The sequence below is a fragment of the Rhinatrema bivittatum genome, chromosome 10, assembly GCF_901001135.1.
Source record: "Rhinatrema bivittatum chromosome 10, aRhiBiv1.1, whole genome shotgun sequence".
Classification (NCBI taxonomy): Eukaryota; Metazoa; Chordata; class Amphibia; order Gymnophiona; family Rhinatrematidae; genus Rhinatrema; species Rhinatrema bivittatum.
The window spans coordinates 20,934,476-21,895,359 of NC_042624.1; the positions used below are offsets into that span (position 1 = coordinate 20,934,476).

The window sequence follows — 960,884 nt, forward strand, 5'->3', positions numbered from 1 at the left end:
CTGTTAGCCGCCGCTCTCGAGGACACGCGGACGGGAAGGAGCCAAGACAATGGCAGACCGCGAAGAGGAGGGGGAACAAGTCCCCCTTTGGGAAAGAATCAGTGTGCGTACTGCAAAAATGAAGGCCATTGGAAGAGAGACTGTGAAGAATGGCAAAAGAAATACGGGAGCCCTGCAGTGAATACTAACGACAAAAATGGACCTGCACCGACACAACGGGGCCGAGGAGGAAGGAGATCGGACAACCCCCACTGGCAGATGGCGGGGGAGGCGACAAGGAGCATACAGCCTGAAGAGACCGGGAGGGAAGAATCCCCACTGACCCTCTGGTGGAGATCCACGAGGTAACACAACAAAAATCAGGGGCCTGTTGGACTCAGAGGCCAACGATCTGTCATGACTGCACCAATCGGCCCCCCCGACGAAAGAGACTGTTTCTATAGTGGGCGCCTCAGGTCAGGTACTCACTGCCCCTCTGCAGAAAGAATGAAGTATACAAGTAGGCGGGACCATGGTATCCCTTATCTGATGGAACCTGCTGTGTAAGCCTCAGACCACATTGAGATTTCAACCAACAGGGGAAGTTAAAGCCTCCTTCGGGGACCATCCAGTGATACTCATCTGTCCCCTCCAAGAAGAATGGAGACTACATCTTCCCATAGTCGAACGAACCATCGAACATCGATATGAAAACAACACCCCCCTCAACAAAAACGAAGACAACTGATGGATAGCGTGCCTAAAGTATGGTCCGAGCAGAACCCGGGAGGAATAGCTATCAACGGTACCCCCATATGGATAGAGATGAAACAGAATGCACAGGTGATTAATCAACCTCAATACCCCATTCCATATATGGCCAGACAAGGAATCCAGATACACCTGCAAAGACTGTATGATTTGGGCATTCTCCGGCGAATCCGATCTGCTTGGAACACCCCTTTGTTGCCAGTAAAGAAGCCTGGATCTAATGACTATCGACCAGTACAAGACTTAAGAAAAGTGAATAGTCAAGTAGAAGATCTAGTAGCCCTCGTGCCAAATTCATATTCAATCCTTGCTCAAGTCTCTCCTGCATCAAAGTGGTACAGTGTCATTGATCTCAAAGATGCCTTCTTCTCCGTCCCGGTGGCGGAGGAATGTCAAAAGATTGTTGCTTTCACATGGGAAGATGCAGATACTGGAGTAAAGCAGCAGTACACATGGACTCGGTTGCCTTAAGGGTTTAGGCACTCACCTACGCTGTTCGGTGAGCAACTGGCAAAAGACTTAAAGATGTATCAAGTAAAGTATGGGCCAGTCATACAATACGTGGATGACCTTCTGTTGTTTCGAGAGACGTACCTCGAATGTGCGGTATCCACTCTTCAGCTGCTAAAGACGTTGTACTCAAAAGGGTATCGTGCAAGTAAAAAGAAAGCGCAAATCTGTGAATTGGAAGTAGAGTATTTAGGCTTCCAAATACGTGGAGGAACCCGATGTCTGGGGATTTCTCGCACCAGTTCTATAAGAGATCAACCTGTACCCACTTGCAAGAAAGAGCTCCGGGCGTTCCTTGGAGCTGCAGGATACTGTAGGCTGTGGATTGCTAACTATGCAGTTATTGCCCAACCCCTATACGACAAGCTGCGGGGTAAAGAAGCAGAATCTCAACCCTTCCAGTGGGAAGGAAACGAGCTGGCAAGCTTACGTCGACTAAAAGAAGCCTTAATTGAACCACCTGCTTTAGGATTGCCAGATGTGATGAAACCATTCCATCTATTCGTCGACGAGAAAAAAAGGCATGGCCATAGGGGTATTGACTCAAACCTTAGGCTCATGGGAACGACCTGTTGCATATCTGTCAAAAGGAATGGACAATGTGTCAAAAGGATGGTCGGGATGCCTCCGAAGCATTGCTGCTGCATGTCTACTGATACCCGAAGCTGTTAAGCTAACATTTGGACAAACTTTACAAGTAACAACTCCTCATACTATCCAAGGACTACTAGAAACTCATGGGCCAAAATGGATGACTAATTCACGTCTTGTAAAGTATCAAGCTCTGTTATGTGAAACTCCTGAAATTCAAATACAAGACAGCAAAAACTTGAACCCGGCCACTCTTATGCCGGCACCTGAACCAGTTGCCCATGATTGTGAAGAAGTCATGGCTACAATACATTCCAGTAGACCAGACCTGAGGGATCAACCCTGGCAAGGAGCTTGGACTTTATTCACTGATGGGAGCAGCCAAATCATTCATGAGATATGTTCTGCTGGATATGCTGTTGTATCCGGATGAAATCGTTGAGGCTCAACCTCTTCCCCCAGGAACGTCTGCACAAAAAGCTGAACTAATTGCCTTTACTCGAGCTCTGCAGTTGGCAGAAGGACAAACTGTAAATATCTATACAGACTCTAAATATGCCTTCCTTACAATCCAAGTGCATGGAGCATTATAGAGGGAAAACAATTGAACAATGCATCAGAAGTACGTGAATTACTAGACGCAGTTTGGCTACCTCGCAAGGTGGCTGTAATGCATTACAAAGCACACACCAGGAAATCAAACCCTATTGTCAAGGAAATCAGAGAGCAGATGAAGCAGCAAAAAGGGGCAACTCGGGAACCCTTCCAAGCAGTATTAATTGCATCGAATCATCAGGCTTCAGGCAGTCCTGGAGCTCATCACCAACGACTGCTTTCGCTCTTAAACTCTGGGCAAAACAAAATACCAAAATTATGACTGCAGTGTACCAGAATAGATTGGTTTTAGATTATCCTCTGGCCCAGGAAGGAGGGTTTGTGGAACATTTAACCTCTCCAATTGTTGTTTACAGGTAGATGACCAAAACAAGGTTATCCAAGACATCACTGATCGCATGGTCAAGATGGCACACGTCCCTGTCCAGCAATGGAATAGTGCTTGGGACTGGACCAATGGATTCCGTGGTTGGTTTTCCATGATCGGTGGATTTAAGAGCTTGTTTGTTATCCCAGCCAGTTTAATTCTGTTTTGTTTTTTAGGACCCTGAATTATTCCTTTCTTGCTCAAACCGCCTTCGTCAGGTGATGAAGGACATTGCTGAACGCAAAACAGCCACGCAGCTTCTGTCACTGTACATGTATTCCTCTGAGCCTATAGAACCTGTTTAACCATCCTCATGTTTTATCCTGGGCCATCTTCCCATACATGACAAGTTCGGGCTACAAAGGGGGGTGGAGCCAATAGGGCCCATCCGTCTCAAACCCGTGAAGAAACCATCGGACTGTTTGGGAAATTAGGGCCCCCTGAGAACTCAAATTGCTAATTTTTCTTGTTTCTGTTTCTTTCAGCTCCACAGTTGCGTTGTGATGGTGTGATACTTTTCATAAAGAATGATAAGTATCAAAGGGGGGAATGAAGGGGTCTGAACGCTTCAACCTGACAAAGGACTTCATGTACCAGAATTCCCTGCTTCATGACGGGTTTACTTACAGTCTGCAATACAGCTGTAATTAGGACATTGAGAAACTCTCTGTCAGCACATTGCACATTTATTCGGCTCCTCTTTAACCCTGCCAGGTGGTAGTCCCCTCCCCTCACCCTCTTTCTGTCTCCTGCCTCCTATGCTCCTCAGGCTGCAATGCTGTAGATCTTTCTGCAGTGGCAGCAGCAAAGAAAATGAACATCAAGATAGGGCCAGTGAGCCATGACACTGCTATGGATAAGCTTGGTATAGGCTGTATCCTGAAAACATGAGTAGCTGGGGTCCCCCAAAACAGATTTGGGAACCATTTCCCAAGGTCTTTCAGCCTTGCACACCCGCCTCAATTTTCAGGCTCATAGGCTCCCCAGCGTGTTTATAATTAAACTCAGCTATCATTATGTCCCCCCCCCCCTACAACAATCCTGTAAAATCACATAACTGGACATCATAATTTTAAATATTAAAATTTGTTGTGCAAAATATATATTTCAGAAATCATGTCACAGTGTCTGATGTTCTGTGAATTTTGGAAATAGACTGCAAAAAAAAAAAATCCCATGGAATACCTAACTTTGGGGGGTCATTTTCCAAGGAGTTACCGCGGGTGATAATTCCGCAAATCGCGCTAACAGCCGTTAACGCAATTTGCGAATGCAAATTTTTAATTTTGTATTCAGGGGGCGGAGTAAATGTAAAGTAGGGAGGATTTATTGTGTGCCGCGAAACAGCCGCAGTGTTAGCGTGGCTCCTAACGCGGCCAATAACTACACCTCTTTCATTTGCATTACGTTGTGCGCTAGAGGCCGGTAAAGGTTTATCGCGGTTCACGATGTTTCCGGACAGCCTGTTACAGTAAGAGAGAGAGAGAGAGAGAGACTCGAGGTGGGGTTTAGGTATGAGTGTAGGGGATTGGGGGCCACTTTCACATTCAACATGAGACGTACGAACAGAACAGTGGTCTCTTGTGAAGATATGCTGGCCTTCGGAGTGCGGAAATTCACTCCAAGATGAGATTTGGGCAATGTTCTCTCCACCTAGCTTGACACTCTACCTGGGCAACAACAAGCTAGGTGGAGAGAACATTGCCCAAATCTCATCTTGGAGTGAGTTTCCGCACTCCGAAGGCCAGCAAATCTTCACAAGAGACCACTGTTCTGTTCGTACATCTCATGTTGAATGTGAAAGTGGCCCCCAACCCCCTACACTCATACCTAAATCCCACCTCGAGTTACTAGGTGGGCCTCCCATAGGGATACAAATACCTGTCTCGGGAGGAGGCACTATAGCAAGGCTCAGGCTCTCTCTCTCTCTCTCATATATACATACTGTAACAGGCTGTTCGGAAACATTGTGAACCACGATATATACTGGCAATGTAGCCCAAATTGGACTAATAGTGCAACTTGCGATAAGAGCTTTTCGCATAGCTGATATCCAAATTTGCGATACACATGCTTATTAGCATAAGGTACACCCCTTTTTGGTATCGCATGCGATACCAATGCGATATTGGAAAATGAGGCCCTTTATCAATTAAGAGGTCTATTTTCAGCTGCTGTGCAACTCTGCTAGTTAACCAGATAAACTTATCCAGCTAACCAGTGCTATATATTCCGCTGAATATACTTGGCTATCTTAAAATTATCCTAAGTGTTGGGGATCTGTAGGAAGGAACACTAGGGAGCGCTCCCGATCCCCAGGAGAAGTGTGCCCTTGGACCCCGGCGAACCAGGAGAGGAGTTCCAAGGAAGCGTCGAGGCAGGTGAAGCAAAGTCCCATCTGCGCTGGGACTGGAAGCCCAGACCCCCTCCAACCTGCACAGCATTGGTGAGGCCAACCACACAAGGTTGGTCTCTGAGTGGTCCTCCGACCACTCCAAGCCTTTTCGGACCTGCCGCTAGGAACAGCAAAGGCGACAGGCCGGACAGGAGACAAGGGCAGATGGAAACTCTAGAGTAGGAGACTCAGATGTGGAACTTGGAACGTAGACGAGGAGACGTGGAATGAAGACTCAGACATGGAGACTTGGGATTCAGACTCAGACGTGGAACTTGGACACAGATGGGGACGAGCAAGAACCTCAGGTGTCCTACACAGCCGGACGGCTGGTCGTGGACCACGAGGGGAGGAAGTCTCATAGCACAGGAGTGAAGTAACCCCTCGGATCCTCCAGAGTCGGAACAGTAAGTAGTCAGGATAAAACTTGGAACTTGGATACTGGAATTTTGGACTTAAAAACAAGGAACCTCCAGAGGCACGGGTTATTCAGGACCTGGAGCATCAGGACTAGAAACATTAGGACTTGGAACATCTCAGGACTTGGACTCACGGACATCAGGACTAGATCATGGAGATAAGGACGACGAAGAACGGAATGTCTTGCAGAAGCGAGGAAGGACATCCTTGAAGACTCCTGGACCAGAAGCTGGAATCGAGGATCCAGGAGCAGTCCAGCTGGGAACTGACTCCTTCCGAAGGCAAAAATGGAGTGTCTGCAAGGCCCTTAAATAGGGCTGACGATGGAACTACGCCCTGGGAGGAGTTCAGGTGGAGCCAGAGGGACCGCTCCCTACTAGACCTTTAAATCCAGGAGGACGCGGCCGTGCCCCCTAGGCACAGGGGGCAGGACCATGGGCAGTGGCCATGCTGCCGCTGAGTGCAGGAGAAGAGGAACGGGCCGCAGGATAGGCTCCATCATCAGAGGCGGCTTCCTGCCGCAGAAGAGGATGTTGGAGCGACTTCATGCTGCAGGCGAGTCCGGGGATGCGGCCACTGGGCCGCGGAACAAGATGGCGTCAGTGGCAACTTCTGAGCCGCGAAGATGGTCTGGTCAGCGGCATCCCGTTGCGGGAAAGCACGGCGACAAGGCCCACTGTGCACAAGCAGCAGTGGGCGGTCTCCTGACCGCGTGGAACGAGGAGCAGCTGTGTCGGAGGAATCGGGCTGGCATATGGAGCAAGGTAAGAGGCCTCCCGTGGCTCCGGCTGCGGGAAGGGTTGCAACACTAAGTTTATCTAGCAAACTTTAAGACAGCTGTACCGGACGACCAGGGTTAACCAGATAACTTATCCAGCTAACTCAGCTCCTCGCAAGAACACTTAGAACATCTCTGGAACGTCCCTCACTTATCCGGCCAAATTGTTGCTGGACAAATAGTTATTCAGCTAAAATTTAGTCAGATAAGTGGCCAAATTTTCATTTAGCCAGTTATCTTCAAATGCCTTTGAATATGGACCTGTAAAAAATATTCATGCTACATTGGTTGAAGGTAATCTCAGAAATGGCTGACTGGGCTGAACTGGAATTGTTTTCCCCGTTACTACTCACCCTAGGAAAAACATTCAAATTATGTTGTCACTTCAGTTACATTGACACAAAATCCCTCCAGTACCAGGCACTGCGTGAACTAACTCATAAACCCTGCAAAAAGTTTCTCAGTACTTATATAGCAAGTCTGCCATAGCAACACAGCATTAACTCAAACAACAACAACCATGTATGAAAAGGCAACACTGCAAATATTCCACCTGGGCCTAAAACACCAACATGCCTTCTAGGAAAACAGAACAAGCTGGACTGCTGCAGATCTCTACACAGAACCCACATGCTAATAGAATACTTTAACTTCGCCACACATTTAGACGCAGACAGATCCTCACTAAATACAGAATAAAGGATCACAAATTAAAAGATGAAATATGCAGATAGTAATATAGTAATGACTGCAGGAAAAGACCAAAATGGTCCATCTAGTCTGCCCAGTAAGCTTCCCAAGGTAGTAACTGCCGCTCCGTGCAGGTCACCCCCAAGCTTTTTTATTTATTCCCTAACTCTAGCCTCTAGGGATCCACAGTGTTTATTCCCATGCCCCTTAACATAATTTCAGAATCCCTATAACTGGCATTCCATGAACATATGACAAAAGTTTCTCTTCACATGTTGGTTATGGGGGAATATTTTAACTGACTGTTTTTCATGTTATGTTCCCCATCTTAATAAAAAGAATTAAAAAAATTCCATTTTGATTAATAGCAGTTTATGGACTTCTCCTCTAGGAACTTATGCAAACCTTTGGTAAACCCTGTTATACTAAAGACTTATGCTCTATAAATTAATTCCACAGGTTAATTGAGTAAAAATGGAGAAATTACTTACCTGATAATTTTGTTTTCCTTAGTGTAGACAGATGGACTCAGGACCAATGGGTATAGTGTACTCCTGATAGCAGTTGGAGACGGATCAGATTTCAATCTGATGTCAGCTCTAGTACATATACCCCTGCAGGAAGTGCAGCTCTTCAGTATTCTCCTCGAAAAGCATTGTGGATATATGTATGACTGAATAATTTGAATAACTTGATTAACTTTATAACTTGGATAAACTGATTAACTTTATAACTTGGCTAACTTAATTAATTTGAACCGGTTGAATTGGTTGTAGCTGGAGACCGCCAGTGCCCTCAACCGAGAAACGTCGACACCCGGTAGGATGGGTGTCCTAGCTGAACGAAAGCATGGCTTACCCATGAATCACCCGAGAATTCCATGAGTAACGGCAGCCGTGGGTGGGATGCTGAGTCCATTTGTCTACACTAAGGAAAATGAAATGATCAGGTAAGTAATTTCTCCATTTCCTAGCGTGTAGCAGATGGACTGAGGACCAATAGGATGTATAAAAGCTACTCCCGAAACGGGTGGGAGGCTGCCCGTTACCCACTTAGTACTGCCCTTGCAAATGCTGTGTCCTCCTGAGTCTGAGCATCCAGGCGGTAAAACCTGGAGAAGGTGTGGATGGAGGACCATATCACCGCCCTGCAGATCTCGGCGGGTGACAGCATCTTGGTTTCTGCCCAGGACACTCCCTGGGCTCTAGTAGAATGGGTCTTGACTTGTAAAGACGGTGGCTTGCCTGCTTCTACGTAGGCCGCCTTGATGACTTCTTTGATCCAACGGGCTATGGTTGCTCGCAAGGCCGCTTCCCCTTGCTTCTTCCCGCTGTGAAGGACGAATAGATGGTCTGTCTTTCGTACGGATTCCGACCTTTCCATGTATTGGACTAGGAGTCTGCCGACATTGAAACGGCGTAGACTTCGAGCCTCTTCCAAATTCTTATGTTCATCTGGCGATGGTATCGAGATGGTTTGGTTGAGATGGAAGTGAGACACCACTTTGGGGAGGAACAACGGAACTGTGCGTAACTGGATAGTTCCCGGGGCGAGTCTGAGGAATGGCTCCCGGTAGAACAGTGCTTATAGCTCATATATACGACGGGCCGAACAGACTGTCAGCAGGAAGGCTGTCTTCAATGTTAATAGTCGAAGAGACAGGCCGTGGAGAGGTCTGAAGGAGGTTCCTGCTAGGAAATCTAGGACCAGGTTGAGGTTCCAAAGAGGCACCGGCCACTTTAGGGGTGGTCGGATCTGCTTGACTACTCTCAGGAAGCAGGAGACATCCGGGTGAGAGGCTATGCTGCTGCTCTCGCTCTTGGTTCCGCAGCATGACAATGCGGCCACCTGTACCTTGATGGAGTTGAGAGACAATCCCTTCTGTAGGCCGTTCTGCAGGAATTCCAAAATCACAGGAATTTTGACTGAGCGTGGTATGATGTCGCGGTCCTCGCACCAGGCTTCAAATACTCTCCAAATCCTTTTGTATGTTAGGGGTGTGGAGAACTTGTGTGCTCGGAGTAGAGTGTCAATTACTGCCCCCAAGTATCCGCTCTTCCTCAGGCGAGTCCTCTCAATGGCCAGACCATAAGAGAGAATCAAGCTGGATCCTCGTGGAGGATCAGTCCCTGTTGGAGTAGGTAACGGGAGGGGGATCCCTGTCAGAAGTCTTCGCATGTCTGCATACCACGGTCTTCTTCGCCAGTCCAGGGCCACTAGAAGTACTGGTCCCCTGTGGTGTTCTATCTTGTGGATGATTGCGCCCAATAGAGGCCACGGCGGGAAGGCCTGTACCAGGGTATTGATTCCCTGGGACTGGGGTTCCCGCCTGTGGCTGAAGAAACTGGGCACTTGGGCGTTGGACCGATTGGCCAGGAGGTCCATGGTTGGTGTTCCCCAACGGTTTACTATCAGTTGGAATGCTGTGGTCGACAGCCTCCATTCTCCTGGGTCTAGAATTTCTCTGCTGAGGTAATCCGCAGCGACGTTGTCTTTTCCGGCGATGTGGACGGCCGAGATCTCTTGAAGATTCGCTTCCGCCCATGACATTAGGAGGTCTATTTCCAGAGACACCTGTTGGCTTCTGGTTCCTCCCTGACGGTTGATGTAGGCCACTGTTGTGGCGTTGTCCGACATTACTCTGATCGCTTTGTCTCGGAGTCTGTAACCAAACCGTAGGCAGGCTAGTCTGACTGCCCAGGCCCGGGCCTCTAGGCGATTGATGTTCCATCCCGACCTTTCTTTGTTCCATTGCCCTTGGGCGGTTAGCCCCTGGCAGTGTGCTCCCCATCCTCGTAGGCTGGCATCTATGGTGAACAGGGTCCAGGTTAATGAGGATACTCTTGTTCCCTGGCTCAGATGGTCTTCTTGTAGCCACCATTGTAGTTGGGCCCAAACTCTGTCCGGGAGCTGAAGACGTATGGTGAGCTCGTGCCCATGGCACTACTTCCAGTGTGGATGCCATGAGGCCGAGGACTTGTAGGTAGCCCTATGCTGTGGGGCGAAGTTCGCTCAACAGGGTTCGTAACTGGGTCATCAGTTTTGATCTCCTTGTCGGTGTCAGGATGACCTTGTCTTGTTTGGTGTCGAACCAGACTCCCAAGTATTCTAGAGATTGGGAGAGCTGCAGGCAGTTCTTGTTTGTGTTGACCACCCACCCGAGGTTCTCCAGTAGAGTTTTGACTCTGTTGGTTGCCTGGTGGCTTTCCTCTGGGGATTTCGCCCTGATCGGCCAATCGTCTAGATAAGGATGCACGCGAATTCCTTCCTTCCTCAGTGTTGCTGCCACCACCGAAAGGCAGTGCCTGGAACTGGTATTGACGGTCCAGGATCGAGAAGCATAGAAAACACTGATGCTCTTGATGGATTGGAATGTGTAAGTAGGCTTCCGACAGATCCAGGGATATAAGGAACTCTCCCGGTTGTATATCCCTTGGAAACCGAGCGTACGGTTTCCATGCGGAAGTGAGGAATCTTCGGGTGAAGGTTGACCGCCTTGAGGTGCAGGATGGGTCTGAACATTCCTTCTTTCTTGGGGACGATAAAATAGATGGAATAATGTCCAGTATTTATTTGTTGTGGAGGCACCGGTGCGCTTCGAGACCACGCAGACCATGGCATCCACTTTCGGACATGCCAGGAGATCTTTGGCGGCTGGGTCCAGAGGGTACATGGCTGCCAGAGCCCACCCCCCTTTGAACGTAGTTTCCAGGGCATCCCATTCTAGGTCAATTAGTTGCTGGACGACTTGTAATAGTGTGAAATGACGGGAGGTCTGACGGAGTCCCTCTAGTAGGGTGTTCGTCTTAGGCACGTGTGCCCAGGATAGCAAGCTCTTTTAAGTTGTGTGTGACCAGGTCTGGGAGCTCGTCCTTGGTGAAGAAGCGTCTCATGGTTCGGTGGGGCTGTGTCCCTGGAGGGAGTTCCCCTTCCTCCAGGGGTTCTGAATCCTCATCCGAGTTGTCCGTGTCCTCGAAGGTGGGACCTCTGGGTGGTGGGATCGCTTCCCTGGGCACAGAGGGATGTTGTGGTCCTCCGGTGGAGCTTGTGGCCATATTATAGGAGGCCCCGGTTGTATGTGGACAAAGGTATGCAGACCTTTGAAGAATTCCACCCAGGAGATAGATGCTGGGTCTAGACTAAGGGGCGCCGTGTCCCTGGGGAGCCCCGTTTGAGGTGGGGTCCCGCTGTGCAATGCTAGGTCCAGCATACTGTTCGAGAGGCTGGAACCCGGTACCGGCTGGGGAGGGCCATGAGTTGGATCCTCTAGGGCCTCTTCACACTGTATACACAGGGCCGTGGCCTCCTCATACTGTGCAGCTCTAATGTGGCATGCTGAGCAAAGGCCCTGAGCCTTGAGTTTCTTTTCTGGTGGTGCCAAGGCTTGTGTGCATAAAGCAGTTGTGTGCTCCGGTGCGTCGAAGTTGTGCGCATAGGTTTGGTGTGCCCTCAGGGAGATGTGTGCACTGTTGTGTGCACAGGTTGAAGTTAGGCGCCCGGCACAGTAAGCGCGTGGCTATGCACGTCGCTTGTGCGCACGGTACTTGGGCGCACAATGTTGTGCGCATAAGGTATTTTTGTGCACGGCTCGCCTCTGTGCGCACGGATTAGCACAGCGGACAGGGCGGTGAACAGAGAAAAATGGTGACTGCGACCACGCGGACAATATGGCGACCACCTCGGAGGGTCTCCACATGGGAGGACCTTCGGATCTGACCGGGGTCTAGCCCTGCTAGGGCAGATCAACCCGGTGGCACTGGTCCCAGCCAGTGACCTGTGCGGCTCCTCAAGCTTCAGAAACCGGAGACTTTTAAATAGATTTCTACCTTACCTTGTCTTGGCGCTTCCCGGTCTCATTCTGGGCAGTCTCCGGCTGCGGGGGGAGAGGGAAAATACCTTCACCTCCATGCTCGAAGTTGCACCTGCTGCCTCTCAGCCTCACCCAATGTCGGGGGCTAGGTCCCCGCCGAGGGTTGGCCGCCGGACCGAGGCTTACCTCCGAGGGATTGCGGAAATCACCTCAGGAATCCTCAACTGGGGGAGGGACCCAAAGGGTGTCACCGCAGGAGAGCAAAGCTCGTCTGTAGAGGTAAGATTTCTTCTTTTGGTTTTTGATAAAATTACTCTAACGCTGTGTGAGCGTGCATAGAGTCCCTAACTGCTATGGAGACAGAAAATACTGAAGAGCTGCACTTCCTGCAGGGGTATATGTACTAGGGCTGATGTCAGATTGAAATCTGATCTGTATTAGTTCGACCCTCATAATAGGCTTCATCGTATAGTCTTGAGAACAACTTTAGAACTCTGCCTTATATTTAATCATCGGTCACTACACCATATTTGAACATTGACTACCGTAACACGATTTAAGCCCTTGAAAAAGGATTGTCAAATCCGAAACACGGTCCTGTGTCAGGCAGAGTTTCTTCATAGCAGAAGGCTTCTATATCAGGAGCAAAACACAGTTCTAAGATAAGTGATGTGGTGAAGCAAATTGAAGAATTTATCCAGATTCGTTAGAAGTGATTATCTTTATACGTAGCACATTTGATATTGTATGGACTACAGCTTATTTGCAAAAATAAGGGGAAATGAGAAAACAATCTCAAAAAAATAATAGCTATTGACCGATGATTAAATATAAGGTGGAGTTCTAAAGTTGCTCCCAAGACTATACAATGAACTCTATTATGAGGGTCAAACTAATACAGGTTCATTGAGTCAATAATATGGGATTGCTGGACTTTATGGTACTTCTTTTACATAGATGTTACACATTTACCAAGGGTCCAATTGGGAAAATTCTAAGGTGACTGTGGTTAGTAAGTGATGGGCATATCTATTACATCTTCCTCAGTGAATACTGAAGCAAAGAATTAATTTAATCTCTCTGCTATGGCTTTGCCATCCCTAAGTGCCCTTTAATCATCCCTCACAGGTGGGTTTTTTTTGGGGTTTTTTTTTTTTTTATAAAGAATGTACCAGAATAAGGTTTTATTATCAGTTTTTATTATGAGCTAATAAGCTGTAGTCCATACAATATCACATGTGCTACGTATAAAGATAATCACCGAGGAAGATGTAAGAGATTTATTTATTTTATTTATTTATTGTTTTTGTTATACCGAGTTTCATGATAGGCATCACATCAACCCGGTTTACAAATAACAAGGAGTGTAAAGCATAACGTAACGTAAAAAACAATATTTTCAATAAGAACCTTGAACTTTAAATACAGTGAATCAGAAAAAGGGAGAGGGAAAGTTACAAAAAACAAGGAAAATAAACTTGGGATGGAAGGGGAGAAATTGAACAGCACAATATTTACATTTCAGCCTATTGATACATTAGAATAGCAAGTGAAAAAAATAAGACTATGAAACGGTACATAGGTAATCAAATGAATAAATATGACACAGTTGTGAATGGTAATAGTATGATAAATATTCAGCAGGAATTAGTGAGAGAGGGTTTGAGGTTGGTTGATTCGTGTTTACATTCCATTATTGCATACGAGTTAGTGCTAGTGAGAGGAGGTTTTATTCAAGGCTTGGAAATGCTTTTTTGAAAAGCCAAGTTTTTAGTCTTTTCCTAAATGTTAAAGAGCATGGCTCTTGTCTCAAATCAGGTGGGATCGAGTTCCAGAGAGCTGGACCTGCTGATGAGAAGGCTCTGAGACTCAAGGATTTATGTTGGTAGGTTTTGGCCTTTGGAATTTGGAGTGACTCTTTGTAGTGTTCCCTGATAGGCCTGGCGGAGGTGAATTTTTTAAGTGGTATTTGTAGGTCGAGTTGCGTGTGTTGGTTGATAGTTTTGTAAATGATGTTAATGGTTTTGTACATGATTCTATAGTGGATCAGAAGCCAATGGAGGTTTTTGAGAATAGGTGAAATGTGGTCAATTTTCCTGGAATTTGTAAGGACTCTGGCTGCAGAGTTCTGAACCATTTGTAAAGGTTTGGTGTAAGAAGCTGGGAGGCCTAATAGTAATGAGTTGCAATAATCTAGTTTGGAAAAGATTATTCTACTGAGTCTAAGTGTTAGACTCAGTAGAAAATATAATTACTTTTTATTAATCAGTATAAGTATTCTCGGGAGATGCTGGGTATTAAATGCCCTTTGTCTGACAAACTGACCAGCATCTCCTCATATACAGGAAGTGATCCTTCTTTTATAGATAACATACAATATTGTGGAAGCTTCTAGACTTGCGTGACTGCCCAAAGAATCATGTACATATCCGTGGCTATAAGCATAGAGTGTGCTTTACATTTTTGGCACCATAACAGGGACTGATGGCTGTGGCCATTGCTTAGTCTTATATCGGACTCTGCTGGACTGGGTCAGATATAATGCTGCTACTCGGACTTTAATTGGCAGATTGTACGAAGTTTTGTTTATTGCATAGTAATTCCTAGGAACAGAGGTTTCTGATTTCTGGATGACTGGTTATTGAAACAGTAGTACCCGGAAGACAACAGTAACCGGAAGACAACAAAAGTAGTACTCGGAAGAAGTGAGTGCCCCCCACGGGAAGACAGATCTGTAAGTAGTTAATCAGGTCTATATAATTAATTTTCAAATTTAATTTTCTAGGTAAGTAAAAGATTTCTTTTTTGGCCAATTGCAAATAACAGTGCACTATTTCTTTTGATCTACTTTGGGGACGCCCATTGTAGACCATTATACTTAAGGAGTACTTATTAAGAGTGATTGTGAATTATTTGTCTGTATATTTGTTACTAAAATGTGTACTGGAAAAACAACACTAGTATAAATTGTAAGTCCTTGCCCTGCTTGCGAGGCTGAGGGATTATTAGAGGGACATAAGGAAACGTGTTGGGAAAGTATAGTTTGCACTCTGGTTTTTTATTTATGTCTGATTGTTATGGCAGTTTCAGCACTTGAAAGGGCACTGGGAGCTGGAGAGTTAACTGGGTTGGCAGGTAAAGAGAAAGCGGGAGGATGTAAAGCTCCAGGCATTTCATATGGGTAGTAGGACACAGTGGGGGAGAACTGGTTTACCTGACTGGCTTTTGTTTAAAAGGTATAAACAGACTATGGAGGAATTAAAGTTGTGGATAGTAAGTGAATTTAATTTAGTAGATTCTTTAAGAAAGTTTGGTTTCGTCAGCTTGCTCTGGCTGGCTAACTTTGAATTTGGGCAGAAGCTCATAATATTGGGTTTGCAAACACTAAAAGATTTTAGAGCAGACATAAAAGATATATTGCACTTTTTTTTTTCATTCAGTTTTTTGTGGTGACAACGAGCCATCTAGTAGATAATAGGAAAGCTCATGGAAACCAACTCTCTTGTTAAATTGGTTTAAGTATGTAAAAAAAAAGTCGTTAGATAAACATTTGCAATACTATATGCATACTATATGGTATAGGCAAAGAGATTCTGTTTCTGATGATACTGAATGGAGTAAGATGCCCCCACACTATGCTCCTGCTATGGCTGCTTGGAATTCCTATCTTTTCAGGTTAGTGCTGATATCCAGCTTTGCTGCATGCTTGTAGTCAGCTAGGTCAAATTATGTAGGCATTTTAAAGGCAGCTCTGCTAGTGAAAATAAATTGACATTAACTGCAGAAGATTCAGAAATTATACAGGATCTAGTACAGTCAGTATTGAATGCACCTAGTTTGGCTCTTGTTGATTTAAGTTATGAGATTGATTTGTGGGTATATCATGGGTCTGAAGGATGGGCAGTGGCTGCTTCTCAGCATGACAATATAACCCCATGGCTTATTTGTCTGGTACTTTGGTGTGATAGAACAGGGGTTTTCAGATTGTGAGGGGTTGTGATATCTAATGAACCCCTAGCAAAAGGAGATTTTTGGTTTACAGATGGGTCCTGTACAAAATCAAACCCAGGATTTGCTGCAACTGCTTGGACGTGAACAGTTCTCACTACCATCAGAAATGTCTGCACAGGGACCAGAATTGTGTAGATATTCATGAATATTTTCATCTCTTAATGAACACCTAAGAAAATGATCTACATTTGCAGACTTTGCAGCACAAGAGTTTACTAAACAAGCTTGTTAATTAGCAGTTAAGGAATGTGTACAAACTAGAGCACAAAGGGTAGCAGGATTACAAACAGGGCAGCAGCTGCATGAATCTGTGGGGAAATAGAAGCTGGGTTCACCCAGCTGTATTATCTGTTTCGCTTTAAATGTTTAAATTTAATATAACATGAGTTTCACTGGCCTATGCCCAACAGTGCACAGCCTATGTAATAGCATGTGGGTTCCAAATCTACAGACACTTTGTTCTTTGTAACCAGGGCTGGAAAATAAACTATGGCTAGAAATGTTTCTCAATATTTGTCATTGTATGCTAGAGAAAAAAGTAAAGGAGCTGAAGATTTAACTAAACTCCCAATTAAGTTATATTCTAGGAAAATGGAAGAATTACATAAGCAGAAAGAGGGAAAAGTGTTTCTAGATAGAATAGATGCTGAGAAAGTATCTGGGGTAAATGGATTTTCGATGATGTGGAATATGGAACCAGTGGAAATGATGCTTGGTATTCCTAGAATTAATTAATAGGTGCAGTAATCTAGAAGGATGGGAAGTATTAGAAGGATAAAATGGCAGAGGTGGTTAGCCCTTCATAAGGAGCTAGTTTTGATCCTGACAGGAGCACCGGTATTGAAATGTTGATATTCATTTTGCACATAAATATAGAGCAAACCCTGAAAAAAATCCCACATATACCAGAATTAGTGGGAAAGGCAGACCAGGAAGATTTCCCGAGATTTAGAGCAGGGAATGGTTATACATAATGACTGTTAGGAGTGGTGCAAATCAGGGCAGGAGCAGAAGAACCCTTGTTGACTGTATATATTAATAAGCAACCTTGCACATTTTTTTTGGATTCTGGGGCGACTTCTTCAGTGCTAACAATACTTCCAAAAGGAGTTGAATTATCAGATGAAACCATACAAACTATAGGATTTAAAGGACAGAATAAGCTGGTATATAGGACAGCTAAGACTAGCATACAGTTACAATAAAAAGAAGTAACAAGTCAGTTTGTATATGCACCAGATTATCCAGTAAATTTGTTAGGCAGGGATTTGTTACAAGCCATGGAAATAGAGCTTTCTTTTGCATCAATCTCCAAAGTTGTGCATTCAGCCAGACAGTTTGTTACTTTCATATACAGACAGGAAGTTTCTATAGGTGCCTGTTTCAATTGAAGCCCTTCTATTTTTAAACCTTGTCCCAAGACCTTCAGACTTCCAACTGGTGCATCTGTGATTATCTAAACGATCTATTAAGTACAGTATTTACAGGATCTGTGTGCAAGGCACCCTACAGAACTACTTTTATAAAGAGCACAGCAAGGAAATAAAATAAATTCTAACAAAGTCAAAATTGTCTGTCCCAGGTTTCATTTTTAGGAATTAAGCTAGGAGTTGATGGTACAAGTATTGATGGTGCATTTGCAGGACCATTAACAAAGGTGGCAGATTTTCAAACTTTGAATTACAAAGCACTAACATTATCACCTTAAGTAAAGGAACACAAAGGGTTTAAATCCCAGATGGAGAACAGCTCACTCACCACACCTTGTGTAGTGCTTCCCAGTTGCATAACAAAAGAAACAAGAAATTTGCTTGACTGCTATTTGCTGAATTAAGGTATATCAGAATGTTACTTTCAATGATGCTGTAATTTCACTTTAACTATTACTTTATTGTATTCCAGATTTTATATCTTTCCAGATTGAAAAAGAAAACACCTTCTTTGCCATTTGAGCTGTAAAGCTTGAAGATTATATTTTTTTTCAGTTTGATTTTTTCATTTTTAAATAGATCATATTGATTTTTGTTTTATTATGGATTGATCCAAATACTTTTTGAGCTCAAATATGTTACTTGTTATCTGCTTTTTGTGTTATGTGTGTGTCATGACACCTGAAGAATGCAATGAATGAATCTGTGTGTCAGTTTAGTGAAATGCATGTGTCTGTGTAATGTCTGAGCACTTAAGTTGTTTGTGGTCCTGACTATTGCATATTACCTAATTATAAAGAAGGATTATTATGCAGATGTAGGGATTACTAGATGCAGGGAGGTAAGGCCATGACAGAAATTGTCTCATTGATTAATTTGAATTTGTTTTGCTCTTATATCAGGCTTTAATAACATATACATCTAATACTGATTTAAGAGGCTATGCTCAGACGTCAGAAATCCACCCAGCTGAGAAAACTGCATACGTCAAATGTCATTGATTTCAGAAATCATCCCAACCTTTGTACAGAAGTCATTGTGCAATTTTCATCGTATGGACCTTTATTTCATATATGATAACTGATTGTCAGCAAAAAAAAAAAAAAATGTTTATGATACACCTGGATAGGATTTTAGACAGTGCTGGGGAGGAGCTGGCTGTCATGGTACATGTGGGCACCAACGACATAGGAAAATGTGGGAGGGAGGGAGGTTCTGGAAGCCAAATTTAGGCTCTTAGGTAGAAAGATTAAATCCAGAACCTCCAGGGTAGCATTCTCTGAAATGCTCCCTGTTCCACGCGCAGGTCACCAGAGGCAGGCAGAGCTCCGGAGTCTCAATGCGTGGATGAGACGATGGTGCAAGGAAGAGGGATTCAGTTTTGTTAGGAACTGGAGAACCTTTTGGGGGGATGGGCTCCACCTTAACCAGGGTGGAACCAGACTGCTGGCGCTAACCTTTAAAAAGGAGATAGAGCAGCTTTTAAACTAGAACAAAGGGGAAAGCCGACAGTCACTCAGCAGCACATGGTTCGGAGAGAGGTATCTTTAAAGGATACTAATGATGCATTAGAATTAGGGCATCCCGACAGTGAGGTTCCAATAATTAGAAAAGTAGTCCAAGTGCCTGTAACTAAAAACTCACCTGAGCTAAAAAATTCTAACTTATCCCTATCAATTAAAAAGCAGAATAAAAATACAAACAAAAAACAAACTTTGAAATGTTTGTATGCTAATGCCAGAAGTCTAAGAAGTAAGATGGGAGAATTAGGATGTATAGCAGTAAATGATGACCTAGACTTAATTGGCATCTCAGAGACATGGTGGAAAGAGGATAACCAATGGGACAGTGCTATACCGGGGTACAAATTATATCGCAATGACAGAGGGGAGCACTCGGGAGGAGGTGTGGCGCTTTCTGTCCGGGATGGCATAGAGTCCAACAGGATAAACATCCTGCATGAGACTAAATACAAAATTGAATCTTTATGGGTAGAAATCCCTTGTGTGTCAGGGAAGACTACAGTGATAGGGGTATACTACCGTCCACCTGGTCAAGATGGTGAGATGGACAGTGAAATGCTAAGAGAAATTAGGGAAGCTAACCAAATTGGTAGTGCAGTAATAATGGGAGACTTCAATTACCCCAATATAGACTGGGTAAATGTATCATCGGGTCACGCTAGAGAGATAACGTTCCTGTATGGAATAAATGAAAGCTTTATGGAGCAATTGGTTCAGGAACAGACGAGAGAGGGAGCAATTTTTAGATCTAATTCTCAGTGGAGCACAGGACTTGGTGAGAGAGGTAACTGTCTATTTCAGATACTACAATAGGTCCACCATCACACTTGTCAATAAACAATACTACCATACCCATAACACGTCAAGCTACAAACCTAGGTATACTCATAAACTCTGATCTTTCTATGAAGCAACATATCTCTTCATTTACCAAAAAATCATTCTACAAACTACGGCTCCTAAAACATCTCCGACCACTGCTCTTCTATCGTGACTATCGAACCATTCTTCAATCCCTATTTATTTATTTATTTATTTAAAATTTTTATATACTGACATTCATCCAGGATATCATATCGGTTCACATTGTAACGCAAAAACAAACGCACGGCATGGCGCTTTACATTGAACAGTAAAAACATGATAACAAGGCATTAACGAGAGGGGGGAACAATAACATGGGAAGTTTTGCAATAAAATTATAAACAAAGTTTGCAATTATATACATATGTACAAAAGAAAGAAAACTATGAGGTTAATTTTAATCAGGCTAGGAGATAAGATGGGGAAGAGAAGGGAGGAGAGCGAGGAAAGAGGGGGGGCAGAGAGAAAGAAAAGAAGGTGGCGGAGAAAAGGGGAGGGGAGAGAGGGGCGGTAGAATGGGAAACAGGGGAGGAGTGTGGAGAGTGGGGACAGTGGTGAGGTATAGTGAAAAATTAAGTGTATGCTTTAGCAAAGAGCCAGGTCTTGAGCTTCCGCTTGAAAGATTTGAGGCATTCTTCTTGCCGTAGTTCAACAGGCATTTTGTTCCAGAGGGTCGGCCCGGCTATCGATAGTGCACGGGCTCTTGTGGAAGTGAGTTTATAGAGTTTAGGAGAGGGGATAGGCATGGTTGCGAGATGTGCTAGTCTGGTGGGCTTATTAGACTGGTGAAAACGGAAGGATTCATTGAACCAGTTCATTTCGGGATTGTATAGGGCTTTGTGGATGAGAGAGAGAGCCTTATATTGTATGCGGGAGGCTATTGGAAGCCAATGTAGGTCTTTTAGAACAGGTGTAATATGGTCATGTCTACGTAAATTGGTCAAGATCCGGCCTGTGGTGTTTTGTAAGATTTGAATGGGATGGATGGCATTGTTAGGTAGGCCGAGGAGTAGGGAATTGCAGTAGTCGGTTTTGGCGAAGATTGTGGTTTGGAGAACTGTACGGAAATCGGGGGGATGTAATAAGGGTTTGAGTTTTTTTAGTGTGTGGAGTTTAAAGAAGCCGTCTTTTAGAATGTTATTTATGAATTTCTTTAGTGTGACGTGACCATCAAGAATGATACCCAGATCACGGACTTGTTGAGCAAATTGGAACTGAGGAAGAGGGGAGAGGATCGGTTGGCTTTGGGGTGAGATGAGCATAATTTCAGTTTTATTGGTATTAAGAGCAAGGTGGATGGAGGAAAGGAGATTGTTAATGGAATGGAGGGTTTCATTCCAGAAGTCCATGGTTTTTGATAGGGAGTCAGTGATGGGTATAAGCAGCTGAACATCATCAGCATATATGTAATGAGGGAGGTTTAGACTGGAGAGGAAGTAACAGAGGGGCAGAATGTAAATATTGAATAGGGTTGAGGATAGGGAGGATCCCTGAGGGACACCTCGGTTGAGGGGGATGGCCTTGGATACGTGATTTCCTAGCTGGATTTTGTAATCTCTATTACTAAGGTAGGAATTGAACCAATTGTGGGCAACACCTGTAATACCGATTTCAGTTAGCCACTGTAGGAGAATGGGATGGCTAACTGTGTCGAATGCGGAGGAGATGTCAAGGAAGGCAAGAATGTATGATTGCCCTTTCTCAAATCCTTTGATAATGTGGTCTGTCAGGGAAAGTAAAAGAGTTTCAGTGCTATGAGATTTTCGAAAACCGTATTGTGCAGAGGCCAGGATATGATTTTCTTCTAGGTATTCTGTGAGTTGCTTGTTGACAGTTTTTTCAAGTAGTTTAGAGATGAATGGAAGATTGGATATGGGGCGATAATTAGCTGGATCAGAAGGGTCAAGTTTGGGCTTCTTTAGAATAGGTTTGACTATTGCCTGCTTCAGGGGGAGCGGCACCTGTCCAGAGCTAATGGATAGGTTGATGATTTTTGTTAAAGGTTTGGCAATGATGTTGGGTATTGTAAGAAGATGTTTAGTGGGTATGGTGTCAGATGGGTGGGTGGAAGGTTTGGCTTTCTTGATAAAGGTTTCTATTTCTAATGATGAAGTGCAGTCTAGGGAGGAGAGGGCATTGGTGTAATTACTGGTTTTTGTTTGATTGATGTCAGATTCGAAGTGGTTGGTAGGATTGGCAGAGGAAGAGAACTTGGATAGCAAATTATCCACTTTGGTTTGGAAGAATGTGGCAAGTTCTTCACATTTGGATTTGGCTACTACATCAGGGATGTGAGGAGTAGCTGTTTTAGTGAGAGAATTCACGTAATCGTATAATACTTTAGGGTTGTATTGGAATTGATGAATTTTGTTGGCAAAGAAGTCTTGCTTTGTCTTGTTAAGTTTGTCACTATAGAGATTTAGGGAGGATTTAAATTGTGCCAGATGCGTTTGTGAGGGATCCTTGCGCCAGATCTTTTCAGATTTCCGAAGGAGATGTTTGAGATTTTTTAACTCTTGGGAATACCATGGTTTCTTACTCTTGTTGTTTTGTGGGCAGACACTTTTGGATTGTAGGGGACAGGTGGTGTTGGCTATACTATTGGTGATGTGAAACCATGAGGTAAGCGCTGTGTCTGCATTTGTGAGCTCTAGGTGGTCAAGTTTGTTGGCGAGAGCCGATATAAGGTCGTCTCTTGTGCAATTTTTTCTGTAGTGAATGGTTATGTTTGTGTTGTCATGGCAGGTGGGTGTCTTAATGGAAAGAGAGGTTTCAATGAGGTGATGATCTGACCAGGGGATGGGTGTGTGGGAAGGGTGATCAGTTTGTATGAGGGCATTGGTGAATAGAAGGTCGAGGGTATGGCCCGCCTTGTGAGTAGGAAAATGGATAGATTGCTTATATCCTAAAGCATTTAGTGAATCAAGAAAAGCGTCACAAGAAGGGGTGCGAGGGGAGCTATCAACATGCAAGTTGAAATCTCCAAGTATGATGGCTGGAATGTCAATGGAGATATTCGTTGCAATGTATTCTATAAGGGTTGAGGGGTTGTTATATAGGGTACCTGGGGGGGCGTATATGAGACATAATTGTAAAGAGGGGGATTTGAAAAGGCCTATTTCAATTTTCAGAGGGGGCGGAGTAGAGTGGAGAATCATGTTGAACTTTTTCTTTATGATTAAGAGTAATCATAAAGTCTTCTCCAGTCTCGATTATTGTAATGCTCTTTACCTAGGACTACCAGATTCTTCACTATACCCCCTTCAACTATACCCCCTTCAACTAATTCAAAACAGTGCAGCCCGAATTCTAACTAGAACACCTTTATATCATCATATCACTCCTATCCTTCAATCTTTACATTGGCTCCCCATAAAATTCAGGATAAAATATAAAATTCTTTCCACTATACATAGCTTAATCCATAATCCAACTTCCACCTGGCTTTGCTCATTACTACGGATTTACAAACCAACAAGACACTTAAGATCACTTACCCAAAATCTCTTAGACATTCCCTCACCCAAACAAGCCAGATTAGACGTCACCAGAAAGAGAGCTTTCTCGGTAGCCGGTCCCATCCTTTGGAATTCACTCCCAAACCCTCTCCGATCTATATTAAATCCGTCTCATTTCAAAAAATCACTCAAAACACATTTGTTCCAACTTGCATTTCAAACATCCACTCAAGAACAAGTTTAATGCTCATTCATTTCATTTCCACATTCATCAGATTCATCTCATTCCTTCCCCCTTTTTACCATTCCCCCACTCCCCTCTTACTAGCTACATTTCCATTTTATCATACCCCCCCTTCCCCCCCTCCTTCCCTTCCTCCCCCCGATAGGAAGTCCATGGCAACATATTCTTATTATTTTGTTTTTGAGTAATTAATTTGATTTATTTTTTTTAAAGCTAAATTTTTAGCTATTGACTAATTTTTGTATATTTTAACTTATTTTTAATTTGACTTTCTTTGAAAAACTTTATTTTAATTATGTAAACCGTTTTGACAAAAACTCATTTTATAAAACGGTATATAAATATTTTAAATAAATAAATAAACGGTGGTGGGGCCGCTTGGCAATAGTGATCATAATATGATCAAATTTGATTTAATGACTGGAAAAGGAACAGTGTGCAAATCCAAGGCTCTCATGCTAAACTTTCAAAAGGGAAACTTTGATAAAATGAGAAAAATTGTTAGAAAAAAACTGAAGGGAGCAGCTACAAAAGTAAAAAATGTCCAAGAGGCGTGGTCATTGTTAAAAAATACCATTCTAGAAGCACAGTCCAGATGTATTCCACACATTAAGAAAGGTGGAAAGAAGGGAAAACGATTACCGGCATGGTTAAAAGGGGAGGTGAAAGAAGCTATTTTAGCCAAAAGATCTTCATTCAAAAATTGGAAGAAGGATCCAACAGAAGAAAATAGGATAAAGCATAAACATTGGCAAGTTAAATGTAAGACATTGATAAGACAGGCTAAGAGAGAATTTGAAAAGAAGTTGGCTGTAGAGGCAAAAACTCACAGTAAAAACTTTTTTAAATATATCCGAAGCAGAAAGCCTGTGAGGGAGTCAGTTGGACCGTTAGATGATCGAGGGGTTAAAGGGGCACTTAGAGAAGATAAGGCCATCACGGAAAGATTAAATGATTTCTTTGCTTCGGTGTTTACTGAAGAGGATGTTGGGGAGGTACCCGTAATGGAGAAGGTTTTCATGGGTAATGATTCAGATGGACTGAATCAAATCACGGTGAACCTAGAAGATGTGGTAGGCCTGATTGACAAACTGAAGAGTAGTAAATCACCTGGACCGGATGGTATACACCCCAGAGTTCTGAAGGAACTAAAAAATGAAATTTCAGACCTATTAGTAAAAATTTGTAACTTATCATTAAAATCATCCATTGTACCTGAAGACTGGAGGATAGCAAATGTAACCCCAATATTTAAAAAGGGCTCCAGGGGCGATCCGGGAAACTACAGACCGGTTAGCCTGACTTCAGTGCCAGGAAAAATAGTGGAAAGTGTTCTAAACATCAAAATCACAGAACATATAGAAAGACATGGTTTATTTAATGGAACAAAGTCAGCATGGCTTTACCCAGGGCAAGTCTTGCCTCACAAATCTGCTTCACTTTTTTGAAGGAGTTAATAAACATGTGGATAAAGGTGAACCGGTAGATATAGTATAATTGGATTTTCAGAAGGTGTTTGACAAAGTTCCTCATGAGAGGCTTCTAGGAAAAGTAAAAAGTGATGGGATAGGTGGTGATGTCCTTTCGTGGATTGCAAACTGGCTAAAAGACAGGAAACAGAGTAGGATTAAATGGGCAATTTTCTCAGTGGAAGGGAGTGGACAGTGGAGTGCCTCAGGGATCTGTATTGGGACCCTTACTGTTCAATATATTTATAAATGATCTGGAAAGAAATACGACGAGTGAGATAATCAAATTTGCAGATGACACAAAATTGTTCAGAGTAGTTAAATCACAAGCAGATTGTGATAAATTGCAGGAAGAACTTGTGAGACTGGAAAATTGGGCATCCAAATGGCAGATGAAATTTAATGTGGAAAAGTGCAAGGTGATGCATATTGGGAAAAATAACCCATGCTATAATTACACAATGTTGGGTTCCATATTAGGTGCTACAACCCAAGAAAGATATCTAGGTGCCATAGTGGATAACACATTGAAATCGTCGGTGCAGTGTGCTGCGGCAGTCAAAAAAGCAAACAGAATGTTGGGAATTATTAGAAAAGGAATGGTGAATAAAACGGAAAATGTCATAATGCCTCTGTATCGCTCCATGGTGAGACCGCACCTTGAATACTGTGTACAATTCTGGTCGCCGCATCTCAAAAAAGATATAATTGCGATGGAGAAGGTACAGAGAAGGGCTACCAAAATGATAAGGGGAATGGAACAACTCCCCTATGAGGAAAGACTAAAGAGGTTAGGACTTTTCAGCTTGGAGAAGAGACGACTGAGGGGGGATATGATAGAGGTGTTTAAAATCATGAGCGGTCTAGAACGGGTAGATGTGAATCGGTTATTTACTCTTTCGGATAGTAGAAAGACTAGGGGACACTCCATGAAGTTAGCATGGGGCACATTTAAAACTAATCGGAGAAAGTTCTTTTTTACTCAACGCACAATTAAACTCTGGAATTTGTTGCCAGAGAATGTGGTTAGTGCAGTTAGTATAGCTGTGTTTAAAAAAGGATTGGATAAGTTCTTGGAGGAGAAGTCCATTACCTGCTATTAAGTTCACTTAGAGAATAGCCATTGCCATTAGCAATGGTTACATGGAATAGACTTAGTTTTTGGGTACTTGCCAGGTTCTTATGGCCTGGATTGGCCACTGTTGGAAACAGGATGCTGGGCTTGATGGACCCTTGGTCTGACCCAGTATGGCATTTTCTTATGTTCTAGTCAATATTTTAGTTATGTACACATTAAAAAATGTCACTAGATTTTAAGTTAATACCACAGTCTGAATTGAGGCAGTCTTTAGTAGCCTTACAGTTTCAGTATTTTGTAGCATTATGCAGTCCTATACCTTATAATGAGTATATGCATTTATTTGCTGAGTCAGTGAGATGATTATTTGATATGTTCTTTTTTACTTTTATCTATGAAAGCTAATCTGATCACACTAACCAATCACCCTGTCCCACTGCTGGCCACTTGAAAGCATGATATGTCTTGGTATAAATTACATATTCCCTTGAGGTAAATTCTGCTCTATTGCTGCTTCTGCTCAAGTATTTTTCTGTACCCAATATACTGAATTTAGTGAGCCCCTTCTATTTTTCCCTATATAGCTTTTTGAGCATTTCTTCCTGTAACACTACCTATTATGGGATGTACCTAAATTATGGTTCACAGCCTCTTATGGATGTTTTCTGGCAGGTTGGCATTTCTGTCTATTCATTTTTTCCATCCAGATGGCGTGGGACTTGCGCTATGGTGACCTTAGCCGCTCCAGTATTTTTCTCCTCTTTCTATATTTTCTCCTTCTGTTTTTTCTACTCGTACCCATCGTTCTGCCTATTTATCTACTCCAACTGATGTACCTGATGAATTTAAATTGTTCAGCCGAACTGAAATATTTTTTGCTTCTTGGCTGACTCCTGGTGTTCAAGCTGCTACAAATGCCAAATGGATTCAAACTATTCGTTATCAATTTATGCAATTTATTAACTTAACTACTGAAGGACTTAATGCTCTCAACTCTGAACTACGAGCAACTGTTGTCATGGCTCAGCAGAATCGTTTGGTTTTAGATTCAATCCTTGCCTCAAAGGGAGGTGTCTGTGTTGTTATTGGCACTGCATGCTGTATCTATATTCCCACTGCTACCTATGACCATAATATGTCTTATGTTCTTCAGAATCTCCATAACCTCTCACATTATGTATGCACAAGGTGGTGTGAATTCTTCTGCTGACTCTTGGTTTTCCTCTTTATTTTCCTGACTTCCTTCACTTTCTTGGTTGCGTACATTGCTTATATTCCTGTTTGCTATTTTTGCAATTATGATTTTTGGTTGTTTTTTCCAATGCTCTTTTTCTCTTTTATTATATATTTGCACTTCTTGTTCTTCTTCTTCTTCTGTTTTATACCTTTCCACTCCTGTCTCTGCTGCTCATTATGAGACAGTACTCCATGCAGAAATATGCCCAGTATAACAAGTATGAGAAAAAATAATACTTTCATACTGGTTTCTCTTTGTTGTTCTTATCTTTACTGCAACATTATTATATAATTACCTGACTCTGAAAGGTAACATATGCAGTCTGATTATCATAAGGTTTCTTTTCTTTATAATGTAGTCATTCTTGCAGCTCTACTATATAGCTAATGGCTACCTAGTGAAACTTAAGTTAGACTGTTATTATTTGTCAGTTAGAGAGTGCGTGTCTGCCTATAAGTCTCATTTACTTTGGGGGGGATCCAGAGGGATAACAACACACACACAACGTTAGCTGTTAGCTTACACATTTAGCCCATTTGCCATAATCACTTTTCACGGTTCTGTCTTCACCTCTGGTACTTGGCTGTGCCACTTTTGTCATTTGTAAGTGGCACAAGAGGGAAATGAGAAGTATGCCTGAACAGAAAACCAACATGGAGAAGGAAATCCCCAGAAGCCTCTGCTTTTCTTGGGCCTGCCTAGGCTGAATGAGTGACTTTCTGAGCATGACTTACAGAATTGTCCCTGGATATCTGTAGAGGCTGGCAAGCTGGCACCAGACAGGTGATGCCTATTCATAGGGTCACAAAGAAAAAACCACAGGGGAGCTTCAGGCACTATTCTCAAGAGTTTGTAATCAACACAGCTTCAGACGTGTTGATTGTCTTGACCAGTAAGAGTTTAACAGAACAAAGAACTATCTCAAAAGCCATGGGAAATGGGCTACAAGTCCTGGGTAAAACTAATCAAGCGTAGTTAGTGATGATCTAATCATGCATTTGACATCACAACCTCTGTAAATGATTCTTTGGGCAGTCACACAAGTCTAAAAGCTTCCACAATATTGAAGGTTATTTATAAAAGAAGGATCACTTCCTGTATACGAGGAGATGCTGGTCAGTTTGTCAGACAAAAGGCATTCAGTACCCAGCATCTCCCGAGAATACTTATACTGATTAATAAAAATAAAATTATACTTTCTACTGAGTCTAAGTGTCCTTGTATCCCTGGCTATAAGCATAGAGTGCGCTTTACACACCTTACACTTTAACTATGCCAGCAGTCGTTTAGCCTTCCTTCCACTTTTTCTAATGCATGGAATACATCTGGGTCTGGGCTTCCAAGATGGTATTTTTAAACAAGTGATTATACATAGAACAATGAAGGTATTTATAGTTAATAAGGTCCTATAGTTAACAATACTATATTTACGACATATTGTCATATATAACATGTGGTACTTTTAAACAATGTCCATGCCTGAGCTAAACTCTTAACCTTTGCAGGTGCTCCTTTCAATTTTTTTCTAACCATTTTCCTTATTTATCATAGTCAAAGTTAAATGCTATCGCAGTAGATTTCTTTAGTGTGCTCCCTCCAGTTATTAAGTCAAATCTGATCATGTTGTGATCAATATTGCCAAGTGGCTCCAACACTGTTACCACTCGCACCAAAGCCTGTGTTCCACTAAGGACTAGGTCTAACATAGTTTCCCCTCTTGTTGGTTCTTGTACCAACTGCTCTATGAAGGACTCATTTATTTCACTCAGGAACTTTACCTCTCTAGAACATCCCGATGTAACATTCACCCAGTCAATACTGGGGTAATTGAAATAACCCATTACTTTGCTGCTGATTTTGTTAGCTTCCCTAATTTCTTTTAGCATTTCATTGTCTGTTCATTCCCCTTTTCACTTGGAATTTCTATCCATAAATATTCAACATTACATTTCATCTCCTGCAGAACTTTTATCCTATTTGACTCAATGCTTTCTTTTCCATACCATATAGTGCCACCCTTCCATCTATTTGATCCATTCTATCAATTTGATTTAATTTGTACCCTGGGTCATAGGTAAGTAAAGAGAGAAACAGATAGAGGCAGTAGTTCGGACACAAAACTTCTGAGGGGCTCATGCTGCAGTGCACACGAGTATTCTCGTGCATGCTTAGTATTAAAACTTTCCTAAGCTAGACAGATCGCTCTGTTCAGTGCCATTAGATGATGTCTCCCACATATTATGGCTATTTCAGCCCTGTTGGTCGATGGAGAACCCAACATCCCTAATTATAATTTTAACCTTTTACCTATAGGGTACTTCAAGCTATCAAGATCAAATTTACATTCTGCTGAAGTTTCTTCTATAAATGTAAAAGGTAGATTTATTTTTTCCATACCATCCATGGCCATAGTTAGCCATCTCATCTTTTTCAGGAAATCCCATTTTAACAAAAGCAAACTGACTTCTTTGTGTTCCGTCATCCCTATAGTGATTTGATTTATGTTGCCCCTCAGATGATAGACAGAATTATCAGATAGTAAATATTACAAATCATAGCTAATAAGTATTGTTCCATAAAAATAAAATAGGAGAAATATCCCTAAGGGTCCAATTTATTAACAGGCATTATTAATGCCCAATCTACGAAAGGGCATTACAACTGGAAATAACATGGGAGCAATACTGGCTCCGGTAATGGAGAAATTACTTACCTGATAATTTCATTTTCCTTAATGTAGACAGATGGACTTAGGACCAATAGGTATAGTGTACTCCTGCTAGCAGTTGGAGATTGAGTCAGATTTCAATGTGACATCAGCCTACATATACCCATGCAGGAAGCTTAGTTCTTCAGTATTCTCCTCAAAAAGCAATGGTGGATATGTGTGTGTTTTAATAACTTGATTAACTAGGACTGGTTAAACCGATTTCCAAATTGGAGACTACCAGTGCACTCAACCAAAAAACGCTGACACTTGACAACTACGGGTGTCTTGAACTAAGGGTAATACCTGGCTTACTCGTGCTTGTCTTGCTCTCGGGGATTGTCACTAGAGGTTTCCGGATTTAGGGGCAGCCATGGGTGGGATGCTGAGTCCATCTGTCTACACTAAGGAAAACGAAATTATCAGGTAAGTAATTTCTCCATTTCCTAGAGTGTAGCAGATGGACTCAGGACCAATGGGATGTACAAAAGCTACTCCCGAACTGGATGGGAGGCTGCCCGTGGCCCACTTAGTACTGCCCTTGCAAATGATGTGTCCTCCCGCGCCTGGACATCCAGGCGGTAGAACCTCGAAAAGGTGTGTATGGAGGACCATGTCGTCGCCGTACAGATCTCGGCGGATAACAGCCCAGGTTTCTGCCCAGGTCACTGCCTGGGCCTCTGTAGAATGGGCCTTGACTTGAAGAGGTGGAGGCTTCCCTGACTCTACATAAGCAGCCTTGATTACTTCTTTGATCCAGCGGCCTATGGTTGCCCGCGAGGCCGCTTCCTCTTGTTTCTTCCCGCTGTGAAGGATGAATAGATGGTCCGTTTTTCGTACGGATTCCGATCTTTCCAGGTATCTGACTAGGAGTCTGCTGATGTTAAGATGGCAAAGAAGGTGTGAGTCTTCTGAGTCTTTATGTTCGTCTGAAGATGGCAGCAAGATGGTTTGGTTTAGATGGAACTGAAAAACCACCTTCGGAAGGAAGGAGGGGACAGTGCGAAGCTGTATGGATCCCGGTGTGAATCTGAGGAACAGTTCCCGACAGGATAGTGCTTGAAGCTCGGAGATGCGACGGGCTGAACATATTGCCACTAGGAATGCAGTCTTCAAGATCAGGAGCCGTAGTGACAGAATGTGTGTAGGTCTGAAGGAGGCTCCCAACAGGAAGTATAGTAATAGATTGAGATTCCATAGGGGCACCAGCCACTTTAGTGGTGGTCAGATTTGCTTGACCCCCTCTCAGGAAGCGGGAGACATCTGGATGGGATGATAAACTGATGCCGTCCACTTTGGGTCTGAAGCAGGCCAGTGCGGCCACCTAAACCTTGAGAGACAGCCCCTTCTTCAAGCAATCCTGAAGGAATTCCAGGATTATGGGAATTTTGACTGTCCGCGAAAGGATGTTGCAGTCTTTACACCAGGCTTCGAATATTCCCCATATTCGAATGTAAGTCAGAGATGTGGAAAACTTGTGTGCTCGGAGCACGGTGTCAATCACTGCCTTGGAATATCTGCTCTTTGTCAGGCGAGTGCTCTCAAAGGCCAGTCCGTAAGCGAGTATCAAGCTGGGTCTTCGTGGAGGATTAGTCCTTGCCGGAGAAGGTCCCTGTATGAGGGTAAGCACAGAGGGTTCCCGGCTAGAAGTCTTCGCATGTCCGTTGCTACTAGAAGTACTAACCCCCTGTGATGTTCTATCTTGAGGATGATCCCGCCCAGAAGTGGCCATGGGGGAAAGGCGTACAGTAGGTCTTCCTGTGGCCAGGTCTGGACAAGGTTGTCGATTCCCTGGGATTGTGGTTCTCATCTGCAGCTGAAGAACTTGGGAACTTGGGCATTGGACCAGGTTGCCAGGAGATCCATTGCTGGGATTCTCCAGTGGTTTACTATCAACTAGAAGGCTGTGGTCAACAGCGTCCATTCCCCTGGGTCTAGACTCTCTCTGTTGAGGTAGTCTGCAGTGACGTTGTCTTTTCCCACGATGTAGGTGGCTGAAATCCCTTGCAGGTTTGTTTCCAGCCACGCCATTAGGGGGTCTATTTCCATGGAGACCTGTTGGCTTCTGGTTCCTCCCTGGTGGTTGATGTTGGCAACTGTTGTGGCGTTGTCAGACATGACAGACAGATTCGCCCCAGAGTCTGTGACTGAATTGTAGGCAGGCTAGTCTGACTGCCCGGGCTTCCAGGCGGTTTATGTTCCATCCCAACACTTCCTTGTCCCATTGCCCCTGGGCCATCAGTTCCTGGCAGTGGGTCCCCACCCTCGCAGACTCACACCCATGGTGAGCAAGATCCAGGTCGGTGGGAATAGTCTTACTCCCTTGCTCAGAAGGTCTTTCTGTAGCCGCCATTGGAACTGGGTCCAAACCTCTGCCCATAGCTGGAGGCGAATGGAGTCGTTCTGGGACATTGGGTTCCATCGTGACAGTAGGGAATGTTGTACTGGGCGCATGTGGGCCCTTGCCCATGGAACGACTTCTAGGGTTGATATCATGAGAGCGAGAACTTGGAGGTAGTCCCATACCTTGGGGCGAGCACAGCTCAACAGTTTTCACAACTGGTCCATCAGTTTCTTTCTCCTTTAGAAAGAAGAACAACCTTGTCCTGTTTAATGTTGAACTGGACTCCCAGGTACTCTAGTGATTGGGAGGGCTGCAGGCAGCTCTTGGATGTGTTGACGACCCACCCGAGATTCTGTAGTAGATTCTTGACTCTGGTGGTTGCCTGGTAACTTTCCTCTGGAGATTTTGCTCTGATCAGCCAATTGTCCAGATACGGGTGTACGAGGATTCCTTTTTTCCTCAGTTTCGCCGCCACAACCACCATGATCTTGGTGAACGTCCGAGAGGCCGTAGCTAGTCCGAAGTGTAACGCCCGGAACTGGTAATGATGGTCCAGTATCGCAAAGCATAGGGAGCGCTGATGGGCATGATGGACCGGCATGTGGAGATAGGCTTCTGATAGATCCAGACAAGTCAGGAATTCTCCCGGTTGTACTGCCCTTATGACTGAATGTAGGGTTTCCATGCGATTGACGATCTTGAGGTCCAGGATGGGCCGGAATGTTCCCTCCTTCTTGGGGACGATAAAATAAATGGAATAGTGGCCAGTATTTTGTTATTGCCTTTAGGCTGAGTAGTTTTGTCAGTGTGGTTTCCACTGCCATTCTCTTGGAGAGGGAGTGGCACGATGATCTCACAAATTTGTCTCGTGGGATGCTGTGGAAGTCCAGATAGTATCCCTCTCGAATGATGGTTAGGACCCATTTGTCCAACGTTATCTCGACCCATCTTTGGTAGAAGAGGGTAAGTCTGCCCCCTAAGGCTTCTTCCTGTGGATGGGTCTGCTGATTCTCATTGTAGGGTGTGGCCGGGGCCTGTAACTGAGCTGGCTCTCCTCTTGTTGTCTGTTATGAAAGAACTGGCCCCTGCCAGCAGGGCGAGTTGCTTGGTATGTGTTTTTGTACGGTCTAAAACGCTGTGCTCCTCAGCCCTTGTTTCTTCAGGGAGAGGGGCATTGGTTTCTTTTGTTCCTGTCCTCCGGTAATCAAGGTACTGGGGATTCGCCCCATTTGTTGGCTAACTTCTCCAGTTCGCTTCCGAACAGGAGGGATCCTTTAAAGGGCATTCTCGTGAGTTTCGTCTTGGAGGTGGCATCGGCTGACCAGTTTCGGAGCCATAGTTGCCTTCTGGCTGCCACTATGGATGACACCCCCCTGGTCGAGGTGCACGCCAGATCAGAGATCGCATCCGTGAGGAAAGATATCGCCAGTTCTAATGTTTCAGCGGAAGTGTTTGCGTCCCTGGAGCAAGCAAGCAGGCACATGTCACCTTGGCGCAGCAGGAAGCGATCTGCAGGGATATTGCTGTGACATCAAATGATTGTTTAAGGATGGATTCCTGACGTCTGTCCTGTGCATCCTTTAGTGCAGCTCCTCCTTCGACTGGGATGGTAGTGCGCTTTGAGACAGTGCAGACCATGGCGTCCACTTTCGGGAACCCTAGGAGTTCTTTGGCCGTGGGTCCCAGGGGGTATACGGCTTCTAGGGCACGTCCTCCTTTGAAGCTGGCCTCTAGGGCATTCCATTCCAGGTCAATAGGAAAATTAGTTCTTACCTGTTAATTTTCATTCCTGTAGTACCACGGATCAGTCCAGACAGTGGTTGAGCCTCCTTTCCAGCAGGTGGCGACAGACTAAAACTTGAAGGATGCCCTATATCAGGACAGAGCCTATCCTCTAACCCTTCAGTATAACGTATGTCAAAGCAGAAAACAACAAACCCAAGAATAGGATCAAGCAAGTAACCATAAAGCTCAAAGGAGCAACTATAGAATAATGTAGAAACATGGTATACCTATACGCTCTTGCATAAACTTGGTATAAAAAACGACCAAGGCTTCCGGTGTAATTGCTCAGTAATCTTGCACAAAGTGAAATATGAAAATCTGCGAACCTGCAAGAAAACAAGCTTCGAGAGGACAGAAAGACAGACAGGAAAGGGCGTCTGGACTGATCCGTGGTCCTACAGGAACGAAAATTAACAGGTAAGAACTAATTTTCCTTTCCTGTACGTACCTGGATCAGTCCACAGTGGGATGTACCAAAGCTTCCCTAAACTGAGTGGGACCAAGACAGTCCCGCTCGAAGCACTTGCCGCCCAAAAGAACCGAAAACCGGAGCATGCACATTCAGATGGCAGTGCCGAGCAAAAGTATGCAAAGTCGTCCAAGTGGCGGCCCTGCAAATCTCCTGGGGGGAGACAGATTGACTCTCCGCCCACGAAGTAGCCTGAGAACGTAGAGAATGGGCCTTCAGACCCTCAGGAAGCGGACAACCTTGACAAAGATACGCCGAAGAAATGGCTTCTTTTAACCACCGCGCAATCATGGTCTTAGAAGCCTGTTTACCCCGGTTGGGACCACTCCAGAGAACGAAGAGATGGTCCAACATGTGAAAGTCATTGGTAACCTGAAGATAGCGAAGCAAGACTCGTTTGACATCTAGTCGACGAAGGTCGCCACCAGCCGTACCCGCAATCTCCTCCGGGGAAAATGCGGGTAGTTCTCCCGACTGGTTGACATGGAAGGCGGAGACAACCTTAGGCAAGAAAGAAGGGACCGTCTTGAGAGAGACCCTGGAATCAGAAAAACGCAAGAAGGGCTCCCGACAGGACAGCGCCTGGAGCTCGGAAATCCAGCAAGCGGAAGAGATAGAGACCAGAAAGACAGTTTTGAGTGTTAGATCCTTGAGCGTAGCGTGGCGAAGAGGCTCAAAGGGAGCCGCACAGAGAGCATGAAGGACTAAGTTGAGACTCCACGATGGACACGTGGCACGAGAGGGGGGGGGGGAGGCGGAGGTGTCTAACACCCCTCAGGAAATGAATCACGTCCGGGTGAGCTGCTAAGGAATGACCGTCCACCCGACCCAGGAGAGAGCCGAGCGCAGAGACCTGAACGCGTACAGAACTGAAGGAGAGGCCCTTAGAGAGACCCTTCTGAAGAAAGGAAAGAACCAGAGGGATCGAGGCGGAGCGTGCCGGAACACCCGACTCCGCACACACGGACTCAAAAACTTTCCAGATGCGCACATAGGCCAGAGAAGTCGACTGCTTTCGGGCTCGCAGCAGGGTGGAGATGACCTCCTCCTTATAACCCTTACGCCTCAGACGACGCCGTTCAAAAGCCAGGCCACTAGACAGAAGCGATCGGCCTGGTCGAAAAATACAGGCCCCTGCTGGAGGAGACTAGGAAGATGACCGAGGCGCAGGGGCCCGTCCACCGCTAGATTGATGAGATCCGCGAACCACGGTCTTCGCAGCCACTCGGGAGCGACAAGAATCACTGGTCCCCGGTGGAGTTAGATTCTCCTGAGAACTTTCCCCACCAGGGGCCACGGGGGGGGGGGGGGGGGGGAACCCGTACAGAAGAACGTCCGCTGGCCAAGGCAGAGCATCCACGCCCTCTGAGCCATGCTCCCTCCAGCGGCTGAAGAACCGATTGGCCTTGGCATTGCGCAGAGTCGCCATGAGGTCGAGGTGAGGTGGACCCCACCTGTCCACTATCAGAGCCATGGCCGCATCAGAGAGCTCCCACTCTCCCGGATCGAGCGACTGACGGCTGAGGAAGTCGGCTTGAACATTTTCCTTGCCCGCGATGTGGGAGGCCGCAAGGCACTGTAGGTGTCGCTCCGCCCAGAGAGGAGATGGCTGGCTTCTAAGGCTACCATGGGACTACGAGTGCCCCCTTGGCGATTGATGTAGGTCACTGTGGTGGAGTTGTCGGACAGGACTCTTACCGCCTTGCCGCGGATCGGGGAAGGAACTCCTGAAGGGCCAGGTGTACCGCAAGGTTTCCAGTCGATTGATGTGCCAGCGAGACTGAGTCGGCGACCAGGTTCCCTGGGTGGATTGAGAGAGGCAGACCGCACCCCAGCCTAACAGGCTGGTGTCCGTGGTCACTATCGTCCACTGTGGAGCTTGAAGAGGCATCCCTTGCAGAAGATGAGGAAGAGACAGCCACCACTGTAAGTCGTTGACAGTAGAGTCCAAGAACAGAAGGACTATGTGAAACTGCTCCGATACTGGCTGCCAACGGGATAGCAAAGCTTTCTGCAACGGATGCATATGAGCAAAAGCCCAGGGGACGAGGTCGATGGTGGAAGCCATGGATCCCAGGACTTGAAGATAATCCCAGGCTGTCGGGGAGGGTAGCGCAATCAGATTCCGGACCTGATCGATCAGCTTGAGGGCGCGCGCCCGTGGTAAGAAAACCTTGCCTACTCGGGTGTCGAAGTGGGCTCCCAGGAATTCCAACTCCTGGGAGGGCTGAAGCTTGCTCTTGGAGAAGTTCACTATCCACCCGAGGGAAGCAAGGAGCTCCAGGATGCGATCCACCGCCCGTTGGCAGGAAGCCGCCGACTTGGCCCTGATGAGCCAATCGTCCAGGTAGGGGTGGACGAGAGTCCCCTCCCTGCGCAGAGCCGCCGCTACCACTACCATGACCTTCGTGAAAGTGTGGGAAGTGGTCGCAAGGCCGAAGGGGAGAGCTCGAAACTGGAAGTCCTGGTTGAGGATGTGGAAGAAGAGATATTTCTGGTAGTCGCGGTGGATGGGAATATGGAAGTACGCTTCTGCGAGATTGAGGGAAGCAAGGAACTCTCCGGGACGGACCGCCGCAATGACCGCACGCAGGGTTTCCATGTGGAAGTGGGGGACCTTGAGGGCCCGATTGACCCTCTTGAGGTCCAGGATGGGGTGGAAGGACCCGTCCTTTTTGGGCACGGTGAAATAGATAGCTGGGTGGCTGGTGGGCGTGAGGATCGCCTGGTAACATGCCTGCCTGGTGCGAAGGTGGCGGACCTCATGCGTCACCTAGATAGGATTTTAGACAGTGCTGGGGAGGAGCCGGCTGTCGTGGTACATGTGGGCACCAACGACATAGGAAAATGTGGGAGGGAGGTTCTGGAAGCCAAATTTAGGCTCTTAGGTAGAAAGATTAAATCCAGAACCTCCAGGGTACCATTCTCTGAAATGCTCCCTGTTCCACGAGCAGGTCACCAGAGGCAGGCAGAGCTCCGGAGTCTCAATGCGTGGATGAGACGATGGTGCAAGGAAGAGGGATTCAGTTATGTTAGGAACTGGGGAACCTTTTGGGGAAGGGGGAGTCTCTTCCGAAGGGATGGGCTCCACCTTAACCAGGGTGGAACCAGACTGCTGGCACTAATCTTTAAAAAGGAGATAGAGCAGCTTTTAAACTAGAACAAAGGGGAAAGCCGACAGTCGCTCAGCAGCGCATGGTTCGGAGAGAGGTATCTTTAAAGGATACTAATGATGCATTAGAATTAGGGCATCCCGACAGTGAGGTTCCAATAATTAGAAAAGTAGTCCAAGTGCCTATAACTAAAAACTCCCCTGAGCTAAAAAATTCTAACTTATCCCTATCAATTAAAAAGCAGAACGAAAATACAAACAAAAAACAAACTTTGAAATGTTTGTATGCTAATGCCAGAAGTCTAAGAAGTAAGATGGGAGAATTAGAATGTATAGCAGTAAATGATGACATAGATTTAATTGGCATCTCAGAGACATGGTGGAAAGAGGATAACCAATGGGACAGTGCTATATCAGAGTACAAATTATATCGCAATGACAGAGAGGAGCACTCGGGAGGAGGTGTGGCACTTTATGTCCGGGATGGCATAGAGTCCAACAGGATAAACATCCTGCATGAGACTAAATACAAAATTGAATCTTTATGGGTAGAAATCCCTTGTGTGTCAGGGAAGACTATAGTGATAGGGGTATACTACCGTCCACCTGGTCAAGATGGTGAGATGGACAGTGAAATGCTAAGAGAAATTAGGGAAGCTAACCAAATTGGTAGTGCAGTAATAATGGGAGACTTCAATTACCCCAATAAAGACTGGGAAAATATATCATCGGGTCACGCTAGAGAGGTAACGTTCCTGGATGGAATAAATGATAGCTTTATGGAGCAATTGGTTCTGGAACCGACGAGAGAGGGAGCAATTTTAGATCTAATTCTCAGTGGAGCACAGGACTTGGTGAGAGAGGTAACGGTGGTGGGGCCGCTTGGCAATAGTGATCATAATATGATCAAATTTGATTTAATGACTGGAAAAGGAACAGTGTGCAAATCCAAGGCTCTCGTGCTAAACTTTCAAAAGGGAAACTTTGATAAAATGAGAAAAATTGTTAGAAAAATACTGAAAGGAGCAGCTACAAAAGTAAAAAATGTCCAAGAGGCGTGGTCATTGTTAAAAAATACCATTCTAGAGGCACAGTCCAGATGTATTCCACACATTAAGAAAGGTGGAAAGAAGGCAAAACAATTACCGGCATGGTTAAAAGGGGAGGTTAAAGAAGCTATTTTAGCCAAAAGATCTTCATTCAAAAATTGGAAGAAGGATCCAACAGAAGAAAATAGGATAAAGCATAAACATTGGCAAGTTAAATGTAAGACATTGATAAGACAGGCTAAGAGAGAATTTGAAAAGAAGTTGGCTGTAGAGGCAAAAACTCACAGTAAAAACTTTTTTAAATATATCCGAAGCAGAAAGCCTGTGAGGGAGTCAGTTGGACAGTTAGATGATCGAGGGGTTAAAGGGGCACTTAGAGAGGATAAGGTCATCGCAGAGAGATTAAATGATTTCTTTGCTTCGGTGTTTACTGAAGAGGATGTTGGGGAGGTACCCGTAATGGAGAAGGTTTTCATGGGTAATGATTCAGATGGACTGAATCAAATCACGGTGAACCTAGAAGATGTGGTAGGCCTGATTGACAAACTGAAGAGTAGTAAATCACCTGGACCGGATGGTATACACCCCAGAGTTCTGAAAGAACTAAAAAATGAAATTTCAGACCGATTAGTAAAAATTTGTAACTTATCATTAAAATCATCCATTGTACCTGAAGACTGGAGGATAGCAAATGTAACCCCAATATTTAAAAAGGGCTCCAGGGGCGATTCGGGAAACTACAGACCGGTTAGCCTGACTTCAGTGCCAGGAAAAATAGTGAAAAGTGTTCTAAACATCAAAATCACAGAACATATAGAAAGACATGGTTTAATGGAACAAAGTCAGCATGGCTTTACCCAGGGCAAGTCTTGCCTCACAAATCTGCTTCACTTTTTTGAAGGAGTTAATAAACATGTGGATAAAGGTGAACCGGTAGATATAGTATACTTGGATTTTCAGAAGGCGTTTGACAAAGTTCCTCATGAGAGGCTTCTAGGAAAAGTAAAAAGTCATGGGATAGGTGGCGATGTCCTTTCGTGGATTGCAAACTGGCTAAAAGACAGGAAACAGAGAGTAGGATTAAATGGGCAATTTTCTCAGTGGAAGGGAGTGGACAGTGGAGTGCATCAGGGATCTGTATTGGGACCCTTACTTTTCAATATATTTATAAATGATCTGGAAAGAAATACGACGAGTGAGATAATCAAATTTGCAGATGACACAAAATTGTTCAGAGTAGTTAAATCACAAGCAGATTGTGATAAATTGCAGGAAGACCTTGTGAGACTGGAAAATTGGGCATCCAAATGGCAGATGAAATTTAATGTGGATAAGTGCAAGGTGATGCATATAGGGAAAAATAACCCATGCTATAATTACACAATGTTGGGTTCCATATTAGGTGGTACAACCCAAGAAAGAGATCTAGGTGTCATAGTGGATAACACATTGAAATCGTCGGTACAGTGTGCTGCGGCAGTCAAAAAAGCAAACAGAATGTTGGGAATTATTAGAAAGGGAATGGTGAATAAAACGGAAAATGTCATAATGCCTCTGTATCGCTCCATGGTGAGACCGCACCTTGAATATTGTGTACAATTCTGGTCGCCGCATCTCAAAAAAGATATAATTGCGATGGAGAAGGTACAGAGGTTTACCAAAATGATAAGGGGAATGGAACAACTCCCCTATGAGGAAAGACTAAAGAGGTTAGGACTTTTCAGCTTGGAGAAGAGACGACTGAGGGGTGATATGATAGAGGTGTTTAAAATCATGAGAGGTCTAGAACGGGTAGATGTGAATCTGTTATTTACTCTTTCGGATAGTAGAAAGACTAGGGGGCACTCCATGAAGTTAGCATGGGGCACATTTAAAACTAATCGGAGAAAGTTCTTTTTTACTCAATGCACAATTAAACTCTGGAATTTGTTGCCAGAGGATGTGGTTAGTGCAGTTAGTATAGCTGTGTTTAAAAAAGGATTGGATAAGTTCTTGGAGGAGAAGTCCATTACCTGCTATTAAGTTCACTTAGAGAATAGCCACTGCCATTAGCAATGGTTACATGGAATAGACTTAGTTTTTGGGTACTTGCCAGGTTCTTATGGCCTGGATTGGCCACTGTTGGAAACAGGATGCTGGGCTTGATGGACCCTTGGTCTGACCCAGTATGGCATTTTCTTATGTTCTTAGAATACTGCCCGGCGCCAATCTCCCTCTCCGGAACTGGGACCACCGCACCCAGATCCAGAAGTTTGGAGAGAGTCTGGACCACCACGTCCCTCTTGGCCCGTCCGCAAGGAGAGAAAAGAAAGAGATCCGGCAGTTCCCTGACAATTTCGAAAGCGTACCCGTCTTTGATAATGTCGAGGACCCACTGATCCGATGTGATTTTGACCCATTCCTCGAAGAACAGGGAGAGGCATCCGCCGAGGTAAGGAACCGAGGAATGAGTCAGCTGAACTTCATTGCGTGGCAGGTTTAGTGGTGGCACGCGTGGGCTGGCCCTCACTAAAGGGCCGCCTCCCACGAAAGGGCTGCGACCAGGACTAAGCACGAGAAGAACCCCTCGAGGAACCACTCCGTCCCCGAGAAGCGAAGTGACGCTGCCCCCTGAAACGAGAACGGGCGGGCGCGAAGGACCGGGAAGATTTAGGACGGTCCTCTGGAAGCTTATGGACCCTTGTTATCAGCCAAGGAATCCATAAGCTTCTCGAGATCCTCTCCAAAAAGCATCTTACCTTTGAAGGGCAGCGTGCCCAGCTGAGGCCTGGACGACTGATCAGCCGACCAATGGCATAGCCAAAGGAGCCTCCGGGCAGCCACCGCCGAAACCATCGCCTTCGCCTGCACACGGATCAGGTCGTAGAGGGCTTCCGATACGTAGGCGGTTACGGCCTCCAGACGTTTGGCCTGCTCTGCCTCTGCTGGCGGAAGTTCCCGGGCGCAGAGTAACTGTTGGACCCACTGAAGGCCTGCCCGCATCATGAGGCTGCTACAGCAAGACGCCCGGACCCCGAGGGCCAAAACGTCGAAGATGCGCTTCGAGTAAGCCTCTAACTTACGATCCTGTGGATCCTTCAGAGTCGTGGAACCTTCCACCGGAATCGTGGTGTGTTTGGCCACCGCAGAGACATAAGAATCCACAGAGGGATATCTCAGCAGCTCCAAACCTTCCTCCGGGAGGGGATAGAGCTTATCCATCGCACGACCCACCCGGAGCGCACCCTCAGGGGCCTCCCATTCCCGCAGGATTAGGAGCTTGAGCATGGGGTGGAAGGGAAAGGCCGAGGCCGGAGCCCCCCCCGGACCGGATTCATATCCTTGGGCAGCGAGGCCATGAGATTATCCACAGAAGGACTTTCCAGACCCAGCTCCTGCAGAACAGGGGCTCCAATTCCTCCTTACGAAATAAACAGAGGGCTCTGGGGTCATCCCCCTCCTAAGGGGGGGGCATTCGCCGAATCTGGCGAAGCGGCGGGGTCCAAGGGCCTGGGAGACAAAGGGAGCACCCCCGGAACCACCCGCACTGTAACTGGCCCCTGGGGCTCCGCAGCCGGCCCAGGGGTCAACGGCGCTGAGTGAGGGATTTTTGGCAGTGGGGGGGGGGGCAAGGGGGGGGGCTTTCGTCCTGCTCATGCAAGCTAGCTAAATAAGATTTATGCATGAGGAGGACGAAATCCGCAGAAAAAGGGACCCTCGATTTGACGGGGGGGGGGGGGGGGGGGCGAGGAGGGGTCAGGACCCCCCTTCCTGGGGACCCGCGGGGTTCAAATCGGGGGTTAAATCAAAAAACATTCTGGCCCCTCAGCCGCAGGGAGCTCTGAAATCGGCCCCGATGAAAAATCCAATATGGCCACCGTTCCTGGGCTTTGCCGACCCGGGAAAGGCCTGGCCATGCCGGGAGAAGCGGAACCCCGGGCTAAATTTGCTTGTCTTGCCGAGAAGGGACCTTCCCCATCCGGTAGGCAAGCAGTACAGACGCCCTGCCGCGAGAAACGCGAGGAGGGCAGCCCACAAGAAAGGCAGGCTGCCTGCCGGGACATAGCCGAGCCGCGGCTGAGGAAAAAGAAGCAGAAAAAAAGCTTTGACTGACAGCCTGCACAGCAGGAGAGAGCAGGAGGGAAACCTGCTGCCTCCTGCCTGTCTGGCTGCCGGTTCAAGGCCTGCTATGACCAGAAAAAGTAAAAAATGCTGGTCAACTGCTGCAAATAAGTTAGAGGTAGGTGAGTACCTGCAACTTATTTAAAGTTTAAAACTTTTTAATTTTTATTTATTATTTTTTTTACTGAGCGCATCAGCGGGTTCAAAAACCCTCTCGGCAGCCAGATGGGGGGGAACGAGACCCAGAGAGACTCGGTCCCCACACCTGGAAGCGTCCATGGACTCAGGCTATGCAGTGCAAAAGGGGCAAAGCCCCCCTGAGCCGGGCAAGAGCTGGGAGACGGAGCAGTCTCCCACACAGAAAAAAGAAAAATCACTAAAAAAGGCGAACTTCCTTTTTTTTAAAACAAGCGAGAACATAAAAAATACTTGCTTGAGCCTACAAGAAGAAAAGGCTGACTAGCCTACAGCAGACAACCAAAGGGGAGATGCTACACCTGCTGGAGACAGACGAATACTGAAGGGTTAGAGGATAGGCTCTGTCCTGATATAGGGTATCCTTCAAGTTTTAGTCTGTCTCCACCTGCTGGAAAGGAGGCTCAACCACTGTCTGGGACTGATCCGGGTACGTACAGGAACAGTTGTTGTACGGCCTATAGCATTGGGAAATTGCATGAGGCCTGACGGAGACCGACCAAAACTGGATTCATCTTTGGTACTTGCGCCAGGAATGGCCAGCGTTTTCAGACTCAGAGACACGAGATCTGGTAACTTGTCTTTGGAGAAAAATCGCATCATGGTTCGGTATGGTTCCAGCCCTGGAGGGATTTCCCCTTCCTCCAGGGAGTCAGGCTCTTTCCCCAAGGTGGCTGTGTCCCTTAAGGGGAGGCATTTGCCCAGGAGGGGCATGTCTCGGGGGATCCGAGAGGGGCTTGAAAGGTTTTGCTCTTCTGGTGGAGGCTGTGGCTGTGTCACAGGTGGTAACAATTGCGCCTGGACAAAGGTTTGCAGGCCTTTGAAGAATTCCACCAGGAAAAGGTCCCTGGGTCCATATTGAATCCAGAGGAGTTCCCCGAGGTGTCTGGGATGCAGAGGCCCAGGGTACTATCATCGGTGGAACCGGACTACTCTACAGTCTGAGGACGGCCTTGCTTCGGTTCCTCTTGAGCCTCTTCGCACTGCAGGCATAGGGAGGAGGCCACTTTGGATTGCGTAGCTCTCAGGTGGCAGGCAGGATAGAGGGCTTGTCCCTTGGCTTTCTTGGTCGGAGGTGCCATAATTCGTGCACGTGGAATGGCTCAGAACTCGTCCGTGCACATAGGTGCGCATGCCGGTGGATTTAGTTGTGTGCTCCAGATGTGCCAACAATGTGCGCACAAGTCGTTTGTGCACCCGGCTCACTGCTGTGCACACGGCTCAGTTGTACGGACAATACAGAAATCAAGGGGGGGAAATAGCACCAACAACCATGCAGGCAATATGGGCCCGCCCCCCCCCCCCGGAGGGTCTCCACGTGTGTGGACCCTCACACCGGATCAGGGTCTAGCCCAGACGGGGCTGCTCAACCCGATTTAACAGATGCCGAAAGGACGATCTGTGTGGCTATCCCAGCCTCGGAGATCGGAGACTTTAAGAAAGTTTTCTATCTTACCTTGTCTCGGCGCTTCCCGGTCTCGTGCTGGGCGGTCTCCGGCTGTGGGGGGAAAGGGAAAATACCTTAACCGCGACGCTCGGTATCGCACCCCTGCCTCTTAGCCACTCTGGGGGCTAAGTCCACGCAGGGAACCGGCTACCAGACCGAGGCTCACCTCTGAGGGATCTCGGAAATCACCTAGGGAATTCTCGACTGGGGGAGGGACCCTTAGGTATCACTGCAGGAGAGCGGGGCTCGTCTTGTAGAGGTAAGATTTTCTTTCTTCTTTGGTTTGGATTTTCTAATGCTGTGCAAGTGTGTGTAGTGTCCCTAACTGCTTAGGAGACGGAGAAATACTGAAGAGCTAAGCTTCCTGCACGGGTATACGTAGGCTGATGTCACATTGAAATCTGTCTCAGTCTCCAACTGCTATCAGGAGTACACTATACCCATTGGTCCTGAGTCCATCTGCTACACGCTAGGAAATGTAGCCCATGATCTTCCACCTCCTGAGACAGTAAGCGGCCTGTTTAAATATTTACTATGATATAATAATGCTGTAATATTATATATATAATTAATTTTTTTATGTTGATGCTGTTTTATATAAAAGATGTTGTAACCCATTTTGAGCTAATATTGTACGGAACATCAATTAAAAAAATAAACACAAACATACTACAAATAAAGTTAACTTTCTGTACTATGCTATGTACATCTATTTAAAATGTGCACTAAAAATAAAAAGTTCAGTAAAATAGCAGTAAAGTTCAAATCAGTGCTAAAATGGTAGTTAATTTGAACTTCAGTGGGTTATCAGGCCATATGACGTGAGAAAAATATTTTAAGTGTTAGATGAATCAATAAGGGCCAATATTTTCTTATTCTAAATGTTCTGTCTCCTCATATTTATTGAAAAATGGGTATACATTTTTTTGCTGGTACCTTACTCCAGGCACTTGTTCATAAATGATATCAGTCCGTAGACAATAAACACTAGTGGAATTGTGGGGGAGAGAGTATGTTCTTTCATATGGTGGTCTTGCCAATTCATTTGACATTACTGGTGCGTGATCTTGGGGTTAATCCCTGAGATCATTGCTATCTACCACAACAGATTCTAAGACTTTTCTATTAAGTCTTCCCATTCCTAACATTTCTGTTTGCGCATGGCTCTTGGTTCTTCAAATAATCATAGCTGCATGATGTGAACTGGCATGTTGTTGTATCCATGCCATCTCTGTGGCATGTGTGTAAATGTCTTGAGAATCTATCTAGTGGGAAAAATTACTGCTTGTCAGAATAGGGCTCTCACTAAGTTCGAGAAGATTTGGTATCCTTTTGTTTCCTGTTGAAGTGGGGACAGGCTGCTGATGTTCTTTCTGCTGCATCCAATCATTACACCAAAATAGGTAGAGGGGAGAGATACAGTAAAAATATGTAACCAGCATTTTCTGTGATGGGAAATCATTGTGAATATTGTGTATGTAATCTTTTGAGACAGTTTGGTAGTGTTACAATTACATTTAAAATGTAAAAAAAAAGTTCTCACCTCTAACCACTGGTGTAAAAAAATAATAAAATTTATTTATATCTATAGGACTTTCTGCTCCAGGACCCCTTCACTTGGGAGTCCTGAGGCTGGGACACTCACACCTGGAAGTCCTGAGTCCAGAACCCTCAAATACCCAAGCCTCAGACTAGCCAGACACACACATATACCCCCCATCCACACTAGACCTACCACCTACTAAACGGCCCTTCCCACTAAGGCCTTCTCCAAACCAGACACCAAAGAGGACCTCTGGTTCAGGGGAAGAGTCTCTTTGGCAATGTGCAGTGGATGGGTGGGTTGAGGGTATGTAGGGGGGGGGGGGGGGGGGAGGTGTGTCCTATTGCAGTCTTTCTGACTTGGGAGTCTGGTCTCTTGTCTCAAGTTCTTTCCCCAGTATTCCTGAGAGGAAAGAAGGAATCGCTTCGGTTCTCCTCCTCCTTCCACCTCTGCAACAAAAAATATTTTAAAAACCCACAAAATTGTTTAGTGAAACAGAATTTTATAATACTGCATTTTCTCATCTCTAATATACATCATCCAAGTGATTATGAGTGATGGCAGAGAATGACTTTCTTCATAGACTGAGGTGCTGATTAATGCTCAAGTGCTCAGAACACAGACTCCACATCTCCCATTTCCACACACACAGTCTTCAGCTGGGAGTAATACTGTATCGCAACTTCTCCATTTTCTCTTCCAAAACCTGTAATGCAGTAAGAGGGAGTAATGCTTTTTCAAATGTCATAAACCAAACTCCCCAAGATCTCCAGCACCTTTGCTGTTTTTGACAGCATTGTAAGTTAAGGGATGATGAAGAATATTACTCTCAATGAACACTGTAACACTTATATAAAACTTTGGAAACCATGTCACTATTTTTTATTATCCACACTTTTGAATAAAAGAAAAATCACTCAAGGTGGGGTACAATAGCTTAAACAAAGAATTGATGTAACATAAGGTCTAAAATAAGGTGTAAAGATTTAAAACAGTGGTCATTTTTATAGTTTTAATGTACTACTGAGAGCAAGAAGCCCTTTCATTAGAAGTTTTTAAAATCAGGTTGGATGATATAGGTATAGTGATGAAGGTGTAGAATGACAAGATTTTCCCTGTAGTTTCAGGAGCCCTTTTTTTTGCAGACAGGACAATTTTCAAAGTGAAAGTATGTATGTATTTTAACTTTGAAAACTGATGCAAGACCATAGATAGAAAATCCCTGCAGAGTCTGCACCACTGCTCCCTCAAACATTTGGGTGCATTATAAATGGGAGAAGTTTTGCACACATATGCCCCCATTCTCCTGCTGATTCATACCTGACTTTTTGTATCCACCAAATGGCAGTTCCACAGGGCTTATGTTGTAGTTGTTAATGAAGCACATTCCAGCCTGGAGAGCCGCCACCACTCTATGAGCACGCTGAATATCTCTATAAAGCACAGCACCAAGACAGGTTAAAAGCAGGTTATAATCCTTCACTGCTACAGACAATGCTGGTCATCAAATACATTTTTACTCCCTGATTCTCTCCACAAGTCCTTGGAAAGCTGAGATTCAAGGCTTCAAATGGCACAAAAAATAACTTGTTAGATTTTCTAAAACTAAGTCTGATCAGGATTGTAGGAATTACTTCTTACCTGATAATTTCCTTTCCTCTAGAACAGTCAGGTCAGACCATTCGAATGGGTCATGCAGAGAAGGATGACCAAAATGATATGGGGCATGGAACGGCTGCCCTATTAGGTAAGGCTAAAGAAGTTAAGGGCTGCTCAGTTTGGAGAAGAGATGATAAAAGTCTACAAAATCATGAAAGGACTTGAACAAGTTAATGTAAATCAGTTATTTACTCTCTCAGATAAGGACAAGGGGGCCCTCCATGAAGTTAGCAAGTAGCTCATTTAAAACAAATCGAACAAAATTATTTTTTACTCAGTGCATAGTTAAGCTCTAGAATTCATTGCCAGGGGATGTGGTTACAGCAGTTAGTGTAACTGGGTGTAGAAAAGGTTTGGATAAGCTCCTAGAGGAAAAACGAAACTGTATTACAGTAATTACACAATAGCCAAACCCATATTTGAGATCATTAATTGCTCCCTCTCCTTTGGTAACGTCCCCACCATGCTAAAACAAGCAATTATCAAACCCATCCTCAAGAAACCCAATCTCGACCCAACAGCACTCTCTAATTTTCGTCCTGTCTCAAACCTTCCCTTCCTAGCCAAAATCACTGAAAAAGTAGTCAACATCTGTCTCTCTGAATATTTGACAAACAAAATTTCCTAGCCCCCTCTCAATTTGGATTCCGTAAATTCTACAACACAGAAACTCTCCTGTTATCACTCACAGACACCATACTCAAAGCTATAGACAATGGGGTAGATTTTCAAAAAGCGCGAATAGGCCTACTTTTGCTTGCGCATCAGACTCAAGCAAAAGTACGCCTGATTTTAGTAGATACGCGCGGAGCCGCGCATATCCACTAAAATCCTGGATCGGCGCGCGCAAGGCTATTGATTTTGTATAGCCGGCGCGCGCCAAGCCGCGCTGCCTACCCCCGTTCCCTCCAAGGCCGCTCCGAAATCGGAGCGGCCTCGGAGGGAACTTTCCTTTGCCCTCCCCTCACCTTCCCCTCCCCTACCTAACCCCCCCGCCCGGCCCTGTCTAACCCCCCCCCTTACCTTTGTCGGGGGATTTACGCCTCCCAGAGGGAGGCGTAAATCCCCGCGCGCGAGCGGGCCTCCTGCGCGCCGGGCCGCGACCTGGGGGCGGGTACGGAGGGCGCGGCCACGCCCCCGTACCGCCCCGGGCCGTAGCCACGCCCCCGTACCCGCCCCCAAAACGCTGCCGACACGCCCCCGAAACGCCGCGACGACCGGGCCCGCCCCCGACACGCCCCCGACACGCCCCCCTCGGAGAACCCCGGGACTTACGCGAGTCCCGGGGCTCTGCGCGCGCCGGGAGGCCTATGTAAAATAGGCTTCCCGGCGCGCAGGGCCCTGCTCGCATAAATCCGCCCGGTTTTGGGCGGATTTACGCGAGCAGGGCTCTGAAAATCCGCCCCAATGGGCATTCCTACATCCTAGCAATGCTCGACATATCATCCGCTTTTGATACGATCAGCCATACAATTCTATTAAACCAACTCACAAACATTGGCATAACAGGAACCGCCTTCCACTGGTTTGAATCCTACCTCAAAAACAGACACTACAAAGTCAAATCGGGTAACTTTGAATCTGACCCCATTAACCTAATCCGAGAGGTACCACAAGGCTCTGCCCTATCTTCTACTCTCTTCAACATCTTCATGTTACCCCATCTGCCACCTCCTATCAGACCTAGGCCACCCCCATTTCATCTATGCGGACGACATCCAAATCCTCAAGCCTATCACTGATACCCTTCACACCTCCCTAAAAATATGGGACGAATACATTAATGCAATCAATCAACTATTCATGAAACTTAACCTCTCACTCAACACTACCAAAACAGAACTCATCTCCCACAACCCCCTCACTATTACCCATACTCCCCCCCAACACCTTGCCCCCTCCCACACCTATCACACAACATGTACATAATCTTGGCGTTACCTTTGATAACCAACTAAACTTCAAAACCTTCATTAAATCCACCATGAAATAATGTTATTACAAACCACGTCCTGAAGAAACTAAGAACCCTCCTACACCACAATGATTTTCGTACAGTCCTGCAAGCCTTAATTTTTTCAAAAATTGACTATTGCAACTACCTCCTCCTAGGCCTCCCTGCCTCCACCATCAAACCCCTCCAAATGCTACAGAATGCTGAAGCCAGAATCCTCACGAATACATGTAGGAACGACCACATCACACCCATTCTGAGAGACCTACATTGGCTCCCCATATCCAGCAGAATTCTTTACAAAACCCTCTCCCTCATACACAAGACCTTACACAACCAAAACTTCTAATGGCTCAATGACTCACTCCACTTCCACGCATCCAATAGACCCACCAGATCCGCCTATAAAGGAACCCTCTACACACCATCCCCCAAACTCATGCACCTATCCTCCACAAAAGATCGAGCCCTATCAATTGCAGGCCCCATAAACTGGAACTCAATGCTGCCTGACCTCCGCATGGAACCATGTACTCAGAAATTCAAACAAAAATTAAAAACATGGCTCTTCAAACAGGCGTTCACTTAATGCCCCGTATCTACCTTTTCTCCCTACCTTTCCTCTCCTCCCTCCCACCCCCTAATCTCTTTCCATTTTAGTCTCTCCCTTTACTTGCTTTTCAGTAAATATGTTTTGTATACCACTGTGAATTTATATACCTCTCTTGTTATACTTAATATTAATATTTTATTACTACCTCCCATAGTTATTCCCCTTGTTAATCATTTGTTAGATATCTTATACTATGCTACACTCCGTTCCATGTAATTGTTCTTTTCTTACTGTTCCATGTAAACCGATGCGATGTGTTAACGTTTATCGGTATAAAAAAAAGCCTTAAATAAATACATAAATAAGCAATAGTAGCTTGTGCTTTATCTAAAGTTTGGGTACTTGCCAGGTATTTATGACTTGGATTGGCCACTGTTGGAAACAGGATGCTGGGCTTGATGGACCATTGGTCTGGCACAGTATGGTATATCTTATGTTCTTATGCATGCCTACCAGCAGATGGAGACAGACAAAAGTTTTGCTGATGCCATGCCTTATATACTTGTGTTGACATCCACCTGCCAGTATTCCTGAAAAAACTAACTGTGGAAAAACTGAACCACCACCAACTCTCTTCCTTAAACTTGGTTTACGCATTCCTTTAATTTTTTTTTAAATACTTCCAGAAGAACAAAGGAGCAAGCAAAGTAAGGAAATAAGGAGTAACCACAAAGGAAAAGGCACATGACTCCAACAGCTTGGAGAAGGACACTTAACAAAAACATCCATACTGTACTTCCATGAGATGCTTTCATCTCTCAGTCTCGAAAGGCACCAAAAACTCAAAATACCCAGTACAAGGCAGCATAGGGTAGGAGCATGTACTGGCCTATTCTAGATGAAAGGATATTATCAGGTAAGAATTAATTTTTCCTTCCTCTTCATCCAGTCACGTCAGTCCATATGAATAGGATGTACCAAAACTACTTTCTCCTAGGGTGGGATACTGCCTGAGCTCACTACAACACCACTGCAGAAAAGATGCATCCTCTCTAACTTGAATATCTAGATGATAATGCCTGGAAAAATAAGTAAGGGAGACCATGTTGCCATTCTACAGATCTCCAATGGAGATATTAGTTGCAACTCCATCCATGACTTAGACTGCACTCTCGGACCCAATATCTGCCTTGGCGATGCACATCAGAATGCACATAGGTGCTTTAGGCATTCCAGCTGCCTCTCCTTTTTTCATGCTACCATGGACAATAAAAAGATGCGCTGATCTTTGAAACTCATTAGTAAGCTTGAGATAATGCAATTACAGCTCATCGTTCCGCTTATCCAGCAAAAGTACTGACGAGTTAGGTGACAACCCGACACCACCTTCTGCAAAAGGAAAGGAACTATGCAACGTTACACCCTATTCTGAACAATGGTTACAGAGGATTAGAAGAGTTCCCTGGCACAAGAACGCCTGCTATTCTGATATCTGTTGCACTAAACACATGGCGACCAGGAACACCTTTTTCAAGGAAAGTAACTGCAAGGAGATGTGCTTAAGACCCCAAAGAGGAATCAAAAGTCAGAAAAGAGGATGAATGCATTCAACACTCGTCAAGAATTTAGACCTGTCAGGGAGAGAACACCAGAGCAATCTCTATAGCAAGAGAGAGCTGCCACCTGCACCTTCAAAACAGTGAGGGCCACCCTTAGCAAATCCCTCTTGAAGAAAATCTAAAATTAGAGGTATCAAGGCCTGACCTGGTATGCACCAGCGCTCTGTGCAACAATGCTCAAACACTCCTCACACACTGATGTAAACCAAGTTATGAGAAAATTCTGCGCCTAGATAAGCTTCTTTATCTCAGCCTAGGAATAACTTTTCTTCACCAATCTTGCTCTTTCAAAGTCCAGACCGCAAGACAAACTGGATCCAGAGCCTTGTGAAATATCAGATCCTGACAAAACATGACCTTGATTACCGGAAGATGAATAATGCTGTCGAAAACCAAATGTCAAAAACCTATCAACATTCCCAAAACTATTTTTCATATAATTTTCTATATATATAGACTGGATGAAAAACAGTTTTTTGAAAGTGGAAGGTAGGGTTTCATACATAGCCAACAACCAGTTCCATCCAGGTAACCCGTGGCATTTAAACAATCATAAATACCCAACCAACTACCCACTGAATCAAACAGTCAATATTTTATTTAAACTTAATCCAAAAGATGTTTTGAAAAAATGCCCAAAAATACAAAACCAGATTACTGGCAATCAAAAAATGTTTAAAAACATTTTTTTTTAAACTTAAATATTAACGCTGGGGGGAAATACTTGCACTTGCCCATTGTGGCTGTGTTTCAAATCTGTAGATCCTTCATCAGGGAAAAATTCAATGTTCTTCCAAAAAACACAATTTGTATCATCTCCAAAGTGCAGATAAAAGCACAGTCCTCCAGTGCTGTAATCATTCACAAAATTCTTCCCTGATGAAGGATCTACAGATTTGAAAAAATAGAATTGGGAATATTGATAAGTTTGTTGTGATTGTTTTACATTCCTTTTGTGAAGTTTTTGTTTCTTTGGAAAAGCAGATGTCAACACTCTACACACCATAGCCTCAGAGGCTAATGCATTGCTACCAGAAGAATCAGGCCTGAAAACCACATTACTTTCTGAAGCCCCATCTCAATCAGGTGGTCATGAAGGAAATACATACAACATCTCCACCTGTGGTCAATTTAGCATTAGAGCATCTATCTTGGCTGATCGAGAGCCCCTTCCTATGGCTGTAACACCAGTGTAATTTTTGCATTCTCACTGCTCGCTATGAAAACCATACATGGTAGCCCCATTGGGCCTGAATGCCTCAGTTGACAGTTTCTATTCCCTGGGGTCCAAGGTGTGATGACCAAGATAACTTGCCTGAATGTAATCCACATGAGATGCAGAAAAGACTAATGCCATTGTGCCCATAGCACAACCACCACCACCTCCAGAAAAACTGGTTAATTCGGGTCCCCCCTGGTGAATTATGTATGCTACCTGACATCAACCAGGGGAAAACTCCAGTAGCACTAAACAAATCACTCTAGCTTCTAACTAAATGATTGACCAGTTCACCTCTCTTCAGGAGACCACAGCCCCTCAACCATAAGCTCCTGACTCATATCTGTGGACACCAGTGGCAAGACAGGTGATACCAATGCCATTCTCCTGCCTAAAGACAACTCTGGTGGGCCATCCACGGAAGATACAACCTTCGTAGTCATGAGGTTAAGGATTTCACTGAAAAAACAAGGCTCTCTGAAGAGCATGCATATGCGCTCTGACCCATGTAACAAAAGTCCAGAGTTGCTGGCATGGACCCCCAAGTCTGAAGATAGGTACACACAGATGAAAGGTTGTCCACATGCAAATCCCTTTCCTTTGTTCTCACAGCTTCTGGATCTGTTGTTCTGGGTGAAACACTAGGCCTTGTTCTGTAACAAACCAACAAACAGATTGTAAGCCCTTTGGGGCTAGGGAAATACCTATAGTACCTGAATGAAATCCACTTTAAATCTTTTAATAAGTCTTCAGTGAAACTAGGGACTGTAATGGTTGCAGATTGCTTTGGGAAGGGTCGACCACCCAACCCTTTTGTAAGTCCTAGAACATAAGAAATTGCCATGCTGGGTCAGTCCAAGGGTCCATCAAGCCCAGCATCCTGTTTCCAACAGATGCCAAACCAGGCCACAAGAACCTGGAAATTACCCAAATACTAAGATGATCCCATGCTACTGATGCAATTAATAGCAGTGGCTATTCCCTAAGTAAATTTGATTAATAGCCGTTAATGGACTTCTCCTCCAAGAACTTTTCCAAACCTTTTTTGAACCCAGCTACACTAACTGCACTAACCACATCCTCTGGCAAAAATTCCAGAGTTTAATTATGCATTGAGTGAAAAAGAATTTTCTCCGATTAGTCTTAAATGTGCTACTTGCTAACTTCATGGAATGCCCCCTAGTCCTTCTATTATTCGAAAGTATAAATAACCGATTCACATCTACTCGTTCAAGACCTCTCATGATCTTAAAGACCTCTATCATATCCCCCCTCAGCCGTCTCTTCTCCAAGCTGAACAGCCCTAACCTCCTCAGCTTTTCCTCATAGGGGAGCTGTTCCATCCCCTTTATCATTTTGGTTGCCCTTCTCTGTACCTTCTCCATCGCAATTATATCTTTTTTGAGATGCGGCGACCAGAATTGTACACCATATTCAATGTGCGGTCTCACCATGGAGCGATATAGAGGCATTATGACATTTTCCGTTTTATTCACCATTCCCTTTCTAATAATTCCCAACATTCTGTTTGCTTTTTTGATTGCTGCAGCACACTGAGCCGACGATTTTAAAGTATTATCCACTACGATGCCTAGATCTTTTTCCTGGGTGGTAGCTCCTAATATGGAACCTAACATCGTGTAACTACAGCAAGGGTTATTTTTCCCTATATGCAACACCTTGCACTTGTTCACATTAAATTTCATCTGCCATTTGGATGCCCAATCTTCCAGTCTTGCAAGGTCCTCCTGTAATGTATCAGATGTCTTCCTCATGCAGCACTGCCACTAACACTACTAACCCTTTGGAGAAGGTTCTCGGTGTTGGCCATGCCTGAAACCGGAAATGATGGCTTATGATCACAAAACACAGATGAACCTCAGATAAGACAAAAATAAAATACTCCTGGCCAAGGCAAGCTATAGCTTTCCTCTCTCTAGGCCGAACAACAAGGTGAAACAAAGTTTTTGTAACACTAAAAGGGAATCCCATAGCATAACCTTGTTCCCCTGGTTTTTTTTTTCTTCTTGTCCTACTGGTCGGACATTAGTCTGATCCTTGACAATACTGAGTCAAAGGGTCTTTACACACCCACTGCAGCAAGCTTGAAAGACTAGTAAAAGTTTAAGGAAAAAAAAAGGGGGCAAAACCTTTGAATGCATTTTGTCCAAAGAAGGATGGAACAAACACCATTATCACCTCTAAAATCTAAGGGCTTGCCCAAAGTCCTAGGGCAAGGCTGGATTGTAAGACTTCCTCCTGTCATTTTTTTTTTTATGTTTTCATTCTCTGGAGGCCATTTGAGTTACACCCTTCCACTGGAACACACCCTTCCTGTGTGCTGCAACAGGAGAAATACTATTAAAAAAAAAAAAAGACAATTCAGCCAACTCTCTACAGTATTTTGTCCTCTCTTTTCTTGGAAGTTATCCAGATTGGACGAACCCACATCAAATTGCCTGACAACTCTGGAGCATCTCCGCCTTCTGCACAAGAGCCTGCAGACCCAGACTGCACTGCGAAGGAAAGCAACTAAACGGACAGAAAATGGCCCTAGGAGTCCTACATATCCCTTCTGATGATGAGTGTGCCAGCAATAGACACATGGGCCTGAATGTACAGAGCTGAAAACAGCGAGTGACGACCAGAGAAGTAGCCCTTGGCTTCTGTGCCTGTACCATCATGCAACAGTAAGCCGCAAAAATGAGTATGAAGCTCACTGACTGATGGACCTGCATCCACATCAGCTGTGAACTAGGTCTCCCGCTCAATCTCCCCTTTTTACTGTGCAACTTTTTTTTTTTCTGGCTGCCCTTTAAAGCGATGGCAGATCCTGGAGGTTGGAGCTGCCATCACGTTAAAGGGCCTTTGAGCGCATTGCTTTGCCCTGTGGTGTTTGGCCACGAGACAAAAGAATGCGCCATAGTAATACAATCTTTTTTCGGGGGAGGGACTGTACTATCATGGCGATACCCCTCCATGATAGTGGGATCCCTCCCATGAAAAAATAAAATCATCAGCTTGATGCATCTAGGCCTTACAGAGTGACTTTATTTGGGAAATATAATGCCTGTTAGTATTTTAAGAATTTAAAAGTAGCAGTAGTAAAGGCTAAGCTTGGATTGCACAAGTCAGGGAAAAGCCAGAGAAGAAGAGAATAAAAGTGAAAGCTTGAAACTAGTGCCTACAGATTTCATAGAATCTTAGTTAATAGAGCAGGAAAGTAAAAGCAGAGAAGTTTGTGTTTTCCCTCATAGGTTTTTAAGTCATTGACCAAAAACTAGGTCAAAGAAATAAATTTGGGATTATATGCTAGTAGAAAGCCTGAGAGACACACACGAACAAATCAAAGGGAAAGTTGTTCTGGACTATGTTGCTACTTGTGTGAATGAATTGGCAGCGTTTGTTATGAAACTGGGAACACTGTTACTGCTGCTGAACCTTATGCTTTGTAAAAGCCTAATGTTTGGAATTGGTAATAGAAAGTTCTGTGGGAAGATGTTACAAACTGTGGCTTTATAAGTTCTGCAACCGTCCATTTAAACAGTTTACCCAGAGGGTACTGCGTCACTAATTAGCATTAAAGTGTGCTGCATAACTGTCTGTTTAAAACCCAGGCTGCAATGCTTGGTGTATTGCTGAGCTCTTCTGTCTGTGCTTTAAAAACTGTAGTGTAATGCTGTTTTTCTGTGCTTGTGAGAAATGCTGCATTGTGAACTCCAAGTGGAGAATGTTGTGTTTTTTAGGCATTCTTTAATACATGCTTTAAACCTGGTGTTGGAATGGATGAGCAGGCAGGTCTCGTACCTGTCTACTTGTGAGCAGGCCTGGCTTGGGGGGGGGGGGGGAATTGTTGGTGACTGGATGTTTAGGGCTAGGGCTGTATGGTTTGAATTCAAACCGCTAGGGATTTGGGAACTGATTGATTCCTGGGCGTGGGGTTGGTCGAATAGTGGGTAGAGTTTGGGCGTTTTCTGGGGTGTGCGTGGTAGTGTGAGATGCCCTTGCCTGCTGATGCTGTAGCTGCTACATCCATTTTCGGTGGTTGCGGGTCAGTGTTCCCACGGTGGTGCTTCCTGGAGTCCGAGGAGGCGGTGATGGCGGCTGAGGAGATTGCGGAGATGAGTGGCGGTCTGCAGGTCTTGGTGGCGGCAGCGTCTATTGGTGGTAGGAGTGTCTCCTTGGGTTCTTCCAGTTTTCTGGAGCTCCTGGTGGTAAGTGCACCTGACGGCATGCAGTCATCTTTTGGCAGTTGGGGCAGGATGGCTCTGTCAGCGAATCAGCCATGGAGTGCGCTGATTCCCAGGGCGCCCTGGGAGCTAGAGTGTGCATTCAAGTGTGCATAGTCGTGGGCTTCCTGGGTCTCTTGCTGGGGAGAAAGCCACAGCTGCTGACGCGGTGCAGCCTGGTCACGGGCCTGCTCTCGTTCCTTCTTGCGATAGTGCATATCTTCGGCTGCCTCCACTGCCGCGAGTCAGCCAGAGCTGTGTGGTGCTGAAGTGGTGAATGCTTCAGTTGCTGCCTCTGCAGGAGGGAGAACTCTTGAGATGGATGCTGGTTGCGGCATGAACTTGGTGCTTGAAGTGGGCACAGTATTTGGGGGGGATTCATGTCCTGGTGTTGAGGCTCCTATTGGGGATGATAGGGCTGGATATGTGATGACCACTGGTTTTTCTGCTGACTGGGGGTTGGGGGCTCGACAGATAATGTTAGATGTTTTGGGGACAATTGGGGCCCATCTTTTCCAGTTGGGGTAGGGTCCCCCGGTGACTTGGCTGGGGTCTTGGCTTTAAGGGATGTTTCCTTCTCTGGGTTGGGGTAACTGGGGTAGCTCATGTTTTTGGCCAACTAATTTTGAGGTCTGTGGAGCCACTCTGGGTTCCTCGGATCAGGGTTCTTGGTGGGCTGCTCCTGGTTACTCGATGGGTTGGGGCCCTTTCTCTGAGCTTTCCCGGTGGTCTGCAGGGGGGGGGGGGTCTGGGGTCAGAGGGGTCTTTTGGACCTGATGTTTCAGCTGCTTTTGGTTCTTCCACAGGAACATCCATCATGTGAGTCCTTGGACGGTCCAGGTCCATCACGGCAGGAAGGATGGTGAAATGACCCGGCGTCAGCAGCAGCTAATGCACCTGGCCCTTTGATCTGACTCCGAGAGAGGCCGACCTGTGCATCGATCAGTAAGGTGAGCTGTCTAGGGATCCTGGTAAAGGGAGCAAGGTCTTGTCTCAATTTGTTTCGGTGTCTGCATTTGGGGGTTTGTCCATTGGTGGGGGCGAGCCTACAGTCGCTGGGGATAAGTCAGGTGATTCTTTGGAGGTTAAGAAGCGGTACAAGTCAAAGCGCAGGAAGAAGCGGGTTAGAGCCTCTTCTTCTGGTTCTTCAGTTGCTTCACCTGTAGCTGCAGGGAGGGGGGGGAGGGGGGTGACAGGCAAAAAAGGGACTGATAGAGGGGCCCCTGTGTTGGTAACTTTTTCTGAATTGTAGGAGGATGTGCCTAAGTCCCTTAGGACAAAAATCAGGGAGCGGAATAATATTGATATTTTTCAATTATTGGTAGGCCACAGAGGTAAGAGAAGAGGAGGAGGAGTGTGGAGCAGTTCCCTGGGATTCAAAGGAAGGAGCGCAACGTTCTTAATTGGATCAGCTCTTTTCTTCATTTGGCTAGTGTGGTCGGATGTCACAATCCTTCTCAATACGGGCCTCTACTGACTTATACCAATGCTATTCTGCCTACCAGTAGAGAGTATGAGGAGTGTTTTTGTGACTGGATGGAGAACAAATTCATGTCTTGGGGCATGCAGGACCTGGGGCTTCGGTTGAATCAGATGAATACCAAGGTCTCTTCCTCCAGGGGTAATGAGGGTAGAGTAGCTAGTGGATTGGGTGGGTGGCCCTTTCGAGGGGGGCCCACATCTTCTGGGGCGGGTTGTTCCGGGACCAGCCTCCTTGATGTGTGCTGGAGCTTTAACCGTTCTGCCTGTAACTTCCTGGACTGTAAATTCTGACACATGTGTTCGGGTTGTGGATCCGGTCATCAAGTCTCCAAATGTCCTAAGCGGTCTGTAAATGGAGCTCCCGATTCGAGTTGCTGCTTTGAGCCCTGGTTAGAGGCATATCCGAAGGTAGAGGTCGCACTTCTTTTATTTCGTGGATTAGATTTTGGTTTCCAGATCCCTTTCTCGGGGCTAGTTGGGGTGGGGGGGGCGGGGGTGACAAAAATTGTAGTTATGAGCAAGCTGCACGGGGAGATTGGGTTGCAAAAAATCATGGTCCCTTTTGCAGAGCCTTCGTTCCAGGTTCCTTCTTTGGGCCCTCGATGGTGATTTTATTTCGTGAGATCTGTGCACTGTGCAGTATTCTTCCTTTGATTCAGCCGTGCAAATGGTTCAGCGTTTTGGTCGGGGGACTTTTATGGTTAAGGTGGATATTGAGTCAGCTTTCTGGCTCTTGCCAGTTCACCCAGAGAGTTTCCCGTTGTTGGGTTTCCGCTTTAATGACGCATTTTATTTTTGCCTATGGGGTGCTCGATCACATGTGCGTATTTTGATGCATTCAGTACATTTGTCCATTGGGTAATCGAGGAGAAGTTGGGAATATCGAACATTGTGCATTATTTAGATGATTTCTTGTTTGTGGGCAAGGCGTCTTTGATGGCCTGCACGGAGGTGTTGCGGTGCTTTCAGGATGTCGCCTTTGCGATCAGTATTCCTATTGCAGAAGGCAAGACCAAATGGCCTTGCACTCGATTGGTGTTTCTGGGGATTGAGTTGGATTCAGTGGACATGATCTCGCAGTTGCCTTTTGAGAAGGCTGAGTGTTTGAAAGGTTTTGTAGGGAGGGTGCTTCTTTGTAAGAAACTGACCTTGTGACAGATGCAATCCTTAGTGGATAGTCTGAATTTTGCCTGTCTTGTGATTCCCATGGGTGGAGTTTTTCTGTGCAGGTTGTTTTTCGCTATGGCGGATGTGAAAAAGAGCAATTATTGCATTCAGATCGCGCATAAGATTTGGGAGATTTGCGTGTTTGGGAGCGGTTCTTGTCAGACTTCAATAGTTCTTTGCTATGGCAATCTGAGTCATTGTCAAATCATGACTTGGAGCTGTATATGGATGCAGCGGGTTTGCTGGATTTTGGTGCTTACTGTCAGGGCTCTTGGTACGTGTAATGAAACCGCTATCTGATGGGAGGAGCAATCAGATAGGAGTTAGCAATCTGTTCAATTCAGAGTTAACAGTCTGCTTGGGAGTAGCAATCTGTAGTATTTAGGAGAGTTGTGGGTGGATCCTTGGACCAGTGGCAGATGACCACGCCCCCAGGGAAGACCCTGAGAGGGACCACCGGTCAGGCTCAGAGTATGGAGACAGTTCTTTTATTAGACAGTATACTGAACCACCAGAGGTGGCAGTAGTGAGCTGGAATGCCTGGCTGGGCTGTAGTTCCTCAGAAGCTGGAACAGCAATCCCTTGAGATATAGTGAGTAGGCAGGGTAAGCAGAGTTCATGTTCCGAACCTGATGGTAAGACTCACACAATGTCTCATAGAAGCCCAGGAGATGGAATGTATAGGCCCTCGAGGAGTGAGTACCTAATTCGAGGGAAAGCTCTGAGAGAGCGATGGTAACTCACAGAAGTAGTAGGCAGTGCTGACTTCCAGGCAGAAGTGAATTCGAAGAAGTCCGGGAACAAGGACCCTCGAGGAGCAAGTACCGGTTCCAGACTGCAATCTACAAAGTTAGAGAGAGAGCAAGGCCCCCGAGGAGCGGGTATCCCTGGTTAGTCCGAGGAGGCAGAGTAGCATAGATAGAACAAATCCATATCCTTAATAGTATCCTTATCCTTGCTAACTTGCTGTGTTAGCAAATTCTAAGACCTTAAATATCCATCGCTGGTGACGTCATCTTCGGGGGACGCCCCCGAGGTTTGCGCCATCGCTGCTACTTCAGTCGGGGGCCACATGCGGCCCTAGGCCTTCAGGAAACATGGCGGTTAGCAGCGTGGAGCCGGTCCAGGGATGCCGGAGGACCACGGCAGGAAGATGCCGCAGCAGCCAATCTTCCCGTGGCCGAAGAGGGAGGCACCAAAGAGGTGAGGAGGGCGGAGAGAGGGCATCGGGAACCGACGGACACAACAGTACGCAGCTTCATGGAAGTCATCTGGTACTACAAAAAACATTAGCTTCTTGGAACTGTTTCCAATAGTGGTCGCAGTCTTTTTGTGGGGCTCGTGTCTGCAGGATAAGAAGGTAGTTTTCTGGTGTGATAACCTAGATGTGGTGGAGGTCACCGATAAGCGATCTGAGATATGCATGTTGGTTTCTGACTTGTTGCGGGAATTGGTGCTTCGCTGCATGGCGTTGAATGTGACTGTTTGGGCTCATCATGTGCCTGGGGTATCTAATGCTTTGGCTGATTCTCTATCTTGTTGCAAATGGGTCTTATTTCGAAGCTTGCTCCGGAGGCAGATCAGCGAGGAGCGTCAGTACCGCCTTTCCTATGGAACTTTGGTTCCCGGAAGCATGGAAGCTGTCCTGGGCATCTCTAGCCCCTTCCATTTGGTCCAGTTATGGAAAGGAGCTGACAAGGTGGTGTCTTTTCATGCAACCCTGGGCTGGTAGTAGGGTCCTGTCCCTGTTTACCCTCTGTCGTTTTTCGAAAAAAGCGAAGGCTAACGGGGTTTTGAGAAATACGGTTTCCAGACAGTTATTGGGGGTTTTCTGTTTTATGCAGGTTCAAGGTTTGTAAGGTTCTGTTTTATGCAGGTTCAAGGTTACATGTGATTGTAACATGCCTCCAAAAAGGCCTTTAATTTCTCACTTACCCTCGGCCGCCGCCGAAGCTTCCCCGATCGGGACCAGAGCCGTCCTCTTCCGCTCTCTTGAGCCTACCAGGAGAGCCAACGCCAATCAGCCAATTGGGGGACAGCCCCAACTGGCCCTTTAAATCAGCGTGGCGCTCAGGCGCCGTGCGCAACAAAGGGGCAGGCCCCTTTGTGCGCCCCTTTGTGCAGCCCTGGAGTGCAGTCCCAGCACTTTCCTAGCTGCTTCCACTACCGCCCACTCTAGCATTGGCTTCGGCCCTCAGACAACCAACTTCTCTTCATTTACTCCTATTCCCAGCAACCACTCAAGCAACCTCAGTTGCTACTCCCCCTGGCGTTTAATTTTCCCAGCCTTCAGCTCTCTCTCCCAAGGACACCACTACCGTCGACACCGAGCGCACCACTGGACAACACCGGAGTGCCACTAGAACCTCTCACAACAGCCGACCATATCCTCCATACTCTACCAGTGCGCTTCTCCCACATTCCCCCCACAGCCTATAGTCTGTGTGTGTATGTGTGTGTGTATGGGTGCCTGGGTGAGAGCTGGTGTGTGTGTGTGTGTGTATATGGGTGCCTGGGTGAGAGCTGGTGTGTGTGTATGGGTACCTGGGCGAGAGCTGGTATGTGTGTGTGTGTGTGTGTGTGTGTATGGGTACCTGGGCGAGGGCTGCTGTGTGTGTGTGTGTGGGTGGGTGAGAGCTGGTGTATGTGTGCATGGGTACCTGGGTGAGAGCTGGTGTGTGTGTGTGCGTGTGCCTGGGTGAGAGTTGCTGTGTGTGTGTGTGTATGGGTGCCTGGGTGAGAGCTGGTGTGCGTGTGTGTGCGTGTGCGTGTATGGGTACCTGGGTGAGAGCTGGTGTGCGTGTGTGTGCGTGTGCGTGTATGGGTACCTGGGTGAGAGCTGGTGTGCGTGTGTGTGTGCGTGTATGGGTACCTGGGTGAGAGCTGGTGTGTGTGTGTGTGTGTGTGTGTGTGTGTGTGTGTGCGTGCCTGGGTGAGAGCTGCTGTGTGTGTGTGTGTGTGTGGGTGCCTGAGTGAGAGCTGGTGTGTGTGTGTGTGCCTGGGTGAGAGCTGGTGTGTGAGTGTGTGTGGATGACTGAGTGAGAGCTGGGGTGTGTGTGGGTGCCTGGGTGAGAGCTGGTATGTGAGTGTGTATGTGTGTGTGTGTGTATGGGTGCCTGGGTGAGAGCTGGTGTGTGTGTGTGTGTGTGTGTGTGTGTGTATGGGTGACAGCTGGTGTGTGTGTGTGTATGTGTGTGTGTGTATGGGTTCCTGGGTGAGAGCTGGTGTGTGTGTGTGTGGGTGCCTGGGTGAGAGCTGGTGTTTGTATCTGTGTAAGGGGTGCGTGTGTGTGTATGGGTGCCTGGGTGAGAGCTGGTGTGTGTGTATGGGTGCCTGGGTGAGAGCTGGTGTGTGTGTGTGTGTGTGTGTATGGGTGCCTGGGCGAGAGCTGGTGTGTGTGTGTGTGCGTGGGTGCCTGGGTGAGAGCTGGTGTGTGTGTGTGTGTGTATGGGTACCTGGGCGAGAGCTGGTGTGTGTGTGTGTGTGTGTATGGGTACCTGGGCGAGGGCTGCTGTGTGTGTGTGTGTGGGTGGGGTGAGAGCTGGTGTATGTGTGCATGGGTACCTGGGTGAGAGCTGGTGTGTGTGTGTGCGTGTGTGTGTGCCTGGGTGAGAGCTGCTGTGTGTGTGTGTGTGTGTGTGTGTATGGGTGCCTGGGTGAGAGCTGGTATGTGTGTGTGTGCATATGTGTGTGTGCGTGTGTGTGTATGGGTACCTGGGTGAGAGCTGGTGTGTGTGTGTGTGCGTGTGTGCGCCAGGGTGAGAGCTGCTGTGTGTGTGTGTGTGTGCCTGAGTGAGAGCTGGTGTGTGTGTGGGTGCCTGGGTGAGAGCTGGTGTGTGAGTGTGTGTGGGTGCCTGAGTGAGAGCTGGGGTGTTTGTGGGTGCCTGGGTGAGAGCTGGTGTGTGAGTGTGTATGTGTGTATGGGTGCCTGGGTGAGAGCTGGTGTGTGTGTGTGTGTGTGCATATGGGTGCCTGGGTGACAGCTGGTGTGTGTGTGTGTGTATGTGTGTGTGTGTATGGGTTCCTGGGTGAGAGCTGGTGTGTGTGTGTGTGTGTGTGTGTGTGTGTGTGTATGGGTGCCTGGGTGAGAGCTGGTGTTTGTATCTGTGTAAGGGTGCATGTGTGTGTATGGGTGCCTGGGTGAGAGCTGGTGTGTGTGTATGGGTGCCTGGGTGAGAGCTGGTGTGTGTGTGTATGTGTGCCTGGGTGAGAGCTGGTGTGTGTGCCTGGGTGAGAACTGGTGTGTGTGTGTGTGTGTGTGTGTGTGTGTATGGGTGCCTGGGTGAGAGCTGGTATGTGTTTGTGTGTGTGTGTATGGGTGCCTGGGTGAGAACTGGTGTGTGTGTGTGTGTGTGTGTGTGTGTATGGGTGCCTGGGTGAGAGCTGGTGTGTGTGTGTGTGTATGGGTGCCTGGGTGAGAGCTGGTGTGTGTTTGTGTGTGTGTGTGTATGGGTGAGAGCTGGTGTGTGTGTGTATGTGTGCCTGGGTGAGAGCTGGTGTGTGTGTGTGTGTAAGAGTGCCTGGGTGAGAGCTGGTGTGTGTGTGTGTGTGTATGTATATGGGTGCCTGGGTGACAGCTGGTGTGTGTGTGTGTGTGTATATGGGTGCCTGGGTGACAGCTGGTGTGTGTGTGTGTAAGGGTGCCTGGGTGAGAACTGGTGTGTGTGTGTGTATGGGTGCCTGGGTGAGAGCTGGTGTATGTGTGTGTGTAAGGGTGCCTGGGTGAGAGCTGGGGTGTGTGTGTGTGTGTGTGTGTGTGTAAGGGTGCCTGGGTGAGAGCTGCTGTATGTGTGTGTGTATATGAGCTGGTGTGTGTGTGTGTGTGTGTGTGTGTGTGTGTATGGGTGCCTGGGTGAGAGCTGGTGTGTGTGTGTGTGGGTGCCTGGGTGAGAGCTGGTGTGTGTGTGTGTGTGTGGGTGCCTGGGTGAGAGCTGGTGTGTGTGTGTGGGTGCCTGGGTGAGAGCTGGTGTGTGTGTGTGTGGGTGCCTGGGTGAGAGCTGGTGTGTGTGTGTATGGGTACCTGGGTGAGAGCTGGTGTGTGTGTGTGTGTGTGTGTGTGTATGGGTACCTGGGTGAGGGCTGCTGTGTGTGTGTGGGTGGGTGAGAGCTGGGGTGTGTGTGTGTGTGTGTGTGTATGGGTGCCTGGGTGAGAGCTGGTGTGTTTGTGTGTGTGTGTGTGTGTGTTTTTGGGTGCCTGGGTGAGAGCTGGTGTGTGTGCTTGTGTGTATGGGTGCGAGCGGGTGTGTGTGTGTGCCTGGGTGAGAGCTGGTGTGTGTGTGTAGTATCAGGCTTATTTGGTTTGGGGTAGTAACTGCCGTAACAAGAAAGCTACGCCCCGGTTTTTTGTGAATGGAAATCCATTTTTTTCCACATTTCCTCTTGCCATTGAAGCACAGAGCAATGTTGGAGTTGCATTAACCATGTGTATGTTTATTGAATAAGGGTTTTATCTCCAAGTAGTAGCTGTCATTCCCGCAGCCACCTTCTCTTCATTCACATCCTCTAGTCTTTATGGATCCACAGTATTTATCCCACATCCCTTTGAAGTCCTTCACAGTTTTGGTCTTCATCACTTCCTCTGGAAGGGCGTTCCAGGCATCTACCACCCTCTCCGTAAAGAAGTACTTCCTGACATTGGATCTGAGTCTTCCTCCGTGGAGCTTCAAATCGTGACCCCTGGTTCTGCTAACTTTTTTCCAACGAAAAAGGTTTGATGTTGTCTTTGGATCATTAAAACCCTTCAAGTATCTGAAAGTCTGTATTATATCACCTCTGCTCCTCCTTTCCTCCAGGGTGTATATATTTAGATTCTTCAATCTCTCCTCATAAGTCATTTGAATAAGACCAGCCACCTTTTTGGTCGCCCTTCTCTGGACCGCCTCCATCCTGTCCCGGTCCCCTGGGAGATACGGTCTCCAGAACTGAGCACAGTACTCCAGGTGAGGCCTGAACAAGGGGATAATCACTTCCCTTTTTTTACTCAATATTCCTCTCTCTATGCAGCCCAGCATTCTTCTGGCTTTAGCTATTGCCTTGTCACATTGTTTCGCCGATTTCAGATAGTTAGACACAATCACCCGAAGGTCTCTCTCCTGCTCCGTGCCCATCAGCCTTTCATCCCCCATCGAATACAGTTCTTTCGGATTACCACACCCATATGCATGATTCTGCACTTCTTGGCATTAAATCTCAGTTGCCATATCTTCGACCACTCTTCCAGCTTCCTTAAATCCAGTCTCATTCTCTCTACTCCTTCTGGCGTGTCCACTCTGTTGCAGATCTTAGTGTCGTCCGCAAAAAGACAAACCTTACCTTCTATCTCGTCCACTTTGTTGCTCACATAGATAGTGAACAGGACCGGTCCCAACACCGATCCTTGTGGCACTCCGCTTAAAACCGCTCTCTCTTCAGAGTAAGTTCCATTTACCATCACACATTGTCTTCTGTCTGTCAACCAGTTTACAATCCAGGCCACCACCTCGGCACCCACTCCTAAGCTTCTCATTTTATTCACCAGTCTCCTGTGCGGGACTGTATCAAAAGCTTTGCTGAAATCCAAGTAGATGACATCGAGCGCTCTTCCTCAATCCAATTCCCTAGTCACCCAGTCGAAAAAGTCAATCAGATTTGTCTGACAGGATCTTCCCCTGGTGAATCCATGCTGCCTCTGGTCCAGCAATTCTCCCGACTGTAGGTAGTTCACTATTCTTTCTTTCAGCAGCGACTCCTTTACTTTTCTCACCATCGAGGTGAGGCTAACCGGCCTGTAGTTTCCAGCCTCCTCTCTGCTCCCACTCTTGTGAAGCGGGGCCACCACCGCTCTTCTCCAATCCCTCGGCACCACTCCCGTTTCTAGGGATCTATTGAACAGGTCACTCAGCGGACCCGCCAGCACATCTCTGAGCTCCCTCAGTATCCTGGGATGAACCTCATCAGGTTCCATGGCTTTGTCCACTTTCAGTTTCCCCAGCTCTTCCCATACATCCTCTACTGTAAATGGAGATACATCTACTCCACTCCCCTCCAGTTTCTTGTTAATTAGCGACGGTCCTTCTCCAGGGTCCTCTTTAGTGAACACCGAACTGAAGTATTTGTTTAATATTTCTGCCATTTCTTCGTCTCTCTCTACACATTGATCCTTTTCACCTTTCAGTTTCCCTATACCACTTTGAAAGTTTCTCCTTTCTCTGATGTATCTGAAAAATGTTTTGTCACCTCTCTTTACCTCTTTGGCAATCCTTTCTTCTGCTTGACTTTTTGCCTTCTTGATTACTTTCTTTTCATTCATTCCCCCCTGCCATTGAAGCAGAGAGCTACGCTGGATAAGCAGAGAGCTACGTTGGATATGCATTGAAAGTGAAGCATCAGGCTTATTTGGTTTGGGGTAGTAACTGCCGTAACAAGCAAGCTACTCCCTGCTTTTTTGTGAATTCAATGTTTAGATTACTTACCTGGTAATCTTCTTTTCCTTAGTGTAGACAGATGGACTCAGTACGAATGGGATAGTATCCGCGTGCTAGCAGTTGGAGACGGATCTGACGTCAGTACGGGGGCGTATATAGCCCCACAGGAAGTGCAGCGACTCAGTAATCTTCCTTGCAAAAGCTGTTATGGATGTGTGTACTGACGCTCAGTGAAAAGTGAAAACAGGATTCCCCTGACCGATTGACAGTGGCTGGAGACCGCCAGCATTCCCAACCGGAAAGCGTTGACACCTGGTAAAGTGCACGCTCTCATGTAAACAAAGGTATGGCTTACCTGGAATCGGTGAAGCTCATGCACACAGGCAGCGGGGCGGGATGCTGAGTCCATCTGTCTACCCTAAGGAAAAGAAGATTACCAGGTAAGTAATCTAAACATTTCCTGGCGTGCAGCCAGATGGACTCAGTACGAATGGGATGTACAAAAGCTTTACCTCCCACCTGGGCGGGAGGCTGCCTGAGGACCATGCAAAACCGCCCTCGCAAAAGCTGAGTCCTCCCTGGCCTGGATGTCCAGACGGTAGAACCTGGAAAAGGTATGAAGGGAGGACCACGTCGCTGCTTTACAGATGTCTGCTGGAGACAGCATCCGTGATTCAGCCCAAGATGCTGCTTGGGCCCTGGTAGAATGAGCCTTGACCTGTAGAGGCGGAGCCTTCCCAGCCTCCACGTAGGCAGCTCGAACGACTTCTTTAATCCAGCGGGCGATGGTGGGCCGCGAGGCCGCTTCACCTTGCTTCTTCCCGCTGTACAGAACAAACAGATGGTCCGTCTTTCGTAGGTCTTGTGTAAGTTCCAGATACCTGGGCAGCACTCTGCCGATGTCGAGATGGCGTAATAAACGACCTTCTTCAGAATTCCGCAAACCCGCCGTGGTAGGCAAGGATATGGTTTGATTAAGATGAAACTGTGAAACCACCTTAGGCAGAAAGGAGGGAACCGTACGAAGGTGGATAGCCTCTGGAGTGATCCGAAGAAAGGGATCACGGCAGGATAGTGCCTGCAACTCGGAGATGCGGCACGCTGAACACACCGCCAGCAAGAATACCATCTTCAAGGTGAGAGAACGAAGAGGCAGGCCCCGAAGGGGTCTGAAGGTGGAGCCGGCGAGGAAATCCAAAACGAGGTTGAGGTTCCACAAAGGCACAGGCCACTTCAGTGGCGGACGAATATGCTTGACTCCCAGCAGGAAGCGAGAAACATCTGGGTGCCTGGCGATGGTCTTGCCATCCCTCCTGGGACCATAGCAAGACAGCGCAGCCACCTGAACCTTGATGGAGCTGAGGGACAGACCCTTCTGAAGTCCATCCTGCAGGAAATCCAACACAATAGGAATTGTGGTCGCATGTGGATTGGTGCCATGAGTGTCGCACCATGCTTCAAATACTCTCCAGATCCGGATGTATGTGAGGGATGTGGAAAACTTGCGAGCCCGGAGGAGGGTAGCAATCACGGGCTCCGAGTAACCCTTCTTCTTCAATCTAGCCCTCTCAAGGCCAGACCGTAAGAGAGAATTGAGCTGGATCCTCGTGTAGAATGGGACCTTGACGTAGAAGGTCCCGGAGAGAAGGCAGGGGAAGAGGTTCCCCTGCCAGTAGTCTTCTAATGTCCGCGTACCAGGGTCTTCTTGGCCAGTCTGGTGCCCCTAGAAGAAGTAGGCCCCGGTGTGTCTGAATCTTGTGGATGAGGGCGCCCAGCAGAGGCCACGGAGGAAAGGCATATAGGAGAGTCCCGGGAGGCCACGGCTGTACCAGGGCATCAATGCCCTGCGAGAACGGGTCGCGCCAGCGGCTGAAGTATCTGGGTACTTGAGCATTGGACTTGTCCGCCAGTAAATCCATGGCCGGAATCCCCCAATGATCGACAATCATCTGGAAAGCTGTGGGGGACAGCTGCCACTCTCCTGGATTCAGGCTTTCTCTGCTGAGGAAGTCGGCTGTGGTATTGTCCTTCCCAGCAATGTGGACGGCGGAGATGTCTAGCAGATTCGCCTCCGCCCAAACCATCAGTGGGGCGACCTCCAGAGATACCTGTCGGCTTCTGGTTCCGCCCTGCCGGTTGATGTAGGCCACCGTGGTGGCGTTGTCGGACATCACCCTGACCGCTCTGTGCCGTAGTCTGTGAGCGAATCGAAGGCATGTCAAGCGGACTGCTCGGGCCTCCAGGCGATTGATGTTCCACGTTGACTCCTCTCTGCTCCATCGCCCTTGCGTGGTGAGTTCTTCGCAATGTGCGCCCCAGCCGCTCAGGCTGGCATCCGTGGTGAGCAAGGTCCACGTGGGCGAGGACATCTTCGACCCCCTGCTCAGGTGGTTGGACTGCAACCACCACCGCAGCTGGGTCCGAAATCTGACCGGTAGAGGAAGGTGCGTGGAATAGTCCCGTCGACGGGGGCTCCAGCGAGAGAGCAGGGAATGCTGTAGAGGTCTCATATGGGCCCGCGCCTAAGGCACTACTTCCAGGGTGGATGCCATGAGACCCAGAACCTGCAGATAATCCCAGGCTATGGGCCGACTGGCTCTCATCAGATACTGGAGACGTTGCCGAAGCTTCAACTGTCTCTTGGTCGTAAGACGGACCGTGTCCGCCCGGGTGTCGAACTGTACTCCCAGATACTCTATGGACTGGGAAGGCTGCAGACAGCTCTTGCCGAGATTGACCACCCAGCCCAAACTTTCCAGGAGGGCGATCACTCTGTCGGTAGTCCGCAGGCTCTCCTCTTGTGATTTCGCCCTGATCAGCCAGTCGTCTAGGTAGGGATGGACTAGAATCCCTTCCCGCCTGAGCGCCGCCGCTACCACTACCACCACCTTGGTGAATGTCCGTGGCGACGTTGCCAACCCGAAGGGCAGAGCCCGAAACTGGAAGTGGCGGCCCAGGACTTTGAAGCGTAGGTAGCGCTGATGATCTGGATGGATCGGGGTATGCAGGTATGCTTCTGACAGGTCCAATGCCGTGAGGAATTCCCCTGGCTAGACGGCGGCCTTGACGGAACGTAGAGTTTCCATGCGAAACCGCGGGACGCGCAAGTATTGATTGACTGACGAGGTCCAGGACAGGCCGAAAGGTACCCCCTTTCTTGGGTACCATGAAATAGATGGAATAATGACCAGAATTCACTTCCCAGGCAGGTACTGGGATGATGGCTTTCAAGGACAAGAGCCTCGCCAGTGTGGCTTCCAATGCCGCCTTCTTGTGCGTGGGACAGGAAGATTCCACAAACTTGTCCGGGGGGAGATGATGAAAGTCCAGGTAATATCCCTCCCGGATCACGGCGAGGACCCACTGGTCCGACGTAATCTCGACCCACCTGGGGTAGAAGAGGGCTAACGTGCTCCCTATGGCTTCGTCCCCCAGATGAGCCGGCGCATCCTCATTGGGAGGCGCGGCCGGGACCCGAGCCCGGGCCTGCTCCCCTCCGACGCTGCTTGGCCCGAAAGGACTGATTCCTGGCCGGAGGACGTGGCGCCTGGTAGCGGCCCCTGTAAGGAACAAAGCGCTGTGAACCCCTGCCCCTGGAGGGCCTTGGAAAGGCGCGCTGGCCCCTTCGAAACCGATCTTCCGGCAATCTGGGCACTGGAGAGGTGCCCCATGCACTGGCCAGTTTGTCAAGGTCGCTGCCAAAGAGAAAGGAGCCTTTAAAGGGCAATCTGGTGAGGCGTGTTTTGGAAGGCGCATCCGCTGACCATTTTCGGATCCAGAGCTGCCTCCTGGCGGCCACGGAGGATGAAATCCCTTTAGCCGTCGTGCGGACCAAGTCTGAAGCCGCATCCGTAAGAAAGGAAAGAGCGGGTTCCATGTCCGCCGCTGGAGCGTTGTTCCGAACCTGTGACAAACAGGCACGCGTCACCACCGTGCAGCAGGTGGCGATACGCAAAGATAAAGCTGCCACCTCAAAGGTCTGTCGCAGAATGGCGTCCAGTCGCCGGTCATGAGGCTCCCTGAGGGCTGTCCCCCCTTCTACAGGAATGGTAGTGCGCTTGACCACAGCACTGATCAAGGCGTCCACCTGAGGGCACGCCAGCAGCTCCTGTATAGCCGGTGCCAATGGGTACATGCCCCTTAGCACCCGACCCCCTTTGAAGGCAGCCGCTGGTGCCGCCCATTCCAAATCGAACAGTTATTGCGCCGCATGTAAGAAAGGAAAATGGCGGGCTGTAGGACGAAGACCTTCCAGCAGGGAGTTCTGCGCCGGGGGCACTGAAGCGCTGGGACCTGTAATATCCAATTCCGCCAGGCACCGAGACACCAGGTCGGAGAGATCCTCCTTAAGGAAGAACCGCCTCATGGTTCTATATGGCTCAGTCCCTGGAGGAAGGTCCCCCTCGTCCGGGAGATCGGATTCGTCCGGTGAGACCTCCTGGTCCGACTGATCCGGACTGTCCAGCGGCGGGAAATCCCGCTCGCGATACGGGCGTGATGGCCCAGGAACCGGATCTGCAGGAACCGCCACCGCAGCAGCAGGCGCAGCAGGCGCCGCAGGCGCAGCCACCGCAGGAATGACAGGAACAGCCTGAACCGCCTGGCCAGGCTGGGCAGCCGTTTGCATTTGTACAAAAGCATGAATTCCCTTAAAGAGATCCACCCAGGAAATTGAAGCAGCCTCAAATCGCCGGGGTACAAGTTCCCCCGGGATTCCCGATTGGTCGAGACTGCCCCCAACTCCGGGGTAGCCCCTGGGGAACTGTCCACAAACCGTGGCTGGTCCAGACCCGAGGGTCGCACGGCCTCCTCACATTGGGCACAAAGCGAGTCTGGCTCATCACTGCGCATGGCCCGAAGCTGGCATGCAGAGCAGAGGCCAAGGGCTGCAATGCCCGAGGTAGGGGGCGCCGGCGCCGCAGACTCCGCTGCGTCCCGCTCCATCGAGGGATAGGCGCTCAATAAGAAAAAGCGGCAGCAAGCGGCGCGTAATACAACAGGCGCTGAATAATCCTATGCGGCAGCAAAAGGCGCGTAATACAACAGGCGCTCAATAATAATATGCGGCAGCAAAAGGCGCGTAATACAATAGGCGCTCAACAACAATATGCGGCAGCAAAAAGGCGCTTAATACAACAGGCGCTCAATAATAACATGCGGCAGCAAAAGGCGCTGAATACAACAGGCGCACAACAATCCTGTGCGGCAGCAAAAGGCGCGTAATATAACATGCGCTTAATAATAATATGCGGCAGCAATGTACGCAGAAAGACCTCAGTCACAGGCGGTCAGCAGTATACGCTCAATATGCATTGAATAGGCATTCAGCAATAGGCGGTCAGCAGTATACGTTCAATAAGCATGAAATAGGCATTCAGCAATAGGCGGTCAGCAGTATACGTTCAATAGGCATGCAATAGACTTTCAGCAATAGGCGGTCAGCAGGATATGCCCAATCTCCATTCAATAGGCTGTCAGCAATAGGCGGTCAGCAGTATACGCACAATATGCAGTCAATAGGCGGTCAGCAGTATATGCTCAATCTGCATTCAATAAGCGTTCAGCAATAGGCGGGTCAGCAGTATACGCACAATCTGCATGCAATAGGCTTTCAGCAATAGGCGGCTAGCGTTATACGCTCAGTGGCATGCAATAGGCCCAGAATAAGCCAGAACTCAAAAGGAGGAAGAAAAGCTGCGCCTATTACGGGCGCGGAGTACCTGAACAGGCCCAAGATGGCGTCCTCCACGGTGTGCCACGCCGCCGATCCTCTGTGCTTCGGAGACCCGTAGGAAGGGCGTGCAGCTTACCAGCATCGGCGCTCCTCGGCTGGAACACAAGCGGTCTCCGGCTGCGGGGGAAGGGAGCACCTCGCCACCGCAAGTGAGGATATGCACCCGCTACCTCGTCCACGCCGGGACCGAGGGCCTCGTAGGCTACACCCGAACGTCGTCCGGGGGCTATGTCACTGCCGCGGCTCGGCAGGACCGAGGACTTTCCCACCGGGGGAGCACGGCAATCACCCCGGGAGCTCGCTGGGGGAGGAACCCGAGGGTATCTACCGCAGGAGCGCGGGGCTCTAAGCCGAAATGAGAAAAAAAGAGAAAAAATCAAAGTAGTCTTGGAAAGCACGCTCAACTAGCGTGCAGGCACTCCAAACTGCTTTGGAGACGGAAATTACTGAGTCGCTGCGCTTCCTGTGGGGCTATATACGCCCCCGTACTGACGTCAGATCCGTCTCCAACTGCTAGCACGCGGATACTATCCCATTCGTACTGAGTCCATCTGGCTACACGCCAGGAAAATCCATTTTTTTCCACATTTCCTCTTGCCATTGAATGCTGTTCTTTTAGCCTTTATTTTGTCAGCCACCTCCTTTGAGAACCAGATAGGTTTCATTTTTCTTTTGCTTTTCTTTACTTTTCTAACATATAGATTAGTTGCCTTGGTAATTGCTCCTTTTAGTTTGGTCCACTGTTGTTCCACATCGCTCTCGTTCTCCCAGCCTTCTATAATTCTTCCTCCAGGTACTTCCCCATTTCATCAAAGTCCGTGTTTTTGAACTGCAAAACTCGGGTCTTCGTGCTTCTTCTCTGTATCTTTTGTGTGATATGAAACCATACCGTTTGATGATCACTGGTGCTGAGGTGGTCTCCCACCTGGACATCAGAGACATTATCTCCATTAGTAAGCACTAAATCGAGTATAGCTCCCTCTCTCGTGGGTTCCATTACCATTTGTTTGAACAGAGCCCCTTGCAGGGCATTCACTATTTCTCTACTATTGATAGATTCTGCAGAAGGGATTCTCTAGTCTACATCCGGTAGATTAACGTCTCCAACGATCACCTCTTCTCCCTTCTTTCCCATCTTTTGGATGTCTTCAACCAGATCGCTGTCATGCTCTTCCTTTTGATTTGGAGGCCTGTAAACCACTCCAATAAAAATGGATGTCCCATCATCTTTTTTTAGGTCGGCCCATAGTGCTTCTTCATTGCCCCATCTTCCTTGCAGCTCAGATGCTGTTAAAAAAGTCCTAAGATGCCTGCGGGAGTACCACCTTTACGCAAAGCTTGAGAATTGTGAATTTCACAAAGAAGCTGTACCCTTCCTGTGATATATCGTTTCAAAGAACGGTTTTCAAATGGACCCCAAGAAACTTTCGAGAATCCGGGATTGGCCTCAACCCACAGGCATGAAGGAATTACGCCTCTTTTTAGGATTTACCAAGTACTACCGATCCTTTATTAAAAACTACTCATCATTGACAGTCCCTGTAACTGCTATGACAAAGAAGGGAGCCAACCCTGCCAATTGGTCTTCTGAAGCCATCTCAGCCTTCATGACTAGAGTCTAGGTGAAAACCTAAATTCCGTAATGAATCAACAAATGGAACGTAAAGACCATCAATCGATAACCCTGTCTATGTCCCAGGAGGAGCTATTAAGATCTGCAACAGAGTGGACCCTCTTGAAGGAGTACAGAGAATAAGAACATGCCATACTGGGTCAGACCAAGGGTCCATCAAGCCCAGCATCCTGTTTCCAACAATGGCCAAATCAGGCCACAAGAACCAGGCAAGTACCCAAAAACTAAGTCTATTCCATGTTAATGTTGCTAGTAATAGCAGTGGCTATTCCCTAAGTAAACTTGATTAAAAGCAGGTAATGGACTTCTCCTCCAAGAACTTATCCAATCCTTTTTTAAACACAGCTACACTAACTGCATGAACATAAGAACATGAACATAAGAACATAAGAAATTGCCATGCTGGGTCAGACCAAGGGTCCATCAAGCCCAGCATCCAGTTTCCAACAGAGGCCAAACCAGGCCACAAGAACCTGGCAATTACCCAAACACTAAGAAGATCCCATGCTACTGATGCAATTAAAAGCAGTAGCTATTCCCTAAGTAAACTTGATTAATAGAGTTCTCCTTCAAGAACTTATCCAAACCTTTCTTGAATCCAGCAACAGTAACTGCACTAACCACATCTTCTGGCAACAAATTCCAGAGCTTTAATTGTGCGTTGAGTGAAAAAGAATTTTCTCCGATTAGTCTTAAATGTGCTACTTGCTAACTTCATGAAATGTCCTCTAGTCCTTCTATTATTTGAAAGTGTAAATAACCGAGTCACATCTACTCGTTCCAGACCTTTCATGATCTTAAAGATCTCTATCATATCGCCCCTCAGCCATCTCTTCTCCAAGCTGAACAGCCCTAACCTCTTCAGCCTTTCCTCATAGGGGAGCTGTTCCATCCCCTTTATCATTTTGGTTGCCCTTCTCTGTACCTTCTCCATCGCAACTATATCTTTTTTGAGATGCGGCAACTAGAATTGTACACAGTATTCAAGGTGCGGTCTTCACCATGGAGCGATTTAGAGGCATTACATTTTCCATTTTATTAACCATTCCCTTCCTAATAATTCCTGTTTGCTTTTTTGACTACTGCAGCACACTGAGCCGACGATTTTAAAGTATTATCCACTATGATGCCTAGATCTTTTTCCTGGGTGGTAGCTCCTAATATGGAACCTAACATTGTGTAACTGTAGCATGGGTTATTTTTCCCTATATGCATCACCTTGCACTTATCCACATTAAATTTCATCTGCCATTTTGATGGCCAATTTTCCACTCACAAGGTCTTCCTGCAATTTATCACAATCTGCTTGTGATTTAACAACTCTGAACAATTTTTTATCATCTGCAAATTTGAATACCTCACTCGTCGTATTTCTTTCCAGATCATTTATAAATATATTGAAAAGTACGGGTCCCTGAGGCACTCCACTGCCCATTCCCTTCCACTGAGAAAACTGTCCATTTAATCCAATTCTCTGTTTACTGTCTTTTAGCCAGTTCATAATCCATGAAAGGACATTGCCACCTATCCCATGACTTTTTACTTTTCCTAGAAGCCTCTCATGAGGAACTTTGTCAAACGCCTTCTGAAAATCCATCTACCGGTTCACCTTTATCCACATTTATTTATTTACTTGCAGCTTTTATATACCGGCATTCGCTTAGGAACATCACATCGGTTTACAATTAACATAACGACTAGCAACAGTGCTTTACAATTGAACAACTGAACTAGATAGAATAGTAACAAAATAAAAACAAAGGCTAATTACAAATAAGGAACAGTTGAAGGATTTGGAAGGTCCATGCTAGTTAAGTCAGTGATTAAGTAGCAGAGGAAATCACATTTAAGTAAAGTGATATAAAATACAGCATGCAAAAAGTTGTAATGATTGGAACAAAAAAAGACAAAATGTTTAAATATCATAGTTAAATATTGTGATAAGAAACGCAATTGCAAAAATGAACAGAGGGAATGTTAAGTATAAGATGGTAATTGGAAGATAAAGGCGGAGTGGGGTGCAGGCTAGTTGCAGCTATGGAACAAATGTTTATTAACGCCTTCAAATGAAAAGCAAGTTAAGAAAGCTTGAACACTGTTCGAGGATTTGGCAGTTGGGATTCAATCTCCAAGGGGGAAGACTCAGAAACATAAGGAAATAATTCTTCACTAGGACGATTGAGATGCCTGGAATGCCCTTATGGAAGAAGTAATGAGAATGAAAACAGTAAACGAATTCAAAAGGACATGGAATCCCTGTGAATCCCTAAAGGATTGTGGAAGGTAATGATGAAAAGGGTGCTTGAGGTTAACCACAGAGTGGAGATTAGTACCCTTAACAGAAGGCAACTGGTAGAAAACCCTTGTGTATTGGATAAGAGTATAGCAATAGGAGTATACATACTAGCATTCACCTGCCCAAAATGATGAGATGAATGATCAAATGCTAAGAGAAATCAGAGAAGATAACCAATTCAGTGCAGTAATAACTGGAGATTTCAATTACCCCAATATTGACTGGGTAAATGTACAATGAGAGGTAAGTTCCTGGATGAAATAAATGAGTGCTTCATGGAGCAATTGTTTCAGAAACCAATGAAAGACTGAGCTGTATTAGGTCTATTTTTTAGTGGCATGCAGGATTTGGTTAGAGATGGGGCCACTTGGCTGTAGTGATCATAACATGATCAAATCTAAACTAATGACTGGAAGGGGGACAATATGTAAATCTACAGCTCTAACACTAAACTTTCAAAAGGGAAACTTTGATAAAATAAGGAAAACAGAAAAAAACTGAAAAGTGCAGCTGCAAAGGTTAAGTGTACAACAGGCATGGACATTGTTTAAAGATAACAGATTAGAAGCACAGTCCAGACGTACTCCACTCATTAAAAATGTGGAAAGGAGACCAAACGATTACCCGCATGGTTAAAAGGCGAGGTAAAAGGATATTTTAGCCAAAAATACTTCCTTCAAAAACTGGAAGAAGGATCCATCCGAAGAAAATAGTAAAAAGCATAAAAATTGTCAAGTTAAATGTAAAACATTGATAAGACAGGCTAAGTGAGAATATGAAATGAAGTTGGCTGTAGAGACAAAAATTCATAATAAAACTTTTTAAAATATATCCGAAGCAGGAAACCTGCAAGAGAGTTGGTTGGACCGTTAGATGACAGAGAGGTTAAAGGGGCACATAAGGAAGATGAGGCCATTGCGGAAAGACTAAATTACATTTTTGCTTCCATGCTTACTAATGAGGGTGTTGGGGAGATACCAGTTGCGGAGATGGTTTTCAAGGGTGATGATCTGGATGAATTGAACCAAATCATGGGGAACCTGGAAGATGTAGTAGGCCAGATTGACAAAACTGAAGAACTCAAAAATGAAATTTTGATTTATTAGTAAAAATTGTTAAGATTACTTACCTGGTAATCTCCTTTTCCTTAGGGGCGGATTTTCAGAGCCCTGCTCGCGTAAATCCGCCCAAAACCGGGCGGATTTACGCGAGCAGGGCCCTGCGCGCCGGTAAGCCTATTTTACATAGGCCTACCGGCGCACGCAGAGCCCAGGGACTCGCGTAAGTCCCGGGGTTTTCGGAGGGGGCGTGTCAGGGGGGCGTGCCCGAACAGCGTGACGTTTTCGGGGCGTGTCGGGAGCGTTCTGGGGGCGGGACCGGGGGCGTGGCTATGGCCTGGGGCAGCCCGGGGGCGTGGCCGCGCCCTCCGGACCCGCCCCCAGGTCACGTCCCGGCGCGCAGGAGGCCCGCTGACGCGCGGGGATTTACGCCTCCCTCCGGGAGGCGTAAATCCCCCGACAAAGGTAAGGGGGGGCTTAGACAGGGCCGGGTGGGTGGGTTAGGTAGGGGAAGGTGAGGGGAGGGCAAAAGGAAGTTCCCTCAGCGGCCGCTCCGATTTCGGAGCGGCCTCGGAGGGAACGGGGGTAGGCTGCGCGGCTCGGCGCGCGCCGGCTATACAAAATCGATAGCCTTGCGCGCGCCAATCCAGGTTTTTAGCAGATATGCGCGGCTCCGCGCGTATCTACTAAAATCCAGCGTACTTTTCTTTGCGCCTGGAGCGCAAACAAAAGTAGGCCTATTCGTGGAGTATGAAAATCCGCCCCTTAGTGTATGCAGATGGACTCAAAACAAATGGGTATAGTGTGCTCGTGCTAGCAGTTGGAGACGGATCTGACGTCAGCACGGGTACATATACCCCCACAGGAAGTGAAGCAATTCAGTAATCTTCCTTGCAAAGCATGTTATAGCTATATGTGTACTGACCGATCGATTAATCAACAGGATTACCCTGACCAATTGATGGTAGCTAGAGACCGCCAGTGTTCTCAACCGGAAGGCGTCGACACCCAGCAGGGTGGAAGCCCTATTATAAGCAAAACATGGCTTACCGTGAGTCAGCGAATCCCCCTGTATACCGGCAGCCGGGCGGGATGCTGAGTCCATCTGCATACACTAAGGAAAAGGAGATTACCAGGTAAGTAATCTTAACATTTCCTAGCGTGTAGCAGATGGACTCAAAACAAATGGGATGTACAAAAGCTACTCCCGGACTGGACGGGAGGCTGCCCGAGGACCGTGTAGGATCGCCCTCGCAAATGCTGTGTCCTCTCTGGCCTGAACGTCCAGACGGTAGAATCTGGAGAAGGTAAGGGGGGAGGACCACGTCGCCGCTTTACATATCTCTGCAGGCGACAGCAGCTTAGTTTCTGCCCAAGAGGCCGATTGTGCTCTAGTAGAATGAGCCTTAACCTGTAGAGGTGGTGGTTTTCCTGCCTCTACGTAGGCTGCCTTGATAACTTCTTTAATCCAGCGAGCGATGGTCGGCCGTGAGGCCGCTTCCCCTTGCTTCCTCCCACTGTGCAGGACGAACAGGTAGTCCATCTTTCGTACTGTTTCTAACATTTCCAGGTATCTGGACAGCAGTCTGCCGATGTCGAGATGACGTAGTATTCGACCTTCTTCCGATTTCTTCAAACCTTCCGTGGTAGGCAAGGATATGGTTTGGTTGAGGTGAAAGTGTGAGACTACTTTGGGTAAAAAGGAAGGAACTGTACGAAGATGGATGGCCTCTGGAGTGATTCTGAGAAATGGATCACGACAGGATGGTGCTTGTAGCTCTGAGATGCGGCGTGCTGAACATACAGCCAGCAAGAACACCATCTTCAAGGTTAACAAACGGAGCGACAGGCCTCGAAGGGGCCTGAAGGCTGATCCCGCTAGAAATTCCAATACTAGGTTAAGGTTCCACAATGGCACTGGACACTTCAGTGGCGGGCGAATGTGTTTGACTCCTTTCAGGAAGCGTGAAATGTCTGGGTGCTGGGCAATGGATTTGCAGTCACATCTGGGACCGTAGCAAGACAGCGCTGCTACCTATACCTTGATGGAGCTGAGGGACAGGCCCTTCTGAAGTCCATCTTGTAGGAAGTCCAAAATGATAGGAATCTTTGCGGTATGCGAATTGGTGCCGTGAGAATCGCACCAGGCTTCAAAAATTCTCCAGATCCTGATATATGTTAGTGATGTGGAGAACTTGCGTGCTCGGAGGAGTGTATCTATCACCGGCTCTGAGTATCCTCTTTTCTTCAGTCTAGCCCTCTCAATGGCCAGACCGTAAGAGAGAATTGAGCTGGATCCTCGTGGAGAATGGGGCCTTGCCGTAGCAGGTCCCGGTATGGAGGCAGAGGTAGAGGATTCCCAGCCAGTAGTCTTCTCATGTCTGCGTACCAGGGTCTTCTTGGCCAGTCCGGGGCCACTAGAAGAACTAGACCTCTGTGCCGCTGAATCCTGTGAACAATGGCGCCCAACAGGGGCCATGGAGGAAATGCATATAGCAGGATCCCCTGAGGCCACGGCTGTACCAGGGCATCAATCCCCTGCGCTTGAGGATCTCGCCTGTGGCTGAAATATCTGGGAACTTGAGCATTGGACCTGTCTGCTAATAGGTCCATGGCTGGCATCCCCCAGTGATCCACAATTATCTGAAAGGCTGTGGGTGACAGCTGCCATTCTCCCGGGTTTAGGCTTTCTCTGCTGAGGAAGTCTGCCGCAGTGTTGTCCTTCCCGGCGATGTGTACGGCTGAGATGTCCTGAAGATTGGCTTCTGCCCAAATCATCAGGGGAGTTATTTCTAGGGACACTTGTTGGCTTCTGGTTCCGCCCTGTCGGTTGATGTATGCCACCGTGGTGGCGTTGTCTGACATCACTCTGACCGCTCTGTTGCGAAGTCTGTGGGCAAATCGCAGGCACGCTAGCCTGACTGCCCGTGCCTCCAGTCGGTTGATATTCCACCTTGACTCTTCTGTGGTCCACCGTCCTTGGGCGGTGAGCTCCCCACGCGTTCAGGCTGGCATCTGTGGTGAGCAGGATCCAGGTTGGGGAGGACATTCTCGACCCCCGGCTCATGTAGCCGGGCTGTAACCACCAGCGTAGTTGATTCCGCACTCTGGCTGGTAGAGGCAGGCGTATGGTGTAGTCCTGTGATCGTGGACTCCATCGAGATAGAAGGGCGCGTTGCAACGGTCTCATATGAGCCCGCGCCCATGGCACCACCTCCAGAGTGGATGCCACGAGGCCGAGGACTTGTAGATAATCCCGAGATGTGGGCCGGCTGGCGATCAGCAGGACCTGAAGATGATTCCGGAGGTTTGACTGTCTCTTGGAGCTCAGACTGACCTTGTCGTCTTGGGTGTCGAATTGGACCCTTAGGTATTCCAGCAACTGGGATGACTATAGAGAACTCTTCTTTATGTTGACTACCCATCCTAGGCTTTCCAGGAGGGCTATAACTCTGTTGGTGGCCCAGTGACTCTCCTCCGGTAACTTTGCCCTGATCAGCCAATCATCCAGGTAGGGATGGACGAGGATTTCTTCCTTCCTGAGTGCCGCTGCCACTACTACTATTACTTTGGTAAAGATCCGCGGCGCGGTGGCTAACCCGATGGGTAAGGCCCGGAACTGGAAGTGCTGATTCAGGACCTTGAAGCGTAAATAGCGCTGGTGATCCTGATGGATGGGGATATGCAGGTAGGCTTCTGACAGATCTAGGGAGGTGAGAAACTCCCCTGGCTGTACTGAACTCTTGACAGATCGTAGAGTTTCCATGCGAAAGCCGGGGACCAGTAGATGTCGATTGACTGACTTTAGGTCCAGGATGGGCCTGAAGGTGCCTTCCTTCTTGGGTACTATGAAATAAATGGAATAATGCCCAGAAGTTACCCTCTTTCGTAGGTACTGGGATTATGGCGTTCAGGTCCAGGCGCCTCTGTAAGGTCACTTCTAATGCCGCTGCCTTGAGCGGTGAACAAGGAGATTCCACAAACTTGGTCGGTGGAAGCCGAAAGAAATCCAGGTAATATCCTTCCCGGATGATGGAGAGGACCCACTGGTCGAAGTGATCTCGACTCACCTGCTGTAGAAGAGGGTTAGCCTGTCCCCTATGGCTGCTACCCTCTGATGGGTCGGCTGATTGTCATTGTGGGTTACGGCCGGGGCCAGAACCCGGGCCGGTTCTCTTCTTGGTGTGCTTAGCCCGAAAGGGCTGATTCCTGGCCTGAGAACGAGGTGCTTGATAGCGAGACCTGTAAGGGTTGAAGCGCTGTGAGGTTCTACCTCTGGATGATCTGGAAACAGGACGCTGGCTCCTCCTTGACCTGTCTTCTGGTAGACGGGGTAACGGAGAAGCACCCCATTTAGTAGCCCAATTCTCAAGGTCACTGCCGAACAGTAGGGAGCCCTTAAAGGGCATTCTTGTGAGTCGAGTCTTGGAGGACGAGTCGGCAGCCCAATTGCGTAGCCAAAGCTGTCTTCTGGCTGCCACCGAGGAGGACACTCCCTTGGCTGCCGTACGGACGAGGTCGGAGGCTGCATCTGTGAGAAATGCGAGAGCTGATTCCATGTCGTCTCCCGGGGTGTTGTTTCTTGCCTGTGATAAACAGGAGCACGTCACCACGGTGCAGCAAGTCGCGATTCGAAGAGACATGGCTGCTACCTCAAAGGCTTGTTTCAGAATGGTGTCCATGCGTCGGTCATGCGCATCCTTGAGAGTCGCTCCCCCCTCCACCGGAATGGTGGTGCGTTTCACAATTGCGTTAATTATGGCGTCTACCCTGGGGCACGCCAGCAGTTCCTTGGCTGTCGGATCTAGAGGGTACATGCCAGACAAGGCCCGACCCCCTTTGAATGAGGCCTCCGGTGCCTTCCATTCCAGCTCGATTAGCTGCTGTACTGCTTGTAGGAGGGGGAAGTGGTGAGCCGTTTGGCGCAGGCCCTCTAGCAGAGGGTTCTGTACAGGGACCCCTGGGGGGTCCTGGCCCGGAATGGCCAGCTCTGATAGGCATTGTGAGACCAGGCCCGGTAGATCTTCCCTCCGAAAGAAGCGTCTCATGGTCCGATATGGTTCTATCTCAGAGGGAAGTTCATTCTCCTCGGGGGGCTCCTCACTTACCTGTGAATAATCCGAATCCCCATGATTGGGGCCTGTCAGGCGGTGAATGGCTGCGCCTAGGTCTCGAGGGTCCAGGAGCCGGATCAACCGGGACAGAAAGACCCATCTGAGGAGCAGACTGCATCTGGACAAAGGCGTGAATCCCCTTAAATAATTCCACCCAGGAAAGCGAAGCCAGATCTGGCCGCAGGGGTACCAGGTCTCTCGGAATCCCTGGCTGCTCGCCGTGGCCTGCTAAGTCCGGAGTATTCTCTAAGGAACCGCTGGGCTGGGACCGGTCTTGTCCTGGAACTGCCATGGCTTCCTCACATTGAGCACATAGGGAGTCTGCTTCCTCGCTCTGTGTGGCTCTAAGATTGCATGCTGAGCAGAGGCTTAGAGCGTTCATGCCTGAATCTGGGGGTGCCGGCTCTGCGGACGCAGAGGCCTTCTTATGCTCCATTTGTCTACGATGTGCGCCTAACACGGGCGCGTAACAGCCTGCGCCTAGAACGGGCGTCTTATCAAAGTGCGCCTAACACGGGCGTCTTATATAAACGTGCGCCTATAAACGGCCGTCTTATATAAACGTGCGCCTATAACAGGCGTCTTATAGCAGTGCGCCTATGAACGGGCGTCTTATAAATGTGCGCCTATGAACGGGCTTCTTATAAATGTGCGCCTATGAACGGGCGTCTTATATAAACGTGCGCCTATAAACGGGCGTCTTATATAAACATGCGCCTATAACAGGCGTCTTATAGCAGTGCGCCTATGAACGGGCGTCTTATAAATGTGCGCCTATAAACGGGGCGTCTTATAAATGTGCGCCTATAAACGGGCGTCTTATATAAACATGCGCCTATAACAGGCGTCTTATAGCAGTGCGCCTATGAACGGGCGTCTTATAAATGTGCGCCTATAAACGGGGCGTCTTATAAATGTGCGCCTATAGCGGGCGTCCTATAAATGTGCGCCTATAACGGGCGTCTTAGCATATGTGCGCTTATCCTGATAGCATGCGCTAACCACATGCGCCTATCGCGTGCGCCAACAACGTGCGCCTATCGCGTGCGCCAACAAAGTGCGCCTATCGCGTGCGCTAACAACATGCGCCTATCGCGTGCGTGAACAACATGCGCCTATCGCGTGCGTGAACAACATGTGCCTATCGCGAACAACGTGCGTGTAGCAAGCAAAAGAGCTGAATTAGAAAGGAGAAGTAGGCAGGCAACAATGGCGACCTCCCAGGCGGGCAGCCACGTAGGCAGGCCCAGTTAGTCCACACTTCCTCGGAGAAGATGTACGCCTTACCTTGTCTTCGGCGCTTCCCGGCTGCGACCCGGGCGGTCTCAGTCTGCGGGGGGATAGGGAAATACCTCACCGCTGTGCTTAAGGAAGTGCACCCGCTGCCTCTAGGCCACGCCCGAACCGCTCGGGGGCCAAGTCCACGCCCGAGCCCTTCTCACTCGGGGGCTGGGTCCCTGCCGCGAACCGGCCACCGGACCGAGGCTCTTACCTCCGAGGGACCACGGAAGTCAGCTCGGGAAACTCAACTGGGTGAGTGACCGCCTGGTATCACCACAGGAGTGCGGGGCTCGTCGTTAGTAGATTTCTTCTATAAATTTAGTCGTTAGGATTTGGAAACACGCTCAGCGAGCGTGAGGTAGCTCCAAACTGCTTTGGAGACGGAAATTACTGAATTGCTTTACTTCCTGTGGGGGTATATGTACCCGTGCTGACGTCAGATCAGTCTCCAACTGCTAGCACGAGCATACAATACCCATTTGTTTTGAGTCCATCTGCTACACGCTAGGAAATTGTAACTTATTATTAAAATCAGCCATTATACATGAGGATTGGAGGGTGGCCAAAGTAACCCCAATATTTAAAAAGGACTCCAGGGATGATCTAGCAAGTTACAGACTGGTGAGCTTGACTTTAGTGCTGGGAAAAATAATGGAACCCATTCTAAAGAATAAAAATCACAGAACAGAGATAGACATGGTTTAATGGGACACAGCCAGCATGGATTTACCTAAGGGAAGTCTTGCCTCACAAACCTGCTACATTTTTTTTGAAGGGGTTAACAAACGCGGATAAAGTTGAACCAGCAGATGTAGTGTATTTGGATTGTCAAAAGACGTTTAACAAAGTCTCATGAGAGGCTTCTAAGAAATTAAAAAGTAATGGGATAGGAGGTGATGTCCTTTAGTGGATTGCTAACTAGTTAAGACAGGAAACGGAGAGTAGGATCAAATTTGCAATGAGACAAAATTATTTGGAGTAGTTAAATCACATACTGATTGTGATAAATTTTAGGAGGACCTTGAGAGACTGGAACATTAAGCATCCAATTGGCAGGTGAAATTTAATATGGATAAGTGTGAGGTGATGCATATAGGGAAAAATATCCCATCCTCTAGTTACATGATGTTAGGTTCTACATTAGAAGTTACCACCCAGGAAAAAGATCTAGCTGGCATAGTGGATAATACATTGGAATTGTCGGAATGCGGTCAAAAAAGCAAACAGAATTTTAGGAATTATTAGGAAGGGAATGGGGAATTAAATGGAGAATGTCATTATGCCTCTACATAGCCCTCTGGTCACTGCATCTCATAAAAGATATATGGGTGTATTGGAGAAGGTACAGAGAAGGATGATAAAAATAAAAGGGATGGAATGGCTAAAAAGATTTGAGATTTTCAGCTTGGAGAAGAGATGGCTGAGGGGATTATAAGAGGTCTATAAAATCATGAGAGGACTAGAATGGGTATATGTGAATCAGTTATTTACTCTTTCAGATAATAGAATGACTAGGAGGCACTCCATGAAGTTAGCAAATAGCACATTTAAAACAAATCAGAGAAAATTCTCCTTCACTCAATGTACAATTAAGCTCTGGAATTTGTTGCTGGAGAATATGATTAGGGCAGTTAGTATAGCTGGGTTTAAAAATGGTTTGGTTAAGTTCCTGAAGGAGAAGTCAATAAACTATTAATCAAGTTGACTTAGGGGATAGCCACTGCTATTTCTGGCATTAGTAGCATGGGATCTATTTAATGTTTGGGTACTTGCCAGGTACTTATAACATGGATTGGCCACTATTATAAACAGGATGCTGGGTTTGATGGACCCTCAGTCTGACCCAGTATGACAACTTCTTATGTTCTTAACCAATTAGACTTGATGCATTTGATGCAACTGCAACATCTCTCTCTGCCAACACTGTGCCCCAACTTTTACGTTCTGGGATACTGATATGCAGACATCATGGAAAAAGCTCTGGACTGCTTCTATAGCCATATCCAAAAGCAAAGCATGTTCAAACAGCATTGTCCAAATTAATAAGGCAGCTGCTCACCACATAAAAATGTTGCTAGCAGTAATTTGTTATGGGTTAGATAGTAATATTAATAATCAAAATCAAGCAACATAAGGCAAAGGGATAACCTGCATGGAATGGCATTTACTACTTGCTGGGCAGATTGAAAGGACCATTTGGTCCTTTTCTGCTGTCAATACTATGTTACTATTGTATTATCCAACATGGCATATCTAATGTTCTTATCAGCCTTCAGGAGCTCCCATCTTCAGTTGTAAACTGGTATTGAAGCTAGAATATTGCTGTGCCTCAAGTCTTCCCACCTTTTCAAAAGTTTGAGGAAGAATAACTACTGAGACTTTAGAAGCATGATTCCCTTTCAAGCTCAAGTTCTACTGTTCCAAACTGATGGCCAAACTAATTTACATGATAGCTACATGACTTAACATATACATGCAGGTAGCAAAAGAAAAACCCACTTAAGGCACAATACTCTAAAGGGGGAACTGGAGAGAAATGTGCTCAGAAAGCAAACTGCCTCTATTGTTTTGCCACATACATGTGTGATCATAGGAATCCAAAGGGAAATCAGCAGATACAATGGTTGCCGTTTTCAGAGGATACAGCACAACACCACCTCATTCTCAATCCCAAAAGCTTAAAATAACAAAACTGATATCCTGCATACCTGGTAAAGACTCCTCCTGCCAGACCATACATGGTGGTGTTGGCCCTCTCCAGGACTTCTTCTTCAGTATCAAAAGGCAGGATAGACATAACAGGACCAAATATTTCCTCCTTAACACAGGTCATTTCATCTTTGCAGTTGCCTGCAGGCATTGGAAAAAAACAAAACTGTATTACTGGGGAAGCATGAGATGCCCTCATGAGTACTGTAGTCACACCAAGATCCTAGGCACATTTTACTCCTTCTTAAGGAGCACAGATGTTTCTGCTGATCCTAAACAATTTTAAGTATTAAAAACAGTAACAGAAGTCCATACAGTACAGAATTTTATGTAACAGATATTAAATAGATGCCATTAATGAGGCAATTTTCAAACTGTGTGAGCAAGTGCAAAGTCTAGATATTTCTAAACCCTTAGATTTTGTACCAATTTTCAAAAGAAAAAGTATGAATGTGCTTTCCATTTGAAAACTGCCCAGAGATTTTAACCTGCTTTTTCTGCATATACTTTTTATTTACTTAAAATCATTTAACAACTGATTCTCCACTCTATATATGTTGTTGTTAATTTGGTTCTGTTTAACTTCTTCATTACAAGGGTCAAGGTTTAAGACCATTCTATAGGCCAGAAACTGATGCCAAACAAGATGGAATGCTACAAAATGCTGATGCTAGTGAAAAAGCCAAGATCAATGTAGTTGCTGAAACGAGAATTATCTAAATGTCAGGGGAAGACATTGGCAGGGTTTGAACTAATAGCTGGGAAAAGACAGATGGAAGCTTTAGCCAGGGAGGTGGAGGCAAGCAAGGCCAAGGGTTATAAGTGACCCAAGGAGAGTGAAGATGGCCATTCTCCCCCAGGAGACCAGGCTAGATGTAGCTCTAAGTTCCTGCTTTGGCTTTAGTCTGCCTGGTTCTGGTGGAGCTCCAGCTCCAGTTCTCAATGCCAAGTCCCAATCAATCACTCCAGGTTAGCAGATCTAGATCTGCTCTAGTCCTGTTGCCAGCCTGCAGATGCAGCTGCTGCTTTAGTCCTATTCCTGCTGCCAGCTATGGTACAGAGTCAAGCTCCAGCTCCATTTTCCAACCAAGACTCCAGTTCCTGATGCATGTTCTAGTTTCAGCTTCAGTATGCTGGTACTTCTCTCCTTATCTCAATCCCAAATCCTATCTATGAGTACACTATAGATTTTGCATGTGTGCAGACGCTGCAAGACTATTTCCTTGTTTTTCTTTTGTTTTACCAAAACGCTTCACAAAGCCTAAACACATCCTGGGTTGAAGATTATAGGGGCTGTCCAGAGTTACTCCTGGGGGAATTCTGCACTACTGCGGCATGCAGAATTTGCGCAGAATGCCCCTCTTGTGCAGAATTTTTTTTTTTTGCAGAATTTTAAGATGCCAAATGAGCTGCGAGCCGAGCCCATTCCACACGCAGCTAAAGTGGAGGGATGCCTAGCTGGTTGAGAACAGACCCTATCCTGCTTGCAACCGGAGGGAGGCCTAGCGGGCTGCGAGCAAAGCCCATCTTGCTTGTGGCTGAAGATAAAGGCCATAGTGGGCCATGAGCAGAGCCCATCCCTCTCGCAGTTGAATATGAAGGGGGTCCAGTGGGCCATGAACGGAGCCCATCCCGCTCGTGGCTGAAGATAAGGGAGGCCCCAGTGGGTTGCAAGCGGAGCCCATCCTGCTCGCAGCAGAGGAGTAGTGAACAGCTGACGACATTGATACCGCCTGTGACAGTGTGTGTGTGTGTGTGAATGATGCACACAGGAGGGTGTGAGACTGAGTGAGGGTGTGTGTGAGGAAGGGATTTTATGAGGGTGTGTGTTTGTGTGTGAGAGGAAACCTGTGTAAAGGTGAGTGTGTGTGTGGAGAGAGAGAGAGAGAGAGCGTGCATGCGCCTATGTGCAGGGGTGTATGACTATGCAAAGAAAGAGAAAGAGCCTCTGTGACTGCATGCTTGCTAGAAGAGATGGAGCCTATGTGAGGGTGTATGCATGCACGCAAGAGAGAGGGAACCTGTGTGAGGATGTGAGTGTGTGTGTGAATGAGAGGAGGACAGAGGGAGCCCATGTGAGAGTGTGTGTGTGCATGAGAGAGAGCAGGACAGAGTGAACCTGTTTGAGGGCGGGGGTGTGAGCGAGAGTGCGGGAACCTATGTTAGGATGTGTGTGTGAAAGAGGGAGGGAGGGTGTGTGAGAATGGGACAAAGAAAGCAAATATAGGAGTAGAGAGCTGGGAGGTGGAGACAGTGGAAGGGAATGAACCTGGACGGGGAGGGGAGAGATAGTAAAGAGCAGAGAAATTAAGAGCCTGAGGGCAGAGAGAAAGGGGAGCAGGGAGAGAGTGTGGAACAAACTCCTACTCAAATTCTGCTCAAAATATTTAAAAAAAAAACTCTCCATCTTTGAATACTAATTTTTAATTTTTCTTTATTACATTTTAAGTTAAATACCTAAAGACTGTGATGTATTTTGTTTTCCTTAGTGTAGACAGATGGTCTCAGGACCAATGGATATAGTGTACAGCAGTTGGAGATGGAGTCAGATTTCAATCTAACGTCAGCCTACATATACCCACGCAGGAAGCTCTGCTCTTCAGTATTCTCCTCAAAAAGCAATTGTGGATATATGTGTGTTTAATAACTTGATTAATTTGGCTAACTTGATTAACATGGATTTTCAGAAGGCGTTTGACAAAGTTCCTCATGAGAGGCTTCTAGGAAAAGTAAAAAGTCATGGGATTGGTGGCGATGTCCTTTCATGTATTGCAAACTGGCTAAAAGACAGGAAACAGAGTAGGATTAAATGGACAATTTTCTCAGTGGAAAGGAGTGGGGAGTGGAGTGCCTCAGGGATCTGTATTTGGACCCTTTTCAATATATTTATAAATGATCTGGAAAGAAATACAAGTGAGATAATCAAATTTGAGGATGATACCAAATTATTCAGAGTAGTTAAATCACAAGCAGATTGTGATAAATTGCAGGAAGACCTTGTGAGACTGGAAAATTGGGCATCAAAATGGCAGATGAAATTTAATGTGGATAAGTGCAAGGTGATGCATATAGGGAAAAATAACCCATGCTATGGTTACACAATGTTAGGTTCCATATTAGGTGCTACAACCCAAGAAAGAGATCTAGGCGTCATAGTGGATAACACATTGAAATCGTTGGTTCAGTGTGCTGCGGCAGTCAAAAAAGCAAATAGAATGTTGGGAATTATTAGAAAGGGAATGGTGAATAAAACGGAAAATGTCATAATGCCTCTGTATTGCTCCATGGTGAGACCGCACCTTGAATACTGTGTACAATTCTGGTCGCCGCATCTCAAAAAAGATATAATTGCGATGGAGAAGGTACAGAGAAGGGCTACCAAAATGATAAGGGGAATGGAACAGCTCCCCTATGAGGAAAGACTAAAGAGGTTAGGACTTTTCAGCTTGGAGAAGAGACAGCTGAGGGGGGATATGATAGAGGTGTTTAAAATCATGAGATGTCTAGAACGGGTAGATGTGAATCAGTTATTTACTCTTTCGGATAATAGAAAGACTAGGGGGCACTCCATGAAGTTAGCATGTGGCACATTTAAAACTAATCGGAGAAAGTTCTTTTTTACTCAACGCACAATTAAACTCTGGAATTTGTTGCTAGAGGATGTGGTTAGTGCAGTTAGTATAGGTGTGTTTAAAAAAGGATTGGATAAGTTCTTGGAGGAGAAGTCCATTACCTGCTATTAAGTTCACTTAGAGAATAGCCACTGCCATTAGCAATGGTAACATGGAATAGACTTAGTTTTTGTGTACTTGCCAGGTTCTTATGGCCTGGATTGGCCACTGTTAGAAACTGGATGCTGGGCTTGATGGACCCTTGGTCTGACCCTGTATGGCATTTTCTTATGTTCTTATGTGGTAGACAGCATCAATTCCCCTGGGTCTAGACTTTCTCTGCTTAAGTAGTCCGCAGTGACGTTGTCTTTTCCCGCGATGTAGGCATCTGATATTCCTGGTAGGTTTGCTTCCGCCCTCGCCATTAGGGGGGTCTATTTCCAGGGACACCTGTTGGCTTCTGGTTCCTCCCTGGCGGTTGATCTGGCAACTGTTGTGGCGTTGTCTGACATGACTGACAGATTTGCCCCGGAGTCTGTGACTGAATCAAAGGCAGGCTAGTTTGACTGCCCAGGCTTCCAGTCGGTTGATGTTCCATTCCGATTCTTCCTTGTCCCATTGTCCCTGGGCCGTCGGTTCCTGGCAGTGGGCTCCCCATCCTCGTAGGCTTGCATCCGTGGTGAGAAAGACCCAGGTCGGTGGGGATAATCTTACTCCCTTGCTCAGATGGTCTTCTTGTTGCCACCATTGGAGCTGGGTCCGCACCTCTGCTGGTAGCTGGAGGTGAATGGAGTAGTTCTGGGACATAGGGTTCCATCGCGACAGTAGGGGACATTGTAGTGGTCGCATGTGGGCCATTGCCCATGGGACGACATCTAATGTTGATGTCATGAGGCCGATGACTTGGAGGTAGTCCCATACCTTGGAGCGAAGACAGGTCAACAGGTTTCGCAACTGGTCCATCAGTTTCCTTCTCCTTGTAGGGGGACGAACGACCTTGTCTTGTTTGGTGTCAAACCGGCCTCCCAGGTATTCTAGTGATTGGGAGGGCTGCAGGCAGCTCTTGGTTGTGTTGACGACCCACCTGAGATTCTGCAGTAGATTCTTGACTCTGCTGGTCGCCTAGGGACTTTCCTCTGGAGCTTTTGCCCTGATCAGCCAATTGTCCAGATATGGACATATGAGGATTCCTTCTTTCCTCAGTGTCGTCGCCACTACAACCATGGTTTTGGTGAACGTCCGAGGGGCAGTATCTAGTCCGAAGGGTAGTGCCCGGAACTGGTAGTGATGGTCCAGTATCGCAAAACGTAGAGAGCGCTGGTGGTCGTGATGGACCGGGATGTGGAGGTAGGCTTCTGACAGATCCAGAGAGGTCAGAAATTCTCCCGGCTGTACTGCCCTTATGAACGAGCGTAGCATTTCCATGCGGAAGTGTGGTACCCTCAGGTAGCAACTGACAGACTTGAGGTCCAGGATGCGCCGGAACGTTCCCTCTTTCTTGGGGACGATAAAATAGATGGAATAGTGCCCAGTATTTTGTTGGTGCGTGGGCACCGGTGTTATTGCCCTTAGGGCGAGTAGTTTTCTCAGTGTGGTTTCCACTGCCGTCCTCTTGGAGGGGAGTGGCACGGTGATTTCATGAATTTGTCTGGAGGGATACTGTGGAAGTCCAGGTAGTATCCCTCTTGAATGATGGTTAGGACCCACTTGTCCGACGTTATCTTGACCCATCTTTGGTAGAATAGGGCAAGCCTGCCCCCTATGGCTTCTTCCTGTGGATGGGTCTGTTGATTCTCATTGTGGGGTGTGGCTGGGGCCTGGACCTGAGCCGACTCCCCTCTTGTTGTGTCTTTTCAGAAAGGACTGGCCCCTGCCTGTGGGGTGAGGTGCTTGGTATATGTTTTTGTACGGTCTAAAACACTGGGATCCTCTGCCCTTGGATCTTCGGGGATAGGGGCGTTGGTTTCTTTTGTTTCTGTCCTCCGGTAACCGAAGTACTGGGGATTCGCCCCATTTGTCAGCTAACTTCTCCAGTTCGCTTCCCAACAGGAGGGCTCCTTTAAAGGGCATTCTCGTGAGTTTTGTCTTGGAAGTCGTATCGGCTGACCAACTTTAGAGTCAGAGTTGCCTTCTGGCTGCCACTACAGATGAGATGCCCCTGGCTGAGGTGCTCACCAGGTCGGAGGTCACATCCATTAGAAACGATATCGCCGGTTCTAATGTTTCGACGGACGTGGCTGCTTCCTTGGACAGCGACAAGCAGGCACGTGTCACCTGGTGCAGCAGGCAGCTATCTGTAGGGACATGGCTGCAACATCAAATGACTGAGGATGGATTCCTGACGTCTGTCCTGGGTATCCTTGAGTGCAGTTCGTCCTATAACTGGAATGGTGGTGCGCTTTGAGACCGCACAGACCAAAGCGTCCACTTTGGGGAACCGCAGGAGTTCTTTGGCTGAGAGGTCCAGGGGGTATAGGGCTTCTAGGGCCCGTCCTCCTTTGAAGCTGGCCTGTGGGGCATTCCATTCCAGGTCAATCAGTTGTTGTATGGCCTGCAGCATTGGGAAATGGCATGAAGCCTGACAGAGGCCAACCAAAACAGGGTTCATTTTTGGCTCCGCTGCGGTGCTTGTGCCTGGGATGGCCAGTGTCTTCAGGCTCAGAGACATGAGATCTGTTAACTCGTCTTTGGAGAAGAAACGCATCATGGTTCGGTATGGTTCCGTTCCTGGAGTGATTTCCCCTTCCTCCAGGGAGTCTGGCTCTTTCTCAGAGGTGTCTGAGTCCCCTAAGGGGAGGCTTTTGCCCGGAGGCGGCATGTCTCGGGGTGGAGGCACATCTCGGGGAGGTCGAGAGGGGCCTGGAAGGTTATGCTCTTCCGGTGGAGACTGTGGCTGTGTCACAGGTGGCACTGATTGCGCCTGGACAAAGGTTTGCAGCCCTTTGAAGAATTCCACCCAGGAAAAGGTCCCTGGGTGGAAGAGCCCATCTGAGGAGGAGCCCATCTGAGGAGGGCCCATCTGAGGAGCCCATCTGAGGAGGGCCCAAGCTGGGGATAGAGAGGTCTGGTGTGCTGTCATTGGTGGAGCCGGATTCCTCTACTGGCTGAGGGGGGCCTTGCCTTGGTTCCCCCACAGCCTCTTTGCCCTGTAGGCACAGGGCAGAGGCCACTTTGTGTTGCTCAGCTCTCAGGTGGTAGGCTGGGCAGAGGACTTGTCCCTTGGTTTTCTTGGCCGACGGTGCCATGATTTGTGCGCGTGGAGTGGTTCAAAACTCATCTATGCGCGTATGTGCGTGCACCGGGAGGCTTATTTGTGCGTTCCAGGTGCGCCGACGCTGTGCGTGCAAGGTGCCGAAGATGTGCGTGCAGGCCCGTACTTAGGGAGATGCATGCGCTGCTGTGCGCACAAGTTTATTTGTTCGCCCGGCACCATTGAACACGCCACTGTGCGCCCGGCACAGATGCACGCGCCGCTGTGCGCACAAGTAGTTTGTGCATCCAGCTCGCTGCTGTGCGCACAAGTAGTTTGTGCGAACAGCTTGCTGCTGTGTGCACTGCTAGCTGTGTGGACAATACAGCGATCAAGGTGGGGAAATGGCACAGACAACCACGCGGGCAAGATGGTGACCCCCCCCCCCCTGCAGGGTCTCCACGTGGAAGGACCCTTGCACCGGATCGGGCCTAGCTTGGACGGGGCTGCTCAACCCGATGGAACAGACGCCGGATGGTGATCTGTGCAGCTCACCGAGCCTCGGAGACCGGAGACTTAAATAAAGTTTTCTACCTTACCTTGTCTCGGCGTTTCCCGGTCTTGTGCCGGGCAGACTCTGGCTGCGTGGGGAGAGGGGGAATACCTTCACCGCCGCGCTCGGTATTGCACCCGCTGCCTCTCAGCCATTCAGGGGGCTAAGTCGACGCCAGGAACCGGCTACCGGACCGAGGCTTACCTCTTAGGGATCTCGGAAATCACCTCAGGAATTCTCGAATAGGGGAGGGACCCTTAGGTATCACCGCAGGAGAGCAGGGCTCGTCTTGTAGAGGTAAGATTTTTTCTTTCTTCTTTTGGTTTGGATTTTCTAATGCTGTGCAAGCGTGAGTAGTGTCCCAAACTGCTAAGAAGACTGAGAAATACTGAAGAGCAGAGCTTCCTGCACGGGTATATGTAGGCTGACGTCAGATTGAAATCTGACTCTGTCTCCAGCTGCTATCAGGAGTACACTATACCCATTGGTCCTGAGTCCATCTGCTACACGCTAGGAAAGCAGAATTTTTCAGAATTTAAAAATTTTCTGCATAGAATACCCCAAGAGTTCAGATCGCATGCAATGTGATCCATAACTCAAAGAAAGGTTGCGGTCAAGTCAACTAGCATAGCTGCATTTAAAAGGGGTTTGGACAAGCTCCTGGAAGAAAAAGTCCAAAAACAATTAGCCATGTAGACTTAGGAAAAGCCAATGCTTATCCCTGGGAGTGGGCAACAAGAAATGTATCTACTTTTTGGGATCTGCTGAGTTTTTCCCAGATCTGTATTGGCCACTGTCAGACAGGATGCTGGGCTTAAAGGAGTCTTGGTGTGACCTAGCATGGCACATCTTATATTTTTAAAGATGAATAAAGATTTGTTTCAGAATAGGGAGAAAGGAGAAAACAGGTCAGGGATGCTGGTAGGTTATCAAGTTCTTAGATGATTAAGTTATCAATATCAATATAATTAGATGATTAAGTTATCAATATCAATATAATTGCGATTGAGAAGGTACAGAGAAGGGCTATCAAAATGATAAGGGGAATGGAACAACTCCCCTATGAGGAAAGACTAAAGAGGTTAGGACTTTTCAGCTTGGAGAAGAGACGACTGAGGGGGGATATGATAGAGATGTTTAAAATCATGAGAGGTCTAGAATGGGTAGATGTGAATCGATTATTTACTCTTTCGGATAGTAGAAAGACTAGGGGGCACTCCATGAAGTTAGCATGGGGCACAATTAAAACTAATCGGAGAAAGTTCTTTTTTACTCAACGCACAATTAAACTCTGGAATTTGTTGTCAGAGGATGTGGTTAGTGCAGTTAGTATAGCTGTGTTTAAAAAAGGATTGGATAAGCTCTTGGAGGAGAAGTCCATTACCTGCTATTAAGTTCACTTAGAGAATAGCCACTGCCATTAGCAATGGTAACATGGAATAGACTTAGTTTTTGGGTACTTGCCAGGTTCTTATGGCCTGGATTGGCCACTGTTGGAAACAGGATGCTGGGCTTGATGGACCCTTGGTCTGACCCAGTATGGCATGTTCTTATGTTCTTATCCACATCCCTAATAAAACCATTGGGAGACTTTGATAAAAATGGGCTGGGCAGGTGGATGAGGAGCAAGTAAGGCAATCTTCTAATTTCTAAATTGGATGCATGGAAGAGAGATTTCACCGGCAAGTTTTTTATCTATTTGCTCTTAAAATAGTCCTGGGGCAATTCTGCGCAGAAAATGGCAGAGGAGACCCCAACATACCGTCAACAGAGCGCATGAAGATGAAAATCCCCATGTGCCTTGGGACGTGCGCCACTCGCGGCGAAGATGAAGGCCCCAGCACGCCATTCACAGCGAAGATGAAGGCTCCCGTGTACCACGGGATGCGCTCCACTCACGGCGAAGATGAAGGCCTCGGTGCGCCATTTGCTGCGAAGATGAAGGCCCCCTGTGTGCCACAGGATGTGCTCCGCTCGCGGTGAAAATGAAGGACCCAGTGAGAATGAATGTATAAGGGGTAAAACTAGTGCGTCGAAAACGTGCGGCCAAACCCGGCCTAACAGTGTGCTCCACGGGAGCACACTGTACTGTATCGGCCCGTTTGAAACTAATCCCCTATCTTCCTATCCTAAGTCTGACAGGCCCTAGACACCTCCTCCCCAGGAGCAATCTAATGGCACAGCAGCTAATCCAGGAAAGGGTGCAAGAGATTCGCAGCCACCCGAAAGAAATCACAACTGGAGGCAGTGGTAAAAATATAACCAGAGACCTCCTATGGATAATCAGCTGGCCGAGCTGACAGTCGTCATCCAGAAGCTTGTCGACCAAAGCCACAGTGTGCCTGCTCCACCAGATAAAGTTCCTCAGAAAAAAGAAAATGTCTGAGGAATCTAAGAGTGGCAACAGGCCCGGCACACCAAAGGAAGGCTCCAGAACTTCTGGGTCCTCCCCTAGTACACAATGACTAACCGATCCTGTTTTTCCTTCCTAGGTCTCTACCATAAGTGCCCTGGAGCCTTCCCTGTTTGAACTCAGAGATGCCCATACCTCTAATGCACCAGGTGATATCCAGCCGCAGGAAAGTTCTGCACCCCTTCTGGATGTCCTGCCGACCCTGCAGCCTGGGACACCTCAGTTGCCGTTGCCGCTTACCAGGAACTTCGCCGCGACCAACCACGTGAGCCCAGCAACCCTCCCTGAGCTCTACCTTCCAATTACCTTCAGGTGGGGAGCCACGCTGACGCCGGTGCCTGGGAGGTGGGACCTTTGAAACATTTAAAATAGAGCTCGCTTCCGCGACTCTTTCTCTTCTGCTCTCCAGCCAGCTCGCGCTGCCTCTCGGGGCACGAGCCCTCCGTTTTGCGGCCCTCTTCTTCCTGCCGACCCTGCAGTCCGGGACACCTCTGTTGTCGTTGCCACCTACCAGGAACTTCGCCACGACCAACGACGTGAGCCCCTGAGCTCTACCCTCCAATTACCTTCAGGTGGGGAGCCACGCCGACGTCGATGCCTGGGAGATGGGACCTTTGAAACATTTAAAATAGAGCTTGCTTCTGCGGCGCCGCGCGCCACGCACACGAAGGAGCACAACCTAAGGGGTCTGCCCCTTAGTGCGCCCCTTCTAAGCCCAGACCTCCCATATCAATATCTTCTAGAACAGCTCTTGACTGTCTAGACGTCCAACCCAGTGTCGCCACCCTGCCCCAAGCTTTACACACTGCACTGATTCTGCTGTGCCACCTGACTCTGATACCTGCCTCATAACGTACCTCAGCAAGCGAAATTTTTTGTCTTTATTCCAGTCCCAAGGCTCCCTTGAATCATATGGAGAGACTCTTCTAATGACATCTGTTTTCTTATTCACCTTATTTATTAACTTCTTTGTATTGCTGATCAATTTATTTGCATTTAACTCACCTGCATCAACTACTTTTTTGTCAGCAGATCCCTACCCCACATTCTGCCCCCCCCCCCCACTCCTTGTGCTGCCATGTGTTTCCTCACCATACCTACTCGTTACCGCCCCTTCCTACGCAAACCTCTCCCAGCACGCCTACACCTACCTAACCAACATAAATCCCTAACACCCATCATGAGTTCACCCGTCATACAATTTCTGGGACTTACCACGCTAGCTATCTCCCATTCTCTATGACCTGCTTACAGACTCCAATCCCGACATCTGCGCCATCATGGAATCATGGCTAAAAAACACAGATCATGTCTTCATAAACCAACTCCCCATACAGACCTACGACATTTTCTCGATCCCTAGACCTAAAAAGAAAGGTGGAGGGCTACTCTTGGCTGCCAAAAAATGTCTTAACCTTAAACTCCAAACCTCCCACCCCCTGCCAAAATTAGAAATAGGGCTATTTACTTCCAAAGCATTGCAGGTCTGCCTCATCTATGCCCCCCCAGGCCTACTCGAACATGATCCATCCCCCATCATCGAATACCTCGCTGATAACATCAAACCTGACACCCCAACTGTCATACTAGGGGATTTCAATCTCCTTGTGGACATCCGCCCTCCCACCCCAGCTTGCGAGACCTTTCTCGACCCCCTTACCAGCCATGGGCTTTAGACAAATCATCTCTGCACCCACACATAAAGCAGGCCATACCCTGGACCTCCTCTTCATTAACTCGCAAATCATAGCACCCAACCCGCCTATACCTACCCCAGTCCCATGGTCCGACCACTTTCTCATCAATGTCATCCTCACAACCAACACCACCTCTCCCACTTCACAAAAACACAGTAAAATCATCTCTTTCAGGAAACCATGCTCCATAGAGGACCTCACACTAGCTTTTGATAACGCCCCCAACAATCTCAACCTTACCAACCCAGACACTGCCCTACTGTCATGGAATAATCTCACCTCCATAGTAGCCAATGAGACCTGCCCCATTGTCCACAAAGAAATACCCCTCACACAAACAGAAAAAAAACCATGGTACACAGCCAAACTAAAAAAGATAAAGCAGAACCTAAGATCTAAAGAACGCGCATGGCATAAACAACATTCCTCATCACATAAAGCTGCTTACAAAAACACCGTACACTTGTACCGCCAAGCCACTGTCCAAGCCAAACGAGATTTCTACTCAGCAAAAATCCACGATCATCAATTCAACTCAAATGTCTTATTTGTGTATGTTGCAAAACTCACTAACTCCACCCCCATCACACACAAGGAGGATAACGCCAGTGATAAATGTGAAGAACTAGTGATGTACTTCAAGAACAAAATCACTAACATTCTCCTTCGCTTCCCCACAAATCCTCCTCCCACCACGCCGCTCCCCAATGACAAGATGATCAACCTTGGGTCCTTTGTCCTCACTTCAACAAAGGAAATAGAGTCCATTCTAAAAAAGATGAAACCTTCCACCCACACCTCAGACACCATCCCATCAAAAATCCTCCTCTCTATTCCCTTCACCAACGCAAAACCTACTGCTGACCTAATTAACTGCTCCATCACTTTTGGAACTATCCCTGACCCACTTAAACTTGCTATTGTCAAGCCTCTCCTAAAAAAAACCCACCCTCGACCCCACAGACCCAGCAAACTTCCGGCCTATCTCCAAAATCCTGGAAAAGATAGTTAACACTCAGCTTTCTAATTTCCTAGAAGACCATAACATCCTTCACCCATCCCAATTTGGTTTCCGTAAAGCCCGCAATACCGAAACCCTACTAGTACCAATGACAGACTCCATCTTCAAAGGCATGGATCATGGAAAATCATACTTACTTGCCCTCCTAGACATCTCTGCAGCTTTCGATACTGTCAACCACCAGATCCTAATCACCCGACTAGCAGAAATAGGAATTTCAGACATAGCCCTTTCCTGGTTCTCATCCTCTCTCAATCACAGGGAGTATGTAGTAAAAATTGATAACTATGAATCCGCACACATCCCCTTCACACAAGGCGTCCCACAAGGATCCTCCCTATCCTCCACCCTCTTCAATATTTATCTCCTGCCACTAAGCCGCCTGCTCTCCGAACTAGGCCTAAAGTTCTTCTTATACGCAGATGATGTGCAGATCATCATCCCCATTCAAAACTCTCTCAACGAAACAATGCATTTTTGGGAGTCCTGCCTGGCCTCTATAAACTCATGGGTGTAGCTTGCTTATTGCGGCGGTTACTACCCCTACTACCCCTAACTAATCAAGCTAGACATTTCACTTGGATGCAGCTCCATCACTGCTCTCTACATTAATGGTGGGGGTGGAAGGGAAATAGAACCAAGAGCTAAGAGAAACAGATAAGTATGAGAGAAAAAATGTGTGAGGCTTGCTGGGCAGACTGGATGGGCCGTTTGGTCTTCTTCTGCTGTCATTTCTATGTTTCTATGTTTCTATCTAACCTCCACCTAGCTCTAAACACATCAAAAACAGAAATCATTATCTCCAATCACCCAGACCGTTTATGCTACCCAACCATGCACAACACAGACACAGCCCACACCATGCTGCAATCAGTCAAAGACTTAGGTGTTCTCATAGATCAACATCTTAACTTCAAACCCCACATCAAATCTCTCCTAAAGGGGGGTTTCTACAAATTAAATATCCTCGAAAAACTTAAACCACTCCTCCACACTCAACATTTCAGGACAGTACTCCAAGTGACTATGCTCACCAAACTGGACTACTGTAACTCCCTTCTCCTGGGTCTTCCTGTCTCCACCATCAAACCCCTACAGATCTTGCAAAATGCTATGGCTAGGGTTTTAACCAATACCCGTAGAAGGGAACACATCACCCCCATATTAAAGGATCTGCATTGGCTGCCCATCACCCTACAGATCCAATACAAAACCCTTACCATCCTACACAGTTCGTTGTACAAATGCAATCACCCCTGGCTAGAGGAAATGCCACATTTCCGCTCCACTGAATGCCCCACTGGAACTGCCCTTGCTGGCACCCTACACTCCCCATTGCTCAAAACTGCCCACCTTACATTCACCAGAAAAAGAGCCTTTTCTATTGCGGGCACCTCCCTCTGGAACTCCCTCCTCTCCTTTCTCCGTCTAGAGCCATCTCTACACAAATTCAAAAAAGGAGTCAAGACATGGCTTTTTAAAAAGGCCTATCACGATGCTAACCAAACCTAGACCTTATAGCTACCTGCTTCCTGACCCCTCAAGCTTTCTGCTCCTCTTCCACCCTCTGGAATCTTACCCCCACCCCTGCCTCCCTCCCCTCACACCCCCCCCCCACCCCAGAACCCATCCTCAACTTGTAGTCTCAAAAAATGTATGACATTATTGTATAGTCTGTATATAGCCTCGATTATTCTCAAGTTCTGAACTTATATTGTTATATTGTATATTGTTTATGATCTGCTGTTTCTACCATCTGCGTTCCTATCATTTCTCCCTCTCTTCTAGCTCCCTACCCCCTTTGTCCCCTTTCTAGCCTACCCCTCGCTCCCCTCCCACATTCATTGTAATTTTCCTTTCATCCAGTTCTTTGTAAACTGGTGTGATGTATTCTACGAACATCGGTAAATAAAAGTTCATAAATAAATATTTCTTGGGGAAATTAAAGCCTCAGGGACTCCTCTACACAATCCCCATCAGAATATAAAATGTATTCAATTGGGAAGGTCTTCTAGATTCGGGGTTCAAGGTTACCCTAATCACACAGAGCTTGTTTGACAGGCTCTCGGCTTCCTCAAAGAGTAAGTCCACTTCAAGATGGGGCATATGGAGGGAAGCCTGTGGATGTCAGAGGTAAGGCATGGCTCACTCTTCAGATAGGGAAGATGAAAGTGAAGCACCCAGTTCTGATCACCAAGACCCCTGGTGAGGAATTCCTAATTGGGAATGAACTACTCATGAGACTGTCTCCTATCCTTGATTATGTAAACGAGGTCATATGGACTCAAGTTAGGTACTCTTTCCCATATGGAAAAGTGGCTCGAAGGAGGCCCAAGGTGCCTGCTCCAGAGAGCAGAGAGACTACTCTCAAAATAAATTTCCAGAGATCAGCAGACCCCTTCCTACTGGTACTTTGGTACAGACAGCCCAAAGAAGGGGAAAATAATGATGACAATGTTATCCTCTTGAAAAAGGAGACCATATTCAGCACTGTCCTAGACACTGATCGAATGGAGATTTGCCTCAACCAAAATCCACCTTCAATTCAACAGTGTCGAGAAGATTCAGGAGCACAGGAGGTAAGCACACCTGTAACCAAAACACACACACCTGGTACATCCCAGGAAGCTGACGTACACCGGAGTGGAGATGCCTTTTCAGTGTATGTCCAGCAAGCAGATAACCAAAACATACAGGTACCCTTGATGCTCAGTAGCGAGGACTCCTTCATGAGTGAGTCCCTCTTCCACAAGGTGAAAAATAAGAAAGAACTGGATGCAGTAAAACACAATAACACTCTGGTAGACATACCTGGACATGAAACTAAGTTGCAAGAGGGAGCATGTAATTTAGAAATGAAGATAGGCAGTACCACAACTTTTCCATAATTAGAGGTTTAGATTCACTGATGTATTTGGGCTCAGACTGTCTTATCAGACTGGGAACCTATGTAGACCTAGTGAATGATGGGGTCTGGAGCAGACTGGAAGGTGATCCAGTAGGTAGCCTTAACATTCCCAAATCCCTCAGGTCTGGCCAGGCAGTCCCACAGGTATGTGAAGTGGTGAGCACTGAGAAAGTAGACATCCTAGCAGTGTACAATATTATCCCCTCAAAATCAGAATAGCCAAAGGTCAACAAATGTTAGATAAATTGGATTTTTACTCACCAAACACCAGATTTTTAGAATCTGAATTGTTTATGGGAGCCACACCTTGTATGGAGGTGTCGGACACAGTACTGTTCCTGTTAGTGACAAATACCAGCCTAAGCCAAATTGCATTGGGAGACTAAGAATCCCTAGGTTCCTTAATTGGTGACTCCTTCCCTGATTTAGAGCTAAACCTGTCGGTCATAGGTAAATTACCTGGGTACCCCAAGGTAGGCCCTGGAGAAAATCCCCCCGAGTGGTGCAAAATGCTTCCTAAAGGCCTTAACTTACAATTTACTTGTCCGTATGATGATCAAGCTTTCAAAGTTCAGCTGGAAAATGACTACCTCTTACTGTCAAGGGAACGACAAGAGTGAGACAGATGAAGTCCAGTTAGCTCAGTTCAGACATGCTCCATCTCGGAGGAGATAGAAGAGCGAGTAGAGATAGCTCAGAATGACCCTTCCCTGGATTTGAGGAGACAGTAAACAATCAGCTCAGGGAAGCAAATGCTTGTAGGAGCCCAGCAGAAAGAGATCAGTTAAAGGAACTGCTATTTAAATACAAAGATATCTTTGCCATCGATGCCTATGACTGTGGCCTGACTGACTGACATGCTACTCAAGTGCTGACAGACCCCAAAAGCAAGCCAGTATTCGTACACCAATACAAAATACCACTAGCTTCCTACAAATCAGTGCAAGAAATCTTAAACACCCTAGAAGAATGATAATTCCTCTGACAGTGTAACAGTACCTTTAACATTCCCATATGGCCCATCTTGAAAAAGAATGGCACATAAAGATTAGCTATATACTACAGGAAACTGAACATTGTGCCCCTGTCCAGGTGGCCCATGGACCAGCTAGATCAGAATTTAACCAGAATTCAGGGAGCTAAATATTCCACCAACCTTGATTTAGCATCAGGGTTCTGGATAGTCCCTGTAGAACCTAAAGATCAGTATACATTGGCTTTTTCTTTTGGGAAGAAACAATACATCTGAAGCAGAACTCCCTTTGGGTGTCTAAACTCACCAGCAGACTTCAACATTTTCCTACATAAAGTATTAGCTGATGCAGATGCTAAGGACACCTTAGTGCACACATGGATGACATCCAGAGTACCAACTTCCAGAAGCACCTGCAAGAGATTGATCATGTCTTGGCCCAGATGCAGGCGGCAGGAGCCAAACTGTCTCTCTCACAAGGACAGTGGTGTAGGAAGTCACTAAATTATTTAAGGTATGAAGTCTCACCTTACACAATATAAAAACACCACAATATAAAAACACCACTCTGAAACAGTTACATTCTTTCCTGGGAATATGCAACTACTCTTGACAGTTCAGAGACCAGTATGCAGAGATCACACAGCCTCTGGTAAAACTGAAGAAGGATGAACCCTGGCAGTGGGGATCTGAGCAGCAATCAGCTATGGATGAGCTGAAGGGAATCCTGGGTAAAGCTCCCTGTTTTGCTTATCCGGAAAGTGGCCGGACCTTCTTCCTAGAATTAGCCTTCACTCCCCAGTGCATGAGTGCTGTCTTGTACCAGAAATATGATACTGACCTGCGGATCATTGCATATGCCAGTAAAGCACTGACAGAAGTGGAAAAGAAATAGTCAGAGTGTGAGAAATCCCTGCTAACTACAGTATGGGCGTTTCAACACTTTAGAAGCTATGTGCAAGGGGAAAAACTAATAGCAGAGACTTGCCATCAGTCCAAAAATTTTCTAGCCAGTGACCAAATCAAAGTCAGTCAGGTCTCCAGCAGCAAAATTACTTCCTGGACACTCGCTCTTCAAGGTTGGCCGCTTGAAGTGCAATATGCCAAGGACATAAAAGCGCTGTGGCTCAAAATTTAGCCGAATTACACGACTGTGCTGCTGAAGAAGAGCCGAGTTGATCTTGGAACCTGAGACTGAGAAAACAGAACCACATTATCGTTATGCCTATGACAAAGAAATCTGCAACTGTTTCCCTAAAGCCTCTGCTGACGATTGTGCTTTCCACAGGGATAGTGACCATGAATTAGTAGCCAGAGTAGTAATAGCTTGGGAGAAATACCCCTGTAGTCCCCTCAGCTATGCTCTGGGATCCAATTCAAATCAGATTGCAGAACTCAGCGCAGCATGATAGCAGCATGCAAACCGCCATAAAGCATGATTTACAAACCATTGTATTCTGCACAGATTCTGACTATGTCAGACATCATTTCATGACACATCTTCCTAACTGGAAAGCGAATCAAATGCTCAATTTTAAAAAGAAATCTGTCAAATACCGAGAATTGATTCTAGCCTTAGATCAGTTAGTGCAAGAAAAAGAAAGGACAGTCTACTGGAAAAAGATAAAAGGTCATTACAAGGCAGGCAATGACTTTGCAGACCAACTTGCCAAGGAGGGTGCCACATCAGATAGGCTCTGGCAAATGAAGGAATCTCCCACTGTAGAAGTGAAAACGTTCACCATTAATCAAGCTAAACAGGCCGCTATTCCCACAGCCCAATGGTGTAGCGAAATGCCTGCCTTTGATCTAGTGAATGCACAGAAAGGAGATCCTACCCTGGGAAAATTCCTTAGTGTATGCAGATGGACTCAAAACAAATGGGTATAGTGTGCTCGTGCTAGCAGTTGGAGACGGATCTGACGTCAGCACGGGTACATATACCCCCACAGGAAGTAAAGCAATTCAGTAATCTTCCTTGCAAAGCTGTTATAGCTATATGTGTACTGACCGATCAATTAATCAGCAGGATTACCCTGACCAATTGATGGTAGCTGGAGACCGCCAGTGTTCTCAACCGGAAGGCGTCGACACCCGGCAGGGTGGAAGCCCTATTATAAGCAAAACATGGCTTACCGTGAGTCAGCGAATCCCCATGTATACCAGCAGCCGGGCGGGATGCTGAGTCCATCTGCATACACTAAGGAAAAGGAGATTATCAGGTAAGTAATCTTAACATTTCCTAGCGTGTAGCAGATGGACTCAAAACAAATGGGATGTACAAAAGCTACTCCCGGACTGGGCGGGAGGCTGCCCGAGGACTGTGTAGGATCGCCCTCGCAAATGCTGTGTCCTCCCTGGCCTGAACGTCCAGACGGTAGAATCTGGAGAAGGTATGGAGGGAGGACCACGTCGCCGCTTTACATATCTCTGCAGGCGACAGCAGCTTAGCTTCTGCCCAAGAGGCTGATTGTGCTCTGGTAGAATGAGCCTTGACCTGTAGAGGTGGTGGTTTTCCCGCCTCTACATAGGCTGCCTTGATAACTTCTTTAATCCAGTGGGCGATGGTAGGCCGTGAGGCCGCTTCCCCTTGCTTCTTCCCGCTGTGCAGGACGAACAGGTGGTCCGTCTTTCGTACTGCTTCCGACATTTCCAGATATCTGGACAGCAGTCTGCCGATGTCGAGATGACGTAGTATTCGACCTTCTTCCGATTTCTTCAAACCTTCCGTGGTAGGCAAGGATATGGTTTGGTTGAGGTGAAAGTGTGAGACCACTTTGGGTAAAAAAGAAGGAACTGTACGAAGATGGATGGCCTCTGGAGTGACTCTGAGAAATGGATCACGACAGAATAGAGCTTGTAGCACTGAGATGCGGCGTGCAGAACACACAGCCAGCAAGAACACCATCTTCAAGGTTAACAAACGGAGAGACAGGCCTCAAAGGGGCCTGAAGGCTGATCCCGCTAGAAATTCCAATACCACGTTAAGGTTCCACAAGGGCACTAGCCACTTCAGTGGCGGGCGAATGTGTTTAACTCCTTTCAGGAAGCGTGAAACATCTGGGTGCTGGGCAATGGATTTGCCGTCACGTCTGGGACCGTAGCAAGACAGCGCTGCTACCTGTACACCTTGATGGAGCTGAGGGAGAGACCCTTCTGAACTCCATCTTGTAGGAAGTCCAAAATGATAGGAATCTGTGCGGTATGTGAATTGGTGCTGTGAGAATCGCACCAGGCTTCAAAGATTCTCCAGATCCTGATATATGTTAGTGATGTGGAGAACTTGCGTGCTCGGAGGAGTGTATCTATCACCGGCTCTGAGTATCCTCTTTTCTTCAGTCTAGCCCTCTCAATGGCCAGACCGTAAGAGAGAATTGAGCTGGATCCTCGTGGAGGATGGGGCCTTGCCGTAGCAGGTCCTGGTATGGAGGCAGAGGTAGAGGATTCCCTGCCAGTAGTCTTCTCATGTCTGCTTACCAGGGTCTTCCTGGCCAATCTGGGGCCACTAGAAGAACTAGACCTCTGTGTCGCTGAATCCTGTGAACAATGGCGCCCAACAGGGGCCATGGAGGAAATGCATATAGTAGGATCCTCTGAGGCCACGGCTGTACCAGGGCATCGATCCCCTGAGGTCGAGGATCCCGCCTGCGGCTGAAATATCTGGGAACTTGAGCATTGGACCTGTCTGCTAATAGGTCCATGGCTGGCGTCCCCCAGTGATCCACAATTATCTGAAAGGCTGTGGGTGACAGCTGCCATTCTCCTGGGTTTAGGCTTTCTCTGCTGAGGAAGTCTGCTGCACTGTTGTCCTTCCCGGCGATGTGTACGGCGGAGATGTCCTGAAGATTGGCCTCTGCCCAAATCATCAGGGGAGTTATTTCTAGCGACACCTGTTGGCTTCTGGTGCCGCCCTGTCGATTGATGTATGCCACTGTGGTGGCGTTGTCTGACATCACTCTGACCGCTCTGTCGCGAAGTCTGTGGGCAAATCGCAGGCACGCTAGCCTGACTGCCCGTGCCTCTAGTCGGTTGATATTCCATCTTCTCTGGTCCACCGTCCTTGGGCGGTGAGCTCCTCGCAGTGCACGCCCCATCCGTTCAGGCTGGCATCTGTGGTGAGCAGAATCCAGGTTGGGGAGGACATTCTGGTTGGTAGAGGCAGGTGTATGGTGTAGTCCTGTGATCGCGGACTCCATCGAAATAGAAGGGCACGTTGCAATGGTCTCATATGAGCCCGCGCCCATGGCACCACCTCCAGGGTGGATGCCATGAGGCCGAGGACTTGGAGATAATCTCGAGCTGTGGGCCGGCTGGCGCTCAGCAAGACCTGCAGATGAGTCCGGAGTTTTGACTTTCTCTTGGAGGTCAGGCTGACCTTGTCTTCCTGGGTGTCGAATTGGACCCCTAGGTATTCCAGCAACTGGGATGGCTGTAGGGAACTCTTCTTTATGTTGACTACCCATCCTAGGCTTTCCAGAAGAGCTATAACTCTGTTGGATGCCCGGTGACTCTCTTCCAGTGACTTTGCCCTGATCAACCAATCGTCCAGGTAGGGATGGACGAGGATTCCTTACTTCTTGAGTGCCGCTGCCACTACAACTGTTACCTTGGTAAAGATCCGCGGCGCGGTGGCTAACCCGAAGGGTAAGGCCCGGAACTGGAAGTGCTGATTCAGGACTTTGAAGCGTAAATAGCGCTGATGATCCCGATGAATTGGGATGTGCAGGTAGGCTTCTGACAGATCTAGGGAGGTGAGAAACTCCCCTGGCTGTACTGAATTCTTGACAGACTGTAGAGTTTCCATGCGAAAGCTGGGGACCCGTAGGTGTCGGTTGACTGACTTGAGGTCCAGGACGGGCCTGAAGGTGCCCTCCTTCTTGGGTACTATGAAATAAATGGAATAATGCCCAGAAGGTACCTCTTCCGCAGGTACTGGGATTATGGCTTTTAGGGCCAGGAGCCTCTGCAAGGTCACTTCTAGTGCCACTGCCTTGAGTGGCGAACAAGGAGATTCCACAAACTTGTTTGGCGGAAGCCGAAAGAAATCCAGGTAATATCCTTCCCGGATGATGGCGAGGACCCACTGGTCCGAAGTGATCTCGACCCACCTGCGGTAGAAGAGGGTTAGCCTGCCCCCTATGACTGCTACCCTCGGATGGGTCGGCTGATTGTCATTGTGGGTTACGGCCAGGGCCAGAACCCGGGCCGGTTCTCTTCTTGGTGTGCTTAGCCCAAAAGGGCTGATTCCTGGCCTGAGAACGAGGTGCCTGATAGCGAGACCGGTAAGGGTTGAAGCACTGCGAGTTTCTACCTCTGGATGGTAGAAACAGAATGCTGGTTCCTCCTTGACCTGTCTTCTGGTAGACGGGGTAACGGAGAAGCACCCCATTTAGTAGCCCAATTCTCAAGGTCGCTGCCGAACAGTAGGAAACCCTTAAAGGGCATTAAGAACATAAGAACATAAGAAAATGCCATACTGGGTCAGACCAAGGGTCCATCAAGCCCAGCATCCTGTTTCCAACAGTGGCCAATCCAGGGCATAAGAACCTGGCAAGTACCCAAAAACTAAGTCTATTCCATGTAACCATTACTAATGGCAGTGGCTATTCTCTAAGTGAACTTAATAGCAGGTAATGGACTTCTCCTCCAAGAACTTATCCAATCCTTTTTTAAACACAGCTATACTAACTGCACTAACCACATTCTCTGGCAACAAATTCCAGAGTTTAATTGTGCGTTGAGTAAAAAAGAACTCTCTCAGATTAGTTTTAAATGTGCCCCATGCTAACTTCATGGAGTGCCCCCTAGTCTTTCTACTATCCGAAAGAGTAAATAACCGATTCACATCTACCCGTTCTAGACCTATCATGATTTTAAACACCTCTATCATATCCCCCCTCAGTCGTCTCTTCTCCAAGCTGAAAAGTCCTAACCTCTTTAGTCTTTCCTCATAGGGGAGTTGTTCCATTCCCCTTATCATTTTGGTAGCCCTTAGCTGTACTTTCTCTATCGCAATTATATCTTTTTTGAGATGCGGCGACCAGAATTGTACACAGTATTCAAGGTGCGGTCTCACCACGGAGCGATACAGAGGCATTATGACATTTTCTGTTTTATTCACCATTCCTTTTCTATTAATTCCCAACATTCTGTTTGCTTTTTTGACTGCCGCAGCACACTGCACCGACGATTTCAATGTGTTATCCACTATGACACCTAGATCTCTTTCTTGGGTTGTAGCACCTAATATGGAACCCAACATAGTGTAATTATAGCATGGGTTATTTTTCCCTATATGCATCACCTTGCACTTATCCACATTAAATTTCATCTGCCATTTGGATGCCCAATTTTCCAGTCTCACAAGGTCTTCCTGCAATTTATCACAATCTGCTTGTGATTTAACTACTCTGAACAATTTTGTGTCATCTGCAAATTTGATTATCTCACTCGTTGTATTTCTAGATCATTTATAAATATATTGAACAGTAAGGGTCCCAATACAGATCCCTGAGGCACTCCACTTTCCACTCCCTTCCACTGAGAAAATTGCCCATTTAATCCTACTCTCTGTTTTCTGTCTTTTAGCCAGTTTGCAATCCACGAAAGGACATCGCCACCTATCCCATGACTTTTTACTTTTCCTAGAAGGCTCTCATGAGGAACTTTGTCAAACGCCTTCTGAAAATCCTAGTATACTATATCTACCGGTTCACCTTTATCCACATGTTTATTAACTCCTTCAAAAAAGTGAAGCAGATTTGTGAGGCAAGACTTGCCCTGGGTAAAGCCATGCTGACTTTGTTCCATTAAACCATGTCTTTCTATATGTTCTGTGATCTTGTGAGTCGAGTCTTGGAGGACGAGTCGGCTGCCCAATTGCGTAGCAAAAGCTGTCTTCTGGCTGCCACTGAGGAGGACACTCCCTTGGCTGCCGTACGGACGAGATTGGAGGCTGCATCTGTGAGAAATGCGAGAGCCGATTCCATGTCTTCTCCCGGGATGTTATTTCTTGCCTGTGATAAACAGGAGCGCGTCACCATGGTGCAGCAAGTCGCGATTCGAAGGGACATGGCTGCTACCTCAAAGGCTTGTTTCAGAACGGTGTCCTTGAGAGCCGCTCCCCCCTCCTTGAGAGCCGCACCCCCCTCCACCGGAATGGTGGTGCGTTTCACAATTGCGTTAATTATGGCGTCTACCCTGGGGCACGCCAGCAGTTCCTTGGCTGTCGGATCTAGAGGGTACATGCCAGACAAGGCCCGACCCCCTTTGAATGAGGCCTCCCGTGCCTTCCATTCCAGCTCGATTAGCTGCTGTGCTGCTTGTAGGAGGGGAAGTGGTGTGCCGCTTAGCGCAGGCCCTCTAGCAGAGGGTTCTGTACAGGGACCCCTGGGGGGGTCCTGGCCTGGAATGGCCAGGACCGATAAGCACTGTGAGACCAGGCCCGGCAGATCTTCTCTCCGAAAGAAGCGTCTCATGGTCCGATATGGTTCTATCTCCGAGGGAAGTTCATTCTCCTCGGGGGGGCTCCTCACTTACCTGGGAGTAATCCGAATCCCCATGATTGGGGCTGTCGGGTGGTGAATGGCTGTGCCTAGGTCTCGAGGGTCCAGGGGCTGGATCAACCGGGACGGAAAGACCCATCCGAGGAGCAGACTGCATCTGGACAAAGGCGTGAATCCCCTTAAATAATTCCACCCAGAAAAGCGAAGCCAGATCTGGCCGCAGGGGTACCAGGTCTCTCAGATTCCCTGGCTGCTCGCCGCGGCCTGCTAAGTCCAGAGAGTTCTCTAAGGAACTGCTGGGCTGGGACCGGTCCTGTCCTGGAACTGCCATGGCTTCCTCACATTGGGCACATAGGGAGTCTGCTTCCTCGCTCTGTGTGGCTCTAAGATTGCATGCTGAGCAGAGGCTTAGAGCTTTCATGCCTGATTCTGGGGGTGCCAGCTCTGCAGACGCAGAGGCCTTCTTATGCTCCATTTGCCTCAAATGCGGTGTCGTCCTACGATGTGCGCCTAACCCAGGCGCGTAACAGCCTGCGCCTATGAACGGGCGCCTTATAAATGTGCGCCTATAAACGGGCGCCTTATAGAAACGTGCGCCTATGAACGGGCGTCTTATGAACAGTGCGCTTATCAACAGGCGTCTTATAAATGTGCGCCTATAGCGGGCGTCTTATAATGTGCGCCTATCAACGGGCGTCTTAGCATATGTGCGCGTATCCTAGTCGCGTGCGCCAAAAACATGCGCCTATCGCGGGCGTTCACAACGTGCGCCTATCGCGTGCGCTCACAACGTGCGCCTATCGCGTGCGCTCACAACGTGCGCCTATCGCGTGCGCTCACAACGTGCGTTCAGCAAACAAAAAGCGCTTAATTAGAAAGAAGTAGGCAGGCAAAAAAAAAAAAAAAAAATGGCGACCTCCCAGGCGGGCGGCCTCGTAGGCAGGCCCAGTTAGTCCACACTTCCTCGGAGACCAAGTAAAGATGTACGCCTTACCTTGTCTTCGGCGCTTCCCAGCTGCGACCCGGGCACTCTCCGGCTGCGGGGGGAAAGGGGAATACCTTCACCGCCGCGCTTAAGGAAGTGCACCCGCTGCCTCTAGGCTGCGCCTGAACCGCTCGGGGGCCTAGCCACGCCCGAGCCCTTCTCACTCGGGGGCTGGGTCCCTGCCGCGAACCGGCCACCGGACCGAGGCTCCTACCTCCTAGGGACCACGGAAGTCAGCTCGGGAAACTCAACTGGGTGAGTGACCGCCTGGTATCACCACAGGAGTGCGCGGCTCGTCTTCAGTAGATTTCTTCTAAGAATTTAGTCGATAGAATTTGGAAAACACGCTCAGCGAGCGTGGGTAGCTCCAAACTGCTTTGGAGACGGAAATTACTGAATTGCTTTACTTCCTGTGGGGGTATATGTACCCGTGCTGACGTCAGATCCGTCTCCAACTGCTAGCACGAGCACACTATACCCATTTGTTTTGAGTCCATCTGCTACACGCTAGGAAAGCCATGTTTAAAAGGGGTATATAGAAAGTAGAGGCCTACACAGCAACAATTTAAGTGGTTTAAATTTTCCTTTATTCTCCTTTATTTTTCCCTTGATTCTTCTCCCCATATTTTTCCAATGAATTGCAATTAAAATAGGATTTCACATATGTATTAGTTAATGCATGTGGATGTATGCATAATATCTTGAATGTTTGAGTTTATGTATTTCCTTATGTTTGTCTTGTTATATTATTTGAAAAACAATAAAATATTTAAAAAAAAAGTATAAAATTGGAGAAAGGTCTTTTACTATAATTATAGGAAAAACAAAGTCAAAGAAAGCAAATTTTAGCCTAGCAGGAAAGGACCTTTTGTCATTGTGGATAAAGTCTCACCAGTTGCATATCTTATTTGAATTAAGACAAATCCTGATGGTGAAGATATCCTTAAATGGGTCCACATTAACCAGCTCAGACCTTGTCAATTTGTGGATCAGAGTGCTGTGTCCAGTGACACTGACACCAAAAATAAAGCAGAAGAGTAGTTCTCTGTTTTTGATATGAAGATATGAAGTCATTCTCTACTGTTTTTGATATGAAGATCGTCCTAGTGCTGCTGGTGATAGGAGCAGAAGCTGCCAAGCTGGCTGAGCCTGGTCCTTCCCTCCAAGATCGTGATGCAAGACAGCCCTAGCTTCCTCATCACGCAGTACCAGATTGTCACCCACAAAGTCTTTGTGTCACTGGACCCCCAACATGTAATCCAGAAACATTTTAACCTCACTAACATGCATTTGCCTGCAACTAAAGTATGCTACCCAGTTGCATTTGCCTGCAACTGAAGTATGCTACCCAGTACATCCAGAACATTCTTAGCCAATTGGACAAAATTATGACCCAGCCCGTAAGAAAAGACTTAGACCATCCCAAAAGGTTTATTGGACTAATTGCTGGATTGATTGTCTTTTCTGCCCTGGGCTCCCTCTTTGGGCATCCATGTCCATTGCCAATGCAGTTTCTGTGAAAAATTTGCAGAACACTGTTAAAGAGTTGCAGGACGATATGAAAAGTATCTCTAAACAAATACATTATCAACAAGAACAGTTAACTTCTCAAGGTAGTATAGTTAACTTCTCAAGGTAGAACACTAAGGGGGGGGGGTCATTCTCTAAGGCAGGGGTCCCCAAACCTGTCCTGGAGGGCCACCAGCCAGTCGGGTTTTTGGGATATCCTCAATGAATATGCATGAGAGAAAATTTGCATGCACTGCCTCCATAACATGTAAATTTTCTCTCATGCATATTCATTGAGGATATCCCAAAATCCCGACTGGCTGGTGGCCCTCCAGGACAGGTTTGGGGACCACTGCTCTAAGGCTATCGCACGCGAAAAGGGACTTTTCACGTGCGATAGCTAGCTCGGGGTACAGTTGGGGCGGAGTCGCCCCCGGAAGAGGAGGAGTGGGGCGACACCGGGGCTGACGCTGCGGACACATCGAATGGAGAAATTACTTACCTAATAATTTCGTTTTCCTTAGTGTAGACAGATGGACTCAGGACCAATGGGTATAGTGTACTCCTGTTAGCAGTTGGAGACGGATCAGATTTCAATCTGATGTCAGCCCCTAGTACATATACCCCTGCAGGAAGTGCAGCTCTTCAGTATTCTTCCTTGCAAAGCATTGTGGATATATGTGTGACTGGTTGATTAACTTAATATGGGTAACTTAGATAACTTTGTTAGAACTTTAAAACTTGAATAACTTGATTAACTTGAACTGGTTGATTGACTATAGCTGGAGACCGCCAGTGAGCTCAACCGGAAAGCGTCGCCACCTGGCCCGGTGGATGCCCTAGGTAAATGAAAGCATGGCTTACCCTTGATTCGTTGAAGGACCATGCGTCACGGCAGCCGAGGGTGGGCTGCTGAGTCCATCCGTCTACACTAAGGAAAACAAAATTATCAGGTAAGTAATTTCTCCATTTCCTAGCGTGTAGCAGATGGACTCAGGACCAATGGGATGTAGAAAAGCTACTCCCGGACTGGGTGGGAGGCTGCCCGTGGTCCACTTAGGATTGACCTTGCAAATGCTGTGTCCTCCCGAGCCTGAACATCCAGATGGTAGAATCTGGAGAAGGTATGGATGGAGGACCACGTTGCTGCCCTGCAGATCTCGGCAGGTGACAGCATTCTAGTTTCTGCCCAGGAAACCGCCTGGGCCCTGGTAGAATGGGCCTTGACCTGTAGAGGTGGTGGTTTTCCCGCTTCTACGTAGGCCACCTTGATGACTTCCTTGATCCAGCGGGCGATGGTTGCCCGCGAGGCCGCTTCCCCTTGCTTCTTCCCGCTGTGAAGGACGAAAAGGTGGTCTGTCTTTCGTACTGGTTCCGACATTTCCAGGTATCTGGATAGAAGATGTCGAGTTGGCGTAGACTGCGGGCTTCTTCTGACTTCTTCAAGCCGTCCATCATAGGTAGTGAGATGGCTTGGTTAAGGTAGAAGTGTGAGACCACTTTGGGGAGGAAGGAGGGAACCGTGTGTAGCTGAATGGTCCCCGGGGTGAGTCTGAGGAATGGCTCACGGCAGGACAGTGTCTGTAGTTCTGAGATGTGGCGGGCCGAACACACGGTCAACAGACAGAGTGAAAGGCCTTGGAGGGGTCTGAAGGTGGATCCCGCTAGGAACTCCAAGACGAGGTTGAGGTTCCACAGAGGTACCGGCCAGTTTAGTGGTGGGCGAATGTGTTTGACTCCTTTCAGGAAGCGTGATACATCTGGGTGCGAGGCTATGCTGTCGCCCTTGCTCCTGGAGCCGTAGCAAGACAATGCGGCCACCTGTACCTTGATGGAGCTGAGGGACAGACCCTTCTGCAGTCCATTCTGTAGGAATTCCAGGATCACGGGAACTTTAGAGGAGCGTGGTTTGACGTTGTGGTCTTTGCACCAGGCCTCAAAGACTCTCCAGATCCTTATGTATGTTAGGGATGTAGAGAACTTGCGTGCTCGGAGGAGGGTATCTATTACTGCCCCCGAGTATCCCCTCTTTCTCAGGCGGGCCCTCTCAATGGCCAGACCGTAACAGAGAATTGAGCTGGATCCTCGTGGAGGATGGGACCTTGTTGTATCAGGTCTCTGTGTGGAGGCAGGGGTAGTGGATTCCCTGCCAGTAGTCTTCTCATATCTGCGTACCAGGGTCTTCTTGGCCAGTCTGGGGCCACCAGAAGGACTAGCCCCCTCTGCCGCTGAATCTTGTGAATGATTGCGCCTAGCAAGGGCCACGGCGAAAAGGCGTATATAGCAGGGTCCCCGGTGGCCAGGTCTGTACCAGGGCATTGATCCCCTGGGACTGCGGATCCCGCCTGCGGCTGAAGTATCTGGGTACTTTTTTTTTTATTATTATTTATTTATTCATTTTCAAATCATTACAGACATCCAAAATAGTTGTAACATGAAATTATACATCTCAGTACAAACCATTCTTCTGCTATATTTTTAAGAAGCAACAAGGACCCTTAGAATTTCTTCAGAGCAAATAAATCAGGTAATTTCTAAATTTAACAAGGAATTTTTCAATTTCTCTTTATATTATACCTCAATCTAATTGGATGTTACCTACCTCAGTCTTACATTTATCTAAAAAGGCTCTTAAGTGTATAGGTTCAAAATAAATGTAATTATTGTCCTTATATTTAAATGTACACTTGCATGGATATTTAATAACTATCTGGATTCCCAAAGCCTTAGCTTCTGGTAACATCTCTACAAATTTTTTCCTTCTAGTTTGAGTATCCTTTGTGAGATCGGGATAGATCCATATCTTTTGACCGAAGAATGTTTTATCACGGTTTTGTAAAAAAGTTTTAAAAGTCATGTCTCTATCCCTTTCATTCACAAAGGACACTAATAGTGTGCCTCTAAATTCGATTTGCTCCTCGGAGGGTGTTTCCAAAAAAGCAGTCAAATCTGTTTCCAAATTTACTTCTAATGATCTAGGTTCATTTCTAATTCCTATATTAGGTAGAAAATAGATTTTTGAGATATCTGGCATTTTGTCCTGTGTTATTAATAAGACATTCATCAAATATTTTTTGAATTGTTCTTTAGGCGAAATTAATTTCGCACTTGGGAAATTTAATATCCTCAAGTTTAGATACCTCATCTTATTTTCAATCTTTTCATAATTTCTTTTCATTTGATCATCTGATTTGATCAAATTGATTTGAACTTCTTTCATAGACGTTAATTGTGCAGAAATCTCATTGATCTTAATTTCATGTGTATTTACCACAGGTTCAATTACATTCATCTTACATTGAGACACATTTATAGATTTAGTTAACAATGTTATTGAGTTTTCTAGAGTCATTAAAGCTTTCCAAATCGAATCCAGTGTGATCACTTCTGGCTGTACTATTTTCTGAATATTGAGGTTTAGTAACATCTCTCCTTCCTGGGATACCTCTGAAATCTTTGAGATTTCCTTAACCAGGTTTTCATCACCTTGCTCAGATGTTAAATTTACCCCTGCCAGTCCACCTTCCATTTCCTCCTCTGAGATAATGGGTTTGCAAGCTAATAGCTGATTCCCATAATCTAAATTTGAAAGGGGTCCCGGGGTTGGACGCAAGGGAGCTTGAGGTGCTCCGGGGCTTAAAGAAGTCTGAATGTCCAGGAGGGTTAGGTTTTGCTCTAAACCTATACCCTCAACGGGCTTAGCTCCCGGTGTTGAAATTGCAACCGGTGTGAAGAAACCTTCTATTGCTTGCTGCGTAAGGCTAGGTTGCACAGGTACAGAGGAGTCTGTGCGCAACCGCCCCTTACGTTTTGTATGTGGCATTATAAGGTAGACAATATATAAAATGTTCCTACCACACCGAATTCCTTACGACAGTTTCCTTGGTCCTCTGGGAGGTCCGGAGAGTCCAGCACCCAACTGAATTGAAGTATTATTTATATTCCGTCTCCAGCCGTCGAAAGTAAGTCGGAAATAAGTCGCGCGCCCCTTTGACGGCGCGCGGCTTAGACGACGCGCCGCAGCAGCGTGAATTTTATAGCGGTAGAGGTGCAGGTAAATGACGTCAGCTGGATGGAGGAGGGTAACGCAGGGCCGGGAACCTCACCCCGCTTCAGCAGGTCTTTGCTCCTCTCCTTCCTCGCTTTCAGTGCCGCAGCAGCGTGAATTTTATAGCGGTAGAGGTGCAGGTAAATGACGTCAGCTGGATGGAGGAGGGTAACGCAGGGCCGGGAACCTCACCCCGCTTCAGCAGGTCTTTACTCCTCTCCTTCCTCGCTTTCAGTGCTGCAGCAGCGTGAATTTTATAGCGGTAGAGGTGCAGGTAAATGACGTCAGCTGGATGGAGGAGGGTAATGCAGGGCCGGGAACCTCACCCCGCTTCAGCAGGTCTTTGCTCCTCTCCTTCCTCGCTTTCAGTGCCGCAGCAGCGTGAATTTTATAGCAGTAGAGGTGCAGGTAAATGACGTCAGCTGGATGGAGGAGGGTAACGCAGGGCCGGGAACCTCACCCCGCTTCAGCAGGTCTTTACTCCTCTCCTTCCTCGCTTTCAGTGCCGCAGCAGCGTGAATTTTATAGCGGTAGAGGTGCAGGTAAATGACGTCAGCTGGATGGAGGAGGGTAACGCAGGGCCGGGAACCTCACCCCGCTTCAGCAGGTCTTTGCTCCTCTCCTTCCTCCAAGTATCTGGGTACTTGAGCGCTGGATCTGTTTGCTAGAAGATCCATGTCTGGAGTCCCCCACCGATTCACTATCATCTTGAAGGCTGTGGGTGACAGCTTCCATTCTCCTGGGTTTAGACTTTCCCTGCTGAGGAAGTCTGCCGTGGTGTTGTCCTTCCCGGCGATGTGGACGGCGGAGATGTCCTGGAGATTTGTTTCTGCCCAAGCCATCAGAGGGTCTATTTCTAAGGATACCTGTTGGCTTCTCTGGTTCCGCCCTGCCGGTTGATGTAGGCCACCGTCGTGGCGTCGTCCGACACCACTCTGACCGCTTTGTCTCGAAGTCTGTGGGCGAACCGCAGGCAGGCTAATCTGACCGCCCGTGCTTCTAGGCGGTTGATGTTCCACCCCGCCTCTTCTTCGTTCCACCGCCCTTGGGCGGTTAACTCTTCGCAGTGCGCTCCCCACCCATGTAGACTGGCATCTGTGGTGAGCAGGGTCCAGGTTGGGGAGGATAGTCTTGATCCCCGGCTCATGTGGCTGGTCTGTAGCCACCACCGTAGCTGGGTCCGGATTCTGCCCGGTAGTGGTAGACATACGGTGTAGTTCTGGGATCGTGGGCTCCACCGTGATAGAAGTGATCGTTGCAGGGGCTTCATGTGGGCTCGTGCCCATGGCACCACTTCCAGTGTGGATGCCATTAGGCCAAGGACTTGCAGGTAATCCCATGCTGTGGGACAAGAGGCGCTCCGCAAGGTCTGGAGCCGGTCCCACAGCTTTGATCTCCTCATGGGGGTCAGGCTGACCTTGTCTTCCTTGGTGTCGAATCAGACTCCTAGGTATTCCAGCGACTGTGAGGGCTGTAGGGAGCTCTTGTTTGTGTTGACTACCCATTCTAGGCTTTCCAGTAGCGATATGACTCTGCCGGTTGCTTGGTGGCTTTCCTCCGGTGATTTTGCTCTGATCAGCCAATCGTCCAGGTAAGGATGAACGATGATTCCTTCCTTCCTGAGTGTTGCCGCCACCACTACTATTACCTTGGTGAACGTCTGGGGTGCCGTGGCTAACCCGAAGGGTAGTGCCCGGAACTGGTAGTGACGATTCAGGACCTTGAAGCATAGGTAGCGCTGGTGTTCCTGATAAATTGGGATGTGTAAGTAGGCCTCCGACAGGACCAGGGATGGCTGTATTGCGCGTATGACCGATCGTAGGGTTTCCATGCGGAAGCGTGGGATCCTTAGGTGTCTGTTGACCGACTTGAGGTCCAGAATGCGCCTGAATGTACCCCTCTTTCTTGGGCACGCTAAAGTAAATGGAGTAATGTCCAGTATTTATTTCCCATGTAGGTACCGGGGTTATGGCCTCGAGGGCCAGAAGTCTGGTCAGTGTAGCTTCCACTGCCGCCCTCTTGCGGAGGTCGTGGCAGGGAGATTCTATGAACTTGTCTGGAGGGGTTCGAAAGAAATCCAGGTAGTACCCTTCTTGGATGATGGCTAGGACCCACTTGTCCGACGTTATCTCGACCCATCTGCGGTAGAATAGGGTTAGCCTGCCCCCTATGGCTTCTTCCCTTGGATGGGTCGGCTGAATCTCATTGTGGGGTGCGGCTGGGGCCTGGACCCGAGCTGGTTCCCCTCTTGTGCTTGTTCCGAAAGGACTGGTTCCTGCCCGTAGGGCAGGGCGCTTGATAGTTGTTCTTGTAAGGGTTGAAGCGCTGTGAGCTTCTGCCTCTGGCGGACCTGAGGAAGGGACGCTGGTTTCTCTTTGTCTTGTCTTCCGGCAGGCGGCGTAATGGGGAGTCGCCCCATTTGTTGGCCAGTTTCTCTAGTTCGCTGCCGAAGAGGAGGGATCCTTTGAAGGGCATTCTCGTGAGGCGTGTCTTGGAGGAGGCGTCAGCCGACCAATTTCGAAGCCAGAGTTGTCTCCTGGCTGCCACTGTGGATGACACTCCTCTGGCTGCTGTGCGCACTAGATCGGAAGCCGCGTCAGTGAGGAATGATAGTGCTGATTCCATGTCTTCTCCTGGGGTGTTGTTCCTGGCTTGGGATAAACAGGAACGTGTCACCACGGTGCAGGCCGCAATCTGCAGGGACATGGCTGCCACCTCAAATGATTGTTTTAGTATGGCTTCCAGGCGCTGGTCGTGTGCATCCTTGAGCGCCGCTCCTCCCTCCACTGGGATGGTAGTGCGCTTAGCGACCGCACAGACTATGGTGTCCACTCTAGGGCACGCCAGAAGCTCTTTGGTTGCTGGGTCCAGGGGGTACATGGCCGATAAGGCTCGACCCCCTTTGAATGAGGACTCCGGTGCATTCCACTCCAGGTCAATTAGCTGTTGTGCTGTCTGTAAGAGAGGAAAATGGCGAGACGTCTGTCGAAGGCCCTCCAGCAGGGGGTTCATTCTAGGTTCCCCCGAGGTGCCTTGGCCCGGGATAGCGAGCTCCGATAGGCATTGGGATACAAGGTCCAGAAGCTCATCCTTTGAGAGGACGCGTCTCATGGTTCGGTGTGGCTCTGTCCCCGAGGGAAGTTCCCCCTCAAGGGGCTCGGCTTCCTCTTCGGAGAAATCCGTGTCCCAGTAGGTGGGGCTTCTGGGTGGTGGGAGCCTGTGCCTAGGCCTCGAGGGTCTTCCGGTGGCACATATGGCTGGTCCGCCCGGGGTTCAGTTTGCATTTTGACAAAGGCGTGAATCCCCTTAAACAACTCTACCCAAGCGATCGACGCTGGGTCTAGGTTGAGGGGCGCCGGTTCCCTGGGGGTCCCCGTCTGTAGGATGGACTCACTGGGGACTGCTAGGTCCGGGGTGCCCCCTGAGGAGCTCGCACTGGGCCCTGGGTGGGACTGGCCCTGACCTGGATCTCCCAGGGCCTCCTCACAGTGTGCGCATAGGGCGTCTGCTTCCTCGCTCTGTGCGGCTCTGATGTGGCATGCTGGGCAGAGGCCTTGAGCTTTTATTCCTGTTTCTGGAGGTGCCCTTTCTGTGGACGCGTAAGCTCTTATGCGCTCCACTGCGTCGGACATGTGCGCTCAGATGTGCGCCTAGCCGTAGATGTGCGCCTTGGCTGTGCGCATAACTTATGCGCGTAAGGTTTTATGTGCGCCTAAGGTTATGCGCGCAAATAATTTTGTGCGCTTAGCTTAATTTGTGCGCGCGGATCAGATGGCGGGCGGCGCGGCGAACAAGGCCAAGATGGCGACGGCGAGCATGCGGGCAATATGGCAACCTCCTCGGAGGGTCTCCACGTGGGCAGACCCTGGAACAGCCGGGGCCTAGCCCTGCTTGGGCGGATCAACCCGGTGGCACAGATTCCGATCGCCGATCTGTGCTCCTCCTCGATCTTCGGAGACCGGGCTAAAGTAGAAGCTTTCCACCTTACCTTGTCTTCGGCGCTTCCCGGTTTCGCTCCGGGCGGTCTCCGGCTGCGGGGGGAGAGGGCAACTACCTTCACCGCCGCGCTCGAGGGGGTGCACCCGCTGCCTCTCAGCCGCGCCAGAGATCGGGGGCTAAGTCCTCGCTGCGATTCGGCCGCCGGACCGAGGCTGCGTCTATGCCGCGCCCGAGGATTCGGGGGCTAGGTCCCTGCTGCAAATCGGCCACCGGACCGAGGCTCACCTCCGAGGGACCACGGAAATCACCTCGGGAAACTCAACTGGGGGAGGGACCCGAGGATATCACCGCAGGAGTGCGGGGCTTGCCTTCAGGTAGGTTTCTTCTTTAAATTTCGGGTTTTGTTCTTCAATTTTGGTCTAACGCTCTGAGAGCGTGCAGATAGTTCCTAACTGCTATGGAGACGGAAAATACTGAAGAGCTTCACTTCCTCAAGGGGTATATGTACTAGGGGCTGACGTCAGATTGAAATCTGATCCGTCTCCAACTGCTAACAGGAGTACACTATACCCATTGGTCCTGAGTCCATCTGCTACACGCTAGGAAAAGGTAAGATTCCCTATCGCCGCCAGTTTCGCACCAAATAACTACATCTTTAAAGGTATAGTTATTCTGCGCGAAAGCCAGCAGCAGTCGGACCACAGAGGTGCGATTGCTGCCGGCTACGGCAAGACCGCCCCCTGCTTCGCCCCCACCCCCCCCCCCAAGATTCTCTAAGGTCTGTGACCTTAGAGAATCCAGGCCTAAGTAACACTGTGACCTTGGTTAACCTACATTCTCAAGCAATTAAGCATAACCAAGAGGACATTACCACCATTAAAACCATGCTGAGCCAAGACCGTACTTTTATCCAGCCCATCCAAGCACTCACCAATGCCTTGTTTAGAGAGCTGGAGAACAGCATGAGTAACTTAATGAAAGGACTGATTCCAACCTATTCAGTCTCTCCAGATGACATTACAGATGCTTTTGCTAAAATTACCAGGAACATTGAGCTATCCAGGTCCAAATTGCTTATCATATGGGTAATGCTATACCTCTGTATGTGAACATTGAAAATATGGAGGTTGCATATGTTTTAAATTTGCCTTTCATTTTACCTAAGAATGTTTACCAATTGAAGCAAGTAATTAATGTAGGTAACATGGACAAACAATATATACCTGCGTGTAGATACCCCTGCCCTTCTAGCCTATCAAAGTGACAACCCACAGCAATATTTCGTTCCTAATTTAGGCCTATGCCAACAAAGGACATACATTGGTTGTGTCCCGGTAAGCCTTTTCTGGACACTATTATGATGCTTTCTAAGTACTATGATTATTATTGCAATATTACTACCTCATGTTAATGATGTCCTCATTAGTGGTCATACATGTTGTACAGCTGAGGCCTGCCTAGTAGCCGGTAATTAGGTTTAAGCGAGATAAGCTCCATTGCTGGCTCATCATGCTTAAGAAGGGGTAAATGTAGGGCGATATCTCCTGTTTACCAATGAAGCAACAAATTATGAATTATAATAGACATGTACAGGATACTTTCTGACAGGCCCAAACCCTGCTACAGCAAAAGAAGGAATTTTACCCAGGTGAACTTTAAACTACATCGCATCAGTGGAAACTAGAGGCTTTGTTCTAAAGCAGTATTGGAGGCCTTATCACATGTGCCTGTTTGCCAGTTCCTGTGCAAATAAAGAAACCAGACAGAAGAGACAAAGTGACTTACGATCCTAAGCAAGTGTCAGGGACATTCAAGCAGTGCCCCCCCCTTCCTTTGCAAAAGGGGTGGGCAGTCTGAGACAGCGCTGACACGGCTTGGTATGCCAACTTGGCAGTCTCTCCCCCAAGGAAATAGGAGGGGAAAAAGGACCTACAACATGACAGGACCCCTCCTGAAAAAATGGGGAGGAGGAGAAAAAGATCTGCAATGCGGCAAGAGACCCTCCACCTACCATGAGGGTATGCATAAGCTTATGCATATTTATCATTTGGGAAGTATAAGACAAGGGGGCAAAGAGAAAAAAGTGAGGCTGGAAAAGGTGGCCGGAAAAGAAGGAAAGAAGAACCACCTCCTGGCAGAGTGACCCGAAAGCCAAAAAGGGAGCAGGGGGACAAGGCACAGAGCCCCGGAGGAGCCTCAAATCCTGAACGCAAACCCGGGGAGAAAACCCTGAAAGCGAGAACCTGTGCGGAGGTGTCCCTGGAAGCGAAAGGAGAGTCCAAGACTGACCAGATCTCCCTGCTAACTCAGTGAGAACCAGTTCAGGCAGCTTGGCCCGCACCGAGCTAGGAAGCAAGCCTCTCCCCTGCCCACGCTCTCCAGCACTCCTGCCAGAACCTGCTTCAGAGGTGAACAGAGGAATCGCCTGAAAGTTGGAATCAGAGGTAAGTAAGTTAGTCATAAGTATTAGTATCTTAAGCAGGCTAAGGTTTATGGCATGTTTTGTTACCATCAAATAAACGAATTGAGAGTCTATCATAGCTCACAAAATACAAAGAATATTTATTAACCCAACAATGTTCTGCATAAAATAAATCACATTCATTCTACATTCACACAATAAAACAATCTATGAAAACCGGACAAAAATCAATCCTCCTATATGCTCGTTTCAGTAACTAGTGAAGACTGGACATATACAAGCAATCTGCATGAATGATAACAATTACATATATTAGTGTTTATACACACCGTAATGGATAATGCAAAACCTTTAAGGTTTACTATCATAGATAACATACATATGCTTATATGTAAATGCACCCTTCCCACCCTTCAACATCCTGTTGCCTTATTTTGTTACTGGTTCACTGTAAAGCTTCTTGCTGCATTAAGCTACTTGTAAACCTGTATCCTCCTTCTGGCCATTGCCTCTCGCTCACGTATGTATAGTACCTTTTTCACTTGATTTTCCTGTTGCCTCATTTTGTCACTTGTTCATTGTAAAGCTTCTTGTTGCATTAAGTACCCTGTAAACCGAGGTGATGTTCCCAATGTAACTCGGTATATAAATTTGCTTAAATAAATAAATAAAATAAATAAATCTATCCTTGTACAAGCATATCACAAAACAAAATACATAATTTCCCCATGAACATTTATGACCCTATTTATTCAAAAAGCATAACCATTCATTTGTTCCTTTCTGGTTCATGTCCCTCTTGTATATTTACTATTTCATATTCCAAATGTCTTATGCCTCTTTTCATGTCTCCATCTGCTCTTTTATATATTGGAGCTGTATTCACGATCTTGTGTGTGTTTTTCTCTGCAATGTGAACCTTTCGTGTTCATATAAAACTTCGTGTCACATTCCCTACAAGGGGCCCTCGTTTCGCCTCAATGGCTTCAACAGGGGAAAGGCCAAATCTAAAAGAAAAAATAAGCAAAAACTCAAATACCTATAACTAAAGTCATGAACACCAGACTGCTAACTGGAACACAACCATAAATCACTAACCTGACACTTCACTTATAGCCACTTTTTCAACAACTTCTCTGAATCTTTAAGACATGCAGTTTTCATCCAAAATGTCTGACAAGTTACTCGCTGTTCTAATTGGACATAAGCTGTAAAAACAAATATGCTTAATAAACTATTTAATATATCCACAAAAGATCTGCATCTCCTAAATATTTGAAAAAACTCACCCACAGGTTGAAAGATATCACCATGAACCACAATTCAGCATTTATAGCGGCATCACAATGTCCAACATTTACTCATGGCGTGCCATCATTGCCGGATACGCCCTATCCAGGCGACTTGTACTTAATATTTAAACCAATCCAATCATTGAAGGGACGTGACAACATGTTACCCAGCATGTGACGTGGGACACCTAACGTAGAGTCGTATGCCTTTTAATTATAATGTAACCACATTACGTACTCACAAAACTTATGTCCCTGCACATACCAAAAAACAAGCAACCCCAAAACTACTAATACACATTCATACTTTCTTTCTCACTGGCCACATGTTTATTTATTTTTATATACCAGCGTTTGTGGTAGCATCACACCGGTTTACATCCAAATAATTAAAGATAAAATATACATAAGAAACAAAGATAAAATTAGGACATAAATTGCAAAATCAAACAAAACTAATCTCAAATACCATAAAATAATACATCCTAAAACATAATAAAATATTATAAAAAAAAAAATAAACTAGCCTAAAAACACTCATCCAGGCTGATCTCTTCACATATGCTTGCAAGAAAAACCATGTTTTCAAATTTTATTTTTTTTTTAAAGTCTGCGAATTCATTTCCAGCCTTAATTCTAAAGGTAGTGTGTTCCATAGCCCTGGTCCTGCCAGAGATAATGCTCTCTCTCTTACTGAGTTTAGGTGTGCCAGTTTAGGGGACGGGATTGTTAGAAGTCCCTTGTCTGCAGAGTGCAGATTTCGGTGAGGGGTGTGAAAATGTAAGGCAGCATTAAACCATTCAATTTTTTCATTAAAAATAGTTTTATGAATTAAAAGTAAAGTCTTAAATTTAATTCTGAAAGTAATCGGCAACCAATGTAATTCCTTTAAGATTGGGTTATGTGCTCATATTTCTGGTGTTTGTTAAAAGTCACGCAGCAGCTTTCTGAAGTAGTTGAAGCGGACGGGTAGTGGTATCTGGAAGACCTAGTAACAGGGCATTGCAATAGTCCATTTTAGAAAAGCTAAGAGCTTGTAAAACCAGTCTAAAATCATCGGCATGAAGGAGAGGCTTCAATTTTTTTAAAGTATGAAGTTTAAAAAAAAAAAGTCCTTTAATAACATTGATAAAATTCTTCATATTTACTTCGCTATCCAGAAGTACTCCTAGGTCTCTTACTTTGTTTTCAATGGTATATTTGGGCTTTAAAGTTTCAATTTCTAATTTAGCATTGTCGTTCAGTTTATTACAAATCAGTAGGATCTCTGTTTTTGATTGATTTAGGGATAGACTCATGTGAGATAAAAGACGTTGAATGGACATAAGATAGATTTCCCATAATTTAAGAGTGTTTTCAATGGTGTCATTAATAGCGATTAAGATTTGAACGTCATCTGATTAAATATAGTGCGTGATTCCTAAGCCAACTAATAACCTGCACAATGTTGAGATTACTTACCTGGTAATCTTCTTTTCCTTAGTGTAGACAGATGGACTCAGAACCAATGGGATAGTATCCGCGTGCTAGCAGTTGGAGACGGATCTGACGTCAGCACGGGGTATATAGCCCCACAGGAAGCGCACCGATTCAGTAATCTTCCTTGCAAAAGCTGTTTATGGATGTGTGTACTGACGCTCAGTGAAAAGTGAAAACAAAAGTCCCCTGACCGATTGACATTGGCTGGAGACCGCCAGCATTCCCAACCGGAAGGCGTCGAGACTGGTACAGTGTACGCTCTTAGGGAGATACCTGGAATCGGTGAAACTCATGTACACAGGCAGCTGGGCGGGATGCTGAGTCCATCTGTCTACACTAAGGAAAAGAAGATTACCAGGTAAGTAATCTCAACATTTCCTGGCGTGTAGTCAGATGGACTCAGAACCAATGGGATGTACAAAAGCTTTACTCCCCGCCGGGGCGGGAGGCTGCCTGAGGACCATGTAGTACCGCCCTTGCAAAAGCCGAGTCCTCCCTGGCCTGGACATCCAGACGGTGGAACCTGGAAAAGGTATGAAAGGAGGACCACGTCGCTGCTTTACAGATTTCTGTCGGCGACAGCATCCTGGATTCAGCCCAAGATGCTGCTTGCGCTCTGGTAGAATGAGCCTTAACCTGTAGAGGCGGAGCCTTCCCAGCCTCCACGTAGGCTGCTCTGACAACTTCTTTAATCCAGCGGGCAATGGTGGGCCGAGAGGCCGCTTCACCTTGCTTCTTCCCGCTGTGGAGGACGAACAGGTGGTCCGTCTTTCGCAGGTCTTGTGTCACGTCCAGATACCTGGGCAGCAATCTGCCGATGTCGAGATGGCGTAATAAACGGCCTTCTTCAGATTTCTTCAAACCTACCGTGGTAGGCAAGGATATAGTTTGGTTAAGATGAAACTGTGAAACCACTTTAGGGAGAAAGGAGGGAACCGTCCGAAGATGGATAGCCTCCGGAGTGATTCGTAGAAAAGGATCACGGCAGGACAGTGCTTGTAGCTCAGAGATGCGGCGGGCAGAACACACCGCCAGCAAGAACACCAACTTCAAGGTGAGAGACCGGAGAGACAAGCCCTGAAGGGGTCGGAAGGTGGATCCCGCGAGGAAATCCAAAACAAGATTAAGGTTCCACAAGGGCACAGGCCATTTTAGTGGCGGACGAATATGCTTGACACCCAGCAGGAAACGAGAGACATCCGGGTGCTTAGCGATGGTCTTGCCAGCCCTCCTGGGACCATAGCAAGACAGTGCCGCTACCTGAACTTTGATGGAGCTGAGGGAGAGACCCTTCTGAAGCCCATCCTGCAGAAAATCCAACACAATAGGTATGGTGGCGGCATATGGATTGGTGCCGTGAGTGTCGCACCATGCTTCAAACACTCTCCAGATCCGTACGTAGGTGAGGGATGTGGAAAACTTGCGAGCTCGGAGGAGTGTATCAATCACGGGCCCCGAGTAACCTCTTTTCTTCAGTCTAGCCCTCTCAAGGGCCAGACCGTAAGAGAGAATTGAGCTGGATCCTCGTGTAGAATGGGACCTTGACGTAGAAGGTCCCGGAAAGGAGGCAGGGGAAGAGGCTCCCCTGCCAGTAGTCTTCTCATGTCCGCGTACCAGGGTCTTCTTGGCCAGTCTGGTGCCACTAGAAGAACTAGGCCCCGGTGCGTCCGAATCTTGTGGATGAGGGCGCCCAGCAGAGGCCACGGAGGAAAAGCGTATAGTAGAGTCCCTGGAGGCCATGGCTGGACCAGGGCATCCATGCCGTGCGAGAACGGGTCGCGCCTGCGGCTGAAGTATCTGGGTACTTGAGCATTGGACTGGTCCGCCAGTAAATCCATGGCCGGAATCCCCCAATGATCGACAATCATCTGGAAAGCTGTGGGGGACAGCCGCCACTCTCCTGGATTCAGGCTTTCTCTGCTGAGGAAGTCTGCTGTGGTATTGTCCTTCCCAGCAATGTGGATGGCGGAGATGTCTTGCAGATTCGCCTCTGCCCAAACCATCAATGGGGCGATCTCCAGAGATACTTGATGGCTTCTGGTTCCGCCCTGCCGGTTGATGTAGGCCACAGTGGTGGCGTTGTCGGACATCACTCTGACAGCTCTGTGCCGTAGTCTGTGAGCGAAACGAAGGCATGCCAAGCAGACTGCCCGGGCCTCCAGGCGATTGATGTTCCACGTTGACTCCTCTCTGTTCCATCGCCCTTGCGTGATGAGTTCTTCGCAATGCGCTCCCCAGCCGCTCAGGCTGGCATCCGTGGTGAGCAAGGTCCACGTGGGCGAGGACATCTTCGACCCCCTGCTCAGGTGGTCGGACTGCAACCACCACCGCAGCTGGGTCCGAACTCTGGCCGGTAGAGGAAGGTGCGTGGAATAGTCCCGTCGACGGGGGCTCCAGCGAGAGAGCAGGGAATGCTGTAGAGGTCTCATATGGGCCCGCGCCCAAGGCACCACTTCCAGGGTGGATGCCATGAGACCCAGAACCTGCAGATAATCCCAGGCTATGGGCCAATTGGTGCTCATCAGATACTGGATACGTTGTTGAAGTTTCAACTGTCTCTTGGTCGTAAGACTGACCGTGTCCGCCCGAGTGTCGAACTGCACTCCCAGATACTCTGGGAAGGCAGTAGGCAGCTCTTGCTGAGGTTGATTACCCAGCCCAAGCTTTCCAGAAGGGCGATCACTCTGTCGGTTGTCCGCAGGCTCTCCTCTCGAGATTTCGCCCTGATCAGCCAGTCGTCTAGGTAGGGATGGACCAGAATCCCTTCCCGCCTGAGCGCCGCTGCCACCACTACCACCACCTTGGTGAATGTCCGTGGGGACGTAGCCAACCCGAAGGGTAGAGCCCGAAACTGGAAGTGGCGGCCCAGAACCTTGAAGCGCAGGTAGCGCTGATGATCTGGATGAATCGGAATATGAAGATATGCTTCTGACAGGTCTAATGCCGTGAGGAATTCCCCAGGCTGGACTGCGGCTTTGACGGAGCGCAGAGTTTCCATGCGAAACCTCGGTACCCGTAAGTAGCGATTGACTGACTTGAGGTCCAGCACAGGCCGAAAAGTGCCCCCTTTCTTGGGTACCATGAAATAAATGGAATAGTGTCCCGAATTCACTTCCCAGGCAGGTACTGGGAGGATGGCGTTCAAGGACAGGAGCCTCGCCAGGGTAGCTTCTAACGCTGCCGTCTTGTGCCGGGGACATGAAGATCCCACCAACCTGTCCGGGGGAAGACGATGAAAATTCAGATAATATCCTTCCCAGATAACGGCGAGGACCCACTGTTCCGACGTAATCTCGACCCATCTGGGGTAGAAGAGGGTCAACCTGCCCCCTATGGCTTCGTTCCCCAGATGAATTGGCAAATTCTCATTGCGGGGCGCGACCGGGGCCCGAGCCCGGGCCAGCCCCCCGCTTGCGCTGCTTGGTCTGAAAGGACTGATTCCTGGCCGGAGGACGAGTCGCCTGATAGCGCCCTCTATACGGAACAAAGCGCTGGGAACTCCTGCCCCTGTAGGGCCGTGGAAAGGAGCGCTGTCCCCTCCTGGATCGATCTTCCAGAAGTCTAGGCACAGGAGAGGCCCCCCCAGGTAGTGGCTAGCTTATCAAGGTCACTGCCAAACAGAAACGAGCCCTGAAAGGGTAACCTGGTGAGACGAGACTTCGAAGGCGCATCAGCTGACCATGGCCGGATCCAGAGCTGCCGCCTGGCGGCTACGGAGGATGAAATCCCCTTAGCTGTAGTGCGAACCAAATCCGATGCGGCATCGGTGAGGAAGGAAAGAGCGGACTCCAGGTCAGCTGCTGGAGCGTTGTTCCTGACCTGAGACAAGCAGGCACGTGTCACCACAGTGCAGCAGGCCGCAATCCGCAAAGAAAGAGCTGCCACCTCAAAAGTTTGTTTCAGAAGGGTGTCCATTCGTCTGTCATGGGGCTCCCTGAGGGCCGTCCCCCCTTCCACTGGAATAGTAGTGCGCTTGACCACAGCGCTAATTAAGGCGTCCACCTGAGGACATGCCAACAGGTCCTGGAGAGCCGGTGCCAATGGGTACATACCTTTCAGGGCCCGGCCCCCTTTGAATGAAGCCGCCGGCGCCGCCCATTCCAAATCTATTAGTTGCTGAGCCGCCTGCAAGAAAGGAAAATGGCGGGCTGTAGGACGAAGACCTTCCAGCAGAGGGTTCTGTGCAGAAGGTACCGAAGCACTGGGACCAGTGATATCCAACTCCGCCAGACACTGAGTCACGAGGTCTGAGAGGTCCTCCTTAGGGAAGAACCGCCGCATGGTTCTATATGGCACAATCCCCGGGGGGAGGTCCCCCTCGTCCGGGAGGTCGGACTCGTCTGGCGAAACCTCCTGATCCGATTGATCTGTCCAGTGGCGGGAGGTCCCGCTCCCGATAAGGCTGTGAGGGTCCAGGCACAGGATCCCTAGGCGCTGCCTCCGTAGCGGCGGCCGCAGCAGATGCAGCCACCGCAGGAACCGCAGCAACAACAGGAACCACAGGAGCAGCAGGGACAGTAGGGCCTGGACGGGAAGCCGTCTGCATCTGGACGAAGGCATGAATCCCCTTAAAGAGATCCACCCAGGAAATGGAAGCAGCCTCTAATCGCCGGGGTACAAGGGCCCCCGGGACGCCCGAATGGTCAAGACTGCCCCCCAAATCCGGGGTAGCCCCAGGGGAACTGTCAAGAAACTGCGGCTGAGACTGGTCCAGGCCAGAGGGTCCCCCTGCCGCCTCACATTGGGCACATAGGGAGACTGGCTCAGTACTGCGTGTGGCTCTAAGGTGGCATGCAGAGCAGAGGCCAAGGGCTGAAATGCCTGAGACAAGCGGCTGCGCCGCTGAGGATGCGGCCGCGTGCTGATCCATACCAAATAGAACAAACGCGCAATAATATGCGGCAGCAATAGGCGCTCAATACAGCAGGCGCACAATACTAATATGCGGCAGCAATAGGCGCTTAAGAGAACAAGCGCACACCAGTAATAATATGCGGCAGCAATAGGCGCTCAATACAACAGGCGCACAATAATAATAATATGCGGCAGCAATAGGCGCTTAATACAGCAAGCGCACAATAGGAATAATATGCGGCAGCAATAGGCGCTTTAATGCACAATAATAAGAATATGCAGCAGCAGTAGGCGCTTAATACAACAGGCGCATAATAGCAATAATATGCGGCAGTAATAGGCGCTGAATACAACAGGCGCACAATAGCAATAATATGCGGCAGTAATAGGCGCTCAATACAACAGGCGCACAATAATAATAATATGCGGCAGCAATAGGCGCTTAATACAGCAAGCGCACAATAGGAATAATATGCGGCAGCAATAGGTGCTTTAATGCACAATAATAAGAATATGCGGCAGCAGTAGGCGCTGAATACAACAGGCGCACAATAGCAATAATATGCGGCAGTAATAGGCACTGAATACAACAGGCGCCCAATAGGAAGGAGATACTGCAGCAATAGGGCGCTGAAGAGAACAAGCGCCCAACCCTAAGCAATAGGCACACAGCACTAAGCAGAGAGCAATATACGCTTAATGGCAGTCCATAGGCAATCGGCACTTAAGCAGTTAACCAAATACGCTTAATGGCATTCTATAGGCAATCAGTACTTAAGCAGTTATCAATATGCTTACAATAATATGCGGCAGATACTCACAGTGGCAGCCAATATGCGAAAACAATACCATATACGCACAAGGAGGAAGAAAGCCGCGCCCATTACGGGCGCGGAATACCTGAATAGGGCCCCAAAATGGCGTCCTCCACGGCTTGCCACGCCGCTGATCCTCGAGACTTCGGAGACCTGGGCGAAGAGATGTACGCCTTACCCGATCTTCGGCGCTTCTAGGCTGGAACACAGGCGGTCTCCGGCTGCGGGGGGAAAGGGCCGGTACCTTTCACCGCCACGATTGGAGGAACTGCACCCGCTACCTCGTCCACGCCGGGACCGAGGGCCTCGGAGCCACACCCGAGTCTCCCCCGGGAGGCTACGTCCCTGCCGCGGTTCGGCCGGACCGAGGACTTTCCCACCGGGGGGGCCACGGTAAGCGCCCCGGGAAGCTCAACTCGGGGGCGTGCCAGAAACGTCCCCGAAGGAGCGCGGGGCTCGATAACCGTGTATAGAGAAGAGAAGAGAATCTACAATTAGAAAAAAAAAGAGAAAATTAAAGTAGGCTTGGAAAGCACGCTGAACCAGCGTGAAGGCACTCCAAACTGCTTTGGAGACGGAAATTACTGAATCGCTGCGCTTCCTGTGGGGCTATATAGCCCGTGCTGACGTCAGATCCGTCTCCAACTGCTAGCACGCGGATACTATCCCATTGGTTCTGAGTCCATCTGGCTACACGCCAGGAAATGGCAACATATAGATGTTGAAGAGTGTGGCGGATAAGGAAGAGCCCTGGGGCACTCCATGTTCAATTTGTTTGGATTCACAGATTTCAATTTTAGCTTTAAATGATCATTTTTAAAAATAAGATTCAAACCATTGAAGGATCTTGTTTGATAATTCTATTTGAACAAGCCTATTTATTAAAATCTCGTGATTTCTCATATCAAAGGCTGAAGAAATATCCAACATTATTAAAAGGTAAGATTGGCAGTTGTCCTCTTAGAATAGTATCAGTAAGGGAGACAAGTAATGTCTCTATTAAAAAATTTATGAAATCCAAATTGTGCAGGATATAAAATATAGCAAATGTTGCTTACCTGATGTAACAGGTGTTCTCACAGGACAGCAGGATGGTAGTCCTCACAAATGGGTGACATCGAGGATGGAGCCCTGTACGGAAAACTTTTCTGTCAAAGTTTCAACAAGCTTTGACTGACACTAGCACACTGGGTGCACTGAGCATGCCCAGCCTGCAATTATCCCTGTGAGCCACAGGTGTCTCCCTCAGTCTCGTCTTATAGCTAAAAAGCGCAAGCGAAACTAAAATAAAAGTATACAGACCCAACTCCGCGGGGTGGCGGGCGGGTTTCGTGAGGACTACCATCCTGCTGTCCTGTGAGAACACCTGTTACATCAGGTAAGCAACATTTGCTTTCTCACAGGACAAGCAGGATGGTAGTCCTCACAAATGGGTGAGTACCGAGCTGAGGATGCCTGGGAATGCACCAGATACACCGCAGATGCGCAAAGGCGTAACGACTGAGGTGGAAATGGGAACGGAGGGCATCCGCAACACCATAATGGGTTCGTGGAAGGATGTTGGGTAGTGAATTGAAAAAAGTAAGAGTAGGCGGACTGGCCAAACATGGAGCATGCCGGCTAGTCAAATGTAAGCAATAATAGGCTGCGAAGGTATGGAGAGGACTCCAGGCTGCAACCTGATAAAAAAGTACAAGCAGCAGTAACCAAAGGGAAGCTGTTAAGGCTAAGACGGACACAACAGTATGTGGATACCCACAGTGTTGTAGTGAAATGTCTGCTTGTTGGTAGGAAAGGAAATATAGACCACTTAATCAGAAGGATTAGGTCTGTGTGGCCACTGGAAGTAGCAGCTTGACCCTTGCATGAAGGAAAGAGTCAAGTGGAATTCACATGGAATGCAGTGCAATGTAGATAGAATGTAAGCGCAGCATTACTGTCCAGGAATGTGGAAAACCCAGTCTCTCCCTAGGGCGAGAGAGAGAGGTTAGGAAAAATTAATAGAGTATTTCCTGAGGAAAGGAGATACAACATCTACCTGAAAAGGATAGAAAGTTGAATGCGTAGAACTACTCAGTGGCAGAGGAACGGAGTCAGGTGAGTATGGAAAGAGTGCATAACTCACGGACCCTGCTGGCAGGAATGACATTAAGAGGGAAAGAAGTTCCCTTGCCAAACTGTGGAAGAGAGGAATGGAAAGGCTCAAACGTAGAATGTATGAGACTTATAAGGAGAATATATATGTTCATTCCGTGATTAGAGAAATAGAGGCGGCTTGATCAGTGGATAATCCATGGTAAGCCGACTCAGAGAGGATTACCGAAAACGGGAACCCAACTCCCAAAACGATACACCTCCTAAGAGAAAGGTGTATCTATGTGGAGGATGTCTGGAGAACAGAATCCGAGGGAGTAAGAAAAAATGGTGGAAAAGTAAAAGGGGTAATACCTCTTTTTTTTTTTTTTTTTTTTTAGCGTCAGGAGGTAAAGCCTGCCATATTAAACGGCAAGATTTATGTTTAGAAGGTTTTGTGACGCTACCAGAACCTAAGAACATCAGTAAGTCTATGATTTGGGACTGACTGGTGAGGGAATAAAAGGTTACTGATATGATGGATTGAGAAGTATGGGAAGCATACTGATCTCAGTCAGGGAGTGGGGAAAAGAATACTGAACCCCATCCCAGTTCAACATTAGAAGAATGCTGGCTACGAGAGGCAGCAGAAGAGATATATTGAAGAGGCCTTTGATGGAAGAAAAGGCATCTAAGGGAACGCATAGGAAACATGTGTAGGGAGCAGAACCTGTGCATCGTATGGAATGATGCAGACGCCGAGGAAAGTTTAGTTAAACTCAGCGTTAAAAGATTTGCCCTGTACACATGTAATTGAGACCATTCGAGAGGATAGAACCTACGTGGAGAAGGTCAGATAGAGCGTTCATTAAATCTCTTAGATATGTGGCCCAAGGACGCATGAAGTGAACAAGGGCCAAGGGTAGAGCTGCGCAGCTGTCTAGCAGAGCAGCTAAGAGGTTGTGCGTGCTTATGAGTTGGAAAGCACATTGTCCCTATGCTGTCTGTCTGTATGCACAAAGAATTGTTGCAAAAGCAGTATTGGAAGGCATAAGGGCATAACTCATGGGTGCAACGTCCAGGACGTTTATGAGAAACTATGCTGGAGTGCAATAGATGCATAATGGGTTGACAGCTTTCAGGAGAAACTTTATAACCCTAAGGAATTGCGAGCATGAGTCGAAGGAGACTAGGTCCTAGTTCGAACTGGGATAAGAATCAGGGACGAAAGCAATGAAACCACTTAGGTCCATTGAGTATAGAATGTCACTGAATATAACCCATAGCAGTTTTGAATTATGAGAAAAATGCATAGTGGGAAGAAACCCCATAGCCCAACCATGAAAATTTGAAAGGCTGAGGTTATGGAAAATATGCGCAGGGACATATAACAATGTATCAGAATGTCTGTGCGCATGCTGGACAAGAGGGTCTTAAGACTGTGGTGTCCAGAAGTGTTACAGAAGGGATTTATGGCAGTGACAGTAATCCCAGTTAGTAAATGTATAGTGAGTCCTGAAAAAAGTGAGAGCTCCTTGCATGTACTGAAAGTGGTTAGCAGTAGTCTATGCAAGGAAAGTGAATGATGTTACACTCCGCAGAGAAAACAGCATTCACCAACAGTGATGCAAGAGACAGTTCACTTACCGAAGCTGGTGCCAGCGGCAGAGCTTGGGGTTGTAATGTTGACTCACCATAAAGCACATAGAAACATTAAAATAATGTACTTACTGCAGTATGGAGTGATGGTAACCAAAGATACCATTGTACCTGTGACGTCTAAAGAAAGTTGGATTTTCTTAGGTCCAGGATGTGCGGAGAGTAACTATTTTCTGTTAAAAGAAAGAATAGTGCAATTAAAACTCCCCAACCCCCCTCCCTTCTCCCCTCTGCACTTCGTAGCGCCTGGGGGAGTGTACCGGGACTTTGATACAAGGTGGGGTGGCCGCTCTGATATCTGACCAGATGGGAGACCAAGAGGTGTCCCAATGGAGGATATCATGTAGGCTCCTGCAGGTGTGTGAGCGGTAAGTGGTACCCGCATTTCTGTATGCTGTACAAGGAGACACTGAGACCTGTGGCCAGGCCTCAAGGTGGACTTGTACATGGGGCAATGGTTGCTGAATCTCATGTTTAGCAGATCAGCCAATGCAGCTGGACCTTGGTTGGGAGGGAACCAAGAGTCAGAGCATTGGTCGGCACAGGGACTTGTTACTGACAAGAGAAGAAGCCCTGCTGCAATCCCAAGAAGATAGAGGGGTTCTCCTGATATTATAGCTAACATAGTGATATGTGACACTAATATAGTTCTAAAAGGCACATGACCCAGAACTTTTCGAACCACGGTCCGAATGGGAGAACACAACTCTATGGGAATGCCGCCGAAGCGGGTACTTACCATCCGACGTGGATCGCCGCAAGACGAGCCGGTGAAGATTGTTGACCCCGACGGTCTCCGGAGTCCTCGAGGGTAAGGCCGGGGACGTAAACGTCCATCTCGCTCTGAAACCCGGTATGGTGGCACAGGTACAGAGGAGACAGGCCAGGCGTGAGTGGCGTTTAGACTGCTAAGTGTAACAGATGGCCATAGTCCCACACCACTTGACGGTGGGGCACGCCAGGAACAGAGGAGCCCTAACGGAACTCATGTTCCCTTCCCTCGTCACAGCGGCTCGATGTGTCGTGACGCCAATGCAGAAGCTGTCGGACCTGGATCCGGAAGTTCTGGATCACCAAGGACTGCCAAAACTGTAGGAACAGTGCTGATGGCAGTGGTGATGTCGCTCTGCCCGAGCGTTGTCCAGCCTGGAGAAGGATGGCACCGATGTGCTGGATGGCGTCAGCGGCGGACGATCACGATGTCGGTGATGATGGGTGCCACGGTGCTCGGCCCGGTCTTTCCCCAGCGCCGAGATGGAAGCCCTCGTCGTCCTGGAAGGCGATCGATGACGAACTGTCAGCACGCCTGCTCTGCTCCTGACACAATGGAGTGTCTTAAGCTAATACGGGGCTTAAAAAAGAACCCAAAGCGTGGAGCAATGTGAGGAGGCGAGGGTATTATGTGGCGGTGCTATGTCGGTATTGACGATATTGAAGGCAACCTAAGGGGCTTCGAGGATATCATCAAAATGGGTATGAAAAATCGTCGATGACTGGCCAGGAGAATGATGACAGTGACGGGCACTGACAGCAGTGGCATAGGTATCTTTGAAACGATGTGGAATCGAATAATCGAAAAACATTGCCGTTATTGAAAAAGATACCGGCATCGACTGAATCGAAGTCGAATCAATAGGGCGTCAAGGACACCGAAGGAAAATGGAGGTGTCGAGGGCATCGATGCATGGAGGCGGGCATTTATGCCGTTTGTGGCATGGCCACGGGCATCAACTATAGGGCCACAGACGTTGACGGTATCGATTTGGACAGACTCAGATTTCCAAGTGTACATGGCATCGGTGCCCCAGACACGTGTGTCGGTGGCATCGATATGGACACGTATGGAATCGATGGCATGGATCTCCCAGTCGATGAATTCCATCCCGGCATCAACGCCAGTCCTGGAATCGGCATGGGCATCGATGCCAGCCATAAGGCTGGCATTGGCATCAACGCCCATCCACGGAATCGAGCCGGCATGGATATCCACCGATGGGACCCACCTGGGCATCGAATTTCACCGATGGGAGCAGCCTGGCATCGACTGCCCTCGATGGATGCATTCTAACATAGATGCCCATGGATGAAACACCTGGGCATCGGTGTCCATCGATGCAAAAGGACCCGGCACCGATGCCATCGACAGACGGCCATCCGGCACCAATGCCATCGACGGACAAGCCATCCGGCACCGATGTCCATCGATGGGGACCATCCGGCACCGATGTCCACTGATGGGGACCATCCGGCATCGATGCCCACCGACGAATCGATGTGGCACCGATGCCCCCCGATGGAAAGGGCTGGACATCGGTGGGGAGGATGGGGCATCGATGGCATCCCCAAAAGGGGGGGTGGCATCGATGAAGTGACCCTGGGATCGTTAAAAAGTGTCTCGGGCAGCGGTGGCGGCGACCCGAGTATGCATGGCAGTGACTAACAGCGTGTGCGTCAATGGCATGCATCCGGGTAGGGACGGCACCGAGGAAGCCCAAGGAAAAAAACAGTGCGTAGGAGGAAAAAGCCTGGTAGCACTGCAAAGCAAAAAACATGGATAAAGGCATCAGGGCACCGTGGGGGGAGGGGCGCTGATGACATATAAAAGCCCAGGGCGGTTTAGGCGGGTCCCGGTGTAGCGATAGGGTATCGACTGCGTGAGGGTACCAGGGAACGAAGGACTTGAAGCTACAGAAGTCCTAAAGTTAAGGAAAAAATCCCTACCCCACTAGCATAAGCAAGCAGAGTGTCACAGAGATACTCGCAAGCTGTTTAAAGCTAACTGAAAAATGGGGGAAGGGAAGGCTTCAGTCAGTTAACAGCCTTAAGATAGTGACAGGAACCGACCGAAAAATAAGAATTAGTACTCACCGAGCGTCGTAAAAACGTACGCGGAGGGAGACCTGTGCAGGGAAAAGTGTTTTTTGAAGTGAAAAGTTAAGTGTTTCCATGAGGTAATTAGTTAAAAAATCCTCACAGAGCTCCAACGGCTATGCTGACTGCAGAGCGGAAAAAAGAAGACTGAGGGAGACACCTGTGGCTCACAGGGATAATTGCAGGCTGGGCATGCTCAGTGCACCCAGTGTGCTAGTGTCAGTCAAAGCTTGTTGAAACTTTGACAGAAAAGTTTTCCGTACAGGGCTCCATCCTCGATGTCACCCATTTGTGAGGACTACCATCCTGCTTGTCCTGTGAGAATATTGGTATCTAAGCGCTCTGTGAGTTGTTGATTCACTTTTTCTAACAAATTGTATCAATATTATCCCCACAAGCCAAAATACACAGGAGTTAATGTCAGTTAACATAATAAACAAAATGATCGAATGCAATCTGTTAACCATACATAAAAAAAAAAACATACGAGACAACAGTTCTACATAAATTCTGACCAATCTACCTCATTATTTAATCTCAAAGGGGCCAATGTGTGCCATTCAAAAATATATTGTTCCCACTGTTGAAGTAATCGTGAAATATCGCCTCCTTGATTATTATAAAGCTGCTTAATGACAAAAAACCTAATGTCTTTTACAGTATGTTTCACCATAAGCCAATAGGAGACCAACGGTGCATTCTCCCTGGCTGTGTGAACACTGCTTTTATGCTCAATAATACATTGTCTAATTGTTCTTTTGGTTTGACCTATGTATATCAAAGAACACGGACACACAATGACACGAATGACACACTGGGACGTGCGAGAAAAATGTCCAGGTAAAATGTATGAATGTGTCACCCTCTCATGAGAGAATTTTTGTATAGAAAGAACGTTAGGGCAAACAGAACACATGCCACAACAAAATTGGCCTGCTTGTGGAGAATTATCTATGTCTCATATGTTTTTTAATGTATGGTTAACAGAGAACAAATGAATGGTTATGCTTTTTGAATAAATAGGAACATAAATGTTCATTGGGGACAATTATGTATTTTGTTTTGTGCTATGCTTGTATAAGGATAGATGTGGGAAGGGTGCATTTACATATAAGCATATGTATGTTATCATCTATGATAGTAAACCTTAAGGGTTTTGCACTATCCATTATGGTGTAAGAACATTAATATATCTAATTGTTATCATTCATGCAGATTGCTTGTATATGTCCAGTTTTCACTAGCTATTGAAACAGACATATAGGAATATCGATTTTAGTCCGGTTTTTATGGACTATTTTATTGTGTGAATGTGGAGTGAATGTGATTTGTTTTATGCAGAACATTGTTGGCTTAATAAATAAATATTATTTGCATTTTGTTGATGATTATAACCAACAGTATATTGGTGCTGGGACACCTACACTATATATGAAATCTTCCACTCCTCCTATAAAAATATTGTTTCTTTAGGTTTTTTTCAACTATTAGAAAATCAATTGATCCACAGGGTGTAGGTATATTGAGTAACAATTAAAATTATATAAAGAAAACTTCTCAAGCAATTTATTTTTGAAAAAAAAAATATTTTTTCATACAGCAATAGAGCAGTTTTCTCTGCTCTTGATTTGTTCTATATATATTTTGGGGAAGGGACAGATCAAGGCATAAACCACAAACTCTGGATTACATGGCGTATTGCTTTTATGTACCACTTTGTATTGAGATCTAACCATATTTTAGCCTCTATGGTATTCATTCAATGGCTGCACTATAGTGACCTTGGTCACATTCCTGGGTCTTGGTCCACGACTGTGCATGGATCAATTTATCCTTGATGTTTACTCCTCTGGTGGTTACAATCAAAGGGAGATCCTTAAATATGTCGTGCAAAGCTAAAATATGCCAGTGTTGATGAATAGATGCTGCAAACATGGCAGTCGCTGTTTGAGAAGGTACAGAGAAGGGCTACCAAAATGATAAGGGGAATGGAACAGCTCCCCTATGAGGAAAGACTAAAGAGGTTAGGACTTTTCAGCTTGGAGAAGAGACAGCTGAGGGGGAATATGATAGAGGTGTTTAAAATCATTAGAGGTCTAGAACGGGTAGATGTGAATCGGTTATTTACTCTTTCGGATAATAGAGACTAGGGGGCACTCCATGAAGTTAGCATGTGGCATATTTAAAACTAATCTGAGAAAGTTCTTTTTTACTCAACGCACAATTAAACTCTGGAATTTGTTGCCAGAGGATATGGTTAGTGCAGTTAGTATAACTGTGTTTAAAAAAGGATTGAATAAGTTCTTGGAGGAGAAGTCCATTACCTGCTATTAATTAAGTTGACTTAGAAAATAGCCACTGCTATTACTAGGATCTTATGGCCTGGATTGGCCACTGTTGGAAACAGAATGCTGGGCTTGATGGACCTTTGGTCTGACCCAGTATGGCATGTTCTTATGTACTAACTGTGGATCCTGTTTTCTAGGTTTATATTGAAGAAGTGCCTGTCCGAATATTTTGCCTGTTTGTAGGCTTGTTTAATCACCCGATTTGGGTAACCACGTTCAAGAAATCTATCATGCAAAATCATGGCTTGTATCTCAAAATCATGTACACTTGAATATATACGTTTGATCAGAAAAAATTGGCTAGTGGGCAATCCACATTTAAAGGAATGTGAATGGTGGCTATGAAATTTCAGGAGATTGTTTTGGTCAGTCGTTTTCCGATATACTGATGTCTTTATTTCTCCTTTGTTCAATTGAATCAATACATCTAAGAATGACAATTGTTCATCAGGAAATTACATCCCCTGAGGAAAGATCCTGGGGGATTTGAAACGCAGCCACGTTGGAAGTAGATACAGCTATTTACCGGGATACAGTTACAAAACAGATAAGTCGGTTGAATTGTTTCAGTGGAATATAGACAATATAGTTGCACATTTATATCATAAGCTTTGTTTGAAGCAGATATTTGAGATCAGCTGTATTCACACGGCATTTTGGTTCAGATTTTTAACACATGCTACACACAAAAAATAGATTTAAAAAAAACCTAGGCTAGTGGAGGTTCGTTTATGATTACAAAACAGATCACCAGATTTTGGTGGTAGAATGCAGTATGAAACCTTCCTCTCCAGCTAAAAAAATTAATTGTTTTTGATAAAGATTGACATTAAATTAAAGGTCAACTCTTTTGAAGGACTCAATTTAGTGATTGAAATATTAATTAAATTTATTTCCTATGAGGTGATTTGCAGTGGAAATCGTGATATCAATTTATAAATCCCTCTGTATATATAGTAATTTCAGTGCTTTCAATTTTTGGTATCTTAAAATTTTTAGTGCCATTTGCAAGCACATACTTGTGTGAAGCAGGATTTAGTGCCCTTGTCTCTATCAGATGACAGAATCGATGTACCCTGGATGTTACATCAGAAATCAGATGTGTGGTATCAACCATAGTGCCAGATTTTGAGAAGCTGTGTCGTAACTTCCAAGCCTATGTGTCATTAGCTATGGTTCTCTCAATAGGTAACATTCATTAAATTACTTTTTGGGAGAATAGGTTGAAGATAAAGTTGAACTACAAGTCATAAGAATATAAGAATTGCCATACTGGGACAGAGCAAAGGCCCATCAAGCCCAGTATCCTGTTTCCAACAATAGCCAATCCAAGTCCAAGTACCTGGTAAGATCCCAAAATGCAAAAACAGACTCCATGCTGCTTATTGCAAAAACAAGCACAGATTTCCTCAAGTTCATCCTAATAATGGCATCCTTCCATCACCTATCCTGATTTCTGGTTGAAAAATAAAATTGACGTGTACGACTGGGATGATGACTGAGCATCTTGGCACCCTGCATTTTTTTCCCAAAATTTTGATGTGGGATTTATTTTTGGATTAAGATCCCTGTTGAAAAATAAAATTGACATGTGTACAACTGGGATGACGACTGAGTGTCTCAGCAACCTGCATTTTTTCCCCAAAGTTTTGATGTGGAATATATCTTGGGATTCAGATCCCTGTTCACCAACATGCTGAAGACCTAGTTTTGTCACCAATTTCAAAAAACTATCTTTGCAAAGGAATGTGCATTCCCAAGCTTAGCTGAACTGCAATTTCTTCAGTCAACTTTTAACTATCAACCTGAAGGCCTGAAATTACCACCAAGTGAAACTTAACTCATTGAAAGTTTTCAGGGTCAGACAGAGATGAGACTGCAAATAATCACAAACCCGTGTCATAACTTCCAAGCCCATGTGACTCACCAATGGAGAATATATTGGATAATTACTTTAAAATGAATAAGTGTAAATATGTTTATATTTATGCTAATTTAATTTGGTTACCATCTGGGGTCACAAAGTTTCAGCTGGTAAAATGGGATCACACGGGAAAAAAGTTTGGGAAGCACTGCCCTAGGAGAAAATAAATTACCCAGGGCTCAGTGAAGCTGAAGCCCAAAACATATTTATTCAACACGGAATTATCAGACTTTCCATGACTGCCTGTCATTGTCTCAGTTACAAACTTACAGGCCGATACAGTACAGTGCGCTCCAATGGAGCGCACTGTTAGCCTGCTCTTGGACGCGCGTTTTCCTTTACCCCTTATTCAGTAAGGGGAGGAAAACGCGAGTCCAATCCGCGGCACCTAATAGGGCTCTCAACATGCAAATGCATGTTGAGGGCCCTATTAGGTATGCGCGCAGGATACAGTAAGTAAAATGTGCAGCCAAGCCACACATTTTACTTTCAGAAATTAGCGCCGACCCAAAGGTCGGCGCTAATTTCTTCCAGCGCATGGAAAGTGCACAGAAAAGCAGTAAAATTTTTGCTGGCGTCCGGTTTCCGAGCCCAGCCATGGGCTCGGAAACCATGAGCCCGCTGACAGCCATGTCAGCGGGCTCGAGAACAGACGCCGACAAAATTGAGCGTCGGCTGTCAAACCCGCTGACAGCCACCGCTCCTGTCAAAAAGGAGGCGCTAGGGATGCGCTAGCATTCGCCCGCTCTCCCGCGGACTTTAATGTATCGGCCTGTTAGATTGTAAGCCCCCTGAATGTAATCTGCTTTGAAGTGCTGAAAAAAAAGTGTGAAGAGCGGAATATAAAAAAAAAACCATAAAATGATTTCTTATATTTTGCTAGCAGCTAAATGTGAAGTGGCGAGGTATTGGAAGCAACCAACAGCTAACCAGCAAACTTACACACACAACATGAAGAGGCTGTTGTCTTTAAGAAGAGATTGCCTACCAGCTTTCCACAAAATATGAAGATCTATGATCAATGGAAGAGTGAGGGAATAAAGACATTGGGATAGGAAGAGAGGGGGAAGGAAATAAATAAAAAGAAGCTACCAGTAATATTACTATTGGAACGCATTATAAGACATGTCAAGTTGGAGCAATGACAGTTTGGATCTAGGGGGATAAGACCCATGTTACTACCTTTATTATTGTTAAACACATTACCAAGTGTTTATTGGTTACTTGTTTAAGGCTGGTTAATTAATGACATATAATGATGTGCAACTGTTGATGGAAAACTCTAATAAAAAAATAAATTAATCAAATAAATAAATAAACGAACACCCTTGGTATGGGCCCTAAAGTGACTGAGTTTATTAGACACTGGTTGTGAGAGGTGACAAAGAGTAGTAGTAAATGAAGTTCATTCACAGAATAAGTGCACTACTAGTGGTATGCCACAGGGATTTGTCCTTAGATGGATTTTTTTCAATATTTTTGGAAGTGATATTATGAAAAAGCTTTTTGGAAAATGTTGATGTACCAAAATTGCAACAGGGTAGAAACCTAGGAAGATGTGGAAATGGCCTAGAGTCTGGCAGCTAAGATTTAATGCTAAAAAATGCAGTTTCATACATTTGGGCTTCAAAAATCCAAAGGAGGGGTACAGTATTTGAGGTGAAATTCTTCTAAGAAGGAGTTAATAAACATGTGGATAAAGAAGGAGTTAATAAACATGTGGATGAGAGGCTTCTAGGAAAAGTAAAAAGTCATGGGATAGGTGGCGATGTCCTTTCGTGGATTGCAAACAGGCTAAAAGACAGGAAACAGAGAGTAGGATTAAATGGGCAATTTTCTCAGTGGAAGGGAGTGGACCGTGGAGTGCCTCAGGGATCTGTATTGGGACCCTTACTGTTCAATATATTTATAAATGATCTGGAAAGAAATACGACGAGTGAGATAATCAAATTTGCAGATGACAAAAAATTGTTCAGAGTAGTTAAATCACAAGCAGATTGTGATAAATTGCAGGAAGACCTTGTGAGACTGGAAAATTGGGCATCCAAATGGCAGATGAAATTTAATGTGGATAAGTGCAAGGTGATGCATATAGGGAAAAATAACCCATGCTATAATTACACAATGTTGGGTTCCATATTAGGTGCTACAACCCAAGAAAGAGATCTAGGTGTCATAGTGGATAACACATTGAAATAGTCGGTGCAGTGTGCTGCGGCAGTCAAAAAAGCAAACAGAATGTTGGGAATTATTAGAAAAGGAATGGTGAATAAAACGGAAAATGTCATAATGCCTCTGTATCGCTCCATGGTGAGACCGCACCTTGAATACTGTGTACAATTCTGGTCGCCGCATCTCAAGAAAGATATAATTGCGATGGAGAAGGTACAGAGAAGGGCTACCAAAATAAGGGGAATGAAACAACTCCCCTATGAGGAAAGACTAAAGAGGTTAGGACTTTTCAGCTTGGAGAAGAGACGACTGAGGGGGGATATGATAGAGGTGTTTAAAATCATGAGAGGTCTAGAACGGGTAGATGTGAATCGGTTATTTACTCTTTCAGATAGTAGAAAGACTAGGGGGCATTCCATGAAGTTAGCATGCGGCACATTTAAAACTAATCGGAGAAAGTTCTTTTTTACTCAACGCACAATTAAACTCTGAAATTTGTTGCCAGAGAATGTGGTTCGTGCAGTTAGTATAGCTGTGTTTAAAAAAGGATTGGATAAGTTCTTGGAGGAGAAGTCCATTACCTGCTATTAAGTTCACTTAGAGAATAGCCACTGCCATTAGCAATGGTAACATGGAATGGACTTAGTTTTTGGGTACTTGCCAGGTTCTTGTGGCCTGGATTGGCCACTGTTGGAAACAGGATGCTGGGCTTGATGGACCCTTGGTCTGACCCAGTATGGCATTTTCTTATGTTCTTATAAGCATGCATGGGATCTGGGTGCAATTATATTGGATGATCTCAAAGTGGCTGAACTAAAGGATAAGAAGATGGCAAAAGACAGAAAGATGCTTGATTGCAATAGGAGAGGAATAATCAGCAGAAAAAAAAGGTTATATTTCCCCTGTAAGTGTCCTTGGTGAGACTTCATTTGACATACTGTGCATAAATCTGGAGACCACATCTCCAGAAGGATATAAACTGGATGGAGTCAGTCCAAAGGGTGGCTACTAAAATGATCACTAGACTTTGTAACAAAGAATATGGGGACAGACAAACAGCTAAACACATATACTCTAAAGCAGCGATTCTCAACCGGTGTGTCGCCAAGCACAGGCAGGTGTGCTGCAGCTCCCGGTGTCCCACTTGTGCTTCCTTTCTCCCCAGGGGCAGGGCCAAAGAGTGGAGAGATGTTGCGCGCCGCCGCCAGAGGTGTTCATTACTGGAGGGCTGCCTTGCTCCAGGAGTTCAAGAGTATCATTACCTGCTTTTGCAGGGAGTTCAAATCATTATCTGAATGCTTTACTTTAAAGCCATAAAGCATTCAGATAATGATTTGAACTCCCTGCAAAAGCAGGTAATGATACTCTTGAACTCCTGGAGCATGGCAGCCCTCCAGTAATGAACAGAGGCCAGGCCGGCGGGACCGAAAAGCGAAAAGACGCTGCACGCCACAGCCAGAGGCCAGGCTGGCGGGGCCGAAGAGCGGAGAGATACTGTGCACCGCTGCCGGAGGCCAGGCCGGTGGCAGCTGGAGTGCGAGCTTGTGTGTGCCTGTGGTAGAATGAGTAAGAGCTTGTGTGTTCCTGTGGTACAATGAGTGCGTGTGTGTGATCGAAACTGGACAGGGAGGTGAAATTTCAGACCTATTAGTAAAAATGTGTAACCTACCAATAAAATCATCCATTCTATCTGAAGACTGGAGGGTGGCTAATGTAACCCCAATATTTAAAAAGGGCTCCAGGGGCGATCGGGGAAACCACAGACCAGTTAGCCTGACTTCAGTGCCGGGAAATATAGTGGAAAGTGTTCTAAATATCAAAATCACAGAACATATAGAAAGACATGGTTTAATGGAACAAAGTCAACATGGCTTTACCCAAGGCAAGTCTTGCCTCACAAATCTGCTTCACTTTTTTGAAGGAGTTAATAAACATGTGGATAAAGGTGAACCAGTAGATGTAGTATACTTGGATTTTCAGAAGGCGTTTGACAAAGTTCCTCATGAGAGGCTTCTAGGAAAAGTAAAAAGTCATAGGATAGGTGGCGATGTCCTTTCATGGATTACAAACTGGCTAAAAGACAGGAAACAGAGAGTAGGATTAAATGGATGATTTTCTCAGTGGAAGGGAGTGGGCAGTGGAGTGCCTCAGGGATCTGTATTGGGACCTGTACTTTTCAATATATTTATAAATGATCTGGAAAGAAATCTGACAAGTGAAATAATCAAATTTGCAGATGATACAAAATTGTTCAAAGTAGTTAAATCACAAGCAGATTGTGATAAATTGCAGGAAGACTGGGCATCCAAATGGCAGATGAAATTTAATGTGGATAAGTGCAAGGTGATGCAAAGAAAGTAAAAAATAACCCATGCTATAGTTAAGCAAGGTTAGGTTCCATATTAGGAGCTACCACCCAAGAAAGAAAGCTAGGCGTCATAGTGGATATCACATTGAACTCAATCGGTTCAGTGTGCTGCGGCAGTCAAAAAAGCAATCAAAATATGTTGGGAATTATTAGAAAGGGATTGGTGAATTAAACGGAAAATGTCATAATGCTTCTGTATCGCTCCATGGTGAGACCGCACCTTGAATGCTGTGTACAATTCTGGTCGCCGCAATTCAAAAAATATATAGTTGCGATAGAGAAGGTACAGAGAAGGGCGACCAAACTGATAAAGGGAATGAAACAGCTCCCCTATATATTTAGTATGCCATACTGGGTCAGTCCAAGGGTCCATCAAGCCCAGCATCCTGTTTCCAACAGTGGCCAATCCAGGCCATAAGAACCTGGCAAGTACCCAAAAACTAAGTCTATCCCATGCTACTGTTGCTAATAATAGCAGTGGCTATTCTCTAAGGTGCAGATTTTCAAAGGGTTATGAGCATAACATACGCGCATAACCCCCGTAAAGCTGCCTCTGCGCCCGCCGAGCCTATCTTGCATAGGCTCCGCGGCACGCACAAGCCCCAGGACACGTGTATGTCCCAGGGCTTCGAAAAAGGGGCGTTCCGGGAGCGGGACAGAGGCCTCCGGAATAGCCGCCGTGCCGGGGGATGGCAAGTTACGTCTGCCCAGAGACAGGCGTAACTTTCCCGATAAAGGTAAGGAGGGGGTTTTAGATAGGGCTAGGGGGCGGGTTAGATAGGGGAAGGGAGGGGAAAGTGCGGGGGGTGGGGGGTGGAAGGAAAGTTCCCTCCGAAGCCAGTTCGATTTCACAGCGGCCTCGGAGAGAATGGAAGAAGGCTGCGCAGCTTGGCGCGCGCAACTTGCACAATTGTGCACCCCCTTGTGCGCACCGGCCCTGGATTTTATAACATGCGTGCTGCAGCGCGCACATATTATAAAATCGGGCGCAGATTTGTTCGCGCTGGGTTGTGCGAACAAATCTATGCCCGCGTGCAGGTTTAAAGATCTGCCCCTAAGTCAACTTACTTAATAGCAGGTAATGGATTTATCCTCCAAGAACTTATCCAATCCTTTTTTAAACACAGCTACACTAATTGCTCTAACCACATCCTCTGGCAACAAATTCCAGAGTTTAATTGTGCCTTGAGTGAAAAAGAACTTTCTATGATTAGTTTTAAATGTGCCACATGGTAACTTCATGGAGTGCTCCCTAGTCTTTCTATTATCCGACAGAGTAAATAACTGATTCACCTTAACCCGTTCTAGACCTCTAATGATTTTAAACACGTATCATAATCCCCCTCAGCCGTCTCTTCTCCAAGCTGAAAAGTCCTAAACTCTTTAGTCATTCCTCATAGGGGAACTGTTCCATGCCCTTTATCATTTTGGTCGCCCTTCTCTGTACCTTCTCCATTGCAACTATATCTTTTTTGAGATGTGGTGACCAGAACTGTAGACAGTATTCAAGGTGCAGTCTCACCATGGAGCGATACAGAGGCATTATGACATTTTCCCTTTCTAATAATTCCCAACATTCAGGCCGATTCAGTAAAGTCCGCGGGAGAGCGGACGAATGCCTGCTCTCCCGGCGCGCGCGCCGGCCCCTCGCCCGAGCGCGCAACGCAGTATTCAAATTAGGTGGCACAGTAGAATCGGGGAAAAGGAGGCGCTAGGGACACTAGCGCGTCCCTAGCGCCTCCTTTTTGACAGGAGCGACCGGCTGTCAGAGGGTTTGACAGCAGATGCTCAATTTTGACGGCGTCGGTTCTCGAGCCCGCTGACAGCCACGGGCTCGGAAACCGGATGCCAGCAACATTGAGCATCTGGTTTTCGGCCTGACAGCCGCGCGCCGAATTCAAATTTTTTTTTTTTTTTTCATTCTTCGGGACCTCCGACTTAATATCGCTATGATATTAAGTCGGAGGGTGCACAGAAAAGCAGTTTTTACTGCTTTTCTGTGCACTTTCCCAGCGCTGGAAGAAATTAGCGCCCACCTTTGGGTGGGCGCTAATTTCTGAAAGTAAAATGTGCGGCTTGGCTGCACATTTTACTTTCTGTATCCCGCGCGCATACCTAATAGCCCCATCAACATGCATTTGCATGCTGAGGGCGCTATTAGGTGCCGCGGGTTGGACGCGCGTTTTCCTCCCCTTACTGAATAAGGGGTATGGGAAAATGCACGTCCAATAGCAGGCTAACAGTGCGCTCCGGAGCGTACTGTACTGTATCGGCTTGATTGTTTGTTTGCTTTTTTGACTGCCGCAGCACACTGAACCGATGAGTGCAATGTGTTATCCACTATGACGCCTAGATCTCTTTCTTGGGTGGTAGCTCCTAATATGGATCCTAACATTGTGTAACTATAGCATGGGTTATTTTTTTACTTTATTTGCATCGCCTTGCACTTATCCACATTAAATTAAATCTGCCATTTGGATGCCCAATTTTCCAGTCTCAGAAGGTCTTCCTGCAACAATCTGCTTGTGATTTACCTACTCTGAACAATTTTGTATCATCTGTAAATTTGATTAACTCACTCGTATTTCTTTCCAGATCATTTATAAATATATTGAAAAGTACAGGTCCCAATACAGATCCCTGAGGAACTCCACTGCCCACTCCCTTCCACTGAGAAAATTGTCCATTTAATCCTACTCTCTTTTTCCTGTCTTTTAGCCAGTTTGTAATACAAGAAAGGACATCGCCACCTATCCCATGACTTTTTACTTTTCCTAGAAGCCTCTCATGACGAATTTTGTCAAACGCCTTCTTAATCCAAATATACTACATCTACCGGTTCACCTTTATCTACATGTTTATTGGAGAAATTACTTACCTGATCATTTCGTTTTCCTTAGTGTAGACAGATGGACTCAGAACCAATGGGTGGGAGACGGAGTCAGATTTCAATCTGACGTCAGCTCTAGTACATATACCCCTGCAGGAAGCTCTGTTCTTCAGTGCTCTCTTCGAAAAGAAATTGTGGATATATGTTTGACTGAATAACTTGATTAACTTTGATTAACTTGGATAACTTGGTTAACGTGATTAACTTGAACTGGTTGATGTGGTTATAGCTGGAGACCACTAGTGCACTCAACCGAGAACCGCCGACACCCGGTAGCTATGGGTGTATTAATTAGAGGGAAGCTTGGCTTACCCGTGTTTGTCTTGCTCTCGGGGAGTGTCACCCGAGGTTTCCGTGTTTGTCAGCAGCCGTGGGCGGGATGCTGAGTCCATCTGTCTAAACTAAGGAAAACGAAATTATCAGCTAAGTAATTTCTCCATTTCCTAGTGTGTAGCAGATGGACTCAGGACCAAAGGGATGTACAAAAGCTACTCCCGAACCGGGTGGGAGGCTGCCCGAGGCCCACTTAGTACTACCCTTGTGAATGCTGTGTCCTCCCAAGCCTGAACATCCAGGCGGTAGAACCTGAAGAAGGTGTGAATGGAGGACCATATCGGCGCCCGACAGATCTCGGTGGGTGACAGCATCTTGGTTTCCACCCAGGACACTGCCTGGGCTCTAGTGGAATGGGCCTTGACTTGTAGCGGTGGAGGCTTCCCTGCCTCTACGTAGGCCGCCTTGATGACTTCTTTGATCCAGCAGGCTATGGTTGCCCGTAAGGCCGCTTCCCCTTGTTTCTTCTCGCTGTGAAAGACGAATAGGTGGTCCGTCTTCCGCACAGATTCCGACCTTTCCAGGTATCGGACTAGGAGTATGCAGACGTTAAGATGGCGGAGGCAGCGAGATTCTTCAGAGTTCTTATGCTCGTCTGGCGATGGCAGCGAGATGGTTTGGTGTAGATGGAAGTGAGAAACCACTTTTGGGAGGAAGGAGGGGACCGTGCGTAGCTGTATGGATCCTGGTGTGAATCTGAGGAACGGTTCTCGACAGGACAGTGCTTGATGCTCGGAGATGCGATGGCAGAACAGACTGCCACTAGAAATGCAGTCTTCAGTGTTAGTAGTCGGAGGGACAGACCTCGGGTGGGTCTGAAGGAGGCTCTTCCTAGGACGCCTAGGACTAGATTGAGATTCCATAACGGTACCAGCCACTTTAGAGAAGTGGGAGACGTCCGGGTGAGAGGCTAGGCTGTCGCCCTCCGCCTTTGCTCTGTAGCAGGCCAACGCGGCCACCTGCACCTTGATGGAGTTGAGAGACAACCCCCTCTGTAGGCCATTCTGCAGGAATTCCAGGATCGTGGGAATTTTGACTGTCCGCGGGAGAATGTCACAGTCTTCACTCCAGGCTTCGAATATTTTACATATTCGTATGTAGGTTAGAGATGTGGAAAACTTGCATGCTCGGAGCAGTGTGTCAATCACCGCCCCCGAGTATCCGTTCTTCTTCAGGCATGCCCTCTCAATGGCCAGACCGTAAGAGAATAGAGTTGGGTCTTCGTGGAGGATCAGACCTTGTTGGAGCAGATCCTGGTGTGGAGGTAGAGGGAGAGGGCTCCCTATCAGTAGTCTTCGCATGTCTGCGTACCATGGCCTTCTTGGCCAGTCCAGGTCCCCTGTGGTGATCTATCTTGCAGATGATCCCGCCCAGTAGCGGCCACGGGGGGGGGGGGGGGAGGTGTATAGCAGGATTTCCTGTGGCCAGGCCTGGACGAGGTTATCGATCCCTTGGGATTGTGGTTCCTGTCTGCGACTGAAGAAATTGGGAATTTGGGCGTTGGACCAGGTTGCCAGGAGGTCCATGGCGGTGTTCCCCAGCGGTTTACTATCAACTGGAAGGCTGTGGCTGACAGCCTCCATTCCCCTGGATCTAGACTTTCACTGCTGAGGTAATCCGCAGTGATGTCTTTTCCCACGATGTGGGCAGCTGAGATCTTTTGAAGGTTTGATTCCGCCCATGCCATTAGGGGGTCTATTTCCAGGGACACCTGTTGGCTTCTGGTTCCTCCCTAGTGGTTGATGTAGGCCACTGTTGTGGCGTTGTCCAAAATGACTCTGACCGATTCGCCCCGGAGTCTGTGACTGAAGCGTAGGCAGGCTAGCCTGACTGCCGTGCTTCCAGTCGGTTGATGTTCCATCCCGACTCTTCCTTGTCCCATTGCTCCTGGTCGGTCAGTTCCTGGCAGTGGGCTCCCCACCCTCGTAGGTTCGCGTCCATGGTGAGCAGGATCCAGGTCGGAAGGGATAGCCTTACTCCCTTGCTCAGATGGTCTTCTTGTAGCCACCACTGTAGCTGGGTTTGAACTTCTTCCAGGAGCTGGAGGTGAACGGAGTAGTTCTGGGACATCTGATTCCATCGTGACAGAAAGGAACGCTGTAGGGGGTCACATATGAGCTCTTGCCCATGGAACCACTTCTAGTGTGGATGTCATGAGACCGAGGACTTGGAGGTAGTCCCACACCTTGAGGCGAAGGCTGCTTAACAGGTTTCGCAATTGGTTCATCACTTTTGTTCTCCTTGGAGGAGTTAGAATGACCTTGTCTTGTCTGGTGTCGCACCGGACTCCCAGGTATTCCAGAGATTAGGAGGGCTGCAGACAGCTCTAGTTTGTGTTGACCACCCACCGGAGGGTTCTCCAGTAGAGAGTCTTCTCTGGTGGTCGCCTGATGACTTTCCTCTAGGGAATTTGCCCTGATCAGCCAATCGTCCAGATATTGGTGTACGAGGATTCCTTCTTTCCTCAGTGTCGCCACCACTACAACAATGATTTTGATGAATGTTCGGGGTGCTGTGGCTAGCCCGAAGGGTAGTGCCCGGAACTGGTAGTGGTTGTTCAGGATCGCGAAGCGTAAAAAACGCTGATGCTCGTGATGGACCGGGATGTGCAAGTAGGCTTCTGACAGATCCAGGGATGTGAGAAATTCTCCTGGCTGTATCGCCCTTATGACAGAGCGTAGGTTTTCCATGCGAAAGCGAGGTACCCTCAGTTGGCGGTTGACAGACTTGAGGTCCAGGATGGGCCGGAATGTACCCTCTTTCTTGAGAACGATAAAATAGAACAGTACCCAGTATTTTGCTGATGCATGGGCACCGGCGTTATGGCCTTTTAAGTCGAGCAATTTGGTCAGTGTGGTTTCCACTGCCGTCCTCTTGGAAGGGTCGTGGCAGGGGGATTTCACAAATTTGTCCGGAGGAATGTTGTGGAAGTCCAGATAATATCCCTCTCGAATAATGGTTAGGACCAACTTGTCTGAATTTATCTTGACCCATCGTTGGTAGAATAGGGCAAGACTACCCCCTATGGCTTCTTGCTGTGGATGGGTCGGCTGATCTTCATTGCGGGGTGTGGCTGGGGCCTGGACCCCCGCTGGCTCCTTTTTTGCTGTGTTTGTTCCGAAAGGACTGGCCCCTGTCTGCGGGGCGAGATGCTTGATATGTACTTTTGTACGATTTGAAGCGCTGTGATCCCCTGCCCTTAGATATTCGGGGGGGGGGGGGGGGGGGGGGGGGGGAGTGCTGGCTTCTCTTGTTCTTGTCCTCCGGTAGCCATGGTACTGGGGATTTGTCCCATTTGCCGGCTAACTTTTCCAGTTCGCTTCCGAACAGGAGGGTTCCCTTAAAAGGCATTCTCATGGTCTCGTCTCGTGAGTCTCGTCATGGACGTCACGTCGGCTGACCAGCTTCGGATCCAGAGTTGCCTTCTGGCTGCCACAACAGATAAAATGCCTCTGGCTGCGGTGCGCACCAAGTCAGAGGTCACATCCGTGAGGAATGTGACCTCTGACCTGGTGCGCACCGTGTGGTGTGACGGGTGTGGTGGCATTCCTGGTCTTTGATAAGCAGGCGCGTGTCACCACGGCACAGCAGCCCGCGATCTGTAGTCATAGAGCTGATACATCAAATGACTATTTGAGATTCCAGACGTCTGTCCTGGGCATCCTTGACTGCCGCTCCTCCCTTGACTGGGATGGTAGTGCGCTTTGAGACCGCGCAGACCATGGCATCCACTTTGGCAGCGGGGTCCAGGGGGTATAGGGATGCCAGGGTCCGTCCCCCCTTGAACGTGGCCTCCGGAGCCTCCCATTTCCAGGTCAATCAGCTGTTGAATGGCTTGCAGCAAAGGGAAATGGCGGGAGGCCTGATGGAGTCCCTCGAGGAAAGGGTTCGTCTTCGGTTCCCCTGTGACACTCATGCCTGGGATAGCGAGCTCTTTCAAGCTGTGAGCCACGAGATCTGATAGTTCATCTTTGGGGGAAGAACCGCCTCGTGGTTCTGTAAGGTTCCGTTCCTGGAGGGATTTCCCCTTCCTCCAGGGAGTCTTGATCCTCGTCCGAGGTGTCTTGGGTCCCTATGTTGGGGCTTTGAGGCGGGAGGGGCACTTCTCTTGGTTTAGAGGGTCCCAGGGTGTTAGGGTCCTCTGGGGGAGGCTGTGGTTGTGTCATCGGGGGCGCCGGTTGCATGTGGACAAAGGTATGTAGGCCTTTGAAGAATTCTACCCAGGAGAAAGATGCTGGATCTGAACTGAGAGGCGCTGCATCCCCGGGGAGCCCCCTTTGAGGGAGGCTCTTGCTGGGGTTAGCCAGATCCGGTGTACTGTCGGTGGATCCGGATCCCAGTGCCGGCTGGAGAGAACCTTGGCCTGGTTCACCCAGAGCCTCCTTGCACTGGGCTGTGGCCTCTTCGTGTTGTGCAGCTCTAATGTGGCATGCTGGGCAGAGGCCTTGAGCTTCTTGTCCGGTGGTGCCATAGTTAGTGAGCATAGGCTTGCAGAAAACTCCGGTTTGTGCGTTCAAGCATACGCCCGGAGACTGAGTTATGCGCTCCGGGTGTGCCGAAGTTGTGCGCACCGCTGTGCGCACGGGGTTTACTTATGCGCCCGGCACCGTTGAGTGTGTGCCTGTGCGCCCAGCGCCCTTGTGCGCGTCGCTGTGTGCACAGCACTTGTGCGCACATCGACGCACGCATAACTAATTTTGTGCGTATGGCTCGCCTCTGTGCGCACAGATCGAATCGGCGGACAGGGCGGTGATCAAGTGAAAATGGCGACGGCGACCACGTGAGCAATATGGCGACCACCTTGGAGGGTCTCCACGTGGGAGGGCCCTTGTATCGGACCGGGGTCTGCCTGGATAGGGCTGATCAACCCAGTAGCACTGACGCCGGCTGGCGATCTGTGCGATTATTCGAGCCTCTGAGACCGGAGACCTTTAAGAAGTTTTCTACCTTACCTTGTCTCAGCATTTCCTGGTTTCGTCCAAGGCGGTCTCTGGCTGCAGGGGGAGAGGGAATGTTGAGATTACTACCTGATAATCTCCTTTTCCTTAGTGTAGGACTCAGAACAAATGGGATAGTATCCGCGTGCTAGCAGTTGGAGACGGATCTGACGTCAGCACGGGGTATAAATATCCCCACAGGAAGCGTAGCAACTTAGTAATCTTCCTTGCAAAAGCTGTTATGGATGTGTGTACTGACGCTCAGTGAAAAGTGAAACAGGATTCCCCTGACCGATTGATAGTAGCTGGAGACCGCCAGCATTCCCAACCGGAAGGCGTTGACACCTGGTAGAGTGTACGCTCTTATGGAAACAGATGACATAGCTTACCTTGAAATCGGTGAAACCCATGTACGCAGGCAGCTGGGCGGGATGCTGAGTCCATCTGTCTACACTAAGGAAAAGGAGATTATCAGGTAGTAATCTCAACATTTCCTGGCGTGTAGCCAGATGGACTCAGAACAAATGGGATGTACAAAAGCTTTACTCCCAGCCTGGGCGGGAGGCTGCCTGAGGCCCATGTAGTACCGCCCTCGCAAAAGCTGAGTCCTCTCTGGCCTGGACATCCAGACGGTAGAACCTGGAAAAGGTATGGAGGGAGGACCACGTCGCCGATTTACAGATTTCTGCAGGCGACAGCATCCTGGATTCTGCCCAAGATGCCGCTTGTGCTCTGGTAGAATGAGCCTTGACTTGTAGAGGCGGAGACTTCCCAGCCTCTACATAAGCTGCTCTGATAACTTCTTTAATCCAGCGGGTGATGGTAGGCCGAGAGGCCGCTTCACCTTGTCGTTTCCCGCTATGCAGGACGAACAGATGGTCCGTCCGTCGAACTTCTTGTGTCATGTCCAGATATCTGGGCAGCAATCTGCCAATGTCGAGATGGCGTAATAAACGCCCTTCCTCAGATTTCTGCAAACCCACTGTGGTAGGCAAGGATATGGTTTGGTTAAGATGAAACTGTGAAACCACCTTAGGTAGAAAGGAGGGAACAGTCCGAAGATGGATAACTTCAGGAGTGATTCTCAAAAAGGGATCACGGCAAGACAATGCTTGTAGCTCTGAGATGCGGCGTGCCGAACATACAGCCAGCAAGAACACCAGTTTCAAGGTTAGAGAATGGAGAGACAGGCCCCGAAGGGGTCTGAAGGTGGATCCCGCGAGGAAATCCAAAACAAGGTTGAGGTTCCATAAGGGCACAGGCCACTTCAGTGGCGGACGAATATGCTTGACTCCTTTCAGGAAACGAGAAACATCTGGGTGCTTGGCAATGGTCTTGCCATCCCTCTTGGGACCGTAGCAAGACAGCGCAGCCACCTGAACCTTGATGGAGCTGAGGGAGAGACCCTTCTGAAGTCCATCTTGCAGGAAATCCAACACAATAGGGATTGTGGTCGCATGTGGATTGGTGCCATGAGTGTCGCACCATGCTTCGAATACTCTCCAGATCCTTACGTAGGTGAGGGATGTGGAAAACTTGTGAGCTCGGAGGAGTGTATCTATCACGGGCTCCGAGTAACCTCTTTTCTTTAGTCTAGCCCTCTCAATGGCCAGACCGTAAGAGAGAATTGAGCTGGATCCTCGTGAAGGATGGGACCTTGACGTAGAAGGTCCCGGAGAGGAGGCAGGGGAAGAGGCTCCCCTGCCAGTAGTCTTCTCATGTCCGCGTACCAGGGTCTTCTCGGCCAGTCTGGTGCCACAAGAACTAGGCCCCGGTGTTTCTGAATCTTGTGGATGATGGCGCCCAGCAGAGGCCACAGAGGAAAGGCGTATAGCAGAGTCCCTGGAGGCCATGGCTGAACCAGGGCATCGATTCCGTGTGAGAACGGGTCGCGCTTGCGGCTGAAGTATCTGGGTACTTGAGCATTGAACTTGTCCGCCAGTAAATCCATGTCCGGAATCCCCCAGTGATCCACAATCATCTGGAAGGCTGTGGGCGACAGCTGCCACTCTCCCGGATTTAGACGTTCTCTGCTGAGGAAGTCTGCCGTGGTGTTGTCCTTCCCGGCAATGTGGACGGCGGAGATGTCCTGAAGATTCGCCTCTGCCCAAACCATCAGTGGGGCGATCTCCAGAGATACTTGTCGGCTTCTGGTTCCGCCCTGACGGTTGATGTATGCCACCGTGGTGGCGTTGTCGGACATCACTCTGACTGCTCTGTTCTTCAGTCTGTGAGCAAATCGAAGGCATGCCAATCGGACTGCCCGGGCCTCTAGACGGTTGATGTTCCATGCTGACTCTTCTCTGTTCCACCGCCCTTGTGCGGCGAGTTCTTCGCAGTGTGCTCCCCAGCCGCTCAGGCTGGCATCTGTGGTGAGCAGAGTGGGTGAAGACATTTTCGACCCCCTGCTCATGTGGTTGGACTGCAACCACCACCGTAACTGGGTCCGTATTCTGGCCGGCAGAGGTAGGTGCGTGGAGTAGTTCCATAACCGGGGGCTCCAGCGAGAGAGCAGGGAGTGCTGTAGAGGTCTCATATGGGCCCTTGCCCAAGGTACCACTTCCAGGGTGGATGCCATGAGACCGAGAACCTGCAGATAATCCCAAGCTAGGGGCCGACTGGCTCCCATCAAGTACTGAATACACTGCTGAAGTTTCAACTTTTTCTTGGCAGTGAGACTGACTGTGTCTGCCCGGGTGTCGAACTGTACTCCCAGGTATTCCAGGGACTGGGAAGGCTGCAGGCAACTCTTGCTGAGGTTGATTACCCAGCCCAAGCTTTCCAGAAGGGCGATCACTCTGTCGGTTGTCCGATGGCTCTCCTCTCGAGATTTCGCCCTGATCAGCCAGTCGTCTAGGTAGGGATGGACCAGAATTCCTTCCCGCCTGAGTGCCGCTGCTACCACTACGACCACCTTGGTGAAGGTCCGCGGGGACGTGGCCAACCCGAAGGGCAGAGCCCGGAACTGGAAGTGGCGTCCTAGAACCTTGAAGCGTAGGTAGCGCTGATGATCCGGATGGATCGGGATATGCAGGTAGGCTTCTGACAGGTCCAACGCCATGAGGAATTCTCCCGGCTGTACTGCGGTCTTGACGGACCGCAGAGTTTCCATGTGAAACCTCGGGACCCGTAAATATCGATTGACCGACTTGAGGTCCAGTACGGGCCGAAAGGTGCCCCCTTTCTTGGGAACCATAAAATAAATGGAATAGTGTCCAGAATTCACTTCCCAGGCAGGTACTGGGATAATGGCCTTCAAGGACAGGAGTCTCGCCAGGGTAGCTTCCAATGCTGCCTTCTTGTGTGTGGGACAGGAAGACTCCACAAACTTGTCCGGAGGGAGATGATGAAAGTCCAGATAATACCCCTCTCGGATGATGGTGAGGACCCACTGGTCCGACGTAATCTCGACCCATCTGGGGTAGAAGAGGGTTAACCTGCCCCCTATGGCTCCGTCCCCCGGATGGATCGGCGGATTCTCATTGTGAGGCGAGGCCGGGACCGGAGCCCGGGCCTGCTCCCCTCTTGCGCTGCTTGGTCCGAAAGGTCTGGTTCCTGGCCTGAGGACGAGGTGCCTGGTAGCGACTCCTGTAGGGAATGAAGCGCTGAGAGCTTCTAGCCCTGGAGGTCCTTGGAAAGGCACGCTGGTTCCTTCTGACCCGATCTTCCGGCAGTCGAGGTAGTGGAGAAGCGCCCCATGTGCTGGCCAGTTTATCAAGGTCGCTGCCAAACAGGAAAGAGCCCTTAAAGGGCAATCTGGTGAGGCGTGTTTTGGAAGGCACATCAGCTGACCATTTCCGAATCCAGAGCTGCCTCCTGGCAGCTACGGAGGATGAGATCCCCTTGGCTGTTGTTCGGACTAGGTCTGATGCAGCATCCATGAGGAACGAGAGAGCGGACTCCATGTCTGCAGCTGGAGCGTTGTTCCTGACCTGTGACAAACAGGCACGCGTCACCACTGTGCAACAGGTTGCGATCCGCAAAGATAGAGCTGCCACCTCAAAGGTCTGTTTCAGAATGGTGTCCAGTCGCCGGTCATGAGGCTCCTTGAGGGCCGCCCCCCCTTCAACTGGAATGGTAGTGCGCTTGACCACAGCGCTAATCAAGGCGTCCACCTGAGGACACGCCAGCAGTTCCTGGATAGCCGGTGCCAGTGGGTACATGCCCGTCAGGGCCCGACCCCCTTTGAATACGGCCGCCGGCGCAGCCCATTCTAAATCGATCAATTGCTGTGCTGCTTGCAAGAATGGAAAATGGCGGGCTGTAGGACGAAGACCTTCCAGCAGGGGGTTCTGCGCAGAGGACACTGTGGCGCTGGGACCTGGAATATCCAACTCCGCCAGGCACTGAGACACCAGGTCCGAGAGATCTTCCTTAGGGAAGAACCGCCTCATGGTTCTATATGGCTCAATCCCTGGGGGAAGGTCCCCCTCGTCCGGGAATTCAGACACGTCCGGTGAAACCTCCTGGTCTGACTGATCTGGACTGTCCAGCGGCGGGAGGTCTTGCTCACGATAAGGGCGGGATGGTCCAGGAACAGGATCTGCTGGAGCCGCCACTGCAGCGGCAGCCGCAGTCGACGGCACCGCAGGGACCGTAGAAACCGCAGGGACAACGGGAACAACTGGAACCGCAGGGCCTGGACGGGAAGCCGTTTGCATCTGCACAAAGGCATGAATCCCCTTAAAGAGATCCACCCAGGAAATTGAAGCAGCCTCCAACCGCCGGGGTACCAGATCCCCCGGGATTCCTGATTGGTCGAGACTGACCGCTAAATCTGGGGTAGCCCCTGGGGAACTATCAGCAAATCTTGGCTGAGACTGGTCCTGGCCCGAGGGTCCCACGGCCTCCTCACATTGGGCACATAGGGAGTCTGGCTCTTCACTGTGCGTGGCTCGAAGCTGGCATGCAGAGCAGAGGCCGAGGGCTTTAATGCCGGAGGCAGGAGGTACCCCCGCTGAAGACGCTGAGGCGTTCTGTTCCATTGAATAATATGCGGCAGCAATATGCGCTTAGTACAACAGGCGCACAATAGAAGAAGTGGCAGCAATATGCGCTTAGCACAACAGGCGCTTAATAATATGCGGCAGCAATATGTGTGTAGCACAACAGGCGCACAATAATAATATGCGGCAGCAATATGCGCTTAATCCAACAGGCGCACAATAATAATATGCGGCAGCAATATGCGCTTAATCCAACAGGCGCACAATAAGAATATGCGGCAGCAATATGCGCTTAATCCAACAGGCGCACAATAAGAATATGCGGCAGCAATATGCGCTTAATACAACAGGCGTACAACAATAATATGCGGCAGCAATATGCGCTCAATGATATGCCATAGGCGCTCAGCAATATGCGGACAGTAAGACACGCTCAATGGTATGCCATATGCTCTCAGCAATAAGCGTTTAGCAATACACGCTCAATGGTATTCAATATGCGCTCAGCAATAAGCGGTTAGCAACACACGCTCAATACAGTTCAGTATGCGCTCAGCAATAAGCGGTTAGCAACACACGCTCAATACAGTTCAGTATGCGCTCAGCAATAAGCGGTTAGCAACACACGCTCAATACAGTTCAGTATGCGCTCAGCGGTTTTAGCAATACACGCTCAATACAGTTCAGTATGCGCTCAGCAATAAGCGGTTAGCAATACACGCTCAATACAGTTCAGTATGCGCTCAGCAATAAGCGCTTAGTCATAGATCTGCGCCTATCTCGGGCGCACAATACCTGAACAAGGCCACAAAATGGCGCCCTCCACGGCGTGCCACACCGCTGATCCTCGAGTCCTCGGAGACCAGAAGTAAAAGCCGTACACCTTACCTGATCCTCGACGCTTCCTGGCTGGAACCCGGGCGGTCTCCGGCTGCGGGGGAGGGGAACAAATACCTTCACCACCGCGTTTGAGGATATGCACCTGCTGCCTCGTCCACGCCGGGACCGAGGCGCCTCGTAAGCCTCACCCGAACCTCGCCCGGGGACTGTGTCTCTGCCGCGATTCGGCCACCAGACCGAGGACTTAAACCTCCGAGGATTCCGGAAATCACTCCGGGAAACTCTACTGGGGGAGGGACCTTAGGGTATCACCGAAGGAGTGCGGGGCTCGATGCTGTAGAAGTTTTAGTAAGTAGAAGTAGAAAAGAAAAAGTAGATTTGGAAAACACGCTTAGCAAGCGTGCAGGCTCTCCAAACTGCTTTGGAGACGGAAATTACTAAGTTGCTACGCTTCCTGTGGGGATATATATACCCCGTGCTGACGTCAGATCCGTCTCCAACTGCTAGCACGCGGATACTATCCCATTTGTTCTGAGTCCATCTGGCTACACGCCACGAAAAAGTACCTTCACCGCCGCGCACGAAGTTGCACCCGCTGCCTCTCAGCCGCACCTGTTGCCAGGGGCTAAGTCCACGCCGGGAACCGGCTGCCGGACCGAGGCCTACCCTCTGAGGGATCGCGGAAATCACCTCAGGAATTCTTGACTGGGGGAGGGACTCGTAGGTATCACCGCAGGAGAGCGGGGCTCGTCTGTAGAGGTAAGATTTCTTCTTTGTTTTAGATTTCTTTGGTTAGAATACTCTAATGCTGTGCAAGCGTGGATAGAATCCCAAACTGCTTTGGAGACGGAGAAATACTGAAGAACAGAGCTTCCTGCAGGGGTATATGTACTAGGGCTGACGTCAGATTGAAATCTGATTCTGTCTCCAACTGCTATCAGGAGCACACTATACCCATTGGTCCTGAGTCCATCTGCTACACACTAGGAAATAACTCCTTCAAAAAAGTGAAGCAGATTTGTGAGGGAAGACCTGCTTTGGGTAAAGCCATGCTGACTTTGTTCCATTAAACCATATCTTTCTATATGTTCTGTAATTTTGATATTTAGAACACTTCCCACTATTTTTCCTGGCACTGAAGTCTGTAGTTTCCCGGATCGCCCCTGGAGCCCTTTATATTGGGGTTACATTTGTCAGCCTCCAGTCTTCAGGTACAATGGATGGTTTTAATGATAGGTTACAAATTTTTACTAATAGGTCTGAAATTTCATTTTTGAGTTCCTTCAGAACCCTGGGGTGTATACTATTCGGTCCAGATGATTTACTACTCTTCAGTTTGTAAATCAGGCCAACACATCTTCTAGGTTCACTGTGATTGGTTCAGTCCATCTGAATCATCACCCATGAAAACCTTCTCTGATATGGTATCTCCCCAACATCCTCTTCAGTAAACACTGAAGCAAAAAAAATCATTTAATCTTTCCGCGATGGCCTTATCTTCTCTAATTGCCCCTTTAACCCCTTGATCATCTAACAGTCCAACTGACTCCCTCACAGGCTTTCTGTTTCTGATATATTTTAAAAAGTTTTTACTGTGAGTTTTTGCCTCTACGGCCAAATTCTTTTCAAATTCTCTCTTAGCCTGTCTTATCAATGTCTTACATTTAACTTGCCAACGCTTATGCATTATCCTATTTTCTTCTGTTGGATCCTTCTTACAATTTTTGAATGAATATCTTTTGGCTAAAATAGCTTCTTTCACCTCCCCTTTTAACCATGCCGGTGATCGTTTTGCCTTCTTTCCACCTTTCTTAATGTGTGGAATACATGTGGACTGTGCTTCTAGGATGGTTTGGGTTTTTTTTTTTAACAAAGTTAAAGACCATGCCTCTTGCACACTTTTTACCCTTGTAGCTGCTCCTTTCAGTTTTTTCTAACTAGTTTTCTCATTTTATGAAAGTTTCCCTTTTGAAAGTTTAGCACGAGAGCCATGGATTTGCTTACTGTCCCCCATTAATTCAAATTTGATCATATTATGATCACTATTGCCAAGTGGCCCCACCACCATTACTTCTCTCACCAAATCTTGTGCTCCACTGAGAATTAGATCTAAAATGGCTCCCTCTCTCGTCTGTTCCTGAACCAATTGCTCCATAAAGCTGTCATTTATTCCATCCAGGAACTTTATCTCTCTAGCATGTCCCAATGATACATTTACTCAGTCAATACTGGGGTAATTGAAATCTCCCATTATTACTGCACTACCAATTTGGTTCGCTTCCCTAATTTTTTCTTAGCATTTCACTGTCCGTCTCACCATCTTGACCAGGTGGGCGGTAATATACTCCTATCACTATAGTCTTCCCCAAAACACAAGGGATTTCTACCCATAAAGATTTGATTGTGCATTTAGTCTCATGCAGGATGTTTATCCTGTTGGACTCTATGCCATCCCCTACATAAAGCGCCATACAGCCTCCTGGGTGCTCTTATAAATCAAGTTTAACTTTGTGCGGATTAGTTTGTGTGCATTATTATGTTAAGTGCTATATTTCTCTTTCCATTTCTCCAGGTGTGCACTGCATACAGAGTGGCTTTTTTGGTTTTCCATTCCAGTTTGTCTCCATATTTATTTATTTATTTATTTATTTATTTTAAGTTTTTCTATACCGGCATTCACAATAAATATTGCATCATGTCGGTTTACAATTAACAAGTGGATAAGGAACAAGAAGCAACAAATAACATATTATAACAAATAACAAATAAAATATTTATAATTTGTGGTCTTTCTGTACTTGGTGAAGGTCAGTTCTGGGTGTGTGACTGAGGTGAGGTATTTTACTAGCATGTAGGCATTTGTATCAATCTTATTTGTTGTGTTTTCTCAATAGGACATGCATTAGTAGTAAATTACTTTCTTTTCATAAGGAGGGGTATTGTGCCTGCCAGTAAAGGGAGTTTGTTTTACTTTTACTGAGATGTCATCAGAACCAGAATATTTTTTTTTGTATGGTGAGTTGTACGGGTAATGCCCTAGTTCTGCTCTGCATCCATTGTTGGGGGTCAAGGGGGTTCCTGAGGATGCAGAATATATATTTAAATTTTGCCCCATGACGGTCACATGTTCAGTGTCACACATGTGAGAACCATCTGTCAGGTGTGTCCCGGCCGAAAAAAGGTTGAGAATCACTACTCTAAAGTAGTAATTCCCAAACCTGTACTGGAGGAACCCTAGCCAGTCAGGTTTTCCGGATATCTACAGTGAATATGCATGGGATAAAATTTGAATGCACTGCCTCCACAGCATGCAAATTTTATCTCATGCATATTAATTATGGATAACTTGAAAACCTGATTGACTGGGAGTTCCCCAGGACAGGTTTGGGAACCTATGCTCTAGACAAAAATTAGGATAGGGGAGATATGTAACCCATTGAGTACCTTGGACCGTGCGGGCTATAAACGTAATAAATAAATAAATAGAAGACAGGCTATTTAAATACCTCCAAAGTATCAATGTATTGGAGACAGCCTTTCAAGAACTCTGGAATGAAGGGCCATGAGATGAAGATTCAGGAGTTATCTAAGGAAATATTTCTTAACAGAAAGGGTGGAGGATGCTTGGAACAGCGTCCTGGTGAAGATGGTGGAGACAAGGACAGTATCTGAATTCAAGAAAGCAAAGGATAAGCACAGGGGATCTCTGAGGAAGTGGAAGAGATTGTCACGCTAAGAACTTCATGTGGATTGGCAGACAAGATGAATCATATGGTCTTTTACTGCTATCACATTTCTGTGTTTAGTATTCTTTGATTGTAGAGTATGCCCCTTGTTCTGCTTGTAGCTGTTTTGGTTAAAGAAAAAAGCATGAGACCCCTGTAGAGTCCTTTGCTATGTTTGAGGGATATAATTAAATAGCCTGTCTTTTTCCTACTATAAACAGTCCCAGCTGGACAATCTTTCCACATAGATAAACCCTTATGGACTGGTATTAGTTTACTAGCATCTCATTCTACCTTTTTTAACATTTAAATATTTTTTTTTAACTGGTGACTAAAACTAAACCTTTAAGTCCCAATAACGGCAGAATTTGATTGACTCATATATTCTTGTACTCAGCCTATATCTGCTATTACATTGAAAATAAAATGGGAAAACTTAGGCTGGTTCCTGGGAAGAGTTGAGTTTTCTTACCTAGGATGCAGGGGGACATGTAAAAGCCATCTCTTAATTTGGGATCACCAGGTTTGTATAGTTCCCCACCACACAGGACCTTCACTCCCTAGACAAGAATACACCACAAAATAATAAATAAAAATATTACATTTTCTAACACTACCAACATGCAATCGAGGTATTAATCTGTATTTACATAATGAATCCCATTTTCACTTCCTTTTTCCACAGAGTAAAGGCCTATTCATTAGGAAAGCGATTCAATGTATTTCTATTGCTGTAAGAGCAAGTAATGGAGAAATTACTTACCTGATAATTTCGTTTTCCTTAGTGTAGACAGATAGACTCAGGACCAAAGGGTATAGTGTGCTCCTGATAGCAGTTGGAGACAGAGTCAGATTTCAATCTGACAACAGCACCAGTAGATATACCCGTGCAGGAAGCTCTGCTCTTCAGTATTCTCCTCGAAAAGCAATTGTGGATATATTTGTGTCTGGATAATTTGATTAGCTTGGTTAACTTTGCTTAACTTGAATAACTTGATTAACTTGAACCGGTTGATGTGGACTATAGCTGGAGCCCGCCAGTGTCCTCAACTGAGAAACGTCGACACCCGGTAACTATGGGTGTCCTAGCTGAAGGGAAGCGAGGCTTACCCATGCTTATCTAGATCTCAGGAATTGTCATCTGAGGTTTTCGTGTATGCAGCAGCCTTCACTAAGGAAAACAAAATTATCAGGTAAGAAATTTCTCCATTTCTTAGCGTGTAGCAGATGGACTCACGACCAATGGGATGTACAAAAGCTACTCGCGAATCGAGCGGGAGGCTGCCCGTGGTCCACTAAGTACTGCCCTTGCGAATGCTGTGTCCTCCCGAGCCTGAACATCCAGGCGGTAGGACCTGGAGAAAGTGTGAATGGATGACCATGTCGCCAACCGACAGATCTCAGTGGGTGACAGAATCTTGGTTTCCGCCCAGGACACTGCCTGGGCTCTAGTGGAATGGGCCTTGACTTGTAGCGGTGGAGGCTTGCCTGCCTCTACGTAGGCCGCCTTGATTACTTCTTTGATCCAGCGGGCTATGGTTGCCCGGGAGGCCGCTTCCTGTTGTTTCTTCCCACTGTAGAGGACGAATAGGTGGTCGGTCTTTTGTACGGATTACGACCTTTCCAGGTATCGGACTAGGAGTCTGCTGACGTTAAGATGGTGAAGACAGCGAGATTCTTCCGAGCCCTTATGCTCGTCTAGAGATGGCAGCAAGATGGTTTAGATGGAAGTGAGAAACCACCTTTGGAAGGGAGGAGGGGACAGTGCATAGCTGTATGGATCCCAGTGTGAATCTGAGGAATGGTTCCTGACAGGATAGTGCTTGAAGTTCGGAGATGCGACGGGCCGAACATATTGCCACTAGAAATGCAGTCTTCAAGGTTAGGAGTTATAGGGACAGACCGCGGATAGGTCTGAAGGAGGCTCCCGCTAGGAAGTCTAGTACTAGATTGAAGTGCCATAGGGGTACCAGCCACTTTAAGGGTAGTCTGATCTGCTTGACCCCTCTCAGGAAGTGGGAGACGTTCGGATGAAATGCTAGGCTGATGCCTTCCACTTTGGTTCCGAAGCAGGCCTTGATGCAGTTGAGGGACAACCCCTTCTGTAAGCCATCCTGCAGGAATTCCAGGATCTTGTGAATTTTCACTGTCCGCGGAAGGATGTCATGGTCTTCACACCAGGCTTCGAATATTCTCCATATTCGTATGTAGGTTAGCAATGTGGAGAACTTGTGGGCTCGGAGCAAGTTGTCAATCACCGCCCTCAAGTATCCGCTCTTCTTCAGGCGTGTCCTCTTAATGGCCAGACCGTAAGAGAATCGAGTTGGGTCTTCGTGGAGGATCGGGCCTTGTTGCAGCAGATCCTGGTGGGGAGGTAGAGTGCTCCCCGTCAAGAGTCTTCGCATGTCTGCGTACCACGGCCTTCTTGGCCAGTCCAGGGCCACTAGAAGTACTAATCCCCTGTGGTGTTCTATTTGGCGGATATCCCGCCCAGTAGTGGCCACCGGGGGGGGGGGGGGGGGGTATAGCAGGTCTTCCTGTGGCCAGGTCTGGACGAGGGCATCGATCCCTTGGGATTGTGGTTCTCGTCTGCGACTGAAGAAGTTGGGAACTCGGGCGTTGGACCGGGTTGCCAGGAGATCCATGGCTGGTGTTCCCCAGCGGTTTACTATCAACTGGAAGGCTGTGGTCGACAGCATCCATTCCCCTAGGTCTAGACTTTCTCTGCTGAGGTAGTCCGCAGTGATGTTGTCTTTTCCCGCGATGTAGGCGGCTGAGATCCCTTGTAGGTTTGATTCCTCCCACGCCATTAGGGGATCTATTTCCAGGGACACCTGTTGGCTTCTGGTTCCTCCCTGGCAGTTCATGTAGGCAACTGTTGTGGTGTTGTCCGAAATGACTGACAGATTTGCCCCGGAGTCTGTGACTGAACCGTAGGCAGGCTAGTCTGACCGCCTGGGTTTCCAGTCTGTTTATGTTCCATCCCAACTCTTCCTTGTTCCATTGCCCCTGGTCGGTCAGTTCCTGGCAGTGGGCTCCCCACCCTCGTAGACTCGCGTCCATGGTGAGCAAGATCCAAGTCGGTGGGGATAGCCTTACTCCCTTGCTCAGATGGTCTTCTTTTAGCCACCATTGGAGCTGTTTCCACGCATCCTCCGAGAGTTGGAGGCGAACGGAGTAGTCCTGGGACGTCGGGTTCCATCATGACAGTAGGGAGCGCTGTAGCAGTCACATGTGAGCTCTTGCCCATGAGACCACTTCCAGGGCTGATGTCATGAGGCCGAGGACTTGGAGGTAGTCCCATACTTTGTGGCGGAGACTTCTTAGTAGGTTTCGCAATTGGTTCATCAGCTTTCTTCTCCTTGTAGGAGGAAAAGTGACCTTGTCTTGTCTGGTGTCAAACCGGACTTCCCAGGTATTCTAGAGATTGGGAGGGCTGCAGACGACCCACCCGAGATTCTCCAGTAAAGTCTTGACTCTGGTGGTCACCTGATGACTTTCCTCTGGAGATTTTGCCCTGATCAGCCAATCGTCCAGATATGGATGTACGAGGATTTCCTCAGTGTCGCCGCCACTACAACCATGATTTTGGTGAACGTCAGAGGGGCTGTGGCTAGCCCGAAGGGTAGTGCCCGGAACTGGTAGTGGTGGTCCAGGATCGTGAAGTGTAGAAAGTGTTGATGCTCGTGATGGACTGGGATGTGCAGGTAGGCTTCTGACACTCTAGGGATGTAAGGAATTCTCCCGGCTCTATCGCCCTTATGACCGAGCGCAGGGTTTCTATGTGAAAGTGTGGTACCCTCAGGTAGTGGTTGATCAACTTGAGGTCCAGTATGTGCCGGAATGTTCCCTCTTTCTTGGGGACGATAAAATAGATGGAATAGTGCCCAGTATTTTGCTGTTGCATGGGCACCGGCGTTATGGCCTTTAGGGCGAACAATTTGGCCAATGTGGTTTCCCACTGCCATCCCCTTGGAGGGTGCATGGCAAGGCGATTTCACGAACTTGTCCGGAGGGATGTTGTAGAAGTCCAGGTAATATCCCTCTAGGATGATGGTTAGGACCCACTTGTCCGTTGTTATCTCGACTCATCTTTGGTAGAATAGGGCAAGCCTGCCCCCCTATGGCTTCCTCCTGTGGATGGATTGGCTGATTCTCATTGTGGGATGCGGCCTTTGGCCTGTGCCAGAGTCGGCTGCCCTTTTGGTGTGTTTGTTCCGAAAGGACTGGCCCCTGCCTGTGGGGAGAGGTGCTTGATATGTGCTCTTGTAGGGTCTAAAACGCTGTGATCCTCTGCCCTTAGGTAATCGGGGAGAGGGGTGTTGGCTTCTTTTATTCTTATCCTCTGGTAGCTGAGGTACTGGAGATTCACCCCATTTGTCAGCTAACTTCTACATTTCGCTTCCGAACAGAAGGGCTCCTTTAAAGGGCATTCTCGTGAGTTTTGTCTTGGAAGTATTGTCGGCTGACCAGCTTTGGAGCCAGATTTGCCTTCTGGCTGCCACTATGGATGAGACGCCCCTGACTGAGGTGCGCACCAGGTCGGAGGTCGCGTCCGTGAGGAAGGATATTGCTGGTTCTAGTGCTTCAACGAGCGTGGCAGCGTTCCTGGTTCATTGATAAGATGGCACGTATCACCATGGCACATCAGGTCGCAATCTGCAGTGACACAGCTGATACGTCGAATGATTGTTTAAGGATGGATTCCTGTTGTCTGTCCTGGGCATCCTTGAGTGCCGCTCCTCCCTCGACTGGAATGGTAGTGTGCTTTGTGACCGCGCAGACCATGGTATCCTCTTTGGGGAACACCAAGAGATCTTTGGCTGAGGGTTCCAGTGGGTATAGGGCTTCCAGAGCCCACCCACCTTTGAAACTGGCCTTCGGAGCATCCCATTCCAAGTCGATCAGTTGTTGTATGGCTTGCAGCAAAGGGAAATGGTGGGAGGCCTGACGGAGCCCTTCTAGGAGAGGGTTCGTCTTCTGTTCCCTTGTGGCACTTGTGCCTGGGATGGCGAGCTCCTTCAAGCTGAGAGACAAGAGATCTGATAGCTTGTCTTTGGAGAGGAAACGCCTCATTGTTCGGTAAGGTTCCGTTCCTGGAGGGATTACCCCTTCCTCCAGGGAGTCTTGATCCTCATCTGAGGTGTCCGTGTCCCCTATGGTGAGGCTTTTGGCTGGGGTGGGGGATGTCTCTGGGAGGTCTAGAGGGCCCTGGGAGGCTAGGGTCCTCTGGTGGAGGATGTGTCTGTGTCATCGGTGGCGGTTGCATGTGGACAAAGGTGTGTAGACCCTTAAAGAATTCTACCCAGGAGAAGGATCCTGGGTCTAGATTGAAAACCGCCGCATTCCCCGGGGGCCCCGTTTGAGGGAGGGTCGTGTTGGGGATAGAGAGGTCTGGTGTACTATCGGTGGATCCGGATTCCTGTACTGGCTGGGGAGGGCCTTGTCCTGGTTCTCACTGGGCCTCCTCGCACTGTAGACACAGGGCAGTGGCCTCCTCGTGCTGCGCAGCTCTTATGTGGCAGGCTGGGCAGAGGGGCTTGTGCCTTGGTTTTCTTGGCCGGTGGTGCCATGTTTTGTGCGCGTGGTCATTGAAACCCCGGTCTGTGCGTTTAATGTGCGCGCTGGGAGGCTTAGTTATGCGCTCCAGGTGCAAGTAGGCTGGAATGCGTGCTCGCAGAGATGCGCGCGCCGCTGGGCACACTGCCTTAACTTGTGCATACGGCACCTATGCATGCACCCTTGTGTGCACAAGTGATTTGTGCACCCGGCTCATCTCTGTGCGCATGGTTCAGTTAGGCGGACAGAGCAGCGATCAAGGGGAAATGGTGATGGCGACCACGCGAACAAGATGGCAACCACCCAGGAGGGTCTCCACATGGGAGGGCCCTCGTATCAGATCGGGGTCTCGCCCGGACTGGGCTAATCAACCCGATGGTACAGACTCCGGCTGGTGATCTGTGCGGCTATCCGAGCCTCGGAGACCGGAGAATTAGAGAAAGTTTTCTACCTTACCTTGTCTCGGCGTTTCCCGGTCTCCAGCTGCAGGGGGAGAGGGAAAAGTACCTTCACCGCTGCGCTCGGTATTGCATCCACTGCCTCTCAGCCGTTCCCGTTGCCGGGGGCTAAGTCCTCGCCGGGAACCAGCTACCGGACCAAGGCCTACCTCTGAGGGATCTCTGAAATCACCTCAGGAATTCTCAACTGGGGGAGGGACCCTTAGGTATCACCGCAAGAGAGCGGGGCTCGTCTGGAGAGGTAAGATTTCTTCTTTGTTTGGAATTTTCTTTCTTCTTTGGTTTGAATAACGCTGGCAAGCATGTATAGAGTCCCGAACTGCTATGGAGACAGAGAAATACTGAAGAGCAGAGCTTCCTGCATGGGTATATGTACTGGTGCTGACGTCAGCTTGAAATCTGACTCAGTCTCCAACTTCTATCAGGAGCACACTATACCCATTGGTCCTGAGTCCATCTGCTACACGCTAGGAAATGTGATTTCTGTAACTAATAAATCAGTAACTCTTCCCTCTCCACCACTACAACTCTATGTTGTATGCTCTCCTTAGCAGTGCACTTATGCTTTAAGCCCCTTTGGCTACTGCTCCCTACCAGGCTCAGCAGGGGCCAGACAGTAAACATGAGCACAGAACCCAGGGTCATCCCCCAGTAAGAAGGAACAATCATCTCATTAGAAAACTCTTCGGCACTGGAGAGCTTGCAGTGCTATATATAAGTACTGTCAACACCATAAACATCTCATCAGCTGGATTTGCATTTGTAAATAAGCCTACTACATCCGAACTGCAACTCACTGTCAGGCTGATGCAATATCGGCGCTCATAAAATAGGCGCTCTCGATCGAGCACCTGCTCTCCAAACATGCGCTGATCCACCTCTCCCGGGCACCCAATATAATATTTAAATTAGCTGCCGCAATAAAAAGGAAGCGCTAAGGGAAACAGTGCATCCCTAGCGCCTCTGACATTGGGCGCCCAGGAAAGGTGTCTGTCAGTGTGAGTTAGGAAATGGATGCTCAATAAAGTGCCCGTTTTCTCCCAGCACAATATATCCCTACAATATATACAGCCTGGACCGAGTATATTGTGGGTCTATATTGTGTGCCCAGAATGTTTTTTGTTTTGTTTTTTTTAAACTGATTCCACTTTCTATGGTCCCTTCTACTTAGTATTGTGATGACACTAGTAGAAGGGATCACAGAAAGCAGGAATTTGGGGTTTTTACAATGAGGCCTTGAGCATGGCAGACCTTTATGCCTGCCACGGGCTGGTGTAAAATTTGCTGCGTTGCAAGGGCGTATTGGCCATGTAAGAAATTTTTTGTATCACGGGGATTAGCTAATAGCCTCATCTTCATGTACTTTACATGTGATGAGTGCTATTAGCTACGTGCTCGATTGGATGTGCGTTTTGGATGCACTAATTCCCGTTTTGCATCGGGAATTATGGGCGCGCGTCCAATCACGTTGCAATACTGTGCATGGCAGCCAGTGCATGACTCATCGGTCTGAGTATCTTAATACAGGATACATGCAGAGAAAAGTTCAGTCATCTGGAGACAGGGTTCAATCCTTAATAGTAAGTTATTTGGGACCAGACTGGTAACAGAAGCAGCTTCTCTCTGCCCCTCCCCTTCTGAATTTCTTGCTAACAAACTCCAGGCAGTGAAAGGGCTGCATTATATTGTTCTCATTTATAGCATCCAGTCACACACCCCAGCCCCCTATAACTCTTCCAATGACCTTGAACCTTTTGTGCTGCATATCATGATGCATATTTCCTTCTCAGGAAGAGCTCCTGCAAAGACAGTAACAAATGTCTCCAGAAAGGGGAGTTGTGCCCCTCTCACCTGCTCTTTGGCCTTTTGAATAAAGCCCATCACTTTCTCCAGATGTGGCTTGTTGATGAGGGGCCCCATGCGGGTGTCCTCCAGCAGAGGGTCTCCAATTTTGATCTTCTTGGTCCGTTTCACCACTTCTTCTGTGAAGTCATCCAGGATCTCTCTCTGAACAAATACGCGGGTTGCATTACAGCACACCTGGAACACACACACAGCACAGTCTGGCCTAGTTTCTGCAGGGGAAGATATGAGGCTGGCATGAAGAGTGCTCAAGAGGAAGTGTTGTGTCCCTTAAAATGTTTTCTGCTAGTATTAAGCAGAAGACTTTAATAGTATTTCTGAGCACATGAAAACTGTACTGGACCAGAATAATTGTACATACACAAGTTATGTAAAAGAAAATTAGGTTCTTACCTCTGATAATTTTCGTTCCTGTAGGACCACGGATCAGTCCAGACTCCTGAGTTTTGCCCCCCCCCCCCTCTAGCAGATGGAGACAGAAGTTTACCAACCAAACTCCGCCTATAACTAGGCTGGTGCCACCTACAGTCTGGCAGTATTACGTAATGTCAAAGCAGGATAAACAATCAAATACTTCAAACTAACTCTAAACAAACCAACCGTGATACCTGTTCACAACCTCCCAACTGGGAACTGAACCAGAGATATCGAAAACTGTAGCATCACATTCTGGCTGAAAAACACAAGCTCACACTCACACCCCACTGCCTCCCCGGTATCAGCAACACCACAGGGCGGGACTCTGGACTGATCCGTGGTACTACAGGAACAAAAATTATCAGAGGTAAGAACCTAATTTTCTTTTCCCTGTACGTACCCGGATCAGTCCAGACTCCTGGGATGTACCAGAGCTTACCTTACTTGGGGTGGGAACCGGAGAGGCCCGTTCTGAGCACACCTTCTCCAAATTCCGTATGACCCGGAGCCTTGATATCCAGACGATAATGTCTAGCAAAGGTATGTATTATAAAGCTTGTTGCTAAGTTATGTTACATTGTGAACCGAGGTGATGTTTTGCAAACGTGCCTCGGTATATAAAAAACCCTTAAATAAAATAAATAAATAAATGTAGAGACTTCCAGGTCGCTGCCCTACAAATTTCCTCTGCAGAAATATGATGACATTCATCCCAGTATGTGGATTGAGACAGAGTAGAATGACCCCAAAGGCCGAGACCGACCCTGCACGAGGTACGCCGAACTGATTGCCTCCTTCAGCCAATGAGCAATAGTAGTCTTAGAAGCAGCATTACCTCTTCTGGGGCCACTCCACAGAACGAACAGATGATCGGACACCCGAAACGCATTGGTCACTTCCAGATAGCGTAAGAGCGCACGCCGCACATCCAATTTCCGGAGATCCTTAGCCAAAGGATCCGACTCCTCCACCTGTCCAAACGATGGTAGTTCAATCGTCTGGTTCACGTGAAAGGAAGAAACCACCTTAGGTAAAAAAGAAGGAACCGTACGCAAAGACACCCCCGACTCTGAAATTCTCAAGAAGGGCTCACGGCACGACAACACCTGCAGCTCGGAAATCCGCCGTGCCAAAACAATAGCCACCAAGAATACTACCTTCAGAGTTAAATCCTTTAAGGTGACCTTGCGAAGAGGCTCAAAGGGGGCTGCACACAAAGCCTTCAAGACTATGTTCAAATTCCAGGACGGATATGGATGCCTAAACGGCAGATGTAGGCACTTCGCTTCCCTAAGAAACCGCACTACATCCGGGTGTGCAGCCAGCGGTACACCTTGACGTTTTCCGCGTAACTAACCTAGCGCCGCTACCTGTACCTGCAACGAACTACACGACAGGCCCTTAGCCAAGCCCTCTTGCAGGAAAAGAAGGATATCCGACACGGCCGCCCGGGTAGGAACCACGTCACGATCCAAAAACCAGGAGTCAAAGACCCTCCAGACTCTCATATAAGAAAATGACGTAGAAACCTTCTGCGACTTCAGCAGAGTGGTCACTACCGCCTCCGCATAACCCTTGGCCCTCAAACGCTGCCTCTCAAAAGCCATGCCGCTAGAGAGAAGTGATCTACCTGGTCGAAACAGACGGGCCCCTGATGCAGCAAGTCTGGGAGAAGCGGAAATCGTAGAGGTTTCTCCACCACTAGATTCAGAAGATCCGCGAACCACGGGCGTCTCGGCCACTCGGGAGCGACCAGAACTACGTTCGACGGGTGCGCCTCGATGCGTCGTATCACCCAACCTATGAGCGGCCACGGAGGGAAGACATAGAGCAACACATCTGTCGGCCACAGTACCGCCAGAGCTTCCACGCCCTCTGCCGCCATTTCTCGGCGCCGGGCAAAAAATCGAGGAGCTTTCGCATTCTTGAAGGTTGCCATGAGGTCGACTGCGGGAGTGCCCTACCGAGCACAAATGAGCTGAAACGCGTCTTCCGCTAGCTCCCACTCTCCGGGATCCAGCCAATTGCGGCTGAGAAAGTCCGCGTGAACATTCTCCACCCCGGCTATGTGGGAGGCTGCCAAGCTGCGCAGATGTTTTTCGGCCCATTCAATCAGTGGTCGAGCTTCGGCCGCTACGGGCTGACTCCTGGCTCCCCCCCTGATGATTGATGTAAGCCACAGTGGTCGTGTTGTCCGACAAGATCCTGACCGACTGACCTCGGATGAGCGGGAGGAACTCCAACAGAGCCAGTCGGACCGCCCTGGTCTCAGGCGATTTATGGACCAAGACGCCTCCTGTGGGGACCATTGACCCTGCACCGACCTGTGCAGGCAGACCGCTCCCCAACCGTAAAGACTGGCATCCGTGGTGACCACTGTCCACGACAGGATCTCCAGTGGAACTCCTCGACTCAAGTTGGCCGGCGACAACCACCAATCCATGCTGTCCCTGGTTGAGTCAGAGGTAATGGCAGACGAAAGTCCTCCGACACTGGGTTCCAACGGGAAAGCAACGCTGACTGTAAGGGCCGCATATGTGCGAACACCCAAGGAACCAATTCCAGTGTGGAGGTCATCGATCCCAACACCTGTAAATAGTCCCAGACGATGGGAAACGGCTTGGACAACAATTTCCGCACCTGTCTCTGCAACTTGAACATGCGCTCCTGTGTGAGAGACACCGTGCCCTGGCGGGTGTCGAACAATGCACCCAAAAACTCCAGAGACTGCGACGGTACCAGATGACTCTTGGCTACATTTACTATCCAACCGAAAGACCGCAACAACTGGAGCACTCGTTGAATCGCCGCCTGACATAGGACCTCTGATTTGGCTCGAATCAACCAATCGTACAGGTAGGGGTGTACCAACAACCCTTCCCGTCGCAGTTGGGCCGCTACCACTACCATGATTTTGGTGAAAGTTCGGGGCGCCGTTGCCAGGCCGAAAGGAAGCGACTGAAACTGAAAATGCTGCCCCAGCACTGCGAACCGGAGAAACTGCTGGTGCTCTGTCCGTATGCCTATGTGTAGATACACTTCTGTGAGGTCCAGGGAGGCCAGGAACTCCCCCTGCCGCACGGAAGCGATCACCGACCGCAGTGTTTCCATCCGAAACCGAACTCGCAGGCATTTGTTGACACTTTTTAGGTCGCGGATAGGACGAAAGGTTCCTTCCTTCTTTGGCACTACGAGGTAAATGGAATAACGGCCCCTGCGGAGTTCGGAGGGTGGCACCGGCACGATCGCCCCAAGATCTCGAAGCCGCCCCAGGGTCGTCCTTACCGCCTGACGCTTTTCGGAGAAACTGCAGGGCGACATCAGGAAGCACTGGCGCGGCCAGTGTAAAAAATCTAACCCGTAACCGTGCCTTATCACCTCCAGAACCCACTGATCTGACGTGATCCTGGCCCACTCCTCGTAAAACCGACTCAACCGTCCGCCGATTCTGGGTACCAAGGAGCGGACCGGCCGCACATCATTGTGCAGGTTTACCCCCCTGCACACTCTGACCGGCTCCCGGCCCCCAAAAGGACTGCGAATAAGCTTGTTGCCGGTTTGCGCTGTGCCGAAAGGAAGACGCCGAGCCCCGAGAGGTTCTAGAATGACGCCCGCCTCGAAACCGAGAACGAGAAGCCGCACCGCCCCTGGACCTTGGCCTATCTTCAGGAAAACGATGAACCTTATTCTCATCCAAGGACTCAATCAGATCTTCTAACTCCTTACCAAATAACAGTCTGCCCTTAAAGGGCAACGAACCCAAGTGAGCCTTAGAAGTCACATCCGCCGCCCAATGACATAGCCACAGCAGACGATGCGCTGCCACTGCGGACACCATTGTCCTGGCCGAAGTACAAAGCGGGTCATAAAAGGCGTCCACACTATAGGCAATGACCGCTTCCAAGCGCCCCGCCTGACGTGTCTCCTCCGGCGACAAAGACTCATTGGCCAGAAGCTGTTGCGCCCAACGAAGGCCCGCTCGTAAGGAAAAATTACTGCAAATGGCCGCGCGTATACCTAACGCCGAGACCTCTAATATCCTCTTGAGCTGAACCTCTAACTTCCTATCCTGTAAGTCCTTGAGCGCTGTGCCCCCGGTGACCGGAATAGTTGTCTTCTTTGTGACTACTGCCACTGCCAATCTATCTTTGGCATACGTAACATTTCCAGGGTGTCCTCTGGCAGAGGATAATAGCCTTTGCCACCTTCAGCCCTAAATCAGGTGTATCCCATTCCTTAAAAATCAGATCCGAGGCCGAAAAATGTAAGGGGAAGGCTGAAGGAGGACCCCAAAGTCCCAAGACGACTGGGTCCGTGGCTCCGAGCCGGGACTCCTCCTGCGGTAACTGAATCGCCAATTTGCCCAGAATCTCTGGGATAAGGGGCCCCAGCTCTTCCTTTCTGAACAATCTGATTACCTTCAGGTCATCCCCCTCTGCCCCGTGGGACACTCGGGAACCAGTGGCCCCCTGATCTCCGTCCCCATCGACCCCCCTCGGAGGCTGGGACGGAGCGTCCGGATTTCCTGTGTGCCCCTCCGGCTCATCTGACTCTGTACTGGAGTCCGGATCACCCCTGACCGCCGGGGCATGCAGAGGTCAGGAACTGGCCGGGCCCTGTGGCCCTAAGACGGACTTCGCTCTCTTACCCGCTCTAGACCCCAAGTCTGGAGTCGCGGGCTCATTTGGCCTCTTTCGGGCTAGCCTCCGGGCCTTAAAGGCCCTGTGCATGAGGAGGACAAACTGTGAGCCAAACGATGAGTCCGAGGATACTTCCTCAGCATCCCCGTCAGAAGGCCCACCATCATTGGAGCCCCCTAGCCAGGCAGACGTGTCCCCCGTGGAGACCCTGCGCTGCGGGGACAGACACGGGGATCTTCCTGCCCCCCATCCGCCAGCCCCGCAGTAAACTCGGACCCCCGAGGAGGGAAAATGGCCGCCGTTCCCGCCGAAAATGACGGAAGAGAAGACAAAATGGCGCCAGATCCCGAGTGCCCCAGAGGCAGGCCGGCGCCGATCATCGCTCCACTCGCCGTGGCCTCGGCGCGAGACTGCTTCACCCCCCCGGCTCCCTGAAGGCATCACCGACCCCCCCTCACCCCCAGAGACGCAGGAGGAACATAGGCTGTCCCTTGACAGCCACCCCGCTGCGGACCCGCAGGCCCGGCACGCCGCCCGATGCGGCATGCCTCGCAATGAGGGAAGGGAGAGGGAGAGCACACAGGTAAAGGCGGACAGGGAAGGATCCCCCGAAGTGGCGAACCAGCGCCCAGACCTCCCCAATAACGAACAGCCAGACAAATAAGCAAACACAAAAAAGTTTTTTGTTTTTTTTTTTAAACTTTACCGATCCCTCGGGTCCGGGTCCAGGCGGGAGGAGCAAACCGGGCACCCCGGTGTCCCCGCTAGCGGTAATGGAGCACTGGAACATGGGGCTCCCCCACACATCAGCGGCCTCAGCACCAGAAAGGATGGCCCCCTCAGGACCTCGCAACCTTCTGGGAGGTGGACGTAAGGACCAGCGGGCAAGCCTCCACGGTCCCTATCCTAGCCTATGTCCTAAATCCTCCTCTCTACTTTTTTTTTTTTGACACTATCTACCACCTAAAACTTAGGATCCAGCACAGACTGTAGGTTTTGCACCTCCTCCACCTGCTAGGAGACAGAAGAATACTGCCAGACTGTAGGTGGCACCAGCCTAGTTATAGGCGGAGTTTTGGTTGGTAAACTTCTGCCTCCATCTGCTAGAGGGGGGGGGGGGGGGGGGCAAAACCCAGGAGTCTGGACTGATCCGGGTACGTACAGGGAACAGTCAAATTTGTTATCCTGAAACATTTGGGTCATGTAAGAGAGTCACCAGGTCGACTATAATAATGGATCAGTTTTAAATCACTGGACAGTTATACAAGTCATGTTGCAGCAACAGGAAAAAGGAGGCAATACTGCCCTTGTATATTTAGCTAGTGAGTCCACAGGCTTGAGTATTGTGTTCTGTGCTGGAGGCTCTACCTTTCAGGCCAATACAGTACAGTGCGCTCCGGCGGAGGGCACTGTTAACCCACGATTGGACGCGCGTTTTGGACATGCTAGCTTTACCCCTTATTCAGTAAGGGGTAATAGCGCGTCCAAAACGCGTGTCCAACCCCCCCCCCCCCCCCGAACCTAATAGCGCCCGCAACATGCAAATGCATATTGATGGCCCTATTAGTTATTCCCGCGCGATACAGAAAGTAAAATGTGCAGCCAAGCCGCACATTTTACTTTCAGAAATTAGCGTCAACCCAAAGGTAGGCGCTAATTTCTCTGGGCGCCGGGAAAGTGCACAGAAAAGCAGTAAAAACTGCTTTTCTGTACACCCTCCGACTTAATATCATGGCGATATTAAGTCGGAGGTCCTGAAAGTTTAAAAAAAATAGAAAAAAAAATTTTGAAATAGGCCCACGGCTCGAAAACTGGACGCTCAATTTTGCCGGTGTCCGGTTTCCAAACCCGTGGCTGTCAGCGGGCTCGAGAACCGACGCCGGCAAAATTGAGCGTCGGCTGTCAAACCCGCTGACAGCCGCCGCTCCTGTCAAAAAAGAGGTGCTAGGGATGTGCTAGTGTCCCTAGCGCCTCTTTTTACCGCCGGCCCTAATTTTAATAAATTAAAATACTGTATTGCGCGCACAGGAGAGCGGGCGCTCGCCCACTCTCCCGCGATTTTACTGCATCGGCCCGTTTGTAAGGACACTGAAAGGATGGGAGCCCTTCAGAAAAGAGCTATTAAAATGATAAAAGGGCTGCAGCATAAACCCTATAAAGAGAGGCTTAAGACATTCAAACTGAACTCAACAAAGAAAAAATAGAAATATCCAAATATCTGCTGTATGGGAAGGTGAAATTCAAGGGTAATGAGTCATGATTTGAAGTTTCATGTTGGAAGATTTAGAGGAATAAATGGAAAATACTTCTTTACTGTGGTAGATTGTCCTCAGCAGATGTAGTGGCCATGAAAACAGTGACAGAATTTAAACATTCTTATGAAAGGCACAGCACAGTGGTCAGGAGATAAATGGGAGAAGGCTGGATTGTTCAGTCAAATGGACTTTTACAAGGCCAAACAGGGAAGAATACAAATCGGTGACAAGCTGCATCAGGCTTCCAAGATGGCTAGGGCATCCTGCACGGAGTTGCCATAGTCATAATCACAGAGAGAAAGGAGAAGATAGACAGTCAAGGAGACAGACACAAAGGGAGAGGTAAATGACCCTGCAAGGTGATCCTTACCTGTCCCTGTGTGAGGAAGTTGCCCATCATGGCCCCTTTAACAGCATTCTCCAGCATACAGTCTGAGAAAATAATAAGGGGAGACTTGCCTCCGAGCTCCAAAGTCACAGGCTTAATTCCTTTTGCTGCCATCTCCATAATCTGAGGAGGATGCAGAAGAAGGGAAGGATTTCAGATTGTTACTCTCAAACCGTTTGCCCCTACCAACCCTCCCACAGGATTGTGCTCCTCCAACCTCAGCTCAGCTGTAATTTGAATCACTATGTCTAACTGCCCAATCAGAGCAGGAACTGCATGCTGGGGTTTGCTCTGAATAGTGCAGGGCCCAGGATTTGAAAGTAAACAGACAGTACTCAACAACACGGTTAAGCACTCAACTTCGTATATATATCAACCAAACAGGAACTTACGCTCAATGCATAAACATTTTTTTACAAGTACCCACAATCAGAATTCCCCGGCTTGATATTACAAGATGACATGCCTTTTCGGTTGCTGGCCCTCAAACCAGATGACCTGAATCAGATCACTAACCACAAAGAGCTGTTAAAGAATTTGAAAATTTTTCTTTTCAGGAGTGCCTTTGTTACATTTACTAATTCATAAACCATCACTTTATGATTTTAAGTATAATAACACTGCCTTAATATTATTTTACCCTAGTTTAGATCCCTGTTTCTTTTTTTTTAATTTAATTTTCTACTTTTCTTTCCTATTTTAATGTTCTGATTTTTTATTTTGCTGTTAAATGTTATTTCTTTTTATGTATGTAACTCAAAAAGTAAACCGTTTTGACCACCCTCCGGTGTAACAACGGTATATAAATAATTTTAAATAAATAAACCTAGCTGAGGGGCAATAGGATTTCAAAGACCAGCAGTACAGCCATGTGTTTTTTCTGTTCATTGCAGAAGTGATTTTGCCCTCCCCCGCCACACTCAAACCTCCAACCAGAAACTTATCCTCAGTCACAACTTCTCAATATACCTGAAACTCTAACACCCTCAGACTCACCAGAACTTCTAGTCCAACAATGGAAGAACACATTTACTTCAGTAATGAACACCCTAGCTCTGCTAACATGCAGGCCAAGGAAACACCCTAGGAATTCTTCATGGTTCCATAAGGGTCTTCTCCTAAAACAGCAATCCTGCCAACTTGAACAAGCTGGCAGAAACATAAAACAGACATGAACTTCCATATCTGCAAAGTACATGCATAACAACATAAGAAAATGCCATACTGGGTCAGACAAGGGTCCATCAAGCCCAACATCCTGCTTCCAACAGTGGCCAATCCAGGCCACAAGAACCTGGCAAGTACCCAAAAACTAAGTCTATTCCATGTTACCATTGCTAATGGCAGTGGCTATTCTCTAGGTCAGTGTTTCCCAACCCTCTCCTGGAGGCACACCTAACCAGTCGGGTTTTCAGGTTTGCCACAATGAATATGCATGAAATAGATTTGCATACCCTGGGTCTCCAACATATGCAAATCTATATCATGCATATTCATTGTGGCAAACCTGAAAACCCGACTGGTTAGGTGTGCCTCCAGGAGAGGGTTGGGAAACACTGCTCTAGGTGAACTTAATAGCAGGTAATGGACTTCTCCTCCAAGAACTTATCCAATCCTTTTTTAAACACAGCTATACTAACTGCACTAACCACATCCTCTGGCAACAAATTCCAGAGTTTAATTGTGCGTTGAGTAAAAAAGAACTTTCTCCGATTAGTTTTAAATGTGCCCCATGCTAACTTCATGGAGTGCCCCCTAGTCTTTCTACTATCCGAAAGAGTAAATAACAGATTCACATCTACCCGTTCTAGACCTCTCATGATTTTAAACACCTCTATCATATCCCCCCTCAGTCGTCTCTTCTCCAAGATGAAAAGTCCTAACCTCTTTAGTCTTTCCTCATAGGGGAGCTGTTCCATTCCCCTTATCATTTTGGTAGCCCTTCTCTGTACCTTCTCCATCGCAATTATATCTTTTTTGAGATGTAGTGACCAGAATTGTACACAGTATTCAAGGTGCGGTCTCACCATGGAGCGATGCAGAGGCATTATGACATTTTCCATTTTATTCACCATTCCTTTTCTAATAATTCCCAACATTCTGTTTGCTTTTTTGACTGCCGCAGCACACTGAACCGACGATTTCAATGTGTTATCCACTATGACGCCTAGATCTCTTTCTTGGGTTGTAGCACCTAATATGGAACCCAACATTGTGTAATTATAACATGGGTTATTTTTCCCTATATGCATCACCTTGCACTTATCCACATTAAATTTCATCTGCCATTTGGATGCCCAATTTTCCAGTCTCACAAGGTCTTCCTGCAATTTATCACAATCTGCTTGTGATTTAACTACTCTGAACAATTTTGTGTCATCTGCAAATTTGATTATCTTACTCGTCGTATTTCTTTCCAGATCATTTATAAATATATTGAAAAGTAAGGGTCCCAATACAGATCCCTGAGGCACTCCACTGTCCACTCCCTTCCACTGAGAAAATTGTCCATTTAATCCTACTCTCTGTTTCCTGTCTTTTAGCCAGTTTGCAATCCACGAAAGGACATCGCCACCTATCCCATGACTTTTTACTTTTCCTAAAAGCCTCTCATGAGGAACTTTGTCAAACGCCTTCTGAAAATCCATGTATACTATATCTACCGGTTCACCTTTATCCACATGTTTATTAACTCCTTCAAAAAAGTGAAGCAGATTTGTGAGACAAGACTTGCCCTGGGTAAAACCATGCTGACTTTGTTCCATTAAACCATGTCTTTCTATATGTTCTGTGATTTTGATGTTTAGAACACTTTCCACTATTTTTCCTGGCACTGAAGTCAGGCTAACCGGTCTGTAGTTTCCCGGATCGCCCCTGGAGCGATATATAGCAGCCACTTGCCAGGAAGGTCTAACTCCAAACACCTAGAATTCTATAATGAATCATGCAAGTAAAATGACCTAGATCAGAAGTTCTCCAAATCTGCCTCAGATCACTTTCACTTCCACAGGGGGCCACATAGCAGAGGACTTCGCCAAGTACTTCAAGGATAAGATCCTAGCGATATCTTCCTCCTTTGACAACTTTCCCTCCTTCATCCCTCCTTCTCTATTCACAGGAAAATCTCAACTCCCTCCAGACAACACCCACACACCAGCTGGCTTCAGAACCATCACTCCTAAAGAAGTGGAAAATATCCTCCAGAGCAGTGGTTCTCAACTTTTTTTCTGTTGGAACACACCTGACAGATGGTTCTCACATGTGTGACACACTGAACACAAGACTATCATGGGGTTAAAAAAGGAAATTTGGTTCTTTCCTGTTAATTTTCATTCCTGTAGTACCACGGATCAGCCCAGACTGCTGGGTTATGCCTCCCTTCCAGCAGATGGAGATAGAGAAAAACTTGAAGGGCACCCCCTGTAAGTACGGTGCATCACCTGCAGCCCCCTTCAGTATAAACAGTATCAAAGCAGAAATTGAATTCTAACTGGTAACAGCAATCCAAATTTAATGGCTAAATCAAATCTATGAGAACCAGCTACAAATTAAAAGCACTTGTGAAATCTTCGTTCTGCTATATAGTCTGACAGCAAATTAAAAGATTCGAGCGGATCCAAAAAATTAAAGAACGTTTAATCTGGGTGGGCATCTAAGCTGATCCGTGATACTACAGGAACGAAAATTAGCAAGTAAGAACCAATTTTCCTTTCCCTGTACACACACGGATCAGCCCAGACTGCTGGGATGTATCAAAACTGCCTTACATGGGGTGGAACCTAGAAAGCCCCGCTCGAAGCACACTGCTTCCGAAACACTCGGAGTCAGGAGGCCTAACATCCAAGCAGTAATGTCGAGCAAAAGTATGCAAAAATTTCTAAGGAGCCGCCCTACAGATCTCCTGGGGGGAAACCAACTGACTTTCTGCCCAGGATGCAGCCTGAGACCGAAGCAAATGAGTCTTAAGACCATCTGGAACCGCTTGCCCGTGACCTATGTATGCCGAAGCAATAGCATCCTTCAGCCATCGGGCAATGGTGATCTTGGAAACTTTATGCCCTTTCTTAGGACCGCTCCACAAGACAAAAAGATGATCCGACAAACGAAATTCGTTAGTGACCTCCAAGTAACGCAGAAGCACCCGTCTAATATCCAACCTCAATTCGCGTGCATGCGGAGAATCTTGATCCAAATCCGGAAACGCAGGCAACTCAACCGACTGGCTCACCTGAAAAGCTGACACCACCTTAGGAAGAAAGGATGGCACCGTCCGCAGAGAAATGCCGGAATCTGAAAATCTAAGAAAAGGCTCGCAACAAGATAGTGCCTGAATCTCAGAAACTCTCCGAGCCGAGCAAATAGCCACCAAAAACACAGTTTTGAGAGTAAGGTCCTTCACAGTAATGCACTTGAGCGGTTCAAAAGGAGGTTCACACAACATTCGAAGGACCAAATTCAAACTCCAAGATGGACAAACCGCCCAGAGGGGAGGATTCAAGTGCTTAGCACCTCTAAGAAAATGCACTACATCAGGATGAGCCGCTAAGGACACTCCTTCCACCTTACCTCATAAGCAGCCTAAAGCTGCCACTTGCACCCTTAGAGAACTGAAAGCTAACCCCTTCGCCAAACCCTCTTGTAAGAAGGCTAGGATGTTGGCTATCGAGGCGTGCCTAGGGAAAACTTTCGATCTACTACACCAAGAGTCAAAAACTTTCCAGACCCAGACATATGTAAGAGAGGTTGATGTTTTGCGAGCCCGCAAGAGAGTGGAAATTACCATATCCAGATAACCCTTCTTTCTCAACTGCCTCCTCTCATAAGCCAAGCCGCTAGACAAAAGCGATCCACTTGGTAGAAAAATACTGGACCTTGCTTCAAGAGATCTGGAAGATGACCTAGACGGAGAGAGCTATGTACCGCGAGGTTGATGAGATCAGCGAACCACGGCACCCGGGCCATTCCGGAGCGACCAGAATCACCGCCCCCAGATGGGCCTCTATTCTTCTTAAAGACCTTGCCCATCAGGGGCCAAGGAGGGAAGACGTAGAGCAGAATGTCGTGGGGCCACAGAAGGGCAAGGGCATCCATTCCTTCCTGTGCTCTCTTCTGCAACTGAAGAGGCGCGGTGCCATTACATCCAAATGGGGAATCACCCACCGATGAGTTAACAACTTGAACGCCTCGTTGGACAGCTCCCACTCTCCGGGATCCAGTCGCTGACGGGTCAGAAAATCCGCCTGAACGTTGACTACCCCGGCAATGTGAGAAGCCGCTATCCTGAGCAGATTTCCCTCCGCCCAGGCCATAAACTCGTCCGCCTCTGCAGCCTTGGGACGGCTCTTTATTCCTCCTTGCCATTGTCGTCGCATTGTCGGATAGCACTCTCACTGACCGATGATGGATTAGAGGCAGAAACCTCTGCAAGGCCAATCGTACCGCTCTTGTTTCCAGATGATTGATGGACCATTGTGCTTCCTGCTGTGTCCATTGGCCTTGCATCGCTTGAGACTGGCAAACTGCCACCCAACTGGAAAGACTGGCATCTGTTGTCACAATGATCCACTAAGGGACTGCCAGATCCACCCCCAGAGACAAGTGTTTGGAGATCAATCACCAAGCTAGACTGGACCTGGCAGGTTCCTGGAGCGGCAAGAGAATTTGAAACTCCTCTGATTTGGGATCCCACCGTGAGAGCAAAGCCCTCTGCAATGGTCTCATATAAGCGAAAGCCCAAGGAACCAACTCCAGTGAAGACGCCATAGAACTAAACACCTGCAAGTAGTTCCATACCCTGGGAACTGGCAGGGACAAGAGAAACTTGAGACGTCAGCTTGTCTATCCGTTCCTGCATAAGGAAAACCTTCCCGATCCAAGTATCGAACCTCGCTCCCAAAAACTTCAGGACCTGGGTAGGACACAACTGGCTCTTGGTAAGATTGATGATCCACCCCAGAGAGTGAAGGGTCTGCACCACTTTGGCAACTGCTGTCTTGCAGAGTTCCTCTGACCGCGTGAATGAGCCAATCGTCCAAGTAGGGATGAACCAGGATCCCCTCCCGCCGAAGAGCCACTGCCACCACCACCACCATTACCTTGGTAAAGGTGCGGGGAGGGTAGCCAGCCCGAACGGTAGGGCCTGAAACTGGTAATGTTTGCTGAGGATCATGAACCAGAGTGAACCGGAGATACCTCTGATAGTCCTTCCGAATCGCTATGTGCAGGTATGCTTCCGTCAAATCGAGGGAAGCTAAAAACTTTCCTCCTCTGACGGAGGCGATTACGGACAGCAGAGTATCTATGCGAAAACAGGGTACTCGCAGAACCCTGTTGACTTTCTTTAGGTCCAAAATTGGACGGAAGGACCCTTCCTTCTTGGGAACCACAAAATAAATTGAATATCTGCCGGTTCTTTGTTCATGTGCAGGAACCGGAATCACCGCTCGATGAAGCATTTGAGCCACCTGGAGTCTTTTTCCAAGGAACCGCAGGGAGATACCAGAAACAGATCATGCAATGGATAAGCAAATTCTAAGGCGTAACTGTGTTCTATGATGTTTAGAACTCAGTGGTCAGACGTGATTTTGACCCACTCCTCGTAAAACAGGGACAGCCGTCCCCCGAAGACTGGAATGGAGGAATGGGTTGGCGCTATTTCATTGGGATGATTTAGCTCTTGCCGCATCCGGTGCGCCATTTCGGGCAGGCCTACGGCCATGAAAGGAATGAGACCAAGACTGAGACCTCCCTGATGGCTGCCTTTGGCCAAAAGTAGCTGGCTTGTACTGGCAAATATCGGCGCTGACCTCTGAAACGAGAACGGGATCGACTGAAACCCCTAGAAGATTTCGGCCTATCTTCAGGGAGCTTGTACACCTTATTCTCCCCCAAGGACTTAATGAGCTGCTCCAAATCATCCCCAAAAAGGAATTTTCCCCTAAAAGGAAAAGTTCCCAGCTGCGACTTAGACGAAACATCGGCCGACCAATTACGTAGTCACAAAAGCCTGCGGGCCGACACTACAGAAGCCATAGTGTGTGAAGATGTACGGAGAAGATCATACAAAGCATTGGCTCCATAAGCCACCGCAGCCTCCAAATGAACAGCCTGCTCTGCTTCTTCCGGGGAAAGATCCCTGGCACTCAGGAGCTGTTGTACCCACCAGAGACATGCACGTTGCATCAAACTACTACAAATGGCTGCCCTGACCCCAAGGGCCGACACCTCGAAGATGCATTTGAGAAATGTAAAGAAAAGCAAAAGAAAATTGAAACCTATCTGGTTCTCAAAGGAGGTGGCTGACAAAATTAAAGCTAAAAGAACAGCATTCAAGAAATATAAAGGATCCCAAAGGGAGGAGCACAAAGAAGAATATTTGTATCAACTGAGGGAGACAAAGAAATTAATCAAGTTGGCAAAAAGTCAAGCGGAAGAGAGGATTGCCAAGGAGATAAAAAATGGTGACAAAACATTTTTCAGATACATCAGCGAAAAGAGAAAGGTCCAAAGTGGTATAGTGAAATTGAAAGGTGGTAATGATCAATGTGTGGAGAGAGACGAAGAAATGGCAGAAACATTAAACGAATACTTCAGCTCTGTGTTCACTAAAGAAGACCCTGGAGAAGGACCATCTCTACACAACAAGAAACTGGAGGGAAGTGGAATAGATGAAAATCCTTTTACAGTAGAAAATGTGTGGGAAGAGCTAAAGAACCTGAAAGTGGACAAAGCCATGGGGCCTGATGGGATTCATCCAAGGATATTGAGGGAGCTCAGAGATGTTCTGGCGGGTCCGCTGTGTGACCTGTTCAATAGATCCCTAGAAACGGGAGTGGTGCCGAGTGACTGGAGAAGAGCGGTGCTGGTCCCGCTTCACAAGAGTGGGAACAGGGAGGGGGCTGGCAACTACAGACCGGTTAGCCTCACTTCGGTGGTGGGAAAAGTAATGGAGTCACTACTGAAAGAGAGAATAGTGAACTATCTACAGTCTGGAGAATTGATGGACCAGAGGCAGCATGGTTTCACCAGGGAAAGATCCTGTCAGACAAATCTGATTGACTTTTTTGACTGGGTAACCAAGGAATTGGATCAAGGAAGAGCACTCGATATCATATACTTGGATTTCAGCAAAGCTTTTGATACGGTTCTGCACAGGAGACTGGTGAATAAAACGAGAAGCTTGGGAGTGAGTGCCGAGGTGGTGACCTGGATGGCAAATTGGTTGACGGACAGAAGACAATGTGTGATGGTAAATGGAACCTTCTCTGAAGAGAGAGCGGTTTTAAGTGGTGTACCGCAAGGATCGGTGTTGGGACCGGTCCTGTTCAATGTCTTTGTGAGCGACATTGCGGACGGGATAGAAGGTAAGGTTTGTCTTTTTGCGGATGACACTAAGATCTGCAACAGAGTGGACACGCCGGAAGGAGTGGAGAGAATGAGACGGGATCTAAGGAAACTGGAAGAGTGGTCGAAGATATGGCAGCTGAGATTCAATGCCAAGAAGTGCAAAGTCATGCATATGGGGAGTGGAAATCCGAATGAACTGTATTCGATGGGGGGGGGGGGGGGGGAAAGGCTGATGTGCACGGAGCAGGAGAGGGACCTTGGGGTGATAGTGTCTAATGATATGAAGTCTGCGAAACAATGCGACAAGGCGATAGCAAAAGCCAGAAGAATGCTGGCCTGCATAGAGAGAAGAATATCGAGTAAGAAAAGGGAAGTGATTATTCCCTTGTACAGGTCCTTGGTGAGGCCTCACCTGGAGTACTGTGTTCAGTTCTGGAGACCCTATCTACAAAAAGACAAAGACAAGATGGAAGTGGTACAGAGAAGGGCGACCAGGAAGGTGGAGGATCTTCATCGGATGACGTACGAGGAGAGATTGAAGAATCTAAATATGTACACCCTGGAGGAAAGGAGGAGCAGAGGAGATATGATACAGACTTTCAGATACTTGAAAGGTTTTAATGATCCAAAGACAACGACAAACCTTTTCCGTAGGAAAAAAATCAGCAGAACCAGGGGTCACGACTTGAGGCTCCAGGGAGGAAGATTCAGAACCAATGTCAGGAAGTATTTCTTCACGGAGAGGGTGGTGGATGCCTGGAATGCCCTTCCGGAGGAAGTGGTGAAGACCAGAACTGTGAAGGACTTCAAAGGGGCGTGGGATAAACACTGTGGATCCATAAAGTCAAGAGGCCGCCAATGAAGAGTGGGTGACTCGCCAGAATGATGGCTACTGCCTGGACACAATACCCTTATTCAATAAACATACACATGCTTACTGTGACTCCAACATCGCTCTAAGCTTCAACAGGAAGAGGAAATGTGAAAAAAAGGATTTGCACTTACAAAGAGGGAGTAGCTGGCTTGTTACGGCGGTTACTACCCCAAACCAAATATGCCTGATACTTCACTTTCAATGCATATACAGCATAGCTCTCTGCTTCAACGGCAGGGGAGAAAAATAACTGATACTTCACACATCCAGCAGAGCTCTCTGCTTCAACGGCAGGGGAGAAGAATAACTGATACTTCACATCCAGCAGAGCTCTTTGCTTCAACGGCATGGGAGAAAGACTGATACATCACGCATTTCCAGCATAGCTCTCTGCTTCTACAGCAGGGGAAAAGAAAAAACTGATGCTTCACGCATATCCAGCATAGCTTCAACGGCAAGGGAGAAGAAAAAAGGATTCGCAATCACAAAGCGGGGAGTAGCTGGCTTGTTACGGCGGTTACTACCCCAAACCAAATGTGCCTGATACTTCACTTTCAATGCATATCCAGCATGGCTCTCTGCTTCAACGGCAGGAGAGAAGAAAAACTGATACTTCACGCATATCCAGCATAGCTCCCTGCTTCAACGGCAGGGGAGAAGAAAAAACAACCAACAAGGGCTGTACAACATAGTCTGGGTAAAACAAATAAGCATGGGTGTAGCTTGCTTATTGCGGCGGTTACTACCCCTACTACCCCTAACTAATCATGCTAGATATTTCACTTGGATGCAGCTCCATCACTGCTCTCTACATTAATGGTGGGGGTGGAAGGGAAATAGAACCAAGAGCTAAGAGAAACAGATAAGTATGAGAGAAAAAAATGTGTGAAGCTTGCTGGGCAGACTGGATGGGCCATTTGGTCTTCTTCTGCCGTCATTTCTATGTTTCTATGCTTCTATATAACCTCAAGCTTACGATCCTGAGGATTCTTAAGAGCCGCCGCACCAACAACCGGAATAGTCGTACGCTTCGTGACTGCCGATGCGGCCGCATCAACCTTAGGAACCTTAAGGAGATCCAGAGAGTCATCCAGCAGCGGGTACAATTTGTCCATAGCCCAGCCCAAACGAAAGCTAGCTTCTGGAGTATCCCACTCCCGAAACATAAACTAAAGTAACATATGATGAAATGGGAAAGTTCGAGCCAGGGGGCGTAGACCAGAAAGTACTGGATCCACCGTGTCCTGATCCTGGGGCACCTGTCCTGCCGGTATGCCAGTTTGCCGTGAGCACATGCGGGATCATTGGCTCTAATTCATCCCTACGAAAGAGCCTAAGGACCCTAGGATCATCCCCTTCTACAGGCGCCACACGCTCGGAATCTTCATCCGCATCTGTCTGAAGCGTCTCCACCTGCGCGGTATTTCCCTGGTCCCTGGGACCGGACGCTCCCCGGACCACCCTAGTTCGGGAGACCTCAGGAGGATCCATCCTAGGAACTTTTGCGGGAGGAGAGGGCCCAGCCACAGGCTCACCCGGAGCAGGCTCCGGTTCCCCTGTCGGCATAAGGCTAGCTAAGTATGCCTTATGCATCAATAAAACAAAGTCCGCCGAAAAGGGTGGCTAGCCCTGTAAATTCCTCCGTGGATGGGGTTCCTAAAGGCGCAGGAGAGGTTGTAAAGAAGTCGTGGGGAGACCCGGGGCTCTGATCGTGCGGGAACATCTGTGGAGGGAGATCCCCTCCCCCTGCAGAGCAATCTGCATCAGCATCCGCAGCATCTAAAATGGCCGCCGTTCCCGCACTCCGCGGGAACGAAGCAGGCCTTGCGCCACGAGGCTGCATCAGATTACCTGCTCCACCGGACCGAGCTGCAGGCTTCCCCCTCCCGCTGGCAACTGTCGCCGAATGGCCCTCGCCCCCAGGGAGGCACCGGGAGCAGAGGTTCTCATGGGAGAGCCAAGTCGCTGGTTCCCACAAGCACAGCAGACCGAGGCGCACGGCATCGCTGTGGGACAGAAGAGGGGAAGCCTTAAAATCACGTCCGGAGCCCAGGAGGCCAAAGAAACGGCACTGTCTGTCCCCTTTTTTTTTTTTTTACCTTGGCGAAACCACACACGCTGGCCTCACCAGAGCATAACCCTTGATTTTATCCGGGCCGGGGGGGGGGGGGGGGGGGGGGGAGAGGGACCGGCCCACTGGTAAATCCCCCTCAGTAACTCACCACTCTGCTGCTCCGGGAATGTGGGTAGCTAAGGCTAGGCCCCAGCAAGCCTAAAACCGAGGAGGGAAGGAGAAATTAGCCTTCCCCTCAGGAGGCAACGTGCTCCTGTATTTTCTTTGTTTTTTAAAGCAACAGTAGCTTTGATTTAGCCAAAAAGTAAGAAGGATTCCTGTTTTTTTTGTTTTGTTTTTTTAAGAATCAAGCTAACAGGTCCGCAGGTTCTGCCACCTTCATCTGCTGGAGACACAGAAATACTGAAGGGGGCTGCAGGTGGTGCACCGTACTTACAGGGGGTGCCGTTCAAGTTTTTCTCTGTCTCCATCTGCTGGAAGGGAGGCATAACCCAGCAGCCTGGGCTGATCCGGGTACGTACAGGGAATAAACATTCTGCAGTAGAGGAGGACCAGAAGCCTCATCTGCATACTGCTCCCAGCATCCCTCGGGAGAGGCGTCCAGAGGTCACCGCAAGCAATCCAGGGATTGACTTCCACAGCCCCAGCTTCCAGAGGCCCCGCACCCTTTGCAATAGAGGAAGACCTGAAGCACACGCTGAATCTCAAACCCTTCCATTAAGCGAGTGAAGATTTATTTAACGGTGGTTAAATAGGATTGGTAAGTATAGCTTTCAGAAATTTTTGGGCTTATAAAAGTTTGGTGAAAGGTGAAATTAAGGGATATATTCTTTAGAGTTTGTGTGTGTCTGAAGTAATAAGCAAGCCAGAGATAGTTAATTCCAGTGTCTATCTTTCCCACCCACTCAACCCTTGATTTTTAGGCACGAGACACTTTCTCATTAAAAGTCAATCAGGGTCTTATCTAAATCATACTATTGTACCAGCCCTTATTGAAAGTTTAATCATCCTCTTGTAGGACACTAGCTGATTAATTAATAAATTCACCTGTAAATTTAAAGTACTCTCATTCCAACTCCCTTAGTATCCTAAACTTAAGCAGGAACTCAATAAAACTAAGATGAAGGCAGCAGTTCAGCAGCAAGAGGGGGGCTTTCCAGTCTTTTGCATTGAGTGTCACATGTATGATTTTTTACCCGCCGGTGAGAGATTGTATGTGTGCACGCGGTGCAAAGAGCTCCTGCTCTCAGGGAACAAGTCCAATCTCTGGAGGCTAGAGTAGCAGACTTGGAGGAGCTGAGGGAGACAAAGAGGTACATTGATGAGACCTTCAGGGACATAGTAGCCAAGTCCCAAATCCAGTCTGGCAGCCCCAGTGCTGCCTTGGATCAGAAAGGTCTTCCAGTAGAACATCACCCTGGTGTAGCAGGAAGTGATCCTGTAGCAAGGACCTGCTCTCCAGATGATGTATTGCATCCACAAAAAAGCAGGGGAGTAGCTTGCTTGTTACAGCGGTTACTACCCCAAACCAAATAAGCCTGATACTTCACTTTCAATGCATATCCAGCATAGCTCTCTGCTTCAACAGCAGGGAGAATGAAGAAAAGATTATTTATATTAAGACAACCAACAAGGAATGAATTACATAGTCTGGGTAAACAAATAAGCATGGGTGTAGCTTGCTTGTTACGGTGGTTACTACCCCGAATCAATTAAGCCTGATACTTCACTTGGAATACCTATCCAGCGTAGCTCACTGCTTCAACAGCAGGGAGAATGAAGAAAAGATTATTTATATTCAGAAAACCAACAAGGACTGAATTGTACAGGCAGGGTAAACAAGCGTGGTTGTAGCTTGCTTATTACAGCGGTTACTACCCCAAACCAATTAGCTAGATACTTCACTTAGATGCAGCTCCAGCACTGCTGTCTGCATCGATGGTGGGGGTGGAAGGGAATTGGAACCAAAAAGTTACCAATAAGGGCCCTGACCTCACCGGTCAGTGTAACAGATAAAGTATGAAAACAAATAGGTGTGAAAGCTTGCTGGGCAGACTGGATGGGCTGTTTGGTCTTCTTCTGCCATCACGTCTATGTTCCTATATTGTCCTCTCGCACTGAGGACAAGTCTCCCAGGGCTATTGCCCAGGAGGGAAGGGTTAGGCCAGCCATCATAGTTGGTGATTCGATTATTAGAAATGTAGATAGCAGGGTGGCTGGTGGATGTGAGGACCGCCTGGTAACGTGCCTGCCTGGTGCGAAGATGGCAGACCTCACACGTCACCTAGATAGGATTATAGACAGTGCTGGGGAGGAGCCGGCTGTCATGGTACATGTGGGCACCAACGACATAAGAAAATGTGGGAGAGAGGTTCTGGAAGCCAAAATTAGGATTTTAGGTAAGAAGCTGAAATTCAGAACCTCCATGGTGGCATTCTCTGAAATGCTTCCTGTTCCACATGCAGGTCCCCAGAGGCAGGCAGAGCTCCAGAGTTTCAATGCGTGGATGAGACAATGGTGCAGGGAAGAGGGATTCAGCTTTGTAAGGAAATGGGGAAACTTTTGGGGAAAGGGGAGACTTTTCCGAAAGAATGGGCTCCACCTTAACCAGAGTGGAATCAAGCTGCTGGCACTAACTTTCAAAAAGGAGATGGAGCAGCTTTTAAACTAGAACAAGGGGGAAAGCAGACAGTCACTCAGCAGTGCATGGTTCGGAGAAATGTATCCTTGAAAGATACTAATGAAACAGGAGAGTTAGGGCATCCCAACAAAGAGGTTCTATTAAAAGCAAACATAGTCCATATGCCTATATGTAAAAAAATCACCAAAGCTAATGATTTCCGAATTATCCCAAACAACTGAAAAGCAGGTTGTTAAAACAAACAAAAAACACACTTTGAAATGTCTGTATGCCGATTCCAGACGTCTAAGAAGTAAGATGGGAGAATTAGAGTGTATAGTAGCAAATGATGAGATTGACATAATTGGCATCACAGAGACTTGGTGGAAGGAGGATAACCAATGGGACAGTGCTATATCAGGGTACAAATTATATCGCAATGAAAGGGAGGATCAACTTGGTGGGGGTGTGGCACTTTATGTCCGGGAGGGTATAGAGTCCAACAGACTAAAGATCATACAAAAGATTAAATGCTCAGTAGAATCTATATGGGTAGAAATCCCATGTGTGTTGGGTAAGAGTATAGTGATAGGAGTATACTACCGTCCACCTGGACAAAATGGTCAGACAGATGATGAAATGCTAAGAGAAATCAGGGAAGCAAACCAATTTGGCAGTGCAATAATAATGGGAGATTACAATTACCCCAATATTGACTGGGTAAATGTAACATCAGGACTTGCTAGAGACATAAAGTTCCTGAATGTAATAAATGATTGCTTCATGGAGCAATTGGTTCAGGAACCAACAAGAGAGGGAGCTATTTTAGATTTAATTCTTAGCGGAACACAGGATTTGGTTAGAGAGGTAACGGTGGTGGGGCCACTTGGCAACAGTGATCATAACATGATCAAATTTAAACTAATAACTGGAAGGGGGACAATAAGTAAATCTGCAGCTCTAACACTAAACTTTCAAAAGGGAAACTTTGATAAAAGGAGGAAAATAGTTAGAAAAAAACTGAAAGGTGCAGCTGCAAAGGTTAAAAGTGTTCAACAGGCTTGGACATTGATTAAAAATACAATCTTAGAGGTGCAGTCCATATGTACTCCATGCATTAAGAAAGGTGGAAGGAAGGCAAAACGATTACCGTCATGGTGAAAAGGTGAGGCTATTTTAGCTAAAAAAAAAACATCCTCCAAAAACTGGAAGGAGGATCCATTTGAAGAAAATAGGATAAAACATAAGCATTGTCAAATGTAAAACACTGATAAGACAGGCGAAGAAAGAATTTGAAATGAAGTTGGCCACAGAGGCAAAAACTCATAATGTAGAGATTACTTACCTGATAATCTCCTTTTCCTTAGTGTATGCAGATGGACTCAAAACAAGTGGGTATAGTGTGCTCGTGCTAGCAGTTGGAGATGGATCTGATGTCAGCACGGGTACATATACCCCCACAGGAAGTGTAGCAATTCAGTAATCTTCCTTGCAAAAGCTTTATGGATATATGTGTGACTGACTGATCGATTAAATAAACAGGATTACCCTGACCAATTGATGGTAGCTGGAGACCGCCAGTGTTCTCAACCGGAAGGCGTCGACACCCAGCAGGGTGGAAGCCCTATATAAGAAAACATGGCTTACCGTGAGTTGGCGAATCCCCATGTATACCGGCAGCCGGGCGGGATGCTGAATCCATCTGCATACACTAAGGAAAAGGAGATTATCAGGTAAGTAATCTCAACATTTCCTAACGTGTAGCAGATGGACTCAAAACAAGTGGGATGTACAAAAGCTACTCCCGGACTGGGCGGGAGGTTGCCCGAGGACCTTGTAGGATTGCCCTCGCAAATGCTGTGTCCTCCCTGGCCTGGATGTCCAGATGGTAGAATCTGGAGAAGGTATGGAGGGAGGACCACGTCGCCGCTTTACATATCTCTGCAGGCGACAGCATCCTAGTTTCTGCCCAAGAGGCCGCTTGCGCTCTGTGGAATGAGCCTTCACCTGTAGAGGTGGTGGTTTTCCTGCCTCTACGTAGGCCACCTTGATAATTTCTTTGATCCAGCGGGCGATGGTGGGCCGTGAGGCCGCTTCCCCTTGCTTCTTCCCGCTGTGAAGGACAAACAGATGGTCCGTCTTTCGTACTGCTTCTGACATTTCTAAGTATCTGGCCAGTATTCTGCCGATGTCGAGATGACGCAGTATTCGACCTTCTTCTGACTTCTTCAAAACTTCCGTAGATGGCAAGGATATGGTTTGGTTGAGGTGAAAGTGTGAGACCACTTTGGGTAAGAAGGAAGGAACCATGCGAAGATGGATAGCTTCTGGAGTGATTCTGAGAAACGGATCACAGCAGGACAGTGCTTGTAGCTCTGAGATGCGGTGTGCTGAACACATAGCCAGCAAGAACACCATCTTCAGGGTTAACAAACGGAGAGACAGGCCTCGAAGGGGCCTGAAGGCGGATCCTGCTAGAAAGTTCAACACTAGGTTGAGGTTCCACAAGGGCACTGGCCACTTCAGTGGCGGGCGAATGTGTTTGACTCCTTTCAGGAAACGTGAAACGTCTGGGTGTTTGGCAATGGTGTTGCCGTCACTCCTGGGACCGTAGCAAGACAGCGCTGCTACCTGAACCTTGATGGAGCTGAGGGACAGGCCCTTCTGAAGTCCATCTTGTAGGAAGTCCAAAATGATAGGAATCTTAGCGGCATGTGAATTGGTGCTGTGAGAGTAGCACCAGTCTTCAAAAACTCTCCAGATCCTGATATATGTCAGTGATGTGGAGAACTTGCGTGCTCGGAGGAGTGTATCTATTACCGGCTCCGAGTATCCTCTTTTCTTCAATCTAGCCCTCTCAATGGCCAGACCGTAAGAGAAAATTGAGCTGGATCCTCGTGGAGGATGGGACCATGCCGCAGCAGGTCCCTGTGTGGAGGCAGGCGTAGAGGATTCCCTGCCAGTAGTCTTCTCATGTCTGCGTACCAGGGTCTTCTAGGCCAATCCAGGGCCACTAGAAGAACTAGGCCTCTGTGTCGCTAATCTTGTGTATAATGGTGCCCAGCAGGGGCCACGGAGGAAAGGCATATAGCAGGATTCCCTGAGGCCACGGCTGTACCAGGGCATCGATCCCCTGGGATAGCGGATCCCGCCTGCGGCTGAAATATCTGGGTACTTGCGCGTTGGACCTGTCTGCTAATAGGTCCATGCCCGGCGTCCCCCACTGATCCACAATCCTCTGGAAAGCTGTGGGCGACAGCTGCCAGTCCCCTGGATGTAGGCTTTCCCTGCTGAGGAAGTTTGCCGTGGTGTTGTCCTTCCCGGCGATGTGAACGGCGGAGATGTCCTGGAGATTCGCTTCCGCCCAAGTCATCAGAGGGGCTATTTCTAGAGATACCTGTTGGCTTCTGGTTCTGCCCTGTCGGTTGATGTATGCCACCATGGTGGCGTTGTCTGACATCACTCTGACCACTCTGTTGCGAAGTCTGTGGGCAAATCGCAGGCACGCTAGCCTGACTGCCCGTGCTTCTAGTCGGTTGATGTTCCACCTTGACTCTTCTCTGTTCCACCGCCCTTGGGCGGTGAGTTATTCGCAGTGTGCTCCCCATCCGATCAGGCTGGCATCTGTAGTGAGCAGGGTCCAGGTTGGGGAGGACATTCTTGACCCCCGGCTCATGAGGCCGGGCTGCAACCACCACCGTAGCTGATTCCGCACTCTGGCTGGTAGAGGTAGGTGTATGGTGTACTTCTGTGATCGTGGGCTCCACCAAGATAGCAGGGCACGTTGTAATGGTCTCATATGAGCCCGCGCCCATGGCACCACCTCCAGAGTGGATGCCATGAGGCCAAGGACCTGTAGGTAATCCCGAGTTGTGGGCCGGCTGGCGCTCAGCAGGACATGCAGATGATTCCGGAGTTTTGACTTTCTCTTGGAGGTCAGGCTGACCTTGTCTTCCAGGGTGTCGAATTGAACCCCTAGGTATTCCAGCAACCGGGACGGCTGTAGGGAACTCTTGTTGATGTTGACTACCCATCCGAGGCTTTCCAGAAGAGCTATAACTCTGTTGGTTGCCCGGTGGCTCTCCTCCGGTGACTTTGCCCTGATCAGCCAATCGTCCAGGTAGGGATGGACGAGAATTCCTTCCTTCCTGAATGCTGCCGCCACTACAACTATGACCTTGGTAAAGATCCGCGGCGCGGTGGCTAACCCGAAGGGTAAAGCTCGGAACTGGAAGTGCTGATTCAGGACTTTGAAGCGTAAATAGCGTTGGTGATCCCGATGGATTGGGATATGTAAATAGGCTTCCGAAAGATCTAGGGAGGTGAGAAACTCCCCTGGCTGTACTGCATTCTTGACAGACCGTAGAGTTTCCATGCGAAAGCTGGGGATCCGCAGGTGTCGGTTGATTGACTTGAGGTCCAGGACGGGCCTGAAAGTGCCCTCCTTCTTGGGTACTATGAAATAAATGGAATAATGCCCAGAATTTATCTCCCCTGCAGGTACTGGGATTATGGCTTTTAGGGCCACGAGCCTCTGTAAGGTCACTTCTAGTGTCGCCTTCTTGAGCTGTGAACAAGGAGATTCCACAAACTTGTCCGGCGGGAGCCGAAGAAAATCCATGTAATATCCTTCTCGGATGATGGCGAGGACCCACTGGTCCGAAGTAATCTCGACCCACCTGCGGTAGAAGAGGGTTAGCCTGCCCCCTATGGCTGCTACCCCCGGATGGGTCGGCTGATTGTCATTGTGGGTTGCGGCCAGGACCAGAACCCGAGCCGGTTCTCTTCTTGTGTTTAGCCCGGAAGGGCTGGTTCCTGGCCTGAGAACGAGGTGCTTGATAGCGAGTCCTGTAAGGGTTGAAGCGCTGAGAGTTTCTACCTCTAGATGGCCTAGAAAAAGAACGCTGGCTCCTCCTCGACCTGTCTTCTGGTAGACAGGGTAATGGAGAGGCACCCCATTTAATAGCCCAGTTCTCGAGTTCGCTGCCGAACAGTAGGGATCCCTTAAAGGGCATTCTTGTGAGGCGCGTCTTGGAGGAAGAGTCAGCAGCCCAATTGCGTAGCCAGAGCTGTCTCCTGGCTGCCACTGAGGAGGACACTCCCTTGGCTGCCGTACGGACGAGGTCGGAGGCTGCGTCAGTGAGAAATGCGAGAGCTGATTCCATGTCTTCTCCCGGGGTGTTGCTTCTAGCCTGCAATAAACAGGAACGCGTCACCACGGTGCAGCTGGTCGCGATTTGTAGGGACATGGCTGCTACCTCAAAGGCTTGCTTCAGAATGGTGTCCATGCGCCGGTCATGTGTATCCTTGAGGGCCGCTCCCCCCTCAACCAGAATGGTGGTGCGCTTCACAATTGCGTTAACTATGGCGTCTACCTTGGGGCACGCCAGCAGCTCCTTGGACGCCGGGTCCAGTGGGTACATGCCCGACAAGGCCCGACCCCCTTTGAATGAGGCCTCCGGCGTAGTCCATTCCAGATCTATTAGCTGCTGTGCTGCTTGTAGGAGGGGAAAATGGTGAGCCGTTTGGCGCAGGCCCTCTAACACGGGGTTCATGTTAGTGTCCCCAGGGGTGTCCTGGCCCGGAATAGCCAGTTCAAATAGGCATTGTGAGACCAGGCCTGGAAGATCCTCTTTCCGAAAGAAGCGTCTCATGGTCCGATATGGTTCTATCTCCGAGGGAAGTTCTCCCTCCTCAGGAGGCTCCTCATCTTCCTCGGAGCAATCCGCATCCCCATAAGTGGGGCTTCCAGGTGGCGAGTGGCAGTGCCTAGGTCTCGAGGGTCCAGGGGCCAGATCATCCGGAACAGAAAAACCCCTTCGAGGAGCAGACTGCATCTGGACAAAGGCGTGGATCCCCTTGAATAATTCCACCCAGGAGAGAGAAGCCGGATCTGGCCTTAGGGGCACCAGGTCTCTTGGGTTCCCTGGCTGCTCCCCGCGGCCTGTTAAGTCCGGAGTGTTCCCTGAGGAACCGCTAGGCTGGGACCGGTCCTGTCCTGGAACTCCCATGGCCTCCTCACATTGGGCACATAGCGAGTCTGCTTCCTCGCTCTGAGTGGCTCTGAGGTTGCATGCTGAGCAGAGGCTTAGGGCTCTTATGCCTGATTCTGGAGGTGACAGCTCTGCGGACGTGTGGGCTCTCTTATGCTCCATACGCTGTGCAATATGTATCGCCTACTAATATGCGCTTATCTTATGAGTGTGCGCTTATCAACCTGCGCTTAGCTGTATGCGCTTATGAACGGGCGTCTTATGAACGTGCGCCCACCAACAGGCGTCTTATGAGCGTGCGCCTATAACGTGCGCTTACCAACTTACGAACGTGCGCCTATCAACGGCGTCTTATGAACGTGCGCCTATAACGTGCGCCTATCAACGGCGTCTTATGAACGTGCGCCTATCAACGGCGTCTTTTGAATGTGCGTCTATAATGCGCGCCTATGGACGTGCGCCTAGCCAGCTTGCGCCTATCCGCGTGCGCTTAACGACGTGCGTCTAGGTAGCGAAGGCGAGTAGGCAGGTAAAATGGCGACCTCCTCGGCGGGCTGCCACAAAGGCAGGCCCCGCGAATCCACACTTCCTCGGAGACCACAGTAAAGAGGTACGCCTTACCTTGTCTTCGGCGCTTCCCGGCTGCGACCCGGGCGGTCTCCGGCTGCAGGGGGAGAGGGTGAGTACCTTCACCGCCGCGCTCGAGGAAGTGCACCCGCTGCCTCTAGGCTGTGCCCGAACTCGTCTCGCTCGGGGGCCAAGTCCTCGCTGGGACCGAAGCTGCCTCTACGCCGCGCCCGAGCCCTTCTCATTCGGGGGCTAGGTCCCTGCCGCGAGTCGGCCACCGGACCGAGGCTCCTACCTACGAGGGACCACAGAAGTCAGCTCGGGAAACTCAACTGGGTGAGGGACCGAATGGCATCACCACAGGAGTGCAGGGCTCGTCTTCAGTAAGTTGTCTTCTAGGAATTTAGTTGTTCAGAATTTGGAAACATGCTCAGCGAGCTTGAGGTAGCTCCAAACTGCTTTGGAGACGGAAATTACTGAATTGCTACACTTCCTGTGGGGGTATATGTACCCGTGCTGACATCAGATCCGTCTCCAACTGCTAGCACGAGCACACTATACCCACTTGTTTTGAGTCCATCTGCTACACGCTAGGAAATAAAAACTTTTTAAAATATATCTGAAGCAAGAAACCTTTGAGGGAGTCGGTTGGACGATTAGATGGGAAGATAAGGCCATTGAAGAAAGACTAAATGAATTCTTTGCTTCCGTGTTTACTAATGAGGATGTTGGGGAGATACCAGTTCCGGAGATGGTTTTCAGGGGTGATGAGTGAGGTAATCAAATTTGCAGATGATACAAAATTATTCAGAGTAGTTAAATCACAAGCGGACTGTGATACATTACAGGAGGACCTTGCAAGACTGGAAAATTGGGCATCCAAACGGCAGCTGAAATTTAATGTGGACAAGTGCAAGGTGTTGCATATAGGGGAAAAATAACCCTTGCTGTAGTTACACGATGTTAGGTTCCATATTAGGAGCTACCACCCAGGAAAAAGATCTAGGCATCATAGTGGATAATACTTTAAAATTGTCGGCTCAGTATGCTGCAGCAGTCAAAAAAGCTAACAATGTTAGGAATTATTAGGAAGGCAATGGTTAATAAAACTGAAAATGTCATAATGCCTCTATATCGCTCCATGGTGAGACCGCACCTTGAATAGTGTACAATTCTGGTCGCCACATCTCAAAAAAGATATAGTTGCGATGGAGAAGGTACAGAGAACGGCAACCAAAATGATAAACAGCTCCCCTATGAGGAAAGGCTGAAGAGGTTGGGGCTGTTCGGCTTGGAGAAGAGACGGTTGAGAGGGGATATGATAGAGGTCTTTAAGATCATGGGAGGTCTTGAACGAGTAGATGTGACTCGGTTAATTACACTTTTGAATAATAGAAGGACTAGGGGGCATTCCATGAAGTTAGCAAGTAGCACATTTAAGACTAATCGGAGAAAATTCTTTTTCACTCAACGCACAATAAAGCTCTGGAATTTGTTGTCCGAGTTTGTGGTTAGTGCAGTTAGTGCAGCTGGGTTCAAAAAAGGTTTGGATAAGTTCTTGGAGGAGAAGTCCATTAATGGCTATTAATCAATTTTACTTAAAGAATAGCCACTGCTATTAATTGCATCAGTGGCATGGGATCTTCTTAGTGTTTGGGTAATTGCCAGGTTCTTGTGGCCTGGTTTGGCCTCTGTTGGAAACAGGATGCTGGGCTTGATGGACCCTTGGTCTGACCCAGCATGGCAATTTCTTATGTTCTTATGAGTCAGAGGAACGGAATGAAATCACTGTGAACCTGGAAGATGTAGTAGGCCAGACTGACAAACTAAAGAGTAGCAAATCACCTGGACCGAATGGTATACATCCTAGGGTACTGAAGGAACTCAGAAATGAGATTTCTGATCTATTAGTTAAAATTTGTAACCTATCATTAAAATCATCCATTGTACCTGAAGACTGGAGAGTGGCCAATGTAACCCCAATATTTAAAAAAGGCTCCAGGGGCGATCCGGGTAACTATAGACCAGTGAGCCTGACCTCAGTGCCGGGAAAAATAGTGGAAACTATTCTCAAGATCAAAATCGTAGAGCATATGGAACACAGTCAACATGGATTTACCCAAGGGAAGTCTTGCCTAACAAATCTGCTTCATTTTTTTTTGAAGGGGTTAATAAACACGTGGATAAAGGTGAACTGGTAGATGTAGTGTATTTGGATTTTCAGAAGGCGTTTGAAAAAGTCCCTCATGAGAGGCTTCTATGAAAACTAAAAAGTCATGGGATAGGAGGCAATGTCCTTTCGTGGATTACAAACTGGTTAAAAGATAGGAAACCGAGAGTAAGATTAAATGGTTAGTTTTCTCAGTGGAAAAGGGTAAAACAGTGGAGTGCCTCAGGGATCTGTACTTGGACCGGTGCTTTTCAATATATATATATATAAATGATCTGGAAAGGAATACGACGAGTGAGGTTATCAAATTTGCGGATGATACAAAATTATTCAGATTAGTTAAATCACAAGCAGACTGTGATACATTACAGGAGGACCTTGCAAGACTGGAAGATTGGGCATCCAAATGGCAGATGAAATTTAATGTGGACAAGTGCAAGGTGTTGCTTATAGGGAAAAATAACCCTTGCTGTAGTTACACGATGTTAGGTTCCATATTAGGAGCTACCACCCAGGAAAAAGATCTAGGCATCATAGTGGATAATACTTTAAAATCGTTGGCTCAGTGTGTTGCAGCATCAAAAAAGCAAACAGAAGGTTAGGAATTATTAGGAAGGGAATGGTTAATAGAACGGAAAATGTCATAATGCCTCTATATTGCTCCATGGTGAGACTGCACCTTGAATCATGTGTACAATTCTGGTAGCCCATCTCAAAAAAGATATAGTTGCGATGGAGAAGATACAGAGAAGGGCAACCAAAGTGATAAAGGGGATGGAACAGCTCCCCTATGAGGAACGGCTGAAGCGGTTAGGGCTGTTCAGCTTGGAGAAGAGACAGCTGAGGGGGGATATGATAGAGGTCTTTAAGATCACGAGAGGTCTTGAACGAGTAGATGTGACTCGGTTATTTACACTTTCGAATAATAGAAGGACTAGGGGGCATTCTATGAAGTTAGCAAGTAGCACATTTAAGACTAATCGGAGAAAATTCTTTTTCACTCCAGCATAATAATGCTCTGGAATTTGTTGCCAGAGGATATGGTTAGTGCAGTTAGCGTAGCTGGGTTCAAAAAAGGTTTGAATAAGTTCTTGGAGGAGAAGTCCATTAAAGGCTATTAATCAAGTTTACTTAGTGAATAGCCACTGCTATGAATTGTATCAGTAGCATGGGATCTTCTTAATGTTTGGGTAATTGCCAGGTTCTTGTGGCCTGGTTTGGCCTCCGTTCGAAATGATGCTGGGTTTGATGGACCCTTGGTCTGACCCTGCATGGTAATTTCTTATTTTCTTATCCATAGGAATCCCCTGACCCCCAACAATGGGTGCAGAGCAGAACTAGGATATTCCCTGTACAATTCACCATACAAAAAGGATATTCTGTTGTCATCCAGTAACAGCAACACAAACTCTCCCTACCACCAGGCACAATAGCCCTTCTTATCAAAAGATAGCAGTTCACCACCAATGCACATCTTATTGAGAAAGCACAACAAATAAGACTGATACAAATGCATACATGTTAGTAAACTACATCACCTCGGTCACTCACACAAAACTGACCATCACCAAATACAGAAAGACCGGAAATTACAAATATGGAGACAGAAACTGGAATGGAAACCCAAAAAAGCCACTCTGCTTGCAGTGCAAACCTGGAGAAATGGTAACAAATATAAGCACCTAACACACTTCCAGGATCTGCAATAATGCACACAAACTAATCCACACAAAGTTACACCTGTATTATGGAACTCAAACAGTAACAACCTGACCTATGAAATGGCAACACTACAAATATTAAACCAAGCCCTAAACACCACAGCACTTTTTAAACAGACAAATTCAAGCTGCTATAAATCCATACAGAGAAACTACAAGCTTACAGAATACCCTTACCTGGATTATACACGAAGAACACAGACAGACTCTCAACAAACACAGAATAAAGAGACAAGAAAGCTAATGTTTTTGATTTTCCATTGTTGCACTGCATACAGAGCTTGGCTTCTTGATGTTTCCAGTTTATTTATTTATTTAACACTTTTTCTATACCGACCTTCATGGTAGAGACCATATCAGATCGGTTTACATCGAATTGGGGAACTGAACCAAGAACAGTAACCAAAAACAATAGGTTGAACATGAAAAAACAGTTCAGGTTTTGTCTGTATATTTCTATTTATACATTCCTCAAAATAATTGTAAAAACTATATTAATAAAGAAAATACATGTTTCAAAACAACTGATGAATAGAATAATATGTAATAATTACAAACTTATGAAAATTATTGAAAGTTCTCCAAACACCAATAAAATATTTCAGAACAGTAGACATCACATAATACAGAATAATTAAAATGGCAGTCAATCGGATCCCACTCCTCTTAATTCCTCCTACACCCGCAATTTACCACAGTAATACTTTTTTTTTTTTCATTCCTTTCTCAGCAATGTCTGGCCCTAAACCAAGGAAGATAGAAGCCACGTTCACAGCGGTTTCTGGATCAAAGAGGGCAAAACAAGACCCACCAACCATGGAGAAGGCAACTCCTGTTAAATTAATGGAGTCAGCAGATTTGGTTCTCAGGGAACTCAAATTCTTTAAGAGATGATACAGCTGAATATCGACGCAACTTTGGCGATTCGGGGAGATCTTTTGGTTATGTCTCAACAAATGTCTTCCTTACAATCAAGTCTTGAGATTCTGGAATTGTAAACATCGTCTCTACTTCTAGCTACCGGCCCTCTGCACCAGCCAGCTCACAAGGCTGAATGCTTGCAGCACGACTTGGAAGACCTTGCCAACTGAAGCCGCCAAAATTCTCGGCATTCCAAAGAGGGCTGAGGGTTCAGATTTAATCAGATTTCTAACTACCTTGATTCCTGCGTGCCTTCAGATCTCTTTTGACCATCCTTTTGAGATTGAATGTGCCATATGATTCCATCAAAGCCGTTGAAGAACTCCAAATTTCCCAGGCCTATTATTTTTAATGTTCTTTGCTATCCACAGCTCTCGATGTTGGCAACGGCACGCTCCAAAACACCAGCTGCCCATCAAGGTAACTCACTTTTGTTTATACCTGACTTGGAAAAACCACCGCGGTGTAGTGCAAGGCCTTTCTTGCTATGCGCGCCTTTCCTGCAAGCATTGGGTACTCATTATGGCCTTCTATATCTGGCGAAAATTAAGGTAACCTGTCATAATCAAACCAAGCTTTTCTTACCTCCCTTGAGCATTCTCAAAGCATGGCCACTTGAGGAATGTTCCTACTGGTTTATCAAAGTTCTTTTTTTCTCAGCTAGGAGTCCTTCCTAACATTTCTCTTGGATGATGGCTGCCTATCTTTCTTTCAACATCTCTAGTTTTTGGGACCTCTGCAGTTAACTCTTCGAGGGATTTACTTTGCTCATTTTGGTCACTGGGAGCAGTAGTTGGGAAGCAGGTGTGGTAAAGCCTAAGTTAATCTGCCTACCAGACTCTAGGCTCTGGATTCCTAGTTTTACCAAGCGTTGGACCAGTAGGTGGCCTTTACACATGCAATACAGGAATAAGCCTAAATGCCGGAGGCAGAGTCTCTCTTCAGGCATTAGGTGACTGCAACCCAGCTATATAAGTTCTTCGGTTGGTGAGGTGGTGAGAAGCGCAAGAGCCAGCGGTGACAGTGGGCAATGGAACTGGGGAGCCAACGTGATGGCTCTATGGCTAGTTAGAGCTCTCTTGTCCATTGCTGGAGGAGGCAATCGATCTTATCTGTTAGTTCAATGAGGTTTTCCAGTGTCGTAGGGAGATTGCGGGCCACTAGCTCATCTTTAATCATGGGGTACACAACCTCTATAATGATGGTGTGAAGACAATCTTCCCACCAGTAAAGTTCCATCACCAGGGTCCGGAACTCATTGGCGAACTCTGCTAGGGTCTGGGTGCTCTGGCGCAGGTGGAGAAGCTCTGATCCAATGGTGGCCAGCCAGCCTGGTTTTTCAAACACTGTTTTGAAGACGGCTGTGAATTGCTGCAAATCGTGTAGCAAGGGATCTGAACGCTCCCAGAAGGGAGACGCCCAAGCCAGGGACTTGCCATCTAGGAGAGAGAGAATGAAGATAGTCTTCACAAGATCATCCAAAAATAGCAGTGCCTATAAAGTGCATATAGCACTGATTCAAGAACCCATGGCATTGTTTGAGGTCCTCGGTATAGCATAGTGGAGTGGGCAGCTGTGGCATGGGGCAATTAGGTGCTGTTGGCATCAGACACAGGCAGAGTCGTCAGCATTGCTGCCGAAGCTGCAGCCACATCCAGCCACGTGGAGAGGCATTCCATAGATGCTGCTAGAACCTCCAGAAACTTCTGTTGTTCCTGTAAATTGTGCACCAGACCCAGGATGGCTGGCAAGGCTGCGACATCTGCCGGGTCCATGGCCTCAGCAATCTGTTGTGGGCATGGACACTTAGACAAAGGTGGAGTTGGCGCAACCTGCAAGAAGGAGCCCTGCAGGTTCCCACCGTTGACTGGCAAAGTAGGATGACGCAGAGGCCCAACTGAAGCTTCACTTATACCAGCCTACATTCCCCTTAGGTTGAGCCCTCAGGTGCCGGAGCCAGCAGGACTTAGGTGGGGCCTGCATTGAAGGATTGGAGATCCGTAGAGGAGGTCATGGTGAACAGGAGCAGTCTGAGGCAGAGGCTGGTGGCAGGTGGAGATAGAGAGAAATCCAGGAAGCAGGCCAAGGTCAATACCAGGTAAACGTCCAGGGGAAGGTGGGACGGACAGGCAAGAAGACGAGGAGTACACAGGAGGCAAGGCACACAGAAGAACTGAAGACTGACCACAAGCTGACAAGATGAAGACCACAAGACTGGAGGAAGTACTGAAGACCAGACAAAGACCAGGAACTTGGGAACGCTGAAGCAACTCACTCTACAAAGCTATAGGGAGACCAATTGGTAAGGCATTGGAAAGGTGCCTGGAAGAGGCCTTTTATAGAACTGAAGAGTGTCATCAAGGAGCGCTATCCCGCTCTTCCCATCACTGGCCCTTAAAATGGAAGAGACTGGAGGCAAGCACGCACCCTAGGAGGAGCAGGTACAGGCGGCGTTGGCATCCTGCCACATTGTTGTGTGGCTTCTCACCGTGGCGGAGAGAGGGGCAGCCCTGCAGTGTTACCAGGCAGCCATTGAGGCCCGATCCGAAGGGTAAGCGCAGCAGTTCGCGGGTCTCTCCCTATGGACTACCAAGCACAACACTAACTCAGTATATGTAGGATTGCCTGGCATCTCAAACACACTGCGTTTAATTCAGAATGCAGCCACACACTTAGCAAATGACACCATGTTGGGAACATATCACTCCTATTCTGCACTTGTTACATTGCTTTCCTGTAATGATGAATTAAATTTAAAACCTTATTACTATTTGAGGTGCTACTCTGTAAAAGTTCAGCTTTAAAGTTTTATGTTTCAGCTCGCCAATTGCTTTCACAGGGGAGAAACTTATTGGAGATTTCATCATTTCGATAGCTGAGGCTAAGCGAAACACGAAGAAAATATCTGTTGTCATTGGCTCTACACTAAGAAATTGTGACTAGGGACCTGCACTTTTATAAAGAAACTAAAAAGAGTTTTCTATTTGAATCAGAGTATGGAGATGAATGATTTTCCTCAGATTTTTGACTAGTTAGTACCATTAAGCAACCAGTCTGCAAAAGTGTCCTTAGTCATGTCATGCCTAAGCATGCCTAAAAAGCAGAACAAAAATACAAACAAAAAACAAACTTTGAAATGTTTGTATGCTAATGCCAGAAGTCTAAGAAGTAAGATGGGAGAATTAGAATGTATAGCAGTAAATGATGACATAGACTTAATTGGCATCTCAGAGACATGGTGGAAAGAGGATAACCAATGGGACAGTGCTATACCGGGGTACAAATTATATCGCAATGACAGAGAGGAGCAGTCGGGAGGAGGTGTGGCGCTTTATGTCCGGGATGGCATAGAGTCCAACAGGATAAACATCCTGCATGAGACTAAATACAAAATTGAATCTTTATGGGTAGAAATCCCTTGTGTATCAGGGAAGACTACAGTGATAGGGGTATACTACCGTCCACCTGGTCAAGATGGTGAGATGGACAGTGAAATGCTAAGAGAAATTAGGGAAGCTAACCAAATTGGTAGCGCAGTAATAATGGGAGACTTCAATTACCCCAATATAGACTGGGTAAATGTATCATCGGGTCATGCTAGAGAGATAACGTTCCTGGATGGAATAAATGATAGCTTTATGGAGCAATTGGTTCAGGAACCGACGCGAGAGGGAGCAATTTTAGATCTAATTCTCAGTGGAGCACAGGACTTGGTGAGAGAGGTAACGGTGGTGGGGCCGCTTGGCAATAGTGATCATAATATGATCAAATTTGATTTAATGACTGGAAAAGGAACAGTGTGCAAATCCAAGGCTCTCATGCTAAACTTTCAAAAGGGAAACTTTGATAAAATGAGAAAAATTGTTAGAAAAAAACTGAAAGGAGCAGCTACAAAAGTAAAAAATGTCCAAGAGGCATGGTCATTGTTAAAAAATACCATTCTAGAAGCACAGTCCAGATGTATTCCACACATTAAGAAAGGTGGAAAGAAGGCAAAACGATTACCGGCATGGTTAAAAGGGGAGGTGAAAGAAGCTATTTTAGCCAAAAGATCTTCATTCAAAAATTGGAAGAAGGATCCAACACAAGAAAATAGGATAAAGCATAAACATTGGCAAGTTAAATGTAAGACATTGATAAGACAGGCTAAGAGAGAATTTGAAAAGAAGTTGGCTGTAGAGGCAAAAACTCACAGTAAAAACTTTTTTAAATATATCCGAAGCAGAAAGCCTGTGAGGGAGTCAGTTGGACCGTTAGATGATCGAGGGGTTAAAGGGGCACTTAGAGAAGATAAGGCCATCGCGGAAAGATTAAATGATTTCTTTGCTTCGGTGTTTACTGAAGAGGATGTTGGGGAGGTACCCGTAATGGAGAAGGTTTTCATGGGTAATGATTCAGATGGACTGAATCAAATCACGGTGAACCTAGAAGATGTGGTAGGCCTGATTGACAAACTGAAGAGTAGTAAATCACCTGGACCGGATGGTATACACCCCAGAGTTCTGAAGGAACTAAAAAATGAAATTTCAGACCTATTAGTAAAAATTTGTAACTTATCATTAAAATCATCCATTGTACCTGAAGACTGGAGGATAGCAAATGTAACCCCAATATTTAAAAAGGGCTCCAGGGGCGATCCGGGAAACTACAGACCAGTTAGCCTGACTTCAGTGCCAGGAAAAATAGTGGAAAGTGTTCTAAACATCAAAATCACAGAACATATAGAAAGACATGGTTTAATGGAACAAAGTCAGCATGGCTTTACCCAGGGCAAGTCTTGCCTCACAAATCTGCTTCACTTTTTTGAAGGAGTTAATAAACATGTGGATAAAGGTGAACCGGTAGATATAGTATACTTGGATTTTCAGAAGGCGTTTGACAAAGTTCCTCATGAGAGGCTTCTAGGAAAAGTAAAAAGTCATGGGATAGGTGGCGATGTCCTTTCGTGGATTGCAAACTGGCTAAAAGACAGGAAACAGAGTAGGATTGAATGGGCAATTTTCTCAGTGGAAGGGAGTGGACAGTGGAGTGCCTCAGGGATCTGTATTGGGACCCTTACTATTCAATATATTTATAAATGATCTGGAAAGAAATACGACGAGTGAGATAATCAAATTTGCAGATGACACAAAATTGTTCAGAGTAGTTAAATCACAAGCAGATTGTGATAAATTGCAGGAAGACCTTGTGAGACTGGAAAATTGGGCATCCAAATGGCAGATGAAATTTAATGTGGATAAGTGCAAGGTGATGCATATAGGGAAAAATAACCCATGCTATAATTACACAATGTTGGGTTCCACATTAGGTGCTACAACCCAAGAAAGAGATCTAGCTGTCATAGTGGATAACACATTGAAATCGTCGGTTCAGTGTGCTGCGGCAGTCAAAAAAGCAAACAGAATGTTGGGAATTATTAGAAAAGGAATGATGAATAAAACGGAAAATGTCATAATGCCTCTGTATCGCTCCATGGTGAGACCGCATCTTGAATACTGTGTACAATTCTGGTCGCCGCATCTCAAAAAAGATATAATTGTGATGGAGAAGGTACAGAGAAGGGCTACCAAAATGATAAGGGGAATGGAACAACTCCCCTATGAGGAAAGACTAAAGAGGTTAGGACTTTTCAGCTTGGAGAAGAGACGACTGAGGGGGGATATGATAGAGGTGTTTAAAATCATGAGAGGTCTAGAACGGGTAGATGTGAATCGGTTATTTACTCTTTCGGATAGTAGAAAGACTAGGGGACACTCCATGAAGTTAGCATGGGGCACATTTAAAACTAATCGGAGAAAGTTCTTTTTTACTCAACGCACAATTAAACTCTGGAATTTGTTGCCAGAGAATGTGGTTCGTGCAGTTAGTATAGCTGTGTTTAAAAAAGGATTGGATAAGTTCTTGGAGGAGAAATCCATTACCTGCTATTAAGTTCACTTAGAGAATAGCCACTGCCATTAGCAATGGTTACATGGAATAGACTTAGTTTTTGGGTACTTGCCAGGTTCTTATGACCTGGATTGGCCACTGTTGGAAACAGGATGCTGGGCTTGATGGACCCTTGGTCTGACCCAGTATGGCATTTTCTTATGTTCTTATGTTCTTATGCCTGGCAATGAGATTATTCAGAAATGTACAGTAGATTCTTTTATAGCAAGCAATCTGTAATTTGTCATGTTGCTTGATTTATTTTTTATTTATTTAAAAAACATTCAGCAATATTCCAATAAATTATTGATCACTGTGGATAAAAGCATAAAAAGTTTCTTACGTTAAGAATGTTAAGACAATATAAACTAAAATATTACTGATCAAAAACCTGCTTAAAAATAATACAGCCTTCAATTTTTTTCTGGAATCGTAAAAAATCTGTTCCTAGTTCCTTGTAATCTGAACCTATTAAGCAACAGAACCCACCTAAGATTACAGATGGTACAGGATAGAAACAAATACAAATATTTACATTCATTTCCACTACTTCAGCCTTATCCACAATCCCTCTCTACTGGGATATTTTAACTTTCCTATTTTCAAGATATTTTTCTAAGAACTATGCACTTCTAAGTGACTATCAGCTTTCCCCCGTGGTTTAGTTTAAAAGTTGCTCTTAAATTGTTAGCGCCAGCAGCCAGATTTCACCCTGGTTAAGATGGAGCCTATCCTGTCAGAAGAGATTCCCGCTTCACCAAAATATTCCTCATTTCCTAACAAATCTGAAGCCCTCGTCCATGCATCAGTAACATCTATACATTGAGGGTTTAGAGTTCTCCCTGCATGTGGAACAGGGAGCATTTCTGAGAAAACAATCCTAGAGGTTCTGGTTTTCAATCCCCCAACTAAAATCCTAAATTTAGCTGGCAGAACCTCCCTCCTGCACCTTTCCAGATCATTACTATCCACATGGATTACAGCAGCTGGCTCCTCTCCAGCTTTCTATGCAGTTAACATGAGGTCTGCCACCTTTGCATCAGGCAGGCAAGTTACCAAGTAATCCTCATGCCAACCAGCACCCCAGCTATCTACTTCCTAATGAATGAATCACCCACTACAATGGCTGTCCTAACCCTTCCCCATCTGGGCCTATGGCCCTGGAGACTGATCCTCTTTGCAAAAGGATAAGGCACCAGCCAGAGGGTAGGTCCTAGCTACAGATTTCTACCTCATCACCTTGTTCCTGCTAACCTGGAATTGGAAATGCTCTACTATGTCCATGAAGGTCTATTCTATATACTTCGCTGTCTCAGTTACTCCAGGTCTGTCACTCTGGCCTACAGAGATCGGCCTTCTTGTCCAAGAATGAGGAGTTCTTTATACTGGGTGCACACATACAACCTCTCCCCGGTAAGCAGATAATTATATATGCGGCAATGGGTGCAAAAGACTGGATAGCTCCCATGTCTGCATCTTAATTTTTATTAAGTTAAATTTTTTAAGGAGTTTAAGGAGTGGCTATGTTTAAATATAAAGGTTTTTAAATTTGATTACTGGGGGGTTTTATTATGTTAGTTTATCAATGATCAACAATAGGACTAAAATTTATGAATTTCTAAAATCAGAGTTAATTGCACTTTGTTCTAAATCATTGTTTTGAAAACATAGAAACATGACCATATGGCCTTTCTAGTCTTTCAATCCACACAGCTCCACAATCCCTATCACTTCCTATGTTTATCCCAGGCTTTCTTGAATTCAGATACTATCCCTATCTCACCCACCTTCACAGGGAGTCTGGTTCAATGCATCTTCTACCCTCTCTGGAGATGATAATCTTCTATAACCTGAAAATGTGACTTGGGGTGCAAAAACAAAGACTACTGGCCCAGGAACTAGTTATCTTCTTTTTTGGACTTCTCAGATCAACTAAGTGATGTGCCTGGCCCTTACTTCTTTTCACCTTTTCTCCACGTCCCAATACACACAGAACATGGGTTACCTTGGAGCCAGTGGGGACGCTGCCAGTGAAGGAGATTTTAGCCACATCTGGGTGTCTGCAGAGGAACTCTCCCGTAGCAGCCCCTCCTTGCACCACATTGAAGAGTCCTGTGGGCATGCCAGCCTCAGCAAAGACCTCCGCCAACAGCACCACCGTGATAGGAGTGAAGGGAGAAGGCTTGTACACCATGGCATTGCCTGAGGGACAAAAAGCAGGAATCACCTGCAATGAATTTCTAACAAAGGGATTTACACAATGCATGAATATGCTGTAGGCCTGATTCTTAGACCTGGTACCACCTGTTCCGAGGCTTCTAGAAACACATCAAGGTCTCCAACACAACTGTGAAAACCACAGTATTGAGGGTATTTCACATTACTGCAAAAAATAACCAATATAATCAACAGGCTCTGGAAGATTAAAGATTGAATGCACTGAAAAACATTTCTTCTTTTAATGCTTTCCAAATGTAACGTTAGAAAGAATTAAATAAAAGGGATTAATTAATGTTAGTCCATCCAGTCACAAGTCTCCAAAGACAGACAAAAATTCACCAAATTTGGCATGTTGATGGAAGATGTGAATATCTCAGATGAGATAAAAAACCAGAAACAGCAGATCAGTAATTTCACAGAACTGAGCCTCCAAAAAATAATCCCTATAGTTTTTAATGGGAAACTATTACAAGATGTTTAAACTATAGAATAACAACCACTGACCATTTCCAAAACCACTCCCACACAAACTCCTAGCACTTTGCAGAGACAGGGAAAAATAAATAAAGCAGTTGGAGAAGGATAATAACAGCTGCTTCCTCTACTGAACAGAGAGGAAAGTTTTAAATTAGAGCCAGATAGGCAGTGTTTACGAGGGAAAACAGGAAATAATTTTTTGTATAGGGTTATGTGAGGAAACTACAAGGCTCCTAGAACAGCGATTCTCAGCCAGTGTGTCGCAACACACCAGTGTGTTGCGGCTCCCGGTGTCCCACTGCCCTGGTTGTGCTTCCCCGTTCCCTGCCCCCGTGGACCAGTGGAAAGCCTCCTCCGTTCTTCCTGCCCCCGCGCAAGCCAATCGGAAGCCTCCTCCCTTCTTCCTACTCCCACTGGCAGGTAGAAGGGAGGAAGCCTCTGATTGGCTGGTGAGGCAGGAAGGAGGAGCATAGCATAGGCCGTGGGTGGGGGGCTGGGAGGAGTGGCAGTGTCGAAGTGAGGCCGCCACGGGAGCTCATCCCCATGGTGGCGAAGAAGCCTGACCCGCCGAAGCAAGGCTGCAATGGGAGCTCATCCCTGTGGCGGCAAAAAAGTCGTCCCTCTGGAGTAAAGCCGTGGCAGTGAGGTCCCGTGCATGAATGAGAGCCTGGGAGAGAGCTGGCGTGTGTGGGTGTGAATGGGTGCCTGGGTGAGTGCTGGCATGTGTGGCTGTGAATGGGTGCAAGAGCATTTGTGTATGATTTTGAGCTTGTGTATAAGAGAGAGCATGTGTTTCTGTGTGAGAGAGACTGATCAGGAAAATGACTGGTGTGTATGTGTGAGAGACCAAGACTGGTCATGGGTGTGTGTGTGTGTGTGTGTGTGTGTGTGAGAGAGAGAGAGAGCGTGTGTGTGTGTGTGTGTGTGTGAGAGAGAGAGCGTGTGTGAATTTCTCTCTGACTGGTTGTGGGCCCTAAGAAGAGGATCGTGAGGACAGAGCTTCAACAGCCGCTGCTGCTTCTGGTGTTTGCTTTTGGCCTGCAAGGGAAAGGAGTAGGAGATTAAATGAATGACACTTTGCTCAGAGCCTTTGACAATGGGCAAAAATACCTACTCATCATGCTTGACCTTTCTGCAGCTTTTGACACTGTTAACCATCTTTCTGAAATTGGACTTATCGACATAACCCTATGATGGCTTTCATCATACCTCTCCAACAGAAACTACCAAGTCTCAATTAACACCACCTTATCCAAAACAATGTACCTACATACTGGTGTGCCTCAGGGTTCCGCTCTTTCTGCAACACTCTTCAATATATACCCTTCTGCCATTATGCCATCTACTAAAGGATCTCGGCTTGACCCACTTCCTCTATGCTGATGACATACAAATACTAATACCAATCCAAAATTCACTGGATGAAACTTATATGAAAACAGCTACATACTTATCCACAATCAAACAACTACTAACCCACTTAAAACTCATAATAAACATCGAAATACTGAAATAATTATCATGGAACGAAAACCTAGCCCCTCATCTCTACCTCTCCTTTTGCTTGAGAATCATAAAGAACCAATTTCCCCAGTAACTCATACACGCAACCTAGGGGTGATCATAGACAACGAACTTTCACTAAAAAACCACATTACAACCAAAATTAAAGAAGGATATCACAAACTATTAACACTAAGACGCCTAAAACCATTTCTAACCACAGAAGACTTCAGATCTGTATTTCAACTGCTCATTTTCTCTAACATTGATTATTGCAACTCTCTGTTACTTGGTCTACCAGCTTCCTGTATCAGACCACTCCAAATCCTACAAAACACAGCAGCGAGAATCTTAACTGGCACAAAAAAACATGAACACATTAAACCCATCCTTATTTTCCTACACTGGTTACCAATTAAATATAGAATAGAATACAAAACCCTGACCATCACACACAAATTATACATAATGAACAATCAAACTGGTCATCCACTAACCTCATTCCTCACTTGTCTCAACGAAACCTACGTTCAAACAACAAGGGCCTTCTAAGAATTCCCCCTATCCGATCAGCACAGCTAACAACCTGTGAAAGAGCTTTCTCCATCGCCAGTCCTAAATTATGGAACTCACTTCCGATGGACCTAAGAATGCAACCCAACTTAAAAACACACAAAAAAGATCTGAAAACTTGGCTGTTCTTCAAAGCTTACAATGACACCCTAACCCTCTCAACTACCCCACAGTAACAGAACTCCCAAATGAACTTCAACATGCTTAACTCCTAATGAATGTTAAGAATTATTAGGAAGGGAATGGTTAATAGAAAGGAAAATGTCATAATGCCTCTGTATCGCTCCATGGTGAGACCGCACCTTGAATACTATGTACAATTCTGGTCGCCGCATCTCAAAAAAGATATAGTTGTGATGGAGAAGGTACAGAGAAGGGCAACCAAAATGATAAAGGGGATGGAACAGCTCCCCTATGAGGAAAGGCTGAAGAGGTTAGGGCTGCTCAGCTTGGAGAAGAGAGGGCTGAGGGGGGATATGATAGAGGTCTTTAAGATCATGAGAGGTCTTGAACGAGTAGATGTGACTCGGTTATTTACACTTTGAATAATAGAAGGACTAGGGGGCATTCCATGAAGTTAGCAAGTAGCACATTTAAGACTAATCGGAGAAAATTCTTTTTCACTCAATGCACAATAAAGCTCTGGAATTTGTTGCCAGAGGATGTGGTTAGTGCAGTTAGTGTAGCTGGGTTCAAAAAAGGTTTGGATAAGTTCTTGGAGGAGAAGTCCATTAATGGCTATTCATCAATTTTACTTAAAGAATAGCCACTGCTATTAATTGCATCAATAACATGGGATCTTCTTAGGGTTTGCTTAATTGCCAGATTCTTGTGGCCTGGTTTTGGCCTCTGTTGGAAACAGGATGCTGGCCTTGATGGACCCTTGGTCTGACCCAGCATGGCAATTTCTTATGTTCTTATGACTTCATAACTCCGATTCATCTCCAGTTGTAAATGTAACAGTTTTCCCATAGTCTGTTAACTTATTACCTTTATTATCCATGTACGTTTAACCTTACCTTGTTAATGATCTTTGTAATACCCATCCTAATATCCCCTAATTGAAATATGTATTTCTAATATCCCCTGTTGAACTATGGAAACCGTTGTGATGGCATTACCGAATGACGGCATATAAAACACAATAAATAAATAAATGTGTCTTAAGTTTATTTTTCTTGATTGACTACCATTTTAATTATTGGGTATTATGTAATGTGTCTGTTTTGAAATATTTAATTGGTATTTGGACAATTTTTTAATAATTTTTCTGAGTTTTTAATTGTTGGATGTTATTCTGTTCAGCAGCTGTTTTGAAACATTTATTAGTATAGTTTTACAATTACTTCTGCAGCTTGGCTTATTCTGTTTTCCTAATAGGAAGTATATTGGTGTTTAGGGCCTGATTTAATATTTGTAGTGCTGACTTTTCATAGATAGGGTTGTTGAGTGCATGTCATAATGCAGGTGTAACTTTGTGCGGATTAGTTTGTGTGCATTATTGCAGATCCTGTGACTATGTTAGGTGCTATATTTGTTTCCATTTCTCTAGGTTTGCACTGCACGCGGAGTGGCTTTTTTGGTTTTACATTCCAGATTCTGTCTCCATATTTGTAATTTGCTGTCTTTCTGTCCTTGGTGAAGGTCGGCTTTATGTGTGTGACCGTGGTGAGGTATTTTACTAGCATGTAGGCATTTGTACCAATCTTATTTGTTGTGTTTTCTCAATAGGATATGCATTAGTGGTAAATTACTGTGTCTTTTCATAAGGAAGGCTATTATACCTACTAGTAAAGGGAGTTTGTTTTGCTTTTACTGAGATGTCACCAGAACCAAAATATCTTTTTTGTATGGTGATTATTATGGGTAATGCCCTAGTTCTGCTCTGACCCACTGTTGAGGGTCAAGGGGGTTCCCATGGATGCAGAGTGTATGTTTACATATAGCCCCGTGACGGCCACATGTTCACTCTGTCATATATGTGAGAACCATCTGTCAGGTGTGTCCCGGCCAAAAAAAGGTTGAGAACCACTGTCCTAGAGGATAGAAAGCTGCCTGAAGAACTGGGTACATCCAGAAATGAGAAAAAAAAAACCCCAACTCTGCAGCAGCAGTCTGGAGAGTGCCAAGACAAGGCAGTGTCTGCTGCTTAACTTTTCCCACTGTAGGAGACAATGTCAGAGGAATTCAACAAGTGGATCATAGAGCGTATGCCCCCAAAGTCATTCGCAGAAATGGCTCATAGCAAGAAAGAGCCTGCAGCTCGGAGACCCGTCGTGCTGAACAGATTGCTACCAAAAAAATTGTTTTAAAGGCGGGCAGCCACAAAGAAACCACGCAATGGCCAAAATGTAGAACCCACCAAAAAGCGCAAGACCATATTAAGAGGCAAGGGAGGACGTAGATATTTAACTCCTTTCAAAAACCTGGGCAAATCTGGATGGGAAGACAAGGGTCCACCATTGACCCACCCCCTATAGCACCTTCAGAATGTTTAAGGCCAAGCCTTTAACCACAGGGGCGTAGGGTGACTGCTGAAGTTTGTGATGCACCAGAAAATTTGCTGCTGCCAGGTGCCCTAGAACTCAGTCACCCACCTACATTACCTTGTGAGCACTACTTTCTTTTATGCAAAAAGCCTATCAATTTTATGCTCACAGCAACCCAATCCTTAGAGGGAAAATTAGGCAATTATTTTAAGGGATGAGTTTAGCTAATCTACTAACATCAGCTACAATAAAATGTGAATGAAAAAATATTTTCTGTAAAAGCATTTAAAACCATTTTTCTGCATGCAAATGAAACATGAAGAAGGCGGAACCCTTGGGTATTCCCCCCCAACAAATTCACACAGACACCAATTGGGATACAATCAGGGCACAGTTTATCATCAATAAACAATAACCCATGCCTATACCATAAACACCTCCTCTCCCAGCAACACAGGCTCTCCTCCAACAACTAGTATATCACCACGTGCCAGTGACATACTGCTACCGCACCCCCTCCCCCTCCTTACATTATGGCTACTGCTATTATCTGTCCCTCTACCATTTCCCAGCAAGAAAAACCTTACAGCTCACACAGGAACCTCACTGTGCACGCTTAACACATGTAGCAGCCCCCGAGCTACACCTGCCCTTTTCCAATACGTCAACAGCCTCGTTACTGTACCGTTCAACACAAAATGTGAGAAATTGGCTTCTTACTTCCACAACAAAATCGAATCTATATTGACACGATTTAATTCCCACAGCTCTCCCAACTCGTCTCTAACGCCCACAAAAACAAACACTCGTGCAGTGCACACTCAACCTCCCACTACCAATACTCACATCACACAGCCACTCACACAAACATCGAAACTAAGCTCACAAACCTTGAGACTACTTCTGCTATAGAAGTTGAGACCATATTAAAAAAAATCAAACCAGCACTGCACCCCGCAGACATAATGCCCACTAAAACTCTCCTCTTGATCCCCACTACTATAGCAAAACCGATTGCAAATATCCTCAACAAATCTATTTCATCTGGCATAGTTCCTTCTCAGCTCAAACATACCATAATAAAACCCACCCTTAAAAAACCAAACCTTGATACTGCTGATCCAGCGAACTATCGTCCAGTATCAAACATCCCCTTCCTCTCCAAAATAATGGAGAGAATCATTAATAAACAACTCAATGAATACCTCGACGAGCATCAATTCCTCTTCCCATCCCAATATGGATTCAGAAAGTACCACAGCACGGAAACGCTTCTCCTCTCCCTATCAGAAACGCTTCTAAAAGCTCTAGACACTGGCCACTCATACATTCTCGCCCTTCTGGATATATCTGCTGCATTTGATACAGTCAATCACAACACCCTCATCTCCCACCTCACCGAAATTGGCATCACGGGCACAGCACTACTCTGGTTTCAATCATACCTGAGCAATAGGACCTATAGTGTAAAAAGTGGGAGATGCGAATCTAAGCCAAGAAGCCTCGCACAAGGAGTACCCCAAGGATCTTTACTTTCTTCAACTCTATTTAATATTTACCTAACACCTCTCTGTCGACTACTGTCAAAACTGGGCTTTCAACACTTCATTTATGCAGATGATGTGCAGATCCTCATACCTATAAACAGTTCTCTACCTAATGCTCTGAATACTTGGAACGCTGCTCTCACTGAAATAAAAAAACTACTTACTGACAACTTTTGGCCATTAACACCAACAAAACTGAGCTACTCATCATCTCACCTCCAAGCAACTCCACAATGAATACAACATCCCTATCCCAAGTCTGCCCACCCTCTGCACAACAAGTCCGCAGCCTTGGCATTATCACTGACAACCATTTTACGTTAAAAAAATGCATCAATACCACAGTTAAAAATGGATTTTTCAAGCTTCTTACTCTAAAACGAATCAAACCACTCCTTCACCCGTATGACTTCCGCACAGTACTACAATCTGTCAAAGCTTGACTACTGCAACTCATTACTATTAGGCTTACCAAAAAATACGTTACAACCATTACAAATGCCACAAAACGCAGCTGCCCGCATACTCACCAACACTCATTGCCACGACCACATCACTCCTGCACTTCAGTCCCTACACTGGCTACCCGTTGCTTCCAGGATGATATACAAATCCATTACGATAATACACAAAGCCATTCATAACCAAAACATGCAATGGTTTTCTGAACACCTGTATTTCAATAAGACAAACCGACCAACAAGAACACACTACCAGGCCAAACTGTGGACACCATCTCCTAAACTTACCGAACATGTATCTATAAAGGAACGCTCAATCATCATAGCAGGAACCACAATAAGGAACAGTATGCCCACTGAATTGTGCCAGGAACCTTGCCACAGAAAATTTAAACAAAACCTAAAAACCTGGCTGTTCAAAAAAGCATACCCAGGACTGACTGGGCCCTCTACCGGCCGCTCACGTTACTGTTAAACACTCACCTGTTTCCCCCTCCCCATCCCTTCCGGCTCTTGTTCCATAGAAAAAGCTCTCTACGGTATTTGTTCCTAGGTGTAGATCAAACTTTCGGTATTTCGTGTTTCATATACGTCAATGATATCTATTTTATTTTTTTTAAAAATGGTTCTAGTTGCTAAGTTGACTGTTAAGCATGCTGCATGTTTTGCTCCGTTTAATATCTTATTGTAAAGCCTGTTGCTGAATTACTGTTTGCTGTAAACCGAGGTGATGTACTGTACGTGCCGCGGTATATAAAAAAATCTCTAAATAAATAAATAAATAGATAGATAAATAAATAAATAAATAAATAACCCTGGGGTGTATACCATCCTGCCCAGGTGATTTGCTACTTTTTAGTTTGTCAATCTGGCCTAATACATCTTCCAGATTCACAGTGATTTGATCCATTTCATCCGAATGATCATCATTGAAAAACCATCTCTGGAACCAGTATCTCCCCAAAATCCTCCTTAATAAATACTGAAGCAAAGAATTCATTTAGTCTTTCCACAATGGCCTTATCTTCCCTAAGAGCTCCTTTAGCCCCCTCAATCATCTAACAGTCCTACCAACTCCCTCACTGATTTCCTGCTTCGGATATATTTTTAAAAGTTTTTATTATGAATTTTTGCCTCTACAACCAACTTCATTTCAAATTTTCTCTTAGCCTGTCTTATCAGTTTAACTTGACAACGCTTCTGCTTTTTCCTATTTTCTTCAGATGAATCTTTCTTCCAATTTTTGAAAGATTTTTTTTGGCTAAAACAGCCTCTTTTCCCTTATTTATTTATTTAACACTTTTCTATACCGACCTTCATGGTAATGACCATATCAGATCGGTTTACATCGAACAGGGTAAAAAACTGAAACAGAAATAAACAAATGAACGGAAGCGGCAAAGTTACATTCAACAAGGAGGGTGAACTTGGAGGCTAATCAGCTAGAAAGAGAGGCCTAGGGTGGCAGAAAACTAGTAATATAATACAATAAGGTGAACGGGCTAGCGCATAATGAACTTTGTGGTACAGCTTTGTGGTACAGCTTTGTGGTACAGCCAACTTTGTGGTACAGCCTCTTTCCCCTTACCTTTTAACCATGCCGGCAAACGTCTGGCCTTCCTACCACCTTTCTTAATGCATGGAATATATCTGAACTGCGCTTCAAAGATGGTATTTTTAAACAATGCCCACACCTGTTGTGTACCTTTAACCATAGCAGCTGCACCTTTCAGTTTTTATAAATTTATAAGGTAAATCACCCCCTTTCAGTAAACAAAATATTTGGAGATCTTCAAAGGTGGATAAGAGACACCATTTCATGGTTAGGACAGATTTCAGTGATTAAAACTAATGCCTTGCCTCAGCTCGGTACATTTTCCAAACTTTGTTGATTGAGGTTCCCATGAGGGTGATTTGATAAAATTCTAAAGACGTTTTTAAATTTCATATGGAGGTAGAGACCGCTCAGGGTAAAATGAGGTATTGTTTTGGTCTAAGGGACTGAGGGGTCTGGGGATGCCACATATTGTGAAATACTATTTGGCATCGCAGTTGAGAGTGATAATAGAATGGCAGCATAGGCCTAAGGTGAAACAGTTAGTGCACATTGAACAGGGGTTCGTGCTATCCCTGCTATCCATGTTTTCGTACTATTCCTGGGTTGAAAATAGAGTTAGGATTCCTGGTTCTGCTCTTAACCCATCCTTGGAGACATGCTTTAAAAATTTGGTATAAATGTTATGAATTGGTGGTATCATGGAGTGTCTCTGTATTCTTTTGAATTTTATTAAAATTTATATACTGCTAACACACAAGGTACTAAGTGGTGCACATCAGAAACATAATTAATACAATCTTACTTAAAAACACAAAAAAAACAAAATAACAGAACAAGCAAGTTTACTTACCGTAAACAGTGTTTCCATAGATTGCAGGATAAATTAGTCATGCTGTCTGAGGTGATGCATCCGTTGGCACACTATGTGGAGCTCTCTCTCCAAGAATACAGAGATTTGCTCTGCTGCGCATGAGCAGAGGTTCCCACACGATTGTGTGCCGTGGAGTACTCCTCGGTTTGTAATTAATCAAAAAGGAAGGTGCTGTACTATGAAAGGCAAGTGCTTTCCAGGGAAGAAGATGGGTTTGCATGGCCAAGTCATCCTGCTCTCTAAGGAAAACACTGATTACAGTAAGCAAACTTGCTTTCCCCCCCCCCCCCCCCCAATCGATAAGCAGGCTGAATTAGCCATGATATCTGGGGAGTCCCAACCCAAGGGTAGTAGGAAAATTGGTTCTTACCTGCTAATTTTCGTTCCTGTAATACCACAGATCAGTCCAGACCAGTGGGTTATGCACTCCCACCAGCAGATGGAGGCAGAGAACAAATTGAGGCACTGCCTTATCCCAAGGGTGCCACCTGCAGCTCCTCAGTATTGATCAATACCCAAGCTTGATATCTCCCAAAATGTATATAACCACTAATTTTATGCCGAAACAAGGCAAACACCAACAAAACAACTGAAGAGCTGGATTCCCCTAAAACTGGAAACCCAGACCCGAACTATAGCCCCAAATCTTACTAGAGAAGGAGATTACTTCCTCCAAATCTCTTCTACACAATGGGCAGTCAAAGGTCAGTCAGGCTTTCAGCAGCAAAAACAGGATGGGCCTCTGGACTGATCTGTGGTATTACAAGAACGAAAATTAGCAGGTAAGAACCAATTTTCCTTTCCTGAACATAACCAGATAAGTCCAGACCAGTGGGATGTACCAAAGCCACACTAATCTGGGTGGGATCCCAAAAGACCCACTCTGAAAACCCGTTCCCCTAAATTGGAGTCTTCCGGTGCCTGCACATCCAAGCGGTAAAGCCTGGTAAAGGTATGTAAGGACGACCATACCGCTGCCCTGCAAATCTCCGCCGGAGAAAGAAGCTGACTTCCTGTCCAAGAGGTCACTTGCGCCCTTGAAGAGGGAGCTTTCCAAGCCCACCGTATTTGTCGACCCTTGCTCATGTAAGGCTGAACAACTCGTTTCCTCCAACCATCCGGATAGCAATGCTTTGGATGCCTTTTCCCCTTTCTTGGAACCGCCAAACCGGTCAAAGAGATGGCCCTACTCGCGAAAGAAAGTGGCGACTTTCAAATACTGCAGTAGGATCCTGCGAACATCCAAGAGGTGGAGTTCTCTTCCTGAAGTAGAGCCTCGGGCCCAATCCTGAAGTCGAAGTTCCACCGATTGACTGATATGAAAGTCCGAAGCTACCTTGGGTAGGAAGGACAGTCCCGTGCGCAAGGACACGCTATCCGCCGAGATACGTAAACAGGGGATCCCGACAGGAGAGAGCCTGTAATTCCGAAATTTGCCTAGCCAAAAAAAATGGCCACCAGGAAAGTCGTCTTCAGGATCAAAACCTTGAGGGGGACTGGACCCATAGCTCACTGGCAGTGCGCACAAGGCATGCAGGACCAGCTTCAGGTTCCACTCTGGACACAGTTTCCGAACAGGCGGCCTTAAAAGCTTCACCCCCATCAGGAAGTGAGCCACATCCAAGTGATAGGCTAGGGAACTGCCGTCTATTCGTTTCCTGGAGCATCCGAGAGCGACACCTGAACCTGAAGGGAATTGTACGCTAAGCCCTTGGAAAAAGCCCTGTTAAAGAACAGCTAGTATAGGGGACATGGATGCCGTAGATGGTCCAATCCACTGCTCTGTACACCAGAACACAAAAACCTTCCAGACCCGGACACAGGCTATAGAGATGGACAGTCGCCGAGCCTGTAGCAGGGTAGAAATCCCTGGTTTCCGAATAGCGCTCTAGTCGTAAATGTCACCTCTCAAAGGCCAGGCCATGAGAGAGAAGATATCCTCCCTGTCCGAAAGAATGGAGCCCTGTCGGAGTAGGTCAGGAAGACTTGCCAGATACGGAGGTCTGACCGTGGCCAACCGTACCAAGTCTGCGAACTAAGGGCACAAAGGCCACTCCGGTGCACTAGAAATACTGGTCCCAGATGCAGTTCCACTTGTCTCAGGACCCGCCCCTATTAGTGGCCAGGGAGGAAAGATGTACTGGAGAATCCCTGCTTGTCATAAGGATACCAGGGCGTACCGACCCGACATCCTTACGTCGGCTGAAATATCTTGCCATCTTTGCATTGCTTCGGGTCACCATGAGGTCCAGCTGGGGCTTCCCCTATCTGGCCCAAAAGAGATTCCAGGCCTCACAGGACAGCTCCCACTCTCCTGGATCCAGTTTCTGCCTGCGCAGGTAGTCAGCCTAAATGTTGTCCACGTCCGCCACATGAGAGGCGGCTAGACCCTCCAGATTCGGCCAAGGCGTAGAGGGGATGAGCTTCCCGGCCATCCGCTGGACTCTAGGTTCCTCCCTGGCGGTTGAGGTACGCCACCGTGGGGGTGATGTCTGAAACCACCCAAATCATCCGACCATTGACTAGAGACAAGAAGACCTCCAATGCTCTGCATTTCTGGATGGTTGATGGACCAGGCGCATTCAGCCTCCGACCACCTGCCTTGCGCAGTTCTGCCTGAGCACACCGCACCCCAACCGCAAAGGCTGGCATGAGTAGATACTACTACCCAGTCCAGTGTGTCGAGAGCCATCCCTCACTGAAGATTGGAGTCTATCAACCAACAATCCAGGCTGGATCTGATCTGAGGAGGCAGGGGCCGCCCCACCTGATATTGTTCTGATACTGGACACCAACGCCTCAGAAGGGCCCTCTGCAGACCTGATAAGTGCGAAAGCCCACGGGACCAGTTCCAGGGTCGAGGCCATGGACCCCAAGATCTGAAGGTAGTCCCAGGCAGAGGAACACTGTGTGCTCAGGAACCAACGATTTGAGGTTGCAGCTTTCTCATCCTGTCTATTGTCCAGAACACCCTGCCCCCTCCGGGTGTCGAATCTCAAGTATTCCTGGGACGGGTAAGGGGTCCGAAGGCCTTCCATGCCGTTGATCACCCCTCCCAATGACTGCAGCAAGTACGTCACGTGAAGAACCTTGCACCGGCAATCTTCCTCCGACTGCGCTTGGAGCAGCCAGTCGTCTAGGCATAGGTGTACCAGTATCCCTTCCCTTCTGAGAGCCACCACCATGGTGAATGTGCAGGGAGCCATCGCCAGACCGAAGGGAAGTGCTCGAGACTGGAAATGCTGTTCCAGGATCTTGAATCGTAGAAAGCATTGGTGATCAGCTCAGATCGGCATATGGAGGTAAGCCTCGGTGAGGTCCAAGGAGGCGAGGAACTCTCCCTTGCATATGGCCGCTATAACGGTGTGCAGAGTCTCCATACAAAAACACGGTATCTTCCGGCTGCGGTTTACGTGCTGAAGGTCCACAATGGGTCAATATGTTCACTCCTTCATTGGTACCACAAAATAGATGGGATAACGACCGGTCCCTTGTTCCTCCAGCGATGCCGGAACAACGGCCTGCATACTGAGCAATCTGCGCAGAGTGCCCTCAACCACCACCCGCTTGCTTGGGGAAGCGCCACACGACACCAGAAAGGTGTCCCTGGGTGGCTGAGAAAAACTCTAAGGTGTAGCCAATGTGGATCACTGGAAGCACCCAATGAGCTGATGTGATCTCCTCGAAATACTGGGACAGCCGTCCTCCTACCGCGGTGGCCGAGGAGAGGGTGCCCCTCCATTCATCGGGAGGATTTTCTGGCTCCTCCCTGGGCGGAGCCACTCCGGGCTGTTTTGCTGGACCCTCGACAGGCATGCTGAGAATCCAGAGGCCAACTTCTCTGGACAAAGGTTTTATGGAACGGTTTCCGATTGTCCTGCAGCCTGTTGCCCTTTTGAGTCGCCTAGGGACTTAACCAGCTGGTCCAGCTTCTTTCCAAAGAAAGCTTCCCTCAGCAGGGTAGATTACACCACCACCACCACCACCACCACCACAACCGCCGTGCCACCAACGAGACCATGGATCACACCAAAGATCGTACAGGGCATCCGCCGTGTACGCCACGCCTGCCTCTAGCCAGGCTGCCGGGCCCTGGGTCATTACCCCTGAGGGGGCTGGGTCCTGGGCCTGTTAGATCCAACAAAGGCAGGCTCGCGATTTTGCACGTCCTCTAGCGCATCTGGCCCAGCCACGGGAATGGTTGTTATTTGGGTGACGGCGGCTACCACCTCGTCCATCTTCGGTGTTCGTAAGGGCTGCAAGTGCTCCTCCAGCAGCAGATAGAGCTTGGATACGGCCCGACCCACCTGAAGACCAACCTCCAGGGAATCCCATTCTTGGCTAATCTGCTTCTAAATCTTCTTTGGAATAGGAAAAAACAGAGGGTGGCCCTCGAAGTCCCTCCAAAACAGGGTTGATCCCCTCTTTCAGAATCCTCCTGGGACAATCTGAGGCCCAGTTCATCCAGGACCTATGGAGTCAAAGGACGCAATTCCTCCTGCTTGAACAGACGAAACACCCGGAGGTTGTCCCCCTCCCCAGTGGTGTCCAGCATGTCCTCCCCCGTATCTGGGTCCTGGTCAGTAACAGGGTCCTCTTGAGGCGCAGGGAGACTCCCAGCAGGGAGTCCGCTGCTCTCCCCAGGTACCGGAGGGGAAGGATCTCGGGTCCTTGGACAATTAGCCGGACCCCAGGCGTCCCCCTGGGGTCTTCTCTTGGATGCTTTCCTAGCCAGAAAAAGCATGGGGCATAAGAAACACAACATCCAAGGAAAATCCCCCGGGCCCCAACTGTCGCCACAAAAATCGGAAGTAATGTCCTTCGGATATCTTGGGCCTAATTCTGAGCGAGCGGGGAATAGTGGAGGGGGGGGGAGGGGCTTCCTGGGCCACCTAGTCCACAGAATGAGGTCTCGCCCCTGGGGATCTGTCCCCCCCCCAGGTCTGATACTAGCTCTTCTCTTAAGCTAACTAGCCTTCAGAGCCTTGGAATAGGCCACCTCCCCCCCACTGCACAGGAGGCACACAACAGTAGGGCATCCAGCTGGTCAAAACCAAGACCACAGGCCTTACAGGGCTCTAAAACGGCCATTTCAGTCATTCTCTGTAGTTGAAACTCTTCCCCTGAAGTTCCTAGGGAAAAAAATAGCAGCACTGGGCAATTGCACAGGAGCCGCAAAAAAACAAAATGGTGCCCATGCCAAAAATATCCTGGGCCTTGCGTTCTGCGGAGGAAGAAATAGCAGAAAATCCGCCCTGCTAGCTCAGAACAATCCTGCCCTGCCTCAGAAAGCCCCAGAAACGGCTAGGAAGGCCAGGAAAGTTGCTCCCTCGACCCGAGGGAGTCTCAGCAGGATCGGATGCCCTTCCCCCCCCAGCTGAAGAGACAGTGTCTCACCGGCAAGCCAGCCGGGCTCAGCACTGCCTGCAACCAGCAGACCTCCAGGAAGCCCTGAAGCAGAGAACAAAACCCGAAGAAAAAACCCAAGAGATTAATTTTTTCTTTTTAAACTAGAAAAACAAGGAAACAAAACTCCCCGCAGGGGTACTTCCCTTTCTGAGGCACTAGAGGGGGCTTCAGGATGTGGAGGGGGACAGTCCCCTGGCTATCAACACCCTGAATTCCACGGGCTCTTACAGTCAGGGGTACCCAACCCCCTATTCGCCCAGCTCCAACCAAGGGATGGCCTGCGATCGGAACCTAGCACCTTGGGGAGCACAGTCCAACTCAAGCAAGAGCTGCAGGATGCACAACCACCATCTGCTGGAGACAGAGAAATACTGAGGAGCTGCAGGTGGCACCCTTGGGATAAGGCAGTGCCTCAAAGTTTTTTATCTGCCTCCATCTGCTGGTGGGAGTGCATAACCCACTGGTCTGGACTGATCTGGGTATGTTCAGGAACACTAATTATAAGATATCAGTCTATGGCATGGACCCCTCCTTTTTTTCATTTTAACAACCCAATCCCCTCAGTGGACAGTCTTGTCTTGCTGATGTTACTTAAGACTGCTCACCCTCTACACTGACAGAGGATGACAATTGGTCGAGACAGAAATGAGCAGTAAAGGTATGTATTGAGGACAGACTGCTGCCTTGTAAGGAGATGTATATTCAGACATCTTTGGAGAAAATGACACTTTCACCCTTGCCCCAATTCCACAGCGGTGCTTGTGTTTGCAAGTACTATTTGAGAATGTGAGAAGCAAGAAAAAGGGAAGTGAAAAGGAATAAAGAAATAAATACCCATTGTTCCCTTTAAGCGGGCATGAAAGGAAACTTAGCAAGGCAGAGGACATGTGCAGGTCCCTATGAGTGATGGCTTATTTTTGCCAATTCAGAAGTGAGAATTCTAGAGAGGGAAGCAGATGCTGGGGTGGTTGATGTAAAGGAGAGGGGTAATAAAACATATGCACGCAAACACATAAGAACATGAGATCATATGATGCAGAGAAGGAAGAAGATGTAGGAATCCCTCTCGGCATCTGATCCCCTGCATCTAATCCCATCCGCACCGTTTTCGCAACAAATCCACCCGCCAAAATTGCTCAGGGACCAGCTAATAGATCAGGGACGTTGCGGAGGTCCGTCAGGATGCAAGCACGGACGGTCCGCAAAGGTAAAGAAAAAGAGCAGGAGAAACCGTGAGGCCCGGACCCGGCGCCGATCCCGGAAGTGGCATTGCTGGCGGTTCCCAACTCAGAGATGTCACTTGCTGCAATTAAAGCTGCCGTCACTGAAGCGCTCGGGCCCGAATTGAAGGGCATATCGGGGCAAATTACAGAGCTGTCAGACACTCTCGCTGGATGTGAAACCCACTTCAAGGAGGTGGAGCAGCCGGTCTTGGACTTGCAAGATGACCTCGTGGCGGCTAAGTCTGACATCGGAGCCTTGCAGGCCTCACTCCTCAAGCAGGCAGCCCACCTCGAGGACTTAGAGAACAGGAGGACGAACCTCAGGTTTGTGGGACTTCCCGTGTCAATTAGGGATCGGGACTTACAGGGCTTTTTGGAAAAGTGGCTGGTGGCAGAATTAGGCATAGCGATGGATCACGGCTTTTACTTGAATCATTTTTGTAGCTTATCTCGATCTGCAGGCCCATTCAATGTATTGTTCCAGCTGATGGGCCCGGTCCATGCTGTTCTGTAATAGGGGGACAATTAGATAGGGCAAGGTTTGTATCAGTGGTAGATGGGGAAGATGTCAGGGGGGAGGGGGTTGAATGTGTGGTGGTGTTCTCTATGGTTGGATGGATGATAGTAGGGAGAGGGGAGGGAGAGAGGGGGAATGTGTGTCGTAGGTGAGCAGGGAGTCTCTAATCTTTGCTTTCTCTGTCAAGGAGCAGTTTCTCGGGGGCATGTGTGTTGTGTTATCTGGGTGGGGGCCTTAGCTGGGGGGGGGGGGGCAACTGCCTATATTCACTGGATTATCTGGCTCGTCCTTTCTCTTTCTCAATGTCTCCATAAGTAGTTCCACTCGAATTGTTTCCTGGAATGTTTGTGGGATTAATTCCCCAATAAAACGCTCTAAGATACTCTCGGCCTTGAAAAAGAAATCGGCTGGCGTCGTCTTCTTACAAGAAACTCATCTCACTGATGTTGAGCATGACAAACTCCGACGTACCTGGGTGGGAGCAGTCCACTATGCCTCGGCATCTTCAAAGTCAGTAGGAGTTGCTATACTTATCAGTAAGCATTTGCCAATCAAAATTAACCAAGAAATTAAGGATCCTAATGGTCGATTTCTCATTTTGATTACAGAACTTTATAACCAGGTGGTGGTGTTTTGCAACGTTTACGCACCAACACCTATAGTCCTAGTTTCTTCAGAGGGCTTTATTCTCATCTGGTTCCCTTTATTTCTGCGATTATTATGGGTGGAGATTTTTTTTTTTTTTTTTAAATCTTTATTTATCAATTTTGAAATATTCAAGCATAAAACTTGATACAGAAATCGGGTGAAAATAATAGCTCACTATACATTTATATTTAAGTAATAAGCATTCCATAAACTCTTAAACATGTCTATTATTATTACACCACTGTACTAAGTCCTCAATAATGGGGAAAAAAGAAATAAGAAATACTCAGGCATAAACTTAATTTGCAAAAGAAAACATGGAAATACCAGACAATCATTACAAAGTAGCTATCATTCAATAATAGTTAGGTTTTACTGAGGTATAACCCCTGTACTGCTCAGGAGAGAATCTTTTTGTTTATCCAGCAAGAATTTTTTCAACTGTGAGGTTGATAGAAACAATATTTTACCTTTTGGCATTCTAAGCAACACTTACAAGGAAATTTCAATTTGTATGAAGCTCCCAATTTTAAGGCTTCAGCCCTTAAGCTAAGGAATTCTTTCCGCCGTTTTTGAGTTTCCTTAGTTACATCTGGGTACATTCTAACAGATAGTTGATAAAACTTTTCTCCAATATTTCTGAAGAAAAGTTTCTGAATCCACTCCTTGTCAGTATTTAGAAGGAATGATATAACCAAAGTGGCAGATTGTACTGACTCTAAAGTCGTTGACTCCAGTATATCCATTACATTTAATGGAATTTGTGGTGATATCCCTTTATCATTTTCATTAAGATTTTTCCATTGAGGGATGTAATAGATTTGGGTTAATGGGGGTAATGTTTGCTGAGGTATTTTTAATACCTCCATTGCATATTTATTCCAAAGCTCTCTGGCAGAGAGATGGGGGATCTTTGGGAAATTTACCAATCTTAAATTTTTTTCCCTTTGTTGATTTTCCAACCCCTCCATTTTTCTCGTTAAAAATTGATTTTCCTTTATCATTAACTCATTTAGCTGTTTTAATTTCTTAAGTTCACCAGTATTATTTTCTATAACTTGATCTCTTTTTCTATCATCCATTACTATTTTATTTATTTTGTGGTTCATTTCCTCCATATTACTCATCATTGGGTTCAATTGTAGTGTAACATTCTTGTTTACTATCACTAATGTTTCCCAAATTGTTTCCAAGGAAATAACTTGAGGTCTTTCTAAAGATATTGTTTCAATTTTCCCTTTTTTCAAATTCTGATCCTGATCAGGCAGAGGAACCTCAGTTATATTCCCCTCTGGTATACTAGTTGCACTAGTGCAACTAGTATACCAGTGGGTGGAGATTTTAACACCATTCGGGACCCGCAGGTAGACGCCTCTCAAAGTCGTAGACAAGAACCTGGGATGGGCAAGGGCCCGGCGATGTTGGAAACTAATTTGCATTTGTTAGATTGCCTGGCGAATTCTCCACCCGATGGAGAAAGGTTTTACATGTCTCGTGGGTACATGCGATCTTTTCTAGATATTTTCTCATCAGTAGCAGTGTATTTTCTAGTCTCTGGGATGCTGGAATCGACGATATTGTGCCTGACCGTGCACCGGTGTGGGTGGACTTTCAGTTTGAAGCTCCCATGGCCCCTACCAGATTTTGGCGGTTTCCATATTTCTTAGCGGAGGACACTGCTTTCAAGACTTTTCTGTTGGATAAGTGGTCAGAATATGCGGCCCTTAATCATTCTCACGTTACCCAGCCCACGCTATTTTGGTATACCACTAAGGCTGTCTTGCGGGGGGATATAATTTCCTATGTTTCTCACCATAGGAAGGTTTTAAACCAGTGTATCGTAGCACTCAGCGTTCAGCTGAGTAAGGCTCGTGCATGGCTGGTTTCCGCAGAGACGAGACAGACTCTTGAAGTCTACCTCTCTCATCAACATGCCCTGAATTCCCTCTTCCATCAGAGAGCAAAAAAGGGTTTCATGTATTACCAGTTTCAGCTACACCAATATAGCAATAAGGCGGGGAAATTGATGTCCAATCTGATCCATTCAATGCGGGCCAGCTGCATTATCCCGGCATTACGGACATCTTCTGGTACATTGGTAAAAGATACTCCATCCATTTTAGACCTTTTTAAAAACTTCTATATGAAAGAAGGTTGAAGTGAAGAGGCGGGTGAGATTCTGTTCCCAGTTGTCCCTCCCTCACTTAGATAGATCAACGGGAGGACCTAAAATAGACCCATCACAGAGGAGGAAATCCAGCTAGCAATAAAACAGTCCAAATCTTTCAAGGCCCCAGGGCCGGACGGGTACTCAGCTGAGTTTTTCAAACACCTCTCTGGACAAGTCTCTCGCCCCCTGGCTTTAATGTTCTCAGAGCTGATAAACCAGGGTTCCTTCCCTGTAAATGCTAATCTGGCGCACATATCCCTTATACACAAGGCGGGTAAGGACCCACTGTTGCCAGAATCATACCGCCCAATATCCTTACTTAATTACGATCAGAAGTTATTGGCTAAAATCTTAGCGACCGGCTGGCGGTTATTCTCCCTTCACTGGTGGGAGATCACCAGGTGGGGTTCGTGTGCAAGCGATACGCCTCTCCAATATACGCTGGGTACTGTCCATCATGGTTATGAGCCAGCAGACCTTAAGTCCATACTTGGCTATTAGTTTTGATGCCGAAAAGGCATGCGACAGGGTGGAGTGTAGGTACTTGTTTCATATCTTAACTAAAATGGGCTTTGAGGGTTTTTTCCCTAGGGCCATTTGGCTGTTATATCATGTTCCACAAGCAGAGATTGTAGTTAACCAAGCACAATCAGAACTCTTCTCAGTGACGAGAGGCAATAGGGCAGGGTTTGCCCACTATCCTTTTTACTTTGCAGTTGGAACCACTCCTGCTCGCTATCCAGCGGAAGTGGGAGATCAGAGGCATCCGGTTTGGCCCAAGTATTTTCAAATGTGCGGCCTTTGCGGATGACCTTCTGGTCTTCCTTTCTGACCTGCAGTCTTCTTTGCCCCTGCTGCTTCAGTTGATACGGAGCTTTGGAGTATTTTCTGGGATGCGGCTAAATGAATCCAAATCTTCTGCCTTCTGATACCTTGAAGACTGGTTGGCCTGATTCCTTCCCCTTACGCTGGGCTGAGGGGTGTTGATCCCACAAGACCCGGGAAAGGTGTACAAGGCGAATGTCCCAAAGCTTCTCCGCTTGACTCAAGACACTCTGGCTACCTGGCGCCTTCTTCCGCTCTCCTTAGGAGGGTGGGTAAATTTATTTAAAATGGCCATTTTCCTGAAATGGCTCTATGTCTTACAAAATTTGCCAGTTCTGTTTAAAGTGCAGAGACATTCAGTTGTTGGAAGGGATTCTCCGACGCTTTATCTGGAGGGGTGGGAAATCCCAAATTCCCCTCTCCTGGCTGAAAGAACGTTGGGTAATGGGAGGCCTGGGGGTACCAGATTTGGCGCTTTACAATTTAGCTTGTAATCTCCGCCTTATCCATGATTGGCTCTTAGACAAATCGCCAGTATGTTAATCTCCTAGCGGAGGATGCCTTGGCGGTGCCCTTGGCCCTTACTTTTGTTTTGCAATCAGTGTCCACGAGTCTTCTGCCTTTCTTGGTGCAGACTGTTCTGGTTAAACCTCTTAGACAAACGTGGCTGTGATTAACTACTATATTGCAAGTATCTAAATTATGTGCCCACTTTTTGCCAGTTATGGGGAATGCAGAGTTCATCCCGGGTATGCAATCAGCCAGTTTTAAACTCTGGGAAGCCAAAGGGATAACTTTCCTAGGTCAGCTGATTACGAAGGAGGGAAGCCTGTTTTGCTCCCTGAGTTCCGTAATTTGTATGGCTTGGGAGTGGTACACACTTTCCCTTATCTGCAGATTAGGCATTACATAGCCTCATTAGCTGAGTTATCTAAACACCCTTCGGTATTTCAGGCATTGGATCAGGTGTTCCACTTCGAGCAAATTAAAGCCCCATCCATGTCCGATTATTATAAATGTATGCGACAGCAAGTGAAGGTTAATCTCTGTGTGGTTTTGGAGGATCGCTGGAAGTTTACGGTGACACAGTCTATTTTGCAGGTGGGCTTTCGGCGCATAACCAGGATCTCTACTAGCATGTACTATAGGGAGTTACAGTATAAATTCTTGAGTCGGGCATATATTACCGCTCAAGTTGCTTACCAATTGACCATTACAAACTCTGCTTTATGTTTGCGATGTAAAATGGCTACTGACACCTTATCCCACATCTTTTGGACATGTGCTTTGGTCCAATGTTTTTGGTGTAGAGTGTATTTCTCCCCTCAGGGTTAGAGATCTTGGCTCTCGCTTGCTTTTGCAGACGGCCTGGCTTGTGGGGAAACAGGTGATCCTTTTGGAGTAAAAGACCAACGCGGTGCCATCTTCCTGGACTTGGAGAAACCACTTTCACACTATGATGAATATGGACAACATAGTGTCACGGAGTTCCCTGCGCCGGAGGCAGGTCTTCCTCTCTATTTGGGGTCCATACCTCCAAGCACTTCCGCATCGTGCCCGAAGTTTAATAATAAATGACTGAATTGTTATATCTTTTGCCTAAAGAGTACCGCGTGAGAGACGGTGGATTAGACTGGAGACATCCGCTCACCTGCGAAGGGGTTACGGGGGTGGGGAGGGATAGACGGTCATACGGGGATCAGGGGGCTTGGGGGTACGTTGTTGCATTCTGTTATGTTTTGATAGGAAGAGGGCTCAGGAGCTTACCCTCCTCCATGTTGTACATTTTTTAATGAGAAAAAACAATAAAAAATGTTTTTTCAAAAAAAAAAAAAAAAAAAAAAGAACATAAGAAATTGCCATGCTGGGTCAGACCAAGGGTCCATCAAGCCCAGCATCCTGTTTCCAACAGAGGCCAAACCAGGCCACAAGAACCTGGCAATTACCCAAACACTAAGAAGATTGTAGCTGGGCAGATTCTTTACTTTCAATGCATGTCCAGCGTAGCTCTCTGCTTCAACGGCAGGGGGAATGAGGAAGGGAGGATCTGTATGTGGATTGCATAGTCTGGGTGGACAGGGGCAGGGGTGTGGCCTGCTTATTGCGGTGGTTACTACCCCTAATTGAGCCGGATATTCACTTGATGCAGTTCCAGCGCTGCTCTCTACATTGATAGTGGGGTAGAGGGGAAACAGAACTAGAGAGTACTAGAAGCCAAGCATAACAAGTATGAGAGAGAGAGGAAAGGAAAACAAAAATACATGGCTTGCTGGGCAGACTGGATGGGCTGTTTGGTCTTCTTCTGCCATCATTTCTATGTTTCTATATAAGATCCCATGTTACTGATGCAATTAATAGCAGTGGCTATTCCCTAAGTATAATTGATTAATAAGCATTAATGGACGTCTCCTCCAAGAACGTATCCAAACCTTTTTTGAACCCAGCTACACTAACTGTACTAACCACATCCTCTAGCAACAAATTCCAGAGCTTTATTGTGCATTGAGTGAAAAAGAATTTTCTCTGATTAGTCTTAAATGTGCTACTTGCTAACTTCATGGAATGCCCCCTAGTCCTTCTATTAATTGAAAGTGTAAACACATGCACCTTTGCCCAAGAGAAAAGGGGAAACTATGCATACATTGGAAATAAATGTTAAAAATAATCAAGAGGGATGCAAGGGTGGGAGTAAATGTGTAATAGGACAAAGGAAAATATGTATCCTGCCACCATGAGGTAAAGGTCAATTACCCACAAGGTTTTGTAAAGAACATGTATATAAAGAAGTGTAGTAAGCTTGAGAATTTTGGAGAAGGCTAGCATATTTGCTGAGATGTATGACTACGTTATTATGTGGCACTCCTTATCTTCTCTCCAGGCTAAACAAATAAGAGAACTGATTGGGATATTGCTTTTGTGCTTTTAATAATACTGATAGCTGAGTACAAGATTATTATAATACAAATTATACTTATAAAGAAATTATTGTAACTAACTTGTAATAATTTTCATATTTTTACTAATAAAAGATATACAATAAACATTTTATAATCCTGAATACAAGTCTTTCTCTTTCTGTAATATATATATATATATATATATACACACATACACACACACACACATATACATATATACATACATACATACACACACACACACACCATATAAATGGGCTTGGACCGACGTGCCACAAATGCGCAGTAGAGAGCAGCGCTACGCGAGAGCACGTCGGTCAGAGGGGAGCCCAGCGGACAGCTGGCTTGGAAACGGTGAGGAGGAGCAGCGGCGGCAGCACAGGTCTCCGGGGGGTCTCTCTCTTGCACGGGGAGAAACAGCGGTGGCGGCACAGACACAGAAATGGGAGGTCACCGGGAGTCTCTCTCTCGTGCGCGCCTCATCACCGAGCGTCGGACGGGCCAGCAACGAGCCCGGTGGAGAGGCACGCACGAGAGAGACACCCCCGGAGACCTCCCATGGAGCAGCGGCGGCGGTATCTAAGTGTCAGGCAGGCCAGAGAGAAGTAGAGGGAGTGGAGGAGGGCTGAGAGAGAGGGAAGGGGTTGAGGAGGTGGGAGGGGAAGGAAAGATGAGAAGGGATGAAAGGAAGAGGATGTAAGTGGGAAGGGTAAAGTGGAGTAGAGAAAAAGAGGGAGTGGATGAGGGCTGAGGGAGAGGGGAAGGTGAGAGAGGAAGGGAAAAGGGAAGAGGATATGACTGAACAAGTGGGAAGGGTAAGAAGTTCTGGAGAAGAGAAAAAAAAGAGTGGAGGAGGGCTGGGAGAGGGAAGAGGTTATAGATGAGGTGAGAGAGGATGGAAGGAAAAGGGAAGTTGTAGAGAACAGAGCGGCTCTAACTGTGCCGGTCTGACCGATGGAATCTCGCCCGTTTTAACGGGCTTAACGGCTAGTATATATATATATATATATAGGTAAAAAGAGAAAGGGGGACTTTTTTGAGGGGGGGGGAAGGTTTAGCCTGACTAAATTGGCAATCTCCAACAAGGAGAACTGAAACACATCTATTTCCAGAGTTATAAATAGTAAATGTTGGGTAAAGTTCAGTCGGGCTAAACACTTGCAAATGTTTTCAACTTGAAATTGTGCAGATGTGTGATGGAAGAGGCGGTAGAGCTTTAATTGAGCTGGACAATGGAAGCAGTGCTGTGTTATAGAAGGCTGAATACAATAGGTGATCCAGTTGGATAACGTTCTCTTGGTCACTGTTGCTTCTAATGCATTTGGATTATAAGAGACAAACAGCTGCGAGGAATGTCTATGGCCCCGTGTTCTTTGTTTATAGTAAGCCAATGCTCACTTACGTCCAAACTGTATAGATGCTTTTCCCTTTCATTTTTGTATGGTTTTGAGAAAAATATTGGACGCATGATGGCCTGATTGAGATGAAAAGCTGATACCACCTTAGGTAGACTGTGTCCAAAGAACTACTTTGTCATGGAAGAATTGCAAATCTGGTGAAATATGGACCAAGGCTTGAAGTTCACTCACATGCTTTGTCGAAGTGACAGCAACCAGAAATAATGCCTTCCAAGTTACATACTTTAACAGGACTGACACCAGAGCTCGAAAGGATCCTTCATGAGGGACAAAACAATGTTAATATCCCAAGGGATTGGTGGCTGTCAGAGTGGAGGATGCGACTGAAGAAGTCTTCTCATGAAGTGAGGATTGAGAAGTCACTCGAGATGGAAGATATGGAATCTTTCCTATTGTAGCCCGCAATAGCGCTTAAATGAACTCTGACTGATGAAGTTGCTAGGTTTGATTGCACAAGGTGATGTATATATGTAAACCGCCTCTACACGGGTTACCCTCCCTTTTTAATAATAATCAGGCTGAGGGAAGGATGTGGATAACCTTGGTGTTAATAGTAAAGAGGTATATATGAAAATCCTCTTTCCTTATCAGGTATTTTATAAAGGATAGAGCGTAATACACTTTATCACCTGATCAGTTACACTCCTGCCGGTTAGGAGAGGAAATGAGGTAAATAAAAAAAAAAAGGATAAAAGCCAATGTTGTAATGGTAATTATCTTTTACCTTACATGTTTTATATATATTTTTTTTTAACAATACCTTAAATATCTTAAATATTCATTAACCATAACAATTAATATTATAACTTTACATCAGTTGTACTTATATAATGCAATCCTTTGTGTTTCTTGTTATTTATCTCTATTGTAAGGTATTTAAAGACATTTTTCTATTCAGTCTCTGTAGTCAATGTTAAATAAATTTCTTTTAATTCCAAAACTGTAAATAAACAAGCTTGTTTATATATTTACTTAGCTTTGGTTTTTATCTCTATTTTAAGTTTTTTCGTTTTCTTTTCCTTTACTCGTGTGCATTGCTAGAGTGCGTTGTGTTTCTTCTTCTTTGCCTTGAATCTTGCTTCTTTTCTTTCTTTTAACTGTTTGCACCTACTTCCTACCTTTAACAAATCAATAATAAATACTATTTCCTTAAGGTGTTACACCTTATAGTAACTGAATTCTAGCTAAAGAAAATAAAAGATAATTGAATTTTTCCTTAACTCGGCAAGTTGTTTTTTTTATGCTTTTTCTTTTATTATATTATGAGTAGCACTATAGAGACTTCTGAAATTCATGTCTTTTTTACAAAATGTGCTTTATCATTCACAAGCAACTGTTCAGTATCTGTTTAATATAGACTTCTGTTCAATAATACAGCTTCTCTCTGTATTATATATTTTTCCTTCTTATATTCTTTACAATCTCTCTTCATAGTATTTTCAATTAAAAATTGTTTTTTAACTTATGCATTCTTGCTTTTCTTTTCCAGTTTAACAGCATATAAATTCACCATTCATAACAATGTTTCCCTTGTTTTCAGTCTAACAAAAACTGTCATCAATTTCACATGGGACCGTTATTTTTTTTAAATTACCTAACTTATTACCAACTTATGCATACTCACATTCTTATTCTTTATAAACTTGCCAAAATACTACTACTTATTTTCATCTGAGCAGAATAGAATCAATAACTGAGGAGCATTCATGCAGCACCTCCTCTCTCAACCAGTTCTGCTTAGGTTCTGCCTATGCTTTTCTGTCACTTTCTTAAGGGATTTAGATACATGCTCTATGATGTCACTTGCACTTTTTTTTTTATTAAAGTAAATTATTTCATAACTTTTTTATTTAAATGTTCTTTCCTTCGACATTCCTTCCAAATATAATTTATTATAATTCTTTTTCTTATCCTTTTTATTTTCAACTCTGAATAACTTTTAAATTATTTTCAGTGCTTTGACCTCTAATAGTATTATTACTCTGGTCTTTTCACATGTAACTAAGGAAGCTATATTGATGTCATTCTTGGATACTATCAGGGAACTTTGATAATTACAACTGGATTAAACTAATAAATGTAGGGGAGCTCAGCCCATTCTAATTACATAATCAAGTCTAATTTTAAATAGATTTCTGATGTAAAAAGTACCTATCTAAATAAAAAAAAATATTTCTTATGTATTTCTATTTTTAACGCCCTTCAAAACTCTATCTGTTCAAAAGCACTTCAAAAATATTTCCAATAGGTTGCCTCTACTATAACTTAACACGTAAACTTCCCTCTGTCTTTCATTCTATTTACTTTTAAAGCTGTGCGTTTTCCTGCCATGTCTTTGACACCACAGCAAAACAGCTGTCTATGTCTGAATGGCAACAATTTTCTCTCTTACTGTGTCAACTCAAACACAGCCCCCTCCCTTTCTGCTTGCAACTGTTTCTCATGATGAGGAAGCTCAGCCAGGACAAAGCTTCAAAATGGCACTTCAGCTGTCCTCCATGGCAACCAGATACTTCTGTTCTATCCACTAAGCTACTCCCGTTTCTCAAAAAGAAACATTTCTTATGCTTAGCCAGGGAAGAACAACTACTTTAATTAACTTTCTTATCTCTTACCTTTCTAGGATTACAGTAGCTTTTAGAAACACTATGACAGTCTTTCTTTAAATCTGAGTTTGCCCTTAGTGACAACTAAACCTTTTTCTTTTCTATAGCCTTCAGTCAGCAAGGATGTGCAGCACTATGCTGTACTCTCTGAAAAACTGTTTTTTTTTTTTTGTTATTAGCAGTAATTATATCAAGTTCTGTATATCAGCTGTCAGCTCCTCTCTCTTATTGAACTCCTTCTCATGGTAAGTACTATTTTTATTACTTTATTTTTTCTTAGTCCTATCCACATGTAGGTAACTCTTTCGGCAAAGATGTGAAGGGATTAACGGGGTAGTAACACCACCACCTTGCGTATCGTTTCCATTTAAAGGAGTCATTGCAACGAGTCGATGGCTTTCTTGCCGAAATGATGTCCTGTACCGGTACAGAAAGACCCAACTCCTTAGGATCTCACGTTCAACATCCATGCCGTCAGATGAAGCAATGAGTGAAGTAGGTAAAGCAGTGATCCTGCCTCCTGAATTAAGAGGTCTGGACTGTCTCCTACAGCTCTCGGAGATTGAGTCAAATACAGTACGAGATAGGCATACCAAGGCTATCTTGGCCAAGCTGGAGCTATGAGTATTATTCAAGCTCTGTCCTGAATGCACTTCTATACCGTTCGAGGAATCAGAGGAAAAGTGTACAGCAGGCTTTCCAACCATGACAGGAAGAAAGCATCGTGCCCTCTGACAGGACTGGGTAGAATGGAACAAAATTTGTCTAGCTTCTTGTTGCGTTCTGTGGTGAACAGGTCTATCCACAGTAGGCCCCAACTGAGGAAGAGATCAGCAGCCACAGTCTGATTGAAGGACTATTTGCGTGGATGAAAACTCTTAGTCGATCCACCATTATCGGGCCGATACAGTAAAGCGCGGCCGCAGTTGCGCGGTTTTTAACCTGCTTTGACGCACGCTTTGAGCGCGTAAGACGGACACGCGATTCAGTATCGGCATTTACGCGTCCTTAGCGCTTGCCGAAAAAGACGCATAACTATTTCCGCCCGCCGCATGTATATGACATGTAAATGATAGAATTAGCTATTCCCACCGATACAGTAACACGCTCCCAAATTATCGCATTTTTAACCAACTTATTTACTGCGTCTGTAACCTGTATATTTACCGTCTACCCTGATCCTGGCATTAGTGTGGTGTTCAGTCAGCTTCGGACCGGACAGCGTCATGGACAACATGCATATATTGGCTCTGGCAATCTTTTTCATTCGGTTGAGATGCAGAATGAGAAATGTTCAAAATACTCGTCAAGCGAATTCTACAAGGCAGATTGGAGGAGCCAACAGGGGAGCCCAGCTGCAAGGAGAACCCAGCCAACCAGAGAACCCAGCAGCAAGACCGGAGGAGGTATGTGTTCAACTGTACCATCCATCTCTGGGCGTCTCTGAGGCTCCGGACATGGATGCCTCTACGGACGCTGGAGAGATAGGAGCCGAGCCAGGCCTTCCTCCGGCGTCTACTAGGCGTCCTGAGGCGCCAGGGGGATCAACGGAGACATGGATGTCTTTACGGACGCTGGAGAGATGGGAGCTGCGCCAGGCCTTCCTCCGGCGTCTACTAGGCGTCCTGAGGCTCCGGGGGTCCAGCGGAGACATGGACACCTCAACAGACACCTTCCGGCGTCTGCTAGGCATCCTGAGGCTCGGGGGGGAAGGACCAGTGGACGCCTATATGGACGCCTATACGGACGCCTTCCTCCTGCGCCTAGAATTAGGCATCCCTGAGGCTGATGATTGTAGTAAACGCTTAAATAAGAACGCATAGCTCATTTATGAATAGTAAAAGCTTAGCTAAGAACGCATAGCTCATTTAAGAATACAAACTTGAGAATCCACAGTGTTGCATATCCATGTATGTACTGGGAAACATTTTCTATTTGCCCTGCTAGTAATTCTATGTACACCCGAGAATCCACAGTGTTGCATATACTTGTATGTGGATGTTTAATGCCATTTGGCATGCCTATGAAATGTGCATTTGTAAATGTCATACTCTCTGTGATGCTAGAGGTTATGTTCCTGTTTAAAATGTTGCTAGGTTCTCCCTCCTACTGCTGTGGATGTTTGCATGTGCGACAGCAGTAACGCTTTCACTTTTTCTCTTTTCAGACACATCGGCAGAGGATGACATGGAGGACGCAGCAACACCCCACATGTCCCCTGAGCCAGTTATTGTCTCCCCCCCCCTAAATGAGCCCCCACCCGTGATTGAGCTACCCCCCGTAATTGATTCACCCCCCCTTAATGAACCCCACCCAGTTATTTTTCCACCCCACCTCTCTCCTGCCCCACCTGCCATGGGAGACAAGGAGGACATAGTCGTCGACGTTGTCGGCCCTATCTCTCCTGGGCTTTCAGGGGCAGGTCGACAGCCGGAGGCCGGCGCAGCAGCTGGGGAAGGGCCCCTCAGCCAATGAGGGGGTGCCTGGACGCTATGCTGCTCCTCCTGGTGCAGATGACCCGCGGCCTGGCGGTCCAGGAGGGAATGGCAGTGCAGGTGGTGACCATCCTGCATGATCTGTGCCGTGGCCAGCAAGAGATAATTGAGCTCCTGTGCACAATGGCAAGAGCTCAGTCCCTGCTCGTCATGGCGCGGGCTCCTGCAGGACGGGCACCACCTGAGGAACATCAATGACGATGATCCTCCTCCTCCCCCATGGTATGGTCCCTCCCCTTTTTTCCCCCCCATGCCCCTCCCTTACAAAAATGGTTAATAATTTCCCAAAATTTTGTATATAGTTCAAATTGTTAAATATATTTATTTTTGCTTTAAAAAATTACAATTTATCGCTTTTAACTTCTATGGTGATAAACTGTGGTGATAATCAAGAACAGAATGACTGCCAAGGATGAGGAGCACATGCAGAGCATACAGATGGAATACAAAGAGAAAATCTACCAGACAGAATGACATGAAATAACATTGGCATTAAGAAAATGCCATACTGGGTCAGACCAAGGGTCCATCAAGCCCAGCATCCTGTTTCCAATAGTGGCCAATCCAGGCCATAAGAACCTGGCAAGTACCCAAAAACTAAGCCTATTCCATGTTACCGTTGCTAGTAATAGCGGTGGCTATTTTCTAAATCAACTTAATTAATAGCAGGTAATGGACTCCTCCAAGAACTTATCCAATCCTTTTTTAAACACAGCTACATCCCCAGCTACAAACTCTGGCAACAAATTCCAGAGTTTAATTGTGCATTGAGTGAAAAAGAACTTTCTCCGATTAGTTTTAAATGTGCCACATGCTAACTTCATGGAGTGCCCCCTAGTTTTTCTATTATCCGAAAGAGTAAACAACCGAATCACATTTACCCGTTATAGACCTCTCATGACTTTAAACATCTCTATCATATCCCCCCTCAGCCGTCTCTTCTCCAAGCTGAAAAGTCATAACCTCTTTAGACTTTCCTCATAGGGGAGTTGTTCCATTCTCTTTATCGTTTTGGTCGCCCTTCTCTGTACCTTCTCCATCGCAACTATATCTTTTTTGAGATGCGGCAACCAGAATTGTACACAGTATTCAAGGTGCGGTCTCACCATGGAGCGATGCAGAGGCATTATGCCATTTTCCGTTTTATCCACCATTCCACTGACAATGTCATTTCAAATGACAGTAAGTCCCTAGTGATTAGTGTAATGCCTTAAAGATCAGTTTTGGCACAGATTCTGTTCAATATCTTTGTGAGCGATATTGCAGAAAGGTTGGAAGGAAAAGTTTGTCTTCTTGTAGATGACATTAAGATCTGCAACAGAATCAACACACTTGAAGGAGTAGAGAGAATGAGAAGTGATCACAGGTTCAGCAGCTATGATTCAGTGCCAAAAACTGCACTGTCACACAGCTGGGGCGCAGAAATCCAAAGGAGCTGTGCATGATGGGAGGTAGAAGACTGATATGCAAGGACCGGGAGAGAAACCTTGGGATGACAGTATCTGACAATCTGAAGGCAGCAAAGCAATGTAATAAGCAGTGGCTAAGGCCAGAGAAATGCTGGGCTACACAGAGAGAGGCATAAATCAGCAGGAGAAAAGGAGGAGAGAACGTCCCTGAACAGGCCAATGGGGAGGCCTCACCTAAGAACATAAGAAGAACATAAGAACATGCCATATTGGGTCAGATCAAGGGTCCATCAAGCCCAGCATCCTGTTTCCAACAGTGGCCAATCCAGGCCATAAGAACCTGGCAAGTACCCAAAAAACTAAATCTATTCCATGTTACCGTTGCTAGTAATAGAAGAGGAGAACATGGAATACAGAGGGAAAACCAACCAAACAGAAGAGGAGAACACGTAATAAAAAGGGAAAACCAACCAGACAGAAGAGGAGCACATGGAATACAAAGGGAAAATCTACCAGATAGACGAGGAGCACATGAAATACAAAGGGAAAATCAACCACATAGAAGAGGAGCACATGCAGAGCTTACAGACATCTGTACAGGCAGTGGGGCCTTTCAGTCATGGATGTCCGGAAAGAGGTAGGAACGTCCATGAATGAAAGTCCCGACCTTGGACTTCCGGCCGGGCACTCAAGGCAGTGGCCATGGTCATTGGAAGGCAGTGGGGCCGATCATGGATGTCCGGATAGAGGCGGGAACGTCCATGAATGGAAGCCCCAACCTTGGACGTCCAGCCGGGCGCCCGGACGTGGAAGGTTGGGGGTGGCCTCCGAAAAAGACGACGTCCGGATGCTCAGGACAGCAGCCCCGGTGTCCATGCGGGGTCTGTAGAAAAGAACCATCTACTTACCTGGTGGAATGACATTTGAAATGACAGGTATGGCGCCAGCACACCATGGATACTGTATAGGCGCTGTATACCGCTCTATACAGTAAAATGGATTGCGAACGCCTACTGCTTCATAGGCGCACTTTGGACGCTTGTTTTCCGCCGCTTGGATTTGCGTCTAATTTGAATACTGAATCGAGCGGCTTGTGAACCAAAATGTGCGCACGTCAAACGCGCGGGCGCCCGGCCCTGCCGCACTTTTTTTTACGTGTCCGTACTGTATCGGCCTGTATGTTTGCTAGCCCAACTAATTAGGCTGCCTGGAGGGAGTTTGAGTGGTTGATGGCCCCTTTTCATATATAGAACAGTTTCTTTGTAGAGTATTCATAAAGCAGACCCTCCTTGTTTGTTTATATAGAATATGGAAACTTGACTGATCATGTGAATCTTTACAGATCTGTTCTGCAACAAATGATGGAAGGTGACAAGGACATTCCAGATGCCTCTGTGCTCCAATAGGTTGATCTGATGAGCTTTCTCTTCTGGAAACCACTGACCCTGCATTTTACAGAGGAGAAAATAAGCTCCCCACCCTTGAGTTGAAGCATCGGTGGTGAGGATCATCTGCTGGAGTGGGGGGGGGTTCCCTCGGCTAAGGCACCCAAGTTATGTCTATCTTCATGACTTCATGAGTGAGTCTTGTGGTCAGAGGCTGAAAACATTGTGACTATTGACTCTTCAGACCCCACTGCAATTAACATATATGGAGGCAAGTATGAGAAACTACGTAAATGGCCACTGTCATATGCCCTAGTGTCGTCAGTAATCGACGTACCGACACCATAGTCAGACGAAGCAATTGGAGACCCAAATGACAAATCTTCTGAGCCTTGTCCTCTGGAGAAAACCTTTAATCAAATGGAATCTATCTTGGCCCTAAAAATTGTAATACCTGAGACAGTTTGGGTACCGACTTCTCATAATTTATGAGAAATCCTAATATTTCCAGGCATTGAATAATTTTCTGTAGATCCCCCTGCTGACTGGTTTGGAGAAAACGAGACCGTTGTCCAGATAGGGAAATATTTGTATCCCTTCTTAATATAGGTGAGCCACAGCCACTGCAGATGAGAGACCAAAAAATGCAGTATCCTGTACTGGTAGTGTTTGGAGCCCATCTGGAAGCAGAGGTACTGTCAACATGACCGGTGGATTGGGATGTGAGTGTGAGTGTATGTGTCCTTTAGATCCAGAGAGCACATCCAATCACTGAGTTGAATAAAAGGTAAAGTTGATTTGAGCAAAGTCATTTTGAACTTCTCTTTCCAAAGGTGCTTGTTTAGGGATCTGAGGTCAAAGATGGGACAGCATCCTTCTGACCGCTTTGGAAATAGGAAGTACTAGGAATTGTAGCCAGTGTTGACCCGGTCCTCTGGTACTACTTGAATGGCCTTCTATTCCAATAATCTCTGTACTTCCCATCTCAAAAGGGTTGTCTGAGAGGAGTATTGTGGAGGAGGGACCTGATGGGGGAAGAATGGGATAACTGGTGAAATCCAGATGGTATCCCTGATGAATTATACTGAGCACCCACTTATCTGATATTTGTCCCCACACTAAATAATAGAGGAGTCTGCCCCCAACTGGAGGATGGGCCTGTGGCTGTTCCTTGCTCAAAAAGATTGTTGAGATTTGGAGGCAAATGCCTGCGCCTGCTTCTGCTGCCTGCAGTCCCTCTGATAGCTGCGAGGTTACACCGACTGAATCTGGATCTGTAAGGCAGAAATGTTGAGATTACTTACCTGATAATCTCGTTTTCCTTAGTGTAGACAGATGGACTCAGAACAAGTGGGTATAGTGTGCTCGTGCTAGCAGTTGGAGACGGATTTGACGTCAGCACGGGTACATATACCCCCACAGGAAGTGAAGCACTTCAGTAATCTTCCTTGCAAAAGCTGTTATGGATATATGTGTATTGACGATCAATGAAATAGTGAAACAGGATTCCCCTGACCGATTGATATTAGCTGGAGACCGCCAGCATTCCCAGACGGAAGGCATCGACACCTGGCAAAGAGGATGCGCTCTTATGTAAGAAATGATATGGCCTACCTTGAATCGGTGAAACCCATGTATACCGGCAGCCGGGCAGGATGCTGAGTCCATCTGTCTACACTAAGGAAAACGAGATTATCAGGTAAGTAATCTCAACATTTCCTAGCGTGTAGCCAGATGGACTCAGAACAAGTGGGATGTACCAAAGCTTTACTCCCGGACCGGGCGGAAGGCTGCCTGAGGACCGCGTAAGACTGCCCTCGCAAATGCTGTGTCCTCCCTGGCCTGGACATCCAGACGGTAAAACCTGGAGAAGGTATGTAGGGAGGACCACTTCGCCGCTTTACATATTTCTGCGGGCGACAGCATCCTAGATTCCGCCCAAGAGGCTGCTTGGGCTCTGGTAGAATGAGCCCTGACTTGTAGAGGTGGTGACTTCCCGGCCTCTACGTAAGCCGCTCTGATAACTTCTTTAATCCAGCGGGCAATGGTGGGCCGAGAGGCCGCTTCTCCTTGTTTCTTCCAGCTGTGAAGGACGAACAGATGGTCCGTCTTCCGTACTTCTTCTGTCATGTCCAGATATCTGGGCAGCAATCTGCCGATGTCGAGATGGCGTAGTAAACGCCCTTCTTCTGATTTCTTCAAACCCGCCGTGGTTGGCAAGGATATGGTTTGGTTGAGGTGAAATTGTGAGACTACCTTCGGCAAGAAGGATGGAACCGTGCGAAGATGGATAGCCTCTGGAGTGATCCTAAGGAAGGAATCACGGCAGGATAGCGCCTGTAGTTCCAAAATACGGCGTGCTGAACACACAGCCAGCAAGAACAAAGTTAGAGAACGGAGAGACAGGCCCCGAAGGGGTCTGAAAGTGGATCCCGCGAGGAAATCCAAAACTATGTTGAGGTTCCACAGAGGCACTGGCCACTTCAGTGGCGGACGAATATGCTTGACTCCTTTCAGGAAGCGAGAAACATCTGGGTGCGTGGCAATGGTCTTGCCGTCCCTCCTGGGACCGTAGCAAGACAGTGCAGCCACCTGAACCTTGATGGAGCTGAGGGAGAGACCCTTCTGAAGCCCATCCTGCAGGAAATCCAAAACGATAGGGATTGTGGTCGCATGTGGATTGGTGCCATGAGTGTCGCAATAGGCTTCAAAAACTCTCCAGATCCTTACGTAGGGTGAGGGATATGGAAAACTTGCGAGCTCGGAGGAGTGTATCTATCACCGGCTCCCGAGTAACCTCTTTTCTTCAGCCTAGCCCTCTCAATGGCCAGACCGTAAGAGAGAACTGAGCCGGATCCTCGTGGAGGATGGGACCCTGACGCAGCAGGTCCCTGAGAGGAGGCAGGGGAAGGGGCTCCCCTGCCAGTAGTCTTCTCATGTCCGCGTACCAGGGTCTTCTTGGCCAGTCTGGTGCCACTAGAAGAACTAGGCCCCGGTGCTTCTGAATCTTGTGGATAAGGGTGCCCAGCAGGGGCCACGAAGGAAAAGCGTATAGCAGGGTCCCTGGAGGCCATGGCTGAACCAGGGCGTCGATCCCGTGAGAGAACGGATCTCGCTTGCGGCTGAAGTATCTGGGTACTTGAGCATTGGACCTGTCCGCTAGTAAGTCCATGTCCGGAATCCTCCAGTGATCCACAATCATCTGGAAGGCTGTGGGCGACAGCTGCCATTCCCCCAGATTTAGGCTCTCTCTGCTGAGGAAGTCTGCCGCGGTGTTGTCCCTTCCGGCAATGTGGACGGCGGAGATGTCCAGGAGATTCGCCTCTGCCCAAGCCATCAGCGGGGCTATCTCTAGGGACACCTGTCGGCTTCTGGTTCCGCCCTGACAGTTGATATATGCCACCGTGGTGGCGTTGTCGGACATCACTCTGACTGCTCGGTTCCGCAGTCTGTGGGCAAATCGCAGGCAGGCTAACCGGACTGCCCGTGCCTCTAGGCGGTTGATGTTCCACTCCGACTCTTCTCTGTTCCACCGCCCTTGTGCGGTGAGTTCTTCGCAGTGTGCTCCCCATCCGCTCAGGCTGGCATCTGTGGTGAGCAGAATCCACGTGGGGGAGGACATCTTCGACCCCCTGCTCGTGTGGTTGGACTGCAACCACCACTGTAACTGGGTCCGCACTCTGGCTGGCAGAGGTAGATGCACGGAATAATTGAGGAAGCGGGGGCTCCAGCGAGAGAGCAGGAAGCGTTGTAGAGGTCTCATATGGGCCCTTGCCCAGGGTACCACTTCCAGGGTGGATGCCATGAGGCCGAGAACCTGCAGATAATCCCAAGCTATGGGCCGGCTGGCTCCCATCAAGGACCGGAGACGCGTCTGAAGTTTTAACCTTCTCTTGGTAGCGAGACTGACTTTGTCTGCGTGGGTGTCGAACTGGACTCCCAGGTATTCCAATGATTGGGAAGGCTGTAGGCAACTCTTGTTGAGGTTGACTACCCATCCCAGGCTTTCCAGAAGGGCGATCACTCTGTTGGTTGCCCGATGGCTCTCCTCTCGTGATTTCGCCCTGATCAGCCAATCGTCTAGGTAGGGATGGACAAGGATTCCTTCCCGTCTGAGCTCCGCTGCTACCACTACGATCACCTTGGTGAAGGTCCGCGGCACTGTGGCTAACCCGAAGGGCAAAGCCCGGAACTGGAAATGGCGACCCAGAACCTTGAAGCGTAGGTAGCGCTGATGATCCGGATGTATCGGGTTATGCAGGTAGGCTTCTGACAAGTCTAAGGCCGTGAGGAATTCTCCTGGCTGTACTGCGGTCTTGACTGAGCGCAGAGTTTCCATGTGAAACCTCGGGACCCTTAAGTATCAATTGACTGACTTGAGGTCCAGTACGGGCCGGAAAGTGCCCTCTTTCTTGGGTACCATGAAATAAATGGAATAATGCCCAGAATCCATTTCCCATGCAGGTACTGGGACTATGGCTTTCAAGGACAGGAGCCTCGCCAGGGTAGCTTCCAATGCTGCCTTCTTGTGGATTGGACACGGAGATTCCACAAACCTGTCCGGAGGGAGATGATGAAAGTCCAGAAAATACCCCTCTCAGATGATGGCGAGGACCCACTGATCCGACGTAATCTCGACCCATCTGGGGTAGAAGAGGGTTAACCTGCCCCCTATGGCTCCGTCCCCCGGATGGATCGGCTGATTCTCATTGGGAGGCGCGGTCGGGCCCTGAACCCGAGCAGGCTCCCCTCTTGTGCTGCTTGGTCTGAAAGGACTGGTTCCTGGCCTGAGCACGGGGTGCCTGGTAGCGACTCCTATAGGGAATGAAGCGTTGGGAGCTTCTGCCTCTGGAAGGCCTCGGAAAGGCGCGCTGGTTCCTCTTGAACCTATCTTCCGGCAGGCGAGGTATTGGAGAGGCACCCCATGTGCTGGCCAGTTTATCAAGGTCGCTGCCGAACAAGAGAGAACCCCTAAAGGGCATCCTGGTGAGGCGTGTCTTCGAAGGAGCATCGGCTGTCCAATTCCGTATCCAGAGCTGCCTCCTGGCAGCAATAGAGGATGAGACCCCCTTGGCTGTTGTACGGACTAGGTCGGATGTGGCATTCGTGAGGAACGAGAGAGCGGACTGCATGTCCGCCGCCGGAGCATTGTTCCTAACCTGTGACAAACAGGAACGCGTCACCACTGTGCAGCAGGTTGCGATCCGCAAAGCTAGAGCAGCCACCTCAAAAGTCTGCTTCAGGATGGCGTCCAGTCGCCGGTCATGAGGCTCCTTGAGGGCCGCCCCCCCCCCCCTCAACTGGAATGGTAGTGCGCTTGACCACAGCGCTCACCAAGGCGTCCACCTGAGGGCACGCCAGCATCTCCTTGATTGCCGGGTCCAGGGGGTACATGTCCGTCAGGGCCCGATCTCAATTGAGACTGGTCCTGGCCCGAGGCTCTCACTGCCTCCTCACATTGGGCACAAAGGGAGTCTGGCTCCTCGCTGTGCGTGGCTCTAAGCTGGCATGCTGAGCAGAGGCCGAGAGCTTTCATGCCGGAATCAGAAGGCGCCGCCGCAGGAGACGCCGGGGCGTTCGAATGTTCCATCGCGGCTTGTGAAGAATATACGCTTAATATAATATGCGCTCAATAATATGCGGCAGCAATATACGCTTAATACAATATGCGCTCAATGATATGCGGCAGCAATATACGCTGAATACAATATGCGCTCAATAATATGCGGCAGCAATATACGCTCAAAGATATACAATATACGTACAATAATATGCGGTCAGTAATATACGCTGAAAGGATATACAATACACGCACAATAATATGCGGCCAGCAATATACGCTCAATAGTATACAGGCGCCTATCATGGGCGCTCAATACCTGAACAAGGCCGACAAAATGGCGACCTCCACGGCGTGCCGCATACAGGCAACGCCGCCGATCCTCAGACACCAAATATAAGAGATGTACGCCTTTACCTGATCCTTGGTGCTTCCCGGCTGGAACACGGGTGGTCTCCGGTTGCGGGGGGAGAGGGGAAATACCTTCACCGCCACTTCTGAGGAAATGCACCCGCTGCCTCTCGGTCCATGCCGAGACTGAGGCACCTCTTAGCCCGACCTAAGCCCTTCACGCTTGGGGGCTAGATCCCTGCCGCGATTCGGCCACCGGACCGAGGCCTAGACCTCCGAGGGATCACGGAAATCACCCCGGGAAACTCAACTGGGGGAGGGACCCGAGGGTATTACCGCAGGAGTGCGGGGCTCGATGTTCCTGTAGAAATTTAGTAAGTAGAAAATAGAAAAGTAGTATTGGAAAACACGCTCAGCGAGCATGCAGGCTCTCCAAACTGCTTTGGAGACGGAAATTACTTAAGTGCTTCACTTCCTGTGGGGGTATATGTACCCGTGCTGACGTCAGATCCGTCTCCAACTGCTAGCATGAGCACACTATACCCACTTGTTCTGAGTCCATCTGGCTACACGCTAGGAAATTGTAGGGTTTCCATTGATGGTGTGGCTTCTGGTACTGGGAAAAGAATTGTTTACATGTTCCCTGAGTCTGCGAAGACGTTGTCAGTGACTGTTCTGTGACATTCTGGTCCCAAATTTGGGAGACTGACTCCCTGAACTTGTCTCTGAAAAAATGGTTTAATGGAACACAGTCAGCATGGATTTACACAAGGGAAGTCTTGCCTCACAAATCAGCTTCATTTTTTTTGAAAGGGTTAATAAGCATATGGATAAAGCTGAACTGGTACATGTAGTGTATTTGGATTTTCAGAAAGGTGTTTTGACAAAGTCCCTCATGAGAGGCTTCTAAGAAAACTAAAAAGTCATGCGATAGGAGATGATGTTCTTTTGTGGATTACAAACTGGTTAAAAGACAGGAAACAGAGTAGGATTAAATGGTCAATTTTCTCAGTAGAAAATGGTAAACAGTGGAGTGCCTCACGGATCTGTACTTGGACCGGTGCTTTTTATTATATTTATATATGATCCTGAAAGGAATATGACGAGTGAAATAATCAAATTTATAGATGATACAAAATTATTCAGAGTAGTTAAATCACAAGCAGATTGTGATAAACTGCAGGAGGACCTAGCGAGACTGGAAGATTGGGCATTAAAATGCAGATGAAATTTAATGTGGACAAGTGCAAGGTGCATATAGGGAAAAATAACCCGTGCTGAAGTTACACGATGTTAGGTTCCATTTTAGGAGTTACCACCCAGGAAAAAGATCTAGGCATTAGAGATGTGAATCGGAACCAGAATCGGATCCGATTTCAGTTCAGATTCACATCTCTATAGATGTGAATCGGAATCAGAATCGGATCCGATTTCAGTTCCGATTCACATCTCTACTAGGCATCATAGTGGATAATATATTGAAATCATTGGCTGAGTGTGTTGTGGCAGTCAAAAAAGCAAACATAATGTTAGGAATTATTAGGAAGGGCATGGTGAATAAAACAGAAAATGTCATAATGACTCTGTAGGGTGAGACCGCACATTGAGTACTGTGTACAATTCTTGTTACCGCATCTCAAAAAAGATATAGTTGCACTGGAGAAGGTACAGGGAAGGGTGACCAAAATTATAAAGGGGATGGAACAGCTCACTTATGAGGAAAGACCAACGAGATTAGGGCTGTTCAACTTGGAGCAGAGATGGTTGAGGCGGGATATGATAGAGGTCTTTAAAATCATGAGAGGTATAGAACAGGAAAATGTGAATTGGTTATTTACTCTTTTGGATAACAGAAGGACTAGGGAGCACTCCATGAAGTTAGCAAGTAGCACATTTAAAACTAATCAGAGAAAATTATTTCACTCAACGCACAATTAAGCATTGGAATTTGTTGCCAGAGGATATGGTTAGTGCAGTTAAGAGTAGCTGGGTTTAAAAAAATGTTTGGATAAGTTCTTGGAGGAGAAGTCCAATAACTGTTATTAATCAAGATGACTTAGGGAATAGCCACTGCTATTACCGGCATCAGTAGAATGGAATCTACTTAGTGTATGGGTTCTTGCCAGGTACTTGTAACCTGGATAGGCCACTGTGGAAACAGCATGCTGGGCTTGATGGACCCTTGGTCTGACCCAGTATGGTAAGTTCTTAACAAAATTTGAGGTTTAACTTCTTTGATACTGGAAGACCAGAATATGGGGACTCCCACGAGATCACTAACAAGTCCAGGAAGGCATGCAATGGTGGTGCTGTGAGTTCTTCTGGTATGTCCAGGATTTTCAAAATCCCCAACATCTCTGCCTGAAGGTCAGGTATCTTACAAACCATCACATTCAATGCCGTGCCCAGTTTTCTTTGAATCTGGAATATGTGAGATCATCTGGAGGAGATGAGTGTTCCGGAGAGTCCTCCTAAGGGTTAGAAGGAATGTCCATAGAGATGTGTGAAGAATGAGCAGAGGAGAACTCTCCTTGTTGGTCTGATGGCGGAGAAGCAAGCTTGATATGTTTTCCTACAGGATCCGGTTGCCGAGACAGAGGTAACTCTTATGGCTGTGAAGAAGGTTCTAGCAGATGGGAACCCATTTGTTCCCCCTAAAGTCCATCTCCAGTCAAACAAGGTGGTGGGACCTGAGGACTTAAAGAGACGTAAAGAGATCTCCTATGATGAAAGAAATTTGTTGCATAGCTTGGCTGGATTGGGCTCCTGTTGATAAAGAATGAGCTGTATCCTGTCCCTGCATATGCAGAGGAGAGTTCACCACTGAATGCCTGTGGCTACGGGGTGGTTGGACAGTTACCAGTGTAATTTCAGAGACTGGCTATTGTGGACTGAATGCTAATGGTTCTGGCACCAGGCCTTTGTCCCTTCAGTAAAGTTCCTCTTGTAGAGAGGAGGACTCGTGTCTTCAAAAAGGCTCCGTTGAGAAACCGAATTAAACTTGTTGACCACTCTGGGACGAGGAAGCAGAACTTACAGACTGAGGTCTAGATGGCAATGTCTAAGGCTGGCTAGATAAAGTGTATAGGATGGGCTCCATGTTGTGTCCGTCGGTGCCCGATGCCCTTTCTCTGCCCTCCTCATCTCTTTGGCACCTCCCTCTTCGCCCACGGGAAGATTGGCTGCCGCGGCGCTCCTTTGCCGAGGTCCTCCGGCATCCCCGGACCAGCTCCACACTGCTAACCACCATGTTCCCTGGAGGCCTAGGGGCTTGCGCGCGGCCCCAGCTGAAGTACCGAAGAAGGCGCGAACCTCGGGGGCGTCCCCTGAACATGACGTCACCCATGACGGATATTTAAGGTCTTAGAATTTGCTAACACATCGAGTTAGCAAGGATATGGATTCGTTCTATCTACGCTACTCTGCCTCCTCGGACTAACCAGGAGTACCCACTCCTCGGGGGCCCTGCTCTCTCTCTTACTTTGTAGATTGCAGTCTGGAACCGGTACTCGCTCCTCGAGGGCCCTTGTTCCCGGACTTCTTCTAATTCACTTCTGCCTGGAAGCCAGCACTGCCTACTACATCTGTGAGTTAACATCGCTCTCTCAGAGCTTTCCCTTGAACCAGGTACTCGCTCCTCGAGGGCCTATACAATCCAGCTCCTGGGCTTCTATGAGACATTGTGTGAGGCTTCACATCAGGTTCGGTACATAAACTCTGCTTACACTGCCTATTCACTATATTTCAGTTTCTCTACAGCTCAGCCTCCAGGGATCGCTGTTCCAGCTTTTGAGGGTCTACAGCCCAGCTGGGCATTCCAGCTCACTGCTGCCACCTCTGGTGGTTCAGTATACTGTCTAATAAAAGAACTAGTGTGTGTCTGTCTCCATACTCTGAGCCTGACCGGTGGTCCCTCTCTGGGTCTTCCCCGGGGGCGTGATCATCTGCCACTGGTCCAAGGATCCACCCACAACTCTCCTAAATACTACAGATTGCTAACTCCTATCTGATTGCTCCTCCCAACAGATAGCGGTTTCATTATTTATTTATTTATTTTGGGTTTTTATATACCGGCATTCGAGAACGCAGTCCCATCATGCTGGTTCACATAAAACAGGGGTGCATCGTAAACATAACTAAAAACAATGGTGCGGAAAATGCAGTTACATATAACAGGGAGATTGGAACTTGGCAGAGAAAGAAGAGAAAGGACAGGTTATTAATTCAAACATGTAAACAATAATGGAGATGGTTAATCATGGTGTAGTTGGAGATAAGGATTGGCGAGGATGAGATATATCAGTTTGAGTCCGGGAATGCTTGTATGAATATCCATGTCTTTACACTCCAATTCCCTGAAAAGGTCAGGTAGAATAGTGGGCCTTTCCCTCTTCTTTCTCTGTTTCGGAGCATGCTGGTCCATTGTTGAGTCCAACACAGGGGGGACGCTTTTTGGCTGCAGCCTCAGCTAGCTTTCAGATCTCTGGTGGAAGGAATAGGACACCAGGGGTGGGGTGGGGGGGGGGGTTTGAAGTCTGCGAAGGCTTCTTCTTCTGTTCTATGTTTCTGCCCCTGACATGGCGGTTGGCGCTTGCTTCAGTGTGCCACGTTGGTGCACACGTGCATCGCGGCCATGCATCACTGTGTCTTGGCTGTGCATCGGAGCATCATGGTCTCCCTTCCAAGTGTCCTTGCCATGAGTCATCGTTTGGTATTGTGCACCTGTGTTGGTGCATGCTTTGCACCATACACAGTCTTTGACACCTTCCTGTCCTTGTCACATCAAGGTGCGTTGTGCATCAAGGTAGACAACACTCTCTGAATCAGTGCAGACTGTGTCAAGCACTGCAGTTTGTGCAATGTGGAAGTCAAGATTGGTGCACGACTGGGGGATTTTGGGGCCAGCGTGGTCTGGCCCCGAGGCTTCACTCACCCTGGAACGAGGAGTCACCTTACAACGCTCTGAGTGCTTCGCCTTGTGCTTTGATGCACCTGTTGATGGCTGTATGGACACGGGCCCAAGGAAGATTGGCCGTGTTGGCTGTATGGACGCGGGCCGTGTTGGGCCCAAGGAAGATTGAGTCAAGCATCTCAGAGAAGAGGCATAGTTTCCTGATGCCGAAGAACCCCCTTCTTTCTCCTGCAAAGCTGCAATTTTTTTGGGTTCTTTGGCACTGTGCCAGAGGTGTGCGCCCATAGTCGCAGCCTGAGGCCTGGTCATGCTCTGGGCCCAGGCAGAAATAGAATAATTATGTCCATCAGTTACGGACATGATATGCCCGCACTAACAATATTTAGACCCGGGCTTCTTAGAACATTTTAGCACTGAATAGTGCTTTTGGGGTATCACGTGCACAAAAAAATGAAAAATACACTTTCTCTGAGGAGAAAATAAAATGGAGAGGAGCTTCCACACATGCGTGCAAAGCACAGAAAAAATGGAACTGAGGAGTACTCACAGCAGAGCAAAGGTCTGTATTCTTGGAGAGAGAGAACTCCGCATAGTGCGCCATTGGATGACATCATCCCAGACAGTATGGCTAATTCAGCCTTATCAACAGAAAAACTGTTAATAGAATAAATAGATCAGGAACTTAAGGAAACGCCTGTAACTCCAATTAGATATAATAAAGGGTTCCCTCCAAATTTGATGAGGGAGGTTTTTAATGGATGGGAGGAGTGGGGCCTGTATAACATAGGGCAACTGTGTGAAAAAGGATTAGTGCGGAGTTTTGTTTATCTTGCGGATAAATTCTATTCGTTAAATACAGATTTGTCTGCTTATTATCAAATTCAGCATTTTTTAGAATCTGTTAAAGCTATTTAAAACAAGCTTTGAAATCCTGTGCAGTAAGCCCTCAGGGGTCTGATATCAAAGACCTACAAGATTCTGGTTTCGCATCCTCAGGGCAACCTCAAGGATAATGAGAGAAAGATCTCAATTGTTCTATGACTAGGAAGATATATGATTATATATTATTAAATCTTCAATATCTGCACATTTAACAGAAAATACATTCAAGGTTTACTACAGATGGTACCTCACCCTACTCCAAGTGCATAAAATGTATAGTCAAGAATCCAATAAACGTTGGAGGGGTTGCAGGGAAGTGGGATCCATGACTCACATATGCTGGGGTTGCTCTGCTCTGTTATTCTTAAATTTGGTAAAGAAGTTCAGAGAGTTATACAACAAATGGTACATATCTCCATAGACTGGGATCTAAACTTTTTTATTTAACTTTGCTGGTGGAGACTATAGCAACAAAGATGAATAAGTTAATTGTGCAGATTTTGATAGCAGCTAGGTGTATGATAGCTGCTCACTGGAAGAAAATGACAGCTCCACACTCTGAAGTTTATATGATGGAAAAGCTTATTGCTCTTAGAAGACAGGCTGCCAGTTTTTCAGAAATTATAGCTGTCCTTTGAACTTTGGAAGGACTCCCAAACTTTGGTGCTTTTAAGAGGTGGAAAGGTCTTTGGGGGTTTGCTACTGTAATAAAGGGGGGACCCCACTAAATGGTTTATCTGGAATTGGCTTAGGAGTATTTATTTATTGTATTTATTTTATTTACCGCATTATCCAAGTGTTCTAAGCGGATTAAAGCATAAAACATACATAAAGAACAGAGAATCAGAATACCAAATAATAGCAAGAACTAAAAATATAACGAAAACATTAAAAGTCACGGAAAGCTTCTTTGAATAAAAAAGCTTGCCAAGGTTTTCTGAAAGTTTACAGTAGGTCTCCTTGCACAGCATCGCAGGTAAGCAGGTCTACAACTGCAAAGACTCGGTCTCTGGTATCAAAGAGCCTGAAGGTTTTATGGCTCGGAACATCAGGTAAACATTGCCCAGCGGATCACAGACTTCCTGACTGACAAGAATTAATACATGCTGGTGCTTCTGAATTCCGAGCTTTGTGAATATGATGGTAACAAATGTAATGTGAACAGACTTAGTTGTACCAGTAAGGATTCTAGCTGATGAATTTTGTATAAATTGAAGAGCTTTCAACATAAGACTTACGCAATACCAAATAATTAGAGTTATAATAGTCAAGGCTGATATACACCTTTTGTGGCTGTGTATGGTTGTTCTCTGGAAGGATTATAATAAAAATTTACATTAAAAAAACACACACACAATCAAAAGACAAGAGGTGTGGGGGGGTCACCCTCTAGATCCAAGTTCTGCTGCACAGACTTGAGGACATGATACTCAGCTTTAGAGAGATAAGGAAACATATAATGGAAAAATTTCACCAAGTCTGAAAGTACATGAGAAATGAGGATAAGCAAGTGGGTCCCTTAAAAAATGTGTGCCAAGGAAACTGCATAGATTCAGTAGGTGTTGCTTACCACAAGCCAAGGCTGGGCCTGCCTTCCAGCAGGCTATCTGAAAGGGGTAATTCCATGCTCCGATACCTACACACACTCCCAGAGGCTCCCTTCTAGTGTAACCAAAGGATCCGCCAGGGAGCTGCACATGCTGACCTTTCAGGTAATGGGAGACAAGAGAAACAGACAAGAATTAAAACAAGTCCCCACAAGTAACAAAACAGTGACATACATCCAAGCCTTCTCCTGTGCCCTAGACACCCATTCTCTCTGTAGAAAGGAAACAAAGATAGTTGCAGATAGATTCTGACCAAGATACAGACAGCAATAAAAACTCAGTCAGCAGACATGGAAGTATCGTGCATATGTCTAATGCAGGACCACACAATAAGGTTACCATCACAATAAGAGAATTCATCCAAGTATCTAATATTATAGTCATGGGATTCTGTATCCATGCTTCCCCAACAAGACAAATAGGATGAAAAAGTTCCATAAAACTTTGGGATGACTGTAAAATATAGATAAAACTAACAATCCTAGCTGCAGCAAGATATAGATTAGACCGCAGATTAGTCAAAAGAGAAAACCCGCAAGTGCACATGCACTTGCCAGAGGGCGGGCTTCCAGGACATGAGGAAGACCACATCACATGATACGACATGGCAGTAGGAAGACAGAGGCAACTCTGGTTGAGAGTCATTACTTGCAGCTTTCATTAAGATTTCAGATGCCAGACTCTTGACAGGCTGTACTCTTAACGGATTATGCTCCAGGCCAGTATGCATTGTCCTGCTCGTGGGACATGTTAATAAGACTAATAAAAATGAATTAAGCAATATTAATCAAAAGTATATTTATTTAGATTTATATTCCACCTTTCAGCCACTTCAAAGCAGATTACATTCATGTACTGTGTTATTTCCCTGTCCCCAGATGATTCACAATCTAAATTTGTACCTGAAGCAATGAAGAGTGACGTGATTTGCCCAGGTGGCTTCCCTGTTTCGCAGTTACTCCTCCACTCCACATTTCTCGGTTAATTAGTGCATAATATAAATATGCTGCACTTCCAGCTAGTGAGGATTTTAAGGCTCAATGTGAAGATCTAGAGGTAATCTTCATATTAAAACTTTTTTATCCTACTTTCCAACAGAAAAGAAGGCTTATGAGATCGCTATGTCTGGTGTGTCCCCTCAACTTCTGTGTTTGGTGTCCTATCCATACGAAATTTACAGAAGCAGAGAATTCTCACAGGGTTTTGGGTTGTTTTTTTTTTTTTTTTTTTTTTTTTTTTTTTTTTGCATCAATGCACATATCAGGGTTAGGCACAGGGACCAGAAAGTAGGCTCTGGGTGGAACTTCTTGTTTACAATACATATCTACTAAAAACATAAGGCTTGGAGATCACGTGATGTAGTGAGCCGGCAAGAGGTGTCCCTTTTAGGCTCCGGATGCCTGCCCTGCCATTGCTCACCATCAGACCCATAAAGACTCACCATCAGACCCATAAAGGCTGCCACCTCCGATAAGCGCATATGTCAATTGTCTGATTTATGCAGAAATCGGCGCCCGGAATGGCCACAAAAAGCAGTAAAAAGGAAAAAGAAAACTCACGCGACACAGAATCCAAAATAGTGGCAGGGCCCGAAACATCGGGGAAGGTCCACACATCAACATCACGCTAGCCGACATAAAAGATACTGTAAGGGAGGCTTTAGATGAGAAATTTGGTGAAAAAATAGTGAGCATCGAGGAAAGGCTCACTGAGGTGTGCTCCACTCTTACTGAGATCACTCCCCGATTGGATCAAGCGGAGGGCAGAATAGCTGTGCTGGAGGATGACTCCTCTGCCTGCAGCACAAAGCTCACTGCACAAGAGCAGAAACTTACCGCCCTGAAGGAAAAGCATCCCTTGTGTGTGTGCAAGGAGGATATTTCGCAAATTCACAAAAAAGCTGTGGCTGTATTCATTTGGACAATCTTGAAAACCGCGATCGCAGAGGGAACCTTAGGTTTATGCAATTCCCCGAAACAGTGGCGGATAGCAAACTGTGCTCCCTGATAGAAAAATGGCTGCCAGAGGAATTTGGGCTTCCTGAGTTGAAAGGGAGAATCGTGGTAGAATGCGCGTACCGGCTTGGGGCAAGGCTGGACAGGCAGAACAGACCCCAAACTGTAATTGCCCAACTACTAAAATTCCGACACAAGCAGGACGTATGGCAAGCCTTCAGAAAGCGATAAGATGTAGCATACAATGGCCAGAAGATACGGGAATTTCACGATTACTCAGTCCGTGTCTGATTTACGGAAAACTTTCTCTCCGATCTGCACGGAGCTTTTCAAAAAGCAGATTCGCTTCTCATTGCTCTACCCAGCAAAATTAAGTGTGGCACAAGGACAAGATTCACTTTTTTGAAACACCGGATCAAGCATGACAACACCTCCAGAATAACAACTGACCATACGAGATGCAGTATATGGGGTGCCCACATGAGGAGTTTAAATCAGAACTTCATGGCACAGTGCACCCCAGTCTGAACTGCGCTACAGCCGACAATACGGGCGCTCATTAACTTCAAGATAATTTGGGTCTATAAGCACCACGCCGTCTCAGAGCCCCGTGTGAACTCCACAGCACAGGCCAATTTGTTAATTTGGTTTCAGGGTGGAGCCGCATTTGCGACTCTTGCACCTTTATTCATGCGAGGAGGACTGCCTCACACCTTGTTTTATAGAAGGAGACGGAAAGCAGCCTCCCTGCACGTTGCTTTTGTGGATTCACACTGAGGATTGGGAGCACTCTTTGCGGGAAACGGTGGTCAAGACGTACAGACCCCTCTATGTGTTGCTAATAGACATTTTATACTTTACTGTGCAGCAACTGGGAGAGCGGGTCCAGCTCACCAGTTTTGATGTTGGGAAGCATCAGAAACTAATAGTAGATCGTAATCATGTGGCGTCTGCTTTCGGAACAGGACCACCTTCTTCAGCAGCACCCTACCTCGGGAAGCTTTCCCTTGTCAGCGGTATAGATCTACCATCCCAACTACTCAATAAGGGAGGTGACATTGCCAGAGAAGTCAGAGGCGCTGCACTCCTGGAACTCTCTGCCCAACGTCTGCGACCAGTAAAACTGTGCAGCATAGCCTCCCAAGTGGGGTATCATCATCATCCCAATGATCCCTACTGCACAGCCACTGTCAGCATTTGCTGTGATGTTGAGGCCACTGTTTGGGGACAGCACCTATGGGTCACTGAACCGTCCATTTTTTTTATTTTTTACCATGGTGGCGGTATGGCACCCGTACACATGATCTCCAAACCACCAAGGCGGTGGGACGATGTTAGACAAAGGGAAGGGTAGGGAGGGTATCTACTGACCACAAAAGCTATCACTGGTTCGACTAGTCAGCAGAAACTACTTTGTATACCTATATGTTACTAGCCTTGCTATTCCTACTAGAGCCGGCATATCTCGCCAAACCCACACTCAGAAGCCTGAGGAGTGGATGTGAAGCATGGGGGCTTTGCTGGGGGCCCCACTGCTCCCTAGTTGGCAAATGTTAACAGGGCTTCGGCCTGCACTGACTAGTGCAACTATTGATCATGGATAAGTTGGTGTCATGGAATGTCAATGGTCTTGGGTCACCCATCAAATGCAAAAAAATCCTTTCACACCTTAGACATATCCGTGCAGATCTTGCTTGTTTGCAGGAAACCCATCTTAATCCCGCAGAAAGTGAAAAACTGCGACGGGACTGGGTGGGAACCTGTGTTTATTCAGCAGCACAGGGAAAGAAAGCGGGAGTTGCAATTCTCATACATAGGAAAATTGACTTCCACATTACCGACCAAATCATCGCTGAAAATGGTCGTTATGTTGTTATATATATATATATACACACATATACACACACACACCTTTTTTATATATACCTTTTTATTTATAGACCAATGTAATGGTCTCAGATTGTAAGCCATTATATGTATTATTATACTATACCCGTAAACCTTGTGTTTATTGATGTTAGCAAATGTTGCTTACCTGTAACAGGTGTTCTCACAGGACAGCAGGATGTTAGTCCTCACAAATGGGTGACACCACAGGATGGAGCCCTGTACGGAAAACTTTTCTGTCAAAAGTTTCCACAAAGCTTTGACAGACACTGGCACACTGAGTGCACTGAGCATGCTCAGCCTGCAATTATCCCTGTGAGCCACAGGTGTCTCCCTCAGTCTCTTCTTATAACTAAAAGCGCAAGCAAAACTAAAATAAACATGATAATGTATAGAGACCCTACTCCGCGGGGTGGCAGGTGGGTTTCGTGATGACTAACAGCCTGCTGTCCCGTGAGAACACCTGTTACAGGTAAGCAACATTTGCTTTCTCACAGGACAAGCAGGACGGTAGTCCTCACAAATGGGAGAGTACCGAGCTGAGGATGCCCGAGAGTGCACCAAATGCACCCAAGCCGCGCGAAGGGCGTGTTGACGTGGGTGGAGTTTGGAACGGAGGGCATCCTGAAATCCTTAAAGGGTTGGTGAAAGGATGTTGAGTAGTTAACCCAAAAGGAATAGGAGTAGACGGACTGGCCAAACATGGAGCATGCCGGCTAGTCGTAGGTATGGAGAGAACTCCAGGTTGCAGCCTGATAATATGTGTACAAGCAGCAGCGGCCGAAGGGAAGCTATTAAGGCTGAGGCGGATGCAACAGAGTGTGGTTACACACAGTGTTGTAGTGAAATGCCTGCTTGTTGGTAGGAAAAGAGATACAGATCGTTTATTAGGAAGAATAGGTCTGTTTGCCAATTGGAACTCGCAGCTTGGCTCTTGCCACAGAAGGAAAGAGTTAGGTGGAATTCTTATGGAATGTAGGCAAGCTAGGTAGAATGCAAGCGTAGCCTTTCTGTCCAAGAAATGGAAAGAATCCTCTCGCTCTGGTGAGAGAGAGGTGTTGAAAAAAATGGGCAGAGTATATCCTGAGTAAGGTGAGATGCAAAGTCTACCTTAAGAAAGAAAGAAAGTTGAACACGTGAAAACCACTCAGTGACGGAGTAACGCAGGGTCAGATGAGTATGTAACTAGAAGTGTTGACACTGCTGGCAGAAATGACATTTATGAGGGAAGAATTTCCCATGCCAAACTGTGAAATGAGAGGAATGGAAAGGCTCGAACGGAGAACATATGAGACTTATAAGCATGAAATATATGTTCCATTCCGTGACTAGTGAAAATAGAGGCGGCTTGATCAGTGGATAATCCATGGTAAGCTGACTCAGAAGGGATGTACCGTAAATCGGGTATCCCCACTCCCAAACGATACACCAATTGGAACAGAGGTGTACCTATGTGGAGGATGTCTGGGGAGCAGAATCCGAGGGAGCAAGAGAAAGAGTGGTGTGGAAAAAGAAAAAAGGGTAATACCCTTTTGTATGCGTCATGTGGTAAATCTTGCCATTTTGAATGGTAGGATTTGTGTGTGGAAGGTTTTGTGACGCTACCAGAAACCTGAGAACATCAGTTAGTCTACGATTTGGGGCTGGCTGGTGAGAAGGTAGATTGGTTACTGGTGTGATAGATTGAGAAGTATGGGAAGCATACTGGTCTCGGTTAGGGCGAGGGCTAGAGGAATAGTGAACCCCGTCCCGGTTCAACATTAGAAGAGTGCTGGCTATGAGAGGGAGCAGAAGAGATATATTTAAGAGGCCCTTGATGGAAGAAAGGCATCTATGGGAACACATTGGAAACATGTGTAAGGAGTAGAATCTGTGCACCATATGGTTCGATTCAGACGCAGAGGGCAAGTTCGGTTGACCTCAGCGTTAGATTTTCCTCTTTACACATGTAGTCGGAGACCATTCAAGAGGATAGAAACCTAAGAACATAAGAAAATGCCATACTGGGTCAGACCAAGGGTCCATCAAGCCCAGCATCCTGTTTCCAACAGTGGCCAATCCAGGCCATAAGAACCTGGCAAGTACCCAAGTACCCAAAAACTAAGTCTATTCCATGTAACCATTGCTAATGGCAGTGGCTATTCTCTACATGGAGAAGGTCTGCTAGTGCGTTCAGAAAATCTCTTAGATGAGTGGCCAGAGGATGCATGAAATGAGCAAGGGCCAAGGATACAGCTGCACAGCTTCTCAGCAGGGCAGATAAAGTAATGCGTGCTTGTGTTTTAGAAAGCACATTGTCCCTATGCTGTCTGTCTGTATGCACAAAGGTTTGTTGCAGAGGCAGTATTGTAAGGCATAAAGGTATAACTCATGACTATAAGCTTCAGGAAGTTTATGAGAAAACTGTGCCTGGAGTGGATAGACGCATATAGGGTTGGGAAGCTTTTAGGCGAAACTTTACAACCCTAAGTAAATGCGAGCATGAGCAGAATCAGACTAGGTTTTGGTTCTAGATCTGGAATATGGATGAGGGACCAAGCGGTTGCACAGCTTAGACCCACTAATATTGGAATGTCACTGAATGTAACCCATCGCTGAAAATGGTCGTTATGTTGTTATATATATATATATACACACATATACACACACACACCTTTTTTATATATACCTTTTTATTTATAGACCAATGTAATGGTCTCAGATTGTAAGCCATTATATGTATTATTATACTATACCCGTAAACCTTGTGTTTATTGATGTTAGCAAATGTTGCTTACCTGTAACAGGTGTTCTCACAGGACAGCAGGATGTTAGTCCTCACAAATGGGTGACACCACAGGATGGAGCCCTGTACGGAAAACTTTTCTGTCAAAAGTTTCCACAAAGCTTTGACAGACACTGGCACACTGAGTGCACTGAGCATGCTCAGCCTGCAATTATCCCTGTGAGCCACAGGTGTCTCCCTCAGTCTCTTCTTATAACTAAAAGCGCAAGCAAAACTAAAATAAACATGATAATGTATAGAGACCCTACTCCGCGGGGTGGCAGGTGGGTTTCGTGATGACTAACAGCCTGCTGTCCCGTGAGAACACCTGTTACAGGTAAGCAACATTTGCTTTCTCACAGGACAAGCAGGACGGTAGTCCTCACAAATGGGAGAGTACCGAGCTGAGGATGCCCGAGAGTGCACCAAATGCACCCAAGCCGCGCGAAGGGCGTGTTGACGTGGGTGGAGTTTGGAACGGAGGGCATCCTGAAATCCTTAAAGGGTTGGTGAAAGGATGTTGAGTAGTTAACCCAAAAGGAATAGGAGTAGACGGACTGGCCAAACATGGAGCATGCCGGCTAGTCGTAGGTATGGAGAGAACTCCAGGTTGCAGCCTGATAATATGTGTACAAGCAGCAGCGGCCGAAGGGAAGCTATTAAGGCTGAGGCGGATGCAACAGAGTGTGGTTACACACAGTGTTGTAGTGAAATGCCTGCTTGTTGGTAGGAAAAGAGATACAGATCGTTTATTAGGAAGAATAGGTCTGTTTGCCAATTGGAACTCGCAGCTTGGCTCTTGCCACAGAAGGAAAGAGTTAGGTGGAATTCTTATGGAATGTAGGCAAGCTAGGTAGAATGCAAGCGTAGCCTTTCTGTCCAAGAAATGGAAAGAATCCTCTCGCTCTGGTGAGAGAGAGGTGTTGAAAAAAATGGGCAGAGTATATCCTGAGTAAGGTGAGATGCAAAGTCTACCTTAAGAAAGAAAGAAAGTTGAACACGTGAAAACCACTCAGTGACGGAGTAACGCAGGGTCAGATGAGTATGTAACTAGAAGTGTTGACACTGCTGGCAGAAATGACATTTATGAGGGAAGAATTTCCCATGCCAAACTGTGAAATGAGAGGAATGGAAAGGCTCGAACGGAGAACATATGAGACTTATAAGCATGAAATATATGTTCCATTCCGTGACTAGTGAAAATAGAGGCGGCTTGATCAGTGGATAATCCATGGTAAGCTGACTCAGAAGGGATGTACCGTAAATCGGGTATCCCCACTCCCAAACGATACACCAATTGGAACAGAGGTGTACCTATGTGGAGGATGTCTGGGGAGCAGAATCCGAGGGAGCAAGAGAAAGAGTGGTGTGGAAAAAGAAAAAAGGGTAATACCCTTTTGTATGCGTCATGTGGTAAATCTTGCCATTTTGAATGGTAGGATTTGTGTGTGGAAGGTTTTGTGACGCTACCAGAAACCTGAGAACATCAGTTAGTCTACGATTTGGGGCTGGCTGGTGAGAAGGTAGATTGGTTACTGGTGTGATAGATTGAGAAGTATGGGAAGCATACTGGTCTCGGTTAGGGCGAGGGCTAGAGGAATAGTGAACCCCGTCCCGGTTCAACATTAGAAGAGTGCTGGCTATGAGAGGGAGCAGAAGAGATATATTTAAGAGGCCCTTGATGGAAGAAAGGCATCTATGGGAACACATTGGAAACATGTGTAAGGAGTAGAATCTGTGCACCATATGGTTCGATTCAGACGCAGAGGGCAAGTTCGGTTGACCTCAGCGTTAGATTTTCCTCTTTACACATGTAGTCGGAGACCATTCAAGAGGATAGAAACCTAAGAACATAAGAAAATGCCATACTGGGTCAGACCAAGGGTCCATCAAGCCCAGCATCCTGTTTCCAACAGTGGCCAATCCAGGCCATAAGAACCTGGCAAGTACCCAAGTACCCAAAAACTAAGTCTATTCCATGTAACCATTGCTAATGGCAGTGGCTATTCTCTACATGGAGAAGGTCTGCTAGTGCGTTCAGAAAATCTCTTAGATGAGTGGCCAGAGGATGCATGAAATGAGCAAGGGCCAAGGATACAGCTGCACAGCTTCTCAGCAGGGCAGATAAAGTAATGCGTGCTTGTGTTTTAGAAAGCACATTGTCCCTATGCTGTCTGTCTGTATGCACAAAGGTTTGTTGCAGAGGCAGTATTGTAAGGCATAAAGGTATAACTCATGACTATAAGCTTCAGGAAGTTTATGAGAAAACTGTGCCTGGAGTGGATAGACGCATATAGGGTTGGGAAGCTTTTAGGCGAAACTTTACAACCCTAAGTAAATGCGAGCATGAGCAGAATCAGACTAGGTTTTGGTTCTAGATCTGGAATATGGATGAGGGACCAAGCGGTTGCACAGCTTAGACCCACTAATATTGGAATGTCACTGAATGTAACCCATAGCAGTTTTCTATGAGGAAAGTGCATAGTGAAAAAACCCCATGGCCCGACAATGAAGAATTGAGGGCCTGAGGTAATAGAATATGCATGCAGGGACATGTAAAAATGTATTAGAATGTCTGCGTGTATGCTGGACAGGAAGGTCTTTATGACTGTGGTGTCCAGAAGTGTTGTATAAGGGATTTATGGCAGTGACAGTAATCCCAGTTAGGAAATGTATAGTGAGTCATGAAGAAGTTAGAGCTCCTTGCATGGACTGACTGTGGTTGTGCAGTTGTCCATGCAAGGAAAAGAGTGAATGATGTTGCAGTCCGCAGAGAAACAGCATTCACCAATAGTGATTCAATGAAAAACTTCGGCTGCCGAAGCTGATGCCAGCGGCAGAGTTGTTGACTCACCATAAACACTTAGAAAGATTAGAGTAATGTACTTACTGCAGAAAGTTACCATTTTACCTGTGACTTCTGAAGGAAGTTGGTACTTCTGAGGTCCAGGATGTGCGGAGAGTAACTACTTTCTGTTGAAAGAAAGAATAGTGTAATTAAAACTCCCCGACCCCCCTCCCTTCCCCCTATGCGCTTTGTAGCGCTTGGGGGAGTGTACCAGACTTTGGTACAAGGTGGGGTCGCCGCTCTGATATCCGGCCAGATGGGAGACCGGGGGGGGTGCCCCAGTGGAATGGCTGAAGTAATCTGGATATCATGTAAGCTCCCACAGGAGTGTGAGCGGTAAAGTTGTACCTGCATTTCTGTGTGCTGTACAAGGCGACACTAAGACCTGAAGTCAGGCTTCAAGGTGGACTTGTACTTGAGGCAATATTTGCTAAAGCTCGTGTTTAGCAGATCAGCGAACGCACCTGAACCTTGGTTTTGAAGCAGGAACCAGAGGACAGAGCATTAATCAGTACAGAGCCTCATTGTTGGAAAGGGGAGGAAGCCCTGACGCAATCCCAAAGAAATGAAAGAGGGGTTTCTCTTGGTATTGTGGCTAACATAGCTAGCATAGCGATATGTGACACTAATACAGTTCTTGAAAGGCACATGACCCAGACCTTTTCGAACCATGTGGTCCGAATTAGAGAACACATCTCAAAGGGAATGCCGCAGAAGCGGGAACTTACCATCCGACGTGGATCGCCGCAGGATGAGCCGGTGAAGAGTGCTGGCTCCGATCTCCGGAGTCCTCGAGGGGTAGGCCGTGGACGTAAACGTGCGCCTCACTCTGAAACCTGGTATGGTGGCACAGGTATAGAGGAGACAGGCCAGGCGTGATTGGCATTTCGACTGCTATTGAAAACAGAGGGCCAGAATCCCACACCACTTGACGGTGGGGCACGCTGGGAACAGGGGAGCCGATTAACGAACTCATGATCCCCTCCCTCGTCGCAGCGGCTCGATGTGTCATGACGCCAATGCAGAATCCGTCGGACCTCGATCCGGTGTTTCTGGATCACCCAGGGCTGCCAAAACTGTACAGATCAGTGCTGATGGCAGTGGTGATGTTGCTCTGCACGAGCATTGTCCAGCATCAAGAAGGATGGCACCAATGTGCTGGATGGAGTCAGCGGCGGACGATCACTGTGTCGGCGACGATAATGGGTGCCACGGTGCTCGGCCCGGTCTTTCCCCAGCGCTGAGATGGAAGCCCTCACTGTCCTGGATGGCGATCGATGACAGATTGTCAATACGCCTGCTCTGCTAATAAGGGGCTTGAAAAAGAACCCAAAGCGTGGAGCATTGTATGCAGGCGAGGGCATTACGTGGCGGTGCTATGTCAGTATTGACGGTATTGATGGCAGCCGAAGCAGCCTCGAGGGCATCGTCAAAACTGGATATGAAAAAAAGTCGATGACTCGACCAGAGTAATGATGGTAGTGATGGAGCACTGACAGCATTGGCATAGGTATCTATGGGAACGATGTGGCATCGAATAGTCGAGAAAAACATCGCATTATTGAAAAGAGATACCAGCATTGATGGAGTCGGTGACCGCATCGATAGGAATGTCGAGGACACCGATGGGAACGACGTGGGTGTCGAGGGCATCAATGTATGGGGGTGGGCGCCAACATCCTCAGTGACATAGCCACGAGCATCAACAGTATGGCCACGGACGTTGACGGTATCGATTGGACCGACTCAGGTAGCAAATGTGTGCCTGGAATCGGCGCCACGGACAGGGGTGTTGATGGCATCGCCCTAGGCACCGATGGAATCAATGTTGGCATGGACCCCATGGATGGAAGAGACACCGATGGAATCGTCCTGGCATCGATGCCCATCGATGGAATTGACCTGGCATCGATGTCCATCGATGCAAATGACCTGGCATCGATGTCCATCGATGGAAATGACCTGGCATCGATGTCCATCGATGGAAAGGCTCTGGACCTCGATGGAAAGGCTCTGAACATCGATGGCATCCATAATTTAAGGGATGGCATCGAGGAACGTGACCCCGGCATCGAGGGAAGAGTCCTGGGCAACTGTGGCATCGACCTGAGTATGGATGGCAGCGACGAGACAAGGTGTGCGTCGAGGGCATTCACCCGGGTAAGGCGGCACCGAAGGAGCCCAAGGAAAAAACAGCGCAAAGGAGTAAAAAACCTGGCAGCACTGATAAAAACGATGCAGGGAGGATGGCATCAGAGTACCGCGGGGGAAGGGTACTGATGGCACCTAAAAATCCAGGGCGGTCTGAGGGGGGGTTACCTACGGTAGCGATGGGGCATCGACTGCGCGAGGGTACCGGGGAACAAAGGACCCGAAACTAAAGGGAAACCGTTGAAGTCCCTGTCCCACTGCTAATAACCAAGCAGAGTGTCACAGAGAGACACTCGCAGGCTATGTGTAGCTAACTGAAAAAATAGGGAGAGGGAAGGCCTCAGTCGGTTAGCAGGCCAGAAGGTGACAGGAACCAACCAAAAAAATAAGTCAAAGTACTCACCGAACATCGTAAAAACGTACGCGGAGGGAGACCCGTGCAGGGAAAAGTGTCTATTGAAGTAAAAAGTAAAGTGTTTCCATGAGGAAAAAAGTTAAAATTTCCTCACAGAGCTCCAACCGCTATGCTTACTGCAGAGCGGAAAAAAGAAGACTGAGGGAGACACCTGTGGCTCACAGGGATAATTGCAGGCTGAGCATGCTCAGTGCACTCAGTGTGCCAGTGTCAGTCAAAGCTTTGTGGAAATTTTGACAGAAAAGTTTTCCGTACAGGGCTCCATATTGTGATGTCACCCATTTGTGAGGACTACCATCCTGCTTGTCCTGTGAGAAAAACAGTTACATGTATTGTTGTTATACCTGTAAACCGTTGTGAAGGCCAGCACCAAACATCGGTATATAAAAATCTACAAATAAATAAATATTATTGGTACCTGGAATAATGTTAAAGTCACCATCTGTAATATATATGCGCCAAATGAATACAGCCACAGCTTTTTTGTGAATTTGCAAAATATCCTCCTTGCACACACACAAGGGATACTTTCCCTTCTGGGAGATTTTAACTGTGTCCATAACCACACAATTGACAGAAACCCGCCACACTAAGGGGACACAGCAGTAAGTTGAAGGGTATAGCATTTCTATGTCACCAACTGGGCCTCCTGGACATATGGAGAGTACTACACTGGGGACTATACACATATATCCAGATCACACACATCTTTATCCCGAATTGACTATATAATTAGTGTCCCAAGACCACTTTTCTGAGATGGTAAATACAACAAATGAACCACAGGCACTTTCTGACCACTCACCGATCACCCTAGAAAACATTACGAACAACCAGGGAAATGAAGCCAGAGTTTGGAGATTCCCGACCCACCTAAAACACGATGTAACATTTCAAACCTTTTTACAGGATAGACTTTTCATTACATAATAGGCAACATACCAATAACCCCCAACTGTTTTCGGGAACAGCCAAAGTGGTACTCCGGGGAGAAATAATATCTTATACACAGGCACGCCAAAAGACTTTGAACCAAGATATTGTGCGTTAGGAAAACAACTACAAGCACACAAAAAGGCAATGGTTGACGCACCCCACCACCCAAACATTGAATACTATAGGGTCCTGAACCGCTTAAACACGCTATTGCATATTAGAGCACAACAGCAACTATATAAAGGGGAGCAAAAACTTTTCCAATTTGGGAACAAAGCGGGAAAATTAATGGCTAACCTAATGCATGCAGCCAGGCCGAAGAAGTTTATACCACATATGCGAGACACCAAAGGGAGGCTCGTTTCTCATAAGCCCGACATATGCGAGGATTTTCGAGAATTCTATGATAGCAGGCGGGAGACTGTTTTTTTTCAAGTCTTATCACTCTCAAAACGACACAGCTAGGCTTTTTGAACAGGCCAGTACAATCTATAGAAGTTTAAATGCTTTTGCAGCGGTGCAGTCTGGCAAGTCCCCGGGCCCTGATGGCTTTTCTTACGATTTTTACAAGATACTCTGCGCACAACTTGCTGATCCCATGACCAACTTTTACCAAGACGGGTTAGCCCACAATAAATTTCCCAGGGATTTCAACCTAGCGCATATTACTGTCCTACCGAAACCTGGCAAGGATTTGCTACGCCCAGGGTCATACCGACCTATTTCATTATTAAACCATGACCTCAAAATTCTGGTGAAAGTCTTAGTGGACTGCCTTAATATCATATTGCCACATTTAGTATCCCCCTAGCAAGTAGGCTTTGTAAAAGGGCGTAAGGCCAATACAAACATCCTTAAATTGCTCACAGCCTTACAATTCTGCAGCTCCAACCGCATACCAGCAACAGCCGTTGGATTTGATTCAGAGAAAGCTTTTGACTGTTATTCATGGAATTATATGTTCTTCGCTCTCCGCAGACTAGGTTTCGAAGGTGCCTTTTTAGATTATATATCACTCATATCACAACCCGATATCCCGCATCAAGGCTAATAGAGGTATTTCAGGAGATGTCCCCATTTGTCGAGGAGTGCGGCAGAGATGTCCTCTATCTCCACTGTTGCACATTCTCTCTATAGATCCCCTCCTATGGAAGATAGCTAAGAGCCCACATATCACGGGCTTTGGGGGGCCTGATAATCCTTTTAAGGGAGCGGCATTTGCCGATGTTTTAGTTTTTCTCCTTAACCTTTTAGTATCTTTACTGGACGTGTTACACCTAAATTAATATTTGGTACTTTTGCTGGTTTAAAAATCAACCAAGAAAAGTCAGAAGCAATTGATGTTACGGGTAACATCCAACTTACATGGCAAGGGCAAGTCCCGCTAAGATGGGTGAAATCTGAATTAAAATATTTGGGCATTAAAATTCCTGTACGTATAGAAGAACTTTATGTTACCAACATAAAACCCTTATTGACACAAACAGTGAACACCCTAGAGCGTTGGCAAACGCTACCGCTCTCCCTTGGGGGAAGAATTCAGATATTCAAAATGATCTTACTGCCAAAGTGGCTATACATTTTTCAAAATTAATCCCTCTCTGGTTAGCTAGACAAAACTCTAAGAACATCACGAAAGCCATGCGTTCTTTCCTCTGGCGGAACAAGAAAGTGAGGGTGTCAATGGCCAATCTTTACAAGCCAATTCCCAAGAGAGGAATAGGATGTCCCAACTTAACTTGGTACAACATGGCTTGCAAACTATGACTGGTGCGAGACTGGTTACTCTCCACATCCGTATACATCCCCTATCAGAGTTTGGTAGACTGGTATAAAGTCCCAGCGTTAAACCTCCTATTACAGGTAGTGTATTCAAACATTAAAGATGATTTTAAATCCTATATCCTACTGCAGACATGGTCACAGATGTGGTCACAGTTCGGCAGATCGCTCCACATTCCACACAGACTTACCTCCCTAATCACAATAGCCTTTAATCCAGAATTTACACTCTGGCATGTATATCAACTATATGATAAGAAAACCATGCAGCCCTATGAGTTTCCATCTCTGAGGACTCAATATGGCTTACCACAGACTGATTACTTCGCATATTTGCAAATTCAACACTACCTGGGGCGCAACAGAGAGTATTTCTTAGACACGCCCCACACAATCCAACTCCGGTATATCTTTCAGTCACCACTACGCCAGAAACCGACAATTACCATGTTAGCAGCTAGTGGTACTCTAGCACACCTTGAACGGTTATATACCACGTGGACAGCATGGCCACTGTTTCAACTTTCGTTTGATGAATTTAAGCATTTCTTTACTGCTCTCTTGGATGTCTCCGATAATGTCCTTCTATGGGAATCACATTATAAGTTCCTTTGGCGCATGTATATCCCTCCCTTGCAAGCATATAAATTTAAAATAACAGCCTCAGCTGAATGTATGAAATGTTGTGCATGTGAAAGCACATACATACATTGTTTTTGGGAGTGCCCGATGGTTTTATCCTTTTGGGGAAAGGTTTCTCAAAAATGCTCTCAGATTGTCGGACATAGCCTACCCATTAATCCTAATTTTTGGTTGTTTGGCTCTCCGAACCAGTTAACTTGGGAACCCACTAAACAGACCATGCTTTTTCTACAGCGGACAAGCTTACTGGGAAGGCAAGTTGTTTTGACCCAATGGCTTGATGATAAAGCGCCAAGTGTGGATTTCTGGTTCACTAAACTAGTTAACCTAATTGCTTTAGAATATATAGCTGCCAGAAATACCTCCCCAAAGAAAGTCACTTTAGTTAAAGAAATATGGGCAATGTTTTCAATTATTTGGAGCCCACAACTTTATCACCAGGTACAACATTAATATCCATGTGAAAGGGAGAGATGTCCATCCCATTTAACTTAGGCGCGTATTGGCAATATTTCCATAGAGCATACGTGGCCGAATACCCGCTGAATTAACAAGTAGCTGCACCTTTATACAACATGTAACTTCCGTTGTGGGGTCACCACCCGTGATGGGACCCCACGACACATCCTCTGCACAGTAATCTGCAGGACCCCCATACAATTTAGAGGTCACTGAGAATAGCTCATGTTTTGAGGCTTACTACAACCAGGTCATTTATAAATTGTGGTTGGTAGGAGGGTGGGGAGGAGCTCGGGGGGGGGGGGGGGGAGATCGATCCAGGTGAAATAGTTGTTCTTAGGTTACATGTTAACTGGTTAAACATGGGTATGACGCTGTGTCATGTCCTTTGGATCATATTGTACATTGTGGGTAATTTTTGGCATATGATTCGATTGCTTTCGAGTATCTTCCTATTACTACATGTAATGTGTTCTTAACTTGGTTGTTCATTTGAAAAACCCAATAAAAAGAAATTTAAAAAAAAAAAAAAAAAAACAAAAAACCATAAGGCTTAAGGTGTGTTCAAGCAGCTTGGAGCCACATTGGAAATGTTAGTTGACATGGAGATTGCTACTGGTTCATAGTAATATTTCCTAGGCCATTGATTTCCTCTGCCATAATAAATCTAGAAGCCACATGACCATTTCATGAAGAATTCAGTCGAGCTTAGCCCCTAATCTTATATAAATAAAGCATGTGCAGTACCTGCAAGGGACCCTGCCAGGCCAGCATAGTATTCCAAGCACTGCCACGATATATCTATATCCACCCGGGCTTCAAAAATGGATTTTCCATTGTTAATGCTCTCCATAGCTGCAATTTCTTCCTTACGTTCCTGCAAAGCAACACATCAGAGACACAAGCACAAAACCTTAGCAGTGCCATATCTCAGTATGAGCACACAGTTTCCACAAAGTAAATGCATATTTTTGGTGTGTTAAATAATTGTAACATTAGTGTAATATCCCTCAATTTATGCACAGAGGCAGATATTTTATAACGGAGAAATTACTTACCTGAGAATTTCGTTTTCCTTAGTGTAGACAAATGGACTCAGGACCAGTGGGTTATGTGCTCTTCTGCTAGCAGATGGGAGATGGAGTCAGATTTCAAAGCTGACGACACCCTAGATATACCTCTGCAGTGACCTCAGCTCCTCAGTATCCTCCTCGAAAAGCCATTGTGGATATATATCTTGCGTAAATAATTTGATTAAAACTGATCAAACTTGATTAAACTGATTTAACTGATTTAAAAAACTGGAGACTGCCAGTGCACTCAACCAAGTTAATGTGTAGGCAATGGCTTACCCGTAATTGTTTAATCTCAAGGTTCTTTTTCCAAGGTCCTCCTTCTCTGTGGGCAGCCGTGGGCGGGATGCTGAGTCCATCTGTCTACACTAAGGAAAATGAAATTCAGATAAGTAATTTCTCCATTTCCTAGCATGTAGTCAGATGGACTCAGGACCAGTTGGATGTACAAAAGCTACTCCTGGACAGGGTGGGAGGCTGCCCATGGCCCACTTAGTACTGCCCTTGTGAAGGCTGCGTCTTCTCTAGCCTGGATGTCCAGGCGGTAGAATCTGGAGAAGGTGTGTAGGGAGGACCATGTCGCCGCTCAACAGATCTCGGCAGGCGACAGCAGTTTGGCTTCTGCCCAGGATACTACCTGGCCCTAGTAGAATGAGCCTTAACCTGTAGGGGGTAAGAGCTTTCCTGCCTCTGTGTAGGCTGCCTTGATTACTTTCTTAATCCAGCGATCTATGGTTGCTCACAAGGCAGCTTCGCCTTGATTCTTCCCACTGTGGAGTATAAACAGGCAATCCGTTTTGCGCACCTGTTGCGATCGTTCTAGGTATCACATCAGGAGTCTGCTGACATTTAGATGGTGAAGAATGCGTTAGTCTTCTGAGTCCTTATGTTCCTCTGGAGATGGTAGGGAGATAGCTTGGTTCAAATGAAACTCGAAGACCACTTTCAGTAGGAAGGAGGGGACGGTGCAAAGCTGTATCGTTCCAGGAGTGAACGGTTCCCAACAGGATAGTGCCTGCAGCTCGGAGATGCGACAGGCAGAACATATTGCCACCAGGAATACAGTCTACAATGTTAAGAGGCGTAGCGACAACTGCGTATTGGTCTGAAGGAAGTCCCTGCTAGAAAGTCTAATACCAAATTGAGGTTCCATAGCGGCACTGGCCACTTTAGGGGTGGCCGAAGTTGCTTCACCCCTTTAAGGAAATGGGCCAAGTCCAGATGCACTGATAGATGGATTCCGCTCACTTCGGCTCTGAAGCAGGATAGGGTTGCTACTTGAACCTTGAGGGAGTTGAGACACCACCCTTTCTTCACACCTTTAGAAATTCTAGAATCATGGGAATCTTGGCCGTCCGCAGGGATACCCCGCGGTTCTCGCACCAGGCTTCGAATATTCTCCAGATTTGTATGTATGTCAGAGATGTTGAGAACTTCCGCGCTTGGAGCAGGGTGTCAACCACAGCCTTCGAGTACCCATGCTTCTTCAGGTGGGTCCTTTCAGGGCCAGACAGTAAGAGAGAATCGAGACAGATCTTCATGCAGAATCGGGCCCTGCTGGAGAAGGTCCCTGTGTGGAGGTAGGCCCAGAGGGTTCCCCGCAAAGAGTTTCTGCATATCTGCGTACCATGGGCGTCTTGGCCAATCCAGGGCCACTAGTAGAACTAGTCCCCTGTGGTGTTCTATCTTGGGGATGATCTTGCCCAGAAGTGGCCATGGGGGGGGGGGGGGGGGAGGCATATAGTAAGTACTCCTCCAGCCAGGTCTGGACGAGGGCATCGATCCCTTGGGAGTGTGGCTCTCATATTCGGCTGAAGAACCTGGGGACTTGGGCATTGAAAGAGGTGGGCAGTAGGTCCATGGCTCGGAGGCCCCAGCAATTTACTATCAGTTGGAATGCTCTGTTCAGCAGCACCCATTCCCCCGGGTCCAGGCTTTCTCTGCTGAAGAAGTCGACTGAGACGTTGTCTTTCCTTGCGATGTAGGAGGCTGAGATACCTTGTAAGTTTACCTCCGCCCATGCCACGAGAGGGTCTATTTCCAGAGATACCTGCTGGCTTCTGGTTCCTCCCTGGCGGTTGATGTAGGCAACCGTTGTAGCATTGTCCGACATTACTCGAATCGCTTCCTTCAGGCTTCCTTGGAGCCTATGGCTGAATCACAGACACACTAGTCTGACTGCTTGAGCTTCCAGGCGGTTTATGTTCCAACCCGCGCCTCTTCCTTGTTCCATTGTCCCTGGGCCGTCAGTTCCTGACAGTGGGCTCCCCACCCTCGTGGGCTCGCGTCTGTGGTGAGCACGATCCAGTTCAGTGGGGATAGGCTTACTCCCCTGCTCCGGGCACCAGTCCCCTGGCTATCATAGAAACAGAAATGACGGCAGAAGACGACCAAACAGTCCATCCAGTCTGCCCAGCAAGCTTTCACTTTCCCCCCCCCCCATACTCTTGTCCCTTGTAAGTGACTTTTTTTGTTCTATTTCCCTTCCACCCCCGCCATCGATCTATTTCCCTTCCACCCCTGCCATCAATGTAGTTAGCAGTGCTGGAGCTGCATCTAAGTGAAGTATCTAGCTCAGCGGTTCTCAACCTATGGGTCGCGACCCCCGGCGGGGGTCGAACGCCCAAAATGCAGGGGTCGCGCGCTCCCGGTCTCTCCCGCTGCCGTTGCCGCCGGGCTGTCAGCACGTTCAAGCCCAGCGGGAACGGCAGTGGCGCTAGAAGAAGCTGTGGCACTTGTGGCTGGGCCTTTTCTTCTTCCCGCGCACCCCCCCCCCCCGTGACCCGGAACAGGAAGTGAGACGCGGTGCGCGGGAAGGAGAAAGAGCCGGCCCGTGCCGCGTGATAAAGCAGCAGCGGCAGCAGCAGCGTCATCGGGCCCCGGGCAATCGAAGCAGCCGGAAATCAAGAAAGGAGAGAGAGAGCAGCTTGAACCTCCCGCGGCCGATGGGATTCTACTTTCTTGGCCTGCGGGGGCTGGAGGAGGAGGAGGCTGCAGTTTCCATTTGTGCTCGGGGGGGGGGGGGGGGGGGGGGGGGGGAAGGAAGTGAGTGAGAGAAAGAAGCAGCCAGCAAGCCTGTGTGTGAGTGAGAGCACGTGTGTGAGTGAGAGAAACTGGTCAGAGAGCTGATGTGTGTGTGTATGTGAGAGACAATGAAAGTGATTGCTCAGGGAGATGACTGATGTGTGTGTGTGAGAGAGAGAAAAAGCATGGAAGGGAGAAGTCTGGGTATGTGAGAAAGCATGGGCGTAAGAAGCCTGTTGTTGTGGGGGTGAAAGAAAGCATGGGAGTGAGAAACCAGGGTGAGTGTGCATGCATGAGAGAGAGAGACTGCTTGGTAAGGTGATGGTGTGTGTGAGAGAAAAAGACTGGTGTGTGTGTGTGAATGTGAGAGAATGTGATTCAGGGAATGAGAAGCCTGTGCACGTGGAGAGTGAGCATGGAAATGAGAGAGACTGGTGTGTGTGTAACAGAGAGAAAGTGATTATGGGAATGAGAAGCCTGTGCATGTGGAGAGAACAAGCATGGGAGTGAGAGACTGGTGAGTGAGTGAGTGTGTGTGAGAGAGAGAGAGAGACAGAGAAAGTGATTATGAGAGTGAGAAGCCCATATATGTAAGTAGAATACGGGAGTGGGAAGCCTGTGTGTGTGTGTGTGTATGGCATGAGAGAAACTGTTCAGGAAGGTGACTGGTGTGTGTGTGTGTGTGTGTGAGAAAGTGATTATGAGAGTGAGAAGCCCGTATATGTAAGTAGAACACGGGAGTGGGAAGCCTGTGTGTGTGTGTGTGTGTGTATGGCATGAGAGAAACTGTTCAGGAAGGTGACTGGTGTGTGTGTGCCAAAGACTGTTTGGGAGATGATTGGTGTGTGAGAGACAGAAACTGGTCATGGGGGCATGACTGGTATGGTGTGTGTGAGTCATGGGCACTAAGGAAGAGGACCATAAGTATAGAGCTTAGCTTCTACTGCTGCTTTTGGTGAGTGCCACGGCCTGCAGGGAAGGGGAGTAGGAGAGCTGCTGGAGGGGGTAAGTAAAGGTGGCTTTTTAAGTTTATTTTTCTTGACTGCCATTTTAATTGTGTGATGTCTGCTTTTTTGAAATATTTTATTGGTGTTTGGAGAATGTTTAATAGTTTTTATGCGTTTTTAATTGTTGGATGTTCATAGCTGTTTTGAAACATTTATTCTGCTTATTAGTATAGTTTTACAATTATTTCTGTGTGGAGATCTATAGCTGCTTGCTAGTTCTGTTTTCCTAATAAGAGGTGTATTGGTTTTTAGGACCTGATTTAATATTTGTAGTGTTGCCTTTTCATAGATAGGGTTGCTCCTGTTTGAGTGTATTCCATAATACAGGTGTAACTGTGTGCGGATTAGTTTATGTGCATTACTACAGATCCTGGGAGTATGTTAGGTCGGTTCTGTGTCTGTTACCGAGATGAGATATTTTGCTAGCATGTAAGCGTTTGTATCGGTCTTATTTGTTGTGTTTTCTCAGAGGACATGCATTGGTGGTAAACTGCTGTCTTTTCATAAGTAGGGCTATTGAGCCTGGAAATAGAAGGAGTTTGAGTTGCTGTTACTGAGATGTCACTAGAACCAGAATATCTTTTTTGTAGGGTGAGTTGTATGGGGAATGTCATAATTCTGCTTTACATCCATTATTGTGAGTCAGGGGGGTTCCTGTGGATACAAACTGTACTTTTACATCTAGCCCCGTGACGATCATGGGTCAGTGTGCCATGCATGTGAGAACCTATGGTGAGTTGAGTTACATTCACATTATAAATGTCATAATTAAATGATAAGTGTGCACTAAAATCCAACCCCATCCATAACCCCACCCCCATATGACCAAAGCCCCGCCCTCACCCCACCCTCACAGGGCGAGGGCGGGGCGAGGGGTCACCGCAACATGAGGAACTGTATTGCGGGGTCACGGCATTAGAAAGGTTGAGAACCACTGATCTAGCTAATTGTTTAGGGGTAGTAACCGCCGTCATAGCTAGCTACTCCCATGCATGTTTATCCAGCCTGTGCAACTCAGTCCTTGTTGGTTGTTGTCCGAATATAAATTTTTTCAACATTCCCCCTGCCGTTGAAGCAGAGAACTGTGCTGGATATCACTGAAAGTGAAGTATCAGGCTTATTTGGTTTGGGGTAGTAACCTTAGTATCAAGCAAGCTACTCCCCTGATTTTTTGTGGATGCAAATCCTTTTTCTTTTTCACATTTCCTCTTGCCGTTGAAGCATAGAGCAATGTTGGAGTCGCATTAACCGTGTATATGTTTATTGAATTATTTATTTATTTTATTTATTTTATCATTTTTCTATACCGAACTTCATGACAGGCGTCATATCAGGCCGGTTTACATCAAACTTAGGGGTTAACTTAGTAAAAAAAAAAAACGTATAACAAGAAGGCCGAAGCGCAGATACAAATAACAGGGAAAATGAACTTGGAGGCTAGAGTAGCCAGGAAATAAAAGGACAGAAAAAACTGTAGAATGAACATGGAAGAATTAGCAATTACTGAATTTGTTCATTTAGACTGTTGAGCTATTAGGATATTAATCTCCAGGTAGTAGCTGTCATTCCCGCAAGCCGCCCCCATGCCTCTTCACTTCATTCACATAACTGGTCCGGGAGATCTAACTTCCCTAGCACCTCAGCCGGTCGAAAGCTTTCTATGCTTCTAAGTTCACCACCAACCCAGGGACCTTTTCCTTTTGAACCAAGGAGATAAAAAATGCCGAGTATTATTAATGGAAGATCTCCCCTTTATGAATCCACTTGCCTTGATACGGTTTCTCTATTTTGACTGTCTTGATGAAACCTTTCACCATGTTCGTCACTCACAGCACCAAGGTTGTCTGGGAAGAAGTCCAAGTGGGAATGAAGAAAATGCATCTTCAATGACATGTTGCACTTCATCAATTTGTATGCCTGAAGCAGATTTTCAACCTGTTCGACAGTCTGTTGCCTTATAGATGCCTAGAAAGTTGCAAACGACATTCTTGAAGGCTGTCCACGCAACACGTTCTGTACCTTGCAGAAGGTACCTTGTCGTCATGGAAACAAGTTGGAATCTTACAGGCCAGCTGGAGCTTGCCCGAGCAAGTTCTGGCACCATCAGGCAGAGTTTCTTGGTGTATTTTAAAAAAAAGTTAGACACTATTACGTTACGTTGCTTATGGAAGTCAAAAATACAACATGAATTTTAAAAATCATAAAAGCTAATGTCCAGCAAGAAAATATATGTACGCGAGATTATGTATGCGAGATTATGTTTTAAAATTTCACAATTATTGTAACACAAAATTGGCCGTTTCTCAAAAACTTTACACGATGTACAAATTTCAAAGTAATATCTGTGATCAGCATCAAAAAATCTATTTGGAACACAAAAAAGCCTGAAGGACACAAAAACTTTGTTTACCAGTGATACTGCCCTTGAGCCTGGAAGTCGTCGCTCCCAATAAATATCTGTGCAGTAGTTACCAGAAAACAAAAAAAACCCCAAAAAAACCCCACATTACAAGTAACTTTATCCTTCCACCCCTCATCCTACCCTAACCCTCCAGCCTCACTCCCCTAATCTTCCCGCGGACAACCCAACTCCCCCCTCCCAACCCCTGCGCTCAACAATAAAGAGAAGAAAAAGAAAAAAAAGGAATAACCGGCAACTCCCTCCGTTCCCTTAACAGCGGGCCAAAAGATCTTCATTTAGTTACTAAGCCCTAATACACAGATACACTTCCTTACACAGAGCCCCACAAAAAAATATATATTTTTTTTTTTGCAAAATCATTTTTATTGTAAAGACACGCAGTTCCACTAGCACTGCAACATATTCAAAAACAATAGTAACAAGAGAACAAACAGTACAGCAGTTATGCGGGCCTCCTGTTTAGTAACAATACCACCCCAATAAGCAACCAGAACCTCTGCCACTCCAAGCTCATTCAAACTGCACAAACCAAGCACACCACATACCTCACCTTCCAACCACATTCGTGCCCCCCCCTAAGCCCCGCCCAAGAGCCCTAAAAAACATTTAAGGAAAGAAAAACCCTGATCAAAAGAATTTAGTAGCAAGGCTACTCAGGAGTTACTCGCCCCAGGAGAATTGGTGTACCAAGTTTCAATATACCCTGCTGTAAGCAATTGAGTGGAAATCCAAGGAGAGAGAAGAGTAATAGCAAGCCCAGCAATCCGCATAATCGCTTATCCCTGGGCTGAGGAGACTTGGGAAAATCCATGCGTTCTAGCAAAATCATGTCCATCATGCGATGGTGCCAGGCCACAAGTGAGGGTGTACTCGCAGGCTCAATCCAATCAGCAAGTATTGTCCAGCAAGCTAATAGAAAAGCAGTCCTGCCAAAGCGATCCTGCGCCCCTGTACATTTCACAAGGAGCGCCTGCGGTCCTGCCAATAGGAGCACAGCAGACAATCTTAATGGTGCCTGAATACATTTATTGACGCACGCCAGTATATGTTTCCAGAAAGTCTCCAGGGAAGAGCAGAGAATTAGCCGATGCAACATGGTACCCTCTGTTGTGGAACATTTAATACATAGTGGAGAGGAGAGACGACCCATTTGAAAACGGCGCACATCGTCACAAATAGTATGATGGATAATCCGAAATTGCAGGTCGCGCAATCCGCAGTCCTTCAATCGTTTATGTAGAGAAGTGAAGCATGAAGTAAGGAAGGGAACTGTAACATCCTTTGCACAAAACGGCATCCAGTAGCGGACCAGAAGATCAAGATGAAGAGTCAATCGCACATTTGAAAATCTACTCCAGCCCTGTATAGAATTATGTAAGCATGCACACTCAATGTTGAGATTACTTACCTGATAATCTCGTTTTCCTTAGTGTAGACAGATGGACTCAGAACAAATGGGTATAGTGTGCTCGTGCTAGCAGTTGGAGACGGATCTGACGTCAGCACGGGTACATATACCCCCACAGGAAGTGAAGCTCTTCAGTAATCTTCCTTGCAAAAGCTGTTATGGATATATGTGTACTGACGCTCAATGAAATACTGAAAACAGGATTCCCCTGACCGATTGATAGTAGCTGGAGACCGCCAGCATTCCCAACCGGAAGGCGTCGACACCGGGTAGAGTGGACGCACTCATGTAAGAAGTAATAAGGCTTACCTTGAATCGGTGAAACCAATGTATACAGGCAGCTGGGTGGGATGCTGAGTCCATCTGTCTACACTAAGGAAAACGAGATTATCAGGTAAGTAATCTCAACATTTCCTGTCGTGTAGCCAGATGGACTCAGAACAAATGGGATGTACAAAAGCTTTACTCCCGGACTGGGCGGGAGGCTGCCTGAGGACCGTGTAAAACTGCCCTTGCGAATGCTGTGTCCTCCCTGGCCTGGACATCCAGACGGTAGAACCTGGAGAAGGTGTGGAGGGAGGCCCACGTCGCCGCTTTACATATTTCTGCAGGCGACAGCATCCTAGATTCTGCCCAAGATGCTACTTGGGCTCTGGTAGAATGAGCCTTGACTTGTAGAGGCGGTGACTTCCCGGCCTCCACGTAGGCCTCTCTGATGACTTCTTTAATCCAGCGGGCGATGGTGGGCCGAGAGGCCGCTTCTCCTTGTTTCTTCCCGCTGTGAAGGACGAACAGATGGTCGGTCTTTCGAACTGTTTCTGTCATTTCCAGATATCTGGGCAGCAATCTGCCAATGTCGAGATGGCGTAGCAAACGCCCTTCTTCTGATTTCTTCAGGCCTGCCGTAGTTGGCAAGGATATGGTCTGGATGAGGTGAAATCGTGAGACTACCTTAGGCAAGAAGGATGGAACTGTGCGAAGATGGATAGCCTCAGGAGTGAGCCTGAGAAAAGGATCCCGGCAAGACAGTGCTTGTAGCTCCGAGATGTGGCGTGCTGAACATACAGCAAGCAAGAACACCATCTTCAAAGTGAGAGAACGTAGAGACAGGCCCCGGAGGGGTCAGAAGGTGGATCCCGCGAGGAAATCCAAAACTAAATTGAGGTTCCACAAAGGCACTGGCCACGTCAGTGGCGGACGAATGTGCTCGACTCCTTTCAGGAAACGAGAAACATCTGGATGCTTGGCAATGGTCTTGCCATCCCTCCTGGGACCATAGCAAGACAGCGCAGCCACCTGAACCTTGATGGAGCTGAGGGAGAGACCCTTCTGAAGCCCATCCTGCAGGAAATTCAAAACCATAGGGATGGTAGCCGCATGCGGATTGGTGCCATGAGAATTGCACCAGGCTTCAAACACTCTCCAAATCCTGACGTAGGTGAGGGATGTGGAGAACTTGCGGGCTCGGAGGAGTGTGTCTATCACTGGCTCCGAGTAACCTCTCTTCTTCAGTCTAGCCCTCTCAATGGCCAGACCGTAAGAGAGAATTGAGCCGGATCCCCTTGAAGGATGGGACCTTGACGGAGCAGGTCCCTGAGCGGAGGCAGGGGAAGGGGCTCTCCTGCCAGTAGTCTTCTCATGTCCGCGTACCAGGGTCTTCTTGGCCAGTCTGGTGCCACCAGAAGAACTAGGTACTTCCGAATCTTGTGGATAAGGGCACCCAGCAGGGGCCATGGAGGAAAGGCGTATAGCAGGGCCCCTGGAGGCCATGGCTGAACCAGGGCGTCGATCCCCCGAGAGAACGGATCTCGCCTGCGGCTGAAGTATCTGGGTACTTGAGCATTGGACCTGTCCGCTAGTAGGTCCACGGCCGGAATCCCCCAGTGATCCACAATCATCTGGAAAGCTGTGGGGAACAGCTGCCACTCTCCCGGATTTAGGCTTTCTCTGCTGAGGAAGTCTGCCGTGGTGTTCTCCCTTCCGGCAATGTGGACGGCGGAGATGTCCTGAAGATTTGCCTCTGCCCAAGCCATCAGCAGGGCTATCTCGAGGGACACCTGCTGGCTTCTGGTTCCGCCCTGTCGGTTGAGATATGCCACCGTGGTGGCGTTGTCTGACATCACTCTGACTGCTCTGTTCCTCAGTCTGTGAACAAATTTCAGGCAGGCTAACCGGACTGCCCGTGCCTCTAGTCGGTTGATGTTCCACCCCGACTCTTCTCTGTTCCACCGCCCTTGGGCTGTGAGTTCTTCGCAGTGTGCTCCCCATCCGCTCAGGCTGGCATCTGTGGTGAGCAGAGTCCACGTGGGGGAGGACATCTTGGACCCCCTGCTCGTGTGGTTGGACTGCAACCACCACTGTAGCTGAGTCTGCACTCTGGCTGGTAGAGGTAGATGCATAGAGTAATGTCGGAAGCGGGGGCTCCATCGAGAGAGCAGGGAGCGTTGTAGAGGTCTCATATGGGCCCTCGCCCAGGGTACCACTTCCAGGGTGGATGCCATGAGACCGAGAACCTGCAAGTAATCCCAAGCTGTGGGTCGACTGGCTCCCATCAAGGACCGGAGACGCGTCTGAAGTTTTAATCTTCTCTTGGTGGTGAGACTGACTGTGTCTGCCTGGGTGTCGAACTGGACTCCCAGATATTCCAAAGATTGGGAAGGCTGTAGGCAACTCTTGCTGAGGTTGACTACCCATCCCAGGCTTTCCAGAAGGGCGATCACTCTGTTGGTTGCCCGATGGCTCTCCTCTCGCGATTTTGCCCTGATCAGCCAATCGTCTAGGTAGGGATGGACAAGGATTCCTTCCCGTCTGAGCGCCGCTGCTACCAGTACAATCACCTTGGTGAAGGTCCGCGGCGATGTGGCCAGCCCAAAGGGCAAAGCCCGAAACTGGAAGTGGCGTCCTAGCACCTTGAAGCGTAGGTAACGCTGATGATCCTGATGAATCGGGATATGCAGGTAGGCTTCTGATAGATCTAAGGCCGTGAGGAATTCTCCTGGCTGTACTGCGTTCTTGACTGAGCACAGAGTTTCCATGCGAAACCTCGGGACCCGTAAGTATTGGTTGACGGACTTGAGGTCCAGGACGGGCCGAAAGGTGCCCCCTTTCTTGGGTACCATGAAATAAATGGAATAATGCCCAGAATTCATTTCCCGTGCAGGTACCGGGACTATGGCTTTCAGGGACAGGAGCCTCGCCAGGGTAGCTTCCAAAGCTGCCTTCTTGTGGATCGGACACAAGGATTCCACAAACCTGTCCGGAGGGAGATGATGGAAGTCTAGAAAGTAACCCTCTCGGATGATGGCGAGGACCCATTGGTCAGACGTAATCTCGACCCATCTGGGGTAGAAGAGGGTCAACCTGCCCCCTATGGCCCTGTCCCCCAGATGGATCGGCTGAATCTCATTGGGAGGCGCAGCCGGGCCCTGAACCCGAGCCGGCTCCTCTCTTCTGCTGCTTGGGCCGAAAGCCCTGGTTCCTGGCCTGAGGACGAGGTGCCTGGTAGCGACCCCTATAGGGATTGAAGCGTGGAGAACTTCTGCCTCTGGAGGGCCTTGGAAAGGCGCGCTGGTTCCTTTTGAACCTGTTTTCTGGCAGTCGAGGTATGGGAGAAGCACCCCATGTGCTGGCCAGTTTATCAAGGTCGCTGCCGAACAGGAAGGACCCCTTAAAGGGCATTCTGGTGAGGCGTGTCTTCGAAGGAGCATCAGCAAACCAATTCCGTATCCAGAGCTGCCTCCTGGCAGCCACAGACGATGAGATCCCCTTAGCTGTTGTACGGACTAAGTCGTATGCGGCATCCGTGAGGAACGAGAGAGAGAGGACTCCATGTCCGCTGCCGGAGCATTGTTCCTAACCTGTGACAAACAGGAGCGCGTCACCACTGTGCAGCAGGTTGAGATTCGCAAAGACAGAGCTGCCACCTCAAATATCTGTTTCAGGATGGCGTCCAGTCGCCTGTCATGAGCCTCCCTGAGGGCCTCCCTGAGGGCCGCCCCCCCCCCCTCAACTGGAATGGTAGTGCGTTTGACCACAGCGCTAACTAAGGCGTCCACCTGAGGGCACGCCAGCATCTCCTTGATAGCCAGATCCAGGGAGTACATGCCTATCAGGCCCCGCCCCCCTTTGAATGAGGCCGCCGGTGCAGCCCATTCCAGATCTATCAGTTGCTGTGCAGCCTGCAAGAAGGGAAAATGGCGGGCTGAAGGACGAAGACCTTCCAGCAGAGGGTTCTGTGAAGGTGGCACCGCAGAGCTGGGCCCCGAAATATCCAACTCCACCAGGCACTGAGATATTAGGTCGGAGAGATCTTCCTTGGGAAAGAACTGCCTCAAGGTGCGATATGGCTCCATCCCCGAGGGAAGTTCCCCCTCCTCGGAGGGTTCTGAGTCGGTCTCCGAGACATCAGGGTCCGCCTGAACCGGACTGCCCGGAGGCGGGTGCGCTCGTGCACGATAAGGGTGCGAAGGTCCAGGGGCAGGGTCCACTGGAGCAGCAGCAGGAGCAGCAGCCCCTGTAACAGCAGGGCCTGAACGGGAAGCTGATTGCATCTGTAGAAAGGCATGGATCCCCTTAAAGAGATCCACCCATGAAATGGAGGTGGTCTCAAGTCGCCTAGGCACCAGATCCCCCGGGATTCCCGGCTGTTCGAGACTGCCTGCGAGATCCGGGGTGGCCCCTGGAGAACTATCCACAAACCGTGGTTGAGACTGGTCCTGGACCGAGGCTCCCACTGCCTCTTCACATTGGGCACAAAGGGAGTCTGGCTCCTCGCTGTGCGTGGCTCTGAGCTGGCATGCTGAGCAGAGGCCGTGAGCTTTCACGCCGGAATCAGGAGGCGCCACCGCCTGGGACACCGGGGCATTCGATTGGTCCATTGCGCTAAAGTAATATACGTGTAATACAATAGGCGCTAAATACAACTAAATACACACTTTCAGATACTTGAAAGGTTTTAATGATCCAAAGACAACAAACCTTTTCCGTAGGAAAAAAATCAGCAGAACCAGGGGTCACGATTTGAAGCTCCAGGGAGCAAGATTCAGAACCAATGTCAGGAAGTATTTCTTCACGGAGAGGGTGGTGGATGCCTGGAATGCCCTTCCGGAGGATGTGGTGAAGACCAGAACTGTGAAGGACTTCAAAGAGGCGTGGGATAAACACTGTGGATCCATAAAGTCAAGAGGCCGCCAATGAAGAGTGGGTGACTCGCCAGAATGATGGCTACTGCCTGGAGACAATACCCTTATTCAATAAACATATACATGCTTACTGTGACTCCAACATCGCTCTAAGCTTCAACATCAAGAGGAAACGTGGAAAAAAGGATTTGCACTCATAAAGAGGGGAGTAGCTGGCTTGTTACGGCGGTTACTACCCCAAACCAAATAAGCCTGATACTTCACTTTCAATGCATATACAGCATAGTTCTCTGCTTCAACGGCAGGGGAGAAGAAAAAAACTGATACTTCACATATCCAGCAGAGCTCTCTGCTTCAATGGCAGGGGAGAAGAAAAAAGGGTTCGCACTCACAAAATGGGGAGTAGCTGGCTTGTTACGGCGGTTACTACCCCAAACCAAATGTGCCTGATACTTCACTTTCGATGCATATCCAGCATGGCTCTCTGCTTCAACTTTCGATGCATATCCAGCATGGCTCTCTGCTTCAACGGCATGGGAGAAAGGCTGATACATCACGCATTTCCAGCATAGCTCTCTGCTTCAACGGCAGGAGAGAAGAAAAACTGATTCTTCACGCATATCCAGCATAGCTCCCTGCTTCAACGGCAGGGGAGAAGAAAAACAACCAATAAGGGCTGTATAACATAGTCTGGGTAAAACAAGCATGGGTGTAGCTTGCTTATTGCGGTGGTTACTACCCCTACTACCCCTAACTAATCAAGCTTGATATTTCACTTGGATGCAGCTCCATCACTGCTCTCTACGTTAATGGTGGGGGTGGAAGGGAAATAGAACCAAGAGCTAAGAGAAACAGATAAGTATGAAAGAAAAAATGTGTGAAGCTTGCTGGGCAGACTGGATGGGCCGTTTGGTCTTCTTCTGCCGTCATTTCTATGTTTCTATGTTTCTATAACGTGTGCTCAATACAATATGCGCTCAACAATATGCGGCAGCTATATACGCTTAATACAATATGCGCTCAATAGTATGCTGTCAGCAATATACGCTAAACACAATATGCGCTCAATAATATGCGGTCAGCAATATACGCTAAACACAATATGCGCTCAATAATATGCGGTCAGCAATATACACTAAACAGAATATGCGCGCTCAATACAGGTGCCTATTTTGGGCGCTCAAAACCTGAACCGGGCCAACAAAATGGCGACCACCGCGGTGTGCCGCATACAGGCAACGCCGCCGATCCTCAACTTTGGAGACCAAAAGTAAGTTGTGCGCCTTACCTGATCCTTGGCGCTTCCCAGCTAGAACCCGGGCGGTCTCCGGCTGAGGGGGAGAGGGGAAGTACCGTCACCACCGCGCTTGAGGAATGCACCCGCTGCCTCCCAGGTCCACGCCGGGACCGAGGCGCCTCTTAGCCCTCAGGCTTGGTCCTTGCCACGATTCGGCCACCGGACCGAGGCCTAAACTTCCGAGGGAGCACGGAACTCACCCCGGGCAGCTCAACTGGGGGAGGGACCAGTGGTATTTATTTATTTATTTTATTTATTTTTTATTTTTTTTTATACCGAAGTTCTTGTAGGGATTACAAATCAATCCAGTTTACATAAAACGATAAACTGCCCAACAGAGAGAGTGGCTTTACATAGAACCGTAGAACAGATGGAACAATATAACTGGATGTCAAATTAACATAATGATAAATAAATATTATAGTTTAACATAGAAATAAATAAATATATATACAGTTTAACTAATTGACATAGAAATATTGACATATTAACGCTGCAAAATAGATACAATAAAAATGATGAATTTATGGACTCAAAGATTGTTGTCCAGTTGCAGAGTCATGAAAGTAGGACTTGGTACGGTGTCCATAATTTGGGGATACCTCATATTTAGGAAGTCTTTCCGTCTAGAATTGAGAGTCTGGGAAGGCTTGTTGGAAAAGCCAGGTCTTCAGTCTTTTTTTGAACTCTTGATGACTGGGTTCTAGTCTTAGCTCTGGGGGGAGCGTGTTCCACTGATGGGGGCCTGCTGAAGATAGTGCTCGTTTGCTCAATGATGATTTTACTTGTGGGGCATGCAGTGTTCCTTTGTATGCGCTTCTAATTGGTCTAGAAGATGTGTGCGGTTGGAGTTGAGAGCTTAACATAATGGGAGCTAGTTTGTTTGTCGCTTTGTGGACGATAGTGAGTATTTTATAGAGTATCCTTTGTTTAATGGGAAGCCAATGTAGGTTACGGAGGATTGGGGTGATATGGTCTTTTTTGTTAGAGCTTGTAAGAATTCTAGCAGCAGAGTTCTGTACCATCTGTAATGGTTTGATGGTGTTGGTGGGTAGACCTAGCAGAAGGGAGTTGCAATAGTCGAGCTTAGATAATATGATTGATTGCAGTACTAGCCAGAAGTCGGAGAAGTAAAGGAGGGGTTTAAGTTTTTTGAGGACTTGCAGTTTGTAAAAGCAGTCCTTTGTGGTAGTGTTTACGAACTTTTTTAGGTTTAGATGGTTGTCTAGCCATGCTCCAAGATCTCTGACATCAGGTGAGAACATGTTATTTGCGTTTGGTAGAGAGAGGCTAGAAGAGATTGTAAGGGGATCCTGGGAGACAATGAGCATTTCGGTTTTATTGGCATTCAATACTAAGTTGAGGCTTGAGAGTAAGTCTTTAATAGGCTGTAGGCATTCGTTCCAGTATGTGATGGTTTTTTGAAGGGATTCTGTAATCGGGAGAAGGATTTGTATGTCGTCTGCATAGAGCTAATGGATAAGCTTGAGTTTTGAGAGTAGGTGGCAGAGAGGGAGGAGGTAGATATTGAAGAGGGTGGGTGAAAGTGAGGATCCTTGCGGGACTCCTTGCTCTGTAAGGATTGGATGTGATTCTTTGTTGTTTATCCTGACTTTGTAGAATCTGTTGCTTAAGAAGGACTGAAACCATCTGAGGGCTGTGCCTTTGATCCCTATATTGGCTAGTTGGTCTGGAACCATGCCACTCTACATTTAAAAAGAAACTTAAGACTTGGTTGTTCAAACAAGCTTTCCCCTAGAGCCAAGAACAGGAAGAAAAGTCTTTTCACTCTCACAATGATATATTCAGATCTATTATATTCTTCCTTTATTCAATCAGATATTCACATATTCATGCTGACTACATACATATACTCATGTTGACTTACATATTTTCATGTTATTTATTGATTTATTAACTGCATGTTTATTAACGGTTTAATATTATACACTATTTGCTTACTTCGATTAATTTGTTCAATGTAAAAACTTGTTTACTTCGTTTGTTCAATGTAAAAACTTGTTTACTTCATTTTGTTCAATGTAAAAACTTCGTTTTTAATCCTGTTCTATGTAAACCGCTAAATGTAGCGATAGTTACTGTTCCTTGTAAACCGGGGTGATATGTATATTATACAGGAACCTCCGGTATATAAATTATTTAAATAAATAAATAAATAAATAAATAAGTGTAGTGTGTTTTACCGTATCAAACACCGCAGAAAGATCAAGAAGAACAAGCAGGTATGATTGTTTTTTCTCCAGGTTAACGAGGATGGTATCGGTGAGAGACAGTAAGAGAGATTCGGTGTTTAGGTGTTTTCAGAAGCCATATTGAGCTGGGGCTAGGATGTTATGATCTTCCAGATATTCTGACAGTTGCTTATTGACAATTTTTTCCATCAATTTGGCGATGAGTGGTAAGTTTGCGATAGGTCGGAAGTTAGCTGGGTCTGATGGAGAAGCGTTTGGTTTCTTTAAAAGTGGTTTCAGGATTGCCAATTTTAACTGGTTAGGAACTAAACCTTGAGAAAGGGATTTGTTGATAATTTCTGCAATTGGTTTTGAGATGGTGTTTGGTATGGCGATGAGGAGATTTGTTGGTAATGGGTCTGATGGGTGGGAGGATGGTTTGAGTTTCTTGAGTGTATTTTCAATCTCAAGAGAAGAAGTGAGCTCGAATGAATCCAGGCTTGTGTTTTGTTGAGGCAAGGCTATGAGATGGTGTGTTAGGGTGAGGCTGTTGGATGTGATTGAATGGGTAAGGTTGGTGATTTTTGTCTTGAAGTAGTTGGCTAATTCGTTTGCTTTGTTGAGAGCTTGGTGGTCTGGGATGATGGGGGGAGATGGTTTGGTTAAAGAGGAGACGTACGAGAAAAGAGCCTTTGAGTTGAACATGAAGTTGTGGATTTTTTTTGCGTAGAATTCTTTCTTTGTTCTAAGGATAGTATTCCTGTAAGTGTTGAGGAGGGATTTGTAGATGGCATGTGTTGAAGTGGTTGGGTTTTTTCTCCAGCTTTGTTCTTTTTTTCTGAGAGATTGCTTAAGGGATTTAAGTTCGGGGTTAAACCAGGGTTTTCTATTGTCTAATGTAGGTTGTATGGTTTTGGTTGAAGTTGGGCAGATTTGATCTGCAATTTTATTGTTAATATTGATCCATGAGGTGGTTGCAGTTGTTGCGTCTGTGAGGTCTAGTTGATTTAATGCTTCGGACAACTTTTCACTGAGTATGTCTGTAGAGCATGGTTTCCTGAAGTGGATGGTGGATTTGGTAGTGATTTGAGGTGGTGGGTTGTTGATCCTAAGGGTTGTGTGGATGACTCTGTGGTCTGACCATGGAACTGGTGAGCAAGTGGGGTTGTTGTGAATGTTAAAGGGTTTGTTAATAAAGATGAGGTCCAAAGTGTGGCCTGCCTTGTGGGTAGGACTGTTGATAATTTGAGCAAAGCCCAAATGGCTGAGTGAGGAAAGGACTGATTGGCAGTTGATGGATTGTGGAGTAGCGTCTACATGTAAATTAAAGTCTCCGAGGATTATAGCAGGTTTGTCAGCGTTTATGTGTTTGGCTATAAGTTCAATCAGTGGAGAGGGATCCAATTCTAAGGTTCCTGGTGGGGCGTAGACTAAAGCTATTTGGATTTGATCAGATTTAAAGAGGGAGAATTCTAGTTTGGTGGAGGTGTTAGTAAGTTGTAAAGTTATCCTAAGTCCTTTTTTCGCTGCAAGGAGGAGTCCCCCACCTCTTTTTTTGGGTCTGGGGACAGAGAATAAGTCATAAGATTGCATGGGCAGCTGATTTATAAGTACAGTATCTGTGTGTTTTAGCCATGTCTCTGTGATTGCACAGATATCTGGGTTGACTTCTATGAGATAGTCACTGAGGATGTCCATTTTTTTGGAAAGAGACTGAGCGTTGAATAGGGTTAAGGTAAACAGAGAGAGTCCTAGGAATTGTGTTATCGGCGATATCATTATTGGTATAAGCCTTTGTTGTCGTGCGATGTGATGAATTGCAGGCTTTGTGTGCTTTCTGAGTTTGTGCCAGATTTTGGGTATGGTGCAGAGGTGCATTATTGTGGCTCAATTGGTTGGGAAAATGTTGCTATATTGAAGATGCTGCACTATGTATTGGAGAGGCTGGATGAATGCTGGAGAGGCTGGATGAATGCTGGAGAGGCTGGATTAATGTTGAAGGATCAGGTGTGTGTATGAAACCTGGAAAATGGGATCGCTGGACGAATGCTTGGGTGGAGCTGACGTAGCGTGCTTCGGTTGTAAAGGCAGAGTTGAGTGGCAGAGTCGTTTAGCGTGGGTGGTTTCTGGTTGTACTCCGGGTCACATGAAGGGGCAGGCCCCTTTGTCGCGCGACGCCTAGCAGGGTGGGATTTAAAGCCCTGCCGGGCTCTATCTGGTTGGCTGGCTTCTTTGTTTTGGGCGGGCCTTGGCGCGTTTCCCTGATTTTTTTTATATTTTCGTTGCGTTGTGTTCGCCGGATTGGGCCTCGGCGCGCGCGGCTGGCGTTGGGGTCCCCCGGGTGGGGAGGCCGAGCACTGACCTGACCTTCCCCCGGTGGGGCTCCGGCGCCGGTCGCGCAGGTCTTCGGTCGCCACGTGGAGAAGGAGGAAATGGCGCCTGCAGTCGGGATTTAAAGCCCTGCCGGGCTCTATCTGGTTGGCTGGCTTCTTTGTTTTAGGCAGGCCTTGGTGCGTTTCCCTGATTTTTTTTTAAATATTTTCGTTGCGCTGTGTTCGCCGGATTGGGCCTCGGCACGCGCGGCTGGCGTTGGGGTCCCCCGGGTGGGGAGGCCGAGCACTGACCTGACCTTCCCCCGGTGGGGCTCCGGCGCCGGTCGCGCAGGTCTTCGGTCGCCGCGTGGAGAAGCCGCGTGGTATCACCGCAGGAGCGCAGGGATCGATGTTCCTGTAAAGATTTTAGTAATAGAAGTAGAAAAGTAGAAGTAGATTGGAAACACGCTCAGCGAGCGTGCAGGCTCTCCAAACTGCTTTGGAGATGGAAATTACTGAAGAGCTTCACTTCCTGTGGGGGTATATGTACCCGTGCTGACGTCAGATCAGTCTCCAACTGCTAGCAGCGCACACTATACCCATTTGTTCTGAGGCCATCTGGCTACACGACAGGAAACCAGTGTTTTAGCAAAAGCAGTTTCGCGTGCATACTCCTCCGGTTCCCAGTGAAAAGCCTGCAAGTAGTGACGAGCTTGTAGGTAGGCAAAGAAAAACTTACGGAGCAGCTTGTAATTCTCAACCATAGTTGTGTATTGTAACACTTGAGGGACGTCTTCTTCAAAGTAGTGAAAGGCATACCTAAGTCCACAGCGAGCCCAAGTCTTGAAGATGCCACTGGTGGTAATCCCAGGCTGAAAATCACAGTTACCCACCAGCGGGGTAAACAATGAGAACAAGCTCAGCAATCGATACAGACGGCGGAGCCACCGCCAGGCCCTGCGGCATGGATAAAAAAAACATTTGGGAATATCGAGAGATTGTACCTTGGCCGCAGGAGCTTGGACCACATAGAGAGGAGACCAGGGCCAAGTCATACGATTTAACATCCCTTCTTCACAGTAAGTATATTCATCAAGGAGCCATTCCCCAATAAAATGCATCTGACAAGCAACATTGTAAGCACGGAAATCGGGCAGGCCCAACCCACCCCGAACCTTCGGGTGCACCAGTGTTTGATAGGCAATCCGTGCACGCTTACCCGCCCATATAAATTGGATCAACCCACTCTGCAATTTATTAAGATCATAAACCTTAAGCTAAAGGGGAAGAATGTGTAACTTGTATAGCAATTTGGGAACAATCATCATTTTAACTAGAGCACAACGCCCTGAAAAATTGAGGGGAAGAGACTGCCAGGCCTGCAACTGCCGCCCCAAGGATGCCAAGGTTTCACATATGTTACACTCATAGAGCTTATCCAATTCTCTGGGGATCCATACTCCTAAATATTTTAGTTTCCCAGGTGCCCATTTGAAGGGGAAGGAGCCAGGCCACGTCTGTGTAAGCCGTGAATGTAGGGCCAATGCTTCTGACTTGGAAAAATTAATGCGAAGGCCCGCTATATCCCGAAACTGTGTAAAAATAGAGAGTATTACGGGCACACTCTGCCGGGGTCGTCCTACAAAGAGCAGAATGTCATCCGCAAACAAAGCAAGTTTAATGGGATGTCCACTCAAACTGATTCCCCAAAATCCTTTGTCCCGTCGTAATTTCTCAGCTAGTGGCTCTATTGCCAGTACAAATAGTAGAGGGGAAAGTGGGCACCCTTGCCGAACCCCACATTGCAGAGGGAAGGAGACCGTTAAACCTCCATTAATAAGAATTTTGGCACTAGGATTGTTGTATAGAACTTGTAGCCATGTAACAAAGTCCCCAGTTATCCCATATTGCTGAAGCACCCAAAACATATAGTCCCAGGATAAGGAGTCAAAAGCCTTTTCGGCATCCAAACTTAGAATAAGAGCTTCCTCCTGGGGATAGTAATTTAGGGCAGTGATGAGCCGTCTCACATTTTGCACCCCTTGGCGACGAGAAACAAAGCCAGTCTGATCTGAGTGCACTAAGGTGGGCAAGATAATGCTGAGCCGAGCTGCCAAAACTGCTGCAAGAATTTTGATGTCCACATTTATTAGAGAAATGGGCCGGTAAGATCCCACCTCTTGTAAATCCCTCCCTTGTTTTGGCAATAAAAAGATAGTGGAACAATTTTCATCCGATGGGAGGTTCTTACTCTGAATGAGAGAGTTATAATATGAAGTTAAACTAGTCAATAATGGGAACTTTAAGATTTTGTAAAACTCGTTACTTAGCCCATCAGGACCAGCTGCCTTGCCCTTTTTCAGTTTCTGTATGATAGCAAAAATTTCAGAGTCCACAATGGGGGCATTTAATGTATGGAGGGTTTCTCCAGGCAGGTTTGGCCAATTTAGATGTTGAAAAAAAGCTTCCGACTGTAATCGAGGGAAAGGTTTAGATGCATATAGAGACTTGTAATACTTTACAAAACTCTCTTCAATATTATGTGGATCAGTATGATAGGTACCATCACTACCCTTAACTCCTGCAATAAAAGACTTGGTTTTGCGAGGTCTGGTTAAGTTCGCGAGAAGCCTACCCGGAACATTCCCATGTTTAAATAATTGATATTTAAAATATCTTAAGGATTTCGATGCTCTCTGGTGCAAAGCATTGTTTAAGGCATTCCGTACCCGGTCAGCCTCTTGCTTATGGGCTGGATTTGAGTCGCAAGCAGATTTAACCTGCACTCGCTTTAACTCTGCGGTAAGACGCAGAATTTCTGCGTTTCTCTGCTTATTACGCGTGGCAACGTAAGCAATAATTTTCCCCCTCATTACGGCTTTGCCAGCGAGCCAAAGCGTGCGCGGATCAATGCCAGGCGTATTATTGAATTGAATATACTCGTCCCATCCCTCTTTAAGGTACTCCTGAAAGCACACATCAGAGTCTAAATCTGGCGGCATTCTCCAAGAAAAAGCTGCAGGAAGGGACCTACCCAAATTTAAAGTAACAGAGACGGGGGCATGATCAGAAATTGAAATATGCCTGATAGTGGCGTCTGAGACGCGAGAAAAAAAACCGCTCGGGCACCAAAATATAATCCAACCTTGAATAAGAGCTATGAGGATGAGAAAAAAATGTGAAATCCTGTTCCCCTGGTGCAGAGTCCTCCAAACATCTATTAAATTGAGTTCATTACAGAGAAAATTAACGCCTTGATGCATGTCATTACTGCTCGCAGCTCTAGGGGGCTTACCGTCAATTTGCTTATCCATGACCGAATTGAAGTCACCTCCCAAAATGAGGGCGCAATCAGGTAATTTCATTAAAATACCCACCAAATGGGTGAAATAATCATGGGAATAGACGTTTGGAGCATAGGCATTACAAAAAGCTATTCTTTGCTGGCAGAGTGTCCCCACCACAATGACATAACGACCTTCCACATCCTGTAACACCTCGTCCAGCTGAAATGGTACCTGTTTGTGCAGAAGTATCGCCACTCCCCTCTGTCGCGAAGAATACGAGGATGAGTAGCAGCTCCCAACCCACTCCCACTTCAATTTGTTATGTTCCAGCTCCGTCAAGTGAGTCTCCTGTAAAAAGACCACCTGTGATTTGGAACGCTGAAACATGGATAGCAATTTTTTCCTTTTAATTGGAGAATGTATGCCATCCACATTCAGAGATGTTATCTTAACCGATACCATGTCAGCTGTTTAAAGGGAACATAATAATAGCAGATAGCACAGAAGTGACAATGACAGTGGCGGGACCGAGCACCCCCCAGCCTGGGTGCCCCGCCTCCCACATCCAAAACAATAGAAAAACTTTCCAGACAGATTTAAGAAACCGAAAGGGCTCCTGGGTGTATTTTGAACCCTCCCCTTCTCCCCCAACCTGTTTCCCACACACACACACACACACACACACGGTCTGCATCCATACCCACAGATACGGGTCTCATCCAACCCCATAACGTTTTGCTCCACAAGAGGCACGAAATACCCATCTGCCCCATAGGGCCATGGGCTTCCCTCTGTCCCCTCCCCCCCAAGCGTGTGCCGCCACCATCCCCCTTCCTCATACTTAAGGCACTACAGCTGGTAACAATGAAACAAACACTTTGAAGTTTACTAAACCATTGAACCGCCCCTCAAAGAACAGTAAACTGTAATATAAAAAAAACTGTGAGGAGACGAAAATTGTACCCCTAATTAGGGGCCCAAAGTCAGTCATAGAGTAACTACAGTGAATTGAAAAACAAAGTCTTTTGCAAATGCAGAGCCAGCATGCTCACACCACTAGGAATTTGAAGACCTGATTTGCTGGCGAATTTCAATCCAGCAGAGCTGCATCATTCAAGTAGCATTAGCTTGTTCCAGCGAGGATATAAAAGAATTGGCTTCCTCCTTTTTAGAGAAAAACAGGGTAGTACCATTATGCTGCACTCGGAGTTTGGCAGGAAAGAGTAGTGCAAACTGAATCCCCCTTTTGTGTAACTCTGTGCATGCAGGAGACAGGGCTTTACGCTGCGCTGAGACTGCTGCAGAGAAATCATGGAACAGCATGATCCGGTGGCCCTGATATTCCACATCCCTGCGCTGCCGAAAGGCTCTCATAAGTTGAATTTTGTGGGACCAGTTTAAAATTCTGGCCATCACAGGCCGAGGCTTGCTCGTCGCTTCCCTGGTGGGCCCAATTCTGTGTACCCTTTCACAGCGCAAGCGACCAGAAATCAAAGTCAGACCCACCTGAGCTGGCAGCCAGACTTCAATAAGATCATACAATTCTTGGTCTGACACGGATTCTGGAAGGCCAATTATTTTGATATTGTTACACCGGTTCCTATTCTCTTGATCCTCTAAACGCTCCAGCAGCGAAGAATTTTGCGTGGTTAGGTCTTGTACTTGCCTTTCCACAATATGCAGCCGGTCTTCCTGATCAGATATTTTATGCTCCATCTCGTCCAGCCTTTTAGCCTGCCCCTCTACTGCATTCTTTATTTCCTCCATGGAGGACAGAATTTTTAACAGCCTGGCATCCAGCACTTCAGCAACCCTAGCAGAGATTTTTAGGAGGGCCGTCTCAGAGACCTCTGCCACCGGAGCTGTGCTGTCTCCTGTGATGGCAGCAGCCATCTTGGCCACACTATGCCTTTTCTGCTGGGGAGTCCATGTCGATCTTTGGCGCATATCAGGTCGCAGAGCGCTCATTTTGGTCCCCAGCCGCGGCGAAAAGACAGCCCCACACGTCCTCTATCACCACCAAGCGCCAGATAGGCAAAGGAAAACAGACTGAGGGAGGATGGCAGCTGATTTGAACAGAGGTGCTCCGGAGCAAACTCACCAGGGGAGCCAGGTAGGCCGCACCAGTCTCAGGCTCACTGCTGGCCTCTGGATGCTCGTTTTTTTCACCAAACTGCAGCGAAATAGCAGCCTTCAACGTCCTGCACTACATCCAGTCGAGAAAAATTGTTTTTTATAATTTTAAGGGAGAGATGGCGGCCGATTCTGGGGGGGGGGGGGGGGGGGGGGGGGAGGGCCTGGAGCCAGCTCACAGTGCTGTCGACCCCAGTGATGTCATCCAGGAAGTCACAAAAAAATAATTTAGTAAAGGATATTTAATGCTCTACAAGTACAGAGTCCAAAAAGCTAGGGCGAGAGAACATTGTAGAAATCTCATCTTTGTGAGACTCTTTTCACTCCAAATGACATCAAATCTTCACTGAGGTGTATTGTCTTGTTCGCATATCTCACTCTGCATGTCAAACTGGCCCCAAAACCACCACCAAAACCTCACCTCGAGTTATTAGCTGGCCCTCTTATAAAGAGTCTCTCTCTCCAACCCCCATAAGAAAATGCTTGTCTGGGCACGTCACAGGTTTAGAAGTGAAAATCTCACAGGTGTGATAAATTTAGCGCAGATTGCAATAAAATACCTATGTGAAACACTAAAATAGCACACGGTGCGGTAACTCTAAAATGATCATAGCCACACCCCTTTTCCTTATCGCAGGCGTTATTCATGCGAAATTTATAGCATTTTGAAGAATCTAGGCCTTAGTCTCAGAAATTGGTCCATCAGAATATTAGCTCATAAATTGTAAGGGTGATAACTGTCAAAATGTAGTAATGAGTGCGATTTGACAATGTATTTTTTATGGATAGGAACTGAGTCACAATTACAAGAATTTACAGTATGGATCAATGAAAAAAATTCAAATCTGCAGTTTGTTTGGGTTTGTTTTTTTTTTGGTTTTTGTTTTTACACACACATTTGCAGATTTCCCTTTTATAAAAACAGGGGCAGGTTGAATACCACCATCTTCACTAAACTGACAGACCACATTACTACATTTTGACAGTTATCACCCTTACAATTTACAAGCTAATATTGTAATGGGTCAATTTCTGAGACTAAGGCATCTATGCACTTCACAGGAGGTGTATAAAGTTCAGTCATGCAATATGCAAAATAAATTTTTAGCAAGAGGATATCCTTTTAAAATAGTTAAACATACTTATAAAAGAGGTTTATGTGCAAACAGGGACTTCTTACTCCAAACAGGTTCTAGACATTCCACAGACAGACCAGTAGAGTGTTACCTTTTTCAGATAAATCTGGCACTATACAACAAATATGGAAACAGTGGCGTACTGGAGAAATTACTTACCAGATAATTTCATTTTCCTTAGTATAGACAGATAGACTCAGGACCAGTGGGTTATGTGCTCTACTGTTAGCAGATGGGAGAGAGAGTCAGATTTCAAAGCTGACGTCACCCTAGATATATCCCTGCAGTAACCTCAGCTCTTCAGTATTCTCTTCGAAAAGCCATTGTGGATATATCTTTGCTTAATTAACTTGATTAAAACTTATTAAACTTGATTCAACTGATTTAAAAAAACAAAACAAAAACTGGAGATTGCTAGTGCACTCAACCAATTAACGCCAAAACCAGCCAACTGTTGATGTCTTGAACTAGGGGTAGGCAATAGCTTACCCGTATTTGCTTAGTCTCGAGGTTTGCTTTCCTAGGTCCTCTTTCTCTGGGGCAGCCGTGGGCGGGATGCTGAGTCCATCTGTCTACACTAAGGAAAACGAAATTATCAGGTAAGTAATTTCTCCATTTCCTAGCGTGTAGCCAGATGGACTCAGGACCAGTGAGATGTACAAAAGCTACTCCCGGATAGGGCGGGAGGCTGCCCATGGCCCACTTAGTACTGCCCTTGTGAAGGCTGCATCTTCTCGGACCTGAACATCCAGGCGGTAGAACCTGGAGAAGGTGTGTAGGGAGGACCACGTCGCCGCCCGACAGATCTCGGCGGGCGATAGCAACTTGGTTTCTGCCCAAGATACTGCTTGGGCCCTAGTAGAATGAGCCTTAACCTGCAGTGATAACTGCTTTCCTGCCTCTATGTAGGCTGCCTTGATTTTCCTTGATCCAGCGGGCTATGGTTGCCCATGAGGCCGCTTCTCCTTGCTTCTTCCCATTGTGAAGAACAAACAAGTGATCCGTTTTGCGCACTGGTTCTGATCTTTCCAGGTATCACCCCAGGAGTCTGCCAACATTTAGATGGCTAAGAAGGCGTGAGTCTTCAGAGTCCTTATGTTCATCCGGAGATGGTAGGGAGATGGCTGGGTTCAAATGAAACTCGGAAACCACTTCCGGTAGGAAGGAGGGTACGGTGCGCAGCTGTATGGTTCCAGGAGTGAACCTCAGGAACGGTTCCCGACAGGATAGTGCCTGTAGTTCGGAGATGCGACAAGCTGAACATATTGCCACCAGGAATACCGTCTTCAATGTTAAAAGGCGTAATGACAGACTGCGCGTTGGTCTGAAGGAAACTCCACTAGGAAGTGTAATACCAGACTGAGGTTCCATAGGGGCACCGGCCACTTTAGGGGTGGCCGAAGTTGCTTAACCCCTTTTAGGAAACGAGTCAAATCCAGATGAGCTGATAGACTGATTCTGTTCACTTTGGCTCTGAAGCAAGAAAGGGCGGCTACTTGGATCTTGAGGGAGTTGAGTGACAACCCCTTCTTCATACCGTCCTGTAGGAACTCCAGAATCATGGGGATTCTGGCCGTCCGCAGGAGTATCCTGCGGTCCTCGCACCAGGCTTCGAATATTCTCCAGATCCGTATGTGTGCCAGAGATGTTGAGAACTTGCGTGTGCGGAGCAGGGTGTCAATCACGGCCTTTGAGTAACCGCACTTCTTCAGGCGAGTCCTCTCAAGGTAAGAGAGAATAGCGATGGATCTTCATGAAGAATCGGGCTTCGCTGGAGAAGGTTCCTGTGTAGAGGTAGACACAGAAGGCTCCCCGCAAGGAGTCTTTGCATGTCTGCATACCATGGGCGTCTTGGCTAATCCGGGGCCACTAGTAGAACTAGTCCCCTGTGGTGTTCTATCTTGCAGATGACCTTGCCCAGTAGTGGCCATGGGGAGGAAGGCGAACAGTAAGTCCTCCTCTGGCCAGGTCTGGACGAGGGCATCGATCCCTTGGGAGTGTGCCTCTCGTCTGTGGCTGAAAAATCTGGGGACTCTGGCACAGAGAGGTGGAAGGCTGTGGCCGACAGTGTCCATTCCCCGGGTCCAGACTCTCTCTGCTGAGGAAGTCTGCTGAGACATTGTCTTTTCCTGCGATGTGGGAGGCAGAGATCCCTTGTAGGTTTATCTTCGCCCATGCCATGAAAGGGTCTATCTCCAGAGACACCTGCTGGCTCCTGGTTCCTCCCTGGCAGTTGATGTAGGCAACCGTTGTAGCGTTGTCCGACATTACTCGAATCGTTTTGCCTCGGAGTCTTTGGCTGAATCGCAGGAATGCTAGTCTGACTGCTCGAGCTTCCAGGCAGTTTATGTCCCATCCTGCCTCTTCCTTGCTCCATTGTCCCTGGGCCATCAGTTCCTGATAGTAGGCTCCCTACCCTAGAGGACTCGCAACCGTGGTGAGCACGATCCAGTTCGGTGGGGATAGGCTTACTCCTCTACTTAGGTGGTCTTCCTGTAGACACCATTGAAGCTGAGAACGTACCTCTGCTGGTAGTTGCAGGCGAATTGAGTAGACCTGGGACAGTGGATTCCAGTGGGACAGTAAGGAGCACTGGAGTGGTTGCATGTGGGCCCTTGTCCCCGGAACGACCTCCAGGGTTGATGCCATTAAGTCAAGGACTTGAAGATAGTCCCATACCTTGGGGCGTGCATTGGTCAACAATCATCATAATTGTTCCATCAGCTTCCTTCTCCTCGGGGGAGGGAGGAAGACTTTGTTCTGTTTGGTGTTGAATCAGGCCCCAGGTACTCCAGAGACAGAGAGGGCTGCAGGCTTCTCTTGACCGTGATCACGACCCAACTGAGCTCCTGCAGTAGATTCTTGACTCTGCTGGTCACCTGTCGGCTCTCTTTCGAAGACTTCGCCCTGATCAGACAGTCGTCCAGGTAAGGGTGTACCAAGATCCCTTCCTTTCTCAGTGTTGCTGCCATGACCACCATAATTTTGGAGAATGTTCTAGGGGCGGTTGCTAGGCTGAAGGATAGCGCTCTGAACTGGTAATGGTGTCCCAGTACTGCAAAGCGTATAAAACGCTGGTGATCCTGATTGGAATGTGAAGGTAGGCTTCGGAGAGGTCCAGGGAGGTTAGGAAATCTCCTGGTTGTACTGCCATTATTACGGAGCGGAAGTGTAGTATCCACAGAGGACAGCTGACGTTCTTGAGATCCAAGATGGGTCAGAATGATACTTCCTTCTTGGGAACAATAAAATAGATGGAACATCACCCCGTATTTTGTTGGGGGCATAGGAACCAGAGTTATTGCTTTCAGATTGAGTAGTCTTGTTAGAGTGGTTTCCACTGCCAGTCTCTTGGTGTGGGAGTGGTAGGGTGACATCATAAATTTATCCCAAGGGATGCTGTGCAACTCCAGAGAGTAACCTTCTCGAATGATGTTTAGTACCCATTTGTCCGTGATCTCAACTCATCGTTGATAGAAGAGGGAAAGTCAACTCCCTATTTCCTCTTCCCATGGATGGGTCATCCCATTCTCATTGGGAAGTACGGCTGGAGCCTGCCCCCGGGCCTGTTCCTCTCTTGATTTGTTGGTTCTGAAAGGGCTGAGACCTTCCTGAGGGATGAGGTGCCTGGAACTGAGTTCCTGTAGTGTCGAAAGCATTGAAAGCTTCTCCCCAAGTTCTTCTGGGGGAGGGGCGCTGGGATCTTTTACCCCTGTCCTCCGATAGCCGAGGCACTGGAGATTCGCCCCACTTGCTGGCTAACTTCTCCAATTTGCTTCCAAATAAGAGAAATCCTTTAAAGGCATTCTTGTGAGATTCACTTTAGAGGCTGCGTCTGCAGACCAATTCCGCAACCATAATTATCTTCTGGCTGCCACTACCAAGGCTACTCCAAGACCCGGCCTCTTTTAAAGTTAGCCTCCGGGGCATCCCATTCCAGGTCATTCAGTTCCTGGATGGCTTCCATCATTGGGAAGTAGCATGAGGCTTTACGCAGGGACACCAAAATGGTTTTCTTCTTTGGTTCTGCCATAGGGTCCGTGCCTGGAATACCCAGAGTCTTCAGAGTCTGGGAAACAAGGGCCGGTAATTCATCCCTGTGGCAGAAGTGAAGCATGGTTCTGTATGGTTCCAGGCCTGGAGGGATTTCTCCTTCTTCCAGGGAGCCACCATCATCATCCGAGGTGTCCGGGTACCTGTCCGGGAAATTCTTGGTTAAGCGAGGCATGTCTCGAGACATCCAAGCAAGGCCGGGAGGATCTTGTGCTTCCAGTGAGGTGAACCCGGGTCACAGCCGGGGCTGATTGCGCCTGAACAAAGGCTTGCAGCCCATGGGTCCATGTTAATCCCAGGTGGAGTTGGAGTAGGGGCCCCTGAGGTGCCCTCCTGTGGGGAAGCCATTTCGGAGTTGCCTAGGTCTGGGGTGCTATCGGATGTAGTAGTTCCGGACCCATCCTTAGACAGAGAGGGACCAGGCATTGGTCCCCCCTGGGCTTCTTCACAATGATGACATAGGCAGGACTCCAGATCAGGCTATGTGGCTCTGATGTGGCAGGCTGGGCACAGAGTGTGCTTTCTGGGCTTCTTGGATGCTGGTGCCATTGCCTGTATTCATTGTGCGCATAGTTATGCACATGAGCAAAATGCGCGCGTGTAGAAGTAAGCACGGCTATATGTGAAGTTGTGTGCACAGCTGTGCACGCGTCTATATTGGATGTGCACAAGTTGGGTGCATCGGCCGTCCGGCCTGCCCCGCGTGTACCGCCGGTCGAGAAGGGAACATGGCACCGACGCCCCCCGCGTATAAGATAGCACCCTCGAGGGTCTCCACGTGGACCCCTGCACCAGATCAGGGCCTAGCCCAAACAGGGCTGCTCAACCCAATCGGTGCTCCCTTTTTACCTCGCCAGAAGAACAAACAGAGTCAGTATGGCAATCCGAGCCTCAGAGACCGGAGACCTGAATTTAAAGTTTCCTGCTTACCTGGTCTCGGCCCTTACCAACTGTGTGCCGGGATGATCTCCAGCTGCGAGGGGAGAGGGCTTTACCTTCACCGCTGCGCTAGGTTGTGCACCCGCCGCCTTTCAGCCACTCTGGGGGCTAAGTTCATGTTGGGAATCGGCTACCGGACCAAGGCACACCTTCGAGGGATATCAAAAATTACCTCAGCAATTCTCAACTGGGGGAGGGACCCTTAGGTATCACCACAGGAGAGCGGGGCTGAATCTTCTTTAAAGTAAAACATTTTCAGCTTGCTGTAAATCTTAACACTATTCTAGTTTGTGGGATAGTGTCCGCATCTGCTAGGACAGTGGTTCTAAACCTTTTTTTGGCCCGGACACACCTGACATATGGTTCTCACATGCTTGACACACTGAACATGTGACCATTACGTGCTAAATGTAAACATGCACTCTGCATCCATAGGAATCCCCTAAATCCCCAGCAATGAGTGCAGAGCAGATCTAGGGCATTACCCTGTACAACTCGCCATACAAAAAAAGATATTCTGGTTCTGATGACATCCCAGTAAAAGCAAAACAAACTACTTTTACTACCAGGCAGAATAGCCTTCCTTATAAAAAGACTAATCATATCCTATTGAGAAACCACAACAAATAAGATTGATACAAATGCCTACATGCTAGTAAAATACCTCACCTCGGTCACACACCCTTCACTAAGTACAGACAAAACACAAATTATAAATATGGAGACAGAAACTGGAATGGAAAACCAAAAAAGCCACTCTGCATGCAGTGCGAACCTGAAGAGAAATGGAAAGAGAAATATAGCACCTAACAGACTCTCAGGATTTGCAATAATGCACACAAACTATTCCCCACAAAGTATTATGGAACATACTCAAACAGTAACAATCCTATCTAAGAAATACAATTATTAAACCAGGCCCTAAACACTAATACATTTCCTATTGGGAAAACAGAATAAGCCAAGCTACTATAGAGCCCCACACAGAAATAATTGTAAAGCTATACTAAAAATGTTACAAAACAGCTGCTGAACAGAATAATATCCAACAATTAAAAACTCATAAAAATTATTAAAACCTGTCCAAATATCAATAAACTATTTCAAAACAGCAGACATCGCATAATACCCAATAATTAAAATGGCAGTCAATCAAGAAAAATACATTTAAAAAGCCACCTTTACTTACCCTCTCCAGCAACTCTCCTACTCCTTTCCCTTCCAGGCCAATAGCACTCACCAGAAGCAGCAAGGGCTGCTGAAGCTCTGTCCTCACAGTCCTCTTCCTTAGCGCCCAGAACCAGTCACTCTCACACACACACACACATGGTCTCTTATATACAAGCTCTCAATCACACACAAATTCTCTCGCACCCACAGACACACAAGATCTCACCCAGGCACCCATTCTCACCCACAGACACACAAGCTCTCACCCAGGCACTCATTCACACAGACACACCAGCTCTCACCGAAAACTTATTCTTCCTTCATTGCAGGGATGAGCTCCAGTTCCGCCACGGCTTTACTCCGGCGGGCCTTCTTTTTTGCCACCACAGGAATGGGCTCCCATGGTGGCCTCGGTCAGGGTCAGGTTTCCTCTTCGCTGCCACGGGGATGGGCTCCCGTGGTGGCCTCGATCGGGGTCGGGTTTCCTCTTCGCCGCCATGGGCTGTGGCGACCTTACTTGGTCAGGGTCGGGTTTTCCTCTTCACCACCACGGGAATGGGCTCTTGTGGCAGCCTTGCTTCGTCAGAGCTCAACACTTCTATTCCTCCCACCCCACCCCCAGGCTTTCTGATGCCTGCCTCACCAGACAATCAAAGGCTTCCTCCCTTCTTCCTACGCCCACTGGCAGATAGAAGGGAGGTGGCTTCCGATTGGCCTGCGCGGGGGGGGGGGGGGGGGCAGGCAGAATGAAGGAGGCTTCCAATTGGCCCGCGGGGGCTGGAAAATGGGAGAAGGAAAGTGCAAGGAGGCAGTGGGACACCAGGAGACGCAACACACCTGCCGGTGTTTGGCGACACACCAGTTGAGAAGCACTATGCTAGGAGTCAGAGATACAGAAGAGCTGAGGTTACTGCAGGGGTATATCTAGGGTGACGTCAGCTTTGAAATCTGACTCTCCCATCTGCTAGCAGAAGAGCACATAACACACTGGTCCTGAGTCCATCTGGCTACCCACTAGGAAAATTGATACATGATGTTTTAAAAAATGAACCATTATTTGCATGCACGCAGGGCCAAAATCCAAGAGACAGACTAATGCATACATCATTTCGTAAACAGATGAGAGCTTCTACTGATGAATGTGGCCAGTTTATGAACAAAGTGTTAATGAATAAAGTATTTGAACATCCAATGCTACCAATTCGACATCTGCTACATGGACATTTCGATTATGAAACACCGCAAGTGGTATATACCATTTTATGTCCATGCACGAAATTATATATTGGATAGACAAAATTACCAGTTAAGACCCAAATTATTCAACACAAAAGTTGTATTCGGACAAAACAATAGGAAGCGCCTCTGACTGATTTGCCCCAGAGTCTGTGGCTGAACCGAAGGCAGACTAGTCTGACTGCTCGGGCTTCCAGTCAGTTTATGTTCCATGCCGACTCTTCTTTGTCTTATTGCCCTTGAGCCGTTAGCTCCTGGCAGTGGGTTCCCCACCCCCATAGGCTCATATCCGTGGTGAGCAAGGTCCATTCCGGTGGGGATAGGCTTATTCCCTCGCTCAGATGGTCTTCTTGTAGCCACCACTGTAGTAGGTTCCGAACCTTCGCCGGTAGCCGGAGGGGGGCGGAGTAGTTCTGAGACATCGGGTTCCACCATGACAGTAGGGAATGTTGTAGGGGCCGCATGTGGGCCCTTGCCCACGGGACGACTTCTATAGTTGATGCCATGAGTCCGAGGATTGGGGATAGTTCCATGCTGTGGGGAGAGTGGAGTTCCACAATGCTCGTAGTTGTTCCATCAATCTCCTTCTCCTTGTAGGGGGAATGGTGACTTTGTTCCATTTGGTGACTAACCGGACTCCCAGGTACTCTAGGGATTGGGAGGGCTGCAGGTGGCTTGAGTGTGTTGACGACCCACCCGAGGTTCTGCAGTAGTTCCATGACTCTAGTGGTTGCTTGATGGCTTTCCTCTGGCAATTTCGCTCTGATCAGTCAATCGTCCAGGTATGGGTGCACGAGGATCCCTTCTTTCCTCAGTGTCGCCGCTACTACCACAATGATCTAGCCCAAACGGTAGGGCATGGAACTGGTAGTGATGGCCCAATATCGCGAAGCGTAGAAACGCTGATGGAGGCGATGGATCGGTATGTGGAGATAGGCTTCTGACAGATCCAGGGAGGTCAGGAATTCTCCCGGTTGTACCGTCTTTATGACCGAACGCAGGGTTTCCATGCGGAAGCGGGGTACCTTCAGGTAGCAATTGACAGTCTTGAGGTCCAGTATGGGCTGGAATGTTCCCTCTTTCTTGGGCAAGATGAACGTAGATGGAACAGTGCCCAGAATTTTGTTGGTGCATGGGCACCGGTGTTATTGCCTTTAGGGCGAGTAGTTTTGATAGTGTGGTTTCCATTGCCTTCCTCTTGGAGGGGTTGTGGCACGGAGAAATCACAAGCTTGTCCAGGGGGATGCTGTGGAAGTCCAGGTAGTATCCCTCTCGGATGATGGATAGGACCCAATTGTTCAATATTATTTCAACCCATCTTTGGTAGAATAGTGCAAGTCTGCCCCCTATGATCTCTTCCTGTAGATGGATCTGCTGATTCTCATTGCGTGTTGTGGCTGGGGCCTGGTCCCGAGCCGGCTACTCTTTTGTGGTGTCTGTTCCAAAAGGACTGCCCCCTTGCCGGCGGGGCGGGGGGCTTGGTAAGTGTTTTTGTATGTCTATAATGCTGGGATCCTCTGCTCTTGGGTGCCCGGGGAGAGGGGCGTTGGTTCCTCTTGTTCCTATTCTCCGGTAGACGGGGTACTGAGGACTCACCCCATTTGTCGGCTAATTTGTCCAGGTCACTTCCAAATAGGAGTGTTCCTCTAAAGGGCATTCTCATGAGCCTCGTCTTAGAGGTCGCGTCGGCTGACCAGCTTTGGAGCCAGACCTATCTTCTGGCTGCCACAATGCATGAGAGGCTCATGGCTGAGGTGCGTACCAGGTCTGAGGTTGCATAAGAACATGCCATACTGGGTCAGACCAAGGGTCCATCAAGCCCAACATCCTGTTTCCAACAGTGGCCAATCCAGGCCATAAGAACCTGGCAAGTACCCAAAAACTAAGTCTATTCCATGTTACCGTTGCTAGTAATATCAGTGGTTATTATCTAAGTCAACTTAATTAATAGCAGGTAATGGACTTCTCCTCCAAGAACTTATCCAATCCTTTTTTAAACTCAGCTATACTAATTGCACTAACCACATCCTCTGGCAACAAATTCCAGAGTTTAATTGTGCGTTGAGAGAAAAAGAACTTTCTCCGATTAGTTTTAAATGTGCCACATGCTAACTTCATGGAGTGCCCCCTAGACTTTCTAATTATCCGAAAGAGTAAAAAAACGATTCACATCTACCCGTTCTAGACCTCTCATGATTTTAAACACCTCTATCATATCCCCCCTCTCAGCCGTCTCTTCTCCAAGCTGAAAAGTTCTAATCTCTTTAGTCTTTCCTCTTAGGGGAGCTGTTCCATTCCCTTTATCATTTTGGTAGCCCTTCTTTGTACCTTCTCCATCGCAATTATATCTTTTTTGAGATGCGGCGACCAGGACTGTACACAATATTCAAGGTGCGGTCTCACCATGGATCGATACAGAGGCATTATGACATTTTCCGTTTTATTCACCATTCCCTTTCTAATAATTCCCAACATTCTGTTTGCTTTTTGGACTGCCGCAGTACACTGAACCGATGATTTCAATGTGTTATCCACTATGACGCCTAGATCTCTTTCTTGGGTAGTAGCACCTAATATGGAACCTAACATTGTGTAACTATAGCATGGGTAATTTTCCCTATATGCATCACCTTGCACTTGTCCACATTAAATTTCATCTGCCATTTAGATGCCCAATTTTCCAGCCTCACAAGGTCTTCCTGCAATTTATCACAATCTGCTTGTGATTTAACTACTCTGAACAATTTTGTATCATTTGCAAATTTGATTACCTCACTCGTCGTATTTCTTTCCAGATCATTTATAAATATATTGAAAAGTAAGGGTCCCAGTTCAGATCCCTGAGGCACTCCCATATACTGAGAAAATTGTCCATTTAATCCTACTCTCTGTTTCCTCTTTTAGCCAGTTTGTAATCCACGAAAAGACATCACCACCTATCCCATGACTTTTTACTTTTCCTAGAAGCCTCTCATGAGGAACTTTGTCAAATGCCTTCTGAAAATCCAAGTACACTACATCTACCGGTTCACCTTTATCCATATGTTTATTAACTCCTTCAAAAAAGTGAAGCACATTTGTGAGGCAAGACTTGCCTTGGGTAAAGCTATGCTGACTTTGTTCCATTAAACCATGACTTTCTATATGTTCTGTGATTTTGATGTTTAGAACATTTTCCAATATTTTTCCTGGCACTGAAGTCAGGCTAACCGGTCTGTAATTTCCCGGATCTCCCCTGGAGCCCTTTTTAAATATGGGGGTTACATTAGCTATCCTCCAGTCTTCAGGTACAATGGATGATTTTAATGACAGGTTACAAATTTTTACTAATAGGTCTGAAATTTCATTTTTTAGTTCCTTCAGAACTCTGGGGTGTATACCATCCGGGCCAGGTGATTTACTACTCTTCAGTTTATCAATCAGGTCTACCACATCTTCTAGGTTCACAGTGATTTCGTTCAGTCCATCTGAATCATTACCCATGAAAACCTTCTCCTGTACGGGTACCTCCCCAACATCCTCTTCAGTAAACACAGAAGAAAAGAAATCATTTAATCTTTCCATGATGGCCTTATCTTCTCTAAGTGCACCTTTAACCCCTCAATCATCTAACGGTCCAACTGACTCCCTCACAGGCTTTCTGCTTCGGATATATTTAAAAAACTTTTTACTGTGGCCAACTTCTTTTCAAATTCTCTCTTAGCTTGTCTTATCAATGTCTTACATTTAACTTGCCAACGTGTATGCATTTTCCTATTTTCCTCTGTTGGATCCTTCTTCCAATTTTTGAATGAAGATCTTTTGGCTAAAATAGCTTCTTTCACCTCCCCTTTTAACCATGCCGGTAATCGTTTTGCCTGCTTTCCACCTTTCTTAATGTGTGGAATACATCTGGATTGTGCTTCTAGGATGGTATTTTTTTTTAACTATGACCACGCCTCTTGCACACTTTTTACTTTTGTAGCTGCTCCTTTCAGTTTTTTTCTAACTGTTTTTCTCATTTTATCAAAGTTTCCCTTTTGAAAGTTTAGCACGAGAGCCATGGATTTGCTTACTGTCCCCCTTCCAATCGTTAATTCAAATTTGATCATATTATGATCACTATTGCCAAGCGGCCCCACCACCGTTACCTCTCTCACCAAATCTTGTGCTCCACTGAGAATTAGATCTAAAATTGCTCCCTCTCTCGTCGGTTCTGGAACCAATTGCTCCATAAAGCTATCATTTATTCCATCCAGGAGCTTTATCTCTGTAGCGTGTCCCGATGATAATTTACCCAGTCAATATTGGGGTAATTGAAGTCGCCCATTATTACCGCATTACCAATTTGATTAGCTTTCCTAATTTCTCTTAGCATTTCACTGTCAGTCTCAACATCTTGACCAGCTGGACGGTAGTATACTCCTATCACTATAGTCTTCCCCGACACACAAGGGATTTCTACCCAAAAAGATTCAATTGTGCATTTAGTCTCATGCACTATGTTTATCCTGTTGGACTCTATGCCATCCCGGACATAAAGCGCCACACCGCCTCCCGGGTGCTCCTCTCTGTCATTGCGATATAATTTGTACCCCGTTATAGCACTGTCCCATTGGTTGTCCTCTTTCCACCATGTCTCTGAGATGCCAATTAAGTCTATGTCATCATTCACTGCTATACATTCTAATTCTCCCATCTTACTTCTTAGACTTCTGCCATTAGCATACAAACATTTCAAAGTTTGTTTTTTGTTTGTATTTTCATTCTGCTTTTTAATTGATAGGGATAAGAGAATTTTTTTAGCTCAGGTGAGTTTTTAGTTACAGGCACTTGGACTACTTTTCTTATTATTGGAACCTCACTGTCGGGATGCTTTAATTCTAATGCATTATTAGCATCCTTTGAAGATACCTCTCTCCAAACCGTGCGCTGCTGAGCGACTGTCGGCTTTCCCCTTTGTTCTAGTTTAAAAGCTGCTTTCTCTCCTTTTTAAAGGTTAGCGCCAGCAGTCTGGTTCCACCCTGGTTAAGGTGGAGCCCATCCCTTTGGAAGAGACTCCCCCTTCCCCAAAAGGTTCCCCAGTTCCTAACAAAACTGAATCCCTCTTCCATGAACCATCGTCTCATCCACGCATTGAGACTCCGGAGCTCTGCCTGCCTCTGGTGACCTGCGCGTGGAACAGGGTGCATACAATACAAACAGTTTAACTTCAGTTAGTCAGCGAGAGTGACTCACTGCTCTCTTGATTAACAAATGTTGGTACCTATTCAAACCAAGTCACACTACCTCAACACCTTTCCAAGGTGAGTAACTGGACTGAACTTTTCAACCTTTTTACTTAGGTATACACTGCTCCTAGCTTATTTCTAGCTTCTGGCTACTTTTTTCTTTGGGTTTTTTTTTGTTTTCTTTTAAATACAAACACTCAGTTCTGCTTACTAGCTGCCTTACAGACTTTTAAAAATAAACACACTACCTACTGCTTACTAGCTGCCTTATTGACTATTTAAAAATACAAACAGTCTAACTTGTTTATTCATTGTCTTAAAAGCACAAACACACTAAATAATATTCCCAAATAGTTAACTTTGCCTCAATACTTTTAAGAAAGACAATGTCCCAAGCAAAAACTTACCGTGAGAAATGATATTGTTGGGTCTAATACCTCGATTGGCGTAGTTACGTCCCTGGCCATAGCCAGGCAGGTGCGTGATACCACGGCGCAGCAGGCAGCGATCTGTAAGGTCATAGCTGATACATCGTAAGATTGTTTGAGGATGGATTCCTGCCGCTGTCTTTGGCATCCTTGAGTGAAGCTATTCCCTCGATGGGTATTGGTAGTGCGCTTTGTGGTGGCGCAGACCAGGGTGCCGACCTTGGAAAACCTCAGGAGTTCCTTCGTCGCAGGGTCCAAGGGGTAGAGAGCTTCCAGGCCTCGACCTCCCTTAAAGGTGGCCTCTGGAGCATCCTATTCCAAGTCGATCAGTTGTTGTACGGCCTGTAGTGTAGGGAAATGGCATGTCTGGTGGAGCCTGGGCCAGAAAGGGGCTCGCCTTGGACTCTGCTGTGTTGCATGTGTCCGGGATGGCCAATGCCTTCAGACTCATGGCTACGAGATCTGATAATTCGTCTTTTGGGAAGAAGCGCATCATGGTACAATACGATTCTGTTCCTGGAGGGAGTTCCCCCTCTTGCAGGGGTTCTGATTCCTCCTCTGAATCATCTGTGTCCCCTAAGGGGAGGTATTTGTCCAGGCCGGGAGGGGCCTGGGAGGTTCTGGACCACTGGCAGGGGTTGTGCGTGGATGTAGGATTGCAGCTCAGCAAAGAATCCCGCCCAGGTGAAATTGCCTGGGACCGCATTAGGTCCGACGGCGTTCCACGAGGGCCCCCACTGTGGAGGAGTGGAGTCGGGAATAGAGAGGTCCGGGGTAGTCTCGCTGGTGGATCCAGAGTCCTCTACAGGCTGAGGGGGACCTTGTCTTGGCTCCCCCCAAGCTTCTTCGCATAGCAGGGACAGGGCGGAGGTCACCTCGGGCTGCGCCGCTCTTAGGTGGCATGCCGGGCAGAGGACTGGATCTTTAACTGTCTTGGATGGCGGTGCCATGATTTGCGCTCATATCCTGTACAGGTGTGCGTGCCGGGAGGCCTGGTTATGCGTTCCGGGTGCACCTACGTTGTGTGCGTAGGAACGCGTTGTGTGCCCGGCTGGTCGCTGTGCGGACGATGCGGCAACCTGGGGGGGGGGGGGGGGATGGCACCGGTGATCACGTGGTAAGAAGGCTGCCCCCCAGGGGGTCTCCACGTGGGAGGACCCTCTTGCCAGATCGGGGTCTAGCCCGGAAGGGGCTACTCAACCCGAATGTACAGACGCCGGAGGGACGATCTGTGAGGCTGTCCGAGCCTTGGAGACTGGAGACTTAGAGGAAGTTTTCTACCTTACCTTGTCTCGGCGCTTCCCGGTCTTCTGCCGGGTGGTCTCTGGCTTTGGGGGGGAGAGGGAATTACCTTCACCGCTGCACTCGGTTCTGCACCCGCTGCCTCTCAGCCACTCCCTTTCCCAGGGGCTACGTCCACGCCGGGACCGAGGCTTACTTCTGAGGGATCTCGGAAATCACCTCAAGAAATCTCGACTGGGGGAGGGACCCTTAGGTATCACCGCAGGAGAGCGGGGCTCGTTTTGGAGGTAAGTCTTTCTTTGTTTCTTCTTTAAAATTTGGAGTTTGGTTTTCTGACGCTGTGCAAGCGTGTATGAAGTTCCGAACTGCGATGGAGACGGAAAAAACTGGAGAGCAAAGCCTCGTGCACGGGTATATGTAGTGCTGACATCAGATTTAAATCTGACTCCGTCTCCAACTGCTATCAGGAGCACACTGTACCCATTGGTCCTGAGTCCAGCTGCTATATGCTAAGAAATGATAGGTTAGAAATTTTAATAATAGGTCTGAAATTTCATTTTTTAGTTCCTTCAGAACCCTGGGGTGTATACCATCCAGTCCAGGTGATTTACTACTCTTCAGTTTGTCAATCAGGCCTACCACATCTTCTAGGTTCACTGTGATTTGGTTCCGTTTTAAGAGTATTTTTTGTTGGAAAGTATTTTCTAAAATGGCTCTATTTATTGTAGGAGCTTGTTTAAATTGAATATAAATGCCATATTTGTGGTCCACTACATGTTTAGTGAATCATTAAGATTGTTCAACACTGGCATCGCATGGAAAGAGGAAAGTCCCTTGGCAGTATTATGTGTCATTTAACATTCTTTTATATACATTTTATTTGCAGTATGCATGAGCCATCATTTATCTCTTACCTCCTGAAGAAGTCTTAATAAGGCAAAACGAATGACCTTTGTCGAGGGGAGATCTATTTTGCATAAAGCCCAGCTGTCATTGATGTTACAATTGCGCCTTTAGCAGCATGACACAAAAATCATTCTGCATTTTTGTGAATTCATGATGGATTAGACTTTAAGGTTGAAGTTTTAAGTCATCATTTTTTTTTATGAACTGTTATTGTACCAGTCTATAAAAACATTTATGAGGATATAGTGTGACAGCGCTATCATCCTTGGAACACATTATCTAGCTTCTTATAAGAAAATCAGAATGTTTTAGATATTTATTAATATTACTATTGTTGTTTCAAGCCTATTTTGAATTTTCATGTGTAATGTATGCAAAAATATATTGAAAAAAGTATGTTTTAATATTAAATTATATAAGATTTGGTTAATTAAAATTTCTGTAAAGTGTTCACTTTTTCTATTCTATTTTCTGTTTAGTATATTGATTTACACTGACTCCTTTTGTATATATTTGAGATATTAATATATCTATCTATATATCTATAGATCTATATCTATATTCCCTCACAGCCACACGGACCCCCAGGCAGGCACCCACACACACCCACACCGGCATCCATTCTCCTACACACACCCCCACAAGCTCCCATTCATCCACATGCTGAAGGCAGGCCCCCTCTCTGTTTTGCTGGCAGCCTCAGAGCCTCTCTCATTCTTGCTGCTGCTGTCACTGTCGGGTGGCTGTTGGGTAGGAACCGATCACTCTTCACTGCTTCCGACACTGAAACTCATTCTGCTGCCTCTCCCTCTGTGCAGACCTCATGATATTAAAAATTGCCAGGACTAGCACTTCCTCCATGCTGATTTCGTGATGCATGGAGAAAGTGCTACTCTCACAAGTTCTAATATCATGGCCTGCACAGACAGGGTGTCCTTCTCTGCTCAGCCACCAGTGGGATGAGGTCCACTGGTAGCTGCATGGCCCCTCTCCATTTTCTGGCCGCTAGCAGGATCGGGTCCACCGGTGGCCACATGTATCCCCACAGTACGATAGTCTACTAGGCCCCAGACAGCAGAAGTGGGTACTCTTGTCTTTTTGTCCCAGCTGCTGGCGGTCCCCTGGAAGCTTGTTCGTGGCCCCCAGAGGTAGTACACCCCCCCCCTCCCGTTTGTGCAAACCTGAGCTGGAAAACAGAACAAGCCCATTGTCTGGACAGGTCTAGCAGGATAAGGAGGTTTCTGAAGGTACCATGCAAATAGAAAAGTTAGGATTGGTGTGAGGGAACATTGATTTCAGATGTTGCCTAACCAGGGAGGAGGAAAGGCTGGCACCAAGCTAACCTACTTTTATTTTTACAGAAGTTTGGAGGAGTTTGTGGTGGTTCGGCCTAGCAGGGTACTTTTTCTTTTTATACATAAGGGGTGGGAGGGCTGGCAATCAGGCCCAACATGCCTCATATTTATTTTTTTTGAAGACTGTCACCACAACTTGAGGCTTAACCGGCTATATTCAAAAGAATATAGCCGGTTAAGCCTCAGGTTATCTGGTCACATGTGGCCAGATAACTTTAGACTATTCTAAGGTAGACCTAAAGTTTTGTGGATAATATAGCCAGATACAGGTGAAAACAGGCTAAAATTAGCTGCATAACTTCGCTCCTCTTTTTTATCCAGCTAACTTTTAGCCGGATGACAACTTATCTAGCTAAAATTTAGTTGTATAATGCCCTAGATATTCAAATTAAGGTATTTAGCTGGATAATTAAATAAATGGTAGTTATAAGGTATATAGCAAAGTCCCATTGGGAGCCTAGTCATAAGAATGATACTGGTTAATTCCAAGAAACGTTACATTTAATGCATCATACAGACAAAGCTGTTACTACCTGCCCATCTCATCCAAAAGGAGAACTCAAGGCAAGGGAGGGGTGACAGGCCAAATTATGGACTGAACCCATATTAGTGTGCTGGGGAAAAGTGGATTAGAATTTTGCCAATCTCAGAGGAGTCTAATGCAATGCTTTCAGATAGGGCTGACCTTAGGCGGGGGCGAGGCCTATGGCAAATCAACTGAAGTGGGGTCCTGGAACACTGAATTTATAGTGTTGGGAATGCATCTACCATAGCAAGGCAGGCCCCCCTCAAGTGTGGAGACCAGGGTGGTCACCCCTATTCGCCATCTCCTACGGACAACCCTACTTTCAGTTCTAAAAATGTCACAGGCTCCATACTCTTATGATTCTGGCAGCCTCCAGCAAGATGCGGCCCCGCTCCATTCCAGACTTCTGGCTCCAGATTTTGAAGGCAGCTTTTGCACTTTGAATGGCCAGGTCTACTTCTTTCTCTCCAGAGCAGGTAAAGGTTGCAATCACTTGACCTGTGGAGAAAAACAAAACACAATACAAAGTTATGGTCAAGTACATAATGAGCAGGATCTGGGGGTAATTGTAGCTGATGCTCTTAATGTGGCCAACCAGGTAGATAAAGAGACAGTAATGGTCACCAGCAAAAGGGAGGTAATGTTGCCCCGGTATAGATCCCTGTTGAGACCTCACTCGGAATATTGTGAACAATTCTGGAGACCGCACCTTTAGAAGGATATAAACAGGATTGAGTCTGTCCAGAAAGTGGCTACTAAAATGGTCAGTGGTCTTCCTTCTAAAGCATATGGGGGACAGGCTTAAAGATCCAAATATGTATATCCTAGAAGAAAAGTGAGATAAGGCAGATATGATAGAGACTTCAAAATATCTCAAAAGTTTCCATGCACAGGAGGAAAATCTTTTTCAAAGGAAAGGATGCTCTAGAACAGGGGTGGCGAACTCCAGTCCTCGAGGGTCACAAACAGGCCAGGTTCTCAGGATAACCACAATGAATATGCATGAGACAGTTTTGCATACATTGGAGGCAGAGGTTGCAGATCTATCTCATGTATGTTCATTGTGGATATCCTGAAAACCTGGCCTGCTTGTGGCCTTCGAGGACCAGAGTTTGCCACCTGTGCTCTAGAATGAGGGGTCACTATTGGAGAAATTACTTATCTGATAATATTGTTTTCCTTAGTGTAGGCAGATGGATTCAGGACCAATGGGTATAGTGTGCTCCTGATAGCAGTTGGAGATGGAGTCAGATTTCAAGCTGATGTCAGCACCAGTACATATACCCGTGCAGGAAGCTCTGCTCTTCAGTATTCTTCTCGCAAAGCGATTGTGGATATATGTATGTCTGGATAATTTGATTACCTTGGTTAACTTTGTTTAACTTGAATAACTTGAGAAACGTGATCAACTTGAACTGGTTGACGTGGACTATTAGCTGGAGACCGCCAGTGCCCTCAACCGAGAAACACCGACACCCAGTAACTATGGGTGTCCTAGCTAAAGGGAAGCGTGGATTACCCGTGTTTGTCTTGCTCTCGGGAATTGACACCCAAGGTTTTCGTGCATAACGGGCGGGATACTGAATCCATCTGTCTACACTAAGTAAAACGAAATTATCAGGTACGTAATTTCTCCATTTCCTAGCATGTAGCAGATGGATTCAGGACCAATGGGATGTACAAAAGCTACTTCTGAACCGGGTGGGAGGCTGCCCATGGCCCAGTTAGTACTGCCCTTGCGAATGCTGTGTCCTCCCAAGCTTGAACATCCAGGCGGTAGAACCTGGCGAAGGTGTGAATGGAGGACCATGTCGCCGCCTGACAGATCTCGGTGGGTGACAGCATCTTTGTTTCCGCCCAGGACACTGCCTGGGCTCTAGTGGAATGGGCCTTGACTTGAAGCGGTGGAGGCTTGCCTGCCTTTACGTAGGCCGCCTTGATTACTTCTTTGATCCAGCGGGCTATGGTTGCCCACGAGGCCACTTCTCCTTGTTTCTTCCCGCTGTGAAGGACGAATAGGTGGTCCGTCTTTTGTACGGGTTCCGACCTTTCCAGGTATCGGACTAGGAGTCTGCCAATGTTAAGGTGGCGAAGACGGCGAGATTCTTCTGAGCCCTTGTGCTCGTCTGGAGATGGCAGCGAGATGGTTTGGTTTAGATGGAAGTGAGAAACCACCTTTGGAAGGAAGGAGGGGACAGTGCGTAGCTGTATAGATCCCGGTGTGAACCTGAGAAAGGGTTCCCGACAGGATAGTGCTTGAAGTTCGGAGATGCGACAGGCCAAACATATTGCCACTAGAAATGCAGTCTTCAAGGTTAGTAGTCGTAGAGACAGGTCGCGGACAGGTGTGAAGGAGGCTCCCGCTAGGAAGTCTAGTACTAGATTGAGGTTCCATAGGGGTACCAGCCACTTTAAGGGTGGACGGATCTGCTTGACCCTTCTCAGGAAGCAGGAGACGTCCGGATGAGATGTTAGGCTAATGCCTTCCACTTTGGTCCCAAAGCATGTCAACGCAGCCACCTGAATCTTGATGGAGTTGAGGGACAACCCCTTCTGTAAGCCATCCTGCAGGAATTCCAGGATCGTGGACATTTTGGCTGTCTGCGGAGGGATGTCATGATCCTCGCACCAGGCTTCGAATATTCTCATGTAGGTTAGCAATGTGGAGAACTTGTGTGCTTGGAGCAAGGTGTTAATCACCATCCTTGAGTATCTGCTCTTCTTCAGGCGTGTCCTCTCAATGGCCAGACCCTAAGAGAATCTAGTTGGGTCTTCATGGAGGATAGGGCCTTGCTGGAGCAGATCCCTGTGTGGAGGTAGAGGGAGAGGCTCCCCGTCATGAGTCTTTGCATGTCTGCATACCACGACCTTCTTGGCCAGTCCGGGGCCATTAGAACTACTAGTCCCCCTGTGGTGCTCTATCTTGCAGATGATCCCGCCCAGTAGTGGCCATGGGGGGAAGGCGTATAGCAGATCTTCCTGTGTCCAGGTCTGGACGAGGGCATCGATCGCTTGGGATTGTGGTTCTCGTCTGCGACTGAAGAAGTTGGGAACTTGGGCGTTGGACCGTGTTGCCAGGAGATCCAAGTCTGGAGTTCCCCAGCGGTTTACTATCACTTGGAAGGCTGTAGTCGACAACTTCCATTCCCCTGAGTCTAGACTTTCTCTGCTGAGGTAGTCCGCAGTTATGTTGTCTTTTCCCACGATGTGGGCGTCTGAGATCCCTTGAAGATTTGCTTCCGCCCACGCCATTAGGGAATTTATTTCCAGGGACACCTGTTGCCTTCTGGTTCCCCCCTGGTGGTTGATGTAGGCAACTGTTGTGGCATTGTCCGACATGACTGACAGATTTGCCTTGGAGTCTGTGATGGAACCGTAGGCAGGCTAGTCTGTCCGCCTGGGCTTCCAGTCGGTTGATGTTGCACCCTGACTCTTCCTTGTTCCATTGCCCCTGGGCCGTCATTTCCTGGCAGTGGGCTCCCGACCCTCGTAGGCTCACATCTGTGCTGAGCAAGACCCAGGTTGGTGGAGACAGCCGTACTCCCTTGCTTAGATGGTCTTCTTGTAGCCACCATTGGAGCTGGTTCCGCACTTCTTCCGGGATCTGGAGGCGAACAGAGTAGTCCTGAGACATCGGGTTCCATCATGACAGTAGTGAGTGCTGTAGCGGTCGCATGTGGGCTCTTGCCCACGGGACCACTTCCAGGGTTGATGTCATGAGGCCGAGGACTTTGGGGCAGGGACCTCCTAGCAGGTTTCACAATTGGTTCAGTTTTCTTCTCCTTGTAGGGGGAAGAACGACCTTGTCTTGTTTGGTGTCGAACCAAACTCCCAGGTATTCTAGAGATTGGGAGGGCTGCAGACAGCTCTTATTTGTGTTGACGACCCACCCAAGGTTCTCCAGTAGAGTCTTGACTCTGGTGGTCGCCTGATGATTTTCATCTGGAGATTTTACCCAGATCAGCCAATCGTCCCGATATGGATGTATGAGGATTCCTTCTTTTCTCAGTGTCGCCGCCACTACCACCATGATTTTGGTGAACGTGCAGGGGGCTGTGGCTAGCCCGAAGGGTAGCACCCAGAACTGGTGGTGGTGGACCAGGATCGTGAAGCGTAGGAATCGCTGATGCTCATGATGGACTGGAATGTGAAGGTAGGCTTCTGACAGGTCCAGGGATGTAAGGAATTCTCCCGGATGTATTGCCCTTATGACCGAGCATAGGGTTTCCATGTGGAAGTGTGGTACCCTCAGGTAGCGGTTGAACAACTTGAGGTCCAGGATGGGCCGGAACGATCCCTCTTTCTTGGGGACGATAAAATAGATGGAATAGTGCCTAGTAATTTGTTGTTGCGTGGGCACCGGTGTTATGGCCTTTAGGGCGAGCAATTTGGCCAGTGTTGTTTCCACTGCCGTCCTCTTGGAGGGTGCATGGCAAGGAGATTTCACAAACTTGTCTGGAGGGATGTTGTGGAAGTTCAGATAGTATCCCTCTCGGATGATGGTTAGGACCCACTTATCCGCTGTTATCTCGACCCATCTTTTGGTAGAATAGGGCAAGCCTGTCCCTATGGCTTCTTCCTGTGTATGGGTTTGGCTGATTCTCATTGTGGGGTGCGGCTGGGGCCTGTGCTGGAGCCGGCTCCCCTCTTTTTGTGTTTGTTCCGAAAGGACTGGCCCCTGCCTGCAGGGCGAGGGGCTTGGTATGTACTCTTGTAGGGGCTGAAGTGCTGTGATCCTCTGCTCCTAGGTAATCGGGGAGAGGGGCGTTGGCTTCTTTTGTCCTTGTCCTCTGGTAGCCGAGGTACTGGGGATTCGCCCCATTTGTCGGCTAACTTCTCCAGTTCGCTTCCAAACAGGAGGGCTCCTTTAAAGGGCATTTTCGTGAGTTTCGTCTTGGACAGGGGTGGGCAATTCCAGTCCTCGAAGGCCACAAACCTGTCGAGGTTTTTGGATATCCTAATAAATATGCATGACATAGATTTGCATACAACTGAGGCAGAGTGCATGCAAATCTCTCTCATGCATATTCATTAGGGATATCCTGAAAACCAGACTGGTTTGTGGCCCTCAAGGACCGGAACTGCCCACCCCTGGTCTTGGAAGTCGCATCGGCTGACCAACTTCAGAGCCAGAGTTGCCTTCTGGCTGCCACTACGGATGAGAAGCCCCTGGCTAAGGTACCAGAGGTTGCATCCGGGAGGAAGAATACCACTGGTTCTAGTGCTTCGCCAGGCGTGGCGGTGTTCCTGGTCATGGATAAGCATGCGCATGTTACCACGGCACAGCAGGCAGCAATCTGTAGTGACATAGCTGTTATTTCGAATGACTGTTTAAGGATGGATTCCAGACATCTGTTCTGGGCATCCTTGAGTGCCGCTCCTCCCTCAACTGCGATGGTAGTGCACTTGTGACCGCGCAGACCATGGTGTCCACTTTGGGGAACACTAGCAGATCTTTGGCTGAGGGTTCCAGTAGATATAGGGCTTCCAGGGCCCGCCCCCCTTTGAAACTGGCCTCCAGGGCCTCCCATTCCAAGTTGATCAGCTGTTGTATGGCTTGCAGCAAGGGAAAATGGCGGGAGGCCTGACGGTGTCCTTCTAGGAGAGGGTTTGTCTTAGGATCCTCTGTGGCATTTGTGCCTGGAATGGCGAGCTCCTTCAAGCTGAGAGCCACGAGATCTGGTATCTCGTGTCTTTGGAGAAGAAGCGCCGCATGGTTCGGTAAGGTTCCGTTCCTGGAGGTATTTCCCCTTCCTCCGGGGTGTCTTGATCCTTGTCCGAGGTGTCCGTGTCCCCTATAAAGAGGCTTTTGGCCGGGGGGAGCAGGTCGCTGGGAAAGCTGGAGAGCCCTGGGAGGCAAGGGTCCTCTGGTGGCGGACGTGTCTGTGCCATCGGTGGTGGCTGCATGTGGACAAAAGTGTTTAGACCCTTAAAGAATTCTACTCAGAAGGATCCTGGGTCTAGATTAAAGGCCGCTGCGTTACCCAGGGACCCCGTTTGGGGGAGGGTCGTGCTGGGGATAGAGAGGTCTGGGGTACTATCGGTGGATCCGGATTCCTGTACTGGCTGGGGAGGGCCTTGTCCAGGTTCTCCCAGGGCCTCCTCACGCTGCGCCGCTCTTATGTGGCAGGCTGGGCAGAGGGCTTGTGCCTTGGTTTTCTTGGCCGGTGGTGCCATGGTTTTGTGCGCGTAGGTAGTTGAAACCCCGGTCTGTGCGTTTAATGTGCGTGCTGGGAGGCTTAGCTATGCGCTCCGGGTGTGCCCAAGATGTGCGTGTAGGCCGGGATGCACGCGCCACTGCATCCGGCACAGTTGTGTGTGTAGTTGTGCGTACGGCACCTATGTGTGCGCCGCTTTGCGCACAAATAATTTGTGCAACCGGCTTGTCCCTGTGCCCACGGTTCAGTTAGACGGGCAGAGCGGCAAAATGGCACTGGCGACCACATGAGCAAGATGGCGACCACGTCAGAGGTTCTCCGCGTGGGAGGAACCTCGTATCCGATCGGGGTCTAGCCCAGCCTGGGCTGATCAACCCGAAGGTACAGACGCCGGCAGGCGATCTGTGCGGCTATCCGAGCCTCGGAGACCGAAGACTTAGAAAAAGGTTTTCTTCCTTACCTTGTCTCGCTGTTTCCCGGTTTCATTCCGGGCGGTCTCCGGTTGCAGGGGGAGAAGGAAGTACCTTCATAGCCACGCTTGGTATTGCACCCGCTGCCTCTCAGTGGCTCCTGTTGCCAGGGGCTAAGTCCATGCTGGGAACCAGCTACCGGACCGAGGCCTACCTCTGAGGGATCTCGGAAATCACCTCAGGAAATCTCAACAGGGGGAGGGACCCTTAGGTATCACCGCAGGAGAGCGGGGCTCGACTGGAGAGGTAAGTTTTCTTCTTTGGTTTGAATATTCAAACACTGAGCAAGCATGTATAGAATCCTGAACTGCTATGGAGACGGAAAATACTGAAGAGCATAGCTTCCTGCACGGGTATATCTCCTGCTGCTGACGTCAGATTGAAATCTGACTCCGTCTCCAACTGCTATCAGGAGCACACTATACCCATTGGTCCTAAATCCATCTGCTACACGCTAGGAAAATGAGGTTGAAAGGAGGTAGACTCAGGAGTAATCTTAGGAAATATTTCTTTCCACAGAAGGTGATGGATGTGTGGAACAGCCTCCCAGTGGAAGTGGTGGAGACAAAAACAGTATCTGAATTCAAGAAATCATGGAATAAATACAGGATATCTCTAAGGAAGTGATGAGAATTTTAATGCTTAATTAATTGGAGGGAAGGGCAGATTGGACGGTCTTTTTCTGCCATTATATTTCTAAGCATGTGCAGTATATATAGTCTGCTTCCAAGTCATCTTTGTTTATATTGGATTTTGGTCCCCTATCTCTTATTAAATTCTTTAGTAACTTATCAATCTTGAAATTCTTCAGTACTGCCTTGGTTCATTTATTTATTTATTTATATGTACCGACATTCGATTTGACATATCACATTGGTTTACAATCAGTTACTGTAGGTATTTTCCTATCCTGCGGAGCGCACTGTTTAACTCGCATTTGGATGTGCGTTTGACGCGCAAGCTTTATCCCTTATTCAGTAAGGGGAAATAGCACGTCGAAAACGCGCAGCCAAGCCCCCCCAAACTAATAGCGCCCGCAACATGCAAATGCATGTTGATGGCTCTATTAGGTATTAGGTAGGCGTTAATTTCTACCGGCACCGGGAAAGTGTACAGAAAAGCAGTAAAAACTGTTTTTCTGTACACCCTCCGACTTAATATCATGGTATTATTTATTTATTTATTTATTTATTTTTATATACCGACATTCAATCTCAATCGAGATATCACATCTGTTTACATTCAGGTACTGAAGGTATTACATTCAGGTACTGTACATAAGAACATAAGAAAATGCCATACTATCAAGCCCAGCATCCTGTTTCCAACAGTGGCCAATCCAGGCCATAAGAACCTGGCAAGTACCCAAAAACTAAGTCTATTCCATGTTACCATTGCTAATGGCAGTGGCTATTCTCTAAGTGAACTTAATAGCAGGTAATGGACTTCTCCTCCAAGAACTTATCCAATCCTTTTTTAAACACAGCTATACTAACTGCACTAACCACATCCTCTGGCAACAAATTTCAGAGTTTAATTGTGCGTTGAGTAAAAAAGAACTTTCTCCGATTAGTTTTAAATGTGCCCCATGCTAGCTTCATGGAGTGCCCCCTAGTCTTTCTACTATCCGAAAGAGTAAATAATCGATTCACATCTACCCGTTCTAGACCTCTCATGATTTTAAACACCTCTATCATATCCCCCCTCAGTCGTCTCTTCTCCAAGCTGAAAAGTCCTAACCTCTTTAGTCTTTCCTCATAGGGGAGTTGTTCCATTCCCCTTATCATTTTGGTAGCCCTTCTCTGTACCTTCTCCATTGCAATTATATCTTTTTTGAGATGCGGCGACCAGAATTGTACACAGTATTCAAGGTGCGGTCTCACCATGGAGCGATACAGAGGCATTATGACATTTTCCGTTTTATTCACCATTCCCTTTCTAATAATTCCCAACATTCTGTTTGCTTTTTTGACTGCCGCAGCACACTGTACCGACAATTTCAATGTGTTATCCACTATGACACCTAGATCTCTTTCTTGGGTTGTAGCACCTAATATGGAACCCAACATTGTGTAATTATAGCATGGGTTATTTTTCCCTATATGCATCACCTTGCACTTATCCACATTAAATTTCATCTGCCATTTGGATGCCCAATTTTCCAGTCTCACAAGGTCTTCCTGCAATTTATCACAATCTGATTTAACTACTCTGAACAATTTTGTGTCATCTGCAAATTTGATTATCTCACTCGTCGTATTTCTTTCCAGATCATTTATAAATATATTGAAAAGTAAGGGTCCCAATACAGATCCCTGAGGCACTCCACTGTCCACTCCATTCCACTGAGAAAATTGCCCATTTAATCCTACTCTCTGTTTCCTTCTTTTAGCCAGTTTGCAATCCACGAAAGGACATCGCCACCTATCCCATGACATTTTACTTTTCCTAGGTATTTATCTATCCCCAGAAGGCTTACAATCTAAGTTTTAGTACCTGAGGCAATGGAGGGTAAAGTGACTTGCCCAAGGTCACAAGGAGCGACAGCAGGACTTAAGTTGGAGGTCCCAAAAGTAAAAAATAATTAAAAATTAAAAAAAAAAAAAATGTAAATTGAGCCCATGGCTTGAAAACCAGATGCTCACTTTTGCCGGCGTCTGGTTTCCGAACCTGAACCCGTGGCTGTCAGCAGATTTGAGAACAGACGCCAGCAAAATTGAGCTTCGGCTGTCAAACTCGCTGACACCCGCCATGCTCCTGTCAAACAAGACACGCGTCCCTAGTGCCTCTTTTTACAGCGGGCCCTCATTTGAATACTAAATCGCTCGCCCGCAATCCCGTGACTTACTGTATCAGCCTGTAAGTTTGTACCTGAGGCAATGGAGGATAAAGTGACTTGCCCAAGGTCACAAGGAGCAACAGCTGGACTCAAACCCTGGTCTCCTGGTTTGTAGTCCACTGCTTTAACCACTAGGCTATTCCTCCTCCCCATTTCACATTATCTGCCATTTATGAAGACAATTTTCAAAGCTACTTACCTGGGTAAAATGCCTAAGCTGAGAATTGCCTTCTGCAAGCTTTCAGAGCATGTGTATATTTAATCACGTTAAAAGAGGTGTACTCATGGGTGTGTTTAGGTCAAGGGAGTAAAACAGCATGCATATATTCCATGTTTGCTCCCTCTCGGCTGCCTGCACAGACAGCAGGTACAAATTACACAGACATTTAGTGTGCAGGCTTTGTTGCTGTTAATTTTCAAAGGGGAAGAATGCATGACTATAAGTGCCCATGTATCCTGCAAGCAATCCAGCCTATTCAAAGCTGTCCCCTATATATAATGAATATTTTCACTTCCTTTGAACACTAAATGAACAGTTTAGACCTTTGAGAAAAACTTCCAAAAAGCATAAATGTGCATTTTTAGAACTAAGCCCTGGTCTGGCATACAAATGAAACAACTCATTTCTGGTTATGCTATTACAGGGTCAGCTGTCTCCAGTGATCAATACAGCTACAGTCCAACTCAAGAAGACTGAAGAAGCTACATTTATTAAAATTAATTTATTAAAATATTTATTGCCTATAATCAAACAAATCATGCTAGGCGAATATAAAACACAAAATAAAATGACAATACACTTTATATAAAAACATAATATATAAAACCAAAATTTACATAAAAACAGTGCACCCATACTGGCACTTAATATTAACGGTTGTATCCAAAAGCCTCATGGAGAATGGAGAAATTACTTACCTAATAATTTCATTTTCCTTAGTGTAGACAGATAGATTTAGGACCAGTGGGTTTATGCTCCCCTGCCAGCAGATGGAGACGGAGCAAACTGATATCACAGTATATATAACCCTGCAGTGACCCCAGCCTCCCAGTATTCTCTTCAAAAGCAACTGTGGACAGACTAGCAAAAAAACTTGATTAAAGTTTGAATAAAACAGACAACCATAACTGTACTCAACCAATAAGAAACACTGAACTCAAGTAAGATTCCAGGTACTCCAACCTAGGAACTGGATAAACACTTACTAGTGATCCCTTGGGACCCAGAGCCCCACAGGAGGACTACTGACACACGCAGCAACCGAGGGTGGGAAGCAGAATCCATCAGTCTACACTAAGGAAAACGAAATTATCAGGTAAGTAATTTCTTCATTTCCTAGTGTGTAGATAGATGGATTCAGGACCAGTGGGATGTACCAAAGATACTCCCTAACAGAGTGGGAGGCTGCCCGCGGTCCAGTTAACACCGTTCATGTAAAGGCTGCATCTTCCCGGGCCTGCACATCCAGACGATAAAACCTGGAAAAAGTGTGTAAGGAGAACCTAGTCACAGCCCAGCAGATTTCGACAGGAAACAACAAACTAACCTCTGCCGATGACAGTACTTGAGCCCTAGTGGAATGAGCCCAACCTGAGTAGGCAAAGGTTTTTCAGCATCTACATACATAGCCATGACTACCTCCTTAATCCAGCGAGCTATGGTAACTGGTGAAGCCAGAGCATCCTGCTTACTCCAGCCATGGATGACAAACAGGCAGTCCATCTTTCGAAAAGGTTCAGAAACCTCTACATACCATATGACAAGCCTCTTGACATCCAAGGAGCACAAGAGGCAAGGCAATACTCTTCCGCATCCCTGACCTTATCCAGGGACAGCAAGGAGATGGACTGATTCAAAGGAAATTCCGAGACTACCTTGGGCAAGAAACATGGAACAATACACAGCTGTAATGCCTCCAGATTCAGCCAAAGGAATGGCTCCCGACAAGACAAGGCCTGCAGCTAAGAAATTCAATGCACCGAACATATAGCCACCAGGAACACAGTCTTCAAGGTCAACAACTGCAAGGAAAGGCTGCGCAGCAGTAGGAATGTAGGGTCCGCCAAAAAAAATCCAGCACCAAGACTTCACAAGGGAACCAGTAACCTCAAAGGAGATACTTCACTCCCTTCAAAAAGCGGACCACATCAGGGTGAGATGACAAAGAACCACCATTCACCTGGCCTCTGAAACAGGCAAGAGCTGCAACCTGTACCTTCAAGGAATTAAGGGCCAATACTTTATTCAACCCATCCAGCAAAAAATCCAGAATGAATGTGATCTTAACTGAATGAGGAAGAACACCACGCTCCTCACACCAGGCTTCAAAAACTCTCCAAAACTGCACATCAGCCAAGGAAGTGGAGAGCTTGCAAGCGTGGAGCAAGGTGGCAATCACCTCACTTCAACAGGCAAGCCTTCTCAAGGGCCAAACGGTAAGACAAAATCGAGTCGGATCCTCGTGAAGAACCGGACCCTGCTGTAACAGATCCATGTGCGGCATGAAGACGGGGGGGGGGGGGGGGGGGGTGTCTCCACAAGGAGTCTTCACTAATCCGCATACCACAGACATCTGGGCCAATCTGGTGCCACCAGGAGTACTAGCCCCTTGTGGCCTTCGATTTTGCAAATTATCCTGCCCAACAAGGGCCACGGAGGAAAGAAATAAAGCAATCTGTCTTCCGGCCAGACCTGTACGAGAGCATCTATTCCCAGAGCCCACAGGTCTCTCCTGCGACTGTAAAATCGAGGAACCTTCGAATTGCGAGACGACACCAGCAAGTCTAGGAACAAAAGGCACGATGAATCCACAATCAGCTGAAATGCCTCAGCTAACAATACCCACTCTCCTGGGTTCAGACTCTCCCTGCTTAGAAAATCCACTCTTATGTTGATCTTGGCCTCTCACATTGCAGGAAAAGACATCTGCAGATGACCTTCCGCCCATTCCATAAGCTTGTCTATTTCCTGCGACACTTGCTGGCTCTTAGTTCCTCCCTGGCAATTGATGTAGACCACCATCTTCGTGTTGTCTAACATCACGCGAACCACTTGACCCCGCAACATGTAGATGAACTGCAAGCATGCCAGCCATACCACTCGGGCTTCCAGGCAATTGATGTTCCAGCAGGACTCTTCAGCATTCCAATGCCCTTAGGCTGTCAGCGAGCCCTCCAACCTTGGAGACTCACATCTGTTGTGAGTACCAACCCAGTAAGAGAGGATAAGGAAACTCCCTTTCGCAGATGATCCTCCTGCAACCACCACTGGAGGCGAGAGATTACCATCGGCAAGTGGAGTCCAACCACATTGTCCTGGGACTGTGAGCTCCAATGAGACAGCAAAAAGCGCTAAAGAGGACACATAGGCGTCTACACCCATGGCACCACTTCCAAGGTTGCCACCATCAAGCCAAGCACCTGCAGGTAGGACCACACCGTCGGGTGTATGGCGTCCACCAACTGACGCACTTGAAATAGCAATTTCTGAATCCAAACTTCCAGTAGGAAAACTGTCCTGCCCAGTGTCAAACCGGACCCCCAGATACTCCAATGACTGGGATAGCTGAATGTTGCTCTTGGTCAGGTTTACCACCCAACCAAGTTGCTGTAATAAGGAAATCACCTTGTGTGTGTCTCCTGAGATTTGGCTCAAATCAGCCAGTCATCCAAATGCAGGTGCACCAGGATCCCTTTTCTGCGCAAGGCCGCCGCTACAACCACCATATCCTTGGAGAATGATCTGGAAGCAGTGGCTAGACCAAAGGGCAGCTCCCTAAACTGATAATGGCGCCCCAACACTACAAAGCATAGAAAGCATTGGTGCTCCAATTAGATGGGAATATGGAGGTAAGCCTCTGACAGTTCCAGGGAGGTCAGAAATTCCCGGGGCTGTACCGCCATTATCACAGAATGTAAGGTTCCCATGCGAAAATGAGTCACCTTCAAATGCCAGTTGACCCTCTTGAGATCCAGGATGGGACAAAAGGAGCCCTCCTTCTTGGGCACAACAAAATAAATGGAGTATCACCCCATACTTTCATGAGATGTGGGCACCAGAACCACAGCCCTCAGCCTGAGGAGCCTTTGAAGCATGAACTCCACTGCCTGCTTCTTTTGCAGGGAGTAGCAAGGTGACACCATGAACATGTCCTGAGGAAAACTGCAAAATTCTAGAGCATATTCTCGTATCACTTCCAGGACCCACTGGTCTGATATAATCTCAACTCATCTCTGATAAAAGAGAGAGAGATGTCCCCCTATCTTTTGTTCCCGAAGGTGGGTCAGCAAGCCTTCACTCGGAAGACCGGGAAGGTCATCCACCCGAGCCCACTCCTGTCTTAGGCTGTTGGGGGACGAAAGGACAGAGACCCACCAAAGTCTGAATGCGCTGAAAGGTCAACGCCCTGTAGGGATCCGGCTGGGGCCACGTGCCCTACTACTCAAGACCTAACGGAGCCACGGGCATAATTAGGTGCTATGTGAGGTTCATGAGAACACACGAGTATATTTTTCATTCATCAAGATACAAGGTCGAGAGAGCAGTGTAGAAGTTTATAAAATGTTGAAAAATGTTATGCATGAGAAGATATATAACATGGACCGTGACATTTTTTCAGAATCCACCCTGATGCAGCGTTATTGAGAAATGTTAACATTGGCAGTGACTGACAGATTAAACAAGTCTATGGTGGCACATCCTTGTTTTAAAAAGAGTAAATCCGAAACAAGTTGTCAGATAAGTGCCATTTCTTTGTAATGATGTTGGGAGTGTTTCAGAATTTTTTCAAACACATGAGATAATTTCGTTCTGAAACTTGAATACATGGAATACTCCACTTTAAGAACAAAATCGGGCTTGTGGTTGAATATAAGTTGTTGGAATTTCCATTAAGCTGTTTACAAAGAATTGCTGAACATTGGACAGAGTAATGTCAGAAAGATAGAGTGTAATACCTTTTCAACACAAAGAAAAATAACAGTGTTTTAAGAAAATTAAAAAAGATGAAAAAGACCAGTAACTGAAATTACTGGTCCATAAGTATCTGGGTTGATCAGACACTTTGCCAGCTCTGAGGTCTTCTCTCTCAACTTCAGAAATTTAAAAAAAATTACAAATGTTCAGAAATAATTGATTCAGTTGATTATATAATAAAGATTTTAATATTTTAAAATTTCATGATAACTCAAGACAATATTATATTCAGTTTCAACAGCTAGTTAATTTTCAGCTTTACATTTACAGCCAGGAAACAAAGGGGATTTGATCCGTCCAAAGGCAATTACTGGCAGCGATCCCATTACTAATATTGTTTGAAATCTCACTCAGGAACAGACACCACCTGTACTAGTTACTTCTATACCTAAAATGAATAAAGATACATACACATACCTCAAGACACAGTGCCCTCCTTGACTAGTGCTGAGGAGCGGGTTTCACCATTACTCACAGTGTACACAGAAGGAATGTCATGTATGCGAGGACATACTCCACAGCATATCAGCACATTTATTGAGAAACGGAAAGGTTTATGGACAAAATGCAACAGTCACGAAAGGGCTACCACTATGACACCAAAAGAATATGTAGCAGAACTGAGACCCAATCATGTTGCTCGCGTCGTTTTGTCGGCAGCGGCGGTGCAGGACCCTCAGGACGCTCGAGTCAGTGACATCATCAGACGTCTTAAAGTGGCAGCAGATTAGTTACAGGGCTTGAGGCTAAGAACTTTCATTGGAAGCCTTGGAACTGTTTTAAAACAGCAACGGTCTTGTATTTCTTTTGTGGGTGAGTGAGGTCTGCCAGGCTGCTCCAGCTTCATCCAGATCCAGTACTTTTAACGATTCAACTACCTTTCACAGACTATCACAACTTCCAAAGACCGAATTCCAGAGGAATGTGGACTGGTAGGAACTAATATTTTGTTGGGTTTTCTTGCTTGCGCCGCCTTCTGCTGACAATTTCTCAGGGGCTCCACCTTTGAGACTATCTTCATAATGTCATGGAGAAAGAGTCCACGATCTCAACAGTTTGCCAGGACCATGGACTCTGTGGATTTAAGTGCTCTCCAGGCCATTCCTGATTTGCCCAGACGCCTTTAGCAGCAACAAATATGTCTGGATGTCCTGTCTGCAACCGTAGAACATTTGACTAACCGATTAGATTGTACTCCCATGCAGACGGCTCCAACAACACCTTCAGTGGCTTCACTCTCTCAAATTGCTCCAATTCATTTGTCAGCTCCTCCAAGATGCTCCAGAGATCCAAAGCAGTGTTGTGGGTTTTTAAGCCACTGCTTTATGCACTTCTCAATACAATCTGCTCAATTCCCCATGGATCAGATTAAGATCACCTTCATTTTGTCCTTGTTAGATGGGAAGGCTCTTGCGAGGGCCTGTGGGAACGTGGAGATTCTCTCCTTAAAGATTTTGCTTCTTTTATACAGAATTACAGACAAAATTTGATGAGCCGGGTCGACAGTCTTCAGCGTCCTCTGATCTTTTGCTCCTTTGACAGTGTTCCCGATCTTTAATGGATTATGCAGTGGAATTCCGTACTTTGAATTCAGAGCTTGGCTGGCGTGAACACAGTTTATGCAGCATTTTCTTGGAGGGGTTATCATCAAAAATAAAAAATGAACTTGCTGCCAGAGAACTGACTTTGGAACCTGAATCTCTTATTGATTTAGCGGGACGAATTGATGGTCGTATCCAGCAATGCCTCTAGGAGGTTAAAGCAATTCGCAAACCAGTTCTTCTAGCACCGGCTTTCTCTCGACCAATAGTCACACCTTCTAGCACTGAATTAGTCTCTAACCGTACTGAAGAATCTAGGCTGCTGGAACGTAGTTGCCTTACACCAGAGGAGACACAACGTCGTCGTTCCCAAGGTCTGTGCCTTTACTGCGGAGGCAAAGGTCATATTTATAAATGATTATTTACACAGTTTTTGGGACTGTCCTCTCATTCAAAGTTTTTGGAAGTCCATAAGTCAAAAACTCTCTAACATTTTACAATTAGTAGTCCCGGTGGACGTACAATTTTGGCTATTTGGGAAACAGCTGACACTCACAAACACTTGGCCTCGTGCCTCCCAAATACTCCTCGATAAAGCTAGTCATATCAAAACAATCTATATTTGTACAGCTCTCTAGTACAGGCTATTCTGGTGGTTCTTACAATTAAGTCTTTTTGGTTTTCTTAGTTTTTCTTGCTTTTTGCCTCTATCATTGCTTAAGTAGGAGCTAACAACATTGTGGTTTCTAATCCCAAACTGTGAAATGAAATGATTTGGGTAGCTCTCAAGCAGCCAGCCTCTGAGAATACACCAATCTAACTATCACCCGTCACTTAGCAATCAGTCAGTCACCAGTAGGACTGCCTCACTATCACCATCAAGATCATTATCACTAGCTCTATCAATACCTTTGAACATTACCAATATCATTTACCAGCTATTTAAAAAGGTCTAATCATTCATTCATTACTTAACTACTATGTACATCCACTCACAATATTGAATACCACTTTCTTCTTAAAACCCATAACTTTGTGCGTGATATATCTATCGGTAGCAACAGTAGCACAACATAAGGCAGTCTAAGTTCTGGGAGTAGGGCGGGGGATATAGGTTTAATTCAGGGGCACAGCATTGTTCTGATATGCTATTGTTATGGTTAAAATATAGTGTAAATGTAGACTCAGAGCACATTGTTCGAATGAGGATATTGGTATCCAGAAACAGTGTACAATGTATAATGTGTTGACTGTCAATTGCTCATATATTGTTTCACACTTGTACTGATGTAAAACCCAAATAAAAAGAGAGTAAATCCCCAGGTATGGGTATCTGAAACGAATACCTATACCCCTTCCCCATGCGACCCCTTATTATATATCCCTCAGTCCAGATTGTGAGGGGACCTAGAGTCCACCAGTACCCATTAAAGCCCCAAGCTATAGAGGGATGCAAAACTCATATCTTCATTATTGCAGCAAGGAATAATTGAACCATCACACAGCCCCTATAACACCCCGTTGTTCCCTGTCCCCAAGAGGGATGGTTCATGGCGAATTGTCTATGACCTAAGAGCACTCAACAAAGTTCAAAGTGGTAAAGTGAAATTGAAAGGTGGACATGATCAATGTGTGGAGAGAGATGAAGAGATGGCAGAAATATTAAACAAATACTTCAGTTCTGTGTTCACTAAAGAAGACCCTGGAGAAGGACCATCTCTACACAACAAACTGGAGGGGAGTGGAGTAGATGAAAATCCTTTTACAGTAGAAAATGTATGGGAAGAGCTAAAGAATCTGAAAGTGGACAAAGCCATGGGGCCAGAGATGGGGAGCTCAGAGATGTGCTGGCGGGTCTGCTGTGTGACCTGTTCAATAGATCCCTAGAAACGGGAGTGGTGCCGAGAGATTGGAGAAGAGCGGTGGTGGTCCCGCTTCACAAGAGTGGGAACAGAGAGGAGGCTGGTAACCACAGACCGGTTAGCCTCACTTCAGAGGTGGGAAAAGTAATGGAGTCACTGTTGAAAGAGAGAATTGTGAACTATCTACAATCTGGAAAATTGCTGGATCAGAGGCAGCATGGATTCACAAGGGGAAGATCCTGTCAGACAAATCTGATTGACTTTTTTGACTGGGTAACCAAGGAATTGGATCAAGGAAGAGTGCTCAATGTCATCTACTTGGATTTCAGCAAAGCTTTTGATACGGTTCCACACAAGAGACTGGTGAATAAAACAAGAGGCTTAGGAGTGAGTGCCGAGGTGGTGGCCTGGATTGCAAACTGGTTGACGGACAGAAGACAATGTGTGATGGTAAATGGAACTTTCTCTGAAGAGAGAGCGGTGTTAAGCGGTGTACCGCAAGGATCGGTGTTGGGACCGGTCCTGTTCAATATCTTTGTGAGCGACATTGCGGATGGGATAGAAGGTAAGATCTGCAACAGAGTGGACACGCCGGAAGGAGTGGAGAGAATGAGACGGGATTTAAGGAAAATGGAAGAGTGGTCGAAGATATGGCTGCTGAGATTCAATGCCAAGAAGTGCAAAGTCATGCATATGGGGAGTGGAAATCCGAATGAACTGTATTCGATGAGGGGGGGGGGGGGTGAAGGCTGATGTGCACGGAGCAGGAAAGAGACCTTGGGGTGATAGTGTCTAATGATATGAAGTCTGCGAAACAATGTGACAAGGCGATAGCAAAAGCCAGAAGAATGCTGGGCTGCATAGAGAGAAGAATATCGAGTAAGAAAAGGGAAGTGATTATCCCCTTGTACAGGTCCTTAGTGAGGCCTCACCTGGAGTATTGTGTTCAGTTCTGGAGACCGTATCTACAAAGAGACAGAGACAAGATGGAAGCGGTACAGAGAAGGGCGACCAGAAAGGTGGAGGGTCTTCATCAAATGACATATGAGGAGAGATTGAAGAATCTAAATATGTACACCCTGGAGGAAAGGAGGAGCAGGGGTGATATGATTCAGACTTTCAGATACTTGAAAAGCTTTAACGATCCTAAGACAAACCTTTTCCATCAGAAAAAAATCAGCAGAACCAGAGTTCACGAGCTGAGGCTCCAAGGAGGAAGACTAAGAACCAATGTCAGGAAGTATTTCTTCACAGAGAGAGTGGTGGATGCCTGGAATGCCCTTCCGGAGGAAGTGGTGAAGACAAAAACTGTGAAGGACTTCAAAGGGGCATGGGATAAACACTGTGGATCCATCAAGTCTAGAGGACGTGAATAAAGAGGGGGTGGTTCGCATACAGAATGCTGAACAAGCAGAAGCCCTCAAGGTAGAAGGGCTCAAAATAGAAGAACAGGAAAGCCCTAATTAAAGGTCTTGTTGTGGGGGGGGGGGGGGGGGGGCAGTTGTCACAGCCACGAAAAGTAGCAGATGCAGGGATCAATAACCGGGGCCCGCAAGCCCAAAGGTGGAAGGAGGTGGCAGAACGCTGCACGGAGCGGCAGTAGCCATAGAGGCATTCACGGAGCGGGATGCCAGTGGTCGGTGTTCCACCTTCACGGAGCGGAAGGATGGAGGGCTGCCATCTCCAAAAAAAAAAAAAAACAGGGGTGGGTAAGAGTATGAAAAATTACCGGTGAGGTCATAGGCTATAAGTATTGCCAATTATTAGGCTTGTTCAATATTTGTTGTTAATGTGGCTCGCGGAAATGGGGGCTACTACCTGGAGATAATACCCTTGTTCAGTGTACATACACACAGTTGATGAGACTCCGTCATTGCTCTGGGCTTCAACGGCGAGAGATAATGTGGAAGAAAAAAAAAATTTGTATTCACAGGGAAGTGGGGTGTAGTTGGGCAGATACTTTACTTTCAATGTATGTCCAGCGTAGCTCTCTGCTTCCACAGCAGGGGCAATGAGGAAGGGATGATCTGTATGTGGATTGCATAGTCTGGGTGGACAGGGGCAGGGGTGTGGCCTGCTTATTGCAGCAGTTACTACCCCTGATTGAGCTGGATATTCACTTGGATGCAGTTCCAGCGTTGCTCTCTACATTGATGGTGGGGGGAGGGGAAATAGAACTGGAGAGTACTGGAAGCCAAGCGTAACAAGTTTGAGAGAGAGAAAAAGAAAAGAGGAGTGCATGGCTTGCTGGGCAGACTGGATGGGCCGTTTGGTCTTCTTCTGCCGTCATTTCTATGTATGTTTCTATGTTTCTATAACCGCTCAATTTCCATGCACTGAAAATCCGGCAACTCTTCTGCAGAGCGCTCAGATACAACAATTTAACACAGTTGTAGATTTGTCCAATGCGTTTTACGCCATACCTTTAGCAAAAGAAAGTAGACCATTAACTTCTTTCCTCTTTGCCGGACATAAGTATCAGTGGACTAGACTCCCGCAAGGGTTCAGTGAAAGCCCTACAGTATTGTCTAATCAATTAGCTGTAGATTTAGAGGAATTTCGGCAACACCACATTCAGCCACTTTCAATTTTACTACAATATATAGATGACTTGCTGCTCAGTTGCTCTATGGCACAGGAGGCTGGTGAACTGTTCGTCCAGCTATTAAATTTCTTAGGCAAAAAGGGATGTAAGGTGAATCAACAAAAAATACAATGGGTTAAGGAGGAAGTTACCTTTTTGGGATTTCAGACTGGGTCACAGAAAAAGCACTTACATGATACGTTACTGCAGCAACTAGCAGCTCAATCCATTCCACACACTGTTAAAGAATTAAGAAGTCTTCTAGGCATACTAAATATTTGTAGACTCTGGATACTGGCTTTCAGTACCAGAACCCGAGCAATTCGAGAACATCTTAAAAAAACCCAATGTCCAATACACCACTAACATTAGAAGCAGCAGAAATTCAAACATTACAGGGTATGGTCAAAGATTTGCTGAAATGTGCACTCCTAGCCGCATTAAACATATCCGAACCAGTAGACATTTGGGTACAATAATGGTGTAGGATGGGCAGCGTGCATGACACAAGAATTAAGGGAAATGCAACTGGGATACCTTTCGGGATCTTTTAGTTAGCATAGTGGAATGTGGCTTCAGTGACTGTGAGCAGGGTATTGTAGCCTGTGCTCAAGCTGTACAGAAATTTTTACAGCTGGCACCGCATTGCCATCTCATATTACATGCGGAACATCAAGTTAAACATGTTTTAGTCACCTAATATCACAGTGACAGCCACTCGTACTGTAAAATATAAAGCCACACTTTTATCCCAGGACATAACCATCAAACCATTTACAAAGGCTGAAAGTGAACGATTTGCATTTCCCGACCAGTTGTTAGGAAGTACCGCTCATATACCACGTTTGTGGTGTTTCAGAACTCCCACAGCCACATGATTTGGTCATCCACAATTCAGTGTTAAATACTGGGTTTTATTTATTCACGGATGCGTCTTGTGCAAATGGAAATACTAGTTTTGCAGTGGTAGAATTTGATTCTGATGAACAGATAGGAGTACAGAGGCAATACCAACTGCCAGAGGGAAATTCTGCGCAGTTAGGAGAATTAGTGGCAGTAACTTATGCCCTCCATCTCACACCAACTTGCAATCTTACTATATTTATAGATTCACATTATGTTTTCTCCTCCATACACCAGCATTTGCGTAAATGGAACAAGAGAGGATACGTCTCAGGGACAGGAGAAGATATTGCACATATAGGTGTTTGGACTTGATTATTAGAACTATTACAGGATATAAAACAAAAGGGATTACAGACAGCAATCTGTTGGGTCAAGGCACATCAACATGTACCAAGTTGGGAAAATTTTGGGAATGCATTAGCTGATCATTTAGCACGGGAAGTGACAGAAAATTCCTGTAAAGCACCTTTACCACAGATGAACATGTTAGCTGAACATTTGGGTAAAGAAGTTCAACATGGAACATGTCAGGAGGAGATAGACAAAATGGAAGGAAGCAGGTTATTACCAAACACATTCAGGTAAATTTCATGGAGCCTGGGTACACCCAAGCAGTAAAATATGCACATTTATGCATAGAGTGGAGGAGGAGCCTAGTGGTTAGATCAGTGGGCTACGAACCAGGAGACCAGGGTTTGAGTCCTGCTGTCGCTCCTTGTGACCTTGGGCATGTTACTTTACCCTCCATTGCCTCAGGTATAAACTTAGATTGTAAGCCCTCTGGGGATAGGAAATACCTACAGTACCTGAATGTAATCCACTTTGAAGCGCTAAAAAAAAAGTGCGAAAAGCGGAATATAAATCTAAATAAATAAAAAATAAATAAATGCATACCATACCATTCATTGCATTTATTCCTCCATTCATTGCATTACCCCAGTCATGAATTATCATAGGCTTTGTTCTCAAAGATATCAGCAATTGCCTGGGCATGTAATTTGTTAGAGGCTTGCCGGTTGGTTGTGTCCCAATGTGCAAATTGTCAGGAGAATGTACCCCGTCGAGGACTGTGGTTCCCCGAGGGGGTAATACCCAAGCCAGCAGGCCCATTGACTTTGTGATTTTACTGATATGGGAGATAAGTACTGCTGGTGTTGTACCCTATTAGTATGCGTAAATCGTTTTTCCCAATGGGTAGAGGCGGAGCCGTGCAGGTGAGAGACTGCAGATGCAATAGCTCAAGTATTATTAAGTCACATTATACCCAGGTTTGGAATTCTCCAGCGATTTGTCACAGATAATGGTTCACACTTTCATAACAACCTTCTGAAAGCACTTAAGCTAGCCCTGACTATCCCTCATCGTAGAGTCAATGTATACAGGCCAAGTAGTAATGGGTTGGTGGAACGTTGTAATGGTATCCTCAAACGTAAACTATGTCAATTGTTTGCTGATAATCGTATGTCTTGGTTAGACAATTTACTTTAGCTCTTATGTATCTACGTAATAGTCCTCTGCGCAATATTAGCAAAGCATAGTTATCCCAGACACTTACCAGACTTACATGGATTCTTTAAGAAACAATATTTCTCATTTGTCCGCTTTTAACAGAAACCACGAACAGGACGAGAACCCACCCTTCAGTGCAGCTGTTGGCGACAAAGTACTAAGGCGAAATTATACGCACAAGTCTTGGAAAGAGCCGGTGTACATGGGACCATACACAGTCACAGCCTGCACAGCAACTGCAGTCTTACTAGAGGGAGATACAGTCCAGACTCATTTAAAGGACATTCGTATTCCTGCACAAGTTGAACCAAAGGACTAATTGAAGCAGTGATCAATATGTTGTTATTGTTCACTTTCTTTTTCAGCTATACCAATTTCATGACAGTAGATTGCATTTATCATGAGAATTTAGTCTTAAAAGCTAAACGCTTAGTAGTAAATAGTACTAACGCTTCTGACTGTTGGATTTGTACAATTAACCCGGGATCCACTTTACATGGGGCACTCTTTTTGGCCATACCCACACCAGTAGCTAGTCTAGCAGGTTGGGGTTCGATTTGGTTTAATACATCTTCTTTTCAATTGTTCACCTGGAGTAATACATTCATTAAGACTACTGCACACAAACCATTCATTGTGCAAACCATACAGCAAATACAATTATGTTTCTCCAGCAATGGGAAACAAGTATTTTTGGGTAATTCAACTAACTGTCTGTGGACACAGTCCGTCAAAGGATAGCAACATAAGAATGGTAAATACATTCAAAATTTTTGTAGGTTTTTTTGGTTCGGGATAATGAAACCAGTATTAAATGGCTATCTGACCACCACTGCGGATTTACATGGACTAACCAATCCACTGGCAACCTTCCATTTACAGGATATTATGAAGGTCCCCAACAACGTAATAAAAGATTAGGAACTTTTCCATATTGCGCTAATGGTATAATAGCTTTGCAAGGTCATTATTTTGTATGTGAACACAAGGGATACCGGGCACTCCCTTCCAGATGGAGCGGTACTTGCTTCATTGCTAGTGTTCTACCCAATGCACACCTCTATCAAAATTTATCTAGTGTTCCAGAAATACATCTTAGCCTGTTCAGAGTTAAAAGGGAATTACAACAATCCCTAGATTTTATGAATTCTAATAAAACCTCTCCACTTACTCAAGAAACAAATTTTGGATATGCTGTACTAGGGATGTCTTGTTCAATATATGGCTCTAAAATAAGACAATTACAGGCTGTTTTAGAAGTAATGACTAATGAATATGAAGTAGCATTTAACAAAACTATTAGTGAACTGTCACAATTGAGAATGTATAGTATGCAAAATCGTATGGCATTAGATTATTTGTTATTATCTCAAGACGGAGTATGTGCTATTGTAAAAGGACAATGTTGTGTTTTTGTAGATGATAATTCTGAATTAGTGATGGATTCGGTCATCCGTGCCAAAGCAGTGGCATCTGTCCCCAAGTATGAACACTGGTTTACTTGGTGGGAACAGCTGGTAAATTGGCTTACCTCCCTGGCAGAAATTGGAAAGGGTTTCTTGTGGTTTGCTCTGGTCCTTCTTATAGTTGTGATAGTAGTGTGTATGTGCTTGCCTACTTGTTTATTGCTTGGCCGGCAGCTAATGCAACAATGCTGGGCTCAAACGACCTCTCCTATCACCGTGCATACAGTCAACATCCAGGGGTCAGGTATGACACAGAACCTCTATGCTTCCCTCGAGACAGCAGCTTCCCTGGAGAGGGACTTTCTCAGGATGAGACTTTTGGCATTAGCATTGGAGAAATTACTTACCTGATAGTTTTGTTTTCCTTAGTGTAGACAGATGGACTCAGGACCAATGGGTATAGTGTACTCGTGCTAGCAGTTGGAGACGGATCAGATTTCAATCTGACGTTAGCACCTAGTACATATAACCCTGCAGGAAGTGCAGAAGCTCAGTATTCTTCCTTGCAAAGCATTATGGATATATGTGTGACTGACTGATTAACTTAGTGAGATTAACTCTGATAACTTTGGTGTAACGTTAAATCTTTGATTAATTTTGATTACTTGAACTGGTTGATTGACTATAACTGGAGACCGCCAGTATCCTCAACCGGAAAGCGTAGACACCCGGCAGGGTGGATGCCCTATGTAAAGGAAAAACATGGATTACCTTGATTCTATGAACAACCATGTATAACGGCAGCCAAGGGTGGGCTGCTGAGTCCATCTGTCTACACTAAGGAAAACGAAATTATCAGGCAAGTAATTTCTCCATTTCCTAGCGTGTAGTAGATGGTCTCAGGACCAATGGGATGTATAAAAGCTACTCCCGAACTGGATGGGAGGCTGCCCGAGGTCCGCTTAGGATAGCTCTTGCAAATGCTGTGTCCACCGAGCCTGAACATCCAGACGGTAGAATCTGGAGAAGGTATGGATGGAGGACCACGTTGCCGCTCTGCAGATCTCGGCAGGTGACAGCATTCTAGTTTCTGCCCAGGAGACCGCCTGCTCTCTGGTGGAGTGGGCCTTGACCTGTAGAGGTGGTGGTTTTCCCGCTTCTACGTAGGCCGCCTTGATGACTTCTTTAAGCCAACGTGCAATGGTTGCCCGTGAGGCCGCTTCCCCTTGTTTCTTCCCGCTGTGAAGGACGAACAGGTGGTCCGTCTTTTGTACTGGTTCCGACATTTCCAGGTATCTGGATAGCAATCTGCCGATGTCGAGATGGCGCAGGGATCGACCTTCTTCCGACTTCTTCAAACCTTCCATGGTTGGTAATGATATGGTTTGGTTGAGGTGGAAGTGTGAGACTACTTTGGGTAAGAAGGAGGGAACCGTGCATAGATGGATGGTCCCTGGGGTGATTCTGAGGAATGGATCACTGCAGGACAGCGCTTGTAGCTCTGAGATGTGGTGGGCCAAGCATACGGCCAGCAAGAACACCATCTTAAGGGTTAGTAGCCGGAGAGACAGGCCTCGGAGGGGTCTGAAGGCGGGTCCCGCTAGGAATTCCAAAACTAGGTTGAGGTTCCACAGGGGCACTGGCCACTTCAGTGGCGGGCGAATGTGTTTGACCCCTTTCAGGAATCGTGAAACATCTGGGTGCGTGGCAATGTTGTTGCCCTCGCTCCTGGGACCGTAGCATGACAGCGCTGCCACCTGAACCTTGATTGAGTTGAGGGACAGGCCTTTCTGAAGTCCATTCTGTAAGAATTCCAAAATTATGGGAACTTTAGCGGAATGTGGTTTGGTGCTGTGATCTTCGCACCAGGCTTCAAATACTCTCCAGATCCTTATGTACGTTATCGATGTGGAGAACTTGCGTGCTCGGAGGAGGGTATCTATTACTGACCCCGAGTATCCCTTCTTCCTCAGTCGGGCCCTCTCAATGGCCAGACCATAAGAGAGAATTGAGTTGGATCCTCGTGGAGGATGGGGCCTTGTTGTAGTAGGTCCCTGTGTGGGGGCAGGGGTAGAGGATCCCCTGCCAGTAGTCTTCTCATGTCTGCGTACCAGGGTCTTCTTGGCCAGTCCGGGGCCTCCAGAAGAACTAGGCCTCTGTGTCGTCGAATCTTGTGAATGATTGCGCCCAGCAGGGGTCATGGGGGAAAGGCGTATAGCAGGGTCCCCGGTGGCCAGGTCTGGACCAGGGCGTCGATCCCTTGTGATTGTGGGTCTCGCCTGCGACTGAAGTATCTGGGTACTTGAGCGTTGGATCTGTTTGCTAGCAGGTCCATGTCCGGAGTCCCCCACCAATCCATTATCATCTTGAAGGCTGGGGATGACCAGCTTCCATTCTCCCGGGTTTAGGCTTTCTCTGCTGAGGAAGTCTGCTGTGGTGTTGTCCTTCCCGGCGATGTGGATGGCGGAGATGTCCTGGAGATTTGCTTCCGCCCAGGTCATCAGGGGGGCTATTTCTAAGGATACCTGTTGGCTTCTGGTTCTGCCCTGCCGGTTGATGTATGCCACTGTGGTGGCGTTGTCAGACATCACTCTGACCTCTTTGTTTCGAAGTCTGTGGGCAAATCGCAGGCAGGCTAGCCTGACTGCCCGTGCCTCTAGTCGGTTGATGTTCCACCCCAACTTGTCTTTGTTCCACCACCCTTGGGTGGTTAGCTCTTCACAGTGTGCTCCTCATCCGCTTAGGCTGGCATCTGTGGTGAGCAGGGTCCAGGTTGGAGAGGATATTCTTGATCCCCGGCTCATGTGGTTGGACTGTAGCCACCACCGTAGCTGGGTCCGCACTCTGGTCGGTAGAGGTAGATGCACGGTGTAGTTCTGTGATCGTGGACTCCACCGATAGGAGAGAGCGTTGCAAAGGTCTCATGTGAGCTCGCGCCCATGGTACCACTTCCAATGTGGATGCCATTAGACCGAGAACTTGTACGTAATCCCAAGCTGTGGGCCGGGTGGCGTTCAGCAGGGTCTGGAGTCTGTTCCGCAGCTTTGATCTCCTCGAGGGGGTCAGGCTGACCTTGTCCTCCTTGGTGTCAAATCGGACTCCTAGGTATTCCAGCGACTGCGATGGCTGTAGGGAACTCTTGTTTGTGTTGACTACCCATCCTAGGCTTTCCAGTAGAGTTATGACTCTGTTGGTTGCTCGGTGGCTCTCCTCCGGTGACTGTGCCCTGATCAGCCAATTGTCCAGGTAGGGATGAACGAGGATTCCTTCCTTCCTTCCTGAGTGTCGCCGCTACCACTACTATTACCTTGGTAAAGGTCCGCGGTGCAGTGGATAACCCGAAAGGTAGTGCCTGGAATTGGTAGTGTTGATTCAGGACCTTGAAGCGTAAGTAGCGCTGGTGTTCCTGATGGATTGGGATGTGCAAGTAGGCCTCTGACAGGTCCAGGAATGTGAAGAACTCTCCTGGTTGTATTGCACGTATGACTGACCGCAGGGTTTCCATGCGAAATCTTGGGATCCTTAGATGTCGGTTGACTGACTTGAGGTCCAGAATGGGCCTGAAGGTGCCCTCTTTCTTGGGTACAATGAAGTAAATGGAGTAATGTCCAGAATTTATCTCCCGTGCAGGCACTGGAGTTATGGCCTTTAGGGTCAGGAGTCTGGTCAGAGTAGCTTCCACTGCCGCCCTCTTGAGGGGGTCGTGGCAGGGAGATTCCACGAACTTGTCCGGAGGACGTCCAGGTAGTACCGTTCTTGGATGATGGCTAGGACCCACTTGTCCGAAGTTATCTCGACCCATCTGCGGTAGAATAGGGTTAGTCTGCCTCCTATGGCTTCTTCCCTTGGATGGGTCGGCTGATTCTCATTGTGGGGTGCGGCTGGGACCTGAACCTGAGCCGGTTCCCCTCTTGCTGTGTCTGTTCCGAAAGGACTGGTTTCTGGCCAGAGGACGAGGTGCTTGGTAGGTATTCCTGTAAGGGTGGAAGCGTTGTGAGCTTCTGCCTCTGGATGGGCTGGGAAATGGATGCTGGTTTCTCTTTGACTTGTCTTCTGGCAGACGAGGTAATGGAGAGTCGCCCCATTTGTTAGCCAGTTTCTCTAGTTCGCTGCCGAACAGGAGGGATCCCTTGAAGGGCATGCTTGTGAGGCGTGTCTTGGAGGAGGCGTCGGCCGACCAATTTCGCAGCCAGAGTTGCCTCCTGGCTGCCACTGAGGATGACACTCCCCTGGCTGCTGTGCGTACCAGATCGGAGGCAGCGTCAGTGAGGAACGAGAGAGCTGATTCCATTTCTTCTCCCGGGGTGTTGTTCCTGGCTTGAGATAAACAGGAATGTGTCACCACGGTGCAGCAGGTCGCAATTTGTAGGGACATGGCTGCCACCTCGAAGGCTTGTTTCTGTATGGCTTCCAGGCACCGGTCATGTGCGTCCTTGAGGGCCGCCCCTCCCTCCACTGGTATGGTGGTGCGCTTAGCGACTGCGCAAACTATGGCGTCCACTTTGGTGCACGCTAGCAGCACCTTGGTTGCTGGGTCCAGGGGGTACATGGTGGATAAGGCTCGACCCCCTTTGAATGAGGACTCCGGCGCATTCCACTCCAGGTCGATTAGCTGTTGTGCCGCTTGTAGGAGGGGAAAATGGTGGGCAGTCTGTCGAAGGCCCTCTAGCAGGGGGTTCATTCTAGGTTCCCCCGGGGTGCCTTGGGCCGGGATAGCGAGTTCCGATAGGCATTGAGATACCAGGTCCGGAAGATCCTCCTTTGCGAAGAAGGGTTTCATGGTTCGATGCGGCTCTGTCCCCGAGGGAAGTTCTCCCTCCTCGAGGGGCTCGACTTCTTCCTTGGAGTAATCCGTGTCTCCGTAGGTGGGGCTTCTGGGAGGTGGGGGCCTTCCGGAGAGTATGGGTCCGCTCGGGATTCAGACTGCATTCTGACAAAGGCGTGAATCCCTTTGAATAATTCCACCCAGGAGAGCGAAACAGGTTCTAAGTTGAGGAGTGCCAGGTCTCTGGGGGTCCCCGTTTGAGGGAGGCCTGCTAGGTCCGGGGTGTTCCCTGAGGAGCTAGCACTTAATCTTAGGTGAGACTGGCCCTGGCCTGGAGCTCCCAGGGCCTCCTCACATTGGGCGTCTGCTTCCTCGCTCCGTGCGGCTCTGAGGTGGCACGCTGAGCAGAGGCCTAGAGCTATTATGCCAGACTCTGGAGGTGCCGCTTCTGTGGGCGCGTGGGCTCTTATGCGATCCATTGCGTCAGAAATATATGCGTGCCGGTGCGATCTCAGCCGTAGGTATGCGCTTTGTAGTGTGCGCGAAGCTTATGCACGGAGGTTTATCAATGTGCGCCTATGAATGTGCGCCAATTAATGTGCGCCTATAACACACGCCCAAGTATCGGCGCCTATAATACACGCCCAATTATCGGCGCCTAAAGTACGCACCCAAACCTTGGGCGCCTAGCTTAAATATGCGCCCAACTATTTTCGGGCGCCTATGATACGCGCCCACTAGCTTTAGCTTTATTTGAGCGCTCGAGCGGGCGGAGGGCGGCGAACAAAGCCAAAATGGCGATGGCGAGAAGGCGACCACCTTGGAGGGTCTCCACATGGGCAGACCCTTCTAATCCTCGATCTTCGGAGACCAGTAAATAAAGGATGTACGCCTTACCTTGTCTTCGGCGCTTCCCGGTTGCGACCCGGGCAGTCTCCGGCTGCAGGGGGAGAAGGTGATTACCTTCACCGCCATGCTCGAGGAAGTGCACCTGCCGCCTCTAAGCCGCGCCCGAACTCGTCTCGCTCGGGGACTAAGTCCTCGCCGCGAACGGCTCCGGACCGAGACTGCCTCTATGCCGTGCCCGAGCCCTTCTCACTCGGGGGCTAGGTCCCTGCCGCGAATCGGCCACCGGACCGAGGCTCTTACCTCCGAGGGACCACGGAAATTACCTCTGGAAACTCAACTGGGGGAGGGACCGAGGGTATCACCGCAGGAGTGCGGGGCTAGTCTTCAGGTAGGATTTTTTCTTTAAAATTTGGTAGAACGCTCAGCGAGCGTGAGATAGCTCCTAACTGCTTTGGAGTTGGTAAATACTGAGCTTCTGCACTTCCTGCAGGGGTATATGTACTAGGTGCTGACGTCAGATTGAAATCTGATCCGTCTCCAACTGCTAGCACGAGTACACTATACCCATTGGTCCTGAGTCCATCTGCCACACGCTAGGAAAACAAACATTTCAAAGTGTGTTTTTTCTTTGTATTTTCATTCTGCTTTTTAATTGATAGGGATAAGTTAGAATTTTTTAGCTCAGGTGAGTTTTTAGTTACAGGCACTTGGACTACTTTTCTTATTATTGGAATCTCACTGTCGGGATGCCCTAATTCTAATGCATCATCAGTATCCTTTGAAGATACCTCTCTCCGAACCATGCGCTGCTGAACGACTGTCAGCTTTCCCCTTTGTTCTAGTTTAAAAGCTGCTCTATCTCCATTTTAAAGGTTAGCTCCATCAGTCTGGTTCTACCCTGGTTAAGGTGGAGCCCATCCCTTCGGAAGAGACTCCCCTTCCCCAAAAGGTTCCCCAGTTCCTTACAAAACTGAATCCCTCTTCCTTGCACCATCGTCTCATCCACACATTGGAGACTCCGGAGCTCTGCCTGCCTCTGGGGACCTGTGCGTGGAACAGGAAGCATTTCAGAGAATGCTTCCCTGGAGGTTCTGGATTTAAGCTTTCATGTCCACATGTACCACGACAGCTGGCTCTTCCCCAGCACTGTCTAAAATTCTATCTAGGTGACGTGTGAGGTCCGCCACCTTCACACCAGGTAGGCATGTTACCAGGCGATCCTCACGCCCACCAGCCACCCAGCTGTCTACATTCCTAATAATCAAATCACCACATTCCTAATAATCTTGATTTTCCTTATAGTTTCTGCTATCTTAACTTTGTATGCATGCATGAAGTAAACAAATCCTGCCAGCTTTTATAGATCTCTAAGCTACTTAATAAATGTTATGTTTTGAAACTGAAAAGCAGTCCCATCTTTGGCGTTGTGCCCTGTCTGGGGAAGAGTCCAGACAGGGGCAAGTTTCAACAATCCCCCCTCAGGCATCTCTTCTCCAAGCTGAAAAGTCCTAACCTCTTTAGTATTTCCTCATAGGGGAGCTGTTCCATTCCCTGTATCATCGTTTCTTGCAAATCTCTGCAATTTCATCAAAGTTGGATGCCCTGACACAGGATAATAACTCCCAGCTTATTGAACATTCCAATAGGATTCAAAATCTAGAAGATCAAGGGAAAACTGCTCAGAACTTTCAGTCATCAATAATTCAGGAACGTTTGGCTCTGAATAGGAAGGTTGAATTTATTGAAAACTGTTTATGACGCCTGAATTTAAGGCTTTTGAACTTTCCAAGAATAAATCGGTGAACAACCATGCTGTTCTCTTCGGAAGTCTATGACTGAGATACTGCATATTCCCTCAGAAAATATTCCTTCATTTAATAAAGTATATTTTCTTCCATTTACATGTTCAAGAGAGAATGCATCACAACACCAATTGGATTTAGAGAACTTAACTGAATTCCTGGAATCTTCAACTGTTGAGATTTATGAAAGAGCAACCTTGCTGGTCTCATTTATATATGAGCAAGATTTAAGACTGGTTATACATAACTACTTTCAGTATTTGGAGGTTAATTTCATGGACCAGTTCGTCCAAATTTTTCCTGACCTGGCAAAGGACACTTAAGAGAGGAGAAAAGGCTTTTTGATCTTGTGTCAGGAGTCTCAATCTCTTGGTGCAACCTTTCAGTTAAGATACCCCTGTAAATGCATCATAAAGTTTAATAATGATACATACATCTTCTTTGTCCCTGAATAACTTAAATTGTTTCTGGATTTTCATAAAAGGTTGTTGCCTACCTCTTCTCCCCTAGAGAGTCCTATAACTTAAGTAAATAGTAAGGGTAGTATACACATATTAAGCCGTTTCCTTTATTTTTTAAATTTCTTTTTGATATGCTCATCAATTAGTCCTCCTCCATGCTAACTTGATTTATGGTCTAAAATAATATATATGTTTCCTATAAGGGTGCAATATTGCATTTAGTTTCTTTTCATTTTCTGTAAAAAGATGTTATGCTTTGTAACTATGTGCAACCCTTTGTGTTATTTGTTTAATATGCTCCTTGTTATACCTTTTGCTTAATTGTTAAGAACTTTGATTTTGATGATTTTATTTTTGTAATCTCTTAGCCTCAGGTACAAAAATTTTAGATTGTAAGCCCTTTTAGGGGATAGTGAATTACCTATTGTACTATATTGTAAACCGATGTGATATCTCTTTTTGAAATGAACATCGGTATATAAAAATCGTAAATAAATAAATAAATAAATAAAATCAATTAAAATAAAATTAAAAAAATAAAGAGCAGACAAAGATGAATTATTTCAAATTTTCAAACTGTCTATTTCAACTGATAAGCAGGCTATGAATACAATCATAAATCATACTTTGAACTGTCTATATACGAATGCCAGAAGCCTAAAAAAGAAGATAGTAGATTTGGAATGTATGCAGTGAACGAAGAGGTATAACCAACGTGACACTGGTACCAAAGAACCAGTTATATTAAAATCTGCCAGGTCAGATTCGTGGAGGAGTAAGTACTATAGGTTAAGGATGGCATAGTGTCAAGCTAAAAGTCCGACAGGAAACAAAATGCACTGTGGAATCTATGAAAAGAAAGTCCCCGTGTGATAGGAAAAGTATAGCTATGCGCATATGCTACAGTTTGCATGACCAGAATGATGAGAATGACAGCGAAATGCTAACAAGAATTAAAAACTAACAAATTAAGCAACACAATGATAGAAGATTTTAATTACCACACTATTGATTAGGTAACTGTCTCACTGGGAAATGCTGGACAAGTTAAGTTTCTAGATGCTATAAATGAATGCTTCCGAGAGCAGCTGATTAAACCAAGGAAAGAGGGGAATATAGATCTCATCTTCACTGCGATGTAAGAGCTGATGTGAGAAGCAACAGTGGTGGGGCAGCTTAATGTAATCAAGTTTAAACAATCACTGAAGAGAGAAACTACTGTAGTAGCATTTAACTTTAAATAAGGAATCTATGATAAAATAAGGAAGTTAGAAAAAAAAAATTAAAAAGGGAGCGGCTGCAAAAATTAAGTTTACAGCAAAGACGCTGTTTAAAAACACTATCTTTGAAGCCCAGACTAGATTTATTCCATGCAATAGAAAATGTAGAAAGACCAAATGACTGCCAGTATTGTTTAACGTTGAGGTGAAAGCAGATATTAAAGCCAAGAGAACATATATATATATATTGAACGCAACCGCCGCAACCGCACCACCCGCCCCAGACCTCAGCAGCTGGCCTGCGCAGCCGGCGCTGAAGCCTGTCGGGGCAAGGCCTAGTTTTAATTCGGGGCACTCACCTCCGGGGCTCCAGCGCCGGCCACGCGGCTCGTCCTGGCACTCCTCCTCCCACTACGAGGCAGCCTATCCGCGATAGGCAACCAGGCACGTCAGCAGATGAGGTAAGCGGGGGATTTAAATCCCTACTGCCCCCCCCTCGGCATCGTGCACCAAAGGGACCAGCCCCTTCGTGCACCCCCTTCGTGCGCAACAGGTTAAAAGAACTGCTCACAGATCCTTCCACAGCACTCAGCTTCCAAACAGCTTCGGACTCCATTCGCCCAGCACTCAGCATCCAAACAGCTTCGGACTCCATTCGCCCAGCACTCAGCATCCAAACAGCTTCGGACTTGACCTCCTTCGTGACCTCCTCCTTAACCTCCTCCTCTTGCTTGACCTCCTCCTCCTGATTTCGCTTTCTACAGCAGCTGATCATAACTAGACCAACCATTATCACCATGAACACCTTCCACATTCCAATTCTCAAATACTCAAACTTCACCTCCAAAATTATGAGAACTAACCTTAACACCTCTTACTACAATTCACTCATTCCAATTAGGACTTCTCCCATCACTCAAATCATAGGATTAATGACGTTCTCAATCCTACTTCTGAATACACAATCCCTACTAAAAAAAGGCCACACTATTAGATGATATACTTTCTGATGAGTCCCCCAACATATGTGCAATCACAGAGACCTGGTTAAAAAGCACAGATGTCTCCATAATAAATCAACTACCTACAGACTTACACAATATTTTCACTATTCCAAGACCTAAAAAGAAAGGAGGCGGACTTCTACTGGCTGCAAAAAAGAAATTCAATTTAACGCTTCAACCCACCTCACTTCTTCACAAGATTGAGATTGGTCTCTTTAAATCAAAAGACCTACAAATTTGCCTAATCTATGTCCCCCCCGGTATATTGGAAAAAACCCCTTCACCTCTGACTGAATACATTACCAAACATATTGACATCAACATACCTGCTATCATCCTAGGAGACCTAAACCTCCACTTTGACCGCTCCCCACTTACTCCAGCACGTGAAGCCACACTTTCTACTCTAAATGCCCTCGGATTTAAACAAATGGTCTCGGGCCCCACACACAATTTTTACGAATTCGCTCTTACGCACTGACAACCCCCAATGCACCCCCATACCTTGGTCAGACCACTACCGAGTTGACACACGCTGCACATTCAACTGCAACCCCCACATGCCACTACCTAAGAAAAGAACCATCAATTTCAGAAAAAAATGCAAGACTGAAGACATCAATGATGCTCTTACAGAGGATCTCCATAAATTAGACCTCTTTGATGCCAACTCCGCCTGTTCCTCCTGGCATCTAATTACCAGCAACATTGCAAATAGACTCTGCCCTCTACTAACGAAAGAAATCTGCCCTGAGAAGAAAGATAAAAAACCCTGGTACACCACAGACCTCAGAATAATGAAACTTGATCTCCGCAAACTAGAAAAGAAATGGCGTAGAAAGATCCAACACTACTACAAAAATACAAAGCTCTACTCCACCAGTATCATAAAACCACAGATGAAGCAAAGAAAAACTATTACACAGCAAGAATACATCAATACCAGTTCAACCCGCGTGCCCTCTTCCCATATGTGTCAAGTATAATTAACCCCCCTATAAACATCAACCCAAACAACGAGGACGAAAACAAATGTGAGAAGATAGCTACCTACTTCCACGACAAGGTGGCTAATATCATGGCTCGCTTTACTACTCCCTCTCCATCAGTATCCCTATTGTCCACTAACACTATGATCACCTCAGCTACTCTCTCAAATTTCGAAACAACAGCATCAGAAATTGAAGGGATCCTCAAAAAAATTAAACCAGCCATGCACCCGATTGACATCATGCCAACAAAAACACTACTCTCCATACCTACAAGGATTGCCTCTCCCATTACTAACATTATCAACAAATCCATATCGTCTGGTGTATTTCCAACGCAACTCAAGCACGCTATTATAAAGCCTACACTCAAAAAATCTGACCTGGATCCCTCTGAACCTGCCAACTATCGTCCAGTCTCGAACCTCCCATTCTTATCTAAAATCATGGAGAAAGTCAACAACAAGCAACTCACAAACTTCCTAGATGAAAATCTATTACTCTTCCCATCTTAATATGGCTTCCGTAAGAACCACAGTATAGAAACCCTTCTAGTAACACTCTCTGATTCTATACTAAAAACCCTCGACTCCGGTCATTCTTACTTACTGGCTCTTCTTGATATTTCTTCGGCATTCGACACTGTCAACCACAATACCCTCCTGTCCCGCCTCTCACAAATTGGCATTACAGGCACTGCCCTATGCTGACTCCAATCTTTTCTGATGGACAGGACATACAGTGTTAAAACAGGCTGCCATGTTTCGAAACCCAGAAAACTAGCTCAAGGTGTTCCACAAGGATCCTCTCTTTCTTCTACACTTTTCAACATATACCTATCTCCTCTCTGTCAACTTCTGGTGAAACTGGATCTCCCACACTTCATTTACGCAGATGATGTACAGATCCTCATCCCCATCAACGACTCACTACCTAATGCTCTAAAAATCTGGGATACAGCTCTGGTGGAAATAAAAAAATCTACTTACTGAAAACTTCCTAGCAATAAACACAACCAAGACAGAGCTCCTCATCATCACATCACACAATAACTTCTCCACTAACCCTACCCTACATGCACCATCAGACTCCCTCAATTTACAGCAAGTCCGCAGCCTTGGCATTATCATCGACAACCAATTCTCATTAAAGAAATTCATCACGGCTACAATCAAAAACAGATTCTTCAAGCTACACACTCTAAAAAGAATCAAACCGCTTCTACATCCATATGACTTCCGAACAGTATTACAAGCAACAATATTGTCAAAACTGGATTACTGCAATGCCATACTACTAGGTCTCCCTAAAAACACCATACAACCATTACAGATGCTTCAAAACGCTGCTGCTCGCTTACTCACTAATACCCACCGCCATGAACACATTACTCCAGTGCTCATGTACCTTCACTGGCTTCCTGTAGCATCTAGGATTCTATTCAAAGTTCTCACCCTCATTCATAAGTCGATTTATAACCAAGATATGCAATGGTTCTCCAGTCAATTCATCTTCCGCATTTCAAAGAGACCAATAAGAAAAATACACCAAGCCAAACTCGCGTCTTCTTCACTTAAACACATCAAACACGTTGCTACAAGAGACCGCTCATTCACTATTGCGGGAACCAACATCTGGAACAAAATGCCCACAGACCTGCGTCTAGAACCCTGCCATAAGAAATTCAAGCAGAACCTCAAAACTTGGCTGTTCGAACAAGCCTACACTCAATGATCTTTTCCATTTTTCTGAAATGCCAATTACTTGTTCTTGTATCTCTGATCGATTGATTATGATTATCTTGTATCTCTGATCGATTGATTATGATTATCATTAATTTAATTGTTATTAGTTCTTAATTTTGTTCTTAATTTGTTCTTAATTGATTTATTATGTACACCTGATTTCGTTCTCATATTGACTGTAAAGCTTGTTGCTGATTTACTGTTTATTGTGAACCGAGGTGATGTTATTAACGTGCCGCGGTATATAAAAAATTACGAAATAAATAAATAAATAAATAAAATAAATATAGTAACATTAACATAATGCCTTGCAAAGGTATTTAACCCTAAAAAAGTCAGTAGATTTGTGTGGGTTACAAACGACACAGCGATTGTTCCAGACAGTATGTTTATTGCAAACCAGTATGCTCTTAAAGTTAATAAATTGTGACTTTGAAAATTATTTCTCTGCATTTTTTGAAAATTAAGATTTTTAAAAATGCTGCTTGCATAAGTATTCAACCCTGTGCTGTGGAAGCTCCAAGTTTACAGATGAAAGATATTGCCCTAACAACTGGCCTCTATCTGTGAATCATTAAAAAGATCAGCTTTTCTGGATAAAAGACCCACTAAATGAAAATTGGTTCTTACCTGCTAATTTTCTTGCCTGTAATACCACAGATCAGTCCAGAAAAGTGGTTTGTGTATCCCTTCCAGCAGGTGGAGTCAGAGAACAATTAGAATTTTGGGCACTGCTACATAATGGGAGTGCCACCCTGCAGTCACTCAATATTGACCTGTACTCAAGCCCATGCTAACAGAATTAAATAACGAATGGTAGCAGCCAACCAAATTTCCGGACTACCACTTCGTCACTGGCAAAAACCAGACCGAACAACTGTTAAAAACTGCTCCATGAATCATGTCTGCAAAAAAAAGGAGCTTCAACAATAAAAAAAACTTAAGCGGGTTCTGACCAAGACAGTCTTTCGGTATCTGAAGGGGTGGACCTCTGAACTGATCTGTGGTATTACAGGAACAAAAATTAGCAGGTAAGAACCAATTTTCATTTCCTGAATATACCCAGATCAGTCCAGAAAAGTGGATTTACCCAAGCCACTACACTGGGTTGGAATCCGAAAGACCGCACGAAGCACACTCTCCCCGAAGGATGGTTCATCAGAAGCCTTAACGTCCAGTCGGTAATATTTTGTAAAAGTGTGAATAGACGACCATACCACCGCCCTATAGATCTCCTGAGGCGACAGTAACTGGCGCTCTGCCCAGGAGGTAGCCTGATCCCTAGTGGAATGAGCTCTGAGATCCAAAGGCACCTGACGCCCTCGGCCTATGTATGCCGCGCAAATTGCTTCCTTAATCCACCGCGATATGGTCGCCTTTGACGCGCTGTCCCCCTTCTTTGGGCCCCCAAAGAGAACAAATGATCAGAACGTCTGAAGTCATTGGTAACCTCCAGATAGCACAATAAGGCGCGCTGTACATCCAAAAGATGAAGGTCTCTGTTCTGAGAACACTCCCGGGACCAGTTAGGGAACCCCGGAAGCTCCACAGTTTGATTGATGTGAAAGGCTGAAACCACCTTAGGGACCAAGGACGGAACCATACGTAACAATACCCGATTGTCGTAAATCCGAAGAAAGGGATCCCAACAAGACAGCGCCTGCAACTCTGAGATCTGATGGGCCGAGAAAATGGCCATCAAAAACACCGTTTTCAGAGTCAGATCTTTCAGGGAAACTCCACAAAGAGGCTCGAAAGGAGCACCACATAGAACTCGCAGGACTAAATTCAAACTCCAATCCAGACACACCGAATGGATGGGAGGACGCAAATTTTGACCCCCTTAAGAAACCGAGCAATATCCGGATGCACTGCCAGCGAACAGCCATCAAAGTTTCCCCACAAAGCACCTAGAGCTGCAACTTGTACACGAAGGGAATTGAACGCCAAGCCCTTAGCAAGGCCCAGTTGCAGAAAGTCAAGAACCCGAGGAACATGCACCGATAAAGGGTCGCAGGAACGCTGATGACACCATGTCTCAAAAAGCTTCCAAACTCAAAGACCATAGAGGTGGCTGGACGTCTCGCCTGTAGGAGGGCGGAAATGACTTGTTCTGAATAACCACTCAAGCCGTAAACGTCGCCTCTCAAAAGCCAAGCCGCGAGAGAGAAGCGATCCTTCTGATCCGAAGATTTGGGCCCCTGACGGAGCAGATGCAATAGATGAGCCAGCTGAAGTGGACCCTCTAGAGCGAAGCATACCATATCCGCGAACCACGGATGACGTGGCCACTCCGGCGCCACGAGAATCATCCTTCCCGGGTGCTGCTCTATGCGACAGAGAAGCTGACCTATGAGGGGCCAGGGCAGGAAGGCATACAGCAGAATCCCCTTGGGCCAAGGATACACGAGAGCGTCTATGCCCACCGAGTCCTGTTCTCGGCGACGGCTGAAAAAACGAACTGTTTTTGTGTTTGCCTGCGTTGCCATCAGATCCAGCTGAGGAGTTCCCCATCTGGCGCAAATGAGATTCCACACCTCGAGAGATAGCTCCCATTCCCCTAAGTCTAGTTGCCGACGGCTTGCACATTCTCTACTCCCGAGACATGGGATGCGGCAATGCCCTCGAGATGGCGCTCCGCCCAGGTGAACAGAAGACGTGCCTCCAGTGCTCTGGCGGGACTTCAAGTCCCGCCTTGCTGGCTGATGTACGCCACCGTTGTCGCATTGTCCAAGAATATTCACACCATTCTGCCCTGGATCCAGGTATGAAATGCCGGCAGGGCCAGACGTACAGCCCTGGTCTCGAGCCGGTTTATGGACCAGGATCTTTCCATCGCCGACCAGAGCCCTTGGGTGGACCTGTCTGCACACATCGACCCCCCATCCTGAGAGGCTGGCATCGGTGGAGATTATCAGCCAATTCGGAGTGTCCAAATCCACCTCCGTTCCAGATTGTCCAGTGACAGCCACCATGACAGACTGGCTCTGGATTCCGGAAGTAGAGGCATTGGCAGATGGAATTGCTCAGACACCGGGCTCCAGCGAGACAAAAACGCACACTGTAAAGGTCTTAAGTGAGCGAACGCCCAAGGAACCAAATCCAAGGTTGAAGCCATGGAGCCCAGGACCTGAAGATGATGCCACACTGTGGGATTGTTCCTTCGAAGAAGGGAACATATTTGTTCCTGCAACTTCCCTATTCAGTCCACCGCTAGAAACACTTTGCCCAGCAAGGTATCGAATTGTGCTCAGAGATAAATCAACTTCTGAGTGGGTCCAAGTCACTCTTCTGCACATTGATTACCCAACCTAGGGATCGCAATGTGAACATCACCATGTGCACTGATCTTTCGCAGTCCTCCCGAGACTTTGCGCGAATCAACCAGCTTCTACGACGGAATGGGAGCTCGTGGCTTCATTGGGGGTTTTTATTACTTCCTGCACCAAGATGTCCGAATCTCTTCCAGGCCGGCAACCCCCTCGAAAGAACTGCTGGCGCCCTGAAGCAGGTTTAGAAGCAGGAGGTGCGGAGTATCTACCCGCTCTGAAGCGGCGAGAGTCCCAAAACCTAGCTCGAGGAGGGAAGACTTTCTTAGAAGATCTTTTATCTTCCGGCAACAGATTGCCCTTGAATTCAGCAAGCAGCTTTACTAGCTGATCCAGATCCTCCCCAAAGAGGAGCTTGCCCTTAAAGGGTAGATTACAAAGCTGGGACTTGGAGGACAAATCCACCGCCCAATTTCGCAGCCAGAGGAGACGCCATGCTGACACCAAGGGCATCATACCTCTCGCCGAGGTCCTCACCAGATCATACAAAGCATCTGCAACATAAGAGATGCCTGCTTCTAGGCGGGAGAACTGCAGAGCCCCACTGTTGCCCATACCGGCCCCGGTAGCTGACTCCTGGACCCAACACAGACAGGCCCTCTGCATAAGGCTAGCGTAAACTGCCGCCCGAAGGCTTAGCACTGCAACCTCGAATGCTCACTTCAACTAGATCTCCAGCTTGTGGTCCTGCATATCCTTAAGGGCAGCCGCCCCAGCAACCGGGATAGTGGTCTTTTTGTGACTGCCGAGACCGCGGCATCCACCTTTGGAATCTTCAGCAAATCCAAAACATCAAACAATAAACGGGTACAGTTTCGCCATAGCTCTGCCCACCTTCAAGCCGGAATCTCCCACTCCCAGGTCACTAGTTTGCAAACCTTCTTAGGCAGAGAAAAAGATGTCGTGGGACCCCTAATGCCGTCGAGGACTAGATTGACGCCCTCGTCTTCAGACTCTTCTTGAGAAACCTTAAGTCCCAGAACTTCAAGGACCTGGGGAATAAGGGGTCTTAATTCATCCCTCTTGAACAAATGCACCACACTGGGCTCATCCGGATCATCAGTTTCCACATCAGCCGGATCCGGCCGCGGATCCGGGTCTGCCGCCCCTACTACCCCAGAAGCCGGCGTCGCCCCAGACCCCGGGATCGGATCTTGCGTACCCTGGGGAGAATCCCCTGTGGGGTGAGCCTGATCAGAGAGGCGCTGATGAGGATCCGTACCCCGACCTCTTTTCTCAGGCGGGTTCGAACCTGCCCCCAGGAGACCGGGCCGCTTTACCGCCGAGCGTTTCCTTGCCAGGAAAGCCTGGTGCATAAGGAGGACAAATTCTGGGGAAAACACCTCCAGGTGCCCCTCCCCCACTGGAGAGTCGAATGGGGTGATATCATCAGTTCCCCCGGTGAGGTCTTCCCTCACCGGGGCTAGAACAGGCAGAGAATCCTCTTCCCACAAAGCCGAAGGCGAGACAGACTGTTACGATTGGGCAGTGGTCAGGGGTAGTGAACACCACCTGCAGGAGTGACTCCAGAATGGAGAGAAACAGGGTTTGCACATGAGCCTCTAATAAGGGCTGGGAAGGAATCTGGTGCAGGCAGGAGTGTCTAGAGCTGGGTGCTGGCTGGAACCTGTGGAACTGAGTGCTAACTGGAGGATGCCTGTGGTGGTGGGAGCTGGCTGGAGGGAGTCTGATACAGGCTGGAGGAATCTCTGGTACTAGGTGCGTGAAGGTAAGGGTGAGCTTGACACACAGGAGCAGCATGGAGGGATGTGTGAAACAGGTAAAGGTGATCAGAATACTGGAGCCGGATGCTGGTAAGGATGGACTCAAGATAGCATGCAGGTAAGGGTGATACTGACTGTAGATATGAGTGACTGGACTAAGGGAACCCAGGAAAGCAAGACTGACAATGACTAGACAGACTAACCAGACAGTACTAAACACTGAAAATAAAACACAAAAGCCCGAAGGCAGCAAACAAGGAGGCATGAGACAATGTCCTAAGACAGGGAAGGCAACACAGCAAGGCAGAAAGGAGGCTAGAGCAGGGAGCCCAAATGAGCTCGATGCCGAAGCACTGAAGGATTGGGTAGGCAGGGTTATAAAAGGAAGTCCAGAACATAGAGCAGATGACTAGGACGGATTGGGCCAGCCAGGAGAGTATGCTCTCGAGGGACCTCTGGTGGTGAGGCGGCTGCACAGCAGCCATAGTCGTAACACAGACGTTCCCTCCCCGAGGGAGGAGACGAGAAGCCCTGAAGAGCCCTCTAAACCCCGGGGAAAATGCTGCGCATATGGAGGCTGCATCTAACACCTGGCCGCGTGACCCACACACGCGGCAGGCCTGCGATTTTGTTTTCGGTCCCATCCGCAGCAGCATGCCGATAGTCTGAATTGAAATTGAAAAGGGCATGAATAAAAAAAGAAATACTCAGAACCGCGACGCGGAGAAAATTTCAGTCAGGCAGAGGACCAGAAAAAACAAACTTTTCGTGCTGCGGGTTAAGAGAGACTACCGGCTGAGGAGAAAAAACCACGTGCAGCCGTGCCATGGGAAAGGAGCCTGTCTATAGTGAAATCGCAAGGCTCCCAGCAGGAAAGCAGCGAGTAAACAAGGCACACGGAGAAAAACTCACTCGAACTCAGAAAACGACCCGGAGCCCCGGGAGCTAAGGGGAACAGTGCTGACAGCTTCCCCAGCCGGCCTTAAAAGACCCAGTCCCGCCTGCACCTCTCCTTACCTCAGCACTGAAAGCCGCAATGAAAACAGATTTTTTTTTTTTTTTTAAAATTAAACTTTACCAAGACACAGAGAAAAGCTGTTGCAGGAGGCAAGGAAGCAGCTGTAGCAGAGACGGTGGTGGGTAGCCAGGAGCCCCTGGTCGTTAGACACTGAACTGTGGCGGGCGAAACCCTGACAGGAATATCCAATTCCCCGGATGCCTAGCTTCTACTGAGGGATGGCCCACAAAGGCGCCTAACACCTCAAGAAGCGACCATAAACCAAAAAATTAAATTCAAACAACTAAATAAAAAATATAACTAAAGACTGCAGGTGTGCATCTGTACCACCCGCTGGAGTGACTGCAGGTGGCACTCTCGTTATGTAGCAGTGCCCAAAGTTCTAATTGTTCTCCGACTCTACCTGCTGGTAGGGATACACAACCTACTTTTCTGGACTGATCTGGGTATGTTCAGGAATTCCAATTACATTGGTCAGACTGTGAATCTGAAGGAAAGCTGTGAAAATTAAGACCAAAGAACATTCTAAGAAAATTAAAGATAAAGTTAAAGATATGCACAAGATAGGAAAAAGGCTACAAATATATCCAAGTGATTGGATATCCAGTGGATCAATTGTGAGTAAACAGAAGTTGCATCATACCATCCAGACACTGCCAGGACAAGGCCATCCCTCAAAACTCAGTTTCAGAGCAAGGAGGAGACTTGTGAGAGATGCCACAGAGAGGACAGCAATCACTTTGAAGGAGCTACAGTGGCTGAGACTGAAGTGGAGCTGCACCAGTCAACCACATCAAGAGCTATGCATACAACTGGCCTGCATGGGAAGGTGGCTAGAAAGAGGCCATTACTGAAGAAAAGCCAAATCAAAGCACATCTGGCATTTGCCAGAAAGCAGCAGAGTTACCAAGCTAAATGTAGGATAGGTTTTGTGGTCAGATGAAGCAAAAAGGAAAATTAGGACTTACATGATAATTTTCGTTCCTGTAGTACCAAGGATCAGTCCAGACTGCTGGGTTATGCCTCCCGTCCAGCAGATGGAGTCAGAGAGAAACTGAAAGTCACACCTATATACCCTGGTGCACCCCCCTTGCGATCCTTCAGTATAATCGATAACAAAGCAGAATGATATAAGAAATCCTAGCTGAGAACCTGGACTAGAACAAGTGAAACATGACTCTTGGAAAAAATGAGGAAAAAACCCAGGGCTGAAAATGCCACTGAACGAAACAATAAGAAGGTTGTGTAAGCATTTCATACAGGAATTCTGAAATACAAGAATACAGTGTCGGGACTGCTACTGACATGGGCGGGCGTCTGGACTGATCCTTGGTACTACAGGAACGAAAAATTATCAGGTAAGTCCTAATTTTCCTTTCCCTGTACGTACCAGATCAGTCCAGACTGCTGGGAAGTACCCAAGCTGCCCTAAAAGGGTGGGACCTTGACAGTCCCGCTCGAAGCACACCGCTGCCAAACGAAGGGTACCGTCGGATCCTGTACATCCAAACGGTAATGTCTAGCAAAAGTGTGCAAGGATTTCCAAGTCGCCGCCCGGCAAATTTCCTGAGGGGAAACAAAGGCACTCTCCGCCCAAGACGCCGCCTGGGAACGCAGAGAATGAACCTTAAGACCTTCCGGAACGGCACGTCCCCTACAAATGTAAGTTGTAGTAATAGCATCCTTCAGCCAGCGGGCTATAGTCTTCTTAGAAGCTTTGGACCCCTTCTTAGGGCCACCCCATAAAATGAAAAGATGATCAGACAATCGAAAAGGATTGGTGACCTCTAAGTATCTCAACAATGCCCGAACATCCAGCCTCCTAAGTTCCGAAGCCTCACTGTCTTTCGCCGAAAAAGCTGGGAGTTCTACCGTCTGATTCACATGAAAAGACGTAACCACCTTAGGCAAGAAGGAAGGGACAGTTCGAAGTGAAACACCCGAATCCGAAATGCGGAGGACAGGCTCTCTGCATGACAACGCTTGGAGCTCTGAAATGCGCCTCGCCGAACAAATAGCCACCAAGAAAACAGTCTTGAGAGTGAGATCTTTGAGCGTAGCCCGCTTCAGCGGCTCAAAGGGAGAAGTACTAAGGCCACGAAGAACTAAATTTAGACTCCAAGCGGGACAGATAGGTCGCACCGGCGGACGCAAATGCTTGACCCCCTTCAAAAATCTGGCTACATCAGGGTGCATGGCTATGGAAACGCCGTCAATTTTGCCGCGGAAACAGCCTAAAGCCGCCACCTGCACTCTAAGGGAATTATAGGATAAGCCCTTCTTTAGGCCCTCCTGCAGGAACTGCAGGACCTGTGACACCATAGCTTGTCTTGGAGACATGGAGGAACCACGACACCAAGTGTCGAACACCTTCCAAACCCGCACATAGGTAACCGAAGTAGACGGCTTACGAGCTTGAAGAAGAGTAGTAATGACCGAATCAGAATATCCCTTCTTCCTCAATTGACGCCTCTCAAAAGCCAAGCCGCTAGACAAAAGCGATCGGCCTGGTCGAAAAACACTGGACCCTGCCGCAATAGGCAAGGAAGGTGACCGAGACGCGAGGGACCGTCTACCGCTAGATTGATCAGATCGGCAAACCACGGCCTCCTGGCCCACTCCGGCACCACGAGAACGACCGGACCCACGTGGGATTCTATCCGACGCAACACGTACAGGAGAACATGTTTGGGCCATGGAAGAACCAATGCGTCCACGCCTTCCGAGCCGTGCTCTCGTCTGCGGCTGAAGAAACACGCTGCCTTTGCATTTAGGCTCGTCGCTATGAGGTCTACGCGAGGCGTTCCCCATCTTTGAACGATGAGTTTGAGTGCCTCTTGTGACAGTTCCCACGCCCCCGGATCCAGCTGCTGCCGGCTGAGATAGTCCGCCTGGATGTTGTCGACGCCGGCAATGTGTGAGGCCGCTAATCGAGACAGATGCGCTTCCGCCCAATCCATTAACTTGCTCGCCTCTGATGCAACCAACTAACTCCTGGTTCCTCCTTGGCGATTTATATAAGCCACCGTCGTTGCATTGTCTGACAGAACTCGGACTGCTTGATGTCGGATCAGAGGGAGAAACCGCTGCAGCGCCAAGCGGACTGCCCTTGTCTCCAGACGGTCGTCCAAGTATGGATGGACGAGCACTCCTTCTCTCCGGAGACTTGCGGCGACGACTACCATTACTTTGGTGAAAACCCTCGGGGCTGTTGCGAGACCAAAGGGGAGAGCACAAAACTGGTAATGGGCTCCCAGGACCATGAACCTTAGGAACCTCTGATGACATTCCTGTTTCCCGATGTGCAGGTAAGCCTCCGTGAGATCCAAAGAAGCCAAAAATTTGCCTTTGTGGACCGCCGCAATGACGGAACGCAGAGTCTCCATTCGGAAGCGTGGGATTCTTAGAGCTCTGTTGACCTGTTTTAGATCGAGGATGGGACGGAAGGTACCTTCCTTCTTTGGGACTATAAAATAGATGGAGTAGCGACCCGTGCCTTGCTCGGCTACCGGTACGGGAACTATAGCTCCCAGAGCCTGTAAGCGCGCTAGCGTTTGCGCAATAGCCTTTTGCTTTTCTAGCGACCCGCAGGGCGAGGCTAGGAAGAAATCGTGCAGGGGTCGTGCAAAATCCAAGGCGTAGCCGCAGTTTATAATGTCGAGGACCCTCTGGTCTGAAGTTATTCTGGCCCATTCCTCCCGAAAGTGAAATAGACGACCCCCCACTTCCGGAACGGAGGGATGGACCAGCGTCCCCTCATTGTGACGTCTTATTATTGGTGAAGGCATGGCTCGCCCCCGTGCGCGATTGCCGTCGGCCACGAAAGGAAGGAGACCATCCTTGAGAGCGTGCGGGCGGTTGCCGCAGCGCAAATGACGAGGAACCTCTCCCGGAGCGATACTGGCGCTGTCCGCGAAAACGACCACGAAAGGATCCGGAGGAACGAAATGATTTCGGCCTGTCTTCCGGCAATTTGAAGACCTTGTTCTCTCCCAAGGACTTAATAAGCTGCTCCAACTCATCCCCAAATAAAAACCCCGAAAAGGGAAGGAACCAAGTTGCGCTTTGGAGGATGAGTCCGCCGCCCAATGGCGTAGCCAGAGGAGTCGGCGCGCGGAGACTGCTGACGCCATGGAGCGGGCTGAAGTACGGAGATGATCATACAGAGCGTCCGCCGCATAGGCCACCGCAGATTCCATTCGATTCGCCTGATCTGCTTCCCCTGGAGGCAAATCCTGAGACGTTAACATTTGCTGCACCGAGTGGAGGGTAGCCCTTTGTACCATGCAACTACAAACCGCCGCTCGCACCCCTAGGGCTGACACGTCAAAGATTCGCTTCACTAACACTTCCAATTTTCTATCTTGGGGATCCTTAAGGGCCGTGCCACCTGTAACTGGGATTGTGGTATGTTTAGCGATGGCCGTGACCGCCAAATCCACCTTAGGCACCTTAAGCAATTCCAAAGCCTCAAGAGGAAGCGGGTACAGCTTATCCATAGCTCGTCCAACTCTCAAGGTAGCCTCCGGAGCATCCCATTCCCGGGACACGATTTGGGAAAGTTTGTTATGATAAGGAAACGCATGGGACGGCGCGCGGAGCCCTGTCAACTCCAAGTCTCCTGGTAAAGAATTTGAATCAATCTGTGGGACTGGGATCCCCAGTTCTTGAAGAACATGCGAGATTAAGGGGTCCAACTCCTCCTTATGGAACAATCTGAGGACGAGCGGATCATCGCCCTCTACGAGATCCGCGCTCCCCATGTCTGCCCCTGAATCAGGAGTAGGAGGATCTTGAGGGGCAGGATCCACCATATTATGCTGCGGGGGCTTAGGAGCCGGGGTAGGTGCAGAATTTGCTAAACCCAGTCCCTCAGGACTTATAGAAATTTTCCCCCGCTTATTGGGCGCCGACGACCCCTGCTCCCAATCTGCTTCTGCCTCCAGGTAAGCTTTGTGCAGCAAAAGCACAAATTGTGAAGAGAAGGGGTGTGGCCTCTTCCAAGTATCCCCCTTAGCATGCCCAGATGAACCGCGGCCCCTGGGAGGACTTAACTCCGGCGGGGAGAGGGGATCAGCATCCTCTTCCTCCTCTGACAACTCCGCTTCACGACCGGGTCGATTCAAAATGGCCGCCGCCTCCGCACTCGGGAATGATCCCGGCATGTCTACCCCCGTGAGGCCACCCGAGGAGAACAGCCGCGAAGGGAGTGATTTCTCGGTCGGGGCTGCTCTCCGCGAAGGCCCCTCATCCCCGGGAATGCACCGGGAACAGAGGCCTTCGCGCAAGAGCCGGAGCCCCGACTCCCCGCGCGCAACACAAACGAGTCCCCTGGGCATTGCCCTGAAGAGAAAGGAGCGCGAAACGGCGTGAAACGGGGACGGGTGGCAGGCCACCCCCTCCGGAGACCCAGATAGTACAGCAGGCAGGGAATTTGTAAAAACACCTCGGGTTTTTTTTTAAACTCAACAGCGCTTTCTGCGGCAGCTAGCAATGCAGCACTTCTTTTTTTTTTTTTTTTTTTACAAACTTTGAAAACGCTTGGAGCCTGCAGAAAGGAGAAACACCTTCTGCCAACTTCCTCCGAGGGATGGGCTTCTCTGGAGGCGGAGGGGGAAGTGACCGGCCCACCGATAAATACTCCCCCTCCTCTCACTGGGCTGGGCAAAATGTACTCCGGGGAAAGGCTTCAGGGCAAAGCCCTGCCTTGCCTGCTATGGCTCCTTACTACAGCTTTTCCCGAGTTCTAGTCACAGTAGTCTCCCAGATAACTCAAATCAAACCTGAAATAGCGGATCACTTCACTTCTCTTTATAAATTTTCTGTGTGTTTTTTTTTTTTTTTTTTCAGTAGATCAGGACCGCAGGTTATGCTCTCTCATCTGCTGGAGTCAGAGATATACTGAAGGATCGCAGGGGGGGCGCACCAGGGTATATAGGTGGTGCCTTTTCAGTTTCTCTCTGACTCCATCTGCTGGACAGGAGGCATAACCCAGCAGTCTGGACTGATCCTGGTACGTACAGGGAAATGGAGCTTTTTGGCCAAAATTCAAATCACTACGTGTGGCGCAAACCTAACACTGCCCATTCCTCAGCAAACACCATCCCAACAGTAAAGTATGGGGTGGCAGCATGATGTTGTGGGGACACGTATACTCAGCGGGGATTGAGTATCTTGTTAAAACTGAAGGACAGGAGAGAGCGGTGACGTCACCAACCAAGATGGCCGCCTGAGCTTTCGGCTCCCCTCTCCTCCGGTGTGGATCTCCCTCCATCGGGGCTAAAATCGGCTTGCTACCCACTCTGTTCAGCACATCCGAGACTAGCAATGTCGGCGCCTGCTACCCCGCGAAAAAAACTGGACTTGAATCGCTTTTCATTTCCGGGCAGCAAGCAGCTGCTGCGATTCCTGATGAAGGAAGTAAAATGGCGCCGGGCAGCAAGACTGCTGAGGATCCGGGGCCCGCGGCGCAGTCGTAGAGCGGATGGTACCTTCGAGGCAAGAATTTCAGCCGTGGTTTCAGGACCTTCGGGGCGATATGGCCCGTATGCGGGAGGAGCTGAGTGTTTTGAGAGAAGACATCAAAACGGACATTCGTGAGCTAGAAAGAAGGGCGGATGAAAACGAGGCCGGCCTGGAGGCATTGCACTCGGCGGTGGATGAGGTACGGGAAGAGCAATGCAAGTACCAGGAGGTGCAGGAGGAACTCCAAATGCACGTGGAAGATTTGGAGAACAGAGCCCGGAGGGTAAATCTTCGGTTTAGAGGAGTCCCCGAGGGGGAGGATTTTAGAGACTGCACGACATCTGCTCAGCTCTTCTGGACTCGGAGGAACCCGCTGGCAGGTCACGGGAGGTGGTCCTGGAAAGGGCCCACAGAGCATTTGGAAACCCAAGGAATAACCTGCCCCGCGACATCATTGCGTGTTTTCATAGCTTTCAAGTTAAAGAGAAGGTGGCTCGTGCCGCCAGGTCCCAGGGATCCATTAAATGGAAGGGCAATCAAATTGAAGTCTTGCAAGACCTCGCGATTTCCACTATTAGAAAATGAAGGGAATTTCGAGATATCATCAGCATCCTGAGATCCCATGACATTAAATACCGCTGGCTTTTTCCATTTGGCCTACAATTTACTATCAGTGGCACTGCTTCCAGGGTTCATAAGGTCATGGAGGCTGAAGACATACTGCGGGCGACGGATCTGATCACGGCTTGCAACTCCTCTACCCAAGGCCGTTGCCACTTCTAGCAATGTCCGGAAGGCAGATAGACCGCGCTGGAAAAGAGTGGAAAGAGGGGGACGGCACTTGTGTCGAAGATCAGGAGGGTCAGCGGACCTGGAGGAACCGGGATAAGACCTATCCCATACTAGTGCAGGTTAATTTTGGCCCGCTCTGGGCACTCATTTCAGAGACTCAGTGCACGTGGGATATGAAATGTGCGGACTCTAGAAAGCCCTTAACAAGTTAGGTTTGAATGATGTTACTAATGTTGGAGGGGGGTTCATTCACTCCCATCCTTTTGTTCTGCATGTTTTTAGGTTTAATGTTTTGTATTTGCAGGATGGGGAGGAGGGGGAGGGGGGAGTTCAGTGCATTATCATTCTGGTTGTGATGGCGTCAGGTCTCTCATGGTGGAGAACCACTCAGAGGGGAGAGTGGCTGGTGGGGGGTTGGGTGGGATGAGGGTAGCGCAAGCTCGGATCAGGACCACATCAGCAGAGTTCAGAGTGGGAGGGAACGTAGCAGTCTGCTTTGGGGACCTCAGGGGGGCATTTTCAGCCCGACAGGCGGTGCTAGGAGTACATTTCCGCTACCATGGGGTCACTAAAAATAACGTCTATTAATGTGAAAGGATTGAACACCTACAGTAAGCGACAAATGTTCTCCCGGGAAATGTTTCATATGAAGGCAGACATCATATATTGTCAAGAAACACATGTAAGGTAAAGATATGAGCGGCTATTATCATTTAAAGGGTTCCAACAAGTGTTTCATGCAGCAGCCTCAGTTCAACACAAGTATACGGGGGTAGGAATCTTTCTGGCCAGCTCTCTAGCGGCTGACGTAGTTTCGGTACTGCGGGATGTGGAAGGCCGGTATATACTTGTAAAAGCTAAATGCAATGATGGGCTGTACACTTTTCTGAATCTCTATGCACCCAACACTGACCAGATCTCATTTTTTCATAAAATCTCCTCTGTGATTAGTGAATGGGCGGAGGGTCATCTTATCATAGGCGGAGATTTCAATATTACCCGATATCCTTACCTGGATAATTCACAGGGGGGAGGAGCAGGAGGTAAACCGGTAAGACGAGTGCTTAAACACCTTATTCAAGATAGGGGGCTCATTGACATTTGGAGGCTACAAAACCCCACAGCCCGGGATTATACATTTTATTCCCATCCGCACCAGACTTATTCCAGGATTGACTATTTCCTAATTGATAAAGATCTGGTGGGACTGGTAATGGATGCAGGACTGGGCGCTATAACGTGGTCAGATCATGCCCCTATCTGGCTTGCCTTGGCCTCTGGGGGATGTCAGGGCACTAAATTCTGGAGACTAAACGATAGATTACTAGACGACAAAGATTTCGTAGAGCATCTGAAGACAGAGATTGCTGCCTATCTAGATATAAATGATGATGGAGAAGTTTCTCCTGGAGTACTCTGGGACAGTCTTAAAGCTTATATACGGGGTCTGTGTATTGCTAGGGCGGCTTATATAAAGAAGAAAAAAGATAGAGAACGCCTGACACTCATGGAGACCATTGCTAAACTTGAGTTGAGCCATAAGCGCTCTCCTGAGCCCGGTATATTTCAGCGACTATTAGCAGAGAGGCGAGCTCTGCACACTCTGGAATTAGACGGGATAGCGTACCAGTTAGAGCGGCTGAAACAGCACCATTTCGAATGGGGGAATAAAGCGGGCCGCTACTTGGCCAGGAAATTGAAAGAGAGGGTTTCTCAATCTCAGATCACTAAAATTAAGGGACCCCAAGGGCAATATGTATATACCCAGAAAGAAATTGGACAAAGCTTCAACCACTTTTACAAAATTCTGTATGACTCAGAGCACCTCTGTACACCGCAGGAGATTGAGCAATACCTGCAGGATTTGCCGTTACCAACTCTCTCACCAGAACTGAGGGAACAGCTTGATGCAGAAATTAGGGAGGGAGAGGTTTCACTTATTGTAAAGGATCTTAAAACTGGAAAAGCCCCAGGATTAGACGGTTTTACTGGCAAATTTTATAAAGTGTTTAGCGCCGAGTTGTTGTCCCCGTTGGTGGCCATGTATAATGCCTTGCGCTCGGATGGCACCCTATCTAAGGAGTCTAACACCGCAGGAATTATGATTCTGGCGAAGCCTGGTAAGAAACATAAGAAAATGCCATACTGGGTCAGACCAAGGGTCCATCAAGCCCAGCACCCCGCCTCCAAGTGGCCAATCCAGGCCACAAGGACCTGGCAAGCACCCAAAAACTAAGTCTATTCTATGTAACCATTGCCAATGGCAGTGGCTATTCTCCAAGTGAACCTAATAGCAGGCAATGGACTTCTCCTCCAGAACACATCCAATCCCCTTTTAAACCACAGCTACACTAACTGCACTAACCACATTCTCTGGCAACAAATTCCAGAGTTTAATTGTGCGTTGAGTAAAAAAAGAACTTTCTCCGATTAGTTTTAAATGTGCCCCATGCTAACTTCATGGAGTGCCCCCTAGTCTTTCTACTATCCGAAAGAGTAAATAACCGATTCACATCTACCCATTCTAGACCTCTCATGAATTTAAACACCTCTATCATGTCCCCCCTCAGTCGTCTCTTCTCAAAGCTGAAAAGTCCTAACCTCTTTAGTCTTTAGAGATCATACTTTATGTGGATCCTACAGGCCAATTTCCCTGATCAATATTGACCTCAAAATTCTAGCCAGGGCTTTGGCCCTCCGACTCGGGCGAGTAGCCCCTAAACTGGTGCTGAATGATCAGTCGGGTTTTATACCCAGTAGACTTGCGTCTGATAATGTACGGAGAGTGGTGGAATTAATGTGGTGGGCACAATCAAAGTATATTCCAGCGGTTATGCTCACGGTGGACGCGGAAAAAAGCGTTTGACCGTGTACATTGGCCATTTTTATTCAAAGTGCTGGAAGTAATGGGGATGGGGGACTTCTTATTAACTGGGTAAGAATTATATGGGTCCCCGCATGCCCGTATCAAGATAAATGGTGCATACTCGGACCCATTTGAAGTTAAAAGGGGCACGCGTCAAGGCTGCCCACTATCCCCTTTGCTGTTTGCCCTCTCTCTGGAGCCCTTTGCCGAGACGGTACGAAGACATCCAGATATTAAAGGCATACAGGTGGGGGAGGTGGACTATAAAATTTCACTGTTTGCGGATGACCTGCTATTCACTGTTACGAAACCAGAGTCCTCCCTGAAAGTGTTATTGGAAGAGATGTATAAGTTTGGGAATTTGTCCGGATTTTAAAATCAATGCTGATAAATCAGAATTGTTAAATATATCTATGTCGGAGGCATTGTACAGGGAGGTGGGGAGCGCACTGCCTTTTCGTTTTGCAAAAAATTGTGTTAAATACCTGGGGGTGAGATTGGGGTCGAATTTAGATCTGTATACCCCTATATAGCCTACCCTCCTTCTTAGCTAATCCCTACATTTATCCACGTTAAATTATGATAGCCTGATGTCCCAGATCCAACAAGATTTGGATAAGTGGGACAGGTTAGATATCTCTTGGTTGGCAGAGTGGCAGCTACAAAAATGAATATTCTGCCTCGGTTCTGTTAATTGTTTCAAACACTACCGGTGGTGGTCCCAGAAGGAGCTATGCGCATTTGGCAAAGGAAAATGTTTCGATTTATTTGGAAGCGTAAGCCACCGAGGGTCTCCCGTTATATTCTTTAGAGATAAAGCACGGGGGGGATTGAACATTCCCAATTTAAGTTGGTACTACACTGCAACGGTGCTGGGGTAGGTAGTAGTTAATTGGCACAGTCGGAGGAGCCAAAGCCCTGGGTCCGAATTGAACAATATGTTGCGGGGGCTATATCTTTAGTTGATAGAATTTGGAGCAAAGATGCCAGACAGATGTTCAGTGGCATACTGTCACCGTTACACTAGGGGTACTTAGATTATGGGTTAAGTGGCGTAGTCGACTGGCAGGACACAAGGGGATTACTCCCTTACATCCTTTCTATCAAATCCTAGTTTTAGTCCTGGACTGGACACTGCATTCGCTAAAACGGTGGAGTCAGTTTGAACCTCACGAAAGCAGGACAATTTGTCTCTGGTTCCCAATTGATTCCCTTTTTACGGAAGATGCAAGCTTCACATGGGTTATCACAGGGAGACTGGTATCAATACTCGCAAATTATCCACTTTCTTCGAGCCGAAGGGGCAATTGCTGACTTAGGCAAAGGCAGATCGATTTTTGAATCATTATGTGCGCAAGCAAGGCCCTTGAAAAGGCCAATATCCCGCTTATATGCGCTTCTCAACAGTGGACCTAAGCTCAAAGTGTCCTATCAGCAGCAGTGGGAATTGGACCTTGGGGAAGTGCTTTCAGACGCTGATTGGGAGCAATGTCATATGGTTATGGGCAGGAGTTCTATTTCTGCTACCATAAAAGAGAATGGGTACAAATTGCTCTATAGGTGGTATATGGCTCCTGACCGGCTGCACAGAATGAACACAAAGCATAGTGAACTGTGTTGGAGGGACTGTGGAGCAAAGGGGTCATTCTACCATATGTGGTGGACATGCCCTAAGATACAGAATATTTGGGAGCTAATGACTAATTTCGCAACTGAAATAATGGGGGTCTATATCCCTACATCCCCTAAAGGTTGCTTACTAAGCTTAGTGGAGGGGCAGCTACGCGATAAGCAACGAATGCTAGTGTTGCAAATATTCATTGCCACCAGATGTGAAATAGCTTATCGATGGAAGAGTACCGATGTTCCCTCTCGAGCGAAAGTACTTACAAGACTTGATAGGGTGTACCACATGGATATCTTACAGCAGGTGAAGCATGACCGTGTTCGTAAATTTCACGAAGTTTGGGACCCATATTGTATGTGGAAAGGCAAATAGGGTCTGGTATCATCCGGAGCAGGCAGACTTCGGGGGGGGGGGGGGGGGGGGGGGGGTGGGTAGGAATACAATAAAATTGATTGCATTTATTGTTGTGTACACTGCTACATGGCTTATTTGAAATTCAGCTTCAATTATACACCACTGTTATTTGAGCGCCTTTTATATTTGACCTGTATACCAAGTGCTATCTGTATGATCTATAGTATAGTTGTAACAGGGATATTTATTTATTTATTTAGGATTTTTATATACCGACATTCTCGATACAAATATCAGATCAAGTCGGTTTCCATAGAACACAAAACTGTCGCGGTTAAGGCGTTACATTAAACAGGCGTTACATAAAACAGGGTTTCTGAACATAAGAACATAAATATTAAATATTAGACAACAATAACTCGTCAAAATAACGTGGATAAATGTAGGGATTAGCTAAGAAGGAGGGTAGGCTATATAGGGGTATACAGGTAACAGAACAATGTTGAAGGGTATATACAAAGAGTAATGCATGAGCTAAAGAACTGATGCATCAGTAATGGAGTCTTTCAAAGCAAGTGGGCTGTCCAGATAAGGCGTGGTCGGGCCTTGAGGGGATATGGGCGGTTGAGGAAATAATAGAGGGCTATTTTGTTCTTTGACCGGTGTCGGAGTGTTCCTGCGATTCTGGATAAGCTTGCCGGAAGAGCCACGTTTTTAGGTTTTTCTTGAAAGTTAGATGACATGTCTCTTGGCGTAGATCTGGCGGTAATGAGTTCCAGAGGGTGGACCCGGCTGTGGAGAGTGCTTGTTTTATTAGTGAAGTTTTGATCGGAGGAGCATATAAGGAGCCTTTGTAGTTGTATCTGATGGGTCTTTGTGATGTGTGAGGGCGTAGTTGTGAGTTTAGATTTAGGTGGGCGATGCCCATAATATCCTTGTGGATCATTGATAATGACTTGAAGGTGATTCTGGCTTTTATAGGAAGCCAGTGAAGGCTGTGAAGAATTGGTGTGATGTGGGCTCTTTTGTTTGTGTTGGTGAGTAACCTCGCCGCAGCGTTCTGCACCATCTGTAGGGGTTTTATAGATAAGACCGGAAGACCTAGCAGTAGAGAGTTGCAGTAGTCTAACTTAGACAGAATTATAGACTGGACTACTAGACGGAAGTCACTGAAGTGGAGGAGTGGTTTCAGATTTTTTAGCACTTGAAGTTTGAAATAACATTCTTTAGTTGTGTTGATAACGAATGATTTAAGGTTGAATTGGTTGTCAAGACGCACCCCTAAATCTCTGACGGAAGGGGAGTGGTTAATAGATAATTTTGCAAATTGTGTTGCGCTTTGGGAGTTGATGAGAGTATGGTTTTCGTCAGGTGAGATGATTAGGATTTCTGTTTTCTTTGTATTGAGTATGAGGTTCAGGCTGGATAGCAATGTGTTGATGGATTGTAAGCAATTATTCCAATGTGCCCAAGTTTTTTGCAGTGATTCTGTGATGGGGAGGAGTATCTGAATGTCGTCCGCGAAGATATAGTGTTTTAGCTTGAGGCTGGAGAGTAGGTGGCAGAGTGGAAGCAAGTAAATATTAAATAGTGTAGGGGAGAGAGATGATCCTTGTGGTACTCCTCGGATTGATCTAATAGGAGGCGATTCTTCATTGTTGATCTTGACTTTATAGAATCTATTCTCCAGGAACGATTGAAACCAGCTATGAGCTTCTCCTTGAATTCCTATATCGGATAGCCGCTTGAGTAGGATGGCATGATTGACCGTGTCGAATGCGGCAGATAAGTCGAGAAGAGCGAGAAGGTATGGTTTTTTTCAAGATTGAGGAGGATGGTGTCAGATAACGATGCAAGTAATGCTTCTGTGTTTTGCGATTTCCTGAAGCCGAACTGGAAAGGGGAGAGTATGTTGTTCTCCTCCAGGTACTCCGACAGTTGCTTGTTGATGAATCTTTCCATAACTCTTGAGATCAGGGGAAGGTTAGCGATAGGGCGGAAGTTTGCAGGGTCAGCTGTTGAAAGGTTGGGTTTTTTAATAAGGGTTTCAGAATGGCTATTTTGAGTTGATCTGGGACCTTTCCTTGAGTTAATGAGCAGTTGATGATGTCTGCTAATGCTTTAGAAATGGTGTTTTGGAGTCGATAGCAGAAGATTGGAGGGTATGGTATCCAGAGGATGAGAAGAGGGTTTGAGCTTATTGAAAATAATTTCAATTTCCAATGAGGATGGGGTCTCGAACGATGATAAGCTGTATTCTTTGTTTTGTGATAGGATGCTGGACTGCGTTGCTGTTGGCTGTTGAGTGGAGATTGGCTTAAGGAGGTTGGTGATCTTTTTATCAAAGTAGATTGCAAGTTCCGAGGCTTTGTTGGCTGCTTGTTCGTCCGGGATGATAGGTGGAGAGGGTTTTGTTAGGGATGAGACAAATGAGAATAAGGCTTTGGAGTCGAATGCGAAGTTGTGGATTTTTTTTGTAAAGAAGTCTTTTTTGGCCTTGAGGATGGCTAATCTATATGTGTTGAGGTGGGATTTATAGTTTAGAGTTGTGATGGTGGAAGGAGACATGCGCCAACTTTTTTCTTTTTTCCGGAGTTCTTGTTTAAGGATTTTAAGTGTCGGGTTGTACCACGGATGTCTGTTGGCTTGGGGTGTTTTCAAGGATTTGGTGATGGAGGGACAGGATAGATCAGCGACGTCATTTGTAATCTTGAGCCAGGAGTTGATAGCTGAGGAAGCGTCTGTGAGATCCAGTTTGTCGAGTTCTTTGGTGAGCAGATTGCTAAGACTGTCTATGGGGCAGGGTTTCCTGTATTGTATAGTGATTGCCGGGTAAATGGGACGAGGCTGGTCCTTGATTTGAAGTTATGGTCAGACCATGGGACCGGGACGCAAGTAGGGCTATTTGTTGAAGTTAATCCGTCGTTAAGGAAGATCAGGTCTAGGGTATGTCCCGCTTTGTGCGTGGGATCTTTGACAATCTGATTGAAGCCTAGGTGATTGAGAGCTGTGAGCAGGATGTCGCAGTTATGGGGTTAGGTGAGCGCTGTTTACATGTAGGTTAAAGTCACCCATCAAGATTGCTGGTTTGTCCTGCTTAAAGTGTTTGGTTGTGAATTCAATTAAAGGTGAGGGGTCTGTATCTAAGGTTCCTGGTGGTGAGTAGACTAAGGCTATTTGTAGATGGTCCGAATTGAAAAAGGCAATTTCAGTATTGTTTAACGTAGTAGATATTTGTAGTGCGAGACCAAGGCCCTTTTTTGTGGCTAGCAGGATCCCTCCACCCCTTTTTTTGATTCTGGGGATTGAATGTAGGTCATAGAGGTGGTTGGGGAGCTGGTTTAAAAGTACTGTGTCTGTGGGTTTCAGCCATGTTTCAGTAATGGCGCAGATATCGGGGTTGTTGTCTGTCAGGTGGTCATTGAGGAGGTGGAGTTTTTTTGTGATCGATTGAGCGTTGAATAATGTGAGCATGAATAGTGTTAATCCTAGCGTTTGAAAGATGGGGGAGATCATAATTGGAATCAATCTCTGGTGTCGGATGCCTAGAATTCTGGGTTTGTTGGATGTGAGTTTGGGAGTGTAAGGGATTGTGGGTATGGGGATGGGGTACACGTTGAGGTGCTAGTGTGTTGTATTGTGTCCTTGCTTATAATCAGGAATAGTGGTTGAGATTACAGGGAACTTGGATGCTAGATGAATGATAGATAAGTGGCTGCTGGATGAAGATTAAATGAGTGACTACTGGGTGTAGATGAGTGTCGGTCGGGCGTGGCTTGTACTCCCAGCTTGCAGCGAAAAGTTCCTTTTTTATATTTTAAAATGTTTCTTCCTGCCTCTCTTGTTTCCTTGCTGATGTGAGTAATTCTTCCTGCCTTTATTTCCGTCTGTACGGCTCACCATGAGGTGCGCGGGCTCTTGTCTCTAAGGATCGTGAGAGCCCCGTCAGAGAGGCGAGGTGGGTGCCGGGACGAAGGTGGGGAAGATAAAGGGCCGGCGGTGGGAGACTCGTATGTAACGGGATTCCAGCTGGCTTCCGATTGAGATTATAAATTGGGAGTAGGAAGGAGTGCTCAGGGGCTCGGGGAGCTCTCAGGGGCTGCACGAAGGGGCGCACAAAGGGGTGGGCCCCTTTGGCGCGCAACGCCCGGAGGATCGGCAGGGATTTAAATCCCCCGCTTACCTCGGCTGCTGACATGTCCTGTCCCTGGTAGGCTGCTTGTCAGTGGGCGGAGCGGAGGGATGAGCAGAAGAGCCGCGTGGCCGCCGCTGGAGCCCCGGTGGTGATTGCTTTATTTAATCTAGGCATTGCCCCGACGGGCTTCAGCGCCGGCTGCGCAGGCCTGGAGCTGCAGTCGATCGCGGCGGTCGCGGAGGAAGAGGACGCTGGAGGAGCGGCAGGGATTTAAATCCCCCGCTTACCTCGGCTGCTGACGTGTCCTGTCCCTGGTAGGCTGCTTGTCAGTGGGCGGAGCGGAGGGATGAGCAGAAGAGCCGCGTGGCCGCCGCTGGAGCCCCGGTGGTGAGTGCTTTATTAATCTAGGCCTTGCCCCGATGGGCTTCAGCGCCGGCTGCGCAGGCCTGGAGCTGCAGTCGATCGCGGCGGTCGCGGAGGAAGAGGACGCTGGGAGGAGCGGCAGGGATTTAAATCCCCCGCTTACCTCGGCTGCTGACGTGTCCTGTCCCTGGTAGGCTGCTGGTCAGTGGGCGGAGCGGAGGGATGAGCAGAAGAGCCGCGTGGCCGCCGCTGGAGCCCCGGTGGTGAGTGCTTTATTTAATCTAGGCCTTTGCCCCGACGGGCTTCAAGCGCCGGCTGCGCAGGCCTGGAGCTGCAGTCGATCGCGGGCGGTCGCGGAGGAAGAGGACGCCGGGAGGAGCGGCTGGGATTTAAATCCCCCGCTTACCTCGGCTGCTGACGTGTCCTGTCCCTGGTAGGCTGCTTGTCAGTGGGCGGAGCGGAGGGATGAGCAGAAGAGCCGCGTGGCCGCCGCTGGAGCCCCAGTGGTGAGTGCTTTATTTAATCTAGGCCTTGCCCCGACGGGCTTCAGCGCCGGCTGCGCAGGCCTGGAGCTGCAGTCGATCGCGGCGGTCGCGGAGGAAGAGGACGCCGGGAGGAGCGGCAGGGATTTAAATCCCCCGCTTACCTCGGCTGCTGACGTGTCCTGTACCTGGTAGGCTGCTTGTCAGTGGGCGGAGCGGAGGGATGAGCAGAAGAGCCGCGTGGCCGCCGCTGGAGCCCCAGTGGTGAGTGCTTTATTTAATCTAGGCCTTGCCCCCGACGGGCTTCAGCGCCGGCTGCGCAGGCCTGGAGCTGCAGTCGATCGCGGTGGTCGCGGAGGAAGAGGACGCCGGGAGGAGCGGCAGGGATTTAAATCCCCCGCTTACCTCGGCTGCTGACGTGTCCTGTCCCTGGTAGGCTGCTTTTATATATACTTTTAATTATGTATTATGAAGAGTGTACCAGTCAGTTCCTTGTTTGTATTTGGTTAATATAAATGCATAAATAAAAACTTTCAAAAAAAACCAAAACCTGAAGGACAGATGGATGGTGCAACATACAGGGATATATTGCAAGACAACCTGCTAAAAAACTAAAACTTGGGAGAAAGTTCACCTTTCAGCAGGACAATGATCCCAAGTACAAGGCCAAAGCAACACAGGAGTGTGGTTGAACAAAAAAAAGGTGAATGTTCTACAATGGCCAAGTCAAAGTCCAAATCTCAATCCAATCGAGAATCTGTGGCACTATTTGAAAATTGCAGTTCATAAGCGTCATCCAACCTGAACAACCTGGAGCAAATCTGTCAGGAAGAATGGGAAAAAAAATCACTCCCAGTGTGGAAAGCTGGTAGAAACTTACCCCAAGAGACTTAAAGCTGTTATTGCAGCAAAAGGTGGCTCTACCAAGTACTAGTCTGAAGGGGTTGAATACTTACACAAGCAGCATTTTTCAGTTTTTAATTTTATTTTACAAAAAATGCAGAAAAATAATTAATTGGGACTTTGAAAATGTACTTTAAGAGCATACTGGTTTGCAATAAACATCCTGTCTGAAACAATTTGTGTAAGTGTCATTTGTAATCCACACAAACTTGCTGACTTTTTAAAGGGTTAAATACTTTTACAATTCACTGTAGTACTGACGGCAGAAAAAAGACCAAATCTTTCAAAAACTGGAACGTGGATTCAAATTAAGAGAATAAGAAAGTGCATAAACACTAGCAAGTTAAATGTAAAACATTAATAAGGCAGGCCAAATGAGATTTTGAAAAGAAGCACCCCAGAAAGGCCAAAAAAAAAAACCCAACAACAACAACCAGTGAGGGAGTTAGTTGGACCGCTAGAGGCCTGAGGGGTAAAAAAAAAGGCACTTAAAGATTAAGCGGTCAATATTCAAAGCCATTCATCCGGACAACTCAATTTAGCTGGATAAAAAAAAAAAAAATATATTCCAGGGGTGTTCCAGGGCAGGTAAACGTATCTGTTTAATTTATGCTATTTTCAACTGTAACTGGCTAACAGGTCAATACAGTAAAGTGCGGCCGCGGTTACCCTGCTCCTAACCCGCTTTCTACTCACTTCTTGGATGCGTTAGTCCAACCCACGATACACTATCCCCTTTAACCTACTCTTACCGCCTCTTTAAGTCACCGGGTAACCCCTTCCGCCCGCGGCATGTATATTACATGTAAACGATCGAATTAGCTATTCCCTCCCATACAGTAATGCGCGCCCCGACTATCGCTTTTTTACCCTGCCGTTTTGCCGCGCGTTTAACCTGCTAATTTACCGCCTAACCCTACCCCTGCGTTAGAGGCAGGGGTAAGGGTAGACGGCAAACTTTCCCCCAAAAGGAAACCTAAAAACCTAAAATCCCCTCCTCCCTAAGCGACTTGACATGTTACCAATTTACTTTTTGTTGCTTTCAGCCCCTTCCCTTCTCTGCCGTCCTCCGGAGGGGGCAGCCGGCGGCGAAAGCAGCTTGCAGCGGTCCCCCCTGCGCAGGTCCCGGTTCTCCTGGGTCAGCCCTCATCTGAAGATTGTGAAGTCAGGTAAGAGCTCACTGTTCTGTGCCCTCTCCAGTCACGGTGCGAGCGAATCGAAGCGAAGCGTACTTTCATTGGCTTGAGCGCCCGTCAATTTGGGCGCTCAAGCCAATGAAAGCACATGGACGGGCGTGCATGACGCACACCGTGACGTCACGCCCGCCCGTCCATGTGCTTACATTGGCTTGAGCGCCCGAAATGACGGGCGCTCAAGCCAATGAAAGTACGCTTCGCTTTGCTCCGCTCGCGCCGTGACTGGAGAGGGCAGGAGGGCTGAGCCAGGAGAACCGGGACCTGCGCGGGGGGACCGCTGCAAGCTGCTTTCGCCGCCGGCTGCCCCCTCCGGAGGACGGCAGAGAAGGGAAGGGGCTGAAAGCAACAAAAAGTAAGTTTTCATGGGTTAAAGTTGGGATCCACTTCCTGGTGCCTGTCATTTCAAATGTCATTTGAAATGACAGGTACCAGCGCACCCAGGATACTGTATAGGCGCTGTATTAAGCACCTATACAGTAAAATGGGTTGCACAGGCCTAACGCTTCACAGACGCTTCTTGGACGCGGCTTGCATTTGCAAGCTATTTAAATACAGTATCAAGCGGTAGGTGAGCAGGACTGTGTGTGCGGCAAACGCGGGTGCGCCCGGCACTAACGCAGCTCTTCCTACCGCTCCTTACTGTTTCGGTCCGTAAGTTAGCTGGATAACTTTATAATAGACCTAAAGATATCAGGCCTTGTATGGCCAGATAATCAGCTATTTAGCAGGATATCTTTAAAAAAAAAAATATCCGGTTAAAGTAAATTTTTTTTTTTTTAAAGCAAGATTTGAAGGTGGGCTTCCTAGACCAGTTTCCACCCCTTCCCCCCCGCAACATTTTACAAAGGCCTCTGCTGGCTGAGTCCTCCACCCAAAACCTTCCAACAGGTAATTTAAAAATGAAAAATCCCTCTGTCTGGTAAATAGTACTGTTAAATAAAGCCTACGCCCCTTCTCTCTCTCCACTGAGCTACCCAGTGCCTGCAGCAACTCCGGGGACTATTACTAGCACTGGGATAACAGTGAAGAGGAACAGATAAATAGGCAAATTATTATTAAGTAGCAGATTTAAAGCAAATCAGAGAATGTTTTCTTCACTCAGTACTGTGAAATTTGTTTGCAGAAGACATGGTGAAAGCAGTTAGTATCGCTGTTTTTTTGTTTTGCTTTGTTTTTAAGTGTTTAGACAGGTTCCTGGAGGAAAAAAATAAAATCTATAAATCATTGCCCATGTATATAATATGGGCAGCCAGGACTGACGCTTCTGCCTAAGCCCACCCCTTTACAACCACATAATACACAACACAGTTGTGTATTAAGTTGTGGGAGTCAACAGGCTGCAGCTTTATTAAAACCACGGAGCCTGAGCCATACACATATAATCTTGAATTTGCACCCATCCGCCACCAGCCAGCAAGATGGGCAACCCGGGCTACCCCAGCCTGCCAATTGTGCAAACCCAAGCTATCCCAGCCTGCTGGGTGGGCACTCCCCAGGCTATCCCAGCCTGTATGAAGCGCCCACCTTTCTCATGTCCCCCACAATTCCCGCCGCCATCAAGCAAAGAGCTGAATAAATCGACCCCCGCCACCGTCGAGCAAGGAGTCGAATAAATCGACCCCAGCCACCGTCCAGCAAGGAGCCGTACCAGCCACAACTGCACCCAGTTGTTTTGGCTAGGGACCAGGGACCACTGACCTGCCCCCCCCCCCACCGGTCAGGTCAGCCACAGTTACCAAAGCACAAACCTCCCCCACCAATTGGTTCAGGCTACCCACCAACCCCTCATTGAAGCTGCGACAACGATAAAACCCCATACAACAAACAACAGCAACAAGGGCGGGCGGGTGGGATGCAGCGCCAGAAGCAAGGCTGGAAAGAGAGACAGACCCCGAGGGATCAGTTAGTTTCTCTTCCAGCTCCTCCCCCCTCCCACCCCCCTCCGGAGCCAATCAGCTCCCACCCAAGGGTGGTTCAAAAGAACCACCAATCCTAATGCAGGAGAGAGCAAGAGGAACCCGGGTGACCGACCAGCCAGCCATCTTGGGGCTCCCCTCCCCCCCGCACAAGCCAGCCAGGCTTGCATCAGCGAGCCTGGCGCCATATTATCTTGGCTGGGCAGGCATGAAGCCTATCCGACCTCTCAGACTTAGGAAAGCCACTGCTTTTCCCTGATTATGGGTATTTGTTAGCTGGATTAGCAACTGTCTAAGACAGGACTCTAGGCTTGCTGGACCTTTGATCTGAGCAGCTATGGCATTTATGTTCTTATGCTAAAGTGCTTGCTGACTTAGCTGATATTTTCCCTGGGACGGCTGGTTTGAATGTGACCTCTGTAGTCCTTCCCTGGGCTCCTCTCTTCAGGGCTCCAGTCCTATAAACTCTGTATGACTGACTACCACACACAGAACTGAATGTATGTTGCGAGGGCAGCCACACCTGAGACTCAGACTCCCCCACCAGGGGACTATAAATTCCATCTCACTACCCACTTCCTACTTCTAAGAGTTGGGGCAGGCAACTCCGGTTCTCGAGTGACAAACAGGTTTGTTTTACAGGATATTCACAATGAATAGGCATGAGATATTTACAAGCATTGCCATGCATATTTGTTGTGGATATTCTGAAAACCAGACCCGTTTCTGGCACTAGAGGACCAGATTTGCCAATCCCTGCCTCAGTGCACCTCATCCAAAATCCCAATCACTTAAGAATTCCCCTCCCACATCACTTTCTCACTCTCTGACTCCAAGAAACTCATTTCTCTCACCACACCGCTCTTCCACTTTCTCCTTACCAGTGGCAGGTTCATAAGCTTCTTCTTTATCCTGGCCATCAACTGGTTCCACGCGGGTTCCATGGCGGTAGTTGAGGGGCAGGACCTGCTGGAAGGTACCAGTTCTAGCACTGCAACTCATGGCAGCAAAGCTGAGACGATGGTGCACAATATGAAGACTGAATTGTAGCAACCGTGGTCCAGAGTTTAGTACCATTCAATAGGCCTGAAAGAGAGGGAGAGAGGTTCAGAATTCCCAAAGAAAGGCAACTCTGGGGCACTTGCTCTGTATTGACAAGTCACTGTTACCAGTGAGTGATCTTTGAGCATTTATTTAAATCACTGATCAATAATACTAAAGGCACTGGTAAACCAGTAAAATTGCTGATTACTACACAATACAGCTACTCCAGGCACCTTCAATAATTTAATTCAACCAAATGCAATAAAAGTAATAGTATCAACCCATGCAGTGCGCCATCTATGCAACCAAAAGACCAGGCAAGAATTCAGGCAGAAAACCAGTACAATCATTAATTATCCTGCAATTGAATTCAAAGTTATCCCAACTGATAAACATAACCAGAATCAATTCCAAATGTAATTGTTGTTGAACTGCTTATATCAACCCTCCTCCTAATCAGCTCAACCAACCATACAATAAAGGATACAATTCCGAATAACTGGAATGAGTCTTACAAACAAACTACGAAAATAAAAGCCGTTCAAAAGTATGCCGGCATAAAAGAAATGCAAAAGAGAAAGGTAGAAAGAATGGTAAACGTGAAGCCAAACTATGCAGCAAAACTCCAGCAGACAGGAAAGTGGCACAGACAGGAACTTTTTGTAAAACAAGTTATCTCACACTCCACGGTGCAATGAAAGAAAGAGCAACCAGGAAAGCGTCTGTTTTGCTCTGTCACCCCGTTCTCGAACTTTGCACTGTGTACTCACAGGTTAATATCCAGCTTCTGTACTTTGTTTTTCAATTTGAGCTCTTGCACTTATCCATCGTCCCTCCTCCCCTGCTCATAGCCTTTGCTCGCCGCCAATTACCACTGCCAACACTTTGTAAACACGCACTCTGGCCATCTGTATCCGGGGAGGGAGATATTTCACTTATTTTCATGTTGGTGTACTTACATTCCCTTGCGTTGCAGATGTTTTAAAGAGAAAATGAAGCCTGAAGACGATAGAGATCAGGAGACGAGGAGCAGAGCCTCAGTACGCCAGGGCGCTGGGGATTGTGGGAAATCCGCCACCCTCTCCCCCTTCTCAACGCTGACACGAGATAGCAGAGTAGCAATGCCTTTGGCTGCGCCCTCATGTTCAGATAACTTTATTGGCATAACACTTTTTCATGCGTTGTCAAAGTAATATTCAAAATGATTAAAATAAAAGGATAAGAAAGGAATAAAAATTACAAAATGATAACTTGAGTAAAGGTAGAGGTTACAGAAAGTACAGCATCAAGTTGCTGCTGCTAGTGATAAGCCCGGACGGTTATTTCTGGCTTGATGGCATCTTTTCCTGCTCTTTCCACCAGAACCATAAAGGATTTCTCCTGCTCATTCTTTTATGGTAAGTCTTTGATTTTGTCCTTACCTTTGGGAAATGTGCATCTCTGTTTGCTTTCTATTTGCATAGCACAGGAGGAAATGATTTGCATAATAACAATAAAGTCTGCAGATAAAGACCAAGTGGTCCATCCAGTCTGCCCAGCAAGCTGGTCATGCTCCGTGCAGGTTACCCCCACGGCTTCTGTTACTGATAGTAAAAGGCACTCCATGCAGGTTCCCCCATGCTCCCCATTTTTCGTTTCTAACATCTAGTATTTAGCAATCTGCAGGATTTATCCCATGCTGTTTTGAAGTTATTTACAGAATTTGTCCTTACCACTGATATAAACAAATAAACAAATCCTTCTTGGAAGGAAGGAGAGTGAACACAAGCTTCAGTGAAACAATATAAATCTTTATTTCACAAACTTGCATGTACCAGTGTCTTAGAGAAGTAGGCACACCCTCACAGCAGTGTGCCTTTCAATTTATACATTTCTCAGCCTAAGCAAGCCCCCTCCCTAGCCTCCCCCCCCCCCAATAACTACCTAACAGGTCAATACAGTAAAGTGCGGCCGCAGTTACCCTGTTTCTAACCCGCCTTTTACTCACAATTTGGCCGCGTTGGCCCAACCCGTGATTCACTATCCCCTTTAACCCATTCTTACCGCCTCTTTACATCAACGCGTAACCCCTTCCGCCCGCGGCATGTATATTAGATGTAAACGATCGGATTAGCTATTCCCCCCCCATTCAGTAATGCACGCCCCGACTATCGCCTTTTTAACCTGGAGTTTAGCCACGCGTTTAACCTGCTAATTTACCGCCTACCCCTACCCCTGCGTTAGAGGCAGGGTTAAGGGTAGACTGCAAACTTTCCCCCAAAAGGAAACCTAAAAACCTAAAATCCCCTCCTCCCGAAGCTACTCGACATTTATTTATTTATTTATTTTTGGTTTTTATATACCGGAAGTTCCTGTATAAAATACATATCACTCCGGTTCACAGGTAACTGAAATAACTACCGCCGTGTGGCAGTTTACATGGAACATATCAAACGATTTACATAGAACATTTCAAACGATTGCTATATAATAAGTAGAAAAAACAAACTAAGTTCTCGTTATCAACTTACTTTTTGTTGCTTTCAGCCCCTTCAACCTTCTCTGCCGTCCTCCGGAGGGGGCAGCCGGCGGCGAAAGCGGCTTGCAGCGGTCCCCCCCGCGCAAGTCCCGGTTCTCCTGGCTCTCGATGATGTTCCAGCAGGTACTCCACGGTGCGGTTTCCTTTCACCATCTACAGGCAGAGATTATGGCAACGGGATCCATAGCAAAGCTCCTCTGTCCAGGACAGTGCACGGCCCCACTTAATAATATTTCCCAGCTAAACTCGAGAGGAGCTGGGAGCCAGCTCGACTTCTGGCTGACAGCTAACCCCCCCCCCCCCCCCCAAAAAAAAAGACTGCTGAGTTACGGCCTTGGAAGCGAAGCGTACTTTCATGGGCTTGAGCGCCCAAGTTGACGGGCGCTCAAGCCAATGAAAGCACATGGACAGGCGTGCGTGACGTCACGGCGTGTGTCACGCCCGCCCGTCCCTGTGCTTTCATTGGCTTGAGCGCCCGTCAATTTGGGCGCTCAAGCCAATGAAAGCACAGGGACGGGCGGGCGTGATGTCGTGACGTCACGCCTGCCCATCCCTGTGCTTTCATTGGCTTGAGCGCCCATCAATTTGGGCGCTCAAGCCCATGAAAGTACGCTTCGCTTCCAAAGCCGTAACTCAGCAGTCTTTTTTTTTTGGGGGGGGGGGGGGGTGTTTAGCTGTCAGCCAGAAGTCGAGCTGGCTCCCAGCTCCTCTCGAGTTTAGCTGGGAAATATTATTAAGTGGGGCCGTGCACTGTCCCGGACAGAGGAGCTTTGCTATGGATCCCGTTGCCATGATCTCTGCCTCTAGATGGTTAAAGGAAACCGCGCCGTGGAGTACCTGCTGGAACATCATCGAGAGCCAGGAGAACCGGGACCTCCGCGGGGGGGGGGGGGGGGGGGGGGGGGGGCCGCTGCAAGCCGCTTTCGCCGCCGGCTGCCCCCTCCGGAAGACGGCAGAGAAGGCTGAAAGGGCTGAAAAACAACAAAAGGTAAGTTGGTACATGTCGAGTCGCTTCGGGAGGAGGGGATTTTAGGTTTTCATGGGTTAAAGTTGGGATCCACTTCCTGGTGCCTGTCATTTCAAATGTCATTTGAAATGACATTTGAAATGACAGGTATCAGCGCACCCAGGATACTGTATAGGCGCGCTGTATTAAGCACCTATACAGTAAAATGGGTTGCGCGGGCCTAACGCTTCACAGACGCTTCTTGGACGCGGGTTGCATTTTCAAGCTATTTGAAAGCAGGACTGTGCGTGTGGCAAACGCGGGTGCGCCCGGCACTATCGCAGCTCTTCCTACCGCTCCTTACTGTATCGGCCCGTCTATGTTTTTACAAATTCCCTTTTTTGGTCATTCCCCTGTTCCCTAGCTTGTCTGTCCAGGTGCTGCTCAGCTCATGCCAACCTCTTTTCTTTACCTCCCCCCCTTGTTACTATTGGTTATACCCTTATCTTCTCAGTGCCCAGTAGCCAATTACTGAACCCCTTTGTCCATGTGCTGGACTCATGCTGTGCTTATCTCCCTGACTCCTTCTGCTTGTTCAATCCTGTTCCTGACTCCCCTCCCTTTTCCCTTGTGTATGTGCAAATGCCCTTGCCCAATAAGATACTGTTCATGATGCCTTTGTCTACCTGCAGTTTCTAAGTTACAGTTTTCCATGCAAAAGTCCTTGCTAAAGCTAGGTGCAGGGAGGGATGTATGGAGGGGTACAATCTTATCTCTACTTGCCACTTGCCAGCTGTTGAAGAAGCAATATTTTCTCCTCTTTGATTGTTCATTGTTCACATGTTCATGTTCCCTTCCCTGTCTGTACCGCATGTGCTATCTTAAACACATTATGGTGTCTACTTTGCTTATATGCCTTATTGTTATTGTTGCCAAAGAGGAAGCAGGGGATTGCTGGGTTCCTGCTTATATGCAGCTAAGCTAGTTTCTAACAACTTACAGTTTCTCTCATTAACACTTTATGAACAGTAAAATAAAATGCAAAATAAAAAGGGAAAAGGTACAGTTCTAACCCAGTCTTAACCACTGAAATAGCAACATTAGTAAGCCTTTGCACACACCACCTCTTCCGGAAGGGCATTCCAGGCATCCACTACTCATTCTGTGAAGAAATATTTCCTGATGTTGGTTCTGAGTTGTGCCCCCTGTAGTTTTGTTTACACTTTCGAATAATAGAAGGACTAGGGGACATTCCATGAAGTTAGCAAGTAGCACATTTAAGACTAATCGGCGAAATTTCTTTTTCACTCAATGCACAATAAAACTCTGGAATTTGTTGTCAGAGGATGTGGCTAGTGCAGTTAGTGTAGCTGGGTTCAAAAAAGGTTTGGATAAGTTCTTGGAGGAGAAGTCCATTAACGACTATTAATCAAATTTACTTAGGGAATAGCTACTGCTATTAATTGCATCAGTGGCATGGGATCTTCTTAGTGTTTGGGTAATTGCCAGGTTCTTGTGGCCTGGTTTGGCCTCTGTTGGAAACAGGATGCTGGGCTTGATGGACCCTTGGTCTGACCCAGCATGGCAATTTCTTATGTTCTTATTTCATGACCCCCTAGTTCTACTGTTTCCAATAGAAAAGGTTTGAAATGTCCATATCATTAATACCTATCTGAAGGATTGTATCATATCTCCCTTGCACCTCCTCTCCTCTAGGGTATACATATTTAGATCCTTCAGCCTCTCCTCATAAGTCTTCCGATTTTGTCCCCACACCATTTTGGTCACCTTTCTCTGGACTGCTTCCATCCTTTCTCCATCTCTTTTGAGATATGGTCTCCAGCACTGAACACAGTATGCCAGGTGAGGCCTCACCAAGGACGTTTAAAGATATTTTCATCTCTTTTTTTCTTACTTATTATCCCTCTCTCTATGCAGCCCAGCATCCTGGCTTTAGATATCACCTTATCACATTACTTCGCTGCTTTCAGATCACCAGACACTATTACCCCCTCTCTTGGTCTGTACACATCAGTCTTTCGCCCTCCATCGCATACAGCTCTTTCCAATTCTGCACCCTAGATGCATGACTCTACACTTCCCAGCTGCCAAATCTTTGACCATTCTTCATTTTTACATCATTTTTTCATTCTCTACTCCTTCAGGCATGTCTACTCTGTTGCAGTTCTTAGCATCATCTGCAAAAAGGCAAACTTTACTTTCTATCCTTTTGCAATGTTGCTGAAGCAGATAACCTTTGTTGAAATCCAAGCAAATCACATTAAGTGTTTTTCCTTGATCCAGTTCACTTGTATTACAATCAAAAATGTCAATCAGATTCATGGTGCCTTGGGTCCAGCAATCCATTGAATTGTAGATAATTCACTATCCTTTCCTTCAGCAGAGTCTCCATTCATTTTCTCACCACCAAGGTGAGGCTGACAAACTTATAGTTTCCAGCCTCCTCTCTGCTACCACTCTTATGAAGCAGGCCTACAACCGCTCTTCTGCAGTCCTGAGGCACCACTCATGTTTCCAGGGATATTTTGAATAGGTCTTTCAGCTGATCCTCCAGCAGGTCTTTGAGCTCCCTTAGTGTCCTGAGATGTACCTCATCTGGCCCCATGGCCTTGTCCACTTTCAGTTTTCCTAGATCCTCCCAGACATTCTCTTCTGTAAATAGGGTTGAATCTACCCCTTGTTGTGAGCGTGGACCTTTGGACCGAGGTGAAGTTGGCGCAACCTGGAACCCTGCAGGTCCCCAGATTCTGCTGGCAGATCTGGATGAGGCAGAGGCCCGACTGGGGCTTCACCTATACCAGCCCTCATTCCCTTTATGTTGAGTCTTTGGATGCAGGAGCCATCAGGTCTTAGTCAGGAGCCTTTGCTGATGAGTTGGAGATCCGTAGAGATGATCAGGTCACAGGCTAACTTCTGGAGCAGGCTGAGTTCAGATATACTCAGAGTCAGGGGGAGTTCAAGCTTAGTTGAGGGTCAGGTAGTGGTCAGAGGCAGACAAAGTCCAAAAGTATGCTGAAGTCAGAACCAGGGATCCATTTGAGGAATGGGATGGACAGGCAGGCAGGGAGGCGAGGTGGGCATGTGAAGACTCAGGAGACACTGAAGACTGACCACTGGAACAAGGAGCACAGAAGACCAGGAAATGAAGAGATGAAGATTAGGAACACAATCAGGAACGCTGAGGCAAGTTGCTCTACCAATGTTAGTGAACCTATTGCTGAGGCGCCAGTTGCAGGTAGAAAGGGCCTTTTAAAGGGCCAAGGCTTGTAAGGGTCATCAAGAGGGGCCATGGGCTTTTCCCGCTATTGTCCCTTTCAATTCAGACAGGAGGCACAAGTCTAAGGAGAATACACCTCACCAAAGAGCATCTTTGGCGTCTCAGCCAATAGTGAAGGTGGCGTGCACCAGCATCAGGTGGCAGCATTCCAGTACTGGACCAGGGTAGAAGTGAGACTGGGGGTCCATGGGGCAACCCGCGGCTGCAAATTGTAACTGTACCCCTCTCTTAAGCCTCTCTCCAGAGGCCTTGAGTTTGCGGAGGTACCAGCGAAGAAGTCTCCTTCAGGTACTTTTGGGTTTCTTGGCTCAAGAATGATTGGTTTTCTCCCCTAGTTAAGAACATAACAACATAAGAAAATGCCATACTGGGTCAGACCAAGGGTCCATCAAGCCTAGCATCCTGTTTCCAACAGTGGCCAATCCAGGCCATAAGAACCTGGCAAGTACCCAAAAACTAAGTCTATTCATGTTACCATTGCTAATGGCAGTGGCTATTCTCTAAGTGAACTTAATAGCAGGTAATGGACTTCTCCTCCAAGAACTTATCCAATCCTTTTTTAAAACACAGCTATACTAACTGCACTAACCACATCCTCTGGCAACAAATTCCAGAGTTTAATTGTGCATTGAGTAAAAAAGAACTTTCTCCGATTAGTTTTAAATGTGCTACATGCTAACTTCATGGAGTGCCCCCTAGTCTTTCTACTATCCGAAAGAGTAAATAACCGATTCACATCTACCTGTTCTAGACATCTCATGATTTTAAACACCTCTATCATATCCCCCCTCATTTGTCTCTTCTCCAAGCTGAAAAGTCCTAACCTCTTTAGTCTTTCCTCATAGGGGAGTTGTTCCATTCCCCTTATCATTTTGGTAGCCCTTCTCTGTACCTTCTCCATCGCAATTATATCTTTTTTGAGATGCGGCGACCAGAATTGTACACAGTATTCAAGGTGCGGTATCACCATGGAGCGATACAGAGGCATTATGACATTTTCCGTTTTATTCACCATTCCCTTTCTAATAATTCCCAACATTCTGTTTGCTTTTTTGACTGCTGCAGCACACTGTACCGACGATTTCAATGTGTTATCCACTATGACACCTAGATCTCTTTCTTGGGTTGTAGCACCTAATATGGAACCCAACATTGTGTAATTATAGCATGGGTTATTTTTCCCTAAATGCATCACCTTGCACTTATCCACATTAAGTTTCATCTGCCATTTGGATGCCCAATTTTCCAGTCTCACAAGGTCTTCCTGCTTGTGATTTAACTACTCTGAACAATTTTGTGTCATCTGTAAATTTGATTATCTCACTCATCGTATTTCTTTCCAGATCATTTATAAATATATTGAAAAGTAAGGGTCCCAATACAGATCCCTGAGGCACTCCACTGTCCACTACCTTCCACTGAGAAAATTGTCCATTTAATCCTACTCTCTGTTTCCTGTCTTTTAGCCAAAAAAGGACATCGCCACCTACCACAAAAGGACATCGCCACCTATCCCATTACTTTTTACTTTTCCTAGAAGCCTCTCATGAGGAATTTTGTCAAACGCCTTCTGAAAATCCAAGTATACTATATCTACCGGTTCACCTTTATCCAAATGTTTATGAACTCCTTCAAAAAAGTGAAGCAGATTTGTGAGGCAAGACTTGCCCTGGGTAAAGCCATGCTGACTTTGTTCCATTAAACCATGTCTTTCTGTGATTTTGATGTTTAGAACACTTTCCACTATTTTTCCTGGCACTGAAGTCAGGCGCCCCTGGAACCCTTTTTAAATATTGGGGTTACATTTGCTATCTTCCAGTCTTCAGGTACAATGGATGATTTTAATGATAAGTTACAAATTTTTACTAATAGGTCTGAAATATCATTTTTTAGTTCCTTCAGAACTCTGGGGTGTATTTACTACTCTTCAGTTTGTCAATCAGGCCTACCACATCTTCTAGGTTCACCGTGATTTGATTCAGTCCATCTGAATCATTACCCATGAAAACCTTGTCCATTACGGGTACCTCCCCAACATCCTCTACAGTAAACACCGAAGCAAAGAAATCATTTAATCTTTCCGCGATGGCCTTATCTTCTCTAAGTGCCCCTTTAACCCCTCGATCATCTAACGGTCCAACTGACTCCCTCACAGGCTTTCTGCTTCGGATATATTTTAAAAAGTTTTTACTGTGAGTTTTTGCCTCTCCAGCCAACTTCTTTTCAAATTCTCTCTTAGCCTGTCTTATCAATGTCTTACATTTAACTTGCCAATGTTTATGCTTCATCCTATTTTCTTCTGTTGGATCCTTCTTCCAATTTTTGAATGAAGATCTTTTGGCTAAAATAGCTTCTTTCACCTCCCCTTTTAACCATGCCGGTAATCGTTTTGCCTTCTTTCCACCTTTCTTAATGAGTGGAATACATCTGGACTGTGCTTCTAGAATGGTATTTTTTAACAATGACCACGCCTCTTGGACATTTTTTACTGTTGTAGCTGCTCCTTTCAGATTTTTTCTAACAATTTTTCTCATTTTATCAAAGTTTCCCTTTTGAAAGTTTAGCACGAGAGCCTTGGATTGGCACACTGTTCCTTTTCCAGTCATTAAATCAAATTTGATCATATTATAATCACTATTGCCAAGCGGCCCCACCACCGTTACTTCTCTCACCAAGTCCTGTGCTCCACTGAGAATTAGATCTAAAATTGCTCCCTCTCTCGTCGGTTCCTGAACCAATTGCTCCATAAAGCTATCATTTATTCCATCCAGGAACGTTATCTCTCTAGCGTGACCCGATGATACATTTACCCAGTCTATATTGGGGTAATTGAAGTCTACTAAATTGAAATACGTGGTGTTTTTAAGTCTTAGAAAAAACTTTCACGCTGTACATATCAAAATATTACTTTAAGAATTTAGGGACCATCATACCACCCAGTGCTTCACAAGTCAGACTTGCATTTCATGCACTTCGTGCGGGTCACTTTTAATCAATTGGTCCATATAGCTTAACTCAATTTTTATAAATTTTTTAAAGTTATAGATTTTGAAAAAAAGAAGAAAGACAAACTTTCCTTATTCATCCATTGTCAAGGTCATTCTTCCGTGGCTGTCGGAGATACTCGTCCGATGCGCGCGTTTCGCCAAAGTGGCTGCTTCAGAGACGTGTATTCAGGCTCTCCTGATCCAGCACTCCCCTTGTTTCAACAGGGGATAGAAACAAATCTTAAGGCATTAGTGAACTCTTGCAAAAAGAACTTCAGTGGTGTTAAAGGTCCATCAAATTTTTCTACAAAACATTAGAAGTCTGAGTCAGATTCAGCGATATTGATTTTTGTAACAAAGTATCTTAACGATGTATACTAGCAAGGGGAATAAACAGATAAACTTACCGGACCCAACGCCGTCTCTCCGCTCAAAAGTTCTTAGCGGTGGAGCGGCTTGGGTCGGTCTGAATTTAAATACAATAGCGTCTGATATCCACCTGACAGTCAGATGATTCCTGATTTTGGCGGGCAATCACCAGAAGTGAAACCATTCGATATCTTTGTTCAAGCCACCAGGGGTCACTGATTTTAATTGAAAAATCCACTTCTGTTCACATTGTCTCAAAGCCTGTACACGATTTCCACCCCTCCAATGCTGATTAACGATTTCTAACACAGTCCATTTAATATCATCAAACTCGTGTTTGAATTCTTTGAAGTGAGCTACTAGGGGTTCCTCAACTCGATTGGTGTTAATGCAGCATTTGTGTTCAGTGAGACGAATCTTAACCTTTCTTTTTGTCATGCCTACATAAATTAATGGGCACGGACAAAAGATGGCATAAACTGCATGGGTTGAGTGACAAGAAAAATCAGGCAGTGGAAAGGTTTTCCCTGATGCTGTGACAATTTGAGTCTGAGACGACTTTAGAGGGCAAAATTTGCATTTGTCACATGTTTGAACAGGATCCTTGTTCTGTATGGGCTTAGAACAATTCGAACGTACAACATGGTCCCGAATGTTTTTACCACGGGAATATGCAATCCTCAATGGTTGATTCAATAAAGGATGGATTTGTTGAATGATCTTCCAGTGTTCCCTCATAGCTCTACTGATTGGGGCTGACAAAAGAGTATGCTTCAGTACAACAGTTTGCGGGTTTGAACCTGGCTCGGAATTTTTTGGCAAAAACAAATAGTCTCTGTTTGAATAAAGCGCTCGCCGGTAGGCTTTTTTAACACAGTGTGTCGGATAACCGCGTTGTAAAAAGCGGTTAGCCATATCTTTTGCTTGAGTTTTAAAGTCCTCCTGATCAGCACATAATCTTCTTAATCTGAGGAACTGGCCCACCGGGAGATTAGATTTAAAACTGGTAGGATGGAAACTGTCATATCTTAAAAGATTGTTGCGATCGTTTGGCTTACGGAATATACTGGTGACCAGGACAGTGTCCTTTTTCTTAATCAAAATGTCTAAGTAGGAGATTTGATTGTGATGATGCTCCATAGTGAATTTTAGACAGGGATCAAGACTGTTCAACCATATATGAAACTCTTGTAGCGTTGATAGGGATCCTTCCCATATGACAAAGACGTCATCAATGTAACGTTTCCAACATTTCAATTGCGGTTTCCACTGACAGTTTTCTATATGTAAAGTCTCAAACCTAGCCACAAAAATGTTTGCCACATCCGGAGCCATGGCGGCTCCCATGGCGGTTCCTCGGATCTGTAGATAAAAATCCCCATCAAACATGAAGTAATTCTTGCTTAATGTGAGTTCAAGAAGTTCAATGATATAGATAATTGGAATGCGTTTGGGATGTGAATATGCTTTTAATGCTTCGGAGACTGCAACAAGTGCTTGATCCTGGGGAATAACTGTGTAAAGAGACTCAATATCAAACGTGACTAGCCAGCAATCTTGTGGTAAACGTACAGTGTCAAGATATTGTAACATGCTTGTACTATCCTTCACATATGAGGTGGATTTTGACACACATGGTTGTAAAATTTTATCCAAGAAAATTGAGATCGGTTCCAACACTGATTCATTCGCCGAGACGATTGGACGTCCCGGAGGGTTACAGAGTGTTTTATGAATTTTGGGTAGTATATATAATACGGGTATCCTGGGATTCTCATTAATTAGAAAACGACGTTCTGAACTTGTAAGGTACCCATCATCAAAGCCCCTCTCTACAACCTCTTTAATCTCAAAAAGGATCTCCTGTGTGGGGTCTTTTTCCAGACGTTGATAAAAATCTGTATTAGAAAGTTGTCGGTTGACTTCTTTAAGGTATGCAGATTTTTCCATTATAACAACGGCACCTCCTTTGTCCGCAGGCTTTATGACCAGCTCATCATTTTCTTGGAGCTGATGTAAAGCCTCGGATTCTTGTTTAGTCATATTGTAGAAAATGTGTTTTTTTGTGTTTTCCAAAATTTCAACGTCATGTAAGACCAATTCTTTAAAGGTGTTAACTACTGGATCCCCCGGTGGAGGTGGACTCCATCTAGATTTTAGTTTCACCAGGGATTCTTGTGTTGGTAGTGGTTCAGAAGGTTGCTGGGACAGGAATATAGTTCGTTGTAGATGTCGGATAAATTTTTGAAAATCACATCTAAAGTTGAACGGGTCGTGTCTCTGTGATACTACAAAGTTTAATCCCTTATCCATTCACACACTTTGCCAAAATGAAAGTTTAGAAAGTACATCTGATGCTGACTCAACGCGTCAGATGTCAACTCGACTCGACAGCGGCCGTGTTTCGCAGCCTACCAGCTGCTTCTTCAGGAGTCAAAAGAACTCATAATGTGTAATCTCTTCAAGCAAGGACAAAAAGTCTCGAAGTCATCCTCTGCAAAAACGCCGAGCTAGAGCCGGTCTCTTGAAGAGATTACACATTATGAGTTCTTTTGACTCCTGAAGAAGCAGCTGGTAGGCTGCGAAACACGGCCGCTGTCGAGTCGAGTTGACATCTGACGCGTTGAGTCAGCATCAGATGTACTTTCTAAACTTTCATTTTGGCAAAGTGTGTGAATGGAACACACCAGCATGTGGTAATTTTTACATATCTCCTCCTGCTAGAGCTCTGTAGCACCGAGACAGTAGAAAATGAGTCGAGTTGACATCTGACGCATTGAGTCAGTATCAAGATGTACTTTCTAAACCTTCATTTTGGCAAAGTGTGTGAATGGAACACACCAGCGTGTGGTTACTTCTATATATCTCCTCCTGCTAGAGCTCTGTAATACCGAGACATTAGAGAATAAATAGAGATTGCTTTGAGAAGAAGTGTTATACCTTGTGGGATTTTCTACTCATTCTTACACATTTGGATGTTTTTCTGAGAATACTGTAAGCTTTATGAGAACACTGTAAGCTCAATAATTACAGGCTGCAAATGATTGATAAGACCGGACGGCTCTGTATGAATGCACTGAGCACGTTGACTAAGGCTTGCTGATGCAGTCCTGTTCTTTATAATAATTGATTTCAAAATTGTGTCTTTCAAAAAACAGATTTTTCATTAGACGGTGCGAATAATTGAATATCTTTTTAGCGATACCTTTTGTATTGATTATTACATTTAACTTGCCAATGCTTATGCATTATCCTATTTTCTTCTGTTGGATCCTTTCTATTTTTCTCATTTTATCAAAGTTTCCCTTTTGAAAGTTTAGCACGAGAGCCGTGGATTTGCTTACTGTCCCCCTTCCAGTCATTAATTCAAATTTGATCATATTATGATCACTATTGCCAAGCGGCCCCACCACCGTTACCTCTCTCACCAAATCCTGTGCTCCACTGAGAATTAGATCTAAAATTGCTCCCTCTCTCGATGGTTCCTGAACCAATTGCTCCATAAAGCTGTCATTTATTCAATCCAGGAACTTTATCTCTCTAGCATGTCCCGATGATACATTTACCCAGTCAATACTGGGGTAATTGAAATCTCCCATTATTGGGGGCGCTCTTGATCGGCAACCAAGATGGCTGCCTGAGCCTGGAGTTCCACCGATCTCGCTATCTTGTACAGAAGAGAAAACCTGTTTTTACTTTCATGATTATTGCTAATAGGAGCGCTTGAATCCTTAGATATGACTACAACTAAATCGGGGAAAATTGAAGCCGCCTTCGCAGCTGTGTTGGTCACCAAAAGATCGAAGCAAGATCCCCCGTCGCCGGACAAGGCCCCACCGCCTAAAACTATGGTGTCTGCAGATTTAGGGTTAAATGAGCTTAAACAGCTCAAAGAGAAGATTCAACTTAATATCGAAGCCACAACCGCAATCAGAGGTGACATACAATCTATGTCATCTCAAATGGCGAACTTTCAGACAAGGCTGGAAGTTGTTGAAAATCAGACATCCTCATTACTTTTAACAACTGTGCCACTTCCTCGCTTAGCCCGGGAGGTAGAAAAATTGCAACAAGATGTGGAAGAGCTTTCAAATCATAATCGGAGAAACAACATCAGAATTCTGGGCATCCTGGAAGGAGCAGAGGGTACAGATATTATCAAATTTATTCTCAAGCTGATTCCCGCAAGCCTACAAATATCTTTCGCCCATCCTCTTGAGATAGAACGGGCTCACCGGATTCCATCCTAACCGCTACGTAATTCAAAGTATCCTCGACCTATAATTTTCTAGACACTGCGATACCCCCAAGTCTTGGCGATTTTTGCATCTGCCAGAACTAAAGCTCCTATACATTTTCCAGGTACCCCAATTCTTTTTGTACCTGATTTAGCAAAATCCATAGGGACGAAGTTTGGGCTACTATACCCTGCTCAGATGAGGGTCACATGTAACAATCAGACCAAGCTATTCCATCAACCAGGTGAGCTAGAACAATATATACTTTCCCTTGAAAGCGTGCACGGAATGGTAACCTGAAGCTTTACAAATAAAAGATGGGTTTCAAAAGTTGGTGGCTAACTGGTCTTATTTTTTCCGAAATGCTCCTTACTACATTATATTAGAAACTCCTCATATTTCTGTTTGTACTATGGCCTTGCCCACAGCAGGAATTATTTTTCTCATATTTCCCTTGTGGAATGGAACTCTGATTTCAATTTCTATGAAAATGAAAGGTATTTCTTAATATCCTTTTTTATAAGTACTCAAAACCTGATTCAGTTTTCTTTTCTTTTGAATAACTGTCGTTTTAATAAATGATGGTGCGAAAGGCTCGGCAGCCAGTAGTTCACTCAGAGGCTCTTTACTTTTTTAGAACTTGTGCCTTTGCACGAGACAAGGACTCTTTATTTACTCCATATTCTTTTAAATTTTTGTATCTTTCCTTTTCTACACTTTGGATCTGAAATCTTCACTTTTCTACCCAATGCAATTGCTAAGTGCACCTAACTCCTTAAGACCAGTAACACTGCTCTTCTTGGGACCATATAGTACACAGCTCGAGATCCTGAAATCTTTCCTTGGAAAATGGCATCCAATATTACTTCACTCACACTTGTGTCTCTAAATGTAAATGGCTTCTCACATCCTTTTAAAAGAAAGAAGATAATGACTTATCTACAATCCTTACAAGCAGATATAGCATTCATCCAGGAGACTCATCTAACAGCATCCGAGTCAATCAAGCTTCAACAACAATGGGTCGGACAGGTATTCTACAGCCCAGCTGTTAACAAAAAAAGAGGCACAGCAATCTTAGTTCATAAGAAACTAGATGCTACAGTAGTCCATCAATCTGCAGATCTGGATGGGCAGTGGAACTTAGTGCAACTGTCAATACATAAAGAACCATTTATGTTACTCAATCTGTATGCACCCAATGCGGACAACCTGGAATTTTTCCACTCCATCTTTGCACATCTACTCCACATAGACTCCTCACAATGTATCACTGGCGGGGATGTCAATCAACCACTGGACTCTTTTTTGGATAAGAAAACGACAGCACGCCCCACCATCTCCAAAGCTAGTATAGCGCTTCATCACCTCATCACTTCTTTTGGTTTATCAGATCCATGGAGATTGCTCCACCCCACAGGAGTAGATTACATTTTTTTTTCTTTTCCGCACTCATCCTATTCACGGATTGGTTATTTTCTTACATCACGAGAGCTTGTTCAAAGGATAACTTCGAAACAAATTCATCCCATTTTAGTCTCAGATCATGCAGTGGTCAGTATCACATATAAACTACAATCTTCAATACAAATCAATAACCAGTGGTGCTTTAATTCGACTTTACTAGCAGACTCTGCTTTCATGGACTTGCTTTGGTCCAAGATTTCGGAATATTTTCAGTTAAATACAACTGTAGATGTATCTGCGTCTTCCATATGGGAGGCCTTCAAAGTCACTATCCGTGGCGAAATTATTAGTTATTCCATCAAGCAAAACAAGATTCAAGGAGCCACTCTGAGAGCTCTCCAACAAGAAGTGGCCTCTTTGGAACAAATACATATCAATTCTCCTTCCCCATCCAACTTGCAAGCGGTCATTAAAGCCAGATTTCAATACAATCAACTCTTAAGCTCTCAAGTTAAACTCAATCTTTTTCACTCTAGGGTGATGTTTTATGCAGAAAATAACAAATTTGGTCATCTGCTTGCCGCTTATCTGAAAAAAAAGAAAAGCAAAGAAACGCATAGTTAAAGTGACTTCCACCTCTAACCAACAACGGACACTACATGCTGACATTCTGAACACCTTTCGTGACTTCTATGCCTCCTTATATCTGTCAGAATCTATGGCGTCTTCTGATGAGATCCAGTCCTTTCTTGCCAAGTTGGAGCACTCTACTTTATCACCCTCTCAGGCGAGCACTCTGGACAAACCGATCATGGCAACGTAAATTGCAGCTGCCATCTAGTCTCTCTCTGCTGGCAAAGCGCCCGGCCCAGATGGTTACACAACTGACTTTTATCAGGCATTTAAGAAGGACCTTGTATTGCATCTTCACAACTATTCCTCTATTCTCACTACATCTACTGATCCTTCTACATTTACCGAGGCCTGTATAGTAGTGCTTCCAAAGCCGGGAAGAGATGAATCTGAGCTGGCTAATTATAGGACGATCTCTCTCAATACAGATTACAAAATCTTCACCAAAATCTTGGCCACCAGATTATCTTTGATTATGTGCTCTATTGTTCATCCTGACCAATCGGGTTTTATAAAAAATCGCCTTATAAACAACAATGCCTGCCTTTTTCTCCATGTCCATGATTCAATGGTTTCCAACCCTACCCCTGCAGTAGCCATTTCATTAGACGCCGAAAAAGCTTTCGACCGCATCAAATGGAAATTCTTATTCTCTGTACTTCAATGGTATGGGTTTGGTCTGTAGGAGTAATGAAGAGGCATCAGACAGCTTTCATGGCAGGCAGGAAGAGAGAAGGCAAAAGGCCTAGCCCTCACGAGGCTCTTCCTTTTATTGTACATTCATACAAAGGCAGATGATGTGTCATTACATGATTGGCTACTTTCCCATAGCAACAGACGAGTCCCTACACTATTGGCTTTGGCTCAGGGGGTGTGCACGGATCATTTCATTGGCTGCTGAAATCTATACCTCCTGACTTTGTCCTGCCTCTGACTAGGGAACACCCAGCCCTACTTTCAGGCTATCAGGAATAATTATAAGCCAGAGAAATATATGACAGTCAGGTATCCTCTCCTAGGCAGAGACTTAAGCACAAGTGATGCTTTTATTCAGGCAAATGTCAGGGAGAAGGGAAGTTAATGTTTAAACCCTGATGAAATGGCTTGCTGGCAAGCGCATATTTCCCACATCTCACCCTTTCTGTTTTTGTTTAGGAAGCTCAATAAAGCTTTAGACCCTTACTGAAATCTGTTATGTCTTGGTATGGGCTGGAAATAGGAAAAGAGGGTTTATGGAGGGAAAAAAGCTGATTCGACGTGGTGTGCCAGCTGCCGATGAGCTCCTGAATCTCCATATCACCCGGAGCTGGTGCAGGTGGTGTGCCAACTCTGCATGGCTCAGGATTCCCTATTAGGCATCTTACAAGACATCTTTGTATCCTGGCTGAGAGCAAGGTTTCGATATGGATATGAGGTTGGGTATGCACTGAATACAGCATCACAGGCAAACAATTAAGATAATTACAGTAATTATAATAGAAATCACCCCTTTGAGACCAGAAATATCAGGGAGCCAGGACCATAGCCAGTCCCATGGAGAAGTAGGTATTCTGCCTGAAAATGGTGCATCAGCAACCATGGTTTCTATCTGCTCTATGGTATGTGTGAGGTTTGCTTTATAGTCTGATATGTACACACAGCAATGAGATCCAATTAATGCACAAACACCACCCTTTAAGGCTAAAATGGTTTCTAAGGTATAGCTGTTCTGTAATGCTACTTCTCTAATCTGAGAGACTTTTGTTGTAAGTAGTTTTAATGCATGGACTGTCTGATTAAATAGGGCAGTCGTCCAGTTAGCTAGGATGTGTAAGTCTCTGTAATTCATAGCTGTCCCCATTGGGGGAAACAGGCTTCTAGCTATCTGAGTTTCTGTATACTTTTCTATGGGATTATTTATCGCCTCCCTTTTGTTAGGAGCCTTGCTTTGGGTAAATTTTTGACTGCATAGTATGAGGGGAGGATGTAGCCTAAAGTGCATCTGTCTCTCCATCTTGGGGAAATGTACATATATGCTCTACACCCACATAACATCCATATGTTTCCTAACAGATTAGTGGACATATCATTGGTTATCATTTGGGCTATATAACTACAAAGGGTAAATCCTTTCTGTACCTGCTTGGGTCTCCCACTGCACATCCTGAAATCTGCCAATTGCATACATATATGTGGTATAATTATGTAAGTGTTCAGTGATTAATACAAAAGTTCGGTTACAATATGGATATTTCCCACCTGAAGTCCCTTTCCATCCCCTGTATCATAGTCCCAACAAAGAGCGGCAGTCTCTTGAATACAGCTACCAATGTGTAGTATGGTATTATTAACTGGAGAGTTAATGAAAACACCTCTCTGTAAAGGATAATTAGTCCATACTGTAAGGTTAAATGGTACAGCATGCATCAGTAGTTCTCCGCAGGCTTGGGTTGGCATGTGTGTGCAGATCCAACAGACTGTTCGATTCAACAGGTGTGAAAAGTTCTGTGCATGTTGTTCTGTCAGAGTCCTTGTTCTGAAATCGCCATAGCTGGAGAAATAAGGCAAAGGATGAGGATGCAGAACACAATTGTTAATGAGTTGGCATTCAGGCAAGAAAAAGCGGCTAATAAGTTCTCTGGAGTTTTCTCAAGGCCTTGCTGTTCTAAGAGTTGTGCAGATTGGTTGGATAGGGCCTTTATCTGTCCCCAGGTCATGTGGTGCTGCTTTTTGCAAGGAGTCCGGTCTCTGTCCTTCTGAGGGCTGTGGAGGCTCATGGAGAAGTTGGGGATCGGGTCCTGTAGACCTGGACACCTTTCCATCGTTCCACGGCTTCATATACCTGTGGAAGCAAGCAGAGAAACATATCCTCGTTCCCCATTTTAAGGGAACGGGACCGTACCAGACATTAAATATTCTATACAAAACTGATGGCTGTGGGTGACTAACCCTAGTCCCATAATGATTACTCATGGCTGTGGTCTTATGTAAACCTGATATGTTTAGATGATTTAAACAATACTTTGTTCAGCCAGTCCTTCTTAGGGGAAAATTCAGGGGCAATCCCCCTTTTTTCTTTTTGTTTGGTCCAGAGCTCTTAAGGGTATGATTGGCTCTCTCCACAATGGCTTGCCCTGTGGTGTTGTAGGGGATGCCAAATAAGTATTTAATGTTCAATTATTGACAAAATTCATGCAAAGGAATGGCTGCAGTAAGCAGAGCCATTTTTAGTTTTCAGAACGTAACCCCATTATCAAGAAAGTTTTTATGCAGTGATCAATTTTCATTCAGTAAAATAGCAATAAATGTAAATTAATCGTTTAAAGGAAAAGTCATTTGCAGTAGGCTGGATCACAAATGACAAGTATATTAGACATTACATTAAACATATGTTACACAAGACTGACATATATTCATTCATCTTGCAAATATTAATTTACACAAAACTGACACATATTCATCCATCCTGTAAATATTTCTTGCATAGTCTTCTTGGCATCAAGACAGACAACAGATAACACATAATTTAAGCTAAAAATCTTACCAAAAAGTTATCAAAAACAAAATTAGATCAAGGATCAAAAGTCAAAAGTGAAAAGGTGTTAGAAAAATGTTAAAATAAACTGCAAAGTGTTCATCTTCACATCTCTTCGTGGCAGGAAGGCTGTAAATCTGGAAAATATTAAAAACTGGCATACAGCAAAAAATTACTAAGGTAAGGATTAAAGTGAAATTCTTACTTTTTTAACCTTGGATAAATCAATTCCATTATTCAATTTAATAAAATCAATTTGGATTTGCAAGAAAAGGTTTGGGCGGGATTGCTTTAGATGTAGCAACCTCTGTCAGTAAAAATTTTAAGGTTCAGAATTCTGTAAAAATGTTTGTGAAAAAGAAAATAAAACTGAAGTTTCTTTAATACAGAAGGTCCGTAGGCCTGAAAAATAAAAACTATTATACAACAGAATTATTAAAACAATAATATAATATAACTTGTAGAATAGCATAGCACCTCCTAGTGGAGACCCCATCATTACTGTATAGAATGCAACTAATGTTCCAGGTTGCAATCAATAATACTCTGAGCTTACTTTCAATGTGGAATATCAGAATAGAATTTCTTCATATAATTATTAGAATAGGAAATTAAACACGCTGTTTGCTCAGCTCTGTCTGCTGCATGCTAAAGTGACTGTAACTACTATTAATCCGTCTGAGTTATAACATATATAAACTAGAGAGAGAAACTGCAGTACTAAGTCCAGTTTTTTTTCTTTTCAAAAGTTCTCCCTCCCTCCCCCATGAGTGGCAAGCAAGAGTTAACATAAAGACAGAAAAGGGGGGGAGGAGCAGTGTTTCTCAAAAGAAAAGAACTGCACCCAAGGAATTAATCCTTCAGTCAATAGGAACTTAAAGATAATTTACTTTTGTCCTGAAAGGGAGAATCACAGTAAAAATATAAGTTCTGTGTGCTGGCAATTCAAGCAATTGCTTATAAACTTAAATCTCAGAGAAATGGAGTCATTTTAAATGTGAGCCAAATAAACTTTGCAAAAGGGAAACTTTCACATGTAATTTACACAGAATATTGTTCAAATTTCAGTACAGTTTTAACATAAGGTTATGCATACACTTTGTGGGGGAAAATACTCTCAAAGTATGCAGATTTTTTGTAACTGAATTCAAATAGAAACTACTCCTTAAGCATGCAGTCCTTCTGCAACTGAACATCGAAGACCAGGAGAAACCATTTTTTCTCCAAATATGTACTGTCTGTGCAATTACTCTGTTTAATTTGGACTGCAATAGGTCATTGAAGTGTATAATTAAATCATTTTTTTTTTCATAGTGATATTTTCTTTGCTTGTAACGCAGGAGTCTAATTAAATCCTTTTTTTCATATTGATATTTTCTTTGCTTGTAACGCAGGAGTGCAATTAAATCATTTTTTTCATATTGATATTTTCTTTGCTTGTAACGCAGGAGTGCAGCTGCCTGGCCCAAGGTCTTATATGCTGATTTCTTTGAAGACCTGTGGGCATAGCCACTGCTCATGGCACTCAACTCTATTGCTGCCACACCTAGTTCTTTGTTTCTTTCTGTAATGGGAAAGGCTTGAATCCCTTTCAATAATTCCTCTCTTGTGAGATTTCCATGTTCTAGGTGAAATCCCATGGTGGTTGGTCGGGGAAGGGCTTGCAGGCAAGATGGAGGAAGGCTAGTTTTTCTGACCTCAGTGTTTTCAGTTTCCTGGGGCCTTTTCTCTGAGGTGGATGCAGAGGAAGCCACAGGAGCCATGTGAGTGTGTGTCCCCAGATGTTCTATTTCATTTTCTGTCCCCCTTTGTTCATGGTTCTTTTCTGTGATGGGGAAGGCTTGAAGTCCTTCTAATAATTCTGTTTCTGTAAGGTTTTCTTTCTCTTGCTCCTGCTGAAACCCCATGCGGACCACCCCTCCCATGCCAGGTTGTAGCTTAATTGTGCTCAAGAGCTGGTTTTCTAAAGAGGGCGGAGATGTGTGAATGGCTTGTGCCTTGGGTGTAGGTATGGGGAGCTGAGGATACAAAGAATTTGCTGGCTCTGAGGGATTTTGAAGATAGGGTGGGGGAAGGGTATTCTGATTGAGTCTGCCTGCTTCTAAAAGCACATGGTTTGAAACTGCTGTCTTGGAACTTTTTTTTTCCATGTGTTCGATGGCCTCTGTACATTTTTGCCAGATTAATCTTTGCTTTATGGGAGCTCTGGGAGCCGTATGAAGACAATTGCCGATTGAAATCCATTCCTGGGTATTTAGAGTATTTAGAGTTCCAGAATACCAAGGGCAACGGCAAGCTATTTCACTTATTAATTTTTCTAAGTCCCCCAGGCTGACTTGCGCTATTTTTCTTCTGGTGATGAAATAATGATTACTGATGATTTGCTGCAGCTCCCTGGCATGTAGCCTCTGCTGTATAGTCAAATCACTGCCCATGCTTACGAATGTGGGGAACAAACTTGCTGAGAAATACTTTAAAAATACTAAAACATACCTTAAAAATATTTACGATTGCAAATCTGTTGAACCTTTAAGCTATGACCAGCCGAAATAAGCATGGAGTTTATCATCACGGTCGGGGTTCACCAGATGTAGGAGTAATGAAGAGGCATCAGACAGCTTTCATGGCAGGCAGGAAGAGAGAAGGCAAAAGGCCTAGCCCTCACGAGGCTCTTCCTTTTATTGTACATTCATACAAAGGCAGATGATGTGTCATTACATGATTGGCTACTTTCCCATAGCAACAGACGAGTCCCTACACTATTGGCTTTGGCTCAGGGGGTGTGCACGGATCATTTCATTGGCTGCTGAAATCTATACCTCCTGACTTTGTCCTGCCTCTGACTAGGGAACACCCAGCCCTACTTTCAGGCTATCAGGAATAATTATAAGCCAGAGAAATACATGACAGTCAGGTATCCTCTCCTAGGCAGAGACTTAAGCACAAGTGATGCTTTTATTCAGGCAAATGTCAGGGAGAAGGGAAGTTAATGTTTAAACCCTGATGAAATGGCTTGCTGGCAAGCGCATATTTCCCACATCGGTCCTCAGTTTCTAGCTTGGATACAGAAGCTATATCACTCCCCGACAGCCTTTTTGTACATTAACAATCAATTCTCCTCTGCCTTCCCACTGTTTAGAGGTACACGGGAAGGCTGTCCTATTTCTCCACTTTTATTTAACCTGGCTTTGGAACCACTACTTACAGCTATCTATCAAGATCCCAATATAGAAGGTGTGAAAATTGGCTCTGAAATGTTTAAGTTGTCAGCATATGCAGATGATGTTCTTCTATTTCTGTTAAACCCGGATTCTTCATTATCGCACCTGTTTACCTTGATCTCATCTTACTCTTCTATCTCTGGTTATAAAATAAACTGGCATAAAACTGAGCTTCTCCCTTTGAACTGTAGTGGCAAAATGGTAGATCTCTCTCGATTCCCTGGGGCTTAACATTTTCATGGATCCCTCAACAACAATAATACATAGTGAGACGACGATCTTACAACATATACGCGACCTAACCTTGCGGTGGTCACCTTTACATCTCTCATGGTGGGGCAGATTGGAAACCATCAAAATGGTTCTTGCACCTAAAATTACATATATTCTCTCCATGTTGCCCATTTTTTTTCTAAAGATTTTTATGTGCACATAGATAGGCTATTAACACGATTTTTGTGGCAAAATATGGCACCTAAAGTAGCTCTTTCTAAATTAAAGGCTGGTAAACATAATGGGGGCATTAATTTCCCGGATTTCTATGCATATCATCAGGTGTTCATTTTACAACAAGAATATCACCACTTCTCTGATGCCATAAAGGGTTTAGATCCGCCCCGTTGGGTCGCTATAGAACGGTCACTCCTATGTCCATATCCCATAGAATATTTTCCAGGTATGTCTTTGCCTTCCACTTCTTTTTCTAGCCCCATTTTGAGCTCCTTACATAGAGCCTTCACTGAGCTCGACAATATCCGCCCTCCCAACACATACTCCTAGTGCAACTGTCAGCTAGCACCAATATGGCACAATACACATATAAATCTTGGGGGGGGGGGGGGGGGGCATCCCCTTTATTGGGTAATTTGGCAAAAACATGACATTTGGTCTCTCTCCTCTATAATGAAAGGACACATTATAATGTCCTTTCAGGAATTAAAAAACTCCTTCAGTTTGCCAGAGACTCAGTTTTATGCCTGGATGCAACTGCGCAGCATTTTACAAGCACAAGAGACCAGTACTATATCCCCATCAGTTACCTTATCTCTTCCTGCTATATCAGGAGTTTGGACACAAAGGTCATTTAGCTTCGCGTATATATAAAACCCTTAAAAACCTTTCCCCGGGAAGGTCTATTAATAGTCTTTACATGGTCTGGTCCACTGATTTTGGGACAATGCCTTCACAGGGGGAATGGGAATACCTATGGAGAGTATCTAATCGCATATCGCTATCTTCCAGCCTTACTCAGACAGCCTTTTTCATAGCCCAAATGGCATTATGGACTCCATGGAAATTGCATCGAGCAGGTTTGATCAATTCCCATTCATGTTGGACATGCTTGACCAGTAAAGCTTTGCTTAAACAAATGCTATATGCGTGACCGTCTGTCAAGACGTTCTGGCAGCAAGTACGGTCGATCATCTTCGTTATTTTGAATCTCACTCACCCCATTATCTACCCCCTGATCATACTAAAAGGTGCGAGTTCTGCCTTAGCTCTCTCCCTTCCGCAGCGGAAGTTATTAGATTTTCTACTTATGGTAGGCCTTCACAATATAATGTCTAACTGGAAGAATAGTGTTTGTTATCTGAACATTTATGGTGGAACTCTGTATGTTTATTTTATAAATATGAGAACGCTATGGCAGTTAAATTTAATAGATTAGCAAAATGGTCACAGGTGTGGAAGCCATTAGACAACTATATTGCTTCATTGTAATAGATTTATTGTGCTGTATAATGATGAACCTTAAGGCATTTGCATTGATTATGTCCTTTTCTTACTTCTTTTCTCTTCCTGTATATATTCTTTCCCATCCTATCCTCTCTTACCCCCCTTTTTCCTTTTCATTTTCCTTTAGCTTTTTCTCGCACTTTTTAAAATTTATAATCTGAATCATGTAGCTATCTGTTATCTTCATGTTATAACGTCTAGGTCCTCTGATAACCAAAATGTTTTCCTCTAGTCACATGTTGGATGTATGACTCACCTCTTGTGTTCATGCTTAAAATCTTTCAATAAAAAAGATTTAAACAAAAAAAAAAGAAATCTCCCATTATTACCACATTACCAATTTGGTTAGCTTCCCTAATTTCTCTTAGCATTTCACTGTCCGTCTCACCATCTTGACCAGGTGGACGTAGTATACTCCTATCACTATAGTGTTCCCCAACACACAAGGGATTTCTACCCATAAAGATTCGATTGTGCATTTAGTCTCAAGCAGGATGTTTATCCTGTTGGACTCTATGCCATCCCGGACATAAAGCACCACACCGCCTCCCGGGTGGTCCTCTCTGTCATTGCGATATAATTTGTACCCCGGTATAACACTGTCCCATTGGTTATCCTCCTTCCACTATGTCTCCGAGACTTCCCCTTCTACAGCCAGGCCCAACACTAAACCAAGTGCAGCCCTCTCGAACAGGGTTGTTTTTTTAAGCCACATTTTAACCCTTATTACACAGACTCTGCCTCAACTGTATGCAAATATATATCATGCTTATTAATTGTGGATATCCTGAAAACCAGGACTCGTTTTGGCACTCCAAGACCAGAGTTGTCTACCCCTGCTATAAAAACATGATGGTAGAAAAGCATTCTGCTACAAATATTCCTGGTAAGCTTAGAGAACTTGCCTCCTTGGGAGAATGAAGTTACCTCCAGGGTCAACTCTTGCTATGGAGGGGGCCATAAAGCGCCGGTGTTGGGCCCAGGCGTCGTAGCATTCCTCTCTCCCATTGCTTGCTGTTTGCTGCCTGCTTTTCTGGCTTATCTGCCATCGGAGGCCGTCAGAGAGAGTAAAGGGAACTGTTTTACCATCTCCCTGCTCCGCTAGGGCCGTATTGTGCCTCGCTCGTCCCCCCCCAAGGCCAGCTCCACCCACCCGGGTACATCATCACCAGCGCCGGGGGCCATAAAGCACCGGTGTCGGGCCCAGGATTCGCACGAATAAGGAGCGCCCCTTCGATCGCCCCGCAGTTTGCCCTGACCAGGATATCGTATTTACATCTTCAATAAGCTCAGTTAACTGTTTCTTCATCTATAATTAATTCACCAGGCGCTATCAATGTCTCCCCGATCAGATTCTGCTCCACAAAACATTTCAATCTGTATGTACAATGGAAGAAATAGAAAACATCATCGGAAGTATGAAGACCACATGAGAACAAAATACAACCAGACCAATTACTACCGGACGCTGATCAACATTGCCTATAACCATAAACCTTTAATTACCAATTGCTTATTCCTGACTTTCTTTCTTATCAATATCCAAGCTATCTCAAAAAAATCAGTATTGATTTCTGACCTGATTCATGATAAAAAAACAGATTTTTTTGCCATAACAGAAACATGGCTGAAACCTACAGATAATATATTACTTAATCAAGTAGCTGATGCAAACTATGAAATGTTTTCAGCCCCTCGAGTACAACGTAGAGGAGGAGGCTTAATGTTAATAGCCAAGAAATAGCTTAAACTTAAAATATTGCCTACTACCATTTGTCAACCTTACGAAGTGATGTTACTAGAATCCGAGGACTTAAAAATTTGTTATATTGCCCACCCAGATTACTTGACCATAATATCTCTCCACTCATTGAGCTACTCACTACCTCTTTAAACCCCAATAAGCCATCAATTATTTTAGGTGACTTTAATTTACACATGGATATTACTCCCTTAGATACCACATGTACTATCTTACTTGAAGCTTTAGGATATAATCTTTTCTCATATAAACCTACTCATACATTGGACTTGATATTCACCAATTCAAATTTTTATAAGAACACAAATGTTTCAATAACACAGGCCAGATCACTCTCTCCTCTACATAGAAACTGAATATATAATTCCTGTCAGACACAATAATAACGAATCTATTCACATATCCTACCAAATACAACCCAAACCTGAAGATTTAATAAATGAATTCAGGAATATAAACGATAAACTTAAAGATCAAAACTGTCCAAAGCTACGAACATTGTTTTTTGACTCCCAGATTATTGTCGATAAGCTATGTCCCATCAGAACAAAAAAATTAATCCTATTAGCTCACAAAACCCATGGTTTTCAAATAAATTAAAGTTGGGGAAAAAAGCACTTAAAAAGCTGGAATTAACATGGAGATGTAATAAAGACTCATCATCATTAGGTAAATTTAGAGCAGCTCTAAGTCATTATAAAAAAAGTATAGACAAAGCAAAAAAAGAATATTTTAAAAGTAAGATAGAGAGATTTTATCACAACCCTAAGATACCTTTTCAATAGTTAAAAATTTAACTAAAGATAATACTCAAACTAATGAAGTTCTATCTGAGGACAGAACAAACAAGTTAGCTCAGTTTTTTAAAAACAAAATAGATTCATTACTTGCTACTTTTCCCTCTAATTCTAGTCAGGAAGTTAAGATGATTCCAAAAATGGGCATGAACTGGAATACTTTTGAGACCACCTCAGTCTTAGAGATTGAGACAATAATAAAAAAACTTAAATCTGGCAAAACACCCTCTTGATCCTATCCCAATTTCCACCCTTAAAACAATAGCCAACACTATCGCTACACCAATTACTACAATAATCAACCTTTCATTAACTGAAGGTACTTGTCCTGACATTTTAAAAAATACCATTATTAAACCCTTTCTTAAAAAAACCAAACTAGATGTTTCAAACTAATCAACCTAATACTTTCTCGCCTTAAAGAAATTGGAATACAAGACACTTTTAAATTGGTTTACGTCATTCTTAATCGATCTTTTCATGTAAATATAAAAAACTCATATTCTAGTAATCTACCTCTTGAAACTGGAGTACCACAAGGCTCCACTCTTTCTGCTACACTTTTTAATATTTATCTTTTACCGGTCTGCCAGTTTCTCTCAGGGCTTGGTCTTAACTTTTATATTTATGCTGACAATATACAGTTTCTTATTCCCATAGATGTGTCCATAGAGCAGTCTTTTAAAACCATAGCAATTTATTTAAATGCGATTAACCAACTACTCAAACACCTGAATCTTGTCCTCAATACAAATAAAACCGAAATACTACTGTTAGAACGTAAATGTATGAGAAGTGAAATCCCCCCAATATGTTTAGGCAATAACTCCAAGATAAAGCCATCTTTATTTGTAAGGGACTTAGGTATTACCCTCGACACTGAATTAGGATTAAAAAAAATATCACATTAAAAATAAGAGATGGCTATTTTAAACTCCTCACTCTCAGAAGATTGAAACCTCTTCTTGATCGTAAAGATTTTAGAACTGTTTTACAATCACTGATTTTATCGAACATTGATTACTGTAACACTCTATTGCTTGGTCTCCCTCATAGCACAACAAGACCGCTCCAAGTGCTACAAAATGCTGATGCAAGGGTTCTATCTGGGGTGAAAATATGTGATCACATCACCCCCATTTTAATTTCTTTACATTGGCTTCCCATAACATCATGAATACAATATAGAACGGCTTGTATTCTCCATAACATAATCTATGGAAATAAAACAGAATGGCTAAATTCAGCAATCCGGCTACATATTCCACAAAAAAATCTTAGATTTAATAACAGGAGTAGCCTAATGGTTAGAGCAGTGGGCTATGAACCATGAGACCAGGGTTTGAGTCCCGCTGACACTCCTTGTGATCTTGGGCAAGTCACTTTACCCTCTATTGCCTCTGGTACAACTTAGATTGTAAGCCCTCTGGGGATAGGGAAATACCTAGAGTACCTGAATATACTTGTGCCTATACAGAGTCAGGTTAAACTAACAGCAAGTGTTGTATTTTGCATTTACTATTCACTGTTTTAATCTATGCTTCTGTAACTATTTTTAGACTTAATTTCTCTCTTAATATTATAGTTAAATTTTAAAGCTACATTTATTTATTTCTAATTGATATTAGCTGTTATCTTATATTATTGCTATTTTATTGTATTTTCTTGCTTTTTATTGAATGTACACCATTGTGATTGTTTTATTACTGATGTGATGGTATAAAAAAACCAAATAAACCATAAACCATTATTGGCTTCTACTACATATGCAAGGTCAGCTTAGGTTTCCTGCTACACTCCTAAGGTAATCTATATGAGAATTATCATAGCAGTACTAGAACAGTTTATAGGGTGTCTTACAATACATGGCAAGGTCACTTCTAGGAGTAAGGCTCACCGGGATTGGTTCTATAATGAAGCAGGGTGAGGTGACTGCCTCAGGCAGCAACTTTTTGGGAGTGGCAAAAAGTGCCCCCATAACACTCCTGCAGCAGCTACCTCACCTTGCCACAAGACAAATACTCATCAGATTCACGCTCTGCAGGTGACACATAATAATGCACCCATGGCGTTCCTTCTCCACAAGGATATGCAATCACCCTGCAATGGCACACATCTCTGACATGTCTGCTGGGTTCCCATCCCCCGTGGGTTTGAAGACTCTCGTGGTGGCACACCTCACTGACGCACTTGCAGTGTTCTCACCCTTGCAGGCCTGTAGCAAAGTCCTACAGCAGTGCACCTGGATGACATGCCACAGGGCTCCCAGCCCTCCACAGACCAGCAGAGGAACATCAGGGTGCTGCTGCTGCTTTTGTGCCAGTGGGGATTTCACAGCCCACTAGCGGAAAGTAAAGGAAGACCTGGAGAGAGGATGGAGGGGAAGGGGACTAAAAGAGAAAGGGGGATGCTAAGGAAAAAGGCGCAGAGGGAAAGGGGATGAATGAGGGAGGAAAGGAAGATGCAAGCGTGAAGGAGGGAGAGAAGAGAGGGTCAATGAATGGGAAGGGAGGAAAGGAAAGAAGTGAGAAGAGAGGAGTGAAGGAAGGGAAGAGAGGGTGAAAAGAAGGAAGGGGTAAGAGGTGAATAAGTGAGGAAAGAAGGGAAGGGGTGAGGTAGAGGAAGAAAGGTGAGAAGAGAGGGGTGAATGGGTGGGGAAAGAAGGGAAGGGATGAGAGGTGGATGGGACAGATAAGGATAGAGGAGGGAAGAGAGGTGAGAAGAGAGTGGTGGATGAGCAGCGAGAGGAGGGAAGGGTGAAAGAGAAATGAAAGGGAGAGAATAGAGGGGTGAATGAGCAGGAAGAGGAAGGAAGGGATGAAAGGTAGAGGGGAGAGAAAAGGGGTGAATGAACAGGGAGAGAATGGAAGGAGGGATGAGTGAGCAGTGGTTGAATGAGGAGGGAAGAAAAGGATGGGTGAGTGAAAGAGTGAAAGGAAAGGGGCTAAGTTAGAAAGGAGGGAAGGTAAGAGGGTGATAAGAAGGGAAGAAAGCGAAGGGGGCTATGAGCAAGAAGTAAGTGAGAAAGATGAGGAAGGGTGGGAATTAAAGAGGAAGCAAGAATGTATGGGGGTATGTGAGTGGAGAGACTGCAAGGCTGCCTAGGGTGCTACAGTTTTTGGGGTAGCACAGCTGTGTCAGGACTGTGTCAATTGCGCCTCCTTGTTCTTCCTGCCTGAATGGGCCCATTAAAGGAAGTTATGTTGTATGAGCTGGTCCAGGTGGAAAGGAGGAGGCACAATTGCTGCAGCTATAAGAAGTAGTGCCAGCATGTGCAGCCAGAAGAAAAGAGCAAGAGCTGCATCAGTCCACACCTCAGGAAGAAAGGAGACCCATCAGCTGTTAAGGCTGAAGATGGAAGTTGCTGCTGCTTGCTTGTAAGTTCCAGAAGGAAAGAAGAGTGACTGAGTATGTGCATGTAAGCAAACATCTGAGTGTGAGCATGAGTATGTGTGAGAATGTAAATGTGTTACAGAAGTTTGTGTGCAAAGCCCCTTCCCCCGTTAATCCACAATAATCTCAGGGTGACTGGAAATCAAAAATTCGCAGGGAATTTTTAAAATTCTTATTGGTTTTAATTGTTAGGTGGTGTTTGAAGTTTCTCATGTTTTGAAATAATTTATTGGTTTTTGAGAAGTTTAAAAATTGTTTGATGAGTCCATTTATTTAATGATGTTCTATTTATCAGCTGTTTTGAAATATGGTATTCTTTTTTAGTAGTATGTTTTTACTATTATGATTGATGTGTTGTATTTCTTGATTTTCTTATGTTTTATGAGGAATTGTGTTGTTTCTCTTTTTCTATTGTTGCATTGCATAGAGTCTGGCTTCTTGTGGTTTCTAGTTCAGATTTTGTCTGCATGTTTCTATTTATACTTTATGGTTACTTTATTCTGTATTTGGTGACTGTCTGTGCTTTCCATATGTGATCGAGGTGAAATTTCTGTGCAGTTTCTGTAGGTATGTGTAGTTTCTGTGTAAGAATCTATAGCTTGTTCTGCTTTCCTAATGGGAGGTGTATTGGAGTTTAGGGCCTGGTGTAATATTTGCTTATTGCCTTTTTATAGGTAGGGTTGTTACAGTCAAGGTTGGCAGTTAGTGCTCTTTTGGTATGAAAGGTTTATTGTATTAAAATTGAATTTACTTATGGTTTTCTGAGGGCCAAGCCCACACCCAACGTGTTTTACAATAGACCTAATACCATATGGATTCAAAGTATCTTTTTTGCATGCAGTGCTGTGGTTGGCACCACAGTAGTACATGTAAAGCAAAATTGCTTACCTTGTAATAGGTGTTATCCCAGGACAGCAGGATGTAGTCCTCACATATAGGTGACATCAGTAATGGAGCCCTATCACGGAAAACTTTCTGTCAAAGTTTCTAAAAAGCTTTGACTGACACTGGCACACTGAGTGCACTGAGCAAGCCCAGCATTCTATGATCCCTGCGTCCACAAGGGTCTCCCTTCAGTCTCGTTTGTAGCATTATGCGTAAGCGAAAATATAAAAGAAAATAATAAAACGTATCGGACCCAACTCCGCAGGGTGGCGGGTGGGTTCTGTGAAGACTACATCCTGCTGTCCTGGGATAACCCCTATTACAAGGTAAGCAATTTTGCTTTATCCCAGGACAAGCAGGATGCTAGTCCTCACATATGGGTGATTAGCAAGCTATAGGCCAAGTCATTTTGTAGTGAATCAACATTGCAGTATTGTTGGTAAAAATGAGGCAGCCAAAATCACAGCAGGTTGGATGTAGAAGGAGTTGGGAATATATTGGAAACAAGTTCTGTAAGACAGATTGTCTAAAGGCCGAATCTTGTCATTCTTCTTTGCCCAAGCAATAATGAGCTGCAAAGGTGTGAAGGGAACTCCATGTTGCAGCTTTACATATGGTAATAATGGGCACTGAACGATAGTGTACTACTGATGTAGACATAGACGTTACTACGTGTGCTTTTACTCGCCCTTGGAGAGGAACTTTTGCTTTTTCATAACAGATTTCGATGCAGTCTGTTAGGCAGTTGGAGAGAGTCTGTTTTACTACTGCGACTCTTGGTTTATTTTTTGTGAAAAGAAACAAAGAGTTGGTTAGATGTCCTATGGACCGCCGTGCGGTTCAGGTAAAAAGCTAGTGCACGTTTTCAGTCTAAGGTGTATAAGACTCTCTCTCCTTGGCTAGAGAGAGGTCTTGAAAATAAAGTAGGCAAGACTATTGACTGATTAAGTGAAAATCTGTTACTACATTTGCTAGGAATTTGGGGTGAGTGCAAAGGACTACTACTCTGTCATGCAGGAACCTTATGTAGGATGAGTATGTGATGAGAGGTTGCAACTCACTGACCCTCCTAGCCAATGTAATGGCTACTAAGAAAATTACTTTCCATGTAAGAAATTCCTTGCCGCAGGAATGTAGTATACTTAGGTCCCATTTAATAACCAGTGGTCAAATGGGAGGCTTAAGGTGAAGTAAGCTTCTCATAACCCGACATACTAGGGGTTACGCTGTTATTGGCGTATATCCTATTTCCTTGTGGTATGCCGCTATGGCATTTAGGTGTACCCTTACAGAGGATGTCTGGAGACCAGAATCCAAAAGGTGATATAGATAATCTAGTACAGAAGGAGTGGGGCAAGAAAAAAGGTGAAAAACCTGTTTGTGTGTATCACTTGGTAAATCTAGTCCACTAAAAGTGGTAAATTTTACGTGTGGAAGGCTTTCATGAAGCTATGAGAACTTTAGACTTGTGTTGAAAGATTAAATGGTTGCAGAATTTCAACATTCAAGCTGTCAGGGCAAGAGTTGTTAGGTTGGGATGACGCAACTTGTCCTGATTCCGAGTTACGAGAGTGGGCGCTGTGCCCAGGCGAACTGGTCTCTGATCGAGAGGTCGAAGAATATGGGAAAACATACTTGTCGAGGCTAGTATAGGGCTAAGAGGACTATTGTTCCTCTGTCCTGTTGTAGGTTCACGTGAGTTTTGGGTATGAAGTATGGGAAGCATACTGGTCTCGGGCAGGACGTGGGCCTGAGGAACAGTGAACTCCGTCCCGGTTCAGCATTATAAGAGTGCTGTCTATGAGAGGTAGCGGAAGATACACATTTAGGAGGCCCTTGATGGAAGAAAGGCGTCTATGGGAACACAGTGGAACCATGTGTAGGTAGTAGAATCTGTGCACCATATGGTTCAATTCGGAAGCAGAGGGCAAGTTTGGATGACCTCCACGGTAGAAGATTTCTTTCGCTACACATGTCCAAGACCATTCAAAAGGATGGACCTATCTGGAGATGGTCTGCTAGTGCGTTCAATAAGTGTCTGAGATCAGTGGCCCGAGGATGCATAGAATGAGCAAGGGCTAAGGATAAAGCTGTGCAGCTTCATTGCAGAGCAGCTAAGATGTTGTGCATGCTTGTATGCTGGAAAGCAGATTGTCCCTATGCTGTCTGTCTGTATGCACAAAGAATTGATGCAGAGGCAGTATTGGAAGGCATAAGGGTATAACGCATGGTACAAGATCCAGGAAGTTTATGTGGAACTGCTTGGAGCGGAATAGACGCATATTGGGTTGAGAAGATTTGTGGTCAAACTTACAACCTGAAGTAAATGCGAGCATGAGCAGGATCAGACTAGGATTTTGGTTCTAAATCCGTGATATAGAGAGGGATGAAAGCGGTTGAATAGCTTAGACCCACTGATAATGGAATTTCACTGAATCTAACTCATAGCAGTTTTGGTCTATGAGGAAAGTGCATAGTGAAAAAACCTCAGAGCCTGATAATGTAAAATTTTTGGGGGCTAAGGTTATGGAATATGTGCGCAGGGACATGTAGGAATGTATTAGAATGTCTGTGCAGATGCTGGACAGGAAGGTCATTGTGACTGTGGTGTGCAGAAATGTATAAGGGAATTATAGCAGTGACAGTAATCTCAGATAGTGAACTGCCTATGGTTATGCAGCTGTCCATGCAAGGAAAGCGTGAATGATGTTGGACTCCGTAGAGAAACAGAAGTCACCGATATTGATTCAATGAAATACCCCAGTTGTTGAAGCTGGTGCCACCGGCATAGTTTGGAATTGTAATATTGTTGACTCACCATGAGGCACAGAGAAAGAATAGAGGTAATGTACTTACTGCGTTTTGGAAGCATGGTAACAAGAGATACCATTTTACCTGTGCCTTCTGAAGAAAACTGGTATTTCTGAGGTCCAGGATGGGCGGAGAGTAACTACTTTCTGTTGAAAGAAAGAATAATGTAATTAAAACTCCCCAACTCCCCTCTTCCCCCCTCTGCGCTTTGAAGCGTGTAGGAGAGTGTACCGGGAACCTTGGTACAAGGTGGGTGTGGCTGCTCTGATTCCGGCCAGTTGGAAAACCGAGTCCAACTGGAGGGGTTGATGTAATCTGGATATCATGTAACCTCCCACAGGAGTGAGAGCGGTAAAGTCTTACCCACATTTCTGAGTGCTGTACAAGGAGACCGAGACCTGTATCAGGCTTCGAGGTGGACTTGTAGTTGAGGCAGCATGTGCTGGATTTCGTGTTTAGCAGAACAGTGAATGCACCTGGAACTTTGGTACCGAAACAGAAACCAAAAGCTAGAGCATTAATCAGTACAGAGTCACGTTGCTGAAAAAGGGAGGAAGCCCTGATGCAATCCCAAAGAAAAGAAAGAGAGGTTCTCCTGTATTGTGGCTGACATAGCTGGCATAGCGATATGTGACACTAATACAGTTCTTGGAAAGTACATGACCTAGAAGTTTCGAACCATGTGGTCCGAATTAGAGAACACATCTCAATGGGAATGCCGCAGAAGCGGGTACTTACCATCCGACGTGAACCACCGAAGGACGAGCTGGTGAAGATTGCTGGCTCCGTGGATTTCCGGAGTCCTCAAGTTGTAGCCTGTGGACGTCAACGTCCGTCTCAACTCTGATACCTGGTATGGTGGCGCAGGTATAGAGGAGACAAGGCTGGGCGTGCTGGCGCTTAGACCGTAATGAGCGGAGGGCCAGAATCCCGCACCGATGTCGGTGGGGCACGCCTGGGAACAGGGTAGCCAATTAACGAACTCATGAACCCAACCATTGTCGCAGTGGCTCGATGTCTCTTGACGCCAGTGCAGAATTCTGCGGACCTCAGTCCGGTGTTTCTGGAGCAGGAAAGACTGCCAAAACTGTGTGGAACAGTGCCGATGGCAGTGGTGATGTTGCTCGGTCTGAGCATTGTCCAGCATCGAGAAGGATAGCAGCAATGTGTTGGATGGCGTCGGTGGTGGACGGTCATTGTGTCGATGACGATGAATGCCATGGTGCTCGACCTGGTCATTCTCCAGCGCTGAGATGGAAGCCCTCACTGTCCTGTATGGCGATCGATGACGGACTGTCAGCATGCCTGCTCTGCTCCTGATACGGGGCTTTAATAAGGACCCAAAGCATGAAGCACTGTTTTCAGGCAAGGGCATTATGTGGCGGTGCTGTGTCAGCATTGACAGTGTCGATGGCAGCCAAAGTGGCCTTGAGAGTAACATAAAAATGTATATGAAAAACGTTGATGACTCATCCAACAATGTTGACAGTGATGAAGCACTGACGACATCGGCGTATGTATCTATGGGAACGATGTGGCATCGAATAATCGAAAAACATTGCTGGTTTCGGAAAAAATGATACCAGCATTGACGGAGTCAATGACCGCATCCATAAAAACGTTGAAGATGCCAATGGGAACGACATGGGTGTCGAGATCATCGATGTATGGAGGCAGGGGCCGACAACATCTGTGGTATGGCCACAGGCATCGGCGGTATCGATTGGATCGACTCAGGCAATAATGACGTCCATGGCATTTATGCCACGGACATGGGCAGTGATGGCACTGACATGGGCACCGATGGAATCGATGTTGGCATGGATTTCATTGATGGAATGGTCATTGGTATAAGTGGAATCCACTTTGGCATCAATGTCATCTATGGAATTGGCATTGGCATCGATGCCATGCATGTAATGGCATTGGCATGGTTGCCCATCGATGGAAAACAGGCTGGCATGGATGCCCATCGATGGAAAACAGCCTGGCATCGATGGCCATCGATGGAATCGATCCCAGCATCGATGGCCATCGATGGAATCGATCCCAGCATCGATGTAGATCGATGGAATCGACCTGGCATCGATGGAAATCGATGAAAAAGTCCTGGGCATCGATGGCATCCATAAATTAAAGGATGGCATCGATGGAAATGACCCCAACAGTAATGGAAGTGCCCCGGGCAACGGTGGATTCGACCCGAGTATGGATGGCAGAGGCGAGACAAGGTGTTCATCGATGGTATCCATCCGGGCAACGATAGCACCGATAAAAGCTAAGGAAATAAATCAGTGCCATGGATGAAACATAGATGGCACTGATAGATAGGAACGATGTAGGGAGGACGGCATCAGGGTACCGCAGGGGGAGAGGTACCTGTGGCATCTAAAAACGCAAGATGGCCTGAAGGGGGGGTACCGACGGTAGCGATGGGGTATCTACTGCGCGAAGGTACTGAGGAAAATAAAGGACCTGAATCTACCGGGGCAGTGGCGGCACTGGTAACCGTGGAAATCCCTGTCCCACTAGCGCTAATAGCCAAGCAGTGTGTCACAGAAGGACACTTGCAGGCTGTGTGTGACTAACTGAAAAAATAGGGAGAGGGAAGGCCGCAGTCGGTTGGCAGCCAGACAGGTGACAGGAACCGACCGAAAAAATATGGCATAGTACTCACCGAACGTCGATTAAACCAACACGGAGGGAGACCTATGCAGGGAAAAGTATTTGTGAAGTAAAAATGTAAATCTTTCCGTGAGGAAAAAAGTGTTAGAATTTCTTACAGAGCTCCTAATCGCTATGCTTACTGCAGAGCGGAAAAAAGAAGACTGAAGGGAGACCCCTGTGGACGCAGGGATCATAGCATACTAGGCATGCTCAGTGCACTCAGTGTGCCAGTGTCAGTCAAAGCTTTTTAGAAACTTTGACAGAAAGTTTTCCGTGATAGGGCTCCATTACTGATGTCACCCATATGTGAGGACTAGCATCCTGCTTGTCCTGGGATAAATATAATATACATTTTGTTGTGATATTTTTATCTCAGAAGACTATGAATGTCCTTTTTCATGTACAAACTGTTATAAATACATACATTATAATTGTGTATGTGGTGAGAGCTGGGGGGAGGATGTAAGGATCACCCAGGGGCATCTAATGCCCTTGGACTGGCCTAGAAAGAGTGTGCTACACACAGATCCCCATCATTCACCCATATCCTCCTTTTAAAGGGGCACTTGCTGGGAAAAGATGGGAGGCAGGTCTTAGGGCTCTTGGGAGAGTGGCAGGGTTGCCAGCTTCCTAGAAATATTATTGCTGACACTCTCTGTCACTTCTCTGGGAACTGACTCCTGCTTCCCCCTTCTGCAGCATTTCAAACCATTGAAAGGGCTAAACTACAGAGACACCTCCCCCCCTGCCTTCTAGATTTGCGATGGACTGTGCCTTTTTGGAGAGGAAAGAGAGGGGGAGTGCCAGCTCATCCTTTGCCTCAGGCAGCAGATTGTTTTGAGCCACCCCTGAGGATCATTCTCTGTCCTTAAGAAATTTGCTAAGGAAGTTTTTGTGAGTTAGTAATGTGCCTCTATGAAGGCTGTCATTACATCCAGTGTAATTGCTTCTTATAACAGTGGTTAGTATTAAGAAAAATTCATAACAGATTTAAAAAAAAAAAAAGCTTTTAGAGTAGATAATTTGTATAGATTTTGCTTGTTATAGACTTTGTTCCGGTGGTGCATTATTATTTCAAACTGAAAACTTATTTAAACATGTAAAAAAGGTAACAGAACCAGAGTAATATTTAAGTACTAATGTACAGTACAACATGCATTAAACTGAACCGCTCCTGTCCCCATAGAGCTTTAAATATAATGGAAAGAAGCAATCTCATACAAATTGAACTCTTGAAAAGACAGCGTACAAAGCAAAGGTGAGATTTTGGGCTAAAGAGTCTGTCCTAAACATTCTAGGCAAAAAGGGCCATCACATATCTAGGGAGCATATAGGTAACAATAGAGGAGTGGCAGAGGACCTGTGTTGGTGAATACAGAGATAGATCACAGAGAAACTACATTAATCTATAGACCAACATAAATCTGAAGTCAGGAACAGTGTGCGGAAAAGGGAATATACTGATACAGTGGAACAAGCGTTAACAGTCCTGGAAGATAAAAACAACTGAGTCTTTATTCTTGTTTCTAATCTGTTCATGAGATCTTAAATCATTGTTCAACAGTTGCAAATAACAGGAATCTTTCTTGTTTTAGGAGAATTTTCCAGCTTGTGGTGGTGGTCCTAGGAAACCTCCAGCCTGTTTTGTGGCAGCTCGGGAGGGAGCAAGGCCTAGCATCTTCTGAATGTTCTGTAATAAGAAAAAAACCAAAAATCATTTAAGAATATTTCAGTTATACCATGCACAATGGAAGAATCAAACATAAAAGGGTCTAAAATAAGATGAGCGGCTGAAGTTAGCACATCTAAGGCCTGTATGAATGGTCATCTCAAGCACTCATATGTAAATTGGTATAGAGATATCCATCAATCTGATATCTCTGAATGTCACTTGTATGCAGTAAAGCACTTAACAGTAACTGCGGAGAGAAAGGGAAACTTTAAAAAATAGCTTCCCAAGAAGATAGAGACAGGACCTTTCTAGAGAAGATACATATCATATTAATTACCCCAAGAGCACATCAGAGGTCATTTCTGCACTTGAAGAGTAGAAACATACAAACATACAGGCCCGATGCAATATCAGTGTGAAGAAAGCGGGCACTCAGCCCAACTACCTCTCCTGGGCACCCGTTATCATATTTAAATTACCTGCTGCACTAAAAAGGACATGCTAGGGAAAAGCAGAGTTCTCCCAGGACAGCAGGATGTTAGTCCTCACAGATGAGTGACATCATCAGATGGAGCCCTGTCATGGAATACTATTGTCAAAGTTTCTAGAACTTTGACTGGCACACTGAGCATGCCCAGCGTGCCACTAACCCTGTGGCCACACGGGGTCCCCCTTCAGTCTCGTTTGTAGCAAAAAAAGTACGAGCGAAAAATAAAATAAGAAAACGTTATCGAACCCAACTCTGTGGGGTGGCGGGCGGGTTTCGTGAGGACTAACATCCTGCTGTACAGGTAAGCAACTCTGCTTTCTCCCAGGACAAGCAGGATGGTAGACCTCACAGATGGGTGAATAGCAAGCTGCAGGCTGCCTTAGAACATAGTGGGTCAACCAGCACCCAAAAATGTGCAACAGGCAACCAAGAGGCAGCCTGAAATTCACAGCGGGTCGAGGTAGGAAGAGTTGGGTTTTTACACTGGGAATAAATTACGTAGGACAGACTGGCCAAAGACAGTGTTTTGCTGAGCAGCCTTGTCGAGACAGTATTGGGCTGCGAAGGTATGGAGAGAGCTCCATGTTGCGGCCCTGCAGATGTAGGCAATCGGTACTGAAAGGTAGTGTGCTACTGACATTGCCATGGCCCTGACTGAGTGCACCTTTACACGTCCTTGAAGTGGAAGGCCTGCTTGCTGGTAGCAGAATGCAATGCAATTTGCCAACCAGTTGGAGAGAGTCTGCTTGCCCATCGGAACTCCAAGTTTGTTTTTGTCAAAAGAAAGAAAGAGCTGGGTGGACTTCCTGTGGAATGCAGTGCGGTCTAAGTAAAATGCAAGCGCACACTTACAGTCCAAGGTGTACAGAGCTCGCTCACCTGGGTGAGTATGAGGCCTTGGAAAGAAAATGGGCAAGACAATAGACTGGTTTAAGTGGAAGTCAGTTACCACCTTAGGTAGGAATTTAGGGTGAGTGCGGAGAACCACCCGGTCATGGAGGAACCTTGTACAGGGCGAATAGGTTTCAAGGGCCTGCAACTCACTGATCCTACGAGCGGATGTAATGGCTACTAGGAAAATTACTTTCCATGTAAAGTATCTGAGTTCGCAGGAGTGCAGGGGCTCAAATGGAGGACGCACGAGCTGTGCAAGTACCACGTTGAGGTCCCAGGCCATGACCGGTGGGTGTAGAGGAGGCTTAAGCTGTTGTAAGCCTCCCATGAAGCGACCCACGAGGGATTTGAGCCAATATGGGGGCATCCCCTATTTCTTGATGGTAAGCAGAGATGGCACTCAGGTTCACTTGTATGGAGGAAGTCTGGAGATCAGATTCCAAGAGGTGCCAGAGATAGTCTAGGAGTTGCGGCGAGGGGCAAGAAAAAGAATCAATGCCTTTCTGCATGCACCACAAGGTAAATCTCTTCCACTTAGAGCGATAAGACTTTCGCGTAGAAGGCTTTCGTGAAGCTACTAGGACATGAGAGAAATTACTAGAAAGGTTGAGGGGCTGTAGTATCAACCTTTCAACATCCAGGCTGTCAGAGACAGGGTGCGGAGGTTCGGGTGGTGCAATTTGCCATGATTCTGTGTAATGAAGTTGGGCTTCATGCCCAGGTGAATGGGTTCCTGGACAGAGAGGTTGAGAAGAATGGGAAACCAGACTTGGCGTAACCAATACGGGGCTATGAGTATCATTGAGCCTCAGTCCTGTTGTAGTTTCACGAGAGTCTTGCTTATTAGCGGAATCGGAGGGTACGCATTATAGCAGGCCTGTGTTCCAGAGGTGGGCGAAGGCATCCAAAGCGAGTGCTCTTCGGTCCCTGTGTATGGAGCAGAATCATTCCACTTTGCAGTTCTGCTTGGATGCAAAGAGGTTGATGTCCGGCTGACCCCACCGGTGGAAGATCCTGCTCGCAACAGAGGGATCCAAAGACCAATCGTGGGGCTGGAATGTCCGGCTGAGGCAGTCTGCTACTACATTCTGCGTGCCTGCTAGGAAAGTGGCGCGCAGTAGTATTGAGTGCGAGAGGGCCCATCCCCAAATCTGCGCTGCCTCTTGGCAGAGCAGTTAAGAGCCCGTGCCCCCCTGTTTGTTCAGGTACCACATTGCTACTTGGTTGTCTGTTTGAATCACGACAACCCTGTTGGACAGGCAGTCCAGGAATACATAAAGGGCATGCCACATCGCTCGAAGCTCTAGGAAGTTGATCTGACAGCTTGATTCGGCTTTTGTCCAAATCCCTTGGGTTTGCAGGCCTTCGACATGGGCTCCCCAACCTAGGTTGGAGGCGTCCGTAGTCAAGGTCACTTGAGGAGCTGATTGCTGGAAGGGAAGACCTTTCTGCAAGTTGGCCTTGTACGTCCACCAGGCAAGAGATAAACGAAGCTGATTGGTAATGTGGACTAGGGACGAGAGTGGCTGAGTGGCTTGGTTCCACTGAGATCTCAAGGTCCATTACATCACTCTCATAGCTAGACGTGCCATTGGGGTGATGTGGCCCAGTGACGCCATATGACCTAGCAATGTGAGTAGGTGGTGAGCCGAAGCTACTGTTATCATATTGAGGTGTTTGGTGGATTCTCAGGGGCAACAGTGATGGTATCTCCTATGGGGAGGAGCCCCGTAGGGAACTGAAGCACCGGGCTAGACTCAGATGCACAAACACAGAGAATATATCTTTTATTATACAGCTAGTGTAGTCCACCAGCGGTGGCAGTAGAGAGTAGATTAGATAGCAACAGACTGTGATCCTTGGCGTAGGAGACCCGTCCCACAATGGTGGTGTAAGGCCCCGATGCAGATGTCCAGTAAGGCACTGTAGGAAAGACAGACTGGCAGATGTTATAACACACTCCCTGGTAGCTGAGTAGATAGAGTTCCCAATGAGCAGTAGAGAGAGGATAGGTATTAACAGTCTGTGATCCTCGGCAGAGGAGACCCGTTCCACAATAGTGGTGTAGGGCCCGATGCAGATGGACAGCGAGCAGCTGTAGATGGACAGACTGGAAGAAGTTGTACTCACTCTCTGTAGCTGATAGGTAGTGTTCCAGCAGGTTGAAAAATTGGTAGCAGGCACCAGGATAGACACACAGGCACTCGAGGAGCGAGTACCTGTATTTAGGATAGGCACCTGGAAATAAGCAAAGGGCCCCCGAGGAGCAGGTACCCAGGTTAGTAGAACCCCGAAGGGTGAAGGTAGCTTCCAGCAGAGTAGAAGCGGCAGAGCAGCTTCAGACCGGAGCGAATCCAATCTGTTGCTAACTTGGCGAGAGTCAGCAAATGGGCAACCTTTTAGAGGAGGAAGCAGGGATGTCATTCGAAGGGGTCGCCCCCGAGTTTCGTGCCAACACTGCTACGAGACGTATGGTGTGCGCGCGCCCTAGGAGGCCTCAGGTCAACATGGCGGGACGCAGCGCCAGAGCCGCTCCGGGGAAACCGGAGGGTGCGGCAAGGAGACGCTACGGATGCCATTCTCCTGAGGCTGGTGGAGAAGGCTGAAATAGAGGTGAGGCATGTCGGGCGAAGCTGGCTGAGACCGATGGACGCAACAGTACCCCCCTTCAAAGGGCCTCCTCCAGTCCCCCTACCTGGTCTTGGTTTCCAAGGATGTGAATGATGGTACTGGTTCAGCATCTCTTTGTCCAAAATATTAGACAAAGGTTCCCACGAGCTATTTTCTGGTCCAAAGCCCTCCCATGACAGGAGGTATTCCCATACTATGCCTCTCTTCCGTACATCAAGTATAGCATCTACTTTGTACTCAAGGTCCTCTTCTCAATCAACAGGAGGGGTATCTGGTGTCCTGGTGCTGAATTTGTTGAGTATGAACGGTTTCAGTAAAGAAACGTGAAAAGCGTTATGGCTCTTCAAAGCTGGAGGAAGTTTGAGACTGAGGGAGAGAGTGCCCAGACGTCGGAGGATGGGGAATGGTCTGACATAGCGTGGAGCGAAGAAAGCAGATGGCAACTTCAATCTAAGGTGCTTTGTAGACAACCAGACCTTATCACCAGGCTTAAGTTCAGGAGCCTTGCCCTGATGCATGTCATAGTCTTGTTTTGCTCGAATTCCAGCTTTGATGAGCATCTCCCTTTGTTTTCTTCCAAAGTTGATGAATTTCATTGGCAATGGCTTGTGCTGCCGGGGACGACAATGAAAGCGGAAGTGGCAAAGGTGGTGAAGGTAGTCGTCCATATACCACTTCGAATGGTGTTGATCCAGTAGATGTTGCTGGATGAGAGTTGATGGAAAGCTTGGCCCACGGTAGAAGTTCAGCCCATTCATTCTGGCGGGAAGAGACATAGGCTTTGAGGAACTGTTTGAGGGTACGGTTCATCCTCTCAGTTTGGCCGTTGGATTGCAGATGGTAAGATGAAGTGAAGTCGAGAATGATATCGAACTTCTTGCAAAGAGCCTTCCAAAATGTGGCTGTAAATTGTACGCCTCTGTCTGAGACGATGTGCTTTGGTATTCCGTACAGGCGGAATATGTAGCTGATGAAGACCTTTCCAAGTTCACTGGCAGATGATAAATCAGGAAGCGCCACAAAGTGAGCCATTTTTGAGAATCTATCCACCGTTACCCAGATAGTGTTGTTGCCCCCGGAAAGCGGTAAGTCCACCACGAAGTCCGTGGCGATGTGAGTCCAGGGCTCATCTGGTATGGGTAAAGGTTGTAGTTGGCCCCAAGGACGACCAGGCGGAAGCTTTTGTCTGGCACAGTTGGTACAGGCCACTACATAAGCGAAGGTGTCTTCTCTCATAGACGGCCACCAGTATAATTTTTGCAGCTTTGCCAGGGTTCTCCGTTGACCGGGGTATCCAGCCAATTTAGAGTCATGAGCCCATGCTAGTACTTTCTTCCGGAGGATGGCAGGCACAATTGTCTTGCCAGCAGGTCCTGGGTGTGTGGCTGAAAGAATGACTCTCTCAAGTTCAATGATGTGTTGCGGAATGTCAGGCACATCTTCAGATATGAAGGAGTGAGATAGGGCATCCGCTCTGACGTTTTTTTTTGTTTTTTAATTCTTTATTTATTCATTTTTAACACATAAACAAAAATCAGATTTGCTTATCAAGAAATACTGTGGGTACATTAATTTTCACAAGCACATTTTTTTCTTTTCTTTTGCCCCCAGTTCCACCCAAAATCTTAAACAACAACTAAGACTATCCGCTTGAAATGTATAAACCTGGCAGGCAAGTTTTAGTCACTTTTTTTTTTTTTAACATTAATCAGTTATTAAGACCCACTCCCAGCAGAATACTTAATGGTGGGAGATTAAGAAATCTTTTAAGGAAGAGAAAAAAGGAAATACACCCATAATCTTGTCATAGTGCATGTAACAACAGTTCCATATTTAATTTTTACTGGGTTAGTATGTTTACTTTCCTGGCCTCTATAAACTCTTTTAATTGATCAGCAATGAAAAATACAAAATGTTCATTTCCCTTTGTAAGGAAACATTTACAAGGAAACAATTTTTACAGCATAACCCAGCCTAACAGCCTCTTGTCTGAGGTTTAAAAAACCCCAACGCCTGGCCTGAGTGGCTAAATCAGGGAAAATTTTTACTGCGGCCTCATGGAAATTAACCGGATATTTCTTAAAGTATGATTTCGTCACTAAGCCGATATCTTTAACTGTAATAAACGATACCAAAATTGTTCCTCTGCTTATTACATCCAAGGTGGAATCTTCTAAGAAACCTGTCAGGTTCCCTGCAAAAGGGGCATTGACAGGATTTCCTGAGCGTCTCGACATAGGAAGAAAAAAGCAAGAGTTAATGGATGGAAGTTTTGCTTCAATTATTTCCAGCTTTTCAAGGAAATATTTCTTCAGGGTAGTGTAGGAAATTTCCCCCACTACCTTGGGAAAATTAGTAAAACGTAGATTCAAATATCTGGATTTATTTTCAATAAATTCCATACGTCTGGATAGTGCTTGACTATCTTTAATTGCCGCAATCTTATACTGTTGAAACTGTTTGCCTTCCTCTTCCAAACCATTTTCTTTCTTTTTTAATCCATCAACTTGAATTTGTATGGCGGCAGATTTTTGAACGCTTTGTAAATTAGATAATTCCATTTTCTCATTCAAGGAGTTTATAGCCGAAGCCATCCCAGCCATAAAATCCCAGAGGGAGTCTAAAGTCACCTGTGCAGGCCGCGTTGGAATGGCGATTAACTCCTTCCTTGTGGTATTCTCTGGAAACATGCCTCCTTCCAGTGGTTAGTCCCACAGCTCTCTGTTCTTCCACCGGACTCGATGTAAGGGGTCTCGGTGCTGTACCATCGGGGGTCAATGAGGGGTCCTCCGGATTTGGACCGGCTTGAAGCACTGCCAGACCTCCGCTCCTCGTCTCCTCAGCTAATCTCTGCACAGGCGGCTCCCTCTGCTCCGGACCTAGAGACACCTCCCTTGCCGGTGAAGACGGCTCTTCCACGCCGCCACGCACATCAGTTTCTTCGGTTCTTCGCTGAACTGTTGGGTACATGAAGCCGGTGATCTCTGTCTGAAAACTTGTGGAAGGGGTCGACTCGGACGGGTAAGTCCGAACTTTCCCCTTCCTCTTAGCAGGCATTTTTCGGCGATATTATCAAAAAGGCAGAGAGCTCCTGCTTAAGACTCGATACGTGCAGCCATCTTGGCTCCCCCCGCTCTGACGTTTTTATCTCCAGGTCGGTACTTTAAGATGAAATCAAACCTGTTAAAGAATAGGGACCACCTCGCCTGTCTATGGTTGAGGTGCTGGGTGTGACGAAGTTCTTCTAGGTTTTTATGGTCAGTAAAAACCATAATCTGGTGTTGAACACCCTCGAGCCAGGGTCTCCACTCTTCGAACACCATCTTTATCGCCAACAATTCTACATCTTCGATTCCATAGTTCCTTTCAGCTGGTGGGAATCGTCTGGAGAAGAAGGAACATGGCCGCAGGATCTTGGAGTCACTGGATTGACTTAGTACAGTCCCTACGCCAACATCAGAGGCATCCACCTCAACAATAAAGGGGCGTGTAGGATCCGGGTGATGGAGACATGGCTTGCTGAAGAAAGCGTCCTTCAGATTTTGAAAAGCGGTGACAGCCTCTATAGACCAACTGGCAACATTGGCACCTTTTTTCGTCAGAGCTGTTAAAGGCACAGTTAGGAGTAATTTTTAATGAAAGTTCTATAGTAATTTGTGAATCTCAGAAACCTTCTGAGAGCCTTTAGACCAGTAGGTTAGGACCATTTCTGAGTGCTCTCCAGCTTTTGTGGGTCCATCTGGAACCCCTTGTTAGACACGATGTACCCTAGGAACGGTACAGACTCATTGTGGAATTCGCATTTGGACAGCTTAGCATATAGAATAGATGGTTCTCCCGCAGTCTTTGTAACACTCTCTTGACATCCGTAATGTAGATATTCAGATCTTGAGAGAAGATCAGGATATCGTCCAAATAGACAATGACACATTGGTAGAGTAGGTCACCCAGGATTTTGTTCATCATGTTTTGGAAGACAGCTGGGGAGTTGCATAAGCCGAAGGGCATCACCAAATACTCAAAGTGTCTGTCCCTGGTGTTAAAAGCTGTCTTCCATTCGTCACCTGAACGAATGCGGACAAGGTTATACACTCCTTTAAGATCCAGCTTGGAGAAGATCTTAGCCCCTTATAGGTGGTCAAACAGCTCAGAGATGAGTGGTAAGGGATAGCGGTCTTTGACCGTGATCTCGTTTAGACCACGATAATCAATGCATGGACGTAGGGATCCGTCCTTCTTCCCCACAAAGAAAAACCCTGCTTCTGCAGGAGACTTGGATGGCTTTATGAAACCTTTTTGTAGATTTTCTTGGATGTATTCCGACATCGCTTTATTTTCCACCACCGAGAGGGGGTATACTCGTCCCTTGGGTGGGTCGGTATTCGGTTTCAAGTTGATCGCACAGTCATAAGATCTGTGTGGAGGAAGTATATCAGTGGGTACTTTAGAAAACACATCTTGAAATGATGCATACTGAAGTAGTAACCCAGGCATCAACGGAATTGTAGGCATACAGGGTAGTGGTGAAACCTCCTTCAGACATTTGCCATGACAATCTGGGCCCCAACGTGAAAGCTCCAGTGTAGCCCAGTTGAATTGAGACATGTGCTTTTGTAGCCATGGTAACCCGAGTACTAAGGGGTGCATAGCCTTTTCGAGCACGAAGAAGGAAATGGATTCCATATGAAAAGCTCCAGTCCTTTAAACTGACCGGTTCCATTTGTAGGGTTACTTCACCCGGTAAGGGCTCCCCATGGATAGAGGATAACAGAAACGGAGGCTTCATAGTCGCAGTGGGGATTTGCAGATGTTCCACTAGACATCTCAGTATAAAATTCCCTCCTGCCCCGGAGTACACTTGGGCAAGAGTCTGGAATTCAAGTGGTCCATTTATCAAGGAGACTGGCAGAGAGAGTGGAGGAGAAGGAGCAGTTAGACCTAGGAAGAGTCCTCCCACAGGACTTAGGTCTGCCTGTTTCTCGGACAGATAGGGCATGTTTGTACTGTATGGCCTGCTTGACCACAATACATGTAGAGGCCTAATCTTCTCCGCGTTCTTCTCTCCTTAGAAGTCAGATGACTACAGCCCAGTTGCATCGGTTCTTCTTCGCCAGCAACCGCTTTAGACTGAATAGGCTTAGGTATAGTCTTGACTCGGATTTCTCCCTGGCTTGGCCTCTTGGAACATTTAACCTCTTGAACCTTATCGCGAAGTTGCTTGTCAATTCTTGTGGCTAAATTCATCAGGTCCTCCAAGGTCTCAGGCACTTCTCGAGCTGCTAATTCATCTTTCAGTCGGGAGTTCAGGCCTTCAAAGAAAATGGTCTTCAGGCATCTCAAGTCCCAGTTCAATTCTGAAGCCAAAGACTTAAACTTGATGGCAAAGTCTGGTAAAGGTTTATTACCTTGCTGTAGATGAATCAATGTGGATCCTGTGATGGTATACCTGGCCGGGTCATCAATACGGATTTAAACAGTTCCAAAATCCCAGCAAGGTCCTTCAGGATGGGGTCATCACGCTCCCACAGCAGAGAAGCCCAAGTTAGTGCTCTTCCATCCAGATAAGACAGGATATACATAGTCTTGGCATAGGCTGTGGGAAAATTGTTAGGTTGAAATGCAAAATGCATACAGCATTAGTTGAGGAATCCGCTGAATCTCCAGGCTTCTCCAGAGAAGCGAACAGGAGTGGAGAGGGGTACAGCTGTTTTAACCGTCACTTCTGGTGGTATTTCTTCTTTACCTGAAGTAGTAGAAGCGATCATCTGTGAGTGCAGTAGATTAAAGGCCACAGTCAAGCTTTCCATCGTGCTCTGTTGTTCAGTGATTCGCTGGGCCAGGCCTGGAATTGCCTGCAACGCAGTGAGCTAAGTCGAATCCATGGAGTTAGCAATCTGTTATGATATCGAGGTGTTTGGTGGATTTTCGGGGGCAACAGTGATGGTATCTCCTACGAGGAGGAGCCCCGAAGGGAACTGAAGCATCGGGCTAGACTCAGATGCACAAACACAGAGAATATATCTTTTATTTTACAGTTAATGTGGTCCACCAAGGTGGCAGTAGAGAACAGATTAGATAGCAACAGTCTGTGATCCTTGGCGTAGGAGACCCATCCCACAATGGTGGTGTAAGGTCCCAATGCAGATGTCCAGTAAGGCACTGTAGGAGAGACAGACTGGCAGATGTTATAACACACTCCCTGGTAGCTGTGTAGATAGAGTCCCCAATGAGCAGTGGAGATCCTCGGCAAAGGAGACCCGTTCCACAATGGTGGTGTAGGGCCCGATGCAGATGGACAGCGAGGAGCTGTAGATGAACAGATTGGAAGGAGTTGTACTCACTCTCTGTAGCTGACAGGTAGTGTTCCAGCAGGTTGAAGAATTGGTAGCAGGCACCAGGATAGACACACAGGCCCTCAAGGAGCGAGTACCTGTATTTCAGACAGACACCTGGAAATAAGCAAAGGGCCCCCGAGGAGCGGGTACCCAGGTTAGTAGAACCCCGAAGGGTGAAGGTAGCTTCCAGCAGAGTAGAAGCGGCAGAGCAGCTTCAGACTGGAGCGAATCCAATCTGTTGCTAACTCGGCGACAGTCAGCAAATGGGCAACCTTTTAAAGGAGGAAGCAGTGACGTCACTCGAGGGGGACACACCAGAGGTTCGCGCCAACACTGCAAAAGCCCAGAGGTGTGCGCGCGCCCTCGGAGGCCTCAGGTCAACATGGCAGGACGCCGCGCCAGAGCCGCTCCTGGAAAGCCGGAGGGTGCGACAAGGAGACGATACGGATGCCTTTCTCCCGAGGCTCATAGAGAAGGCTGAAATAGAGGTGAGGCATGTCGGGCGAAGCCGTCTGAGACCGACGGACACAACAGTTACATGCCGACAACGTATCGAGCTGCTGAGGTTGGATAGCGTGGTTGCGCAGTCGTTGGGTAGGAACCCCTTGTCCAGGTGTGCTCCAATAAAGAAGAGATGGTGAGACGGTGTCAAGTGGGATTTCGGCTACTTTATCAGAAATCCCAATGAGTGAAGAAGTCGTATGGTGAGGTTGAGGGAGTCGAGAACTTCTTCTCTGGATGGGCTTTTTATGAGCCAATCGTCCAGATAAGGGAAGACATGGACGCTCTTGCGGCGTAACTGTGCTGCCATGACTGCCATGCATTTTGTGAACACTCGGGGCGCCAAGGCAAGGCCGAATGGCAGTACCTTATTATTGATAGTGTCTTTGTCAGACTACAAATCATAGGTATTTTCGATGAGGAGGAAAGATTGTAATATGGGCGTAAGCGTCTTGAAGATCCAGAGAGCAGAGCCAATCACCCTGCTGTAGGAGACGGAGCATGGTGCCCAGGAATACCATTCTGAACTGTTCTTCGTGGAGAAATCTGTTCAAGGTACAAAGATCTAGAGTAGGTCGGAGGCTGCTGGTCTTTTTTGGGATTAGAAAATACCTGGAGTAGAACCCTTTCCCCTGCTGAGTCGAGGGAACCGGTTCTACGGCCCTGGCATACAGAAGGGTTGAGAGTTCTGACTCGAGAAGTAGTGCATGATTGTCCCGGCTCCACGCTGGAATGGGTGGGGAGTCCAGGGGTACAGCTGAAAAATTTAGGCGGTAACTGTGTTTATGATGGACAGTACCCATTGGTAATTGGGCGCCAATTGGTTGTGAAGTGGCAGAGGCGGCCTCCCCCTGGTGAACTGGGCTGTGGGATTGGCGGGGGAGGGGGGCTGCTGCTCTTTGGTTAGGAGTCAAAATCCAGCTGCAGGTCGAGCTTGGGGAGCTGGCTGCACTCTAGGAGTCCTTGGTTGGCGCATATGTCCTCTCTGAGGGGCCCGAGCTGTTTGAGCATGGGACATAGGAGGGTAGTACCTACGTGGTCTATAAAATTGTTTCCTAGTGTCCCTACATGTTCCCCTACAGGCTACGGAAGGGGTATCTGAGGTGACAGTTGAGAGTTGACACAGGGTTTCATGATGGTCTTTAAGCTGGGACACTGCGTCCTGGATGTTATCCCCAAACAGGTTTTCTCCTGTACAGGGGAGATCTGCTAATTTGCCCTGCACCTCTGGTCGTAGGTCAGAGGCCTTGAGCCAGGCCCAGCGTCTAGCACTGATGCCCGTTGCTGACACTCTGGATGCTGTCTCAAAAGAGTTGTAGGCTGCTCTGACCTTGTATTTGCCAGCTTCCAATCCTTTTTATAGGATGGAGGATAAGCTCTCTTGATACTGCTGTGGCAGGGTCTCTGAGAATTCTTGGACTTGCTTCCAGAGATTCCTATTATATTGGGTCATGTATAGTTGGTATCCTGCTATATGAGCTATTAACATGGACCCTTGAAAAATTCTGCGGCCTAATGCTTCCAATGCCTTCTGTTCCTTTCCAGGAGGAGCAGAGGACAGGATCTTTTAGCCTTCTTTTGGGCTGATTCCACCACTACAGAATGATGGGGCAATTGGCTCTTCTGAAAACCTGGGGCTTGTCTTTCTATTGACTGGAGGTACAGTACCTGGATGATCCCACAGGCAGTGCAAGAGGTTGAGAAGAACTTTCTGCACTGGTATCGCCATTACCTCTTTTGGAGCATCTATGAATTATAAGACCTCCAACATTTTGTGGCGAGCATCTTTCTCCGTTACCAGTTGAAATGGGATAGTTTCAGACATCTCCTTGACAAAGCTGGAAAAGGAGAGGTCTTCCGGAGGAGAACGACGCCTTTCTTCCAGGGGTGAAGGCTCTGAGAGAAGTTCCTCAGAAGCTTGTGAGGAATGGTCAGAGGATGCATCTTCCCATGGATCAAAGGGAGCCTCCCCTTCACCCACTGGGCCTCCAGAGGGAAGAAAAACACTAAACCCGAGAGGGCAGCAAGGTAGCATCGATGGAGGTGGCACCGGTATCAAAGGAGGTGGTGCTGGCATCGAGGGCACTGAGGTAAATGAGGTGCGCCTAGGCATTGATAAACCTGATGGCCCTGTAACAGGTTCTGGCATCGGTGTGTTCCGTGAAGGGACTGGGCCAGAGACCACCTCTTCCTCCTCCGAGGAACCCAGAATGGGAATTGGGATCTGTGGAGGCATCGATGAATGACTAGGTGCCAGCATGTCCGATGGCACGGGCTGAGTTGTAGGGTACCAATGAGGGTGTCCGAGTGGTGTAAACATCGAGGGTGCCGGTTCCGATGCCGGTATGGGGGCCAGTGCCGTTGGCGATTGGAAGCCCTGGAGGGCATTCAGCACTGCCTGTTGGACCAGTCTGTCCATTTGCTCCCTGAAGGCTGGCGTGGATAACACTGCACCTGGGGAAGGAGGCAGGTCAAGCGTGACTGGAGTCTCCACAGGAGTCTGTGGAGGCTCAGTACCCGACACCGATATTGGTGGGGAATGCCTCAGGGTCCCGGGTCCAGAGGAGGATGGGGGCTCCTCTCCCTGGGCCTTCTTCTCAGGTAGCTCGGTGGAAGTCGATGCCGCTGCGGTGTTGGTGCTGGCACCGGGCGGGGATGCATGTCGGTGCCAGTGGCAGTGTTTCCCATGGTGCTCGGTCCGGTCTTTCTCCGGCACCAAGGATGAAGACAAAGATGTCTTCGAATGGGTGCACGTCGGTGACAGATGGTCACCTGCTCCACAGTCTTTCTGGCGGGGCGACTTCGAGGTAGCTGGACCTCCTCAGCTCGGTGCACTCTGTACCAGAGTCGATGAAGCAGAACTTTTTGAGGCAAACAAACGCTCCATCTTTTCCAGTTGAGCACGCCGGCCTTTGGGGGTCATTTGTGCGCAACTGGGGCATCGATGGATGTCGTGAGAAGGCCCAAGGCACACAACACATATATTGTGCGGGTCCGTTATGGACATAGTCCTTAGATACTCGGGGCACTTTCTAAACCCAGTAGCCATGTTGAAAAAAAAGTGGCGCGCGGTCGGTGGCCGGACACCGAGGTGTATGCCTTCGGGAACCGACCGCAAACCACGGGAAAAACATTTACTGAGCGTTGGAGGAGATGGAGAGCGATGGGGGACCCCAGTGAGGGTGAAATAATAAAGATGGACTTCGAATTTTTCCATGAGGAAAATTCTCACAGAGCTCCTAACTCCGAGGCAACTGCTGCACGGAAAATACTGCCCACACTAAGCATGCCCAGCATGCCACAGGGTTAGTGTCATGCTGGGCATGCTTAGTGTGCCAGTCAAAGTTCTAGAAACTTTGACAAAAGTATTCCGTGACAGGGCTCCATCTGATGATATCACCCATCTGTGAGGACTACCATCCTGCTTGTCCTGGGAGAAAATTGTGTGTCCCTAGAGCATCCTTGGCATCAGGCGCATAGGAGGCATGGCTGGCTTCCCAGCAGCTGATCTGACCTAAGCTCCCTCCCCCCCAAAGGTCCGGCCTGATGGGTCAAGCGGTCTGGGTCAGACCCAGGGAGTCCAGTACCTGACTTGGAATTTGAGGTCCTTATGAAAACACCCTTGCTAGACTGCAAATCCTCTCCCTCCTGGCCAGGAACCCCTGCCGGAGACCCTGCTCCAACAGGGCTGATCCCAATTGGTCTGTTCACTGTCACATGTCAGTAAAAGGACCAATCACCTTTCAGAAGGACCAACTGGGAACAGCCCTGCTAGAGGAGGGTCTCCGGCAAGGGTTCCTGGATGGGAGGGAGGAGATTTGCAGTCCGGCAACGGCATTTTCGTAAGGACCTCTGATGCCCAAAGTTAGGTACTGGACCCCAGGACTGACCCGGACCACTGGGCCCATTGGGCCACACTTTGTAGGTGGTCAGACCATTAAAAACATTTTTTTTCTCTTACTTCTTTGTCTGTTTCTTCTGTCGTCATGATATTAAGTCGGAGGAAGTACAGAAAAGCAGTATTTTCAGCTTTTCTGTTCACTTTTTGGGCTTCTCTAAAATTAACGCCTGCTCGGGGCAGGTGTTAATTTTGGAAAGTAAAAATGTGCGTCGGGCACACTTTTTTTTTTTTAATTCTTTATTTATCAGATTTCTGATTTACAATACAAGTATCAACTTGCAACTGAAATTACAGATTTATGTAGCCATAGAATAAGGAAATATTATAATATTACAATCATATTTTTCTATTACATATTCTGTATTTTTACAAGCAAAAAGAGAAGTATATCCAAATTAGAACTTTTTTTTTTAAATAACTTAATATGAAATTTGTAAGTTAATTCCCCAATTTCATTTATTTGCCATTCTTTTCAACCCCCAAAAGTGCTCTAAGGTGTTCAGGGTCAGTGTATTGATATTCAATTTTATTGCGCATTTACAAGGATACCGGAGTATAAATTGACCACCTTTTTCAAGCACAAATTTTCTTAAAGCGAGGAATCTCTTCCTCCTAAGCTGAGTGGTCTTCACAAGGTCAGGGTAAATCCATATCTTATAGCCATAAAATGTTTTTGACATATTTCGAAAAAAATATTTTAGTATGTTATCTCTATCTGATACAAATGCTAGAGTTACCAACATATTACCCCTTTTCTCTATCACCAACTCATCCTGAGATTTTTCAAGGAAATCTGTCAGATCTACTGAGAGCTCAGCTCTACTTTTTGAACTTCCAATTCCTTGTTTTGTATTTCCATCTTAGCTAGTTCTTTCAATTTTGTAGGGGTGTTAATGTAAAAAGCTTTTACTATAGTTGGCATAAGCTGATCCAGCATTTTTAATATTTGAGTAATATAAGATCTAAATAATTCTAATGAATTCATTTTCCCTATAATAGGAAAATTAATAATCCGGAGATTTAATATACGAGAATAGTTCTCAATATTCTCAATTTTCCTCTGTATCTCATTCTCACTTTTTATCTGTTGTACTTGTATTTTTTCTACCTTCAATAAACGATGTTCTACATCCTTAATTTGCTTTTGCTGAGCTACCAATAGATCTGAATTACCTTTAACTACCTTATTAGTTTCTTTTACTGCCTCAGTTAATTTCTTAATAGAAGAGTCCAATTTTGTCAAAAAGTTCCATAGTTTCCAAAGTAATGGTTACTGGTCTCACAATTACTTCCTGAGTAATCTTTTCAGTTGCTTGATAGTTATCCTGCACAGAAGGAGAGATATCTTCTCGCTCAAGAACTTGCTTAGATGTCTCAGCTGAAGGAAATTTATCCTTTGGTGATACTTCCACTCCTTCAATAACTCCACTGATTCCTTCCACACCTTCTGAGTCACCCTGGGAGGTGACTGGTAAACTATGGGGTATCACCCCTTCTTTACCAGGTGGTGTTGGTATATCTGGCGCTCCTGGACTCAATGAGATATCCTCGGCCAATAGGGAAAGATTTTGCTCTAAATCTGTCCCTATAGCGGCCCCCTCTACAAGAGTTATCTGAGGGGAATTCAGCCACACTGCAACAGTCCTTTGTCCTAGCTCCATAATCGGAGTACTAGAGGAAGGTCTAACCTTGGCCTTTCTCTTAGTATGAGGCATCTTATTTCAATAGGTTTAGAAAAATAAAGAACTATGAACAGGAGAGGCAGAGAAGTCCTTACAACAGTCAAATATACTTCTCTGGTGGAGTAGGAGAAAGTAATATATGTAATCTCAGCCTACCTTAACCATTAGGCAGGAATTTATAGGATGTCCAAATCACTTCTCAGCTAAGTCAGCTCTTTTTCAAATATTCCAGAGGCTCCCAGGCGAATCCAGCCGAATCCAGCCAAAGCCATGCGCCCCATAGGCACGCGGCTTCGGCGGCGCGGCTACTGCGGCGCGCCTCGGCAGTTGTGTGCCGTAGGAGGTCATTTTGTACTCCCTTCCGACCCCTCCTGGTGACGTAGATGATGCGGATTGGCTTTCCTCAAAGCCGTCGGGGCAGGCTCCTGTCTACCCCTCCCGAGCAGGGTTCAGAAAATTAAGCTACCAATTAAGGCAGCACAGGAAATCAGCTGAGCACACCAACGAAAGTCCTCCTGCCTCGGGGGTCCGAGGTAAGCTCTCCTCTCCTCGGAATACTTTTACCATAGGAGGTCCTTTTGTACTCCCTTCCGGCCCCTCCTGGTGACGTAGATGATGCCTGCCTCTGGCAGGCGTAACTCGCGTGCGCCAGCAAGCTGCTGGCGCGCCATCTCCCGACCCGGGGGCTGTTCCGGAGGCCTCGGCCGTGCCCCCAGAACGCCCCCGGGCTGGCATCACGCCCCCCCTGACACACCCACAGAAACGCCCCGAACGTCACGCCGCTCACCCGACACGCCCCGGGGCTCAGCGCGCACATGGGTGTTTTAAAAGGGTTACGCTCGTAACCCTTTAAAATCTTCCTCTTAGTGTAGCTGTGTTTAAAAAAGGATTGGATAAGTTCTTGGAGGAGAAGTCCATTACCTGCTTTTAATTAAGTTGACTTAGAAAATAACCACTGCTATTACTAGCATGGAATACACAGTTTTTGGGTACTTGCCAGGTTCTTATGGCCTGGAATGGCCACTGTTGGAAACAGGATGCTAGGCTTGATGGACCCAGTATGGCATGTTCTTATGTTCTTAAGAATGAAAAGGGTTTTCAACAAATATAAAATGTTTACTCTCACTGGCTGTGGAATGGAGATAGTTTTCTTGTACAGACAAGTCTCCTTTCTTTGTGAATTAGTTCCTTTGTGTCCTGGTGCAACTGTTTTGTTCAGTTTCTTTCCTTGTCAAGTAGTGGTGTGTTTGGTTTCAGTTGGTGTTTGTGTATAAGTGGCTGTCTCTATACCTGAGAACTGAAGGGTAGTAAATGTAACACCAGTTTTCAAAACAGGCTCCATGGGTGAGGCTGACATCTGTGCCAGGTAAAATGGTGGAAGCTATTGTCAAGAACACAATTACTGGTCTTATGGATTTAACATTACTTAATGGGGAAGAGCAAGCAGGAATTCAGCAAAGAGAAATTGTGCTTTACTGGCATATTAGAATTCTTTGAAAATGTGAATAAGCATGTGCACAAAGGTGAGCTGATCGATTGTTACATTTGGTGGCTCGCGGGATAGAATACTGCCAGCTTCTAGGGTCTGCCAATGCGCGGCTCAGGACTCGTCGCCTTCCTCCGGCCCTTCTAGGTGCACAAGCCCAGTCAGTCACTTAAAAGGGCCAAAGGTGGGAATTCAGCCCTGGAGCCCTTTGATGACATCATGGGACTTCCAGTATAAAAGGTTCCCTTTGAGGAGTAATAGACGCCTTAGCAACAGGTCTCCTGCTACAAGCAGTGCATGTTGCTCCTGCGTTCCTGATTGTCCTGCGCTCCATCTTATTTTTGTCGCAGCCTCCTGCTGTTAGATCACTGACAATAGTTTGGACCCCAGTGGTAGAGTAACCGCCTACCCTTGAGTGGATTGCACCCAGACTGTTATTGGATCTGCTGTCTTGCCTTGCTGCCTGCCCTGAACCTGGACTGTTATTGGATCAAGGGTTTCCAAATCCAGAGCCAGTGATGACACAATACTCCACGGCAGTTCTGACTCGAAGCAGGCAGTGACAAAACAGGTTCAAGACCAGTCCAGGTTTGGGGCAGGCAGCAAGACAGCAGATCCAATAACAGTCTGGGTTCAGGGCAGGCAGCAAGGCAAGACAGCAGATCCAATAACAGTCCAGGCTCAGGACAGGCAGCAAAGCAAGACAGCAGATCCAATAACAGTCCGGGTTCAGAACAAGAGACAGCAACCAAGAATGCACCAGCCAAGCAAGCCTATAGCCGAGGCCCTTGCTGTGCGGAGAGTCTGGGTTTAATTGCCCATTTTCCCGTGCCGGCCCAGAGACGTCAATGTGAGGAGGCGGAGCTTTCGGGTGTCTTGAACCGCACATAACAGCGTGCGGCCATGCCGACGACGGAGGGCAGCCATGCGAAGTCGGGGGGTGTCCCCCTGACCCGAGGTGTGTCGTAACAGTACCTCCTCCGCAAGGTCCTCTTCTTTTAGGTTTGGGCTTGGAGGGAAATCGTCGATGGAAGTCACGTAGCAATTGTGGTGCCTGAATGACGCAGGCAGGGTTCAGTGGAAAAGGCAATCTTTAAGTTCTCGAACGCAGAAATGGCCTCCGAAGACCATTTAGAAGCGTTGGCCCCCTTCCGGGTCATGGCAGTTAATGGCACAGTTAAAGAAGTGTAATTCTTTATAAAGCTTCTATAATAATTGGTGAACCCCAAAAATCGTCTCAGGGCCTTCAGGCTGATAGGTCGGGACCAATTTTTAATACTCTCGAGTTTTTGGGGATCCATCTGGAAGCCATCTTTAAAAACAATGTAGCCAAGTAAAGGCACAGAGTCCTTATGGAATTCGCACTTGGATAGCTTGGCGTAGAGCCGATGTTCTCGTAGTCCTTGTTTGACGTCCTCTAGATGGGTAGACAAGTCCTGCAAAAATATCAGGATATCATCTAGGTATACCACGACACTCTTGTACAACAGGTCCCGCAAGATGTCGTTCATCATGTTCTGGAACACGGCGGGTGCGTTGCACAGGCCGAAAGGCATTACTAAGTACTCAAAATGACCATCTCGAGTGTTGAAGGTTGTTTTCCATTCATCGCCACTGTGAATGCGAACTAAGTTGTAGGCCCCCTTCAGGTCAAATTTCAAAAAATATTTTGGCACCTTGAAGCCGGTCAATCAGCTCAGAGATTAAAGGCAGGGGATATCGGTCTTTGATCGTGATCTCATTCAGACCTTGATAGTCGATACAAGGACGCAAGGTACCAACCCTCTTCCACACGAAGAAGAAGCCTGCGCCGGCTGGAGACTTTGATGGTCTAATGAACCCCTTCTGTAAATTCTCCTCGATGTACTCGGACATAGCCTTGTTCTCTATGGCAGAGAGAGGATAGACACGTCCTTTAGGAGGTTCAGTGTTAGGTTTCAGCCTTATGGCACAGTCGTATGATCTGTGTGGAGGAAGGATGTCAGCAGCTTCTTTGGCGGACACATCACTGAATGATGCGTATTGAGGCGGCAGTCCTGGCATCACTGGAGTCGTAGGCATGCAGAGGCCAGGAGACACCTCCTTAAGGCACTTGCCATGACAACCTGGGCCCCAGCGGGAGAGTTCCAAGGTGGCCCAGTCGAATTGAGCCTGGTGCGACTGCAACCAGGGTAACCCCAGAACAATAGGGTGCATAGCCTTTTCCAGCACAAAGAAGGAAATTGATTCTCTATGGAGGGCTCCAGTGTGAAGGGTTAACGGTTCGGTATGCCAGGTTACGTCACCCGGCAAAGGCTCTCCACGGATGGAGGATAAGAGCAGTGGAACTTCCAAAGTGACGAGGTGAATCCTCAAGTGTTCCACTAGACGTCGAAGTATAAAGTTGCCTCCTGCCCCTGAATCCACCAGGGCAAGAATTTGAACTTTGGACGGTCCGCAGATCAGGGAGACTGGGAGAGAGAGCGGAGGAGAGGTCGTGGTAAGGCCTAAGAACAGTCCTCCCGCGGTCTTAGGCCCGTCCGTTTCCCGGACGAATTGGGCATGTTGGGACATCGTGATCAGTCTGTCCACAGTACATACACAGGCCATGCCTCTTCCGAAGTCTGCTCTCTTTTGAAGTCAGGTGACTGCGACCAAGTTGCATCGGTTCTTCTCCACTGGCAACAGGTATTGCTGGGACTGTCTGGAGTGCAGGTTTAGCACAAACCTCTTTCTGAACCGGTCTAGTGGCAGGCTTGAGCTCTTTCACCTTATCATGGAGCCAGTTGTCAATTCTAGTAGCCAAAGCCACTAGTTCATCCAGCGAGTCAGGTGTCTCACGAGTGGCCAGCTCGTCTTTCAAGCGAGTATCCAGACCTCTGAAGAAGAGGGTTTTCAGGCAATTGGAATCCCAGCATAGTTCCGTAGCAAGAGTCTTAAACTCTATTACAAAATCAGCCAGTGGTTGGTTGCCTTGCTTCAGGTCCACCAGGGTAGAACCAGCAACAGACACCAGCAGGATCGTCAAAGACAGACAAACAAATCCAGAAATCCATCAATATCCTGCAAAATTGGATTCTTACGTTCCCACAGCGTTGAGGCCCAAAACAAGGCATCAAGATAAGATAGAATGTATGAAGTCTTGGCGTAGGCCGTGGGGAAGTGAGAAGGCTGTAATGCGAAATGCATGCAGCACTCATTTAGAAAACATCTAGTCCTTTGAATCTCTCCAGAGAAACGAACTGGTGCAGCCAGAGGTACAGTTGTCTTTAAAGTTACCTTAGGTAACTGACCTTCATTACTGGAAGTAGTGCTTTGATTCTCCTGTGCGTGTAGCTGATGGTACGCAGAAGTGAGTTTCTCTATGCGTCATGTTATTCAGCAATGCGCAGGGCCAGGCCCGGAATGGCCTGCAGAGCATTGAGCTGTGCTGGATCCATGGCGTTAGCAATGTTTTGTAGGGTTTGGGTGGACCCTTGGACACTGTGGCAGCTGATCACGCCACGGTGGGGGGGAAGTCCCGTGAGGGGCCACAGGTCAGGCTCAGCTCCGGACACACAAACATAGATTATATCTTTTATTAGACAGTTTATGAAGCCACCAGAGGTGGCGGTAGTGAGTAGAAGATGGAGCCCGGCTGGGCTAGTATTCCTCAGGGCACTGGAACAGCGGCTTCTCCGGTAGCAATGCTGTAGGAAGAAGAACTGAGAAAATGAGTACACTGAGATATTCACAGAGTCCCCAGTATAGAGAAGCCCCGAGATAGGGAGAGCTGGCCCTCGAGGAGCGAGTACCAGATCCCTGGGCACAGAGACTTGTTGGCAATTACTCACGCAGCAGTTCTCCGTAGAAGATGGCATTGGTGCTGGAATGGAGGCAGGCCCTCGAGGAGCGAGTACCTGGTTCCAGGGAAACAGCTCTGAGGAGTAGATGGTAGTTGTACTCACAGATGGTGTCTGTAGTGAATTCTTCCAAGTAGAAGAGAAGATGGACACAGGCAGCGAGTCAGGGAACATGGGCCCTCGAGGAGCGATTACCAATTCCTGATAGCAACCTGAAAGAAGCAGAGAGGCCCCCGAGGAGCGGGTACCTCGTTAACAGCAAAGAGTCCAAATAGAAGTTGGAGGCAGAGTAGCTGGGTACGGAGAACGAATCCCATCCGTACGAATTCCCCTTGCTAACTCAGGGCTAGCAATAAACAACAGGCTTAAATATCCGGGCAGCGTGACGTCATCACAGGTGGACGCCCCTGAGGTTCGCGCCAAAGAGGAAATAAGAATGAGGGCCATGCGGTGCGCGTGCCTGTTGCGACAGTCGCTGCCCGACATCTCCACTCCACCCACCTTACCGCATTGGCGACTCCCTCTGGGGTTGATGGAAGGCTGGCTGCCTTGGCAGCTTTCGGCCGTCCTCATCCAGCGTCCCCGGACCGGCCCGACACTGCAATCCGCCATGTTGACGTGATGCCTAGGGGCGCGCGCGTGCAGCACGGCCCTGCCTCAAGGACCAGAAGTGGCGCGAACCCCTGAGATGATGTCATCCGCTTCACATATTTAAAGATCTCTGAATTGCTAACTCGAGTTAGCAAGGATAAGGATTTCTTCTATCTACGCTACTCTGCCTCCTCGGTTTAACCAGGGGTACCCGCTCCTCGGGGGCCTCGTTCTCTCTTACTTTGTAGGTTGCAGTCTGAAACCGGTACTCGCTCCTCGAGGGTCCTCGTTCCCGGACTTCTTCGGAATTCACTTCTGCCTGGAAGTCATCGCTGCCTACTACATCTGTGAGTTACCATCGCTCTCTCAGAGCTTTCCCTGGAACCAGGTACTCGCTCCTCGAGAGCCTACTTCATTCCAGCTCCTGGGCTTCTATGAGACATTGTGTGAGTGTTACCATCAGGTTCTGTCCATGAACTCTACATACCTTGCCTACTCACTATATTTCAGTTTCTCTACAGCTCAGCCTCCAGGGATCGCTGTTCCAGTATCTGAGGGACTACAGCCCAGCCGGGCATTCCAACTCACTACTGCCACCTCTGGTGGTTCAGTATACTGTCTAATAAAAGAACTAGTGTTCTTTTATTGGACAGTATACTGTCTAATAAAAGAGCCTGAGCCTAACTCTGAGCCTGACTGGTGGTCCCTCTCAGGATCTTCCCCTGGGGGTGTGGTCATCTGCCACCGGTCCAAGGATCCACCCACAACTCTCCTAAATAATAACAGCGCCCTAAGGTACCTGAGGAGCATGGTGGGAGGCAGCGCCCAAGCCCGTCCGGGGACGCCGGAGAGGAGTAGTCTAGTGGTTAAAGCAGTGGGCTATAAACCAGGAGACCAGGGTTTGAGTCCCACTGTTTCTCCTTGTGCCCTTGGGCAAGTCACTTTACCATCTATTGCCTCAGGTACAAACTTAGATTCTATGCCCTCTGGGGATAGGGAAATACGTACAGTACCTGAATGTAATCCACTTTGAAGCGCTGAAAAAAGTGGAATATAAATCTAAATTGAAAAAAAATTAAAAAGAGGGCGGCGGGCAGATGCCGCGGCAGCTAGACGTCCACAGGGAGCAGGAGGAGTTACTGAAAAAGAAAGGTAGGCGGAGTGAAGCCGTCGGGCAGTGACGGTTGCAACAATGTGGTATAATGGCATGCAGAATATGTTCAGAGAAGCTCAAATTTCTAGAAATTTTGACATAAGTATTCCATGCCTGGCTCCATTGCATGATGTCACTCATGTGTGAGAATTGCCATCTTGCTTGTCCTTGGAGAACAAGTTATGCTTTAGCTGCATAAGTTGGGATGTTCCAGAGACAGATGGGATGTGTTTCGGGGAGGAGTGTGGTTAGCCTCATAACTTATGTGGCTAACTCTGGTCGCACCGTAGGCTGTTCTAAAGTTAGCTGGATTGTTGCGTCTGTCGGTCTCAGACGGCTTCGACCTCTGTGCCTCACCTTTCTCTCTGCTTTCCTTGCTAGCCTTGGGAAGATGGCTACCACCGCGTCTGCTTGCCGCTCTCTCTGGCGTCCCCGGAATGGCTATGGCAAGGCTATCCACCATGTTTCTCCTGGGGGAATCCTAGGGTGCGTGCGCGCATGCCACCAATGTCTTTATCCACGTCATGGCAGGAACCTCGGGTGCGTCCCCCTCGACTGATGTCACGCCATCCGGGTATTTAGCCTGCCCTTCGTTTGCTAACAAATCGAGTTAGCAAGGATTGGATATGCCTCCGGTCTGAGCTACTCTGCTGCTTCCGTGTTGCCGCTGGAAGCTCTCTCTGCCCTTCAGGGTATTTCATCTAACCTGGGTACCTGCTCCTCGGGGGCCCATTGCTTTATTTCAGGTACCTCTCTGGGACTAGGTACTCGCTCCTTGAGGGCCTGCTCTCCCTGCCATGGTGCCTGCATCCAACTACTTCTGCCTGCTGGGATCTCCAACTATACAGCTACCATCTTAGTGAGTAATTTAACTTTGTCAGTCTGTCTCATCTACAGTTCCACACTGGGAACCTGCATCCAGAACTCACATCTGCCTTTGTGAGACGGTTCTCCTCTGCCGAGGATCCTTGGACTGCTCTTACTGGATCACCTCACTACTGCCACCTTTGGTGGTACCATCCATCTGTATAATAAAAGACAAATCTTCTGTGTTTGCGTGTCTCGAGTCTAGCCTAGTACTGCGGTTCCTCACGGGGCTCCTCCCCATGGGCGTGGCCATCTCCGCAGTACCCAAGAATCCACTCCAACACCTCAAAACCATAACATGGTTGTACTACTGCACTGCTGAATATCCCAGTTAAGTTAGCCAGAAAGCTATATCCGGCTAATTTAACTTGCTGCTCCGCAGCTGAATATCATCCCCTGAATAATTGGCCAAAATAATTGGCCTACCTAGTGGATTGTGACAGTCTTTATGTATTTTCGGCAATGTATATATATTTAGAACCTCGTGATACTTAAAATTCAAAAAAACATGTTCTTTATTAATCAAGAAACCAGAATCCACTGCTTTCTTAGTGATGGTCTCTATTTCCATTTACAATCCTGTAGTAGGGAACGATTTAAGACACTTATGTGTTTTGATATTGAAGCTGACTTATAATGTGTCCAACATAAACGACATGATCCTGAATTACAATGGATCCTCTCTGGCCACATTTTTTATAACTATGGTTTGATCATTCTTTAGAGATTCCAAAGCTTTCCATTCTACACGTCCTAAATTCTTAAATTTATTGCAGTAGTTGACAGTATTTCTCTCAAAACTTTCCACATTCTTAAGTACTGATCTTTTGAAGGCCTCCAAAATGGGATCACAGGGTCCCAGAGTACACCATTTAGTCTTGTTTCTCTTGAATAGGGCTGATGAATTTCACCAATATCATGAAAATATAATTTGAGAAAAAGTGATCTTATAAACTTCTCAAAATCAATCCAAAATTGAAATGGATCATAACAGATGGTCAGTACGTATGAAAGTCTTTTGATTAAAACAGATTGTTCCTCCTTACTAAGAGTCCAACTAGAAAGATTTATCACTATTGACACTAATTGTTTTGTGTTGTCGACCTTGTTCAAATTCTCTGGGGCTGACCTGGATATGGAACCCCTCTTTGGTTCCTCCAGTTGTCTCTGCCTCTGCTGCATCACTTGCTGTGATCTAAAAAATGATCCATATTCTTAAATGTTCTTAAAGAAGCTCACTCACCACCTGAGGAATCATCATACAAAAAATTTTCATTCGTCGCCCAACGTGAACTTTTATTTAAATTGCCCTTCCTTGTCATCAAGAGCTAATTTGGAAAGCTTGTATTTTTTTAAATCATCTATAAAATGATCAATGAACTTCTATATTGTTCCTAATACGAATCAAAGAGTTCAGTCACAGATGTGGACTTAAGTGTACTGGTTTGTACATCTAATTGTTATTTAAGGTCACTATTAAACTTCCTAGATGATTCTATAATCAGAATCATTAAATCAAGTGAACACTTCTTTAAAACTGAATTCCACTTGTCCACAAAGATTTCATCCTCAGCAAAAAGTTTCGGCTGTTTAAAAATTTTCTCAGTTTTGCAGTATTCTATGAGTAGCACTATGTAATTTAGCATAGATAATGCACTTATATAGTACCAATAAGTCTGACCATTGTGTAGATTGGGATCTAGAAATGTCTTTATTCAAAATAGAAAGTTCTTGCAATATGGTATTAACATAATCAGTACTGTAGTTGAAAGCAGTGCGCCATGTGTTGGGTCATGCCCAACAAACTTCTGAAATACTCCAAACAAATATGAGCAAAAGAAAGCAGTGTAAACCAACCAAGTAAAAAGCCCCCAACAAACGCAATTTGTATAAAATTCACAAATAATACTTGCTGAAATAACTTATTAGAGGAAGTAAAATCTCAGAATCCAGTATGTGTAACTTTAAAATATCACGGATGATTTAATCACAGGTCAAACAACCTTCCTGAGCCATTGGACATTGTTTAAAAATACAATCCTAGAGGCACAGTCCATATGTATTCCGCGCATTAAGAAATGTGGAAGGAAGGCAAAACGATTACCGTCATGGTTAAAAGGTGAGGTGAAAGCTGCTATTTTAGCCAAAAACTCATCCTTCAAAAATTGGAAGAAGGATCCACTGAAGAAAATAGGATAAAACATAAGCATTGTCAAGGTAAGTGTAAAATATTGATAAGACAGGCGAAGAGAGAATTTGAAACGAAGTTGGCCATAGAGGCAAAAACTCATAATAAAAACTTTTTAAAATATATCCAAAGCAAGAAACCTGTGAGGGAGTCGGTTGGACCATTAGATGACAGAGGGGTTAAAGAGGCTCTTAGGGAAGATAAGGCCATTGCAGAAAGACTAAATGAATTCTTTGCCTCCGTGTTTACTAATGAGGATGTTGTGAAGATACCAGTTCCAGAGATGGTTTTCAAAGGTGATGACTCAGACGAACTGAATGAAATCACTGTGAACCTGGAAGATGTAGTAGGCCAGATTGACAAACTAAAGAGTAGCAAATCACCTGGACCGGATGATATGCATCCTAGGGTTCTGAAGGAACTCAAAAATGAAATTTCAGATTTATTAGTTAAAATTTGTAACCTATCATTAAAATCATCCATTGTACCTGAAGACTGGAGGGTGGCCAATGTAACCCCAATATTTAAAAAAGGCTCCAGGGGCAATCCGGGTAACTATAGATCAGTGAGCCTGACTTCAGTGCCGGGAAAAATAGTGGAAATTATTCTCAAGATCAAAATCGTAGAGCATATAGAAAGACATGATTTAATGGGACACAGTCAACATGGATTTACCCAAGGGAAGTCTTGCCTAACAAATCTGCTTCATTTTTCTGAAGGGGTTAATACACATGTGGATAAAGGTGAACCAGTAGATGTAGTGTATTTGGATTTTCAGAAGGCGTTTGACAAAGTCCCTCATGAGAGGCTTCTACGAAAACTAAAAAGTCATGGGATAGGAGGCAATGTCCTTTCATGGATTACAAACTGGTTAAAAGACAGGAAACAGAGAGTAGGATTAAATGGTCAATTTTCTCAGTGGAAAAGGGTAAACAGTGGAGTGCCTCAGGGATCTGTACTTGGACCGGTGCTTTTCAATATATATATAAATGATCTGGAAAGGAATACGACGAGTGAGGTTATCAAATTTGCGGATGATACAAAATTATTCAGAGTAGTTAAATCACAAGCGGATTGTGATACATTACAGGAGGACCTTGCAAGACTGGAAGATTGGGCATCAAAATGGCAGATGAAATTTAATGTGGACAAGTGCAAGGTGTTGCATATAGGGAAAAATAACCCTTGCTGTAGTTACACGATGTTAGGTTCCATATTAGGAGCTACCACCCAGGAAAAAGATCTAGGCATCATAGCGGATAATACTTCAAAATCGTTGGCTCAATGTGCTGCAGCAGTCAAAAAAGCAAATAGAATGTTAGGAATTATTAGGAAGGGAATGGTTAATAGAACGGAAAATGTCATAATGCCTCTGTATTGCTCCATGCTGAGACCGCACCTTGAATACTGTGTACAATTCTGGTCGCTGCATCTCAAAAAAGATATAGTTGCGATGGAGAAGGTACAGAGAAGGGCAATCAAAATGATAAGGGGGATGGAGCGGCTCCCCTATGAGGAAAGGCTGAAGAGGTTAGGGCTGTTCAGCTTGGAGAAGAGACGGCTGAGGGGGGATATGATAGAGGTCTTTAAGATCATGAGATGTCTTGAACGAGTAGATGTGACTCGGTTATTTACACTTTTGAATAATAGAAGGACTAGGGGGCATTCCATGAAGTTAGCAAGTAACACATTTAAGACTAATGGGAGAAAATTCTTTTTCACTCAACGCACAATAAAGCTCTGGAATTTGTTGCCAGAGGAGGTGGTTAGTGCAGTTAGTGTAGCTGGGTTCAAAAAAGGTTTGGATAAGTTCTTGAAGGAGAAGTACATTAATGGCTATTCATCAATTATACTTAGGGAATAGCCACTGCTATTAGTTGCATCAGTGGCATGGGTTCTTCTTAGTGTTTAGGTAATTGCCAGGTTCTTGTGGCCTGGTTTTGGCCTCTGTTGGAAACAGGATGCTGGGCTTGATGGACCCTTGGTCTGACCCAGCATGGCAATTTCTTATGTTCTTATCCACTATTTTATTCACTGTGAAAAAAAATCCTTTTATTGAAATTTTTGTATTTAAAAAAACAAACTTATCTCAAAGTAAATGCTGAATCGCTATGCTGCTGTTGAGGGCCAGTTAGAGCAGCATTGCATTTTTCGCTTGAATTCAGTAGAACCACATGGTTTTAACTGTTATGTTCGTGGACCCTTGGGCCGGCTGAGACTGCAGATGTTGCACTGTGGGGACACACAGCGAGTGTCGCAGCCGGGAGGCGGTGCCTTCGAGAGACTCATGAGAAGACTTCACCACTGGAAGTCCGAGGTCCCCCCAGGAGGAGTCCGTAGGGACCCGGACCTCTTGGACTTAGGTGGGACCCTCTGCGACCAAGGATCCAGGAAGCGGTCGAAGAGATGGTCGATGAGGATGGTAGGGCCTAGGAGGCTGGAAGAGTATTCACCCTTGGAAGCCCGTGGCTCCCCCGGAAGGAGCCTGTGAGAGCCCGAGCTGCTGGGACTTAGGAGAATCCCCTGGGCCAGCAAGAACCGGATACCTGAAGAGGCGGAGGGAACAGAAGTTGGAGTCCAGGAACAAAGCAGGGTCAGAAGCCAGAAGTCAGAGGTCCGAAGTCAAAGCCAGGGGCGGAAGCTGGAAACAGAGCCGTGGATGGAGCCGGGTCAGAAGCCAGAAGTCCAAACCATAACCAGGAGCGGGAGCGAAGATGAAGTCAATGGACGAAGCCGAGTCGGAAGCCAGAAGTAGAAGAGATGATCCAAGATCCAACGCAGCAACTAGCAACTCAGAAGTCTGAGTGAACCTCGTTGCAAGGCGAGGCATGTCACTGACTGCCGGGTTTAAATAACCCGGCAGCTTCTGACGTCAGTGGAGGGCTGTCCCTGAGTTTCCCGCGCTGGCCCCTTTAAGACTAAAGCCCTGGCCTAGGGGGCGGGGCCAGCCACAGATCGGCGGTGGCGTCTCCCTCGCAGGGAGAGTGCCGCGGTAGGCCATGTTTAAGGCCTTTGGGGCCGAAGTAGAGGGACTCCCGTGGCCGGCCAGGGCCGGGAGGTGACTGGAGGTCCCGGGGCACGGCCCGGGACCGTAACATGAACAGTACCGTCCAATGGTACTGTTATGCATTGGGAATGTACAATATTTTTTCAAGCAGATTGTGTGGGATTTTTTTCATTGTATTAGACCAGAGCTTTCCAAAGTGTGTGTCGCGACACTTTAGTGTATCACCTGCAGTGTGCCACGCAAGCCCGGTGCACGTGACGGGGCGGAGCAAGGAGAGGTCAGGGGGAGCGAATGCGGCCGCCAGTGGACTTCATCCCACTGGCGGCTAAGTAGTGAAATATCGCTGTGCTGTGCCGGAGACACACAGCAGGAAGATTGGCAGGGCCGTGGTGGAGCTCATGTCACCACGGCCCGAAGAAAAAGGTCACGTCTAAACGTGCAGGTGCTCCTCCTCCTTCCTGCCTGCACAGACCCAGAAGAAAAATGTTGCCGGAGCTGCGTGGGCAGGAAGGAGGAGGAGCATCAGCCATGTGCAGAAGAGGAGCAGCATTGTTGCAGCGGGCTGAGAAGAGGAGGAGGCCCGCTAGCAGGGCCGCCACTTCGGATTGGCCCGAGAAGATCAGGGCCGTCGCGGATCGGCCCGAGAAGATCAGGGCTGCTGCAGAGCCCATCCTGCTGTGACCCGTGAAGAGGAGGCCGAGAGGTAAAAGAGAGGCTGAGGGCCCATAGAGTGTCTGTATGAGATGAGTTGAGAGACTGTGTGCGTGTATGAATTGAGTTGAGAGATTGTGTGCATGTATGAGATGAGTTGAGAGATTGTGTGTCTGTGTGTGAGAGTGAGTTGAGAGACTGTGTGTGGGAGTGAGGACCTGAATGTTTGCAGAGACAGCATGTGAGACCCATGTGTGTGAGAGAGAGACAGCATGTAACAGTGAGAGCCTGTGTGTATGAATGATTGTATGAGAGAGAGCATGTAACAGTGAGAGCCTGTGCTTGAGCAAGACAGCATGTGGGAGTGAGAGAGAGCCTGGGTGTGTGAGAGTCAGACAGCATGTGCAAGAGAGAGACTGTGTATGAATGATTGTATGAGAGAGAGAGAGCATGTGAGAGTGAGAGCCTGTGTGTGTGTGTGTGGGTGTGTGTGTGTGTGAGAGAGAAAGCATGTGAGAATGAGAACCTGACTGTGTGTTTGAGGGAAGAAGATAGATGGAGAGAAAAGAAATAGAAAAAAAGACAATATGAAAGGAATTGGCAAAAAATAAGAAAGGGAAGGTGGAACAAAAAAGCCTGTGACCAACCGATTAGAAAACTAAGATCAGACAGCAAAGGTAAAAAAAAAAAAAAAAGACTTCTTACTTATTGGCACATGTAATCTTTGGTAATGTGCAAGAGTAGCACTTTCTCTATGCGGATCTCACAATGTACGAGATCAACATGGAGGAAGTGGAAACCCACGGGGCCTGCACAGAGGAGGCAGCAGAATAGGCTTCAGTGCCAGTAGCAGCAATCAGCGCCTCCCCAATAGCCATGTGGCATCAGTGACAGTGGCAGCAGAGGAATGAGAGAGGCTCCGAGGTTGCTGGCAAAAGAAAGAGAGGGGGGTCTGCCTTTAGTGTGTGCATGTGTATGAATGGGAGTCTGCCTGGGGGTGTATGTGTGTGAATGCATGGGTGCCTGCCTGAGGGTGTGTCTGTGGATGAGAATGAATGGGTGTCTGCCTGGGGTTTGTATGTGTGAGAATAGGTGCCTTCCTGTGTGTGGTGTATGTGCGTGTGTGAATGAATTGGTGCCTGCCTGGGGGTCTGTGTGTGTGAGAATGAATATGTGCATGCCTGGGGGATGGTGAGAGAGTGGTTTGAAAATGAATGGGAGCCTGCCTGGAGGTCAGTTTCAGTATGTGATTGACTGGGAGCTTACCTGGGTGTGTATGTTTGTGTGAGAATGACTGGGAGCTTGCCTGGGTGGGTGTGTTTGTGTGTATCTGAGGGAGCCAGAGAGAGTGAGAGCATAAGTGTGTATGACATGGTTTAATGGAACAAAGTCAGCATGGCTTTACCCAGGGCAAGTCTTGCCTCACAAATCTGCTTCACTTTTTTGAAGGAGTTAATAAACATGTGGATAAAGGTGAACCGGTAGATATAGTATACTTGGATTTTCAGAAGGCGTTTGACAAAGTTCCTCATGAGAGGCTTCTAGGAAAAGTAAAAAGTCATGGGATAGGTGGCGATGTCCTTTCGTGGATTGCAAACTGGCTAAAAGACAGAAAACAGAGAGTAGGATTAAATGGGCAATTTTCTCAGTGGAAGGGAGTGGACAGTGGAGTGCCTCAGGGATCTGTATTGGGACCCTTACTGTTCAATATATTTATAAATGATCTGGAAAGAAATACGACGAGTGAGATAATCAAATTTGCAGATGACACAAAATTGTTCAGAGTAGTTAAATCACAAGCAGATTGTGATAAATTGCAGGAAGACCTTGTGAGACTGGAAAATTGGGCATCCAAATGGCAGATGAAATTTAATGTGGATAAGTGCAAGGTGATGCATATAGGGAAAAATAACCCATGCTATAATTACACAATGTTAGGTTCCATATTAGGTGCTACAACCCAAGAAAGAGATCTAGGTGTCATAGTGGATAACACATTGAAATCGTCGGTGCAGTGTGCTGCGGCAGTCAAAAAAGCAAACAGAATGTTGGGAATTATTAGAAAAGGAATGGTGAATAAAACAGAAAATGTCATAATGCCTCTGTATCGCTCCATGGTGAGACCGCACCTTGAATACTGTGTACAATTCTGGTCGCCGCATCTCAAAAAAGATATAATTGCGATGGAGAAGGTACAGAGAAGGGCTACCAAAATGATAAGGGGAATGGAACAACTCCCCTATGAGGAAAGACTAAAGAGGTTAGGACTTTTCAGCTTGGAGAAGAGACGACTGAGGGGGGATATGATAGAGGTGTTTAAAATCATGAGAGGTCTAGAACGGGTAGATGTGAATTGGTTATTTACTCTTTCGGATAGTAGAAAGACTAGGGGGCACTCCATGAAGTTAGCATGGGGCACATTTAAAACTAATCTGAGAAAGTTCTTTTTTACTCAACGCACAATTAAACTCTGGAATTTGTTGCCAGAGAATGTGGTTAGTGCAGTTAGTATAGCTGTGTTTAAAAAAGGATTGGATAAGTTCTTGGAGGAGAAGTCCATTACCTGCTATTAAGTTCACTTAGAGAATAGCCACTGCCATTAGTAATGGTTACATGGAATAGACTTAGTTTTTGGGTACTTGCCAGGTTCTTATGGCCTGGATTGGCCACTGTTGGAAACAGGATGCTGGGCTTGATGGACCCTTGGTCTGACCCAGTATGGCATTTTCTTATGTTCTTATGAGAAAATCCAGGGGAGTAAGAGTTTGTGTGGGGGGTGCGTGTGGAGGGGGAGAGAGTGTCTTAGAGCCTGAGAGTGTGTCAGTGTCTGTGAGAGCGAGAGGTTATGGTGGGTATAAGAGCATGAATGTGTATGTATGTGACAATGTATGTGTGAGAGAGAATGGACATGTGAGTATGTGTGAGAGAGAGAGAGGATAACCTCCTAATCCTTGACAATATCAGGGTGACTGGAAATCAAGAGCTCCCACGTATGGACAGCAGGGGCTTTTTAAAATCTTTATTAGTTTTAATTATTGCATGTTATTTGATATATGTGCTGTTTTGAAATTTTTTATTGGTGTTTGGGAAATTGTAAAAAATGTATATGATTTTAATTAATAGAAATTCTACTTATCAGTAGTTTTAAAATATTCTTTTATTGGTATGGTTTTATGTTTCTTGATTTTATTTGTTTTATGAGGAATGGTCTGGCTTCTTGGGGTTTCCATTTCAGTTTTTGTCTAATTTGTTCTCCTTTATTTTGTATTCTGTATTTCGTGAGGGTCTGTCTCTGCTCTGTGTGTGTGACCATGATGAGAGATTCTCCTAGCATAGGGATCTATAGCAATCTGGTTTCTTTTGTTTCCTCAGTAGATGGTGTATTGGTATTCTAGGACCCATTGTAATATTTACCCTTGCTTTTTCACAGGTAGGTTTATTGTTGTTTGAGTCCTTGGTGTTATTACTGTTATGTTACGATGGGATTGTAGTATAGATTTTGAGTGTCTTTTTTGCGGGGTTTTGTGTTAGTTCACAATGTGCCTGGCAGTGGAAGGTGTTTGTGCTGCTGTTACTGTGAGGTGACACCAGAATTTGAAAATATCTTTTAGTATGATGAGCTGTAAGGGAAACATCCAAGCTCCATTGTTTGGGGGAATTTCAGTGGATGCACAGAATTACAGAACTGGAGATGCAGGATTTATATTGACATTCCATCCCTTCCTATAAATTCCAGACTTCACTCTCATAGCCATATAGAATTAGTTGAATGAGGCTATCAAATAATTTTATAGTGTGAAACTGGCTAGCTTTTTAAAATTATGCAGAAGACCCTTTGGACTTTTTTATTAACACCATATATTCAAAAGCTGTGTTCATCCCATCAAGCTCATATATCTCATTAAAGAGGTAAATTGAATAACACAATAACTTTGTTTTATTATTGTTACTCATAAATTATAACAATAACAGTCTTGGAATATTATATATTTTTAATATAAATGAAAGGTTTTCACAAGATAGGTTGTGTCATGAAACATTTTATTATGTATATTTTTAAGGAAACATACATAAATTGTCGAAATACATTTCGTTCGTTTAACCTTTAACCTCTGGTTTGCTAGTAGACTGAATTACTGTGTCTCGAAATTATGTTTGTCTAAAACAGGGGTCGGGAACCCATGGATCGCGAGCCAGATATGGCTCTTTTGATGGCTGCATCTGGCTCGCAGACAAATCTACTAAATCAGTGTGTCGCCACACTTTCCAGTCCCCCGCTGACCCAGCTGCTCCCCGGTCCTCCGCCACCTGGGCTTAAAATGCTGTCAGCCCGGGCGGAATGCAGCAGAATAGCTGGAGTCGGCGGCACAGGCATGCTCTCTTCTTCCCGCCCCCCGGAAGAGGAAGTGGTGAGCATCGGGTGCATGCGCGGGAAGAAGAGACCACGCTAGTGTGGTCAGCGTCGGTCCGACGAAAAGAAGACTGTGCAGCGCGGCTCGGAGGAAAATAAAGAAGAGCTTCAACCGCGGCCGATGGGACTCCTCCTCCGCGAGGGCTGAAAATGAAGGAGGTTAGCGTTGGGAGGAGGCTGCTCCTGCCGCGAGTTCCCGGGGTGGGGGTGGGGGAGAGAGAAAGTGAATGAGCGAGCAAGCATGTGTGTTTGAGATCCTGTGTGTGTGAGTGAGAGATTGCATGTATGTGAATGATTGAGAGCCTGTATATGTGAAAGAGAGTATGTCTGTGATTGAGAGCCTGCCTGTGAGAGAGAGAGCATGAATGTAAGTTTACGATTGGGAACCTGTATGTGTAAGTTTGTGATTGAAAACCTGTGTGAAAGAGTATGTGTGTATGATTGAGATCCTTTGTGTGTGAGAGAAATCATGTGTATGTATGATTAAGAGCCTGTTTGTATAAGTAAGAGAGAGCATGTGTGTCTGTGTGTGATTGAGAGCTGGTTTAGGTGATGGAGCATGTGAGGATGTGATTGAGAGCCTGTGTGTAAATGAGAGAAAGAGAGGACATGTTTGTAAGCATGTGAATGAGAGTCTGTGTGTGAGAGAAAAAGACAGCATGTATTTATGTGATTGAAAGCCTGTGTGTGTGTGTAAGCGTGAAAAGATAGACAGCATGTGTGTAAATGTGTAATTAAGAGCCTATATAAGTGAGAGAGAAAAAGCATGTGTATATGTGAGTGACTGAGAGCATGTGTGTATAGGTGTGTAATTGAGAGCCAGTGAGAGAGAGAGCGCTGGTATGTGACTGAGAGAGGAGAAAGTTGCAAGCAAACCACCCCTCCTCCTGCTAATTCAGAACAATCTCAGGACAGAGCAAAACATGTTTTGTATCCTTATTATTTTTCATTACTGGGTCTTTGTGTCTGCTATTTTGAAATATTTTGTTGGTATCTGGACATTTTTTATATGAGTTTTTAATTATTGGATATTCCACTCATCAGCTGTTTCAAAATATGTTCTTTTTGTTAGTACAGTTTTACTGCTGATGATTTTATATTTCTTGATTTGTTTTATAAGGATGGGTGATGTTTCTTTTTTCCTTTGTTACACTGCATACAGAGACTCTGGCTTGTTGCAGTTTCCAATTCAGTTTTTTCTGCATGCTTCTAGTTATGCGTTTTGGTCTCTTTATTCTATGTTAGGTGAGGGTCAGCACGAGATTCAGGTGAGGTTTTCTGCTGGCATGTAGTTTCTGTGTAGGACTCTATAGCAGCCTGACTTGGTCTGTTTTCCTAATAGGAGATGTATTGGTGTCTTAAGGCCTGGTGTAATATTTTCAGAGACTTATTGTACTTTAAAAGTGTGATCTTACATAAAATGCACATATTTACTTGTATTTAGTTTTAAACATATTGTATGGCTCTCATGGAATTACATTTTAAAATATGTGGCGTTCATGGCTCTCTCAGCCAAAAAGGTTCCTGACCCCTGGTCTAAAAAGTGTGTCACCAACATGAAAAGTTTGGAAAGCTCTGTATTAGACAATAAACCTTTTTATTTTACATAATATTGAGACAGGATTGAACCATGTGTCAATTTAGAAATATAACAATCCTCCTTTGATTTTATTGGTGCTTTGAATATATCTTTACATTATGCATGCGTGAGAAACTTTGGGTGGTTATATTCAGTGTGCATGTGCTGGTGTTTTCTAGTATTAATTTTCTTAGAGAGCGGACTGCTGCAGTTTAAAGAATTTTGCTGAAATCTGTGAGTACACACTATCTGTTTTTCATTGTGCTGATTGATTTATTCAAGAAGATAACAATTGGATTTTGTATTTTCAGATTCTGCCAAAATAAAAACATTCACCCTGAAGCAGCTGATTTATGCAAAACACTGAGTATCGTCAGTGGTGTGGCGGTTCACCATTTACTATGAGATAAGTTAAAAAAAAACAACAAAAATTTAGTGGATGGTTCAGGAAGGTTTTTCGACCAGTGATTAAACATCTGTGACATGTTAAAATTACACATGCTGGATTCTGAGGTCTTTTCCTTCCTATAATAATTTATTTCAGCAAGTTTAATATTTGTGAATTAATACAAATTGCGTTTGTTAGGAGCTTTTTATTAGGTTGGTAAATTCAATATTTTATATAACAATCACCATGCATTTCTCCAAGAAGCTATTATGATGGTGAAATTACTACTTACCTGATAATTTCCTTTCCTCTAGAACAGTTAGGCTAGTTCACACAAGTGAGTTATGCACTCCTATCAAAACATGGATATGGAGATAAAGAGCTCGCTGATGTCACCCCTCATATACGTTTGTGCTGACATCAACCTGCCAGTAAATTCTGAAAAGGCTATACTGTGTACAATATTAAAAAAACAGCAAGAATCCTTCAATGATGTCTCTTCTTCTCTCACTTTTTTTTTTTAAATACAGAGCAAGAAATCTAAACAGAGACTGGAAATTGAGATAACACAGGGGAACTAATATCCCTCAACCTTATCAACATCCAAGGAATCCACTTCCTTCCACATCCATCCTGAAATACCAAAAAGCAGCATTGGGAGAGACTGGACTAGCCTGACTATTCTAGAAGAAAGGAAATTATCAGGTGCTGTGGTTGTGGACCGCTGGGCCCAAGGGGAGTTGGTGCTACCTGCGGAGAGGAGTCACACAGGTTCCCACTGTCGGCAGGTGGAGGTGGCAGAAGCCCAACTGGAGCTTCACCAATACCAGCCCACATTCCCCTTAGGTTGAGCCTTTGGATGCCGAGGTTGGCTTGTCTTAGGTGGGGGGCCTCTGCGGTGGTGGAAGTCCAGGCAGGCAGGAAACGCTGCATGCCAGCATGCTGAGGGAACAGTGGAAGAACTGCCCAGGTTAAGATTAAGACAAACGGAACTCAGCAATGTCATGTCCAGGCCATAGTTGGAGGCAGGCGGCGAGAAGCAAGGTCAGTGTCCAAGCAGTGGTCGAGGCAGGTGGAGTACATGCAACATTGGGGTCAGAGCCAGAAGATCAAACGACAAAGATGACGAAGAGGAAGAAGACGAGGACCACCAGGAGCCTCTGAAGACAGACGTAAGGAAATGACCACAGACGAGGAAATCCAAGAACAACCATATGAAGGGATCCATGGACAGAAGACATGGAGATAGGAACCACAGCAAGTCAGAAACCAGGAATCAAGACAGGAAAACAGGTAATATTCTGCTCCTAGAGGAGTCGACCTATTGCCAAGGCAGGGACTTGAGGCGGGAGCTGGCCTAAAATAGTCCCAGGTGGTGATGAAGTAAGTGAGCACCAGGCAGCTGTTCCCATCACTGGTCCTTTAAGAAGGGCAGGATCAGGCACGTGCACACCTAGGAGAGAGGAGCGTTGGACCTAGGGAGATAGAGGTGGCCAGCCATGCGAGCAGGGGGAAGGCTGCGTTAGTGCTCCCACTCTGCGGGAGGAGAGGAGCGCACTGGAACCCCGGCGGCAGTCTTCCTTGGCATCAGGGAACCCGGAGGTGAGTGCGGCAGCTCGCAGGAGACTGCGAGCTGCCAAACGCAAAATCAGTTAAGTATTAATTTCATCTTCCTCTTCATCCAGTCAGGCTAGTCCACACAAGTGGATGTACCAAAGCTACGGACCCAAAAAGCAAATCGGAAGCCGATCCAGTTGGCTGTGATACAGTAAAGACAATGAGAATCGGACGATCAGAAGAAGCCCTTTATTTCAATGCCCGACTCTGGCCGAGTTTCGCTCATCAGGCATATTTTAAGTCCTGCTAATTGAATTGCCCCTGAGACAGCTCTATGAGCGAAACTCGGCCAGAGTCGGGCATTGAAATAAAGGGCATTGAAATAAAGGGCTTCTTCTGATCGTCCGATTCTCATTGTCTTTATTGTACCAAAGCTACTACATCAGAGGGCAGGATGCTGCTCTAGCTCCCCACAACACAGCCGAGTCAAAGGAAGTGTCCTCTTTAACATGGGCATTGAAAATGGAAGTGCTTGGGAGCGAAGCAGTGATGACAAACTCACTGTTCAACAAAACTCGCGATGGAGACACTTACCACTGCAGCTCTGTCCTTTTTGGCAAGGGAACAATAACATACCTATATCCACCCGTGACCATTTCTATAATCTAGTGGGCTATGCAACAATAATAGCACACCAATTGCAACTGCACACATGACATAGCCTGTATACGCATAGGTGAGCCTTAATCTGGTTTGGTAATGGCACCACAGAAACCACACAGATTGCCGCAATCACTTCTTGAAACTGATGCACCAAATGTTACAGGAATAGCTGCCTCTCCTTTCTTCATGCCACCCCGGAGAAAACAGGGATGAACCAATCCCAGAAGGGCAGTGCTACTCTTAAAATGTGGTAAAAAACCAAAGAAGCACCCACTGTTTCAGTTTCCGTCACTTGACCGACAAAGTCAAAGAAAACCAACTGATGCTCATGAAATGCCAAGATGAAACAAAAAAAAAAGGGAAGGCACTGTATGAAACTGAAGAAGAAGAATTGGAGCCAATTCCCAACTGCAATCGCCACAGTAAGACAAAGCCACCACATGCATTTTCAGTTTCTCAAGAGCCAAGAGGCAGCACTTTAGGCTGATCATTTTGTAGAAAATCATGATTAGAGGTACCAAGGCATGACTCAGAATATACTGCCACTCCAAGCAGCAAATAGCAAACATTCTCCAAAGATGGAAGCAAACACGAACGGAGAAGATTCCATGCCTTCAAGTGTGGCCATTACAATCATAGAACAATTGCTCTTCACCAAGTATGCCCTTTTAAGGACCAGACTGTGAGACAAAAAGGAACCGGACTCATGAAATAAGGATAAGCAAAATTGCTTACCTTGTAATATGTGTTATCCCAGGACAGCAGGATGTAGTCCTCACATATGGGTGACATCGGTAATGGAGCCCTATGTACGGAAAAACTTCTCTAAAAGTTTCCATGAAACATTTGACTCGCAGCAGAGTGCAATGCGAGAAATAAGCATTGAGCCATGGAAAACACGATGGCCAAATGCATCCAGGCACCTCTTCTTTCTCTGGAGGTATGGAAGAATGAGGCTTAGAACATTGTGCTTTTTTCTGGGCTGACTCTACAACCACAGAATGGTGATCCAGCTGTGGTTTTTGGAAACCATGGGCTGTCTGTACCAGGTAGGTAGTATCTGTTTTTCAATTCACCGGTGGTACAGAGCCTGGATGCTCCCAATTCCTCTTCAGCAAGTCCGGGAGGACTTCATGAACAGGTATGGACATGATCTCCTTGGGTGCATCTATGAATTGGAGCACTTCCAGCATCTTGTGTCTGGAGTCCTCTTCTGTCTGAACTTGGATGGTATGGCTTCAGACATTTCCTTTATAAAATGAATAAAGGACAGGTCCTCTGGAGGAGAACGTCTTCTCTCCTCAGGGGGAGATGGCTCTGAAGGTAGATCATCAGAATCCTGGGAAGAATCATCGGTCCAAGGATCGTAAGGCTGATCACCTGTTCCCATAGGATCTCCAGAGAGAAGTAATGGTGCTATTCCTGAAGGATCAGGCCTAGGCACCGACGGCATCGATGGAGGCACCAACAGCATCAATGGAGGCACCGATTGAGGACAATGTGGTATTGATGGTATCGGTGACATCGATGGGCGAGTTGGTGGCAAGATCCCAGATGGCCCGGGCATAGATTCCGGCCTCAGTGTTTCCTCGTCGTCTGATGACAAAGGAATCAGGGTGGAAGGCGTTGGACATACCGGTATCCTCAGTTCCACCGGTGGAAGGGCATCGATCAACGCATCCAGCCTGCTGAGTAGCGGTGCGAGCGCCGTGGGAATCGGGTCGGCGACTGGGGCTGGCATCGGTGCTGGCGTCGATGGATGCTGGAAGCCCTGCAGTGCCTTTCCAATGGCCTCTTGGATCATCCGATCCAATTCCTCGCGAAGCCTGGGGTGTGGAACCTCAGCTCCGGAGTAGGAGGCAGCACTGGCGTAGCCGGAGGGTCCACCGGTTAAAGTGGAGGCGCGGGTCCTGGCACCAATGAAGTGGGGAACGCCTCGGTGACCCAGTCGCAGAGGAGGATGGGCCTTCTCTGGACGGGATTTTTTTGTCGGTGGCTCTGTTGACGCCGATGCAGAGGGCTTGCCTGGATCAACGGACTGAACCTTCCAATGATGGTGTCGACGCTTTTCACGATGTTCTCCTTGGTCCTTCTCCGGAGCTGAAGAGGAAGAAGTCGATTGCCTTCGGAGTAGTTGGTGCCGGCTGGACAGCATCGGTGTCCCGCTGCTGGCGAGAGGTCAATGGCACTGGCTCAGATGATGTTGAAGCGCTCGATGGAGTCGGTGGCTTTGCCTGAAAAAGAAACTCCATCTTCTATGAGCGGGCCTTACGGCCCTTCGGTGGCATTTGGGCACATTTGGTGCAAGTTAAGATGTCGTGGTCCGACCCCAAGCACAACACATAGACCCTATGCGGGTCTGTGATGGACATTGTCCGAGGACAGTCGGGGCACCGACGAAAACCCAACGCCATGGCTTTGACAAAAATTTAGCCGTGGTGTGGTTGATAGCCGGTAGGCCCCGAAGGGAAAACTCGACAGGAATCGACCGAAAATGAGGGTAAAGCCTTACCTTACGACTGCTGAATCGATAGGGGGACCTCTATGGGGTAGAATTTTTTTGAAATTTTGGAAATTAATTACGTGAGGAAAATTCCTGTCAGGAATCTCTAGAAAGCTCCTTAACCCGCGTGGCTACTGCTGCGCAGAAAAAAAGAGACTGAAGGGGGACCCCTGCTGGATGCAGGGTTAATGCCATGCTGGGCATGCCCAGTAGGTGCCAATCAAAGTTCTAGAAAGTTTGACAAAAGTGCTCCGTGATTGGGCTCCATCCTGATGATGTCACCCATGTGTGAGGACTACCATCCTGCTTTCCTGTGAGAAACACGTAAGCTTACATATGTATCAGTTGTTCTTATCTATTTTATTTGCTCTATTTCTATTGCTCAAATAAACTCACTTTCCTAAGTACCTACAACCGTGATGTACTGAATCAAAGTTTGTAAGTGACTCTTTGTGTAGGGAATAAGCTCCTGGGTTCAAGCCCCCAGGTATAATCCCAGTAATTGTGTGTGTTTATACTGGGTAAGCCCTTGAGGGAATCCTGTGTGTAAACAGGTGATAAGCCCCTCAGGTAGCACCCAATATAGACCTCAGTGAGATTAGTCCCCCAGGTCAGAGCCCCTGGGCAGAATGCCAGTGTGCACTGTCTGAACCCAGAACACCCACTGACGTCGGAAGCCTCCAAAACTAGACTGGCCCCCCACTGAAAAGAAGAAAACTTCTTCCAGATGGTCACACATTAAACATGGCATAAGGGCCTCTGATCTGTCAGATCCCAATAATTACTTCTTAAAACGATACTGGCAGACCCAGGGTGGTGTGCAAGGTTCATGAAATGGAGTGGGAGGAAGACTGCCCACAGTATGTCCAGTCAGAGGGTCACCATGATGTTCAGCCCCAAATGCAGACTGACCAACCTTGCTTGCAGTCTGCAGAACCAAAGGGTCAGGAGGGGGAGCCCCAAACAGAGGTATTGACTAGAGTGGGTAACCGATTGCATAGGCAGTTGCCTCTACAGCAACCCCAAGCACTTTGATTTTCCAAATGTTTCCCTTTTAAGAAATTACATTTTTTCTTGTATTTATTTGAAAAATGCAATAAGGAAAAAGAAAAATATTTTTTCAGATAGTATGTTTATTGCAAACCAGTATGCTCTTAAAGTAAATTTTCAAAATCACAATTCATTATTTCTCTGCATACTTTTTATTTATGTAGATTTTTATATTCTGCTTTTTGGCACTTCAAAGTGCACATCAAAGCAGATTACATTCAGGTACTATAGGTATTTCCCTATTCCCACAGGGTTTACAATCTAATTTTGTACCTGAGGCAATGGAGGGTGAAGTGGCTTGTTCAAAGTCACAAGGAGCAACAGTGGGATTTGAATCCTGGGTCATAGCCCACTGCTCTAACCAGTAGGCCACTCCTCCATTCCACTGAAAATTGCTGCTTACATAAGTATTCAATTCCTATGCTGTGGAAGTTCCAAGTTTACACAGATGAAAGATTGGCTTACAATTGGCTTCTACCTATAAATCATTAAAAAAAAGGGTCAGTTTTTCTGGATAAAAGGCCCCCTAATTACAATACCATTGGTCAGACTATGAATCTGAGGAAAGCTCTGAAAAAGAAGACCAAAGAGCATTCTAAGAAAATTAAAGATAAAGTTATATGCATGCACAAGCTAGGCAAAGGCTAAAAAATAATATCCAAGTTCTTGGCTATCTCAGTGAGTAATGTCGGACCAATGGTGAGGAAATAGAAGCTGCATCATACCACCCAGACACTGCCTAGATAAGGCTGTCCCTCAAAACTCAGCGTCAGAGCAAGGAGGAGACTTGTAAGGGAGGCCACAGAGAGGCCAACAATCACTTTGAAGGAGCTACAGAGTTCAGTGGCTGAAACTGGAGTGGAGATGCACTAGTCAACCATATCAAGAGCTCTGCATACAACTGGCCTGCATGGGATGGTGGCTAGAAAGAAGCCATTGCTGAAGAAAAACTACATCAAAGCATGTCTGAAGTTTGCCAGAAAGCATCAGAGTGATTCAGCTAAAATGAGGGATAAGGTTTTGTTGTCAGGGAGAGCCACGAAGTGAGCCATCTTCGAAAATCGATCCACTGTAACCCAGATGGTATTGTTTCCTCCAGAAAGTGGCAAGTCCACCACAAAATCTGTTGCAGTGTGGGTCCAGGGCTCATCTGATACTGGCAAGGGTTGAAGCAGGCCCCAAGGACGTCCGGGCAGAGGTTTCTGTCTGGCACAATTGGAACAGGAAGCTACGTAAGGAAGAGTGTCTTCCTTCATGGTAGGCCACCAATAGTACTTTTGTAGCTTAGCCAGTGTTCGCCGTTGACCAGGGTGACCAGCCAGTTTCGAATCGTGAGCCCATGGTACCAATTTCTTTCTTAAATTGCAGGGTACAATGGTCTTGCCCAGGGGTACCGGATGTGTTGCTGTCAGAATAACTCTTTTCGGGTCGATGATATGCTGGGGTTCATCAGGTACGTCTTCAGAGAGAAAAGAGCAAGATAATGCATCTGCTCTGACATTCTTATCACCAGGGCGATATTTCAGCACAAAGTCAAATCTGTTGAAGAACAGGGACCACCTCGCCTGTCTATGGTTAAGGCGTTGAGCATGACGGAGGTACTCCAGATTTTTGTGATCAGTGTAAACAGTGATCTGATGTTGTGCACCTTCAAGCCAGGGGCGCCATTCTTCGAATGCCATTTTTATTGCCAGTAGTTCTTTATCCCCAATGCCGAAGTTCTTCTCCGCTGGCGAAAAGTGTCAGGAAAAGAAAGAACAGGGGTGCAAGATTTCAAAGTCACTGGTCTGGCTTAGCACGGCTCCTACACCTACGTCAGAGGCATCGACTTCCACAATGAAGGGTCGTGTAGGGTCCGGATGGCGGAGACATGGTTTACTTGAGAAGGCATCTTTTAACTTCTGAAATGCTGTCACAGCTTCCGTAGACCAAGCAGCAAAGTTGGCTCCCTTCTTAGTCATCGTTGTTAATGGAATAGTCAATGAAGAGTAATCTTTGATGAAGGTCCTGTAGTATTTGGTAAATCCCAAAAATCGTCTTAGAGCTTTTAGGCCAGTGGGTTGTGTCCATTTTTTAATACTCTTAAGCTTTTGAGGGTCCATCTGGAAACTTTTGTTTGAGACAATGTACCCTAAGAAGGGTACGGATTCCTTGTGGAATTTGCATTTAGTCAACTTGGCATATAAGCGGTTCACGCAAAGTCTCTGCAGAACTCTTTTGACATCTTCCTGAAGGGATTGCAGGTCCTGTGAGAATATCAAGATGTCGTCTAAGTAAACAACGGCACATTGGTAGAGTAGATCACGCAGAATATCGTTCATCATGTTTTGGAAGACAGCCGGGGTGTTGCACAAGCCGAAGGGTATCACCAGGTATTCAAAGTGCCCATCCCGGGTATTAAAAGTCGTCTTCCATTCATCGCCAGAGCGGATGCGAACTAAATTATGTGGTCAAGCTTGGAGAATATCTTGGCTCCCTGTAACCTGTTGAATACCTCCGAGATGAGTGGTAAGGGATAGCGATCTTTTACGGTGATCTCATTCAGATCTCTGTAATCAATGCATGGACGTAATGTTCCGTCCTTCTTCCTCATGAAGAAGAAGGCTGTGCTGGCAGGAAGGGAAGTTAGTTGGGGGGTTGGGAATGGGGGAAGGCCACTGGCATCTGCGTGCGCATGTTGCACTAATGTGCACCCCCTTTGCACATGTCGACCCTCAAACAATGTGGTGAATCAAAAGTCTAATGTTATAAAGGAGACAGTAGTTTGAAAAATATCTTAGACTTGCTTATAGGGATATCCTCTTAAGACAAATCAGAAGATTTGTTATTCTCTCTGTATTCAGTCAAAAACCTGAACCTGGTTGGGAATGAATTGAAGCAAGGGGCATAAAGATCATGCGGGCAAGGTCTTGAGCCCTGTGATTTGGGATAACTTCTAGTTTGATGATATCATTAAAGTGCAAACATTTGATTATGAGAGCTATAGGGCAGAAGAAATATGATTTTAAACCACAAAGAATGAGAAAACTGCAAAAGAAAACTTTGTTTGTGAAGAAAGATAGCAAATGTTGCTTACCTGATGTAACAGGTGTTCTCACAGGACAGCAGGATGTTAGTCCTCACAAATGGGTGACATCGAGGATGGAGCCCTGTACGGAAAACTTTTCTGTCAAAGTTTCAACAAGCTTTGACTGACACTGGCACACTGGGTGCACTGAGCATGCCCAGCCTGCAATTATCCCTGTGAGCCACAGGTGTCTCCCTCAGTCTCGTCTTATAGCTAAAAAGCGCAAGCGAAACTAAAATAAAAGTATACAGACCCAACTCCGCGGGGTGGCGGGCGGGTTTCGTGAGGACTAACATCCTGCTGTCCTGTGAGAACACCTGTTACATCAGGTAAGCAACATTTGCTTTCTCACAGGACAAGCAGGATGGTAGTCCTCACAAATGGGTGAGTACCGAGCTGAGGATGCCCGGGAATGCACCAGATACACCGCAGATGCGCAAAGGCGTAACGACTGAGGTGGAAATGGGAACGGAGGGCATCCGCAACACCATAATGGGTTCGTGGAAGGATGTTGGGTAGTGAATTGAAAAAAGTAAGAGTAGGCGGACTGGCCAAACATGGAGCATGCCGGCTAGTCAAATGTAAGCAATAATAGGCTGCGAAGGTATGGAGAGGACTCCAGGCTGCAACCTGATAAAAAAGTACAAGCAGCAGTAACCAAAGGGAAGCTGTTAAGGCTAAGATGGACACAACAGTATGTGGATACCCACAGTGTTGTAGTGAAATGTCTGCTTGTTGGTAGGAAAGGAAATATAGACCACTTAATCAGAAGGATTAGGTCTGTGTGGCCACTGGAAGTAGCAGCTTGACCCTTGCATGAAGGAAAGAGTCAAGTGGAATTCACATGGAATGCAGTGCAATGTAGATAGAATGTAAGCGCAGCATTACTGTCCAGGAATGTGGAAAACCCAGTCTCTCCCTAGGGCGAGAGAGAGAGGTTAGGAAAAATTAATAGAGTATTTCCTGAGGAAAGGAGTTCCAACATCTACCTGAAAAGGATAGAAAGTTGAATGCGTAGAACTACTCAGTGGCAGAGGAACGGAGTCAGGTGAGTATGGAAAGAGTGCATAACTCACGGACCCTGCTGGCAGGAATGACATTAAGAGGGAAAGAAGTTCCCTTGCCAAACTGTGGAAGAGAGGAATGGAAAGGCTCAAACGTAGAATGTATGAGACTTATAAGGAGAATATATATGTTCATTCCGTGATTAGAGAAATAGAGGCGGCTTGATCAGTGGATAATCCATGGTAAGCCGACTCAGAGAGGATTACCGAAAACGGGAACCCAACTCCCAAAACAATACACCTCCTAAGAGAAAGGTGTATCTATGTGGAGGATGTCTGGAGAACAGAATCCGAGGGAGTAAGAAAAAATGGTGGAAAAGTAAAAGGGGTAATACCTCTTTTTTTTTTTTTTTTTTAGCGTCAGGAGGTAAAGCCTGCCATATTAAACGGCAAGATTTATGTTTAGAAGGTTTTGTGACGCTACCAGAACCTAAGAACATCAGTAAGTCTATGATTTGGGACTGACTGGTGAGGGAATAAAAGGTTACTGATATGATGGATTGAGAAGTATGGGAAGCATACTGATCTCAGTCAGGGAGTGGGGAAAAGAATACTGAACCCCATCCCAGTTCAACATTAGAAGAATGCTGGCTACGAGAGGCAGCAGAAGAGATATATTGAAGAGACCTTTGATGGAAGAAAAGGCATCTAAGGGAACGCATAGGAAACATGTGCAGGGAGCAGAACCTGCGCATCGTATGGAATGATGCAGGCGCAGAGGAAAGTTTAGTTAAACTCAGCGTTAAAAGATTTGCCCTGTACACATGTAATTGAGACCATTCGAGAGGATAGAACCTACGTGGAGAAGGTCAGATAGAGCGTTCATTAAATCTCTTAGATATGTGGCCCAAGGACGCATGAAGTGAACAAGGGCCAAGGGTAGAGCTGCGCAGCTGTCTAGCAGAGCAGCTAAGAGGTAATGCGTGCTTATGAGTTGGAAAGCACATTGTCCCTATGCTGTCTGTCTGTATGCACAAAGAATTGTTGCAAAAGCAGTATTGGAAGGCATAAGGGCATAACTCATGGGTGCAACGTCCAGGACGTTTATGAGAAACTATGCTGGAGTGCAATAGATGCATAATGGGTTGACAGCTTTCAGGAGAAACTTTATAACCCTAAGGAATTGCGAGCATGAGTCGAAGGAGACTAGGTCCTAGTTCGAACTGGGATAAGAATCAGGGACGAAAGCAATGAAACCACTTAGGTCCATTGAGTATAGAATGTCACTGAATATAACCCATAGCAGTTTTGAATTATGAGAAAAATGCATAGTGGGAAGAAACCCCATAGCCCAACCATGAAAAGTTGAAAGGCTGAGGTTATGGAAAATATGCGCAGGGACATATAACAATGTATCAGAATGTCTGTGCGCATGCTGGACAAGAGGGTCTTAAGACTGTGGTGTCCAGAAGTGTTACAGAAGGGATTTATGGCAGTGACAGTAATCCCAGTTAGTAAATGTATAGTGAGTCCTGAAAAAAGTGAGAGCTCCTTGCATGTACTGAAAGTGGTTAGCAGTAGTCTATGCAAGGAAAGTGAATGATGTTACACTCCGCAGAGAAAACAGCATTCACCAACAGTGATGCAAGAGACAGTTCACTTACCGAAGCTGGTGCCAGCGGCAGAGCTTGGGGTTGTAATGTTGACTCACCATAAAGCACATAGAAACATTAAAATAATGTACTTACTGCAGTATGGAGTGATGGTAACCAAAGATACCATTGTACCTGTGACGTCTAAAGAAAGTTGGATTTTCTTAGGTCCAGGATGTGCGGAGAGTAACTATTTTCTGTTAAAAGAAAGAATAGTGCAATTATAACTCCCCAACCCCCCTCCCTTCTCCCCTCTGCACTTCGTAGCGCCTGGGGGAGTGTACCGGGACTTTGGTACAAGGTGGGGTGGCCGCTCTGATATCTGACCAGATGGGAGACCAGGAGGTGTCCCAATGGAGGATATCATGTAGGCTCCTGCAGGTGTGTGAGCGGTAAGTGGTACCCGCATTTCTGTATGCTGTACAAGGAGACACTGAGACCTGTGGCCAGGCCTCAAGGTGGACTTGTACATGGGGCAATGGTTGCTGAATCTCATGTTTAGCAGATCAGCCAATGCAGCTGGACCTTGGTTGGGAGGGAACCAAGAGTCAGAGCATTGGTCGGCACAGGGACTTGTTACTGACAAGAGAAGAAGCCCTGCTGCAATCCCAAGAAGATAGAGGGGTTCTCCTGATATTGTGGCTAACATAGCTAACATAGTGATATGTGACACTAATACAGTTCTAAAAGGCACATGACCCAGAACTGTTCGAACCACGGTCCGAATGGGAGAACACAACTCTATGGGAATGCCGCCGAAGCGGGTACTTACCATCCGAAGTGGATCGCCGCAAGACGAGCCGGTGAAGATTGTTGACTCCGACGGTCTCCGGAGTCCTCGAGGGTAAGGCCGGGGACGTAAACGTCCATCTCGCTCTGAAACCCGGTATGGTGGCACAGGTACAGAGGAGACAGGCCAGGCGTGAGTGGCGTTTAGACTGCTAAGTGTAACAGATGGCCATAGTCCCACACCACTTGACGGTGGGGCACGCCAGGAACAGAGGAGCCCTAACGGAACTCATGTTCCCTTCCCTCGTCCCAGCGGCTCGATGTGTCGTGACGCCAATGCAGAAGCTGTCGGACCTGGATCCGGAAGTTCTGGATCACCAAGGACTGCCAAAACTGTAGGAACAGTGCTGATGGCAGTGGTGATGTCGCTCTGCCCGAGCGTTGTCCAGCCTGGAGAAGGATGGCACCGATGTGCTGGATGGCGTCAGCGGCGGACGATCACGATGTCGGCGATGATGGGTGCCACGGTGCTCGGCCCGGTCTTTCCCCAGCGCCGAGATGGAAGCCCTCGTCGTCCTGGAAGGCGATCGATGACGAACTGTCAGCACGCCTGCTCTGCTCCTGACACAATGGAGTGTCTTAAGCTAATACGGGGCTTAAAAAAGAACCCAAAGCGTGGAGCAATGTGAGGAGGCGAGGGTATTATGTGGCAGTGCTATGTCGGTATTGACGATATTGAAGGCAACCTAAGGGGCTTCGAGGATATCATCAAAATGGGTATGAAAAATCGTCGATGACTGGCCAGGAGAATGATGACAGTGACGGGCACTGACAGCAGTGGCATAGGTATCTTTGAAACGATGTGGAATCGAATAATCGAAAAACATTGCCGTTATTGAAAAAGATACCGGCATCGACTGAGTCGAAGTCGAATCAATAGGGCGTCAAGGACACCGAAGGAAAACGGAGGTGTCGAGGGCATCGATGCATGGAGGCGGGCATTTATGCCGTTTGTGGCATGGCCACGGGCATCAACTATAGGGCCACAGACGTTGACGGTATCGATTTGGACAGACTCAGATTTCCAAGTGTACATGGCATCGGTGCCCCAGACACGTGTGTCGGTGGCATCGATATGGACACGTATGGAATCGATGGCATGGATCTCCCAGTCGATGAATTCCATTCCGGCATCAAAGCCAGTCCTGGAATCGGCATGGGCATCGATGCCAGCCATAAGGCTGGCATTGGCATCAACGCCCATCCACGGAATCGAGCCGGCATGGATACCCACCGATGGGACCCACCTGGGCATCGAATTTCACCGATGGGAGCAGCCTGGCATCGACTGCCCTCGATGGATGCATTCTAACATAGATGCCCATGGATGAAACACCTGGGCATCGGTGTCCATCGATGCAAAAGGACCTGGCACCGATGCCATCGACGGACGGCCATCCGGCACCAATGCCATCGACGGACAAGCCATCCGGCACCGATGTCCATCGATGGGGACCATCCGGCACCGATGTCCACCGATGGGGACCATCCGGCATCGATGCCCACCGACGAATCGATGTGGCACCGATGCCCACCGATGGAAAAGGGCTGGACATCGGTGGGGAGGATGGGGCATCGATGGCATCCCCAAAAGGGGGGGTGGCATCGATGAAGTGACCCTGGGATCGTTAAAAAGTGTCTCGGGCAGCGGTGGCGGCGACCCGAGTATGCATGGCAGTGACTAACAGCGTGTGCGTCAATGGCGTGCATCCGGGTAGGGACGGCACCGAGGAAGCCCAAGGAAAAAAACAGTGCGTAGGAGGAAAAAGCCTGGTAGCACTGAAAAGCAAAAAACATGGATAAAGGCATCAGGGCACCGTGGGGGGAGGGGCGCTGATGACATATAAAAGCCCAGGGCGGTTTAGGAGGGTCCCGGTGTAGCGATAGGGTATCGACTGCGTGAGGGTACCAGGGAACGAAGGACTTGAAGCTACAGAGGTCCTAAAGGTAAGGAAAAAATCCCTACCCCACTAGCATAAGCAAGCAGAGTGTCACAGAGACACTCGCAAGCTGTTTAAAGTTAACTGAAAAATGGGGGAAGGGAAGGCTTCAGTCAGTTAACAGCCTTAAGATAGTGACAGAAACCGACCGAAAAATAAGAATTAGTACTCACCGAGCGTCGTAAAAACGTACGCGGAGGGAGACCTGTGCAGGGAAAAGTGTTTTTTGAAGTGAAAAGTTAAGTGTTTCCATGAGGTAATTAGTTAAAAAATCCTCACAGAGCTCCAACCGCTATGCTGACTGCAGAGCGGAAAAAAGAAGACTGAGGGAGACACCTGTGGCTCACAGGGATAATTGCAGGCTGGGCATGCTCAGTGCACCCAGTGTGCCAGTGTCAGTCAAAGCTTGTTGAAACTTTGACAGAAAAGTTTTCCGTACAGGGCTCCATCCTCGATGTCACCCATTTGTGAGGACTACCATCCTGCTTGTCCTGTGAGAAATTCAGTGTACAACTGCAGAGCAGTAAAAGCAGACAAATACAGGCATGTGGAGCCAATAGGTGATGGGTGAATAGAGTTTCCCAGAAACTTATGGGAAACTCAAATTCAGGCATTCAACAGCCATGTGAAAATGTAATTAACTGATATTGCTATCAAAGACAAACTTTTAAAAGACTGAAAATGATGAATTAGGAAACTGTTAAGGTGGGGGGGGGGAATATAATGCTGACAATGCAAAAAAGATTTAGAAAAAACTTTTTTTTTTTTTTTTTTTTTTTTTTTAAATCTGGGGAGCAATACATAGTTGGAAAAGTCTGACAGGCATCCCCTGATAATGATGAACATAAGATTTACCATATCGGGTCAGACCAAAGGTCCATCAAGCCCAGCATCCTATTTCCAACAGTGGCTAAGCCAAGTTACAAGTATCTGGCAGGATCCCAAGGGGGTAGATAGATTCCAAGCTGCTTATCCCAAGAATAAGCAGTGGATTTCTGTAACTCTGTTTTAATATTAGTTTATGGACTTTTCCTCAAGGAACTTGTCCAAACCATTTTAAATGTAGCTACACTAATAGCTTTCACAACATCCTCTAGTAATGAATTCCAGAGCCTAATTATGTGTTAAGTAAAAAATATTTTGTTTTATTAGTTATAGTTTACCTAGCAACTTGGTATTACCTAGTAACTGGGATCAATGTCTGTAATTTTTGAAAGAGTAAACAACTGAATAACATTTACTCATTCCATTCCACTCATTTTATAAACCTCTAGCAAATCTCCCCTAAGCTGTCTCTTCTCCAAGCTGGAGTCCTAACCTCTTTAGCCTTTCCTCATAGGGGAATTGTTCCATTCCCTTTATCATTTTGGTCACCATTCTCTGTAACTTTTCTAAATCTGCTATACCTTTTTTGAGATGTGGTGAACAAAACAGCACACAAGATAAGGTTGCAACATGCAGCGATACAGAGGCATATAAAAATGTTAAATAATAAATAAATATTCCTAAGTTTTATTGATTCTCCCATCACTATTAATTGCATGATAAGGAGTTTTTTTTAAATTAATGAACATTGTGTTTTTTGAATTTAATAATTGTATTTTATTTTGTAATTTTATAGCTTACAAATGATTTGATTTCAAATTTTATTTTATTTAGTAACGTTAAAGGGCAATTTTCTTTTCTTAATTTCTTAATGTAGTTAACATTTATATTTTATTTTGTTTTTATCTCTTTTTTATTTTATTTTACATCATTTTTAGTATAATTAACTTAACATGTTTTACTGGACAAAGAATAATGGTTTGTCCTTCATCCTATTGTAAACCAACATGAGGTTAACACAAATGTTCGGTATATAAAAAATGTTAAATAATGATATTCTCTATTTCTTTCCCAATAATTCCTACCATTCTATTTGCTTTCTTGGCTGCTGCTGCACACTGAGCAAAATAATTCAACGAATTATCAAAGATGATGGGTAGATCCTTTTACTGAATGGTGACTCTCTGCATTTGTAGCTATAATTTGGGTTACTCTTTCCTAAGTGCATCACTTTGCACTTGTCCACATTAAATTTCTTTTTCCATTTGCATGCTCAGTCTTCCAGTTTTGCAAGAACTTCTTACAAGTTCTCATAATCCTTTTGTGATTTAACAACTTTTAATAATTTTGTGTCATTGGCAAATGTGATCACATCATTCTTCCCATATATTAAAAAGCGTTAGGAACCTCGGCTACGCTGGCCCGCGACCAGGTTCCCTCACCTGCGTCAGGGTCAGAGAAACGAGAGCTGGTAACTCGTCTTCGGAGAAGAATCGCAGCATGTTTCTGTATGATTCCATCCCTGGGGGGATTTCCCCTTCCTTCAGGGAGTCAGTCTCGTCCCCCAAAGTGTCTATATCCCCTGAGGGGAGGCTCTTGCTTAGATGGGGCACGTTTCGAGAGGTCCGAGGTGCTTGGAAGGTCTTGTGCTTCTGGAGGAGACTGGAACTGTGTTGCAGGCGGTACCAATTGTGCCTGGACAAAGGTTTGCAGCCCTTTGAAGAATTCCACCCAGGAAAAGGTCCCTGGGTCCATATTGAATCCAGGTGGGTTTATGGTGGAGGCCCCCGAGGTGCCTTCCTGTGTAGGTGCTGAGTCGGATATGCAGAGGTCCGGGGTGCTATCATTAGTGGAACCGGATCCCTCTAATGGCTGTGGGGGGGGGGCCTTGCTTAAGTTCCCCCTGAGCCTCTTCGCACTGCTGGCATAGGGCGGAGGCCACTTCAGGTTGCGCAGCTCGCAGGTGGCAGGCTGGGCAGTGGACTTGTCCCTTGGCTTTCTTGGCCGGAGGTGCCATGATTTGTGCACGTGGAGTGACTCAAAACTCGTCTGGTTGCGTCGACGATGTGCGTGTGGGATGCGCAAGATGTGCGCACAGGCTACTAATTTGTGCACCTGGCTAAGATGCACGCGCTGCTGTTAGCACAGGCCTATCTATGCGCTCAGGCCATTTGTGTGGGTTGATATGCGCCCGGCACCGTTGTGCGTGCCGCTGTGTGCACGGCTCAGTTGAGTGGGCAATACGGCGGTCAAGGCGGGGAAATGGCACTGAAGACCACGCGGACAAGATGGCGACCCCCCCCCCCCCCGAGGGTCTCCACGTGTGTGGACCCTCGCACCGGATTGGGGTCTAGCCCAGACAGGGCTGCTCAACCCGATTTAACAGACGCTGGAAGGGACGATCTGTGTGGCCATTCGAGCCTCAGAGACCGGAGACTTAAGAGAGGTTTCTACCTTACCTGGTCTCAGCGTTTCCTGGTCTCGTGCCGGGCGGTCTCCAGCTGCATACTCGATTCTACACCCGCTGCCTCTCAGCTGCCCTGGGGGCTAAGTCCACGCCGGGAGCCGGCTACCAGACGAGGCTTGCCTCTGAGGGATCTTGGAAATCACCTCAGGAATTCTCGACTAGGGGAGGGACCATTAGGTATCACTGCAGGAGAGTGGGGCTTGTCTTCTAGAGGTGTTTTCTTTCTTCTTTGGTTTAAAATTTTCTAACACTATTCTAGTGTGTGTAGTGTCCCAACTGCTTAGGAGACGGAGAAATACTGAAGAGCTAAGCTTCCTGCACAGGTATATGTAGGCTGACGTCAGCTTTGAAATCTGACTCCATCGCCTATCTGCTATCAGGAGTACACTAAACCCATTGGTCCTGAGTCCACCTGGCTACACGCTAGGAAAGTATTTCTGAGCGAGTTGAGACTATTTTAAATACACAGGTCCCTATTACATTGAAGCAGTTACGAGCATTTTTGGGAATGGTTAATTTCTGCAAAATGTGTATTCCAGATTTCACTTCTTTGACTAAACCCCTGAATCAATTACTCCAAGACAGGGAAAAGCCGCATGGACTGATACAATCTTTAGAATGGACTAATAAAAGGAGCTTTGACTAGTGCTCCAGCTCTAGGACTCCTGGACTATAAGAAAGATTTTCTTTGACATGTCACAAGATTGCAGCTCTAGCTACCAGCATCACAAAAGTAAAAGTAAACCTATTGGATATTATTCAGCCTAACTAGATGCAGTGGTTGCTGCCTTTCCTGGCTGTCTCCAGGCAGTAGCCACCGAAGCTTTAGTGTAGAGTAGTCTCAGTCATTAATTCTTTATCACCCTTTGCCTTATTTTCAATAATGTTAAAAAGCAAATGTTGCTTACCTGTAACAGGTGTTCTCACAGGACAGCAGGATGTTAGTCCTCACATATGGGTGACATCACAGGATGGAGCCCAATCACGGAAAACTTCTGTCAAAGTTTCCAGAACTTTGATTGGCCCCTACTGGGCATGCCCAGCATGGCACTAACCCTGCAGCCAGCAGGGGTCCTCTTTCGGTCTTGTTTAAAAGCTACAGGCAGTGCCGAAAAATAAAATAAGAAAACGTAACGAATCCAACACCACGGGGCAGAGGGCAGGTTTCGTGAGGACTAACATCCTGCTGTCCTGTGCGAACACCTGTTACGGGTAAGCAACATTTGCTTTCTCACAGGACAAGCAGGATGGTAGTCCTTACATATGGGTGAGTACCGAGCTGAGGATGTCCGAGAAATGCACCAAATGTATCCAGGTGTGCAAGGCACTATAGGATAAAATTTGGCCGAGGGCATCCTGAACCCTAACGGGCAGGCGGAAGGGTGTTGGTACGTCACATTATAAACAGGTTACGAAGGACAGACTGGCCGAAGATGGAATCTTGTCTTCTGGCTTTGTCCAAGCAATAATGGGCTGCAAAGGTGTGGAGAGAACTCCAGGTGGCAGCCCTGCAAATATCAGAAAGCGGCACCGATCATAGGTATGCTACTGAAGTTGTCATGACCCTCACAGAGTGTGCTTTAACACGGTCTTGAAATGGAATGCCCGCTTGCTGATAGCAAAAGGATATGAGGTGTGCTAACCAGGAGGAGAGAGTCTGCTTAACCACAGGCTGCCCTAATTTGTTAGGATGGAAAGAGACGAACAATTGAGTGCTTTTCCTGTGGGCAGCTGTTCAGTCTAGGTAGAACCCTAGAGCCTGTTTACATTCAAGGGTATGCAGAGCCTCTCTCCTGGGTTGGAATGGGGCCTGGGGAAAAAGGTAGGTAGTATGATGGATTGATTTAGATGAAAATCCGAAACTACCTTGGGCAAGAATTTAGGGTGAGTGCAGAGTACTGCCCGGTCCTGCAGAAGTTTAGTGTAAGGCGGATAGGTAACTAGAGCCTGTAATTCACTAACTCTGCGAGCTGAAGTGATTGCCAAAAGGAAAATCACTTTCCATGTGAGATATCGAAGTTCACAGGAGTGAAGAGGCTCGAATGGTGGTTTCATGAGCCAACCCAAAACCAGGATAAGGTCCCAAGAAGGGGCCGGAGGACGCAGTGGAGGCTTGAGGTGAAGCAAGCCTTTCAGAAAACGTGCTACAAGGGGTTGTACTGATATAGGAACATCCCCGATACCTTTATGGAAGGCAGCTACAGCACTGACTTGCATTCTGATGTCCTTTCTGAACCAGTTTCCCGTGTCTTGATTGCTTCACGGAAGCCTTCCACGAGAAAAGCTTACTCTTACAAATGGAACAGGTTCATGTCATGGTGCTCTTCTCAGTCCCTTGACCCCTTTACCTGTCCAATCACGAAGTTTTTGGACTATCTCTGGCATTTATGAGTCAGGTCTAAAAACTTTAGCTCACAGAGTTAGTGAATTACAGGCTCTAAAAACTTTAGACCTGACTCATAAATGCCAGAGATAGTCCAAAAACTTCGTGATTGGACAGGTAAAGGGGTCAAGGGACTGAGAAGAGCACCATGACATGAACCTGTTCCATTTGTAAGAGTAAGCTTTTCTCGTGGAAGGCTTCCGTGAAGCAATCAAGACACGGGAAACTGGTTCAGAAAGGTTAAGTGGCTGAAGGATTAACCTTTCAACATCCATGCCGTCAGGGATAAGGCATGAAGATTGGGATGACGGAGGCACCCGTCGTTTTGAGTAATCAGAAGCGGGTCCTTTCCCAAGGGAATGTGCCTGCGAATGGAGAGATCCTGCAGTATTGGAAACCACACTCGGTATGGCCAGTGAGGTGCTATCAGGATCATGGTTCCCTTGTCCTGACGTAACTTCACGAGAATTTTCGAGAGAAGAGGAAGTGGAGGGAATGCATAGAGTAGACCGGTTGCCCACGAGAGGGAGAATGCGTCTCTGGTCTGAGAGTGTTTGCTGCGAATGAGAGAGCAGAAGTTCTCTACTTTGTGATTTTGAGGAGACGCAAAGAGGCCTATCTGAGGATATCCCCATTGTTGGAAGATGGAGTTCGCTACCGAGGGGTTGAGAGACCACTCGTGCAGTTGAAAGATGCGACTCAGCTTGTCTGCCAATACATTGTCCACTCCCGACAAGTAGGTGGCCCTGAGGTACATCGAATGGGAGAGAGCTTCCGCCCATATCTGTGCAGCTTCCTGACACAGAAGGAAGGAGCCCATGCCTCCCTGTTTGTTGATGTACCACATGGCCACCTGGTTGTCCGTCTGGATCAGGATAACTTGATTTGAGAGGCAATCCTGAAATGCCCTGAGAGCATATCTGATTGCTCGAGGCTCCAGGAAATTTATTTGGTGTTTGGCTTCTTCTGGAGACCAAGAGCCTTGTGTCTGCAGATTGGCCACATGGACTCCCCTTCCGAGGTTGGAAGCATCAATGGTGAGAATTAATTGAGGGTCTGGAGCCTGAAAGGGCAAGCCGTGGAGGAGATTGATCTGATTTTTCTACCAGGCTAGAGACTGACGGAGTGAGTCGGTTACGTGGACAATGGTCGACAGGGGCTGAATGCTTTGAGTCCATTGAGACCGTAGAGTCCACTGCATGACTCTCATGGCCAAACGGGCTATTGGTGTGACCTGAACTGAGGACGCCATGTGACCCAGGAGGATGAGAAAGTGGCATGCAGTCGCAGAGTGCTGAGACTGCAGCTGGTGTGCAAGAGACATGAGAGTGAGGGCTCGCTGTTGAACAGGAAAGCCTTTGCATGCAAGGTATCCAAGTCTGCCCCAATGAACGACAAGGTTTGAGGTGGGACTAAGTAGGATTTGTCGTAGTTGACGAGAAATCCTAATGAAATTAGAGTGTGTAAGGTTAGATTGAGGGATGACAGAGCAACTTGCTGAGTGGGAGTCCTGATTAACCAGTCGTCTAGATAGGGGTAGATGTGAACACCTTGGGTCCTGAGAAAGGCTACAACTACTACGAGGCATTTTGTGAAGACTTGTGGCGCAGACGCTAGGCCGAATGGAAGCACTCGGTATTTATTTATTTATTTATTTATTTAAGGTTTTTATATACCGGCATTCATGATAAAATCACATCATGCTGGTTTACATTAAAACAGTGGTGCATAGAAAGAAAAAACAAACTGCAACTGTAGTGCAGAAGAAAGCAGTTACAAAAAACAGAGATGCTTAAACTGGGAGAGGAAGGAAAAAGAAAAGGTTAATAGCATTTTAAATATTTACAACGAACAGTTAAATGAGCTGGTTGTGTTATAGAACTTGAAGTTGAAGGACATTAGCTGGAGTCCGGGAAAGCTTGTTTGAAGAGCCAAGTCTTAAGTCTCTTCCTGAAGGTTGGGAGGCAGGGTTCCTGTCTTAGGTCTGGGGGGATGGAATTCCATAAAGGGGGACTGGCGGTAGAGAGGGCCCGATCTCTCAAGGTAATATGTCTAGTGGCTTTGGTTGGAGGAACCTGGAGTGAACCTCTATATGCATCTCTGGTAGGTCTTGAAGAATTGTGTAAGAGGAGAGGAATTTGCAGGTCGATAGAAGTATGTTGATGAATGATTTTGTAGATAACGGAGATGGATTTGTAGAGAATTCTGAAGTGCACTGGCAGCCAATGAAGGCTTTTTAGGATAGGGGAGATGTGATCTCTTCTTCTGGTGTTTGTTAATATTCGTGCTGCCGCATTTTGTACCATCTGAAGCGGTTTGGTATAGGAGGAAGGGAGACCTAGTAGGATAGAATTGGAATAGTCTAACTTTGAGAAAACTAATGCCTGAAGGATTGTTCTAAAGTCCTGCAAGTGAAAGAGAGGTCTTATCCTTTTCAAGACTTGGAGTTTGTGAAAACAGTCTTTGGTAGTTTTGTTGATAGAAGCTTTCAAATTCATCCGATTGTCAATTAAAACTCCAAGGTCTCTCAGTTGCGTGGATTGTGGGATGCCAGGGTGAGTGGAAATGATGTTACTGTTCTCGGGAGAGATGAGCAGGAGTTCGGTTTTGGAGGAATTTAATACTAAGTTTAGACTAGTGAGGAGGAGTTTGATTTGTTGGTGGCAGGTTTCCCAGTGATCTAGTGTTTTCAAGTATGTGTCTTTAACAGGGATTATTATCTGAATATCGTCCGCATATAGAAAATGTTTTAGATTGAGGCTGGAGAGGAGCTGGCATAGCGGTAAGAGATAGATGTTAAAGAGCGTAGGGGACAGAGAGGAACCCTGTGGGACTCCTATGGTTGAATTGTAACGTGATGATTCTTTGTTTTGGATTTTAACCTTGTAGCCTCTGTTGTTGAGAAAAGTTTTGAACCAATTAAGTGCGGCGCCAGTAATTCCTATTGCCGCCAACTGATTTATGAGGATGGAGTGATTGACAGTGTCAAACGGTGCCGAGAGGTCCAGTAGAATCAGTAGAAATGATTGTCCTTTGTCGAGGCCCATGATGAGGTAGTCTGTCAGGGAAATGAGGAGTGATTCTGTGCTAAAGGCTTTGCGGAACCCATGTTGGGAGGGGAACAGGAGATTATTATCTTCTAAGTAGTCTGAAAGTTGAGTGTTCACTAATTTTTCCATGAGTTTTGCTATGAAGGGCAGGTTGGCGATCGGGCGGAAGTTATTTGGGTCTTTAGGATCCAGATTGGGTTTTTTTAGGAGTGGTTTGAGAGAAGCCAATTTAAGGTCCTCTGGGTAGAGTCCTTGGGAGAGAGAACAATTAATGATGTCCGCCAGAATTTTGGAAATGGAGTCTGGAATTGTCAAGAGGAGTTTCGTAGGAATGTGATCCGTAGGATGAGAGGAAGGTTTCATTCTCCTTAATGCTACTTGTATCTCAGTGGAGGAGATGGGATCGAAAGCTTCAAGACTGGTGCTTTTGAAGTAGAGATTAAAAGAAGTCGAATATGAGGTGGTATTGGAGGGCATCTGTGTTAGAAGGCTGGCAATTTTGTTTTGGAAAAATCGAGCTAGTTCTTCCGCTTTAGCTTGTGCTAAGTTGCTAGGAACTTCCAGGGGGTTGATTTGGGTAAGGCTAGATACGTAGGCAAAGAGTGCTTTGGCATCGAAGACCAGGTTATGGATCTTGGAGGCGTAAAAGTCCCTTTTTGATTTTAGAGTAGAGGACTTGTATTGGTGTAGTGTATTGGTGTAGTGTATTGGCAGAGAGTGTGCTGGCACATGGGGCTTTGCGCCATTTGCTCTCTTTCTGCCTTAAGCATTGTTTTAGCCTTCTAAGTTCATTGGTGAACCAAGGTTGTCTTTTGGAAGCATTTGAGTGTGCCCTTTTTGTAGATAGTGGGCAGAGCTTGTTGGCTATATCTTCTGTAATTTTGTTCCAAGAGCAGAGAGCCGTGTTCGGGTCGGTGAGGTCTATAAGGGGAAGTTGAGCGGTCAGGAGGTTCTTAAGGTCTTCTGAGGAGCAAGATTTTCTGTAAAGAAATGTGGGTGAAGGAACGTGGGGGGTGCTGGATTCTTTCAGTGAGAATGAGGTCGAAATAAGAGTGTGGTTTGACCAAGGTACTTTCTTGCAATTGAGGAGCGATGCAGGATAGATGTCTTTGTTAACAAAGATAAGGTCCAGAGTGTGACCGGCTTTGTGTGTCGGTTTGTTCACTATCTGTTTGAATCCCATTGCTGAGAGGGCTGTGAGAAAGGCTTCTCAGCTGGTAGTAAGAGTGGGATTGTCTACATGCAGGTTAAAATCACCTAGGATAATGGCTGGGGCGTCCAAGTTGAGGAGAGTTGAGACTATTTCCACCATAGGAGATGCATCTGTTTCCAGGAGGCCCGGGGGAGTGTAGACAAGTAGAATTTGAAGATGGTCTGAAGTGAAAAAGCCGATTTCTAGTTTGGAGTATGAGTTGACTGGGTGTTGAGAGAATCTTAAGTTTTTTTTAGTTGCTAAAAGAATTCCGCCTCCCCTTTTTTTCTGTCTGGGGAGTGAGAAGATGTCATATGTCAGCGTCGGTAGTTAGTTTATTATGGCTTTATTATTACTATTATTATTGGTTTATTATTATTATTGGTTTATTATGGTATTGATAGTGCTTGGGGCCTACTAGAAACCTCAGGTATTTGCGATGAGATGGAGTTATCGCAATATAAGTGCATGCGTCCTGGAGATCCAGAGAGCAGAGGCAGTCTCCTCTTTGTAGAAGAGGAAGAAGTGAGCCTAAGGTTACCATCTTGAACTTCTCTCATTGGAGGTAATTGTTGAGGGCCCGTAGGTCCAGAATAGGATGAATGCCTCCCGATTTTTTGGGGATTAGAAAGTACCGGAAATAGAATACTAGGCCGTGCTGAGAGTAGGGCATGGGTTCCTTTGCCTTGGGCTGGAGAAGGAGGGAGACCTCTTGATCCAGATGGATGGAGTGATCGGATGTTATCCACTTCAGTAGAGGTGGGGAGTCCGGTGACACGGAGAGAAAGTTCAGATGGTAACCCTGAGCAATTATCGTCAGTACCCATTGGTCTGAGGTGATTGAGTGCCATATGTTGTGGAAGTGGCACAATCGACCTCCCACTGGTATATAAGGCAATGGAAGCTGGTTGCTGCTCTCTAGGTGGAAGTCAAAAACCTGAAGCAGGCCCTGGTTGAGGAGCTGCTTGCGGCTTTTGTTTACGTGTTTGACGAGACTGTGCTTTTTGAAAAGGTCTCGTGGCACGGGATCTGGTTGGTGGCGGGTAGGACTTCTTCGGGCAGAAGAATTACTTTTTAGAGTCCTTTCTGAAGAGCTGTTTAGAAGAATAGTCAGAAGGCATTAGAGAGAGTTGTCTTAGGGCCAAACAGATTATCTCCTACACAGGGCAGGTCGAATAATCTGTCTTGTACCTCAGGGCGAAGGTCAGAAGACTTAAGCCAGGCCCAACTTCTCGCCGAAATAGCAGCTGCAGATACTCTTATAGCAGTATCAAAGATATCATAAGATGATCTGATCTCATGCTTGCCTGCCTCAAAACCCTTGTTTACTAGGGTTTGGAGCTGATCTTGAAATTGCTGAGGCAGGGAGTCTGTCAAGTCTTGTATCTACTTAAAAATGACCCTGTTATATTGGGTCATATAGAGCTGATAAGCGGCAATTCGGGAGATGAGCATTGATCCTTGGAAGACTCGGTGGCCAATGGCATCTAGAAACTTCTGTTCCTTGCCAGGAGGAAAAGAAGTGTGAGGCTTTGACCTCTTTGCTCTCTTCTGTGCCGATTCTACCACTACAGATTGGTGATCCAATTGTGGTTTCTGAAAGCCCGGAGTTGACTGCACCAAATAGGTAGTGTCAACTTTTCTGTGGACTGGAGCAATGGAGTCAGGATGTTCCCAGTTCTTCTTTAGGAGATCCAGAAGAACCTGGTGTATAGGGATGGAAGTTATTACTTTGGGGGCATCCAGGAACTGGAGCAACTCCATCATCTGATGCCTATCATCATGCTCAGTCTGTAATTAGAAGGAAACCATTTCAGACATTTCCTTCACAAAATTTATAAAGGAAAGGTCCTCTGGAGGAGAATGCTTTCTACTTTCAGTGGGTGAAGGTGGTGAAGGCAAATCATCGGTGTCTGGTGAGGAATCATCAGTCCAGGTATCATAGGAATCAGCCCCTGCCCCTCTAGGATGTAGAGGGGGACGGGATGGTGGGATACCTGAAGATCATGGTCTAGGCTCCGAAGGAATCGAAGGAATAATTGGAGGCACCGATGAAGGCATCGAAGGCACCGGCGCAGGCATGGCTTGGAGGCACCGACAGGCATATTGGCACCGATGGTTGGATCGGTGGCGATGGACGTATCGGCATCGATGGCTGAGGCAAAACTCCCAGAGGAATGCAAAACGGTGTTTCTCCTCTCGATGACAGCGTGAGTGGGGAGGGCACCAGCGCCATCGGTGAACCAGGGTCCATTGGTGGAAAAGTGGCAATGAACGCTTCCATCCTGGAGAGCAGCGGTGCCAACACTGCTGGAATCAGGTCGGTGATCGGTTCCGCAATCGGTACCGGTGTCGGTGCCGGAGGAACCTGAAGTCGTTGTAACGCCTTGTCAATGGCCTCTTGAACCATCCAGTCCAGTTCTTCTCGGAAACCTGGAGCAAGCAGCCCTGGCTCCGGAACGGAAGAAGGAGGCAGAGGCATAGCCGGAGGGACCACCGTCAAAGGCGGAGTCGCGGCTCCTGATGCCCTTTCAGGGGAGGGTTGCCTCGGTGACCCGGTCGCCGAAAAGGTCAGTGCCTTTTCTGGATGGGGCTTCTTTGACGGCGGCTCGGACAATGGCGAGGTCAATTATTTCGCTCCCTCGATGGTCCAAGACTTTCTATGCCGGTGGTGATGTTTATCTCTACGATCCCCTCGGTCCTGAGGGGGAGTAGAGGTGGTCGAAGGCCGAGATGTCGTCGATGCTGGACGGTCACCGGCTGGTGGTCGGTGCTGGCGCGAAGTTGATGGTGCCGGTTCTGAAGACGTCGATGCAATGGACGGAGTCGGGGTTTGAGCACGGAAGAGAAGTTCCATCTACTCCATTCTGGCCTTGTGACCTTTTGGTGTCATAAGGGCACATTTGTGTTGTACTCGTGGACCCTTGGGCTGGTTGGGACAGAAGATGGTGTGCTGTGTAGTCTGCAGCAAGTGTCCCAACCAGGAGGCGGTTCGGAAGGCCGGAGTGCTTAGAGACGCTGGACCACGGAAGAGTTCTATGCGACCAGGAACTCTGTACCCAATGGAAGGATGGCAGACGTTGGACCCCGAAAGTCAAAGATTCTTCGCCCTGGAGACCAGTACTCCCCCGGGAGGAGCCCTTAGGAGTCCAGCCGCTGGGACTTGTGGAGATTCACCCTGGAAGCCGCTGGGACTTAGGTGACTCCCCAACGGTGGAAGATGGTCCGGATGCAGGCGCCTCCTGCAGGTCGTGGGTTCCGGACGGCTGGCGCCTCCAGCAGGTCATAGGTCGGTCCAGGAGTCTGAATCCAAAGAGTGGTCCGCAGCCAGTCCAGGGGTCGGTGTCCAGAGAGCGGTCCAAAGCCACTCCAGGGGTCGAAGTCCAGCGAGCGGTCCAAAGCCAATCCAGGGGTCGAAGTCCAGCGAGCGGTCCGAAGCCAATCCAGGGGTCAAGTCCAGAAGAAGCAATCCAGCAAGGAGGGCAAGGCAGAAGTGGGACGAAGATAAAGAACCAGGAACACAGCTACAGCAGGCCGAAGACTAGGAACCTTGTTGCAATGCACAGAAGAGAGCTAGTTGCAGGGTACTTGTACCCTGAGGGCGTCTGACGTCATTCCCAGCTCAGCCGAGGTATTTCCCGCGCTGGCCCCTTTAAATGGGGCTCCTCCCCGCGCACGTCAGGGGGTGGGGCCAGCCGCGTCGGAGCGTCGGTGTCTCTCCCCAGGAGGGAGAGACGCGCTGGAAGGTCTGCAGGCCCGGGGCCTGCTGCGAACACCCCGGGGAAGACTCGAAACGGTCCGGGCCGCCCCCGAGGTAGGTGGAGGGACCGGGGCACGTCCCGGGACCGCAACAATTTGGTGCAGGTCAAGACTTCGTGCTCTCGTCCAAGACACATTACACAGACTTTATGGGGGTCTGTGATGGACATGGTGCAATTACAGTCCGGGTACCGATGGAACTCCAACGCCATGGCAAAAAATTGAGCCATGGTACGGTAGACAGCCAGTAGGTCACGAGGGCCAAACTCGACGGTAATCGACGGAAACACGGGTAAAAACTTACCGGAGTACCGTGCCTTGAAAAAGTTAGAGGAGGGACCTCTGTGGGGCAAATTAACTTTTAATAATTCCATGAGGAAAATTCCTGTCAGAAATCTCTGCAGAGCTCCTTAACCACAAGGCTACTGCTGCGCGGAAAAAAGAAGACTGAAGGGTGACCCCTGCTGGCTGCAGGGTTAGTGCCATGTTGGGCATGCCCAGTAGGGGCCAGTCAAAGTTCTGGAAACTTTGATAGAAGTTTTCCGTGATTGGGCTCCATCCTGTGATGTCACCCATACGTGAGGACTACCATCCTGCTTGTCCTGTGAGAACACAAGTAATTACATTGGAACATATGACCAAATATGAAATTCTTTTGCAGCCAGAGAATATAACCTTTCACCACTGCTCTGCCTTTTTACCTGTCACTCTGCTGCCAGAAGTAATTGATAGAAACACCCAATCATGACTGTATAATGGTAATGGAATATGAACTGCAGCCCAGGGAAGGATTTAAAGAGGTCTCGCGCTCTAATGCTAATGCAGTTTATTTTGTAGATGGCTACCCTTTCCATGCTGATACAGATTCACTGAAAGTTGGTCATGTTGTATGTACCTAATGGGAAGTGGTGGAAGCTGGACCCATCACTCATGCCCGATCAACACAAACAGCGGAATGATTGCCCTTACTAGGGCCTATTTCAGAGGAAAAGGATTGCGCCTCACTGCCTACACAGACTCTCACTATGCTTTTTAGGATGTTCATGATTATGGGCTTTGTAGAGAATGAGGGAGTTCCTAACTGCCTCTGGTGAGGTGGTAAAAAAAAAAAAAAAAGTCATTTGTTAAAGACTTGTTAAGATACAATTCAGCTCCTTGTTAAATAGAAGTAGTTAAGTGTGCTGAACACAGCAAAGAAGTAACAGATGTAACCAAGGGTAATCTGGTAGATCAAGCAGCCAAATATGCTTTCTTGCCTATATATACTGTGAACTGCAGGATGCCAGCTGATGTTACAAAAATTGCCTAGTGAACTTCTAGACTTTAGTTTGACAATTTGATTCTTTGGCAAGTACAGGATAAAGATTATTGGAAACAAATTGTGGTTCTGCCCAAATGTAGTGGCCCCCCGATTTGTACTGCCCAATATTTTACTCTCACTATATCAGGCTTCCCAGGCAGCTCCCTACAGCATTGGTCACCATATTTTTTTCAACATTGGTTGTGGATAGCTTCAGTGGTCAAGGCTTTGGTACTACAATATGTTCTCCAGTGTTTGCAATGCAATTTCTACAAGGCCTCAAAAGGTTTTGGCCATCATACCTGCACATTCGACATGCCCCTTAGACCCATTTTTACAGAGCCAGATTGATTCATCAAATTACCCTTGTGTCAAAAATATAAATAAGTCAATAATGATTTGCTGTTTCTCAGGGAGGGGGAGGCTTTTCCTATTGTAAAAGCAGATGCAATATCTGTTATGAAGGTTTTATTAAGATAATTCATCCTTATGTATGGGATTCCAGAGTCAAATTCATAGCGATTAGGGGTCACATTTTGAAAATTTCAACAGTAGATTAAAATCAAAACTGGGAATTATAATGGCCTCAACAAAATTAACCTGGATACAAGCCCTCCCTCTAGCACTGATGGCCTTAAGGGAATCGCCACATTCAAAGACAGCTCTCATTTGAGATAGTTTCTGACATGTCAATGGCTGTTGGCCCTATTCCAAAACCTTCTACTGTTCATATTTTCTCAGGAGGAGTTTTTTTGAATCTTATCTGTTTACCTTACAGAGGGTGTTGGCTTCAGACTTGCAGAAAATATGAGAATCTTTTCCTCAAAGTGGACCCTGTGCCTACTGAGAGTGTGCAACCAGGTAGTTTTGTTTTACTGAAGATTTGTTGACAGAACAATTCTCAAGTAGAGGGGGCCCTTTCAGGTACTGTTAACTTCACATTCTGCTGTGAAACTAGGACATCCTACATGGGCACATCATAAGAAAACATACAGTGGTAGGAAGCAACTAATCACTGGCACAGGAAGCACTTAATCATTGACTTTTGAATCCTTGGACCTTTGATAGACTTATTCTGGTCCTTTAAAGACATAATACTGCTTCCTCTCGTAATCTGCCTGCACGCCACAGTAACATGGCCATATCTGGGTCCACAGTCCAGACTTACTTGGCTTGTACTAAGACGATACAGGAGTCTCTGAAACTTTCGGACTGCTGGCCATTTGCAGTCTGATGGCTCTGGATTTTCTCTAATTCCTTTCAATGAGTCCTCCATTCTCAACCAAGCCACATATCTTGCATCTACTGCTGTTTCCCTCACCCACTATAATCCTTATGCCTTGCCGCTGCAAACCAGGCAGGTTGGTGTTTTTAATCAAAGAATGCTACACTCTGGGCAATCTGTACTGACACAATGACAGTGACTAAAAATAGGTCCTTTTGTGCTGTTAAATACTTCCTGTCTACATTTATTTATTTATTTTATTTAGGTGGTTTTATATACCGACAACCGTTCACACATCGTGTCGGTTTACAAGTAACTTACAACTAATGTATATATAGGCATGGCCTTTACAACGAACAGGCATGACCTTTACAAAGAACAGTGAAACAGTAACAGATAAATAATAACTAGATAAAACTAGAGGAGGGGAGGATTAAATGGGGGTGACATGGGGAAGGGCAGGGAGTGGGTAAGCTAAGAGATAGAACGGGGGGGGGGGGGGGTAGGGGAGAGGGAAAATGTGGGAACAAGGGGGAAAGAATAAGCATTGGGTTTGGCGAAAAACATTTGTTATGTACAGGTTATATACATGATAATGGAACTCTGTATAAGACACTCGTGGAGGTGAGGTCAAATACATGGTTGAATAATATTCTTTATGTACAAATTAAAGTGGGGAGAAGAGGGCTAGAGGGGGCAGGTGTTAGAACTTGGTCCTGAGGGGGGAGGGTTAGTAATAGATGATGAAGGGGGGTAGGCTTGGAGGAAGAGCCAGGTTTTGAGTTTCTTTTTGAAGTTAAGAGTGGAGGTTTCGGTGCGTAGGTCAAGGGGCATAGAGTTCCAAAGGGTGGGGCCTGCGAGAGAGAGAGCTCGGTTGGTGGTGGAAATGAGTCTAGTGGATTTTATGGAGGGAGAAATAAGAGTTCCACGGAGTGAGGAACGGGTAGGTCTTGTGGAAGTGCGGGGGAGAAATGGTGGATTGAGCCAGTTGTAGTGTTCATTGGTGATGCTTTTATGAATGAGGGTGAGGGTTTTGTATATGATTTGTGAGTGGATGGGGAGCCAATGGAGGTCAATGAGGGTGGGAGTGATATGATCTTTCTTGTTAACATTAGTGAGGATGCGTGCAGTGGCGTTCTGAAGGAGTTGTAAAGGTTTGATGTGGGTAGCGGGGAGGCCAAGGAGGAGGGCGTTGCAGTAGTCAATCTTTGAAAATATTATAGATTGGAGTACTGTGCGGAAATCAGAGAAATGGAGAAGGGGTTTGAGTTTTTTGAGGGTTTGTAATTTGAAATAACAGCTACTGAGAATCGATTTGATGTATGGTTTGAAGGTGAGTTGGTTGTCGAGTATGACACCCAGGTTTCGTGTGTTGGAGGTGAACGTGGCAGACGAGAGGGTAGAGGGTATGGGTGTTGGTGAATGTTTAGGAGAGATGAGGAGGAGTTCAGTTTTTTGGGGATTGAGGGATAAGTGCATATCAGTGAGGAGCCGGTTGATGGAGGAAAGAATGGAATCCCAGTTTTGGAGTGCGGAGAGGAAGGAATTTGTGAAGGGGATGAGGATTTGCACATCATCTGCATAGATGAAGTGTGTAACCCCGAGGTTGGAGAGGAGATTGGTGAGGGGGAGCATATATATGTTGAATAGGGTTGAAGAGAGAGATGATCCTTGTGGGACACCACAGTCAAGATTAACAGGTGAAGATACAAAGTTGTCAGTGAGGACTGTATAGCTGCGGTTTTGGAGGTAAGATTTAATCCATAAGAGAGCAGTACCAGAGATTCCTATGCTGATGAGGGTGTTGATAAGGATGTTATGATTGACGGTGTCAAATGCGGCTGAAATATCAAGCATAGCAATGAGGTAGGAGTTACCGGCATCCATTCCTTTGATGATGGTGTCTGTTAGGGAAAGGAGAAGGGTTTCCGTACTGAGATGTTTTCGGAAACCAAATTGTGTTGGTTGGAGGATGTTGGATTGTTCAAGGTGGTCAGAGAGGCGGGAGTTTACTAGTTTCTCAAGGACTTTAGAGAGGAAGGGGAGATTGGAGATGGGACGAAGATTGGATAGGTTGGAGGGATCAAGAGAGGGTTTTTTTAGAATGGGCTTGACTACTGCTTGTTTTAGGGCGTTGGGGACCATACCTTGTTCAAGGGAACAGTTCACAATTTTGGAGAGTGAAGTGGCAATGGTTTTAGGAATGGCGAGTAGAAGTTTAGTGGGAATGGTTTCCGAGGGGTGGGAAGAGGGTCTCATCTTTTTTTAAATGTTCTCTATTTCTAGAGATGAGGCAGGTTCAAGAAAAGAGAGGGTAGGAAGTGTGTGTGAGGTGGGGAGGGTTATGTTGTTAGTATTGGAGGTGAATTTAGTGGTGATGTTGGAGATTTTATTCTTAAAGAAAAGAGCAATTTCATTGCAACGAGACTGTGTGGAGGGAACCTGGGGTAGCGACATATTGGGTTTGGTAAGGTTTGAGATTAAGTTAAAAAGGGCTTTAGGGTTAAATTGGAGGTGGTGGATTTTCTTTGCATAGTATTCTTTTTTAGTTTTCTGAATGGCATTTCGATACGAATGCATGAGTTGGTAGTAGATGGTTTTGGTGGCAGGAGAGGGATGTTTACGCCAATGTCTTTCGGCCGCTCTCAGATGGATTTTTTGGTTTTTGAGTATGTGGGTGTACCACATGTATGCTTTCACCAAGAACTAAACATAACTATCCATTTGTATCAAGCTGACAATAAAATGGTGGCTTTCCCTGAAGCACATCTCTCATACTGTGGGGACCACACCCCTAATTGTCCCACACCTATCCTCTGTGCTTTAATCGGACTCTGCTTTACTGTGATTATGGTAGGGGTAACAGTTCAGTACATTCCTATTCATCAGTTGTCCTATGGAGGCTGGAAATCCCATCTAGGGGACACGTTCCACAGGCTACAGACACAACCTCAAATGTACTGGAAATTATACCCTAACCTCTATGATGAAAATACCCCTTCCCCCATTTTTCTGCTTGCCAAGGCTTACATTGAATCACAAGGCTGCATGGTGTTGGGCCTCCCTTTGCCAGCAAAGGAAACATTTCAAACTTTTACTTTGTCATCTCTGAGATAAAGGGGAATGATAGCAGATTATATGTTTATAAAATTAAAATTGGGCGCACATGTGCATGTGCTCAGTATAGGGAGATATCTCATGTTTACCACTGAATTATAAAATATGAATCATAAAAGCCAAGAAACTGACAGGCCCCAGGCACTGTCACAGCAAGGGAAAGACATACCCAGGTGAATTTTAAAACCGCACTGACTCAATGAAAAATGAAGAACTTTTGTCCTGTTACACTGAAGGATATCTTATCAGATCTGCCAGTATGCATGTTCCTGTGTCAATAGGAGCAAAGCAGACAGAGAGTCATTGACTTAAGCTCCTAAGCAAGTGTCAGGGATGAACCAAGATGAGCAAAGGTCAGAAATTCCCTCACACTTAGAGGGGGACAGTCAGAGATGGAGGAAATGCTGACACTGGCAGAAAGCTTGGCATATAGATATGGCAGTTCTCCCCCCAAAGAAATGGGGAGGGGGAGGAAGACCTGCAATGTGGCAGGACCCCCCCCCCCCCAAAGTAATGGGGAGGAGGGAAGAAGACCTGCAATGTGGAAAAATACCCTCCACCCACCATGAGGTTATGCATATTCATCAGCTAGGAAGTATAAGACAGGGGGGCAAAGAAGGAAAAAGGAAGAGTGACCCTGAAAGCAACGGAAGAAGCACAAACCCTAAATACAAACCCTGGGAGAAAACCCGGAGAGTGGACCCTGAGAGCTAGAACCTGTGCCAAAGCATCCCCTAAAGTGAAAAGGGAGTGGGGTCAAAAGCAGACCACACTCCCTGTTATTGAGAAGGGAGAAGACTAGGTGAGGCCCAGAGACCAGAGAGATGAGGTGCCTGTTCAGGTGCAGAGAGTGACACAAGAATCTTAGATGGTAAGGGGCAGGAGCAAGCCTAGACAGATGGGAAGACCCAGAGCCAGAAGCCTGTCTCCTTCCGGGACCGCCTGCCTGCCTTGCCAGCACCAATCCCAGGAAGCAAGTGTCTCCCCTGCCCACATTCTCCAGCTGGAGACTGCTTCAAAGATGAACAGAGATATTACTTGAAGTCTGACCATGAGTAAGTTAGCCATTAGTATAAATATAATAAGCAGCCTATGGTTAATGGCATGTGTGAAATCACCCATGATATATAACTTTCTTTAGAGAATACTGGTGCTTAGTGGCCAGGATGTTAGAGACAGGAATTGTTGCTATTTTCTAAATGCTATATCCTGCCAAATCTGATAAATAAAAGTCTATTTCTAAGGAGAATACACATTATATTTTTCCTGATGTTGCGTTCGTGCCTCTTCTCACCCCTCGCTCCACCCTCTCTACTGGGATGCGACTCCCTTCGGCTCTGACGGACAGTGCAGCCACGGCTTCTCTCCGCCTCCACGATCCCAGTTCCCCTGGGCTGGCCTGAAGCTACGGATCCACCATTTTCCCGATGACGTAAGGGCGCGCGTGCTCCAGACTTTGTACCTCGGGATCGTCCCCCCGTAGTGCCGTCATCCATTTGTTCTTTAAAAGGTCTTTGTTTGCTAACCTCTAACGAGTTAGCAAGTAACTAACGGGACTTGCTTCGGCAGTCCACGATACTTGCACCAACGATCCGAGTCAGCTGGGGAACCCATCCCCACTGCTCGGCCTTTTCAAACTTACCAGGAGTACCCGCTCCACGGGGGCTCTGCTCTCTCTTCTTAATTTCAGATTGCCAGATCACTCGGAAGACTCCTCATTGCCTGGAGGCAATCGCGGACGTGAACACAGTGAGTTCTATTACATAGGAATCGGTACTCGCTCCACGAGGGCCTACATTCCTATTTGCTCTGAAGACTCCCTTACATCCAAGACGTTATCGCAGGTACAGAGATCAAGAGTTACATTGGCAAGACTACAGATAGGAACCGGTACTCGCTCCACAAGGGCCCATGTTCCTAGAATCTTATACAGCTATTGTGAGTTCTTATTACAGACTGTTTGTGGGAACCAGTGCTCGCCTATGGCTCCTGCTCCTGCATGTACTGAAGACTCTCTGTGGCATAGAGACCATTGCAGACATCTACTATAGATAGCTACTCCTCTTTCTCTGAGACTTGCCAGCATTTTATATCTATCTATCTATATATATATATATATATATATACAGATTGCTACTCCGTAGCGGGGGGCATGATAGATTGCTATCTCAATAGCGAAGTATTATATACCTATTGCCAACTCCTCTCCCTTGGAGAGTTGATCCATAACAGATTACTACTCCTTAGCAGATTGGTAACAGCTTGCTACTTCCTTCCAGGAGTATCTACAACAGTTCGCTAACAGATCTACAGATAGCTAACTCCTCCCCTCTGAAGGAGCAGGTCATGTCATATCGCTACTCCTTCCCCTTTCAGGAGAACAGCAGAACAGCTTGCCAACTCCGCCCTCCTGGCGGAGTGAGTGACAGCAGATTACTAACTCCTCCCTTCTGGAGGAAGGCGAGCGTAACAGATTGCTAATTCCTCCTCCTTCAGGAGCTAGTACACAAGAGATTGCTAACTCCGCCCCTCAGGAGAAGGTGAGCACAACACCTGACTTGGGATTGCAAATAAGGTAGGAGGGCAGCTGGCAGTGTCCTGTAGCAGACAGATCCCTGCACCCATAAACTTGCTTACAGTGTGGAGGTTGCACTGAGACAGGATAGACTGCGTCCAACCACAGAAATGACGTCAAATGCACAGGTAGATTTAGTAGAAATAGAAAATGAAGCATTAGTGAAAGTCACACAAGTTTTCTCTAAGAAAGAGAATGCACCACTCCAGATCTCTAGGGTATGGGAGAATTTAAAAGAAACATATTTGTAGCTAGGTAATGTTACTAATATATACTTAACAGCGTTGCAATTTTTGGTTAGTGAATCTAAATTAACCCTTAAGACATTAGCTGAATATACTACCACTTTGTACTTCTTAAGAGAATTACTGCAAGATGATAACAGATTTACAGGCAACCAATCAGGTATTGGAAAATGATGTGAGCCAGCTAAAATCAGAGCTAGTTAGCATTATTGAAATATGTGCACTGCAAGAAGCAGATCGCAAATCAATGGCAATACAGAATCTCGAATTAACAGAAAAAATAGAAGCTTTAGAAAAACAGGTTGCTGAAGCTCCACCTATAGACACTTGTCTAGATAAGCTACCTGCATATCCAGAACAGATCCAGGCATTGCAGGTAAAAATCAGACAGTAGGAAACGGACAGGCTCAGAACCAGATGAAAATAGGATTCAAGAACTAGAATTAGCTATTAAAATGCAGAAAGAAGAGTCAGAAAAAAAGATGTAATCTTAAAAAAACCAACAACAAAAAAACCAGTTGACAGAATTAAAACTGCAATAAGCTGCAACTGATAACCAAAATAGGGATTTAAAAATGTGTAGCAAGAAGTGCACTCAGTTGGAATTTCAAGCCTCTGAAAAATATCAGAGAATCCAGCAGCTTGAATTACAGAACTTGTCTCTTCAGGATAATTACCTTAATGAGACTGAGTTGGTAAAAGCTAGCAGTAAAACATTAACCCAATAGCTTGCAGTAGAAAGGCATTGTAAACAGCTCTCTAGAGACAAACAAAGCAAACAGAATACAACTTGTGTTTTCCAGCTGCAGAAAGACAATTTAAAGTTAGATGAAGATAATTTAAGGTTAGAGCAAGAAAATGAAGAATTGATATCTGATTTAAAAGTATCTAGATACCAATTGCAACTGTCCCAAAGTATGGTTCAATTATTGAAAGAGAAAGCAGATAATGTAATGCACAGCTCTTTCTCTCCGAAGCGAGCTACAGACAGCCTTGTTTCCAAGATGGGGAGAAATTGTTATGAACATGACCAGTGAGCCCTGGGAAGGGCATAGAAGCATGATCGCTTATTGCTGAGAGAGAGTGAGCCCTTGGGCCCTGAGGTGGCTCAGGGAGGAGCCCCAAGACACACCCTGAGGGAGGTGAGCAAGTACAGGCATGGGAAGAGCAAGAACACAAGAGTTGGATGAAGTGGGTCAACCCTCTGTTGAACCAACACGTACTGGTGAGGACAGACGGAGACAGAGAACTGGAAACTATGCGGCAAGGTACCGAAGTAGGAGATTCCGGATCCAAAGGAGTGAAAGAGTCAGGGTACATAGGGGAATGAGGACTCCTGGAACTTGGACGAGAGGAGGACTCCTGGACAGGATGAGATGAGAGTCTTGGAGACTTGGACAAGACGATACTCTTGGAGACCTGGACAAGACGATAGTCTTGAAGACTGAAGAGAGGAGACTCTTGAGGACATGGAAGAGACAAGACTCTTGAAGGTGAGAGAGAGTGCTGTCCCTCAGGGGCCCTACACAGCCCGGCTCTAGCTGGTCATGGACCACCCTATCCCGCTACGTGCCCTACACAACCTGGAAGGCTGGTTGAGGACCACAAGGAGAGCAGGACGTGCACAGAACGGAGAAGAGGGTCTGAGCAGTGCTTGAGAGGAGTCCAACCAGAGAAGATTCCTGAAGACGGACACCAGGGATGCCGGATATACTTCAGAGAAGGACGACAAGGCTGCTGGCGGATTCTTCAGGATCGAGATGAGAAGAGAAAGAAGAAGGTATGCAAGAGAGGATACCTTGAGCACAAGCCATCTAGACATCGGGATCTCAGAGCGAGTAGGCATCAGAACATCTGGGTCTCTGGACATCTGGCATCAGAATGCAAGAGGGGATACTTTGAGAGCAAGCCACCTGGACACCTGGATCTCAGAACGAGTAGACATCTGGACATCTGGGTCTCTGGACATCTAGAGGATGAGGAACCCCGAGGCTCATAAGAAAGGAAGCAGAGGGCTGGAACATACCATGAGGAGAATCTGACGAGGAGTGAGACCTGGAGTGTCGGACGGAGACAACAGGAACAAGAAGACATGGAACATGAAGTCTTCCAGACAGGAGCAGCAAGATGGACCACGATGGAAGCGGTGGCACTCCATGGACTAAGGAGAAGCTCCATGGAGGGTATAACTCTGAGGATGGAAGGTGGAGGGATGTAACTCCATCCGAAGGCACTGAGGAACTGAAGCAGGGCCTTTATATAGGGCAAGACCAGGAAGAGCCCTGAAGATGTCATCCGGAGGGCACAGGAGTACTTCCTGTCTCTCACCCTTTGTGAAGAAAGGCGTGCGCCCACGCCTAGAGGAAGCCTTGAGGAAGGTGGGTGGAGCCAAGGCCTGCAGCGGCAATGAGGAAGAGAGAGCAGGTCGGAGGTGGCTCCTGCCGCTGAAGAGGAGCTGCACCAGGGCATCCCAAGCCCCGAAGAAGAGGAGAGCAGCTGCGTCTTCGTGCCGCGAAGAGGAGGTCTGCCGGCGGCGCTCGGCCACGGAGGAGGGAGGAATCCCTGCGAGGGGATTCCCCTGAAGAAGTTGGCAGCGTGGCACCAGCCGCACAGGAGACAAGCAGCAGCAGCAGGCCATGCAGAAGGATGCTGACGGCGGCCTCCAGCCACGACGAGGGACTGCGGCGTCGGCTGGCATGAAGAAAAGGTGAGAAAGCTCTAGAGTTTTTAGCTACTGCTTATAGTACACTTTCTTTTATGGGGAGCCCTGTGCCACAAAAGCTTTTTTGAGGCTCTTTTCTCTACTCTGTGAACTCCATTATATATCCACAGGGAGGCACACTTTCATTTCCTCGTAGCATAAGCAGAAAAGCTATATGCCATTTGTCATAAAGGAAAATCTGCCCCTAGGGAGCAAAAGACAGATAAGAAGGAGAGGAACCAAGTGTCCACCATGTCAGAGTCCAGAGATATGCTTTGAACCTAATCCCTTATCTTCTTATCCTAAGTCTGAAAGGCCTTGGATGCCTCCTCCCTAGGAACAATCCGATGGCACAGCAGATAACCCAGAAAAGGGCGCAGGAGATTCACAGCCACTCAAAAGAAATCGTAACTGGGAGCGGCAGCAAAAATATAACCAGAGACCTCCTATGGAGAATCAGTTGGCCGAGTTGACAGCTGTCATCCAGAAGATCATCGACCAAATCCACAGTGTGCCTGGCTCTGCCAGAATATGTTCCTCAGAAAAAAGAGAAGTCGACTGAGGAATCTAAGAGTGGCACCAGGCCTAGCACACCAAAAGAGAGCCCCATAACCTTTGGGTCATCCCCTAGCACACACAATGATTAACTGATCCTGTTTTTTCTTCCCAGGTCACTACCATAAGCACCCGTGAGCCTTCCCTGTTTGAACCCAGAGATGCTCATAACTCTGCAGTACCAGGTGATGTCCAGCCGCAGGAGAGTCCTGCGCCCCTTCTGGATGTGGATTCTGTAAGGAAGTATAAGTACTTTTTAGGAAAATTAAAGCCTCAGGGACTCCGCTACATGATCCCCATCAGAATACAAAATGTGTTTAACTGGGAGGGGCTTCTAAATACGGGTTCTGAGGTCACCCTAATCACACAGCGCATGTTTGACAGGCTCTCTGCTTCCTTGGATAGTAAGCCCACTCCAAGAGTAGTCTCATGCGAAGTGAACTTAGGGGCATATGGAGGGATGCTTTGCAGGTCAGAGGTAAGGCATGGCTCACTCTTCAGATAGGGAAGATGAAAGTAAAACACCCAGTTCTGATCACCAAGACTCCTGATGAGGAATTCCTAATTTGGAATGAACTGCTCATGAGACTGTCCCCTATCCTTGAGTATGTAAATTATTTCATGTAGACTCAGGGCAGAGTGGCTTAAAGGGGGAAGGAGGCCCATAGTTCATGCTCCATAGAGCAGAAAGAGACTACTCTCAGAATAAATTTCCAGAGATCTGCAGATCCCCCCCCCCCTTCTAGTACTGACAGCCCAAAGAAGGGGGAAATAATAATGACAATGTTATCATCTTGAAAAAGAAGACTATATTCAGCATTGTCCTAGACACTGATCAAATGGAGAATGACGACATAAACTTAATTGGCATCTCAGAGACATGGTGGAAAGAGGATAACCAATGAGACAGTGCTATATAGGGGTACAAATTATATCGCAATATCCAGGATGGCAGAGAGTCCAACAGAATAAAGATCCTGCATGAGACTAAATGTACAATCAAATCTTTATGAGTAGAAATCCCTTGTGTATTGGGGAAGAGAATAGTGATAGGAGTATACTAATGTCCACCTGGCCAAAATGGTGAGACGGACAGTGAAATGATAAGAGAAATTAGAGAAGCTAACCAATCTGGTAGTGCAGTAATAATGGGAGATTTCAATTACCCCAATATTAACTTGGTAAGTGAAACATCAAGGCAAGCTAGACAGATAACGTTCCTGGATGGAATAAAAGACAGTTTTATGGAGCAATTGGTTCAGGAACCAATGAGAGAGAGAGAACAATGTTAGATCTAATTCTTAGAGGAGTGCAGGATTTTGTGAGAGAGGTAACAGTGGTGGGGCTGCTTCGCAATAGTGATCATAATATGATCAAATTTGAATTAATGACTGGAAGAGGGACAGTATGTAAATCCACAGCTCTAGTGCTAAACTTTCAAAAGGGAAACTTTGATAAAATGAGAAAAATAGTTAGAATAACTAATAGTTAGAATAACCTTTTACAAAGGTAAAAAGTGTGCAAGAGGTGTGGACACTGAAAAAATACCATTCCAGAAGCACAGACCAGATGTATGCCAAGCATTAAGAAAGGTGGAAGGAAGGCAAAACGATTACCAGCATGGTTAAAAGGTGAGGTGAAAGAGGATTTTTTAGCCAAAAGATCTTCATTCAAAAAATGGAAGAAGGATCCTTCAGAAGAAAATAGGATAAAGCATAAGCATTGGCAAGTTAAATGTAGACACTGATAAGCAGGCTAAGAGAAAATTTGAAAAGAAGTTGGCCATAGAGGCAAAAACTCACAAAAACGTTTTAAAATATATCTGAAGCAGAAATCCTGCAAGGGAGTCAGTTGGACCATTGGATGATCAAGGGTTAAAGGGACACTTAGAGAAGATAGGGCCATTGCGGAAAGATTAAACAATTTCTTTGCTTCAGTATTTACTGAAGAGGATGTTGGAGAGATAGCTGTTTCATAGATGGTTTTCATGGGTGATGATTCTGATCAACTGAACCAAATCACGGTGAACCTGGAAGATGTGGTAGGCCTGATTGACAAACTGAAGAGTAGTAAATCACCTGGACCGGATGGTATACACCTCAGGGTTCTGAAAGAACCAAAAAATGAAATTTCAGAACTATTAGTAAAAATTTGTAACCTATCATTAAAATCATCCGATGTACCTGAAGGGTGGCCAATGTAACCCCTATATTTAAAAAGGGATCCAGGGGTGATCCACGAAACTGTAGACCGGTGAATCTGACTTCAGTGCCAGGAAAAATCGTGGAAACTGTTATAAAGAATAAAATCACAAAACATTTAGATAGACATGGTTTGATGGGTCACAGCCAACACGAATTTACCCAAGGGAAGTCTTGCCTCACAAATCTCCTACATTTTTTTTGAAAGGGGTGAATAAACATGTGGACAAAGGTGAACGGATAGATGTGGTGTATTTGGATTTCCAGAAGGTATTCAACAAAGTCCCACATGAGAGGCTTCTAAGAAAACTAGAAAGTCATGGGATAGGAGGCGATGTCCTTTTGTGGATTACAAGCTGGTTAAAAGACATGAAACAGAGAGTAGGATTAAATGGTCAGTTTTCACAGTGGAAAAAGGTAAACAGTGGAGTGTCTCAGGGATCTGTACTTGGACCGGTGCTTTTTAAAATATTTGTAAATGATCTCAAAAGGGGTACGACAAGTGAGGTAATTTGCGGATGACACAAAATTATGCAGAGTAGTTAAATCTCAAGCAGATTGTGATAAAATGCAGGAGGATCTTGTGAGACTGGGCTTCCAAATGGCAGATAGCAAATGTTGCTTACCTGTAACAGGTGTTCTCACAGGACAGCAGGATGTTAGTCCTCACATATGGGTGACATCATCAGGATGGAGCCCAATCATGGAAAACTTCTGTCAAAGTTTCCAGAACTTTGACTGGCCCCTACTGGGCATGCCCAGCATTGCACTAACCCTGCAGCCAGCAGGGGTCCCCCTTCAGTCTTATTTGAAAGCTACAGGCAGTGCCGAAAAAGAAAATAACAAAACGTTACGAACCCAACACCGTGGGGCGGCGGGCGGGTTTCGTGAGGACTAACATCCTGCTGTCCTGTGACAACACCTGTTACAGGTAAGCAACATTTGCTTTCTCACAGGACAAGCAGGATGGTAGTCCTCACATATGGGTGAGTACTGAGCTGAGGATGTCCAAACATGCACCAAATGTATCCAATGGTGTGCAACAGGCACAACAACTGTGGTGGAATTTGGTAGAGGGCATCCTGAACCTCACCGGGCAGGCGGAAGGGTGTTGGTACGTCACATTGGAAATAGGTTATGCAGGACAGACTGGCCGAAGATGGAATCTTGTCTTCCGGCTTTGTCCAAGCAATAGTGGGCTGCGAAGTATGGAGAGAACTCCAGGTGGCAGCCCTGCAAATATCAGGAAGCGGCACCAATCGTAGGTGTGCTACTGAAGTCGCCATGGCCCTCATAGAGTGTGCTTTAACACGGTCTTGAAAAGGAATGCCTGCTTGCTGATAGCAAAAAGAAATGCAGTCCGCCAACCAGGAGGAGACAGTCTGCTTACCCACAGGTTGCCCTAATTTGTTGGGGTGGAAAGAGACGAATAACTGAGTGCTCTTCCTGTGGGTAACTGTACAGTCTACATAAAAAGCTAGAGCCCGTTTGCAGTCAAGGGTATGCAGAGCCTGTTCCCCTGGATTGGAATGGGGCCTGGGAAAGAAGGTAGGTAGTATGATGGATTGATTAATGTGAAACTCCGAAACTACCTTAGGTAAAAACTTAGGGTGAGTGTGGAGTACCGCCCAGTCCTGCAGGAGTTTAGTGTAAGGTGCATAGGTAACTAGGGCCTGTAACTCACTAACTCTCCGAGCTGAAGTGATAGCCAAAAGGAAAATCACTTTCCATGTGAGATATTTTAGGTCACAGGAGTGAAGAGGCTCGAATGGTGGTTTCATGAGCCGACCGAGAACCAGATTGAGGTCCCAAGAAGGGGCCGGAGGACGTAAAGGTGGCTTGATGTGGAGCAAGCCCTTTAGAAAGCATGTTACAAGGGGTTGTACTGATATAGGGACATCTCCGACACCTTTATGGAAGGCGGCTACCGCACTGACATGCATTCTGATAGAAGATTTCTTGAGACCCGACTCTGACAGATGCCAGAGATAGTCCAAAAACTGTGGGATTGGACAGGAAAAGGGATCAAGGGACTGAGAAGCGCACCATGATGTGAACCTTTTCCATTTATAGAAATAAGATTTCCTCGTGGAAGGCTTCCATGAAGCAATCAAGACACAGGAAACCGGGTCTGAAAGGTTAAGTGGCTGAAGGATTAACCTTTCAACATCCATGCCGTCAGGGACAAAGCCTGAAGATTGGGTTGGCGTAGGCTCCCGTTGTTTTGAGTGATCAGAAGCGGGTCCTTTCCCAAGGGAATGTGCCTGTGGATGGAGAGATCCTGTAGTATTGGAAACCACACTTGGCGTGGCCAGTGAGGTGCTATCAGGATCATGGTTCCCCTGTCCTGACATAGCTTCACGAGAGTCTTCGAGAGAAGAGGGAATGCATAAAGCAGACCGGTTGCCCACGAGAGGGAGAACACATCTCTGGGCTGAGAGCCTTTGCTGTGAATAAGGGAGCAGTAATTGTCCACTTTGTGGTTCTGAGGGGATGCAAAGAGATCTGTCTGAAGATGACCCCACTGATGGAAAATGGAGTTTGCCACTGAGGGGTTGAGAGACCACTCATGCGGTTGAAAGACGTGACTCAGTTTGTCTGCTAGAACATTGTCCACTCCTGGTAAGTAGGTGGCCCTGAGATACATTGAGTGGGAGAGAGCTTCCGCCCATATCTGTGCAGCTTCCTGACATAGAAGGAAGGAGCCCGTGCCTCCATGTTTGTTGATGGACCACATGGCCACCTGGTTGTCCGTCTGAATCAGGATGACTTGGTTTGATAGGTGATCCTGAAAAGTCCTGAGAGCATATCGCATTGCTCGAAGCTCCAGGAAATTTATTTGGTGTTTGGCTTCCTCTGGAGACCAAAAACCCTGTGTCTGCAGATCGGCCACGTGGGCTCCCCACCCGAGGTTGGAAGCGTCGGTGGTGAGAATGACTTGTGGATCTGGCACTTGAAAGGGCAAGCCCTGGAGAACATTGGTCTGATTTTTCCACCAGGTGAGAGACAGACGCAGTGAGTCGGTAATGTGGACAATGGTCGACAGAGGCTGAACAGCTTGAACCCATTGTGACCTCAGAGTCCAATGCATGAGTCTCATGGCCAAATGGGCCATTGGTGTGACATGGACTGAGGATGCCATGTGTCCAAGAAGGACGAGGAATTGACGAGCTGTTGCAGTATTCTGAGACTGCAACTGGTGAGCAAGAGACACGAGTTAGCGCTCGTTGTTGAGGTAGAAAAGCTTTTGCCTGCAAGGTGTCCAAATCTGCCCCAATGAACGACAAGGTCTGAGATGGGACTAAATAAGATTTTTCGTAATTGACAAGAAATCCTAGTGAAATTAGAGTGTGTACAGTCAAATCGAGGGACGACCGAGCAGCTTGCTGGGTTGGAGCCCTGATTAACCAGTCGTCTAGATTGGGGTAGACTTGAACACCTTCTTTCCTGAGGAAAGCTGCGACAACTACGAGACATTTGGTAAAGACTCGTGGTGCAGACGCTAGGCCGAACGGAAGCACTCAGTATTGATAGTGCTTGGGGCCTACTAAAAATCTTAGGTACTTGCAATGAGTTGGAGTTATCACAATATATGTGTATGCGTCCTGGAGGTCCAGAGAGCAGAGCCAGTCTCCTCTTTGTAGAAGAGATCCCAAGGTTACCATCTTGAACTTTTCCCACTGGAGGTACTTGTTGAGAGCACGCAGGTCCAGAATTGGACGAACACCCCCCCCCCCCCCCCCAGTTTTTGGGGATCAGAAAGTACCGGGAATAGAACCCTAGGCCTTGCTGGGAGTGCGGAACGGGTTCTATTGCTCTTGACTGGAGAAGGAGGGAGACCTCTTGATCCAGAAGAATGGAGTGATCGGATGTTCTCCATGTCTGCAGAGGTGGGGAATCCGGTGGTAGGGCAAGAAAGTTCAGATGGTAACCCTGAGTAATGATTGCCAATACCCATTGGTCAGTTGTGATTGACTGCCATATGTTGTAAAAGTGGCACAATCGGCCTCCCACTGGTATGTTTGAGAGAGGAATCTGGCTGCTTCTCTCCAAGCGGAAGTGAAAAACCTGAAGCAGGCCCTGGCTGGGGAGCTGCTTGTGGTTTTTGTTTTCGGGGTTGGCGAGGCTGAGGTTTTTGATAAGGTCTCGTAGTACGGGATCTTGCTGGTGGCGGACAGGCCTTCCTTGGACCGTAGAACAACTTCTTAGTCCTTCCTGAAGGGCTGTCTTGAGGAGAAGTTGGAAGGCATCGAAGAGAGCTGTTTGAGAGTCTCATGATGGTCCTTTCATTCAGCCACCATTCGTTGGATCTGTTCACCGAACAGATTGTCTCCGACACATGGTAGGATGGATAAACGGTCCTGCATTTCTGGGCGAAGGTCAGAAGATTTGAGCCAGGCCCACCGTCTTGCCGAAATAGCCGCTGCAGACACTCTGGTAGAGGTATCAAATATGTCATAAGATGTTCGAATCTCATTATTGCCTGACTCAAAACCCTTGTTTACAAGGGTTTGGAGCTGGTCTTGGAATTGTTCAGGTAAGGACTCAGAGAAGTCCTGTATCTGCTTAAAGATGACACTATTATATTGGGTCATATAAAGCTGATAGGCAGCAATTCGGGAGATGAGCATGGCTCCTTGGAACACTCGTCGACCAATGTTGTCCAGGAACGTTTGTTCCTTAGCAGGCGGGGTAGATGAATGAAGTTTTGCCCTTTTTACTCTTTTTTGAGCACTCTACCACAACTGAGTGGTGGTCGAGCTGGGATTTTTGAAAGCCTGGGGCTGACTGAACTAAATAACTAGTGTCAGCCTTTCTGTGCACTGGAGCAATTGATCCAGGATTTTCTCAGTTCTTTTTGAGGAGATCAAGAAGGCCTTGATGAATGGGAATAGAGGTGATCACCTTGGGGGCATCCAGGAATTGGAGTAACTCCATCCTCTGGTGCCTGTCATCCTGTTCTGTCTGAAGTTGAAAAGGAACCAACTCAGAAATTTCCTTCACAAAATTAATGAATGAGAGGTCCTCTGGAGGAGAACGCTTTCTACTTTCAGTGGGAGAAGATGGTGAAGGTAAATCATCGGTGTCTGTTGAAGTATCATCACCCCAAGTGTCATAAGGATCAGCAGACTGTCCTGTAGGATGAGAAGGGGGTTGGATACCTGAAGGTCCCGGTCTAGGCTCCGAAAATGTCAAAGGAATCACCGGAGGCACCGATGGCATGAAAGGCATCGGTGCAGGCATCGAGGGCATCGATGGACGTATTGGAACCGATGGATGAATCGGTGGTGAGGCACGTATCGGCATCAATGGCTGAGGCAAAACTCCAGATGGAGGGATGCGGAATGGTGTTTTCCTCCCGATGAAGCTGTCAACGGGGAGGACATCAGAGCCATCGGAGACCCAGGATCCATCGGTGGAAGCGCGGCCATCAGCGCTTCCATTCTGGATAACAGCGGTGCCAGCGCTGCCGGAATCGGGTCGATGACAGGTTCCACAATCTGTGCCGGTGTCGGTGCCGGAGGAACCTGAAAACGTTGCATCACCTTGTCGATGGCCTCCTGAACCAGTCCAGTTCTTCTCGGAACAGAAGAGGGAGGCAGAGGCATAGCCGGAGGGACCACCTTTACAGGCGGAATCGCGGCTCCCAAAACCCGATCGGGTGAGGGTGGCCTCGATGACCCAGTCGCAGGAATGGTCAGTGCCTTTCCTGGACGGGGCTTCTTCGACGGTGGCTCGGTCGATGATTTCGCTCCCTCAATGGTCCGAGTCTTGCGATGTTGATGGCGATGTTTCTCCCTGCAATCCCCTCCATCCTGAGGGGGAGTAGTCGTCGATGGTGGTCGGTCACCGGTCGGTGGTCGATGCTAATGAGAAGTCGAATGTGCCGGTTCCGACGATGTCGATGCAATGGACAGGGTCGGGGTCTGATCACGGAAAAGGAGTTCCATCTTCTCCATTCTGGCCTTGTGACCTTTTGGTGTCATGAGGGCACATTTGGTGCAAGTCAGGACATCATGCTCACGGCCTAAACACATTACACAGACTCCATGGGGGTCTGTGATAGACATGGTGCAAGTACAGTCCGTGCACAGACAGAACCCCGACGCCATGGCCATTGAAAAAAATCAAGCCACGGTACGGTCGACGGTCAGTAGGCCGCGAGGGCCAAACTCGACGGTAATCGACGGAAAACAGGTAAAAACTTACCGGAGTACCGTGGCCAGAGAAAAGTTAGAGGAGGGACCCCTGTGGGGCAATTTATCTTTTAATAATTATGTGAGGAAAATTCCTGTCAGGAATCTCTGCAGAGCTCCTTAACCACGAGGCTACTGCTGCACGGAAAAAAGAAGACTGAAGGGGGACCCCTGCTGGCTGCAGGGTTAGTGCCATGCTGGGCATGCCCAGTAGGGGCCAGTCAAAGTTCTGGAAACTTTGACAGAAGTTTTCCGTGATTGGGCTCCATCCTGCTTGTCCTGTGAGAAAAAATTTAACGTGGACAAGTGCAAAGTGATACATATAGGGAAATATCACCTTTGCAGTAGTTACACAATGTTAGGCTCCATCTGAGGAGTTACCACTCTGGAAAGAGATCTAGGCATCATAGTGGATAATACATTGAAATCGTCGGCCTAGTGTGCTGTGGCGATCAAAAAAGCAAACAGAATGTTAGGAACTATTAGGAAGGGAATGGGAAATAAAACGGAGGATGTCATAATGCCTCTGTATCGTTCTATGGTGAGACCACACATTGATTACTGTGTTCAAATCTGGTCGCCGCATCTTAAAAAGGATATAGCTGCACTGGAGAAAGTACAGAGAAGGGCGACCAAAATGATATGGGGCATGGAATGGCTACCCGATGAGGGAAGCCTAAAGAAGTTAGGGCTGTTCAGTTTGGAGAAGAGACGGCTGAGGAGGGGATATGATGGAAGTCTACAAAATCATGAAAGGATTTGAACAAGTTAATGTAAATCGGTTATTTACTTTTTCAGATAATAGAAGGTCCAGGGGGAACGTCTTGAAGTTAACAACTAATTGAATTTAAAAGTAATTGAAGGCAATACTTTTTCACTCAGCGCACAGTTAAACTCTGGAATTCATTGCCAGAGGATGTGGTTTCAGCAGTTAGTGTTACTGGGTTTAAAAAAGGTTTGGATAAGTTTCTAGAGATTAAATCCATAAACTATTACGGTAAATAATAAGCAATAGTAGCTTGTGATCTTTCTAATGTTTGGGTACCTGCCAGGTACTTGTGACTTGGATTGGCCACTGTTGGAAACAGGTTACTGGGCTTGATGGACCCTTGGTCTGACCCAGTATGGCATTTCTTATGTACTTCGGGACAGTGTTTTTTTGCACTATGGGGAGCAGTAAAGCAAAATTGCTTACCTTGTAATAGGTGTTATCCCAGGACAGCAGGATGTAGTCCTCACATATGGGTGACATCGGTAATGGAGCCCTATGTACGGAAAAACTTCTTTAAAAGTTTCCATGAAACTTTTGAGTGGCAGCAGAGTGCCTACTGAGCATGCCCAGCATGCCATGATATTCCCTGCCACAGGGGTCTCCCTTCAGTCTTGTTTTGTAGCAATAAGCATTAGCAAAAATAAAATAATAAAACGTATTGGACTCAACTCCGCGGGGTGGCGGGTGGGTTTCGTGAGGACTACATCCTGCTGTCCTGGGATAACACCTATTACAAGGTAAGCAATTTTGCTTTATCCCAGGACAAGCAGGATGCTAGTCCTCACATATGGGTGATTAGCAAGCTAGAGGCTGAGTCATTTTGTAGTGAAGCAACAGTGAAGTATTGTTGATGAAATGAATCAGCCGAAGATCACAGCAGGTTGGATGTAGAAGGAGTTGGGATTATACTGGCCTTGTGACTTGTCCTGACTGACTGACTGACTGAGTGTCCTGACTGACTGACTGAGTGTGCTTTTACTCGCCCTTGAAGAGTAAGGCCTGCTTTCTCATAACAAAATTGTATGCAATCTGCTAGCCAATTTGACAAAGTATGTTTATCCACTGCTTTAACTGGTTTGTTTGGATCATAGGATACGAACAGTTGACTGGATTTCCTTTGGGCTGTTGTGCGGTTTAAATAAAAGGATAACGCACGCTTGAAGTCCAAAGTATGTAAGGCTCTTTCACCTTGATGGGAATGAGGCCTAGGAAAAAATGTTGGTAAAACTATTGATTGGTTCAAGTGAAATTCCGTGACAACCTTAGGAAGGAATTTTGGATGTGTAGGGAGTACTACTCTGTCATGTAGGAACTTTGTAAAGGGTTCGTATGTGACTAGAGCTTGTAGTTCGCTGACCCTTCTAGCTGATGTAATGGCTATAAGGAAAACCGTTTTCCAAGTGAGAAATTTAAGGTCACAGGTATCTATGGGTTCAAATGGAGAACGCATAAGCCTGGTTAAGACTACGTTCAGGTCCCATTGTATGCTTGGGGAATGAACTGGAGGTTTAATGTGAGTTAGTTCTCTCATGAATTTACTGACAAGAGGTTGTATTGAAATAGATGCATCTCCCAGCTTGTTATGATAAGCTGAGATTGCACTTAAGTGTACCCTTACAGATGACGTCTTAAGACCAGAGTCTGAGAGATGGTAAAGGTAATCTAGTAGTGAGGTAGTGGGGCAAGTGAAAGGATCTAAATCTTTCTGAGTGCACCACAAAGTAAACCGTTTCCATTTGTAGGAATAAATTTTTCTAGTGGAAGGTTTACGTGCAGCTATAAGTACTTGAGATATAGAGGTTGGAAGGTTGAGAGGTTGTAAGATCAAGCTTTCAACATCCATGCTGTCAGGGACAGGGATTGAAGGTTGGGATGGCGCAACTGACCCTGTTCCTGAGTTATGAGATTGGGAGCTACTCCCAGGCGAATTGGATCCCTGACTGAGAGATCTAGCAGTGTGGGGAACCATACCTGTCGAGGCCAATATGGGGCTATGAGTATCATAGTCCCTTTGTCTTGTTGTAGTTTCACTAGTGTTTTGGTTATGAGTGGTATCGGTGGATACGCGTATAACAGGCCTGAATTCCAATGGCGAGCAAATGCGTCCTTTGGTAGGTTGTTCTGCTGCCAGAGGAGAGAGCAGTAATTTTGTTCACTTTGTAGTTGAGCTGGGATGCAAAGAGATCTATCGTAGGTTGACCCCAGCGTTGGAAGATCTTGGATGCTATTGCTGGATCCAAGGACCATTCGTGCGGTTGGAACTGACGACTGAGGCGATCGGCTACTATGTTGTGGATGCCTGCTAGGTAAGTGGCCCGTAGAAGAATCGAGTGTGTCAGGGCCCAGTCCCAAATCTGTGCTGCTTCTTGACAAAGGAGGTAGGAACCTGTCCCCCCTTGTTTGTTGATGTACCACATGGCTACTGTGTTGTCCGTTTGGATCAGAACAGTCTTGTGTGATAGGCAGTCCTTGAACGCATGCAGTGCATAGCGTATAGCTCGAAGCTCCAGGAAGTTTATTTGAAAAGAGGCTTCGAGCTTTGTCCACTTGCCCTGTGTCTTTAGATGACCAATGTGTGCTCCCCACCCTAAGGTGGATGCATCTGTAGTCAAAGTTACTTGTGGAACTGGTTGCTGGAAAGGTAGGCCTTTGAACAGGTTGTTCATTGATGTGCACCAGCTGAGTGCTGTTCTGAGGTCTGGTGTGATATGAATGGGCATGGACATTGGTTGAGTGGCTTGTACCCACTGTGCTTTGAGTGTCCATTGTAGTAGTCGCATGGTTAATCTGGCCATGGGAGTTACGTGAACTGTGGAAGCCATGTGCCCTAGAAGAATGAGGCACTGGTGAGCTGTTACCTGGAATTGGTTTCGAAGATTGTGAGTCAAGAGGACAAGTGTTTGAGCACGATCTCTCGGAAGAAAAGCTGTTGCTATTACAGTGTTTAGTTCTGCACCTATGAACTGTATAAGATGAGTTGGTGACAGATGGGATTTCTGGTAGTTGATGAGAAACCCCAAGGAGTGAAGCACATGGATAGTGAGCTTGAGAGAAGTGAGAGCTCCTTCTTTTGATTGACTCTTGATGAGCCAATCGTCCAGATAAGGGAACACATGCACTTTTTGTTTGTGGAGGTGTGCCACTGCTACAGCCATGCACTTTGTGAATACTCGTGGTGCTGATGCAAGGCCGAATGGCAGCACTCTGCATTGAAAGTGTTGATCCTGTACTAGAAATCGCAGGTACTGGCGATGAGGAGGAAAGATGGGGATGTGAGCGTAGGCATCTTGAAGATCCAGAGAGCAGAGCCAATCTCCCCTTTGAAGAAGAGGTAGAATGGTGCCTAGGGACACCATCCTGAATTTTTCTTTTTTGAGAAATTTGTTGAGATTTCTGAGGTCAAGAATGGGTCGAAGGCCTCCTGTTTTCTTTGGAATGAGGAAATAGCGGGAGTAGAATCCTCTGCCCTTTTGAGGTCCAGGAACTGGTTCTATGGCCCTGGCTTTCAGAAGGGTGGATAATTCTGTTTGAAGAATTATGGAATGTTGATTTACTGTCCAAGATGTAAGTGGAGGGTTTTCTTTTGGAACAGTAAGAAAATCCAGTTTGTAACCGTGAGTTGTGAGGGATAACACCCACTGGTCGGTGGTGATGGAGGTCCAATTGCTTTGGAAGTATGTTATTCGACTCCCCACTGGTATGTTTGGGAATGGGTTGATAAGGCTGCTGCTCTCTGAGGTTTTTCAAAAACCAGATGTAGTGGCAGTTTGTGGTGGTGGTTGAGCCCTTGCAGGCCTCTGCCTAGGCTGTTGTCGTTGAGGTGGGCGGGCTGTTCTGGGTCTACTTGCTGGGGGGTAATACCTGCGTGGACGGTAGTAAGGACATCTAGAATCACGCCTTGGAATCTTTCTTGCGGAAGGCTGAGTATCCTGTGGTAGTAAGGATAATTGCTTTAGTGTTTCTGTGTGGTCCTTTATGGTCGCCACAGCTTCCTTTACCTTCTCTCCAAAAAGGTTGTCCCCCAAGCAAGGAAGATCAGCTAAGCGTTCTTGTACCTCTGGGCGTAGATCAGAGGCCTTGAGCCATGCCCACCTCCTTGCAGCTATACCAGATGCAGAAAAACTTGCTGCAGTCTCGAAGCAGTCATAAGTGGCTCTGACCTCATGTTTTCCTGATTCGAGGCCTTTGTGAATGATACCCTGTAATGGTTCCTGATATTGTTCAGGAAGAGAGAGAGCTATGTCTTGAACCTGCTTCCAAAGGTTCCTTTGATACTGGTTCATATATAACTGGTATGATGATATCTTAGATACCAGCATAGAACCCTGAAAAACCTTGCGCCCTAGGTTGTCTAGAAACCTACTCTCCTTCCCAGGTGGTATAGAGGAATGGGATTTTAGTCGCTTCGCCTTCTTTTGGGCGGATTCGACGACAACTGATTGGTGAGGCAACTGTGATTTTTGAAAACCTGGAATAGGTTGCACCAAGTAAGTTGCCTCTGATCTTTTATTCACCGCTGACACTGATCCTGGATGTTCCCAAATTCTGTATTGCAGTTCCTGGAAAACTTCATGGACAGGGACTGCCAGCATTTCCTTAGGAGGATCCACGAACTGCAGAACCTCTAATGTTTTTTGTCTTGCATCCACCTCTGTTTGTAATGGAAAGGTGATGGTTTCAGCCATATCCTTTACGAAATTTGTAAAGGAGAGGTCCTCAGGAGGTGACTTCCTGTGGTCGTCAGGTGGAGATGGTTCTGAAAAGATTTCTTCATCTGAAGAATATTCAGAACTGGTCTCCACAGGCATCTCACGTGGAGTGTGGTGAGTGACTGGCTCCTTAGGCCTTGATGGCAGAAGAGGAGAACGAGGCCTTGGAGGTCTTGGTATCCCAGATGGGCCTGGAACGGGCTCCTCGGCACTTTACTGGAAAGAATATCCAGGAGTGTGTCTAATTTGGAGATGACTGGATGGAGCATCGAGACATCCTCCTTGGGCATCGGTGTAGGCACCGGTGGCACCGGTGAGGGTACCGGAGTAGGCATCGGGACCGGTTCCCGTGGCATCGTCGGTGTCGGCGGCATCGATGGCGATGGATCTTTCGGGGTTGGGACCGGCATCGATGGAGGTGTCGATGGCTGAGGCGGAATCGCATCGCGCAGAGCCTGGTGCACCGCTTGACGTATGAACGTGTCAAGTTCCACTCTCACAGCTGGTGATATCAGAGCAGCTATGGAGGGAGGCGGTGTTGGCGATGCCGATACCTCCTCAGAGCCCTGAGGAGGTACGGAGCCCGGCACCGATATCGGTGGGGATCGCCCTGGATCACTAGGCCTCGAAGCCTCCGCCCCCGTCCGGGGTTTCTTTGCGGGTGAGGCCGTACCTGACGATGGGTCCTCGGTCATCGGTGCTTGGCGTCTTCGATGCCGGTGTCGATGTTTTTCTTTTTGTTTCTCACTGCCCGAAGTCGATGCCTTCGATGACACTGAAGGGGATGGCGTTGAGGCATCTCCCGCCTCCGGACGATTCTTCTTCAGAATAACTTGACGGACAGATCCAGATGGTGATGACTGCCCTGAAGTCGAAGCCCTCGGAAGCAACTGTATATTAAACAATTGTTCCATTTTTTCGGCTCGGAGACGACAGCCTTTCGAAGTCATTTCCACGCAGGATTTACAGGTTTGAATATTGTGGTCTTTGCCTAGGCAAAGAACACATTCAAAGTGTGGGTCGGTTATAGACATCGTCCGCACACAATTTGGGCATTTTTTAAACCCTGAGGCCATTTCGCCGGACAGCCGTTGACAGCGATGACCTAAAATTATCGGTCCCGGCCGGAAACCGAAACGGAAAAAAGTTACTCCTGGTGATAACTAAGGGTGAGAGTAATTTTTTCCGAAAAAGATGAACTTTTTAAATAGGTGAAAAATCACCTCAGAACTCCAATAGACCGCGATGCTAACTGCTTCGGGGGAAAAAAAAAACTGAAGGGAGACCCCTGTGGCAGGGAATATCATGGCATGCTGGGCATGCTCAGTAGGCACTCTGGTGCCACTCAAAAGTTTCATGGAAACTTTTAAAGAAGTTTTTCCGTACATAGGGCTCCATTACCGATGTCACCCATATGTGAGGACTAGCATCCTGCTTGTCCTGGGATAAAGACTATTTCCTTTAATATCACCGCTCAGTTTTTCTTTGGATATGTTGTTCTTTTGTTTTCCTTAAACAATTATCATCAGAACTGGTTTAGTTCTGGGAGAAAACATTTGGATGATGATCCCTTTCGTTGGATTTTGTGGACCCTTTTTCCTGATTTAGCAGTTTTTGAAATTGAGAATATTTTAAAGAATCTTTCTGCCACTGTGGAAGTCACTATGATTGAGACAATGAACACTGTAGAATTTGTGTAACAAGAAATCAGGTCTCTTAAAGAGGTAGTTTTAAACAATTGCATGGCTTTAGATATGTTTCTTGTTGACAAAGGAAGGATCTGTCAATTTATTAACTCTTCTTGCTGTTCCAGTATTAATAATGATGCGAATATTAGAAATCATATGCAGGCCATAGATTCTTTGCTATCACGTTTAACTCATTTTACTGACAGTGAAAATCCCTCCTAGGTGGAATTTAGGGAATCTGAGGACAAAGGTTACTAATGATGATTACTATAATAATATTTTTTCTCATTTTGTGTGTATCAGTTCAATGTAATTTAATGATATGCAAGAGAAATATCTCTAAAATAATGCTCTCAGCGACCCTTGCAATACCCCAGAATACTTCATATAAAGAGTTTGGTAGATTATGCACAATAAGTAATCATATTAGAAGCCCCCTAGTTCTTGGGTCGCTTCCTGCTATTCTGGACCCCAAAGAGGGTCTGAAATAGTTAAAAGGGTCTGATCCTTTAAATAAAGATTGTTGGGGTAAAATATATTGTTGCCTTTAACTTTAGTTAACTGTGGTGCCCAAGAGGTAGCAGAAGCCTAGTACCAGATAAGCTACAGAAAGTTATCTATCACTTCTGAGTGTGATTAAAAAAGACTGTGAATCTATAATCAACCATGTTTCCCCAAGTCTCTTTCCTCACCCTTTACCTCAAATATATGCATTATAATATATTAAGTTATTACCCCTCCAAGTTTTTCTCACCCTGTTCTTTGTATAATGTTTCAAGTTCTCTGTAAATCGATATGATGTACCCACGAATACCGGTCTAAAAAAGCTTTTAAATAAATAAAATAAATCAATCAATCTCCCACAAAACATTGTCAAGGTTAATTTAGTTTTCCTAGTGAAAAGGGAGAAGGTCAGCAATGTGCATATCTTTACCATTTTAACTTTAATTGCTTGCCTAAGTAGGAAACTATATTGAAAACCCACAACACGCCATGTCATTTCAAAGTCAGTAACTTGAAAGAACTGCCTGTCTCCAGTATGCTGTTGGTAATATTTTCTCATAACATGACCCTTCCCAATCTAAGCCATTCCCCCACCTATCCGATAGTTCCCTTGGGCAACAGCCCTCTTGGGCTTTGCTCCTCCTGCATCCCACCAACTTGTATTTGTCTGGGGAAGCATGGGAAATGTTTTCACCAACCATGCATCCCCCCCCCTAGGCTTCCTATCCTTTAGCCTAAGCCTGTGTGCTTGTTTTGTGGTTTGTTTTGTTCAAGAAGGGACAGGAGGGTTCATCTCCTCTCCACCACAGTATGTCAAATTGCCCTATTACATTTTCCTTTTTCACTGAGATTTATTTCATTTCCGGCAAGTGTATCTCCCTTACATCTTCCTCAGTAAAGACTGAAGCAAAGAATTAATTTAGTCTCTCAGCTACTGCCCTGTCCACTCTTACTGCTCCTTTTACTCCTGGATCATGCAAGTACTACACAGGCTTTGTGCTTCAAATGTACCTGAAACATTTTTTATTATGAGTTTTTGCTTCTACGGCAAAGTTCTTTCCAAATTTTCTCTTTGCCTATTTAATCAATGCTTTGCATTTAACTTGCCATTGCTTATGCTGTTTCCTGTTTTCTTCATTCGGATTCCTTTTCCATTTTTTGAAAGTTGTTTTGGCTATAATAGCTTCTCTCACCTCACCTTTTAACCATGGCGGCAGTCAATTGGCCTTCCTTCCATCTTTTTTTTTTTTTTTTTAATGAATGGAATAATTCTGGTCTGGGCTTCTGAAATGGTATTTTAAAACAATGTCTATACCTTATGTAAACATCCCGACACCGTTACTTCTCACACCAAATCCTGTATTTCACTAAGGATAGTGCAGTTGCTTATCTGTAACTGGTGTTCTCACATGTGACGGATGGAGCCCGGCACGGAAAATGTTTGTCAAAGTTTCTAGAAGCTCTGACCAGCACACTGAGCATGCCCAATCTGTTGCCATCCACATGTCCACGTGAGGCCCCCCTTCAGTCTAGTAATATAGAAAAACATGAGTGAAAAAATAAAACAATAAACCGGAGGAGAACCCAATACCATGGGGAGGCGGGTGGGATTCTTGAGGACTAACATCCTGCTGTCCTAGGAGAACACCAGTTACCTGCCGGCTGTTCTGTACAAGGTGGCCAGCAAGGCGAGGGCAAGAGCCCAATCCTTGGGCAGAACAGCTCTCGCTTGTGTCGCATCCAATCTGGCTCCTATGAAGTCCAGTTGGGGAGATGGACAGAGATGAGAATTGACGTAGTTGATAACAAACCCCAAAGTCTATAGCATCTGCACCATTAGGGCCAGAACACCCAAGGTCCCTGCATGGAAATAGCTCTTGGCCAACCAGCTGACTAGGTACGGGGAAGACATGTACCGACCGACGCTTGAGAGAGGCGGCCACCACCGCTAGGCATCTGGTGAATACATGGGGAGCTGAGGCTAGCCCAAAGGGCAGCACCGTGTACTGGTAATGGTCCTTCCCCACCACAAAACTGAGGTACTTCCGGTGGCCGGAGAAGATAACTAAGTGAACAAAAGCCTCTTTGAGGTCAAGGGAGCAAAGCTGGTCTCCTCTTTGGAGGAGTGGGATCAGCGTGCCCAGAGAGAACATATTGAACTTTTCTCTTGCGAGAAATCTGTTCAAAGCCCTGAGATCGAGGATGGGGCGCAAGCCGCCATTACTCTTTGGGATAAGGAAATACCTCAAATAGAATCCCTGGTCCTGCTGATGGTGAGGGACCGGTTCTACTGTACCTGCTACAATAAGGATGGCAAGTTAAATGTAAGACATTGATAAGACAGGCTAAGAGAGAATTTGAAAAGAAGTTGGCCATAGAAGCAAAAACTCATAGTAAAAACTTTTCCGAAGCAGAAAGCCTGTGAGGGAATCAGTTGGATCGTTAGATGATTGAGGGTTTAAAGGGGCAATTAGAGAAGATAAGGCCATCGCGGAAAGATTACATGATTTTTTTCCTTCAGTGTTTACTGAAGAGGATGTTGGGGAGATACCCGTATCAGAGAAGGTTTTCATGGGTAATGATTCAGATGGACTGAACCAAATCATGGTGAACCTAGAAGATGTGGTAGGCCTGACTGACAAACTGAAGAGTAGTAAATCACCTGGACTGGATGGTATCCACCCCAGGGTTCTAAAGGAACTAAAAAATGAAATTTCAGATCTATTAGTAAAAATTTGTAACCTATCATTAAAATCAACCATTGTACCTGAAGACTGGAGGGTGGCTAATGTAACCCCAATATTTAAAAAGGCTTCACGGGCAATCCGGGAACCTACAGACCAGTTAGCCTGACTTCAGTGTCAGGAAAAATAGTGGAAAGTGTTCTAAATATCAAAATCACAGAACATATAGAAACACATGGTTTAATGGAACAAAGTCAGCATGGCTTTAGGCAAGGCAAGTCTTGCCTCACAAATCTGCTTCAAGGTTTTGAAGGAGTTAATAAACATGTAGATAAAGGTGAACCAGTAGATGTAGTATATCTGGATTTTCAGAAGGCGTTTGACAAAGTTCCTCATGAGAGGCTTCTAGGAAAAGTAAAAAGTCATGGGATAGGTGGCGATGTCCTTTCGTGGATTAGAAACTGGCTAAAAGACAGAAACAGAGAGTAGGATTAAATGGACAATTTTCTCAGTGGAATGGAGTGGACAGTGGAGTACCTCAGGGATCTGTATTGGGACCTGTACTTTTCAATCTATATAAATAAAAATGTTAAATAGTTTGGAACAAATCACTAATCTCAGAAACCACTGAACCGATTGCTTTCAGATTTGGTCACATCCTTCATTTCGCATACAGGAAGGTTCTTCTGTACTTACATTACAGATATGTCACATCTGTGACAGGTAAAATAGGTTTAAAATTTTTTTTCGAGAAAACAGTGACATCTGCTGGATGTAAGCGCCATCTGTTACACCTTACACTAACACACGTTACACTAATCATTTCACCAGTCCAGGTCCACGTTTCACTTCCATTTTAACACATTCACGCACTTTTTTCGCCGGAAGATAACTATTTCCTTTACAGATAAAATACACCCATCACCCTCCCCACACACCCCCCCCCCCCCCACACACACATGCCAAATTGATTTACTTCCCACAGCCTCCCAACACACACAAAACCACCCTCCTCACACCCCCCACACACATGCCAAATTTATTTACTTCCCAGGCCCTCACAAAACACACAAAACCTGACAGAAGTCCGGGAGGCTCCAGCGGGGGGCCAGGACCGGTCCGGGACACATCTCCTGCACTACGGCCGTCGGCTGCCAGCAATCAACATAGCGCTGACGGCCCTTTCCCTTACTATGCCACTCAGGGACACCAATAGCGGCAGTAGCCCATGTGACATAGTAAGGGCGAGGGCCCCTTGGCATCATTTTCAGGACTGGCAGCCGGCGGACCTTTGCCCTTACTATGTCAGAGGACCTACCGCTGTTATTGCTCCACCCCACTGACATAGTAAGGGCAAAGGGCCGTCGGAACCCGTTTCAGTGCTCGCAGCCGACGGACCAACCCCAATACATTGCTCCCGGACCGCTCCTGAACGCCCGCTCCACCGACTGACATTTTTATCAGGTCTCGGGGGGTCTGGAGGGTGGGGGGTGGTAATGAATTTATTGCGAACATCTTGGGGAGGGGTCACAAGGGGGGGGAAGGTTTCATTCATTCAGCAACTCTGGGGGGGGCAGGGGGTGGGCTACTGTTTTTCGCGGGGCTGGGGGAGGGGGAGGCAGGAGAGTGTGGGGTGGTTAGTTTAAGAGAACTTTCCTCATAGGGTTGTTTTTTGGGGGAAGGGGAGGGTTCACACACAAATACATACACTAAACTTGCACGATCTCGGGAACGCACCAAAATAGCCCTCCCCAGACCACAAAACAAATTTGGAAGTGCAAATTTGGTTAGGCACTCCCCTATTTGGCTACATAACACGCACAGACGCCCAGGGCAGACCACATGTAGCACCAACAATTTTAATTTCCCAGGTCTTGGGAGAGGGCATGAGGGTGGGGGGTTATTATTTGATTTAAAGGGTTGGGATTGGGGGGTTTTTTTGGGGTGGGGGGGTTCCCACAGAAATAGAAAGACAAAGGTTTTCTGATCTGAAGGGTAGGCAGTAGGCGGGGGGAGGTGACAGTGAGGGGAGCGAGAATGAGGGGGGAGGTGAGTGTGAGGGGAGAGAGTTGGAGTGGGGACAGGGGAGGGAAGGGGGGGTGAGTGACCAAGGGGGAGGAGGATGAGTGACTGAGATAAATGAGAAAGGGGGAGGGAGGGTAAAGAACCTGACTCTGCCACTGCAACGCGTGGCCGGGTACCGCTAGTATATTTATACATGATCTGGAAAGAAATACGACGAGTGAGGTAATCAAATTTGCAGATGATACAAAATTGTTCAGAGTAGTTAAATCACAAGCATCAAAATGGCAGATAAAATTTAATGTGGGTAAGTGCAAGGTGATGCATATAGGGAAAAATAACCCATGCTATAGTTTCACAATGTCATGTTCCATATTAGGAGCTACCACCCAAGAAAGAGATCTAGGCATCATAGTGGATAACACATTGAGATTATCGGTTCAGTGTGCTGTGGCAGTCAAAAAAGCAAACAAAATGTTGGGAATTATTAGAAAGGGAATGGTGAATAAAATGGAAAATGTCATAATGCTTCTGTATCGCTCCATGGTGAGACATGGCGCGGGCCATGACCGGCCATGGCCGGCACCATCTTTAAACATGGCGCCGGCCATTCAGTGCTCCTACCATGTGACAGGGGCCGGCCAATGGCACGGATACCCTGTCACATGGTAAGGACAAAGGGCCATCGGCGCCATTTTTATTAGTGGCAGCCGATGGCCCGAGAATGGGAGATCGCTCCCCGCGCCCCCACTGGACCACCAGGTAATTTTAAAAGGTTTTGGGGGGGGTCGAAAGGGTGGGGGAGGTTAAGGGGGTCAGTTTAAAGGGTCGGGTGGGTTTGGTTTTTTTTTTTATCGGGCCATCGGCGCCATTTTTATTAGTGGCAGCCAAAATGGCGCCGATTGCCCGAGAGCGGCAGATCACGCCGGGACCCCCCCACTGGACCACCAGGTAATTTAAAACATTTTCGGGGGGTTCAGGAGGGTAAGGGATTCGTTTTAAAGGGTCGGGTGGGGTTAGGGGTTGTTTTGGTGTGCTGGTTTTCCCGCCTTCCCCCCCCCCCCCCCGATTTACGATTTTTCACGATAAATTGGGGGAATTTCTATTGTATCGCGACTCTAACGATTTAAAAAATATCTGACAATTTTTTTAAATCATCAAAAAATGATTCACATCCCTAGAAAATAGCCACTGCTATTGCTAGAAACACTAGCATGGAATAGACTTAGTTGTTGGGTAGTTGCCAGGTACTTATGGCCTAGATTGGCCACTATTGGAAACAGGATGCTGGGCTTGATGAACCCTTTGTCTGACCCAGTATGGCATGTTCTTATGATGGAGAGTTCCGCCCGAAGCATAACCAGTAGGGTGAGGAACCCCATGATGGACATGGGGGAGAGGCCTCTGGGAGCCAGCTGAAGTTTAGATGGTACCCCTGACGAATGATAGAAAGGACCCAGCGGTCCAACGTGATCTCTTCCCAGCGACGGGCGAAACTCAAGAGCCTGCCTCTGACCGGGGAATCTGATGTCATGGGTACGGTCAACTGACTTTCGCTCTCTTGCTGCCAGTCAAAAGCACATGGCCGGGGCTTGTTGGGGTGCTGGTTGGGGCCTAGGTGCTCAATGCTGGCGAGAGTGGCTCCTGAAGCTGTGTGAGGCGTGCAAGCCCTGGAGGCTGGAGGATAATACTTCCTCTGCCTGAGAAAGGGCTTCCATGATCCTGGAAGATACGTCTGTAATGCGGATGTTGTTGGAATTAACTAATAGTTATTCAGTGTGCTCTCATTTAAGCCTCTGAGGCAGCCACTGGAATGTGGCGAAACTCGGCGCGAGTCGGGCATTTTTAATTAATCACATACGTCTCCACCAATTAAAGATTTGGAAAAAGACCCTTGGGCATCTGTTCTTTGTTGTTATTCTCACGGCGCTGTTTGATTGCCTACCTTGCTGTTTTCTGGGCCAATGCTACAAAGTGTGCCATTTTAGAGAAACGGTCGACCGTAACCCATATGGTATTATTGCCGTTGGATGATGGCAGGTCCACTATGAAATCGGTAGCAATATGGGTCCATGGTTCATCCGGTGATAGTAGAGGCTAGGCCCCAAGGATGCCCGGGTGGTGGCTTTTGCTTGGCATAGACAGCGCAGGAACCCATGTAGGCTTGTACATCCTTCTTCATGGTTGGCCACCAATAGTATCTTTGCAACATTGCTAAGGTACGACTGGATGGCATGCCAGATGGGAATCGTGTGCCCATTTCAACAGTTTTTTCCTTAAACTTCTGGCCACCACCATCTTACCGGCAGGTACCGTGTGGGTGGCTGCGAGAACCACTCTTTCGGGATCAATGATATGACGGGGTTCATCCGGCACATCCTGAGGTGAGAAGGAGCATGATAGGGCATCAGCCCAGGTGTTCTTCTCTCCTGGATGGTATTTCAGAAGAAAGTCAAATCTGTTGAAAAACAGAGACGATCTTCCTTGATGGTGGTTGAATCGTTGAGCATGTCGAAGGTACTCTAGATTCTTGTGATCGGTGTATACTACTATTTGGTCTTGTGCGCCTTCTAGCCAGGGACGCCACTCTTCAAAAGCCAGCTTGATCGCGAGAAGCTCCTTGTCTCCTATCCCATAGTTTCTCTCAGCAGGCAGAATCGCCTAGAAAAGAAGGAGCAAGGATGGAGCACATTGGATTTGCTGTAGTGACTTAAAACCGCCCCCACACCGTCGGATACGTTGACCTCCATGATGAAAGGAAGGAGTGGGTCAGGGTGGCGGAGACATGGCTTCTTTTGAAAAGCCTCCTTGAGCATCATGAAGGCTGAGATGGCTTCTGGAGACCAATTGGCAGGGTTGGTTCCCTTCTTGGTCATAGCAATTAGAGGGGCTGTCAATGATGAGTAGTTTTTAATAATGGATCGGTAGTAATTGGTGAATTCCAAGAAGCGACGCAATGCCTTCAGGCCTGTGGGTTGAGGCTAGTCCCGGATACTCTCAAGTTTCTTGGGGTCCATTTGAAAATCATTCTTAGAGACAATGTATCCCAGGAAGGGTACAGCTTCTTTGTGAAATTCGCACTTCTCAAGTTTTGCGTAAAGGTGGTACTCACGCAGGACTTTCTTAACATCTTCCTGATGACTTTGCAGATCCTGAGAAAAGATCAGTATATCATCGAGATATACTACTATGCATTGATACAGTAAATCCCCGTAAGTTGTCGTTCATCATATTTTGAAAGACTGCAGGTACGTTACTTAAACCGAAGGGTATGACGGGTGTTAAAAGAAGTCTTCCATTCGTCTCCTTCTCAAATGCGCACCAAGTTGTAAACTCCTTTTAGGTCCAATTTGGAGAATATTTTGGCCCCTTGGAGTCTATCAAACAGTTCAGATATCAAGGGCAGGGGTACCTGTCCTTGATGGTAATCTCATTCAGACCACCTTACGCAGGGGCGTAAGGTGCCATCCTTCTTCCCTACAAAAAAGAAGCCTGCACCAGCAGGAGATTTGGAAGGTCTGATAAAACCCTTTTGTAGATTTTCTTGTATGTAGGTAGACATAGCTTTGGTCTCAACTACTGAAAGAGGGTAAACTCTTCCTTTGGGAGGTTCTGAATTTGGCTTCAGATTTATGGCACAATCAAACTCTCTGGGGTAGATTTTCAAACACGGCGCGTTCGTGTACTTTTGCTGGCGCATCAGGCGCAAGCAAAAGTACGCTGGATTTTAGTAGATACGCGCGGAGCCGCACATATCTGCTAAAATCCGGGATCGGCGCGCGCAAGGCTATCGATTTTATATAGCCGGCGCGCGCCGAGCCGCGCAGCCTACCTCCGTTCCCTCCGAGGCCGCTCCGAAATCGGAGCGGCCTCGGAGGGAACCTTCTTTTGCCCTCCCCTCACCTTCCCCTCCCTTCCCCTACCTAACCCACCCGCCCGGCCCTGTCTAAACCCCATCCTTACCTTTGTTGGGGGATTTACGCCTCCCAGAGGGAGGCGTAAATCCCCGCGCGCCGGGACGCGACCTGGGGGCGGGTACGGAGGGTGCGGCCACGCCCCCGGACCGCCCCGGGCCGTAACCACGCCCCCGGGCCCACCCCCAAAACGCTGCCGACACGCCCCAAAAACGGCGCAGCGCTCGGCCCCGCCCCCGACACCCCCCCCTCCGAAAACCCCGGGACTTACGCGAGTCCCGGGGCTCTGCGCGCGCCAGTAGGCCTATGTAAAATAGGCCTACCGGCGCGCAGGGCCCTGCTCACCTAAATCCGCCCGTATTTGGGCGGATTTAGGCGAGCAGGGCTCTTAAAATCCGCCCCTCTGTGTGGTGGAAGAACATCAGCTGCCTGCTTGGAGAAAACATCCTGGAAGGAGGCGTATTGTGGAGGTAAGCCAGGTAATGATGGGGTAGTGGGCATGCAGATGAGCGGTGAAACATCAGCAAGACACCGACCATGACAGTCTGGTCCCCACCGGGACAGTTCCAAGGTAGCCAAATTAAATTGTGGCATATGGTCTTGAAGCCACAGTAAGCCAATACCACCGGATGCATGGCTTTTCCAACACTAGAAAAGAAATTGATTCTGAGAGTAAAGCTCCAGTGCGCAGGCTGATGGCCTGGGTGGTCAATGAAACTTCTCCAGGAAGTGGTTCTCCATGGATGGATGACAATAGCAGAGGCTTAGCTACTGGTGTGGTAGGAATCCTTAGAAGTTCAACCAAGTGCTTCAGAATAAAATTACCTCCAGCACCGGAGACAATGAGAGCGAGAGTCTGAAATTCAAGACCTCCGTAAAGCAGAGATACTGGTAGTGATAATGGAGGAGTAGGAGAGGTGAGGCCCAGGAGATGTCCTCCTACAGATCCCAGGCCCGTCAGTTTCCCGGACAAATGGGACAGGTTTGGACTGCATGACCCGATTGGCCACAGTACATGCACAGGCCCATGCACTTGCGGTAACGTCTCTCCTTAGAGGTCAAGTGGCTTCGGCCTAATTGCATAGACTCTTCCTCCTCTAGGGGTGCAGATGGTAAGCTGTAAGCAATAGGCACAGATTTAGGACGGTTAGCCCCCACTATAGACTTGAGTACGATCGTGGATACGGCGGTCAATTCTCCCTGCTAGTTCCATCAGGGACTCAAGGGAATCAGGCAAATCGCGAGCCACTAGTTCATCCTTTATGCGAGAGTTGAGAGCCTCCGTTAATATGGCACATAAGCATCCAGTGTCCCAATGTAGTTCGGATGCTAGAGTCTTAAATTCAATAGCAAAGTCTGTAAGTGGCTTGTTACCTTGCTGAAGGTTGAGCAAGGCAGATCCAGCGATGGTCTGGTGAGTCGGGTCATCAAATACAGACTTAAATCCTGGTAGGTCATTCAGGATAGGATCTTCATGTTTCCATAAAGGTGAAGCCCAGGCCAGGGCTCGTCCTTCAAGGAATGACAGGATGTAGGTGGTCTTTGAAGCTTCAGTGGGAAAGAGGGTAGGCTGTAATGAAAAATGCATGCTGCATTGATTAATGAACACTCTGCACACATCTTGGGGTAGATTTTCAAATAGAGCGAATTGGCCTACTTTTGCTGGCGCATCAGGCGCAAGCAAAAGTAAGCTGGATTTTAGTAGATACGCGCGGAGCCGCGCGTATCTGCTAAAAACCTGGATCGGCGCGCGCAAGGCTATTGATTTTGTATAGCCGGCGCGCGCCGAGCCGCACAGCCTACCTACGTTCCCTCCGAGGCCGCTCCGAAATCGGAGCGGCCTCGGAGGGAACTTCCTTTTGCCCTCCCCTCACCTTCCCCTCCCTTCCCCTACCTAACCCAGCCACCCGGCCCTGTCTAAGCCCCCCCCTTACCTTTGTCGGGGGATTTACGCCTCCCAGAGGGAGGCGTAAATCCCCGCGCGCCAGCGGGCCTCTTGCGCGCCGGGACGTGACCTGGGGGCGGGTACGGAGGGCGCTGCCATGCCCCCGGACTGCACCGGGCCGTAGCCACGCCCCGTACCCGCCCCCAAAAACGCTGCCGACGCCCCTAAAACGCCGCTGCGCTCGGTCCCGCCCCCGACACGCCCCCGACACGCCCCCCTCCGAAAACCCCGGGACTTACGCGAGTCCCGGGGCTCTGCGCGTGCCGGTAGGCCTATGTAAAATAGGCTCACCGGCGCGCAGGGCCCTGCTCGCCTAAATCCGCCCGGATTTGGGCGGATTTAGGCGAGCAGGGCTCTTAAAATCCGCCCCCTTGGCTTCACCCAAAAAGCGGGTAGGTGTAGAGAAAGGTACAGTGGTCTTAAGGGTTACCACTGGCGATAGCAATTCCTTCACAGGAGGAGCTGAAGAGTTCAGTTGAGCGTGTAACTGATTGAAGGCAGTAGCTAGACTCTCCAAAGACTTTTGTTGTTCTGTGATCCACTGCGCTTGGCCAGGGATGGCCTGGAGGGCTGCAAGCTGAGCCGAGTCCATGGAGTTAGCAATCTGGAGTTAGCAATCTGTTGTGTTTGTGGCATTGTGGACCCTTGGTCGCAATGGAGACTTATTTATTTAATTCTTTTTTATACCGACGTTCATGACAAGTCATATCACATCGGTATATGTTTAACATGGGTGAAATACATCGAACAAGAGGTAAGAAAAACATGGCCAATAATATGGGAAATGATCAGGGAGCGATACTTTGAGCAGGTAATAACAAGTGTATAACATGGGTAAAGCATGAGCGAAATTAATAGAAACAAAGGAAAAAACAAGTTAACTTGTACCTTAAGCAGGAAAAGTAGACTGGGAGAAGGAAACCAGGGCTAGGGGTGCCAGGGCTGGGGTACCAGGGAAAGGGTGCCGGGGGGAGGAGGGATACACAGCTAGAGGACAATGGTAGCAGGAGAAGATATACTTAAGTGAGGGTTAACAGTGGGGTTGTCGGGGAGGAGTGTGAATGTTGTCAGAGGAGGAAGGAGAGAAGGGAGAGCGAAGGAACACAGGGATGGTATTAATGATTACAGCATGGTACTAAACATATAGATGTTCAAACAAGCATTGAAGATGTTTGAAGATGCTTGTTTGAGATGACTCCGCCCATGGGGAGGAGCCCCGTGGGGAACCCCTGCGATAGGCTGACACAGATAGCAGACACAGTATGGATAGTCTTTATTGTACTGCTGTAGATAGATGATGAAAGCAGGAAGATAAGGCACTGATCCACGAAGTGCCAGTACGCTCAACAGGCTCAGAATTATAGTCTCACCCAGATGTTCACGATGTGCGGGTAACGCCGCAGCTGGTAGGTGGAGATACTCACAGAATGAAGGCGTCTTTCTAGTAGTAGAATGGTGGGACTGAAGGTCCGTTGAGCAGGATATAAGGGAGATAGGCCCTCGAGGAGCGAGTACCCAATGGTCCAATATCCTGAAAAAGTAGAATAGAGAAAAGACCCCCGAGGAGTGGTTGTCTTAGTTAGTGAGGAACCCTGAAGGGAAGTTGGAAGCGAGAGACCCCCGAGGAACGGGTGTCTAGAGCTTCTTACTGGAGCGAGGCCCTTAGTGTGAAAGCGGCGTCTAAGCGTGCAGCTTAGAGCAGTCAGAGTAGTGAACTGAATTCTTTGCTAATTCAAGGTGGTAGCGGAGGCTAGATATACCCGGAGGTACTGACGTCATGCGATGACACCGCCCCTGAGGTTCCTGCCATGACGTGTATTTGAGCGTAGGAGATGTGCGCACTCGCGCCCTAGGAGGCCACGGGAGTGAGCATGGTGGATGGGGACGCCTATGCTGGTTTGAGAACGCCGAGGCCCTCGACACTCGGCACTGGAGGCAGCCATCTTGCTCAAAGAGAGAGAGAAAGGAGAGAAAAAGAGATATGGCAGAGCAGTTGCAGCAGTCTACGACTGACGGATGCAACACTATCCCATGACTTTTTAGTTTTCTTAGAAGCCTTTCATGAGGGTCTTTTTCAAACTTCTTCTGAAAATCGAACTACACTATTTATTTATTTATTTAAAATCTTTTCTATATCGTCGTTAAGTTATATACCATCACAATGGTTTACAGATAGGCACGTATAGTAATGTTAAAATTGTATTGGGTAATACTTTCTTTCAAAGTGCCAATAAGGTTCCAGTTACATAGTTTCATCTACCGGTTCACCTTTATCCACATGTTTATTAACCCCTTCAAAAAATGAAGATTTGTTAGGCAAAGACTTCCCTTGAGTAAATCTATGTTGACTGTGTTCCATTAAACAATGTCTTTCTATATGGCCTACGATTTTGATCTTTAGAATATTTTCCACTATTTTCCCAACACTGAAGTCAGGCTCACTGGTCTATAGTTACCCGGATCGCCCCTGGAGCCCTTTTTAAATATTGGGGTTACATTGGCTACCCTCCAGCCTTCAGGTACAATGGATGATTTTAATGATAGGTTACAAATTTTAACTAATAGATCAGAAATTTCATTTTATGGTTCCTTTAGTACCCTAGGATGGATACCATCCAGTGCAGGTGATTTGCTACTCTTTAGTTTGTCAATTTGGCCTACTACCATCTTCCAGGTTCACAGTGATTTGGTTCAGTTCATCTGACTCATCACCCTTGAAAACCATCTCTGGAACTGGTATCCTCCCCAACATCCTTATTAGTAAACACGGAAGTAAAGAATTCATTTAGTCTTCTGCAATGGCCTTATCTTCCCTAAGAGCCCCTTTAACCCCTCGGTCATCTAATGGTCCAACACGACTCCCTCACAGGTTTCTTGCTTCGGATATATTTTTAAAAGTTTTTATTATGAGTTTTTCCCCCTATGGCAAAACTTCATTTAAAATTCTCTCTTCGCCTGTCTTATCAATGTTTTACACTTAACTTGACAATGCTTATGTTTTATCGTATTTTTCTTCAGATGGATCCTTCTTCCAATTTTTGAAGGTTTTTTTTTGGCTAAAATAGCCTCTTTCATCTCACCTTTAACCATGACAGATATCGTTTGCCTTCTTTCCATCTTTCTTAATGCGTGGAATACTTCTGGACTGCGCCTCTAGGATTGTATTTTAAACAATGTGTTATTAAAGCTCTGTTGTTAAAGCTGGGAATTAGTAATCTGTTATTAGAGCTCTGTTGTTAAAGCTGAGAGATAGCAATCTGTTATTAATGGAGTTGCTGGAGATAGCAATCTGTTATTATTTAGAATAGTTATGGGTGGATCCTTGGACCAGTGGCAGGTGACCATGCCCTCGGGGGAGCTCCCGAGAGGGACCACTGGTCAGGCTTAGTGTAGGAGACAGACCACACACCACATAGTCTCCTGAGGCAGCCCAGGAGTTGGTATGCATTAGGCCCTCGAGGAGCGAGTACCTGGTTCCAGGGAAAGCTCTGAGAGATAGAAACTCATTGATGTTATAAGCAGCAAAGACTTCTTAGTAAGCAGTATATTAAACCACCAAAGGTGGCAGTAGTGAGATGGAAGCAACCCGGCTGGGCTGTAGGTCCTTCAGGTATTGGAACAGTGATCCCAAGGTGGCTGAGCAGTAGAGAAAACTAAGAAAGTGAATAGGTAGGGATATGCAGAATTCTGGAACAAAGTCCTTGTGATAACACTCACACCATAGTCTCTTAATGCAGCCCAGGAATTGGAATGCAGTAGGCCCTCGAGGAGCGAGTACCTGGTCCCAGGGAAGGCTCCGAGAGATAGATGGAAACTCACTAATGTTGTAAACAGCGATGACTTCTTAGCAGAAGTGGTATTCAGGAGCTGGTCCGGGTCGTGGGCCCTCGAGGGCGAGTACCGGGTCCGGAAGAGAGAGCGAGGCCCCAAGGAGGCGGGAACCTCTAGTAAAGTCCGAGGAGGCAGAGTAGCTAGGTTTGCGCAGAGCGAATCCCATCCGCAACGATACCCAGAGGTAGCGAATGCCCTTGCTAACTTGTCTTGTTAGCGAAAACTGAGACCTTAAATATCTGAAGCAGATGACGTCATTTCAGGGGGACGCCCCTGAGGTTCGCGCCAACGCCGGTACATCAGTCGGGGCCGACGCGCGCGCCCTTAGGCATCTGATCAACATGGCAGCTTGCAGCGTTGAGCCAGTTCGGGAATGCTGGAGGAGGACGGCCTGGAGACACCGCAGCAGCTAGCCTTCCATCAACCCCGGAGAGAGTCGCCAACGAAGTAAGGTGGGCGGAGCAGAGATGTCGGACAGCGACGGACACAAAACAATGTCCATGCCTGTTGAACACTTTTAACCTTTGCAGCTGCACCTTTCAGTTTTTTCTAACTATTTTCCTCATTTTATCAAAGTTTCCCTTTTGAAAATTTAGTGTTAGAGCTGTAGATTTACTTATTGTCCCCCTTCAAGTTATTAGTTTAAATTTGATTATGTTATGATCACTACTGCCAAGTGGCCCCACTACAGTTACCTCTCTCTACCAAATCTAAGAAAGCAGAGTTGCTTACCTATAACAGGTGTTTTCAAAGGACAGCAGGATGTTAGTCCTCACATATAGGGTGACATCATCAGGATGGAGCCTATCACAGAACACTTTTGTCAAAGTTTCTAGAACTTTGACTTGGCACACTGAGCATGCCCAGCATGCCACCAACCCTGAATCCAGCAGGGGTCCCCCTTCAGTCTCGTGTGTAGTAAAAAGTATGAGCGAAAAATAGCAAGCTGAGGATGCCCGAGTAATGTACCAAGAGCACCCAATGATATGCAACAGGCAGAACAATAGGGGTGGTCTTGGATAGAAGGGCAGCCTGAATTCCCTAGTGGGTCGCTGGAAGGAAGATGGGTTATTAAGCTGAGAATAAATTGCATAGAACAGACTGGCAAAGATGGAATCCTGTCTGCCAGTCTTGTCTAGGCAATAATGAGCTGCAAAGGTGTGCAGGGAACTCCATGTAGCAGCTTTGCAGATGTCAGCAAGAGGGACTGAACGGAGATGTGCTACCGACGTTGCCATTGCTCTAATAGAGTGCACTTTCACGCATCCCTGGAGCGGAAAGCCTGCTTGTTGGTAGCAGAAAGAAATGCAGTCCGCCAGCCAGGAGGACAGGGACTGCTTGCCCACCGGGATTCCCAGCTTGGTCTTATCAAACAAGTCAAACAGTTGGGTGGACTTCCTATGGGCTGACGTGTAGTGCAAATAAAATAGCGCACGTTTGCAGTCCAAGGAATGCAGAGCTCGCTCACCTGGATGTGAGTGAGGTCTTGGAAAGAAAGTAAGTTATAATGGATTGATTTAGATGAAATTCAGATACTACTTTTCATAAAAATTTGGGATGAGTGCGAAGCACCACACAATCATGGAGAAATGTGGTGTAAGGTGGGTATGTCACCAGCGCCTGCAGCTCACTGACTCTGCGAGCTGATGTTATTACAAGGAGGAAGAGCACTTTCCAAGTCAAGTAATGTAGTTCGCAGGAGTGCAGAGGCTCGAACGGAGGTTTCATGAGCCGTGCCAACACCACATTGAGATCCCAAACAGGGGCTGGAGAATGCAGTGGGGGCTTCAGGTGTAGTAAGCCTCTCATGAAGCGTGTGACGAGGGGTTGCGTGGAAATAGAAGCATCCCCTATGCCGTTGTGGTAAGCGGCTACAGCACTGACATGAACTCGGATGGACGAAATTTGTAGCCCAGACTCCGACAGGGACAAGAGGTAGTCTAGGAACTTCATTGTAGGGCAGGTAAAAGGATCTAATTCCTTTGAACTGCACCACAAGGAAAACCTTTTCCATTTGGAATGATAAGATTTCCTGGTGGAAGGCTTTTGTGAAGCTACGAGGACATGGGAAACATCATCTGAGAGATTGAGAGATTGTAGAATGAGACTCTCAACATTCACGCTATCAGAGACAGGGTGTGGAGGTTCGGATGACGCAGTTGACCGTCATTTTGAGATATTAGAGACGGATCTGCGTACAGGCGAATTTGTGGACGGACTGAGGAGGTCGCGAAGGATGGGGAACCACACCTGGCACGGCCAGTAAGGGGCTATGAGGATCATGCAGTCCTTGTCCTGGCGTAACTTCACGAGTGTCTTGCTGATGAGTGGAAGTAGAAGGTAAGCATACAGGAGACCCTCGCAACTACAAAGAGGGTGAAGGTATCTCTTGGGCAGTGTCCTGTAACTGTGATGTTGCGAACAGAAGTTCTTCACTTTGTGATTGTGAACTGACGCAAAGAGATCTATGCATGGATATCCCCACTGCTGGAAGAGTTTGTTTGCCACAGTGGGGTTCAGAGACCACTCGTGGGGATGAAAGGTGCGACTGAGTTTGTCCGCAAGCACACTGACCACGCCCGCCAGGTAGGTTCCTCTCAGTAGCATGGAGTGTGAGAGAACCCATGTCCAGATCTTTGCCACTTCCTGCACAGCATGTAAGAACCTGTCCCTCCCTGTTTGATGACTTACCACATCGCTACTTGGTTGTCCATCTGGATTAGGATTGACTTGTTGGACAGACAATCTTTGAAGGCTATCAGAGCGAATCTGATTGCCCTAGTTGCAGAAAATTTATTTGATGGAGCGATTCTGCTGCAGACCAGGTTCCCTGAGTCTGGAGGTGGTTGATATGGGCTCCCCAACCGAGAGTGGACACATTGGTTGTTAGCGTGATCTGTGGTACCGGGGTTTGAAAGGGCAGGCCTCTGGTCAAATTGAACTCCTGAACCCACCAAGCTAGGGAGAGACGAAGCTGTCTGGTGACGTGGCAAGATTAGACATTGGATGGTGGACTTGAGACTTTAATGTCCATTGTGTGACCTTCATGGCCAATCAAGCCACTGGTGTAACATATACCGAAGCCGCCATGTGACCCAGCAAGGTGATAAGATGACGAGCCATGGTTACCTGTCGGATCTATACAGCATTTGCAAGAATTGCAAGAGTGTGAGCGCGGTCTTTTGGTAGAAAGGCTTTTGCCTAGATAGTGTGAGGTCTGCTCCGATGAAGGAGAGGATCTGGGACGGGTCCAGATTGGACTTGGAATAACTGACTAGAAATCCCAATGACAGTAGGAGCTGGAGGGTCAGAGGGAGTGGGAATGGGGCCCGTAGCAACCAATCGTCTAGATAAGGGAAGACGTGGGTGCCGAGGCGCCTTAAGTATACAGCTACTACTGCCAGGCTGAACGGAAGCACAAGGTATTGAAAGTGCTGGCGTCTGGCCAGGAAGTGTAGGTATTGTCTGTGAGACGGAGTGATCGCTATGTGCATGTATGTGTCTTGCAGATCTAGAGAGCAAAGCCAATCTCCCTGCTGGAGAAGAGGGAGAAGGGAGCCTAAGGTTACCATTCTGAACTTTTCTTTTCGTATATGCTTGTTCAGTGCCCAAAGATCTAAGATGGGACAATCTCCCCCTGATTTTTTTGGTATTAGAAAATAACGGGAGTAGAAACCCTTTCCCCTTTGTAGAGTGGGAACTGGTTCTATGGCATTGGACCAAAGGAGGGAGTTTAACTCTTCCTCCAGAGGAGGAGAGTGGCCGGAGAGACTCCACCCCGGCCGAGGTGGAGAGTCTGCTGGTATCGAAAGGAAGTTCAGATAGTAACCATGAGCCATCACCGACAAGACCCACTGATCCGTGGTGATGGTACTCCATGTGTTGGTGAAGTGGTAGAGGTGGAAGATGAGAATTGCTCTCTAGTGGTAAGTCAAAAACCAGAAGCTGGACCAGGCTGCGGAGTTGGTTGTGCTTTTGAGGCCTGGTTTGGTGGGCTTGACCTTTTTCATAAGGTCTGGTTGGTCGAGCCCGTATGGAGGAGGATAGTACTTACGGGCTTTAAGGTGGTCCTCTTTGCTTCTCTTCTGAACAGCTGTTTAGAAGCAGAGGAATAATCCGAGGGGACTGAGGAGAGTTGCCGCAAAGTTTCATGGTGATCTCTGAGCTGTGCGACGGTCTCTTGAATTTTATCACCGAATAAATTATCCCTTGTACAGGGGAGGTCTGCCAATCTTTCCTGTACCTCGGGACGTAGATCAGAAGACTTCAGCCACGCCCACCTCCTGGCACTTATACCAGCAGCTGAAACTCTGGAGGCCGTGTCGAATATATCATAAGCCGCTCTCACCTCTAATCTTCCAGCATTAAGGCCTTTCTTGAGAATGGAATTCATCTGGTCTTGGAACTGTTCTGGGAGGGATTCAGAGAAATCCTGTAGCTGGTAAGGATATTCCTGGAATATTGCATCATATAAAGTTGATAGGCCGCAATACAGGAAATAAGCATGTACCCATGAAAAATCCGGTGTCCTAAAGCATCCAGGAACTTCTGATCCTTTCCAGGAGATGTGGAAGAATGTGGCCTCGGTCTTCTGGCCTTTATCTGAGCAGATTTGACTACCACAGAGTGGTGAGAGTGCTGGGTCTTCTAAAACCCCAGTGCTGACTGCACTAAGTAAATTGCATCAGTCTTTCGGTTTACCGGGGGAACCATACCATGGACGGGTATGGACATAACCTCTTAGGTGGATCAACAAACTGGAGGACTTCTAACATCTGATGCCTGGAGTCCTTTTCTGTCTGAAGTTTAAATGGGATGGTCTCCGCCATTTCTTTTATAAAACTAATGAAAAAGAGATCTTCAGGAGGGGATCGTTTTCTTTCTTCTGAAGGTTCTGATGGAATATCATCAGAGTCTTGAGAATCTGAACAATCATCGGTCCAAGGCTGATAAGGCTGATCATCTGAGTCAGATAGACCTCCAAACGGTAGCAGAAGATCTACTCCAGCCAGAGCAGGATGACTAACCAATAGAATCGGAGGTTGCATTGGTGGCATCGATGGAGGCACCTGCAAGGGGCGGTGCGGTATGGGTTGCAGCGGAGGCACCAATGGGAACGGTGACTCTGGTGGATGCCTTGGTGGAGCAACTCCCGATGGCCCAGGAATCGAGTCGGGCCTCGATGGACCCTCTTCCTCCGAAGATAGAGGAATCGGCGTTGATGGATGGTGAAGTATCGATGTTTTCCCCGGTGCCGGTGGAAGTTCATTGATGAGTAGATCTAGTCTGTCCAGTAATGGAGCGAGCATCGGTTCTGAAACCGTGCTCGGAGTCAGAGTTGGTGGCGGTGGCTGGTGGCGCCGGAGCTGGAATTCCTTGCAGGGTGTGCACCACTGCTCCTGAACCATCTGGTTCAGTTCCTCATGGAATGTTGGTGTTTGGAAGACCAGTTTCCAGAGTTGGAGGCTGGGAGAGGCGTCGCTGGAGGGTCCACAATAACATGTGGAGTCTCGGCTCCCGGCACCAATAAATGGGAACGCCTCGGTGTCCCAGGCACGGAGGAGGATGGAGGCTCCACCATGCGGGATTTCTTCCTCGGTGGCTCTGTCGATGCCAAGGTCGAGGCCCCCGGCGCACCCGGATCAGAGGATGGAGTCTTCCGATGATGATGGCGATGTTTTTCCCAGTGGTCAGTCTTGCTCTTGTCCGGTGCCGAGGACGAAGAGGCAGATATTTTCGAAGCTGACCAGGAAACATCGGTGTCAGACCTGAGACATGGCTTGGTGGGTGATGGTATCAAAGACACGGAGTCCTTCGATGGCGTGAGCTGTTTGGAAGAAAAGAGAAACGCCATCTTTTCCAAACAGGCCCGACGGCCCTTCGGAGTCATTTGGGCACACTCTGTACACGCGTCGACATCGTGAGCAGGGCCCAAATATAACACACATACCCGGTGTGGGTCAGTGATGGACATTGTCCGAGGACAGTCGGGGCATCTGCGAAAACCCGTTGCCATCATGAAAGAAAAAAAGTTAGGCCGGAGTGCGGTCGGTGACCATAGGCCTGAGAAGGGAAAAACCATCGGTAACCGACCGAAAAGAATGAGGTAAAGCTTACCTTATCAAAAACGGGTACCGATGACGAAAGGGGGACCCCGGGTGGGGTAAAGTTTTTTAAAGTTTTGAAATTTCCGTGAGGAAAAAATTCCTGTCAGGAATTAAGCAAGAGCTCCTGAATCCACATGGCTATAGCTGCGTGGAAAAACAACAACTGAAGGGGAACCCCTGATAGATGCAGGGTTGCTGGCATGCTGGGCATGCTCAGTGTGCCAAGTCAAAGTTCTAGAAACTTTGACAAAAGTGTTCCGTGTAGGCTCCATCCTGATGATGTCACCCCATATGTGAGGACTACCATCCTGCTTGTCCTGTGAGAATTAAATCTCTCTTGTTGGTTCCTGAACCAATTGCTCCATGAAGCAATCATTTATTACATCGAGGAACTTTATGTCTCTAGCAAGTCCTGATGTTACATTTACCCAGTCAATATCGGGGTAATTGAAATCTCCCATTATTATTGCACTGCCAAATTGGTTAGCTTCCCTGACTTCTCTTAGCATTTCATCATCTGTCTGACCATTTTGTCCAGGTGGACGGTAGTATACTCCTATCACTATACTCTTACCCAACACACATGGGATTTCTATCCATATAGATTCTACTGAGCATTTAGTCTCTTGCATGATCTTTATCCTATTGGTCTCCATAACCTCCCGGACGTAAAGTGCCACACACCCACCAAGTTGATCCTCCCTATCATTGCAATATAATTTGTCTCCTGATATAGCACTGTCCCATTGGTTATCCTCCTTCCACCAAGTCTCTGTGATGCCAATTATTTCAATCTCATCATTTACTGCTATACACTCTAACTCTCCCATCTTACGTCTTAGACTTCTGGCATTGGCATACAGACATTTTCAAAGTGTGTTTTTGTTTGTATTAACAACCTGCTTTTCCGTTGTTAGGGATAATTTGGAAATCATTAGCTTCAGTGATTTTTTACATATAGGCCACATGGACTACGTTTGCTTTTATTGGAACCTCTCTGTTGGGATGCCCTAACTCTCCTGTTTCATTAGTATCCTTCAAGGATACATTGCTCCGAACCATGCACTGCTGAGTGACTGTTGGCTTTCCCCCTTGTTCTAGTTTAAAAGCTGCTCTATCTCCTTTTTGAAAGTTAGTGCCAGCAGCTTGGTTCCACTCTGGTTAAGGTGGAGCCCATCCTTTCAGAAAAGTCTCCCCCTTCCACAAAAGTTTCCCCTGTTCCTTACAAAACTGAATCCCTCTTCCCTGCACCACCGTCTCGTCCATGCATTGAAACTCTGGAGCTCTGCCTGCCTCTGGGGACGTGCACGTGGAACAGGAAGCATTTCAGAGAATGCCACCCTGGAGGTTCTGGATTTCAGCTTTCTACCTAAATCCTAAATTTGGCTTCCAGAACCCTCTCTCCCCACATTTTCCTATGTTGTTTGTTGTTGGCCCACATGTACCACGACAGCCAGCTCTTCCCGAGCACTGTCTATAATCCTATCTAGGTGACGCGTGAGGTCTGCCACCTTCGCACCAGGCAGGCAAGTTACCAGGCGGTCCTCACGTCCACCAGCTACCCTGCTATCTACATTTCTAATAATTGAATCACCAACTATGATGGCTTGCCTAACCCTTCCCTCCTGGGTAGTAGCCCTGCGAGACTTGTCCTCAGTGCGAGAGAACAATACATCACCTGGAGAGCAGGTCCTTGCTACAGGATCGCTTCCTGCTACACCAGGGTGATGTTCTCCTACTGGGAGACCTTTCTGATCCAAGGCAGCACTGGGGCTGCCAGACTGGATTTGGGCCTTGTCATTGGGGAATGCCTAGGACTACTGGGGGCATTGGAGGATGTGCCTCCGATAGCTGATGTTGCTTCGGTAGCGACCCAGCAGCTGTTGGTGCTGCTCTGGATCTGGAGCTGTGCGTTGACGGTGACCAGTGGCAATGCTTGAATGCTTGCGGGATCTCCCTTGGTGCTCAGCCTGGTCTTTCCCTGGTGCCAAGGAAGTGGAAGATCCCGATGTCCGGGAGTGCGGGGAAATTGATGATCTATCATTGTCCCCGCGATGAGGTACTGGTAAGAGCAGGGGTGGGCAAGTCCGGTCCTCGAGGGCTGCAAACCAGTCGGGTTTTCAGGATACCCCTAATGAATATGCATGAAATAGATTTGCATACAACTGAGCAGTGTGTATGCAGGTCTCTCTCATGCATATTCATTAAGGATATCCTGAAAACCCGACTGGTTTTGCAGCCCTCCGAGGACCGACTTGCCCACCCCTGGGTAAGAGGAACAGCCAGGGGAAGCATGTTGAGGGGCTCCCCGCGACATTTCGACGTTGATAGAGCTGACGCAAGAGTAGGAGGAACAGACTTCGGGGCCCCGAAAAGTTTCTTCATTTTATCAAGGCTCCATCCGATGATGTCGCCCATATGTGAGGACTGCTATCCTGTTTGTCCTAGGAGAATAGGTCTGTATCAGCAGCTCCAAGTAGCAGTCATTTATTTCATCCAGAAACGTTACCTCCTAAATGTGATATTTATCGAGTCAATACTGAGGTAATTGAAATCACACATTTCTAGTGGGTTACTAATTTTGTTACCTTCCCTAATTTCTGTTAATATTTCATTATCTGTTCATGTTGGCCAGGTGGATGGTAGTATCCACCTGGCCAGCATGTTTTTCAGAAACTTTGGAGATCAAGGCCTACGACTGTGATATTCTCTGCAAGAACTGTTGTGGTTTGCCATCATCTTTTGCAGTTCTCAGCATCTGAGATCTGATAGGCTCAGGCTCAGGCTCACTCAGAGTGGTTTTGCTGAGGATTCTCTAATGACTGACATGAAAAAGAAATTATGGCAGCTGGTGCAGCAGAACATGGGAAACAACCAGCACATGCAGAATATTTCTAGAAAGTCCTGGAAATCATCTTCATTCACATATGACAGATCACATAAACCAAAAGCATGACTTATTGATCTTGCTTGCAGTCAAAATACTGTATAAACAGACATCATGCCTGAGGTGTAGAAGGATGAAATAGATGGATGTAGAGGGGCAAGTTGTATGGGGGAGGCTTCATATTCTCCTATCAGATAAGCATCCTGAAAAGGATGTTAAGAGGGTGGAATACAAGAAAGGGCTTCACGCTCACCTGTTGGAGAGGCATTCTGCGACAGGTGAGCATACTCCCCATTAGATCAACATCATGACAGCATGTAAATTGAGAGTATAAGGAGAGGGATTTACACTTACCTGTCGGATGGACATTGTGCACAGGATGTACAGGAAGATGAATGAACAATCAGTGTAATCTTCTCCCAGAAGATTCCTATGGGACAGGCCTTGGATGTAAGAAAGTGGAACAAACGGAAGCTTGGCTACTACACGGCCATCAAAGCTGCATAGGAAATAAGACAAATGGACTCAGTTAATACTTGCAAGAATTCCAGGTCGGTGGAATGCAAAACATGAATGTGATCAATTCCATTACTGGAGTCAGGGAACTCCAAATGCAGTCAAGATGGAGGTGATGGGATGAGGATCAGAAGGAGGCAGGGGCGAGAAAGACTCTCCCAATTTGGGGAAAACAAATGAATCAGTCAGACAACAGGTATCATTGGCTTTAATCTGAAACTATCCCCTGATTTGGTCACATCTCATCCTTTATTTAAAACATTTTTATCCCACCTATACATAAGTCCTATCATGACATGTTTAGCAATCAGATGTTTCCTATGCCCAGATCAAGTATCGGCCCAGAAGCTTGTCATTATATAATATATAGCTGACTTAGAAGAGTTAACTATTTTTACTTATATTTCTTGAATTACATGCTCTTTTACTGTAATCCATTTTGATATTATCAGCAAAAGGCAAGGAATTCAAATAAATGTAAATGCTCCTGTTTAGGGGCCTATATGCTAAAGCTTCGTGTGCATACTAAACCTATTTTTAGCATAGAAACAAAATATCATGATATTCATGAAGGCTCTACGAAGCACACTAAACCAGTGGAAAAGGTTGGTAGGCCTAGTGATAACACAGGTGTAAAAATCCTAGAGATAACAGGCATCCTCAGGGCAAGGGTGTCTTACAGGCTGTGATGGTAGAAAGCGAAGTTACAGCAGGATGTCAGTCCTCACATGTGGGTTACATCATTAGATGGAGATTGGCATGGAACTTTGATTTGAAAGCTTCTAAAAGTTTTGAGCATGTTCAGCCCTAGCTACCTCCCTGCCTCCTAAACAGCGTCCCTTAATCCATGATAAAACAAGATTTGGAAAAAGAAACCAACTTTAAGGGGAGGTGGAAGGTTGAGTGAGGACTGGCATCCTGCTGCCATCAGAGAAATAGAGTAACTTCTCTTTCTTCAAGGACAAGCATGATGGCAGTCTATGTGGGGATCTCTAGCTACTGACTGCCTCAAACAAAAGGGGAAAATGAAACAATGTCATGGGCACTACTGTTTTGGACAGCGATAACCCATCCATTTATAATCTGTTTCCCCACCCCCCACTTTTATGAGGCAGTCTGACCAATAACCTCTAGGAAGGAATTTATTTATAATTTTTAATTCTTTCAAATGATGTTACCAGTAGTTATGATATTTTATTAATATAATGTATTTTATTATTTTGTAATTTACAGTATAGAATGATTATGAGATTTTAGTAATTTTAAAGGGCTTTATTTGGTGTTTAATTTTAATGTCTTTTGGGACCAAGTATTAATGGCTTGTCCCCTAGTTTTGAAGTAAACCAACGTGAAGTGCACACAATATGTTCGGTATATAAAAATGCCCAAATAAATAAATAAATAAAATAAGGAATGGAGCTGGGTTCTACCCCTTGAAGACATTCCTTAGGACAGACTGTTTAAAATTCAATATCATGTTAAAAGCCCCTGCCAAAACAGGAGTGCATTGGGAAAAAGTGGAGTAAATCCCACATTTTTTCTTGCATTTAAAGATAAAGATGGTCTTGTTTATCCTAAACACTCCTAAGCATTTTGTTGTACTTATCTTCTTATTGAGAATCCTTTGTGTGTCTATTCCTGGGTAGAGGAACAGACACAAAAGGACTCTCAATAACAAGATAAGTACAGCAAAATACTTAGGAATGTTTAAGATAAACAAGACTATCATTTTTAAATGCAATAAAAATTTTGGTAAAAAAATTGTTTTAATGTAGTATTTTATGAGACCTATGATTAAATACAGTGAGTGAAAAACAAATGCCTTGGTGTTCCTGTTTCCTGTAAACATGGTACATAGAAACATAGAAATGACAGCAGAAGACGACCAATGGCCCATCCAGTCTGCCCAGCAAGCTTTCACACTTTTTTTTTCCTCATACTTATCTGTTACTCTTGGCCCTTAGTAACCTTTTTGGTTCTGTTTCCCTTCCCCCCTCCATTAATGTAGAGAGCAGTGTTGGAACTGCAACTAAGTGAAATATCTAGCTTAATTAGTTAGGGATAGTAATTGCCGCAATAAGCAAGCTACACCCATGCTTGTTTACCCCAACTATGTAATTCAGTCCTTGTTGGTTGCTGTCTGTATATTTATTTATTTATTTGTAGAGTTTTATATACTGTTATTCGGTAGAGCCATCATAACGGTTTACAAAATATGCAATTAGCATACAAAATATGCAATTAGCATACAATCAAATGGAGTTAACATGGTAGTTGGGAACAGTAGAGTATTGTGAACAGTAAACATCTTTCTTAGTAGTTGAATAACAGAATAGTGAGGAGAACATTTTCAATGAATTTAATGAATCAAGTGAGAGAGCAGGGAGGGGTGAAAAAGGAGGGTACATCAGGAGAGCATGAAGAGGAGGGCTGGGATGATCAGGTGTCAGATAGTTAGAATAGAGTTTGCAGAATAAAAATGTTTTTAGGTCTTTTTTAAATGTTTTCAGGATGTGATGGGTCCTCAGTTCTTTGGGTAGGGTGTTCCAAATTTTGGGGGAGGCAATGGAAAATGCTCCTTCTCGTGTAGTTGAAAGATGAGCGTCTCTTAAGGTGGGGATGTTTAAGAATCCTGTGTTGTTAGAGCGTAGGTTTCTTTGTGGGTTTTGGGGGGGTTATGTTTAAGCCTTTTAGTCCATGAAGATCATCATTTAAGATTTTATGAATGATGGTCATTGATTTGTTGGTAATTCGTACAGAAATAGGTAGCCAGTGAAGAGAGGATAAAATAGGTGTTATGTGTTTGTTTCTTTTTTTTCCTGTAAGGATTCTGGCAGCTGAATTCTGCAGTATTTGGAGTGGTTTGAGGGATGATGAAGGGATTCCAATAAGTAAACTCTGGCTCCCTATCAAACATAGAATCCTCTATAAAACCATAACAATAATCCACAAAGTCATCAACAACTCTTCTCCAATTGGCCTCACCATCCCTTTACAGCTTCACACCACCTCCCGTCCGACGAGGCTAGCCCAGAGAGGCACGCTAAGGGCCCATCCGCTCAAAAGATCACTAAGTAAAGAGCTCTTTCCACCGCTGGCCCTAAACTTTGGAACTCACTCCCTCCTGACCTTAGAATTGAACAATCGGCACCTATCTTTAAAAAGAGACTCAAGATTGGGTTGTTCAACCAAGCATTCTCTTAATCCAATAACCAAGTTTGAACTTCCTGACTATCGACCTCAGTCTCGACATAGTTAATACCAGCAAATATATTCACTTTTCCTCAAAATATATTGTATTTAAATTGTACTCTCCTTGCTCTCTGTAAGTTATTTTATTATTTATTTTTTCCAAGTTTCAATTTTCCTTGTTCTTTGTAAGACATTATTCTATATTCTGTCAATTTAATTGTTGTAATGTAAACCGAAGTGAATAGTAACATTGTTACCAGAACTTCGGTATATAAAACTGTTAAATAAATAAAAATAAATAAGTAATGAGTTGCAGTAATCGAAGGTGGAGAAAATAAGCAGTTGCAGGACGGTTCTGAAGTCAGAAGGGTTGAGAAATGGCTTTATATGTCTTAGGGTTAGTAGCTTATGGTATCCTCCTTTCGTTTTATTTACTATGTGGGATTTGAAAGAGAGATCAGCATCGATGGTAACTCCAAGGTTCCTGGTATGGGTGGTAGGGATTATCGTTATCATTTGTTTATCTAGTATTGTCAGGGGTGGCGGAGTTGGATTGGGTTTTTTATCCATGAGTATGATTTCAGTTTTGTCAAAGTTGATTATGAGTTTCAGGGAGTTTAGTAGATGCTTGATTGAGATAAGAATATCTGAAGTTTTTTTTGTATGCGTCTTCAATTGAGTTTTGTATGGGAATTAGAAGCTGAATGTCATCAGCATAGAGGAAATGTGAGATTCCATGATCTTTTAGTAGTTGGCAGATGGGTAGGAGGTATATGTTGAAGAGGGTAGCAGATAAGGCTGAACCTTGGGGAACTCCAGTTTTGAGGTCAATCATTTTTGATGGGGTGTTGTTGATCACTACTTGGTATGTACGTTCAGAGAGGTAGGACGAGAACCATTGTAATGTAGTACCAGAAAGGCCAATATTTGACAGTCGTTCTAACAGTATATTGTGGTTCACTGTGTCAAAAGCGGCTGAGAGGTCAAGGAGTATGAGTAGGTATTTTTCACCTTTGTCAAAGCCTCTGATGATAATGTCATTTAGGGAGATGAGGAGAGATTCTGTATTTAGGTTTTTTCTAAATCCAAATTGGGATGGATGTAGGATGTTGTTTGGCTCCAGATAATCATCTAGTTGGGTGTGTACAACTTTTTCAATGGTTTTGGCTAGGAATGAAAGGTTTGATATGGGAGCAGGTGGCAGGGCGCTTAAACGTGTAATGCCACGCCCGGACGGCCATTTTGTTAATGCTTTGCAAGATGCCGAGAGGAAGACTTCCAAGTTTTGCAGAGGGTGATGTGAGGCTGCTGGCCTCCTTCATCGTTCAGCAGGAACGGCACCTCTACTTCAGCCCTGGGCACCCGTGGGACCAGCACCAGGCCGAAGAGGTCTGGCGGGCGCTCAGGGCCCAATTCAATGCCCAGGCTTCGTACCCGAGGGAGGTAATTTCGTAGGCCTATGTTTCTTGTAATCTTCTAGCACGCAGGAAAAAAAAACAAGTAAAATTACATTCACTATTTTGGGGTTGTTTTGTATTGCTGTGGGTGACAAAAGGAAAACAGACACTTCACTTGTTTGACTTGTTTGTTTTGAATTTTTTTTGCCTGAAAAGCAAAGTAAACGTTTTATTTCAACTTGTGTTTGCTATTTCCTATTCCCGCCAGGTTGAGGCATTGAAAACACGGGCAAGGCGCATCTGGAGGGAGGAGCCCGAGTACCTGCAGGCCCACTGCAGAGCGGAAGGTATGTGCTGTTAGCAATTGTCATGGTTGACATGCAAGCAGCAAGGTCTTCTTTACTAATGTGATGAAGAAATTGAATATTTGTACCATTCTAGATCTTTGCATGCGCAGCTGTGACAATTTTTCTATTTCTGTTTTCAGAGAGCACCACAGATGAGACATCCAGCAATGCTGAATCAGCTCCTCTGGAAGAACACCAAGATGAGCCTTTAATAGCATCAGCATAGTTAAAGTATGTGGATGTTTAATGCCGTTTGGCACGCCCATCACATGTGCATTTGTAAATGTCATATTCACTGTAATGCTAGAGGTTATGTTCCTGTTTAAAATGTTACTAAGTTCTCCCTCCTACTGTTCTGGATGTTTGCATGTGCGACAGCAGTAACGCTTTCACTTTTTCTCTTTTCACACACATCGGCAGAGGCAGAGGAACGGGAGGATGCATCGCCACCCCACATGTCCCCATGGGACATGTGGGGTGGCGATCTCCCATGGGAGGTGTCCCATGGGAGATGAGGAGGCCCTATCTCTCCGGGTTTCCAGGGGCGGGTCGATGGCCGGAGGCTCTTGAGGGGCGCCTGGACGCTGTGCTGCTCCTCCTGGCACAGATGATCCGCGGCCTGGAGGTCCAGGAGGGAATGGCAGTGCAGGCGGTTACCATCCTGCACGATCTGTACCGTGGCCAGCAGGAGATAATTGAGCTCCTGCGCACAATGGCAGGAGCTCAGTCCCTGCTCGTCATGGCGCGGGCTCCTGCAGGATGGGCATCGCCTGAGAAACATCAATGACGATGATCCTCCTCCTCCCCCATGACACGGCCCCTCCCCTTTTTTCCCCATGCCCTCCTATACAAAAATTGTATATAATTTTCAAAACTTTTGTAAATAGTTAAAATAGTTAAAAAATATATATTTATTTTTGAGTTAAAAAATTGGTACGAGTTTCATTTCAACAATTTATTTCATTAAACTTCTGTGGCGATAAACTGTGGCGATAAGCAAGAACATAATGACTGCCAAGAATGAGGAACACATGCAGAGCATAAAGACGGAATACAAAGGGAAAATCAACCAAACAGAAGAGGAGCACATATTGCAACTGTCCCCAACCACATGAAGTATCTCCGCTTTCTGGTGGGGACAGCACATTTTCAGTACAAAGTGCTGCCCTTTGGGCTGGCTTCAGCTCCACGCGTCTTCATGAAATGCTTGGCAGTGGTGGCTGCCTACCTCAAGCGTTGCTCAGCCCATGTTTTTCCGTTCCTGAACGATTAACTGATCCTGAGCGACTCCCAGTCCGGGGCCCTGAATGCACTGGCCTTGATGGTTCAGACCTTACAGACTCTGGGATTTGTTATCAACTTCCTCAAGTCACATATCAATCCGTCTCCACGGCTAGACTTTATTGCTGTCAGTTTGGATATGGCAACAAGCAAAGGCTTTTCTGCCCAAGGATCGAGTGGTTGCCCTCTCCTCGCTGGCCACCCTTGTTGGCAACAGAAAGAGGGTGCCGGCCCATCTGCTGCTCCGCCTGCTGGCCCATATGGTGGCCTCGGTCCATGTGACTCCCTTGGCCCGCTTCCGCATGAGGGACCCTCAGTGGGCCTTGCAGTTCCAGTGGCGGCAGGCATTACAGAATCTGGAGGCACCAGTGACGGTCACAGACCCTCTTCACCTCTCCCTGACCTGGTGACAGATCCTGCCCAATCTGAAAACCGAGCTCCCATTTCAGCCCATGCTGCCCCAGATGACTCCCTCCACTGATGTTTCGCTTCAGGGGTAGGGGGCCCACACGGATTGCCTGAAAAGACCCAGGGCCTTTGGACTGTAGCCGAGGCCCGCTGCCAAATAAACTTCCAGGAGCTGCGGGCAATCCGGTACGCCTTGTGGGCCTTCCAGGACAGGCTGTCCAAGGTCGTCCTCATCAGAACAGACAACCAAGTGGCGATGTGGTACATCAACAAGCAGGGTGGCACGGGCTCCTTTTCCCCTCTGCCAGGAAGCGATATAGGTCTGAGATTGGGCGCTTTCCAGAGGGATATATCTAGGGGCCACCTAGTTGCCGGGTCACCTGAACACGCTGATGGACTGCCTCAGCCGGTTATTTCAGCCACATGAGTGGTCCCTCAACCTGGCGATGAAGGCTGACTTATTCTGTCGCTGGGGCACGCCGGACATGGACCTGTTTGCCTCTCCCTAAAATCACAAGGTAGGCATGTTTTGCTCCCAGATTCCGGGGAAGGACCATCCGGTCTGCGACGCAATCTCCTTTCACTGGGGACGATGTCTCATGTATGCGTACACCCCTATCCCATTCCTCTTGAGGACTCTGATAAAATTACAAGAGGGTGGGGGGGACCATGATCCTGGTGGTACCCTCCTGGCCAAGGCAGGTGTGGTTTCCTCTGCTCTAGGACCTGTCCATCAATTCTGCTGGGGACGGCTCCCAATCTCCTATCGCAGAACCAGGGCACCCTGTGCCACCTGAACCTCCAGGCCCTGGCTCTCACGGCGTGGATGTTGAGCGCATGATCCTCCAGCCCTTTCAGCTCTTGGATGGTGTCTCCACAGTCTTGATTGAATCCTGGAAACCTTCTACCCTGAAATCTTACAGCTCGAAGTGGAAGCGTTTCTCCAACTGGTGTGGCGGCCATGGACTGGACCCTTTCTCTTGTCCACTCCCCCGCCTGCCGGATTATCTTTGGCACCTGTCTGAGTCTGGCCTCCAAACTAGCTCGGTCCAAGTACACCTCAGCACCCACCACCAGGGTGTTGCCAAATCGCTCATTTCAGTCCAGCCACTGATCGGGCATTTCATATGGGGCCTGGTTCAACTGAAGACCTCGCTTCACCCATCGGCAACCCCGTGGGATCTCAACATTGTCCTGGCAAGGTTCATGCGGCATCCGTTCGAGCCTCTCAAATCCTGTGACCTGAGGTTCCTCACCTGGAAAGTTATGTTCCTGGTGGCAATTACTTCTGCTTGCGGGGTCAGTGAGATCCAGGCCCTGGTTACGTACGCTCCCTACACTAAAATCTTTCATGATCGTGTGGTGCTGCACACGCATCCAAAATTTCTGCCGAAGGTTGTGACTGCTTTCCACATCAACCAGTCAATCATCCTCCCCACGTTCTTCCCACGGTCTCATTCTCACCCGGGCGAACGTGCTCTCCACATCCTGCACTGCAAGCAGGCGCTAGCTTTCTACTTGGATCATACAGCGCGCAATAGGCAGTCTACCCAACCCTGTGTCTTTTGACACCCATAGGCTGGGAGCAGCAGTAGGGAAGCAGACCCTATCCAATTGGCTAGCAGATTGCACTGCTTTTTGCTATGAGCAGGCAGGCCTCCAGCTGGCTGGCAGGGTGAAGGCTCACTCTGTGCGGGCTATGGCGGCATCAGTGGCCCATCTGTGAGCGGTCCCTGTCACTGAAATCTGAAGGGCCGCGACCTGGAGTTCTCTCCACACATTCGCAGCTCACTACTGTCTCAACAGGGATCGTTGCCAGGACAGTGCTTTTGGCCAGTCTGTCTTCCGCAATCTATTCCAGTCCTGAACCAGACTGTTTTCATCGTGCTCTCTGTGGGACCAAACTGCCCTTATTTTTCCCACAGTGCCGCAGTTGTGTTGTGTCCGTTGGCACCTTATTCGGCTACTGTCACATAGGGCAGTCTGGAGCTCTGTAATCATCCACATGTGAGGACTACCATCCTGCTTGTCCTAGGAGAAAGCGCAATTGCTTACCTGTAACAGGTGTTCTCCTAGGATAGCAGGATGCTAGTCCTCAGGAATCCCTCCCGCCTTCCTACGACGTTGGGTTCACCTTTGGTTTGTTGTTATTTTTCTCGCTCGTATTTTTGCTATATCACGAGACTGAAGGGGGATCTCACATGGACGCGCGGATAGCAGCAAGCTGGGCATGCTCAGTCTGCCAGTCAATGTTACTAGAAACTTTGACAAAAGTGTTCTGTGATAGGCTCCATCCTGATGATGTCACCCACATGTGAGGACTAACATCCTGCTGTCCTAGGAGAACACCTGTTACAGGTAAGCAACTGCGCTTTACTGTTGCTGATCACTAAGGTTCATAAGCAACCAAATCGGCTGCAGGTGGCCACCCAGTTAAACAGGGTAGGCCACCACAGTAATCCATAGACCAGCATGAATGGTCCAACAACCACTGCTGCCATTGCCCCAACACCCACAGGTCCTGGCCTTCAAGGAGATGCACAGATTCAAAAGAAGTGAGGCTCCAGTTTGACGACAGACCTGCAAGGGAACAGAGGCTTCCCCCTAGGGGGATTTAACCTAAGCTAACATGGGAGAAGTCGAAAGACAAACCCCTATTCTGTGGGAGGGAAAGACTCCAGACACTACCCTCCTGGTAGCCATGCCTCCAGTGGTTCGACCAGGAACAGTCTTGGGTCAGTCTTGTGGCAGTGGTGCACAACCTATTGTGCTCGCCACAAGTAAAACACATACACACACAAGGTGATGCATATAGAAAAAAATAACCCATGCTATAGTTACACAATGTTAGGTTCCATATTAGGAGTTACCACCCAAGAAAGAGATTTAGGCGTCATAGTGGATAACACACTGAAATTGTTGGTTCAGTGTGCTGCGGCAGTCAAAAAAGCAAACAGAATGTTGGGAATTATTAGAAAGGGAATGGTGAATAAAACGGAAAATGTCATAATGCCTCTGTATTGCTCCATGGTGAGACCGCACCTTGAATACTGTGTACAATTCTGGTCGCCGCATCTCAAAAAAGACATAGTTGCGATGGAGAAGGTACAGAGAAGGGTGACCAAAATGATAAAGGGAATGGAACAGCTCCCCTATGAGGAAAGACTTAAGAGGTTAGGACTTTTCAGCTTGGAGAAGAGACGGCTGAGGGGGGATATGATAGAGGTCTAGAATGGGTTACTGTGAATCGGTTATTTACTCTTTCAGATAATAGAAAAACTAGGGGGCACTCCTTGAAGTTAGCATGTAACACATTTAAAACTAATTGGAGAAAGTTCTTTTTCAATCAACGCACAATTAAACTCTGGAATTTGTTGCCAGAGGATGTGGTTAGTGCAGTTAGTGTAGCTGTATTTAAAAAAGAAGTCCATTACCTGCTATTAATTAATTTGTTTTAGAGAATAGCCACTGCTATTATTAGCAACAGTAGCATGGAATAGACTTAGTTTTTGGGTACTTACCAGGTTCTTATGGCCTGGATTGGCCACTGTTAGAAACAGGATGCTGGGCTTGATGGACCATTGGTCTGACCCAGTGTGGCATGTTCTTATGTTTTTACTAGAGGGCAACTGGAGGAATAGAGCCCTCTGCTTTTAAATGTGCGATGACCAACACTCATGCAGTGGCACTCTGTCTTGCAGATAGCAGCACACATACGCATCCCAAAGTCACGCTTGTGAGTATAATCCCATGACACAGCAGGGACCAAGCACCACCTGTTAGAGGCAGCTGTAGTGCTGTGCCAAAAAACATCCAAGTGTGTGATGGTGCCCTCCTTGCTAGTGTCCCATCACACCCTAAGGTGCGAAACAGACGAGAAAGCTGATAGCTTTACAGTCTCGCCAACTCTGGCACAGGTGTGCATGGCACTGACAGAGAAAATACTGCCTATCAGCGCCTGAAGCACTTGGGAAAAAAAAAGACGACCTGTCACCGTACCCAACCATGCATGATCTGCTCCACTGTTGCACTAACTCCCAATGGAAAATCATGTACAGTGTGACAATGGCGACTACAGTGCCACTGGGGTTGTGTCTATGGTAATCCCTAGTGGTGAAAGGCATGGTACCCACAGTACCTGACAATGCTCCAAGAGGCTAAACGTAGCCCATGAATTAAGGTTGTGAATGGCTCACCGTCCTTTCCGTCGCATAATGGTGAAAGGGAAGCCAATGCTAACAGACAGTGCCTATAATGGTCTGTGTTGGTGCCCTGCAGCATCCGACCGCATCCACTGGTGCCCACAGTGGCAACAGCACTCCCAGTGCCACTAGCACCCTCGATGCTTACAAGCGATGGAGGGTGCTAGTGGCACCAATGACACTATGCCAAAGGCATCTGACATGCTGCACCATCAATGGTGCCCCAGGTGCCTGGAGATGACCTCTGCCAGGTGGCATCCATGGCATCCAATTCGCCAATGACTAGGCCGAAAATATCAGAGATTCAGCGGCACCAATGGAGATCGGTTCCCGAAGGTGTCGATGGACCAGCAGTATCCATGGTGCCCGAAGGTTAAGGCTTTGTGGCAACAATGCTTCATGGTCCTAATATGGTACCAGATGCTTCATGGTACCATATGTACCAGATGTACATTATTTCACTGTATGTAACCTGCTGCACTGTATATTAAATAACACCCCTACTGCACCCGTCCCCACTACCCTCCTCCTTTCTCCTCCCAAACCCCCACTACACCACCCCACCTAACTACTAACGGTGCCACTATGGCTGCCTACGCAATCCCTCGCATCCACCACCCACTCGCCAGAATACCTCCCCCCCCTCCTCCCCCGCCACCCCCACCCTCTCCGCAAATCCCTCATCCCTATCCTTACCTCGCCTCTTACCCAATTCCTCGGCCTCACCACCCTCTCTATTATTCTTATCAACGCTCAATCCCTATCAAAAAAGACGCCAATCCTCAATGACCTACTCACGGACTGTACACCAGACATCTGTGCAGTCACTGAAACATGGTTCAAAGATTCAGACACCGTCCATATAAACCAACTCCCAGCCACCCTTTATGACATCTTCCCCATCCACCGACCCAAAAAAAGAGGAGGTGGAATCCTCCTAGCAGCTAAAAAATTCCTCAACCTCAAGCCCATCAGCATAGCCACCCCACCCAAACTCGAAATAGGTCTATTTAGGGCAGATGCCCTGCAAATTTGTCTTGTCTACGCCCCCCCCCCCCCCCCCCCCCCCCCCACCATCCTTGAGTCCAACCCTTCTCCCTTTATTGAATTTGTTATAGAATGGATAAAAACCGACACCCCCTCCATCATCCTCGGAGATTTTAATCTCCATGTTGATTCCCTCCCCCCCACTGCATCCCGCGACACCTTCATTCAATCCCTACTTGCCATAGGCTTCCGACAAATCATAGTATCCCCAACCCACAAAGCTGGCCATACGCTAGACCTGATGTTTATCAACTCTAGCTTCCAGACCACCAACACACCTACCTGCACCCCAGTGCCTTGGTCCGACCACTGCCTCATTGAAAGCCGACTCTCTGCCATGAGACCCCTTCCTATTAACCATACATCTCACACTACCATAATATCTAGAAAAACCTGCCCCAGCGACGAACTTACAGACGCACTAGCCTTGTCCTTACCAAATCTACTCTGCTCAGACCCTGACACAGCCTTAGCGTCCTGGAACAGCCTTACAGAAGACATAGCTAATAAACTATGCCCGCTCTCTAAACGAGTCATAAACTCCTCTGCGAAACCCTCCAAGCCCTGGTACACCCAAGAGCTAAAAATCCTAAAAAGCAATCTCAGACAGAAAGAGAGAAAATGGCACAAGGACCCTACCCCGCAACATTCTTCCAGCTACAAAACAGTCTTACACGAATACAGACTATCTACACTCAAACACAAGCGTGACTTCTACTCAAAAAAAATCCATGACTATAAATTCAACCCCAAAGTGCTTTTTTCCTATGTCGCCAGCCTTACCACCCCCATCCCACATACCATACCAGACTCTGAGGCAGCCACCAAATGTGAGGAACTGGCCATCTACTTCCAAAGTAAAATCGCCAACCTCCTCTCCAAATTTCCCCTCTCCAATCACTGTGCCCCTACCAACCTAACTCCTATCCCCTCTTCATCCCAATCCACAATGGCCACAACCCACAATGGCCACAACCCACAATGGCCTCTAAGGAAATCATAAGCCTCCTTCGTAAACTTAAGCCAGCCTCTCACCCTAGCGACACCATCCCCACCAAAGCGCTAATAGCCATCCCAAGCAGCATAGCCAGAGCCATAGCAGACATTATCAACTGCTCCCTCACCCATGGGATGGTCCCAGACTCACTCAAGCATGCTGTCGTCAAACCCCTTCTTAAAAAACCCTCCCTAGACCCCAAAGACCCCTCCAATTTCCGCCCCATCTCCAACCTCCCTCTTATTTCCAAGCTAATGGAAAAAGTTGTTAATTCACAACTCATGGATTACCTTGAAAACCACACTATCCTCCATGTTTCCCAATTTGGCTTCAGGACACATTTTAATACCGAATCCCTACTCCTCTCCCTAACCGACTACCTCCTCAGAGGTTTGGGCCAAGGCCACAGCTACCTCCTTGCCCTCCTTGACATTTCGGCGGCTTTTGATACCATCAGCCACCACCACCTCCTGACACGGCTAGAAAGCATCGGCATCTCAGGAACAGCTCTCGCTTGGTTCAAATCCTACCTTTCAAACAGAAAGTTCTCTGTTAAAATTGGAAACAACCTATCTGCCTCACACCCTTTACAACAAGGAGTCCCACAAGGCTCATCTCTTTCCTCAACCCTCTTCAATATTTATCTCACCCCCCTCTGCCAGCTCCTCACCGACCTTAAACTCAAATTCTATCTCTACGCTGATGACGTTCAGATCATCATCCCCATTCACAACTCTATATCTGACGCCCTGGAGCACTGGGAAAATTGCCTTGCAGCCATCAACTCCCTCCTCACCAACCTTCAGCTTGCCCTCAACATGAACAAAACGGAACTCCTCCACATCTCCTCGCATCCCCCTGACCTCCTACCTAATGACCCCAAACTTAACCTCCTCTCAGATCAACCATCTGTTAGGGACCTCGGAGTTCTCCTCGATCCCAACCTTAGCATGAAACCACAAATCAACTCCATCCTCAAAGCAGGCTTCTTCAAACTCAACGTTCTTAAGAAACTCCGACCCCTGCTATACACCCAAGATCTCCGTACAGTGATCCAAGCCACCCTTACCTCCAAACTGGACTATTGTAATGCCCTCCTCCTAGGGCTCCCCTTGTCCTCTATAAAACCCCTTCAACTTTTGCAAAATGCCACCGCAAGGCTCATTACCAACACACGGATACACGAACACATCACCCCTGTCCTCAAGGATCTACATTGGCTTCCCATCCTATCCCGTATACACTACAAGACCCTGACCATAGTACACAAATCTATCTACACACACAACTCCAACTGGCTTGACCTCCCCTTCACTGCCCCCTGTCCTCTCGAGCTACCAGATCTACTAACAAAGGTACTCTACATGTACTGTCCTTGAAAGCAGCTCATCTCTCCTCCACCCGTGACCGCGCCCTATCCATTGCCGGCCCCGCCCTCTGGAACTCCCTACATACGCCTTGAACCCTGTGCTATCAAATTCAAAAAGAAACTAAAAACATTCCTGTTCAACCAAGCCTACATAGAATAGATCCTCCCTTCCCCTCTATTGCTCATACCCCCTAGGTGACCGCCCTTTTCCTTATATTAAGGAATTATAATCACATTGTATATTGTTGTCTTCTTGTTATGACCTCTTGTTGATTTCCTGTTGTTTAATCTATTTTCCTTACTGCCTTAGGTTAACCCCCTGCCCAGTTTGCCTTCTCTGTTGAAATGTATTTCCAAACCTTCTGTTAACATGTGAACCGGTATGATGTCCCCACTAATACCAGTATATAAAAGTTTCTAAATAAATAAATAAATATTAGTGCCCAAAAGAACAGATGAAGGCCGGCGTCCTCAACAGGTCCCCTCAGCTGAGCTATGCGCCCCAAAGCATCAATGCTGCGGGCTCGATGGCGTCCATGCTAGTGCCTATGGATGACGCTAGCCTTGATAGCAACTTCGGCACTCAGCAGCATCGATGGAGCTTGAAGCCCTGCAGGGTATAAGATGCCCCACAATCCTAGCACTTTTGGCACTGTATGGCTGCTCCGGGCACCCGAGCAGGTGTTCTCCCAGGACAGCAGGATGTTAGCCCTCACAGATGGGTGACATCAGATGGAGCCCGGCTCGGAATACGTTTGTCAAAGTTTCTAGAAACTTTGATTGGCACACTGAGCATGCCCAGTATGCCACTATCCCTACAGCCACGAAGGGTCCCTCTTCAGTCTCATATCAAAGCATAAAAGATAAGTGAAAAATAAAACAACAAACTGCAGACAAACCCAACTACACAGGGTGGTGGGTGGGTTTCCTGAGGACTAACATCCACCTATCACAGGTAAGCAACTCTGCTTTCTCCCAGGACAAGCAGGATGGTAGTCCTCACAGGTGGGTGAATACCAAGCTGCAGGCTGCCCCGGAACACACTGAGCCAACAGACCCAATAACTTGCAATAGGCACAACAACAGGGGTGCTGTTGGCAACAACAGGAGGCAGTCTGAACTACATATTGGGCCCTAAGCAGGGAAAGTTGGGTTCTCACATTTGCAACAGGTTACGAAGGACAGACTTGCCGAAGATGCTGTCCTGTCAACCATCCTTGTCCAGACAGTAGTGAGCTGCTTTGCAGATTTCAGCAAAAGGGACTGCACAGAAGTGGGCCACCAATGCTGCCATGGCCCTCACTGAGTGCGCTGTTACTCGGCCTCCGAGCAGAAGGCCCATTTGCTCATAGCAGAAAGCGATACAGTTCGCCAACCAATTAGACACAGTCTGCTTGCCCACCGCAACCCCAAGTCTATTTTTGTCAAAGGAGATGAAGAGTTGGGTGGACTGCCTCTGGGCTGCACTGCACTCCAGGTAAAAAATGAGAGCTCGCTTGCTGTCCAAGGTGTGCAGAGCCCACTCACCTTAGTAGGAGTGTGGCCTCGGAAAGAAGGTGGGCAGTACAATGGACTGATTCAGATGGAAGTCAGTCACCACCTTAGGCAGGAACGTAGGGTGAGTGTGCAACACCACCCTGTCGTGGAAGAACCTCGTATAAGACAGATAAGTCACCAGGGCCTGCGAGCGGAAGTAATTGCCACCAGGAAGAGAATCTTCCAGGTGAGGTGTTCAAACTAGCAGGAGTGCACAGGCCCAAATTTGCGCTACTTCCTGACAGAGGAGACAGGAGCCTGTGCCCCCCTGTTTGTTCATGTACCATATGGTTACTTGGTTGTCTGTCTGTATCAAGACAACCTTATGGGACAGGCAAAATTGGAACGCAAAGAGGGCATATCGCATCGCCCAGAGTTCCAGGAAATTTATTTGGCATTTCGCCTCAGGCCTCGACCACACACCTTGCGTGCGGAGGCCATCGACCTGCATCCCAGCCAATGTTTGAGGCATCTGTGGTAAGGATCACCTGAGCAGGAGGGGGCTGAAACGGAAGGCTCTTGCTCAGGTTGGCTTCTTGTGTCCACCAGGTGAGGGAGTCCTGCAGTGGCTCGGTTATTCGGACCAGTGTGGAGAGTTCCTGAGAGGCTTGGTGCCACTGGGAACGCAAGGTCCACTGCGTCATTCTCATGGCCAATCGAGCCATCGGGATGACGTGCACTGATGCCATATAGCCTAGTAGCTGCAACAGTAAGTGAGCAGAGGCCGTCCGTCAGTGGAGAATGGACTGAGCCAGCCCAGCCAGGGTTGCCAAACAATCGCTGGAGAGGAATGCTCTGGCCACTGTGGTATCCAGGTCCACTCCAATAAAGCTCAGCCGCTGGGACAGCATCAGCTAGGATTTTGGGTAACTGATGAGAAACCCCAGTGACTGGAGTACTCCAACCGTTGAGTGCAGAGCCCAAAGGGCTCCTTCTCTCGTGGAACTCCTGATGAGCCAGTTGTCCAAATATGGGAATACATGCACTCCCTTGTGGCGCAGATGTGCTCCCACCACCGGCAGGCACTTGGTGAAGACCCGAGGAGCTGAGCCAAGGCCGAAGGGGAAAACCCTGTATTGAAAATGCCGCTGATCTACCACGAAGCGCAGAAATCTCCGATGAGGTGGAAATATGGCGATGTGTGCGATGGCGTCCTGCAAATTAAGAGAGCAGAGCCAGTCCCCCTGATAAAGAAGGGGAATTAAGGTGCCCAATGAGACCATCTTGAACAGTTACCCACCTCAGGAACTTGTTTAAGGCTCGGAGGTCGAGGATGAGACGGAGGCCGCCTGTTCACTGGAATGAGAAAATACCTGGAATAGAACATATTTGCCCGCAATATGGCTGAGAGTTCTAACTCAAGGGTCATTGCATGCTCCACAAGGCTCCACCCGGTGAGAGTAGCCCTGTTTCACAATGGTTAACACCCATCGGTCAGTTGTGATGAGGGGCCAGAAGTTTGCAAACAGGCAAAGCCGGCCCCCAACCGATGGGTTGGGACCTGTGGGTACCAGGGTCAGGATGCTGCACTCTCTGTGCCAGTCAAAATCCCACCACGGAGCCGGGCTGAGGCTCAGGCAGAGGTGCGGGCTTGGCCTGAGGCACCCATTGCTGGCATGGATGGCCTTTAGGGGTAGCTTGGGCCATGCGAGTTCGAAAGGCCAGAGAATAGTATCTCTGGTGCCTATAAAAACACTTCCTGGGGTCTCAATGCGGCACCCGATGGGTTGCCAAAGACAGGTCCGGGGTGTTGGAGGACAGTTGACGCAGAGTTTCGTGGTGGTCCTTTAATCGGGCCACTGCGTCCGGTCCTGTGACGACCACCTGTCTTGTGTTTGTAGGTGGTCTAGATGTGCCCCCCAGCCCTTCCGAGAAGCATCTGTGGTAAGGACAGTATTGTGTTGAGGAGTGGAGAATAACGCTCCCGTCCGTAAATTTGTCCCTCGGAGCCACCACTGAATATTGCGTAGCACTGCCTGTGTGAATTTCACACAGGTCGAGAGTGGTTGTGTGTGTTGCTTCCATTGTCTTTTGAGTCCCCATTGCAGGCGACGCATGTGGAGTCGTGTGTTGGGAACTGTGTAAATAGCCACCGCCATGTGCCCCAGGACAGTTAATATCTGTCTTGCGGATGGTGTCCTGATTAGGCTTGTGGCTTGGAAGAGTCGGCATATATCTAGCTTCCTCTCTCTGGGTAGGAACGCCCTGGCTCTGATGGTGTCGAGAGCTGCTCCGATGAACTGAATAGACTGTGTCGGAACGAGAATGAATTTCTGATAATTGATGAGGATCCCCAAACCAAGCAGGAACTGCATTGTCTGATACAGGACGTTGCGGAGAGTCTGGGGTTCAGAGGCCACAATCAGCCAATCGTCCAAGTAGGGAAAAATCGTTATGCCCCATTGACGAAGGTGGGCCACCACTACTGCCATACACTTGGTGAAGACTCTGGGGGCTGCTGAGAGTCCAAAGGGGAGAACCCGATACTGGTAAAGCAGATTCTGAAACTGGAATGACAGGTATTGCCATGACGATGGATGCATTGGAATATGCGTATAGGCATCTTTCAAGTCTATGGAGCATATCCAATTCCCGGGTTGCAGAAGTGGAAGGATTGTTTTCAGGGATACCATCTTGAATTTTTCCTTGACCAAGTGCTTGTTCAATTCTCTGAAGTCCAATATAGGCCTCACACCCCCTGATTTCTTAGGAAATATGGTGAGTAGAATCTCTTGTCGTGAGTCCGAGTTGGTATTTGCCCGATCGCTAGCTGTTGGAGGAGGGATGTGATTTCCTGTTGTAACTGTAGCTGCCGGCCCCGGGCTTGGGGTGGCAATAAATGTAGTAGATTGGGTTTGACCTTGAAGTGTAATTGGTATCCCTGTTTCACTATCTCCAGAACCCATTGATCCATCATGATGGCTTCCCAGTATGGTAGGCATAGTAAAATCCTGCCCGGCGGGTGTGGTGGCAGTGATGATGGCAGTGGCCCTAAAAAGAGGGTGTTGACATCGCAGCTACCTGCAGTTGTTGAGGGGTTTGTCTTTGGGGTCTCGGTCTCCCTCATCTAGGGAGAGGAGTTTATGATGCTGTCCTCTGTAGGGGGTTGAATGGACCCAAAAAACAAAGAGGAAGACGGTCTAAAAAAGCCATGAGGAATAAAACAAGGAATAGCTGAAAGTCCTTAAAAAATCTGTTTATTAATTAAATGATTGCCCGACTCTAGGCCTGAGTTTCGCTCATTGGGGGGCTGCTTCAGGGGCTCATTTGAAAAAGATTGATGAGTTCAATGAGAATGCTCTTTCCATGGAAATTCATAAATAGACTCTTGGGACCACGATTATTGAACGCTCATATCCTTGAGAACAAAGCAGCTACGGAGTAGCCTGCATACCGCCAGCAGCATAAGAATCTTGATTTCAAACCAGACCGGCTCCGGACTCCAACCAAGAGAATATTCATTCAGACAACAGCCGATGTTCAATGTAAACCAAACCGTGACAATATTCTCAGTACGTTCTGAATGCTCAGTATATATCCGGAGATGATGTAGATGATGGCGGTGACTCCGGATCCCTTACCGGGGGTGACCGCACCCTTCTTGATGCTATGGGTGTAGGTGGGAGAGGAGCCCGTGGGGAGAGACCTTTGGGAGTCTCTGTGAATGATGTGCTTGGTTCTGGCTCCAGTTCCCCTTGAGGGGAGGGAGGAGTGCTTTCCTTAGAAGACAGTGAAAGATGGAAAGTGGAGTCGACGACTTCAAAGAAACCCACTAAGGCAGTGGATAGCTGAGAAAAGGCTTCCTTCGTCTGTGGGGGCATTTTCAGCTTCCGATCTGCGCCATTGGCAGGTGGTGCCGGGGGCGTCCTTCTCAACTCCAATCTACGCTTCTTTGGAACTGGTTGATCTATGGCCGAGTCATCCGAGCCATGATCGGAGCCCCGTGATGGAACTGCGATCTGCCTACCAGAGAGGATGAAGACGAGGACGTAAGATGGACATACTCCTCCTCTGAGTGCATCGAGGATTTGCCATATCCCCCACTCCTAGGGACCCTGACCTGTCGGACACCCTAGGACTAGGGTGCTCTAGCCTTGGGCAGGCTTCGGCCGAAGTACCCGGTCTCGCGTGAGGCCAGTGTTTCGGTTTCCCTCGCCTCTTTTGCTTCTCCATCCTCCCCCGACTGTGCGGGGCAGGTGGGGACGTCTATTGGCTCTTTAGCGGTGAATCCAGCGAGGTTGACCCCGTCCCGATGCTCTGCGTCACCTGTGAAGGGCACATCAGATGGTCTCCGCCCAAAAACTTCTGCTTATGCGTCGCATGCTTCGAGCTTTTCGGCTTTGGCGCAGACACCTGCGCCGCAAGCTTCGATCCCGGGCCTTTTGACACTCCTTGCATCGATATCGGCACAGAGTGCGCCGACCTCCATGCTTCCGGCATCGTTTGGGGTGGCCGCCCCTTTCTTGCGTCAGTCTTCGGCACATGCTTCGACTTGTGTGCCAATCCCGGCGCCCTGCAACTCAACTCTCTCGCCTTGAGCGCCAGCGATGTCGACGCTTCCGATGCACGGCCGACGCTCTTCAGCACCAGCCGGTGCGCATCACCTCCGCCGTGCATCGTGCCCAACTTCGCTCCTCGGCCTTGCCACGGTGAGTCGTGCCGATCCCGGCTTGGACTCCGGGCACGATGGCCAGCTTCCAAGCCTGGAGGTGGAAGTTTCCACGGACGCTGCTCTCCTTACCTGAGCCATCCGATGGTGATCAAGGCTAGGTGACGAGTGGGCCTCCAAAGGCGTAGCACCACCCGATTCCTCGTTCCGTAGCGATTGCAGCTTTTGGGCCCTCTGCTGGTGAGTCCGCGGCGACATCCTGCCGCAGTGCTTGCATGCGGCCTGTTGGTGATCCGGTCCCAGACACCTGTAGCAGCGATCATGTCCATCGGTTATGGACATAATCTTGCCACAAGTGCAGGGCTTGAATCCCAAGGGCCTTGGTTCCTGTTTTTTTTACACATTTTTCTACTGTGTCCAAGAGTTGCTGAGGAGAACTCTAGCTCCGCGTGTGCTCCCGCGCGCGAAAAAACAGACTGAGGAGAGACTGTTTTTCTGCCTGGGAAGGCACGCGCAGCCGCACAGAGCAAAGCTTTGTATCTACTACAAAGCTCCGCCTCCTGGGCCCTGATGGACAGTTCCCATGACAGCATGGCTAATTCAGCCCTGCTATCAACGGGAAATCCAAGTTCCATTAACATATAAGATAATGGACATATGACATTATGATAATGTCACCCAATTAGGAAAATGTTAAGTAACCAAATAAGTTAATTGGTGTGTAAACCTGAGATGGTAATCTAGTCTATTGTGTAAATCGGGGTGTGCAAACTTTTTTGTGCTGGGGCCACATTACAAGTTATCAACTGCAATGAAGGCCAGGGGCCCTTGGAACACCACGCTGTGAAAACCAAACCCCCAACACTTGCTGCAGGTGTTTCAATATCCAGCACACTTAAGCACCATCATGTTAGCACCCAAGCAGCTCCTTCAATTATAGATCTCAGCCTCTAACAAAATCAGCAAGACCTACAACCCAAGAGGGACAAGGCATTTTCCCAGCAAGCAGACTACCTCACCTCGGTTACAAATGCAGAACATAGACTCTCACCAAATAAGAATAAGGCCATAAAATATAAAACAGAAAGATGCAGACAAAAATCTAAACTGGAAACAAAAAATCTAAACTGGAAACCAAATCTCTAAACTGGAAACAAAAAATCTAAACTGGAAACCAATTTACACAAAAATAGAAATATCACCATTCCTAATAAAACAAAATCAAGAAATATAAAATCAATTATGATATACTAATCAAAATATTTCAAAACAGAATAAGACATATAATAATTAAGAAGAATAAGGATAAAAAATGGTTAAATATTTCCAAAAATCAATTAAATATTTCAAAACGGTAGACATATCAAACACACAATAAAGCAAAATTGCTTACCTTGTAATAGGTGTTATCCCAGGACAGCAGGATGTAGTCCTCACATATGGGTGACATCGGTAATGGAGCCCTATGTACGGAAAAACTTCTTTAAAAGTTTCCATGAAACTTTTGAATGGCACCGGAGTGCCTACTGAGCATGCCCAGCATGCCATGATATTCCCTGCCACAGGGGTCTCCCTTCAGTCTTGTTTTGTAGCAATAAGCGTTAGCCAAATAAAATAATAAAACGTATCGGACCCAACTCCGCGGGGTGGCGGGTGGGTTTCGTGAGGACTACATCCTGCTGTCCTGGGATAACACCTATTACAAGGTAAGCAATTTTGCTTTATCCCAGGACAAGCAGGATGCTAGTCCTCACATATGGGTGATTAGCAAGCTAGAGGCTGAGTCATTTTGTAGTGAAGCAACAGTGGAGTATTGTTGTCGAAATGAATCAGCCGAAATCACAGCAGGTTGGATGTAGAAGGAGTTGGGATTAAACTGGAAACAAGTTCTTTAAGACGAATTGTCCATAGGCTGAATCATGTCTTCCCTCTTTGTCCAAACAGTAGTGAGCTGCAAAAGTGTGAAGAGAACTCCATGTTGCTGCTTTGCAAATATCCAGAATAGGAACAGAGCGAAGGTGTGCTACGGAAGTTGACATCGCTCTTACTGAGTGTGCTTTTACTCGCCCTTGAAGAGTAAGGCCTGCTTTTTCATAACAAAATTGTATGCAATCTGCTAACCAGTTTGACAGAGTATGCTTACCCACTGCTTTACCTGGATTGTTTGGATCATAGGATACAAATAGCTGACTGGATTTTCTTTGGGCTGTAGTGCGGTTTAAATAGAAGGACAACGCACGCTTACAGTCCAAAGTGTGTAAGGCTCTTTCTCCCTGGTGAGAGTGAGGCCTAGGAAAGAACGTAGGTAAAACTATGGATTGGTTCAAGTGAAATTCCGTGACAACCTTAGGAAGGAATTTTGGATGTGTCCGGAGGACTACCCTGTCATGTAGGAACTTTGTAAAAGGTTCGTATGTGACTAGTGCTTGTAATTCACTGACCCTTCTGGCTGAAGTAATGGCTATGAGAAATACCGTTTTCCAAGTAAGGTATTTAAGGTCGCAAGTATTTATGGGTTCAAAAGGAGAACGCATAAGTCTAGTTAATACTACGTTCAGGTCCCATTGTATGCTTGGGGAATGAACTGGAGGTTTAATGTGAGTTAGGCCTCTCATGAATTTACTGACGAGAGGCTGTGTGGAGATGGGTGCATCTTCCAGCTAATTATGGTAAGCTGAGATTGCACTTAAGTGTACCCTTACAGAAGACGTCTTAAGACCAGAGTTTGAGAGGTGGTAAAGGTAATTTAGTAGCGAGGTAGTGGGGCAAGTGAAAGGATCTAAATCTTTCTGAGTGCACCACAGAGTAAACCGTTTCCATTTGTAGGAATAATTCTTTCTAGTGGAAGGTTTACGTGCAGCTATAAGTACTTGAGATATAGCGGATGGAAGGTTGAGAGGTTGTAAGATCAAGCTTTCAACATCCATGCTGTCAGGGACAGGGATTGAAGGTTGGGATGGCGCAACTGACCCTGTTCCTGAGTTATGAGATTGGGAGCTACTCCCAGGCTAATTGGATCCCTGACTGAGAGATCTAGCAGTGTGGGGAACCATACCTGTCGAGGCCAATATGGGGCTATGAGTATCATAGTCCCCTTGTCCTGTTGTAGTTTCACTAGTGTTTTGGTTATGCGTGGTATCGGTGGATACGCGTATAACAGGCCTGAATTCCAATGGCGAGCAAATGCGTCCTTTGGTAGGCTGTGTTGCTGCCAGAGGAGAGAGCAGTAATTGTTCACTTTGTAGTTGAGCTGGGATGCAAAGAGATCTATCGTCGGTTGACCCCAGCGTTGGAAGATCTTGGATGCTATTGCTGGATCCAAGGACCATTCGTGCGGTTGGAACTGACGACTGAGGCGATCTGCTACTATGTTGTGGATGCCTGCTAGATAAGTGGCCCGTAGAAGAATTGAGTGTGTCAGGGCCCAGTCCCAAATCTGTGCTGCTTCTTGACAAAGAAGGTAGGACCCTGTCCCCCCTTGTTTGTTGATGTACCACATGGCTACTGTGTTGTCCGTTTGGATCAGAACAGTCTTGTGTGATAGGCAGTCCTTGAACGCATGTAGCACATAGCGTATAGCTCGAAGCTCCAGGAAGTTTATTTGAAAAGAGGCTTCGAGCTTTGTCCACTTGCCCTGTGTCTTTTGATGACCAATGTGTGCTCCCCACCCTAAGGTGGATGCATCTGTAGTCAAAGTCACTTGTGGAACTGGTTGCTGGAAAGGTAAGCCTTTGAGCAGGTTGTTCATTGATGTCCACCAGATGAGTGCAGATCTGAGTTCTGGTGTGATATGAATGGGAGTGGACATTGGCTGAGTGGCTTGTATCCATTGTGTTTTGAGTGTCCATTGCAGTAGTCGCATGGTCAATCTGGCCATGGGAGTTACATGAACTGTGGAAGCCATGTGCCCTAGAAGAATGAGGCACTGGTGAGCTGTTACTTGGAATTGGTTGCGAAGATTGTGAGTCAAAAAGACAAGTGTTTGAGCACGGTCTCTTGGAAGAAAAGCTGTTGCTATTGCAGTGTTCAGTTCTGCACCTATGAACTGTATCAGATGAGTTGGTGACAGATGGGATTTCTGGTAGTTGATGAGAAATCCCAAGGAGTGAAGCACTTGGATGGTGAGCTTGAGAGAAGTGAGAGCTCCTTCTTTTGATTGACTTTTGATGAGCCAATCGTCCAGATAAGGGAACACGTGCACTCTTTGCTTGTGGAGGTGTGCCACTGCTGCAGCCATGCACTTTGTGAATACTCGTGGTGCTGATGCAAGGCCGAATGGCAGCACTCTGTATTGAAAGTGCTGATCTAGTACCCGAAAGCGTAGGTATTGGCGATGAGGAGGAAAGATGGGGATGTGAGCGTATGCATCTTGAAGATCCAGAGAGCAGAGCCAGTCTCCCCTTTGAAGAAGAGGTAGAATGGTGCCTAGGGACACCATTCTGAATTTTTCTTTTTTGAGAAATTTGTTGAGTTGTCTGAGGTCTAGAATGGGACGAAGGCCTCCTGTTTTCTTTGGAATGAGGAAATATCTGGAGTAGAATCCTCTGCCCTTTTGAGGTCCAGGAACTGGTTCTATGGCCCTGGCTCTCAGAAGGGTGGATAATTCTATTTGAAGTATAATGGAATGTTGATTTACTGTCCAAGATGGAAGTGGTGGATTTTCTTTTGGGACAGTAAGGAAATCCAATCTGTAACCGTGAGTTGTGATGGATAATACCCACTGGTTGGTGGTGATGGAGGTCCAATTGCTGTGGAAGTATTGTATTCGACCTCCTACTGGTGTATCTGGGAATGGGTTGATCTGGCTGCTGTTCTCTGGGGCTTTTCAAAAACCAGATGTAGTGGCAGTCTGTGGAGGTGGTTGAGCCCTTGCAGGCCTTTGTCTAGGCTGCTGGCGTTGCGTTGGCCGACTAGTTCTGGGCCTACCTGCTGGGGGGTAATATTGACGTGGGCGATAATAAGGCCGTCGAGTGTCACGCCTTGGAAACTTCCTGGTAGAAGGCTGAGTCTCTTGTGGTTGAGAAGATAACTGTTTCAATGTTTCAGTGTGGTCCTTCAGGGTTGCCACAGCTTCTTTTATCTTCTCACCAAAAAGATTATCCCCCAAGCAAGGCAGATCCGCTAAATGTTCTTGAACCTCTGGGCGCAGATCAGAGGCCTTGAGCCATGCCCATCTTCTTGCAGCAATACCAGATGCTGATAGTCGAGCAGCAGTCTCGAAACAGTCATAGGTGGCTCGGACCTCATGTTTACCTGATTCGAGGCCTTTATGAATGATGTCCTGCAAGGATTCCTGATATTGTTCAGGAAGAGAGAGAGAGAGTTCTTGAACCTGTTTCCAAAGGTTCCTTTGGTACTGGTTCATATATAATTGATAGGATGATATCTTTGAAACCAGCATTGAACCTTGAAAGATTTTTCTTCCCAGGTTGTCCAGAAACCTACTCTCTTTCCCAGGTGGTACAGAGGAGTGTGACTTTTGCCGCTTTGCCTTCTTCTGAGCGGATTCAACGACCACTGACTGGTGGGGCAATTGAATTTTCTGGAACCCTGGAATAGGTTGCACTAGGTAGGTTGACTCTGCCCTCCTGTTTACTGCCGACACCGAACCTGGATGCTCCCAAATTCTATATTGCAGCTCCTGGAACACTTCATGGACAGGGACTGCCAGCATTTCCTTGGGAGGGTCCACAAACTGGAGGACTTCCAAGGTCTTTTGACGTGCATCCACCTCCGTTTGAATGGGAAAGGGAATGGTGTCAGCCATCTCTTTAACAAAATTGGTGAAGGAGAGGTCCTCAGGAGGCGACTTCCTGTGGTCATCAGGCGGAGAAGGCTCTGAAAATATTTCTTCATCCGAAGAATAATCAGAGCTGGTGTCCACAGGTATCTCATGTGGTGTGTGATGAGTGATTGGCTGCCTAGGTTGAGATGGTAAGACCGGAGAACGAGGCCTTGGGGGTCTTGGCACTCCAGATGGGCCTGGAATCGGTTCCCCTGGTAATTTATTAGTAAGGATGTCTAGGAGTGTGTCCAGTTTAGTAAAAACTGGATGCAGCATGGAGACATCTTCTTTGGGCACCGGTGCTGGCATCGATGGTATTGGTGTGGGCACCGGTGTAGGTACTGGTGGCACCGGCAAAGGTATCGGTGGAGGTACCTGTGGCACCGGTGAATGTACCGGAGTAGGCATCGGGACCGGTTCCCGTGGCCTCGTCGGTGTCTGCGGCATCGATGGTGCTGGCTCCCTCGGTGATGGAATCGGCATCGATGGAGTTGTCGATGGCTGAGGCGGAATCGCATCGTGCAGAGCCTGTTGCACCGCTTGACGAATAAAGGAGTCAAGTTCCACTCTCACAGCTGGTGATAACAGAGCAGCTATGGAGGGAGGCGGTGTTGGCGATGCCGATACCTCCTCAGAGCCCTGAGGAGGTATGGAGCCCGGCACCGATATCGGTGGGGATCGCCCTGTATCACTAGGCCTCGGAGCCTCAGTCCCCGTCCGGGGTTTCTTTGCAGGCGAGGCCGTGCCTGACGATGGATCCTCGGTCATCGTTACCTGGCATCTTCGATGTCGGTGGCGGTGTTTTTCTTTCTGCTTTTCGCTCCCCGAGGTCGATGCTTTTGAAGAAACCGAAGGGGATGGTGTTGAGGCATCTCCCGCCTCTGGACGTTTTTGCTTCAGTATCAGTTGACGGACTGAAGCGGATGGAGAAGATTGCGCTGAGGTCGAAGGCCTTGGAAGCAATTGGATGTTGAATAACTGCTCCATTTTTTCGGCCCGAAGACGACGACCTTTAGCTGTCATTTCCGCACATGATTTACATGTTTGGATATTGTGATCTTTGCCTAAGCAAAGAACACATTCAAAGTGAGGGTCGGTAATCGACATTGTCCTCACACAATTTGGGCATTTTTTAAAACCCGAGGCCATGGCGCCCGACAGCCGTCGACGGCGATGACCCAAAAAATATCGTTCCCGGCCGGGAATCGAAAACGGAAAAAGTTATACTAAAGGAAACCCCTGCGGATGGAGTAAATTTTTTCCGAAAATATTAATTTTTTTAGATAGGTGAAAATCACCTCAGGACTCCAATTAGCCCGCGATGCTAACGGCTTCGCGGAAAAAAGAAGACTGAAGGGAGACCCCTGTGGCAGGGAATATCATGGCATGCTGGGCATGCTCAGTAGGCACTCCGGTGTCATTCAAAAGTTTCATGGAAACTTTTAAAGAAGTTTTTCTGTACATAGGGCTCCATTACCGATGTCAGCCATATGTGAGGACTAGCATCCTGCTTGTCCTGGGATAATTAAAATTAATAAGAATAAACATTTTCCTTCTCCATACCTATGAACTTTTGATTTCAAGTCACCCTGAGATTGTAATGGATTAGTGAAGGGGAGAACACATACTTTTTCTCTTTTTTTTCATATACACACTCACAAACCCTTCTACCCTCTCTTCTCACTACCCTTCAGCTGGGAGACTCCACCATCAGAGGAACCAATTTAGGTAATAATTTTGATGACGACACAACAGTTAAATGCCTTCCAGGATCCTCAGCTAGTAGAAATGCCAACCAGATAGTCAACACAATTACAGGACTCCAGTATCAATGTTATCATCCATCTGAGGTCCAACGACCTTGCTAAACATGGTATCCTTGCAGTACAGAAAGATTTCCAAAACCTAGGGACTAAGATTAGACACCTGGCAGAGACATTGCCTTTTCAGAAATATTACTTGTCCAGGGAAAGGGGAAGGTAAAGCACTGCTATATAGATAATTTCAATGTTTGGCTCAAAGCATGGTGTAAATTAAGAGTTTTTGGTTACATTGGTGGATGGGGCCATGTATGGAACAGGAAAAGGTTACACTGTAAGGATGGTCTACAGTTGTCCTTGGCCAGAAAGAGGATGCTAAGTGAGAAATTCAAAGCATATCCTATAAGGCATTTAAACTAGAAGGTGGGGGTGCCAGGAGGTGGCCAATGAAATTGCCATGTCACCCCCTAGCAAGACAGGAATTGGGAGAAGAAAACAACAAAGTCAATCAGTTCAAAATAGCAGAAAATATGACTAAGAAGAACAGCAAAAAAGATGACTAAGTAGAGCAGCAATCCTAGGGAGATGAGCTGGAAAGCTATGACTACAAATGCTCATAGTCTAGGCAATAAAATCCCAGACCTGCAGGCCTTAATGATGGAAGCGGACTTGGACATAGTTGCTGTTACAAAGACCGGGTTCACTGAGTCTCATGATTGGGATATGGCCATACCAGGCTATAACTTGAGGACAGAAAAGGGGAAGGAGTAGCTCTTTATGTCAAAAACAATATCCAAGCAACTGAACTGCAAGGAATGTGGGATAGAGAAGAAGCATTATGGGCCACCCTAAAAAAAGATGATGGTGCATCCATTTTTACTGGAATAGTTTACAGGCCTCTGACTCAAATGGAAGAACTAAACAGAGATCTGGTTGAAGATATCTAAAAGGTGGGAAAGAAGGGAGAAGTGTCGATTGTTGGAGATTTTAATCTGCCGGACATAGACTAGAGATTCCCTTCTGCTAAATCTACCAGAAGTAGAGAGATAGTGGATGCCCTTCAAGGGGATCTATTCAAACAAATGGTAATGGAACCCACGAGGGAGGGAGTTATACTCGACCTAGTTCTCACTAATGGGGATTTCTCTAATGTCTGGATGGGTGCCCACCTGAGCACCAGTGATCATTTAACGGTACAGTTTGATATCACAAATAGGATACAGAGAGGTCACACAAAGACCCGAGTTTTGAATTTCAAATATTCGAACTTTGTCAAAATAGGGATGTACCTGGAGGTAGAACTAGAAGACTGGGAGAAAATGACAGGTGGAACAAGTGTGGGCCAAACTAAAAAAAGCAATTTCAAAAGCAACCAATCTATATATTAGAAAAGTAAACAAAAGTAAAAGAAATAAGAAACCAATCTGGTTCTCAAAGGACGTGGCTGATAAAATAAAGGCAAAAAAAGCTGCTTTTAAGAAATATAAAAGATCCCAAAAAAAGGAACACAGGAAAAGAACATCTGGTGAAACTGAGGGAGATGAAGAAAGAAATCAAGAAAGCAAAATGTCAGGCAGAAGAAAGGATTGCCAAAGAGGTAAAGTGAGGTGACAAAACACTTTTCAGATATATCAGAGAAAGGAGACAGGTCCGTAGTGAAAATGAAAGGTGACAAAGATCAATGTGTGGAGAGAGATGAAGAAATGGTTGAAATATTAACCAAATACTTCAGTTCCGTGTTCACTAAAGACGAACCTAGAGAAGGACTATTGCTGGTTGACACGACCGTGGATGGGGGTGGAGTAGACTATACTCTGTCTACAAAAGAGAATGTATGGGAAGAGCTAGAAAAACCGAAAATGGACAACGTCATGGGGCTGGATGAGATACATCCCAGGATACTGAGAGAGCTCCGAGATGTGCTGGCAGATACACTGAAGGACCTGTTCAATAGATCCCTGGTAATGGGAGTGGTGCCGCAAGATTGGAGAAGAGCGGTGATGGTCCCACTTCACAAGAAAGGGAGCATAGAGGAGGCTGGAAACTACAGGCCAGTTAGCCTCACCTCGGTGGTGGGAAAATTAATGGAGACTCCGCTGAAGGAAAGGATAGTGAATTATGTACAATCCAGTGGGTTGCTCGACCTGAGTCAGCATGGATTAACCAGGGGAAGGTCCTGTCAAACAAATCTGATTGATTTTTTTGATTGGGTAACTAGAGAATTGAATCAGGGATGGATGTGATTTACTTGGATTTTAGTAAAGCTCTTGATATGGTCCCACATAGGAGACTCATGAACAAAATGAGAAGATTCGGAGTGGGTGCCAAGGTAGTAGCGTGGATTGCAAACTGGTTGACTGACAGGAGACAGTGTGTAATGGTAAATGGAACATACTCTGAAGAAAGAAGGTTTTTAAGTGAAGTGCCACAGGGATTGGTTTTGGGACCGGTTCTATTCAATATCTTTGTGAGCGACCTGGCAGAAAGGATAGAAGGTAAAGTTTGTCTATTTGCAGAAGATACTAACATATGCATCAGAGTAGACATGCCTGAAGGAGTAGAGAGAATGAAAAGTGATTTAAGAAAGCTTGAAAAGTGGTCGAAGATTTGGCAGCTGCGATTCAATGCCAAGAAGTTCGGAGTCATGCATCTGGGATGCAGCAATCAGCAGAGTTGCTTACCTGTAACAGGTGTTCTCCAAGGACAGCAGGATGTTAGCCCTCACACATGGGTGATATCATCAAATATGCACTAAATTCCTACTCGCCATTCCTAAAACCATTGCTACCTCACTCTCTAAAATTGTGAACTGCTCCCTGGAACAAGGTTTGGTCCCCAACTCCCTAAAACAAGCAGTAGTCAAGCCCATCCTAAAAAAAACCCTCTCTTGATCCCTCCAACCTATCTAACCTCCGTCCCATCTCCAACCTCCCTTTCCTTTCCAAAGTCCTTGAAAAACTAGTAAACTCCCGCCTCACTGACTACCTTGAACAATCCAACATACTCCAACCAACACAATTTGGTTTCCGTAAACATCTCAGCACGGAATCCTTTCCCTAACAGATACCATAATCAAAGGAATTGACGCTGGCAACTCCTACCTCATTGCCATGCTAGATATCTCTGCCGCATTTGATACCGTGAATCATAATATCCTTATCAACACCCTGATCAGCATAGGAATCACCGGCACTGCTCTCTTATGGATTAAGTCTTACCTCCAAAATCGTAGCTACACAGTCCTCACTGACAACTTTGTATCTTCACCTGTTAATCTTGACTGTGGTGTCCCCCAAGGATCCTCCCTCTCTTCAACCCTTTTTAACATTTACATGCTCCCTCTCACCAACCTCCTCTCCAACCTTGGGATTACACACTTCATCTATGCAGATGACGTACAAATCCTCATACCCTTCACAAACTCCGTCCTCACCGCACTCCAAAACTGGGAATCTATTCTTTCCTCCATCAACCAGCTCCTCACTGATATTCACCTATCCCTCAATCCCCAAAAAACTGAACTCCTTCTCATTTCTCCTAAACATTCGCCTACACCCATACCCTCTACCCTCTCTTCTACCTCTTTTACCTGAAATACACGAAACTTGGGTGTCATACTCGATAACCAACTCTCCTTCAAACCTTACATCAAATCTATTCTCAGTAGCTGTTATTTCAAATTACAAACCCTCAAAAAAACTCAAACCCCTTCTCCATTTCTCTGATTTCCGTACTGTACTCCAATCTATAATCTTTTCAAAGATCAATTACTGCAATGCTCTCCTCCTTGGCCTCCCCACTACCTACATCAAACCTTTACAACTCCTTCAGAACGCCACAGCACGTATCCTCACTAATATAAATAAGAAAGAACACATCACTCCCACCCTCATCGAGCTCCATTGGCTTCCCATTCACTCACGAATTATTTACAAAACCCTAACCCTCATTCACAAAAGCATCATCAATGAACATTACAACTGGCTTAACCCACCTTTCCTCCCTCACACCTCCACAAGACCCACCCGTTCCTCACTCCGTGGAACCCTAATTTCTCCTTCCATAAAATATACCAGACTCATTTCCACAACCAACAGAGCTCTCTCCCTTGCAGGCCCCACCCTTTGGAGCTCTATGCCTCTTGACTTACGCACCGAAACTTCCACACCTAACTTCAAAAAGAAACTTAAAACCTGGCTCTTCCTCCAAGCCTACCCCCTTTCATCGTCAATTACCAACCCTCCCCCCTCAGGGCCCAGCACTGACACTTGCCCCCTCTAGCCCCCCTCTCCTCACCTCACTTTGTATATAAAGAATACTATACAACCCATGTATATAACCTCTTTCCCCGAGAGCTGTATACAGGGTGATATAACCATGTATATACCCTGCACATAACAAATGTTTTTCTACCAAATCCTGTATATAACCTTCCCCCTTGTAACGTGGAGGGGTAACAGTGACCCCCTCCCTCCCTCCTCCCCCCCTCTCCCCCTCCCTCCTCCCTCCCTCCTTTGTCACTCCTTGTCTCAATCCCCTCTCTATTCTATTTTATCTAGTTTTTATTTATCTGTTACTGCGTTTATAGTTCTAATGTTCTTTGTAAATTCACTGCCTATATTTACTTTGGTTTGTAAGTTACATGTAAACCGACACGATGTGTGAACGGTTGTCGGTATATAAAACTATCTAAATAAATAAATAAATACATAAATAAATAAATCATCAAATGGAGCATGGCACGGAAAACATTTGTCTGAGTTTCTAGTTTTTGGTCTCAGTATGCCACTATCTATGCGGGGTCCCTCTTCAGTCTTATATCATAGAATTCGTGAAAGATAAAATAACAAACCTAAAGAAACCCAACTCCGCAGGGTTGTGGGTAGGTTTCGTGAAGACTAACATTCTGCTGTCCTTGGAGAACACCTGTTACAGGTAAGCAACTCTGCTTCCTTCAAGGACAAGCAGGATGGTGGTCCTCACACATGGGTAAATGTGTAGCTACAGGCTGCTCCCAAACATAAAGCTCGCAGCATTTAACAGGTGCAAACGTGCACAACAACTAGTGCTGCTATAACACTGGGAGAAAGCCTGCATCCAAACCAGGGCCTAAGGTAGGAAGAGTTGGGTTTTATGGCTGAAAAAGATTAGAGTACTGACTGACCAAAACGACTGTCACATTGCTCATCTTTATCCAAACAGTAATGGGAGGCGAAAATGTGAAAAGAACTCCAAGTTGCCACCCTTCAGATCTTGTGTACAGGTACCACACGCAAGTGAGCTACTGAAGCAGACATGGCTCGAACCGAGTGAGCTTTGACATGGCCCTCAAGTTGCAGTCCCGCCTGTGCAAAGCAGAAAGCAATACAGTCCGCTAGCCAGTTGAATAAGGTCTGTTTGGATACCGCAACTCCAAACCTGTTCCTGTCAAAGGATAAAAAACGTTGCGTGGACTGGCGGTGAGACGCCATCCAGTCCAGGTAAACGGCCAGGGCACGCTCATCCCGGTTGGAGTGTGGTCTTGGAAAAAAGGTGGGTAGGACAATGGATTGAGATGGAACTCTGTAACCACCTTCAGAAGGAACTTCGGATGTGTATGTAAAATCACCTTATCATGGAAAAATTTTGTATAAGGTGGGTATGACACCAAAGCCTGGAGTTCACTGATCCTGTGTGCTGAGGTGACCGCCACCATGAAAATAACCTTCCCGGACAGGTACTTCATGTCGCAAGAGCTCATGGCTCAAACGATGCCCTCATGAGATGAGTCAAGACCATGTTGAGGTCCCAGGAGACCGGTGGGGGTCGTATTGAAGGCTTAAGCTGCAGAAACCCTCACATAAACAACAGGTAATGCAAAAGTCTCAGTGTGGAGCATGCGAATGGGTCCAATCTGTTCTGCTCACACCAAACTGAAAATCGTTTCCACTTGAGGTTGTAAGATCTCTTTTTTGAAGGCTTCCTGGACTCCACCAGCACTTGAGATGTGCTGTTTGAGAGGCCCAGGGTCTGTAGGGTCACCCGGTCAACATCCATGCCGTGAAGAACAAGGCTTGGAGGTTGGGGTGGTGTAGCCTGCCCTGATCCTGCGTTATCAGGTCTGGAGCGGTCCCCAGCCGGATCGGAAGACACGAGGTCAAATCCTGTAAAAGCAAGAACCAGATCTGACGTGACCAAAAGGGCGTGATCAGGATCATGGTGCCTTGGTCCTGTTGGAGGTTTTGGAGCCTCTTTGAGACTAGCGGTAGTGGGGGATATGTGTACAGGAGGCCGGTGCTCCAGTGATGCAAGTAGGCATCCGACCCTGACCTCATGTCCGCCTTGATCAGGGAGCAGAACCAATCCACCTTCTTGTTTTCTGGGGAAGTGAACAGATCTATGTCCGGATTTGTTAAGTCGGACCGGAAGGTCCGACTTAACAAATCTGCCAGAATATTTTCTGTCTCTGGAAGGTATACGGCTCAGAGAAAAATGCCCTGCAAGAGAACCTAGGACCAGATCTGTAATGTTTCCTGGCAGAGAAGGAAAGAACCTGTCGTCCCCCCCCCCTGCTTGTTCAAGTACCATATTGACACTTGATTGTTGGTTGGAACCAGAACTACCTTGTTGGCCAAGTGGTCCCGGAATGCCCAGAGGGCATATCAGACCGCCCAAAGTTCCAGAAGTTGATCTGGAGACGTTGCTCCTGCAAGGACCAGTGGTCCTGGGTTTTGAGGTCTGCAACAAGGGCCCCCAACCAGTGTGAAAAACACCTGGGGTGAGAACAATTTGAGGCTGAGCGACCTGGAAAGGCATCCCCCTCTCCAGGTTGGACAGGGTCTCCCACCACACAAGGGATTGCCAAAGTGCTGTGGTGACCAAAATGCGAGCTACAAGGTCCTGGGTGGCCTGGCATCACTGAGAGCCAAGTCCACTGCACTCTGCGCATGTGTAGCCGAGCAAAGGGTGTGACATGGACCATAGCTGCCATATGCTCCAAAAGATGCAAGATCTGATGCGCCGAAACATGATGGCAGCAAGAGATCACCCACGCCAGGGAAACCAGGTTCAACGCCCGGTACCGGGGCAAGGCAGCCTTTGTCTGGACCGTATTGAACCTGGCCCCGAGGAAGTCCAACTGTAGTGACGGAAGAAGTTGGGATTTCAGGTAGGTGATTAGAAATCCCAGGTCCTCCAGAGCACGTATGGTGGAGTGCAGAGAATACAATGCTCCCTGTCTGGAGTCGCTCTTGATAAGCCAGTCGTCAAGGTAGGGGAAGATATGTATTCATTGTCTCCTGAGATAAGCCCCCACCACCGCCAGGCATTTTGTAAAGATGCGGGGAGCTGATGTGAGGCTGAAAGGCAGCACCCGATACTAGTAGTGTTCCCCTCCTACCAGGAAGCGTAGGTACTTCCAATCCCCGGGAGAAATGGGAATACGTGTCTGAGATCGATGGAGCAGAGCCAGTCTCCAATCCTGATGAGAGGGATCAGAGTTCCTGAGACCATTCTGAAATTTTCTCTGACAAGAAAGCGATTCAGCACCCTTAGATTTAGTATGGGGTGAAGGTCACCAATTTTCTTGGGAATAAGGAAATACCTGGAGTAGAAACTGCCACTCTGCTGACTTGGCGGCACCAGTTCAACCGCCTGAGCCATTAAGAGGTCAGAGAGCTCTAACCAAAGTATTTGCTGATTCTCTGTAGATCTCCACCGGGTGCATGGAGGAGACTGTGGAGGAGTCTGTTGGAAACGCAATCTGTATTCCTGCCAAACGATGGATAGGACCATTGGTCCGAAGTGACTGAAACCCACCGGTTGGTAAAAAGCTGCAAGCGGCCTTCCACTAGAGGGTCGGTGCAATGGAGTAGGGATCGCTGGCTCAAACTCCCCGGCCTCCAGTCAAAACCCCGTGGTGGGGCTCTATTGTGGGGGGGGGGGGGGGGGGGGCGGTTGACGGGCACGAAGCTACGAAGCTGTCTTGCTCTTGCCCTAGATAGTGTTCACTGGGATCTCGTTCTAGACCAGTGGTTCTCAACCCTGTCCTGGGGACCCCACAGCCAGTCGGGTTTTCAAGATATCCACAATGAATATGCATGAGAGAACATCTGCATGCACTGCATGCAAATGCATGCAAATGTTCTCTCATGCATATTCATTGTGGATATCTTGAAAACCCGACTGGCTGTGGGGTCCCCAGGACAGGGTTGAGAACCACTGTTCTAGACCTTGGCAGATAATTCTTCCATGGCCAGTAAAACAGACGTATTGTGTATTGCCGGGGTGGCCTTTTGCCCGAGGACGGAGGGTCCAAGGTGCTGCCCGATAACTGCTGAAGAGTTTCATGATATTCCTTCAGTTACGCTACCGCTTCCTTGATTTTGTCTCCGAACAGATTCTCCCCGGTACAGGACAGGTCTGCCACATGACCTTGTACTTTGGGTTGGAGGTCGGTAGTGCATAGCCAGGCCATACGCCAAGCCCCAATGCCAGCCACTGCAACTCTTGTTGCTGTTTCAAACACATCATACACAGAGCGGACTTCATGTTTGTCACATTCAAGGCCCTGATGGATTACTTTCCTGATGGAAATGGTCCTGAAACTGTTGTGGGAGGTGTTCCACCATATCCTGGACTTATTTCCAGAAGTTTCTGGAGTATTGGCTCATATAGAGCTGATAGCAGGCGATTCTGGCTGCCAACATGGAGCCTTGGAAGGCCCTCCTTCCTAGAGTGTCCAGGGCTCTGTGCTCACAACCCAAAGGAGCTGAAGCATGAGTATGCAACCTCTTTCTTTTGTTTTTTTTAAGGCAGATTCCGCCCCTCCCCCCACCCAACTGATGTGGAAGTTGACGGCGATCATATCCTGTGGTGGGTTGGACTAGATAATCAGTGTCCGTCTTCCAATTCACTGGAGTGTTGGAGACGGGGTGTTCCCAGAGCAAGACGACCAACTTTTTGAATATGTTGTGCACTGGCACAGCCACCACTTCTTTAGGAGGGTCAACAAATGGTAGGACCTCCAACATTTTATGCCTAGAATCCTGCTCAAGTTAAGAGCTAGAAAGGCACCGATTCTGCCATGGCCTTTACAAACCCAGCAAAAGTCAAATCCTCTGGTGAGGATTTACACCCATCGGGGGAAAGGGTTCGGAAAGTCATGCTGGGATCCCCGCCAGCATATGTCTTCACCAAGGCGCTTCTCTTCTTGCTGGAGAGAGATGGGAACCCTGCCAGCATATGTCTCCACTGAACTGCTCCTCTTTTTGCTGTCAGGGCTTAGGAACCTTGCCAGCATGTCACAGCATTGCACTACTCTTCTTGCTGGTGGGGCTTGGGAACCTCGCCAGCATGTCACGGCACCGTGCTGCTCCTCTTCTTGCTGGAGGGGCTTGGAAGCCTTGCCAGCACATCACTCCACCGCATCGTGGTGCAGGATAGGCTCTCCTTATCTCCCACACAGCTTGGACCACACATAATGCAATTTATTTGGATTTGGCCCGTGGATTTGGCCCGTGGATTTGGCCCGTGGGCTGTAGTTTGCCTACCCCTGGAGTAGACAATGGTTTGAGTTGCTTTGCATTCTCCTGGAATATTCCATCTAAATAATCTTTCGTTAAGCTACCAGTATTTAAGCATTTATTTATAGAACACAACACTATTGAGGATTGTGTGATGGAGTAGTGGTCTGTCTCTTAAGGCAGAGAGATTTGAAAGAGCAGGAAAGGTACTGTCAAACCTGGAAGAGCTAAAGGGAAATTAAACTTAGAGAAAATTCCCTATGGGCTAACAATAGAGGGAAGGCCACTAGTCCCAGTATTAAGAGGCTACACAAGTGGATTGGCCGCAGATATGGAACAAAGGATTTATTTATTTATTTTTGACTTTTATATACCGATCTTCTTGCATTCGATACAAATCAAACCGGTTTACAGTGAAACAAAAAATGCTTGCCCTTGAGCAATTACATAGAACAAGAAAACATCTAAACAACTTTGATTAACATCTCAAAAAACCAACTTAGAGTAACAAGGAAAATGCATTAAATAATAGCGAGAGCAAAGATTAGAGTGAAGAAGCACTAAGGAAAGAAATTATGCGTTGAAAAGTCTAAAACAGTTTGGGTAGGTTGCCAGGGGGGAGAAACGGGATGAAAGAAGGAGAGCAACTAGCTTGAAAAGAAGGAGACGTGAAACAGGCCGGACCCAGCAGGGATCAATGGTCCTTGTTGAGGAAAGCAAGGTGAGAAAATGAAAAGTAGAGTGGTTCTGACAGCAAAAATTAACAACAGGATATACTACAACAGGATGGAAGATTCTACAGCAAGGGAGGGAAAGAGCCCAACTCGAAGAGGTTATGGGTCATTTAAACCAGCCTAGGAAGCAGTAAGAAGGAGCAGAAAGAAGAGGAGATGGAGTTTTTTCCTGTGGGAGCAGCAACTGAGGAGACAGAAAAACAGAACCAAATGGGAAACCTATGGAAACTGAGAAGCCTGTGTGAAGAGGAGGGAACAGATCTGCCAGGTAAAACACAAATAGAAAGAAAGTTATATGTAAAAGGTGTTTTTTATTTGCCTGTGGGTGGTTGTGGCTGGGCTTGCTTCTTTATTGAGGGTCTTCTGGAGAGGAAAAGAGGGAAGCAGAAGCAGAGTATCAGTTGCAAGGTCTCGGCCACAAGTGGGTGGCAGCAAACTCATAACCCCAAGCAGGGGCTATTTACTGAGGCCCCTGAAGATTTGGGCTGTAGAAGCTCCCTGAAAGACTATTCATTGTATTTAAAATGTTTTTTTTGTTTGCTAAAGAGGACTGTGCTGGTTGATGAGGATTATCTGTGCATAGCGCTTCAGCTAAAACCTGAAGACTGTTCCTTGCATTTATGAGGTTTTTTTTAGTAGAAAACTGAGCTGTTTGATAAGAATGGCCTGTACATTGTATTTCAGCTAGGGTTTGGGAGGTGAGTTGGCTTTTCTCTTGCTTTCTGGTGTTGACTCCCTAGAAAGGATATTCTATTGTCAGCAAGTGTGATTGAGTTGGCCCAAATTCTCAAATGAGACATACTTTGCCTCTTGTGATATATCATCTTCTTGTCATTACATATGCCATATAATGTTATTAGTAATGTAAACCCACTTTTAAATAGTCTTATCAAAGCGGCTATCAAATAAAAAACATGATGCAGAGAAAGGTGACAAAAAGGATAAAGGGGATGGAACAGCTCTCCTATAATGAAAGGCTTTGAAAACAAGGGCTTTTTAGCTTGGAAAAAAGATGGCTGAGAGGGGAATATAGAAGTTTATAAAATCAAAATTGATATGGAATGGGTAAATAAAGGAGATATATGCCCTTTCAAAAATACAAAACAAGAGAAGACTCAATGAAACTAACAACCAGCAGATGTAAAACAAATAGTACAAAGTACTTTTTACTCAACGCACAATCAAACTGTGAAATCTGTTGCCAGAGGATGTGTCAAGGCCACTAACATAACAAGATTAAAAGTATGGGAAGGTTCCTACTGGAACAGTACAAAGCACATTATGGGGCCGATGCAAAACAGTGTGCTCAGCCGAGTGCACTGTTTAACCTGTGGTTGGACGCGCGTTTTAGAGGTGTGTCCACAGCCCCTTATGCTATAAGGGGATTACCGCGTTCACAACATGCATCTAACGTGCCGCAAAACTAATAGCGCTCATCACATACAAATGCATGTTGTATGGTTGTCCACTGTCAAGGAGGCACTAGGGGCGCGCAATCGACCCTAGCGCCTCCTTCACAACGCGACCCCTAATTTAAATACTGCATGGCGCCCCCAGGAGAGGTGCATGGGTGCACATTAGGAAAGCAGGCGCTAAACACTCACCGCCCGCTTTCAGCACATTTCTATTGCTTCGGCCTGAATGTTAGCCTGTATGTTAGTAGGCAGACTAAGGAAAGCTACTGCTATCCTTGAGAGTGAACAACAGGAATTAGATCTACTTTATGTGATCTGCCAAGTACTTGTGAACTGGAATGGGCAACTGTCGGAGACAGAACGCTGGGCCTGATGGACCTTGGTCTGACTCAGCATGGCATCAATGTTCTTAATCTTGGCAATTGTTTTCTGAAGGTCTACTCCCAGTTTAGGTTCAGAGTCCCACTGACAAACAAAATGAATATATCTCTCTGGCAAAACTGCAGCAACTTGAAATCTCCTCACAGAACATCTCCTCAGCATTTAGAATTCAGTGCTTTTCCCACAAGAACTATAACATAATAACAGCAGTGGCAGAGCACTCAGTTCTCTCTTCCATTCTTACTATTCCCAAAATAAGTGTCAATGCTACTACATCTATCTAGCAGCAGCTCTCAATATGGGGAAAAAAACTGGGCCCAAGAGACCCTTCTCCACAGGAAGACAGTCTCATAATCCTCCCTGTACAGACAGTAAGTGCGACTAAAGTGAAATATCTTTTATAGTACTGTACACACCGTTGAAGCAATGTTTCTAGTTTACAAACTGTGATATAAAGGCTTATCCCACTCACTAAGTAATGTACCCTTCTCGCCTTATTTAAAGGAAAGAGCAGATTACTGGAATTGGGGAAGAAGATGGAATTCTATTGGTATAAAACTCTGAAAAGCAAAAAGAAAACTCACTTACATGGAATTGAACATTCCCATCAGAGCAGTAAAGCAAAATCCAATGGCAAACATAGATTTCATTCTGACCTGTAATCCAAAAGGAAAATGTGGTTAAATAAATCTGCACATATTTTATCTCCATATAAAAAGTAAGAGGGGGTACCCTGATTGGATTTCTGGTCTGGCATGAAAGTCTCAAAGAAAAATCTGCTAACAAACATGTTGCAAGTAACCAGGCGAACACACTGCCAGGTAGCAGCTAAAAGCCCAATTTATTTTCTTTTGTAAAATCTAGTGTAACATTTTCTAACATACATACACCATTCCATACCCTCCCACCCTCTCCAATCAATATATTTACTTGCCTCCCTCCAATACACTCAGCACTCATACACTGATTTTAGTTTATCCCAGGACAAGCAGGATGCTAGTCCTCACATATGGGTGACATCGGTAATGGAGCCCTATGACGGAAAACTTTCTGTCAAAGTTTCTAAAAAGCTTTGACTGACACTGGCACACTGAGTGCACTGAGCATGCTCAGCATGCTATGATCCCTGCATCCACAGGGGTCTTCCTTCAGTCTTCTTTTCTCCGCTCTGCTGTAAGCATAGCAGTTGGAGCTCTGTGAGAAATTCTAACACTTTTTTCCTCATAAAAGATTTACATTTTTACTTCACAAACACCTTTCCCTGCACGGGTCTCCCTCCACGTTGGTTTAATTCGACGTTCGGTGAGTACTATGCCATATTTTTTCGGTCGGTTCCTGTCACCTTTCTGGCTGCCAACCGACTGTGGCCTTCCCTCTCCCTATTTTTCAGTTAGTCACACATAGCCTGCAGTGTCCCTCTGTGACACTCTGCTTGGCTATTAGCGCTAGTGGGACAGGGACTTCCACGGTTACCGGTGCCGCCAGGGCCCCTGTAGATTCAGGTCCTTTACTTTCCTCAGTACCTTCGCGCAGTAATACTCCATCGCTACCGTCGATACCCCCTTCAGGCCATCCTGCGGTTTCAGATGCCACAGGTACCCCTCCCCCTGCGGTACCCTGATGCCATCCTCCCTACATCATTCTATCAGTGCCATCTATGTTTATAGATGGCAGTGATTTATTTCCTTAGCTTTATCGGTGCTAGCGTTGCCAGAATGGATGCCATCGACGAACACTTGTCTCGTCGCTTCCATCCATAATTGGGTCAATGCCACCGCTACTCGGGGCACTTCCATCGCTGTTGGGGGTCAATTCTATCGATGCCATCCTATTATGGATGTCAGATTTTCCATCGATACCATGCCATTTTCCATCGATGCCAGGCTGTTTTTCAGGCATGGCATCAGTGCCAGGCTGCTTTCCATCGATGCCAGGCTGTCTCCAGGCATGGCATTGATGCCAGGCTGTTTTCCATCGACGCCAGGCTGTTTTCCAGGCGTGGCATCGATGCCAGGCTGGTTTCCATCGATGCCAGGCTGTTTTCAATCGATGCCAGGATGATTCCAGGCATGGCATTGATGCCAGGCTGTTTTCCAGGCATGGCATTGATGCCAGGCTGTTTTCCATGCATGGCATCGATGCCAATGCCAATTCCCTGCATGGCAGCCATGCCAGTGCCATCTCCATGCATGGCAGCCATGCCAGTGCCATTCCATGCATGACAACCATGCCAGTGCCTTTTCCATGCATGGCATCCATGTCAACATTGATTCCATCGATGCTCATGTCTGTGGCATGGATGCCATGGGAGTCATTGTTGCTCGAGTCGATCCAATCAATGCCGTTGATGCCCGTGGCCATACCGCAGAGTTTGTTGGTGCCCGCCTCCATACATCAATGATCTCGACACCCACGTCGTTCCCATCGGCATCGTCTATGTTTTATGGATGCGGTCATTGACTCCGTCAATCCCCATATCTTTTTTCCGAAACCAGCAATGTTTTCGATTACCGTCAATGTCGACATAACACCGCCACACAATGCCTTCCCCTGAACACAGTGCTCCATGCTTTGGGTCCTTATTAAGCCCCATATCAGAAGCAGAGCAGGCATGCTGACAGCCATCATCGATCACCATCCAGGACAGCAAGGACTTACATCTCGCCGCTGGGGAATGACCAGGTCGAGCACCGTGGCATTCATCGTCACCAACACGGTGACCGTCTGCCACCGACACCATTCAACGCATTGCGGCTATTCTCCTCGATGCTGGACGATGTTTGGGCAGAGCAACATCACCACTGCCAACGGCACACCGGATCGAGGTTTGCAGAATTCTGCACTGGCATCAAGAGACATCGAGCCGCTGCGACAATGGTTGAGTTCATGAGTTCGTCAATTGGCTCCCTGTTCCCAGGCATACCCCACCAACATCGGTGCAGGGTTCTGGCCCTCCGCTCATTACGGTCTAAGCGCCAGCTACGCCCAGCCTTGTCTCCTTTATACCTGCGCCACCATACCAGGTATCAGAGTTGAGACGGACGTTAATGTCCACAGGCTACTCCGAGAGGACTCCGGAAATCCACAGAGCCAGCAATCTTCACCGGCTCATCCTTCAGCGGTTCACGTCGGATGGTAAGTACCGGCTTCTGCGGCATTCCCATTGAAATGTGTTCTCTAATTCTAGCCACATGCTTAGAAAAGTTCTAGGTCATGTACTTTCCAAGAACTGTATTAGTGTCACATATCGCTATGCCAGCTATGTCAGCCACAATACCAGGAAAACCTCTCTTTCTTTTCTTTGGGTTTGCTTCAGGGCTTCCTCCCTTTTTCAGCAACGTGGCTCTGCACTGATTAATGCTCTAGCTTTTGGTTCCTGTTTCAGTACCAAAGTTCCAGGTGCATTTACTGTTCTGCTAAACACGAGATCCAGCACATGCTGCCTCAACTACAAGTCCACCTTGAAGCCTGATTAATGCTCTAGCTTTTGGTTCCTGTTTCAGTACCAAAGCTCCAGGTGCATTTACTGTTCTGCTAAACACGAGATCCAGCACATGCTGCCTCAACTACAAGTCCACCTTGAAGCCTGATATGGGTTTCGATGTCTCCTTGTACAGCATTAGAAATGCGGGTAAGACTTTACCGCTCTCACTCCCGTGGGAGGATACCTGATATCCACATTACATCAACCCCCTCCAGTTGGACACCTCCCGGTTTTCCAACTAGCCGGATATCAGAGCAGTCTCCCGGTACACTCCCCTACACGCTTCAAAGCGCAGAGGGGGGAAGAGGGGGGTTGGGGAGTTTTAATTACATTATTCTTTCTTTCAACAGAAAGTAGTTACTCTCCACCCATCCTGGACCTCAGAAATACCAACTTTCTTCAGAAGGCACAGGTAAAATGGTATCTCTCGTTACCATGTTTCCAAAACACAGTAAGTACATTATCTCTATTCTTCCTATGTGCCTCATGGTGAGTCAACGATCTTACAATTCCAAGCTCTGCCGGTGGCACCAGCTTCGCAACTGAGATATTTCTTTGACTCAATATCGGTGAATGCTGTTTCTCTACGGAGTCCAACATCATTCACGCTTTCCTTGCATGGACAGCTGCATAACCTAGTCTATTTCCTGCTCATGCTCGCATTTACTTCAAGTTGAAAGTTTGACCACAAATCTTCTCAACCCAATATGCGTCTATTCCGCTCCAAGCAGTTACGCATAAACTTCCTGGATCTTGTACCATGAGTTATACCCTTATGCCTTCTAATACTGCCTCTGCAACAATTCTTTATGCATACAGACAGACAGCATAAGGACAATGTGCTTTCCATCATACAAGCATACACAACATCCTAGCTGCTCTGCAATGAAGCTGCACAGCTTCATCCTTAGCCCTTGCTCACTTATGCATCCTCGGGCACTGTTCTCAGACACTTACTGAATGCACTAGCAGATCTTCTCCAGATAGGTCCATCCTCTCGAATGGTCTTGGACATGTGTAGCAAGAGAAATCTTCTACAGCGGAGGTCAACCGAACTTGCCCTCTGCTTCCGAATCGAACCAGACGGTGCACAGATTCTACTACCTACACATGGTTTCACTGCATTCACATTTACGCCTTTCTTCCATCAAGGGCCTCCTAAATGTGCCTTTTCCGCTACCTCTCATAGCCAATACTCTTATCATGCTGAGCCGGGACGGAGTTCACTGTTCCTCAGGCCCTCGTCCTGCCCGAGACCAGTATGCTTCCCATACTTCATAGCCAAACCTCTCGTGAACCTACAACAGGACAGAGGAACAATAGTCCTCTTGGCCCTATATGGGCTTCGACAAGTATGGTTTCCCATATTCCTCGACCTCTCGATCAGAGACCAATTCGCCTGGGCACAGCACCCACTCTCGTAACTCGGAATCAGGACAAGTTGCGTCATCCCAGCCTTACAACTCTTGCCCTGACAGCTTGAATGTTGAAATTCTGCAACCACTTAATCTTTCAACACAAGTCTCTAAAGTTCTCGTAACTTCATGAAAGCCTTCCACACGTAAACCTTACCACTTTTAGTGGACTAGATTTACCAAGTGGTGCACACAAACAGGTTTTCACCTTTTTTCTTGCCCCACTCCTTCTGTACTAGATGGCTTATATCACCTTTCGGATTCTATTCTCCAGACATCCTCTGTAAGGGTACACCTAAATGCCTTAGCGGCATATCACAAGGAAATAGGGGATACGCCAATAACAGCGTGACCTCTAGTATGTCGGTTTATGAGAGGCTTACTTCACCTTAAGCCCCCCATTCGACCACTGCTCATTAAATGGGATCTAGTGTGATACATTCCTGCGACAAGAAATTTCTTTCCTAACAAGTATTTCTAGTAGCCATCCCATCGGCTACGAGGGTCAGTGAGTTGCAACCCCTCGTCACATACTCACCCTACATAAGGTTCCTGCATGACACAGTAGTCCTTTGCACTCCCCCCAAATTCCTACCAAAAGTAGTAACGGATTTTCACTTAGTCAATAGTCTTGCCTGCTTTCTTTTCAAGACCTCTCTCTCTAGCCAGGGAGAGAGAGTCTTATACACCTTAGATTGACAACGTGCACTAGCTTTTTCCCTGAACCGCACGGCAGTCCATAGGACATCCAACCAACTCTTTTTCTTTTCACATAAAATGAACCAAGAGTCACGGTAGTAAGGCGGACTCTCTCCGACTGACTAACAGTCTGTATCGAATTCTGTTATGAAAAAGCAAACAGATGACATGGCTTACCTTGAATCGGTGAAACCCATGTACACAGGCAGCTGGGCAGGATGCTGAGTCCATCTGTCTACACTAAGGAAAAGGAGATTATCAGGTAAGTAATCTCAACATTTCCTGGCGTGTAGCCATATGGACTCAGAACGAATGGGATGTACAAAAGCTTTACTCCCAGCCTGGGCGGGAGGCTGCCTGAGGACCATGTAGGACTGCCCTCGCAAATGCTATGTCCTCCCTCGCCTGGACATCCAGATGGTAGAACCTGGAGAAGGTATGGAGGGAGGACCATGTCACCGCTTTACATATTTCTGCAGGCGACAGCATCCTGGATTCTGCCCAGGATGCCGCTTGTGCTCTGATAGAATGAGCCTTGACCTGCAGAGGCGGAGACTTCCCAGCCTCTACGTAAGCTGCACGGATAACTTCTTTAATCCAGCGGGCGATGGTGGGCCGCGAGGCCGCTTCACCTTGTTTCTTTCCGCTGTGCAGGACGAACAGATGGTCCGTCTTTCGTACTTGGATTGGATAAGTTCTTGGAGGAGAAGTCCATTACCTGCTATTAAGTTCACTTAGAGAATAGCCACTGCCATTAGCAATGGTTACATGGAATAGACTTAGTTTTTGGGTACTTGCCAGGTTCTTATGGCCTGGATTGGCCACTGTTGGAAACAGGATGCTGGGCTTGATGGACCCTTGGTCTGACCCAGTATGGCATTTTCTTATGTTCTTATGTACTTCTTGTGTCACTTCCAGATATCTGGGCAGCAATCTGCCAATGTCGAGATGGCGTAATAAACGCCCTTCTTCAGATTTCTTCAAACCCGCCGTGGTAGGCAAGGATATGGTTTGGTTAAGATGAAACTGTGAAACCACTTTAGGTAGAAAGGAGGGAACTGTACGAAGATGGATAGCCTCAGGAGTGATTCTGAGAAATGGATCACGGCAGGACAGTGCTTGTAGCTCTGAGATGCGGCGTGCTGAACATACAGCCAGCAAGAACACCATCTTCAAAGTGGGAGAACGGAGAGACAGGCCCCGAAGGGGTCTGAAGGTGGATCCCGCGAGGAAATCCAAAACTATGTTGAGGTTCCACAAAGGCACTGGCCACTTCAGTGGCGGACGAATGTGCTTGACTCCTTTCAGGAAGCGAGAAACATCTGGATGCGTGGCAATGGTCTTGCCATCCCTGGGACAGTAGCAAGACAGCGCAGCCACCTGAACCTTGATGGAGCTGAGGGAGAGACCCTTCTGAAGTCCATCCTGCAAGAAATCCAAAACAATAGGGATAGGCGTCACATGTGGGTTGGTGCCATGAGTGTCGCACCATGCCTCAAATACTCTCCAGATCCTGACATAGGTAAGGGATGTGGAAAACTTGTGAGCTCGGAGGAGTGTATCTATCACGGGCTCCGAGTAACCTCTTTTTTTTAGTCTAGCCTTCTCAATGGCCAGACAGGAAGAGAGAATTGAGCTGGATCCTCGTGGAGGATGGGACCTTGACGTAGAAGATCCCGCAGAGGCGGCAGGGGAAGAGGCTCCCCTGCCAGCAGTCTTCTCATGTCCGCGTACCAGGGTCTTCTTGGCCAGTCTGGTGCAACTAGAAGAACTAGGCCCCGGTGTTTCTGAATCTTGTGGATGATGGCGCCCAGCAGAGGCCACGGAGGAAAGGCATATAGCAGAGTCCCTGGAGGCCATGGCTGAACCAGGGCATCGATTCCGTGTGAGAACGGATCGCGCTTGCGGCTGAAGTATCTGGGTACTTGAGCATTGGACTTGTCCGCCAGTAAATCCATGTCCGGAATCCCCCAGTGATCCACAATCATCTGGAAGGCTGTGGGTGACAGCTGCCACTCTCCTGGATTTAGGCTTTCTCTGCTGAGGAAGTCTGCCGTGGTGTTGTCCTTCCTGGCAATGTGGACGGTGGAGATGTCCTGAAGATTCGCCTCTGCCCAAGCCATCAGTGGGGCGATCTCCAGAGATACTTGTCGGCTTCTGGTTCCGCCCTGACGGTTGATGTATGCCACCATGGTGGCGTTGTCGGACATCACTCTGACTGCTCTGTTCTTCAAGTCTGTGAGCAAATCGAAGGCATGCCAATCGGACTGCCCGAGCCTCTAGATGGTTGATGTTCCACGCTGACTCTTCTCTGTTCCACCGCCCTTGTGCGGTGAGTCCTTCGCAGTGTGCTCCCCAGCCGCTCAGGCTGGCATCTGTGGTGAGCAGAGTCCACGTGGGGGAGGACATCTTCGACCCCCTGCTCGTGTGGTTGGACTGCAACCACCACCGTAACTGGGTCCGTGCTCTGGCAGGCAGAGGTAGGTGTGTGGAATAGTTCCGGAAACGGGGGCTCCAGCGAGAGAGCAGGGAGCGTTGCAGAGGTCTCATATGGGCCCTTGCCCAAGGTACCACTTCCAGGGTGGATGCCATGAGACCGAGAACCTGCAGATAATCCCAAGCTATGGGCCGACTGGCTCCCATCAAGTACCGGATACGCGTCTGAAGTTTTAACCTTCTCTTGGAGTGAGACTGACTGTGTTTGCCTGGGTGTCGAACTGTACTCCCAGGTATTCCAGCGACTGGGAAGGCTGTAGGCAACTCTTGCTGAGGTTGATTACCCAGCCCAAGCTTTCCAGAAGGGCGATCACTCTGTCGGTTGTCTGATGGCTCTCCTCTCGTGATTTCGCCCTGATCAGCCAATCGTCTAGGTAGGGATGGACCAGGATTCCTTCCCGTCTGAGTGCTGCTGCTACCACTACGACCACCTTAGTGAAGGTCCGCGGTGACGTGGCCAACCCGAAGGGCACAGCCCGGAATTGGAAGTGGCGTTCTAGAACCTTGAAGCGTAGGTAGCGCTGATGATCCGGATGGATCGGGATATGCAGGTAGGCTTCCAACAAGTCTAAGGCCGTGAGGAATTCTCCTGGCTGTACTGTGGTCTTGACGGAGCGCAGAGTTTCCATGCGAAACCTTGGGACCCTTAAGTATCGATTGACTGACTTGAGGTCCAGTACGGGCCGAAAGGTGCCCCCTTTCTTGGGTACCATGAAATAAATGGAATAGTGTCCAGAATTCACTTCCCATGCAGGTACTGGGATGATGGCTTTCAAGGACAGGAGCCTCGCCAGGGTAGCTTCCAATGCTGCCTTCTTGTGTATGGGACATGAAGATTCCACAAACTTGTCTGGAGGGAGGTGATGAAAGTCCAGATAATACCCCTCTCGGATGATGGCGAGTACCCACTGGTCCGACGTAATCTCGACCCATCTGGGGTAGAAGAGGGTTAACCTGCCCCCTATGGCTCCGTCCCCCGGATGGATCGGCTGATTCTCATTGTGAGGCGCGGCCAGGACCTGAGCCCGGGCCTGCTCCCCTCTTGCGCTGCTTGGTCCGAAAGGACTGATTCCGGGCCTGAGGACGAGGTGCCTGGTAGCGACTCCTATAGGGAATGAAGCGCTGGGAGCTTCTACCCCTGGAGGGCCTTGGAAAGGCACGCTGGTTCCTTCTGAACCGATCTTCCGGCAGTCGAGGTACTGGAGAGGCGCCCCATGTGCTGGCCAGTTTATCAATGTCGCTGCCAAACAGGAAAGAGCCCTTAAAGGGCAATCTGGTGAGGCATGTCTTCGAAGGAGCATCGGCTGACCATTTCCGGATCCAGAGCTGCCTCCTGGCGGCTACGGAGGATGAGATCCTCTTGGCTGTTGTCCGGACTAGGTCTGATGCCGCATCCGTGAGGAACGAGAGAGCTGACTCCATGTCTGCTGCTGGAGCGTTGTTCCTGACCTGTGACAAACAGGAGCGTGTCACTACTGTGCAGCAGGTTGCAATCCGCAAAGATAGAGCTGCCATCTCAAAAGTCTGTTTCAGAATGGCGTCCAGTCGCCGGTCATGAGGCTCCTTGAGGGCCGCCCCCCCCTCAACTGGAATGGTAGTGCGCTTGACCACAGCGCTAATCAAGGCGTCCACCTGAGGGCATGCCAGCAGCTCCTGGATAGCCGGTGCCAGGGGGTACATGCCTGTCAGGGCCCGACCCCCTGGACGGGAAGCCGTTTGCATCTGTACAAAGGCATGAATCCCCTTAAAGAGATCCACCCAGGAAATTGAAGCAGCCTCTAATCGCCGGGGTACAAGATCCCCCGGGATTCCCGATTGGTCGAGACTGACCGCTAAATCCAGGGTAGCCCCTGGGGAACTGTCAGCAAAGCGTGGCTGAGACTGGTCCTGGGCCGAGGTCCCACGGCCTCCTCACATTGGGCACATAGGGAGTCTGGCTCTTCACTGTGCGTGGCTCTAAGCTGGCATGCGGAGCAGAGGCCGAGGGCTTTAATGCCGGAGGCAGGAGGAGCCCCTGCTGAAGACGCTGAGGCGTTCTGTTCCATTGAAAAAATATGCGCTTAATGAGAAGCGGCAGCAATATACACTTAATATAACAGGCGTTCAATACAACAGGCGCTCAATAATATGCGGCAGCAATATACGCTTAATACAACAGGCGCTCAATAATATGCGGCAGCAATATACTCTTAATACAACAGGCGCTCAATAATATGCGGCAGCTATATACGCTTAATACAACAGGCGCTCAATAATATGCGGCAGCAATATACACCCAATGATATGCAATATGCTCTCAGCAATATGTGGCTAGCAATATATGCTCAATGATATGCAATATGCACTCAGCAATATGCAGCTAGCAATATTTATTTATTTATTTAAAATTTTTATATACCGGCATTCATGTTGCAAACACATCATGCCGGTTTACATATAACAGGGGTGTACAGTAAACAATTCAATAACCTATTTGTGTAGAAGGAAGCAGTTACAAATAACAAGGTAATAGAACTGGGAGGAGAGAAGAAAAGAAAGAGAATAACATTAGGTATAGGTATTTACATTAGTAATAACATTTTTACATGTGGAAGTGGTAGAATCTGGCTGAATAGAATTAATCGGTGTCCGGGAAAGCTTTTTTAAACAGCCAGGTCTTAAGTCTCTTCCTGAAGGTTGGGAGGCTGGGCTCCTGTCTAAGGTCCGGTGGGATGGAGTTCCATAGAAGGGGGCCGGCTGTTGAAAAGGCCCGATCTCTCAAGGTAATGTGTTTGGTAGTTTTGGCTGGGGGCACTTGAAGAGATCCTCTGAGTGTGTCTCTTGTTGGTCTGGAGGAGTTATAAATTTGGAATGGGACTTGTAAGTCGAGTGGGGTGTGTTGATGGATGGTTTTGTATATTATGGAAAGAGATTTGTAGAGGATTCTAAAGTGAACAGGCAACCAGTGGAGATCTTTTAGGATTGGAGATATATGGTCCCTCCTCCTGGAGTTTGTCAGTAATCTTGCCGCAGCGTTTTGTAACATCTGGAGGGGTCTAGTATAGGAGGAAGGTAGGCCCAGAAGGATAGAGTTACAGTAATCGATCTTAGAAAAAATGATAGCTTGTAGAATGGTTCTGAAGTCCTGAGTGTGGAAGAGTGGTCTAATTCTTTTCAGAACTTGGAGTTTGTGGAAACAGTCCTTGGTGGTTCTGTTGATGTAAGCTTTAAGGTTCATCCGGTTATCAATTAATACTCCTAGATCTCTCACCTGTGTAGTAGTTGGGATAGTTGGAGGATTAGAGATGGCATTATTATCTGGGGAGATGAGAAGCAGTTCTGTTTTAGAGGAGTTTAAAACTAGGTTTAGGTTAGCCAGGAGATGTTTAATTTCGAAGAGACAGTTTTCCCAGTGAACCAATGTTTTTGTGTAAGATTCTTTAATGCTCAATGATACGCTCAATGATATGCAATATGCTCTCAGCAATATGCGGCTTAGCAATGTACGCTCAATGATATCCAATATGCTCTCAGCAATATGCGGCTAGCAATATACGCTCAATGATATGCAATATGCTCTCAGCAATATGCGGCTTAGCAATGTACGCTGAACAATATGCAATATGCTCTCAGCAATATGCAGCTTAGCAATGTACGCTTAATAATATATATATAATATGCGCGTAGTCATAGACAGGCGCCTATCATGGGTGCTCAATACCTGAGCAAGGCCAACAAAATGGCGCCCTTCCACGGCGTGCCGCCCAGAGGCCACGCCGCCGATCCTCGTTCCTCGGAGACCAAAGAGTAAGAGATGTATGCCTTACCTGATCCTCGGCGCTTCCCGGCTGAAACCCGGGCGGTCTCCGGCTTCGGGGGGAGAGGGCAAGTACCTTCACCGCCGCGCTTTGAGGAAATGCACCTGCTGCCTCATCCACGCCGGGACCGAGGCGCCTCGTTCGCCCCGCCCGAGCCTCGCCCGGGGGCTACGTCCCTGCCGCGATTCGGCCACCGGACCGAGGACTTAAACCTCCGGGGGATCACGGAAATCACCCCGGGAAACTCAACTGGGGGAGGGACCCCAAGGGTATCACCGCAGGAGTGTGGGGCTCGATGTTGCTGTAGAAGTTTAGTAAGAAGAAAGTAGAAAATAGAAAGTAGATTGGAAACACGCTCAGCGAACGTGCAGGCTCTCCAAACTGCTTTGGAAACGGAAATTACTGAGTTGCTACACTTCCTGTGGGGGTATATATACCCGTGCTGACGTCAGATCCATCTCCAACTGCTAGCACGAGCATACTATACCCATTCGTTCTGAGTCCATCTGGCTACACGCCAGGAAAAGCTGCAACATGGAGTTCCCTTCACACTTTTGCAGCTCTTTATTGCTAGGGCAAAGAAAAATGACAAGATTCGGCCTTTAGACAATCTGTCTTACAGAACTTGTTTCCAATATATTCCCAACTCCTTCTACATCCAACCTGCTGTGATCTTCGGCTGCCTCATTTTCACCAACAATTCTTCACTGTTGCTTCACTACAAAATGACTCAGCCTCTAGCTTGCTAATCACCCATATGTGAGGACTAGCATCCTGCTTGTCCTGGGATAAAGCAAAATTGCTTACCTTGTAATAGGTGTTATCCCAGGACAGCAGGATGTAGTCCTCACAGAACCCACCCGCCACCCCGCGGAGTTGGGTACGATACGTTTTATTATTTTCTTTTATATTTTCGCTTACGCATAATGCTACAAACGAGACTGAAGGGAGACCCCTGTGGACGCAGGGATCATAGCATGCTGAGCATGCTCAGTGCACTCAGTGTACCAGTGTCAGTCAAAGCTTTTTAGAAACTTTGACAGAAAGTTTTCCGTCATAGGGCTCCATTACCGATGTCACCCATATGTGAGGACTACATCCTGCTGTCCTGGGATAACACCTATTACAAGGTAAGCAATTTTGCTTTACATGCACCCATGCATGTAAACTAAAATCAATAGCACAATGCTCACATTTCAAAGTATCAGTGATAACATTTAGATGCAGGCAGATGAGCTCCTGTATCCTCAGGGATGTGCTCCTGTACGTGAAAGCATCCATTGTGTGTCAATAACAGCAGTGTCTCAATTGTAAGGATATGCAAACATTATTGTTCAATTGCTGCAATTCAAAATGGATGTGCCATCAGTAACAAACAATCCACTGCATAGGACTGTGCATTATAATCCTCTTAGGTCGGAGACTCACCATCCAGCTTGTGACAGAAATTGCTTGTATGAATTCCAAGCATAAAAATAGCACTGTGCCAAAAACAAATTTGCTTAACTATAGCAGATGTTCTCTAAAGGTAGCAGTTCAGTCATAAAACTGAGTAACGTGACTGCATTCGGCACCAAATTAATAGAATGTGATGTTACTAAACGAATGTCGGTATAGAAAATAATGTAAATAAAATAAATAAATAAATAAAAATCTTTCAGAGCTCTCAGAAAGGCAAAGCTTTACACTGCTTGTGTGCAGTAGTTAACACCGTACTTTGCTCTGAATAGGAAAGCGAATAATAAATCTTTATAATAAACAATAAATAGTTCCAGTGCTTTAAGTGAAGGACAGAATGCCTCCTAAGGTGAGGTGGATGGTTTATGTGTCTGTTTTAACTGTTGTATTCAGAGAATGCCCATTAATTTATATATTTATTTATCGAGTTTTATATACCATCATTCAGTTTCGTCATAATAACGCCATCATAACGGTTTACAAAAATACAAGGTTACAAGGTTAAGGGGGATAAACAGGGTTTCAAAAAGGTTCAAACTGTTGTTAAACATAGGGGTATCATATGCAAGTTAGTTACTGTTCAGTTTTACGTTTCACTTCTTAGTTATAATACATAGTTGTGATAAGTTTCATTTATTCTTCATGTTGGAATGGAGGGTGATGTTGTTGTGTTGTTCATTGGGTGAGTTGGTATGCTTTGTTGAACATCCATGTTTTTAGATCTTTTTTGAAGGATTTTAGGTTTTCTTGAGTTCTGAGTTTAGTTGGGAGTGAGTTCCAGAGTTTTCGGCTACCTAGGGAGATTGCTCTCTTTTGGGTTGAGGTGAGTTGATTGGAACGCGTAGGTGGTGTTTTTAGAAGTCCCTTATTTGCTGATCTAAGGTTTCTGTTTGGGGTATACAGTTTTATAGAGGGGCTTAACCAATTTTCTTGTTTGTCATATGTAATATTATGTAGGATGGAAAGTATTTTGTATTCAATCCTGAATCTTATTGGTAGCCAGTGAAGTGAAATAAGTGTTGGAGTGATGTGGTCGTGCTTTTTCGATCCAGTGAGGATTCTTGCAGCTGCGTTCTGCAGGATCTGGAGTGGGCGAATAGTGTTTAGAAGTAAGTTGAAAAGGAGTGAGTTACAGTAATCTATGTTGGAAAAAATTAGTAATTGAAGGACTGATCTGAAGTCATTGTTGGAAAGAAAAGGTTTTAAATGTCGGAGTGTAAGTAGTTTATGATATCTATCTTTGATTTTTGTTGTGATATGGTTTTTGAAAGAAAGTTCCATGTCAATTATTACTTCGAGGTTGCGAGCATGATTGATTGGAGATATAACTGTATTTTGGTTCATTAGGTTGAGTGGTGGTATCTGAGGAGAGTTGTTTCTTCTGTCTAATAATATCAATTCAGTCTTGTCGAAGTTGAGGATGAGTTTTAAGTTGGTTAGTATTTTCTTTATACTGTTTAGGTAAGTGGCTGTTAATCTGTATGTTTCTTCTAGTGATTTTTTTATTGGGATTAATATTTGAATATTAAATTTAATGTTAAATTTAATTTAATACAATTAAATTTAATTTAATGTTTAACAACTCTGCTTTCTCTGAACACTAGCAATTCATCCAAGTCACACAAGTGGACTTCTTAAGCTAAGAGCCAGGCCATATCCCAGCACAGTGAAATAAAAAGGACTGGAGAGCAGGAGGCCCAGTGCTACTGCGACATAAATGTTCAGCTGAAGAACAAGGTGGTGAGTCATAAAAAGTATCTGCGACAGAGAGGAGAAGCCCCTTGCCCCATAGTCCAGACCTTCTTGGAGGAGCACCTGATTGAACATCTGGGACTAGACGTATTTGAGAGGATAGATGAGGCCCTGGACACCATGCAAGCCGGGATTGGTAAGTTCACCTCACCTGTAAATTTCAAGTCTGCTACAGAATTCCACATATTTTGGCATAAGATGCTTACAATGATTGAGTGATAAATTGCAGGAAGACCTTGTGAGACTGGAAAATTGGGCATCCAAATGGCAGATGAAATTTAATGTGGATAAGTGCAAGGTGATGCATATAGGGAAAAATAACCCATGCTATAATTACACGATGTTGGGTTCCATATTAGGTGCTACAACCCAAGAAAGAGATCTAGGTGTCATAGTGGATAACACATTGAAATCGTCGGTTCAGTGTGCTGCGGCAGTCAAAAAAGCAAACAGAATGTTGGGAATTATTAGAAAAGGAATGATGAATAAAACGGAAAATGTCATAATGCCTCTGTATCGCTCCATGGTGAGACCGCACCTTGAATACTGTGTACAATTCTGGTCGCCGCATCTCAAAAAAGATATAATTGCGATGGAGAAGGTACAGAGAAGGGCTACCAAAATGATAAGGGGAATGGAACAACTCCCCTATGAGGAAAGACTAAAGAGGTTAGGACTTTTCAGCTTGGAGAAGAGACGACTGAGGGGGGATATGATAGAGGTGTTTAAAATCATGAGAGGTCTAGAACGGGTAGATGTGAATCGGTTATTTACTCTTTCGGATAGTAGAAGGACTAGGGGACACTCCATGAAGTTAGCATGGGGCACATTTAAAACTAATCGGAGAAAGTTCTTTTTTACTCAACGCACAATTAAACTCTGGAATTTGTTGCCAGAGAATGTGGTTCGTGCAGTTAGTATAGCTGTGTTTAAAAAAGGATTGGATAAGTTCTTGGAGGAGAAGTCCATTACCTGCTATTAAGTTCACTTAGAGAATAGCCACTGCCATTAGCAATGGTTACGTGGAATAGACTTAGTTTTTGGGTACTTGCCAGGTTCTTATGGCCTGGATTGGCCACTGTTGGAAACAGGATGCTGGGCTTGATGGACCCTTGGTCTGACCCAGTATGGCATTTTCTTATGTTCTTATGTTCTTATGATGCAAAGTGCGCGTCTTATGCCAAACAGTGCATATGTACTTCTTAGCATTCATACTTATATCTTCTTTGTTTCTACAGCTCTCACCCAGGAACCTGCCGGTCCCAGCCTTGAAGCACCAAGGACCAGCAGCGCAGCCCCAGTGATCCCAGCAACTTTACAACTAGATGCACAAACACAGTAGAGTGAAGAAGAGGAGGAGGAGCAGCAGCAGCAGCTACCACACCACCTTCAGATACTGGCACTCCTGGCTTCACCACTCAACATGAGCCTAACCCATCCCCTCCTGCCTCCAGCACACCACTTCACCAGCAGGATGCAGCAGACACCCAGCAAGAACAGCCCACCAGCCCGAACATGCTGGCTCAAACACCACAGCAGCAAAGTTCAAGAAGAAGAAGGCACCAGGACCAGGACTGGACAACACAGCATGGAGGCAGCAGGACCAGGAGATGACACAGCAGCATGGAGGCAGGAGCCCCAGGAGATGACACAGCAGCATGGATGCAGGAGCCCCAGGAGACGAGACACCAGCATGGAGGCAGTAGCAGGATGAGATGAGATGGAACACCAGCATGGAGACAGCAGCAGCAGCAGCAGCACCAGAGCAGACAATGGATGCTGAACCGCTTGGAAAGGAGGCATGGGCTCCACCTCCACCATATATGGGTAGAGCTGATGTGCTTGAAGAGGGCTCAGATCAGCCACACCCTGGCCCTGCGGAATCAGACAGAAGCCTTTATACAGGGCCTGCTCACCATTTCAATCCATAAAACAGAGTTGCTTACCTGTAATAGGCATTATCCCAGGACAAGCAGGATGCTAGTCCTCACATATGGGTGACGTCACTCACGGAGCCCTAATGCGGGAAAACTTCTGGCAAAGTTTCTAGAAGCTTTTAACTGGCAGCCTGGGGCTACTGAGCATGTCCGGCATGCCATGATATTCCCTGCCACAGGGGTCTCACTTCAGTCTTCTTTTTTCCGCGCTGCCATCGACATCGCGGTCACAGGAGCCCTGTGAGGTTCTCCTCACAACTTGACGAGAAAGTTAAAAATTTTAGTTAACAAATTTGCCCATTTCGGGTCTCATACCGTTTGTCACCAGCCGGTGACAAACAATTTAGCTTTCGCTAAAAAATTTGGGATTTTTTCCATCGACGGACGTCGAGTAAAAATGTTATCAGGCTTTAAGAAGTGCCCAGCCTGCAACCGAACAATGTCCATAACGGACCCACACACCGAATGTGTTCGATGTCTGGGTGGACAGCATGACATTGCTGCCTGTCCAAAATGTCAAGAAATGACGGTAAAAGGCAGAAAACTCCGCCAAGAAAAAATGGCACAGATTTTCCAGATTCAATCGGGGCTTTCACCGACGACTTCTACAAAATCATCGCCGGTAGGCCTTACAAAAAAGATCTTGATCAAGAAAAGACTTCCGGAGGGTTCGGGGGATGCCCCTTCTCCAACACCCTCCATATCATCGACAAGGTCGGTATCCGAACCACGATCGAAGCAAAGCACCAACGGCATCGATCTGTCCTGCCGCTCCCGCCGCCGGAGGAACCGACCGCTAAGAGGCAGAAGACCTCCACAACTACGGTGCCATCGGTTCCGGAATCGATACCGTCGACATCGCAGCAAGTATCAACTTCGGTTACTGACTTGACTGCTTTAATTAAACAAATAGTCACTGATGCCTTGCAGCATCAAATTCCGGCGTCATCGCCGATGCCGACAACCATGTCGATGCCGACCACTGTGTCGATGCCGGCGGGATCGCCAATGTCAACCGTTCCTTCGATACCGGCTTCACAGCCGATGCCGGCGACTCCACCGATGATGCCGACACCCCAGTCGATGCCGGCATATACGCCGATGCCAGCGATGTCTTCATCGATTCCGTTGATGACTTCTTCGATGACGGATCCAGTTCCAACATACACACCATCGATACCATCGGTTCCTTTACAGTTCCCGATGCCTTCGATGCCAGCCAGACTTATATCATCGATGATTCCCCTATCAATGTTTACCTTCATTACTTCATCGATGCCGCCGATTACAAAATCGATGTCTCTCTACACTATGGCACCGTCTAAAGCACCTTTGCCAAGAAGAACATCTTCTACACAAAAGTCATCAGGAAAATTTAAACATTCTTCAATGAAGACTACTTCCACAGTTCCAGACACTTCTAGTTCTGAAGCACAGTTACACAGCATCCTCACTAAGAGGTATCAAGACCTTCTGGCTTCATTGCCCATAATGCCTGGGCAAGAAGAAGAGGAAAGACAGCCTTCACCGGATCCTCAAGATCCCTTGCAAGGATCTTCAGGGGTACCTCCACCTCAAAGGCCTGAACCTCCTCAATATCATATACCTACTTCTGATACTTGGTCAGATACAGAATCTGAGCCTTCCTCAGAAGATTTCTTGTCTGATACCTCTCCAGCTCAAGACAAAAAGCAGTCACCTCCAGAGGACCTTTCATTTTCATCTTTTATTCAAGAAATGTCTGAGTCCATACCCTTCCAACTCCAGGCTGAAAAGGATGAGAGGCAGCAAACGCTTGAAATTTTACAGTTTGTGGATCCTCCTAAGCACAATCTGGCTATCCCGGTACACGAAGTGCTATTACAGCTTCAGCAGAGGATATGGGAACATCCATGTACAACCCCTGCTGTGAATAAGAGGGTAGACTCTACCTATCTGGTTCAAGCAGCCCCAGGATTTGAGAAACCTCAACTTCCCCACAATTCCCTTGTCATGGAATCTGCTCAGAAAAAATCTCGTAGAACCAGAACTCATGCCTCAATCCCTCCAGGAAAGGACAGTAGATTTTTAGACCTCATGGGAAGAAAAATCTACCAAGGAGCCATGCTCAACTCCAAAATTGCTGCATATCAGCTTTACATGACGCAGCACCAGAGGAACCTCTGGAAGCAGATTGAAGAGTTTCTACCCTCTCTGCCTCAACAACACCAGGAGGCAGCACAAGTCATTATCCAAAAAGGTTTGGATGCAGGAAAGCATGAGGTAAGGGCAGCCTACGATGCTTTTGAAACGTCATCTAGAACAGCAGCATCCGGCATCAGTGCCAGAAGATGGGCCTGGTTAAAGGCGTCTGATCTGCGCCCCGAAGTCCAGAACAAATTAGTAGACCTTCCCTGTCAGGAGATAATTTGTTTGGCACCAAAGTGCAAGATGCCGTAGCCCAACTTCGGGAGCATTCAGAGACACTAAAACAACTCTCTATGCTGCCTCATGACTGCAACCCACACAACTCGCAGGCCACCACGTAGAGAAGCAAAACGTCCCTTCTATCGCCCAAAGAGATACTATCCTCCCGCTTCTAGGTCCAGACCTCCAAGGTCTCAGCAAAGACCACAACAAAGACAACAACGGTCTGCGAGACCCCAACCACCTCCTCAAACAGGATCTACCTCGGGGTTTTGAAATAGATTTCAGAGCACAAAGCCAATACAAACCCACATTTAGGAAAAGACTCAAAACGTGGCTATTTTTGAAAGCCTTTCCAGACCTAATCTGAACCTCAATTCATCATTAACTAATCACTTAGAATTTACCATAACACAGTAATTAACACCTTACTAGGGTAATTCATTAATGCCACAAATGCCGCTATTGGCACAGATGTTCTCTCTGTTAAAATCCTAGCTTCTTTTCTCTGTTCCAAGTTGTATAACTCCCTTGTTTTATTGTAACTGCAAACCTTCGCCTTCTCTTGTTTAATGTTTACTATTATTAATTATTATAATCATTATTATTTATTATCTTTCTTGTTCCCTCTACACTTGTTAATTGTAAACCGACATGATGCAATATTCATTGCGAATGCCGGTATAGAAAAACATAAAATAAATAAAATAAATTAAAAAAATATCCCAATCCCTATGCCACCTTGCCAGTTGGAGGGAGAATATCCCATTTCTACAAGGAATGGACAACAATAACAACCGATCAGTGGGTCCTCTCCATAATTCATCAAGGCTACCGCCTAGACTTTACATCTCTCCCTCAGGAGTTTCCACCACAAACCTCCCATCTCAATCACATACCTCAATTACAAACAGAATTATCCGCTCTTCTGAAAGCAAAGGCTGTGGAACACGTACCACACACTCAGAAAGGCAGAGGATTCTATTCCCAGTATTTCCTCATTCCAAAGAAAACCGGAGGCCTACGTCCCATTCTAGATCTCAGAAATCTCAACAAATTCTTAAAAAAAGAAAAGTTCAGGATGGTTTCTCTAGGCACCATGCTTCCACTTCTACAAAAGGGAGATTGGCTTTGTTCTCTGGATCTTCAAGATGCTTATACGCACATTCCTATATTCCCGCCTCATCGCAAGCATCTGCGATTCACAGTAGGACATCAGCATTTCCAATACCTAGTGTTGCCATTCGGCCTGGCTTCAGCTCCCAGGGTATTCACCAAATGCCTGGCAGTGATAGCAGCACACTTACACAAACAAGGTGTTCATGTTTTTCCTTATCTCGACGATTGGCTCATCAAAAGTCAATCACAACAAGGAGCAATAACTTCACTGAATTACACCATAGCTGTACTTCACAAACTGGGATTCCTCATCAGTTATCAAAAATCCCACATGAACCCTACTCATCTACTCCAATTCATAGGAGCAGAGTTAAATACAGACATTGCACAGGCTTTTCTACCAGAAGATCGTGCAGTCATACTGTCCCTGTTGGCGCACTCAATTTCCATGCAACAACAAACGACAGCTCATCAGTTTCTTACCTTGCTTGGCCACATGGCCTCCACGGTTCATGTCACTCCTATGGCACGACTTGCCATGAGAGTAACCCAATGGACTCTACGATCACAATGGATCCAAGCCATGCAACCATTACATTATCCAATCCAAGTAACCCACCAACTACGCTCCTCGCTAAAATGGTGGACAGTCAGGGACAATTTACGCAAGGGCCTACCCTTCCAGAAATTGGTCCCTCAGATAACTACAGATACATCCACCTTGGGGTGGGGAGCTCATATAAACTCTCTTCAAACTCAAGGACTTTGGACGAAACTCGAAGCTACATATCAAATCAATTTTCTGGAACTTCGAGCTAAACGTTATGCGCTGCATGCGTTCAAGGACTGCCTTTCCCACAAGACTGTTCTGATCCAAACGGACAATACAGTAGCCATGTGGTACATCAACAAACAGGGAGGTACGAGCTCGTATCTCCTTTGTCAAGAAGCTGCACAAATTTGGGACTGGGCTTTGAACCACTCAATGTTCCTACAGGCCACTTATCTAGCAGGAATTCAAAATGTGCTAGCAGACCGACTCAGTCGTCAGTTCCAACCACACGAGTGGTCCCTGAATCCCTCAGTAGCCACCAAGATATTCCAACGTTGGGGACAACCAACAACGGACCTCTTTGCATCACATCTGAATCACAAAGTAGACAACTTCTGTTCTCTACACAAACAACAGAACCAGCTAGCCAAGGATGCTTTTCCTCGCCCTTGGAACTCCAGCCTGCTATATGCGTATCCTCCGATACCACTTATAACGAAAACTCTAGTGAAGCTACAACAAGACAAGGGGACCATGATACTCATAGCCCCATACTGGCCTCGACAAGTATGGTTTCCCACACTGCTAGACCTTTCAGTCAGGGATCCAATTTGCCTGGGAGTAGCTCCCAATCTCATAACTCAGGATCAGGGTCGGTTGCGCCATCCCAACCTTCAATCCCTATCCCTGATGGCATGGATGTTGAAAGCTTAATCCTACAACCACTCAATCTTTCAACAAATGTTTCTCAAGTGCTTATAGCTTCACGCAAACCTTCCACAAGAAAGAATTATTTTTTCAAATGGAAAAGGTTCACTTTGTGATGCAGACAACCATATTGATCCTTTCACTTGCCCCACTACTTCTCTTCTAGACTATTTGTACCATCTTCATCAATCAGAGTACATTTGAGTGCAATCTCAGCTTATTATAACAAGATGGGAGATGCACCTATATCCACACAACCTCTTGTCAGTAGGTTTATGAGAGGTCTATCTCACCTTAAACCACCAATTCGGCCTCCAGTCACAGAATGGGATCTGAATCTGGTCTTAACGGCATTAATGCGTTCTCCCTTTGAACCCATTCATTCTTGCGATCTCAAATTTCTCACATGGAAGACTATCTTCCTCATAGCCATCACATCAGCTAGAAGGGTTAGTGAGTTACAAGCACTTGTCACGTATGAACCTTATACAAAGTTTCTCCATGACAGAGTGGTTCTCCGTACACACCCAAAATTCCTTCCTAAGGTAGTTACGGAGTTCCACTTGAACCAAACCATAGTTCTACCCACATTCTTTCCAAAGCCTCACTCTCACCAAGGAGAAAGAGCTTTGCACACTTTGGACTGCAAACGTGCGTTGTCTTTTTATCTGAATCGCACTACGTCCCTGAGAAAATCCAATCAGCTTTTTGTCTCCTATGATCCAAATAAGCCAGGTAAAGCAGTGGGTAAGCATACTCTATCAAACTGGTTAGGCAGATTGCATACAGTTTTGCTATGAAAAAGCAGGCCTTCCTCTCCAAGGGCGAGTTAAAGCACATTCAGTACGTGCAATGTCAACTTCAGTAGCACATTTTCATTCAGTGCCAATCATTGACATATGTAAAGCTGCAACATGGAGTTCCCTTCACACCTTTGCAGCTCATTACTGTCTGGATAAACAAGGACAACAAGATTCAGCCTATGGACAATCTGTCTTAAAGAACTTGTTTCCAGTTTGATCCCAACTCCTTCTACAACCAACCTGCTGTGATCTTCGGCTGCCTCATTTCCTCAACAACGCATCACTGCTAACTACAGGAACAATGACTCAGCCTCTAGCTTGCTAATCACCCATATGTGAGGACTAGCATCCTGCTTGTCCTGGGATAAAGCAAAATTGCTTACCTTGTAATAGGTGTTATCCCAGGACAGCAGGATGTAGTCCTCACAGAACCCACCCGCCACCCCGCGGAGTTGGTCATTCACACCTTTATTATTTTATTTTGCTAACGCTTATTGCTACATACAAGTCTGAAGTGAGACCCCTCTGGCAGGGAATATCATGGCATGCCGGGCATGCTCAGTAGCCCCAGGCTGCCAGTTAAAAGCTTCTAGAAACTTTGCCAGAAGTTTTCCCGCATTAGGGCTCCGTGAGTGACGTCACCCGTATGTGAGGACTACATCCTGCTGTCCTGGGATAACACCTATTACAAGGTAAGCAATTTTGCTTTCTCCAAGGACAGCAGGATGTTAGTCCTCACAACTGGATGACATCATTGTATGAAGCCCGGCACGGAAAACTTTTGTCAAAGTTTCTAGAAACTTTGACAAAAGTCCTTGGAGAAAACAGAGTTGCTTACTTGTAACAGATGTTCTCCGAGGACAGCAGGATGTGAGTCCTCATGGAACCCACTCACTTCCCAGCAGAGTTGGACTTTTTTTCTCAGGGGATTTTTGGTTGTTGCTTTTTTGCTAACTCTATGTTATAAGACTGAAGAGGGACCCCCGCGTGGACGTGAGGTTAGAGGTAGGCTGAGCATGCTCAGGAGGCCAGTCAAAGTTTCTAGAAACTCTGACAAATGTTTTCCGTGCCGGGCTCCATCCGACGATGTCACCCAATTGTGAGGACTTCCATCCTACTTGTCCTTGGAGAAATAATATGACGACTGCACTGACTCAAATCATTCAAAGATTGCCAGAACCTCCACCTGTGTCATCCCCAGCTTCCCAGGACTCCACTTTGCACAGCAGTCCTCGACTGGAAGGACTGGCCTAGGGTTATCCCTTAAAACAAATGCCACCCCAAATGAAAAGCCACACAAAGGAAAAGTGCCAAGAGGCTCCCAGTGCCGACAGTCGCTCAGCAGCGCATGGTTCGGAGAGATGTATCTTTAAAGGATACTAATGATGCATTAGAATTAGGGCATCCCGACAGTGAGGTTCCAATAATTAGAAAAGTAGTCCAAGTGCCTGTAACTAAAAACTCACCTGAGCTAAAAAATTCTAACTTATCCCTATCAATTAAAAAGCAGAATAAAAATACAATCAAAAAACAAACTTTGAAATGTTTGTATGCTAATGCCAGAAGTCTAAGAAGTAAGATGGGAGAATTAGAATGTATAGCAGTAAATGATGACATAGACTTAATTGGCATCTCAGAGACATGGTGGAAAGAGGATAACCAATGGGACAGTGCTATACCGGGGTACAAATTATATCGCAATGACAGAGAGGAGCAGTCGGGAGGAGGTGTGGCGCTTTATGTCCGGGATGGCATAGAGTCCAACAGGATAAACATCCTGCATGAGACTAAATACAAAATTGAATCTTTATGGGTAGAAATCCCTTGTGTATCAGGGAAGACTACAGTGATAGGGGTATACTACCGTCCACCTGGTCAAGATGGTGAGATGGACAGTGAAATGCTAAGAGAAATTAGGGAAGCTAACCAAATTGGTAGTGCAGTAATAATGGGAGACTTCAATTACCCCAATATAGACTGGGTAAATGTATCATCGGGTCACGCTAGAGAGATAACGTTCCTGGATGGAATAAATGATAGCTTTATGGAGCAATTGGTTCAGGAACCGACGAGAGAGGGAGCAATTTTAGATCTAATTCTCAGTGGAGCACAGGACTTGGTGAGAGAGGTAACGGTGGTGGGGCCACTTGGCAATAGTGATCATAATATGATCAAATTTGATTTAATGACTGGAAAAGGAACAGTGTGCAAATCCAAGGCTCTCGTGCTAAACTTTCAAAAGGGAAACTTTGATAAAATGAGAAAAATTGTTAGAAAAAAACTGAAAGGAGCAGCTACAAAAGTAAAAAATGTCCAAGAGGCGTGGTCATTGTTAAAAAATACCATTCTAGAAGCACAGTCCAGATGTATTCCACACATTAAGAAAGGTGGAAAGAAGGCAAAACGATTACCGGCATGGTTAAAAGGGGAGGTGAAAGAAGCTATTTTAGCCAAAAGATCTTCATTCAAAAATTGGAAGAAGGATCCAACAGAAGAAAATAGGATAAAGCATAAACATTGGCAAGTTAAATGTAAGACATTGATAAGACAGGCTAAGAGAGAATTTGAAAAGAAGTTGGCTGTAGAGGCAAAAACTCACAGTAAAAACTTTTTTAAATATATCCGAAGCAGAAAGCCTGTGAGGGAGTCAGTTGGACCGTTAGATGATCGAGGGGTTTAAAGGGGCACTTAGAGAAGATAAGGCCATCGCGGAAAGATTAAATGATTTCTTTGCTTCGGTGTTTACTGAAGAGGATGTTGGGGAGGTACCCGTAATGGAGAAGGTTTTCATGGGTAATGATTCAGATGGACTGAATCAAATCACGGTGAACCTAGAAGATGTGGTAGGCCTGATTGACAAACTGAAGAGAAGTAAATCACCTGGACCGGATGGTATACACCCCAGAGTTCTGAAGGAACTAAAAAATGAAATTTCAGACCTATTAGTAAAAATTTGTAACTTATCATTAAAATCATTTATTTATTTTTATTTATTAAGGCTTTTATATACCGAATTTCTTGATACAAATCAAATCAATTCGGTTTACAATGAACTAAGTAGAATATACAATTAACCAATCAACAAGAGATACAGAGCATACAGTTACATTATAACAAGGAAGCCTTAACTTGGAGTAGGAAAATAAAGAAGGGGTGAACGGAGCAATAAATATATAAAGTGCAATAAAATAGAATAAATACTATATACAGTGGAAGGGGCTAGGAGCCAACCTCTCTTTAATGGATATTAGGCATGAGAAATTTGGAAAAGTTTTGTTTACAGAGATGTGTGGTGAACAATTCTAGATCAGGCAATGGAGTTTGTGGTGGGGAAGGCTTGGCTGAACAGCCATGTCTTTAGTTTCTTTTTAAAAGTTGTTAGACAAGTCTCCAGTCTGAGGTCCGGAGGCATGGCGTTCCACATGGAAGGGCCTGCTGTAGAGAATGACCGGTCTCTGATGTTTGCGTGGTGCACTAATTTGATTGTAGGAACGTGTAAAGATCCCTTGTAAGCATCCCTTAAAGGCCTGGCTGTCGAGTGCAGTCTGAGAGGATGAGACAGATCAAGCGGGGTTTGATGGTGGATATTTTTATGAATGATTGTGAGAGATTTATGGAGGATCCGGAAGTTTACTGGGAGCCAGTGGAGATCTTTTAGAATAGGAGAAATATGCTCTCTCCGATTGGTATTTGTCAAAATCCTTGCCGCTGCATTTTGTAGCAGCTGGAGCGGTTTAATGGTAGAGGCTGGAAGACCATGCAGGATGGAGTTGCAATAGTCGATCTTAGAGAACAGAATGGCTTGGAGGACGGATCTGAAATCGTAGTGGAATAGGAGCGGTTTGAGTTTTTTGAGTACTTGTAACTTGTAAAAGCACTCCTTAGTAGTGTGTTTTATAAAATGCTTTAGGTTAAGGTGACTGTCGATTAAGACTCCAAGATCTCTGGCGTGTGATATATGTGGAATATTTTGTGATTGGAGAAGTATGGGACTACCTTCTGGAGTAATTAGTAAGAGTTCGGTTTTAGAAGTGTTGAGCACAAGGTTGAGGCTGGATAAGTAGTGGTTTATAGTTTGTAGATGAGCGTTCCATAACTTGAGTGTTGAGTCCAATGATTTGGATATAGGGATTAAAATTTGAAGGTCATCTGCGTAAATATAAAATTTGAGTTTGAGGTTTGAAAGTAGGTGGCAGAGGGGGAGAATGTAGATATTAAACAGGGTGGGTGATAGGGAGGAGCCCTGGGGGACGCCAAAAGGAGCATTAGTATGAGGTGATTCCATGTTTTTAATTTTTACCTTATAGCCTCTATTACTGAGGAAAGATTCGAACCATCTGAGGGCTGAGCCTGTAATTCCTATGTCTGAGAGTCGGTTTAGGAGGATGTTGTGATTTACCGTATCAAAAGCCGCAGAGATGTCGAGGAGGGCTAAGAGAAATGACTGTCCTTTATCAAAACCAATATATAGTTGATCCAGGAGGGAGGTGAGGAGGGTTTCCGTATTGTGTTCTTTTCGGAAACCATATTGTGACGTGTGAAGTATATTGTGGTCTTCTAGGTAATTTGAAAGTTGCTTATTTACAATTTTCTCCATGATCTTAGATACAAATGGGAGATTTGATATGGGACGGTAATTGTTGAGGTCTTCCGGGTCCAGGTTGGATTTTTTGAGTATGGGTTTGAGCGTGGCCAATTTGAGTGCGTCCGGGAATGTTCCTTGTGTAAGGGAACAATTGATGATATCAGCTAGATATTTGGATATGTATTCTGGGATGAGGATCAGTAACTTGGAGGGTATTTGGTCCAGTGGGTGGGTCGAAGGTTTCATTCTTTTTATCAGCGATTCTACCTCTAAGGTGTGGGTTGAATCAAAGGAATCCAATCTTATGTCTGAGTTTGGTAGGAGAACTGTGTCCGGAAGAGTAGGATTTGTGTTGACAGGTAATCTGGCCAGGGTATTGGTGATTTTATTTTGAAAGAATAAGGCCAGGTCATTGGCCTTTGATTGAGCTGTATCGTCAGGGATGTTAGGAAGAGCTGTTTTGGTCAGTTCCGAAACATAGGAGAAGAGGGCCCTCGCATCATACAGCATATCGTGGATGCGGTGAGCATAGAAATCTCTTTTTGTTCGAAGTATTGCTGATCTGTACTGGTGGAGAGTAGTTTTGTATATGGAAAGAGTGAGGGGATTAGAGTTCTTCCTCCATTCTTTTTCTTTCCGTCTTAGATTTTGCTTCTGAGTGCGGAGTTCATTAGAGAACCACGGTTGCTTATTTTTATGGGAGGGGTTTATAATTTTTTTTGACATTGGGCATAGTTCGTTAGCTATCATTTCAGTGATGTTTTGCCATGAGGTGATAGCTGAATTGGGATTTGAAAGATCCAAGTTTGGGAGATTTCTGATCAGGGATTTGCCAAGATCTTCTGAAGAACAAGTTTTCCTGTAGTATAGAGTTGTAGGCTGATGAGGTGTGGTCAATCCTGTCAATGACCTGAAGGTGGAGTTGATCATAAAATGATCTGACCATGGGACTGGAAGGCATAAGGGGGGTGAGAGTGGGGAAAGATTAGAATTTGTGAAGATAAGATCAAGAGTGTGACCCGCTTTATGTGTTGGTTGGTTAATGTGCTGTTTGAAGCCCATGTCCGAAAGTGCTGATAGGAAAGCATCACAGTTGGTCGATCGAGGACTAGCATCAATGTGGAGGTTAAAATCTCCAATGATTATGGCAGGAGAGTCTAGTTTTAGGTATTTGGCTATAACCTCTATCATGGGAGAGGCATCTTGATCTAAAAGTCCAGGAGGTGCGTAGGTGAGTAGGATTTGAAGTGACTTCGATTTGAATAAGCCTACCTCAAGTTTGGGTATAGTATAGATAGGTTGTTGCTTGAGGTTAAAAAGTTTTTTTGCAGCTATAAGGAGACCTCCTCCTTTCTTTTTCTTTCTGGGTAAGGAGAAGACATCATATGTTTGTGTAGGCAATTGATTTATTAGGACTGTGTCTGAGGATTTTAACCAGGTCTCTGTGATGGCACAGATGTCTGGTTTAGTATCTAGCAGGTGGTCATTAAGGATGTGGGTTTTTTTTGTGATTGATTGGGCATTGAAGAGTGATAAGGTGAATAGAGCCAAACCAAGTAATTGTGTGACTGGTGAGATCATTACCGGAGTTAGATTTCTACGGGTTATAGGTTGATATCTTAGTGTAGGCTTCATCTTGGAGAAGGAGTAGTGATGTAATATATGTATTGGGTGTCCTTGCAACATGGTTGTATGAGGGAGATGACTTTGATGGTGTAGTCAGAATCAGGTGTCCTATGACGTTATGGCGGTAATAGATTGTGGAAATGTTCTTTAAGGAGGTCTGAATGATATGTTTGGTTGTGTAATCTTTTGCTAGATGAATGCTGAGGCTGTTGGTTGACTGCTGAATTGGCTGGTTGGATGCTGAGGTGGTTGAATGCTGAGGCTGTTGAATGCTGAGACAGTGGGTTGAATGCTGAGGCTGTTGAATGCTGAGGCTGTTGAATGCTGAGACAGTGGGTTGAATGCTGAGGCTGTTGAATGCTGAGACAGTGGGTTGAATGCTGAGGCTGTTGAATGCTGAGGCTGCTGGTTGGATGCTGAGATAGTGGGTTGAATTGAATGATGAGTGGATGCTGGATGAGTTCTAGTGCAGTATTGGTGTGATGCAGCTCGGGGAAGCGATGTTCGAAACGAAGGGGCGAAACAAAGGGGCAGGCCCCTTTGTCGCGCTCCTTCGTGCGCGCGACGCCCGGCGCGCGGCGCCAGGAGAGTGGTGGTTTAAATAGCCCGCCGGTCGCGCCTCTGACGTCACCGCCGCGACTTTTTCGTGGGTGGTCCGGGGCGAGGGCTCGCGGCTCTGCTGGGGGCCTGCTAGAGGCGAGGGCTCGTGCTTCGGGTCGAGGCTGTGCGAGATCGGCGTTACTTAGCTCCGATGGCGGCTGGCTGGAGGCAGAGACTCGCGGTCTCTCAGGTAAGTGGATGCTGGAGCGACGGGCCGGCGATCGGCGAGGGAGCCCGATCGGGGTGAGCGGAACAAGAGGCCTTACCCCGACGGGCTTCAGCGCCGATCGCGCAGGCCTAGTTCACCGCTGGAGCCCCGTGGAAGATAAAGGAGGATTGAGCAGAGAGCGGGGGTTTAAATAGCCCGCCGGTCGCGCCTCTGACGTCACCGCCGCGACTTTTTCGTGGGTGGTCCGGGGCGAGGGCTCGCGGCTCTGCTGGGGGCCTGCTAGAGGCGAGGGCTCGTGCTTCGGGTCGAGGCTGTGCGAGATCGGCGTTACTTAGCTCCGATGGCGGCTGGCTGGAGGCAGAGACTCGCGGTCTCTCAGGTAAGTGGATGCTGGAGCGACGGGCCGGCGATCGGCGAGGGAGCCCGATCGGGGTGAGCGGAACAAGAGGCCTTACCCCGACGGGCTTCAGCGCCGATCGCGCAGGCCTAGTTCACCGCTGGAGCCCCGTGGAAGATAAAGGAGGATTGAGCAGAGAGCGGGGGTTTAAATAGCCCGCCGGTCGCGCCTCTGACGTCACCGCCGCGACTTTTTCGTGGGTGGTCCGGGGCGAGGGCTCGCGGCTCTGCTGGGGGCCTGCTAGAGGCGAGGGCTCGTGCTTCGGGTCGAGGCTGTGCGAGATCGGCGTTACTTAGCTCCGATGGCGGCTGGCTGGAGGCAGAGACTCGCGGTCTCTCAGGTAAGTGGATGCTGGAGCGACGGGCCGGCGATCGGCGAGGGAGCCCGATCGGGGTGAGCGGAACAAGAGGCCTTACCCCGACGGGCTTCAGCGCCGATCGCGCAGGCCTAGTTCACCGCTGGAGCCCCGTGGAAGATAAAGGAGGATTGAGCAGAGAGCGGGGGTTTAAATAGCCCGCCGGTCGCGCCTCTGACGTCACCGCCGCGACTTTTTCGTGGGTGGTCCGGGGCGAGGGCTCGCGGCTCTGCTGGGGGCCTGCTAGAGGCGAGGGCTCGTGCTTCGGGTCGAGGCTGTGCGAGATCGGCGTTACTTAGCTCCGATGGCGGCTGGCTGGAGGCAGAGACTCGCGGTCTCTCAGGTAAGTGGATGCTGGAGCGACGGGCCGGCGATCGGCGAGGGAGCCCGATCGGGGTGAGCGGAACAAGAGGCCTTACCCCGACGGGCTTCAGCGCCGATCGTGCAGGCCTAGTTCACCGCTGGAGCCCCGTGGAAGATAAAAAAAAAAATCATCCATTGTACCTGAAGACTGGAGGATAGCAAATGTAACCCCAATATTTAAAAAGGGCTCCAGGGGCGATCCGGGAAACTACAGACCGGTTAGCCTGACTTCAGTGCCAGGAAAAATAGTGGAAAGTGTTCTAAACATCAAAATCACAGAACATATAGAAAGACATGGTTTAATGGAACAAAGTCAGCATGGCTTTATCCAGGGCAAGTCTTGCCTCACAAATCTGCTTCACTTTTTTGAAGGAGTTAATAAACATGTGGATAAAGGTGAACCGGTAGATATAGTATACTTGGATTTTCAGAAGGCGTTTGACAAAGTTCCTCATGAGAGGCTTCTAGGAAAAGTAAAAAGTCATGGGATAGGTGGCGATGTCCTTTCGTGGATTGCAAACTGGCTAAAAGACAGGAAACAGAGAGTAGGGTTAAATGGGCAATTTTCTCAGTGGAAGGGAGTGGACAGTGGAGTGCCTCAGGGATCTGTATTGGGACCCTTACTGTTCAATATATTTATAAATGATCTGGAAAGAAATACGACGAGTGAGATAATCAAATTTGCAGATGACACAAAATTGTGCAGAGTAGTTAAATCACAAGCAGATTGTGATAAATTGCAGGAAGACCTTGTGAGACTGGAAAATTGGGCATCCAAATGGCAGATGAAATTTAATGTGGATAAGTGCAAGGTGATGCATATAGGGAAAAATAACCCATGCTATAATTACACGATGTTGGGTTCCATTTTAGGTGCTACAACCCAAGAAAGAGATCTAGGTGTCATAGTGGATAACACATTGAAATCGTCGGTTCAGTGTGCTGCGGCAGCCAAAAAAGCAAACAGAATGTTGGGAATTATTAGAAAAGGAATGATGAATAAAACGGAAAATGTCATAATGCCTCTGTATCGCTCCATGGTGAGACCGCACCTTGAATACTGTGTACAATTCTGGTCGCCGCATCTCAAAAAAGATATAATTGCGATGGAGAAGGTACAGAGAAGGGCTACCAAAATGATAAGGGGAATGGAACCGCTCCCCTATGAGGAAAGACTAAAGAGGTTAGGACTTTTCAGCTTGGAGAAGAGACGACTGAGGGGGGATATGATAGAGGTGTTTAAAATCATGAGAGGTCTAGAACGGGTAGATGTGAATCGGTTATTTACTCTTTCGGATAGTAGAAGGACTAGGGGACACTCCATGAAGTTAGCATGGGGCACATTTAAAACTAATCGGAGAAAGTTCTTTTTTACTCAACGCACAATTAAACTCTGGAATTTGTTGCCAGAGAATGTGGTTCGTGCAGTTAGTATAGCTGTGTTTAAAAAAGGATTGGATAAGTTCTTGGAGGAGAAGTCCATTACCTGCTATTAAGTTCACTTAGAGAATAGCCACTGCCATTAGCAATGGTTACATGGAATGGACTTGGTTTTTGGGTACTTGCCAGGTTCTTATGGCCTGGATTGGCCACTGTTGGAAACAGGATGCTGGGCTTGATGGACCCTTGGTCTGACCCAGTATGGCATTTTCTTATGTTCTTATGTCAACAGAAATAAAAGCTAAGAATACTTGTCCAAACAAGGCTAGCTCGTCCTCTGTACAGATTTCCTGTGCCAGCTAGATTGAAAAAGTCTGCTGGGTCTGTCCTGACTAAAGAGTTCCTGTGCTGGCTTGCTGATGTGTATGGTCTGTCCTGATGCCTACTTGTTATGCCCTCCTCTATGCTCTGCCTGTAGTCCTTCCTCCTTGATGTGGTCTCCAGTCTCGGTCCTGCTGGTGTCTTTTCTCATCACGTCTCATCTCCTGGTCCTGCTGCTGGTGTCTTAACTCATCTCATCCTGCTGTTGCCTCCATGCTAGTATCTCATTCTGCTGCTGTCTCCATGCTGGTGTTCCATCTCATCTCATCCTGCTACTGCCTCCATGCTGGTGTCTCGTCTCCTGGGGCTGCAACCTCATCTCCTGGTCCTGCTGCCTTCATGCTGTGTTGTCCAGTCCTGGTGCCTTCTTCTTCTTGAACTTTGCTGCTGTGGCCCTTAGGCTGTCCCTCTGAGTGTATTCTTTCAACATGGATTGCCTGTGCCTTCTTCTTGAGCTTTGCTACTGTGGCCCTTAGGCTGTCCCTCTGAGTGTATTCTTTCAACATGGATTGCCTGTGCCTTCTTCTTGAGCTTTGCTACTGTGGGCCTTAGGCTGTCCCCCTTGAGTGCACTCTTTCAACATGGACTATCCGGGCCTTCACTTGCCATCCCATAGTTTTGCTGGCATCAGCTCTAACAGAGCTGTACTGTAGCTATAGTGTTATTTCCACTTTCTATGTTTTTTTTGCTGTAAACTTGATTTGCAAACGGATAAGATCATAATACTATATGGGTCATGTTACCATTTGTCAATTAAATTAAAAAGGTACTAAAAACCAGCTCCCTATATTTACACAATTACAAAAATTCCCAAGGGAACAAACAAAATACAGCAATCTTTTTATTATAAATTCTTACAACACTTTTCAACAATCTTACACTAACAAATACCCTGCAAATTTGTCCTCCATTAATTCTTGACTTAAATGTATATATGGAAACTATACAGTTATTTATTTATTTATTTATAATTTTTATATACCGACATTCTTACATTAAAATGCAAATCATACCGGTTTACATAAAACAGAAAAAGCAGGAAAAAATATTTCCATAGTCAAATACAGAGAACATTTATAATAAAATTGTTAACACAGGCATAAGGTAGGAACTTGAAAAAAGGTTACTTAACAGAAAACGTAAAAGAAAAAATTGTAAATGAAGCACAAAGAGTTGACGTCGGGTTAAAAAGTGATAATGATAAACCCTCAAACATTCACCCAACAGTCATCACTCAATATTAAGCCATCAGCGATATATTGAAAACCATTATATATTTGTATAACAAATTGCAGACCAAAATTTGTAAGTGTACCCCAACAGGGTTTTATTAATGAAACTGAATGCATACCAATATTTTACACCATTGTTTTTTTTTTAAATTATAAGTCCTGACAATAACACCTGTCCAGGGTTTTTTTTGTTTTTTTTACAAATATTTTAAACTAGATGTCCAGATGAGAAGAGCCCATGTTCTTATCAAATGTGGAATATCGATTGCTTAAAGTTGCACTGATGGAATCCTTAACCTCCGTACTAGAATAAAACATCGCCCAAATTAAATTATGAATAATTTTTAGAATATGCATTATTGTTTATTTGGACAACTTTAAATAATTACATTCGACCAATGAACTAAAGAAAAATTAAAAAAAAAAAAAATTCAGTCTTTTTTCAAACATGCAGACTGGCAGTTATTCGCTCCTTTTTATATCATGCCTCATTTTCTGAAATTAGAAAAAGGTGGCATTAAATTGTTCAACAAATTTCATAGGACGCTGTTGAATTTTTTTAAAAAGTGGCTACCTTTAATCTTCTAAAATATTTATATAATTCAATGAATGTTGAGAAGGAATCATAGAAGGTAGATGGTGTAAATGAAAGACCTTTATTTAATACATTAGTAGCCTTTTAGATAGGTTAAATCTAGAAACTGTATGGAAGCCCTGGGTCTTGATTTCTCTGGGGGTGATTAATTCCAACTTCCCCTTTGGTAACAAGCATGTGGTCATTAAAAAATACCTTGTTACCCAAAAATGATCTGACTGGGCCTCAGATGGTTCTAGGAATGATTCCAATTTTTTTCTCCTGTCCTGTATCTGAGGAGCCCTCAGATGAGGACGAGAACCGTTTAGTAAAATGTTTGTTCATCCATGGATAAACAAAACTCCTATAATCCCATTCATCTCATCGAATTTTTTGGATCTTACTTTTCTTTACCTAATTTTTTAAACTCTCTAATTGTTCTCCCATCAGTTCCATCTTTTTTTTCAATCTCCTCCATCTGAAAATCCTTCTGTAGTATGTCACATTGTTTAACAGTTTCAATAATTAACAGAATCAGATGGTGAGAACATTTGCTTAATATTGCATGCTATCGAGAAATAACATTTCATTATCCACAAATAAAAAAGGTTCTTTATTCATTTGTGATCTTCTCGGGATATGTTTTACCTATAATATTCCAAAAGAGTTGAAGCATGGAGTTCCATTCTAAGATCCTTTTCAATGTAGTCAAATTATCCCAATTCCCTTGAAATTGTGCATTATCACTAGATGGAAACAATGTCAATACTGCAATGATATTGGAAGAGACTTGATCAGTGTATGTGAACATTTCAGCCATATTTTTCAATGGGGGTATTATTCTCCTTCAATATACAGGAGACTGTTAGGCAATTAAATAAAGGTGGTACTGAAAAACAGTATCCTATATTTACACAATTACAAAAATTGCCAAGGGGACAAACAAAATACATTTGTAATAATATATGTACGTGTCTCCACAAAATGTGATGGTCATTTCAGATACAATGTCATATGCTGTTTGAGGGGGGATATGATAGAGGTCTTTAAGATCATGAGAGGTCTTGAACAAGTAGTTGTGACTCGGTTATTTACACTTTCGAATAATAGAAGGACTAGGGGGCATTCCATGAAATTAGCAAGTAGCACATTTAAGACTAATCGGAGAAAATTCTTTTTCACTCAACGCACAATAAAGCTCTAGAATTTGTTGCCAGAGGATGTGGTTAGTGCAGTTACTGTAGCTGGGTTCAAGAAAGGTTTGGATAAGTTCTTGGAGGAGAAGTCCAATAACGGCTATTAATCAAGTTTACTTAAGGAATAGTCACTGCTATTAATTGCATCAGTAGCATGGGATCTTCTTAGTGTTTGGGTAATTGCCAGGTTCTTGTGGCCTGGTTTGGCCTCTGTTGGAAACAGGATGCTGGGCTTGATGGATCCTTGGTCTGACCCAGCATGGCAATTTCTTATGTTCTTGTCCATGCAGAATGTGATTACCCAATACACTGACTTGCTTTGATTCTGGTGAATACAATTGCTGGTTAATAAAGTGGTCACATGTTTTGAAGCTTCACTTTTTGTTTGTGTCTTTTCATTGCGTGGTTTTTATCTTAAGGGTTCATTAGGTAAAAGATTTGGGATCTGCATAAGCTTGTATGCTAGAGTGCCACTGGCTATTCCAACTAGGCACATTTCTTACATATGGCCTAGACCATAAAACTGAAAGCTCATTATATGTTCCCAAAGAAGACAGCAAGAGTAAAACAGGAACCTCCTTACTGTGGAGCTTCCATTGTGGCTCATGTTGCCTTCTCCAGACAGCATACTCTTGGATAAAGGGCATGTATGTGAGATGACCACTATTTAGCTAGTGTTCACCTCCATATGCTGTCTGGTGGAAGAGGTGTGGAAATGCTTAGCTAGAGGTACTTTAGCAAGGTCTGCAGTCTGATGGTGACCAATAGGTTGTATAGCTATACGAAGGTCATAGTGCAGCTAGAACAAACCATTGGCCTCATCCATTGTGAAGATCTATCACCTCTGACCAAACAGTGGGCCTTCTCTCTGGGTCTAGCACCGAATGCTGTCATCATAGAAGTTTATAGTCAGAAGTGTACTTGAAAATATATAAAGCGCTAGGTCTTGTTCATCTCTAAGGAGCAGAAAAGGAAAATTGGTTCTTACCTGCTAATTTTCGTTCCTGTAATACCACAGATCAGTCCAGACCAGTGGGTTATGCACTCCCACTAGCAGATGGGGTCAGAGAGCAAAGCTTCGAGGCACTGGTATCCCAAGTGTGCCACCTGCAGATCATCAGTATTTATCGATACCCAAGTAAAGTATAATTGACAAAAAAAATCTAATTCCCGAAACAAGGGCGAACAGGAAAAAACTCCCTCAAGGGTCTGAAACAAATGACCCCAATACCTGAAAATCAGGTTTGAACCATGGGTATTAACAAAAACCAAAATATTATAGAATCATTCTGATAGATTCCCTGTGTACAGCAGCTAACCATTAGGTAAGTCAGTCTTTCAGCAGTAGCACCCAGGCGGGATCCTGGACTGATCTGTGGTATTACAGGAACGAAAATTAGCAGGTAAGAACCTATTTTCCTTTCTTGTACATACCCACATCAGTCCAGACCAGTGGGATGTATCAAAGCCATATTACACCAGGCGGGAATCCGAAAGACGCTCTCTCCAAGAAGCGCTTGGTCCGGATCCCTAACATCTAGACGATAATGCCTTGTGAAGGTATGCAGGGAAGACCAGACTGAGGCTCTACAAATCTCCTCAGGCGACAACTGACACTCCACCCAAGAAGCCGCTTGCACTCTCGTCGAGTGAGCTTTCAAACCAGTCGGGATGGGGTGACCCTTCCTGATGTAGGCCAAGCAAATTGTTTCCTTCAGCCAGCGAGCCAAGGATGCCTTTTCACCCTTCTTCAGACCTCCAAAGAGCACAAAAAGGTGATCCAATTTTTGAAAAGAGTTAGTGATCTTCAAATACTGAAGCAGAACCCGGTGGACATCTAACAGATGAAGATCTCTTCCCATAGCGGGGTCACAAGTCCAATCAGGGAATCCGGGTAACTCCACAGACTGATTAACAAAAAGGCAGACACCACTTTCGGTAAAAAGGAAGGGACCGTGCGCAGGGACACCCTATCAGCCGAGATGCGAAGGGAGGGATCCCTACAGGAAAGAGCCTGCAATTCTGAAATATACCTCGCGGAACAGATGGCCACCAAGAACAATGTCTTCAAGGCGAAGTCCTTTAAGGAAGCATGTCCCAGAGGCTCAAAAGGGGGATCACGAAGCGCCCTCAACACCAGATTGAGATTCTACTCTGGGCATAACTTAAGAAGAGGAGAATGAAGGTGCTTCACCCCTTTCAGGAAATGGACAATGTCCGAGTGGCTGGCTAGAGGCCTGCCACCTACCCGCCCTAGGAGACATCCCAGGGCCGAAACCTGAACACGCAGGGAACTATAAGCCACACCTTTAGATAATCCCTGCTGCAAAAACCCCAAGACCTGAGGAATGGTCACCGAAACGACACTACATCCTGCTGGTCACACCAGACTTTAAGAACCTTCCACACTCAAGCGTATGTCATAGACGTTGAGGGCCGCCTGGACTGAAGCAGGGTGGAAATCACCTGTTCCAAATAACCTTTCATCCATGACCGCTGCCTCTCAAACACCAGGCTGCGAGAGAAAAGTGATCCTCCCGATCCGAAAAAATGGCCCTTGTCGCAGATAAGCTAGGCATAGCGGACTGTCTGTCGCCAACCGTACCAGGTTCACAAACCATGGTCTCCGCGGCCACTCTTACTGAACAGGGATGGTCCTCTATGCAGAGAACACGCCCGATCAGGGGCCATAGAGAAAAGACATACAGGAGGATTCCGGTTGGCCACTTGCAGACTAGGGCATCTACTCCTACTGCCCCGATTTCCTTCTTTCAGCTGAAGAACCTGTCAGTCTTGGCGTTGACATGGGCCGCAATGAGGTCCAGTTGGGAACTCCCCATTGGGCACAAATGTGATTCCAACCCTCCAAGGATAGTTTCCACTCCCCGGGATCCAGCTGTTGACAACTGAGGAAGTCCACCTGAACGTTGTCCATGCCTGCCACTTGAGAGGCTGCAATGCCTTCCAGATGAAGCTCGGCTCAAGCGAAGAGGAGGTGTGCTTCCTGTGCCACGGCCGGACCAAAACCATCTCTGGCAGGACGACTGGAGCCGCGAAAGAACTGTGTATGGGAAGAGATCTGTCAGGAACCAGAGGGTGTAACTGCTTTTTTGGAAATCCCGAAAATGGGATCGAGGGCCGCATGATTTCCTGTAGGGCTTGCCCTTGGAATCACCTAGAGATTTCATCAGCTTATCCAAATCCTCTCCAAACAGAAATGGGTGATCAAAATAATAGGCATTAAATGGCTCCCCTATGAGGAAAGGCTAATGAGGTTAGAGCTGTTCAGCTTGGAGAAGAGACAGCTGAGGGGGATATGATAGAGATCTACAAAATCATGAAAGGACTTAAACGGGTAAATGTGAAACAGTTGTTTACTCTTTCGGATAATACAAGGACTAGGGGAAATTCCATGAAGTTAGCAAGTAGCTTATTTAAAACAATCAATCTCTGGAATTCATTGCCAGAGGATGTGGTTAAGGCAGCTAGTATAGCTGGGTTTAAAAAAGGTTTGGATAAGTTCCTGGAGGAGAAGTCCATAAACTGCTATTAATCAATAGGGAACAGCATTACTTGCTGCCAGCATTAATAGCATGTGATCTAGTTAATGTTTGGGTACTTGCCAGGTACTTGTGACTTGGATTGGCCACTGTTGGAAACAGGATACTGGGCTTGATGGACTCTTTGTCTGACCCTGTATGGCATTATCTTATGTTCCCTCGAAAAAGCAGACTGCACAGTTGTGACTTGGAGGAAGCGTCCTCTGCCCAATTGTGGAGACATAGGAGTTGCCGAGCCGCCACTGAGACCACCATAGTCTGGGCCACCAAACGCACCAAGTCATATAAGGCATCCGCCACATATGCTACCGCTACCTCTAGACGAGCCGCCTGAGAAGCTGACAATGTCCCAAAAGACAAAGGGTCCTGCGGTTTTTGAATCCAACATAAACACGCTCCCTGAGGCGTTCTAAATGTTCCTCCATTAGCATAGCCCAACTGACTTTAAGCCCCGCCTCCGGGGATTCCCACTCCCGGCTGATGAGCTTTTGAATCTTCTTCGGGATGGGGAAAAACACTAGGTGGACCCCGAAGACCATTCAGGACGGGGTTCGCTCCCTCGCTGTCGGAATCTTCCAGCGAGGGTCTCACCCCCAATTCCTCAAGCACCTGGGGAATAAGGGGGGGGGGGTGCAATTCCTCCCTCTTAAACAGCCGGACTATGCAGGGTTTGCAAGCTTCCGAGCCAGAAATGCTTCACACATGAGCAGCACAAATTCCGGGGAAAATCCCCCCGGTCCCATCTCGTCACTAAAATCAGTGTCCGTGTCTCTAGATTCCTCTGGTCTCGGAGTCCACGCAGTGGGGGACAGCGGGTGAGGGTCATCCTGGGAGACCTTTTCCACAGGGTGCACAGTGGGGGTTGGGCTCCTTCCGTTAGACCCAGCCGCTGAACCTGACCTGTGTGCAGACGTTTTAGGTTTGGTCCTCGTGTCTGAGGCCCCTTCCCTCACCCAGTGCACAGTCCATGCACAGTGACAGGGGGTCTAAATAAGCTGACCATATCCCGTAAGCCTTACAGGGTTTCACCAGAGGAGTTTCTGCCATGTTCCTCCTGCAAAAAAGGGGTATATAACTCCCCTACAGAAGAAAACAGGTGTTGCCACCCAGCCCTGGTGACTCCCACCAAAAATGCGGATAAAATCGGCCCCAGGAATGCTGGGGAGCTGCATGGGAGGTCGAAAAACAAAAAACAAAATGGCCACCGCGATAAAAATAGCTCCGGAGCCGGCAGTAAAAATGAGGCAGGGACCCTAAAAACATCCTCAGAGGTTCTTACCAGGGCTGAAATACTCTCCCCTGCTCTTCAGATGTCTGCCTGGCTCTGCATCACTGAGCAGACTGATTTACCCTGTGAGTCGCGGTGAACAGGGAACTTGGAGCTGGTTTTTGGGTTTTTTTTTACCCAAAAACTAACTTCTAGTAACAGAAAAAAATAAAGCCTAAGCTAAGAATAATAGAAAAAAATCCCCAAGGGGCTACTTCCCTGTACCGCAGACACTGAGGGGGAGCCTTCGGGTCGCTGAGGGAGCCAGTCCCCTGGCTATCAGGGGACCTGGAGCCAAATGGGCTGGCACTGCCAGGGGTAACCAACCCCCTCGTTTGCCCGGCTCTACCTGAGGGATGGCCCAAAAACTTAACCTAGTACCTCAGGGAGCAAGAAAAAATCAGTCTCACACAGAGCTGCACCATCTGCTGGAGTCAGTGAAATATTGATTAGCTGCAGGTGGCACACTGGGGATACCAGTGCCTCGAAGCTTTGCTCTCTGACTCCTTCTGCTGGTGGGAGTGCATAACCCACTGGTCTGGACTGATCTGGGTATGTACAGGAATTTGCAGCTGCAAGTTCTAAGGCCAGAAAGAATATAGTGCACATGTAAATCTTATATAGTGTTAGATACTCTGACACTATTCACCCCACAAGAGATTACTTAGGGCCTCTTACTAGTGTCCTCACTCCACTTAAAAGCCATTCAACTATAAAGTATGACCTCCTGCTTGAAGACCGAGTCATCCCAGAAAGTAGCCTCTATGAAATGCTTATAGAGGCTGCTGTGTGACAACTGTGGTCGAGTCATGGAAGTTTAGAGGAGCAGACAGTGATAAGACCTGATTTTGCTTGGGAGCACACAGATCAACAACCCAAAGCAGTACAGGAGTGGGAGCCAGTCTGCTGAAATCTGCCTAGTCCCAAGCAACAGCAGGCCTCATCACTGTCTGCTCTTGGGCAAATGGGAATCTCTGTCTCCACATCTTCATGAGTCGTCATTGTTACATAGCAGCCTCTATGAGCTTTTTATAGAAACCACTTTCTAGGAGGACAATGTCTTCAAACAGGCTGCAAGTAGACAGAGGTGCATAATCATGATGCTGGGTAGTGGACAAGTAATGCGGCTCCAGTTAGCAGCAAAACTTGTCATCTGTAATCAGCAGGATCAAAGTGCCACCTATTCTATGCACTCAAAATGTATGCAGCTACATAAGGCAGAATCAGTGTAGGCATTACGTGCCAGCATAAAAATATGGCAAAAAGCATCAAGTGTTATGACCTTGTGTGACAGGGTCACTGTCTAGTTATCAATAAATATACTACAGATAAGTGGGTAGGTGTCTGTCTAGAAAAACAGAACATCAAATAGGGATCCTAGCAGGCCTCCTGATAAATAATCGCATCAGTTAAGGATTCCAACTACTGAGTTAAATTAGGATCAGACTTTTAGGCATTTTCCACTTGTCCTGAGTTCAAAGATTTTATCATATAAGCTTAAGCAACAGGAGGAGCAGCTTCAACAGGAATTTTAAGAATCTCACATGAATACTTTTTAAACATATCTAATACAGATATGAGATTAGATTTAGGAAAATTCATAATCCTAAGATTCAAATATCAAAGGGAATTTTCAATATTTTCCATCTTTCTTGATTGAGACATATCACATTTAATTGTTTCTTGAACCTTTTGTAAAGTAGAAACTTGCTTACTCAAATCCTCCAATCTTTGAGAATGAGAGTGTATCGTGGTTTCAATCACTTTAATACGATTAGAAAAAGTAGAAGTAACATTAATCAGTGTGGAAATTGAATTTTCAAGAGTTACTAAAGCAGAACAAAGTCCAGGGTTATCACGGAAGGTTTAGGTAAAACAGGTCGAACAAGATAATAATCATCAATACCTTTGCCCTTCTGGAGAGCAGTTGCCTCTGGAAGATTTCTCACATTTTCCCTGGTATAGAAGTCACTAATCAAGATCTAACCACAGGGTTCTCTTTGTTCTCAGATTCCCCAAATCGCACAGAGGACACTGGGGAAGTCTCCAACACATCAGCAAAAGTTGTCGCGGCTCTTTCAAGGGAACCCTCCCTAGCCACCATCAATCCAGGGCAAATAAGCCCACATGACAGTGAGGGGTCACCAGAGGTAGCCGCCGAAAGGGGGAGAGGTGGGGTCGACAGAACACCGGGGCTAAGGGTAACATTGAGGTCCGGCGAAGGAACCGCCCACTCTGCGGCTAGAGATGCCAAGGACGCCGCCAGATAAACTCCAGCCTTCAGAGACAAGAAGCACTCAATAATAGGCTGAGAAAGGTCAAACTTGGGCATTTCCCTTATCTGAGCCTTGCATTTGGTATGAGGTATATCGAAAGTAGAAATAAGAGGAAATGAGGAGCTTCAAGGAACCGTGCCTCTCATCAAGCAGCCATCTTGAATCCCCCTACACACTCCCCTCTTGACTGAAGGAATCAATACTGTCAGGGGATGATGGAATGTTCTGTTACAATGCGTCAGACCATTTTCTCCCCGCCTATACATTAGCATAGCTATAGCATCCATCATAAAGAGTGGAAACACAGGATAGCTTGTGACCAAAGCGAGAGTGTGCTAATTGAGTGCATATAACATGCATGCTCTGGTGTATGCACTGGTATGGTAAAGAAGATAACAAGCAGCTCCTCATCATTCCCAGCTACAGATACAGAAGAGGCTAACAGCAGGTATCTCACCCAGACAACAGAGACACACACACGTTAGGACACTGTTGATTACAGACTACCTCCAGCACTTTGGTTACCTACTGATGCCCAAATATGCTGTTCCTGGCCTGTTTGTCATCAACCATCAATGTCTATGCCAGTCTTGTCCCTACCTGCTATTGAGGTAGTCAAGAGTCATAACTCCTCACAGAAGATAGTCTATACCTGGCAGACTGACAGTGACTTATCAGAACCATATATGTTCACTGATTTGTCCTTGTTACAGACATGGGCCCCTCCAGGCCTCAGGTGCCCCAAAATGCTTGTCTTTCTATATAACACTGAAAGTGCAGAAGACATCATGCCTATCACATGATACCTCAGGGAGTGGTTGGCCTATACCTTTTTCACAGTGCCAGGCTTCAGAAAGAGACCTGATGTTGACTCATGAGGTAATCAGCTCTCAATACCTTCTCTAGCCTTACTGCTATGCACAGAGCTAATGAATGAGAGTCTATCAGCATACCTGCCTTGGTCTCAAAATCCACAAAGTCCAAAAAGCTCAAATATCACAGGACACCATCCTATAGGACAGCTACTATGCTATGCTGGGCACAAGTAATGGTTACCATGCAGACAGGTAAAGGTCTCAGACCTGATCAGACGTGAAAGGTCACAAGTCTGCTTGAAAAATGATCATTCTGCAAGCTTGTCTCCCCTGAAGTAACAGCTACTAGCAACTGAAACTAACATACTACTTTGCAAATTTTTTCCATTAAGCTGGACATGACTGGCCCTGAGCTGGATAGACAAAAGCCCTGGTTGTGCCTTGACATCTAAATATTTCCCAATTGCTACCTGTCAGGCTAGGTTATTAGCTTCTAAGACAGCTTTGGCTTGGGTTCAATGAGATAAACCTTTTGTTATGTGACATGTGGGTGCTGATATAGTCATCCCTAAAAAAAAAAACCACTGACCTATCCATTTCAGAGGTGACTTTCAACAACATGTGAAGGCATGACACCATCCTATTCCCAATCCAGTCTTCAACTGGTCAGACCAACATCCTTGTATAGCATCCCCGAGCTGCTAACATAACCAACATGACAGCCCAAAGGCCAAGGCCCTCATCATCTGTACATGAGAGTTGACAGATTGCTTTTCTAAGTGTAGCAGGGCCCAGCTGTGCATGGTCATGTGCAACCCCTACGAGATATGCTAGCTTTCAATAACCTGTGAGAAGTTTGGGATTGCCATGATATTTGACATATGCTTCCCAAAAGGCTGTAAGTAAAGGCCTGCTAGGTGAGCACTCCGATGCCAGCCCTGCCTCAGCTGAGGCAGTACCGACACCTGTGTCTTTGCAGGCCCATGTGACACTATGCAACCGAAGCACATGCAGATATCTTCAGATGCACATGGATGTCAGCTAGGGGATCTGGCTTTAACATGTCGAGTCTGTGATTGATGATTCTAAATGTCAACTTGTAGCTTCAGGCTATGCCTTTAAGCAGCTGAGCCACTTGTGATTTCTATGACTTCTAGAGCACTTGGCTCCAAGTCCTAGACCCTGCTGGAGGTCCTGGAGGGCCAGGGCAGGATGCAAGGCATACCTGAGCAAAGCAAGAAGGGGTAAGCTATGGCAAGCTATGTACACTGTGTTGGAAGTCCTACACGAATGCTATGGCGAGACATGACTTTTGGATTGACAATCACTATGAATACATTAGGCCAGACACATCTCTTTGGTGTTATGTTTATTTAGTGTCTACTTTCTCTATTTCACCCATTGCTCCATTATCATGATATTGCATACCTAAGCCTAAGTGGTTTCTGATACACACTGACCCATACAGAGGATCTGTGAGTAAACGAAAGATAGAGATGAGACAAGCTCTCTTCCATAGAAGGGGAAGCTGCTGGGCTCTCTTCCATGGAAGGGGAAGGAGTAGATAAGGAATAACAGGCACAGCAACGTTGTATGACACCTTACTGAAGCTGGCTGCCAGTCTGTGTGGTCTCCCTGGCTTCCTCAGGGAGACATAGGGGTTTCCTCAGGTAGATCTGGAATGATGTCTACTGGGATACTATACCGTAAAGTCAGATTATGGAATATACAGCAGAGCAACACTGTCTCTGCAATTCGGGGTGGGACGTATATTAAAGCTCCTTCCGTTTTTTCTAAACAGCAAAATCTACTTTTGAGAACTCCGAAGGTGCAGGGGATAGAACATAAGGCCTTGTTGTACCTCCTCTTCACCAGCATGTTGGGAATAGTGATGGGCATGAAGCCAGGTCTTGCAACAGTATCCCATATATCCTGTGGCAAACACTGAACAGCTGCATCACTCACACCACCATAACTTTCTCCTAGATATCTCTGCAGCATTTGATACCATCAACCACAGCATCCTGCTAACCAGACTAAAAGAGATTGGTCTATGTGACACCACACTTAAATGGTTTGACTCATATCTCTCCGGCATATCCTTCTCAGTAAGAATAAACTCATCACAATCCAAACAAATCCCTCTTACACACAGCGTACTCCAAGGATGATCCCTCTCCTCCACCCTTTTCAACATCTACATGCTTCCCCTCTGCAAGTTACTTTCCAAAAGAGGTCTGACCTACTTCATATACGCAGATGACGTACAAATTCTGCTCCCCCTTAAATCATCCCTCGAAAACACTCTGAAAACCTGGGACACCCACCTGTCTGATATAACTCAACTCCTTGCACAACTGTCACTCTCCCTCAACCACAAAAAAACTGAAATCCTACATATAACAAACCACGCCACCCTCAATCTCAAACTCATAACACAACAACTTTCATGAACCAACAGTTAACCCTTTCAGCCAGGAACCTCGGCATCACCCTGGACGCTGAAATCAACATCAAAAAGCACATCAACACCATCATAAAAGATGGATTTTTCAAGTTCCAGATCCTCAAAAGACTCAAACCGCTCTTTCTTCTCACATGACTACAGAACCGTCCTCCAAACCTTCTCAAAGCTTGATTATTGCAACTCCCTCCTACTCGGCCTCCCTGCCGCCATGATCAGACCACTGCAGCTACTACAAAATGCAGCAGCCAGATCACTCACAAACAAAAAAACATCGGACCGCATCACTCCCATCCTCAAGGACCTCCACTGGCTACCCATCACCTTCCGAATACAACACAAAACCCTATCACTCATCCATAAATCACTCCACAACGACAAATTGGATTGGCTAAGCACGCCCCTAAGCTTCTACACACTTCAACGAAACCTCCGTTCCTCCAACATCGATCTTCTCCCCAACCCCACCCCAAAAGAAGCACATCTAACCACAACGAGAGAATGCGCACTGTCCATAGCCAGACCGTCACTTTGGAACAACCTTCCAGCACAACTAAGAACTGAACCCTCCACTCAACTCTTCAAAAAACACTTAAAAACTTGGCTCTTTCGACAAGCCTTCCTCCAATGACTCCCCTGCCCCCAGCTTCTAGGCCCCCTTACCGCATTCAGTCTCCCCTGAAATGCCTCCTCCCCTCACATTCCTTCCCCATGTCCTTTCATCGCCCCTTAATGTCTTAAAGCCTCCCCGCCCTTCAGCATTATACCTGTCCTAACATCCCTTGTTAGACCCACGTCCCACATATTTATTTATTTATTTAAAAGTTTTTATATACCATCATTAAGTTATTTACCATCATAACGGTTTACAATAGGGCACATATGTCAAGGAAAATATAAATCATAAATTACATAGAACCCCTCCCCTCCGCTTATTTCAGTTCCGTTCTCTGTAAACCGACGTGACATCACTGATCTAATGTCGGTATACAAAAATGTATAAATAAATAAATAAAATAAATGGCTGCCAACCCCCAGCATGCTATTACACACTAGAAACTAAGCTCCGGCTTGACATGAATCTTAAAAGGCTATTTCCAAAACCAAAGTCCATGTTTCCTTTTACTGTGACACTATATGAATGCTATAGCACTTGCTTAGGCTGTGTCAGATCTTTTTGAATGGAAAACTACATCTGGGGTTCCTACACAATGTGTCCATGTCACTTACAACCAAGCTATCGCTATCCGTTTCTAGCACTCCTCTAACACTGAAGCTGTACGTTACATCTGCCACATATGCCATTGCAGAAAGACATCCACCTTGTAGCATGATTGTGCATGTTCCTGGCTGTTCTGCAGTATGTCCTCCAGAGATAAACCTTTGTCTGAGATTACAAATGACTATAATAGGACCAAAATACTCATCCCCCAGCTTCTATTTAACCCAAATACCCCTATGATGATGAAGACAAACTGTGGCTGACAAACTGGCTGACAGAGCACTAACAGGGCATACCTGACCTGGGAATCCCTGCACTATGGACACTTTTATTTATTTATTTAAAAGATTTTATATACCGTCATTCGTAATTATATTACAACGGTGTGCAATAACCTTAAGACTTAAAAATGCATCAACAGAAAAACAACCATCTAAATACAATAATAAAGGTTTTGGCTGCTAAGTCACATTTCAACAGCTTCAAAAGGGAGGATTTGAACAGTCGCTTGCTTAAAGTTAACAAGTTGAAAGTCTGCAGTGCCTGGTCATTCACAGAGCTTTCTGGCAAGTGCATTGTTTAGGCATAAAACATTAGCAGGTCTCTCCAGGATGAAGCGAGAAAGATGGGCCCTGCACTATGGCTTGGAGACCTAACTGCGCAAGCCACTTGTCATGTAATCAATGCTGTCACATCCCCAAGAGCCCCCTGTGTAAACAATAGCCGGAGACAAACTATAGAAAGAAGCATCACTCTTACCTAAAAGCCAAATGTCAAAGGCTATCTTCAAAATTTTCAAAGAGGTCCTATTGCTTAAGTATAAAGGAATTGTGTGTAGCTCCTGGGTACTTAGCAACCATGTCAAAGATGCGCATTCAAGTGTTACAGACCACTTGCACATTGATGGAGTGAAAGAGCTTTCTGTTGTAAATCTCCTCCCTGCTACAGGGTGGGATGATGGCTATGTGAGTTCAGTCAATAGCTCCCAAAACATCTAGAAAGTTGGCAATGGCATAAAGCCCTCTCTTCAAGTCCAGCAAGTCCCGTGTCTCATGAGGGAATCTTATGTAATGATAGATGTGGCCATATATAATTGTTATGACCTGACCCAGACAGTGGGAAAAAGGCGTTTGGAACATTCCCACCAATAATCTCAACTGTTGTTGGGAAGGAGCCAGATTCCATGGAATACAGGGTGCACAACAGTTTGTTGATGCCTGGTATAGCATAGGACCTATCCGTGACTGGATCCAGATCCCTTCTGAGTTCTTGATATAAGTCCATGACAGCCTGAGAGCCAAGGTGATACCTCGTAACCAGATGTTCCTCTGACATCTCCAGCAATATGGTTCGTGGAGCTGCATGTCCTCCTGTGTGGCAAATCCTGCCATGAGCTAGGGTGCTCCACTAGCAGGGCTTGCGGCTCTGGCTCCAGTGTGGGTACTTCCCTAGGAGGCAGTTGAACCTGCCTTGCTTGATGTAGATGTTCTTGACGAACAGCCCGAAGCAGCAAGTATCCCACACTACTAGTACAATTCCCCCTAACACTGTAGCTTTAGGAAGACAGGGCAGTTAAAAGATGTTTTAATTAGGCCAGGAGGGCTATGTGAAAGAAGGCCTAATTTTATCCCCTATAATAACAGCCTTGATCCCTGTTAATGGCCGTTGTCATGCGATAAAAATCCACACACCCCCCCCCCCCTCCACAAAAAAAAAAAAAAGTATTTCACACATTAAATTCTAAATTGTGTGCTATCCTACAGCAAAAAGCGGTAGGAGTCCTTCATTTGCATAATTTTCCTGGTTTTTCATACTCATATTTGCATGTTAGCATGCAACATGATAAGCAGCACGCGTCTATCGTACGTTAAACCCCATTTATCGTGCTATAAGGCCCTAACACAGATTGATAAATGACCCTATAAAATAGTTATTGGTGTCTTAGAGGTTTAAATTGTGAAGGGATATACACAAGTAAACCCAACATACCTGGAAAGGGGTATATCTAGCCTAGCTCAGGAAGGAATTGTAGGGAGATATCTCATGTTTTACCACCGATTCACCAATTATGAATCATAATAGCCAAGAAACTTAAAGACCAGTGTGGTGACAGGCCCTAGACAATGCCACTCAAAAAAAAAAAAAAGAAAGAAAGACTTTTACTGTGGGAATTATAAGCTTTGCCAGCAAGCCATTTCATCAGGGTTTTACACTAACTTCCCTTCTCCCTGGCCTATGCGCTGAATAAAGCATCACTTGTGCTTAAGCCTCTCTGCCTAGGAGAGGATACCTGACTATCATGTATTTCTCTGGCTTATAATTAACCCTGATAGCCTGAAAGAAGGGCTGGGTGTTCACTAGTCAGAGGCAGGACAAAGACAGGAGGTATAGAATTCAGCAGCCAATGAAATGATCTGTACACACCCCCTGAGCCAAGCCAATAGTGTAGTGATACGTCTGTTGCTATGTGAAAAGTAGCCAATCATGTGATGACACATCATCTGCCTTTGTATGAATGTACAATAAAAAGAGCACCCTTGGGAGTGCTCAGCCCCTTTTTCCTGTCTGCGATGAAACCTGCCTGATGCGTCTTCATTGCCTCCATATTCAATATCTGGTGATCCCGGACGTGATAATAAATTCCATGCTCATTTCGGCTGGTCATAGCTTAGGTGCGCACCGTAAAGCAGATTTGCAATCGTAAGTATTTTTAAAGTACTTTTTAGTATTTTTTAAGTATTTGTTAGCAAGTTTGTTCCCCACATTCGTGAGCATGGGAAGTGATTTGACTGTACAGCAAAGGCTTCATGCTAGAGAGCTGCAGAAAATAATCAAGAATCATTATTTCATCACCAGGGGAAAAATAGCACAAGTCAGAATAAGGGACTTAGAAGAATTGATAAGTGAAATAGCTTGCCGCTGCCCCTGGTATTCAAAGGCTGGAACTCTGAATATCCAGGACTGGATTTTAATAGGCAATAGTCTTCATACGGCCCCAAGGGCCCCCATAAAGCAATTATTAATATGGCAAAAATGTACAGAGGCCATAGAACACATAGGAAAAAAAAGTCTCAAGGCAGCATTTCCAATTCATGTGCCCTTAGAAGCAGACAGCATCAGTACACTCAATCAACATGCCCTTCCCCCACCTTATCCACGGACTCCCTCAGAGACAGCAAGTTCTTTGTGTCCACAGCTCCCCATACCCACACCCATGGCACAGCCCATTCACACCTCCCCGCCTTCTTTAGAAAAGCAGCCCTTGAGCACAATTAAGCCACAACCTGGCCTGGGAGGGGCGGTTTGTATGGGATTTCAGCAGGAACAGCAGAAAGAAAACCTTACAGGAAAAGAATTATTAGAAGGACTTCAAACCTTTCCCATCACAGAAAAGACCCATGAACTAAGGGGGACAGAATATGAAATAGAACATTTGGGGACACACACTCACAAGGCACCGTCACCTACCATGGCTCCTGTGGCTTCCTCTGCGTCCACCTCAGAGAAAAAACCCCAGGAGACTAAAGACACTGAAATCAGAGAAGCTAGCCTCCCTCCACCTTACCCGCAAGCCCTTCCCCCACCAACCACCAACTCCCTGTACCCCCAGTTGCCATTGCCTGAGACAGTCATTGATTCTGCATCACCGATTTGTCTAGGTAAATTACCATCTCAAACCGCTGCTCCCGGTAACAATTTATGTGCCGCGGTCAGCATGGGATTTCACCTAGAGCAAGTGAATGAAAATCTCATAAGGGACCAAGAAAGGACCAAAGAACTAGGTGAGACAGAATATAGCTGGTCCGCCCTTCCCCATAGTGTTCTTAGAGAACTCTGCACAAGTATCAAGGAGACAGAATTCCACTCCTCTTACACCCGAGGGTTACTAGAGAGATCCCCCAGGTCTTCAAAGAAATCAGCGTATAAGACCTTGGGCCAGGCAGCTGCACTCCTGCATTACAAGCAAAGAAAATATCAATATGAAAAAAATGATTTAATTAGACACTTCAATGACCTATTGCAGACCAGATTAAACAGAGTAACTGAGCAGACAGGGCAGACTAAGGAATGGTTTCTCTTGGTCTTTGATATTCAGTTACAGAAAATCTGCATACTTTGAGAGCATTTCCCCCACAAAGTGTATGCAGAGCCTTATGTTATAACTGTACTGAAACTTGAACAATATACTGTGTAAATTTCATGTAAAAATTTCCCTTTTGCAAAGTTAATTTGGCTCACATTTAAAATGACTCCATTTCTCTGAGATTTAAGTTTATAGCAATTGCTTGCATTGCTAGCGCACAGAACTTGTAATTTTCCCTATAGAACAAAGATAGAATCTGTTTGCAAGAGATCAGCAAGTCCTTGCCAGTCATTGTCTCTGGTTGATGTTATCTAGATTGTTAAACAATGCTGTCTTTCAGTCCCTATTGACTGAAGGATTAATTCATTGAATGAAGTTCTCTGCTCTGTTTCTTTTCTTTTGAGAAACACTGTTCCTCCCCCTCTTACTCTGTCTTTCTGTTGTTAATCTTTTTAATACTTTCAAACTTCTTTAATACTGAACTGAGGTTACTGACAAGGACATTTAATAGTAGTTACAGTCACTTTAGCGTGCAGCAGACAGAGATGAGCGAACAGCGTGTTTAATTTCCTATTCTAATAATTATATGAAGAAATTGTATTCTGATATTCCACATTGAAAGTAAGCTCAGAGTATTATTGATTGAATTTATTGTTCCAGGTTGCAATCTATAAAGTAATGATGGTGTCTCCACTAAGAGGCGCTATGCTATTCTACCAGTTATATTATATTATTATTTTAATAATTCTGTTGTATACTAGTTTTTATTTTTCAGGTCTACAGTCCTCCTGTCTTAAGGAAACTTCAGTTTTATTTTCTTTTTCACAAATTTTTACAGAATTCTGAACCTTAACATTTTTACTGATAGAGGTTGCTACATCTAAAGCAATCCCGCCCAAACCTTTTCTTGCAAATCCAAATTGATTTTATTAAATTGAATAATAGAATTGATTTATCCAAGGTTAAAAAAGTAAGAATTTCACTTTAATCCTTACCTTAGTAAATTTTTTGCTGTATGCCAGTTTTTTATATTTTCCAGATTGACAGCCTTCCTGCCATGAGGAGATGTGAAGATGAACACTTTGCAGCTTATTTTAACATTTTTCAAACATTTTCCTAACACCTTTTGACTTTTGATCCTTGATCTAATTTTGTTTTTGATAACTTTTTGATAAGATTTTTAGCTCAAATTATGTGTTATCTGTTGTCTGTCTTGATGTCAAGAAGACTATGAATGAATATTTGCAGGATGGATGAATATGTTTTATGTAAATGAATATGTGCAGGATGAATGAATATGAATATGTGTTAGTCTTGTGTAACATATGTTTAATGTAATGTCTAAAATACTTGTCATTTGTGATTCAGCTTACTGCAAATGACTTTTCCTTTAGATGATTAATTTACATGTATGCTATTTTACTGAATGAAAATTGATCACTGTATAAAAACTTTCTTGATAATGGGGTTACCCTCTGTTCTGAAAACTAATAATGGCTCTATTTACTGCAGCCATTCCCTTTGCATGAATTTTGTCAATAATTGAACATTAAATACGTATTTGGCATCCCCTACAACACCACAGGACAAGCCATTGTGGAGCGAGCCAACCACACCCTAAAAATTACCCTTGAAAACCACAAATAAAAAGCAGGGATTGCCCCTGGACTTCCCACTAAACAGGACTGGCTGAACAAAGTATTGTTTACTTTAAATCATCTAAAAACATATCAAATTCAAATAAGACCACAGCCATGGGTAATCATTATGGGACTAGGGTTAGTCACCCACAGCCATCAGTTTTGTATAGAATATTTAATGTCTGGTACAGTTCCGTTCCTTTAAAATGGGGAACGAGGATATGCTTCTCTGCTTGCTCCCACAGATCCACTTTGGGTTTCAAGCCATTATATCAAGCCGTGGAAAGATGGAAAGGTGTCCAGGTCTACAGGACCTGATCCCCAACTAGCTTTGCTAGTGGGCCTGCCTAAAAATGCCATACACCCACTACAAATCTTACAAAATACTGCAGCTCGTATCCTCACGAATACGCCCATCAAAGAACACATCACTCCTATACTTAAAGAGCTACACTGGCTCCCTATCCATTATCGTATACAGTACAAGATATTATCACTTATCCACAAATCCCTCCATAACCCAGAAATGAACTGGCCCTCCAATTCCTTTCAACTCAAGAACTGGCCCTCCAATTCCTTTCAATTCAAGAACTCCAGCAGGCCTACTAGAAAACCTTACATAGCCACCCTGCAAACCCCCTCACCAAAACACTTCAAACATGTATCCACCAAAGCTCGTGCCATATCCCTAGCTGGCCCTATGCTATGGAATTCTATGCCTACTGACTTACGCCTGGAACTGTCTCCAAAAACCTTTAAACAAAAGCTCAAGACATGGCTATTCACAAAAGCCTACACATGATCTGCACATGTTCTTGCTTTACTCCCTTCTCCCTCTCCTCTCTACCTCTACCTCCTCTCTCTCTCTTTTCCATTAAGTTTAGCCTCGGAAGACGACACCCCCCTTTTCCTCTAACCTCTCACACCTCCTCTTTACAACAGCCAACACTAGGCTCTTTCCTACCTTTTTCACTCTAGCTCCTTCCTTTCCATTTATAAAACTGAAGAATTTGCTCATTTGCAGCCCCACTTGTATATAATCCCTTCCCCTCACACCTTTCTCTCTTCCTCCCCTACCCAAATTTTTATCCTCTCCTTCCCTTGCCCCCCCCTTTATTCTCCCTTGACTCTGTTATAAATTGTAATGTTATAACTACTTTATATAATATTATCATTATATATCTATTTATATTTTATAAATTGTTTTGTTGTTGTTGCATTTAAACGTTTAATGTAAAGTTTTCTCAGTTGTTTTTCTTACTGTTTTATGTAAAACGCAATTGCGGATTTTGTTCTATGTACACCGACGTGATATCTCTGATGAGCGGCGGTATATAAAAACCAATAAATAAATAAATAAATAAATAAATAACTTCTCCCTGAGCCTCCACAGCCCTCAGAAGGACAAAGACCGGACTCCTTGCAAAAAGCAGCACCACATGACCTGGGGACAGATCAAGGCCCTATCCAACCAATCTGCACAACTCTTGGAACAGCAAGGCCTTGAGAAAACTCCAGAGAACTTATTAGCCGCCTTTTCTTGCCTGAATGCCAACTCATTAACAATTGTGTTCTGCACCCTCCTCCTTTGCCTTATTTCTCCAGCTATGGCGATTTCAGAACAAGGACTTTGGCAGGACAACATGTACATCCTCGATGCACAGAACTTTTCACACCTGTTGAATCGACTGATGCATGCTGTACCATTTAACCTAACAGTATGGACTAATTATCCTTTACAGAGAGGTGTTTTCATTACTTCTCCAGTTGGTAATACCATAATACCCATTGGCAGCCGTATTCAAGAGACTGCCGCTCTTTGTTGGGACTATGATACAGGGGATGGGAAGGGGCTTCAGGTGGGAAATATCCATATTGTAACCGAACCTTTGTATTAATCACTGAACGCTTACATAGTTATACCACATATATGTGCAATTGGCAGATTTCAGGATGTGCAGTGGGAGACCCAAGCAGGTGCAGAGAGTATAGAGGGGACGAGGGATTTACCCTTTGTAGTTATATAACCCAAATGATATGAATTACAGAGACTTACACATCCTAGCTAACTGGACGACTGCCCTATTTAATCAGACAGTCCATGCATTAAAACTACTCACAACAGACGTTTCTCAGATTAGAGAAGTAGCATTACAGAACCGCTATACCTTAGACACTATTTTAGCTTTAAAGGGTGGTGTTTGTGCATTAATTGGATCTCATTGCTGTGTGTACATATCAGACTATAAAGCAAACCTCACACATACCATAGAGCAGATAGAAACCATGGTTGCTGATGCACCACTTTCAGACAGAATACCAACTTCTCCATGGGATTGGCTATGGTCTTGGCTCCCTGATATTTCTGGTCTCAAAAGGGTGATTTCTATTATAATTATTGTAATTGTCTTAATTATCTGCCTGTGATGCTGTATTCGGTGTATACCCAACCTCATATCCATACTGAAACCTTGCTCTCAGCCCGAGTACAAAGATGTCTTGTAAGATGCCTAATAGGGAATCCTGAGCCCTGCAGCGGTTGGCACACCACGCTGCACCAGCTCTGGGTGATGTGGAGATTCAGGAGCTCATCGGCGGCTGGCACACCACGCCGACTCAGCTTTTTTCCTCCATATCCCCCTTTTCCTATTTCCAGCCCATACCAAGACATAACAGATTTCAGTAAGGGTCTAAAGCTTTATTGAGCTGCCTAAATAAAACAGAAAGGGTGAGATGTGGGAATTATAAGCTTTGCCAGCAAGCCATTTCATCAGGGTTTTACACTAACTTCCCTTCTCCCTGGCCTATGCGCTGAATAAAGCATCACTTGTGCTTAAGCCTCTCTGCCTAGGAGAGGATACCTGACTATCATGTATTTCTCTGGCTTATAATTAACCCTGATAGCCTGAAAGAAGGGCTGGGTGTTCACTAGTCAGAGGCAGGACAAAGACAGGAGGTATAGAATTCAGCAGCCAATGAAATGATCTGTACACACCCCCTGAGCCAAGCCAATAGTGTAGTGATACGTCTGTTGCTATGTGGAAAGTAGCCAATCATGTGATGACACATCATCTGCCTTTGTATGAATGTACAATAAAAAGAGCACCCTTGGGAGTGCTCAGCCCCTTTTTCCTGCCTGCGATGAAACCTGCCTGATGCGTCTTCATTGCCTCCATATTCAATATTTTAACCAGGTAAATTTTAAAACTACACTGTCTCAGTGGAAAATGAAGAACTTTTGTCCTGTTACATTGAAGGATACCTTATCAGATGTACCTGTTTACATGTTCCTGTGTCAATAGGAGCAAAGCAAAGTGACAACACGATTTAAGCTCCTCAGACATTGTCAGGGATGAACCAAGGCGAGTCCATAGGTCAGAGAAAAATTATAATAGTGGCAAAACAGCTTGACATACAGACAGGACCATTCTCCCCCCGAAGAAATGAGGAAGGGTAATAAGACCTACAATGTGGCAGGACCCTTCCTGAAGTAAAGGGGAGGGGAGATAAAGACCTGCAATGTGGCAAAAGACCCTCCATCCATCATGTGGTTATACATATTCATCAGCTGGTAAGTATAAGATAGAGGGGCAAAGAAGAAGAAAAAGGAGGCTGAAGCAATGGACCCCCTGGGGACAGTAACCTTGAAACCAAAAGGAGGAAAAAGGCAAGCGAAGGACCCCATGAAAAAGGGAGAGAGAAAGAGAGCATGAACCCAAGGAGAAAACCCGGAAAGCAAATCCTGAGCATCCCTGCAAGCGAAAGGCTAGTAAGAAGCAGACCAGCACTCCCAGCTATCGAAGGGAGAAGGATATATGTGGCCCAGAGACCAGAGAGATGAGGTGCCTGTTCAGGTGTGGAGAGTAGGACGAAATCTGAGACAGAGAGGGGCAAGAGCAAGCCCAGACAGCCGACAAGTACCAAAGCCAGAAGCAAGTCTCCTTCCGGGATCACCTGCCCGCTCTGCCAGTACCAAGGCCAGGAAGCAAGCCTCTCCTCTGCCCACATTCTCCAGCTCTCCTGTCAGAGCCTGCTTCAGAGGAGAACAGAGATATCGCCTGAAGCCTAGACCAAGGGTAAGTTACCCATAAGTGTTAATATATTAAACAGGCTAAAGTTTATGGCATGTCTGTTTCCAGCCATGATACAGAACTTTCTATAGGGAAAATGGATGCTTAGTGAACAGGAGGTTAGAGATAGGAATTGTTATTTTCTAAATGTTATATCATACCAAATCTGATAAAGTCTATTTTTGGGGAGAATACACGTTGTCAAGTAAGGTGGGGAGGGCAGCTAGCAGTGTCTTGTAGCAGACAGATCCCTGCACCCCTAAACTTGCTTATAGAACAAGAACAGAGAAACAGGAACACCCTTAGGAAAGCACAGTTGCTTACCTGTAACAGGTGTTCTCCTAGGACAGCAGGATGTACGTCCACACAAGTGGGTGACATCATCTGATGGAGACCGGCACAGAAAAGTTGTCAAAGTTTCTAGAAGCTTTGACCAGTAGACTGAGCATGCCCAGCCTGCCGCTATCCACACATCCACGTTAGGTCCCCCTTCAGGCTCGTAACATAGAGAAAAAATACAAGTGAAAAAGAGGAGAACCTAACTCCGTGAGGAGGCAGGCAGGATTCCTGAGGTCTAACAGTACCAAGCCCAGGAAGCAAGCCTCTCCTAGGAGAACACCTGTTACAGGTAAGCAACTGTGCTTTCTCCAAGGACAAGCAGGATGGTAGTTCTCACAAGTGGGTGAGTACCAAGCTCCAGATTGTCCCTGCTAAATGAAGAGATCAACAGCGATCAAACAAGGTGCTAATGGGCACAACAACAACTGCAACGATGTAGGTCAGCAGAGGACTGTCTGGTTCCCCAGAAGCATGGAGAGTTGGGTTCAGGTCTGGAGCAGGTTGCGGAGAACGGATTGACCAAAGGCGCTGTCCTGACGCCCATCCCTGTCCAAGCAATAATGAGTCGCAAATGTATGAAGAGAACTCCAGGATTGCGGCCCGGCAGATTTTGATGATGGGGACTGTGTGTAAATGAGCCACCGACGCTGCCATAGACCGCACAGAGTGAGCCTTCACTCGGCCGGCTAGCGGAAGACCCGCTTGTGCATAGTAGAAGGCAATGCAATCCGTAAGCCAGTTTGACAAGGTCTGTTTTCCCGTCCACCATTCCCAGCCTGTTGGAATCAAAGGACACGAAGAGCTGGGTGGACCGTCTGTGGCTGGCAGTATGATTCAGATAGAAAGCCAAGGCTTTTTTACAGTCCAAGGTGTGAAGGGACTGCTCTCCCGGATGGGAGTGAGGCCTCAGAAAGAAGGTGGGCAAAACGATGGACTGATTGATATGAAAATCAGTCATGACCTTAGGCAGAAACCTCAGGTGCGTACGCAATTCCACACGATCGTGAAAGAACTTTGTGTATGGTGCGTATGTAACCAGGGCCTAAAGCTCACTCACCCTATGAGCTAAAGTTATTGCTATAAGGAATATGACTTTCCAGGTGAGGAACTTCAGGTTGCAGGACTGCAGCAGTTGCATGAGCCATGCGAGGACCACGTTGAGGTCCCAGGATGCAAAAGGGTGCCGAAGAGGGGCTTTAACTGGAGGAGGCCCCACCTGAAATGGCCCACCAAGGGCTGGACCGATAAGGGCTTGCCAGTGACACCTTGATGGTACATGCTGACCGCACTGAAATGCACCCTGATGGAGCTGGTCTGGAGTCCAGATTCGGATAGGTGCTAAAGGTAGTCCAGCAGCCAGGGAAGGGGGAATGAGAAAGGATCTAAATCATGACCCGCACACCAGATGGAAAATCATTTCCACTTCAGGCCTTAGAACTTCCTGGTGGAGGGTTTGCGAGACGCCACAAGAACCTGGGAGACATAGTCCGAGAGCGCCAAGGGCTGGAGGACTATGTGCTCAACATCCATGCAGTGAGGGCCAATACCCAGAGGTTCGGATGGCGCAGCGTGCCCTAATGCTGCGAGATGAGATTTGGCCCCGTTGCCGGTCGGATGAGCGGCCACACCAACAGATCCTGCAGCAGCGGGCGCCACAACTGTCAGGGCCAAGATAGCACCTTGAGTATCATGATCTCCCTATCCTGCTGAAGCTTCAGCAGGGTCCTCGAGAGGAGCGGTAGAGGGGGTATGCATACAGCAGGCCCCTCCCCCAGTGAAGGGAGAAATCATCGTGGGTCAGATGATTGATCCCCGGCTTCCAGGAAGCAGAACTTGCTCACCATGTGATTGTGTGGGGAGGCGAAAAGGTCCAAATCAGGTGTGCCCCATAGGAGAAAGATCCTGGCCGCTACCTCCAGGTTGAGGGACTACTCGTGTGGCTGGAAGGAGTGTCTCAAACAGTCTGCCAGCATGTTGAGATGGCTGCAAGTAAGTTGCTCGCAGAGACATTCCCTGTGAAAGGGCACAGGTCCACACTTGCAGTACCTCATGACATAGTAACATAGTAATGACAGCAGAAAAAGACAAAATGGTCCATCTAGGCTGCCAGGCAAGTTTCCAAAGTTAGTAACTGCTGCTCTGTGCAGGTTATCCCACATTTCTATTAAGGGTAGTAACTGCTGCTCCATGTAGGTTACCCTCAAGCTTTTTTATTTATTCCCATCCTCTAGCCTTTAGGGATCCACAGTGTTTATCTCATGCCCCTTTGAAATCCTTCACAGTTTTAGTCTTCACCACTTCCTCTGGAAGGGCATTCCAGGCATCCACCACCCTCTCCGTGAAGAAATATTTCCTGACATTGGTTCTAAGTCTTCCTCCCTGGAGTTTCAAATCATGACCCCTAGTTCTACTAAATTGTTTCCAATGGAAAAGGGTTGTTGACAACCATGGATCATTAAAACCTTTCAAGTATCTGAAGGTCTGTATCATATCACCCCTGCTCCTCCTCTCCTCCAAGGTATACACATTCAGGTTCTTCAACCTCTCCTCATAGGGCATCCCGACAGTGAGGTTCCAATAATAAGAAAAGTAGTCCAAGTGCCTGTAACTAAAAACTCACCTGAGCTAAAAAATTCTAACTTATCGCTATCAATTAAAAAGCAGAATGAAAATACAAACAAAAAACAAACTTTGAAATGTTTGTATGCTAATGCCAGAAGTCTAAGAAGTAAGATGGGAGAATTAGAATGTATTTATTTATTTATTTTTAATTTTTATATACCGATGTTCCTGTATAAAATACATATCACACCGGTTTACAAGTAACTAAAATTGTTGCCTCAGGGGCGAAATACATTGTAACAAATACATTGTAACAAAGTAACAATAAAGAACTTATAGATAAATAAATGGCCTAATTTAACTGCAAAATAGTACTACTCAAATACATGGGTACAGGGGGGATAGGGGACCTGAGACTCTAACGTCGTCGTATTCCTCGGGTCTTAGTTCTCCGGGAATGCTTGGGCGAAAAGCCAAGTCTTAAGCTTCTTTTTGAAAGTCATAGTGCAGGGTTCTTGGCGCAAGTCCAGCGGGAGCGAATTCCAGAGTGGGGGACCCGCAGTGGAAAGAGCGCGTTTCCTCAGTGAGGTTTTTACCGGCTGGGTGCGTAGCATGTTCTTGTATGCACTTCTAATCGGTCTCTTAGCGATGTGTTGCTGCAGTTGAAAAGTTAGGTTGAGAGGGGAGATGTTGTGCAAGGCCTTGTGTATCATCATAAGGGCTTTAAAGTGAATCCTGTATTTAATCGGCAACCAGTGAAGGTGTTGGAGGATGGGGGTGATATGTTCCCTTCTGTTGGCGTTTGTAAGAATTCTGGCTGTCGCATTCTGGACCATCTGAAGTGGTTTGATGGTGCTAGCGGGAAGGCCCAGAAGGAGTGAGTTGCAATAATCCACTTTAGGGAGGATGATGGATTGTAGTACCAGGCGGAAGTCTCGGAAGTGTAAAAGTGGTTTTAATCTTTTTAGAACCTGCAATTTAAAGAAGCATTCTTTTGTAGTGTTGTTTATGAACTTGCTGAGGTTGAGTCGGTTATCTAGTAGCACACCCAGGTCTCTTACTTGCGAGGAGAGGTCAGTTGCGGTGATAGAACCTTGGCTAGAAGTTGGAGGGAAGAACGGAATGTAGTTTTCAGGAGCTATCAGGAGGATTTCAGTTTTGTTGGTGTTTAATACCAGGTTGAGGCTGGAGAGAAGGTTGTTGATTGCTGAGAGGCAGTTGGTCCAGAAAAACCAAGTTTTGTGAAGAGATTCCGCTATAGGGATGAGTATTTGTATGTCATCCTCGTATAGGAAGTGTGTTAGCTTGAGGTTAGTTAGTAGGTGACAGAGTGGGAGAAGATAAATATTGAAAAGTGTGGGTGAAAGGGATGATCCTTGAGGTACCCCCAGCTTTGAGCTGATAGGGTGTGACTATGACATAGATGACATAGACTTAATTGGCATCTCAGAGATATGGTGGAAGGAGGACAACCAATGGGACAGTGCTATACCGGGGTACAAATTATATCGCAATGATAGAGAGGAGCACCCGGGAGGCGGTGTGGCGCTTTATGTCCGGGATGGCATAGAGTCCAACAGGAAAAAACATCCTGCATGAGACTAAATGCACAATTGAATCTTTATGGGTAGAAATCCCTTGTGTGTCGGGGAAGACTATATTGATAGGAGTATGTTACCATCCACCTGGTCAAGATGGTGAGACTGACAGTGAAATGCTAAGAGAAATTAGGGAAGCTAACCAAATTGGTAGCTCGGTAATAATGGGAGACTTCAATTATCCCAATATTGACTGGGCAAATGTATTATCCGGACATGCTACAGAGATACAGTTCCTGGATGGAATAAATTATAGCTTTATGGAGCAATTGGTTCAGGAACCGACGAGAAAGGGAGAAATTTTAGACCTAATTCTCAGTGGAGCACAGGATCTGGTGAGAGAGGTAACAGTGGTGGGGCCGCTTGGCAATAGTGATCATAATATGATCAAATTTGAATTAATGACTGGAAGGGGGACAGTAAGCAAATCCACGGCTCTCGTGCTAAACTTTCAAAAGGGAAACTTTGATAAAATGAGAAAAATTGTTAGAAAAACACTGAAAGGAGCACCTACAAAAGTAAAAAGTGTGCAAGAGGCGTGGTCATTGTTAAAAAATACCATCCTAGAAGCACAATCCAGATGTATTCCACACATTAAGAAAGGTGGAAAACAGGCAAAACGATTACCAGCATGGTTAAACGGGGAGATGAAAGAAGCTATTTTAGCCAAAAGATCTTCATTCAAAAATTGGAAGGATCCAACAGAAGAAAATAGGATAATGCATAAATGTTGGCAAGTTAAATGTAAGACATTGATAAGACAGGCTACGAGAGAATTTGAAAAGAAGTTGGCCGTAGAGGCAAAAACTCACAGTAAAAACTTTTAAAAATATATCCGAAGCAGAAAGCCTGTGAGGGAGTCAGTTGGATCGTTACATGATCGAGGGGTTAAAGGGGCACTTAGAGAAGATAAGGCCATTGCGGAAAGATTAAACAATTTCTTTTCTTCAGTGTTTACTGAAGAGGATGTTGGGGAGGTACCCGTACTAGAGAAGGTTTTCATGGGTAATGATTCAGATGGACTGAACCAAATGACGGTGAACATAGAAGATGTGGTAGACCTGATTGATAAACTGAAGAGTAGTAAATCACCTGGACCGGATGGTATACACCCCAGAGTTCTGAAGGAACTAAAAAATGAAATTTCAGACCTATTAGTAAAAATGTGTAACCTATCATTAAAATCATCCATGGTACCTGAAGACTGGAGGATAGCAAATGTAACCCCAATATTTAACAAGGGCTCCAGGGGCGATCCAGGAAATTACAGACTGGTTAGCCTGACTTCAGTGCCAGGAAAAATAGTGGAAAGTGTTCTAAACATCAAAATCACAGAACATATAGAAAGACATGGTTTAATGGAACAAAGTCAACATGGCTTTACCCAAGGCAAGTCTTGCCTCACAAATCTGCTTCACTTTTTTGAAGGAGTTAATAAACTTGTGGATAAAGATGAACCGGTAGATGTAGTGTACTTGAATTTTCAGAAGGCGTTTGAAAAAGTTCCTCATGAAAGGCTTCTAGGAAAAGTAAAACGTCAAGGGATATGTGGCGATGTCCTTTCGTGGATTACAAACTGGCTAAAAGACAGGAAACAGAGAGTAGGATTAAATGGACAATTTTCTCAGTGGAAGGGAGTGAGCAGTGGAGTGCCTCAGGCATCTGTACTGGGACCCTTACTTTTCAATATATTTATAAATGATCTGGAAAGAAATATGACAAATGAGGTAATCAAATTTGCAGATGATACAAAATTATTCAGAGTAGTTAATTCACAAGCAGATTGTGATAAATTGCAGGAAGACCTTGTGAGGCTGGAAAATTGGGCATCTAAATGGCAGTTGAAATTTAATGTGGACAAGTGCAAGGTGATGCATATAGGGAAAAATAACCCACGCTATAGTTACACAATGTTAGGCTCCATATTAGGTGCTACTACCCAAGAAAGAGATCTAGGTGTCATAGTGGATAACACATTGAAATCGTCGGTTCAGTGTGCTGCGGCAGTCAAAAAAGCAAACAGAATGTTGGGAACTATTAGAAAGGGAATGGTGAATAAAACGGAAAATGTCATAATGCCTCTGTATCGCTCCATGGTGAGACCGCACCTTGAATATTGTGTACAATTCTGGTCGCCGCATCTCAAAAAAGATATAATTGCGATGGAGAAGGTACAGAGAAGGGCTACCAAAATGATAAGGGGAATGGAACAACTCCCCTATGAGGAAAGACTAAAGAGGTTAGGACTTTTCAGCTTGGAGAAGAGATGACTGAGGGGGGATATGATAGAGGTGTTTAAAATCATGAGAGGTCTAGAACGGGTAGATGTGAATCGGTTTGTTACTCTTTCGGATAATAGAAAGACTAGGGTGCACCATGAAGTTAGCATGTGGCACATTTAAAACTAATCGGAGAAAGTTCTTTTTCACTCAACGCACAATTAAACTCTGGAATTTGTTGCCAGAGGATGTGGTTATTGCAGTTAGTATAGCTGTGTTTAAAAAAGGATTGGATAAGTTCTTGGACAGGAAGTCCATTACCTGCTATTAATTAAGTTGACTTATATAAATAACCACCGCTATTATTAGCAACGGTAACATGGAATAGACTTAGTTTTTGGGTACTTGCCAGGTTCTTATATCCTGGATTGGCCACTGTTGGAAACAGGGTGCTGGGCTTGATGGACCCTTGGTCTGACCCAGTATGGCATATTCTTGTTATGTTCTCATGATGGAGACCACCCACCATTTTGGTTCTCTGGACAGCCTCCATCCTGTCTCTGTCTTCTTTGAGATATGGTCTCCACAACTGTACACAGTAGGACCAGGCGAGGCCTCACCAAGGACCTGTACAAGGGGGATTATCACTTCCCTTTTCTTACTAGATATTCTTCTCTCTATGCAGCCTAGCATTCTTCTGGTTTTGGCTTACACCGTGTCACATTGCTTCATCGACTTCAGGTCTTTAGACACTATCACCCCAAGGTCTCTCCTGCTCCATGCACATCAGCCCTTCATCCCACAACAAATACAGTTCTTTCAGATTGCCACACCCCCAGATTCATGATTCTGCACTTCTTGGCACTGAATCCCAGTTGCCATATCTTCAACCACTCTTCCAGCTTCCTTAAATCCCATCTCATTCTCTCTACTCCTTCCGGCATGTCCACTCTATTGCAGATCTTAGTATCATCCGCAAATAGACAAACTTTACATTCCACAATGTCACTCACAAAGATGTTGAATAGAACCGGTCCCAACATCGATCCCTGTGGCACTCCACTTAACACCACTCTCTCTTCAGAGTAGGTTCCATTTACCATCACCCACTGTCTTCTATCCGTCAACCAGTGTGTAATCCATGCCATCAAATTGGATCTGATTCCCAAGCTTCTCATTTTGTTGATGAGTCTTCTATGTGGGACCATTATCAAAAGCTTTTCTAAAATCCAAGTAAATTACATTGAGCGCTCTTCCCTGGTCCAGTTCTCGTCACCCAATCAAAGAAATCAATTAAATTCTTCTAACAGGACCTTCCCCTGATGAATCCATGCTGCTTTTGATCGAGCAACCCACCGAACTGTAGGCAGTTCACTATCCTTTCCTTCAGCAGAGTCTCCATTAATTTTCCCAACACCAAGATAATGCTAACCGGCCTGTAGTTTCCAGCCTCTTCTCTGCTCCCACTTTTGTAAAGCGGGACCACCACCGCTCTTCTCCAGTCACTAGGAACTACATCCTTTTCCGAGGATCTATTGAACAGGTCACACAGTGGACCCACCAGCACATCTCTGAGTTCCTTCAGTATTTTGGGGTGAACCTCATCAGGCCCCATGGCTATGTCCACTTTCAGTTTTCTTGGCTCTTTCCATACATTATAGAAACATAGAAATGATGGCAGAAGACGACCAATAGGCCCATCCAGTCTGCCCAGCAAGCTTTCACACTTATTTTCTCATACTTATCTGTTACTCAGACTGCTGAGTTCAGGGCCCTTATTGGTAGCTTTTTAATTCTAATTTCCTTCCACCCCTGCCATTGATGCAGAGAGTAGTGTTGGAGCTGTATCAAAGTGAAGTATAAGGCTTAATGTTTGTGAGGCAAGACTTGCCCTGGGTAAAGCCATGCTGACTTTGTTCCATTAAACCATGTCTTTCTATATATTCTGTGATTTTGATGTTTAGAACACTTTCCACTATTTTTCCTGGCACTGAAGTCAGGCTAACCGGTCTGTAGTTTCTCGGATCACCCCTGGAGCCCTTTTTAAATATTGGGGTTACATTTGCTATCTTCCAGTCTTCAGGTACCATGGATGATTTTAATGATAGGTTACACATTTTTACTAATAGGTCTGAAATTTCATTTTTTAGTTCCTTCAGAACTCTGGGGTGTATACCATCCGGTCCAGGTGATTTACTACTCTTCAGTTTGTCAATCAGGTCTACCACATCTTCTAGGTTCACCGTGATTTGATTCAGTCCATCTGAATCATTACCCATGAAAACCTTCTCCATTATGGGTACCTCCCCAACATCCTCTTCAGTAAACACCGAAGCAAAGAAATCATTTAATCTTTCCGCGATGGCCTTATCTTCTCTAAGTGCCCCTTTAACCCCTCGATCATCTAACGGTCCAACTGACTCCCTCACAGGCTTTCTGCTTCGGATATATTTTAAAAGTTTTTACTGTGAGTTTTTGCCTCTACAGCCAACTTCTTTTCAAATTCTCTCTTAGCCTGTCTTATCAATGTCTTACATTTAACTTGACAATGTTTATGCTTTATCCTATTTTCTTCTGTTGGATCCTTCTTCCAATTTTTGAATGAAGATCTTTTGGCTAAAATAGCTTCTTTCACCTCCCCTTTTAACCATGCCGGTAATTGTTTTGCCTTCTTTCCACCTTTCTTAATGTGTGGAATACTTGAAGTTTGTGGAAGCATTCTTTTGTTTTATTGTTGACGAATGTTTTTAATGATAAGTGGTTGTCCAAAATGACGCCGAGGTCTCTCACTTGAGCCGTTGAGATCTTTGAGGAGGTGAGGTGGTTGTTGGTAGCGAGGTTGTTGTATTCCGGCTCGATGAAGAGGAGTTCCGTTTTGGTTGTATTCAGGACTAGATTGAGACTGGAGAGGAGGAGGTTGATGGAATGTAGGCAGCTGTTCCAAAAGGAGAGGGTTTTGGAAATGGATTCTGTAATCGGAATGAGGATCTGTACGTCATCGGCATAGATAAAATGGGTTAACTTCAGATCGGCGAGGAGTTGGCATAAGGGCAGGAGATAAATGTTGAAGAGCGTCGGGGAGAGGGATGATCCCTGGGGGACTCCAAGCATGGTACTGATGGAGTGGGATTCTTTGTTGCTAATTCTGCCCTTGTAATTTTGGTTATTGAGAAAGGACTTGAACCAGTTGAGGGCAGTTCCAGAGATGCCGATGTCTGAGAGTCTGTCGATGAGAGTTGAGTGATTCACAGTGTCAAAGGTTGCTGATATGTCAAGCAGTGCCAGAAGAAATGGTTGTCCTTTGTCTAGGCCCATAAGTATGCTATCCGTGAGCGAGATTAGGAGGGATTCGGTGTTTAGTGATCTCCTGAATCCGAACTGAGAGGGGTATAGTATCTTGTGGTCATCTAGGTAGTCTGAGAGTTGGGTGTTGACGAGTTTCTCCATTATTTTAGTGATGAAAGGGAGGTTGGCAATGGGGCGAAAGTTAGCGGGGTTTGCTGGATCCAGATTGGGTTTTTTTTAATAGCGGTTTAAGGGTGGCGAGTTTCAGAGAGTTGGGTACTGATCCTTGGGCCAGGGAGCAATTCATAATTTCAGCCAGAGGTTTGGAGATGGTTTTTAGAATTGTGAGCAATAGTTTTGAGGGGATGTGGTCAGACGGGTGAGAAGAGGGTTTCATGCTCGTCAGTAAGGATTCGATTTCGAGGGATGAGGTAGGTTCGAATGACTCCAAGATTGGTTTCTTGTTATTGTTGGAGGAGGAGTATGGAGGAGGGGGCTGAATGTTGGAGACAATGAGTGGGGCTATGAGGTTGGCAACTTTCTTCTTGAAGAACGATGCAAGTTCAGTTGATTTGATTTGGGCTTGATCATCTGGGATGGAAGGTGGGGTGGGATTCGTGAGATCTGACACGTATGAAAACAGGGCCTTAGCGTCAAAGAGGAAGTCGTGTATTTTCCGAGCGTAAAAATCTGTTAGTGCGTAGAATGGACGCCCTGTAGCTGTGCATGGAATCTTTGTAGGCTAATAGAGCAGCTTGGGTGGTCTCCTTGCGCCATTTGAGTTCTTTGCGTCTAAGTTCTTGTTTTAGCATTTTTAGTTCAGGTGTGAACCAAGGTTTTTTGTTCTTAAGGGCTGGGTTTAATTCTTTTGTTGTCAGAGGGCATATTTTATTCGCCACGGAGTTAGTAATTTCCAGCCAAGAAGCGAGGGCTGAGTCTGCGTCAGAGAGGTTTAGGTTTTGTAATTCCATAGTTAGGTGGGAGCTGAGGTTGTCCATAAAACAGGGTTTTCTGTAGTGAATGGTGGTTGTGGGGATGGAGGTGGTGGGGTTATCCTTTATTGAGAGGACTGTGGTGATCATCGAGTGGTCAGACCACGGGACTGGGGTGCAGGGGGGAAATAGGTGTGAGGCCCAAGTTTATGAAAATGAGGTCCAAGGTGTGGCCTGCTTTGTGGGTGGGGCTGTTGATAGTTTGGTTGAAACCCATGGCCTTGAAGGAGGACAGAAGAGTTTCGCAGTTTGGGGAAGGTGGATTCGTATCAACGTGTAGGTTGAAGTCTCCCAAGATGATAGCTGGGGAATCAAAGTTAATGTGTTTGGCGATGAGTTCAATGAGGGGAGATGGATCTGAATCCAGCTGTCCTGGAGGGGAGTAAATTAGGCAGATCTGTAGTCGGTTAGATTTGAAGAGGCCGATTTCGAGGTTGGAGGGTGATTTCACGTTCTGAGGGATTAGTCTTATGCGTCCTTTAAATCAGTGGTCCCCAACCTTTTTTGCACCAGGGACCGGCTTCAAGCAAGACCATTTTTCCATGGCCCGGCAGGGCGGGGCAGGGGCGGGACTTTGGTCATATGAGGGTGGGGTTATGGAGGGGGTTGGATTTTAGTGCACACTTATCATTTAATTATGACATTTATAATGTGAATGTGACTCAACTCACCATAGGTTCTCATATGCATGGCACACTGACCCATGATCGTCATGGGGCTAGATGTAAAAGTACAGTTTGTATCCACGGGAACCCCCCTGACCCACAATAATGGATGTAAAGCAGAATTATGACATTCCCCATACAACTCACCCTACAAAAAAGATATTCTGGTTCTGGTGACATCTCAGTAACAGTAACTCAAACTCCTTCTACTTCCAGGCTCAATAGCCCTACTTATGAAAAGACAGCAGTTTGCCACCAATGCATGTCCTCTTGAGAAAACACAACAAATAAGACCGATACAAACGCTTACATGCTAGCAAAATATTTCATCTCGGTAACAGACACAGAACCGACCTAACATACTCCCAGGATCTGTAGTAATGCACATAAACTAATCTGCACACAGTTACACCTCTATTATGGAATACACTCAAACAGGAGCAACCCTATCTATGAAAAGGCAACACTACAAATATTAAATCAGGTCCTAAAAACCAATACACCTCTTATTAGGAAAACAGAACTAGCAAGCAGCTATAGATCCCCACACAGAAATAATTGTAAAACTATACTAATAAGCAGAATAAATGTTTCAAAACAGCTATGAACAGAATAACATCCAACAATTAAAAACTCATAAAAACTATTAAACATTCTCCAAACACCAATAAAATATTTCAAAAAAGCAGACATCACACAATTAAAATGGCAGTCAAGAAAAATAAACTTAAAAAGCCACTTTTACTTACCCCCTCCAGCAGCTGTCCTACTCCCCTTCCCTGCAGGCCGTGGCACACACCAGAAGCAGCAGTAGAAGCTAAGCTCTATACTTATGGTCCTCTTCCTTAGTGCCCATGACTCACACACACACCATACCAGTCATGCCCCCATGACCAGTTTCTGTCTCTCACACACCAATCACCTCCCAAACAGTCTTTGGCACACACACACACACACCAGTCACCTTCCTGAACAGTTTCTCTCATGCCATACACACACACACACAGGCTTCCCACTCCTGTGTTCTACTTACATATATGGGCTTCTCACTCTCATAATCACTTTCTCTGTGTCTCTCTCTCTCACACACATACACACACTCACCAGTCTCTCACTCCCATGTTCTCTTTCAGATATACAGGCTTCTCCCTCCCATGATGTGTCTCACACACACCCAGGTTTCTCACTCCCATGCTCACTCTTCACATGCACAGGCTTCTCATTCCCATAATCACTTTATTTCTCTCTCTCTCTCTCACACACACACACACACACACACCAGTCACCTGATCTCGCTCATGCATACACACACACACAGGCTTCCCACTCCCATGTTCTCTTTCAGATATACAGGCTTCTCCCTCCTATGCTGTGTCTCACACACACCCAGGTTTCTCACTCCCATGCTCACTTCTCTTCACATGCACAGGCTTCTCATTCCCATAATCACTTTCTGTTACACACAACCAGTCTCTCTCATTTCCATGCTCACTCTCCACGTGCACAGGCTTCTCATTCCCTGAATCACATTCTCTCACACACCAGTCTTTTTCTCTCACACACACCGTCACCTTACCAAGCAGTCTCTCTCTCTCATGCATGCACACTCACCCAGGTTTCTCACTCCCATGCTTTCTTTCACCCCCACAACACCAGGCTTCTTACGCCCATGCTTTCTCACATACCCAGACTTCTCACTTCCATGCTTTTTCTCTCTCACACACACACATCAGTCACCTCCCTGACTAATGTCTCACACTCTCACATACACATCAGTCATCTCCCTGAGCAATCACTTTCATTGTCTCTCACATACACACACACATCAGCTCTCTGACCAGTCAATCACACACATGCTGGCTGCCTGCTTCTCTCTCTTTCTCTCACTCACTTCCTCTCTCCCCCCCCCCCCAGCACAAATGGTAGCTGCACCACCTCCTCCAGCCCCCGCAGGCCAAGAAAGAAGAATCCCATCGGCCGCGGGAGGCTCACGCTGCTGTCTCCTTTACCTATTATCAGCTGCTTCGATTGCTCGGGGGCCGATGCTGCTGTCGCCGCTGCTATTTTTTCATGCGGCACGGCTATTTCTCCTTCCCGTGCACCGCGTATCACTTCCTGTTCCGGGTCAGAGGGAGGGGGGGGGCGGGAAGAAGAAAAGGCCAGCCGCGGATGCCACAGCTTTTTTTTTTTTTTGCACCGCTGCCGTTCCAGCTGGGCTTGAACGTGCTGATAGCCCAGCGGCAACGGCAGCAGGGAAGGAAGAGCAGCGGGAGAGACCGGGAGCGCACGACACACCTGCCGGTACTTGGCGGCGCCGCGGACCGGCAAAAAACTCCCACGGCCCGGTCCAGGTCCGCGGACCGGTGGTTGGGGACCCCTGCTTTAAATAGAGGGAGCATAGCGAGTCCCCTTTTTGCAGAAGGGGAATCAGGGTGCCCAGCAAAACTATCCTGAACTTTTCCTTTTTGAGAAACTTGCTCAAGGCTCTCAGGTCTAGGATGGGACGGAGTCTCTCCCCTGTTCTCTTTGGAATCAGGAAGTACTGGGAGTAGAATCCCTGCCCTCTTTTCCTTAGTGGGACAAATTTGACCGCTCCTGTAACAGTACTTCCTGATGTGCTATAGGCTCCCAAAATGGGCACGGAGGGCAATTTGGCGGGACACCCAGTAAATTCAATTGGTACCCTTAACGGCTGATGGATAGAACCCAATTGTCCAAGGTTATTCTTGGCCACAGATCTGCAAAGAACCGTAGCCTGCCCTTGATCGGAGAGTTCAACATCTTGGGTATAGGTGGCTGGCTCATGCTCCCTATGATCCAGTCAAAACCCTGTCCTAGGATTTTGCTGGGGAGCCGGTAGGGCTTGGGAGCTCTCTGTTGCCTGGGATGGCTACCCTCTGCGGACAGGAGCGAGGAGTTGGAGGACAATACTTCCTCTGGCGGTAGAAAGACTGCCTCTGAACCTGCCTCGCAGACCTCCTGAGGAGGGTGAGTCTGAAGTTCTGGCGGAGAGATGCTGGAGGTTCTCATGGTGATCCCGCAACTGGGCCACTGCATTCCTCACCTTATATCTGAAGAGATTTCCTCCTGTACATGGCAGGTCAGCGAGTCTTTCCTGTACCTGCAGTCAGAGATCCAAGGCTTGCAGCCATGCCATTCTGCGGGTGCCGGTTCCTGCTGCAGACTCTTGCTGCCATCTCGAAAACATCATAGGTTGACCGAACCTCATGTTTTCCACACTCCAGGTCCTGACACACCAACAACAAGAAGGTGTCTTGTTGATATTTAGGCAGTCACTCGGCCGCCTCCTGCACCTGCTTCCAGAGGTTGTGCGCGTAATGGCTCCTATAGAGCTGGTATGGTAGGAGGCAATATGGGCAATGGCCCCCTGGAATACTTTCCTCCCAAGAGCGTCCATCACTCTATGATCCTTCTCCGGGGTGCTGAGGCATGGCCCTCTTGAGAGCTGATTCGATCACTATTGACTGGTGTGACAGCTGATGCTTTTCAAATCCGGTAGCTTGTTGGACAAGGTAAACACCATCTGCCTTCCTGTTTATGGGAGATACTGTGACGGGGTGCTCCTAGATGCTCAGCAGCAACTCCTAAAGATCTCATGCACTCGAACCACCACGATCTCTTTAGGAGCCTCCATGAACTGGAAGATTTCCAGCATCTTGTGCCTGACATCCTCCTCCATCATCATCAACTGAAAAGGGATAGCCTCAGCCATTGCCCTCACAAAACCTGTGAAGGTCTTTCTCTGGAGGAGATAGTTCTGAGAGGATTCTGTAGAGTCATCCTCCCAGGGGTCATACAGGGCCTCATCCTCACAGTAATCCACAGGGGATGGGGCCCTAGGTGCTCGGCCTTCATTCAGAGGTATCAGAGCCGGTGGCATTGGTGCCAGCCCCAGCACAGCTGGACAGCGGCTGTAGGCCTCGGTGCTCCTGCTGGCCCCGACGGAGCTTCCTTCTCAGAGGAACCGGCAACAAGCACCTGAACGTCCTGGGAACCGACATCAATTGGGTTGGTAACACACAGATGAGCATACTGAGCCATTCCAGCAGCAGTTCCAGCAGGGAAAGCATGGGTATCAGCACTATCAGTGCTACTGCCTTGATGCTCCGCAGGGCCCGCTCAACCGCCAGCTGGACTCTGTGCTCCAACTCCTCCTTGAAAGTTGACAATGTCAAAACTGACTGGGAGGCAGGAGGGGTGGCCAGATCTTCCTCTGATTCCTGACTTGGATTGGCAACTAACACCAGAACCAGTGGAGACCAGCATGGACCCCCAGCATTGATGGAAGATGGATGCACCTCGTCGCAGGGTCGCTTAGGAAGCATCATGTCATGCGCCAGCATCATCCTGAGCCCGGCACCGTACATCAAAGGTGACCGGTGCCAATTCTTCCTCGGCATCCCTCGGTGCTCGGCCCAGTCTTTCCCCGGTGAAGATTACAATTACGAACCCAATATCCTCGACCTGAAACAGCCTGACATGGGCCAGTCCCTGGCACCCTTATCCGCCAATGGCATCAATGGGACTGACAGTCCCGCCGATGTCGATAGCTTGGTGTCCATCAGTGCGGCTCCAAGGTCCTTTAGTGCTGATGCCATCTATGCCGATGTCGATGGCTCAGAATTTTCCGACCTGGAGATTCTCCATCTAGTCGAGTTGAGCATGACGCCCCCTCGAGGTCATCTGGTTGCACAAGCGGCAACCCCGGACGTCATGTGATGCCCCCAAGCAGAGGATACACACATCGTGCGTGATGGACATAGTCCTTGGGCACTGGGGACACCATTGGAAATTGGATGAGGCCATGCAGATATCAACACAGAGGGAAAAAAAACAACAGGTGATGATAGTGGGCAACCGATGCCAGCGGGCACCAAGGCAGCGCCACCATGGGGGGGAACTGAAGTGAAAATAACTTACTGAACCGCCAAAAAACGTGACTGAGAGCTAAGGGGAAACGAAGAGGGACCCATCGAAGTAACATGCAAAAATTATCGATGGAAAAGTTTTCCAAAGCAATTTCAAAAGAAAAGCCACGAGCTCACTTCACCAAGAGGCAAAAGCTCCGCAGAAAAAGAGAGACTGGAGAGGGACCCCTGCGAGGGAGACTGAACTTTCCTACTCTTTTAACATCCTTTTTTTCCCTTACCTTAACTCAGCCCTCCCTGGCTGAGAGCACGAACAAGTCACAGGCTATAGGGGGAGAGGACACAAGCTTTCACTGCTGAGCACTCCCCTTGCTATCCAACCACTTTATTTTTTTTAATTAAGTCTACACCTAGCCTGGTTTCCAGGCTTAACAACACTAAACTGAGGGAGAGACTCACTGAGTGTCACCTCAGGAGCTCAAACGATATGTCAAAATCTTCTATCTTCTCTTATTTTTTTATTTTTTTAAATATAAGCAATCCCTAGTAGGGCAATGCATGTCCACCACCTGCTGAAGACGAAGAATACTAGAGGGTTGATTTCAGGGCAGGGCTATATATCCATGACGTGAGCAATACTCCATCTCCATCTGCTGGTAGAGGTGCATAACCCATTCATGTGGATTGGCCTGCCTGAGTGCAGAGGAAACTTTTATTTATTTTATTTTTTTGAGAGGTTCGATAAAAACCTCAAGAGATATTTAAAAAATACTAAAACTCCGAGACTATGTGAAAAATGCAGCAGCAAGAGAAAGCAACACATTCTTTTGCCATAGCAGAAGAAAGAAATGAGAAGACTCACATAGCAGCTGCGTGCACATGCTCAGAAAGACTTGATATCTTTTTGAGCTTTAGAGAACACGTTCTATATTGGCACCACTGGATGTCACCCTTATCCCTTATCTTGGTCAACAGATGTTCCTACAAGAGCAAAACAGTGATCCCCTTTTCCACTGTGAAACCAGGAGTAGAAAAGCAGCAGTGTATCGGTAATGCATACATATTAACTGAAATTATTTCTCTCTCTGCCTCCGCTGACTTGGTCCCTTCCTTTGCTGGCTTGTCAGATATTTTCTTACCATGGACAGATCCCTATTGTTGTTCTTCAGTTTCTCCTCCTGTCGCTCTGCAAAGGAGAATAAGTTGTTTATTACAGCAGTTCCAGTGTTAGCATAATCGCTTTCATCCATCCATCCCGGCTCTGACTAACCTCACACGTTTCCCTCTATTCAATCATTTGACCCCCAACTGCATACCTTCCATCTATGCTGGCTCTGACCATCCTCTAAACCTTCCATCTATGCCAGTTCTGACCATATCCTCCACCAATTCTGGCTATGACCAACCCCTTAGCTCCAACCATATCCATGTACCCCCAACCATTCATCCATCCATCTGTTGTGGGTTTGGGTTGTAGCAAGGGTGTGGTGAAAACTACTTCCAGGAGTGACACAGGAGGGCAAGGCTGGAGCTAAGCGTGAGTTGTCTAGTAAGGCTGGAACAGGAACAAGCACAGGCTGTGCTGGAGCTCAGGGATGAATTGAAGCTGGAATGGAGCCCTGAAGCGAGGTGCCGGCTGGAATGGAGCTCAAACACTGGAACTGCGTGCAGGTAAGGGAGGAACTAGAACACAGGAACAGAGTTAAGGTAGGCGTGGAGCTGGATGCAAGTAAGCGTGAAACTGGAACACTGGAGCTGAGTGCTGGATAGGGTGGAAACAGAACACAGGAACAGTATGCAGATAAGAGTGGAACTTGAATGCAGGTAGAAGTGCACTGGAACAACTGGAACAGATTGGAGCTCAGACCGGGTAAGCGTGGAACTGGAACGGGGCAAGATAGGCTAGGACAAACCAGGAAAAAACTACACAAAACATGGAACATAGAATGCCTGAAGGCAGCGTAGGCAAGCAAGACCCTGAGGGGCAAGGCAGAGAGAGAGACCTAGGAGTCTCAGGGCTAGGAAACAGGGAGACCAGGAAACAGATGAGACCTGGGAGTCTCAGGCAGGCCTGACAGGCCAGAGGTCCAGGGGCCACAGGATAAGCAAGGGCTCCAGGAAACAGAAAGCCCAAGACCAAGGAACAAGGCTCAAGGAAACAAGAGTCAGAAGGCCTGGAGGCTACGAAGAAATACAGAGAATGGCCTGGAAAGGCCAAAAGGCACAGGTTGCTACAGCAAGGAGCCCATGGGAACTCGATGCTGAAGCACTGAGACATGGGGGAGGCAGGATTAAGTAGGGCAGGAGTCTGGATGTGGTGTAGGCAGAAGAGAGGGGGGTTGGGCCAGCCAGGGGTGTGAGGTCTTCTGGTGGCACGGAGGCTGTGGGACAGGCAGAGGCCAGGGATCAAAGACGTGCTGGTAGTTCACAGCCAGGGTCACCAGGGACCTCTGGTGGAGGGGAGGTCACGCAGCAGCTGGAAACGCAACACCATCCAGTCCTAACCAACCTTATGTCACTCTACCTAACCATCATGCCAGCTCTGGCCAACACTCCACCCCTCCCATAACTCCATCCATCTGCCTCCAACTAACCCCTCTCTATCCAGTCCTAGCTCTAACCAAACTCCATGCCCCTCCATCCATTCTGACTCTAATCAACCCTAGAAGTATCTGTCCTGATGATTCTCTCTGTCCATGCCTTCTGTCAACTTAGTTGTTGAAGCAGGGCCCAAAACAGAATCCCCATACTCCAGTTCCCTCTATACTCCCTCATAAGCTATACAGTGGGCATTTATGGTTCAGAAGAGTTTGACACTACTCAAGTAAGACAGCAATTCAAGTTAGAGGAAAACCTGTCCAATAAATAGGTCAGACAAAAATAGATTGAGGGGAACTAATCACATTGTTTTTCAATGGAGAAACCATTGCTCTGTTATCAAGAATATGCTCATCCTAAATCCCATATTGTTCAGAGATTCTGCAATAGCTGAAACAGTATTACCTACACATCTCCTGCTGGCCTGAAGAGCAAAAGACTGGCCCAAAATTAGGTCTCCTGGAATTAGTCCATCAAGCTCAGTCACAACTCATTTTTTAAACTAATGAACAACTTAATATCTTCCATGACACCTCTTCATTCTAACTGGTTTTGGACATTTACCTATTTTCTTCTTCTGCTGCCGACCAGCTGACTCTGTTATGGTTTCCTTCTTCTTCTCCACTGTAAGATCAAAATTTTTAAAAATCATTTTATACATCTCCTTATAAACTAAGGTCTACAATATCTACGCTGATGAAAATGGGCAGAATCAGTTTTTATAATTGCTGGTGGACAGTTGATCTCTGCCACTGTAGCTTTAGTGCCTGTTGGTCAACTCAGTGTTATGAGATGATGGTGCAGGGAAATGCGCTTTAGAATTGTTAGGAATAGAGGAGCATTCTGAGGAACAGTATAAAACTTACTTATAGAATTTTCCAGAGCATAGCCCCTACTCTGTTAGTAAAGCTTCCAGCATAAGTGCCAAACAGCACACATAGACCAAGCACTGTCGTAGTAGGCGTGTGCTCAGAAAATGTAGTGGTCAGCAGAAACCGTATGAAACTTAGACCAAAAAAGGACAAAAAGGAAATGTAGGCATGATAGAGAAAAGAGCAGTATAAAGACCTGACTGAAACAAAGACACTTCAACTGTTTTTGCTAGTTTTTGGCAGTGTAGGAGAGCAGATCTCCATCGCTCAGAAACCTTTTGTGTTTTGTTTATCTTTCTGAGCTGTTTTGTAGTAGCTTCTTTACTCCTCCTGTGAATAAAGTTTATTTTATTTTTGCTAAAAACTGCCTAGATTGTCTATTTAAGCCAACGAATTAACAATTCTAGAGAAGAGAGGGCCTGTTTCAACAGGACAGGTTCTACCTTAAACAGGGGAGAACTTGGTTGCTGGCATTAAAATATGACAGCAACTTTTAAACTAGATCACTTAGTTCACTTAGAGAATAGCCACTGCCATTAGTAATGGTAACATGGAATAGACTTAGTTTTTGGGTACTTGCCAGGTTCTTATGGCCTGGATTGGCCACTGTTGGAAACAGGATGCTGGGCTTGATGGACCCTTGGTCTGACCCAGTATGGCATTTTCTTATGTTCTTATGTTCTTAGATCATGGGAGAAGTCAGTAAGCACTCAGAAGCATATGGTTCAGAGGAAGATATCTTCAAAGAATACTGGTAAAATGGGTGAAGTCGGAATATACTGATAGACTGTGGTAATGCTTGATGTAGCCCAAGTGGATCCGAATAAAGACCGCATGAATATGAATAACTCCAAACTACCTGTATCATCTGCTAATAAGCAGATTATGAATACAAATAATAATAATAATAATAATAATAATAATAAAAAACACATGAGAATATACCAGAGGACAGCAAATTATCAGTTATCACAAGTGGAGGACATCAGATGGAACCCAGCCCTTAACTTTTATGTTAAAGTTTCTAGAATTTTGACTATGCCCTACTGGGCATGAGTGGCAGATAGGACCATTTCAGTCTGATTTCTTAGCTTATATTTGGAGAAACCAACTCCAAGGGGAGGCAGACTGGTTTCATGAGGATTGACATCCTGCAGTCCTCAGAGAACACTTGTTACAGGTAAGCAACTGCTTTCTCAGAGGACAACATAAGAACATAAGAAAATGCCATACTGGGTCAGACCAAGGGTCCATCAAGCCCTGCATCCTGTTTCCAACAGTGGCCAATCCAGGCCATAAGAACCTGGCAAGTACCCAAAAACTAAGTCTATTCCATGTAACCATTGCTAATGGCAGTGGCTATTCTCTAAGTGAACTTAATAGCAGGTAATGGACTTCTCCTCCAAGAACTTATCCAATCCTTTTTTAAACACAGCTATACTAACTGCACGAACCACATTCTCTGGCAACAAATTCCAGAGTTTAATTGTGCGTTGAGTAAAAAAGAACTTTATCCGATTTGTTTTAAATGTGCCCCATGCTAACTTCATGGAGTGTCCCCTAGTCCTTCTACTATCCGAAAGAGTAAATAACCGATTCACATCTACCCGTTCTAGACCTCTCATGATTTTAAACACCTCTATCATATCCCCCCTCAGTCGTCTCTTCTCCAAGCTGAAAAGTCCTAACCTCTTTAGTCTTTCCTCATAGGGGAGTTGTTCCATTCCCCTTATCATTTTGGTTGCCCTTCTCTGTACCTTCTCCATCGCAATTATATCTTTTTTGAGATGCGGCGACCAGAATTGTACACAGTATTCAAGGTGCGGTCTCACCATGGAGCGATAGAGGCATTATGACATTTTCCGTTTTATTCACCATTCCCTTTCTAATAATTCCGAACATTCTGTTTGCTTTTTTGACTGCCGCAGCACACTCAACTGACAAGTAGGATGGCAGCCCTCACAAGTGGGGAATCCTTGGCTACAGGCTGTCCCCAAACAAAAAAAAAGGGAAAATAAAAAAAAGTGCCAATGGGCACAACAACTGTGGCAACAAGCCTTTTCTCAGCATTTTTATATTTATAGAAGCAGTCTGGAACAATAACCAACAGGCCCTAAGAGGGATAGAGTTGGGTACTATACCTCAAAAAGATTCCACAGGACAAACTGGCTGAACCTACTATCCCGTCTGGAGACCTTGTCCAATCACTGTGATGTGAATGTGGGTTGAGAACTCCATATCACAGCTTTGCAGATCTCCTCCACAGAGATTGATCTTAGGTGGGCTACAGGCACTGCCACAGCTCTGTTACCATAAGCCTTGACATGACCCACCAGAGTCAGGCCCACCTGGGCATAACAGAAGGAGATACAATCTGTAGGACAATAAAACTGGTGTGAATGGGTAAACTAGAAAGGCCACATAGTCTTTTTCTACCATCATGTTTCTAAAGATAGTGTTTGGCAACTGCAACTCCCGGTTTCATTATGTCAAATGAAACAAGAAGTTGTGTGGACTTTCTGTGGGCTTCAGTTTGCTTGAAAACAGAAAGCCAAGGTTCTTTTGCAGTCCAAACTGTGCAGTGCCTATTCACTTCTGCTAGCTAATGTAAAATATTGCTATTTGATTGGCTAACAAAGTAATCCTAGCTCAGATAGACCAACGATCTGGGAATATCTTCAGAACGTACCAAACCAACCTTAGCTACAGGAAGTTTATCTTATTTATTTATTTAGGATTTTTTCTTGTAAAGCTTTTTCTAAGCAGACCAAAGGCCTTGGGGGAAAAGCTCTTCTACAAGGTCTCCCCATCCCAGTTTGGACGGATCCATAATCAGGACAATTTGTACTGGAGGAAACTGAAAGAGTATGCCTCTGGTTAGACTGGAATTGATTCACTACCAGACACAGGAGTCCTTGAGCGACTGAATGATGCTGAGATCCTTAGTGACTTGAAGCCCCTGCGATCTGAAGATCCATTGGACTCTCTTCATATAGACATATCATGAGATGCAACACCTCAACATGTACCATGCTTATGCTTGCTCACTCACTTGAACTCTTGCCACTGTGGATATCATGGGGATAACCCTATATTGAGGAAGGAAGGCTCCTGTCTGAATATCTAGCAAGCCTTGCTGTACCAATTTACTAGATAGAGTGCCTCAGGGATCTGTATTGGGACCCTTACTGTTCAATATATTTATAAATGATCTGGAAAGAAATACGACGAGTGAGATAATCAAATTTGCAGATGACACAAAATTGTGCAGAGTAGTTAAATCACAAGCAGATTGTGATAAATTGCAGGAAGACCTTGTGAGACTGGAAAATTGGGCATCCAAATGGCAGTTGAAATTTAATGTGGATAAGTGCAAGGTGATGCATATAGGGAAAAATAACCCATGCTATAATTACACGATGTTGGGTTCCATATTAGGTGCTACAACCCAAGAAAGAGATCTAGGTGTCATAGTGGATAACACATTGAAATTGTCGGTTCAGTGTGCTGCGGCAGTCAAAAAAGCAAACAGAATGTTGGGAATTATTAGAAAAGGAATGATGAATAAAACGGAAAATGTCATAATGCCTCTGTATCGCTCCATGGTGAGACCGCACCTTGAATACTGTGTACAATTCTGGTCGCCGCATCTCAAAAAATATATAATTGCGATGGAGAAGGTACAGAGAAGGGCTACCAAAATGATAAGGGGAATGGAACAACTCCCCTATGAGGAAAGACTAAAGAGGTTAGGACTTTTCAGTTTGGAGAAGAGACGACTGAGGGGGGATATGATAGAGGTGTTTAAAATCATGAGAGGTCTAGAACGGGTAGATGTGAATCGGTTATTTACTCTTTCGGATAGTAGAAGGACTAGGGGACACTCCATGAAGTTAGCATGGGGCACATTTAAAACTAATCGGAGAAAGTTCTTTTTTACTCAACGCACAATTAAACTCTGGAATTTGTTGCCAGAGAATGTGGTTCGTGCAGTTAGTATAGCTGTGTTTAAAAAAGGATTGGATAAGTTCTTGGAGGAGAAGTCCATTACCTGCTATTAAGTTCACTTAGAGAATAGCCACTGCCATTAGCAATGGTTACATGGAATAGACTTAGTTTTTGGGTACTTGCCAGGTTCTTATGGCCTGGATTGGCCACTGTTGGAAACAGGATGCAGGGCTTGATGGACCCTTGGTCTGACCCAGTATGGCATTTTCTTATGTTCTTATGTTCTTATATTTTGAAGGTGTAAATAAAGTGGATAAACATGAACCAATTGAATAGTGTATTTGGATTTTTAAAAAAAATTTGACAAAATTCTCCTTCAGGAAATTAAAAAGTCATGGGATAGGAGGCAATGTCCTATTGTGGATTAGTAACTGGATAAAAACCAGAAAACAGAGGGCAGGACTAAATGGTCAGTTTTCCAAATAGAAAAAGGTAATTAGTGGAATACCCCTGAGGTTTGTACTGGGACCTGTGCTATTTAGCATATACATAAATGATTTGGAAAAGGGAAAGTTTTAGTTCTAGAAGTTCTAGTTGCCCCATCTCAAGAAAAGACATAACAGACATAGAAAAGGCAGAGAAGGATGACAAAAATGATAAAGAGGATGGAAAAGTTCTTTTATGGAGAAAAATTGTGGGGCTCATTAGTGTTGCGCCCGGTCGCAGATGGCTGCGACGTCTCATGCTCACATCTTTTTTTGCATTCTCGTCCATTATAGGAAGAGTGGCGGCCTCCGCCAGTAACCGCCAACCTCCCTGGCGTTCCCGGGACGGCATGGATGCTGCCGACCGCCATCATGATCCTGATGTTACCTAAGCACGCGCCCACTGGCATTCCTTAATGCACGTCATGGCGGAAACCGCAGGGACGTCCCCTCCACATGACGTCACCGCCTCTGTGAATTTAAGCTGTCTAGCCCTTGGCTAAGACGAGTTAGCAAGGAGTTTCTTCATTGCCTAATTCCACGTCACGTTGGACTTCCGGTTCCAGTTCCTGACTTGGCTTGTGAACGATCCAGGTACCCGCTCCTCCGGGGCCCTTCCGCGTTCTAAGACTATCTGCTCCTTGGAGGGTCTCTCTGCCTTGGACTATCTTCTGAAATCTCTGTTGTGAGTACAATTTTGGACTTCGTCCTTCTCTTCCGCCTGCCTTCCTCTGCAGGGTAAATCCATTGCCTTGGGCCACTACCGCAGTCCTCTCAGTAGGAGTCGCTACACCTAACCTGCGCTGCAGGCTACTTCTTTCTCTACAGAGACTATCCGGTTTCTGCATTTCAGACTATCTTCCATCATCAGCTCCTGGCGTACCCCGCTCTGCAGGCCACTACCAGTTCTGCACACCTGAGGTATACTATTCTACTAAGGAACACACTGGCGTACCCCTCTTCGCGGGCCACTGCCAGATCTGCATATCTAAGGTATACTACTCTGCTGAAGGATCTTCCTGGCGTACCCTGCTCCGTGGGCCACTACTGGACCTTACCATCTGAAGCTGCACCTTGGGTATATCCTCAACCCAGAATTGTACCTAGTGGATATTCCGCTCCACGGGCCTTGCTTTTCTTTTCCAGCCTAATAAAGTATACTCTTACAGCTGTGTCCCACGTTGCTGAGACAGCACCTGTCGACGGTGAGGCCCACAGGGCTCCTCCTTGTGGGCCCAGGGTCCATTTCTCATACAGAACATAACATTTAGTTTGAAGAAAAGATGACAAATTGAGGCATGATTGAGATTTATACAATTATGAGTGGATGGAATGGATAAAAAGTTAATGGTTATTTATTTCAAAAGGAGATAGAGCACCTTTTAAACTAGAACAAGAGGGAAAGCCGACAGTCACTCAGCAGTGCATGGTTCGGAGAAATATATCCTTGAAGGATACTAATGAAACAGGAGATTTAGGGCATCCCAACAGCGAAGTTCCAAAAAAAAAAACCAAACCAAAACATTGTCCATTTGCCTATATGTAAAAAATCACCGAAGCTAATGATTTCTGAATTATCCCTAACAACTGAAAAGCAGGTTGTTAATACAAACAAAAAACACACTTTGAAATCTCTGTATGCCAATGCCAGAAGTCTAAGAAGTAAGATGGGAGAGTTAGAGTGTATAGCAGCAAATGATGAGATTGACATAATTGGCATCACATAATCACATGGCACCACATAATCACATGGCATCACATAATTGGCATCACAGAGACTTGGTGGAAGGAGGATAACCAATGGGACAGTGCTATATCAGTATACAAATTATATCGCAATGATAGGGAGGATCAACTTGGTGGGGGTGTGGCACTTTATGTCCAGGAGGGTATAGAGTCCAACAGGATAAAGATCATACAAGAGACTAAATGCTCAGTAGAATCCAAATGGGTAGAAATCCCATCTGTGTTGGGTAAGAGTATAATGATAGGAGTATACTACCGTCCACCTGGACAAAATGGTCAGACAGATGATGAAATGCTAAGAGAAATCAGGGGAGCTAACCAATTTGGCAGTGCAATAACAATGGGAGATTTCAATTACTCCAATTTTGACTGAGTAAATGTAACATCAGGACTTGCAGAGACAAAGTTCATGGATTTAATAATGACTGCTTCATGGAGCAATTGGTTCAGGAACCAACAAGAGAGGGAGCTATTTTAGATTTAATTCTTAGTGGATCGCAGGATTTGGTGAGAGAGATAACAGTGGTGGGGCCACTTGGCAACAGTGATCATAACATGATCAAATTTAAACTAATAACTGGAAGGGGGACAATAAGTAAATCTGCAGCTCTAACACTAAACTTTCAAAAGGGAAACTTTGATAAAATGAGGAAAATAGTTGGAAAAAACTGAAAGGTGCAGCTGCACAGGTTAAAAGTGTTCAACAGGCATGGACATTGTTTAAAAAGACAATCCTAGAGGCGAGGTCCATATGTATTCCACACATTAAGAAAGGTGGAAGGAAGGCAAAACGAATACCATTATGGTTAAATGGTGAGGTGAAACAGGCTATTTTAGCAAAAAAAAACATCGTTCAAAAATTGGAAGAAGGATCCATCTGAAGAAAATAGGATAGAACATAAGCATTGTCAAGTTGAGTGTAAAACATTGATAAGACAGGCGAAGAGAGAATTTGAAATGAAGTTGGCCATAGAGGCAAAAACTCATAACAAAAACTTTTTAAAATATATCTGAAGCAAGAAACGTGTGAGAGAGTCGATTGGTCCATTAGATGACCGAGGAGTGATGAGTCACATGAACTGAACGAAATCACTGTGAACCTGGAAGATGTAGTAGGCCAGATTGACAAACTAAAGAGTAGCAAATCACCTGGACAGGATGGTATGCATCCTAGGGTACTGAAGGAACTAAAATGTTGAGATTACTTACCTGATAATCTCCTTTTCCTTAGTGTAGACAGATGGACTCAGAACGAATGGGTATAGTATGCTCGTGCTAGCAGTTGGAGACGGATCTGTCATCAGCACGGGTATATATACCCCCCACAGGAAGCGTAGCAACTTAGTAATCGTCCTTGCAAAAGCTGTTATAGATGTGTGTACTGACGCTCAGTGAAAAGTGAAACAGGATTCCCCTGACCGATTGACAGTAGCTGGAGACCGCCAGCATTCACAACCGGAAGGCGTTGACACCTGGTAGAGTGTACGCTCTTATGTAAACAAATGACATGGCTTACCTTGAATCGGTGAAACCCATGTACACAGGCAGCTGGGCGGGATGCTGAGTCCATCTGTCTACACTAAGGAAAAGGAGATTATCAGGTAAGTAATCTCAACATTTCCTGGCGTGTAGCCAGATGGACTCAGAACGAATGGGATGTACAAAAGCTTTACTCCCAGCCTGGGCGGGAGGCTGCCTGAGGACCATGTAGTACCGCCCTCGCAAATGCTGAGTCCTCCCTGGCCTGGACATCCAGACAGTAGAATCTGGAGAAGGTATGGAGGGAGGACCATGTCGCCGCTTTACATATTTCTGCAGGCGACAGCATCCTGGATTCCACCCAGGATGCCGCTTGTGCTCTGGTAGAATGAGCCTTGACTTGTAGAGGCGGAGACTTCCCAGCCTCCACGAAAGCTGCTCTGATAACTTCTTTAATCCAGTGGGCGATGGTGGGCCGCGAGGCCGCTTCACCTTGCTTCTTCCAGCTGTGCAGGACGAACAGATGGTCCGTCTTTCGTAGTTCTTGTGTCACTTCCAGATATCTGGGCAGCAATCTGCCAATGTCGAGATGGCGTAATAAACGCCCTTCTTCAGATTTCTTCAAACCCGCCGTGGTAGGCAAGGATATGGTTTGGTTAAGATGAAACTGTGAAACCACTTTCGGTAGAAAGGAGGGAACCGTGCGAAGATGGATAGCCTCCGGAGTGATTCTGAGAAATGGATCCCGGCAGGACAGTGCTTGTAGCTCTGAGATGCGGCGTGCTGAACATACAGCCAGCAAGAACACCATCTTCAAGGTTAGAGAACGGAGAGACAGGCCCCGAAGGGGTCTGAAGGTGGATCCCGCGAGGAAATCCAAAACCAGGTTAAGGTTCCATAAGGGCACAGGCCACTGCAGTGGCGGACGGATATGCGTGAATCCTTTCAGGAAGCGAGAAACATCTGGGTGCTTGGCAATGGTCTTGCCATCCCTCCTGGGACCATAGCAAGACAGCGCAGCCACCTGAACCTTGATGGAGCTGAGGGAGAGACCCTTCTGAAGTTCATCTTGCAGGAAATCCAACACACTAGGGATTGTGGTCGCATGTGGATTGGTGCCATGAGTGTCACACCATGCTTCGAATACTCTCCAGATCCTTACGTAGGTGAGGGATGTGGAAAACTTGCGAGCTCGGAGGAGTGTATTTCTCACGGGCTCCGAGTAACCTCTTTTCTTCAGTCTAGCCCTCTCAATGTCCAGACCGTAAGAGAGAATTGAGCTGGATCCTCGTGGAGGATGGGACCTTGACGTAGAAGGTCCCGGAGAGGAGGCAGGGGAAGAGGCTCCCCTGCCAGTAGTCTTCTCATGTCTGCGTACCAGGGTCTTCTTGGCCAGTCTGGTGCCACTAGAAGAACTAGGCCCCGGTGTTTCTGAATCTTGTGGATGATGGCGCCCAGCAGAGGCCACGGAGGAAGGGCGTATAGCAGAGTCCCTGGAGGCCATGGCTGAACCAGGGCATCGATTCCGTGTGAGAACGGGTCGCGCTTGCGGCTGAAGTATCTGGGTACTTGAGCATTGGACTTGTCCGCCAGTAAATCCATGTCCGGAATCCCCCAGTGATCCACAATCATCTGGAAGGCTGTGGGTGACAGCTGCCACTCTCCCGGATTTAGGCTTTCTCTGCTGAGGAAGTCTGCTGTGGTGTTGTCCTTCCCGGCAATGTGGACGGCGGAGATGTCCTGAAGATTCGCCTCTGCCCAAGCCATCAGTGGGGCGATCTCCAGAGATACTTGTCGGCTTCTGGTTCCGCCCTGATGGTTGATGTATGCCACCGTGGTGGCGTTGTCGGACATCACTCTGACTGCTCTGTTCTTCAGTTTGTGAGCAAAACAAAGGCATGCCAATCGGACTGCCCGAGCCTCTAGACGGTTGATGTTCCACGCTGACTCTTCTCTGTGCCACCGCCCTTGTGCGGTGAGTCCTTCGCAGTGTGCTCCCCAGCCGCTCAGGCTGGCATCTGTGGTGAGCAGAGTCCACGTGGGGGAGGACATCCTCGACCCCTTGCTCATATGGTCGGACTGCAGCCACCACCTTAACTGTGTCCGGACTCTGGCAGGCAGAGGTAGGTGCGTGGAATAGTTCCGTAGACGAGGGCTCCAGCGAGAGAGCAGGGAGTGTTGTAGAGGTCTCATATGGGCCCTTGCCCAAGGCACCACTTCCAGTGTGGATGCCATGAGACCGAGAACCTGCAGATAATCCCAAGCTATAGGCCGACTGGCTCCCATCAAGTACTGGATACGCTTCTGAAGTTTCAACCTTCTCTTGGTAGTGAGACTGACTGTGTCTGCCTGAGTGTCGAACTGTACTCCCAGGTATTCCAGTGACTGGGAAGGCTGTAGGCAACTCTTGCTGAGGTTGATTACCCAACCCAAGCTTTCCAGAAGGGCGATCACTCTGTCGGTTGTCTGATGGCTCTCCTCTCGAGATTTCGCCCTGATCAGCCAGTCGTCTAGGTAGGGATGGACCAGAATTCCTTCCCTTCTGAGTGCCGCTGCTACCACTACGACCACCTTGGTGAAGGTCCGCGGTGACGTATCCAACCCGAAGGGCAGAGCCCGGAATTGGAAGTGGCATCCTAGAACCTTGAAGCGTAGGTAACGCTGATGATCCGGATGGATCGGGATATGCAGGTAGGCTTCCGATAAGTCTAAGGCCGTGAGGAATTCTCCTGGCTGAACTGCGGTCTTGACGGAGCGCAGAGTTTCCATGCGAAACCTCGGGACCCTTAAGTATCGATTGACTTGAGGTCCAGTACGGGCCGAAAGGTGCCCCCTTTCTTGGGTACCATGAAATAAATGGAATAGTGTCCAGAATTCACTTCCCATGCAGGTACTGGGATGATGGCTTTCAAGGACAGGAGCCTCGCCAGGGTAGCTTCCAATGCTGCCTTCTTGTGTGTGGCAAAAACACACACATAGGGAATATATCAAAAAGAAATTCTCTAATTATCATATATACCCATACACATAGAGAATTATGTAAACCTTTCAATGTTGTGCAATAATTTTATTTTTTCAATCAAACTTGTGAAAAGTTATATCAATAAAAAACACCACAATCACTCTTCATTCATACATTAAAAATACAAACCAATGACACAGTATATTTCATACAGCTCATCATATACAAATACAAAGATACATAATACCAATTTCATTAAGAAAAACTTTTCTTCATAGAGGTTCCAATGAATTTCAATTAAATTGCTTAATTATAATTTCATATTCCAAAGGTTATATCTAGGTGTGCTGATTCTCTGCACACATCCTCTGCTGTTTGCAATATTCCACAGCTGTTATAATAAACTTGTGCCAAGGGACTAGCCCTATTAGCACTCCATCCACGTTTATACAGTCCGACAATGGATCCTTGTTTCACCCACGTTTGGGCTTCATCAGGGACATACTGTTAATAACTACCCGGTGTTCACCTACATTAAGCAATAAAAATATTTCTCATTAAATTTTTCACAGAACTATATCCAAACATTAAACTACAAACCATACGGAACTTCTTATCCCTTACCTGAGGCAATTACTCTCTATAAACCTCTCAAATGTTGTACCAATGACAAAATTTCTTATAACGATTTTAAATTCAACCTTTAAGAAAGTCAAGATAAAATAACAGGTAAGTCATGTCAATAATACCGAACCGGATCAAATATCACATCAAAGTTTCAAAAAGACGCCGCCAATTCATACCTTCCGAGTTGTTCAAACACTTTCCCAAAAACAACGCTTATCACGTGTCAATTAAACGTAATGACGTCTCCCCATCTTCACTGCTGTTTTATATCCTCTCCCTCACTGAGGGAGAGGAAATTGGTATTATGTATCTTTGTATTTGTATATGATGAGCTGTATGAAATATACTGTGTCATTGGTTTGTATTTTTAATGTATGAATGAAGAGTGATTGTGGTGTTTTTTATTGATGTAACTTTTCACAAGTTTGATTGAAAAAATAAAATTATTGCACAACATTGAAAGGTTTACATAATTCTTCTTGTGTGTGGGACAGGAAGATTCCACAAACTTGTCCGGAGGGAGGTGATGAAAGTCCAGATAATACCCCTCTCGGATGACGGCGAGGACCCACTGGTCCGACGTAATCTCAACCCATCTGGGGTAGAAGAGGGTTAACCTGCCCCCTATGGCTCCGTCCCCCAGATGGATCGGCGGATTCTCATTGTGAGGTGCGGCCCGGACCTGAGCCCGGGCCTGCTCCCCTCTTGCGCTGCTTGGCCCGAAAGGACTGATTCCGGGCCTGAGGACGAGGTGCCTGTTAGCGACTCCTGTAGGGAACGAAGCGCTGTGAGCTTCTACCCCTGGAGGGCCTTGGAAAGGCTCGCTGGTTCCTTCTGAACCGATCTTCCGGTAGTCGAGGTACTGGAGAAGCGCCCCATGTGCTGGCCAGTTTATCAAGGTCGCTGCCAAACAGGAAAGAGCCCTTAAAGGGCAATCTGGTGAGGCGTGTCTTAGAAGGCGCATCGGCTGACCATTTCCGGATCCAGAGCTGCCTCCTGGAAGCTACGGAGGATGAGATCCCCTTGGCTGTTGTTCGGACTAGGTCTGATGCAGCATCCGTGAGGAACGAGAGAGCTGACTCCATGTCAGCTGCTGGAGCGTTGTTCCTGACCTGTGACAAACAGGCACGCGTCACCACTGTGCAGCAGGTTGCGATCCGCAAAGATAGAGCTGCCACCTCAAAGGTCTGTTTCAGAATGGCGTCCAGTCGCCGGTCATGAGGCTCCTTGAGGGCCGTCCCCCCTTCAACTGGAATGGTAGTGCGCTTGACCACAGCGCTAATCAAGGCGTCCACCTGAGGGCACGCCAGCAGGTCCTGGATAGCCGGTGCCAATGGGTACATGCCCGTCAGGGCCCGGCCCTCTTTGAAGGAAGCCGCTGGTGCCGCCCATTCTAAATCTATCAGTTGTTGTGCTGCTTGCAAGAATGGAAAATGGCGGGCTGTAGGACGAAGACCTTCCAGCAGGGGGTTCTGCGCAGAGGGTACCGTAGCGCTGGGACCTGTAATATCCAACTCCGCCAGACACTGAGACACCAGGTCGGAGAGATCCTCCTTGGGGAAGAACCGCCTCATGGTTCTATATGGCTCAATCCCTGGGGGAAGCTCCCCCTCGTCCGGGAGTTCGGACTCGTCCGGTGAAACCTCCTGGTCCGACTGATCTGGACTGTCCAGCAGCGGAAGGTCCCGCTCACGATAAGGGCGTGAGGGTCCAGGAACAGGATCCGCAGGAGCCGCCGCCGCAGCAGCCGCCGCAGTCGCAGCCACAGCAGGAACCACAGAAACAGCAGGAACAACAGGAACAGCAGGAACCGCAGGGCCTGGACGGGAAGCCGTTTGCATCTGTACAAAGGCATGAATCCCCTTAAAGAGATCCACCCAGGAAATTGAAGCAGCCTCTAATCGCCGGGGTACAAGATCCCCCGGGATTCCCGATTGGTCGAGACTGACCGCTAAATCCAGGGTAGCCCCTGGGGAACTGTCAGCAAAGCGTGGCTGAGACTGGTCCTGGGCCGAGGTCCCACGGCCTCCTCACATTGGGCACATAGGGAGTCTGGCTCTTCACTGTGCGTGGCTTGAAGCTGGCATGTGGAGCAGAGGCCGAGGGCTTTAATGCCGGAGGCAGGCGGCGCCCCCGCTGAAGACGCTGAGGCGTTCTGTTCCATTGAAAGTATGCGCTGAATAAAAAGCGGCAACAATATACGCTGAATAGAACAGGCACACAATAATAATATGCGGCAGCAATATGCGCTTAACACAACAGGCGCTTAATAATATGCGGCAGCAATATGCGCTCAATACAACAGGCGCAGAATAACAATATGCGGCAGCAATATGCGCTTAGCACAACAGGCGCTTAATAATATGCGGCAGCAATATTTATTTATTTATTTGAAGCTTTTATATACCGAGGTTTAGCGCATGCCTTCACCCCGGTTTACATTGAAACGAAACAATGATACATAGAACAAGTAGTGAAACAAAAGTATATGCATATAACAGGTCATGGAGCAGGTTGTAACAGGAAATAACTAAAATAGTTTAATCCAAATAACGAAAATGAATATAGAAACGAAAAACGAAGAAGGTATATACAGACTCATGCTCCAAATACAAGAAAGTATGAGTGGGAAATGAAGGAAAGAAGGGGGGGGGGGGAATGGGTGGGAGGTAGGGGTCAGGGGGATAGAGGGGGATGCAGTGGGAGGAGGAAGGGGTAAATGTCTGCGGAAAAGAGAAGAGGGGAGAAGGAGGTGGAGGCTTAAGGCATCACAATTGTAATTTGCTTAAGTCATCATTGAAAGTCTGGCTGAAGATCCAGGTTTTCATTTCTTTTTTGAAAGATTTATTATCGATGATATTGGTTAGGTAGTATGGTAGGGCATTCCAGAGTTTTGGCCCAGCTATGGAGAGAGCTCTATTTCTGGTGTTTGTAAGCTTTGCCATGGGATATGTGGGTATTTCGAGAAGTCGTTTGTCAGAAGTTCTGGTGTTCCGTTGAGGTTTGTGGGGGTGGAACATTTTACTGACTGCGGAGTTATCTGTATTGTGTACTGCGTCGTGGATGATCGTCAGGGTTTTGTATTCTATTCTCTGAATGATTGGTAGCCAGTGTAGACTTTTTAATACTGGGGTGATGTGATCCGATTTTTTATTTCCGGTCAGTACTCTAGCAGCGGCATTTTGCAGTAACTGTAGTGGTTTTATGGTGGATTTGGGGAGACCTAGTAACATTGAGTTGCAATAGTCTAGGCTGCTGAAGATCAGGGATTGTAGTACTGTTCGGAATTCCTGATGGTGGAGGAGCGGTTTTAGGTGTTTTAGTACATGAAGTTTATAGAAACCTTCCTTGGTTTTGGTTGCTATGTTTGTTTTTAGGTTAAGATCTTTGTCGATCCATACGCCGAGGTCCTTTGTTAAGCTTTTTAGAGGTATGGAGATGTTGTTGATTAGAAGAGAGTTGAGGGAGATGGTTTGGTCTGAGACGTTTCTTCCAATGATGATACATTCAGTTTTATTCATGTTTAGGCATAATTTTAACTTGTTGAGCATGTTACTAATTGTGGTTAGGTGTTTGGCAGCAGTGCGGAGAGCGTCTTCTATTGAGTTGGTGATAGGGATGATGAACTGAATGTCATCGGCGTACAGAAAGAAAGTTATTCCAAGACTAGAGATGAGGTGGCAGAGAGGGATTAGGTAGATGTTAAAGAGGGTGGCCAAAAGGGCAGAACCTTGTGGTACACCGGTGTCTAGAGGGAGGGGTTTTGATGAGATGTTATTCATAGTGACCTTGAAGGATCTGTTATTTAGGAAGGAGGTGAACCATTTGAGGGTGGTGCCGGAGAGGCCGATGTTTGTGAGGCTAGATAGAAGGATTTTGTGATCAACGGTATCGAATGCCGCAGAGAGGTCTAGGAGTATTAGGAGGTGGTTAATCTTGATGTCAGCACTTCTTAGAATTTCATTGGAAAGGTTGGCGAGAAGTGTTTCCGTGCTGTGATTTTTTCTAAATCCGTGTTCATTCGCGTGTAGTATGTTGTTTGATTCAAGGTGTTCGTTTAGTTGGGATAAAGCAACTTTTTCTGTCAATTTGGCTAGTAGGGGTAGATTGGAGATGGGGCGGTAGTTATTCGGGTCTGACGGATCTAGGTTCTTCTTTTTTAGAATGGGAGTGATGGTTGCTGATTTTAGTTCAGTTGGGAGTTCGCCTTCTTCTAATGATTTGTTCATGATGGCGGCTAAGATGGGGGCGATGATATGTGCCATATCTTTGAGGTTCCGTGTTGGGATAGTGTCAAGTTCATGACGCGCAGGATTTATTTTATTTAGCATTTTTTCGGCTTCAGTGTTGGAGACAGGGTTGAAATGTGACCACTGGGGTATATTCTTAGATTCTAACCAGTCATCAGAGGTAGTAGATTTGTTGAGAGAGCTTATTAGTCTTTTGATTTTGTCATTGAAGAACGTGGCAAGGTCTTGAGTTAAGTTGGTATCATTGTGTGAGTGGGTGGTAGTGTTTTTGTCCTCTGTGAGGTTTTTTATGATGTTGAATAAGGCATTTGAATTATTAGGAGAGTTTTTAATCTTTTGGCTGTAGTAGTTTCTTTTCGTGTTTGAAATCGTGCTTTTATAGATGGCAAGGTGAGTTCGGTATTTTTGTTGGTTAGTTGGGGACATCGATTTTCTCCATTCTTTTTCCAGTTTTCTGAGGTTTGTTTTCATTGATTTTAGGTTGGAGTCAAACCACGGGTTATTTTTGTCGTTTTTTAGTTTTAGCTGTCTAGTTTTCACTGGGTTTATATTGTTGGCTGTTAGTTTGGTTAGATGGTGCCAAGATTGAGTTGCTCTCTTGATGCTGGAGAGGTCGAGGTTAGAGAGTTGTTTTCCTAGTTCTTTTTGTAGTTTGTCTTGATGAAAATGTGGTCTGAATTTGAAAGAAGTAGGGATGTTTGAATTAGTTGAGATACTGGGTTGTAGTTGAGTTTTACAGTGGATGAGGAAGTGATCAGACCAGGGGACTGGGTTGGCTGAGGTGTGGGTATTTGAGAAGTGGTGGCTGGTGAAAATTAGGTCAAGAGTATGTCCAACTTTATGAGTGTGGGTGTTCACTTGTTGAGTCATGTTGAAACTAGATAGCATGTCCAGAAGGGTTTGGCAGCTATGAGTTTTTTTGTTGATGTCTGTGTGGAGGTTGAAGTCGCCCAGTATTATGGTAGGTTTTTTTGTGCTGTTTGAAGATAGGTATTCCAGAAGGGGGGATGGGTCATCTTCTAGAAGGTTTGGAGGGCAGTAGACTAGGCATATTTGAAGGTGTTCTGAGACAAAGAGGGCGATTTCGTATTTCTTTGGTAGGTTGTTGGAGATTGGTTTGATTGCGAGCTCTTTTTTTATTATTAGTAAGAGGCCGCCTCCTCTTCGGGCTTTACGAGGAATGGAGAACAGGTCGTAGTTGTTGTTAAGTAGTTGGTTTACGAGAACTTGGTCGGTGGTTTTGAACCAGGTTTCTGTAATAGCTATGAAGTCTGGATTCTTATCTTGGATTAGGTCATTTATTAGGATATATTTTTTGGTTAGGGAATGAGCATTTATTAGGAAGAAGGTCAAATAGGTTAGGTTTCTGAGGTTGTTCTTTAGGGGGATGTTAATGAGATGGTTGGATTTTCGTAGCATATGGTTCATGTTTGAGTTGCTTGGTGGTTTGTTAGGATTCCTGTTATGAATGATTGTTGTCGCTGATTGTGGGTGTTTGAGTTGAGATCTTGAATGAGAGACGAGGTTTTGGACTTCAGTGGATTGATGAATATTTGGAGGGGTGGCTGGGTAGAGATGGTAAGAGGCGTCATGAAGGGACCTGGAGAGTAAGAAGGTGGAAGCGGAGTCGTTTTGGGTGGGATACATTGGGAGTGTGAAGAGAAGGGGAGCACAAATGAGCAAGCTCCTATTGCGCGCGCCGCCAAGCACGTGATGTTTATGTACGAGCTGTGATTTAAATTGCCCTTCTAGGCGCGGCAATTCCGATGTCATCGGTGGTGCTCTTGTATCTGGGCAGACCTAGGCCGGGACCGGTAAGTGAAATGCTGATAAGGCCTCGTGTCCGGCGAAGGGCTGTCGGAGGTATGGCGAGTCTAAAAGCCCTACCCCGATGGGTCGCGGAACCGGATGTGCGGCTCTAGATGGAGGATGCCTGTGGTTGAGTGAGGTCCGAGAGCAGCTAGTTGGAGGATGCCTGTGGTTGAGTGAGGTCCGAGGTCCGAATGCAGCTAGCTGGAGGATGCCAGTGGTTGAGTGAGGTCCGAGTGCAGCTAGTTGGAGGATGCCAGTGGTTGAGTGAGGTCCGAGTGCAGCTAGTTGGAGGATGCCGGTGGTTGAGTGAGGTCCGAGAGCAGCTAGTTGGAGGATGCCTGAGGTTGAGTGAGGTCCGAGTGCAGCTAGTTGAAGGATGCCTGTGGTTGAGTGAGGTCCGAGTGCAGCTAGTTGGAGGATGCCTGTGGTTGAGTGAGGTCCAAGTGCAGCTAGTTGGAGGATGCCTGTGGTTGAGTGAGGTCCGAGGTCCGAATGCAGCTAGCTGGAGGATGCCTGTGGTTGAGTGAGGTCCGAGTGCAGCTAGTTGGAGGATGCCTGTGGTTGAGTGAGGTCCGAGGTCCGAATGCAGCTAGCTGGAGGATGCCTGTGGTTGAGTGGGGACCGAGTGCAGTTAGCTGGAGGATGCCTGAGGTTGAGTGAGGTCCGAGGTCCGACTGCAGCTAGTTGGAGGATCCCTGTGGTTGAGTGAGGTCCGAGGTCCGAATGCAGCTAGCTGGAGGATGCCTGTGGTTGAGTGGGGTCCGAGTGCAGTTAGCTGGGGGATGCCTGTGGTTGAGTGAGGTCCGAGGTCCGAGTGCAGTTAGCTGGAGGATGCCTGTGGTTGAGTGAGGTCCGAGTGCAGTTAGCTGGGGGATGCCTGTGGTTGAGTGAGGTCCGAGGTCCGAATGCAGCTAGCTGGAGGATGCCTGTGGTTGAGTGAGGTCCGAGTGCAGCTAGTTGGAGGATGCCTGTGGTTGAGTGAGGTCCGAGGTCCGAATGCAGCTAGCTGGAGGATGCATGTGGTTGAGTGGGGACCGAGTGCAGTTAGCTGGAGGATGCCTGAGGTTGAGTGAGGTCCGAGGTCCGACTGCAGCTAGTTGGAGGATCCCTGTGGTTGAGTGAGGTCCGAGGTCCGAATGCAGCTAGCTGGAGGATGCCTGTGGTTGAGTGGGGTCCGAGTGCAGTTAGCTGGGGGATGCCTGTGGTTGAGTGAGGTCCGAGGTCCGAGTGCAGTTAGCTGGAGGATGCCTGTGGTTGAGTGAGGTCCGAGTGCAGTTAGCTGGAGGATGCCTGTGGTTGAGTGAGGTCCGAGTGCAGTTAGCTGGAGGATGCCTGTGGTTGAGTGAGGTCCGAGTGCAGCTAGCTGGAGGATGCCTGTGGTTGAGTGAGGTCCGAGTGCAGTTAGCTGGAGGATGCCTGTGGTTGAGTGAGGTCCGAGTGCAGCTAGCTGGAGGATGCCTGTGGTTGAGTGAGGTCCGAGGTCCGAGTGCAGTTAGCTGGAGGATGCCTGTGGTTGAGTGAGGTCCGAGTGCAGCTAGCTGGAGGATGCCTGTGGTTGAGTGAGGTCCGAGGTCCGAGTGCAGTTAGCTGGAGGACAATAGGCGCTCAGTAATAATAAGCTTAATAGAACAGGCGCTTAATAATAATAATATGCGGCAGCTATATACGCTTAATAGAACAGGCGCTTAATAATAAGAATATGCGGCAGCTACATACGCTCAATAGAACAGGCGCTTAATAATAATATGCGGCAGCAATATAGACAACAAGCGCTCAGCCATATGTGGCTAACAATATACGCTCAATGATATGCAATATGTTCTCAGCAATAGGCGGTCATGAATACACGCTCAATTGTATGCAATATGCTCTCAGCAATATGCGGTTAGCAATACACGCTCAATGGCATTTAATAGGCTCTCAGCAATATGCGGTTAGCAATACACGCTCAATGGCATTCAATAGGCTCTCAGCAATATGCGGTTAGCAATACACGCTCAATGGCATTCAATAGGCTCTCCTCAATAAGCGGTTAGCAATACACGCTCAATGGCATTCAATAGGCTCTCAGCAATAAGCGGTTAGCAATACACGCTCAATGGCATTCAATAGGCTCTCAGCAATAAGCGTTTAGCAATACACGCTCAATGGCATTCAATAGGCTCTCAGCAATAAGCGGTTAGCAATACATGCTCAATGGTATGCAATATGCTCTCAGTAATAAGGCAATACACGTACAATGAGAAATATAATATGCGCTTAGTCATAGAGCTGCGCCTATTACGGGCGCTCAATACCTGAACAAGGCCCACAAAATGGCGCCCTCCACGGCGTGCCACGCCGCCGATCCTCTGTTCCTCGGAGACCAGAAATAAGAGATGTACACCTTACCTGATCCTCGGCGCTTCCCGGCTGGAACCAGGGCGGTCTCCGGCTGCGGGGGGAGAGGGCAAGTACCTTCACCGCAGCGTTTGAGGATATGCACCCGCTGCCTCGTCCACGCCGGGACCGAGGCGCCTCGTATGCCTCACCCGAACCTTGCCCGGGGGCTACGTCCCTGCCGCGATTCGGCCACCGAACCGAGAACTTAAACCTCCAGGGGATCACGGAAATCACCCGGGGAAACTCTACTGGGGGAGGGACCTTAGGGTATCACCGCAGGAGTGCGGGGCTCGATGCTGTAGAAGTTTTAGTTGAAAGAAAGTAGAATGTAGAAAATAGAAAGCAGATTTGGAAAACACGCTCAGCGAGCGTGCAGGCTCTCCAAACTGCTTTGGAGACGGAAATTACTAAGTTGCTACGCTTCCTGTGGGGGTATATATACCCGTGCTGACGTCAGATCCGTCTCCAACTGCTAGCACGAGCATACTATACCCATTCGTTCTGAGTCCATCTGGCTACACGCCAGGAAAAATGAAATTTCTGATCTATTAGTTAAAATTTGTAACTTATCTTTAAAATCATCCATTGTACCTGAAGACTGGAGGGTGGTCAATGTAACCCCAATATTTAAAAAAGGCTCCAGGGGCGATCTGGGTAAGAACATAAGAACATAAGAAAATGCCATACTGGGTCAGACCAAGGGTCCATCAAGCCCAGCATCCAGTTTCCAACAGTGGCCAATCCAGGCCATAAGAACCTGGCAAGTACCCAAAAACTAAGTCTATTCCATGTAACCATTGCTAATGGCAGTGGCTATTCTCTAAGTGAACTTAATAGCAGGTAATGGACTTCTCCTCTAAGAACCTATCCAATTCTTTTTTAAACAAAGCTATATTAACTGCACTAACCACATCCTCTGGCAACAAATTCCAGAGTTTAATTGTGCGTTGAGTAAAAAAGAACTTTCTCCGATTAGTTTTAAATGTGCCCCATGCTAACTTCATGAGTGACCCCTAGTCTTTCTACTATCCGAAAGAGTAAATAACCGATTCACATCTACCCGTTCTAGACCTCTCATGATTTTAAACACCTCTATCATATCCCCCCTCAGTCGTCTCTTCTCCAAGCTGAAAAGTCCTAACCTCTTTAGTCTTTTCTCATAGGGGAGTTGTTCCATTCCCCTTATCATTTTGGTAGCCCTTCTCTGTACCTTCTCCATCGCAATTATATCTTTTTTGAGATGCGGCGACCAGAATTGTACACAGTATTCAAGGTGCAGTCTCACCATGGAGCGATACAGAGGCATTATGACATTTTCCGTTTTATTCACCATTCCCTTTCTAATAATTCCCAACATTCTGTTTGCTTTTTTGACTGCCGCAGCACACTGAACCGACAATTTCAATGTGTTATCCACTATGACGCCTAGATCTCTTTCTTGGGTTGTAGCACCTAATATGGAACCCAACATTGTGTAAATATAGCATGGGTTATTTTTCCCTATATGCATCACCTTGCACTTATCCACATTAAATTTCATCTGCCATTTGGATGCCCAATTTTCCAGTCTCACAAGGTCTTCCTGCAATTTATCACAATCTGCTTGTGATTTAACTACTCTGAACAATTTTGTGTCATCTGGAAATTTGATTATCTCACTCGTCGTATTTCTTTCCAGATCATTTATAAATATATTGAAAAGTAAGGGTCCCAATACAGATCCCTGAGGCACTCCACTGTCCACTCCCTTCCACTGAGAAAATTGCCCATATAATCCTACTCTCTGTTTCCTGTCTTTTAGCCAGTATGCAATCCACGAAAGGACATCGCCACCTATCCCATGACTTTTTACTTTTCCTAGAAGCCTCTCATAAGGAACTTTGTCAAACGCCTTCTGAAAATCCAAGTATACTATATCTACCGGTTCACCTTTATCCACATGTTTATTAACTCCTTCAAAAAAGTGAAGCAGATTTGTGAGGCAAGACTTGCCCTGGGTAAAGCCATGCTGACTTTGTTCCATTAAACCATGTCTTTCTATATGTTCTGCGATTTTGATGTTTAGAACACTTTCCACTATTTTTCCTGGCACTGAAGTCAGGCTAACCGGTCTGTAGTTTCCCGGATCGCCCCTGGAGCCCTTTTTAAATATTGGGGTTACATTTGCTATCCTCCAGTCTTCAGGTACAATGGATGATTTTAATGATAAGTTACAAATTTTTACTAATAGGTCTCAAATTTCATTTTTTAGTTCCTTCAGAACTCTGGGGTGTATACCATCCGGTCCAGGTGATTTACTACTCTTCAGTTTGTCAATCAGGCCTACCACATCTTCTAGGTTCACCGTGATTTGATTCAGTCCATCTGAATCATTACCCATGAAAACCTTCTCCATTACGGGTACCTCCCCAACATCCTCTTCAGTAAACACCGAAGCAAAGAAATCATTTAATCTTTCCGCGATGGCCTTATCTTCTCTAAGTGCCCCTTTAACCCCTCGATCATCTAACGGTCCAACTGACTCCCTCACAGGCATTCTGCTTCGGATATATTTTAAAAAGTTTTTACTGTGAGTTTTTGCCTCTACAGCCAACTTCTTTTCAAATTTTCTCTTAGCCTGTCTTATCAACGTCTTACATTTAACTTGCCAATATTTATGCTTTATCCTATTTTCTTCTGTTGGATCCTTCTTCCAATTTTTGAATGAAGATCTTTTGGCTAAAATAGCTTCTTTCACCTCCCCTTTTAACCATGGCGGTAATCGTTTTGCCTTCTTTCTACCTTTCTTAATGTGTGGAATACATCTGGACTGTGCTTCTAGAATGGTATTTTTTAACAATGACCACGCCTCTTGGACATTTTTTAGTTTTGTAGCTGCTCCTTTCAGTTTTTTTCTAACAATTTTTCTCATTTTATCAAAGTTTCCCTTTTGAAAGTTTAGCACGAGAGCCTTGGATTTGCACACTGTTCCTTTTCCAGTCATTAAATCAAATTTGATCATATTATGATCACTATTGCCAAGCGGCCCCACCACCGTTACCTCTCTCACCAAGTCCTGTGCTCCACTGAGAATTAGATCTAAAATTGCTCCCTCTCTTGTCGGTTCCTGTACCAATTGCTCCATAAAGCTATCATTTATTCCATCCAGGAACGTTATCTCTCTAGCGTGACCCGATGATACATTTACCCAGTCTATATTGGGGTAATTGAAGTCTCCCATTATTACTGCACTACCAGTTTGGTTAGCTTCCCTAATTTCTCTTAGCATTTCACTGTCCATCTCACCATCTTGACCAGGTGGACGGTAGTATACCCCTATCACTGTAGTCTTCCCTGACACACAAGGGATTTCTACCCATAAAGATTCAATTTTGTATTTAGTCTCATGCAGGATGTTTATCCTGTTGGACTCTATGCCATCCCGGACATAAAGCGCCACACCTCCTCCCGACTGCTCCTCTCTGTCATTGTGATATAATTTGTACCCCGGTATAGCACTGTCCCATTGGTTATCCTCTTTCCACCATGTCTCTGAGATGCCAATTAAGTCTATGTCATCATTTACTGCTATACATTCTAATTCTCCCATCTTACTTCTTAGACTTCTGGCATTAGCATACAAACATTTCAAAGTTTGTTTTTTGTTTGTATTTTTATTCTGCTTTTTAATTGAAAGGGATAAGTTACATTTTTTTAGGTCAGGTGAGTTTTTAGTTACAGGCACTTGGACTACTTTTCTAATTATTGGAACCTCACTGTTGGGATGCCCTAATTCTAATGCATCATTAGTATCCTTTAAAGATACCTCTCTCCGAACCATGCGCTGCTGAGCGACTGTCGGCTTTCCCCTTTGTTCTAGTTTAAAAGCTGCTCTATCTCCTTTTTAAAGGTTAGCGCCAGCAGTCTGGTTCCACCCTGGTTAAGGTGTAGCCCATCCCTTCGGAAGAGACTCCCCCTTCCCCAAAAGGTTCCCCAGTTCCTAACAAAACTGAATCCCTCTTCCTTGCACCATCGTCTCATCCACGCATTGAGACTCCGGAGCTCTGCCTGCCTCTGGTGACCTGCGCGTGGAACAGGGAGCATTTCAGAGAATGCTACCCTGGAGGTTCTGGATTTAATCTTTCTACCTAAGAGCCTAAATTTGGCTTCCAGAACCTCCCTCCCACATTTTCCTATGTCGTTGGTGCCCACGTGTACCACGACAGCCGGCTCCTCCCCAGCACTGTCTAAAATCCTATCTAGGTGACGCGTGAGGTCCGCCACCTTCGCACCAGGTAGGCATGTTACCAGGCGATCCTCACGCCCACCAGCCACCCAGCTATCTACATTCCTAATAATGGAATCACCAACTATGACGGCCGACCTAACCCTTCCCTCCTGGTCTTTAAGATCATGAGAGGTTTTGAACGAGTAGATGTGAATCGATTATTTACACTTTCAGATAATAGAAGGCCTAGAAGACATTCCATGAAGTTAGCAAGTAGCACATTTAAGACTAATCAGAGAAAATTCTTTTTCGTTCAACGCACAATAAAGCTCTGGAATTTGTTGCCAGAGGATGTGGTTAGTGCAGTTAGTGTAGCTGGGTTCAAAAAAGGTTTGGATAAGTTCTTGGAGAAGTCCATTAACTGCTATTAATCAAGTTTACTTAGGTAATAACCACTGCTATTAATTGCATCAGTAGCATGGGATCTTCTTAGTGTTTGGGTAATTGCCAGGTTCTTGTGGCCTGGTTTGGCCTCTGTTGGAAACAGGATGCTGGGCTTGATGGACCCAGCATGGCAATTTCTTATGTTCTTATCCTTACAAACACTAGGACTCGCTGTCAATATTTTCAACTTACTAAACCTGGATAATCTAAGTTGGGTGAGTTCTGTGCTGAAGGTCTATAGACCACTAAGAGCTTTAAGATCAGCACAGAAGAATTTGAAGTCCCTACTGTAAAACTGGCTTACTTAATAGATAGAGCCTTTATCTGCAGCAGGTCCAATATTTTGGAACTCCCTTCTAGATGAAGTTAGAACTGAACTTTGTATGAAGTTGTTCAGAAAGGCTCTTAAGACCTATCTTTTATTTTATTTTTATGCAATTTAACAAAACTTATTACAAGAATTTCTCTTGAAAAATGAAATACAGAGATGTTACATACATCCAATTACAATTACAATTGAAACCTTTTAAGGAAAGTCTAACTTCTTCCACAACTCTGCAATAAAGTCCACCAATAGCGGGGGGCAGGATTTACTCAACTTAAAGAAATTTAAGATAATCTTATATCAACATAATAGTTCGATAGATACAGAGAGTTATTTACTTGTTATTGAGGACAAGCAGTTTCAATGTTGGCACTTGCTGGGGTAACAGTTTTCCCTATTAAAAATTGGGTTAACTGTGGAGGATCATAAAATATATAAGTATTGCTATTGTTCTTAACAGTACATTTGCAAGGGAATTTCAAAAAGAATGACAAACCCCCCCCCCCCCCCCCTCCCAATAAGCAAAACTTGCGGTTTTAACAATAGAAAGGCTTTTCTCCTCTTTTGTGTCTCACGAGAGACATCTGGAAAAACTCTAATATTACAACCATGAAATAGTGCGTTTCTATATCGTAAACATAACCGCAAAAGCCAATCTTTATCATGGTCCAATGCTAGGCATATTATTAATGTTGCTGGTGTAGCCAAGTCAGTATCTGAACTTTCTAAAATATTAGAAATATCCATTATTTGATTTTGTCCAGGGTCTACAGATCTTCTCCCTTGAATTTGCTCCTCAGGTCTTCTTATTTTAGGTGCATAAAACATCTTTGAGATAGGAGGCATTGCTGCCTCTTCTATTTTTAATATTTCCAACAAATAACGTTTAAACAAATCTCTTGGAGATATCAATGGTACCTGAGGAAAGTTTATGAATCTCAAATTTCTATTTACACTCAAATTCTCCAAATTTTCTAATTTCCTTGCAGTGTTGTTTCTATCCTTAATAAACGTTTCCTGTGTTGCCTTAATTTCCAATATCTGCTGTCTGTTAGTCATTCCTTTGTTTTCCAACTCCACTGTAGTATGTTTTAGCACTTTCACTTCCTCTTCAAACTGAGCAATTTTTACTGTTAATGGCTAAACAAGCTGTATTATAGAAGCTCGCATCTGTATAATTCTTTCCCATAAAGTTTCCATGGAAAAATGAGAAGGTCTTACCACCTCAGGAATACTTTGAGCTGGGACCGCTGTTATTCTCCCTGCACTGTCCAACAGAGAAGAACCTGCATTCACGTCGTTTACTCCCTCGATGATACTTGGGTTTGCTGGCAGCGTTTCAACTCCTCCGTTCTCTGCCAGGATACGCCCTCTGGCTCTTTGGTCGTCTGGCGTGCCTGTTCAGATTGGGGTTTCTCTCTCGCCTGATGGATTCTCCGGCAGTGTCCTAGTCACGGGGCTCAAAGGTGACATCGAGCCTGGGAGAGAGGAGAGCTCAGCTTCTCCTCCCCGAGTCTCCAGCGGCTGAGCATTTCCTGTGTTTACCTCTCTGCGCACGATATGAGCGTCCATTGGCCCCGAGATCGGCGTCGATGACGAGGGGATTGCAGGGTAAGGTTCCACTCGTGGTTTTCGCTTCCTTCCCATTAAAGGTAATTCTTTAGCAAGTAAAAATTTTCAGGCAACACAGGAGCTCAAAATCGTGCTTCTCTATCGAGCAGCCATCTTCAACCAGCTCTAAGACCTATCTTTTTAGGAATGCCTACATAGGGCAATGACCAAGCTGATGCTATTTTATATGTTTATTTTTGTACTGATGCAACTCTGTTTTATTTTGTATTACTGCAGCTGAGTTTTATTTTTTTTCCCTACTATGTATGATTATGCTTAATGGTTTCACACTTTTATTATGTATGTGGTATACAAATTCTTAATAAACTAAAACTAAATTAAACTAAACTAGGACTAAGAAACTATTCATGAATCTAGGAACCAGCAGATTCAAAACAAATTGTAGGATGTATTTTTTCACTCATGGATTCAGTTTCCAGAGGACATGCTGATGGTAACTAACTGTAAGGTTCAAAAGAGGGCTGGACAAGTTCCTGAAGGAAATCAACAAACAGTTATCTTAGGTAGACTATGAAACCATCGCTTAACCCTGGAAGTGAAATAGATCAACTATTTGGGATCTGCTGGATACTTGTGATCTAGGCTAGCCACTGTCAGAGTCAGGACTGCTGAGCTTGATAGAATTTGGTCTGACCCAGCATAGCATTTCTTATGTTCCTAGTGATCCTAAAAATGCCAATTGAGATGACGGACTTGGGGTAGTTGATGACAGTAATTCCAACACCTGGATGGTTCTGCACATTGATTCTATGGCACTTGCCTGAGATGTGCTCTTTACCAACCAATCATCCAGATAGAGGAACATGTGCACCCCCAGTTTGCACAGATGTGCTGACACAATGGTGAGATATTTTGTGAAGACACTTCAGATTAACACTAGGCCAAAAGACAGCAAGTAATACAAGAGCAATGAGTCCCTACAACAAATATGGGATACTTCCAGTGACCTACAAATATTTGTGGGGTGTAAACATCATTCACATCAAAAGCACATACCTAGTCCCATTTTGGTAAAATAGGAATTAAGGTACCCAGGGAAAGCATCTTGAGCTTTTCTCTTTTCAGAAATGTATTCAAGGCCCTTATACCTAGGATGGAATGAAGACCTCTTGTTTTTTTCAGAATCAAAAAGAACTTAAAATTTTCCCCTGATGGAAAGGGCTCAATAGCAAAGGTCTCTAAAAGGAAGAACTCCTTCTGCAATAATTCCTAAAGTTGGGGTCTAAAGGCCAATTTGAAAGGACATTAATAGATGTAATTTCCACCCCTTTCTTATTATGCTGATGTCCTACAAGCCTAAAGCTACACTATCCAAAGGTTTACACAAAACATCAGTGTGACTCTGACAGGAAGATATTCTGGCATACGTAGCTTGATCTGAGCTATTCTCTCAGTGATCCAGTCAAAGCCCCATCCCAGGTTTTGACTGGATGTGGCTTCAGGACCCTCTGCTTTCTCAAACGAGTACAAGGTGCCTGCTGTGCTGATGGACGAAAATGCTTCCTTGGTTGAAAGAAGTATTAAATATTAAACAAATTCTTCAGTTCGGTATTCACTAAAGATGACCCTGTAGAAGGGCCATTGCTAGTTAATAAGACGGTAGATGGGCACGGAATAGACAAAATTCCATTTACAGAAGCAAATGTATGATAAGAGCTAGGCAAATTGAATGTGAACAAGGCCATGCGGCCAGATAAGATACACCCAAGGATACTGAGAGAGCTCAGAGATGTGCTGACAGATCCATTGACGGACCTGTTCAATAGATCCCTGGAAACAGGAGTGTTACCACAGATTGAAGAGCAGCAGTGGTGGTCCTGCTTCCTCACCTCGGTAGTGGGAAAATTAATGTAAACTCTGATGAATGAAAGGATAGTGAACTATCTACAATCTGGTGGGTTGCTGGACCTGAGGCAGCATGGATTCACCAGGGGAAGGTCCTGTCAGACAAATCTGATAGATTTTTTTGATTGACTAGAGAATTGGATTGAGGAAGAGCGTTCGATGTGACCTACTTGGATGTCAGTGAAGCTTTTGATACTCACCCACACAGGAGGCTTATGAATAAAATGAGAAGCTTGGGAGTAAGTGCCAAGGTGGTGGCATGGATTACAAACTGGTTGGCTGATAGGAGGCAGTGTAATGGTAAATAGAACCTACTCTGAAAAAAGAACGGTGTTGAGTGGAGTGCCACAGGGTTCAGTTTTGGGACTGGTTCTGTTCAATATGTTTGTGAGCAACATTGCGAAAGGGATAGAGGGTAAAATTTGTCTATTTGCGGATACTAAGATCTGCAATAGAGTGGACATACCTGAAGGCGTAGAGAGAATGAAAAGGGATTTAAGAAAGCTGGAAGAGTGATCAAAGATTTGGCAGCTGGGATTCAATGCCAAAAAGTGCAGAGTCATGCATCTAGGGTGTGGTAATCCAAAAAGCTGTATGTGATGGGGGTGAAAACTGAAGTGCACAGACCAAGACAGGGATCTTTGTCTGAAGATCTGAAGGTGGAGAAGCAATGTGACAAGGCGATAGCTAAAGCCAGAAGAATGCTGGGCTGTACAGAGAGAGGAATAACCAGTAAGAAAAAGGTGATAATGCCCTTGTACAGGTCCTTGGTGAGCTCTTACTTGGAGCACTATGTTCAATTCTGGAGTCCATATATCAAAAAGGACAAAGTAAGGATGGGGTGGTCCAGAGAAGAGCAACCAAAATGGTGTGGCTGAAGGTTCTGAATATGTATACCCTGGAAGAGAGGAGGTGCAGGGGAGATATGATACAGACCTTCAGATACCTGATAGGTTTTAGTGATGCACTTTTGACAAACCTTTTCTGTTGGAAATAAATTAGAACTAGGCATCATGAAATTAAACTCCAGACAGGACTACTCAGAACCCATGTCAGGAAATATTTCTTTACGGACAGGGTGGTAGATGCCTGGAATGCCCTTCCGGAGGAGGAGAAGACAAAATCCGTGAAAGAATTCAAAGGGGCATGGGATAAACACTGTGGATCCCTAAAGGCTAGAGGATGGAAAGAAAGAAAAGGATGCATGGGGGTAAGTTGCTGGTGCCGCGGTTACTACCCTTAACCAATAAGACTTCATACTCTTGATGCAACTCCATCATGGCTCTCTGCTTCACTGGCAGGGGAAAAGGGGATTTGGATTCGAACAACCACCAAAGAGAACCCAGTTTTTTACAATCTGGGGAAACACGTATGAGGGTAACTTGCTGATGCGGCGGTTATTACTCTTAATCAATAAGCCTAATACTTTGAAGCAACTCCAATATTGCTCTCTGCTTCAATAGCAAGGCATAATGGGGAATTGGGTTCAAACAGCAACCAAGGGCCCTGACGTTTATGGTCTGAGAAACTGATAAGCATGGAGAAGGTACAGAGAAGGGCTACCAAAATGATAAAGGGAATGGAACAACTCCCCTATGAGGAAAGACTAAAGAGGTTAGGACTTTTCAGCTTGGAGAAGAGACGACTGAGGGGGGATATGATAGAGGTGTTTAAAATCATGAGAGGTCTAGAACGGGTAGATGTGAATCGGTTATTTACTCTTTCGGATAGTAGAAAGACTAGGGGGCACTCCATGAAGTTAGCATGGGGCACATTTAAAACTAATCGGAGAAAGTTCTTTTTTACTCAACGCACAATTAAACTCTGGAATTTGTTGCCAGAGAATGTGGTTCGTGCAGTTAGTATAGCTGTGTTTAAAAAAGGATTGGATAAGTTCTTGGAGGAGAAGTCCATTACAAGAAAATTACTTCTTACCTGCTAATTTTCGTTCCTGTAGTACTAGGATCAGTCCAGACGGTGGGTTATGTCCCCCGTCCAGCAGATGGAGTCAGAGTAAAACTTCGAGGGTGCTGGTATATAAACTGGTGCACCCTCCTAGATCCTCAGTATCGAGAATATCAAAGCCAAGCCAGAAAACTGGACAGACCAAGGATGATGGATCAAGCATAAACTCAACCAAAAGATTGAAACTGTGAACAAATTTATGCAACATGCAATGAGAACTGTCAAACATAACAACACACCAAAGACCACTACCCCCGAGAGGGAAGGAGCAGCGAACAGAAGGACAGTAGAGAATAGTCGAGCAGGTTCATACCGGGTGGGCGTCTGGACTGATCCTAGTACTACAGGAACGAAAATTAGCAGGTAAGAAGTAATTTTCTTTTCCCTGTACGTACAGGATCAGTCCAGACGGTGGGATGTACCAAAGCTTCCCTACACCGGGTGGGTCCCTGAGAACCCTGCTCGAAGTACCCTGTCCCCAAATGAACCAGACTCCGTCACCGGTACATGGAGTCTGTAGTGTCTGGCAAAAGTGTGGAGAGACTTCCAAGTTGCCGCCCGGCAGATTTCTTGTATGGAGACGAGCTGAGACTCTGCATGGGAAGTTGCCTGGGCTCGCAACGAATGCGCCTTGATACCCACCGGAGGATCCTTCCCGGAACCAATGTAAGCAGCAGCCACCGCCTCCTTGAGCCAGCGTGCGATGGTAGTCTTGGACGCCTGCCGGTCCTTCCTAGCACCCGACCAGAGGACAAAGAGATGGTCGGAGAGTCGAAAGTCATTCGTCCCCTCCAAATAGCGAAGAAGCGCTCGTTTGACGTCCAGGCACCGAAGCGCCGCAGGGGCGTCCCCTGGGAAGGCTGGAAGTTCCACCACCTGGTTCATATGAAACGAGGAGACCACCTTAGGCAAGAACAAAGGAACCGTCCGCAGGGAAACCCCGGAGTCCGTGAACCGCAGGAAGGGCTCCCTGCACGACAGCGCCTGTAGTTCCGAGATACGCCTTGCCGATGCTATTGCAACCAGGAAAATCGTCTTTAAGGTGACGTCTTTGATGAAAGCGTGACGCAAGGGCTCAAAGGGGAGCCCCCCCCAGGGCTCTCAGCACCAAGTTGAGATTCCAGGAGGAACAAAGAGGACGCACCGGCGGCCGCAAGTGCTTAACACCCCTGAGGAACCGGGATATATCCGGATGAGACGACGGATCCGGTCTACCGGAGGCGCGAGCCAAGGACGCGAGGGCCGACATCTGCACTCGGAGCGAATTGTAGGAAAGACCCTTTTCCAGCCCATCCTGCAAAAACGCCAAGATGTGATGGCGGGAAGCTGCGGTCGCGAGGGCCCCCCGCGCCGAGCACCAAACTTCAAAGACCTTCCAGACCCTCACATAGGCGACCGACGTTGAAGCCTTATGCGCCTTGAGGAGGGTGTCCACCACGGAAATAGCGTAGCCCCTGTTCAGAAGCGCCCTCCTCTCAAAAGCCACGCCGCAAGACAGAAGGGTTCCGCCTGTTCCAAAAATACTGGGCCCTGATGCAGAAGCCGTGGAAGGTGCGCGAATCGGAGTGGACCGTCCACCGACACGCCGAGCAGATCCGCAAACCACGGACGCCGCGGCCATTCCGGAGCCACTATGATGACCTGACCGTGGTGCCGTTCCACCCTCCGAATCACCTTTCCCACCAGTGGCCAGGGGGGAAAGACATAAAGTAGAATCTGAGTGGGCCAGGGGAGAGCCAGAGCATCGACGCCTTCCGCGCCGCGCTCCCGTCTTCGGCTGAAGAACCGAGGAGCTTTTGCGTTGGCGGCGGACGCCATGAGATCCATCGCCGGCGTCCCCCACCGGCGGGAGATCAGCGACATCGCCTCGTCGGAGAGAGACCACTCCCCCGGATCCAACGCTTGACGACTCAGAAAGTCTGCTTGAATGTTGTCCACCCCGGCAATGTGGGATGCCGCCAGCTGGTCCAGAAAACGCTCCGCCCACGCCATCAGGCGCGCGGCCTCCCACGCGACAAGTCGGCTCCTGGTGCCCCCCTGTCGGTTGATGTATGCCACCGTCGTCGCATTGTCTGAGAGGACTCGAACCGCTCGCCCCCTGATCAGAGGCAGGAACTGCACCAGGGCTAGACGAACCGCCCTTGTCTCCAGGCGGTTGATTGACCAGGTAGACTGCTCCCCCGTCCACCTGCCCTGAGCCGAGCTCCGGAGACACACTGCTCCCCAACCGGACAGACTTGCATCGGTAGTGACCACTACCCAGTCCGGCGTTTCCAGGGAACATCCTTGAGCTAGGTTCCTGGGGTCCAGCCACCACCTCAGACTGGACCGGGCGGCCGGGGGAAGTGGGAGAATCGCCTGGTAGTCCTGGGAGACTGGTTTCCATCTCGAGAGCAAGGACATTTGCAGAAGCCGCAGGTGTGCAAAGGCCCAGGGCACCAAGCTGATCGCAAACGCCATGGAACCCAGAACTTGGAGATAGTCCCACGCCGTGTGTGTCTGAAGAGACGCAAACCAGACGATTAGATCCCGCAGCGCTTGAGCCTTGTCCGGACGCAGGAAGACCTTGCCCAGAGCCGTGTCGAACCGCGCTCCCAGAAAATCCAACTGTTGGGCTGGCTGCAGGCTGCTCTTGCTGAAGTTCACCACCCAGCCAAGGGACTGAAGGAAAGACACCACCCTGTCGACCGCCGCCCGTCCCTGCGACAGAGACTTCGTACGAATGAGCCAGTCGTCCAAGTAAGGGTGAACCAGAACGCCTTCCTTCCGGAGCGCGGCCGCTACCACCACCATAATCTTTGTGAAGGTTCTGGGCGCGGTCACCAGGCCGAAGGGCAGCGCCTGAAACTGAAAATGTTGACCCAAGATTTTGAAACGAAGGAATCTGTGATGGGCCGGATGAATAGGGATATGTAGATAAGCTTCCGTGAGGTCGAGGGAAGCTAAGAACTCCCCTTGATGAACCGCCGCAATGACAGAGCGGAGTGTTTCCATGCGAAACTTGGAGACCCGGAGCACCTTGTTGATTTCCTTGAGGTCCAGAATGGGACGAAAGGCTCCGTCCTTTTTGGGAACCACGAAGTAAATCGAATAATGCCCCGAGCCCACCTCTCCTAAGGGGACGGGCGAGATGGCTCCCAGGGTCAGCAGTCTGTCCAGCGTGTGCTGCACCCCCTGTCGCTTGATACTTGACCCGCAGGGGGAGAAGATGAACCGATCCCTGGGGGCCCGCACAAATTCCAACGCGTAACCCTCTCTTACAATATCCAGGACCCATTGGTCCGTGGTGATGTTGGTCCATTCCTCGCGAAACAAAGCGATGCGACCTCCAATCCGGGGCAGCGAGGAGTGGACTGGCCTGACATCATTGGGAAGGCTTGCCTGAGGCTCCCTGAGCCGAGGAGTCCCTGGCCGGTCTGCGACCCCGAAAGGGCCGCGTCCACGTTTGCGACCTGGTGGAAGGTGTCCTAGGGCTCTGTGTTCTGGAGCCTCGGTAACGCCTCTGGGGGCGGTAGCGGTTCCTGGAAGTTCCAGAGTACGAAAGAAAACCACGCTGCCGGTCCTCAGGCAACCTGTGGACCGAATTTTCCCCCAGGGTCTTGATGATCTGATCAAGGTCTTCACCAAAGAGAAACCTGCCCTTGAAGGGCAGAGCTCCCAGACTCGCCTTGGAGGAGGCGTCCGCCGCCCAATTCCTGAGCCACAGGAGTCTTCTGGCAGAGACGGCCGATGCCATGGTCCTTGCCAGGACCCTCAGCAGGTCGTGCAGGGAATCCGCCCCGTAAGCAATGACCGCCTCCAGACGGTCAGCCTGGGCTGCCTCCTCGGGCGGTAACTGTTGAGAGGTGAGGAGCTGTTGAACCCATCGAAGCCCGGCTCTCTGAGTCAGTGAACCGCAGATAGCCGCCCGGACCCCCAGCGCCGAGACTTCGAAGATCTTCTTGAGGGCGACCTCCAGCTTTCTATCCGAAATATCTCGCAGCGCGGTGCCCCCTGTGACCGGGATGGTAGTTCTCTTGGTGACGGCGGACACCGCTGAATCAACCTTGGGGACCCTGAGTAGATCCAGAAAGTCCCCCGGAAGAGGGTAGAGCTTGTCCATCGCCCTGCCGACCCAAAGGGACGCCTCCGGGTTATCCCACTCCCGCACCAGAAGATGGAGAAACGAATCATGAATGGGAAATGTCTTCGCTATGGGACGCAGACCTGCCAAGACAGGGTCACCCTTGGAGGTAGCCGAGGCTACGGAGGGAGCCGGGGGTCCCGGGGGTTCCACGGGAGGGTCGAGGTCCAACTCCTTGAGAACGTGGGAAATGAGCTCCGCCAATTCTTCCTTGCGAAAGATGCGAAGGACCCGCGGATCATCGCATTCCAGGTGCGCTGCTAAGGCCAAATCGTCATCCACCTGTGACACTGGGTCGCCCCCCAGGTTCGGCGAGGGTGACGGGCCCCCCAGGGAGAGTGGTATACTCAGGGGCAACCTGGTGCCGCCCCCTCCGGTCCCCGGTACCGCAGCCGCAACGCCCGAGGGCCTGGGGACCTTGGCGGGAGGAGGAGAGAAAGCTGCCCCCCCCTGAGGGCTCAGGCTTTGTAAATACGCCTGGTGCATAAGCACCACAAAGTCCGCTGAAAAACTGAGCGGGCCCGTCGAGGGAGAGGGCAGGGGGTCCCTGGGGAGTCCGGATGTGGAAGGCAGAGGCCCCGAATCTGAGGTCGGGGGGGCGGACGGCAAAAAATCTTCAGTGGGCTCCTCCGCGTCCGAGTCCGCGCTGCATTCCAGGTCTAAGATGGCCACCGCTCCCGCCAAAGACGGGGGCGGGGCTAGCCCTCGAGGCCCGCGGCGCTCCTGGCGCGGCGGCGAAATTGTCGGCGGGGCGCCGCTCGTCTCCCCCCCGGGGAGACAACGACCGCATGGACCGTCCCTCGAGGTGCCCTGGCCCGGGCCGCCGCAGGACGGACAGCGCGTGCGTTGCATCGCGCGAGGGCTAAGTCGAGAGCAGCACGCCGGGAGAAGCCCCCCCCGGGAAAGCCTGAGATCGCGGCGCGGGAAGAGCGGGCTCGCCGTGCCTTCAGACACCCGCCCAAACACCCTCAACCCCGGGGACGGCAGGGGAATGGGACCTCCGTGCCGCCTGCGGCCCTGGGGAATGAAGCGTCGCAGGGCCGCGGGGGAGGTGAGGGGAAGGAGGGGAGAGGCTGGCCCCACCAGCATCCACCTCAGAATGCGCCCAAACCTGCGCTGAAAGAAAAAAGGAACACAAACCAATAAAAACTACCCCCAAGCTTACCCCTGAAGATCCCAAGAAGAGGTAAATAAACGAGGTAAGAGGCAGTCCTGATGGCAGGCTGATCAGGGGAGCCAAGAAACCCCGGCTCCCTTCTGACAGGAACAAAATATATATATATATATTTTATTTTTTTTAAATAACTTGATCCATCAACAAAAGAAAGAAGAATAATATATATAGAGTAATAAACCCTAAATTTGGGGAAACAACGAGATCCCCTCCTCACATCTGCTGGAGTCAGAGAGATACTGAGGATCTAGGAGGGTGCACCAGTTTATATACCAGCACCCTCGAAGTTTTACTCTGACTCCATCTGCTGGACGGGGGACATAACCCACCGTCTGAACTGATCCTGTACATACAGGGAACTGCTATTAAGTTCACTTAGAGAATAGCCACTGCCATTAGCAATGGTTACATGGAATAGACTTAGTTTTTGGGTACTTGCCAGGTTCTTGTGGCCTGGATTGGCCACTGTTGGAAACAGGATGCTGGGCTTGATGGACCCTTGGTCTGACCCAGTATGGCATTTTCTTATGTTCTTATGTTCTTAACCTACATGGCACAGCAGATACTACCATAAGTTTGCTGGACAGAATGGATGGACTTTTTAGTCCTTTTTGCCATCATTTCTATGTTTCTATCTGCTGCCTCAGTCTCAATTTCAGATACCTGACTTTGGGGTTGATCTGGAGTGGCTGTGGAGAGTTATTGAAGCATTGCCATGTTCTCTAATTCCATGCCAATGATTCCTTGACTCTCTCTTCAAAGAGATTCTCTCCAGTGCAGGGCATGTCAGTAAGTCTTTCCTGGACCTCAGGTTCAAGTTCTGAAGCCCACAGCTACATAAGCCTGTAGGTACCAATCCTCATGGTGGAAATTCTCAATACCACTTCAAAAACCAAAGGTTGATCTGACCATGTGTTTTCTTGGCCCGTTATCCTTCATTAAATGGAAGTCATCACAATGCTTTTGAGGAAGCTGCTCTGCCGTTTCTTGCATCTACTTCAGCAGGTCCTGCATGTATGACCATGAAGAGCAGGTAAGGTTACGAGTATACAGGTGTAAGCATAGCTCCCTGAAAAAACTTCTTCCCAATAGCAAGCAAGGTTCTGGAATCCTTTCCAGGGACCCTGAAAGTGGATCCTAGTTTTCTTGGCTCTGTTGAGAGCAGATTCAACCACCACAGATTGGTACAGTAGCTGCCTTTTTTAAAAATCTGGGAGCCTTTTGGGCTGCACCTTTCAATTTGTTTTCTAAGTATTTTCCTCATTTTATCAAAGTTTCCCTTTTGAAAATTTAGTGTTAGAGCTGTACATTTACTTATTGTCCCCCTTCCAGTTATTAGTTCAAATTTGATCATGTTATGATCACTATTACCAAGTGGCCCCACCACCGTTACCTCTCTCATCAAATCCTGCATTCCACTAAGAATTAAATCTAAAATAGCTCCCTCTCTCTTTGGTTCCTTAACCAATTGCTCCATGAAGCAGTCATTTATTACATCTAGGAACTTTATGTCTCTAGCATGTCCTGATGTAACATTTACCCAATCAATATTGGGGTAATTGAAATCTACAACTAATAACATCAAGAGTCAAGAATTATCCACTGTAATCCATATTGTCAACACCAAAAGTGGAAAAAAATGAAGCTTAGAAGAAAAGGCTAAAGAAGGCGTCAGCAAGCCTGACGTTGTATGTTCACATAGAGACACCAACCGGTCTTTTCAATCATTCTGTATGGAATTAAATTCTGTATGGAATTAAATCACACATTTTCGGATTTGCTTTTTTGTGGAATTGATCATATTCCCCCGCACTGGCGTGGTGGTGATCGGGAACGTCTTCTGTTACAATCAGAACAACGATGGATCTTCCGATTGAACACTGTTGCCCCTAGAGGATTAAATGCTGAATTGGATCTACATTCTTTTCTGGGATGTTGACTACCTACCCTGATGGATGTCGTCAAAGGATACGTCATACATATCTGGCGTGGTTAATGACATCATGAAATCTCGTTTGTTTAAAAAGACGTGAGGTTTGGCTTCTTCCTTCCTCCCTCCATTTTCCCGGTTTTGAGACGAGTTGTCCGGATGAATTGGTACCTGGCTTACTTTTAAGATAAGTATAAGTTTCATTAACCTTCATGAAGATAAAGGATTTAATTATTGTTCTACTATTATTATAGGATACAGACTCTTGTATTGATAGCGTTTATACGCCCCTGAAGAAGCTTTCGGGTGAAACACGGGCCGTGTAGGGCCGTATTGAAATTAAATACATCCGCTTTAAAGAGTCTATGACTAACGGAGGATATTTTAAGAAAAAGAAAAAATTTTTGAACAAAAAGTTGTTGAAAGTTAATAAATTTAAAAGAAGGCGAATGATTGAAAAGACCGGTTGGTGTCTCTATGTGAACATACAACGTCAGGCTTGCTGACGCCTTCTTTAGCCTTTACTTCTAAGCTTCATTTTTTTCCACTTTTGGTGTTGGTAATTGAAATCTCCCATTATTATTGCACGGCCAAATTGGTTAGCTTCCCTGATTTCTCTTAGCATTTCATCATCTGTCTGACCATTTTGTCCAGATGGATGGTAGTATACTCCTATCACTATACTCTTACCCAACACATGGGATTTCTACCCATTTAGACTCTACTGAGCATTTAGTCTCTTGTATGATCTTTATCCTGTTGGACTCTATACCCTCCCAGACATAAAGTGCCATACCCCAATAAGTTCATCCTCCCTATCATTGCGATATAATTTGTACCCTGATATAGCTGTTATGTTTTGTAGGGTTTGGGTCCACCTTGGACATTGTGGCAGCTGACCATGCCCACGGGGGAAAGTCCCGTGAGGGGCCACAGGTCAGACTCCGCTCCGGACACACAAACACAGATTATATCGTTTATTAGACAGTTTATGAAGCCACTAGAGGTGGCGGAAGTGAGTAGAAGATGGAGCCCGGCTGGGCTAGTATTCCTCAGGGCGCTGGAACAGCGGCTTCTCCTGTACCAGTGCTGTAGGAAGAACAACTGAGAAAATGAGTACACTGAGATATTCACAGAGTCCCTAGTATGGAGAAGCCCCGAGATAGGGACAGCTGGCCCTCGAGGAGCGAGTACCAGATCTCTGGGTACAGAGACTCGTTGGAAAGTACTCACGCAGCAGTTCTCAGTAGAAGATGGCACTGGTGCTGGAAAGGAGGCAGGCCCTCGAGGAGTGAGTACCTGGATCCAGGGAAACAGCTCTGAGGAGTAGATGTAGTAGTACTCACAGATGGTGTCTGTAGCGAATTCTTCCAAGTTGAAGAGGAGATGGACCCAGGCAGCGAGTCAGGGAACATGGGCCCTCGAGGATCAAGTACCGGTTCCTGATAGCAACCTGAAAGAAGCAGAGAGGCCCCCCGAGGAGCGGGTACCTCGTTAACAGCAAAGAGTCCAAATAGAAGTTGGAGGCAGAGTAGCTGGGTACGGAGAGCGAATCCCATCCGTAGGAATTCCCCTTGCTAACTCAAAGGCTAGCAATAAACAACAGGCTTAAATATCCGGGCAGCGTGACATCATCACAAGGGGACGCCCCTGAGGTTCGCGCCATACTGGAAATAAGAATGAGGGCTGCGCGGAACGCGCGTCCTAAGGTACCTGAGGAGCATGGCGGGAGGCAGCGCCCATGCTGGCCCGGAGACGCCGGAGAAGACAGCGGGTAGACGCCGCGGCAGCTAGACATCCACAGGGAGCAGGGGTCGCCGCAGAAAAAGAAAGGTAGGCGGAGTGAAGCCATCAGGCCGCGATGGTTGCAACAATAGCACTGTCCCATTGGTTATTTTCTTTCCACCAGGTTTCTGAGATGCCAATTATGTCAATCTCATAATTTACTGCTATATACTTTAACTCTCCCATCTTACTTCTTAGTCTTCTGGCATTGGCATACAGACATTTCAAAGTGTGTTTTTTGTTCCACCGAACCTTGCACTGCTGAATGACTGCAACCAAAGAGCAGCATTTCTGTTGTGGGGTCCCTCATCCCCCAAATCCCTCAACCATGGATAAGGCAATAGGTTGAAAGGAATAATCACCAATTAGATGGATTAGAACCCTCCTCACTTAGGTAGGGTCCCACAGGCAAGAATGACAAGCAATAGTAGTCCTTATCAAAAAATGCCCACTGAGCTCAGAAAGTATCAATGGTGAGTCCTAGACAGGAGAAACCCCCTAATCTTCACAGGGGAGCTACCTTGTTAAGGCTCTTTTGCAAAATAGATCTGCTATGCCTTAGGATGACCTAAGGAGAGCACTACTGTTCGATCGGCTCTTGGATCCCATGATGAACTGAGAGCGACTGCCAGTCAGAAGCAGTGACATGCCTTCTCCGGGAAATGGAGAATGACGAACACCCCTTGCAAAGGTGGTTAGCCAGGCATCCAGAGGGGAACCCATAAGAGATACCCTGGAGCCCAGTCGAAACCCCCCTTCCTGAAGGGACAGGAAAGCAACAAGAATCGGGGCCTCCTGATCCCGAAAACATGTCAACTCTCCAGTTGAGAGTTGAGACACAATCACCAATCGCTGAGGTTCAGAAGTAACCAATCTGCCACTGGCAGCCATACTCAGATGGCAAAGGCCACCACGGAAATCAACAAAAGGGTCCCAGCAAAAACAGTCAGATGACCGCTGCTACCAGCCCCCAGCCCTGGCCTACAAGGAGATGCACCAATGCAAAGAATCGAGGCTCTGGTTCAGCGATAAACCTGTCAGGATAGATGCCGAAATCCCTGTCACTCGAGGGCTTCAGTAGCACAGAAGGGCTTTCAAGAGCCCCATTGATCGACAGCCTTGGGTCGACAGGGCATTCAATGGTGATCCCAGTACCTTGTTGGTGGTGCTCTACATTGTGGAGAGCGTCAACGAAAGGCATCAATGACCAACACACCCAAATGGCCTCCATGGTGACCCCACACCTAGAAGTCATCAAAGTGGTTGATGGTATTGGGGCAGCTCCACACTGTGATGGCATCAAGGCCATGCACCGCACTGGCCCCGAGGGCAGCCATAGCATCGAGGCAATAAACCTTGACAGCATCTAGGGTGGCTGCAGCATCGAGGCCACGCACCTTGAAGGCAGAGGGCTGCTGCAGCATCAAGACCACATACCTCGACAGCATCGAGAGGGGGGTCACTCACACATCTCGATGGAATCGAAAGAATCAATAGCACTGAGGCATTGAAAGCACTGACATCGAGAGTGGCTCCTATGGCATCGAGGGGGACCATGGCGCTTGATGGCAGACCTGGTTCCGAGACTACAGCTTGATGCCGCTACTCCACTTCATTAAGGCCCAAGGTGCTCAATGACTCTGGTGCATCAAGACTCCATGTCCACGAGGACTTCCTAGTTGACGTCACTGGGGTCGACAGCACTGTGAGCTGGCTCCGGGCCCTCCCCCCCCAATCGGCCGCTATCCCTCCCTTAAAATTATAAAAAACATTTTTTTCTCAGCTGGATGTAGTGCAGGACGTTGAGGGCTGCTATTTCGCCGCAGTTTGGCGCAAAAACGAGCATCCAGAGACCCGCAGTGAGCCCGAGATTGGTGCGGCTTACCTGGCTCCCCTGGTGAGTTTGCTTCGAAGCACCTCTGTTCAAATCGGCTGCCATCCTCCCTCAGTCTGTTTTTCTTTTGCCTGTCTGGCGCTTGATGGTGATAAAGGGCATGTGGGGCTGTTGATTCGCCGCGGCTGGGGACCAAAACAAGCGCTCTGCGACCTGATATGCGCCAAAGATCGGCGCGGACTCCCCAGAAGAAAAGGCATAGTGTGGCCAAGATGGCTGCCGCCATCGCAGGAGATAGCACAGTTCCGGTGACAGAGGTCTCTGAGACGGCCCTCCTAAAAATATCTGCTAGGGTTGCTGAAGTGCTGGATGCCAGGCTGTTAAAAATTCAATCCTCCATGGAGGAAATAAAGAATGCAATAGAGGGGCAGGCTAAAAGGCTGGACGAGGCGGAGCATAGAGTATCTGATCAGGAAGACCGGCTGCATATTGTGGAAAGGCAAGTAAAAGACCTAACCACGCAAAATTCCTCGCTGCTGGACCGTTTAGAGGATCAAGAGAATAGGAACCGGTGTAACAATATCAAAATAATTGGCCTTCCAGAATCCGTGTCAGACCAAGAATTGTATGATCTTATTGAAGTCTGGCTGCCGGCTCAGGTGGGTCTGACTTTGATTTCTGGTCGCTTGCGCTGCGAAAGGATACACAGACTGGGGCCAACCAAGGAAGCGACTAGCAAGCCTCGGCCTGTGATGGCCAGAATTTTAAACTGGTCCCACAAAATTCAACTTTCGGCAGCACAGGGGTGTGGAATATCAGGGCCACCGGATCATGCTGTTTCATGATTTCTCCGCAGAAGTCTCAGCACAGCGTAAAGCTATGTCTCCTGCATGCACAGAGTTACACAAAAGGGGGATCCAGTTTGCACTATTTTTTCCTGCCAAACTCCGAGTGCAGCACAATGGTACTACCCTGTTTTTCTCTAAAAAGGAGGAAGCCAATTCTTTTATATCCTCGCTGGAACAAGTCAATGCTACTTGAATGACGCAGCTCTGCTGGACTGAAATTCGCCAGCAAGTCAGGTCTTCAAATTCCTAGCGGTGTAAGCCTGCTGGCTCTGCATTTGCAAAAGACTTTGTTTTTCAATTCACTGTAGTTACCCTATGACTGACTTTGGGCCCCTAATTAAGGGTACAATTCTCGTCTCCTCACAGTTTTTTGGGGTTTTTTTTTTTTATTACAGTTCACTGTTCTTTGAGGGGCGGTTCAGTGGTTTAGTAAACTTCAACGTGTTTGTTTCATTGTCACCAGCTGTAGTGCCTTAAGTATAAGGAAGGGGGATGGTGGCGGCGAAGGCTTGGGGGGGGGGAGGGGACAGAGGGAAGCCCATGGCCTTACGGGGCAGATGGGTATTTCGTGCCTCTTGTGGAGCAAAACGTTATGGGGTTGGATGAGACCTGTATGCGTGGAGTATGTGTGGATATGGATGCAGACCATGTGTGTGTTTTGGACATGGGAGGCGGTGCGCCCAGGCTGGGGGGCGTTCGGTCCCGTCACTGTCATTGTCACTTCTGGGCTATCTGCTATTATTATGTTCCCTTTAAACAGCTGACATGGTATCAGTTAAGATAACATCTCTGAATGTGGATGGCATACATTCTCCAATCAAAAGGAAAAAATTGCTATCCATGTTTCAGCGTTCCAAATCACAGGTGGTCTTTTTACAGGAGACTCACTTGACGGAGCTGGAACATAACAAATTGAAGCGGGAGTGGGTTGGGAGCTGCTACTCATCCTCGTATTCTTCGCGACAGAGGGGAGTAGTAATACTTCTGCACAAACAGGTACCATTTCAGCTGGATGAGGTGTTACAGGATGTGGAAGGTCGTTATGTCATTGTGATGGGGACACTCTGCCATCAAAGAATAGCTTTTTGTAATGCCTATGCTCCAAACGTCTATTCCCATCATTATTTCACCCATTTGGTGGGTATTTTAACGAAATTACCTGATTGCGCCCTCATTTTGGGAGGCGACTTCAATTCGGTCATGGATAAGCAAATTGATTGTAAGCCCCCCTAGAGCTGCGAGCAGTAATGACATGCATCAAGGCGTTAATTTTCTCTGTAATGAACTCAATTTAATAGATGTTTGGAGGACTCTACACCCAGGGGAACAGGATTTCACATTTTTTTCTCATCCTCATAGCTCTTATTCAAGGTTGGATTATATTTTGGTGCCCCAGCGTTTTTTTTCTCGTGTCTCAGGCGCCACTATCGGGCCTATTTCAATTTCTGATCATGCCCCCGTCTCTGTTACTTTAAATTTGGGTAGGTCCCTTCCTGCAGCTTTTTCTTGGAGAATGCCTCCAGATTTAGACTCTGATGTGTGCTTTCAGGAGTACCTTAAAGAGGGATGGGACGAGTATATTCAATTCAATAACACGCCCGGCATTGACCCGCACACGCTTTGGCTCGCTGGAAAAGCAGTAATGAGGGGGAAAATTATTGCTTACGTTGCCACGCGTAACAAGCAGAGAAATGCAGAAATTCTGCGTCTTACCACAGAGCTAAAGCGAGCGCAGGTTAAATCTGCTTGCGACTCAACTCCAGCCAACAAGCAAGAGGCTGACCGGATACGGAATGCCTTAAACAATGCTCTGCACCAGAGAGCGTCGAAATCCTTAAGATATTTTAAATATCAATTATTTAAACATGGGAATGTTCCGGGTAGGCTTCTCGCGAACTTAACCAGACCTCGCAAAACCAAGTCTTTTATTGTAGGGATTAAGGGTAGTGATGGTACCTATCATACTGATCCACATAATATTGAAGTGAGTTTTGTAAAGTATTACAAGTCACTATATGCATCTAAACCTTTCCCTCGATTGCTGTCAGAACCTTTTTTCAACATCTAAATTGGCCAAACCTGCCTGGAGACACCCTCCATACATTAAATGCCCCCATTGTGGACTCTGAAATTTTTGCTATCATACAGAAACTGAAAAAGGGCAAGGCAGCTGGTCCTGATGGGCTAAGTAACGAGTTTTACAAAATCTTAAAGTTCCCATTATTGACTAGTTTAACTTCATATTATAACTCTCTCATTCAGAGTAAGAACCTCCCACCGGATGAAAATTGTTCTACTATCATTTTATTGCCAAAACAAGGGAGGGATTTACAAGAGGTGGGATCTTATCGGCCCATTTCTCTAATAAATGTGGACATCAAAATTCTTGCAGCAGTTTTGGCAGCTCGGCTCAGCATTATCTTGCCCACCTTGGTGCACTCAGATCAGACTGGCTTTGTTTCTCGTCGCCAAGGGGTGCAAAATGTGAGACGGCTCATTGCTGCCCTACATTAGTATCCCCAGGAGGAAGCTCTTAATCTAAGTTTGAATGCTGAAAAGGCTTTTGACTCCTTATCCTGGGACTATATGTTTTGGGTGCTTCAGCAATATGGGATAGCAAATGTTGCTTACCTGATGTAACAGGTGTTCTCACAGGACAGCAGGATGTTAGTCCTCACAAATGGGTGACATCGAGGATGGAGCCCTGTACGGAAAACTTTTCTGTCAAAGTTTCAACAAGCTTTGACTGACACTGGCACACTGGGTGCACTGAGCATGCCCAGCCTGCAATTATCCCTGTGAGCCACAGGTGTCTCCCTCAGTCTCGTCTTATAGCTAAAAAGCGCAAGCGAAACTAAAATAAAAGTATACAGACCCAACTCCGCGGGGTGGCGGGCGGGTTTCGTGAGGACTAACATCCTGCTGTCCTGTGAGAACACCTGTTACATCAGGTAAGCAACATTTGCTTTCTCACAGGACAAGCAGGATGGTAGTCCTCACAAATGGGTGAGTACCGAGCTGAGGATGCCCGGGAATGCACCAGATACACCGCAGATGCGCAAAGGCGTAACGACTGAGGTGGAAATGGGAACGGAGGGCATCCGCAACACCATAATGGGTTCGTGGAAGGATGTTGGGTAGTGAATTGAAAAAAGTAAGAGTAGGCGGACTGGCCAAACATGGAGCATGCCGGCTAGTCAAATGTAAGCAATAATAGGCTGCGAAGGTATGGAGAGGACTCCAGGCTGCAACCTGATAAAAAAGTACAAGCAGCAGTAACCAAAGGGAAGCTGTTAAGGCTAAGACGGACACAACAGTATGTGGATACCCACAGTGTTGTAGTGAAATGTCTGCTTGTTGGTAGGAAAGGAAATATAGACCACTTAATCAGAAGGATTAGGTCTGTGTGGCCACTGGAAGTAGCAGCTTGACCCTTGCATGAAGGAAAGAGTCAAGTGGAATTCACATGGAATGCAGTGCAATGTAGATAGAATGTAAGCGCAGCATTACTGTCCAGGAATGTGGAAAACCCAGTCTCTCCCTAGGGCGAGAGAGAGAGGTTAGGAAAAATTAATAGAGTATTTCCTGAGGAAAGGAGATACAACATCTACCTGAAAAGGATAGAAAGTTGAATGCGTAGAACTACTCAGTGGCAGAGGAACGGAGTCAGGTGAGTATGGAAAGAGTGCATAACTCACGGACCCTGCTGGCAGGAATGACATTAAGAGGGAAAGAAGTTCCCTTGCCAAACTGTGGAAGAGAGGAATGGAAAGGCTCAAACGTAGAATGTATGAGACTTATAAGGAGAATATATATGTTCATTCCGTGATTAGAGAAATAGAGGCGGCTTGATCAGTGGATAATCCATGGTAAGCCGACTCAGAGAGGATTACCGAAAACGGGAACCCAACTCCCAAAACGATACACCTCCTAAGAGAAAGGTGTATCTATGTGGAGGATGTCTGGAGAACAGAATCCGAGGGAGTAAGAAAAAATGGTGGAAAAGTAAAAGGGGTAATACCTCTTTTTTTTTTTTTTTTTAGCGTCAGGAGGTAAAGCCTGCCATATTAAACGGCAAGATTTATGTTTAGAAGGTTTTGTGACGCTACCAGAACCTAAGAATATCAGTAAGTCTATGATTTGGGACTGACTGGTGAGGGAATAAAAGGTTACTGATATGATGGATTGAGAAGTATGGGAAGCATACTGATCTCAGTCAGGGAGTGGGGAAAAGAATACTGAACCCCATCCCAGTTCAACATTAGAAGAATGCTGGCTACGAGAGGCAGCAGAAGAGATATATTGAAGAGGCCTTTGATGGAAGAAAAGGCATCTAAGGGAACGCATAGGAAACATGTGCAGGGAGCAGAACCTGTGCATCGTATGGAATGATGCAGACGCAGAGGAAAGTTTAGTTAAACTCAGCGTTAAAAGATTTGCCCTGTACACATGTAATTGAGACCATTCGAGAGGATAGAACCTACGTGGAGAAGGTCAGATAGAGCGTTCATTAAATCTCTTAGATATGTGGCCCAAGGACGCATGAAGTGAACAAGGGCCAAGGGTAGAGCTGCGCAGCTGTCTAGCAGAGCAGCTAAGAGGTAATGCGTGCTTATGAGTTGGAAAGCACATTGTCCCTATGCTGTCTGTCTGTATGCACAAAGAATTGTTGCAAAAGCAGTATTGGAAGGCATAAGGGCATAACTCATGGGTGCAACGTCCAGGACGTTTATGAGAAACTATGCTGGAGTGCAATAGATGCATAATGGGTTGACAGCTTTCAGGAGAAACTTTATAACCCTAAGGAATTGCGAGCATGAGTCGAAGGAGACTAGGTCCTAGTTCGAACTGGGATAAGAATCAGGGACGAAAGCAATGAAACCACTTAGGTCCATTGAGTATAGAATGTCACTGAATATAACCCATAGCAGTTTTGAATTATGAGAAAAATGCATAGTGGGAAGAAACCCCATAGCCCAACCATGAAAAGTTGAAAGGCTGAGGTTATGGAAAATATGCGCAGGGACATATAACAATGTATCAGAATGTCTGTGCGCATGCTGGACAAGAGGGTCTTAAGACTGTGGTGTCCAGAAGTGTTACAGAAGGGATTTATGGCAGTGACAGTAATCCCAGTTAGTAAATGTATAGTGAGTCCTGAAAAAAGTGAGAGTTCCTTGCATGTACTGAAAGTGGTTAGCAGTAGTCTATGCAAGGAAAGTGAATGATGTTACACTCCGCAGAGAAAACAGCATTCACCAACAGTGATGCAAGAGACAGTTCACTTACCGAAGCTGGTGCCAGCGGCAGAGCTTGGGGTTGTAATGTTGACTCACCATAAAGCACATAGAAACATTAAAATAATGTACTTACTGCAGTATGGAGTGATGGTAACCAAAGATACCATTGTACCTGTGACGTCTAAAGAAAGTTGGATTTTCTTAGGTCCAGGATGTGCGGAGATGTGCAGACGACATACAAATATTACTCCCCATAAACAACTCCATTCAACTCACTATGGAAAAATGGAACAAACTCAGCTCAAACTTATCCCATTTACTATCTCAATTATCACTATGTCTCAACCAAGCCAAAACAGAAATCATTCACATCCACGATGACCATCCCTCCTATCCACTCAAGTGTACCCCCTCTGACCACCCAGGAAACTCAATCAACCCGGGAGTGCCACAAATCTCACAAACCTCACTCACGCCGTCCACAAGAAACCTAGGCGTAACAATTGACAGCCAACTCAACTTTAAACGACACATCTCCAATACAATCAAAGATGGATTCTTCAAACTGCAGACATTAAAAAAACTCAAACCCCTTCTCCAAGAGCACGATTTCAGAACAGTCCTCCAATCAATTATCTTGTCAAGACTCGACTACTGCAACTCCCTCCTCCTCGGACTACCAGAAATACACATCAAACCCCTCCAAGTTCTACAGAACGCTGCCGCCAGAATCATCTCTAACAACAAAAAATCCCCTCACATCACACCCACGCTCAAAGAACTCCACTGGCTACCCATTACACAAAGAATCCAGTATAAAACCCTCACCCTCATGCACAAAAAAATAAACAACAACAAAATGGACTGGCTAAACAACGGAATACAACCTTACTCTACTCAAAGAACTCTCAGATCCACCAACACTGGACTCCTAGCCGTCCCCAATCTCAAAGCTGCACACCTCAACGTCACCCGCAAACGAGCCATAACAATAGCGGGCCCCACCTTATGGAACACCCTCCCCACCTGTCTCAGAAACGAACCTTCACTGCAAGTCTTCAAAAAACACCTCAAAACATGGCTATTTTTAAAAGCTTTCCCACCCGACACATAACCCGCCCAATTCGCACCATCCACTCCATGCCCCCTCCACAAGCATCTCGCCCCACACCTTTCCCTCCCTACACAACATCTCCCACCACCCTTTCCCTCCCTATCACTACCTTCCTCCCACTCATCCCTTCCTCTCCCCTACCCCCTCTACACTCCCTGCTCTCCTTACCATAATTTATCCTCATCACCAAGCCAGTTATGTATATATGTTATATACTATAGTCTAATGTTCCATGTACTCCTGTTAGTTCTGTTACAACTTGTTATATTTATTACCATGTTATAATGTAAAATATTCTTGTTATATTTATTACCATGTTATAATGTAAAATATTCTTATATCTATTTAATACCATGTTATAATGTAAAATAGGGCTGTTACCACCCTATTCCTTTAGTTATCTGGAAACCGATGTGATATCTCGATCGAATGTCGGTATACAAAAGAAATAAATAAATAAATAAATAAAAATAAAAGAAAGAATAGTGCAATTAAAACTCCCCAACCCCCCTCCCTTCTCCCCTCTGCACTTCGTAGCGCCTGGGGGAGTGTACCGGGACTTTGGTACAAGGTGGGGTGGCCGCTCTGATATCTGACCAGATGGGAGACCAGGAGGTGTCCCAATGGAGGATATCATGTAGGCTCCTGCAGGTGTGTGAGCGGTAAGTGGTACCCGCATTTCTGTATGCTGTACAAGGAGACACTGAGACCTGTGGCCAGGCCTCAAGGTGGACTTGTACATGGGGCAATGGTTGCTGAATCTCATGTTTAGCAGATCAGCCAATGCAGCTGGACCTTGGTTGGGAGGGAACCAAGAGTCAGAGCATTGGTCGGCACAGGGACTTGTTACTGACAAGAGAAGAAGCCCTGCTGCAATCCCAAGAAGATAGAGGGGTTCTCCTGATATTGTGGCTAACATAGCTAACATAGTGATATGTGACACTAATACAGTTCTAAAAGGCACATGACCCAGAACTTTTCGAACCACGGTCCGAATGGGAGAACACAACTCTATGGGAATGCCGCCGAAGCGGGTACTTACCATCCGACGTGGATCGCCGCAAGACGAGCCGGTGAAGATTGTTGACCCCGACGGTCTCCGGAGTCCTCGAGGGTAAGGCCGGGGACGTAAACATCCATCTCGCTCTGAAACCCGGTATGGTGGCACAGGTACAGAGGAGACAGGCCAGGCGTGAGTGGCGTTTAGACTGCTAAGTGTAACAGATGGCCATAGTCCCACACCACTTGACGGTGGGGCACGCCAGGAACAGAGGAGCCCTAACGGAACTCATGTTCCCTTCCCTCGTCACAGCGGCTCGATGTGTCGTGACGCCAATGCAGAAGCTGTCGGACCTGGATCCGGAAGTTCTGGATCACCAAGGACTGCCAAAACTGTAGGAACAGTGCTGATGGCAGTGGTGATGTCGCTCTGCCCGAGCGTTGTCCAGCCTGGAGAAGGATGGCACCGATGTGCTGGATGGCGTCAGCGGCGGACGATCACGATGTCGGCGATGATGGGTGCCACGGTGCTCGGCCCGGTCTTTCCCCAGCACCGAGATGGAAGCCCTCGTCGTCCTGGAAGGCGATCGATGACGAACTGTCAGCACGCCTGCTCTGCTCCTGACACAATGGAGTGTCTTAAGCTAATACGGGGCTTAAAAAAGAACCCAAAGCATGGAGCAATGTGAGGAGGCGAGGGTATTATGTGGCGGTGCTATGTCGGTATTGACGATATTGAAGGCAACCTAAGGGGCTTCGAGGATATCATCAAAATGGGTATGAAAAATCGATGACTGGCCAGGAGAATGATGACAGTGACGGGCACTGACAGCAGTGGCATAGGTATCTTTGAAACGATGTGGAATCGAATAATCGAAAAACATTGCCGTTATTGAAAAAGATACCGGCATCGACTGAGTCGAAGTCGAATCAATAGGGCGTCAAGGACACCGAAGGAAAACGGAGGTGTCGAGGGCATTGATGCATGGAGGCGGGCATTTATGCCGTTTGTGGCATGGCCACGGGCATCAACTATAGGGCCACAGACGTTGACGGTATCGATTTGGACAGACTCAGATTTCCAAGTGTACATGGCATCGGTGCCCCAGACACGTGTGTCGGTGGCATCGATATGGACACGTATGGAATCGATGGCATGGATCTCCCAGTCGATGAATTCCATCCCGGCATCAACGCCAGTCCTGGAATCGGCATGGGCATCGATGCCAGCCATAAGGCTGGCATTGGCATCAACGCCCATCCACGGAATCGAGCCGGCATGGATACCCACCGATGGGACCCACCTGGGTATCGAATTTCACCGATGGGAGCAGCCTGGCATCGACTGCCCTCGATGGATGCATTCTAACATAGATGCCCATGGATGAAACACCTGGGCATCGGTGTCCATCGATGCAAAAGGACCTGGCACCGATGCCATCGACGGACGGCCATCCGGCACCAATGCCATCAACGGACAAGCCATCCGGCACCGATGTCCATCGATGGGGACCATCCGGCACCGATGTCCACCGATGGGGACCATCCGGCATCGATGCCCACCGACGAATCAATGTGGCACCGATGTCCACCGATGGAAAAGGGCTGGACATCGGTGGGGAGGATGGGGCATCGATGGCATCCCCAAAAGGGGGGGGTGGCATCGATGAAGTGACCCTGGGATCGTTAAAAAGTGTCTCGGGCAGCGGTGGCGGCGACCCGAGTATGCATGGCAGTGACTAACAGCGTGTGCGTCAATGGCATGCATCCGGGTAGGGACGGCACCGAGGAAGCCCAAGGAAAAAAACAGTGCGTAGGAGGAAAAAGCCTGGTAGCACTGAAAAGCAAAAAACATGGATAAAGGCATCAGGGCACCGTGGGGGGAGGGGCGCTGATGACATATAAAAGCCCAGGGCAGTTTAGGAGGGTCCCGGTGTAGCGATAGGGTATCGACTGCGTGAGGGTACCAGGGAACGAAGGACTTGAAGCTACAGAGGTCCTAAAGTTAAGGAAAAAATCCCTACCCCACTAGCATAAGCAAGCAGAGTGTCACAGAGACACTCGCAAGCTGTTTAAAGCTAACTGAAAAATGGGGGAAGGGAAGGCTTCAGTCAGTTAACAGCCTTAAGATAGTGACAGGAACCGACCGAAAAATAAGAATTAGTACTCACCGAGCGTCGTAAAAACGTACGCGGAGGGAGACCTGTGCAGGGAAAAGTGTTTTTTGAAGTGAAAAGTTAAGTGTTTCCATGAGGTAATTAGTTAAAAAATCCTCACAGAGCTCCAACCGCTATGCTGACTGCAGAGCGGAAAAAAGAAGACTGAGGGAGACACCTGTGGCTCACAGGGATAATTGCAGGCTGGGCATGCTCAGTGCACCCAGTGTGCCAGTGTCAGTCAAAGCTTGTTGAAACTTTGACAGAAAAGTTTTCCGTACAGGGCTCCATCCTCGATGTCACCCATTTGTGAGGACTACCATCCTGCTTGTCCTGTGAGAATACTGGGGACTTTGTTACGTGGCTACAAGTTCTGTACAACAATCCTAGTGCCAAAATTCTTATTAACGGAGGTTTATCAGTCTCCTTCCCTCTGCAATGTGTGGTTCGGCAAGGGTGCCCACTTTCCCCCCTACTATTTGTACTGGCAATAGAGCCACTAGCTGAGAAGTTACGACGGGACAAAGGATTTTGGGGAATCAGTTTGAGTGGACATCCCGTTAAACTTGCTTGTTTGCAGATGACATTCTGCTCTTTGTTGGACGACCCCGGCAGAGTGTGCCCGTAATACTCTCTATTTTTACAGTGTTTCGGGATATAGTGGGCCTTCGCATTAATTTTTCCAAGTCAGAAGCATTGGCCCTACATTCACGGCTTCCACAGACGTGGCCTGGCTCCTTCCCCTTCAAATGGGCACCTGGGAAACTAAACTATTTAGGAGTATGGATCCCCAGAGAATTGGATAAGCTCTATGAGTGTAACATATGTGAAACCTTGGCATCCTTGGGGCGGCAGTTGCAGGCCTGGCAGTCTCTTCCCCTCAATTTTTCAGGGCGTTGTGCTCTAGTTAAAATGATGATTGTTCCTAAATTGCTATACAAGTTACACATGCTTCCCCTTTGGCTTAAGGTTTATGATCTTAATAAATTGCAGAGGGGGTTGATCCAATTTATATGGGCGGGTAAGCGTGCACGGATTGCCTATCAAATACTGGTGCACCCGAAGGCTCGGGGTGGGTTGGGCCTGCCCGACTTTCGTGCTTACAATGTTGCTTGTCAGATGCGTTTTATTGGGGAATGGATTCTTGATGAATATACTTACTGTGAAGAAGGGATGCTAAATTGTATGACTTGGCCCTGGTCTCCTCTCTATGTGGTTCAAGCTCCTGCGGACACGGTACAATCTCTCCATATTCCCAAATGTTTTTTTTATCCATGCCGCAGGGCCTGGCGGTGGCTCCGTTGGCTGTATAGATTGCCGGGCTTGTTCTCATTGTTTACCCCGCTGGTGGGTAACTGTGATTTTCAGCCTGGTATTACCACCAGTGACATCTTCAAGACTTGGGCTCGCTGTGGACTTAGGTATGCCTTTCATTACTTTGAAGAAGACGTCCCTCAAGTGTTACAATATACAACTATGGTTGAGAATTACAAGTTACCCCGTAAGTTTTTCTTTGCCTAGCTACAAGCTCGCCACTACTTGCAGGCTTTTCGCTGGCAATCAGAGGAGTATGCACGCGAAACTGCTTTTGTTAAAACACTGGTTGAGTGTGCGTACTTACATAATTCTATACAGGGCTGGAGTAGATTGATTTCAAACACGCGATTGACTCCTCATTTTGATCTTCTGGCCCGCTACTGGACGCCGTTTTGTGCAAAGGATGTTACAGTTCCCTTCCTTACTTCATGCTTCACTTCTCTACATAAACGAATGAAGGACTGCGGGTTGCGCAACCTGCAATTTCGGATTATCCATCATACTATTTGTGACGATGTGCGCCGTTTTTGAATGGGTCGTCTCTCCTCTCCACTATGTATTAAATGCTCCACAACAGAGGGTACCATGTTGCATCGGCTGATTCTCTGCTCTTCCCTGGAGACTTTCTGGAAAAATATACTGGCCTGCGTCAATAAATGTATTCAGATACCTTTACGATTGTCTGCTGTGCTCCTATTGGCAGGACCGCAGGCGCTCCTTGTGAAATGTATGGGGGCACAGGATTGCTTTGGCAGGACTGCTTTTCTACTAGCTTGCTGAACAATACTTGCTGAGAGGATTGAGCCTGCGAGTACACCCTCACTTGTGGCCTGGCACCATCGCATAATGCAAGCATGCAAGGAGAGCAGAGTAAAGAGTACACACATTTAGAAACACAGCAACAAAATATTAATGTGCGGCAATAACTTAAACTGATCAATACCACTTTAAACAAAATGTTAAATTTTAATGTGTGCACACAATAGTGCACCAGATTTAAATACTAACATTTAGAATAAGTAATTACAGAAAGCCCCGACACGGCCGTGTTTCGCGTCAGGCTGCGTCAGGGGGATGATTCCAAAAGTCTAAAAACAGAAACAATTTACATACAGTTATTGTACAGGGAGGCGGACATGATAAGCAATATTTAAGCAATGTAAAACATGAGGAACCAAGGAAGCACTAGAGAACTCAACAGAGCAGGGTACTCAAAAATAAAGGGTGCAACCAAAGTGAACGGCACATGAAGAGGTCCTTAAACCAGTCAAAGGGGGGGGGGGGGGGGGGGGGAGGAAGGGGGAAATTGAACTAGCTGGAAAAGTACGTAACCTTGGAATAATAATGGACCCTGAAATCAATCTAAAACCGCACATATTGTTAAAAGTAAAAGAAGGATATGCAAAACTCATGGTACTCAGAAAACTAAAACCACTACTAACTCAAAATGACTTCCGAACAATTCTACAGGCTCTAATTTTCTCCAGCACAGAGTACTGTAATGCCCTGCTGCTAGGACTACCAAATACTACGTTAAGACCACTTCAAATACTTCAGAACACAGCAGCTAGAATACTAACCGGAAAAAGGAGGAGGGACCATATAACCGAAACCCTAGTGGAACTACATTGGTTACCGATTGAACACAGAATTAAATACAAAACCCTATGTATCATCCATAAACTAATTCATGATGAGAAATCAGACTGGCTAAACACAGCATTACGGGTACACGTCCCACACAGAAATCTTTGATCAGCAAATAAAGCACTCCTAACCATCCCCTCACTTAAAACAGCAAGACTAACCCAAGTGAGGGAAAGGGCCTTACCATTAGCAGGACCCACAATTTGGAACACAATGCCTCCAGAGATCAGATTACAAAGTGATCTCAAGGCATTTAAGAAAAGTTTAAAAACATGGCTTTTTAAACAAGCATTTAACAAGGCGACAGGAGAATAGAAATTATTCAGGAATAAGCAGATAAGTACCGACACACAGTACTTAGGACGATACAGTAGAGTAGTCTATGAACCCCACATCACAACTAGCATATTGATAACACTATGTATGATAAATTTACCCGTAAAAGTACCTTCAGTACACTCGGTCATGACCCACTTCTCTAAAAATTATTTTGTCTAATGATGTATTGTAACCGAACCTTTGACGGCACCTGTTAGAATATACTATAGTACACTTTTACCTACATTAAATATGTGCCTATATGTAAACCGTTGCAATGGTATGTAACTTAGCGACGGTATAGAAAAGATTTTAAATAAATAAAACAAATAAATAAAGGGAGGGGAGCTAATCAACCCGGGCACTGGTTCACCTGTTCTTCACACTCCTCCTGGTTTTCCCCCTCCTCCCCCCCCCCATTGTTTCCCCTCCCCTCGTCCCTATCAGTTTTTTCCCTCTCCTCTCCTTCTTGCCCCGTCCCTCCTCCCCCTCCTTTCCTTCCCCCCCTTTCCCCCCTCCTTTTTCTTCCTTTCCCCTCCTCTCTCTCTCCCGCTTCCACCGCCACTCCCCTTCCCTCCTCCTTCCCCCCCCCTGACGGGTTTAAGGACCTCTTCATGCTCCGTTCACTTTGGTTGTACCCTTTATTTTTGAGTACCTTGCTTTGTTGAGTTCTCTAGTGCTTCCTTGGTTCCTTATGTTTTACATTGCTTAAATACTTGCTTATCGTGTCCGCCTCCCTGTACAATAACTGTATGTAAATTGTTTCTGTTTTTAGACTTTTGGAATCATCCCCCTGACGCAGCCTGACGCGAAACATGGCCGTGTCGAGGCTTTCTGTAATTACTTATTCTAAATGTTAGTATTTAAATCTGGTGCACTATTGTTGTGTGCACATATTAAAATTTAACATTTTGTTTAAAGTGGTATTGTTCAGTTTAAGTTATTGCCGCACATTAATATTTTGTTACCATCGCATGATGGACATGATTTTGCTGGAACGCATGGATTTTCCCAAGTCTCCTCAGCCTAGGGATAAGCGATATGCAGATTGCTGGGCATGCTATTACTCTTCTCTCACCTTGGATTTCCAGACTCAATTGCTTACAGCAGGATATATTGAAACTTGGTACACCAACTCTCCCGGGGCGAGTAACTCCTGAGTAGCCTTGCTACTAAATTCTCTTGATCAGGGTTTCTCTTTCCCTAAATGTTTTTAGGGCTCTTGGGCAGGGGTTGGGGGAGGGGGGGGGGCGCAAATGTGGTTGGAAGGTGAGGTGGTTGTCTGAATGGGGTGTATGTGGTGTGTTTGGTTTGTGCAGTTTGAATGTGTTGGGAGTGGTGGAGGTTCTGGTTGCTTATTGGGGTGGGTATTGTTATTAAACAGGAGGCCAGCATCACAACTGTACTGTTTGTTCTCTTGTTGCTATTGTTTTTGAATATGTTGCAGTGCTAGTGGAAATGCTTGTCTTTACAATAAAAATGATTTTGCAAAAAAAAAAAAAAAAGACTCCATGTCCACAAATGCCTAGGACACAGAAGGCCCTTATGGCATTGAGGGTGGTATGCATCCCACTGGCATTGAGGGCACCCTGGCATCTCGACGGCATCAAGGCTGACCATGGTGCTCAAAGGCAGCCCTGGTCACCGACGCAGTCCTGACATCGATGCGTGAGATCAACTGTGTGCTGGTAATAGATGGACATGGGTAACAGTTACTGGGCATGGCACTGAAGGTGCGGCAGTCCTGACATCGATGCGTGAGATCAACTGTGTGCTGGTAATAGATGGACATGGGTAACAGTTACTGGGCATGGCACTGAAGGTGCGGCAGCAAGCTGCTTGCCCAGGCTCCTGCTCACCCTCTTTTGCAAGGAGACTGCAATCTCATCCCCGGTAAGCAGGAGAGGAGGCTAAGTCATCTATGGCTCCTGCCCATGGAGACTAGTTCCTTTGAATGTGGGGAGAATGAGTTCTCTTCCCCCCACAGGAAAAGTGTGGTCCTTGATCTGTGCACTGTCTGAATCTCCATCGATGCCGATCGATCGGTGAAACAACATGGAACTCCTGCCCGGGTAGAACTCAGGCGAGTCCCCAGGCTCAGCGGTCTACATAGATCACCCCCAAGGACTGCATTCAGTCAGTCCTGCCAGCACCTGACAAAGGTACAAAAACAGACAGCAAGGAGAGGACACTGATACTAAACAGCAGGTGCAGTATTTTTTTTTTTTTTTTTTTTTAAATAAGGAATAGAAATAGACTCTGCAGACTGCATGACAACTAAGGCCCACCAAGTGGCTGGCAGACAGAGGAAAGAAGAAGAAAAGGGAAAAGAAATAAACTACCATAAGGTAAATGAAATAAAACAGCTGCAACTCTAGAAAAAAATCATTTACAAAAAATGGGAGGAGAGAGGAAAGCTGAATACCGTGAGACACATGGTTCCCATGACCACACAGCTCTGCGGAAAAAAGAGACTGAGGGACTCTGCCTAGGGGACAGGGTGATGACTAAAGCTGCACATTTATTTATTTATTTATTTATTTAGAAACTTTTATATACCGGTATTAGTGGGGACATCATACCGGTTCACATAATAACAAAAGATTTAGAAGTACATTTCAACAGGGGAGGCGAACTGGGCAGGGGGTTAACCTAGAGCAGTAGGGAAAATAGATTAAACAACAAGAAATCAACAAGAGGTCATAACAAGAAGACAACAATGTACATTGTGATTAGATTCCTTAATATAAGGAAAAGGGCGGTCACCTAGGGGGTATGAGCAATAGAGGGAAGGGAGGGTCTATTCTGTGTAGGCTTGGTTGAACAGGAATGTTTTTAGTTTCTTTTTGAATTTGATGGCGCAGGGTTCAAGGCGCAAGTGGACGGGTAGGGAGTTCCAGAGGGTGGGGCCGGCAATGGATATGGAGCGGTCACGGGTGGATGAGAGATGAGCTGCCTTCAAGGACGGTACATGTCGATTACCTTTGTTGGCAGATCTGGTGGCTCGGGAGGACAGGGGCGCAGTGAAAGGGAGGTCAAGCCAGTTGGAGTTGTGTGTGTGGATAGATTTGTGTACTATGGTCAGGGTCTTGTAGTGTATACGGAAAAGGATGGGAAGCCAATGTAGATCCTTGAGGACAGGGGTAATATGTTCGTGTATGCATGTGTTGGTAATGAGCCTTGCAGTGGCGTTTTGTAAAAGTTGAAGGGGTTTTATTGAAGATAAGGGGAGCCCTAGGAGGAGGGCATTACAATAGTCCAGTTTGGAGGTAAGGGTGGCTTGGATCACTGTGCGGAGATCTTGGGTGTACAGCAGGGGTCGGAGTTTCTTAAGAACGTTGAGTTTGAAGAAGCCTGCTCAATAGGGCATGTTTGAAAGTTCTAGATTTTTTGAGATCAAAGTTCCATGCCGGGCTCCATCCGATGGTGTCACCCATGTATGAAAACTACCATCCTGCTTGACCTCGGAGAAATAACTGATTCACATTTTCCCATTCTAATACTTTCATTATTTTATAGTCCTCATCATATTCCCCCTTAGCCAACTCGTTTCCAAGCTGAACAGCCCTAACCTCTTAACCTTTTCCTCATAGAAGAGCTGTTCCATGCCCTTTATCATTTTGGTCGCCCTTCTCTGTACCTTTTCCAGTGCAACTATATCTTTTTTGAGATTCGGCAAAAAGAAATGCACATAGTACTCAAGATGCAATCTCACCGTGGACCAATGCAGAGGCATCATGACATTCTCCTCTTGATTCACCATTCCCTTCCTAATATTCCGCTTGCTTTTTTGACCAACGCAGCACACTGAGCCGATTTTAATGTATTATCCACTATGACTTCTAGATCTTTTTCCTGGGTGCTAACTCCTAATATGGAACCTAATATCATGTAACTACAACATGGGTTATTTTTCCTTACATGCATCACCTTGCACTTGTCCACATGAACTTTTATCTGTTATTTGGATGCCCAATCTTCCAGTTCCGCAAGGTCCTCCTGCAATTTATCACTATCAGAATGTGATTTAACTACGCTGAATAAGTTTGTGTTATCTGCAAATTTGATTACCTCATTCGTTGTACCCCTTTCCAGATCATTTATAAATATATTAAAAAGCACTGGTCCAAGTACAGATCCCTGAGGATCTGTTTACCTTTTTCCACTGGGAAAACAGACATCTAATCCTACTCTGTTTCCTGACTTTTAATCAGTTTGCAATCCTCATGCAATCCCATGACTTTTTAATTTTCTTAGAAGCCTTTCATGAGGGATTTTGTCAAATGCCTTCTGAAAATTCAAATACACATCTACCGGTTCACCTTTATCCAAATGTATATTCACCCCTTCAAAAAAATCTAGCAGATTTGTGAGGCAAAACTTCCCTTGGGTAAATTCATGCTGCCTATGTCCCATTAAACCATGTCCATGTGTATGTTCTGTGATTTTATTCTTTATAATAGTTTCCATGATTTTTCCTGGCACTGAAGTCAGGCTCACTGGTCTAGTTTCCCGGTTCACCCCAGGAGCCCTTTTTAAATATTGGGGTTACATTGGCCACCTTCCAATCTTCAGGTACAATGGACGTTTTTAATGATAGGTTACAAATTTTTACTAATAGGCCTGGTATTTCATATTTTAGTTCTTTCAGAACCCTGGGGTGTATATTCATTTATTTAATTTTATTTATTTGTGAGTTTTTATATACCGAAGTTTGGTACACGCCTTCACTCTGGTTTACAAGTAAAACAACTTATTACAAAGACTGTCATAACAGATATATCCGGTCCAGGTGATTTGCTACTCTTTAATTCATTAATCTGGTCTATTAAACCTTCCAGGTTCACCGTGATTTGGTATAGTTCATCCAAATCATCGCCCTTGAAAAAAGTCTCCAGAACCGGTATCTCTCTAACATCCTCCTTAGAAAATATGGACAAAAAGAATTAAATTAGTTTTTCCACAATGGCCTTATCTTCCTTAACAGCCCCTTTAACCCCTCGATTATCTAACAGTCTAACCAACTCCCTCGCAGATTTCCTGCTTCGGATATATTTTAAAAGGATTTCATTATGAGTTTTTGCCTTATGGCCAACTTCATTTCAAATTCTGTCTTAGTCTGTCTTATCAATATTTTTATGTTTAACTTGACAATGCTTATGCTTTTTCCTATTTTCTTCAGATGGATCCTTCTTCCAATTGTTGAAGGAAGGTTTTTTGGCTAAAATAGTCTAGTTCACCTTGCCTTTAATCATTCAAGTAATAGTTTGTCCTTCCTTCCACCTTTCTTAATGTACGGAATACATACGGACTGTGCGTCTAAGATGGTATTTTTAAACAATGTCCGTGTCTGTTGTGCACTCAACATTTGCAGCTGCACCTTTCAGTTTTTTCTATTTTCCTCATTTTATTAGTTTCCCTTTTGAAAGTTTAATGTTAGAGCTGTAGATTTACATTTTGTCCCCTTCCAGTCAATAGTTTGAATTTGATCATGTTATGATCACAGTTGCCAAGTGGCCCCACCATTGTTAACATTCTCACCAAATCCTGCATTCCACTAAGAATTAAATCTAAAATAGCTCCCTCTCATTGGTTCCTGATCAAATTGCTCTATGAACTTTACCTCTCTTGCATGCCCTGATATTACATTTATGCAGTCAATATTGGGATAACTGAAATCTCCCATTATTATTGCACTGCCAAATTGTTTAGCTTTCCTGATTTCTCTTAGCTTTTCATCGTCCTTCTCATCCTTTTCGGCAGTTGGACGTTAGTGGATTGGGGAGAAGGGAGAGGAAAGAGGGAGAAGGAGTGGGGTGTAGCAGATGTTGCTTAAACTAGACTTCAGTAAGGCTTTTTTCCACTTAGACTAGTAAACAAGCTGGATGGTATGGAAGTAGGACAGAAAGATGTTAACTGGGTAAGGAACTGGTTAAGCAACAGAACAGAGTGGTGATCAATGGAGCCAACAAAGGTAAAATTATCATTACCATACCACAGATTTGGTGATAGGATCCTTTCTTTTCAATATCTTTATTAATGATATTGCACAGAAACTAAAGGGAAAATTATGTTTGTTTGCAGCTATTAAACATCTGTAATAGTGTTCACAAGGAGTGAAAAATATGAAAGTGAACTTTAAAAACATTTGAAGAATGGTCAATGTTTTGGAAAAAAAATTCAGTTACTAAATGTGTTCAATCCTGCATCTTGACTGCAAAAATAAGCAAGTTTTCTTACCAGAAACCATGTTTTCCGTAGATAGCAGGACTAATTAGCCATGATCTGTGGGTGACATCACGTGGCACTGAATGGAGCTGTCTCTCCAAGCTAGTAAAGCTTTGAGCTCCCATATGGGTGTTACCTCAGAATCTCCTTAGTTTGTTGAAAAGCTAGTAGAATCGGTAAGTCTGCTATCTAGGAAGGAGGGCAGGCATCTCATGGCTAATTCATCCTACCATAGATAAGCAGGGCTGAATTAGGCATGATCAGTGGGTATCCCAAACTGAGGGCTGTAGCGTAGCATTTCAGAAATAGCCCCCAGATTCACCATGCAGAGCAGACTATTTGGAAACTGCATGATGCAAGACCACTTATCCCACTGTGCTGACTGTGGTTTGTTAAGCTTATGGGCAGAAGAGAGACGTGAAGGTGTGCATGGATGACCATGCTGCTGTTTTACAAATGTCTGCTATGGCACTTCTCTTGAGATGTGCTATGGACGATGCTGCTGCTCGCACCTGAGCTTTAACTGGATTAATGAGCTCAAGCCCAGAAGCTGCGAAACAATGTTTTATGCACGAAATTATCCAATTTGACAATGTCCGTTTTGCTACAACTGTGTCCAAACTGTTGGGAATCGTATGACACAAATAGTTAGGATGTTTTTCCGTGGGTTTAAGTTCTGTAATATGCTAGAACTCTTTTGTAGTCTGTGTACAGCATCTTTTCACCATCATGTGCATGAGGTTTTGAGTAGAATGTTGGAAGTACAATTGATTGGTTTATTTTGAAAAGCAGACACTGTTTTTTTATAAGAACTTTGGCTATGTTTTGAGAACTACCTTATCATGAATAAAGTGTATGTAAGGTGAATAATGGACTAAGATTTGCAGTTCACTAACCTTTCTACTGGAGGTGATCGGAAGGGAGAACTATGTTGATGTCCCAGGAAACCTGTGTTTTTTTGACCAGTGAGTGTAGATGCATTAGTCCCTTCATGAAGCTGTAGCTCAAAGGGTGCATGGAAATTGGAACTACATTCTCTAGAGAATGATAAACTGCGATGGTACAATCAATCAGTCATCCAAGTAAGGGAATATTCATACTCTTTGGCGACTTAGGTGTGCTTACTGCCACCACAAGGCATTTTGTGAAGATTCTGGGGGCCAAAGAGAGTCCAAACGGAAGAACTTTCTATTGATAGTGGTTCTCTCCCACCCTAAATAGAGGTAACACCAGAAAGGGTGTATTAGGATATGAGCCTAGGCATCTTTGAGATCCAGTGAGCATATCCAATCTTTCTGTTGAATAAATGGGAGGATTGCGCTAAGAGACATCATTTTGAATTTCTCTCGACAAAGGTGATGATTGAGGCTCTTCAGATCTAAAATGGGATGAAGGTCTTCAATTTTCTTGGGTATTAGGAAACACAGAGTAGAACCCCTGGTTGTATAGGGAAGATATTTCTTGAATGACATTTTGTTGTAAGAGGTTCTGTACCTCTTGTTTCAAGAGGGGAGATGGTATGGGTCAGTGAGTGGTACCAACAGTGTTTGGGATCACCGGTTGGATTAAGAAGTTGAGATGGTAGCCCTCCTGTACTATTTTTAGAACCCCTCAATCCATGGTTATTTGACTCCAAGATCCTAGATATCTTTTGATTCTGCCCCTTAGTTATATGTGTGTTTGAGATTTTTGATGGATCACAAACTGGATTGGTTTCACTGGCAGTTGCTATTGGAGGGTTTTGTCATCATTCTCTCGGATGACCTCTGGTTTGTAAGGACTGAGTCTGCTGCTGAGTGGGTTGGAAAGATGGCAATCGATATTGCTGGTAAGGTCTGTATGATCATCTGGGGTAATACAGCCTCATACAGAATGCAGGAACATCATCCTACATCACATTTTGCCACATTTGTTTTCTTTTTTTTAATTTGGGACACAGTTTCTCAAAACTTTTCCCCAAAGAGGTTATTCCACAAGCATGGAAGGTCAGCAAATTTTTCATGAACATCTCATTTTCCGATTTCCCTCAACCATACGTGGTGGGGTACCAAATTGTATCTAAGTTCCTGAGCAGGCATTAATGCCTCAAACGTTGAAAGCAGTATCTATTTAGGATCTGAATAGCCTGAAAGAAAAAAAACTACAAAAAGGACAGCTACTAGTGAACTACATTTCCCTGCAGCTCTTGCTCACTAGCCTGGTGAAAGGCTCAGTTGGGAGGAGCAGGCACTGGGAAGGGTCAGTAGTCTATAGAGATTGGCTATTAGTTTTATAAAGGTGAAGGCTTCTAGCAAACAGGGAATTGAGGGAGGTACAGCAGGAGCCTAGCAGAGGTTAGCTTTCCAGAGGAGTGGAGCAGAATGGAGATGAACCAAAAACAGAAACAAAAGCTACTGAACACCACCAACAGTAAGTTAAGTGGATTGTTTTGGGTGTTTAAATCTTGTGAAATAGTCCTAGAAGATTTCACCACTAGTTTGAGAGAAGAATGGGCTTTAATTGATTAACCAAATTGTGAACTGACTGTTTTGAGAAGTAAAAAGGAGGGCATAATACTGCAGCAATATAAACTGGGGTAAAGTTAACAAGCACTGCTACCAAATGTTATGAAAGTAGACACCTCTTTGGTGATTAAGAAGCTATATTTATAAATTGCACTAAAGTAAGAAAGGATTCTTAAATGAGCTAAGGGAACTTTGAGATGCATAAGAGTAAAGTTTTGCCTGTGTCTCTAGCACTGCACTTGAACTACAGACAAATGAAGGTTTCAGCTGGTACCAAAGCAAGAAAGCACAATTCCCAGAAAGAAGCTTGCCCAGAGAAAGAAAGCTATGGCTATGTGACTTGACTTTCGATAGTTGTCTGAAAAGAATAGACCTATTGTTTAAGAAAAGACTCCTGTGGGTTAAAGAAATCCTCACATAGTTCAATCCTCACTTAAAGGGACTGCTCAAGAGAAACAGCTGGGCAAGTAGTTGGGCTGTTTCCTTTTAGAATATGGAAACTGAGGACCAATGGCCTGAAGGAAAAGTTACAACCATACAGGTATATCCAATAAAGCTGCATGGAAAACGGGCGCTCAGTGTTGAACACCTGCTTTCCAAATGCAAGCCTAATCACCTCTCCTGGGCATGCGATAGAATATTTAAATGAGGGGTTGGCTGCCAAGGAGGCACTAGGGACAAATGTGTGCCCCTAGCGCTTCCTTGGCAGCAGGCGCCCAGGAGAGGTGACTGTGAGCAGGTTAGGAAAACAAACGTTCAATTTTATGAGTGTCTTTTTTCTAACCTGTGCACAGGAATGGGTTACAAAAATGGATGCTCATTAATTGTGCGTCCCTTTTCCTATCCTGACTGCCAGCACATTTTTTTTAAACCTTTTGGTTCCTCCAACTTAATATTGTCACGATATTAAGTCGGAGGATGTACAGAAAAACAGTATTTTCTGCTTTTCTGTACACTTTTTGGGGCTGCTCAGAAATTAGTGCCTGCTCTGGGCAGGCATTAATTTCTGAGCGTAAAAATGTGCAGATCAGGCGCACATTTTTTTTTTTTGGATCTGAGGAAAATAGCTAATAGCCTCAACAACATGCATTTGCATGTGATGAGCGCTATTAGTTTTGCAGAGGGATTAGACGCATGTTTTGGATGCACTAATCCCCTTATGGTATAAGGGGTTGTGGACGCGCTTAGATGAGCGCACTGTATAGGATCGGCCTGATGGTACTTAAATCTAAGCATGTGAACTGTGATTACAATGTAAATGGATTGCTTCTTTAAGAATGGGACTGTTAATACCTTTAGTTTTTTTTGGAAAAGAAATCTGTGTTTGTGAAGTCGAAGAGTACAGAAATAAAAACCCTCATTCAGATACCCTTCTGAGTGAACTTGTGAATTCTGAGAGGTGATATACAGGCTAGCATTATTGGTAGTAACAGTCAGGTGCTTAAGAGCAGAAATAATTTATGTCCTGAAATGTGAATTACAGGGCTTAAAATCCCCAAGGTGAAGAGAGCTGTCTTACCAGTTGAGTTCAAAGCAAGCTTTTGCCTGCTGGGTTTAGAAAGGGGGGTAGTTTGGCAGAGACTCATTGGGAATTCATAGAGAATGCGCAGTCCTAACACCTTGAAAGCACTGTATGAATAAAAGAAGTTGAAAAGGAGCAGCACAAGTTCATCCAGAGAAGAGCTCTGAGTGCTAATCTAGGAGCTTAACTGGGAGTAGCCCGGTTGTATCTGCCCCTCCAACCCAAAAGGGGGCACTGCAGCCATTGGAGGGAGCACATATGGTAAGAGTGCCTACCCTTGGGAGGGGTAGGCACTCTTACCAGCCACTAACCTGAATGGAAGTAAGGCAAGACACATAAAAGTTAATGGTGAGAAGCCTCATCTTTTATTTTGTACTGGAACAGGGCAGCCTACACCCAAGATATAGACAGCACAGTGACAATCTGTGTACCTAAACTCCCTGAGGCACCCACCTTGTCACACCATGCCATGTATCTAGCTCCTATAGATTTTGCTGAAGTTTGTGCAGGGTATCAAAAGATTTGTAAACAGATCTTAGAAGGTGCTGGAGTGCCTACGTCATATAGTGGCATATGGGATATCTAGTTCCCTGTTTCAAAATGGTTGTAAGGTTTTAGGCTTTGCATGCATTTATAGATGTACTGCAGTTGTAAAACTAATGCTGAGTAATCCTGGCTATAAGCATGGTGCCTTGGAACCTTTTTTTTTTTTTTTTTTTTTTAAATCATCCAAAATCCTATGATCTTTTCCTGGGAGTATATTAGAATGAAAATGAGTCATCCTCGCTTTCTTCTTGCTGGATTCTACCACTACTGAGTAGTATGGTAGCTAGACCACTCCATATCCTAGAGACGTCTTTAATCTGAACTTGAGGTCTTTCTTTCTTTCTTGCTGCAATAATTCTGGAATAAGAGATTTCCCACATTTTCATGAGAACTGTATCTAAAACTCTGTGTGATAGTATTTATTTATTTTTATTTATTTAAAAACTTTTCTATACCGTCGTTTAGTGTTGCACCATCACAACGGTTTACAAATAGGCACGTAAATAAGTTTGGTTTGGTTTATAAATTGTCTAGTAGGTGCCAATACATTTTTCGGTTACATGATTTAAATAATATAAGCTATATGGAAAGTGGATTGGAAATTCCATTTTTATGATTAATAGAATATCCATACATGTTATGTACTATACTTCTCTTAAATTAACACTTAATTATGAGAAAAAAGTAATAAAGTAAGCAATTACATTATTTGGTGACTTTTAGCTGTGTGTAGATGTTCTTTTTCTTGTTCATTAGTATTTCTTACTCACCGATCTCAGTGTGAAAAGCTTTTTTGAAGAGCCATGTTTTAAACTTTTGTTGAAGAGTTTTAAATCTCTCATTAATCTTATTTCGAGTGCATTGTGTTCCATAATATTGGACCGGCTAAGGATAGTGCAGAAGGCTCAGCTGAAATATCAATTATTTCTAATATACCCATATCTTCAGGTCTGGATCTTTTCACATTTCTATCTTTAGTGCTGTATCCACATTCTCAACAAAGCAAGAGTACATGAAGTCTTCTGGTGTTCAGGCAGATCTGCAAGTGGGTCAGAGGATATGCATGTACAGCTGCCTGGGAACTCCCCTGGAGAATAATGAGAGGACCACAAAGACTGTGGAAACCTCAAGGGAATCAATGTAGGTAGGAGGTCATCATTTGAAGGAGATTTTACCTTTTCAGAGAATAAAGATGTTGGAAAGCGTGGTGCTTCTGACATTATCTTCTGTGGCACATTGGAGTAATGGGATAGGCAGGTGAAAATCTTGGTTGCTCTGCCTGCGGAAGAGAAAAATTCAGGAGTCTCAAATCCAGAATGGGCCTCAACCCTTCTGATTTCTTTGGGATGGGAAATAACGGGAGTAGGATCCCTGTCCATGCTGGGACAGGGGCACTGGCTCTATCACTGGATGCTGAAGGAGAGATTGCACTTCCAGCCAAAGACATATCAAGTGAATTGCTTTTGGACTGAAAGTTTAGCAATATGGAAGGAATAGTAGTCAGGAGAAATGCAAACAATATTCAGACTCCACAATTTTGAGGACCCAGAGGTCCTTAGTAATGTGGCACTATGCGTCTACAGAGGTCTGGATTCTTCCTCCCAAGAGGAATGGCTTGGGCTGGGCTTGTTGCATGGACTTAAGATGATAGTGTTCACACTGACAAGGTCTTGATGGAAATAGCTACTGTTGCTTAGTATGAAAAGGCAGTAAATGGTATTGTTGAAAAGGCTGGAATGGAGACTGAAATTAGTGTTTAAGTGTAGGAGCATCTCAAGGAAGAGGGTTGCTCAGTTATATTCTGTTCTTTTATTTGAGCAACCATCTGAGTTTCTCGCCAAAGAGTTTCTCTGCCTACTTCTCATGGACATAGTCTTAGATGCTACTTCCTTGAAGCCACACCATATGCCCAACTCCTATTGAGGAAGAACGCTTTTGAATGATTCAAATCATAATGAAGGTGTCATATGCATCTTCCATATCCAAGAACAGCTGAAGGTAATAATTTCTGCCATCCATAGGCTGTAGTAAAGACTTTAATTTGTTAATGCAATCATGTAGATATTGTGTCATATAGAACTGGTGAACAGAGATATGAGCGGTAAGCATGGAACCATGAAAAAGTCTCTTTCCAAAATAGTCTAGTAGCCTGTGGTAATTCTTAGAAGGGGACTTCAAATGAACTGTTTGGGAGTCAGCCCTCCGGCCACGCCAGAAGCACTTTCGGACTATGTTTATTAACCTCTTCAAAAAAGTGGAGCAGATTTGTGAGGCAAGACTTGCCCTGAGTAAAGCCATGCTGACTTTGTTCCATTAAACCATGTCTTTCTATATGTTCTGTGATTTTGATATTTAGAACACTTTCCACTATTTTTCCTGGCACTGAAGTCAGGCTAACCGGTCTGTAGTTTCCCGGATCGCCCCTGGAGCCCTTTTTAAATATTGGGGTTATATTTGCTATCCTCCAGTCTTCAGGTACAATGGATGATTTTAATGATAAGTTACACATTTTTACTAATAGGTCTGAAATTTCATTTTTTAGTTCCTTCAGAACTCTGGTGTGTATACCATCCGGTCCAGGTGATTTACTACTCTTCAGTTTGTCAATCAGGCCTACCACATCTTCTAGGTTCACCGTGATTTGATTCAGTCCATCTGAATCATTACCCATGAAAACCTTCTCCATTACGGGTACCTCCCCAACATCCTCTTCAGTAAACACCGAAGCAAAGAAATAGTTTAATCTTTCCGCGATGGCCTTATCTTCTCTAAGTGCCCCTTTAACCCCTCGATCATCTAACGGTCCAACTGACTCCCCTCACAGGCTTTCTGCTTCGGATATATTTTAAAAAGTTTTTACTGTGAGTTTTTGCCTCTACAGCCAACTTCTTTTCAAATTCTCTCTTAGCCTGTCTTATCAATGTCTTACATTTAACTTGCCAATGTTTATGCTTTATCCTATTTTCTTCTGTTGGATCCTTCTTCCAATTTTTGAATGAAGATCTTTTGGCTAAAATAGCTTCTTTCACCTCACCTTTTAACCTTGCCAGTAATCGTTTTGCCTTCCTTCCACCTTTCTTAATGTGTGTAATACATCTGGACTGTGCTTCTAGGATGGTGGGTTTTTTGTTTGTTTTTTTTTAACAATGTCCATGCTTCTTACACACTTTTTACCTTTTTAGCTGTTCCTTTCAGTTTTTTCTATTTTTTTTCATTTTATCAAAGTTTACCTTTTGAACATTTAGCACTAGAGCCATGGATTTGCTAACTGTCCCCCTTCCAGTCATTAATTCAAATTTCATGATAATATGATCACTATTGCCAAGCGGCCCCACCACCGTTACCTCTCTCACCAAATCCTGTGATCCACTGAGAATTAGATCGAAAATTGCTCCTCTCTCATTCACTCCTGAACCACTTACTCCATAAAACTGTCATTTATTCCATCCAGGAACATTCTCTCTCTAGCATGTCCCGATGTTACATTTACCCAGTCAATATTGGGTTAATTGAAATCTCCCATTATTACTACACTACCAATTTGGTTAGGTTCCCTAATTTCTCTTAGCATTTCACTGTCCGTCTCACCATCTTGGCCAGGTGGATGGTAGTACACTCCTATCATTATACTCTTCCTCAACCCACAAGGATTTCTACCCATAAAGATTTGATTGTGTATTTAATCTCATGCTGGATCTTTATCCTGTTGGACTCTATGCCATCCCGGCCATAAAGCGCCACACCACCTCCCGGGTGCTCCTCTGTCATTGCAATATAATTTGTACCCCGGTATAGCACTGTCCCATTGGTTATCCTACTTCCATCATGTCTCTGAGATGCCAATTAAGTCTGTCAACATTCACTGCTATACATTCTAATTCTCCCATCTTACTTCTTAGACTTCTGGCATTAGAATACAAACATTTCAGAGTGTGTTTTTTGTTTGTATTTTCATTCTGCTTTTTAATTGATAGCAATAAATTGGAATTTTTTAGCTCTGCTGAGTTTTGTGCACTGTCGAAAATCCTATCTAGGTGAAGTGTGAGGTCTGCCACCTTCGCACCAGGTAGGCGTGTTACCAGGCGATCCTCACGCCCACCAGCCACCCGGCTGTCTACATTCCTAATAACCAAATCACCAACTATGACAGCCAACCTAGCTCTTCCCTTCTGGGTAGAAGCCCTGGGAGACACCTCCTCGGTGCAAGAGGACAATGTACCACCTGGAGAGCAGGTCCTTGCTACAGGTTCCTTTCCTGCTGCACCAGGTTGATGCTCTCTGATTATGAGACCTTCTTCCTCCAACGCAGCACTAGGGCTGCCAGTCTGAAGTTGGGATTTGGCTACTATGTCCCTGAAGGTCTCATCTATATACCTGTCTGCTTCAGCTCCTCCAGGTCTGCCACTCTAGCCTCCAGAGATCGGACTCATTCTCTGAGAGTCAGGAGCTCTTTGCATCAGATGCACATGTATAACTTTTCACTGGCGGGTAAAAAATCATACATGTGACACTCGATGCAAAAGACTGGGAGGCCCCCTTCTTGCTGCTGGACTGCTGCCTTCATCTCAAATTTGTTGAGTTCCTAGTTACGTTTTAGGTTGCTATGGGAGTAGGAATGTGTTTAATTACTGTCCTTTAAATGTATTGGTGTATTCACTATATGTCTGGTAGTGACCTACAGGGGAATGATCAAACTCTCAATAAGGTATGGGGAATTCATGAAGTGAAGTTAAAAGGCTGATTTTCTTTTTTTTTTTTTTTTATAGTGTGCAAGTGGCACCTGCCCATAAATTAAAGGATGAGCTAGGTTTGGGAGGGAGGGAGGTTTGGGAAATAGAAACACGCTAACTTCTGATTATTAGCTGCCTTACTGACTGACAATTTAAAAATAAACACACTAACTTCTGTTTATTAACTGCCTTACTGACTATTAAAGCACACACACACTAAATAATATACCCCAATAATTTACTTCTCAATACTTTAAAAACAAAATTTCCCACTTTTTGCCCATGTTGAGGAGGCAAAGTCCTTTTAAAGCTTTTTAGTTTTTGAGCACTGAAAAGTGCTGTTATGGGTGCTGCAGAGGCAATGAGGCAACTAATCTGAAAAAATATAATAAATATTGAAAAATAGAGTTTTAGATCAAGTTAGAGAAAAATTATATGGAAACACTGAGTACATGTCCACGCTCGTGCTCAAACAAAAAATGAATAGAGGAGGGCCACACAGGAACTCCTGCACATGCTCAGTAGAGCTAAAAAATCTACTAGCTAGGAGACAAGTACGTTCAGTGTTGCTAGACATCATGGCTAATTCAACCTGCTTATTAAAAAAAACAACATTTCATAAACAAAAGTGTGAACTAAGTAAATAAATGTAAGGGATGAGGAAGTCATGTGATGAGCTGCACCTGAGTAGATGTGGGTGAGAGGAGTTCCCTGGACTTTGAATAATTTATCTTTATTTTCTCCAATTTCTAGCTCTCCAATTGGAGCCAAAATAAGGAACCACATAAGAAATCGCTGCCTGCTAAAAGGGGAAATCTCAGAGGAAAATCACAGAAACCGCCTAAAAAGTCTTGGTCAGGGAAGCCTGATGAAGCAGGAGAGCAAGTCTCAGATGAAGAGTTGCCAGACCTGTCGACTCTCTTCGAAACAACTGAAACCCTGCAACTGCTATGGTTCAATTCAACTTGCTTAGATGAGACAGTAGCATGTGTTGAGGACTTGGAGATCTCACTCACAGGAGAGTGGAAAAGAGTGGACATTCTGGAGTGATAGCTTGCTGCAATGAGTAAAAAGAATGATGATACTGAAAATTGCAAAAGACGAAAGAACTTATGGCTGGCGGGCTTCCCACAGGAGAAGAAGGGTCCTTTCCTGAGGGAATTTGTTGCCTGATGAATTCCAGAGGCCATGGGCCTAGAAAACAGGGACTGGGGCATTCAGATTAAGCGGGCCCATCGGGCACTCACCCCCTCCCCAGGCCCCAGTGGATGACCTCATACACTGATTCCTGGCAGCATCAAACTAAAAATTCTTGATGCTGCCAGAGTGCTGGATGAGGTGAAATTCAACAGCACTGTGTTTCCTTTTACCCAGACTTTTCAGCAGCCCTGCAAAAAAAAAAAAAAAAAAAAAAACCAGGCTGGATTTGCCATGATCAAAAAATCCTTGCAACAACATGGCTCACAGTATGCTCTGATCCACCCAGCCAAGTTAAAGGTGATTCTCAATAACAAGTTGCCTTTCTTTGAATCCTCTGTGAAACTGCATTGCTTCCTTGATTAGGATGGGGAAGCTCTTCCTCATAAGAGCAACGTTGGCAGCAGCATTAGCAAACGATGCCCAGATGATCAAGAACAGGTAACTTCACACCATCAAGGCTCCTTTGGCAGTGACAGTGATCGAGGCCGCTACTGTGTGCTTTCTATTTCTTTTATGCATGGCTTACTTGCCTAGCTGGAATCTGGGGAGCTTCGGGTGCTCTAATGTGACATGCTCTCTTGGATTGCTTATAATTTCCTCAGGATCTTGTTTTTTTCATTTTATATTTAATTCTTTTTATTGCCACAATAACCAATTTGTTATACAACACTTTGTCACAAACATTGAATCTTATGAAAAAGAAAAAAATCTGTCTCCTAACATGTAGCAGGGAGTGTGGTTTCTGTTACTCCCCTTTACCTATTGGTACAACTTAACATTTCAAAACAGAATATATATATATATATATATATATTTTGAGAATATATTCCCCCCTCCCACCCATCTCCTATACCCCTCCTCCCCTTTGCAAAGAAACATTGGAATACAATATCCTACTTTTAGAGTCTTAGCAAATGAGACCTATATCATTTATTTTATTTACATGATTTTCTATACCGACATTCGTTTAGTAACATCACATCGGTTCACAATTAACCCGAAGGATAGCAACAGTGCTTTACAATTGAAACTGAGAAGACAAATATAAAACTGAAAAATACAATAAAGATAATACAACTAATTAATGATAAATAGCAATAAAATATTTAACTAAAGGGAATAAATATGGAGAAATAGCATCAGTGCTTCTGGAAATACTCACTTGTTTAGGACCCAACTGTGTGCTTTCAGAGGCGGCTGCTGAATATAGCTATCCTAGATCATCAGAAATAACCTTCCATGGGGGAAAGTTGAATGGCTAGCTTTATTCTCTATTTGAATCAGAATGGAACTGATTTCACAAAGCCAAAAGGAGGGTTAGCTCTGTATCTCTATACCCACTTAAAACTGACTTTTATCCTATCAGTAAAGCTTTCCGAACTAATTAACCCTGCAATGCAATAACAAGTCATCATCAACTAATACAAGTTCCAACATTCAGGGTTTATCATAACTTAAAAGATCCCCAAGAAAGATGCTAAACCTCCTCCAAAAATGTATTAAGATACAAGACCAAAAACATGAGAGAAAGAGCCAGGATTATTGTGACACTTCAAGCATAGATCCGATTCTGTTAGATGAACCTTACTCTAACGGGTATAACATACGCTTTCCTCAAAAACTTAAAACACATTTCCTTCAAGTACGCATAACAAGTCAGGCCTTTAATTCTGTTAAAGGACTTCAAGAGGTTATTTCCCTACACCATACAGGAATTAGTCTGGTCCAGCCCCAAAGTGCTCTATGGGCTACATTTAAAAAAAATACGCGTGCATGTCCATTTGCGTGCACTACCCAGTGCGCGATTTAATAACATGTGCGTGCATGTTATAAAATCGGTGGCGGCACACGCAAGGGGGGGGGGGGGGGAAATCGCTTTTGGCAACATTTGCGCGGTGACATTTAGGAGTGGACTGGGAAGGAACTTTCCTACCCCTTACCCTAACCTCCCTTCCCACCCTTTAAAACCCATTTTTAAATTTTTGTACCTTTTATTTTGCAGTTTACTTAGGGCCCAATCTGAAATAACTTGCACACACTGGCAGCCAACTGGCATTGCGAGGCTCCAGGACAGCGAGGAATGGCGCTATCCCGGATCACCCCGCTCTGCCCCCTTTTGAGGCCCTGGCACTTACATGCTTCCCGGGGTTTACACACATGGCTGAGTCGGTTTGAAAATTGGCCCAGCGCGCATAAGGTCCGGGATTTATGCGCACCGGGGTTTTAAAATCCAGCCTTATGGATCTTAGAAACAAAGCTTTTCAACCTCCTCAAACAAAAACTATAAGGTCTCCAACTTTATTTGTACTTCTGGAGTCAAGAAGTTTCCATTTAATGAAGAAACATAATGCCTTATTAGGATCCTTTTAATTGCTGAAAGGACATCATCCCACATGTTTAATTTGTGTAATCCCTAAATCAGTCTATCGATAAAAAGAATGCATCTGGTCTCCCACTGGAAAATCAATGTGTTTCCTTGTATGGATAATAAAGAGGAAACTTCTGAATGTCAATATGACTTTTTAGAGACCCCTTTCCATGTTTGGTGCAATAGAGCAATTAAAACACTACTTCTCATAGCTTTAGAAAGTTTATTGCTTTTGGCATGTAAAACAATGATAGAGAATGGAGCCAAAGCTCCTGATTTCATAGAAATGTTTGCATAGGTGGGAGGTGCTAGTTTTTGAGTATTATAATTAATGAAATTTCGTTATATGCTTTAAGGTCTGGGAGAGCTAAACCTCTAGTCTTCCAACCTAATTTTAGACACTATTTTATGCCCCTGCTAAAATATTTTAATAATGTTTCAAGAGAGTTTTTATCTTTCCTAACCAGACACAATGAAAGAGTTTGAAGTACATACAACCACTTCAGAAATAAAACCATCTTAAGTAGATTAATACGGCCCAAGAAGAAGACCCTGCCACTGCTGAAATTTAAGTTTAGTGAGATCCATCAATGATAGAATGTTGCATCTATAAAGTAAACCTAGATCTTCAGGAATTAAGACTTCCAATTAACAGAGGGAATCCGGAACCCATTCAAAAGGAAAATCATCAGATCACTGGGTGTGAAGGGGGATGCAGGAAATGGGGGATGCAGGAAATGTCATGGCTATCTACTTAGACATGTTCAACTTAAACGTCAAGAAGAACCCATATACATCAAAAACTTCCAGCAGCCCCAGGAAATCACCTGTAAATGTTGCGATTTTAAAGCTCCCTGAGCCAAATTCTATTCCTATAATATGCCTTGCTTCCTGGACCGTACTGAGTAGTGGTTCCACTGACAATAGAACCATTAGAGAGAAGAGGACAACTGTGTTGAGTGCCTTTCAACAGAGTGAAACCCTCAGACCTCCCACCATTTGCTGAACTGTAGCTTTGGGATCCGCATATAGCAAGGGCAGTACTTTTAAGAACATAAGAACATGCCATGTTGATTCAGACCAAGGATCCATCAAGCCCAGCATCCTGTTTCCAACAGTGGCCAATCCAGGCCATAAGAACCTAGCAAGTACCCAAAAACTAAGTCTATTCCATGTTACTGTTGCTAGTAATAGCAATGGCTATTTTCTAAGTCAACTTAATTAATAGCAGGTAATGGACTTCTCCTCCAAGAACTTATCCAATCCTTTTTTAAACACAGCTATACTAACTGCACTAACCACATCCTCTGGCAACAAATTCCAGAGTTTAATTGTGCATTGAGTGAAAAAGAACTTTCTCAGATTAGTTTTAAATGTGCCACATGCTAACTTCATGGGTACAAAAGTTCATAGTGAACTATAAATGCCAGCATGTGTTTGCGTGCATATATTTTATTACCCTACTCCTTTACATCAACGACCCCAGCATATGCTTCCCCCGGCGGTGCTCTCACTTCTGTCCTATCAAAAATAAATCATCAGTCATAGGGGTCTGTGCCACTTGAAGGGAACAATGAGTATTTCTTATCACTTCTCCTTTCCTTGCTGCCCACATCTCAAAATAGTGTTTGCAAATGCAAGCATTACAGTGAGAGCCGAGCAAGGATGAAAAGTTAACACTTTCCAAGGTTCAATCTCTCCAGATATATCTGAATATACACTTTGAAGTATCTTATTCATCAAAAATCTATGATCTATTACACTGATCTACATTTGAAAAAATGTTTTCTGCTGACCTAATTATTTTTGTTGATTTTGCCCAAATGAAAGGTGCTGATTACAAATATGAAGTTAAAAAATATGCAATACATCAAATTTTTTCACAAATGAGAAATGCTTGATTAAAGATTATAAAGTCGAATATCAAGGGTAATAAGAAGTTCTGAAGAAGCGATAGCACGTAATATATTTGTTTCATGCAAAAATGAGTCTATCGTCTAACAAGAGAGCAATAGTTGTGTAAATTTTAATTGTTAGGGAGAAATTTTCTCTTTTTGGATGCTCTGGAATAGTTGTGATCAGGGTTATCACACTGTAAACACCAGCAGTAGTCTGCCATAATGTTTGTGTTCCATCTGCCTTGATATCTATGTTCCATGGTCTTGATGTCTTGGTGGAAGTATTCTCCTTGTTCTTTACTCAATAGCGCCAAGATTTGAGGGGGAAGTAGTTCAGGTGGTATCAAGGAAATGCAATTTGACATTCATGTTTGCTCCCAGTCTTTGAAAAGCAATCAACAAATTTTGAACTAAAAGGTTATAATTTTTGTCCCTGAAGCTGCCAAGAAAGTCTATAATCTTGTCAGAAAAAGCAGACCAAGCATCCTTTTCTATGGTATTCATAGTACAGCGTTTTGCAGAAAAAATGGACGTGACTGGAGGAAACCGATGTGATTTTTGGATTCAGCACACTAAAATACATAAAGATCACATGTTATCTTGTAGTCAGCAAAATTGATGTAGACCAGTGTTATAAGTATCATTTATACTAACTTGGTAGTAAACAGGGCAAGCTTTTGGCATCTATGGTCAAACGCAGAGAGGGGGCGAAATACATAGTGTTACGCCCGGTCACAGACGACTGCAACCTCTGTTGCTCACCTCTTTTTTCGCTGCTCTCACTCCTTGGGGAAGACTAGCAGCCTCCGCCACCTACCACCGGCCTGCCTACCACGCCCGGGCCTCCCCAGACGCTGCCGACACCATCTTGCCTCTGGGAATCCCTAGGCACACACACAGGTCAGCTATAACCACGTCACGGCAGGAACTTTGTGGGCATACCCCTTGGATGATGTCAACCCGCCACGATACTTTAGCCGGCTGGCCCTGCCTAAGGACGACTTGGTAACGAGTTCCCTCCTGCTAACTCCGCTTCGCTCATTGCGACTTCTGTTGGTTCCTGCTCCTTCGACGAGACACTCCGGGTACCTGTTCCTCGGAGGGCCTTCTGCCTTGGATCATCTCTTCTCCTGATTCCCAGAACTCCAGGGGAACCATCTCTTCAGTGGTTCACCTCTCTAAGGCGCATTACCGTATTACTTCTAGAGTGAAGACTCTGACGGCGTACCCCACTCCATGGACCACTACCGTTACATCTCTAGTGTGGAAGTCCTATACAGCCTACCCCGTGCTGCGGGCCACTACTGTGACATCCCTACAAGGAACCCTCACTGGCGTATCCCGCGCTGCGGACTTTACTGTGTCATCTCTACGAGAAGCCCTCCTCTGGTTTATCCCGCGCTGCGGGCCACTACCACCTCATCTCTCCATGAGGAGTTCTCCTATATATCACACTAAGCAGATCTGCTGCATATCCTTCAGCGAGGTATCTGCTGGGCATACTCCATCATACAAGATATTGCACTTTCTCTCACACTCCTCATGTTGAGTAGTGCTTCTCTTCTATCTAATAAAGACTCTGTTCCACCGCTGTATCCATCATCCCGAAGCCCTGCCTCCTGATGGTGAGGCTCGCAGGGCTCCTCCCTGTGGGTGGTACCATCGCTTACCTCAGTCTAAGGGTTCACAAGCTTATAAATCCTAACAGATTGCCAAGTCTATGGAGCCGGCACAGGTCTCAGCGATCCAAGCCATTCCTGGCCTGGCCCAGCGAATTACAGAGCAACATAAGGTATTAGAAACCTTGGCTACCGCCATTAACCAATTGAGCAGTCGGCTGGACGCTGTCCCAATGCCTGTCAAGACAAGTCTCCCTTCACAGACATCACCGTTCCGGCCTCCAGTGCCCCTACCGACATCTCTTTGCTTTGCAGGTGACCCCTCACAGTGCAGGGGCTTTTTGAATCAGTGCAGCATGTACTTTTCTTTACAGCCTGCATACTTTCCCGACGTAGTTTCCAAAACTACATATATTTTGTCCCTTCTGGACGAGAAGGTCCTAGCCTGGACATCACTTCTTTGGAAGCGAATGGACCCAATCCTGAGTGACCTACTGGGCTGCCTACGCGCCATCTTCCTTGAAGGGTTAAGTTCTCGCATCAAGGATGAACTAGCCTCTCAATAGCTTCCTTCAACATTAGATTCTCTCATTGACCTCGTTGGTCGCATTGATCGCCAGCTGCATGAGCGAACACAAGAGGCTAGAGGAACTAAGAGAACATCTACTGGCGTCCCTCGCACGCACCCAACACCAGCTACCCAGCCTGCTCCAATACTGAGTTCTGAAGAGGAAGAACCGATGCAAATGGGCCACAGTCATCTATTTATTTATTTGGTTTTCTATACCGTCATTTCAGTGGGAACCTTCATAAAGGTTTACAAACATTTAGCAAGGAAAGTAAAATAATGCTATAGGAAAGTACAATAATGATATAGTAAAGGAATTTATTTTATTTATTTTAAAACTTTTCTATACCGTCGTTAAGAAGGGGTCTGTCACAACGGTTTACAATAGGGCACATAAAATAAGGATGCTGAGATCTATTCATTTACACACGTGCCGTAATTTTGATTCGGTACATAGTTTTCTTAGTGAAATACTTGATTTGTGATACAATACTGTCCAGGAGTTATCAGTTTAAAAACAATTCTAACTTTATACGTGTCAACTTCTCTTCTGGTGAGGAACGAGAAAGGTAGAGTAGAAACAGCTAGAAATATGGCTACATACTTTATTCGTTCATACCTCTCACTTCGCCTGCCTCACTGTTTCCCCTCCTCTGTTTGGTAGGCTTGCTTGAAAAGCCAAGTTTTTAAGCCTTTTCTGAAGGTTTTGTTGTCTTTTTGCAACTTTAACTCTAGTGGCATGGTGTTCCACAGTGTGGGTCCTGCCAAGGATAGTGCTCTCTCTCTTACTTGAGTTAGTCTTGCTGTCTTAATTGATGGGATAGTAAGGAGTGCTTTATTCGCTGATCTTAGGTTTCTGTTTGGTACGTGTATGCGGAGGGCTGTGTTAAGCCATTCTGCTTTTTCGCTATGTATTAGTTTATGTATGATGCAAAGTGTTTTGTATTGTATTCTCTGCTCAACAGGTAACCAGTGTAACTCAGCTAGGGTTTCGGTGATGTGGTCTCTCTTACTTTTGCCGGTCAAAATTCTTGCAGCAGTGTTTTGTAAAATTTGTAGTGGTCTGAGTGAGGTGTATGGTAAGCCTAGTAGTAGCGCATTACAGTAGTCGGTGCTTGCAAAAATCAATGCTTGTAGGATTGAGCGAAAGTTCTTTGACGTTAGAAGTGGTTTGAGTCTTCTGAGTACCATAAGTTTGGCGTATCCTTCTCTAACTTTTAAGGATATATGTTGTTTTAAGCTTAGTTCAGTGTCAATTATAACTCCTAGGTTACGTACTTTCTCCGCTAGTTCTATCTTTTGGTTGTTTTTGAGTGTGATAGTGTTTCGAATGATCTCTGTCTTTTTGCGTTCTAGATGTAGGAATTCTGTTTTCTCTATGTTGATTATTTATTTATTTATTTTGGTTTTTTATATACCGGTCTTCTTGCATTAGATACAAATCAAATCGATTTACATTGAACAATTAAAACTTGCTTGAAAAAGCATTACATGTAACAAAGAACATCAAAACATGAAAACCTGTTGGAACAATAATAAAACACAGAGTTTGAATTGTTCATCTTTACCAGATGCCTTACAGGAAAACAAAAAAATGGATTAAAAATTGAAAATTAAATAACATATGGAAGTATCGAGAGAAAATAGAGCATGGGAGCACTGAGTGAAAATTATGAGAGAGGAAGAGGAGAGGGAAGGGGAAAAAGAACAGAGGGACTAGAAAGGTGGTTAAAAAAGGAAGGATTAGAGGGAAGAAATTATAAAAAGAAACAAACAAATCGAATTTGCCATGGTAAATCTACAGTAAGAAATCAGAGAAATGCTAGATTAAATAGATAAGTTTTCAGTTTTTTCTTGAAGGATTAATGGCAGGGATCCTGTCTAAGGTCTGGTGGAAGTGAATTCCAATGAGAGGGACCTGCCGTGGAAAAAGCTCTGTTACTTAGTGGAGTTTTGGCTTGAGGGATAAAAAGGGAGCCTTGATAAGCTTTTCTTATTGGTCTCTTTGATTTGTTGGTGCGAAACTGAAAAGTAAGATCAATTGGGGCTAAGTTGTTTAAGGATTTATGTATGATGGTCATGGCTTTGTAGAGTACTCTGTATTTAATCGGAAGCCAGTGAAGCTTGAAGAGTATGGGTGTAATGTGGTCTCTCTTATTTGCGTTGGTCAGGATCCTGGCTGCTGAGTTCAGTAACAACTGTAGAGGCTTGATGGAGTTGGCTGGAAGACCAAGTAGCAAAGCGTTACAATAATCTATTTTGGAGAGTATGATTGATTGAAGGACAAGGCGGAAATCGTGTGAATGCAAAAGGGGTTTTAGCCTTTTCAGAACTTGTAATTTGAAAAAGCATTCTTTAGTTGTGTTATTTACAAAACTTTTGAGGTTCAGGTGAGTATCCAAAAGCACGCCTAGATCTCTTACGTGGGAAGTGTTTTTGATGTTGTCCAGGATAGTTGCAGGAGGATTAGGATTAGAGGTCATGTCTTTTTGTGTTTGATCACTTATAAAGTTAGATATCTCTCTAGGAATGAAGTTGTCATCCTGGGAGATGATGAGGTATTCCGTTTTTTGCTTGTTGATGACCAGGTTAAGTTTGGTAAGGAGCGAGCTGATTTCCTGAAAGCAATATTCCCAGAAAATTAAAGTGTTTTGAAGGGACTTCTTTATAGGGATGAGAATTTGTATGTCGTCTGCATATACAAAATGTTTGATTTTCAGTTTAGATATCAGGAAGCAGAGGGGTAGAAGATAAATGTTGAAGAGGGTTGGGGAGAGGGAGGAACCTTGTGGAACTCCCAGATTTGAACTGATTGGCTTAGATTCTTTGTTATTAATTTTTACCTTGAATGATCTGTTGCTGAGAAATGAGCGAAACCAATCTAGGGCAGTGCCTGAAATACCAATGTCGGCTAGTCGGTCTAGAAGGATTGAATGATTGACCATATCGAAGGCCGCCGAGAGGTCGAGGAGAATGAGTAGGTGAGGTTGTCTTTTTTCTGAACTAAGGAAGACTGAATCCAAGAGAGAGATCAGAAGGGATTCTGTGTTAAGGGATTTCCGAAAACCATATTGAGATGGAGCCAGGATCTTAAAATCTTCCAAGTAGTCTGTAAGTTGTTTATTAACTACTTTCTCCATGACTTTAGCAATGAAGGGTAGGATAGCAATGGGGCGAAAATTAGCTGGTTCATCTGTTGAAAGATTAGGTTTTTTTAGGAGAGGTTTCAAGATGGCTTGCTTGAGAGAATCTGGAACTTTACCTTGAGTTAATGAACAGTTAATGATTTTTGCGATCTGTTTCGCAATGATGTTTGGTATTGACATGAGAAGGTTTGAAGGGATGGTATCTAAAGGATGTGTAGAGGGTTTGAATTTTTTTAGAATATTCATAATTTCAAGTGATGAGGTGGTTTCGAAAGATTCGGTGGTCACGAAGGATTCTAACCTGGCGTTTTGATGCTGTGATGATGTGGTCTGTGAGAGTTGGGTAATAGGAGTAGAGGTGTGAAAAAGATTAGTGAGCTTGATAATTTTTTCTTCAAAAAAGGAGGCGAGCTCAGTAGCTTTGGCGAGTGCTTGATCATCAGGAATTGATGGAGGGACGGGTTTAGTTAGAGCTGAGACGTAAGAAAAAAGAGCTTTAGAGTCAAATATGAAATGATGGATTTTTTTTGCGTAGAAATCTTTTTTTGTTTTAAAGATGGAGTTTCTATACTTATTGAGAGTGGCTTTGTAGATTGCTTGATTCGTGGTAGAAGGATTTCTGCGCCAGGTATGTTCTTTGTTTCTAAGGTCTGATTTAATAGCCTTCAATTCGGGTGTAAACCAGGGTTTTCTGTTGTCCTGTGCTTTGTGAATCACTTTGGTGGTTAGTGGGCAGGTTTGGTCTGCGATTTTGTTGGTGATTGTATGCCATGAAGTAAAGGCTGAGCTCACGTCTGAAAAATCGAGATGTGGTAGTTCTTTTTCAAGATGATTGGAAATAGTATCTGATGAACAGGGTTTCCTAAAGTGGATTGTGGTTTTGGGTAAATAAGGAGGAGGAGAGTCTGCAGTCTTGAGGACCGTTGTGATGAAAAAATGGTCCGACCAAGGTACTGGTGTACAGATTGGAGGGGATGATGGAGAGATGCCTTCATTTACGAAAATCAGGTCCAAGGTGTGGCCTGCTTTGTGAGTTGGATTGTCTATGATCTGTTTGAAACCCATATGTTTAAGTGAAGAAAGGAAAGTTTCGCAGTTAGGGGAGCGTTTGTTCAAGTCCACATGTAGATTATTTGGTTTAGTAATTGTTTTATGATGTCAAGGTACACGTTAGCGATATTTTTTCAATAGTTTCATCTATGGGAAGTATTAGCTGTATATCATCAGCGTATATATAGTGTGTTATGCCCAGCCCGGCTAGTAGGTGGCATAAAGGCAGCAGGTATATGTTAAAGAGTGTAGCAAATAAAACTGATCCCTGTGGTACTCCTGTTTGTAGGTGTATCTTTCCTCCAAAATAGATTTTACAAAGTCAAAATTAATAGTAAAGAATCACCTCCTTTCAGATCCACCATGGGAGTCCCACAAGGTTCATCTTTATCTCCTACATTATTTAACATTTATCTTCTCCCCCTATGTCAGCTCCTTTCCAATCTTAATCTTACGCATTTTATTTATGCAGATGACGTCCAAATCCTTATCCCAATCAAATATTCATTACAAAACACCTTACAATTCTGGAATTCCTGTCTACTTTCCATCAACAATCTCCTAACAAAGCTTAATTTGATACTTAACTCCAATAAGACAGAATTTCTGCTCATCACTCCAGATGGCAACCATTCCTCACTCAACACACACTCCTTTTCTCCTCCAGCCTTCTCCACCCAGGTCAGAAATCTTGGGGTCACCATGGACAATCTGCTGAACTACAAAACTTTCATCAATAACATCATAAAGGATTGCTTCTTTAAACTTCAATTATTAAAGAGACTAAGACCCCTATTATATTTCCATGACTTCAGATATGTTCTACAAACAATAATATTCTCGAAAATAGATTATTGTAACTCTTTACTGCTTGGTCTACCCGCTAACACTTTGAAACCTCTACAATTATTACAAAATGCCACTGCGAGGATTCTAACCAAATCCAACAAAAGGGAACATATTACACCCATCTTAAAGAACCTTCACTGGCTCCCCATCAATCAGAGAATCTTCTATAAAACCATAACAATAATCCACAAAGTCATCAAAAACTCTTCTCCAATTGAACTCACCATCCCTTTACAACTTCACACCTCTTCCCGTCCAACGAGGCTAGCCCAGAGAGGCACGCTTAAGGCCCATCCGCTCAAAACTTCTCTTAGTAAAAGAGCTCTTTCCACCGCTGGACCTAAACTCTGGAACTCTCTCCCTCCTGACCTGAGATTGGAACAATCGACTCCCACCTTTAAAAAGAGACTCAAGACTTGGTTGTTTAATCAAGCATTCTCCTAATCCCAATAACTATTCTGATCTTTTCAATATTCGACCTCAGGCCCAACTCATTCAATTCCGAACATATATTCTCCTAAATTATTTTGCTGTTTAAATTGTACTCTCCTTACTCCGTTGAAGTTATTTATTGTTCTCATTAAGTTATTTTATTTTATTTTTCCAAGTTAAATCTTCCCTGTTCTCTGTAAGACATTATTCTACATTCTGTCAATTTTATTGTTACAATGTAAACCGAATTGATTAGTAACTTTGTTGCTAGAACTTCGGTATATAAAACTGTTAAATAAATAAATAAATAAATAAATTACGTCTTCGATTTGAACTTGGAAGTATCTGTTACTTAGATATGATCTGAACCATTTGATAGTTATGTTACTTAGTCCTATTTCCTCTAGTCTGTTTAAAAGTATTTTGTGATTTACGGTGTCGAATGCTGATAGGTCCAGCATCACTAAAATGTAGTGTTTGCCATTGTCAAAACCTCTCATGATGTTGTCTGTTAGTGCTAGTAGTAGTGTTTCTGTACTATAGTGTTTTCTAAAGCCATGTTATTATTCTCTAAGTGCTCTGCTAGTTGTTTTTGTATAGTTTTTTCGATTAATTTGGCAATTAGGGGTAAGTTAGATACAGGTCTGTAATTGCTCAGATTAAGCGGGTTGCTGTTCTTTTTCTTTAAAATTGGTTTAACAATTGCCCCTTTTAGATTATCTGGCATGATTCCTTCCTCTAACGAGAGATTCACTATCTTTGTTAATGTTGGGGATACTATATTGACTATTTTTTTTATTTCGGTGGTTGTATTGTGTCACATGCATGAGGGGCGGGGTTTATTTTTTTTTTAGCATGGCCTCAATTTCCATTTCAGATACCATATCAAATGTCTTCCATTGTTCAACGTCTCTTTTTTTCATTTTGATTTCCTGTTTTGTTGTATCTGGAATTTTTGTTTTTAGGTTTTTTATCTTGTCACTGAAAAAGTTTGCTATTTCATTGCATTTATTTGCTGGTAGGTTTTGTGGGGAGTTGGATTTGTCATTAGTGAGATCTCTTATGATTGAAAATAAGGTTCTAGGGTTGTTAGCATATTTCTCTATCTTAGTGTCGTAGAACTGTTTTTTTGCATTGAGAATACCCACTTTCTCTCACTGAGACAAAGACCATGTCAGACTACATTAAAGAGAATCTGGCGAAAGGGTTTATTTGGCCTTCCAAATCTCCTGCCGGGACCGGATTCTTTTTTACATAGAAATGAAGGCAGAAGAAGACCAAACGGCCCATCCAGTCTGCCCAGCAAGCTTTCGCACTTTTTTTTTTTCCTCACACATACTTATGTTTCTCTTGGCTCTTAGTAAACTTTTTTATTCTATTTCCCTTCCACCCCCGCCATTAATGTAGAAAGCAGTGTTGGAACTGCATCTAAGTGAAATAGCTTTAGTTAGGGGTATTAACCACCACAATAAGCAAGCTACACCCATGCTTATCTGTTTATCCAGACTATGTAATTCAGTCCTTGTTGATTGTTGCCTGAATATAGAGCCACCTTTATTCATTCCCCCCTGCCGTTGAAGTAGAGAGCCATGCTGGCTATGCATTAAAAGTGAAGTATCAGTCTTGCTCCCCTGCCGTTGAAGCAGAGAGCTAAACACTTTTGTGGGAAAGAAAGACCGTGGCCATGTATAGATTACTGCAGCCTGAATGAGATTACCCAAAAGGACTGCTACCCGTTGCCGCTAATCTCTGAACTTTTTGATAGGCTCCAAGGAGCCAAGATTTTTACAAAATTGGATCTCAGAGGAACATGTAATCTGGTCAGAATACGTCGGGGTGATGAATAGAAGACTGCATTTAATACCCGCGACGGCCATTTTGAATATTTAGTAATGCCGTTTGGTCTCTGCAACGCCCCAGCAGTATTCCAAAACATGATGAATGAAGTCTTCAGAGACATGCTCTACAGTTGTGTCGTGGTCTATCTGGACGATATTCTGGTATTTTCCCAGGACCTTCAGAGCCATCAAGTGGACGTTGCCAACGTTCTACAGTGGTTATGGGAGAACCAGTTATATGTTAAATTGGAGAAGTGCTCCTTTCATCAGGAATCAGTTCCTTTCCTGGGCTACGTGGTCTCCAATCAAGGATTCCAGATGGATCTGCAAAAAACCAAGAGTATTCGGGATTGGCCCCAACGAACAGGCCTTAAGGCACTTAGAAGATTCCTTGGTTTCATGAATTATTACAGGTCCTTCATTCACCATTACTCAACACTGACCGCTCCCCTGAAAGCTATGACATGAAAGGGAGCTAACCCCTCGCAGTGGTCTCCTGAAACCGTGACTGCCTTCCAGCAACTCAAAGAGATGTTCCTACAAGAGTCGTGTTTATGACACCCGGATCCCCAATAACCTTTCATTGTCGAGGTAGACGCTTCAGATGTCGGGGTAGTTGCAGTCCTCAGTCAGCACTCGGTCAATCACACCTTGCACCCATGTTCATTTTTTTTCATGATGCTTCACTCCAGCCAAACGAAACTATGGAATAGGGGACAAGAAATTACTGGCCATTAAGCTGGCCTTCGAGGAGTGGCGTCCCTGGCTCGAGGGAGCGCAACATCAAATCACGGTTTACACCAACCACAAGAACCTTGAATAGAATATTTACATCATGCTCAACACCTGAATCACAGGCAAACCCGCTGGTCATTATTTTTCACCCGGTTCAATTTCCTCCTGAGGTATCGACCAGCCAAGAACACCCGAGCCGACGCACTCTCCTGTTCATTTACTACGGAAGATATCCCTGACTCTCCAGAGCATATTATCGACCCTACAAGAGTCCTTCTCTCTGCCACACACATGGTGCCAGTAGGGAAGACGGTGGTTCCCTGGTCTCTTTGAAGGAAGATCCTCTGCTGGGCACATGATTCGCTACTTGCAGGCCATCCCGGACAAGCCAAAACCCTCGCCACATTGCAGAGGTTCTACTGGTGGCCCACAATGAAAAAAGATTCTCAAGCCGAATCATGCCCCACCTGTGCCCGACAAAAGCCACCCATAGGGCGCCCGTAGGGATTACTTCAACCTCTTCTGGCACCCAGCGAACCGTGGACTCATATAGCCACGGATTTTATCATTGATTTACCTCTATCTAGCAGCAACAACACTATATTTGTCACCGTGGACCACTTTTCAAAGATGGCTCACTTCATGGCGATACCTGGTCTACCATCTGCCCCAAAACTGGCGAAATTGTTCATCCGCCACGTTTTTCGACTGCACGGACTCCCAAAGCATATCCTCTCAGATCGAGGGGTCCAGTTTACGGCAAGATTCTGGAGGTCCTTGTGCCAGAAATTTGACATATCCCTGGACCTTACATCTGCCTACCAATGGGCAAACTGAAAGAATGAACCACACTTTAAAACAGTTTCTCCGAGCTTATGTCAATTCTCGGCAGAATGACTGGTCCGAATTGCTGCCATGGGCCGAGTTTGCGCTAAACTCTCACCAGTCTGCCTCTACTGGCACTTCGCCTTTCCAACTTGCCTACGGACGTCAGCCTCTGCTTCCTCCATCCTGTACCACTGTCGGTATCCTCACCAGCAGCACAGGTATCCGTGCAAGAATTACATCAGCTTTGGGAACACACCAAACTTTTGCTGCAACAAGCTAGACAGAAAGCAGTTGGGCCCAGTCACCTATAGCCTTCAGCTACCCACATTCCTCAAGATACACAATGCCTTCCACATTTTGCTTCTAAAACCACTGCTGAAGAGGATGTTGCGTATCAGGTCGAGGACATTCTAGATGTACGTAAACATGGAAGATGGGAATATCTCATTTCTTGGGAGGGATTCGGCCCCGAAGAAAACAGTTGGGAGCCTGCAGCAAACATTTTGGATAAGGAACTGATCAAACAGTTTCACAAGACTCATCCAAGAAAACACAAACCCCCGGGAGGGGGCCCTAAGAAGGGGAGTACTGTTACGCCCGGTTACAGACAGCTGCAACCTCTGTTGCTCACCTCTTTTTTTCACTGCTCTCACTCCTTGGGGAAGACTCGCGGCCTCTGCCAGCTACCACCGGCCTGCCTACCACGCCCGGGCCTTCCCGGATGCTGCCGACCGCCATCTTGCCTCTGGGAATCCCTAGGCGCACGCGCACACAGGTCAGCTATAACCACATCATGGCGGGAACCTCGGGGGCGTCCCCCTCGGATGACGTCAACCTGCCAGGATACTTTAGGCAGCTGGCCCTGCCTAAGGATGACTTGGCAATGAGTTCACTCTTGCAACTCCGTCTCGCTCATTGCGACTTCTGTTGGTTCCTGCTCCTTCGGTGAGACACTCCGGGTACCCGCTCCTCGGGGGCCCTACCTTGTCTCTGGCTATCCGCTCCTCGGAGGGCCTTCTGCCTTGGATCATCTCTTCTCCTGATTCCAGGGAAACCATCTCTTCAGTGAGTACTCTCTCTATGGCACACTACCATATTACTTCTAGTGTGAAGACTCTGACGGCGTACCCCGCTCTGTGGACCACTACCGTTACATCTCTAGTGTGGAAATCCTGTACGGCCTAACCCGCGCTGCGGGCCACTACCGTGACATCCCTACAAGGAACCCTCACTGGTATAACCTGCGCTGTGGACTTTACTATGTCATCTCTACGAGGAGCCCTCCTCTGGTGTACCCTGCACTGCGGGCCACTACCACCTCAAATCTACATGAGGAGTTCTAGTAAATACCACACTCTGCAGATCTGCTGCATATGCTTCACCAAGGTATCTGCTGGGCAAACCCCATCATACAAGAGATTGCACTTTCTCTTGCACTCATATTGAGTAGTGCTTCTCTTCTATCTAATAAAGACTCTGTTCCACAGATGTGTCCATCATCCCGAGGCCCTGCCTCCTGATGGTGAGGCTTGCAGGGCTCTTCCCTGTGGGCGGTACCATCGCTCACTTCAGCCTACAAATCCTAACACATAGCGGCTGTTCGGAATACGAATGGTGTAGTGGTGAACTCTACAAAGAAGCTCCATACGGATAGCTATATACTAAGGATAACGTTGATACTTTTAGTAGGGCTGAGTTCTTTAAGAAACTTAGTGTTACCCCAAATGAAACCGATGCAGTTGGAAGCTTCTAACGCCCCATTCATTACTAGAGAGATTCAAGTTCAAATAGGGCAAGCAGCCCTATATAAAGCTTCCAGTAGAGATGGTTACAGAGGTGAGTTCTATAAGCTTTTACAAGATCAGGTGGAGTCACCTCTGCAAGTCATGTTTAATCAGATTGTGGAATTAGAATAGTTCCTATATAACAGAATATGATCCTAACTATTTTACTTAAAAAGAGAAAAGATCCTTTGTCTCCAGATTCCTACCAACTGATTTCTTTATTAAACTTTTAGACGGAAAACTTTTGGCAAAGATATTTGCAGACCGCTTGGCTTGAATTTTTCCAGATCTCATAGCTGAACATCAGGTGAATTTGTGTGGAGAAGACATACAACCCATAATATTAGGAAAGTATTGGTCTGTATATTTCTTCTCCACTTGTCAGCTTTGATGCAGAGAAAGCATTTGATCGGGTAAATTGGGAATATCTGTTTTCTGTACTGGAGAAATTTGGTATTTCATTTTTTTTCTATTCAGGACCCAAAGCAAAGATTTTGATCAATGGGCAGACCACAGGGGAGTTTGAGATACAGAGGAATACTTGTCAGGGTTGCCCCTTGTTGCATTTGTCGGTCTCAGATGACTTTGCCCAACATGCCTCACCTCTATTTCAGCCTTCTCCACCAGCCTCGGGAGAATGGCGTCTCCTTGCCGCACCCTCCGACTTCCCCGGAACAGCTCTGGCGCGGTGTCCCACCATGTTGCCCTGAGGTCTCCTAGGGCGGGCGCGCGCGCACGCCTCAAGTCTTGTAGCAGTGATGGCGCAAACCTCGGGGGCGTCCCCCTCGAGTGACATCCTTCAAAAGGTTGCCCATTTGCTGACTCTCGCAGAGTTAGCAACAGATTGGATTTTTCCGGTCTGAAGCTGCTCTGCCTCTTCTACTTCTGCTGGAAGCTACCTTCACCCTTTGGGGTTCTACTCACCTGAGTACCCACTCCTCGGGGGCCCTTTGCTTATTTCCAGGTGCCTATCCTAATTACAGGAACTCGCTCCTCGAGAGCCTGTGTGTGTATCCTGGTGCCTGCTACCAATTCTTCAACCTGCTGGAACACTACCTATCAGCTACAGAGAGTGAGTACAACTTCTTCCAGTCTGTCCATCTACAGCTCCTCGCAGTCCATCTGCATCGAGCCCTACACCACCTCTGGTGGACCACACTAGCTGTATAATAAAAGATATATTCTCTGTGTTTGTGCATCTGAGTCTAGCCCAGTGCTTCAGTTCCCAACGGGGCTCCTCCCCATAGGAGATACCATCACTGTTACCCCTGAGAATCCACCAAACACCTTGATATAATAACTGATTGCTAACTCCATGGATTCGGCTCAGCTCACCGCATTGCAGGCCATTCCAGGCCTGGCCCAGCGAATCACTGAACAACAGAGCATGCTGGAAAGCTTGACTGTGGCCTTTAATCTACTGCACTCACAGATGAACGCTTATTCTACCTCAGGTAAAGAAGAACACTGTCAGAAGTGACGGTTAAAACAGTTGTACCCCTCTCCGCTAATATTCGCTTCTCTGGAGAAGCCTGGAGATGCAGGGGATTCCTCAACCAATGCTGTATGCATTTTGCACTTCAACCTAATAATTTTCCCACAGCCTATTCCAAGACTACATATATCCTGTCTTATCTGGACGGAAGAGCACTAACTTGGGCTTCTCTGCTGTGGGAGCGTGATGACCCCATCCTGAAGGTCCTTGCTGGATTCTTGGAACTGTTTAAATCCGTATCTGATAACCCAGCCAGGTATACAATCACAGGATCCACATTGGTTCATCTTCAGCAAGGTAATAAACCTTTACTAGACTTTGCCATTGAGTTTAAGACTTTGGCTTCAGAGTTGAACTGAAGGCCTGAACTCCTGACTGAAAGATGAATTAGCAGCACGAGAAATGCCTGAGACCTTGGAGGACCTGATGAAGTTAGCCACAAGAATTGACCAACGACTTCGCGATAAGGTTCAAGAGGTTAAAGGTTCCAAGAGGCCAAGACAGGGAAAAATCCAAGTCAAGACTATACCTAAGCCTATTCAGTCTAAAGCAGTTGCTGGTGAAAAAGAAGCGATGCAAATAGGCCGTAGTCATCTGACTTCTAAGGAGAGAAGAACGCGGAGAAGATTAGGCCTCTGCATGTATTGTGGTCAAGCAGGCCATGCAGTACAAACATGCCCTATCTGACCGGGAAAGGGCAGACCTAAGTCCTGTGGGAGGACTCTTCTTAGGTCTAACTGCTCCTTCTCCTCCACTCTCTCTGCCAGTCTCCTTGATAAATGGACCACTTAAATTCCTGACTCTTGCCCTAGTGGACTCCGGGGAAGGAGGGAATTTTAGAAACATAGAAAAGACGGCAGAAGATGACCAAACGGCCCATCCAGTCTGCCCAGCAAGCTTCACACATTTTTTTCTCATACTTATCTGTTTCTCTTAGCTCTTTGGTTCTATTTCCCTTCCACCCCCACCATTAATGTAGAGAGCAGTGATGGAGCTGCATCCAAGTGAAATATCAAGCTTGATTAGTTAGGGGTAGTAGAGGTAGTAACCGCCGCAATAAGCAAGCTACACCCAATCTTATTTGTTTTACCCAGACTATGTTATTCAGCCCTTATTGGTTGTTTTTTCTTCTCCCCTGCCGTTGAAGCAGAGAGCTATGCTGGATATGCGTGAAGTATCAGTTTTTCTTCTCCCCTGCCGTTGAAGCAGAGAGCTGTGCTGGTTATGTGTGAAGTATTAGTTTTTCTTCTCCCCTGCCGTTGAAGCAGAGAGCTGTCTGGTTATGCGTGAAGTTTTAGTTTTTCTTCTCCCCTGCCGTTGAAGCAGAGAGCTATGCTGGATATGCATTGAAAGTGAAGTATCAGGCTTATTTGGTTTGGGGTAGTAACCGCCGTAACAAGCCAGCTACTCCCCGCTTTGTGAGTGCAAATCCTTTTTTCCACATTTCCTCTTGCTGTTGAAGCCACAGTAACCATGTGTATGTTAATTGAATAAGGGTATTATCTCCAGGCAGTAGCCGTCATTCTCGCGAGCCACCCACTCTTCATTGACGGCCTCTTGACTTTATGGAACCACAGTGTTTATCCCACTCTCATTTGAAGTCCTTCACAGTTCTGGTCTTCACTACTTCCTCCGGAAGGGCATTCCAGGCATCTACCACCCTTTCCGTGAAGAAATACTTCCTGACATTGGTTCTGAATCTTCCTCCCTGGAGCTTCAAATCGTGACCCCTGGTTCTGCTGATTTTTTTCCTACGTAAAAGGTTTGTCGTTGTCTTTGGATCATTAAAACCTTTCAAGTATCTGAAAGTCTGTATCATATCACCTCTGCTCCTCCTTTCCTCCAGGGTGTACATATTTAGATTCTTCAATCTCTCCTCATATGTCATTTGATGAAGACCTTCCACCTTTTTGGTCGCCCTTCTCTGGACCGCCTCCATCTTGTCTCTGTCTCTTTGGAGATATGGTCTCCAGAACTGAACACAGTACTCCAGGTGAGGCCTCACCAAGGACCTGTACAAGGGGATAATCACTTCCCTTTTCTTACTCGATATTCCTCTCTCTATGCAGCCCAGCATTCTTCTGGCTTTAGCTATCGCCTTGTCACATTGTTTCGCCAACTTCAGATCATTAGACACCATCACCCCAAGGTCTCTCTCCTGCTCCGTGCACATCAGCCTTTCTCCCCCCATCAAATACAGTTCATTCGGATTTCCACTCCCCATATGCATGACTCTGCACTTCTTGGCATTGAATCTCAGCTGCCATATCTTCGACCACTCTTCCAGCTTTCTTAAATCCCGTCTCATTCTCTCCACTCCTTCCGGCGTGTCCACTCTGTTGCAGATCTTAGTGTCATCCGCAAAAAGACATACCTTACCTTCTATCCCTTCCGCAATGTCGTTCACAAAGATATTGAAAAGGACCGGTCCCAACACCGATCCCTGCGGTACACCACTTAAAACTGCTCTCTCTTCAGAGAGAGTTCCATTTACCATCACACTTCGTCTTCTGTCCGTCAACCAGTTTGCAATCCAGGCCACCACCTCGGCACTCACTCCTAAGCTTCTCATTTTATTCACCAGTCTCCTGTGCGGGACAGTGTCAAAAGCTTTGCTGAAATCCAAGTAGATGACATTGGGTGCTCTTCCTTGATCCAATTCCTTGGTTACCCAGTCAAAAAAGTCAATCAGATTTGTCTGACAGGATCTTCCAATGGTGAATCCATGCTGCCTCTGGTCCAGCAATTCTCCCGACTGTAGATAGTTCACTATTCTCTCTTTCAACAGTGACTCCATTACTTTTCCCACCACCAAAGTGAGGCTAACCGGTCTGTAGTTACCAGCCTCTTCTCTGTTCCCACTCTTGTGAAGCGGGACCACCACCGCTCTCCTCCAATCACTCGGCACCACTCCCGTTTCTAGGGATCTATTGAACAGGTCACACAGTGGACCCGCCAGCACATCTCTGAGCTCCCTCAGTATTCTGGGATGAACTTCATCAGGCCCCATGGCTTTGTCCACTTTCAGTTTCACCCGCTTTCCCCATACATTTTCTACTGTAAATGGAGTTACATCTACTCCATTCCCCTCCAGTTTCTTGTTAACTAGTGACGGTCCTTCTCCAGGGTCCTCTTTAGTGAACACAGAACTGAAGTATTCATTTAATATTTCTGCCATTTCTTCGTCTCTCTCCGCACATTGATCCTTTCCACCTTTCAATTTTATACTGAGACGTCTAGTGGAACATCTGCAAATCCCCACTGCGACTATGAAGCCTCCACTTCTGTTATCCTCTATCCATGGGAAGCCCTTACCGGGTGAAGTAACCCTACAAATGGAACCGGTCAGTTTAAGGACTGAAGCTCTTCATACGGAATTCATTTCCTTCTTTGTGCTCGAAAAGGCTATGCACCCCCTAGTACTCTGGTTACCATGGCTACAAAAGCACATGCCTCAATTCAACTGGGCTACACTGGAGCTTTCATGTTGAAGCCCAGATTGTCATGGCAAATGTCTGAAGGAAGTTTCACGACAACCCTATATGCCTACAATTCTGTTGATGCCTGGGTTACCACCTCAATACGCATCATTTCAAGATGTGTTCTCTAAAGAAGCCACTGATATACTTCCTCCACATAGATCTTATGACTTTGCGATCAACTTGAAACCGAATACCGAACCTCCCAAGGGAAGAGTATACCCCCTCTCGGTGGTGTAAAATAAAGCGATGTTGGAATACATCCAAGAAAATCTACAAAAAGGTTTCATAAGGCCATCCAAGTCTCCTGCAGGAGCAGGGTTTTCTTTGTGGGGAAGAAGGACGGATCCCTACATCCATGCACTGATTATCGTGGTCTAAACGAGATCACGGTCAAAGACCGCTATCCCTTACCACTCATCTCTGAGCTGTTTGACCGCCTACAAGGAGCTAAGATCTTCTCCAAGCTGGATCTTAAAGGAGCGTATAACCTTGTCCGCATTCGTTCAGGCGACGAATGGAAGACAGCTTTTAACACCAGGGACGGATACTTTGAGTATTTGGTGATGCCCTTCAGCTTATGCAACGCCCCAGCTGTCTTCCAAAACATGGTGAACGACATCCTGTGCGACCTACTCTACCAATGTGTCGTCTATTTGGACGATATTCTCTCAAGATCTGAATACCCACATTACGAGTGTCAAGAGAGTGTTACAAAGACTGCAGGAGAACCATCTATATGCTAAGCTGTCCAAATGTGAATTCCACAAGGAGTCTGTACCATTCCTAGGGTCCATCGTGTCTAACAAGATGTTCCAGATAGACCCACAAAAGCTGGAAAGCATTCAGAAATGGTCTCAATCTACTGGTCTAAAGGCTCTCAGAAGGTTTCTGGGATTCACAAATTACTATAGAACTTTCATTAAAAGTTACTCCTCACTAACTGTGCCTTTAACAGCTCTGACGAAGAAAGGTGCCAATGTTGCCAATTGGTCTATGGAGGCTGTCACCGCTTTTCAAAACCTGAAGGACGCTTTCTCCAGCAAGCCATGTCCAACACCCAGATCCTACATGCCCCTTTATTGTCGAGGTGGATGCCTCTGATGTTGGCGTAGGGGCTGTATTAAGTCAAACCGCCATGGAGATTGAAAATTTACTTAAAAAAATTAAACCATCTGCACAACCCTCGGACCCACTCCCTACCAATCTGCTCACCGCCATCCCTAGCACCGTTGCAAAACCTATTGCAGAAATCATCAACACCTCTTTAGTCATGGGCACAGTTCCTAATCAACTAAAACTTGCAATCATCAAACCCCTACTGAAAAAACCAACTGCATCACTAACGGACCCAGCTAACTTCAGACCCATTGCAAACCTGCCCCTGATCTCCAAACTGATGGAAAAAGTCGTAAATAAACAACTTTCAGAATATCTCGAGGAGCACAACATTCTTTCCCCTGCACAATATGGTTTTCGAAAATCACTAAGCACAGAGTCACTTTTGCTTTCTCTCACTGATAATTTACTGTTGAACCTGGAGAAAAAACAGTCATTCTTACTGGTCCTATTAGACCTATCCTCAGCGTTCGACACGGTAAATCACTCACAACTCCTAGAACAACTATCAAACATAGGAATAAAAGGCACAGCTCTCAGTTGGTTCAAATCATTCCTATCAAACAGGTTTTACAAGGTCAGAATTAATAACAAGGAATCTGACCCCATCCTATCAGACCAAGGCATACCTCAAGGTTCATCCCTCTCTCCCACCCTGTTCAACGTCTACCTCCTCCCCCTCTGCCATCTGCTATCACAACTCAAACTTACTCATTACCTCTATGCAGACGACATCCAGATCATCATCCCCATCACAGAATCTATTCAAAAAACCTTCGCCCACTGGGAGAACTGTCTTCAACCAATTAAACAACTACTCTCCAGCCTGAACCTGATTCTAAACTCCAGCAAAACAGAGTTGCTACTGATTTCACACAACCCGAACACCCACACATCTATCCTGACACAAACCACATCTTTAAACATGGAGCTCTCTGCGGATGTCAGGAATCTAGGAGCATGGCTTGACAACCAACTTAACCTAAAAAAATTCATAAACACAACCACCAGGGATTGCTTCTTTAAACTACAGGTCCTTAAGAAACTGAAGCCACTCCTTCACTTCAATGACTTTCGCTTCGTCCTTCAATCCATTATTTTTTCGAAACTTGATTACTGCAACTCAATCTTACTTGGCCTCCCCTCCAACAGCATCAAACCCCTACAGATGGTACAGAATGCCGCAGCCAGAATCCTAACTAACACTAATAGAAGAGACCGTATTACCCCCATCTTGAGCAACCTCCACTGGCTACCCATAAAACAGAGAATCCTATATAAAGCCTTAACCATCATTCATAAAGCAATTCATAACGTCGCACCTATATCTCTACAAACCCAACTTCGTGCACACGTATCTACCAGACCCATCAGAAGCGCCTACAAAGGCACATTAGTCGCAGCTCCTGCCAAATCAACACTAAGAAAAAGAGCACTTTCCACAGCGGGACCACACCAATGGAACGCGCTACCACCAGACCTACGACTCGAACCCAATCTACCAGAGTTCAAAAAAGGGTTAAAAACCTGGCTCTTCAGGCAAGCGTTCCAACTCCCAGAGTGTAACTAGGCACCTCCTCCTGACTTTCAGATCCAACCTGTGCAGGGTGTCTCTAACACTACCCGTACTTGCTTATTCGCATGTCTATTTATCATTCAATATTCACCTTTATATTACCGCTTACTACAGTCCACTTACGCTACTAAAGATCCCTGTAAAATGGTGAACACTCACATACTATTCAATACACGAACAAAGTTATTTGTTATTTTGTTTAAATTTGTTAAATTTTATTGTTACTTTCAATTTTCCTTGAAATAATGTTCAATGGTTGATTAGTTATTGTTCAATGTTCCATGTAAAATGTTCCATGTAAAATAACCCCGGTCTAACCCCCCAGACCAGGGCAACCTTTTCGTTACTTGTAAACCGGATTGATTTGTATTGCATACAGGAATCCCGGTATATAAAAATTAAAAATAAATAAATAAATAAATAAACCAGTGACGCCAAGATCCTGCGGCCATGTTCCTTCTTCTCCAGACGATTCACACTGGCTGAAAGGAACTATGGAATTGGAGATTGTTGTGTCCGTCTGTGCCCAACGCCCTCTCTCCGCCCTCCTTACCTCTCTGGCGCCTCCCTCTCCGTCCGTGGGAAGACATTGACATCTGTCTTGCTTTGTCTTTCTAAGCTACCCTGCCTCCTTGGACTTACCAGAGGTACCCGCTCCTCCGGGGCCTCGCTCTCTCCTTTGTTTTTCAGGTGACAGTCTGGAACCGGTACTCGCTCAAGGGCCCTTGTTCCCAGACTTGCTTCATATACTCTTCTGCCTGGAAGTCATCTCTACCAACTATATCAGCTACATCAGTGAGTTAGCATCGGTCTCTTTGAGCTTTCCCTGGAACCAAGTACTCGCTCCTCGAGGGCCTACATATTCCAGCTCCTGGGCTTTATTGGGACATTGTGTGAGTGTTACCATCTGCATACCCTGCCTACTCATTAAGTTTCTCTTCAGCTCAGCCTCCAGGGATCGCTGTTCCAGTGTGAAGGACTACAGCCCAGCCGGGCTTTCAAGTTCACTACTGCCATCTCTGGTGGTTCAAAATATTGTTTAATAAAAGAACTAGTATGTGTCTGTCTCCAAACTCTAAGCCTGACCGGTGGTCCCTCTCGGGATCTTCCCCTGGGGGCGTGGTCATCTGCCACCGGCCCAAGGATCCACCCACAACTATCCCAAACAATATCAGATTGCTAACCCCCTAGCAGTCTGCTTACTCCGAACAGAATACATTGCTAACTCCTAGCATCAGATCCAGAACAGATTGCTAACTCCATGGATCCGGCACAACTCAGTGCTTTGCAGGCCATACCAGGCCTGGCCCAACGCATTGTGGAGCAGCAAGACGCTTTGGAGAAGCTTACTTCAGCATTTCACCAACTACACACACACAGAAGGTACAAGGCACAACCTCCACCCAAGAGGGTCAGATATCGGAGGTAACTTTGAAGACTGCTGTACCACTGGCAGCTCCAATCCGCTTTTCCGTAGAAATCCAGAAGACTCAGGGCTTTTTGAACCAGTGCTGCATGCACTTTGCCTTACAGCCGTCTCTATTTCCTACAGCTCTCTCCAAAACTACCTACATCCTTTCATACCTGGATGGTAGGGCTTTGTCTTGGGCATCCTCCTTGTGGGAACGCAAGGACTCGATTTTGCAGGACATAGAAGGATTTAGGGACCCCAAATGTCTCAAAACTCTCTTCTTGAGAGGCCTGGATAACTGTTTGAAGGACGAGCTGGCCGCTCACCAAACACCTGACTCGCTGGATGAATTAATAGCCTTAGCTACTCGGATTGATCTATGACTCCGGGACAAGGTGAAGGAACTCCGGCCTAGGGTGGTACCCAGGTTGAAATAGGCCAGTGCTGCCTCTATACCCCGGATGGTTCCAGTAATCCCTGCTGCTGATACAGATGAACCTATGCAACTGGGTCACGGTCGCTTGACCTCCAAAGAGAGAAGATTTCGGAAGAAGCACTGCCTGTGCATGTACTGTGGTCAACCCAGCCACAATGTCTCCACATGCTCTAATCGTCCAGAAAACAAAGGGCCTAAGTCCTGCAAGAGGACTGTTCTTAGGCTATACCGCGACATCTCCTCCACTCTCTCTCTCAGTCTCTTTGACTTACGGATCAATCACTGTTCAGACTCCTGCCCTAGTGGACTCAGGGGCAGGAGGCAACTTCATTCTCAGACGTCTAGTGGAAGACCTGAGGAGTCCCGTCATCAAATTAAAGGATCCACTACAGTGTTATCTTTTGAAGTGGGCTTTGGACGTTCCCCAACTTCATCACTTCCACTGAAGATCTCAGTGACGTCCCCAGCAGCTCATTCATCATTGCTGATAACTACTCATACTTCATGAATTTTCTTTCAAGATTCAAGATCCACCTGTCATCAATGTAGAAGACGACCTGGAAAACAAAGTCGAAGAAGTTCTGGATGTTCATAAGAGAGAAAAGACTTTTGAATACCTTCTAAAATGGGAAGGTTTCGGCCCTGAAGAAAACTCTTGGGAGCCTCAGACCAATATCCTGCACAAAGAGATGCTTCATCAGTTCCACCTCGCGCATCCTTCAAAACCTAAGCCTGGTACCTGAAGAGGAAGTCGCCCTTTGAAGGGGGGTACTGTTGTGTCCGTTGGTGCCCAACGCCCTCTCTCCACCCTCCTTACCTCTCTGGCGCCTCCCTCTCCGTCTATGGGAAGACTGGCTACCGCGGCGTTCTCCTGCCACTTGTCCTCGGACGTTCCCGGACCGGCTCAACACTGCAATCGCCATGTTTCCTGGAGGCCTAGGGGCGTGCGCGCGGCCCCAACTGAAATATCGGCAATGGCGGAATCTCGGGGGCGTCCCTGAAGATGATGTCACCCGCGACGGATATTTAAGGTCTCAGTATTTGCTAACACATCGAGTTAGCAAGGATTGACATTGGTCTCGCTTTGTCTTTCTAAGCTACTCTGCCTCCTCAGACTTACCAGAGGTACTCGTTCCTCGGGAAGGTACTCGTTCCTCGAGGGCCTACATATTCTAGCTCCTGGGCTTTATTGGGACATTGTGTGAGTGTTACCATCTGCATACCCTGCCTACTCACTATATCTTAGTTTCTCTTCAGCTCAGCCTCCAGGGATCGCTGTTCCAGTCTGAGGGACTACAGCCCAGCCGGGCTTTCCAGCTCACTACTGCCATCTCTGGTGGTTCAAAATATTGTTTAATAAAAAAACTATTGTGTGTCTGTCTCCAAACTCTGAGCCTGACCAGTGGTCCCTCTCGGGATCTTCCCCTGGGGGCGTGGTCATCAGCCACCTGCCCAAGGATCCACCCATAACTATCCCAAACATTATCAGATTGCTAACCCCCTAGCAGTCTGCTTACTCCGAACAGAACAGATTGCTAACTCCTAGCATCAGATCCAGAAGAGAGATAAAGAATTGTTGGCAATAAAGATGGCGTTCGAAGAGTGGAGACCCTAGCTCGAGGGTGCTCAACACCAGATTACGGTTTTTACTGACCATAAAAACCTTAAATACCTTCATCATACCCAGCGCCTCAACCATAGACAGGCGAGGTGGTCCCTGTTCTTTAACAGGTTTGATTTCATCTTAAAGAACCGACCTGGAGATAAAAACGTCAGAGTGGATGCCCTATCTCGCTCCTTCATATCTGAAGATGTGCCTGACGCTCCGCAACACATCATTGAACCTGAGAGAGTCATTCTTTCAGCCACACACCCAGTACCTGCGGGCAAGACGATTGTGCCTGCCAACCTCCGGAAGAAAGTATTACATTGGGCTCATGACTCTAAATTGGCTGGACACCCTGGTCAACAGAGAACCCTAGCAAAGCTGCAAAAATTCTACTGGTGGCCATCTATGAGAGAAGAAGCCTTCGCTTATGTAGCGGCCTGTACCAACTGTGCCAGACAAAAGCCTCCGCCCGGTCGTCCTTGGGGCCAAATACAACCTTTACCCATACCGGATGAGCCCTGGACTCACATCGCCATGGAATTCGTGGTGGACTTACCCCTCTCCGGGGGCAACAACACTATCCAGGTAACGGTGGATAGATGCCCAAAAATGGCTCACTTTGTGGCGCTTCCTGGCTTACCATCAGTGAACTTGCAAAGCTTTTCATCAGCCACATATTCCGCCTGCATGGAATATGAAAGCATATCGTCTCAGACAGAGGCGTACAATTCACAGCCACATTCTGGAAGGCTCTTTGCAAGAAGTTCGATATCACTATTACCTTCATCTTACCATCCGCAATCCAACGGCCAAATTGAGAGGATGAACCGAATCCTCAAACAGTTCCTCAGAGCCTCTGTCTCTTCACGCCAGAATGACTGGGCTGAACTTCTACCGTGGGCCGAGTTTTCCATCAACTCTCATCCAGCAACAGCTACTGGATCAACACCTTTCGAAGTGGTATATGGACGACTACCTTCATCACCTTTGCCACTTCCGCTTTCAGTGTCGTCCCTGGCAGCACAAGCCACTGCCGATGAAATTCATCAACTTTGGAAGAAGACAAAGGAGATGCTCATCAAAGCTGGAATTCGAGCAAAACGAGACTATGACATGCATCACGGCAAGGCTCCTGATCTTAAGCCTCGTGATAAGGTCTGGTTGTCTACGAAGCACCTTAGATTGAAGTTGTCATCTGCTCGCTTCGCTCCACTCTGTCGGACCATTCCCCATCCTCCGACATCTGGGCAATATCTCCTACAGTCTCAAACTTCCTCCAGCAATGAAGATCCATAATGCATTTCACGTCTCTTTACTGAAACCGCTTATACTCAACAAATTCAGCACCAAGACACCAGATCCCCCTCCTGTTGATACAGAAGAGGACCTTGAGTACAAAGTAGATGCTATACTTGATGTACGGAAGAGGCAGAGTATGGGAATACCTCCTGTCATGGGAGGGTTTTGGACCAGAAAATAACTTGTGGGAACCGATGTCTAACATTTTGGACAAAGAGATGCTGAATCAGTACCATCGTTCACATCCTCAGAAACCAAGACCAGGTAGGAGGACTGGAGGAGACCCTTTGAAGGGGGGTACTGTTGCGTCCATCGATCTCACGACGGCTTCACCCGACATGCCTCACCTCTATTTCAGCCTTCTCCACCAGCCTCAGGAGAATGGCGTCCGTAGCATCTCCTTGCCGCAACTTCCAGCTTCCCCAAAGCGGCTCTGGCGTGGTGTTCCGCCATGTTGACCTGAGGCCTCCTAGGGTGCACGCCAACATCTCACGTCTTGTAGCAGTGTTGGCGCAAAACTCGGGGGTGTACCCCTCGAGTGACGTCACTGCTTCCTCCTTCAAAAGGTTGCCCATTTGCTGACTCTCGCCGAGTTAGCAACAGATTGGATTAGTTCCGGTCTGAAGCTGCTCTGCCACTTCTACTTCTGCTGGAAGCTACCTTCACCCTTCAGGGTTCTACTAACCTGGGTATCCGCTCCTTGGGGGCCCTTTGCTTATTTCCAGGTGCCTATCCTAATTACAGGTACTTGCTCCTCGAGGGCCTGTGTGTCTATCCTGGTGCCTGCTACCAATTCTTCAACTTGCAGGAACACTACCTATCAGCTACAGAGTGTGAGTACAACTTCTTCCAGTCTGTCCAGCTACAGCTCCTTGCTGTCCATCTGCATCGGGCTCTACACCACCATTGTGGAACGGGTCTCCTCTGCCGAGGATCACAGACTGTTAATACCTATCCTCTCTCTACTGCTCATTGGGAACTCTATCTAAGCTACCAGGGAGTGTGTTATAACATCTGCCAGTCTGTCTCTCCTACAGTGCCTTACTGGACATCTGCATCGGGGCCTTACACTACCATTGTGGGACGGGACTCCTACGCCAAGGATCACAGACTGTTGCTATCTAATCTACTCTCTACTGCCACCTCTGGTGGACCACACTAGCTGTATAATAAAAGATATATTCTCTGTGTTTGTGCATCTGAGTCTAGCCCGGTTCTTCAGTTCCCTACGGAACTCCTCCCTGTAGGAGATACCATCACTGTTGCCCCTGAGAATCCAAACACCTTGATATCATAACACCCCCTTTCACTGCTATTGTTTATTTTAACCCTAGAGCCTCTATAGCACTTGGTGCAGTCTAATAGAACAATAGGGGGGATTCCTATTAAAGCGCAAGAGTTTAAAATCGTGGCATTCGATGATTACATTCTGGCTCATTTATCTAAGCCATATGAATGGCTTAGAGAGCTTATGAGAGTGTTTGTCCACTTTGTTTGTTTTTTTCAGGTTTCAAGCTCAATAAGTCGGAGGCCTCTTCCCCCTAGGGAGCAAGCTATTTGGGGGAATGATTTTCCAGTCAGATGGGCGTAAGATTCTTTTTTTTTTATTATTTATTTATTTATTGATTTATCCTCTTACAAAACATAGTAATTTTTACATCCAATACAATACAATATTGATGTAACTTTCTTTCCAACAGAATTATAACATCCCATAAAGAAAATTATACTAAAAAGAAAAATAAATCATAATATAATCTGTTGGTTCATTAAACTATTAATTTATATACATTCTATAGGAGTGTTAATACACACATCTGAAAACCCTTTAGGCAGGATATATAAAGGAGAAATCAAAGAAAAACAATGTTAATTAAATGGTACCTTTTACAGCTATATATTACTACTGCCTTACACCTTGGGTTGCTACTGGGGAAGAAGTAGTAGGCTCTCTGGCCACTACAAATTGGCTTAGATGGTCAATTTGAGAAAAAATAAAGGACTCATGGGCACGCTTAATTATACACTGACATGGGTATTTTAAGAGGAAAGTGAAACCCAGAGCTATCACTCTGGGTCTCCAAAGTAGAAATTCTCGCCTTTTACTACGTGTGATTGGAGCTAAGTCAGGGAAAATTTTTACATCCTGCCCCATATATGAGACAGGAAATTTTTGAAAATATAATTTCATCAGTTTACTGATATCAGTAGTAGTTATAAATGAAACTATTAAGGTGGTCCTATCGATCACCTGCAAAGTTGAGTCTTCTAAAAAACTAGTAAGGTTTGCAGGAATAGATATTGGCAATTCTGAGGTTCTTTTCTTTATAAAGAAACAAGAGTTTATAGAGGGTAAATCATTTTCAGGAAAACCTATAACCTCAGTCAGAAATCTTTTTAAAGAAACATAAGCAGTTTCACCTGCAACCTTAGGAAAATTTACCATCCTAACATTCAATTTCTTAACATTATTGTCAAGAAATTCTAGTCGTTTAGAGCAGACAAGCTGGTCTTTTATCATCATATTATTCACTGATTGTACGGTTTTAATATTTCTCTCTGATTCCTCCAATCTGGTAGTAACCCCAATTACTTGTCTCTGAATACCTGAAAGTTGTTGTTGTAAATTAGATGAGACTGAATCTATTTTACCTTCCAGCCTGTTTACAGTGGCATTTAAGCCACTTACCAAGTCCCATATAGCCCCCAATGTGACCGTCTCCGGCCTTGATGTTTGTGGCTGTACATCCTGGGTTATTTCAGGTTGAGAGGTTCTTTGTTGTAAGCCCACCATAAACCTTGGGGCTTCCTCTGTTATTGGACTTGAGTCCTCAACAGCTCTCACATCTGATAACAGTTCGGAGCTTGCTCCCTCCATGGCAAACTTTTGCTCTACCACTTCGGTAGGCAAAGCTGCCGCTTCTCCCTCTGTTCCCCGCTGGGTTGGAGGCGGACGGTGATCAGGACTGAGGGAGGCCTCTTCCTGGGAGGCCGCTTGCTCTCCTGCCAATGGGCCTTCAAAGGAATCACTGGGTCCCTCTTTTTCTAGCTGTTTCATAAAACGATCAATCTCCAATTGCAACAGGGGAGGTAAGGGTTCTGAGGGAAATACCCTCACCTTCCCTTTCCTCTTTGCTGGCATAGCTGAAATTTAACAGTGGCAACAATGTTATTGAGAGAGTCAAAGGTTTTAATTTGGTACCTGTATTCCCAAGGGTTTCAGTAGTTGGATCCAGCGCGTAGAGTCATTCCCTCTCGGCGTCCCGGTCCGTCCTCGTCCGGACGAAGCCGGACAAAGCCGTGCGCACCCCTTAGGTGCGCACGGCTTTGGCGGCGCGCCAGCGGCTGCGGTGCGCCGCTGACGCAGTGATTTTATTTTGCGTCTGTCCGGCTCCTCCCACTCCGGTCTGACCTCTCCGGCGATTTCCCGGGCCTGCTCCAAGGGCTCAGCGCGTTGGGCTCTCTGGGGTGGCTCACTTCCGCGCAGGTCTTTTGTGCGCCCGTCCGGCTCCTCCCACTCCGGTCTGACCTCTCCGGCGATTTCCCGGGCCTGCTCCAAGGGCTCAGCGCGTTGGGCTCTCTGGGGTGGCTCACTTCCGCGCAGGTCTTTTGTGCGCCCGTCCGGCTCCTCTCACTCCGGTCTGACCTCTCCGGCGATTTCCCGGGCCTGCTCCAAGGGCTCAGCGCGTTGGGCTCTCTGGGGTGGCTCACTTCCGCGCAGGTCTTTTGTGCGCCCGTCCGGCTCCTCCCACTCCGATCTGACCTCTCCGGCGATTTCCCGGGCCTGCTCCAAGGGCTCAGCGCGTTGGGCTCTCTGGGGTGGCTCACTTCCGCGCAGGTCTTTTGTGCGCCCGTCCGGCTCCTCCCACTCCGGTCTGACCTCTCCGGCGATTTCCCAGGCCTGCTCCAAGGGCTCAGTGCGTTGGGCTCTCTGGGGTGGCTCACTTCCGCGCAGGTCTTTTGTGCGCCCATCCGGCTCCTCCCACTCCGGTCTGACCTCTCCGGCGATTTCCCGGGCCTGCTCCAAGGGCTCAGCGCGTTGGGCTCTCTGGGGTGGCTCACTTCCGCGCAGGTCTTTTGTGCGCCCGTCCGGCTCCTCCCACTCCGGTCTGACCTCTCCGGCGATTTCCCGGGCCTGCTCCAAGGGCTCAGCGCGTTGGGCTCTCTGGGGTGGCTCACTTCCGCGCACGTCTTTTGTGCGCCCGTCCGGCTCCTCCCACTCCGGTCTGACCTCTCCGGCGATTTCCCGGGCCTGCTCCAAGGGCTCAGCGCGTTGGGCTCTCTGTAAGATTCTTTTAAGTATTTGGGTATAGTATTCCCAATAGATTTAACTCTGTGCAAAAGAGGAATGATAAATTGGGTTATGCTATGCTCTAAAAATTCTTATGGTGGGGTAGGTGGGCTAGGATACATATTCAACAGTTATTAGGTGGGTGGAGGGAAGGAGCTTCGGGGATCCCAAGATTTGAACAGTACAGTTTGGTTTGTGTGCTTCGACACTTAAAAGATTGGATTTTTGATACTTCTCATTATAGTCCATGAATATGGGAAGAAAGCTGGGTCTCCATGTTATCTCTGCGATGTATACTACACACATCATATAAGAACATCCTGGCACATATGAAAAGGCACTGGGATAGTGATCTCCATAAGGAAAGCATGGCACTATCTCTGCTCTACTGAATCCATTTTTTTTTTTGCCCTTTACAGGGCAATCAAGATTTTTTCTCCAGGAATATGTACTAAGGCTTTTCTTGATTAGGCATGAAGTAGAATGAGGCATATAGCCCTAGTGGTGGACAAAAAGAGGGGAAGATTATTTCCTATCAGGAGATGGAGGATCAGTATGGAATGACTCTAGGACAAGGTTTTGCTTATAACCTAAAACACTACTGGTGAACTCTATCTTGTGCCAATCTTAAAGAAGATTTTAACATTCAGGTGGAAGAATTTCCTGTTCATATAAAGCTATGTTGAACTTAGAGGAGACCATTCCTTATGACTCTTTAGTAGAGAAGTGGAAAGCTGAACTTCGGGTCTCTTTAGAGGTAGGTCATATAGCTTCCTATTTTTCCAAAATACCTGGATTGTTGAGTAATACTAATTTGAGAGAGACAGCTGTATAAGGTATTTTGCAATCGGAGGTTTGTTGTAAATGTATGGCTGTTAGAGCTACTCTGGGACACTATTTTTGGGCCTGACCGGTTGTTCAAGGTTTCTGAGACAAGGTCAGACATTATTTGCAGCAGATCCTCTTACTCCACCTCCCTTTTCTCCAGAGGAAGTTCAGAAACTTTTTAAAATGTGGGTAAGGGAGAGAGTCTATTTCTCCAGAAAGCCTATCTGTTGGGGAAAAAGGCCATATTAGCAGCATGGCGAGATGAAGGTGGCCCATGAATACTGGGCGTTGAGAAATAGTCTTCCTTCACTGATGCAGCTGGAAAATGTGGATATGCTCTTTTAAAACAAAGCTGTGTTTTATGGGATAAATATTTGCAGTCACTCTCTCCTAGGGCGAAGAGTTTGGTGCTTAATTATCCTTAATGGTGTGAAAGTTCTTTTTGGGTTAGTTTGTCTATCACTCTTTGTAGAACGATATGACCCCCTTGGGGAGGGTGGATTGGGGTTTGGTTTATGGGAGGAGTACGTTATGTCTGATGAACCTTTGTTAGTGGAAGAAAATTTAAGAGGGAGGAAAGTTTGGTATGCAAAATTATTGTAATTGAATGTATTACAATAGGCATTGTTGGGCATGTCAAAATTGTTTTATATGTTTACTCAAACTGTATTTTTCAGGAGTATTGACATACTCATAGCATTTGAAGAGGAAGGTTCAAGAATGAGTGGGTGGATGGGCAGACTATAAGGAGAAAATAGGAATCGGGCTGATTTATGGGTAATGTTTCCTGCTGTCCTTTGCACACAAGGAAACAGCGTGCACCGGAGTTTCAATGTATGTACTGTGATATTTAGTCCAATAATATTAATAAAAATGAATTTAAAGTAAATACTGGAGAAAATTGGATAGACTTAAAATTAAACAAATAAAGAAATCCTTTCGATTCACCCTCCAAACTGTCTATGAATAGGGCAACAAAGCAGGTAAATTATTTGTAAACCTGCTGCACAAAAGAACCATAGGTAACACGATTGTGGGTATTCGTACTGGTAACAGGCAGGTATCTGACAAATTACAAAACAATCACACTTTTAAGTCCTTCTTTGCTGATTTATATTTAGGAAGGGAAAGCTGTCAGCCTGCCATAATAGCCTCCTGTTTAGTCAAAGTGGCTCTGCCTGGGCTTTCTAAGGAGCAGAATGAGAGTCTGGTTGTGCCCATCTTATCTCTTTAATTTCAGAGGGCACTACAGAGACTCCCAAATGGTAAGAGTTCAGACAACCAAAATATGCAGTGGCTCAATAACTCCCTCACTTTCCGCAATACCAACAGACCCACGTGCTCCCACCACTCAGCAACCCTAAACACTCCCTCACCCAAACTCATCCACTACAACTCCACTAGAGAGCGCACCCTCTCCATTGCAGGTCACACCCTATGGAATACACTGTCCACCGACCTTCGCCAAGAACACACCCTTATGTTCTTATGTAAAAATTAAAACTAAAAACTAAAAACCTGGCTTTTCCTACAAGCATACTCATGATCTGCTCTCTTCCCTCCCATCCCCCCCTTTTTGCCTCCATTCCTCCCCCCCCCCCCAGCAACCTCCCTGACCTGTTAATCTGTATAAACGTTGTAAATAGTTAACTTAATTCCATCCCCAGTTCCCTTTTCCTCCCCCTCTCTACGTTATCTATTGTTAATATTCAATCTTGGTTCCACTGTAAAGCAATCCTGCTGTTATGTTTTCATAATAATTAAATAAATAAATAAATAAATAGACACTGGTGGCTTTCACTTAGATTTTTTCAAGAGGTTTTTACCAGCAGTTAGAGAATGACCACAAGTCCACATAGACTAATGAATGCCACAATTGTCTTGATCCACAAGAAGGGCAGGAATTAATTAGACCCTGGCTCTTATTGGCCAATCTCACTACTTGTTATAAATCTGCTGTTCGGAGTTAGCCATCTGTTATTTATTTTATTTATTTATTTATTTGTTTATTTAAATACTTTTGATATACCGATACTCAAGACTAGTGTCTTATCGTACCGGTTTACATTGAAACAAGGGGTAACCAATTAACTATGAAGATAAAGTTACAATGAACAGGGGGTTTACAGAGTGGGAGAGTAGAGAGCAAAAGCATATGATTAACATAATAAATTATAAAATAACTAAGTTTAACATAACAAAGTTTAACATAGGAACGAATGTAGCAAGCTTAGACAATAGATTAATCTTTAGGTCTATAACGCTGCAGGCACGAATGAAGGAGGAGGAGGGGGGGGGGGATCTGTGAGAATGGAGTGCATAGCTGTGCTGTTGGTGGGGTGTCCATTAAGGGAAGGCTTGGGTGAACAGCCACGTTTTTAGTTTCTTTCTGAAAGAAAACGGGCATTGTTCCTGTCGAAGTTCCGGGGGAAGAAGATTCCAATGATACGGTCCGGCCGTGGATAAGGTTTGTTTCTGGATGGAAGTGTGACTAGTGGATTTGTTAGGGGGGCATGGAGCGTTCCTTTGTAAGCTGATCTGATCGGTCTTGTGGACACATGAAGTTCGAGAGGTATTGAGCTCCTCCTGTAGAGGGAGGAGTTAGCAATCTGTTGTGGATCTCCTCCTGAAGAGGGAGGAGTTAATCTGTTATCAATCCCTGTTGCTAGGAGTAGCAATCTATAGAAACTGCTCCCCAAGGGACTTAGAATCTGTAATAAATCATTCCGCCACAGGGAGGCGTTGGCAGTCTGTTATAAGTCCGCCAGGAAGTTATCAATCTGTTATGGATCACCCTGCCAAGGGGAAGAGCTAACAATTGTAATACTCCGTAGGCGGAGTTAGTGATCTGTGGTGGGTTGGCTTCCCACAGAGTGGCAGTCATATAATACCGCTCTAGTAGTGTAAGGAATTAACACTTGAGGTAAATTGGTGAATCCCTGGGCCGACGGCAGATGACAGCGCCCCCAAGAGGATGTCCTGAGAGGGACCACCAGCTAGGCTGGAGTATGGAGACAAACACAGATAGTTCCTTATTAGACAGGAAGTAGAACGATCAGAGGTGGCAGTAGTGAGCTGATGTGCCCCCTCAGATACTGGAAGTGCGGTCTCTGGGTTGCTGAGCTGTAGAGAGAGTGAGTAGACAGGGTGTGCTGGATACATAACCAGTAGTAGATGATACACTCACAATTATAGATATTTGTAATGGCTTCTATGCAACAGAGTCTTCAGTATATTCAGAAACAGGAGCCGTAGGCGAGTGCTGGTTCCTATATGTAGTCTGGAATGAGAACTCACAATATCTGTGTATGAGATGGCTTATGGAATAGAAGAGAGTCTTTGAAGGGTTTTAGGAACTTAGGCCCTCGTGGAGCGAGTACCGGTTCCTATCTGTAATAGAACTCACTGTGTTCATGTCTGCGATCGTTTCCAGGTAGTAAGGAGTCTTCTGAGCATTCAGGGACGTAGGCCCTCGAGAAGCAAGTACCTAGCAATCTTAGCAATCTGAAATCAAGAAAAGAGAGCGGGGCCCCTGAGGAGCGGGTACCCCTAGGTAAGGTTGTGGAGGCAGAGCAGCAGAGAAAGAATTCCCCTTGCTAACTCGATTTGTAGTTGCAAGCAAAGACCTTTTAAGGTGGAAGCAGATGACGTCACTACGGGGGACGCCCCCGAGGTTCGCACCCTTGCTGGTACAAACTCTGGAGCGCGCGCCCTTACATCATCAGGAACATGGCGGATCTGCAGCGTTAGGCCAGCCCGGGGATTCCAGGAAGAACGGCGAGGAGAAGCCGTGGCAGCATCTATCCGTCAGACCCGAAGGGAGTCGCCTCTAAGGTAGAGAGGGTGGAGCGAGGGCGAGAACAGGCTCGAATGCAACACTACTGAATGCAAATGTTAAGGACTTACAACTTAGACTGGAAAATATCATCTCTCACGTAAAGATGATCAAACAGGATTTATTAAAGGATACCTTTACAAAACAAATACAAGAAGGATTCTTAATATCATGTTCTTGGCTAAGAGATTTAAGATCCCAGGGCTTATTATTTCCCTAGATGCACAAAAGGTCTTTGATAAGTCAAGCTGGCCTTTTGTTTTTGCAGCTTTTAAGGCTTTCAATTTTAGTGATAGGTCTCTGGCTTAGATTAGAGCCCTTTATGACCTCTCTATAGCCAGGGTACTGACTAATAGTTTTGCTGACCCATTTCCTATTAGGCAAAGCATTAACTAGCCAGGGATGCCCACTTTCCCCTCTACTATTTGATTTGAAGTCTTGGCACAGGTGATTTGATCAGATGACATCATTTCTGGGTTCCAATTTAATGGCAAATCGCATAAGATCTTATTATACGCAGACGATGTGCTGTTATTTCTTACTAATATAAGAGCCTTTGCCCCTAAGCTGCTTTCTGTACTTGGGAAACAAGATCAATTTTCAAAAATGGAGAAATTACTTACCTGATAATTTCGTTTTCCTTAGTGTAGACAGATGGACTCAGAACCAATGGGTATAGTGTACTCGTGCTAGCAGTTGGAGACGGATCAGATTTCAATCTGACGTCAGCCCCTAGTACATATACCCCTGCAGGAAGTGCAGATCCTCAGTATTCTTCCTTGCAAAGCATTGTGGATATATGTTTGACTGACCGATTGGTTAATTTGATTAACTTGTATAACTTCGTAACTACATAAACGTTATAACTTGATTAACTGGATTAATTTGAACTGGTCGATTGAGTATAGCTGGAGACCGCCAGGGAGCTCAACCGGAAAGCGTTGACACCCAGCCGAGTGGAGACCTAGGTAAACGAAAGGAGGCTTACCCTTGAATCATTTGCAATTCCATGCGTGATGGCAGCCAAGGGCAGGCTGCTGAGTCCATCTGTCTACACTAAGGAAAACGAAATTATCAGGTAATTTCTCCATTTCCTAGCGTGTAGCAGATGGACTCAGAACCAATGGCATGTATAAAAGCTACTTCCGAACCGGGTGGGAGGCTGCCTGTGACCCACTCAGTATTGCCCTTGCAAATGCCGTGTCCTCCCGGGCCTGAACATCCAGACGGTAGAATCTGGAGAAGGTATGGATGGAGGACCATGTCGCCGCCCTGCAAATCTCGGCGGGTGACATCATTCTTGTTTCTGCCCAGGATGCTGCCTGGGCTCTGGTCGAATGGGCTTTGATCTGTAGAGGCGGAAGTTTCCCTGCTTCCTTGATCCATCGGGCTATGGTTGCCCGCGAGGCTGCTTTCCCTAGTCTTTTCCCGCTATGAAGGACGAAAAGGTGGTCCGTCTTCCGTACGGGTTCTGACATTTCCAGGTATCTGGAAAGGATTCTGCCAACGTTGAGGTGACGCAGACTACGGGCTTCTTCCGAATTCTTCAGGGCTCCCGCCGACGGGAGCGAGATGGTCTGGTTCAGATGGAAGTGGGAGACCACTTTGGGAAGGAATGACGGTACCGTGCGCAGCTGGATGGATCCCGGAGTGAACCTAAGAAATGGTTCACGGCAAGACAGTGCTTGTAGTTCAGAGATGCGTCGCGCTGAACAAACTGCCAGTAGGAAGACAATCTTCAGGGTCAGCTGATGGAGTGATAGCCCTCGAAGAGGTCTGAAGGTGGTTCCAGACAGGAAATCCAAGACAAGGTTGAGATTCCACAGAGGTACCGGCCACTTCAGAGGTGGACGAATGTGTTTGACTCCTTTCAGGAAACGTGACACATCCGGGTGAGAGGCTAGGCTATCGCTCTCGTCCCTGGTGCCGAAGCATGTCAGTGCTGCCACCTGTACCTTGATGGAGTTGAGGGACAGTCCTTTCTGGAGTCCGCTCTGTAGGAACTCCAGCATCACGGGAACTTTAAGTGAACGTGACTTGATGTCGTGATCTTCGCACCAGGCTTCAAATATTCTCCAGATCCTTATGTATGTTAACGATATGGAGAACTTGCGTGCTCGGAGGAGAGTGTCTATTACCGCTCCCGAGTATCCGCTCTTCTTCAGGTGAGCCCTCTCAATGGCCAGACCGTAAGAGAGAATTGAGCTGGGTCCTCGTGGAAGATCGGACCCTGTTGTAGCAGGTCCCTGAGAAGGGGCAGAGGTAGAGGGTTCCCTGCCAGCAGTCTTCTCATGTCTGCGTACCATGGTCTTCTTGGCCAATCCGGGGCCACCAGAAGAACTAGTCCCTTGTATAGCTGTATCTTGTGAATGATTGCGCCCAAGAGGGGGCAAGGTGGGAAGGCGTATAGTAGGGTCCCCCGTGGCCAGACCTGCACCAGGGATGGTCCAAGAAAACAAAGAGGTAGGCGATCTATGATACCGTCAGGTGAACACAAAAGGAATAGATGCCGTTATCTTTTCCAAATACTTTATTGATGCAGAGACGTTCCAGATAAATTGCCCGACTCTGGCCGAGTTTCGCGGCCTTCTAGCCGCTGCCTCAGGGGCTACAAATAAACAATCAGTATTGAGCAAATGAATATCTCACAATAGATATTGAGCAAATAAATATCTCACAATAGATATATTATTAAGATCTTATAAATATTAAGAAGAAATTTATATAAATCAATAAACATCTTTTTTAAAAATTATAAAGATCTAAATTTAAAATCAGACTAATGAATTTCAATAAAAAGTTAAAATACATAAATACACATAGAAATAAATACATAAATAAATAACAGTGACGTTAGACAATAACCTTTAGACAATACTTTACCTCCAAAATTCAAATCATTAATAATGTTTGATCCACTCAAATCAGATAATGTGCCAACGATGATAAAACAACTAGAAGAGAAATAACCACCATTGCAATATGTGTCAGTTTCACAAAAAACTTAATATATTTCAAACAACAAATTACCACATATGCATATCTGAAAATATGATATTAAAATAAACCAGCACACCAAATAGTAAAACTATTGTAAAAAATTAATTATATAAAAATCTGTAATACAAAAATCTATTATATAAAAATTATTATATAAAAATACAATAAAAATTCAGCTAGAGAGTGTTTCTAACATCAGAGGATGTTCTGACTAAAAACAGAATATATAACAGCGAACAGCTAATGATGTATAAGATACTCACTTAATGATAAGCTACCGCTAAAAATAAAAAACGTAATAAGCTATTAATTATAATAGAGGCTAACTATCAATGATACAAAAAACTTAGAAATATTGATGTTTAAAAATGTGTCTAAGCTCAATTTTGCATATGAACCACAGTCTTCGTTATTTAACAAGTATAAACCACGCTTTGGTAGCCATTTTCAAATGCTAATTTTGGCGCCAAAAATTCTTAACAATCTTGACAAACCAAAGCTAAGTAAGTTCTCAATTATATGGAAAAAACTCTATAGATAGTATGAATTTGAATTTAAAATAGCAAAGGAATAGTTAATATATCGATTTTTACACTTCACTAAAATTATGTACTGCGGTCTAAGGAATTAGTGTTATCGGAAAGCCTCTCTAGTGCGAACTAGTGATGGCTGTGTTTGTCGGCGTTGCGGTTGCAGAAACCATGTTCATGTTATCTTAGATCCAGAATTATATTCCAAAGTATGATCTCTGCTGTGCAACAATTGCAAGCCTTGTCTCAATAAATAATTTAAAGCACCAAATTCGAAGAATCAGATAGTGTCTAAACAACAAAATATATAATTAAAAACTACTGCTAGAGTCAATAGCTGTTAGTAATTGACTATCAATAATATATAAAACATCAAATATTGCAACATGTAGCATAAACTATTTTAAAATTACCTTCACAACAATGGGTCCAAACACAGATTTGTGTGTAAACCGCAGTCTCTGCTATGCAGCTAATGTGAGCTGTCTTTCGGTAGCCATTTTTAAAGTGTCACTTTTTGGCGCCGAAAAAATATCACAAAGGGGGCGTGGTTAGTATCTATTCGAAACATGTCAATCACAAAGGGGGCGTGGTTGGTGTCCCGATTCTTACACTTTTTTCGGACTGTGCACTGCGGTACATGAAAAACTTCTTCAATGAAATAAGCATATTAAACTAATCAGAGGCTGTTAATATACAAACGTTGCCTTTCATATATTAACGTTCACAAAATGGGCGTGATAGTTATCTAAATACTGATATTTCAATAAAATTGTAGAAACACTCTCCAGTGAAAAGAAAGTGGAACTTTAAATAACTACTGTTCACAACTTTCCTAACAAAAATCCAATCTATTGGTGTGGTGTGTATTTCAATAATATAAAAATCAAAAAAGATATAAAAAAGCATATGTAATAAATATTACCAAAAATTAATTTAAAATTTTTTGTAAAAATTCACATGTCTATAGTGGTTGTACTCATAAAATAACATAAATAAAATATATGGCACTAAAACAGTTGTAAAAGTGCTGGTGGCACAAAAAGCAAAGATCATAAAAAAACTGACAAATCAGACTCCATATTTAAACCATGTGGTACTACAGTATTAAATTCAAAAATATATTTTTGCTCAATTTGTAGTAGCAATTTATCCAAGTCACCACCTCTCCAGCTTAAATGTGGTTGTTGGATCACACAGAATTTGAAATCTTCAAATTTATGACCATTTTCAATGCAATGATCAACCAACGGTTTTGAGCTTATATTTCTTTTAATACTGCTCTTATGTTCTAGAATCCGTTTGTTAAATTCTCTGATAGTTTTACCAACGTACAATTTGTTACATGGACAGATAGCTATATATACCACTCCTTTGCTTTTGCAGTTTGTAAAGGAGAAAAGTTTAAAATCTGTATTACATCCAGGTATCTTTAAAGAATTAGTCTTCATATTTACTTTGCATACTATGCAGTTCCCACATGGGCGGTGACCTGGCGGTCTTTTATCATAAATGATTTTCCTGGGTAAAGCAGAAGGTGCCAAGATATCTTTGAGATTCTTATCTTTCTTGTTGGCTATCATGATCCCTTTATTCTTAAAAAATGGTAAAACTTGTACTATTGGCCAAAACTTCCTCAGAATGGTACTAATTTGATAAGACAAATGTGTAAACGTGATAGGACAAACAAAGCGATCTTTAGCTTTTTCAGATTTCTTTCCTACTTTCAATAAGGCTCGCCTATCTTGTTTTTTCGCCTTATTTAAACCATTTTGTACAAATTGTAACGGATAATCTTTTTCTAGAAATCTCCGTTTCATCTGTGTTGATCTTTCATCAAAAATTTCTTCAGTTGTGCATAAACGTCTAAGTCTCAAAAACTGTGAATAAGGGAGGTTTTTCAACAAGGATCTGCTGTGGCTGCTGGTGTAATGTAGCAATTTATTCGTATCGGTAGGTTTTCTGAATATATCAGTGACAAATTTACCATCTACCAAAGATATTTGTATGTCTAAGAATGAAATAGATGAATTACTATGATTCATAGTAAACCTGAGATTGTGATCCAATGAATTCAACCAGTTAAAAAACTCAATCAATCTCTCCATGCTTCCTTTCCACAATAAAAAAACATCGTCGATAAATCTTTTCCAAAGGAGTATGTTATCGTTAAATATATGTGATCTTAAATTGACCTTTTCAAATTGTGCCACATAAAGGTTTGCTACCGAGGGTGCCATCTTAGACCCCATTGCGACCCCTTTAATTTGTTGATAGATTTTCCTATCGAAACTGAAAAAATTTTTTGTCAATGCCAGTATTGCTATTTCATTCAAAAATTCACATGGAATCCGCTTATGTATTGTGCGAGACTGAAAAAATTGAGTCAAGATCTCTAATGCTGCAGCTTGGGGTATATTCGTATATAATGACTCTATGTCTAACGTTACCATAATAATGTCATTTGAATCATCGGAAATCTCCACTGATTCTAGTGTGAGAATAAAATCTGAAGAATCTCGGATATAGCTTGTTGTTTCTGAAACATATTTTTTAAGGAAAATATCTAAAAATGAAGAGAGTGGTTCTAATAGAGATCCTATTGCTGATACTATCGGTCTCCCAGGGGGATCTGTTAAAGATTTATGTACTTTGGGTAGAATATAAAGAGTGGGCATAATTGGATTATCCACTTTAAGATAGCTTATTTCTTTATTGGTGAGAAAACCTCTATCGTTTGCAAACTTTAACAAAGTATCTATTTCTCCTTTTATTGTACTTGTTGGATCTTTGTCAAGTTTGAGATAGAAAGTTTCATCTAATAATTGCCGTTCCACCTCTTTAATATAATTTACAGTATCCATAATGACTATGGAGCCTCCCTTATCTGCAGATTTGATCACGATGGAACTATCCTTCTTCAAATTATTCATGGCTTCTCTTTCTTTTTTAGTTATATTAAAAAATCTTTTGTTCAATGTCTTATTTTCCATCTTCTCAATCTCTTGTAAGATGAGACTCTCAAAGGTTTGTATCACAGGATTGGAGGTTCCAGGAGGTATCCAATTACTTGATTTTTTAATCACTGAAATATCAGTATATTCTGTTTCTTTGTTTGAAAAGAATTCTGCAATCTTAAGTTTACGAATAAATTTAAACAGTTCCACCCTGGTTCGAAATGAATTATAGGAGGGAGTGGGAATGAAGGATAGGCCTTTGTTTAGTATTTTGATCTCTTCTTCATCTAATGATCTGGAGGATAGATTAATCACTCTGTTTTCTTTTAATATTGGAACCTCCGATCTTGATATGTCTGAAATCGGTTGTTGTAACTGCCTCTTCTCCCCCTCCCTCTCCCTCTCCCTCTCCACTCCCCTCGCCCCCTGAAAAAAGAAGTCGAAGGTTTATTTACTAGGGGTGCCTCTAATTCTGAATCTTTTCCTTGATCTTTCACTGAGTCTTTCCTCCAGAATTTCCCAATTTCTTTAACTCTATTCGATGGTCCTTCTTTATTATTAGTGGTAAATAGGGATACAGAGGCATCTAGATCTGCATCCGTACTGCTTCTTACACGCTTGGCATTTCTGTCTAGATTCGGACTATCTTGTTGTCTCTTTTCTTTCCTTTCCTCTTTACTGTATATTCTGTTGTCATTATTAATACCATAATCTTGTTTGTTTTTATTATAATTTTGCTTATTTGAATATTGCCATGAATAAATTTTATTGCTTTTATAATCGTCCTCATCTCGTTTAAACTTATCATATTTCATTGTTTTCAAATCTTTAGTGAAATTATCAACATTTTTCTTATAATCCTCGTGTATAATTTCAAAACACAAGTCATGTTTTTTTAAATAATTCAATTGTTCATCTAGTTCTCCTTTTAGTTTTTCTTCCCTTAACTTAGATGTCTTAATAATTAATATCATTAGGTCAAGGGAACATTTATTGAGAATTGCTTCCCAACAATTCATGAACGTAGAATCATCACGAAACATGCTTGGTGGTTTATTTATTCTTAAACCTCTGGGAATGCGTTTATACCGGCAGTAGTCCAGCAATGTAGATGCGTGTAATGAACTTCTTATTAAACCTTTGCTGATGCTAATCGTTTGCTCCCACTTCTTGATGAAGTCATCGAAAACATCATCTTGTTTGAAGAAAGGTTCTGGAGGCAGGAGATCATTCAATTCGCCATCCGTGAAACTAAGTACGTCTTTCCAAGGCGAAAAAGACATGGCCCTCAACAGGGATGGTCCAAGAAAACAAAGAGGTAGGCGATCTATGATACCGTCAGGTGAACACAAAAGGAATAGATGCCGTTATCTTTTCCAAATACTTTATTGATGCAGAGACGTTCCAGATAAATTGCCCGACTCTGGCCGAGTTTCGGGCAATTTATCTGGAACGTCTCTGCATCAATAAAGTATTTGGAAAAGATAACGGCATCTATTCCTTTTGTGTTCACCTGACGGTATCATAGATCGCCTACCTCTTTGTTTTCTTGGACCATCCCTGTTGAGGGCCATGTCTTTTTCGCCTTGGAAAGACGTACTTAGTTTCACGGATGGCGAATTGAATGATCTCCTGCCTCCAGAACCTTTCTTCAAACAAGATGATGTTTTCGATGACTTCATCAAGAAGTGGGAGCAAACGATTAGCATCAGCAAAGGTTTAATAAGAAGTTCATTACACGCATCTACATTGCTGGACTACTGCCGGTATAAACGCATTCCCAGAGGTTTAAGAATAAATAAACCACCAAGCATGTTTCGTGATGATTCTACGTTCATGAATTGTTGGGAAGCAATTCTCAATAAATGTTCCCTTGACCTAATGATATTAATTATTAAGACATCTAAGTTAAGGGAAGAAAAACTAAAAGGAGAACTAGATGAACAATTGAATTATTTAAAAAAACATGACTTGTGTTTTGAAATTATACACGAGGATTATAAGAAAAATGTTGATAATTTCACTAAAGATTTGAAAACAATGAAATATGATAAGTTTAAACGAGATGAGGACGATTATAAAAGCAATAAAATTTATTCATGGCAATATTCAAATAAGCAAAATTATAATAAAAACAAACAAGATTATGGTATTAATAATGACAACAGAATATACAGTAAAGAGGAAAGGAAAGAAAAGAGACAACAAGATAGTCCGAATCTAGACAGAAATGCCAAGCGTGTAAGAAGCAGTACGGATGCAGATCTAGATGCCTCTGTATCCCTATTTACCACTAATAATAAAGAAGGACCATCGAATAGAGTTAAAGAAATTGGGAAATTCTGGAGGAAAGACTCAGTGAAAGATCAAGGAAAAGATTCAGAATTAGAGGCACCCCTAGTAAATAAACCTTCGACTTCTTTTTTCAGGGGGCGAGGGGAGTGGAGAGGGAGAGGGAGAGGGAGGGGGAGAAGAGGCAGTTACAACAACCGATTTCAGACATATCAAGATCGGAGGTTCCAATATTAAAAGAAAACAGAGTGATTAATCTATCCTCCAGATCATTAGATGAAGAAGAGATCAAAATACTAAACAAAGGCCTATCCTTCATTCCCACTCCCTCCTATAATTCATTTCGAACCAGGGTGGAACTGTTTAAATTTATTCGTAAACTTAAGATTGCAGAATTCTTTTCAAACAAAGAAACAGAATATACTGATATTTCAGTGATTAAAAAATCAAGTAATTGGATACCTCCTGGAACCTCCAATCCTGTGATACAAACCTTTGAGAGTCTCATCTTACAAGAGATTGAGAAGATGGAAAATAAGACATTGAACAAAAGATTTTTTAATATAACTAAAAAAGAAAGAGAAGCCATGAATAATTTGAAGAAGGATAGTTCCATCGTGATCAAATCTGCAGATAAGGGAGGCTCCATAGTCATTATGGATACTGTAAATTATATTAAAGAGGTGGAACGGCAATTATTAGATGAAACTTTCTATCTCAAACTTGACAAAGATCCAACAAGTACAATAAAAGGAGAAATAGATACTTTGTTAAAGTTTGCAAACGATAGAGGTTTTCTCACCAATAAAGAAATAAGCTATCTTAAAGTGGATAATCCAATTATGCCCACTCTTTATATTCTACCCAAAGTACATAAATCTTTAACAGATCCCCCTGGGAGACCGATAGTATCAGCAATAGGATCTCTATTAGAACCACTCTCTTCATTTTTAGATATTTTCCTTAAAAAATATGTTTCAGAAACAACAAGCTATATCCGAGATTCTTCAGATTTTATTCTCACACTAGAATCAGTGGAGATTTCCGATGATTCAAATGACATTATTATGGTAACGTTAGACATAGAGTCATTATATACGAATATACCCCAAGCTGCAGCATTAGAGATCTTGACTCAATTTTTTCAGTCTCGCACAATACATAAGCGGATTCCATGTGAATTTTTGAATGAAATAGCAATACTGGCATTGACAAAAAAAATTTTCAGTTTCGATAGGAAAATCTATCAACAAATTAAAGGGGTCGCAATGGGGTCTAAGATGGCACCCTCGGTAGCAAACCTTTATGTGGCACAATTTGAAAAGGTCAATTTAAGATCACATATATTTAACGATAACATACTCCTTTGGAAAAGATTTATCGACGATGTTTTTTTATTGTGGAAAGGAAGCATGGAGAGATTGATTGAGTTTTTTAACTGGTTGAATTCATTGGATCACAATCTCAGGTTTACTATGAATCATAGTAATTCATCTATTTCATTCTTAGACATACAAATATCTTTGGTAGATGGTAAATTTGTCACTGATATATTCAGAAAACCTACCGATACGAATAAATTGCTACATTACACCAGCAGCCACAGCAGATCCTTGTTGAAAAACCTCCCTTATTCACAGTTTTTGAGACTTAGACGTTTATGCACAACTGAAGAAATTTTTGATGAAAGATCAACACAGATGAAACGGAGATTTCTAGAAAAAGATTATCCGTTACAATTTGTACAAAATGGTTTAAATAAGGCGAAAAAACAAGATAGGCGAGCCTTATTGAAAGTAGGAAAGAAATCTGAAAAAGCTAAAGATCGCTTTGTTTGTCCTATCACGTTTACACATTTGTCTTATCAAATTAGTACCATTCTGAGGAAGTTTTGGCCAATAGTACAAGTTTTACCATTTTTTAAGAATAAAGGGATCATGATAGCCAACAAGAAAGATAAGAATCTCAAAGATATCTTGGCACCTTCTGCTTTACCCAGGAAAATCATTTATGATAAAAGACCGCCAGGTCACCGCCCATGTGGGAACTGCATAGTATGCAAAGTAAATATGAAGACTAATTCTTTAAAGATACCTGGATGTAATACAGATTTTAAACTTTTCTCCTTTACAAACTGCAAAAGCAAAGGAGTGGTATATATAGCTATCTGTCCATGTAACAAATTGTACGTTGGTAAAACTATCAGAGAATTTAACAAACGGATTCTAGAACATAAGAGCAGTATTAAAAGAAATATAAGCTCAAAACCGTTGGTTGATCATTGCATTGAAAATGGTCATAAATTTGAAGATTTCAATTCTGTGTGATCCAACAACCACATTTAAGCTGGAGAGGTGGTGACTTGGATAAATTGCTACTACAAATTGAGCAAAAATATATTTTTGAATTTAATACTGTAGTACCACATGGTTTAAATATGGAGTCTGATTTGTCAGTTTTTTTATGATCTTTGCTTTTTGTGCCACCAGCACTTTTACAACTGTTTTAGTGCCATATATTTTATTTATGTTATTTTATGAGTACAACCACTATAGACATGTGAATTTTTACAAAAAATTTTAAATTAATTTTTGGTAATATTTATTACATATGCTTTTTTATATCTTTTTTGATTTTTATATTATTGAAATACACACCACACCAATAGATTGGATTTTTGTTAGGAAAGTTGTGAACAGTAGTTATTTAAAGTTCCACTTTCTTTTCACTGGAGAGTGTTTCTACAATTTTATTGAAATATCAGTATTTAGATAACTATCACGCCCATTTTGTGAACGTTAATATATGAAAGGCAACGTTTGTATATTAACAGCCTCTGATTAGTTTAATATGCTTATTTCATTGAAGAAGTTTTTCATGTACCGCAGTGCACAGTCCGAAAAAAGTGTAAGAATCGGGACACCAACCACGCCCCCTTTGTGATTGACATGTTTCGAATAGATACTAACCACGCCCCCTTTGTGATATTTTTTCGGCGCCAAAAAGTGACACTTTAAAAATGGCTACCGAAAGACAGCTCACATTAGCTGCATAGCAGAGACTGCGGTTTACACACAAATCTGTGTTTGGACCCATTGTTGTGAAGGTAATTTTAAAATAGTTTATGCTACATGTTGCAATATTTGATGTTTTATATATTATTGATAGTCAATTACTAACAGCTATTGACTCTAGCAGTAGTTTTTAATTATATATTTTGTTGTTTAGACACTATCTGATTCTTCGAATTTGGTGCTTTAAATTATTTATTGAGACAAGGCTTGCAATTGTTGCACAGCAGAGATCATACTTTGGAATATAATTCTGGATCTAAGATAACATGAACATGGTTTCTGCAACCGCAACGCCGACAAACACAGCCATCACTAGTTCGCACTAGAGAGGCTTTCCGATAACACTAATTCCTTAGACCGCAGTACATAATTTTAGTGAAGTGTAAAAATCGATATATTAACTATTCCTTTGCTATTTTAAATTCAAATTCATACTATCTATAGAGTTTTTTCCATATAATTGAGAACTTACTTAGCTTTGGTTTGTCAAGATTGTTAAGAATTTTTGGCGCCAAAATTAGCATTTGAAAATGGCTACCAAAGCGTGGTTTATAAGAACATAAGAACATAAGAAAATGCCATACTGGGTCAGACCAAGGGTCCATCAAGCCCAGCATCCTGTTTCCAACAGTGGCCAATCCAGGCCATAAGAACCTGGCAAGTACCCAAAAACTAAGTCTATTCCATGTAACCATTGCTAATGGCAGTGGCTATTCTCTAAGTGAACCTAATAGCAGGTAATGGACTTCTCCTCCAAGAACTTATCCAATCCTTTTTTAAACACAGCTATACTACCTGCACGAACCACATTCTCTGGCAACAAATTCCAGAGTTTAATTGTGCGTTGAGTAAAAAAGAACTTTCTCCGATTAGTTTTAAATGTGCCCCATGCTAACTTCATGGAGTGTCCCCTAGTCCTTCTACTATCTGAAAGAGTAAATAACCGATTCACATCTACCCGTTCTAGACCTCTCATGATTTTAAACACCTCTATCATATCCCCCCTCAGTCGTCTCTTCTCCAAGCTGAAAAGTCCTAATCTCTTTAGTCTTTCCTCATAGGGGAGTTGTTCCATTCCCCTTATCATTTTGGTAGCCCTTCTCTGTACCTTCTCCATCGCAATTATATCTTTTTTGAGATGCGGCGACCAGAATTGTACACAGTATTCAAGGTGCGGTCTCACCATGGAGCGATACAGAGGCATTATGACATTTTCCGTTTTATTCATCATTCCTTTTCTAATAATTCCCAACATTCTGTTTGCTTTTTTGACTGCCGCAGCACACTGAACCGACGATTTCAATGTGTTATCCACTATGACACCTAGATCTCTTTCTTGGGTTGTAGCACCTAATATGGAACCCAACATCGTGTAATTATAGCATGGGTTATTTTTCCCTATATGCATCACCTTGCACTTTTCCACATTAAATTTCATCTGCCATTTGGATGCCCAATTTTCCAGTCTCACAAGGTCTTCCTGCAATTTATCACAATCTGCTTGTGATTTAACTACTCTGCACAATTTGTGTCATCTGCAAATTTGATTATCTCACTTGTCGTATTTCTTTCCAGATCATTTATAAATATATTGAACAGTAAGGGTCCCAATACAGATCCCTGAGGCACTCCACTGTCCACTCCCTTCCACTGAGAAAATTGCCCATTTAATCCTACTCTCTGTTTCCTGTCTTTTAGCCAGTTTGCAATCCACGAAAGGACATCGCCACCTATCCCATGACTTTTTACTTTTCCTAGAAGCCTCTCATGAGGAACTTTGTCAAACGCCTTCTGAAAATCCAAGTATACTATATCTACCGGTTCACCTTTATCCACATGTTTATTAACTCCTTCAAAAAAGTGAAGCAGATTTGTGAGGCAAGACTTGCCCTGGGTAAAGCCATGCTGACTTTGTTCCATTAAACCATGTCTTTCTATATGTTCTGTGATTTTGATGTTTAGAACACTTTCCACTATTTTTCCTGGCACTGAAGTCAGGCTAACCGGTCTGTAGTTTCCCGGATCGCCCCTGGAGCCCTTTTTAAATATTGGGGTTACATTTGCTATCCTCCAGTCTTCAGGTACAATGGATGATTTTAATGATAAGTTACAAATTTTTACTAATAGGTCTGAAATAACGAAGACCACCCATCCGAGGCTCTCCAGTAGAGACTTGACTGTTGGTTGATTGGATGCTTTCCTCTGGTGACTTTGCCCTGATCAGCCAGTCGTCCAAGTAAGGATGTACGAGGACTCCTTCCTTCCGCAGTATTGCCACCACTACCACTATCACCTTGGTGAAAGTCCGTGGTGCTGTTGCTAGCCCGAAGGGTAGGGCCCGGAACTGGTAGTGATGGCCCAGGATCTTGAAACGTAGGTAACGCTGGTGTTCCTGATGAATTGGGATGTGTAGGTACGCCTCTGACAGGTCCAAGGAGGTGAGGAACTCTCCTGGCTGTATTGCCTTTATTACGGATCTCAGGGTTTCCATGCAGAAGCGGGGGACCTTCAGATATCTGTTTATGGATTTGAGGTCCAGGATTGGTCGGAACGTTCCCTCTTTCTTGGGAACGAGAAAATATATGGAATAATGACCAGAGTTTATCTCCTGAGGAGGTACCGGAGTTATGGCCTCGAGGTTCAGTAGCCTGGCCAGTGTAACTTCCACTGCCGCCTTTTTGGTGGAGTCATGGTAAGGGGACTCCACAAACTTGTCCGGGGGGGTGCGTATGAAGTCCAGGTAGTACCCTTCCCGGATGATGGCTAGGACCCACTTGTCCAACGTTATCTCGACCCATCTTTGGTAGAATAGGGCCAGTCTGCCCCCTATGGCTTCCCTTGGATGGGTCGGCTGATTCTCATTGCGGAGTGCGGCCGGGCCCTGTGCCCAGGCTGTTTCCCCTCTTGTTGTGCTTGTTCTGAAAGGGCTGGTTCCTGCCCGGAGGGTGGGGTGCCTGGTAGCTGCTCCTGTATGGGTTGAAGCGCTGCGAGCTTCTGCCCCTGGAGGCCTTGGAAGGCTGTCGCTGGGCTCTCCTTGACTTGTCTTCCGGTACTGGGGATTCGCCCCATTTGCCAACCATCTTTTCTAAATCGCTGCCGAACAGAAGTGATCCTTTGAAGGGCATCCTTGTGAGACGTGTTGTGGAAGATGAGTCGACCGACCAGCTTCTGAGCCAGAGCTGTCTCCTGGCCGCCACCGCCGATGATACTCCTCTGGCCGCTGTGCGTACGAGGTCTGAGGCCGCGTCCGTTAGAAAGGATAGCGCTCGGTCCAGGATATCTCCCGGGGTGCCGTTCCTGGCCTGTGATAAGCAGGCACGTGTCACCACGGTGCAGCAGGCCGCAATCTGAAGAGGCATAGCGGCCACGTCAAATGACTGTTTAAGCATGGCTTCTAGCCGCCGGTCATGCGTGTCCTTGAGTGCTGCTCCTCCCTCTACCAAAATGGTGGTGCGCTTGGAGACTGCGCAGACCATGGCATCCACTCTAGGGCAAGCGAGCATGTCTTTGGTTGCTGGATCCAGGGGGTACAGGCTGGCCAAGGCCCGCCCCCTTTAAAGGCAGACTCTGGGGGTGTTCCATTCCAGGTCAATCAGCTGTTGAGCGGCTCGCAAGAGCGGGAAATGACGGGAGGTCTGTCGAAGGCCTTCCAGAAATGGGTTCTCCTCGGGATCCCCCTGGGTTTCTGAATCCAGAATCGCCAGTTCCACCAGGCATTGGGAGACCAGATCCGGGAGCTCCTCCCTTGTGAAGAACCGTCTCATGGTTCGGTGGGGTTCTGTCCCCGGGGGGAGTTCTCCTTCTTCTAGGGGTTCGACTTCTTCTTCTGAGATGTCCGAACCCCCGAAGGTGGGTCTACTTGGCGGTAAAGGCCTATGCCTAGGTCTTGAGGGGCCTGGAGCATAGGGGTCCTCCTGCGACGTATGTGGTTGGTCCACCCGGGAATCCGTTTGCATTCGGACAAAGGCGTGAATCCCCTTGAAGAGTTCCACCCAAGAAATAGACGAGGGGTCCACATTGAGTGGCGCTGCTTCCCTGGGAGCCTCCGGCTGAGAGGGAGTCCCGCTGGGGGTTGCTAGCTCCAGGGAGCTCCCTGAAGAGCTAGTCCCCGGCCCTGGGCGAGCCTGAGCCTGTGGTGGATCTCCCAGGGCCTCCTCGCATTGGGTGCATAAGGCATCGGCTTCCTGGCTCTGGGCGGCCCTGAGGTGGCATGCTGAGCAGAGGCCTAGGGATCTTACTTCCGTTATTGGAGGTGTCGAGGTAGCCTGCGCGTACATGATTCGTTCCGGAGCGCCTGGCCGCTTGCGCTTGTATCTGTGCGCTTAGTCGGGGTTTGTGCTCGTATCTGAGCGCTTAACCCGGGATGTGCGCGCGAGTAGTCGAGTGCGCGTAGTCCGTGCGACCGGGACTTGCATGCGCCGCTTATGCGTCTAAGGGTTCTTGTGCGTATAACCTATGCGCAGAAGTAGGTTTGTGCGCCCAGGTAAATTTTGTGCGCTCGGCCGGGCGGCGATGTGAACGGCGAAATTAAGGCCAAGATGGCGACGGCGACCATGCGGGCAAGATGGAGACTACCTCGGAGGGTCTCCACGTGGGAGGGCCCTTAGAAATGCCGGGGTCTGGCCCTGCTAGGGCGAATCAACCCGGTGGCGCTGGCTTCGGCCGATGGCCTGCGCTCGTCCTCAATCCTCTGAGACAGGCACAAGTAAAGATTTCTACCTTACCTTATCTTCGGCGCTTCCCGGTCTCGACCCAGGCAGTCTCCGGCTGCGGGGGGAGAGGGCAACTACCTTCACCGCCGCTTTTGAGGGTGCACCCGCTGCCTCTCAGCCGCGCCCGAACTCCTCTCGCTCGGGGGCTGTAAGTCCTCGCCGCGATTCGGTCGCCGGACCAAGGCTGCCTCTATGCCGCGCCCGATCCTTCAGGGGCTAGGTCCCGCCACGATTCGGCCGCCGGACCGAGGCTCACCTCCAAGGGATCACGGAAATCACCTCGGGAATCTCGACTGGGGGAGGGACCCAAGGGTATCACTGCAGGAGAGCGGGGCTAGTCTTCAGTAGGGATCTTCTTTAAATTTGGTTCCAACGCTCTGATCAGAGCATGCAAATAGCTCCTATCTGCTATGGAGATGGAAAATACTGAGGATTTGCACTTCCTGCAGGGGTATATGTACTAGGGGCTGACGTCAGATTGAAATCTGATCCGTCTCCAACTGCTAGCACGAGTACACTATACCCATTGGTTCTGAGTCCATCTGCTACACGCTAGGAAATCAGAGCTATTTGGTTTTCAACCCAATGATAGAGTTTGTCCACCCGCTTGTCTTTCTCATTTTAGGGTTGCACCTAGAGGGTTTAAATGTAGTTGGTCAATAGGCTAAATTATCATCCCTTGATTTCTAAGATTCAGGAGGATCTGAAATCCTGGGATGGGCTGCCTATATCTTGGGCGGGTAGAATATCGATTCTAAAGATGAATGTGTTGCCCAAATTAATGTACCTTTTTCAGCACATACCATTTTCCTTACCCATGCAATTCTTTGCCAGTCTTAACGGCATAGTATCCAGATTTATTTAGTGCCCTGGGTTAAATTAGGTATTTTATGGTGGACTAAGTTGGGGGGGGGGGGGGATATGGCTCTTCCCAACTTGCTGGACTACTACTGGGCATCGAAATGTCCCTATATGAAAGCTTGGTTAGGTAGAGAATTGGGACTCCCATGGTTATCACTCGAATCTAGAGTGGATGAAGGAGTAGTCTTATCCTTATTAGTGCTTCCCTCTACTCCCCAGGTATGCTGAGCACTTCAGAACAACCCCATTACAGCATACATGATAAAGATCTGGCATGCCCTATGTAAGTGACTGGACATCACAGGTAGCCCTCATTCACAGAATGCTCTTCTGAAAGACAACCCAAGCATCTCTATTTCCATCCCAAATTAGCGGATTGGTTGGATGTTGGTCTTAGATTATTAGATCAACTCTGTGATGATAAGGATGATGTAATGTTTGTTTTATCATTTATATTTCTGTAAACTGCTTTGAACTATGGAGTAGCAGGCTATAAATATTTTAAATAAATAAAATAAAGGGGTGGATATCATTTGAATCCCTGAAAAGAGATTTTGGTTAAAGATGTAAGTCTCGTGAAATTTATGACAGAATGCAAGCTGCCCTGTCCATGTCCGAAGAGGGTGTGTAGGTTGAAAGGTGTAAAAAGTACTGCTGCTAGCCGAGAAAAGTAACACAAACATCTCCCCTTTATATAAGACTCTCACTGATCACTGAACAGTGCAAGCCATCTGATGTGTTGAGAAAAGAGTGGAATGAGAACTCTGATCTGTTCCTGTTTTCCCAGGATTGGAAATGAGTTTGAAATCTATTCATTAGATTTCCATAGGTAGCTGTAGGGTAGCGTTCCTATATAAAAAAAACTTGCATGTAGGACATATCGATATCTCGTATTTTTTGTTAGATTTTCCCCTACATCATCTAGACCAGGGGTGGGCAAACTACGGCCCTTGGGCCAAATCAGGCCAGTCATTGATTTTTATCTGGCCCACCAAATGTTTTAAAATTAATATTAGATGCGGCCCGTGACGTTTGCTGAGTACCGATGTCATCAACAAAGGCTCATGCAGTTCTTTGTCAATGATGCCGGAACCTGGCCTTTGCTGATGACGTCGGCACCCGATGGCAGGAAGGAGATAAGCACATGGCCAAACACTTTTCTCTCCAGGAAAACGGGCAGGCAGGTAAGAGTCTGCGCTGTGTGGTATCCTGAATGAAGATGTGATTGGCTTGCTGTAAGTCTTACAGCAAGCCAAGCACATATTTATTCAGGACACCACATGACATAGACGCTTACCTGCCTGCCCGCTTTTCCCCACTTTAAGAATTCTGATTGCCTCTTACATTTGCTGTAAGAGCCAATCGCAACACTTATGAGGAAAGAAAAGTAATGGAGAGGAAAGACCTAGTACATCAGCGCTGGCGGAATTACCAACCCCCAGCAAAGTGATCACTGTATCTCAAAAAAGATATAGTTGCACTGGAGAAAGTACAGAAAAGGGTGACCAAAATGATAAATTACATGAAACAGCTACCCATGAGGAAAGGCTAAAGGGGTTAGGGCTATTCAGTTTGGAGAAGAGACAGCTGAAGGGAGATATAATAGAGATCTACAAAATCATGAAAAGCTTGAACAGGTAAATGTGAAAAGGTTATTTACTCTTTTAGATAAAGTAAAATTGCTTACCTTGTAATAGGTGTTATCCCAGGACAGCAGGATGTAGTCCTCACATATGGGTGACGTCACTAATGGAGCCCTAATGCGGGTAAAACTTCTGTCAAAGTTTCTAAAAGCTTTTGACTGGCAGCCTGGGGCTACTGAGCATGCCTGGCATGCCATGATATTCCCTGCCACAGGGGTCTCACTTCAGTCTCGTATGTAGCAATGAGCGTTAGCAAAATAAAATAATAAAGGCGTGAATGCCCAACTCCGCGGGGTGGCGGGTGGGTTCTGTGAGGACTACATCCTGCTGTCCTGGGATAACACCTATTACAAGGTAAGCAATTTTGCTTTATCCCAGGACAAGCAGGATGCTAGTCCTCACATATGAGTGATTAGCAAGCTAGAGGCTGAGTCATTGTCCATGATGTAGCAATAATGTGGTATGTAGGAAATGAGTCAGCCGAAGATCACAGCAGGTTGGTTGTAGAAGGAGTTGGGATTATACTGGAAACAAGTTCTTTAAGACAGATTGTCCGTAGGCTGAATCTTGTCGTCCTTGCTTGTCCAAACAGTAATGAGCTGCAAAGGTGTGAAGGGAACTCCATGTTGCTGCTTTACATATATCAAGGATTGGCACTGAACGAAAATGTGCTACTGAAGTTGACATTGCTCTTACTGAATGTGCTTTTACTTGCCCTTGAAGAGGAAGGCCTGCTTCGGCATAGCAAAATTGTATGCAATCTGCTAACCCAGGGGTCAGGAACCTTTTTGGCTGAGAGAGCCATAAACGCCACATATTTTAAAATGTAATTCCATGAGAGCCATACAATATGTTTAAAACTAAATACAAGTAAATGTGTGCATTTTATGTAAGATCACACTTTTAAAGTACAATAAGTCTCTGAAAATATTACACCAGGCCTTAAGACACCAATACATCTCCTATTAGGAAAACGGACCAAGTCAGGCTGCTATAGAGTCCTACACAGAAACTACACGCCAGCAGAAAACCTCACCTGAATCACGTGCTGTCCCTCACCTAACATAGAATAAAGAGACCAAAACGCATAACAAGAAGCATGCAGAAAAAACTGAATTGGAAACTGCAACAAGCCAGAGTCTCTGTATGCAGTGTAACAAAGGAAAAAAGAAACATCACCCATCCTTATAAAACAAATCAAGAAATATAAAATCATCAGCAGTAAAACTGTACTAACAAAAAGAACATATTTCGAAACAGCTGATGAGTGGAATATCCAATAATTAAAAACTCATATAAAACATTTCCAGATACCAACAAAATATTTCAAAATAGCAGACACAAAGACCCAGTAATGAAAAATAATAAGGATACAAAACATTTTTTGCTCTGCATACCTGAGAACGTTTGATATCCAGGTGTCCTGAGATTGTTCTGAATTAGCAGGAGGCGGGGTGGTTTGCTTGGAACTTTCTCCTCTCTCAGTCACATACCAGCGCTCTCACACTGGCTCTCAATGACACACCTATACACACATGCTCTCAGTCACTCACATATACACATGTTTTTTCTCTCTCACTTATATAGGCTCTTAATTACACATTTACACACATGCTGTCTATCTTTTCACGCTTACACACACACACACAGGCTTTCAATCAAATAAATACATGCTGTCTTTTTCTCTCACACACAGACTCTCATTCACATGCTTACAAACATGTCCTCTCTTTCTCTCATTTACACACAGGCTCTCAATCACATACTCACATGCTCCCTCACCTAAATCAGCTCTCAATCACACACAGACACACATGGTCTCTCTCTCTCATTTAAACACAGGCTCTCAATCACATACTCCATCACCTAAACCAGCTTTCAATTGCACACATGCTCTCTCTCTTACTTATACACACAGGCTCTTAATCATACATACACATTATCTCTCTCACACACAAAGGATCTCAATCATACACACATACTCTTTCACACAAACAGGTTTTCAATCACAAACTTACACATACAGGTTCCCAATGGTAAACTTACATTCATGCTCTCTCTCTCATAGGCAGGCTCTCAATCACAGACATACTCTCTTTCACATATACAGGCTCTCAATCATTCACATACATGCAATCTCTCACACACACACACACACACACACGCCCGCCCCCCCGCGGCCCGGAAGAGGAAGTGGAGAGTATCGGGTGCCAGCGCGGCAAGAAGAGGCCACGCTAGTGCGCTCGGCATCGGCCCGAAGAAAAGAAGACTGCAGCGCGGCTCGGAGGAAAATGAAGAGCTTCAACCGCGGCCGATGGGACTCCGCCTCCGCGAGGGCTGAAAATGAAGAGGTTAGCGTTGGGAGGAGGCTGCTGCTGCCGCGCGTTCCCGGGGTGGGGAGAGAGAGAGTGAATGAGCGAGCATGTGTGTTTCCTCGCTCATTCACTCTCTCTCCCCCCCACCCCGGGAACGCGCGGCAGCAGCAGCCTCCTCCCAACGCTAACCTCTTCATTTTCAGCCCTCGCGGAGGCGGAGTCCCATCGGCCGCGGCTGAACCTCTTCATTTTCCTCCGAGCCGCGCTGCAGTCTTCTTTTCTTCGGGCCGATGCCGAGCGCACTAGCGTGGCCTCTTCTTGCCGCGCAGGCACCCGATACTCTCCACTTCCTCTTCCGGGCCGCGGGGGGGCGGGAAAAAGAGAGCAGCCGGTGCCGCTGACTCCAGCTGTCCTGCCGCGTTCCGCCCGGGCTGACAGCATTTTAAGCCCGGGCGGAGGAGGACCGGGGAGCAGCTGGGTCAGCGGGAAAGTGTGGCGACTGTCTGCGAGCCAGATGCAGCCCTCAAAAGAGCCATATCTGGCTCGCGAGCCATGGGTTCCCGACCCCTGTGCTAACCAGTTGGATAGAGTATGTTTGCCCACTGCTTTACCTGGTTTATTTGGATCATAGGAAACAAAAAGCTGATTGGATTGTCTGAGGGATGTAGTGCGATTTAAATAAAAGGACAATACACGTTTACAGTCCAAAGTGTGTAAAGCTCTTTCCCCTTGGTGAGAGTGAGGTCTTGGAAAGAATGTGGGTAGAACTATGGTTTGATTTAAGTGGAATTCCGTAACTACTTTGGCCCACTCTGTCATGTAGAAACTTTGTATAAGGTTCATATGTGACAAGTGCTTGTAACTCACTAACTCTTCTAGCTGATGTAATGGCTATGAGGAAGATAGTCTTCCATGTGAGAAATTTGAGATCACAAGAATGTATGGGTTCGAAAGGAGAACGCATTAATGCTGTTAAAACCAGATTCAGATCCCATTCCATGACTGGAAGCCGAATTGGTGGTTTAAGGTGAGTTAGACCTCTCATAAACCTACTGACAAGAGGTTGTGTGGATATAGGTGCATCTCCCATCTTGTTATGATAAGCTGAGATTGCACTCAAATGTACTCTTATTGAGGAAGTCTGAAGACCAGAGTCTGAAAGATGGTATAAATAGTCTAGAAGAGAAGTAGTGGGGCAATTGAAAGGATCAATCTGGTTCTGTCTGCACCACAAAGTGAACCTTTTCCATTTGAAAGAATAATTCTTTCTTGTGGAAGGTTTGCGTGAAGCTATAAGCACTTGAGATACATTAGTGGAAAGATTGAGTGGTTGTAAGATCAAGCTTTCAACATCCATGCTGTCAGTAATAGGGATTGAAGGTTGGGATGGCGCAACTGACCCCGATCCTGAGTTATGAGATTGGGAGCTACTCCCAGGCGAATTGGATCCCTGACTGAAAGGTCTAGCAGTGTGGGAAACCATATTTGTCGAGGCCAGTATGGGGCTATGAGTATCATGGTTCCCTTGTCCTGTTGTAGCTTCACTAGAGTTTTCGTTATAAGCGGTATTGGAGGATACGCGTATAGTAGGCCTGAGTTCCAAGGGCGAGCAAAAGCGTCCTTGGCCGGCTGGTTCTTCTGTTTGTGTAGAGAACAGAAGTTGTCCACTTTGTGATTCAGATGTGACGCAAACAGGTCTATTATTGGTTGTCCCCAACTTTGGAACAGCCTGGTCGCTACTAAACGATCCAAGGCCCACTCATGTGGTTGGAACTGACGACTGAGTCGATCTGCTAGTACATTGTGAATCCCTGCTAGATAAGTGGCCTGTAGGAACATTGAGTGGTTCAGGGCCCAGCCCCAAATCTGTGCAGCTTCTTGACAAAGGAGATACGAGCCCATACCTCCCTGTTTGTTGATGTACCACATGGCTACTGTGTTGTCTGTTTGGATTAGAACAGTCTTGTGTGAAAGGCAGTCCTTGAACGCATGCAGCGCATAACGTATAGCTCGAAGTTCTAGAAAATTGATTTGATATGTGGCTTCGAGTTTTGTCCAAGTCCCTTGAGTTTGGAGAGTGTTTATGTGAGCTCCCCAACCCAAGGTGGATGCATCTGTAGTTAATGTTATCTGAGGGACTGGTTTCTGGAAGGGTAGGCCCTTGCGTAAATTGTCCTTGGCTGTCCACCATCGTAGTGATGAGCGTAGTTGGTGGGTTACTTGAATTGGATAATGTAATGGCTGAATGGCTTGGATCCATTGTGATCGTAAAGTCCATTGGGTTACTCTCATGGCGAGGCATGCCATAGGAGTGACATGAACTGTGGAGGCCATGTGGCCTAGTAAGGTAAGAAACTGATGGGCTGTCGCTTGTTGTTGTAAGGAAATTGAGTGTGCCAACAGGGACAGTGTGTCTGCACGATCTTCTGGTAGAAAAGCTTGTGCAGTGTCTGTGTTTAATTCTGTTCCTATGAATTGGAGTAGATGAGGAGGAGTCGTGTGGGATTTCTGATAATTGATGAGGAATCCCATTCTGTGAAGTACAGCTATTGTGTGATTTAGAGAAGTTACTGCTCCTTGCTGTGATTGACTTTTGATGAGCCAATCGTCGAGATAAGGAAAGACATGAACACCTTGTTTGTGTAAGTGTGCTATCACTGCCAGGCATTTGGTGAATACTCTGGGAGCTAAAGCAAGGCCGAATGGCAATACTCTGTATTGGAAATGCTGATGTCCTAGTGTGAATCGCAGATACTTGCGATGAGGAGGGAATATAAGAATGTGTGTATAAGCATCTTGAAGATCCAGAGAACAAAACCAATCTCCCTTTTGCAGAAGTGGAAGCATGGTGCCTAGAAAAACCATCCTGAACTTTTCTTTTTTTAAGAATTTGTTGAGATTTCTGAGATCTAGGATGGGACGTAGGCCTCCAGTTTTCTTTGGAATGAGGAAATACCGGGAATAGAATCCTCTGCCCTTCTGACTGTGTGGTACTTGTTCCACAGCTCTTGCTTTCAGAAGAGCGGATAATTCTGTGTGTAATTGAAGTATGTGATTTTGATTGTGCTGGGAATAATGTGGTGGAAACTCCTGAGGGAGTGATGTTAAGTCGAGGCGATAGCCTTGATGTATTACTGAAAGGACCCAATGATCAGATGTTACTGATGTCCACTCCTAGTAGAAATGGGATATTCTTCCTCCAACTGGCAAGGTGGTTTGGGGATTGGAATATAGGCCTTGCTCTCTGAATTGCGTTTCAAAAACCCGAGGCAGGTCCTGTTTGAGGAGCTGGTTGGGGCCTCGCAGACCGCTGTTGTCTCTGTTGAGGTCTTTGTTGAGACCTTGGAGGTCTTGGTCTAGAAGTGGGAGGATAGTACCTTTTTGGTCTGTAGAAAGGACGTTTTGCCTCCCTACGTGGTGGTCTGCGACTTGTGTGTATTGCAGGGTCATGAGGTAGCATTGAGAGTTGCTTTAGAGTCTCCGAATGCTCTCGAAGCTGAGCCACAGCGTCCTGAACCTTGGTGCCAAACAGATTATCTCCCTGGCAGGGAAGGTCAACCAGTTTGTCCTGGACCTCTGGCCTTAAATCAGAGGCCTTGAGCCAGGCCCACCTTCTGGCACTAATGCCTGATGCTGCTGTTCTTGAAGATGTTTCAAAAGCATCATAGGTGGCTCTGACCTCGTGCTTTCCTGCGTCTAAGCCTTTTTGAATAATGTTTTGTGCTGCCTCTTGGTGTTGTTGAGGCAGAGAAGGTACAAATTCTTCAATTTGCTTCCAGAGATTTCTCTGGTGTTGAGTCATATAAAGTTGGTATGCTGAAATCTTTGAGTTTAGCATGGCTCCTTGATAGATTTTCCTACCCATCTGATCTAAAAACCTATTGTCCTTTCCTGGAGGAATTGAGGCATGGGTTCTGGTCCTGCGAGATTTCTTTTGTGCGGATTCAACCACAAGGATTCTGGACCCAGGATGAGTTGAGTTTTCTCATACCCTGGTGCAGATTGTATGAGATAGGTAAAATCTACCCTTTTATTAACTGCAGGAGTTGTGCAGGGGTGTTCCCAAATTCTCTGCTGGAGTTGTAGTAGTACTTCATGGATAGGGATTGCCAGATTGTGCTTAGGGGGATCTACAAACTGTAGAATTTCCAGGGTCTGTTGCCTCTCATCTTTTTCAGCTTGTAGCTGAAAAGGTATAGACTCTGACATCTCCTAGATGAAGGATGAAAATGAAAGGTCCTCTGGAGGTGACTGTTTCTTGGACTGAGGTGGAGAGGGGTCAGGCATAAAGTCTTCTGATGAAGGCTCAGATGCGGTGTCAGACCAGGTATCAGAAGTTGGGGTTTGATATGGAGCAAGTGTAGGCTTTTGCGGTGGAGGTATCCCAGAAGGTCCCTGTAATGGGTCATGTGGGTCAGGTGAAGTTTCCTGTTCCTCCTCTTCTTGCCCTGGCATAATAGGCAAAGAAGCCAGCAGATCTTGATATCTTTTTGTGAGAAGGTTATGCAATGCTGCTTCTGAGCTAGTAGTTTCTGTAGCTGCAGTGGAAGGTTTTGGTAAAGAATGTTTGAATTTTCCCAATGACTTGTGCATGGAAGTGGTCTTCCTTTGTAAAGAAGGTATGGATGGTGCCATTGTATAAAGAGACATCGACTGTGTAGTAGATGGCATCGTCGATGGCAGAAAAGAAAACATCAAGATAGGAATCATCAATGTTATAGGCCGAGGTGGCATCGAAGGCATCGAGAAAGGTATAGGCACCGATGGTGTCGATGGAATTAATGCCTGAACAGGCTCCGTCATCGAGGTAGACATCAGCGGAATCGAAGGCATCGAAGATACCGCTGGCATCGGCGTATACGCCGGCATCGGCTGTGAAGCCGGTATCGATGAAACCTCTATCCTCGGCGATACCGCCGGCATCGACATGGGTGTCTGCATTGGCAATGGCGCCGGAATCTGCTGTTTTAAGGCATCGGTGACAATTTGTTTGATCAACGTAGTCAAGTCAGGAATCGAAGTCGATGACTGTGTTGACGTCGACGGTATCGATGCCAGAACCAAGGGAACGGAAGTCACCGTAGTCGAAGTCGTTTTTTGTCTCTTAGCGAGCAGTTCTTCCGGTGGTGGAAGCGGCGGGATAGAATGGTGCCGTCGGTACTTATGTTTTGGCCTCGGTTCAGTTACTGACCTTGTCAATGAAGTAAAGTCGTTTTTTAAGAAGAATTTTCTTCGTAAGTCCCACCGGAGATGATTTTGTGGAAGTTGTCGGGGAAGGCACAAGTGTCTTATATGTAAGACACTTGTGTTATGTCATCCCTAAGTTATATGTAAACCGGAGTGATTGGTAACATTGTTACCAGAACCTCGGTATATAAAAAAATGTTAAATAAATAAATAAATAAAATCTGAGCCATTTTTTTCTTGGTGGAGTTTTCTGCCTTTTGGAGTCATCTCCTGGCATTCTGGACAGGAAGCGATCTCATGCTGTCCTCCAAGGCACCGAACGCATTCTAAATGGGGATCCGATATGGACATCGTTCGGTTACAGGCTGGGCATTTTTTGAAGCCTGAGGCCATGACTGAATCGACGGCCGTCAATGGAAATTTTGGAATTTTTAAATCGGAAACGAATTTCCTTGTCACCGTCCGGTGGCAATCACTGTGAGACCCCAAATGGGGCAAAAATGTGTAAGAAAATATTGACTTTTTTAGTCAAAGTTGTGAGGAAAACTTCACAGGGCTCCTATGACCGCAATGTCGATGGCAGCGCGGAAAAACGAAGACTGAAGTGAGACCCCTGTGGCAGGGAATATCATGGCATGCCGGGCATGCTCAGTAGCCCCAGGCTGCCAGTCAAAAGCTTCTAGAAACTTTGACAGAAGTTTTTCCCGCATTAGGGCTCCGTTAGTGATGTCACCCATATGTGAGGACTAGCATCCTGCTTGTCCTGGGATAATACAAGGACTAGGGTGCACTCCATGAAGTTGGCAAGTAGCATATTTAAAACAAATAGGAGAAAATTATTTCACTTAACGCACAATTAAACTCTGGAATTTGTTGCCGGAGGATATGGTTAAGGCAGCTTGTGTAGCTGGATTTAAAAAAGGTTTGGAAAAGTTTCTGGAGAAGACGTACATAGACTGCTATTAATCAATAGAAAATAGACACTGCTTGTTGCTAGCATTAGTAGCATGGGATCTATTTAATATTTGGATACTTGCCAATTACTCGTGACATGGATTGGCCACTAACAGGATACTAGGCTTGATGGACTCTTGGTCTGATCCAGTATAAAGAAAGTACTACTTACCTGATAATTTCCTTTCCTCTAATGAGGGCAGACCAATTCCCACCGATGGGTTATGCATCTCTGCCAGCAGATGGAGACAGAGTAAGAAGCTGACGTCATGGATATATAGTCCTGCCCTGACATCAGCCTGCCAATATTCTCTGAAAAAGCCAAACAGTGGACAAACTGATTATACTTGAACATTTATTTATTTATTTAAAAGTTTTTATATACCGCACAATGGATAATATATATCCGTCTAGGCGGTTTACAAGTGGTCAAAGCACATACATAATTTAAAAACAAAAACACAAACAATTTTAAAAACAGAAAGTTAAATACAGTGCATGGAATTATAATAGTTATTACAGATGAAAAGCTTGTGTAAATAAATGAGTTTTCAGTGATTTTTTTAATTCTCTACGGTTAGAAGTCAAACGGATACAGTCTGGTAAAGCATTCCATAATGTTGGACCTGCAACTGAGAAGGCACGTTTACGAGTCAATGATAGGCTAACAGATTTTACAGTGGGAATTTCTAATAAACATTTGTCAAAGGAACGTAATTGTCTGGATGGTTTATAAATTCGTAACAGTGAACATAGCCAGATTGTATCAGTATTGTATATTAGATTGTGTATAGTGGATAAGATTTTATATATTATGCGGTATGATACTGGGAGCCAATGTAATTGTTGTAAAATTACGCTGCACGTTCTCTGTTCAATACGCTGTCTATTGTTTAATGTAACGCCTTGACCGGCGACAGTTTTGTTGTATGGAAACCGACTTGATTTGATATGTATATCGAGAATGTCGGTATATAAAAACCCTAAATAAATAAATAAATAAAATTGGAGAGATGTGTTCATTTCGACGGATATTGTATAACATACGGGCAGTTGCGTTTTGAACTAGTTGAAGTGGATGGATTGTTGATTGGGGTAAGCCAAGATATAAAGCATTGCAATAATCTAATGAAGATAGAACGAGTGTTTGAGTGATCAGACGAAAATCATTTGGAAGGAGTAATGGTTTTAGTTGCTTTAACATATGAATTTTGAAGAAAGACTTTTTTACAGTTTCAGAGATGTTGTTTGTCAATGATAGTTTAGAGTCAATGATTACCCCTAAGTTTTTTGCGTGTGTTTTTATGGGAATGATTTGGATCTCAAAGGTAAATGTTGATGGTGGTTTGTAAAGAGAATCTGGAATGGTGGATAGATTAATTCTGTTTTGTTTGTATTTAGTTTTAGCCTATTATGAGATAGCCAAGTTTTGATAGTAGATAAGTATAATTGCAGTAAAGAAAAGGTTTTAGACCATGAGTCAGTGAAGGGTAAAATAAACTGAATATCATCGGCATAAATTTTGAAATTTAAATTTAAGCCGTTCAGAAGTCTGCATAAGGGTAATAGGTATAGGTTGAATAATAGAGCTTTGGGGGAAAGGTAGATGATACGATAACCAGTGAATGTTCTTCAATATCTCAAGTCTTCATCGAATGACTTATGAGGAGAGATTGAAGAATCTAAATATGTGCACCCTGGAAGAAAGGAGGAGCAGGGGTGATATGTTTCAAACTTTCAGATACTTGAAAGGTTTTAATGATCCAAAGACAACGACAAACCTTTTCCATCGGAAAAAAATCAGCAGAACCAGGGGTCACGAGTTGAAGCTCCAAGGAGGAAGACTCAGAACCAATGTCAGTAAGTATTTTTTCACGGAGAGGGTGGTGGATGCCCGGAATGCCCGTCTGGAGGAAGTGGTGAAGACCAGAACTGTGAAGGACTTCAAAGGGGCGAGGGATAAATACTGTGGATCCATCAAGTCTAGAGGACGTGAATGAAGAATGGGTGGCTTGCGGGTATGATGGCTACTGCCTGGAGATAATACCCTTATTCAATAAACATACACATGGTTAATGCAACTCCAATATTGCTCTAAGCTTCAACGGCAAGAGGAAGTGTGGAAAAAAAGGATTTGCATTCACAAAAAGCGGGGAGTAGCTTGCTTGTTACGGCAGTTACTACCCCAAACCAAATAAGCCAGATACTTTACTTTCAACGCATATCCAGCATAGCTCTCTGCTTCACTGGCAGGGGAGAAAGACTGATACTTCACGCACATCCAACATAGCTCTCTGCTTCAATGGCAGGGGAGAAAGTCTGATACTTCACGCACATCCAGCCTTCCATCAACCCTGGAGGGAGTCGCCAGTGCGGTAAGGTGGGTGGAGTGGAGACGTCGGGCAGCGTCGGTCGCAACAGATATAAAGGCAACTGGAGAAATGCAAAGAAATTGTAGAGCATATCCATCCCGAACCACTTCGAGGATCCATTGATCCGATGTAACATGGACCTACCTGTGATAAAAGCTAGATAGGTAGCCACATATCTCTGCACCAACAGGCAAGCCCGCAAATCTTCATTGAGGAGATCGAGGGGGTTCCATTTCTGGAGCCCGCATCCTTCCGAGAGCTCCTGGGGCGAAAGGACAGACATAGTAAAGGGACGGAATCTCTGGAAATCGTCAGTAGGCCCAGCCCTGAATATGCTCCCCCCAACAGTCACTCGCACTCCAATCCTGTTCAGTAATTTTTCCCGACATACAATAGAAACCAGGGCTTCTAGATCCTCTTGTCCCCTAATACTGTTACTAGGTAACCCCACCAAGGATTCTATACTTTCGTGCCTCATGGATCTCTTCTGATGGAAATGCTGAGCAAGAAAGAAAAACTCACTGGGTTCTTGCATGGCGTGAGAAGTCCCCTCCCCCCATCCCTATTTCTCCCCGCATTCCCCCCATCCTGCCCTCTTTTCCCTCATTCCCTAACCCTTGCCCTCTCTTCCCCCCTCTTCTCCACCCCCTCTCTCCCCTTCCCCCTTTCTCTCCCTAGCTGACCCTTAACCAAAAATTACAAATTTAGACACCTAAAATGGGGTATAAGATCACGTCTGATATGGGCGGGTGCTGTGCCCCTCTCCCTCCCTCCCAATTGTTCATGTAAAGTTAATATAAAAGCCAAAAACAACAAAAAAAAAAGGTCCAACTTCGATTAGCCCCTCTGAAAAATAAAAGCAATAGGGCCGTTATGACTACTGCAGTAGTGCATTCCGTATCCCAGGCAAATGGCACCTCCACGCCTCTTGACGAGGAAAGTGTGTTGCAAATCTCTTCAAGGCGTCAACTTCTTCCCTGCCAGAACTGGTATTTCAAACTCTTGGATCGACAAAGCGGATAGGCGTTAAGGATCTGACCCGTCCTCAAATGGTCCCAGCACAGTCTCTGTTGAAAATATCTGTCTGTTTTCCATGGTGGACTGAAACGCTAGGCCGCCATTTTATGTCTCGTGGTGTGTAACATGTCCTGACCTGCTACATATGATTCCTGGGCAAGAATTGTATAATGTGAGATTGTTCATTTTGAGGTATTTCTTTTAGCATCCTGACCTCTGATATTCCTATTTATGTTCCCAACAATTGAACAAGAAAAAAACCACATAAAATAAACATCAGTCGTGTTTCCTCCCGCTGGTTGGACACTTATGTATACTAGACCGCTTGACCCGTTTTGTGTTAAGCAATATTATTGTCCTGATATGTTTGCGCCTCTGCTGCTATTGTAAAACATTAGTTAGTCCATACGGCTCATGGTGAGACAAGCGTGCAGTTACCACCAATGTTGTCCATGCCTAGCACTGCTTAAGTGGCACATAGGAAAGGAAATATTTCTCTTTGGTGGCAAAACAAAATCCGTTTCCCTTCCAGATGAAAGCGCCCCCTTGATCAGGAGTGCAATTTCGGGCTCTCGTGCCCCCATTATCTCAGAGTCAATATTTCATTACAATGCCTCTATTATCCCAGCAGCTGACTTCGCCGTGTGGCGTCCTCCAGCCTTCTGACCCTTGTCTCGGAATGGGAATGCACGGGCACTATTAAGTGCACCATGCTTTGCAGAACCACTCCGTAAATTACATGGGAAAGAGGTAAGTGTAATAAACACTGCAATGGGGTCGCCGCAGGACATTAGAATGCCGTTCCGAGTCACGGGCTGCTAGTAAATGAACAGCGGGATTGAAACCTAACATATCCATATCTATTTGACATCATTGCGACTGAGCAGTTAGCAGAGTTCCTGGTCCATCTCTTTCTACTCAATGTTTTGATCAAGGTATTTCTGCACATCTTCATCTGTTTCGAAGAATTTAATTTGATCTTTGTGTCATTTAATGTGTCTTTGTGTCACACGCTGGAAACTGCAGCGAAAACTTCATTTGTCTGGCGAATAGTGCTGAGCACATCGGAGAGAACTTCCTTCTCGATGCGGACACCTGAGCTGAATAATCTTGGAAGATGCAAATTTTTGCCGTGTTATAAGTGAGGTCTGGGGTCTTCCGATAGGCTTGCATGATAGTTTGCTTATGTGTGAAGTTGAGCACCTTCATTATCACTAGTCTCGGCCTTGTGTCCCCATCTCTCCACTCTCTGAGTCAATGAGCCCTTTCTATACAAAGTAAGGCTTGTAATTCAGGGAGATGTAGGGATTTGGGCAACCACTTTACTAAAAAAGTGCCTAGTTGCCTGTCGTCTAACGTTTCTGGCAGCCCCATGAGGCGAATATTCGATCTTCTCGCCTGGTTTTCCAAATCCTCCAGTTTTGTCGTTTGGGCCACAATAGTTTTCTCTAGGGCTAGCATCTTAGAAGCAGTAGCTAGGCTGTCGTCTTCCAGGAGTGCTATTCTGCCTTCCAATTGCTCAAATCTCGGGTTGAGCTCTGCTAAAGCAGAGTGGACCTCAGATAGCTGTGTTGATATAGAAGCTAGCTTTAGATCTAGGGCTTCTATAATGATCTCCTTTAGATTGTCGGCCATGCTCGCTGTACCATCATCCCCATTCTGTGTCTCGGGTGCAGTCACCATTTTAGGATCCGCAGCCTTGGTTTTATCCCTCTTTTTCTTGCCTGTCCTAATGGGCATTCCGGAGGGCGATAACTGCATGTAAGTCACGATAAACTTGATGCTCGCCTGTCTTTTTCCAAAGTTTAGAGGAGTTTCCTCCGAAATTTATAAAGAAATGGAGCGCGGCACCCGGAGCCCTGCCAAAGCATGTCTGTTCGTGCTCACCACATCACGTGATCTCCCTTTGCATCCTTAAAATCTGCTCCTCCTTCCACCAGGATGGTGGCTCGCTCAGTGGGAAACACAACTGTTCTCTGGCCTGCAGCTCCCCCTTTAAAGCTTGCATCTGGTGCACTCCATTCAAGGTCAATTAACTCCTGAATCGCATTCAGGAGGCAAAAGAAACATGAAGCCTTGCTTAGGGTGACCAATAAGGAGTCCTTCTGCACACCCAAAGTCACTGTTAGCCATTCTGAGGATCTTCAATGTCTGAGAGATCAGGTTCGGCAACTCATCTCTGTGAAAAGAAATGGAGAAAAGTCCTATGTGGCTCCAAATCTGGGGGAATCTCCCCTTCCTGAATAGAGGAGCTAACACAATCATTATCACTGTCTTCTTGATCCACATCCATTCGAACATTTTCAGGAAGTGCTGAGCCACGATGTTTGCCTGTGGTGGCACAGGGGAACTTTGAGCACATGAACCTAAAGGTGCAGATATTGCAGACTCAGACGGACATCCCTGTAGAAAGGTGTGTAGTCCCTGGAAGAATTCCACCCAAGAAAAGGAAGATGGCTTCATACTAGGCCCCATAGGCCTGAACCTAACATCCTGAGAGCAAGTCTCACCTAAAGACGACTCAGTAAGAGGATCAACTCCAATATCACTCCCCTCAGATCGTGGGGTTGGACCAGTATTGGCAAAATCAGTAAGAGGCAAATCCTCATGAGCATCCAGGCAGTGCTGACATAGGCTTACAGAAAGCTCCGGCTATATCGTCCTGATGTACAAACAGCACAAATAGCTAAGCGTTTAGACTTTTTTGACTTTGGAGCCATGGCTGGTATGCGCTCAATATACACTTGCAGACATGCACCCACCTAGACATACAAAATGTGCATCTAGAAAAAAACGTACATAAAAACCGCACCCAGACTAGACAAAAACAAAATGTGCATCCAGAAAGGACACCCAGCAACACGTGCCCAGACTAGTCACACAAAATGTGCATCCAGAAAAAATGTTCTGCAACACACGATCAACAGGAGAAGCGGATCTAGACACAGAAAGAGGTGAGCTCACATGCACCGACAACACACTCAAAAATGAACAAATTACCTGCCGCAGCCTAACACTCCCTAGGAAGAAACAGCCTGAAAGCAGGGCCTAGCCAAAAGGCTGCTCAATCTGTTGTGCCTGAGCTGCCTCCATACCTTACTGAACTCCCCAGAGATGTGAGCGGGAGAAGCCGAAGGCAAAGGAGGAAGACACGATTCCTGGCTCCATTTGTATATTATGTATATTATGTGTTCCTACACATTTAATTAACCTTGTTACTGTTCCTCTCGCCTTCTCTCCTTTTCTATCTTAGTTTGGGGTCACCACTCCGACCCCTCGTTCTTAGTTCTCCCTCACCACCCCCCCCCTGTTATTTGTATTTTCTACCTATTTATTATGTAAACCGATATGATGTGTATTTTAATGTCGGTATAGAAAAGCTGTTAAATGAAATAAATAAAGAATCCTCACTAAAAGTTTTTTTTTCTTATATGAAGTAAAATCTTTTACCTGAACTCAGCCCTCCCTGGCTAAGAGCAGGAACAGGTCCCAGCGACGGGGGTAAAAGGTGAAAGCCTTCACCACCAAGCATCTCTCGGCTAGCAACCCCTAATTTTTTTTTTTAACAGGCAATCCCCAGTAGGGAAATGCATGTCCACCATCTGCTGGAGACAGAGAATACTGACAGGCTGATGTCGGGGCAGGACTATATATCCATGACGTCAGCTTCTTACTCAGTCTCCATCTGCTGGTAGAAGTGCCAACTGACAAAGTGGACTCTGTCCTCGAAAGCTTCAATAAACTGTTTAGTCTATAAGGTGCCACCCAACTCCTGCCATTTTTGCTACATCAGACTAATATGGCTATGATGCTAAAGATTTTATACCATTCTAAGTGGATGACAAATGAAACACATGCAATATTAAATGGTGACCAGACAAAATATAATAGTAAAAGATAAAATAGTACACCTAAGAAAAAGCATTAAAACATCTCATGAAAAAGTCTGGGAGAACAAATAAGGCTTCAAAGGTGAAAATATATGGTGGAAAAAATCAAGAAATTAATTTTACTTTTAAAATAAATAATGTCTCTTTTTTGTTTTTTAAATCAATGTTCACTATTTTTTTTTCTATACAGAGTTTTTGGATAAAACATAGGGTCCGGGTGGGACAAGGGTGTTTTTGTTTTCTCTTTTCTTTTTCCTTTATACAATGGTACTTCCATTGAGAGTGACTACTATGTATGATCTGAATATTTGTTCGTTCCTATGTTATTCTTTATTTCTTTTTAGGATATTTATTTCATCTATTTACTTAAAATGCTATTGGGACTATTCCACATAAATAAATAACACAGACTATACATATATATATATATATATATATATATATATAGCATTCCATTTGTTGAACTGTTTACTGTATTTGGTTATAATGTTTTATTTCTTATATTGTTCAATAAAAATGTTTTAGATTCAAAAATAACTGGAAACAGTGAAGTTGAGTTGCTCCTCACAGAACCAGAAAATTATTGGCTTTTTATTGCCAGGCAGAGTTCTAGAAACTGGCAGGTAAGTCCAGTATAAGTCCTATAAAAATGTGCATCAAGTGCACATCTGAATCCTGGCTGGTCCAGAGCAGAAAGAATTTTTAAGTACTGGATATGGTGAAGAATGGGTAATACTTACATTTCTTGCTCTGTTTTTCCACTTCTGTCTTTAACTTCTTATACTTGTCCGTCCTGTAAACCAGCACCCATGTAATCCCTGGAATCACATTTAAAGATCCTCTAGTAAATACTGTTACATAACAGGCATTAAAACTCAAAGTGTGACCTCTGTGCTGAACTACTAAGGCACACTGAAGAAACGTTATCCAAGGAAAATGTGCTCAGCAAACGGAAAAGAGGGATGAATAGACTTTATTCTATCCCTTAAAAAGATCCTTATGGCTAGAATAGGAATAGGTTAAAAATCCTGAAGGAGTACTAAGAGCAGGTAGTGGTTTTGCTGGTGACTGAAGGGAGGTCATTAAGTATTGCTTTCCTGGGTAATTTTGTGGCTTAAACTTAGGTGGACAGAAAAGATTTTGGGATAAATTTTCTTTCATATGGTCAACTGATTGGTAAAAAAAAAACCCAGAAAGTTGGGTAATTTTTCTTTAGTATCTTTCTTTCCCTCCAATCCACTCCACCTCCCACCTATCCCTAAGCACATTCTTTGATTTATAGACTTATCCCAAATAAGAGATTCCATAGCAAGAATTAGAGATTTAGATAAAACAAGGGATTGACTCTGCCCTTATCATAGTAACAGTCAAAGGAAGAACAGATGCTACATCCAGTCTGCCCAGCAAACTGGATGTGGCAGCAAATGCTGCTCTATGCCGGTTACCCCCAAGCCTTATGTTAAGGGTAATAATATTTTCAATCAACACCAAACTGTCAAACCCATAACAAAATTACGGTACTACTAGCAATTGTTTTACAGGGTGAGCTCTGGGAACATTGTCTTTAACTCCTGATGCGTTGAGGTAATTCGCCAGTGCAACACCAGAAAAACATCCAAAATTCACAACTTAATCAAGCCCCAGACAAACTATATATATCTAAATTGTTGCATTAGTGCTTCACCTGTATACTTGTTTGTGATATGTATATATAATCAATAAGAAAAAATTGTACCTCTTACAGAAGATTATAAACTTAATTCTTCTGCCTGCTTAAAAAATATTGCACCTTTTAATGACATAAAAAAAAAACAAAAACCTTTATTTATATCAATGAAAAATATTGTTTACAATCATCCATCATGAAGTTTATTTTACAATAGAAAGATCATCTTATACTAAGTACCCTAATCAAAAATCATATATTGCACAAAACATTCCTTTGTATCTCCAATAAAAAAAAATCATTCACCCATGCATTCCTACATCTATACATACCAAACATGCCCATAAAGTTATTCAAATCAGAAAGCTTATTCATAAAGAAAATTCTCCTGCATAAAGACAGCAGTCAAAATGACAACTTTAGATAGTTTGATATTTAACCAAGAACAGTTATCCAAATTAGAAAGCTTATTCATAGAGAACCTCCTGCCTATAAACTACAGTCAAAATAACAGCTTTAGATGGTTTAACATTTGACAATTATCCCTGCTACAAGGAAAAAAATTGCTTAAATGTCTTTCAATTCTCCCCTCCTAAAAGGAAATGAGCAGCTTAATTAAATGTCTTTCAAAGCTTCATTAGCACAAACACAAGTCAGAAAGATAATACTAATGCGTTTTCAAGGAGCAAAATTCTTGCACTGATAAAGTGTAATGCCTTCAATGTCTGTAAATACAACCCTATGAAGGCCTTTGTTTCACCTCAGAGGCTTCTTCATGGGTGTTGCCCATGACGACTATTTATAAACATATACATGCGAATCTAACAGTTCCTAGTAGCAACCCATGTATTCCTGTGCTTTATAGTTTATAGACATTGGGTCTTGAACTGAGTAGTCTTCTCAGTGTGAATTCCACTGACAATCTCCTGAGGTGGGAATGACAGGGTAATATCATAAATTTGTCCCGAGGTATGCTGCGAAAATCCAGAGAGTAGCCTTCTCGTATGATGTATAGTACCCATTTGTCTGACGTGATTGAATCCGCACTCAACTGGGTCCAGAAATTGTACGGTCAACCACATGCCAGGATAAAAATAAACGGGGCATACTCGGATCCATTTGAAGTTAAGCGGGGCACGCGACAGGGCTGCCCGTTATCGCCTCTTCTGTTTGCCCTCTCACTATAGCCCTTTGCGGAGTTAGTCCGCAGACATATGGGTGTAAACGGTATACAGATAGGCGAGGTAGATTATAAGATCTCGCTGTTCGCTGATGATCTCCTTTTTACTATAACAAATCCGGGACCCTCACTACAAGCCTTACTGGGAGAACAAATCAAGTTTGGGAAATTGTCAGGGTTCAAAATTAACGCTGATAAATCAGAGCTACTTAATGTTTCTATGCCATTGACTCAATTCACGGAAGTGGGGAACAGTTTACCCTTACGTATAGCTAAGGACTATGTCAAATACCTGGGGGTCAAAATTGGGGCTAGTATGGAAGACCTGTACCATCTAAACTATGATACACTGCTGTCTCATATACAACAGGATTTGGATAAATGGGAACGGTATGATCTATCTTGGTCTGGAAGGGTAGCGGCCATCAAGATGAATGTCCTGCCTAGATTTTGCTATATGTTCCAGACCCTACCAGTAGCAGTCCCAGAGGGGGCTATGAGAATATGGCAAAGAAAACTTTTCCGTTTTATATGGAAGCGCAAGCCTCCGAGGGTTTCACGTCACATCCTCTATCGGGATAAAGCTCGAGGTGGACTTAATATCCCTAACCTATGCTGGTACTACACCGCAATCACGCTGGGGGTAGTGGTCAGCTGGCATAGTAGGGGTGAAATTAAGCCTTGGATTGCAATTGAGCAGCAAGTGTCTGGGGATATGTCCCTAACTGCGCGGCTTTGGAGTAAGGAATTGCGGAAGGTAATAAGCAAAACTCTTACTTCCTTTACTCAAGGGGTTCTTAAATTGTGGGCTAAGTGGCGAGATCGTTTAGTAGGTCATAAAGAAATATACCACTTAACCTCTTTCCTATCTAATTCGGGATTTAACCCAGGCCTAAACACAACTTTTGCACGTAGGTGGATGCAGTTTAGTTTAACAAAAGCAGGGCAGTTTTTTACAGGAGCTCAGATACTTTCACGCTGTTGATTTTGGTTTTCTGAAGATTTTTCAGCAAAACAATTCCCTGGCCTCAGCTGAAAAGGGGCGCATTCAGGTACTGTTAAATTCACATTCTGCTGTGATAGCAGAACATCACATGTGGGTACATCTTTCACACACTGTAAGAAAGCCTACAATGCTGAGTTAACCAGAAGCATCTAATCATTGAATTTGTGTCACTGTGCCTTTGACATCACTTAAAGACTTATTCTGGCCCTCCAGCAACATGGTACTGCTTCCTCTTCTGATTTGTCTGACTCCACAGTAGCATGGCCATATTTGGGACTACACGTGAAGACTTACCTGGCTCATACCAAGACATTGCAGGAGCCTCTGACTTTTTCAGATGCTGGCTATGCTACCATTTGAAGTCAGATGGCTCTGGATTTATTCCAGTTCCTTTCATGAATCCTCAATCCTTAACCGAGTTACTGACCTTGCACCCAATGCTGTCTCTTTCACCCATTCTAACCCTATGCCCTGCTTCTACACACTAAACAGGCAGGTTGGTGTTTTGAACTTGAGAATGCCACAAACTGCCATGTCCGTACAGTGACCAACAAGAAAAGATTATACTTTGTTGAGAAATACCACTTGTCTAAACCAGTGGTTCTCAACCTTTTTCCCATCATGACGCACCTGACAGACCATGCTCACATGTGACACACTGCTCATTACAATTCATGGCGGAAATAAAAAATAAAGGTCGTTATTATTTTTATTGTTAAGAATGACACAAGGAAAAGATAGGTATTCTGTCTGAACAGAAATTGCATAAATAGTAAACATCCCACACCAAAACAGCACCAATTTCCAGGCAACACTGAAAATATTACACCAGGCCTTAAGACACCAATACATCTGCTATTAGGAAAACGGATCAAGTCAGGCTGCTATAGAGCCATACACAGAAACTACATGCCAGCAGAAAACCTCACCTGAATCACATGTCCTGATCCTCACCTAACAAAGAATAAAGAGACCAAAACGCATAACTAGAAGCATGCAGACAAAAACTGAATTGGAAACCGCACTAAGCCAGAGTCTCTGTATGCAGTGTAACAAAGAAAAAAAAGAAACATCACCCACCCTTACAAAACAAATCAAGAAATATAAAATATAAAATCAGTAGCAATAAAACCATTCTAAAAAAAGAAAAGCACGTTTGCTTACCGTAAACGGTATTTCCATAGATAGCAGTATGAATTAGCCATGCTGTCATGGGACTGTCAGTCAAGCGTCAGAGGCAGAGCTTTTCAAAGCTAATACAGAGCTTAGCTCTGTGCAGCTGCACATGTGTTCTCGTGCAGGAAGGCAGAATCTCCTCAGTCTGTATTATAGCAGTAAGGAAGGCTGTCCAGGGAGGTGGGCGGGTCAGCATGGCTAATTCATCCTGCTATCTATGGAAACACTGTTTATGGTAAGCAAACTTGCTTTTTCTCGTTGATAGCAGGGCTGAATTAGCCATGATGTCATGGGAGTCCCAAGCTCCCAGTCATGGTAAGTGATATTTATTTTTTTTTTGCATGAATTACCTGGTGTGGACAGCCGATTTGAAATATATAAAGCTAAAGTATCTAAGACCGTTCATCCCAGCTTGGCATCTTGAGATGTTTGCTGGTCTAAACAGTAATGGGATGTGAAAGTATGTAGAGATGGCCAGGTGGCCGCATTACAGATGTCAAGAGGTGGAACATGACGTAGGCGGGCCAATGAGGTGGAGATTGCTCGCAGTTGATGAGCATTTGGTTTAATCTGCAGTGCTATGTCCCTCTTGTTGTAACAGAACTGAATGCATTGTGCTATCCAGCTAGAAATTGTCCATTTCGCCACTGGCAGGCCAGGGGCATTCGGGTTAAAGGAGAGGAATAGTTGGGATGGTCTTGAGTTCGATTGCATCCTAGTCTTCTAGTAGGCTAGAGCCCTTTTACAGTCCAGAGTGTGGAGTAACTTCTCTCGCTCATTGTGGTGTGGTTTTGGAAAAAATGTAGGGAGTTCTATGGACTGGTTGATGTGAAAGGTTGAGACCATCTTCGGAAGGAAGAATGGATGAGTCCGTAGCACTGCCTTGTGGTGGAAGAACTGAAGGTAAGGCTCATAATATACAAGTGCTTGTAGTTCACTGACTCAGCAAGCTGAGGTTACAGCAATGAGGAACACCACTTTCCATGTGAGCTATTTCACATGTGCCGAGTCCATCGGTTCGAATGGAGGGAGCATTAATTGCTCTAGAATTAGGTTGAGATTCCAGGCCACTGGAGGTTTGGATATTGGGAGTCGGAGATGGTAGAGGCCCCTAATGAATCTAGAAACCAGTGGGTGTTGGGATATTGGGTGGCCTTGGAGTGGCCTGTGGTAGGCTGCAATGGCACTTAGGTGTACTTGGACAGAGATAGCCACTAGCCTCGCCGAGTATAAAGTGAATAGGTAATCTAGTAGGTCTACTGGAGCGCAGTCAAAGGGATCGTAGTGATTAGTGGCACACCAGGACTCATGATGCTTCCATTTCAATTGGTATGCTTTCCTGGTAGATGGCTTTCTGGCAGCAAGCAAAATGTTTTGGGTTTCTTTTGATATCTCTTGATCCGTCAGTAACGCCCGTTCACTCTCCACGCTGTCAGGTGGAGCGAGTCTTGCATGGGGTGGAGAAGGGCTCTTGGGATAGTAGACCATCTTTATGACCCAACGGAATGGGGGTATCGATTGATAGGCGGAGGTACGTGTATCAAGGTTGCCTTGCTCATGCTGGGACGATGAGGATGAGGTCTGCCGTCTCGGCTATGCATTTCTGGAGCAGGCGTGCTATAAGTGGGATCGGTGGAAATGCATACATGAGGCTTCCTGACCACGGACGTAAGAAGGCATCTTGAGCCATGCAGAGATGACTGGGAAACAATGAGCAGAACCTGAGGTACTTTCCTGTTGTGTTCCATGGCAAAGAGATCCATGGACGGTGTGCGCCCCATCGATTGAAAATGTTGTCGGCCACTTGCTGGTTTAGAGACCACTCATGAGGGTGAAATATTCGACTTAATCTGTCCGCCCGAGTGTTGGCTATACCGGGAAGATATGTCGCGCTTGTAGATGGATTGCATGACGAGTCGCCCAATCCCATATGAGAAGTGCTTCCCTGCAGAGTATCCATGAACCTGACCCTCCTTGTTTGATATAAAACATGGCTACTTGATTGTCCGTGTATATCATGACTCTTCTTCCTTGCACGTTTGCAAGAAAGATTTTGAGGGCATATCGAATTGCTCTTAGTTCGAGAAGATTGATCTGATATGACTGTTCACGAGGGGTCCATAAGCTCTGCATTTGTAGGTGGTCGAGGTGAGCTCCCCATCCTTTGTGGGATGTGTCTATTGTGAGAACAATGTTGTGAGGTGGTATTGTGAAAAGTGTGCCCCTTAGAAGCACAATTCAGGTCTATGATCATGTCTGGAGTCAAGCTGATTTTCCGAGACAAGGGTTGAGAGTGTTGTGACCACTGGCGCTTTAGTCCCCATTGTAGTCGGCGAATGTGAAGATGGGTGTTCAGAACCATGTGAATGGCTGCCGCCATATGACCCAATACCGATAGCATCTGGCGTTGGTCTTGCCGTAGACTGTAGGTATTTGGTAAGCATCTGGAGCAGTAACCTTCAGTCTCTGGAAAGAAAAGCTCTGCTTTTGGTCGTGTCCAACAGTGCTCCTATGAAATGAAGAGTGCGGGAGGGTTGTAGGTTCGACTTTTCGTAATTGATAATGAGGCCTAGGTCTTGAAGACACGAAATGGTCTGTTGCAGGTGGGATAGGAGGGTGACTCAATCTGAGGCTACAAGGAGCTAGTCATCTAGATAGGGAAATAATTGGATTCCCAGCTTTCGAAGGTGGGCCACCACCACTGCCATGCATTTCGTGAATACACGAGGGGTTGCTGAGAGGCCGAAGGAGAGAACCTTGTATTGGTAATGTTATTTCTTGTTTTTCAGATGTATTGCCATGAAGAGGGGTGCAATGGAATAGGAGTGTAAGCATCCTTCAAGTCTAGTGAGCACATCCAATCATTGGGTTGAAGAAGGGGAAGAATTGTTTTCAGGGACACCATTTTTAATTTCTCTCTGACTAGATGTTTGTTTAACTCACGTATGTCCAAAATCGAGCACAGAACTCCCAATTTTTGGGGGATTAAGAAGTAAGGGGAATAAAAACCTGTATTCTGGAGTTAAGGGTAAGACTCAAATTGCTTGTTGATGTTGAAGGGTTATCTCTTCGGTTAACTGAAGATGATTGGAACACATGCTTGTTCTTGGAATGAGATGTGGCAGAGAAGGTCTGGAGAGGAAGTGTAGTTGATAGCCTTGATGAACTATTTCTAGAACCCAGTGATCAGTTGTGATTTGTGACCAGGCTTGACTGAATGCCATGATTCTCCCTCCCATAGCCAGGGGAGTGGTGGCCTTGCTGGAGTTAAAGAGGTTGAGGCTTTCGAGGCAGTGGAGTGTGGTTGTCTTTGTTGACGTTGTGTGCGTGGCCTACCTCGATGTTGTTGGTGTTGGGATGATTGTCGAGGTGGTTGAGGATAAGGAGTGGTCTATAAGAAGGATAGTCCCTGAACGGCCGTCTGAGGTATGATGCACAACGAGCAGGTGCAAAGAATCAGTGAGAGAAGGCACCATATGTATTGGAAGATGTCAAGGCTTGAACTGCCACATTCTGCTCCTTTAATTGAGCAACTGTTTCTTGGGAGACGACTACCAAAAAGGTTGTCTCCTCGGCAGGAAGGTTAGCTAACTTGTCATGTACGTCATTCTCTTATGGCACTAGCCCGGCGTCAAGCCAAACGTCTGGCCACTATAGTAGACGCGAAAGCTTTTGAAAATGTCTTGAAACAGTTCTCAGGAGGAGTCGAATGCCCTCCTCCATGTCTTGTAATGGTTGTGGTGGTGGAGTCGTGGGATCTGTATCTGGAAGGAGTCCCTTTAGTTGCTGTAGCGATTCATACAAATATTGGACAATATAAAATTGATATTGATATATTCGTGCTCCCAACATTGATGATTGGAAGATCTTCTTCCCAAAGTCATCAAGGTATTTATTATCCTTTCTAGGTGGCTTACTGGAGTGTAATTTGGTCTTTTTCGCACGTTGCATGGCCAACTCCACCACTATAGATGTGTAAGGTAGCTGAGGTGATGAACAGAATGTAGATTGTTGCATTCTGAATTTCATGTCCATTTTACTAGATACTGGAGTGATTGAGTATGGTGTTTCCTAGGATTTTGCAAGTATTGCATCTAAAACTTGATGCGATGGGAGCGCTGTTGGATCTGATGGGAGATCAAAATTTCTTCAAGAGTCCCATCGTTTCTGATCTCGGGTCTGGCATTTTGTGGACTTCCACATTGAGGACAGAGCCCACTGACTATAAATTTGGGGTATGAAAGGTCCTCCGGTGGAGAGTAAGGTCTTGGGGACCTATTGGCAGGTCCGACGAATACCCCGTACAGGAGCCTGAAGATGATAGAATGGAATCTGGTTGTTTAGGCAATTGAGGGGAGTTGGTAGGCATAGGCAGCGTACGCTGGGGTGAATGCTGAGTTACCAATGAAGGCACCTTTGTAGGTGTAGGCTGTGGGAGTAATGGTGATATGTCCGGTGAAGGCTGTGGTAGCTGTGGAGAGTTTTCACCAGGACTGGCCAGAATTGGTGGAGGATTGAGGTATTCCAACTGTAGGGAGGCTAGGAAACCCAAAAAGGCCGATGATAATTGGACGATGGCCTGTTGCGTCCCTTCTGGTATCTGTGAGTGAATAGGTATTTGTGTAGGTCCTTGGGGTGATGTGGAATTGCTGCTAACAGTAGGTCAGCATCTGGTGCTGTAGGCTGCTGCTTATGTATCTCCACAGGTTCTCTAATTCTTTGGCGCTTCGCTAATGGTTCCTGTAGCTGAGGTGAGGCGCATTTTTATCTGGAGACTGAAGAAAGATCTGAGAAGACCTGACATGAGAAAGAAGATGAAGGGGAATAGGAAAACACCCCCTCCACTCGTCTTCCGATTCCAGGGGGGACTCCGGTCTGTGAGCATCAGGGAGATGTAAGGATGTGCCCGAGGGTGGAGTATGGTGATGGAACCCACAAGAGAGGGAGCTGTACTCGACTTAGCGCTCAATAATGGAGATAATGTCTCTGATGTCCAGGTGGGCGCACACCTCAGCACCAGTGATCATCAAACGGTATGGTTTAATATCACAAAAAGGATACAGAAAAGAAACACAAAGACCCAAGTTTTGCAGTTCAAAAACACGGACTTTGATGAAATGGGGAAGTACCTGGAGGAAGAACTAAAAGGCTGGGAGAATGAGAGAGATGTGGATCAGCAGTGGACCAATCTAAAAGGAGCAATTACCAAGGCAACTACTCTATATGTTAGAAAAGTAAAGAAAAGCAAAAGAAAAATGAAACCTATCTGGTTCTCAAAGGAGGTGGCTGATAAAATAAAGGCTAAAAGAACAGCGTTCAAGAAATATAAAAGATCCCAAAGGGAGGAGCATAAAGAAGAATATTTGGTAGAACAGAGGGAGACGAAGAAATTAATCAAGATAGCAAAAGGTCAAGCGGAAGAGAGGATTGCCAAGGAGATAAAGAATGATGACAAAACATTGTTCAGATACATTAGTGAAAAAAGAAAAGTTCGAAGTGGTATAGTGAAATTGAAAGGTGGAAAGGATCAATGTGTGGAGAAAGATGAAGAAATGCCAGAAATATTAAACGAATACTTCAGTTCTGTGTTCACTAAAGACGACCCTGGAGAAGGACCATCTCTACTTAACAAGAAACTGGAGGGGAGTGGAGTAGATGAAACTCCATTTACAGTAGAAAAGGTATGGTAAGAGCTGAAGAATCTGAAAGTGGACAAAGCCATGGGAACTGATGAGGTTCATCCCAGGATACTGAGGGAGCTCAGAGATGTGCTGGTGGGTCCGCTGTGTGACCTGTTCAATAGATCCCTAGAAACGGGAGTGGTGCCGAGTGATTGGAGAAGAGCAGTGGTGGTCCCGCGTCACAAGAGTGGGAACAAAGAGGCTGGTAACTACAGACTGGTTATCCTCACTTCGGTGGTGGGAAAAGTAATGGAGTCACTGTTGAAAGAGAGAATAGTGAACTATCTACAGTCGGGAGAATGGCTGGACCAGAGGCAGCATGGATTCACCAGGGGAAGATCCTGTCAGACAAATCTGATTGACTTTTTTGACTGGGTAACCAAGGAATTGGATCCAGGAAGAGCGCTCGATGTCATCTACTTGGATTTCAGCAAAGCTTTTGATACGGTTCCGCACAGGAGACTGGTGAATAAACTGAGAAGCTTAGGAGTGAGTGCCGAGGTGGTGGCCTGGATTGCAAACTGGTTGACAGACAGAAGATGATATGTGATGGTAAATGGAACTCTCTCTGAAGAGAGAGCGGTTTTAAGCGGTGTACCGCAAGAATCGGTGTTGGGATCGATCCTGTTCAATATCTTTGTGAGCGACATTGCGGATGGGATAGAAGGTAAAATTTGTCTTTTGTAGACGACACTAACATCTGCAATAGAGTGGACACGCCGGAAGAAGTGGAGAGAATGAGACGGGATTTAAGGAAACTCGAAGAGTGGTCGAAGATATGGCAGCTGAGATTCAATGCCAAGAAGTGCAAAGTCATGCATATGGGGAGAGAAAATCCGAATGAACTGTATTCGATGGTGGGGGAAAGGCTGATGTGCACGGAGCAGGAGGGAGACCTTCGGGTGATGGTGTCTAATGATCTGAAGTCAGCAAAACAATGTGACAAGGCGATAGCTAAAGCCAGAAGAATGCTGGGCTGCATAGAGAGAGGGATATCGAGTAAGAAAAGGGAAGTGATTATCCCCTTGTACAGGTCCTTGGTGAGGCCTCACCTGGAGCACTGTGTTCAGTTCTGGAGACCGTATCTCCAAAGAGACAGTGACAAGATGGAAGCGGTCCAGAGAAGGGCGACCAGAAAGGTGGAGGGTCTTCATCGAATGACTTATGAGGAGAGATTGAAGAATCTAAATATGTGCACCCTGGAAGAAAGGAGGAGCTGGGGTGATATGTTTCAAACTTTCAGATACTTGAAAGGTTTTAATGATCCAAAGACAACGACAAACCTTTTCCATCGGAATAAAATCAGCAGAACCAGGGGTCACGAGTTGAAGCTCCAAGGAGGAAGACTCAGAACCAATGTCAGGAAGTATTTCTTCACGGAGAGGGTGGTGGATGCCCGGAATGCCCTTCTGGAGAAAGTGGTGAAGACCAGAACTGTGAAGGACTTCAAAGGGGCGTGGGATAAATACTGTGGATCCATCAAGTCTAGAGGACGTGAATGAAGAATGGGTGGCTCGCGGGTATGATGGCTACTGCCTGGAGATAATACCCTTATTCAATAAACATACACACGGTTAATGCAACTCCAATATTGCTCTAAGCTTCAACGGCAAGAGGAAAAAAAGGATTTGCATTCACAAAAAGCGGGGAGTAGCTTGCTTGTTACGGCGGTTACTACCCCAAACCAAATAAGCCAGATACTTTACTTTCAATGCATAACCAGCATAGCTCTCTGCTTCAACGGCAGGGGAGAAAGTCTGATACTTCACTTTCAACGCATATCCAGCATAGCTCTCTGCTTCACTGGCAGGGGAGAAAGACTGATACTTCACGCACATCCAACATAGCTCTCTGCTTTAATGGCAGGGGAGAAAGCCTGATACTTCACGCACATCCAGCATAGCTCTCTGCTTCAACGGCAGGGGGAATGTAGAAAGGTGAGTTACATAGTCTGGGTAAACAAAGGCATGGGTGTAGCTTGCTTATTGTGGCGGTTACTACCCGTAACTATGATAGATATTCACTTGGATGCAGTTCCAATACTGTTCTCTACATTAATAGTGGGGGTGGAAGGGAAATTGAACCAAAAGGTTACTAAGAGCCAAGAGTAACAGAAGTATGAGAAAAAAAAAAGTGCATAGCTTGCTGGGCAGACTGGATGGGCCGTTTGGTCTTCTTCTGCTGTCATTTCTATGTTTCTATGGTCCTCTGGGCCTGATGGTACTGGTTGCCCTTGTGAGGTAGAACTCTTAATGGCAATAGTTTTTGGAGTCGTATGCAAAGCACGGACCTGTGCCTGTATCGTATGAGACGAAGGATACTGTGATGGAGGCTGTGACAGCATCAATTGAGGTGTTGTAATTTGAATTGGTTGCGTTGATGCTTGCGTAGACAAATGCTTCGAGCTTTTTATCGAAGAATGCTTCAAGCGACGTATCGGTGAATGCTTCGAGGGACGCACCGTTATTTGCATAGGCCTGTACGCTGGTGCTTGCGTCGAACTATGCACTGGTGCTTGCGTCGAGCAATGATCCGTTGGTTGCTTCGAGCGATGCTTTGATACTTGTGTCGACCGAGGTGACGAAGGTTGTTTGGATCAACGCTTTTGGGGGTTTTTCAACGATTGCGTCGAAGGTGTCGACGGGTGCTTCGAACATATATACGTTGATGGTGGAGTTACGACTGGATCAATGCTCTTTGTCGCGGGTCTCGGCGTCGACGCAGACACGGACTCTTCTGAGTCCTGGCGGTGATGTCTCGATTTTTTTTTTTATTGATTTTCCCTGTTTCCTCATTTTATGTAGGCCAATTTGCGAGGTGCCTGGTTCTAGGGAAGCTGTCCAGCTAAGCAAAAGGGCATGCTTCGACCTCGGCCCCGGGGAGGAGTGGGCCTTTGAGGGGGGGGCATTTGAGCCTGGGAGGGAAAGTTTTCGTTTTTCTATTTTCGACGCCCTTTGGCGCTGCGTCCGAGGCAACATGTGCCCACAGTTTTGGCACTTTGATGGCTCATGCTCTGGGCCTAAGCAAAGGTAGCAGGCCTCATGTCCATCATAAGAACATGATGGACCCTTGGTCTGACCCATACTGGGTCAGACCAAGGGTCCATCAAGCCCAGCATCCTGTTTCCAACAATGGCCAATCCAGGCCATAAGAAACCTGGCAAGTACCCAAAACCTAAGTCTATTGCTAGTAATGGCAGTGGCTATTTTCTAAGTCAACTTAATTAATAGCAGGTAATGGACTTCTCTCCAAGAACTTATCCAATCCTTTTCTAAACACAGCTATACTAACTGAACTAACCACGTCCTCTGGCGACAAATTCCAGAGTTTAATTGTGCGTTGATGAAGAAGAAGTTTCTCCGATTAGTTTTAAATGTGCCACATGCTAACTTCATGGAGTCTTCATGGAGTCTTGAAAGACTAAATAACCGATTCACATCTACCTGTTCTAGACCTCTCAGGATTTTAAACACCTCTATCATATCCCCCCTCAACCGTCTATTCTCCAAGCTGAAAAGTCCTAATTTAGTCTTTCCTCAAAGGGGAGCTGCTCCATTCCCCTTCTCCATCGCAACTATATCTTTTTTCAGATGCGGCGACCAGAATTGTACACAGTATTCAAAAGGTGGGGTCTCACCATGGAGCGATACAGAGGCATTATGACATTTTCTGTTTTATTCACCATTCCCTTTCTAATAATTCCCAACATTCTGTTTGCTTTTTTGACTGCCACAGCACACTGAACCGACGATTTCAATGTGTTATCCACTATGACGCCTAGATCTCTTTCTTGGGAGGTAGCACCTAATATGGAACCTAACATTCAGGTCTATCCTGTAAAGTGCAGCCGCGTTTACCCTGCTCCTAAGCCGCTTTTTACTCTGTTTTCGGCCGTCTTAGCCCTTCCTGCGATCCCGAATCCCCTTTAACCTACTCCTACCGCGTCCTAAATTCCCCGGGCAACCCCTTCCGCCCGCGGCATGCATATTGCATGCAAACGAGCGAATTAGGTCGATATTGCATGCAAATGAGCGAATTAGCTATTCCCTAGCATCCCGTAACCCGCGCCCCGACTATCGCTATCTTTCCGCGCCGTTTTGTCGCGCGTTTAACCTGCAAACTTACCGCCTACCCTGACCCAGGCGGTAGAGGCATGGGTAAGGGTAGGTGGAAAGCTTTCCCCCAGCCCCCGCTCACCTGCCCCTGCCGCGATCATGGGTGCCGGTCTCCGTGGCAGCCCCAGTCCTCTGCCCTGCTCCCGAAGCCCAAAAAAAAAAAAAAAAAGCGAAAAAAACGTTGCAGCCCCCCTCCGATGTCCGGACTGGGGCTGCCATGGAGACTGCAACGGCAAAGCAAAAAAAACGGCGAAGCAAAAAAAAAACCAAAGCAATTTTGGGTTTTTTTCGCTTCGCCGCTATGTCCCCCCCTCCTCTCGGAGCAGGGCGCAAAAAGCAGCCTTGCTCCGGGAGAAGGAGGGACACAGCGGCAAAGCAAAAAAAACCCAAAAGCAATTTTGGGTTGTTTTTTTTCAAAAGCGACAATTATGTTTTTTTTCCAAAAGCGACTTACTTTTGGGATCTGTCAAGATCCCAAAAGTAAGTCGCTTTTGGACGCCTGCAAAACTTACTATTCTGAAGCCATCAGCAGGAAGACATTGCAATCGTAGCTCCTCCCGACGAAGACAAAGATGGCCGCCTGCACGGGGGGAAGCTACAATTGGCCGCTCAAGACGTGGCCAAACGTCGTGACGTCACGTCTTCAGCGGCCAATTGTAGCTTCCCCCCGTGCAGGCGGCCATCTTCGTCGGGAGGAGCTACGATCGCAATGTCTTCCTGCTGATGGCTTCAGAATAGTAAGTTTTGCAGGCGTCCAAAAGCGACTTACTTTTGGGATCTTGACAGATCCCAAAAGTAAGTCGCTTTTGGAAAAAAACCAAAATTGTCGCTTTTGAAAAAAAAAACCCAAAATTGCTTTGGGTTTTTTTTTTCTTCGCCGTTGCAGTCTCCGTGGCAGCCCCAGTCCGGACATTGGAGGGGGGCTGCAACGTTTTTTTCGCTTTTTTTTTTTGGGCTTCGGGAGCAGGGGAGAGGACTGGGGCTGCCACGGAGACCGGCACCCATGATCGCGGCCGGGGCTTTTTTCGTTTTTTTTTTTTTGCTTCGCCGATGTCGGTGTCTATTCTACCCTCCTCCCGGAGGAAGGCTGCATTTCGCGCCCTGCTCCGGGAGGAGGGGAGAACAGACACTGACAGCGGCGAAGCAACTTCCTGGTATCTGTCATTTCAAATGACATTTGAAATGACAGATACCAGCGTGGCGTGAAGCCTTAGGCCCGCACACCCAGGATACTGGATAGGCGCTCTATCCAGTAAAATGGGTTGCGCGGGCCTAACGCTTCACGGGCACTTATTAGCCGTGGCTTACATTTGCATGTAATTAGAGTTCAGGATCGAGCGGTAGGTGAGCTGCACTGTGTGGGCGGTAACCGCGGGTGCCGCAGGCACTAACGCAGCTCTTCCTACCGCTCGGTACTGGATAGGCCTGATTGTGTAACTATAGCATGGGTTATTTTTCCCTATATGCATCACCTTGCACTTATCCACATTAAATTTCATCTGCCACTTCAATGCCCAATTTTCCAGTCTCGCAAGGTCTTCCTGCAATTTATAACAATCTGCTTGGGATTTAACTACTCTGAACAATTTTGTATCATCTGCAAATCTGATTAACTCACTCATCGTATTGCTTTTTACATCATTTATAAATATATTGAAAAGTAAGGGTCCCAATACAGATCCCTGAGGCACTCCACTGCCCACTCCCTTCTACTGAGAAAATTGTCCATTTAATCCTACTCTGTTTCCTGTCTTTTAGCCAGTTTGTAGTCCACGAAAGGACATCACCACCTATACCATGACTTTTTACTTTTCCTAGAAGCCTCTCATGAGGAAATTTATCAAACGCCTTCTAAAGATCCAAGTACACTACATCTACCGGTTCACCTTTATCCACATGTTTATTAACTCCTTCAAAAAAGTGAAGCAGATTTCTGAGGAACGACTTACCTTGGGTAAAACCATGCTGACTGTGTTCCATTAAACCATGTCTTTCTATATATTCTGTGATTTTGATGCTTAGAACACTTTCCACTATTTTTCCTGGCACTGAAGTCACACTAACTTGTCTGTAGTTTCCCGGATCGCCCTTGGAGCCCTTTTTAAATATTGGGGTTACTCAAGTCTTCAGGTACAATGGATGATTTTAATGATAGGTTACAAATTTTTACTAATAGGTCTGAAATTTCATTTTTGAGTTCCTTCAGAACCCTGGGGTGTATACCATCCGGTCCAGGTGATTTACTACTCTTCAGTTTATCAATCAGGCCTACCACATCTTCTAGGTTCACTGTGATTTGGTTCAGTCCAATTGAATCATTACCCATGAAAACCTTCTCCCCAACATACTCTTTGGTAAACACCGAAGCAAAGAAATCATTTAATCTTTCCACGATGGCCTTATCTTCTCTAAGTGCCCCTTTAACCCCTCAATCATCTAACAGTCCAACTGATTCCCTCACAGGCTTTCTGCTTCGAATATATTTAAAAAAGTTTTTACTATGAGTTTTTGCCTCTACGGCCAACTTCTTTTCAAATTCTCTCGTAGCCTGTTTTATCAATGTCTTACATTTAACTTGCCAACGCTTATGCATTATCCTATTTTCTTTTGTTGGATCCTCCTTCCAATTTTTGAATGAAGATCTTTTGGCTAAAATAGCTTCTTTCACCTCCCCTTTTAACCATGCCGGTAATCGTTTTGCCTTCTTTCCACCTTTTTTACATCTGGACTGTGCTTCTAGGATGGTATTATTTAACAATGACCACGCCTCTTGCACACCTTTTAACTTTGTAGCTGATCCTTTCAGTTTTTTTCTTACAATTGTTCTCATTTTATCATAGTTTCCCTTTTGAAAGTTTAGCACGAGAGCCGTGGATTTGTTTACTGTCCCCCTTCCAGTCATTAATTCAAATTTGATCATATTATGATTACTATTGCCAAGCGGCCCCACTACCGTTACCTCTCTCTAAAATTGCTCCCTCTCTTGTCGGTTCCTGGATCAATTGCTCCATAAAAATGTAATTTATTCCATCCAGGAACTTTATATCTCTAGCATGTACCGATGATACATTTACCCAGCAATAATGGGGTAATTGAAGTCTCCCATTATTACCGCACTACCAATTTGGTTAGCTTCCCTATTTTTTCTTAGCATTTCACTATCAGTCTCACCATCTTGACCAGGTGGACGGTAGTATACTCCTATCACTATAGTCTTCCCCAACACACATGGGATTTCTACCCAAAAAGATTTGATTGTGCATTTACCTTGACATCATAAAACAATTACTAAACCAAATGGAGCTAGTAATCAACATAGAGAAAACAGAATTCCTACATCTAGAACGCAAAAAGACAGATCATTCAAAACACGATCACACTCAAAAACAACCAAAAAATTGAACTAACGGAGAAAGTACGGAACCTAGAAGTTATAATTGACACCGAATTAAACTTAAAACAGCATATATCCTTAAAAGTTAGAGAAGGATTTTTATTTATTTTATTTATTTATTTATTTAATTTTATATACCGGCAACAGTTTGCACATCGTGCCGGTTTACAGATAACTTAAAACAAGGATATATATAGGCAAAGCCTTTACAAGGAACATTGTGTAACCTAGAACATAGTAACAGATCAATAACTAAGGATACTAAGGATACGCTAAACTTATGGTACTCAGAAGACTCAAACCACTTCTAATGTCAAAGACCTTTCGTTCAGTCTCACAAGCATTGATTTTTGCAAGCACCGACTACTGTAATGCGGTACTACTAGGCCTACCATACACCTCACTCAGACCACTACAAATTTTACAAAACACTGCTGCAAGAATTTTGACCTGTAAAAACAAGAGAGACCACATCACCGAAACCCTAGCCGAGTTACACTGGTTACCTATTGAGCAGAGGATAAAATACAAAACACTTTGCATCTTACATAAATTAATACATAACGAAAAAGCGGAATGGCTTAACACAGCACTCCGTGTACACGTACCAAACAGAAACCTAAGATCAGCGAATAAAGCACTCCTTTCGATCCCATCAATTAAGACAGCAAGTCTAACTCAAGTGAGAGAGAGAGCACTATCCTTGGCAGGACCACACTGTGGAACACCATGCCACTAGAGTTAAGGTTGCAAAAAGACAACAAAACCTTCAGAAAAGGCTTAAAAACCTGGCTATTCAAGCAAGCCTACCAAACAGAGAAGGGGAAACAGTGAGGCAGGCGAAGTGAGAGATATGAACAAATAAGGTGTGTAGCTTTAGTTCTATCTGTTTTTACTCTACCTTCTCGTTCTTCACCAGAAGAGAAGTTGAAACTTATAAAGTTAGAATTGTTTTTAAACTGATAATTCCTGGACAATATTGTATCACAAACCAATTATATCTTTGTGAAAACTATGTACCGAATCATTACGGCATCTGTGTAAATTAATATATCTCAGCATCCTTATTTTATGTGCCCTATTGTAAACCGTTGTGACGGATCATTCTTAATGACGGTATAGAAAAGATTTAAATAAAATAAATAAATAAATAATAGTCTCTTGCAGGATGTTTATCCTGTTGGACTCTATGCCATCCCAGACATAAAGCGCCGCACCGCCTCCTGGGTGCTCTCTCTGTCATTGCGAGATAATTTGTACCCCGGTATAGCACTGTCCCATTGGTTGTCCTCCTTCCACCATGTCTCTGAGATGCCAATTAAGTCTATGTCATCATTCACTGCTTTACATTCTAATTCTCCCATCTTACTTCTTAGACTTCTGGCATTAGCATATAAACATTTCAAAGTTTGTTTTTTGTTTATATTTTCATTCTGCTTTTTAATTGATATTGATAAGTTAGAATTTTTTTAGCTCAGCAGAGTTTTTAGTTACAGGCACTTGGACTACTTTTCTTATAATTGGAATCTCACTGTCGGGATGCCCTAATTCTAATGCCTCATTCGTATCCTTTGAAGATACCTCTCTCCAAACCATACGTTGCTGAGCGACTGTCGGCTTTCCCCTTTGATCTAGTTTAAAAGCTGCTCTATCTCCTTTTTAAAAGTTAGCGCCAACAGTCTGGTTCCACCCTGGTTAAGGTGGAGCCCATCCCTTTGGAAGAGACTTCCCCCTTCCCCAAAAGGTTCCCCAATTCCTAACAAAATTGAATCCCTCTTATTTGCACCATCGTCTCATCCACGCATGGAGATTCCGGAGCTCTGCCTGCCTCCGGTGACCTGCGCGTGGAACAGGGAGCATTTCAAAAAATGCTACCCTGGAGGTTCTGGATTTAAGCTTTCTACCTAAGAGTCTAAATTTGGCTTCCAGAACCTCCCTCCCACATTTTCCTATGTCGTTGGTGCCCACATGTACCAAGACAGCCGGCTCCTCCCCAGCACTGTCTAAAATCCTATCTAGATGACACGTGAGGTCCGCCACCTTCGCACCTGGTAGGCATGTTACCAGATGATCCTCACGCCCACCAGCCACCCAGCTGTCTACATTCCTAATAATCAAATCACCAACTATGACAGATGACCTAACCCTTCCCTCCTGGGCAGTATCCCTTGGGGAGATATTCTCGGTGCGAATGGACAATGCATCACCTGGAGAGCAGGTCCTTGCTACAGGATCCTTTCCTGCTACATCAGGCTGATGCTCTCCAATCATGAGACCTTCTTCCTCCAAGGCAGCACCAGGGCTGCCAGTCTGAAGTTGGGAGTTGGCTACTATGTCCCTGAAGGTCTCATCTATATACCTCTCTATCTGCCTCAGCTTCTCCAGGTCTGCCACTCTAGCTTCCAGAGATCAGACTCGTTCTCTGAGAGCCAGGAGCTCTTTGCATCTCATGCACATGTACAATTTCTCACCAGCGGGTAAAAAATCATACATGTGACACTCGATGCAAAAGACTGGGAAGCTCCCCTCTTGCTGCTGGACTGCTGCCTTCATCTCAAATTTGTTCAGTTCCTACTTAAGTTTTAGGTTGCTATGGGAGTAGGAATGTGTCCAATTATGTCCTTTAAATGTATTAGTGAATTCACTATATGTCTGGTAGTAGCCTACACGGGAATGATCAAATTCTCAATAAGGTTTTGTGGTTGGTTTTTTTTTTACGTGGCACCTGCCTATAAATTAAAGGATGAGCTAGGGGTGGGTGGGCAAGGGGTGGGAGAGTTGGGAAATACAAACAGTCTAACTTCAGTTAGTCAGCCAGAGTGACTCACTGCTCTCTTGATTAACAAATGTTGGTACCTAATCAAACCAAATCACACTACCTCAACACTTTTCCAAGGTGAATAACTGAACTGAACTTTTCAACCTTTTTACTTAGGTATACACTGCTCCTAGCTTATTTCTAGCTTCTGGCTACTTTTTTTTTTTTAGTATACAAACACTAACTTCTGCTTACTAGCTGCCTTACAGACTTTTAAAAATAAACACACTATCTACTGCTTACTAGTAGCCTTACTGATTATTTAAAAATACAAACAGTCTAACTTTTGTTTATTTGCTGTCTTGCTGACTATTAAAAGCACAAACACACTAAATAATATTACCAAATAGTTAACTTTGCCCCAATACTTTTAAAAAAGACAATGTCCCAAACAAAAACTTACTGATTCCTTTTAGCCACCAGCAAGATGATCCTCTCCTCTCAGTGCTCCCTCTGGATTGGACATGTGTGATGGTAAATGGAACTCTCTCTGAAGAGAGAGCGGTTTTAAGCGGTGTACCGCAGGGATCGGTGTTGGGACCGGTCCTTTTCAATATCTTTGTGAGCGACATTGCGGAAGGGATAGAAGGTAAGGTATGTCTTTTTGCGGATGACACTAAGATCTGCAACAGAGTGGACACGCCGGAAGGAGTGGAGAGAATGAGACGGGATCTAAGGAAACTGGAAGAGTGGTCGAAGACATGGCAGCTGACATTCAATGCCAAGAAGTGCAAAGTCATGCATATGGGGAGTGGAAATCCGAATGAACTGTATTCGATGGGGGGAGAAAGGCTGATGTGCACGGAGCAGGAGAGAGACCTTGGGGTGATGGTGTCTAATGATCTGAAGTCGGCGAAACAATGTGACAAGGCGATAGCTAAAGCCAGAAGAATGCTGGGCTGCATAGAGAGAGGAATATCGAGTAAGAAAAGGGAAGTGATTATCCCCTTGTACAGGTCCTTGGTGAGACCTCACCTGGAGTATTGTGTTCAGTTCTGGAGACCATATCTCCGAAGAGACAGAGACAAGATGGAGGCGGTCCAGAGAAGGGTGACCAAAAATGTGGAAGGTCTTCATCAAATGACTTATGAGGAGAGATTGAAGAATCTAAATATGTACACCCTGGAGGAAAGGAGGAGCAGAGGTGATATGATACAGACTTTCAGATACTTGAAAGGTTTTAATGATCCAAAGACAACGACAAACCTTTTCCGTAGGAAAAAAATCAGCAGAACCAGGGGTCACGATTTGAAGCTCCAGGGAGGAAGATTCAGAACCAATGTCAGGAAGTATTTCTTCACGGAGAGGGTGGTGGATGCCTGGAATGCCCTTCCGAAGGAAGTGGTGAAGACCAGAACTGTGAAGGACTTCAAAGGGGCGTGGGATAAACACTGTGGATCCATAAAATCAAGAGGCCGTCAATAAAGAGTGGGTTGCTAGCCAGAATGACGGCTACTGCCTGGAGTCAATACCCTTATTCAATAAACATACACATGGTTACTGTGACTCCAACATCGCTCTAAGCTACAACAGCAAGAGGAAATGTGGAAAAAAGGATTCACACTCACAAAGTGGGGAGTAGCTGGCTTGTTACGGCGGTTACTACCCCAAACCAAATAAGCCTGATACTTCACTTTCAATGCATATCCAGCATAGCTCTCTGCTTCAACGGCAGGGGAGAAGAAAAACTGATACTTCACGCATATCCAGCATAGCTCCCTGCTTCAACGGCAGGAGAGAAGAAAAACTGATACTTCACGCATATCCAGCATAGCTCTCTGCTTCAACGGCAGGGGAGAAGAAAAACTGATACTTCATGCATATCCAGCATAGCTCTCTGCTTCAACGGCAGGGGAGAAGAAAAACTGATACTTCACGCATATCCAGCATAGCTCTCTGCTTCAACGGCAGGGGAGAAGAAAAACTGATACTTCACGCATATCCAGCATAGCTCTCTGCTTCAACGGCAGGGGAGAAGAAAAACTGATACTTCACGCATATCCAGCATAGCTCTCTGCTTCAACGGCAGGGGAGAAGAAAAAAGGATTCGCACTCACAAAGCGGGGAGTAGCTGGCTTGTTACGGCGGTTACTACCCCAAACCAAATAAGCCTGATACTTCACTTTCAATGCATATCCTGCTTCAACGGCAGGGGAGAAGAAAAACGGATACTGCACGCATATCCAGCATAGCTCCCTGGTTCAACGGCAGGGGAGAAGAAAAACAACCAATAAGGGCTGAATAACACAGTCTGGGTAAAACAAATAAGCATGGGTGTAGCTTGCTTATTGCGGCGGTTACTTCCCCTACTACCCATAACTAATCAAGCTTGATATTTCACTTGGTTGCAGCTCCATCACTGCTCTCTACATTATGGTGGGCGTGGAAGGGAAATAGAACCAAAGAGCTAAGAGAAACAGATAAGTATGAGAAAAAAATGTGAAGCTTGCTGGGCAGACTGGATGGGCCATTTGGTCTTCTTCTGCCGTCATTTCTATGTTTCTATGTTTCTATGACATTAATTTGCCGCACGCACATGGCTTAAATCCGTCCAGCCGGGGCATCGTTGTGGTGCGGTGATGATCAGTGATCCGTCGATTTGAAATTTTTACTGTTTTCTTGTTCTTTCCTGTACTTTATCTTTCTCTTGCTGAGGAGAGTCGTAGATCCGCATGCATTCCCGCTTGCGGAAAAGACAGACTGAAGAGATTCTGCCTTCCTGCGCTGGAACACACGCGCAGCCGTACAGAGCTAAGCTCTGTATTAACTTTGAAAAGTTCCGTCTCCGACGCCTGATTGACAGTCCCATGACAGCATGGCTAATTCAGCCCTGCTATCAATGGGAAACAGATTATTTCAAAACAGCTGATGAATGGAATATCCAATAATTAAAAACTCATATCAAAAATTTCTAGATACCAATAAAATATTTCAAAATAGCAGATACAAAGACCCAGTTATGAAAAATGATACAAAAAAATTTTTGCTCTGCATACCTGGGAACCCTGCATGCCCCGAGATTGTTTTGAACTAGCAGGAGGAGGGATGGTTTCGCCTCTCTCTCTCTCACACACTGGCTCTCAATCGCTCACATATTCACAAGCTTTTTCTCTCTCGCTTATATAGGCTCTTAATTACACATTTACACACGTGCTGTCTTTTCACACTTACACAACCAGGCTTTCAATCACATACATACATGCTGTCTTTTTCTCTCACACACACACTCTCATTCACATGCTTACAAACATGCTCTCTTTCTCTCATTTACACACAGGCTCTCAATCTCATACTCACATGCTCCCTCACCTAAACCAGCTCTCAATCACACACATACTCTTTCACATATACAGGCTCTCAATCTTTCACATACATGCTATCTCACTCACACACACACAGGATCTCAAACACACTTGCTTGCTCATTCACTCTCTCCTCCCCCAAAACTATCGGCAGCAGCAGTCTCCTCACAACCCTAAAGGCAGCAGCAACCTCCTTCATTTTCAGCCCTCGTGGAAAAAGGAGTCCTATCGGCCACGAAGGTTGACATTGTTCCTCATTTTACTCTGAGCTGCGCTGCTCATCTTTCAGGCCATGCCTCTCTTCTTTTCTTCGGGCTGATGCTGCCTACACTAGCATGGTCTCTTCTTCCTGTGCAAGTACCTGCTACTCACCACGTCCTCTACCGGGGCGCGGGAAGAAGAGAGCATGCCGGTGCCGCTGACTCCAGCTGTCTTGCTGCGTTCTGCCTGGGCTATCAGCATTTTAAGCCCAGGCAAAGGACCTATTTTGCTTGGGTAGAGGGAGCAGCTGGGTCAGCGGGATATCAGGAAGTGTGGCGACACACCTGCATGTTCTTGGTGACACACTGGTGTATCACGACACAATGGTTGAGAACCGCTGGTCTAAACAATGGAACTTTTTACATATATGCTTTGATCATGGACTAAACATGACTGCCCGTTTGTACAAGGTCAACAACAAAATGGTGGCCCTTCCTGAAGCATATCCTTCGTATTGTGGGGACTATTGACACAAGTGTTCTACATATTCTCCATGCTTTAACAGGACTCTGCCTCATTGCAATTATGGTGGGGGTAGAAATTCAGTACATTCCATTCATCATTTCTGCCCTATGGAAGCCGGAAACCCCATCTAAGGTAGATGTGCAATCTTTGACATGCTGGTATTTACACTAATGATAAGCATACCCCTTCCCCCATGTTCCTGCTTACCAAGGCTTACATTGAACATAAGAAGCACAGGGTTGTTCAGTGTTGGTCCTCCCTGTTGTCACCAAGGGAAACATCTCCAAAATTTATTTTGCCACTTCTAAAGTAAGAGTAAATGACCGCAGGTTATCTGTTTATAACACTTGGGGGCAGTAAAAACTATTTCCTTTAATACTACTGCTCAACTCTCCTTTGGATATGTTACTCCTCTGTTTTCCCTGAACAAGCACGATCGGAACTGGCTTACTTCTAAGAGAAGATGGCAGGCTTTGCTGAACTTTCAATTAGGCGTTGACAACTTTCATCGCATTTTAAGGACTTTTTTTTTCTGGTTTAGGATTTTTGGAACTTGAAAATACTTTAAAAATTATTTATACCACTATGGAAGTCACTATGAATAAGACAATGAAAATTGTAGGATTAATGCAACAAGTAATCAAGTTTCTTAAGGTAGTAGTTTCAGATAATCATATGCCTTTACATAAGTTACTTGCTGACAAAGGAGGGGGGTCTGTCAATTTATTACTCATCTTACTGCTCCTTTATTAATAATGATGAAAACATTAGAAACCACATGCAGACCATAGGTTCTTTACTATCACGTTTATTTCACACTGAAAACTCTTCCTGGGAGTTAGGGAAGCTCTTGAGAATCTGAGATCAAAGATTATTAATGATGCTTATTACTGTGATTGTATTTCTTCTCATCATGTGTATCAGTTCAATGTATATTAATGCTATGTAAAAGCAGCATCCCTAAAATAATGCTCTCACCAACTCTTGAAGTGCCCCAGAACACCTCCCTAGATGAAGAATTTGGTAAGTTATGTGCTATGGGTGACCATATCTTGGATAACCGTTAGTCCTAAGGTCACCTCTCACTATGCTGGGCTCCAAGAAGGGACAGAAATAGTTAAAATGTATAAAGAATGTCAAGGTAAAATATAATGCTAACTCAAGCATTTACAAAATGTGGAACCCAAGAAACAGCAAGAGCATGGTACAAAGATATGAACAGATGTTGTGTGTCAGAGAAGACTATAGTGATAGGGGTATACTACCGTCCACCTGGTCAAGATGATGAGACGGACAGTGAAATGCTAAGAGAAATTAGGGAAGCTAACCAAATTGGTAGTGCAGTAATAATAGGAGACTTCAATTACCCCAATATTGACTGGGTAAATGTATCATCGGGTCACACTAGAGAGATAACGTTCCTGGATGGAATAAATGATAGCTTTATGGAGCAATTGGTTCAGGAACAGACGAGAGAAGGAGCAATTTTAGATCTAATTCTCAGTGGAGCACAGGACTTGGTGAGAGAGGTAACGGTGGTGGGGCCGCTTGGCAATAGTGATCATAATATGAACAATTTTGATTTAATGACTGGAAGAGGAACAGTGTGCAAATCCAAGGTTCTCGTGCTAAATTTTCAAAAGGGAAACTTTGATAAAATGAGAAAAATTGTTAGAAAAAACTGAAAGGAGCAGCTACAAAAGTAAAAAATGTCCAAGAGGCATGGTCATTGTTAAAAAATACCATTCTAGAAGCACAGGCCAGAGGTATTCCACACATTAAGAAAAGTGGAAAGAAGGCAAAACGATTACCAGCATGGTTAAAAGGGGAGGTAAAAGAAGCTATTTTAGCCAAAAGATCTTCATTCAAAAATTGGAAGAAGGATCCAACAGAAGAAAATAGGATAAAGCATAAATGTTGGCAAGTTAAATGTAAGATATTGATAAGACAGGAGGAGAAGTCCATTACCATTATCCATTTAGGATAGTAGAAAGACTAGGGGGCACCTCCATGAAGTTAGCATGGGGCACATTTAAAACTAATCGGAGAAAGCTCTTTTTTACTCAACGCACAATTAAACTCTGGAATTTGTTGCCAGAGGATGTGGTTAGTGCAGTTATTATAGCTGTGTTTAAAAAAGGATTGGATAAGTTCTTGGAGGAGAAGTCCATAAGAACATAAAAACATAAGAAAATGCCATACTGGGTCAGACCAAGGGTCCATCAAGCCCAGCATCCTGTTTCCAACAGTGGCCAATCCAGGCCATAAGAACCTGGCAAGTACCCAAAAACTAAGTCTATTCCTTGTAACCATTGCTAATGGCAGTGGCTATTCTCTAAGTGAACTTAATAGCAGGTAATGGACGTCTCCTCCAAGAACTTATCCAATCCTTTTTTAAACACAGCTATACTAACTGCACTAACCACATTCTCTGGCAACAAATTCCAGAGTTTAATTGTGCGTTGAGTAAAAAAGAACTTTCTCCGATTAGTTTTAAATGTGCCCCATGCTAACTTCATGGAGTGCCCCCTAGTCTTTCTACTATCCGAAAGAGTAAATAACCGATTCACATCTACCCGTTCTAGACCTCTCATGATTTTAAACACCTCTATCATATCCCCCCTCAGTCGTCTCTTCTCCAAGCTGAAAAGTCCTAACCTCTTTAGTCTTTCCTAATAGGGGAGTTGTTCCATTCCCTTATCATTTTGGTAGCCCTTCTCGGTACCTTCTCCATCGCAATTATATCTTTTTTGAGATGCGGCGACCAGAATTGTACACAGTATTCAAGGTGCGGTCTCACCATGGAGCGATACAGAGGCATTATGACTTTTTCCGTTTTATTCACCATTCCCTTTCTAATAATTGCCAAATTCTGTTTGCTATTTTGACTGCGGCAGCACACTGAACCGACGATTTCAATGTGTTATCCACTATGACACCTAGATCTCTTTCTTGGGTTGTAGCACCTAATATGAAACCCAACATTGTGTAATTATAGCTTGGGTTATTTTTCCCTATATGCATCACCTTGCACTTATCCACATTAAATTTCATCTGCCATTTGGATGCCCAATTTTCCAGTCTCACAAGGTCTTCCTGCAATTTATCACAATCTGCTTGTGATTTAACTACTCTGAACAATTTTGTGTCATCTGCAAATTTGATTATCTCACTCGTCGTATTTCTTTCCAGATCATTTATAAATATATTGAACAGTAAGGATCCCAATACAGATCCCTGAGGCACTCCACTGTCCACTCCCACTGAGAAAATTGCCCATTTAATCCTACTCTCTGTTTTCTGTCTTTTAGCCAGTTTGCAATCCACGAAAGGACATCGCCACCTATCCCATGACTTTTTACTTTTCCTAGAAGCCTCTCATGAGGAACTTTGTCAAACGCCTTCTGAAAATCCAAGTATACTATATCTACCGGTTCACCTTTATCTACATGTTTATTAACTCCTTCAAAAAAGTGAAGCAGATTTGTGAGGCAAGACTTGCCCTGGGTAAAGCCATGCTGACTTTGTTCCATTAAACCATGTCTTTCTATATGTTCTGTGATTTTGATGTTTATTTATTTATTTAACAGTTTTATATACCGCAGTTCAGGTAACATAGTTACTAATCACTTCGGTTCATATTTCAACAAATATAATGACAATATAAAGACTCGTTTATAATGTCTTACATAGACATATAATGTCTTACATAGACATAGTGTTTAGAACACTTTCCACTATTTTTCTTGGCACTGAAGTCAGGCTAACCGGTCTGTAGTTTCCGGGATCGCCCCTGGTGCGTTTTTAAATATTGGGGTTACATTTGCTATCCTCCAGTCTTCAGGTACAATGGATGATTTTAATAATAAGTTACACATTTTTACTAATAGGTCTAAAATTTCATTTTGCAGTTCCTTCAGAATTCTGGGGTGTATACCATCCAGTCCGGGTGATTTACTACTCTTCAGTTTGTCAATCAGGCCTACCACATCTTCTAGGTTCACCGTGATTTGATTCAGTCCATCTGAATCATTACCCATGAAAACCTTCTCCATTACGGGTACCTCCCCAACATCCTCTTCAGTAAACACCGAAGCAAAGAAATCATTTAATCTTTCCGCGATGGCCTTATCTTCTCTAAGTGCCCTTTTAACCCCTCGATCATCTAACGGTCCAACTGACTCCCTCACAGGCTTTCTGGTTCCGATATATTTAAAAATGTTTTTACTGTGAGTTTTTGCCTCTCCAGCCAACTTCTTTTCAAATTTTCTCTTAGCCTGTCTTATCAATGTCTTACATTTAACTTGCCAATGTTTATGCTTTATCCTATTTTCTTCTGTTGGATCCTTCTTCCAATTTTTGAATGAAGATCTTTTGGCTAAAATAACTTCTTTCACCTCCCCTTTTAACCATGCCGGTAATCGTTTTGCCTTCTTTCCACCTTTCTTAATGTGTGGAATACATCTGGACTGTGCTTCTAGAATGGTATTTTTTAACAATCACCACGCCTCTTGGACATTTTTTACTTTTGTAGCTGCTCCTTTCAGTTTTTTTCTAACAATTTTTCTCATTTTATCAGTTTCCCTTTTGAAAGTTTACGTGCTAAACTTGGATTTGCACACTGTTCCTTTTCCAGTCATTAAATCAAATTTGATCATATTATGATCACTATTGCCAAGCGGCCCCACCACCGTTACCTCTCTCACCAAGTCTTGTGCTCCACTGAGAATTAGATCTAAAATTGCTCCCTCTGTCGTCGGTTCCTGAACCAATTGCTCCATAAAGCTATCATTTATTCCATCCAGGAAAGTTATCTCTCTAGTGTGACCCGATGATACATTTACCCAGTCTATATTGGGGTAATTGAAGTCTCCCATTATTACTGCACTACCAATTTGGTTAGCTTCCCTAATTTCTCTTAGCATTTCACTGTCCATCTCACCATCTTGACCAGGTGGACGGTAGTATACCCCTATCACTGTAGTCTTCCCTGACACACAAAGGATTTCTACCCATAAAGATTCAATTTTGTATTTAGTCTCATGCAGGATGTTTATCCTGTTGGACTCTATGCCATCCCGGACATAAAGCGCCACAACTCCTCCCGAGTGCTCCTCTCTGTCATTGCGATATTTATTTATTTATTTAAAAGTATTTATATACAGTTTTTCAAAACAGGGTATTTTGTCAAAACGGTTTACAAAATAAAAAGTAAATAAAAAGTAGATAGAATAAACTTAAAATAATATTAAAATACAAAAACTGGTATGTACCTTAAAAGGTAGAAATGTTAACAAAAACTAACTAATAATGGAGCTGGGCCAAAGTTCATATTGTAGACATGAAGGGTAAGGGTGGGGAGGGGGGGGGGGGGAAGGTTTGAAATGAGAGGAGAAATGAGATAGACTTATGGAGACCGGGAAGGATACTAGGTGGTGGGGTGTTGTTGATTTGATTGTGGTGGGATGTTGAATGCTGTTTGAAATAGATATGTTTTTAATGATTTTTTGAATTGTTGAGAATTGGATAGTAGACGAAGTGGATTGGGTAAAGAATTCCAGAGAGAGGGGCCTGCTACTGAGAAGGCCCTTTTTCTGGTGATGTCTAGTCTGGCCTGTCGTGGGGAAGGAATATCTAGTAAGTTTTGGGTTCGAGATCTTAAATGTCTAGCTGGTTTATAGATACGATGTAGTGAACAGAGCCATGTGGAAGATGTACCCCGGTATAGCACTGTCCCATTGGTTATCCTCTTTCCACCATGTCTCTGAGATGCCAATTAAGTCTATGTCATCATTTACTGCTATACATCCTAATTCTCCCATCTTACTTCTTAGACTTCTGGCATTAGCATACAAACATTTCAAAGTTTGTTTTTTGTTTGTATTTTTATTCTGCTTTTTAATTGATAGGGATAAGTTAGAATTTTTTTAGCTCAGGTGAGTTTTTAGTTACAGGCACTTGGACTACTTTTCTAATTATTGGAACCTCACTGTCAGGATGCCCTAATTCTAATGCATCATTAGTATCCTTTAAAGATACCTCTCTCCGAACCATGCACTGCTGAGCGACTGTCGGCTTTCCCCTTTGTTCTAGTTTAAAAGCTGCTCTATCTCCTTTTTTTTTTTTTTTTTTTCCAGAAGATAATCACAGGTAAGTACACACAAATCAAAACAGAAAGCAATATTCATACAAAAAGAAAATATAAATTATACATAAACTTATCTATGAATCCTAAGACTGGTACTGAAAGAAATAACGGAACCTGTCTAAGAGAAAACAAACAGGAAGCAGCTTCAGCTGAAAATTAACATTCTAAAGAATCTGTGTTTGAACTACTATATTTCCAATACTCTCCTACTCCTAAGGTTGATGAATTTAGGACTCGAGGTATGTTCGCAGCTGATCCGGATGATTAAATACATATCTCGTGTTCTGATAAATCAGAACACATTTACAAGGAAAACGTAAAACATATTTCGCTCCCTTTTGGATTACTTTCTCTCTCATAGTCAGAAATTCTCTTCTCCTCAACTGTGTGCTTAAAGATACATCCGGAAAAATCCTGATTGGAAATCCATGAAATTGAGAATTTTGATTTTTAAAATATAATCTCAATATTAGATCCCTCTGAGAAATATCAGCACATTGTATTATTAAAGTAGCCCGAGTTTTTATTTCCATATCTGATGATTTTTCTAACAGTTCACACAAGTTTGTATCTTCACTTAAATTTCCTTGTTCTGGTTCTGGACTTTCTGTGCCCCCTACCATACGAGATATATAATAAACTCTAGAAATTACAGGAAGCGTATTATCAGAATACTTCAGTATTTTTAGAAGATAACTCTTAAATAATTCTCTAGGGGACAACAGATGTGTCCTAGGAAAATTAAGAATTCTCAGATTTGCCCTTCTCATTTGATTTTCCATCTATCTCCTTTTTAAAGGTTAGCGCCAGCAGTCTGGTTCCACCCTGGTTAAGGTGGAGCCCATCCCTTGGGAAGAGACTCCCCCTTCCCCAAAAGGTTCCCCAGTTCCTAACAAAACTGAATCCCTCTTCCTTGCACCATCGTCTCATCCACGCATTGAGACTCCGGAGCTCTCCCTGCCTCTGGTGACCTGCACGTGGAACAGGGAGCATTTCAGAGAATGCTACCCTGGAGGTTCTGGATTTAATCTTTCTACCTAAGAGCCTAAATTTGGCTTCCAGAACCTCCCTCCCACATTTTCCTATGTCGTTGGTGCCCACATGTATCACGAAAGCCGGCTCCTCCCCAGCACTGTCTAAAATCCTATCTAGGTGACGCGTGAGGTCCGCCACCTTCGCACCAGGTAGGCATGTTACCAGGCGATCCTCACGCCCACCAGCCACCCAGCTGGTGGGCGTGAATTTGAAGCTGTCAGAGGTATCCGTCCCGCTCCGCGTGGAAAGAGCACACCGACTCGGCCCTCGACGGGAAGGGAGCGCACGACCAAGGGTGGTCATAGCAAAGATTTTAAACTTTGCTCACAAGGCGGCGATCCAGAGAGCGGCTAGGAGGGGAGAGCCCCTAACATATTCCGGGCAAAAGATCTTAATTTTTCAGGACTTTTCTGCGTCTTTGTCAGCACAGAGACGTGTCCTGGCCCCCTACTGCTCTCAGTTGATTAAAAAAGGGATGAGAGCAGTACTGATTTATCCAGCGAAACTTCGAGTACAGACATCGAGTGGAGTGCATTGATTCACAGATGGCACAGCAGTGGAGCAATTTCTGCAAACCCGAGTGAATGCAAAGGTTCTGGTGCGAGCAGCCCCCGAGAGGGAGACCCATGAAGCTAGAACTGAGCAACGTGAAGCATGGCTGCCTGGAGTGGCGGGTTTGAAAAATTGAAGTTGCAGTATTACAGTTGGTGCTTATACAGTTGTTTTTTCTGAACTGTCCTAGGAGTTCCCACAGGACTGTTTTGTATGGACGTTTTTTTTTCTCCTCCTTCCTGTTTTGGAATCTCTCAATGGAACAGTGCAGTGATAATAGGGACTTCAGCTTGCGCTGTGGAACTCTTAAGTTCTTGGGGCTAGCAGTTTGAATGACCTACAGGTTTTTTTTTTTGTAAAACTTCCCTCTGCAGTTTAGGAGGGGGCCAGACTATTGTTTTGTTCCTGTTTCTTTATTCTCCTTTTTTCATCACCTGGATGGGTGGATTTGCGCCCAGCTTGCTACACTGACATAGGCTAAGCTCCGGCTGTTTAAATGTGCAGTTCAGGCTGTTTATGAACACCCTGACAATTAGGCCAAATGTGGAAAGAACATGTGGAGTAGCCTTACTCTTTTTTATGGCCTTGGTTAGGGGTTGGATAGGAGGAGGAGGGAGGGGGGGGGGGACCTGGAACATATCATTAGATCTCACTTGCTGCGCAGCGCAGCAGGATAGGTACTGGAGATGGGGTGGGGGAGGCAGGTAGGGAGATGGGGGGGGAGGGCTTCGGGATGGGGTAGGGGTGGGGAATGGTATTGGGGGGGAGGGGAGGGATGGGAAGGGGTTCTTGTGCTATGGTTGTTGGGGAAATGCCGATTTTTGAGTACTATTTTGGTCATTGCCCGTGGTTCCGATATGCTATGGGGGTGCTCCGGCTGGGAGGGTGTCTCCTGTACATCAAAACGTTAATTATTTACCATGTAACTTTCTGTTAGCTAGGAATGAGTGTCACCACTACTAGAATAGTTACCTGGAATGTGGGGGGCATATACTCCCCCATAAAACGTACCAAGCTTTACTCAGCCCTGAAGCGCCAGAGAGCATATATTGTCCTTTTACTGGAGACACATCTCACTAATCTCGAACAAGAAAAATTAAAAAGGGGATGGGTGGGTGAGGTCCAGTATGCGATGGCCACAAACAGATCTGCTGGGGTGGCCATCTTAATCCGTCAGGGGGTTCCGCTAATTATTCATCAGGAGATCAAAGACCTGCAGGGCCGCTACCTGATCTTAGTGGCCGAGCTGTATCAAACCCCGGTGGTTTTATGTAATATTTACTCGCCCAACCAGTATAACCCTTCTTATTTTAGGGAGGTTTACACTCACCTATTACCACTCTTGGACAATATTTTGATACTTGGGGGAGATTTCAATGCTGTGCAGGATCCCAGCCTAGATGCCTCCCAGGGGTCAGCGATACATCGCCCGCCGAGCAAGGGCATAGCGCTTTTGGAAAACTCCCTCCATCTCCTAGATGTGTGGTGTACCCTCCATCCTTCTGAGAGGGACATCACGCATTTATCCCGAGCGTACACATCCTTCTCCCGTATAGACTACCTTCTACTTAGTACTTCTGCATTCTCGAAAGTGGAAGAGGCCCAGATAGGAGACATCTGTATCTCGGACCACTCCCCAGTTTGGTTTGATTTTCATTGGCGCTCTCCGACACCACCCTCTAGAGTGTGGCATTATCCCTGTTATCTTGCAGATGACATTTCCTTTCAGAATTTTTTAAGGGAACGGTGGGCAGAGTATGCTAGGGTTAATTCTGGGCACGCGAATGACCCCACCTCTTTTTTGGTACGCGGGGAAAGCGGTCCTCAGGGGCGATATTATTTCCTACCTGGCGCACCGCTGTAAGATGCTAGATAAAAAACTATTAACCCTGACTGGGGAATTGCGGGTTGCCAAGAGGAATTATATACAGATCCCTACACCAGCCAATAGGGAGAAATTGATGACTATGCAGGCGGCGGTAAATACCCTTCTACATCAAAGGGGGAAAAAAAGTTTACTGTATTACCAATTCCGATTATTTCAATACGGCAACAAGACTGGGAAAATGATGGCCAACTTGCTTCATTCTAATCGCCAATCTCGCCAGATAGCGGCACTGCGGGACCCATCTGGGCACCTCATAACTGACACCTCGGCGATTCTAGCCGCTTTTCAGAGATACTATGCCGCTCTCTATACGGCGGAGAAAGTATCACCACAGGAAGTAGAGAGCTTTTTGTCCTCCGTGCCCTTACCTTCTTTGACCCGGGCACAATCTGAGTACTTGAATGGCCCCATCACAGCATCAGAGGTAGTCCAAGCCATTCGGGCGGCTCCTAGGCTTAAAGCCCCAGGCCCGGATGGGTTTAATGCGGAATTCTTCAAAGCTTTGTCAGTCGAACTGGGGGATTTATTAGCATTGGCTTCCAACACTCTAGTTCAAAGGGGATTCTACTCGGCCCACACTAACGTTGCCCACGTCACGCTGATTCCCAAACCCGGGAGGGATCCTTTACACCTGGAGTCTTATCGCCCCATCTCTCTCCTGAATTTTGATCAAAAACTTTTGGCCAAGATTCTGGCGGAGCATTTGAGTACTATTTTGCCCACTCTGATACTGGCTGGCCAGGTGGGGTTCGTTAAGGGGCACTATGCCTTTACCAATATCCGCTGGGTGACTACGGCCATGGCTCTGTGTAGAAGAGTAGCAGAATCGTTTTTGGTGGTCAGTCTAGACGCGGAGAAGGCCTTTGACTGAGTGGACTGGGGTTATATGTTCACTACTCTACAATACATGGGCTTTGAGGGGGTTTTCCTACAGAGCCTCCAGCTGTTATATCGGGACACGACAGCAGTAATTATAGCCAATAACAGTCAGTCTCAGCCATTTCCAGTGGAGAGGGGGACGAGGCAGGGTTGTCCTCTTTCCCCCTTATTATTTCTCCTTACTTTGGAACCCCTGCTGCGTGCAATACAAGATACCCCTGCGGTACGGGGAATTAAGTTGCAAACTCAGGTGTTTAAATACGCCGCCTTCGCAGACGACATACTCTTGTTTCTGACATGACCAGCCGCTTCCTTGAAAGCGCTTTTGCAACTTTTTTCCCAGTATGGCCTGATTTCCGGACTTAAGATCAACTGGAATAAGTCTGAAGCGCTGGGTTACCCACACACTGTTCGCTCAGGTTGGGACGAGCCCTTTCCCCTGTGGTGGGCGGAGGGCCCCTTTCGGTATTTGGGAGTGTGGCTATCTACGGACCCCAGCGAGTTATACTCTCTTAACATCCCCCGCCTTCTGCAACGTACTAAAGATAGACTCCTGAACTGGCGTAACTTGCCTTTATCGTTGGGAGGGCGTATCAATATTTTTAAGATGGTACTTCTGCCCCAATGGCTTTATATTCTTCAGAACACAGTGATTCTTTTAAAGCGGAGTGATGTACAACTTCTGGATTCCATGCTGACCAAATTTTATTGGCAGGGTAGGAAGCCCAGAATTGCCCTGACAACTTTGAAGGGAAAGTGGGGAAGTGGAGGGATGGGTGTCCCAGATTTAATGAAGTATAATTTGTCCAGTAACCTGCGTATAATTCGGGAATGGCTGTTGGATAGTGCCCACTATACCCACCTCCCGGCGGACCGCACATTGGTTGCACCCTTTGATCTTCGGTTTGTGCTTCAATGTACGGGTTCCCAGTTGCCTGATTCACTGAGGGGACACCCACTCACGGAGCCTATACGGCAAACATGGAAACGTCTATGTAAATATTTGCGCATTCCCACGATTTATGCCTGCTTTATGCCCCTGCAGGGGAATCCACAGTTTACGCCTGGATCACACACGATGGGCTTCCGGATATGGGCTCAGAAGGGAATTACTTTAGTGGGCCATGTCATGGACAGAGAAGGTTCGTTAATAACCTTTGCTGAACTTGTCAAGATGTACACACTGCGACCGCAGCAGTTATTTCCATATTTACAGATAAAACATTATATATCTTCCCTACCGGAGAACTGTAAGAACCCAGCTAACTTTGAGGCTTTAAGTAAGCTTTTGAAACTAAAGCGGGCAAGTAAATTGTCTCTAGCCAAGGCAAACAGGGGGCTAACTCAATTAACAGTAGTTAGGGATTGGGGGAGGCTGGCAGAGAGATGGAACAGCGACGGTACCTTCCAGATCTCTGCGCACATGCTTTGTTCGGGCATTAAACAAATTCCAAGGTGACCAGCAATTTCTATTACAGAGAAATGCAGTATAAAATACTGTGGAGAGCATATCTTTCTCCCAGTTTTCTTTTCCGGGCCAATTTGCGAGAAACCAGTCAATGTGCTAAGTGCTTCGCGGATGAGTGCACACTATCGCATGCTTTCTGGGGTTGCCCACGGGTACGTCGCTTTTGGATGGCGGTGGTGCGCTATCTGGAGAAATTGTTGGCAGTCGCTGTTCCACTCTCTTATGCCACTCTGTTGTTTGGGTTGCCGAATCCCAACCAGATTAAAAAATGGAGACAAGGCTTCTTATTCAGAAGGCGTGCTATGTGGGGAAAAAGCTTCTCTTGTTACATTGGAAGGGCTCTGAAGTACCGACCTACTGGATGTGGGTTAATCATTTTCATAAATTACTACAGATGGAACCTTTTGGCGTCGTGGGTTTCTCCTCTTCTCCGACGCAGATTTGTACGGATATGGATGGTGTATATTCAGTCATTACCACACAGGACTCGGAGTCCTATCCTCAATGCTTCTGAAGAACCTCGTTCCTTGTTGACGGACTGATCCAGTCTGTGTCGTGGATGGACCACGAGGCGAATGACCTCTACAACCATTATGGCAATTATGTTTGGACTCTTTAGGGGGGGAGGGGACAGCGAGGGGGGGGATGAGGGATACTGGATAGAGGACAAGAGAAAGTGAGGGATCTGTTCGGGGGGGAATAAATCATTGTAAAAGAGCTCTTTGTTTAAGATACTGTAGCGGGGGGCTAAGGGTTACAGCCTCCCGGGCAGAATGCTATGTGTTTGTTTTTTTATGCTCAATAAAAAAGCGTTTAAACATACATGAAGGTGATATAACAAAAACTCTCTCAGCCGAAACTAACGCTAAACAAAAAAAACCTGAAATTGTGTGGTTAAGGAGAAATTCCATGATAATCAAACTGCCAACCAAAGACCTAGGACATTTTAACATTACACCCTCAGATCAACTCCAAGAGCTAGGTATACAGATCAATGAGATCTTTACAATGAAAAAGCATATAAGCAAATTAATTAAAATGGGATACTCCAAGCTGAGAATATTACATCGGCTGAAACCATTACTAACAATACAAGACTTCCGCACTGTTTTACAAACACTATTTTAAAACATAGATTACTGAAACTCCTTATTACTAGACCTACCCTCAGAACTATTAAAACCACTAGTTACTACAAAATGCTTCAGCTAGACTCTTACTAGAGAAAAGGAAATTTGACCACATCACCCTCTCGCTGATAGCACTGCACTGGCTTCCTGTACAATCCAGAATTCATTATAAAGCATCAACTAATTTTTATCATCACAACATTAACCCATGCTTAATAGAAGTGACACTTCAACCATACACCCCGCAAAGAGCCCTAAGATTGCAAAACAAAGAACTTCTAAAGGTGCCAACAACACAGAACACATACCTAACATAAATAAGAGACCAAATGTTTTCCATAGAGGGATCTAAGTTGTGGAACTCTCTTCAGAGTCGCTACGCCAGATAAGAGAAAGAAAGAGTTTCAAACGGGAACTGAAAACATGGCTCTTTATTTTTTTTATTTTTAATAAGCAATTTGTATTTGATAACCACATTATATACAAAATTTATCACCATCTTTCTCCAAGTAAGAAAATATTATTAGAATAAACAATTCAAGGCTAATAAAGTTATTGCAGATTATATGTGGTTGTCTCATTTATACAATGTCTACCCTAACCGCCCCCCACCCCACCCTCCCTAGCCTATCCCTCTACTGTGTTACTAAGCTCCAATAGCAAATGGAAAGGTAAATGTAAACTGCCTAAGCATAACCCAAGGCAAAGTAAAAACTGGCAGACAAGAAATTATAGTATGCAGCCGGATACAATTTGCCTCAGTTATAGTTCTCAGTATAATAATTAAGATGATGCCTGATCAAATTTTAATAAAAGAAGGAAGGGCCTTTGTTATAAGCAGTAATTTTCCCCAAGCAAAACAGTTTAGCCACTCTTTCTTATAGTCTGGAACATGCTGGAATGGTGATATCCCTCCAAAGCCTAGCTACCTCACACCTGGCTAAGATTAATATATAATGTAAAAATTTCTGGCAAAGTTTATCTTCAAATGGGACCAGAATGTTCAGTAGAGCCATTGGAAATGAGAGGGTAACCTCAACCCCTAGCATATCTGAAATCCATTTAGAAACCACTTTCTAAAACAATTGTAAGCGAGGACAGGACCACCAGTGATGTAGAAACAAACCTGGTTGTCCACAGCCTTTCCAACATCTGTCAGACCTAGATGGGTAATACCCATGTAAGCGTTCCAGAGATAAATGCCATCCATAAAATACCTTATACACATTTTCAATAAGGGTGGCTGAAATAATACCCTTCCCTAGGACCCCATAATGGTCTTCCCAGTACTCGATAGTTTGTTCTCCTCCACGGTCTATTTCCCATGCATTTAAATAAGCAGGCTTAGATTGGAGATCGGAGTTTAGGAGCAGATATATTTTGGACAAAACTCTCGTGATTTTATCAGCCTGCCGGCATAGTGTTTCAAATAACGTCACTCCTTTCTTTAAATCTTCAAGTAAGCCTTGAATAGTTAAGAAGTGTCTCAACTGAAGATATGTGAAAGTCTCTCTATCTGAGAGGCCAAACTTCGCTTGCAACATAGAAAAAGTTAAAAGGCCAGAGGGTCCCCAAATATGTGCACACATAGCCATGCCTTTCTCTTTCCAATCAGAAAAGGATGAGTGCCCCAGACCCGGTGTAAACAATGTATTATAAAAAAAATGAGTACTATGATAGTTAGTTCGGGATCCTATTAAGTGCACTTTCCATTTCTCCCAGATACAGAGAGTACAAAGCATGGCAGGAGATAGTGTTGTACGTGAAGGCCTGATATCCTTGGCTGCCATGCTGAAATAGATATTGTCCCCAAAATAGCCTGCTCAAACTGCACCCATAATTTTGGGGGATTAGCTCTATGCTAGTCAATAAGAGCCTTCAATTGTGATGCCACATATTGCCAAGATATATTAGGGATGGACCCAAAAAACAACAGGGTAGGCGATCCCTAGGGCAATTTCACTTGATTCTTTACGTCTCCTTGATTAAAATTTGAAAAAGACGCTCTTGTGGCATCCTCTCGTTTGTTGCTAACCAAGATATATTAGGTACACCTAAGCCGCCCTGGAGTTTGTAGAAGGACAAAACCTTTTGTGCAATCCTAGGATGTTGACCCTTCCAAATAAAGTTGAGGGAAGTTCTATAGGTAAGGTTTGAAAAAGGTAGGTCAGCCTAGGCAGGATATTCACCTTCACAGTGGCTATTCGCCCTAGCCAAGAAATATGGTAGAGGTTCCACTCCTCCATATCCGTATACAGACGGTCCAACAAAGGGGAAAATTTAATTAGAAAATATCCTCTGAATTCCCAAGATATATCCCTAGGTATTTAATTTTTTGAGAGGCCCATCGAAAAGGAAACCTATAGCGGAGCTCCTCGACTTGTACAATGGGTATCTCGGATTTATCCCAATTTACTTTGAAACCTGAGACTGCACTACATCTGGTCATTTCATAAACAACCCCACTTAAAGAGAATACCGGTTCAGTCAGTGTAAAAATGACATCATCCGCAACCAAGGATAATTTGGAGTGTAAGTCACCCACCCGAACTCCAGTTATCTCTGCATTGTCCCTGATACACTGAGCAAAGGGTTCTAAAAACAACGCAAAGAGAAGTGGGGACAAAGGACAACCTTGTCTAGTACCACGACAAACTGGAAATGTTTGTGAGTATCCTCCATTGACCTTTATGCATGTCCTGGGATAGGAATAAAGTTTCTGAATCCATTTAATAAATAAGGCCCAAATTGAAATGTATCCAAAACCTTAAATAAATATGGCCAGTGCACGAGATCGAACGCCTTTTCAGCATCCACAGTGAGTAAAGATAAATGGGGTCCTGTTCTTGTCTCACCCACCACATGGAATTCATGATCTTGCGCAATTATCAGAGGCCATCCGACCTGCAATAAACCCTGCCTGGTCCGGGTGTATTGTTTTAGCAATAAAGCCATTCAGTCGGTCGGCCAAGATTTTTGCCAATATTTTTAAATTAATGTTTATTAGTGAAATAGGCCGGTAAGAGACACATAAGATGGGACCAGCCCAGGCTTGGCCAAAATAGTGATGCCTGCTATATCAGAAGCTTGTAGCAGGGAGTGTGGCCGTCTCAAGGCATTGAACATTTTAGTAAAGGGCGGTAGCAGTCATGAAGAAAATTTATAGTAAAAACAAACAGTTAAGCCATCTAGGCCTAGGGATTTCCCCAATTTTAAATTCTTGATGGCCACAGCTACTTCCATTTGGATAATCTCCTTGGGCTTGATCAAGACTGGGTAGAGATATGGATGCCAGGAATTGGTCAATGGCGGGCATATCTATGGTGGAATCTGCATTATATGTCTGAATAAAAGCGCAAAAATCGCACTCTAATATCTGTATTTGCTGTAAGCAGGTTACAAGATACATCTTTTAGCTTAACCACATTATTATGAAGAGCCTTAGCATTCAACTTGTTAGCAAGCAGCTTGCCTACTTTATTTCCACCTTTGTAGTAGCGTTGGCTAACCAACTCCAACTGATGTGCTATCTTGGCTGCATCCAAATCAGCCAATTGGGTTCAGCAAAATTCTAACTTATGTAAACTTTTGGCAGAAACCCCCGTTTTGTGTGTAGCCTCAAGCTGAGATATTTGTAAAAGCAAATCTGCTTGCTTTTTCCCTGTTTCTTCACATAAGATGCATAAGCAATCAATTTCACCCAACCATTACTCTTAAGCAATCCCAAACTGTTATTGGTGAAGTATCAACATTATCATTAAAAAACAGATATTCTTTGATAGTGTCCTGTAACTGACCCACAAAGGACTCATTTTCCAAGAGACTGTCATTTAAAAACAAGGCTTAGCCATACCGGAGCATGATCCAACCAAGTGTTCGGTTCGATATCCACTGCCTGCACTCATGGCACTAAACCTTTATCTAGCATGAGCATGTCAATATGAGAATAGGAATTGTGAGCAGAGGAGTAAAAAGTATAATTCTTTGGTCAAGAACAGTTTAAATAGTTTGCACTCCTGTGGATAAGATATCTTTGTCCTTTGTGAATTATCAAGAACTGGATTTACTGTAATAAACAAGCAAGTTGCCCTCAGATTGTGAGGCTATGAGCTTGGAGAGAGCCGAAAAAGAAATCCTGTTTGGTATTATTTATTTAAAACAAGCCGTTAAGCCCGTTAAAACGGGCTACATCCCTCTGTCTCTCACCTCCCCCTCATTCTCTCTCCCCTCACTCTTCACCACCCCCTACCTCCCTCCCTCTCACCCACTCCTCCCTCTCCTCTCACTCAGTCCCTCCCTCCCACTCAGTCTCACTCACTCCCTCCCCCTCTCTCCCTCCCACTCACACTCAGTCCCACTCACTCTCCCTCAGTCCCACTCCCTCCCCCTCCCCCTCAGTCCCACTCCCTCCCCCTCCCCCTCAGTCCCACTCCCTCCCTCAGTCCCACTCCCTCTCTCTCTCAATCCCACTCCCTCCCTCTCTCCCTCTCTCCCCCCTCACTCACTCTCCCTCCCTCAGTCCCCCCTCTCACTCAGTCCCACTCCCTCCCTCCCTCTCACTCAGTCCCACTCCCTCCCTCCCTCTCACTCAGTCCCACTCCCTCCCTCTCCTCCCCTCTCACTCAGTCCCTCCCTCCCTCTCTCCTCCCTCGCTGCCGCCGCCGCCACTGCCACCCGACGCCGCCGCTGCCACCCGACGCCGCCGCCACTCAACGCCACCGCCGCCGCCTCCCGACGCCGCCGCTGCCACTGGACGCCGCCATTTTTTTCTTTTTTTGTGGCTCAGACCGACGTGCTCGCCCGCACATGCGCAGTAGAGCTGGTCTCTACTGCGCATTTGCGGCACGTCGGTCATCCTTCGTTTATTAGGTAGGATCTTTTCTATACTGTCGCTAAGTAAATACCATCGCAACAGTTTACGTGTTGGCACATAAATTAAGGTGATTGAGTGCGTACTATACTACATTCTAACAGGTGCCGCAAAAGGTTCGGTTACAATATATCAAAAGAACTAGCAATCAATTGAAAAGTGAAGTAAGGTCATGCCCAGGTGTCCCTTTACGGTACATATATATTTACCAAGGTATATTTCTCTCCTCCAATAACCAAAACCAGGATCAAAATCCTCCTTTAAGGATCCCTATAGCAGGATTTACACTCAAATAGGAGGTCTCTGCGTATAAGAATCCCAACCCCAGTATACTTAGAATCTTTTGTAGATGCTGACCAAAATTGAGAGGGATATTCAGTGGAGTGCATCAGGTACTCATGTCTGCATTTCCTGGATGCAGGCCACCCCCATATGTAATTGGCATAAATCTTTAAAGAGGAGCTGTCATTTGCAGTGGGAGTTTAACCCTTTAACATTTAGAGATAGTATTTTGAAAGTGGCCATTATAAGACAAAAAGAAAAGGAATGGCAAAGAAAAATAAGCCGGCTCCAAATCACACAAAATCGCCATACCATAATAGAAAAAGAAAAGAAAGTCTCTCTAACCAGATCTGCTGTGAGCATAAATGCTATTCCCCCACATTGGACACAGACCGTTAATCTCAGAACATTTTCAACACTAAAGGCAACTAACACCCTTATCATGCGTCCCTTTCCCTTCCTCCACCCACCCTTCCCCCCCCCTCCCCCCAACCCATCCCGCCCTAATCTCCCTCCTTTCCCCCCCGGAGCAACCGCCCACAAATTGTTGCGGATGCAATCTATATAGAGGAGGAATTGTCAAAGAACCTCATAGTTGCCCATCCCCTCGGGCAAAAAAGAAAAATGTAAACCCTTATTTTAGGCACATAAAGTTGAAACCTGCACATATAAATAACACAGTAATAAGATAAGCGCAGTGCAAAAAATGTTACCAACGCCACTGTACACTAACTGCGAAATATTAAAGAAAGAGAGCAATCATCTAAAACAATGAAGTTCAAGTAGCAGCTAGGTCAGGGATTGCGCCGGAGTTCCTTGCCAACCCACTGCCATCTTGGAGCCTCTGGCTTCCAGGTCAAATGAGAGGAAGCCTTCAAGGCCCCTGAGGGGACCTCAAGCCCTGTGTCCTTAAGAATCTTAGCAGCTTCACTGTTCGAGCGGGCACAATGAGAGGAGCCTTGAATTGAGAATCCAAGTCCGAAGGGGTAGAGCCACCGATAGCGGATTTTTTCTCTGTGAAGTATATCTGTGATAGCTTTCATTTCCAGTCGGCGCTGGAGGGTGATGGCTGAGAGATCCACATATATTCCTATCGCGTGGCCTTCCCATAAAATAGAAGACAACTTTCTTACAGCTGAAAAGATTTGATCCTTCACAACATATTATGAAAGAAGTAACAATATCTCAAGGGCGATTAGAAAGCTATGGGCCCAAAGCGCGATGTGATCTCTCCTTTTCACTTGACATTGGCGGTGAAACCTCTACCGCTTCAGAAGATTATACTTGTGTAAGTATATGCCTGCAAACCACTTCATGGCAATTAGAGAATTCAGGGGATTCCGGCACCCCTCAAATTCTTGTTTGCTCTTCTCGGTCCATTTTCTAGGTCCTCGACCTTATCAAGCAAGAAGGAATAGTCAGCCAGATTAGCATTTGTTAGATCTTAGATTCGCTGTATTTCTGTCAATAGAAAATAATGCAGAGTCTCAATGTCTTACATGCACCGACCAAGTTCTGCCATTTCTTCTCTCAATTCACCCATTAAATCAAGCATCTCTTTTTTATAATCTTTGATATCCTGTCTTAGCTCACTAAACCAGGAACGAAGTTCCGCGCGGGAGGGAAAGTCAGTGTCTGGCAGGGTTGACTGTTCTGCCAGTCCCTCCATGCGATCTGTTCCTTCCTGATCCGCCATGTTGCTCTCAAAAAGGGAGCTGAGTCACTGCTCCCTTTTTGATAGGAGTACTTGCTAAAATCCACAGATTTTCGTTGTGCCGACATCAGTCTGGCGAGGGGAGCAGACATTAGCAAGAACACTTAATTACAAGTGGCGATGGCCACGATATGTAGTGAATGGCCTGAGGGGATGAGAAGCCCTGTTTCATGACTGATCAGCCCAATGACATCATATCCTCCTCAAAACATGGCTCTTTAGAAATGCATATGAACTAACGCAAAATTCCAATATGCCGATAAAATCACTAAGAAAATAAGAAATTGCCGTACTAGGTCAGACCAAGGGTCCATCAAGCCCAGCATCCTGTTTCCAACAGTGGCTAATCCAGGCTACAAGTACCTGGCAAGTACCATAGATTATGCTAACAGATTGCGTAGTAAGTATGGAGCGATGTTAAGTGTATACTGAGTATAACATGAAGGATAATGAAATGAAACGCATAGGTTTCAATCCTACATCAAAGCACCCTAATTACCCTGTACTTGATGTTGATGTGTCTACCTAGAATATGTAATTGCACTTGTGATGAACTATATTATGTATAAATATGACCTAGAATATATATTTGCTGCTATATTGACCTAGAATGTGAATATTGACAAAGAAAGGGAATGTTGACCCAGTATCTGAATGATGATTTTGTAAACCGTTGTGATCTTATTTTGGAACAACGCTATATAAAACGCCTACATAAATAAATAAATAAATAAACAAATAAATAAATAAACAAACAAACAAACGTCTTTGAAAAGAAAAAAACTGTCATCCTTTGACGTTCGGCTGCGACAGCACCACCCCCATGGCAATGGATGCGGCATCTACCTCCATGAAGAAGGGCTTCTGGGGATTGGGGGTGTTGTAACCAAGGGGCTGTTAGGAAGGTAGATTTAAGTTGTTTGAAAGCTTCATTTGCTATTTATGGCCAATTTCGGATGTCCGCCCTTGGTAAGGGTGATGGAGAGGCACAGCCAGGGATAAACAATGGGGGATAAATTGATTGTGATAATTCAAAAACTCCAGGAATTGAAAGAGAACCTTGAGGCCCACAGTTTGGGGCCAGTTCGAATGGCCGCAATCTTGTCAAGACCTTGGCTGGAAATGATATAGCCCAGGAAGGGTAATTCAGTCTGCTAAAGGAGCATTTCTACAACTTGGGATACAAGTGATTTTCTCCGTCATTGCAGTATGGCCTTAACGTGCTCTCTATGCTGGGAGAATTCCAGAATGTCACTGAGGTATACTAAAATATAAGAGTGAAATAGGTCCCAGAAGATCTCATTTACCATGTGTTGGAACATCTCTGGAGTTACAAAGCCCAAAGAGCACGATCAAATACTCATAATGGCCATCCTTAGTGTTCAAAATGGTCTTCTATTCGTCCCCCTCTTGGATCCAGATAAGACCATATACCCCTTGGAGATCTAACTTGATGAAGATGGTGGCACCCTGGAGTCGATCAAACAATTCCGAAATGAGGGGGAAGCGGATAGCAGTTTCTTTTAGTAATAGCATTGAAACCTTAGTGATCAATGAACGGTCATAGGGTCCCATCCTTGTTCCCTATGAAAAAAAAAATCCAGCTCCTACTAGAGATGTGTAAGTTTGAATAAATCCCTGTTCAAGATTCTCCTTTATATATTCATACATTGCTTGTGCCTCAGGGACCAAGAGAGTGTAAACTGTCACACACAGGAATCTTGTCAGGAAGGAGATCAATAAGATAATCATAGGACTGGTGAGGAGGCAGGGTCACTGCTTGCTTCTTACTGAAGACATCTAGATAGGCAGCAACAGCCTGTTTGAGATTGGGCAGTACCGGGAGTGCTGCAAGGGTGAGGGTTAGTAGTGGCAGTATAGGTTGTGGAAGCACTGAGGATCCCAAGGAGTGATCTCCAATGCTGCGCGCAACAGACACTGTGGTTGGGTTCCTTGAGCCATGGCAGTCCCAAGATAAGACTGACAGATTAAGGCAGATATAGGAGATTTCTTGAGTGTGCAAGACCCCAGTCCATAGGGTCAAAGACATGGAAGCCATCCATAACCTCCCCTATAAGGGTTCCCCATACACAGAGAAGAATATTTATTTATTTATTTATTGAGTTTTATATACCGTCATTTGGTAAAGCCATCATAACGGTTTACAAAATTTAAATTGTAACTCTCTTAACAATTGTGGAAAAAGTATAACAATTATGATTGGTGGAACCAAACAGACCACTGGGAGACTGTACTTCCATACTAAGTCTTCCTCTATAAAATTCCCGGCCGCTCCAGAGTCCAAAACTGCCTCAGAATTGATAGAGAAACCGGAATTCAGGGTCACCTGCACAAGCATTTGTGTTGGGAAGAGGAAGCGAAACCTAGGGTTACCTCCCCAACCAGCCTTAGGCCTGAAAATTTCCCATTTCTCGGGGCAATATGCAGCGTAATAATCTGATCCGGCATAGTAAAGACAGGTTGAGGGTTTGAAGTCTTCGCTTCTCCTACTCAGAGATCTTGCCTCTTCCGAGCTGCATGGGCTCCTCGGGAGTAGGATATGCTGCCAGTTTCCTGGGCGAAGTTACTAGCAGACATTGAAACTGGGGCGCTAGTCTTAGGTGTTTACATGAGGATTCCCTCTCCCAGGCTTGTTCCTGAAACTATACATCAATTGTGGAGCAAAGGATGACTAGGTCATCCAAGCACATGGGTATCTCTCTTCCAGCCAGCTCATCCTTTATACAGTTAAGACCCTGCCAGATGATGGCTACCAGGCTTTCCTTGCTCCAACACAGTTCAGACATATGAGTCCTGAACTGGATGATGTATTCGCTCACAGTCTTGCTCCTGTCAAAAGCCAAGTAGAGGCGGAGTGTCCAGGATTGTCAAATATCCTTCAAAACTGGGTAAATAAATCCTCAAGGTTCCACAGAGGTGACACCCATGTGAGGGCTGGGCTGGAGAGTAGTGAGGATAAAAGTTTCCTTGGTATAATTAGTAAGGAAACTGGCTGTTTTCAGCTTAAAAGTACAAACTCAAAGGCCTTAGGATCTCCATTATACCTGAGCAGTGGTGTTAAGTAGGGAATAGGGCACACGAGGCAGTGGCGCAGATGGTGGAATCCAATTTCTTAGGGCGTCCATGTGAATGGCTAGGTCTTTGAGCAATCCAGCTATCTGCGTCAGCTCTTCCTGCTGTTGCTGCACCTTATGTGCCAATCCTTAAATAGCTTGAGGCGAAAGCGTGCCAAACTCAGTCTCGCCAATCTATTATGGGCTGTGAGCTCCTGGGTTGTGATGCAGTTGTACTGCCCAGTACATGAATTCGGCTGAGACCATGCCGCTAGTAGGCAGTCACAATCTTGGCTGGGATGGAGATTGAGGCTTCACCTATACCAGCTTCTTTCCCCGCAGGTTGAGCACTTGGGTTCCAAGGCTGGTGGGACTTAGGAAACTGTCTACAGCAAGGAAAGCAATCTAAGGGTCAGGGGCAGGCAACAAACAGATGGAATCAGAATTCAGGCACAGGTCAGGGCAGGTGGCAGTCAGGCAGAGTCGGTATCCAGAGGTCAGGCAACGAGAGATCAGTCAGAGAGAAACAGGAGGCAATGAAGAACAGGAACAAGAAAGAGACAAAGAGCAGAAGATGAGACAAGGACTAGAGCAAAGCAGGACAAGGCAAGGACTGAAACACAAACACCAGCAGGAAGTAAGAGAACCTGTTGCTGAGACATCTGGCTGTGGCCACGCCGAAGCTTAAAATACTTGGACTGGCTGAAGTCAGACCTGTGCACCGCAGGAGTCTTCACACTGTGGGTCCAATAAGGGTAGTGAATGCATGGGCGCCTAGGAAGTGTTCGACAACAGCAGCTCAGGAACTGCAGCGCTGGCGGGCCTTGGGGTAAGAGAAGACTAGCCATGGCATGGCTACCAAGTCTGGCCTAGCATTACAATAGGTGAAGCAAATATTGCAAAAGTTGCAGAGCTCAAATGAGAACTGACTGGAATCTTGTTGTTGACACAGGATGGAAAACATTTCACATTTGAAGGCATAGTTTTTCTTGGTTGAAAGCTTGCTAGAGAAAATTAGTTTCTTTGATTGCTGACAGTAAGTGAAGATTGGCAATCTCAGAGAGTTCAGCATCCAGGCTGTGAGATTGAGGGCTGAGAGATTGGGATAAAAAAGCATCTTGTCATGATGAGTTAGAGCAGGGTTGGACCCCAGAGGTATGGAAGGACTGCTGGAAAGCTTGAAGAGATATGCCTATCAAATTTGTCTGGGCCACCAGCGAATTCAGTCGGGTTTCGATCTCAGAGAACTTTCTGTATTATCTTGCAAATGAGCAGTATCAGTGAAAAAGCATACTTGAGGCCTTAGCCCCAATCAAAAAGAAAAGCATCTTGTGCTAGCCTGAAGAATGGGGCAAAACTGATTTAGCTTTGTGTTTTACTGTGTTGCAAACAGATCTGCTATTGCTAAACCCCCCAAATCTAACAGTTTGTTCGTTACTGACTGCTGGAGAGACCACTCGTGAGGTCAAAATACTTTGCTGAGACTATCCACTTGAATGTTAGAAATACCTAGCAAGTAGGTCTGATATCATTCTGCCCTGTTCCAGAGCTTCAGTGCTTCTCGGCAGAGAAGCCATGAACTTGTTTCTCCCCGCTTGCTGAAATAGAATATGCAAACTGATTGTCTGTCTGAATCAGGATGCTTTTGTGGAGGACATGCGTGAGTGGTGAACACATGCCATATTGCTCTTAGCTGCAGGACATTGACCTGGAAGAGAGATTCCTCCAGAGACAAGAGACCCTGGGTACAGAATTAGAAACATAGAAACATAGAAATGACGGCAGAAGGAGACCAAATGGCCCATCTAGTCTGCCCCGCAAATTTTCTCTCTCATACTTATCTGTTTCTCTTAGCTCTTGGTTCTATTTCCCTTCCACCCCCACCTTTAATGTAGAGAGCAGTGATGGAGCTGCATCCAAGTGAAATATCTAGCTTGATTAGTTAGGGGTAGAAGCCGCCGCAATAAGCAAGCTGCACCCATGTTTATTTGTTTTACCCAGACTATGTTATACAGCCCTTATTGGTTGATTTTCTTCTCCCATGCCGTTGAAGCAGAGAGCCATGCTGGATGTGCATCGAAAGTGAAGTATCAGGCACATTTGGTTTGGGGTAGTAACCGCCGTAACAAGCCAGCTACTCCCCGCTTTGCGAGTGCGAACCCTCTTTTCTGGATGTGTGAAGTATCAGTTTTTCTTCTCCCCTGCCGTTGAATCAGAGAACTATGCTGTATATGCATTGAAAGTGAAGTATCAGGCTTATTTGATTTGGGGTAGTAACCGCCGTAACAAGCCAGCTACTCCCCTCTTTGTGAGTGTGAATCCTTTTTTCCACATTTCCTCTTGCTGTTGAAGCTTAGAGCGATGTTGGAGTCACAGTAAGCCTGTGTATGTTTATTTAATAAGGGTATTGACTCCAGGCAGTAGCCGTCATTCTGGCGAGTCACCCACTCTTCATTGGCAGCCTCTTGACTTTATGGATCCACAGTGTTTATCCCATGCCCCTTTGAAGTCCTTCACAGTTCTGGTCTTCACCACATCCTCCAGAAGGGCATTCCAGGCATCCACCACCCTCTCCGTGAAGAAATACTTCCTGACATTGGTTCTGAATCTTCCTCCCTGGAGCTTCAAATCGTGACCCCTGGTTCTGCTGATTTTTTTCCTTCGGAAAAGGTTTGTCGTTGTCTTTTGATCATTAACACCTTTCAAGTATCTGAAAGTCTGTATCATATCTCACATTGTCTCACATGGGCTCCCAACCTTTGTTTGAGACATCTGTTGTGAGGATGAGCAATAATGGAGCACCATCCTGGAGTACATATAGACACAACCACCATTGCAACTCTTGCCATTGGTGGGGTCTTACTACTGAAGACGGTAATTGAGTGAGTTGATCCCACTGGAAATAATGTTTGTGAAGACGGGTCAGTGAACTATATGAATGGCCACTGCCATATGACTGAGCAATACAAGGAGCATTCTGGCAAAGGATCTCAGATTGGCAACTGCACTGAATGAATGTGCACCCCTTCGTGCAACCCTTGTTCTTCTAAAAAAAAAAAAAAAAAAAAAAAACTTTTATATTTTTCTGTAATTTAACCTTTATTCCAATTCTTTACCTTTTCTTTTCGCTTGTTAACAATTTTAATTAGAAATGTTCATTGTATTAGACTATGGAAATTTATTTCCTGCTATTCTGTTTAATGTAAACCGGTATGATTTACATCGGATGTAAGAATGTCGGTATATAAAAATTAAAAATAAAAAAAATAAATAAAAAATAAGAACATAAGAAATTGCCATGCTGGGTCAGACCAAGGGTCCATCAAGCCCAGCATCCTGTTTCCAACAGAGGCCAAACCAGGCCACAAGAACCTGACAATTACCCAAACACCAAGAAGATCCCATGCTACTGATGCAATTAATAGCAGTGGCTATTCCCTAAGTAAACTTGATTAATAGCCGTTAACGGACTTCTCCTCCAAGAAGTTAGTCCAAACCTTTTTTGATCCCAGCTACACTAACTGCTTGGTCGATCTCCAATCGTTGGGCAGGAAAGCCTTCTGAAGCAAGGCATCTATGTAGGCTTCTATGAACTGAAGGTCCTGTGTGGGTTCCAGGTTGGACTTCTCAAAGTTGATGAGAAACCCAAAACTCTGAAGACAATATATGGCCATGTCCAGACAGTTGAGGACAGCTTCTCGAGAATTTGTTTTGATCAGTCATTTGTCTAAGTATGGGAAAACCTGAATGCCTTGGCAATGGAAATGTGTTGCTACTACTGCAAGGCATTTGGTAAAGACTCTGGAGGAAGAAGAGAGGGCAAATTGAAGGACTTTGTATTGATAGTAGGACGCATCCACTTGGAACTGTAGGTAATGCCAATGGGTCTGGTGGATTGTAATATGAGTATATTTGTCCTTGAGATTCACAGCACACATCCGTTTGTCGTGTTGAATGAAAGATAGAATTATGCTAAGGGAGTTCATTTTGAATTTCTCCCGGAAGATATGCCTGTTGAGGAGCTGCAGATCCAGATGTCGAGATGTTTTCGGCTGATGGCGTTCCCTTTATCTAAGCCTGACCGGAAGCTGTCAATGGATGGAGCCAGTACTGCTGAAAAATTCCGATAGATTTAGATTCCGCTTTTTGCACTTTTTTAGCACATCGAAGTGGATTACATTCAGATACTGTAGGTATTTCCCTATCCCCAGAGGGCTTACAATGGAGAAATTACTTACCTGATAATTTCGTTTTCCTTAGTGTAGACAGATGGACTCAGGACCAATGGGTATAGTGTACTGCTAGCAGTTGGAGATGGATCAGATTTCAATCTGACGTCAGCCCCTAGTACACCAACCGTGCACCAACCGTGCACCAACCAACCTAGTACACCAACCGTGGAGAACACATATCACCCATCTTCCGTAACTTACACTGGCTCCCAGTGAACTACAGAATCCTTCACAAATCACTCACTTAAATTCACAAATCCATCTACAATCACCTGCATTTGGACCTTGAATTCCCTCTCAAACTCCATATCTCCAACAGACCAACCAGAGAAGTATATAAAGGAACCCTTCAGGCCCCACCTACAAAAGCCACTCGCCTCACCTTGACTAAAGATCAATCCTTCTCGACAGCAGGCCCAGCTATCTGGAACAACATCCCCTCCGACCTTAGACTGCAACCCTGCCTCCTAACATTTAGGAAAAAACTGAAGACCTGGCTTTTCCGCCAAGCCTTCTCAGATCCCCCTGATACCCACTAGACAACCGAAATATCCTTTCATGAACTATGGATCTCCGTACTTCATTTAAGTATTTGATATAAGCCTCTCCCGACTCATCAATTGTTAATACTCTTTGTTTACTGCGTTCTTAGGCCTTTCTTTCTTTCCAGCAGTCCTTGCTTCCAAGTTTGCTTTCCTTGTTAAATGTAACTTTGTTCTTCCTTTTTCAATTTATGGTTTTTGTCACAGTTCCCCAATTCGATGTAAACCGATCTGATATGGTCTTCTAACCATGAAGGTCGGTATAGAAAAGTGTTAAATAAATAAATAGTACATATACCCCTGCAGGAAGTGCAGCTCTTCAGTATTCTCCTCGAAAAGCATTGTGGATATATGTGTGACTGATTGATTAACTTAATAATTTGGTTAACTTGAATAACTTCATAACTTGGTTAAACGTTCAAAACTTGATTAACTTGAACCGGTTGACTGACTATAGCTGGAGACCGCCAGCGTACTCAACCGGAAAGCGTCGACACCCAGCAGGGTGGATGCCCTAGGTAAATGAAAACGTGGCTTACCCTTGTATCATTTGAAAGACCATGCGTGACAGCAGCCAAGGTTGGGATGCTGAGTCCATCTGTCTACACTAAGGAAAACGAAATTATCAGGTAAGTAATTTCTCCATTTCCTAGCGTGTAGCAGATGGACTCAGGACCAATGGGATGTATAAAAGCTACTCCCGAACCGGGTGGGAGGCTGCCCGTGACCCACTTAGTACTGCCCTTGCAAATGCCGTGTCCTCCCGAGCCTGAACATCCAGACGGTAGAATCTGGAGAAGTATGGATGGAGGACCATGTAGCCGCCCTGCAGATCTCGGCAGGTGACAGCATTCTAGTTTCTGCCCAGGAGACTGCCTGGGCTCTGGTAGAATGGGCCTTGACCTGAAGAGGTGGTGGCTTGCCAGCTTCTACGTAGGCCGCCTTGATGACTTCCTTGATCCAGCGGGCGATGGTTGCCAGCGAGGCCGCTTCCTCTTGTTTCTTTCCACTGTGAAGGACGAAAAGGTGGTCCATTTTTCGTACGGGTTCCAACATTTCCAGGTATCTGGATAGGAGTCTGCCGATGTTGAGGTAGCGTAGACTACGGGCTTCTTCCGAATTCTTCAAGCCATCCGTTATTGGTAGCGAGATGGTCTGGTTAAGGTGGAAGTGTGAGACCACTTTGGGGAGGAAGGAGGGAACCGTGCGTAGTTGGATGGACCCCGGGGTGAGCCTGAGGAACGGCTCACAGCAGGACAGTGCTTGTAGTTCCGAGATGCGGCGGGCTGAACACACTGCCAGCAAAAACACCATCTTTAAGGTTAACAGGCGGAGGTACAGGCCTCGGAGGGGTCTGAAGCCAGTTCCCGCTAGGAAGTCTATTACCTTGGCGAATGTGTTTGACTCCTTTCAGGAAGCGTGACACGTCCGGGTGAGAAGCTATGCTGTCGCCCTCGCTCTTGGAGCAGTAGCATGACAATGCAGCCACCTGTACCTTGATGGAGTTGAGGGACAGACCCTTCTCTAATCCATTCTGTAAGAATTCCAGGATAACAGGAACTTTAAATGAGCGTGGCTTGATATCGTGGTCTTTGCACCAGGCTTCAAATGCTCTCCAGATCCTTATGTACGTTAACGATGTGGAGAACTTGCGTGCTGGGAGAAGAGTGTCAATTACCGCCCCCGAGTATCCGCTCTTTCTCAAGCGGGCCCTCTCAATGGCCAGATCGTAAGAGAGAATTGAGCTGGGTCCTCGTGGAGGATCGGACCTTGTAGCATGTCCCTGTGTGGGGGCAGGGGTAGGGGGTTCCCTGCCAGCAGTCTTCTCATGTCTGCGTACCAGGGTCTTATTGGCCAATCTGGAGCCACCAGAAGAACTAGCCCCCTGTGTAGTTGTATCTTGTGAATGATTGCGCCCAATAGGGGCCACGGCGGGAAGGCGTATAGTAGGGTTCCCGGTGGCCAGGTCTGTACCAGGGCATCGATCCCTTAGGACTGAGGATCCCGCCTGCGGCTGAAGTATCTGGATACTTGGGCGTTGAATCTGTTTGCCAGAAGGTCCATGTCCGGTGTCCCCCACCGATTCACTATCATTTTGAAAGCTGCAGACGACAGCCTCCATTCTCCTAGGTCTAGACTTTCCCTGCTGAGGAAGTCTGCCATGATGTTGTCTTTCCCGGCGATGTGGACGGCGGAGATCTCCTGGAGGTTAGCTTCCGCCCACGCCATCAGGGGGTCTATTTCTAGGGACACCTGTTGGCTTCTGGTTCCCCCCTGCGGGTTGATGTAGGCCACTGTCGTGGCATTGTCCAACATTACTCTGACCGCTTTGTTTCGAAGTCTGTGAGCGAACCGCAGACAGGCTAGTCTGACTGCCCGTGCTTCTAGGCGGTTGACGTTCCATCCCGCCTCTTCTGCATTCCACTGCCCTTGGGCGGTTAACTCCTCGCAGTGTGCTCCCCATCCTCTGCATCTGTGGTGAGAAGGGTCCAGGTTGGGGAGGATAGTCTCGATCCCTGGCTCATGTGGCTGGCCTGCAGCCACCACCGTAGCTGGGTCCGAACTCTGCCCGGGAGTGATAGATATATGGTGTAGTTCTGGGACCGTGGGCTCCACCGTGATAGAAGTGAGCGCTGTAGGGGCCTCATGTGGGCTCGCGCCCATGGCACAACTTCTAGGGTGGATGCCATCAGCCCGAGGACTTGCAGGTAATCTCATGCTGTGGGTTGAGGATCGTTCAACAAGGTTTGCAGCCAGTTCCACAATTTTGATCTCCTTGTGGGGGTCAGGCTGACCTTGTCCTCTTTGGTGTTGAATCGGACTCCTAGGTATTCCAGCGACTATGAGGGCTGTAGGGAGCTTTTGTTTGTGTTGACCACCCATCCTAGGCTCTCCAGTAGAGTTATGACTCTGCTGGTTGCTTGGTGGCTTTCCTCCAGTGACTTTGCCCTGATCAGCCAATCATCCAGGTAAGGGTGAACGAGGATTCCTTCTTTCCTCAGTGTTGTCGCCACCACTACTATTACCTTGGTGAACGTCCGGGGTGCTGTGGCTAACCCGAAGGGTAGTGCCGGTTCAGGACTTTGACGCGTAGGTAGCGCTGGTGTTCCTGATGAATTGGGATGTGTAGGTAGGCCTCCGAAAGATCCAGGGATGTGAGAAACTCTCCCGGTTGTATCGCCCTTATTACGGATCGTAGGGTTTCCATGCAGAAGCGGGGAACCCTCAGGTGGCGGTTGACAAACTTGAGGTCCCCAGGATGGGCCTGAATGTTCCCTCTTTCTTGGGGACGATAAAATAAATGGAATAATGTCCAGTATTTGTTTCTTGTGGAGGCACTGGGGTTATGGCCTCGAGGGCCAGTAGTCTGGACAGTGTAGCTTCCACTGCCGCCCTCTTGAAGAGGTCGTGGCAGGGGGACTCCACAAACTTGTCCAGAGGGGTTTGTAGAAAATCCAGGTAGTACCCCTCTCGAATGATGGCAAGGACCCACTTGTCCGAAGTTATCTCGACCCATCTGCGGTAGAATAGGGCTAGTCTGCCCCCTATGGCTTCTTCCCTTGGACGGGTTGGCTGAATCTCATTGTGGGGTGCGGCTGGGGCCCGTACCCGAGCTGATTCCCCTCTTGTTGTGCTTCTTCCGAAAGGACTGGTTCCTGCCCGTAGGGTGGGGCGCTTGATAGTTGCTCCTGTAAGGATTGAAGCGCTGTGAACTTCTGCCCCTGGAGGACCTGGAGAAGGGTCGCTGGTTTCTCTTTGTCTTATCCTCCAGCAGGCGCGGCAATGGAGACTCGCCCCATTTGTCGGCCAGTTTCTCTAGTTCGCTGCCGAACAGGAGGGATCCTTTGAAGGGCATCCTTGTGAGGCGCGTTTTGGAAGATGCGTCGGCTGACCAGTTTCGGAGCCAGAGTTGCCTCCTGGCCGCCACCGCAGATGACACTCCTCTGGCCGGTGTGCGCACTAGGTCGGAGGCAGCGTCCGTGATGAATGATACTGCTGGTTCCATGTCTTCTCCCGTGGTGTTGTTCCTGGTTTGTGATAAGCAGGCACATGTCACCACGGTGCAGCAGGCCGCAATTTGTAGAGACATAGCGGCTACGTCAAATGACTGTTTGAGGATGGATTCCAGACGCCAGTCATGTGCATCCTTGAGTGCTGCTCCTCCCTCCACTGGGATAGTGGTGCACTTAGAGACCGCGCAGATCATGGCATCAACCCTTGGGCATGCAAGAAGATCATTGGTTGCTGGGTCCAGGGGGTACAGGGCTGCCAAAGCTCTTCCCCCTTTGAATGTGGACTCCAGGGCATTCCATTCCAGGTCAATCAGCTGTTGCGCTGCTTGTAACAGAGGGAAATGGCGAGAAGTCTGGCGAAGACCCTCCAGTAGGGGGTTCAGTTTAGGTTCCGCCGAAGTACCTGGGCCCGGGAATAGCGAGCTCAGTCAGACATTGGTTGACCAGGTCCGGGAGCTCGTCCTTTGTGAAGAAGCGCCTCATGGTTCAGTGAGGCTCTGTCCCCGGGGGGAGCTCCCCCTCTTCTAGGGGTTCGGCTTCCTCCTCAGAGATGTCAGTGTCCCCATAGGTGGGGGTTCTGGGTAGTGGGAGCCTGTGCCTAGGTCTTGAAGGGCCTGGGGCATGAGGGTCCTCCGGTGGAGCATGTGGCTGGTCAGCCAGGGGTTCAGTTTGCATTTGAACAAAGACGTGAATCCCCTTGAAGAACTCCACCCAGTAGATCGAAGATGGGTCCAAGCTGAGGGGCGCTGGTTCCTTGGGGGTCCCCGTCTGTGGGGAGGTCCCCCAGGGATCTGCTAGGTCCGGGGTACCCCCTGAGGAGCTAGAACTCGGCCCTGGGTGGAACTGGCCATGAACTGGATCTCCCAGGGCCTCCTCACACTGCGTACACAGGGCGTTGGCCTCCTCGCTTTGTGTGGCTCTGATTTGGCATGCTGGGCAGAGGCCTTGAGCCTTTATCCCTGTTTCTGGTGGTGCCATGGCTGTCGGCGCGTAAACTCTTATGCGATCCGGTGCGCGTAAGATGAGCGTGTAAGTTGTGCGCACAGCTGTGCGTCCAGCCGAAGATATGTGCCTGGCTCCGTGCATGCAACTTATGCGTGCAAGGTTTTATGTGCGTGTAAGTCTATGTGCGCCGGCCGAACAGCGAACTGCGTGGCGAATAGGGCCAAGATGGCGACGGTGAGCATGCGGGCAATATGGCGACCCCCTTGGAGAGTCTCCACGTGGGTAGACACTTGGAAATAGCTGGGGCCTGGCCCTGTTAGGGCGGATCAACCCGGTGGCACTGGTCCCGACCGGTGACCTGTGCTCCGCCTCAATCCTCGGAGACCAGATTCAAGCAGAAGATTTCTACCTTACCTTGTCTTCGGCGCTTCCCGGTTTTGTCCCGGGTGGTCTCCGGCTGCGGGGGGAGAGGGCAAATACCTTCACCGCCGTGCTCAAGGGTGCACCTGCTGCCTCTCAGTCGCGCCCGAGGATCAGGGGCTAGGTCCTCGCCGCAATTCGGCTGCCGGACCGAGGCTTACCTCCGAGGGACCACGGAAATCACCTCGGGAATCTCAACTGGGGGAGGGATCCGAGGGTATCACCGCAGGAGAGCGGGGCTCATCTTCAGGTAGGTTTCTTCTTTAAAATTTGGATTTTCTTCTTTGAATTTGGTTCTAACTCTGTGAGAGTGTGCAGATAGTCCCTAACTGCTATGGAGACGGAAAATACTGAAGAGCTGCACTTCCTGCAGGGGTTTATGTACTAGGGGCTGACGTCAGATTGAAATCTGATCCGTCTCCAACTGCTAGCAGGAATACACTATACCCATTGGTCCTGAGTCCATCTGCTACACGCTAGGAAATGTAAGTTTGTAAAGTGACTTGCCCAAGGTCACAAGGAGCAACAGCAGGACTCAAACCCTGGTCTCCTAGTTCGTAGCCCACTGCTCTAACCACTAGGCTACTCCTCCACTCCTCTGCTGTCTCTGAAAATATGGACATTTGTAAGGATAGTAACGGAGGTGTGTTAGAACAGGTTTGTTCTGGCACTAGGGACAGAGACCAGACTACCACATTTTGGTCTGTTATCTGTGAGACTCTTTCTCTAAGGTTCTCTTCAAATAGATTGTCTCCCAAGCCTGTGAGGTCAGTAAATTTTCATGGACATCCTCTCAGGTGGAACTGGTTCTCAGGCACACTATCAGGCTGATACAGTAAGGACGCGTAAGAAAGAGTGCGGCAGTGCCGGGCGCACTCTCGTTTGCTACGCGCACAATTTGGTTCACATACCGCCCTATAGAGTATTCAAATGAGACGCAAATGCAAGCGGTGTCCAAAGCGCGTCCATGAAGCGGTAGGCGTGCGCAATCCATTTTACTGTATAGGGCGATATACAGCACCTATACAGTATCCTGGGTGCGCTGGTACCTGTCATTTGAAATGTCATTTGAAATGTCATTCCACCAGGAAAGTGGATGGTTCTCCTACAGACCCCGCTGCCTTGAGTGCCCGGCTGGACGTCCAAGCCGGAAGGCCGAGGTCGCAGCTTGGACATCCAGCTTGGGTGCTCAAGGCAGGGGGAAGGCCCATGAACGTATGTCGGCATTGAAGCAAGTATCACACACTAATCACTCACCAAAATACTCTTTCTTCATGTGCAGCACCAGCTCCTTCTCCAGATCCTGGGACTGACCGCACAGGCTGGAGCGTGGACTGGCCTGCGGCGGGCCGGCGCCGTCAGACTCAGGGTTGCCCGAGGCCCCGTAGCGCGAGTCCGAGTAGCTGGAGCGAGGGCCGATATGCCGCTGGTCGAAGCCCATGCCAATGACGCTGTACCAGTTGCTGCTAGGCTTGCTGCCACTGTCGTAGCCGGTCAGGGCGCGGCATGCATTCATGTGCCTTCCCGCTGCCTTGAGCGCCCAACTTGGACGTCGAGGCTGGCGCTCAAGGCAACGGGAAGGTGCATGAACGCACGCCGTGACCTGAGCGTCCGGCTGGACATCCGAGGTCACGGCATAGGGTGTGTAGGGGTAGGGCCTGATACAGGAGCTCGTGCCCACTGCAAGTCAGCGGCGACAAGGAGCCCAGACCCACTAGAAAGCCAGAGGAGCCCCCGGAAACGGTGTCTGTTGTTCCCTATGGAACGGAAGTACTCTGACGTTAAGCTTGGTGGTGCCAGATTGGGTTACCTTTTTTCCCCCTTGTGTGAGAAGTATTTTTTTCTGTGGATTGGGTTGGTTTGGGACGGGCCGGCTAAGTTCTAGCAGTCCTCTTTGATGTGGCATGTGGTGCTTTTTTTTCTTTGCTGTGGGCAACTCGGCCGGAGCCAGCGGCCGGAGCCAGCAGTGACAAACTGCAGCGCGACAGAACAGATTCAGATTCAGAGAACTGCTGCTGCGCTTCAGCCGGCGCTCAAGGCTGCGGGAAGCTGACTGAACACCACACTAATGCCAGGGTCAGGGTAGGCGGTAAATTTGCAGATTAAAGACGCGGCAAAATAGCTGGTTAAAAAGGCGATAATCTGGGCGCACGTTACTGTATGGGAGGGAATAGCTAATCCAATCATTAACATATCATATACATGCGGCGGGCGGAAAGGAATACGTGTCGATTTCAGTAAGCGCTAAGGACGCGTAAAACCGGATACTGAATCGCGTGTTAGACATACACGTCCAAAATGTGCGTACAAAGCGGGTTAAAAACAGGGTAACCGCGGCTGCACTTTACTGTATCTGCCTATATGTGATGTTCTCCAATGGAGGCTGCGGATGCACGCGAAGCAGTCAAAAGACTCAGACAGATTGGAGTGGCTGTTGCATTGCTTCTTCAGCATCCCTAAATGGCTGACGGAGGGAATTCTGTTCAGAAGCAGACAGGTATGGCTTCAGCTTCTGAAGACAATCATAAACGTATTGTACCATGTAGAACTAATGAATGGAAAAGCGTGCAGAAAGCATCGGGCTCTGGAATGTTGTTTTGCTAAAATTGTTTAGATGTTTATGATCTTTGAATAAATATGCAACTTTTTTGCATCCTAGGGTACTGAAGGAACTCAAAAATGAAATTTCTGATCTATTAGTTAAAATTTGTAACCTATCATTAAAATCATCCATTGTACCTGAAGACTGGAGGGTGGCCAATGTAACCCCAATATTTAAAAAAGGCTCCGGGGCGATCCGGGTAACTATAGACCAGTGAGCCTAACTTCAGTGCCCGGAAAAATAGTGGAAACTATTCTCAAGATCAAAATTGTAGAGCATATAGAAAGACATGATTTAATGGAACACAGTCAACACGGATTTACCCAAGGGAAGTCTTGCCTAACAAATCTGCTTCATTTTTTTGAAGGGGTTAATAAACTTGTAGATAAAGGTGAGCCAGTAGATATAGTGTATTTGGATTTTCAGAAGGCATTTGACAAAGTCCCTCATGAAAGGCTTCTACGAAAACTAAAAAGTCATGGGATAGGAGGCGATGTCCTTTCGTGGATTACAAACTGGTTAAAAGACAGGAAACAGAGAGTAGGATTAAAGTGGAAAAGGGTAAACAGTGGAGTGCCTCAGGGATCTGTACTTGGACCGGTGCTTTTCAATATATATGTAAATGATCTGGAAAGGAATACGGCGAGTGAGGTTATCAAATTTGCGGATGATACAAAATTATTCAGAGTAGTTAAATCACAAGCAGACTGTGATACATTACAGGAGGACCTTGCAATACTGAAAGATTGGGCATCGAAATGGCAGATGAAATTTCATGTGGACAAGTGCAAGGTGTTGCATATAGGAAAAATAACCCTTGCTGTAGTTACACGATGTTAGGTTCCATATTATGAGCTAACGCCCAGGAAAAAGATCTAGGCATCATAGTGGATAATACTTTAAAATCATTAACTCAGTGTGCTGCAGCAGTCAAAAAAGCAAACAGAATGTTAGGAATTATTAGGAAGGGAATGGTTAATAAAACGGAAAATGTCATAATGCCTCTATATCGCTCCATGGTGAGACCACACCTTGAATACTGTGTACAATTCTGGTCGCCACATCTCAAAAGAGATATAGTTAGGATGGAGAAGGTACAGAGAAGGGCAACCAAAATGATAAAGGGGATGGAACAGCTCCCCTATGAGGAAAGGCTGAAGAGGTTAGGGCTGTTCAGCTTGGAGACGAGACGGCTGAGAGGGGATATGATAGAGGTCTTTAAGATCATGAAAGGTCTTGAACGAGTAGATGTGACTCGGTTATTTACACTTTCGAATAATAGAAGGACTAGGGGGCATTCCATGAAGTTAGCAAGTAGCACATTTAAGACTAATCGGAGAAAATTCTTTTTCACTCAAGGCACAATAAAGCTCTGGAATTTGTTGCCAGAGGATGTGGTTAGTGCAGTTAGTGTAGCTGGGTTCAAAAAAAGGTTTGGATAAGTTCTTGGAGGAGAAGTCCATTAACGGCTATTAATCAAGTTTACTTAGGGAATAGCCACTGCTATTAAGTGCATCATTAGCATGGGATCTTCTTAGTGTTTGGATAATTGCCAGGTTCTTGTGGCCTGATTTGGCCTCTGTTGGAAACAGGATGCTGGGCTTGATGGACCCTTGGTCTGACCCAGCATGGCAATTTTCTTATTTTCTTATGTACCATGCTGAATTCCAGAAAAATGTTGGACTTGAAACTTGAGATCCAGCTTTTTAGACACGGGGACGCAACATATAGCTGTCTCCCATAGTTTTAAGACTAATGCCTTAAGTATTTCATGAACTGGCAAGGGTGCAGGTTCTGCCAGTATATCTAGAATCTTTAATAGGCCAAGGAGCATGGGCTGTAGGTCCTATTCTTTGCGGACATAAATATCCAATGCTGATGCCATTTCAAGAAATTTGGAATAGGTGAGATGTTCCAGGGAGAAGAATGCTCCAGAAGATCTAGCAGTGATTCTGATGAACTCTTCATCTGATTCTAGGAATAATGTTTGGCTCCAGAAGATTTGGTGGAGGGTCTAGTGGACTCTTCATCTGATTCTAGGGGTAGTGGTTAGCTCAGCTAGTACCCCAATGATGACGAAGGACTTTTCTCTACTTGTGGTTGTTCAGGAGTGGCCTGGTCTATCGCCTCTGAATGAGCAGACTCCACTGCAATTGTGTCAATAAAGATAGTCTAACATGAAAGCACACTCAAAAGTGAATTTAGGACTCCACTCTAAGGAATCGCCAAAGGGAGAGTGGAAAAGAGTTTCCATCTGTCACTTCTGCTACTGGGGTAAAGAAATTTCTAACTATCACTGCAATCTGGTTCTAGAGCTGTGCTGTTCTTTAGCCTGGAGTTAGGGAGGAACATCATCTTCTGAAACAAGACTTGGTTCCTGCACTGCGATAGATGGATTTGAGAACAGCGATAATATCAGATAGCATTTGCTTCTTGTAACTGAAGACTTTTGGCTATCAACCTTGGAAGTATTAGCCTTCTAACCAATTGAGGAAGCTAATCTTCTACATCCTGAAGTCTTTAGATGGACAGTAAAATATTGTGTAGGTAATCCTCTCAGGTCCCAAGAAGGTGATCTTGAATCTCTGGGTGATGTGAGCTCCATTTAGGCTGTGTGGTTGAAGGACCAGGGACATTGTGAAGTACAATATGAGTGGAATACATCGTGGCCAGCATCGGGTACGTAGACATGACAGAGAAAACACGGCCGTATCAAAAGAATCAAAATGTTTTAAGAACATCGGCAGAACTTGAATCCGTGCATTGTGGTAGAGTGCGCCAATGTACTTTGCACTGGAACACTGTGCTTAGAAGAGGTTTAGATAGTGGTCACCAATACATTCTTTGTGACTCTATTTGTCATCAGCATTTAACAAAGTTGACCATGCAATATTATTACATAGACTACATGAATGTGGCATAGCTGTTTCAGTTTTAAATTAATTTACTTCATACCTTCAAAATCATCAATAATTTAAAATGAACGATTTCTTGCAATGATCATTGAGTAACACCTGTGTTCCTCAGAGATCTGCCTTGTCATCAGCTCTCTAACATCTGCTTGGCTCCTATCTGCAAAATTCTGGTAAGACTTTATGACTGCTATATGATATTTGCTGATGATATTCAATTTGTCATTCACAAGCACAATTCTTGGCAGGATACTATTGAATACCTTCAAATTTGCACGTCCAATCTGTGCAAGCAGTGCCAAAGAAGGGCAACCTGATACTGATTTCATCAACGCACCTTCTGAAGATTGTTTGTGCTTGATGCATATAGTGCTGCCTTGAGAGTGTGATGTCACCTATGCATTAGTGGCATCCAAGCAGCTGAACTTGACCCCACGACTGCAAACCTCCCAGACTCAAAGGCTTTCCCAAGGAGGCATATGATACTACACTGCTTAGAGATTTACACAGTTTTTTCATGCGCATAGCCCTGGAGCTCTGTGAGAGCACGTACATGTGACCACAGGCTTCACACTCCTGGCCGTCAGTGAAGGATATGACTTTCTCACGTGAGCAGTTTTTGAAGCCACTCGCTGTGGTAGACTTTCTTGAGAGCCAAAAGTTTCATCTGTTTTTAAAAAAATTTTGGCAGCACTTACAAGTGCTGTTTGTGGTTACAGAAGTAACGAAGTAAGGCAGAATAAGATTCTTGAAGTAAACTTGCAAATTTTTGAGGTAAAAAATAGAGGAGAGATAAAATTTGCTTTTCTGTCGATAAGGAGGCTGAATTAGCCATGACATGTGGGGAGCCCAAACTGAGAATTGCAGTGAAGTGTTTACTGGAGTAAGCTACCCAGACTCCACAATGGAGAGTACAAGTTTTGAAAAATTGCTTGCTCAAATCTGTCAGTCCTCAAGAGATTGTCTAGACCAGCGCTTCTCAATCGGTGTGTCATCAAACATCGGCAAGTGTGTCACGTCTCCCGGTATCCCACTGCCCATCGCACTTCCCTTTTCCCAGCCCCGGCGGGCCAATGGGAAGCCTCCTTTCTTCCTACCCCCATTGCCCAATGGGAAGCCTCCTTCAATCTGCCTGCCCCCGCGCAGGCCAATCAGAAACCTCCTCCCTTCTACCTACCAGTGGGAGTAGGAAGAAGGGAGGAAGCCTTTGATTGGCCGGTGAGCCAGGCATCGCCTAGCCCAAGGGTGGGATCGCAGAAATAGCAGTTTCGAACACCGATGAAGCAAGGCCACCACAGCCCGTGGCGGCGAAGAGGAAACCTGACCCCACTGAGGCTACCACAGGAGCCCATCCCCATGGTGGTGAAAAGGAAACCCGACCCCGAAGAAGCAAGGCCGCCACAGCCCTTGGTGGCGAAGAGGAAACCCGGCCCCGACTGAGGCTACCACGGGAGCCCATCCCCGTGGTGGCGAAGAGGAATCCCAACCCCGACCAAGGCCACCACGGGAGCCCATTCCCTTGGTGGCGCAAAAAGAAGGCCCGTCGGAGTAAAGCCGCGGCGGAACTGGAGCCCATCCCTGCAGTGAAGAAAGAATACATTTCTGGTGAGAGCGGGTGTGTCTGTGTGTGAATGAGTGCCTGGGTGAGAGCGGGTGTGTGTGGGTGTGAATGAGTGTCTGGGTGTGAATGAGTGCCTGGGTGAGTGCTGGTGTGTCTGTATGTGAATGAGTGCCTGGGTGAGAGCTGGTGTGTCTGTATGTGAATGAGTGCCTGGGTGAGAGCGGGTGTGTGTGGTTGTGAATGAGTGCCTGGGTGAGTGCTGGTGTGTCTGGGTGTGAATGAGTGTCTGGGTGTGAATGAGTGTCTGGGTGTGAATGAGTGCCTGGGTGAGTGCTGGTGTGTCTGTATGTGAATGAGTGCCTGGGTGAGAGCTTGTGTGTGTGGGTGTGAATGGGTGCCAGGGTGAAAGCTGGTGTGAATGGTTGTGAATGGAAGCCTGGGTGAGAGCTTGTGTCTGTGGGTGTGAATGGATGCATGGGTGAGTGCTGGTGTGAATGGGTGCTTGGGTGAGTTCTTATGTGTGTGGGTGTGAATGGAAGCCTGGGTGACAGCTTGTGTCTGTGGGTGTGCATGAATGCCTGGGTGACAGCTTGTGTCTGTGGGTATGAATGAATGCCTGGGTGAGAGCTTGTGTTTGTGGGTGTGAATGGAAGTCTGGGTGAGAGCTGGTGTGAATGGGTGCGAGAGCATGTGTGTGTGATCGACAGCTTGTATATAAGAGACCATGAGTGTGATTGAGAGAGAGACTGGTCAGGAAGATGACTAGGTGTGCATATGTGAGAGAGAGACTGGTCAGGAAGATGACTGGTGTGAGAGACCGAGACTGGTCGTCGGGTCTAATTGGAGGTATGTGTGTGAATGACTGGTTGTGGGTGCTAAGGAAGAGGACTGTGAGGACAGAGCTTCAGCAGCCCTTGCTGCTTCTGGTGAGTGCTATTGGCCTGGAAGGGAAAGGAGTAGGAGAATTGCTGGAGAGGGTAAGTAAAGGTGGCTTTTTAAATTTATTTTTCTTGATTGACTGCCATTTTAATTATTGGGTATTATGCGATGTTTGCTGCTTTGAAATATTTTATTGACATTTGGACATGTTTTAATAATTTTTATGAGTTTTTAATTGTTGGATATTATTATGTTCAGCAGCTGTTTGTAACATTTTTAGTATAGCTTTACAATTATTTCTGTATGGGGCTCTAAAGCAGCTTGGCATATTATGTTTTCCCAATAAGAAATATATTAGTTTTTAGGGCCTGGTTTAATAGTTGTATTTCTTAGATAGGATTGTTACTTTTTTATTTATTTATTTAAAGGGTTTGTTTTTTTACCGACATTTGCAGGTACATCTGTTTTAGTGTGTTCCATAATACAGGTGTAACTTTGTGCGGGTTAGTTTGTGTGCATTATTGCAAATCCTGAGAGTCTGTTAGGTGCTATGTTTCTCTTTCCATTTCTCCAGGTTCACACTGCATGCAGAGTGGCTTTTTTGGTTTTCCATTCCAGTTTCTGTCACCATATTTATAATTTGTGGTTTTTCTGTACTTGGTGAAGGGTGTGTGACCAAGGTGAGGTATTTAACTAGCACGTTGGCATTTGTATCAATGTTATTTGTTGTGTTTTCTCAATAGGATATGCATTAGTGGTAAATTACTGTCTTTTCATAAGGAAGGCTATTTTGCCTGGTAGTAAAAGGAGTTTGTTTTGCTCTTACTGCGGTGTCATCAGAACCAGAATATCTTTTTTGTATGGTGAGTTGTACAGGGTAATGCCCTAGATCTGCTCTGCACTCATTGCTGGGGGTTGAGGGGATTCCTGTGGATGCAGAGTGCATGTTTACATTTAGCCCCGTGATGGTCACATGTTCAGTGTGTCATGCATGTGAGAACCATCTCTCAGGTGTGTCCAGACCAAAAAAAAGGTTGAGAACCACTGGTCTAGACAGTAGTGGGACATGAAGGTGTATACTGATGACTATACTGCAGCTTTGCTGATGTCTTTGAGAGGCACCTCTCAGATGAGCAATGGAAGATGCCATAATTCTAACTTGATGAGCTTTTACAGTCTGTGATTTGCAACCTTGTGACTTCATAGCAATACTGAAAGCATTCTGCTATACAGTTAGACAAAGTATGTTTGGTGACTGGGTCACCAAGTCTATACGAAGAGGTGTGAAGCTTGGTGATGAGGCTGAATTCCTTTCTTGTAATATGCTAAGGTTCTTTTGAAATCCAAAGTATTAAGGACTTTCTCCCCTTCATGTTATGTGGCCTTGGAAAGAAGATAGGTATTGTTTGAAGGTAGGATTGATATGAAAACCCAAGATAACATTTGGAAGGAACTTCGGGTGAGAGCAGAGCACCACCCTGTTGTGAAAGAATTGCATGTTTGGTGAACTAGTGCTTGGAGCTCACTAATTCTTCTGGCTAATGTCAATACCACAAGAAAAACAATTTTCCAAGTCAGGAATTTGAGAAAAGCTGATTTTAATAGCTCAAAAGGTGGTTTCATCAATTGCAAGAGAACCACATTCAGGTCACATGGAACCAGAGGTTCTTGCACCCTAAGTTTAATACACCACAAACTCTTCATAAATCTTGGCACCAGGGTTGAGATGAGATGGGTCTATTGTCAACTGATATATGGTAAGTTGCTATGGTGCTGACATGAAAGACAAAGCGAGGCCTGATTAGGAAAGGGAAAACAAGTATTTTAGCAAATATTTGAGCTCAAAAGAAAAATGGGTCCAATGTGTTCTGTTGATACCATCTAGAATATCTTTTCCATTTAAAGCTATAGGCTTTTCCAGGTGGATGGTTTCCTGGCAGAAACTGTATCTTCTATCTCTCTATGATTACTGAACATTCAACATCCAAGCCATCCTTCATCTTGAGTTAGCAAGACAGTCTGTTCCCAGATGGATGGGAGGACTGCTGGAAAGCTGTGTAAGATATGCAAACCATAGCTGGAGCTATGAGGAACAGCGCAGTGTTCCTCATAGCTCCATACCTCGTGGTTGGCCTGGTGGACCCACTTGGGGTGAGTGTTTCTATGCTAGGCCTTACCCCGGTGGGTCCCGGTGTCTCACAGCGAAGTTTAGTCTCTCAAAACGTTTTTTTCTCCTTCTGGAATATTTTGGCCTTTCCCCTGTTTTTACATCATGTGGATCGCACAGTGTAGGAGGTGGTTGAGCAGCTGCATCAACAGCAGCAGGATATCCTCCAGTCGCTGGTGCACAAGGGTTTGGAGTGAGGAAAACACAAGGTCTGCTCAACCTACAATTTTTATGGAGTGACATCGAGGGGCTTTGTCACAGGAATTGTCATCTGCAGATTCGCCTGGCTGTGAGCCTCGGATCTCTGCCAGGAGCTGCGGGAATGCTTCACTGACGTGCCAAGCACAAGAGAGCATCTCTTCAAAGATAAGGTGAAGGGTGCAGAGACCCAGGTTCGTGAGCACCAGGCGACACTCAGGATCAGTCTTCTTCATCTAGAAGGCCTTCATGATCTCTCCCTGTGAAGTCTCTTCCATCTCAGGAGACACTATCCTCCACCATCTCGGTTCTGTCAGCAACAGGCCCCTTCTAGCTGTCCAAGGCAACAGAGTGCTCCAAAGCCCCAGCTGCTTCTGTCAACTCCAGGGACAGTTTTTTGCCTGGGTCGAAGAAAGGATATCCAAGGCCAAGACCTGGATCGGCTCCATCTTCTCTGCCAAATTGCAGTGGGGTTTCCTTCAAACGAGCCACCAAAAGCCATCCTGGCATCGGGATCGCCGGATCTAGGGCCAGTGTTGGGATCATCCCTGCCTTCATCACCCCAGGAGGCTGTGATCATTAAAGGCGGTGAGCTCTTTGTTGTTCCATCTTGCCCTGAGGCGGTGACCCTTGAGGCTGTGTGGGGCTTAGTAGCTGATTTTGGGAGTTCTCTTAAGCCCCTTCATTCAAAGATAATCTTTTTTCTTCTAATTGCCACCAAAAATTGTCTGACTTGCAGGAACAAGCTAATTCTACAGTTCCTAGAGTCTCTAAAGTTGAAGATATGTTAAACACTTTTTCCAGGAATTTAATTTAGCTACTGCGAAAGATTGTATGGCTCTTTCGAGACACACTGAATTTTTGGAAAACATTGTTAAACATCTTAATCTGCATTTTTTAAATTTCCCCAAAGTTGCTGGGGAGATTCCTTTTTCAACGCTGAAAAGATTTTTCCAGGATGTCATAAGAACATAAGAAATTGCCATGCTGGGTCAGACCAAGGGTCCATCAAGCCCAACATCCTGTTTCCAACAGAGGCCAAACCAGGCCACAAGAACCTGGCAATTACCCAAACACTAAGAAGATCCCATGCTACTGATGCAATTAATAGCGGTGGCTATTCCCTAAGTAAACTTGATTAATAGCCGTTAATGGATTTCTCCTCCAAGAACTTATCCAAACCTACACTAACTGCACTAACCACATCCTCTGGCAACAAATTACAGAGCTTTATTGTGCGTTGAGTGAAAAAGAATTTTCTTCGATTAGTCGTAAATGTGCTACTTGCTAACTTCATGGAATGCCCCCTAGTCCTTCTATTATCCGAAAGAGTAAATAACCGATTCACATCTACCCGTTCTACACCTCTCACGATTTTAAACACCTCTATCATATTCCCCCTCAGCCGTCTCGTCTCCAAGCTGAAAAGTCCTAACCTCTTTAGTCTTTCCTCATAGGGGAGCTGTTCCATTCCCCTTATTTTGGTCGCCCTTCTCTGTACCTTCTCCATCGCAATTATATCTCTTTTGAGATGCGGCGACCAGAATTGTACACAGTATTCAAGGTGCGGTCTCACCATGGAGCAATACAGAGGCATTATGACATTTTCTGTTTTATTCACCATTCCCTTTCTAATAATTCCCAACATTCTGTTTGCTTTTTTGACTGCCGCAGCACACAACCAAAGATTTCAATGTGTTATCCACTATGACGCCTAGATCTCTTTCTTGGGTTGTAGCACCTAATATGGAACCTAACATTGTGTAACTATAGCATGGGCTATTTTTCCCTATATGCATTACCTTGCACTTAATCCACATTAAATTTCATCTGCCATTTTGATGCCCAATTTTCCAGTCTCACAAGGTCTTCCTGCAATTTATCACAATCTGCTTGTGATTTAACTAATCTAAACAATTTTGTATCATCTGCAAATTTGATTTGGTTCTCCCAGAGCCCCCTCGAACTGTAGACACAGGGCTGTGGCCTCCTCGTGCTGCGCAGCTCGTATGTGGCAGGCTGGGCATAGGGCTTGTGCCTTAGTTTTCTTGGCCAGTCGTGCCATGGTTTGTGTGCATAGGTTGTTGAAACCCCGGTCTGTGCGTTTAATGTGCGCACCGGGAGGCTTAGTTATGTGCTCTGGGTGCGCTGAAGATGTGCATGTAGGCCAGGATGCGTGCTCACTGAGATGCACGCGTCGCTATTCGTACAGCACCTATGCGTGCGCCGCTGTACGCACAAGCAATTTGTGCGCCCGGCTCTTCTCTGTGCGCACGGCTCAGTTAGGTGGACAGAGCGGCAATCAAGGGGAAATGGCATCGGCGACCACGCGAACAAGATGCCGACCACCCCGGAGGGTCTCCACGTGGGAGGGCCCTCATATCAAATCAGGGTCTAGCCCGGACTGGACTGATCAACCCGATGGTACAGATGACAGCTGGCGATCTGTGCGGCTATCCGAGCCTCGGAGACCAGAGACTTAGAGAAAGTATTCTACCTTACCTTGTCTCGGCGTTTCCCGGTCTCGTTCCGGGTGGTCTCCGGCTGCGGGGGGGGGGGAGAGGGAAAGATATCTTCACCGCCGCGCTCGGTATTGCACCCGCTGCCTCTCAGCCGCTCCCGTTGCCGGGGACTAAGTCCACGCCGGGAACCGGCTACAGGACCGAAACCTACCTCTGAGGGATCTCGGAAATCACCTCAGGAATTCTCAACTGGGGGAGGGACCCTTAGGTATCACCGCAGGAGAGCAGGGCTCATCTGGAGAGGTAAGATTTCCTCTTTGTTTGGAATTTTCTCTTCTTTGGTTTGAATACTCTAATGCTGTGCAAGCGTGTATAGAATCCCAAACTGCTATGGAGATGGAGAAATATTGAAGAGCAGAGCTTTCTGCACGGGTATATGTACTGGTGCTGACATCAGATTGAAATCTGACTCCGTCTCCAACTGCTATCAGGAGCACACTATACCCATTGGTCCCGAGTCCATCTGCTACACGCTAGGAAATACTTAATCGCCTTATTGTTACATCTCAAAGCAATATGTACACAATAAAATAAATTTCAACAGACCAATACTGCCAAAGACAATTTTTACTAATCATTCACCAAGCCATTGACATAAGCCACATTTTTAACTTCTTTCAAAACCTCAATCTCCTTTTCTTCCTTAAGATCTTGTGGGAGACCGTTCCACATACCTGGGACAGTACTTGCTAACCGCTGTCGAAACCTTTTTACCTCAGTAGCCTAGTCCCTCTCTACCTGGCCAGCCAACTCTCCCTCTATATCCCAGCTCATCCACTGCGCACGCTAGCTAAAACCCGCCAACAGTCCCAGCCCCAAGGGAATCCGACTTGTCTGTACGAGAAAGGACTTGTTTTGGTTCAATCCCAACACCTTGGAACTTCCTGCCTCTTGTCATAAGATGCTCGACAGACCTGGTGTCTTTTAAGAATCACATGGAAATATGGCTATTCACAGAGGTTTTTGGCTCTTAGTGAAATGGTGTTCCTGACCCCTTACCTAACTTGCACATACACTCCTTTTGGCTAATTATCTGCATGAGAATTGCTCAGATTACCTCCCCTCCCTTGTTCTTCAATTTTGTTTCAGATGGTTTTTCCATGATTGTTTCCAGTTGGAATGTTTGGTTGATGCTTGTTCTGCATAAGATTGGTTTCTCCTTTTGGTTCTCTTAGTTGATGCTAGCATTGTATCTGTGACTATTTTACGGTTTTATGTAAAATGCTCCTTTTACAATTATCAGTACAGACCCTCTTCTGCAGCATTGTAACACTTTCATCTCATCTGCTGTAACAGCATGTAAATAAACAATTGAAGCAAATAAGTTAGAAATAAAAATCAGATAAAACTGAAAAGAAACTTAAAATAACTGGAAACAAATCATATTTAGTTTACAGAACATTCAGACATCTCTACAGAAGTACGCCTTTGCTGGTTTCCAGAATGTAGAACACTAAATTTTTCGTAATTCATCTGGTAAAGCATTCCACAAATTCAGACTGACCACATAGAATGTTCGCTCTCGCATCTCTTCTAATCTTACCTGTTTTGCAGATGGCAACAATTATTACCTGCTCTTTTAAGGATAGATCAGATTCCAAATAAATTTACAAATTCCTTACTACTGAAGAAATTGCTAATGATTGGTTTTCAAATTTTAAAACATTTGGGTTGTTTTTCAATGGAAATTAGCTCAACAGTATCAAATTCATTTTATCAAAATTAAGCAAGAGATTGCTAACATCCATTTAAGAACTGCTTTCAGGCATTCACCAATATGCACTAAGGCACTACATGTTCTACATGGTCAATTTTCTTAACGGAGAAGGGTGAATAGTGTTACGTTTGCCGGTTTGTAGGACACCCCTGTGAGCTGGCACACTCACCCAGCCCCGCCAGACCATGCCACGGGATGCCATCATTCTTCTCCTTGGGGCCAGAAGTCGCCACTCACTCATCCATCCAATGTGCCAAACTGAGGATCATTTTAAAGGGCCCGCAGCGGGAAAGTGCCGTGGTACCCATCGATGACATCAGTAGCCCAGGCCTTGTCTACCTCAGCAACAGGTCCACTACAGATCCCTTGTAGTGTGAATTGCTGTGTTCCTCGTCTCTCCAAGCCCTGCTGGCATGCCTCTTTCTCCTTGTCCTGATATCTCCATTCTCTCAAAGTCTTCCTCACCTGCCTTTTGTCTGACTACCAGATCCGACCATAGCCTGAAACCTGACCATTCTCGCTGCTGCCTGCCTCTGACCTTAGCCTGGACTTCAACCATTCTTGCCTGCCATCTGACCTCAACCTGGCCCACAACCATCCTCATCTTCCCCGGGACTTCTCTCATTGCTACCTTCCACAAGATTCTTGCCTAAGTCCTGCTGGCTCCTGGAACCCAAAGCCTCAGCCTAAGAGGAAAGGGGCTGGTATAGGTGAAACCCTAGATCAGTCTCACACCAGCTGTCGGGGAGAACCTACAGGGCCTTCCCTGTAGGTTGAGTCAACTCCCCACAGAAAAAAGGATCCACAAACTCTATAAGTTGCTGAGGCATGAAATCGGTGGTCATGTCTTCGCTTCAAGCCATCCCGGGCTTGGCCCGAGTCCAGGAACAGACTGTATTGAACTATGTCACTACGGCCTTGGAAAATCTGGCAATCCGTATGGATGCCCTGACCCCAGCACCTTCTCTCGCAGTTGTCTCCGCCCCCAATGCTGCCATGGTATTTGGGCTGGTACCCCAGCTTCCGCGCTATATAAGGAGTGCTGAGGGTTGCTGAACCAATGCAGAATGCATTTTGAACTTCAGTCCAACTTGCTCCCAATGGATCGCTCCAAAGTACTTTACATCTTTTCACTCTTTGGTGGCACGGCATTAGCTTGGGCTTCTCCTATATGGGAGAGGGAGGACTCCATGTTCCACAGTCTGCCAGATTTCCTTCTGGAATTCAAGCTCATCTTTGAAGAATCTGGATGAGCATCTTCTCTAGTCTCGGACCTCCATTTCATTTAATTTATTAAAATGTATTAATCGCTTAACACAAAAGAGGCCTAAGCAATTTAGTTTAAAACATACATAATAAAGATATGGATAAAAACAAACACAATAAAAGACATAAAGTAGGTAAACACTAAATAAAATCAACTAACATAAAAAATCACAAGCTGTGAAACCAAATAAAAGTCTGATAAACCGTGGTCGGTCGACTTCCGGTGATGACGTACAGGAAGAAAGTCTCAGGCTCCAGCTCCGCGGCCCCCCTCCGCAGTTTCCCAGCAAAACTCACATTTTAAAACAGCGAATTTTGCACTTTTTGCTCCGGAGGGCTTCTTACATGTCAGTGCCCCTGTAGGTGCAATTCGGGGTGCCAAGGTTGGAATGCGCAAGCGGACCATGAAGAGCGGTGTGGATCATTGGCAGAGTGCTCCCAAAATGGCAGCCCCGCTGGAAAATCCCAAAATGTTGGCGGCAACATCAGATGAAGTACTGCAGCAAATTTCTCAAAGTGTGACATCGGCGCTGGATGCAAGGTTAATCAAAATTCAGACCTCGATGGATGACATTAAAGGCACTTTGGAGGGGCAGTCTAAGCGGCTAGATCAAGCAGAGCAGGTACTTTCTGACTATGGGGACCAGCTGACAGACTCAGAGCGCCACATGGTAGAGCTGCAGGCCCAGCAAAAAGAACTGTTGGATAGAATGGAAGACCAGGAAAATAGAGGCCGGCGAAATAATCTTAAAATCACTGAACTGCCAGAATCGGTGAAGGAGGGAGAGCTGGCAACCTTTTATTTATTTATTTTTTTGGTTTTTATATACCGGAAGTTCCTGTATACAATACATATCACTCCGGTTCACATTTAACAGAGATAACTATCGCCGGGGAGGCGGTTTACATGGAACATATCGAAATAATGAACGGATAATATATAATAAAGTACAATCTATTGGGAAAACAACTAAGATCAACTTAGAACAACTAAGATCAACTTAGAACACAACTTGGAAACATATAACCTTTGTGGAGATGCGACTCTCTGGTCATTTAGGCCTGTTGTTGCCTGATGACAAGTTGCGCTGTGAAAGGATTCACCGGATGGGCCCACCATGTGAGGCAACTAGAAAACCCAGACTGGTCATGGCGCAAATTTTCAACTGGTCACACAAAACCCAGCTACTTCATGCCTTTCGAAACCAACCCTTGGTGGAATAGCAAGGACATAAGATGCTGCTCTTTAATGACTTCTCAACAGCGGCGCCGAGGAAGATGTTGACTCCGGCCTGCTCTGACTTGCACAAACGGGGAATCCGCTTTGCCCTTCTCTATCTAGGTCTCCCTCTCACTCAGCGGCTAGGTCTAGCCGCTGAGTTCTGCAAAATCTGAAGCGGTCTTGAACAACTTCAAGACCGCTTCAGATTTTGCAGAACTCAGCGGCTAGAGTTTTAACAGGAATAAACAAAAGAGAACATATTACTCCTGTGCTAGTAGCACTACATTGGCTGCTGTCTGATGCAAAAGTCAAATATAAAACACTCTGTTTGATTCATAAAGCAATTTATGCTGAACAAAATTGACAAGCTGAATGCAATGTTGCGGATACACACCCCCCAACGTAATTTACGTTCTGCTAATAAAGGATTTCTTGTTGTTCCTTCCGTGGCAAGTGCCAAACTACTGTCAGAGAAAGAGCTGTCTCGTTGGCAGGCCCAAAACTGTGGAACTCTATGCCACCTGAATTGAGGCTACAAAGAGATATGAAACTGTTTAGAAAGGTGTTAAAAACATGGCTTTTTAATCAAGCATTTGATATAGAATTGAGCAAATGATTTTATCTTTATTTTAATTATTTTTAATTTCATTTTAATCCATTTATTGTAAGTGATTTTATTTATGAACTAATTAATGTCTATTTCAGTTTTAAGACCAAATTGTATTTGTGTAATTTGATTTAAGTATCATGTCTGTTCTTTTTTAAATTTTTACAATGTAAACTGTTGTGAAGGTTGAAAAACTATACATCGGTATATAAAACTGAAGAAATAAATAAAAATAAATATCCAGCAAAGTTACGGGTGCACTACGATAACAAAGTGTTTTTCTTTACCTCAAAAGAGGAAGCCTCATCATTTTTAGCAATGCTGGAAAATCCTGGAGCGGTCTGAATTACTGTTTATCTACTAATGGCTAGTGACTCTGGCATTTAAAATTTACATGGGTGGCAGTAGGTGGGTCAGCTCCCAAGAGGGAAGTAGGACCACCGATCTAAATCCTATATGATCCTAACAGTGCCAGAGTTGTAACGGTGGTTGCCAACATTTATCTGTTTTGCTCTCTACTGTGCCAGGCCTGAATGTCTTTACTGGGAATCAGAGATAGAGAACATGGCCAGGCAGGCTTAAGTACCTTGAAGTTATACTATGTTATAAGTTCTTTCATGCGTGATGGTTGATTTAGGAGGGGGGCCAGAGAGGAGAATCTGAGTCTGGAATTGTATGTTTCCCAGGTGCGAGAGACCCTGTGTCCTTCTTGGAGTATGTGTATAGTGTGTGAGTAGATGTGGTGTGAGTGGTGGGGTGAGGGGGGAAGGGGTGTGCGTAGGATGGGGAGGGGAGGATGTGGGGGTGGAGACCAGGGAATAAATATACTGTTTTTGATGGGTCTTGGGACTCAGGTTGGGAAGCCCAGAGATTTTTTCATAGCTTGTCCAGAGCTGTGGGCCTGGCTTCACTATTTACACACTGCTTGCGGAGTGACCATGGCAACGGTTAAAATTACATCCTTAAATGTGGACAGTATAACACTCTCCGATAAAGAGGAAAAAACTGCTTTCCATGTTTCGGCTACTGCACCCCCAGGTAGTGTTTCTTCAGGAAACACATCTCACCAATGCAGAATATGGAAAGTTGAAAAGGGAATGGCTGGGACAATGCATATTTTCCTCTTTTTCATCTCGCAAGAGGGGTGTAGCCATTCTTATTCACAAACAATTGCCATTTCAGCTCACCCGGGTGTGCCATGATAAAGAGGGAAGATATGTGGTTGCTATGGGGTTTCTCCATCAGCAGCAGGTGGTGCTCTGTAATATATATGCAGCTAATAGCTACTCTCATGAGTTTTTTACTGGACTGGTGGGCCTTTTAACGGGTCTGTCGGATTACACTTTGGTAATAGGGGGAGATTTCAATAAGGTCGTGAATAAACACCTAGATTGTAAACCACCCAAGCCTATTGCCACCAACGACCTCCATCTGGGAGTAGCAAATCACCTGGACCGGATGGTATGCATCCTAGGGTTCTGAAGGAACTCAAAAATGAAATTTCTGATCTATTAGTTAAAATTTGTAACCTATCATTAAAATCATCCATTGTACCTGAAGACTGGAGGGTGGCCAATGTAACCCCAATATTTAAAAAAGGCTCCTGGGGCGAGCCGGGTAACTATAGACCAGTGAGCCTGACTTCAGTGCCGGGAAAAATATTGGAAACTATTCTCAAGAACAAAATTGTAAAGCATATAGAAAGACATGATTTAATGGAACATAGTCAACATAGATTTACCCAAGGGAAGTCCTGCCTAACAAATCTGCTTCATTTTTTTGAAGGGGTTAATAAACATGTGGATAAAGGTAAACTGGTAGATGTAGTGTATTTGGATTTTCAGAAGGCGTTTGACAAAGTCCCTCATGAGAGGCTTCTACGTAAACTAAAAAGTCATGGGATAGGAGGCGATGTCCTTTCGTGGATTACAAGCTGGTTAAAAGACAGGAAACAGAGAGTAGGATTAAATGGTCAATTTTCTCAGTGGAAAAGTGTAAACAGTGGAGTGCCTCAGGGATCTGTACTTGGACCGGTGCTTTTCAATATATATATAAATGATCTGGAAAGGAATACGACGAGTGAGGTTATCAAATTTGCAGATGATACAAAATTATTTAGAGTAGTTAAATCACAAGCAGACTGTGATACATTGCAGGAGGACCTTGCAAGACTTGAAGATTGGGCATCCAAATGGCAGACGAAATTTAATGTGGACAAGTGCAAGGTGTTGCATATAGGGAAAAATAACCGTTGCTGTAGTTACATGATGTTAGGTTCCATATTAGGAGCTACCACCCAGGAAAAAGATCTAGGCATCATAGTGGATAATACTTTAAAATCGTCAGCTCAGTGTGCTGCAGCAGTCAAAAAAGCAAATAGAATGTTAGGAATTATTAGGAAGGGAATGGTTAATAGAACGGAAAATGTCATAATGCCTCTATATCGCTCCATGGTGAGACCACACCTTGAATACTGTGTACAATTCTGGTCTCCGCATCTCAAAAAAGATATAGTTGCGATGGAGAAGGTACAGAGAAGGGCAACCAAAATGATAACGGGGATGGAACAGCTTCCCTATGAGGATAGGCTTGGAGAAGAGATGGCTGAGGGGGGATATGATAGAGGTCTTGGAGAAGAGACGGCTGAGGGGGGATATGATAGAGGTCTTGGAGAAGAGACGGCTGAGGGGGGATATGATAGAGGTCTTGGAGAAGAGACGGCTGAGGGGGGATATGATAGAGGTCTTTAAGATCATGAGAGGTCTTGAACGAGTAGATGTGACTCTGTTATTTTCACTTTCGAATAATAGAAGGACTAGGGGGCATTCCATGAAGTTAGCAAGTAGCACATTTAAGACTAATCGGAGAAAATTCTTTTTCACTCAACGCACAATAAAGCTCTGGAATTTGTTGCCAGAGGATGTGGTTAGTGCAGTTAGTGTAGCTGGGTTCAAAAAAGGTTTGGATAAGTTCTTGGAGGAGAAGTCCATTAATGGCTATTAATCAATTTTACTTAGGGAATAGCCACTGCTATTAATTGCATCAGTAGCATGGGATCTTCTTAGTGTTTGGGTAATTGCCAGGTTCTTGTGGCCTGGTTTTGGCCTCTGTTGGAAACAGGATGCTGGGCTTGATGGACCCTTGGTCTGACCCAGCATGGCAATTTCTTATGTTCTTAATTTCCTATGTCAGGAATTGCAGTTGCTTGACGTGTGGCGGGTACTGCACCCAAATGAGCAGGATTTTAGCTTTTTTTACAATCCTCACCAGTTGTACTCACGATTGGACTATTTGCTAGTTTTGAATGCCATGTTTTCTGGGGAAGTGGATGCTACAAAAGGTGTCAACGTGTCAGAAAATATGTTAGTAAATATGTGCTTATAATCATGTGTGAACAGTGTAGTCGGTTATTCCAAGTTAGTATTAAAACATAATTGCTTTTCATATGCCCTGCACTAGAAAAGGGCCTCTTTTTGAAATGCTTCCAATTATAGACACCTGTGTCCTTGGAGGCTCAGAAGAAAAAATAAAAAAAATAGAAGAACTTTTACTTCTTATCTTTGCTCTTGGTTAGAAAAAATGAGAGCCCTTCCTGTCTACCCTTGTCGGGAGGGGGGGGGCGCAAAAAAGTCAACTTTCTTAAACTGGGAAGCCTTCCAGCTTCAGACCCCTCTGTTTTAGGAAGGGGAGCAAATTTGTTAACTTTTTGGATAAAGAAGGAGCAGACTAGACCTACCTGGCTTTTCTGTTTATTTAAACCCCTGGTAGCAAAGAAAGAAAGCAATGCAGGATTAATCTCTGACCACACTAGAGAGACAGATAATAGCGGGTTAATTGCTTCATGATATCGGTAAGCATTTTATTTTCTGCATATGAGAACCCTCCCTAGCTAGTATAATTAAAACCTAGCCAGTATTAGCTAAAGCATGTGTAGGATAAACATGTTCTTGTTAAACAGGTTGTGCAGCTCAGCTTTCTGGCTCCCTGTCGGGAATAAGGCGGTCTGATCAATCACCTACATGCCAGGGACAGGATGAGTCCGAGTGGGCAGTAGCAACTGTTGACACATAACATGGGGGGATAGTGATCAATCATTTCTCTCTCGCACGCACACTTGTTTAGGGCACGGTATAAAAGAGCAGGACTTTCCAGTGTCCGGCGGGAGTAGGAGATATTGCCTCTTTAGACGTGTAGAGTGCTGGACACTGAAAACCCCCTTCTCGCCTTTGCTGACCTGACGACTCCTTGATACAAGGCTGTTGACATGAAGGGTGCTGGAAGGCATATGCAATCATGTGGTCTGTAAATAACTTTCCTTAAATAACGTCTATTACCATGATATCACATTAATAAATGATGTCATAGATATTGTGTCAGAGTACCTTACTCTCTCATTCCCAACAGCATGTAATAGATAATATGTTTGCATGTTCTAGAAAGCATTTATTTTACAAAAAAATGTCTTTAGTAGATATTTATCTAATTTCTATTGTTGCAGTCACTATTGCTACAATATTTACACTTATAGCTCTGTATTGTTTGGTTAAGATAAGATTAGAAAAGTATAATGCTTCATAAAGTTATTCACATGCTTTAAAAGATTATCATTTTGTATCTGAATAAAGAAATTGTTATTTTTCATACATTCAGACTGGTTGATTTCATTTCTAACTCCAAAGAAGAACTTCTCTCTCTAAATAAATAATAAACTTCTTCCTAAGGGCAGAAGAGTCGTGTGATTCAGGTAGGATAGGAGCAGAGCGTATCCTGTCAATCACTGACATGGCACCCCAGATGAGACATCTTTAGAGAGATAGGTAGCATCTAGGGAAAAATAAAACAGGAATTTTAATTTCCAATAAAGTGATATTACCTATAATAAAAAATTCTACATTGGTACAGAAAGGCAGATCCCTATAGGATAAGGGCAAGCCAAGAAAATCAGTCCTTTGTCCCTGTGCTATCACAAGGATATTTGTCGATTAAAAGCCCTGACTCAGCAAGGGATGCATCAGGGGTTAGACCGCAGGGGAGAAGAGAACTTCACACCCTTTGCTCTCCCTGATTGCCAGATGTCTTACACACTTAGTAAGTGTTTGTTTACTGACAATCAGACAGTCCTTGTTTCAGAGAAGAGAGGCGGCTTGGCTTTTACAAAAACTAGACCCCCTCAATGCCATACTGTCATATGATTCTCCGGCTGCGGACCAAATCCTGGCTGGAAAAAGGAATGTCTATTATACTACTGTCCTGAGATGTTTTTTAATATTATGAGATCATTATGGAAATACTTCAACTCCGACAGGGACGCCTGTGGTCTATGGAGGTCGTAGTGAGATTGATCATAAAGCAGACACGGTAAGACGGGCTTTTAGGCACACTCCCTACAGACATTAACCAGGTACCAGAACATCTGGCTACCTGATTAGCAGCATTAGAGGCAGTCACTGGTCAATGCAATGCACACACCAGACACTATATAATTTCAACCCTAATGCCACAGAATTTATTTCCCCCTTCCCCAGCTTGTGACTCGTGGGGGACTTACTATGCTTGGTGTTTTAGAGTAATAAATGATAAACCTTGATTATTAATCTGGGGGATGTATTGCAGAAAATATTGCATAAGTATGGTATATCAGCTGCCTATTTACTAGGAATGTTAGTGACTTTAGATAACTTTGACCAGGTATGGGAAATTCTGAAAGATATTATGCCTGAAACCTCTATTCGCATTGATCTTTGTAATAGATTAAGCACTCTGGCTCCTGCTGAAAGGAACCAACGCTTTCCATTCCTGATTCAACAGGCATATGAGGCAGCAGGAAAACCTTTATTCCCAGGGAAGCCGTTTAAACAGGCGCACCAGGGACCGGATAAACAAAAAGACAGAGGAAGGGACAGCCAGAGGTCTCAACCTGATAAGCACACCTGAAGGGTAAGCTTTAATTTCAGAAACCCATCCTCCCAGGAAAGGAATTATAGGGAGAACAGGGATTTCAGGGAATCCAGACAGGAATACCCACCTCCTCCATAGAGGACTCCTTCAGGCACCGGATGGGCTCTCCGGTATCCTGTGAGGTAAAATAGAGGAACTCCTCCTATAAGATAACCAAAACCAGAAAGACCCCCAGGGGTATCTGGAGCTACAGCTAAAGCTGATTGCCCTCCCACACCTACCCCGAGAAAACCAGCCAAGTGTGCCACACACCATGGCAGCGCTGGCCCCAAAACTCAACCCCCTGTGGATCCAGAGTAAGGAACAGGGTAAATTACACGTGGGGATAGTAGATACAGGAACTACCATTAGTATACTGACACAAGAATGGGATACTATACAGTATTTACAAAAAAACATAATTACTATGTTTGCGGGACGGCAGACGCAAGCTCCCTTAGCAATCATATATATTTATTCCCCCTACTACAAAAGGATCTCACACCATAAATGTAGCTTGTTTATTTGATAAAGAAGACCTGTATGTGGTCTACTTCTCACCAGCTGATATACTGGTACTCACCTCTATGATGAGGGAAGACCCGGCATATGGGTTAGAGACAGTTAAAGCTTCAATATCACCCCAGCTCAAAACCTTAGTAGGGGAAGCAGAACTAGAAAAGAGATTTAAGGAATGGCTTACATTAGGGGTTTAGTTCAAATTCCCAAGCCAATAAAAATCACATTAACTAAACCATTTAATCCCCACAAACAGTACTCTGTACACAGAAAATTCTGGGATGATCCTGATGAGATTGTTACTCAGAAAGTAGCTCAAGGGGTTTTAAGTGAGGAATATTCTCAATATAATTCCCTTCTGCTCCCAGTGCCCAAAGCAAATGGGAAAACCCGTATGGTCATGGACTATCGGGTCCTTAATGCCTCCTCTGAAACCGCAGCAGCGCAGACCCTCAATCCAGCATCAACAATTGATAACCTGCCTCGCCCTAGGTGGAAAGCCACCTTAGATTTAGCTAATGGGTTCTGGAGTATAGCCTTGAGGTCCTCCCCATTAACTGCATTTACGTTCCTGGGAAAGCAATATCAAGACTCCCCCAGGGATTTAATTCCCCTGTATTATTTTCAGCAGCCATTGAAGAGCTCCTTCAACATCACATTGATAACGCCAATCCATATGTTGATGACATATATGTGGCTTCCGATACACTGCAGGTACTTTGGCAGACTGTAGTTAAACTGATACAGGTCCTGGGGGAAGAAGGATTAGTAGTAAATTTTGCCAAAGCAAGAATAGGCTTTGAGGAAGACAAATTTTTAGGATTTCTAATTGGGGCAACGAAGCAGGAGGGTAGGCTATCTAAGAAAGCCGTGTAGGCAACAAAGTAGGTTTAGACGCCAAAAGTCTCAATTTTGCCCATAAAACAGTATCAAATTTTGCGGCACTAGCAAAACCCTTATATAATCTGTTAAAAAGCAATGCAGTGGTAGCTAGGAACTGGACTACTGTACCTCGAGTGCCTGCAGGCATTCTGCCTGCAGGCACTCGAGGAGGCTATAAAAAATTCATCTCCATTAGCACAAAAACCCTGTAAAGGATTTGGATCTTGTGCTTCAGGTTTCTGACTCACACTTCTTAGATACAATAAGTAATCGTGATGAGTCTCAACCTATTTGCTATATTACACACGCTTTCTCTCTCCCTGAGAAAAAGTTTAATATAGTTGAGTGTACTTTAACAGCTGTCAGATATTGCCTTTCCAAAATTTCTACTTTGGCACAAGGCAAAAGCATACACTGTTACACTGGAATACCACAGCTGCAAGTAGTGACTCGGCACTCCCTCCCTGAAAGTAGGGCAATCGCCACACGCTGGGTATAGTGGCGAGCTGATCAGTATAGGGATGATGTACAATTCCATTATCAAAATGGTCTCACAGACTCTGGCACTGAATTAGTTACGGGCCGATACAGTAAAAACGCGGAAGAGCACCCGCTCTCCTGGCGCGCGCACTGGCCACTCTCCTATGCGCGCGATTCAGTATTTTAATTTATTAAAATTAGGCCCGGCGTCCCTAGTGCCTCTTTTTTGACAGAAGCAACGGCTATCAGCAGGTTTGACAGCCAATGCTCAATTTTGCTGTCGTTTCTATCTTTCTATCATGTATTTTGTGATGAATTGACTGTTACTTTTACTCACTGGCAAGGAATCCCTTATCGTAATATTACTTTGTGGAATAATGCTTGTGGGAACAATAGGTTCTTTTGTGCCAAGTCCTCATCTACCCAGACACAATGCTCATATTGCCCTAATTGACGTTATCAAGTTAATCTTTGTAATAAAAGATTTTCTAACAGAGTAGAGGACCTTTCTTTACGCAGGAAGCTCATTTTTTTTTCAGATAGACTAGTGCAAGGCAAGTCTCTAACAACTGCCTGCATTTGAGGTTTAGTAGAAGGGAGAAATGAGACAGAAGTTACATCTGCTTTAGATCTTATCATACAAACTAAGTGGCTGAATGATTCATTTTCGCTGCCCGACTGGGTAATAAGGACAGCTAGACGAAAGAGAAGGAATGTTTTGAAACATGAAATTCAGAACACCTTCCTTAATTTAAATGACAGAATTATTCTCACAGGACAAGCAGGATGATAGTCCTCCCATATGGGTGACGTCAGTGGACGGAGCCCTGTTATGAAAAACTTTTCTGTCAAAGTTTCTATAAAGCTTTGACTGACACTGGCACACTGAGTATGCTCAGCCTGCAATTATCTCTGTGACCACAGGTGTCTCCCCTCAGTCTTCTTTTTTCCGCTTTGCAATAAGCATAGCGGTTAGGAGCTTTGTGAGAAATTCTCATAATTTTTCCTCACGGAAACACAAACTTACTTCACAAACACTTCTTCCCTGCACGGGTCTCCCTTCGCGTACATTTAATCGATGCTCGGCGAGTACTATGCTCTGTTTTTCGGTCGGTTCCTGTCACCTCACTACGGTTTCCCCGGCCTACCAACCGAATTGCAGCCTTCCCTCTCCCTACGTTTTCACAGTTAGCCTCACATAGCCTGCGAGTGTCCTCCTGTGACCCTCTGCCTGGTTATTAGCGCTAGTGGGATAGGGACTTCCATGTTACCGTTGCCGCCAGGGCCCCTGCCGAATTCATACCTCGGTACCTTCGTCCAGTCAATGCCCCCATCGCTACCGTCGGTACCCCCATCCAGGCCATCCTGTCTTTTTCAATGCCATCGACACCCCTCCCCCGCGGTCCGTCGATGCCATCGATCCCCACATCGATATTTTCAGTGCCATCAAGGTTTTCATCCATGGTGCTGATTTTTCCATCGATGGCATAGATGACCGGGTGGATGCCATCGATGCACACCTTGGTGTCGTCAGTGCCATCGACGCCCGGGTCGATGCCCTTGCCTAAACACAGTGCTCCATGCTTTGGGTTCTTAACTAAAGCCCCATATCAGCCTACGACACTACAAGTTGCAGGAGCAGTGCAGGCATGCTGACAGTCCGTCATCATTCGCCATCCAAGACAGCGAGGGCATCCACCTCGGCGCTGGGGAAAGACCAGGCCGAGCACCGTGGCACTCATTGTCACTGGCACGGTGACCGTCCACCACCGACGCCATCCAAGACATTGGTGCTATCCTACTCTGTGCTGGAGAATGCCCGGGCCGAGCAACATCGCTATTGGAGAAATTACTTACCTGATAATTTCGTTTTCCTTAGTGTAGACAGATGGACTCAGGACCAATGGGTATAGTGTACGCCTGTTAGCAGTTGGAGACGGAGCAGATTTCAATCTGAAGTCAGCCCCTAGTACATATACCCCTGCAGGAAGTGCAGCTCCTCAGTATTCTTCCTTGAAAAGCATTGTGGATATATGTGTGACTGATTGATTAACTTCATCATATGGTTAACTTAATTAACTTGTTAATAACGTTTAAAACTTGATTAAACTTGAGTGACTTGAACTGGTTGATGGACTATAGCTGGCGACCGCCAGTGTACTCAACTGGAAAGCGTCGACACCCAGCAGGGTGAACGCTCTAGGTAAGTTAAAACATGGCTTACCCGTACTTCATTGAAAACCATGCATAACGGCAGCCGAGGGTGGGATGCTGAGTCCATCTGTCTACACTAAGGAACACGAAATTATCAGGTACGTAATTTCTCCATTTCCTAGCGTGTAGCAGATGGACTCAGGACCAATGGGATGTATAAAAGCTACTCCCGAACCGGGTGGGAGGCTGCCCGTGACCCACTTAGAATTGACCTTGCAAATGCCGTGTCCTCCTGAGCCTGCGCATCCAGACGGTAGAATCTGGGGAAGGTAAGGATGGAGGACCACGTTGCCGCCCTGCAGATCTCGGCAGGTGACAGCATTCTAGTTTCAGTTTCTGCCCAGGACACCGCCTAGGTTCTGGTAGAATGGGCCTTGACCTGTAGAGGTGGTGGCTTTCCCGCTTCTACGTAGGCCGCCTTGATGACTTCCTTGATCCAGCGGGCAATGGTTGTCTGCGAGGCCGCTTCCCCTTGCCTCTTTCCGCTGTGAAGGACAAAAGGGTGGTCCATCTTTCGTACCCGTTCCGACCTTTCCAGGTATCTGGATAGGAGTCTGCCGATGTCGAGGTGGCGTAGACTACGGGCTTCTTCCAAATTCTTCGAGCCATCCATCGTTGGTAGTGAGATGGTTTGGTTAAGGTGGAAGTGTGAGACCACTTCGGAGAGGAAGGAGGGGACCGTGCATAGTTGGAGGGCCCCGGGTTGAGCCTGAAGAACGGCTTACAGCAGGACAGTGCTTGTAGCTCTGAGATGCGTCCGGCCGAACACATGGCCAGTAAGAACACCGTCTTTAAGATTAACAGTCGGAGGGACAGGCCTCAGAGGGGACTGAAGGTGGATCTCGCTAGGAACTCCAAGGCGAGGTTGAGGTTCCACAGAGGTACTGGCCACTTTAGTGGCGGGCGAATGTGTTGGACTCCTTTCAGGAAGCGTGAAACATATGGGTGCAAGGCTATGCTGTTGCCTTCGCTACTGGAGCCATAACATGACAATGTTGCCACCTTGATCCCCTGGGACTGCAGATCCCGCCTGCGGCTGAAGTATCTGGTGTTGCGATTCCGGGTCGGCCCCGGAATCGCTACTCACTTCTTCGGGGCTCCGCGTTGGGCCCGCGCTCCCCGGACCTCCGGGGACCTCAGCCAGCGCGGGTTCGGCGTTCCCCCGCCTCGCCCGGGCCTGTGCTCGCTCCTGCCGGCTCCTCTTCGCTGCGTCGCAGCAGCCGGCGTTCCTCGGCAGCTGGCCCCGCCCCCTAGACGCACGCGCGCGTCTCTGACCCAAATTTAAAGGGGCCAGCGCGGGAAAATGCAGGGGAAGCCTCCGGGTGACGTCAGACGCTGCAGGGTATTTATACCCTGCAGCTCAGCCAAGCCAGTGCCTTGCAACGAGGTTCCCAGGGTTTTCTCCTGTCTCCAGTTGCTGCGTTCCTGCTTCGTTGTCTCCTACTTGGCTCCTGACCCCGGATCGGCTTACGTCCTACTCTTGGCTTCTGACCCCGGACTGGTATTTGGTATCCTCTGGCTGCTGACCTCGGACCGGCTTACGTTGACCCTCTGGCTTCTGACCCCGGACCGGCTTACGTTGATTCTCTGGCTTCTGACCCCGGACCGGCTTACGTTGATTCTCTGGCTTCTGACCCCGGACTGGCTTACGGTGATCCTTTGGTTCCTGACTCTGGACTGGCGAGCGACGACCCTTCGGCACTCAACCTTGGACTACAGCTGACCAGGCTCTCGCGGGCCCTCCTAAGTCCCAGCGGCCGGGTTCCTACGGGCTCCTCCTGGGGGGACTTCGGCTTCCAGGGTGAATCTCCTAAGTCCCAGCGGCCGGACTCCTACGAGCTCCTCTCGGGGGAGGATCGGCTTCCAGGGCGAAGGTCTTCTCAACACAGCGCCAGCGCCATCATCACCTCCTTCCTCGCCAGAGCTCTTGGTCGCATAGGGCTCCCAGAGTTCCACATTCGGTCAGCCACCAGTCTGTCCGCGCCGCCTCCCGGTCGGGGTCGCTGCTGCAACCACCTACAGCAGCTCTTCTTCTGGCTCCGATCGGCCCAAGGGTCCACGAATCCAACATCTGGTATTTGAGCATTGGATCTGTTTCCTAGAAGGTCCATGTCTGAGGTCTCCCATCGATTCACTATCATCTTGAGGGCTGTGGACGACAGCTTCCATTCTCCTGGGTTTAGACTTTCCCTGCTGAGGGAGTCTGTCGTGATGTTTTCTTTCCCCGGCGATGTGGACGGCGGAGATCTCCTGGAGATTTGTTGCCGCCCACGCCATCAGGGGATCTATTTCTAGGGATGTCAGTTGATGTAGGCCACCATCATGGCATTGTCAGACATCACTCTGACTGTTTTGTCCCAAAATGTGTGGGTGAACCGCAGGCAGGCTAATCTGACTGCCCGCGCTTCTAGGCGGTTGATGTTCCATCCCGCTTCTTTTGCGTTCCATTGCCCTTGGGCAGTTAACTCTTCACAGTGTGCTCCACACCCATGTAGACTGGCATCTGTGGTGAGCAGGTTCCAGGTTGGGGAGGATAGTCTTGATCCCCGGCTCGTGTGGCAGTTCTGCAGCCACCACCGTAGCTGGGTCCGGACTCTGCCCGGAAGTGGTAGATGTACGGTGTAGTTCTGGGATCGGGACTCCGCTGCCATAGAAGTGAGCGTTGTAGGGGCCTCATGTGGGCTAGCGCCCATGGCACCACTTCCAGAGTGGACACCATTAGCCCAAGGACTTGCAGATAATCCCATGCTGTGGGACGAGGGACGCTCAGTAAGGACTGAAGCCGGTTCCACAGCTTTGATCTCCTCATGGGGGATCTCCTCATGGGGGTCAGGCTGACCTTGGTGTCGAATCGGACTCCTAGGTATTTCAGCGACTGTGAGGGCTGTAGGGGTGTTGACCACCCATCCTAGGCTTTCCAGTAGTGTTATGACTCTGCTATTCCTCCGGCGACTTTGCTCTGATCAGCCAATCGTTCAGGTAGGAATGAAGGAGGATTCCTTCCTTCCTGAGTGTTGCCGTCACCACTACTATCACCTTGGTGAACGTCCGGGTGCAGTGGCTGACCCAAAGGGTAGTGCCCGGAACTGATGGTGATGACTCAGAACCTTGAAGCGTAGGAAGCACTGGTGTTCCTGATGAATTGGGATGTGTGAGTAGACCTCCGACAGATCCAGGGATGTGAGGAACTCCCCTGGTTGTATTGCCCATATGACGGATCGTAGGGTTTCCATGCGGAAGCGGGGAATCCTTAGGCGGCGGATGACCGACTTGAGGTCTCGGATGGGCCTGAATGTACCCTCTTTCTTGGGTACGATGAAGTAAATGGAATAATGACCAGTATTCATTTCCCGTGTAGGTACCTGGGTTACGGCCTCGAGGGCCAGTGCTTGTTCAGTGTAGCTCCCACTGCCGCCCTCTTGAAGGGGGTGGCAGGGTATTCCATGAACTTGTTGGAAGTTATCAAAACCCATCTGCGAATAGGGTTAGTCTGCCCCCTATGGCTTCTTCCCTTGGATGGGTCAGCTGATTCTCATTGTGGGGTGCAGCCGGGGCCTGTACCCGAGCTGGTTCCCCTCTTGGTGTGCTTGTTCTGGAGGGGCTGCTTCCTGTCCGTAGGGCGGGACGCTTGATAGTTGCTCTTGTAAGGGTTGAAGCGCTGTGAACTTCTGCCCTTGGTGGACCTGGGGAAGGGACGCTGGTTTCTTTCTGTCCTGCCTTCCGCCATGTGCGGTAATGGGGAGTCGCCCCATTTGCTGGCCAGTTTCTCTAGTCCGCTGCCAAACAGGAGGGATTCTTTGAAGGGTACCCTCGTGAGGTTCGTTTTGGAAGAAGCGTCAGCCGACCAATTTCGAAGCCAGAGCTGTCTGCTGGCTGCCACTGTGGACGAGACTCCTCTGGCCGCTGTGTGCACTAGATCGGAAGCCGCGTCAGTGAGAGAAGATAGCACTGATTCCATGTCTTCTTCCAGGGTGTTGTTCCTGGCTTGTGATAAGCAGGTACGTGCCACCACGGTGCAGCAAGCCGCAATCTGTAGGACAGGGCTGCAACTTCGAATGACTGCTTGAGTATGGCTCCCAGGCGCCGGTCATGTGTATCCTTGAGCGCCGCTCCTCCCTCCACTGGGATGGCAGTGCGCTTAGCGATCGCGCAGCCTATGGCGTCCACTCTAGGGCACGCCAGGACCAATGGGATGTACCATTGTACCCCCTGGTTGCTGGATCCAGGGGGTACATGGCAGACAAGTCTCAACCCCTTTTGAATGAGGACTCCGGAGCATTCCGCTCTAGGTCAATTAGCTGTTGCGCCGCCTGCAAGAGAGGAAGGTGGCGCGACATCTGGCGAAGGCCCTCCAGCAGGGGGTTCATTTTAGGTTCCCCCGAGGTGCCTTGGCCCGGGATAGCGAGCTCCGATAGGCATTGGGATACCAGGTCCGGGAGCTCATCCTTTGTGAAGAAGCGTCTCATGGATCAGTGTGGTTCTGTCCCCGGGGGGAGTTCCCCCTCCTCCAGGGGCTTGATTTCTTCTTCGGAGAGGTCCGTGTCCCCCTAGTTGGGGCTTCTGGACGGTGTGAGCTTGTGCCTAGGCTCGAGGGTCCTGGGGCATGAGGGTCCTGGGGCGTCACATGTGGCTGTTCCGTCCGGGGTTCAGGCTGTATTTTAACGATGGCGTGAATCCCCTTGAACAATTCCACCCCAGAGCTCGATGCTGGGTCTAAGTTGAGGGGCACCGGTTCTCTGGTTCCCGACTGTGGGGCGGACTCACTGGGGCCTGCTAGGTCCGGGATGTCCCTTGAGGAGCTAGCGCTGAGCCCTGGTGGGGAAAGGCCCTGACCTGGATCTCCCATGGCCTCCTCACAGTGTGCACACAGGGCGTCAGCCTCCTTGCTCTGAGCGGCTCTGAAGTGGCATACTGGGCAGAGGCCTTGAGCTTTATTCCTGGCTCTGGAGGTGCCTTGTCTGCAGGCGCATAAGTTCTTGTGCGCTCCAGTGCGCCTGAGATGTGTGCGCAGATGTGCGCCTAGCCGCAGGTATGCGCTTTGTTCTGTGCGCGTAACTTATGCGCGTAAGGTTTTATATGCGCTTAAGATTATGCGCACAAGTAATTTTGTGCGCTTAGCTCAATTTGTGCGCTCGGATCGGACGGCGGTGCGGCGAACAGGGCCAAGATGGCAACGGAGAGCATGCGGGCAATATGGCGACCTCCACCGCGGGTCTCCACGTGGGTAGACCCTGGAACAGCCGGGGCCTAGCCCTGCTAGGGCGGATCAACCCGGTGACGCTGGTCTCGATCGGTGACCTGCGCTCCTCCTCGATCCTAGGAGACCGGACGAAGAGAAGATTTCTACCTTACCTTGTCTTCGGCGCTCCCCAGTTTTGTTTGGGGCGGTCTCCGGCTGCGGGGGGAAGAGGGCGAATACCTTCACCGCCGCACTCGAGGGTGCACCCGCTGCCTCGACGCCGCGCCCGAGACTTCGGGGGCTAGGTCCCCGCCGCAAATCGGCCGCTGGACCGAGGCTGCCTCTACGCCGCGCCCGAGGCTTCGGGGGCTAGGTCCCTGCCGCGAATCGGCCACCGGACCGAGGCTCACCTCAGAGGGACCACGGAAATCACCTCGGGAAATTCAACTGGGGGAGGGACCCGAGGGTATCACTGCAGGAGTGCGGGGCTCGTCTTCAGGTAGGTTTCTTCTTTAAATTTCTTTAATTTTGGTCTAACGCTCTGAGAGCATGCAGATAGTCCTTAACTGCTATGGAGACGGAAAATACTGAGGAGCTGCACTTCCTGCAGGGGTATATGTACTAGGGGCTGACGTCAGATTGAAATCTGATCCGTCTCCAACTGCTAACAGGAGTACACTATACCCACTGGTCCTGAGTCCATCTGTTACATGCTAGGAAATGCCACCGCCACTGTTCCACACAGTGCTGGCAGTCCTCGGTGCTCCAGAATGACCGGACCGAGTTCCGAGGAATTCTGCACTGGCGTCACGATACATCGAGCCGCTGCAAAGAGGGCCGGGTTCATGAGTCATAATGGCTCTCCTGTACCTGAGGCGTTCCCCACCGACACCGTTGCGGGGTTCTGACCCTCCACAAATAACTGTGTTAGTGCCAGACACGCTCAGCCTGTCTCCTCTGTATCTGCGCTACCATACCAGGTTACAGAGTTGAGTCGGACGTTTATGTCCTTCAGGCTGTTCCTCAATGCCTCCTGAAATCCATGGAGCCATTGATCTTCACCGGCTTGTCCTTCTGCGATCCACGACGGATGGTAAGTACTCTAATCCCACTTCAGCGATAATCCCATTGAGACCTGTTCTCTAAATCAGGCCATATGGTTCGAAAGGTTCTAGGTCGTCTTGTCTTCCAAAAACCGTACTAGTGTCATATATCACTACTGCCAGCTATGTCGGACACAATACCAAGAGAACCTCTCTACCAATCATTTTGGATTACATCAGGACATCTGCCTGTTGTCAGCAACAGGACTCTGTACTGATTAATACTCTGGCTTCTGGTTCCTAATTAAGGACCAAAATCCCAGATGCATTCGCTGATCTGCTAAACACAAGATCCAGCAAACACTGCCTCAATTGCAAATCCACCTCGAGGCCTGGCGACAGGTCTCGACGTTTTCTTGTACATCACACAGAAATGCGGGTAAGACTTTTACCGCTCACACTCCCGTGGGAGATTACATGATATCCACATTACATCAGCCCCGCCAGTTGGACACCTCCTGGTCTCTCAACTTGCCGGATATCAGAGCGGCCACCCCACTTGGTACCAAGGTTCAGGGTACAGACCCCGACGCCACAAAGCGTGGGGGGGGGGGGGGGGGAGAGTTTTAATCTCATTATTCTTTCTTTCAACAGAAAGTAGTTACTCTCCGCCCATCCTGGACCTCAGAAATATCAACGTTCTTCAGAAGGGACAGGTAAAATGGTGTCTCTCATCATCATACTTCCATACTGCAGTAAGTAGGTTGCCTCTTTCCTCTAATCTTTCTATGTGCTTCATGGTGAGTCAACAATATTACAATCCCAAACTTTGCTCCAGTTTCGGCAACTTGGGTATTTCATTAAATCACTAGCAGTGACTGCTGTTTCTCTACAGAGTAAAACATCATTCACGCATTTCCTTGCATGGACAGTTGCATAACAACAGACACTCCAAGCAAGGAGCGCTATCTTCTTCACGACTCACTATAAATCTACTACCTGGGATTGCTGTTAACTACCATAAATCCCATATAGAACACTTCTGGACACCACAGTCACAACGAACTTCCTGTCCAACAAGCGCGCAGACATTCTGATAAATTCCTATATGTCTGTGCACGCATACAACATAACCTCAGCCCCTCAATTCTTTCATTGCTGGGCCACGGGATTTTTTCACCATGCACTTTACTCATAGGTCCAGATTTGCTATGAGTAAGATTCAATGAAATTTCAATTATCAGTGGATCTAAGCTGTTCAACGGCTTTCATCCCTGATCCATATTGCAGATCTAGAACCAAAACTTAGGCTGGTCCTGCTCATGCTCGCATTTACTCAGGGTTGCAGAGTTCGAAATGACATCTTCTCAACCCAATATGCGTCTATTCCGCTCCATGCAGAATTTCACATCAACTTCCTGGAGCTTCGAGCCATGAGTTATGCCTTTATGCCTTACAATACTGCCTCTGCAACAAACCTTTGTGCATACAGAGAGACAGCATAGTGACAATGCGGTATTTATTTATTTATATTTAACATCTTTATTTAAAATCTTTTCTATACCGTCGTTAAGCGGGTGCCAACACAACTGTTCACAATAGGGCACAAAAACTATATGTTGTATAAAGTGTCTAGAATTCTAACTCTTAAACAGGTGCCATCAAAATATTGTAACAATTTCATAATAAATATTATTTGGTGGGTGTTATAAGTCATGTCCAGTTCTTCTTACTCCGCTATAAGATTAGTATTACTTAACTCTAGCTCTTTGTTGTTTAAAATAAAAACACACAAGCACGCACAACCTCTTAGCTGCTCTGCTAGGAAGCTATAAAGCTCTACCCTTGGCCCTTGCTCACTCCATGCATCCCCGGGCCACTTATCTAACAGACTTACTGAATGTACTAGCAGACCTTCTCCATATAGGTTTCCATCCTCTCGGATGGTCTCTGACTACATGTGTAGCGAGAAAAATCTTCTAACGCTGAGGTCAACCAACCTTGCCCTCTGCGTCTGAATCGAATCATACGGTGGATTCTACTCCCTACACATGTCTCGAATGTGTTCCCATGGACGCCTTTGCTGCAACAAAGGCCTCTTATATGTGTCTCTTTCGATGCCTCTCATAGCCAGCACTCTTATTATGCTGCACCAGGACGGGGTTCACTGTTTCTCAGACCCACGTCCTGGCCGAGACCAGTATGTTTTCCCATACTTCTCAATCTATCACACCAGTAACTAATTCGCCTTCTCACAGGTCAGTCCCATATCATGGACTCACTGATGTTCTTAGGTACTGGTAACGTCACAAAAACCTTCCACACATAAATCTTACCATTCAAAATGGCATGATTTACCACATGGTGAATACATAAGGGTATTACCCCCTTTTTTTTTTTTCTACATCACTCTTTTCTCTTACTCCCTCAGATTCTGCTCCCCAGACATCCTCTACATGGGTACACCTCGGTTCCAATTGGCATACCACTTGGGAGTGGGGATACCCGATTAACGGTTCAACCCCTTCTGAGTCAGCTTACCATGGGTTATCCACTGATTAAGCCGCCTCTATTTTTACTGGTTACAGAATGGGGCCTATATTTAGTGCTTACAAGACTCATACATTCCCCGTTCGGGCCTTGCCATTCCTCTCAATTAACAGTCTGGTATGGGAAATTCTTTCCCTCGTAGTCTTCACTTCTGCCAACAGGGTCAGTGAGTTCCACACCTTGTTACATACTCACCCAACCCAGCGTTCCTCCGTGACAGAGTGGTCTTACGTTTTCAACTTCATATCCTTCTTAAGGTATACGCAGCATCTCACCTTATTCAGAATATACTCTGCCCACTTTTTCTCAACACCTCTCTCTCACCAGGGCGAGAGAGTTTTCCACTCCTTGGACTGTAAAAGTGCACTTGCATTCTATCTAGACCGCACTACACTCCATAGGAATTACACCTAACTCTTTCCTTCTGTGGCAAAAGCCAAGCTGCGAGTTCCAATGGGCAAACAGACCTTTTCCTCCTAATTGAAGGGCTGTATCTCTTTTTCCTACCAACAAGCAGGCATTTCACAACACCGTGTGTAACCACACTCTGTTAGGGCCGTACCTGCCTCAATAGCTCATCTTCGGCCGGTGCCGCTTGTACATATTTGTAAGGCTGCGACCTGGAGCTCTTTCTATACCTTCGCAGCCCATTATTGCTTAGATAAGACTGGCCGGCATGCTTCCATGTTTGGCCAGTCTGTCTACTCATCTTCTTTTCAGTTAAACTACCCAACATCCTTCCACCAACCCATTAAGGGTTTCAGGATGCCCTCCTTACCAAATTCCACCCCCGTCGTTGCGCCTTTTGTACGTCTTTGGGTGCATTTGGTGCACTCTCGGGCATCCTCAGCTCAGTACTCACCCATATGTGAGGACTACCATCCTGCTTGTCCTGTGAGAAAGCAAATGTTGCTTACCTGTAACAGGTGTTCTCACAGGACAGCAGGATGTTAGTCTTCACGAAACCCACCCACCACCCCGCGGAGTTGGGTCTACATACGTTTTATTATTTTAGTTTTGCTTGCGTTTTTTGCTATAAGATGAGACTGAGGAGAGAAACCAGTGGTCACAGGGATAATTGCAGGCTGAGCATGCTCAGTGCACTCAGTGTGCCAGTGTCAGTCAAAGCTTTATAGAAACTTTGACAGAAAAGTTTTCCGTAACAGAGCTCCGTCCACTGACGTCACCCATACGTGAGGTCTAACATCCTGTTGTCCTGTGAGAACACCTGTTACAGGTAAGCAATATTTGTTAAATTGCTATCAAAGGTATACAGTCAAACGAATATCAGTTGAAAGCAGGAGTTTTTCAGTTAAGGGATTATTTGGCTCAAACCTTACAGTTAGGAATTGAAGCCATAACCACGACTGATGAGAAAATACAGGTCTTAGCGAGAATAGAACAGTTAACCCATTTTATAGATGGTCTCATTTCACCAAAACCTAATTGTTGGGAACTTCAGTTGGGAAAAATGTTAGAGGAAATAAATCTCACAACAGAACAAATTCAATATACCCATGTAGAGGCCTCACAAGTTATTTTGCAGGTCACCAAACATGAAATGAGAAAAGAACCATGAACAACCTTAGGATCAACCTTAGTACAAGGGGTTAGGCGTATTTTTCTCCCTATCACCACATAAGTATGGAAAAGGTGTTGGTAAATTCAGAATTGGGGACAATACATTGAAAGCAGTAATGACAGCAATAAATGGATAAAGACAATTAAAATCTTTGAACTAACTCATTTGTGCATTAATAATGCTGGTTATCACTGAATTATAGCACAGGGTTGCCACAAGGTTCCTCTAACTGTGTGCAATTCCCTGGTGCAAGTTTATAATACCTGCCTCACATTAGAAGGAGAGGCTGATTGCTCTCTAGAACCGAATCCCGGACCACTGGTAGAGGTTTTCTTGAAACTTACCAATGGCTCCTATATCATTCGGTCAGATAAAGCACAGTGCGGGTTTCAACCGGGAATAGTGCACCTAGTCACTGCCCAAACTGTCATTAAGTGTGGACCATGGGAATTTTATCCTATGCTTAGTTCCCAGTCAACCGAAACTCTACAATATATGGAATTTAAGCCAGTACAATTCACTGAGCTGAAAATGCTATTGACTCATGCATGGATGAGACGATGCGTGAATGAGATAATGGTGCAAGGAAGAGGGATTCAGTTTTGTTAGGAACTGGGGAACCTTTTGGGGAAGGGGGAGTCTTCCGAAGGGATGGGCTCCACCATAACCAGGGTGGAACCAGACTGCTGGCATTAAACTTTAAAAAGGAGATAGAGCAGCTTTTAAACTAGAACAAAGGGGAAAGCCGACAGTTGCTCAGCAGCGCATGGTTCGGAGAGAGGTATCTTCAAAGGATACTAATGATGCATTAGAATTAGGGCATCCCGACAGTAAGGTTCCAATAATAAGAAAAGTAGTCCAAGTGCTTGTAACTAAAAATTCACCTGAACTAAAAAATTCGAACATCCCTATCAATTAAAAAGCAGACTGAAAATACAAACAAAAAACAAACTTTGAAATGTTTGTATGCTAATGCCAGAAGTCTAAGAAGTAAGATGGGAGAATTAGAATGTATAGCAGTGAATGATGACATAGACTTAATTGGCATCTCAGAAACATGGTGGAAGGAGGATAACCAAAGGGACAGTGCTATACCGGGGTACAAATTATATCGGGATGACAGAGAGGAGCACCCGGGAGGAGGTGTGGCGCTTTATGTCAGGGATGGCATAGGGTCCAACAGGATAAACATCCTGCATAAGACTAAATGCAAAATTGAATCTTTATGGGTAGAAATCCCTTGTGTGTCGGGGAAGACTATAGTGATAGGAGTATACTACCGTCCACCTGGTCAAGATGGTGAGACGGACAGTGAAATGCTAAGAGAAATTAGGGAAGCTAACCAAATTGGTAGTGCGATAATAATGGGACACTTCAATTACCCCAATATTGACTGGGTAAATGTATCATCGGGACTCGCTAGAGAGATAACGTTCCTGGATGGAATAAATGATAGCTTTATGGAGCAATTGGTTCAGGAAGCTACGAGAGAGGGAGCAATTTTAGATCTAATTCTCAGTGGAGCACAGGACTTGGTGAGAGAAGTAACGGTGGTGGGGCCGCTTGGCAATAGTGATCATAATATGATCAAATTTGAATTAATGACTGGAAGAGGAACAGTATGCAAATCCACGGCTCTCGTGCTAAACTTTCAAAAGGGAAACTTTGATAAAATGAGAAAAATTGTTAGAAAAAAACTGAAAGGAGCAGCTACAAAAGTAAAAAATGTGCAAGAGGCATGGTCATTGTTAAAAAATACCATTCTAGAAGCACAGTCCAGATGTATTCCACACATTAAGAAAGGTGGAAAGAAGGCAAAACAATTACCAGCATGGTTAAAAGGGGAAGTGAAAGAAGCTATTTTAGCCAAAAGATCTTCATTCAAAAATTGGAAGAAGGATCAAACAGAAGAAAATAGGATAATGCATAAATGTTAGCAAGTTAAATGTAAGACATTGATAAGACAGGCTAAGAGAGAATTTGAAAAGAAGTTGGCCGTAGAGGCAAAAGCTCACAGTAAAAACTTTTTAAAATATATCCGAAGCAGAAAGCCTGTGACGGAGTCAGTTGGACCGTTAGATGATCGAGGGGTTAAAGGGGCACTTAGAGAAGATAAGGCCATCGCGGAAAAATTAAATGATTTCTTTGCTTCGGTGTTTACTGAAGAGGATGTTGGGGAGGTACCCGTACTGGAGAAGGTTTTTATGGGCAATGAATCAAATCACGGTGAACCTAGAAGATGTGGTAGACCTGATTGACAAACTGAAGAGTAGTAAATCACCTGGAAAGGATGGTATACACCCCAGAGTTCTGAAGGAACTCAAAAATGGAATTTCAGACCTATTAGTAAAAATTTGTAACCTATCATTAAAATCATCCATTGAACCTGAAGACTGGAGGATAGCTAATGTAACCCCAATATTTAAAAAGGGCTCCGGGGCGATCTGGGAAACTACAGATCGGTTAGCCTGACATCATTGCCAGGAAAAATAGTGGAAAGTGTTCTAAACGTCAAAATCACAGAACATATAGAAAGAAATGGTTTAATGGAACAAAGTCAGCATGGCTTTACCCAAGGCAAGTCTTGCCTCACAAATCTGCTACTCAGTTATCCCAAGACCACAGCAACCAAGTCCTGATCTGACTGACCCGGTGACTGTATGTGAGCAAATGGTGCCCACCACTTACTATCTTCATGCTGACCACCCAGGTACATTATTCTTCTGATCCGGATGGATCCACTGAGGACAGTTGATATCTGCTCACCATCAAAAGGGCTGGTATGTGTCTTATTCACCACTCTGCCAATTTGACTCGTCTGCTCGATCAATTGGTAAGTAGAATTGGCAAATGTTGCCCACAGAACCCTACACATGATGGAATCCGTGATGTATTCATAATCAGACCTCTGACCATAGACACTTTGTTGTTATGGACCCTCATCCTTAAATGATTGTATGAACAGCATATGTTATTTTAACTTCACATTCCTCGGGTATAAATGTTCTCGTACTTCCCATAAGGAAATATGGAGAAACTCCTTAGGTCTGTTTATTAATGATGACTAACTCAGATTTGTAAGCTCATACCTCTTTATATCAGCTTGGTAATGTAACCATTTCTATAATATCGTTTGTATTTTAATCTGTCTCTATATTATACTGAGAACTGACATGGCACAACACACACAGCTTATTGTGTAACCACTTCTCCCCCAAGCTTATTAGTGCTACATATAGATATCTAGCTATGTTTAGAACTTGCTTTACTGACTCCAAGGGGGGGGTGTCAGAAAATGTTAGTAAATATGTTATAATATGTGCTTATAATCATGTATGAACAGTGTAGTCAGTTATTCCAAGTTAGTATTAAAACACAATTGCTTTTCATATGCCCTGCACTAGAAAACGGCCTCTTTTTAAAATGCTTCCAATTGAAGACACCTGTGTCCTTGGATGCTCAGAAGAAAAAATAAAAAATTTAGAAGAACTTTTACTTCTTATCTTTGCTCTTGGTTAGAAAAAATTAGAGCCCTTCCTGACTACCCATGTCGCGGGGGGGGGGGGGGGGGGGGGCAAAAAAGTAAACCTTCTTGAACTGGGACGCCTTCCAGCTTCAGACCCCTCTGTTTTAGGAAGGGGGACAAATTTGTTAACTTTTTTGATAAAGAAGGAGCAGACTAGCCCTACCTGGCTTTTCTGTTTATTTAAACCCCTGGTAGCAAAGAAAGAAAGCAATGCAGGATTAATCTCTGACCACACAAGAGAGACAGATAATAGCGTGTTAATTGCTTCATGATATCGGTAAGCATTTTGATTATTTTCTGCATATGAGAACCCTCCCTAGCTAGTATAATTAAATCCTAGCCAGTATTAGTTAAAGCATTTAATAGATAATATGCTTGCATGTTCTAGAAAGCATTTATTTTACAAAAAATATCTTTAGTAGATATTTATCTAACTTATATTGTTGCAGTCACTATTGCTACAATATTTATACTTACAGCTCTGAATTGTTTAGTTAAGATTAGAAAAGTATAATGCTTCATAAAGTTATTCACATGCTTTAAAAGATTATCATTTTGTATCTGAATAAAGAAATTATTTTTCATACATTCAGACTGGTTTATTTCATTTCTCACTCTAAAGAAGAACTTGTATCTCTAAATAAATAATAAACTTCCTAAGGGCAGAAGGGTCGGGTGATTCAGGTAGGGTAGAAGCAGAGCTTACCCTGTCAAGCACTGACAATCGCGCGCTCCAACCATAAGAACATAAGAAAATGCCATACTGGGTCAGACCAAGGGTCCATCAAGCCCAGCATCCTGTTTCCAACAGTGGCCAATCCAGGCCACAAGAACCTGGCAAGTACCCAAAAACTAAGTCTATTCCATGTAACCATTGCTAATGGCAGTGGCTATTCTCTAAGTGAACTTAATAGCAGGTAATGGACTTCTCCTCCAAGAACCTATCCAATCCTTTTTTAAACACAGCTATACTAACTGCACTAACCACATCCTCTGGCAAGAAATTCCAGAGTTTAATTATGCGTTGAGTAAAAAAGAACTTTCTCCGATTATTTTAAATGTGCCCCATGCTAACTTCATGGAGTGCCCCCTAGTCTTTCTACTATCCGAAAGAGTAAATAACCGATTCACATCTACCCGTTCTAGACCTCTCATGATTTTAAACACCTCTATCATATCCCCCCTCCGTCGTCTCTTCTCCAAGCTGAAAAGTCCTAACCTCTTTAGTTTTTCCTCATAGGGGAGTTGTTCCATTCCCCTTATCATTTTGGTAACCCTTCTCTGTACCTTCTCCATCACAATTATATCTTTTTTGAGATGCGGCGACCAGAATTGTACACAATATTCAAGGTGCGGTCTCACCATGGAGCGATACAGAGGCATTATGACATTTTCCGTTTTATTCACCATTCCCTTTCTAATAATTCCCAACATTCTGTTTGCTTTTTTGACTGCCGCAGCACACTGTACCGACGATTTCAATGTGTTATCACTATGACACCTAGATCTCTTTCTTGGGTTGTAGCACCTAATATGGAACCCAACATTGTGTAATTATAGCATGGGTTATTTTTCCCTATATGCATCACCTTGCACTTATCCACATTAAATTTCATCTGCCATTTGGATGCCCAATTTTCCAGTCTCACAAGTTCTTCCTGCAATTTATCACAATCTGCTTGTGATTTAACTACTCTGAACAATTTTGTGTCATCTGCAAATTTGATTATCTCACTCGTCGTATTTCTTTCCAGATCATTTATAAATATATTGAACAGTAAGGATCCCAATACAGATCCCTGAGGCACTCCACTGTCCACTCCCTTCCACTGAGAAAATTGCCCATTTAATCCTACTCTCTGTTTCCTGTCTTTTATCCAGTTTGCAATCCACGAAAGGACATCGCCACCTATCCCATGACTTTTTACTTTTCCTAGAAGCCTCTCATGAGGAACTTTGTCAAACGCCTTCTGAAAATCCAAGTATACTATATCTACCGGTTCACATGCTCCGATCACTCTCACTATGAAGTGTGGACAGGGGCCAAGGGGGTCTTTCTCCTGGTACATGCAACCTGGTACATGCAACCTGAAATGTACTTAGATAAGAACATTTCACATGTATTTTACAAACCCATTGGAGGGAGTATATGGAGCTAAATTCCACCCCTGAGGTCTCCCCGGCTACGTTGTGGGAAGCCAGGAAGGTAGTGATACGTGGCCATATTATAGCTTATGTCGCTAAGATAAATAGGCAATGCAATGCAATGCGGAGATTTTGCGGCTTACTTCAGTGCTCAAAACCACACAGCAGCACCATATGGCTAATATATCATCCGCTACCAAAGGTCAGGCAGACCAAGCACAAGAAACATTAAACTCCCTTTTACACCAAAGAGCCTCTAAATCGCTAAGGTACTACCAATATCAATTATACAAGTATGGCAATAGGGCAAGTAAAATGCTAACTAATTTAGTAAGGCCTAGAAACCAAAAGTCGGTTATTGTTGGCATTCGAGAACAGGATGGAGTGCATAAGACCATAGCGGCAGATATCTCTGCCCGGTTCTTAGACTATTATAAGGAGTTATATGCTATGCGACCTAAAGACCCCACCGCCACAGATCATATTTTTCAAGGGTTCGCTTGGCCGGACCTGTCTGTGGACCATTTGGCAGTGTTGAACAAACCTGTAAGTGATCAGAAAATATATTCTGTGATTCAGGGATTAAAGACGGGGAAGGCGGCGAGGCAAGATATGTTGGGGTCTGAATTTTATAAAATTCTCAAATTTCAACTCCTGTCCACATTGTCTCACTTCTATAATGAGCTGCTTGTCACTAAAGAGCTCCCTGCAGTGTCATTCAATCAGTTATTGTGGTCCTGCCAAAAAAAATAAGGATCCCATGGAAGTTGGCTCGTACCAGCCTATATCACTGCTTAATGTGGATGTTAAGATTTTAGCAGCAGTACTTGCTGTGCGCTTAAACGGGATCCTACCTGCTATAGAAATTGCCATGCTGGGTCAGACCAAGGGTCCATCAAGCCCAGCATTCTGTTTCCAACAGAGGCCAAACCAGGTCACAAGAACCTGGCAATTACCCAAACACTAAAATCCCATGCTACTGATGCAATTAATAGCAGTGGCTATTCCCTAAGAGATACATTTTAAAATCATATGCGTGAGCGAACAAAAGTACGCTGGATTTTATAAGATACGCGCGTAGCCACACGTATCTTATAAAATTCGGGGTCGGCGCGCGCAAAGGGGTGCACATTTGTGCAACTTCCGCGCGCCAAGCCCTGAGCACTGCCCGCTCCCTCCGAGGCCGCTCCGATTTCGGAGCGGCCTCGGAGGGAACTTTTTTTCTACCACCCCGCACCTTCCCTTCCCCTACCTAACCCACCCCCCCGGCCCTATCTAGACCCCCCCCCCCCTACCTTTATCGGAGAAGTTACTACTGCATCCGGGCAGTAGTAACTCAAGCGCGCCGGCGCGGCAGGCCCCGACACAGGCCGCTGTGTCGGGGCACTCGGCCATGCCCCCGGACTGCCCACAAGTCCCCCGGACACGCCCCCGATCCCTAACCGTGCCCCCTGACCACTCCCCCAACCGCCCCTTTTTGCAAGCCCCGGGACTTACTCGCGCCGCCGAGCCTATGCAAAATAGGCTCTGCGCACGCAGGGGGGGTCTGGGGTAGGTTTTCGGGGGGTACGCGGTACCCCTTTGAAAATCTACCCCTAAGTAAACTTGATTAATAGCCGTTAATGGACTTCTCCTCCAAGAACTTATCCAAACCTTTTTTGAACCCAGCTACACTAACTGCACTAACCACTTCCTCTGGCAACAAATTCCAGAGCTTTATTGTGCCTTGAGTGAAAAATAATTTTCTCCGATTAGTCTTAAATGTGCTACTTGCTAACTTCATGGAATGCACCCTAGTCCATCTATTATTCGAAAGTGTAAATAACCAATTCACATCTACTCGTTCAAGACCTCTCATGATCTTAAAGACCTCTATCATATCCCTCCTCAGCTGTCTCTTCTCCAAGCTAAACAGCCCTAACCTCTTCAGCCTTTCCTCATAGGGGAACTGTTCCATCTCCTTTATCATTTTGGTTGCCCTTCTCTGTACCTTCTCCATCACAACTATATCTTTTTTGAGATGTGGCGACCAGAATTGTACACAGTATTCAAGGTGCAGTCTCACCATGGAGCGATATAGAAACATTATGACATTTTCCATTCTATTAACCATTCCCTTCCTAATAATTCCTAACATTCTGTTTGCTTTTTTGACTACTGCAGCAAACTGAGCCGACGATTTCAAAGTATTATCCACTATGATGCCTAGATCTTTTTCCTGGGTGGTAGCTCCTAATATGGAACCTAACATCGTGTAACTACAGCAAGGGTTATTTTTCCCTATATGCAACACCTTGCACTTGTCCACATTAAATTTCATCTGCCATTTGGATGCCCAATCTTCCAAGGTCTTCCTTTAATGTATCGCAGTGTGCTTGTGATTTAACTACGCTGAATAATTTTGTATCATCCGCAAATTTGATAACCACACTCGTCGTATTCCTTTCCAGATCATTTATATATATATATTGACAAGCACCGGTCCAAGTACAGATCCCTGAGGCACTCCACTGTTTACCCTTTTCCACTGAGAAAATTGACCATTTAATCCTACTCTCTGTTTCCTGTCTTTTAACCAGTTTGTAATCCACGAAAGGACATCGCCTCCTAACCCATGACTTTTTAGTTTTCGTAGAAGCCTCTCATGAGGGACTTTGTCAAACGCCTTCTGAAAATCCAAATACACTAGATCTACCGGTTCACCTTTATCCACATGTTTATTAACCCCTTCAAAAAAATGAAGCAGGTTTTTTAGGCAAGACTTCCCTTGGGTAAATCCATGTTGACTGTGTTCCATTAAATCATGTCTTTCTATATGCTCTACGATTTTGAAACCAGACAGGCTTTGTCAAAGGGTGACAAGGAGTGTGTAATGTGCCGCGCCTTATAGCAGCCCTTAGTTACCACCCTGCAGCGGAAGTAATGTTTTTAAGTTTAGATGCTGAGAAAGCTTTTGACTCCTTATCGTGGGAGTATCTGTTTTGGGCCCTACGTCAATATGGCTTCTCGGGATTGTTTGTGGCATGGCTTGAGGTGTTATACAAGAACCCCAGCGCCTGTATTTTGATAAATGGCGCTCTCACATTTGATCTCCAATGTGGCATGCGGTAGGGGTGTCCACTCTCCCCACTTCTATTCGTGTTAGCAGTGGAACCTCTAGCTATCCGGTTGCAGGGGAGAAGGATTTTTGGGGACTTAGTATTGGCAACCACCCATTAAAAATAGCACTTTTTGCCGATGATATATATATATTTTTTTTTAATTTATAATTTTATTTAATTTTATTCACAAAATGCAATAATCAAGAAATAAAGAAACATTAACGTTCCTCAACTTAAAATTTACATAATTTATACCATATACAAGTCCACATCTAGGGGTGAAAGGTGAGGAGCCTAACTGCTGCATATGTTTTTAACTGTTATGCAACCCTAACTCCTTAACTAATCAATTTCGTTTTTGAGACTTGTCTCTTAGGAATCGTTCAAATGAGTGGGGTCAGTAAAAATAAACTTATTATTCTGGTACGTTATATAACATTTGCAAGGAAATTTTAGAAAATAACTGGCTCCCATATCCAGAGCCTGTTTTTTTAAATTAAGAAATTGCTTCCTTCGTGCTTGTGTGGCATGCGAAACATCTGGAAAGATTTGGACTTTTTGCCTACAAAATACAAAATCCTTGACTTGAAAATACTTTGAAAAAAATCTATCTTTATCCTTCCTTAGGGAAAAGGAGGCCAACAAAGTGGCTCTAGTATGAACATAAGAACATAAGAACATAAGAAAATGCCATACTGGGTCAGACCAAGGGTCCATCAAGCCCAGCATCCTGTTTCCAACAGTGGCCAATCCAGGCCATAAGAACCTGGCAAGTACCCAAAAACTAAGTCTATTCCATGTAACCATTGCTAATGGCAGTGGCTATTCTCTAAGTGAACTTAATAGCAGGTAATGGACTTCTCCTCCAAGAACTTATCCAATCCTTTTTTAAACACAGCTATACTAACTGCACGAACCACATTCTCTGGCAACAAATTCCAGAGTTTAATTGTGCGTTGAGTAAAAAAGAACTTTCTCCGATTAGTTTTAAATGTGCCCCATGCTAACTTCATGGAGTGTCCCCTAGTCCTTCTACTATCCGAAAGAGTAAATAACCGATTCACATCTACCCGTTCTAGACCTCTCATGATTTTAAACACCTCTATCATATTCCCCCTCAGTCGTCTCTTCTCCAAGCTGAAAAGTCCTAACCTCTTTAGTCTTTCCATGGAACCCTCTTTAGTCTTTCCATGGAACCCTCTTTAGTCTGTCCATGGAACCCTCCAAAAAAGTAGAGACTCCAGGACTATTCAAAGCATCTAGACCCCCCTCTTGAACTTGAGTAATCCTTCTAGTAGGCAAATAATATAAATCTAGATAATACAGGTATTTTATCATTCTCAAAAGACAAGATCTCTAGAACATATTTGTTAAATAATTCGACAGCTGACAATAATCTAGTTTTCGGGAAATTCAATATCCTTAAATTGAGCGACCTCATTTCATTCTCCAATATTTCAGTCTGATTATGCAGCATCAAATTATCTTTTATAAACATGGTATTGGTGGCATGAATAACATTAACTTGTTGACTTAACACCGCAACCGCTTGTTCTACTTTTGTTACTCTATTTTCTAAATCTTCAAATTTCGATCTTACTTGAAGGGAAAAATCATGTACTTGTGTTACAGACTTGGTTAATTTCTTATCAATTTTTGCTGACAACTTCCAAACATCAGAAAGAGTAACATTTTCTGGTTCCACATTACAATCATCATCCTCATCCGTAACACCTGGTAATATCATTGGACATGGAACTAAATTATTACTCACTATTTCTCTTCCTACTTCTATATCATTACTCACCAGCCTATTCCCTTCAGTAGTATTCCCAGTTCCTAAATGAACGAGTCTCTACACGGGGTTTTTCAGCTGTTAGTATCTCACCAATACCTTCACTTAAGGGTTGTAAGGGGGGTTGACTGGACCTGGGACTTAGAGAGACCCCGAATGGGGAGTTCCCTTCTATGTCGTCCCTAACACTGGTTTCAGCCATATTTATTATATGGTTGTCCATGGGTCCTTTCCTTGACGCGGGAGTTGATGGTGAGGAGGTCCAGGTCTTGGATTTACGTTTCCTTCCCATTATACACAATTTCAAATACAAATAAAAAAATGAAGAAAAAATTTACCAGGGGCGCGCCGCAGGTCCCTTCTTTTAAGGTGTTCCGGGGGCTCCTATACGTGATGTCACAGGGGACGTGTTCGCAAACCACGCCTCCCTTCTCCCTCGACGAGTTCAGTTCTTTTAACTCACACCGCTTGTGTAGCGACTCGTCTCGGGGTCCCAGCAGCAGTCAGCCCACTCTCCTTCCCCCCTGCCGATGATATTTTGTTGTTTGTGGTGCGTCTTTGCAGCAGTATATCGGTTATTATTCATATTCTTGAGCAATTTCATGCAACAGCTGGGCTGAAGATAAAATTTTCTAAATCTGAGGCTCTAGCTCTAGACACTGCGCTGCAACATTCCTGGGGCGGACTCTTCCCATTTGCGTGTGCCCCAGGAAGGCTGCTTTATCAGGGGTTTGGATCCCAAGGGATCTTGGCTTATTGTATGGGTTAAACATCTCTGAAATAATTACCAAAGTACAGATGCAGCTACTGGCATGGAGCTCACTCCCACTCTCTCTTTTCGGCAGGTGTGCTCCATTTAACATGGTACTCGTCCCTAAAATTCTTTATGCACTGCACATGCTACCTTTTTGACTTACCATCAGAGACCTAAAACGTTTGCGATCCTGCTTTTCAAAGTTTCTGTAACTGGGCAATAAATCACGCATAAAATGTACTACTCTTGAGCAGCTTAGGGATATGGGGGGATATAGATTGCCAGATTTTAGGCTACATAATGTCGTCTGCCAACTGAGATTTATGGGAGAGTGGATTACAGACACCTATTGTTATTGTGAGGCGGGTTTGCTGAGTAGAATGACTGCCCCATGGTTACCCCTTTAACTCTTGCAATTACAACCTTCTCTACTGCGTACCATGGACTTTCCCAGACAGTTGATGTACCCGTGTATACGTGCCTGGAGGTGGCTGAGGAAGCTTCATGGCTTGACTGGCATATCATCCTTGTTATTACCGCTTTTGGGCAATTCACAATTTTTACCTGGGTGTGACTGCAGTGGCATTTTTCAAAGCTGGGCTTGATGTGGGGTAGTGGTCATTTTTCACTTGTATGATCCGGAGTCTCATGTCATTCTGGACTTTCAAACGCTGGCTAAGGATTACAGACTGTCACCCCGCCACTTCTTTGCCTATCTGCAAGTCCGTCATTACCTGCAGCAGAAACTGATTTCGTAACCAAAGTCTTCGATACGGCATGCCTCACCAACACCATTGCCAGTTAGAAACAACTGGGTTAGTCCTTTAAAGCTCAGGATTACTTGCAGCAACTGGCACAATGGTGGTCTAATATTTTGGCCCAGGAAATTACTACGGATCATATGCTGAACTGTTTTAAAACCTTGTATGCCCATAATCCAGATGTGGGGCTTCGAGAATTGCAATTTTGAATTCTCCATCTGACTTACTATGATGATGTTCCAGATGGGCCTTACGGATTCCCCGTTATGTATTAAGTGTGGCAAGGAGGAAGGGACATTTATACATCGCCTCCTGCAATGTCAGACCCTTGCCTTGTTTTGGAGTACTGTGCTGGAAACTATCACTCAATGTGCAGGTATTACTACTCATACTTCAGGAAGCATTTTGATGATACACCCACTCAGCAGCACAAGGTCATGTAATCTCTCTAAGGCAAAGTTTGGACGATTGGCCACTTTGCTGGCATGCCGCACTATCTTGTCGGTTTGGGTGGAACTTACGACTTCGCCTTCTGTTGTGGCATGGTATCAAGGATGGCATCGTTTATGCAACTGGAGCAGCAGGACTGCCTCTCAGGAAGCCGAAGACGGGATAAACTGTATGAGGAATGCTGGCATGCGTGTTTTGCACTGTTGCCCTTGGATATACCGGCTGGATTGTTAAATGTTGGCTATACTAAAGTTTGGGAGTAAATTCCTGGTCTCAGAGGGATGGGAGGGAGGTTAGGGGGAATACTGTATGAGGATGTGTGATTGGATAGAAAAGGGACGATAGATGGTTGAGTGTGAAAGAGATGTGAGGTTTATAAGAGTGGGAGTGAATGATGTGGGAGCATATTTGGGATAAGCGGAAGGTTGTGTACGAAGGGGGGGTGGGAAAGGAGAAAAGAGGGATAACAATACATCGAGACTTAGTTGAGAATTGTTGTGCCTATGCTATTGTTTGGTATATCATGTTAGTTGATGTTGGACTCTGTCGGGCCTAACCGTACTTTACTGATCTGTTCGATGCAATGGTTTGTAATTCCCACTGTTAATAAAAATTATTTTGGAAAAAAAAAAAAAAACCTGGTCAAAGAAATGCCTGCTGCAAGAAAACGCTTTTTAAAAGAAGTCTAATTTTTTTAGGCTGATTGTAGCTGAAGTTCCATAGATAAGGAGTTCCAGAGAGTAGGTGCCGCAGCTGAAAAGGTAGTCTCTTGTTATCGAAAAGTGGGCGTGTGGATGCGCCAAGGAAAGCGCACCTTAAGCGCATATGCCATAAAGTTCCACGCCTTGATCTCTGAATTACATTGGGGAGAGGACAGGCTTACAGCTACATTTCTGTAGGGCCTATTCAGGAGGATCAAGGATGAACTAGCGGGCCGAGATGACCCTACCTCACAGGATGCTTTAACCTCTCTTGACCACCGCTTTCAAGAGAAAAACTAAAGGGAGTAAACATAAGAACATAAGAAATTGCCATGCTGGGTCAGACCAAGGGTCCATCTAGCCCACCATCCTGCTTCCAACAGAGGCCAGACCAGGCCACAAGAACCTGGTAATTACCCAAACACTAAGAAGATACCATGCCACTGATGCAATTAACAGCAGTGGCTATTCCCTAAGTAAATTTCATTAATAGCCATTAATGGACTTCTCCTCCAAGAACTTATCCAAACCTTTTTTTAACCCAGCTACACCAACTGCACTAACCACATCCTCTGGCAACAAGTTACAGAGCTTTATTGTGCGTTGAGTGAAAAAGAATTTTCTCCGATTAGTCTTAAATGTGCTACTTGCTAATTTCATGGAATCCCCCCTGGTCCTTCTATTATCTGAAAGTGTAAATAACCGATTCACATCTACTCGTTCAAGACCTCTCATGATCTTAAAGACCTCTATCATATCCCCCCTCAGCCATCTCTTCTCCAAGCTGAAAAGTCCTAACCTCTTTAGACTTTCCTCATAGGGGAGCTATTCCATTCCCTTTATCATTTTGGTCGCCCTTCTCTGTACCTTCTCCATTCCAACTATATCTTTTTTGAGATGCGGCGACCAGAATTGTACAGAGTATTCAAGATGCGGTCTCACCATGGAGCGATACAGAGGCATTATGACATTTTCTGTTTTATTATCCATTCCCGTCCTAATAATTCCTAACATTGTTTACTTTTTTGATTGCTGCCGCACACTGAGCCGACGATTTCAAAGTATTATCCACTATGATGCCTAGATCTTATTCCTGGATGGTAGCTCCTCATATGGAACCTAACATCATGTAACTATAGCAAGGGTTATTTTTCCCTATATGCAACACCGTGCACTTGTCCGTATTAAATTTCATCTGCCATCTGGATGCCCAATCTTCCAGTCTTGCAAGGTCCTCCTGTAATGTATCACAATCCTCTTGTGATTTAACTATTCTGAATAATTTTGTATCATTCACATATTTGATAACCTCACTTGTCGTATTCCTTTCCAGATCATTTATATATATATTGAAAAACACCGGTCCAAGTACAGATCCCTGAGGCACTCCACTGTTTACCCTTTTCCACTGAGAAAATTGACCATTTAATCCTACTCTCTTTTCCTGTCTTTTAACCAGTTTGTAATCCACGAAAGGACATCGCCTCCTATCCCATGACTTTATAGTTTTCTTAGAAGCCTCTCATGAGGGACTTTGTCAAACGCCTTCTGAAAATCCAAATACACTATATCTATCGGTTCACCTTTACCCACGGGTTTATTAACCCCTTCAAAAACATGAAGCAGATTTGTTAGGCAAGACGTCCCTTAGGGAAATCCATGTTGACTGTGGATCTGAAGGAAAACTGCTAAAATGAGGACCAAAGAGCATTCTAAGGAAATTAAAGATAAATTGATAGCATTCACAAGATCGGAAAAGTCTAAAAAATAATATCCAAGTGCTTGGAAATTATTTTACATCAATTGTAAGGATATGGAAGCTACATCATACCACCCAGACACTGCCTAGACAAGACTGTCCCTCAAAACTCAACATCAAAGCAAAAAAAATAACTTGTGAGGGAAGCCACAGAGAGGCCAACAATCACTTTGAAGGAGCTACAGAGTTCAGTTGATAGGATGGAGGTACACCAGTCCACCATATCAAGAGCTCTGTATCCAACTGGCCTGCATGGGAGAATGGCTAGAAAGAAACCATAACTCAAGAAAAACCACATCAACGTACATTTGGAGTTTGCCAGCAAGCATCAGAATGACCCAGCTAAAATGTGGAATAAGGTTTTGAGGTCAGATGAGAAAACAGAGCTTTGGGGCCAAAATTCAAAGCGTTATTTGTGGCATAAACGTTAACACTGCCCATTCCTCAGCAAATATCATCCCAACAGTAAAGTATGGGGGTGGCAGAATCATGTTATGTGGATGTTTCTCCTCAGCGGGGACTGGGCATAAGAACATAAGAAATTGCCATGCTGGATCAGACCAAGGGTCCATCAAGCCCAGCATCCTGTTTCCAACAGAGGCCAAACAGGCCACAAGAACCTGGCAATTACCCAAAAACCAATAAGATCCCATGCTACTGATGCAATTAATAGCAGTGGCTATTCCCTAAGTAAACTTGATTAATAGCAGTTAATGGACTTCTCCTCCAAGAACATATCCAAACCTTTTTTGAACCCAGCTACACTAACTGCACTAACCACATCTTCTGGCAACAAATTCCAGAGTTTAATTGTGCATTGAGTGAAAAAGAATTTTCTCCAATTTGTTTTAAATGTGCTACTTGCTAACTTCATGGAATGCCCCCTAGTCCTTATATTATCCGAAAGTGTAAATAATCGATTCACATCTACTCGTTCAATACCTCTCATGATCTTAAAGACCTCTATCATATCCCCCCTCAGTCGTCTCTTCTCCAAGCTGAACAGGCCTAACCTCTTCAGTCTTTTCTCATAGGGGAGCTGTTCATTCCCCTTTATCATTTTGGTTGCCCTTCTCTGTACCTTCTCCATCGCAAATATATCTTTTCTGAGATGCGGCAACCAGAATTGTACACAGTATTCAAGGTGCGGTCTCACCATGGAGCGATATAGAAGCATTATGACATTTTCCGTTTTATTAACCATTCCCTTCCTAATAATTCCTAACATTCTGTTTGCTTTTTTGACTGCTGCAGCACACTGAGCTGATGATTTTAAAGTATTAACCACTATGATGCCTAGATCTTTTTCCTGGGTGGTACTTCCTAATATGGAACCTAAATTCTTATAACTACAGCAAGGGTTATTTTTCCCTATATGCAACACCTTGCATGTGTCCACATTAAATTTCATCTGCCATTTGGATGCCCAATCTTCCAATCTTGCAATGTCCTCCTGTAATGTATCACAATCCGCTTGTGATTTAACTACCCTGAATAATTTTGTATCGTCCACAAATTTGATAACCTCACTCGTCGAATTCCTTTCCAGATCATTTATATATTGAAAAGCATCGGTCCAAGTACAGATCCCTGAGGCACTCTATTGTTTACCCTTTTCCATTGTGAAAATTGACCATTTAATCCTACTCTCTGTTTCCTGTCTTTTAACCAGTTTGTAATCCACGAAAGGACATCACCTCCTATCCTACCTTTTTAGTTTCCTTAGAAGCCTCTCATGAGGGACTTTGTGAAACGCCTTCTGAAAATCCAAATACACAACATTTACTAGTTCACCTTTATCCACATGTTTATTAACCCCTTCAAAAAAATGAAACAGATTTGTTAGGCAAGACTTCCCTTGAGTAAATCCATGTTGATTGTGTTCCATTAAACCATGTCTTTCTATATGCTCTACGATTTTGATCTTTAGAATAGTTTCCACTATCTTTCCAGGCACTGGATCGCCCCTGGATCCCTTTTTAAATATTGGGGTTACATTGGCCACCCTTCAATCTTGAGGTACAATGGATGATTTTAATAATTGGTTACAAATTTTAATTAATAGATCAGAAATTTCATTTATGAGTTCCTTCAGTACCCTAGGATGCATACCATCCGCTCCAGGTGATTTGCTACTCTTTAGTTTGTCAATCTGGCCTACTACATCTTCCCAGTTCACAGTGATTTGGTTCAGTTCGTCTGACTCATCACCCTTGAAAACCATCTCCGGAACTGGTATCTCCTCAAAATCCTCATTAGTAAACATGGAAGCAAGGAATTCATTTAGTCTTTCTGCAATGGCCTTATCTTCTCTAAGAGCCCCTTTAACCCCTCGGTCATCTAATGGTCCAACAGATTCCCTCATATGTTTCTTGCTTCTGATATATTTTTTAAGTTTGTATTATGAGTTTTTTGCCTCTATGTCTAACTTCATTTCAAATGTTCTCTTCGCCTGTCTTATCAATGTTTTACACTTAACTTGACAATACTTATGTTTTATCCTATTTTCTTCAGATGGATCTTTCTTCCAATTTTTTAAGGATTTTTTTTGGCTAAAATAGCCTCTTTCACCTCACCTTTTAACCTTGACGGTAATCGTTTTGCCTTCCTTCCCCCTTTTTAATGCGTGGAATACATCTGGACTGCACCTCTAGGATTGTATTTTTAAACAATGTCCATGCCTGTTGAACACTTAACCTTTGCAGCTGCACCTTTCATGTTTTGTTTTTTTAACTATTTTCCTCATTTTATCAAAATTTCCCTTTTGAAAGTTTAGTGTTAGAGCTGTAGATTTACTTATTGTCCCCCTTCCATTTATTAGTTTAAATTTGATCATGTTATGATCACTATTGCCACGTGGTCCCACCACTGTTACCTCTTTCACCAAATCCTGCATTCCACTAAGAATTAAATCTAAAATAGCTCCCTCTCTTGTTAAAATTGAAGAATGCATGGATGGCGCAACATACAGGGAGATACTACAAGAAACCTGCTTCAGTGTCCTAAAAAACGCACTTGGGACAAAATTCACCTTTCAGAAGGACAATGAGCCCAAGCACATGGCCAATGCAACACAGGAGGTAAATGTTATTATACTGGCCAAGTCATAGTCCAGATCTTACTCCTGAGGGAATTTTGCATAATTCGGAGCACAGAATTTGCATAGAATTCCCCTCCTGTGCAGAAATTCCATTTTCTGTGCAGAATTTAGAGCAGACCCCATCCCGCTGGGGTGAAGATGGAGCAGGCTCTAGCATGCCATGAATGGAGCGAAGGAGAAGGCCACAGTGTACAGCCAGCGTAGCCCATCTCGCTCACAGCGAAGACGGAGCAGGCCCCATGAAAGTGAGTCTGTATGTAGAGGTTGTTTGAGTGAGACTCTGAGAGGCTGTGTGTAGATGGTTGTGTATGTGTGCAGAAGAGGAGTCTATGTGAGGAAACTGTGAAGGAATTTTTATGTGTGTCAGAGATTGATTTGTTTTGATTGATTTTATTATTTTTATATACTGACATTCCATCTCAATTGAGATATCACACCGGTTTACATTCAGGTACTGTAGGTATTTCTCTATCCCCAGAGTGCTTACAATCTAAGTTTTTGTACCTGAGGGAATGGAGGGTAAAGTGACTTGCCCGAGGTCACAAGGAGCGACAGCGGGAATTGAGCCCTGGTCTCCTGGTTCACAGTCCACTGCTCTAACCACTAGGCTAGAGCAGTGGACTGTGAACTGCTTGGTTGAGAACCGGTGTGCGTGAAAAAGGGAATGTATGTGAGGGTGCTTGTTTGTAAAAGAAGGAACCTGTGTGCATGACAGAAAGAGAGAGGAACCAGTGTGAAAGGATATATGTGTGTGTGTCTGCGATCGCTGCCGGCATCGCGCCCAATAGCGAGCGAAAAGAGCCTTACCTTTCCGCTCTGCGCGCCGTCCTCACGGAATCAGCCCCCGATTCCTCCTCTTCCAGGGCCGACTCCGCCCCAATTTCAGTAGCGCAAGCCTGCGATAGCTTTGGAAAATGAGGCCCTTAGATTGTAAGCTCTCTGGGGAAAGGGAAATACCTACAGTACCTGAATGTAAATCGATGTGATATCTCAGATCGAATGTCGGTATTTAAAAAAATAATAATAAATAAATAAACTATTTAAAACTCTGCATCTTTAAGTAATAACTGTTTCTGTATTACATTTTTCATTGCTTACAGATTGTCATGTATAGGTTTATTTTGACTAATATAAAGTACACACAATTTTGCAGAACTTTCAATTTTTGTGCTCAGAATTTTAAAATTGTGTGTGCATATTTTTTTTTTTTTGTGCAGAATTCCCCCAGGACTTAGATCTCAATCCAATCGAGAATCTGTGACACTATTTGAAAATTGCAGTCCAGAAGCATCAACCAACCAACCAACCTGAACAACCTGGAACAATCTGCCAGGAAGAATGGACAAAAATGACTCCCAAACTGTGTGTAAAGCTGGTAGAAACTTACGTAAGAGACTTAAAGCTGTTATTAAAGCAAAATATTGTTCTACCAAGAACTAGTCTAAAGCAGCATTTTTCAGTTTTTAAATTTTATCTTACAAAAAATGCAGAGAAATAATGAATTGTAACTGAAAATTTACTTTAAGAGCAATAAACATATAGTCTGGAACAATATATGTAAGTGTCATTTGTAATCTACACAAATCTGACTTGTTAGGGGGTCAAATACTTTTGCAAGCCACTGAATATCTAGTAAAACTAGAATATGTTTGAATCAAAACCTCATATGATAGTGTCAAACGATGATAGGAGCAGAGTTTCTGTGTTATGGCCTTGTCTGAAATCATGTTGATTTGGATTTAGAATGGAATTCTCATTGATATAGTCTGTCAATTGATATAGAACTACAGATTAAATAATTTTAGCTAATGTGGAAAGTGAATCAATTGGCCAAAAATTGGTAAAATCAGTTGGAATTTTTTTTTTATGAATGAGCAATATTGAAGTTTGCTTCAGAGTGTCAGGAAACACCCCGATCTAAGAAATAGGTTCACTAAATGGGACAAAAACGGAGAACTGTGATTCCAAACTGCTTTTAGTAAATAGGACATGGATTTAAAGGACTTGATGAAGATTGTTTTAGTTAATTTCTGAGAGACAGTTAATGAAGATGTCCCAAATGCACAGAAACATTGAAGTGTTTGATTTAAGTATGAGATGGGAAAATTCAGCAGAAATATTAGTCACTTTCTCCTTACAGTAGAAAGCAATGTTGTTACAAAAATTGTCAATTTTATGAAGTGTCCTGTCTTAATGTTGTTAAAATGTCTTAATGCTGAATAAAATGAAAGGACCGCCATTTGCTATGTCATGTTTTCTGTACTTAGTTAAAAAAAAGCCATATAAGTATTTTTACGTGCAGGTATTGGATTTCTTCACCATCGTCAGATTTTTTTAAAATCAATTACTCCCAACCTAGGCCAGCCATGGCCTCAAGAAAGATGGAAACAATAGGAGGTGGGAGGGGGGGAGACAGCTATATGCAAATTGAAATCGCCAGCTATTAGACTCTGAGAAACACGGGGCATGAAGAAAACTTCTTCATGCTCTGGACAAACTGTCACATGGTATGCTATGCTGGCCACATCAGCACCACTGAAATGGTTAAAGCACACTGCATCAGATGCACCGGGTTCATCAAAGCATGCGAAGCATAATGCATCGAGCTGATGATTCGATAGATCACATGGATATCGGGAGATATCAACACACAGAATTTCCCCGGTGCATCAGGGCACTGGATGCTTCACTGATGCATTCCACGATGCAGAGAGCTAGAAAGCACAATGCAGCATTTCCTATATCGTTTTATTTCATCAGGAGAGTCTAAGAAGTGGAATTCTCCTCGACAACTCTCAAGACCCCCATCAGCTCCTGAGCCAGCCATCCTCTCTGCTGCCCTTCCAGTTCCATACACGGGAATGGTATCCACTGCAAACATTCCTCTAGCCACCTCCTATTAGAACACTGCCAGTAAATTAGTCACACAGGGGTTGCAGCTATAAGGATCTGAACCGATCTGCTCCATCATCTTCCACCACACCATCCTTGTTGCAGGGAGAACCCATGTTAGTTCCAGAAGAGGATACAGAACTTCTCTCTCTTACTCAAAGAATACAAACATCCTTGAAGCAACTCACCAACATTGTGAAGTTGTTCTTCTCTACTTTAGTATCGAGCTTGAGCACGTTCCCACCGATATCTATATCCTACCCCTCCTTATAAGCCCCCTCCTTTCTCCCCACAGGAGGAATCCTCAAACAGTGCAGATTGTCCATTAAGGAGACTTGGAGCAGGATATTCTCCAATTCCAGCATCTTCAACTTTGCCTGCCTCCCCACACATGCAGTCTCCATCATTGGCTTCTTTGGTTGGATACTTCCAGAGGGAGTCCTCTGGTAGCTCAACGGGAATCCCATCAGATCATTCTAGAGTACCACTGGATCAAACTTCCCTTCCAGAAGTCCTGACTTACTCTAAATTTGTGATGAAATGGGAAAATCATTAGGCGTCCACTTGCGCAAAGACCTGGATCCGAGAATGGATGTCATGAAGATCCTACATATCTTAGAAGTTCCCTCTGAGCCAGCAGCTCTGTCTATCCATTTGCTCCTCGATAACTTTCAGATGAAAATGTGGGAAACTCCTTTCTCCATCACACATCAGTGAGGAAATTAGACTTGAAATTTTGCTTGCAGAAATCACCTGGTCACTGGGTGATCCAGTTACCATACTAATCAGTGGCAGTTGAATCTTTTTTGAAGAAAGCAAAGAAACCAAGTTTACATTCCACCTCACGACTGAGGAAAAATTATTGGTTGCTTGATGTTTTCAGCAAGCAGGTCTTCCAGGGAACCATGCTGTAAGCCCGAATTGTACACCATGAGTTTTACATGATTCAATACATTCAGAACTGCATACAATCCTTGAAACCATTTGTTCGAGATGACTCAGGGAACCTATTTACACCGCCACCACTCTCAGACTTGGAAGTGGTGTTGCATCACCTCTTACATGCCATCTATGAATTCTTCGACCCACTTGCAAAAACATCTGCAGCACTGATTGGAGCTCACAGAATGGCTTGATTATGAGCAAGCTCTACCCGTAATGACATACATGAGAAGTTGGCGGATCTCCCGTATTTGGGAGATAACCTTTTTGGCAAAAAGCCAAGGGAAAACGAATCCCTGTAAAAGATAAGGATTGGATGTGTCACCATTCAATCCTTATCTTTCTCCAAACAGTTCACAGTGCCCCAATGCCCACATTCAAGCCACCATACTATTCTTGACGGCTATGCCGATCGCTACAGCACTATCGGTTGCCCCCTTTGCAAATACCAAGACAGCAAAACCAACAACTTCTGGCACGAGGGCACCCACTGGAGCGTTGACCACCTAAAGTGACTCCACAATCTTGTTTAAAAAACACAAATGTTTTAGTGAAACCGATCCTGAAGAACCTTGCTCATGTGGGGGACAGGATCAAGAACTACTTGACCATTTGAAGATCCTTCACCACGCATAAATAGGTCCTGTCTATTGTACACCAGTGATATCGCCTGAACTTCTCACAATTTCCCCATCTAACCACCACGATCAGCAACCACTCAACTCACCAACAATTGCAGGCCAAGATACAGATGTTTCTGTATCACTGGACCATACCAGAAGGAAACAGGGTTCTAATCCAGATACTTCCTTATCGCAAAAAAACTGGAAGTCTCCACCCCATCTTGGATCTCCAATAATTGAACATCTTCTTTCAAACAGAAAAATTCAAGTTGAACTTCCTAGGAACAATCTTACTCTTCATTCAGCAAGGGTACTAGATGTGTTCTCTGGACCTACAAGATGCATACACTCCCATTCATGCATACTGCTGGAAATACCTCTGATTCCAGGTGGATGGGACCCATTACCATTTCCAGAGCCACGAGTTTTCACCAAATGTCTGGTTGCTGTAGCAGCACATCTTCACCATCAGGGTATCCAAGTATTCTCATACCTGAATGATTGGTTGATAACTGTCCCGTCACAAGCAGAAGACCATCAAGCTTCTCCAGGATCAAGGTTTCTTATCAATTTTAAAAAAATCACATCTGATCCCATCACAATCCCTTTAATTCTAAGGAGTCCAGTTTGACACTCGAAGAGCTAAAGTCAGTAGCAATGGCGCATCAACTTCTGGTAACTCTGGGACACATAGCAGCTGCATTTAATTTGATACCCCATATGCAAATGCATAGTCTATAGTGGGGTCTCAGGTCCCAAATGGGATCAACGCAGTCTCCCTTTCTCAGGAAATTAAAGCCCCATAGTGGCTGCAACCGAACAATATCCTGATAAGAGCTCTGTCCTCTCCAAAACTCTATCAGATCATACTTACCTTGGATGCATCAACGATTGATTGGATGAGACATACACTCCCCATCCTAACACAAGGAAAGAGGCACATTTTTAAAAAAAGGCCTACACATCAACCTTCTTGAATTGAGGGTAATAAAGTACAGTCTACACATATACTTCAGACAAGAGTACTCTCTTACAAATGGACAACCAAGTTGTGATGTTTTATGTTAAACAGGGCAGCATGGGTTCTTGGCCATTATACCTGGAGATACTGGATATTTGGCAGGGGGCACTAGACTACCGAGCCACCTTATTTATTTTTATTTAAAAACTCTTCTATAATGTCGTTGAGTTAAATAACCATCACAACAGTTTACAAAAAGGCATGATAATGAAAAAATATGAGTGGTATAGATTACAAATTAACCATGTACCATCATGGAGCGGTAACAGTTTAATATTAAAAAAAACTGTGTGTGTAAGTTAAGCTTGTTTGTTAGGAACATATTAGGCGGTTTTGATTTAATATTAAAATGCATTTGTAGGTTACAAGTAATAACTTCTAGTTTGGTGCGACCTTATCATTCAACTGTTTTTCTCCTTATCTTTATAAAAAGCTTGTTTAAAATAGCCAGGTTTTCAGATTGGTTTTGAATATTTTCAAATTTCTCTGCAGCCTTATTTCGAGTGGCATGGTGTTCCATAGCATAGGGCCAGCCAGTGACAGTGCTCTTTCCCTTACTTGTGTGAGGCGTGCTGATTTGACAGAGGGGACAGTTAGTAAAGCCTTATTAGCAGATCTCAGGTTTCTTTGCTGGACATGTACGCGCAGTGCAGTGTTAAGCCAGTCTGCTTTTTCATCGTGGATTAGTTTATGAATTATACAAAGTGTCTTATATTGTATTCTTTGTTCAACTGGAAGCCAGTGTAGATCAGCAAGTGTTCCTGTAATGTGGTCATTCTTTTTTTTGCCAGTCAAAATTCTAGCGGCTGAATTTTGTAATATTTGTAGTGGCCGAATCATGGATTGTGGTAATCCTAAAAGCAGGGAGTTCCAATAATCTGTGCTTGCGAATATCATTGCCTGTAGAACTGTGCGAAAATTGTTTAGCGATAGTAGAGGTTTTAATCTTCTCAGGATCATTAGTTTTGCGTATCCTTCTTTTATTTTCAGTGAGATGTGTTGTTTCATGTTTAGCTCGGGGTCAATTATTACTCCTAGATTTCGTACTTTTATTTCTAACTCAACGGTTTGAGTATTTTTGATTGTGATTGTTGGTTGTATATGATGTATGTTTTTACGTTCAAGGTGTAAGAATTCTGTTTTGTCGATATTTATATCCAGTTCCATCTGATTTAAGAGCTGTTTGATTATTTCAAGATACATATTGGCAAGTTTCATTGTTTCTTCAATGGTGTTTACAATAGGTAGCAGTAGCTGTATATCATCTTCATATATGTAATGTATGATTCCGAGTCCTGCTGGTAGGTGACATACTGGGAGTAGATAAATGTTGAAAAGTGTTGCTGACAGGGCTGATCCCTGTGGGACACCGGTTTGCAGTTTGACTTTGTCTGAAAGTGTATTTTTTATTCAAACTTGAAAACATCTATTATTTAAGTATGACTCAAACCATTTTATTGGTTTATTAGTGAGTCCTATTTCTTTCAGCCTATTGAGTAGTATTTTGTGATTTACTGTGTCAAATGCTACAGAGAGATCTAATAGAACCAGAATGTAGTGTGTTCCTGTATCAAAACCTCTCAAGATAGTATATGATAAGGCTAAGAGCAAAGTTTCAGAACTGTAGTGTTTGCGAAAACCATGTTGTGTTGGGTATAATATGTTGTTACTTTCAATGTGGTTTGACAATTGTTTTTGTACTGTTTTTTCAATTAGCTTGGCTAATAGGGGTGAGTTGGAGACTGGTCTATAGTTGTTAAGATTTAGAGGGTCGAGGTTCTTTTTCTTAATGATTGGTTTGATTATGGCTCCTTTCAAGGTATCAGGCATTACTCCATCTAGTGAGAGGTTGATGATCTTAGTTAGTGTTGGGGTTATTGTGTTGGCTAGTTTTTTTAGTTCTGTAACGGGAATGGTGTCTATTACGTGGGTAGCAGGGTTCAATTGATTTATCATTTTCTCGACTTCAACCTGTGATACCTCCTCAAATTCTGACCAATTACTAACATCTCTAGTGGGCAATCTCTACAATCTCTTGTTTTGTAGTGTTAGGGATTTTTTTTCAGGTTTTCAATTTTTTCTTTAAAGAATTGAGCAACATCATTGCATTGGTTCTCTTGTAGGGTTAAGTGGTTGTTCATATTGTCACTTGTTAGGTTCTTTACTATGATAAATAGGGTTCTGGCGTTATTTGAAAATTTTTCTATTTTTGAGCTGTAGTATTTCTTTTTGGTGTCTAAAATTGATTTTTTGTAGTATGCTAGTTGTTTTCTATACTTTGTTAAATTTTCAGTTTTTTGTTCTTTTTCCATTCTTTTTCTTTCTTTCTAAGGCTCTGTTTCACTTATTTGATTTGTTCACTATACCATGGATTATTTAACTTTGGTTCTTTAATGCGGGCTATTTGCAGGGGGTTTAATTCATTGACTAAAGTAGTGGTTCTATTTAACCAGTCGTTTGTTGCGTTGTGGCTATTTGCGTAGTTGATATGTGTTAGTTCTTCAATTAGTTTGTCTTTAAGAATATCTGTGTTGAAGGGGGGCGGTATGAGAATTCAGCTGGTTCTATCTTTTCTTTTTTTATTGTTCCTGTGTGCTTGATCTGGGAGTTAATGAGGAAGTGGTCTGACCAAGGGATTTGTGTGTATTCGGTTTTTATGTTATCAAGGAGGCTACTGTTAATGAAGGTTAGATCTAATGAGTGTCCAGCTCTGTGTGTTGGTTTATCTGTGATCAGTTTGAAACCTAATGCCGTCATTATGTCTAATAGTGTTTGGCAGGTGTTAGATAGGGGTGGACACCCATGTGAAGATTAAAGTCACCTAATATTACGGTGGGTTTAGAGGGATTTAGATGAGTTGTGAAAAATTCTATTAGTGGGGAGATGTTTAGTTCGAGGAGACTGGGTGGGCAGTAGACCAGGCAAGATTTGAAATTGGTTAGTGTCAAAAAGGGCAATTTCATGATTCATTGGCGCTGTGATCAAGAGTAATTTAGTTTTAAATATTTTTTCAATAATTAATATTAATCCGCCGCCTCTTTTATTTATTCTCGGAATCGAGAAGACCTCGTAGTTTTTGTTTGGGAGCTGGTTCTTTAGGACTACATTTGATTTTTTTTAGCCATGATTCTGTTATTGCTATAAAATTAGGTTTTGTGTCGTATAGCAGGTCCATGATGATGGGAAATTTTTTTGTCACTGATTGTCCATTGACTAGAAGAAAGGAGATCATTAGTAGTCTAAGTTGTTGCTGTTAGTACGTTTTACCGGAATTAGATTATTTGTGGTCATATTATTTTACCTTGAAAGTTTCGCATATCCTGGGCCTTGCAAACATGGAAGTGGATTGGCTCAGCAGGATTTTCAATTCTCATGAATAGACCCTCAGACAACCCGTGGCTGACAGACTTTTTTGACTCAGGAGTCGACCAGCTATAGATTATTTGCATCAGAGGTGAATTGGAAACTAGACTGATTTTGCAAAATCCATTGGAGCTTGCTGAGAGTTGCTCAAGACATTTCTGCTCAATTGGGCATCAGACCTCGTGTATGCTTTTCCAATGATCACCAGGACAGTACTGAAACTGATCAGGGACAGAGCTCATATGATTCTGATCTCCCCAGCATGGCCCAGACAAGTGTGGTAAGCATATCTAATACAACTCTCATCACATCCACCAGTTCCCTTAGGAAAGGGACCCATCTTACTCACACAGGACGCCAGTCGTCTTCTTTAGCCAGATCCCTTCACTTAATGGCATGGATGTTGAACACTTAGTAATTACCAAGCATCTGCTTATAAAGATGGAAAATATACTACTTGCTACCAGAAAATATTCCACTAGATGGAACTATGCATTCAAATGTAAGCACAGCACAACGTGATGTGAGCCCAGAGCCATCAATACTTGCTCATGAGAGCCCAAATCATTATTTCTCTACTTGCATCTCTGCTCCTTCTTAGGTCTCACCACCTCTTTCATTCCATTGCAAAAGTAGGGCGAGATCTCAAAACCTCTCACGGGGGTTCTGATGGGGTACCACTTGTGACAGGGGCAAAGGGGACTCTTCCTTGAGGGAGTAAATCCAATAATCTGGAGAGAAGAGGCTGAAGCATGCCTTCCTTGTCCTTAGCTGCCAACTCTGCCACTTACTCTAAGGGCAGTTGTGCCCTCTGGCCAGGTATTGGAGTGAAATATCCTCTTCAGAAATTAAAATGGAATCTTTCTGAAAACCCTCTGGACTTTTCAATATTTGTCCCCATGGCAGCATTGGTTAGAAATATTTGTCCCCATGGCAGCATTTGTCCCCATGGCAGCATTGGTTAGAAATTAAAGGGTACCTCAGAGCAGATGGGAAGATGGGATCTGGTATTTCTAGACGAAGGCCTTACTCAGTAGCCTTGATAGGGAAATTGCCCTTGAAACTGGAGCACATCTTCCTGTGCAACTCCCATCTTCCGTAGGTCAAAGGAACTGGAGATATGAGGAATAGCTGCATCGATATCACAGAGGCCTGGTGGGGAGGCGTCAAGGGAGAAAGCATCATACCTATCAAAGTTAGTTGTGACTTCAGGTGCTCAACATCACAGATGCTGTTGTCCAGTGCTTCTGGTGCTGTTGGCTTCAAGGAATGGCACTTTTTCTTTTTACTTAGCCACAAGCCCTACAGTGCACACAAAGCCTTGCCAAGGTCTGCGAACAGAGCATTTGATGTTTACCTGACCCCAGTGAGATGGAGGGGTCCAAGGCATGCTCCAACGAGGGAGAAGTCTACTCAAGGAGTTCCTGCTCTATCTAATGCCCAGGGAGCTAGAAGAGGCTTTACTCTGGAAGGAGGCTGTGACTCTTCAGTTTCTCCAACTTCCAGGCTCTAGACTTCTGAGAGCATGGAGACATCTGGCCGCAATGACAGCGGTTAGATTGGTCATGGTCAGGTCCATAGCACTGGTAACAAATGTCATGGCCACAGTGATGGACATCTTTCCACATACACAATCCTTGAAGTTAATGATGGTGGGCTTCTTAGTGCTGGACATTTTCTGTGAAGAAGTTTTTTTTAACCAGCACTGAAAAGTTCTGTCTTGGGGGCTGCCAAGACAGCAAGGCAACACAGTAAAAGATTAAAAAAAAAGGTTCGAAAACTGAAAAAAAAAAAGTACTCATCTGTGCTAATGCTCAGAGGGAAAAAAAACTGAGGGAATTGTAGAGATGCTGTGAAAGTTTTCCTAGTATCGCACTGTTCCTCCTTGGTTATCCTCCTTTCACCAGGTCTCTGAGATGCCAATTATGTCTATTTCTTCATTCAGTGCTATACATTCTAACTCGCCCATCTTACTTTTTAGACTTCTGGCATTTGAATACAGATTTTTTAAACTTTTCATTTATGAATTTTAACAAAATTACAAAGAATACAGTTTAAACAGAAATATAAGAGGAATTATGATACACAAAATCATTCAAGGAAGTCAGACATTCTTAAAGAGAGCCCACAAACAAAAGGAAATAACATAGGGGGGACAGAAAAGGAGGAGAACCCAGAAGAAATAAATATTTAAGGAAAACGCTGTAATGTGATATTAAACTGTGATGAAATATTAATGATGTTCCTACAGAGAAGCTATGGGACTGGAAATCAAAGCTTTCCTAGAGTTCAAAAACACTTGTAGCTGTTCAGGAGCAAAGAATATGAAACAATTTAATAAGACATTTTCAAGGAAATCTTAACAAAAGTTGCTCCTACTGCTAAGACATCTTGACGAAGTACCAAAAACGCCCTTTTCCTATCCTGAGTAGCATGAGAAAAATCAGGAAAAATCTGAACAGAATATCCCATGAAGGAAACAGCAATATTTTTTAAGAAATTCCTCATTATAAAACTAAGACCTGACTCAGAGAAGAAGATAACAATAAAGTGGATCTTTCTATGACTTCTAAATGAGAAGTCTCTAAGAAAACAGTTAAATCCAAATCTCCAGCCTGTGGTTGACTGTTCCCAGACATAAGAAAGTAAACTGTTTAGGGCTGGAACAGTCTTCAGAAATGTACAAAACTTGAAGAAAATAATGCCACAAAGTCATCCTAGGTAGCTCTCCCATAACCCTAGGGAAATTGATGAAACAAATTAAGCTGACACATTCTATTTTCAAAAACTTAAATTCTTCTTTGGAGGCTGTTCTGCTCCTGAATTAACGTGGACTGAACATTTTTTATGCCAGAAACATCTTATTCTGAGGACGAGTATCTCTCCAAAAATTTATTCTGAGAGATATTCCATGCAGTAATGAGATTCTAAACAGAGAGAGATTTTTTCTGCCTTAGTAGAGCAAATTATTTCCATAGTCCAGGCCTATGCTATCAAGTCACAGACAGCCTCCATGGTAACTATCGCCAATTTGAAGGAGCCACAAAGGCTGGAGGAATATTGGGAACCTGACCGGACTCATCGATAGGGCATTCAACCTCTAGAAATGGTGTAACAGGTGGCACTTTCTCAGCGCCAACACCCATGGAGGTACCAGAATCTCCCCTCACAGCAGCCAGTAACCACTTCATCTGACACTGCTGCAATATATGGGGTCTTGGCACGCTGAAGGAAACCCCTTCCACAGTCAGAGCAGACTCTCCTCCATCCAAACCAGCACAAAGGATATCTCCTCCTTTGAAGATTGCAGCGGCCATGAAGTCCGATATCATGTGCTACCTGAGCAACAAAGAGGGCTCTGAGTGGTAAGTCCAAGTTTTGCCTTTGTGTTTAGGAGGCATTGTAAAAGAATGAGGAAAAAAACAAGTTTGCTTACTGTAAACGGTGTTTCCATAGATAGCAGGGCTGAATTAGCCATGCTGTCATGGGAGTCCTAAGCTCCCGATCACGCTATTATAGTGCTTAGCTTTTTGTTTTTGGCGTGATCCAAAGCGTAGATAGTCAGTTGCAGCTCAGGTGGATATTGTCTGTAAAACCACTTTCCCCAGTTTAGCATCGTCCGACATCTGTTGGTCTAGACAATAATGCGACGTAAACGTGTTTAATGAAGACCATGTCACCACTTTGCAGATGTCTATTGGTGGTACTTGAGAAAGATGAGCAAGTAAGGTGGACATTGCCCTCACTTGGTGTGCATTCGGGCAATCCAACTTGATATAGTCCGTTTGGCTACTGGGATCCCAGGAGCGTTCGGATTGAAAGAAACAAATAACTGTGACACTCTAGTCTCCGACTGTGTACAACGTTTATAATACACCAACGCCCTTTTGCAGTCCAATGTATGCAACAATCTTTCCCTTTTGTTCTGATGTGGTTTGGGGAAGAACGTTGGCAACTCGATGGATTGGTTCAAATGGAATCGAGTGACTACTTTTGGTAGGAACGATGGGTGTGTTCGCAGTACTACCTTGTTATGAAAGAATTGGAGGTATGGAGAGTAGTGTACCAACGCTGATGCAAGAGCGATGAGAAATACTACTTTTCAGGTTAGGTATTAGATGTGAGTCTCATCCATTGGTTCAAATGGCGCTACCATTAATTGTTCTAGCACCAAATTGAGATTCCACGGAACCAGAGGCTTTGAGATGGGAGGTCGAAGATGAGTGAGGCCTTTTATAAATCTTGAAATGGATGACCAGAGATGGGTTGTCCGTTGGATCGACGAGGTAGCGAGGCCCGTCTGATACAATGAGTGAAGGTAATCCAGTAATTTTTCCGGAGAGCAATCCAAGGGAGGTACCCCTTCCAAGGAGCACCATGTCATATACCGCTTCCACTTGAAACTATAGTTTCTACGGATAGAGGGTTTTCTCGAGGCTAGGAGAATAGTTTGTGCGGATAGTGATATCCCTTGTTCTCTCCATAGGAACCGCTCAATCTCCACGCCGTTAGGCGTAGGAAGTTGTGCATGGGTTGTAACAGGGTTCCCTGTTCTTGCGTCAAGAGGTCTTCTCTGTCCGGCAGCTATGGACAGATGGAGCAGATGAGTGTACCACGGTTGGCGTGGCCATGCTAGTGCAATTAAGATCAATTGTGCTGCATCTCTTATGCACTTTTGTATTGTACATGTTATGAGGGGAATCGGAGGGAATGAGTACATGAGAGGTTCCGTCCATGGAAGGAGGAATGCATCCTGGGCTATCCGGTTTTTGCTGGCCCAAACTGAACAAAAACGAAGGAGTCTCGTGTTGAGTTCTGTGGCGAAAAGGTCCATGGTTGGTTCCCCCCATGTATGGAACAACCTTTCCACCACCTATTGGTTGAGTGTCCATTCGTGTGGGTATAATATTCTGCTTAGACGGTCGGCTTGAGTGTTGACTGCTCCCGGCAGGTATGTGGCTTGCAGACATATGGAGTGTCGAGCCGCATGTTCCAGAATTTGTAGGGTTTCCTTGCATAGTGACCAGGAACTGGACCCTCCTTGTTTGTTGATGTAGAACATCGCGACTTGGTTGTCGGTGTAAACCATAACTCTTCGTCCTCTTAAGTGCGGAAGGAAGCCATGGAGAGCGTTCTTGATCGCTCTGAGCTCTAAGAGGTTGATCTGCAGGCCTTGTTCCTGCGGCGACCACAGACCCTGCATTTGTAGGTGGTCTAGATGTGCACCCCAGCCTTTCTATGAAGCATCTGTGGTAAGGACTGCATTGTATTGGGGAGTGAAGAACAATGCTCCCGTCTGCAAATTCTTCCCCCGGAGCCACCACTGTATATCTTGTAGCATTGCCTGAGTGAATTTCACTCTGATTGATAACGGTTGTGTGTGTTGCTTCCATTGTCGTTTGAGTCCCCACTGTAGATGACGCATATGGAGCTGTGTGTTGGGAATGGTGTAAATGGCAGCCGCCATATGACCCAGGACGGTGAGGATTTGTCTCGCTGACTGTTTTGAGTACCTTTGTGGTTTGAAAGAGGCGGTGCATGTCTAGTCTCCTTTCTTTTGGTAGGAATGCCCTGGCTCGGACGGTGTCGAGATGCGCTCCTATGAACTGAATAGATTGCGTCGGAATGAGAATTGATTTTTGGTAATTGACTATGATCCCCAAACTGTTCGGGCATTGAATGGTTTGGTGTAGGTAGTTGTTGAGAATCTGGGGCTCGGAGGCCACAATCAGCCAATCATCCAGATAGGGGAAAATTTTGATGCCCTGCTGACGGAGATGTGCCACCACCACTGCCATGCACTTGGTGAAGACTCTGGGGGCTGCCGAGAGTCCAAAGGGGAGTACCTGATACTGATAATGTCTCTTCTGAAATTGGAAAGACAGGTATTGCCATGACGACTGGTGTATTGGAATATGGGCATAGGCATCTTTCAAGTCTATGGAGCACATCCAATCTTTGGGTTGGAGAAGCGGTAAGATTGTCTTTAGGGATACCATTTTGAATTTCTCTTTGACCAAGTGTTTGTTCAACTCTCTGAGTTCCAAGATTGGTCTCAGGCCACCAGTCTTCTTGGGAATTAGGAAATATGGTGAGTAGAATCCCTTGTCGCGAGCCCAAGATGGAATTTGATGAATCGCTCGCTGGTGGAGGAGGGATGCGATTTTCTGCTGTAGTTGATGTTGTTGGCCCCGAGATTGGGGGGACAACAGATGCGGTAGAGTGGGTTTGACGTTGAAATGGAGTTGATATCCCTGTCTTACTATTTCCAGAACCCATAGATCCATAGTGATGGCTTTCCAGTACGGTAGGCATAATGAAATCCTGCCCGGTGGGAATGGCGGCAGTGATGATGGCAGCGGCACTAAAAAGAGGGTGTCGATTTTGCAGTCACCTGCGGTTGTTGGGATGGTTGTCATTGTGGTCTTGGTCTTCCCCTTCTTGGAAGAGGAGTCTGTGTTGTTGCCCGCTGCGGGGTGTTGTAAGGTGCAGGTCGAAACTGTTGGTACTGATAAAAAGGTCGACGAGTATATGGTTGCCTGCGAGTAGGTGTGTAATACCTATGAGGTGTGAAAGATGGGTTATGAGTTAGTGATTGAACCGCCACCACCTGGTCTTTGAGGTTTGCTACCGTCTCTTGGAATTTGTCGCCGAAGAGATTATCCCTTTTACATGGAATGTTCGCTAATCTCTCATGTAATTCTTCCCTAATGGCACTGGATCTGAGCCAGACCATTCTGCGGGCAGCAATAGCTGAAGCCAAAGTGCGCGCCGATGAGTCAAACCCTTCATACACCGTACGAAGGAGGCGACGGATTCCCTCTTCCAAATTCTGAATTGGATGATTGACTGATGACGTTGTCGAGTCTATATCGGGTAGCGCAGCCTTTAGGGTCTGCAAACTCTCGTAAAGGTACTGCACCAGATAGAATTGGTGTTGACTAATCCGAGAAGAAAGCATAGAGGACTGGTATGCCCTTTTCCCGAAGTCATCCAAAAGGCGTTGCTCTTTCCCCAGAGGTGCTGATCCGTGTAATTTGGATCTCTTGGCCCGCTGCATCGCTGATTCCACTACAAGAGACGAGTGTGGAAGCTGCGGTGTGGAGTAAAACGGGGATTTTTGCATGCGAAATTTTAGATCCAGTTTCCTGGACACCGGTGTGGTTGTATAGGGAGACTCCCACATTTTCTCGAGCACGGAATCAAGCACTTTGTGCGACGGAAGTGTGGTAGATTCCGCTGGTATATCGAATATCTTGAAGATACCCAATGTTTCCGCCCGTGGATCAGGCATCTTTTGCACCTCTAGGTTGAAAAGAGCTCCCATCTTATCTAAGAATTTCGGATAAGAGAGATCTTCTGGGGGTGAGTATGGTTCCTGTGTGTCCTCCGGTGGATCTGAGGGGTATCCTGTGGATGACGATGGAGAAGACTGTGGTGATTCGGAATCCACTACTGTGGGTGACTTAACCCTTTTCAGGGGTAGGGGGCGTAGGTTGGGAAGGACCTGGTGGGGAGAGATCTTTGGGTGTCTCTGTGGAGGGTTTCCTCGGTGGTTCCCATTCTGACCCCAGTCGAGGAGGTGGAGGGTTCGACTGAGGCCGCTCTCCTTACCGTTGGGGTCCGCTGATGTTCCGGCCCGGGCGAGGAGTGTGCTTCCGATGGTGGGGCATAGCCCAGGTTTCCCAGACGGAGTGCCTGAATCTTCTGGCCCTCTGCGACGGGCCCGCGGCAACATCCTGCCGCAGTGTTTACAGGCGGCCTCCTGGTGATCCGGCCCCAGGCACCTGTAGCAGCGATCCTGTCCATCTCTGTTGGACATGATCTTGCCACAAGTGCAGGGCTTGAACCCGGAGGGCCTCGGATCTGGTTTTTTTGACATTTTTCTTCTGTTTTTAAAATTTGCTGAGGAGAAGTCCAGCCCCGTGTGCACTCCCACACGCAGAAAAACAGACTGAGGAGACTGTTTTTCTGCGCGGAAAGGCATGTGCAGCCGCACAGAGCAAAGCTCTGTTTCTACTAGAAACCTCCGCCTCCTGGGCCCTGATGGACAGTTCCCATGACAGCATGGCTAATTCAGCCCTGCTATCAACGAGAAATATCAGGTTGCACGTCCATTGCCAAGTCATGCCGCTATCTTGATCCCCCCCCCCCCCCCCGACTGTGCCTTTTCTGAGACTGGACAGAGATATTTTTATGTATTTATTTGATTTATATTCCATTTTTCAGCCACTTCAAATCAGATTACATTCAGATACAGTAGGTATTTTTATGTATGTTTTGTGTTTATATTTACAACTTTCCTACCAGTTAACAGGTATCTTAACTCAGTCTGCTCTTTACTTAAAGTACCTGGGCTACTTTAGCCTTTATTAGATTCTATTGGGATGCTGTAAACCCCATTTTGATAGTATCCTTCAACGATACATCACTCTGAATCATGCACTGCTGTGTGACTGCTTCCTCCCCCCCCCCCCAATGTTCTAGTATAAAAGCTGTGCTCTCTCTTTTTTAGCACCTACTTCCACCCTGAGTAAGGTGAATCCCATCCTTTCAAAAAAGGATCCCCTTTCTCCAAAATGTTACCCACTTCCTAACAAATCTAAAGCATTCTTTCCTGCACCATTGACTTATCCACAAAGAGACTCCAGAGCTCTGCCTGCCCTGGAGTCCTGCACATGGAACAGGGTGTATTTCTGAGAATGATACCCTAGTGGCTCTGGAATCTCCCTCCCACTTATACCATGATTGCTGGCTCCTGTCCAGCACAGTCTAAACCCTAGCTAGATGACGTGTGAGGTCCACCACCTTTCACACCAGGCAGGCAAATTACCAAGTGATCCTTCATGTACACCAGCAATCCAGTTATCTACATTTCTAATGATCAAATCACCAACTATAACACTAGCTATAATTAGAAAAGTCCTAGACCATCATCCTCTGTGCAAAAGGAACATGCATTCCTGGACAGCAGATCCTAGCTGCAGGATTACTGATACATCAAGGTGCTGTTTTCCTTCCAAGTGATCTTGCTCCTCTAAGGCTGCCAGACTTGAGTTGGAATATACCTCTATCTGCCTCAGCTCCTCCAGGTCTGCCACTCTAGCATCCAGATTGGACTCATTATCTGACAGCCAGGATCTCTTTGCATTAAGCACACATATAACCTCTCACCAACAGGAAGATAATCATACATGTGGCTCTCAGTGTAAAAGACTAGATGTCCCCCATCTAGCTACTGGAATGCTGTCTGCATCTTAATATTGAGTTGTTAGTTGCTAAGGAAGAAGGGATACTTAATCTTATGTAAAAGTCCTTTAAACTTATTTGGTGTATTTTACGTTAGTTTGCAATGAACCGCAAGGGGACAGCTAATCTAGTGATAATGGCTGCTTAACTCCCTTTTTTTTTTTTTAATTTACTTTAACTCCCTTGTTTTATCTAAATCCCTGATTCTTGTGAAAAATGTCCCTCTTGTTCTCTTAATTGGGATAACATAATGATGGGCCAATACATGGCTGGGCTTACTCACCTGCGTCTTCGCTGCAGAACGCCATCGCCATGCCGCGCTGCTGTGTCCTAAGCACGCATGCCTCTTCCTCCCTTATTGTCACCGTTACAGAAGCCTGGACATGATGCCAGAAGATGTCACTACCAGCAGCTTATTTTAATCCTTCACTCCTCCTTACTGGTGCCTAAGCAACAGGTCATTCTTCTGTGCTTAGTCTGCAGTGTGCGTTGCTTCTGCTTCCTGTCCTGCTCCTTGCCTCAACCTTGCTTGTTCCGGATCTGCTCTTCTATCCTTGCCATGCTCCTTGTTCCTCTCCTGCTCTGCCTCAGTCCTACTATGGTTTTGCTTCACCCCAGTCTTCATCCTGCTCCAGCCTTGCTCCCTGACTCTTGCTACCCCTTTTGACTAACCTCTAGGTCATGTCTCTTGCCCGAATACTGACCTTGCCTGATTGCCGCCTGCCTAGACTTCTACCTGGATACAGACCTCACCTGAGCTCCACTTACCCTGCCTGCCCGCTCTCTGTAGGATCATCAGCTAAATCCTGCCGGCTCAAGAACTCAACCTACAAGGAAACGGGTTGGTATAGGTGAAGCTCAGACCTATTTATTTATTTAAATGCTTTTATATACCGTCATTCTAACAGTCAATCATAACGGTTTACAAAGTTAACATATAGTTAAAAAGAAATAAATTTAAAAAGAATTACAATTTAAGAACAAGAATAATGGTAAAGTCATTAAAATTAATTATACAATACCTTAACTTTAAATATAATATAAATCATAAAACAATACTCTATAGCCGAGAATGGTCAAATAAAGATGAAAAAGAAAAATTAAATTAGATGCCTTCATATCATCCTACCATATACATTTGAACCACTGAAATATGTTGTTAGCTTAATGGTTAAGTAAGATCTTTAAATGCCTTACACCAATTCAAAAAAGGTATCAAAACATGGCTCTTCAAGCAGGCCTACCCGGATATTAACCAAATCTAGACAGTGCTCTCCTTTGAACCGCACTGGCTCCCTAGCCTCCCTTCGTCCGCTACCCCCTGTTCTATCCTTCCACCTCCCGCCTCTTAGAACGCGCCTATTGTTTTTGTACATATTTGTATACAGCTAATCCAGTTATTACTTGCACTCTGCATGTGTTATGTTTTTTAGTATTTTATATTGGTTATCTTTCTCCTTCTCCTCTTATTCTCGTTCCTTCCTCCTTCACTTAGCTGTGTTACTCGCCCTTGCCCACTCCTCCCCTTTTCTAGCCTGCCCCCCTCTTCCCTATCCTCGTTCATTGTATTTTCCTTCTTCTAGTTACTTGTAAACCGGTGTGATGTGTCCTACGAATGCCAGTATATAAAAGTTCATTCATTCATACATAAATACATGATTTTAACTGTTTTCGAAAAACTAAAAAATCTGCTGCGTTGTTAACTCCATAGGAATTGTGTTCCACAATGTCGGTCCTGCAATTGATATGGCTCTTTCTCTGACCTCACTAAGGTGGGCTATATGTATTGAGGGTACTATGAGGAAACTCTGATTAGAAGATCTTAAATTTCTTTGTGGTGTATACAAGTGAATAATAGCATACAGCCAATCTATTTTATCATTGTCAAACATAAGATCTTAAATTCTATCCTTGCTTTAATAGGTGGCCAATGTAGTGAGCTCAATATTGCATTATGTGATCAAATTTTCTCGCTCTGGATAACAACCTAGCAGTTGCATTTTGTAGTAGCTGTAAAGGTCTTAGAGTACCTGTTGGGAGGCCTAGTAGTCCCAGCTTGAGCTGTCTGTCTGCTGTCGACTTTGACATAGCCAGTTCACCTGCTGGGCTGCATCAACCATGCCATAGCCAGACAGCTCACACTCCGAGATAGATTGCAGAGGCCATGAGATCTGTGGACTTGTCCTCAACTCAGGCCATACTTGTTTTGGTCGATCGAGTTCAACAGCAGCAAGAACAGCTGAAAAAGGGAACTGGTCTATTTCAAGATCTTGCATCTATATGGATGCCATGCAGGCTCGACTTTAGGTCCCAGCACTACTCTCACCACCTCCACCAGCACCAGTCCAGGCTCCAAACCCATGCCACACCTAACTCCTCCCCTCAGGTATGAGGGGGGGACCCAAAAACCTGCAGGGAGGTTTTATCAACCAATGTTTCATACATTTCAATATGCAAGCAGCCAACTTCCTATCCAATCGGATGAATGTAAATTAAATGGAACAAAGAAAACCTAACCACCATCTTCTGGCAAGGGCTTTTGGACCACATTAAAGATGAACTTGCTGGCAGGGATATTCCAATCGGCCTTGATGACTCCATTGCTCTCTGCTTTCGGATTGACGTGCGCTTTCAAGAGCATGCCAGAGAGAAGGCAATTTACTGATGTCATCTGAATTTGGTCTCCAAATTCAGCACCCTCTCATGGCTCTACTTAAAGAGTAGGTACCTGCTTCCATCCCGAGGAACCCATGCAGCTCAGGAGAGCTTGACTAACTGAAGAGAAGCCACGACGTTGGCAACTCAATCTTTCTTTGTATTGTGCTGGTCAAGGATACCATGCCACACAATGCCCTGAAAAGTTGAGAAACACCCAAGCCTAGGGTTGATGGGAGAATCAACTCTAGGTCATACTTCAGCCTCTCCTCAGATGTTAGTTCCTGTCCAGCATGACAAAATACAAAGTCATGCCATTGGCCTGTGCACATGGTTAATGAAATCTTCTGTGATCTTCTTCAGTCCCGTGTACTTAGTTAGATAATATTCCCATCTTCTCCTGTTCTCTTTCTCAGCACCACGAGCACGTAAAACTGGTGCTCCAGAGGCTCCATGAAAATCAGCTTTATGAAAACTTGAGAAATGTGCTTTTTAAAAAAAAAAAAAAAAAAATCGGGACTGGAGGATCGCCAAGATGACAGCATGAATTAGACACACTGAAGCAGGATCTGTTTCCTCTTGCTACCTTTTTTTTTTTTTTTTGCGACATGCCTCTTAAAAGGAAGGGGAGAGTTCATAATTTTTCTCTCTGAGCTTGCTCTTCAATCCAGCCGCTTATCACATCTTTTGTGTCTACTAAATCCTGCATTTAAAGGCAGGAGGGGGAGAGGGACTGGTGCCGTTGGGAAGGCAAGCAAGGGAGCGCTCGGGTCACCTGGCAAGACATCTTTGAGTCCCCTGGATCTTCGATCCCCATCATGGGAGCAATATCTTGATTCGAATGGGTTGCACGCAGCACTGGGAGATGTCACCGGCAAGACTGCAATGGAGGGAGCTCAAGCATTCTCAGCATTCAACGGGACCACAGCAGTTGCTAGTAATGTGCAACAGGACTGGTGTGGAAGATTTCAGACTGCCGCTGTTGTATTTTCTAGTGAGATTTGTGTGAATTCGGCAGCCCTGAACTTGGTTGCATCTCAGAGTACAATTTTTCTTCTTTAATCCCTGAAATTCCTAAACCCACAATGCTAACTCTTGACTCCCTCTAGGACTTATTATCTCATGAAGGGACCATGATATCTGAACGTTCCTCTAATATTTCTTCATTATCATAAAGACTTCAAGGGAATTTTCAAATGCATGGGAAACAGATTAATGAGTATAGTAACTGAATCTCAAAATTGGAGAAAGAGATTCAAGAAGATGGTTCCCTTAATCTCACCATGATTAAAGAGCAAGGAGTCTCTCTCACGGCATTTGGAGACCCTGGAATATCGAGAGAAGCACCTTAATTTTCGTTTCTTAAATTTCCCCCAAGTCATGGGAAAATCACCTAGAATGATTCTCAGGAAATATCTTATTGAAATGTTAAATTGTCTGAGGAGAATATTCCGGCATTTTTCAGAGTTTATTTTCTTTCATCTAATTCCCAAAGGTGAGAGTATCCAATTTCCCAAGCTTTGCTAATCTGACCAATTTTCTTGAAAATTCCACAGTGGAAGTTTCCAAGCGTTTAACTTTGCTTGTTTACTTTTTTTCTGAAACGGATTTAAGTGTTGTCATGAAGATGTATTTCCGCAATTTAAACGTTAATTTTCTAGGGCAGTGTGTCAGAATTTTTCCTGATTTAGCTAGACCAATTTGCAGAGAAGGTTTCAAAATTGAAAGAACAGAACTTAGCGGTACTCTCTTTAACTTCACCAACTGACTTCCATTCGTCGTCAAAAAGATATAACCCCCTCGTATCGTCATAAAACATACCCAAGGGGTCAGTTTCACTCTTATCCCTCATATAGGCCATAACCATTCACTCCAGAGAGATCTTCTTCTCAGTCTTCGCTCCCACGTCAACGTTCTCGACAGCAGCGTCCTGCTAAACAAGCTGCATCACCCCACAAAAACAGCCTCCAGCTTTTTGAGGGAGGCTATGCCATCCTCACCCCTACCAGTTGGGGGACGCCTACAATTCTTCCACGAACATTGGGAATCCATCACTTCAGATCAGTGGGTACTACAAATTATAAAGCAAGGTTACCAGTTAAATTTCATAACCAATCCCCTTCTGCCGCATATACCACCGCTTCAGGGGTTCCAACATCAGATACCCTCATTACAAATAGAGGTCTCAGAACTCCTTCTAAACAAATCCATTCAGCTTCTTTCATCTCATCAAATGGATCAGGGATTCTACTCCCAATATTTCCTCATTCCCAAGAAATCAGGAGGTTTTCGGCCCATTCTCGATCTTCGAGACCTAAACAAATAATATTCAGAAAGAAAAATTAAAAATGACCTCTCTCAAAAACATTCCTCCTTTTCTACAAAAGAACGATTGGATGTGTTCCATGCTTCGACGCAGACGACGCTCTAGGCCGTGAAGTGCCGGGAACAGATCACTGTGCCTCGGACAACGCAGCCGGGGCCTTTATAGGAGCAGGGGGGGGGATTCTCGACCCCTGGTGCAATTTGTTGGGCTCTGTAGGTATAATGTACCTGGGCCCAGCTCCTGATGAGTGTTGCGGCTTCTCCCGTGGTCCCAGGGAGGAGGCCCATTTCCTGTGGGATGTCAACGTCGTCTTCACCCAGCCGAGTGAAGATTGTGCCGATGGCGTCGGGGCATGAGCACCTGATGTTTTGAGGCGCTCGATCTGCTCCGCGCGATGACGGCGCGCTCGGGGTGACAGTCTGCTACAATCGCGACAAGATCCCTGGTCGTGATCGGGCCCAAGGCACAAATAACAATAATTATGCCCGTCCGTGAGGGACATAATCTTCCCGCATTGGCAATATTTAAACCCGGACGGTTTGAGTGCCATTATGCAGGGAAAGATCGAAAAAATTCCGACGGAAAATATTTACTTCACTGAGAGAAAAGCAAGTTCTCTTACCATAAACGGTGTTTCCGTAGATAACAGGATGAATTAGCCATGCTGTCATGGAAACTGTCCATCAGGGCCCAGGAGGCGCAGCTTTCTAGTAGAAACAGAGCTTTGCTCTGTGTGGCTGCGCGTGCCTTCCCGCGCAGAAAAACAGTCTCTCCTCAGTCTGTGATGTAGCATTTGGTTAAGAACTTGCTGACTATCCAGGGAGGTGGGTGGGTCAGCATGGCTAATTCATCCTGCTATCTACAGAAACATTGTTTACGGTAAGCAAACTTGCTTTTTCCCATTGATAGCAGGGCTTAATTAGCCATGCTGTCATGGGAGTCCTAAGCTCCCAATCACGCACACAGGTCTTTAGGAAAGTATTATGCATGATTTAAGTTTGTGGATAGTCAAGTACAGGTTTAGGTGGACATAGTTTGTAGAATAACTCATCCGAGTTTAGCATCATCAGCTGTTTTTTGATCTAGACAGTAATGAGATGTGAATGTATGTACAGATGCCAAGGTGGCTGCTTTGCAAATATCTATGGCCGCCACCTGTCGCAGATGGGCCAAGGAGGCCGATACTGCCCTCACTTGATGCACATTGGGTTGCAAAGGCAAGGATAAGTTTTGTTTCATGGAAAAGAATTGAATGCTCTGTGTTATCCAACTAGATATGGTCCGTTTTGCTACCAGTAGACCGGGAACGTCCGGGTTGAAAGAGACAAATAAGTTGAGAGGCTCTGGACTTGGAATGCATTCGTTGTTTATAATACCCTAGTGCTCTTTTGCAGTCCAAGGTATGCAGTAATCGTTCTCTATCATTTTGGTGAGGTTTGGGAAAAAATATGAGTAATTCAATTGATTGGTTCAAGTGGAACTGGCTGACTACTTTCGGAAGGAAAGAAGGATATGTGCGAAGTACCACCTTCTGATGATAGAATTGCATATATGGGCTGTAGTGCACCAGAGCATGTAGTTCGCTGACTCTGCGTGCGGATGTTACGGCAATGAGAAACACTACTTTCCATGTAAGATATTTAATGTGAGCCACTTCCATTGGTTCAAAGGAGGGTACCATTAATTGCTCCAGTACGACATTCAGATTCCATGCTATCGGTGGTTTGGAAATTGGAGGTCGAAGGTGAGTCAGGCCCTTCAGGAAATGGAAGACACAGGGCTGGACAGAAATGGGTTGTCCTCTATACGGCCGGTGGTAGGCCGCTATCGCACTGAGATGTACTCTGGATTGAAGAAGTTGCCAGTCATGTAGTGTATAACAAGTGAAAATAGTCTAACAGTACTTCTGGTGCACAGTCTAATGGAGGTATACCCTTTGCAGAGCACCAGGATGAATATCTCTTCCATTTGAAGCAATAATTCCTTCGTCTGGATGGTTTTCTTGAGGCGAGAAGTATAGTTTGTGCGGAGACTGAAATTCCCTGTTCTGGCAAGAGGAGCCGCTCAATCTCCATGCTGTCAAATGTAGCAATTTGTGCATGGGATGGAGCAGTGTTCCTTGTTCTTGCGTCAACAGATCCCTGCAATCTGATAGTGCTATTGGTTGCGCTATTGATAGGTGTAGAAGGTGGGCATACCATGGTTGGCGTGGCCACACTGGCGCTATCAGAATTAACTGTGCTGCGTCGCTTATGCACTTTTGCAGCGTTCTGGTAATGAGGGGTATCGGAGGAAACGCATACATTCTGTCCGCGGAGGGAGGGATGCATCTTGGGACACTCGATGGTTGCTGGTCCAGACGGAGCAAAAGCGAGGGAGCTTCACATTGAGTTCTGTCGCGAAGAGGTCGATCGATGGTTGACCCCATTGCTTTAACAGTGTATCTGCAACCTGTTGATTGAGTGACCACTCGTGAGGGTGGAATATACAACTCAGGCGGTCGGCCTGAGTGTTGACGGCTCCCGGTAGATACGTCGCTTGAAGATGGAGTGAATGGCGTGACATGATCCAGGATTTGCAGGATTTCCTTGCAAAGGGACCATGAACCAGACCCTCCTTGCTTGTTGATGTAGTACATGGCTACTTGATTGTCGGTGTATACCATGACTCGTCAGCCTCTTAAGTGCGGAAGGAAGGTTTGAGAGCGTTTTTTATCGCTCTGAGTTCAAGTAGATTGATTTGTAGATTGCTCTCCTGTGGAGACCAGAAGCCTTGTGTTTGTAGATTGTCTAAATGAGCTCCCCATCCCTTGCGTGAGCCATCGGTGGTAAGTACCGTGTCATGGGGGGGTTTCGTGAGCAATGCTCCCTTCCTGAGTGTTGATGATTTGAGCCACCACATTATATCATGTAGCATGGATTGAGTCAGCATTACTCGGGTCGTTAATGGAAGTGCTGTTTCCACTGCCATTTGAGTCCCCATTGCAGGCGACGAATGTGTAGTCGCGTATTCGAAACCGTATGAATGGCTGCCGCCATGTGTCCCAAGAGTTTGAGGATTTGTCTCGCCGATGGTTGCTTGAGCAACTGGGTGGAACAAAAAAGCCATCGCATCTCTAGACGCAGTTCTGTCGGGAGAAAGGCTCTGGTGCTGAGGGTGTCCAGACGCGCCCCTATGAATTGCAGAGATTGTGTTGGTACCAGATTGGATTTTTGATGGTTTACCATGATTCTCAAACAATGTAGGCAGCGTAACGTTTGGTGAAGGTATTCTTTGAGGGTCTGCAGTGAAGACGCTACTATGAGCCAGTCATCTAGGTAAGGAAAAATCTTGATGCCTTTCTAGCGAAGATGTGCCACCACCGCTGCCATGCACTTGGTGAAGACTGGGAGCTGACGACAGGCCAAAGTGTAGTACTCTGTATTGGAAGTGTCGGTCCCGAAACTGGAAAGAGAGATATTGTCACGAAGAGTGGTGGATAGGGATATGTGTGTAAGCATCCTTTAGATCTATGGAGCACATCCAGTCCCTGGGTTGAAGACGAGGCAATATCATCTTTAGGGAGACCATTTTGAATTTTTCCCTGACTAGATGTTTGTTCAGCTCCCGTAAATCCAGAATTGGATGCTAGCCCCCTGGTTTTCTTGGGAATCAGGAAATAAGGTGAATAAAAACCCTTGTGGCGAGCATGGACAGGAACCTGTTGTATCGCCTGTTGTCGAAGTAGGGTTGAAATTTCCAGTGTCAATTGTTGTTGATGACTTGGAATCCGAGCTGGAATTAGGTGGGGCAGATCGGGTTTGGTGCGGAAACGAAGTTGATATCCCAGTCACACAATTTCCAGAACCCATAGATCTGTGGTTATGGCTTCCCAATGTGGAAGGCAAAGGGTGATTCTTCCCGGAGGATGTAGTGGCAGTGATGATGGTGTAGATATTAAAAAGATGGCCCCGGTTTGGCCGTCTGTTGAGGCTGCTGTGCCCCTTCTTGCTTGCAGCGGTGGGGTCGCTGTCCATTGGGAGGGTTGTATGGAGCAGGACGAAACTGCTGGTATTGCCTGTAGGGTCGTCGCTGGTATTGTTGTCTGCGGTTAGCAGAGTAATACCTCTTTTGTGTGGCAAAGGAAGAGGAATGGGTCAATGATTGAACAGGCAGGGCTTGGTCTTTCAAGTTCGCCACCGTTTCCTGGAACTTGTCCCCGAACAGGTTGTCCCCTTTACACGGTAAGTTTGCTAGACATTCATGAAGGTCTTCTCTAATGGAGCTGTCAAGCCATGCGGCGGGCAGCAATGGCTGCGGCAGATGTATGTGTTGACAACTCGAAAGATTCATACACCGTCCGAAGAAGATGCTGAATGCCCTCCTCCAGGTCTTGTATCGGCTGAGCTATGATTGGGTCTTCCGGAACAGGCAGAACTACCTTCAACGTTTGAAGATTCTCATAGAAATATTGGACCAAGTAAAATTGGCGTTGGCCAATCCTGGAGGACAGCATAAATGACTGATATGATCTCTTTCCAAACTCATCCAGGATCTTTTGGTCTTTGCCCGGTGGTGTCGATGCATGCAGCCTAGATCGCTTAGCTCGCTGCATTGCTGACTCCACGACCAGCGAAGAATGGGGAAGTTGTGTCGCAGAGTAAAATTTAGACTTTTGCATTCGGAATGTTAGGTCTGTCTTTTTGGAGACCGGTGGGATTGTATATGGAGTCTCCAACGATTTTTCCATCACCGAATCCAGTACCTCGTGGGATGGTAACGAGGCTGGTTCAGCTGGAACATCAAATATTTTAAGCAAGCCCAAAGTTGTTGCTCTAGGGTCTTTTGGTTTCTGGACCTGTAGGTTAAGTAGTTTTCCCAATTTGGGATAGGATAGGTCCCCCCGGAGGTGAATAAGGTTCAGGGGTATCCTCTGGAGGATCAGAAGGGTAGCCAGTTGATGATGTGGGAGAAGATGGAGGAGAATCCAAGTCCGCATCCGTCTTTTGTATCGGAGGAGGTGACGGGTTCGATGGAGAAGGGTTTTGGATTCTCTCCGGTGATGAGTCTCGGTGAGGCGAAGGGGTCGCAGTACTTACAGGGGAGGATGGCATTTGAAAAGATGATTGCAGTGTCTCAAAAAGGCCCGAGAGGGCTGACGACAACTGTAAAAATGCCTCCTTGGTCTGTTGTGGCATTCTCTGTTTGCCATGTGTTTCTCTCGGATGGGGTAACGTGTCGCTTCCCCGTACCGTAGTTTTCTTTCCTTTCTTGGCTGGTGGAGATTGTGATATGTCGTCCCCTGCTGGAGGAGATCTTGAACATCTCAGGGATGAGGAGGAGGATGAGGAGGTAAGTCTCACATAGTCCCCTTCCCATTGCGGTCTCGATGCACCTTGTTCACTCTCAGGTGACTTGGAGTGATGTGAGGAATGTGAGCTATGGAAGCTCGTGGGGGAAGGGTGAAAAACTCCCCCTGGTTCTGAGGAGGTGGAATCCTTTCATCCGCTGCTCATGGGTGTTGTGATCCTATGACTGTGGCTGTGGACACTCATTGCGTGGGTTTTTTCCGTTGAGTTATGAGTTGAGGTGTGTGGCTGAGTCATTTTTGATATAGGCCTTAAACATGCCTGTTTAGATTTGCCCTGCGTCGATTTTGACAGCTGTGGTTTTTGCGAGGTGACGTGAGCCACTAGTTTATGTTTGTGCATTGTTAGTATCGCACTCTGTGTCGAAGTAGACGCCATCTGCGTCAAGCTTTTCGATTTTTGTGTCAATCTGGACGCTTCCAGCGTTGACTGCGTCGGCTTCGGCATCGATGATGTCTGCATCGGAGTCGCGTCGCTCCGTGGAGTCGAATACTTTTAGTGCATCGGCTTCGTATGTGTCGATGTTTTATGTCTTGACGGCGAAGCCTTCGAGTGCGGTGATGTGTCCGAATGCGCTGGTTTAGGCACCGATGGGTCAGCCTGCTTTGGTCGGGTCCCAGACGCATGGCGAATTGGCGTCGACGCAGATTTAATTGAGTCCTCGGCTTCTTGCAGCCTCGACTCCTTCGAGTACCGCTGTCTGATATGCCTCGTCGAGTCATGGCTATGAAAGCCTAGACTCCGGGCTCTGTCTCCACCTTCCATCTTTCCTGGTCTGGTCGTGGAGGGCTCCACGGATGCTGCCCTTTGTACCTGAGGGATCTTATGCTTCCTGGGTCCCGGCAATGAGTGTGCCTCAGACAATGGGGCAGAGGACCCCGATTGTGCGTCCTTCAGGGCCTGGATCTTATGGCCCCTCTGTCGCTTGGCTCGCAGCGACATCCTGGCGCAATGCTGACTGCGGCCTATTAATGGTCCAGTCCCAGGCAGCGGTAGCAGTTATCCTGCCCATCGGTAATGGACATGATTTTGCCGCAACCGCAAGGTTTGAAACCTGGAAGCCTGGGCGCTCGTTTTTGGGACATTTACTCTGTTTTTTACTACTAGCCTGAGGAGAAACTAGCTCCGCTTGCGCTCCCGCGCGTGGAAAAAAAACAGACAGAGGAGAGACTGTTTTTCTGCGCGGGAAGGCACGCACAGCCGCACAGAGCAAAGCTCTGTATTCTACTCAGAAGCTCCGTTTCCTGGGCCCTGATGGACAGTTCCCATGACAGCATGGCTAATTCAGCCCTGCTATCAACGGGGAAAAAAAAAGCCCGCATGCATTCGGCTTACGGAAAAAAATAGACTGAAGGAAAGATGGCTGATTCGCACGGGAACCCACTGCGCAGCTGCACAGAGTTAAAAACTCTGTGACTCACTGAGGGAAGCTCCGCCTACCAGGATCGCAATGCGTTCCCATACAGCATGGTAAATCAGCCTGCTATCGACGGGAAATTGGTCCATCTCTTTTTTTTAACTCATATTTCATATCCACAGCCTACCCAAACATGTGCTCTCAGGTTAGGGGGCCCAGTGCACTGTCAATTTCTGGTTGAATCTCTGCCAAAAACTAAAGATCTCTCTGCTTATCATCTGCAAACCAACAGCCAGCCAGAGTGGACCAGCCAGACTCTCTAAGGGCATACATAAACCACCAGCAAGATTATTGGGCTTCCCTACTGCCATGCACAGAATTCTGCCATAATAACCATGCTGGTGAATCTGTGGGTCCTTCATGATTCTACATAGTCTTTGGTAGCCATCTTTGTATCCCTCTTCCAGTCCCTTTGATAGTTCCATGTCTCATGGCCAATTCTGTAGGCCAGGGCCTTGGTGAGCTTTGGCAGAAGACATGGCACCATCTTGTATTGGCCACTGAAAAATATAAACAGCAGGCAGATAGACATCGTCCATCGCTTCTATTCAAGGTGACAAGGTGTGGCTCAACACTAAATCTCTGTTTAAAGACCACCCCTTCTATGACGTTCTCCTAACAATTCAACAGACCTTTTCCAGTCATCTGCCAAGAAAGGCCAGTCTGCTACCGACTTCGACTACCTACTACTCTAAAAGTTCACAATGACTTCCATGTCTCTTTGTTCTTTTCCTGACTGTCTTGTTCCATACCCAAACTCAACAACGTGTTTTTGGAAGAGCATACGGAAGTCCATTCTAGATTCCAAACACATCAGAGGAAAACTCATCTCACATCCTGGAAAGGATTTAGACCTAAGAAGAACTTGTGGAAACTGGCCGCTAAAATCCAAAGGAATTCCACTGGCTTTTCTCCCATAAGCCCAAACCAAAAGGCCTGGGAAGAGGGCTTAAAAGAAGGGATACTTTAATGATGGGCTGACTAAACTGCCTTCATGTGGCTGACCTCACTCACCAGCATCTTCATCACAGAATTCCATCTCCGTGCCACAACGCTGCCTCCTATGTACTGGTGCCTTTCCTTCCCTTATTGGCACTGTGGCAATAACCTGGCCATGGTGCCAGAAGATGACATCACTGCCAGAAGCCTATTTTAATCCATCGCTCCTGCTTTACCATGCCTCTGCAACAAGTCACCCATTGTGCTTGGCCTGCAGTGTGCATTGTTTCTGCCTTGCTCCTTGCCTGTTCCAGTACTGCTCTTCACCTCCTGTTCCAGTCCTTGCCTTGCTCTTCATCCCTTGCCTGCTTTGACCTCTCAGCCCACCTTGATTTACCCCAATCCTGGTCGCTCTCCAGTCTTGCTCCTACCCACTCCCTATAATCCTTGCCTATTGCTCCCCTTCTGACTTACCTCTAGTGCATGAACCTTGCCAAGATACTGACCTTGCCTAATTGCCACCTGCTTCAACTTCTGCCTGGATGCCCACTTCACCTGATCTCCACCCACCCTAACCTTGGCTTGGATACTGATGCTGCTCGGCCCCTGCCTGTCCCAACCTTGGCCTGACTATGAACATTGCTTAAGTGCTCTCTGCAGCTGCAGCACCCACGGGCTTAACCTGCAGGGAAATGAGTTGGTATAGGTGAAGCTCAGACATAGTCCCAACTTGAGCATATCTACCTGCTGTCGGCGTGGGACTAGCCAGTTCGCCAGCTAGGCTGCGTTGATGATGCCACAGCCATAGAGCTCACACTCTGTGACAGATAGTCTATCAATCAAAGAATGTGCTCGGGGTGGAGCAGGGGGGGAGAAAGCTAGGGAAATTAAACAATGAAAGTTTACCTGGCTTTCTTTTTTAATTCAAATATGGACAGAATATCAATTTATCCCAACAATCTATTTTCCCCTAAGCTTTAAGCCACAAAATTTCCCAGCAACGCATCCTTTTCAATCACCAGCAAAATCACCTTCTAAGCTGCAATCATTGATTACTTGAGCCCGGTGCAAGTTCTCACTTTAGGCTCCCACCCTGCAGTCCTCTACAGTGCTTCCACCCTACTCCATCCCTTCCCCTCCCCCTACTCAGTGCTCACTCCCCACACACAGTGCTCTCAATCCTCACCTCCTCCTTCCCAATGCTTTCACCAGCACCCCATTCCTTTTCCATCATGTTTTTATCCTTCACCCTCTGCTTTAAGAACATAAGAAAAATGCCATACTGGGTCAGACCAAGGGTCCATCAAGCCCAGCATCCCATTTCCAACAGTGGCCAATCCAGGCCATAAGAACCTGGCAAGTACCTCAAAACTAAGTCTATTCCATGTTACCATTGCTAATGGCAGTGGCTATTCTCTAAGTGAACTTAATAGCAGGTAATGGACTTCTCCAAGAACTTATCCAATCCTTTTTTAAACACAGCTATACCAACTGCACTAACCACATCCTCTGGCAACAAATTCCAGAATTTAATTGTGCGTTGAGTAAAAAAGAACTTTCTCTGATTAGTTTTAAATGTGCCCCATGCTAACTTCATGGAGTGCCCCCTAGTCTTTCTACTATCCGAAAGAGTAAATAACCGATTCACATCTACCCGTTCTAGACCTCTCATGATTTTAAACATCTCTATCATATCCCCCCTCAGCCGTCTCTTCGCCAAGCTTAACAGTCCTAAACTCTTTAGTCTTTCCTCATAGGGGTGCTGTTCCATTCCCCTTATCATTTTGGTAGCCCTTCTCTGTACCTTCTCCATCGCAATTATATCTTTTTTGAGATGCGGCGACCAGAATTGTACCAGAATTGCCCCTCACATCTTGTGCATGCCCTTCTCTCTGTGCTCTCACGCCTAACAGTGCTTTCTTTTACATCTTACATCCTGTGGACTTATGGCATTAGTGGGAAGAAGAGCCTCCTGCTAGGCAGGCTTTCTTCCACCTCCTGCAACATGTTTTGAGACCAGAATGAGCCAATCGGCTACACAAGGAAGACAAAAACTCAGCACTTTCCTCTCACCTCCCATTGCCCAGGAGAAACCACCAAAGGAGGAGGGGGGGGGGGGGGTCTGCATGTGAGCAGGCTCTAGCAATGGGACCCTTTTCACTGCAAAGCCCCAGTGCTGCTGCCCACCCCCTTTTACCTACATCGCTGCCCCTTTTCACTTCCAGATCCACTGCATCTTACCTAGTAATCATTTCAACCTTCTTTTGTGGCGGTAAAGAATGCCCTACCTTACTTCCTTCAACAGTTCTGAAAATTCAGTTAATAGCTAATTAAAATTTCAACTTCTATTTGAATTTATACCCTTAAATTTTCAAAAGCTTCTTCAATGTAGTCACTCCCACCTTAATTAAATTAGGGTATACTCTGTTGACTCTTATCAGAAGCTTATGCAGGCTTCACATCAGTAGAGAGATGACCAAAAAAGACAGACTGAGGATCACACTATTGTCTCTTACAATACGTTCCCTCCCTTTCATGCTACTTTTCTCCCTTTTTATTCTACCACCACCACTTCATTTCTGTGACTCATCACATTTTCCATTTTTCACCTCTCATATTTCTTTTCTTATTTCACCGACCTTTCACCACCCTGTTTGACACTCCCACTCTCCCTACACCTGCGAAAGTTTTGCCATTAGGTAAGCAGAAATATAAAGCACCGCTCTCCCTCCACCTCCTCTACTAACAAAGCAACCCCCCTTTCTAAAACTGCTTACTGGATGCTAGGAGTGCAGGACTCTGGGGCCCAAGGGCTGCTAGAGGAAAAGAGAGGTGAGTAAGTGCTGGTAGATGAGGAGGACAGTTAGCGTATGTAAAAAGAGGTAGTTGGGAGTTAAAGGCACTTGATGGGTAAAGGGAAGAGCTAGCGGCTTCGGGATTTCCACCGCTGGCAGCAACTTTTATCTCACCTTCCGCCAGAAGCGCGGTACACACTGAGATAAAAACAATGAGGATAGTGTCCGCAAACATGGTACTCATAATGCGAGCAGCTCGAGCCGAAAGGGACGCAACCAGCGGCGACAACGAAAAAAACCGGAACAAGCTCGACGCCGAAACGTCACTACCTGTTTCCGGTCCCCTACACCAAGGGAGGACATTGGACTATTTCATGCCCAGTTGGGCTAGATTTTTTTTTCCTTTGTGGGAGTTGGGTTAGTTTTGAGCTGGGCGACTAAATGGCTGAGTTACCTGCACCAGTTTGGTTTGTCTGAGAAAGGCTCTTCTGTGCCGAGTTGCAGAGTGATGACTCAACGGTATCAGCCAATCAGGAGTGACTAAAGCAATAACGGGGTACGGAGAGGAGAAATAAAAGAGCTAAAATAAGTCAGCGAATACTCTAATCTCTTTCTTTCCTTCTTTGAAAGGAGATGAAAACCCACTTCAAGCACTGAAACCTTTTGGATAATCCTAACCGGAGGTTATGTGATGTCAGACGAGGGTGCCGACCTTGGTGGGTGCTCTTGGAGTCGGAGATTTTTTAGCCTTGTGGTTGTGATATGAGGACCGGTGCAGTATAGATGAGTTAATATTCTGTCACCCGACAGAACAAAGGGAAAAGCCGACAGTCGCTTAATAGCGCAAGGTTCGGAGGGAGGTATCTTCAAAGGATACTAATGATGCATTAGAATTAGGGCATCCCAACAGTGAGGTTCCAATAATAAGAAAAGTAGTCCAAGTGCCTGTAACTCTAAACTCACCAGAGCTAAAAAAAAAAAATAAATTCCAATTTATTCCTATCAAAAAGCAGAATGAAAATACAGACAAAAGTTTGTATGCTAATGACAGAAGACTAATAAGTAAGATGGGAAAATTAGAATGTATAGCAGTGAATGATAATAGACTTAATTGGCATCTAAGAGACATGGTGGAAGGAGGATAACCAATGGGACAGTGCTATACAAGGGTGCAAATTATATCGCAATGACAGAGAGGAGCATCTGGGAGGTGGGGTGGCGCTTTATGTCCGGGATGGTATAGAGACTAAATGCACAATTGAATCTTTATGGGTAGAAATCCCTTGTGTTTTGGGGAAGAGTATAGTGATAGGAGTATACTACCGTCTACCTGGCCAAGATGCTGAGATGGACAGTGAAATGCTAAGAAAAATTAGGGAAGCTAACCAAATTGGTAGAGCAGTAATAATGGGAGATTTCAGTTACCCAAGTATTGACTGGGTAAATGTATCATCGGGACATACTAGAGAGATAAAGTTCCTGGATGGAATAAATGACAATTTTATGGAGCAATTGATTCAGGATGAGACAAGAGAGGGAGCAATTTTAGATTTAATTCTCAGTGGAATACAGGATTTGGTGAGAGAGATAACTGTGGTGGGGCCACTTGGCAATAGTGATCATAATATGATCAAATTTGAATGACTGGAAGGGGATAGTAACCAAATCCACGGCTCTAGTACTAAACTTTCAAAAGGGAAACTTTGATCAAATGAAAAAAATAGAAAAAAACTGAATAGAGCAGCTTCAAAGATAAAAAGTGTGCAAGAGATGTGGACATTGTTAAAAAATACCATCCTAGAAGCACAGTCCAGATATATTCTACACATTAAGAAAGGTGGAAGGAAGGTAAAAACAATTACCAGCATGGTTAAAAGGTGAGGTGAAAGAGGCTATTTTAGCCAAAAGATCATCATTCAAAAATTGGAAGAAGGATCCAACAGAAGAAAATAGGATAAAGCATATGCATTGGCAAGTTAAATGTAAGACATTAATAAGACAGGCTAAGAGAGAATTTGAAAAGAAGTTGGCCATAGAGGCAAAAACTCACAGTAAAAACGTTTTTAAATATATCCGAAACAGCCTGTGAGGGAGTCAGTTGGACCGTTAGATGATCGAGGGGTTAAAGGGGCACTTAGAGAAGATAAAGTCATCACAGAAAGATTAAACGATTTATTTTCTTCGGTGTTTACTGAAGAGGATGTACGGGAGATAACCTCCGGAACGTAATGATTCAGATGAACTGAACCAAATCATGGTGAACCTAGAAGATGTGGTAGGCCTGATTTACAAACTGAAGCGTTATAATGCACCTGGACAGGATGGTATACACCCCAGGGTTCTGAAGGAACTAAAAAATGAAATTTCAGATCTATTAGTAAAAATGTGTAACCTATCATTAAAATCATCCATTGTACCTGAAGACTGGAGGGTGGCTAATGTAACCCCAATATTTAAAAAGGGCTCCAGAGGCGATCCGGGAAACTACAGACCTGTTAGCCTGACTTCAATGCAAGGAAAAATAGTAGAAAGTGTTCTAAATATCAAAATCACAGAACATATAGAAAGACAAGGTTTAATGGAACAAAGTCAGCATGGCTTTACCCAAGGCAAGTCTTGCCTCACAAATCTGCTTCACTTTTTTGAAGGGGTTAATAAACATATAGATAAAGGTGAACTGGTAGATGTAGTATATTTGGATTTTCAGAAGGCATTTGACAAAGTTCCTCATGAGAGGCTTCTAGGAAAAGTAAAAAACTCATGGGATAGGTGGTGATGTCCTTTCGTGCATTACAAACAGGTTAAAACAGAAATGACGGCAGAAAAAACCAAATGGACCATCCAGTCTGCCCAGCAAACTCCCACACTTATTTTCCCATACTTATTTGTTTCATCGATCACCAAGTTCAGGGCCCTTGTTGGTAACTGTTTGATTCGAATTTCCTGCCACCCCCTGCCATTGATGCAGAGAGTAATGTTGGAGTTGCATCAAAAGTGAAGCAGAAGGCTTAATGGTTAAAGGAATTAACCACCGCATCAAGCAAGTTACCCTGATACTTGTTTACCCAGACTACACAGATCAATGCCTTGTTGGATGTTGTGTGAATGTAAATCCTCTTTTCCCGTCGATAGCAGGGTTGAATTAGCCATGCTGTCATGGGAACTGTCTATCAGGGCCCGGGAGGCGGAGCTTAATTAGCAGAGGGTAGATTTTTGAGACTCTGCGGCTGCGCGTGAGTTCCCGTGCAGGATAACTGATTCTCCTCAGTCTGTTTTCTTCCGCGCGCGGGAATGCACGTGGAGCTTCATTCTCCTCACCATAGTTCTGGTTTTTTTTTTGAAAAATGATAAAAAAGCCGTCTGGATTCAAGCCGTGCCCCTGCGGTAAGATCATGTCCGTCACAGATGGGCATGATCGATGCTGCCGTTGCTTGGGGCCAGAGCATTTTCAGATAGATTGTGAGTATTGTCGAAGAATGTCACCTCGAGCCCGGCATCACCGGCAATATAGAATGTTGGAACTAAAACTAACTAATAGGCCATCGACCATTCACTCTTCGCCAGGAACAGGGGCGCGAACGCCACCACAAAAACGAAGAGCTTCTTCCCTGGACCAACAAACCTCCGGGACCGGAGGTAAGCATAAGTTGCGGGATATCCAGGGCTCTGGATCCCAATGTGAAAGGCCTCTGGGAAACAAAGTTCATGCCGCTAAGGCTCACCACCGCTCGACAGGCCCTGAAAGGCCGGAACGGTCCAAATTGCATTCGACCCGGGCGCCAATATTAACAGAAGGATCGGCGCATAGAAAAAGACATTCGGAATCCCGAATGAGGCCGACGGAGCCGAGTCACAAAAAACCGAGACCAGGGAACCCGGCGCCGGGGACGAAAACACTGGCGCCGAGTAATATGGAGCCGGGTCCGAGACGACCGGCGCCGAAAGCGCCGGAGCCGAGAAGAAAAACTCCGGGAGATCCGAAGCCGGGGCCGATAAGATCGGCGCTGGAACGTCCGGAGCCGGACAAACCACCGGCGCCGATAAGACCGGCGCGGGGAACTCCGGAGCCGGAACGGAGCCGACCAACGCAAAGAGACCCGGAGCCAGGACCCAGTGCTTTGGCGCCGTCGGCGTCGGATACGACTCTAAACAAGTTGCCACAACCTGTGTCAGAGCACAGAAAACGATCGAGACACACACGCAACTCTTCACGAGACACAAGTCATTCATCATCAAAACGCTCACGTTCCGAAAGAGAAATTTTGGCGAATAGCGACAAGTCACATAGAAGATCAGGTCATCATAGACCTTCCTCATCTCTTTCCAGACATGCCGGTACACGCAGACGACATTGGTCCTCGGACGGCGCAACAGATAAATCGCTGGATTCTGCTTCTTCTAGTATAGATGGAAGAACGAGACTTGCTGGTAAACGGACAATTCCCATATCATCGTCATCTTCTCGATCGCTCACTGGGTCCTCTAACACAGAACCCTCTCAGCGACAAAGGGAAAGACCGAACTCACCAGGTCATCAACCAGCACACCCAAGACCACACTTATCACCGGTCGGCTCACCTGAGTCTCGTCACAATATGCCACCACAGACCCAAAAGGCTTTTTGGGATCTATCACACTCACTGGTGGGGTTTTTCGAAACCCTCCAATCTTCATTTGTCTTACCTCCAGAGGACAAACTAAAATCCACACAACCGACTGGAGCACAAAAGCTACCAGAATGTCCTCCACAGGCACCAGAGATACCGCAGCCATTATCGCCAAACCATTCTCAAGGCTCACAGGACGACATCATAGACTCACAATCTTCCACGGGCTACCCCTCAGACCCACCAGAACAACCGTCTGAGCCCTATTCTCCCCCGGAAGATCTTTCCTACCCCAAATTTGTAGAAAAGATGGGAGCTATTTTAAAGTTGGAAGTACAAACATTACCAGAACCCAGGGCGGAAACCTTAGGGTTACTAAAGATATTCGACAACCGGGAGAACCAACCTCACTGCCCCCGCATAACGTATTACACAATGTCCTTCAGAAATCGTGGGAAACTCCCTTTGCTATCTCAGCGATTTCCAGAAAAACGGATTTAAAATTTAAATTACAAAAACCATCCACGTATTCTACTCCTCAACTACCACATGACTCCATTGTTGTCGAGTCAGCGTTGCAGAGAGCTCCACCCGGCAAAGATAATAAATGCTTAGACGATTTCGCAAAGAGAGTCTATCAGAATGCTATGTTAACATCTCGCATATGTCACCATCAATTCTACATGGTCCAGTACATGTATGAGTGTGTACAAGCAACAAAGGGAATGTTTACTTCTTTAGGAGACAGCACACCTTCACCCATCATTGACTTGGAGGAGTGTTCCCGACACTTGTTGAGAACAGTCTATGAAGGATTTGAAAACTCATCTCGAGCATCAGCTACTGCCATAGCGGCACGCAGATTAGCTTGGCTGAAAGCTAGTTCAATTAGAGAGGACTTACATGACAACTGGTTTTCCCTGTTTTTTTTTGTAATTTCTCCTTCTCGCTTTCCAAAGTTGATTGTGAACCGGCATGATATGTCCTATGAATGTCGGTATATTTTAAAAGCATTTAAATAAATAAATAAAATAAATGACAAACTAGCTAATCTCCCATGCATGGAAGATAACTTGTTTGGCGATCGCTTCCACGATACAGTCAGCAAATTGAAGGAACAAGCGTTAGCGGTTCAATCCCTAACCACGCCAACACCCGCCAAGAGATACTATCAATCGGGACGTCGACAATCCTTCCCGAGACGACAATATAGAAATTACCAACCTTTTCGGATGCAATCATATCCCACGTACCAAAGGCAGGCTCATCAGGCACCTCAACAACAGCAGAGGAGAGAAAAGCCTCGTGGTCAAAGGCAACAACCTCAGCAACCAACATCAGCTCCTGTAAAGACCTCACAAACTTTTTAATGGCCAGGCCACCACCACCCTCGACAGCAGCGCCTCCAGGCAGGATCACGGCACGCTTCTCGGTTTGGACATCGATAACAACCGATTAGATATAGTGAAGAACGGATACCAGCTTCAATTTGTCAACAGCCCCAGTATCCCGCATCTAACTTACAGCGACTCCAGAACACCACAACCTCAACTCTCACAGGAGATCGCTCATTTATATCGCCAGAGAGCGATCCGATACATACCCCCATCGGACTGGAACAAAGGGTTCTATTCCCCTTACTTCCTTATACCCAAGAAATCAGGGGGCAACCGACCTATCCTGGACCTCAGAGAATTGAACAAATGGATAGTTCGGGAAAAATTCAAGATGGTTTCGCTGAAGTCTATCCTTCCACTATTACAACCCAAGGATTGGATGTGCTCCATAGATCTAAAGGAAGCGTACACACATATTCCAATACACAGATCCTCTTGGCAATACCTGTGTTTCCAACATCACAATCAACATTATCAGTACAAGGTTCTTCCATTTGGTCTTTCGGCAGCGCCGAGAGTTTTCACCAAATGTATGGTAGTGGTGGTGGCCCACCTCCGACAGCAGGTTCTGACAGTATTTCCATATCTAGACGATTGGTTAATAGTAGCACCAGACCCGACACTTTTAAAACAGCATCTCACTATAGCGATCAACTGCCTACACAACTTGGGATTACTCATCAACTACCCAAAGTCCATGTTACAACCGACGCAGGTTCTACATTTCATAGGAGCTCGCCTGGACACCATTTGTGCCAGAGCATTCCTACCGGAGGACAGACTGCTAACGATACGATGTCTCCTTCGGTCACTACACAATACCCGGTACCCAACGGCGCGCAATATTTTGACCGTCTTGGGACACATGGCGGCGGCAAACTTCACTGTACCGAACACGAGACTACACATGAGAAGACTACAATGGGGTCTCAAACGGCAGTGGAAACAGCATGTTCAACCATTGCGCCACCGGGTAACACTAACCATTCAAATGAAAAAGGATATCGAGTGGTGGCTCCTGGAACATACGTTAACCAAGGGTGCACTATTCAATCAACCACCTCACAATACAGTCCTCACGACGGATGCATCCCGGAGAGGATGGGGAGCGCACTTAGACCTCCTGGAGACCAAAGATCTATGGTCCCCTACGGAACAACAATTTCAGATAAATCTAGAACTAAGAGCAATACGCAATGCCCTGAGAACCTTTCAGCTAAAGCTACAGCTACAGGGTCGAAGGGTGATGATTTACACCGACAACCAGGTAGTGATGTATTATATAAACAAACAAGGCGGGTCCGGTTCATGGTCCCTCTGCAGGGAAACTCTTCAGATTTTCCATCATGCACACAGATATTCCATCCACCTACAAGCGACCTACCTGCCAGGTCTAGCGAACAACAGAGCAGACAAACTAAGTCGAATTTTTCACCCACACGAATGGTCACTCAATCCGGAAGTGACTCAACAACTTTTCCAGCGATGGGGTACCCCGACTATAGACCTCTTTGCCACAGAGCAGAACTCCCAACTTCCACAATTCTGCTCGATACGACCGAGCTCAACCCGCCTCGCACAGGATTCATTCATCATTCCGTGGACAGCGAATCTTCTATACGCTTTTCCACCAATTCCGCTGATCACCAGAACTCTTCAGAAATGCATGTTGGACCAAAGCCAATTGATCCTCATTGCCCCGAACTGGCCCAGACAACCATGGTACAGTTATCTCTTGAGGCTGTCGATCGACGACCCAGTCAGACTGCCAAACAGACCAGATCTTCTCCTTCAGGAAGGGGGCTGTCTCATTCATCCAATCCATTCGTCACTCCACCTGACTGCATGGAGATTGAACGGACACTATTGACTGCACAAGGTGTGTCGGAAATGGCACAATCAGTCATCATAGAATCGCGAAAACCGTCGACTAGACGCAACTATACATCAAATGGAAAAGATATTCCAATTGGTGCATGGGAAAAGATATTCCACCTATAGATTGTTCGCCAGTCCTCCTATTGGATTATCTCCATTCCCTATATGACTCAGGGTTGGCTACGTCATCCATAAGAGTTCACCTCAGCGCGATTGCAGCATATCATCGACCAGTGGATAACCATTCCATTGCAGAACATCCATTGTTGTCCAGATTTGTCAAAGGTCTGTTATATCTTCGTCCACCGACCGCGAAACCACCGGTTCCTTGGAACCTGAATATCATTCTAGAACAATTAATGCTTCCACCATTTGAACCCTTAGAATCATCACACATTAAATATCTAACCTGGAAGGTAGTACTTTTAGTTGCAATAACCTCTGCACGACGAGTAAGTGAACTGCAGGCTCTCATTCACTATGAACCATATCTTCAATTTCATCATCAAAAGGTGATCCTTCGGCCTCACCCGGCCTTCCTGCCAAAAGTAGTTTCAGCCTTCCATCTCAATCAATCCATTGAGTTACCCATCTTTTTCCCGAAGCCTCATGCCAACGACAGAGAGCGTTTATTGCATACATTAGACTGTAAAAGAGCACTAGCGTACTACAAGAGACGAACTCACTACGTTGACAGAGTATCGCAACTATTCGTTTCTTTCAACCCAAACGCACCAGGACTACCTGTAGCGAAAAGGACAATTTCAAATTGGATTGCTCAATGTATCCACTATTGTCATAATAATGCAAAGGTCTCACTTCCATCCCGACCGAAAGCTCACCAAGTTCGCGCCATGGCCACTTCCATTGCACATCTCAGGAATGTGTCCCTGATTGACATTTGCAAGGCAGCCACTTGGTCCTCCCTACATACGTTCACTTCTCATTACTGCATAGACAAACAGTCGGCAACAGATGCAAAACTGGGACAGACGATTCTTCACACATTGCCGACTTAATTATGCGACTATCACTTTGGTTTATCACGCATGAACATTGGAAAGCGTGATTGGAGCTTGGGACTCCCATGACAGCATGGCTAATTCAGCCCTGCTATCGACGGGAAAAAGCAAGTTTGCTTACCGTAAACGGTGTTTCCGTAGATAGCAGGATGAATTAGCCATGCTGACCCACCCACCTCCCTGAAAGTCGCTTTTTTCATCAGCTACGCTCAAGCTTTACTACAGACTGAGGAGAATCAGTTATCCTGCGCGGGAACTCACGCGCAGCCGCAGAGTCTCAAAGATCTACACTGCTACTTAAGCTCCGCCTCCCGGGCCCTGATAGACAGTTCCCATGACAGCATGGCTAATTCATCCTGCTATCTACGGAAACACCGTTTACGGTAAGCAAACTTGCTTTTTCCACATTTCCCCCTGCCGTTGAAGCAGATAGCAATGCTGGATATGCATTCAAAGTGAAGTATCAGGCTTAATTGCTTTAGGGTAGTAACTGCCGCAATAAGCAAGTTACCCCCACGCTTATTTGTTAACCCAGACTGTGCAGTTCAGTCCTTGTTGGTTGATGTCTGAATGCAAATCCTCTTTTCCACATTTCCCCTTGCCATTGAAGCAGAGTGCAATGTTGGAGTTGCATTAACCATGTGAAAGCTCATTGAGTAAGGGTAGTAATCACCAGGTAGTAGCCACCATTCCAGCAAGCCACCCCACACCTCTTCTCTTCATTCCCATCCTCTAGCCTTTATGGATCCACATGCCCCTTTGAAATCCTTCACAGTTTTAGTCTTCACCACTTCCTCCAGAAGGGCATTCCAGGCATCCACCACCCTCTCCGTGATGAAATACTTCCTGACATTGGTTCTGAGTCTTCTTCTCTGGAGTTTCAAATCGTGACCCTAGTTCTACTGATTTTTTTCCATCGGAAATGGTTTGTTGTTGACCATGGATCATTAAAACCTTTCAAGTATCTGAAAGTCTGTATCATATCACCCCTGCTCCTCCTGTCCTCCAGGGTATACATATTTAGGTTCTTCAATCTCTCCTCATAAATCATTTTATGAAGACCATCCACCTTTTTGGTCGCCCTTCTCTGGACCACCTCCATCCTGTCTCTGTCCCTTTGGAGATATGGTCTCCAGAACTGAACACAGTACTCCAGGTGAGGCCTCACCAAGGCCCTGTACAAGGGGATCATCATTTCCTTTCTCTTACTAGATATTCCTCTCTCTATGCAGCCCTCCTTCCGGCGTGTCCACTCTGTTGTAGATCTTAGTATCATCTGCAAAAAGACAAACCTTCCTTCTATCCTGTCCGTAATGTCACAAAGATATTTAACAGGACCGGTCCCAACACCGATCCTTGCGGCACTCCGCTTAACACCGCTCTCTCTTCAGAGTAAGTTCCATTTACCATCACACATTTTCTTCTGTCCGTCAACCAGTTTGCAATCCAGGCCACCATCTTGCACTCACTCCTAAGATTCTCATTTTATTCACAAGCCTCCTGTGCGGGACCGTATCAGAAACTTTACTGAAATCCAAGTAGATGACATCAAGTGCTCTTCCTCGATCCAATTCCCTAGTCACCCAATCAAAAAAGTCAATCGGATTTCTCTGACAGGCCCTTCCCCTGGTGAATCCATGCTGCCTCTGGTCCAGCAATTCTTCTGACTGTAGATAGTTCACTATTCTTTCCTTCAGCAGTGACTACATTACCTTTCCCACCACCGAGGTGAGGCTAACCAGCCTGTAGTTTCCAGCCTCCTCTCTGCTCCCACTCTTGTGAAGCGGGACTACCACCGCTCTTCTCCAATCACTCTGCACCACTCCCATTTCTAGGGATCTATTGAACAGGTCACATAGCGATCACGTAGCAGACCCGCCAGCACATCTCTGAGCTCCCTCAGTATCCTGGGATAAATCTCATCAGGCCCCATGGCTTTGTCCACTTTCAGTTTTCCTAGCTCTTCCCATTCATTCTCTTTTATAAATGGAGTTTCACAAGGTCTATGAACACTAAACATAAACCTTTAGAAGCTCAAGACGGAAAATATGCCCTTCGAGTCTTCAGCGAGTTCCCACAACAGAACCTAGTCTGGATTCACATGGATAACTGTATAACAATGTTTTCTATATACCAGACAGGGAAGTCAGGTTCATGGAACCTCTGCAACGAGGCAGTTTTGATTCTGGGATGCCCCCCCCCCAGAGATCCATCTCGCTGCATGCAACGTCTTTCACCGAGATGCTCAATTCCAGAGTGATCAAACTCAGTGGAAGTTTTCGCCCCAACGAATAACTCCTGACTCCAAGAGTGACTCAAAGAATTTCTCAGTTTGGGCTCTCCCTACAGTCGTTCTCTGCAACAGAGAGCAATAGGATTATAGATAACATTTGCTCGGTTTATCCGAGCCTGTTACTCTCTCCAAA

At 46.0% G+C, this 960,884-nt stretch overlaps 2 protein-coding genes and 1 long non-coding RNA gene across 10 annotated transcripts; 1 reads left to right on the top strand and 2 right to left on the bottom strand.

The window, feature by feature from the left end:
• Window positions 1–46,473: 46,473 nt before the first annotated feature.
• ALDH9A1 (aldehyde dehydrogenase 9 family member A1) lies at window positions 46,474–385,969 on the bottom strand. 3 transcript variants are annotated; one of them, XM_029618255.1, is made up of 12 exons: window positions 385,825–385,969; window positions 384,703–384,907; window positions 319,919–320,064; window positions 276,817–276,946; window positions 260,194–260,328; window positions 214,202–214,398; window positions 180,965–181,105; window positions 173,271–173,459; window positions 165,875–165,962; window positions 87,102–87,243; window positions 47,313–47,425; window positions 46,474–46,698 (listed from the first exon to the last, which is right to left on the bottom strand). In XM_029618255.1, exons 2-12 carry the CDS (start codon window positions 384,896–384,898, stop codon window positions 46,604–46,606), a joined length of 1,572 nt encoding a protein of 523 aa, XP_029474115.1. In that variant the 5' UTR covers window positions 384,899–384,907; window positions 385,825–385,969; the 3' UTR covers window positions 46,474–46,603. The 3 variants fall into 3 exon arrangements, with proteins under 3 accessions (XP_029474115.1, XP_029474117.1, XP_029474116.1); XM_029618257.1 differs by lacking the exon at window positions 385,825–385,969 and adding an exon at window positions 385,636–385,759; XM_029618256.1 differs by lacking the exon at window positions 385,825–385,969 and adding an exon at window positions 385,547–385,565.
• Window positions 385,970–423,067: 37,098 nt separating this feature from the next.
• Window positions 423,068–949,876, bottom strand: TMCO1 (transmembrane and coiled-coil domains 1). Of its 6 annotated transcripts, XM_029617470.1 has the most exons (10): window positions 949,729–949,849; window positions 884,027–884,117; window positions 882,151–882,330; window positions 802,338–802,415; window positions 794,491–794,630; window positions 656,669–656,728; window positions 654,646–654,692; window positions 580,444–580,511; window positions 539,731–539,875; window positions 423,068–423,738 (listed from the first exon to the last, which is right to left on the bottom strand). In XM_029617470.1, exons 5-10 carry the CDS (start codon window positions 794,546–794,548, stop codon window positions 423,640–423,642), a joined length of 477 nt encoding a protein of 158 aa, XP_029473330.1. In that variant the 5' UTR covers window positions 794,549–794,630; window positions 802,338–802,415; window positions 882,151–882,330; window positions 884,027–884,117; window positions 949,729–949,849; the 3' UTR covers window positions 423,068–423,639. The 6 variants fall into 6 exon arrangements, with proteins under 6 accessions (XP_029473330.1, XP_029473331.1, XP_029473328.1 ...); XM_029617471.1 differs by lacking the exon at window positions 882,151–882,330; XM_029617468.1 differs by lacking the exons at window positions 794,491–794,630; window positions 882,151–882,330; window positions 884,027–884,117 and adding an exon at window positions 934,358–934,451 and having other exon boundaries at window positions 949,729–949,859.
• LOC115099716 lies at window positions 720,116–728,515 on the top strand. Its single transcript, XR_003858865.1, has 2 exons — window positions 720,116–720,207; window positions 727,854–728,515. It is a non-coding gene; the product is annotated as an uncharacterized LOC115099716 (long non-coding RNA).
• Window positions 949,877–960,884: the final 11,008 nt, after the last annotated feature.

Excerpts from the sequence above, each read along its gene's own strand:
- ALDH9A1 (XM_029618255.1), bottom strand. The coding sequence starts at position 384,898 with ATGGTACTAAACTCTGGACCACGGTTGCTACAATTCAGTCTTCATATT. Across the intron at positions 214,399-260,193 it reads AGGCCCAGCCTTGGCTTGTG|GCAATGCCATGGTGTACAAG; the intron begins GTAAGCAACACC and ends TTTGTCCCTCAG. Across the intron at positions 165,963-173,270 it reads TTCAAAAGGCCAAAGAGCAG|GGAGTGAAGGTCCTGTGTGG; the intron begins GTGAGAGGGGCA and ends ATTCTTGTCTAG.
- TMCO1 (XM_029617467.1), bottom strand. The coding sequence starts at position 949,798 with ATGAGTACCATGTTTGCGGACACTATCCTCATTGTTTTTATCTCAGTG. Across the intron at positions 656,729-802,337 it reads GGAAAAACAGAGCAAGAAAT|TGGAGAAGAAGAAGGAAACC; the intron begins GTAAGTATTACC and ends TTGATCTTACAG. Across the intron at positions 654,693-656,668 it reads GCAGCAGAAGAAGAAAATAG|AGCGACAGGAGGAGAAACTG; the intron begins GTAAATGTCCAA and ends TCTCCTTTGCAG.